A 1,153,433-nucleotide genomic window follows, 5' to 3' on the forward strand; every position below is an offset into this window, starting at 1 on the left:
CCAGAGAAATCTGTATGCAGGTCAAGAAGCAGCAGTTAGAACCAGACATGAAACAATGAACTGTTTCAAAGTTGAGAAAGGAATAAATCAAGACTGTTAATTGTCACTCTGCTTATTTAACTTCTGTGCATATTACATTACATTTCTGTGCAAAATGCCAGACTGGATGAATCACAAGCTGGAATCAAGACTGTCAGGAGAAACACCAACAACCTAATATATGCAGATGATACCACTCTAATAAAAGAAAACAAAGAGGAAATAAAAAGTTTCTTGATGAAGGTGAAAGAGGACAGTGAAAAAGCTGGCTTAAAACTCAACATTCAAAAAAGAAAATCATGGGATCCAGTCTCATCACTTCATGGCAAATAGAAGGGGAAAAAGTGGAAACAGTGACATGTGTTATCTTCTTGGGCTTCAAAATCACTGCAGACAGTGACTGCAGCAATGAAGTTAAAGATGCTTGCTACTTGGAAGAAAAGCTATGACAAACCTAGAAAACATTAAAAAGTGGAGACATCATTTAGCTAACAAAGATCCCTATTATAGTCAAAGCTATGGTTTTCCCAGTAGTCATGTATGGATGTGAGAGTTGGACCATAAAGAAAACTGAGCACTGAAGAACTGATGGTTTTGAATTATGGTGCTGGAAAAGATTCTTGTGATTACCTTGGACTGCAAGGATATCAAACCAATCAGTCCTAAAGAAAATCAACCCTGAATACTCATTGGAAGGACTGATGCTGAAGCTGAAGCTCCAACACTCTGGCCACCTGATGTGAAGAGCCAACTCACTGGAAAAGACCCTGATGCTGGGAAAGATTGAAGGCAGGAGAAGGAAGCAACAGAGGATGAGATGGTTGGGTAGCATCACCGACTCACTGGACATGAGTTTGAGCAAAGTCACAAGAGGGACAGGGAAGTGAGAGACAAAGAAGCCTGGCTTACTGCAATCCATGGGGTCACAAAGAGTCAGAACCAACTTAGCTACTGAACAACAACAACAATGCAGAGTTTAACATGATCAGCCGTGAAGTTCATTGAGGGAAGTGGTAATCCATATACATTAATGTCATTTGTTGAGACTTTTAGGAAGTTGACAGTATTCAAAGTTCCAGGACCTCTGAATGCAGCCCTTGAATCCTGATGTGGAGGATCCCAAAGCAAAAACTAGAACCATCACACCAGTAGAGGATGTTTTGTATATTATCACATTTTATTCAACGACCTTAAAAAAACAACTAATATCCTTTGTATCAACCCCTGTCGGTGCCCTGTTCATATCTCTTCAGCTATTACTATTTTCTGTGCAAACCTGCTTAATTTTCCTCCAACAGCACCTTTATCTCTTTGTCTGAGGGTTTTTCTCACCTGTGTAACTTAACAGGGCAAAAGTACTGGGAATTAATTCTCCCTCACTCACCTCCCACTCCCCACCCCACCCCCTCACCCTCCACCTCCCCCCAGTCCTCACCCAATGGCTGGTTTGAGTTAATACCCTAGTTCTGAGACATAAGTTCTACAGTGGTTCCCCAGGGTTCCCCAGAGGTTTTAAGCGTCCATTGCCTAAGGGGTTACTTGCTTAAGTACCTTTTACTGGCTTCCTTGCAAGCTTCCCAGCTCCCTTCTGATATTTCCTGGGATTAATTTCCAAATAAACTACTTTCACTCAATTTTTTGCCTAAGGGTCTTCTTCTCAACAACTCCAATGTAAGTTTTGATTTTTAATATTTGAGAACTGAGGATCAGAGAGAATAAATGCTTAAAGTGACACTTGCTTAAAGTGACACCTTTAATAAATGGCAGAACCAGAACAAAAACTTTGTCTGCCTGTCACTGTCTGTCTACCTCTCTCATCTCATGTCTCTAGAACTCTGAACTCTAATAAGAAGTCTGGCTACCATGAAGCTGCCATGCCAGAGAGACCACACAGACAGAGCACCAGCTGTTCCAGCTGCCAGCATCAACTGCCAGACATAGGAGTGACAGAGCCTTCAGATGATTCCAGTCCCCAGCCAGCCTCTGACAAGTCTTTGGAGCCACTCTAGCTGACACCATATGGAGCACAGATGAGCCGTCCTCAGTGAGGCATGCCCAAATTGTGTATTTCTGAGATAAATAAACGATTGTTACTATTTTAAGCTATGGCTCTGGGGGTAGTTTGTTACACAGTAATTAATAACCAAAACTACATGTCCCTGAATCCCCTTCTGTGCATAATTCTCAGTTGTGTGTATGTGTGCTAAGTTGCATCTGACTCTGCGACCCCATGGACTGTAGCCTACCAGGCTTCTCTGTCCACGGAATTCTCCGGGCAAGAATACTGGAGTGGGTTCCCAACCAAAGTGCAAGGAACATCTTACATGAGATTTAAAAGGCAAAAGTGAAGTCACAGCCACACTTTTTATGTTTCAAAGGTCACTACAAGGTGCCAGGCTCCCTTGCAGCTCACATACTTACTTTGTTGGCATGTAGCAGCAGCCAGGCTCACCGGTCCTCTAGTGTTGGGGTCCTTTAATGGACCGGAACCTGGTGGTCCATAGTCGATGATAAGAAAGTGAAAGAAAGAAAGAGGCTAATATTCCCTGGGTTATGCTGAAAACCAATAAAGCCCTTGGACAGAGCTTGTACCACTCATGTAGGCACAGGGCACCCTCTCAAGAAGTCTTGAGAGGTCTTGGAAGCCCAGGCAGGAAAATGAACTCGGAAGGCCTCCATGCTCCAGGGAATCAGCCAGAAAGAGAGATAGAGAGAGAGAGAAAGAAGGACATGGGGACCCAAGTCTCTGGTGGAACAAGGGTGCTTTATTGAATTCTGTGTGGATATATATACCATATTACAAGGTAGCTTCTTCAGATAAAGATCAAAAGACCAGACTTTACAAATTACCAAGGAAACAAGGAGTACTAGAGGCCATAAAGCCAAAAGACAATCCATATCAAAAGAGGGTTGTAGATAATCCCTTTCACCATATGGAAAAGCTAATGAAGGAAATCTTAAGCAAGAATCCCATCTCTTTGATCTGAGTCCTGGGAGTGGCTTGCCACTCTGCTCTCTCCTATCAGGAACTGATAAGGAACAGAGGGCTCAAGAGAGATAGGAAACAGCACACAGGAATCCTACTGTTAAACAGTCCCTGACGTTCTAGCTCCTACCTGATCCTAGCAGCCCCAACTGTCATGGGCTCCATGATAAAGGACAGCATCTTCTGCTGGTCAATAAAGTTAGAGACTTGGAGTCAGTGAGCCACTGACGCCGCTTCCAGCTCATCCCTGTTGATTTTGAGCTCTATCACCAAGTACAAAGACAAGAGCCTCATATGGACTATGAAACTAGCCCCCACACTTGTTAAGGTCAGATCCCGACAATTAACCTCTTTTGATTTTCTGCTTAAAACGTGACCAGTACCAAGCCAATATTGAAAGCCTCCACCTAGTCAGTGTAGTTCAGTTCAGTCGCTCAGTCGTGTCCAACTCTTTGCAACCCCATGGACTGCAGCATGCCAGGCCTCCCTATCCATCACCAGCTCCCGGAGTTCACTCAAACTCATGTCCAATGAGTCAGTGATGCCATCCAACCATCTCATCCTCTGTCATCCCCTTCTCCTTCTGCCCTCAGCATCAGGGTCTTCTCAAATGAATCAGCTCTTTGCATGACGTGGCCAAAGTACTGGAGTTGCAGCTTCAACATCAGTCCTACCAATGAACACCCAGGACTGATCTCCTTTAGAATGGACTGGTTGGATCTCCTTGCAGTGCAAGGGACTCTCAAGAATCTTCTCCAACACCACAGTTCAAAAGCATAAATTCTTCAGCACTCAGCTTTCTTTATAGTCCAACTCTCACATCCATACATGACCACTGGAAAAACCATAGCCTTGACTAGACGGACCTTTGTTGACAAAGTAATGTCTTTGCTTTTTAAAATGCTGTCTAGGTTGGTCATAACTTTCCTTCCAAGGAGTAAGTGTCTTTTAATTTCATGGCTGCAATCACCATCTGCTGTGATTTTGGAGCCCAGAAAAATAAAGTCAGCCACTGTTTCCACTATTTCCCCATCTATTTGCCATGAAGTGATGGGACGGGATGCCATGATCTTAGTTTTCTGAATGTTGAGCTTTAAGCCAACTTTTTCACTCTCCTCTTTCACTTTCATCAAGAAGCTCTTTAGTCCTTCTTCACTTTCTGCCATAAGGGTGGTGCCACCTGCATATCTGAGGTTATTGATATTTCTCCCGGCAATCTTGATTCCAGCTTGTGCTTCCTCCAGCCCAGTGTTTCTCATGATGTACTCTGCATATAAGTTAAATAAGCAGGGTGACAACATATAGCCTTGACGTACTCCTTTTCCTATTTGGAACCAGTCTGTTGTTCCATATCCAGTTCTAACTGTTGCTTCCTGACCTGCATACAGATTTCTCAAGAGGCAGGTCAGGTGGTCTGGTATCCCCATCTCTTTCAAAATCTTCCACAGTTAGTTGTGATCCATATAGTCAAAGGCTTTGGCATAGTCAATAAAGCAGAAGTAGATGTTTTTCTGGAACTCTCTTGCTTTTGTGATGCTCCAGCGGATGTTGGCAATTTGATCTCTGGATCCTCTGCCTTTTCTAAAACCAACTTGAACATCTGGAAGTTCACGGTTCACATATTGCTGAAGCCTGGCTTGGAGAATTTTGAGCATCACTTTACTAGCATGTGAGATGAGTGCAATTGTGTGGTAGTTTGAGCATTCTTTGGCATTGCCTTTCTTTGGGATTGGAATGAAAACTGACCTTTTCCAGTCCTGTGGCCACTGCTCAGTTTTCCAAATTTGCTGACATATCGAGTGCAGCACTTTCATAGCATCATCTTTTAGGATGTGAAATAGCTCAACTGGAATTCCATCACCTCCACTAGCTTTGTTTGTAGTGGTGCTTCCTAAGGCCCACTTGACTTCACATTCCAAGATGTCTGGCTCTAGGAGAGTGATTATTATCACCCATCGTGATTATCTGGGTTGTGAAGATAGATACACAGATAGTTCTTCTGTGTATTCTTGCCACCTCTTCTTAATATCTTCTGCTTCTGTTAGGTCTCTACCATTCCTGTCCTTTATTGAGCCCATCTTTGCATGAAATGTTCCCTTGGTATCTCTAATTTTCTTGAAGAGATCTCTAGTCTTTCCCATTCTATTGTTTTCCTCTATTTCTTTGCATTGATCACTGAGGAAGGCTTTCTTATCTCTCCTTGCTATTCTTTGGACCTCTGCATTCAAATGGGTATATCTTTCCTTTTCTCCTTTGCTTTTCACTTCTCTTTTCACAGCTATTTGTAAGGCCTCCTCAGACAGCCATTTTGCTTTTTTGCATTTCTTTTTCTTGGGGATGGTCTTAATTCCTGTAAAGTCTAGTCAAGGCTATGGTTTTTCCAGTAGTCATGTATGGATGTGAGAGTTGGACTATAAAGAAAGCTGAGCACCAAAGAATTGATGCTTTTGAACTGTGGCGTTGGAGAAGACTCTTGAGAGTCCCTTGGACTGCAAGGAGATCCAACCAGTCCATCCTAAAGGAGATCAGTCCTGGGTGTTCACTGGAAGGACTGATGTTGAAGCTGAAACTCCAATACTTTGGCCACCTCATGCGAAGAGCTGACTCAATTGAGAAGACCCTGATGCTAGGAAAGATTGAGGGCAGGAGGAGAGAGGGATGAGAAGACCCTGATGCTAGGAAAGATTGAGGGCAGGAGGAGAGAGGGATGATAGAGGATGAGATGGCTGGATGGCATCACCGACTCATTGCACGTGAGTTTGGGTAAACTCCAGGAGTTGGTGATGGACAGGGAAGCCTGGCGTGCTGTGGTTCATGGGATTGCAAAGAGTTGGACACAACTGAGCAACTGAAGTGAACTGATATTAAGGCCCTGTATAAAGGCTTTATACACATGATCTCATTTGGTCACAACAACTACCTCAAAAGTTGGATTATATGTACATAGGGGTTTTATGATACAATTCTCTCTACTTTTATTTTCAGAATTGTCCATTTCAATTTTTAAAATCTGTTCATATATTCTTCTTTCACACTAATATATATCACAATGATAAATGATATATATCTTCTCTTATAATTACTTCCATGATTACTCCCATTTCAATAGTGATAACAGTGTACTTGGCTCAGCAATGGATTTAGAGGTCAGAGTAGAAACACATTCTTCCCAGTTTATAGAGAAAATTACTCAACACCACACTTCCACCAACTCTGCTATCTTATCATCTCCTTTATTCAAACCATAATGGCTCAATGGGCTTTTTCTCAACTCAGCCTGGAACTAATGCTTACACTGCTTCAATTTTAGGATGCTTTTATTTCCAGTGCTCCTTCTCTTGTTGTTTTTCAGTCACTAAGTTGTGTCCAACTCTTTGCAACACCATGGACTGCAGCATTCCAGGCTTCCCTGCCCTTTACTGTCTCCCAGAGTTTGCTCAAACTCATGTCCACTGAGTCAGTGATGCCATCCAACCATCTGATGCTTTGTCACCCTCTTCTCCTCCTGTCCTCAATATTTCCCAGCATCAGGTTTTTTTTCCACTGAGTTGGTTCTTCACATCAGGTGGCATCAGACCTTCCAAAGAATATTCAGGGTTGATTTACTTCAGGATTGACTGGTTTGATCTCCTTTCTGTCCAAGGAACTCTCAAGAGTCTTCTCCATCACCACAGTTCAAAAGCATCCATTCTTTGGCACTCAGTCTTCCTTATGATCTGACTCTCACATTCGTACATGACTACTGGAAAAATAATAGCTTTGACTATGTGAGCCTTTGTCAGCAAATTGATGTCTCTGGTTTTAAAAATGCTGTCTGAGTTTGTCATAGTTTTTCTTCCAAGGAACAAGCATCTTTTAATTTCATGGCTGCAGTCCCCAACCACAGTGATTTTGGATCCCAAGAAAATAAAATCTGTCACCGTTTACACTTTTTCCCCATCTATTTGTCATGAAGTGATGGCACTTAATGATGGGATGCCATGATCTTTGCTTTTTGAATGTTGAGTTGCAAGCCAGCTTTTTCACTCTCCTCTCTGCACTCCCACAATGACTAGTCACAAGTACATCTCCACATATATACCTTCTTATTACCTCTTTAAACCTGTTTATGTGGCAGCCTTCCTAACAACACTCTGTGATCCAGTGGGCCTGAGGACTGGGTCCTATCATTTAGAGCAGAAGTCATCTCATTGTATGTCCAGTGCTTGGCATCTCAGTTCAGTTCAGTTGCTCAGTAGTGTCTGACTCTTTGCGACCCCATGAATTGCAGCACACCAGGCCTCCCTGTCCATCACCAACTCCCGGAGTTCACTCAAACTCACGTCCATCGAGTCGGTGATGCCATCCAGCCATCTCATCCTCTGTTGTCCCCTTCTCCTCCTGCCCCCAGTCCCTCCCAGCATCAGGGTCTTTTCCAATGAGTCAACTCTTTGCATGAGGTGGCCAAAGTATTGGAATTTGAGCTTCAGCATCAGTCCTTCCAATGAACACCCAGGACTGATCTTCTTTAGAATGGACTGGTTGGATTTCCTTGCAGTCCAAGGGACTCTTGAGAGTCTTCTCCAACACCACAGTTCAAAAGCATCAATTCTTCAGCATCTAATAGGTGTTTAATCACTGTGACTACAGTTGATTAATCAATTCATTGAAACACACATGGCTAGGCTATATTAATAAATTATAACTGGCTAAAACATTGGTTCTCAAACTTTATCATGCATTAAAATTGCCTGGAGGGCTCATATTCCTGGGCCTCATTCCCAGAGTTTCTTCAGTACCTCTGGGTTATGGCCTGAGAATTTACATTTCTAACAGTTTCCCAAGTGATATTGATGCTTCTGGCCTAAGGATCACACTTTGAGAAGCTTAACAAAAAAAAAGAGGGTAATTCCCTGGTGGTCCAATGATTAGGACTCTGCACTTCCACTGCAGGGGGCATGGGTTCAATTCCCTGGTCAGGAACTAAGATCCCATAAGCAGCACAGTGTGGCCAAAAAAAAAAAAAAGGCATATGTTTACATACACATAATGGGAGTCTCACAGAAGAGGAGAGAGAGACAAGGATAGAAAGAATATGTGAGCCAAAACTTTGCAAATTTGATGAAATACATAAAGCTACACATCCAAGTAAAGGCACTAGTTTTGAAGTTGAAGGTTTAGAAGTAGAACCTCCGAATAAGCACCTAGTCCAGGTTGAGAGTCTCTGAAGCAAAGAACCCAATGAAGCCATGCCTGAACTTCTGACCCACAGCAACTGTGAGATAATTAGTGCATGTTCAAGCAACTAAGTTTGTGGTAATTTGTTACATAGCAATAGAAAATTACTACACTGGTTTTCAAATCCCACATCTGATTAAATGTCTTATGAAGGGTGTTAAAGGTGTTGATGGAGATGACAGACTTTCTGAGTTTCAAGAAATACAAGTCAAATGGTCTGCCCTTCTATGACAAAGGCCTCTCTCCTAAGGGAACATCTAAAAAGGTTGGAACTATTGAGCTATATAAGCCCAAATCCCATTTATATTTGGATGATAACTAGTTGTTGTTGTTGTTCAGTCGCTAAGTCATGTCTGAAAGTTTAACCCCATGGACTGCAGCTCACCAAGCTCCTCTGTCCTTCACTATCTCCTGGAGTTTGCTCAAACTCATGTCCAGTGAATTGGTAATACAATCTAATCATGTCATCCTCTGCCATCCCCTTATCGTTTTGCCTTCAATCTTTCCCAGCATCAGAGTCTTTTCCAGTGAGTTGGCTCTTCATGTCAGGTGGCCACAGTACTGGAGATTCAGCTTCAGCATCAGTCCTTCCAACCTTCCAGTATTCAGGTTTATTTCTTTTAGCATTGACTGATTTGATCTCCTTGCTGTCCAAGGGACTCTCAAGAATCTTCTCTAGCACCGTAGTTCAAAAGCATCCATTCTTCAGTGCTCAGCCTTCTTTATGGTCCAACTCTCATATCTATACATAACTACTAGAAAAACCATAGCTTTGACTCTACGGACCTTTGTCAGCAAAGTGATGCCTCTGCTTTTTAATATACTGTCTAGGTTTATCATAGCTTTTCTTCCAAGGAGCAAGGGTCTTTTAATTTCATGGCTGCAGTCACTGTCCACAGTGATCTGGGATCCCAAGAATACAAAATCTGTCACTGTTTACACTTTTTCCCCATCTATTTGCCATGAGGTATTGGGACTGGATGCCATGATCTTGCTTTTATGAATGTTGAGTTTTAAGACAGCTTTTTTACTCTCTTCTTTCACTCTCCTTAAGAGGCTCTTTAGTTCTTCTTTGCTTTCAGCCATTAGAGTGGTATCATCTGCATATCTGAGGTTGGTGATATTTCTCTTGGCAATCTTGATTCCAGCTTGTGATTCATCCAGCCTAGCATTTCACATGATGTACTCTGCATATAATTTAAATAAGCAGGGTGACAATATACAGCCTTAACATATTCCTTTCTTAATTTTGAACCAGTTAGTTGTTCTGTATAAGGTTCTAACTGTTGCTTCTTGACCTGCATAAAGGTTTCTCAGGAGGCAGGTAAGGTTGTCTGGGATTTCCATTTCTTTAGAAATTTTCCTGTTTGTTGTGATCCACACAGTCAAAGGTTTTAGCATAGTTGATGAAACAGGAATAGATGTTTTTCTAGAATTCCCTGGCTTTCTCTTTAATCCAACAGATGTTGCCAATTTGATTTCTGGTTCCTCTGCTTTTTCTATATCCAGCTTGTACATATGGAAGTTCTTGGTTCACATAAAGTTGAAGCCTAGTCTAAGGATTTTGAGCATTATTAGATTAGATTTGGTAGACAGAGTGCCTGAGGAACTATGGACGGAGGTCCATAACATTGTACAGGAGGTGGTGACCAAAACCATCCCAAAGAAAAAGAAATGCAAGAAGGCAAAGTGGTTTTCTGAGGAGGCTTTATAAACAGCTGAGAAAAAAGAGAAGCAAAAGGCAAAGGAAAACGGGAAATATATACCCAACTGAATGCAGAGTTCCAGAGAATAGTAAGGAGAGATAAGAAAGCCTTATTAAGTGAACAATGCAAAGAAATAGAGGGAAACAATAGAATGAAAGAGACTAGAGAGAGATATCTTCAAGAATACTGGAGATACCTAGGGAACACTCCATGCAAAGATGGGCACAATAAAGGACAGAACGACAAGGATCTAACAGAAGCAGAAGAGATTAAGAAGAGGTGGTAAAAATACACAGAAGAACTACACAAAAAAGGTTTTAATGACCCAGATAACTACAATGGTGTGGTCACTCACTTAGAACCAGACATCCTGGAGTGTGAAGACAAGTGGGCCTTAGGAAGAATTACTATGAACAAAGTTAGTGGAAGTGATGGAATTCCAGCTGATATATTTCAAATCCTAAAAGATGATGCTATTAAAATGATGCACTCAATATGTCAACAAATTTGGAAAACTCAGCAGTGGCCACAGGACTGGGAAAGGTCAGTTTCCTTTGCAATTCCAAAGAAAAGCAATGCCAAAGAAATGCTCAAACTACCATGCAATTGCACTCATTTCACATGCTAGCAAAGTAATGCTCAAAATCCTTCAAGTGAGGCTTCAACAGTATGTGAATGCAGAACTTCCAGATGTATAAGCTAGATTTAGAAAAGGCAGAGGAAATAGAGATCAAGTTGCCAATATCCACTGGATCATGGAAAAAGCAAGAGAGTTCCAGAAATCCTGGTTTTTAACTGCAAGATACTAGGAGCACTACCTCTCCCAACTAACACAACCAAAAACAATCTCCAGATATTGACAAATGTATTCTAGGAACAAAAACATTGAGAGTAACTGATATTAGAGGACTCATAAGGTTCAGGATCAAATCTAGGGTAATGGGGCACTGGGGAGCAGAAGGCATACTCTATAGGTAGGATGTGCATCTCTGTCATGAGGCATAGAATGTCTAGACGGCTCTTCTTTTTCATGTTGGCAGCCAGGGATAAGCATTGCCTACCTCCATTAATTCATCAGGAGGGGTTGCACAATGGTAATTTTCAAACTCAATTATTTCTTTTTCATTTATTAAGTCAAATATCTGCATGAAGAGAAAGTTCTTCTAATCTAGTATCTGCTTACCTGAGGTGCAGTTCACAGAGGAAATGTAAGATCTGCATTTGTTCCTTTTCATTTATCTACCAATTTTCAAAATAATGAGTTCTGCAAAGGTGTCCTTTGGGGATTTGGGAGTATGTGAACCTTTATGAGCTCATTAATTTAAACATATTTGATATGACTCAAATCACTGCAGTTAATATTCTTAATAATAATCAAATTATCCCCTCTCTCTAAGAAGTGACTCTCTTTTCTTCTTTTAAATATTTATTTATTTTATTTAACTGCACTGGGTCTTAGTTGCAGCATGCAGGATCTTTAGCTGTGGCATGTGAATTCTTAGCTGTGGCATGTGGGATCTACTTCCCTGACCAGGGATTGAACCTGGGCCCCCTGCATTGGGAGCATAGAGTCTTAGCCACTGGACCACCAGGCAAGTCCCAAGAAGTGAATCTTTACTTGGTTGCTGAACCTTTTTGCTTTATTCAAGTGTATCCTAATAACATCCTTGCTTTCTTGGATGAGATGGTGTTCCAGAATCAACCTGTATCTTTTCTGTCTCTCATCTAGAATCAGACATTTTCCTAAGAAGTTCTGACTTCTTTTAGTGGGGGCTGGAGGCCACTAAGTAGATCTGGGTAATCTACTGTATTGTCTTTGTTTCTAGTCTTTTTCAGGAGACAAAGCAGAGAAATACTTTATATTTTTAAAATAAAAATATACTGTGAATTTGTAGTGGTACTTCCATTCAGGGTTCAAGGTATTTAAGTTAATTCCATTATTCTTACATTTGTATCTCTGCTTCCATTGCCCCCCTCCAAAAAAAAGCCTTATTCCCAAGGACCCCAACATAATTACTCATTTGCTTTATCCCACAAAACACAAAGCTAGTGTCAGAACAATAATTATAACATCAACAATACAATTATAAAAAAGCACTTACAGCATTTGTTTTTGTCCCCAGAGTATACACCAGAAGGGATGTATAGGGAATTTCCGATGTTTTAAAAGTCTTAAAATAGTTCCACTCTCTGTAGTTATGCCATCTACTCATTATAGACTTAGGCTTATTTGTTTCATTTGCTTCCAATTTTAGGGACTTAAAAAATGTTTAACTTTGTCTCACAGTTAGGCAAAATTTACAAAACACAAGTATATGTAGAAAAATGTAGCTATTGTTTCCATACTTTCTATCTTGTCCCTTCCCTCCCCCATATAAATGACAGATTTTTTAAAGTTTTTAGTTTATCCTTATTTTATAAAATATAGTTTTATTCTCTCTCCTTTCAGCTTTCTTAGATAAGCAGTATCATATTATATAGAATTTTCTTCATGTCAGTTTTCAACTGATAAATGTGTGTTAGAAATTACTCCACAGAAGAACACACAGTTCTTTCTCATTTCCCTTTACAGCTTCCTTTGTATGGATGGGCCATTTTATTCAACTATCCACAACAATTTCCAGTGTTTTGCTATGACAACACTGTAGCATTTTTACGGGGCCCACTGCGTAAAAGAATACAAACAACTTCAGTATTCTTGCCTTGAGAACCCCATGAACAGTATGACAAGGCAAAAATATATGACACTGAAAGATGAACTCCGCAGGTCAGTAGGTGCCCAATATGCTACTGGAGAAGAGTGGAGAAATAACTCCAGAAAGAATGAAGAGACAGAGTCAAGGCAAAAACAACACCCAGTTGTGGATGTGACTGGTGATGGAAGTAAAGTCCGATGCTGTCAAGAACAACTTTGCATAGGAACCTGGAATGTTAGGTCCCTGAATCAAGGTAAATTGGAAATGGTCAAACAGGAGACGGCAAGAGTGAACATTGACATTTTAGGATTCAGTGAACTAAAATGGATTGCAATGGGTGAATTTAATTCAGATGACCATTATATCTACTACTGTGGGCAAGAATCCCTTAGAAGAAATGGAGTAGCCCTCAGAGTCAACAAAAGAGTCTGAAATGCAGTACTTGGGTGCAATCTCAAAAATGACAGAATGATGTCTGTTTATTTCCAAGGCAAAGCATTCAATATCACAGTAATCAAAGTCTATGCCCCAACCACTAATGCCAAAGAAGCTGAAGTTGAATGGCTTTATAAGGACCTACAAGACCTTCTGAATTAACACCAAAAAAAGATGTCCTTTTCATCATAGAGGACTGGAATGCAAAGGTAGGAAGTCAAGAGATATCTGAAGTAACAGGCAAGTTTGGTCTTGGAGTACAAAATGAAGCAGGGCAAAGGCTAACAGAGTTAGAACTAGAGAACACACTAGCTATAGCAAACACCCTCTTCCAAAAACCCAAGAGATGACTCTACACATGGACATCTTCAGATGGTCAATATCGAAATCAGAATGATTATATTCTTTGCGGCCAAAGATGGAGAAGCTCTATACAGTCAGCAAAAACAAGATCAAGAGCTGACTGTGGCTCAGATCATGAACTCCTTATTGCAAAATTCAGACTTAAATTGAAGAAAATAGGGAAAACCACTAGACCATTCAGGTATGACCTAAATCAAATCCCTCACAATACAGAGGAAGTGAGACATAGATTCAAGGGATTAGATCTGATAGACAAAGTGTCTGAAGAACTATGGACAGAAGTTCATAACATTGTACAGGAGGCAGTGATCAAGACCATCCCCAAGAAAAAGAAATGCAAAAAGGCAAAATGGTTGTCTGAGGAGGACTTACAAATAGCTGAGAAAAGAGAAGCAAAAGGGAAACAAGAAAAGGAAAGCTATATCCACCTGGATGCAGAGTTCCAAAGAATATCAAGGAGAGATAAGAAAGGTTTTCTCAGTGATCAATGCAAAGAAACAGAGGAAAACAACAGAATGGAAAAGACCTGAGATCTCTTCAAGAAAATTAGAGATACCAAAGGGACATTTCATGCAAAGAAGGGCACAATAAAGGACAGAAAGAGTATGGACCTAACAGAAGCAGCAAATATTAAGAAATGGTGGCAAGAATACATAGAAGAAGTATACAAAAAAGATCTTAATGACCCAGATAATTATGATGGTGTGATCACTCACCTAGAGCCAGACATCGGAGTGTGAAGTCAAGTGGCTCTTAGGAAGCATCATTAAAAATAAAGTTAGTAGAGGTGATGGAATTCCAGCCGAGCTATTTCATATCCTAAAAGATGATGCTGTGAAAATGTTGTACTCAATATGCCAGCAAATTTGTAATACTCAGCCATGGTCACAGAACTGGGTAAGGTCAGTTTTCATTCCAATCACAAAGAAGGGTAATGGCAAAGAATGTTCAAACTACCACACAATTGCACTCATTTCATGCGCTAAGTAATGCTCAAAATTCTCCAAGTGAGTCTTAAACAGTACATGAACTGAGAACTTCCAGATGTACATGCTGGATTTAGAAAAGGCAGAGGAACCAGAGATCAAATTGCCAACATCCTTTGCATCATAGAAAAAGCAAGAGAGTTCCAGAAAAACATCTACTTCTGCTTTATTGACTATGTCAAAGCCTTTGACTGCGTGGATCACAGTAAACTGTGGAAAATTCTGAAAGACATGGGAATACCAGACCACCTGACCTGCCCCCCTGAGAAATCTGTATGCAGGTCAGAAGCAACAGTTAGAACTGGACATGAACAACAGACGGGTTCCAAACTGGGAAAGGAGTATGTCAAGGCTGTATAGTGTCACCCTGTTTATTTAAGTTATATGCAGAGTACTTCATGCGAAATGCCAGGCTGGATTAAGCACAAGCTGGAATCAAGACTGCCAGGAGAAATATCAATAACCTCAGATGTGCAGATGACACCACCCTTATGGCAGAAAGTGAAGAAGAACTAAGAAGTCTATTGATGAAAGTGAAAGAGGAGAGTGAAAAAATTGGCTTAAAACTCAACATTCAAAAAACGAAGATCATGGCATCCAGTCCCATCACTTCATGGCAAATAGATGGGAAAACAATGGAAATAGTGACAGACTTTATTTGGGAGGGCTCCAAAATCACTGCAGATAGTGACTGCAGCCATGAAATTAAAAGACGCCTGCTCCTTGGAAGAAAAGCTGTGACAAACTTGGGCAGCAATTAAAAATCAGAGACATTACTTTTCTGACAAAGGTCCATCTAGTCAGAGCCATGGTTTTTCCAGTAGTCATGTATGGATGTGAGAGTTGGACTATAAAGAAAGCTGAGCACCAAAGAATTGATGCTTTTGAACTGTGGTGTTGGAGAAGACTCTTGAGAGTCCCTTGCACTGCAAGGAGATCCAACCAGTCCATCCTAAAGGAAATCAGTCCCTAATATTCATTGGAAGGATTGATGCTGAAGCTGAAACTCCAATACTTTGGCCACCTGATGTGAAGAACTGACTCATTGGAAAAGACCCTGATGCTGAGAAAGATTGAAGGCAGGAGGAGAAGTAGACAACAGAGGACAAGATGGTTGGATTGCATCACCGACTCGACGCACATGAGTTTGAGCAAGCTCTGGGAGTTGGTGATGGTTAGGGGAGCCTGGCGTGCTCCAGTCCCTGGGGTCGCAGAAAGTTGGACACAACTGAGTGACTGACTGACTGAATTTGGTCTATTTCTCAATGTCATTATTTCCAGACCATTCTCTTTCCCTGTCCTTCATCTCTGGACCATTGTTCAGTCTAATAAGCTGGACGACTCTGAATTTGACATGCACTGGTCTCTACTCCCTTCCCTGCCCTCTCCTCCCCACCACCACCTTCCCAAGTTAAAACCATAAAAGACACTTTTGCTGGGACAATCCTCTAAGAGATCAAAACCACAAAGAGAATAGCTCATAGTCAGGCCTGGGACTATAATTTATTATTATTATTTTTACAAAAAGGACAAAATCCTGAATTTTGCCTTCAGGGAGAGGTACTGGAACAATGGACTTATTGTATAATTCTAGCCCAGTGTGACCAAGGCTGTCTAAAACCAGAAAAGGGAAACCAGAGAGGGGAAACCAGCTGCAGGGAATTCCAAGAAACATCAACATGTGTATACTTCTTGGAGGGAAATTTCTAGTGATTTCTGGGAACATTTAGTAACTTCTGTGCTTACATATGTTTGGTGTATAAAGGCAAGTGCTCATCCCAAAGATAGTCAGCAAGAGACATAATGAGTCTTTATTTTTTAGTTAAAAAAAGTTTTCCTCTTTCCCTCTTATTTATAAAACATTATATATTCTCATAAGTAGAAATTAAATCATATATGACTGGTACTCATACAATAAAATCTTTCTATATTCAGTAGACAATGGCATACCTATTAATGGTGTTTTATTGTAAAAAAAAATCATGGCACAAAATTATTTGTCTCCTTAAACACAGATTCAGAATGTTAAAGTTTTAACTCTCTCCTTTCTGCTAGAATTGAAGAATTTATTGTAATTCCTTAACTTTAATAAACTCAATGACTACTTCATGGCTGACTAAATTGTCAAGGAAGTTTCCCAGTGAGGCTGTTTCAGTGGCCCATAAGAAACATTTATAATCGTCTCAAACTCAACATGTCTAAAAGCTGAACTCATCTTCTGCTCAAATCTGAGGTTTTTTCCAGTCATGTCATCCCTTTTCTTTTTAAGAGAGGAAGTAATGATAGTTTTCTGGTTCACCAGACTTACAACATCGATGCCTCTCTCTTTTGTTCTCCACATATTTACAAAGACAGAAATTCTCCTTTTACCTCATAAAGGGGAGAAAATTTTTTTCCTTTATTCTTTTCTTCTTTTTTAAATTGCATCTTTATGAAAAGATGGGTATGAGCCAATCCTATTGTAGCTATCACTTTACAACATACATAAATGAAACCATCTTGCTGTGCACCTTAATTATACAGTAACGTGAATCAATTACTTCTCAATAAAACTGGGGAAAAAAGATTTCTCCTTTAAACTGTCTCCAGAATTCCATCTTGAATTTCACAACACCAACCACTTTAGGCCTCATCAACTGGAAAGATGTTAGTAAGGAGGATTCAAATTCATGTCCATCCAGTTGCTTCTTCATTATTCCCCCTCACACGTCCTTATGTTTTATTAGTCCTTTTTCTGAAATGTGTCATAGGTCTTAATTGTTTACTAATTAAAATCTAAACTCTTAGACCTAATGTCATTCATTTAAAAACTATCTAGTCTGTGCCAGGCACTGTGCTAGGCAGAAAGGATACAAGAATGCAACAAAGTTAACAGGTGAGATCCCCCGCCCCATGGTGCCATGAGCTAGTGAAGGAGATGTACAATAAAGTGCAAGACAAAAATAAACATACAACTTGTGACAAGTGCTCTGAAGGAAATAAATAACCAGGGTGCCCAAGAATCACAGAGAGGGTCTACTGGTTGGTGGGTGGTATGCAAACTTGGGGAGGGGGTTGCTGAAAGAGGAAGTGGGGAGACCAATAAAGTGGGTCCTCCCATTGTCTGGGCAGCAGATGACAGATGGTTTTGATTATTGTGGAGAGAGAAGGAAGTGGGCATATTAGAGATATATTTAAGAAGTAGAAATGATAGGACTTGCTAATGGATTTGATATGAAGGGGAAGAGCCAAACCAAGTATCATGTCTAGCTCTCTGGTTTAAACAATCTGGTAGATAGTGGTACCAGTCGAGATGAGGAATGTGAGAGAAGAATGAGTTTGAGGACTGAAATCAGGAATTCCATGTTGCACCTAATCAACCATCTAAGAAGATGGAGGAACCAGCCCTGTAATCACAATAGTTAACACCCACCAGGGAACGGACTCCCATGACCCCATCCCTTAAACCCAGCTCTTATAGAGAGAACCCAATCCTCTGGGCAGCCAGTGGCTGATCCCTATCCCAGCTGGAGACCCAGCCCAGAGCAACTTTGACCTTGGTCCGGTTTTTATCAGGCCAAGTTTATCTTCTACGGTCTCCAGGGCAGGAAGAGTCTGGTCAGAGTTCTTCCCCAGGAGCACCTGCTCCTAACCCTCCCCTGACTTAAGGGAGGGGGATTCCTCCCAAAGACTCCTGCATCCAGCAGGGCCACCCTCTTCTTGCCCATCCTGCCACAGGCAGGATCCCTTCCAGGAGGAAGCACTGCCCTCCACAATCCCCTGTGGGTCAGGAGGAAGTTTATCTCCCTGTCTCTGGTCTAGACGATTTGCTCTCCCTGCCACCAGCAGAGAGAGACAGTGTCAGCCCCACACTGGTCCACGGCCACCCCGAGGCTGAGTTCTGGCCCCCTGCTCAGTTCACTCCTGTTGTCCAGGGCGTTCCCCACAGTGATAGGGCCTCTGGCTGGCTGGCCTCCCGGTCTCCTCCAGGCTGCCCTTCCCAGACCACATGAGCCAGATCTGCTTCCCTCGCTGTAACATGTGTTGCATTGTGTGGCCCCTGGAACCTACCCCCAGCTAGTTACTCTCACCTCAGCCACTGGAAAGATTACTGGTAGTGCTTCTGCTTTTACCCCTCAAGCTGCTCATATTCTGTAAAACACATTTGTTCTCTGAAGCCCAATGCTCAGTTTGGTCAGAGACACTGGGTGCTACCTGCAGCTGCAGCGGACTTGGACCTCCTGCTTCCAGGGGACAGCTCCCTTGGGCCCAGACATGGCCCTGCTCCTGGGTTGGGGGAGGGGACACTGGACAAAGACAGGAACATCTGCCACTGAGCACTCTCCTGCTTGGTGCTCTCCAACCTCCCCGCCACTGTCCTCATGTACCCCTCATCATGAGGACAACTAGACCCATGTGGGGGACCTGGGAGGGTGCTCTTGCCTGCTGCTGTGACCAGGAGCCATCCAGGAAGTCCCAACTTCCTAGCCCCCCACCAAATGACGTTTAGTGACTTTTGAACTTGACAGTTCAAGGAGTAAAAAGAAAGCAAAAGGGAAACTGTATTGTCTCTCATTTCTTTTAAGCACTTCCATCTAGTTTATACTGAATCATTCAGAACTTGAAAGTTATTTTCTACTAGGTGGAAATTTGTATGATGCCTCTCAATTGCGCCTTCCCAGTAAGGCTGGGAGGCTGTGCAGAGAGCAGGGGTTTTGCTTCTCCTTTCTGTCTATCTTTGTGTCTACTGCTCCCCTCCGCGTGCTGGGAAGCCCCTCCCCCACCCCTTCCCCGCCCCGAGAGGGCCTCTGGCAGAAAGCTCTGTGCTGGGAGGAAAACAGCTCAGCTTCTCGTTCTGGCCCTGCTGATAGTCTTCCCAGTGCCCTATGCCAGCCCTATCAGTTATTTGCACACGGATGCCCCTGGGGGTCGAGAGGGCAGGCTGGAAGTGGGAGGAAGAGTGGTCTATGGGGCCCTGGCTCCTAGACTGTGAAGCTCGCTTCCAACACCTCAGGAGAATAAAGTATTCAGCCCAGGAGGAATACTCAGGCTTTCAGACTTTGTACTACTAGGGAAAGGATTTTAAAAGATTAGTCATGTAGTCATTTGACAGTCTGTAAAGGAAACGTGGATGACTAACAGAATTACAGGATGACTCCACCCTCTTGCAGAAATGGCTTATTCTTTTGAACTTTCTGGGTAATTTCACAACACTTAGTACGGGCTGGGAGCAGCTTTCCATCAACAGGATGGAAATAGGGGTAATTAGCATAACCTTCTTTTCTCTTTCATTACCTGCTCAGCTCTTTCTGCGACCAGACTTTTTCCACTTGTTTTTCTTGTCTAAGTTTTCATGTCTTCAGAAATCAATTTAATAATTCAAGTGGGACAATGGTAGACAAACTGGGTAGGAAAAAATAAATTCAATTACGCAGCAGTCTAGTCTTGAATTCCTGTAAAACAAAATTTCCCGTCTTCCTCCTCCCCATCGGGTTAAAACACAGATGTTGACACAGCGCCATCTGTTGGAATCTGGTATTACAGTCGCTGAATACACGCTTTATATTTGTGTTGCCTTGACTAGTGCAGCTCACTTAACTCATTCATTAGGAACACATTCATTGTGTGCCTACTTTGTGTCAAGCACTATGCTAGATGTTAGAAGTACGAGAAAGCATGGCCGCAGTTTTGTTTTGTCTAGGACGGTCAGAATCTTGGTATAAGTCGGAATCATCTCAGGAAATTTCTAAAATGCACACTCCTGGGCTCCATCCTGCAAAGATTTTGAGTTGATGGGACTGAGACAAGTCCCAGGAACTTGATTTTCAACAAAATTCCCAGGTGATTCTGAAGCAGGGGGGCCCACAAATCATATTTTAAGGAAAACTAATGACAGAGAAGTAGACAGTGGAATAATATTGAAATATAGACCGGTAAATGCCACATCCTATGGCAGAGTCTACTGAAGACACAGAGAAAAGATGTCTAATCAGAATAGGGAATAGATTAGAGAAGGCTTCCCCAAAGGTAAGACTCTAGATGAGGTGAAGAAGTGGAACAGAGGATCCAGGCAGAGGGTGCACTATATGAAAAGGCAAGGTCACGAAATTTCATGTGACCTGCAGGTAGTGTTCAGTTGAGTTCAGTTCAGTCACTCAGTCGTGTCCGACTCTTTGTGACCCCATGGACTGCAGCACGCCAGGCCTCCCTGTCCATCACCAACTCCCGGGGTCTACTCAAACTCATGCCCTTTGAGTCAGTGATGCCATCCAACCATCTCATCCTCTGTTTTCCACTTCTCCTCCCGCCTTCAATCTTTCCCAGCATCAGGGTCTTTTCCAATGAGTCAGTTATTCGCATCAGGTGGCCAAAGTGTTGGAGTTTCAGCTTCAGCATCAGTCCTTCCAGTGGATACTCCGAACTGATTTCCTTTAGGATGGACTGGTTGGATCTCCTTGCAGGCCAAGGGACTCTTGAGAGTCTTCTCCAACACCACAGTTCAAAAGCATCAATGTTTAGGTGCTCAGCTTTCTTTATAGTCCAACTCTCACATCCATACATGACTACTGGAAAAACCATAGCTTTGACTAGACAGACCTTTGTTGGCAAAGAAATGTCTCTGCTTTTTAATATGCTGTTTAGGTTGGTCATAACTTTTCTTCCAAGGAGCAAGCATTTTTAAATTTTGGAAGCTAGTTTGAAGTGTGACAGAGTGTCAGAAAACAAAATGTGTGGAATACTAGGCTAACTTTATCCTAAAAGCTCCAGGGAATGCGGAAACTTTTTAAATAGGAGATTGACTTGGCCAGATCTGTATTTTAGAAAAATCTCTCTGGCAGCAAACTAAGTGTGCAGGATGAAAAGCAGAGCATCCTTTGGTAAAGAAGTGGTGGGGCTCTGAGTGGAGGCAATGGGCAGAGGATGAAGAGGAGGGAGCAGACTGGGAGGAATTAAGAAGGTACAGACAGTAGACACTAATGGCTGACACACATGGAGCAGGGAGCAAGTGTGAGGGGTCCAAGGATGACCTTAAGGGTTCTGGTTTGGGTTATCAGGAATCAGACAACCAGTTTTGGGTTGTCTTTCACAAGACAAGGCACACAAAGGGAGGGACAGAGTTGGGGAGGGGCAAAGAAGAGTAGGAGAGACACAAAAGGGAGAGAGGTAATGGGCAGTGTTCTTTTCTAATATAAATGTTCTTGCCTGGAGAATCCCAGGGACGGGGGAACCTGGTGGGCTGCCATCTCGGGTCGCACAGAGTCGGACACGACTGAAGCGACTTAGCAGCAGCAGCAGCAGCAACCTACTCTGACATTTACTATATGATCTTAATTCTTCCTTCATCCTACTGTGCCTTGGCTGTTCATCTGTAAAATATACACCGTATTAGTATCTACCTCATAGGGTTGTTGTGAGGATTAAATGAGTTAATACATGCAAGATACTTAACAAAAGTGCCTAACACTTAATAAGACTTAGTGTTGTGTTAGTCGCTCAGTCGTGTCTGACCCTTTGTGATCCTATAGACTATAGCCCGCCAGCCTCCTCTGTCCGCTCTGGCCAAGAATATTGGAGTGGGTAGCCATTCTCTTCTCCAGAGGATCTTCTCAACCCAGGGATTGAACCTGGGTCTCCAGCATTGCAGCAGATTCTTTACTGTCTGAGCCACCAGGGAAGCCCAGTAGATGATAAATATTATTTTATTATCTTTATATATTATTCGTAATAATGTTCATTGCCAGATTACTAACTGTGGTAACATTGGATCATTGCCCCCAATGTTTCATTCCCTCCATGTTTTAGAATTTTACATCCATGTCCTTTGCTAAAGGACTTTGCACTAGGATAAAGTACATCCCCATTTGGCATCCATGACTTGCTCTGGCCAGTGCAGGAGTAGTGGCACTGAGACACAAGGAGAGGCTTTAAATGTGCTCGTGAGGTTTGGCTTGTTCTTTTGAGCTTATGCTATTCATCAGCCATGACCTTGTTAGCCACTGGGCCTGGAGTGATGAAGACCAAGGAGCAGCCTCAGTCCCAAGGGACCAAGCCGAACCGTAGACTTATGAGCAAGAAAATAAATGTTTGCGGTTGTGTGTCACTAAGATACAAGTGTTGTTGTTACAGAGCATTACTGTAACAATTGTGAACTAATACGCTGATATGGGAAAACATTCTCTGACCAAATTTTTACACTGTTTCAGTGATTCTTGTATCTCTACATTAGGTTCCTCAAAAGTAAAGGCTGCCTAGGCATCCTAGATCTCTGACAATATACCAGGCTTTCTCAGCCTTTGTCAGGAGTAATCTTTTCTTTTTTTTAGGTTGAAATTTATTTTTTGGCCACACAACGTATTTGATCTTAGTTCCCTGACCAGGAACTGAACCTGGGCACTTAGTAGTGAAAGCATAGAGTCTTAACCACAGGGAATTCCCAAAAGTAATCATTTTAGAGGCTTCCCAAGTTGTAGCTACCAAAGAGTTATGCTGAGTGTCTTCATGTCTATGAGAAGAGAGGCACTGAGTCAGAAAAGCATCAGGTGCCCAACCCACTTCAGTTTATACCCTTCCTTCCCTTTGACCAAGCTCAACTCATGGCTCTGACCACAGAATGACCCAACAAAGCTAAATTTAATTGTTTATTTGAAACCTGGGAGTGAGCACAACTTGACCTCCGACCCTCCTCTAACAGCAGTGCTGTTTCTAAAGTTAATTCTCTGCATAGAATGGCTACTGGAATGGGTCTTCTTTCTCTCTGTCAGGAGCTTTTGGGTCTTTGTTCATTTCTCAGCTGTACTTGACAATCCTGTTTTATTCTAGACAGGAGAATGGGAAGGGCACTGTGTCAGAAGTTGGAAGACCAGCTCTGCCTCCTCATTGTCTGACACTGAATATTCAGTTAAACTGGCCACTCTCAGCTTTCTATCTGTAAAATGAGGATAATAGGAGCAGCCCCTAATCATCGCCTAGTTGTAAGAACCAAATGAGAAAGTGCTTCAAAACTGTAAAGTGAAATACAAGTGACAAGTCCTATTGCTGGGAGTTTCAATACTGGGGGGGGGGGGGGGGGGGGGGGGGCGGGTGGAGCAGGAGGAATAATACACGAATGTTGCCTCCTTCTGTGCATCTCTGGAACTTCAACACATCACTGAGGTGGCAGTCTTCATCCAGAGTGGGGATTGTCTTCATCCAGAGTGGGGATTGTCTTCATCCAGAGTGGGGATTCCTAGCCTCAGGCATTACAGGTTTCCCTATCTCAGGTTCCCATCATCAGTTGCTTTACAACTTTCCTCCTGGTTTCCTTGGTACCACTCTCCCATTCCTCAATTTGGCTTCAGTCTGGGCATCAACTTTTCCGAACAGTTTAGAATTCTCTGGAGAAGGCAATGGCACCCCATTCCAGTACTCTTGCCTGGAAAATCCCATGGACAGAGGAGCCTGGTAGGCTGCAGTCCATGGGGTCGATAAGAGTTGGACATGACTGAGGGACTTCACTTTCACTTTCCTGCATTGGAGAAGGAAATGGCAACCCACTCCAGTGTTCTTGCCTGGAGAATCCCAGGGACGGGGGAGCCTGGTGGGCTGCCGTCTATGGGGTCGCACAGAGTCGGACACGACTGAAGTGACTTAGCAGTTAGAATTCTCTAACTGCCCTGTGATAATTTCATACTCAACTGAAGGGTTCTGTGTATCACTGGGGACCTTTCCTGGAAGAAACTTGTGAGATGTACAGCACAGCTTCAGTTCTAACAGTTAATCTTATATCTTTTTAGCTTGTCAATTAGTGCTTGCTGAGAAATAGTCTTCATCTGCTTATCCACCTATTCTGTGTTGTTCTCCAGACAAGCAAATCGCAAGCCCAAGGCAAAACTGCAAAGATGGGCAAGGTTTGAGGGTCCTTCCATTCACTTTTCTGTCTAGTGGTCTTCTTTAAAAGCACCAAGAGCCAGGAACCAGGTTGTTCTTGAAGACGTCCCACCATATCTGAACCCCAATTTCACTGTGCCCCAAGGCATCACAGTTCTGCTACTTAGACTGACTTGAATAACTTTGGAAAGGTATTTTTAAATAAATATGTTTTAGGTGATAGTATCTTAATGTGCTATCTTAACAGATGTTTGTCTTTTAATAGCAATCTTTAAAACCTTGAGTTAAAAAAAGAGGGAATGATGAAAAAGAGAATTTCCATTTCAAATCACAACCTTTGATTAATAAGATTATTTGAAAACAGAGCCTTCATTTACATAGTAATAAAGCGTGCCACATCCTTTAGAGTCTCACCACCCTCTGGGACGGGCGTGATTTCCATTTTACTGTTGAGAGAGCAAAGTGGCTCAGTGGTAAAGAATCTGCTTGCCAATTCTAGAGACCCAATTTGGGTTCAATCCCTGAGTTGGGAAAATCCCCTGGAGGAGGAAATGGAAACCCACTTCAGTATTCTTGCTGGGAAAATCCCATGGACAGAGGAGCCTGGTGGGCTACAGTCATAGGGTTGCAAATAGTTACACATGACTGAGCAACTGAGCACAGATGCACAGAGCAAGGCTCAGAATGGTGAACTACTTGACCAAGTTTCCAGAGCTAATTAATAAATGAGGCAGGGCTAGGACCCAGCTCTTCTAATTTGAAGACCCAGCTCTTCTAATTTGAAGACCCAGCTCTTCAGACTTTGTCACTTTATTCTGTTGTAGAGAGTATTTGATGAGGCAGATACTGCAAATATTCACTGAAAAGACAGTTATTTTTATAAGAATTGCCTGCAGATTTAAATTCTCCTTCGCTTTCTTCCGGAGAAGGCAATGGCACCCCACTCCAGTACTCTTGTCTGGAAAATCCCATGGACGGAGGAGCCTGGTAGGCTGCAGTCCATGGGGTCTCAAAGAGTCAGACACGACTGAGCAACTTCACTTTCACTTTTCACTTGCATGCATTGGAGAAGGAAATGGCAACCCACTCCAGTGTTCTTGCCTGGAGAATCCCAGGGATGGGGGAGCCTGGTGAACATGACTGATGCGACTTAGCAGCAGCAGCAGTTGCTTTCTTCTTCTTTTTTCTCCCACAGTAATCATTACTAGCCTCTCTCCCTTCCACATAATGGAAGGGAAACTCTGTGAGAATAGGGGCTTTATTGCGCTCACTGCTATATTCCTAGAATATTAGTAAATGTTAATTGAATCAAAATAAATCAATCAACATGAATAATAAAAAGGTGATGTTATTAACTATACTTCAATAAAGCTAAAAAAAAGCTGAAGAAAATTCACTTTTTTTTTTGATAGGTGATGCTGTATTAAATGAGATTTGGTTCTTTTTAAGGTGATTTTGGGGGTAAAAATTATATGAGCCCATTAAGCATTTTTTCAAATGAAACAGAAAAGTAAAAGAAAAAAAAAATCAACATGTTACACCCATTATGAGGACAGGCACACACAGAAAAGAGGACATGTGAGGACACAGTGAGAAAGTAGCCATCTGCAAGCCAGGGAGAGGGCTATCACCAGATACCAATCCTGATGACACCTTAATCTTGGACTTTCAGCCTTCAGAGCTGTAAGAAAGTAAATGTTTAAGCCACTCAGTCTATGGTATCTGTTACAATACCCAGGCAGGTTAATATCGGAAATATGTTTACATGTCTGTAAAAACCTAGGAGAGAGACTGCTTGTTTTTTTGGTAGGTGGGCATTTAACTTTACAAGAAACTGCCAACCTTTTCCAAAGTGACTGTATCATTTTGTATTCACATCAGCAATGTATAAGAGTTGTAGTCATCCTATATCCTCTTCAATATTTGGTATGATCTGGTTTTAAATTTTAGCTGTTCTGGTAGTATACACTGGTATCTCATTATTTGTTGTTCAGTCACTCAGTTGTGTTCAACTCTTTGCTACCCCATGATCTGCAGCATACTAGGCTTCCCTGTCCTTAACTATTTCCTGGAGTTTGCTCAAACTCATGTCCCTTGAGTCCGTGATGCTGTTCAACCATCTTGTCCTCTGTTGTCCCCTTCTCCTTCTGCCTTCAATCTTTCCCAGCAACAGGGTCGTTTCCACTGAGTCAGCTCTTCACATCAGGTGGCCAAAGTACTGGAGCTTCAGCTTTAGCATCAATCCTTCCAATGAATATTCAGGGTTGATTTCCTTTAGGATTGAATGCTTTGATCTTGCTGCCAAAGGGACTCTCAAGAGTCTTCTTCAGAACCAGTTCAAAAGTATAAATCCTTCGGTGCTCAGCCTTTTTCATTGTTCAGCTCTCACATCTGTACATGACTTCTAGAAAAACCATACCCTTGACTGTATGGACCTTTCTCAGCAAATAATATCTCTGCTTTTTAATATGCTGTCTAGGTTTGTCATAGCTTTGTCATAGCTTTTATTCCAAGGAGCAAACGTCTTTTAACTTCATGGCTGCAGTCACTATCCGCAGTGATTTTGGAGCCCAAGAAAAAAAAGTCTGTCACTGTTTCCATTGTTTCCCCATCTATTTGCCATGAAGTGATGGACCGGATGACATGATCCTCCGTTTTTGAATGTTGAGTATTAAGCCAGCTTTTTCACTCTCCTCTTTCACTTTCATCAAGAGGCTCTTTATTCCTCTTTGCTTTCTGTCATTACAGTGGTGTCATCTGCATATCTGAGGGTATTGATATTTCTCCCAGCAAACTTGATTCAGGCTTGTGCTTCATCCAGTCTGGCATTTTGCACAATGTACTCTGCATAAAAGTTAAATAAGCAGGGTGACAATATATAGCCTTGACATACTTCTTTCCCAGTGTGGAACCAGTTCCATGTCCAGTTCTAATTGTTCTTTCTTGACTTGCATACAGGTTTCACAAGAGGCAGGTAAGGTGGTCTGGTATCCCCATCTCTTTAAGAATTTTCCACAGTTTGTTGTGATCCACACAGTCAAAGGCTTTGACATAGTCAATGAAGCAGCAGTAGATGTTTTTCTGGAATCCTCTTGCTTTTTCTATGATTAATGGATGTTGGCAATTTGATCTCTGGTTCCTCTGCTTTTTCTAAATCCAGCGTGTACATCTGGAAGTTCTTGGTTCACATACTGTTGAAGCCTAACTTGAAAGATTTTGAGCATGACCTTGCTAGTATGTGAAATGAGTGCAACTGTATGGTAGTTTGAACATTCTTTGGCATTGCCCTTCTTTGTGATTGGAATGAAAACTGACCTTTTCAAGTTCAGTGGCCACTGCTGAGTTTTTCATATTTGCTGGCATATTGAGTACAGCACTTAAACACATTATCTTTTAGGATTTGAAATAGCTCAGCTGGAATTCCATCACTTCCACTAGCTTTGTTCATAGTGATGCTTCCTAAGACCCACTTGACTTCGCACTCCAGGATGTCTGGCTCTAGGTGAGTGATCACACCATCATTGTTATCCAGGTCATTAAGATCTGTTTTGTATAGTTCCTCTGTGTATTCTTGCCACCATTTCTTAATATCTTCTGCTTCTGTTAGGTCCATACCATTTCTACCCTTTACTGTGCTCATCTTTGCATGACATGTTCCCTTGGTATCTCTTATTTTGTTTCTCATTCTACTGTTTTCCTCTATTTCTTTGCATTGTCCACTTAAAAAGGCTTTCTTACCTCCCCTTACTATTCTCTGTAACTCTGCATTCAGATGGGTATAATCTTTCCTTTTCTCCTTTACCTTTCACTTCTCTTCTTTTCTCAGCTTTTGTAAGACCTCCCCAGACAATCATTTTGCCTTTTGGCATTTCTTTTTTTGGGGGATGGTTTTGATCACCACCTCCTGTACAATGTTTTGAACCTCCATTCATAGTTCTTCAGGCACTCTGTCTATCAGATCTAATCTCTTGAATCTATTTGTCACTTCCACTGTATAATCATAAGGGATTTGATTTAGGTCATACCTGAATGGTCTAGTGGTTTTCCCTATGTTCTTCAATTTAAGTCTGAATTTTGCAATAAGGAGTTCATGATCTGAGCCACAGTCAGCTTCTGGTCTTATTTTTGCTGACTGTATAGAGCTTCTCCCTCTTTGGCCACAAAGAATATACTCAATCTTATTTTGGTATTAACCATCTGATGATGTCCATGTGTACAGTCATCTCTTGGGCTGTTTGAAGAGGGTGTTTGCTATGCCCAGTGCATTCTCTTGGCAAAAATCTGTTAGCCTTTGCCCTGCTTCATTTTGTATTCCAAAGCCAAACCTGCCTGTTACTCCAGGTATCTCTTGACTTCCTACTTTTGAATTCCAATCCCCTATGATGAAAAGGACATCTTTTTTTGGTGTTAGTTCTATAAGGTCTTATAGGTCTTCATAGAACCGTTCAACTTCACCTTCTTTGGCATTAGCGGTTGGGGCATAGATTTGGATTACTGTGATACTGAATGGTTTGCCTTGGAAACGAACTGAGATCATTCTGTCGTTTTTGAGATTATACCCAAATGCTGCATTTTGTACTCTCTCGTTGACTATGAGGGTTATTCCATTTATTCTAAGAGATTGTTGCCCACAGTAGTAGATATAATGCTCATCTAGATTAAATTCGCCCATTCCTGTCCACTTTAGTTTACTGATTCCTTAAATGTCAATATTCACTCTTGCCATCTCCTGTTTGACCACTTTCAATTTCTCATTATAGTTATTTAATTAATTAATTTTAATCAGAGGATAACTTCTTCACAATATTGTGATGGTTTTTGCCATACATCAATATGAGTCAGCCATAGGCATACATGTGTCCCCTCCATCCTGAACCCCCTTCCCACCTCCCTCCCCACCTTATCCCTCCAGGCTGTCACAGAGCACCAGCTTTATGTGTCCTGTGTCATACAGCAAACTCTTGTTACCTATTTTACATATGGTAGTATATATGTTTCAATGCTATTCTCTCAAATCATCCCACCCATTCTTTTTCCCATTAAGTTCAAAAGCCTTCTCTTTACATGTCTCCTTTGCTCCCCTGCATGTAGGATCATCAATATCATCTTTCTAGATTCCATATATATGTGTTAATGCATGATATTTGTTTTTCTCTTTCTGAATTACTTCACCCTGTGTAACAGGCTCTAGGTTCATCCACCTCATTACATCTGACTCAGATGTGTTCCTTTTTATAGCTCAGTAATATTCCATTGCGTATATGTACCACAACTTCCTTATCCATTCATCTGCCTATGGACATCTAGGTTGCTTCCATGTCCTACCTATTTTAAATAGTGCTGCAGTGAACACTGGGGTACATGTATCTTTTTCAATTCCGGTTTCCTCAGAATGTATGTCCAGTTGTGGGATTGCTGGGTCATATGATAGTTTTATTCCTAGTTTTTTATATTTATTTTACATTTTCCTGGTGAGCAGTGATATTAAGGATCTTTTCATGTTCCTGTTTTTTAATTATATATCTTCTTTGATGAAATATTTATCCAATGTTTTTTGCCTGTTTCGTTACCAGGTTGTGTGTTCTGTTATTATTGAATACAAACCTTTTATTAGATATATATTTTTCAAAGATTTTCTCCCAGTGTATGCTTTGTCTTTACATTCTCTAAACATTGGTTTTTCAAAGAGTATATGTTTTTAATTTTGGTAAATTTCAATTTATAATGTTTTTCTTTTATGATTCATGCTTTTTGTGGCCTAAGAAATCTTTGCCTGAACAAAAGTCACAAAGATTTTCTGTGAGGTTTCTTATAGAACTTTTATCATTTTAAACTTTCATGTGGAGGTCTGTGGATCCATTGTGAGTTAATTATAGCATATGGCAAGAGGTAAGAATTGAGGTTATGTTTTTCCACATGGATATCCTATTATTCCAGCAACATTGTTAAAAAGGCTATCTTTTTATCTTTTGTCAAAAATGAATTGACCTTATGTATGATTCTATTTCTGGACTCTATTCTGTTCCACTGATCCATATACCCGTTTTTACATCAATACCATACTGTCTTAAATACTGCAGTCTTGTAGTAAGTCTTGAAATCAAGTAAAGTTCTCCATTTTTGTTCTTTCTCAAAATTGTTTTGGCTAATCTAGGTTCCTTTTACTTCTAAAAATTTTTAAATCAATGTCAATTTTTATTAAAAAAATACTGCTGATATTTGTGATTGAGACTATGTTGTATTTATAGATGATTTGGGAGAGAACTGAGATTGTAAGAAAACTGACGGTTTTGCTGTATAAACATAGTATTTCTTTCCATTTATTTAGATCTTCTATTATTTCTCTCTGAAATGAGTAGCTTTCAATATTGAGTTCTTAAAAATATATCAAGTTCTGGTATTCAATTTGTTAGATACCCCCAAATATTTTTTACATTATTACAAATGGCATCTTTAAAACTTTGTTTTGCAATTGTCTGTTTCCAGTGCAAAGAGATACCCATGTTACTTTCTATCTGACTTTGAATCTAGAACTCATTAATTCTAGTTGCTTTTGAATAGATTCTTTAGGACTTTCTACATACATGCTCACTTATGAATAAGACAGTTTTCTTTCCAATCTTCCTTCCTTTACTGCACAGTCTAGGCCCTCCAGCACACTGTTAAAGAAATATCATGAGAATTGATATCTTTGTCTTGTCCCCCACATTTGGGGCAATATATTCACCATTAACTATGATGTTAACTTAGGTTTTTTACAGACGGTTTTTTCCATCTATTCTTAGTTTTCTGAGCTTTTAATCATAAATGGGTGTTGAATTTTATAAAATGATTTTTAACACCTATTAAGATAATCATAAGCTTTTTTCTTAGAGAAGGCAATGGCACCCCACTCCAGTACTCTTGCCTGGAAAATCCCATGGACGGAGGAGCCTGGAAGGCTGCAGTCCATGGGATCGCTGAGGGTCAGGCATGACTGAGCGACTTCACTTTCACTTTTCACTTTCATGCCTTGGAGAAGGAAATGGCAACCCACTCCAGTGTTCTTGCCTGGAGAATTCCAGGGACGGGGCATCCTGGTGGGCTGCCATCTATGGGGTTGCACAGAGTCGGACACGACTGAAGTGACTTAGCAGCAAGCTTTTTTCTTACTAATCTGTTAATATGGTGAATTGTATTGATTGATCTTTAAAATGGCTTTATTGAGATATATTTCACACATCATATAATTCCCTCATTTAAAGTGTACAATTCAGCGGTTTTTAGGAGAGTCCCAAATGTGTGCAATCATCACTACAGTCCACTCTATAATATTTTCATACCTCAAAAAGAAACTCTGTACCTTTTAGTGATTACCACCCTATCCTCCTTGTTCTCCACATTCCCCAGCCCCAACCAACAATTAATCTACTGTTTGTTTCTATAGATTTCCCTATTCTGGACTTACATATGAATAGAATTACATAATATGTGACTTCTTTCACGTAGCATAATGTTTTCAAGTTTCATCTATGTTATAGCATGTATTGGTACTTTACTCCTTTTTGTGGCCAAATAAAGTTTCCTTATATGAATATATTAATTTCATTTATCCATTCATCTATCGACAGACATATGAGTTGTTTCCACCTTTTGGCTATTATGCACAATGCTGCTATGAACATTCATGTACAAGTTTTTGCGTGGACATATGTTTTCCACTTTCTTGAGTGTATACCTAGGAGTGAAATTGGATTATATGATAACTCTACCTTTAATTGTTTGAGAAACTGTCAGTCATAATTCCAAAGTGACTGTATCATTTTCCATTTCTACTAACAGTGAATGAAAACTCTAATTTTTCCATATTTTCACCCACACTTGTTATCTAACTTTAAAATTTTAATCTCCTCCTTTCTTTCCAATTTTTCTCTTTCCTTCTGTCCTTCTCTCATTTCCCTACTTCTCCTCCCTTGGACAAATTGGCAGAATATTATTAAAACTAACCAAGAAACCCATTCCTCTGGGCTTTTAACCCCTAAACGCCTCTTCACTTAAAATCATCATTGACCTCTACACCCACATTTCTACTGTATTTATCTTTGAATTTCAAATTCTAGTGGCCAAGTCTCCATTTGAATGCACTGCACTTTATCAATATTTCTAAGGACCTCAGGGTTTGAGAAGACCCTTAAAAGTTCCCTGGTCTAACTCATTTTGTTCAATGAAGAAAGGGGGTAGAGGGAAGATTTAATGAAAAGAAGGTTGGAAAGAAAAGATGGGGGAAGCAGAGCAAGGGGAAGAGAAGCAGCACCCAGCATATGCCTGGCATTTTACATACAGGATCCTATTTAAATTTCACAGCCACCCCATGCTACCACCCTCCCCCTATTTCATAAATGAGGCGACTGAAGCAGAGATGTTAATTATTTTGCTCAAGGTCAGTTTGTGAGAGTCAAATTTAGCTAAGGTGCAATACCAAATCCTGTGACCCAGCAAACTCTTGAATTTCAGGGAGGAGGATTACCCTCATGGATATATGACTGTCTTACCCTGGGTCCTGGGACAGAAATGTCCTGGATGGACACAACTCATGAGGCATTATTAGGGGAATAACAGTGTCTCTTCTCTGGACAGAAGTCAGTGCTCTGATAGGAGAAGTTTTGTCTCAAATTACAAACAATGCCTTAGGCTAGAACAAAATTGGTGAGGAAGTATGTTCCACAGCCATGGTTACGGTATTTGTCACCTGGCAGGAATGCCAAAGCGAGATACGTGAGATGGTATGGAAAATTCCAAAGCAAAACTTCAGAACATGCGTTACCTCAGTAGCAAAGGAAACAACTCAGATTTATACAACTATTCAAAGAGCAGCAGCAATTTATAAAAATAGACAGAACCAGGTCATTACACAACCAAGTTCATTTGTTTCATTTTGCTTTTGACTTTTAAGACTTGCTTTTGGAAACATTAAAAAAAATTAGACCTTGTTACATACTTAGCAAAGTCATTTGTATAAACCAAAGTGCAAGGAGAGATTTGACATGCTTCCCTGTTCTTCTGTTCCTTCCTTTCCCTGGAGGTAATCAGTCTTCATTTGTTTAAATAAAACAAAAATTTTAATTTGTGGTTTTTTTTATTTTATTTTTATTTTATCCTATTTTTCTAAAACATAAAGATATATTCATATCCCTCCCACTCCCGCCCCCATCCTGTTAAATGGTTCTGCTTTGCCTCCTTGTCCATTTTTCACTAGCAATCATGCCATAGCTTTGTGGAATATTTCTCATGTTTTTACAGCTGTGTAGTATTCCAGTATGTGAGCAGATCCTTGTCTATTTGACCATTCTGATGGACACTGGGATTGTTTTCACTCTTTTGCTAATACAAATAGTGTTCAGTGAACAACTCTATGTATACATCTTTTTGTATTAAAGTCAGGGTATCTTAAAAATATATGTATTTATGAGACTCTAAATAGGCTCCGAGAACCCAGAGCTTTTCTTTTATTTATTTGGTTTGTCAGGCCTTAGCTGCAGGATGTAATCTTCATCGTGTCACTCGGGATCTTTTGACGCAGTGTATGGACTCTCTAGTTTTGGCATACAGGCCGTGCCTGTTGTGGTGCTCAGGCTTAGCTGCTCCACGGCATGTGGGATCTTAGTTCCCTGACCAGAATCAAACCCAAGTCCCCTGCACTGCAAGGCAGATTCTTTATCACTGGGTTACCAGGTAAGTCCCCTGCCAGTGTATCTTTAGGTTAGATTCCTAGATGTGGAATTTTTGGATTGACAAGTGCACATACATGAAATTTTGCTAGAGACTGCCAAATTTCTCTTTCTATGGATTGTACCATTTTTTCATTCCCACTAGCAAAATATGAATGCCCATTTCCTCACTACCTTGTCAACACATTACATTGCCAAACTTAGGTTTTTGCTGATCTGATAGTTGAGAAATAGTATCCCACTATAGTTTTAATTTGCATTTCCTTTATCATAGGTATGATTAAACATCTTTTCATATGGCTCATTTAAGGGCTGTTAAATAGAACTTTTATTTTCATTTCTTTGTGTTTGTGTGTGTGTGTACTGTGTGTTTATATCACTTGCCTATTTCCCACAGAATGGTTTTTCTTTTCTCTATTTGTTGAAATCCTTTCTATAGTAGGGATATTTACAATGGCATGCAGGAGCTGATGGGTGTTGCCCTATAAGTGCAGATGGCTTAATTTTCAGGAATTTAGTTAGTCAGGTGACATCATGTTGGTACAGCTGATGTCATCTTGGCAACTTAAAAATCTGCTATGGTGGAAGTATTTACGCCATGGGCAAATGCCACGAGTCAGGGCTCCTTCTAGCCCTCCCCTCCAGAACACACCACTGGACATTATTCCTTTGTCTATAAGTTGGAAATATTTTTCCTGGTTTGCAATTTTTCATCTTGCTTATGATGTATTTTGCTACACTGTTGTTGTTTTGTACATTCCAAATTTCAGTCTTTTTCTTTATTGCCTCCACATTTTGCCAGTTAGAGTAACATGGAAACATACATTACCATATGTAAAGATAGATAGCCAATGGGAATTTGCTGTATAAATCAGGGAACTCAAACCAGGGCTCAGTAACAACCTAGAGAGGTGGGATTGGGAGGGAGGTGGGAAGGCTGTTCAAGTGGGAGGGGACATATGGCTGATTCATGTTGACTCTGGTAGAAACCAACACAATACTATAAAGCAATTATCCTTCAATTAAAAATAAATGAAAAAAATGTCCCCAACTTCTTGATTATACAGAAATTCACCCATACTTTTTACTAGTATTAATATAGTTTTATTTCTTTAAAAAATTGTAAATTTTTGATCTGTTTGGAATTCATCTTGATGAAGAAAGAGATAGGTTTGTGTTTTTCCCACTGGCTATCTCTTCACCTTCACACTATTTATGAAGAAGATCTTTTTCTTTTTTTTTAAAGATTTTTTTGGTATGTACCATAGTCTTTATTTGGAGAAGGCAATGGCACCCCACTCCAGTACTCTTGCCTGGAAAATCCCATGGACGGAGGAGCCTGGTAGGCTGCAGTCCATGGGGTTACTAAGAGTCGGACCCGACTGAGCAACTTCACTTTCACTTTTCACTTTCTGCTTTGGAGAAGGAAATGGCAACCCACTCCAGTGTTATTGCCTGGAGAATCCCAGGGACGGGGGAGCCTGGTGGGCTGGCGTCTATGGGGTCACACAGAGTCAGACACGACTGAAGTGACTTAGCATAGCATAGTCTTTATTGAATTTGTTACAATGTTGTTTTCATGTTTTGGGGTTTTTTCTGGCCATGAAAAAACTTGGATCTTAGTTCCCTGCTGCTGCTGCTCCTAAGTTACTTCAGTCGTGTCCGACTCTGTGCGACCCCATAGACGGAAGCCCACTAGGCTCCTCTGTCCCTGGGATTCTTCAGGCAAGAATACCGGAGTGGGTTGCCATTTCCTCCTCCAGTGCATGAAAGTGAAAAGTGAAAGTGAAGTTGCTCAGTTGTGTCAGACTCCTAGCGACCTTATGGACTGCAGCCTACCAGGCTCCTCTGTCCATGGGATTTTTCCAGGCAAGAGTACTGTAGTTCCCTGTCAGTTCAGTTCAGTTCAGTCACTCAGTCGTGTCCGACTCTTTTCGACCCATCACTTTTGACCCATTTGATCCCTTGTAGTTCCCTGACCAGGGATCAAATCCGTACTCCCTGCATTGGAAGGCAAATTCTTAACCACTGGACCACCAGGGAAGTCCTGAAGATCTTTTTCTCCAAGATTTGAGATACCTCCTTTATTATATATTAAGCTTCCAGATGAATTTAGGTTTATTTTTGGATTTTTAATTGTTTTATTGATCTATGTATTCATGTTTCAATACCACCTTATTATACAGGTTTCATAATGTTTTAATAACTGGCAAGGTTCAACTCTCATTTTCTTCCTTTTCAGGGTTTTCTCATATATTCTTGCTTATTTATACTTTTGAATGAATGTTATAATAAAACTGTCTTAGCGCTGAGGCTCCCTCTTCTGTTGCTTTTGCAGTGTTAAAAAATATTTCCTTGTATTTTCTGACTTCTGTTTCCTCTGTTCTCTTCTACTTTTGTCTAGATTTTCTCTTCCTTTTTCCTCTAACATCCTTGTTAGTTTGAATTCTATTCTCAGAAGTTCCCTCTCAGAGAAAGCATTTTTTCTATTTCATCCAGCATTTTTCCCCCAAAATTTATTATTTTATTCCATTAAGAAAATACTGAGGCAGTGAGAGGGTAACAGGCAGGAAGGCCAGGGGTCTCCAAATGGAGGAAATAGGCTGCAAGTGTCAGACATTTTTATCTCTCTTAAGTGGCAGGAGGAATCTCTGGTTCCTCTGCCCTTTCTAAATTCAGCTTGAATGTCTGGAAGTTCTTGGTTCATGTACTGTTTAAGCCTAGCTTGGAGAATTTTGAGCATTACTTTGCTAGCATCAACACTATGAAAAGGCAAAAAGATATGACACTGAAAGATGAACTCCCCAGGTTGGTAGATGCCCAGTGTGTTACTGGAGGAAAGCAGAGAAATAGCTCCCAAAGGTGTGAAGAGGCTAAGCCAAAGAAAAATCAACGCCCAGTTATGGATGTCTCTGGTGGTGGAAGTAAAGTCCGAAGCTGTAAGTAACAGTATTGTGTAGGAACCTGGAATGTTAGGTCCATGAATCAAGGTAAATTGGAAGTGGTCAAACAGGAGATGGCAAAGAGTGAACATCAACTTTCTAGGAATCAGTGACCTAAAACGGACCAGAATGGGTGAATTTAATTCAGATGACCATTATATTTACTACTGTGGGCAAGAATCCCTTTAAAGAAATGGAGTAGCTATCATAGTCAACAAAAGAGTCCAAAATGCAGTGGTGCTGCTGCTGCTAAGTCACTTCAGTCGTGTCCGACTCTGTGAGACCCCATAGATGGCAGCCCACCAGGCTCCCCTGTCCCTGGGATTCTACAGGCAGGAACACTGGAGTGGGTTGCCATTTCCTTCTCCAATCCAGCATTTTTTGAAATTACTAATTCAGTCGTTGATTAGCTATGGGATTTTGGGCAACACTACCCTTTGCTATTTTTACCGATGCATTGCAAATGAAAAATAATCTTTTTTTTTTTTACAGTTAGAAATAATTTCAGTTGGTTCTTAGTTCTATCAACAGAGTCTGGCTCATTTAATCTCTCCCTCCTTTTTTAAAAAAATACTTTTTATAGTTGCTTTACAATATTGTGTTATTTTCTACTGTACAGCAAAGTGAATCAGCTCTGTGTATAACTTTCACTTTTCACTTTCATGCATTGGAGAAGGAAATGGCAACCCACTCCAGTGTTCTTGCCTGGAAAATCCCAGGGACGGCGGAGCCTGGTGGGCTGCCGTCTATGGGGTTGCACAGAGTCGGACACAACTGAAGCGACTTAGCAGCAGCAGCAGCAGCAGCATACATATATATATCCCCTCTTTTTTGGATTTCCTTCCCATTTAGGTCACTACAGACCATTAAGTAGATCCCTGTGCTATACAGTAGGTTCTCATTAGTTATCTATTTTATACATAATTTACATGTCAATTCCAATCTCCCATTTCATCTCATTCCTCTCTTTCCCTCTTGGTATCCATACTGTTATTCTCTGTATCTGTGTCTCTATTTCTGCTTTGTAAATAAGATTGTCTATACCAAATTTTTCAGATACCACATATATACCTTAATATATGCCTTAAAGGAGTATTTGTTTTTCTCTTTCTGATTTACTTCACTCTGTATGGCAGTCTCTAGGTCCACCCATGCTTCTACAAATGATTCAATTTTGTTCTTTTTTATGGCTGTCACTCCTTCTTGAAACACATTCCATCAACTTCCAAGATACCACACACACCTGTTTTCTTCCTAATTAACTCGCCGTTCCCCTCGGGCTCCTTCAGTGTTTCCTCTTCATCCCCTAAATGCTGGAGAACCCTAAAACTCAGATTTCAAACCTCTTCTCCTCTCATCTAAACCCATCCCCTAAGTGACTTTGTATTGGCTCATGGATTTAAATGTATCAACAACTCCCCGGTTTTATACCTCCAGCCTGGACCTCTATTATGCACCCAAAATTTGTACATCTAACTGCTACCTTATCAATTTCTGTAGATGTCCCAAAGGCATCTCCAAATTCACTTACCCAAAACAGCATTAAGATTTTCCTCAAACCTGTTTCTCCTATAGTCTTTCCAATCTCAGTTAATGACAGTTCTATTTTTCTAGTACTCAGGGAGAAATTCTTCTTCCACTCTCTAATCCACCTATCCACAGGTTCAATCCTGTGGCTACAACTAGGAGCTCAGCTGGAATGGCTGAACCCACTCAGATTGCTGGGCTTATGTGGATAACCTTCACTCAAACTTCTTCAGATCTGGCCTTTTCAAGAATCCTAGAGAGCAAGCCCTGACATACAAGCACTTCTTAAATCTCTTTTTGACTTTCTTGGTGTCTTAATGTATTATTTGAGCTCAGTGTTTTTACTACTGGGGCAAGTTCAAGGGAGAAGAACCAACCCATACAAATGTGCGTGCCCATGGACAAATGACTGTGCTAAGCCCAGATGCCAGGAGATTTCTCAGTTTGACAGTTACTTATCATTCCTCATTCATAATCAACAAACTTTTGCAAAGCTGCAGTTAGTTGGTGTTTTGTGGGTCCTGATGATGTGAACACAACATTCAGCTTTCCCTCCCCACTGATAGGATAGTTTCTCAGCTATTTTGTTTGTTTTCTTTCTAAGCCAAATAACCCCAGGATTTTCTTTGAGGTCTCTTTTGCATTCTAAACCCTCAAATGTTCCCAGCTTTGGAGATCAGAAGGAGTCTCTATGCACCTAGTTCTCCAGTGTTCTGTAACTTGTACTTGTCCAAACTTTTTAATTTGTTAGTTCTGTTCTTAAGTTTTCTGATCCTTTTACTTGCATTCTTTATATAATCCTTTCAATGGATTATTTTGATGTTTTTTTCTAACTACATGAGCTGAATATTTAATTATTTTTATTCTTGCTTTCTTAGTAAGAAATATGAATGAGCTACTAAATTTCTTTCCACGTACAGAGCTGTCTACATATTGAATTCCCCCACCCATTCTCCCAGCTCAGATTCACTGGGGAGCAAGCTTTCTCTTACCATCTCTCTCTGATATAATTTCTATCTTTTAAATTGAAAGCAGTTTGGGGCCACTCATTTGGCAACTTCTGTGAAGGATGGCACTGTTTATTTTCACAAAACCTTCTCTCTGCCTTAGCACAGTGACCTTCTACAAAAATTGTTAATAATAATCGATGACTCTAATGTAATACTGAACACTTACCCTGTGGCTGGCATTTTACTTTATACCCATAATTTGAACAACTCCAAACTAATCTTCCATGCCCATTTTACAGAGGAAATAGGTCTTTTTGTCTTGTGTTTCTATTCCTGGAACATGAAAAACATGCCATTTTAGGGCCTTTTCTCCTTGACTTTGTCCCTCTCCCTCCACCTTCCCATTCAGTACTCAAGAGCAAACAAATGCCATTTCTTTAAAGCTTAACTGACCACTAGATATAAAACAGCCTTCCTCCGCGCATTCTATTTTATTTTGTTCAGGTTTGTGTTTTAGTTGCTCAGTCCTGTCCGACTCTGTGCGACCCTATGGACTGTAGCCCGCCAGGCTCCTGTGTCCATGGGATTTCCCAGGCAAGAATACTGGAGTGGGTTGCCATTTCCTTCTCCAGGGGAATCTTCCCCACCTGGGGATAGAACCCAGGTCTCCCGCATTGCAGGAAGATTCTTTACCATCTGAGCCACCTGGGAAGCCCCCTATTTTGTTCATAGTACTTATCTTAAATTACCTTGCACATTCATCTGCCTCCACTAGACTTTCAACTGCAGGAGTGGGAATTTAACTGAGTAAGTATTTACAGAATCAGTAAGTGAGACAATATGCTTGGGCGGGCCGAAGGCAAACAATAGAATCTGAGGAGGAGTCAGTATTTTCAGGCTCTGCCGAGTAAAAGCAACAGTTACTTTTGAATCTGAAAGTGTGATCCTGGGAATTAAGAGACAGCCCTCCACAGACTTGTGACTTAGAACCCTGTGCTCAATTTCGACTGGGATTCCTCTTCTGTGAAATGAGCAGAGCCCTTTGGGTTCACTGCCACCCACAGTGACTCTACTCAGATAAACGTACCTCAAAAACCGCCTTTAGAAAGCTAATGAGGAGGAAGAGTCTCAGCAGCAGAGAAGGGAGTGGAAGGGACTGCGGGTTTAGGAGGAGGGAGGGGGAACCTCTGTTAACCCTGGGGACCGAGGGGCAAGAGTGAGGGGGCAGCAAGTGGGGGACGCGCAGAGGAGCGCGCCGGGGTCTTGAGGAAGCGAGAGCTAGCGCGGTCAATCCTCCGGGACTGAGCAAGATAGGTCCTGGAGTGCGTGAGCGGTGAAGGGTGAAGGAGGGTTGGGGGGAAGGGTGATATCCTGTAGTCCAGAGGCGCAAGCGGCGGTCAGAGGTCAGTAGGGGGCGCGGCAGGAGTGGCCAAGTGTCAAGGAACCGGGCGAGGTCTCTCCTGCTGGGACTGGGCAGGACAGGGCGGGGCCCTGACAGGTGTGAGGTGCGGGCCTGAGGGAAGTGGCGGACATTCGGGGGTCACCGAGGAGGGCCCCCGGAGGCGGAGAAAAACAAAGGCTGTACCGAGGGGAGCGAGCGGATGGGGACGAGGCGCGAAGGGCCGCAGATCGCAAGGGGAAGTCGTCGCGCTCGCAGGGGTCGCCGAGGGTGCGCAGCTTGCGCGGAGGGGGCGGGGCGGGGTGGGGCCAGGAGCCGGGGTGCGCGGGTCGCGGGGGGCGGGCGCTGCAGCGGCGGGGCGCGGGCGCGGTTGCCCAGTGGCTGTCTCCTCACTTCCGGGAACGCCTGGGCGACTAGGCCGCCCCCTGCTCACCGCCCAGCCAGCCGGCCGGCACGGGCGGCGAAGTGAGTGAGCGCGCAGTTAAGAGCCGAGTCAGGCCGAAGGAAGCTCCACTGTCCGCGCGGGCCCAGCCTCTTTCTGCAGCTATGGGGGCGTCTGCGCGGCTACTGCGCGCAGCGATCATGGGGGCGCCGGGCTCTGGCAAAGGCACCGTGTCCTCGCGCATCACCAAACACTTCGAGCTGAAGCACCTCTCCAGCGGGGACCTGCTCAGAGATAATATGCTTCGGGGCACAGGTTGGGAGCCCGGACGTGAGGGGTGGCCGCGTGCTGTCACCGGGTGGGGCTCTGCGGGCGGAGGGGCCGGGGCGCGGGAAGTCGGTCCGGCGAATGCAGGTTCAGGGGTGCGGGCGCAACCTCTCTCAATTGCCGCCCAGTGAGGAGTCCTTCGGGCTGCTGAGCGACTGCTCCCCGAAACCTCTGACGTCAATGCACAGCTTCAGGAGGGTTACTGAGAGAAGGCACTATAAAGTTAGGACACGTTCTAAGTTCAAAGATGAGAGGAAACCACATGGCTTTGAGAAGTTTGTCCAGCCCCAGTCGCAGCTGCTCCTAAGGAGCCACCGAGCTGTGTATGGCTTATTCCCCTCGTGCCTTTGCGCTTGGAGAACTGTTAGCTCTTTCTCTTTTTACTTTTTGTTTGTTAAACGCTATGGAACTTTCTGGTTCTGACCTTTCCCCCATACTCTGATGACCGAGTATTACTTATCCTCATTGCTGTCGCAAAATTGGCTTAACTCTTTAGACACGAAAGCTATTCTTGTGCCTTGTTATCTGAAAGATTGTTTTGTTTCTCCTTCCAAATAAATTCTTATAACTCAGCACAAAATCTAGTCAACAAACTGTACACTGTACAATGGGTGGACTTTATCTTATGTAAATTCTATCTTAAAGCTGTTTTCAAAAAGTCAACAGCAAGGTGAGTTTTTTTTTTTTTTTCTCTCAAAAGCGTTGACCTTTATTTTCCAAAACAAAGTCATTTTGACGCTCCTTTTAGAAAGTACAACTAATCCCTTTACACAAGTTAAAAAAGAATTGGAAACAATTTTGGATGGAAGTACATAATATTAAAAGGAAAGTCCTTTCATTCCCTACCTCGGTCTCATTCTTCAGAGGGGAGCCGTGTCATGTGTTTTAGGAATCTGTATTTATGTTCAAGCATGTATCTCTGTATCCTTTGTTTTATGCAATATATAATCCTACTAAAATGTGTTCTGCACCAGTGTGTTTTCACCTTATATCTGGGATATCTTTCCATCTGAAAACCCAGAAATCCATTTCATTATTTATTATTTGTGTAGGTGCCTATTTGCTGGATCTGCTATGATTTGTTTAACTAATTCCCTACTGATGGGTCATGTAGGTTATTTTCAGATGAGTTTCCCTTTGTTTGAAAACACTTGACATTTAAATGAAAAGAAGAATCACCCCACTGTTTTTTGTTTCTTGGAGTTCTGTGGTTCATCACCTAATCTGGTGAATTACTAGCTTTATTTGTCTCTTCTAACATTGATCTTCAAAAAAAAAAAAAAACCATAAAGTATTTTGTAGTTAATTAAGCTTCAGAAGATTAAACTGTTTGGCTCACTTGCTAAGTGTTCTTGATGCTGTGCATTGATGTCGTTAGGTAACCCGTTGGGGTAAGATTATCCAAACTGGAGAGGAGTAAGGGATCCGAAAGCGAATCTCTGAAAAATAACTCAGTAGTGAGGCGTAACTGCATGGTTAGAGACCACCTTCAGTGGAGTTAAAGATATGTTAACTTGTGAAAACAGAAAACTTAAAAAAATTAAACTTAAAGAAAATTAACTGAACTTTTAAAATTAAGAAACAAACCTCTTTGTTTATCTATAACATCCTTTGACAAGCCTCATCATCCTCTTTCTGACTCCACAACGTGAAAAGAGAGACTAGAGGGAGGCAGGAGAGGATCTCTGGGAAAGATGTTCAGTCTGCCTCAGACACCTGCTCTTTCTGGAGTCTCTACAGGCAGTTCTTTTAACAAAAAAAGCAGAAGATGGAGTTGAGGGAGGTGTCATGAGATTGTTATTACAGATGATCTGTATCTCAGGTCTAAGAATACATCCTCAATAAATATTTGTGAACAGATTGGATATTTCACACAGGGTCAGCAACAAAGGAGAGGTATAACCTTTTATATAAAAAATACTGTTTAATGTTTTTTTGATGCTAAGAAAAACATATTTATTATAAAGCAAGAAAAACATGAGAGTATAAAGAAAATTAAAGTCCTTTATTATTCTACCATCCAGACACAACTATAATTAACTCCTTGGTGCTTTTTCTTCTATTCTGTTTTTTCTCTTTTTTTCTCTATTGTATTTACATGTGTTTGAAAAATTATTATAGTCAAAATGATTGCTTGGATACCTTCTTTTACACTTATTGTGATTATGTTCACACATCACTAAGTAGTATTTAAAATGATATTTAATTTCATCAAGATTGCACAATTATTAATTGAAACGTTTTCCTATTATTATACCCTTATGTGGTTAACCATTCTTTGCTGTAATTAATATTGTTATGGTTATGCTGGTACATGAATATTTGGCAGCATCTCCACTTACTTCCTTCAAATAAATTCCATACTGTGGAATTTCTATAAATACTGTATCATCAAATACTGCTAAGGGAGGATGGTGCCAATTTACCTTCCAACCACCATTTCACAATGATTAATCCATGTCTGTATTTTATAGCTAAAGTTTAAAGTCATCCCAGCAGATGTGATAAAGACCCTGGAAATAAAAGGCAGCCTGTTGACAGAAGCAAACCTTGAGTAACTGTAGACACCACTGAACCCTGGAGTCAGAAAACTTCAGTGTCTGCCCCTTTGTCTTCAGTCTCGCCTTCTCGTTTAGAGATGAGGAAGCAGAGTTCATGAGAGGTTAAAGACCTTGCTCAATAATAAAAAGCAGTCACTGGTAAACAAGTGTGAACACCCAGGTCTCTTGTATGCCAGTTAAATTACTCTTTCCATTATGCAGTATTTCCCAAATTGAGATTCATGAGATAATTTTAGGTAGACAAAAAATTTTCTCTAAAATAAAAATAAAATTCAAGTTAATAAAATCAATAAAAAATTTTATTTCAACTTTTATTTGAAAAAATGATAACTAGCACACAACCCTTTAATTTCTTGAACAACATAGCTTATTAAATTAAAAGAATCTTCTAAAAAAATCTCTTTTCCCATTGTTTTTTTAAAGTTATTTTTAATTGGAGGATAATTGTTTTACAGTGTTGTGTTGGCTTCTTCTAAAAAACAATCTGAATCAGCCATAACGATACATATGTCCCCTCCCTCTTGAAACTCCCTCCCACCCCCCACTCCATCTCATCCCTCCAGACTGTCACACAGTACTATGTTGAGCACCCTGTGGTGGTGGTTTAGTTGCTAAGTTGTGTTCGACTCTTGTGACCTCATGGACTGTAGCCCACCAGGCTCCTCTCTGTCCATGGGATTCTCCAGGCAAGAATACTGGAGTGGGTTGCCATTTCCTTCTTGGGAAGTGGATCTTCCCGACCCAGGAATCAAACACGGGTCTCCTGCATTGCAGGCGGATTCTTTACCAGCTGAGCTACAAGAGCCTGTATAATATAGCAAATTTCCACTGGCTATCTGTTTTACATATGGTAATGTATATATTTCAACACTACTATCTCAATTTGTCCTACCATCTTCTTCCCACTGTGTCCAAATTCTCTATGGTTGTGTCTCTATTCCTGCCCTTTGAGTAGGTTCAAAAGTACTATTTTTCTAGATTCCATATATATGTGTGTGTTAATGTATGGTATTTGTTTTTCTCTTTCTGACTTACATCATTCTGTGTAACAGGCTCTAGGTTCATTCACCTCACTAGAACTGACTCAAATGTATTCTTTTTTATGGCTAAGTAATATTCCATTGTTTATATGCCCCACATCTTCTTTATCCATTCATCTGTCAGTGGACATGTAGGTTGCTTTCATGTCCCAGCCATTGTAAATAGTGCTGTAGTGAACATTTGGGTACATATGTCTTTTTGAATTATGGTGTTCTTAGGGTATTAGCTCAGTCGTGTCCAACTCTTTGCAACTCTGTGGACGGTAGCCTACCAGGCTTCTCCCTCCATGGGATTCTCCAGGCAAGAATATTGGCGTGGGTTGCCATTTTCTTCTCCAGGGGATCTTCCCAACCCAGAGATCAAAGCCGAGTCTCCCGCATTGCAGGCAGATGCTTTAACCTCTGAGCCACCAGGGAAGCCCAGGGTATATTCTCAGTAGTGGGATTCCTGGGTCATATGACAGTTTTATTCCTAAAAAAACAGTCATTTTAAAGAAATTACATGGTAAATGATAGATCTGCTATGGCAGAAATTGTACTGTTGCCCTGTGATTGTCCAAAGTTTGAGAAACTGCACTGCAGCTTGGTGCTTCTCAAAAACAATCCTGGACTAAATGAACCCCTTTTGAATCTCATTTGTTCTCATTTGTAAATTGGGAAAACTGAACTCAGTAGGTAATCCTCAAAGCATTTGTCAGCTCCCAAGTTTCTGTATATCTAACAAAACTTCTAGTTTGTACACCCAGACAGCAAAGATGTGCCTCATCAGAATGGTATTGATGGTAGAGCAAATTATTTTTGTAATGGCAAAATTTTTTATTTGTAATAGGCAATACATTTACTTGGTTTTGAACTCTAAAAAATATAAAAGGACATTTAGTGAAAAGATTCTTCCAGAGCTATTTCATGCACATGCAATCCATTGTTTATCTCTTCCTTTTTTTTTTCTTTTTTACACAAATCACAATAAACTGTACATGCAGTTTTCTACCTTTAACAATATTGCTTTCCATGAGGATTGCTCCATTTCTTTTTTTCTAACAAAGTAAGGTAGGCCTTTTTAAAATTCCATGGCTGGAATCCAGGATAATCCAGGCAGCTCCTCTCTTCATCTATCCAGTCATTCGTCTATGGGTTTGTCAAGCTGGGTACTGACAACAACAGAGACAAATATATTTCACTGGAGGTGCTCAAGTCAGAACATGGGCAGGCAGGTGGCCATTAGTCTGCTTGGGCTGCCATATAGAATAGCACAGACCAGGTAGCTTAAACAATAGAAGTTTATTTTCTCATAGTTCTGGAAGCCAGAAGTTCAAGATCAAAGTGCCAGCAGGGTTGGTTTTCTGGTGTGGCCTCTCTTGCTGGCATACACATGGCCTCCTCACTGGATCCTCATGTGGGCTTTCCTCTGTTGTGTACATTCTTGATGTCTCTTCCTCTTCGTGTAAGGACACCAGTCATACTGGATTAAAGTCCCCCTTTATGACCTCATTTAGCCTTGATTACCTACTTAAAGGCTCCATTTCTAAATACAGCCACATTGAGGGGCAGGGCTTCAACATACAGATTTTAAGGGGCACACTTCTGTTCATACCAACATGTGAACAGGTAATTTCAACAGTGTGATAAGTGCTCCAACAGAGATAAGTCTGTGACATTAGGGAAGTCCAGAGCAGGAACTTCTGATTGCCTCAGAGGTTAAGGGACCTCTTAACCTTTTAAGATGTGTCTTGAAAGATGAGCAAGAGCTTATCAGGTAACAGAGACTCGGAGAAAGAGGCTTATGCAAAGGCTCGGGGGACATAAAGTATGTGCAACTCCTTGTTGGGGCCATGGTTTGAGGGTTGTGTGGGGATGGTGGGGAGGTCAGTAGAGGAGAGAGATGAGGCCAGACCTACTTGGGCCTTGAGTTGAGATTCTGTCCTGAAGCAGGGAGAAATACAGACCTGGAATGGGAGTTTCTTCTAAGTGCTTCACTGAAAAGGTTTCAGCCTGAGTGATGGTTGGAGGGAGAACAACTGTCAAGGGATGTTTCGATTTTCAGTATTATTCTTGTGAGGTATCCCATGCATGAAAGTATTATGATTTCTATGATGGTTAGAAGAATAAAATGAACACCGAAATGTGGAATATCCATGCAAAATTCTATTATTTAGCCATAAAAAGAAGTACTGATACTTGCATGGATATTACCCATGGATATTGCCCACCATCAGGCAGAGAACCAGTACCTTTAGGGTCACCACATGTGCCAACCCATCACATCTTCCCACCCTGCCAGAGGTAACCACTAGGTTGACTCAGAGTCTTTATTATTTGAGAAAGTCATTTTTTCTAAACCCTTGATTGGGTGTAAAGCCATCATTTGATGCATTCCCTCTTGTAGTTTTGTTTTGTTCCAACATGTTTTTAAAGTAAAGATGTATATACATCATAAAAAAGCTAAAAGCAGTTTTTTTCAGAAACTAGATTAATTCTCTAGCTCCTCTTGGCATATGTAAAAGAGAACTGTATTTACAGTTGGTCAGGCCCTCTTTTGTACCTCATAAATGCTCAAACATAAGTTGTTTCTAGATCATTCAGATATGAGGTGTGATTGGCTTGAGGAGTGTTGTAAGAATGACCAGATGTTAAAAGGAGACATAGAATTAACAATTTTTTTTGTATAATACAAATATCATCTCTCAGATTAATGTTTCTGTGTTTTAGAATTTCTCATTATTATCCTTAAAAATCAAAAGCTGGTTTTAACCCTTCCTATTTTCATATAACCTTCCTTTTCTATTTTTGTATACAACTTTATAGAAAATTAGCTTGTTTTAAATGATTTACTTTTAAACTACCTTTTGGGTTTTGTAGGTGTGGAAGCTCACATATTTGTTAATTTTTGGAATAAAAAAAAGAAATAGTCTTTTTAATGAGTCTATTTAGATACAGCATTAAATTATAGGCAATCAAGGGAATAAAAATTTACTGACTGTCCAAAGAATATGCTGGACAAGAGTCCTTGCATACTTTTAACAGGGGATGAAAACCTGAAATGTAATAAACAAACTGCTTATATCTTGATATAGAGAGTTGAATCATTTTTATTCTTTTAAATGAAAGCATTATAGACTTCAGATTTTAAAAACTATTTTAAGTGTTTCATGTTATAGAAAGTTGTTAGTAATAGTGAAAAAGATTGTTAGACTATGCATGGAACTATCTGTTCACAAAACAAAGTGTCTGTAGGTTTTAATGTTAACAGTTTTGATGATAATTATCTAAGTAGTGCTGAGTTATATAGGTTATATGAGTGGCTTTTTTTCCCTCTTGTTTTGCTTACCAGGTATTTTTTGTCTTTACTTTCTTTTTTTAAAAAAATCTTTTTAAAGATATAATTCACATACCATAAAATTAACTCTTAAGTTATGAATCAGTAATTTTTTTTATTGTTTTTTTTGTTGAAGGATAATTGCTTTACAGAATTTTGTTGTTTTCTGTCAAACCTCAACATGAATTGGCCATAGGTATACATATGTCCTCTCCCTTTTGAACCTCCCTCCCATCTTCCTCCCCATTCCACCTCTCTAGGTTGATACAGAGCCCCTGTTTGAGTTTCCTGAGCCATACAGCAAATTCCCATTAGCTATCTATTTTACATATGGTAATGTAAGTTTCCACGTTACTCTTTCCATACATCTCACCCTCTCCTCCCCTCTCCCCATGTCTATAAGTCTATTCTCTCTGTCTGTTTCTCCATTGCTGCCCTATAAATAAGTTCTTCAGTACCATTCTTCAAGATTCTATATATATGTGTTAGAATACAATATTTATCTTTCTCTTCCTGACTCACCTCACTCTGTATAATAGGTTCTAGGTTCATCCACCTCATCAGAACTGACTCAATGCATTCCTTTTTATGGCTGAGTAATATTCCACTGTGTACATGTACCACAGCTTCTTTATCCAATCATCTGTCTATGGACATCTAAATTGCTTCCATGTTCTAGCTATTGTAAATAGTGCTGCAATGAACAATGGGATACATGTGTCTTTTTCAATTTTGGTTTCCTCAGGGTATATGCCTAGGAGTGGGATTACTGGGTCATACGGTGGTTTTATTCCTAGTTTTTTAAGGAATCTCCATACTGTCTTCCATAGTGGTTGTATCAATTTACATTCCCACCAACAGTGCAAGAGCATTCCCTTTTCTCCACACCCTCTCCAGCATTTATTGTTTGTAGACTTTTTGATGACGGCCATTCTGACCGGTGTGAGGTAATATCTCATTGTAGTTTTGATTTGCATTTCTCTGATAATGAGCAATGTTGAGCATCTTTTCATGTGTTTGTTAGCCATCTGTATTCTATGGAGAAATGTCTGTTTAAGTCTTTTTTCCACTTTTTGATTGGGTTGTTTATTTTTCTGGCATTGAGTTGTATGAGCTGCTTGTATATTTTGGAAATTAATCCTTAGTTGTAGTAATTTGCTATTATTTTCTCCCATTCTGAGGGTTGTCTTTTCACATTACTTACAGTTTCCTTTGCTGTGCAAAAGCTTTTAAGTTTAATCAGGTCCCACTTGTTTACTTTTGTTTTTATTTCTGTTTTTCTAGGAGGTGAGTCATACAGGATCTTGCTTGATTTATGTGATTGAATGTTCTGCCTGTGTTTTTCTCTAAGAGTTTTATAGTTTCTGGTCTTACATTTAGGTCTTTAATCCATTTTCAGTTTATCTTTGTGTATGGTGCTAGGAAGTGTTCTAATTTCATTCTTTTACATGTGGCTGTCCAGTTTTCCCAGCACCATTTATTGAAGAGGCTGTCTTTGCCCCATTCTTGCCTCATTTGTCAAAAATAAAGTACGCATAGGTGCATGGGTTTATTTCTGGGCTTTCTATCTTGTTCCATTGGTCTATATTTCTGAATCAGTGTTTTTTTTTTTTTAATTACATTCAGAATTGTGCAACCATCACCACAATTTTAAAACATTTTTTATCACCCCCTAAAAGCCACCTTGTTCCCATTAGCAGTCACTTTCCATTTTCCCCCAATATTGCCAGCCCTGGACAACCACTGATTTTTCTTCTCTCTCTCTAGACTTGCCTACTCTGAACATTTCATATAAATGGACTGATGTAAGATGTGCTCTTTTGTGTGTGGCTTCTTCCACTTAACATGTTTTAACATTTCATATACTGTGTAACATGTATCAGTACTTCGTTTTATGGCTAAATAATAGAATTTTGTATGGATATTCCACATTTTATTTACCCACTTGTCACTTGATGAACATTTGGGTTGTTTCCAATTTTTGGCTATTGTGAATAATGTTGCTATGGACATTCATATATAAGTTTTTCTGTGAGCTAATGTTTTTATTTCTTTTGAGAAAATATACCTAAGAGTTGAATTGCTGCGTCATATGGTATCTCTGTTTAAACTCTTGAAAAACTGCCAGACTGTTTTCTAAATTGCCTACATCAGTGTTAGGGACTCAGCCCTGGAGAACTGTGGTTTTCCTCAGTACTCTTGGTGAGTTTGAGCTTTATGTCCCCCAGCGCGGTGGTCAAAAGCCTGACAACAGAGATGTTGCACACCAGCAATGTATGAGGGTTTCAATTTCTCAACATTCTTGGCAACACTCGTTAGATCTTTTTGATTACAGCCATCCTGGCGAATGTGAAGTGATGTCTCATTGTGGTGCACACATATTAAGTTTGTGGACCTTTCCAGTAGGGTGTTTTAGTGAGTCCAGGGTGCTCTCAGGCCCAGTTCCAGATGTTGTTTGTAAATCCAAGCAGTGCACCTGTCAAATGGCAGCCAATTTCCGTGTAGTTAATGTGCTTAGTTAGAAATCTGAAGTTTCATGAATTTGACAATTTAGGATCTTTTCTGAAGTCAGTATGTCAGTTCATAACAAGAATTACGAAAACAGTCATAAGCATTGACTCTTTAATTTCTGATTCCTGAGAATTTATACATCAGAAATAACTCATAAACCCACCCCCCCCCCCAAAAAAAAAAAGAAAAAGGAAAAGGAATGTTAAGATCTTTAAAAGCAGAAGTGGTAGGGAAAAATCAAGACTAATTTAAAATTTTAAATGTCCAACAGTATATACTGCCATGATAGAGTGTATTTTTATCAAATATAGATATATTTTCCAAAGATGACTGAATGACTGTATAAAATCACTGAGAAGTATCTACAAAATGATGTTTAAGTGAACAAACACAAAATTGTAAGTGCACAGATTATTACAGTGGCATTACAAATTCTATATGGGCGTAAATAATTTGCTAACAGATGATGAGAAAATTAAAATACCGTTGCACAAGAATAACATATAATTGTAGGTAATATTTTAAAGTGTTCATAAATGCTTTTCAGTGTATTTTATTTATAAAAATGTAACAATCACAGTGTTGATCTGGTCAAAAACTGAATTGTGACAACAGCATCTACTTTAGAGGATTAGAAAAATGTCTACAGTAACAAGATCTCAGGTACTTAAGCTGAGCCACTTAAAAATAATGACTATTTCAATTTCTTATTAAAAAGAAAATAATTTTAGTGTATATATTTTTCTGATAGAAAATTTAGAAAAATTACAAAAAAGTACAAATATGTTAAATCACATAATTCTATCACAGAGATGACTACTACTAACATATTGCTTTATATCTTTTCATTATTTTTACATTTATCTATTTTTATATGATGGAAATTTTGAAATAGGCATTGATTATTTCACAGTCTCTTTTTATCACAAAAGTTGATGATGCACATTTTCAAATGAGTATGTTATCTAGGGGGTTTCTTTAGGCAGCCAGTTTCCTAGAGGCTTAGAATGGGATAGAATAAAAGCACTTGCTGACTTGCCTTTTTTTCCTGCCTCTAATGTAGAAATTGGTGTTTTAGCCAAGACTTTCATTGACCAAGGGAAGCTCATCCCAGACGATGTCATGACTCGGTTGGTCCTTCATGAGCTGAAAAATCTCACCCAATATAACTGGCTGTTGGATGGTAGGTGGAGCATTGAGAATATTTCAGCTGCCCTAAAGGATGCATGCAGACTGGAGAGTGAGCATTGCATATGCTACAGAAACAGATGGTGGGCGGGAGAACCGTGTGCTGCCACTCCTGACCCTGGGGATTCGGGGGCCAGTCTTCTTCTCTGTCCTGCTTCTTTTTTTAAATGCAAAGAGGGAAGTGCACTGCATTATTTCTAAGCTTCTTCAGATACGACTTTTGTTCCTGCTCCCCTTTTTGAGAATATTTAGGATGAGGGAGGATCCCAGGAGGAGGAAGGAAGGACAGAGGGTAACTTACAGTAAGATGTAAACTCTCCCCAGCCAGGGGTGCCGTGGGGTCCTTGAGGATAGGTTGATTTTTAGTTTTTAGAGGGAGGTCTTTATTACAAGGAATTTGCTCATGCAGTTATGAGGCGGACAAGTCTCAAGATATTCAATGTGGGTTAGGAAGCTGGGGACCCAGGAGAGCTGGTAGTGTGATGGTGTAGTTCGAGTCTGAAGGCTGGTGAAACCTAGGAAGACCCGATGTTTGAGTTTGAGTCCAAAGGCAGGAAAAAGCCATATCCCACTCCAAGGCAGTCAGGTAGGAGGAATTCCCCCTTATCTTCTGGAGAGGGCCAGCCCTTTGTTCTGTCCAAGCCCTCAGTGGATTAGATAGGGCCCACCCACATTAGGGATAATAGTCTGCTTTACTCGGTCAACTGATTTAAATGTAAATCTCCCCCACCCCCACAAAGACACCCTCAAAGACATATCCAAAATATTGTTTGACCAAATATTTGAGCAACCTGTGGTCTGGACAAGGTAACATATAAAATATTAACAATCAGGGTTGCCCTACAAGTGTCATCAGCCTTCCTGGTGTTACAGCTTTTGTTCAAGTTGCTCAACATTAATTTTCTTCCTTCTTCCCTCTCCCCTCGGTCCTTCCTTTCTTTGTTCATTTTTAACTTAATTTGTAAAGGCTTTCCAAGGACACTTCCGCAGGCAGAAGCCCTGGATAGAGCCTATCAGATAGACACAGTGATTAACCTGAACGTGCCCTTTGAGGTCATCAAGCAACGCCTTACTGCTCGCTGGATCCATCCAGGCAGCGGCCGTGTCTACAACATCGAGTTCAACCCTCCCAAAACCATGGTGAGTAGTTGGGGTAGAACTGACTCTGCCTTCTGCGTAGCCAGCTTTCTCCAGATGACAGATGACTTCTGTCATCTGGAGACAGTTGCCCTCAGTTGCCCTCAAAGATTACGTTGATACTCCTGGATGACCAGAACTCCAGAGGGCATGCTCTCAGATTACTTTTGTACTCTGCTGGTTTAGTCCAGTCAACTTGGTGGTAAAGACATCCCTAGAGGCAACAGGGGTTTGTTGTTCCTCCAAAAGCATGTGTTGATTTTCTACTCTGCCAGGTGGTGTGTTAAGAATTGGGGCAGTAGGGATTAATGACACCTTGGGTTATTTAGGGTTTACAGTTCAGATTCTCAATCTGTAGCTGAATCCTTTTCGTATATGTGTAATATCACAGGCTTCCCTGGTGGTTCAGATGGTAAAGAATCTGCCTGCAATGCAGGAGACCTGGGTTTGATCCTTGCGTCAGGAAGATCCCCTGGAGAAGGGAATGGCTATCCACTCCAGCATTCTTGCCTGGAGAATTCCATGGACAGAGGAGCCTGGAAGTCTACAGTTGCAAAGAGCTGGACACAACTGAGCAACTAACACTTTCACTTTTTTTCATAATATAATACATATAATATACATGTAATATATAATACCAAATTATTTAGAGGCTGCTTAAAGACCCTTTTTCTGTAAAGAGAAGGTGATTGCCACCGTGGAAACATTCCTGGGGTCTCATGGCTCTGTGTTGCAATGACCTGGATTTGAATTTGATTCCATTTATTTAAAAAGCACATTTTTGTGTTTGGTGCTTACATAGATGTTTGTTTACAAATCAGTTAATTACCTATAAAAATATCCTTCAAAACTATGATACTTGATGCCAGCCCTTCTAACTCCCATTTAGGGAATTGATGATCTGACTGGGGAGCCTCTTGTTCAGCGTGAGGATGATAGACCAGAGACAGTTGTCAAGAGACTGAAAGCTTATGAAGCCCAAACAGAGCCTGTCCTGGAGTACTACAGGTGAGTTGGTCGCTTTTCAGAATTTCTCTTATATGATGAATTACTAAATCATTTTCTGATCTTTCATGCTTTCCAGCCAAAATGCTAAAATACCAGATAATCCAACCTGAATTAGTTTAAATAATAAAAGGAAATTTATTTGTGAAACAAATCCAGAAGGTAGTTTGGACTTCAGCTGCCCCCAGGTTTGATCAGAATTTTGCTCATCTCCGGTTTGTATTGGCTCTGTCCTTATACTTCTTGCATAGTTGCTGACGGTTGCTAGGGGCAGGCACAGCATCCTATTTATGAAAGGGTGAGGGGCCACCTTTTCCCCAGTGAACAGAAGTGCTAGCCAGTGCTGGCACTGGCTAGTCCCAGCCAGTCACTGGGATGGGAGAGATTATACTGATTGGTCCACACCCAGAGCAGGCAGTGGGTCAGTCTCACCCAAACTCTGCTGTCTGGTGGAGGGAGGGCTGGCATGAATGCCAGGAAGGCAAACCTAACGGTGCCCACTCCCTGTGACAGTAGAGGACACTATAGCACAAAAGCTTCTTAAAGGGCAACTAATCCTCAGATCATTTATTTGGCAAATAGTGTTTAAAAGTTTTCATTTTTACATAGGTTTGTTGACTCCTCAGGGAATTCATATCCCACCATGAATACAGGAACTCTAGTGAATTAATGTTTGGCTCGGGCCAAGAAACAATTCTGTTTCTTTATTCAGCTTTCCCCTCTCCTAACAGAGGGTTGATTACATTCACTTTCCTGTATTCACTCACTTACTGAATAATGACTCAGCATTAAGACAGGACAGTGCTGTGGTAGAGCACTGACTCTGGAGCCAGAGTGCCTAAGCTCAAATCCCAGCTCACCATTTATTAACTTGGCCTTAACTTCTTGCTTAACCTCTGTTTTTTTCCATGCAAAATGGGATTGAGACTGGAGGGTTGAAAGGTGGAGTTAACATGTGTAATTCTTAGAATTGTGTCTGACACACATTAAGCACTATACTTATTATAGTGCTATATTATATTAGCTATTATTAGCTATTACTATTATTATTTGCTATTAGATTATTAGCTATTACTATTGTTGTAATTGTGTAATTACGCAGTGAATTCTGAAGTAGCAGTCTCCAAATTATTTTAAGAGTTATTTCTGGAGGATGAAATTACAAGGAATTTGGCAATTCACTTTCTTCACTGTTAGTATAATTTTGTGATTATATAATGAGCCTGGCTCCTGCAGATTACCAGCTGTGTGGCCCTGGGCAATGTGTTTGAATATCTGTGCCATGAATTCTTCATTTGTAAAATCAGAGCAATTATTATGTAGTACCTTCTTTATAGGGTTGTTAAGGGAATTAAATGAGAGAATCCATACAAAGACTTAAAAACAGTCCTGGCACTGTTGAATCACTCAGTATTGATGAATATTGTTTACCCTGTGGATACTGCTAGGCCAGTGATCCACACAGATAACTAGACCCAGTCTTTGCCAAGCCCCAAAGAAACTCAGCTTTCTTTGTGAGGCAAAGTGCTGGGTAAACAGTATTTATCATACAGTGTGATAGGTGCTTATATCAATCAGGAACCCAATTCACACAAGCTTTAGCAAAAGGGAAATTTATTGGTCATGTAACTGAAGAGTCCAAAGGTAGATGGTTTGGGTCCAGGTGTTCAGAGTCATCAGGCCTCTGTCACTCTTAGCTTTGTTTTCCTGTGTTGGCATCAATCTCAGGTGGGCTCTACCTGTGTGAGCCCCTCAGCATTCCAGCTCACTTCCTTCCAGTTCATCTACCCCAGAAAAAGAGAGTCTCTTTGGTCTCAAAAGTCACTAGCTAGCTCTGATCATGTCCATCCTTGAAGCTGGGAGGTGGGGACTATCCCGTCTGAGTCTCATGGACTGAATTTAGTGAAAAGGTTGTTTCCCAAAAGGGGGTTGTTATTCATTCAAAAGTAACCAGAAGAAGGGAGAGCACATTGTTGCTGAGCTGGTAACAACACTGTGAGGCTATTAACAGAAGTCATGACTGAATGCAGTGGAAGTACAGTGGCTGTAAGCATTAGTTCTGTAAAATGTGGGAGGGGAAGTTGGGGAAGGCTGTAGAGATGAAGTGTATGTCCTGGGTCCCTATCGCAGGAGATACCCTAGTCTTTCTGAGCTTCTGGCTTTTGCTACTTCTTGCCCTTAATTGAAACTTTAACCTCTAAGCTCCTGTATATAGATCTAGGACTGAACTTAACCAATAGTTTAAAATGGTATTTGCAGTAACCTTAGTGAGAATCAGCATTGTTATTTTAAAATACTGACAATTACATTGTTGCTTTTAAAACTCTTCTCAGCTGTGGGACATTTGATAGTATAACTAGGTCTCTGTTTACAAGCAACATAATGCTCTTTTTAGAGGACCAATAGCTTAAGCCGGTTCCATTTTATTACATAGAAATGAAGGTGACAAATGTTCGTCCAAGGTTCAGCCTTAGGACTGAATAGGTATGTATAGTTGTTCCCTTGGAAGCAACCTGTTAACCCACTTGTGACATAGGTTTGATTTTAAGGTGGCTCTTCAAGAGGCTTACAACAGTTAAGAAGCTTGTTCTATTGAAAACTTTATAAGATGCTTGTGAACTTAGAAGCAGGAGGGCCTTAGCAGATGTTTCTTAACCCAGGAAACAGTGGGAATTATTTAAGTTCGTCTTTAACTGTGGCAAATCTTATGAGGAATGCATAAAGGAATGTTTTTGTTCCCAGTGAAACATCTCAAAAACTTGCAGAGGTATGACTGATCCTGTTTTTAGAAAGTGATAAACCAGAGTTCTTGCTCTTCTGCAGCCTTTAAAGCCAGTGTGTATATGAGTAGTTGGAGGAGGAGGATAAATAATAGGAATGCCACAATCTCTGGCAGGAATTTTTCCGTTTTGAAAAACAACCCCTGGATTTTGATCCTTCTCACCATCGAACCTCAAGAACTAGTGAGTACAGACTTTGATTGCTGGCCTGGTAAAAAGCCAGACAAATCTGCCTGGGAAGAATGGACAAACCCAGTAGGAAACATGATAAAAACAACATTCTAGAATTCCCCTTTCCTTTAAAATTCAGAAGGAGGGCACAGAGGAAAAAAAACCTAGGTGAAAGAAGGAAGGCTCATCATGTATTAGGAAGCTGTCTTGCAAAGAGGTAAGCAGACAAAAGAAAGCCAAGGGTGTTCTAGTGTCTGACAAGACCCATTTTGAAGCCTACTACCATTTTGGTGATTCAGGTTATTACTTTACATCCCTAACACAGTTTCATCAGTAAAATAATGAAACTTGAGTTTTAAATAGGATTAAATTATTATATGTAAAGCACTTAGCATATCAGAAAATGATAGATGCATCTTAAGTGACCATTTCTGTTAGCCAGAGGGCACAACTGAAACCAAAATCTAGGTTTTCCAGCACCCAGCCAAGCGCCTTTCATTCTTGATCACACAGATCTGTACTTACTGAGACCATTAAATCCACACTATTATCTTTAAAAAAAAAAAGAAAGAAATTATTTATTTATTTATTGTTGGCTATGCCAAGTGGCATGTGGAATCTTAGTTCTCTATTCAGGGATTGAACCCAAATTGGGAAGTACTCAACCTATCCATTTTTAAAAAATTTTTATGATAAAAGCCATTTTGATAGGTGTGAGTTGATCTGACTTTGGTTTTGATTTGTATTTCCTTGATGACTAGTGATGGTGAACATCTTTTCATGTGTCTGTTTGCCATCTGTATGTCTTTGGAAAAAGACGTTAAGGTCCTCTGCCCATTTTTAAATCAGGTTGTTTATTCATTTTTTTTGATGTTGGGTTTTGTATATTTTGGATATTAACCTCTCATCAGATATATCATTTGCAAATATCTTCTCCCATTCAGTAGGCTGCCTTTTCATTTTGTTGATCTTCCTTGGCTATACAAAGTCTTTTAAGTTTGATGTAGTCCCATTTGTTCATTTTTGCTTTTGTTTCCCTTGCCTGAGGAGACAGATCATATATATATATAATATACACATACACACACAATATATATCATATATATATATACAATGTATATACATGTTATATATATATTAAGGCTGATTTCAAAGAGTGTACTGCCTGTGTTTTCTTCTAGAAGTTTTATGACTTAAGATCTTACATTTAGGTCTTTGATCCTTCTTGACTTTATATTGTGTGAGAAAGTAATCTAGTTTTATTCTTTTGTGTGTAGCTGTCCAGTTTTTCAGACAACCATTTATTGAAGAGGCTGCATTTTCTCCCTTGTATATTCTTGCCTTCTTTGTCACAGATTACCCTGACCATACTGCAGGTTATTTCTGGGCTGCCTATTCGGTTCCACTGGTCTGTGTATCTGGTTTTGTGCTAGTGCCATTACTATTTTGGTTACTGTAGCTATGTAGTATAGTCTGAAGTCAGGGAGCATGATGTCTCCAGCTCTGTTGTTTCTCAAAATTGTTTTGGCCATCCGGGGTCTTTTGTGTATCCAGATGTTAGAATTTTTGTTCTAGTGCCATGAAAAATGCCACTGGGCACTTCCCTGGTGGTCCAGTGGTTAGGAATCCAGTTTGCAATGCAAGGGATGCTGGTTGGATCCCTGGTCCAGGAAGATCCCACATGACACGGGGCAGCTGAGCTCACCTGCCACAACTAATGAGCCTGTGAGCTGCAGCTACTGAGTCCATATGCCTTAGAGCCTGTGCTCTGCAACAGGAGAACCACTGCAATGAGGAGCCCTCGCACCACGAGTAGCCCTCACTTGCTGCACCTAGAGAAAGCCAGCATAGCAAAGAAAACCCAACACAGCCAAAAATAAACATTAAAAAAGAAAATGCTGTTGGTATTTTGTTAGGAATTGCATTGAATCTGTAGATTGTCTTGCATAGTATGGTCATTTTAACAACACTAATTGTTCCAATCCATGAACAGGATATATCTTTCCATTTTTTAATGTCTTTTTCAGTTTCTTTCATCAGTGCCTTATAGTTTTCCAAGTATAGGTTCTTTACCTGCTTGATTAGATTTTTTTTTAAATGCAGTTGTAAGTGGGATTGTTTTCTCTGATAGTGTGTTATTAGTGCATAAAAATGCAACAGATTTCTATAATTTTGTATCCTGCAGCTTTACTAAATTCATTTATTAGTTCTAATAGTTTTTTGGTGGCATCTTTAGGCTTTTCTATATACAGTATCATGTCATCTGCTGAAGTGACAGTTTTAGTTCTTCCTTTCCTATTTGGGTCCTTCCCCACCCCCTTCTGATTGCTATGGCTAGGAATTCCAAAACAAAAGTGCTGAGAGTGGAATCTTTGTTTCTGATTTTAGAGGAAATGCCTTCAGCTTTTCACTATTATATTGGCTTTAGGTTTGTCATATATGACTTTTATTACACTGAGGTATGTTACCTCTATACCCACTTTGTTGAAAGTTTTATAAAAAATGGATGTCAAATTTTGTCAAAAGCTATTCTCTATCTTTTGAGATGATCATATGATCTTTATTCAATTTGTTAATGTGGTGTATCACATTGATTTGAATGTATTGAACCATCCTTAAGACCCTGATGCTGGGAGGGATTGGGGGCAGGAGAAGGGGACGACAGAGGATGAGATGGCTGGATAGCATCACTGACTCGATGGACGTGAGTCTGAGTGAACTCCGGGAGTTGGTGATGGATAGGGAGGCCTGGCATGCTGTGATTCATGGCATTGCAAAGAGTCGGACACGACTGAGTGACTGAACTGACTCACTGACTGGGACAAATGCCACTTGATCGTGGTGTATGATCCTTAACTGTTGAATTTGGTTTGTTAGTATTTTGCTGAGGATTTTTACATCTATGTTCATTCGTGATACTGGCCTGTGATCTTCTTTTTTTATTGTCAGACCTGTCTTGTTTTTTATCCTTAGGAAAAAAGGGGTGTTGGAAACATTCTCTGGAACAGAAACCAACAAGATCTGGCCACACGTATATGCTTTCCTACAAACAAAACTTCCACAAAGAAGCCAGGAAACATCAGTTACTCCATGAGGAAATGTGCATGTAACTAGGAAGATGAGCAGAAGCTCCTTGTCTTGTGCATTTACAGGTTCCTTGTCCTAAGACTCTGGCCTGTATAAATTGTTTGAAAATTATGTTAGTTTCATTTCTGCTGCTTTTAACCTGGAAATTAAGGATGTGCCAAAAGAGTCAATTATGAAGATTCATCTTCTTAAATGTTCAGTGTGTTTTATCTAGTTACCTTCTAACTAGATAAAATTAGAATTTAATTAGCACAATTATAAAACATTATAAATGTCTAACTAGACCTTTGAAAATTGTTGAGTGTAACTGAAAGGGCAATTGGTAGTCTAAGTTTTGTTCAGAAAAGAAGTGGTGGATAAAGTTTCCTTATTTTTCTGGAGAAGTAGAACAAGAAAAAACTTCCATATCACTTGTGGAAAGTATCTTATCAGAGGCTTGTGGATAGTGATGCAAAAAAAAGAGACCTCTAGCACTGTGATACACACAGACTATGGGCCACTGTCTATGGAATTCCTGGGGGTGGGAAGCAACTAAATTTATAGATTAGTTGCAGGATGCAGATTCACTGCTGCCTTTTATTGACCTCAAACAGATTGCCAGATATTTCTCCAGCAAAATGGGTTTATTCGGAATCAGCAGATAATTGCAATTTGGAGTCTCAACCATGGTGAGCCAGGTGCAAGTCCTCCCCACAGCATGGGAATGACAGTACTTTTATAGAGGAGAAAACGAAGTTGGGAGGGCTGTAGTTAACAAGTCCGTGGCTTTTCGTTGGCCGAGTCCTTGCCAGAAGTCTTGCCTTCTTCCTTTTGGGCTATGCTATCTTCACAAGGCATGAGAGCTCCCCCTCGTGGTCTCCTGACTATTGAGGTTTCTGGGTTTTTTTACACTTTATACTAGCAGCCTTTTGATAGCCATATATCCTGTATTTTGTTGTTTTAAAACACAACTTTCACTCTACTCCAGATTTTCAGTTTGCAATAAAAATGTATCGATTAGCACATAGCAAAATGTATTTTCCTATCACTTTTCTTTTGAAAATCCTGTGTACTGAGGGATATGACTTGTTAGAAATTGACATTGTAAATTCTTGTAAAAGCACCAAAGTTGAATTTCCAACAGAATATGTAATTAAACTCTCATGTTTTCAGAAGTTACTCAGGTTGAAAAATGTGCACTTTAGGACCTGCTTGCCAGTTTGTTTTTTGATCCCAATGTATGATGTGCCTTGATGAGTAGCAAATTGAAGGAAGGAAGGAAGACAGGGAAGGAGGGAAGAAGGAAAGGAGACTCATGGCATTAGGTTAAGTAAGAATACTTTGTCATTAGGAAATAGATCAGGTTTGCCTGGGGGAAACTCCCTTGACATGAATAACAATCATAATTAGTAAACAGGTGTAGAAATTAAAAGGATTTACACAACATATTAAAAAGAAATAAGGAACTCATTGATTTGGCTTAGAAGAGTTCTTTATTCCTAATCAAAGAAGTTCACACCTGCTCATGTTCACTGCTATCCTTCCTTAATGAGGAAGAACTCTGCCAGTGAATGTAATCTGTGCAGCCATTTTAAAATGAAAATGATTTGATTCCTTAGAGGGGCAACAGGATGCATGCTTATGTACAGTGGTAGGAAGAGTGGGGCAATATGAGAGGTGAAGGAGAAATCTGACAATATCTTCAATTCTCTTACTTGGTGCTAGATTAAATGAAACGAGTCATTGTATAAGCTGTTATTAACTGCGTTTGAAAATTTGGCCCATTTTATTCCAGGCACTGAAAATACAAATGCTAGCAAGTGATTCTTATGTATCTTGTGGGGGAAAAAAGCTGACTTTTCTTTGATTTTTAAAAGTTCAGTATTGATCTTTCAAAAATGTACTGAGGCTTTTAAAAAGGATTATGGTAAACATTCATATAACTGCCTTATTTCAATGTTAGTATGTACATTCTAAAAATGTTGGGTACTAATTATCCAGTTTATCAATGAATTAGCATTAAATGAAAATTCAGAACTGTGACTATTACTTGGTCTTTGGTAACACACAGGGCCCACTCTAACTCACCTTCCCTTTATTGCCCTCATGTCTCATTGGCTTCTGAGTTAGTCTCTGCTTTCTAATAATTGTCTTAGAACACTTTTACATATATAGGTTGGTTTCATTTTACCCTTTATTTCCTGCTGCAGTATTGCAGCCATACTGGCCTTCTTGACACTGTCAGATTTGGGAATCAAGAAGAGGGATAGAAGAACATGGCTATGAAAATCAAGACCTGTCCTTCCTGTGATCATTTCCTCTCCACTCCCAAAACTGAAGTTTTGCATACAACCATGACCTTGGGACACACCTGTGCTATTACAAAAAGAACTTGTTTTCTGCTGTAATACCTATCATGATCTGTGTGCCACATGGAAATGTGTCCAGAGCTGACTGCCATGGCCAGAAGCTACTGTGCCTTAGTGAAAAGCTAGTAAGGCTTCAAACCATTACCCTGTTTTCTACAGCACCACAGTTATTTCGGTACACCTTTCATAAGCAGAGTGTGTTGTGGGAAATGCAAATTGGCAGTTAGTACCATCCAGAAATTGTATTTATTAATTCCATTTATTTCTTTTTCTATTTATTTCTATTTCTTATTGAAATAGTTTAGATTTCTAAACCCTGCCCGACAGCTACGTCCCTCCAGCTATTTTGAGCAAAATATTTTGGACATTCATAGTTTGTGACAAAACTTACCTAACAAATCACAGTAATTGAAGACCTCATTATATTAAACTGCTATAATATTCAACAGCAATAAATTTTAAAAGATGTTTATAAGTTGTCTTTTCATTGACAAAAGAAAAAAAAGACACTGGTCAACTGCAAAAGCACCCTTCCTATCTTTGCAATTCAAGATTCTGATTTTAGAAGTTAATAGTTTAAAGTTTTTAAACACAAAATAATCTGTGTTGGTAAAAGCCAATATACTTAAGAGTCCACATCCAGCTATAGCTTTTTCTTTTTCTTTCCTTTCAGCTCACTAATAACTACATTTAGCACTGAGTAAAAAGTTAAAATTGCTATGCATGTAAAATTGCATGGTAGAAGAATGTCACCAAAGTGTGAATCAGTTTGGTGATGTGTCATATTTTACGAAAGGACTCTATAAAAGTGTTTGAAGAGTAAGTAGCATGACAAATGTCATTCAACAAAGTGAAATATGTGGGAATTTTTAAAAAATCAATTTCATACTTAGAAAAGACAAAAACTTTAAGTCTTATTCTCTGAGGTTTATGACAATGGTTTCAACTTCATTATTAGATTTTAAGCAATTCATAATCAACTTTTATTCATCATTGTACCTCTTCCCGCCATCGGCTTACATAGTAAGCAAGCACATACTTATTAGATGAGTCAGCTTCTCAGAAGACCTGTGAAATAGCACATACATGTCCATTACAGATGGGAAATGAATGTGCAGACTTTTAAAATGCATAGGATATAGAAGCAAAACTGAAATGAAAAGCCTGACCCTCAATTGAGATAAGTACATTTCTGTCCTGTATCAGTTTAAGAACTGAAATACATGACCAACTTTGAGAACAGTAAACTGACATCTTTTTATTTGTCTCTGAAAATATCCCAAGATTAACTTCAAAATCACTTTGCCTAAACTCACAATCAATATTTTAATCTTGTAAAGCCACTACTAAACTATATTTATGTTCTTGGGCACCATTTTAGTTTACTTTTAAAAGGGTAATAGGAATGCCAGTCTGACAGAAGTCCCAATTTTCCTAGAGAGAAATTACAGGAGAATGTGAGCTCACTAGGCAAAATTTGAAAGAACCCACGGTATAACTGGGTGAGAATATTACTCATCTCTCCTAGAGAAGAATCTTTGATTTAAACCAGTGTTATATCTACCACCATTGATAAAACTGAACTAACAAGGAATGTAGTGATAGCTATTTTAAAAACATCTTTCATTAGAAGACTAATTTATCAAATGAAGTAAGAATCTCTGATAGACACTCTGATATCAAAGATGCTTCATTTGTTTAGATTTTCCATGGTTTGTGTAATTTGTTTGGAGAAAATTGTGCAACCTGAAAAATAAATTATTCCTTTGCTGAGTATACCCTTATTACTTAAGAAACAGAAGACATTTCTCCTAATAGGAATTCATTCTTAGCAAAATAAAGAAAAATAAAAAGGATGTCAATTTATTGTTCTGAGTATTGAGTACTGCTAAACTGTAAGTTATAGTCTTTAGGTGCAAATTATGGCATCAGTCAGTAGTTACCAAAATAAATCCAATCACTTTCACACTGCAAACATACAACACTTTCCTAAGTAAAAGCACATGCATAACCAAATTTTAAATAGTTCTTAAATAATTCATATTTTATAAAATAGAAACCAAAAATATCCTCCAGGAACAGTATACTCAGTTTGTTGATAATTTCTCTCCTTCCAATCTTCAGTTTTTAGTTATCTCTAAGGCAAAATGAAATTAAAAACAATTTAGAGCTTACAGGCAAATCCTGGGGAAAAGTGAGGTTGAGAAATAGAAAGTAATGGTTCAAGTTACTTTTCTATGAAGCTGGGAATTTTATTCCTATACTCATTCTCCATTTGATAGGACAGAAAAAACAAGAGCTTGCTCCAAAATAGGAAAAAAAAAAAAAAAGCAGAAGCAGAAAACTTCTATAACTAGGTCACTGGTTAAAAAAAAAAAAAAAAAACTACAGGCTGATGAATGCTACCACATAAATTAGTCGAACATTTTATTATAGAGTATATATTAAAAGCACAAAAACAAGTTTTATTCTGAAAACCAAGAAGATTGTGATGTTACATATGTATGATTCAATAACTCCAATCTGTTTCTATGAGTACTAACTGCCTTATCACCTCAGGTTAGTTTAAAACAAGGTGCAAATGAAGCCACCATCACAGATCTGATCACCATGGGGGTGGCTTCTCAAATTGAGACATGTAGTCCAAATCCCATTTAATCATCTTCTACATGTTTACTACTAGTCCCAATGGGACTGAGCCACCAAAGACTACATCTGATACAAATCAAAGCTCATGTTCCTATAAGTCAGAAGGTTAATCCTCAAATAATAAGGACAGCATAATTAACATTGTCATCTCATTCCTAGTAAAATGAACCATCAAATATCCTGGCTTATTTAAAGTGAATTATATATGTAAGTATTAAAGCTCAGAAGCATTCTATGGTAACTGAGCTAAAGAGAGGAATGACAAATGTAGTAAAAGCCATCATTACCAGTAAGGATCACCAAATTCTTAGAAATAAGTAGTTCGTGTCAAAAGATTTCTCTTGCCTTTTAAAAAAGTCTTTGGGCCACATTAGAGTAAAACAATAACTGTAACTTAAAAAATCAGATTATTTTTCCTATTTGTTCTTATAGGCCTTTAGTTCTTTTAAAACTTGCTCCCTGAGAGATCCCAGACTATGTCAAGAAATTAAGAGTGAACTTTAAGTTGGATCTTACTAAGAAAAAAAAAATGTTATGAGCTTTATCACCTTTTATATCACTATATAACCCTAATACTAAAATGTCAATAGGGTAAAATCAACTTCTAAGGGAAATACGTCTGAGAATACTTGGGGGTTAATTTAGTATCCATATAACATTGATACTGTAGTTAAGGATTTAACCGATGGTGCTGAAGAAACAAATGTAATATTATTTTAAAGGGAAAGACTGTTTTAATTTGTACTACCCAGCTTATTTAGTAAAGCAGATTACCAACTACTGATTTATTGCTTTTAATATGATGAAACACCAGATTTGACAGCTAAATTAGCAATAGGATACATTTTAATCTTTAATCATTTTTGTAGAGTAGGACATGTACATATCCATATAAAAAGACTGTAGCAGATGCCTCCTAGAATCAACCAGTTCTTGTAAACATTGCATTTGTGCAGATTTTCATACTTTGATTCCAAAATTGAGAACAGTAAGATTAAAGGCAAATTTAGTAGCCAAAAAACCCAAAAAAAGTCCAGTTTGACTTCTTGCAACATATGGTACCACTCCTCTCTTCAGAAAAAAATAAAACAAAAAAAAAAACCTAGCAGCACATAAAAAAAATTTTACAAAACGTTTCAGTACTCTGTTTTCCCTCCCATCAAAAACCAAACAAAAATAAAGTGCAGCACCCATAAAAGTGTCAAGAAAATAGCCAAGTTCTTCCTTTCTTGTAACAAAATAGTACTTGGCTTCAGCAGTCTTAACCAAATTATACAGTGTCCATCATTTTCGGTTCATCATCTTCTTTATGTACCACTGAGTTTAAACTGCAGAGAGCTGTGTTGATAGAATATTGAAGATAATCTGGATTCTGAAAAGTATAGAGAGGAAAGAATGGATGATCATCAGTTAGGTGTCAGTACATGAAACTGCATATTCAGTTTCACATTCTCTCTCTCTGCAGTATAGCAGAATAGAAAAAAAGTTGAAGTCAGACTTTGGTTGAAACCCAAGACGATAAAGAAAAAATAATAGATTACTACCACTTAATCCAAAGAGATGTGGCAAAGACAGAATGATATATATAAAAAAGAAATGTAATAAACACTACCTCTTCCCTCCATTTAAGAAAACTATAATTTTAATCATAAGGCTATATCTATGTGATATGTATATAGCTATTGACAATTTAAAAAATAAATGGCTTTAAGCCAGCAAGGTATTATGATGATTACTATCTAATTATAATAGTAAATATTAAAATTAAAAAAACACTAGAATAAGGTAAAAAACTATTTACTAAGTGAAAGTTATACCTTCAGAATCTATTTCGGTTTCTCAAAGGTTAAACTCAAGTGAGAAATCTTTTGAAAGAGACTTGTATTTAAAAAGTTGAAAACAAAAGAACAGTGTAATTTAGGTTTCATTTTTTTACACAGAAAAACTCAAAAATGTTCTAATTTTGAACATCTCTAAAACTAGGAACAGAAAACCTTATTCAATAAATTGAAAAATAAAACCACTATTAATAAAGCACCATGAATAGAGACATAAGTCCTTAAGACCCAGGACTTTAAGGAAATTCTTCCAATAATTCAATTTTGTCTACTCAGTTCTGAATATCTCCCAGCTATTTAGTTTTATCATGAATCACCTACTTTCATCTGTTTATTTAATATACATCAATGAGGAAAACAGTCCATACAGGGCATTAGATATCAGAACTCTCCATCCCAAAGGGAGGAAGTGTTCTCAATAATCTTTTTAATCTTTCTTCTTTTTTAAAGAATCTTTTTGATTCTTTTATTGTAGTAGTAAAAAAATGAACAAGAAGTTAGTTGGATTATTGTCAATAAGGTTTATGAAGGGATTGGCACAAATAACTGACTCAAGTCTGGTACATTAAAGTAACCTTGGACCTAAGTTCTAACCCTGACTCTCTCACTTAGTATAATGCCATCCTCAGAGAAAATAATTCATCAAAATTTAGTAACAGTAAAAGCTAGTATATAGGATAAGCCTTAGGTAACTCTTACTTACTTATCTGTTCAGGGGGCCTTGGTTCACTTCTCTCAAAATTAAGGATACTGGTATTTGGTCTATCTCATAAGATTGTTGTCAATTTAAAAAAAGAGATTAAAAGCTAAACTGTTATCCAAATTTAAGTTTTACAAAAATTATTAATAGATTGTTATCCCATTCTCCAAAGAGAGAGGCTGCTAAGACCTTTTCTGACCATCCAGGTCCAACAGAGCTTACAGTTACTCTCTATTAAGACTAGGTTCCAGTTTTTTTATGAGAGAATTTTGACTATTAGAAGTAGCTAAAGAGATTCTTTAAAATTCATCTACCCATCTCCTTAAGAACTGAAGGTGGCAGTGATGGTGGTTTCATGTCTGACTCTTGTGACCCCATGGGCCGTAGTCTGCCAGGCTCCTCTGTCCATGGGATTTCCTAGGCAAGAATACTGGAGCGGGTTGCCATTCCCTTCTCCAGGGGATCTTCCCAACCCAGGGATCAAACCTGCATCTTCTGAATTCCAGGTGGGTTCTTGACCGCTGAGCCACTAGTGAAGCCCTAAGAACTGAAGAGACTTAAAAAAACAAAAAGCACTCAATATACCTAACCTAATGTACACTTAAATCCCACTGCTGCTAAGTCACTTCAGTCGTGTCCGACTCTGTGCGACCCCATAGACGGCAGCCCACCAGGCTCCCCCGTCCATGGGATTCTCCAGGCAAGAACACTGGAGTGGGTTGCCATTTCCTTCTTCAGTACATGAAAGTGAAAGTGAAGTCGCTCAGTCATATCCGACTCTTGGCGACCCCATGGACTGGAGCCTACCAGGCTCCTCCGTCCATGGGATTTTCCAGGCAAGAGTACTGGAGTGGGGTGCCACTGCCTTCTCTGTAAATCCCACTGATTACCCCATATTCTCATCCAGTAACATTCTCCACACATTTATTGTCTCAGAGACCAGTTCTTCCCAAGAGCACACAACTAAGCATCTTGTCATATTTCTAGTATATGATTCAACAACAGTTTATGATGTAGGTGAATGAGCAGTGGAGTAGGACAGAAATCCAGGATTAGAATAATAGCTCCATCACTTACTGTACTGACTTCAAGCAAGCTACTTAACCTACAAGAGCTTCACTTTATTCATCCATAAAATGAAATCAGTTTTTTTGAGATTAAATGAGATACCACATACAAGTGTTTTGTAATCTATAAATTGATATATAATAAAAATAAGTTGTTATTTTAAGCTCTTCTTCCAAATCTCCTCTCAGTTGACAACTTGATCCCTCAGGTTGTTTTCCATCTTACCCTTCCCTCAAGCAGGTGACTGTGTTTCTGTGTCTCTAGCTGAAATCTTCTCTTTCCCCTCTTATGTTTAGAATCAGCAGCATCCTCAAAAGTCTTTTTTTCCTCTGCATTCATTATGTGACACCTTAGTTTTAGGAGATTTATATGTTGGACTTGACAGTGACTTAGTCATAAAATTTCTTAAAGACTGTGTTCCTGTTGGGCTATTTCTCACAGAACTGCAGAGAAAATCATCACTTTATTAAAACAGCATTAAGAGGTAATCTGGGGACAAACTGAGGGAGAATATCACTTACATGTCTAAGGGGTAACATGACTAATTATTTAAAAATCAGATTTTCTTTCTTATTCTTGAGAATTATATTTTTGGCTGAGTTAAATATGATCAATTGCTTTCCTTAAATTGTCTCTTTGGCCTACAAATAACTGGACTAGTGAAATTATAGCTATAAAGTCAAGGCATTGAAAATCTCAATTCCTACAACTCTTTGAGAATTAAAAATAAATACAGGTCTCTCTTCATACTGTCTTCTGAGTGAGACTTCCCTTTCACTATGTAGGCAACAGGCTAGAATGCTAAAGCTGGTCTGAAAATGAGATATGACTGGTTCAATTTAAATGCTACTAAAACCAAAATGGGCAGTAACTTCCTAGTGATAACTTAAAATTGTAATTCTAAGTAGAATCAGGCAGACCCAGTGGTCCAACTTCCTCTTTTTAACATAAATTCTTTCATGCTAGTGAGATAATTTTATGTTAATCTAATCGCAGACTTCTAAGATGCTTAAACAGTTGGCCAATATTACCAGAAACAACAGTTCAGTGTAAGTTACATTAATTTGTACTAAAATTTGTCTGGTAGGCAACACCAACATTTAAAAAGATAATACTAATAAACTCATGCAATAAATCACCTCAGTTGCTACTTGGGTATATGCTTGGAGCTAATCCATCTTCAATTCTTAATAGTTCTACTCAAGATGGGATATTGGAGTCATCTTAAGAAGTTTATGACTTAGATGATCAATAGGTAACATGTGCCCTTAAGAATGCTTAGATAGTCCTCATCTCTTCTATATTTAAAGGAGTAGAATTTGGTGTCTCTCTAAAATACCTAAGTGATGGATAAAACTTAATGCCAAAACATGGCATGAGATGAAACTCGGAGTTCTCTTTTGAGGCAAGAATATTTAAAATGACCACACATACAAGAAGAAACAGAAGTCCAAAAGAACAAATATTATGTGAATACATTTATAAAATATTTACTTTTTCAACTTACCTGTGGTAAGGACTCTAATAAACCTATAGATCCAACACCAGAATGGGGAACATGATTCTGAACTGTCACAGGCTGAAAATTTGGTGATTGAGAATAAAGTCTGACTCTTGACTTGAAAGCTTCAAGTTCATTTTTGAATGCTTCAAAATAACCTTCCTCCTCTGCCTTGAAAAAACAAACAAACAAAAAGACTGATTTTCAAGATTTCCAGACCACACAGTAAACTCTAACAAAGCATATACCAAGCCTGAAGTGGAAGAAGTAAAGATGAGGTGAACAGTTTAAATGTAGAAACCACCAAGATCTGTCAAATTTCTGAAAACTGCCTGTTTTATATGAATATTATAGATTGGTCTGTTTCATTTCCCTCTGCTTCAGCAAAATAAAACAAACTAATAAGAAAAAACCCTTCTTCACACATACACACAAATGTAATGAAAGAAAGTAGGCTTCCTCTGTATTTCTCTTGATTTATCTGTATTCTTGATAGGATCCCAAACAGTCCTCATTTAATCGCTCACAGTCTTCTCTTCTCGTCCCACTGCCAAGCAACAGCCAAGGGATATTCTTTAAACCTTCTAATTCTCTGTCAGTTAATGCAGAAACACTTACTACCTGTTGTTAGTAATTCTCTGACCCTAAAATCTCTCTTTGTTAAAAGCTGAAAACCAATTAAAGTCAACATTTAACTTTGGTATGAAAATATCTTACTGTTTTAGTTACGCAAGTACCTTCTTTTCAAGATTATGGGAAAAAAAAGTACAGTGAGTTATGTTGAGGGAGGGGAAATCTCTCCATAATGTATATAATATAAAGAAAATTCTTAATGCAAAATATCCTTTTGGCAGTAGCCTCCATTTATAAATATTTCCTTTGCAGGTTAAAAAAATGACACAGAGCACATCCTACACAATAGACCATAGGTTTTAAGTTCAAGTGGTGGACAAGATTTTGTCAAAGTCTCATTCCTGAATTATCACGGTCCATTTGTCTGCAGTGTGATTTTTCTCTTTAATGTAGTTTAGGTTGTGTAACTCCATTAAAACCTACGGATTAGCTATTAGCATCAATATCTATACAAATAATACACACAATGTTCCGTGCTGCTATTCTGTATTTTTTAAAATGAATTTAGAAGTCATTTCTTTATAACACTTCACTTTATAGTCAATGGTACTTAGGGAGACACATGCAATGTTAGCCTTCATATCCAAAAGTAATCCTTCTGAAATGGTTATGAAACAAACCATTAAAGGAATCAAGTGACACAACTGCTGACCTTACTGCATGCCTAAACCCTAGGTATTTAGATCTAGAGAGACCTGATTGATTTTCGTTTTATTAAGCAACCTATGGGTCACTTGCTCAATTTCTCTATGCTAACTTCCTCATTTGTAAAAAAAAAAAAAAAAAAGTAATTATCCTTATAAAATGTTATGAATGTTTAATGAGTTAATCCATGTGAAGTGCTTAGAATACCTTTCACAAAGCAAATAGTTCATGAAAGTTATTCCTTAATTAAAAAAAAATATTAAGAACAAAATGTTAACATCTGTGGCTTCAGAGTTGTTCAGTTCTATTTTGTAGATGGTAACGATAACCCTGTATATGAGACAGCAAAAGAGACAATGATGTATAGAACAGTCTTATGGACTCTGTGGGAGAGGGAGAGGGTGGGAAGATTTGGGAGAATGGCATTGAAACATGTGAAATGTCATGTATGAAACGAGATGCCAGTCCAGGTTCGATGCACGATGCTGGATGCTTGGGGCTGGTGCACTGGGACAACCCAGGGGGATGGTGTGGGGAGGGAGGAGGGAGGAGGGTTCAGGATGGGGAACACATGTATACTAATTAAATAATTTTCTATTAAAGAAAAAAAAATAAATAAAACTCTGAAGTGTCAGATTTAAGAATAAAATATTCTCTATTATCAAAGTATTATAAATGTCAAAAAATACATATTTTATGACTATGTTCCATTATGCTATTAAACACTAGTTCAAACATATCCTTTAAGATGAAAAAGAAACTTTTTTTTTTTTACTGCCTGTGTGTCAAAATTTAAAACAGTCATCAGAAGCCTAAAATACCAACTCAATCATTTACTCATTAAAACTACTGTTTTGGGAAATTTTCCTATTTTAACAGTAGAAGTGGAAGGTACAACTTCTGCCACATTAAAAAATTTTTATAATTTAAAAATACAATGTTTTTCTCTATTTATAAAAGGAAATGTGTTCATTGTAGTATATGAAAAAGAAAATGGAAACCATTTGTAATTCTACCACTCAAGTCTAATCAAAATTAAACTTCTGGTACATTTTCTTCTAACTTCTAATTGTGTATGCTAAAATGTATCAAATATGCAAAAAATCACGTAAAATACGTATGTACAACTTACAGGGCAAAAATCCTACTACATACCCACAAAAATTAGGAAACAGATCAATACTAGTATTTTAGAGATCAGTTTCAATAATGAGCATTTCATCTCTCTGAGGTTACAACTGTGACTTGTCATCACTCCTTTGTCTCTTCAAGTTTACAGCTTATTTATATATCCCTCAACAATATATTTACTTAGTTCTGCTTGTTCAAATATAAAATACTTTAAAAATAATAGCAGATATTTCATTCTGAGACTTGTTTTTTTCAGTTTCTTGTTTTTTTATCCATGCCAATGCTGATTAGTATATTACTAAATGAATATACCACAATTTATTCATTCTACTGTTAACAGATACTTGGGTTGTTCCCAGACTTCTTGCTATTATGAACACTTCTATGAAGCACATACATAGGAGTTTTTCTAGGCCATCAATTCTCAAACTTTATGGTCTCAGGACTGCTTCATGCTCTTGAAAATTGTTGAGGAACCTAAAGAGCTCCTGTTTATGTGGGCTGTATCTATTAATAATTACATTAGAAATTAAATTGAGGAATTTAGATATTAACTGAAATATACTAACAAACTCATTACATGTTAACATTTTAAACATATAACATATATATATATCTTTAAACTATATTTCCAAAACAAACAATTTAGTGAAAAGTCTGGGCTTAAAAGAAGATAGCTGTACTCATACATCTGCTTCTGTATCAGTCCAAGCTGCACACTCATGCAAGAAAGAGAGTGAAAATGACAAATAACATCTTAGTATTATTATAAAAATAATTTTGACTCAGGGCCTCTGGAAAGGGTCTTGAAGACCCTTGACTATCCTTGGACATGTTGAGAAATTTTTTTTGAGGGTATGTATCTAGGAGAATTTCTGGCTGTTGGTACTTGCCTTGTTCAATTTTACAAGAAAATCTTCCAAAGTGGTTACACCAATTTAGACTCCTATAGCGGAGCAGGCAATGGCACCCCACTCCAGTACTCTTGCCTGGAAAATCCCATGGACGGAGGAGCCTGGTAGGCTGCAGTCCATGGGGTCACTAAGAGTCGGGCACAACTGAGCGACTTCCCTTTCACTTTTCACTTTCATGCATTGGAGAAGGAAATGGCAACCCACTCCAGTGTTCTTGCCTGGAGAATCCCATGGACAGGGGAGCCTGGTGGGCTGCTGTCTATGGGGTTGCACAGAGTTGGACACAACTAAGGCGACTTAGCAGCAGCAGCAGCAGGCAGTTAATATGAATTACTATTGCTCTACTTCTTGTACAACTTTTAAATCATTACTAATTGAGTATGAAATGTTGATCTTTCTAAACATATCTATTTTTCTTTAATATAGCTGACATCCTATATATATAAATGTGTTGTGTCTTTTCACTTTATAGCAAAGCATTTTCTCAGATTAAAAATACTTCATGTAATTTTCATATAATCTTGAAAGCTGCATAATATTCTTTGAACTACAGGTTTTTTATTTTCTCAAACCATTCCTCTAATTTTCCTGTATACATTCATGTAAACGGGTCTCAAGTTCACATAATGCTATATAGTACAGCCTCTTATAATCTAAATTAGCATAAAAACAGCAATATAATTTTTCTTTTCATTATAAAATCTACAGAATCTAGCCTGTGGCATCCTGGTTGGATGGCCTCCTTTGATGTGTACGGACAAAAAGACATTTCAGCTAAACCCTAACTTTCCCATTTAATAATACCAAACAGCAATTATCCTTCAATAAAAAAAATAAAATAATAATACCAAATAGCTACTTACTTTGGCTTTCTGGAAAAATAAGCGAAAACATCCTCTTGGATCCACATTACAGTTTTTGGCCATTTCCATAATAAACTGCATTACAACTGCTTGATGTGCTATTTGTTCCATTAGAGCCCCTTTCTGAAAATAAACATATTAAAATTATAAGGAATATACTTAATATTGTGATCACTATTTGGATTTTTAAAACATGAGTTTTTAATAGGTTAAAAAGGAAAAAGGTTTATAGTATATGGGAACAAGAGAGATGAGGGGACAGGAAGGTAGGGAAAGCACATTGGAAAAAAGTTTCCCTATGCTAACTGAAATAACTAAAAAAAAGATGCCAACAGTAAGCTCAAGCAGATCTTGAAAACAAAACAAAACTGGAATTCCATTTAATGACATTCCTGCTTACGTTTAAAGTAATGGGAAAAACAAAAACAAAAAGCAAATCAGCATTCCACTAAGGTTCTCAGAAATTCAAGTTTCACATGATACCTGTTCAGCTTCTAGATGAAAACACCATAAAATAAGATATTTAGCAGTTTCTTCACATACAAGGTATGGATGGTCAGACAAAAATCTCTGACTATCATCCCATCGACTTAACATACCTGTAAAACAAGAATTAAGCCATGAATGTCAAATACTTTCCTCCTGTAAGCAAAGAAATGGTATTTTAAAATGATTCTCTTTACCATTTTCTCTAATACCATTTCTCGTATTACCATAGAAATGTTATGGTAAAAGAGCAAATGAAGATAGATAATAAGGCAACACCAGCATATTGGAAATAGCTTTTAGAATTCACAGTAAATTTTATTTCAAATAATTTGTCAGGATAAAGTAGAGTGATTGGTTTAAAGCTATAAAAGCCCTGTATCTAGGGAAAGCCCAAAGTCCCAGGCAAATAGACATGTCTGGTCGGTCATTCTAGGCTCAAGTTAAGTACAGATAATTTCAGGAGATTCAGTATTATTTATTCATAGACTATAAATTTTTCTTTTGGAAAGATGGAAAAGCAAAACCTTTCTTTTCAAACCTTTACTTTTCAAAAGTAAACTACACTGAGCCAACAAAGACTTAGATTTAGAAAAATTACATTTTCTCTAATTTACTAAAATATGTCTGATATAGTAAAATACTGCATGCAAAACCAATCCAGTCAGTGTTATAAAAGTAAATATAGTTTAACCATTTTAGTTATGTTAACCATCTAATCATGATCACTGTTTAGACACAGAAAATAAACTCTTTTTAAAGTTGGTTAAGTATATTTGGAAATGCTGCCATTTTGCTTCAAAATACCAAACTAATCCAAATGCTACTAAAGGTGTACTGTCATCTTTACCCAAATTAGTAAGAAATTTGGTCAAAAAGTTGATACCACTCAAGTAATCACAGAACCAGCAAAGTGCTGAGCTTTATTTAGACTCATCCAACCAAGAATGTTATCCGAGAATCATCATAGAAATTTTACAAGGCTACCTCAATAGTTCAGCAATAAATCCTTTCTCTAGACACAAAATGAACTTCTGTATGTTAAAGTTCCACATCAGAACATAAGTAAAAACAAAACTGAGGACAAATGTCTTACTGAGAAATACACAGTAACACAAGGAAATCAATTAAAAATAAATGATTTTTTCCTCATTAAAAAAATTGGAAAATAGCATTTTAGCATTTTCTCATAGAGTTTTACAAGCTTTATAGATATTTCCCCAACACTTTGGATACAGTGACTAGGTCATTTTAAATTCTGAGAAACATAATGATTATTTAAGTGACTTTAAACTTCTTCTCAAACTAAAGTTAAAGAATTTAATAACTTCTAGGGGTCAGATGTAAAGAAAGTACAATCCTTATTTCTTATACCTGATGTCATAAAATAAATCCTACACAGCAATTTTGCCTTAGCTTTGTTACACTTCTGAAGAGGGAATATTTTCAACTCTATCAACTATTCAGAGAGATCACTGCTTCTCCTGTTTACTTCTCCATGGCAGCACTGTGACTTACTCAGGCAAAAAATTCCTATCCATTTTGGTCTCTTTTAAAGGAAAGAGAATATATGAAAGGGTTAGTGACACTTGTAAGGGCTGTGAAAAAGGGTGTCACTAAATGTTAAAGATTTTAAACTACCTATTTAATAATGGAGACAAAATCAACTCTTGAGGATGACCATAGTTTTTCTATTTGTTTCTATAATAAATAATGCTGGAATGATAATATGTGCAAAAATAAACTTTACTTCTTCAGAAACTATTCTTGAATTAAACAGAGTAACAAGCTTATTTCATTTTTTAAAATAGTATGAGAAAAATTAATGTATGAGTAAACTACAAAAAAGAAAAACAAAGACTATAGTAGTATCCATTATACTGACATAAGGATGAATGATATTCTAAATACTTTGGGAGAAAAACACCAATAGAAAAAAGTCTCAAAATGTCACTTAAAAAGCTTAACATATATTTACTAAATTGACACATTATACTCCCCAGTAGCATTTTCACTCCAGCAGTATTGTCACTGCTTATAATTCTTAGGACATATCACACTACTTCCCGACTCTGGCTTCGTACATGCTGTGGCTGCTGCCTTGCCTCCCTTTATCTACAGGAAAGCTCCTATATGGTCCTCAAAATCTAACTCAGATGTTCCCTCCTCTGAGAAGTCTTTACTTTCATCAATCCCAATCCTATCGTTTTTCTCCAATAGAGAAAACTATTTTTCAGTTCTTTGTATATGTATTTCTCTTACTTATTATAGACTGTATTCTTTTAACTTGTTATTTATCTGAATAACAGTTGAAGGATCTGCATGAATTGTACAGCATCATATCCAAAATCTGAAAAATGTAATCTTACAACCGTAAGATAATAAGATACCAAGAAAGCAAAGATAAAAAAAGACAAAAGCAGGGACTAGTTGGGACATGCAGAATCTAGGCAGTAAAAACAAAAAACAAAAACGACAACCAGGTCTTAGAGGGTAGCATTATATAAACAGGTTGAATTTTGCTTTTTTTCACAATTCAGTTTACTCTGTCACTCTATTTTTTTATGTATAGCTCTAAAACAAGCCATAGAACTGTGCCAGAAGTAGCTATACAACTGGAGTTTGTCTCTATTTTATAAATTCACTTTCTGTACATATATTTAGAATATCAAACATTACAAAAGAAGGAAACTCAAGTAGTAGACTTACCAAAATGTCTAATTTTCTGTTCATGTTTCTGCATAAATGATTTTGATTTATCTTCATCTTCTGTTTCTTTTCTTTTATCTTGATTAATAAAACTCTAAGAAAAAATTTTGAAGTTAAAATTGAATATATTTTAAAATCTAATATATTCTAATTGGATCTTCTTTCTCAGGTATTGAATGCCCAGCAATCCTTCTTATAGACATTATAAAAAGGTGATACAATAAAATGATATTGTTTCATTAAATTCATCTGTAGAACTATTTTAGAAATCACAGAGAAAAACAAATGAATTAACTTTTTTGTAAAACCAAATATGCCTATCAAAGGCAGGTATAGAAAGATCCTTTACATGCATAATTTATTTTTGCATTATTCATTTCCATTAAATATTTGCAACTCTAGTCTAATCTTTGGAGTTCTTGCTGGAAACAAACTCAGAAATTCAAAGATTAGAGATTATATTTACTACAAAATTTTTGATTAACACATAAACCTAAAATAGACCTTTGTTGTAAACTTTTCTTAGGAGAGGTAAACAGTTTGATTCTGAAATCACGTATAAATTTCTATTAAGGAAGTGCTTATTTTCAGTTAAAGTCATAAAACAGAACAAGATGAAGTTTTTATTTGGCCACAAAAACTGGCAAAAAGTTTCTCAGAACATTATGTGATCACATTTAAACCTTGAGATCATCACTGCCAAAAATGGAAATCAAAAACTAGCTCTCTGCCAGTTTATAGTCAGGAAACACATTAAGTTTATATATTTCAAAATAAAAGCATTTTTTTTCCTCTTTGTATATCCTGCCATCTAGACCAGCAACTGTCCAACAGAAATACAATCCAAGTCACAACTGTAAAGTTTTCTATCAGCCATATTAAAAAAAGATGAAATAAGGTATCTATTTAACCCAACATATTATTTCAACATATAAACAATATAAAAATTATTAATGAAATATTTTACTTTTTTGGTACTAAGTCATCGGAATCTGGTGTGTATTTTACACTTACAGCACATCTCAGTTTGGACTAGCTACATTTCAAGTGTTCAACAACACATATGGCTAGCAGCTATCAAGCTGTCAGACAGCGCGGATCTAGACCTGTCCTCTCAAATCTCAAGCTCCCCAACAAAATGAATGCATGATTTTCAGCAAATGATTGGAACATAATGATAGTCCTAATTAATTCTGGTATAAATGTAGGCTACATGAGAATCTAACTTAAGAAAAAAAATAATTAAAAGCAGAAACAAAAATATTTTCTTTGTGACCACTGTGTTGAGACAATAACTGTATAAACAAAAGAACACTGTTTTGACCATTCCCTCTATTATAAAAAATCATTTTAAATAGTTTTGGAGTATAAATGCAAAACATAAAGTAACACTTAAGAAGGCAAAACCATAGAACAATATACACAGAGATAGTGAATCATTCTGTTAAAGAATGATTCTATTGAGGGGAAAGAAAAATATATAATTTGGTACAAGCACAGAAGGTCTAGAAAGATATGACTCATTGTTAACAGCGGTTATCTCTGGAAAATGGGAAATGAAGGAAGCCTTTCAACTCTTATTTTACAGGCCTATGTTGTTTTTTTTTTTACAAGAAGCATGTTATACTCTTATAATTTACCTTCACTACAGAGTAAAGTACTGATAAGGCTAGTAGTACAGGACATTTACCTATGTGTATTACTTATTGCTGCAGCAGGACTAGAGCTAGTCCAGAGGAAAGAAATTAAAGAAGCCTGGGGAAGAAGGGGCTTTTAGAGTGGATGCCAGAGCAGAAACAAGTGTTACACACTACGTCTAGAGAATAATGAAGGTTAAAGATAAAATGAATGTGGACTTAGACAAGAACGAGCAGTCTACACCTGAGGCTTGAGAGTTTAGTACAAACAGAAAGAAGTACTACTTTACACATTTAGATGAAAATGACTATTTCATTGCCCACTTCTTTTTCAGATACAAAAGTCAAAGAATAAGGTCTGTGTAATCAGTGAGAAACATAAGACTGCTCTTAATAAACTACTGCTCCTGCTAAGTCACTTCAGTAGTGTCCAACTCTGTGCGACCCCATAGACGGCAGCCCACCAGGCTCCCCCGTCCCTGGGATTCTCCAGGCAAGAACACTGGAGTGGGTTGCCATTTCCTTCTCCAATGCATGAAAGTGAAAAGTGAAAGTGAAGTCGCTCAGTCGTGTCCGACTCTTAGCGACCCCGTGGACTGCAGCCCACCAGGCTCCTCCGTCCGTGGGATTTTCCAGGCAAGAGTACTGGAGTGGGGTGCCATTGCCTTCTCCTAATAAACTACTAACTTGGCATAAATATTTTACTACTCCTTTCAGCAGTAATGCCTGTAACACTAAGTCCAGATTACTATCTGAGGGTTACTAAATACGTACTGGTAAGTAACAGTGAGAAACTTTGTTTTACTTGATAAAACCAATAACTACATTAGAGTTGGGCTTCCCAGGTGGCTCAGTGGTAAAGAATCTGCCTGCCAAGAAAGAGACATGGGTTTTATCCTTTGGTCAGGAAGAACACGTGGAGAAGGAAATGGTAACCCACTCCAGTATTCTTGCCTGGAAAAACCCATGGACAGAGGAGCCTGGCGAGTTACAGTCCATAGGACCACAAAAGAGCTGGACACGACTTAGCGACTACACAACAAAAAAATTGAAAGCAAGCTGATAAGCACAGCAACATCAGAAATCTCTGGTAACATATGAGCTTTACCACATGCCAGGCCCCGTGCTACCTGCTTCTATGATGTTACCTTGCTTAATCTTTATACCTGCTCTTTATATTTGAGGAAACTGAGGCTTAGGGAAGTGATCTGCCCAAGGTTACAATGCCAGGCTGTGACAAAGTTGACATTTGAGACAGTCTGACTCTAGAACCCACATTTATATTCAGTGTGCTATGCTGCAGCCACATAATTGGATTAAGGACTACCAACATTAGACACTACTTGGGATACATGTTTCTATAACGATCACTTTTCCTCAACTGTCAAAATTGAATACTGTTTACAGGATTCTGTTGCTTGTTATCATATATGCACAACTGGTTTGCAAAAACATTTCAGGCTTTCCTTATTTCAGTAGGCCCAATAAAAGATAATACCTTATTAAAAACATCCTTGCTAATGGCATCCATGTTCCACAGACACATTCTCTCTCTTTGTACTAGAGCCTCTTCTTTCTGCCGCCATTCTTCTTCCCGTTGCCTCAGTTCTGATATTGCTGTTTGTGCTTTGGCATGTTCCTGATCCAAGGACTCAGAGTTATGCAGTGCTAAGCTACCAAGTTTCTGCTGAGCTTCAGCAAGATTCCATTTACACGCCACAGAGCTCTTCACAAACTCTTTCTGCTTCTGGCAAGCCATTTCGATTCCATGGCTATACATCTGGATAAAAAACAGTATTTTTAAGAAATGAAGAAGGCAACAGAACAGGTATGCTTATGTAGAACAGTTCAATTTTCTATCAGTCAAGGATTTCTGTACAATGTTTTTGGCATATAGGTATCCAGCCTTCTGTGTCTGCAGTTACAATTTTATATTACAAGTCTTGTTTCATCACCTAGACTCTAAGCTTCTTCGTTAATCTGTGTCTCTCCCTGGACAACTAACAGCAACAAAAAGCCTGGCAACTAGCACAGTGTCCTGCATACAGCAGGGCCTCAACAAACATTTGATTCATAGCCTTTATAATCCTGGAACAAAATAATGAGAACAAAAGTTTAAATATAGTTCATCATCTTATCATTCAACATACTGAAAACCAGACCTTTAGAGTTTTGCTCTGCAAGTTCTTCACTGCAAAGAATTGCTTATTTAGAAGTAATCACTTCTTGGTTTTTATTTTCTTTCTGTATTACCCCAATCCTTGGTAATCTGAGAAGTTCTTATTGGAAATTTCTATTTATAACTGACTATATCAAATACATAACCTTTAACTTAATCCTAATAAAAATAGGCTATTTTTTTAATTAAAAAGAAAAAAAGTCACTAGGTCCACCCTGGTGATTCTGTTCTGCTCAGATGCAAAGTACTTAGTTTTAACAATTATTCAACCTCCACATGTAAAGCACCAAGACGGATATTTAATTCCTTCTAATCCTCGGCTCCATAGAACAAAAGCTAAAGGCACATTCTTCATGATTTCTTAGCCAAAATGTAGACCAATTTCAAGGTAGGTATTCAGAATAATACTCCAATCTATTCCCTTACCTGCATCACTATTCAAGCCCTTATAATTTCTCACTTTCATTATATAAGTATAGCCTTTCTAATCTCAAGCCATTCTCTACTAGACTTGGCGTGATCTCTCCAATAAAAATGATAATTTTACTTATTCACAGAGTCTTGAGAACTTTTAAAGTGCAAACTTTGTAGCATGGCATGGTGCCTCATGATCTCACTTCCTATTATCTCTCTCAACTCAGCTGTAGTTACTCTTCTACTCCTTTGCTTATTCTTTCCTTCTCACCCCCACCACTTCAATGTGGCACTCCACCATCCCTAAACTCCCATCTCTATCCTAGATTCTAGCATCATTTCCCTTCCCTCTTATCCTGTCCCTCTCCACCAAAGTTATGCATACTTCTTTATGCATTTGAGTGCTTTCACACAATATTGTGCTTATTTACTCAACTATAAGCTTCTTGAGGGGTTAGAATTCAATAAATCTTAGATGAATAAATGACTCCTGAGTTCTTGGAACAGACTAGTGGTGGTAAGGAATTCTAAGGCAAGTAGCATGCAAGGTTCCTCCTTCCTGGCTGAGTCTTCAGGCAAACTTAGACTTATTGGGCAAATGTGGACACTTGGTATTCAAATGTTTTAGTTACTCATTTACACATGGTCCTAGTCAACCAAGTATTTATTTTCACTTTTTGTTATTCTAAAATAGGATTAAGAATAATTGTCGATGCTTAAGAAGGAACTAGGAAGAGACAAATGAACCTGTTAAATTTATTTTGTAAAAAAAGACAAATACTAACAAAGATGAGGACAAATGGAAATATCTTGCATGGTCAAATTATCCAAGAGCAAATTCTCAAATCATTTCTCAAGTCAAACATAGAAATCTTATTTCCAAATTCTAAAACTGATTAATGTTTAAATTCTTCTCCAAAGACTATGTTTGGGCATTTGAGTTAACTATCCCACATGTATTGAGATGATTGATTATATTTAATAAACACAGATTTGAAAAAGGAACTGTTAGCATTAAGGCCTACTAATATAACTTGACATAAAAAAATTTCCAAACAGGATCTCTAAGTTCCAAATTGCATTTAACTGGATCTCAGAACTATACATATGACATAAAGATGTCTAGGTTCCCTATATTAGGTAAAATTACACCAAGGCTGTTTTTATAGAGATTATAAAATGTTTATAAATGAAATTAAACATTTTATTCTAAATATTCCAAAAAGAAAAACTTAAGTCGTAATACTTAAAGCCAGCAAGACAAATAAGTAGGTTTGTTGTAAACACATGAACTAATTTAGGATTAGAAATCATTCTGTAAATTTTAGCACCAAAGTTAGTTTCAGCCAAATAAAGTTTTACATCATAGGATGGGCAGTGCAGTAGGTGGGAAAAAAAACTGTACCAGGTTCCAGAAGTGGGTTCTAAACCAGGATGTGGCAGGATCTAATTCTGCCACTGACTAGCTACATGGTCTCAGATCAGATCAGATCAGTCGCTCAGTCGTGTCGACTCTTTGCGACTCCATGAATCACAGCACGCCAGGCCTCCCTGTCCATCACCCACTCCTGGAGTTCACTGAGACTCATGTCCATCGAGTCAGTGATGCCATCCAGTCTCAAGGAAATCACTTTTAATGAAGGAGATAAGCCTAATCATTTCTAAAATTCTTGTCAGCTATATAAGGTGATAAATTAATACACAGCTATTTTTAGAATTTGGTTTCTTTTAGGTTACTCTTTAGATTCAACCACTATGCAATGAAATTGAGACCTTTCTATTCTCTCTTTAAGCCTTCAAAATTGACAATGGCAGCTGCTGTTCATTCTTTGTCTCTAGCTTTGTACCACATTCATCACATGCTTATATAACATATTTTGTATATAAAGATGACTACCAGCGATCCATTATTAGTGAGTGACTATCGACTTATCAACTGTCATTCTGTCCTCCTAAAAAATGTCTTGTACTTTCCCAGTGACTGGCTGGATGAAGAACAGTCTGTGGTTATGAAACAGCATTTTTCTCTTTGCAGCCAACTAACCCTGTGAGCTGGGCTTAAGAGCAACAACCCTACACTTACTGGAAAACAATTTAAATCACTCATTCTCATTAACAGCAAGATAAGTCTAGAGAAAAACTATTAACTCAGTTAAGCCTTCAGGGATCCCATTTTGTAAGAAGGCTAGAAGGCAGATACCTAAACTCCATTTTATTTCACTTGTTAGTGTTTAGTCAGTGATCCTGAAATATACTCCGAAAACAGGTTACGAGAAACACCAGGACTAAGTGATATGAGCACTATATAAGCACTCCCTAAGGTGGGACCCAGAAAATCCTAAGTGGTAGTATATCATTTCTGGATAAGTTTCAGAGGAAAAAAGGCTTGGCTGAAAACCACAGGAAGCGGCAGGAATCTGAGGAAAAAGTCTGAAGGAAAAGGCAAACGCGTGCCTATGTTTTTAACTGAAAAATGGTATGAAGCAAAACTAAAATCATAAACCTAAGGGGGAAATGGTCACGCGGAATGGCCGAGATTTACGCCAGCATCAAAAGCAAGGTTTACAGAATTTGCTAAGACGTCAAAAGTCAGTAAAATAAATTGGACCTAATGTCTTTAGTCAGGGGCTCAGAGAATTATTGAAATACAACCATTCACTGTTCCCATCAACTGTGCACAAATATTAGAACCTTCAAGAGAATAAAGTGCTCGGATAAGAGCAGGCACAAGAGGACAAAGGGTCAACATTATAGACTGAGGGGTCTTAAATCTGGGTGCCATCAGAAGAGGGGTGGGGAAGAGGAACTTCTTCAAGGGTGAGAAATTAGCCAAGGTGAAAAAGGTGTGTATGGAGGTGGAGGTTGGGAATATATGGCCAGCTCCTCTTCGAAGAGCTCAGTAGATGTTACAAAGCGATGGGATGACATCAGGCCCCCGACGCCCGGGGTCGGGGGTGGGTAAAAGGGGGAGGTGGGGGCTCAAAACAGGGTCGCAGAGACAGCGATCTCTGGGGGCCTGGTGACGACACCTCCCATTCCCCCCACCCCCCACCCCGCAGAATACGGGCTCCCTTCTCACCTGGGTGCCGCCTCCCGGCAGCTGCGGGCAGCGGGGAGAACCAGGGGACAAGTCCAAGTCACTCTCTTCCTCAGCCTCGCCCTCTGCCCGAGGGAGGCTCCAAGGTCCTGGCGGCGGCCACGGCTGCTCCATGTCCGGCTGCCCGCGGCTTTATAACCCCCACAGCCAACGGACCTGGCGCGAGTAGAACCCGCTGCGCCGAGCCAGCAGCCCCAGCCGGCTGGGGCCGTTACCCAGAATCCCTCTGCTAGCCCCGACGCCGACGTACGTGCCGCGTTAGTCCCGGCCGCGCAGCTGGCGGACGGCGGAAAAAGACTGGACTCCGCTTTGTACATCACTTCCGGATTGAAAGGCGGGGCCGCGGGAGGTGGGTCCCGGGGCTTAGAAGTAGGGGTTGGGTTTGGACTGCTCACTAGTTTAAAACTTCTTTTTATGAATCCTTTCCGCGGTACTGATTTACCCTCCCTGGCTCTGAGGGTCATGTCGTATTAAATACTGGTTATCTGGAGTTTCTTACGCAGTAAACAGTGGGTCCTAGAAGTCCATAGAGAGTATTGTTTAAAACCTGCAACTCATTCCCATACTCATTAAGGATATGTAAACCAGTGTCTGAAGCCGGGTTGGCCGTAAGGGGCGGTTGAAGGGAAGAAAATTTTGAAAACCAGCCAATTTTCCTCTCATTTCGAGTTACAAGCAACGAGGATTCTGCGAAGCTTTGCAGGGAGGAGGAGTATGCCAAAGATAAAATACTGAGGGGCTTAAAAAATACCGCTAATAATGAGTACCACTAATAACGAATGTGTAGAGAGGGATTCGTTTTATTTCTAGATTCCGTTTAATCGTAAAGCTTTGTGCTCCCATTATCCCCTTTTTTGAGGCATGGGTCCCCTTAGACCCTGCATGCCTAAGGTCACAATTAAATTTTAAGGGGAAGAGGTGGGGTCACCTCAGCATATATTACTTGAAAAACTTTTGCGGGTTTAACAATCAAGCATTGTTGTTCTACTTAATAATAATTAGAGACCCCCAAAATAATTGAAGACCCAAATAAAAATAACCAGACGCCATGTTTTCAATCTTTTGAAGTTTGTTAACACTGGATGTAGACAAGATGTGAGGAAATGTTAGAATATCACGTGTGTAACCTTTCTGAGGGGTAATTTGACAGTATCAGAGGTTTAAATGCTTTGATTTGGCAGTTTAATTACCGGGAAACTATCCAACAATTATTTTTGTACCAGTAACCAGTGATATATCCACAAAGGTGTTTATTATAGCTTTTTTCTTTTTTTGGTGGCAAGGAACAAAAGGAAGTATATATAAATGTGCTGGTATAGAAATAGCTCCAAAATGTGAGTACAAAAGGCAACTTTCTTAGATGTATATAGCTATACGTATCTGTCAAGACACAATAATTCAGTTTGTGTAAAAACAATTTGTGTGTACACATGTGATAGAAAGTTCCTAGAGGATAAACAAGAGTTATTAATGATTACTCCTGGTGGGTAGGGGTGGGGAGGAAAGTTTCTGAGAATCTTTACTTTTTAAAAAAAAGTTAAAAAATTTTGGCAGGGCCAAAATATTGCTTCAGCAATATGTGGGATCTTAGTTCTCAGACCAAGGATCTCACCTGGGGAAACTTGCCTTAGGAGTTTTATCCAGTGGACTGCCAAGGAAGTCACTGAGCATCTTTACTTTCTACTTTTAGCTTTCCTGTACTATGCTGCTCCAGTATTTTCCAATGAATATATGTTATACCTTAATAATTACGAATGAAAGTTGAGGAGCACTGTGACTAAACCTTTCGAGTTTAGGAGTGAACGCCTAGGAAAAAACATTATAGCACCTAAAGTATAAAGGGAGAGAAGAAAACAGCTTCACTCACTTGTGACTTTTTATTACTGGAAAAACTTTCAGTGACTTACCCTTATATATCATTGGCCAGAACTGGCTTAAATAAATTGTGATTCATTCCCTGGAGCTAGATGCATCACCACCCATGAAAAACTGGGGTTCCATTGGCAAATAAAAAGAGCTTATGGCTCTTAGGGAGGCATTCACATTGTCTTCCACAACACTAACCCTGTTTAGTGCTAGCCTAACTCTTGAGTGTCATTTCTTAACTTCCTCTATCCCCTGCCTAGCTGAAACTCCAATAGTTTGGCCACCTCATGCGAAGAGTTGACTCATTGGAAAAGACTCTGATGCTGGGAGGGATTGGGGGCAGGAGGAGAAGGGGACGACAGAGGATGAGATGGCTGGATGGCATCACTGACTTGATGGACATGAGTTTGGGTGAACTCTGGGAGTTGGTGATGGACAGGGAGGCCTGGCTTGCGATTCATGGGGTCGCAAAGAGTCCGACACGATTGAGCAACTGAACTGAACCCCTTGTCCAAGTTTCTCTTAGTATGCTCACTGGCCTTTCAGTTCCTCAAATGTATCAATTTCTTTCCTGACTCCTGGCCTTCCACATGTGGTGTTCCCTTTGCTGGAGTATCTTTGCTCTTTAAAAGTCTTGTTAGTGTGCTTTTCTTTTTAGATCTTAGATCAATTGTCATACCCTTAGGCTGACCTGTCCACTGAGTTGCAATTAGGTTCTTATTCCCTCTAACCTGTAACTTTTTATCTTACCCCTAACTTGGCATTTCCTCCCTAGTATTTATCACACTGTTATTATCTTACCTGTATTCACGTATCTATTTTATTTCTTACCCGACTAGTAGCTCAGCTGGTAAAGAATCTGCCTGCAATGCAGGAGACCCTGGTTCGATTCCTGGGTTGGAAAGATCTGCTGGAGAAGGGATAGGCTACCTACTCCAGTATTCTTGGGCTTCCCTGGTGGCTCAGCTGGTAAAGAATCTGCCTGCAATATGGGAGACCTGGGTTCAATCTCTTGGTTGGGAAGATCCGCTGGAGATGGGAAAGGCTACCCACTCCAGTATTCTGGCCTGTAGAATTCCATGGACTGTATAGTCCATGGGGCCAAAAAGAGTTGAATATGACTAAATGACTTTCACTTTCACTTTGTACCTGACTAGAAAGTTAGGTCCTCAAGGGCATAGACTGTTTCTTGTTCACTCTTGTACCTCCATTGTCCAGAATGGTACCTAGCACATAATAGGTACTCAATAATGTGTGCGGGATGGATGAATAGGGAACAAATGAAACAAGTATGAAAAGAAAGGTGTAGGATTACACACAGGTAAAAGAGGGTAGAATGGGAAGAATTATGTTTTGATAGGAGAAGATAGGGTGGATATAAGTAGCCTCATCTTAGCCATGGCTGAATTTGGGGCCTAAATCTTGTGCTGAAGTACAGCGGATACTTTTTACAATTCTTGGAACTAAACCAGACTCTTTTCTGCTTTCTTATATTGGATAATATAATTCCTTGGAAATTGCTTTTGGTCATAATTAGCCTGTTACTTCCATGAACATAGAACTATCCAGATGAAACTCAAAGGAGCAAATTAATTTTTCCTGAATAGAAATTACTTTACAATGGAAAAATATAGATTATATATGTAGTCCAGAATGCCCAAGGGCAGTCCTTGTGGAAGGTTTTGTATGGTATCATTAAGTAAGTATTGAGCCTACAAATTCCAGTCAGTCAAAGCAGAAGCCGAGAGTGATATGACTTTGACTCATGAACTCTGATAAAAGTTTGTGAAGTAGAGCTCATGTAAGTCCAGATCCCAAATGACTTCAAGATTGTTAAAAGCTGTTCAACTGCAATTTAGTTCCTTCTCTAGAAGCATTCCTGATTCTTGGGAGAAATTCTTAAGAAGTATGTATGCTTAAAGATTGCTGGGAGAAATATCAATAACCTCAGATATGTAGATGACACCACCCTTATGGCAGATAGTGAAGAGGAACTAAAAAGCCTCTTGATGAAAGTGAAAGTGGAGAGTGAAAAAGTTGGCTTAAAGCTCAACATTCAGAAAACTAAGATCATCCGGTCCCATCACTTCATGAGAAATAAATGGGGAAACAGTGGAAACAGTGTCAGACTTTATTTTTGGGGGCTCCAAAATCACTGCAGATGGTGACTGCAGCCATGAAATTAAAAGACTCTTACTCCTTGGAAGGAAAGTTATGACCAACCTAGATAGCATATTGAAAAGCAGAGACATTACTTTGCCAACAAAGGTCCGTCTAGTCAAGGCTATGGTTTTTCCTGTGGTCATGTATGGATGTGAGAGTTGGACTGTGAAGAAGGCTGAGCGCTGAAGAATTGATACGTTTGAACTGTGGTGTTGGAGAAGACTCTTGAGAGTCCCTTGGACTGCAAGGAGATCCAACCAGTCCATTCTGAAGGAGATCAGCCCTGGGATTTCTTTGGAAGGAATGGTGCTAAAGCTGAAACTGCAGTACTTTGGCCACCTCATGTGAAGAGTTGACTCATTGGAAAAGACTCTGATGCTGGGAGGGATTGGGGGCAGGAGGAGAGGGGACGACAGAGGATGAGATGGCTGGATGGCATCACTGACTTGATGGACGTGGGTCTGGGTGAACTCTGGGAGTTGGTGATGGACAGGGAGGCCTGGTGTTCTGTGATTCATGGGGTTGCAAAGAGTCGGACACGACTGAGCGACTGAACTGAAGTGAACTGAACTGATGCTTAAAGAACTGCTCAAATTGCCACCCTCTCTTTTGGCAATTCATGCAGAGACTATGGTTCTTTTTAATGCATTACTTCTGTTTTAAATCACTTATAAAGTACTACACACCACAATAATTTTCTTATGTTATCTGAAATTAAGGCAAATAGATCCACCATGTTTTCTCTTTGAGTTTATGTAAGACTTCTGTTGGGCTTCCCTGGTGGCTTATTGGTAAATAATCTGCCTGGCAGTGCAGGAGACACAGGTTTGATCCCTGAATTGGGAAGATCTCCCTGGAGAAGGAAATGGCAACCCACTCCCCAGTATTCTAGCCTGAGAAATGCCATGGACAGAGAAGCCTGGTGGGCTGCAGTCCATGGGGTTGCAAAAGAGTCAGACAGATTTAGTGACCAACAGCAAGACTTCTGTTGAAGGGAATTCATAGTGATGCCACCAAGAATCCTCTTTTGATGGGCTATATTAAGACAGTGAAAGTTACATGGGCTATATTAAGACAATGAAAGTTACATAAAGATATGATTACTTTTCCTATTTAAGTATGTGTTAAAGATTTTTAAATTGTTACTAAGAATATTTTTAAGTACACAAAAGTATAGAATTATAGTATATTCCTTATATCCTTCACTGGGTTAACAATTATCAATATTTTGCTACATTTCCTTTGTTCATTTTATTCATTTGTGGGAGTATTTGGAAACAAAGGAGAAGGCAATGGCACCCCACTCCAGTACTCTTGCCTGGAAAATCCCATGGACAGAGGAGCCTGGTAGGCTGCAGTCCATGGGGTCGCTAAGAGTCGGACACGACTGAAGCAACTTAGCAGCAGTAGCAGTTGGAAACAAAGCCTTAGACATGAGATCTTTTCTGTTACATACTTTAATATTCATCTCTAAACAGTGTTGATATTTGGCTTCCATAAACAAAGGGACATTATCATACCTATCAAAATTAATTTTGATTAATTAATTTCTTGGTATTATAGCCATAGTTAAATTTCCCCCAAAGTGTTAAATATTCGATTTAAGTTGATTTGTCTAAACAGTGTTCCAACAGAGTCCACATATTGCATTTGGTTGTCAGAGCTTGTATCTTTTAATCTAGAGCATTTCTCCTCCCAACTTCTTCTTCTTTTTTTTTTTTTTAATATTGTTGACTTGTTGCAGGTTAACTGGGTTAGTTGTCTTATGGGATGTTTCACATACTGGATACATGTTTTGCTTTCTTGTGATGTCATTAACATGATTCTCTATCCTCTGTGAAGTGAAGTTAGCTCTAGAGCAACACTGCTCAATAGAAGTTTCTGTGATTATAGGAATATTCTACTTGCACTATCCAATATAGTAGCCACTCGCCATTGTGGCTATTGAGCACTTTAGAGGGGACTAGTGTGAGTAAGGAAATGAATTTTAATTTTTATTTAGTTTTAGTTAATTTAAATAGCCATATGTGGCTACCTTACTATGTCCTGCAGCTCTGGAGTCTTAATTGTATTCAACTTCACCTTTCTTGTCAAAAGTGCTTCCTATGAATCACATAGGAAGAAGACATGTGATGTCACCTTTAGTGAGGTTAAGATTGATCATTGGGTTCATATGGTGACAGCCTGATCCCTCTTAATATGAAGTTCCCCCAAAGGATGTGATTTTAAGATTTTTATAATATATGTATGTATAAGCTTCATCTTTATGCAGTTTATGAGAACCAAGGAAAGAGCCCAACATAGCTCATTGAGCTCTTTTATATATTTATAGTAAAAGCCAGAAAGGTAAACTTTTCTCATGTATATATCAGACTGTAAGAAACTGTTAAAAATATTTCAGAGAAATTCCTTGAAGAAGGAGCAACATTAAAACAAAAATTATTTCCTGAATCTTGAAGCTGGGCCTGCACTTAAAAAAAAAAAAAAAATCAGTAATCTGGCATTGTGTTATTGCTGAAATAATCCAGATTGTTTTAGGTTCTTGAGGTTCCTCCCCTCTCCCACCCCCTGCCTTGAAGGCATTTCTCACAAATCCTAATGAACAACTCACTTTGGAAACTCAATTTGCTGGTATTATTCACATTGGCTAATGAAGAATTCACTGGCATAAAAGATTCTGATGCTACTGCTGCTAAGTCGCTTCAGTTGTGTCGACTCTGTGCGACCCCAGAGATGGCAGCCCACCAGGCTTGCCATCCCTGGGATTCTCTAGACAAGAACACTGGAATGGGTTGCCATTGCTTTCTCCAATAAAAGATTCTAGAGTCTAACAAATGTTGTCTGAGTCCAGACATAAACTAATGGCCTAGGACAGGACACTGAAGGTCTTTCTCACTTTTTGTTAAATACACTGCCCTTGTAGAGACAACTGGCTCTAATAAGTGGGCATGAATGTGATGGAGAGAAGAGCTCCACTTTCCTTATCTGCTGTTTATCAGATAACATGGGTGGCCCAGTGACAATTACAGGGTCATTTCCCAGAAAATGCAACTATGCATGTACATAAAAAGTTGCTTATCATTTCAGGGGCTTTAGAATCCCTGAGACAGCCAGGGATCACAGGGTAAAGTACCCTGGAAGCAAAAGCAGACACACTTGCGTGTGTATTCTCACAGCATGCAGTATACAAGATGGAGCCCCAGTGCTGAAGAAGCCAGCTCCTGGTCCTTCCTATTATCCCATATTTATCCTTTCTGTTGCTTTATATTTTCTACTTGTTTATTTATTTATTATGGCTATGCTGGGTCTTTGTTGCTGCGTGGACTTTTCTCTAGTTGTGGTAAGTAGGGGCTATTCTGTTTCAGGGTGTGGGCTTCTCACTGCAGTAGCTTCTCGTTGCAGAGCACAAGCTCTGGAGTACGCAGGCTTCAGTAGTTGCAGCTCCTGGGCTCTAGAGCACAGGCTCAGTAATTGTGGCACATGGGCGTATTAGTTTCTGCATGGCATGCGGGATCTTCCCCGACCTGGGGTTCAACCCCTGTCTCCTGCTTTGGCAGGCGGATTCTTTACCACTGATCCACCAGAGAGGGCCCTCTACTTGTTTTACTTTGTTTCCTTTTCAGACTAGATAATGCAAATATTTTGCAAAATTATTTGAAAAGTACCTTAGGCTATTCAATGAAAAGTGAATTTTCTATCTCTATATTCTAGGTTCTTTCCCAGAGACAACCACCATTAGTAGTTGCTAGATTTTCCTTTCAGAAATATTCTTAACACATATGTACACATCATATTCTCTATGTCTTCCAAATGGCAGCACACTTTACACATTTTTGTTCCATGCTTTTTTTTTTCCCCTCTTAGTCTTATATGTTAGAGTTTTTACTGCTGGGACTTGCAGGTTTGCTTTATTATTTTCACATACATACTGTTCCATCTTGACGCTTAACCATCAGTCAGTTCAGTCACACAGTCGTGTCTGACTCTTTGCGACCCCATGAACCACATCATGCCAGGCCTCCCTGTCCATCACCAACTCCCAGAGTTTACCCAAACTCATGTCCATTGAGTCGGTGATGCCATCCAACCATCTCATCCTCTGTTGTCCCCTTCTTCTCCTGCCCTCAATCTTTCCCAGCATTAGGGTCTTTTCTAATGAGTCAGCTCTTTGCATCAAGTGGTCAAAGTATTGGATTCAGCTTCAACATCAGTCCTTCCAATGAACACCCAGGACTGATCTCCTTTAGGATGGACTGGTTGGATCTCCTTGCAGTCCAAGTGACTCTCAAGAGTCTTCTCCAACACCACAGTTCGAAAGCATCAGTTTTTCTGCGCTCAGCCCTCTTTATAGTCCAACTCTCACATCCATACATGACCACTGGAAAAACCATAGGCCTTGACTAGACAGACCTTTGTTGACAAAGTAATGTCTCTGCTTTTTAATATGCTGTCTAAATTGGTCATAACTTTCCTTCCAAGGAGTAAGTGTCTTTTAATTTCAAGGCTTCAATCATCATCTGCAGTGATTTTGGAGCCTAGAAAAATAAAGTCAGCCACTGTTTCCCCATCTATTTCCCATGAAGTGATGGGACCAGATGCCATGATCTTCTTTTTCTGAATGTTGAGCTTTAAGACAACTTTTTCACTCTCCTCTTTCACTCTCAACAAGAGCTCTTTAGTCCTTCTTCACTTTCTGCCATAAGGGTGGTGTCATCTGCATATCTGAGGTTATTGATATTTCTCCCAGCAGACTTGATTCCAGTTTGTGCTTCTTCCAGCCCAGTGTTTCTCATGATGTACTCTGCATATAAGTTAAACAAGCGGGGTGACAATATACAGCCTGGGTGTACTCCTTTTCCTATTTGGAACCAGTCTGTTGTTCTATGTCCATTTCTAACTGTTGCTTCCTGACCTGCATACAGGTTTTTCAAGAGACAGGTCAGGTGGTCTGGTATTCCCATCTCTTTCAGAATTTTCCACAGTTTACTGTGATCCACACAGTCAAAGGCTTTGGGATAGTCAATAAAGCAGAAATAATATGTTTTTCTGGAACTCTCTTGCTTTTTCCATGATCCAGCGGATGTTGGCAATTTGATATCTGGTTCCTCTGCCTTTTCTAAAACCAACTTGAACATCTGGAAGTTCACGGTTCATGTATTGCTGAAGCCTGGCTTGGAGAATTTTGAGCATTACTTCACTAGCATGTGAGATGAGTGCAACTATGCAGTAGTTTGAGCATTCTTTGGCATTGCCTTTCTTTGGGATTGGAATGAAAACTGACCTTTTCCAGTCCTGTGGCCCCTGCTGAATTTTCCAAATTTGCTGGTATATTGAGTGCAGCACTTTCACAGCATCATCTTTTAAGATTTGAAATAGCTCAACTGGAATTCCATCACCTCCACTAGCTTTGTTTGTAGTGGTGCTTCCTAAGGCCCACTTGGCTTCCCATTCCAGGATGTCTGGCTCTAGGTGAGTGATCATACCACCGTGATTATCTGGGTCATGAAGATCTTTTTGTACAGTTCTTCTATGTATCCTTGCCACCTCTTCTTAATATCTTCTGCTTCTGTTAGGTCCATACCATTTGTGTCCTTTATTGTGCCCATATTTGCATGAAATATTCCCTTGGTATCTCTAATTTTCTGATGAGATCTCTAGTCTTTCCCATTCTATTGTTTTCCTCTGTTTCTTTGCATTGATCGCTGAGGAAGGCTTTCTTATCTCTCCTTGCTATTCTTTGGAACTCTGCATTCAGATGTTTATATCTTTCCTTTTCTCCTTTGCTTTTCGCTTCTCGTGTTTTCACAGCTATTTGTAAGGCCTCCTCAGACAGCCATTTTGCTTTTCTGCATTTCTTTTTCTTGGGGATGGTCTTGATCCTTGTCTCCTGTACTGTCATGAACCTCATTCCATAGTTCATCAGGCACTCTATCAGATCTAGTCCCTTAAATCTATTTCTCACTTCCACTGTATAATCATAAGGGATTTGATTTAGGTCATACCTGAATGGTCTAGTGGTTTTCCCTACCTTCTTCAATTTAAGTCTGAATTTGGCAATAAGGAGTTCATGGTCTGAGCCACAGTCAGCTCCTGGTCTTGTTTTTGCTGACTGTATAGAGCTTCTCCATCTTTGGCTGCAAAGAATATAATCAATGTGATTTCGGTGTTGACCATCTGGTGATGTCCATGTATAGAGTCTTCTCTTCTGTTGTTGGAAGAGGGTGTTTGCTATGACCAGAGCGTTCTCTTTGCAAAACTCTATTAGCCTTTGCCCTGCTTCATTCCATACTCCAAGGCCCAATTTGCCTGTTACTCCAGGTGTTTCTTGACTTCCTACTTTTGCATTCCAATCCCCTATAATGACGGAGAAGGCAATGGTAACCCACTCCAGTACTCTTGCCTGGAAAATTCCATGGATGGAGGAGCCTGGTAGGCTGTAGTCCATGGGGTCACGAAGAGTCAGACACTTCGTGACTGACTGTGACTGACACACTGAGCGACTTCGCTTTCACTTTTCACGTTCATGCATTGGAGAAGAAAATTGGCAACCCACTCCAGTGTTCTTGCCTGGAGAATCCCAGGGATGGCAGAGCCTGGTGGGCTTCCGACTGTGGGGTCGCACAGAGTCGGACATGACTGAAGTGATTTAACAGCAGCAGCAGCCCCTATAATGAAAGGGACATCTTTTTTGGGTGTTAGTTCTAAAAGGTCTTGTAGGTCTTCATAGAACTGTTCAACTTCAGCTTCTTCAGCGTTACTGGTCAGGACATAGACTTGGATTACTGTGATATTGAATGGTTTTCCTTGAAAATGAACAGAGATCATTCTGTCGTTTTTGAGACTGTATCCAAGTACTGCATTTTGGACTCTTGTTGACTATGATGGCTACTCCATTTCTTCTAAGGGATTCTTGCCCACAGTAGTAGATATAACGGTCATCTGAGTTAAATTCACCCATTCCAGTCCATCTTAGTTCTCTGATTCCTAGAATGTTGATGTTCACTCTTGCCATCTCCTGTTTGACCACTTCCAATTTGCCTTGATTCATGGACCTAACATTCCAGGTTCCTATGCAATATTGCTCTTTACAGCATCGGACCTTGCTTCTATCACCAGTCACATCCACAACTGGGTGCTGTTTTTGCTTTGGCTCTTTCTTTTCATTCTTTCTGGAGTTATTTCTCCTCTGATCTCCAGTAGCATATTGGGCACCTACCGACCTAGGGAGTTCATCTTTCAGTGTTGTATCTTTTTGCCTTTTCATACTGTTCATGGGGTTGTCAAGGCAAGAATACTGAAGTGACTTGCCATTCCCTTCTCCAGTGGACCACATTCTGTCAGACCTCTCTACCATGACCCGTCGGTCTTGGGTGGCCCCACACAGCATGGCTTAGTTTCACTGAATTAGACAAGGCTGTGGTCCGTGTGATCAGATGGCTAGTTGGCTGTGATTGTGGTTTCAGTCTGTCTGCCCTCTGATGCCCTCTCTCAGCGCCTACTGTCTTACTTGGGTTTCTCTTACCTTGGACATGGGGTTTCTCTTCATGGCTGCTCCAGCAAGCCGCTGCTCCTGACCTTGGACTTGGGGTATTGCCGGGAGCCGGCATATTGCATATTGAGTGCATATTGCATATTGCATATTGAGTGCAGCACTTTCCACAGCATCATCTTTCAGGATCTGGAATAACTCAACTGGAATTCTATCACTGCCGGGAGCCAGTGTGAGGAACTCCGCCCATGACAAAGGTCATGAGGAAGGAGGCTCGGCATACGCAAAGGTGGGATCGAGCTTCAGGAGTCCCCCTGGAAATTCTCGAGCATCTAGCCCCAAAACCAGAGTCTGCCTACTTTCTGCTTTGTGCTTTCATCTACACCTCTGACTTTACGGGGGGCTGTCCCCCACTACCTCTCTCTGAAAAAAGAGTTAGCTTAAAGTTCCAGTTAATAATTCCTGGGTGTGACAGTGTTTCAACCTACAAACTCCTTTGGAAATCCTCTAGCCTGCCTGAATAGGTTTTTCTGGCCACATGTGATTGTTCAGAGCCTCCCAACTGTGAGAGGCAGGAGATGTTCTAAACTGTCTAAACACAGATTCTTTTGAGTAGTTAAAAGATTGATTAGAAATTGTATTGGTGAAGGGATTTTCACTTGTTGGGCCAATGTTTGCTGCCAAGTTTCCATATCCCTTACCTGCTGTGTCCCTGGCAGTGTATTGATTAATATAATTGGTGTAAGTAGTAGCTTTAATGTTTGTAACCTGGGACCCTTGAGTTAATTCTTTTTCTTGTTATAGCCCACCACACTTTTGCTCTGTAGGAATGCAACTTTATCTAATGCTTTTGGAGGGTGGCTCCTGACCAATCACCTTTAGAGAAAAATAAGTTTTCTGAAGAAAGGGTCTTAAAATGTTAACAGGCCCCCGGGCCAGAAGATGATGCAAATCACCTAAGCTTTTGCATATGATAAGTTTGCAGGAAGAAAGCCTGGCTTGCTGCATGACTCTACCCCTTCCCCCATTATCCTCTATGCATAACTTAAGGTATAAAAACTACTTTGGAAAATAAAGCGTGGGCCTTGTTCACCGAAACTTGGTCTCACCATGTCGTTCTTTCTCTTACCTTCTGGCTGAATTATTCAGCCTCTTTTCTCCACTGAATTTCCTCACTGAGCTATCCTCATTCTATTACTCTTTATATCCTTAATTAACATTTAATTAAGCAATTGTTTCCTGATCCTCGCCTATGCCGTCTCTCCTTCGAATACCCTGGATCAGCCGGGGCTGGACCCCGGCAGGGTATCTCCTGATGGCCTCTGCTCCTGAATTTGGATGTGGGGTATCTCCTCTCGGCTGCCGCTCATGACCTTGCACATGGGGTATCTCCTCTCAGCTGCTCCTGTGCCGTGCTGCCACCACTGAGGCTTAACCACAGTTGATTTAATTGACCATACTTAATGAACCTCTATATGGTTTCCAGTATTTTTTAACTACAAATAGTGTTGCAGCATATGTTTTGTATACTTGTGAATGTATACCCATATATATGTATTCCTATTAATAGCAGTAGGATTCCTGAGTCAAGTAAAATATTTTGATAGATATTAACAAATTGCTTTCCAGAGAAGTTATATGTGATAGAATAATGGCCCCAAAGATATCCATGTCCTAATCCCTGAAACCTGGGAATATTGTTACCTTCCATGACAGATCAACTTGCAGATGGAATTAAGATTTCCAATATGCTGACCTCAAAATTTGGAAATTGACCTTGATTATATAGTGGGTCCTGTATTGTTGCAAAGGTCCTTAAAAGTGGAACCAGAAAGATGGTAGGATAAAAAGGACTTGGTTCAATGTTGCTCACTTTGAAGATGAAGGAAGGGAGCTATGAGTCAAGGAATGAAGGCAGCCGCCTTGAAAAAGCAAGGAATGAAGCCCTCACATTTTGCTTTTAAAGCTCTGTGTTGGATTTCTGACACATGAAATGAAAAAGTATACATTTTTCTTGTTGTAAGTCATGAAGTTGTGGTGGTTTCTTTTAGTAGTCATAGGAAATTAATACACTTTATGTATTTACACTCCTACAGCAGCAGCAGAACAATATATGAATGTATTTTCAGACATTCCTGCCATTAGTATTTACCTTTTTAAAAACCGGTTTCCTTCCCTCATATTAATTCTCCTTCCTACACTATTTGAAAAGAAATATTTACAATTTAGTGTCCTATAGTTAAATTATTTTAGATAAAAGGAAAATCTCAGCTATAATTCTCTCTCATACTTTTCTTCCTTGATCATTGAAATGAACTCTTTGGAAAATTCCCCTCTGGGGCATGCACCATTTTCTTGGCAGTGGCCATGATATGAGTAGGATGTATTACTGATGTGTCATTTCTGCAATGCTGTTTTCACTGCTGACCAGAATGCACTGCAGAAACACTCTGGGAATAAGAGTTGTTCAGTTCTGCCACCTACACAGGTGCCTACGCAGCTAGTAAAAGCCAGTCTCTGTAAGTGGTGACAATCCAATGGTTTTGCCTGGTCTCCAAGTGGAGGTGGCCATATGTGCCAGAGGCATTGTGTATGTAGCAACTTACGCATCTCTCTGGCAGCTGAGTGCCTCAAGTAACTGTGGTGGGGAAAATGAACAGAGTATAAATATTTCCTGTCAGTTCATTAAATACCCCTGAGGCAGATTAGCACAAGAAGCTGTGCTCAGTCCTTTCCCATTTTGCATATTTAGTTTGCACTGTAGTGGTGGGCTCTCCTGTTATACATGTACTTTCAACCCTATAGACTGGGCTTGACCGTCTCTGTACTTAACATCTGATCAGGATCATTATTGAGCATCTACTATGTTAGGTATTTAGGATATAAACTCTTAGCCATGCAGAGCTGACAGTTCACAGAGACAAATAGTAATCAACAATCACAGGAACAAATGAAAATTGCTGTTGGTGCAGTTGCCAAAAAGGTGGTTTAGTTGATAAATTGTGTCCAACTCTTGAGATCCTCTGGACTGTAGCCTGCTAGGCTCCTCTGTCCATGGGATTCTCCAGGCAAGAATACTGGAGTGGGTTGCCATTTCCTTATATATACACACATACACACACAAAAAGGAAGAGCAAACTCTAAAACATTGTGAAGGACAGGGTAGCTTAGTGTGCTGCAGTCCATGGGATTGCAAAGAGTCGGAGACGACTTAGCGACTGAGAAACAAAAACATACATATATACACACATACATACACATACATATACACACATACATATATATGTAATACGTGTTACATGTAGTATGTGTAATATGTATTACACACATATATATATGTAATAGATTCCACCTTGTCTGGAAGAACATAAGAGAAGCTTGGGTGGGATGTATAAATCTGTGTACATTTGGTAATCCATACCTACATCGGATGATACCCTTGGTAAAGAATACAGAGTGAGGAAAAGAAAGAACCAGAAACACTGCTTAGCTTGGGAGAGAAGGATGAATAGAGACACAGGAAAAATGGCCACAGAGTTGGAGGGAAACCAGAAAAGGGCTGTGCAAGGAGGAGCCAAGCAAGGAGGTTTCAGTTTTATCAAGGAGAGTTCAGTTAAGCGAGAAGAGTCCAGTTAAGGGCTAGGAAGAGCATAGAATGGAACATTGTGTCTTGGGATCAATAGATTGTTTCAAGGGCAGTGACATGGTAGGGCACGCCTGGGTTCAAGGGTGCCTCCCTCCCTTCAACTGTGTGATGTTGGACAAATGGCTGTCTGGCCTCAGATTCTGCATCTGTAAATAAGGATAATACTTCCTTCAAAAAGTTATTGTGGGGGTGAATTTAATTACCATACACAACCCTAGCATTTTTCTCAAGAAAGAAAGATTGATTCCTCCCTTCTAATATGTCTAGCCGTGTATGTATTTAATATTCAGGTTTTGTTTGTCAGTCTCCTTGATATCTTAGCATTGGTGTTGATGATGTACTTGTGAGGGTCAAGGCAGGTCCTGTCCCCTGTATATAACTGCATTAGTAAGGGTGCTAGCAAGCTGTTGTGAGCTGACAAATCAGTGCTCTAGATATTGTAAGTACCCCCTGGTGTGCCTCTCCATATGCAGACAGACAGATCATTGAGGACTGGATACGGACACAATACATTTTCGTGAGTTTTTCCCTAGGGAAAGGCATTCTGGTTACCAAAATGAATACTGAATTCTTGTCTGAGGTTATCTTTATACACTCAAATTTCTACTATTTGTGTAAATCTCTAATGTAAGATATTAGTAATAAATGACTAATTCCAATACATTTTGTTGTTTGCTTTTTAGAGAGAGTATTGACCCTCCCAGACTTTTTTTTGACTGGCTAGAAGCAGCCACTCCCTCCTCTTTTCCTTCTTTTTTTGTCTTAAATACAGTGAATAGGAAAAAAATGCTTTTTCCTCTTCTGGTTAAGAACTTTGCCTTGCCTTCTACCTCTGATGGTTTTTACAGTGTAACCCTGGCTTTGGCAACTATGGTAACTACTGATTGGGAGATAATGTAATTCAGTGCTTGCTTTAAGTTAACTAAACCACAGCGGAGAGACTGAAAAAATATTTCTCTTGTGACTAAAACAGGATACCTAACTTTTAAACTTCTCTAAGAATTGTCCTTGCATTTTCAGTTAACATGGGTTTCATTTCTTATTGACAGTGGGTGGCCATGTTTTCTGAACCAAACATGAGGAGGTAACATTTCATAAGCAAGAGAGTACCTCTGGTGTGCTGTATGCTGTGCTTGGTTGTGTCAGACTCTCTGTGACCCCATGAACTGTAGCCCACCGAGCTCCTCTGTCTGTGGGATTCTCTAGGGAAGAATATTGGAGTGGGTTGCTACTTCCTTTGCCAGGGGGTAGTTCTAACCTAGGGATCGAACCCACGTCTCTTGCCTCTCTTGCACTGCAGGTAGATTCTTCACCACTGAGCCACCAGGGAAGCCCAATCTATATTAATTGGAATTGTTACAGAATTTCCAGGGCTTGGGGGTCATGCTGCTGCTGCTGCTTCTAAGTTGCTTCAGTCGTGTCCGACTCTGTGCGACCCCATAGACGGCAGCCCACCAGGCTCCCTCGTCCCTGGGATTCTCCAGGCAAGAATACTGGAGTGGGTTGCCATTTCCTTCTCCAATGCATGAAAGTGAAAAGTGAAAGTGAAGTCGCTCAGTCGTGTAGCTACTAAAAACAGGCAGCGCTTTAAATCATAAGGGAACTATGATCACATTCAACTTTTAGAACGGACACTGTAAATATTTTAACCTAGTGATTGGGGCCCTAAAGAGTTGATGAAAGAGTGGCGGAAAGGAAACTACGACTCTTGGCATCTCTTGATCAGGCGACCGGGGCAGTACACAGGGACGTGCCCTCCCGCCAGCGCGCAGTCTGGGAAGCTGATGTTGGGACACGGACTTCCAAGTAGAGCTCTGGAGGCTCGCGCGCCTGCGCGGGGACCTCTGGAGCATTCCAGGGCGGAAGGGTGCGCGTTTGAGTGTCCATGGCAACGCGACACTTCAGCCTTCTGGAAGCCTGGGCTACAGCTCCTGCTGTGTAAGATCCGTCCTGGTGGGAGGGACCTGGGCTGGGGGCGGGGGGCTGATGGGGTTACAAGGGGGTGGGGGTCTTTGGAAACTGCTGGGAACATTTGCTCCAGGGATTGAGTTAAACTAAGAAAATCGCTCCAAGGCTCAGCACAAAAGGATCTTTTCATTCCTGCCCTTTCACCCACGTAGGGAACTATGCCTTTGGAGGTGGTGGTGGAACTTCAGATCCGGGCGGTAAGAGAGATCGACGAACGTCCCCTCTTTGCCCCAAATCATACTCTTTCCTCGGGGTTCCTTCTCCCGGTCTTTTTCACCACTCCTCGCCACACACACACCATTAATTGAATCTCTGTCCCTAAGATTTTTTACATTGGTCTTTCTGGCTTTCTAACCTTTAATTCGGATCAGCCTCTTTCCACTGCCCTCCCTTCCCCACTCCAAGCTAACTTCTGTGTTAGCTTTATGTGAAATTTTTCTGTTCATTTAAAACAACCTTGCATTAAGTCCCAAGAAGGGTTTTATTTTCTGGGATACAGATTTCTGAGAAGATTAAAAAGCCCCTCCTTTAAATAACCAGGGAAGATTTTACTCTCACAAAGCCCCATCATGTCCTGATAATTTGCCACCTCTATAAACCAGTCAAAATTTTTCTAAGCTACTTCCCCTACAGATAGTTCTGGCTTGCTAATTCCAAAAAGGAAATAAATCAATAACTGTTTAATAATTATCCACTGAATCCTGCTTAAGTGAGGTGCTCTGGCAGAGTGACTTCATTTTTCCTCTTTGGGGCCAGTCATTCCTTATTGCGTTATTACCATTCCTTACTATCAAATAAGTCATTCTTTATTATCAAATTGCCAACATCCATTGGATCATAGAAAAAGCAAGCGAGTTCCAGAAAAACATCTACTGCTTTATTGATTACGCCAAAGCCTTTGACTGTGTAGATGACAACAAACAGTGGAAAATTCTTCAAGAGGTGGAAATACCGGACCACTTTACCTGCCTCCTGAGAAATCTGTATGCAGGTCAAGAAGCAACAATTAGAACCGGACATGGAACAACAGACTGGTTCCAAATTGGGAAAGGAGTACGTCAAGACTGTATATTGTCACCCTGCTTATTTAACTTCTGTGCAGAGTACATCATGAGAAATGCTGGGCTGGATGAAACACAAGCTGGAATCAAGATTGCCGGGAGAAATATCAATAACCTCAGATATGCAGATAACACCACCCTTATGGCAGAAAGTGAAGAGGAACTAAAAAGTCTCTTGATGAAAGTGATAGAGGAAAGTGAAAAACTTGGCTTAAAACTCAACATTCAGAAAACTAAGATCATGGCATCCGGTCCCATCATTCCATGGCAAATAGATGGAGAAACAATGGAAACAGTGAGAGACTTTCTTTTCTTGGGCTCCAAAATCACTGCAGATGGTGTCTGCAGCTATGAAATTAAAAGACACTTGCTCCTTGGAAGAAAAGCTATGGTCAACCTAGACAGCATATTAAAAAGCAGAGACATTACTTTCCTGATAAAGGTCCATATACTCAAAGCTATGGTTTTTTTAGTAGTCATGTGTGGATGTGAGAGTTGGACTATAAAGAAAGCTGAGCACCGAAGAATTGATGCTTTTGAACTGTGTTGGAGAAGACTCCTTTTTTTTTTTTTTGAATTACAAAGCTACTTTTAATACTTTGGGGTGAGCCCCACAGGAATAAAAAACACTGCGAAGGGGTAACCCTCTCACCCCCCAGGAGTGGCCCAGGGGGAGAGAGGCTACCTGAGGGGTAGGAAGCACAAAAGGGACCCGCTGCAGACTCAGGGCAAAGGGAATGCCATCGGTGCTGGGACCTGTGAGCACTACAGGAGAAAACGCGAGCGTGATGGGACTGGCTCCAGGCACACAGGCGAAGGGCAAGAGGGTTGGACACGAAGCCACAAAGCTACTTGGGTTCCTCCTTCTTCTCGTTTGCCTTTTTCTGCTTCTGCTGCATGATCTCCGAGTCCCTCTGCTTGCGGGCGGCAGCAGAAAGCCCATCATCTCGGCGCTTTCCCTTAACCGAGTCGCTCTGCTTTTTCATATTCTTCTGGCGGGCGAGCTTGCGCTGGTTACCGCGGGTCATGGCGACGGCAACGGCTCCGGCCTGCCTCCGTCGCGTCCCCTCGTTCAGTACGACGTTACAGGCCCCTGGAGAAGACTCTTGAGAGTCCCTTGGACTGCAAGGAGATCCAATCAGTCCGTCCTAAAGGAAATAAGTCCTGAATATTCATTAGAAGGACTGATGCTGAAGCTGAAACTCCAATACTTTGGCCACCTGATATGAAGAACTGACTCACTGGAAAAGACCCTGATGCTGGGAAAGATTGAAGCCAGGAGGAGAAGGGGATGACAGAGGATGAGATGGTTAGATGGCATCACCAAGTCGATGGACATGAGTTTGAGCAGGCTCCGGGAGTTCGTGATGGATAGGGAAGCCTGGCATGCTGCTGTCCATGGGGTTGAAAAGAGTCAGACACGACGCTTCCATTTTCCAATCCTGTAGTTGGTGACAGACTGTCATGTGGTTTTCTCTGAAAGCTATAAGGGACTATTCTACTGGATATGATTATAAGCCCAAGATCAACAGTTTACAACCATGGAAAATCTGGTTCAGTTCAGTTCAGTCGCTCAGTTGTGTCCGACTCTTTGCGACCCCATGAACCACAGCAGGCCAGGCCTCCCTGTCCATCACCAACTCCCGGAGTTTCACCCAAACCCATGTCCATTGAGCCGGTAATGCCGTCCAACCATCTCATCCTCTGTCGTCCCCTTCTCCTCCTGCCCTCAATCTTTCCCAGCATCAGGGTCTTTTCAAATGAGTCAGCTTTTCGCATCAGGTGGCCAAAGTATTGGAGTTTCAGCTTCAAAATCAGTCCTACCAATGAACACCCAGGACTGATCTCCATGTAAGTGACAAGTGCTGTGATTTCCTCTTATGTGCCGCTCTGAAACAAAGATGGAAATTTCCTGGATTTGACCCACTCTGCTGACAGCAAATAGGACTGACTATATCAAGTGTGCTATATCAGTTGTGAATTCTCACAATTGTTCAGTAAGATGAAGGAATTCATGAGAAGTTGAGTGGTAAATCAGTCTTGCTCCTCATCAAGGCAAAAAAATTAAGTTTTCATCTCACTTCATTCAACATTACTGGTTAATTTTATTTTGACTTTTAAAAGGAATTCATCAATGTACAGTTAATTAACAGTAGAATCAGGTTTTTTTTTTTTTTTTCCCTCTGCAGTACTTAGTATACTCGCCACCTCCCCACCCCCCCAAAAAAATCAAATGAATTGATCTGTGCTTTAAAAACCAGCAAACTCAGGCCCTGGCAATCAAGATAGGGAATTACAAAAAAATAATCAGGAATAAGGTGAGCCTAACTTTGACCTCCCATTATTCAGACCTGTGGATCCTGCAAGAGGAAATATTTTTTTCCAAATATCTGGGCTGAAGATTGCTGCAGTTAAAGTATCTCTGTTAAGGCTAAAAATAGAAGAAACCACCTAGAGTGTCAGAGTTTGGCTGATTCAAGAAGTGAAGAGGTAGTCTGTGTTCAGGATGTTGTGAGAATGCACATAATTTCTATATTGAAGAGTAGCTATTCCTTTTTCAGTGTTCCTCAAACACTGGAAAATTCACACTTCCACCCAGTCAGAACCTACCTGTCACAGCCATTCTCCAGATTCCTATATGTATGTCTGTATGATAGATCAAATGCCATCATCCTATTTTTAAATATGAAATAATTGGTTATTAAGATTATCTAAAGACATCAATTCCATAGGTAATTTAAAGATTCACATTTTCAGGCATAGCAGCATTTAAAGCATACACCCTCATCAGTCTTTCCCAATCAAGGAATAATAAGCAGAGTCCACCCTGTGTTTGGTGGTCTTTGGTTTTGTGAATTGGGGAGGCACCATGGATAAACTACTTTAATTGTGAGAGTCAATATAAACAGAAAATCTTGGAGTTATACTTTATGCCTGGTATAGCAGTATGCTCTGCTTGATGAATTTCAAGTTAAATACTATTACCTAAAGTGTGCTTATATAGAGAAATGGAATTCCACATGAAAAGCTTTAATATACAAGGTCATCCGTGTGGTATATATTTGAAAGCTTATGCTCTTACATTGCAAAGAAGTTATTTCTCCATTTTTTTACCTCAATAAAGAAGCATTATTCTTTATTCAGTAGAGATGGTAGGCAGCAGGGCCCATCTCCTTCCATGTTGGTCCACTGATAAAGTATGTGGTGATCCTGCCTCCAAGACTCAGTTCCTCTGACCTCCTCAGTGACTTCGCTTTTCTGTCCTGTCCTGTCATGCTATTTGCTGTCAACAGAATTAAGCCTGAGGCAGTAAGCCCATCTTTACTTTCTATGAGCACTGTTGATATGCCCACTTTTAAGTATTTCTTCTTCAGGTAAGTTCTTGGCTTGTTCTCTGAATGCAGAAGGATAATATTAGGGTAGTGGGAAATACCTATTTAAAGATCTTCGAGGAGGTAGAGGAAAAGGAGAGAAATATATGTACTGTAATCTCTCATTTCCACTACTCAATCTGTGAAGATGGAAGACACAAAACTAAAAAAGCTTGCCAAGAAAATCAGGATTAAGAAGAATTCTCCCCAACTATAGTAACATATTGTCAGAGAGTAAATTAGAAAAACCTATGTCATAGGCTCTTAAAATCTACCTCTGCTTCCCATGAGGCGCAGTGGTAAAGAATCCGCCTATCCATGCAGGGGACGCAGGTTTGATCCCTGTGTCAGGAAGATACCCTGGAGTAGGAAAAGGCAACCCACTCCAGTATTCTTGCCTGAAGAATCTCATGGACCGAGGAGCCTGGTGAGCTACAGCCCATGGGGTCACAAAGAGTCAGACTCAGCTGAGTGATTAATGCTATGTCATAGACTCTTAAAATACTGTTTAAAATCTGCCTCAGGAAAAGGATAAGGATGTGGCTCATTTGCATGTATATATTTACAGAATGAAGTTGCTTTCCTTTTTTCAAAGTTCAATTTACAGGTGATATCTTGACTTGCAGGATTACAAAATTTTCTGATGTCAAGTTTTAAGAAGCAGCAACATTATAATCACTCCAACTTGGTTTCTTTAAAGTTTTCCTGGAGCGATAAAGAGTTATTTAATAAGTATATAATAGAGGGATTTTTTTTTTTTTTGCTTTCTGTAATATGGCTGTGATCAGTAATGGTCACCACTGTGCTCTAGCCTAGCAACCCATTGCCATTGCCTTCTCCAATTAAGAAGATAGGTCACTTGAAATCCCAAAAGGAAACCTGAAATGTCCTTAGAGGGGCAAACATGATGACTGCTGGTTTATGTCAGTATCATCACGGGTGGAAACCTTCAGATGTCCTGGTGCCACAGTGAAAGAGATGGTGTCACGGTTGGTTCCACAGTACAAAGAGGACCGGAGCAGTGCGCGGTGAAAGCCAGCAATAGTCCACGATACTGTACTGCATGTAGCCAAGAAAAAAGCCAAAAGCCACGTCGGTGACATTGTGCCGCCCCAGCATGACCCTGGAGAGACCCAAGATGAAGGCCCAGAGTACCACCAGCACCCTCAGTGGGATGGCCAGCACCAGGTGGTTCAGGATGAAGCGCGACACAAGGGCGGCTCTGGTGGTATGGCCTGAAGGGAAGGAGTACTTGTCCACCGAAATAGTGAAAAACATGTCCATCTGGTTGTGGGCTGGGCGGCGCCTGCGGACCAGCCCCTTGATGAGGGACACCAGTAGCAGGTCCAACAGCAGGGCGAAGAGCAGGTTCATCAGCACCTCGCGCCCGGCCCAGCTGTCGCTCCTGGACAGGCAGTAGAGGGTGCCGAGCAGCCAGGGGATGCCGTGTCCCGAGATCTCCAGCAATTTCATAAGGGGCCTCATGCTGCCCCAGGACGAGCTCTCCCCCGCGCACACCCCCAGCTTCTTGGACAGCCACAGGTCGATGGCCAGTAGGGAGCGCAGGGCGATGCCCAGGAAGGACGGGTTCAGATCTATGCGGTCCTCCTCGGGCAGCTGGGGCGGGAGCGCCTGAGAGGAGCCCGCCCCAGCCAAGGGGAACGAACCGCGGCGGTGCACTGGGCTCTCAGACGCGCGGAGACGGGCGCTGGTGGGGTCGGCGCCCGGCATGCGGCTGCTGAGCAGAGACTGGAACTCGAACCTGCTGCCGCCGCCATGGGCCGGACTGCCGCTGCTGCTGGGGTCGCAGGTGCCCAGCGGGCGTCCCTCGGCGTTCCTTCGTGGGCTCTGCATCGCGGCGAGCGGCCCGGACCACAGTACCTGGCCGGCCTAAGAAGAAGATTCCCAGCCTTGCAGCCTCTTCCGCTTCCGCACTGCCATCCTGGAGGGGCGGGGAGAGGAGCCAGGGAGAGAACGATTGTGACACCTGGCGGAGATGTGGGAGGAAAGTGGATTTTCCAGTTTGCGCAAGGGGAGGGGAGGGGAGGGTGGTGTTATGAGAGAAGGTGAGAGTTGGTGGTGGTGGGGAGGTGGGAAGGATTTGACGTGGGAGGTTAGGGAAAAATAGAGCCTTTACAGAACAAAACAAAACAAATCCATTTTCTCTATTTTTTTTTTTTTAAAGATTTCTTGCCCAGGGGTGTTCCTTCCTGACAAGCATGATGTGTTCCTTGGAGTTTACCTCCTGAATCAGTACCTGGAGACAGACTGCTTTCCTTCTGTGTTCCCTATTATGGTTCAGCGAAGCATGAGGTTTGAAAAGGTGATCTTGACTTTCTCCTTGCTAAATAGAGAAATTCAAATTCTGTTGTTTGAAGATCATTTACTGGTTTTTATAAAGAACACAGCTTTTATAAAGTTATTTGTAAATTTTGTTTTAAAAAATTACATGAAGGCACCTCAGCACAGTGCAGAACCATAGTTGGAGGACTTGTTTTGAATCCCAGATCTGAGCCAAGTTCTGTCAAACTAGTGCTAAGTACCCTGGTGGTTGTTTTCTATTCTTGGAACTCCCATGGCATTTTCTAACTGGAGCAGAGAGCATTTTCTGAATGTTTTTGGAGATGTTAGAGGCAACTGAGACAAATTTCTTATAGAGATTATCAGTAAACTAACAGACCTCAAAAACAAACTTTTTAGGCCCAGAAAAATACCCTAAACTAACCAAATTAGTTAAACCCTGTATCTGAAATCCTGTAAGAAAACAAGAAGGTTCTTTACATTTTCTGAGTCTCCTTAGGTCATATCTGGTTTATTTAGCTACAGTGATAAAGACTAGATTCCATTCCAATGAATGTCAAATATATAAATAGCCAAATGTTACTAACCCTCTTCCCACTTTCATGAAATATTAATTTTGTTACCATCCAATCACTGACAATCTCTTAAGGTTTTTCTTTGGAATTTAGAGATTGAATCAGTTTTAACCTTGATAAGTCTATGATTTTGTCCCAAACAGTATCACTGAGGTGCTTCTTTGGGGAAGGGTATGAATGTGGGAAGGTTCCAGGATAGGGCCTATCACTTTAAAAGGTCTGGTTGGTGGTGCCCAGAAAATGACATGTATGTTTCAAACTGAGAGTAGGAAAGGAGGGAGTTCCTTGACAGTCCAGTGGTTAGGTTTCTATTGCTGGAGGCCCAAGTTCAATCCCTAATCGGGGAACTAAGATCCTCCAAGTTGTGTGGCACAGCCAGAAAAACAACAACAACAACAGAGATGACTATTGATGTTTTTGAAAGGTCTAGGGCTGTGTGTAATATTTTTATAAATCACAGTCTGTTAATTTAAATAGAGTCTTCCTAACTGGCTGGGTAAGAAAGGAATAAATGGATATTATCTTAGAATATGCAGTCAGTATACAAAGGAATCTACTGCCATTTTGATATTGGTCATGGTAAAAAGTGGGTGGAGAAAATTCAGTGTATTTTTTCCTCCAAGAATTTCCTTATTAGTTTTATCAACTTTAAATGTGCTTATTTAGAAGACTTTAAAAATATTTTTATAAGAAACTCGAGAATGTAAAATTGTAAAAGCTGTAAATCAATCTATAAATGACCTTGGAGGTCATCCAGTCCCACCTCCCTGACTTGCAAAAGAGGAGAATGAGTCTCAGAGTCACTGTAGATGCCATTACTGATGTCACAAAACTGTGTATTTGAGATTACTAGTAAAAAACATTATGGACCATTTTTCATTTTATAAAGTGCAATTACATAAGATGCTTAATTTTTTAAAAAACTTTTTATTTTATATTGGGATATATCCAATTAACAATACTGTGATAGTTTTAGGTGAACAGTGAAGGGACTCAGGCCATGTACATGTATCCATATTCCCCCAAACTGTCCTCCCATCCAGGCTGCCTCAACATTGAGAAAAGTTCCATGTGCTATACAGTAGGTTATCCTTGTTGGTTATCCGTAAATGCTTTATTTTAAATTTTGAAAAATTGCCCTCTTGTGTGAGCTCTTTGGGTTCATATTCAGATTTTCTACTAGTTTTCCAGCTTTCTTGTATCTGTTCTGTTCTTTAGCTGCAAATACTTGGCAGTGAGTAATGAAAACATTGGACCTTCTGAGTAATTCAGAATTCAGTGTTCTAAAGCAGCCAGGTAAATAAGAAATTATTCATAAAGAATGTAAGAGCCATTGTGTTTAAGCAGCTCATGTTGATAATTTATTTCCCATAATCATCCTTGAATAATTCTTAGACATGAAGAGAAAGGATGAAATATTACTGAAACAGTTTTGGAAAAAATCACAGCTCACCCACATTTACTTGTTATATCCAAGTCAGTGAGACAAAAATGGATTACAGGGGACAGCTTCTACTTTTGTCATTAAAGCAGACCTGGTTTTGGGTCAAGAGTAGATTTTAATCATGCTTAAGGCTAAGCACCATTTAAATCAGAAATTTGATACCTGAAATCAAAGTCTACTGAAAACTTTTTTTTAAAACAAGATTCTAAAGTTCAGAAAGAGGGGCATGGTATGCTTTTATTTCAGTCCTAGGCCCTTTTATATGAAGGACAGAATGAACACATTTGGCTATGTCTAGACAGGTATCTGGTCCCCTCACTTCATGGGAAATAGATGGGGAAATAGTGGAAACAGTGTCAGATTTTATTTTTTGGGGGCTCAAAAATCACTGCAGATGGTGATTGCAGCCATGAAATTAAAAGATGCTTACTCCTTGGAAGGAAAGTTATGACCAACCTAGATAACATATTCAAAGCAGAGACTACTTTGCCAACAAAGGTCCATCTAGTCAAGGCTATGGTTTTTCCAGTAGTCACGTATGGATGTGAGAGTTGGACTGTGAAGAAGGCTGAGCGCTGAAGAATTGATGCTTTTGAACGGTGGTGTTGGAGAAGACTCTTGAGAGTCCCTTGGACTGCAAGGAGATCCAACCAGTCCATTCTAAAGGAGATCAGTCCTGGGATTTCTTTGGAAGGAATGATGCTAAAGCTGAAACTCCAGTACTTTGGCCACCTGATGCAAAGAGCTAACTCATTGGAAAAAACTCTGATGCTGGGAGGGATTGGGGGCAGGAGGAAAAGGGGACGACAGAGGATGAGATGGCTGGATAGAATCACTGACTCAATGGCCTGAGTTTGAGTGTACTCCAGGAGTTGGTGATGGACAGGGAGGCCTGGCGTGCTGCAATTCATGGGGCCGCAAAGAGTCAGACACGACTGAGCGACTGAACTGAACTGAACTGAGACAGGTATCACAGTGTTTTTCTTGTGGTTCATGATATACCTAAAACTCATGAGGCTCTCTCTCTTTTGTTATTTTTGGATTCTGTGGGAGTCTAGCTATGAGTATTTAGCTTTTGTTTTGTGTTACACATAGAATTTTTATGTATGTTCCTTTTTAGCACAACCAGTTGTTTGGGAAGAGAAGTCATTCATTCAGTTAACATATAGTGAATATCTGTTGTATTCAGGATGTTTTTCTAGATACTCAAACAAGACTGTTTGAGGTTGATATCAGATGTGCTTTTAGGAACAGACTGTGGGGCCAGGTCGAGTGGATGACATTTTGAACATGTGGTAGTTTCAGCCAACTCAAATTTTCCTTGTTGTTTGTATTGTGTTAATTCTTATTCATTTCCTCTGTAGTCACTTGTTGAACTTTTAACCACATAGCTGTTAAAGGCACTCCTTTTGAATCCTAAAGTGTCATATGGCTGGATTTGATATGTGTTAATAATTTTGAAGAAAATGATCTAAATTTTATATAAGTATATATTAATAAAACTTGGAAGATTTATTTCCCCCATTTTTTTCCCCTATAGGTATTTGAAAATGCAATAGATCCTGGAGCTGTAGCAGACATTTTAGAAAGTAGGTACTCCCCTCTACACCCCCTGCCCCAAAAGAGAGTGAGAGACTATTGTGTATATGTAATTCATAGATATAAAATTCTGTTGTATTCTAAGTTGTGATACTTCCATATTTAACCCATATTTATGTTCATGATAGTCTGTAAAATTTGAATCATGTTAATTGAATTGCAAACCATTTTCTAGATATAGATGGGATTTACTAGATGGTATGATTCTGTTTTTTATTTTATTGCAATTAAATGATTTTTATATCTTAACATAGTTATGTAACCATCACCATAATCAATTTTACATTTTCATCACCACAAAAAGAAGCTATATTACCCATTCTTCCTCATCCCTTCCAGCCCTAGACAACTACTAACTAAACTATATGCCTCTATAGATTTGCTTATTCTGGATATATTTCATATAAATGGAATTATATAATATATGGTCATTTGTAACTGGCTTCTTTAACTTAGTATAACATTTCTAAGATTCTTCCTGCTACAACATGTGTCAATATTTGACTTCTTTTTATATCTTCATGGATCAGGGATCAAACATGTGTCTCCTGCATTGGCAGGTGGATTCTTTACCACTGTGCCACCAGGGAAGCACTAACTCAAAGATCTTTGGTTTTTTCTTAGAGTTTTATCATTTTAGCTGTTACATTTAGGTCTATAGTACATATTGAGTTGATTTTTATAAATGGCAAGTTCTTTGGAAGGAATGATGCTAAGGCTGAAACTCCAGTACTTTGGCCACCTCATGCAAAGAGTTGACTCATTGGAAAAGACTCTGATGCTGGGAGGGATTGGAGGCAGGAGGAGAGGGGGACAACAGAGGATGAGATGGCTGGATGGCATCACTGACTCGATGGATGTGGGTCTGGGTGAACTCCGGGAGTTGGTGATGGACAGGGAGGCCTGGTGTGCTGCAATTCATGGGGTCCCAAAGAGTAGGACACAACTGAGCGACTGAACTGAACTGAAGGGTCCAACTTCAGTCTCTCCCATCTGGATAGCCAGTTGTCTTCACACCATTATTACCAAGAGTATTTTTTCCCCATTGAATAGTCTTAACACTCTTGTTGAAAATCAACTGACTATAAGTGTGAGGGTTTTTTTGGAGGGTCTCAATTCTATTTCATTGATTGATGTATCTGTCATTATGCTGGTGCCACACTATTTTGTTTATTATAGCTTTATGGTTAGTTTTAAAACCAGGAAGTTCTTTTTCAAGATTGTTTTTCCTATTTGGGTTCCCTTAGTTTGCCATATGAACTTTAGGATCAGCTTGTCAGTTTGCAAAGAAGCCAACTGGAAAGTTGATAGGCATTGATAGACTGCATTGAACCTGTAGATCATCTTGGAGAATATTGGCATCTTAACAATATTAAGTCTTCCAATTCATGGCATGGCTTGTGGTGATAATTAATTGAATATAAGGAATTTAGAAACTGAGATAGATGAAGTGCAACACATTACCTTTGGGGTGATGGTTGAAAAGAATATAATCCTCCCTCCTGTTTGGAAAACTTAAAATTATGGGCTGTCTTGGCTTTTAATTTTCTTGGCATTTAAAATTTTGTTCTTACATATTCATGTTTTTCTTAAGTCTACAAAGGAAGAATTTTACTTTTATGGTATGTATTTTTTAGCTTTTTTTTTTTTTGTTTTTTTAGCTTTTTTGAGATATAACTGATATACAACATTGTGTAAGTTTAAGGTGTACAACATGTGGATTTGATACTCAGGTATTTTGCAAAATGATTACTACAGTAGTGTTAGGTTATACCTCTGTCACATCACATAATTACCTTTTTTTTTTGTGGTGAGAACATTTAAGATCTACTCTTAGTAACTTTTAGGTATATAATACAGTATTATTAACTGTAATCACCATTATTGTCTATATTAAAATGTTTTCACTTCTAATATTTTGTGGGAATTATTTTTACTGATTTTTATTGTTATATCATTTGTATTTTAAATTACTTTTAATATTTGAATTTTATTCTTATCCTTATAGACCTTATCCTTATAAAACATATCCTTGTTGTTCAGTTGCCAAGTCGTGTCTGACTCTTTGCAACTCAATGGACCAGAGCAAGCCAGGCCTCCCTGTCCGTCACTGGAGTTTGTCCAAGTTCATGTTCATTGAATTGGTGATGCCATCCAACCATCTCATCCTCTGTTGCCCTCTTCTCCTTCTGCCTTAAATCTTTCCAGCATCAGGGTCTTTTCCAATGAGTCAGCTGTTGGCATCAGGTGGCCAAAGTATTAGAGCTTCAGCATCAGTCCTTCCAAAGAGCATTTAGGGTTGATTTCCTTTAGGATTGACTGGTTTGATCTCCTTGCAGTCCAAGGGACTCTCAAGAGTCTTCTCCAGCACCACAATTTGAAAGCATCAATTCTTTGGCACTCTGCCTTCTTTATGGTCTGCCTCTCACATCTGTACATGACTGCTGGAAAGACCATAACTTTGACTGTATGGACCTTTGTTGGAAAAATGATGTCTTTGTTTTTTAATATACTATCTAGGTTTGTCATAGTTTTCCTTTCAAGAACCAAGCGTCTTCCAATTTCATGGCTATAGTCACCATCTGCAGTGATTTTGGGCCCAAGAAAAGGAAATCTCTCACTGCTTCCACCTTTTCCCGTTCTATTTGCCATGAAGCAATAGGACTGGATGCCATGGTCTTAGTTTTTTTAATATTGGATTTTAAGGCAGCCTTTTCATACTCCTCTTTCACCCTCATCAAGAGGCTCTTTAGTTCCTCTTCAGTTTCTGCCATTAGAAGTGGTATCATCTGCATATCTGAGGTTGTTGATATTTCTCTCGGCAGTCTTGATTCCAGCTTGTAACTCATCCAGCCTGGCATTTTGAGTGATGTGCTCTGCATATAAGTTAAATAAACAGGGTGACAATAATAAACAGCCTTTTCATACTCCTTTCTCAATTTTGAACCAGTCAGTTGTTTCGTATAAGGTTCTAACTGTTGCTTCTTGACCTGCATACAGGTTTCTGAGGAGACAGTAAGATGGTCTGGTATTCCCATCTCTTCAAGAGTTTTCCACAGTTTGTTATGGTTCACACAGTCACAGGCTTTAGCGTAGTCAATGAAACAGCAGTAGTTGTTTTTCTGGAATTCCCTTGCTTTCTCTATGATCCAGTGAATGTTGGCAATTTAAACTTTTGTTCCTCTGCCTTTTCTAAACCCAACTTGTACATCTGGAAGTTCTCATTCAAGTACTGCTGAACCTAGCTTGATGGATTTTGACTATAACCTTACTAGCATGGGAAGTGAGCACAATTGTCCAGTAGTTTAAATATTCTTTAGTACTCCCCTTCTTGGGAATTGGGGTGAAGGTTGACCTTTTCCAGTCCTGTGGCCACTCCTGGGTTTTCCAAACTTGCTAACATATTGAGTATAGACACTATTTCTAAATATATTTTGAACTCAGGAAAGATAAAAAATTGTTGTTTTATTTATATAGTCAAATAGCATACTCTTTTAAGCAAGGTAAGTTTTTATGGGTTAATGGATAACAGTATTTTGAATTTTAAAATGAAAAATATATTGTTATTTTGGTGATTTATGAATACATTTTTGAGAGAGAAAATATCACATTTTGTCGATACTTTTCAGGGGACAAAATCTATTTTTATAACTCAGTTATTCTTACCACATGTCCCAATATGTTGGGTCTAGAAATACCTGATTCATTGGTGGTATGCCACTTATTATTATTTTAGTAATATAAATAGGGTGTTATGGCAGTTTTACACTTAGTAATTAATGAAAAACTCTGACAATATTCTGAAGTATTAAAATCTAATTTTTTCTTTTTAGGCTTTCTAACCAGATTTGAGTTAATACAGCTAGTGTCTCCAGGTAATGTGCCAATAAATGAATTTCTAAATTAGTTTTGTTGTTGTTTTTGTCATTGAGTCGCTAAGTCATGTCCTTCTTTTTGCGACCCTATGGATTGTAGCACACCAGGCTCCTCTCTCCTCCACTGTCTCCCAGAGTTTGCTCAAATTCATACCCACTGAATTGGTGATGCTATCTAACAATTTTAAAAGGATTTTGGCGTGACACAATTGTGACTTGCATTTAAAAGTTGTGCTTTCTGTAACACATGCTCCCTCTCCCCAACTGGTCTATTGAATTTTTCCCACTTTCAGAAGAGTAACTTTATGGCTTTGATATATTAGTAAGCATAACTTGAACTGGTTCTTTGACTTTCCACTTTTTCACAGTTTTATGTAATAATTATCAAATAATTTTTTTAGTCCCAACTCAGCTTCTTTCAAATATTTGCTTTTGACGGTGTTGTAATTTGTGGAGTGAGTGAGTGAGTGTGTGTGTGTGTGTGTGTGTGTGTGTCTGAGTTTAGTCCAAAGCCATCTTCTCTGTTGATGCTAAAACAGGGTTGACAAACTACAGCCCCCAGGCCAAATCTAGCTGTGGTTTTTTTTTGTATGACCCATGAGCTGGGATTGGCTTCCACATTTTAAAGAACTGAGATTTACTCATATACTATAAAATTCACCATTTTCAAGTATATTCAGTTATTTTTAGTATGTTCACAAGATTGTGTAGCCATTACCACTTATCTAGTTTTAGAATTTTTATTCCCTCCAAAGAAACCTTGTACTCATTAGCACTCACTCTTCATTCTTTCTTCCTCCCAACCCCTGGCCACCACTAATCTAATTTCTGTCTCTAGTTGATTTTCTCATACTGGACTTTTCATGTAAATGGAATTAGGCAATTTGTGCCCTTTATGTCTGACTTCTTTCAGTTAGCAAAATGTTTTCAAAGTTCATCCTTGTAGCATATATCAGTACTTCATTCCTTTTTATGACTAATGATCTTTTATATGAATATGCCATATTTTGTTTATCCACTCATCAATTAATGGACATTAGAGTTGTTTCCAATGTTTGGATATTATGAGTAGCACTTCTGTGAACATTCCTGTACAAGTTGTGTAGGTATGTGTGTTTTTAGTTCTCTTATATTTGGTTATATACCTAGGAGTGGAATTGATAGATCATATGGTAATTCCATGTTTAGCTTTTTAAGGAACTGCCAGCCAAACTGTCTGTGGTTTTTACATTTTTAAATGGCTGGAAAAAATTTTTTTTAAAGAAAGAGTTTTTCCAGCAATCCCACTGCTGGGCATACACACTGAGGAAACCAGAAGGGAAAGAGACACGTGTACCCCAATGTTCATCGCAGCACTGTTTATAATAGCCAGGACATGGAAGCAACCTAGATGTCCATCAGCAGATGAATGGATAAGAAAGCTGTGGTACATATACACAATGGAGTATTACTCAGCCATTAAAAAGAATACATTTGAATCAGTTCTAATGAGGTGGATGAAACTGGAGCCTATTATACAGAGTGAAGTAAGCCAGAAGGAAAAACACCAATACAGTATACTAACGCATATATATGGAATTTAGAAAGATGGTAACGATAACCCTGTATACGAGACAGCAAAAAAAAAAAAAAAAGAAAGAGTTTTATTGATCAATGGAAATTATATGAAATTCAAATTTCATCATCTGTGATGTTTTTATCCACACTCCTTCATAGAAGTGTTTATGGCTGCTTTTGTGTTAGTTACAGTGAGAGTTGACTAGTTGTGACTATATGGCTTTCAAAGCTTAAAATACTTTACTCTCTGGCCCTTTGCAGAAAAAGTTTGTGACCTCTGTGCAAGAATCATGGGACTTGAGGAGGAAAGCATTCTGTAATGCCTTTGTTTTGTGTTATGCAAGAGACCTGAGCTAATGAGAGCAAGTAGTAACTGCCACCTGGTGACACCAATTCTCAGAGTTTCTCAGTGTGGCTGATTATCTGGTGATTTTAAAGTCTGTGTGTGTATGTGAGAAAGAGAGAGGATACCTAAAACTCAGAAACATTTCACATATGCTTCTGGTCTTTGCTACCATACATTTTACCTTTTCCCTTACCAACTTCCCAGTTTTGACTTGTAAAAAGCACTCCCAAATTATGAAGGAACCTTTATTTATGTTTTGGTGATACTTGGTGGTCATGTTTCTTGATACTTTTCTGTGGTTAGAACATATGGATATGGATTTTTTAAGTAAATAAGGTCATATATATTGTCTTTTACTAGCTTCCCCAACTGTATGTCACTGTTATATTGTACTTTTTTAAAACTAACTTTTATGTATGTATTTATTTTGTTTTTGGCGGTGCTGGGTCTTTGAAGCTGTGTGGCCTTTCTCTAACTGTGGCGAGCAGTGGCTACTCTTCATTGCAGTGTGTGGGCTTCTCATTGCACTGACTTCTCTTGTTGCTGAGCACAGGATCTAGGGTGCACAGGCTTCAGTAGTTGCAACACATGGGCTTCGTAGTTGTGGTTCCCAGGCTCTAGAGCACAGGCTCAATAGCTGTGGTGCATAGGCTTAGTTGCTCCCATGGCATGTGGAATCTTCCCAGATCAGGGATCAAACCTGTGTCTCCTGCATTGGCAGGCAGATTCTTTACCATTGAATCTTACCAGGGAAGTCCTTATATTGTAATTTTTAAAAACAGGCCAAAAAGCATTATTTTTTATATCATAAAATAATTTCATGAATTTATTTGTGCTTTTATAGGTCTATAAGAAGTATGTAAATAATATTTTTTGTTTTACTTTTTCACTCTAAATTGTTACATATAGGTAACTTATTTGTCATTTTCAATAGCTATGTATTTTCCATAGCATTACTATGAACCTTAAAGTCATATTGTTGAACATTAGGATTTCTTTGTCTTTGTTTGTCTTTATATTTATAACAATTTTTTCTCTTGATATATTTGTAAAGAATAGAATTGCTAGATAGAACCATATCTTATAAAAACCTGGGAGTAAACTGATCCCCGGCAAGTTTCCATTATTTTTACTGCATTTAACATTATATAGTGTGCTTGCTCCCCATACCCTGGCTAATGCTGGATACTATCATTTGGATTTTTTTGTGTTTAAAAAGTATGTAATAATTTCTTTAAAATATATTTTACCATATTTTTGGTCTCTTCTTTTTAGATATGATTTGTGACAACCTTAACATTTTAAATTTATTTCTTAAAAGTTTCCGCTTTCCTATATTATAGTTTGTTTTGTTTCCTTCTGTATAACGTGATAGTCAGTGTCCTTTGATTACCTCTGGAGCAATGTCTGGATATAAACATTGCATTTTGGTGTAAATTCCTGAAAGTTTTAAATCCGTTATACTTAAAAGTCAGACATGACTGAGCGACTTCACTTTCACTTTTCACTTTCATGCACTGGAGAAGGCAATGGCACACCACTCCAGTGTTCTTGCCTGGAGGATCCCAGGGACGGGGGAGCCTGGTGGGCTGCCGTCTATGTGGTCGCACAGAGTTGGATATGACTGAAGTGACTTAGCAGCAGCAGCAGCAGCAGCAGCAGATACTTAATACATATGTTTGCATTATTTTAATATTTCATTGTGTGAAATTTTCTTTTTCTTAAGAAAGCATGGGAGAAGGAGGTGAGCCTGGCAGATACCTCAGCTAAAGCAGAGGTGGCTGTGGAGGCTTTTCTGAAGACTGTGGCGCTGCTCACTGTGGTGGTTTTGAAGCAGATCAAGGGCCCCCATGGAGTGGACCCAGAGTCTGACGTTCTTTCTTCTTCTTCTTGGTTTATTGGCCAAGGCAGGTCCTAAAAACAGACAAGAACCCTAAGATCTCAGTGGGTCTGGGGATGGACACTCTTATATATGTCTGTGGTTTCTTAGGTAGGTAGAACAGAGCAAAAAAAGTGACAGGCTAAAATCAGGGCATTGAGTTTTTAATTTGACCCAGTTTTGTGTTCAACCATATATCATAAGTGGCAAGTTATATTGTAGTTTGCTAATGAAATAGAAGCAGGACCAGGTCTTATTTAATTTTTTGTGAGTTAAAAAAGTTACCCAATAGCTAAATATTGTTATGGTAAAAATTTTAACTAACTAAATTATATAAAATAGTAAAAGGCCATATTCATCAACAATATTCATTGAAATAATTGCTATTAACAATTTGTTGTTTTTTTATGCCTTTTATAATGCATTTAATATATATAATGTATTTAGTATATTCAACCAATCCTAAAATATATAGATATATAGACAAACACACACTCACATATGAGTACATAAATATTAAATATATCTAATATTTAGTATATGTATATATACACATATCTATGCATATATATTTTATATATATATATATATATATAATATATATAGGTTGAATATGTATTTCCTGAAACTTCAGATATATTTTTGACTGCCATTTGTTTTTTACTTGACTAGAAATCCATCTGTGAGAATGTTGCAAGAATAGTTCAAAACTGTAATGACTGGAGAGTATTAAAACTGAATGCATGGTTATGGGTTATAACTTAGAATTAATCAGATATAAAAGATACAAAGTGAAGGCTTTATTACACTTGTCTTCTTTTTCTTTATTATCCTTCAATTTCAGATTGTAATTTTAGTCAGATTAAACTTGAATCGTTCAATAGAATTAATTTTGTTGGGCTTCAAATAAATATAGGTTGATCCATTAATTTGTGCAACATCTGTTTATTGGATGTATACTCAGAAAATGCTCTACCCTGTGCCACTTCTTGGTATTATGCTGGTGGCACCAGGCATAGAGTGGTGACATGTGAGCCCTCTAGATCTGCTGGTTCTTGATACTAGGTAATTAAGTAAAAATGACTTGCTTAAAGTCTCAAGTGGACTGTGCTGTGGGGTCACATGGGCCACATTTAGGTTCTCAGGGATCAATTCTTCATTGGCTGAATTGTTACTTTTTAATTTTGTTGTCAGTATTACTGTGTCTGATACTTTTTCATAGCACTAAGACATATTCTGACCATTAAGTTTCTGAGATAAGTACTTCAGATTTGCATAGGACTGTACATTCTTTGCTAAAGAATGAAGAAATCTAGTAATTTGGCTTAGAAGCAATAAAAACTCCTGGGTCTTCAGTTTACAAAGATGGGAAAAAGCAAATAGACACCGGTGGGGCAGCATAATCCTGTTTGACAGTGAGCTTGGTGCTTTCTTTTATTGACCTCTTAAATAAAAACTTCTACTTTGGGATAAGTCATGTATATTCAGTCCAGCTTTTAACATACTCTTTTAATTGGCACCCATTCCCTGAATCAGAGCTTGATTTTAAATGGCAACCCACTCCAGTGTTCTTGCCTGGAGAATCCCAGGAACGGGGGAGCCTGGTGGGCTGCCATCTATGGCGTCGCACAGAGTCAGACACGACTGAAGCGACTTAGCAGCAGCAGCAGCAGCAGCAGTGATGTTTACTAGGCATTAGCAAGGAAAGAACTCCTGCCTCAGATGATCTGTTTGTTTGGTTTTTTAAGAATTTATATATATATATATATATATATATAGGTCTTTGTTGTGTTGCACGGGCTTCTCATTGCAGTGGTTTCTCTTGCTGCAGAGCATTGGCTCTAGGCACGTGGGTTTCAGGAGCTGCAGCACACAGGTGGGCTCAGTAGTTGTGGTGCACAGGCTTAGTTGCTCCACAGCATGTGGAATCTTCCTGGACCAGGGATTGAACCTATGTCTCCTGTTTTGGCAGGTGGATTCTCATCCACTGTGCCACCAGGGAAGTCCAGTGATCTGGTTTTGAATTCTTACTTTGCCATGTGGCATTAGGACAAGTGTCTTCAACTCTCAGAGCCTCAGTTACCTGTAAAGAGGTAATCAAATGAGACTCCATACTGGGAAACAAGCTGTCAGTTCTGATGTGCTCTATAAATGTTAGCTATTTCTAGAACCAGTATTATTATTAAAGTTATTATTTCTCTTAAAGTCTCATTTGTTTCATTTTCTGGGGATATCTTTCTCACTGATGGCATTGATGACCTCCCTATCTGTGCCATTAGATTATTAAGAACACTGAGCTCTTTCAGACATTTCACTTGGCCTATTAGACTTGCTCAGCCTGTACATATGTTTATTTATTACTTTTAACCTTGGCTCTTGCTGTAACATCCCCTTGGTGTTCTGTCATTTTCACACTGGGTGGCAGTTTGGATCTTTAGAAGATGAGCAAACCAGAGAGACAGAATTGAAAAGCTTTACTGCCTTCTGTTTTTATAACCCTATTTCAGTCTCACTTATTTTTTTTCAGTTTCTTTTTATTTCTGTGATTCCAAAGATAGCAGAACTCACTTTCAATTCTTGGACCTCCCATTTTTATCTTAATTCCTGCTAAATGTAGGAATAATAAGCAGTAACTATCACTTTGAATACAGTGATAAGAACTAGCCAAAACATATGAAAGAAAAAAGCAAAAGCCCGTGATAGAGCATCACACCATGCATCCACATATTCTTGGTAGGAACATATGGCTGAAAACACACGATGTTCATGGAGGCCAGTAGTGCTGGGAACACTGCTGGGCTGCTGTCACAGAGCATTTGTGATCATGGGAGGTAAAGCCACTCTCTGTGCTCTGCTTCACATGTTTGTCATTTGTCCTCACAGTAGACCTAAGGGACAAGTGCTGTTATGAATTCTGCATTTCCCTGAAGAGGAAAAGGAAGTTAAGAAATATACATGATTTACTCACATAGCTGGTAATTGCTGAAACAACGATTTGAACCAGCTCTGTCTGAACCTAGAAATAGTTTTTTACCACTGTGGTCTGAGCTTCATTAAAAAGTTGTGTTTTGTTGCTAATAATGGGTGAGGAAATTGTTATTTCACTTCCCGTTTTCAGGTGGCACTTTTGAGCCCTGATATGAGGAAGTCTATTTCTGGCCAACAAAGGTAGGAGGTCATACCCATCACAGAAAGTGTTTTAAAAGGCTCATTGACAAAACAAGGCCTGGATGAAACTAGTGAAGTAGAAGATTGATTTTAGAATTCCACCCACTTTCCCACCTCTCTCCCTATCTTCCTTTGAATCATCATTTTATTTTATTTATTTTGGCCAAGTTGCGTGGCATATAGAATGCGGGATCTTAGTTCTCTGACCAAGGATTGAACCCGTGCCCTCCTGCAGTGGAAATGCTGAGTCCTAACCACTGGACTGCCACAGAATTCCCTTTATCATCATTTTAAATTGTATGCTTATTTGAATAATTGTTTAATAATTACAGACTGTAAGTGTCAGGAGGACAGGTCTTGTATCCATCTTGTTCAGTATCATCCATCCAGTGTCTAGAACTCCTGGCACATAGTATGTTCTCAATGCATATTTCTTGAATGTATGAATGAAAAGAAATTATTAAAAAATGAATGTATGATAAGATTGGCAGAGATTTTAGAGAACATTTAGTCTGTGTCTCCCTCTTTTTTTTCTTTTTTTTACAGTTGTGGAAACTCAGTCTTACAGAGCGGAACTAGTACCTACTGAGTGGTTAATGTATTAATCATTACGTTCATTCATTCAAGAAGCAGTTATAAAATAGTACTCACTATGCCCAGGCACATTTCACAGGCTTGGGACAGGGTTGCTGCACTTTACCACTCCTTTCTTTCTTATTGTAAATTTTATTTTTAATTGGAGGATAATTGCTTTACAGTGTTGTATTGTTTTCTGCTGTACAAGAACATGAATTAGCTAAGAGTATATATATCCCCTCCCTCTTGAACCTCCCTCTCACCCTTCCCCCCATCCCACTCATCTAGGTTTCCACTCATTTCTGGACATTGTGATTCAGTTTTAATATGTCTGTCTTGAATGATATCTCAAGGGACCTATGGAAGATGCTGACAGTAGGATTCCTTTTCAGGCAAGATTGTTTTGGCTGAGCCCTGTACTAGTAACTGACACCTAAGCTCACACCTTTCTAGGGACAATCTTGGCAGGAATTTAATGATGAATGGAAGGGTTACTGCTTTCATGGAGCGTTCATGGTAGCAGATGATGAATGAATGCCTGAACAAAAATAGCAGTTCGTGATAACTATTAGGTTGAAAATAATATAGGGGGATATGGTAGGGAGTGACAGGCTCCTGTAGGTTGGGTTGTTCCCTTTCTAATGAGGTGACATTTAAACCAAGATCTGTCATTCACTGATAAACTTAGACAGTGTGTTGAAAAGTAGAGACATTACTCTGCCAACAAAAGTCTGTATAGTCAAGACTATGGTCTTCCCAGTGGTCAAATATGATTATGAGAGCTGGACCTTAAGGGATTCTTGCCCACAGTAGTAGATATAACGGTCATCTGAGTTAAATTCACCCATTCCAGTCCATCTTAGTTCTCTGATTCCTAGAATGTTGATGTTCACTCTTGCCATCTCCTGTTTGACCACTTCCAATTTGCCTTGATTCATGGACCTAACATTCCAGGTTCCTATGCAATATTGCTCTTTACAGCATCGGACCTTGCTTCTATCACCAGTCACATCCACAACTGGGTGCTGTTTTTGCTTTGGCTCTTTCTTTTCATTCTTTATGGAGTTATTTCTCCACTGATCTCCAGTAGCATATTGGGCACCTACCGACCTAGGGAGTTCATCTTTCAGTGTTGTATCTTTTTGCCTTTTCATACTGTTCATGGGGTTCTTAAGGCAAGAATACTGAAGTGGTTTGCCATTCCCTTCTCCAGTAGACCACATTTTGTCAGAACTCTCCACCATGACCCATCCATCTTGGGTGGCCTTACATGGCATGGCTCATAGTTTCATTGAGTTAGACAAGGCTGTGGTCCATGTGATCAGATTGGTTAGTTTCCTGTGATTGTGGTTTTCAGCCCTCTGATGGAGAAGGATAAGAGGCTTATGGAAGCTTCCTGATGGGAGAGACTGACTGAGAGGGAAACTGGGTCTTATTCTGATCACTGGGTCCATGCTCAGTAAATCTTTAATCCAATTTTCTGTTGAAAGGCAGGGCTATATTCCCTCCCTTTTTGACCTGAGACCAAACTATGGTGGAGGAAAAATAGAGGAAAACAGTAGAATGGAAAAGACTAGAGATCTCTTCAAGAAAATTAGAGATACTGGGAACATTTCATGCAAAAATGGGCTCAATAAAGGACAGAAATGGTATGGACCTAGCAGAAGATATTAAGAAGAGGTGGCAAGGATACACAGAAGAACTATACAAAAAAGATATTCATGACCCAGATAATCACGATGGCATGATCACTCACCTAGAGCCAGACATCCTGGAATGGGAAGTCAAGTGGGCCTTCAGTAGCATCACTATGAACAAAACTAATGGAGGTGATGGAATTCCAGTTGAGCTATTTCAAATCCTAAAGGATGATGCTGTGAAAGTGCTGCACTCAATATGCCAGCAATTTTGGAAAACTCAGCAGTGGCCACAGGACTGGAAAAGGTCTGTTTTCATTCCAATCCCAAAGAAAGGTAATGCCAAAGAGTGCTCAAACTACTGCACAATTGCACTCATCTCACATGCTAGCAAAGTAATGCTCAGAATTCTCCAAGCCAGGCTTCAACAGTACGTGAACTGTGGACTTCGAGATGTTCAAGTTGGATTTATAAAAGGCAGAGGAACTAGAGATCAAATTGCCAACATCCGTTGTATCATCAAAAGAGCAAGAGAGTTCCAGAAAGACTTCTGCTTTATTGACTATGCCAAAGCCTTTGACTGTGTGGATTACCACAAACTGTGGAAAATTCTTAAAGAAATGGAAATACAGACCACCTGACCTGCCTCTTGAGAAATCTGTATGTAGGTTAGGAAGCAACAGAACTGGATATGGAACAACAGACTTTTGAAATCGGGAGAGGAGTACGTCAAGGCTGTATGTTGTCACCCTGCTTATTTAACTTATATGCAGAGTACATCTTGAGAAATGCTGGGCTGGATGAAGCACAAGCTAGAATCAAAATCGCCAGGAGAAATATCACCAACCTCAGATGATATCACCCTTATGGCAGAAAGTGTAGAAGAACTAAAGAACTTTTTGATGAAAGTGAAAGAGGAGAGTGAAAAAGTTGGCTTAAAGCTCAGCATTCAGAAAACTAAGATCATAGTGTCTTGTCCCATCACTTCATGGGAAATAGATGGGGAAACAGTGGAAACAGTCTCAGACTTTATTTTTTGGGGCTCCAAAATCACTGCAAATGGTGCCTTCAGCCATGAAATTAAAAGAGGCTTGCTCCTTGTAAGAAAAGTTATGACCAACCTAAACAGCATATTAAAAAGCGAGACATTACTTTGCCAACCTAGGTCCATATAGTCAAGGGTGTAGTCAACAGATGTAGTCAACAGGACTTACTAATGGATATCTATAAGGAGTGAAAGAGTGGAACAAAGGATAGAGCCTGGAGTATTGGGTTGATTAACTAGATCTGGTTCCTCTAATAGGAAGGTAGAGGAGAGCTTATTTGTGGAAAAAATCAAGTTCTCTTTTGGACCTGTTTTGTTGGAGATGGGCTTCCCCGGGTGGCGCTAGTGGCGCTAGTGGTAAAGAACCTGCCAATGCAGAAGACAGACGCAAGTTCGTTCCCTGAATCAGGAATATCCCCTGGAAGAGACAACGGCAACCCACTCCAGTGTTCTTGCCTGGAGAATCCCATGGACAAAGAAGCCTGGTGGGCTATATAGTCTGTAGTATGTTAGAGATACTGTAAGACATTAACTTGAAAGATAAATAATATCTCAACAGGATGGGAAGGAAGAAAGAATGTTTTATAAGAAATAGCATAAGCTGAGGAAGTACATAGCAGAGGAGGGAAAGACATATCAGTTCATTGTGGCTGGAGCATGTTTTTGAAGGGAGGAGTAGAAAAATATGAAAAATGTAGAATACATTCTTTTTGCACTTTGATCCTTGTTAGAATCTAACATTCATATTAAATGGAATAAGTAGGAAGACATTAAGCCATCAGATTATTTGATGTAAGGTTGATTATTTTGTACATTCGAGATAACAAAAAGTACCCTCATTCAAGTTCATCTCACAAGTAAAGTAAGAGTCACTAAACAGTAAAGCTTCCTCACTGACTACAATTACTTTTTTGATGGTGTTCTTGGTCCAAACCACTGCGTAGCACCTTCTTTGTAGGCAAGGGGGTCTAAGATGGTAGCTTTTCTGTCCTTTAGCTCAGTGATTCTTAATCATATTGCACCTGAAATGATCTTTTGGTGATGAGTATTTTGTATTATCCTTTTGACCATATTGAAGTAATATTCATAGGTAATATGTGCTATGCTAAGTCTCTTCAGTTGTGTTTGACTGCAGTCCCATAGACTGTAGCCCAACAGGGTCCTCTGTCCTTGGGATTTTCTAGGCAAGAATACTGGAGTATATTGCTTCCTCCAGGGGATCTTCCCCACCTAGAGATCAAATCTATATTTCTTATGTCTCCTGCATTGGCAGGCAGGTTCTTCACCACCTGGGAAGCCCCACAGATAATATAACCAACCAACTTTATATAGCTCACTGCAAATAATTTGTGTAATATTCAGCCATAATATAAAGGAGAAGTACAAAGAAAAGTGATTTAAAATAAAATGAGATGTATGCTAACATGTAAATGTTGAGAAAGGTATGGTATTTGGTATATAGTATTTATAGTATTCAATTTTGTAGTATTTGTAGTATTCACAGTGCCGAAAGGATCTTGGTAAAGATTTAGACAAAGCAAAATACAGTTGTTCCTTAGTTTTCATGGTACCTGCATTCCTGAAAATTCAGTGTATTTTTAAATTGTGCAAAAAAAAAAAAAAAAAAAAAAAAGCTTTGTGTTTATATGTAGCAGTTAGGTTCCAGGCTCAGATAATCGTAAAAAGGTTTCTTGCCTGAAAGAATGTCTGTACGATGTTAGAAAGTTATGCAGGAGTGTCTTGGGCATTGCAAGACACTCTGACCTCTGGTTCCTGCCCTTGAAATTTCCCCACAGATTTACAAAACATTCCTGGGGTTGGTATCAGTACTGCCGAGAGCGGCAGCTCTGGCTCTTCTCTAGGCCACTGGGACACTGACATTCCTGCACCACAGAATCTATTGAACCCTAGTCTACACTGTAACCTTTGGGTGAACAGAGCATTGTCTACCTTGTTCCTGTTCTATCCCTAGGACCTGGCCCATGATATGTCCTTAGAAAACATTTGTCAAAGTGAAGAATGGAAGGATGGATGGATGGAAAGAGATGTTCTTTTTTATTTTATTTTGGGGAGCAACCCTTTAGATCAATGATTGGGAAGGCTTTTGAAAATCATGCATGAGATAAAAAGTAGTAGAAGACATCGCCTCTTGAATACCAGGTGCTGTGATCAAAATATCTGTTTTTATCTGAGTGTCATCTCTGCCATCAACGGTCCAACTTTTATTTAATTTAAATGATGTAGATACATAATTTTCAGAATATATCTACTCATGCATTTTCTCCTTTATTTGTAGTGTGGCAAGAGTTGGCCTACTATGAAGAAAACACACGGGACTTTCTCTTCCCTGAGCCACGGCTGACACCTTCGCACCCTGGGATGTGTAGGGAGGTGCTCATGAAGACAGTTGAAGGCTTTCCAGTAAGTTACCAGTGCCTAGCTGGGCTTCTGTTGGGAAAGGGATTCTTGGAACCTGAATGTTTTATTGATAATAAATAAATAAGGTGATCCGCTCACCTGTTTGTGGGCGGATCACTTCATCTTGGTTGGTGCCCCTTTATTCTCTTTAGCAGCCCTGATGAGATGCCCACTCAAAGTGCTAAATAATGCTGATTCCCACTATTGGTCTGAGACGTGGGAGTCTTGTCTAACCAGGCTAAGTCACTGCCATATTCACATTATCACATAGTTATAAAAGGCTTACTTCTTCCACCTCCTTTTTTTTTTAAGTTAAATATTTTTAAAGTATAGTTGCTTTATAATGTGTTAGTTTCTTGTGTACAACAAAGTGATTCAGTTATGTATATATGATATATATTATTATTCAGTTATATATATGTAATAATATACACTATTATAATATATATTCTTTTTCACCTTCTTTTCCATTATGGCTTATTACAGAATATTGAATATAGTTCCCTGTGCTATACTAGGACCTTGTTGTTTATTTTATGTATAGTAGTTTGTATCTGCTAATCCCAAACTGTTAATTTATCTCCTCCCTCACCTCTGTTTCTCTGTGGTAACCATAAGTTTGGTAACCATATATCTGTTTTGTCACCTGCTCTTAATGCAGACTAACTGAAAGACATAGCATCATTTTATTTAATCATAGCTATTGTTTTAGTAACAATAACAGTAAAATAGATTAGTGCTGCCTGTGTGTGTGCTCCATTGCTCAGTTGTGTCCAGCTCTCTGTGATGCTGTGGACTGTAGGGCTCCTCTGTCCATGAGATTATTCAGGCAGGAATACTAGAGTGAGTTGCCATTTCCTTCTCTGGGGGATCTTCTCAACTCAGGGATCAAACCTGCATCTCCTGCATTGGCAGGTGAACTTGCTTTGGTTTTTTTTCATGTGATATCATATTTTCTTCATAACAGTTCTTAAGTCAGCCAAGGCAGGTATTATGATCTCCACTTAATGGAGGGGAAACTGACAAGAGGTTCACAGGCTGATATTTTTTAAATTTATTTATTTTTAATTGAAGGATAATTGCTTTACAGTATTGTGTTGGTTTCTGCCATACATCAACATGAATCAGCCATAGGTATACATTTGTCCCCTCCCTCTTGAACCTCTGTCCCACCTCCCACTCCATTCCGCCCTTCTAGACTGTCACGGAACACTAGGTTGAGCTCCTATGTCATACAGCAAATTCCCACTGGCTATCTATTTTCTATATGGTAAAGTATATGTTCCAATGCTACTTTCTCAGTTCGTCCCACCCTTTCTTTCCCCTGCTGTGTCCACAAATCTCTTCTCTATGTCTGTGTCTCTGTTTCTGCCCTGCAAATAGGTTCATCAGTACCATTTTTCCAGATTCTGTATATATTCGTTGATATATGATATTTGTTTTTTTCTTTCTGATTTACTTCATTCTGTATAACAGGCTCTAGGTTCATCCACCTCAAGAACTGTCTCAAATTCATTTCTTTCTATGGCTGAGTAATATTCCATTGTATGAATGTACCACAGCTGCTTTATCCATTCATCTGTTGATGGACATCTAGGGTGCTTCCATGTCCTGGCTACTGTAAACAATGCTGCAGTGAACATTGTGGTACATGTGACAGACTGATATTATTGAGGGATCTTAAAAGATATGGCAGTTACTAGTACAGCAGTTACTGTTTCGGGGGCATTATCTGAACCCAAGTTCAAAATATTAATTTTGTTATTATCTGGGATGATTTTTAACATTGCAGAAACTCTGAAAGTTTTCTCTACTTTTATGTCACTTGAATGACCTCTGTTTTAAGGGCTACATCTTTGTAAATTATAAAAAGCATAAACTTTTCTGTTACTGCTCCATGAGTGGCTATTATTTTAATTTAGTGAGGTGTTATTGTCTCCATTTGAGAGTTCTGTGCAGAATAGATGGCATGCAGAACCCCTGTTTCTATGATGTTTATGATGACAGGACTTCTAGTTCTGATACTTCAAACACCAAGCATTCATCAACAGTTCTCCCTGGGAACTAAGATCCTGCAAGCTGTGCTGCATGGTCAAAAAAAAAAAAGTTCTCCTAATCGGAATTCCCGATGGCCATAACTTTAAGCCCTCCATAATCTTTGAAGATCTGGTGAATATCACTGATATCATTTTTTTTTTCTCAGAAATGTTTTTTGTGTATCACTTATATCCATGGTACTTATGAGATGCTTGCCTTTATTATTGTGAATTACTGAGATTTTGCTCTTCAGAAGCAGAAAGGGGATTAAAAACTGGTGAGAATTAGGTGGGAGATACTCTTTACATTAACTTTGATTTGCCCAAGTTTTCTATTAAATAAATTCCATTTGCAAACATTGGGCTGGTATCCAGCTAAGTATCAAGACAAGAAGAAAGACACTTTCTCATATTTTCCCAGATGTTATCTCTGTTTAACTTTATAGGCATAATTAGGAAGAAGAATCTACAGGAAGTTTTATTTGTAGTTATTCATAAATGCAGGTCATCATAAGAGAAAGAGCTTTAACACTGTCAGGAAGATCTTCATGCATTAGAGGTAAAGTATCAGTTCTTTCAATGAAGTTAAAGTATATTTTAAATAATTTGTGAAGAGATAGAGAGCTCAATTTCTCTCAAGTATTCTATAAGGAAAAATAAACAAATTGCTGAAGTTTTACTAATGGCTGATATTCATTGCATTCTCACTAGATGCCAGGCCCTGTGTTGAGTTCCTTACGTGTATTGTTTTATTCAATCCTTTTTAACCCTGCAAGCTGGCTACTATTAGTTTCCTCATTTTAGGCATGGGGAAGCTGGTATGGCGAATTTATAAAGGGTACCCAGAGTCACAGAACTGGTGACCAGTGGATCTAGGATTCTCACACTGGTCTGTTGTGCTTTGAAGTTTGCACTCAATCACTGCATTATGCTAATTCTCTCATTTTTATTTCAGCCCAGGGTCCAATTTCTTTTCATTAATGTTATAGGACATGAGAATAAATGACACGCGAAGGTCAGACAAATTATTCAGTTCATTTATTTTCTGTTATTAGTTCATCAAGAATTAGATTTATTTTCTCCAGTACAATGTGACATTTTCTTCGTACTTTCATATTTTTTTTCATTTCACTTGTTACCCTAACAGCCTTTTTTCCTCCTTTTCCTGCTGAGGTCAAGAATATTGAGGGGAGATTATAATCTGTGTTTTTTGGTTGTTGTTGTTAGGTAAAGACTGAATTTGTAAATTAGGCAGAAAGAATATTGTTTTTAATTATTAATTTTTAATTAATAATTTTAGTTTTTCCTTAGTGTTTAGGTACTCTGAGTACCCTTTATAAATTTTTCCTTCAGTTCAGTTCAGTCTCTCAGTCGTGTCCAACTCTTTGCAACCCCATGAATCACAGCACGCCAGGCCTCCCTGTCCATCACCAACTCCCGGAGTTCACTCAGACTCACGTCCATCGAGTCAGTGATGCCATCCAGCCATCTCATCCTCTGTTGTCCCCTTCTTCTCCTGCCCCCAATCCCTCCCAGCATCAGAGTCTTTTCCAATGAGTCAACTCTTCACATGAGGTGGCCAAAGTATTGGAGTTTCAGCTTTAGCATCATTCCTTCCAAAGAAATCCCAGGGCTGATCTCCTTCAGAATGGACTGGTTGGATCTCCTTGCAGTCCAAAGGACTCTCAAGAGTCTTCTCCAACACCACAGTTCAAAAGCATCAATTCTTCAGCGCTCAGCTTTCTTCACAGTCCAACTCTCACATCCATACATGACCACAGGAAAAACCATAGCCTTGACTAGATGGACCTTTGTTGGCAAAGTAATGTCTCTGCTTTTGAATATGCTATCTAGGTTGGTCATAACTTTCCTTCCAAGGAGTAAGCATCTTTTAATTTCATGGCTGCAGTCACCATCTGCAGTGATTTTGGAGCCCCCAAAAATAAAGTCTGACACTGTTTCCACTGTTTCCCCATCTATTTCCCATGAAGTGGTGGGACCAGATGCCGTGATCTTCGTTTTCTGAATGTTGAGCTTTAAGCCAACTTTTTCACTCTCCTCTTTCACTTTCATCAAGAGGCTTTTTAGTTCCTCTTCACTTTCTGCCATGAGAGTGGTGTCATCTGCATATCTGAGGTTATTGATATTTCTCCCAGCAGTCTTGATTCCAGCTTGTGCTTCTTCCAGCCCAGCGTTTCTCATGATGTACTATGCATATAAGTTAAACAAGCGGGGTGACAATATACAGCCTTGATGTACTCCTTTTCCTATTTGGAACCAGTCTGTTGTTCCATGTCCAGTTCTAACTGTTGCTTCCTGACCTGCATATAGGTTTCTCAAGAGGCAGGTCAGGTGGTCTGGTATTCCCATCTCTTTCAGAATTTTCCACAGTTTATTGTGATCCACACAGTCAAAGGCCTTGGCGTAGTCAATAAAGCAGAAATAGATGTTTATTCTAAAAATTCCTACTGTTAAATCCAATTATTGACCTAACCATCGTTACCACCATCTCATTGCTAAGGGGATTGCATAGGATATAGCCTGTAAATTTCAGCTCTAAACTGTTATGCTAAAATGAGTACTTATATGAAAAAGAAAATACATTCCTCCTTATTGTCTGTAAGTCACCGCCGTGAGTTGAGGTTAAATAGGTGAACAAGATTGCATTACAGACTGTGGATTCCTTACTGGTAGGGCCCCTCCTCCTCCTCTGTGGGCTAAGTGGAGCTTCATGTAGAGTGGCTAAGTATAGACTCAGGTTATCTGGGTTCAAGCCCAGTTTTGTCACTCAATGGCTGTGTGATTTTGGGTAAATTGCTTATCTCCATGTACCTTAGTTTCCTCCTCTGTAAAATGGGATTGATAATAGTTCTTCCTTTATAGGGTTATTATGAAGGTTGAATGAGGTTATATATGTATGTGTGTGTATGTTAGTCACTCAGTGGTCTCTGACTCTTTGCAACCCCATGGACTGTAGCCCTCTAGGCTCCTCTGTCCATAGGATTCTCTAGGCAAGAATACTGGAGTAGGTTGCAAATTCCTTCTCTAGGGGATCTTCCCTACCCAGAGACTGAACCCGGTATCCTGCATCTTTGGCATCGCAGATGGATTCTTTACCACTGAGCAACCAGGGAAGCCCAAAGCAACTATACCCCAATACAAGTGTTTTTAAAATGGTATTGTTAACTATGTCACATTGTTGTACATAACATTTCTAGAACATATTCATTTTGCCTAACTAAAATTTTATATCCTTTGACTTAGCTTTTCCCTTTTCCTCTCATCCTCCAGCTCTTGGCAACCAGCATTCTATTAGCTGGTTTTTTAGCTAATTAGCTATTCTTTGAGTTTGACTATTTCAGATTCTGCATATTAGTGAAATATGCAGTGTTTATCTTTTTGTGTCTGGCTTATTTCATTTAGTATAGTGTCCTCAAGTTTATTCTCTGTTGTCATGAATGGCAGGATTTCCTTCTCTTTAAAGGCTGAATAATGTTCCATTATATATATATATACATATATATATATATTTGTTATGTATATATTTTAGACAATGTGTGTAGATTATGCTGGCTACACAAAAGAGCATTTAGGTTCTTGGATAATTTCATGTTAGGATAGGATAAGTAAAGACCTTCTTTCCAATAATTTTATTTGTTTCTTTTATTTTCAGGGCATTGCTCCTAAAATAGAGTTTTCTACAAGGACAGCCATCAGAGAACGTGTGTTTCTGCATAGAAACAGATTTTTTGTAAGTATAATAAAGAATCCAGAGATAGAAATGTCAGGGATTTCTCTACAAATTTAAAGAATTTCAACCTCAGCTTGGTTTACCAAGTTCAGATGCAACTGGACAGACAGAAACCTGGAGACTTATTGCTAGGTTTGAATTTACATAGTCAAATTTCTTGTTCAGCCTGTCACATTAGAGTGATGATGTGTGGCATGTATTCATCATGGCATAGTTGGTGGAACAGCGTGATCCAGAAGCTACAATCACAGGCTTGACGTGTAGTCTAGTTAGTTTTTGTTGTTGTTGTTTCATGACATCTACTCTTGAGTTTATCAACAGTAGTGTTTCCTTCTTTCTTGTGCTGAGGCTGAAGGTCAGAGTTGTATTTGGGGCCACCCCTTTAGTAACAGTGAGGGTTCTTTTTTTTTTGGTAATAGTGAGGGTCTTGGGGCATTCTTGAGCACTACCTTCATTTTGCTTTTTCAGCCATGATTTCCCCTTCACACTCTTTTCTTTCTATTTTTATTTTACCCCATTGCCCATAATTTTGCAAGCATCCAAAATCCTTTCTAAAATGATACAGAGAATTAATGAATATAGTTTGTAGATCTCACACGGGTCCTAGAATAAACCTTGAAAATGTGGGCTTTGGATTTAGGGGTACTGAAGAAGCAGGGTCATTAATCTGTGCAAATCCATCAATCCCCTGGGCACTGTAATTCATCAATGGAAAACCAGTGATTAATTTTCAGGAAGGCAATAGCTGCTTTTTAGTCTCTCCTTATTTACTCACTGTTTTCTCCAGTCTGTTTAAATGTGCACAGTGACTTTTCAGTTTATTGCTCTTTTTCTTCCATTCCATTTTGTTAATCTTGTTTTAATCTCGTAATGTAGAGATCTTCCTGTGCGAACTTCCCGGTCCCTTCCTCCTACTCTAGTCTTGCAGTCTTTCTCTAGCACCGTCTAGTGGTTAAGCCTAGCAGAACAGCTAGGAAAGCAGAAGGGGATTTGCAGTGGCTGGTTCAGTATCATAAAATTGAAAGGTGGGTTTGGAGCTGAGAGAAAAGTGCTTACTCACCAGTATAGTTGGCTTCTAATTTTTTAATTGCTCTAAAAATTTCCATAGCTATACATACAACCATACTTTTTCCTTAAAATAAATTACTTGAGGTGAAATCGCTGAACCCAAGTATATGCCAAATTCTCTCTCTGTCTCCCTCCCTCACTGTATTTGTGTATCTGTCAATCATCTGATGGGACATGGAGGTGTCTGATACTTTCCAGCTTTCTCATAATACAAATAAAACTCACTGTTTAAATTTCATTAATTTTGTAAAAAAAATTTTATTACATTTTGGCTGTACTGAGTCTTGGTTGGTACATGTCGGATTCTCATTGTGGTGGCTTCTCTTGCTGTAGAGCATGGGCTCTGGGGCATCTGGGCTCAGTAGTTGCACATGGGCTTAGTTGTTTCATAGCATGTGGGATCTTCCTGGACCAGGGGTCAAACCCATGTCCCCTGCATTGGCAGCTGGATTCTCAACCACTGGGCAACCAGGGAAATCACAAATCTCACTGTTAGTAGCTTAAATCTACTAGTGATACTAAGCTGACCTGAAGAAAAATTTTTAAATGCCCTTCCCTGAGTTCACGTTTTATAAACCTGAGATGTTAAATCTTCTACCTTAGTTCAGTTAAATACAGTTATATTCTGGTTGAGCTTTCTTTAAAAATATTGTCTCTTCTTTGGGTTTCAGGAAGAAAGACGTAAGTCACAAAGGCCTTTATCTACACCAAATGGACCAAAATTCCCCTTGAGTTGTGTAAAGATGAAACCAAAGGAGAGTAATCTCGACAGAGTGCCCCCAGGCATGCAGTCCCGGCCACTCTCTCCATATTGCACCAGGCGTTTCTTCCAGGACCAACCAGCTCAGCTGAACCTTGGATATACTTTCAAAATACCTGGAGAAAGCAAACCTCCGTTTGTAGTAAGACACGTGAGCCTAAAATTATTTTTCAGAGTCCTTTGGAATGGTAGGGTGTGAATGAGGGTGGAATAAAGGAAGGTTGGACCATGATAACAGATGTGTAAGTAAATAAATAGAGGAAATTCAAATTTAATAATAATTATGATTAAATTATGCTCATTTCCTACAGTTATTGTCAGGAAACTCCTATAAGGATGTCTTGTACAGAGGACTTGCTGAGTAAATGTCTACTGTCCCTATTTTTAATTTTAGAATTAAAAATAAATTTAATTATTAATAGTGTTATCTGCATAGGACAACCTGCCACTATCCAGGAAGATCAATGAATTGACAGTAGTAGAAGATTCATATCAAAGACTGGCACATTCTCTGTACAAATCTGAAACTAAAGCCTCGTCAGTTTTAAGAAAACTACTTGAGTTTTCATAGTAAGATCATTGTTCAGTGGCCAGCTTTTTAAAATATATATTTATTTATTTGGCTGCCTCCAGTCTTGGTTGTGGCATGCGAGCTCTTTGTTGAGTCATGAGGGATCTTTTCACTGTCGTGCATGGACTCTCTAGCTGCAGTGCACGGGCTTAGTTGCTCCATGGCATGTGGGATCTTAGTTCCCTGACCAGGAATCAAACCTGTGTCCCCTGCACTGCAGGGCAGATTCTTTACCACTGGACCATTAGAGAATTCACCAGGCCGCACTTTAAAAGTAGGAAACATATGGCTGCAGGAAGAAGCAATGATATGCCATAGTCAAAAGTCCTTAATTAAAGTTATATTAGATTTAGCCATCAGGAAGTAGTGGGCAAATTTAACCACACTTGTTTTCATAGTCTTTTTTTTGACTACTATAAAAGTAAAGGAAAATACAGAAAAGTTCAAGAAAAAAAAATTACCCATAGGTTCACTAGAATAATAAAATCATTGTTTAATTTGATACATTTTCTTTTGATTTTTTTTGATATTCATAAGGCCTTATTTTTTCCCACAAAGTTGTACTTATACTGTATATACAGATTCATTTCTTTACAGTTACATATGTTTTTATCATGTTAAAAACACTTCGTGTTAGTTCCTGTTTTTCTCTTTTTAATTTATTTATTTTAATTGGAGGCTAATTACTTCATAATATTGTAGTGGTTTTTGCCATACATTGACATGAGTCAGCTGTAGGTGTACATGTGTTCCCCATCCTGAACCCCCGTCCTGCCTCCCTCCCCATCCTACCCCTCAGGGTCATCCTAGTGCACCAGCCCTGAGCACCCTATATCATGCATAGAACCTAGACTGGCTATCTATTTCACATATGATAATATACATGTTTCAGTGCTCTTCTCTCAAATCATCCCTCCCTTGCCTTCTCCCACAGAGTCCAAAAGTCTTTTCTTTACATCTGTCTCGTTTGCTATCTTGCATATAGGGTCATTGTTACCATCTTTCTAAATTCCATATATATGTGTTAATATACTGTACTGGTGTTTTTCTTTTTCTTTTTTTAAATTAATTAATTTATTTTACTTTACAATATTGTATTGGTTTTGCCATACATTGACTTGAATCCGCCATGAGTGTACATGTGTTCCCCATCCTGAACCCCGCTCTCTCCTCCCTCCCCATCCCATCCCTCTGGGTCATCTCAGTGCATCAGCCCCGAGCACCCTGTATCATGCATCAAACCTGGACTGGCGATTCGTTTCACATATGATGTTTTACATGTTTCAATGCCATTCCCCCATATCATCCCTCCCTTGCCCTCTCCCACAGAGTCCAAAACACTGTTCAATACATCTGTGTTTCTTTTGCTGTCTCGCATACAGGGTTATTGTTACCTTCTTTCTAAATTCCATATATATATGTTAGTATACTGTATTGGTGTTTTTCTTTCTGGCTTACTTCACTCTGTATAATAGACTCCAGTTTCATCCACCTCATTAGGACTGATTCAAATGCATTCTTTTTAATAGCTGAGTAATATTCCATTGTGTATATGTACCACAGCTTTCTTATCCATTCGTCTGCCAGTGGACATCTAGGTTGCTTCCATGCCCTGGCTATTGTAAACAGTGCTGCAATGAACATTGAGGTACATGTGTCTCTTTCAATTCTGGTTTCCTCAGTGTGTATGCCCCAGCAGTGGGATTGCTGGGTCATATGGCAGTTCTATTTCCAGTTTTTTAAGGAATCTCCACACTTCTCCATAGTGGCTGTACTAGTTTGCATTCCCACCAACAGTGTAAGAGGATTTTCTTTTTTCCTTGCTCTCTGCAGCATTGTTTGCAGACTTTTTGATAGTAGCCATTCTGACTGGCATGAGATGGTACCTCATAGTGGTTTTGATTTGCATTTCTCTGATAATGAGTGATGTTGAGCATCTTTTCATGTGTTTGTTAACCATCTGTATGTCTTCTCTGGAGAAATTTCTGTTTAGTTCTTTGGAACATATTTTGATAGGGTCATTTATTTTTGTGGAATTGAGCTGCAGGAGCTGCTTGTATATATTTGAGATTAATTCTTTGTCAGTTGCTTCATTTGCTATTATTTTCTCTTGTTCTGAAGGCTGTCTTTTCACCTTGCTTATAGTTTCCTTTGTTGTGCAAAAGCCTTTAAGTTTAATTAGGTCCCATATGTTTATTTTTGCTTTTATTTCCATTGCTCTGGGAGATGGGTCATAGAGGATCCTGCTGTGATTTATGTCAGAGTGTTTTGCCTATGTTTTCCTCTAGGAGTTTTATAGTTTCTGATCTTACATTTAGATCTTTAATCCATTTTGAGTTTATTTTTGTGTATGGTGTTAGAAAGTGAACTAGTTTCATTCTTTTATGGGTGGTTGACCAGTTTTCCCAGCACCACTTGTTAAAGAGATTGTCTTTTCTCCATTGTATATTCTTGCCTCCTTTGTCAAAGATAAGGTATCCATAGGTGCATGGATTTATCTCTGGGCTTTCTATTTTGTTCCATTGATCTATTTTTCTTTCTTTGTGCCAGTACCATACTGTCTTGATGACTGTAGCTTTGTAGTATAGTCTACAGGCAGGCAGTATAGTCTGAAGTCAGGCAGGTTGATTGCTCCAGTTCCATTCTTCTTTCTCAAGATTACTTTGTCTATACGAGGTTTTTTGCATTTCCATACAAATTGTGAAATTATTTGTTCTAGTTCTCTGAAAAATACTGTTGGTAGCTTGATAGGGATTGCATTGAATCTATAGGTTGCTTTGGATAGTATACTCATTTTCACTATATTGATTCTTGCGATCCATGAACATGGTATATTTCTCCATCTATTTGTGTCATCTTTGATTTCTTTCATCAGTGTTTTATAGTTTTCTATATATAGGTCTTTTATTTCTTTAGGTAGATCTATTCCTACGTATTTTATTCTTTTCATTGCAATGGTGAATGGAATTGTTTCCTTAATTTCTCTTTCTGTTCTTTCATTGTTAGTGTATAGGAATGCAAGGGATTTCTGTGTGTTAATTTTATATCCTGCAACTTTTCAATGAATATAGTTCCTGTTTTTCATGAACTCTGTTCCACATTGTAGTTCATGACTTATTCTCCAGAATGTTAACTATTGATATTATTGTCAAGTTGATAATTTGATTCAGGATTACCTGTGTGATGTTTGTATATTAGACACAGAAATGAAGCATGGTAAATCCCAAAGTCCGGTGCTTTTTAGATGACTGGTTATAGCATTGGTTTGTAGGTAGAACAGAGATGTTGTTTGGCTAGAAAATACAGGATAGCTGTTTTCTTCAGGTAACCTATAAAAGTGTCTGGCAAAATCTAGCACTGTAAACATAGTTTCATACAAATATAGTTAAATTGAGTATATTGGGTCTGATTTATTCCATTTGATATATATTTTAATAAAATACACAACTTTAGTGTACACCATTATGAACTAAATAACCTTAAAATGTTGGAAGTTTTCTTAGGGAATTAAAATTTACATGATACTTTTATTTAACAAATTCATATACAGTCTTTACTATGTGCCAAGCTCTTTCCTAAGGGCTTATAGATATTAACTCTTTTATTTAGCCAGATTTCCTGATGATATCTGAGGTTTAAGTAGAAAAATTAAAATGTAGAGGACCTGATGTTGTCAAGATTGTAAATTCTAGTAAAATTATTTCTTGAAGTAGAATAAAGAATAATAGTATAACATGACTTCTTGACATTAAAAAAATAAAAAACAAGGTTTTTTACAAAGAAGATTAAGCAACTGTATGTCATAGACATTCTGGAAGAGTCTCTATTTCAAGTATTTTGACCTGTTAGCAGATCACGTTGTTGAATGTAGGAAAATGTGGTCACCTTAACTAAAATAATACAGTCTCCGCTGTTCTTTTTTACAAGGATATAGACACTCAGACTGAAGGGGGATGTGGAAGGCTGAAAGATCACATTATGGAAATTCCTTGTCTTCAGGGAGGACCCCACCTAGGCCAGTACTGCTCAGAGTGTTTAGGAATGTGAAGATATCCTGTTTTAAAAGAAGATTAAACAAACTCTACTTGCTCTTTACTGGCCTTACCAGTGGTTAGAATATGATCTGTGTCATATTAGCCCATATCCCATATCTTTGTGTTCTAACCTCAGAGAAAGTAGGGACAAACAGGTTTCCCTGTTGGTTATAACATTTTATATACTTGGAGGCTGTGATTTAATCTGTTCCCAACCTTCTCTTTTCTCACCTGCATGACTGTGATTGAAGGGGAGAAAGGTATTACAGGGAATGAGGAGAGAGTAATACAAGCTACAGTGGGTTCAGGTCTCATTCCTTTCCTTTCAGGTGGACAGTGCAAAGCCCTTTGGTGAGAACAGTTCACAGCATCATTCCCAGAAGTCTAGAAGAAAACCTAACTTTTCAAACTTTCCATTTCCAGTGAGAAGAGGTATTCGATTTTCTTGTTCCTCCTGTGTAGTTTACCCATGGGAACGAATGCATCCTACCTCTAAGTCTTCTTTCATTCTGAGGAATCACACGTTTGTCTGGAAACTCAGGGCCTAATTCTCGGGTGCCCTGTCACTGGGAGTTTCCAGAGAGGGGGTTCCCACGAGCAGAGTCATTAGCAGAGATGCCTTCTGTTTCAGAGTTTCCCTAGGAGGAACTGGGGAGACTTCCCCCAAGGAGTGTCACCATTGAGTGTGTTCTGGCTGTGGCTGTTGGAAAAGCAGAGAACATCTTGTCTTGGTGGGATCTCCTTGAAAAGGCACCACAGATAGCTAACAAATAAGACTCGCCATTTTTCAGAATAGGATGCAGCAGAAAATTGATGGAGATCAGGAGAGGCAGCACTTCTTTACAAGATTGCATGTCAGCAAGGAGGAGAGCCAGTTCTCTCTGAAACAGTGAGGTTAAGGCAGGGGATCTCAGACATTTAGATTTCAGGACCCTTTTGTGCTAAGTATTATTGAGAGCCACACTGAGCTTTTCTGTATGTGAATGATATCTATCAACAATTAGCATTAGACATTAAGCTTGAGGAATTTAAAAACACAAGAATATACAGCACACATTAGCCATCAGAGTGGTGTCATCATGACATATCATATAGCTTTTGGAGAACTCTGTTATATAGTCATAAGAGAATGAGAATGAAAAAGACAGAGTATGTTTTACTATTAGGAGAATAGTTTTGACCTTGCAGAGTTCCTAAGAGGTCTTGGGGACCCATGGGGAGGCCCTGGATCATATATCAAGAATTGCTGGGTTAAGACATCCCCTTGGTGGTCTGTTCATTTCCAAGGCAAACCATTCAGTATCACAGTAATCCATGCCTATGCCCCAACCACTAATGCCAAAGAAGCTGGAGTTGAACGGTTCTATGAAGACCTACAAGACCTTCTAGACTAACACCAAAAACAGATATCCTTTTCATCATAGGGGACTGGAATGCAAAAGCAGGAAGAGATACCTGTAACAGGCAAGTAGCAAGCAAGTTTGGTTTTGGAGTAGAAAATGAAGCAAGGCAAAGGCTAACAGAGTTACAACAAGAGAATGCACTGGTCATAGCAAACACTCTCTTCCAACAACACAAGAGACGACTCTACACATGGTCATCACCAAATGGTCAATACAGAAATCAGATTGATTCTTTGCAGCTGAAGATGGAGAAGCTCTATACAGTCAGCAAAAACAAGACCAGGAGCTGACTAAGGCTCGGATCATGAACTCCTTATTGCCAAATTCAGACTTATATTGAAGAAAGTAGTGAAAACCACTAGACCACTCAGTATGACCTAAATCAAATCCCTTAGGATTATACAGTGGAAGTGACAAATAGATTCAAAAGATTAGATCTGATAGAGTGCTGAAGCACTATGGATGGAGGTTTGTAACATTGTACAGGAAGCAGCGATCAAAACCATCCCCAAGAAGAATTACAAAAAGACAAAATGAGGAGTCCTTACAGATATCTATGAAAAGAAGAGAAGCTAAAGGCAAAGGAGAAAAGGAAAGATATACCCATCTGAATGCAGAGTTCCAAAGAATAGCAAGGAGAGATAAGAAAGCCTTCCTCAGTGATCAATGCAAAGAAATAGAGGAAAACAATAGAATGGGAAAGACTAAAGATCTCTTCAAGAAAATCAGAGATACCAAGGGAGCATTTCATGCAAAGATGGACACAATAAAGAACAGAAATGGTATGGATTTAACAGAAGCAGAAGATATTAAGAAGAGGTGGCAAATACACAGAAGAACTAAGCAAAAAGATCTTAATGACTCAGATAACCACAATGATGCGATCATTCACCTAGAGCCAGACATCCTAGAGTGCAAAGTCAAGTGGGCCTTCAGTAGCATCACTATGAACAAAGCTAGTGGAGGTGATGGAATTCCAGCTGAGCTATTTCAAATCCTAAAAGATGATGCTTTGAAAGTGCTGCACTCAATAGCTAGCAAATTTGGAAAACTCAGCAGTGGCCACAGGACTGGAAAATGTCGGTTTTCATTCCAATCCCAAGAAAGGCAGTGCCAAAGAATGTTTAAACTACCACACAATTGCACTCATCTCACACGCTAGCAAAGTAATGCTCAAAAATCTCCAAGCCAGGCTTCAACAGTACATGAATCGAGAACTTCCAGATATTCAAGCAGGATTTATAAAAGGCAGAGGAACCAGAGATTAAATTGCCAGCATCTGTTGGATCATAGAAAAAGCAAGAGAATTCCAGAAAAACATCTACCTCTGCTTCATTGACTACTGCAAAGCCTTTGTGTGGATTATAACAAACTGTGGAAAATTCTTCAAGAGATGAGAATACCAGACCACCTGACCTGCCTCCTGAGAAATCTGTTATGTCCGTCAAGAAGCAACTGTTAGAACCGTACATGAAACAATGGACTGGTTCCAAATTGGGAAGGGAGTACGTCAAAGCTGTATATTGTCACCCTACTTGTTAATTTATATTCAGAGTACATCATGTGAAATACTGGGCTGGAAGAAGCACAAGCTGGAATCAAGATTGTTGGGAGAAATATCAATAACCTCAGATATGCAGATGACACCACCCTTATGGCAGAAAGTTAAGAGGAACTAAAGAGCCTCTTGATGAAAGTGAAAGAGGAGAGTGAAAAAGTTGGCTTAAAGCTCAACATTCAGAAAACTAAGATCAGGGCATCCAATCCCATCACTTGATGGCAAATAGATGGGGAAACAATGGAAACAGTGACATATTTTCTTTTCTGGGCTCCAAAATCACTGCAGATGGTAATTACAGCCATGAAGTTAAAAGACACTTGTTCCTTGGAAGAAAAGCTATGACAAACCTAGACAGCATATTAAAAAGTAGAGACATATTTTGCTGACAAAGATTGTCTAGTTAAAGCTATGGTTTTTCCAGTAGTCATGTATGGATGTGAGAGTTGGACCATAAGGAAAGCTGAGCACCAAAGAATTGATGCTTTTGAACTGTGGTGTTGGAGAAGACTTGTGAGAGTCCCTTGGACAGCAGGGAGATCAAACCAATCAATTCTAAAGGAAATCAGCCCTGGATATTCATTGGAAGGACTGATGCTGAAGCTCCAATCCTTTTGCCACCTGATGTGAAGAACTGACTCATTGGAAAAGACCCTGATGATGAGAAGGGTTGAAGGCAGGAGGAGAAGAGGACGACAGAGGGTAAGATGGTTGGATGGCATCACCGACTCATTGGACATGAGTTTGAGCAAGCTCCTGGTGTTGGTAATGGACAGGGAAGCCTGGCATGCTGTAGTCCTTGTGGTTGCAAAGTGTCGGACTAAGTGACTGAACTGAACTTTATGAGTGAAATACATGAACCTGTGTCAGTACTGAATGTCATGGCAGTGAATTTCAACCATTCCTGAATTAATTCTTAGGCTAGAAAGGGAAGGTCATGGCCCATTCTCCTGACCTGGACTTATACCATCCCTGACAACAAGTTTCCTATCTTAGCCTGAAAGGTTTCTACTTTTAAGGGGAAGTCTCTTAAAAGTCTCTTGTGATAACTCAAGCCAGTATTCTCTTGGATGACGGTGACTGTTCTATAGCAACAAGTCAAAGACAGGTGACAGAATTTGAGGCAGAAAATGCTTCATCTTCTCTGATATTTAGATTGAAAATCACCCATGTAGCCCATAAATACAGCACTGTCTTCCCCATTACCGTGAAATCAAGCAACAGAAAATGTCCTTTCCTGGGGAGGACAGCTGGGCTTAATGCTAGCTAAATAACAACAGGGTCATGTATCACATTGGTCTCGGCCTTTGTCTCTTCTTAATCCTGGCAGGTGGAGAACTAAGGTTCCAGAGAGGTTACAGAGTGTGTACAGGTCACACATCAAATTTTTGGCACACCTACATTTAGAGAAGACGTTCAGACCTCTGGGCTCAGATCCTTGGAATCCCTGTAGCTTCCAAGCCAGACCTTTCCTTAGGTCACCTGTCAGCTCATTCATCCGGCCCTAAGGTAGAATAAAGCAGTGCTTCTCAAACTTCAATATGCATTAGAATCACCTGGGTGTCTCGTTAAACTGCAGATTCTGATTCCATAGGGCTGAGGTGGGACCTGGAATCCTTCTTATCTAACAAGCTTCCAGGTGATACCGATGCTGCTGGTCCATGGACAACACTTTGAGAAGCAAGGGAACAAGGGCAAGCCCCCTGGGATCAGTAGCAAGGGGGTTCCTAGGCAAAAGGGCAAGTTTGTGGCTATAGCTAAAAAGGGCCTTTTTAGCACTACTGATTCCCTGCTCAGCTGGGAGTGTGGTAGAAGAGAGCTTTTGGGACAAGATGGCCACACACATACATCCATGCCCAGAGAATATGACAATTCACATGTTTAAAAAAAATCCCTTTTTATATCTTCCTTCTTATTGCCAGTGGCATAGGGGAATCAGCAGTCCCTTGTCGCTGCCTCAGTCCCAGCCAGCTGAGGGAAGCCATGGTGGTCTTAGCATAGCCTTGCAAATACTCATTTCAAAAGCATTTTATTTTCAATCTGGAACAATCTCATTTAGTCTTGGTTTTGTCTGTGTATTTATTACTTCTAGTAATTCTTATCATTCTCTGGTATTAGATCTACTTAATGTAATCATAATGATTTTCACTTTCGCTGTGTTGTTTTTTTCAAGTTCTCATGTATTCGTTTTTGTCTGTCTCGGACAAGTATACTCAGAGTTTCTGTGTAAATAGGATTTTATGTAAACCTAATATAAAGGGAATGCCAAAGAGGCAGAGGCTTTGAATTTTATATTAAGCCACATGGTTTTCTTTTAGGCTGTGGACATCTGGGCAAATGTGTTTTCCGAGCTGCCCAAGGGCTACTGAACTTGTTGCTTCACGTTAGACTCACTTTTACCCTTCCTATATCCATATGTGCTGCCATTAATATAACATTATTGTTTACCTCAAGAGGACAGAAAAAAACTCATAGAATTTCTGTGACTTCAGGGAGAATTAAAAGTGATGGTATGATTTACAAGGGATCATTTAAGTTCTCTAATAATTCATTCATTGTGTAATGTTTTTGTACTGCTGTGCAATAAATGTAATAGCAGCTTTAGGAGTAACTGGTAATAATGAGTCATTGAAACACCTGTTCCTCTTTCTTCTAGTGTCTTCTCTTGACAGCCTTGGAGCTAACGTGAAGGTAATTTTAGAAGTAGCATTTGTAAAATGATTTATTACCAGCTATATAATGTCAATTATTGTACTTTCTCCCATGAGCAGTTGAAAATACATTTCTAGCTCATGTTGCTTGTGGAATTGCTATAGTTTAACTTGAGTTTCTTTGCTTTAGTTGGTTTTTTCCCCTCGTATAAACTCCTTTCATTTGTAGGATGAGTCACTAGTGAAAGTGTATGTAGGTTCAATACCTACTTTATCAGTAGTAATTTTCATTACTTTTTCTCGAATTGAATATAGAGAGGTGGTCAATCACTTGTTCTTAAAGTCTGATTGGCTTGTTCAGGTGAAGGTGCAAGCTTCCCTGTTACAGCATGACAATGGACATACACAAAGAAAATGAAGTACTCTCAGTTTCCTTTGACATAGCCTTTAAATATTTTGTCTAAAATTTTTTTCTTTCCCAACGCAATAATCCCTAGTCCTCACAAATCAAAATTCAGAGCAGGAGTTTATTTTGGCTCGTTAATATATACCAAACGAATTTGGTTATCTTTCCTTGCCCTTGACTCCTGAGCATTTTGTCTCTAGTCTTCTCTGCTCCCACTCCTCTTGTATTTGCAGGAGATCCTGGAGGCAGGTATTCTGTCTTCTTGCCCCCGGTTCTCTTCCTTGTCCCACCCAACCCCCAGCTCTAAATTAAGCAAACAAAAGCAAAAGCTATAACTAAAGGTGAATGCACATTGTCACTCAGGTTATCAAAGAGCCAGATGAACGGATTGTTTTAAGGAATGAATCACCATCATCTTTAGATTCAAGTAAGTTTGGAAAGCCCTCGCCCAGTTACAGTAACCAAGGGGATGCTGATTTTCACCAGGAAACTTCATTTGACACCTCCCAGAACTCCAGATCTCCCAGCCCTCTTCTGGATCAGCCCCTTCTCCGAGAAAGGTCAGCAGCCAGCACCCATCTCTTTGCTAGAAGAGTGACCTGTGGTCTGACAGGAATAAAAGTCAGGTCATTTTATCAGTTTGCTTCCTTAGGAGCAGCTTGACATGAAAGATTATTATTCCTTGAAAAATAATCCCAGAAGTAAGAATTGAGATTTTTCTCTTACCTCTGGAAAGCATATCTCAGAATGTTTGTTGAAAATGGGATAGGCAGCTCAGTTGGCATAGATACTATTTATTTCTTCATTATTATCTGTCATTAAAAGTTGGCTTAAAGCTCAGCATTCAGAAAACTAAGATCAAGGCATCCAGTCCTATCACTTTATGGCAAATGGATGGGGAAGCAGTGGAAACAGTGGCTGACTTTATTTTTTGGGGCCCCCAAATCACTGTGGATGGTGATTGCAGCCATGAAATTAAAAGACGCTTACAGCTTGGAAGGAAAGTTATGACCAACATGCTGTTAAGTCACTTCAGTCGTGTTCGACTCTGTGCGACCCCATAGATGGCAGCCCACAAGGCTCCCCCGTCCCTGGGATTCTCCATGCAAGAACACTGGAGTGGGTTGCCATTTCCTTCTCCAATGCAGGAAAGTGAAAAGTGAGAGTGAAGTCGCTCAGTCGTGTCCAACTCTTAGCGACCCCTTGGACTGCAGCCTACCAGGCTCCTCCATGCATGGGATTTTCCAGGCAAGAGTACTGGAGTGGGTTGCCATTGCCTTCTCCAATGACCAACCTAGACAGCATATTAAAAAGCAGAGACATTACTTTGCCAACAAAGGTCTGTCTAGTCAAGGCTATGGTTTTTCCAGTGGTCATGTATGGATGTGAGAGTTGGACTATAAGGAAAGCTGAGCACAGAAGAATTGACGCTTTTGAGCTGTGGTGTTGGAGAAGACTCTTGAGAGTCCCTTGGACTGCAAGGAGATCCAACAAGTCCATCCTAAAGGAGATCAGTCCTGGGTGTTCATTGGAAGGAGTGATGTTGAAGCTGAAACTCCAATACTTTGGCCACCTGATGCAAAGAGCTGACTCATTTGAAAAGACCCTGATGTTGGGAAAGATTGAAGGCAGGAGGTGAAGGGGACGACATAGGATGAGATGGTTGGATGGCATCACTGACTCAATGGACATGAGTTTGGGTAAACTCTGGGAGTTGGTGATGGACAGGGAGGCCTGGCATGCTGCGGTTCATGGGATTGCAAAGAGTCGAACACGACTGAGCGACTGAACTGAACTGAATGTTAGAACCCCAGCTTTTGATTTCACTAGTATAAAAGAACTCACTATAGAAAGTTTGGAAATTATAGAAAAATGAAAAGAAGTGAAAAAAAATAACCTATCAGTCCTACCACCCAAAGACAAGCATGACTAATACGTGGGTATGCTGCCGCTAAGTCACTTCAGTCGTGTCCGACTCTGCAACCCTATAGACGGCAGCCCACCAGGCTCCCCTGTCCCTGGGATTCTCCAGGCAAGAATACTGGAGTGGGTTGCCATTTCCTTCTCCAATGCATGAAAGTAAAAAGTGAAAGTGAAGTTGCTCAGTCGTGTCTGACTCTTAGCTACCCCATGGACTGCAGCCTACCAGGCTCCTCCGTCCATGGGATTTTCCAGGCAAGAGTACTGGAGTGGGGTGCCATTGCTTTCTCCAATATGTGGGTATAGTTTCTTTCTATTTTTCTAGACATGGTTTATTGGCTTATTTATATCATCATCACACACACACCAAACCTTGATTGCATGTGTCTGGAGGGCAGACCAGAGATTGAGAACAGGAACCTTTATTTTCCAATCTGCATTCCCTACTAATGTGATTAACTATCTAGTTTTGCCCCAGACTGTCCTGATTTTAACCATGACAGTCACGCATTCTGGGAAACTTCTTGGTCCCAGGCAAACCAGGACAGTTGGTCATAGCTCCAAGGAAGTAGCAGCAAAGATAATATTTTCAAGATAGTTGGTTTGAATGAAGGATAGGCCAGTCTGCTTTACTCTGCATTAAGTTTTGAGAATAATTTCCATCTAAATAATACAGTTGGAGACATTCCTGGTGGTCCAGGGCTTAAGACTTTGAGTTTCCACTGCTGGGGGCATGGGTTCAATCACAGTCCCTGGTTGAGAAATTTAAGATCCTGCATGTTGTGTGATGTGGCAAAAAAAAAAAAAAAAAAAGACACATGAAGAATCAGTTACTAATTCATGGTACTTAGTAGACATTTAATAAATATTTGCTGACACGGGAAAAATATAATGCCTCAGAAGGAAAACAGATAGTCGACCTGTTAGGCCTCAGATGGAAATGTTAACATTTAAGACATTTCTTCTCATCTCTGAGAACTTCCAACCTAGCAGAGAATTTTTTTTTTTTTTTTTTTTTTAATGTACACAGAGAATTTTCTACAGGGCAGAATTTTGAGAAAAGTACAGACAAAATGCTATCAGAGTATAAAGGAGAAGGATGGTATTCTGGAATATTTCATGGAGGAGGTGGCATTTTCATGAGGGCCTGGAGGGGAGGGGATTGGATTATGATAGTTAATGGAGGAGAGGAATGGAAGGTGAGAAGGCAAGGAGTGCTATCAGCTTCTAGAAGTTAGAGCAGCCTGGGGGATGAGTGGGTGCCAAGGCTGATAGTCAGAGGGGGGCTGTGGAAACCGAGCTAAGGAACTGGGGCTCCGTTGGAAGGCAGTGGGGCTTCCCAGGTAGTGCTAGTGGTGAAGAACCCACCTGCAAATGCAGGAGACGTAAGAGACACGAGTTCGATCCCTGGGTTGGGAAGTTGCCCTGGAGGAGGAAATGGCAAGTGGCAGCTTTTGCAAGTCAGTAACAGGAATTAGCACAGTTGAACTGTAGGATGATGACAATCACTTATCTCTTATCAATCACTTATCTCTGATGAGTCAGCAAATTCTGTGTGTCCAAAGTCACTCTAAACTGATAAATTTGGATCTAATCAGACTGTGAATTTGTAAATAAGGCCTTGATCAGGGAAAACATAGCATAGTCACACAAAGGTCATCTGGTTTGCCTAAGACCATCCTGGCTTTAGCCCTGAAAGTCCTGCATTCTGGGAAACCTCTCGGTTCTGGGCCAACCAGGATAGTTTGTCACCTTAACCTCCAGGGAAGTGGCACTGAAAATAATATTTTTAAGACAGCTGTTCTGAGTAAAGGATATCCCTTTGTATTCTTGGTGAAGAATCCATTCCCCATTGACCTTAATGTGATCACAGAGGTAGCCCTGAACACTGGGTTTTTTTCCAGATTCGTTTGCTCTGTGTACAGCAAGCCCAACGCGGGGGTGCTGAGGTTTGTAGCAGAAAAGTATTTATTCACAAGGCAGTCAAGTAAGGAGATGGGAGAACAAGTCTCAGATCCACTTCCCTGAAGGCATGGGGCGGAGATATTTATAGGATAAAGAAGCAATGAGGTCTTAGGCATGAGGAAAGGTGGTTGGAGGTCAAGGAAATGCCATTGGAGGTTGAGAAAAGGTGAAGTAATCAGTGCTTTACCCAGGCATATCTAGGTTACATGCTTCTTCATAGGGTGTGTGTTCAAAAGTGGAGGTGCCTGGCATGATGTGAGGGTGGAGTTTTTGGCCCTCTGATGTAAAAGAATTATTCATCAGATGTCTGTGCGGACACAGTTTTAGGATCAGTGATCCCAACCAGTCTTAGCCAGCTTGAGTCAAACAGGATCCAACTCCATGTTCTTGGAGAATAACTTAAGCCCACCATTACTATCAGTTCAGTTCAGTCGCTCAGTCATGTCCGACTCTTTGCAACCCCATGAATCGCAGCATGCCAGGCCTCCCTGTCCATCACCAACTCCCGGAGTTCACTCAGACTCACGTCCATCGAGTCGGTGACGTCATCCAGCCATCTCATCCTCTGTTGTCCCCTTCTCCTCCTGCCCCCAATCCCTCCCAACATCAGAGTCTTTTCCAATGAGTCAACTCTTCGCATGAGGTGGCCAAAGTACTGGAGTTTCAGCTTTAGCATCATTCCTTCCAAAGAAATCCCAGGGCTGATCTCCTTTAGAATGGACTGGTTGGATCTCCTTGCAGTGCAAGGGACTCTCAAGAGTCTTCTCCAACACCACAGTTCAAAAGCATCAATTCTTCAGCACTCAGCTTTCTTCACAGTCCAACTCTTGCATCCGTACATGATCACTGGAAAAACCATAGCCTTGACTAGATTGACCTTTGTTGGCAGAGTAATGTCTCTGCTTTTGAATATGCTATCTAGGTTGGTCATAACTTTTTTCCCAAGGAGTAAGCGTCTTTTAATTTCATGGCGGCAGTCACCATCTGCAGTGATTACTATAGTGACCCATAATGTCAGAGGCTTTATCTGTAGGGATGTTAAGGAGTCTTGTGATATATTTCGTAGGCTATGTGAAGCTTAGAGGGTATGCAATTAAGGAAGGGAAAAAGAACAACAACAACAAAAAACTAAAGCAAGCTTAATCAATAAAGGCAGGTTGGAAACAGGGATTTTTAACAAGCAATTTCCTTATCTTCTGTTTTGTAAGACATGCTCAGGGATTCCTGGGAGTCAACCGTATGGGTCTTGGTTTCGCTCCCAGTGCTTAGCCTCTGCCTCCTTCACTATTCTTTTCGTGTGAGCCACTGGGGCCAGTCTCCTCCTGCTCAGACCATAGAAGCACACGAGAAGTACCTTTTGAGTTTCTGCTGACAATACTGAAATCAGCAAGGGCCAAGTTTGCAGGGATGAGTTGGAAGGTGAGTTTTGGAGTGAGAATCAGTCCAGGGTTTTAAGGGAGGAAATGGAAAACCCTTTTAACTAGCTGTGGGTGAAATGGTAGTCCTAAACGTGGGAGGAACACTCTTGAGCCTGTTTCCTAGCTCCAGTGACTGGATAGTGGCACATCCCTTCAACCCCCATCCTCATTCTTCCCACTGCACTAGGAGAAGGCTATAATCAAGGCATAGCACTACCCTTGCCTATTGACTCATCATTCTCAGAGATCTTCAAATTTAATGCTGAATGCATATAGTAACAAGTATAGGGATCATTCTGGTACTGGTTACTCAAGACCAATGAAAAAGCATTTACAGTGTCCAGCTGGTGCTTATTTTTAAATGCTAGCTTCATTTATAGCTTCAAAATATTTCTATTCCTTCATCTTAAAAACTCTTAGAGGACTATAGGAATGATGTGCCTTGCCTTTAAGTATGGTCAGTGCTATAGGTGGTGCTTTCATTTGCTGTGAGTCACTTTCCTGGGTTGGTAATGGATTTGTGTACATCAGTCATTCTCTTAGTCTTGTCTGCCTGGAAACCAGAGGGTTTGTGCTCATTACATGGAGCCAGGATGGGTGGCCTGGGTATGGATCCCAGACAGAGCGGAGGGGCAACTGCAGAGGGAATCATTAGTGTGGTGGTGTAACAACTGGATTGATTCCCACATGTCTCTGTCATTTCCAGTGTTCATTATATATTAATTAAAGAGAATGATTTTATCCAAATTGCAAAATTTTTGGCACTTAAACACAATATCTTTTCAGTGTGCTTTTCATAATCACATTGCAAATTCTGCCTCAGTTTAAGAATTGGCACTCATTCGCCTCCCAAAAATGAATGAATGAATTCATCATTCAAGTAATCTGTAGTAAATTCCCATATGGTGTTCATACGGGACCCACAGAGCCCTGAGATGAGCTATTAGCCTAGGAGTCTCACTCCCAATTTCATCCTAGGAGGAAAGACAGACATTAACCAAATAATGACAAAATATCTACTGGGGAAAGTGCTATGAATGAGGGATGAATTGGCTCTTAAGTGCATGAAACGGGGAAGCTGACCTCCTCTACAGGAAGGGACTTTTCCTGAGAAATCAATAACTGAACTGAGCTCTGATGGGTGGTAAGGACTCACACAAGTGGGGTGGGGGTTGTGAGTTCCCTTACATTCTATCCAAGGGAAAAGTCCTGGAAAGTGCCTGTGAAAGGGAGAAAATGCTTCATGTTTGAGTAACCAGAAGACACTGTTAAGACCTGTGGTTAAATTTATGTCTGGAGGGCCTAAAGGAAATAACATAAAATAAGATCCTTATGGTGGAAACAGTAGGGATTAAATTTTGTATTAAAAATTTTTGGATTACATTTTAAAAATATAAAAGCAGGGTTTGTTCTTTGGAGAAATATCTAAAATAGTAAAGTACAGAGAAGAAAAGGAATACACACCCAGACACAGACCATTTTTAACATCTTGGCTGTTTTTATTCCTGGTGCTTTTCTTAGGTGTAGGTTTAATAAAGACATTGAAACTACACTGTGCACACTTTTGTATATTGCTGCTTTTTTCTCACTTCTAAGTTATAAGTATCCTTTTATCAGCTACATGATACTCCACCCTGTTTACTCTGTTGAGCAGGCCCCACCCCGGGTTCCAGTCCACATGGAAGAAGATCCATGAAAGGGTCTGCAGTCTTCTGACATCCCACAGAGCTCAGCAACACCTAAACAAGGTCAGGACTTCTGATGAAATGACATCTTTGCTGACAAAATAGTATGGGAACTGGGTCTCACAGTCTAGCAGGGGAGATAGACATTAATCAGGTAACTGCAGAAACAAGTATAAAATTGTGATGCTCACCAAGGAGGTACATGGTATCCTGAGAGCGTATGAAAGGGAGTGCTTGACTTGGTTGGCACTCAGGGCAGGCTTTCCTGAGGAAGAGACAGTGGAGCTGCAGTCTGAGCGATGAGTAGCAGCTATTAATACTTCAGAGCACAGGGTGCATCAGGCAGAGGTCCTGAAGTGAGGGGGAGCATGGTCATGTGAGAGGACTTAGAGAAGACAGTGTTTGCCTGGAGCACATTCACTTCCACTCTGGGCAGGAATCCCAGTGCAGGGAAGAATCTGGGAACATGTGTGGTCTATGTGAGCCCACAACAAGGAAGAAAGTTTTCCTCAAAGTTAATCAGGTGTTTTTGACTATTGGACTTTTCTGGGGTTGAGGGGAGTGTTTCCGATCCATAGACAGATATACTCAGTACTCCTCTACGGCAGGTGTACAGCCATTAGCTGTGGCCTGTCACCAGTTTAAACCAATTCAGATGGAAGGTTGACAGTGCACCCCTTAGTTGGGTTTAATTATAACATGTAGTTGAATTGGTCATCTTGACTTATTTAAATGCTGACATATCCTAGATTTATAGGATCATACTTATAAATGAATATTTGTTACCCTAATTACCTGGGTGGTGAATTATTTTATTGCCTGTCTGCAGAGTCATTTGTTTTGCTTTGTTAATTCCAAATCTTTTCAAGTAGGGGAATCCCTTTAAAATGTAAAAGAGGAAGAAAGAAAGGGAGGAGGGAGAGAAAGTGGGAGGGAAGAGGGAAGAAAAAGAAAGGGAGAGAGGGAAAAAAATAGTATCTACATATATACATATATCATGAACACAATATATATGGCATACACGGGATTCATAGATCTCCTAAATGCAAAACTACGCATGCAATATCATTGACCTATATTACACTATGAGTAATGTAGTTGCTGGATTTGTTTGTGTTATAGGAAGAATCCATCTCTGAAATAAAGAATATCCTCGACAGACCAGGCTACCCTCTGAAGAAATACCGTGCACATGAACAGAAATATTTTTAAGCTGCTGTCCTATGTAAGTAAGCAGCTTAAGTGCTTCTTCTTGATTTGCTAAAACAATTTCAGTTTCCTGCTTTCAGTACAAAGCACCTGGAAAATGTGGTGAACAGGAGTCCAGGAGGAGAGCAGAACTACGTTCTCCCCTCACAGTGTCGTGAGACAGCATGTGTGCGGGGCCACCAGCAGTCTTATCTCCTCTTTATTCTCCCTCCCCACTCCTTACCTAATGGTCCCTCTTCCAGCTCCTCAGACACGAGTTCTTTTCTGCTATGCGCCCTTTGCACACGCTCTCTGTCTAGACTACTTCTTCCTGACTTTGTTTGGCTCACTTCTATTTGCCTTTCAGGTCTCATGGCTTTCCATGGCATACCCTCCTCCTCTGAGGTACACCTTTGTAGCCTCCTGCAGTTTTCTTTCATTGTTGTTCTATTTCTTTGTGGGCCGATTGCTTAAAAGTCTGCCCCTTCTACTTGAATGACACCTTCCTTGGGCCAGGGACTCTTGTTTTCTGACCCACTACTTTATAGCCAGAGTTACAGTGGGGTCCCATTTAACTTGGGTGAACTCAACTGCACCTGCCAGGTGTGTGCCCTGAGCAGGAGCCCGCCTTCCTCTACCACTCTGTCACCACCCTTGCGTTAGATGACCTTCCGCTGTGGTTGGTGCTCAGTAAATATTTTCTGTGAGTGACTGTTGAAATTCAAGTGATGAGGCAATCCTCAAAGTCAGTTGTGTGGTAAGAAGTTGGTCATTTTTGTGGGCTGTCATCATTTTTCACATTTTTTCTTCTTTCCCTTCCTACCCAGGCCCAGCATAAGAATAGTTTTTCCTTATTAAGTGCTTCCTAAGTGCCAGGAACTGACCTAAATACTTCAGTTGTATTAAGTGAGTTGCTATTCCATGATCACAACAGCTCTTAAGAAGTAGGTACTATCACCAGTACCATTTTACAGGTAGGGAAACTGGGGCAAGGAGATGTTAAATGCCTTGCTCAGGGTAACATGGCTAGTGAATGACCTTAGCTGTGATCTGAACCCAAGGGATATGGCTTCAGTGACCATGCTTTTACCCATTAAATTCCACTGTCCTCCAGACCTGGAGCTTGTAATAGGAGAACCCTGGAGGAAAAGATAGTGGAACCCAAGCAGAGTTGGTGGACATTGCCTTTGAGCATCCCCCAGAGGGTCCTATGGTGTTGTATCATGTAGTCCTTCAGTCTAGCAACATCAAGATAATTACAGATCTTTTTAAAAAATAAAGATGTGTGGGATGACATGCTAGGGTTTCACTGTCATCAGGCTCCTAAAATTCTGATTTATGGGTATTCATGCTTGAAGGCACATGTTGCCTTGCCTAGAGCTGGCCAGGACTCCCTGCCTTTGGCACAGAGGAATGTGAGCACAGCTTGGTAATTTCCCATTTTTGTAGGCTTTGCCTTAGAATGTTCTGCTTGGTAGATTAAAGATGGCTTCTGGTCCACTTAATCTCCCATTTCTAAAATAGTCATCTAGGCATTTATACAGAAGACAACCCACATAATTACCACTTAGGAAACATGGCCCATGTAATTACCAAATGTCAAATTGTGTTGAATTTCATCATGCTAACATCAAGTTACCTAAAGCCCTGAACTAGCTAGTATGTGGACCCTGATGTGAGGGGATAGAGAGAAGGTAAGAAAAAAATTAGTAAATTCTGTCTTAGGAAATAGGTTTCCTTCAGCCTTGTATTGTGATTTATTGGTTTGTTTTCCTTATGAAAACTCTCCCAAGAAGGAGACAGAGGGCTGGAGGGGAGACCGAGCAATGGTACCAACTCTGCCTGCCGAGTGTCCCATCCCTGTGAGTGGCTCCCATGATCCCAGCTGCCACCACTATGGCCGGCCTGAAGCAGGAGCCAGTCCACTTACAATGATCCCAACTCAAGGGAGGGCAAGGAACTCAGGCCCTGGAGTCCTCAGACACAGATAAGAATTGCAGCACAAAGAGCTCTCTAAAATTACAGAGCAAAAAGAAAATAAACCAAGAAAGGTGGGTGAGGAAGGGACAACAGTAAATTAAAATGCTGCTTTCTGATTCTGTCATAGTTCGTTAGGCCTCCAGCTCTAAATGGTATGGCTGGAATGGCTTCTAACCTCACCCTCTCTGCTGGCAGGCAGGACCCACTTTACTTCCTCCCACAAGGGTCCTTTCACCTCTGTTACAATCAAAGCAACAAAACAAACCAGCCTACAGATGCCAGGCTCCAACCTTGGGGGCCCGCCCTCTCTGATTTGGTCACCAACTTCAAAGGGATTTTTCATTTGATGGCTTGTGGGGATTCACACAACAGAAAACAACACACTTCCCTTCATTCCAGGGGCTCCTGGTCCTGTCAGAGTCTAACAGACCACACAGGCAGTGGCCTTGCACACAAATCCCATGGCAGATTTCTGGGTTGGCAGTCCTTAGTGAGCAATAGAGTCATCTGGGGGCTTTGAAAAATGCTAATGCCCAGGCCTGACTCCAGACCAACTTAGCTGGAATCTCTGTGGGTGGTGCCTGGCATCAGTTTTCTTTATAAGGTTCTTCAGGGGTAATACACATTTTAGGACTAAGAATCTCCACAGTAGGCTGCAAGAGCTTTGAGGATGGGGGGATTTGGAACACCCTCAGATTTTATACTGGCCCCCTCCACGCTCAAAAATAATTGTTCCATGGAATAGAATTAATTTGGGCATATTTAACAGTTCTGCTCATTAACATCTAGCAGTTTCTACACATCCACTATATGCCAAGGACTATACTTGGAGAAGGAAATGGCAGCCCACTCCAGTGCTCTTGCTTGGAAAATCCCATGGATGGAGGAGCCTGGTAGGCTACAGTCCATGGGGTCGCAAAGAGTCGGACACAACTAAGCAACTTCACTACACTACTAAGGACTATATTATTCAGAATAACACTAAGAAGTAGATACTCCGCTTGTCATCATCCTGATATTCTAGAAAGAGCCCAGGTAACTTGCCCAAGGTCACACAGGTATTTGTCTTGCTAACCTAATATCACCTCATTCTGGGAGTGTGGGAGAAGAGGCTGCACAGCAAGGTTGGGATTGAGTGAAGTCATTTTCTTCTCCTTGCTTGTGTTGGTTGATTGCCTTCTTCTTAGTGCCACATAGAGTGTGTCAAGTGTCTTCACATTTCACAGGGGAGACTGAATGAAAGCTGCAGGAGTATCATGAAGAGCTCACTGAATGAGCCAACTGAACAACCGTTTTTGTTCTGTGTATCAAACCACCAGTGTCTGACCCCCTTTAAATCAAACCTGTACCCAGTCTCTTGTAACCAGGTAAGAGTCACTGATTAAAGTGTTTGGGGCTCATGTTTTCTTGTCAAGCTGGACTATTTGTGTTTCAGTTTGTATGTTTGTTTTGAGCTTGAAATAGAAAGTAGCAATAGTTGGGTGGCAGGTTCTTTTCCATTTGGAAAGCACTTCTTAAAATTCTGATGAAAATGTCAAGATGCCTTTTCAGATGTTCCTTATTTTTGGCAGTGGATATGTTCTTGAAATGTTCTTTTTTTCCCCCCTCCTTCCTCCTTTTTCCCTCCTCCCCTCTTGCCCTCAGCTCTCCCCCACCTCTGTTTACCTTCTCTTGACTTCCCGTCCTGTCCTTTCCCCATTCCTTCCCTTTCCTCTTACATTTTCCATGAGCTCGAGGAAGCTGCTATTTAGAGGAATAATCTGATATATCCTCCAGAAAAAAGACTATCATTCTGATTTTCCATGTTTGGTAAATCCATTTTCTGTGTATGTGTGTGTGGTTGTTTGCTTTTTAGCATTAGGCTTCATTTATTTATTAACATAAGATCCTGAAAACCTTGGAAGAGGGAGCATTGTTTTTGGAGAATTCAAGTCTTGCTTTAAAGGTTTAGTTTCTAGGATACATTTATAAGATGAGGCTACTTTCTTTAGATTGTATTTTAAACTACTCCTTCTGTTACCTGGCTTCCCTGGTAGCTCAGATGGTAAAGGGTCTGCCTGCAATGCAGGAGACCCCGGTTCAATCCTTGGGTTGGGAAGGTCCCTGGAGAAGGAAATGGCAACCCACTCCAGGATTCTTGGAAAATTCCATGGACAGAGGAGCCTGGTAGGCTACAGTCCATGGAGTCACAAACAGTTGGACATGACTGAGTGACTTCACTTTCACTTTTCTGTCACCTACCCCTCCTTTTTTTCTAGCAATTCTTAATAAATTTATAAGAGGAAAATAACCTCCTTCAAATATTTCTTTGAAAGAGCTACACTAAATTACATTTCTGCTTTGGCAGAAATGACTGCAAAAACCTTTATGAAATGCTTACCCAATTTGAGGAGCAAGAAGAGGATGGAGATGAACTGAAGTAGAGGTTTATCTTTGTGGGTCTGCAGACCCAGAGAAGAGAGGGCCTGAAAGCAGAAAGCTTTGTCTTCCCATCATACTGTAATCTGAGTGTTTTCCTCTCCCATGTCCCAAAACCCTTTCAACTTTTACAAGATTCAATGAAAATCAAGTTTTCTTCTCTCATTAGGACCACAGGAATTTGTTCAGTATGAAAATTAGGAAAATGAAATTAAAAATTAAAGGAGAAAAAAGTCCAAAAGCAGAAATAAAACTAAATTCATTTATCCCCTTCTCAGAATTTCAGCCTAGTAAAAGTATGCATGCATGCATGCTCAGTCGCTTAAGTCGTGTCTGACTCTTTGCCCCCCTATGGACTATAGCCTGCCAGGCTCCTCTGTCCATGGGATTCTCTAGGTAAGAATACTGAAGTGGGTTGCTATGCCTTCCTCTATGGGATCTTTCTGACCCAGGGATTGAACCCACGCCTCCTGCATCTCCTGTATTGCAGATGTATTCTTTACCCACTGAGCCACTGGGAAGCAACAACAAACACTTCACCCTTGGAAAAGAGAGATATGCGTAAATCACACCTGCTTGTGTGTTCTCAGTGTGTCTGAAACTATAGTTGTCAATTTATTATTTTGAGGTCTAGTTAGTCATCAGTAATAAAAAAAATACTATATTACATTAAGACTATGGTACAGTTCTCAGAAAAGGGCCGCTTGGGAAGGCCATAAGCAGCTGAAGGAAATCAGTTCCAATGAGTCGGTATTCCGTAGCAGTTATTGTTTAGGTATACACTGTAACACTTGTTCAGTTTTTTTTTTTAATGGTTTGAGCATAGCTCCTTAACTCAATTTAGGAGTAAGATCTTAAATGCCCATTCTTATTTAGAGTCTTTTTGTTACCTTTAACAAATCAATCTGCCTTTTGCTTACCTTCTGATCTGCTAACTCCATCATTTAAGTCATTCCTATTTTATCTTTTTGTTTCTCAAGGAGTTATTTCAGTTTTGAGGAGTCATGTTAGGGCCAGGATTGCAGCAGGATTTTGCTTTTGGAATATATAATAATATGAATAATCTTGTGATACATTAGGGTTCAGATTACTTTGGGAAGATTTGTGTCATTAAATGTAATAAAAATCTCCAGCTGTCTTGCTTCAGTTTATTATTCCTTTCTTGACTTTCACAGTTGCAGATCTGTCAGAGCCTGGGCCATATTTTGCAAGCTTGTTTCACGGGGTCTGGGTTTAAAGAGGTTCTTGGGAAAATCTCCTTGGCAGAGCCTGGGCCCTCCAAGCAGAAGCTGCTGTACAATGAGGCCATCTCCCCATGGTCGCCTGACTGACCCAAAGTTAGCTGAAGCCTATAGGCCCTGAACTATAAGTAAGATTTTTAAAATGGAGAGTGTACATGGTAGTCTAACATAAAAGAAGTCAGTCAATTTTAAATGTATAACTGGGGAGGACTGATGAATTATGTATGCAAGTTCACCTAACCCCTGAATGCCTGGCCATACTTACTAATATTCAACGCTGTTCTCAGTTAGTTCCCTTAAGGAAGCCCTCTGATCTCTCAGAGCAGCAGGAAGAAAGGACATGGCCACCAGTCCATGTTTGACCAGTGAACCTCTAATACCACCTGACGGTACTGCTGTCCTTTCCTGAATGGGGGGCCCATTCCAGCACTCCTGGGGGACATGCAGGTCTTGGAGAGAACTCCCTCCCCCTTCCCAAGGACTGGGAACTCTGCAGACAGTGAGCAGAGCTGCAGCCCTCAGGCTCCTCAGGTCTGCTCCCCTCGCTCTTCCACACAGGGTCTCGGGGTAGCAGTAGTTTGGTCATCAAAGGAGAGAGTCTGTGCTTTACTTCACCCTCAAAACCAGGAAATCTGGCAAAAGCAGGGTCAAGTCTAGGACAGGAGCTTTTCTCTGGTGCACATGGATGGCTGGATTGTTGGAGTTTCTTCAGCAGTCTGAAATCTCACCCTTGGGATTCTTTATCTTTAGAGTGATCCTGCAGCATCCCTGTAAGTCCATTTTTATATTGATAGATATACATTTATATATTTCTCTTTCTTTTGTCCTAATTTTATTTTAAAAGTACCCTGTAGCACATTGTGTAGTTTCAGCCCTTCTTGTCATTTGCCGTGAGGATCACCTACTGGGATTAATTCATTTGCTCTCTGTGGTGACCACAGCTTTGCCTCTCCAAGATCCTTTGGGCAGAAGGAATACAACATATTCTCTGGTAGGGTTTGCTTTGTGTGTGTGGAAGGCTCCTCTCAATTCTAGGAGCTCTGAGGTGGCAGCCCTGAGGGCCACCGTGCCTGCCTAGAGGTGGTATGTACATGGAACCTACCAGGCTGCTCCAGAGGAGAAGGGAGTGGCAACCCACTTCAGTATTCTTGCCTGGAAAATCCAATGGAAGGAGGAGCCTGGTAGGCTGCAGTCCATGGGGTCGTGAAGAGTCAGACACGACTGGGCGACTTCACTTTCACTTTTCACTTTCACTCATTGGAGAAGGAAATGGCAACCCACTCCAGTGTTCTTGCCTGGAGAATCCCAGGGACGGGGGAGCCTGGTGGGCTGCCGTCTATGGGGTCACACAGAGTCGGAGACGACTGAAGTGACGTAGCAGCAGCAGCAGCACCAGGATTAGGGTTGTCAAATGAAGAGAAAGGCAGGAGACCCCTGGTAAGGCAGAGTTCCCTCTAAGGTAAGAGGGCTGAAACATATGATGGGTCTTGGGCCTTTAGTTTGTGATTGGTTGGAGATGCTTTTGAACCAGTCAAGGTATGTCGCTGCGTGTCTTGCTTAGCCTGAGTGAGGTGGAGTGATTTATTCTAAGTTCTTCCACAGAGGCCAGTGCAATGGCAACTTGAGGAGCTTGGGGGAGCTATAGTCTTTTAAAGACCTTATCAGCTAACTTAGGGAGACCTGGAATCCCAGGAGAGAAATGGAGTAGATTTTTTCCTTCTTCCTGCTCTCTCTCTCTCTCTTTTATTCCTGTATTTAGTGCCTCAGTTTACCAGGTGCTATGTCAAGTGCCTCCCAAGGGCATTTAGTAGGTGTTAAGATTCAAGGTCCTGGAATGAGAGCACTTGGATATGAATCCCGGATTTGCCCATTTACTGGCTGAGTGACTTGGGCAAATAACCTAAACTTTTGTGTGCCTCAGTGTCCAACTGTGGGAAATGCAAGCAATATTAACATCTGTTTCATAATGTCATAAGTAGACGAGTAAACACATTTAAAACACTTCAAATCAGTACCTGGCACAAAATAAGCACACAGTAAGTGTTAGCTGTTGCTATTCTCATCTCATGTAATTACTGTGGATGGCATCCCCTCCTCCCCACCCACCAACCCCACTTTCTTTTTTTTATTGCTGAGGACACTGATTCTTAGAAAAGCAGAGTGTCAAAGCCAGTTTCCAAACCCTGGTCTGTCTTGTCTCCAAATCTCATGCTCTTTCTGCTACGTTCTGCCATCTCTTGATTGTCGCCTGTTTGTCTCCAAGGCTGGTGGATGCTGAATAATTCAGCCTAAAGGGTTTGTCAAATATGAGTCCTTCATTAGAGTGAGAGGGCAACTAAGGTCTCTCAACAGAAGTTGGAATGAGGTTAACCACTTCTTGTTTAGGCCAGCAAGAGATGCTTTCTGCTCTCATTTCCTGTCATTGGAATATTATGTTTGTAAATAGCACTTTTACCCCCCTCATCCCACCCCAAAATAAACAAATATCCCTGTTTCTTTTCCCCCAGGAACTGACACTTACTGAGATTGGTGTCTTGGACTGAAGTAAATATCGCACCTATTTTAGTGGGATGACTTCCAGGAACAGACTGTGTATAATAGGTGTCGTTGTTGGATTCATGGCGAGAAGTCGTCATGAAAGCTCATTTGTCCTTGCAGGAGGGGAGTTCAACATGGCCAATGATGACATCCTTTGTTCATTGACTCATGGTCCCACCTAGCGCTGACAATTAACTGATTTTGCAGCCTTGCATGCAATCACTGTATTTAGTAATATTCTGTGCCGTGTAGGGTATGGGATGAGTTATGCTAAGGAGTGTAAGATGCAACCCTGCCCTCCTCGAGTCTCTGGACTTAAGAGGGCAATGAGATGTTTCACATGTGACTATCAAAAGGTTTTGCAAACTCAAACATCTTCATAACCAGGCAGGATTTGTGACTGTCAAGGCAGTGGGGTTTGAAATAATGATGAGTGGTAGGGTCTGGGGAGAAATGAAGAGTGTAACTCCATCCTCCCTGACCTCCCACAAAATATCCAAATTCTTCAGATTCAAATCTAAAACAACAAAAGGCTCTATGGTCATGTGAAGCTAGTCTGAAGCTGAATATTGCCCATGGCCACCAGTTTCGTCTCTTATTTAACAACATGAGATAATGACATTTATTTACAGTGAAGTTTGTAGAACTCAATTTCATTATGTAATAATAAGTCTCATGTTGATTAACTTAATAATATAAGGCAATATCTGATTATGTACTAAGAAGTTGCTATTTCTTTAGGTTCCATGTAAGAAATGATGAAATCTTGGGACTGAGGGCCAAGAATTTATTTTTGACATTAAGGAATAGGAAGACCAGGTGAAGAAGAGGTTTGAGAGAAGCAAGGAAATTGGAATCTAATGAAGGATGTGTGTATGGAGCACATATCCTCCAGGGATGTCTTCTGAAGTGTCTTAAATATTAGGCCTGATATTTTAGGCTTTGTGCTGAAGACAATAAGAAGCCACTAGAGTCTGGGGATGAGAAAGCAGACCATTAACTTGATGAACTTTTTCAGGGTGGTTTGGGAGTGCACAGAAACTGGTGGCAGGGAGACTATAATAAAGCCATTGAAGAAATCTGGAAAATAGGAATATGAGCCTGGATGGAGTGGGAGGGTCATAGAGATGAAAGTGTTAGTCACTCAGTCATGTCCGACTCTTTTCAACCCCATGGACTGTAGCCTGCCAGGCTCCTCTGTCTATGGGATTCTCCAGACAGGAATACTGGAGTGGGTTGCCATTCCCTTCTCCAATAGAAATGAAAGAAATTCATTATACATTGAGGACAGAAAGAAATGACCAGGCACCTTATTTTAATGGTGCCTTAATAATGTGTGTGGAAGGAGGGGGAGTCTGGCTCCTTTAAGGAAGAAACAGTTAAATGAGCTGGACCAGGGCTGAGTTGCAAAGTGAAAGAGAACTATTTAATCATCAGGAGTGAAGTATTGATTGAAAGAGTAATTAATCTACAGGTATGAGGACACAATGTCCTTCATTTTGTAGATTCACATTCTTCCTAATGTGAGGCAATATGAACCCAGGACTAAGAGAATAAAATTGGTGGGCAGGTAAAACCTTCTGGGGAGGGACTTTTTTCATGGTGCCTTTTTGGCAGTAGGGACAGAATGGGGAAGACTTAGAATTCCTTGGGGGTGGGGTGCATATGCTCAGAGGCAATGGGGGACCTCTCTTGGATGTAGTTGGTTTTTCCCTCGGAATCTTATCCCTATTATGAATTTTTCATTGTTGTAAATAGAATTTAGAGGATCATCAAGATACACATTGTTCATTCAAGAATTAATGGGAAGAGAAAATGCAGAAATGTACCACATCCAATTATTCATCGAATAGAGGCCAAGTCTTGCGCCACCCACTTCACAAAGAGGCAGCATTATCACTCACAGACAGGCTCCCATGTGAAGCTCCCACCAAAGCGGAGGGATTAGAATAAGTGAATGAACCTGTTTAGATCTTGCTTGTGCCCTCGAACCTCCAGGGGTCAAAGAAGGAGGAAGTTGCTGTGATCCTAGGTTACAATGAAAATAATGGTGATTTTTAAGACACAATTCCTAATTTAGGAAACAGAGATTATAGAAGACGTTTACAAAGTTGTTTTGGGGTAAGTTCAGTTTAAAGGATGCTGGAAAGGCCAAAGGGGAATATGTTCAATAAAAGCTGGAAATGTGGATCTGAAGTTTGGCTGTTGTAATAGTGCTGCAATGAAGAAGGAAATACAGACATCTCTTTGAGATAGTGATTTTGCTCCTTCAGATAAAAACCCAGGAGTGGAATTTCTGGATCATATGGTAGTTCTATTTATTTAATTTCCTGAGGAATCTTCATACTTGCTGTACCAGTTTACATTCCTACCAACGGTATACAAGGGTTCCATTTTCATTGTTTTGATTTACATTTCTCTAATGATTAGTGATGTTGAGTGCCCTTTCACGTACCTGTTGGCCAATTGAGTGTCTTCTTTGGAAGAATGTTAATTCAGGCTCTCTGCCCATTTTTAGCTGGGTTATTTAGGGGTTTTCGTTTGTTTGCTATTGAGTTGTTTGAATTCCTTGTATATTTTGAATGTTAACCCCTTGCAGATAGATGGTTTACAGATATCTTCTCCTATTCCATAGGTTGCTTTATATTTTGTTGATGGTTTCTTTTGTTGTGTGGAAGCTTTGTAGTTTGATGTAGCCCTGCTTGTTTATTCTTGTTGTGTTTGCTTTTGGTGTCAGATCCAAAAAAATCATTGCGACGATTGATCTCAAAGAGCTTTCCCCCCATGTTTTCTTCTAGGAGTTTTATGTTTCGGGTCTTATGTTCAAGTCTCTAATCCATTTTGAGTTGATTTTTGTTGCTATAAAGTAAAGGTCCAGTTTCTCTCTTTTGTATGTGGCCATCCCAGCACCATTTATCGAGGAGACAATCCTTTCCCATTATAAGTTCTTGGCTCCTTTGTTGAAAATTATTTGTTTTTGTTTTTTTTTCATAGTTGCTTTGACTATTGGAGGTCTTTTGTTGTTCCATACAAATTTTAGACTTATTTTTAAGACTTATTTTAGACTTATTTTATTTTAATGGAAAAATACCATTAGAATTTTGATAGGAAGTGCATTGAATCTGAGAATAGCTTTGGATTGCAAGACATTTTACAGTATTAATGATTCCAATTCATGAACATTGAATATCTTTTCCTTTGTCTCTTCTTTATCAATGTTTATGGTTTTCACTGTATAGATCTTTTACCTCTTTGGTTAAATTTATTCCTAGGAATTTTTTTCTTTTTGTACTGTTGTAAATGGATTATTCTATTAATTTCTTTTTCAGTAGTTTGCTGTTAGGGTATAGAAACACAGCTGATTTTTGTATATTGATTTTGTATCCTGCAACTTTACTGAATTTGTTTATTAGTTCTAATAGTTTTTTGATGGACTCTTCAGAATTTCCTATATATAATATCATTTCATCTGTAAACAGAGATAATTCTTAGAGGGAAAGTTTTAGCTTTTCATTGTTGAGGATATCAGTTGTAGACTTGTCATATATGGCCTTTATTATGTTGAAGTATGTTCCTTCTATCCCAATTTGTTGAGAGTTTTTATCATGAAAGGAATTTTATCAAATGCTTTTATGCATGTATTAAAATCATATGATATTTATCCTTCATTTTATTAATATGGTGTATCACGTTGATTGCCTATGTTGAACCATTCCTCACATCCTAGGGATAAATTCTTCTTGGTTATGGTATATGTTACTCCTAATGTGCTTTTGAATTTGGTTTGCTAATCTTTTATTGCCTCTGTTTTCAGTTTTTGCCTTTGTTTTCATCAGGGATATTTACCCATAATTTTCTTTTAATGTTCTTGTCTGGCTTTGGTTTCAGGGTAATGCTGACTTTGTAAAATTAGTCTGAAAGTCCTTCCCTCCTCTTCTATATTTTGGGAGAATTCGAGAAGGATTGGTATTAATTCTTCTTTAAATGGTTTGAGGAATTCACCAGTGAAGCTATTTGGACTTGGACTTTTCTCTGTTGGAAGGTTTTGGTTATCCCTGCTTTCTTTTGGTTTCCATTCGCATGGAATTTTTAGGCATTTTGAAGCAACATTTCTCAGTGGTTAGCTACACAGTCTTTGGAAGCAGATTTGTGTCCCAACTATGAGATCTTGGGAAGGTTACTTAACCTCTCTAAGCCACAGTTTTCTCATTTGGAAAATGGAGGATAAAAATATTCCTGCCTTAGAGAAGTATTGAGAAGAATAAATGAGATGAAACATTTAAAAATATTTACTGCATGCCATACATGTAGTTAACACTTGATAAGTATTAACAATGGTTGTTATTTTTCTTAATAATCTTAGACCACTCCAGATTTGAGTTAGAATTAATATCTAGCACTCCTGGCCTTCTTCGACTTTTAATACCTGGTAAAGAACGTTGAATATTGGGGCCAAATTGCTGTGCTGTCCAACAGTTGTTTGATTCTGGGCAAGTTACTCAACTTTTCTGTACAGTTTCCTCATCTGTAGAAAGAAGATAATTATAGTAGCTACTTCATGAGGCTGTTGAGATTAAATGAGTTAATATTTGTTCAGTGCCAAGAGCAGTGCTTGCCACACAGTAACTGTTAGGCAAGCATTTGTCAGATAAATAAAAATGAGGTTCCTCTGTGTTGTGAGTGGCTTTTTTGTTTCTGGAGTCATGGGATCCAATCCTTTGCTGCATTCATCCTGGCACAGAGAAAACTCCTAACTCAGTGCCTGCAGCAGTTAGATATTAGGTCAGCATCTTAAAAGAAACTGGACCTTTATTTGCCTTAGAGTGTCCTCTCTGTGCAAGGTCACGGTACCTGAGAATAGGGTAGGTGTCTTCCTGGAGTGATACAGGAGTAAACTTCCCTGAGGCCAGAAATGCAGGCTCAGTGTCCTGTCAGCCGGAGTCCGTCTTACTGTTTGTACTTCATTGCAGGTGGCATGTTTTACGAACTTAACTGGCCTCTCCTGCCTTCAGTTCACGTGTGCTTATTGTGAAGTTGACACATTCTTGTCTGTCTTAACCTTTCTGACAAAATGAGGAAATTGAGGAATTAAAGCCAGTTTGGCCTGCTGGGAAGACAAAAGGAAGTTTTGGTAAGGATCAGCCAGTGTGCTCTGTTGCTAATCAACACTGCTTTCACTCATAATGATGAGTTCCATTAGCACTTCTCTGACACTTGGCAAGACCACCCACCCCCCCGCCCCACTGGCTTCCTAGAGACCCAGATATTTCATTATCTTTGGATTCATTTGGGGTAGCCCTTCTCCCTGCAAAAGATCTCAGCTCAGACAGACCTTTCTGCTGGCCTCTGATTATTCTTGTCAAGCTAAAGTGATGACCTTGGAAACACAACACAGGGACTCTTTAAATGAAAGTTACATTGGAATTCTTGGAGGAAGGTCAAAGTCATCCTTGATGTGCATTCTTTCTATAATCTAAATCTACACCTATATCTAAAATCTAAAATGCTTTTAGCATTTTGTGAAGGCATGTCCATGAAATGAACCTATGTGATGATGAAGTTGTACCTTTTCTCCCAGGGCTGCCCTCTCAGGACCATTCAATTCATTTCAATCAGTCTTGTCTTTACCTTGGAAAACAAACCTTTCTAGAGGGCCTGGACAAGATAAAGCAGACCCTGGTTGGTGCCAAAACTCCAAGCTTTTCATTGCTTCCCCAGGAAGGCAGACCTTTGTTTCTGAAATACCCAGATGATGCAGCCCTGCTTTGCATTCCCTCAGATGCCCTAAAATGAGGAAAGAGACTGTGATATCCTTGAATCCCTACTGATAGCTTTCCTGTCGGCATGAGTCTTGGAGGAATGGCAGCAGGAAAATTGAGGTGGTGGGTGGAGTGGGGTTGGGATTCACGCACTCGTGCTCAGGACTTTGGTTAAATCCACATTTTAGTTTCAGGTTTTCTTTGCCCCCATCTGTTGATAAATGGTACTTTTGTGGGGCAAGCTCCTCTCCAGGTAGTATCCTAGTTCTGTTCTCCTGAGACAACAGCTTATTATCTTCAGGCTGGTGAAGCCTTCTAGGAATCAGTAGAAAGCCTCTAGATGAGGCCATTGCTTTCCTTTCTCCTTTTCTCCAATCAGAATAACGGATGTGATATTGATTTCATCTTGGCTGTGGAAGTTCACTAATAACTGTTCTGAACTTTGTAATATCTTAAAATTGGCAGATGAAATGGAGATTTGTAGATGAAACCACAAGTATCTCTGTAATCCTGGAGAGAGAGCCTCTGCATCAGATGACACTGGTTTTTCCTAGTGAGAAACAAATGGGACATTGATTGTGTGCTTAGAGCTTATTACTTGCTTAGGAGCTTGGTGGCATTATTTAGCCTAGGCCATTGAGAAATGTCCCTAGTCATCTCCATCCATGGTTAATAATTTCATACATTTAGAGGCAGTCACTGAATTCAATACATTGTTCCCAAGGTTAATTTTACAAGAGCTGCTTCTGGTTGTTTATATTATACGGCTTTCACTTAAAAATCTAAGATTGCAGGCGAGGGAGGCACATTTACTAGCATTGTTGTCATTGTTTAGTCACTAAGTTGTGTTTGACCCCATGGACTGTATCCCACCAGGCTCCTCTGTCCATGGGATTATCCAGGCAAGAATGTTGGAGTGTGTTGCCATTTCCTTCTCCAGGGGATCTTCCTGACCCAGGGAGTGAACCTGCATCTCCAGCATTGGCAGGTGGATTCTCTACTGCTGAGCCACCAGGGAAGCCCTTTACTAGCATATGTATATTAAAAAGCCCCCTGTGGGACCCAGAACAAAGTGAATGTCCAGCAGATGGGGACAGTCACATATTTACGAGCTGAGATGGCAAAAGAGAACTGCATGTCATACTCCGGTTTCAGGACACATGAAGGGGTGCTACATGAATGTACATTTCTGCCTCACACACGCATCCTGAGTATCTCAAACCCCTCAGTGTTTCAGGCCATAGAAAAAAGATTGTGAACACTTATTTTTACTTAGCCCCTATATGATACCTTACAGGAGAAGATATTCTAAGTCTTTTACTATTTAAAGGAAAATGCCGCATTTTCAAAATGGGGTTTGGGAGTTATTTACTAAGTCTCACTAGGTTGGATGTTCTGTTTGCTTTAATAACCCAGCTAACATCAGGTGGTGAGAAGAACAATCTCACTAAGGAGTTGTATAGTTGGGTATTTTATCTCACGTTGCCAAAAGAGAAAACTTCTGAATTCGTTTGGCCAGGTAGTGCTAAGCACTTTTATGAGATTTTCCTCTCGGCGGGACCAAGGGAGCTGTCCATTCCTTTGTTTTCTGTCACAGACCAGTGAGTCCAACAGCAGAACGCTGCCACGACTCAGGTTCTAGGCAGGACTACGACGTACCTTTAAAGAGCTCTTTGAATACAGCCTTGTGTTCTTTGTAGCCACATTTCACAGGGCAGGATTGGTCCTTAACTATCATATTGAGATAAGACTGTCTCCCATTATAGTAATTTTGAACCAAATTCTACCTTCCCTTTCATCTCAGTCATAAATTTGGGCAATCTGTTCCTAATGGTACTGTTATGTCAGCCTTATAATCCCCACTGATTAACATGAAAAATCAGCTTACTCTTCCTCCATTTGTGCTTTTTCATTCTTGGGTACAAACACAGTTTTGAAAACAATAATCTGGGTACAGTCTGAATCAACTGACCAGGTCTTTCCCTTCCCACACTCATCAGAGGGAATGAGATAAAAAGAACAGATAAAGGAAGAAAAGGCAGGGAAGAAAGAGTGACGGCAATGTTTATTGAGACAGGAATGGAACACTGTTCTCTTTTATGAGTTAACTGCACAGTGTGTTAAGAGGCTGGTTACAAACTCACTCCAAAATAAGGATGACCTGCAGTTCACGAACAGCTCTGTCAGCTCTAGTACCTCAAGTTGGAGCAGCCTGCCAAGGGGGTTGAACCATTCAGCCCAAGATAAGTTGCTGATTCAGCTGAATTTACATTTACTTCCTATAAATAACACCAACATTAGCAGTTTAAAATTCACATTTAATCACAGGTCCATTTTATGTTTACATGATCATTTGGTATCATTCTCTTAAAGATTTCAGGTGCAGGTGGTCAATACAGAACTTTTTTAAAAAAAAAAAAAAAAAAAACTATTCCATGATCTTTGGCACAGTTTCTGGTTTCTTAGCTAGGCTTAACTTGGCTATGCAGTACTGCAGAAACAGGACTATTTTGGATCTTGATGTAACTATAAGTTTATGTTAAGCATTATTTACAAGATGAGAGCCAAGCACAGACTTTAATACAATGTCCTCACAAATGAACAGAAGAATGACAGGCATCGGATTTTAATGAGCAGGGGCTGAGACTACTAGACTACTAGTTAGAACCATCTTCCCTGGAAGAGGAGACAAGTTTCGTTCAATGCAAGAATTCCCTGAACCACTGATACCAATGTCTCATGTCACGGGATTTACTTTGCAAGAATCCAGGGTAGGGACAGTGCTTTTCTGGCCAGTGTGGCTTACACGATCCATCAAACCTATATTAAAATACAACTTAGCTGGTAGCTTTGCCAATGTTATTTGGGTCTGATGGGTAGAAAAAGGCAAAGTACTGTCATTTTATGTGGGTATAATTGACCTTGGAGGAATTATAGTTGGATAATATAACTATTAAACACATCCAGCTGGATAAAAACCCACCCAGCCTTATATGAGTGACACCTTTGTGTATCAGTTCAGTTCAGTCCAGTTTAGTCGCTCAGTCATGTCCGACTCTTTGCGACCCCATGAATATAGTCTTATGTAGAGCTGATACAGATTGCCTCCCAGCAGTAGTATCTTGGAAGCTCTAAATTAGTGGCTGTGCTACCAGAATGTGTCTCTGCTTTGGGGCTGATACACAGACATGAGACAAACAACTAGCATGATTTCTCATTCTAGTAGTGCTTATGAGAGAGGAGTTCTGATTAAGCCCCAAAACCGATCTGGATTGCAATCATAGTTATTATTCAAGTACAAGGAGAGCGCTTTATTTCACATTGAGAGTTCAATTCTGACCTTTGTCTGGCAAATTATATGAAAATAATAAATATATACATATATATATCTCTAGCTCTCTACTGAACAGTGGGTCAGTAGTTACCAGCATCCCCATACAGTACATCGAGAAAAAGAAATCTCTTCTCCCCAAATCTCACACCCATCTTAAAACTGTTATTGCAGAACTGTGCTGGTCTGTTTTCTTTCAAAGTAGTTCCTTTGAAATTGGCTGGAGATGGGTTCAAAATGGACAATTTGGCACATTAACTTTGTTGGGGGGGGGGGCGCTGTTGTTTAGCTTCATTATAGTCTATACAAATGTGAGAGGTCAAAGGAAATCCATGGCAATAGAAAGCCCGAGTAAAAATGTGTAGTCGATGACAATATATATATATGTATATTTTTAAAAAACCCAAAACACTGGTCCGTGCATGAGAAAGCAATTTCTCTTTCACATCTATTACCTAATTAAAACAGTTATGTCTATTCTATGTACTTCCCAATTCTGTCTCTCATAGACTTTAAAAATTCCAGATAATACAGCTTTCCTTTTAATCAGTTTCCTCTCATCTTACTCACCTCCAAATCCCAGTACCTGGTGAGCAAAAGCTGTGAATCCAAATATAGAAAATAATCTGGAGGTCTGTATCAAATCAGATGTACAGTTGGCTGTTAGTGTTTTCCTTATTTAATGTCTGAATTTGCTAAGAGATGACTCTCCTGGAGAGGTCCTTCACCACCCCCAGTCTTATGAAGCCAGAGGCCCTAGAACTGTGAGGTCTGGGTGAACGAGATGGTATCGGACTTGTCGACGGCAAAGCCTCCGTTGACGTAGGACTTCTTGGTGTCTGAGTCCTCATTGTCAAGTGCTGTGGATTCCAAGGTGAAGGGGTTCACGATGTTGACCTCTGATGAGACATCCATTTGCTCCAACTCCTTCTTGGAGAGCTTCTCCACAATGCCAGTCCCAAAGGCATCTCCAAGGACATTCACCATGGTCCTGAACCGGTCCCTGGGGAGGACAGAAGGTGAGTCAGACACGAAGCCCGGGTTTCACTTTCCTTCGAGTTGGAGACAGGAAAGGACCTGAGGAATTCAGTTATAAATTCAGCAAACCACAGAGGGTGCTTCTCAGGGCTGGCTAACCAGAGGCCCCCCACTTCACAGGCCTGGATCAGGGGCTGTCTCTAAAGGCACAAAATGAGCGCACAGGCTGCCCCAGGTCCTCGTCAGTCACGATGCCCCCGAATCCAGCATCATCTCCTAAATTCCCTCCTTTCCTCCCAAAGAAATGTGAACACAATCTCCACAGATATTTGTGGGGAGGGTCAGGATTCATTAGTCTTTAACCCTAGCCTCTGTCTTGTGTGCATTTCTCAGCTTTCTCTTGGCTAAGGTGAGAGAACCTGGATGTTTTGTGGGGTGGTGTGTGTGTGTGTGTGCCAAGCAGGAGTGTGTATGTGTGTGTCCCCAGTGTGCTCCTTTCTTTCCCACACAAGGTCACTCCATGAGGAAGCCAGCAAGGATGCTGCTGAGCACAGGGTCAGAAAACCCAGGCCAGCCTGTGAGCAGCTTTCCCCTTGGGGCACCTCAGCTAGTGTTAACTCCCAGAAGGCCTGGCGGAGAGGCCAGCAGCAGGACGACGAGGAGGTGGAGAGGTATCTGGGGTGCTGGAGCACCGTTGCTAGGAACTGTCTGCATGAATGTTCCTGTGAAAGCTACACCGGCAGGACAGAAAAGGCCAGCAGTGCTCCCACATGTCCATTCTGGGTGCCCTCCTGCTATTTAGAACGTGGACTGAACTAGACCCTGCTGTGGACCAGCTAGTGTCTTTTTGTTCCGTAGATCAAGCTGCACCTTTGACTTCTCTGGGTGTCTTAGAAGTGAAGGTCACCAGTGTTCCAGGAAGAACCAGGGAGAGGAAAGAGTGCAAATCCACCATCACCACTAGACAAAAGGCACTTGTCTCAATAGTAGGGTATGTTGGCAAGAAAGGGGCTACTTCAGTTGGGCCTCAAAGAACCAGCAAGCTGTTGAGGGGGCCCCAAAGTAGCCTCCCAAGAGCAGAAGCTTCTGCCTTTGGGGACGTGACTGTACCTTCAAAGCCACATGGAATGTTTCTGTTTCTCTTTCTACAATTTTTAGCTGCTATTTGCAAACTACATGGCACTGTACTGCCCAGTAAGCTCGGTTGGGTCTGAGTGAAGGCTCCATATGGAGCAGACTCTTCCCCTGATGGCCAGGGGACAGAGCCAGACCCAGCTACTGAAAGACCACTGTACAGAGTGGGTATCAAGGTTAAAGCCAGGAACCAGGCTCACTCTAACTTTAACCTTGGGGGTCACAAAAGATATGTTTTTACCCAGATCTTCTGCTGTGTTCCTTAGGGAGGTGTGTGTGTGAAAGAGAGGGAACGAACTGTTGGGAATGAACCTAGGCTTGAATGGTTCAACTCATTCTAAGCATAACAATTAAACTTGCTGTTAACTGAGCACATACTGCCAGCCAGACACTGTTCTGGACACACTTCTCACACACATAGCTATGTGTGTTCTGGACACACATAGCTCACTTAATCCTTACACCAACCCCATGAACTTGACAGAATCATCCCCATCTCACAGATAATGCAGCTGGCCCCCAGAGAGGTCAAGGAACTTTCTCAAGGTCAAACAGCCACTGGACCAGGATTCAGATCCCAATTAACCTTATCCCGAAGCCCTTGCTTGTGTCCTGGTGGTGCTGACGATCTTGGGAAGGTGGGCTGACACTGAACTAGGTGGTTCTGAACCTATGGTGCTGACCCAGGGCTGGGATAGGCTAGGGTGGCCTGTGAGGTTTGGAATGGCTGAGGCCTTGCCCAGTGTCTTCACATTATTTTATGTTGTTTATCTCATCCCACACCCAGATCCTAACCTTGAGCGTTATCAGGCATAATACACTAAAGAACATCACTGCCTTTATAAAATCACTGCTTGAAGTTATGAGGAGTTAATTTTTAAGCACATTATCAGATGGCCTGGTCAGAGGGAAATTAAAGCAGCAACAGATGGCTCATTAGGCAATCTGAGGAGAGGATAATGACAGACTGCAGATTCTGCATGGCTGGGAAGCGTGCCTTCCCATCCGGCAGAGGCAGCACATTTATTCCAACTCACAGGAGCCAGTCAACAGCGATGATGAGGGTGACATCCTCCGCGGGAAGGCCCACAGCACTCAGCACAATCACCATGGTCACCAGGCCGGCCTGGGGCACACCGGCAGCTCCGATGCTGGCGGCGGTGGCAGTGACACTGTAGACAAAACACACCAGCACAAAAGGAGTTAGACACCCATTTCTCCCCTCCAGGCCCCTGGCCCACAGTGGTTAGTCCCGTAGTCAGTTACTGCTGTCTCCCAAATTGGCCAGTCAGAATCTCTTCTCTGCTGAGCACCAGCTCTGCCTCATTAGAGAGTTGTGGGAGACAGAGGGGAGTGTGAGCTTTTTCCAGGGGGAGGTGTGGCTCATCATTCTAATTCGAGGAAGTGGAGAGGAACTGCATGAGCGGCACCCAATGAATGAGCTAGAGAGAGATTAAAGAGGAAGGCAAGAGTTTACCAAACGAAGGTGTTAATGGAGAGCTTTATCCACCCATCTATGCATCCGTCCATCCTAAACAAGGGCCAGGTACATCTCCACCTGTTTGCTTCCCCCCTTCGTCTGTCTACTCAGCCAAGCAATAATTTATTGAGGATCTGATACGTGGCAGGAATTTGTACTGCTTTGAAGGATGGTAGAGGGATTGGGTTAGGGGTGCGTGGGCAAGGATATTCAGGGTGAAGGCAAAGGAATGAGGCACTAGCCAAGCAGGTTTCATGTACTTCCTTTACATCACAAGACTCTTGGCCTCTCTGGGAACTGCCCTTTAGAGCACTGAGTTGAGAAATAGCTATGACTCCTGTCCAAGGTACAACTGCTTATTCCTGACCACTCCTTTCTGCCAGTGGGTGCCCTTTGTGCAAAAGGAGGAGAGATCTGGAATCCAGAAGGGGATTTTAAATACCTTGTATTTAAAAAGGTCCCTCTCAGGTGGATAAAATGTGGCACTAGGGATATTTCTCTTTGGAATAAGCCGTTTTTCATCAGCAACATCTTCCAGATGATTTAAATCTGGTCATTTCGAAGAAAACCAGAGTTTGCCCTGCCCTGAAAAATCCCTGGATTTGAATGAGCTTTGAAGGGACCCACTATATTTTCTAGACACACGCTGTCATCCTTGGGCCAAGGATGCCACTGGGTTGAAAGCCGAAGATGGGGACACTGTCAATTTAAACTAGAAGACTCCCTGATTCTATCCACAAATCCATATTCTGTGGGCTCAAAAAGCCTCAAGAGTTCTCACCAACCTGATTTACTGCTCATTCATCTGCCTGGTGATGTGTCACAGATGGTATCTGAGGGCCTGGTCAAACACAGACCAGAGTTCTTTGACAAGTGTGGTTTCCTTCAGTGGCTGTGACCACCAATTTGCAATTAGAGATTTCTGGAGCAGTCCAAATCCCTCTCAAAGTTTTGGGCTTTTGCATAATCCTTCAGATCTGTTTTGACTTAAATAGTCTTTGGAAACACTAAGTTCATGTCAGTGCTGGTTGAAAACATTTAAACTGAATGCACTGGTGGGTTTTCTTTGTCAGAAGTGATTTGTGCCCCTACCCATTGATCCTTCTTGGAAGCCTCAACACATAATGGTTAACCATATCCCTAGGGCTTGAGGTGGGGCTTGAAACTCAAAATCTGTTTAGTCAAAGAAAACCTTGCCCGTTAGCCTTGACCTTGCTGATTAAACTTCAGCCATTTGGCTGGCTTAAGTCTGAAACTTGGAACTGTATATCCTCAGATGGGGGTAAAAATATAAAAACCTACTTGTTCTGCTTGAATATATACTATTTTGACTTTCGAGGGTTTTCAAAGAAGACACAATAATCATTGGTAGAAAGTTTTTTCCTAAGCACTGAGATCTAGATTGATGTCAGGCCATCTAACTCAGCTCTCCATAGAGGTCAGGGAATAGGTAGTGAACTAGAGTGAGCACAGGTTTTACAGGCAGACAGACCCAGCTCTGCTGTTTACTAACAGCATGTCCTTAGGCAGGTTAGTTCTCTGAATCTCAGTTTCTTGCCTGTAATATGGGGAGAGTATGTCTACTTTGCAGGGCTGCCGGTAAGATTAGATGAGATAAAACATGTAAGATATCAAGTATAGCACCTGGATATAGTAGGTGCTTAAAACTGAGGCCATTTTGCCCCTTCTGCAGCTGTTACAACTACTTCTGCTAGTATTACTACTATTACAAAATTAACTACTGTTACTACTACTGCTACTTTTTTCCTCTAAGCTCTTTCTAGGTTCCAAATACCCTAATTATCTTTTGTTGTAAGAAAATTTATCTCATTTCTAATCAGTTGTAACCTTTGGTAAGTGAGTATTACGACAAACCACAAAAGGCCATGTTTTGGGTGGATGGTGCCTGTGTTTCCTTGATGTCTAGTCCAAAAGAACCATAGAAAGAGATAAACTACGGGTCCAAAAATCTTATAGCTATAAACCACATAAGCCACAACTGTGACTTGTAAAATAAAAAGAAAAAAAACAGCACTGGAGACTTCCCTGGTGGTCCAGTGGCTAAGAATCCGCCTGCCAATGCAGGGGACATGGGTTCCATCCCTGGTCGGGGAACTAAGATCCCACATACTGTAGGGCAGCTACTGAGCCCAAGTTCTAGAGCCCTTATGCCATGTGGAAAGATCCTGCATGCTGCAACTATGACCCGAGGCAGCCAAAAATAAATATTTAAAAACAAAAACAAAATGACTTCTTATTTCATTCTCCTCCAGGTAGAGCCAGAGAGGATTTTTAAAGTCAGTAATTACCCTGGGCCTCACAGTTGTTGTTATTTGCTCTGGGCCAGTAGTTATCAGCAAGTTTGATTTAAAAATACAGCAAAGCAGAGAGAGAGGGTTTTCATGTGATTTAGTCTCTAGGCCCAAAGTTTATCCCTCTAGTAGTGAAGTTAAAAAAAAGGGGGGGTTAGAAAGATCTAGGGAACTTAAGAGTGAAGCAGAGGGAGGAAATTCACCCCCCAAATAGCAAATAACTGCAAAGAACTGGCACCTCACACAGTTGCTCCCTGGAAATGAGTTTAGTACAGACTCGGTGCCACAGGCCGAGGTGAGGGAGGTGGGAGAAGGCACTTGGAGAAGTGAAAGAACAACTGCTAGAATTACAGTGGCTGTGGAACTTTCTCAGGCATGATTCAGGGTTTTACTTTTAACATACTCTCCACTATTCAAACTAGAGAACTTCACCAATGCTCCTGGGCTCCAGCCTCCTTAGCCACTAATACTCTTTACAGATCACGAGGCACTGGTGTAGTTTCCTACCTTATGTGCCAAATGGTCTAGTTTGGAGTTGTCTTTAGTTAATTTCAGTTATTCCAAACTGCAATAAATATGGTTTAGGGTTGGGAAGATCTAAAAATTTACTGCACTAGAAGACTGTAAGAACTTATTTTATGCCTAGGATTTATGCCTATGTCAAATGCCTGAAAGGTTCAGATTCAACAGTGTTTAGGCCTGCTGCTGCTGCTAAGTCGCTTCAGTCGTGTCCGACCCTGGGCGACCCCATAGACGGCAGCCCACCAGGCTCCCCCGTCCCTGGGACTCTCCAGGCAAGAACACCAGAGTGGGTTGCCATTTCCTTCTCCAATGCATGAAAGTTAAAAGTGAAAGTGAAGTCACTCAGTCGTGTCTGACTCTCCACGACCCCATGGACTGCAGCCCACCAGGCTCCCCCGTCCATGGGATTTTCCAGGCAAGAGTACTGGAGTGGGGTGCCATTGCCTTCTCTGTGTTTAGGCTTAGGGACCCAGTTAGTCTTAAACTTCCACTCTAAACTAAGGGCTTCCCTGGTGGCTCAAATGGTAAAGAATCTGCCTGCAATGCAGGGGACTGGGTCCAATCCCTGGGTCAGGAAGATCCCTTGGAGAAGGGAATGGCAACCCACTCCAGTATTCTTGCCTGAAGAATTCCCTGGACAGAGGAGTCTGGTGGGCTATATAGTAGTCCAAGGGTTGCAAAGAGTTGGACATGACTTTCAAACTCAACTAAAGTCTTAGGATTAACTCTATTTCCAATTCACCACTTCAAAGCAGCACTGTCCAATAGAATTTTCCACTATGATGGCATCTATTTATACAGCGATAGAACATTCATGTCTACTCTGTCCAATTTGTGCGTGTGGCTAATGGCTACCATATTGAACAGTGCTGTTCCAGAGAAACATGTCTGGCAAAATCACTAGTGACATTTTCACCATCTACTTGAGCAGGCAATTTCAGGCTTCATTTGACTAGAATTCTCTGCAAGATTTGACTCCATTGACCATTTCATCCTTGAAAATCTCTCTTCTCTGGGTTTCTATGACACCATGGTTTCATGACTCTTCCCACCTTTATATTCTCATTCTCCTCTTGGGGTCCCCCCTTTCTGCCTGCCTCTAATATTAGGATTTTCTAGGGCTCACGCCTTAGTTTCTGTTTCTTCTCTACAAACTCTCCCATTCCCAACAATTGCTGAGCGCTCAGTATGTGGGTACCATTCTAAGTACTTTATATGCATCATCTGACTTAATAATCACTATTTGCATAAAACATAGGTACTATTATTATCCTCATTTTACAGGTGAGAAAACAGAAGCTTAGAGAATTCAAGGTCACAGCTAATTTTGGTGAAGCAGAGTCAAACACAGATAACTGACTCACAACCCACATGCTTGATGAGCATCATCAAACTGATGACTCTGACTTCTTTATCTGCAGTCGAGACCACATTTCTCACTGTATATTTCCACCTGGATGTCTTAAAGGATTTTCACATTTATTGTATCCAAAAGTATAAGCTCTTAATCTTCCCACCTGTACTTCATTCTGGAGAAGGCGATGGCACCCTACTCCAGTACTCTTGCCTGGAAAATCCCATAGACGGAGGAGCCTGGTAGGCTGCAGTCCATCGGGTCACGAAGAGTCTGACATGACTGAGCAAAAGGAAATGGCAACCCACTCCAGTGTTCTTGCCTGGAGAATCCCAGGGACGGGGGAGCCTGGTGGTCTGCCATCTATGGGGTCGCACAGAGTCGGACACGACTGAAGCGACTTAGCAGCAGCAGCAGCATACTTCATTCTCTTACACTAGTCCCTGTTCTGATAAGCACCATCCACCAATACTGGGGGTCATCTTAGCCTTCCTCTGTCCCTCACTCTGAATCCAGTAGATGCCTCTTGAATTAATTAGCTCTTCACCTGTGGGTCAGTAGCTTAATGTAGGCCTTTTCATACTTTACCTGCATTAGTCTCCTAACTGGTCTTCAGCTTATAGTTTCTGCCCCCATTCACGTTCATCCACTAAATTACCAGTTATCTTTCTAAAATGCAAATCTTAAAAAAAAAATAAATAAATAAAATGCAAATCTTTCTATAGTATGAAAGACCGTCTAAGACCCTTCCATGAGCTCCTCACACAAGCCCTTCCATGATATGATCCCTGCTTTCCTATCTCCCTGTGTTCTCCACATTGTACTCTTTATGCCAGCCACACCAAATAATCTGTACTGTGTAACTAGGACACGGTTACATCAAGACCCCTGTTCAGCCTATTCCTTTTATCCAAAATTCTCTCCACTTCCTCTATCAAATACTCCTAAGATTCAGCTAAACTTTCCTCTCTTCCAGGAAGCTTTTCCTCACCTTCCCAGGTGGACCAACCCTTCCTTCTTTGGTGCCCCCTGTGTTCCACATTCAAACCTCTATTATAGCCTTTACCATATTACTCAGCACTTATTTGAAGTGAAGTGAAGTGAAAGTCTGTCAGTCATGTCTGACTGTTTGTGACCCCATGGACTATACAGTCCATGGAATTCTCCAGGCCAGAATACTGGAGTGGGTAGCCGTTCCCTTCTCCAGGGGATCTTCCCAACCCAGGGATAGAACCCAGGTCTCCCACATTGCAGGCAGATTCTTTACCAGCTGAGCGACCAGGGAAGCCCACTTATTCAGATATCTGTATACCCAACTTATCTACCCCTTAAAAGCAGGAACTACCCCTTATTCAACCTTGATTCCTTGATGCCTACTCTGTGCCTAGCACCTTCTGGGTGCGCTGGGCTGAGAACACAAGAGACTCCCTGGCTCTCCAGACCTGATGCAGTGTTATGTACTGCAGTCCTGCTACTTGTAATACATATGCACTTAATCTTGAGAAGAGATTTTGTAGACCACAAAAATAAGTCTACAGCTGGACCATCCATGATCTCCCTCCACAGATGAGTTTTACTTGAGAGCAATTCCAGTTACAGAGATGAAAATGAGTGTGACTTCATGCCCCACCTGATAGTGATGATCTGCCCAACGCTCAAGTCCAAATCATTCAACTGTGCAATAAACACGGCCGCCACTGCTTCATAGAGTGCAGTCCCATCCATGTTGATTGTAGCACCAACGGGTAATACAAATCTAGTGATCCTCTTGTCCACCCGGTTCTTCTCTTCAGCGCAGCGGAAAGTGACAGGCAGTGTTGCTGAACTGTGTGATAAAAAGAGAAAAGATATGATGACCTAGGAATGCTGGCCCTCAATCCCTGCCTGAAGTGATACCTCAGTTCCAGAAACTAAATCGAGAGCTCAAGCATGATGGCACTTTTGGTAGGACCAGGAATCAGAAGTCGCTGTGCTTGTCACTGTCCCCAGCTATGACACAACCCCCTCCTGGGTTGCAGGCCCTGCCAAGAGGGCAAGAAATATCCAGTAGGGTGAAGAAATGCGTGTAAGGTCAGAAACTAGGGAGATCATTTCTCAAAGGCAGCTACAAAACCCCCCAATCAGGTGAGGTGAGAGTTGATAAGGCTTGGCTCACAGACTTCTTCCAGACACCCCTCTTCTTTAAAAAATATTTTTAAAAAATATTTGTTTATTCATTTGGCTGTGTGGGCTCTTTTTGACAGGCAGGATCTTCAACCTTCATTGCAGCATGCTAGGTCTCTTAGTTGCAGCATGTGGGATCCAGTTCTCTGACCAGGAATTGAACCTGGGCCCCTGCGTTGGGAGCATGAAGTCTTAGACACTGGACCACCAGGGAAGTGGTGGTCCACCAGACACCCTCTTCTGTTTACCTGGAGGAGATCATGAGAGCTGTCAGAAGAGCCTGGGCCATTCCCATGGCGAACTGGAAAGGGTTCTTTCGTACAATTATGAAATATATCAGTGGGAGAATTACAATGGAGTGGATTGCAAGCCTGTAAATGGGAGAGAGAAACAGGTTCACAGATGACATTATCTCTTCATTTTTTTTTTTTTTTTCAAATAGCATTTTTACTCATGATATCATTCAACTTTCATTATGGTCCAATGAGAGAGAGGACAGGAATATATGTCTCCAGTGAAGAGACACATGGGGAAGAGGAGACTCAGCAAATCAAATATCTTGTCAAAGTTGGTGGCTAAGCCAGTAGCTGAGTCCACATCTCAGAGCTCAGAGAATAGTTATGTCATGCTGCCAAGCCCCGTACCTGCTTCTCCTGCTATGCATGCTAACATGCTTTCACTTCCTTCTGCTCTTGAATTCTTACTCCTCCTCTAAGACTCAGTGAAATCTCCCCCTCCTCCTGGAAGCCTTCCCTCACCTTCCCAGGTCCAGCTGACCTTCCCCTCCTTGGTGACTCTGTGGTCAATAGTATCATAGCCCTTATCACAGTACTCAACGTGGACCACGCCACTATCCAGCTGGACAGCACCACCATCTAAGAGGGGAGTCAGGGTTTGTAAGGGGGAAGTTATCCCTGCTCTCCTACAGTTATATTTCATGACTGACCCTCTTCTTTGTCATTCCCACATTCCAAACGATTCCTTGTTTCACAAACCAAAGGGCTTAAAAAATGAAACTGACTCAGCAGATGCCATTAAATGCCAACTTAGAGTTTACAGATCAATTATGTGAAGCTGAAATAAGAAGAAATGGTCATTGAAAAAAATAGATTCTGGAGGTCAAGAAAGGGATCTTACAGACAGCCTATGGCTTAGAACTATGAGAAACTGACTTTTAGTTTTCTATTAGGAACCTAGATAGGTTGGTTGATGGGGCAGAAACCAGCAGAACCCTCTCATTAAATAGCTCAGCATAATAAATCTTAGCCATACCATGGCCTGGGCACAGCCCCTGGCCTCCAGTAAGGTGGATGGTCCCACCTTCATTACTACCGGGGCCCTGGGATTTGACTCTGGCCTTCTTCTCCATTGACCAGCACGACTCTGCTTTTAGTAAACACAGATTAAGAACCAAATCCTATGCAGTGGATATTCCCCAGTGCAGCTGAGTTCCAGCAAGTGAGCTGATTCCTCCAGTTGAGTGTTTGGGGGAATTGATCTGTGTGAGTCAAACTGATGATGGTTAGTCATTCCCCTGGTCCATATTTCTTAGCATATGTGACATATCCTGCCCCTGGACCGACATCTGGGGGCACCATTCATAATCTATCCCACCGCATCTCCCCTCAAGGAACCAGTAAGTGTGCTACAGGAAGTATGCACACAGCTGTCTCCTGCTTTGCACAGTTCCTACCAACGTGAAGATTCTCCAGCACCCTCTCTTATGATGTAGGGTGTGACAGTACTTTCCCAACAGGGTTGGAACCAACCACCCATCCCACTCCTGGCTTGCTCCAGTCCAACTTAATTTAGGCCCTGCCTAATTTCTTTCAGGCTCAGGGTACATGGGGACTGTTCTTACTTGTTTGGTTGGTTTACATCCTTGAAGAAGGGAAGGCCAGGAGAGGGCCAAGAGAGGCTACCAGTGGGTTTTTCTCTTAAGAAATTATTTTAACACAACTAATAAAGGCAGTGACAAAGCATGGTCCAGGCTTTTCTGCCAAGATCTGGAAATTAGCACAGTGTGATCCACCTCCAGTTCAGCTGTTAAAGGGCAGCCCTTCTCTCCCCTGCTCTCTTATCTCTGAACCTCATCTTTCCCTGCCCGAGGGAGAGAAGCCAGTTTCACCAACTAAACTCAGCCTCTCAACAGCAACTCATTGGCTCAAATGAGGTTTCAGTGTCTTCCCTTGAGTCTGACATACCCACTCAGGACGGTGGCCATGTAAAGGCCCAGTTTGCGGAATATTTCCCAGTCTTCAACTTCTATGATTTTCCCGGCAATCAGGAACAAAATACCAATCGGCATGTAGCTAGAAAGTAAGCACAAGAAAGGACATACTTCTGTCATCAAATATTTTCTCAGGGTGGAAATGCTAGGAAAGAAACAAGCCAGGGCATATACCTTGGCTTGGGGTGTGCCCTTAGCTGGGAGGGGCACACTAATGAGGCTAAGGTCTCAGTTTCAGCCCAGCTGGACTACACTGGCTACAGGTTTCAGCACCCCGTGCACCTTAAATTCTACCCACCTATGCCACCATAAGGGGCACTCTGGTCCCTACCCCTTGCTCCTGTGTACATACACCCTGCTGACTCATGTCTGCAGGTCTCTCTCTCGCTTGACTCTCCAATCATGGCCTCTAGGCTCTTTCTAGACACAGTCATCTTGTTTCCCTGGTAGTGGTATCAGCAACAGAACTAGTTATGTAATAGCTCTGTTGTGATAGCTCTGTTTGTGGAGCTATCATTACATGCTTTGCATTGGGTTAGGTATTTCACACGCGTCATTCACTTATTGTACTTCTCCCAACTCGAGGGGTAGACTTTATTTATCCTTTTTAACAGATGATGAAGCTGAGCTTCAGCAGCATTGACTGAAATAACTAAACCCTTTACTGTCACTGTCAAGGTCTATACTTTGGACCAACTTGCTGTGAGATAAGTGGGGCAGAGGTCTCCCAGGCAAGGTGGACTTTTCAGCATCTCCAGGGACAGGGCAGATGCTCAGTGGTACAGCTGCTATGCTCACCTATGGCAGCTTTCATTTGGATGTATCAGGGCCTGTGTTTACCTACTGTATCCCTTCTGCATGCAGCCTGATAAGGAAAGCCACCTGTGTTCTGGAAAACTCCTTCAAATAACTCCTTTAAGAGTTCTTTCTTACATAAATGCTGCTTGGTTGCAACGTGATCAAGGACCTTGGTAGAAAAGTCAATGGCTGATCTCTAGACTTTCATTAGTGAACTGAGTCCTAAGTAATACATGGAATTATTTAATACTCTAGTGTCTTGCCCTCTCTAGGGTGAGGTGAGTTAGAAACATAAACCTTTTCCTTCTAGTTTTGAAGGGTCAGCCATCGGGGGAAGCAAGACGACGTTAACCAGTGTCTGCTCACCACATAATGATCTGAACAATTTTCATGGTTGCATCACTCAGAGCATTGAAGAAATCCACCAGAATCTGTCCCCTTTCTCCCATTTTTCCAATGACAATTCCAAAGACGAGGCAAAAGACGATCAAGCCCAGGACATTTATGCCATCTGAATACATGCCTACGACTTTGTATTCCTTTGTTTTGTTCTGCGGATCAAAACCAAGAAAATAATATTGATGCATGATTATAATCTTGTTAGAATGCATAGGCCCTGAAACAGGAAGATATGATAGCCAAACAAACTAGTGACCTAGCAACAACTTAGGATCAATGAGTTTAGGAGCAAAAAAAAAAAACCCACCTATGCATGTATCAAATTTTACTGCCCCCACCTCTGGCACTGAGGTTTGTTTTCCCCTCTCTTTCAATGAATCCATACTTGAATATTTCTTTTGAAGATTTCTTATTCTGGGGTGTTTTAAATTTTTAATAACTTTAGGCACTTTTCAGAGTTATTTTAACTAGTAGTTACATTAGGAGTCTGCATAAAAAGATACGAATTGATAATGCAGGAAGCTCAAAATATTTACCAGTGCAGACATTTTTAGGACACTTTACTATCTATTTTATCCTTATAATTAACACAGGAACATTTTTTACCATCTCTAACCTTAGATAACCAATAGGATCTTATTTTAGATAAAAATTAACCAGATATCTACTACTATGAACCATTTCTTCATTTTATCCTGGGTAAGAATAGCATGGGGACTTCCCAGGTGGCTCAGTGGTAAAGAACCCACCTGCCAGTACAGGAGATGAGGGTACAATTCCTGGGTCGGAAAGATCCCCTGGAGGAGGAAATGGCAACCTACTCCAGTATTCTTGCCTGGAGAAATCTCATGGACAGAGGAGCCTCTGCAGGCTGCAGTCCATGGGGTCGCAAAGAGTTGGACACAACTGAGCACGCACGCACACACACACACACACACACATGATTAGCATGAGATATACCAAGAGATAGTTCAATCCTAGTTGTGCAGCATGAGCTTAACAGAGATTTCACAGGAAGATAACACATTCTGAGTGGTGCAAACCAGGTTTATAAGGAATTATGTGGATGAGCCACTGGGGTACCAATTATTTCTTACTTATGATCTGACATGATCAGACATGTATTTAAGCTGTGGCCAGTGCAGTGTGTTAACTGCACTGGCTACAGCGTAAGGTCTTAAAATGCAGCTGGATAGACAAGACTAACTGTGAGAAACAGGAGCCAATGATAGCAAGATGGTGTGTAACTAACTGCACAGCCAAGCTATGAGTTACAGGCATCATGTGGAGACTGGAGACATGAATGTGGGCTGTGAAGATAGTGAAGGACAGGCCCGAGGAGCAGGCAGCCAGGAGATAAGCAGAGATCTAGAAAGCAGACTCCAGAAAAATGGCAAGGAAAGGCAGACATCATCACACACCAGGTCTCTGAACTCTACTCATCCTTTACAGCCGCCACACTACTTCAGACCTCCCTATTCTATTAGGGAGTATTCTTTTCTTTCCAACTGTAATATTCATCACTCTTCACACGAGAGCGTATGTCACATGTGTCTTTTCTCTGTCATAATCTCAGTGCCCATCAGAGCTTGGCCCATGGAGAGTGCTCAGAAAAATCTCTGTGGAACCGTATCAAGAAGCAAGAGTAGGAGTTCATTGAGGAGTTGGATCTAGATAGAATAGATTGGGCTCACTGAAAAGTAAGCTGGGAAACCAGGGAGGAGCCAGGTCATGGAGTGCTTTCTGTAGGAAAAAAGAGGGAGCTAACTGTGGCCTATTTAATGTGAACTCTTAAATCTACTGCATTTTTTTCCCCCTTAAATTATTCCTTCCTGAGTGAAGACAGAGTACATTCAGGAGAAATCTACTACATGACTACAAATGTACTACTTCAGGCCAACCTGATCTAATCTCCAATTGGAGGAAGAAATGGCAACCCACTACAGTATTCTTGCCTGGAGAATCCCACGGACAGAGGAGCCTGGTGGGCTAGAGTCCATGGGGTCACAAGAGTTGGACACAGCCTAGTGACTAAACCACCAGAATCTTAAACAATGAAATCCTTAAAGTTCTCAGAGCCAACTGATTTCATTGATAAGTTTATGGCAAATTCCTGGTGGCAAAACCTATCCTGAACTGAGATGAGGCTGCTGCTGCTGCTGCTGCTAATTTGCTTCAGTCGTGTCTGACTCTGTGCAACCCCATAGATGGCAGCCTACCAGGCCCCCCACCCCTGGGATTCTCCAGGCAAGAACACTGGAGGGGGTTGCCATTTCATCCTCCAATGCATGAAGTGAAGTTGCTCAGTCGTGTCTGACTCGTAGTGATCCCATGGACTGCAGCCTACCAGGCTCCTCCATTGATGGGATTTTCCAGGCAAGAGTACTGGAGTGGGGTGCCACTGCCTTCTCTGGAGATGAGGCTACAGATAGCCTATTTTTCTTAATTTGTAACCAATTTGTAAGTTAGTTGCAGAAATGTTGATGTGCTTGATTCTAGAATATTATTGCCAATTCCACTTAAAAGATGTTGTATAACATATAGTACACACACCACCTGGCCCTTCTAAAGTGAAGAACTCTGGACTCAGAATCACATTTGGGCAGAGTTTTAAATAAGGAACTGCAGGCCTGCATTCCACGTTTATGTGGTCTTGCAAATCTAACGATGTTCCCAGAGATGCCCAACTCAACTCTGGGTGGCAGAGACAGAAGTGACAGGACTCATTCTTTTCTCTGTGTGGTTCAGTTGCTCTTCAGTATTCTCAGAAGTTATACTCTATACAGTGGCCGCCAACACTGACTTAGGGAATACTGAGTCAAGGTTCCTAAGGGGAAACAGAGGATTAGGTTCCTAGGAATCAACAGTCACATCATTTTGGTCAAATAATCAATTCGAAACCTTGTTTTCTCTGTGCTTAAGTTCAAAGACACCTTATTTAATGTCTATTGTTTAATCATCAACGTTGAGCTCACTTGAACTCATGCCTCAATGAGACTTCTCTAACACGTGTATTTTCTCATATGGAACATCAGCCTTCTTGCGTTTGGGAACACTAACCAGCCAGCAGTGCAGCATGACGCTTGGGAGACATTTCAAACAGTGAAATTACCAAGCTGATGCACAAAACTGAGAAAAATGTGGCAAAGACACACCGCACAAAGGACACATATTTACCACATAAGAGCTGAACCAGGGAGGGGATGTGCGTATACACACAGCTGATGCACTTTGTTGTACAGCAGAAACCAACACAACGTTGTAAAGCAATTATACTCCAATTAAAAAAAGGGAAAAAACAAACTGCTGAACCAAGAGCGCAGAACACAGCCTGTTCAACCTCAGCTGGGACATGTGCACGGGCAAGTTACATTTTTCACCACTCCTAGTGTGTCTGTGAATGACCAGCACCATACTGATTTTCGGGTTACAAATGCATTTTAGTACATAGGCAAATTCACAAATGTGGCATCTGAGGACAATGAGGATCTACTTATTTCCATCTCCTGCTCACTTATGACTTGGCCCCTGCCTACTGGGGAAGGGAGCAAACAAAAGGAAGTAAGTGGTACCTTGGAAATAGCAGTTGTCATGATGGCTGTGACAGTCGCTTCAGTGCTGTTTGTCCCTGGCTCCTCAGAAAGCTCCACTTCTTCACGTGTGGTTTTGTACTGCATGTTGGAGGGGGGAAAGGTCAAAGAAATAAACAGAAAAAGAATTTTTAAGCTCCTAAGGTTAAACCATAGGAATGTTACTTTGGCCAGATAAGTGTCACTGAAAGGTTCTACCTCTGAGGTCTCTATCGGCGTTGGTTTTGGATGGTACTACCCCTGAGGCTTTGGAAGCAAAGCTGGGATTGAGAAATCCAAGCCCCGGGCCACCACAGCCACCATTCAATGGTGTCAAAATGTTCTTTCACTTCTGTAGTGAGGGACCAATTAATGGAGCAACAATGTAGAAGAAAGCATAGGTTTTATCTGTAGGTGCTTTAATAGATTCTACAGGAATCCTGTCAATCATTTTTGTTTCTATTTATTTATTCATTTATTATTTTTAACCTGGGGAAGAAACACCTCATCACTTTAAATGCAGTCACCATGACTTTAATAAACATCAAGAACTATATGGTTGTTCCAAAGTCAATAGTCCCTTTAGGGCTCTTACATGAGTGAGATTTCTGTTATTCCCTTCCTTCACCTGTTTGATTCTGCTGAGCTTCAGCAGAGATGTTTAAGAAAGAGCTAGTATATCATCACACTGGGCATAAATGTTACTCCTACAAGGCTCTGCCAACACCAAGAACCTTACAAGTGACCACTGTGGCTGAACCGCAAATGCGCCCCCTAAACAGAGGTGGTTCTGTGCCTCTATTGACGGGGAGCAATTTAATTGCCATTTTTGTTGGTCCACATAGAGGTCTCTGTTTGTGTAATTTATGTAAACGAATTCAGTAGCTTGTGATAGACTCAGCTGTCTTAAAGTACATAGATAAACAAGAGAAGAAGGCTTAAGATTGTGAAACTTCCCTAAAGCAAAAAAAAGTGGCTTTGTTACACTGCTCTGTAGAGTGCCAGCAGTGGGCACGGAGTGATGAAAGAAAAGACCAGATACCAGGAACACTAACCACCCACACGGGTCACATACTGATTTCCCAACATGCGGGGGGAGGTTACCTTTCCCAACTGCATTATATCTGCAGATAGTCTGAGCTTCTGCACAAATATAAAGTGGCTCTCTGAAACTAGGTACTAGAAGCCAGATTTGAAAACACTCATTTGACAGGTTCCTGACTTGCTCCAGTTGAAACCTTTTGGGGGAAAAATGAAGCCTAAGGGAAAAGGGAGCTGTGTAAGCTACAACATGCATGCTGCTATGGCTGGAAAGACTGGGGTTGACAGGTCACCTGAAATTCCTCCATTCACAGCTATTAATACATTGCCCATTTTTGATGGGCTAATTCCATCTCTTAGGTCATAGAAGAAAAACAAATCTTAATGAGTAAGGAGGAAGAGTAGAACAGCTTGAGGGCAAAAATCCTTATTCTTACCTGCTGAAAACAGGCTTGGACAAGGTTCTCAGGGAACATATTCCTGTTGGAGACATGAAAATTAATTTTGTCACATTAAGACAAAAGTGGTTTTTGTTTGTTTGTTTTTGTTGCACCTAATACATTGATGGAAATGAGTATGCTATAGAATTAGTACTCTAGTTTTGGTCTCATCTTTGCATAATGCTTCCTTGTATTAAGATTTATTTTTCCCTGCTTCTGCTAAGTCACTTCAGTCATGTCCAACTCTGTGCGACCCCAGAGACGGCAGCCCACCAGGCCCACCCCTGGGATTCTCCAGGCAAGAACACTGGAGTGGGTTGCCATTTCCTTCTCCAATGCGTGAAAGTGAAAAGTGAAATTGAAGTTGCTCAGTCATGTCCGACTTGTAGCAACCACATGGACTGCAGCCTACCAGGCTCCTCCGTCCATGGGCTTTTCCAGGCAAGAGCACTGGATTCTTTTTCCCTACTGAGCTTCAATTAGGGGATAGAAAGCTCTCCTAACTAACCATCACACTTAACTGATTCTTGAGTAGCCAGCATGGTTGCTGTCCTCGGTGAAATAGGTACTAGCAGGTGGACAGGCTCCATTAAGAGACTTCTTTAATATTTTGCACATTTCTGTTTTCAGCAATGAGAGTCGACTGCACTTGTTCCCAAATTCTTTATGCCAGTTGCAAATATCATTGTCATTATTGAATGAAATATTATGTAAATCATTGCAATATAAGTGTGAAAAGGAAGGAGCAGTTTCTATAAAAACTAAGCTGGAATGCCTGGAAATTCATTCAAGGCAAGTGAGTAAAATTTCTGTTGTTGCGTTAGGTAAGGGAAGACAACTGAAATAAAAAGAACAGCCGGAAGAACTCAGCTTTCAGCTTTCCTTGCAATTGCTAAGGGTTTTGTTGCTCTACTTCATGAAAACTGAGCCTGGAAATTGTAGATGATGCATTTATAAAGGCAGCCTAGGCAACAGAAATATGAAATTACAATCAACTGACACAAAGAAATGACCTTGGCCCAACATCAAAAAAATGGCAAATAAATGCATTTAAGTTTTAAGCATAAACAAAATACGTAGTGTATATTTATGACTCTCTACTTTAAATGCTGTTTTTAAAAATTAATTGACCAATCTGTAGCCCTGATTGTTTCAGATAAGAGGGTTTCTCCTGTACAGTTAAAAAATATATTTCTTCAAGTTGCTTCAGAACCAGCCACCCAATACAGCCCAGCATCTTAATGCAACAAGTATCTTTGGACATCTCTGTCCATCCTAAACCCTGACAGAGACCCTGTTCCTTCCATTCCTTTGTGGAACTATGACCTGGCAAGCAGGACTGGATATGTACCTTGCAGGGTCCAGGGCAAAATGAACACATACAATAATTTAAAAATTATAAAAACTTTCAAGATGGCATTAGCAGAGCATTAGACCAAGCATGGGGCCCTGTGCAACCACACAAGCTGTATGCCTGTGAAGCCACACTGCTGGCCAGACACCCACCTGATCAGGTCTAACATGGCATCCACTGTGCTAACTTCAGGGGTGTTCCCTGTCCTGTCAATCTCATTCACTTTCTGGGTGACACCAGGCTTGATGCTCACCACCAGCACGATACCTGTAACCAAAGATAGCACCCACAGAGCATTAAGAATCTCCCAGGGCACCTGATATCCTTGTGCATCCATCTTAGAGTACCAGGCAATACTGGGATGGGGACCCTGAGAAGTCGACCCAGAACACCGAGCCTCAGCAGGAACCTCAGCAGAGTTACTGCCTTAATTACTTCCCATCTAAATGAAGCAGAAGGAACTCTTCCTGTGTGTTTTTAAAAAATGAGGGGCTGCATTCCAGAACTGCTTCTGGAAACACTTGCTGATGAGAATGCTCTTTTCTTCTTTAGCTTATGAGATCAGCCTCAGCAGGGGTTGGGGTGAGAAGGACTTATTTTCCAACTTAGGGTACTCAGCATCTTTCTGTAACTTTTACCCACAGATGCTGGTATTTTTCTGAGGGTCACAGAGAATAAGCCTTATCTTCCTGTCATACCACAGCCATCAAATATCTGAAAAGCTGTGTGTAACCCACTAAAGGATTTGGATTACGGAGTGTTGCTGTGTGACTCTTTGGGGGTGCAATGAGAATAGGAGTTCTAAGGAGAGAGAGTTGATCTTGCTATAAAGAAAAACTGTCTTAACAGAGGGCATCTGGGACTTCCCTGGAGGTCCAGTGATTAAGATTCCATGATTCCACTGCAGGGGATGCAGGTTCAATCCCTGGCCAAGGAACTGAGGTCCTGGAATCTGAAAGCACCATTTTGGAGCAAATGGGTTCCTCTTGAGGTGTCCAAGTAGAGGTGGGAGGTTTTAGGAAAGACCAGGTTGATGGACTGGAGAGGAGTGAAGGAAAGGCTCCATGCCCTTATCACTCTTCTCAAAGAGAAACGCCCCTCCAAGCGGGTAGGACTTAAGGATGTGAATGCATTAGTTTTGCTGACGGGAGGAGTCACTGGGCAATACAGGGGCCATGAATGGGTGTGGTCTACTCTCCCCTCTCAGAGCTGCAGAAAAGATATCAGCCCAGCTTTGTTCTTTGTGTTGGTCTCCCTCAGGAGCCTAATGAAATATGGTTTTGGTTTAAGGCAGGGTTCAGGGCCTCCTAGGTTGCCTGGCCTAATACCATTAAAATCTTACCACATCCTCAGTTCATCAAAGCAGAGCTGTAAGGGTCAAGCTGGCTGCAACATTTGAGTACACTGCCCCCTCTCTTACCACTCAGGGCATCCTCTTAAAATGTCATACTAGGTCACAAAGGATGGACCATACTTTTTTCACAAAAGTGTCAAAGGTGTATGAGCAACCATAGTCCCTTATTAGAACAGTCTCCCTCTTTCAAGTGAAATTTGTACTTGGCAAGACTTCTGTTAGCTCTGGGTACTATGTGAAATTTGAAATGTACCGAAATGCTGTCTTTCTGGAAATACTTTATAATTATACTCAAACCCACTATTATAGACTAATTATCAAGTTTAAAGATTAGCTCTTTGCTTCACTTTCTTCGACCCAATGATCCGGTAAGGTGCAGAACTGTCCCTCTCTTTCGTTCTGTTTATTTACTAGAGACATTAATAAGCAGTACCATGGCTGAAACTCAGCCAATATTATATTTGTTTATATAAAAGTTTCTGTGCTGACTTCAAGCCTAACAGCTTCATAGCAGTTAGGCTTGTACATAACAATTGTACTTTCTGATCTTTAAAAAGTGTGCGTTTAAAAAAACCAACTACTTTTAAATGGAAAGTCACAATTATACAGAAAAAAAAAAGGATTCAGAAATAAATCTTACCTAAAATTACAGCAATGAGAGTGGTACAGAAATAATATACGACAGCACGCAGACCAATTTTTCCAGATACGTTGGAATCCAGTGTAGCAACACCTGAAAGGGTGAGAAGTCAAATTATATTACTCGAAGAAAAATTTCCAGGACCGGTGGCAATTCAATCCTCAAGGTTTGGAAAGAGCTGAGTGGTATGTATTTATCTGCTAGGCCTATCTCACACATTTTGTTTGAATAAATGCATTGGGCGAAAGAACCATTTCCATATTCCAAACGCAGAATTAAGAGACTGAAGGCTGCTGCTGCTGCTGCTGCTGCTGCTGCTGCTAAGTCGCCTCAGTCGTGTCCGACTCTGTGCGACCCGAGATGGCAGCCCACCAGGCTCCCCTGTCCCTGGGACTCTCCAGGCAAGAACACTGGAGTGGGTTGCCATTTCCTCCTCCAAAGCATCAAAGTGAAAAGTGAAAGTGAAGTTGCTCAGTCAGGTCCGACTCGTAGCAACCTCATGGACTGCAGCCCACCAGGCTCCTCCATCCATGGGATTTTCCAGGCAAGAGTACTGGAGTGGGGTGAAGGCTAGTAGGGGGCAAGATCCCCTCTGGCTCAATCCCCACCACCTCGGCTCTTAGTGAGTGCTGTGTCTCTGGCTCGTGAGAGGGGTGGCCATGAGACAAGTAAAAGGAATCCCCCTTTGGCATCTGCGCTAAGAACTTCACCATTGTATCACTTGACATTCTTTTGGGATTCGGTATTAGGGAAAAGTTTACCTTAAAGAACTGAGAAGGTTCTTTCATCACATAATAAAAATCGAATAACTCATGATCATTTCCCTTTCTGCCTTTCCTGTCAGGAATCTCAGAGTCAACTAAAAAGATAACTTTTATGTGTGATTATCAAGCAATATATATGTTCATTACAATTATCTAAAGAAAGGAAAAAATATAAAGATGAAAACAAAAATCACTTAGTGTCATCAGCTATTGTTAATATTCTGGTGAATATTATTCCCATAATACACTACAACTCAGAAACCAATGAACTAGCTCATATTTAGTTTCAGTCTCTTAAAAAAAGAGCAAACGATGCAAATATATAAGCTTGCTAAGTATATTATTTGATTATAAAATGTTCCTATTCTATTTTTGAGCTCTATACATTATTTTGATAAACAATTATAATGATTATTCATGATAATAATGGTAGTTAAAAAAAAAAAAGAAAACTACCAATCTAGGTATTTAAGTAACCTGTACAAGCACCTGCTCCATGACCTAATGGAAGATGTATTTTCAGATATATTGTCCTTTGCTCGACATCCAATTTAAGCATCCCCCAGTCCCTAAGGTGCTGACAAGTGACAGATCTGCAGGGTGGCTGCCGAACTGTCCTCGGGTGTGTGTCTCCTGCCCTCTCAGGATTTTCTTCCAGCAGTGAAACAAATTAAATCTATGTGAGGAATTGTTTCCAGCATATGTTAATGTGTCTTAATTTGTCTTAATGATTTGGCCACGGGCTGGTGCCTCTGCTTTTATTCCAGTTCCCAGATGGCAATAAAAGGCTTCATAATAATGAGATTCTTGGTGGAAATACTTTAAATACAGCCCCCAAAGTAGTCAGCTCCTGGCTGTTGCCAGTACAGTAACTCTCTTGCAGTTACTTTCAAGAAGAACTTTGTTCACCATTTCTCAAATCTACTGAGGTCCTACAGATCTCCTGGATATATCAGAAATGCATTCAAATTAACAGTCATACTTCTCCACATCTCTAGAGCTACCCCTCTACCTTTCTAGCCACCACTGATTGAGGGCAAAGGCGGCACCGAAATCCAGACTCTCAACATCTCGAGGATGTTGAGGATGGGGTGGGGTGTGGCTGCCATAAAGGGAGGGAACATATGCAGGGAGACATTCCAATATTTGAAAACCTCTATAACAGGAACATTACTGAACTGAACATGAATATAAAATGTCTGGATGGATAGTCTAGCCACCCAGTTGCCAGTAATAACAATGATAATGATGATTATTATAATGAAAATGACAATACTGTGTATTGAGCAATTACTGAGGGTTGTATCATCTCCTTTGATGTTCACTATAACCCCACCAGGTCGGCATGATTACTCCCATTTTACAGAGAAAACTGTGGCTCAGAAAGGCTAAGTAACACACCGGGGTCTTACAGCTGCCGAGCAGTGGAGCTGGTTTGACCCCCAAAGGCCAGATCTTAACCACTATGTATGTCACACTGGGTCTATCCATGTGCTACTAAATTCTAGACCAGTGCTGCCCAGTAGACCTTCCTGTGGTATTAGAAATGTTCTCTGTGCTGTCCACTGCAGTGGTCACCAGCTACCGAGGGCTAGGGAGCAGTTGACATGTGGCTACTGTGACTACTGCTTTCAAATTTTGTTTAATCTCAATTTAAACAGCCACATGTGGCTAATGGCTACCATACTGGACATCGACACAATCTCCAAGCCTCACCAGAGTGTCCAGCATTTCATGCATGCTCAACAATGTTGAATGAACAGATTCAAGCTTAACTCCATTACAATAAACTAGGTAAACAATGAAGATAAACCAGATAAGCCATCATCTCCTGGTGTGCTTTTCCTTCCCCATGCTGACCATAGCGCTCTGAAGACTGAGGCTTATTCTTTTCTGGATCCTCAGTGCATTAAGGTGCTTTGTGAATTTTGTACTAAATGTTTCCATGTGACAGAAAAAGCTACACTTCTTATGTGTGTATGTGTGCTCAGTCATGTCTGACTCTGTGATCTCATGGACTGCAGGCTGCCAGGCTTCTCTGTCCATGGAATTTTCCAGGCAAGAATACTGGAGTGGGTTGTCATTTCTCCCTCCAGGTGATCTTCCCGACCCAGGGATCGAACCCGCATCTCTTGCACCTCCTGCACTGGCAGGTGGGTTCTTTACCACTATGCCACCTGGAAGCCCACTGCACTTCTTATGGCTCCTTACAAAGTGAGCCCATCTCAAAGATCTCCTGTGTGAGAGATTTAGGAACTTGGCAGGTTAATCTCCCTAAAAACCACTCACACAGGGCAGTTTGGTATGGTTCCCAGAGTGGCAAACAAGAACGCTTTTCACTCATAACAGACCTCCATGTGAGAACACATTTAGCATTTTAGTGTTTCTTTTTTTTTTTTTCTCATTATTATGTGCTCCAACCGACTTGCCCTTCCCAGAGTGTTTTAGATATTTTTTGCTCATTGCCACCCCATGAAATTTTAATACGACAAACTGTACATCTGTTTATAAACTAAATGTGTGTGTGTGTGTGTATATATATACAGCTCTTTACAGCTCTTTACATTGGAGAAGGAAATGGCAACCCACTGCTGTATTCTTGCCTGGAGAATCCCATGGACAGAGGAGCCTGGTGGGCTCCAGTACATGGGGTCGCAAAGAGTCGGACACGACTGAAGTGACTTAGCGCATAGCATATGCTCTTTACATGAGAAGAGTAAGCTTGCCGCCCACCCCCCAAAACTTGCTTCTGCTGCCTTAAGGCCACATTGCTCCAGTTGAGAGTGTGTGGTCTAGCTCAGTGGATGTTGTTCTCTGAATAGTAACTTAATCCAGACCTTGGACTCTGAAGACAGCTCCTCTCCATCAGTTCCTGTCACACCAGCCACATGTCAAGTGCTCACCTGTGACACACAGCTGGTGGCTACTGCAATGGACAACGTACAGAGAGAACACTTCCATCATCACAGCTCCTGGCTAGTGCTGGACTAGAATTCTGTAGCACATGCATGGAGTTAGTATAACACGGTGGTTACGAATATGACCCCCTTGACAAAGGAGAAGGGGGAGCTATTTAATGGACACAGAGTTTCAGCTGGCAAGATGAAAAGATTTCTGGAGATGCCTGGTGGTGGTGGTGATGGTTATGCAACAATGTGAATGTGCTTAATGATAAATTTTATGTTATACATATCTGACCACAATTAAAAATAATTTTAGACGTTAAAACACCTTTTAAAATGAGAGAAAAGAATAAGCCTTAGTCTTCAGAGCGCTATGGTCAGCATGGGGAAGGAAAAGCACACCAGGAGATGACGGCTTATCTGGTTTATCTTCATTGTTTACCTGGTTTATTGTAATGGAGTTAAGCTTGAGTCTGTTCATTCAACATTGTTGAGCACACATGAAATGCTGGACACTCTGGTAAGGCCTAGCAATTGTGTCGATGTCCAGTATGGTAGCCATTAGCCACATGTGGCTATTTAAATTGAAATTAAACAAAATTTAAAAGCAATTCCTTAGTCACACCTAGCCACATGTCCCCCTCATTCACTATAGGGAGGTCAGATGGTGGGCCTACCTTAACCCCAACCAAGTGAAACATCATTGTGCTTTATCCTGGGGTTTCACTCTAAAGACCCTCCTGGATTCCTTGCTTTCTGGCCACACCTTATGCCTGATGAGGTCTAGAGGACCACCTTTCCTCACAGCCCACTCTTACAACTCAATTCTTCTGGGCACTGACACCTGCCCTTAAGGAATTTACAAATGAGAAAGGACTGTCCACTACTACACCACAAAGCTGGTGTGGCAGGATCTGCATAGAGATCAAAGGGCGTTTAAAGACGTGTGTAACAACTAAACAGTAATTTTATCTGTTGAGTGTAATAACAAAAAACAGGGCTAGCGCTTTGTCTGTTTTTTTTAAAAATATCTTTTTCTAGTAATTCATTTATATTATAGTTTACAAAAATTATTAATCCATGTGGATTGGAAATTAAAAAAACCGGATCTTTCCCACCCACTTTAAAACCTGGATGCTCTGTGAAGCACTGGTGCAGAGAACAGGTACCATGGGCTTTCAGAGGAGCCAGAGGTGTCACCAGGCTGAGGTGACCAGGAGCAACTTGCTACAGTGAGCATCTGAACTGAGCAGAAAAAGATGAGCAGGATTCTGACAAAGATTCTTTCCTTGGCCACATTTTAGTCAGGCTTCCAAGTCTTCTCTTAGGCCCATCTGTGTACTTCTTTGCAAAATAATTTTAGCAAGAACCTCTTACCCTTGATATAAGATCAAGGTTCCTTATCCTCCACCATCTCCCAGATGATTTCTGATTTACTGTGGCCTGTCTTCAACATGAATCTTGTTGGGTCGGTTTAGCCAGAATCCCTTGTCTATCCACCGACTCCCACCTAATTCGCGACTATAAATTCCCACTTGTTCATGGTCTATTCCGAGTTGAGCCCAATCTCTCCCCTTCACTGCAGAATCCCATTGCAGTGGTCCCTACAACTGTCTATATGGTCCTAGGCAAAGTCTGCCTTCCCAAACTGACAAGTATCATTGAATTTCTTTTCTTTAACAAGTCCAGTTACCACTGGGTCCAGGATTGTCCTTTAAATCCAGGGATAGTTTTGAGGCTGGGCTGTGGCCTAGAGACAGATACACTCCAAAGCAGTCCCAGGAACTCAGGGGCACCTGCTAGCTCTTTAAGGAACCACACTTGTTTTTTCACTTCTGGAGGAGGCTTGGATGAGCTGGGGTGCTGGCTCCTGACCAAAGCAGTAACAATCTATTAGAATTTTTTTTAATAAAAACACTGCAAAGGAAGAAGTTGCCTTGGGCTAAACAATAGCATGTTTTAAAAATAAACACCCGAGGGTAAAAGTCTCCTCTGAGAACTCTCTGATTAAGCTACCACCCACTAGAGAACAAAATTTCGTGACAATCTCTCTCCACCTTGCCATTAAGTTGTCAGAATTAACTGTTATTGGAAGGTTTTTTTTTTTGGTCTGGCATTTGATGATGTTTCACAATTGTGAATGGACACATCATCCAAGCAACTCATTGTTGCACTGAGGCATCCTCTTATCCAGATGAGTCCTGTCTCTGTCACCAGCAGAGGCCACTGGCATAGAGAGAGACAAGCACAGACTTTGGTGGGACACCCTAGGCTCAAATCCCAGCTTTCTCCTCCCAGACTGTTTCCCCATCTATAAAATGGAGATCTAAAATGTCTCTGCCTCCTAAAGGGTAACTATGAGGAGCAAAGAGAACCATGGCATCTTGCACAACAGCTGTTCTGAGGGTTAGAAACAATATCTAGAGCGCGCCTAGGACAGTAAGCAGAATTTAAAATTTTACTCAGTCAATAGCCTCCGTTACTGCTGAATGAAATGATCAATAATGAAGTGTGTCACTGAGCACACGGAAGGCACTTTGCAAGTGTTAACTCTTTTGCCCTGCATGCCTTCCATAATTACATGGCCACTAAGGAGATCTTTTTAAAACATCAGTCGGGCCATTTCACACAGGAAATCCTTACCCAGGCTAACAAGGCCCCGAGGGAAGGGCACTGTCTGCCCTGCAGCCAGGTCCACCAGCCCTCTTCTAGAGCCGACCGAGCTCCCTCCAACAACAAGGCCATTGCCTAGGCTCTTCCCTCTGCTGGACTGTCTCACTCTCCCCTTCTTTTGACTGCTTTTAAGTCTTTTCCTCAGAGGCCTTCCCTGAGTCTCCAGGCTGAATCAGGCTCCTCACTTGGCATCCTATTCACACGACGTTTCAGAGTTATTACTAATGCGCTCCTTATTTAATGTCTGTCTTTCTCATTAGACTGTAAGCACCCCGAGGGCAGGAGACCCAGATATCTGTCAAGCCACCAGTGTTCACCCAGTGCCTGCACATGGGGGGAACTCCATAAACATGTGTTGATTGAAAGAGTAACCAAATCATCTACATATGGCTACCGGGCTCCAGGCAACTCTTCCCAGGCTCTGGTCCTCAGGCAGCAGAAGGTTCCAGAATGGAGCTCGGGACTCTGTGTCAGTCCCAGGTGCTGCCCTTATGATCTGTGTGATCTTGGAAAACTGGCTTAATCTCCCTTCAACTTCCTGTTCCCTCATCTCTAAAGAGGTAAGTTCCTACGTATTTTCACTGGATTGCTACGAGGATTAAAAAAAAAATAATAATAAGGTCATTACTTCCCCAGAAAAAACAAGGCTGAGAGCAGGCTATGCTCTCACTCTGTTGATCCAGGGCAGCCTGGATTAGCGCTCCTGGGATGTTAAAAGGGAAAAAGAAAAGGCAGAGGACAGCCTGCAAAATCTGTTTCTGTGCATGCTTCCCCTATGACATCAGTTTTTCTTAAGAGACATTAATTACAAAGAAGTCCCTTTCAATAGGTTCTGTCACCTCCCAGACTATTCTGTGAAGTTAATAAAATTAAACTGGTTCCCAGCAAAATGAACTAAAGGCTCTCGCAGCCTTTGTCAGCAGGTCCACATTTGATGTTCAAAACCTCTGTCAAGGAGCAGCGGGCGAGTCTCCTGTTTCTTCAGCAACCCATGAGCTGTTTTAACATTTTTTTTTTTTTAAATATCATAAAGGACAGTGCTATTTGTATTTGGAACCAATTTTTCATAAGACCCAATGAGCTTTTATAGGAGGCTTCTTGTTCAATGAACATTAAACCTCAGAGGATCTGAGGCGCTCAGCTACTCTCTTCAAAGCCTGTGCTTTGACATTGGGATAGCGAACAGCTCAGGGAGACTTTTCTAGCTTTCTACCACAACATAGTTATTATTGCGCTCTCTCTTTGCTTCTTCTTATCTCAAAAAATTGGTAGCTCGGGTCTCTGGGTTGAAGCTGCTTGTGTGCTGGGGAACTTAACACGTGAGGCAGAACAAGCCTTTTCCTATTGTTTCTGTTTCCAGAATGAACGCACTGTGCGAACTTACCTGGTTTGGCTTGATTCTAATATTGGCCCTGCAGGTTCTGATGCCAATGTAGGGACTGTCTAGAAACTTCTGATAGTATCAGACAAAAGAGTAAATTAAAATTTTTTCTCCTAGGCCTAACTAGTAAAATCTAGTTTTAGCAAGAACGCTGCTAAGTCAGTTTGATCAGAGCTCCCAACCCCCAATATCTGATCACTCTCCATATCTAATCAGGCTCCTCATTATCCATCACCCCTGGGTGCTGGAGGGCAGTCCTAGGTGCTGCCCTTATGATCTGTGTGATCTTGGTAAACTGGCTTAATCTCTCTCCAACTTTCTGTTTCCTCATTTCTAAAGATAGAAGTAAGCTCCTACTTATTTTCACTGGATTGCTATGAGGATTAAAAATAAGTTCATTACTTTCCCAGAGAAAACAGAAAATAGCACTTTCCATGCACCATGACATATTACAGATAATGATAATACTATGTCATGGTGCAGAGGTGGTATCTGATTACCCTGGGCTGTCTTTACCAAAAATCCTGTTAGGTCAATTTAGCCAGAATCCCCCTTACCTTTGACGTTTCTTCACAGTAATTTTCCATCCACTGATCCTGCTACCCAGGTCATTGGCCATCATTTCCCATTGGCTCATGTTGCATTCATTTGGACCTGAACCCACTCTCTTTCCACCACTGCAAAGTCCCATTGCAGTGGTCCCTCTACCTACTGTGACAATCTGGAATAAGTTCTGCCTTACCATCTTTGAGTGTTACTGAACTTTCTTTTAAACAATACTTCCCCACTGAAAGCTTGTTCAGGGCATTCCTTGGAGAGAATGGCACAGGTGGGAGTCACTGCTCTAACCTGTTTCCCCGTGCCTACAAGCTTATGTCCAGAAGCCCCAGGAAGGCGCACAAACCCCATGAAGCCATGCCCTCACCTTCCATTCCCTTGCTTCCTCCCCAGGTTTGCAGCCTTCCAGTCAAAGTCTCACTGTCTTCCCAAGATTCTGTGCCTTCTCCTATTTTCTTCTGCCTAGAATTCCTGCCACTTCATCTGATTCCTCTCTCTCCTTCAAAACTCCACCCAATGTCCCTTCCTGCGTCCTCATTCCCAGAAAGACTTATCACAGAGCATTGCAAATGTAGTCTCCTTTTCTTGAAGAACTGGACATCTCTTTGTGTCTTGTGTGCCAGGCATACAGCCTGGGACATTGAAGATATGAATGAATGAATGAGTGTCTTCCAGATCCATGTATTCAACTTACGAGATTCCTTAGAATCCCTGCGTGATTTCTCATTTTTTCTTAACAGGAGAAAAATATACACATTTATTTAATACAAGTCTTATGTGACATGGAAGCCATCATAAAGAATTAAGTTCCAAAGAAATGGCGAAAGTACTTGCTTTTATATTAGGTTGACAAAGAGAGGCAATTGTGGAAAAGTGACTAAACTATATGAGGCTCACTCTTTTCTTTTTTTTAAAAGAAACAAAACCATGTTAACTCAGTTGAACAGAGCTGTGAACCAGTCTAGTACTGGTTTAGGAAGAAGGAAAGCTCATTCATGGTGAATTCTCTGGGCTTCACTATGTCAGAGGCTGAAGCAGGGAATATTTATCTCTGTCATTTTTCTCTCTGTTACTGTGGCAACAAGTGGCACATTCATTATGGGAATTCCATTCCTTATGTACACAATGTATCCCTTCCTTCTTTGGAGAAAAGGCACTGTAGAAAACCTGAGGTGGATGAAACTGGAGCCTATTATACAGAGTGAAGTAAGCCAGAAGGAAAAACACCAATACAGTATACTAACGCATATATATGGAATTTAGAAAGATGATAACAATAACCCTGTGTACGAGACAGCAAAAGAGACACTGATGTATAGAACAGTCTTATGGACTCTGTGGGAGAGGGAGAGGGTGGGAAGATTTGGGAGAATGGCATTGAAACATATAAAATATCATGTATGAAATGAGATGCCAGTCCAGGTTCGATGCACGATACTGGATGCTTGGGGCTAGTGCACTGGGACGACCCAGAGGGATGGTATGGGGAGGGAGGAGGGAGGAGGGTTCAGGATGCGAAACACATGTATACCTGTGATGGATTCATTTTGATATTTGGCAAAACTAATACAATTATGTAAAGTTTAAAAATAAAATAAAAAAATATATAAGTCTTCTGGCTTCAATAGCTGTGTTCTAATGCAACAAAAATTTCTGGTCTTAGGGAAATGTTTAATTCGTGTGTGCAAAGTTGTTTAGGCCATCTTATCTTCTTGGTTCCCAAACAAGGTTGGGAAAGAATGAAGGAGGTGTTTCTTGGAATGCAGGCAGAATACAGTGGTTCTAGATGGTACAAATGAGGTAAGATGTTCATTCTCAACCTGTATGATTTTAAGCTCCAGCAGGAAGTTTTAAATTTGTAATCATCTTGAATTGGCAGTTTTCGTAGAGACTGAACTATATTAAAAAACAAACAAACAAACAAAAACCAATGTTTCAAGAAAAGCAAGCATACTTTTCCCCCATAGCTGAAGTAGATAGTGGATGCTCTTAGCTACCTAATAACAAGCTGTACAGCCAAATGATATGTGCATCTTCACCTCTTATACCTTCTTGCCAACAAGGGACTCATGGACCAGCAGAAGACCTGAGGTCCATGACCAGGTGGCTGGAGGAAACATCAGTCCCTCACAGGATTAGCTTGTTTTCACACGGTTAACCAGTGTTTGTTGAATCAAACTGAACCTGTTTCAGGAAGGCACATGGAATGATTCTTTCTACTGGAGCTGTGGATGGCTTCCCAGGACACAGCCACTTATGAGTAAATGAATACGTATTTTAAAAAAATGCCCTCCCCACCCTAAATAGCACAAGGATGTCACCTGCGAAATCTGAATTTAAAAATAGGGGGGCCTCCAAATACCTTGAGATGTCACTTTCTCTGCTCCATCCTCCATTCTTCAGTGTCTCTTCTGGACATTTACACTCACCGCTTGGTATGAGTAGCATTTTCTCTGGATATTGGTTCGTCACTCATATTCCAGCTCAATTACTGTATCTTGAGAGTTAGAATCTAGTTTTATCTTTAATTTTGCCAGAGTTCGGCTGCCAGCTTGCCTCCTATTCTTTATTTTTTTGTAAATAAATGTCTTATCGGCAGTGCACCCAGGCCCAATCACTGACATATTGTCTATTGCTGCCTTTCTGTGATACCCAGTTGGAGAGTTGGACAGGGACCATATGGCTCAAAAAGTCTTGAATATTCACTTATCTGGCCCTTTACAAAAAGCCTTCCAGATTCTTGCTTGTAGGGAAACCTATTCACACATATATTCTGATAAATACCATTTGTATTTAAGCCTTAATAAATGCTGTTTATCTCTAAGCCTTAGTTAAACCCCAAACAGAAAAACCTCTGCCCCTGAAGGTGAGATCAGATTGTTGTCGTTCCAGCTCCTGCATCAGGGGAGTAAGACAGCTTCCTGTGGGGATGTTTGGGGAATCTCTTGGAACAGGAGGCAAGAAGTCATTTCATTCCTATGCTAGGTATTAAAGAAAATGTGACCTAAATTTAAACTCACTGGCTGAATAAGACCTGGGCCAGGATTTCCAGAGCCACACTTCTCAGGCATGTTCACAAGCCATTTCCCCTGCCATTTCACTGGCGGTGGGATACAAATACAGCTTACAGACCTTAATGCTTATGGGGTCTAAGTGCAGATATTCTGCGTGTGGCATGGGTGTATCCTTCAGGATATAAATTAAGGGTAGGATTCTGCTAGTGCCTAAACGATCTGCCTCTAAAGATGCCTTGAGATGATGTCCATTGTGCCTTCTCTGTGTGTTAAAGCAAATTCCAGACATTATGTCATTTCCATCCCTACATAATCCTATACACTTTAAAAAAAAGATCAGTTTCTTATATCCTTAAATGCCACTATCAGCACTATCAACAATTTCTTTTTTTAAAAAAATTTATTTGTATTATGAATAACAAGCTCTCTGTTAAATTAAAAGCTTTCATTTATTTATTTATTTTTGGCCATACCACACAGCACGTGAGATTAGTTCCCAGACCAGGGATCGTACTGGAGCCTCCTCTATTGGCAGCACAGAGACTTAACCATTGGACTGCCAGGGAAGTCCCTCAGAAATTTCTTGATACCACCTAATAACCAGTCTTATATTCAAATTTCCTTGATTAACGTGATGGCTTATCACATGAAGAGAGATTCTCCCTGTTTAAAAAAAAAAGCTATAAAGTAGTTTTATGTCAGCAGAGGCTTTGATAGCAGAGGTTTTGTTACTTTGTTAATTTGGCAAGATTATGCGTAAGTACAGATTATTTGTCTCAGGTTTTACTGTCTCTCTGCCACTGATTTATGTATCCTTAGGGCACTCACTCAGCTCTCCCCTGCTTCCAACATGTATTCTCCTTTGTCCTAATAAATGTATGAAATAAGCTCTTGATCTGCTGGATTTATAAAGGCTTTTGAAACTTGAAAGCTTCTCTTCCTGTATATTTTCCACAGCCATCTTCTGCTTCACCCTCCTGGCTCTGTGGTGGGTTGGGAGGCTGAGGATCACTGCAGGCTTTGGGGAAAGGACCACACACCAGGTAAAGGTGGTGCTGGGCTCAGGGGCAGGGGGCAGAGCTGGGGAGCAGAAGGGCAGGGAGACTACCAGAGGCAATGCTGGAGGGGTACAGAGCAGAATCCATCCCACCTACTTCTTCTGGAAGGAATGAAGGGAAGAAGGAAGGAAGGAAAGAAAGGGAGGGCAAGGAAGGAAGGAAAAAAGAAGAAAGAAAATACAAAACAAAAAAAACACAAAAATAATGTGTGTTTGCCTTGAAAACATAAAAGAAAACTCAGTGATCATTTTTTCTTACTAACTGAATCCAGTCATTGTTAGCCATTTGATTTTGGTCCTAACTTTTAAAAATATATATAAATTTTAATAAAATTTGTATTGTATACAATATCTAATTTATTTTATTCTCCTACTTTATATTAAACAGGAATATTTTCCACCTTCACTAAATATGTTTCCAAAACAAAGTTTTTAATAGGTGCATAGAATCCTAACTTATGGGTATAACATACATTCAGATTGCTTATACTTTATCACCATTATACAAACAAATATTACCATGAATACCCTTGCACCTAAATCTTTGAACCTATCTCTGATGATTTATGTTAAATTCATCAGAATAGAAAGGTGAGGTGGAAAGATCAGAACATGTTCCAAACCTCCCCCCAGAAAATTTGTTCCAATTATACAGTAACTGAAGGAGTGATTGAGCCTGTTTTCCCATAACCTTGCCTTAGTACTGTTATTATTTTTTCCTTTTAATCTGAAAACTTTAAACACAAATTATCATCATTGTACCCATTCCTGCTTTGTTCATGTCCTTTGAATCTTTTACCATTTTATCACTTTATGTCAAAAGAATGGATAGTGTTTAACTGTGGGATTTGGTGAGGGAAAAGTGTAAAAATTTCCAGATCTGTGCTACACCTTCAAAAAGCAGCTGGGCTATGCACGTGGAATGCAAATTATTTTCCTAGATTATTTGCAAGGCTGAGCTAGCACTCAAAACGGACTGCAAACATCTTACTTGTTATCAATGCCAAGTATATATTTTCAACATCTACTATTATCCAACTAGTATATTCACACAATATTGTTACCTTTTCTTATGAAATCTGGCTTACTGCGTGGGTTTTGGATTTGCTGCCTAATCTGGATCAACTTTCCATACCTTCCTCCATAGATGTAAGTATCAATCACAAAGTAGTTTATGAGCCTTTGTGCAACTGCATGCAAAATACAGTACATATGTACAACTTTGAACATTTTTCTTGGGAGAGAGTCCAAAGCTTTCATCATGTTCTCAAAAGACCCTAAGAAAAGATTACAACTCTTTGATATGGAGAAAATTCTGAGGGTTTCTAGAACAGCCATCTCCACAGGAGAAGGCAGGTAATGTGAGTGAGTAAAGTGGATGAGGTATCGGGCACTAGGGAGTGACAAGAACTGTGGCGTCTCACATGTATTTGCACCAACTAAACACAGTAGCTATTTCTCAGCTCTGGTGTGTGGGGAACTGGCCCCAGTGTTTCCTGATCTTATTTTTTTTTTTCAGAAGAAGCCAGAAATATGGATGTTTACATGAAGTCTTCCAAATTTTAAATGCCTCCAATAATTTGAAGTTAAACAAATAATCATTATATGGTACAAAGGACTGGTCTGCTGATTTGGCCCTCTGGCTGCAGGCCCTAAAAGAAACCAGGCATTTCAAAACATAATTATATTCTCTTTAGGTCTATAATAAGCCAAGAACACCAAGCCCACTTAAGAACTAGGCTTCCAATGGACTCTGGTCTGATTGGAGTTTGGTACTTCAAAAGTTCAGTGGCTAAATCTACAGCTGAAGCAATGCAGTTGCTGAAAGCAGCAGACCCTGACACCCATCCATCCTTCCCCAGCCAATGTCCAGTACTCTACAGAGATCAGTCCTACATCTCTAAGTGGCAGTAGAGAAAAATGTTCTAGAAGAGGATATGTCAAGAACCCTAATTGCATGGTTATATAAAACTGTGATTTTCAAGTTGGCAATGCTAGCAATTGCTGCATTTCACCTACTGCCAGAATGAGAAAAAGCCAGGAAAGTATGGAAGCCACAGAGGAGCTAACCATACCCAGACAAATGACATTTTTATAAAGCCAATTAATCTCTACCTACATAAGGGAGTGTGCTCTATAAAGATACCCTGCAACATAACAATTCATAAGGGAAAAATCACTTCCAAATTCAAGTGTGTCACAAGTTCAGTTTTAAAAACACCCAGCTTTTGAAATATGGTACCAGCCCATCATTAAAACTTTCCCACAACATGTGACTACTGGTCCCTGGGCAGATTTCCAGGGCACATATATAGTAGGTTCTGAGGTCTGTGGAGGAGTGGGAGTGAGTGGGCAGAGGGAACAGAGGACCCTTCAGGCTGAAAGGGTTGAGGCATGATGGCTGCAGCTGAGAAACAAATGAGTAAACCACAGAAAACATGATCCAAACTGATAACCACATTTTGCCTGAGGATGCTGGCTGACAGGAAAGAAAGAAAAGTGAAAGTGAAGTCGCTCAGTCATGTCCGACTCTTTGCGACCCTGTGGACTGTAGCCCACCAGGCTCCTCTGTCCATGGGATTCTCCAGGCAAGAATACTGGAGTGGGGTGCCATTTCCTTCTCCAGGGGATCTTCCCGACCCAGGGATAGAACCCAGGTCTCCTGCATTGCAGGCAGACGCTTTACCCTGTGAGCCACCAGGGAAGCCCGCTGGCTGACATGGCAGTGACCAAATACCCCTTTTTCTTTTCCTTCCTCACGAGACATTCTACAGCTGGTCCAATGAAGATCTGAGCTGTGGTTGACAGTGCCACAGGCAAAGCAATGCCACTTTGTGAATAATGAAGTATTTCACTCAAGCAAATATGTACTTTCCAAGGGAGGTATACGTGTGTGTATGGTACATTAGATGCATTTTGATTTTTTCCTTAAGAACAACTCAGGTGATTAGATGACTCCTTAATCACAGAGAACATCAGTTTTCTAAAGGTACCTGTAATCATGCTGGATACAATTAATGGTAAAATGACGAGTTTCAGCATTCTCATCAGAATTTCTCCAGGAAAGGAAAAGTAGAATTTCTCCAGGTTAGATAGCTTGCTGTATTCTCGAACCAAGACTCCTATAACAATCCCTAAGAAAAACAATGATTGAGAAGAAGAAAGGAACAACATTAGATTTTTTTTTGTATACATTTCTATGAAAAAAATCCCCCAAATACAATTTTTAGTGGCAAGAAAAATAATTTTGATGATCTTCCTTGAGTCGGCAAATATTAGACTTAAAAAACAAATTGCATTTTAAAAGGTAATGAGTAAATCTGTAAAAAGTAAAATTCATGTGAAAGCTTTTTTCATCTCCTTTCTTCCCCTGCAATTATATTATCATGACAAAACATCAAAGAATACCATGAGAAGGAAAAAGAAAAGTTCAGTCTTAGCCAGCCCAATATAACAATTGTTTTACACACCACTTTTATTGTCTATCTATAGATATTTTATATATTTTATACTTTACATATCAGTTTGTATTTTCTCATATTCTTTTAATAAAATTTTAGTAATACTCTTCTCTTTTTATTGAAGTAGAGTTGATTTACAATGTGTTAGTTTCACAGCAAAATGATTCAGTTATACATGTTTTTCAGATTACTTTCCCTTATAGGTTATTACAAAACATTGAGTATAATTTCCTGTGCTATATGGTGGGTTGGTTATCTATTTTAAATATAGTAGGGAAATGTTCAATATTAAGAAACAGTATGCATTGTCTGAAAGCTTGCCTTAATACGATGTCAGTATGAACTCTTTCACTTGTGAGATGATTCTGACAACTAAAAATCACAAATTTTAAGTATTTCTTCTTTATCTTCTTCCAAAGAACATCCAGTTGCCCTACTCCACCCTATTTCCATCAACTGCCACTCCCTACTACCTTCTATTAATCAAGAAAGAAAATGGGTTGGGATGACTTACACATCTTTTTTCTCTTCATCAACCTCTGATGGATGACATGCTAATTGGGAGTAAAATGACTAGAGGGCAGGAACCTTCAGGAAGGATATAACTAGATATGTTAATTTGCAAGTGCAAATAATTAGTATGTGAAAATTTAGAGTTATTTGCGTATAGTTAAGAACGCTAGAGCAAATGAAGAGATGTGAATTATAATCAGTAAGTAGTAGAGTTTTCATTTAAATTCTGGTATACTTCTCATGCCCACTGTGCTGTGCTGTGCTTAGTCGCTTAGTCGTGTCTGACTCTTTGTGACCCCATGGACTAGCCTGCCAGGCTCCTCTGTCCATGGGGATTCTCCAGGCAATAATACTAGAGTGGGTTGCCATGCCCTTCTCCAGGGGTCTTCCCAACCCAGAGATTGAACCCAGGTCTCCCACATTGCAGGCAGATTCTTTATCATCTGAGCCACCAGGGAAGTCCATAAGTAACCTTATATGAAACATTTACAAGTTACATTAGATAAGTAACCTTATCTTTAGCTTTTATTTTCCTACATATTCCACCTTTGCCTTAATCTCTATTTTGTACATACATTATTGAATGTATTTCTGATCAGCCATTTTAAATTATTTTTGGAGCAAACCTATACATGTAAACATTTTTGAAATTGCAGTTAAAGCAAACAAACAAAAAAGCCTCTGTATTTTTTATCCTTTTTGATACGGATTTCAAAACTTAAGTGTTAGAGACTCCAGAATGGTTAAGAACACCAAGGATTCAAAATGTTTTAAGCAAATATTAAAAGCATGTTGTGCTTACTACTTAATTAGCTATGTTCAGCTGTTCTATACGGAACGTAAATACATTGTTCTGTAAGGATGCTCTGTGATGTTCAGTGCTTTAAACAAACAAACAGAAAAACCAGATACTCTCTCTCTTAGTATTCAGGTTGCTTCAAGTAAAATTTTGGCTTGTATGTCAAAGAAAGCCCTGTATGTAAAAATAAAGGAGATGTGTCTGTGCTTAAAAACCAGCCACAAAAGCACTCTGTCGGGTAGCAAAAGAACCCATGTGCTCCCATCTTAGGGTTTATATTACCATCAATTAACTGTGCCTCTAATCATCTCCACCCCAAATGAATGCAAGGCAGTTAGAAAGAAATATACTTCCTATTTTTCAGCCTTTAACCAGATATGGGTTTTTAATGGTAGAGATAAAAGAGTCTCCATAAGGAGTCGTTTAAAAGCAATCAAAGGTGACAAGCACAATGAATAAGTTACTGTATTTAGTAATGAAAGCTTTCTATCAAGCTTGTTCTTGAAGTTGAGTATCACAAATTATATTCCAATATTTGTTGACTGAAAGGAGAATACAAACACCAACCAAGACTTGGAAAAGCAGTTGGGAGATTCTCTCTGGGCCAGAGATGTCATCCCAGGACCCTCAAGAATAAAATATACTGGTGAATGACCTCAGCCAGGAGTTAACATTTGTGAATGGATGTGCTACACCTTGGTCTCAAACACATTTGGAAAAATGAGATGCAGGATAAGAGAAAAATCACTGAAAGATTTGCCAGGTTCCAAGATGAAGCCAGAATTTCACAGTGTACATCCTTCCCTACCCTTTTCCAGAGTCAGAATCTTGGAATGGATGAAGGAACATGGAGAGGTTTATCCATAGCCAAGGGCTGCTGGGATTAAGTGCCCACCCAGGGGTACACAGGTCAGATGGACATGGTAGGGCCACTCCCAGAACCAGAGAAGATGAAGCTCCAGAACCTTCCTGAATGGCATATCTATACAGAGGCCTTCAGCAGGTCCAGGAAGTAAGCCCAAAGGTACAATTGTTACCTAGATGGTCGCAGCCCTTTAATTACCAGGAACTCATTCTTGGGCTGCTTTTCCCCACACAGGCAGGAAGATCCCAAGCAGGTACTAAGATGATTGGGAAGTATATGGTGTTAGGAGAGCAGGATCCAGTTCTGGTTCCACCACCTACAAAGTACATAACTTGGGTCATAAGTTTAACTTCTCCTGTTGTCGACTGGTGGGATTGGAGGTAGGGCAAAAGGGCTGCTCTCAAAGGTGCCTTCAGAGGGCCAAGATGCTGTGATCATCTCTGAGTCTTAGTGTCCTCAATTTTCAAACAGGATCATAAAACCAGCTCATTGGCTCCTGGAGAGCTGGCCATGTTTTTTACATGAAATGGAAATACATTGGTAAAACAAGGAAGGGAGAAGCTAGGGAGGAAAACAAGACCATAGCTAGAAATTTCTTCTTCCAGTTTAAAACCTTAAGCTTAAAAGAGATGATATGGACTTCTCTGGTGGTCTAGTGGTTAAGAATCTGCCTGCCAATGCAGGGGTGATAGGTTCCACTCCTTGTCCAAGAGGATCCCACGTGCTGCGGAGCAAGCCCATGTACTACAACTACTGAACCTATACACCCTAGAACCCATGCTCTTCAACAAGAGAAGCCACCGCAGTGAGCAGCCCATGCACCGTAATGAGAGAAAGCCCACGTGCAGCAACAAAGACCCAGCACAGACAAAAATGATGGTTTTTTTTTTTTTTAAATAGAAAAGATACACAGGACGTCATTGCTTCACGCCCATGTTGTCTCAAACAATTGCCAGTCCAGTAGCCCTATTTTGGAGGTAATGGGATGCTTTGTCTTCCTGAAAAGTTTATTTAAAAAACATTGTTTATGAAATAATTCTGGAGATCAAAATAAAAGGTCATAAATAATTAATTGCACCAACCTATCCACTCCTTTCCCCTCACCATTTCCCAGGTCCTACCCAAACTTTGTTCTTATGCACGTTTTTTTTTTTTTTTTTCCAGTACTGCAATCTAGCAGATAACTCAACATCCTGCCCTATTAAATACTGTCCAGCAGAAGCAAATAACTAATTTTAATTTTAAACAAACAAAACAAAAAGAAGCAAAATCTCACCACGACCCTTTCAACAAAGAATGGGAGCACTTTGCTAGAGCTGCCAGGCATCAGTGTACGGTGAGGACGGAGAGGCAGGGGGCAGCTGGGGGCTGAGGGCACGAGGCACAGGGCCCGTGCTGTTCTTCCGGCAACATACACTGCCTGGATAGCTAGCAGGGGCGGAGGGAGGGCCTTTCCTCCTCAGTCCAGGATCTGGCAGCTGAATCAGTGGCTGTGAAGCCTGATTTGTCCACAACCAAAGGCACCTGTGGAAATCCACTCCCAGCCAAGAGTGAAGTGGAAGCCAGTGTGGTCTCTGAAACGTCAGCTGCAAGATACCACCCAGAGTGGACAGGGACTTCATGCTCTCCCTTCTCATTTCACAGGGCACTACCCAATCTTTGTTCTTATGCACATGTGTTCTTTACAGTTATAAAAATTAATCTGGGGATAGTAACTGAATTGCATTTGATTCAGATGGATAAAAACAGCACTGTTCCTGTTTTAGGGTATTTGCAGAAAAGAAATTAAAATCTTCTGTGGTTTTTAATCAAAGCCCCAGAATAGTTCTCTGGTTCACAGATTGAATCTGTCTTGATTAAATAAGAACTATTGGCAAAGGAAAATACATTTTTAATTACCACTGAAATAGTTATCTAGCCATGCTGTCATGTTATATACTATTTTAAGCACTAGATTAAGCCCCTCAGGAGGTAACTGAGTGTTGATAACCAGAAAATAAAAAGCATGGGATGAATAAAGTTATTAACAAATGGCTTGGCATACACTGAGCCTCCCTGGTGGCTCAGTGGTAAGGAACATGCCTGTCAAGGCAGGAGATGCAGGTTCTATCCCTGGTTTGGAAAGATCTCCTGGAGAAGAAAATGGCAACCCATTCCAGTATTCTTGCCTGGGAAATCCCATGGACAGAGGAGACTGGCAGGCTATAGTCCATAGGGTCGCAAGAGTTGGACTTAGTGACTAAACAACAGCAACACGCATACACTGAGTAGATAGGAGGACGTTTCTCTATCCTATCCTTCCACTGAAATACACCTTCCCCCTTTTCTCATCTTCTCCTTTGGAGCTGAGTAGCTTCAACAATATAAGGTCTTTACATGAACTCTGACACAAAACACAGATACCCCTGCGTCTATAAAACTTTGACTTTTAAGCCTTAAAAAATCTCATCAACTCGAATATATGTAAAGTGAAATTGTTTTCATTTTTCATATGCCCCTGAGTTGGCCAAGCAGTTCGTTTGGGGGTCCTGTATCTCAGGTTGCCAGCCATGGACTGAACTCAGGACACAGCAGTGAAAGCCCGGAATCCTAAACACTAGGCCACCAGCGCTGCACCCAGTGCGGCAGGTGGCGATTGAAGCAGTCGACGCACAGTTTGGGAAAAAGAAACTAGAGACAGAATTAAAGTTTTAAAGACGGGATCAGGGGACTCAAGACCTCTTGGATCAAGAGCCCTGTTCCTCGGAGCCGCATCACTCTAACTTAGTGTCTTGGCAAGCAGAAAGTATTGTGTGACATTGAAGTCCGCCTCCTGTGTCCCTAGTCATGTCTCCCATTTTACTGATTACTTTAAACTATCTTTGTCATTTTCTTGTACAAGGGCTGTCACCTAGCTGGAGGTCATAGACCTGCACATGCCTTGGGAAAACATCCTAGTGTGTGCTCAAGCAGCGTTCTGAGCTTGTGCTGACCCAGCAGCATTCCAAGGTGCACACTAGGTTTTTCCTTAGCTTAGCAGGGCATGACAACCCCAACGAATCAACCCAGTGTATTTTTACTTGGGTTATGCTGTATTGCTATCTTTTGCTTTTATTCTTTTCCCATGGTGATTTTCTCATGGCTTAGCCAGAGCAACAGGCGGCTGACTATTAACCCCTGCACACCAGGGAACTCCCCCACTGAGTTTTCAATTCCATTGTCTCTAAGTTTCATTTCTGAAAGTTACTGTATCCTTTTCACAGCATCATTTTTCTGTTTCCTATTTTCTCTTCCACCTTTCTTTTTTAATCATGTTAAACATATTTACTACACCCCACTCCAGTACTCTTGCCTGGCAAATCCCATGGACAGAAGAGCTTGGAAGGCTGCAGTCCATGGGGTCGCTGAGGGTCGGACACGACTGAGCGACTTCACTTTTCACTTTCATGCATTGGAGAAGAAAATGGCAACCCACTCCAGTGTTCTTGCCTGGAGAATCCCAGGGACGGGGGAGCCTGGTGGGCTGCCGTCTATGGGGTCGCACAGAGTCGGACACGACTGAAGCGACTTAGCAGCAGCAGCAGCAACATACTCTTTCAGACTGTTACATCATGTCCAGTTTTTGTGTTCTCTTGCTGGTGTCATTTCCTTGTGTGATTTGTAATTTTTGATTGTAGATTTGTCTTTTGGGAAGGGGGTTGGCTTTCCATGGTTGTGAAATTGTCCCTATGCATAATAGGACACCTGTTTCTCCTGGAAGTTTAGGAGTTTTAAGGTCATGAGGAAAGTCCTCCTATATTCTGTGCTGGTGTAATTTAAATCACCCAACCAGGTAAGTATATGTCTGAGTTTTAATTTTCTCATGGGTGCCTCTCTTCCTCTTTACTCTTAGACATGGGCAGAGGCAGCTTTCTTGAGGTTTCCCTGGGTCACAGGGTAAAATTTTTCTGGTCTTCTTTCCAAGCAAAGTGAAGTGAAAGTCGCTCAGTTGTGTCCAACTCTTTGCGACCACATGGACTATACACTCTGTGGAATTCTCCATGCCAGAACACTGGAGTGGGTAGCCTTTCCCTTCTCCAGGGGATCTTCCCAACCCAGGGATCATATCCAAGTCTCCCACATTGCAGGCAGATTCTTTACCAGCTGAGCCACAAGGGAAGCCCCTTCTTTCCAAGGAGCAAATTTTGAGGTTTTGGGCTCTATGAAGAGGAATGATACTAGCTCCTCACCTGTATGGGCCAAGATCTTATCTCTTCTCTATGTGGCTATTAGAACCCCTATCCCCCATCACTAAGGGCCATAATTGGCTTTAGACCTTACTATCAGGTTTTGTTTACACTTCAGGCTTTGTGTTCCCTTTTATTTCTGGTACATGGGAATTTTTCTTTCTTTCTTTCGAGTTTGGGTTACACATTAATTTGGAGAAGGGTATTATATTTCTATGTGTTTGGGATGGTAGGATTCATCCACATTAGCTCAACTACCATATTACTAGATGCTATAGCACCACCAATTATTTATTCCTTACCCTTTCCAACATGTCTATTTTAAGATGGATAAAAGAGTGAGTGGAGATTAAAGTTGAAAGTCCCGCCACATACAGTAAAGTTCTTGCTATACTAAAGACCTGATATAGTGGTACTAAAACAATTATTGCTCTTCCAAGAACTCCTATGTAATCTTGTGGGATCAATTAATCAAAAATCGTTTACAGACCACCTATTCCTGCAACACACTGGCCAGTGGGGAAATAGAGAGAAGAGTAATGCACAATCAGGGTACCTTTACATGATGAAATGCACGTTAGTCTCTCAGTCATGTCCAACTCTTTGGGACACCATGGGCTGTAGCCCACCAGGCTCCTTTGTTCATGGAATTCTCTAAGCAAGAATAGTGGAGTGGGTAGCCATTCCCTTCTCTAGGGGATCTTCTCAACCGAGGGATCGAACCCAGGACTCCAACATTGAAGACAGATTCTTTACTGTCTACGCCACTGGGGAAATTAGGCATATTAAATCACATGAGACATTTTGAGGGAAGAAACTAACCCAGAACCAACTGTTTAGGAGGCAGGCTTTGTACTCAGACTATCTCTGTTCAAATCCTGGAGTCACCATTTTATTAGCTGTGGAATTTCAGGCAAAATACCAATCATGCTGCCTGTGCCTCTGTTTCCCCACCTGTAACCGTGGGCATAGTAAAATATTAATCTCAGAGTCATTGGGAGATTTAAAAATGAGACTATACAAAAAGTGCTCAGAGTAAACAGTGCCTAGCTCATATAATAAGTATTTGAAAAATGTTAACTATTATTCTAGGTTATATACTCCTAGGTTTTCTCATGAAATCCTCAAAATGGTTGTGGCTCTCATAGGTGAGTCATGGTCACAGAGCTCAACGTGGTAAGGTCAGGAGTTGAGGGGAGAGAATCACATAACATATTTTTAGTGTGACTAAATTTACAAAGCTATTCCCTTAGTCTACAGTGCTTATTTTGGTAGTGAAATATTTCCTTTTATCTTATAAATGAAAAAAAAATCTTTAGGGTTAAAATAATGACACCTAAAGAACCCATGAAATGCGCTGAATGTAATGTCTGTTCATTTGGATAGCACTGGACATCACTGAAATAAAAGTCTCAGGATCTGGGTCGCACCAGCAGAAGAGGCATTTGAAATTCTTGATTCTTCCAAAATAATTTTTACTGTGATTTCAATCACCTAATTAAATCTGCAAATATTTACTGTCCAAAGGATGTTAGGTCCAGTGGTGGCAGTAAAGATATACAAATGGACAGTATAAGACCCCTTCTGCGACCTGCACATTTAGTGCGGGCGGTTCAGCAATACGTAAACTGTGAACTTCCAGATGTTCAACCTGGTTTTAGAAAGGGCAGAGGAACCAGAGACCAAATTGCCAACATCCGCTGGATCATAGAAAAAGCAAGGGAGTTCCAGAAAAACATCTATTTCTGCTTTATTGACTATGCCAAAGCCTTTGACTGTGTGGATCACAAGAAACTGTGGAAAATTCTGAAAGAGATGGGAATACCAGACCACCTGACCTGCCTCTTGAGAAACCTATATGCAGGTCAGGAAGCAACAGTTAGAACTGGACATGGAACAACAGACTGGTTTCAAATAGGAAAAGGAGTACATCAAGGCTGTATTTTGTCACTCTGCTTATTTAACTTATATGCAGAGTACATCATGAGAAACGCTGGGCTGGAAGAAGCACAAGCTGGAATCAAGATTGTCAGGAGATATATCAATAACCTCAGATATGCAGATGACACCACCCTTATGGCAGAAAGTGAAGAGGAACTAAAAAGCCTCTTGATGAAGGTGAAAGAGGAGAGTGAAAAAGTTGGCTTAAAGCTCAACATTCAGAAAACGAAGATCATGGCATCCGGTCCCATCACTTCATGGGAAATAGATGGGGAAACAGTGGAAACCGTGTCAGACTTTATTTTTTTGGGCTCCAAAATCACTGCAGATGGTGACTGCAGCCATGGAATTAAAAGACGCTTACTCCTTGGAAGGAAAGTTATCACCAACCTAGATAGCATATTGAAAAGCAGAGATATTACTATGCCAACAAAGGTCCGCCTAGTCAAGGCTATGGTTTTTCCAGTGGTCATGTATAGATGTGAGAGTTTGTGAAGAAAACTGAGCGCCGAAGAATTGATGCTTTTGAACTGTGGTGTTAGAGAAGACTCTTGAGAGTCCCTTGGACTGCAAGGAGATCCAACCAGTCCATTATGAAGGAGATCAGCCCTGGGTGCTCTTTGGAAGGAATGATGCTAAAGCTGAAACTCCAGTACTTTGGCCACCTCATGCGAAGAGTTGACTCATTGGAAAAGACTCTGATGTTGGGAGGGATTGGGGGCAGGAGAAGAAGGGGATAACAGAGGATAAGATGGCTGGATGGCATCAATGACTTGATGGATGTGAGTCTGAGTGAACTGTGGGAGTTGGTGATGGACAGGGAGGCCTGGTGTGCTGTGATTCATGGGGTCGCAAAGAGTCGGACATGACTGAGCGACTGAACTGAACTGAACTGAAGACCCTTTCCCTCAAGAAGCTTGCAGTCTAAATAGAGCCAATCACAGATGCAACTCAGCAGAGGGGGAGTCCAGGTGGCCTAAGGACTAATGATGCCAGGTGGGAGCTGGAGCTGCGGGAACACACAGGAAGGCAGGGCAGAAGGAGGAGAAGAGTGAAGAAGGCTCAAGAGTAAACAGATAGAGAACTATTTCAGGATTTCTGTGGAAATGTTTACAAGTCTGAGAGCACTTCAGGGAAATGCTAAATGTTACTTATCTTTCTTCATCCAGCAAGGAAAGGAAGCCGCAGCCAGTACAGCTGGCATCAACATCCCACAGGCCAACCCATGGAGCCATGGAATGGAGGAGGAGGCTGTTCAGCCACAGAGACTGAGTAACCCTGTGAGGTGGGCAGCCAACAGGGAGACTGGGAACTGAAGACCTGCTTTTCTTCAACTTCAGTGTGCGTACACTCACCCAGGGATTTTGTTAGAAGGCAGATTGCACGCCTTGAGTAACAAAAAGGTAAGTGAGCCGGGCAAGAGCCTCCACGGGACCTTCAGTAACGGGTAAAATCTGCAGGTAGTAACCTGCAGAATCCAACTTGACAGAGTGGAAGGACCCTGCTGCTGGCCTCAAGCCCAACACCGTGAGGACTGGCTCTGACAACACACATGCAAGTGGAGCTGCTCCTGTGTAAAGGCCCTGAACACACAAAACTGTTCCTGCCAACTCCCGGTCTACTTAGCCACCTTCTTCAACTCTGGAGGAAAAGCTTCCTGTGAAGCCAGCTCACACTGGCAAACTCATCATGACTACAAGAAATAAGCCCTAATGATGGCTGATGGGGGCTCATCTGCCCTTGAATTTTTGAGAGCAAAAGACAATCTGAGTCTAAAGCAGAAACAATATGTCCATTTTTAAGGATAAAAATGCCATTAAACCCTCAAGCTTCTGCCCCTACATGAATCCTCAGCTCCAGGGAACCTTCCATTATGGCAACCACGGCTTTCCTCAAGGCAGGAGGGGGATTAATCCACGACCCCAATAGCAAAACCCACAGAGAACAAAATGCTTACTTCCCATCCCAATCCTCATTTTTCAGGAAAGTTCTGGTGGTCTTCCAAATACTAACAGGTAAAAATGAGGTATGGCCTGGTAGAGACCACCAAACTTCACAATATGAAAACAAAACACAAATGTTCTTGAAAACTTTTGCTTTATAATCAAGTCAAGAAAGGGTGATACATGGGACCTCCCTGGTGGTCCAGTGGTTAAGAATCTGCTTGCCAGGGGATTGAACCAGGGCACATGGGTTCGATCCCTGGTCCAGGAAGCTTCCACACGCTGCGGGCCAACTAAGCCCACGTGCCAGCACTACTGGGGCCTACACCCTGGAGCCCGCGAACCACAGCTAGAGAAAGCCTGTGTGCAGCAACAAAGACCCAGCACAGCTACAAAAAGGACAATAAAAATTTAAAAAGAGAAAGGCAGATATGCAAATTATGTATCTGGTAGGGATCTACCACCTGGGATAAATAAAGAACTGTTACAACTCAAGAATAAACAGGCAACCTCAATTTTTAAAAATGGGCAAAAGATTTAAATAGATATTTCTCCACAGAAAAATATACAGCTGAACAATAAGCACATGAAAAGATATTCAACAGTATTACTCATTAGGGAACTATAAATCAAAACCACAATGAAAAACATTTGTTAGAATGGTTATAAAAAGCAAGCAGAAAATAACGTATGTTGGTAAAGATGAGAAGAAACTAGAACTCTCTCACATTGTATGAATGTAAAATGGTACGGCCCCCATGGAAAACTATTTGACAGTTCCTCAAAAAGTTAAACGTACTGTTACCGTATGACCCAGCAGTGTTACAGCTGACCTAGGCAATTCTTCTCCTAGGTAGAAGGGAATTGGAAACGTATCTTTGCAAAAGAACTTGTACATGAAACATTCTTAGCAACATTAATCATAATAGCCAAGAATTTAAAAAACAATATCTATTAATACTGGATAAACAAAATGTAGTGTGTTCATACCCTGGAACATTATTCAGCTACAAAAAAGTGTGAAGTACTAATACATGCCATAGCATGGATGAACCTTGAAAACTTTAAGCTCAGTGAAAGAATCCAGACACAAAAGGCCACATACTATATGACTCCATTCACATGAAAGGTCCAGAATAAGCAAGAGACAGAAAGCAGATTAGTGGCTGCCAAAGGATGGGGTGAGTGATAGGGACTGACTGATAATAGGCCTGAGATTTCTGGGGGGTGTGACTGAAAGTGTTCTGAAATTAGACAGTGGTGATGGCTGTACGACACACTGAATATACTAAAAACCCCTAAATGGTACACCTTAAATGTAACTTTTATGTTATATGAATTTTACCTCAATTAGAAAAAGCATATATACTCTCAAAGTGAATTGATTTAAAAAACAAAAAAAAAGAGAAAGGCAGGTGATACTGTGATTCATTTCCATTTTGATTGGGTGACAATTGGATGACTTTTTCCTGGGGTGGGAGAGAAGACAAAAACACATGGAGACTCTTTTTTCCTTTTAGTTCTCATACTATCAGGACAAAGATTGCCAAAGATGTGGCATTTTGTTCAAGCTTTCACTTAGTATGATATGGATGAGATTATCAGATCTGAAGGCCTTACCATCTGGAAAGACCAATTAAAAAACCCATGTGATGCCAGACATGTTTATTAACAGCTCAGAAAGAAGATGATCAATTCAAAGAAAAGTTGTGATTACAGATTGTAGTTCATAGCCCACAAAGGAGATGTGTGAGAGCTTACTTTTTAATTACAGGGCATAAAAATCAATCAAAACAACCAAGAGAAAACCAGGATTAATCTGAGAACAATATGACCTGACAATCTCTGTAGGAAAAGAAAAATCAAAGTTAGCAGTCACATTCATTTGACTAGAGGCCCTGCTGCACAAGGTCAGTTTGCTAAACTCTAGGGAGGATACACTTGTGGTTCTGGTCCTCATGTGGTTTATAGTCGAGGAGAAGATACAAGTCCCTTTGGAAACTCCCACGTGTCATCCAGGTCTGCAGTTGAGTCTGCTCCAACACGTACTAGTTGGAGGACCTTAGGGAATCTATTTAACCTCACTAATATGTAGTGTCTTCACCAAACAGACATAACAACAGTAGCTACATCATGTGGTTCCCAGTGTTAAGCGGAATAATAAATTCAGATGATTTAGCTCCACCCCCTGCAGGAAGGCTCGGTGTTAGCTGTGACTGAGTAACAACAGAGATAATAGCAGCAACAAAACTAGAGAGAACAGAGCTTTTAAAATGGGCGTTAAGCTCTCTCCAGTATAAGCAGGAGTATAATGGAAAGAGGAGTCACGAATCCAGATTTTAATTCCATTTCTACCACATACTTAGCTGTCACTTAATGTCTTTGATTTTGGCTGGTTCATTGAAGTGCTTGAAGTATATACATCAACAAAGGTACATCAGAAATTTGTGAGAACCAAAGGAGAAAATATATGTAGGAAGCACTTTGATTTCAACCAAAGAAATGCATCCTATTTCACAGTGTAGTTACCTTATTATTCTTCATTGTTCCAATTTCCTTGAAGACCACTCAAATTATAGAGCTATTAATGGTGGAAAGTTAGGAGGCTTACAGACACTCCCAGTGGAGGGCTGAGCAGAAACTTATTTCAAGCAGGCAGAAGCTCAAGTTTTGTTTATTTCACTCAGCTCTCGACTGTCCTCCAACTAACAAATTATACAAATACCAGTCTGAGAAACACGGTGAGAAAGGTGAAGATCCTAAGGCAGACAGAACAGAAAGAATGCGACATACGTTTGACACAACTGGGCCCAAACCCTGCTCATCATTTATGCCCTGGCTCTGGGACCGAGGGTAAACAACTGCCTCTTTGTGCCTTAGTTTTCTCATCAGACAAGGAACGATAGTTGACTCAGAAACATAGGGTAAGGGTTAAATGGGATAAAGTGTAAAGTGAGAGTTCTCTTCTTCTTCCTCCATCTCCCTTCAGGGACGGTGGACCTTCCCTGTTGCTTCTGCCTTTCTCTTTGGGGAGCAGAGGGATCAGTGTTACAAGGTGACTGTGAAAGCAGAGGAATCGGATATTTCCCACTTTTTCCTGTTGCAAAGAATGAAGGTGATGACTCTTTCATCCGAAAGAAGCCACACACTGCATTGACAGGTGGTTGGTGTTGTAATGGGCCTTGGGGCCTCTATCACCACAGATTCTAAATAATGGAAGACGTCTGCAGATGGAAAGCACAAAGACACTTACAAAACCTATTTAATAAAAGAATAACCTTTTCACCACTCTGGGAGACAACAGAAACTTTGCCACCTGCTATAAAAATCAAAAGGAGGAACTACTCTGTTCTTCAGAGTGTAAATATATTTTAATGATTTTTCACAGTTTAAATCAAAGATTATAAATATCCAAGCACGAGAGTCAGGGAAGAAGTGCAAGTAGGCCTGCGGGGCTCCTGACAGGTCCAGTCAAGCACTGTCACATAAAAGTGAGGTCCAGGGTGGCCTCATCTTCATTTTTCTTAGAGATATGGTTCATTGTGTGAAACCACTCAAGTTTTAAATGTTAACAAAAGCTTAAAGACAATCATGAAACTCTGTGAGGTTGCACCAAATACCTCTTCAAGCCAACTTCCTTTGAAGTTGTCATTTTTCATTCTGTTTTTTCCACTGAAGACAGTACAGGAACAGGATAAAACACAAGAGGGAAAGCCACTGTGATCAGAGGAAGGCAAACACCACAGGGACCAGGAAATGATTATGAGGATCTCATACAGCCTCCGGTGATCTTGAGTGGATCTGGCAAGTGTTATCTGACTAGCTTCTCTCTGCACCACAGGCAGAGAGGGCAAAGTGAGGAGGTTGCCCCCTGCCATGGAGAACCTACATTCTAGTAGGCGGGACAGGACATGCACAGTGATGACAGCCTAGGAGAGTCTGATGGTCTACAGAGTTTGTAGAAATTCAAAGCTTTCTTGAAATGCTCATCAGGCTGGAGTAAGAAAGGGAGAGGTTCAGATGCACCTTCCAAATGAGAATAGGAATTCAAAAGGCAGGTACTAGTGAGGAAGAAGGAGAGTGGGAGAAACACCCAAGGACAGAAGAATCAGGGGGAAAAGAAACTAATACTCGTCAAGTCCTCTGTCCTAATCACCTTTACAGTCATCTACTCTAACAAGCCTTCAAAATACAGACAATCTACAGTTGTCCTGCAGTTAAACTAAAGTTGTCCTTTAGTTTAACTAAAGGGGAGTGACTCCAGAAGCCCCTGCAGATACCAAAATCTAAGTCCCCTGTATAAAATGGTGTAGCACAGTGAATTCATACAAGGAAGGTCAGAAAACCTGCCCACAGTCACACGGCCAGCCCCAAGACCACGTCTGTCTGACCCCAACGCACAGCTCCCTCCATGAAGATGTTATAAGAATGTGTTTGGCCAGTGGTCTGGCTGGTGCTCAACAGGTAGTTTATAGAGAGCTGAGATGAGAAACCTAAGTTGGGGCATACCACAAAAGGCCTAGAATACTAAGGAGGAGAATTTATACTTCTCTGACCCTTAGGTCCCTTCATATAAACCAGGTCACTGTGAGGGTTAAATGAGATAAACCATGTGTTACACTGTAAAGTAGTATACCAAGATTAGCTATTAGTAGAGACAATGAATCGCCACTGAATATGTTTGCATAAGCTGGGCCTGGATTGATGATAAAACTGGCTGAGGTATGCAGGGGCTGAGATGTGTAGGATGGATTAGAACAGGGAGATAAGTAGTTAGGAGGCTGTTCTTGGAAAGGAAAGTGAAGCCATGCCAGACTTGGGGGATGGAAAAGGAGCTCCACGATGAGTGGGAAAGAGAGCAGGCTGAAGAACAATGAGAATCCCAGATCCATGACATGGGCCAGGGAAAGGTTTGGCTGGATGATGATGGTGGTTCCTCGCAGAGCTTGGGTGACAGTATGAATGAATTTATTAATTAATCTGTTTCCCAGAGGAAGGAGGAGGTCAAGGGAAGCCATCCTGACTGCTACGTCCCCATCACAAGCCCTGCCTTACTTCACTTGCTTGCTCAAACTAAACCAACCAGACAGGAGCGCAATCTGGCAGGAACCAGTTGACCTGTTGTATTCAACTGTCCAGATGTTCAGGCTGTTCAGGGCTGGTGTATACTGGTGTCTTTTGGAGGAAGGGCTCAGCTCTGAAGTCAGATATATCTGATCTGGAACCTTGCTCTTTACTCCCTTTTTCCTTGTGGCAACTCAAAAGGGCAAGTGGGTGAGCCCTAGTACCAGTGTGGTTCTCTAAAAGGATCTGGAACTGAAGGCCACACAGTGACGTGGCTTGAATTCAGAAACATTTTTAGAGGGTTGAAGAGAAGTGACTCTCCTAACAACCTGGTTAAGTACTCTTTTAGTTCAGAGAAAACACCGGACTGGAAGGAGGGAGGAGGATCTAATTCCTTGCCCCATACTAAAAATGTACAGCACAGAAACAATCAGAACGCTGGGTGCCCTGCACACACTGCCTGGCCTTGCAGCGGCGGAAGACAAGAGATTCTGACAGTGGCTGCCTGGTAGGATGGGGGAGATGATGTTCTATGTGGTCCAAGGGTACATTCTGGCTGGAAAGATACCTCTATTGCCAGGAGAGAATTATCAGACTGCAACCACTCACCTATTTGTCCTTTTGAGTTGCCACAAGGAAAAAGGGAGTGACTTGAGATTCTACAAAAGAGCAAGGTTCCAGATCAGATATATCTGACTTCAGAGCTGAGCCCTTCCTCCAAAAGACACCAGTATACACTCAGAGAGAGAATTATCAGACTGCAACATCCTAGGGATAAAACCAGATGGATGTTTGGAGGAGCTTAGGCTCAGTAAGCTCTCCACCCCCCCTACCTCTGGATGTTCCCCTCCACACTGTTAGCAGTGTTTCCCAAGAAGTCTGTATTCTGACCTCTTCGTGGGCTGCCCGCTCTCCCAGGTGATCCTATCTGCTCTTACAGATCCAATTTCCACCTCTGTGTCCTGGCTCACTCTGTCTCCCAAGTTCCAGGCCTTCAGGGAACCGCTACCTAGTGATATACCTCAACGTGGGACCCAGCATGGTAAAAAGAAACCTATCTTTCCTTCTCCCAGAAGACCTCACTTTTCTTCCTAGTTACCTCGTGGTTTTAAAGTAGGTCCACTGGTTATTTGACACTCTTCCCATCAGGAGGTGGGGTCTTTGTTCCCTTCCCTTAAGCCTGGGTAGGCCCCTGTAATGGCCTTAATAAAGAAAATAGAGCAGAAGTGAGCCGGCATGGAGCCTGGGGCCAGGTTAGAAAAGGGATGGCTTCTGATGATACCTCTTCTTGGGATACTCCATTAAAGCCCTGAGATCCCATGTAAAAAGTCCAGGTACCCTGAAGCTGCCCTGTTGGAGAGAGATCCCATGTAAAAAGTCCAGCTACCCTGAAGCTGCCCTGTTGGAGAGACCACACGGGGCAGTGTGTCGGGGGGGAGGGTGGGAGAGAGAGTGAGCAAGGAGAGCGAGAGCAAGAGAAAGAAGACAGCTGTTTGAGTCTTTCAGGCAGCAGACACATGAGTGATGGCCCTTTAGTTGATTCCAGCCCAGCTATCATCTCCCTGTTATCACAAAAGAGACCCTAGGTGAGACCTGCTTATTTGAGTCCAATTAATTCCCAGAACCATGCGGGGTAATAATATGATTGTTATTTTAATCCACTAAGTTTGGGAGTAACTGGTTACATAGAAATAGACACCCGGAAGAGTTCCCTATCTCCCTAAACTGTGTTGTCATCACAGACGTTTTTTGGAGGGCTGTGTAGGCTATGATCAGGTGCCGGTCTAAGCATAATTAACTCTGACTGATTTTCACAACTCTGTGACGTAACTCACCGAGAGGGTGCGAGACTGAGGCACAAGGAAGTGAAGCTGCTTGCCCAGGGTCCACGAGAAGTAAGTGACCCAGCTGAGATACCAAAGCAGCCTGGGTCCAACGTGCTGCACTTTGGGGACATTCTAGATGACTTAGCATCCCATCCCAGGCCCACACTGAACGGTCACAAAGTTCTGTTGATTCTACTGACTAAACAACTCTCAAATCTGTCTGTCTCCTTTCCATCTGCATTTACACGGACTTGGTTCAGGTCAGCCTCATTTCTCACCAAGACTAGTTCATCAACTTTCTAACACCTCTCTGCTTCTGGTCTTATCTCTTCCAAATTCACCTTCTAAACCAAAGCCAGAATGATCTAAGATGCAATCTGGCTGAGTCACTTTCCTGCTTAACGCCCTTTCATGGTTTTCCATCACAGGCTGGCACCCAAGCTCCTTGGTCCCACCCTGCCTCAAGCCCCACCCACTGTTGCAGTTCTACCCGTGCCCAGGTCTCCGAGTCTGTGCACACTGCTCCCTCCGTTTTCCTACTTGACTTGTTGACCATCACAGCCACTTCAAAACTCAGCTCAAAGCTGTCTGGAAAGCCCTCCCAAACTCCTTTTGTGACATGTGTGTTCACATAACCAAGAAGGAACTGGCTGGCCCTGTAGATGAGAAGTAAAAAAGATCTCTTATCTTCCACACCCCAAAGTACCAAAAACAAATAAATCAGATATCCTCCACGGAAAGTAGGACAGCAACAGTCCAACGGAGGCTTTGCTTTTCATAGGAATGAAGACACCAGAAAGAAGGAATTCTGTGCACCGTTAAACATAGAACACCTCTTGAAACACTGGATCTGTCTGTGTTTCAGCCAGACAGCTGAACCAGCCAGACTCTTAAGGGTGTGTGTGTGTGCGCGTGTATTTATTATACAGCAAAGTTGACTTTTACTGTACAGTCCCAGGACTTTTAACATGTGTTAAAATTCTTACAACCACCATCAAAATTAGGATGTGGGTATAGAACAGTTCCTGCACTCCAAAGAACTCCCTCATGGTATACCTTTATAGTGATACATAAATACAGACACACGCACAACACACACACACCCTGAGCCTAACCTCTGGCAATCTCTAATTTGTTCTCCATAACTATGCTTTTTTTCTTTTTGAGAATGTCTTATATATAAAGTTATACTCTACACAGCCTTTTAATACTGGTTACTCTCACTGATTTTGCCTTTGCGATTCATCCATGTTTTGTGCCTATCAATAATATGCTCCTTTTTCTTGCTGAATGGATCACACTTTATAGGTGGACAGTATTTTTTCATTCATTGAAGGATATCTGGGTTGCTTCCTGTTTTGGGGTGATTATGAATAAGAGCTGCTATAAACATTGTGAACAAGTTTTCACCTGAACATAGTTTTTTCTCTTTCTAGGATATATATACCCAGGAGTGAGATTGCTGGGTCATATGGTAAGCATATATTTAACTTCTAGTGTTAGTTTCTCAGTCATGTCCAACTCTTTGTAACCCCATGGACTGTAGCCCACCAAGCTCCTCTGTCCCTGGAATTCTCCAGGCAAGAATACTGGAGTAGGTTGCTATTTCCTTCTCCAGGGAACCCAGGGATCAAACCTGGGTCTCCTGCATTGGCAGGCAGATTCTTTACCATTTGAGCCACAGGAAACTGCCAAACTGTTTTTTTATATTAGCTATACCATTTTATTTTCCCATCAGCAATGTTTAAGAGGACAAGTTTCTCTGTGTCTTCATCAACATCAAGTATTGATGGCATCAGCATAGAGGCATGTAGTGGCCTCTCACTGTATTTAAATTTCCAATTTGACTTATACACATTATGAGATGATTACAATAAGCTTAGTGAACATCCGTCATTTCATATAGATACAAAATTTAATCAACAGAAAATTCTTTTCACTGTTTCATTGTGATTTTCATTTATATTTCCCTAGTGGAAACAGTGTCAGACTTTATTTTTCTGGGCTCTAAAATCACTGCAGATGGTGACTGCAGCCATGAAATTAAAAGACACTTACTCCTTGGAAGGAAAGTTATCACCAACCTAGATAGCATATTCAAAAGCAGAGACATTACTTTGTCAAGAAAGGTCTGTCTAGTCAAGGCTATGGTTTTTCCTGTGGTCATGTATGGATGTGAGAGTTGGACTTTGAAGAAAGCTGAGCGCCGAAGAATTGATGCTTTTGAACTGTGGTGTTAGAGAAGACTCTTGAGAGTCCCTTGGACTGCAAGGAGATCCAACCAGTCCATTATGAAGGAGATCAGCCCTGGGATTTCTTTGGAAGGAATGACGCTAAAGCTGAAACTCCAGTACTTTGGCCATCTCATGCGAAGAGTTGACTCATTGGAAAAGACTCTGATGCTGGGAGGGGTTGGGGGCAGGAGGAGAAGGGGACGACAGAGGATGAGATAGCTGGATGGCATCACCGACTCAATGGACATGAGTCTGGGTGAACTCCGGGAGTTGGTGTTGGACAGGGAGGCCTGGCGTGCTGCGATTCATGGGGTCACAAAGAGTCGGACACGACTGAGCGACTAATTTGATGATCTGAATGGCCAATAATGCAGAACATCTTTTGTGTGTTACAGCCTCTTTGGTAAAGTGTCTGTTTTTTAAAGTTGGATTATTTTCTCACTATTGAGTTTTGAAAGTTCTTCTTTTAGATCTCTGTTCCATGGTTGAGTTAATTTTGTATAACACTGTATAACATAGGAAGAAGTTCTTTTTTTTTGGCATATGAATGTCTAGTTGTTCCGATACCATTTGCTGAAGACTCTTTTGTCTTTGTCAAGAATCAATTGGACATATTTGTATGGGTCTACTTCTGGAATTTATATTCTATTTTATTGATCTTTGTGTCTATCCCTTCACCAAACTACAATGTCTTGATGCTTGTCTTAAAATAGGATAGTGTAATTCTTCCAACTTTCTTTTTTTTCGAAATTGCTTTTGTTATTCCCTTGATTTTCCCTGTAAGTGTAGATGTCTGATATATCTAAAAAAAAGTACTTCTGAGATTTTTAACTCAAATTACATTAAAGCTATAAGCCAATTTGAGAAGAACTGACATAAGCATTATGATGTATCTTCCAATCTATGAACAGGTATGTCTGTTTATTTAAGTCTATAATTTCTTTCATCAGTGTCCTGTAATGTTCAACTGTAGATCCCATCCATACATTTCATTAGATATATAAGCTATTTCAAATAATATTAATATTTTAAAAGTACCATCTCCAATTGTACATTATTGGTATATAGAAATAACAAATTTGTGGGGGTATTAATTTTGTATCTTGCAACCTTGCTAAATCACTTACTAGTTTTAGGAGTTATTCTATAGATTCCTTGGGATTTCCTTTGTAGAAAATCATGCCATTGTAAATAGGGTAAGTTATATTTCTCTCCAATCTAGTTCATTATTTCTTTTTCTTACTGTATCATTGTACTGGATCAGGCTTCCAGTGAGATACTGAAGTGTTTAAGAGTGAACATCCTTCATTATTCCTGATATTTTTAAGGGGAAAGCATTCAGACTTTCATTGCTAAATATGACACTAGCAGTAGGTTAGATTTGGGGGTTTGAGGTTTTTTTTTTTTTTTTTTTTTTTTACAATTCTTAAGAGTTTAAAGCAAAAATTCAATTGTGGTCCTTGTATAATTTTCTTTCTCCTCTCTCAGGCTTTAACGTAGTTTGTACTGTGTGTGTGTGCTCAGTTCTGTCCGACTCTTCGTGATCCCATGGACTGTAGCCTGACAGGCTTCTCTGTCCCTGGGATTTTCCAGGTAAGAATACTGGAGTGGGTTTCCATTTCTTCCTCCAGGGGATCTTCCCAACCCAGTGATTGAACCCGTGTCCCCTGCATGGCAGGCAGATTCTTTACCAATGAGCCACCTGGGAAGCCCTTAAAGTAGTTTATGACTTAATTATTTTCAAAGTATGTGGTTATTATCTAAACAGCTTCAAATGTTTCTGTAATGCTATGAATTCAATAAAACTTAGCTATGAGTACACACTGAGGGCATTTATGAAATAGTTCAGGAGCATAATAGATAAAAGGTAAAACATTTGTTGTAATTACCACTCAATGTCCATTGTCCCTGCTATTACAACATACCTGCCCACTCTCAGTCTGTTTTAGGTCCAGTTCAAGCTATAATAATTCAGAAGTTGAGGGAAGAGGGTGGGATAAAGGAGTGGCTTTGGCCTGGTCCATCAGATAATCATGTTCCCTTAGTCCCAAGACTGATTATGGAATGGTCCTATAACCCAACTAAAGCCCCACAGTCTGGTCTCAACAGATAGAAACTTTTCTGCTGAGTGTGAAGCAGGGAAATAGAAACCCTGAACTGTGCTTGTAGCTGTCTCATCACCAATGGGAGCATCTCACCGGAGAGTGAAAATAACAGAAGAGTGCAGAGACGGTACATAAAAAGAGAACAGGACAGAATGATACTTTTTGAACTTCTGAATCTAGCTATACCTGAAACCAGTTACCATCTCTGAGCTCTTAAATTTTTTGAGCCATAAATTCTATGCCTCACTTTCCACTTTTCTGGCTTAAGCCTGTTCAACCTGGATTTTCTGTCACTTCCAATTAGAAGAGTGGGGAGACAAAATGTGTCACTGATATTCTGGGTGCGACCTCTCTCAATCACATTTGCCCTCTTTGCATGAAAGAAAGGCTGGCTCACATGAGGGCAAGGTCTTCTAGCTGTGGAGGCCACGGGGATGGGCTGGTGGGATAGGAAGAGGCGGGAAAATGGTCATGCTGGTACACGGATGCTGGCTGGTATGCAGATGTAGGATGCTGGTACATGGAGGCAGGCTGGTACACAGATGTAGGACGCTGGTACACGGATGCAGGATGCTGGTACACAGTGACAGAGGACGCGGGAGTCCTTATACTACTTACTCCTCCAAATGCCCACAGCAGGGCCTCCAGGATCACCAGACATCATCAGACTAACTTCTCTCCCATCATTTATAGACCTTGATAACAGTGTCCCAAGAAAACCTCTTGGCATGGCATTCAATGCTGTGTGGCTTTGTGCTGGTTATTCTCCCTCTGTCCTTTAGATTGACCTCTTGTCCTTTTTTCACCCTGCTTTGTGTCCCAGGAGGCTGAGTACAACTATGAGTGCATGATAATTGCTATTTAGTGCATATGACCAGGAAGCCACTGCATTACGTGGTTTTTACTCATTAAACCTGATTACGAAAGGCAGGAAAAAATAGTTGAGACACCGTACCATTAGCAGAGTATGAAAACTGGGTCACAGGAATGTGGGTACAAATTCTGCCACATTGTCCCAGCACCACCGACCCCAGAGAGGCATCATAAATACGGCCTCTCCGGTAACTGACAATGGCTATGGTAATGTACACATGAGAAGTTAGGTGCCTGCTTCCTACACCTCAGGACTTCTCCCAGGCTTCTGGGAGCCCTGGAGTCCAAAGAGTCCCTTGAGTTCAAGTGAGGATAAGGTTGGTTGTCGGGCCAGTCCACAGAAGTCCAGTCTCTACAGCAAGCATTCAGCTGGCTTAGAGACCCAGCTTGCTCTCATCTAGGAACAACCAAAACAAACAACAACCAGACTGTCCCTCTCCCCACAAGGTGGGACTATCCCACATGTGTTTTGGTGTCATTTCCTGAGATATATACCTCTGACTTGACATGTGGGTTCTGGTCTACTTTATTCTTCCATTTTCTACCTGTGGTCAACTTTATTTTTCTTCTTCTTCACCCCTGCCCCCACCAACTGCCCTCTTCAAATGGTTCTTATCTGCTAAACTCATGGGTGATTCTACTACCAGCTTATTTTATACATTTCTGTGAAAGAGCGTGATCTACCTTGTGGTCGTACTCGACTCTTTCCCCTCCTTGGCACCTGGGCAAATACCTGAAGGAGTGAGAAGCCTCCTCACCCTGACATACACAGTTTGGAGAGGCCCTGGGATCCTCTGCTTGAAGGACACACCTTTTTCCTCAGGTTTTATGTCAGATTTTCTGGGAACCCTACCTCTTCACAATAACCAGTTTTACAACTCCCAGAAACACCTCCTTGGTTCATTACACAATCTTAGAAGGCTTCTTTCCAAGTGTAAAAGAAATCTGACCATCTACCCCACAGCAGGGTTTAGGTAGGGGCAACTTGAGAGCAGGAAGAGATGGGCCTCTGCCTGAGAAAGAAGGGAGCCAGTCATCCTGGATTTTCTAGACTTGTCAGAATCCTGGAATTACCAGCTTGATGAATCCTGCACCCAGAATGCTAAATCTAAGCAACCGGTGCTCTCCACCTTTTTCAGCCCATTCCTCACCTCTGCTTCAGAAATCTGTGTTACCTGCCTATTTTCACCATGCGCCTACCTGCTAACGGTTTACCCTTCTCTCCCAACTCCTGTGAAGCCGCAACTCTGATCTCTCCTTCTCTACTCCCAGAAGGACTGCAGAAATAATTACTTTTATCTTCATATGAGTTGAAGTGTATTTGAAGAATTTTACTACATTTCTTAAATTAAAATGAAAGGGGTACCCAGTATTGAAAGTTTGGTCAGGAATCTCTGTTTCTAAATACTTCAGATACTTCTCTTAATCCTCACTGGTAGAAAAAAGGCAAACACAGACCAGCTTGTTTATTATTTTACATTACTCATGTATAGAATATTAAACATGTTATATAGCCACAAAAAGGGGCCCAGATGTCCTTTCCCAGAAGATGAGAGTAGGGCCCAGAACACACATACAGATAACACTGTCTTCCAGTGTTTTCAAGGAATAATACCGTAACCAGGACCCACGTTTTACCGCTTGCATGCCTCCCTTTTTTATTTCTGGGAAACAATAACAAACATTTATAAGATACTTTTATAAAGTACTTCACATGTATTAGCTCATTTGATAACAAAATATTAGATTTAAGGCCTAAAGATGGGTGTAAATGCATTTAAGATGATGTCAAGAGACAAAAGAAAAAAGAAAAGAAAACCATGGTTGAGTATGATCTTTCATAGTAATCCTAGAGGGCTTTGTTTACTTCTGGAATCTTGGAATGTTTTATGTTTGTGAAGATCTTGAGTCTCCTTTCTCAGTATTGCCCTCATGAACACATGTTCCAGGGCATGAGGAGAGTCTGTAAAAGGGAAGAAAGACTATCTGAGCAAAAAGTCATAGCTGCAAACCTCACTTACTGCCATCTACCAACCCTCTTCCCTAGAACAGAGACCCCTGAGCAGGATTCACAAAGCGATGAGCAATGCTTCCGGAAACTTCAGGATCTTGATCTTGGACTCAATAAATCCAGTGTCCTATGGTTACTCACTTGCAGTTAAAAAAGCAGCCAAACCTTACCCAATTATTTCCACATAAAAACAACAATAAATGTAAACTTTTGTTTTTTCCCACAAAATAAACAAGCTAGTTAGAAGTTACTGGCAAACACTTCTATTCAATAGTGCAAGTGGCAAATGCAGTCACAGAGGAGAGCTGGACATTTTTGTCAAGGTCTGTGGGCTCTGCACGGGCAATGGGATCTCCACCTCTGTTACGTGGAACTCAGAAGCTCCCCCATGTGATGAAACCTCAGGAAATTCTTTGGGTGTAAGAAAGAAATCAATGAAGCAGCAGCAGAAATGGGGCAAATCATTTTTGTCTCCTGATTGACAATTAACTTTTGCTAACAAAAAAGTAAAAACTCATCTTCAAAATCTTTAACAACCAAGTCTAGCATTTGTCCAAGCTGTTCAAGCTCAAGGTCTACTGGGACAGGAAGCACAGTCAGGCTAATTAATCTCTTATCACAGAAATAATTTCCAGACAGGGACAGGAATGGGCAGAATTTGGACAATGATGTGAAAGGGTGCATGAAAGGGGAAACCTAGAGAAAAGCACCTCCTATGTCATTAAAAGACATAGGAGGTGCTAAATACAACATTCAAAAAGGCTCTACCATCCAAGGGTGATTCAGCTCCACACCATGGCCCAACTTTAGGAAGCTGGATGGATCTTCCAATCTAATTCTGTCCAATTTCAGGATTGTATGGAACTATTATTTGGTCTAGTTAGCCCAAAGAATTCTCTGGAGATGAGGCAGGCTCTGGTTTCTCAAGGTCAGAACTTCCTCAGGGTAGAAAGGCACTGCCCATTCCAAGAGTTCCAGGGTCATGCTGAGTTCACACTAAAGTGGTCTCAGAACCATTGGTGACCATGTGTGCTCTTCTGAGGCCCCCAAACTAGGAGGAAAGTATATTTCAGATGACTACAGCTTGGATGAGTTCCCCAGAGTCTCCACTCAAGAACTCATACACAACTGACTGGGAAACTAGGGGATCAATGGTTCATCAAGGCTTGAGCTCTCTCAATTCCACCTCTTCTTTGAATGCTCAAGGCACATTGAGGCTTTCTTGCAGCATTTATCCCACTTAGGCTCATGTCAATGATTTCTGTGCACGTACTGGCTCTGACAGACTAAAACGAAACAGACTTCAACTCTGCATCTCTTGCCACTTAACATCAATACCTCTTCAATTTAAATTAATTGCTAAGTGAAGACATTTTCCCAGCAACGAACAACACTTTTCGTCTGACCTGCCAGTTCCCTTTGATTAACAGCAGTTGCCTAGAGAATAGTTTTGAGGATTCCAAGGCCATCACAAAGCTCCAGGGTAAAGAGTGTTGTAATCAGCTAGTGCTGCCTGCCATGGGACAGGACTGGAAGCAGTGGCTCAAATACAGTACAATTTGGGAATATAAATTAAGCAATATAAGAGCACAGAGAAGGGAAATCATCTCTGATGGGCAGTCAGAGAAGTCTATATGATAAAAGTGAAAAATGAGATCCACCATCAAGGATGGGTATAATAACGGTGAAACACAATGAGCAGAAGCAGAAGGACAGGAGAGCACTATACATCCTGGGAAAGTAACTTTTAGACAAGCTCAACTAGAGTAACTTCAAATAGAAAATTTATGTGGAAGAGGAATAAGGGAAAGTTCTAAATACTGTAGGATGCCTCAGGTTCAAAGACATAATAAAGAAAAGCCAAGAGACAGACAAGAGACGGAGTAAGAAGGAGGCTACTAGGCTTTATTTAGCTATTATACAACAGTGAAGTCTGTAAGAACGCTCTGAACTATAATTTGGGTGTATCCAGGTTTTCTAGGAAGCAGTCTTACTTAATGGTTAATAACCACAGTTTTGGAGTCAGTTATGGGTGCAAATCCCAGTTCTGAGTGTGACCTCAGTCATGTATCTTAAGCCTTGTACATTTCAGTCTCCTTATCTGTAAAATAAATATAGGGTCAATTGGGAAATAATGTGCATAAAAGTCATAATAAACCCTCCAAAAGTATTACCAATTAGACTTGGTTACCCACAAGAAAAATAAATTGTCAAAGGAGAAACTCCCTCATTGCTTCATAATTTGGGAAATCTCATATGAAACTTGTAAAGTGGTTAAGTGGCTCAGAAAATAAGTATATGAAATAGCCACAGAATCAGTTTATTTTCCAGTAATGCTTGGAGGCTTGGAGATTAGGCTTTCTGTGGTTAGGCATTTTTGATGATGGTCCATTTTTTTTATTGTTGACTTAATTCTTTACTGAATTATAAGTAACCAGATAATTATTAAGCAATACAACAGTGGTAGAATAATAATTTAATTTTACAATCTCATTCAAGATTCTCACCTAAGGGTTTCCTCCTTAGTCAAGTAAGTGCAGTTTTAACCCCTGAGAAAAGCAAGTTCAAACTGTTATCTCAATGCAGCTGTAAAAATGAACGCACAGTGCAGACCCTCACTGAGGTCACACCTGAACAGAAGTTCCACTCCCAAAAGCCACCACTTTGCTTCAATAGGTTGACCTAGCAGCGTCACACGATGCTGCTACCAGGACCTTTCCTGGACACAGGAAAATCTGCTGTAACAACTGTCCTGCCTGTGGACCCAGTTATGGACTCTGTGACCAAGAAGGGCCCTGGGAACAAAGACCTCAGCCTAAGCATGGAGGGACTGGTGGGAGGGTTTTGCTGCCTCAGTGCTGGTTCTAGGTCTTGTGGTGGAGAACGAGGCATAACTTCCTCTCTGTCCTGACGGAGTGGAGACCATGGCCCAGAGCTCACACAGCTGGGGCTGGGCCTGGGAGGGGAATCTCCCAGGACACACAGCAGGAAGTGTCTACAAGCTGGGACGAGGTCTGCCCATCCCGGAAAACGCAGGAGTATTTGTTGGAAAGGAAATATTCTACCTCTGGTAATGGAACAGGCAGTCAGCAGATATTTTTCAAACACAGGGTAGTAACATTTCTGGCAATGAAATGAGTCACTGAAACACTTCCTTTCCATTAACAGAGGTGTTACTGTGGAGCTTACTAATTACAACAGAGCCCTCTTTGTCACCGTTTGGGTCTGTTTCCTCAGCAAGTATAATGAATTAGCTCCTTCCAAATCTATCTGCTAGGCTAAACTATAGCTCCAAAGTGAATTATTGGCTTAGTAGTAACTGTCTCCAATATTGTCTTCTATTAGATGTATGTGGAACATTCAAAATAGGAAAGGCTTGCTACTTTAACACACACTGCTGCAGAGGAGTCTAACTGGGCCAACTCAGTGTTGTCTAAGATGAGTTCATTTTCTTCAAGAGTGCTCCAGTCCCCACAGTATCTGTGACCCCAGATCTCCAGAGACATTAACACGGGGGAGACCTGCAGCTCCTCAGGCGGACAGAGCTGCCTGGCATCAGGCCAACATGTCACTGACTCCCTACAGGCCAGCTACTTCCAGTCTCAGCTCTATTAAAGGTAATCACAGCTCCTCCCAAGTAATTAACGTGGAAAGTGTTCTCTCTTTATAAGCAAGTGCTCATCTGAGTGTGTATATGCTCTCCGATTGCTAATTCCTAATCCCATTTATTTGTACCTTGTCTGTGCAACCCAGGGTTTTCTTCCGCTGGAGCAACTATATGAGTGCCACCAAATCCAGATTTGGCATGTGTTAGCTTTCTACATTGGAGAAGGCAATGGCACCCCACCCCAGTACTCTTGCCTGGAAAATCCCACGGACGGAGGAGCCTGGTGGGCTGCAGTCCATGGGGTTGCCAGGAATTGGACACGACTGAGCGACTTCATTTTCACGTTTCACTTTCATGCATTGGAGAAGGAAATGGCAACCCACTCCAGTATTCTTGCCTGGAGAATCCCAGGGACGGGGGAACCTGGTGGGCTGCCGTCTATGGGGTCACACAGAGTCGGACACGACTGAAGCGACTTAGCAGCAGTAGCAGCAGCAGCAGCAGCAGCTTTCTACATCTTGTGTGATCATTTTAAGCTTCCTTTATTTCTTATGCCCACTGCTCAAATTTTTGACAGATGGTAAGTTTGATCAACTAAAAATCATAATCTTTTCAGTGATTCTACAACTCTGGTTCTGATTCTACATCTCTGGATTCTGATTTGGTTCCAAAACTAAAACCAAACCAGGCATGGGTATTCAAAGCCCAAAACTGTTTCCCTAATTCTTCCATATGTGAAACTGGGATCTAGTCAGCTAAACGATTGCTTCCCCAATATATTTAATTAAGCAAATACATGCAAGATACACATTCCTGTATAAAAACAATATAAGTTTTTAGACCTCATATTACTGTTGTAATGAATAATTTAAAGCTGACATAGAACATTACCTTCATAACTGTTCCACACACAATTTACATTATTATATCCCAAGTCACAGATGTAGAACAACTGATTCAACATCAAGGTCTTTTTATCCTCTAGTAATGACTTTGTGTGTATGTGGGTTAAATCGCTTTGGTTGTGTCCAGCTCTTTGTGACGCTATGGACCATAGCCTGCCAGGCTCCTCTGTTCCTGGGATTCTCCTGGCAGGAATACTGGAGTGGGCTGCTATTTCCTCATCCAGGGGATTTTCCCCACCCAGGGATCGAACCTGAACCTGTGTCTCCTGCAACTCCTGCATTGCAGGTGGATTCTTTACCGCTGAGCCATCAGGGAAGCCAGTAATGACCTTAACTCTTCCTAAGTTCCCTAAGAAGAGTTCCTCTGAGTCTGAGCAATGAACTTAGGAATGACTACACAAGCATAGAGCTAAAGGATCTTAAATCTAGAAGGAACTTCAGTGATCTGACCCAGGGTCAACAAGCGTGCAGCACACGTGCCACTACTCCCTGATCTTAAGCCCTTGGCAGACATTGGTAATCAATTTCAGAACTTTTGTTTCCAATTCTTTCTCAACAAAATATCACTTCAGACAGTCGGCTACCTATAAATGGGAGCTGGCATTTCAACGAAATCTTTTTTCTCTTCCAGCTAATCCAAACCTCTCTTCCTTCTGATAAGAAGGTTAATAGGAATGCTTCTGCCCTCTAGGGGTCTATAACCTAGTTGTGAGGAAGAAACGTTTAACATACTTGATAAGTATGTATAATACTGTTAATCTGTCTTATGCAAATCAGAGGGTGAAGCAGGCAGAGAAGAATGTATGATGGAATTCAAGCTTAGGTTTGGGCTAATTTACTCATTCAATAAACAAAGATAACCTCTTACTATCTCCCTGGGTCATGAATGACTCAACAAATGTATTGAGCACACCAGGCATTGTGACAGGTGCTGTGGATATAGTGAGGGGCAGCCAGAACTCCCTCCCTCAAGGGCTCTTCAAGGGTCAGTGGGGAGGGCAAACATTAGCAAATACTCTAACTACTTGGACTTCCCTGTGGCTCAGACAGTAAAGCGTCTGCCTACAATGCGGGAGACCTGGGTTCGGTCCCTGGGTTGGGAAGATCCCCTGGCGAAGGCAATGGCAATCCCCTTCAGTACTCTTGCCTGGAAAATCCCATGGACAGAGGAGCCTGGTAGGCTACAGTCCATGGGGTCACCTGAGTGACTTCACTTTCACTTTTTTCCCAACTACAGGGCAACAAAGAGCAAGTTGATATTGGTTCTGTGCAGTGGGAAGGCATGATAGTTCTCCAAGCTGCCGCCCCCGCCAGGACTCCCTCTCCTGCTAGAGATCACCATCTCCTCGTTCCAAGGACCAAACCTAGTCAAGGAGTATCAGGTCAACCTGCCGAACACCTCACAGAGCCATCTTTTCCTTTCTACTCCCACTGCTGCTGCCCTGCTGAGGCCCCCATCTCCCTCTCTACCTGCACCTTGACAGTAATCCCCTGGGTGTTCTGCCCACCTGCAACATTACCCTCCACTTGGATCCATTCGCCACATCCATCTGCCTCAAGGACCTTTTCTAAGCACAGTCCTGACCATGTCATTGCCCAGCTTCATCCCCAGGAGCATGTCTGAACTTACCAGTGTGGCATTCCAATCCCTCTATGATCCGGCCCCTGACCTCTGTGGCAGCTTTGCTTTTTTCCCTTATGTACCTCAGTCACACCCTTTACACCAGTCACACCAAGCCACTGAGTTCGAAGGTAAGAAGGGCAGACTTTGAAGGTGGAAAGAATAGCAGGGCAGCCTCATGGACCAAGGTGTAAGGGTGACACTGAGCCTAGAGTGGAGACCAACCTGGCTAATGAGTCCGGCAAACCCCACAGGAACAGTGTTCCTCCAGGGTATACACTGCAATTCCGACAGTCCCTAGAGACATGTTTCTGCCCCTTCTCAGTCTCAGGGGAGAAAGGGGCAACTGAAAACCAAATCGAACACTACAGAGTCTTCATTCCCTATTTCAACATGGCACACAGCCAGACCACTGTGATCCTCAAGAGGTTCTGTGAGGACTAGGGAGATGGGGACAAAGAGGAGGACAGCATCCAAAGGAGGGGGAGGGAAAGTACAGTAAAGCTGGGAATTGCCAGTTGTTATCTGAGTGATCCTGAGTTCATGTCTGTTTCCTCATCCATATAACGGCAAAGCAATAACGCCTACCTCACAGTTGAAATATTTTTCTCATTGATTTTTCTTAAGCATTTCCTAAGATTTTACTAACCATGACAGAAATGAGATTAGAAAAGTGGCTAATTGCACTAGCTTCCTAAGCTGGTCTCTCGGCTTCCACCCTTGTGTCTGCCATCTGTGGTCTAAGAGCAGCCAGGAGAGCAGATTAAGACAATCGGAACATGTCACTACTCTGCTCAAAACCTTTAATGGTTTCCCAACTCCAGTAAAAATCAACGTCCTTATAAGAGCTCACACCATCCTATCGCCTCTCCCCTTCCCACTCCATTCCCATGCTCTTCCTCAAGCATGCTGGGATCACCCCAGATATCTGTGCACGTGTTCCCTCACTTCTTCCCAGTCTCAACTCAACTGTCACCTTCTTAGCAGGGCCTGGTGGCTCAATGGTAAAGAATTCAGTTGCCAATGCAGGAGATGCAGGTTCCATCCCTGGGTTGAGAGGGTCCCCTGGAGAAGGAAATGGTAACTCCAGTGTTCTTGCCTGGAAAATCCCAGGGAGAGAGGAGCCTGGCAGCTTATAGTCCATGGGAGTCGCAAAGGAGTTGGACACAACTTAGCAACTTAACAGCAGCAGCAGCAGGGCCTTCCCATTCACCCTATTCCAACTATAACTGCCTGGAAGTTCCCCTCCCTGCTTTATGTTACTCTAGAACACTCTCACCATCCAATGTACTCTATACTGTAGTTCACCTCTTTATCCAGTTTACTGTCTACTTGTCTCCACTTAAACATATGCTCCATGAGGACAGGGGTTTTATTTTGTTCACTGTTGTGTGCCCTGCCTCTAGAAAAGTCCCTGGCACACAGGAGATGCCTGATATAGATTTGTTGAATGAGCAAATGATTTAAGTGCCAGTTACAGTACTGGTATATTCTAAGGCTGAGCTGATTAGAGGCCCCGCAGCACAGGCTGAAGCACATGAGTTTCATGATAACAAAATACATTCTGAACACTGAGCTGAAGCTGTTCCCCCGCCCCCATCCCATACTCAGGGTCTTCAGAGACATGTAGAAACACAGCAGGAGAGCTTATGCCACAGCTCAAATTAGCACTGCCAGATATATACTACAAGAGCCCCAGCGGAGGAGACATGAGGCTGGCTTGGGCAAGGATATTACTAAGAACATGAAGAAACTGTTCTCAGTTTTAGACAATAGAATCTGAATCTATAAATGATTGCTTCCTTTAGTGTGCTGAAGAAAATTATTCAGGAAGAATAAGCTTGTCGGTTCTGTCCTGTAAATAACAATAGCTATATCCTTTCCTGAAAATGCATGAGCTGGAAATCAGATTTTTCAAACGACTGAAATAAAGCACAACCTGTCTGGACAGAATGATCAGGCTTTATGTTGTGAGCGGGGTGAGGGTTCCATGAGTGCCTTGCCAACATTATACATGCCATGATCATTACCGGTTGACTTGAATTACAATGCACAGAATTCTCACACACTGATTCTGCTTGAACAGAATTCCCACTGAAAGCACAAAAATTCTTCCCTCAGAATTTCTGCCTGTTAAATGAAATGAGAATCATGCTATATGGGGCACAAAACAAAATTATTAATCCTTTCCATAGCCTTTTAAAACAATGAATAGTGAGTGCTCTGGAGGCTGGTGTTCACCTGGACAGAACATGTCATCAAAATACTTGAATCACCCTGGACTCAGAATTCTAGGCTGGACACCAACCAGGACAGAGAAAGACCATGAGAGACCTTATTTCATAAGAAAATATTAATTTCCTCAGAATCAAGGTATTCAAATCACCTTAAAATGACATTTACTGAGTGTCTGTTATATGCTAGTCATACAACCAGGTATTTTCACATTATCTTAATCAACTCTAATAGCATAGGAGGGAATGATCTATATCCCTATTTTCCAGATGAGGAAATTGAGGATTCCAGAGAACGAGATTTTGTCTAAATCACAGAGCATGACTAGATCAGAATTCAAATCTAAGACTCTTGACTCCAGTCTCTGTTCTTGTACTACTACCCTACAGAAGCAAGGGAAAGGCCTGCAAGAATCGTAATGAATACAGTGAAAATTGTTCCTAATCCGTGGTGGCTCAGACCGTAAAGAGTCTTTTTGCAATACAGAAGACCCAGGTTTGATTTGTTGGTTGGGAAGATCCTGGAGAAGGGAATGGCAGTCCATTCCAGGGACAGAGGAATCCATGGGGTCTCAGAGTCAGACACGACTGAGTGACAGACACACACACACATACAATCAGATTTTACTAAAGGCCTCTCATCTGAAAATCTAAGATGTTATCTCCAGGACCTTGTAGGGTTTTACAGATAGTGAAAGATAGTCACTTTAACAAAGAAAGTCACATAACTATTCAGCCTCTTTATTTCTTGAGTAACAATATAAGGAAATAGTTAGCTTTTAGTATCTCTTTGTCCACAAAAGAAACTAACATTTACACCTAATAAAGATGACCTTTAATTACATCTCCTCTCACATACTGTCTTGAAAAATCAGAGGCTTTCAGCTGGTTGCTAAAAAGTTTTGCCCTTCACTTCAAAAATCAAAATATTTTAAAGTGTCAGGGCTGATGAATTATATATAGCAGGGACAAAATACTTCAGTTTTAATCAGAAGATGATATTCTGTCAGGGTAATAAAAACTTTTTCCTTTTTTAAGGTCCACATGTTGAAAGGTTCGGAAAGGAGGCTACATGAGACTGTTTGCGATCTCTGCATCAATTAAGACTGTTACAAAACTAAACTTACTATCATGGTCAAAAGCGCTTATGGATGGACTTAGCATCTCTGTTATAAGTTGGTTGCAATTTCACTTCTGGGTTTAACCCAGAATGAGTTAGCACAGATGACAGAGACAGAGGTGTGACTTTTGTACTCAAGCCCAGTGCTCCAAAGAATGAAGAAAAGAGAAGAATCCTGGGAAGAGCCTTGTGATGGGTGCACTGAGGGTGGTGTAGGCCCGACACTTCTCAGACCAAGAGTTGAAATGCTCAGGACAGCCTAATGTTACTCCTTGAGGAGCAAATGTGCTGAAAGACTTCAGCTGAGTACTTACAGATTTAATATTGTGTTTTCCTTTCTGGACCAAAGAATCTGAAATCACGCTCCCAGGGCTTACCCACATTAAAACTGGAAAAAATTGCCCATCTGGCACCAAAGGCCCCATCTGCAAAACAGACATTTTATCCCCCGTGACCCGGAAGATGTATATACGTGACAGGTTCTGAAGGCCAGGGAACAATTTTCAAAATCTTTGCCAAACCAGCCTTCAGTGAATCAGTAAACTCAACACCAGCATGCCACACGTGGTCAACAGGTGAGTATTTCTGGAAAACTCCACAGCTGAAAAGGCAGGATCATTTCACTTCCACAAGGAATCAGGAGGGAAATGCCAGCCTACCCAAAACCATCCCGAAGAAGGGATTTCACAATTAATTCTGGACTCCTGTCACTAGGAAAACAAGACCATCTCATCTATTTGCCTGCAAGAAAATCACATCACTCTTTTTGAGGAATCTGTTATTTAAAATGTGATGGGGCAGGATAGCCCTTTCCTTAGAGCCACGTGACTCTTCTTGGGGAAAACAGAGCTAAGTAGTCAAGACTTGCTCCTCTGCTTCTCTCTTTTCCTCCCACAGATAGCCTCTGCTAAAGTAATTCCAGGATGTTGTTTATTTACTAGAAACCTGACTTTGCGCAAGGATCTAGAGGAGCAAACCCGACCCTGAGGATCGCGTTAACTTCCACAGACGTTTTTGGGGGCGGGGCACCAAGATAGAAAGCAGGTGACACCAAATATTCTGAGATTGAGCAGCAGCAGCTGGAGAGAAATGTGCTTGGGGTTGGGAGAGGCACAGGCTACCCCTCCTCCCAGCTCCAGTTTCCAAATGGAAGGTGAGGACTTCAAAGGAGCCTCACCTGCTGGGTGTCCCCACCTGGGCCAGGTCTTGGAGGAAAGGAGACAGTTGGTTCCAACACCAAAGAGGAGCATCCCAGGGCCCAAGTTGTAAAACAGACAACCTGGCAGAAATTCAGAGTCGAAACTGGAATAACTCATACCTCTGAGCAATGGCTCAGACATTCACCTGATCCAGTGATGTGTCAGGAATAAATCACTTAAATACACCTTGTTTAAAAACAAGCAAATATGACTTAAATATTACTTTCAATAGAAAAGAAATGTGGCGAGCAGGGGAGCTCAAGGATGCGACCTCGGTAGATTTGCAGAGTGGAAAGGGAGAAATCTGATAGGTCTCCCTTCCCCTAGACTTCCTGCGGACCATCACTGCACATCCCTGAATTCAAGCACAAATCTGGCAGGTTTTCCGTGCCTGGGTACTGGCAGCGGCTCGTCGCCGCGTGGGCAGGTACCTTTACAAGCACTGACTAGGAAGAGTGACCGACTGTAACATCCAGTCTCCCTCCCGCCGGGGACCGGACCATTTCTGAGGTTAAGATGCCTCTTTCAGTTCAACCGCAAACCATCATCCACACTCGCTCTGTCCGGACAACGCATGGTTCAGGGAGGAAAAAAAGGAGGGGAGCAGATAGGATTTAAACAATTAAACCACATTTGCTTCCAAACGGTAAGAATCAAGACCTTGTTTCCCTTTCCCCCTTCCAAGCCCCTATGATCATTTTGGGTAAAGCAGGAACCCGAAGCTCACGGAGCACGCAAATGGGTGTCCCGGAGGAGCTTTGTTCTTAGTACGAAGAAATCAGCACCCTCGAGGGTAAGCCCCCGCGCGGTGTCGGAAGCCGAGGGGGCGCCGAGGAACCGAGCACCGGGTGCGCCAGCGCCATGCCGATCCTCACACGCGCCCGCCCCGCACGCGGCCTGGGTGCTGGGAGCGTGTGAGTGCGCGCGTCGCCCACCCGCCACGCATCTCACCTAGCACCACCGCGACCACGGTGGAAAGTAGCAGCCAATTATTCCTCAGGAAGCGCTTCCAGTCGCATCCCTTCCTCGCCGGCTTCCCCATAGCTGGCGCCCGGGCTCGGAACCACAATAGAGGCGGCCGCTATTGTGCGTGGGGCTCGCCCGTGCGCGCGGGGGCCGGGGAAACCCTGGGACGGCCGCTAGCTCCGCGGCGCAGTGGAGGGTTGCGGGCGCGACGCGGAGAGGGCGTGCGCTAGCTGCTGCAGCCGCTGCTGTCACCACCGCCGCAGCCGCCACCTGAGCTCGTGCGCCGCGCCTGCCGCCCGTGCTGTGCGTGGCGGGCGCGCCCGGCTCCTCCTGCCGCCGCCGCGCTTGCGGCACCCGGGCCAACCAGCAAGGAAGGAGGGAGGAGCGGCCGGCCCAGGGAGGCGGGTGCGTGCGTGGTGCGCCCGGGGTACCGTGGAGCAAGCCTGGGAGGGCGTTCGCGCTGTAGCTGGAGCCGGGTCGGCCCTCAGGAGAGCAGTGTGCTCCGCCCCAGTTTCAGGCTGGAGCCTTTCGCTTTTTTTTTTTTAAATTGGTCAGGCTAGGTTTTCGGATTTACGGTTTCCTCTGCACCCTAATCCTTGCGGGGCGGAGGGGCGGAGTCAGTGGCCCCTTTGGCTTGAACTTCAGCCTGCACACCCCCACGCCTCCTCTTTCTCCACGCAGTGCAGCACCCGAGTGGGGAGAGTTGGGGGGAACTGAGTTCTGTTTTGGGTGCCCTTTGCTTCTCGGACTTGCCAACAGCCTAGAAAGCCTGAAGCCTCTAGGAGGAGTGAAAGAAAGAGTGCTAGGGGCAGAACGGGACTTTGTGAACTTTCACACGAGGTTTCTAACCCGCCGCCCCCAGAGGTATTATTAACTCTCCTGTTTGGGTCCAGGGAGGTGAACCTCCTACAGGACTGTCTGTGGGCCCAGGGCTTGGAATGGACCCTCTTAGAACTTCGCTTCCGCTCCTTGAGGCTGCCTCTGTGGCCGCCCGAGGCCCCAGAGCTGTGAGACTTGGCAAAGTAATTAAGACTGAGAACCCAACCGAGCGGAGCTGAGTAAAAGGTGGGCGGGCCCATCCCACAGGCCAAATGTTTTGGAAAGGCAAAAGCAGGAGAGTTGGAGAAACTAGGTAAGTGCCGCGGAGTGGATTTTCTAATTCTCTTCCGTTTTTACTCAGTTTTTTTTTTTTTTTTTTTAAATTTTCACCCTAGCTTATACAAAACGTTTTTCTTCCCTCAACCACACTACCACCTCGCAGCTCTAGTCTTGCCTTCTCGTCAGCTTTCCTTAGGTTACCGCAGCCCCGCACCTTTTTGCTGTTGTAGAGTCTCCTCCAATTGGGGAATCTCCCCAACTAAATTTTTCTGATAACTAACTCCTCACAATTAGAGCGTCATTCCTTTGGCGCTTTGACAGAAGTGTCCTGGAAGAGAAAGTAAGTTTTATGAACCATGTACACTTTAGTATGAATGAGCTTATCAGCTCATTTTCAGAAAATAAATTTTGAGAAAGGAAAGATAGAGGAATACCAAAGTCGTTGTGTGCCTGGGGAAGATCTGAAGAGATGTCAGAAGAAGGGAAACTATTAAGAAAGAGGGGACAAAGATTTCCATCCTGCAGTAAAAAGGCTGGAAATACTCAGATGTCCAGCATGAAAGGAATGGTAAATATTTTATGGAACTGCCATGCAGCTGTACATTATTCAGCCTCTATAAAGGAAGTTTATGACATTTCTAAGAGCATAGGATGGCACATGTCATAATAGGGAAAGCAAGAAGATTAAAACTGTTTATATAGTGTGATCACAACTGTGTAAAACAAACATAAAACAAAGCCATGTACTTAGAAAAAAGTCTAGAAGGAACACAAAATTTTAACAGTGCTCATCTTTGGGTGATAATATGATGTCTGAATCTTTTTGCTTTCTATCCTTCTGTATTTTCCAAGGTGTTTATCATAAGCACATCCATGCCCATTACACTTGTAGATAGGGCTGTATTTAAGGAATAAACAGGTCCTAAAGAGAGAAAATGGAGAAGGCAATGGCACCCCACTCCAGTACTCTTGCCTGGAAAATCCCATGGGCGGAGGAGCCTGGTGGGCTGCAATCCGTGGGGTTTCGAAGAGTCAGACACGACTGAGTGACTTCACTTTCACTTTTCACTTTCATGCATTGGAGAAGGAAATGGCAACCCACTCCAGAGTTCTTGCCTGGAGAATCCCAGGGACAGGGGAGCCTGGTGGGCTGCTGTCTATGGGGTCGCACAGAGTCGGACACGACTGAAGTGACTTAGCAAAGAGAGAAAAAAGTTGAAGAATCTAAGACAAACTTTGTACATTGCAGTTTTTGGAGGTGTAGTAAGACAGTTACACCTGGGTTTTGGGGGTAGGATATATTTAGGTTTAAATCCCAGCACCACCATTTACCAGTTGGGTGTTCTTGGGCAAGTTATTAATACTTAAATTTTTTGTCTCGCTTTCTGCGTGTGTAAATGGAGGCATTCACAGTATTTATTTCATGAGGGTACTGTAAGAATTGAATACAAGCATGTATGTAAAAGACTTAGAACAGTGCCTGGCACACAGCAAGTGCCATCATGAGTTTTACTTGGAGTCAACCTAGGCAGGCGTTTTCTTACTTCCTCCTCTGTTCCCTGCCTGTCCTGAAGATACGTTGAGCCATTTCACACACATACGAACCTTTGTATATTGATTAATAGTAATTTCCTTTAAATTACTGTCAGGGACCCTAAATCTATTGTACTTTCACACCTAAAGCTCACATAGTACATACTCATTTTATGCTTCTTTGAACTATGCAGTCTAAAAGTAGGGTAATATAAAAAGGAGAATAGAGTCTAAACATATACGTTCATTTTGCAATAATTAACATCTCCTGCATTAAAAGTTAAGAATCTCAGAAGTTCAAAGCATGTAGGCCAGATGAATTTTAAACTGTGTTTATGCTTTACTAAAATGGTAGTTCCACTTTAGCTGGTAACAAAAGATAATTAATAAGCAAACAATTAATAGTGCACTTAACATTTGCCAGACGCCTTCCTAACCACTTTATACATACTGACTACTTTGGTCCTCATGACAGTTCAGTGAAGTAGGGACTATTATATCCCATGGGGCTGCTGGAAAAATCAAATGAGATCTTGTGTATTATCATTATTTTCATTTTAGAGCTGAGGAATTTGAGGTAAAAGAAGGATAAGTAACTTGCTTAAGTTCCCTCCACTAGTCAGAGAAGGATCAAGGGTTGAACTCAGTGGTCTTGCTCAGCTAAGTGCACAAACTCTGCATTAAACCACCACCTCTACTATGAGAAACAAATATAGAATTGTTATGGGAAAATTAGTCTTGAGTTATGTGAATTTTACTGTCCACAAGATCATCAAGAATCCCTCCATCCACATCCAGGAAATGCTTTGGTGTCCTACAGTGCTCTGCTCAAGTGGAAGCTGCATGCGCTTTATGGGGCAGTGGTTGAACTCTTGAATCATCTCTCCATTGCTGCTATAAGCACTCAATAATTCTACCTGATTTCTCTGCCTAAGACAAGAAATGGAATAGGAAGCATCACTTTGGAGAGGGAGGAGGTTGGAGACCCCCGTGGTGCTCAAGTTCTGTTCTTTTCTACTTTCTTAGCCTGGGCTAGTCATGGGCACAAATAATTGCAAATTGGACAGGAGTGGAGAAGCATTTCTCTTGTAAACTACCTGAGGGGATCTTAACTACTCAGCTCCTGAAATAAAATCTCCACTCTTCTGGGATAAGATCTTAAAGCCAAGTGGAAAGAAGTGTTAGGATTTTACCCCTCCAGTAGATCTCCCTTTTCCCTTTCCCCTGGTCCCTCAAATTCTTTCACCCTGCTGAAATATACCTTTGGCCAGTTCTTACTAATTACATTTTGCCGGTGTGTCTGTTTGCCCCTTCCTTCCATCCTCCCTCCGTCCCCCTCCCCCTTCTTCGTCCTCTCTCTCTTTTTACCATTTAAGTAACTCTGACATTTCCCTTATTGTTATTGTTTCTCTCTCTCTCTTAAATTGTTAACTTACGGACTCTCTTGTTAGTTATTAAAGAAAGGAGACTTTGACATTGCCACACAAGGTTAAGTCAGTGGGTGACAGCCTGGCCTTATATATTACTTGGCATAGAAATGAAAAGGGGCATTCAGAGACAAAAAGTAAGTCATCAGCTTCTGAACATCTCTTAAAATAGTATGCTGGTTGCATTCTACCACCATAAAACATACACAGCTGGATGCTTTGTCCTCATGCTGTGATAATGGGGAGAAGGAGGTCATGAGTACTGGAGTCTCCTTTAGCATCCACAGCAGGGATTCATGACTGGTAGTAAGAAGGATGCTGTCAGCATATTCCAATACCTTTTTTTTAGCAATCTCTTTTTTGTCTTCCAATTTTGATTTGGATTTCTCTTGGGATTAAAAATTAAGGGGTAAAAGAAACTATAATTCATTAAATCTCCACAGTAATACTCCAAGCTATATTTTATAAAGATTATTTGGCCTGAATAGACTTGTCTTTTAGTTAGATACCCTTGAAGTCTTGAATCCAACAGAACTTTGCCCCATAACTTTATTACTCACTTAACAAACTGAAGAGCAATTCTATTTCATTTTAGAATATGAAAAAAAAATTATCTGTTTCGTAGAAGCTGTGTGTCCTTGAACAAGTCATTTAATCTCTCTGAACCTTGGTTTCCTCATCGGAAGATATCATTTACAGTAATAAATATAAATGGTTAATACATATGAAAATCTTCAGTCTCACTAATACTGAAAGAAATGAACATTTGAACCAATATTTACTAGCTGAACAAATATATTTTAACATAAAATTTTAAAATTCACAATTTTGAATTTATAATTTGAACATTTTAAATTATAAACTTAGAGAGGAAAATGGAAAATGGGAAGTGTCACACAGTGCCAGTGGACCTAGAAAATGCTATGATTTTCTAAGGATAATTAGGCAATGTGTAACCTTTCTATCAAAAGCATTTGTATTTTTTAACTCAACCATTCTACCTCTAGAAACTTATACCAACAAAATACTAAAGGGCTGTTCATCCCAACCCAGTTGGAAAAAAATTAACTGTCTAGTAAAGTGAATTGGCTAAAAGTTTGAGAAAGGGTGTAAAAATACACTGGACAACCATGTAGAGACTGAAAAGCATATTTTAGCAGAATATTAAATTACATGAGAAAATGGTAAATACCTACATATAACTATGTTTTGAGATGGCAAAAGTCAATTATTGTCAATAGGTGGGTTTTTTTGTAATGAGAATGCAGTAATTTATTATTTTTTATCTAAAAATATAAAACTTAAAATATGTATAATTCCAAGTAAGTCTGTATGTGTGTGCATGTGTGTGTATAAGAGTAGTGATATGGATGTTATTAATGTGCTCTTTTTCTTTTGCATTTCTGAGCACATGTTCTTTGCCCTGCTAAGCCAAGGTGTTCATATGCTTGGGAGATTAGGATTTGTTACAAAGGAATTTAAAGAAAAAAATGTACTAATATTAGACTTCTGTGTGATATGTGGGATTAGGTAGCAAGAAAGAGTGTTATTGTGAGAAAGAATGTCCCCGTATTCCTTCATCTCTTCACTAGAATATCAAAAATCCCAGCTCACAGAATTGCCCTGTAGTGTAGGAACGGAATCTTCTATCTATAGTGGCTGTCACTCCAGTGGAGCAGGCAGTTGAGACACAGGGGGATTAGAAAAAACACTTTCTTGTCAAGGGAATAATGGCAGGAAGGGAAGGGAAGAGAGATGTTGGTCCTGTTTTCTCTCTCCAGGCAGACTGCATCCAGTAAGGGGGTACATGTTAGCAAAAAGGGGGTGCAGCTCTGTCCCCTACTCCCTATTAGAAGGCTGCTTCCCAAGCTGTCCCTTGCCAATCTGGAGTACAACTATATCAACGCCAGTGTGGCAGGACAGTGTGGTCAGGCAGCAAGAGACTCAGATTTCACTTCTCAGCCACTCTGTTCCTGGTAGCAGGGATGCTGGGCTGATGGGATGGTCATGGCAGGATGAGAAGACCCTCCTTAAAGTCTAGGAGAGCACCCGTGTGAACTGGCCTGATGTAGAGAGACTCACTTATTTGTCACTTTGCAGTAGCTGCTGTGAGACAGAGGCTGTAGGTAGAGATGTCCCTCAGCTCTAAGAAAGCCAAGGGAAAGACAGAACACATCTTCACAGCTGCAGACTTCAACCAAGAAGGTGCACGGGGTAAGTTCCAACAGAGGGGACAGTGGTCTGGAAACCTTTGTCTGAATGAGTCCACACGTTACCCTGGGTTGTTAACTTTGCAAAGTCTCTTTTATTCTACAGTTGCCCCTCATCTCATTTGCTGAGCAGTCATTTGTCCTACAAAATTCTTTGCATTCTGGATTTGGCTTGTTCTTTCTTTTTTTCCTTTTTTAAAAAATATGGAACACTTCACGAATTTGTGTGTTACCCTTGCATAGCGGCCATGCTAATCTTCTCTGTATTGTTCCAATTTTAGTATATGTGTTTATTCATGGTGGCAATTATTTCGTTTCTCTACCCCCACTGTTTCCTTTAAGCTGGTAGTTAGATCTGGAGATTTGATATTTAGCAATGCTAAGGTTGAAAAGTGGATTCTGATATTGCCAGCCTGATTCATCTGTGATAAATTCACCAACAACCTTTCGAATATGATTTTGGCATCTGATGGTAATTCATTCTGTCATTCCTTCTGAACACATTTGCTGAGATTCTTCCATAGAAAGGATTTCTACCTCATCAACTGTTTGTTACCCTGAAATACCATGTATGGAAAAGGCAGGATTCATGCTTTATTTCTCCTCTTTATTGGTTTTCTAGGTAATAAATTGGTATACTAGCAACATCCAACGGTGATTGATGAGGTTCTGTTTTCTTATTCTTTGTTAGTATTATTATGAACACGTGGATTTACATGTTGTGGATGGTTTTATGTGTTGCAGTCAGTTACAGTCATGATTCTTTCCCTTGTTCAAATTTTCCCATCTTTGGTCAGTGGGAGCCCCTTCATTTTGAATCCTGTGTCCTTTTGACAGAACTGTTTATCTTCAAAAGTGTCCTTATTTTCTGGCTTAGCAAATGTCTCAAGACCATCATCCCATACATTTCTTGCCCTGGAACTCTCTCTAAGTTGCTCAGTCGTGTCCAACTCTTTGCAATTCCATGGACTGTAGCCAAGCTCCTTGGTCCATGGAATTTTCCAGGCAAGAATGTTGCAGTGGGTTGCCATTTCCTTCTCCAGGGGATCATCCTGACCCAGGGATTGAAAGCGAGTCTCCTGAATTACAGGCAGATTCTTTACCATCTGAGCCACCAGGGAAGTCCCGGAACTAGGCACAGCCATTTCTCCAGACAGTCTGGGATCCTCTTAGTGGAGAGTAGTACTTAGAAACAATGATCTTGATGATGGGAGGGCTTGTTGCTACTAGGTTGTCGATGTTTCTAGCCCTTTTTAGTGGATAGCACTCAGAAATACATATTTCATAGTAAGAGACAAATAGATAATGAGTTCATACTGATGTTTCCTGTATAATTTTTTATTATTGCAAAATATTCATAATAAATTTTACCATATAAACCATTTTTAAATGTATAGCTTTGTGACATTAAGTACATCCACATTGTTCTGCAAACATCACCACCATCCTTTTTCAGAGCTTTCTCATCTTCCTAAATTGAAACTCTGAACCCATTAAACACTGACTCCCCACTCCTTTTTCCTCCAGCTTCTACCATTCTGCTTTCTGTATCTATGAAATTCTCTTCCTTTTGTGACTGGTTTATTTCACTTATCATAATGTCCTCAAGGGTCGTCCATGTTGTGGTATGTAATTCCTTACTTTTTAAGGGAGAATTATATATACCCTGTATTTATATACCACATATTATTTATCCATTCATTCATTCATTGATGAACACTTGGGTTGTTTCCATCTTCTGGCAATTGTGAATAATACTACTATGAAAATGGGTGTATAAATACCTGTTTGAGTCCCTGTTTTCAATTCTTCTGTGTTATGTACCCAGAAGTAGAATTGCTGGATCATATGGTAATTCTATATTTAATACTTTAAGAAACTGCCATACTGTTTTTACATTGACTGCACCATTTTACATTCTAACAAGCAAAGGACAAGGGTTCCAGTTTCTCCACATTCTCATCAATAATTGTTGTCTTAATAGTAGGTATCCTAATGGATGTGAATCAATTTAAATTTAAGATTACATAGTTTGGATTAAACTTCCTTGATTTTACTTTGAAAAGCATAGTTCCTAAAGACATGAATTGAAGTGTTTATTTCCTAATCATACTATATATAAAATAGTTTTTTTAAGTGTCAATATTACTTCTAATAATAAGACCACTGAATGCAGCTTAAGATTTCTTTGTGGTTCTTTTGACACCAAAATCTTCCCTGGTGGCTCAGATAGTAAAGAATCGCCTGCAGTGCAGGATACCCAGGTTTGATCCCTGGGTTGGGAAGATCCCCTGGATTGGGATCCCTTGGGATTGGGATCCCACTCCAGTATTGTTGCCTGGAGGATTCCATGGACAGAGTAGCCTGGTAGGTTAAAGTTCATGGGGTTGCAAAGAGTCAGACATGACTGAGTGACTAACACTTTGACTTTCACATTTTTCACATATACCTCAAGGGATGTATGGTCAAATTTTCGTGTTTGAAAGTCTCTCAACAAACATAACTAAACAGAAAACAGAGTCATAGACACAGAGAATAAACAGGTGGTTCTTTGGGGGTGGAGGATTGAGAGAAATAGATGAAAGAGATTAAGAGGTACAAACTAAGATACAAAATAAATGAGTCACAGGTATGAAATGTACAGTATGTGGAATATAGTTAATAATTATGTAGTATCTTTGGTGACTGATGACAGCTATTCTTATCATGGGGATCATTTTGAAATGTATAGAAATATCAAATTACTATGTTGGGTACTAGGAATTAACATAGTGTCATGGGTCAGTCATATGACGAAAACAAACAAACTCATGCAAAAAGAGATCAGATTTGTGATTACTGGGGGTAGAGGAAAAGGGATTGGATGAAGGTAGTCAAAAGGTACAAACTTCCAGTTATAAAATAAGTAAGTACAACATGATCAGTATAATTAACACTGTTGTATGTTGTATATGAAAGTAGTTAAGAGAGTAAATCCTAAGAGTTCTCATCATAAGGAAAATTTTTTTCTATTTCTTTAATGTATCTGTATGGATGTTCACTGAAGTTATTATAGACATCATTTCATGATGTGTGTAAATTAAATCAGGATGCTATACATCTGAAATTTATACCTCAATAAAGCTAGAATGAAAAAAATAATCTATGGGTAGAATTCCAAAGAAAATGGCCTCAGAGTCAAAAATAATAAAACAGCACAACATTGTGAACACACTAAATACCACTGAACTATATATTTTTAAATGGTTAATTGTATATTATATGAATTTTACCTAAATAAAAAAAAATTGAATTAAAAAAAGTCACTTGAAATAATTATGCCATCAATTTGATATACAGTTAGAACCATAGGTTTCCATTTGTTTTCATTGAAAATTTTTTTTGGCTGCAAGGCATAGCATGCAGGATCTTAGCTCCCCAACCAGGGATGAAACCTGCAATCCCAACCACTAGACCACCAGGAAAGTCCATTTTCAAATTTTAGAAATTGGATTTTAAAAATTCAGTAATTTTTTAAAGTATGTAAAACTTTTACACAGTTCAGTCAAACTGTAAAACAGCACAGTCAGAGAATTCTCATGTTCATCTCCCCTCTCCTTTACTCTGCTGCCTCCCAACATATATAACCGTTAGCAGGTAGCTCCTACAGTTTACTTTATGCTATAGTTGCTTCTTTGTAGGAAATAGAAAGAAATGTTTATAGTCACATTCTCCTTCCCTTTATTACACAAAGGTGACATTTTACAAGGCCTGTTCTGGGCTTCTCTTGTTTTTCATTTATCCTGGTGCTTACCCAGTGTTACAAGAGATTTTCCTTGTTCCTTTTTCTGTTCAATACTCCTTTGTGTAGTTCTTATTATAAAGAAATCTTCCTCATTCCTTTGAACTGCTATGCTACTGTATGAATAAACCTATAGTTTATTTAACAAACTTCTACAACTACTATGGTGAACCATATGAAGGCTCCTCAAAAAACTAGAAACAGAGCTATCATATGATCCTGCAGTCCCACTCCTGGGCATATATCTGGAGAAAACCATAATTCAAAAAGATACATGCACCCCAGTGTTCACTGCAGCACTGTTTACAATAACCAAGACATGGAAGCAACCTAAATGTCCATTGACAGATGACTGGATAAAGATGTGATAATATACGTGGATTAAAGTGAAGTTGCTCGGTTGTGTCCGACTTTTTGTGACCCCATGGACTGTAGCCTGCCAGGCTCCTTCGTCCATGGAATTTTCCAGGCAAGGATACTGGAGTGGGTTGCCATTTCCTTCTCTAGGGGATCTTCCCAACCCAGGGATGGAACCTGGGTCTCCCAATATATGTGGATATATATTATCTAATTTAGCAGATACGTATTGTTAGATTAAACTTGCTAATAATTTGTTAAGTTTTACATCTGTGTTATGAGGGATAATGTTTTGTAATTCTATTTTAATGTCTTTGTTTTTTAAATCAGGGTAATACTGACCTTATATTATAAAATGATTTAGTTTTTCCTCCTTTTCTATGTTCTCAAAAAGTATATTGTTATTATTTTCCCTTAAAAGTTGGAATTCACCTGTGAAGTCATCTGGACCTAGAATTTCTTTGTATAAATTGTTAACTACAAATTCAGTTTCTTTAATGGATGTTGGGCTGTTGAAGTTTTATATTTCTTTTTGGATCAGTTTTTGATATGTGTCTTTTAATGAATGTGTCCATTTCATCTGTGTTGTCACATTAATAGTTGTCTGTAGCATATCCTTAATGTCTTATAGGTCTGTTTGATGTCCTCTGTTGTACTCCTCACATTGATAATTGGTGTTTTCATATTTTTCTTGATTAGTCTGGGTAGGAACTTACAAATTTTATCAGTACCACTCTGACAGACCTAGCTTTTGGGTTCCCTGATTTTCTACACTCTTTTTCTGGTTGGTAGGCCACATTTTTGGGGTTCCCTCATCTCTGATCTTGGACTCTAAAGTTCTGGCTGGTAAGGCAATTTTCTAATGATGTCAGTAGACTTACTGCCTTTAAATAGATTTTATTTTGTATTTTTTCTGGCTTTTCAAGTTGTTCTCACCAGGAGTACATGTTAATACTTCATTATAGCCAGAAGCAGAATTGTGAGGGAAATAATTGCAGGTAGCTGGTATTATAGGAATGGAGAAGGCAATGGCACCCCACTCCAGTACTCTTATCTGGAAAATCCCATGGACGGAGGAGCCTGGTGGGCTGCAGTCCATGGGGTTGCAAAGAGTCAGACACGACTGAGCGACTTCATTTTCACTTTTCACTTTCCTGCATTGGAGAAGGAAATGGCAACCCACTCCAGTATTCTTGCCTGGAGAATCCCAGGGATGGGGGAGCCTGGTGGGCTGCCGTCTATGGGGTCGCGCAGCGTTGGACACAACTGACGCGACTTAGCAGTAGTATTATGGGAAAAGTGCTGATTTGGAAGCAGGATTCTTGGGTTCAAGACTTCTCTATTGCTTACTGATACTGCTATTAATAACCTTGGGCAAATCAAATGGACGGTTTTAGTTTCCTTGTCTGTAATGTGGGGATAACAATAATATCTTACATCACAGTGCTTCTGTAAGTATTAAGTAAAGTAATATGAAATAAAACTTTTGTGAACTATGAAAAATTTCGTGAATATAGCATGGCTCATATTTAATTTGTACAACTATGGATGCCTTGGAGGTGGAGACTGAGTCTTTTTGATCATGATTCTTCAACACTTGGCACAGTTCCTGGAACATATTTTGGCTTTTAATGAATCTTTGTTGAGCTCAGCCGATGCTGTTTACATGAATAGTTACAATTCTCACATACTGTGTTCCCATAGTTATTGGCAACACCTGAATTAATCTGGATCTGGCTGAATTATTGTTTATTATTGTTATTTAGACTAAAAATATGTACAGTATCATGTATAAATTTCTTGCATTATTCTTACAGGATTATCCTTTTTCTGGCCACAAACAGAAATATGTGCTGAAAGATCAGTAAGTAGTGGGAAATCCCTAAGGGTTGTCTCATAGGAGGAAGAGGTGACAAGATGCCCAGTTTCTAGTAATGCTGTAGGTTGAGTGTGCAGATATAAAGGAGGTTGCTAAGTGATGTGTCACTAAAGCTTATAAGCTCTTACCTTGCTACCACATTCCTTTATAGTTTCTGCCTGTGGGGCTGTGTTGTTTGGAGGAATTTAACTATACCACGTACAGAAGACAGGTTTGTGTGTTATCTTAAAACCATTTCTAGGTTTTAAGAATGCAAACCTAGAATGCAAACATGCATTCATATCTCACCAGTTTTAAATTCAAATGTAAAGTTCATTCAGGCTAGATCACTGTTTCCCCAGCTCCAAGATTCTGCATGTGTGTGTGTGTGTGTGTTAGTTGCTTAGTTGTGTCTGGCTCTTTGCAGCCCCATAGACTGCAGCCTACCAGGCCCCTCTGTCCATGGGATTCTCCAGACCAAAGCACTGAAGTGGGTTGCCATTTCCTTCTCCAAAAGAAACTATGGAAAGAAAGAAAGTGAAGTCCCTCAGTCGTGTCCGATTCTTTGCGACCCCATGGACTGTAGCCTACCAGGCTCCTCCAACCATGGAATTTTCCAGGCAAGAGTACTGGAGTGGGTTGCCATTTCCTTCTCCATACCACCTCATAATTCTTATCCACATCTCTGTACCACTTACATTATTTACCTAAGATTTTCTTTGAACTAATTTTCTTTTTCCAAATGAATGCATTTTAAAAGAAAATTATCACTGTTGCATATTGAAAATCAATACCGCCCCAAAAAGAAAATCAATACCACTTTCCAAGATTATGGTATAAATTAAAAAATGATGAAAACAAAACAATTTTATTAAGTGCTACAAAGAGATCATTGCCTATTGAAGACTCTGAGTTCTGGGCTTGCTGTCTTTTAGGGATATACTAGCTTAAATTGTCTCTAAGATCTCTGATTTCAGCTTTCAACACCTATGGTGTTCCAAATTCTTCTCTTCCTACTATTTGTGGATTTCCTCCCTCAGTTCTCACTCATGCAAACTGTTTCTGCTTACCTCATGTACAAATGATTCCTTTTTACCAATGACTGCCTCCATTTTTAGTGTTGAGAGTCACTATGGAAGAAAAAAAACTCAGGAATTCTATGTAAGAAATATAAAAAGGGGGGAAATTGTGAAAAGCAGAAAGTGATTAGGAGAAGGTGACTCAGACAAAAGTCATCCTGCTTCCTTGACCTAGAATAGTTTCCTCTATTTTCCCAAACATTGTCTTTTCATGTCCCTGTACTTTCACTTTGAGGTTAGAATTAAAATAAGCATATTCTAAAAAGACAGATGCTTCTAGCAGGATGAAGAAACCATTGAAGGAAAAGAAATGAAATAATTTTGATGAGTGCTGTAATTGGAAAACCAGGGGAGTGTAAGAGGAGAGAGGGTTGGTTGAGAAGGCAAGAAGAAGTGAAGTCACTCAGTTGTGTCTGACTCTGCAACCCCACGGACTGTAGCCTGCCAGGCTCCTCTGTCCGTGGGATTTTCCAGGCAAGAATACTGGAGGGGGTTGCCGTTTCCTTCTCCAGGGGATCTTCCCAACCCAGGGATCAAACCCAGGTCTCCTGCATTGCAGGCAGATTCTTTACCATCTGAGACACCAGGGAATCCCAATAGGGAAGGCCTGGAGAGATAGCAGGTAAATAGAAGAAGGTGAGAAAATCTCAAAGAAAAATTTAGCATAGTTTAAAAATTTCGTTCCCCTCCTTCTTATCCTATCATCTTAATTTCTGTTCTAGAGACTCACACATTGTATTAGTATGGAAAATTATACAGTTCAGCTGCTTCTTAGGTGAAGTCAACTTCATAGGCTAGGATTCTCCCCACCATTAGTAAAACTGTTTCTAAGAGAAAATGTATTCCGCGTTTTGTGACAGTATTTCAGAACCCAAGAACTGTACAGTGTTCCACACACAGTGGGTAATTAAGGAATGTTATTTCTACTGTCTGCCTTTGTAAATCTCAAGTGGGACAGAAAATGTCAGGAAGATTGTTAATATGACATGGATTTTTCCAAGAGAACAGTTCAATTTTACTTACAGCATCTGTGTATTTTAGGTCCTCTGTTAGGTTTCTTATCACTGTAAGTATAATGGTTCTTCTGATGACTTCCAGGCAGGTTCTCAGTCAGACCTTTTCAGACTATCTGTGGTGAAGGATGAGGATGTGTGTGTGTGTGTGTGTGTGGGTGTGTGTGTATGATCTGTGGAAGATGAATCTTAGTAGGCAGCTTGTGCTACATATGACTCACCACACTAGTCTGACAATTTACCTCACTTAACAAGACAGCTTGACCAACCTTGAGCTTGGATGTTCTGATAATGTCAAATTGCTCTAAGAGCTTCTAAATACACTCTTAATTTCTGGGCTTATCTCATTGAAGACTGATGAAAGAAAGTTCACAGATTGCAGTTTGAGCGGTCTGGTCTGGTATATATTTTCTGAGGGTTTCTCTTATAAAATGACAAGAGACTTCTGCAGCTGTGGGGCTTCCCATATAGCTCAGTGGTAAAGAATCCGCCTGGTAATGCAGAAGACATGGGAGACTCAGGTGTGATCCCAGGTCAGGAAGATCCCCTGGAGTAGAAAATGGCAACCCAGTCCAGTATTCTTGCCTGGAAAATTCCATGGACAGAGGAGCCTGGCAGGCTAGTGGTCCATGGTGTCTCAAAGAGTCAGACATGACTGAGCACACATCACCACCACCTCTTCCACGCTGGGGAGTCCTTCTATTGACCTAAAATATATGTAGTATTAACAGTGTGGTCCATGGACAAAAATAAGAATTACTGGTTTGTAACATGAATTTTCCAACTCACTTGGCATGTTCTTGTTGCTATTCTCAGTTTTTAAAAACTCTTCCAGAAAATTAGAAGCTTAGAGAGTTTGGAGATCTTATTATACTTTTTTGCCAATTATTGTAGTATTTATATTTTACAACCATAATACATAAAATAATTTATAAATCATTTTCTGTCAGGTTAAGTTAATGCTGCAGTAACAAATTATCCCTGAAATCTCAGACCTTTATAACAACAAGCATTTATTCCTTTTTCATGCTGTATATCCATCAGGGGTCCTTTTCAACTCAGCTCCAATTTGTCTTCATTTTAGGACTCACAGTAAGAGAGCAGTCTAGTGCTGGTCTTGTGGTCAGGGAGAAGAGAAGATGGCAGCTATGTGATGGCTCTTAAAGCTTTACCCAAATGGTGCACATTACTGTCTCTCGTATTTCAGTGGCCAAAGCAAGTCACACAACCAGGCGTGAAGCCAATGAATGGGTCAGGCATGTACAGCCTTCCAGAGGGAAGGGCCTGGAAGGAGGGGCAGCAAAGAATTCAAACTCGTAACACTTATGATCCACACTGTAAAAATCTGAATGAGAGTTGGGGAAAGATCAGAGAGGCGTTTCAAAATATGGGGACTCTACTCCGTAACTAAAGGAGATAAAATTACTTTTACTAATTTTACTAACAGTTTGAGAACAATTTGCTCTTTTTTCCTAGCTTTATTGAGATATAACTGACACATAATGTTGTGTGTTAAGTTACACAGTGTAATGATTTGATATATGTATATATTGTGAAATGATTACCACAAGTTTGTTTAGGTATCTATTGCAATACATAGTTATAATATTTTCTGTATGTGGTGGGAACTTTGAAGACTTACTCTCTGAGTAGCTTTCAAATATACAATAAAGTTTTGTTAGCTCTAGTTAACCATACTGTACATTACATCCCCTGAACTTACTCATCTTAAACCTGAAAGTTTGGGGAGTTCCCTGGTGGTCCAGTGGCTAAGACCTCACTCCCAATCCAGGGAGCCTGCGTTCGATCCCTCATCAGAGAACTAGATCCCACATGTAACAATTGTTTATATGAGTTCAGTTTTTTTTAAGATTCCGTATATAAGTGAGATCACACATTCTTTGTACTTCTCTGTCTGACTTATTTCACTTAGCGTAATGCCCTCAAGATTCATCCATGTTCTCACAAGTGGCAGGATTTTCTTTCTTGTGGCTGAATAATATTCCATTGTATATAGACATATATACACCACATTTTCTTTAGTCAGCCATTGGTGGACATTTAGGCTGTTTTCATATTTTGGCTATTGTAAATAATGCTGCAGTGAATCTGGGGTACACATATCCTTTCTAGAGAGTGATTTCATTTCTACTGGATACATCCCAAAAGTGGGATTGCTGGATCATATGGTAGTTATATTTTTAATTTCTTGAGGAACCTCCACACTGTTTTCCATAGTGGCTGCATCAGTTTGCATTCCTACCAATGATGTCTGAGGGTGCCTTTTTCTCTATATCCTCCTCAGCATTTGTTATCTCTTGTCTTTTTGATAATAGCTATCCTAACAGGTCTGTGGTGATATCTCCTTGTGGTTTTGACTTGTATTTCCCTGATGACTAGTGACATTGAGTACCTTTTCATGTAGGTGCTGAATGGTCATCTGAATATCTTCTTTGGAAAAATGTTTATTCAGAGTATTTGCCCATTTAAAATTGGATTATTTGTTCTTTTTGTTATTGAATTCTATGAGTTCCTTATATATTTGGATATTAACCCCTTATCAGATATGTGGTTTGTGAATATTTTCTCCCATTCTATAAGTTGCTTTTTCATTAAATTAAAAAAAAATTATTGTTTTATTTATCTGTTTTCGGCTGCACTGGGTCTTCTTTGCTGCATGGGTTTTTCTATGGTTGGACCAAAGCGGGCTACTCTTCAGTTGTGGTGGCTTCTCTTGTGGAGCATGGGCTCTAGGGCATGTGGGGTTCGGTAGTCGCAGCACGTGGCTTCAGTAGTGGCAGCTCCCGTGCCCCAAAGCACAGGCTCAGTAGTTGTGTGCACGGGCTTAGTTGCCTCACAGCACTGGGGAATCTTCCCAGATCAGGGACTGAACCCTTGTTTCCTAAATTGACAGGTGGACTCTTTATCACTGAGCCACTAGGGAAGCCCTGCTTTTTCATTTTGTTGATTGTTTCTCTTTTTCTGTGCAGGAGCTTTTTAGTTTGATGTGTGAAAGTGAAAGTGTTAGTCACTCAGCTGTGTCCAACTATTTGTGACCCCATGGACTATAGCCCGCCAGGGTTCTCTGTCCAAGGGATTCTCCAGGCAAGAATACTGGAGTGGGTAGCCATTTCCATCTCTAGGGGATCATCCTGATCCAAGAATCAAACCTGGGTCTCCTGCATTACGAGCAGATTCTTTACCATCTGAGCCAAACTAAGGAATCCCTTAGTTTGAGGTAGTTCCACTGGTTTATTTTTGTTTTCATTACTTGTGCTTTGGTGTCATATTCATAAAAACACCATAAAATCATTGCCAAGACCAATGTTAAGGAGCTTTTTCCGTTTTCTTCTAGGAGTTTTATGGTTTCAGGTCTTACACATCTTTTATCGATTTAAAGTTAATTTTTGTGAATGGTATGAGATAGGAGTTCACTTTCATTCTTCACATGTGACTGTTCAGTTTTCCCAACACTGTCTGTTGAAGAAACTGTCTTCTCCTCATTGTGTATTCTTGGGCCTCTGTCAGATATTAGATGGTTGTACATGTGTGGGTTCAGTCTTGGGCTCTCAGTTCTGTTTTATGTGTCTGTTTTATGCCAATACTATAACGTTTTGAGTACTATATTTTTATAATATAGTTTGAAATCAGGATGTGTGATGCCTCTAGCTTTGTTCTTTTTTCTCAGAATTGTTTTGACTATTTAGAGTGTTTTGTGATTTCATATACATTTTAAGATTTTTTTTTTCTATTTCTGTAAAAATTGCCATTGAAATCTGGACAGGCCCTGATTGACTCTATGGATGGCTTTGGGTAGTATGGACATTTTAACAATTTAATTATTTATTTTACTCTGTCTTAAAGGCTCTTGTGTGATTATTTAAGTGTCATAAGTAGAAAATACATCCCCTATGGAAGAAATATAGATGACTTATTTTAAAAAGAAAAACATCATGGGAACTTATCTCTCTGGGGTATACATGGATGACATATTAATAAGCATGATTATAAAGGAAACACAAAATAGAATAAAGTCTAACTGGATACTAACTCAATTTATATCTGAGGTTTCAAAATGTCAATGTCTTTTATCTTGATTTGTGTGGTTCATTTTAGAAGATGGAAATATCACAGAAAAAGAGTAACATATTCATGTTCTGAAACTTGTCAGAGAATTCCTGATTTGGTAAAATAAGAGGATATCTGCACTTCCCGAGAAGAAGTCAGACAGGTCTTAGGAGTTATTAAAAATTATTAACTCTCTGAGGACAGGAAAAAAATTGCTTTAAACCTTTCTTAAAATAGGGCTCATTTCATATCAAAGAATTAATATGTCCCCTTAAGTACGTAACAAACAGCCAGGGAGTAATTGGGCTCACATGGGGCTAGTGCTCTTCGAGATCCTTGTGTTTTTTTTTTCTGTTTAAATTTATTTATTTATTTTTATTTTATTCTATTTTTAAACTTTACAATATTGTATTGGTTTTGCCAAACATCAAAATGAATCCGCCACAGGTATACCTGTGTTCCCCATCCTGAACCCTCCTCCCTCCTCCCTCCGCATACCATCCCTCTGGGTCATCCCAGTGCACCAGCCCCAAGCATCCAGTATCGTGCATCGAACCTGGACTGGCGACTCGTTTCATACATGATAGTATACATGTTTCAATGTCATTCTCCCAGCTCTTCCCACCCTCTCCCTCTCCCACAGAGTCCATAAGACTGTTCTATACATCAGTGTCTCTCTTGCTGTCTTGTATACAGGGTTATTGTTACCATCTTTCTAAACTCCATATATATGTGTTAGTATACTATGTTGGTGTTTTTCTTTCTGGCTTACTTCACTCTGTATAATAGGCTCCAGTTTCATCCACCTCATTAGAACTGATTCAAATGTATTCTTTTTAATGGCTGAATAATACTCCATTGTGTATATGTACCACAGCTTTCTTATCCATTCATCTGCTGATGGACATCTAGGTTGTTTCCATGTCCTGGCTATTATAAACAGTGCTGCGATGAACATTGGGGTTCATGTGTCTCTTTCCCTTCTGGTTTCCTCAGTGTGTATGCCCAGCAGTGGGATTGCTGGATCATAAGGCAGTTCTATTTCCAGTTTTTTTAAGGAATCTCCACACTGTTCTCCATAGTGGCTGTACTAGTTTGCATTCCCACTAACAGTGTAAGAGGGTTCCCTTTTCTCCACACCCTCTCCAGCATTTATTGCTTGTAGACTTTTGGATTGCAGCCATTCTGACTGGCGTGAAATGGTACCTCATAGTGGTTTTGATTTGCATTTCTCTGATAATGAGTGATGTTGAGCATCTTTTCATGTGTTTGTTAGCCATCTGTATGTCTTTATTTTTGAAAGACTGCATTTTGGAAATGCCTTGTCAGAAGTAGAAAGAAAGAACAAGGACAAATCCCCGGTGCATGTAGAGGATTCTTCTTTTTTTTTTTTTTTAGCTTTCATTGTCTTTTGCTCTTATTGATTTATATTACTAATAAATGCAGTATTTTGCAGTTTACTATTCAGTTGTATGATATGGGATGGGAATGTAAAATTTAACCTTTCTCCTTATAGTCCAACGTGGAATATATTACATACCTCTCTATCTGGCTCCCCTATCTAGGCATACGTTTATGAATATATATTGTACATATATCTGTTCATATACACATGTACATGTATATACATGTGTTTATATATAAGAATAACATATACATAAATAATATATTGTACATAAATGAAATAAACTCCTTTATTTGCCTCTTTCCTTTCCCTCCTTGCCAATAATGTCTCTTTTTTCTTTTCCTTTTCTTTAGCCTTCTTTTCCTTTTTTACTGTTTTCCTTCCTTCTTTCTTTCTTTCTTTCTTTATGCTACCCTTGGGATAGCTTTTTCAACTTTTTGTTTTGACAGCTATTAGGAGTACCTTTTTCTAAGACCTCCCAGTGTTTAAACTTGGGAAAAAGAGTTGTGCTTCTAGCCAGAACATCCAGCTATATTAGTCTACAAGATATATGCCTAGCTTCTTCATGGGGCACAGTGTGGCCAGGGATTGATGCCTGAAGATGTGCCACCGGGGTGTGCCCTTCTGTTTTGACATCATGATGGTAAACCATTATGCTTGTTGTGGTAAACTATCATGTCTGTATAGAAGTTACAGGATGTGCAGAGTTCATTCATCACAGTCTGTTTTTTTGATCTGGTTCTGACACCAGTTCTATAAAGTGGGAATGTCAATGCCATTTTATAATTAAAGGTTAAGTTTCAAACCCAACATTGGGGAGATCCTTAGTGACCTCTTCTTCCTCCTTCCTGATTTCTTTCTCAATCTACACATAAATCTTAGGTGTCCATGTTCCTACATGACAGCCTGAGAACCCCCAACATTGATCAACCTACCACTAACCTATAATGTTATCCTTTCTCTTGGTCATAGTTTATTGGCCTAAAGGTGAATGCTGGATCTGAACCGTATTAATTGGGGTTCATCTTTAGGATTTTAAAAACTAGAACTGAAAATTCAGCACCTCTTCAGTGGCACAAGTTTTCAGAGGATTTGTCTCCATCATTTCACTGAAAATAGCTCTTATCAAAGTCACCTCTGAGCCCCTGTGATCCTGTTGCTGCTGCAGCTGCTAAGTCACTTCAGTCGTGTCCGACTCTGTGTGACCCCATAGATGGCAGCCCACCAGGCTCCCCCTCTGTGGGATTCTCCAGGCAAGAACACTGGAATGGGTTGCCATTTCCTTCTCCAATGCATGAAAGTGAAAAGTGAAAGTGAAGTCGCTCAGTCGTGTCCGACTCTTTGTGACTCCACCTAATGCAGCCCACCAGCCTCCTCCGTCCATGGGATTTTCCAGGCAAGAGAACTGGAGTGGGGTGCCATTGCCTTCTCCGTGTGGTCTTGCTAGGTGGTCAGTTCTCAAGCCTCATTTCTCTACACCATTCAGCAGCTTTTAGCATGGTCGATCACTTTTTCCTCCTTTGTTTTCTGAGATGGCTTATAGGATACCATTGTCTCTTGCTTCTCCTCTTATCTTGCTAGCTATTCCTTCTGAGCCTTCTTTGCAGGCCTCCTCATCTCTAACAGTTGAGGAGGTCTGGGGCTTTGTCTTCAGGCTTCTTCTACTCTCTGTCTTAGGCTACCTTTGGTTCTCTCCACCTTTACACCACATCCAGTACTTTAGCATATAATGTTGACTAACTGCCTTCAAAATATATTCAGCATATGACCATTTCTCACCAACTCTACCACATTATTTCTTATCTAGATTATTGAAATAGCCTCCTAAATAGGCCCCCTGCCTTCGCTTTCCTCCCCTCCAAGTTAATCTCCATGCAGCAGCCAGAGTGGTTCCACTCAAACATAAGTCAGATCCTTTCACTTCTCAGCTCAATATTTTCCAGTGATGTTCCATCTCAGAGCAAACACCCAGAGTAAACATAGTGATCTTGGATCTATTAATATATGACCTGGCTACTGTTACCTTCCGATCTTGTCTCTTGGCACTCTTCTTTTCTCCCAGTTCTACTCCAGTACACTGGCCCCTTGTTTGTCCTTGAACATGTCACGTGTATGTTCCCACTTAGGGGTCTTTGTATTCGATGTTACACCAGATTTTCTTTTTACTTTCTCCCTAACTTCATGGTTTGTTCAAATATAACCAAACAGTAGAAGACTTTCCCTGACCACTTTTACAAAATAACACACCACCACTACCGCTGCAGCCACTCAGTAGTCCCTAACCTCTTATGCTTATTATTGTTCTCTACAACAGTTAATACTGCCTTACATATTACTTGTACATATGTCTGTTCTGCGACTTTCTCCACTCCACAAGTACACGAGTCCCTGAGGGCAGACATTTTCCTTGTCACTACTATTTTGCTAGTGCCTAGAACAGTGCCTGCTCAGTCAGGCTCAAAGGCAACAGCTATTGAGTGAATATATAAATTTAATAGCCTAGATCAGAGAAAGGCAGGGAAAACCAGTCTGAAAAAAAAAAAAAAAGAGAGAGAATGAAGCTAGCTTGCTGGGAGGAGCAGAGACCAGATGAAAGGTGAGTCCTGGCTGGGCCTGAGTCACTGATTGTTCCAGGTGCTCAGGTGCATTTCTGATCTCCTGCAGCTTGGTGGTTCAGCTCTCCCATGTAATTTATGGTCTTTAGTGTTTAAGTGGCCTTTAGTTTCTGTATCTACCAGAGTCCTAACAAGTCTGCCACAGTCATATGTACAGAAGGAGCTATAGGGCCAGAATCCAGATCTTGGATTTTTAGTCCAGCATGATACAGGCATTTCTGCAGTTCAAAGCCCTTACATGATTACAGGGCCAAAGATGTAAGTGCCAAAATCCGCTTGAAACAAGGACACAGAGGGTGTCAAATGTGAATGACTTTCTGCTAAACTTGCTAAATATCTGCTTTTCTCCTACAGAAAGTGCAATCGATTTTATTATAAATGTACATTTTCAGGATCTGAAAAGGTACAAGCAAACACATCATCTTTGAGCGCTCCATAATTGATTGATACATGATGTTAAAGAATAGACTTAAACATTAATTGCATGAATGACTGGATGAATCCTCCAATGTTAGGTTGGAAGGAATGTAAGAGGCAGTTTCATCCATTCAGAGAAATATGATCGACCCAGGATAACTTGCTCAGTGACAGAACTAGAACTGGAACCCTACTATCCCAAGTCTGACCCTCTACCAGCCTCTTTCTTACTACACAGGATGCCTCATTCTTCTCCTCTCCCTTGTCCTTTCACTCCCATTCTGTTAATAATCTCTCCATCAACAAATTGTGGCTAATGCTATTTAGTTGTCTATAAAGACCGTGGTGACAGATTTTTAAATGAACTCAGGGTAACTGAAGACTGTAAGATGGAAGGAAATCTCACACAAGTTGTGAATGAAATATAAATCAATCAAAACTCAGCAATTTATGAGCTCACCCATGTGGAAGAACAGTAACTTTAGAATATGTCACAAAGGCAAATTTAAGGAGTAGACTTTTTAATATTTCTATTTTAGACTGAGAAATCAATTATTATCTCAGAGCTAAATTCTACTTTGCACTATCTACCCAGGACTCTGGGAAAAGGTATAAATTACCAAATGAAGTGTAAAAACACTAAATGTTGCTTAATTCTTGATAGTTTTGGTGAGATGAATGGTATAAAAATAGGAAGAGCTATAGTATATTAAAAAGAATAAAAAATATTTATTGTCACACATGCAGAGTTTTAGGTTATATGAAATCAGAGTTTCTTCAAATTTGGAAGATCCACTTTAGGATATCAGCATGGGAATATGTCACCTCCTACTGTATGTCCTTTAAAAAATGTTATTTATTTATTTGACTATGTTGGGTCTTCGTTGCTGTGTGGGGGCTTCCTTTAGTTGCAGCAAGCAGGGGCTACTCTTCATTGTGGTGCTCAGGGTTCTCATTGTGGTGGCTTTTCTTGTTGCAGAGCACAGGCTCCAGAGCATGGGCTCAGTGGTTGTGGCACATGAGTTTAGTTGTCCTGCAGCATGTGAAATCTTCCTGGATCAGGGATTGAACTGGTGTCTCCTGCCTTGGCAGGCAGATTCTTAATCACCAGACCACCAAGGAAGTCCCTATATGTTTTTTCTTGAGTAACCCTGCTTATATTGAAAGCATGGGAGAGAGAACCTAATATGCCCAGTCTGGGCCATATTACACCCACTGACCAGAGGAGAGTAGGCTATATACCCTGCCAAAGGGGAAGGGTAGTTCTCCAAGACAGAAATGGAGATGTATTTATCAAAATAAGAGGAGATGTATGCTAGAAAGGGAGAAATAACAGGTGTCCACTACTGTCCCCTAGATCTGTCCCTTTGCTCTTTCCCTCATGTTACCATGTTATCATAATGTGTTGAGAAAGCAGGATATGGGGCAAAGGGGCCTGGATTTTAAGACTTAGACTTGAGCTTCAGCTCTCTACAATCTTGGGCTAGTCATAATAACCTTTGTTTTTTCCATCTATAAAATTAGAGGTTTTTAACATGTTGAAAAGATTTCTTCCTATTTCAAATGATAAGACTACTGTGCAAACTTGGGTGCTGTCCATGGTTCTGCCAATTTAAAGTGAAATCTTTATAACTTTACTTCAAAGGCTTTGTTTTGATAAATAAGCCAAACTTGAGTTTATTCTGCTTAAACACCAGGAATCTGAAGGCAGACACACAAGTAGCCACTCCGATTGGGATAATAGAGAGCTGTGGAGGAAATCTTAGACTGGGCATTAAGAGGATCTGGTGCAGTACTTATCTGTGTTTGTCTGGTATTCATTCACCTTTCTTCAGTTAAAAACACCGCAGTTTTCCTTTGATCAGTCAGTCATCCCCTATCACGCCATACGATTCAGGTAGAGTTGACCTCTCCCTTTCTTCCCCGCTGCATTGACCCACCATTGTTGCAGTGAGGGATCGCAAGATCTTGAACTGGGCTGAATTAGAAGAGAGCTCCAAAAGAGCTTTAGTGGCCAGTATCAGTTAGGGAAAGCTTCACTACTTTGGAGGACAAATAGGACAGGAACAAAAGCGAAAACAAAATAAAAGAACAGGACTTGAGCATAGAATACATTGGTCTCAGGTGCTGAAGAGAGGACTATGCCAAGGGGTGCATTGCTTTATACATCCTCCCATCAAGAGGAGAGAGAAGGTCACCTGAGTCCTTGAGGAGGCTGTCCTCCATGAAGCCATCCATTGGAGAGAAGATATAAGGATCTGTTCAAGCAGATCAGCAGTACTTTGAATCAAAGACCAGTCAAGAAGCAGAGTGAAGTTCAGGAAGGGTGATCAGTGGTCGCATTGGAGTAAGAATGAAGAGTTTAATTTCTCAGCATTAGCTGAGATTTTGATTGCAACAGCAGACATAAAACAAGTACTTTCCATACAGTGAGGTAAATGCAAGGATATGTCCGAGACATTGTAGAAATATAATGGGTGGACATATTATGTGGTATTGTGATGAGGAGACTGTTCAGAAATTAGTCCTCATTAGAAAGATAAGATGCACAGTAATATGGGAGAAAGATTCATTGCAGGCATAAAGTACAGCACAAGCAAGGAGCAAGAGTAATTGAGGGACGGTCAGTGGGCATGTTCATGAGAATCAGTAGGTGTATTTGTGGAATTATGACCTGTTCAGTGCTAAGCTGGTGTCTAAGCACAGGCAAGGACAGATAGGAAGTGAGCTGAAGAAGGAAGCAAGGCCTTAGATACCATGAGAAAGAATTTGGACATTTCTCTGTAGATGAGATTGGTAAACCATGGGCTAATTCTGACCCTCAGATATTGTTTGACCTATAGAACATTATTTTAAAAACTGAAATATCATTTAAAATTTAGTAGGAGGCTTCACATATCAAAAAATTTAGATTTCTGGTTTTCTAGAAAAGATTAGATCTGGCAATCCTGGACCTACCTGGTGATATGGTAAAAAATGATATGCAGAAACCAGTAATGGGGCAAATGTACTTCCAGTTCCCAACAACCCCCACAACCACTGATTCCTCAACTGGCAGCCAGCCAACCTCTGTCTTTTTATCTGTATGATCCTTGTAGTAATGAGAGTACCTGAGATATTCAAAGTCTGAGTTGCCCTCAACATGCTAGATGTATACTGTCTGATCCTCAGTTTCCTCATCTCTTAAATCCTAACTAGTTTATTTCCAGGGTCCCTTCCTGCTTCATCATTGTATGATTTTGTTAATATTATAATTAAAATAGTGATAAAAATGTTCTAGCATTTTGCAGTTTTCAAAGATAAGTACAACTCCTGTGAGATAAGTACTATATTCCTGATTGAATGGACTGAGATCCAGAGAGACTAAGAAATAAATCCTGTGCCCTTTCTCTCACACAACACTATACTATACTGCTGTCCTTGGATTTCCTTCTTTCTAATATTCCCTATGGTTGATGCATAATGATTAAAATGGCAAAATGCAACCAATTAGCATATATGAGATCAAATGTATGAGGTGCAACTCCAGGCAACGGGACAGATTTCATATGACAAAGAAAAATTATATATTTAACCCTCATGTTTCTTGTAAGATGTTTTGGCATCTTGGGGAAGAAGGAACTAAAACTGAGCCCATTAAGAAGGTTTTCACTCAGTTCTTTTCAGACTATTTATTCAAGCATAACATCTTTGAAGCAATTTTGTAATCAAATCTGAAAACAAGTTTTCAATCCTCGGATGCAAAAAAGCCTGGGCTAGTGAGGCTGAGAGGGTGTGTCTACAGGGAATGCAAATGTCACTGGTGCCATATACACCAGAAGCTTTGGCTTTTCTCATGTGTTCATCTAAATAGAGAGGTAGGAGAGGCAAGGGAAAAAATACATAAAAGTAGAGGAAGCCAGACTTCTAATGATGGAATAGCTCGCTTTGTTCATGATAACTGACAAGGTAATCAGAATACCAGACTTATGAGGTCATGTCCAGCAACCAGATGTTTTGCTTCATACAGGTGAATTTGAAGTTGCTGGAAAAAAGAGACTGATACACAGCTGAATTACAGGAGGCTTAATGATTCACATATGAAAGAGAGGCCAGAGACAAAAGCTCATTTCTCCAGTTCATTCAAGAAAATGTGTAGGGCCTTCCCTGGTGGCTCAGTGGTAAAGAATCTGCCTGGCTGGTGCAGGAAATGTGGGTTTGATCCCTAATGCAGGAAGATCCCACATGCTGTGGAGCAACTAAGCCTGTGCACCAGAACTACTGAGCTCGTGCTCTGGAGGCCATGTGCCGCAAATGCTGAAGCCCGCACACCCTAGAGCTGGTGCTGTGCAACAGAAGTTACTGCAATGGGAAGCCTGCACACCACCACTGGAGAGGAGCCCTTGCTTGCCACAACTGGAGAAAAGCCCACGCAGTAACAAAGACCCAGCACAGCCAAAAATAAATAAATAAATACTTGTTTTTTAAAAAAGAAATAAAATGTGTGAACTGGAAGATAATTAAGATAATGATGCTAACTCAGACAGAAAGGTGAGTGGAAACTTAGCATGTGGTTATGTGTCACTTCTGTTGGGGAAACAGGCATTGCTTAGGTGTCTTTATTTTTGTGTGTGTGAAGCAGAGTAGTTATTATGATCCTCTTGTGAATTAACATTTAAGTGGTATACATTATTTTGCAAAAGAGCTTTTTTTTTTGCATGTTACATCTCAAACAGTCAGCTCCTGTCACTTTCTCCTGGTTCTCTCTACAGAAATTAAACACCAGATCAAGAGATTTCTCTTCCTTCCACCATGGTCTTAACCCTGAATTCTTTCCAGGGCTGATGCTCTGTGGTGAATCACCAGTACCTTACCTAGCGGTAGGGAGTCAAGTCACTTTGATTTTACTGTGGATAGAACCTCTCTACAGCCAAACAAGAGACAGGGATATACAAAGCAAAATTGAGCATGTCAACCTGAGATGGATCTACGTAATTTGAGTTTCTTTGAACCTACCTCTTTGAACCTAGGCCAGCTAAACTATTTCTTTTTGCAGGGAATAAAGGATCTTTCTGACTGAATTCCTAGGGCAACCCAGAGTTTAGGTCAAATCTGCTTTCTTTGCAGTCACTTAACATTTAAGCCTATTATTCCTTTTCCTGGAGAAGGCAATGGCACCCCACTCCAGTACTCTTGCCTGGAAAGTCCCATGGATGGAGGAACCTGGTGGGCTGCAGTCCACGGGGTCGCTAAGAATCAGACATGACTGAGTGACTTCACTTTCAATTTCACTTTCATGCATTGGAGAAGGAAATGGCAACCCACTCCAGTGTTCTTGCCTGTCTGAGAATCCCAGGGACGGGGGAGCCTGGTGGGCCACCGTCTGTTGGGTCACACGGAGTCGGACACAACTGAAGTGACTTAGCAGCAGCAGCAGCATTCCTTTTCCTGGACCTCACACTCACTTTTCTTGAACTGGCCTCTAGAAACATGTTTCACAAGTGTATTCTCTAACAGCGTCCTCTTGATTCTTTAATCCCATCTTGCCCCCCTTTTAAATATTTAAATATTTCCTCTTCCACCATTATTCCCTTCCATTTTAGTCTCCTTAATTGGGTTACACTTCATTCCTTTGATCTTTCTTTTTGACCTTAAGAATGCTGCATCTTCATTAATTTTTCTGATAGTCAACTTCTAACTCATCATGAATGAGAATTTCATTTTAAGAGACGAGACTTCTGGTCAAATTGGAAAAATAAATTATATTTGGACACATACCCTCTGCTCCAAAATGCAGACACAATGGATAAAATATGAAAAAAATAAAATCCACAAAAAAATATTAAGTTGACTTTCTGTGATTGCAGTTCTCATAGGTAAAAGCTGTTGAATTTTAGAAATTTCGTATCGTTCACCTTAAAATATAAGTGGACTACAAGCATAAGATTAAATGTCTCAGTATATCAGAAATGAACAAACTGTAAGTGGGGGGTGGGGCTGGAGTTACAGGACTGCTGGCCTTTGGGTCTGGAAGCAGGCAGTAACAGTTAGGAATACGGCTCTTTTGGGTAACAGAGCCTTGAAAATGTGTCAGGAGAGTTGGAGGACTGGACATAGGATTGTTACCTGAATCCAGGTACTGGAGTAGGACTCATGTCTCCTAAAAGAAATTTAAGGGAGAAAAAAACTGCTACCAGCTAATTCTTGGAGCCTGTACATCCCATCACATGCATGATTCGGAAGGAAGGAGACTTCAGGCTCCGCAGTTTGAGCAGCAACCAAACCAAGTGGCCTGCTGACTCAGTGACTTTATTGGTAGTAACCCAATTATCAGCCCAGGGTATTTCTGAACTGTCCTTAAGAGTTTGTATTCTGGATTGGGGTCTGGAGCACTAGGTAAGAGGCAGCTTCAGAACTCCTAGAATGGGAAATCCTAGCACTGAGTATGGGGGTGTGTTCAGTGCTTAAAATGTGCATTAGGATGAAGATCTTTCATTGTCAAGATTTAAAATTTTTAACAGAATGAGGAAAGCTGTCTTCTGAGAGCTAGAGGTAGAGTTGAAATTAAACCTCAAGGCACTGACATCACTGGGTAGAAGATAATACAGGGTTTCCAAAGAATTTCTTCACATCCATGTATTCATCCATTCATGCCCCTTAGCAAATATTCACTGAATATGCACAGTGCTCTGTAATCAAATGCTTTTGTTATTTGCTGATTTCTTTACATGAGATGCTGTCCTCCAATTCTCTCTAAAGCTTCTATTTTACATCCCAGCTCAGATACTATCTTTTCAGAAAAGCTTTTTCCCAATCCTATAGACAATTTTAGATGCCTCTTTTCCTACGTACGCCCATAAGATAAATTGTAATGCTGTAGTGAAACACTCATTTGCAGTGTGATTCTCATGGGCTGTCTCTACTACCTCTGGTATCAGTGCAGTATGTGGCACACAGCAGATACTCATAAATATTTGTGGCGTGTGAGTGAATAAATGACTATTAACATGAAATGTCAGAATGAGGCACTGGTGTTGGGTGCTCCCAAATTTGAGGCTTCCTTTCAGTTGCTATTTAGGTAGAACTTACCTGAATGCCAGAACAGATTTGTCCAGCAGCAGGTGGAAGCAGGGATTCCTGCACAGACGGCAGCTGAAATCAGTGCTTTCAACACAGATGGGTTCTGAAAAACAAGCCCAACAGGTTTGTGTCAATTAGGGGTAAGTAGTTCTTTTTAGGGATCTGGAAATGAAGGCCCAGCTAAATAAGCTTCTGACTTCATGGTTCCACCTCCATGCAAATTACTTCTCAGCATCCAAATGAGTTGGCAAAAAAATTGAATCTATATTTTATCATGGCATACCCTTCCAGGAATTTTAGTAGTTGGCCATAAATCTCTGTACATGTTAACTGAGGAACTTTTCCTGGGAAAGCTTATTTTAGGTTAAGACAATGAGAATCAAAGCAACATTTATATAGCTCTATAGCTGAATAATTTTCTGGGTATGTTGATTGAGTAAAATAATTATTCCTTGCAAATACAGGTTATAAACACCTGAGAAACAAGCTTTTGTGGACCAACCTGGAACTCTTAACTCCAATTGCTTGCACTGTGTTAGAAAACAGTCTGGGTTTCAAACAACAAATTTACAGATTTTTGGCACACAAAATTTGTGTTTACTTCTCAACAACTTAACAATGGCTCTCTGTTGCTGCTATATGTCTAAACTTTAAACCTGGTGTTCAAAGCCTTCTTACTTTTCCAGACTTATGTCCCTTGATTCCTCCAAATAACCCTGTGTTACAGCCAAACCAAACTGTGTGCTAACTAACTTAACAGTGCTTCCAACCGTTATGCATTTGCTCAAGCGTTCCCGACTCTTTCATGTTAAAAGCCTACAAAACGGACCCATGAATAATCAAGTCAAAGTGATGTTGCACAAAATGCAGAGAAACCAAGAAGGGGGAGGGTTAATGTATTAAATGTGCTATTAAGAACTTAATTTTATTAAAAGTATTATTACTTAAAATAAATAAATAAATAAATAAAAGCCTACCCCACCTTTGAGAATCAGCTCTAACCTTTTCTGATCTCTCTCAATTAAGTATGACCATTTCCTCTTGTAAATACCAAAGGTACTTTATTCCTATACTTAAAAAAAAAAAAATGACAGGGCCAATTATGGAGCAAATCCTACATACTGACCTTTACACTAAGCACTTTACAAACTGTTTAATATAATCCTCAGAACAGTTACATGGGGATGGGCATTAATTTCACATGTGCCTCTTCCATGGTGCTCACTCTGTCTATTGTCTCAATGCAGAGAGGGACAAGGTTCTAGAGCAGGGGTCAATGGATTACAGCCCCTGGAGAAGGCAATACTCTTGCCTGGAAAATCCCATGGGCAGAGGAGCCTGGTATGCTGCAGTCCATGGGGTCACTAAGAGTCAGACATGACTGAGCGACTTCACTTTCACTTTCATCCATTGGAGAAGGAAATGGCACCCCACTCCAGTGTTCTTGCCTGGAGAATCCCAGGGGCGGGGGAGCCTGGTGGGCTGACGTCTATGGGGTCTCACAGAGTCAGACATGACTGAAGTGACTTAGCAGCAGCAGCAGCAGCAGCCTGGTTTTGTAAATCAAGTTCTACTGGAACACAACCATACTTATTTATGTACATATTGCCTCTGGCTGCTTTTGTGCTGCAGTGACAGAGACCATATGGCCCACGAAGCCTAAAATGTTTTCTATATGGCTCTTTACAGAAAAAGTTTGCCAACTACGGACTAAGAGATGGTAAAAGCACATGATGGAAGGATCCTAAGCCCCTGGTTAACATGTGGAACAGAACTCTTCATTCCCCTGCCTCACCAACCTGCATTGAACTGTGATGGAAGTAAGAAACATTTTTATTCCAATTGTGTGTCAAAACTTCTGGGTTATTTGACCTAGTAGTTAGCCTAGCCTCACTAACACAAAGTGATATAAGTAAAGCTATCTATCTCAGTTTCTTCTTTCCGTGATCCAGGAATATGTGAAGGCTGTGGTTGATTTCTCCTTTTGACTTCTGATGCCTTTTAAAAATTACAAATGAATATAAGAAAATTTCTAGGACCTCAAATTAGGAATATTCTTTACAAAATAACGTTCAAGAAAGCCATGGCAACTGAGTTGCTAGTGATTTAATTGAGTAAATAAGCACCATAGGGGAATATGGCCAGTGGTTCCAGTGAGGCTGCCTGCAGACCATGTGGAGAGGCAAGCTGGCTCTCCACACCCATCCTGAGTGTGTCTTTCAGAGGCAAACTACAAACCTGGAAAATGGCTGCACAGGAAGAAGCCTGATTGCAAAGACAATGCAGGGAATTTTTAAAACCTTCTTGCTACCATGAGCTCATCTAATTCTTATAATGTCCAGTAACAGGTGGGATGATATGTGTTTCCTCCATTCAGTTCAGTCGTTCAGTCATGTCTGACTCTTTGCAACCCCATAGACTGTAGCACGCCAGGCTGCCCTGTCCATCACCAACTCCCAGAGCTTACTCAAACTCATGTCCATTGAGTCGGTAATGCCATCCAACCATCTCATCCTCTGTCGTCCCCTTCTCCTCCTGCCTTCAATCTTTCCCAGTATCAAGGTCTTTTCAAATGAGTCAGTTTTTTGAATTAGGTGACCAAAGTATTGGAATTTCTGCTTTGGCATCAGTCCTTCCAATGAATATTCAGGACTGATTTCCCCCATTATTGTACTCAAATGGTTCACAGGCCAGTTCAATTGGAATAAGATAAAGATATCTTATCATTTATTTTACATTGCTATATTAACAATATTATAAAATCCACTTAAATGGAAAATTTAAGTATATTCATAGTCTGTTAAGACCAATTTCTACTTAATAGGAGATGAGTGCTGTTTATTATAAATCAATCCTGTAAGAAAAAGCACAGTTTGTTCTCAAATAGATTGGAAATTAAATGTCACATTATATCTGTGTTGGGAAATCATAAAATACAGATTGACATTTGAAAAAAACACCATAGGAAAAAGGATCCAAACAATTTCTGCGGCTTGTACTTAGCTGGTGTTTGGGGTAGGGTGAAGTCAAACAGAAAACCTGTAAAGGTCTTCCACATGCCAGAGTGAGAGGAACTGAAACTAAAAAGCAAATATTTATTTGATCATAGTATCTCTTGGAAGAGCAGTTTGTGACATCTTATTATTCCTTCAATGAAAAATGCTAAGGAAAGGAACCCAAAATGAGATAAAGATGAACTTTCCCATGATCTCTGGCATATTAAAAGTGACTACAATTCCTACTGGGAGTTTGAATTAAGAGCCACTATCAGTTTATCGCTGGTCTGTATTTTCTTTGTAACAAGAGTAGCCTTGTCAGTAATCCACACATTCTCCAACAGTGGCCATTTGGGTTTCTTGCCCATTGCCTGCCTCAGGATCAAAGAATGAAGATGTTTATCCTCCTGTGGTTGTTGTTTCTTTGCTTTAACAGAACATAGTGATCTTGGAACAATAAAGCTAGTTACAGATTAACTGATCCTAACTTCTCAGTTCTGTGGAACCATCAAAGTTCAAGTTGGATAACTATTGCTAAGATTATTCGTAAGGGCCCTCCCCAAATATTTTCCATATAAGATACAAGCAGAGGTGTATACTGAAAATAGTACATCTTTCCTGCTACTCTCCCATTCGTTTAGACTGGGGATTGCAAATTGGTATCCACAGCCCACATTCATCCTGCACACATGTTCTCTTTGCTCTGCATAAGGTTTTATAACCAGAATGATTGCACACAAAAGTCAAGGTTTGAACTTCTCTTAAAATTAGGACAGCTTAAAATACTGGGTCTGCATTTCAATATATCAACAGTAATTTAGAGCTAGAATTATATGCACCTTTCAGCCAGATGTGGTCCCCAACACTGCCTCTTGTCTTGGTCATGACCTGCCTCAGCCTTTACATTACCTGGCCAGTTCCTGTCACCACTGGACTTCCTGGCTCCCACTCCAGGGTTTCTTGCTGTCTCCCCTGCTTATCTCAGTTGTTTTAAATAGAAAGACGGCTGGATTTGGAGTCAGATAACCTTGCTAAGCATTTTAGATCTACCATTATGTGAACAAGTCACTTAATATCTCCAGTCTCCTTGCTTATAAAAATGCCTGAAGAAAAAGATGGAATGTTCTGAAGATTAGCTAAGGTAATGCATGAAAAACCAGTCTTAGTTTCAGGCACTCACCTTTTCCTGCAGAACCATTGTATCAGTCTTTACCTTGGTAACCCTGCATCCACACTCTTCATTCCTCCATTCCATGTTTTTGTTTTCCTTTTTTTGGCCACACTTATTCATGTGGGATCTTAGTTCCCTGGCTAGGGATTGAACCCATGTCTCCTCCAGTGGAAGCAAAGGTTCTTAACCACTAGATCACCAGAGAAGTCCTAGGAGCTTAACCTTAAGAGCAGTGGGAAAGCCTTGGACAGTTTAAGCAGGGGGCAGGTGCAACATGATCCGATTGATTTATGATAAGGTAACTCTTTTTGTAGGGTAGAAATCAAATGGGAAGAATATCAGGTTGAATCTATGGAATTGCCACTTCCATACTTTTGGTCCTATAAGACGACAAGTTCATATTATTCCAGCTGATAAAGTGGGTGCACAGTAAACCAGTTAGGAGGCTAGCAACAGGTGATAGTGCTTTGGAATAGGATGGGTTATTGGAAATGAAGATAAATGGACAGATCTGATAGATATAGAAGGAAAAATCAGTAAGCCTTAGTGATGGTCACTGTAGGGTATCAAGGACAACTCATAGACCTATGTGCCTTAGTGGGAAGTGGTGCCATTCATGAGTAGGCTGCGCTGGCAAAAGCAGGGAGGATTCCACTCTGAGTTCAAAGTGCCTTTGCAACAACCACGAGGAGCTGGACTTTGAAAGTGTCTCTACAGAAATATCTTGCCTTGGCTTTAGCTGGATTCCTAGGGGGATGAATGACCCTATGCTATGCTAAGTCACTTCAGTCGTGTCCGACTCTGTGTGACCCCAGAGATGGCAGCACACCAGGCTCCCTCGTCCCTGGGATTCTCCAGGCAAGAACACTGGAGTGGGTTGCCATTTCCTTCTCCAATGCATGAAAGTGAAAAGAGAAAGTGAAGTCGCTCAGTCGTGTCCGACTCCTAGCAACCCCATGGACTGCAGCCCACCAGGCTCCTCCATCCACGGGATTTTCCAGGCAAGAGTACTGGAGTGGGGTGCCATTGCCTTCTTCGAATGACCCTAGGCTATGTTAAATTACCAGCCAGAGCTTCCACATCATGAATGTTTTATAAATTAAGACCCTAAATCTGTGTGGTGTAGGCTCAGAGTTTTAATTTTCACAGGTAATTATTTTTGTCCCTCTCAAAACCCCAGGCAGATGATATACTTTTGCAGGGAGTTCAGCTCCATTCTTAGCCTCCTTTGGGCCTGAACTCATTTTTTTTTTTTTCTCTGTAGGTGTTGGAAATCTAGCTCCCTTGCCCCCGGGGTCCATAACTCCATCTGAGATTCGTGTGGCCTCCTCCTGGTATCAGCTCATATTTGTTCCTCTAACTTGATTTCATGCCATTTTTGGCACCTGAAAATTCCTTTTTTTTTTTTTTTATCAAACTTGGTTATGTGGAGAATGTTTTTGTTACTTTACCTTAGTATTTCTATTTGGCAGGGGCCTATTTGGGTCAGTTCAGTAGGTGGAGTGGTCAGACGTGATCTAGGTAATTTTCTATACATATTATTAAAATTATTTTATATTGAAGCATGACATGCTATTCTACCATTTGCCATAAGTATACATCTCTTGTCACCAGAGAGGAAAATCCTGCAGACTGGTTGCTGTCCAGCACTGGGCTTCAAGTTCATAGAATATGAAAATGAATGCATGACCTGGGTCCTGAGCTCGAAATCCAGTGCTGAAAGGCAGCTAGTTTGCAGGAGCCTGAGAAGGCTATATCTGATCCCTTACATAGTGTATGCCATCAGGAATTGCTGAATAAATGTCTGTATAATTGAATGAGAAGGGAAACAACTTTAATTGAGAAGATGGGAATTCTTGGCATAGCCTTCGTGGTGGAATATAAATCCTGGAATTAGGACAGAGATATATAATCAGGATTTTTTTCAAGGCCAAGAATGGTTTCTAGTCTCAATATAGCATGTATCTTATGGTTCCATGTACTCTCATCTATTCATAAAAATGCAGATAACAACAGTGCTATCTTGAATTCTTAGATTACATTTTTATGGATGATTCACTTAAATTCAAATATCATATACTAGGTATTTACTATGTGCAAAGGTTTGCTTATTTGTCTTTCTTTCTAGGTTCTATGAGGTATAAAGTGATGACTAAGACCCAGGCTCTTCCCTCAGCTACTTTATAGCTTAATGATAGGGGGTGGAGACAAAGGCATGCTATTAATAAAATAAAAATAACTACACCTTACCAAATGCTTTCAGTGTGCCAAGCATTGCAGTAAGGATTTTTCATGGATTAGCTCATTTAACACCATGAAACAGGCTGTTACTATCTTTATTTTGTCAGTGAGGGAACTGAAGCACAGATAGGTTAAGAAATGTATACAAGGTGACATAGCAAGAGAGAGACTGAGCCAGGATTGAAACCCAGTTATTCTGATTTCAAACGTCAAGAGTTCAAATATTCTGCTGTATGGCAGCCCAACTAATCTGATAGATGTTCATACTTTAACAGATGTTGAAACTTAGGCTAAGAACACAAAGGAAGGGTTCAAGAAAAGCTTTATAAAGAAGTCTGTTTTTCCATGGTATTGAAGAATGAGTGGTATTTTGACAGATAGTGATGGACCAAGAGGTGTATAGGGTTAGGAAATTGTCTGAGCAAAGACAGAGGATAGAAGGCAGCACCTTGGCATGTGTGGGAAACAGCAAACAAACATTTCAGATGTCCAAGTATGGGCTGTCTGTGGGAGATACAGCAGGAAAGGAGCATTAGATGGGACCTGAATCTCAGACAAAGGACTTCAGAGCAGGAAGTAGGGAAGGGTGTGCAGCACTCCTCTCATTGTTGGTCATGAATATCAGTAAAGTCCATGAGCAGCCGAAGCTTCTAAAACTGACTTTGGTCTACTTTCATTCAAGAGCAGAAGTGGAGAAAAGAAAAAATTGGATAACTCCAGAGGTTTTTAAATCTGCTCTGAGGTTCAAAGGCATGACATATACACACTACTATATATAAAATAAATAACTAGTAAGGATTGACTGTATACCATAGGGAGCTCTACTCAAATAAGCTGTAATGACTTATGTGGGAATAGAATCTAAAAAAGAGTGGATATATCTATATGTATAACTGATTCATTTTTGTTGTATAGCAGAAACTAACCCAACATTGTAAATCAACTATATTCCAATAAAATTTTTTTTTTAAAGATTTTTTAACCTGGGGGCTCTGGACTCATGAATAGGCTTCAGGGGGCCTGGCACCTCAGGAAATCGGGGACAAAGTTTTATGTTGCATGAATATATATACTGTATTTCTAGGAAGGTGGACCATATGATGCATCACTTCCTCTAAGCATTCATGGTCAAATGAATATTGCAAACCACTGGTCTAAGGAGAAAAAGTCAACAGTGATCTCAGTGGAGCCTTTCTTGGAGTTAGGAACTAGAACCAATGTCCTATGGTGTATCCTGAAACTTTGAGATTCTGCATAAGTCAAAATTGAGAATTTGAATTCCCCACTGATGAGCAGAACTTTCCACAGAAATATCATTGCCATGCAGCAGTAGAAGCCTGCCTTGTGTCAGCCTCTGCATCAGGATTGAAGGTTACTTTGGCTAGCAGTCCTAACCAGGGAGGTATTAGGTAAGGCAAACTTCTCTGTAAAAGTATCAATAGGAACTGGGTCATTTTTGAGCTTCTGTCCCTGAAGGTTTACAAGGGTAATAGGAAGCTGTAACTTCCAGGCAGATTACAGTTGTCTGCAAGGATTTCTACCATTAAACATTTAACCCAACCCACCAGAGTCACTCAATGGTAAGACAGGCTTGACAGTGAGGCAACTTGTGGGCCAGGCCTAAGAGAAAACCCTTAATTTCCTCCTATTTGTCAAGTTGTTGGTAACCTTGCCTAGCAAGCCCTGACATCAACTGATGCCAGCTGAGGTGACTGAGGGTGGGAAGTCAGAAATGCCAGTGATAAAAAAATATCCAGACAAATCCTTCGGTTTGCAGAAATAGTTGTGGTGGAGGCTGGTTTGGTCATTAACGGTGTGTTTTGCATGATGATACTCCTTGATAAAGAGAAACAAGAGTCCTGTGTGTATTAGTCATAATTAGGGCAGTCTGCGGGTGATAGAAAACTGAAGACAACAGTGACTTAAACATGATAGAAACTGATATGTCTCATGTAAATCAAATCTAGAGTTGGACAATCTGGGACTGGTTTGGCAGCCCCCACGATCAGCAGACAACTGGGTTCCCTCTAGCTTGTTCCTCAAACCTAGGAAGCTCCTGGCTCCTCAACTTCCAGCCTGGAGGAAGGAGAAAGAAGGGAAGAAAGAAGCCCCCTTCTTTTAAGGATACTTGATATTTGGCACGTGTGCTCAGTCCGACTCTTTGTGACCCATGGACTGTAGTCCACCAGGCTCCTCTGTCCATGGGATTTTCCAGGCAAGAATACAGGAGTGGGTTACCATTTCCTCTTCCAGGGGAACTTCCCCACCCAGGGATCTAACCCACATCTCCCGTGTATCCTGTATTGGCAGGTGATTCTTTACCACTTCTATCTACATCCTGTTGTTCAGAACAAAAGGGCCAAAATGAATGTTGAAGATGGTTGGAATGTAGCCTTCAATATGGGCATCCAACTGACCAGTGAAACATTGGGTGGCCTAGTTCATATATACATACATGGACAATTAAATATCTCTGCACAGTGTCCTCAGAAAAGAGGGAATGTTTTGATGCTATTTTGATAACTCTAGAGACCTTAGTGAGCCTGGAGACTCCTCTATTTAGGTAATTTAGTTAGTTTTCCTCCTACCAGGAACGGCACCTTTAAATAGACCAACATCTTTTATTTTTGTCAGCAGAAGTGTGAGAAGCAAGATCTCTTCATTCACTCACTCGTTCACTCACTCACTCATTCATCTATGTATTGGTACTGTCATGGCAGAGATGATCAGCTCCTCACCACAAAGTATAGAGCTATTCCTGGGAAGAAGTTTCCCAGCCTGGGGCTAGAGTTCTAAGCCTCTAGCCTGGAGGTGGGCCCATAAGAGCCGCTTTTTCTAATAGAATGTGAACAGAGGAGACACATTCCTTCTGAGACACATTCCTTCTGGGAAAGAAGAAAAGAAAGAAAGTGAAGTCACTCAGTCGTGTCCAACTCTTTGCAACCCCATGGACTGTAGCCTATCACGCTCCTCCGTCCATGGGACTTTACAGGTGAGAGTACTAGAGTGGGTTGCTATTTCCTTCTCCAGGGGATCTTCCCGACCCAGGGATCAAACCCAGGTCTCCTGCATTGTAGGCAGATGCTTTACCACCTGAGCCACCAGGGAAGTCCTTCTGGGAGGAGGTGATTAAAAAACAAGCATGCTTTCTCCATCTCCTATTTTCCTATCTGCGTCTGGAAGCAAGGAACCCTGAGGTGTAGCAGATGGCAGAGCCACAGGCGGAAGGAGCCTGGGCTCCAGAATCGCCCCAGGAAAACTGTTCACCTTATATCCACATTGGACTGTTACTTGAACAAGAAATAAGCTTCTGTCATCTTAAGCTTCTGGTATGAGGGTGTTTAGTAAGTAACCTGCTCTGATACCATACTAGGTTGAGGGCTCAACTCTCACATCAGATAAGACTAGATCCAGATGTCACAGGCAGTACTTAGTAGCTGTGAGATTTCAATTAATCTCCAGTAATCTCTCATATTTATAAAAATGTGGCTTAATAAAAGTATATACTACATATAATCAGAGGTATTGTGTCAAATAACTCAACTAATGGGTGATGTCAAAGGCAGGTATAGCCTGTTATACAAAGTAAAGTAAGTCAGAAAGAGAAAAATAAGTATCATATATTAATGCATATATATATATATATTTAGCATGTAGAAAAATGGTATTGATTAACCTATTTGCAGGGAAGGAATGGAGACTCAGATACAGAGAATGGACTTGTAGGCCCTGTAGAGGAAGGAGAGAGTAGGGCAAATGGAGAAAGTAGCATTGACATATATACTCTGCTGCTGCTGCTAAGTCACTTCAGTTGTGTCCAACTCTGTGCGACCCCATAGTCGGCAGCCCACCAGGCTCCCCCGCCCCTGGGATATATACTCTACCGTGTGTAAAATAGATAGCTGATGAGAAGTTTCTGCATAATACAGGGAGCCCAGCCAGGCACTCTGTGATGACCTAGGGACATGGGATCGGGGAAGGGAGGGAGGCTCAAGAAGGAGCCTCCTGCATATATGCACATATGTAAATATACATATATGTATAATTATGGCTTATTTGTGTTGTACGGCAAAAACCAACACAACATTGTAAAGCAATTTTCCTCCAATTAAAAAATAAATTAAAAAAAAGGAAGTGCTTCCCTGGTGGCTCAGTGGTGCAGAATCCACCTGCCAATGCAGGAGACATGAGTTTGATCCCTGGTCTGGGAAGATCCCATGTGCCTTGGGGCAACTGAGCCCATGCATCACAACTGTTGAGCCTGTGCTCTAGAGCTCCGGAACCACAGCTGCTGAGCCCACATGCCACAACTGCTGAAGCCTGTGAACCCTCCAGCTTGTGCTCCACAACGAGAGAAGCCACAGCAATGGGGAGCCTGTGTACCACAACTAGAGAGTACCCCCTCTCGCCTCAACTAGAGAAAAGCTCACAAACAATGAGAACCCAGCACAAAAATAAATAAATACAATTATTTTAAAAAATTTAAAAAAGGAAGATAAAGGCTGTGTCCATGGGGTCGTGAAGAGTCAGACACGACTGAGCGACTTCCCTTTCACTTTTCACTTTCATGCATTGGAGAAGGAAATGGCAACCCATTCCAGTGTTCTTGCCTGGAGAATCACATGGACAGAGAAGCCTGGTAGGCTACAGTCCATGGGGTCGCTAGGAGTCAGACACAACTAAGCGACTTCACTTTCACTTTTGACTTTCATGCATTGGAGAAGGAAATGGCAACCCACTCCAGTGTTCTTGCCTGGAGAATCCCAGGGACGGGGGAGCCTGGTGGGCTGCCGTCTATGGGGTCGCACAGAGTCAGACACGACTGAAAGCGACTTAGCAGTAGCAGCAGCAGTATTTTCTTAGGACTGCGGTAGCAAATTACGACCAACTGGGTGAGTTAAAACAAGAAAACTTTATCCTCTAGCCATCCTGGGGGCCAGAATCCTGAAATTAAGGTGTCAACAGGGCCATGCCCACTCTCAGGACTTTAGGAGCTGATCCCTGCTTGCCTCTTCCAGCTCACGGTGGCTCCAGGCTGCCTTGGCTGTGGCAGCACAGCTCCAATTTTTACCTCTGTCTTCACATGGCTTTTGCCTCTGTCTCTTTGTGTGTCCTTTCTGTCTCTTACAGGAATGTTCATTATTGGATTTACGGCTCACACTAAGCCAGGGTGATTTAATCTCAGGATCCTAAACTTAATTTACCTGCAAAAGTCCTTATTCCAAAGAAGGTCACATTTTGAAGTTCACATTTGGACCCATGCTTTGGAGGGTACCACTGAACTCATTGCAGGTGGGTATCCCAGTGGGAATGTCTCCTGATTGAGGTCTTTCTCAGTGGGCCCCTGATCTGCACTCCAACCTTCCCAAAGTGTTTCCATGTAACACTGGTTCCTTGAGATAGTAGGTAATGTGAAAAAGAGGGCTGCAGACAAATGAGTTTGGGAAACTCTGAGTTAAAGCTAGGCAGGAATTTTTACGGCAGGATTTCTGACTCTTTAATGTGCTGGTAGTCATTGTAAATCTTCATAAACATATGGAGTGCTCCTCAAATTCCTTTAATTTGGAAATCCTTTGAAAAAATGTAGTGGAGAACAGTGGAGCTCTTCACAGGGTGAGGCTGCCTGGAATATGCTGGGAAGTGACGCTCTTCTCTTTCTCTTCCTTTTCTCTTGGGAAGGGGAGAACTCCATTCGCAGGAGAGGCCCCATCAGAAATGGTACAAATCACCCCAGAGAGGCATGGAAAAGATCAAATATAATGCCAGATATATTCATCAGTGGATTTCCAGTTAAAAAAAGAGAAAAATCCACCAGCTGCCTAAATATCCCATATGATTGTCACAGTGCTTATGCATCCCTTAGTGGACCATATTGGAAGTCTAAAGATACTTGATAGGATCGTGTTCCTGTTAGAAATCTATTGCCTAGTGATACATGTACCTATTTTAATTAGAGAGGCCGAGTTTTGGAACTGCAGAAGGTCTCAGAAATAATCTCTTCTAGCCCAGTAATTTTACATATTAGGAAACAGAGGTCCAGAGAGATGATATAGTACAGAGTAAAACCTACTCAAGTTCACACAGAGAACCAGGTGCAGAGCTAGTTCTGGAAGTTACATCAACTGATTTCAAGTTCAAGGCTCTTTCTGCTACCCCAGGTTTCTTTTAAAATATTGCTTTAGAAGGAAAAACTTTTACACTGATGATTCACTGGAAATTTAAGGATTGGGTGATATTCTTCTAATTGAACTTTCTGCTAAAAGCCCTTTTACCTCAACTCTTGATTTTGGGAAATATTTCTAACATTTATTGTCTTTATTTAAGATGCAATTTATTTTTAAATTATGCATGATTTTTTGCATTTAATAAAAATTTAACTGAAGTATAGTTGATTTACTTTTTTGTATTTAATAAAAATTTTAGTCAAGGTATAGTTGGTTTACAATGTTGTGTTAGTTTCTGGTGTACAGCACAGTGATTCAGGTATACATATATATACATATTCTTTTCATCATGTTTTTTTACAGGTGCATTTTTTTAAATCTTCCTTTTTTTTTTTTTTTTTTTTTTACTCCTAAGCTGTTTTCTTTTTTACTCCTAATCTGTGTACTCCTAAGATGCTGACAACCCTTCATTGCACAAGGCTGGATTTTAATCAGTGTTATTAATCAAGATACCAGCTCTGTTCTAGGGAGAGTGTATTGCTGGTACAAAGCTCATTTTCTGTGGGTACTTCTCCTAGTTAGAGGTGATTATAAGCCCAGGAAATAAACTTGTCTTGGAGTTGTCATGATAAATAAGCCCAATGGACATGATTTTCTGGCATTTATTTATTTATTTATTTTTTTAAATTGAACGCCTACTGGTTGTATGCATCTCTTTCCTGCAGTCCTTTACTGCTGTGGTTTAACAGTCATTCATTTTCCCTCCTAGTCTCCAAATGGAGTCACATGCCTCTAGTCCTACCCATTTTATTTTATTTTTTTGTTGGAGTATAATTATGCATGATTTTGCAGTGGGTTAAGTCTATCATCTGACCATTGGTCTCAGTCTCACATCTGACCACAGACTTAAGTGTAGAAACTTAATAGGACTGTATACGAAGGAGGTTCGCAACCTTTTATGAGATGTCAAATCTTCACTTATTTTCTTGTGACATTGTAAGTATGTGAGAGTAGAGGGGATGCTATGCAGTTGAAGGTTTAGCAATATCTGGAATGGTAGTCTGACAGGAGCAATTGGTCCGCTTTTCAATAAAAATGATTACATGTGCCCTTGATGACATTTGTGCAATAATTCAGCTCACATTTATTATAGGATATTGGGCTGAACATGCAATGACTTTATGATATCGCTGAAATTATTGTGTTATTTTAAAATAAGTCCTTTATATGAGCTTGTTTCATAGCCACTGGGTAGGATTTTTGTAGATTTTAATAATCTACAAATGATGTCATAGAGGCTGCTGACAGACAGGAGCTTTGATGTCTTTTTTTTTTTTTTTAATTAGGAAAGAGTGATTATTCTAAAGGTCAAAGCATAGAGGCAAATGAGGAGCTTTCCCTGGACCCAGCTGGGAAAAGATGTGAACCCAGGAGGCCTTGAAAAGTGGAACTGGGATGCATTTTAGAGGCCAATAGTCACTGTTCCCCAATCCCTATAGTGGAGAGGTTTGTTTTCCACTCTTGCAGGCCTCTCCAAATCAGGGGTATGGGCTCTGTGATATCAGGTGAAACATAGTTCTCAGGAATGAGGTGGGACCTCTGAATACAGCAACTTGTGATTTGTTTCTTCCTCCAAAAGCAGAGTGTGGCAGGGAAACAACTACCATTACTTCAAGGGAACTGAGAGCTTACTTGCTCCTGTCTCAGGTCCTTTGTCCTGTCTGTAAAATTCCTCCCCTAGATCTCCTCCTCGAGGTCTCAGCACAGATGCTACCTTCTCAGAGACCCGCCCTGTTTTCCTGGATGACCCAGAGCACCTCTTTTGTTCTTTACCTCATCACCCTGGTTCATTTTCTTCAGGCCTCTGCTCTCTAACAGAAATTGTCTTGGTTCCGTATTTCCTTATGTGTGGTTGGCTCTGACTTATACTAGACTGGCAGGTACAGATGTTGTATCTCAAGGACTCACGTGGGACCTGGTGTAGGAGAGATGGAAGTAAAATCCAGGTAGGTCCTACTAGATTAGAAACTGGGGAGGCCATGCCTTCTACTGTAAGGCATCTCTCACACCTAAACTTTTTAACGAGCTCTTAGCACTATTTTCAATTACGTATTGGTGTGTTTATTTCTTTAAGGCATATCTCTCTTACTAGGGCAAGGACATAACCATTTTGAGCCAAGATTCATTTTGCTACCTGGTGAAGCCTATGGACCCTACTCAGAATCCTGTTTTAAAATGCATAAAGTAAAATACGTAGGATTACAAAGGAAACCAAATATTGAATTAAGATCATCAAAATATTAAAATATAAATTTGAGATATAGTTAAATATGGTTCTTCATTAACACATTAAATAACAAAACCTACCATAATTTTTAAGTAGTGATGAGAATAATCACTAATTTTTTTGAGATGTCTGAAAAAACTGTAAGGTGAGATAAAAATGCCTATGATTGCTATTGGTGATCTGGGCATAGGTATTTTTAATACTGCTGTGTTTTGTTGCCTATGCACATGATTAAATGATAAATTGCAGTTAGAGATTAGTGAAAATAAATATGCAATTTCTATCATTCAAGCTCACCAACTCCCTGAAGTCTGTCCACAGATTCTAGGGGAATCCATGGAGCCCAGATTAAGAATTTCTGCACTAAAAAAATATCAATTAAATTTGGTTCACCATTTTAACCCTAGTCCATAAGGCACAGTAATAGGTACTCCTTACATATTTGTGGAAGGAAGAAAAGAAGAAGGAATGAAAGAAAGATGCAAAAAAAGAAAGAAGGAGGGAAGAACATTCTTCTTTGTGTCTTGACACTGTTCTAAGTGCTTGCTCGATGAATTAGTAAATGAAATCGCTGCTGCAGGCAGAACACTACCCTTACAAAGCTAGTCCTTAATAAATGAGGGGACCCCTTTCCTCACCTGTTCCAGTAACAGTCATATTCAATGGACCTGGGTAAGGTCCATTGTATATTACTGAAACCCACTGAGTGCTTCACCCATAGCTGACACAAAATTCACACTTGAGTGATAAAATGCTTCTTAGACTGAGATAACCATTACACTGTGAATTATCAGGTATGATGGATCAGTGCTTTGAGACTTCTGTTAGACCAATCACCTCCCCCTTTGGGCTGCCTTGGGGTCCCTTTAAGAAAAGTTCAGAGCTTTTGAGGCTACAGCCCTATTATTATGACAGCATCTCTGAGTTGGCACTAGCCCCATTACCACCACCTGCCCTTGGAAAGTCATCTTGGAAGGACCCTTCTTCCTGCTTCACGAGAAGAGAAGGCCCGTGAGGCCATCAGGCTTACTAGGAATCTGGCTCTATCGACGGACAGAGATTACATCAGCTGGAAAGATGAGCGGTTTGAATTACTGGTCTCACTGATAGGACTTAATGAAAACTCAGGGCTAGTGGAGATGAAATCTAATTCTTTATTCAGTGCTTCAAAACCAAATCCTAATATATCAGCATCACATACATGCCAACATACATCTCTTGGTAGCAGACACTTCTCAAAAATTTTGGAATGCTTTCTAAGACAGTTAAGGACAAATGAATATTCATGAAAGTGTTATAAAAATGAAGGATCTATTTCTTAATAGGGGAAAAAGAAATAGCTTGGGAAATAAACAGCAGTGAAAGGTGGCTATAAAAACTAGATGCTGTGCATCAGTTCAGTTCAGTCGCTCAGATGTTGTGCATGGATCCACTTTATTGAAACTGCACAGTGGGGTCTATCTTTCTATGTTATCACACAGATCAAGTAGTAAATGTTCTCCATGCTCCCCACCCATTGTACCCTAAGCTTCAGATCAGTTGACTTGCTCAACATGATACCAGGCAGTGACAAATTATACCCTCCTTGAATCACAATGCCCTATGAGTAATGGTTTGGGGCTAGAGATGCTTGTCCAGCATATAATCATCAAATTATCTTTCCTCTGAGTTTGTGAGGTATATACTTTCTCAGATAAGATAGTCAAGATAGTGGAATATGGATTAGGCAATGGGAGAAAATGAACTTCCTGAACCCCATAAAATTCCTGGTCTGTCTGCAGCTGTGGCAGTGGACTTGCGGATCTGTGACTCCCAAATTGCTTCTTCCTCTCCATGTGGGATCAGTGGCCTTCTATTTGATGATTTCTCAAGTCTCTTATATTTTCCATACTGGAAAAACCATTGCTCATTAGAATCACGTAGGAGTGATTAAAAAAAAAAATAACCACAGGTTCCTGGGCCTTATTTCAGACATTTAAAAAATTCCCCATGTGACTGCACTGAGGGTTCAGAACCACTGCTCTAAAATTTCCACCAACTACTCTTGATGACTTCTGGTCATATAGATGGCTCTCACCCCACTTTTCCTGTTCAAAAGACCTTAGCAGCTGTTCAGCTGAGCATCAGATAAAATCTTTTTCTCTGATGTAATCAGGAAAATTGAACTTTTGGGAGAGAAAGTGACCAAAAGACTCCCATATGTGAAGTCAGAAAGTAATACTCCTGGACTTCATCAATTGGGTCTCCATATCCCTTTCTAGCTTTGTCTGGAGTTGACTGTGCTCCATACTCTACCTTTCTGTCACACAGGGTAGCAGCCTGTCCCCTGAAGAAGTCCAGAATGTTTCTATCTCTTGTCCTGACTCATATTTCTCCTACATGCAATGCCTTCTTCTCATCTCCACCATTTGAAATCCTACTCATATCGTATCCATGAAAGCCATTCTTTCTTCAAGGCCTAAGTCAGCATCTTTTGCCAGTGTGATTTTATACCATTTTGTATTTGTATTTTAGCCTTTTCAAAATTCATATATAGTCCTTTCTAATAATTACTTCAGAAAGTTTTACAGATAGAGCAAATCCTATTAACATCCTCATTTTAACCTTCTCATTTGGGCAGTGTGACTTCCCTGGGGGCTCAGACGGTAAAGCGTCTGCCTACAGTGCGGGAAACCTGGGTTCGATCCCGGGTTAGGAAGATCCTCTGGAGAAGGCAGTGGCAACCCACTCCAGTATTCTTGCCTGGGAAATCCCATGTACGAAGGAGCGTAGTAGGCTATAGTCCATGGGGTCGCAAAGAGTTGGACACGGCTGAGCGACTTCACTTTCACTATAGTCCACATGTCTGTTTCTCCCACCTGAGTACAGTGACTTCAATAGTTTAAGTTTCTTTCTTACAATAAATATTTGTGGAACTTATTGCTTGAGTATTTAGCATAGCTTAAGGTTTAGGGTGCCTTATTTGAAGGACACCTGGCTATATCCAATCCAGTTTTTCAGGATGGTTCATAAGTCATTGTAAAGTCTTGGCAAGAAGATTGAGACATCCACCCAGCGGTTCTCAGCTAGGTGGTTGAATCCTAAGAGGCCTTTGGAAATATGTGGTTTTCACAAGGCCTGGAGGTGAAACCACTGGGTGATGTTTCAGGGGCTCCAAAGAGCTCCAGTACCACAGTGTTTTATGTCAGTGCAGAAAAGAATTTAGCTACAGGCAAAGTAATATATAAGTGATTTAATAGAACAGGGTGTTTGCAAGGCTTGTAAGAGGGCAGGCAAGAAATTCTGAGCCCTGAGAACTGGGCTACAGTTTTATAATCAAGGAACAGTGGGGAGCAGGGGAAGAACTTTTTTCTTTCTTGAGTAGACATAATGCTTCCATCATCAGCTCTTCCTCCATAGGCAGGGGTGTTTTCTTGTCTATACATGGTCAAATTAGGTCCATAAAAATAAAAATTATTGTTTTTTATGTGTGCAGAGAGCATATCCTAGGGATCATTAACTTACTGAGCTCACTGGGCAGGATGTGGTCTCATGCCATCATTGTCTTATTGTTTGGGGGCATGCTTCATGCTTCTTTTGAATGATTTTGTTGTGAAGCAAGCCTGCTTAGTTTTGTGGTTAAGCAAACGTACTTTCTTGAGTAATCATTAATTTACACAGGGGTCTCCCAGATTTTTTCTACTTATAATCCCCTGATGGGATTAACTGTTTAATCACATCTACTTGTCCATTCACTCTGTCCCTATCATCCTCCATCCAGGTGTTTATCCTTTTATGCTTAAAAGGGGGTAAAAGGGGCAACAGCTGATCATTAGCTACTTCTGGCTGAGATGGGGCCCAGACTTGCCTAGGGAATGAGTAAAACACCTGGCTGACTGTCCCTTCTCTGTTGGGAGAATTTTAAGTCAACGTCACTCTGGTCAGCAGCATCCTTTTACTCTCTTAGATGTTAAACATCGGAGCATGAGTCTACAAAAGGTGAAAATTAAAAGAAATATACCAAAAAGCATTAGCAAAATCATTAAAAGATATTATAGCCGTGATTTTGAAGATCTAAACCATTTTTCCCCAAACAGTTTTTAAATCTGGATGAGGGTTACTTAAGGCTTTAATTTGTTTGCTTTTGGTTAGGCCCAGAATCTTAATGATTTATATTTTAGGGTCTAATTGAATCTTTTATTCTCAGTTATAGATTTAATCTGTGCTGTTTTGTTTTCTTTTAATATTCTTTGGTGATGAGGGTGGCTTTCTTGTCCCTCAAGAAACAGAGTGGTTCCTAATTTAATTAATATTTATTAATTAATTAAGTAATAAGTATCTTAAAGAAAGAGGACAATTAGGCACAAACAGAAAGCAGATAGAAACAAGCAGTCATTGATGTTGTAAATGATAGACACAGAGTAAAGGGACGATGTAGGTGATTAAATAGTTAATTACACAGCTGCTGCTGCTGCTATTGCTGCTAAGTCACTTCAGTCGTGTCCAACTCTGTGCGACCCCATAGACAGCAGCCCACCAGGCTCCCCCATCCCTGGGATTCTCCAGGCAAGAACACTGGAGTGGGTTGCCATTTCCTTCTCCAATGCATGAAAGGGAAAAGTGAAAATGAAGTCGCTCGGTCGTGTCTGACTCCTAGCGACCCCACTGGGAGAACCCCTGTTTGTTAATGATCACTCAAGAAAAAAGGTTTGCTTAATCACAAAATCAAGCAGGCTTGCTTCACAATAAAACCATGCAACAGAAGCATGAGACATGCCCCCAAACAATAAAACAATGGTGGCATGAGACCCACATCCTGCCCAGTGTGCTCAGGAAGTTAACGATCCTTCAGTTCAGTTCAGTCCCTCAGTTGTGTCCAACTCTTTGCGACCTCATGGACCTCAGGGAGCACGCAATGCCTCCCTGTCCATCACCAACTCCCGGAGTTTACTCAAACTCATGTCCATCGAGTCGGTGTTGCCATCCAACCATCTCATCCTCTGTCGTCTCCTTCTCCTCCTGCCTTCAATCTTTCCCAGCATCAGGGTCTTTTCTAATGAGTCAGTTCTTCACATCAGGAGGCCAAAGGATTGGAGTTTCAGCTTCAGCATCAGTCTTTCCAATAAATATTCAGGACTGATTTCCTTTAGGATGGACTGGTTGGATCTCCTTGCAGTCCAAGGGACTCTCAAGAGTCTTCTCTAACACCACAGTTCAAAAGCATCAATTCTTTGGTGCTTAGCTTTCTTTATGGTCCAACTCTCTCATCCATACATGACTACTAGAAAAACCACAGCTTTGACTATATGGACCTTTGTTGGCAAAGTCATGTCTCTGCTTTTTAATATGCTGTCTAGGTTGGTCATAACTTTTCTTCCAAGGAGCAAGAAACTTTTAATTTCATGGCTGCAGTCACCATCTGCAGTGATTTTGGAGCCCACGAAAATAAAGTCTGTCACTGTTTCCATTGTTTCCCCATCTATTTGCCATGAAGTGATGGAACTGGATGCCATAATCTTACTTTTCTGAATGTTGAGTTTTAAGTAAGCTTTTTCACTCTTCTCTTTCACTTTCAGCACAAGAGGCTCTTTACTTCCTCTTCACTTTTTGCCATAAGGGTGGTGTCATCGACATATCTGAGGTAATTGATATTTCTCCTGGCAATCTTGATTCCAGCTTATGCTTCATCCAGCCTGGCATTTCGCATGATGTACTCTGCACATAACTTAAATAAGCAAGGTGACAATATACACCTTGATGTACTCCTTTCCCAATTTGGAACCAGTCTGTTGTTCCATGTCCAGTTCTAACTGTTGCTTCTTGACCTGCATACAGATTTCTCAGGAGGCAAGTAAGGTGGTCTGGTATTTCCATCTCTTGAAGAATTTTCCACAGTTGGTTGTGATCCACACAGTCAAAGGCTTTGACATAGTCAATAAAGAAGATGTAGATATTTTTCTTGTATTCTCTTGCTTTTTTGATGATCCAGCGGATGTTGGCAATTTGATCTCTGGTTCCTCTGCCTTTTCTAAATCCAGCTTGAACATCTGGAAGTTCCCAGTTCACGTACTGTGGAAGCCTGGCTTGGAGAATTTTGAGCATTACTTTGCTAGCTTGAGAGATGAGTGCAATTGTGTGGTAGTTTGAACATTCTTTGGCATTGGAATGAAAACTGACCTTTTCCAGTCCTGTGGCCACTGCTGAGTTTTCCAAATTTGCTGGCATATTGAGTGGAGCACTTTCACAGCATCATCTTTTAGGATTTGAAATAGCTCAAATGGAATTCCATCACCGCCACTAGCTTTGTTCATAGTGATGCTTCCGAAGGCCCACTCGACTTCGCACTCCAGTATGTCTGGCTCTTAAGTGAATGATCACACCATTGTGGTTATCTGGGTCATGAAGATCTTTTTTGTATAATTCTTCTGTGTATTCTTGCCACCTCTACTTAATATCTTCTGCTTCTGTTAGGTCCATATTATCTCTGTCCTTTATTGTGCCCATCTTTGCATGAAATGTTCCCTTGATATCTCTAATTTTCTTGACGAGATCTCTAGTCTTTCCCATTCTATTGTTTCCCTCTATTTCTTTTCATTGATCACTGAGGAAGGCTTTCTTATCTCTCCTTGCTGTTCTTTGGAACTCTGCATTCAGATGAGTATATTTTTCCTTTTCTCCTTTGTCTTTAGCTTCTCGTCTTTTCTCAGCTATTTTTAAGGCGTCCTCCAACAACCACTTTGCCTTTTTGCATTTCTTTTTCTTTGAGATGGGACTGCCTCCCGTATAATGTCATAAACCTCTGTCCATAGTCCTTCAGGCACTCTGTCTATCAGATCTAATCCCTTGAATCTATTTCTCACTTCCACTGTATAATCCTAAGGGATTTGATTTAGATCATACCTGTACAGTCTAGTGGTTTTCCCTTTCTTCAATTTCAGTCTGAATTTGGCAATAAGGAGTTCATGATCTGAGCCACAGTCAGCTCCCAGTCTTATGTTTGCTGACCTTATAGAGCTTCTCCATCTTTGGCTGCAAAGACTATAATCAATCTGATTTCAGTATTGACCATCTAGTGATATCCATGTGTAGAGTCATCTCTTGTGTTGTTGGAAGAGGGTGTTTGCTGCCAGATTATCTAATCTAAAATCGCCTAGCACTGCTATACTGTGCAGAGCTGTACTGATCTTTAAAAAAAAAAAAAAAAATGTGCTGACCTGGTGCTTGCCATTATGGGCTCTCAAGCCTTTTGGTCTTGGATTCTGCCCTTTGGTGTTTCTCTCATATGGCATCTGTGGCTGGGGATCACCTTGCTTTTGCCAGTTTCACATTCCAATCAGTTCAGAGGAAATGTACAGAAACCTTAGTATTTTCCCTTAAAGGACAATGTGGTTCTCTGGCTTTCACTGTCTTGGCAAAGGCTTCCTTCTTTATAAACAAGAAACATCTGACTACAGATATATAAATGAAAATGATAACGAATTGGGCAGGGTGGAATTCCATAATCTGGAAAATTTAAGCCATATTTGGATAGGCAAAACATCATTTAGCAAAATCCAAGTTTTCATTTGGATTAAATCTTACTGGGCTCAGTCAGCTCTTTGGAAAACAAAATCATGTTCTTTTGGGGGCAGTGGTTATAAGTAATGGTTAAAATGGGTAGTAGAAAATATTCCCTGCCTGGTGTAAGACTCAAGGACATGGTGTCCCTTCCCTCATTTATAATCATGCTAGGTCTGAGTGGCAGCATTCATAATGCCATTAGAGTGCCTTCCTAGAGTCAAATCAGGGTTCTTCATAGAACTTTGTTAGCATATTGAAGAGTCTGACAATCTAACAATTGTCCACAAGAGGGACATATGGAAAAGTATGTTTCTTAAGAGGTGGACTCTGAAACTTGAATAGCCTTTGAGATAATACATCATAGCTGAAAAAATTATCAGAGTTCAAAATGTGCCATATCAGAAGGCAAGCCCAGGTCTGATGGCAACTTCTTATTTTTTTAATTAGAAAAGAGATTAAGTGTGAGATCATGAGACTGGAAGAGATCAGGAAGAAGTCAATCAAACAGAGAGGACTGCACTTCTCACAGCCATGTAGTCACACTACATGTGTGATTCAAAGTGCTAGGCACTACACTAGGGTATAGCCATGAGAGATTTCATGTAATCTTCTCAACAATCCTGATTTGAGATCAGAGTGCTAAATGTATACCCAACATCTCTGAGTTGGAAAGTGTCAAATCTAGAACTCAAGCCCAGGGCTGACTAAATATTAGCACACTTAGCATTATACTTCTCCTTCAATAATGTCAGTAAAGCATTATCTATTTAATGTGTTTTATTGAGTTAGGTTAGTACCAGCTGCTGAAACAAATAGACCCTAAATATCAGTAGCTTAACAGAACAAAACTTTCTTACTCATGTTGAGTCTAATTGGCAGCAAGGGTCTGCCAAAAGAGGCTCATTCAGGGATCCAAGCTGACGTAGGCTCTGCCATCTTTGACACTAGCTCCCAAGGTTGCTATGGGTACTAACATCCAGAGGCAGGCCAGAGAAGAAGGATGAGGCGGGGACCACATGGCAAGTTTTCGTGGACTGGGTCAGCAAGTGACATCCATTTTTGCCCAATTTACTGGTCAAGTTCAGTTGGAAATGTAAACTAGTTTTGGGCCCAGGAAGAAAGGAAAAGGAGTTTGGTGAATAGCCAGCCAGCCAGCCAGCCAGAAAAACTTGTGTTTTTCTATAGCTATGAGAATGTAAATATTGTAAATAAGCATTGTCACCTACTAAATACCAAATTCTGATAAGTTAAAAGTGAATAAAACCTGAATTCATGCCCTCGAGTCTAGTGGGGGAACAGAAATACAAACACAGAGAGTGATATGGATTATATCCATTCCATAGATATCCAGGCCATTTGGCTCTTAGGTTGCATTTATGTGTGAGGATCTTCCCTAGTTCAGAATTGCTGCTTTGCCTCTTTTTGAGGCCTTAGAATTGTTCACAGCAGGGTTTGAACTTAGGTGCCAGTCTAGTGTAGGTTTTTCCCCCTTAAACAAACTTTGAAGACTTCTGTGGTAGTCCAGTGGTTAAGAGTCTGCCTTGCAATTCACGGGATACTAGTTTGACCTCTGGCCTGGGAAGATCCCATATGCCACGGATCAACTAAACGCATGTGCAACAACTACTGACCCTGCCCTCTAGAGCCTGCAGCCCATGAGCTGCAGCTACTCAAGCCCGCACATCCTAGAGCCTGTGCTCTAAAACAAGAGAAGCCTCTGCAATGAAAAGCTCGAGTATCCCCCACTGGCCACACCTGGAGAAAGCCCGCCTGTAGCAAGAAGACCCAGCACAGCCCAAAATAACTAACTAAACAAATAAAATTATTAAAAAACAAACAAACAAAAGAACTTTGATTATAAAGGGATCCATCTGTAGGCTCCCTAAGGCAACCCAAAGGCATGATGTTTACTGCCCACAAACCATTTTCACATTATCAAGCTGAATATGCATTCCACTTTGCTAGGCCTAAATAGGCATGCTTCTTAGAAGAGTACCACCTAAACTTGAGGCTAGCTACTGAGCTGTGTAGGTGATAGGATTCTCAGAAAGTCACTGAGGACAAGTGTGCTATTGAAGACTTAGACAGTTTTGTCAGAGGACTTGACAACCTTCTCTCTTAATACCCATCTTAAGATTTTGTACTGTCTCTTCATTTAAGTGTTTTCTAAGTTTAAAGCTAATTTGGTATTAGGCTAATTTATCTATAATAGTTAGGACATAAATGAGCAAATATGCTAAATGGTATTTTTAACACAAAAATTTTTTTAAAAATTATTTCATTAGCTTTCTAGGGCTTTGAGAATGAACATCAAAAGCTCACAGGAGAGGAGGACTGCAGAAAAAAAGAAATTCAGCACAAATCTGTGGCTGATGGTGTTTGAAGCCAATTGCCTGTAGGTTATTTCATTGGGAACATTATTCTGCTTCAGAAGAGGAGTTTAGTAAGTTACCTTAGAGCATATAGCACAAGAAATTAAAAAAATACAGATTTTCTAAAACTGAAGACGAGTAGAAAATAAAAATAGAATGGAAAGATGAGACCAAAGGGAAAACTGATGTATCACTAATCCTTAAATTAGTGGTTCTCAACTGGAAGATACCCAATACATTCTTAAGGAATGATAGATTTCTGTGAGCATTTAGTATTTTTGCATATTGATTTTTATGGTAATTTAGAAAATATATAAGAACGCTCTGCTGCTGCTGCTGCTAAGTCGCTTCAGTCGTGTCCAACTCTGTGCGACCCCATAGATGGCAGCCCACCAGGCTCCCCCATCCCTGGGATTCTCCAGGTAAGAACACTGGAGTGGGTTGCCATTTCCTTCTCCAATGCATGAAACTGAAAAGTGAAAGTGAAGTCGCTCAGTCGTGTCCGACTCTTAGCAACCCCATGGACTATAGCCCACCAGGCTCCTCCATCCAGGGGATTTTCCAGGCAAGAGTACTGGAGTGGTCTGTATGAGCACTTAGTACTGTCAACTGCAAATGGTACTTACCAAGAGCATTGCCAAGGACTGAACACAAAGGCATTTGCCATTGGCCTCTAGGGAGATTGAACCCCGTGCTGCTATAGCTATTGACCTTCAGCAACCCCTGAGGGAGTTCAGGGTGGAGTGAGGCACTCTGTGCTCCAGGGAATCTGGTGGGACAGGTCTTTAGATAGTTGAATGTTTTTAGGAACAGATTTTATGATCTTGCATCTCCTCATATCTAGAGAAACACTAAATCCCTTCATGGTGACATCAGATCCTCATGACTAACAAAAAACCTTTTGTAAATTGAGTGATTCATGGTATTGAACTCCCCCTTCAGCTACTGCTGCTGCTACTGCTGCTGCTGTGTCACTTCAGTTGTGTCCGACTCTGTGTGACCCCATAGATGGCAGCCCACCAGTTTCCCCCGTCCCTGGGATTCTCCAGGCAAGAACACTGGAGTGGGTTGCCATTTCCTTCTCCAATGCATGAAAGTGAAAAGTGAAAGTGAAGTTGCTCAGTCATGTCCCATTCTTTGTGACTCCACCTACTGCAGCCCACCAGGTTCCCCCGTCCCTGGGATCCTTCAGGCAAGAACACTGGAGTGGGTTGCCATTTCCTTCTCCAGTGTATGAAAGTGAAAAGTGGAAGTGAAGTCGATCAGGTGTGTCCAACTCCTAGCGACCCCATGGACTGCAGCCTACCAGGCTCCTCCATCCATGGGATTTGCCAGGCAAGAGTACTGGAGTGGGGTGCCATTGCCTTCTCCGCCCCCTTCAGCAAAACGTCTTATATTGATTTTCCCCCACTGTCTCTTTGGAGCAGCTATCTGAGATGTAGCCTCCAGGGCTGAAGTCCTCATTTTGCCTCAAATAAAACTTAACTCACAACTCTCAAGTTGTATATCTTTTTTTAGTCGACAATACTGCATGGTATTTTCATCTTTGGGATTGTGTTTGTCTTTACAGTCAATGAGAAAAACAAGAGATGGGGCCTAAAATCTAAAGGATATGTTTGCACCCAACAAAGCCTAAATGTCACTGCAACACACTATATGGATGAAAGTTTCACAGTAAGTTAAATGAAAAGAAAGAATGAAAGAATCGAGTTATCACACCATACACCAAACACCAAAAAAGATCTTCATGTCCCAGATAATCACAATGGTGTGATCACTGACCTAGAGCCAGACATCCTGGAATGTGAAGTCAAGTGGGCCTTAGAAAGCATCACTACGGACAAAGCTAGTGGAGGTGATGGAATTCCAGTTGACCTATTTCAAATCCTGAAAGATGATGCTGTGAAAGTGCTGCACTCAATATGCTAGCAAATTTGGAAAACTCAGCAGTGGCCACAGGACTGGAAAAGGCCAGTTTTCATTCCGATCCCAAAGAAAGGCAATGCCAAAGAATGGTCAAATTACCACACAATTGCACTCATCTCACACGCTAGTAAAGTAATGCTCAAAATTCTCCAAGCCAGGCTTCAGCAATATGTGAACTATGAACTTCCTGATGTTCAAGCTGGTTTAAAAAAAGGCAGAGGAACCAGAGATCAAATTGCCAACATCCGATGGATCATGGAAAAAGCAAGAGAGTTCCAGAAAAACATCTCTTTCTGCTTTATTGACTATGCCAAAGCCTTTGACTGTGTGGATCACAACCAACTGTGGAAAATTCTTCAAGAGATGGAAATACCAGACCACCTGACCTGCCTCTTGAGAAATCTGTATGCAGGTCAGGAAGCAACAGTTAGAACTGGACATGGAACAACAGACTGGTTCCAAATAGGAAAAGGAGTACGTCAAGGCTGTATATTGTCACCCTGCTTATTTAACTTATATGCAGAGTACATCATGAGAAACGCTGGACTGGAAGAAATTCAAGCTGGAATCAAGATTGCTGGGAGAAATATCAATAACCTCAGATATGCAGATGACACCACCTTTATGGCAGAAAGTGAAGAGGAACTAAAAAGCCTCTTGATGAAAGTGAAAGAGGAGAGTGAAAAAGTTGGCTTAAAGCTCAACATTCAGAAAATGAAGATCATGGCATCCGGTCCCATCACTTCATGGGAAATAGATGGGGAAACAGTGGAAACAGTGTCAGACTTTATTTTTCTGGGCTCCAAAATCACTACAGATGGTGACTGTAGACATGAAATTAAAAGACACTTACTCCTTGGAAGGAAAGTTATGTCCAACCTAGATAGCATGTTCAAAAGCAGAGACATTACTTTGCCAACAAAGGTCCGGCTAGTCAAGGCTATGGTTTTTCCAGTGGTCATGTATGGATGTGAGAGTTGGACTGTGAAGAAGGCTGAGCGATGAAGAATTGATGCTTTTGAACTGTGGTGTTGGAGAAGACTCTTGAGAGTCCCTTGGACTGCAAGGAGATCCAACCAGTCCATTGTGAAGGAGATCAGCCCTGGGATTTCTTTGGAAGGAATGATGCTAAAGCTGAAATTCCAGTACTTTGGGAAAGACTCTGATGCTGGGAGGGATTGGGGGCAGAAGAAGAAGGGGACAACAGAGGATGAGATGGCTGGATGGCATCACTGGCTCGATGGACATGAGTCTGAGTGAACTCCGGGAGTTGGTGATGGACAGGGAGGCCTGGCGTGCTGCGGTTCATGGGGTCGCAAAGAGTCGGACACGACTGAGCGACTGAACTGAACACCATAAAAACAGGCATAGGGTTCAAGAGAATCCTGTACGTAGTGATCAATTTTGTCATTACAACTTTGTCCATCATGCTTACTAATGCCATTAGAATGAACTGTATTAGTTTTGTCATTTTGTTTGCATTAAATTTTGTCTATTTGGTTGGGTTCTTAAAATTGTCTGAGGGCTATAAATATAAGGAATTTATAACTTTGTTTAGGTTCCTACATAATTTGAGGAAAAAAACACAAGAGTTTGTGAGAATTTTGTTCCATATAATAGCTAAAGTTCAGTATAGTTGCTCATTCGTGTATGACTCTTTACGACCCCATAGACTGCAACACGCCAGGCTTCCCTGTCCATCACCAACTCCCAGAGCCTACTCAAACTCATGTCCATCGAGTCGGTGATGCTATCCAATTATCTCATCCTCTGTCATCCTGTTCTCTTGACTTCAATCTTTCCCAGCATCAGGGTCTTTTCCAATGAGTCAGTTCTTCGCATCAGGTGGCCAAAGGATTGGAGTTTCAGCTTCAGCATCAGTCCTTCCAATGTATATTCAGGACTGATTTCCTTTAGGACCCACTGGTTTGATCTCCTTGCAGGCCAAGGGACTCTTAAGAGTCTTCTCCAACACCACAGTTCAAAAGCATCAATTCTTCAGCACTCAGCCTTCTTCCCAGTCCACCTCTCATGTCCATACATGACTACTGGAAAAACCGTAGCTTTGACTAGACAGACCTTTGTTGACAAAGTAATGTCTTTGCTTTTTAATATGCTGTCTAGGTTGGTCATAGTTTTTCTTCCAAGGAGCAAGCGTCTTTGAATTTCATGGCTACGGTCACCATCTGCAGTGATATTGGAGACCAAGAAAATAAAGTCTTTCACTATTTCCACTGTTTCTCCATCAATTTGCCATGCAGTGATGGGACCAGATGCCATGATCTTAGTTTTCTGAATGTTGAATTTTAAGCCAACTTTTTCATTCTCCTCTTTCACTTTCATCAAGAAGCTTTGCTGCTAAGTCGCCTCAGTCGTGTCCGACTCTGTGCGACCCCATAGACGGCAGCTCACCAGGCTCCCCCGTCCCTGGGATTCTCCAGGCAAGAACACTGGAGTGGGTTGCCATGTCCTTCTCCAATGCGTGAAAGTGCAAAGTGAAAGTGGAGTCACTCAGTTGTGTCCGACTCTAGCGACCCCATGGACTGCAGCCTACCAGGCTCCTCCATCCATGGGATTTTCCAGGCAAAAGTACTGGAGTGGGGTGCCATTGCCTTCTCTTTGCTTTCTGCCATAAGGGCGGTGTCATCTGCATATCTGAAAGTGAAAAGTGAAAGTGAAGTTACTCAAGTCAAAGTGAAGTTACTCAGTCGTGTCCAACTCTTTTTGACCCCATGGACTGTAGCCTACCAGGCTCCTGTTTCCATGGGATTCTCCAGGCAAGAATACTGGAGTGGGTTGCCATTTCCTTCTCCAGGGGATCTTCCCAACTCAGGGATCAAACCCGAGTCTCCCACATTGCAGGCAGACGCTTTAACCTCTGAGCCACCAGGGATGCCCTCTGCATATCTGAGGTTATTGATATTTCTCCCGGCAGTCTTGATTCCAGCTTGTGCTTCATCCAGCCTGGCATTTTGCATGATGTACTCTGCATATAAGTTAAATAAGCAGGGTGACAATATACAGCCTTGACGTACTCCTTTCCCAATTTGGAACCATTCTGTTGTTCCATGTCCAGTTCTAACTGTTGCTTTTTGACCTGCATAGATATTTCTCAGGAGGCAGGTCAGATGGTCTGGTATTCCTATCTCTTGAAGAATTTTCCACAGTTTGTTGTGATCCACACAGTCAAAGGCTTTGGCATAGTCAATAAAGAAGAAGTAGGTGTTTTTCTGGAACTCTCTTGCTTTTTCCGTGATCCAACGGATGTTGGCAGTTTGAGCTCTGGTTCCTCTGCCTTTTATAAACCCAGCTTAAACATCTTGAAGTTCATGGTTCACATATGGTTGAAGCCTTACTTGGAAAATTTTGAGCTTTACTTTACTAGCGTGTGAGATGAGTGCAGTTGTACAGTAGTTTGAGCATTCTTTGGCATTGCTTTTCTTTGGGATTGGAATGAAAACTGACTTTTTCCAGTCCTGTGGCCACTGCTGAGTTTTCCAAATTTGCTGGCGTATTGAGTGCAGCACTTTAGAAGCATCATCTTTTAGGATTTGAAATAGCTCAACTGGAATTCCATCACCTCCACTAGGTTTATTATTAGTGATGCTTTATAAGCATAATAACTAAAGCTGGGTCCCAAAGTTTGCAGTTACCTTCCTTGTGGTCAAAACTAAAAGAAAAATAAACTTGATTAGCTAAAGATTTATCTTATCTGTAAGATAGAAATACTGCATTTTCTCAGCAGGAGTTTTGCTGGCATTTAAACATGAGCAAAAATCCCTAGGGAGTACCTATAAAAGTGATATGCAGCAGAGGACAGTTAGTCCTTGACAACATCCCCTCTCAGGAAAACAGTGAGTTTAATGCCAATATTTCTATAGCATCTTTTGATGCAGGTGAAGGAGGATACACAAGAATTAGAATGACTGTCGTGGACCAAAGCAAACATACAACTAATTCAAACAAAATGATACCTGATTCATGTGAATCATGTGGAAAACCCTTATGAATGTTTTTCAACCATAGTTTCAATATATGCATAAATTTCTTATACAAATTTGAAATCCTAGTATCATTTTCACAATTAACTTTTACATTTTGGCCTACAGCTGTAAATAAAAAAATTAAGATTGCCTTTTCTCCCTGTCTCTCTACTAGGGAGAAAAAGCAACTGGTTCTCTGTTATTCTAGCTTCCTCTTGGTACATGAAAAAATAAACATTTAATTTACTTATAACCTAATCCTTAAGATTTAAAATACATGGGATTTTCAATAAATTACCCCCTTTTCACATGTACTGTCAAAGAAGATACTGAGAATTATTCATAGGCATTTGGGGATGGAGGAGATTTTAGTAGTCATATCTGAAGTCAGAACTAGCCAATACATTGCTCTTATATAAGATTCCAGGTTTGCTTTTCCTATAGCCAATATTATTTTTCTTTGACAATCTTTATATTTTATGACCAGTTCCTTTTTTCACATCTATAGTTTGTGGCTTATTATTTGTTCCTCTCTTGTTTTAATTTGTTTAATAATTCAGTAACCAAGGGACTGTTTGCATTGAGAAGCATAATTTTGTTGAAATGACTAGAATTTTCAATGTTTCCCGTAATGGTTTTTATTTATGACATCATGCTGTGACAGTAATTCTCAATGTGTATACTCTGAAATGATCCAGTTGCACAAGTAAGCATGTTCACCTTTAATAAATGACTGATGAGACCTCCTGTAACTATAACAAGGGCAAATCTGGCCATAAATATACAAGCAAATAAAGTGGCATTCACATGTTAATCAGGAGATAATTTGTAGGAATATTTTTTATAACATACTCAAATATATGGTACTAATATCTATATCTCTGCCTAAGGCAAAAATGGAGGACAATATGCTGATGTTCTTTTTCTGTTTTCAGTTCAGGTCAGTCGCTCAGTCATGTCTGACTCTTTGCAACCCCATGGACTGCAGAACACTAGGCCTCGCTGTCCGTCACCGACTCCCGGAATTTACCGAAACTCATGTCCATTTGTTGTAGCCACGCATTCCGGGAAACAAGCCCTCTCAGAAGGACAATGCAGATAGTGGAGTGCAGTTTATTATACTGGCGGCCCAAGGCAGAGTCTCCTCTTAGCCAAGGACTCCGACCAGTTTTTGTGAAAACCTTATATGCCCTAAGTATACTTGCTCAAACCCCCCTCCCTAAATTCCTTGAAACTAGTCTGGACAAGGTGAAAGAGAGATACGATCAAAGTTAACCCATGATTCATGTGTCACAAGACTAGATAAACAGTGGGTATTTATCAATAGGCCTGTGGTCATATCCCGATAAACATAATGGTATTTACCACTTTGTTATGTTACAGAGATAATTAGCATATTCTTTTAGGCAATGGAGAGTCCAAGTATAAGTCCTGAGGCTCTTTTATCCAAGGGTCTGGTTTTCCATTGGTATGCCACTACTATAGACACTGGGCACAAAATTCAGAGTCGCTTGGGAGTGTGACCATGCATGTAGCCTAATGTTCACAACCTGGCCTAAGATGGAGTCCAGCTCTGTCTGTTTCCTCCTTCACATTGAGTTGGTGATGCCATCCAACCATCTCATCCTCTTTCGTCCATTTTTCCCCCTGCCCTCAATCTTTCCCAGCATCAGGGTCTTTTCAAATGAGTCAGCTCTTCGCATCAGGTGGCCAAAGAATTGGAGTTTCATCTTCAGCATCAGTTCTTCCAATGAATATTCAGGACTGATTTCCTTTAGGATGGACTGGTTGGATCTCCTTGCAGTCCAAGGGACTCTCAACAATCTTCTCTAACACCACAGTTCAAAAGCATCAATTCTTGGGTGCTCAGCTTTCTTTATAGTCCAACTCTTACATCTATACATGACTACTGGAAAAACCATAGCTTTGACTAGACAGACCTTTGTTGGCAGAGTCATGTCTCTGCTTTTTAATATGCTATATAGGTTGGTCATAGCTTTTCTTCCAAGGAGCAAGCATCGTTTAATTTCATGGCTACAGTCACCATCTGCAGTGATTTTGGAGACCAAGAAAATAAAATCTGTCACTGTTTCCACTGTTTCCTCATCTTTTTGCCATGAAGTGATGGGACCGGATGCCATGATCTTAGTTTTCTGAATGTTGAGTTTTAAGCCAGCTTTTCATTCTCCTCTTTCACTTTCATCAAGAGGCTCTTTAGTTCTTCTTTGCTTTCTGCCATAAGGGTGGTGTCATCTGCATATCTGAGGTTATTGATATTTCTCCCAGCAATCTTGATTCCAGCTTGTGCTTCATCCAGCCCAGCATTTCTTATAATGTACTTTGCATATAAGTTAAAAAAGCAGGGTGACAATATACAGCCTTGACATACTCCTTTTCCTATTTGGAACCAGTCTGTTGTTCCATGTCCAGTTCTAACTGTGGCTTCTTGACCTGCAAACAGATTTCTCAAGAAGCAGGTCAGGTGGTCTGACCACCTCTTGAAGAATTTTCCACAGTTTGTTGTGATCCACACAGTCAAAGGCTTTGGCATAGTCAATAAAGCAGAAATAGATGCTTTTCTGGAACTCTCTTGCTTTTTCCATGATCCAGCAGATGTTGGCAATTTGATCTCTGGTTCCTCTGCCTTTTCTAAAACCAGCTTGAACATCAGGAAGTTCACGGTTCACATATTGCTGAAGCCTGGCTTGGAGAATTTTGAGCATTACTTTACTAGCGTGTGAGATGAGTGCAATTGTGTGGTAGTTTGAGCATTCTTTGGCATTGCCTTTCTTTGGGATTGGAATCAAAACTGACCTTTTCCAGTCCTGTGGCCACTGCTGAGTTTTCCAAATTTGCTAGCATATTGAGTGCAGCACTTTCACAGCATCATCTTTCAGGATTTGGAATAGCTCAACTGGAGTTCCATCACCTCCACTAGCTTTGTCCGTAGTGATGCTTTCTAAGGCCCATTTGACTTCACATTCCAGGATGTCTGTCTCAAGGTGAGTGATCACACCATCGTGATTATCTTGGTCGTGAAGATCTTTTTTGTACAGTTCTTCTGTGTAGTCTTGCCACCTCTTCTTAATATCTTCTGCTTCTGTTAGGTCCATACCATTTCTGTCCTTTATTGTGCCCATCTTTGCATGAAATGTTCCCTTGGTATCTCTAATTTTCTTGAAGAGATCTCTAGTCTTTCCCATTCTGTTGTTTTCCTCTATTTCTTTGCATTGATCGCTGAGGAAGGCTTTCTTCTCTCTCCTTGCTATTCTTTGGAACTCTGCATTCAGATGTTTATATCTTTCCTTTTCTCCTTTGCTTTTCACTTCTCTTCTTTTCACAGCTATTTGTAAGGCCTCCCCAGACAGCCATTTTGCTTTTTTGCATTTCTTTTCCATGGGGATGGTCTTGATCCCTGTCTCCTGTAGAATGTCACGAACCTCATTCCATAGTTCATCAGGCACTCTATCTATCAGATCTAGTCCCTTAAATCTATTTCTCACCTCCACTGTATAATCATAAGGGATTTGTTTTAGGTCATACCTGAATGGTCTAGTGGTTTTCCCTACTTTCTTCAATTTAAGTCTGAATTTGGCAATAAGGAGTTCATGATCTGAGCCACAGTCAGCTCCTGGTCTTGTTTTTGTTGACTGATACAGCTTCTCCATCTTTGGCTACAAATAATATAATCAATCTGATTTCAGTGTTGACCATCTGGTGATGTCCATGTGTAGAGTCTTCTCTTGTGTTGTTGGAAGAAGGTGTTTGCTATGACCAGTGCATTTTCTTGGCAAAACTCTTAGTCTTTGCCCTGCTTCATTCTGTATTCCAAGGCCAAATTTGCCTGTCAAATGCTCTTGACAAGTGCCAATTTGTAGTTGACAATGTACACACAGTGAATGTCCACTAACTAATTACACCTGGCATTGCAGTTATAAAAGAATGTCAGCATGAAACAGATGAAAGGACGGACTGGAGCTTGATCCTGCTTGGTCTCCTGATCATCTACGAGAACTTGGACAGGTTACTTGATCTTCCTGAGCCTTTGTTTCCTCATCTGTAAATGGGGATTATTATAAAATTTTCAGATTCTGCACCCTCCCCCCTCCCCAAAGCATAAGATTTGTGATGGAGAGAACAGAATGTAATCAAAGATAATCTCATGTACTGGGTATAGGGTTGAGTTGGGAGATGGGTGGCTGAGGAGCCACTTTTAACTAAAGGAAATCTACTGGCTTATCCCTTACATGGAACCAACTCTTCAGTCTGGGTGCAGAACGGAGGACAAAGGAGGCAGTTTACTCTAGGACCCCAGAGGAACTCCAGCTTAGGTGGTAAGGACATGAAGATGGTGGTGGGGGAGGGGAGGACCTTAGTATGCACATGGATCACTTGAGACTATTGTTTAAATGCAGATAATGATTCAGTAAAACAGGGTGGAGCCTGAGATTTTGAATTTCTAACAAATTCCCTGGTAATACTAATGCTGCTGATCCCAGGAGCATACTTGCAGTAGCAAGGATATAGAAAATAACCTGTTATGCGATCTCTAACTGGAGTAATGATATGGCAAAACTATTAACCTCGGTAAGTAATATGAGAATTCCTTTGGAGAAGAATACTGTATGTGCTTATAAAAAAAAATACTCTGATAAATTACTGAGTTTGGGGTGAGGGAAAGTGACTCACCAGGACATGTTGAAATAATTATTGATGATCCTAAACTGCCTTCTTAGAAAGTTGTGGGGGGTGGTCCCATGAACTTCAACCCTTTTTTATCTGTACACCAGGATGAGTGTGGCATCTGGGTTTGAGGGCAAAGAGTAATTACTCTGCATAGGAGGACAGGAGTGCTAGAGGGGATAGAGATTGAATGGGAGAACCAGAGAGAGACCCACATTAGAGAAGTGTCTGTATAGTTATAGAAGTTCTTTGCTTGACAGTATACTAATTTTTGTTCTTCCCTTCCAAAGAATCCTTTGGACTTCTCATCAATGCTAATGTGCATATGGTTTCTTTCTTTCTTTGCAGGGGGAGTACATTTGAAGGGGTGGATTAGCTCATAGCAGGGTCACACTAGCTTCAAAGAGCTCTGTTTGGTTCTGCAGCAGCTACTGGATGGTGGGTAGGCAGGGGAAAGGGTGGCACACATCCCATTTTCTATTGTTGAGTAATATGGCTCTGCTGCTGTCAAAATCAGTCATTAAAGCAAAGAGCAATAATGGGTTAGCAACAACACAGAGGCCCGCAATAACAATGGAGATGAAAATAGGATGCTTGGGAAAAGGTTAACAGTGTCTGCAGTGTTTACCTGGAAAGAGCAAAGCCATCATGCTATCAAACTTTATTATCCATAATTATCCATATTCAGTTCAGTTCAGTTGCTCAGTCGTGTCCGACTCTTACGAATTTATTATTATGAATATCCATATTCAGGCCTCCTTTATTTCATAACCTCACAAAATCATAACTCAAGGAAGCAGCACTAGTTTTAAAACATAGAATCTTAACCTGGGATGCAGGAAAGGCCTTAGAGAGGTGTTAGCTTTGAATTTCCTAAAACTATGTGCAAAAATTGTATGTATATACATATCTTTCTAGGGAGAGGCTACCTAGCTTTCAGCAAATTGCATATTGAATGGACATATAAAAATAGTTAAGAATCACTGACTTCAAAAGAAAGCCAGCTAGCAGTCTATGACACTCTTGCCTATGAACATAATGAAAAAATGGGGGGAAAAGGAAACTAGGAATCTTGTCAATAAAAATTAAAAGAATCATGCCAATGTTACACTGTTATACTCTTTAACAATATAAGATCTAGTCAGAGGACGAGACTTTTGCATCTGCTTCAGTTCAGTTCAGTCGCTCAGTCGTGTCCAACTCTTTGCGACCCCATGAAGCTCAGCACACCAGGCCTCCCTGTCTATCACCAACTCCCAGAGCCCACTCAAACCCATGTCCATTGAGTTGTTGATGCCATCCAACCATCTCATCCTCTGTCGTCCCCTTCTTCTCTTGCCCTCAATCTTTCCTAGCATCAGGGTCTTTTCCAATGAGTCAGGTCTTCACATCAGGTGGCCAAAGTGTTGGAGTTTCAGCTTCAACATCAGTCCTTCCAATGAACTCCTTTAGGATGTTCAGGACTGATCTCCTTTAGGATGGACTGGTTGGATCTACTTGCAGTCCAAGGGACTCTCAACAGTCTTCTCCAACACTACAGTTCAAAAGCAACAATTCTTCTGCGCTCAGCTTTCTTTATAGTCCAACTCTCACATCCATACATGACCACTGGAAAAACTGTAGCCTTGACTAGATAGACCTTTGTTGGCAAAGTAATATCTCTGCTTTTTAATATGCTGTCTGGGTTGGTCATAACTTTCCTTCCAAGGAGTTAGTGCCTTTTAATTTCATGGCTGCAATCACCATCTGCAGTGATTTTGGAGCCCAGAATAATAAAGTCTGACACTGTTTCCACTGTTTCCCCATCTATTTCCCATGAAGTGATGGGACCAGATGCCATGATCTTCGTTTTCTGAATGTTGAGCTTTAAGCCAACTATTTCACTCTCCTCTTTCACTTTCATGAAGAGGCTTTTTAGTTCCTCTTCACTTTCTGCCATAAGGATGGTGTCATCTGCATATCTGAAGTTATTGATATTTCTCCTAGCAATCTTGATTCCAGCTTGTGCTTCTTCCAGCCCAGCATTTCTCATGATGTACTCTGCACATAAGTTAAATAAGCAGGGTGACAATATACAGCCTTGTTGTACTTCTTTTCCTATTTGGAACCAGTCTGTTGTTTGATGTTCAGTTTCAACTGTTGCTTCCTGACCTGCATACAGATTTCTCAGGAGGCAGGTCAGGTGGTCTGGTATTCCCATCTCTTTCAGAATTTTCCACAGTTTATTGTGATCCACACAGTCAAAGGCTTTGGTGTAGTCAATAAAGCAGAAATAGATGTTTTTCTGGAACTCTCTTGCTTTTTTGATGATCTAGCAGATGTTGGCAATTTGATCTTTGGTTCCTCTGCCTGACTTCCCTTGGTATTATTCAATAGAAAATAATGGCAAATTAATCTCTATCTCTACAGTAAATAAAAACAATAACAAAAACTTGATGTCAGATTGTAAAAGAACAAATTCAAGTTAGATCAGCAGCTCTGTCCCCCAGGGAATATCTGGCAATGTCTGAGACACTTCTGATTGTCTAAACTAGGGGTGTGCTGCTGGCATCTAGTGAGTAGAGGCCTTGGGGACTACTCATATCCTACAATGCATAGGACAGCCCCGACAACAAGGAATTATCTAGTCCTAAATGTCAATAGTGCAGATGTTGAGAAATCCTGAGTTAGAATAAATAAAAATTCCCTAGCTATGAGGAGTATGAATAACTGAAATAGGTACCTTAGGAACTGTAAAATTTCCTTCCATAAGGTTTTAAGTGATCAAAAACCTCACCCCTAACTCACAAAGCACCTTCATTTTCTGCAGAGGTGAAGGTACAATCTGTGGGGATGAAGCTCACATGAGCAAGACTTGATATTTTTAAATTTCATGTCCTCACAGTTCCCGTGTTTGCAGAATGAATAAATATATTTATTTATTGCAGATGACCTGCTACTAATTTAACTGCCTCTAGAGTCAAATGCTTTTCTCAATAGAAAGGATAATCCTATTTCACCAACTTGAAATTGTAAGGAAATTTAGATAGGAAGACCATCACCTGATCCAGAACTTAGCCAGAGTGGCGGCAAGAGCCTGCTTGGAAGTTGTAGCAACCCCTGGTAAAGTATCCATATAAACTTCTCAAAGGACCAGTTTGGGGTGGAATATGCCTGCAATGTAGGAAACCTGGCTTCGATCCCTGGGTCAGGAAGATTGCCTGGAGAAGGGAATGGCAACACACTCCAGTGTACTTGTCTGAGAAATCCCACGGACAGAGGAACCTGGTGGGCAGTCCATGGGGTCGCAAACAGTCGGACACGACTGAGTGACCAACACTTTCTTTTACTTTCAGCCACTTTCAGAAGGAGACGTGTCACCAGTACCCAGGTGACCCATGGGCTGTGTGGGGATCCTTTCCCTCTGGATAGAGCATCAAAGCTGGGTGAGTAGCATACTTTCCTCAAGCTGCCTTTTGAGCCTGAGGCGTAAGAAGAAAAGCAGATTGAAATCTCTGTAACAGGCGTATGTTCACACCAAAATAGTGAGTGAGTTTGAGGAAATAGGGAGTCATCTCAGCACCTCAACAAAATAATCAAGCTACATCTGCAAGTCACCTTATTTTGGAAGTCATATAAGTAATTATTAGTCAATGAGCATATTTATAGTCTACTTGTAAAACACTGCCTTTTAAGGGAGAAGATGTGATTGGAGTTTAATAAGCTGAGTTATTAGGATTTAAATTCATGGACACATTTTGTAAATTTATGAACATGGTCTGCATAAAACCTTCAACATTAACATTTAGTAGGTTGGAGACATGCAATAGATGCCTATCTTATTCTTAACGAATAATTGTAAAGCATTTTACACTGTTATAGACATTCTACAGAGTCATGATTCTGAATTTTTAAGTTGGCAATTAGTCATCTACTGGATATTCAGTGCAATAATAGTATTTAGTGTGTTTTCCCAAGCCAGTCTGATTAAACAGCTAATTATAGTGCTCGTTATTGTGGTGATGGCCCCCAAGCTTAAAGGTATTCATAATCGACATGGCTATATTTGGCAGTGTTTTGCTATTGCTGTAATACACAGAGAGCTATATGAGTTATAATCTTTGCTTATTAGTGGCGTAAGGAATGAATAGTGTGCTTGCATTAGTCTGTGCTCTGTAAAAACAAATGTAGAGTCAGATATACAAACTCAGGAAAATCAAATGAATGCAGTGGGCTACCTTTTCTGAAAAACTTTGGCATGAGATGCAGAGCTGACCTTTCTAATGGATATGGATCTTTTCTCACATATATTTCATCTGAATTAAAGGTAAGTCTTCTTCCTTCCACCCATTCAGTGGTACATAGTACCATTAAACTAAAGCTTGAAGGATAGAGATTTCCTTTGCTTGTTGTTCAAGAGCAATGACCATAAAGAATTCTTCAGTATTTGAAGAACAAATCCAAAGCCTAACTCCATGTGCCTTGGGAGACTAAAGTCTCTGAGCAACCCCAGATCACTCCGTTAGTCCTTGACATAGGGGCTCCGAAACAACAACAGCAACGATTGAACTGAGCTCTCCTAAAAGAAAGATATGAATGTTCCAAACCTCTCTCAAACCGTTCTGTGCTTTATGTAATCCCTAAGAAGAATCCTGAATTATTAGGGGGAGCAGACCAAAGCAATCACAATAAACTTAGAAATAAATTCAGTCAAAAATAAGTGCAGAGTATGGAAGGGATTTCTTTTTTAATGCAGAGTACTTATCCTGGAATTGGGCCTTAAATGGAACCAGGTTCAGCAAGTCCAAGTTCTAATTCCTTCTGGTTCACCCAAAAGGACCATTTTCTGTTCCAGTTTTGGTTACTCTGTGAGTCGGATGAAAAGTCCAAATTCAGGTGTACTGACCCATGAAGGTCACAGGAAAGATAATGCTTTATTTGGCAGTAAAAAGAGAATCATATTGAAACAGAGCCCCTCATATTTTTAACAGCAACAGGAATGATAAAAAGACTGTTTCCCATTAATTAAGTGATCGGGTTGATCTCTAAAAACAAATTAACATCATGTGCCTCAAGATAATGATGTATCAAGAAGAACACAAGATTACTTCTTTGGTTTTCCTGACAAAAATGAATAACCTGAATCTAATCATGAGGGAACATCAGGTAAATTCAACCCATGAGACATTCTACAAAATAGCTTGTGCTTTTCATAAATATCAAGGCCAAATAACATAAATGAGAGCTAATATTAAAGAAGAATAAAGAAACATGAAAACTAATGCAATGTGTGATACAGAATTAGATCCTAGACTGGGAAAAATCAAAGAGTTATGAAACTGTTTTCAGAAAATTGATGAAAAATTAATATGGAAGGTACTCCATATTCCATATCGTCAGGGAAATGTAAATTAAGACAACAATGAGATGGTGTGTGGATGCTAAGTTGCTTCAGTCGTGTGAGGACTGTACTCTGCCAGGCTCCTTTGTCAATGGAATTCTCCAGGCAAGAGTACTGGAGTGCCCTTCTCCAAGGAACGAAATATTACCACACACCTATTAGAATGGCCAAAATCCAGAACACTGACAACATCAGTGCTGGGGAGTGTGTGGAACAACAGGAACTCTCCTACACTGTTGAGAATACAAGATGGTGTAGCCACTGTGTAAAGCAGATTGGTGGTTTCTTATAAAACTAAACATGCTCTTACCATACAATCCAGTGTTATGCTCCTTTATCTTTACCTAAAAGGGCTAAAAATGTATGTCTACACAAAAACCTGCAAAGTGATGTTTCAGTTCAGTTCAGTTCAGTTCAGTCTTCTCCAACACCAAAACCATCAATTCTTGGGTGCTCAGCCTTCTTCACAGTCCAACTCTCACATCCATACATGACCACAGGAAAAACCATAGCCTTGACTAGACGGACCTTTGTTGGCAAAGTAATGTCTCTGCTTTTAAATATGCTATCTAGGTTGGTTATAACTTTCCTTCCAAGGAGTAAGTGTCTTTTAATTTCATGTTTATAGCTGCTTTATTCATAATTGCCAAAACTTGGAAGCAACCAAGATGTCCTTCAGTAGCTGGAATGGAATATTTTTCAGCGCTAAAAATTAATGAGCTATCAAGTCATGAAAGAACATGGAGGAACTTTAAGTGCATATTACCAAGTGAGAGAAGATAATCTAGAAAGGCTATATACCATATGATTCCAACTATGTGACATTTTGGAAAAGGTAAAACCATGGAGAGAATAAAAAGATTAGTGGTTTCCAGGAGTGGAGGGAAGGAAAGATGAATAGGCAGAACACAGAGGATTTTTCAAGCAGTGAAAATATTCTGTGTGATATTATAATGATGGATATATGTCATTGTATATTTCCCAAACCCACAGAATGTACAGTATGAACCCTAAAGTAATATGGGCTTTGGGTTATTACGATGTGTCAATATAGATTTATTCTTAGTAAAAATGATGTACTGTTCTGGAAGTGATGTTGATAATGGGGAAGTTCATGCATGTGTAGGGGCAGGGGATATATAGGAAATCTTTGTACCTTCCTCTCAATTTTGTTGTAAACCTAAAACTACACTAAAGAAATAAAAGTCTTAAAAAGAATATACATTGTTGATAATAGTATTGTATCAGGTTAAATTTCCTGGTTTTGATAATCACAGTGTGGTTATAAGAGGACACTCTTGTACTTATGAAATACACACTGGATTATTTACTAAAGGGGCGCAGTGTCTCCAAATTTACTCTCAAAAGATTTAGGGAAGGAAAATTACAGATAGAGATATAAGTAGAAATAGAAAAAGATATAAGTAGAAATGTGTCTATACAGAGGGTCATGCATGTATAACAGGGAAAAATTGGAAAATGTAAGCAGAATTTGGTGAATTTATTTAAAAGGTATACAAGAATTCCTTGTACAATTACTACAAAATAAAAAGTTATCTTATAATAAGTGGCTGCCATTTATTGAACATTTACTTCATGGGAAACCATGCTCTAGATGCCATACAAACATTAGCACAGGTAATTCCCACGATGGATTTAGGAGATAGGATGGCCCCATTTTACAGAGGTGGAAACTGAGGCCCAGAGAAGTAAAGTGATTGTTAAGTGACAGAGGTCTGGTCTCATCCTGGGTTGTCCAATGCCAAACCTGGGGTTTTGGCGGCTATACTCTCCTCTCCATTAGAGGTATATTTTTATAATTATGCATGCTAGTTATCACCCAGACCTTTCTAAAGCAAGTTCCTCTGGGATCTCTAAGCTGGCTTTAATACACTCTTCCTCCTTCAGTGCAAAAGCCTATCTCCACACAGCCATGTGCACACATGAGCTCTGGAGTTACTTCTGGGGCCACAGGACAGCCAATCCCTAGGCATATCTCTGGCCTCCTCAGTCATTACCCCATCAGTAAAGCCCCTGACCAGTCATCTTTTGTTGTCCTTATTCTCTTCCTTCTTGGTGCTCGCCTGGGCCCCACACTTCTCTGCAATGCTCAGTGGAACCCCCTCTGATTTCCTTCTTTCTCATTTTTTTAAGTGAAAGTTGGCTCCAACCTGAGATGCTACTGCCTGCTAAACACCACCCCCACAACAGACACACAAAGATGTGCATTGTTCTGTTTATCTTCTGATCATGTTCTTCTTGTGATAGGAATGGCCTTTTCCAATTGTCCAAGTGTTGAATTGTGTCACTCTAAAAGATATGTTCAAGTCCCAACCCCCAGTACCTCAGAATGCCACCTTAGTTGGCAGCTGGGCTGTTGCATTAGTTTAAGAGTAGATGGGGTCATACTGAGGTGGGAAGGGCCCTGAATCCAATCGGTCTGATGTCCTTAGAAGATGATGTGAAGACACAAGAGGAGAGAATACCACAGATGATGGAGGCAGAGACTGGAGTGATGCATCTGTCAGCCAAGAAGTACCAAGGATTGCCAGTGGCAACCAGAAACTGCTGCTGCTGCTGCTAAGTTGCTTCAGTCGTGTCCGACTCTGTGCGACCCCATAGACGGCAGCGCACCAGGCTCCCCCGTCCCTGGGATTCTCCAGGCAATAACACTGGAGTGGGTTGCCATTTCCTTCTCCAATGCATGAAAGTGAAAAGTTAAAGTAAAATCGCTCAGTCGTGTCCGACTCTTAGTGACCCTATGGACTGCAGCCTACCAGGGTCCTCCATCCATGGGATTTTCCAGGCAAGAGTACTGGAGTGGGGTGCCATTGCCTTCTCCGAACCAGAAACTAGGAGAGCAGTATAAAAGACATTCTCTTTCAGAGCCTCTAGAAGGAACCAACCCCACTGACACCTGACTTGTGGACTTCTAGCCTCTAGAACTGTATAAGAATAAATTTCTGTTGTTTTAAGCTACCTAGTCTGTGGTACTTTGTTATGGCAGCCCTAGAAGCCTGCTTCAAACTCCTCCTACATCAATCAGTAAAAATCTCTTCTCTTTTAAGGGTCCTGCCACTAGATTGTACCTCTTCTATGCCTTCTGATCACTGAAAAATACCAGCCTCCCAGCCCCTTTTAACTGGTTCACTGACCCTTTGGCTCCTTTTGTCTCCTTCCTGTTACCTGCTGATATTCCATGTGTTCAAATGACCCTGTAGATGAACTATCCAACACCTGAGCCTCAGTTTTTTAGCCCCAACTCCAGTAAACCCCACTTTACTGGAGTTACCTCCATCTTTGGCTTGGAACCATTCCACATCAGAAATCCTTTGTAACCACTCAGACCAAATCCCAAATCCTTCCCAATATCATGCATTTCCTTTCTTAAAACTCTTGTTCTTCAGACTCCTAGTGTCTCCAGCTTCTTAAATCTCAGCCTCTTATTCCAATCATCCCCTCTCTAGCCTCACTTGTTTCCTTCCTTGACTTGGCCCACATGGTTGATGACCTAACCTACAATTCCATTCAGTCTCTTAATTCTTCTGCAGCCTGGCTGTTTTGCCATAGCTACCAGGCAAAACTCAATCTTGAAATCTGCAATGTAACTTTCCTTCTGTATCCAGATTATCAAGTGATAGGTTGGAGAAAAATCACATCTTCAGGTGGGTTGACTCTACTACAAAGTCAGGGTTAGCCCAGCAGCTCTATTCTTTTTCTTGTCCCCTGTCATCTTCTTTCCCTTTCCCCTCAGGAATGACTGCTGACTTATACTCTTCTCAGGTCCCTCCTTCTCAGCGGAAAAGCTGACTCCTTCATAAACTACAATAGTGAGTCCTATTCAACAATCTAGGGCCCCTTCTATAAACATACCCAAATCCATATGCACTTTCACCTCTCTCTGCCAATCTAAAAGGATAGAGTGGTGGTGGTGGTTTAGTTGCTAAGTTGTGTCTGACTCTTGTGACCCCATGGACAGTAGCCCACCAGGCTCCTCTGTCCATGGAATTTTCCAGGCAAGAATAATGGCACAGGTTGCCATTTCATTGTCCAGGGGATCTTCCCAAACCTGGGATTGAACCCATGTCTCTTGGCATTGCAGGTGGTCTCCTACAATGCAGATTCATTACTGGCTCTACCACCAGGGAAGCCAAAAGGATAGAGTGCTTTCCTCCAAATTGAAGCTTCCTTCTGCTTGTTCTTTTGATCCCAGCCTTTTCATTTACTCTCAGATCCTGATTCTTCTTTCTTATGATGTCAACCCACTGTTATAGTTTCTCTGATCTTATAATCAACCACTTATTTGATTTAGGCTCCACTCTAACTATTGTGCTCTCCTCCCCTTAACAGTTTTTTACTTCTCATTCACTCCTCAACTCACTAAAAGCTGGCTTCTAAATTCTACAATGATTTGCTTGTCAGTATCATTAAGACCTCCATACTTGTAATCAAGGGGTCATTTTAGCCCTATGTTGCTTGTCTTCTGTGCTAAATTTAACATTGTTGGAACATTCTCTCCTTAAATTTTCTCCTTCCTTGTCTTCCATGACAATAGTTGTTTCTATTTTTTTCACCTATATTTCTGCCTTTTTCTCCTTTTCAGTTCTCCCTTCCCAATCTCTACATTTTGGTGTTACCTGGGTTTCCTTGGTCTATTACTTTTCCCTTGGGTCATGGCTTTACCCCATATGTTATTTCCTTAGCACTTCCATGACCCCGTTGAAAATCAAGTCCCTCTCTTATACTACTTTGTAGTGGCTTCACTTTTTTGATGTCTGTTTCCACCACGAAACAGTTAACTCTATGAGGACAAGAACCAAGAATTATTTTGTGCATCTACTGTATACCCAGTGTTAAGCGCAGTGCCTGGCCCATAAGGAATATGACTCCTAGATCCAGCCAGACAAGTACATTCCATGATTTCCAAGTTGATAGCTCCTGTCCTGACTTCTCTCTTGAGTCCCAGATTTATATAGTCAACTGCTTACGAGGCACTTCTGTTTATATATGTTATAGTCATTTTAGACGTTTCTAAAACTAAACTTATTTTCCTTCTTCTAATGTACTTGTTGTCTTCTATTATTTATCTTCAGCCACTCAGACGTAGGAGTCATCTTATGTTCTCATTCATTCTCCTATCTAATCAATCACTTAATCTAATCTATTTTAGTCTAAATCTCTCTCAAAGTTATCCTTCCTTTCCATGTCAGTATCACTGCCCACATGGAGGGCCCACCATCTCTCAGAGAGACTATTCCTCTGTCACCTACCTGGACTCTCTGCCTTTGCATATATGTCTATCTGAGACTGAAGTCATCTAACTTAAATGCAAATCTGAATGTATCACTCTCCTTTAGAAAGCCTTTTCATGGCTTCTCATTGCCTTGTTGTTGTTCAGTTGCTCAGTGGTGTCCAACTCTTTGTGACCCCATGGACTGCAGCACACCAGGCTTCCCTGTCCTTCACCATCTCCCTGAACTTGCTCAGACTCATGTCTACTGAGTCAGTGATGCCATCCAACCATCTCATCCTCTGTTGTCCCCTTCTCCTTCTGCCTTCAATCTTTCCCAGAATCAGGGTCTTTTCTAATGAGTCGGCTCTTTGCATCAGGTGGCCAAAGTATTGGAACTGCGGGGGTGGGGGAAAGCCATTCAAGTTCCATGAAACCATATAAGGTCTTCTGTGATCAGCAGAACCAGTTTTCCCAGTTGCATCTCTCCTTATCTTGGACTTCCTACCCTGATAATACCGAATGTTCACACGCTCATCCGTTTATTCCCACACCTTTATTTCTGCAGGTCTAGTGACCAATGGTGCTCTTCTCTTCATAAAAGTGCATCACACCAAAACTCATCATCACCAACATTATCCTCCTCATTTATGTTTCTCCCTATCTCCACTAAGCAGACTGAGTACCTTGAGAGTTGAGCCATGTCTTGTTTATTTTCATTGCCCCATATTTTACTAGCACCCGGCCTGACACATAATAGTTGCTCAATAAATCTCTGCCCGCCTGACTTGCATGTGCTCGGAACATGAATGTGCTGGGAGCTGGCAGTATGACAGGGTGGTTTTGAAACCATTTTACTGAGGTTCTGAATTATTAACCAAAGAAATTTCTTCCTGGTCCAAAGGAAACAAAGACTTACATAATATCCGATATTTCCTGATGCCAGTTCTTGTGCGTATTAGCCTGTTATGAATGGCCAACTTAGACAAGGAACCATAACTAATCCACTGGGTCAGTAATGTCATCATGAGATGCTTTATTACTTCCCTGATCACCCCATGCTATCCTCACAATTAAAACAAAAATCATATTCTACATTAACTTTCCTTTCTAATCTAAGAGGATAAATATGTGCCCATAGTCACCAGCTAAATAATGAGAAAGAAAGAAAAATGTATTTTTAAAATTTGATCCTATGGATAGTGTACACACACCATTATTTTATTTCTGTCAAATCCCCCAAAGTGGGATTGTTGGATTAAGGAAAACTCCTTCGCTTAACAAACAAACAAAAACAAATTAAGCTCCACTGTTTAGGGACTAAAACAGAAGCAGTGAGCCAGGAAGAACAGTTGATCTTGGAGAGGAAGCAGTGAGCAGTGGCAGGAAGCGAGATGTTAATTCCCTGCCCAAGAATTGAACCTGGGTAGTCTAGATGAAAGCCAGGAATCCTAGCCACCAGACCAGCAAGGGATGGAGACTAGAAGCTATTTTTCCCTGGATCTTTGTCCCCATTAAAAAATGCATTTCTCCTGGAGGCAGAAACTGTAAATGCAGGTACAGAGTTTATTATTAGAGACAGCGGAGAACAAGTGATAGAGCTCACAGAGAAACAGTTTGTTTGGTTAGGATAGAAGCAAGGTAGAGATGCATACTGGGAGAAAAGCTTGTGAGCTTCCCTCCTACTGAGTAGGAGTAAAGAGGCAGTTAAATCATTTATATAGAGCAGATTTCTTCCAGGTCTTTGTTTACCTCTAGCCAAATATCTGGTTTCTTTTCCCAGACCTAACCCACCCTAGGACCCTCCCCAACATGCATGTGCATCTTTTTCCCGAGATGGATTCAGCCCAGGGGCCTATGGGATCACATAGGGGCATCACTTCTTATGGGGTGGTGCCCCCTCCTTTTGACCCCCAAGCAGCCTTTCTGTACATGTGAAATGTCTCCCTTGTCCCAAGGATGGGAAATATATGACCTTCTGATCTCAAGGTTCAGCCCCTCTCTGTTCCTGCCATGACTGTTATCTTAAGGTATCCGCAGGAGACAAAGCTTGGCTATTTAGGCTATTTCAGTTGTTACTTGCATTTCAAAGAGCAAATAGGGTACTGGTTCTAAATATCTAACCTAGAACCCACCTACCCTCTGTTTCAGGAAATGCAAACAGGAGGCTAGTTTTAAGTGTCTGGTCTGAAACCCATCTTTTTCTTGCCCTCAAAAATATAAACCTGGAGGCCAGTTGTAAATATCTAACCTGAGGCCCATCTGTTTCCTGCCTCTCAGTGACCTGAAGAAGTTATTTCACTCTAGCCAGAGACTTATCTGTATTCTTATTTCTACTTGTCCCTATGAGCCCCAGGAGAATTGACTCAGAGAGTGGGGCTGCTTTGAGGTGATTCCCCTGATGAAGACAACAGAAATAAATGATTAATTCATCTAGAAGCAAAAGCGTATAAACAGTGTGTCCTTCCTGCTTTTAGCTTCAATCCTTTGAAAGGATGTTGCATCTGGGATGGGGTGATCTAGGTAGTAAAAGAAAACATTAAAGTCCAGGACCAGATAAAACAAACAAAACAAAACAGAAACTGTGTCCTCCCATTAGAATCTTAGGTTCTGGGCTGCACTGAGAGATAACTGGCTTCAATGCCCCTTTCCTAAGAGGGACCACAAACCCCAGCTAAGACATGTAGGAGGCAAGTTACCTAGAGGGCCTAAGGCGATTCACCTTTTGTAAGAATAATGATAGCCTCCAGGTATTGGAATGTGTGTTTCCTGAGGCTAAGTGCTTTACTGAATCTCTTGACAAGGCAATCCTCTTTCTGATTTTTCTGTCCTAATGGAGAAGAAGAAAATGCAATAATTTTTCAAATTTCAAATAAACATTTACATAACTGCTGGAAAACGTGAATACCCCATCGTACTCTGCCCTACTCAACACACACACACCTCCTAGACTTTTATCAGGAACAAACCTAACAATAAGGAACAAACTCTTTGAGTACAGTCCCATTGTCTCAGGTGACCCAGGTAGAGTGATTTTTCAGTTAATGTGGAAAGTCTTTAATGAAGTGACTTTTGAAAAGCAAACTGAAGGAAGAAAGTTCTTCCTTCCGGAGATAACCTTGTCTAGTCTATATAATCAGTGTGTTCTCTTGTTGATGTAGCTTTAACCCTGCTTCTTTTGAATTAGTAACACTAGACCTCTGTCCAGGCCTGATTTTCATTAAAGGCTTTCCACATTAACTGGAAGGAAGAACTTTCTTCCTTCGGTTTGCTTTTAGGGAACATCAAAAGGCAATCTGGAGGCAGATCTGTGAGAGGTGAGGCACCCTCAGCGAATGTCCCTTCACAGGAGAATGCACCCTATAGAAGGATTTTACAGAAGGGTATCAGAGAAATCCTTCATTGGCATCTAGCTGAAACCAGAGGTTTGCAGAATATTCCAGGCTCAACAGCTGGCTGGCACTCAACAGCTGGACTCTACATCCTGGCAGGAATTGTAGGGAGTGATAGAAAGGGGAAGAGGAGATACGGAAGAGTGGGGCCTAAATAGAAGAGGAGATGACTAGAAGATAAGGAAACAGAGGAAGGTTAGGAAGGTAAGAAGCCTTCGTGGGGATTCTAACAGTTCTCAAACATGGATGACTTACTCCTCTTCTGAGAATTAAATAGAATCTTAGCTTTTTTTTTTTTTTAATGCCACAATTTCTGTATCTGCCCTTAACTCTCTACTTCTTTGGGTTGTACATGAATCTTTCAGGAAAAGAATGGTTGAAATCTTTTCCCAGCAGAGTTCAGGGAAAGTAAGAAAGTAGGAGAGGTAGGCGTGCTACATCTGGTGGCACCTATTCTGTCCCAGGACAGATGGATTGCTGGGTAGGGAAGGGCCACAACCAGCCTGAGGGAGAGTAAGGTGATTTCCCTGTCTCATTTGACTGCTGCCCCACCCTCTCAAAAGGGTCACAGGCTCCTAGCAGTTTCAGACTTTTACTTAATATACACAAACTCTGTCAGGGATTTGAACCTTCACAAAATTTACTTATGCTGTTTACTGTATATAATATGAATTACTGCATCCTACACAAATTATGGGGGCTTTCCTGGTGGCTCAGTTGTAAAGAATCTGCCTGCAATGCAGGAGACGTGGAGACATAGTTTCAATCCCTGGGTTGGGAAGGTTCCCTGGAGGAGGAAATGGCAACATGCTCCAGTATTCTTGTATTCTTGCCTGGAGAAACCGCATGGACAGAGGATCCTGGTGGGCTGTAGTCCATGGGGTCGCAAAGAGTAGGACACCACTGAGCATGCACGCATGTGTATTATGAAGTGTTGCACTCAATACATAGTATGAATTATTGCATACTTCGGCCTCATCTGCTGCTTCTCTCCTGCAAAATTTTATTCTCCACAATTTGGAATGTCTTACAGTTCTTCAAACCCACCATGATCTTTCAGGCATCTATACTTGTATAGGGTCTCCTCCGCCTGCTGCTGCTGCTGCTGCTAAGTCGCTTCAGTCATGTCCAACTCCATGCGACCCCATAGATGGCAGCCCACCAGGCTCCGCCGTCCCTGGGATTCTCCAGGCAAGAACACTGGAGTGGGTTGCCATTTCCTTCTCCAATGCATGAAAGTGAAAAGTGAAAGTGAAGTCGCTTAGTCGTGTCCGACTCTTTGCGACCCCATGGACTGCAGCCTACCAGGCTCCTCTGTCCATGGGATTTTCCAGGCAAAAGTACTGGAGTGGGGTGCCATTGCCTTCTCCGCTCCTCTGCCTGAAATGTTTCTTTTCCCCTCTTCTGGAAAATGTATTTATCCAGGTTTGTGCTCATTGCAGCATGTAATATGTATTCAGGAAATGTTTATGAAATGAAGGAATGAATGACTCCTTCATCCCCATAGAGTTAACCACTCCCTTCTCTGTACTATCTCAGAACTTTCTGTACCTGTCAGTAGTTTCACTTACGCCACATTGCATATTTATGTATTTTTCAACCACAAATTTGTTTTTGTCACCACCATATTGAATTTATTATTCCATTGACGCTATTACAGCTGAAGATGCTTGTGGTGACATGGTACAAAATTTTTTGCCTTCTAGTTTCAAGGAGAATGTGTAACCACTTGTTCCTTCCTCCCGTCTAGGAGAAAATCGACAACAGGCCACTTACTCAAATAAACCTCAATGTGTTTATTTAAAATTTCTTGGGGTGGGAGAATTTGAGTTTCCCTCTGAAGAAATGAGAAACAAAAAGTGTTGAGTGTCTGCAGGGGTTAATAGTCAGCCGCCTGTTGCTCTGGCTAAGCCATGAGAAAATCACCATGGGAAAAGAATAAAAGCAAAATAATAGCAATACAGCATAACCCACATAAAAGTACCTCGGGTTGATCAGTTGGGGTTTTCATCCCCTGCTAAGCTAAGGGGAAACATAGTGTGGACCTTGGAACGCCAGGTTAGCGCAAGTTCAGAACGCTGCTTATGCACACACTAAGATGTTTTCTCAAGGCATATGCAGGTTTATGCGGAGAAGGCAGTGGCAACCCACTCCAGTACTCTTGCCTGGAAAATCCCATGGACGGAGGAGCCTGGTAGTCTGCAGTGCATGGGGTCGCTAAGAGTTGGATATGACTGAGCGACTTCACTTTCCATGCACTGAAGGAAATGGCAACCCACTCCAGTGTTCTTGCGTGGAGAATCCCAGGGATGGGGGAGCCTGGTGGGCTGCCGTCTATGGGGTCACACAGAGTTGGACACGACTGAAGCAACTTAGCAACAGCAGCAGCAGCATGCAGGTTTATGACCTCCAGCTAGGTGATAGCCCTTGTACAAGAAAATAATAAAGATAGTTTAAAGTAATCAATAAAATGGGAGATGTGATCAGGGACACTAACACAACAGATACTTTCTGCTTGCCAAGACACTAAATAAAATTGATGCGGCTCCAAGAAACAGCGCTCTTGACCCAAGAGGTCTTGAGTCCCCTGATCTATCTTTAAAACTTTAATTCTGTCTCTAGTTTCTTTTTCCCAAACTGTGCGGCGACCACTTTCGATCCCTACCTACTGTGCTGGCTGCAGTAGGTGTCACCTCCTTTCTTCCACCTCCACCGGCTAAATAAGTACTTTCTGCAAAGGCATTTCTGTTGCTCTGAAATCTTGAACCAGATACAGAAAGAAATGGCATCAAATGTTCATGATGAGCGGGCTTCCCAGGTGGCTCAGTGGTAAAGAATCCTCCTCGCCAATGGAGGATTCCTGGGTCAGGAAGATTCCCTGGAGTAGGATGTTGGCAACCCATTCCAATATTCTTGCCTGGAGAATTCCATGGACAGAGGAGCCTGGTGGGCTACAGTCCATGTGGTGGCAAAGAGTCAGACATGACTAAGTTTCTAAGCACACTAGCTTGTGCATTTATGATGAGGATGGTACCAAGTGGGCCCCAGAAACCCTGCAGGCAGGGGATCTCAGGTCTGGACAGTCTTGTAAGGGGTCGTGAGGAGATCCCAGGGCTTGAGGCTGTGCCCTGGGATCATCTGTCCTGGAAGTTGTCTGGGGCTGGAATGCCTTCCTTCAGGCCTTTGTGCCTGCACGTCTCCCCCACGACCTGCTGGGGCAGCTGGTGTGGTCAGAGGGGTCTGCGGGCAGGATCTGGAGGTACCAGGAAGGGGAAGGCTTAGCTGCCTGCGTGGGTCCTGAGGTTGGCGGTGAAGCCAAAGGACTTGTCGATGTGACTTCTCATCAAACGGGGGTACCGGCCACCTGGGACTCCTCGAAGACGTGGCCCCGCTTCCTGTGCAGGACAGTTGGATGCCACTAGGCCCTGTAGCGGACACCACATCTCAACAGGTGAATGGGCTCCACGGCCCGGGGCAGGCAGTCAGCACGCAGCGTTGAGGCAGCACCGGGTATGGGAAGCCCTGTATGGATCTGTGCACAGCGTCAGACTGGGGAAGTGGAAGCAAACGCCCCGCGAGTGCTCCTCACAGCTCCACCTCTTGATAGCCGGCTGCCATGCTGTCCTGATGGATGTCACTGAGGTAGTGCTGGGTGACTTGTGCTCGAGAGCCCAAAGTACCAGGGGTCTCAGCACTGTCTCGCTCACACTTTTCGACAGATTGAGACCTGCTACTTGGGCTCCTGAAGGACAGACACCTCTTGTCAGTGTCCTTGGCTATGGAGTTGGGGAAGAGCTGCCTTTTTCATACAGCCGGCTCTGCTTGTTGGGAGCTTTGGACGGGCACAGCACGGAGGGACTCCTCGCTGACGGTCTCGCAGTGCTACACGACCGGCTAGGATGTCCTGGTGGAAATGCCAGTGTGGTTCTTCTCTCCGTCCTTCAGGCAGATCAATGGGTGCAGCTCATCACCCCATTGATGAAACGATCCCCTGATTCCTCAGTGGTGAGTTGCACCATACGGACTGGCTTAGCCGCCCTCTTCAGCCCCTCCACTGGCTTGGGCAGGTCAGCTAGTTCTTGGCTTCTGTGGGAACTCTTAACAATGGGGTTCACGCTGAACTTTATCACCTGCATGTTATAAGCATGCTCAAAGATGCTGATGGTTCCTGTCTTCACCAGGAACTGGCCCATACCCATCAGGCCTACAGTGTTCCCCCAGGGCACGTCCCTGATGGACTTTACATAATGCTAGACAGATTCCTGATGGCCGGTGGCTTGATGGCTCTCTTAGTGTCTCAGCTGATGCCCGGCCTTGAAAAATACACAGCCTGGATCATAGTCAGCAGAAGTCTTCCCAGTGGGGAGAACACTCCGTGGTCTAAGGTAGGAAGAAAAGTTAAACTGTGGGCTTGAAAAAGACCTGAGTACAGCACGGGGATTGAATGGCACTTGCAAAGGGCTGTCACATCACAGGGCAGAGGGATAATGTCATTGTGGTTTTGCGGTTTAGATCTAGACTAATGATTGGTGACTAAAAGGAAATAATTTTCAGTTCAGAATTCAAATGAATTTTCTAATTCTTAGAGTAGTCTAAAGGTGAAATACCTAGAAAGATACTTTATTGTCTTTAAAGGTAAATAAATAAAGATTAAGTGTTCTTTGTGGGATGACTCACATATTTGATGAGGATTTAATTTAAGGACTTTTTGGCGTTTCCCAACATGACATCCTTTGGTTCACTTGTGTTGTTTTCGTAAAAACACTGGTCATTTACTCATTGTAGCACAGTGAGGGATTCCTCATTTATGTGTGCAATGGAAAGAGCATGGTTTGTGGACATAGACCTGGGTTTGAAACCCTCATTTGTCATTATTTTAGTATACTGTTTGAGAGAACTCAAGTAAATTTCCAACCCTCAATTTCTTTATTTTAAAAGTGGGGGTGCTACAATATTTACCTCCTAAGATTGTTGTGAATATGAAGCATGTGACAGAGTACCTCACAGTATGCTCTAGAAGCATTTGTTATTAATATTAATGGTATTGTTGTGATTATTATTGTTAGACTTCTTAAAATTTTGATTGACTAATTCTAAGATTCTATCTTAAAAACTATTCATGGGCACACACAAAGATTTAGCCAGAAAAATGTTTATTATAGCCCTATAATATATATTTATATAAGTAATTTATTATTATAATGGGATAACGCTAATACTTTTTAGTGACCAATTTTTTTTTTTCTGAGAATGGTGATTATGAGGAGAGTTTATTTTTATTATCTTTCTCTTTTTTTCCTCCCTTAATCTTCTGTGTATATATGTTTTTATAGTAAAGAAATTAATCATAATAAAGCATTAAAGAAGAAGTCAGTTCCTCTTCCTTAATGATTGGTCTCTGAGTGGGGAGGCAGGGAAGATGCCAGTATCAGATGAGAATACAGGTGGATAATCTTAAAGTTTCTCTGTACCCTGAAGCATTTTATGCAGTCAATGAATAATACAGATTAAAAGTTTGTTGGGTTGTCTGGACTGGCTTGGACTTTTGGAAATCTCTGAAATTTTTATTTGCAGAGGGAAGCTGAGGAAAAGTAAGAACAGGAAATGTGAGGTTGCAGAAACAGTCCTGCTATCAAATTCACTATTAATTCACCAGGAACAATAAACCGTCCCTGTTGTGTGTCAGGAGATTTTTATTTATTTAGAAATTTGAAACACACTTTAAAATTTCTCATTCTGTGATCATTTTGCAATCATTTTTCTAAGAGGTTGAGGCATCTGCTCTTGGTTTCTGGCCCTCTGCAGGGCAACATTGTGAAACTGAAGCAGCTGAATGTTGCCAGGTGACTTGAAATTGTGTCAGTGACATTTATAACCTAACATTGTGCAACAGCATTTCAATTGAGGCTTTGGTTCCCAATTTGGATATCAAGGAATAGAAAGTCTTTTATTTAATATGCATTAGACACCAGAGTTGTGTCATGGAGCATGGTGGGGTGGGTAGGATGCACAAGTCTACAGCTATTAACCAACTGATGTTAGAAATTTCTCAAAAACAAAAGCAGTCATTACCTATACTTTGGATGTACAGGGAGATGGTAGGTGGCAATTTAGGTCCTAAAGTAAGGCAATGAGTGTCATCTTGCTGTCAAGGAAGAAAGATAGAGTGGCTGGTTTTTAAAATCTGTTTATTTATTTGTCCAAGAAAACAGGAAAGAACAAAATAGAGAGAGCAGAATGAATTTCAGTGCTATTGGCCGTGGGTAATAGTCCTTATTTAAGGACAAAAAGCTGAGATCGACAACTTAGAAAATTAACTTTGACCTTCATGTAGAGTCTCCAGAAAGTTCTTTTCCACTGATGGTGGTGTTGTTGTTCAGTCGCTAAGTTGTGTCTGACTCCCTCTGACTCCATGGACTGCAGTGCACCAGGCTTCCCTGTCCTCCAGTATCTCCATGGAGTCGGTGATGCTATCTAACCATCTCATTCACTGCCACCCTCTTCTCCTTTTGCCTTCAATCTTTCCTAGCATCAGAGGCTTTTCCAATGAGTCAGCTCTTTGCATTAGATGATCAGAGTATTTGAGCTTCAGCTTTAGTATCAGTCCTTCCAAGGAATATTCAGGGTTTGTTTCCTTTAGGATTGACTGGTTTGATCTCCTGGCTGTCCAAGGGATTCCCAAGAGTCTTCTCCAGCACCACAGTTTGAAGGCATCAGTTCTTTGGCACTCAGCCTTCTTTATGGTCCAACTCTCACATTCATACATGACTACTGGAAAAACCATGGCTTTGACTATACAGACCAGTGAGGGTGAGTCCTGGCTGCATGAAGAATACTCCCCCCAAAGCTTCCCCATCTTTTTTTTTTTTCCTGACAGCATCACTGTTTTCTAAAAATAGGCCCCCAAGACTGAAACACAAAGATCATCGAAGTCCAGCAACCAAGGTTCATTGCAAGTGTGGTCCCCACAATGTAGGTGAGATCAAAACTTGTAAACACGACTGACACAATCTCTGAACAGAATGCTGGGAAGTAAGTACTTAGTGGGGAACAGATGGGACTAGCTTGATGCCCTGTAAGTGAAATGACTGATAGGCAGCCAAGAATGCAAACACTCCTCCAGGGGATCATTGTAAAATGTGAATAGAGTCTAACTGTTCACCGGGGAAATGGAAGTAGTTCAGTAGATATTTAGGGGAATAAGTCTTAAAGGAGAGGAATCTAGGGGTATTTAGGGAGTCTCTAGGACCACTTAGGCTCCAAAATCACTGTGGACAGTGACTGCAACCTTGAAATTAAAAGACACTTGCTCCTTGGAAGGAAAGTTATGACAAACTTAGTGTATTAAAGAGCAGAGCCGTCACTTTGCTGTCAAAAGTCGATATAGTCAAAGCTATGGTTTTTCCAGTAGTCATGTATGGATGTGAGATTTGAACCATAAAGAAGGCTGAGTGCCAAAGAATTGATGTTTTTGAATTGTGGTGCTGGAGAAGACTCTTGAGAGTCTGTTGGACTGCAAAGAGATCAAACTGTTGCTGAAAGAGGGACCGCTTCAGAGCTTGAAAGTGGGCTCATGTCTAACACTCAGAAATGAATTGTCTGAGGAGACACATGTGCAGACAAAGCAATATATTTTATTGGGAAGGGGCACCTGGGCGGAGAGCAGGAGGGTAAGGGAACCCAGGAGAACTGCTCTTCCACATGACTCGCAGTCTCAGGTTTTATGGTGATGGGATTAGTTTCTGGATTGTCTTTGGCCAGTCCTCTGACTCAGAGTCCTTCCTGGTGGAGCACGCATTGCTCATGAGAAGAATTCTGGGAGTGGTTGGACACCTGGTGTCACCTTTTGACCTTTCCTGAACTCTACCGGTTGGTGGTGGCTTATTAGTTCCATGTTCCTTACCAGGACCTCCTATCATAAAACAACTCATGCAAATGGTTACTGTGGTGCTTGGTCAGGGCAGGTGGCTTCAGTCAGTGTGTTTTCCCTGACAAAACCAGTCAATCCTAGAGTAAATCAACTTTGAATATTCACTGGAAGGACTGATACTAAAGCCAAAGCTCCAATGCTTTGGCCAAATGATGTGAAGAGTCAACTCGTTGAAAAAGACCCTGATCTGGGGAAGATTGAGAGTCAGAGAAGGGGGCAACAGAGGATGAGATGGTTGGATGGCATCATGAACTCAACGTTTGAGCAAACTCTGGAGATAGTGAAGGACAGGGAAGCCTGGCATGCTGCAGTCCATGGAGCTGCATTGGACATGACTTAGTGACTGAACGACAGCAGCTAGGAGCACTCGGCTAAAACAGGATAAACAGGGGCCCACTTCTATAACTGGAGAGCCATTTACCATTCAGTACTTCCCTCTTCATCGAAACTTAAGACTCTGAACACAGTAATTTTGTGGTCAGTCAATATGAAGAAAGGACAGATTATCCAGGATATCTACTTTTTTGGAGAAAAATGCTCAAATGGAGAAAATCAAGGCCTGATGTTACCTGAGATGGGTTATAATGGATCTTTGAAGGCCCCTTTTAGATACATAAATCCAGAATTATTTTCAGCCATTTTAATGGGTTATTAATGCAACTAGACAATTGGAATTCAGAAATGTTAAAATATAGCCAGATCTGAGCTTGTATGGAAACTGCTTTTGGAAAACATGCAGTACTCAACCTGTTAGTAATTAAGGTTAATTTCTAAACAGCTTCTGCTAAAGTAAGCATTCTATATCACCTTAAAAATAACATAATAAATAGCTCATGATAAACCTAGATTGGTTTGTTCATCCAGGAATCAGGAATAATTTAAGTCAACAATGTGAGAATAGACCTAAAAAGAAAATTAAACTTGCAAATAACAACTTCAGATGTTATAAAACAAAAGGTGAGTAAAAACACAGTCTGTTTGGAGTTTAGTTTTTCTCACAAGCTCATTAAGCATATATTTCCTAAGCTTGCTCTTTGGAATGCTAATGCCAAGAAACTAACACAAGGAAATCTCAGGCCTCTGGCCGAGGAGAGGCTTGGTAGTGGTTTAGTCGCTAAGTTGTGTCCAACTCTCGCCCCCCAAGGACTGTAGCCCGCCAGGCTCCCCTGTCCATGGGATTTTCCAGGCAAGAATATTGGAGTAGTTTGCTATTTCCTTCTCCAGGGTATTTTCCCGACCCAGGGACTGAACCTAGGTCTCCTGCACTGCAGGCAGATTCTTTACCGACTTTAAGGAGAGGCTTACTTCTGCTCTTTTTGGTTCTCACTTACTATTCACGTGAAGCCTAGCAGCTTCAGGATATGCCATCGTTTCTTTTCAGAGAACTCAGTTTATTTGCCCTGTTGAGATTTTGTTTCTGTTTTCTTGGCTAGGTTTCTACATTTCTCTCTTAGGAAAGAAAACTGATGGAAAGACGGATGCAAGTATGGAATCACTGAGTCTAGGGAAGGTCAGAGTTTGCTACTTGAGATTCTTTTCATTGGGCCAGAAATATTAATTGGGAACTAGTGACACCACCTGGTCTTCTTGGGAATCTTCACTTAGTTCACTGAAAAAAATGGGCAAATTTTTATTGCCTCTGCTTAAATTGTGTTGGAAGAAGGCAATGACAACCCACTCCAGTACTCTTGCCTGGAAAATCCCATGGATGGAGGAGCCTGGTAGGCTGCAGTCCATGGGGTCGCGAAGAGTCGGACACGACTGAGCGACTTCACTTTCACTTTTCACTTTCATGCATTGGAGAAGGAAATGGCAACCCACCCCAGTGTTCTTGCCTGGAGAATCCCAGGGACGGGGGAGCCTGGTGGGCTGCTGTCTATGGGGTCGCGCAGAGTCGGACATGACTAAAGTGACTTAGCAACAGCAAATTGTGTTGGGCTTCCCTGGTGGCTCAGATGGTAAAGAATCTTCAGAATGCTGAAGACCTTGGTTCTATCCCTGGGTTGGGAAGATCCCCTGGGGAAGGGAATGGCTATCCACTCCAGGATTCTTGCCTGAAGAATTCCATGGACAGAGGAGCCTGGTGAGCTACAGTCCATGTGATCATGAAGAGTCAGAAATGACTGAGTGACTAATAAGCACACACACACACACACACACATGCGCATGCACACACACACAGTGTTAGGCACAGTAAAAGCTATGGAATATTTTATATGCCTTTTCTACCCCATCTTTCCCACTCCTTACTCCAGGTATTCTTATTTAGGAGGTTAGGAGTGAGAGTGGGATACTGGTATCTGGATATATTTTTCTGAGAATTCTGTTAATAGAATGATTCAGGGGAAGACTCTTGATAGTTTACCTGGAGAAATACTCTAGAAATGAGAGAACAAAAGAACTAAAAGAATTCAGAGTAAGTTCAAAGCTAGCTAGGGTAATCAGAAAGGTTTCAATAAGGAGGAGATTCTTGTAGAACTGTGTAAAAAATCAGAGGATAAAAAATAATAATAATAAAGTAATATGATCCCGGAGATATTCCAGGGCAGGGGAAGGTATTTTATATCTCTTATATATGTTATTAAATAATAACCTAATTCTCCAACTTAATAACAGTTTCTATTCTGGATTCTTTATTTCAAAATATTTATTTATTTATTTGACTATGTTGAGTCTTAGTTGCGGCACATGGGATCTTCATTGCATCATGTGGGATCTTTCATTGAGGTACACAGACTCTCTAGTTCTGGCACATGGACTTGGCTGTCCTGAAGCATGTGGGATCTTAGTTTGCTGATCAAAGATCAAACCTGAGTCCCCTGCATTGCATGGTGGATTCTTAATCACTGGGCCACCAGGGAAGTCACTCTATTCTGGATTCTTATGGAACACATGCAATGTTCTCTAACCTCTGCTTTTAATATCTAATGTGATCATGTTTCCCCTGATTTTGTCAAGTGTATCAGTCAGAATATTGTCAAAAAACCAGAAACCACTTCTTTTGCAAATAGAAGTTCCAAACACAAGTTTCAAGCAGAGGGAATTTAATACAAATTTTGGTGTTATGGGTGTTGGAAGGGATGGAAGGAAAAAAGAAAAAGCAAGGGAACTTGAGAAGCAAAAAGGAGAGAGTGATACCAAGAGATTAGTATTTGTAGGAAGCAACTGTAAGCTCTAGGACTGGGGGAATAAAAGGGAAAAAGAGTTGTTATCAAGCCCAAGGTCAGACTTCTAGGGGTTCCACCTCCCCAGTGTTAGGGCTGTGGAGGATGGTTTTCCTGGCCAGAGCTAGGACCACAAAAGAAGAGCAGTTACTGCAGAAGTTTGGATCATTGATGGGACTCAACTACTTCCAGAAACACTGGCAGAAGCAAAACAGTATGAAAAAGAAATAGTGGTTCTTTCTTTCCAGAATTTAGTAGAAAGCAAGCTAATGAGTGAGTTTGGGAAATGTAGTTTGTAGATCAAGCCCCAGCAACGCAGAATAGTTGGAGGAAAGTGGATTTGGAGCTGAGGGTCAACAGGTAGATAACTGGTACATCAAGTAAAATGAATCAACATGTACTTCCTTTAGGAAGACAAATGAACACATCCCAATCAGAAGTTCATGCATGACTCCCAGCAGGTATTAGTACTAAAATATGCCTAAGTCTCGTGACAGCCATTTAGCAGCTCAATCCAAGAAAAATAGAGAATGAATGTTGTGAAGGTTTGTGAATACTGTGTGAATGTGCAACTCTTCCCTTGGCTTTTCTCATTTTAACCCATCCATCTACCTGTCCATCCATCCATTGAGTTGTAACAACAACTGCATGTCACTAAGTCATGTTTAACTCCCTTCGATCCCATGGAGTGCAGCACACCAGGCTTCCCTGTTCTTCACTCTCTCCTGGAGTTTGCTCAAACTTATTACATTGAATTGGTGATGCCATTGAACCATCTCATCCTCTGTTGCCCCCTTCTTTTCCTGCCCTCAATCTTTCTCAGCGTGAGGGACTTTTCCTTGAGTCAGTTCTTCGCATCAGGTGGCCAAAGTGTTGGAGCTTCAGCTTCAGCATCAGTCCTTCCAGTGAATATTCAGGGTTGATTTCCTTTACGATTGAATGGAGTTAGTGCCTATCATATGCCAGACATTGTGGTACACTCTGAGGATACCAAGATAATGTCATACAGCCCTCCTTAACTAGCTTGCAAGCCAGGCAGGCAGTAGATGAATTTGATAGTCACATAAAATGCTTCAATAACCATATTATTTATTCTTTATACTTTTCACGATAGTTTCTCATCTATTCTAAAATTCTTGTAAGATATTTTAAAAAGGTATTTTTACATTGAACATATTTTAATTTATTTCTTGCTAACATGCTTTCCATGAACATCATGTATCATTTTCTTATAAATATAAGGACACTTACATTTTTACTATTTTGTCACTCAACTGGCTCTTAGTCTCCTTTTTGATGAATAGACTTTTTCCTCTGACCAGTGACTTTCCTGAATCTCCTCCTTCTTTGTAGGCCTCAGCAGTGCTATCATACTAAAGATTGCTACTGTTTATTCTGTGGCCATGTTTTTCTTCCCATGTTTTTCTTCCAACTTTATACAGCATTTTAAACTCTTAGATTTGTCCTCCTTCCCACCTCCGCCTTATCTTTACCCACTGGCTCTTATAGATCAACTTTAAAGATGTTTTGAAAGATCAGACATTGCTATGACTCCTCCTTTCCTTGCCGTGTATTCTGGAAGGTCTTGTCTGTCCGTCCCAGAATTTATATTAAATCAAGTGCACTTTCTGCTTTTTACCATAAAAAACTCATTGTCTTTAAAAAATCTTAAGTATATATTTGTAGTGACCAATGTTTCTCAGTGTTCAAAATGGACCACCTGCCTCTGAATCACCCAAGGAGCTTATTTAATATCCAGATTCCTCTGCCAACTCCAGTCCTACTGATATATAATCAGTGTTGTGTGGTCCAGAAATTTGCATATTTAAGTTCCCTAGATGATTTTAATCACATTAAAGTGTGAGATGCATTGATAAAGATCTTTGTCTTCAAGCTCTGAAGCTTTGAAATTCTCACTTCCTTTGGTGCTTTTGAAAATACTGTTGTCCTTAACAGAATACTATCTTATCGGACTTCCCAGATGGGCAATAATGATTTAAGTTTGCCCTGTTTATTCTGAAATCATTTCAGTTTGAATCAGTTATAATTTCTTCTTGTAGTAGCATACAGCCAAGATACCTCTAGATTTGAAACCTTGCCCCCAAATACTCCTGTGGAGTAGAGCATGTATTGATGTCAGGCTACAGTTGGTGAAAATGAGGCTCAGAAAGAGTACGGGACTAGTGAAAGTCACATAGCCAGATCATTGTAGACTTAGATTGAAGTCTAGACTGACTGGGATCCTTTCCCTGTGTTTTCTTTGAGTTTAGACCTCTTTTTCTTAGAGTGATGCATGCTTGCTGAGTTGCTCAGTTGTGTCCAATCTCTTTGTGACCTCACTGTAGCCTGCCAGGCTCCTCTATTCATGGGATTTTCTAGGCAAGAATACTGGAATGGATTGCCATTTCCTCCTCTAGGGGATCTTTCCAATCCAGGGATCGAACCTGTGTCTTCTGCATCTCCTGCTTTGGCAGGTGGATTCTTTATCACTGAGCCATGTGGGAATGTCTATGCTAAAAGATGAACACACACATACACATTTCCATCCTTTGCAATATACTATGGCAGGTTTTGAATACTGATCATTTTTTGTACCTACCTTTTACAACAATAAAGTGAAATCTTTTCTCCAAGAGCAAAAAGATGCTTGAAAATGCCCCTGTGAATTAAGTTTATTCCCTGAGAGGGATGGTACATGCTGAATTGAAGCAAATAGTCATGCTAATTTCAAGGTCCATTGAAATAGCATAAAACAAATCAGCTGCTACCATCTAATAGAAATGAAGCAGCTTGAGGTTTAGCTCCCAGATCTTGAAATTTTATCAACTCAAAACAGCTTATAAGCATTTACATGTATTTACATGTTTACTCTCCCATCTCTAGATAATTTGCACTGAAAGAAGAGGCTGATGTTGTCAGTCTTCCAAAATGGCTACTAATAAAAAAAAAAATTCCAAAAAAAGCTAATAATTCCAAGCAAAGATTTGGCTTTGCAACATTCTTTTATGTTTAATATTTGAATTTGGGCTTAATGAATTTGAGGCTTCCCTGGTGACACAGACACTAAAGAATCTGCCTGCAATGTGGGCAACCAGGGTTCGATCACTAGGTAGGGAAGATCCCCTGGAGAAGAGGATGGCTACCCACTCCATTATTCTTGCCTAGAGAATTCTATGAACAGAAGAGCCTGGCAGGCTACAGTCCATGGGGTTGCAAAGAGTGGGACACAACTGAGAGACTAATACTTTACTTAAAAAAATGTATTTAGAAAAATTATAACATTTAAAATAACAATACCATAATAGTGAGAACCAGATAATAACATCTGCCTTTCTCATTTTGTCTGTTGATTTAATACTTCTCCTGTCTATGATCCATAATAGGAATGATGGGTGATCTCCCACTGCACCAATTAAAATCAAATCTCTGTCTCTGAATCTGTTTTTTTTTTTTCCTGTCTCTTTCTCACATGTATAATTACTGTATCTACTTCATAGGACTGATTAGGGTTGCTAGGTAAAATACAAGGTGCCAAGTTAAATTTTGATTTCAGGTAAACAATATAAACTTTTGGTATAAGAACATTCCAATGTGTCAGATAAACAATGAATAATTTTTAGTATGACTATGCCCAAATATTTCAGATATTTTGGACATGCTAAAAATGTTTTATCTGAAATTAGAATTTGTCATTGTGTATTTTTATCTCCAAACTTTGCAGCTTGAGATGGAAATTAGGTGAGGTAGTATGTGTACAGTATCTGACACATAGTAAATGTTCATTAAGATTGTTTTCATAATTGAGCTTCTACAGACCCTAACAAATAATAATAATTAGCATTTATTATTTTGTTATTTCTAAAACCTTTTAATATTTATGACTGTTCTGATCCTCTTGATGACTCTGTGGTATCCCCATCTGCCAGATGAGGAAATTAAGCCTCAGAAGCATATTTTACTGACTGTAGAGTAATCCACAATATGCCGTACAATCTTTTATTTATTATTACTTATTGCATGTATTTTTGAATATTGGCCTCATTTCTAATCACAGCTACTACTACAAATATTATTGAAATGCCCATCTAAGAACATAATTTTTTATACCTGCTTTATGAGATCCTTAGGTCAGAGACCATGACTATTTTGTTTTCCATTGCCCAACCAAAGATACTGCTAATACATATTTCCGAAATGAATGCAATATCCAGGTTTTTTGCTAGATTCTTTTAATAATGAAAGTAACAACAATAATATTAACTATTATTAACTATCTATGATATACTAGGCATATTCTAGAAGACTTGCATTTATTAATGATAATCTTCACACTGCTTTGTGAAATAGTTAGCATTATTATCCCACTCTATGGATGAGGACTCTGAGGCATGAAGACATTAGGCAATTTCCTGCCCAGTGGTTTGACTAATAAGCAGTGGAGCTGGGAGACAATTTCAGGTGACCTGAGTCAGAGTCTACATTCCTACTGATTTCACTCTTCAGCTTCCAGCAATGGAATTAATGTCTCAGAGAACACGCATATTTGTAAACAGCTTGATGTATATTGCTTAATTGCTTTTCAGAAAGATTGCACCTATACCTACACCTAAACATCTTCTACCAGGAATTCATGAGTGTTTCAGCACAGCTTTTCTTTTTTAACTCTTTTTTTTGTTTTTTAACTTTTACAATGTTGTATTGGTTTCTGCCATACAACAATGCAAACCAACCATAATTATACATGTATCACCTCCCTCTTGAGCGTCCCTCCCTTCCCCCCATCCCACCCCTCTAGGTCATCACAGAGCACCAGACTGGGCTCCCTGTGTTATGCAGCAACTTCTCACCAGCTATCCATTTTACACATAATAGTGTGTATATATTGATGCTACTTTCTCCATTCATCCCACCCACTCTCTCCCACACTGTGTCCATAAGTCCAGTCTTTACATCCACATTTCCATTCCTTCCCTGCAAATAGGGTCATCAATGCCATTTTTCTAGATTCCATATATATATCTGTTAATAAATTATATTTGTTTTTCTCTTTCTGACTTACTTCACTCTGTATAACAGGCTATAGGTTCATCCACCTCACTAGAATGGACTCCAATCTGTTCTTTTTTGTGGCTGAATAGTATTCCATTGTATATATGTACCATACCTGCTTTATCCCTTCACCTGTCAGTGGACATGTAGGTTGCTTCCATGTCCTGGCTATTGTAAATAGTGCTTCAGTGAACACTGGGGTACATATGTCTTTTAGAATTATGTTTTTTTTTCAGGGTATATGCCTAGTGCCCAGTACTGGGGTTGCTGGGTCATAGATTTTCTAGCATTGATTCTTATGAAAACTTGTTTCACATCTGTTAGGTGAGAAATAGTACCTTAATAGTTCCTACATTGTATTTATTTGATTATATAAGTTTGAACTTTCTTTTTCATATAGTTTAAAAAATACATTTCTTCTTTCATAAGGTGTATATTTATATCCTTACCCTTTGGCATGTTAAGACCAAACAAACCAATCCTATGAGTCTTACTGTCATTTATTGCAAAGGACTTGTAAAAATCATGTTTGATTGTCTTTCAATTTTGTGTTTGGACCTTTGAATTATGAAGTGTAATTATAAAGAGAGAGAAATTTGTCAGTCATTTCTTTTGTGATTTTTTCATTGCTCTTTTGCTTCGAAAGCATATAGGCCCAACATTTTAAACTGGACATTGTAATCCATTGTCTTTTCACAGTCTTTATCACAGAAAAACTTTCTTGAGCCTTTGCAATCTCTCCTTATATCCTCCTAACTTTTTAGGTACTTGACACCTAAAAAGATGGATTAATTTTTTTCTCTGAACCTTCCCCTACTGACCCTTTTTCTGCCTAACAACTTATTCTGAGAGAAACCTTTATCCTTCCTTCAGGGAATTCTTTCCTCCACTAGGATCATGTCTGAAAATATTTAAGGAGCAAGGCTAAACTATATCTTTAAAAAATCCAGACTGCTAATCCAGCTGTTTTGAACAATAATAAACCTTTATATTCTGTCCGGTGTTTTAGCATGTTTCACCCCTTCCCATATGTTACGTGACCCCAGCATCCCTGTGAAGCCTGCAGTTCAGGTACTCTCTCCTTTTTCCAAGTGAAGAATCAGAGACTGAGAAGTTAAGTGGCCTGGGTCAGAGAAGCTCGTGTAGCTAGGACTGGAGGCTGGTTTTGAACTTCTACTCTTGTGATCTTTTCACTGCTCCAAAGTTTGGTATAAATTACTTACTATCACAAGTGAGCTAAATACTCACGTGGTTATTTTTCCTTTCTCAGCTGTTTTAGAAGGTCCTGATACTTTTCCACTCATGCCAGAAAGTTATCAGTTGGGGACAGGATACTCTGTAACATTTGCTTTATGTGCACACATGTTTTAAACATCAACAAACACTGATGTATATATTCTATTACTGTAGAAGTAAATATTCCCTTAAAGAGGAGCTTGCAAGTCATACTTAGCTGGTATTTCTCATAACTTTACACACTAGAAAGCCATGTGTCTTCTGACTATCTTCTGTGTCAGCCACAAGATGGTACCCTTGCACATGGGAAAATGCTCAAAATGTTGTATAAAGTGAAAAAAATGGATTTGAAAACAGTATATTCAGTTGTGTGCACATGTGTGTACATGTGTGTACATGTGTATATGTGTGTTTGAAATTGGGTGCACAATAAATGGGTAACAGATTTTCTCTGAGAAGTGTGGCTAGTTTAAGTTTTGACCTTTGAGTATAAACGGCAGTTTCTATAATGAGCCTGCTTTGTGTATGTGATCCCTTATCCAGGAGATGGGAAGGCTCTGCTGCCCAGAGAGGTTTCACTCCTATGCTTGTCATGGAGGGATGTGACACCTGAATTGACAGCCTCATCAGAATCACAGTGTTGGGAGGGGCATAGTTTCCCAAGAAAGGGATGCCAGGGAGACGTATGCCATTTGTGAGCTTGGCCTGAGTAGACGTAGCTGTCTTGAGGGCCTTGGGCTGGGCCTGTGTGAAGTGTTCTTTTAGAGATTGGTCAATGATTGGTTGAAAGTCCTGTGTGTGTTAACCCCAATGTTGGTTCTTTTTTAAATGTGCTATGAGGTGGAAGGGCTTCCTAGGTGGCGCTAGTGGTAAAGAATCTGCCTACCAGTGCCAGAGATGTAAGAGTCCTTGATTTGATCCCTGGGTCAGGAAGATCCTCTGGAGGAGGGCATGGCAACTCACCCCAGTATTCTTGCTTTTCATGTTTTTCCCCGAGATAAAGAGAATTCCAATGACAGAGGAGCCTGGCGGGCTACAGTCCATAGGGTCGCAGAGTTGGACACAACGGACAGGTCTTAGCTCACGTGTATGCACGAGGTGAAAATTTCAGGACAGCTACTGTTGACTAACAGAACCTTCTGTCATTTTGTTTTGGAGGAGTGAAGAGAGTAGGAAGTAGCTCATAGACGGTTTTGCCTATGACAGCCATTGCTTCAGAGGAGACCAGTTGTTTTAACTCATTTTGTAACTGTTCTTGGAGCAGAAATACTTGGCAGTGATGGCATGTAATCAGAAAGCAATATCACTGAGGCAGTTTCAATAGGGAAATCTTTCTGTATACTTAAGTAGCAAAATTGTATAGCAGAGGTATGCATTTGGACAGGCATTTTTTATATTACCTGAAAGCATCATACTACCTGTTCTGTTCATTGTAAGATGTGAAATATGACTGCCAAAAATTTGCACACATTTGGTGTAAATTGTTCAATTGTCACAGTCTGAAAATTTCATGTTTTTCCCCTAGATAAGGAAAAAATAGGAAAAGGAGTATGTCAAGGCTGTATATTGTCACCCTGCTTATTTAACTTATATGCAGAGTACATCATGAGAAATACTAGGCTGGAAGAAGCACAAGTTGGAATCAAGATTGCCGGGATATCAATAACCTCAGATATGCAGATGACACCACCCTTATGGCAGAAAGTGAAGAGGAACTAATAAGCCTCTTGATGAAAGTGAAAGAGGAGAGTAAAAATGTTGGCTTAAAGCTCAACATTCAGAAAGCTAAGATCATGGCATCTGGTCTCATGACTTCATGGCAAATAGATGGGGAAACAGTGTCAGACTTTATTTTTTTGGGCTCCAAAATCACTGCAGATGGTGATGGCAGCCAGGAAATTAAAAGACACTTACTCCTTGGAAGGAAAGTTATGACCAACCTAGATAGCATATTGAAAAGCAGAGACATTACTTTGCCAACAAAGGTCCATCTAGTCAAGGCTATGGTTTTTCCAGTGGTCATGTATGGATGTGAGAGTTGGACTGTGAAGAAAGCTGAGTGCAAAAGAATTGATGCTTTTGAAGTGTGGTATTGAAGAAGACTCTTGAGAGTCCCTTGGACTGCAAGAAGATCCAACCAGTCCATTCTGAAGGAGATCAGTCCTGGGTGTTCATTGGAAAGACTGATGCTGAAGCTGAAACTCCAGTACTTTGGCCACCTCATGCGAAGAGTTGACTCATTGGAAAAGACCCTGATGCTGGGAGGGACTGGGGGCAGGAGGAGAAGGGGACGACAGAGGATGAGATGTCTGGATGGCATCACCGACTCGATGGACATGAGTTTGGGTAAACTCCGAGAGTTGGTAATGGACAGGAAGGCCTGGTGTGCTGCGATTCATTGGGTCGCAATGAGTCAGACATGACTGAGCAACTGAACTGAACTGAACTGAAGGAAAAATAATTAATTTCACACTGAGGGTTGAGGAGTCTTTTTTAGACCCCAGAAAGAGAATTTGGCCAAGGGCTTTGCCTAACCTTTATGTAATTCAAATTGATTCTTGGTGTAAATTGAGTTGGATCTCAGAAACATATCAAGCTTCAACAGTTTGTCATCCTAGGGTGGTGGGTCCCAAAGGCTGGTGTGTGGAGGAGCTTTAAAAATCACCCACACCACTCCCAAATTCTGATTCAGTAGTTCTTCACTGAATCCTGAGAACTACCGAACTTCCCCAGGTAACTCTGACATGCAGTTGGAGTAGAAACCACTGATCCAGACCACAGCACATGGAAGCTGTTAACTGCTCATCTTCCACATTTAATTGCAGTGGGTGATCAGTGTGTCTGCATTCCTCAGGTCCCCTCATGGTGCCAGTAAAAGTCCAATTTTATGTAAGGAAGTGGCATTTCAAATCTCAGAAATCACAGAACCCAGTGTTTCCATGTGCTTGGAACCTAGGGAACACAGAAATCACTTTCCTGTGGGCAGTGTCTAGTTTTGAAATGTGACATTTGAGCATCCAACTTGTGTTTTTCTTTCTGGTATGGTTTTGCCTTCTGCAAACATTTATGCAGTGCTATTCGTACTAGTCACTGAATGAGGCATTGATGTGGATAGAAGTATCAGCCATCATTCCTGGCTCTGAGAATGCATTGTCCATCAGAGGCTGGGGGAGGATGGTGGAGTCCTACCATCACTGCATGGAGTGACATCTCCCACTGTGGCAGCAGGTGGGAAGAACATGAGTGAAATAAGGATAATAGTACAAGTCTCCTTCAAAGGTTCAGTTCAGTCACTCAGTCATGTCCGACTATTTGCGACCCCATGGACTGCAGCATTCCAGGCTTCCTTGTCCATCACCAACTCCCAGGGTTTGCTCAAGCTCATGTCCATTGAGTCAGTGATGCCATCCAACCATTTCATCCTCTGGGTCTCATCCTCATCAGGGTCTTTTCCAATGAGTCAATTCTTCACATCAGGTGGTGAAAGTATTAGAGCTTCAGCTTCAGCGTCAGTCCTTTCAATGAATATTCAGGACTGATTTAGGATGGACTGGTTGGATCTCCTTGCAGTCCAAGGGACTCTCAAGAGTCTTCTCCAACACCACAGTTCAAAAGCAACAATTCTTCAGAGCTCAGCTTTCTTTCTAGTCCGACTCTCATATCCATACATGACTACTGGAAAAACCATAGCTTTGACTAGATGGACCTTTGTTGGCAAAGTAATGTCTCTGCTTTTCGATATGCTGTCTAGGTTGGTCATAGTTTTTCTTCCAAAGAGCAAGCGTCTTTTAATTTCATGGCTGCAGTCACCATCTGCAGTGATTTTGGAGCCCAAGAAAATAAAGTCTGTCACTGTTTTCATTGTTTCCCCATCTATTTGCCATGAAGTGATGGGACCAGATACCATGATCTTAGTTTTTTGAATGTTGAATTTTAAGCCAGCTTTCAAATGTTAGATAAGCCATTATTACTTTAGCATTTTTCCTAATTCTTCACTCTATTTTTAGGGTTTTTAGCATAACTACCTATTTTAGACAAGATTGGGTTCAGGGTGATATGGTCATAGGTGGAAATTACTTATTTTAGCAGGTCTGGGCTTTTTGGGCTCTAGAATCACTGCAGATGGTGACCGCAGGCATGAAATTAAAAGACGCTTACTCCTTGGAAGAAAAGTTATGACCAACCTAGATAGCATATTCAAAAGCAGAGACATTACTTTGCCAACGAAGGTCCGTCTAGTCAAGGCTATGGGTTTTCCAGTGGTCATGTATGGATGTGAGAGTTGGACTGTGAAGAAGGCTGAGCACCGAAGAATTGATGCTTTTGAACTGTGGTGTTGAAGAAGACTCTTGAGAGTCCCTTGAACTGCAAGGAGATCCAACCAGTCCATTCTGAAGGAGATCAGCCCTAGGGTTTCTTTGGAAGGAATGATGCTAAAGCTGAAACTCCAGTACTTTGGCCACCTCATGTGAAGAGTTGACTCATTGGAAAAGACTGTGATGCTGGGAGGGATTGGGGGCAGGAGGAAAAGGGGATGACAGAGGATGAGATGGCTGGATGGCATCACTGACTCGATGGACGTTGAGTCTGAGTGAACTCCGGGAGTTGGTGATGGACAGGGAGGCCTGGCGTGCTGTGATTCATGGGGTCGCAAAGAGTCGGACACGACTGAGTGACTGAACTGACTAACTGACTGACTGGGCCCCTTCAAGCAAATGCTACTTACAATAGGATTTTCATCTTTCCATCATCAGAGAGTGTCCTAAATTAGTTATAGCTAGGAGGCGTCTTGAAGCAACTTCCTAAAGTCTAGTAGTAAGTGCAGATGCTATTTAAATTTTTTTATTGGAGGATAACTGTCCTTGGGTGGCCCAACCCATGAATGCCTGGCTACTCTCCTGACTACACTCTTTGGCCCTCTGTCTCGGGCAGCTTGCAACAGCAGGATGTGTCCAGTGGTTCTTGTAGTTGCTGATATGCCTGCTAGAAGCCACTGTGGATTTCTCACTTCTTTCCTAACTAGAGATGGTGGACCCATCCCCCAAAAGGTATTCACCCTCCCTTCTTCCATCAGCATTCACTGCCTGGAGTGATGAGATCTGTAGTCTTTATTTCTCTTGGGCTGGGACATCTCCATTTTCCCCTACAAGATCTGAATGGCATTAGTTCACTTCTGTCAAGGACTTGTTCCTTGTATAAGAGACTGTGGCTTAGAGGGAAGATTCTGTTCTTAATTCACATTGTAAGGGACAGTTTAGTCTTTAATCAGACCAAACTACAACACATAGTAGGGCTTCTCTGGTAGCTCAGCTGATAAAGAATCCACCTGCAATGAAGGAGATCCTGGTTTGACTCCTAGGTCAGGAAGATCCACTGGGGAAAGGATAATATACTCACTCCAGCATTCTTGGGCCTCCCTGATGGCTCAGATGATAAAGAATCAACCTGCAGTATGGGAGACCTGAGTTCGATGCCTGGGTTGGGAGGACCCCTGGAGAAGGGAAAGGCTACGCACTCCAGTATTCTGACCTGGAAAATCCCATGGACAGAGGAGCCTGGCAGGCTATAGTCCATGGGGTTGCAAAGAGTCAGACATGAATGAGCGACTTTCACTTTCATAACACATGCTGCTGCTGCTAAGTCGCTTCAGTCGTGTCTGACTCTGTGCGACCCCATAGATGGCAGTCCATTAGGCTCCCCCGTCCCTTGGATTCTCCAGGCAAGAATACTGGAGTGGGTTGCCATTTCCTTCTCCAATGCATGAAAGTGAAAAGTGAAAGTGAAGTTGCTCAGTCGTGCCCAACTCTTAGCGACCCCATGGACTGCAGCCCACCAGGGTCCTCCGTCCATGGGATTTTCTAGGCAAGAGTACTGGAGTGGGGTGCCGTTGCCTTCTCCGTCACAACACAAAGTAGGTAGTAATTAGCCTTCTTTCCATCTTTATAAATGTAATTTGGATTTTGCTGGTAGTTGGATAGAAAGTGGCTCCTTTTTTGCTTGTGGAGGGCCAGCTGTATAATTTTCAGGACCCAGTGCAAAATGAAGGAGCAGGGTTCCTTGTTTAAAAAACATGAAAAAAAGCGTCTTGAAAGGTACTAAAAAATGCTTTCACCTTTCTTCTGCAGACTCTCTCCTGATTTGTCTTGGTGTTTAGAATTTGCTATTTAATGTCATTCTAAGTAATCAAAAATTTGAATTATTAGCATGAATTTTACCACTTATAATTACATTCTACAAAAGGCAGTCTAAATGCAAGTTACTTGTATGCAGAATCAATGTCGTTGCACAATTTGTATTTCATAGATCATACATGTGTATATATTTCATTCTTACCAGCACAGTAGAAATGCTACGCAAAACTAACTCAGCTTTTAAATTTCGCTTCTTGATATATGCACATTCTGTCAACATTCTGTACCTGATAAGTAATGAATAACTTAAAGGAAAAAGTAGGAAAGGGCTATCTTTCCCTTTCCTTCTGTGTCACCTTTTTCACCATAAGTAGTTGGCCAGTTCAGGAAAGTAATGTGAATAAGAAAGCATATGATAGGGTTCTTGGTCATTCATATTTCTGTCTTCCTTCATTGAAAGCAAATTCTGATTCAAATGGAAAAAGTGGCCTCCCTAAGGTGTCAGTTGACTCAATTGTAGATGTAATAGGCTCACTTTGTACTGACTTTTGAGTCTTTCTGAACTCCTGTATGTGTAGACTTACCAGGATTCTATACTCCTGGGGTATCACAAACACTATATGTGATCCTAGTGACAAGAAACAGAGGCAGACATGCCTGTTGGATGTATCTCTTGTGCTCGTACTTTTGCTCCACTGTTCCGTTGCATTTCACTTACATAACAAGTTCAAAAATAAACTTATTAAAAATTTCAAATGGTATTGAACCATTGGTATTGGGTATTGAAACCATTGGTATTGAACTAAGTACAGGACTCTTCTGAGCAAAGATCCTGTGCAGATACACAGGTGTTATGCCCAAAGAGTTTGTGCTACATGAATTCTTTCTAAACTAATTCCTCTTGCCTCAGTACACTCCGGCCACCTTTCATGGCAATAGCAGAGCAGGTTGAATAGAGATTATGCAGCCATATCTTCAGAATATCAGGGATCCCAGAGGAGGGGATGAAATAGCACCCAGTACCACAAACTACCCATGGAGGCTGGACTGAAAGGGGATGGAACCAGACCCGGGTGCGGTGCAGTTATGGCTCGAAAAGGTGTGGACAGGCAAAGTCAAGGATCCAAGGAACCACAGTTCACTTCTGTCCATATTTATTGTGAAAGACACAGAAGGAATAAGAGGCAGCCTGTATCCTTGAAGCAAAGAGTCAGATCTTCCAGGAGACTTGAGCCAGGCCATAGATTTGAATTTTACTTTGTAGGGAATGGGGAACCACTGAAAAACATTAAGAGACTTATGGGCTGACTTCTGTGTTTTATAGAGATGACTTTGGCCACAGTGCAGTAGTGGCAGAGACAAGGCAGGGGGCAGGGGTCAGTTGGGAGGCTGTCGCAATTGTCCAATATCTTACAGATCACAACGAAAGGTCAGTAAGGAAGGCAACACTGGGGGTGTCAAGTGTCCCAGTGGTAATCCAGGTAGGGAAAAGCACCAGAACTGCTCTCACTGGGCTGGGATTTGTGGGCAGGGCTCAGCCTTTGGGTGAATTAAGTGCTCAGAGCAACACAGGTCACATATAGAAGCTTACAGGAGAGAATTATCTAAGGAAGAGGAATCTGGGGATTAGGACTGAGGTGGTATCCAGTAGGAAGAGTGAGGTGAAGCTGAGGGGACAGCTTATAAGAGAGACTGACTCAGCAGTTCTAGACAGTGTACTAGGGCTATTTACATGCCTTCTGTCCCTCATCAGTCCTGGAGTTTGCCACATTCACGTCCATTGAGTCAGTGATGCTTTCCAACCATCTCATCCTGCTGCCCTCTTCTTTTGCGTTCAATATTTCCCAGCATGAGGATATGTAGTACCTGGGCTTCCCAGGCGGTGCAGTGGTGAAGAACCCGCCTACCACTGCAGAAGATGTGAGTTCAGTCCCTGGGTTGGGAAGAACCCATGGAGTAGGAAAGGGCAACCCACTCCAGTATTCTTGCCTGGAGTCTATGGACAGAAGAGTCTGGTGGGCTACAGTCCACGGGTTTGCAAAGAATTGGACACGACTGAGCGACAGAGCTCATGCACTGAATCAGCAATTGGAAATACTGTTCTTCCTTTTGTGAGGAAGATAGGAGATGCCAAGCCTGCCTGGGAACCAGGCCTGACCACACAGTTTATATATGGATTTTTTTTAAGGAACCAAAGATATATATATATATATATTTTTTTTTTTTCCTACTACAAAAATCAGAATATGAGACACTTGTTATTGTTCAGTCACTAAGTCGTGTCCGACTCTTTGCAATACCATGGACTGCAGCATGCCAATCCTCTCTGTCCCTCACTATCTCCTGGAGTTTGCCAAGTTCATGTCCATTGAGTCAGTGATGCTATCCAACCGTCTCATCCCTTGCTGCCCTCTTGTCCTTTTGTAGTCTTTCCCAATGTCAGAGTCTTTTCCATTGAGTCAGCTCTTTGCATCAAGTAGTCAAAGTATTGGAACTTCAGTTTCAGCATCAGTCTTTCCAGTAAATATTCAGGGTTGATTTCCTTTAGGATTGACTGCTTTGATCTTGCTGTCTAAGGGACTCTCAGGAATCTTCTCCAGCACCACAGTTTGAAAGCATCAATTCTTCAGCACTCAGCCTTCTTTGTGATCTAACTCTTACATCCGTACATGACTACTGGGAAAACCATGGCTTTGACTTTATGGATCTTTGTCAGCAAAGTGACGTCTTTGTTTTTTAATATGCTAAGTTTGTCATAGCTTTCCTTCCAAGAAGCAAATGTCTTCTAATTTCATGGCTGCAGTTGCCACCCGCAGTGATTTTGGAAACCAAGAAGAGAAAATCTGTCACTGCTTCCACTTTCCCCCTTTCTATTTGCCATGAAGTGATAGGACTAGATGCCATGATCTTAGTTTTTTGAATGTTGAGTTTTAAGCCAGCTTTTTCACTCTCTGCTTTCACCCTCATCAAGAGTCTGTTTAGTTCTTCACTTTCTGCCACTAGAGTGGTATCATCTGCATATCTGAGGTTGTTCATATTTCTCCCAGAAATCTTGTTTTCAGCTTGTAACTCGTCCAGCTCAGCATTTTGAACGATGTACTCTGTGTGTAAATTAAATAAACAGGGTGACAATATAATAAAAATAAACAGGTGTCGTACTCTTCTCCCAATTTTGAACCAGTTGTAGATCGGTTGTTCCATATAAGGTTCTAACTGTTGCTTCTTGACTCAAGTACAGGTTTCTCAGGAGACGGTAAGATGGTTTATTATTCCCATCTCTTTAAGAATTTTCCACAGTTTGTTGTGATCCATACAGTCAAAGGCTTTCACGTAGTCAATGAGGCAGAAGTATATGTTTTTCTGGAATTCTCTTGTTTTTTCTGTGATTCAGTGAATGTTGGCGATTTGATCTCTGGTTCCTTTGCTTTTTCTAAACCCGCTTGTACATCTGGAAGTTCTCAATTCAAGTGCTGCTTAAGTCTAGCTTGAAGGATTTTGAGCATAACCTGACTAGCATGGGAAATGAGTGCCATTATCTGGTAGTCTGAACATTTTTAGCACTGCCCTTCTTTGGGATTGGAATAAAAACTGACCTTTTTCTAGTCCTGTGGCCACTGCTGAATTTTCCAGATTTGCTGGCATATTGAGTGCAGTACTTTAACAGCATTATCTTTTAGATTTTGAAATAGCTCACTAGAATTCCATCACCTCCCCTAGCTTTGTCTGTGGTAATGCTTCCTAAGGCCCACTTGATTTAACACTCCAGAATGTCTGGCTGTAGGTGAGTGACCACACCATTGTGGTTATCCAAGCCATTAAGACTTTTTTAGTATAGTTCTTCTGTGTATTCTTGCCACCTCTTCTTAATCTCTTCTGCCCCTGTTAGGTCCTTACCATTAGGTCCTTTATTGTGTGCATCCTTCATGAAATGTTCCTCTGATATATCCAATTTTCTTGAGGAGATCTCTAATTTTTTTTTTTCTAATCTTTTTTTATTCTATTGTTTTTTTCTATTTCTTTGCATTGTTCTTTGAAGAAGGCCTTTTTAAAAATCTCTCCTTGTGTTAGACAATACAGATGGGTAAAATGAAAAATCAAAGCAAATTATAATTCCAGTCATCCTGGGTCACTATTAATATTGGGGGCATACATATTCCTGATTTTATTTTTACAGTTTCTCCCCTTCATCTTCAAAAAATATTGGTCTTTTAAACTGAATATAGGTTGGAGAAGTGAAATCTTTTACCTTTTGAAGTTTCACTGATATGTGGCTCCTATATAATTCATGTGTGTTGATCTCTAGGCCCTTTCTCTAGAAATAGCACCAGGTCTACTCTTTTCTTTTGAATTCCCCAGAGGATTCTAGTTCTTTTTCCAACATCTTCATGAAATAATGTCTTATTAACTAGAGGACTAGTTACCTCAGGAAGTGTACATTGAGTATGGTGGATCTCTTATTCCTTAGTTGAAAGAAAGAGAAAATATAATAATATATTCAATTGAAGTGAAAGTGAAAGTTGCTCTGTTGTATCTGACTCTTTGTGACCCCTATACCGTTCATGGAATTCTCTAAGCCAGAATATGGGAATGGGTAGCCTTTCCCTTCTCCAGGGGATCTTCCCGACCCAAGGATCAAACTTAGGTCTCCTGGCATTGCAGGAGGATTCTTTACCAGCTGAGCCACAAGGGAAGCCCAATATATTCAATTAATTAAATATAAAATCTAAAATATTTTATTTATAGTTATGTTATATAAATACTTGAATATATTTGTATATATAAAATATGTTCATGTTAAATATAGTATATTTAATAGCCTATTTAATATCTAGAAAACCTGACATTGTACAGCTCTCATTCTTTCAGTTCTTCCACATGAACCATAGTTTGAGATTCCATTTTCATCCAGAGGAAAAAAAAAAAAAAACTGTTAGCAGATCAAAATCCCCAAAGATTTTGACAAACTGAAATAATGAACCAAAAGAACCAAATTTAGAGAGCTTTATCTAAGAGAGGTAAAGACCTATATTTGCAACCAAAAATCTAACAAGACTCATAGAAGAAACACACAACTCTGAGGTGGTGATGAGGCAGCAAACTGTGGCTCAAGGGGAAAGGTTGGAAGAATAGTACTGTTCATGATGGAGAAGACTGAGAAAGTGATGGTGCTCACTTGTCTGGATACTGTCATACAGAAGAGAAAGCTCCTCACTAATATAGATACCCATGCAAATATTACCTTTGGGTAACCACAATGTGCTACTGATATGTATTTCACTTCCTGTCTCTTATTCTTTTTACTATATCTTCATTCATGTACTTGTGAAATTTCACGTTTCCTTTTTAGTTGCTTGCTTTTTAGCCATAAACATAGGACTTTATTAGATAAACTGTCTTCAGATCTAGTTCATGGTTCTAACTTGTCAAAATCCTTTGGAATTCTGATTTGTTCAATGAGCATCTAAACCAACTCTTCCACTTGTATGCACATTTGGTCAGCATACCATTATTATGTTGTAATCCTCCATAATATAGATTGATGAGAAATAGATTCTTAAGATTATTATGAAGTGTAACTACTTGCCCAAGGCCTTACAGCTAGGGTGTGTCAGAGCCCAGACTATACCTGGGTCTTCTGGTTCTCAGACCAGTGTTACTTCCATGGAACTAGACTCTCTCAAGATAATTTTGAACTGTCAGTAGAACTAAAAATATAGGCTGTAGACACCATGTAACAGAGATTTGCCCTTTGAGTAAGTGCTTTCACAAACATTTTGCAATAAATTATTTTAATAACTTTAGAGTTGGTATTGTCGCCCTCTTTTACAAATAATAGACTCAGAAAGGTTAAGTGTTTTTAATTATTCGAAGTCAGAAAGCAAACTACATATCAGTTTTTGCAAAGAACAGTTTGATTGGGAAGATGTCTTTCCTTTCTGGGATTCTTAAAACATCTTTGAGAATACCTCTTTAGAAGATCTAGGATAGTAGATGAACAAGTCATCAGGAATTATTAAAATGGGAGGACTTCAAGTTCTGATCAGTCAAGATACTAGGGAATCTTTTTACAGTGTACAGAAATTCCAAGATGAAGCAAATTTCCAAAGAGATGCATAACAAGAAAGCATGCAAGCACCATTTGGGATCTGATTAGAATTCTGAGACTAGTTCTTTACTTTTAGAAATATAGAAGTTGGGGAACTTTTTCAGGAAATAAGAAAGCAGCATCCTTTTGGGCATTATTTGCTCTGTTTAATTAAGAGTTAATGTAAACAAGATTTTGATTTTTTCTGACTGATGAGTTTGAAGAAATCTTTTAACACCAAGCAAAATCACTACCTTATTTCAGTCATAAATTAGCAAGATTTTAGAGACTTGCTCCACTTTGAATTAGAACAGTAGAATTTAAGAACTAAAAGTTTCCTTGAAAATCCATCCTCTTCTTTGCAAAAATGAGGAACCAAGTTTCAGAGACATGAAATAGCTTAGTCAGAGTCATCCTCCAGGCTTGGGCCAGTACTTGCCGTAAAATTGAGGTTTTGTGGACGCCCAACTCTGTCTGTTTCCTGCTGCATATGCTTTGTTGCCTTCTAGTTGGGGAAGCTCACCAGGGTACTATTATTTTCTTTGGAGATATTCAGAAATTGAATATCTCATTTAAAAATATCTCATTTAGAATATAAGAACAAAAACCACCTAAAATAATCACCTCCTTCATCCTTTGTTCATGGAATTCAGCGATGTCCTCCTAGTGGGAAAGTGGCAAGATTTAGGCATGTGCTCTGCCACAAGAGGGAGTTAGGGGTCTTCTGTGGTCAAGTAATTTTCTGTTGGTTCATTGTCTAAAGACAACATGGTAGCCTTGGCAGTTGGCTCAACGGTTGGCAGTGTTCCAGGGACCGTTACGGCAGTTGTTAAGGCTGTTATGGCAGTTGGTGGTTGGTAAATTCAGCCCCTACCCTGTGCCCAACCATATGTCCAGACCTTCCTAGTCCTGAAGCCTCCAGTCAGCTCAGAACAAAGCCAGTCTGAAAAGTCTTCTCCCTGTCACCACTGCAATCACTTGAGCATTTATGCTCAAAACAGCTCCCTGACAGGAAAACGTTTGTGTTCCTCCGGAATGTGAAGGAAGGTTCATGGTTTTTAAAATTCATGAATTGCGTGGAATGGAACGTTCCTTCTCCAAGTACAGGAAAGAAACAGAGAGGCTGTGTCTTTATGACATCCAAGCTATGGGTCATCTCAGGCGGGAAGAATCTAGTTAAGCCAATTATTTGGCATGGTATAGACCTCTTTCCCTTCCATTCCAAGAAAAGGTTATAAATTTTTTTCACTTTTCAATTCATTGCATTGGATTTACTCGAGAATATTCAGACTTAGGCAGCCAGCTGGAGAAATTCAGTATTTCTTTTTTCTATTTAAAAGTATTTAAAGTCAGTGATTTGGGCTGGATATATGATCAAGGCAAAAAATTAAAAGATTCAAGTGGTCTGATTTTGTTTGTTTTTTTTTTTTTGTTTGGTTAAATACAGCTGTGAGGATAGGTTCGAGCCTTGGGAAATTGTGGAGTTTATCTTTTACCATTCTTATCACCCTTTCTATCTTCTCTCCCGCCTTCTTGGGCCTGTTCCTTCCTGTCTTCTGGATGTCAAATCTCCTCATACCCAAGATCAGACTTCAGTTCCCCACCAAAGCATAGTGAAGGATCTCTCTTGCGCTGCGTGTTCTCTCACTTACACTTTTGAATGAAACCTTAGCACGTCTGAGTTTGAAACAAAGACATTTGATTAAGTTGATTTACAATCAGATTTTAGTAAACTCTCATGTCTGAGTGTAGGAGCACGCAGCACACTCTCTAGCTTCTTGACCCTTGGGAGATTTTGATAGCCCAAATGAATACTTGGTGGTGGCATTTTAGGAGCACAATATTTTGGCAGCTGGTGGAATGGGGTGAGTTGGAGCAGGGCTTCTCAGCATTGTGAGTGGGTACTAATCTACGTTTGTTACTGTTTTTGAAGTCTTAAATTTTGTTCCTCCACGTGAGCAAGTCAGGGTGATAAGACGCACCTCATTTTCATTATGTTTGAGTCTTTTTCATTTACTTAAGCCATCTCTATTTCAACTGCCTTCCCTTCCTCATACATAATACTTAACAGCATGTCTGTAGAAACTAGAATTACTGTTTGATGATAGTGTATGAAAAATACCTACAACAGACACAGAATTTTCTGAAGAGGAAAATTCCTCTTTTATAAAGAAATCATATTAAAAAACCTGAATTCTTTTTATCAGTTAAAAATATCCCATTTATTCCAAAATAGAAATCACTTTTAGTTGTGTTTATTAGCTGCATCAGGTTTTAGTTGCAGCGTGTGGTATTTTTTGTTGTGGCCCCGGATTCTCTGGTTGTGGTTCACGGGCTCAGTAGTTGTGGCACACATTTAGTTGTTTGCTCTGCGGCATGTGGGAATCGTGGTTCCCCAACCAGGGATTGAACCCACGTCTTCTGCATTTCAGGGTGGATTCTTAACCACTTAAGATCTCCTACTAATGCAACTGTTCACTCTTAAAAATGGCCAAATATTGCATTCTGAGATGTACCCTTGCTGGAGATACAGCACATACTGTTTTTGAAGAGGGAATTTTCTAATGTTCACTAAAAATACTGTGGTCCTAGGTTCCATCTAGTTTTTCAAAATTAACTTCAGGGAGAGACTAAAAGCCTATAGAGATTTAGAGAAGGATTGGCTCTCCTTTTGGGTAATAGTTTTTCAGTAAACTCAAGGATATCTTAAGATCAAATGAGAATAATCAAGGGTTTCCACACAGACAATGAGAGCCTTGAGTATTCCATTCAGTTTTCTACTGAGGTTTAACCTACAAGGGCAGATTTTTAACTTGACTATGCATTTTGTGTCAACTGTATGTGTTTCAACATTTAATATGCAAGTATCCTTGGGAATTCTATCCAGACTACTGTTGAATCAGAGTTACTGAAGGGCAATTTAAGCAAAAGATCAAGGACACCTCTTTTATAGTAATGGACTGGGAGTCCTGTTATGCCTCCTCATTCCTGGGAACACTGTTGGGAGACTGGCATGGAGAATTCCCACAAGAGGTTGTAACCCTTTTTATTAACCTTAACAGCCATCTAGCCCTTGTGAGATTACCTTAGCTGGTACAAAAGGTTAATCGATGACAGTTGTATGTTTATATGAATGTGTTTTCAGAACAGAAGATTTTAATTAATTTACTGTGGATAGAGCAAAAATACAAATGAAAAACCAGTATACTTAGAAATGTTGCTGAGTCTCTATTTGTTGAGGATGTGATAGAGGTGGAAAGAATCCAGTCTGGATAAAATAGTGCTGGAGAAGCTGACCATTAAGGGTCCTTTCAATATGAACAGCTCAGACACTAGGAAACATCTCTTGGACAGGACTGTTGCTACTGCAGTATATAGAATTTCAGCTCCAAAATTTGTGTTTGACTTCTAAATGTCTTAAATATTCTTGAAGAAGTTTAAACACATTATTTTTAAAAAAATTTTATCATTTATGCCCTAAAATTCTCTGGTTACTGGGTGTTAATGCAATCAAGTGTTTTAGTATTATCTTCAGCTTATTGATTACTTCTGTTCTTGGTGGTTTTCCCTATCAAGGCTGTCTCTTGGGATTGGTGAAACTGATTTCCAATTTACAGAGAAATTAATGGACCAGTGTCCACCTTTCTTCTTTTTTTTCTCCTCTCTCTCTTTTTTCCTTTTTATTCTGCCATCATCTTCTCTTTTATTACCAGTATTTCTTCTTTACTACCCTCTTCACCACTCTTATTCCTTCCTTTAACTCTTCAAATTCTACTTCTTTCTGAGGTAATTTTCTCAAAATTGGGCATCTGTTATGTTTCCCCACCATTCTCCATCATGATTGCTGGATTTTCTGGCAAGCTCTGTAGGCTCTGCAGAGTTTATTCTTTTGTTTAGGGAAACGGTGGCCTAGAGTGGGATCCTCAGTTTTTCTGTGCTTTGATGCCCATCTACTTCTTTGCTTGAGTATTACCTAAGGGTCCAACAAATGCTTTTGATCACAAGAATGATGTTCAGACTTTCCCCCTATGAAGTAAGATCCCTTTCTCATCGGAGTAACTGAAGGTGGCAAACATCTGACCATGAGCAACTTTAAGGCCAGTTCATCATAAAGTGCCTTTTTGGTGTTGTTTGAAAAATAAGCTGTTGCTATAGGATTTTAATAAAACTGGCCACATGCCGAGATGGAAAGCATGTGGTCATCAACTACAAAGGGAGCTTCAGCTGAGAGGGCTCATTTTGGGATGAAAATTGTCTTCCTGTTTTTTTTACTACATCAATGATACAGCAGTTTCTTTTATAATTTCCAGTTGTGCACAAGCCAGTCAGCAGAAAAATGAGTTTCCTTTCCTCACTAGCTGAGAGAATATTCTTTTAAAAGGGGGAAAGAAAGATAAAAAAGAAGGAATGAAAGAAAGAAGGAAAAAAACCTATGGCAAAAAGTACATTAAAAAATCCTCCCCCTCCACTGGTTTCAGGGAAGAGAGATTAGTTTGATATACAGTTTGTTTTTCATCAGGCACGTGAGGTTACTGGGGGAAACTGATGAGCACTTTTTAGTGAGTCAATATTGCATAAGTAAATATAGCCTCATTCACTGACCATTTATCTCTTGTTTATTTCTGCTTACAAGCTAGAAAAAATATCAGTTGATCATTGGAATTTCACTTAGATTTTCTCATTAAACTGTTCACACATTTTATTTCTTTTGGATAGGGAGAAGAGAGATTACATTCCAAACCTGCAAAAGCAAAAGAAAAAGTTCAAAGATTGCAAGGTCTTTCTCTTCATCATTGGGGAAGAAGCTTCAAATTAGGCTGTAGATTTTCTACTGATGTGCAGCTAAATTCAGGGTTTTAAAATGTAATAAAATCATTGTGTTATAACAAGGTCAGGAAATACGGTTAGGAACTTTCAGTAACATTTGATGCCAAGCCTTCCCAGTTATATTTGCAAAGTTGGAGCAAGGTCAAATCAGGACTGCTTATAGAATAACTGAGGTAGGAATGTGAGGATCTGGAAGCTTGGGCTTTTACCCAGGATTTATCTTGGCCACATGGGTGAATTACCCAGGATGGAACAGTTAGTTCATATACCACAGCTTTGTAAATCGAAATCTCTGTGCATGTAGAATCTTGCAGACACTCGGGATAGAAGGGGAAGAGACCAACCATCAAGTAATTTTTTTTTTTAAACAAGAACTGTTGTCTTAGATTGTGTTCCCTAGGAAAGGGGACCTTACCTTTAAGGGAGTGAAGAAAACAGGATTGGGCAGAAATAGAAATTGAACTGCCCCAGAGTTGTAAGAAAGATTTCAGCCAGTCCTTGGACTCATCAGAGGAATCCCTTCTTTAGGCTAGAGGGCCAGACCTTGGTACTCCCCTACATTCACCAGTCATTACATAAAAACTGCCCACAGGGAGGGCTGTAACCTTGAGTGAGCACACTCCCTTCTGCAGACAGCAGTTCCCCAAGAGGGGCAGCTAGGAGCCCTTAGCGGGCAACCATCGCCAGCAACAACACTCTCAGGAATGCGGTTTCTTTTTTCTTTTCATTTATAAAACAGAGCCAATACTATCAACTTGATGGGATTAATATAAAGAGTAAATGAGCTAACCCTTCTAAAAGACCAAAGCTGGCATGGTAAATGCCAAGAGCTTAATGCATATTAGCAGTTATTATTTAAATAGCAGCAATTTAATATTGCTAATACTATTTGTAAAAGCATTATTAGCCATCAACCTCATCTGTCTGAGCTAGTGAGTATGTATTTTCTGGGTGCAAGATGCCAGTTGACTTTGGGAGAGTGACCATGTCTCTGAGATGAATCATGTTTTTCTTATAACAACCACATGTAATCAGTCATGTGCTGTTCTGTTGTACGCCTTCACTCTTGGAAGACATGTTCTGACACAGACAGAGCCTTTTTATGTAAAACAGCGTAAAAGCCATAGGTGAGTTGGATGCTTAGATGATGCCTCCAGTGTTTCTAAGCCTGCTGCCTCCTTGGGAGAAAATAGCACCATCTCCACGATGCAAGTGCCCTTGTTGAATAAGGATAGCAGAAGGAAATGATGACTTTTTTTGGGAGAGGAAGAATATCATGCTGTTGTTCAGTCGCTCAGTCATATCTGACTCTTTTCAACCCCATGGATTGCAGCATGCCAGGCTTCCCTGTCCTTCACTATCTCCCGGAGTTTGCTCAAACTCATGTCCACTGAGTCTATGGTTCCATCCAACCATCTCATCCTCTGTCGCCCCCTTATCTTCCTGCCCTTAATCTTGTTGTTTAAGTTTTTGCAAATTCTTGTATTCTATTAAAATTCTATCTATCTGACATTTGTCTCAGCATGAAAAAAAGTAAGAATATAAATACTGGTGCTCGCTTTTATGTAACATGAGGATTAATTATTTTTTCAAGGTAATTACTGATTGAAGTGGAGACCAGGGAAGCCTATATTTCTCAGTTCAATAATTATATTTTTAATTATAAATATTTTTATTTATTTATTTGAAATTGTTTTTTTTCCTCAGTTCAGTAATACCTGATGTTAACTTCAGTATAAATCAATGTCTGCTTATTATAATCCCAAGAGCCATTGCAGGCAGCTCTACCTTTTAAAATAAATTTTAGTTCTAAAATTAAATTAAAATCTGGGTCTTGGCATCTCATAAGTACTGTGTACTCCCAAGTTATTTCTATGAAATGTTAAATAAAACATTTATTGGATATGTTACCTTGTCACCAGGCAGGAGCTATTATTCCTCTGTAGACGGAAGGGAATCATTATAAGATAATGAAAGGTGAGAAGTAGTTACTCAAAGGAGCCAGCCAGAAAGATTGTATGGCTCAGTCTCATTATAGTAGAAATAACAATCAGAAATTTGTCCTGATCTTTGCCATGAAGGAATATAAGCAGCTGTTTCTGACTGCCTGAGGCTAGTGATTCCAATAGCAGTTCAGGTGAATCTACAAGGTTAAAACAGAAGAGGGAACAAAAAAGATCTGATGAGCCGCAAGCCAGTTCCAGCCACACTAGTAATGGAGTAAGAGGTTGTGAAGAAGTAGGTACATGAGGAGGTTCACCTGTATGTGTCCATGGGTGTGCACAGCTGTGGGCTTTCTTGGACATTTGGGGTTTGATATGTCCTGGAACGACTGTAACAACTGACTTGGTTGGAAGGGGCCACTTTCAATCCCCAGAGAGTGGTAACTTAAGATGATAACTCAGATGAGGCATTTGACATCTCTGGTGAGTACAGCCTCTGTCTCTATAAGCTGGCATAGTCTTACCAGATGAAAATGTCGAGAATGGTACTAGTGACAAGTTTTAAGGATTTAGGGACCCAGCCATTTTCTAAACTACAGCCAGCCTGGGATTTGGGGATCTGGTTGTCTCCTGAACTGCAGCCAGCCTAGAAAGTTTTAGAGTGGAGGAGTGCAGGCAGCAGCAGCAGAGGGAACCCCCAGTGAATTCTCTAAGATGACTGGTTGTTAGTAGGATTTTTATGTTACAGGAACATTTTTTACACTCATCTAATCTGCTCTGAATAGAGACTTCACTGTATAGTGTTGTCTATGTGAATGTCAGACAGACCGTAACCCAAACACATATGTTAAAACACATGTGCACATATACATACTTGTGTGCCTGTCCCTCTGGGAGCATTTGTAGCAATTCTAACTGTATGAAGTATGTCAGGGCCACATGAATGTGGTGCACAGACTGCCAAATTTCTGATCTATGGGCTTCCCAGGTGGTGCTAATGGTAAAGAACCTGCCTGCCAATGCAGGAGACATGAGACCCCAGTGTGATCCCTGGGTCAGGAAGATCCCCTGGAGAAGGACATGGCAACCCACCCCGGTATTCTTGCCTGAGAATCCCCATGGACGGAGGAGCCTGGCAGCTACAGTCCATAGGGTCACAAAGACTGGGACCTGACTAAAGTGACTAAACATGCAAGGACAATGAAGGCAAAGGCTTTTGTCTCTTTTGGTCAGTGATATATCCCCAGTACCCAGGAGAGTGCCAGCATAGATGTAGTATCTCACCATCTGTAACAGCAGCACCAACAATACTACCAGAACAATTACATTAGCAAACTTAGAGAGTTTCCCTGGATGAGGAGCACTTCAACTTAGGAAGAAGAGTACTTAGCATGTTGCTTGGTCTGTGTTCCTGAATTATTTAATGAGTGGGTGAACTTTTGTATTAGTCTAGTTTTATTTTTTTAATTATGAAAGTAATATCTAGCCATGGTAAAACACACACACACATACATATGCACATTAAAAGAAGAGTATATAATGCAAAGTAGAATTCCTCATCACTCTGGCCACCAGTCTCACTTCCCAGCAACAACTAGCGTTTTAAGTTTGTATGTGTTAGGGAGAACATACTCTACATTGCCCTGTCCTGCCCTTGCCTTTCTTGTGTTGAATGTCTTTCCTTATCAGATCATATAGATTTACCTCATTTTTTTTTTTTCAACACAGACATAAAATATCCATAGTATTGTATCATGTAGATGTAATTAACATAACATTTAATTGGCCTCCAGTAGTTGAAATCTGCTTCATTCTGAGTCATTTGACATTTCAAACAACCTAACAGTGAATATCTTTGTCATGCCACAGTGGCACCAGCAACAAAACCTCAGTGGGAATGGTGCCTTCTGACCCACCACTGTGCAGTGCAGTTGCCCTGATTCTTGCACTTTAGTTTTTGCACACATGTCCAAGTATTTCTGTAGGATAGATTTCTAGAAGGACAATTGCTGGCTCAAAGGCTGTGCTCAATGTGAATTTTCATAGCTAATCTCCAAAATGTTGAATGATGTTAATATGAATCAACTGATTAGTCATTTGTTGGAGTCTATATTAGCCAGAGAAATAGAATATCTATATCCTACTGGTTCTCTCTTTATACACACACACACACAACATGCATATATATACATACATACATATATATATATATATACACATGCACACACAAACATATATACATAGATCTGTATGATCTGATATATATATATATATATATATATATACATATATATGTTTGTGTGTGTGTATATACAAAGGGATTTAAAAAAATTCTTTATTGAATTTTTACACTATCATTTCTGTTTTACTTTCTGGTTTTTTGGTTGCAAGGCATGTGGGATCTTAGTTCCCTGACCAGGGATTAAACTCACACCCCCTGCATTGGAAGGTGAAGTCTTAACCATTGGTTCACCAGGGAAGTCCCTATAGAGAGATTTTTTATAAGGATTTGGCCCATATGATTATGGAGGGTGAAAAACCCCAAGATTTGCAGTTGGCAAAGTAGAGACCCATGAACTAATGCCTTAATAAGCTCCAGTCCAAGTCTGAATCTGAAGGCAGGAGATGGATGTCCCAACTAGAAGAGAGACAGGCAGAGAAAGCAGATTCCTTCCTTCCTTACCTTTTGCTCTGTTGAGGCCTTCAGCAGACTGGGTGAGGCCCACCCACACTGAGGAGAGCACTCTGCTTTACCCAGTCTGCCAATTCAGATGTTAACCTCTTCCAGAAAAGCCCTCACAGACACACCCAAAATAATGTTTAATCAAACATCCGAGCACCTTGTGGCCCAGTCAAGTGACAGATAAAATTAACCATTGCAGTGTCATTCACCAAAGATTTAAAATATGAAACAAATGCTACTCACTTTTAAAAATGCAACTTGAGACTAATAAATGTAACTTTTATTTCTATCTTGTTTGCATGAGTAAACACACTAATGGATTGTATGTGTTAAATTTTGCTTTCAGATTCTTAGTCTTTGGACGCTGTTAATATTTAGAGCTAGTGAATAAATTCCACCTTTTAAAACACTTATTAATGTATTATGATAATGCCAACCCTAGCTCCTGGCATAATGCCCTCCCATGAAAGTCTAATTTAACCTTCCTTTTGCATATGTAATCTTGCAAACATCAGTGGGCATTTTACATCCAAAGGGCTTTGGGTTCAAACCTTTAGAAATTTCCTCACTGATGTTTCTCAGCTTTTAGTTCATCAGCAAAATTCCAAATTCACTCTTGGTGATTTTTATAGCTATAATAGTCATTCAATTTCATTTATAAATGAAACAAGTGGCCTTTGATCACATACTCTTTGCAAAGCCTGATGCTCTCTGTTGAATGTTTTTGTTCCCTTTATATTTTTAAAAGCAGTAGCTGCACTAGAGACAGCTTGACCTTACCGTGAGAAATAGCATTTTATCATGAAACTTGGCAGAGCCTTCAATTTCCTCCCGTTTAATATCTGTCAGTCATTCCCTTTGTCCAGGAAACATTCTCTCTGCTCTCCATGTGAAAGTTGTTATCTCTGGTGGCAGATACAACTTCTCTGGGGCCAGATCATCCTCATCCTACAGCTCAATCATGTAGCATTGCTGGATCCCTGTGGAAAACCAATCATGTTCTTTAAAGTGTGGCTGGAAAGTTAATGATGCAAAAGACAGACTCTGGGTCCCCTACACATTCCATTAAGTTCCTTCCCACTTCCCATAAATTGTGTGCCAATCTTTTTGACCCTGCTGATGAACCCAGCTGGCATAAAATAGAGGCTGAAATGAAAGGAAGAGGTCTTATTTTACTATATCAAAGTATTGAACTGGAAGGGACTTTTAGACTTTGTCTAATCACATACCTTCCTTTTAAAGACAAGTAAGCTTTGTCCCAAAATGGGAAACTGATTTGACCAAGACCACCCAGCTCATTGGTGTCAGGGCTGATGGGGCTGGAAAGCATCTATTTTTATTAACTTATTTAATTGGTACATAATTTGCATACCATAAAATGCACAGAACTTGTCCAGTTGATGCATTTTGATAAATGGATATATCTATGTAATCATAGCTAACACACCCATATCCAATCAAGATATAGAACATTTCATTACCCTGAGAAATTTTCCATATATTCTTTTCTAGTTGGAAAGTAGATTTTTCACTTCTGATCTAATGTTTTTGCCTGTAGTGACCTTTTCACCATTACATAGGTACATTCATCCTTTGGTGGAAAGACCCCAGGGCTGGAAACAGGGATATGGGCTCTCCTTCCAGTTCTTGTTCAATTAACTGTATAATATTAGGCAAGTAGTTTCACCGAGTCAATTTCTCTAGCTATTATAGTATGGGGTATGCATAGGGAGCCAGATTTGAAAGTGAGAAAGCTTGCCTTTGGTTCTTCTACCCTTCTTCTCTGAAATCATTCTTATCACCCTTGGACTGTGAAATGTTGCTAGTTTTAACTCCAGCTTCATTCTGTGCATTGTTTTGATCTAGCTAAGTACCATTAAAAAGTGAGCTGAGTTGTCCATCTTATGTCAAGATATGTTCCTGGAAATGCTTGTGTTTAATAATCACGGTGACATCTACAGTTTATTGGAACCTACGCTGTATATCAGACATGTGTTTAGTGCTCTATATATGTTGCCTACATAGATGCCGCCTTACAGGAGCTGTGTAAGGTTGTTGGGTTTTACATAAGGCCAGTCTGAGGCTCAAGTAGGTTAAGTTACTGGCCCACAGTTGCACAGCTAGCAAGTAGCAGAGTTTGCACTGAGACCCAAATCTGCCCAACTCCACAGTCAGGACACTTTCCATTCCCTTTCCCTGCCTTAGGGAAATCTTGAAGATGACAGTGACTTCACCCAAAGGAATAACTCTTTGAAGGTAAAATTTGAGGTAGCGTATCTTTCTGGAGGGAGAAAGACATCTGACCAGGGAGCTCATGGACAACTTATGTATCACCCCAGTGCTGTCGCTGTGATGGTCCCAGGACCATAGTGAGAAAGACCTGAGAAAGCCCTGTGAACTGCACACTGCTTTGCATGAGTTCTACTATGTTTCACTGGGTTTGGGCAATTTTATGCTCTGGGGTTTGGACTCTGTAAGATGGAGCAAATGGATTTTGGAGGTAAGGTGTTATTACAGCCAATATTGCCTTTAAAAATTGAGATTCAGGCCAGAGTATATAACTCTGTTAATTACAGGAAAAGGGAAGGGAATCATCATGCAGTCACCGAAGGAAGTAACTGGCTGAGGACCTTATGCCTGCTAAAGAGGTTCTCTGTCCTCTTTCCCACAACAGAAAGAGAGGTGTCCTGATTTAAGGGTGTGAACTGAATTTTAATCATGCATGCACACAAAAATGCTTAGGAAGTTTTGCCTGAGAGAATACTGAGAGTTTCAGTTGGGGTATCTAATTTCATTCATATACCTTTGCTTCTAGTTGTCTGGGTTGCAAATTTAGCATAGTATTCTTTTTAAAAAGCCCTCTTGGCTATTGCGTTTTTCTGAAGTAGTACAGAGGAGACTTTGAAAAATAAAAGCAACTCAACAGATACAGGGACCAAATGAAGTATAGCACACATAATTCAGAACATACTATCCCATTGCAAAGGACATGCAGGCCCCAGGAGAAACAACTGAGAACAATTCTGCCATGTGGTTTATGGGAGGAATCTAGGTCTGTCTTAAGAGCATTCCGGGCTCTATCCTACTACTGATTAAAACCTCCTTTTGGGTAACTTCTTGACCTTGGACTTGCTGAAAGACGCTCTTAGGCAATGAATCAGAGTGCAGTCCTTAGTTTTGTTGGTAATGCACAGATATACATGCCACCCTTTGGCTAGTACCCAGAGGCAGCTCTAGAAATGCCTTAGTCATTTTTGAGCTGAGCTGAGTCTGGAGACAAACTTTGGCCTTTGAACTTTGGAAATGCTGAGGCTCAGTAAACTTGATTAGTTTTTGTGTTAATGAACTTCCACAGCTCCTTCTTATCTTTTAAAGAAAGCTACCTGAGGTTAGAGCCCTGAGACTTCACAAGAGCAGATGATAAAGCATGCAGTTGCATTCACAACAGAACAGTGGAGGCTTTGAGGGGTTGTTTGACTGTAGAAGTTCATACCCAGCTTCGGGGTACAGAAATTTGATCATCTTTGCCTCAACAGTTTTAGCCTTTAATGGCACAAGGATATCAAGATAGGACAGATCTCAGAGTATGAAAGAAAAAGAGGATCAAGTTTGTTTGTTTACTGAGGGATAAATGATGGAACCAAATCTTGAGAGGTAGCCACCAAACACCAGGCTGACATAACTTTCCAAAGAGATAACTTGCCTCCTGACCAAATAAATAAGCCAACAAGCCACTAAGGACTAGAGCTCTGAAGAAAGACCCCAGTGCTCCTGGGTCTAAAGAGTAGTCATTTACATCTGCTAAATGTGTAAGCAATAGGACTTGTTTTGTGCAAAGGGATATGTTTTTCTTTTCCAGTTCACAAAATCTGTCAGTGCTTCACCAAAGAACATTCATGTTTGACTAATGTCTGAGAATATTCATTTATGACCAATTCATTCTTTTGACCACTCCATCAAAGTGTTTCCTGGAGTCTATAGCACAGAGGTACAAGGACAAGCGGAACTGCCCAATACCACACCTAGCCTTTCAGGCTTGTCTTGGTCCTGATTATCTCTATGCCCTTGAAAGCCTGTGGGTGGCCAAGTGGAAGAAATCTCTCTACAAAGAGATAGCCTAACCCAAGACAGGGTTCATTTAATGACCATCTATAAAGGCATGGCTATTTGGTTACCATTCTGTGCTCTCTGATACTGGAGATCAGGAAAGTCTCTTGCTTTTACCCAGAAGATGCCCTACTGTGCCTCAGCCATCTGTGTTATCATGCCCTCACTGGCCAAAAAGATACAAGCTGAACTGTGAGCTACTTTAAGATTGGAGATCAATGATTGAAGCCTTGAATAAAAAGTCTAACGTAATTTTAGTAGTTATGGGCCAACCTCAGGTTTTCCCCTGTTCCTGAGCCATATGCCTTCATGACCTTGAGGAAATCAGCCATCCAAAAGAGGGCATTACTGGGTGTTGCCTGAACCTTACTGATATTAGCAAGGCTCAAGACAATGGCTGCATTTTTGTTTAAAGGAGGAATACAGTGAACCCAAACAAGCTTCTTCTATAATATCAAAAATCCCCCTTCCCACACCAGTTGTGAATCTAACTTTACGAACAATGGTAGTTCAAGTTTATACTGAACATTTTGTGAAAAGGCGGGTATAAACCCTCTAGGGATTAAACTAAATCTCCTTAGATCGAAGACACAAGTAGAGGCACAAGTTTCATTTTTCTCTCCAGATTCAGAATCCAGAAATTTTTTTAAAAAACAAAAAAACTGTGCATTCGTTTTCTCTGAAAATGACTTCTTTGTGCTCTAGATTTCTAGCTCAGAGATAAAATTGGATTCTTTAAAGAGGCTCAGAAACTAATTTTAAAAACCTAAGGCTCATCAATAAAGGACAGAGAGTATTTTGGATACTATTTTATGATCCTAGTTCTAGAGACCATCGTATCATGTTCAAAATAAAATCTTTCATCGTTGCTTAATATCCATTATTGCTGCTGCTGCTATGTCGCTTCAGTCATGTCCGACTCTGTGCGACCCCATAGACGGCAGCCCACTAGGCTCCCCCGTCCCTGGGATTCTCCAGGCAAGAACACTGGAGTGGGTTGCCATTTCCTTCTCCAGTGTATGAAAGTGAAAAGTGGAAGTGAAGTCGCTCAGTCATGTCCACCTCCTAGCGACCCCATGGACTGCAGCCTACCAGGTTCCTCCATCCATGGGATTTTCCAGGCAAGAGTACTGTAGTGGGTTGCCATTGCCTTCTCCATCCATTATTAGGCAATACAAATTAAAACTTTTTGTTCTTCTTGCCCATGAAAACTGTACTAATTCTGGTAAGTTAAATGGAAAGTTTCTTTTCAGTATAAAATCTGAATAAAAAATTCTTAGAGAAAGGTATTTTTGTGTTTTAAAGTATATTTTTGAATATTTTGCAATAAGCTTAAGCACTCAACAGTATTATCTGAGATAAGATTTTTCCTCACCCCTCCCATCTTGATTTATATTTTACTTAATCGTTTTTAGTTTTGGAAATATAGAGCAGTATGAAAAATAATAAACTATTACCCAGTACTCACTAACATTTTATTATATTTGCTTTTAGTATTTTTTAATTAAAAAATAAGACATTTTAGGTCAAATCGAAGTCCTCTGTATTCACCATTTTCTGTCTTACCCCATTCCCAGGGTAACTTGCTAATATGAATTTAAGAGAATTCATAATTTAAGAATACACACATCTTGTATTCTTAAAATATTTCTAATATTTTTTATGTGCATACTTATCAGAGGACAGTATGTCCTGAGGAACATGTATGTTTTAAATGTATAAGAGGGACAGTTTATCCTACTTTTTTTTTTGGTATATATCATCTTACAAGTTGCTTTTCTCGTTCAATATTGATTTCACTATGAATGTCTTGATTAGTGGGCTTTCCAGGTGGTGATAGTGGTAAAGAACCCGCCTGCCAATGCAGGAGATATAAGAGACAAGTTCGATCCCTGGGTCAGGAAGATTCCCTGGAGGAGAGCACGGCAACCCATCCCAGTATTTTTGCCTGGAGAATCCCATGCACAGAGGAGCCTGGTGGGCTACAGTCATAGGGCCGAAAGAGTCGGACATGCCTGAAGTGACTTAGCACACACACATCTTGATTAGTGGATGAGCCTTATTTGTTTATATTATTTATGGCATATGACATATTTGGAATTACTTATACCATTTTAGTTTTTTTGTTCTTGCTTTTCCCATTTTGCTTGCTTTTCCCCTCTTCTATTAGATGGTTACATTTTTTTATTTTCCAATTTTTTTTACTAGTTTGAAAGTTACACATTCTATTCCTTGTCCTCTAGTTAGGTAGCTTTAAAATTTTGTTATACGTAGCTCACATTATTTTTAAAAAAATACTAAAATTAATTTATACTCTTCTTCTAAACAAGGAATTTAGCACAGTTTTTACTAAAAACAATCCTCTTGGGTCTCCCATAGTAATTATTGTTTAGAGTTATAGTTCTACCTTGTTTTTAAATACAAAAGAGTGTTTATTATTGTTAGCATATTTTTACATATAAAGTTGATTTGTTTTCTTTCCTCACCATTGCTCTTCAATTCCATCTTTCATTTGGGCTTCCTATTCTTTCTTGCTGAAGTCTCTCAGTAGTTCTTTTGGTGAGGATCAAGTAACTCTTTTGGACTTTGGGTATATAAAAACTGTTTTTATATTACTTTCATTCTTGAGTTATCATTTATCTGTGAATTTTATTGTGTCAGTTTTTCTTCTTAAAGATATAATTCATCCTCTCTTCTGGCATCTGTTGCTTCCTAAGAGAAGTTTGCAGTCTAATTGAATGATTTTTAATTTTGAGATAATCTGCCTTTTCTGTTTGATTTTCAAATTTTCTTTTAATATTCTATAGTTACATACAGAGTGTCAATATTTGGAATTGTTTTTATCCTGCTCATGACTCTGTGTGGTTTTTATTTATTTTTAATCTTAAGTATTTTTCTGGTTCTAAAATCTCCTCTATTTTCTCTTTAAATATTGCTTCTTTCCTGTTTCTCTATTCCATTTGTCAACGTTAAAAAAATTCACAATGTGAGAGTTGCGAGTTAAGTTTTATTTGGGGCAAAAGGCAGACTGCAGCCCTGGAGACAGCACCCCAGGTAGCTCTGAGAAACTTCTCTAAAAGTCATGGGGGAAAGGTCAGTAGATGTATGATTTTGGTAAAGAGGGAATACATGCAATCAAGCACCTATTTTTGCAGAAGCTTTCTGCCAGTCACGAGAAACAGTTGTCACCATGAAGGATTTTAGTGCTTTTCTAGATATGAGGAGATACAGGAATTGAGCTCACAAAATCAGCTTCTGAAAATATCTAACTATCTGAAGACCTGTCTTGCCAGTTTTTCACTGAGCACAGAGTACCTCATTTCTGCTCTCCACCCTGAACTCCTTTCAGGGAGTGTTGAAAATCAGCAGGTGCAGCAGCACATGATTTGATTCTTGAAGAGGTAGATGGCAAGTGCCAATTTGTAGCCAACACATTCTTTTAGAATTTCTACTAGAATTACACTTTTCCCCTTTTTTCCCTCCATGTCTCTTAGTGTCTTGTTCAAATCTTTATTTCTGTAAATTTCTCTGTTCTATATTTGCTGTTATTTTTTCAGCTCTCAGTTCACTAATTCTTTTCTCAGTTGTTTCTTTTTTTATTTAAATGAGCATTTTTTTTTATTTCTACTAAGTTCTTTTCTAAATCCAGTAGTTCTTGTTTCATAATCTTATTTTTAGATTAGAGATTTGTATTTTTCCTTTTTGTAACAAGGATACTATTTTAAAAACATTTTCAGATATTTTATTTTCCTGTCCTGAAAATCTTATCATCCACATTGCAATGACTGACAGGAAAGGGGAAATGCCCACTATATTTTCTGTTGTTGTTCTTTTTTTTTTTTTAATTATTTATTTAAAAAAGACATTAATCAGTTTTCATCACCAAGTTAGATTTTGTTTGAATCCACAACAGGGTAATAAGCTTGAAATCCAGACTCCTTTAAACGTAGAGAAGTTATTCTAACCAGCCTTGAGGTCTAAGCAAGAAGCCAGAATCAGTAGGGAAAGTGAAAGTCTAAAACCCACCACTTTAAGGCGTGTGCATGGGCAGGACCAGCTATGTGGATGTGCAGCCTGGCCAGTCGCATGGGGACCCATGCTTAGAAGGGCCCCGTACTTGGTTTAATGCTCTGCTGTTACTATCTAGAAATTCTTAATCATTTGTGAACAAGCAGCCCTTATTCATTTTGTACTGGGCTCTGACAATTATGTAGCTTGTTCTGGTACTAGGGGAGGTCCTGAAAGACAGGAAGAGGAGGTGAAAGGAAAAATTAACTTTTACTGGCCTCAGGGCATTGGGGGTAGAAGAAGCAGGAGAAAAGTGAGCCAGACACATAGATTCACTTCCTCCCTGGCCCAGGAAAGAGGATATTATATCACTGGGGAGGAACACCAGAAAGGGTCTTTTTGTCCCATTTAACATTTTTAACCCTGGAAGGAGAATTCAACCACCTACCTCTAGAATGCAGATAATAAAGCATTCTGAAAGAGACTTTATTTATTTATTTTTTTTTAGGAATATATACATATATGTATTTAAAGGATCTGATAGTTCCTTGTTAAGCAAAATCAAAGTCTGACTACAGAATGACATGAAATGAAAGAGACTTTAAATTAGGTTTTAAAAAGTTCCCAAGAGATATAAAGCAGTAGGATTGTAAATTTACACATGCTATACTCAGGTGAACAGATAATATGTGGTTTAAAGAAATTTTCTATTAATTACCCAGATTTCTTTAATAGTTCCCATCCTTATAGAAGTGGAAAAAACCAAAAATCTCAATTTTAAGTCGACTCCAATAAGCCAGGTCGACTGCAGTAATTGAAAGAATCCTCCTAAGCTTGATTTTTGTTCTTGATTAAACTTGCCCAACTGCTCAGAAATTCACCTGTTCTCCCTTTGTTCTCCCAGGTGCTGACTCATGTCTAGATGATACAGCAAGGTCATGGACCTTGAAGAATGGAAACTTCTTCCTGAAGATGGTGAACTGGCAAGATAGGAACCTTGATTCCTGATGACACTGTGAAGATTCCATATCAGTTCTACCTCCTCTGAACTTCTTTTAGGTGAGAGAGAAATATATTTCTATTTTGTTTAAGTGATATTTATTTTAAATGTTCTCAGATGTTCAGACAAATTTAATTCTGATACAGATACTTAGGCTGATTCTAATTTTTTGCTGCTGTAAACTATGCTGCAGTTAGCATACTTGTCCAAACATCTTTGCTCATTTGTCTGACAATATTTTGGATCTACTCCTAGAAGTTGAATTATCAATTAAAATATTTATGGACAGTTTTTATTGTTTTGTGAAATATCTTGCCTAACTTGGGGAGGCATTCTTTATGGGGATGCTCTTGGGCAGTGAACAAATTGGGTAGAAATATGTAGGACACTGATATTGGGAAAAGGTTGACATACAGGGTAATGTAGATGAGAGCCAGATGTCCCCAGGTCAAGCTAAAATGCTTCTATTTCCTTTATTAAAATGACTGAATCAAAATCAAAATTATAAAAAAATAACCCAATAAAATATTTGTGTTTCAACATTCAGGTGTTCTATCAATCGTACTTAAGATATTCATTTGATGTAATTGTAAAGCAATAGACACGTGCACAGGCTAGTCTGCTGGGCCCATTTCCTTCTGTGATTTTTAGTAGACTCTGGATTGTTAGATTATTATTCTTAGGTTATTATTGGATTATGTGAAAATCAGTCTAAAAGCCTCTTGGAAAAGTACATTTCCGAGCTTCACATATTCTAATTCAAGTGACAGGGGTGGGACCCGGGAATATGATTTTTAACTGTCATACTACTTTGAGAAGCACTTATCTGGATACTGTAAAAATTTTTTTGGCAGCTATTGGTTGAAATCCCATCCATCAGTAAATCTTACTGATTCATTGTTAATTACTTTTTTGGTCAGCAAAGCTGACCGAAGATGGGCAAAGAGGTACAACTGGTCTTTTCCATCAGTTGATTGACATTTTTTGACTCTGGATTTAAAGTAGTGGCCACATATATGAATAATGAATATGATATTTTAGGAATTATTTAATGTATTTTTCATTCCTTGTAAATCAAGACACCATATGGCTTCCCATCCTTTTAATCAATGAGTTTCAATGCTTCAGGGGCAGGGTAGTTACTGGCTAGAACACCAAAGTCATTGCTCAACTTTGACTATCAAATGAAGCTTTTTAATGTATTGTGTCCCCAGGGAGAAAGTGCTGTTGAAAGCAAGGCTATATCAAGAGAGAAAAGGAATTTCTAAATTTCGAAGCTCCCTTTATATATCATTTATTTCTAGTGATATTGGATTCTTATTAGAGAATGAAGTCTGTAAAATCTGTACTTTCCTACTTTATTGATTTTTTTGTGTGTAGCCATGTTCATGATCAGTTTTTATAATAGGTCTTTCCTTTAATGGATGTCAAGTTCTTTAGCAATTAAAACAAGTGACTTAAACAAAACAAAACAAGTGAGTTGATTGTAATAGTTCCTCTGAAAACCTATATTTGTTTTTTTGTCTCCTAAATCAATAAAGTATATTAAAATCTCTTCTATAACTGTGTTTTATCTGTTTCTTTTTAACTTTTGTAGTCAAACTGTACTCTAATGTTTAAAAAACAAAAGTTAAAAACAAACTGAGCAAAATAATCCCTGCCTTATTCCTTCCTATTTCCAAATTTTCACTCCTCAGAAGCAAATAAGCAGTTGGAAGTACCAACTTTGCTTATCTTCTGGTTGTTACTACCACATTTCAAAATTACATGTAACTTTGTGGCTTTTTGGTTTGTTTTTAATTTTTATTGCAGTATAGTTGATTCACAATGTTGTGTTAGTTTCACGTGTACAGCAGAGTGAATCAGTTATACGCATACATGTATCCACTCTTTTCTAAGATTACTTTTCATATAGGCCATTGGCAGAGAATTGAGCAGACTTCCCTGTGCTATGCTGTAGATTCTTATTAATTATCAATTTTATGCATAGTAGTGTGAATGTGTTGATCCTAATCTCCCAATTTATCATCCCCTGCTTTCCCCCTGGTAACCATAAGTTTGCTTTCTACATCTGTGACTCTATTTCTGTTTTGTAAGTAAGTTCATTTGTACCATTTTTTAAGGTTCAGTACATAAGCAATATCATGTATTTGTCTTTCTCTCTATGACTTACTTCACTCAGCTGACGATTTCTAGGTCTATTCATATTGCTGCAAATGGCGTTATTTTGTTCTTTTTCATGGGTGAGTAATATTTCATTGAACATATGTACCACATCATCTTCATCCATTCCTCTGTTGATGGGTATTTAGGTTGCTTCTGTGTCCTGGATATTGCAATAGTGCTGAAGTGAACGTTGGGTTCATTTATCTTTTTGAACTGTGGATTTCTCTGGGTTTATGTCTAGGAATGGGATTGCTGGGTCATATGTAGCTCTGTTTTTCGTGTTTTGCAGGGGTCCCCAACCTATTTGGCATCAGGGACTGGTTTTGTGGAAGACAATTTTTCCAGACTGGGGTGGGTGGGATGGTTTTGGGATGATTCAGGTGCATTACATTTATTGTGCTTTTTATTTTTATTATTATTACATCAGCTTCACCTCAGATCCTCAGGCATTAGGTCCTGGACGTTGAGGACCCCTGTTTTAGGGAATCTCCGTACTGCTCTCCAAGTGGTTGTACCAATTTATAGTAACCAGTGTTTTAACTGGTTAAAGGTGACTCTATTGCACACTAAGGTTTCAGAGCCAGGGACTAGACCTTGCTAATTAGCATGAATCAGTAAGGACTCTTGGATGAGATTAGTTGGCTGATACTTTGATTCAAGGGGTTTGACCTAGTCAGTTTCTATTGAGACAGTGGGAAAGGCTGGTAGGGGATAGCCCTGGTTGAGGGGTGTCTGGTAACAAGGCTGCCCATAAAGGTCAGCAGCCAGGCATGTGATCAGCCCTGAACACATGGTTTCTTCCTCATTTGAAAAGCCATGTTCTACCAAAAGAGAGCCCAAGCCACCCAAGGGCCACCCAACAGCTGCTCCTGGATTTGGTGAGAACTAAACCCTGGACACCATGTTAAAATTTAGCTTTTGGAGCCCCACACCAGCAAATTCCAGTTCTCTGGGTATGTGATGGGCACCAGGAAATAACATTTTAAACAGGCATCCACAGTGATGCTGATGTAAGTGGTGTGTAAACCAAGCTCTGAAAAACATTGGTTTTATGGGCTGCTATATTGAGGCTTTGTGAGACCAACTTATGAGACTTTCAGATTTTAACCCTGGTTCAGCTTCAGAAGGTCTAGGCTCCTCCATGGGTGTGTAGATAGCAAACCCAGGTCACCATGTGCAAAGTCACTGGCTGAGCTCTTCATCCCAGTGCCTGGCTCCAAAGTGAGGATTTTGATGTCAGCAAGAAGCTTCTTTGTTTCAGGTCTCCCCAGCCCTGTCATTGCACTTCAGTCTGAAATGTCATTCTGGTGTCCCCGCCCTTGCTTAGGAAACTTGGTTCTATGCAAAATCCAATTTGCTTCACATGAGCCTAACTGCTTGTGATTGAAGTCAGAAGCAACACTTCGAAGAGGCTCCTTCTGAACAGAAATACAAAGCGCTGCACATATTTGGCCTGCAGGCGGCGCCAGTCTTTTGGAAAAGGAGGCTGTTTATGTAACAGATTGGCAGTTTCAGCGGCTGTGTAAATGTCATTCTTTAAAAATAAAGACGAAACTCTCAGTTAACTCAAACAGGAGCAAATTAAAAAGTAGAGTGAAACATCTATTTCATGAACACAATTCATTTGCTGTCTCTGGTACTTCAAAATGATACCTTTTCTCCAAATGATAACTGGCACCCTCCCACTGGCTTTAGCTAGGCAGTGACAAAACAACAGATCAATTCACTCACTTCGGTGAAGGAGAAAAATTCAGTCAGTTAGGATGGGCTTCATGTAACTCACACACCTGGAGACTGAATCCTTTATATGCAACCAAACTTACAGGCAGAGCCACTGAAACGAAACAGGTGTTAAGCTTGACCCCAAAAACGTAACAAAGAGGTTTTGTATTGAGTCTCAGTTGTTTTTAAACCAAGGTATGATTATTTTTCTTTCTGAACTCACCAAGAGGGTCCTTGAAATATCAGTCTTCAGTCATTTTAAGGGTATGTCTATAACATATAAAGTCATCTCATTTTGAGGGCTTTGTGTCCCGTGTACAAAATCTCAACCTTAGCTTCAAAATGGAATTACTTGGGAAGCTTTTAAAAATTCCAAGGTTCAGCCACATATCCCAAACCCATTATGTAAGGATCTGGAGTTGGGACCCAGGCAACCGTACTTTTTTAAGTTCCTGAGATGACATAATGTGAAGCCACCCCTTTCTGTTTGCAGCTCTTTTCTCTGGAGTTCAGACCCTAGTCCTCTGGGCTGCCTGCAGGGACCAATCTCTAATTCTCATACTGCTTCTCCCAATTTCTCTTTTCCTTGGGTCTGAACCTCACGCAGACCAATCCCTGGTGGTTCACCATCTCCAGTGTCTTATGCACATCATCCAGACATGTCTGAAGTCCAATGGTGGCTACCCCTTGACTACAGGCTTGAGAACTCACCACATAGTAATTGACTGGTAGATAGGAAAGATAGCTCATAGGTTGTCTAGTATGATGATTCCCGATTCCAGTCGAATTCTTCTCCTGAATAAGAATAGCTCAGGGAGCTTGTTAAAATATGTATTTCTGTGCTTAAACTCAGAAAGCCCTATTCAGTTTGTCAGGAGAAAGACCTGGAAAGCTGTATTTTAACAAGCTAAGCTTCTGGGAGAAACTGATCTAAGTCCAACACTTCCAATGTGTAGAGGTAACAGAATCTCAGAGGATGTAACTTATTCACGGCCACTTGGCTAGTTAGGAGAAGGTCAGAATCAGGTGTCCTGACTACTATGAAAAGAAGTCATGCTGGGAGAAATACAAGTTTTGCTTTTTAAGAATATTTTAAAAATCAATGAATTTTCTTTCCAACCGTACCGGTTAGATATTCCAGAAAGAGCAAAGCCTTCCAAAGTCAGATCTGTGTTCTAGCTCCTGCTTAGCAACACATTAGCTGTGTGGTTTGAGGTAAGTATTTTCATCTCTCTGAGTCCTAATTTCTTTATCTTTCAAGTGGGGTGTTACTTGTCTTACAGGGTTTTGCAACATAATGTTGCAGTGGAGAGGACTTATTTTGAATGTGTATGAGAAACTGTTTAGAAACTCCTAAAATGAGGCCAGGGAGAGGATTTTACAATGAGTTAGAGCCAGAGAAATATTGTTTCTGCTGCTTTTGTGATCTGATTTTAACAGCATGCATAGCCTACAGATAATGAATAGATGTGGAAATGGAGGCCCAGCAAGGTGAAGTGACTTGCTCAAGATCACATAATCCACTGCTTTCAGACACAGGTCTTCTGACTTTTAAATAAATCACTGCTCTTTCTTCTACATCTCCTTGTCACCAAGGGAATTTCTTCCAGTTAGTAAGTTTTTACATTAGATGATCATAGTACTGTGTTACCTACCTGAATTTCTTGGAAGTAGATACAGACACCAAAGATAGGATGAGGGAAGGATTGCTCAGCCCGCTAACCTTATCCTCCTAAGTCTGGTTCAGTGGTGGAAGGGAACTTAGGGCACTTTAGCAAAGGACAAGGGATCCAGGGAAGGACCCCTTGGATCCTTCTAGGATAGATAGGTCTAAACAGATCCTCATGCGGGTTCAGACCTTACCCTAAGCAATGTTGAAAATGCTCACCATTTAGCCGTGGGCTATCTGGGGCCCTACAGGAGAGATGCTAGATGGAAACCAGGTCAGTGCCTTTCTCAGGGTTAGTGAGGTGGGGATAGACCTTGGAATTATCACACTCTGCCTGTTTTCCACACCTGAAAGCTTTGTCAACACAGGAAGAACATGGAATTGAGATGACACTACAATTTGGGCAAAAATCCTTTGCTGAGTAGTATTGCTAAATATTTGGTAAATCTGGCAACCTTATGAGTTGATTGAGAATTTGCTGGAACTGAATTGTTTCATTTATCTATATATAGCTAATTGATCAAATTCACAGGTTAATTGGCTTAGAGCTTCATTTCACTTTGTGGTATAGACTTTGATCATCACTGAAGGTATTTCTTATGTTTGTAATTTGTTTTAATTTTGGCACTGGGGCATTCAGTAAAAATAGGTGGAAAGGGGTGTTTCTTTTGAGAGCCCTAGTCATTTTAGTTGTAGGTTGATGGGAATGGACAGGACTGCCCAGGTCACATGTCAAATGTGCCCATAGCCACACTTTGAAACTTTGAAAGTCAGAAGTAGAAAAGGGCCATGAATACTGCCCTACCCCACCTCTCATGCAGATAAACTTCTATAGTGTTTGTTTGCACAAGAATGAATGCTGCTGCTGCTACTGCTGCTGCTAAGTCACTTCAGTTGTGTCTGGCTCTGTGTGACCCCACAGACGGCAGCCCACCAGGCTCCACCGTCCCTGGGATTCTCCAGGCAAGAACACTGGAGTGGGTTGCCATTTCCTTCTCCAGTGCATAAAAGTGAAAAGTGAAAATGAATTTGCTCAGTCGTGTCCGACTCCCAGCGACCCCATGGACTGCAACCTACCAGGTTCCTCCGTCCAAGGGATTTTCCAGGCAAGAGTACTGGAGTGGGGTGCCATTACGTCTCTTAAAGGCAGTGGTGTGGCTGAGGGAGTGAGAAAGTGAAAGGAGAGGGCAGGCAAAGCAGCCTGGGGATGGCGCACAGCATGGGCCCCACTTCTTACTGGGCCAGGTGAGGCTGTGTGGTATTCACCTAGGTAACCTGTTGCCAGGAGGATGACAATAACTTCCCCATGACAACACTGGAGCAAGGTCCCTGGCATTGCAGACAGGGCCAAAAAAGTCTGCCCTTCATTAGGCCTGCTGCTTAATGAGCATGCATTTGTGCTGCAATCATTTTCATTTCCGGAAGGGTGGAGAGGGCAGAGGGCACTCACCAGCTTTCCATCCTCTCCAACCATCAGCTCCTTGACAACGCCACTTTTTCTGCCCATCTGCATACCCTGAAACTTGTTTTTACAGTTGCTTGTTTTGAGCTGGTTCTATGCTTTCTTTTTAAAATTTGTATATGGACTGAATACTATATCCAGAAAGCTCCTTTAGAAACAGAAGATTTACAACCTGCTTGGGAGTTTCCCTAATACAGATGACCTATCATTGTCCCCTGACTCAATTTCTTTACCCGTAAAAGAACCAATTCCCATTTCCCCAATTTGACTGAGCTATATCACACTGCTGAGTCACACTTGCTGTAATGGTCTTGAAATTCAAATTCAAACCCCCTGAATTATGACACTAGCATATTGCCTGCCTCATAAAGAAGTCATTGTTGTTTCTAAGTGCTTAAGCCCCTAACAGCAAACCTTGTCCTTCTCTTTCCTTAGAAGAAGGACAGCATATCAGCAGAACAGATATGGTGGCAGTATTCCAGGTAGAATTTGAGGAATCCAAGAAATTCTCAAAGAAAAATGATTTTCTCTTTGGTGTTGCCTGAAATCCCACCTTTTTGTAAAGCATTACTTGAACTTTAAAAGAATATAATTTTTCTTGGAAGGATATCATCAATCAGGTGTAACACTCAGCAGTGATGGGGAATCAAAACACATGAAACAAGAAACTTCCTATCTCACTGCATTGCAGTTATGTCTAGAGCACCTCTTCCTCAAAGTTCTGAGGGAAGTTAATAGCATGACTTGAAAACAGCCAGGTTCATTTTGGAAACATTGTGTTAAATCAACTCAAACAGGTCTCTTTTCTACAGGTCTTTGTCAGGGACTATAATGTTTAAATGCACAGTATGAATCTCCTTACTGTGCAATATTTCTCAAGCTTATTTGACTAGGAAACCATGTTTTTTCTTACAGAGCAGAGGGCTGTTGTTAAATAGATTGAATTTGAGAAGATAGATCAGAGCGGTGTCAAAATGTCTTCGATAAAGATACTGTTCTGTCACTCTTTACTGCTTAGAAAATGCTAGAAATCTCTCCCAGTCTCTTAAGATATTATTTGCTCATTCTTTAGGAAATTAAAGCCAATATTTAAGAAAAAGCTTAGTTTTTAAACTTGTAAAATGAGAATAACAATTATCTTTCTCATAAAGTTGTTATGAGAATTGAAGGGGATATCCCAGATAAGGCATCTGTCACAGAGTAGACAATGTTATAAAGGTTGACAAAGAGTTGAAAAAACTAACATAGACTGGAGAGTCCCCTGGTGTTTTAACAATAGAGATTGTAAACAAAGAGCAATGCATTGCCCATCCCAGGAAAATTGATACCACCATGTATAAGGTTCAGAATGCTGCTGCTGCTGCTAAGTCGCTTCAGTTGTATCTGACTCTGTGTGACCCCATAGACGGCAGCCCACCAGGCTCCCCCGTCCCTGGGATTCTCCAGGCAAGAACACTGGAGTGGGTTGCCATTTCCTTCTCCAATGCATGAAGGTGAAAAGTGAAAGTGAAGTTGCTCAGTCGTATCTGATTCTTAGTGACCCCATGGACTGCAGGCTACCAGGCTCCTCTGTCCATGGGATTTTCCAGGCAAGAGTACTGGAGTGGGCTGCCATTCCCTCTCTGAAGGTTCAGAATACATAGCGTCCAATACCTAGTAGACATTCAGTGCCTTTACTGAATGGATGGATGGGTAGATGAATGTCTAAATCTGCATCTATACTGAATGCAATCTGCATCAATAGGGACCACATGAGGATGACTCTTGCATTAGTTACAGTGACTCAAAAGATTATAGAAGTTTCTTTCTACTTTATCTAATAGCCCAGAGGTGGATGGGCTGTCTAGGGTGGGTAGACTGCTTTCTACCTCAGGAAATAATCCAGAGACCCAGGTGGGCTGGTCTGCCCTGCTATCTTCAGTATGGTGCTTTTATCTCTGGGCACAAAGCTGCTATAGTTATCCCTGTTCTCAGCGACTAGGGCAGAGGAAGAAGGAAGACAAGAGTGAATGGTTTGTTAAAAATTAGATTATGAACTAGAACATACTCATGTGACTGTACTCAGCTACAAGGAAGGGAGGGATGTAAGTCTTCAGCTAGACAGCCATGTACTCAGCTAAAACTGGGGTGTGGGTGGTTTTATTATCACTAAGAAGAATAATAGTGGATACTGAGGCTCACTTAGCAGTCTCTAACTGAGCTCCAAAATCACTGCAGATGGTGACTGCAGCCATGAAATTAAAAGACACTTGCTCCTTGGAGAAAAGCTGTGACCAACCTAAACAGCATATTACAAAGCAGAGAGATTACTTTGCCAACAAAGGTCTGTCTAGTCAAAGCTATTGTTTTTCCAGTAGTCATGTATGGATGTGAGAGTTGGACTTAGAAAGAAAGCTGAGTGCCAAAGAATTGATGGTTTTGAACTGTGGTGTTGGAGAAGACTCTTGAGAGTCTCTTGGACTGCAAGGATATTCAACCAGTCAATCCTAAGGGAAATCAGTCCTGAATATTCATTGGAAGGAGTGATGCTGAAGCTGAATCTCCAATACTTTGGTCACTTGATGTAAAGAACTGACTTGTTTGAAAAGACCCTGATGCTGGGAGGGATTGGGAGCAGGAGGAAAAGGGGACAACAGAGGATGAGATGGTTGGATGACTCGATGGACTTCAGTTTGATTAAATTCTGGGAGTTGGTGATGGACAGGGAAGCCTGGCGTGCTGTGGTACATGGGGTCACAAAGAGTAGGATACAACTGAGCAACTGAACTGAGCTGAATAGCTCCCTGTATGCATGTAATTATTTAGTCTCTTCTTCATTAGACTGTAAGCTCCATGAAGGCTGCAGTCCATAGGGTTGCAGAGTCGGACATGACTGAGTCGGACATGAACTAAACTAAATAGCAGCCTCTGTCTCAAAAACCTGCTCCAACTTGATGCCTAGGTCTAGGAAAGAAAGGTATAGTCAGTAAACATTGATCATTAAGGTCAAAGTGTTGATCCTATGGTATTTTCTCCCATTTCAGGGTTTTATGTAAAGAATATCTCACATGCTAGTAAAGTAATACTCAAAATTCTCCAAGCCAGGCTTCAGCAATACATGAATCATGAACTTCCTGATGTTCAAGCTGGTTTTAGAAGAGGAAGAGGAACCAGAGATCAAATTGCCAACATCTGCTGGATCATGGAAAAAGCAAGAGAGTTCCAGAAAAGCATCTATTTCTGCTTTATTGACTATGCCAAAGCCTTTGACTGTGTGGATCACAGTAAACTGTGGAAAATTCTGAAAGAGATGGGAATACCAGACCACCTGACCTGCCTCTTGAGAAATTTGTATGCAGGTCAAGAAGCAACAGTTAGAACTGGACATGGAACAACAGACTGGTTCCAAATAGGAAAAGGAGTTCGTCAAGGCTGTATATTGTCACCCTGCTTACTTAACTTATATGCAGAGTACATCATGAGAAACGCTGGACTGGAAGAAACACAAGCTGGAATCAAGATTGCCCGGAGAAATATCAATAACCTCAGATATGCAGATGATACCACCCTTATGGCAGAAAGTGAAGAGGAACTCAAAAGCCTCTTGATGAAAGTGAAAGTGGAGAGTGAAAAAGTTGGCTTAAAGCTCAACATTCAGAAAACGAAGATCATGGCATCCTGTCCCATCACTTCATGGGAAATAGATGGGGAAACAGTGGAAACAGTGTCAGACTTTATTTTTCTGGGCTCCAAAATCACTGCAGATGGTGACTGCAGCCATGAAATTAAAAGACATTTACTCCTTGGAAGGAAAGTTATGACCAACCTAGATAGCATATTCAAAAGCAGAGACATTACTTTGCCAACAAAGGTTCGTCTAGTCAAGGCTATGGTTTTTCCTGTGGTCATGTATGGATGTGAGAGTTGGACTGTGAAGAAGGCTGAGCACCGAAGAATTGATGGTTTTGAACTGTGGTGTTGGAGAAGACTCTTGAGAGTCCCTTGGACTGCAAGGAGATCCAACCAGTCCATTCTGAAGGAGATCAGCCCTGGGATATCTTTGGAAGGAATGATGCTAAAGCTGAAACTACAGTACTTTGGCCACCTCATGCGAAGTGTTGACTCATTGGAAAGGACTCTGATGCTGGGAGGGATTGGGGGCAAGAGGAGAAGGGGACGACAGAGGATGAGATGGCTGGATGGCATCACTGACTCGATGGACGTGAGTCTGGGTGAACTCTGGGAGTTGGTGATGGACAGGGAGGCCTGGCGTGCTGCTATTCATGGGGTCGCAAAGGGTCGGACACGACTGAGCGACTGATCTGATCTGATCTGATACAGGCAAGCTGTTGTGGGTTTGGAGGACTTCAGCCAGGATAGATAGTGATGAGATGAGACTCCAAAGTATATGAAAAATATTTGGAGGAATTAAGTATATTTAATGGAAGAAGCACAAGCTGGAATCAAGATTGCCGGGAGAAGTATCAATAACCTCAGATATGCAGATGACACCACCCTTATGGCAGAAAGTGAAGAGGAACTCAAAAGCCTCTTGATGAAAGTGAAAATGGAGAGTGAAAAAGTTGGCTTAAAGCTCAACATTCAGAAAATGAAGATCATGGCATCTGATCCCCATTACTTCATGGGAAATAGATGGGGAAACAGTGGAAACAGTATCAGACTTTATTTTTCTGGGCTCCAAAATCACTGCAGATGGTGACTGCAGCATGAAATTAAAAGACGTTACTCCTTGGAAGAAAAGTTATGACCAACCTAGATAGCATATTCAAAAGCAGAGACATTACTTGCTAACAAAGGTTTGTCTAGTCAAGGCTATGGTTTTTCCTGTGGTCATGTATGGATGTGAGAGTTGGACTGTGAAGAAGGCTGAGTACCGAAGAATTGATGGTTTTGAACTGTGGTGTTGGAGAAGACTCTTGAGAGTCCCTTGGACTGCAAGGAGATCCAACCAGTCCATTCTGAAGGAGATCAACCCTGGGATTTCTTTGGAAGGAATGATGCTAAAGCTGAAACTCCAGTACTTTGGCCACCTCATGCGAAGTGTTGACTCATTGGAAAAGACTGTGATGCTGGGAGGGATCGGGGGCAGGAGGAAAAGGGGACGACAGAGGATGAGATGGCTGGATGGCTTCACTGACTCGATGGACGTGAGTCTGGGTGAACTCTGGGAGTTGGTGATGTACAGGGAGGCCTGGCGTGCTGCGATTCATGGGGTCGCAAAGAGTCGGACACGACTGAGCGACTGAACTGAACTGAACTGAATTGAACCAGCAACATGTGTTTTCATGGGCCCTCCAGGTGATTCTGATACGCATCAAAGTTTGAGAACCACTGATGTCCACCTTGCTGTCTTGGGAAATAGCTCTTAATTTTCAAGAGCCTTTTCTTCTCTTGGCAGAGTCTAGACTGTATGAATCAAGATTATTTGGCTGTCAAACTATTGTTTCTTCTGTGAACCTACATTGAATACCCCCAAATGAAGTTTTGACCAGATCTATTAGCATTTCTGCTGTCATACTCCTCATTTTCATCAAGGATGTGTAAAAATCTTTGACTGACTTGGGCAATGGTGTTATTCAAGGAAATAATACCATTGGAAAAGGAAACCACAGAGATTAATTAAGTTCAGTATAATATCTCACTGTATTCATTTATTCATCTGTATTTCCATCTAGACTATAAGCTCTTTGAGGACAGGGATTCTTCCTGTGTTACCAGCACCTAGCTGTGGGGCTGGTCCTTGTTGGAGAGATGAAAAAAACTAATACTAAAGATTGAGTTTCTCATCACTGAAGGTTTTTAAACACAGAGTAGATGCTGCTGGCAGGGATACTGTATCAGATAGATGGTCATACTAGATGGATTTTAAAGTTCTCTGCCACCCTGGAATACTATAATTCTTTGTTGTAGGACCCTGCGTAGCTAGAGATCAGTCCTTGGTACAATGTCTACATATTTTTATTTATGAAATATGCTTTATAACCTCTTGATTTCTCAATGAGGTGGGAGGGGTTACAGTGACTGTTACCTAGTTATAAGACAAATTGTGATGTGTTAGAAATACCCATTGGGAAGTATTTTACCATTAAGAGGTATTTTAATTTTTCTTTTGATATCACATTTGTAAATTTCAAGGATTATTCTGACTTTATTATTGAAACACTGTTTATCAGAAATGAGCTAAAAGCCTCAGTGGGAAAAAAAGGAACTTCACACACAAGTGTAAAGGTACTCTGGCCAGTTCTATGCAGGCCTGGGGTCATAGGCTCAGAATGTTATTGCTGGAAGGGACCTCAGAGGATTTTTGGTTTATATTCAAGTAAGCTGAGGCCCACAGAGGTGGAAAACTTCTTGACCCCACACAGCTGTCCAAGTAGACAGTATATTAGAGGAATGAAAAATGTTCAGGCCATTTAAATGTTAAAACTATAGCCTGCCAATAAGGCAGGATTTGAGAGTCTTATTCCTCACCATAAGCCTTTTGTGACAAATGCTGTTAGTATCTTACTTCACAAACTGTGGAGCTTAAGAGAAGCAGGCAGGGACTGCAACCTGTCAGCTTGCTCTTGATGGCTTGAGAGCAGTAAGTGTCAGACTCCTGTTCTAACAGAGTAATAATACTAAACATTATTAGGTACTTATCATGCCAGGCACTGACCTAAGTTAAGTGCTCCATATGTTTCCTGCTTTCCATACATTGCCCTCTATGATAAAAACAATTATTATCATCCTCATCTTACAGATGAGAACACTGAGGCACAGAAAGCTTGAGAATCTCATCCAAGCTAGAGATAGGCATAGCAGAATTCCAATGCAGGCCTTTCCAACCAGACATCAGGATGACTTTCCTATAAACTACTCCTTAACCTACATGATCATTCAGGAAGACTTTGTCTTTATCAACCCAGGATTTGGCTCTTTTAGGTTTCCCTGCTTCACAGAGGTTGATCTGCCAGTGGGTCATGCTTTGGGATGGGGCTACAGTTTGCCTGTCCACAGAATGGCCAGTGAGGGTCCCTAGATTCCACCCAGTGTTGCCTGATTTACTGTGACATTCTGAGGTGTGAACACCTCTACCTGCTGCCACTTAGTGGGTGGAATGGGTCCCTGTCTGCTTTAGACAACTGGAACCCCAGGAGGAGCTGTGTCCAGATCATTCTTTAAGGGATACAGCGTCATATGCACTGCTTTGATGTCACCAGAGGAGGCATGGAGAGGTCTTTGTCTCTTGCTCCAGCCTTCTTAAGCTGCAAAGGGTGAGTCAGTCTTGGACCTCTGATCAGACTCTATGGAACATGACTTACTGCTACAGAAGCCCTGAAGAAGCAGCATGCAAGGCTCTTCCCATCAGCAGACCATGTGACCGGAAGGCCATATGTGCTGGGCTATACTAGTATTGTGGAGAAGGCAATGGCACCCCACTCCAGTACTCTTGCCTGGAAAGTCCCATGGATGGAGGAGCCTGGTGGGCTGCAGTCCATGGGGTTGCACAGAGTCGGACACGACTGACTGATTTCACTTTCACTTTTCACTTTCATGCATTGGAGAAGGAAATGGCAACCCACTCCAGTGTTCTTGCCTGGAGAATCCCAGGGATGGTGGAGCCTGGTGGGCTGCCATCTCTGGGGTCGCACAGAGTCAGACACGACTGAAGTGACTTAGCATAGCATAGCACACTAGTATTGCACTGATAACAGTGATGAGTGGGGAGAGAGTGAATGACCCTGAAACACATCCTAACATGAGTCAGGTGCACACGGATCCTTTCTTCTTACTTTCTTTTTGCCCAAAGTTTTTCTGAAGGCTCAGGTTTATGATGTGATTTTGGTGGAATCTGACTTGAAGAGCTAAACATGAAACATTTGATTGCATTGGGCTTTGGCATGTGGTCACTGATTACAACCTCAAGTATACCAGGGGAAAATGGTAGATAGGAAGAAGTTAGGCCCAGGTTAGGGAAACTAATTGTCTCCCTAGGGATCATATGTCATATGGGGCTGTTGGTTGTACACAACATCAAGGGCATCATTGCCATTGACTAAAAAGTGGATGGTGCCTCCTCAAGTTGTGCAGTGTGGTGACTGTGATCGAGCCTTTGTTCAGTAAGTTTGAAAGCCCTATCCATCCAACTTCACAAAGCAGAAATTCAGATTTATTTGTGACCTCTCCTTGTCTTTCACCCTTCATGTTGCCTGATTCTGCATCTAGTTCCAATGTTTTTTTTTTCTCCATGAACACGTAATTCTTAGACACCAGCTATGTGACCTGTGTGGTTTAATCACTAAGTCGTGTCCCACTCTTGTGACCCCATGGACTGTAGCCCACCAGGCTCCTCTGTCCATGGGATTTCCCAGGCAAGAATACTGGAGTGGGTTGCTCTTTTCTTCTCCAGGGGATCTTCCTGACCCAGGGATTGAACCCAGGTCTCCTGCATTGCAGGCAGATTCTTTACCAACTGAGCCACCAGGGAAGCCCTATAATTCAGCTCAATTCTGACACTATGTGGAAATAGAGTTAAGAGCCCACAGGTTGTCCTCCCACACACATGTCAGATGCCAGTCACAAGTCCAGGTTGTTGCCGTAGTATCTGAATGACTAACTATAGATTAGAGGTTCCAGTGACCTTTAAAAAGGTTTCTTTTTAAAAATAATTATATTTATTTATTTTTAATTGATTGATGATTGTTCTACAAAATTGATTCTTTGGGTTCAATTATGAATAATTTGCTAAAAAAGCTCACAGAACTCAGAGAAAGTTGCTTTCTAGATTCTTGTTTTAGTATAAAGGCGTGTAACTTGGGAACAGCCATCGGGAAGAGATGCATAGGGCAAGGTTTGGAGGAAGGGCAAGGCGTTTCCACGCACTCACATGTTCAGTAACCCACAAGCTCTCTGAACTCTGTCCTTTTGGGTGTTTGTAAAAGCTTCATTATGCAGGCATGATGGCTTCTATCATGGGCCATTGGCAATTGACTCAACTTTCAGCTCTTCTTTCCCCCTCAGAGGCCTGGAGTGAGGCTGAAAGTTCTAATCCTCTAATCGTATTGTTGGTTTTCTGGGCACCTAGTCCCCATTCTTAGGTGCAGTACAAAAGTCACTTCATTAACATAACAAAAACCCCATTATTACTTTTTTTTGGAAAATAATAACTATTCTTTTATTATATTTTATTTACTTTTATGACTTAAGAAATTCCAAGGAGTTTAGGAGTTATGTGCCAGGAGAGGGGTCAAAGACCAAGTATATATATTTTTAAAAGATAAACTGAGCATATTAAATATTTTAAGAGTTTATGTGAACAAAGCTTGATTTGGGCAGTACCAAACCAAAAGTGTTTAGGAATACTCTACCAGCAGGAGCTTGGGGAGAGGTTTCTTTTTAAAAATAATTATATTTATTTATTTTTAATTGATTGATGATTGTTCTACAAAATTGATTTGGTTTTTGTTATACATCAAGATGAATTAACCATAGGTGTACATATGCCCCTCTCTCTTGACTCTCCCTCCCACTTCTCACCTTTCCCACCCCTCTAGGTTATTACACAGCTCCAGTTTGAATTCCCTGAGTCATACAGCGAATTTCCATTGGCTATCTATTTTACAGATGTTAGTATATATGTCATGCTACTCTCTCCATTCATCTCATCCTCCTGGGGAGAGATTTTTATAGTCAACATAGCATTAGTGCCAAATCCGTCCAGTGGCCTCCCTGTGAAATTAGTTTAACCATTTCCCCCTTTTTTGTCATCTCACACATGGGAGATTCATCACAAAATTGATATTAACTCTACTGTCAGTCACTATCAGAGTTAAGTTGTTCTTGTCTCATTGTGAAGCTAAGGTTATTATGTCAGATCCATGGAGAATGGTTTTTGTTATTCATCTCATTGCCCATCTTGTTTCTGTTTTTCCAAGTGCAGTGAGACCATCTGACAGTAGTACTATTGCTGCCTTGTTGTTGTTCAGATGCTCAGATGTGTCCAAATCCCTGTGACCCCATGGACTGTAGCACTCCAGGCTCCCCTGTCCTTCACTAGCTTCCAGAGTTTGCTCAAATTCATGTCCATTGAGTCAGTCATATTATCCAACCATCTCATCCTCTGCTGCCCTTCTCCTCCTGCCTTCAGTCTTTCCCAGCATCAGGGTCTTTTCCGATGAGTTGGCTCTTGGCATCAGGTGGCCAAAGTATTGGAGTTTCAACTTCAGCATCAGTCCTTCCAATGAATATTCGAGACTGATTTCCTTTAGGATTGACTGGTTTGATCTCCTTGCAGTCCAAAGGACTCTCAAGAGTCTTCTCCAGCACCACAGTTCGAAAGCATCAGTTCTTGGTGTTCAGCCTTCTTTATGGTCCAACTCTCACATCCATACAAGACTACTGGAAACCCATAGCTTTGACTATATGGACCTTTGTCGGCACAGTGATATCTTTGCTTTTTAATATGCTGTCTAGGTGTGTCATAGCTTTTCTTCCAAAGAGCAAGCGTCTTTTAATTTTATGGCTGCAATCACCATCCACAGTGATTTTGGAGCCCAAGAAAATAAAGTCTGTCACTGATTCCATTGCTTCCCATCTATTTGCCATGAAGTGATGGGACCGGAAGTCATAATCTTAGTTTTTTGAATGTTGAGTTACTTTCATCAAGAGGTTCTTTAGTTCCTTTTCACTTTCTGCCATAGGGGTGGTGTCATCTTCATATCTGAGGTTGTTGATATTTCTCCTGGCAATCTTGATTCCAGCATGTGCTTTATCCAGCTCAGCATTTCACATGATATACTTTGCATAGAAGTTAAATAGGCAGGGTAACAATATACAGCCTTGAGAGAACATAGTATACCAGGGAGACTACAATAACTATTGGGAGAGTGCCAATAGCCAGATATTTGAGAAAACTAGAAGAATTCAGGATCCAGTTCGATTTATAGATATCTAACAACACCTCAAAAACAATAAGGAGAGCTAGAATATGATATCCACAAGATTGTGTTTTAATTTTTGGCTGAAATACAGCTTTTCCCTCTGTAATCACCTTCATTTCTTTTTTTAAATGTATTACCTATCGTCTTTTGTGTTTTGTTTAAACTAAATTTAAATTTATTTATTTTTAATTTTTGGAGGATAATTGTGTTACAATATTGTGTTGGTTTCAGCCATAGGTGTAAAAATGTCTCCTCCCTCTTAAAGCTCCCTCCCACCTCCCATCCCACCCCACCCCTCTAGGTTGTCACAGAGCACCTGATCTGAACTCCCTGCATCATACAGAAAATTTCCACATGCTATCTAATTTTACCTATGGTAATATATACGTTTCAGTGCTACTGTCTCAATCTGTCCTGCTGTCTCCTTCCCCCACTGTTTCCATCAGTCTGTTCTCTGTCTGCATCTTCAATGCTGCCCTGCAAATAGGTTCATCAGTACCATCTTTCTAGATTCCAAGCTTGCTCAATAGTTAGGTTGTATCAGACTCTTTGCAACCCCATGTATTGTAGCCCAGCAGGCTCCTCTGTCCATGGGATTTCCCAGGCAAGAATACTGGAGTGGGTTGCCGTTTCCTTCTCCAGGGACCATCTTCATTTCTATCAAAGATAATCATAATAGTAAGACTAATTTGTTTGCAGAATAATCTTAGTCTCATTAAACTTGACCTGGTTATTTACATAAGAGAAGTAGGAATGGTCATTGACCATATACACTCTGCTGGAACTTTTCACAAGGGATCTTAGATTGGACTTTTAAAACCATCTCCAGGCTAAGAAGACAAGCCAAGGATTTACCATCAATCATTGCCTATAAGCAACAGTTAGAACTGGATATGGTACAACAGACTGGTTCCAAATCGGGAAAGGAGTACGTCAAGGCTGTATATCGTCACCCTGCTTATTTAACTTATATGCTGAGTACATCATGAGAAATGCTGGGCTGGATGAAGCACAAGCTGAAATCAAGATTGCTGGGAGAAATATCAATAACCTCAGATATACAGATGACACCTACTTATGGCAGAAAGTGAAGAAGAACTAAAGAGCCTCTTGATGAAAGTGAAGGAGGAGAATGAAAAAGTTGGCTTAAAACTCAACATTCAGAAAACTAAGATCATAGCATCTGGCCCCATCACTTCATGGCAAATAGATGGGGAAATAATGGAAACAGTGACAGACTTTATTTTTGGGGCTCCAAAATCACTGCAGATGATGACTGCAACCATGAAATTAAAAGACGCTTGCTCCTTGGAAGAAAATATTTGACCAACCTAGACAGCATATTAAAAAGCAGAAACATTACTTTGCCAACTAAAGTCCATTCTACTCAAAGCTATGGTTTTTCCAGTAGTCATGTATGGATGTGAGAGTTGGACTATAAAGAAACCTGAGCACCGAAGAGTTAATGCTTTTAAACTGTGGTGTTGGAGAAGATTCTTGAGAGTCCTTTGGACTGCAAGGAGATCCAACCAGTCAACCTAAAGGAAATCAGTCCTGAATATTCATTGGAAGGACTGATGCTGAAGCTGAAATTCCAATCCTTTGACTACCTGATATGAAGAACTGACTCATTTGAAAAGACCCTGATGCTGGGAAAGATTGAAGGTAGGAGGAGAAGGGGATGACAGAAGATGAGATGGTTGAATGGCATCACTGGCTCGATGGACATGAGTTTGAGTAAGCTCTGGGAATTGGTGATGGACAGGGAAGCCTGGTGTGCTGCAGTCCATGGGGCAGCAAAGAGTCGGACATGACTGAATGACTGAACTGAACTGATTGCCTATATTACCTATAGATTTGAGTGAATTCTCCCTTCTGGAAGTATGCACAATATCTTGAGGTTCCTGGGCATGCCATGAAAGTGACCTTCCTTACTCATCTGGTAAAGCTGCTGGTAATCTGTAAGCAAAGTACCAGGGCAGTTTTCCCAAGAGGCTTTTATTGACTCCATAAAGTCAACTTTAGTTCTTTAAAACTGTATGGCCATATATGATTTAGCCACATTCTCAAATATTATATTCTAGTGTAAGCCTTTGTAATATAACCAGTGTTTCCAATTGTGTCCTGTTACAAGGAGAACAGGTTCTTATTGAACTTATGCATATAACTGTATTGCCATGAAAATAAGAATAGAGTTTCTGAATTATAGAGGGATCAGACAGGGAGAAAAAGATAAATATTTCATCTTTTTGACAAAAATGTGTTTTTACCAATTTGCTGAATAGCATAAAAGAGAAAAAGTTTTCCTAAAATTTTGGAAAACAAAACAAAGAACCACAATGTTTCAAACAAAGATCTTAAAAAGTATAATCATCCTCATCAGTTCATTCAGTCCCATGTAATTAATTCTTGTTGGCCTTGATCTTTTGTTACCAGTTTTATGAAGCTATGAGTTTCTCCATTAGAATTCTGTAAAGTCTTACTCAGTTCAGTGGTATGATTTGAAAGTTAACAGAAACCTCTATCTGTTAGAGTCCCTTCCATGATTCTCCTTAAAGATGAAGTACTTTTGCAGGAGCATTTCTGCAAAAGCTTCAGAGTAAAACAATGTAAATGATAAAAGACTTAAAAATGGCCATGGTTAAATATCTCATGAGAGTTCATTATAATGCTATTGACAAGAAAACTTGGTTATTTCTTTGACATACAACATTTTAAGATAATCGCTAGGACTACAAGTGATAACATTATCCTGGGACTTCTCAGGTGGTGCTAGTGGGATCCACCTGTCAGTGCAAGAGATGAGAGTCATGGGGTTCAACCCCTGGTTGGAAAGATCCCCTGGCAGAGGGCATGGCGATCCATTCCAGTATTCTTGCCTGGAGAATTCCATGGACAGAGGAGCCTGGCAGGCTACAGTCCATAGGGTCACATACTAGGCCATACCAAATTTCTAGGGCAATTATATTGATATCATATATTCATACAAATCTAATGTAATTATTATTTCTTATTTGACAATGCTTCCCATGTATTATAATATGTAAAATAAGCCTAACTAGTTCAATATCTCTTTTTAAAAGGAGAGAGAACAAGTCTTTGGAGATTTTCCAGGGGAAATTACTCCCAGGTCAAAAAGACTTCATTTAGAATTTGAAGTTTGCAAAAATATCAAAAGGTTTTGGCTAAATAGGACCACAGATCGTTATGAAACAATATATTTAATTATCTATTTCTCCAAAGTGACAAATATTTAAAAGGCAAATACAGAAGTTTACATAGTTGTGAACAAACTTAGCTATTTTAATATTGAGAAGACTCAGTTTTAAGTATTTAAAGACCTGATAAAGACAATATAAATCACAGGAAATTCTTTTAATAAAACACAAAATCTTTGCTCTAGGTAGATTACTTAAAAGGTAAAGAAAAATCAGAATCTCTTATTATCAAGAGCAGAAAACTTTGTCATTTTAGCAGATAAAAGGAGAATTAAGTTTTAGTTTTACATAAGCATATTACTATAATAAAGTTTATTTTAAATATCCTTATAATAACAATTAAATTTTTAAAGAATTTATTTATTTTTTTAATTGAAAGATAATTGCTTTACAGAATTTTTGTTTTCTGTATCAACCTAAGGGGTGGGATGGCAGGGAGATGGGAGGGAGATTCAAGAGGGACGGGACATATGTATACCTATGGCTGATTCACATTGAGGTTTGACAGGTAACAATTCAATTTTAGCTAGCTTCACTACCCAAGGTAAACTTTTATCTCTTTTTCTCTCTTCCCAACTTTCTATATCCATTTGGTTTAGTTCTTTGTCCTTTGTTCTCTTTTTTCCCATTCTGAAGTAACCAGCTTTACTTTAGAACAAAATTACTTTCATTTCTCTTAACAAAAGTGCATCTCCATACCTCATAACCTTTTCTTAGCCAAAAACATACATCTTACTTTCCTTGCATAGAGTTGTTTTCCTTATTATTTTAGTGGTTTTAATTACACATTAATTAGAATTCTTAATCCTTAGGAATATAATTTACAGTGAAAAATAAGAAGGAAGCAATTATGAACTGTCTTTTACCCCAGCAACAAACAGATTCTTTATATGGCAAATTTATATACATTTCATAATTTATAGAAGCATATGCTCCCTCATAGCATCATTTTCCACTGAACACAAGCATGTTTTCTAATAGATCCAATTATCTTGAATTCCTCTGTAGTAACCCCAAAGCAGGTAGACCTATGCTCAGTAGTTAATATTTCAGTACTTTACCTTATTTTGGAGTGATCTGCATATTCAATGAATATCCATCATTTAACCCTCCATTTCAGTATAACTTTAAGATTTCAAGTTACCAAAAAGATTTTGGAAACTATTTTACAGTAAGTATACCATAAAGCATAATTATTCTTTAAAAGTTCATGTATAAACTTTTATCTTACCTTAATCTATTAAATTTGCTTGTTCTTAACAATTATGCTTAGATTACTCATGAAAATTTTATACAATATTAAACAGCTCACCATTATCTTAAGATATATTTCTTATTGATAAATTCTATAACAGAACCTGTTTTTTTTAATTTTAGTAACCTAAAGTAAGAGTATTATATTTAATGCTGATAACACTAAAGATATGCCTATTTTAATTAAACTAACAAACCTAAGGGCTTCCCTTGGTGGCTCAGATGGGTAAGAATCTGCTTGCAATGCAGGAAACCTGGGTTTGAACCTAAACGACCTTTTACTTACTGAAGATTATCCTAGATCATGTGAAGTTGAAAAATGTTTGAGTTAGTGTTTATATTTCTGAGAGTATACTTAATTTCTCAATTTATATGTGCATGTTTGTCTTTGTTTTTTGTATGCTGCACTACAGCCTACAGCTTGTGGGATCTTAGTTCCTCTATCAGGGATTGACCAGGGCCCTCAGCAATGAAAGCTCCAAGTCCTAACCACTGGAGCACCAGGGAATTCCCCATGCTTATCATTAAGCCAGTTAAATAGAGCTCTCTATAAACTGATTTTGCAATACTATCCAGAGGTAGAAAAATATTATACATCTGTTTTATATAAGAAAGGTAAAAGTCTCTCAGTCGTTTCTGACTCTTTGCAACCCCATGGATAGTCCATGGAATAGTTGACTCCAAATTGTGTTTCCAGATGATATAAGTGTACTTTCTCAGTTGGCTTAAACTTTTACTAATATTGTGGAGAAGATTTTTAAGATTTTTCATTTGTTTAGTTTCCAAATAGCCTTTCCCCCACTTTTATTTTTCTCTTCTGATTTAGATTTACCTCCCTGAAGTTTGCTTTTCAAAGAGATGGTCCTCAATCCCAAGAGAAGACTGGGCAGAACATTTATATTTCAAAGACATAGGGAAATAATTCAGCTTCCTTCAAGAAGGACTTTTGCTCCAAATCTAGAATTGTACAATACCTACAAGCCTTTTGAGATGAATAGAGGAAACGGGTTTGGTAAAATGGATAGGTGGGCTTTGAATTGTCTCTAGAGCAGCAGTTTGGTTCTTATAAAGACTTGATTTTTAAGACAAGTACAGTTATTTTTAATTCCTTAAAGAATTGGGTTGCTGCTTGAATAATATCAAGGCTGACCCATCCAACTGCCTTATCTCTCTTCTTTATGTCAAGGAGAAGTTCTTTTTAACTAATATGGAAGCCAAAGATCCCTATATTCTTGATTTAGAGCTGTTTGCCTTTGAATGTTTTTCTTCCCTTCTGTGTACATAATTTTTTTTAGCTTAGGGGAAAAGTCCTTAAAAACAAAAGAACAAAAGCAAAACAAAACAAAACCAAAAAACTCTTCCTATCAGGCTCTGAATATTAGCTTCCAGTTTATCCAACTTTTGACCTTAGAATTACTTTAAAGAATCCTTTCAAATGTCTTGTAGGTTTTTCTGGCAGTACCCAGTAACACCATGGGCTTAAGACGCATCCCTAAAGAGGTACAAAAGATACTATTTTCCTAAATCCAGAGCCACTCCCCAAGATTGCTAAAGGAAAGAAAGACAGATGATTTCCCTGAGAGCTGGCAGCAGTGAGTAAGACCTTAGCCACAAATAGGGTGAGACCCACATTTCTGCCCGCAGCCTGATGGTTGCCAAGACAAGTTCTCGTGACACAAAATGAGGCAAACAAGAAGGGAGTAGCTGTCCCTGGGAGAGAAAGGATTGGCAACCAATGGCTACCTGAAAGCAGATTTACAAGTCACAATTCAAAGACCTTATTCTCAAAAAATTTTTTTCTGCCTGCCAATCTGATTGGAATGGAGAGGACAAAGTGAAATTTTACCTTCTTCTCTTGACCAGACAGCATAGATAGAGATCTAGAAGGGCTGAGTTTGGTATGAATTCTCACCCTTTGCTAGCTTCTGCCAGTTTTTCCAGAATCCCATTTACAGGCTCTGAAGCAAATGAGGGTGTTCCAGTGGGTCTCATCATGGCCATCAGAAACCATAGAGGAGGAAAAGAAATTTCCCTCTACCTTCAGTTGGCTGAGACCCCATTTTCTCTATGCACCTCTGAAATAGATGTTTATCTAGGTTGGAAGTTCTCCTCTGTGGCCACTGTAATTCAAAATTATCTTTGGTAAAGTTAACCTGCTTGTTCAGCCTTAACACAAAATTTTATTCACCTGAGGCTTTATACTGGTCTGCATCCAGTTGAAGTAGATTGGTTTCTAAGTTGAACCCAGTCTGACTCTGGCCAGTTTCTGGCCCAGTCTGGAAAAAGAAATGTTAAAATAAAGTCTGAAAGTTCAAAATGCAAAAACCGCAGAGGTAGGAGAGAAATACTTACCCAGCACCTCCAAAGGTGCAGCAAATTCAGGGGGCTCAGCAAGTAGCTTTCCCTGGTTGTTCATTTCTCCTGGGGACTGTGGGGACTTTCCTTCAGTCCCCTCTTCTGATGTCAAAACTGTCAAAAGATAAATGGAAACATTAACATTTTTATGCATTTATTTGAGCAAAAATAGATTGAATCAGGCAGCACCAAACCAGAAGTGGTAAAGAGCACCAACATGGTGGAAGCTTAAAGAGAGGATTTTTAAGAGAAAAAGCAGAAGAAAAGTAAGGAAGTTACTGATTGGTGATAGCTTAAAGCCTAGTAGTTGTTCATGATTGACTGTCCTTAGTGGTTTTAATTTTGTAACCTTGGAACATTTATCAGCTTAGATTTTGATTTGCTTATGTAGCTATGTCACCATAGCCTTAGAGTCACATCAGTCTAATGGCCTTCTTGTTTAATTAATTTAACAATTTCTTATTATAAATCACAATATCATAATGTCTGATTCATCTCAAGATATATCTACCTAAATCTCACTTGAATATCCCTGGTCTCCTCATCTTTTGCAGCACTTCCCTATCCTCTCACTTCCATTGTCCCTTGCATGCATTACTGAAGTAGCCTCCTAACTGGTCTCCCCACATCTCTTTTGACCCTTTCCAAAAAAAATTGCAAATCTGGTAATGACAGCTCAACCTCCTTTTCTCCCCTACTGCCATCCTCAACACAACTCCGGTGATTCTTCTTTGCTCTTAGGACAAAGACCACAGGTGTGAACATGGCCCCAGGCCCTGCCCTCTGCCACCTTCCCAGAATCATCTTGCTTCTTTGCTCTCTCAGCTTCACTGCTCTGCTCAGGTCCTAGAAACCTGCTGTTCTCTCTGCCTAGGACCTTCTAGGTCCTTTTCACTTCCTTCTCACTTCCACCCCCTGCATCATTAAAGGGAAAGTCACTCAGTAGTGTCCAACTCTTTGCGACTCCCTGGACTATACAATCCATGGAATTCTCCAGGCCAGAATACTGGAGTGGGTAGCCTTTCCCTTCTCCAGGGGATCTTCCCAACCCAGGAATTGAACTGGGGTCTTCTGCATTGCAGGCAGATTCTTTGCCAACTGAGCTATGAGGGAATCTCATTTATTTCTCACTCTTGGTTCATACCTCACTTCCTCATCAGATCTTGACATGGATCAGATTGTAACCTCTGTATGTGATCATTTGTTTTATGTCTTTCTCTCCCATTTGACACTAAGCTATATATCTTTTTTAGTACCATACCCCCAGTGTCAGCACAAAGTATTCAATATATATTTGTTGTTGTTGAAGGAATCATTTTTCCCTTTGGAAGGAGGAGGGAAAACTGTTTCACTGTGAGAGGACAGGCATGCCCACAGCCATGGATCCCTCACACCAGTACCAGCCCCTCTGTCCTCCCAAACCAAGCACCGTATCTCCCTCTTCTGCAGGTGCTCTCAGCCTGAGTACATTTCCAAATCACTTTTGTTCTTTGTCCCCACTGTAGTTACAGACTTCATTATAAAAAAAAAATTGTTGTAAAATACATATAAAATTTATATGCCATTTTTAAGTATACCATTTTTACCATTTTTAAGTGTTAAGTTCAGTACACTTATATACTTGTATTAAGTACGTTCAGGACTTTCCAGGTCGCTCAGTGGTAAAGAATCTGCCTGCCAATGCAGGAGACACAGGTTTCATCTCTGGGTGGGGAAGATCTCCTGGAGAAGGAAATGGCAACCTATTCCAGTATTCTTGCTTGGGAAATCCCGTGGACAGAGAAGCCTGGTGGTCTACAATCCATGGGGTGACAAAAGAGTCAGACGTGACTTAGTGACTAAACACACACACACACAACGCATAGTTGATTTATAGTGTTTCAGATGTCCAGCAAAATGATTCAGTTATACATAAATATATTCATTGTTTTTCAGATTCTTCTCCTTTATAGCTTATTACAATATATTGAATATAGTTCCCTGTGCTATATAGTAGGTCCTTGTTGTTAATCTATTTTGTATATACTAATTTGTATCTGTTAATCCCAAATTCCAAATTTATCCCTCCCCCTTTCCCCTTTGGTAACCATAAGTTTGTTCTGTTTTATAAATAAGTTCATTTGTATGTTTTTTTTAATATTCTACACATAAATGATATCATATGATATTTATCTTTGTCTGACTTCTTTCGCTTAGTATGATAATCTCTAGGTCCATCCATGTTGCTTGCAAATGAGATTGTTTCATTGTTTTTTATGACTGAGTAATACCAGTCCATTCTAAAGGAGATCAGTCCTGGGTGTTCTTTGGAAGGAATGATGCTAAGGCTGAAACTCCAGTGCTTTGGCCACCTCATGCGAAGAGTTGACTCATTGGAAAAGACTCTGGTGCTGGGAGGGATTGGGGGCAGGAGGAGAAGGGGACAACAGAGGATGAGATGGCTGGATGGCATCACTGACTCGATGGACGTGAGTTTGAGTGAACTCTGGGAGTTGGTGATGGACAGGGAGGCCTGGCGTGCTGCAGTTCATGGGATCGCAAAGAGTTAGGCACAACTGAGCAACTGAACTGAATATTCCATTATATATATGTATATATGTGTATGTATATATATGAGTGTATATATATATTTGTATATATATATACATCTTTAAAAATTTTTTTAACTTTATTTTTGACTGCACTACATGGCACATGGGATCTTAGTTCCCCCACCAGGAATCGAACTCACACCCTCTTCAGTGGAAGTACAGAGTCTTAACCCCTGGACCACCAGGGAGTTCTCCATACCACATCTTCTTTTTTTTTTTTTTTTTAATCGTTTTATTTTATTTATTCGACACACAGCATGTGGGATCTTAGTTCCCCAACCAGGGATCAAACCCATGCTCCCTCCATTGGGAGCTCAGAGTCTTAACCACTGGACCACCAGGGAAGTCCCAGACCACATCTTATTTATCTATTAATCTGAACAGACTCAATGTTTTAAATGACATACTTTAATTGTAAGATCGAAGGATGATATCTCCCTCATATTGATATAATGGCGTATTTACTTCTTCCCCCAAAAGTATCTGCTAAGTCTTTCACTAAGCTGGCTCCAAGTTAGACATTCCCCTCTCTGAGAAATTAACATGTACAGCAAAAGTCTGTGCCCCAAATGACAGTTATACCTGGATGAGGAAACAGGTTCTATGAAGTTCTGAATGCTATGTTATGTATTCAAACTTTATCAGAACTCAGAAGGGAGAGATCAAAGTGTCCCTGAGGGCTAGAGAGATATATTAGTTTCCTATTGCTGCTGGAACATACTACCAAAACGTAGTGACTTAACACAGATATAATCTCTTTTAGTTCTGGAGGCCAGAGGTCTAAAATCAGTTTCACAGGGCTAAAGTCAAGGTGTCAGTAGGGCTGAACTGAAAGTGTTAGTTGCTTAGTCATGTCTGACTCTTTGTGACCCCATGGACTGTAGCCCACCAGGTTCCTCTGTCCAGGGGATTCTCTAGGCAAGAATAGTGAAGTGGGTTGCCATTTCCTCCTCCAGGGGATCTTCCTGACCCAGGGATTGAACCTTGGTCTCCCAAATTGCAGGCAGATTCTTTACCGTCTGAACTACCAGGGAAGTGTCAGTAGGGCTGGTTCCTTCTATAAGCTCTGAGGGGGATTTGTTTCCTTGCCTTTTTCAGTTTCTAGTGACCTTCTGTATTCCTTGGCTTGTGGCCCTTTTTACCATCTTCAAAGCACATCATTCCAGTGTCTGCTCCTATATTGTATTACCTGCGCTTCTCTGAATCTGACTCCTCCTGCCTTCCTCTTAAAAGAACTGTTTTGATTACATCAGGCATACATGGATAATCTCCCCACCTTAATATCCTTAACTTAATCATATCTGCAAATTCCCTTTTGCCATTAAGGTAACACATTCACAGGTTCCAGGTTATTAGGATGTAGGGATAATATGTGTGGACGGGTATTATTCAGCCTCCTACAGAAGGCTGAATATGCTTTCTGAAGAAGCATGTGGGCTGGCCTTAACAATTGGCAGGGCCTGTAGAAGTGGGTGGAGACAGCATCTAGTGAGGAGGTAGATGCGTGCTATGTAGTCTGCTCCTAACTGGGCAGGATCTTCTTTTTTCTGTGTGTGATTCAATAGACATGTGCCCAAGGCCCACTGTGAGGCTAGACCCTCTTCACTGTACCTGCTGGAGGATTCTGTATTTTGCAAGTACCCACTATGTGTTACTGACCAGGGATCAATGCCCTGGACGTATAGCAGCAATGGAGACCATTGGCATTGAGTACTCGTGGATCTTTTAAAAATTCACTCCTTGTCAACATTTTTTGGGCACCTCCAAGTGCCAGATATTATGTTAAGCTTTTGGACACAGATAACTGACATGTAGTTCGCTCATCCAGGGTATCTTTTTATTTTTTCTTTCTCAAGTTTCATATCATGAACAGGACTCCGTTTATAACTGACAAAAAAACCCAAAACATAGTATCTGTATGAAAATATAAAGGAGTTGCTTTCAACGCCTTAGGTGAAAGTGAATCTAAAGTACACTTTTTCTTGTTTTAGTGCAGATGAGAGTTAGAGAAGGTAAGAAAGACATCCTTTGTTTTGGAGGTGATTGCAGAAACATAGGTGTTTTCCAGGAAAGGGACAGATATCAGAGAATGGAGAGTAACCAGAATGCTAAGTGAGGACAGACTTTGGGACCTGGGCTTAGTAAAAATTCCTAGTAGGCTCTGAAAGTTCAGTGCAAATGCTGATTTAAAGATGAACTGGTCTGTGGCCATACCACCCTGAATGAGCCTGATCTCCTCTAAAGATGAACTGTGTGTTCTTCCCTGAACTTTTCTCTCTTTCATGCTTGCCCAGTGTTATGCCCCAGCACATTTCTGAGAGTTCTCATCACCACATTAGGGGGTCCTCTACTCCTTAAAGTGGTTTCAAGGGGAACTTGTCACTCGTCAGGGATACACAAACAGCCTCAGAATAGGTCCTATGCTAGCCTCAAAAGTAAAACATAAAGGAGAAAAAATGTGATTGGGTTTGCAGTTTGGAAAACCCAGTTTATGCATTTAAAGGTCAAGAGTGTGCTACAGAATATGGGCTTTGCAGTCACACCGTTTGTGTTCACATCCCAGCTTAAGGCTTTTACCCACTGGGTGGCATTTCTCAGTGATTCCTTGGACTTGTCTGTAAAATGGGGACAAAAATAGTACCTAGGGTATCAGGGTGTTGTTAAGGATTAAAGTATTTTACATATTACTCAGCATTTAGTAAGTTCTCAGTAAATGTTAATTGCCATTCAGTGGGTAAAGATGTTATTTAAACTTATATGGGTACATCTTTTTAGTCTTTAAATCAAGGTAAGAGAAAATGATGACTAAAGTTGCTCCTTTTTCTCAGAAACTTGAGAGAAATCACCCAAAGCCAAAACAAATCAAGTGACTTACAGAAAATGGTGCAAAACAAGTCAAATGATTTATAGAAATTGGTGCTTACTGAGTCATTGGAAGGTCCCTCCTTCCTTGCATTTTCCTTAGCAATTTACTTGAATCCTGGAATATGTGTTCAGATTGATCTCAGTCTCTTTATGAAGAGATATTTCAGAATCCAGATCTGCTGCCAAACTATGTCAAAGCAGAGGAAAAAGTTTGAAACAATCAAGGAAGAATATTAATCATAATGTTAGCTTCCATAACGCAACTAACATTTGTATGTCAGACTTTATTTTTCTGGGCTCCAAAATCACTACAGATGGTGACTGCAGCCATGAAATTAAAAGACGCTTCCTCCTTGGAAGGAAAGTTATGACCAACCTAGATAGCATATTCAAAAGCAGAGACATTACTTTGTCAACAAAGGTTCGTCTAGTCAAGGCTATGGTTTTTCCAGTGGTCATGTATGGATGTGAGAGTTGGCCTGTGAAGAAGGCTGAGAGCCAAAGAATTGATGCTTTTGAACTGTGGTGTTGGAGAAGACTCTTGAGAGTCCCTTGGACTGCAAGGAGATCCAACCAGTCCATTCTGAAGGAGATCAGCCCTGGGATTTCTTTGGGAGGAATGATGCTAAAGCTGAAACTCCAGTACTTTGGCCACCTCATGTGAAGAGTTGGCTTATTGGAAAAGACTCTGATGCTGTGAGGGATTGGGGGCAGGAGGAGAAGGGGACGACAGAGGATGAGATGGCTGGATGGCATCACTGACTCGATAGACGTGAGTCTGAGTGAACTCTGGGAGTTGGTGATGGACAGGGAGGCCTGGCGTGCTGCTATTCATGGGGTCGCAAAGAGTCGGACACGACTGAGCGACTGATCTGATCTGATGGTTGCCAAAGAGCTTTTTCACCTGTTTTAGTTCATATGGTTCTCAAAACAATCCTATGAAGTACCTATGATGGGTGTTATTATTAATTTGGTTTTACTGATGAAAATACTAACATTGAAAGAAATTAGCTAATGTGTCTAAGATGACACAGAAAATAAGTGGCAAGGTAAATGACTCCATATTTGTGCCTTTAGAAAAAGTCATTATTCTATGCTCTCAGCATCGCTGTGAAACAATTTATATAATAATAAACACACCTTGTTCTACATAACCAGAGAGTGTTGTTTTTCGCAGTGGCCACTTTTTTGTTTTTTATAGTGGTCACTTTTGTACAGGCATTTTTAGGATACTTTTCCAATTATGATATGCATACATACACATGCACATTTCATTATTTTTTGATTCCTTCCCATTGTTGATCCAAAATGCCGAGTAATTCATTAACCTTAGTTTCAAATGACTTTTTGCTATCTTAAAAACTCAAATCTGCCCTTTTCAGATGTGACTTGAGACCATTAAAGATATTCAGATAAGATGCACAGGCCCTCATGATACATCCAAAAGATTTTAAACCAGAGTAGCCTTGATGTATTGTGATAATGTGTCACTTCCTCAGGGGACTATTTTGAAGGGCATCATCCCTCATTTGAGTTTGAAAGTTCTGGTATGTTTGTTCAAACACAAGTGTCATATTACTTTATAGTTGTGGTTTTAGGAAGTCAGTAAAATAAATCTCTTTCTTCCCTGCCCAAATTAACTACCAATTGAGAAATGAGACCTGGAAAGCAGATAGATAGAGATCAAAGTGTGAACTATTACTGAGAAACTGATGAGAGAACTGATTTCTTAGCTGTGGCCAAAAGGTTAGCAAACTAACCCAGGTTGCCAGCAACCTAACCCAAAATTAGAGGGGTTTTCTCACCAAACACCCCCACCCCCGTGGTGAAGCCTGTCTCACTAAGGTCTCATGCCAAAGAGGGGCAGAGCAGTGTGTCTGAATTCTACAGCCAAACTGATGACAGCTGTTGAAGGGTTGAGAGGGCAGAGGAGGGCTGGGTGCAGGAGCAGGAGAGAGATGTGAACACAAGCCCGTGTTTGTTCCAGTACACCGGAAGAATTTTGGATCATGCACAAACAAGCAGTGGATAAGGTAGTGAGTGATAACAGCTTGGAGACTGGAGAGATTGTTCCATCTGGGAAATCAGGGAAGTATTTTGGAGGATATGGCATTTGAAGTAGGCACTGTGTAGGATTTAAACACTCACAAATGAAGAAAGGACTCTCTGGGAAGAGGGAACAGTATAACCATAAATAAGGTGATGAGAAATGATCAGGGATTGAAAATAGTACATATGGAAGTCACATTGGGTTGGGATGGGGTAAGCACCATTTTCTTTTCTTTCTGAAAAATGTTTGTTTGGGTACATTGGCACTTCGTTGCAGCACCTCGGATCTTCTGTTGTGGCACATGGGCTCTCTAGTTGTGGCGCAGGCTCTGGAGCGCAAAGGCTCAGTAGTTGGCACACATGCTTAGTTGCTCCGAGGGATGTGGGATCTTAGTTCCCTGACCAGGGAGTGGACCCATGCTCCCTGCATTGCAAGGTGGATTCTTAACTACTGGACCACCAAGGAAGTCCAAGCACTATTTTCAAAGGAGAAAGAACAAGAGTGTGCAAATAACTGTGAGGGGTCAGAGAAGTCCACAATCAGACCTAATGTCAACAGTTTTAAGCCTAGGTAGCTGTTAAAGAATGAAGATGGCATTGATGATATATGAAAGTCAGCCAGTGAGGCTGGTTTTTATAGTTATTATTGAACATGTTTATTTGGATGTACTATTTATTAGAGGTAAATACTTATTTTCATGATTTATCCATTCACTGAAGTAACAGCTTTTATTGAGTCTTTAGGATGTGCCAGGAGGTAGGGATTTAATAGCAATCGAACATAGCATGGAGCCTGATCTTGAGGAAGCTCATTGCCAAGTGGATGGGGGAACAGGTCACAATAGATCACATGGTATGAAATCGCTCCTGTGGTAATGACGACAGTGGGGATGTTCACGGCGCTTTGAAGGTCTATAATAGATAAGGGGGTCTTACCTGGTTATGAAGATAAGGAAACATTTAATGAAGTGACACCTGAGCTGAGATCTGAGAGATAAGACTTAACTGGACCAAGAAGAAAATTTGCACTGCAGGCATGGGACATTCACATAATGGGGTATTTACTGCTTTTTGTATAATCGATAAGTTGTGTCAGTTTCTTTTGTGACTTCATGGACAGTATCCCGCCAGGCTCCTCTGTCTGTGGGATTTCCCAGCAAGAATTACTGGAGTGGGTTGCCATTTCCTTCTCCAGGGAGTCTTTCTGACCCGGGAATTGAACCCACGTATCCTGCATGCAGGTGGATTCTTTACCACTGAGCCATCAGGGAAGTTCCTAATGGAACATTGCACAGCAATAGTATCCCAGGTGGTGCTAGCGGCTCAGAGCAGAGAGGGTGCCCCTCAGGCCTCTGGACAGGAGGAAGGAAGGGGCAGATGGAAGGCCAAGGCTCCTGCACTGTGAGAGGCGGGGAGGTGGTGGGAGCAGAGGTGGGAGCAGAAAGTATACAGTACCTTGGGCTGGCCCCTCTCCTTGGCTCTCAGTTTTCTTCCTTTGCCACGCCCAAACTCTGTGGCCGCTGTCCCGCTCGCCCACCCCTGGTGTGACTATTTCATCTGTTAGATGTGGCTGTTTTGCGTAGCACTGTGCGCTGCCCCTGCCCTTCTCCAGTCCCGCATGTGTGCGCCCCCACTGAGGTGTATGCCCCTTGCCCCTCCCCACATTAATAATTTATATACTAAATTATGATTTAATATATCAGTTAAATAATATTCGCAAATTATTTGTATAAATAATATGTTTTATATATTATTTAATATTAATAACATTAATATTATCCATGTATATTAATATTTGTTAATTAATCCCAAATGAAACTAACCAAACAAAAACATCCTCATGACTCCCCAGGGGGAAAAAAAAAAAAAGAATCTTCCTGCCAGTGCAAGAGGCACAAGAGATGTAGGTTCAATCCCTGGGTCAGGAAGATCCCCTGGAGGAGGAAATGCCAACCCACTCCAGTATTACTCCCTGGAAAATCCAATGGACAGAAGAGCCTGGTGGGCTATAGTCCACGGGGTAGCAAAAAGTCTGAAATGACTGCGCACACCATCCTAATCCTCCTGCATTGCAGGCTGGTTCTTTACCACCGAGCCACCAGGGAATCCCCTAATGGAATATTACCCAGCAATAAAAATAAGTAACTCTATGCTACTCACTGGAGAAGGCAATGGCACTCCACTCCAGTACTCTTGCCTGGAAAATCCCATGGGCAGAGGAGCCTGGTAGGCTGCAGTCCATGGGGTCGCTAAGAGTAGGACACGACTAAGCGACTTCACTTTCACTTTTCGCTTTCATGCATTGGAGAAGGAAATGGCAACCCACTCCAGTGTTCTTGCCTGGAGAATCCCAGGGATGGGGGAGCCTGGTGGGCTGCCGTCTATGGGGTCGCACAGAGTCCGACACGACTGAAGTGACTTAGCAGCAGCAGCAGCATGCTACTCACAACTCCTTGGGACTCATGACTGTAGATGAATATTGGTAACATAATGTTAGGTGGGAAAAAAAGCTATACTTCATGATACCTTTTAATAAAGTTTAAAAACAAAAAAAATTAACACATTGCTTGGGTATACAAATATGTGTGTTTTTTTTAAAGGCAATGAAAAATAAGCAGAAAATTTACAGAGTGAAAATTCAGAGGAGGAGTCATGGGGGAAGGGATGGGAGGTTCATAAAGGGACCTGCAAAGTGTAAATTTTTGTAAAACATGGTGTTCTAGATACTGGGCTGGATGGGAAGTTCTAAAGAGTTCATTAGATTATTTAAATAAAGAGGGCCATATACCAGCCAATTTTAATGGTGTGAAAACTAAGGATTATGAGTAATCCAGTTTTGGGCACCTGAGATTTTTTAAAAAATGGATTATGCTAAGTATTGGAAACTTAAAGAATATTGGGATAGCTGGAATAGAAAAGCAGACAGGGAAAGATAGGAAATGAGGCTACAGAGATGGCTGAGCTCTGGACCATCTTGTAGGCTTTTCATTCAGTTTTCCCATTAGACCAAGAGCTGTGGGACCCATTGAAGAGTTTTAAGCAGGAGACAGGCTTCAAAATTTGCATCTTGGAAAAATTCACTTTGCCTTCAGTGTAGTGACCAGACTGAAGAGAGACCAGAATGAATATGGATGAATCACTTAGAATTGTCTAGACATAGGATAGTGGGAGCTTAGGATGAGGTAGCTGCTGCAGTGGTCAGATGGTGATACTGGTGTTGGTGATGCTAATGGTGGTAGTGGTTGTGGCAGTCTTAGGGGTGATGGTGGTTTCAGTGTTGAAAATAGAGCTAAATGGACAGGTCTGAGAATATTTAGGAAGTAAATCTATAGAATTTAGGGGTAGAAGTGATATATGTTTTGATGGAAAGGAAGACAAGACAACAGGGATAATCCCTCAACTTTTGGCTTGTCAATTAAGTGGGCATGGTGCAGGAAGGAGAAATTGGTGATTCAGTTTAGGGCATGCTGGGTTTAAGATGGCTTTTTCAAGTTCTACTTCTTTTGCAACTCTTTTCCACAGATAGTGATTCGCTTTCCTCTTTGTTCCCTAAATGAGAGCTCACAAACTCAAATTCTTTTGGGGGCCAGGTGAGTAACTGGAGTGAATGAACTGGAGAAAGTGAAGCAGGCTGTGTCAGAGAGAGATTCAGAATGGTGACGACTTCAGTGACCTGTAGAAAATATGACCCATCAAAGAGCGGGTGGTGGTGGCTGCAATTCAGCCTGTGTTGTTGATTCAATTTTTCAAGAGGAGCAAAAAAAATCATGATTTTAATGTTTATTGTTGTTATTTAGTTGCTAAGACATGTCTGACTCTTTTTCAACCTCATGGACTGTTTTCCCACCAGTCTCCTCTTTCTATGGGATTGCCCAGGCAAGAATACTGGAGTGGGTTGCCATTTTCTTTCCAGGGGATCTTCGCAACACCAGGGATGAACCTGTGTTTCCTACATTAGCAGGTGGATTCTTTACCACTGAGCCACCTAGGAAGTCTCTAATGTTTATTAGTTAGTGACTAATTTAACACACCAAAAAACCTACTATAAGGGCTAATCCTGTGGGTGCACCAAACAGAATTAGTCTGTGATTCATAGGTAACTAGAGAGAATTTTGGTTCTAAATCACTTATTAATATTAATTTATTCATTATATTATTGATCAAGTACATTTCAATAAGGCTATGGTTTTTCCTGTGGTCATGAACTGTGGTGTTGGAGAAGACTCTTGAGAGTCCCTTGGACTGCAAGGAGATCCAACCAGTCCATTCTGAAGGAGATCAGCCCTGGGATTTCTTTGGAAGGAATGATGCTAAAGCTGAAACTCCAGTACTTTGGCCACCTCATGCGAAGTGTTGACTCATTGGAAAAGACTCTGATGCTGGGAGGGATTGGGGGCAGGAGGAGAAGGGGATGACAGAGGATGAGATGGCTGGATGGCATCACTGACTTGATGGACGTGAGTCTGGTGAACTCTGGAAGTTGGTGATGTACAGGGAGGCCTGGCGTGCTGCGATTCATGGGGTCGCAAAGAGTCGGACACGACTGAGCAACTGATCTGATCTGGTCTAATTTGATTGGGATAGAAATTTTCTGATAACATAGCACTATTAAGAGCTACTTGCATTTGAATTTTACCAAAATGTACTATACATGCTCTTTTTCTATTCTTTTTCAAATTCTTTTCCCATTTAGGTTATTATAGAATATTGAACACAGTTCCCTGTGCTATACATTAGGTCCTTGTTGGTTATCTATTGTATTTTTAAAAAAATTATTTTTCAAAAAAAAAAATTCTTTTTCGCTGCACTGGGTCTTCATTGCTTTGAGCAGGCTTTTTCTAGTTGTGGTGAGCAGGGGCTACTCTCTAATTGTGGTATGCAGGCTTCTCACTGGGATAGCTTCTCTTGTTACATAAGAAGCATGGGCTCTAGGGCGCACAGGCTAAAGTAGTTGTGGTTCTTGGACTCTAGAGTAGGGGCTGAGTCGTTGTGGAGCACGGGCTTAGTTGCCCTAAGGCATGTGGAACTTCCCAGGGTATGGACTGAACCTGTGTTGCTTGCATTGGCAGGCAGATACTTAACCACTGGACTATCAGGGAAGTCCTGGTTATCTCCTTTACTTTACCTATTTTTTAAACCTTTTTATTTTGTATTATGATATAGCTGAATGACAGTGTTGTGATAATTTCAGATGAAGAGTAAAAGGATTCAGCCATACATATACGTGTATCCATTCTCTCCAAATCCATCCATTCTCTTCTTGCTTTGATCAATGCAGAGAAATAGAGGAAAACAATAGAATGGTAAAGACCAGAGCTCTTTTCAAGAAAATTAGAGATACCAAGCGAACATTTCATGCAAAGATGGGCACAATAAAGGACAGAAATGGTATGGGCGTAATAGAAGCAGAGGGTATTAAGAAGAGGTGGCAAGAATACACAGAAGAACTATACAAAAAAGATCTTCAAGACCCAGATAACTATGATGGTGTGATCACTCATCTAGAGCCAGACATCCTGGACTGTGAAGTCAAGTGGGTCTTAGAAAGCATCACTACAAACAAAGCTAGTGGAAGTGATGGAATTCCAGCTGAGCTATTTCAAATCCTAAAACACGCTGCTGCTAAAGTGCTGCATTCAATATACCAGCAAATTTGGAAAACTCAGCAGTGGCCACAGGACTGGAAATGGTTAGTCCTCATTCCAATCCCAAAGAAAGGCAATGTCAAAGAATGTTCAAACTACGTCACAGTTGCACTCATCTCTGGTGCTGCTGCTAAATCACTTCAGTCGTGTCTGACTCTGTGCGACCCCATAGACGGCAGCCCACCAGGCTCCCCCATCCCTGGGATTCTCCAAGCAAAAACACTGGAGTGGGTTGCCATTTCCTCTGCAATGCATGAAAGTGAAAAGTGAAAGTGAAGTCGCTCAGTCATGTCCAACTCTTAGCAACCCCATGTACTGCAGCCTACCAGGCTCCTCTGCCCATTGGATTTTCCAGGCAAGAGTACTGGAGTGGGGTGCCATTGCCTTCTCTGTGCACTCATCTCACATGCTAGCAAACTAATCTCAAAATTTGCCAACTGAGGCTTCAACAGTATATGAACCAAGAACTTTAAGATGTTCAAGCTGGATTTAGAAAAGGCAGAGGAACCAGAGATCAAATTTCCAACATCCATTGGATCATTGAAAAAGCAAGAGAATACCAGAAAAACATCTACCTCTGCTTTATTGACTATGTCAAAGCCTTTGACTGTGTGGATCACAACAAACTGTGGAAAATTCTTAAAGAGATAGGAATGCTGGGTCACCTTACCTGCCTCCTGAGAAATCTGTATGCAGGTTAAAAAGCAACAGTTAGAACTGGACATGGAACAACGGACTGGTTCCAAATTGGGAAAGGAGAACGTCAAGACTGTATATTGTCACCCTGCTTATTTAACTTATATGCAGAGTACATCATGAGAAATGCTGGGCTGGATGAAGCACAAGCTGGAATCAAGATTGCAGGAAGAAATATCAGTAATCTCAGATATGCAGATGACACCAAACTTATGGCAGAAAGCGAAGAAGAATTAACGAGCCTCTTGAAAGTAAAAGAGGAGAGTGAAAAAGTTGACTTAAAACTCAACATTCAGAAAACGAAGATCATGGCATCTGGTCCCATCACTTCATGGCAAATAGATGGGGAAACAGTGGAAACAGTGACAGACTTTATTTTTTGGGGGGCTCCAATATCACTGCAGATGGTGACTGCAGCCATGAAATTAAAAGACACTTGCTCCTTAGAAGAAAAGTTATGACCAACCTAGACAGCATATTAAAAAGCAAAAACATTACTTTGCCAACAAAGGTCCATCTAGTTAAAGCTATGGTTTTTCTGATAGTTATGTATGGATGTGAGAGTTGGACCGTAAAGAAAGCTGAGCACTGAAGAATTGATGCTTTTGAAGTGTGGTGTTGGAGAAGACTCTTGAGAGTCCTTTGGACTGCAAGGAGATCAAACCAGTCAATTCTAAAGGAAATCAGTCCTGAATATTCATTGGAAGGACTGATACTGAAGCTGTAATTCCAATACTTTGGCTACCTGATGCGAAGAACTGACTCATTTGAAAAGACCCTGATGCTGGGAAAGATTGAAGGCAGGAGGAGAAGGAGATGACAGAGGATGAGATGGTTGGATGACATCAGCAACTTGATGGACATGAGTTTGAGCAAGCTCTGGGAGCTGGTGATGGACAGGGAATCCTGGCATGCTGCAGTCCATAGAGTCGTAAAGAGTTGAAAATGGCTGAGCAACTGAATTGAACTGGACTGCACTGAATTCTCTTCCAAAGTCCCCTCCCATCCAGCTGCCACATAACCTTGAGCACAGTTCCATGTATTATACTATAGGTCCTTGTTGGTTATTCATTCCAAATATAACAGTGTGTACATGTCCATCTCAAAGTCCCTGACTATACCTTCTCCCCATCCTTCCCCCCAGCAATGGTTATCTACTTTAAATATAGCAGTGTATACATTTCAATCCCAAACTCTCTATCTATCCTTTTCCCCTCCCCTCCCCGTCCCCACTGTAAACATAAGTTTATTCTCTATATACTCAGTTTTAGAGCTTTATTTTTTAATATTTAAAATATTCATTTTGTAAAATATTAAATCCTCAGAAGGGTTGCAAGAATAAAATGATTCCTTCACCCAGATTCACCGTTTGTAAGCATTTCTTCACATTTGAGTTCTCTTTCCCCAACCTCCTCAGCCACTGCCCCCTCCCCACACCCCCACATCTAAGCCATTCTAGAGTTAGTTGCAGACATTATCCCTGGTGGCTCAGAGGGTAAAGCATCTGCCCGCAATGCGGGAGACCCAGGTTTGATCCCTGGGTCGGGAAGATCCCCTGGAGAAGGACATGGCAATCCCACTCCAGTATTCCTGCCTGGAGAATCCCATGGATGGAGGGGCCTGGTGGGCTATATGTATAGTCCATGGGGTCACAGAGAGTTGGATATCACTGAGTGACTTCACTTTTTCATGACCTCTAATACTTTGGCGTATATTCCCTGTACAGTGACATTCTCTTACATACTACAATGTAATGGTTGAAGCTCAGGATTGATACAATACTATTATCTAATATACAGTTAATATTAAATTTTATAATCTTTTTCTGATTCAGAAACCAGGGTGAATCATCCATGGTATTTGGTTTTCATGTATACTTATTATCCCTTAATCTGGAACAGTTCCTCATGTCTTTTATGACAGTGACTCTTTTGAAAAGTACAAGCAAGCTGTTTTTTAGAATGCCCCTAAATTTGAGTTTGCTTGATTGTTTCCTCATGATTAGATTCAGGTTATGCATTTTTGTCAGGAATACTATGTAAGCATTGTTGTGTCCTCAGCACATCACATCAGGAGGTACATGATGTCACTTTGATCATTTAGGGTGGGTTGTACCTGCCAGATTTCCCCACTTGCAGGAACTTGCTGTCTTTGTAATCAGCAAGTAATCTCTGGGGAATGGAAACAGTTTGAGACACTACAAATATCTTATTCACCAACAACTTAACACCCCATAGATTTAGCGTCCACTGAACATTCGCATCTGAATCTAGTCCTACTATGCTGCTGCTGCTGCTAAGTCGCTTCAGTCGTGTCCGACTCTGTGCGACCCCATAGACGGCAGCCCACCAGGCTCCCCCGTCCCTGGGGTTCTCCAGGCAAGAACACTGGAGTGGGTTGCCATTTCCTTCTCCAGTGCATGAAAGTGAAAAGTGAAAGTGAAGTTGCTCAGTCGTGTCCGACTCTTAGCGACCCCATGGACTTCGCCATCCATGGGATTTTCCAGGCAAAAGAACTAGAGTGGGGTGCCATTGCCTTCTCCGATTCCTACTATGGAGGTTGCAAATTTGTGATTTTTAAAAAATCTTCTGCATGGATTAGCATTCCACTGTAAAGAGGAGATTTGTCCTCCCATTTATTTGTTTGTTTCCTCTTTTTGTATCTGCATGGGCACTTGTTTTGTACCCAGTGTTTTCTAACCTGTTGCTGTTTTTATGCTAAAATTGCCCACAGTTTTATGCTAAATTGCCAGCACCTTCAGGCTGGTCCCTATGTTCTTTGACATCTCCGCATCAGGTTTTGAGGATTTATTTTCTGCCACAAGATGCTATGGCTTGCTTTGTATTTACTTTCCCAGCCCTGGTCCTGGAATCTGCCATTTACCTAAAGGGCGCTGCTTGCATTTAGTGGGGAATGTGTTTAGAAATACAGATCAGAGACTAGGTGTGCCAATCACCACTGAATGTCATTGATCCTAGGTGCTTTCAGTGGGCAGAGCTAGGAGGCATGTGTTTTCTGGAAAATTAATGGGTTCATTCTGATACTTCTAATTCCAATCAACAGTAGAGGGCTCTTACTTGCTTCCACCTCAGTCCATAGGTGTATTTTTCTTCCCCCACAGTGAGTACCTGGGTCCTAATAACATCAATGTATTTGCTTTTTTAAAAAATGTATTTTAAAGCAAGGGAGTTTTCCTCTTATCCTGCCTCCTTTCCCAGCTACTGGGATAATTTATTTTGACATTCCTCAGTTCCTATAATTTTTCCTAGTTAACTTTTCCCCCCACATTTTAAGCATGTTCAGATTTCTGTAAGTGTATCTTTGCAAAGATTTCACCATGTAGAAATACTGTGTTAACCTTATTTATCATTAGTCATGTGGAGAGCAATTCTCTTGTTTTGAGTGAGGCTGAAATGAGGGTTGTTGACAATAACTTCCATCTGCTTGGCAGTTTACACTTTGCAAAGTACTTCTTTACATGTACTACGTCATTTACTTTTAATGGTTTGAATTCTTTAAGTCCCAGACAAAATGAAGAATACAGAAACTGAGAGCTTCATGAGTGTTTCACAAGGTAGGACTCAAATAATACCTGCTGATTTTTAAGAAGATTCATTTAGAATCTGGCAAATGAAAACTGGCATTATGTAAAATCATACATAATCCTCACTAATAGATGATCTAAAATTTTTTTTAAACATCCAAACTTTATTTTTAATATTTTTGGCCATGCTATGCAATTTATGGGATCTTAGTTCCCTGACCAGGGATTGAACCTGGCCCCTAAGCAGTGAGAGCCTGAGTCCTAACCACTGGAATGCCAGGGAATTCCCTAGATGATCTAAAAATTTTTATACTCACCTCAGCACTTTTTGCCATTGCCATTTTGTAGGAATTTGTGTCTTTCTTAGATTGATATTTTAAAAATATGCCTGCTTTCTAAACATACACCAAACTAAAAATGCCTCTAAAGCATTCTCAAATGTGGTTCTCAAATGTGGCTGTACCACTGAGCCACCAGGGAAGTCTGGGTCACAGCTACACAGAAGGTAGCTTGATCTGGATCTGTATTCTGATTTAAATATTGACACTTGTCAGACACAACTGAGTGACTGAGCATGTACTTAAAGTATGGGCTTCCCTGGTGACTTGGCGGTAAAGAATCCGCTTGCCAATGCTGGAGATGCAGGTTTGATCCCTGGGTCAGGAAGATTTCCTGGAGAAGGAAATGGCAACCCAATCCAGTATTCTTGCCTGGGAAATACCATGGACAGAGGAGCCTGACGGGCTACAGTCCATGGGGTCGCAAAGAATCAGACATGACTTAGCAACTAAACAAGAACAGCAACTTAAAGTATGCAAGAATGTGTTTTGAACTTGACCTAACAGTTGAAAAGTACTGAGCATATTATTTTATCTTTTTCATTAGCCAGCCATATTCTCTTCATTCTAAAATTTACCTGATTTTCATGTTTCAGTGTTTCTAAAATCATGTCATGACCTAAAATTAAATGTGTGTGTACATGAGTGTACACACATTCATTATAACAGCCATATCTAGAACAGGGTTCTTAAAACTGAGTGTGCATCAGAAATATTTGATTACTTGTTATAAATATGAAATCTTAGGCCGGTTTTGGGCTTTTTGAAAAGGCTAAGGTTAACCAGCACCCTGGATGATTCTGATTCATCAGGTCCTTGGACTTTGCTTTGAGCAGTGGTTTACAAAGAATAGACTTAGCTCCTCCCCCTGCCCCAAACTATGTCCGTATCACCTACGAACTTGTTAGATATGTACAATCTCAGACCCTACGCTGGGCCTACTGAATCAGAAACTCTGAAAGTGGGGACTAGCAGTCTGTATTTTTATAGGCCTCTAGGAATTCTGTGACTTCCCTGGTGGCTCAGATGGTAAAGAATTCACCTGTAATGCAAGAGACCTGGGTTTGATCCCAAGGTTGGGAAGATTCGCTGGAAGAGGGCATGGCACCTACTCCAGTAATTTTGCCTGGAGAGTCCTCATGGACAGAAGAGCCTGGCGGGCTACAGTCCATAGTGTCACAAAGAGTTGGACTGAGCAATTAAGCACTGCAAAGAAATTATGGTGTAAGATAAAATTTCAGAACCACTATTTTGAGGAACACTGCCAGTGTTTCCCATACTTCTTTGATGATAAGAATCACCTTGCATGCTTTAAAAATCCCAAATCTGGGCTCCATCCTGGATCTACTGAATTAAAATTCCAAGGCAGGTGGGAAAGTTCCAAGGGAACAGGTTGGAATCTGTAGATCAACAAACTTCTCAGGTGATTCTTATCTTCAGACAAATTTGGGAAATACTGAGGTGGAAAAGCCACGGATTTGCCAATCCACAGCCTTATATTCCCTATTTAGGTTTATCTTGGGTTTTGTGTATATCATTGTATTTAAATTTTATAACACCTTTAGGAACTAGATACTATTATCAAACCCATTTTATAGATGACAAAACTGAGGTTTGAAGAACTTAAAAAACACACTGGGTCATTTAAATAGTAAACCAGAGAGTTGGAACTCAAACTAGGAACTTTCTGACTCCACAGCCTTTGTTCTTAAACTGTTGTAACTGCAAATCACTGATGTTGTTGTTACAATGCAGTATAGCCTTGTGGACAGAAACTTGCCCAGAGACATTCCTTGGGTCAATACTTCAGTGTTGCCACCTGTAATCCCAACCCATCCTTGACCTCCCGTTGTTCACTCCTTCCTTTACTGTTATATTCACTGCACTCTTATTGATGAAACGTATCCATCCTCTTATCTTCTTTTGTTGTTCAGTTGCTCAGTCGTGCCTGACTCTTTGCAACCCCATGGACTGCAGCACGCCAGGCTTCCCTGTCCTTCACCATCTCCCACAGTTTGCTCATACTCATGTCCATTGAGTTGGTGGTGCCATCAACCATCTCATCCTCTGCCGCCCCCTTCTCTTCCCTCCCTCAATCTTTCCAAGCATCAGCATCTTGTCTTTTATGCCTCTTCATTACTCACCTGTTGCTTCTTCTCACAAAAGGATTGTCTTTTGTGAGTCAAAAGACATGCCTCAAGACGCTATTTCAGTCTCGTTTCTTCTGTGAAGAATCCCTGACTACACTGAGCATCAGTGACCTCTCTCTTCTAGGACTTACAGTGACATTCTTGGCCTGCACTGTCTATTTAGTCCCCATCATGGAGTGTCCTGCTTATACATCTAAATCTTTCATCGAGATCTGAAGGTGCTGCTCTGACCCTGGCCAAGTAGTAGGAGTGCTAAAATATCTGTTGACCTTCAATAATGTCAGTGTGGTTTAAGACTCACAAAAAATGAAGATGGATTTTTAAAAGCAATTAAGACAAGTTGTTGGACCTTCTGGGAGAATCTGTGAAGGGGGTTACACTGACTCAGTGGGTTGTTTGCAAGGGTAGTTAGATGAATTTAATGATTATTCCTTCAAATTTAGTTTGCAGGAATCCTACCCTCTCTTCCAGACTTAGAAAAAAATGGGTGGGGGGCGAGAATCTTGTTTTGGTGAGGATGGAATGACAGTTTGGGAGAGGAGGGTGGAGATGTGATGTATGCTTTGTAAAGGGGAATGGCTTTAATTAAAAAAAAATTCCATTGTCATCTCATTCCAGACTAGAATGTATTTTCTTTTAAAAATACTATGGCTAATGCCTATTCTGGTTGCCTTCCAGATGTTAAGGTAGCATCATGTTTTGGAACAACAGCATCCTATGAGGTAACTAACACGAGACTTACTAGTTCTGGAAGAACATGTCTAGGTGTCTCTGAGCTAGGGTCAGGGCCAATGCCGGGGAAAGGGCTCCACCTACTGACCATCTATAGTCACATTGTTTCCTGACAGAAACCTTTAGCTGGGTTTGACTCCGAGCTCTTGCCTCAAAGAGGGTGGCCCCAGAGGCCCAGGGGAGGTTCTCTGCCAACACTCATTGTGTTTCATGCGGAAATTCATGAGGATGTAGCCACACAAAGTGAGGTATTCCAAGAGTATGTTTTCTATGAGAATCTCTTTCAGGAAATGAGTTTTCCTTTGAGGAAAAATATCAGCAGCCTCAGTGTGGAAAATGATAGAACTACTATTTGGTTGAATATTGTTATGTAAAGTTATGGTTCCATCACATGGATTTCAGAGACATCTGTGTTATTAAGGGATGGACAAAACAGAGGGTGATCTTTAGGACTTAACTCTGTTTTAGAAGAGTTTGAATCCATTAGTGGTTTAAATAATTAGTGGTCCATTTCATTTAAAAGTAAAATTATATTTTCTAACATAAAGAAAATTTTATTCTATTTTTTAGGGTATGTTGATGGAAGTGACGAGACACCGACAGAAAGGGTGCCAGTATCTCGACCATTCAGTGTCAAGTTCCTTGTTCAGTTGATAGTTATAATTGTTTATCTTCTCAAGACCCTACTGGGTCACTGAAAAGTGTGTTAGAGGTTGACTAGATGGATAGGTGGGGTTTGTTTCTTCCACCATGAAGATGCATCCAGGACCCTTGATTACAGGCTTGAGAAAGGCTACTTCCTAAATCAACTGTGACCCAAAATTAGACTCTTTTGCTGTTTGGGTGGGAGTGGCATCTTAAAGAAAAGATGTTTTCATTGAATCAGTACACAGGGGAATGTGAGAGAGTGGGAGGACTAAGAGAGAGGAGAAGGAAATGTTCCTGTGGCAACTGGAAAAGGACTTCACAAGCTACATCTTGGCAAGTTGACTTCAGGGGCATCCCACTATGACCCTCAGCAACACTTAATCCCTGGGGAGTTCCAGCCCTTTGGATCCTGATAAGCAAAATCACACTTACCCTTCCATTGAGATGCACTATCAGGAGGGTTTCACCTAAACTAGAATGAGAGGAAAGGAGTGCTGCTTAGCCTAAAATAGGAGTACTGACAGGCAACACTCACTAGTACCAGGCACTGTGCTAAATGCTTTCCACAGGTCACTTCATGGATGCTCCCTACAGTTCAATGAAGCAGGCTAGCATAGGCTCAGGGTTGGGGATTAAGGAACCTGCCTAATGTCCCAGAGCTAATGAGTGAGAAGGCTAAGATCTGAACCCAGCTCTGCGGGGCTCTAGAATCAGTGCTCTTCCCCATGTGACATTCTGAACCTCCAATCAGAAACTGCTAGTGGAATTATCTTAGAGTTAGGGAATCTATGAAAGACACCATGGCCCCTCTCTTTTTAGGTATAGGGAGCTTTTCTGTGCTAGAGTGGACAGAGAGGCCCCTGTTTTCTTTTGACTGACGACCATGTAGCTTCCTCAAGCTTGTGTGTGTGTATGTGTGTGTATACATGTGTACGCATCTTTTTTTGTCTGGAGCAAGTTTGTTGAGCCAAGAATAGTGAAACTGAAGAAATGGAAAGAAGTCAGCTGCACAGTGCCAGGTGATGGAGCCTGAAGTAAAGAGCAATGGACTGGGGTCAGGGATTCTAACTCTGGTTCTGCCATATACAACAACAGCAACAATAATAGTAGCAGCTAACATTTGAGTACTTACAATGTGTCAAGTACTGTTCCAAACCCTTTGTACGTCTTAATTCACTTAATCCTCATGATCATCCTATGGATAAGTACTGTTCTTATTTTACTGATGAGAAAATTGAGTCATACAGAGGTTGTTACTTGCCCCAGGTCATACCAGCTAATAAATGGTAGGAAGTTGGCTTAAAGTCAGGCAGTCTTGGCTTACTACACTAACTATTATGTAATACTGTTTCTCAGCTAACTGATTGTGTCAGTTAACTTTTCTAGGTTTTAGTTTTTCCCATTTATAAATTCACTTTTTTTTTTTAAAGTAAATGTTGAGTTCCAAACTTATCAGGTAGAGATGGAAAAGGCCATGCACACAGAGTACAAAATGCAAAGAAGAAGGCATCCACATGCAACTGGCAGCACCAGGAAAAGCTGGGGTTGGCACTGGAACTTATCTTATGGCTGGACCTCTTACACTGGTCTTAAAATGGCATCCCAGGCAGAGGTACAGTTCAAGGTGACTTTGGGAACTTTTTGATTGAAGACAGGATTTTGGGCACAGGGACACTGCCAGAAGGAAAGAGGTTAAGGAGTCACATTCAGGACCATTCTATCTTAAGTCAAATTCATGTGGGGAGAGGCTGGTCGCAGGGAGACCAATGAGGAGGCCAGAGAACTGAGGACCCCAAATTGGATGGAGAAGGTAGGGATTTCACAGTGGGGCCAGATGCCAGAAATATCAGGAAAGAGGGTGGTGAGGGTGGGACAGGGTAGAGCAGATAGTAAGCCAAATGGTCAAGTGAGAGGGTGACAATGGCTTGCAGAGAAGGACGGTTCAATTGCTCGCTTCTTCAAGCTAAGATTCCTGTGGACTCTGTACTCAGATATGCTTGGCCAGAGCTATGGGATTTATATGACTGAAGCTCAGAGCAATGATCTTTGGAGGAATGTGATAATGACAGGTATGGGCCAGGCATTCCCTCCTACTCACAGTATCTTTTGTCAACAGAAGAATATTGCTCTGTGACAGGTTCATGGCTTTCATTTTGGAGGGATTTTCCTTCCCCAAGGAGGCAGATGGCTTAGTGCTAGCAGGGCAGACTCTGAAGTCAGAAGACTAGACTAAGTAGAGGAGCTACTGACTAGTTAGTTGTGTATCTTGGGCAAGAACTTTCATCTTTCTGTGCCTCAGTGCGTACATGTATAAAATGGGAATAATATCACCCACTTTATAGAGTTGTTGTGAGGATTAAACAAGTTAATATATATAAAGTGACTGGCCTGAGTTAGCCCATAGGAAATATTAATTATTGCTGTTGAGTAAATGAAGGAGCAGAGAGATGAAATGATTGTTTGAGGACTCACAGCTCAGCATTCTAACCCAGGCCCACCTAGCTCCAAGCCTTCCTTAATTTTCACTGTGCCACATTAGGCTGAGAGCAGAGTCTGAACAGAGATGAGAAACAAGTGAACAGGACTGTGGAAATAGTACATCAGATGGCAGAAGGATGAAGAGGAATACAAGAGGTAGCAAGGAAAAATTATGAGGAAGAACAGAATAAAGAACCAAACCTTTCCTGTTTTTCTGATTATTAAATTGAAACAGCCTCACTGTAAAAATTAAAGCATCATAGAACTAAATGACGTAGTCTAACTTCCTCCCCTGCTTCTCTGTCAAATTTTTAAAAAACAAACAAACAGGACTTTATGGTATCATAGAAAGCAGGGGAGACTCAAAAGAGCAGAGGCGGCTGACAAGGCTGGATGCAGGACAGCCAGAGCCACAAGGTTTGGTGTTAGGGAGGGCAGAGAGGGGACATCATGGTAGAGGTTCAAGTGGCAGATGAGGCAGATCTGGTAGTTAGATTTGGAGTGAATCTGGGGTGGGATGGAGCGGGCAGTGGGCATAGACAGCTCCAAGATAAGGAGGCTGGAGTGGAGAGTTGTGGGAATAGGAAACGTTTTGTGCTATAAATCTCTTTGGGAGCCTCATGAAGCTTAGGGACCTCTTCCCCCAAAAAGTTTTAATACCTAAAATAAAAGGCCTAAGATGACAAAAGGTTGCCACTTCTACCCACCACCAACCTCTTGGAATTCAGAACTCCTATAAAGACACTTTCAGTTTTAAGATTTGGCACTTTAGTAAAGTTTCTATCCTTAGAAAGAAACGACTTGCTGCCCTCAGAATCCTCTAAACCCTCTCTGTATAGAAACCCAGATATACCTCCAGAATGCACAATGAGTCCATGTCTCTGGCTCCAGACTAATTTTAGATGAGGACCTATCTTCAAGTAATTTGGATGCCCTAAATGCAGAGCAGTTGTATAAAACATCAGCATCACCACCCCATTTACTTACTTTAGAAGGAGCTGCCAGAGTAGAAAGTGTTTTGGAAACCGTGTTTTGATCAAATCTTCATAATGTTCTCTCCCCAAAATTTCAGTGGAAACCAGAGGCGGGTAATCCTGGGTTATTGACTCATCACAAGAGGTTCTTGGTATGCTCCACATGCTTGGAAGACAGCTAATGTGCTTTTCTATGGTGTTGGATCCATTCCCTCAGCCCCATATGGGCATATTTGGGGTTTAAGTTTGCAAATAAAACTCAGAAAATCACCAGTGACCAAGTGGAGGGCAAGGAGAGGGTTGACAGCAGGTATGACCAGGGTGAACTCGGGGCATATACACTAGGAAAATGAGTTTCTGAGACTTTTTGTGTCATCATTCAATCAGAAACTGGCTGAGCCTGCCTATGAAGTCATTATTCATACAGTAGAGGAGGGGTCTACATAAATAATCCCATTTACTGTGCAATTATATTTTCGTATTTTTGCCTAGCCACAGGAGTATGTCTATAGGAAAGGGTTATTCTACTTTTTGCTCATAGCTTGAAGTTAAAATCATCACCCCAACCAACTACATCCATTGTTGGAAGGACTATTTTGGGTTGGCCCTGTGTAATGTGAAATGAAGAAAAAAAGTGTGCAGCTGAATCTTGATATGGAAATCCAGACTTAAAAACATTCTCTGATGGTTTGGCATCCGTGGGATAAATTGGTCATAGTTTTCAACAACTCAGATCAAAGCCAAATGCTGTTTGCATTCAGACAGTGATTCAGGGACCATGTCTTATTTGGTTTCTTTGAAAATAGAGCACAGACATTTTTTCATACCTTTGAGAGAAATCTTTTGGCCGCCAAATTTGTGCCTTGTAAATATTATTGTACCCTAATACACAATTTTACATCTTGTCTCAGATGTCTTTTTCAGTTATTCCACCATCCCCAAGTGAGTGGCTTGCTGCAGGGAGGGTCTCCTGATGTTAAAGAGAAAAAATAGGCCAACTGGTAAAGATAAAAAAAACAAAATGGGAGTAAATAAAACACATATGGAATGTCTGCTTTCAGAGTTAAAATGTATATGAGTGTGTATGCAAATCAGCCATCCAAATAGAAATCTAGACTGAGCCAACCTTAGGCACAGCTATGAAGGAGAAAAGGCCTTTTATTCCCTTTACCTAGAGAGTCCCTCCTCGATCACCTCTACCTCTCTTCTTTCTCAGGCTATTTTTGATCCTTCTCAGTAAGAGAATCAATATTCACTTTGGAACTCTTCCGTCTGCCATGCATACACTTCCTTTCACTTCTCAGTTCAGTTCAGTCACACAGTCGTGTCCGACTCTTTGAGACCCCGTGAACCGCACGCAGCACACCAGGCCTCCCTGTCCATCACCAACTCCCGGAGTCCACGCAAACCCATGTCCATCGAGTCGATGATGCCATCCAACCATCTCATCCTCTGTCATCCCCTTCTCCTCCTGCCCTCAATTTTTCCCAGCATCAGGGTCTTTTCAAATGAGTCAGCTCTTTGCATCAGGTGGCCAAAGGATTGCAGTTTCAGCTTCAACATCAGTCCTTCCAATGAACACCCAGGACTGATCTCCTTTAGGATGGACTGGTTGGATCTCCTTGTAGTCCAAGGGACTCTCAAGAGTCTTTTCCAACACCACAGTTCAAAAGCAACAATTCTTCTGCTCTCAGCTTTCTTTATAGTCCAACTGTCACATCCATACATGACTACTGGAAAAACGATAGCCTTGACTAGACAGACCTTTGTTGGCAAAGTAATGTCTCTGCTTTTGAATATGCTATCTAGGTTGGTCCTAACTTTCTTTCCAAGGAGTAAGGGTCTTTTAATTTCATGGCTGCAGTCACCATCTGCAGTGATTTTGGAGCCCAGAAAAATAAAGTCTGCCACTGTTTCCCCGTCTATCTGTCATGAAGTGATGGGAGTGGATGCCATGATCTTCGTTTTCTGAATGTTGAGCTTTAAGCCAACTTTTTCACTCTTCTCTTTCACTTTCATCAAGAGGCTCTTTAGTTCTTCACTTTCTGCCATGAGGGTGGTGTCATCTGCATATCTGAGGTTATTGATATTTCTCCTGGCAATCTTGATTCCAGCTTGTGCTTCATCCAGCCCAGCGTTTCTTATGATGTACTCTGCATATAAGTTAAATAAGCAGGATGACAATATACAGCCTTGATGTACTCCTTTTCCTATTTGGAACCAGTCTGTTGTTCCATGTCCAGTTCTAACTGTTGCTTCCTGACCTGCATACAGGTTTCTCAAGAGGCAGGTGAGGTGGTCTGGTTTTCCCATCTCTTTCAGAATTTTCCACAGTTTATTGTGATCCACACAGTCAAAGGCTTTGGCATAGTCAATAAAGCAGAAATAGATGTTTTTCTGGAACTCTCATGCTTTTTCCATGATCCATCGGACGTTGGCAATTTGATGAACTATGGATGGAGCTTTCACTTCTACTATCCTTCAAATGCATGTATCCTGTGCCCCTTTTCTGTGGGCTTTGCTTGTCAGGGAGGAGTTCCAGGGGTAAGTGAGAATTATTTAAATGACAATTCTTAAAAAAAAAAAATCAGCTCATAGCCAGTTTTTATTTTTATTTTAATAAACAGATTTTATTTTTTGAATTGTTTTCTAATTTTGTTTTGTTCATTTAATGGACTTTATTGAGTGTGTATTATACAGAGTACAATGGCTGTGGTGTAGTGGGAATTATAGAAGGAAATGGCATCCCACTCAAGTACTCTTGCCTGGAAAATCCCATGGATGGAGGAGCCTGATAGGCTACAGTCCATGGGGTTTCAAAGAATCGGACACGACTGAGCAAATTCTCTAGTTGTTAATTGGGGGTAAGAGTCATATACACAAAATGTTAAACAGCATGACAACATAGAGTAACAACTTGCAAATGATTTTATCATCTGATTTTATCTTATGAATGCTTATATTGTACATTCAGTGTGGCAGACACTTTTCTAAGTGCTTCTCAATAATAACTAATTGAGTCTTTAAAACAAATATTTAACTCATGTAGTCTTCAAAACAATGTTCCATTATTATTGCTATAGTCATTCCTATTCTGAAGATGGAGAGCTAGGCAGGGAGTGGTCAAGTGACTTCCATAGGGTTACACAGCTATTAAGTTTGGAACCAGGACTAAATTCCAGCTGTTTGGCTCCAGGTTCTGGGTCCTTAAATCATCTTGATGCAGCATCTCCAGCTTTAGGTAATGAGTGCCAAGTGCGAGAGAGACATGGGCTCTGAGTTGGACAGCAGGACCCATTCTAGGTGAGCTGAAGCAGTCAGAGTGCTTTATGACAATGGCTCTTACCCTGGCTGCCCATTACAGTGATCTGGGAAGTTTTTAAAAAAATCCCCGTGCTTTGACCAGGTATTAAATCAGAATCTCTAGAGGTAAGGCCTGGCCAGTTATATGAAGTATTCTAAAGGGGCAGACAGCATGGAAACCACTGCAGGGAAAGGGCACTAAAACTGGATCCTGGAAAGTGGGTTGGAGCTCATGAAGTTCACAGGAGAGAGGGTGGTCAGATGGGAAATGGAGAGGCAGAGAGAACGGTCTTTTCTTTTTTCCCTTTTCCTCTTCTCTTCCACCACCATGCTTCTGGATCTTCTTCCAGCCACCCTTCCTTTTTTTCCTCCTGTTTTCTGACTTCGTTGTCCCCTTCTTTCCTTTGCTTTTCTCCTGCCTCCTTTCAACCCTCTCTCCCTTTCCTTCTTACATCCTCCTGCTGCCCAGTCTCTTCCTTTCAGTTCATGACCTTTTGGTCATCTCACTTAACATTTTTCCTCCTCCCAGCAAAAAGAGAGCAGAGGTTGGGGCTTTTGGGTCAATGCAAGACCCATTCATTGTGCTCCTGAAGGGAATTAAAGGAAAGCCTGGGAGTACAGATCCGACTTCCAAGTGGTATAATTAGGATTAAATACTGGTAAGAACTGTGCTGTATTCTTTGGGACCAAGATCACATGGTATGCCTGGCTCTGTGGTGAGGGGAGAGAGGAGAGCTTGAAAGGTGTCTTACCCTCAATATTTAGCTAAAATAATGCATGTTCATATCTTACAGTTTTCTAAGATGGAAGTCTGACCTGAGTCTCACTGGCAGGGTTGTATTTCTTTCTAGATGTTCTAGGAAAGACTCTGTTTCATTGCCTTTTCCAGCCTCTAGAGGCTGTCCACATTCCCTGGTTCATGGTTCCTTCCTCCATCTTCAGAGCCAGCAACACAGAACCTCTCTTGCCATGCTTTCATTACATTACAGTACTTTCTCCACCTCTTTTCTTCTGCCTTTTCTACTTGTAAGAACTCTTATAATCACATCAGACCCATCTGGAAAATCCAGGATAATATCCCTATATTTAAGGTTATTTTATTAGCAACCTTAGTTCCATTTCCACCTAATTCCCTTTGCCATGTAACCTAACATATTCACAAGTTCCAGGGATTAGGATATAGACATTTTAGTAGGGACATTAATCTTTCTATAACAGAAAGCCTCACAGAATAGGAGGAGCAATGGACAGTAAAGTTCATTTCATGTAGATAACAGCAGATACAAAGGCATAGGGGCTTTGGAGAGTGTTCAAGGTAGGTTTTGAAGAACTATAGTTTAGTATCACTTTGTAATATCATGAAACAGGCCATTACATTGTCACTTATACAGTATATATTGTTCTTAAAGTTTACATATTATTATGTTTACCACATATTTCAGCAAAAAAATCTTACAGTAAATAGTACTCTTTGAGGGCAATACAGTATTACAGCTAACAGCATGTGCCATGGAGGGTAGGTTCTAGTCCTATCTCTACCACTTATTAGACTGATACCTATAAAGATTCAGTAAGATCAAGAATCTCAAGTACCTTGCTCTGCCCCTCAGTTCAGTTCAGTTGCTCAGTCATGTCTGATTCTTTGTGACCCTATGGATTGCAGCATGCCAGGCTTCCCTGTCTATCACCAACTCCTGGAACTTGCTCAAAGACTCATGTCCATTGAGTCAGTGATGCTATCCAACCATCTCATCCTCTGTTGTCCCCTTCTCCTCCTGCCTCCAGTCTTTCCCAGCATCAGGGTCTTTTCCAATGAGTCAATTCTTCCCATCTGGTGGCCAAAGTATTGGAGCTTCATTCAGCTTCAGCTTCAGTCCTTCCAATGAATATTCAGGACTGATTTCCTTTAGGATTGACTGATTTGATTTCCTGGCAGTCCAAGGGACTCTCAAGAGTCTTCTGAGCACCACAGTACAAAGCATCAGTTCTTTGGTGTTCAGCTTTGTTTATGGTCCAACTCTCACAACCATATATGACTACCAGAAAAACCAAAGCTTTGATTATACAGACCTTTATAGGTAAAGTAATGTCTCTGCTTTATAATATGCTGTCTAGGTTTGTCATAGCTTTTCTTCCAAGGAGCAAGCCTCTTTTAATTTCATGGATGCAGTCATCATCTGCAGTGATTCTGGAGCCCAAGAAAATAAAGTGTGCACTTTTTCCATTGTTTCCCCATCTACTTGCCATGAAGTGATGGGATCAGATGCCATGATCTTTAGTTTTCTTAAGCTAGTTTTATGCCAACTTTTTCACTCTCCTCTTTCACTTTCATCAAGAGGCTCTTTAGTTCCTCTTTGCTTTCTGTCATAAGGGTGGTGTCATCTCCGTATCTGAGATTATAGATATTTCTTCCTGCAATCTTGATTCCAGCTTGTGCTTCATCCAGGTCTTGTAGGTCTCCATAGAACCATTCAACTTCAGCTTCTTTGGCATTAGTGGTTAGGGCATAGACTTGGATTACTGTGATATTGAATGGTTTGCCTTGGAAGCGAACCAGGATCATTCTGTTGTTTGAGATTGCACCCAAGTAATGCATTTTGGACCCTTTTGTTGACTATGAGGGATACTCCATTAAGGGATTCTTGCCCACAGTAGTAGATATAATGGTCATCTCAATTAAATTTGCCCATTTAATCTGGTCCATTTAAACCGGTCCAGTTTCCTGATTCCTAAAATGTTGATGTTCATTCATGCCATCTCCTGTTTGACCACTTCCAATTTGCCTTGATTCATGGATCTAACATTCTAGGTTCCTATGCAACATTGTTCTTTACAGCATTGGACTTTACTTTCATCACCAGTCACATCCACAACTGGGCATTGTTTTTGCTTTGGCTCAGCCTCTTCATTCTTTCTGGAGCTATTTCTCCATTCTCCTCCAGTAGCATATTGGGCTCTGCCCCTGGCACATAATAAATGTGAGCTGCTATTATTTCCATTGGCTTCCCAGCTGGCACTAGTGGTAAAGAACCCGCCTGCCAATGCAGGAGACACAAGAGACGCAGGTTCCATCCTTGAGCTGGGAAGATCCCCTGGAGGAGGGCAAGGTGACTCACTCCAGTATTCTTGCCTGGAGAATCCCATGGACAGAGGAGTCTGAGAGGCTACGGTCCAAAGGGTTGCAAAGAGTTGGACACAACTGAAGTGATTTAGCACACATGCATGTGCTATTGCCATAATTAAACTATGTCTTATGCTAATGGCTTATAACTTGCCACTCTTACTTTCTCTCTCTCTCTTTTTTAACCTCACTGTGAGGCTTGTGGGATCTTAGTTCCACAACCAGGGATTGAACCTGGGCCCTCAGCAGTGAAAGTTCAGAGTCCTAACCACCGGACTGCCAGAAAATTCCCTCACTTTCTCCCTAATGTCCATTTTTTGATGGGAAAAAAGAAAGCAGTGATAGGAAGAACATTTCTGACCTATGTAGCCTGTTGAAATAACATTGTTATTATCAAGTTCAAACTAACTACTGAGCCCTTAATTCAATCTAGAACTTAAGGACTCTCTGCTCCTGCTGCTTTTGCCAACAAATCCAAATGGTATCTATAGCTGAGTTTTAAATGACATTTGGTTATGAATGTAGAAGACAGAAAAGCAAGGGGGTTCCAGGCTAAAAGGTGTGTTCCAGGCTAAACGGAAACTTCCTAAGGTAGGATTAATATTAATAACAACAGTGACAGAAATGAGTGGGACTCAGAGATGCCTGGATACAAATGTTTTTATTTCTAAATGTAATTCCAGGAAAATCTTGGCTATGTTTTATTTGGGAATGAGATAAAGTCAAGTTTCTATAGGAATTTGGGAATACATATCTTTCCTATTAGGTGCTGAGTTGTGAGACTACATTTGTTAATCAGTAACTGAGAACATGTAAAAATGGCCTGGTTTTTCCTATCAGTTGTCTGACAACGAAATTGATATGCTTACTCTATCTGGTCCCTAGAAGTTGACCAGTTGTTCTGAAAGGGGGCCTTGTGCAATTATTAGGGAAGTGGGATGTTTCTTGCTTAATATTATACTGAAAAAATAGCATAGGATCTTGAAAACAGCATAAGTTATAACTTTAAAAAAAATTATATCACAAAACTATTTAATTATTAGGTGAAAGTGAAAGTCACTCAGTCATATCCAACTCTTTGCAACTCCATGGACTATACAGTCCATGAAATTCTCCAGGCCAGAATACTGGAGTGGGTAGCCTTTCCCTTCTCCAGGGGATCTTCCAAACCCAGGGATTGAACCCAGGTCTCCCACACTGCAGGTGGATTCTTTACCAGCTGAGCCAAAAGGGAAGCCGAAGAATACTGGAGTGGGTAGCCTATCCCTTCTCCAGTGAATCTTCCGGACCCAGGAATGGAACTGGGGTCTCATGCATTGCAGGTGGATTCTTTACCAACTGAGCTATCAGGGAAGCAATTACTAAATAGTAAGTGCCTTTAAGTTTGTCTTGCTTATCTTTGTATTCTCCATGGTGCCTTATAGAAGACTGTAGATATTTCTATGAATTGGTGTCAGCTATTTGTTTAACAAATAAAAGGGATCTACTGGCTCCTACAAATGAAATAGTCCAGTGGTCAGATGGAGATCAGGTCTGGCCCCTGTTTTCTGCAGCCTTTTCCACTCTGCCATTCACAGAGTATCAGCTCTTTCTGTAGGCTGAGAGGAAGACAGCTTCACCTCTGTCTCTTCTCAACACATAGAAGAGGAAAAGTCACCTTTCCAAGTGGCTCCCTAGAAGCTACCATACCAAAGAAACTTCCTCCCATGAGAACATCTCAAGAACCTAAACTGAGTCACATGCTCATCAATGAACCTATCCTTTTGTCAGATGAATGTCATGTCATGCATTGATTGGCTTGTGTATGAATTTATGAGCAATTCACTTTAACCAGGGGAGGGAGATTTCTCTCAGAGTCATCCAGCCCATTCCTGGAGCTGGGACTGGGGTTCATTTCCCCTGAAGGTCTGAAACTCTGTCCCTTACCAATAGAGGAAGCCCCTGGTTGCACATGTGTGCTGGTCAGTGTTGCAGTTCCCATTTGGTCTTTGCAATAACTCATGTAGTTGAACTGAGGTCCCCAGTTGCTCAGGAACTAGCTCAAGTTCTCCCAGTAAGTAGTGAAGTTAGAATTTCTAGGTTTTCTGATTCCAAAGTCCATCCTCCTTCTAACACACCACCCTTCCCCAGTGAATGAACAAATAAATGTATGTTGGAAGCAGGACTCTCAGCTCTGAAAGGGTAACAGAGTAATGGTTAATGTGAGAGAATCTTTCTCTTTGAAGTCTGGCCATCCCTCTAGGAGCTGGGTGACACTAGGAAGACGTCATGCCTCTCTGCTTGTTTCCTCATTTATAAAATGGCAGTTGTGCTAGATCTTATCTCTTTGGGATGTTGTGAGAATTAAGTGAGCTAATCCTGATAATGACCTTGAAATAGTGTTTCCAGCCTGAAGTAGGTCAACATCCTTGCCTAAGTTAGGTCTACTTTGGGGAGAAATTGGTTATTTGTCCAGTGGATAATAAAATTACACTTCTTCCTTCTCTACAGGATTAAAAGGGGATAGAAGTATTTATACATGTGAAAACCTTCTGAATGCTTCAGCATCATACGGGTTTAGAATTTTTAGAAAATTTCCAAACGTGTTCAAGCTACTCTGCAAGGGTATTTGGAACTTGAAGTGGATAAAGGAGAAGTCTGAAAATCTACAGAATCACTTTCTTTTCAGAGCTTAATTCTACCCAAAGCTCATTCATTGTTCTTCGTTATCCTGATGGTATCCTAATGCTGTCCTCCCCTTTTCATTTCCTCGCATCTTCCTCTCTGCACCCTCATTACATCTTTCCCTCTTTTTTTACTCCCCATAATTTAGTCAAATAATTTTTGGAAGAAGATTTCAGTGTGTGATGCAAATGACATGATTTGGAATCACGTTAAGGAGGTAGTGGGGTGTCAGATAGGGAAGGATCATCTTGTCATTGGAGGGCGAGACTCACCCTGCTGATTCTAAGCATTGCACAGAGACTGAATTATTTTCCCCAAGAAACAGGAAATAATATTTTAATCTTCAATTCTCAGTGAAGAGCCTGGGGGCAGAGAAAGAGAATGACAGGTGTTTGGACGCTTTTGGAGTATTGAAATGATTGTGCATATACACAAAGGCAATGGTTAGTGCTCTTCACCATCTCTGAAAGTAGGGGAGCCATTCTTTTACCTCCTCATTAATTCATACTTTCAATTAGCATTAATTACTAATGCCCAGCACTATTGTTAGACCATGAAGGGCTTATAAAGTAATGTAAATTCTGTCTATTTATAAGGTACTTACAGAAGGCAGTTATGGATAAGATAGCATCATGATGAGGTAATTAATTTTATAATACTATATATAAGTGGCCAGTTTGAATATTAAGTGAAACTGGAAACTGCCACAGGAAACTGGCTGCCTGTGAAATATTGTGTATATCTATGAATTTATTTTTATTTCGGTAAACTGTAGATATACCTTAGTAATATGTCAAGAAATATCCTGTAAGCCTTTGTAGAGTATTAGATGCATCTCAATTGGGCTTGTACAAAAATAGAAGAAAAATTTCACCAGTAAAAAAAGATGGAGAGACATTGTATAGAGTAAAATATTGCGCATTTTGGTCAGTTGTGTGTGGAATGATACATTTTAGACTCTGACTTATAGTTTTGGCCTTAGAAAGGAGAAAAGGCATGATGCTATGAACTTAATGAATATAAATAATAATTTTTAAAAATTATATCACTGATGTATAAGCAGGAGAGTCTGGGCTAACTATATTTGTGGCAAAATTAATAGAAAGATCAACTTAAAAGCTTTATTAGGATATCAAGCACTGATAACATTCCATTATTTGTACTACTCAGAAAGTGGAAATTTTTCATCTTACACATTTAGTTCCCCTCTTTAAGTTGGCAAACACTGACTTTTTCCACTGTATTTCTATATAACTGGACTCTTACCAGCTCGTGTGTGTGTGTGTGTGTGTGTTTTAATAGTTATGCATACTATCACTGGTGTTGTTAGCTTAATTTATCTGCATTTTGGAGTTAAAACTCTCTATAGACACTTTACAGGAGTAGGAATCTGATCATAGTTCTTTGCAAGTTTATAAATGCTTTGCTGTCAGATCACTCAGACTGACGCAAATAGTAGCTCTCCTGAAGCTCTGCAGTCAGGATGTTCCCTCCGGAGTCTACTCTGCTCCACTACCACATCACTGAGACTGTAAATGCTCCTATTTTGTACTCTAGCTTTGTGTGAGCAGATACACTGGACTCTGCTTTTTTATGTCCTTTCTGATGCTGATTCCTTCTCTTGAAATGTTCTTGTTTATCAATTCTCTACCCATTCTTTGAAGTCCAGCTGAAACAGCCAAGCTACTTATTCAGTGTTCTGTAGTAGGAAATTATTCCTTCCTCCTCCACACTCAGTTGTGCTTGTGTGACACTGATTACAAGATGTCTTTTACTTATACACCTGCAGTGTATTTTATACACATTCAAATAGCATGCATAGTTATTGTGTAAGGTAGCAGTGTTGAAAGGTCTTGGGGCTTTTAGACTGGCAACCCAGATCTGTGTCCTACTTTCATTAACTGCTTCCCTGGTGGCTCAGATGGTGAAGAATCCGCCTGCAGTGCCGGAGACCTGGGTTCGATCCCTGGGTTGGAAAGATCCCATGGAGGAGGGCATGGAAACCCACTGAGTATTCTTGCCTGGAGAATCCCCATGGCCAGAGGAGCCTGGCGGGCTACAGTCCATGTGGTCTCAAAGAGTCGGACACAACTGAGCGACTAAGCACAGCAGCATGATGCATTAAACATGCAGCAAATTCAGAATAGCTTAACTGCCATGAAATAAAAAGCTCAACAACAACAACAAGCTTCCAGCTTTCTTACTCCTAAATAGGAGACTGCCAGTGGCCATCTCATATGATTACTTCGATGAGATAATATCTGTAAAGAGCCTCTGTTTGTTTGCTATTTCTCAGGCCCTGGGCAAAATGCTTTATGTAACATCCTCCATGTACAATGTCTACATGTGTAATTCCTTTGCCCCAGTCCTGGGACAGAGTAGGTGCTCATTAAGTATTTCTCAAATGAAAGAGAACTGGACTTGAGCTGGCAGCAGGTCCCCGTCTGCCGAGTCAGCTGCGCCGAGTCAGCTGGGGAGATGCAGGCAACTGAGGACTCCAGAGAGGACAGATACAGCTGGGATGTTGTTCACACTTATCTGGCTGAAAGGCTACCATGGTATGATTTCTAAACACAATGGAGAGCTCATAGAGAAAGAAGAGTGTCATTTTTGAATTGCAACTATTTCCTTTTCCACCATCTCATTATTCTTCCCTCCCCAGTTCCTGCTGATCAGTTCAGTCCAGAAGAGGCACTTATCTCATTCTGAGTCACTCCATGGTTGTATTTGGAACACTGTATTTTTACTATATCCCAGGGAATATATCCCTTAGAAGAAATGGAGTAGCTCTCATAGTCAAAAAAGAGTCAGAAATGCAGTACTTGGGTGCAATCTCAAAAACAACAGAATGATCTCTGTTCGATTCCAAGGCAAACCATTCAACATCCCAGTAATCCAAGTCTATGCACCAACCAGTAATACTGAAGAAGCTGAAGTTCAACAGTTCTATGAAGACACTCGAAACCTTCTATACCTAACACCCAAAATAGATGTCCTTTTCATCATTGGGAACTGGAATGCAAAAGTAGGAGGTCAAGAGATACCTAGAGTAACAGGCAAATTTGGCCTTGGAGTACTAAATGAAGCAGGGCAAATGCTAACAGTTTTCAAAAGAGAGTGCACTGGTCATGGCAAACACCCTCTTCCAACAACAAAAGAGATGACTCTACACATGGACATCACCAGATGGTCAATACCGAAATCAGATTTATTATATTCTTTGCAGCCAAAGATGGAGAAGCTCTATACAGTCAGCAAAAACAAGACCAGGAGCTGACTAAGGCTCAGATCATAAAATCCTTATTGGCAAATTCAGACTTAAATTGAAAAAAGTAGGGAAAACCACTAGACCATTTGGGTATGACCTAAATCAAATTCCTTATGATTAGACAGTGGAAGTGACAAATAGATTCAAAAGATTAGATCTGATAGAGTGCCTGAAGAACTATGGATAGAGGTTCATGACATTGTACAAGAGGCAGTGATCAAGACCATCCCCAAGAAAAAAGAAATGCAAAAAGGCAAAATGGTTGTCTGAGGAGGCCTTAAAAATAGCTGAGAAAAGAAGGGAGACTAAAGGCAAAGAGAAAAGAAAAGATATACTCATGTGAAAACAGAGGTCCAAAGAATAGCAAGGAGAGATAAGAAAGCCTTCTTAAGTGAACAATGCAACGAAATAGAGGAAAACAATAAAATGGGAAAGATTAGAGATCTCTTCAGGAAAATTAGATACCAAGGGAACATTTTATGCAAAGATGGGCACAATAAAGGACAGAAATGGTATGGACCTAATAGAAGCAGAAGATATTAAGAAGAGGTGGCAACAATACACAGAAGAACTGTACAAAAAAGATCTTCATGACCCAGAAAACCATGACGGTGTGATCTCGCACCTAGAGACAGAGATCCTGGAATGCGAAGTCAAGTGGGGCTTAGAAAGCATCACTATGAACAAAGTTAGTGGAAGTGATGAAATTCCAGCTGAGCTATTTCAAATCCTAAAAGATGATGCTTTTGAAAGTGCTACACTCAATATGCCAGCAAATTTGGAAAACTCAGCAGTGACCAAGGACTGGAAAAGGTCAGTTTTCATTCCAATCCCAAAGAAAGGCAATGCTAAGTAATGTCCAAACTACCACACGTTTGCACTCATCTCACAAGCTAGCAAAGTAATGCTCAAAATTCTCCAAGCCAGGCTTCAACAGTATGTGGAGTCATGAACTTCCAGATGTTCAAGCTGGATTTAGAAAAGGCCGAGGGACCAGAGATCAAATTGCCAACATCCATTGAATCATTGAAAAAGCAAGAGAGTTCCAGAAAAACATCTACCTCTGCTTTATCCACTATGTCAAAGCCTTTGACTGTGTGGATCACAACAAACTGTGGAAAATTCTTCAAGAGATGGGAATACCAGACTACCTTACCTGCCTCTTGAGAAATCTGTATGCAGGTCAAAAAGCAACAGTTAGAACCAGGCATGGAACAACAGACTGGTTCCAAATTGGGAAAGGAGTTCATCAGTGCTGTATATTGTCACTTTGCTCATTTAACTTATATAAAGAGTACATCATATGAAATGCCAGGCTGGAAGAAGCCCAAGCTGGAAGCAAGATTGCAGGAAGAAATATCAGTAACCTCAGATGTGCAGATGACACCACCCTTATGGTAGAAAGCAAAGAGGAACTAAAGAGCCTCTTGAAAGTAAAAGAGGAGAGTGAAAAAGCTGGTTAAAAACTCAACATTCAAAAAACTAAGATCATGGCATCTGGTCCCATCACTTCATGGCAAATAGATGGCAAAACAAAGGAAACAGTGAGAGACTTTATTCTCTTGGGCTCCAAAATCACTGCAGTGGTGACTGTAGCCATGAAATTAAAAGAGGCTTGCTCCTTGTAAGGAAAGCTATGACCAACCTAGCATATTATAAAGCAGAGACATTACTTTGCTAACAAAGGTCTATCTAATCAAAGCTATGGTTTTTCCAGTAGTCATATAGGGATGTGAGAGTTGGATTCTAAAGAAAGCTGAGGGCCAAAGAATTGATGCTTTTGAACTGTGGTGTTGGAGAATACTCTCGAGAGTCTCTTGGACTGCAAGGAGATCAAACCAGTCGATCTAAAGGAAATCAGTTCTGAATCTTCATTGCAAGGACTGATGCCGAAGCTGAAACTCCAATCCTTTGGCCACCTGATGGGAAGAACTGACTCACTGGAAAATACCCTGATGCTGGGAAAGATTTAAGGCAGGAGGAGAAGGGGATGACAGAGCATGAAATGGTTGGATGGCATCACCGACTCAATGGACATGAGTTTGAGCAAGCTCCGGGAGTTGGTAATGGACAGGGAAGCCTGGCATGCTGCAGTCCACGGGGTCTCAAAGAGTCAGACAGGACCGAGGGACTGAACTGATCTGAACTGATGGAATGTAAGGACATTGTAGATCTCCCTTACTGGCAATAAAAAAGAAAATCAACCAAAGCATTGTACCTATTTAGTGGTAAATGTCTTAGGAATTGTAGAAGCTTTTGAAAATCCCACCTAAATAAAAAATGACATTTGTACCCTCAGGTTCTTATAAGTGAAGAGAATTTCGGGAATCTCCAGGTTGATGACTCATAACTTTCCCAGTGTTTTATTCTCATGAGCCATCGATTAAAATAGGGTGTAGCATTATATTTTTCTCTCCCAGCAAAGCTGTTCCCATCAATTTGGAAGTTTTGGAAGCTTCTTCAAGCCCCTAGGATATAATTACATGCATAAAACCATTGTATTTTAAATGATATTTGAGGTACGTTGGAAAAGTTTTTTTTTTTTTTGCAGCCTCCACTGAGGCTTGTCTTGTTCCTGGGGAGCAGTAAGTACAGTACACAAATCTGGATGAAGAGTATTTCCCATGATGCATTGAAAGGTCAGTGTTCCCATCTTGCTCTGCTCCTGAAGGCTGGAGTTAATGAGGAAGAGTTTGTATGTGAATGTCAGGCATGTTGCAATAACTAGCCACAATGGAATAGTCATGGCAACTTCCATCACTTGGTTTCTTTGTTTTTGTGATGTTGCTGCATGCTTCATTTTATGAGTATTTTCTTTTCTTGTGTGTGGTTGAACCCATCTATTGCCATCTTGGGCTTGGATACTTGTATTTAAAAGGAGAGGAAGAACAGGGGGAGAAACTGGAAAACTGACAAAATGATATATCCTAAGAACTTATTGCTTTATTTTACTGCCTCCACTTCTGCTGACAGATATTCTGGTGATTAATATTCTGATGAGTCTGTGACTTTGTCAAAGGGGGGAGAAAAAAAAAAGCCTTCCCTGAAGAGAATCTTGAAAAGCAGATCGTAGTGAGACATAGGAAATATTGTGAAAACTGGACTTTTTGGTGACTTCATATCTTGGATACAGACCAACTCTAGTAATATTATTTCTGAAGTAAGATAAATGAAAATTATCAACAATCTTTGGTAAATCATTTGCATACTTGAGGGCTTTTATCTTGATCATAGCATCTACCACGTGAATGGTAATTTATATTTCAGTGAGAGCCCTGGAATAGAATATAAGGAGTGGTGGCAATCTAAGTGTCTTTAGATACCCTCATTCATTTTATTCACGAGGGTGAATAATATTCTCACTGTAGACGGGTCTAACTGGAGAATATCCTGTGCTTTACATACATTGACTCCCAAGATGGAAATCTGTGCATCTGTGGCAGTACATGTAGGGGACCATTAATAGTTGGCTTTCTGGGGACAGCCTCTTGAGGATTCTGACCAAATCACGCAGAAGTGCTGGGGTCACTTCATAGGTAGGGTATGAAGCTGAGGATGTTCAATTCTTAAGAATGGTCCACTCTGTAGATGCAACATACACAGGGAATGTGCCTCTATTCCTAGCAGTCTGTATTTACAATTTTACATCCTTGTAACACTTTCATCACCTTCCTCTCTTGTCTGCCTATTCTTTACTTTAAAAAGTTGCCAAAGGCATCTTCATTCATCCATTTTCAAAGTTATATGCATCCAGTCGTATATTTGAAAGGCTCTTTAGCCATTTTTTCACTTTTTAGTTTTTCTCTCCATTTTACTATTGAATTTTTTTTTTAACTTGTTTATGCTTTGACATCAACTCTTGTCGAAATGCTGACACTTTTACACGTTAAAAAAAGAACGAGCCAGTTCAACAAATAAGGCCCAATAAGAAGGTGAAGTGTCTCCCGGCTGTTAGCCAGTTCTGGAGTTCTTTGACTCCCAGGGGCACGGAAAGGACTGTGTGCTTGGTCGTGTCGAGAGGGAGACACAGACTCGGCCTTCGAATTGGCCAGCCTGGTGACCAGCGAGCCCGCCCCTCCTTCCCCCTCCCGCGCTCACACTCAGGAAGCAGCTGGCTACAGGCCGGCCTTCGCGGCCGCACACACATCCACTCTCCTCCCAGGCCGCCTCCTCCCTCCCTCCCCCTCTCCCTCTCTCTTCCCCCTTCCCCTCTCCTGCAGCCGCGTCCACACTGCGCCGCCAGGGCAGCCCAGAGCGCTGCGCGCACGGGCACCAGAGCTGGGGCCGCCACCACTGCCCCTCCCCGCAGCTAGGTTCGCTGCCCGCGGCCGTCTAGGCTCGCACCAGCGTTCCCCTGACGGAACCCGCCGAAAGCAATTTAGCCAGCATCCCGAACCGGCCCCCAGACGCACCCCAGGCCCAAGGCAAGGATGAGCAAGACGCGTGAGGCACAAAGCCGAAACTCAACTTTTTAAAGATATTATTTGCTTTGTGTGCGTGTGTGTGCGCGCGCGGGGGGGTAGAGGGAGGGGGAAGCGGCAGAATGAGCTGATGCCGAGGGTACAGCCACCCCACTTCTGCCTGCCTCCTCCTCCCCCTAACGCTACTGCCCTAGCACACGCGCGCGCACACACTGCACTTGGGCCGGGTTTCGGCGCTCTGTCCCCCGGCTTGGATGGGAGTTTTCATTTCCGAAGGAGGCAGAGCCAGGCGAGCGCGCTGAAGGGCTGGAGCCCCAAGTTTCTACTCGCCAGCTTTGGCTGCCCGCTGTCACTCGCTCAGGCTGGCCGGGGGAAGGGACCCGCACGCCAGGCTTTGTTGTGGAAATCCCGGGTTACCTGGTAAGTGGATGCCATAGGAACTTTGCTAGTAGGCGAGTCGAGAGAAGCCGGGCGCTTGAGAGTGGGGGAGTTACAACGCTCAGAGATACAAACTAGGGATTAGAAATATTTACACTCTGAGCTGCTGGCGTGGTTTAAGAATGCGGGCACCCCAACACCCATATTCTCTAAATGATCTGTTTACTGAGATAGCGATTCTCAATTAGGAATCAAGCTGTGTTCTTGTCAGTTGCCTAAAAGCATTGAAAGTAGAAGAGGGAAAGGAAATCAACAAGGTTTTAAAGTTTTTCTATTTAGGAAGACTTTTTGTTTTGGGCTTTTCTTCTAAACTAGAGGGTCCAGAAGGCTACAAACTTAGGGCAAGTTACGGTACGCAAGGGCATGGTCGCGCACGCCACCCATGAGTCCCTCCTGAAGGGAAACTTGGGAGAAGTGGGAATTGATGGGTTGACATGAGGTCTCTCTCCCTCTTTCCAGTTCCACGTGCTTGTGGAGCTCTAACGAAGGCTGTTTTCCATGCTGTGTCTCACCCAATTCGCTGTCTCTCCCTATTGCCCAGAGGTCCTCCGGTAAGGGGATACATTAACTCCTTGTGGGGACGGGTCCAGCGACTCGCAGCTGCCAGGTCTTGTAACTAGAACTATAACCCACACCGCAAACTGCGCAGATTCAGACTCTCACACTCCCCACCAGGTTCGTCACCTCACGTTTACATTTTTATAGGGCTCGACAAAATGTCAGCACTGTTTGGAAAATGTCTCAGTCTCAGGGACTTTGTCCTGCGCAAGACTCCAGTCCCTATAAATGACCCTGTGTGTATTTTGAAGTCGCCCGAGGCCGCTTTCTGGAAAGCGTGAGTGAGCAGCCGGCTTTCTCCTAAACACACACCTTGCCTGGAGCGACACTTCCAACTTACTCACTGGAGCCGACAAGTCACTTCGGTGATGAGGAAGTCACCCAAGTGTCTGGAAAACTTGGCCCTGACGGATTTGTCATCCTATGGATGATTCAATTAGGTACCTGTAGGGAGAAACTTTCTGAAAGGTCGTCTCTGGTTTCCCGGGTCGCACGCTCGACTTCTTGGGGGTGTCTAAGAGGCAAGAAGTGAAAGAACAAGGATTATTAGGACGCTAGCTCGGTGTGGGCTCTGGGCCACGCAGGGCGTGCGGCGCGGGGACGTGCACTCCCGGGAGCGGCGAGCAGGGCTGCGGCTCCCTCCGAATTTCGACTTGGGCTGGGCAGCGCGCTGGTTTCTGCCTCTTCGGCTTTGCAGTCGCCGACGTCGGCGGCGCGCATTCGGCCCCGACTTACTCGGGACTGCGTTGCACAACAGGAAGCCTGAACGAGTTTGTTTTGTTTTGCTGCGCTCGCTTGCGGACAAGGCCGAGGGTTAGGGGCAGAGGCGGCCAAGGAGTAACGGGGTCGCAGCAGCGCATCCCAAGCAGGGCTCAGTCGCCTCAGCCCCAGACCCGCCCCTCGCTCCTTGCCAGAGAGCCCAGGGGCGCGGGCCTTGAATCCCCGCAGGCCAAGATGGGGCGGGGTGGGGGGGGGGTGTGCGGCGTGGGTCATGAACTGATAAAGGCTGCCGTCTCCTGCCCTGCCTCATGCTCTTCTTCACCCCTCACCACCCGCTTGGTATTCCTCACCCCCTTACTACGCTTTCCCGGGGGCATCATCTGGGCGGTCGTCCCAGCAGTATCTAAACCCAGGGCAGAAGTGGAGGGTACTTCCGGAAATTCGAGACTTGCGGACCCCTCTTACGTAGAAGAGGGATTTGCACTCTCTCCCCACCTATTTCCAGGACTTAGCATCTCTCCTGAGTTTGGGCCTGGGGCTCTGGAGTTTGAGGAGAGGAATGTTCTGCAGCTCCCCCCAGTGGACCAGTTCCCTTTAGGTTGTGGGAAGAGGGAATTCAAGTAAAGACCATAAGGCTAGATGGGGATCTTGGTGATCACCTACAGATGAGGAAACTGAGGCCCAGAGACTTTCAGGAGTTTTGCCCCAGGCTTCAGAGCCAGTTGTCACAGTCTCAGCACTCAAGTTTCCCAGTTCAGAGAGCATTTCTTGGCCTGAAGGTGAACTCAAGACAAATGCAGTCTCATTCTGCCCGTTCTGAAAGCTTTGATGAGTCATGATTTCTGCCTTGGGAGTTAGCCAGATGTCTGTTTCCCTCTGTGTAGCATATCCCCACTGGACCTCCTTTTTTACATAAATGGGGAAACTTTTTTTTTTTTTTTGGTAAAAGATTGATTTGTGTTGGTTTAAATTTTCTCATTCCTTCTTTTCTTCCTCTTCCAAGTTTTCTTAAGGTGAAGTGTGAAACAGGTGCAACCTGCAAAAGTTTGTAGAAAAAAGATCTGCCACAATGAGTGTTTGAAGCCATTTAGAAACAGGAGTGTGTCATATTAGATGTTATATTTGCAGTTGGGAGCTGTTGTAGTTTAAGGATCACCTTTGAACGCATTACAATTTTCATATGTTTTCACTAGTCGTCTGTGTAGCCAGACTAGCACTAACATTACCTTGAAAAGGAAGAATGGGGGATTTCTTTTCCAGTCACTTTCAAATTCCTTTCCTTATTGGTAGTTGAAGTCCTTTCCTTTGTTGCTCAGAGGACTCAGTAATCTTTCAGTGTGAATAGCTAAATCTAATTGCTGCTCTAACTCCCTCTCCCCTTGGTTCACATTAAGCCAGTTTTAGAGAGCATCTTGTGGCTGGTCCCTGATCTCATCCAAGTTCCTTAATAGTAGTGGGTATGTTGGATATTGAGTACTTGGGGTCAGATGATGTTCTTGGGAGGAAGTGATCATGATTCTGAATAGAAAAAACAACTTTTTTGGGGAGAGGGATGGACTCCAGGGTCCACCTAACGGGTGACATTCCTATTAGGCCAAAATAGGCAGTGTGGGGAGGTTAAATAGCAGCAAATTATGTTTTGTACTAGCCTTGCCTTCATTTACGGAGAAGGCAATGGCACCCCACTCCAGTACTCTTGCCTGGAAAATGCCATGGACAGAGGAGCCTGGTAGGCTGCAGTCCATGGGGTCGCTAGGAGTCAGACATGACTAAGCGACTTCACTTTCACTTTTCACTTTCATGCATTGGAGAAGGAAATGGCAACCCACTCCAGTGTTCTTGCCTGGAGAATCCCAGGGATGGGGGAGCCTGGTGGGCTGCTGTCTCTGGGGTCACACAGAGTCGGACACGACTGATTTATATGGCAGAAAGTGGTCTTTCCGTCATTTCAGAAGATAGCTTAGTGTTCTCCGTCTTTTTTTTCTCAGTATTCTTTTCTGCTAGTAAATTAATTTGATGACATTCTTTCTGGTGTTGTCTCTCTCATATTGTAGTTATTGATCTCGAGTTGGAATGTTAATTTGTAGTTCTTCCAGAATATATGAGGATTCTTGAGGGAGAGAATTCAGTAAGTGGCATCCTATGCACATTCTCTTCCTTGAAGAAATCATTTTCTGTGTTTCTATAATTATTTTCTGTAGAGATTATTATGAAGAATGCTGAAATGCAAGACTTGACATTTAACTTTCCTCAAAGTTTAGTTGGGTCATAGGCTCAGGACTGAAAATAAAAATACAAACAAATGGCATATAGAAAATCTGTGCAATAAAACTGTGCTGCCTTATGCTTTCCAGGAGGGTTAAATTTACAGTAAAGTCTTTAAAATGACATTAATACATAGTTTGATTAAACTGAACACAACTGAACAAATAGAACATTACCAATACCCTGGAAACTTGACTCTTACTTTCTTCTCATTACTGTCTTCCCCCATCTCTTGCGGCCACTGTGTTCTCCTCAAGAGTAATGACTGCCTTAGCTTCTAACAGATGTAATAATTTTGCCCATTTTTTATGCCTTATGTAAGTGGGGTAATTCAACATGCACTCCTGAGTTTGACTTCTTTTGCTGATATAATAGCCTTTTAGTAGGTCAAATAATTTGGACTCCCCTTTAAAGTTTAGGGAAACAATTTGGCTTGCAGAAATTTGTTGTTCAGGCATTACTTAATATGATAGAGTTAAGGAAAAACACTAATGAAACAGAAGCCCTGTTCTCTATCCTAATGACCGTCTGATTAGGGAGACTAAACAGATATGAGTGAAACCATAAAGTGAAGCCAGCTTAGGGTGAGCCAGGAGAATGCTGAGGAGCAGCTTCCACCATGACAACCCAAAATGCATTTGGCAGTCTCTCTGTTAGGACCAACAACCCCCATGACAAAAAAATGCCTGGTCTCAGTACTGAAGTGACTGTATTTATTTTGTGGCTTTCAGCTAGGATTTTTCATTGTTCACGGGTATGCCAAGATAAAGACAAGAATAATATGCCTGTTCAGAAGAGTGGGATAGACTTTTTATGCTGCTTTGTTCTAATAGAGAAAGGAATAGACTAGGAGGAATAGACCAGGAAGCACACAACTGTAATTAAACTGGTTCCACAAGACACAGAGCTTAGGGTTTATGGTCACACCTTACTTAGACTATATTTATTCAGGCAATACATTATAAATATAGGATATGAATATATAAGTGTATAATTATATATTGATTTATATGATAATTTTCAGTATAAATAGCCAGTACAATGTGATAAATACAAGTGTAATAAATATATGTGCATAAATGTATATGAAAAGTCAATATATATCACATATGTAGTGTGAAAAATATAAATACATAGGTATATCAGGTAATTTATGTACCTATAAGGACTGGAGAGAGCTTGATAAATTATACAGAGTACCAAAACTTAATGAAATTAGAATTTAGACAGGAAGGTGAAACACAGGCAAATAACTATAAGGCAATGTGGAAAGTTATGAATGTTAAAGGAGATGTGTATAGAGTGAAATAGTCAACATTTATCACATCCTTCTAGGTACCAGGCACTGGGCTAAACAAGTAACATGCATCATCTCATTTAATGTTCTGTAATGCTATGAACTAGGTGCAATAGTACAATCCTCACCATTTTACAGATCAGTGATAGAGGTAGATTAAGAGAGGATCAGAGAAAGCCCAAGGTGGGGTGGGCCTGGAAGGTGACTAGAATCTGGATTTGGGGAAGGAGAGGGCAGAAGAAGGGAGGAAGGGAAGGACCACTCAGGTGGATTCAAAGACAGTGTATAGAATGAACAGAAACAAGGATCCAACCATGTTCTACTTTGGGAACAAAATCAGGAGACTGAGTTGTAAAACTGAGATAATGAAGGCTCTAAGTAGTTGAGCACAGACTTGAAGTAAAGAAAGCTGGTGTGGGGCTAATCGTGTCTGACATGATTTCTTTAGGCCAAGAATGGGAACAACTGCACATTCCTTTGGGTGCACCAAGTCTTGCTGAACTCCAGATGAGCAGATAGGATTACAGTGCAAGATCAGCCCCTGTTCCAGGCTCCTTGATAAAAAGATCAGACTTTCTCAGAGTCGGTTATTTCTGAAGCTCTAAGCCAGATCTATGAAGTTTTGTTTCTAGGCCTGCTGGATACTGTACACAGAAAATTAATCAGATGCTAGGGTTATGTATGATTTCTTGTTATTCCTGTGTGTGAAGAAATGGATTAATGTTTTCCCAACCTTTGCAGTATGACCAATAGATTCCACTTCTGTCTGTAACTGACTGAGTCATTCATGTAGGGCTTCTTTTTTTTTTTTTTTTTAAATAAATATGTTGTCATATTGGTTAAGGGCCTAGTCATTGTTGCGGACGTTCATACTTCTGCAGTGATGTCAGTGAACATAATTTAACTTGTATTAAACTTCTGTCTACCAACAGCTAAAAATAGTTACACTGGTTACTTTTCAGCAATAACTAACTACACTGAAGGAAAGAAATCACTCAATTATACATGTGATAGGGATAATTTAATATACTTGAATATTTTGTTTAATGAGTGCTAAATTAAGTTTATTTCTAGAATCTCCATAGATAGATGTTTATTACCCCTTTGAAAGAATTGTGAGTTTTAGCTTTGCAAATAGCTATTCACATGGCTGAGTGATTATTTATGTACACTAGGTGACCAAGAATGCACTTTAATTTGCCATATTTTCAACCTATGTATCTCCTTGTGTGAAAATGGATTTTTTTTTTTTAAATAAAAATCTCCAGCCAGTTACTTTTCTTTTATATTTCTGAAGAAGCCTTTGTGTCTCAAACCATGGCCATGTGGTGTTCACTTTTTGCAATTCAGGTAATTAATTCAGTGGTGACATCATTGGGAATGTGTTCATTTTTCCATTTCAAATTCCTCCTCATATGATCTTATGTTAACTCATAAGAACACGTTTCAAAAAAACTCAGTTCTTGAGGACAGGTAATTTAAACTCCCCCCGCCCCCTTTCACATTGTAAAATTGAAGTTTTATTTTAGGGAAGGTTACCTACCCCTTGCAACAAGGAAGATATAAAATTGTCAATCATCGTGATCTCTGATTCTGTCAGTCAGTCGGTTAACTGGTATTTGTAGAGCACAACTGATCAATTGATACTAAATAAAAGGCAAAGTGAAAGATAACAGCGGTAGGAGTGTGCGTGTTCGTCGCTCAGTCATGTCTGACTCTTTGTGACCCCATGGACTGTAGCCTCCTAGGCTCCTCTGTTTATGGAATTCTCCAGGCAAGAATACTAGAGTGGGTAGCCGTTCCCTTCTCCAGGGGCTCTTCCTGACCCAGGGGTTGAAGTGGCGTCTCTTGTATTGCAGGCAAATTCTTTACCATCTGAGTTTCCAGAGAAGCCCCGGTAGGAGTATAGCTTTGTGCTATTTAATTCTTATTTTCCATAAAGCTAAAAATGTCAAACATTTAGATTTTCTCTTCATTACAGCTATATTATGGGGTCTGTTTTATTTTGGCTGTTTAATTCTGTCTGTTTCTACAGATTTTCTTGGTAGGTACCTGGGCTGGCAGATAGTCTCAATGCTTTTATAACAGTAGCTTTTATGTGTTTTTTGTCTGTAACCCACCAGAAAATATATTTTTTTTTATCTTACCCAGAGCACTGTGCATGTAGATATGCAGACATATACACCTGCAAATCTCTGAAATGAAATGATTCTTAACTGTTAATATATTTGATGCACATTGATAACTTCTGTTTTATTCTGCTGCTGTTTTACTCTAGTCAGTTCTATTTCATTAAAAAATGTTTCTCCATTAAATAATTGATTTCAGGGCTCACCAGTGGATTTTGACCAATTTGAAAAACAGTACTTTAGAAACAATACTTTGTTAAACATAGATCTGAACTTACAGCCCATATTCAACTTGGACCAATGCTTTGGCCAGGGCATGGTGCCTTTCTGAACTTACCTATGTTTGTGTTAAAAATCCTTTTCATTTCAAGTTTGTTCTCATTTTGTGTGTTTTTTTTTTTTTTGCAAATGACTAATGGAATCCCTAACTATCCCCCTCTCTTTTGCTTCTTTTGGTAGGGTCATGCTTTTCTAGAATTTGCTGTACTCATTGGTGAATTCATGACTGAGGCAAAGTCAATGAAACACTTGTAGGTAACTACTACTAAAAGTAGTGACATTTAATAAGTTAGGGGGATATGAGAGTTGCATAGATGCACTGAAGTGTAAAAAGTAGATTCTAAGAAAGGTTATTGAACTTCTAATATTGTCCTCCAGCAATATTTTCCTGAAGGTCTAAACTTCTAGAAATTTATAATCACTAGCATTGTTTTGACGGAGAAGGCAATGGCACCCCACTCCAGTACTCCTGCCTGGAAAATCCCATGGACGGAGGAGCCTGGTAGGCTGCAGTCCGTGGGGTCGCTAAGAGTCAGACACAACTGAGCGACTTCACTTTCACTTTTCACTTTCATGCATTGGAGAAGGAAATGGCAACCCACTCCAGTGTTCTTGCCTGGAGAATCCCAGGGATGGGGGAGCCTGGTGGGCTGCCATCTCTGGGGTCTCACAGAGTCGGACACGACTGAAGCGACTTAGCAGCAGCAGCAGCAGCATTGTTTCGAAGGTTTTCAATGCTGCTTACGATTTTTAAGTTAGGGTTAACTAACTACAGAATAAATTCCTGCATTAGATTTGGTCATGTTTTCCCCCATGCTTTCCCCTTCCCTCTCCCTCCTCCTTTCTGTTCCTCTTCTCCCTCTCCCTTCCTTTTTTTCCTCAGTGTCCTGTCCATATTTACTATCCACATTTTTAGTATCATAGCCACTCATATGATTAAAAAGGCACTGCCAGATATTTTACTCCATAAACTTAGGGGAAGATTATTTTTATTTTTGAGAAAATTTTATATAAAAAGTTAAAATGTTTATCTCTAATTCAGTAGCAAAGAGTTGGAATCACAGATAAAACAATGTCAAGAATTCTATTAAATGGGATCCATAAGTTCATTATATTGTCTTTTTTGAGTGGTCTTTGGTAGAATGGTTTGAATTTCTGAAGGGAACACTGATTTGTCTTTGTACTTTTAATTGAAGTATGGTGTAACTCAAAGCTAAACCTCTTTAATTTTATTTTAATGGTGATTATATTGTTTGAGTAATAGCTAAACATCTTAGTATTCAAAATAAATATGTTAATATTCTTACATTACCTATATTAGACCTTGGGAGTGCCCAAGTGGCCATGTGGTCTCTATGTACTAACTACCAGGTGTAACCTCCTTGACTTTTCACTCCACATCCTAATGACGTGGAATCATTCCAGCTCTGTTTCTGTGTAACTTCTGTTGTAAATTCTGTGAGTCTGTCAGTCTCACTGTATAAAGTTATGAAACCACAGAAATGATCAGCTATACTTTGTGCTGGTTACTTAATATACTTTCAATTTAGAGAAATGATATTGTACACATCCAGTGCATTTCCTCTATAATATCCTCCAGCTTCACAGGCACATGTTTGCACTTTTCTGTTGTTAAAATTGCAGACAAGAGTAATTTTGATTTATTGGTGACATCTAATATAGCTGTGTTTATATTGTTGCCAATAAAATGACTTACACGATTGGTTTTTGTTTATACAATCTTTTCTGAGGAGTCAGTCACCTGTGTTAGGACAAGGTACATTCTGCTTATTAAAATGAACTCCTAGGATCTAAGAACATTCAGCTCTATCTGTCCTTGATTGAATTGCAAAATGTGCTTTACACTGCAGCCGTGCATGAGAATAACTTATATTACCTATCAATAGGCTTTTCATTTCTATATTCTTCTGGCTACAAAGCTGTAACTAGAGAAACCCATGGGAATAGCACGGACCTATTAGTGATCAAGGCAGCAATGTTGAAAAGGCAACGTTAATGAAATTATACAATCATTAACCCGAAGGGGAAAAATAAAAGGAATCAATAAAAACTCTATTTTAGATGGTTTATATGTATATATAAGAAGTCAGCTCAGGGGCGATTTGTTTGCTGACCAGTGTTTTGTGTCTCATTATCAGGTTTTCTGTGCAGGGTAAGAAATGCTTGTGGCATAAAAGGAATGGAAAATGTAACAAAGGCTAAATGTAGCCTAAGGAAATGAAATGATGTATGAAAATTAATAATTAACTGGCTCATCAGATGAATTATGACTCTAGATGAGTCTATTAATAATATTAAGTAAGAAAGGGCTTTTGGATGTAAATGGACATTATGGAACTAATATTTTTGGAATTCTCTTGAAGATATGAGTTAACATTGCTTTTTAAAATCTTTTAACCTACAAGGCACAGTGCCTCGAGCGTTGGGTAGAAGGTAGAAGTATGATCTTGTATTTTGATTAAAGTCATAGCTTTTCTAGAAATCTATTGAAATTATCATTAAATGATTTTGTGCCTTGGTTTCCTGAGGAGTTAAGTAATTTCCTCTCTGACCTGACTTACAACAGTGTGTTTTAAGAGTTTTAATGTGGTCGAAAGGAAAGATTTATTAACTTATATTGACTCATAGCAGAATGAGTAAACATTTTCATTGTTTTAACCAATGGAGTATTAAAAATCTACATGTGTTAATATGTCATATCCAAAGTACACCAAATTTATCCTTCTGGATATTCCTTGCTTTTTCTTTCTACTTTTTTTTTTTTTTCTGATGATGCCTGGATTAGTCATTGAATGGAGGACAGAAGAGAAAGTAATACTGGAGAACGTAAGTTTTTAAAGAGAAAAATGCTCTTCCAGTGGAATCCTACCAGTCAGGTTTTGATAGTGATTAGTTGTGATTTTACTTTCTGGCCAAGTATAGGACATTTTAACTTGGATGTTCATTTTTCAGGGTGAATGTTTTCTTTCAGCACATTGCTGATGTGGAAGCCTCCTATCAGTTCTTGTTTTGATGGAGTTGGTAGAGATTGCTGTTCTTTGTTGCTTTCATATCCACCCAATCCCTTTGATTTAAGTGCCGCAGACACAAAATCTACATATTTGGGCTTCCCTGGTAACTCAGGGTAAAGAATCTGCCTGCCAATGCAGTGGACATGGGTTTGATCCCTGGTCCGGGTAGATCCCACATGCCTCAGGGTAACTAAGCCTGTGGGCAACAACTACTGTGCCCGTGGTCTAGAGCCTGAGAACTGCAACTGCTGAAGCCCATGCGACCTGGAGCCCCTGCTCTGCAAACAGAGAAGCCACCACAATGAGAAGCCCCCACTCACCACAACTAGAGAAAGCTCGAGCAATAACCAACACCCAGCACCGCCAGAAACAGACATGTTTTAGAAAACTACACATTTATCCTTCATCATAGTTAATGAGTACTTTCTATAATCTTCCTTTTCTTAATTATTGGAAAGAACAAAATTTCAAGTGATTATCACCAAATTCTTCATCTTTTGTGGATGAAAAACTGTCCAGAGAAGTTATAAATGGTTTGCCACAAGTAAAACTCAGGTCTCCTAAATTCTCGTTGGGAATGCTGTTTACTCTGACTCAGTGAGGATGGGTTTTTCTTACAAGTTAGTTGTTTATTCCTTTTTTGTTACCAAGTAGGCTCAAAATTACACATGATCATATGACCTAGCCAAAAAGCACATAGAATACTATATAATGTGAATAAACAAATTGATTTTTAAATTCTGGTATCTAATGTTTGAAAAATCTGCTTGTATAATTAATGTGAGAACTGGATTATTTGGCATATTTTTCATACAGTTTATTTTATTTTTGTCTTGAGGCTGGTTTTTCTCAGCTCACACAACATTGACCTATTGGTTTTTCTTTATGGTATTAATCACTTTACTTTCTGGCTGTTGCTTTTTTAGTAATAAAATTTAAGTACATTTTTTGTTGTTGTTTTTACTTTCACCCTAAAGCTATTTAAAACAGGAGTGTGATTTATAAAAAATAAAAATAAGATAAATATTCAAGCAAGTTTGAGTTCTTATAACAAGTTCTTAGTGCTTTAATTATTTTTCCTCTTACAAACTCACCTTCTTAATGGTCTAGTACTTACATGTTTTTATCCACATTTTTGATGAGAATTCCTGCTTGTATATAATCTTACTGCCAGAACTAACTCCTTTATTTTTAAAAACCTGGAAATGGGCACAGTCTGCAAATCTGCAGACACTTGTCACCTGGACCATGGTCTTAGTGACTCATATTTCCAGTCATGTTGTATAATTCTTTATTTTCAACAAATTGCCAATACAATATATTTATTTGCCTTTTTTTTGATTGGTGCTGAATAAGTGCTTTCTTGTGTAGGGTTCAAAGTGCTTCAGAAAACACCATTTTATCAATGAGTGGAGAAGAGATGGACAATATCATCTGGCAAAGCACAGAGACATTAAATGACTCTTGCCCACAATCAACCAATGAATCAGCAGACCAGCTGGTAATACACTTGAGTTCTTCTAAATGGGTGCAGCAGAAAAGGCATTGGGATTTTTCCAGCATTTAAAAAAAAAAAAATCTTACAACCAGTCTGATACAGGGTTATTTCTTATTGTTTCATAAATAAGCTTAAATGATGCAGGTTTGAATAATCTGCATTGCATTTATTTGTCCCTTCTTGGCTACTGTAGTGGAGGGAAAGATAGGAATGAGACCTAGGATTGTTTCTGAGGACTAGATGGCATTTAAGTATTAAATGTGGTAGACTGATAGAATTATTAGTAGAATGGAGACTTGATAAAGTTAAAGAAAGCATTCTAGACTTATATTGTTGGTGATCTTAGAAGTTCCTCAATACATGGACATATACAGTCAACTTTGCAGAAGGCACAGTGAATGCTTGGCTTGAAAATTAAATACTACAGATTTCCTCCGCTATCTGAAAGTAAAGTGGTCATAGGTCAACTGAAATGGCATAAAGTTAAGAAGCAATTACTTAGGATACATGTTGCTAAGGGATGTACAAAATAAACTGAGATAAAGTACAGATGCTCACAGACACAGTTTGATGCTATGGAGGCTTGAAGTTGAGATGCTGAGTATTGTTCCTAGGGAAAGGAGCTTGATGCTACCAATCTCACTGCTCGGGATGAGGACTGCCTCTGTAATAGCCCCCTGCAGAACAAATGCTGAATGATGTTTTTGTTTTTCACTTTTTTTTCTTTCTTTTTTTTTTTTTTTAGGTTTCTTTTCTTTTTTTTTTTTTAAATTTTATTTTATTTTTAAACTTTAAAATATTGTATTAGTTTTGCCAAATATCGAAATGAATCCACCACAGGTATACCCGCGTTCCCCATCCTGAACCCTCTACCCTCCTCCCTCCCCTCCCCTCCCTCTGGGTCGTCCCAGTGCACCAGCCCCAAGCATCCAGTACCGTGCATCGAACCTGGACTGGCGACTCGTTTCATACATGATATTATACATGTTTCAATGCTATTTTCCCAAATCTCCCCACCCTCTCCCTCTCCCACAGAGTCCATAAGACTGATCTATACATCGGTGTCTCTTTTGCTGTCTCGTACACAGGGTTATTGTTACCATCTTTCTAAATTCCATATATATGCGTTAGTATACTGTATTGGTGTTTTTCTTTCTGGCTTACTTCACTCTGTATAATAGGTTCCAGTTTCATCCATCTCATTAGAACTGATTCAAATGTATTCTTTTTAATGGCTGAGTAATACTCCATTGTGTATATGTACCACAGCTTTCTTATCCATTCATCTGCTGATGGGCATCTAGGTTGCTTCCATGTCCTGGCTATTATAAACAGTGCTGCGATGAACATTGGGGTACACGTGTCTCTTTCCCTTCTGGTTTCCTCAGTGTGTATGCCCAGCAGTGGGATTGCTGGATCATAAGGCAGTTCTATTACCAGTTTTTTAAGGAATCTCCACACTGTTCTCCATAGTGGCTGTACTAGTTTGCATTCCCACCAACGGGCAAGAGAGTTCCCTTCTCTCCACACCCTCTCCAGCATTTATTGCTTGTAGACTTATGGACTGCAGCCATTCTGACTGGCGTGAAATGGTACCTCATAGTGGTTTTGATTTGCATTTCTCTGATAATGAGTGATGTTGAGCATCTTTTCATGTGTTTGTTAGCCATCTGTAAGTCTTCTTTGGAGAAATGTCTATTTAGTTCTTTGGCCCATTTTTTGATTGGGTCATTTATTTTTCTGGAGTTGAGCTGTAGGAGTTGCTTGTATATTTTTGAGATTAGTTGTTTGTCAGTTGCTTCATTTGCTATTATTTTCTCCCATTCTGAAGGCTGCCTTTTCACCTTGCTAATAGTTTCCTTTGTTGTGCAGAAGCTTTTAAGGTTAATTAGGTCCCATTTGTTTATTTTTGCTTTTATTTCCAATATTCTGGGAGGTGGGTCATAGAGGATCCTGCTGTGATGTATGTCAGAGAGTGTTTTGCCTATGTTCTCCTCTAGGAGTTTTGTAGTTTCTGGTCTTACATTGAGATCTTTAATCCATTTTGAGTTTATTTTTGTGTAAGGTGTTAGAAAGTGGTCTAGTTTCATTCTTTTACAAGTGATTGACCAGTTTTCCCAGCACCACTTGTTAAAGAGATTGTCTTTAATCCATTGTATATTCTTGCCTCCTTTGTCAAAGATAAGGTGTCCATATGTGCGTGGATTTATCTCTGGGCTTTCTATTTTGTTCCATTGATCAATATTTCTGTCTTTGTGTCAGTACCATACTGTCTTGATAACTGTGGCTTTGTAATAGAGCCTGAAGTCAGGCAGGTTGATTCCTCCAGTTCCATTCTTCTTTCTCAAGATAGCTTTGGCTATTCGAGGTTTTTTGTACACTTTTTTTTCTTAAGAGTGAAAATCCCTCCTCAAATTTCTTTTGGTTAGTGAAAACAGTTACTAAGATAAATCTTCTGAAAGTGATGTGGCATAAAGTGAACTTTTGAAAAGCAAGGGATACCTGTATTTCTGATTTTCTAAAATGATAAAGAAAAAAGAAAACCCCCTCACAAAAAGTTTACCATGGTTGATATCCTGTGCTCAGTGATTTATGGAACATTCTTTTGGGAGTTGAGTTGGAAATATTCATCTAAGACATTGGATCATAGAAAAAAGGAGGACTCGTCCAGTTGAGGATATCTGGCCGTTACTACTTTGCACCCAGTCTGTATTGTCCAACGTTGGCTTCTTTCCATGACTGTCATGTTTACTTAAAAGAATTCAAATTGTGACTGAGTCTGTCATTTATTGGGAGTAGTGGCACTTAGTCCTTAGTCATGGCATGACATACATTTTGGGGAACTGTAGATCAAGAGAGGAAAAAGCCTTTCTGAATGATTTGTAACCAGGGAGTACTGACACACAGATGGATGATGCTGTCCTGTGGCCATGTCACTGCTTTTGGTTCTCCCTCTGCCACTTGAGAAAGAGGGTGGTAGGATGGCAGATGGCAGCTTTGTGGAACTCCTATCAGTTTACCGTGCGTGGTACATGGCGAACATACTCACCTTGAGAAGGGTTGTTTTGTCCTTATGTTCTCTGTAGAGCATTTCACACAGCCTTATCCTTTTCTAGGATCTTACTGAAAGGTGAGAGTATTGTGATGTTGATTATATTTTCATCCCCATCAACTCAGGATCAATATAGAACTAAGACTCTAATGCTGCTGTAAATATTTAGATATATGAAGCCTTTATGAAATCCCCATGCCTATTTCAAAAAATCTTTTGTTAATCTAGGAACCATGAGGAAATTGCTTTGTTAATGTCCTCACAATCGCATTTAGAGTTTGTATCATCTTTCTGTTTGTTTACTGGAACCTTTGGGCAGCAGTCTTACAGCTCATGAAGGTGATGCATTTGGGTTTCCCAGGATGCACCGTAGCAGTGGAGCGAAGTAAGTTCCATTTTGCGAGCTGGCACCAGTAGATTGGTTGTAGTTGCCAAGAGCACTGTATTGAGAACGGTTCAGTGGCAAACAAAACAAAACAATGCAGTGATCCATAATCCATGTCTACCATGAATGCAGGAGGGGAGAGTGCCTGCCAGTGAACCATGTATTCGATAACCATGTTCTACATGAAAGACTGTTTTGCTGAGTGCTTCCTGATATGAATGCTACACAGGTTGAAAACTCATTGTAACTTATTTTCCTTTTTACTTTTAAAAATGCCTGCATTTATTTTTTTAAACAGGCTAATAAACCACACCATGGATAACTTATTGGACTTTGCCTGAAAGGAATCATTAGTGTCATTGGATATTTGACCAACCTGGCTACAGGTTTTTTCAGAATGAATGGAAGGTCATGCAGCATGAATCTCCAGCGGACATCAGGAACCCCACAGGGGCCTGGGATGGTCAGTGGCCAACACATCCCTCCCATTCAAGCCCATTCGGGGACTCCTGGCCCCTCATCCTGTGGCAGCACAACAAGCTCTGCCATTGGAAGCCTTGCTAACAGCCTCCATCTCAAGATGCCCTCAGGAGGAGGGATGGCTCCTCAGAGCAACGTGAATGAGAGCCCCATCCATCTGCCTGCCTTGAGCCCCCGGAGGCAAGTGCTCACCAGTGGGAAGCCACGTTTCCAGGTCACCCAGGCTGGAGGCGTGTCAGGGCCACACACATTAAAGCCAAAGCAGCAGCAGTTTGGAAGCCCCTTTCCTCCAAATTCTGGGAAAGGTAGGATTGTCTTTCTGGGATCTTTTAAAAGTGGACACTGTTGTTTTTCTCTTCCTTGTCTCTTCTCTGCAAGCAAATCCTATGGAAAAATACATGATTCAGTGTCAGGGTCAAAGTCTCATAATGATATGTAGCTTCCTAGGAAAGGATGTGGATGTGTACATTTGTGTGAGGACGAGGGCACCACAGTGGTAAGTGTATTGTTTCATGGACTGTGAAACAGTTGAAGATGAGATGGAAAGATTGAAAACAGGGAGGTAGCATAAGTGTCATAGAGGAAAACAAGAGCGTGTTTAGCAAGACCCTGCCCTCTGGATGCACAGAGCTCCATCTTGTCTTACCAGGAGCTAGATTCTGCAGGCCATGGAGGAGATGGGTGACTGCAGCTGTCATTATGTTAGTTGGATGCTAGAAGAAAGGTGATGTTTGGAAGGAAAAGGATTTAAAGTGGAGAAGTTTTAATACCCAATAAAATGAGGAACAGGTACATAAAATGATAAAATATTCTAAGAGCAAAACCTATAATCTTTATAACATAGCTAGTGACAATAGAGAAAGCAGGTAGAAGAGTATATTGAAAAGATGTATGTCTGTACTTGTGGAGAACTTGAAAAACTTGCCAATTTGAGAGAGATGAGTGCAGAGAGAATGCTTCCAATTCAGTAGATTTTGAATTACCATAGCTTTTATTTTTTTATTTTTTTTTAAATTTTATTTTATTTTTAAACTTTACAATATTGTATTAGTTTTGCCAAATATCGAAATGAATCCACCACAGGAATACCCGCATTCCCCATCCTGAACCCTCCTCCCTCCTCCCTCCCCTACCCTCCCTCTGGGTCGTCCCAGTGCACCAGCCGCAAGCATCCAGTACCATGCATTGAACCTGGACTGGCGACTCGTTTCATACATGATATTATACATGTTTCAATGCTATTCTCCCAATTCTCCCCACCCTCTTCCTCTCCCACAGAGTCCATAAGACTGATCTATACATCGGTGTCTCTTTTGCTGTCTCGTACACAGGGTTATTGTTACCATCTTTCTAAATTCCATATATATGCGTTAGTATACTGTATTGGTGTTTTTCTTTCTGGCTTACTTCACTCTGTATAATAGGTTCCAGTTTCATCCACCTCATTAGAACTGATTCAAATGTATTCTTTTTAATGGCTGAGTAATACTCCAATAGCTTTTATTTTTTAACCATAGATTTTGAATTAAGAATGATTGTCAGAGAATAACAAATTATTTGAATGACTTGCTCTGTCTAGAAACTGATGTTGAGTTAACGAGGTTATATTGCTAATGATATGTGTATCGGGGCTAGAAAAAGGAGCATGTATATTATGCAAAGCATAGCTTTGTTATATAGCAGAGCATGATTATATTTTCCTCTAGATATTTTTACCATGTATTTTTAAATGCCTATACTCAGTGTTTATGCATGTGCATTCTCAGTCATGTCTTCCTCTTCCCAACCCTATGGACTGTAGCCTGCCAGGCTCCTCTGTCCATGGGATTTTCCAAGTAAGAATACTGGAGTGGATTTCCATTTCCCCCTCCAAGTGTTTATACCACCAAATAAAATTACTAGCAGCCTTGTAAGTGGCTATTCACCTAGTTAGCTCATAACTTAGCCAATTATGATGAATAATGGTTTATATCAGGCAGGTAACCCCAAAGTTGTTTGTTTTAGTGTCTGTGTATTTCTGAGTATGGAAAAGTTGATATAAATGGATAGATTAAAAAAACCTGAACATATGTGTAACTTTTTTTCTTTTCTTTTTTACTTATTTATTTTGGTCTAGGTTTGTTTTGAGTTGTTTTATTTCTCAGAGCTAACCGATATCTAGTGTAAGTACAGGAAAACTTTCCCTGGGGGCTGCATCCAGAATAGCCCTGCCATTGTTGGGTTGCTATGTTCATGGCATGGCAAGCTGAGCTTCTTAATGTCAAGCTCATGTGTTTGTATTTACAGGGGCTGAGGCCCAGTACAGTCTTTCAGCTCGTGCTTGACTAGTGAACTGTAGCTTGCTTTTATATATATTTGTGTTTGAAATCCTGACTTGCAGGAAATAGTGGTGATAATATTAAAAACTTGTGCTTATTATATAATAACTTAGCATGTGTTAGGCATTGTGTTAAGTGCGTTCCAATACATAGTCTCAGTTATTCCTCACAACACTCCTGAGATGTATGCTATTGTTGAATAACTGACAAAGGAATTAAAGTCTAGAAAAAAATAAGTAACTTAAGCCTTGTCAGGCAATAAGGAGTTTGAGAATATTACTTTGATAGTGACTAGATGTGTTTATAATTGTAGTCATAGTTGATTAAAAAAAATGTTTCAGGTACTTAAGGAATAACAAACTCTCACGGCCAGTTCATCGTGGAACTCATGTAGAAATTAGCACTGCTTCCTGATTCTCCTCTTTTTGATTTTCTGGCTCCTTGCTTAACTTCCAAGCTTGCAGTGTCTTTTCTAGATCTGCATGATTGGGGCATGCAGGGACATGGGTAAGGAGTTGAGGACAACTGAATTTTTATTCTCCCTCACCTTACAGGTTGGATACCACTAGTGGTCTGGATGTTACCAGGAGTGGCTTGTTGTGTCCCTTTCAAATCTTGGTTGATAGTTTCTAAACTAAGCCAATAACTGAGAATGGTGATCTGGAACTGTTTGAACGTCATCCAGTCATTTGTTCTACAAATATTTATTAAGCATATGTTATGGGTGAGCTACTGTTTGGGGGATTTGTTGCTGTTCAGTTGCTAAGTTGTGTCCAGCTCTTTGAGAGCCCACGGACTGCAGCATGCCAGGCTCCTCTGTCCTCCACTCTCTCCCAGGGTTTGCTCAAATTCATGTCCATTGAGTCGGTGGTGCTATGTAACCATCTCATCCTCTGCCGCCCTCTTCTTCTTTTGCCTTCAATGTTTTCCAGCATCAGGGTCTTTTCTAATCAGTTGGCTTTTTGCACCTGGTGGTCAAAGTATTGTAGCTTCAGCTTCAGCATAAGTCCTTCCAATGAATATTTAGGGTTGATTTCCTTTAGAGATGACTGTGGCTTAGATCATGAACTCATTATTGCAAAATCCAGACTTAAAGTGAAGAAAGTAGGGAAAACCGCTATGGACGGAGGTTCATAACATTGTACAGGAGGCAGTGACCAAAACCATCCCAGAGAAAAAGAAATACAAGAAAGCAAAGTGGTTGTCTGAGGAGGCTTTAAAAATAAATGAGAAAAGAAGACAAGTAAAAGGCAAGGGAGAAAGGGGAAGATACACAACTGAAAGCAGAATTCCAGAGAATAGCAGGGAGAGATAAGAAGAGCTTCTTAAATGAATTTTAGGGATGTGATAGGCAATAAAACATAGTTCTGGCCCTTAGGGAGTTGAGAATTCAGAAAAATAAATGAACATTTAAAATAAAGCGTGGTTGAGGGAGATAGGGCAACATTTGAAGGGGTTCCCAGACTGAGCTTGAAAGGTGGATCTGGGAGAAGAGTAGGGTATCTGGACAGATGCCTAAAGAATGAGGGGCTAACTTTACAATCACAGGAGAGTATGTCCTCTGTGTGTGTTTGTGTGTGTGTGTGTGTGTGCGCGCGCACATCCACATGCCTGTGAAGGGACAGGGACTATCTGGAATTTGCTCTGGGTAGAGAGAAAAGCATGCTCAAAACCTGGAGGGGAGAGACCATAGTCCATTTCGTGGACTTCTATCTGGTTTCACATTGAGGGGAGGTGTGGAGACCTGGGTAAGAGATGAGGCTGGAAAAGAATAAGCAGCAACCAGGTGAAGGGTCATGAGTGACATACTAAGGAGTTTGGATCTATCTCGAGGGTACTGGCAATCTGTGGAAGGATTTAACCTCGGGGTTGATGTGATAAGCTTGAGACTGACATCTCCCCCTGACTTTGCCACTGCTTTCCCGTGCACTGTTGACAATGTCATGATCCAGAAGGATAAGTGCCAAAGAACTTGTGACTCTGTGGGTGTATTAGAGTTTTTCAGAGACACAGAACCAATAGGAGGTATATCTATTTATCTTTCTATATATTGCCAATAGAATAAGTTACTTAGGGATTGTCATACAGACAAACATCTGACTTGAAGACTCAAAAATTTCCAGTTGGAGCCTCAGGAGAAATATAAATTTGATTTTAATGTTTATGTTACTTAAGGATTGAGTTCTGTTCCTATGAAAACTCAAATAGCCATGGATTTAACATTGTAGAGTGTGGTTCCCGAATGGTGTGCCAGGTGCTCTGGGGTACCACAGGAGACTCAGAGGGAGCTATGAGACATTTTAAATTTTGAAGGAGACATGGGATATGTGACGTCCCTGCAGGCAAACCACTAGTTTGAGGAGGTTCAGTTTCAGCATTAGATTACGGTATGTTCTTTTTGGTGATATCGTAAATTGAGAAACTACATAATTGGTAGTTGTGACTAAGAAAAGCAAGTAGTTTGTACATCTATGTTCAGAGCAACATTTTTCACAATAGCCAAAGGTAGAAGTAACTCAGGTGTCCATCAGTGTAAATGAATGGGTAAACAAAATGCGTCATATCTATCAGTTCAGTTTAGTCGCTCAGTCATGTCCGACTCTTTGGGACCCTATGGACTGTAGCAGATATAGTCATACTTATACAATGGAATATTATTCAGTCTTCAAATGGAAGGAAATATGACATATGCTATAATATGGATAAACCTTTAAGACATTATGCTAATGAAATATGCCCGACAGAGAAGGACAAATATTGTATGATTCTTCTCATATGAGGTTCCTACAATAATTAAATTCATAGAGACAGAAAGTAGAATGGTGGTTACTGTGGACCAGGGAAGGAGAGAATGAGGAGTTATTAACTAATGGGTACAGGGTTTCAGTTTGGGAAGTTGATCATGGTTTCAGTTTGGGAAGTTCTGGAGATAGGTCTTGGTGATGGTTGTACAACAATGTGAATATAGTTAGAGCCACTAAACTGTACACTTAAAAATGGTTAAAATGGGAAATTTTATGTTACATATATTTTACCACAATAACAAAAGCAAGTGCTCAATGAAAATCAGTGTGAAATAGGAGGTGAAGGTGGTGATGTTCAATCTGATTCCAAGATTTGAGGACGCGACTTCACTTTTACTTTCACTTTTCACTTTCATGCATTGGAGAAGGAAATGGCAACCCACTCCAGTGTTCTTGCCTGGAGAATCCCAGGGACCGGGGAGCCTGGTGGGCTGCCATCTATGGGGTCGCATAGAGTCGGACACGACTGAATCGACTTAGCAGCAGCAGCAGCAGCAGCAGAAGGCATGATTGAAATGCACATCCCATTAATAATTGTGGTTATTTAAAAACGAAATAAAAATGATTTTAAAAATTTGTTATTTTTTCAAACAGATAATAAGTTATTAGTACATAAATACTATTAAGTTATTGACACCTAACTACTTGTAAACAGAACTATTAGATGTTCCTTTTGGCCTAGGGGCACCATGAAAAATTTGCTGAGACACTAAGAATTCCATGAACTGAGAGCATCTGGGAACCTGTGTCATAGGAGTTCATTTTTCCCACAGAAAGAGCAGTTAAGGGTGGGTGACTGCTGTTAATGGTTACAAGCTCGAGGAAGACAGGCCCATGATCATAACTGTCTTTGTTAGAAAAGACAAAAGGTTCTACTCCTTTGGAATCTACCTCTTTTCATTGTCTTTTCCAGAAACTGCATTCAACTACTTCCGTTCATAGGTAACTAATCTCTTAAATAAAACGTATTATTCATTCCTAAATATCTTTCTTTAAAAGTTGGATTTTTTTTTATTTCATTTTGTATTACCTTCTATTGTATTTTACTTTTTGGCATTTTCCATCTTTATCTCTAAAGTAAGCTGAAATACTTGGAAGTAAGTTGCAGACCTTGTGACCCTTTACTCCTAAATTCCTAAGCAGGTATCTTTCATGCTATATACCTAAAATACATTCATCATAACCAAGAAATTTAGCTTTGATACAACAGTATTACTTATAAACAGTTATATCTTAAAATATAGTTCATATTCATATTCATTATGTATTTTATTTTACTTAATCATGATTTATAATATAAGGTATTACTCCCTCCCCCTTATAATCCAGTGTTATTTGTAGCCATTAAAAAAAAAATCTAGGATCTAATAAAAGATCATCCACTGCGTTTGGGTTAAATTTGGTTGTCATATTTCTTTGGTGTCCTTTAATTTGGAATGACCTAATCTCCCTGACTTTTTGTGTGGTTTTCATGACAAAAATGTGTTAATATTTTTAAAAGTTCAGGGCAGCTGTCTTGTCTCACAACCTGCTCAGTCTGGTCATTTTGTCATAACTGGGTTCAGGTTAAACATTTTTGGCAAGAATGCTACATCGGTGATTTGTGCACCACCTGTTGTGTTATGCCAGAAGGCACTAAATGGTCATTTGTCCTAGTATCTGTAATGCTGCTTTTGGTTGTCTAAGGTGGTGTCACTAGATCTCTACATTGTAAAGGACACTTTTCAAAATTAACAAATAATCATATGTGAATATCTTTAATAACCTTTCACAGGATTTATTGATGATCTTTGTCTCAATCAGTTATTACGTTGCTGATTGCATAAAGGTTACTTTCTAATTTTATCATTCCTTCTATGTTTATTAGCTGGTCTTCTTCTGGAAAGGAGAGCTTCTCTCCCATCTCTTTTAGTGTCATTGCAGATTCATTTATTCTTTTAAAAAATTCACTGTGCTATAACTCATTTCCATCACTATTTTTTCTGATGGTCAAACTGTCTCAGATTTGACCGATGGAAGCCCCTTCGGGTCAGTTCTTATGTCCTTTTGACATGTTCCCATTAAGTTCTTCCTTACTTTGAGACACAAAATATTCTAGCCTCATTTGTACTTCCCTGCCCCAGACCTGGAATCAACCATTTGGGAAACTGGATGAAAGGGTATTCTTACTGGCTCTGGGATATCATTGCTTCTAGGTCCTTTCTATGGACAGAGTGAGGAAATAACACCAGAACAAGGTAATGAGTTCCAGTTAAAATATAACATCACAGAGTTCTTCCTCACACTTCCTCACTGCAAAGCTGTCAGTAAGAACGCTGGTTCATGGGTATATTTTTAGGAACATGGGTATATTTCTATTTTATCTGTACTACAACTAAGAAAAATTTACCTTTAGCTTTGTATTTCTAAGATATGAAATTTGTTTTTAAAATGATTGCTTACTGTAATTAAACATGTACATTTTAATGTGTTGAAATAAGAATTTTTATACTGATCTTTGTCACTGAATGTGGAGGACATTCTGCAGCTGGCAGCTTTCTGACCCTCCTATAATTGGTGAGGAGAGAACCCCAGTAACGGTGTGCCAATAGTGGTGCTTCTCGCTGCTTTCTTCTCACAGTTACAGACTGTAATTAGACTGGAGAAATGCATTTTTCAAAGCATCTGGGAAATTGGTTTTATGATCCTCACTGTAAGTGTGTTTGACACAGCTATTTAAATACTTAATGACAGTTTGCAGTAGCCCTAGGACTATATAATTGGAAAGATTTTCATTGTAAAGGTTTTTTATTTTACTTCAGGGCCTCTGACATTTCTTGTTGGGCTCTGCTGTCCTTGGAGACAAAGGGAGTTAGTTATTCATTAGTGCTTGTGGGTTATTCATTATTGTTGGTCAGAAAAAGCAAAATAATATCAACAAAGGACACCAAACTAATTGGAACTTAAAACTTCTTTTATGTCACTTAAGGTTGGTGACTCTTATAAAGACCTCGTCTAAGAAAATATGTTGTGTGAGCCTGGGAGGTCTAAAAACTAGTGTATTTTAAATACTACATCAAGTTTTATTTTTATTGTCCATGGTTTACTAATTCAATTGGTTATGATCTGGAGCTTAGGTTAGGGCTTAATTTCTTAGTAGATCAACAAGCTTCATATTTTTCTCTCACTGCTGTATCAGAAATTTTAAAGTCTGCCACTGATTTAAAAAGCTACTTCCCTATATCATTGCTTCACTTATGTTGATCCCTGGTAAAATAACAGACAATAAAAAAATCTGCTAACATCAATGGGTGAAGCATGTTAAATGTAGTCATGTTAGAATTGGGGCAAGAATAGCAACTGGGGATCCCGCATTTTTGAAGAGTTATAGTTGATATATTAGCTTAAGAAAGTTGGGGCAAAATATGTGGTTACATTTTTCCCCCTCACGTCTGCTTTTTAATCAGTTATATTTCCTTGCACTTCCAGTGTGGCTTCCTGCAGAATTAGAGCAATTAAAGTTAATATTCCATAAAAGATTCCAAAAATAACCAAACCAGTCAGAGACCAAAGGCTTTATTTCAGTTGAAGTAACCAGAATTTTCATTTTGTCTTGCCAAAAAGGCAGGTGAAACACAGTGTTTAGTTTTGTTTACTCTTTGGGCTGCACAGGGTTCACTTTGTGTGATTTATTGATGCTGGATATAAGTCAAATTGATGATGGATTTCCAAGTATTACTGAATGGCAGACACGATTTATTCCAGTTATAAAAGTGGTTTGTCAGTCTCATAACATTCTACCTTTAAAAGAATATTCCATTTAGCACCCCTGCCCTCTACGTATACCTCAAATGCTATGGGACATGAAGTTGAAATGTTACATGTGTTAGTTACCCACAGCATTTTCTAAAGCTGTTAAATAGCAACCACTTTTTTTTTCTTTTGTAATTTATCTGACTACACTGGGTTTTAGTGGCAGTGTGCAGGATTTTTGTTGCTACATGAGAGATCTTTCATTGTGGCATGTGAGATCTAGTTCCCTGACCAGGGATCAAACCTGAGCCCCTTGCATTGGGAGCATGGAGTCTTAACCACTGGACTGCCAAGGAAGTCCCTAAACTGCAACAACTTTGGATTTGTACAGTACTTTGTAGTTCATAACCTTTGATAGTGACCATTTTGTATGATTTGATCAAAGGCATCATCCCATAGGGTAAGGTAAGTGTAACTGGTCCCATTTTAGGGATGAAGAGACTGAGGCTCATTTTTCTAGAGATCTCATTTTTCATGTGCTGCATGGATTGACATTGAATAGGACTCCGCAGTCTGAGAGCTCCTGTTACAAGAGTGCTGAGAAATCTTGCCTATTTTATCCATTAGAATCTAAGATTACTGCTATTCCTGAAATAGTAGGTATACCTTTATAAACTCAAAACTGTTCAGTGGTCATTTCTATCCATGAGCTGAGGCTCTGGGCCCTTGCTCCTGTTTTAGAAAATTGTACTTGACAATTTTCAACAACCGGTCCTTCTGAGCAGTGGGGGCATTGTCTACCCAAGAGACATCAGGCAGCCTTTACATGATGGATACCTGAGTGACATCAGTATATGTACAAGCATGAAGTCTTTAAACCCAGGCCAGAGGATATCATAAATACATTAATAGATTTGCTCCTTCTGATGTGTCATGTTTTAAGGATACAATGGATGGTGACTTATATTTAATACCTATTTTCATGGCTGCATTATTTGGATAATGAAAGAAATAGAATTTCTGTAATTGGACCTGATATAATAAACAAGTTAAAAAATGAGACTTGTGGAAGAGGATCTTGTTAGTCAAGGATACTATGAGGCCAACAGCATTAGCATCTTCTGGGAGGTGGTTAGAAATGCCCAGTCTCAAGACTCCCCCAGATCTACTGAGTTGGATCTTGCGTTTTAATAAGATCCTCAGATCATCAATAAGATTCCCAGATCCCCTTGGCTAAAAGGTGACTGCACAAAGCCCTGTCTCAAAAGGGGTGCCCCATGCTTGGGGTATAATGCTCTGTGGTGACTGACTTGACATTCTTGCTAATTTTATCTTTGAAATTATATTTTGTGAGTGAAATCTGGTGGGACACTGAAACTTGTGAGGGAAGCGGACTTGAAGTCTTAGTTCAAACATCTGTAGTTCCACAGCTTTCCAGGATGGCCACTGGCTCCCCTGCCCCACTCAGCATCCACTACTGCCCTGTGCCCTCGGCAGGGACCTTGAACATTGGTATGGTGACGTCAAGGTCAGATACGAATGCCCCATGTGCTCAATCATGAGTGATGCTTTGGGCACCTTTGAAGGCCTGTTTCTCTGTCGGCATCCCTGTATGAAAGCAGCACAGTGTTAAATGGCAAATAAAAAATATCATGGTAAGTCAAAAGATGGGAGAAGAAAGGAAAATGCTATTTTCCTGCTCTTTGGACAAGGAATCCAGCATTTTCGTTTTGGTCCTTGTAAGTTATGCTCATTGAAATTTGACAAGCTTTAGTATAAGAGATGGAGAAGGAAATAGCAACCCACTCCAATATTCTTGCCTGGAAATCCCATGGACAGAGGAGCCTGGAGGACTGCAATTGGTTGCAAAAGATTCAGGCAGGACTTATCGATTGAGCGTGAGTATAAATATAAGAGAAAGAGCATGGGCATGATCAGAAGACCCACATCTCTCTCTCGTTCATGTTTTGCTGGTGTGTGACGTTGGGCAAGTCACTAGACCTCCTTGCCTCAGTTTCCTCATCTGTAAAATGAGGGTGATGTCTTATGCCCCTTTCCAAATGGGCTGGGTCTAGGTTAAGGGCAGACCTGGCAACATGTCTTTGAGTAGGAATGTGTCCAGAACACCTCTCATCTTTGGCTTTGGTTTCATGCAGATGATAAGCAAACCTGGGCATCATGGCCCAAGAGTGGGATGGAGGTGAAGGGCAGGGTTCAGAATGGGAGAAGAAGGTCAAAAACCTCATTATCAAGTCCTTGGGAGTGGATGGAAAGCACAAGTCAAGAATTGAGGAAGGCAGGAACTGAGGATTATGGGTAGGGAGAAGTGAGCATCAGACAACTTGTGAGCTGCACGTATGGGTTTCCCAAGTGGTTACCCACTTGTGTGGAAATCTCAGGCACACATGAAATTGTGGAAGAGAAAAGATGTTTGCTCCTGAGACTTAAATTTGATGTTAAATATGAGAATATATTTCACACTGTCAACTTCCAGAGACATGTAAAGTAGTGTTCTTCCCTTATTATAAGGGCAGTATGGATCTCCATGGGGCTTCCCTGGTAGCTCAGCTGGTAAAGAATCTGCCTGCAATGCAGGAGACTCCAGTTCGATTCCTGGGTCAGGAAGATCCCCTGGAGAAGGGATAGACTACCTACTCCAGTATTATTGGGCTTCCCTGGTGGCTCAGGCAGTGAAGAATCCGCCTGCAGTGCGGGAGACCTGCGTTTGATCCCTGAGTTGGGAAGATCCCCTGGAGGTGGGCATGGCAGCCCACTCCAGTATTCTTGCCTGGAGAATACCCATGGACAGTGGAGCCTGGTGGGACCTGACTAAGCACAGCACAGCACACGAATCTCCATAATCCACAGCACTTGTTGCTGAATGGGATGGCCTCACCCCGATACCAATTCATTCATGGATTTGTCCTTTGAAGTAATGGGCATTAGCTTAGTCATAAATTCCAAGTCTAGGCAGTTTGAAAAGCTACTTGTTGTGTGGCTGAGAACCCTAAATTCTGTTTTCACAGTTTGCCTCAAAGCTAGAGAGAAAAAAATTAAAACGCAATAACCAAACCTTGAGATGGTGATTGCAGCCATGAAATTAAAAGATGCTTACTCCTTGGAAGGAAAGTTATGACCAACCTAGATAGCATATTCAAAAGCAGAGATATTACTTTGCCAACAAAGGTCCATCTAGTCAAGGCTATGGTTTTTCCAGTGGTCATGTATGGATGTGAGAGTTGGACTGTAAAGAAATCTGAGTGCCAAAGAATTGATGCTTTTGAACTGTGGTGCTGGAGAAGACCCTTGAGAGTCCCTTGGATTGCAAGGAGATCCAACCAGTCCATCCTAAAGAAGACCAGTCCTGGGTGTTCATTGGAAGGACTGATGCTGAGGCTGAAACTCCAATACTTTGTCCACCTCATATGAAGAGTTGACTCATTGGTAAAGACACTGATGCTGGGAAGGATTGGGGGCAGGAGGAGAAGGGGACAACAGAGGAAGAGATGGCTGGATGGCATCACCGACTCAATGGACATGAGTTTGGGTGAACTCTGACAGTTGGTGATGGACAGGGAGGCCTGGTGTGCTGCAATTCATGGAGTCGCAAAGAGTCGGACACGACTGAGCGACTGAACTGAACTGAACTGAGATGAGATAATAGCTTTTAAACTTGTCTTCCATCTAAAGATTTTACTCTAGATAGAGTGATCATATAATTTATTATCCAAACCAGAACACTTTCAAAAGTGAAACGGAGCCCTATTGATAATTATGCCTGACTATCCTGGATAAACTGGAATGAAGGCAGTGTCACTATACATTTAGGGGGAAGTCTTATTGTGTTTAGACTCAGCATCTTACTCAACTGCTTTAAGGTAAAGTAGTTCAACCTACTTGATAGGATTAGCCCCATTTTAAGTTATTTTTTCAAAGTTCTTTCTTGGGGCTATTGAGTGATTATTAGTATATTATTATGTAGAATATATTAGTTTCTAGTTGTTACAGGATTGAAAATAAGTGAGCTATCAATTATTTAGCATTTTGTATAACTATGCTTAGCTTTACGTATTTGACTTTAATCCTTCCCAGCTCTATGGAGTATCCCCATTGAAAACATGAGAAAAGAGAGGCTTAGAACGATTAAGAAAGTTGACCAAGAACGTATGGGTATTGTAGCCCCTGCCTCACTGACTTCACAGCCCTAAGTACTTGTATAGGATGTTCTGCTTTTTTTGGTACAGAGTTTGCCCTAACAGACTAGATCCTTGGCAATTGAGTACAGTTTCCTGAAAGACATATCTATCATAATTTCTACTATGAGTAGTGTAATATCTGGTATATATTTATTTTGAAAAGAACAGTGAGATGAAACAGAAAACCACTATCAAGCAAATTTTGCAAGTGCTTATGTTAATTTGTGTTAAAAGTGCCCCTCCTTACTTGATTAAGATAGTAGTTTTGGTGGCAATCAGGTAGGCAAGGTGATATAAAAAAGAAAGATACAATAATGGCTAATTTTCCTGAACCCTTCTGGGATAGCTGCTGCGCTGAGCAGAGCTGCTGGGCCAATACAACTGGAGAACAATCCAGAAGCCCTAACATGATGGCCCTGGAGTTCAGTTTCTTTTTAATCCTTGTAACAACGCTATGTGTCATTAAGATTTAAGAAAACTAAGGTTTGAAGAGGTAATCTAGCAGCCATCACATGGCTAGTATGTGGCCCATGTGGGAATTGAATTTAGGTACTGTTTGAACCCCGTGCCTTGGGTCTTAACCATCCTACTATGTTCTATTGGGATGAGTCAGGTTATAGGGGCCAAGCTGGAGACCAGGGATTTCTGGCAAGTGCAGTTATTCACCAAGTATCTTACTGAAGACTCTTATTGGTTTCAGGTAGCTGAAATCCACTGTGCTAGCTCATGTAAAAAGGGATTTATTGTAAAGAACCAAGGTTGTTTCATGGCACCCCAGAAGAAGATGAAATGGCAACCCACTCCAGTGTTCTTGTGTGGAGAATCCCATGGACAGACAGGCCTGGCGGGTACAGTCCATGGGGTTGCAGGGAGTTGGACACGACTGAGCAACTGTCACTTACCTTCACTTCAGAAGAAGATGAACTATCAGATCTTCTGAAGGCTATAAGAACAAGCTACTTCTCCATACTCCTTCTCCCTGGGCAATGTGATCTTTTATCGCTGTGACTTCTTTTTGAACATTACTTCATTCTTCTCCTGAAGATTGCTGTCCTGTATTATTTTTTTGGTGTCTGTATTAGTCAGGGTTCTCCAGAAAAATAGAACCAAAAGTAGAACTACAGTCTTCCTTGGTAGCTCAGCTGGTAAAAAGAATATGCTTACAATGCAGGACAACATGGTTCAATACCTGGGTCAGGAAGATCTCCTGGAGAAGGGATAGGATACCCACTCCAGTATTCATGGGCTTTCCTGGTGCCTCAGATGGTAAAGAATCCACCTGCAATATGGGGGACCTGGGTTTGATCCCTAGGTTGGGATGGTCTCCTGGAGGAGGGGATGGCAACCCACTCCAGTATTCTTGCCTGGAGAATCCCCATGGATGAAGGAGCCTGGCAGGCTACAATCCATGGGGTCACAAACAGTTGGACACGACTGAGCAACTAAGCACACACACACACACACACACACACACACACACACACACACACACACAATTTATTATAAGGAATTTTGCTATTAGGTAGGCAGAGATGTACCAAAATCTTCAGTTGGCAAGCTGAGTACCCAGAAGGGCTGACGGTTTAGTTCTAGTCCAAGTATGAAGGCCTGAGAACCAGGAAAGCCTGTGGTATAAGTGCTAGTTCAAAAACAGGCAGCCTGGAGATTCAATTAGAGTAAATGTTTCAGTTTGAGTCCAAAGATGGGAAGATACCAAGGTCCCAGCTAAAGCTGTCAGGCAAGAAAAGTTCTTCCTTGATTGCAGGAAGATTCATTTTTTGTTCTATGTATACCTTCAACTGATTGGAATAGGCCCACCTACACTGGGGAGGGCAGTCTCCTTAACTCAGTCTGCTATTTCAAATTTTAATCTCATCTAGAAATACTTCACAGACATACTCAGAATAATGTTTGACCAAATATCTGTTCACCCCATGGCCCAATTAGGCTGACCCATAAAATTAACCATCCTGATGTGTATGGTCTCAACATGACTTTCTTCCCTAGCCCTAACTAAGCATGTACTCAGAACTTCTGTGCTGTGAGTCTGCTGGGTAGTGTTTCTCTATCCCGTTTTTAGGTTCCTTGGAAAGAAGGAGAGTCTGGTTGGTCCAGCTTGTGTCAGGTCTGGTTGGGTTAGGGAGAGACTCATGGAATGAACATGGGTCCCATCTACTCAGAAAAGGAACATGTAGATTGAGTGATACCTAAGACTTAGTCTCCTAAATAAAGGTGGTTTGGGGATAAGCTTCAAATAACAGTGATGTTTCTAAAGGTATCACGTAAATGGTGTCCTTTAGCTGGCATGATTCCAAAGTAAGGGAGAAGATTTTGGAAGTATGGCCACCGGCAAAAGTTAATTCTAAGGAAAGTTATTTTTAAAAATTATTTTTCTACTTAAAAGATAAACTACTAAACTGTGATTATCATTGTGATACTTTGTATTACTTTTCAGTAGAGGCCACTAAAGTTTATAAGGTAACTCATTTTTTTAATGTTACCTAGATTTTCAATCCTGGATGTGGGAATTAAGAAAGAGCATGTAATAGTTGATCTGTTAAGCATTTATATTTATGTTCCATTGAGAGTTTATTGAAGGTGAAGATTGCCAGGGTTCAGATGCTCAGACCTGTGATTTCTATTTGAAATCACCTTGAACAGTGCAGCAAATTTTCAGCATAGCTATTTCTTGTTGCCTTGGGTTATATATTAAGAGAGTATTTATTCATGATTTGAATACTCTTGGCGTATATGCAAGTTTTATGCCAGTTTTATTAGGAATCTGTCAGGCACAAAACATATGAGATTAATCAATGAATTAAATATTTTAAAAGTTGGAGTACATGGATAGGGTGTTGAAAGTGTATTTTCTTACATATTTGGCCCAGGTAATTTCCCCACATACATAGAAGCAATTTCTGTACAATTATCTATACATTATTGTGACAGGCAGAATCTAAGATGGGCCTTGATCATTCCCATCTCCTGGAATTCATGTCCTTGGGTAATAGCCACGTAGGCTGCAGTCCATGGGGTCGCGAAGAGTTGGACACAACTGAGGAACTTCACTTTCAGTTTTCACTTTCATGCATTGGAGAAGGAAATGGCAACCCACTCCAGTGTTCTTGCCTAGAGAATCCCAGGGATGGAGGAGCCTGGTGGGCTGCCATCTATGGGGTCGCACAGAGTTGGATATGACTGAAATGACTTAGCAGCAGCAGCAGCAGCAGCAGCCACAGAGTACTGACTGGATGTAGGGACTTGCTTCTAACCATGATAAAGGTGATAAAATGTCACATCTATCATTAAGTTACAAAAGGTTTCACTGTTGTCCTGCTTGCAGACTCTCTTAATTGTTTTCTTGGTTTGTATCTTTGATGAAGAATGCTGCGATTTTGGATAGGCCCATGTTGCAAGTAACAGAGAAGGGGCTCTGGCCAAAAAAACAGTGAAGAACTGAGTCCTCAGTCTGTCAACTGTCTGGAAACTGAATTCTACCAACAGCTATATAAGATTTGAAGTAGATCCTTCCACAGCTGAACATTCAGATGAGACTCTATCTCTCACTGACACTTTGATTGCAAGCTTGTGAGAGACCTTGAAACAAAGGACCCACTCCAACCATATTCAGATTCCTGAAGCACAGAAACTGAGATAATATATGTATGTTATTTAAGCTTTTAAGTTGCTGGTAATTTGTTATGTGTGTGTGCGCTCAGTCTCTCAGTGGTGTCTGACTCTGTGACCCCATGGGCTGTAGCCCACCAGGCTCCTCTTTCCATGGAATTTCTAGGCAAGGATACTGAAACAAGTTGCTATTTCCTGCTCCAGTGGCTCTTCCTGACCCAGGGATTGAACCAGTGTCTCTCTTTTTTTTTTACTTTACAATATTGTATTGGTTTTGCCATACATCAACATGCATCTGCCATGGGTGTACATGTGTTCCCCATCCTGAACCACCCTCCCACCTCCCTCCCCATACTATCCCTCTGGGTCGTCCCAGTGCAGCAGCCCCAAGCTTCCTATATCCTGCATCAAACCTGGACTGACGATTCATTCCTTATATGATATTATACATGTTTTAATGTCATTCTCCCAAATCATCCCCCCCCCTCCGCCACAGAGTCCAAAAGACTGTTCTAAGAAATTAAGGAAACAATTCCATTCACCATTGCAATGAAAACAATAAAATACTTAGGAATATATCTACCTAAAGAAACTAAAGACCTATATATAGAAAACTATAAAACACTGATGAAAGAAATCAAAGAGGACACAAATAGATGGAGAAATATACCTTGTTCATGGATTGGAAGAATCAATATAGTGAAAAGGAGTATACTACCCAAAGTAATCTATAGATTCAATGCAATCCCTATCAAGCTACCAATGGTATTTTTCACAGAGCTAGAACAAATAATTTCACAATTTGAATGGAAATACAAAAAACCTCGAATAGCCAAAGCTATCTTGAGAAAGAAGAATGGAACTGGAGGAATCAACCTGCCTGACTTCAGGCTCTACTACAAAGCCACAGTCATCAAGACAGTATGGTACTGACACAAAGACAGAAATATAGATTAATGAAACAAAATAGAAAGCCCAGAGATAAACCCACACTTATGGACACCTTATCTTTGACAAAGGAGGCAAGAATATACAATGGAGAAAAGACAATCTCTTTAACAAGTGGTGCTGGGAAAACTGGTTAACCACTTGTAAAAGAATGAAACTAGAACACTTTCTAACACCAAAGAATGAAACTAGAACACTTTCTAACACCATACACAAAAATAAACTCAAAATGGATTAAAGATATAAACACAAGACCAGAAACTATAAAACTCTTAGAGGAGAACATAGGCAGAACCAGTGTCTCTTAAATCTCCTACATTGGCAGGTGGATTCTTTACCACTGTTCCACCTGGAAAGCTGTAGATAACTAAGCATATTATTGTCTGGACTTTTCTCTCTTTCAAGAAGCACTAGAAATTATGTAACATCTAGAAGCAGTTGGGTAGGAATTAACCTTTGGGTTTTTTTTTTAATTATTTAATTTATTTTTTATTGAAGTATAGTTGAATTACTGTGTTGTATTAATTACTGCTCTACAACAAAGTGACTCAGTTATATATATTTGTACATTGTTTTTCATATATTTTCTATTATGGTTATCACAGGATACTGAATATAGTTCACTGTGCTATGCAGTAGGACATTTTTGTTTATCCATTCTGTATATACCGGTTTGCATCTGCTAATCCCGAATTCCCAATCCACCTCTCTCCCACCTTCCTCCCACTTGGCAACCACAAGTCTATTATATATGTCCCTGATTCTGTTTCTGTTTCATAGATAGGTTCATATGTGTCATAGTTTAGATTCCACATGTAATACATATGGTATTTGTCTTTCTCTTTCTCACTTACTTCACTTGGTATGATAATCTCTAGTTGCATGCATGTTGTTGCAAATGGCATTATTTCATTCTTTTTTATGGCTGAGTTGTGGAATTAACATCTGCTGAAGGCTCATGGTATCGAAGAGATGGTAACAGGCTCTAAGATTCAGCAGAGCCAAACTGTAAGGCCTTTTTCTATTACCCCCATTTTACAAATGTGGAAATAGACATTCAGAGAAGTGAAATTATTTGCTCAAGTTTACATGAATTATAAGAGACAGAATCAGGGTTTGAATGTAGATGTCTCTTACTCCAGTTTCTCTTTTCCTTCCATGCATCTGGCCAACTCCTTCAAGCTATGGCAAACACTGGTGTGACATTTTTACCTAAAAAAAAAAGGATTAAACAAAGACGTTTCATCTTTAAGCATTCACCAAGGAACCACGTACTCTCAGTGGCTTGTTGAAAGGACCAGTCCCCACATCCTGGTCTTTCTTCTCAGTGTCATGTTCCCACCAGATATTCTTTTGCTTCTCTCGTCCTGCCCTCCATCTCCATCTGAACCTGCATTTCATAGCCCTACTTTTTATTAACTTCTTTATTATTCTCAAACAAAATTCATTAACAGTATTGTCTACCTATGCATATAATTTTAAAAATTTGATACAATTTTATAACTAAAGTACAAGGAAAATGAAAACAATTTATAATAAAATAAATTGCATTTAAATATGAAACTATTCAAGCACACCTACACTAAAAGACATCATGAAGTAGATAAGCTTGGACCTAAAAGTGAAATTAGTTAGAATTCTGATGATTTAGAATTGTATTTGTTGTACTGGTGACTCAGATACCTAGTTGTTTGCTTTCAGTGATAGGATGTCATGAAATGGTGGACAATACTTCATAGAATTTCTATCAAAATGATAATTCACTTGATTTTCACTATTATTTTATTTTAGATAATTAAGTATAAATAAGAATTATGAAAATAAAATTGACTTAGGTTCTAAACTCAGATGATTATTAACAGGTTTTTACCTACATGAACCTTTGTTGAGACACTTGAAAATCATCTTGGATAATTTTTTATTGTGTGGCATCCCTTCAGCACTGAATGCCAATAATGGTAACAACCCAGAATGTCCCCACAACTTCCAGATGGCTGCTACCAGGCAGTGTCCCCCAAACCCACTGACATAAATCTAAGTTTGCTTTTAGCAAAAGAGATGATCAACTGATTAAAAGTATCATAATTGTCAGAGCTGTGTATTTTTTAATTGGGTCAATTCCTTAAGACAAAGAAAGACATCATTTATGGTAGAACTTGTTTGTGGGTGGGTAGAGAAGTGCAGTGTGAAGAAGGAAGAGGATCTCCTTTTTGCAGCCCCTAAACTACTTGGCATATGTGTACTCTTTATATTTTTGATTCTAGCCTTTCCTCTTAAATCCCTTTTCTGTAAGCTCCATATACACTTTACATGACAAAATAGATGTCTTTCTAAATAAAATTCTTTTTACATTTTCTGATTGTATTTTTAAGAGCTTCTTTATGTTTCTAGTGCTGTCAAAAAAAATCAACTGATGTTTTCTGTTTCCAACATGATATTGTACTAGCTACTAGGGAGTCAAAGGTGAACAAGATACAGCCTTAAATCTCAGTATATTTGTGATTGCAATTCAATCACAGCATTTACAGCTGTGTAGCACAGCATTTACAGGGCAAGGTACAATGCTAGGCATTCTATGATACATGCACACATATATGTACATACATTTATGTTTATGCTTTTAGGGAGCTGACACATATATATAATCATGAAGAGAATCCATATAAACACAATCAAATGTGAAGAAAAGAGAAACTTTAAAAAGTGAGAGGATCTTCTCAACCCAGGGGTCGAACCCAGGTCTCCCACACTGCAGGCAGCTGAGCTATCAGGGAAGCCCCTAAAAAGCAAGAGATTTTATAAATGATATTTCATTAATAAGGATAAATGAATTTTATAGGATTTGTGTACTTGTCTGTAACTCATAACATGTAAGTATATAAAGCCTTTCAAATGATATATATTATGGGAACTATATATATGTATATAATATAACTGTATATACTGTAAATAGCCCCAGCAGGAATGAAGAAATGGAGCCAAAGCAGAAACAGCACCCAGTTGTGAATGTGTCTGGTGGTAAAAGTAAAGTCCATGCTGTAAAGAACAATACTGCATAGGAACCTGGAATGTTAGGTCCATGAATCAAGGTAAATTGGAAGTAGTCAAACAGGAGATGGCAAAAATGAACATTGGCATTTTAGGAATCAGTGAACTAAAATGGACGGGAATGGGTGATTTTAATTCAGATGATCATTATACTACTGTAGGTAAGAATTCCTTAGAAGAAATGGAGTACCCCTCATAGTCAACAAAAGAGTCCAAAACTTAGTACTTGGGTGCAATCTCAAGAATGACAGAATAATCTTGGTTAATTTCCAAGGCAAACAATTCAGTATCACAGTAATCCAAGTCTATGCCCTAACCGCTAATGCTGAAGAAGCTGAAGTTGAACAGTTCTAGGAAGACCTACAAGACCTTCTAGATCTAACACCAAAAAAAAAAAAAAAAAGATGTCCTTTTCATCATAGGGGACTGGAATGTGAAAGTAGGAAGCCAAAAGATACCTGGAGTAACAGGCAACTTTGTCATTGGAGTACAAAATGAAGCAGGGGAAAGGCTAACAGTTTTCACAAGAGAACACACTGGTCATAGCAAACACCCTCTTCCGACAACACAAGAGATGACTGTACATGTGGACATCACCAGATGGTCAATAATGAAATCAGGTTGATTATATTCTTTGCAGCCAAAGATGGAAAGCTCTATACAGTCAGCAAAAACAAGACTGGGAGCTGACTGTGGCTCAGATCATGAACTCCTTATTGCCAAATTCAGACTTAAATTGAAGAAAGTAGGGAAAACTACTAGACCATTCAGGTATGACCTAAATCAAATCCCTTACGATTATACAGTAGAAGTAAGAAATAGATTCAAGGGATTAGATCTGATAGACAGAGTGTCTGAAGAACTATGGACAGAGGTTTGTAACACTGTATAGGAGGTGGTGATCAAAACCATCCCCAAGAAGAAGAAATGGCAAAATGGTTGCCTGAGGTGGCCTTACAAATAGCTGAGAAAAGAAGGGAAGCTAAAGGCATAGGAGAAAAGGAAAGATATACCCATCTGAAGGCAGAGTTCCAAAGAATAGCAAGGAGAGATAACAAAGCCTTCCTAAGTGAACAATGGAAAGAAATAGAGGAAAACAATAGAATGGGAAAGACTAGAGATCTCTTCAAGAAAATTAGAGATACCAAGGGAACATTTCATGCAAAGATGGGCACAATAAAGGACAGAAATGGTATGGACCTAATAGAAGCAGAGATATTAAGAAGAAGTGGCAACAATACACAGAAGAACTATATAAAAAAGGTCTTCATGACCCAGATAACCATGATGGTGTGATCACTCACCTAGAGTGAGACATCCTGGAATGTGAAGTCAAGTGGGTGTTAGGAAGCATCACTATGAACAAAGCTAGTGGAGGTGATGTATTCCAGCTGAGCTATTTCAAATCCTAAAAGATGATGCTTTGAAAGTGATACACTCAATATGCCAGCAGATTTGGAAAACTCAGCAGTGGCCACAGGACTGGAAAAGGTCAGTTTTCATTCCAGTTCCAAAGAAGCGTAATGCCAAGTAATGTTCAAACTACCATACAATTGCATTCATCTCACATGCTAGCAAAGTAATGCTCAAGATTCTCCAAGCCAGGCTTCAACAGTATGTGAACCATGAACTTCATAATATCAAGCTGGATTTAAAAAAGGCTGAGGAACCAGAGGTCAAATTGCCCACATCTGTTGGATCATAGAAAAAGCAAGATAGTTCCAGAAAAACATCTTCTGCTTCATTGACTACACTGAAGCCTTTGACCTTGTGGATCACAGCAAGCTGTGGAAAATTCTTAAAAGAGTTGGGAATACGGACCACCTTACCTGCCTCCTGAAAAACCTGTATGTGAGTCAAGAAGCTACAGTTAGAACTGGACATGGAACAATGGTCTCATTCCAAATTGGGAAAGGAGTATATCAAGGCTATATATTGTCACCCTTCTTATTTAACTTATATGCAGAGTACATCATGTGAAATGCCAGGCTGGATGAAGCACAAGCTGAAATCAAGATTGCAGGAAGAAATATCAATAATCTCAGATATGCAGATGACACCACCCTTAGGGCAGAAAGCAAAGAGGAACTAAAGAGCCTCTTGATGAAGGGGAAAGAGGAGAGTGAAAAAGTTGGCTTAAAGCTCAACATTCAAAATGAAGATCATGGCATCTGGTCTCATCATTTCATGGCCAAATACATGGGGAAACAATGGAAACAGTGATAGACTTTATTTTTTTGGGCTCCAAAATCACTGCAGTTTGTGATTGTGGCCATGAAATTAAAAGAGGCTTGCTCCTAGGAAGAAAAGTGATGAGAAACCTAGTAGCATATTAAAAAGCAGAGCCATTACTTTGCCTACAAAAGCCCATATAGTCAAAGCTATGGTTTTTCCAGTAATCATGTATGGATGTGAGAGTTGGACCATAAAGAAGGTTGTGCACTGAAAAATTGATTGCTTTTGACCTGTGGTGTTGGAGAAGACTCTTGAGAGTCTCTTGGGCTGCAAGGAGATCAAACCAGTGAATCCTAAAGGAAATCCACCCTGAGTATTCATTGGAGGGACTGATGCTGAAACTGAAGCTCCAATAGTTTGGCCACTTGATGTGAAGAGCTGACTCATTGGAAAAGACCCAGATGCTGGGAAAGACTGAAGGCAGGATAAGGGGACAACAGAGGATGAGATGGGTGAGTGGCATCACCAACTCAATGGACATGAGTTTGAGCAAGGTCCAGGAGATGTTGAAGGACAGGGAAGCCTGGTACACGGTTGAGTGAGTGAACTGTATAATATACAGTTATATACAGCTATATATTTTTTAACATATTACAATACTTATATAAAATCTTTTATTAAATTAATAGGTTAAAGTTCCCATGGACAGCTTTTTCCTCCATTGTTTTATACATTAGAAATATATCTTCATACATAGATACTTTAGGTCACATGGAATATATTTAGTTTACATTGACAAGAGAAGAAGATGAGCTATCTCAAGTGGATAAGTTGAAATAAGACATTAAGAGGAGCTTCCTTTGAGGGACACAAGGGTATTTTATTAATAACATGTTTCAGGAAAGAATTGGTGTTGCATTCTCTGTTGTTTTAATGATAAGGGGTGATTTTGTGTAGTGTAAGGAAGCTGGGATAAATGGCCATCCAGTGATGTATCAGCCATGGTCCAGTTGGGAAAAGAACAACTACATCCATTGTTTTAACAGAAAATCTAATATCAGAAATTAATGGATTAAGCATATATTGAAGGACTGAAAGGGGAAACGAACAGAACTCTGAGGTAACACATAGGAAACAGGTACCACCTTAGGGCTAGATGACTGAAAGGAAGGAATTCTAAGTTACCCGAGCCTAGAAGCTGAGAGGAGGAGACTGCAGGCCTAGAACCCATATCTCTGATAAGGTGCAGTGAAATAAATGCATCATTATCATAATGGATGATATCCATCCCATATATAATCAAGAACCACAAGGCTGATAAGAAAGATATGTGTGTGTGTGTGTAAAATGTATGCCTCCAGTTGTGGATATGCTAGATAGCATGGGCAATGAGAACCAGTGGCATCTTGATAGGGTACACATATGGGCTATTCCTAATTTATATTGCAGTAGAAGAAGTGATGTCAGTTTACTGCATCTCTGAACTTGTAGTACCTGTTCTTAGGTCTTGTGCTATTCCAGAATTGAGCTGGAGGATCCCAGAGAATTTTCTTAGAGCTGTCAAACTTTAAGAGGGGTCCATCTGAGGCACTCCATCCTGTACAGTTAGGAGTTAATGGAAACTTGAGGCAAGAAGTTTGTTTTGGTTCTTTCTGTATAAGTCAGGCAGCTGATTTTCCTGGTGAAAGATGAAGAGCCAGGATGAATGCATTTTACTGAAATATCTGGCTTTTTCAGGTTGTGAACCTGTCACCTCTAGTTCTTATTTAAATTTATAATCTTTAGAGGGAAAGTGTTCATAATGTGACTAATACGGGTGATGAAGTAGTATGATAAATGTCTTCTTTGATGCCTCATCAAATAACATGGCGTGTGGTCTCTGTATGTGCGTGTTTCTGCATTGGCCTGTGGTCAGTTGTCTTCAGCGAATTGTATTTGGTTAAATGAGTTCTTGTGATTTAATACAGAAATGAAATTTCAAGCAGTACAAGTGACAGCGTTTTTTTTTTTTTTTTCCTGTGATAGGAGGTAGAATCGAAGCATTAGAGGTCATTCTAGTCAATTCCTCCATTTTCAGGTAATGACATGTAGAGGCAGTACATGGCATGGCTTATTGGTTAAAGGTGTAGACCAGAAGTATGATCGACCTGAGATTTAATCTAAACTCTCCCTAGGATCACCTTTAGGATCTTGAGCAAGTGACTAAGATACAACATTTATATGTAGCTCATAGAAACTTAAAAAAATTAAGAAAATATTTTCAGAGTTTCATATAATTTTTGGTACATAAATTGAAAATGTTAGTTGCTTAGTCATGTTCGACTCTTTGCGACCCCATGGACTGTAGCCTGTCAGGCTCTTCTCTCCGTGGAATTCTCCAGACAGGAGTACTGGAGTGGGTTGCCGTTCCCTTCTCCAAGGAACCTTGCCAACCCAGGGATCGAAGCTGGGTCTCCTGCATTATAGGCAGATTCTTTACCATTTCAGCCACTGAGGAAGCCCCCATTGGGACATAAGACATGCTAATATGTTAAGTAGTATAGTGTGAAATTAGCACAGTAAACAACAGACTTTAGACCAGATAACCAGATCTTTTGAGCTCAAGGTCTTTGCCTTGTCATCTTTCACCAGATGTAAACTTTGTGAGGACAGAAGATTGTTACTTCACTAAGAATTTGAGAGCCCACTGCATGCCCGTGTGAATAAGACAAAATCTCACCTAATGTTCTAGTGGTAATAGCAATCAAGTAAATACCTAAGATATATTTTCAGAGTGTTAAGTGCAATAGAGAGAAACAAAGCAGATTAATGGGGTTTGGAGGGATGGGGATAACATTTTAGAAGAGTGTCCAGAGAGGGCTTCTCTGATTTAAGTGAAGAGTAAGGTATCTGAAGATCTAAGAAAGAGTGTTCCTGGAAGAGATAAAAGCAAGTGCATAGAACTTGATGTGATTCCAATGTAGCTAGATCATTTATGTCCTTAGAGACTATAAAGTAGGGAGTTCAGAGATTTTAAGTGTGATGGAGACTCCCTTGAAGGACTTTAAGTAGATAACTGATATGATCTAACTTATAAAAAGGAGATTCTAGTCATAATGTTGAGAATAGAGTGGGTGGGAGGGCAAGAGTACAAACAGGAAAACCGGTTAGGTTATTGCACTGCCCCAGTGAGATAGAGGGATCAGACTTGAGATGAGTTTTGATGATAGGACTTGCTGAAGTAAAAAATGATCATCATATCATTTTTTGATATGATGATATAAAAAATTGAGTTTGAGGGTAGGAAGGAAATCAGGACTTTATTCTGAACCCATTGTATCTGTGATACCTGTTTACTCCTTCAAAATGAGGATGTCAAGTACATAGTTGGATACACAAGTCTGGAGCTCTGGAGTGAAGTGGGAGCTAGAGATAGAAATGTGAGAGTTAACAGCATAGAGATGACATTTGATATCACACCCAGGGAGAGAGTGAGGATGGAGAAACAGCCAAGGACTGAGTCCTGGGAAAACAACGTTGGAGGATGAGAAGAGGAGAAGCTGATAACTACAGCCAGTTAAGTAAGAGGGATACAAAGATAGAAAATGTCCTGGAAGCCAAATGAATAAAATATCTGAAGAAAAAAGGAGTGATCAACTTGGTCAAAAGTTCCTAAAAGGCTGGGAAAGATGAAGCCTGAAAGTTCCCTATTGAATCGGGGAAGATGGAGGTCACTGTTGGCCTTAACAAGAGGACAAAGTCCATGTTGTTGTGCCTGGCTTTTTCACTGCTCTGTGTCCTGTGAAATACGGGGTGTCTGGAATATGATAGAAACTTAAACGCATCTGTAGAATGCTGGATGAGTGAATGAATTGACAAGCCAGACTTTCCTCTAATTTTTAGTTTCACTGCTGTCTTTGCTTATTTTAGACTTTAGTTTTCTGTCTTATCAGGGACACAATCATATGATTATAGTAAAACATGTACACGGTTTTCTCTCAGCTAACAGTGTAATATTGACTGAACATTTATCTCATGTATTAATTAATTGAAAGTATACAAACCACCATAGTTCAAAACACTGTCCTATCAATACATTATACATTAGAATGAAGTAAAGAAGTGATTGATCCATTAACACCATACCTACTGTCCTCCCTGTTCCTGAGTCTGCAGGGTCTCTCTGAGTCACCCTGGGGTTTATCAGTTACCCAAAAGCTGCTGTATCTTGAATGTAGACCACTTTTAGTAGAACAGATCAGATGTTACTTCAGGCCATTTCAGTCTGGGACATACAGATGTTTTGCCCTTACTTTGAGATGTAAACCAGTGAGGACACTCTAAATTGGTTGCAGTAGGAAAATCCAAGCCTTGCAGTTTCTCAAACAGTTTTCTGAAGTACCCTGGGGTGACACTGTGAATTCACAGGGGGGCTGTGGGATTAAATTTTTTTTTTTTTAAAGAAGACAAAAATAGTTAATATCTGTCAGTTACTCTGTGAACCACTGGCTCAAGGTAGTTCATAGTTTCAATATTAGATCACTACATTCTTTTTTAATGAGATCATATCTTTGCAAAGCTGGGCTCTTGGGGTTTAGTGTCCTTAAAAAACAGTATTGTATACAAAGTAATGTGGAGCAGAAAATGAGGTGGGGGAGTTCAAGCTCATTTCAAAATTTGAGAAGCTGCTAAGTGCCAGTAGTATACACATCTTATTAAAAATTGTGGTTATTTAAGAATGAAATAAAAATATTACTTTCGTATCAGTTTGGTTCTAGTTTATGAATGACTACCAAGTTGTTAGAACATAAATAGTCATTAAGTTGTTTGGATCTACCTATTTAACAATGGAACTATTATTATTTCTCTTGGCCCAGGGGTGCCATTAAAAAGTTACTAAGACACCAGGGACTAAGAGAGTTTGAGAACCTCTAGTTCAGCCTTTTAGGCTTCTAGCAGGAAGAAAAGGAGAGAGGGAACCATTCAGCTGCTATCTCCAGCCTGGTCTAATTGCTGCCTGGCATCTCAGCTAAGTCCATGCCACTTCGCATTCTGTGAGTCATTTCTGTGAATGATTGGGTGAATTTGCAAAATTAACAGGTATTGGTGAACATTTTTTATATTATAGCTGTGTCAGCAGTCCTACTTACGAGTGGCCAATGTTACCTCTCACCCAGGAAAGAGTCACAGCATTTTCTGTCCCCTTTCCCCCTTTCTCCCCCTTGAGCACTGTGTTTATGGTTAAAGAGACTTTTTGAACTAACCTGGTCTCTCTTGTAACCATTCGTTTCTATTTTATTTGTCCCTCCATGGCAGTATGTTTTGAGCACCAGACAACTACCTTACACGTGAGCTATCAGAGCATAGCTCTGGATCTCTTGAGAACACTTTCTGGAGATATTAGAGGATATACTTAGTTATGATGTATAATGTTTGGCCCTTAAAACCTTAAGAAATTCATATCTGTTCATTGGAGGAGTATGGTGCTTTTTGTGTGTGTGAGAGATTCAAGAGAAGAAAGTGAAAAAGATCCATTTTACAGGTTCATGAGCAGTACCATGTGATTTATGACTTTCTGAAATGGGAATTGTGCTTAGTGAAATTGTAGGTTTATGGTCATTGACAAAGATGAAAGGCAGAGAAAAGAGGGAATTACATGACGTGGCTTTGTCCATTTTGCTCAGGGCTATAATAAGGGCTCGGGATGCCAGAGGTATATCCTTTTATCTTCACTTTTGTGCTGTTTTTGCTGAGTGGGATGACTCTCTTGGATTGTCTCCCTGGTCACTTGTCACTTTATTCTTGATACTGACCTTCTTACTCTTAGCCTTCAGAATTATTCTGAGTAGTGGGAAGGGTGTTTGATTTTTACCCACCATAGAGAGATTCTTTCCTACGTGTCTGTTTCTTCTGATCTCCATCTTCCCATTCATACTTTCACCATCCTCTCTATTCTCTTTCCATCTCAATCTACCCTTCTTCCTCTCTCTCCCATGCTCCTCTCTCATTCTTCCCTCTCCTCCATCTCCATATCTCCTCTTCATGGCTTCCATCACAGCAGAGTCTTCAAGCCCCATATCTCACTCTGACGTATCACCAAAGGAAAGAGTTGCTCATGTTGAATTGTGGGCTCTTACCCCAGACCTGAATTGACCATCAGAGCTTTTTGATATTAATATTTTCTGTGGATGGGACACAGGTGATCTCTATAAATGGATTTTACCCTGGGATGAGTTAACCAGATTTCAGTTCCCTCTTCAGTTTACTTGAAGTCCATAAAATTTGGAAATATCAGCCTGTGTTTGCTGCTTGGGTTTAAATGTCTTTAATACTAGAACCACATTATCTCTAGAGCAGCACTGCTGTGTAGAAACATTATGGTAACCACAAACATGAGCCACAGAAGTAATTTAAAAATGTTTTAGTAAGCACATGAAAAAGTAAAAAAAAATCAAATAGTGAAGTTAATTTTAATAATGTATTTTATTTAACCAAATATATTGAAAACATTATCATCCCAATGTGTAATCAGAATAAAAAGAAATTGATAAGATAGTTTACATTCTTTTATTCTTACTAGGTCTTTGAAATCCGGTATATATTTTATACTTGAAGGACACCTCAGTTTAGATGAGCTCCATTTCATTGCTCAGGAACCACATGTACTAGTGAACCAAGAACCACATGGACATTGACGCTCCACGTAGTAGGACGTGGAGAAAAAAGATAGACTTTAGGCAGTTAAGAACTGAAAGTATTGCTTGAGTTTCATGCTTCCAGAATTCTGTGGGAATGGAGCAAGTGCTCGACTAATAGGGTGAGCTTGGAAAGTACCTTCAAGTTTAATGTCAGCTTTTAATTACCTGAATAAAATAGCTGGTTGGCTGGGGGTGGGTCTGGGGATTTGACCTGAAAGGATAGAAGGCTGGGTGGCGGGGGGAGGAGGGGGTGGTGGTCACTGCCTGTCTTTCTGTACGATCACTCAATTCCCCTTCTTCTCTATTTCCACACCCCTGCCCTGCCATGCTTGAATTTTCCCAGTTCTTGCAAGTCTTGGACTTAAAAAATAAAGATTAGTCCTTCTGGTGAAAATACTCAGAAGCTAAGAGCTCAAGTAGATCCTTTAAGTCCTGATACGCATTCTCTTCCTTTATATACCTTCTTTCACGTGGCGAAGGAGGAGATTTCCCTTTTTCTTTGAAGTTACAAAATGATATCTTATCCCAGAAAGGCTCAAAAGTCAGCAAATTTAAGTAATGTATTTTCATAGTTTGCATGTTACAGTGACAAGAAGGTGCCCCTTTTGAATAGAGACAAGTTAGAACAGGCCCCGCTCCTTTCACTTTGGTTAAGCATTATCTTGTGTTCTTTGGGTTACTCTTGCATAACACTATCACAGCATAAACTGAAAGCACCCCCCCCCCTATTTAACTTTGGTCTGAGTCTGCCCTGAAGATGAAGGGATAGGGGTGTGGGGATGGGGAGTTGGTGAGTTGTCAATAACTAGGTAAATGGGAATACCAAACTTCCATTTATTTTCTTCCAAATGAAATGAGTTTGATTAGATGAGAAACCTCCAGTGTTTCTCCTGAAGGTCTATTTTCCATTCCCTATGTGTGAAGAGGAAGGTAGACGGTGCTGCCTGAACTAGTAGAAATGGGGAACATCTAGTTCTATAACCATTTATCTGGCTTTTCTTAGAATGGAGCAACTGGAGACCCTTGGATCTCATGTAACCTTTGTTAGTCTCAGTTTCCAGGTTTCTGAGTTTTGTAGAATCCTTAAAGTGTTGCTCATCTATGCTTTTGCAACAGAGAGGTAGGATCTGAGTGATGGGGTCTCCATTAGTGATAGACAAAGAAATATCTAGAACGCTTGGTCAGGGAGTGTGTTACGCAGGCAAACTGGGGACAGGTTAGGAGATGAAAAATCCGTAAGGGGCCATTGGTGTTTACCAGAGTAAATTTATTTGCTGAATGATATCTGGGGCTTTGTGATAATAAGCCAAAGAACTGTGTTTAGAAATAGAATTGGAAAAACCCAGAGATTGAATGATTTCCACGTGTTAGGAGTGTGGAGGGTTGCTTGGATAAAAGAGAAAAGGAAGGAAAGAATCCAAGTAATGTCCTATTAGGTTAGTTCAGTGTTTTGTTTCCAAGGGACTTCAGAATTTTAAATATATTACTACTGTAGCAATAAAAAAAGAAGTTAACATGTGAAAACATAAAATCACCCTCAATTCTGCCATAGAAAACCAACTAGTTTAGTTTTCTGTTGATTCTGAGAGTTTCAAGGGCTAATTTATAAGTGAACATGGTTCCCCATAAAAAAAGCTGTGTGCTGAAGAATTGATGCTTTTGAACTGTGGTGTTGGAGAAGACTCTTGAGAATCCTTTGGACAGCAAGGAGATCAAACCAGTCAATCCTAGAGGAAATCAGTCCTGAATATTCATTGGAAGGACTGGTGCTGAAGCTGAAGCTCCAATACTTTGGCTACCTGATGCGAAGAACTGACTCATTGGAAAAGACCCTGATGCTGGGAAAGATTGAAGGCAGGAGAAGAAGGGGATGACAGAGGATGAGATGGTTGGATGGCATCACTGACTGGATTAACATGAGTTTGAGGAAGCTCTGGGAGCTGGTGATGGACAGGGAAGCTTGGCGAGCTGCAGTCCATGGGGTCACAAATAGTCGGACACAACTGAGCAATTGAACTGAACTGATGGTTCCCCTTGATGATGATATCCTCAGAAGCAAAAGGCTCCTTCTTTACTCATTGTGAGTCTACCTTTTTTTTTTTCTTTTTAAATAAACTATTTGGATCAATTTTAGATTTACAGAAATATTGCAAAGATAATGCAGAGATAAAGCCCAAAGACAAGCCCCTGATACTTCCCTGAGGGCTGTCTGACTAAGCTTACTTGAGGACTGACAATGAATTTTAAGGTATTTCCCAACCACATTTTACTGACCTATATTACCTAAATTCGGAGAAGGCAATGGCACCCCACTCCAGTACTCTTGCCTGGAAAATACCATGCAAGGAGGAGCCTGGTAGGCTGCAGTCCATGGGGTCCCTAAGAGTCGGACATGACTGAGCGACTTCACTTTCACTTTTCACTTTCGTGCATTGGAGAAGGAAATGGCAACCCACTCCAGTGTTCTTGCCTGGAGAATCCCAGGGATGGGGGAGCCTGGTGGGCTGCCGTCTATGGGGTCGCACAGAGTCAGACACGACTGAAGTGACTTAGCAGCATACCTAAATTGCTTTATATTACATTTGTCAAAACTAAGAAACCAACCTTGGTATATAGTTATTAACTAATCCCAAGGCTATATATTCAGATTTCATGAGTCTATTGTGGATCTTTAGCTATTAGTTATTTTTTAAAGTTTAATATTGTTTGTGATATTACTTTATTTAAATAATACCTTTTTTTTCTCTGAAAACTACATACTTTAGGGGAAATTTATTTAAAAATTTTTCAAATGTATAATTCTTAAAAAATTATATTCCATTGTGTGATTAATCATTTATTGACAAACAACCCTTGGTGGTTTAGTCACTAAGTTGTTACTCTTACGACCCCATGGACTGTAGCCCGCCAGGCTCCTCTGTCCATGGGATTCTCCAGGCAAGAATACTGGAGTGGGTTGCCATTTCCTTCTCCAGAGGATCTTCCCAACCCAGGGATTGAACCCAGGTCTCCTGCATTGCAGGCAGATTCTTTACCGACTTAGCTACAAGGGAAACCAGTGATTGATATGGGCTTAAACAACCCCTAGGCTGATTTTAATTTTAGCTACTATAATTTTTTTTTTCACCACTTCTCTGACAGGGTTCTCAGTGAAAGTTTCTACAAGTGTAATTATTGGATCAGTGGACCTGCCTTGGTGTATGTTGCCAAGTTACTATCCAGAAACATGGTACCAATTTATATTCCCAAAGTATCCTTTGAGATACCTTCCTTCACCTTTACCAGCATTGAACATCATAATTTTTAATTCTTCTCAATACGATAGGTGAAAAGTTGTATATCTTTATTATTTTACTCTGCATTTCTGTGTCCCTAAAGTTGTCCTATATTTTCTTAGCTTATATAAATGAACATTTATGATTAATTTTAAATCATCACTGGTTAAATTTATACTCACTTAATGGTATGATGTAAAGGTTTAAAAGGTCTTTTTCTACACAGTTAATGTACCCCCAAATTACAGATGAATATTGCTTATCCTGTTCTCAGTGAATTATGTTCTTTTAAAATAAAATAGGGGTGTTTCTATCTGGAATCACTCCTCTGTTCCAGTGATTTCTCTGTATCTTTGGCCAGTACCAATATTATTTTACCATTAAGACCCTTTTTATTCAGGGCTTGGGCAGATTCCTTATCTTTTTATTACAATGTGTTCTAGCTCTTCCAACCCTTCCCGATTAACTTTGGAACATTTTGCCAGTTTTCAAAAAGGAATATATACTGTCCAATTTCATTGGAATTGCTTTATAATTGCTAGTTTTCTGAGTCAGTAATATGGCATGGTTCTCTATTCAGTCTTTTAAAAAATTCCATGTTTCTCAAAGTGATTTGTAATTTTCCTCAAATAGATCCAACGCCTTTCTTGTTAATGCTGTTATGTTTTGTTATTGTTGATGTTGTTTTTATGGTGAATGGAATCTTCATTTCCATGTATCTTCTATTTATTTTTTGCTGGTAGAGGTAATTACACAGGACTCGATTGGACCTTATTTATTTTTTACGCCTTGTGCCTAGTGCATTATCTGACATGCTGTAAGTGTCAGTTTTCAGTTCTTAATTTTGGGTTTTCTTACTGTACTATCATATTCTATAAGTAATGATATCTCTGTTTTAATATTTATATGTTTTATTTCATATCTTACTGAGTTGTTTATATCTTCCCAAGTAACGCTAAAGTACAATGGTGGTAGTATTATTTTCCATAATTTTAATAGGGGTGCTTCTGGTACAGAAATTCTTAATATCCTTAGAGATCTATGGATAGGCTTTAGTGAGAGTCTGTTAACCCCTAGAATTTATGTGCAAATTTGATTCAATGAGAGAGATTGTGTGTGTGAGAGTCTTTATATTTATATAGCTATCTTTATATAATTATATATATTATATTGTATTAATTTTATAATTTTAAATCATATAAAATATATCTCTTTATTTCTTTACTTCTTTTTACCATGAGATTATTATCCTTTGTTAGAGTTCATCTTTTGTTTTTTTTTTAAAAACAACTGTCTGTTGAGCTTTAAGGATATGTCCCTGTAAAATAGCTGGTTTTGGCTGATGCTACTGTTAGCAGAGGGGAAAATAGCTATTGAGGAAATCCAGGCAATTGTGAGATTTAAACTTTGTAGGAGGCTGGAGATACAAATGGTACAGGGAGAGATTATCTTAATAGCATTTTGGTACACACTGAGCTCATGAAGACCAAGAGAAAGATGACTGACAAGGTGTTTTTAAAATCCACAGTGTTTGAAGCATTCAGATGTTTGAGTGACAAAACATGGAATAGAGACTATAACCATCTCACAAATGTTTTATCTTTTGCTTAAACCAAACTAAGTGTCAGCTAGTTTATTTAGGATAAAGCTTTTTAGTTCCTTTGGTGTCAGAGTTTGGTTAAAGACTGTGAAAGAGCCTCAGGAAAATGATAGAGATTATTTCATTGGACAATAGTCATTAAAACAAATTAAATATAGTTTACAGTTTTTTTTTCAGGAGTTGAAACAAAACTTGAAAAGCCCATTTAAGAGCTCTAAATAACTTCTACAATGGGAAAAAATGCAGTTATGTTTTAGGAAATGACAGGAGGAAAAGGATGAGGCCAGTTCTTTCCTTTAACCTTAGCAAATTTCATATCAGGTAGATGCCTTTAGTCAGCAGCAGTTATTGGGGATTCTGAAATCCAGTTTCAGTTTGGAAAATACTACAGTGATGGCTATAGTTTACTCAGGGATTACTTACTACTCAGATTTTAGTGAGAGTCATTAGAAATCCTAAAACAATCAAAAGAGGCACTTAGAGAAAATATATGTAAATAGTAGTCATACAGAATCCCTTATGGAGTTGCAGAAACATTTTACCTTAAATAAGATCTTGAGAAGCCTACTTCCCATCTGCATACTTAGGCACACAATGTGGTCTATTTCGTCCTATGGACAGGTACTGACTTCATCATATACATTGTTTTGTGTGTGCAAAAGCCCTCCAAATGCTGATCAGCAAAAGCATTGTTAAGCATTAAAAATTAAAGAAGTATTTTAAGAAAAGTTATTGCTTCTTAGACTCATAAATTATATGTGCCCTCCTTGAAATAGGGTGTTTCCTTTTCTAGCAGATAGGGGAGGTGGAAACACAGCCAAGAATTACTTTTCCCTGATTATTCTTTATGTAGTTTGCTAAGTCAAACTGGAAAAGGAAAAATAAATTCCAGAATAATGAACAGAAGATATGAGAGTGAACAAAACCCAGGAGTTTAACTACTTTGATAGTCAGTTGGAATTCTGCATTTAGACCTACCCTGCTCAGCACAGGGCACTTTGACATACTCTGTGCTCACTTAGAGCTGAAAAGAGAGGTTTCCATCCTGGAGGCATTTAACAAGGGAAAACTTAACTGTAATGTAAGGCAGAGATAGGGTAATAATAAAAATATGTAGTTTTGTGGGAACCTAGAGGACCTGGAGGAATGGAAAAGGTGGAGAGTTTTCAAGCTTTTCAACTTAGAGGTGAATTTAAGAAGTTCATTCCAGGCCAGAGTAAGAGGAGGGCAAAGACTGGGGATATGGAAATGTTAAGGAAGAATCTGTAGTCTCTTGTGACTTAAGGTGAGAGAAACAAGCCTGTGGAGCTACATACTATGAAGTCCTTCAAAACAGAGTCCTTCACTGTGTTGGCAGAGGTAAGTTCCTGAAGGATGTTGAGGAAAGGAATGACATGAATTGAATGTTGTTTTAAGAAGGCAGCTTTGGTAGAAAATAACCATATAATTGGGGGAAAGAATAGCCATGTGTTTGTGTTGTTTATTTATTTCCATCCTTCTTCCTCTGTGTATTTATCTCTTTATTCATTCATTCAGGAAAAAAGGCTGAGCATATACCGCTACATCCTTGCACTTTTCAAAGTGCCTTTATAATACTGTCTTGTTTCCTGTGAATACCCTATGAATTAAATAGGGATGATGTTATGGTTCTTATTTTATATTTAGATTAGAAAACCTGAAAGAGCTAGGAAGTAGGAAATTTGTATCAGAATTTAGATTTTCTGATTCCTTAAACAAATATGACTTCTTCCTTTTGTACAAGACTTAATTCTGTGTGGAATGCTGAGGACTGTGGGCCACAATAATCTTTTCTCTGAGAGAGGGACAATTTTTGTGAGGTCTAAGGTCACATACCTACCAAGCAGTAGAATCCCTTTTAGCCAGCATGATCTGGATTAGTTATTGTTCAGATGATTTTAAAAGAATTGTTCATGTGGGAAACCAGAAAGCTGCTCTACCTTAATACCCTAAACATGTTATAGCAACTTTTAAAGCATCTAAATGTATATTTATTTACCAGTCTTTTGATTTGGGACCAAGATCTTTTTTATCATCGTGGGTCTTCTTCTCGGAGTCTACTTCAATCATCTGTCTTGTATAAGTCTTCTATAATTCCAAAGTATTGATTTATTTAACATGGAGTGAGAACTTAAAACATTTGTGATGCAATCTTGAGTACAGAATCATTTTAGATTTTAATACCTTCCCCAAGATCTTTTACAAATACCTACCCCACACCTAATTTAGCAATAGGTTTTTTAGAAAAAGTGGCTGAGAATTTTTTACTCTTTCCAATGTGGTTTTTATATAAAACCAATCTGCCTTCTTTTTCTACTCACTTTATATAATATTTAATTAAAGTATGTAAATATAACAGCATACAACTGTCATAAACATGCCTATCATAAATGGGTTTGGGAACAAACACAGTGACTCTGGCAAATATCCTACTCAGTTGGCGAAAGTGAAGTACACTGGCATATTTGAAAGTAACTTCCTAGTCAAGAAAATTCACTGTATCGTAGGCAATAGTCAGTATATTTCATAGAGGGAATGGGCAGTATAAGCTGTTTCAGTTGGTTGTGAAATTCAGGTAACATTGTAACCTACAGCAACATATACCACTAAAGAAATTCAGAGTGTGGGTGGGTTGAAGTGGTCTAGAAAGATTCATGGATGGCTTGGAACATTAGTTGGGGCTGGAAAGACAGGTAGGGATTTAGGAAGGGAAGTTCTGGTTGTGTGGGTATGTGGGTTTGTGTGTGCTCAAGCGAGAGGTAGGGAATAAATAGGGAGGGGTCTGGTGTTCTCAGCAAAGGAAGGAAGTCCATTTCCTTGAAATACAAAAATGTGGACAGTCAGACCAACTTCATCTATTCAAATCCTCTTATAAATTCTACCTCATGAAGGAAATCTTCTCGTAATAGGTAGGTTTGAGGAGGATTTTGATTATTTCCTAATGTAAACAAAATCATTGTGATTCCCATACAAATTAAAACATTTTGTTCTAGTTCTGTGAAAATGCCACTGGTAATTTGTTAGGGATTGCATTGTATCTGTAGATTTCATTGGGTGGTATGTAGAATCAGATGCGATGGAGCAGCAGCATAGTCATTTTAACCATATTAATCTTCCAGTTTGCAAACGTGGTATATATACTTTTCCATCTGTTTTTCTTGCCTTCAATTTCTTTCATCAGCATCTTATAGTTTTTGGAGTACAGATCTTTTGCCTCCTTAGGTAGGTTTATTCCTAGGTATTTTATTCTTTTTGATGCAGTGGTATATGGGGTTGTTTCCTTGATTTCTATTTCTGATATCTAGTTGTTAGTGTACAAAAATGCAACAGATTTCTATATATTAGTTCTGTTTCCTGCAACTTTGCTGAATTTATTGATGAGCTCTCATAATTTTCTGGTAATATTTTTAGGATTTTCTGTGTGTAGTATTATGTCACCTGCAAACAGTGACAGTTTTACTTCTTTCTTTCCAGCTGGGATTCTTTTTATTTGTTTTTCTTCCTCAATTGCTACCACCAGGACTTCCCTTGTGGCTCAGATGGTAAAGAATTCACCTGTAATGTGGGAGACCTGGGTTTGATCCCTAAGGAGAGCATGGCAACCCACTCCAGTATTCTTGCCTGGAAAATCCCCATGGGCAGAGGAGCCTGGAGGGCTACAGTCCGTGGGGTCACAAAGAGTCAGACACGACTGAGTGACTAAGCACAGCACAGCACACAGGACTTCCAAAACTATATTGAATAAAAGTGGTGTGAGTGGATATCCTTGTCTTGTTCCTGATCTTAGAGGAAATGCTTTCAGCCTTTCACCATTGAGTATGATGCTAGTTGTGAGTTTGTGAAAAAATGGACTTCATTATGTTGAGGTATGTTCCCTCTGTGCCCACTTTCTGGAGAGGTTTTTTTAAAATCATAAATGGATGTTGAATCTTAAAGAAAGCTTTTTCTGCATGATTATCTTATGGTTTTTATTGCATGAAATGTGTTAATGTGGTGTATCACATTGATTTTCAGATATTGAAAAATGCTTGTGTCTTTGGGATAAATAACCAGTTGCAAATGGTGTATTGATCCTTTAAATGTATTGCTGAATTTGGTTTGCTGGTATTTTGTTGAGGATTTTTGCTTCTATGTTCATCAGTAATATTGGCCTGTAATTTCCTTTTTTTTTGTTATGGTTTTGGTATCAGGGTGATGTTGGCCTCATAGAATGAAGTTGGAAGTGTTCCTTCCTCTGCAATGTTTTGAAATAGTTTCAGAAGGATAGGTGTTAATTATTTTCTAAATGTTTGGTAGAATTCACCTGTGAAACCATCTGGTCCTGGACTTTTGTTTGTTGATAGTTTTAAAATTATTGATTCAATTTCATTACTGGTAATTGGTCTATACATATTTTCTATTTCTTCCTGGTTCAGTACTGGGAGATTGTACTTTTCTAAAAGTAGACATGCCATTTGTAGCAAAATGGATGAACCTAGAGATTATCATAGTAAGGGAAGTGAGACAGAGGAAGACAAATATCATATATCTCTTGTATGTGGAGTCTAAAAAAGTTATTCAAAAGATACTATTTACAAAACAGAAATAAACTCTTAGACATAGAAAATAAATTTATGGTTACCAAAGGGGAATGGGGGGGAGGAATAAATTAGGAGTTTGTGATTAACAGATACACATTATTATATATGAAATAGATTAACAACCAGGATCTACTATATAATACAGGGAATTATATTAAATATCTCATAATAATCTATAATGGAAAAGAATCTGAAGAAAGTATATATATGAACAACTCAATCACTTTGCTGTATACCTAAAACTAATACAATATTGTAAATCAACTATTCTTCAGTTAAAAATCATTGTGGTAGCTATTTTGTCTCCCACCTCCAAAATGGACTACATCTAACCCATCTCAGAAGATTAAGGGCTACCCTATTTCAAGAAAGCTGTCAGAGAAGCATTTATGATTTCTCTTAGTAATCCATTCTGATGTTCTGGCCCTCTGTAATAATCCTTTACATGTTTAAAAGTCATTATTAAATCTTTCTTCCAATTCCTGGAAAGAAAGTGAAAGTCACTCAGTCATGTCCAATTCTTTGTGACCCCATGGACTATAGAGTCCATAGAATTCTCCAGGCCAGAATACTGGAGTGGGTAGCCTTTCTCTTCTCCAGGGGATCTTCCCAACCCGGAAATCGAACCCAGGTGTCCCACATTGCAAGCAGATTCTTTACCAGCTGATCCACCAGGGAAGCCTACTTCCAATGCCTAAGCTAGATTATTCCAAAGTGATAGAACCATCATTTCATATATTCTTTATTCTAAATTTACTCAGTAGAAAGAGAGAGACATTACAAAGCATAGATTTCCCATTCACAATTTTAAATCAGCCATGAAGGATGTTGGTACTGTAGGTATATATCTGTGTTAGTACTCTGTGTGTATGAGTCCATCTGTTTTGCATATGTATGCATGTATGAACATAAATGTGTGTCTAAAACAGTGTATAAATATTAAATATATATATATATATATATACACAAAAGCACATACATACATACACACACATCATAGCTATTAGAAATCAAAAGATAAAGGTGCCAAAGGCAGTCTTACTGGTGTTACTTAAAAATCAGAATGTCGAGGTTCTGGGGTCACCTGACAGGGTAAGCTGATCGTTTGGTGCCCTTTTACCTTGATCATTTCTGGCTGTTCCTTTCTGGCCACTTCCTCCTCCTTTCTGTGCTCTATACTCTGTCACAGGTTAAATAAGAATTGACCCTTGTATCAGTTTGCTAAACTCCTTCTGATTATTAAGTGGATTTGCTACTAAAATGGATTAAGATATCAGTCTCCGTAGGGTTATTTGTTTCTTAAGGGAGGATTTTTGGACAGAAGTCCTTGAATACCTAGGTCCTGAAGACCCAAGGCCTAGAATCTCTAATGTGGGATCAAGTAGTTGAAGGGTTAATCTCACTAGTTTGCCAGGGATACATTGAAATTTCATCCACTTATGTTCAAAGCTGGGCTTTTCTTTCAAAGCTTATGTAGAGCAGTGCTATCCAATAGAAATACAATGTAAGGATCACATGTGAGCCATGTATGTAATTTAAATTTTTGTGTAGCCAAACAAAAATGTAAAAAGAAACAAGTGAAATTTACTTGTATTAATTTGTTTATCTTTTTGTGACTTAATCAGTCTCTTCTTTTTTAAAAAATTATTCTCCATCATGGTTTATTACAGAATATTGGATACAATTCCCTGTGCCATACAATAGGACCTTGTTGTTTATCCATTATATGTTGTTTATCCATATAATAGTTTGCTTCTGCTAATCCCAAACTCCCAATCCACCCCTCCCCACCGCCTTCCCCCTTGGCAACCACAAGTCTGTTCTCTGTGTCTCTGAGTCCGTTTCTCTTTTGTAGATAAGTCTATTTGTGTCATATTTTAGAGTCCACATACAAGTGATATCATATGGTATTTGTCTTTCTTTTTCTGACTTACTTCACTTAGTATAATAATTTTGAGGCATATCCATATAGTTGCAGACAGCATTATTTCATTCGTTTTTATGGCTGAGTAGTCAATGGCACCCCACTCCAGTACTCTTGCCTAGAAAATCCCGTGGATGGAGGGGCCTGGTAGGCTGCAGTCCATGGGGTCGCTAGGAGTTGGACACGACTGAGTGACTTCACTTTCACTTTTCACTTTCATGCATTGGAGAAGGAAATGGCAACCCACTGCAGTGTTCTTGCCTGGAGAATCCCAGGGACGGAGAGCCTGGTGGGCTGCCATCTATGGGGTCGCACAGAGTCGGATACGACTGAAGTGACTTAGCAGCAGCAGCAGCAGCAGTATTCCATTTTTTTTGTGTGTGTGTGTGTATACAAATGTATACCATATCTTCTTTGTATCTTGTTTGTATTTGTTGATGGACATTTAGATTGTTGACATGTTTTGACTATTGTAAATAGTGCTGCTTTGAACATTGAGGTGCATGTATCTTTTCTAATTATAGAGCTTCCCGGGTAGTGCTAGTGGTAAAGAACCTGTCTGCCAGTGCAGGAGACGTAAGAGACCTGGATTCAATCCCTGGGTTGAGAAGATCCCCTGGAGAAGGGCATGGCAGCCCACTCAGTATTCTTGCCTGGAGAATTCCGTAGACAGAGGATCCTGGCAGGCTACAGTCCATTGGGTCACAAAGAGGCACGACTGAAGTGACTTAGCACACAGACATCTTTTCTAATTATAATTTTCTCTGGATATATGCTTAAGTGGGATTGCTGGATCATATGGTAACTATTTTTAGTTTTTTGAGAAAACTCCATAGTGGCTATACCAATTTACATTCCCACCAACAGTGTAAAAGGGTTCCCTTTTCTCCACGCCTTCTTTAGCATTTGTTATTTGTAGACTTTTTAATGATGGTCATTCTGACTGATGTGAGGTGGTACCTCATTTTAGTTTTGATTTGCATTTTTCTAATAATTAGCAATGCTGAGCACCTTTTTGTGTGCCTGTTGGCCATCTGTATCTCTTCTTTGGAAAAATGTCTATTTAGGTTTTTGAAATTAATTTTAGTAATATATTTCATTTAACCCAATATAGCTAAAATACTGTAATACTTAACATATATAATCAATGAAAAATTTCACCAATGACGTATTTTACTGTTTTTATGTTAAGGCTCCTGAATTTGGTTTGTGCTTTGTGTAATACATCTCTATTTGGATTAGCCACATTTTAAGCACTCAGTAGCCACATCAAGCTGGTGGCTACTCATTTGCATAGTGTAGGTCTGGAGACCTGAGAGTGCCTCATAGTGAGGACAGGGAGCCTCACATTTCCAAGTGTTAGATCTCATTTGGTACAGGGAGCCTGTTGTCAGACAGCCTCCGTCAACCAGGGCATTTCCATGGTGTGCATGGTCATGCCCAATAAGTAGCTGGACTCAGGGATTTCTGTTGAGCTTGGGACTTTAGAATACCACTGTGTGTCTGATTTTACCTCAGGAGGAACAGATTGATTCCTATAGAACTCTGAATAAAGGGAATTGTTCCTCAGAAAGTTGTTGAGCAACAAGTATAGGATTTCCTGGAGAATAGCCAAGCCTGAGTAGGTTTTCTATAGATTGGCTGGCACACTTTATTTTTCCCCCACTTCCTGGAGATGCAGGAGAATTAAAGATGTAAACCAGCCAAGTATTACAATGAGGGACTGTAAAAGACACAATGTACCTGAAACTGACCAGTTTGGAAGTTATTTCCAGAGGTCTCGGTTGGATCAGGAAGGGTCCATAGCAGCAAACTGTCTTTTCTCTGATACTCAGACTCCTGAGGCACCCCTGTGAGTTGCTTTACGTTGCTGAGGGCCTCAACACCGCAAGATAAATATGGTATAATTTTACTCCAAGACTTAGAGAACAGCAGTGTTATTTTTGTATTAAAACAAATATGGCTGTTTCATGAGCACAATGCAAAATTCCCTTGCATTTTAAAACATAAAACACAAGTCCTGTAAAAACAGTTGAGAGTGAATTACTTTGGGACACACCATCTTTTTCCTCGGGCTTGGAGCTCCTTTTCCTTTGCTTGTTGGGAATACTTGTAGAAGTGCTGCCTCTCCTATGTACCCCACCACACGTCTTCCAGTCTTGACTTTACTGCACCTTCAGGTTCCAGAGCATACACAAAAAGGCAAGGAAACTCTGGTAGGGCCATAATTATAAAGAGGAATTGTCCAGTGATAGGAGCAGTTATTGTGAAATCAATATTCTGAAAGAAAAGGACAACAGATGCCTTTAAAGGTTAATTTCAATGGAAATTAGTGTAAAAATTATTTACCCCACACATACACATGTATGTGTTTCGTCCGCAGAGTAGCCATAGTTCTCTTTCCTCAACCTATATCATTTCTTTTCACTTGAATATTTCTTTTAGTGAACTTCAGTGAACAGGGATATGCTTTTTAGATAGTTGTCTTATTCCTTTTAGCATTCCAATTCATATTTTATTTAACTAGTTAATTAATTTTATTGAAATATAGTTGACACATATGAGTTTCAGATATGTAACATGATGATTCAGTATTTGTATGTATCCAACTTATATTTTAAATCTTTTCTGACATTTTTGCTTTACTCAAATTATGAGACTAACACATTCTAACTATATGAATAGATAAAGTTATCTGTTAGTTTTATGATCTGGTGCTATTTTATAATCTTGTTTATGATTATTACTGTTTAAAAAAAAGTTTTCTGAAGGGAAACCTTAAGAACAGAGGGTCAAAGTTAGGCTTTAGGTGATGAAATAATCATGAGAAAGATAAGATATATGTCCATCATTGACATATTATGATTTTATCAATTGCAATTGCACTTGTAAAAAGATCAAGTTAAATGGTTGCAGAAATAATTCTGCATGAAAAAACTAAAGTCAAAACAGTAACTTAGTTTATAATGTAATTCAGATGAGTGAGATAGGATCTATCACCCTTGATTCTGATAAAGGTCTAATGATTCAGGTGAGGAAATAGACACCATTTGCTAATACTCCTGAAACCTGGTGATTGTAGTGGATAATGCTCATTGTCCGTGGTCTTTTTTTCTACTGCACTTAGTTATAACCTCACAAGACTTTTTAAGCAGCTGTTGCTACAATCAAAAGTTTAATTTTTATATTTATTTAACATTCAAGATGTAGTCTAATCAGAGAAGGGAATTAGGTGATGGAAAACCATAAAAAAATTTAGATCACTTTTTTAGTGAAAAACATAAAAAAACAAACAAAAAACCAGGACCTAATGATGATCAGATCCCCTACAGTTCCCAAAGTCCAAGCCTTCTGTTCTATTTGTCGCATTTAAGAAAAGATAGAGAACACTAGTGTAGTAATTCTCAACCTTGTTTTCTCGTTAATGACAAAAGTTCTAGAGTTGGCACCCAGGTCTCTAGAAATGGTACAGGGTCTGCAACCCACAGCTTAGGTCTGCTCATGGGGATACAAAAGTATGAGAACTTCATCATCCCTAGTCACAGAGGAAAAGGAGCTGTCGACTGCTGTGGCTTGAGAGAACAACTCTTGAATAATTTGTTTTAAACTCATTTCCTCATGATGAAGAATTTACAGCAGCAGCAGCCACACTTCAGTAGCTACAGTGGTTTTAGCACATCTCTCTACTAGCCATTTCAGAAGTCTGAACTCCAGGGAAAGCCTGACTCACAGAAGAATGCTTCGGGACATGAGTGCTTCAGGGTTTAATTAAAGAAAGCTAACGCTGAAAGAAAGATGTCAAATAGGCACAAAATACAGTGATGGAAGGTATCTGACTCATGGGGAATGACACACAGGGAGAACACTTGTTCAGAAAATTGTTCATTTTCCTGTTATCAGTAACACTTGTACTGGTAACACTTGTATTATGCTGTCCACAAATGGTTAAGTTTCCTTTGGTTGCTACATAGAGGCCTTCTGAGTTCAAGTAGCCACAGTGGTTTTAGCAGTGCAGGGTGGGGGGATATTTGGCACTTGATTTTTTTTTTTAATTGTAAACTGATAGGTTTAGGTGTATTTCAGGAAGGAAGTTAGAATGTTGGAGGATGATTAATATCTTATACGGCTAAGTGCTCTCATTCTCGAACAAAGGAGAGTATATTCATATTTTATTCTTCCTCATAGTGAAGTTAAAAATTCTTTCTCCTGTGTCAATTCTATTCTGGGCAGAGGTTAGAGATGGAAAGGGGTAAATACCCGGTGTCTACTAAGAGATCACCTCCCTCACTTTTGGTCTTCCTTTTAGCTACATTGTTTTATACTATCTGAAGCTCTGTTTGGGAATCAACTTTGCCTGAAACAGACTGGGAACTCCTTTCTTAAGGAGTGGACCTGGGTTTATCCATAGAATTCTCCAGGCAAGAATACTGAAGTGGGTTGATATTCCCTTCTCCAGGGGATCTTCCTGACTCAGAGATTGAACCCGGGTCTCTTGCATTGTGGACAGACTCATTACCATCTGAGTTACCAAGGGAGCCTGATAAAGATCGTACTTTGAGATTTTTCAGTCACGCCTCAAGGCTCACTATTGATCTTTCTTGCTTTCACCAGGAACTACTATTTTTGCTTTTTTGCATATTTTAAAATATTTGTGTCACAGTATAGACTTAATTCTATAATTCTATAGTCTAATTTTTTTCTCAGTTAATGTAAAGTTGCTGTGAATGGTTAGTCCACGTTGTCATAATTTTTATGAAAGTGAAAGTGTTAGTCACTCAGTTGTGTCCCAGTCTCTGCAACCCAATGGACTCCTCTGTCCAGGGAATTCTCCAAGCAAGAATACTGGAGTGGGTTGCCATTCCCTTCTCCAGGGGATCTTTCCAATCCAGGGATCGAACTCAGGTCTCCTGCATTGCAGACAGCATTCTTTATCGCCTAAGCCATAAGAAGCTTAGGCAAAAGTTGTGAGAGCTTAGGAAGCTTTTGTAAGTTTATGGCTACATAATATTCTGCTTACAGACTCTGCATAACCATGTCTTATGTTAGATGTTTAGGTTACTTCAAAGGGTGTTTTTGTTATAACAAGTAACCCACTATTAACATATTTGCACAATACACATTTCCCCCTTATTTTTTGGACTGTTTCCTTAAAATTATTTTCAAGTAGAATGGGTGAAGGGAAGAGCATCTTGATAACTATACTTATTGTCAAGTTCTTTTCTAAAACATTTCTCTGATTTTCACGTGGTGAAGTTAAGATTGGATGTGGCCACTGGTGCCTAATGAGATTATACTGTGTGAAAGATTCCCTAGATTCAATGCAACTGAAAATGATTCTCACCGGAGGTGATGTTGAGTCATCTCCCAAGGGAATCCTGGTCTCAAAAAATACTTTTAATCAATTGCTATGGACAAAAGAAAGGAAAGCATCTGCCAATCAGAAGTTTTACATAGCCTTTAGTGGAGGGAATTTTTATTTTTATTATTTTTTTTTAGGTTACATTGTCTCATGTAAGTGTTTTGTGGCCTAAAACCTGGGAGTAAATACAACTTTAATAAATTGAATTTTGTCTTTTATAAGATAGCACCTGAAAAGGCCTCATACAGAGTGGAACTCAGTAATATTTGTGAATAAATGAAATGCTGTGGGAAACTTGTCATTGAAAGTAACCCTGAAGTGAATATTTTTTTTGTTTTTTGATCAACATAACAGAAATTAGACTATTATGCTTGAAACTTAAGATATTTTTCCAACTAGGTTTTCTTAAAATGAGGTGGGCTTCTCCAGTTCATTGCTACAGCCAGTATTTCCAAATACTGTAACAAAAGACTGTTTAAACATAAAAACAAATATTCAGTCTGTCACATCCCAACCCATGTGGAAAAGGGAAATACTTTTTTACAGTGGGAATTCTTAATGTCATAAATTGTTTGGTTGGAACAACAATGATTTAAAAATTCACAATATTAATAAGTGAAGGAGACATACTGATATAAACTACAGACATATTTAGTGCATGAGATCGTTCGGACTCCTCACCTTCAAAACAAAAACTTTTCCTTCTTCTCTGTTTTTTTCTTTTTCCTTTCTTTCTCTTCTTTCTTTTCTTTTTCTGACAACCACGTCAAGTTTTCCTGGCTGTGGCCAGGGAGCAGCGCTCCAACTATTAAGCTGTGTGAGAACAGTGAACTTGGTCAGCAAGGATCATTTGTCTCCAGTTGTCAACAAAGGCTTGTTTTACTAGGAACAATGACTACGCAGGTTTGTGCAGAGTGTTGTGTGCAAAAGCGTTAATCAGTAAGCAGCTTGAGCCATACTCAAAATCTCTTTTACATAGATATTTTACTTTTTGGGGGTGATTGTTGTCTCTGTCAATTGGCACTATCTGAAAAAGAAGTTCATCAGTATGCTGAGATGCTCTCTACAGAGAAAGCTTGACTCAGTCCTCTGTTTCTTTCTTTTGATTCTCTTTGATCAGTTTTCACCAGTGCATCGCCCTGTTACTATTGATGTTTAAGTACAACGAAGTGATTAAATGATAATGATCTTGGTTTCTATCCAAGATGACAGATTTCTGTAGCTTTGGAAATTCTTCAGTGCCCTGACGGAGTGCATTTTTTATACACTCACACACCCAGTCATGCCTTCACAAGCACACATACATACACACTTCACACTCACAGAGGACCTTGATTCCAAGAAGTACAGAAAGGATGACTGTTGGCTATTAGAAAGGGTGCTAGTCTAAAGCCAGTAGGAGTAAGTGGGGGTGAATGAATTCTTCTGCTCTGTTTGGCACTTACCAAAAGGACTGAATCACTACAAGAAACATTCTGAGCTTAATTCCAGCATGACTGAATCACTGAGATCAAGTTGTTAGAAATTTGAAGCTGCTAGAAGCTTCGTTTTGAATCTGAAGGAGTCATACATATGTGAGCCTTCTCTCTATGTGCTTATTTCAGGAAACTCTTCCCAGCATTTCCCACTCAGTGACCAACCCCTCTCCTCCCCATCACATTTCTGTTAAGTTCAGTGGGGTACAGCTTTCTTTGCCTGACTGAGGCAAGTGGTACTGGTGCCAGGGAGTATATGGAGTGGCATGTTTTAAACTTCCAACTTCCTTCCAACTTCAGAGAGTGTTCGTGACAGGACAAAGACTATAGTGTCTAAGAGCTAGGACTGTGGGCTCTAATGCAGATAGACCTGTGTTCTAATCTTGACAATGTCTAGTCTTGTCAATGTCTCCTAACTGCTGTGTGACCTTCAGCAAGTCATTGAACCTCTCAGTATTATGAATCAACATACAAATAATGTATTAACATAACAACAGTTTAACACTAATTGAGTTTTCACTATACACTGGGCACTATGCTTAAGGACATTACATATGCTGTCTCATTCAATGCTATGACAATGCATCCAGGTACATCCTGTTATGTGTGTGAAGAAATCCAGACCCAGAAAGGTTAAAAATGAGCAATCAGCTGCATCTTTTGAACCATATTCTTTCCATTACACCACTCTGCCTCTCCCTAGATGCCCTGCTGTGATTTTTTTATATACAAGGTTTCCTGTTTCTGAAAGATTGAATAGATGAGATAGGGAGAAATGGTTGACCAAGGATCTTCCCACATTCTAAACAGTGTTTACTTTTAACCTCTAATGGTTGGGAAACAGGGAATGGGGGATAGACCTATAAGAAGTGATACTCTAACTAATTGCTGGTCAAAGTGTTTTCCAGCAAGCAGCTTAGGGGTAGTGAGAAATGGAAAGGAATATAAAAGGCTGAGGCATCCCATAGTCACATGGTCCCGGGAGAGCCCATGAAGTAGTAACATCATTGACAATGCAAGAAGACTCATATGAGGGTCTAGTGAGTCACTTTAGTCAAAGGTCTTTCAGCCCTAAGGCTGAATGTATGAGGATATGTGTAACTAAACTACAGTCATTATACCAACTCTTGGAATGTGAGTCTTTGGAAATGCTCGTTGGAGCATCCTGTAAGCCCTGTAGACTTCATTGTCCTTGAACAGAGCTTCTTTTAGCTAAGGTGAGGGAATTGAAGCAAGTTCTGGAAGTTCTGCTTCATAAGAGAAGCAGTAGTTAACCAAGAGCATCAGAAAATCACCTCATCTGCCAGTCCTAAGAACTGAAGATAATCTGGGAATACTCTCTCTTTGAAAAAGGGGGCTCCAATATATTTGTATCATTGATACCAAAATTATGTGATTGGTCTTTGGAACTCATCCTCTTATAATATAAGTATTACTATCATCTGGTAGTCTTGGAAGCAGAGACTTATTGATGACATTCTAAAGTAGAAAAGAAACAGGCCCAAACACAAAACATTTTGCCTTTGTACACTAATTCCACTGGAGTTATTAGGATTAACATTCTACTCTTTGGTATAGTCAGTGTTTGCTGGGTAATTTTAACCTATCACCTACTTGTATCATAGTGCCAAATATTTACACTTGATTTATTAAATGGAAATTTTAGGAGAAAAAAGAAAGAATAGGAATAATATAGGTAGTATTCTTATATGGGATGCTTTTTTTCTAGATCTTGTAACTTTATCATCTTTATTATGAGCACTTTCAGAAACCCCTACTGTTGGTGATGATAATGATGATGATAGCTATTGTTTTATAATAGTTTACCTGATGTTAGTCCTTGTATAGTGTTTGGAAGATTTTTTATATATTAACCCCAAAACAAACCAGTAAGTTTGAGAGTATTATCATCTATATTTTAGTTAAAACATTGAGATTCAGAAAAGGTATCTAATTGCTCAAAGTCACACAGATAGTAGCAGAGTGAGACAGGAACCTAAAAAAGTATAGTGCTCAAGTTAGACTCCTTTGTTTCCTTTTTTAAACAAATTTTTTGACTTGTAAACAGTGAGTTAAAAAAACTAATACAAATCTTACTTTAAAAAAAGCTACAGGTTTAAAGCAATTATTTCTTTTGATTCTGGTAACTCAAAAAAAGTATAGTTTGGGCAAATTATTGTAGATGAGAGGGAAGGGCTTTAACAAGAACATGATGCCAACCATAGACCTTTATCAGCTTCATAGATGCCACTGTTTTAAATCCCATTCCTTACATTCGGTTTGTTTGTGGTATATACTTTAATAATATTTCTCATGAAGGTCTATGAATTGAAATACAATTTAACAGTACTGCCTATAAGTAGTAAAGCCTTGATCTTTGAATGTCTGAAAACATCTTTATTTTGCCTGACTGATTGAATGATAGTTTAGTTGGACACAAAATTGTAGATTAACAGGAAATTTCCTTGGAACCTTTAAGATGTTCGTATGTGTTCTTCAATTTTGTTTTTCTAAAGTTTGCTACTCATCTAACTATAGTTGCTTTAAGAGTTTTGCTTTCTTCTGATTTTTTTTCTGTTTTTATCTCAGGTATTAGGTGTAGACCTATCTTTACTTATCCTATTTATGCTTTCAATCTGAGGATTGATTTCTTTCTCCAACTGTAGGAGACCTTTATAATTCTCTCCATTGTTTCCCCCGGAATTGTGATTAGACATGTAATGGAGTCCTTCAGTCGTCTTCTGAATCTTTTTTTTTTTTTTTCTTCTGAATCTTTTAATTGAACTTTAATATTTAAAGAAAAAAAAAAAACACATTTTTTCCCCCTGTGCTTCCTTTTGGATGGAAAAATAATACCCCTGTAGTAATTATCTTCTAATTCACCATTTCTTTGGGCATGTAAAATATTGTTTTTATCTCATTTATTGAATTTCTCTGGTTCAGTTAGTATACTTTGCAAAGTTTTAAAAATGTTTCTTTTTTATGTCTCTGTGTGTGTGTGTGCTAAGTCACCTCAGTTGTGTCTGACTCTTTGTGACCCCCATGGACTGTAGCCTGCCAGGCTCATCTTCCAGGAACAAATACTAGAGTGGGTTGCCATGCCTTCCTCCAGGGGATCTTCCCTACCCAGGGATCGGACCTGCTTCTCATGTCTCTTGCATTAGCAGGCAGGTTCTTTACCTGGGAAGCCTTTTTTATGTCTGTTTTTATTTTTCTTTTTTGTTTTCATGAATCTGTTCTTATTTTTAAAGAATATTGCTTCTTTATTTATTAACTACCCTAAACCTATGTACTATAAACTCCTTGTCTGTCTGTTCTGTGAAATTAATTTCTTTGGGGCTAAATTCATAATTTGATGGTTGATTTGACTTTCTTAGAATTAGATCCAGTTATATGTTTGGAATTTTAGTTTGTGCATTCATTTTGAATGAGGTATTTTTGCTTTCTTCTATTGTTTTCTCTCATTCGTCCTTCTTGATCAGTGCTTTTGTGGTTTCACATTTACCTTTACCTGGTGCCTCAGGCCCAGTCCATAACAGAATACTATAACAGTGTGTATTTTATCCTTGCTCTGTGATGATTTGCGGAATATCACAGCTTCATGGAATAAGCAGACAGCCTGACCCAATTCCCTTAAGACTTTCTTCTTTCCCTAGCCCATAGCTGCTGGTAAGGCTTAGGAGTCTTAAGCAGTAGATCCTCTGTTACTTCATCCAGGTTCCTTTCACAAATCTGTGGTACTCAGACATTTGCGGAGGAGGGAGGGAGCCTCACTTCAGTCTCTGGCTTCAAGCAGTAAGCCAGGCTCATCTCTATCTAGCACATGACCATTTAGACATTCATATACCTCAGAAATCCAATTCTCTTTTATTGCTGCCTGCTTCTGATTTGGGAGTCCTGCATTTCTTTAATCTCAACTGTACTTTATTTCTGTTTCTTTTCTAGTTGATGGAGATTTATCTTGCCTTTGAGACTGATGATATCTTATTGATTTTCTCTTTTTTAAATTAAATCTTAAAATGTGAAATGTGTGTTTGGCTCAGAGAAACTGTTTTGGAGCTTGGGTTTACAGGGCCGACTTGACCTGAATTGTACTATTTTCACTTTGCCAGTCTGCCTGCTTTAAAAAGTTATTTCCCCAGAAATGCCAGGGTACCACTGTATTGCTGTCTGCCTGTCCTATTGCCCTCTATTGTAGAACTGCTTCAGAAATTAAGGGACTTACTTTCTTCCTAGTGTTACCCTTGATTGGGTAATATTAAGAATCTATTTCAAGACTTCATGTTTAGTGTAAATGTCAGTATTTTCTCAAGTTAAAGATGATAATATTAAGGACTAAGTAAGTTTACAGAAATTATTCTCCAAAACCAATTTCAGGAGATGTGACATTTGATATGATGTGTACTCAGGTATTAACTTCCACTTGCCTTTCATGTGTGTTGTTATGAAATAGCTGAAAAAGCTTCATGAGTTGTTAGGGTTTTCTTTCTTTTTATAAAAAATAAATAATATGGTAGTAAAGACTTTATATCAAAGCTTTTAAGAAGGCAAATGTTAATAAAACTGCAAATATTTTATTTTTTTTCACATCTTATTAAATTCAAAGAGCCAAAAAATATCCATGGTTCAAGGCACTTTTAAATGTACCTGAGCACTTCAAATTTAAAGGTGACATTGCGCTATCGGCAACGTCACCAGTCCTCCTTTAAAGTCTGCTGAAGGCCTACCGTAACTTTCCCTTCATTCCGGTAGCTCGTGCTTTTCTGCTTAGATCCTGAGCTCTGAGAACTGATCATGGTAACCAACCTAAATTAGATCACTTGAAATCCTTTCTGTGTGTACAGTAATTTAATGTCAGCTATTGTTTTCAAAATTATTATGTATTTAAAATGATTCTTTAAACTATTTCAAAAAGATAATTGTAAAATTTTCACACAAAGCATATTCAGTAAAAGCAAGTCTGATTCTATCAGAGATGAATAGAATCTCTCTCTCCCCCTCCTCAGACATAGCAAGTGTGGCTGCTCTGCTTTCTTCCTGAGACCTTCTATGCACGTATGTGCATATTCCATTTTTTAAAATAAAAGCGTATCATACACCCCATTCTGAGCCTTGTTTTTTTACACCTAACTACTTATTTTAGAGCTCATCCTCTATTAGAATATATAAGCCTGCCTCATGATTTTTTACATTAAAAGTGATAATTATTGCTAGAATCTTCTGTATTCCATAAACATTATCTGAGAGCTGTTAATATCCATCAAAGATTTATTTTATTTTAGAGTAGAATGGACTCTATCTGGCTCTCCTGGCCAGTAGATTTTGAACTTTGTATGCGAGTAGATAATAGATCAGAGTTTCACTATATGGAAGTCAGCTCCTAAATTAGCCTTTCAGTTCTGTATTTTCAACAATAGGTGGCACCAGCAATTTCTGTATTTTGGCTGTATGTAGATGGGAAGCATCATCATTTTGATCTTTTTTCATTTTATATCGTTGTGTTCACAGATTATTAAGAGCAAAGATGTATTTACCTGAAAGCCTAGAGGCTTGCAAAAGCATGCATGCATACATGGGGGATTAAGAAGCACTTTGTAGAAAGGTGCCTGGAATACTATGCTGCTTTCCTTCCCTTGCTCTGAATTTGTAGCAGTCATCTAGTGAGGTCAGACATTTGGTTAACACGTTTAATTATGAATAAAATTTTATTTATATAAAATAGATCTTTGCAGGTGAATCTTTTGAGATTGATTTTGGTGGAAATTTGTTCCTTGGCCACACATGAGAGTTTATCATTGCAGTGAGGAGTCATGCATTCTCATGCTTAATCTGTGACATCTGTGTTGACAGTTCTCATCTCTGTCTCACCTCATCCTGGTATCCCATGCTCCCTGTCAGCTATAACTAGAATGTCCCTCTTAGCCTTTAAAAAACTAAATTCATCATTATTCCCTTTTCTTTCTATTGGCACCTTAGACTTCTCTCCACCGATTTCTAATTCATCCTTTTGCATTTCAAAAAATTGCCTTTATTTCTGTTTTGTGGTAGTCTAAGGCTTTGGTCACATTATAACTGTAATTCTCCTGCCCCTTCCCATTTTTTTCTTTTCAAATATAGGAATAATAATCCTCTTGAGGATGGAAATCAATTGAGGGTTCCTCAACAAGATGTTCTAAGTTAAACATTCACTGATTCCAATGGACTACGTGATTCAGTACAGGTGTGAACACGTACATTCTAATGTCATCATCTCTTTCCCCACATCCCTTTGGTTCTTGGGCAACCTCTGGAAATGAGGAAATGAAGGGAGGTTCTACAACCCTCCACAGTATTGGCTTTCATTTGAAAAAGGTAGAAAAGCAGAAGCATTGCTTCTCTTTTCTTTTCCTTTCTGAAGGGAGTTCAGAACTCCTTGGCCTTCACCTGAAATCATGCTTTGCTTTCATTCCGTGATTATATTTGTGGGTTTCTGTCCTCATAGAACCTTTTGATCTTATAGAAGTCCTGTTAGGTCTGCTGTCGAGACCTAACAGTATAAGTCGAGACCTTATACTTTTTCAGATCTTTCTTAGATCTTCCTTTATGTTCTGTAAATCAGTGCTTTACTCTTAGGCTTTTATTAAAAAAGTAATTTTATTTACTTATTTATTTTTGGCAGTGCTCGGTCTTCATTGTTGTGTAGCCTTTTCCCTAGTTGCATCCAGCAGGGGCTACTCTATAGTTATGATGCATGGATTTCTCATTTTGATGACCTCTTGTTGCAGAGCACAGGCCCTAGAGCACATGGGCTTCACAGCACGTGGGCTCAGTGGTTGCAGCTCCTGGGCTCTAGAGCCCAGGCTCAATAGTTGTGGCATACCGGCTTAGTTGCTCTGTGGCATGTGGGATCATCCCAGATGAGGGATTGAACCCATGTCTCCTGCTTTGGCAGGCGGATTCTTTACCAATGAGCTACCAGGGAAGCTCCAGGCTTTTTTAGGTTTTATTCAGGTACTTTTCAAAATATTTCAATGGCTTATTCAATTCACTGTTTCAGTAAATGATAAGTTATGCAGAAGTACCAGAGCACACATTCAGAATTAAGACTATTTGTGCTGAAAGCTGGTTTCTCAGACTCATATTTTGCCATTGTGTTGGGACAAGAGTTTGTACCAAAGAGGCCAATATAATCCTGGAGTCACTGCCTTTTCTGCAGTTTTTGCTTTAAGACCATCAATAGCTCTTCCCAACTGTCCATTCAAAACAGACCATCATTATGTGGAGCTAACCTTTTGTGTGTGTGTGTGTGTGTGTGTGTGTAACATAACATGACCCGGAGACATCTTTGGGAGTCTGGCAGCTCAGACCTGTCTTTCTTGTCCCATGAAAGATTACCTACCTTAGAGAAGAAAACCCAAGAGAGAGAGAAAGAGAAAAGTAGGGATGCTTTGTGAGGTTCCAACTGAAACCTGTCTCATTCTGCATACTCCCCATCAGCAAAGTGAAGGGACAGAACACAGTATCATCTTCCTGCAGACCTCTCCCTTGGTTCTTACTTATGTGCTAGGACTTCTGTTTCTTTTTTCCCCCAAGGTTGCTCTCAATGTTTACTCTCACTGGATTTTGTATGTATGTATGTATGTATATATATGTATAAATATAATATGAATATATAGAATATATATATATATGATCAACTGTGCCCCTCTCAGAGATGAATAATTCAGATTCTTTTAAAAATACCTGGTGGAATGATAGTCTAGAAACTTACTTCAAACTAATTAATTAATAATACTAGCCGCCGATTAAGGTCATGCATACTCTTGCCTGGAAAATCCCATGGACAGGGGAGCCTGGTGGGCTGCCATCTATGGGGTTGCACAGAGTCGGACACGACTGAAGCGCCTTAGCAACAGCATAAGCTAGACATTTTACACCCATTATCTTTTTAGTCATCATCGACAACTTTATGAGGTGAATACTATTACTCCTTTCTCATTTTGTGGTAGAGGAAGTCAAGGTTCAGAAAAGTTAACTAACTTGCCTCAGGTCACACAGATAAGGGGTAACCAGAAGGAGACTTGGCTCTTCATTTCATGCCTTGTTATCTCCATACTTTGAAGCAGTGGTATAAAGTTCTACTTCAGTAAGAAGCAGGAAGCCATATAGTTCTCTTACCTTGCTTAGCTTTTTCTTAGCATTCACTCTCCCTTAGGCTTTCACTCTCCTTAGGTAGCGATACAGAGTTTGAGTCTAGGCATAGCACTGTTTTGGAGGAGGAAATGGCAGCCCACTCCAGTATTCTCACCTGGAGAGTCCCATGGACAGAGGAGCCTGGTGGGCTGCAGTCTGTAGGTTCGCAGAGAGTCGGATACGATTGAGCTACTGAACAACAACAATAGCACTGTTTAAACTTCTGTACAGAAGAGCCCATATTTCCCTGTTTGAGTTTTGTAATTTGTTTTTATTGGTAATTTTTTTCATTTTTCGACATATATTTATTCTAATGACTGTGCACTAAATACTGAGCATACATTGTTCAAAAGAAATATATGGTTGTATCTTCATAGAGTTTTATGGATAAGCTGGGGAGAATACAGGCTATATGTATATATAAAAAGATATATATAAAAAAGAGATAAACTTACTCCTGTTCATCCTTATTTTTCAAGATATTGAAAAACAGAATTAACTTGAGCATCCAGTGCACAGTCTGCTGAAAAAGACACATATGAATACATTGTCTCGTGGGCAGGAATTTGTAATTCAAACCAGTAATGTTTGAAGTTGATTAAAGGAAAATAGTCAAATTCCTGAATAATGATTTAAATGTGCTGGAACATTACCCATTACCCACACATTATATAAATATATTTTAAAATTCTGGCCAGTTGTTGAAATAATAATATTTCAAGTAGGTGGTGCTAATAGGTATTCATGCAATCATAGAATGTTGAGTTAGAAAGTGTTGTTTGACCTTCCTGTTCTTCATTTTCCCTGAAGAAATTAAAACTCAGATAAATTGCATGTGCAGTGTTCCCGTACTTCCCAAATTCATGAGTTGTAGAATGAATAGACTCTGGTTTATTCAGGGTCTCAGGAGTTCAAGTTGTCAACATTTCATCCTCTCACACATTAGCAATGTCAATGACTTGGAAATTAATATGATTTGAACTTTATGATTCTTTCTCTTAGATGTGGTTGAAGTAGTGTGAGCTCATTATCAAGAAGCAGTTAGTTAGATCTTCTCTTCAGCCTGCCTTGTCTAAATTTCATCTTCTACTACTAAATGGCTTTTACTAGCTCTAGTGACTCAAGAGGCAATTTTACTCTGTATGACTAGTTTAGCAGACCACATTAAAGCATTTATGTTCCTTGTTAGGCTGCAGGAATGAGTTTTCTTAATGCCATCACTGAATTCCAATGGAGGAAATAAATTACTCATGCATTTTCTAATGGTTAAAACATTTTCCAGAGTCTTGGCTGTCTAGTTCTCATCATGCTGAGGTTCCATTACCAAAGAGTAATTGACATGATTTTGACTAGCAGGCTGATACTACTTAGAAAACCAACTAAATAAAACATCTGAGTCATGGGATCCTAGGACAAAATTTCAAAGAGTAAACTATATGAGACAACATTTTATAGTTATGGGGAAAAATACTAGACTTGGGAAAAAAGCCTGTGGTTTTGCCTTATTAACTTATTAACTTTGTCAGTGTGGACAAGCTACTTAACCCCTCCAAGCCTGTTTTCTCATCTGTAAGCCTGAAGATAGTCATATTAATAACCCCTGCAACTGTTTCATGATTGTTTCATATGATTGTTGAGAAAATCAAATGAGTTAACAAATGTGAAGGCTCTCTAGAGAAATACTATGAAGATCTTTGTAAACATAAGGGCTTAAAAGTTTTGTAGTAATGATAATAATACTCAAAGTGATGGCTGTGATCTAAATCTTGGCATAGAATCATAAATGAGAGAACATTACATGGGTGTTTGGATGCTCTTATGTGTTGGTGTAGTGACAGTGTTTGAAAAATGCCAGTGATTCTGCTGTGTAGCGTTGATGTCAGTGAATGAAAATAGCTTGAAATATCTCCTTTGTGTCAAAAAAGATTAAAAGTAGCTTTCAAAGATATAAACAATAGAAAAAGATGAAAAAAAGGTTAAGCGAGGAAATGAAGTTAAGGGAAAGTGGGATGAAACAAAGAGTTAAGTTAGGCTCCCCAACACATCTCATAGGGTCCTGCACCATTTGTGAGAGGTGAGTCAAAGATCGTGTTCTCAGTTGTCCTGCAGACAGTGCAAGAAGGGAAACATAATCAACAGTGTGACTCATACTGCCCTTAAGATTCAATAGTGAAGCAGGGCTATTCCTAATGAGACACAGGACAAAAGATTTTCCCAGGGAGTCATAAAAGAGGACAGTGTGTGGTGAGCAACATCCCACAAGATGTCTTGATGATAAGTATTCGTGTATTTGTTGACGTTGTTATCGGTATAACTGCCAGATGAAAAATTGACAAATTCACTGTTTGTTAGCAAGTTTTTAGTTGCTTGTATTTAATCAAGATTGAAGTATGTTAGGACTAGAAAGAATCTCTGAGATCACCTTGGTTCCCTCCTCAAGTCTTGTGGATTAGGGAACTGTGGCCTGCAGGGGTTGAGTGAAGGCTCAGGGTTAGGTTGGTGGGTTTATATCAGAGCACAAAGGTCTTCAGTGAAGACAGTTTCCTCTGAGCCCATTCTGTTTGACTGTGGGAGCGTTACCTGTCTTGGTATAAATACCTACTATTTGGCACTTTGAACATGTTTCTAATTTTGAGTTTAGCAGTTTACTGTGGTGGGTTTTTTTCTGGCTGTTCGTTGTATAGAAGCCATTGAATTTGATAGCATCTCTGTATATTGTCTGTTTTGTTTTCACAGAAGTTACTGTTAAGCCTACAAAATTGGATCTGAAATTTACAGAGAACAGGTCTCAAAATGCATAATTTCTAAAATTTGTAATTATACTGCCTGGAATGCCCCTCCTTATACACTTAACACTATTGTCAAAGACATAACTAGAAAATGTAGAAAAGCATCAGTGTCTTATGAAAATTTAAAAATAACCCAAACCATAATTTTTAAACATAGATGCAGTTTTAAAATATTGGCTAAAAGCCTGAGGGATTTTAGATTGGCTTCTATAGTGAACTTATTTGCTCACATTCATGGAAGGTGGCTTCTAATACAAACAGCAGTTGTTTAAGAGGTTCCTGTAGCATTTTACAGGCAGAGTAAAATAAACTTCTTTTATCAAGGAATCATGAAATCAGCTGTGAGAATAAACAAGGAGGCTTAGGTTCTAGAGAAAATGAGAGTGGGTCTCCAAAAGAATCAGTCCGTGGGTTTGAGGGATTTTAGAGAAATTTGACTTTTTCTGGTCAATTTGTGAGGCAATTTGTGTCTTTGAGAGGCACACATATGAACTTTTAACATAGGGTAGTGAATCATAGAATGTAAACACTGGAAGCATCGGTTATGAGAAGACATCGTATCTAACTCACCCAAGAGTTTAAATGGCTTGACCAAGAGACACACAGGACTGGGACTTGAAAATTCTCTCTCCAGCTCTAAGATGTATGGGGATTGCTGGAGTGGAGGGGAAGAAGAGACAGTGCAGATGTTACATCCTTTCTCCATCTGTCTTTTCTTTCCTAATTTGAGAAATTAACAATTTGGGCCAGATTATCTCAAAGCAATCTCATAAATCTAAAAAGAATCCCTCTTGCGGAGCATAGGTGTGGGAGATGTAAGTACTTTAAAAGTAATCTTTCTCTTTCCTCAAAAAACTCAAGCCTACCTAAAAATATTTTTTTCTCTCTCTCATTGTGTAAGGAATAGCAGTTAAAGGAGTTAACCTGAAAGCTACTGAGATGAACAGAATGGAGTCATAATCTATTATTTCCCTTCTGCTTGGTATATAACCCTGTGAATGAACCTGTTGGCTCAAGAAATGGAATGCCACATCTTTTTCATCTTACTGATAGCAAAATGAGTTTGATGTCTTTTATCTCAAACATTTGCACTTGTTAAGCCAATGTGTTAAGATGCAAAACATATACTACTTTTTTTTTTTTTTAACTTAAATTGCTTAGCATGTCAAGTATAACATTCCTATGACCTTGGTACTGCTTAGACTTGGTTCAGGTGACACCTTTATTCTTTCTGTTAAAGTACCACTGTTCTTTGACCCTTACATCCCCAGACTTGCATACTGAATTAGTGATCTGTGCAAGCACTTGACACTAGGTAGTCACATCATGACCTGAAATATTTGGTGAGCTCTGATGCTGTGGGGTTAAGTAAAGTCTTGGCTGGATCTGTTTATGATGGTCGTTGGTGGTGACTGTTAAGTGATTCATGAATGAAAAGGTTTAACACAAGGGTGGGCCCATTCTAAGCATCTCATTTCTGTGTGTCCATTTTGTAGGAGGTAAGGTGAGTCAGTGTAAGGCTTTTGGGAAGGATTGAGTCATGAAGAATCTGATGCAGAGAGGTTGTCTTTTAGATAAGTGTATAGTGGGAAAAGCAGGGTTGATAGAATAATATTTTGCTTGGGAGTTGCAACAGAAGAAGAGAAAGAGAAAGGTACACGTTGCTACTGTGTCTAGAGAAGTTGTGGTCCATAATGGTTTATGTTTATACCAAACTTAGAGCTTGCAAAGCATTGTCACACACATGGTCTCACTACTCTGGGTGGAGAAAAGGGAAGGAGGGAGAGGATTCTGGAGGTAGTACCAGTGGCATGAAAGGTCAAATACAAAGACACCTCGAGGGTCCTCTGGGCCTGTGGCAAAACTCCAACTCCATCATCCCTGGAGCCTATGTAGCTTCTCCCTCCTCTTTCTAGTTCTGTCCAAGGCAGCTGATTTGGACATCTTCCAGACCTGTATGTAGGATGGAGACTCCTGACTAGTTTCGTGGCATAAACTATTCTTAGGCTTGCCAAAAAGGTGGATCACCTTTGCCCCACCCCACCCTCGCCCAACTGTTTTTCATAGAAGATGGAGCTGTGGTAGCCCAAGAGGCAGGAGCTCTAGGTTCTGTCTAGTTTCGTTGGACTAGAGACAAGCCATGACCTAGGTCAGGTTATCAATTTCCTCCCCTTTACATTGGGAAATTTGCCTGGGTGGCTTCTGGGCTCCCTTTTAAGAGCTCTTAGAGATTATTCCTAGTGCTGGAATTTCTTCTTGCTTAAAGACAGATGATACTGCCTTTTCAGATCATCTGATTCCTATCATCTCATTTGCCTTGGCCTCTTCTTTCTTTCACTGTCACTACACACAGTTCTTTTCTCAATTGTTTCTGGCTCTTGGTATTTCCATATGTTGTCTTTGCCCCTTTCACTCATGCTGTAATCTCATGTTAGCCAAAGTTAAGGGTTAGACTTTCCATTCTGTGTGTTGGTAGTTCTTTCTTTAGGCATTCTTTGATATCACAAGAGGGAAAAATTAGGTCAGGTGCCTAAATTAAATCTAGATAATTTTCAAAATCTCCTGTAAGAAAATGTGACGAAAAATTTTTTCCAGCTAGTTTTATGGCCCCTGTATTTTTAAAAATATATTTAAAAAATTTATTTATTTTTAATTGAAGGATAATTGCTTTACAATATTGCATTGGTTTCTGCCATACATCAATAGGTATTAGCCATAAGTATACATATGGCCCCTCCCTCTTGAAACTCCCTCATACCTCCCACCCCTTCCCACCCCTCCAGGTTGTTACAGAGCCCCGGTTTGAGTTCCTGGAGTCATACAGAACGTTTCCATTGGCTCTATTTCACATATGGTAGTGTATGCAGTTCCGTGCTACTCTCTCCATTCATCCCACCGTCTCCTTCTTCCCCACCTCCCGTGTCCATCAGCCTGTTCTCTGTGTCTGCGTCTCCATCGCTGCCCTGCAAATAGGTTCATCAGTACCATCCTTCTCGTTCCATATATATGTGTTAATAGAAGATATTTGTTTTTCTCTTTCTGACTTACTTCACTCTGTATAATAGGCTCTAGGTTCATCTACCTCATTAGAACTGGCTCTAATACATTCCTTTTTATGACTGAGTAATATTCCGTCATATGTACGTACCACAACTTCTTTCTCCACTCATCTGTCGATGGATGTCCGGGTTGCTTCCATGTCCTAGCTGTTGTAAATAGTGCAACAGTGAACACTGGGGTACATGAGTCTTTTTCAGTTTTGATTTTCTCAGGGTATATACATAGTAGTGGGATTTCTGGATTGTATATTAGTTTTATTCCTAGTTTTTAAAGGAACCTTCATACTGCCTTCCATAGTGGCTGTATCAATTTATATTCCCACTAACAGTGCAAGGGGATTCCCTTTTCTCCACATCCATGCCAGCACTTGTCGTTTGTGGATTTTTTGACCATGGCCATTCTGACTGTTGTGAGGTGATATCTCATTGCAGTTTTTATTTGCATTTCTCTAATAATGAGCAATGTTGAGCATCTTTTCATGTGTTTATTAGTCATCTGTATGTCTTCTTTGGTAAAATGTCTGTTTAGATTTTTTATGGCCCTTGTATTATATGTGTATTTTATACATACTTGAGGGTTACAAATACAAAATAATTTGTTTTATTTTTTACCTGTATATTTTTCGTTAACAAAACATTTTTAAACAATTTCAAACCTAAAAAATAGTTGTAAGGCTAATGCAACTTTTTGGATTCCCACATGCTCCTTACCCAGATTCCCCAAATTTTAGCATTTTACCTCCTTCTTGTCTTATTATTCTCTTCCTCTGCTCTTCAAAAAGGTCAAGTTTTGACATATATCTATACATCTCTATGTATGTATTGTGTCTGAATCATTTAAGAGTAAGTTGTAGACATGATCCAATACCTTGAAATATTTCAGTGTATATTTCCTAGAAGAGAAAAGAAAAAGAAATCTTTCTCTTATCTTTCTTTTTCCTTTTTGCTCTGGGATGCAACCTCGAATGTCACACATTGTTTCGTCATGTTTCTTGGTTTCCTTTAATCAGGAATAATTCCTTAGTCTTTTGTATTTTTTAGTCCTTTTTCTTTTTTTTTAAACGCTTTGATGCGTTGATGTTTTTGAAGAGCACTTGCTTCTCATGTTGTCCATATTGCTCATGGCTGTGTGCTTTGGGTCTAAAGACCTCCGAAGGGATGCTGTGTTCTTCTCGAGGAATCAAACTGGGGCATCAATATGTCCAGTGCTGGTAATGTTAATTTCTGTATCTTGGTCAAGATAGTGTGTGCCAGATTTCTCCTCTCTAAAGTTAATTAATATTTTGTATTCAGGAATTTATAAGTGGAACAAGCTTTTGGTATGGAAATACTTTGAGATTATTTTAAATATCTTATTCCTCATCAAACTTTTACTCTCTGCTTTTAGTTACACTGATTATTTTCTACTCTTACCATTCCTTCTAAATTTATTAATTTAATTCCACAGTAACAATTATTTATTTATATAGTATGTGATGGATTTTAATTTTCTCAACACATTATAAACCATTGCTATCAATATTTATTTTGATGTCCAGTATGTCCCAGATTTGTCCAGTGGGATCCCTTTCAAACTGTCTCAAGTCCTTTTGAAATGTCTCTATCATTCTTTGAGCAGATTTTACTTTCTGCTATAATTAGATGTTCTTGGTTTACTTAGCTCTTTCTTGCTTCAGCCCTGCAATCAGTCACTCCTCTAAAGAGCCCTGATTCCTTTTTGTGGAGAGTGGTATTTAGAAACCCAAGGTCTGCGTGGTAGATGTGTTTATTGCTACTGAGATATTATAGCTCCTAGGCCCTCTCAGCAGGAAGAACTAGGAAATATATATACGTATATATTATATACTGTGTACACAAGAACATCTATCAGTTCAGTTCAGTTCAGTTGCTCAGTCGTGTCCGACTCTTTTCGACCCCATGAATCGCAGCACGCCAGGCCTCCCTGTCCATCACCAACTCCCAGAGTTCACTCAAACTCACGTCCATCGAGTCAGTGATGTCATCCAGCCATCTCATCCTCTGTCGTCCCCTTCTCCTCCTGCCCACAGTCCCTCCCAGTATCACAGTCTTTTCCAGTGAGTCAACTCTTCGCATGAGGTGGCCAAAGTACTGGAGTTTCAGCTTTAGCATCATTCCGAACATCTATATGTCTTTCTATATCTAACTATGCTGCTGCTGCTGCTGCTAAGTCACTTCAGTCGTGTTCGACTCTGTGCAGCCCATCAGGCTCCACCGTCCCTGGGATTCTCCAGGCAGGAACACTGGAGTGGGTTGCCGTTTCCTTCTCCAATGCATGAAAGTGAAAAGTGAAAGTGAAGTCGCTCAGTCGTGTCCGACTCCCAGCGACCCCATGGACTGCAGCCCACCAGGCTCCTCCGTCCGTGGGATTTTCCAGGCAAGAGTACTGGAGTGGGGTGCCAGTGCCTTCTCCATATCTAACTATAGGTACTAAAAAAAAAACTTGAGTTCATACCAATGCCTCTAATTCCCAATTTAATACCACAAGGCTTATCCTAGTCGTATCTTTTTCCACACATGTGTCTCCTTCTCAAACAGTGAGAACCCTACTCCTATATTCTTGGTATATTTACTTATTTTCTCAACTTTCTGGCCATATGGGCTATCTCCTGAGTCCTCTTGAACCTACGGAGTCCTCTCCAACAGATGGCTAATAAACACATCATCTGGGACAAACCCCTTTCCCTGTTTAGTCCATTATGGTCTGCTGCCCATGCTAACTGTACCAGCCATGGCCTCTCCCTTCCCTTAGCTCAGCTGCATTATTTGTGACTTTTGAAAAAATACTAATATTTTTCATTGAAAGATGCTTAGAATAGTAATCATGTTAGCTAAAGTCACATTTGTAACTGGTATTTTTTCATCTTTCTCCCTGTTTACTATGCATATGAGAGAAGTGACTGATTTATAAATATTTGAGTAATATTTTGAGGGTTTGGGGTTTGAGCACATTTATTAAAGAGTCGGTTCAGTGGGTGAGCAGTACTTTTCAACAGTTTTTATATCTTGAGGCACATAGAAAATGGTGTATTTGTTCAGCACACCAAGTTAAATGGCTAAGACTTGTGGAGGATGCAGTCAAACAGGCCTGGGGACTGTGAGTATTCAGATTCCCTTATCTTGTTACACTTGTCTCCTAGTAAGGGCATACTGTTTTAGATGCTCAGGTTTAGAGCGTGGCATTCCTGAACTGCTCAGATAGTTCCAGGACGTAAATCTAGCGTCTGTAGCCTGTGTGCCTGATGTTGGTCAGTTCTCTGTTGGATTTGTGTCAGTGGTCAAAGGGGACTGTGTAAGAGGGCATAAATATCTCAAGACAGCCTCCTGGCCTGGTAGGTGCAGAGGCTCAAAGCACTTGTTATATTAATGGATGGACTCACTAATCACTTCCATTAGTGGAGGATTGCTATGTAAAGTGTAACATAGAAGATAAAATTAAACTTTAAAAACTATCTATTCCAAATTCATCTATTTATTCCTGTAGCAATTACTTACTAAGTTCTACTTCGGTGCCAGATACTGCTCGAGTTAGGAAGTATACCATGCTGACCAATTTTGGCTCTCATAGGCCTTATATTTTAGAGGAAGAAACAGGTAATAAAGAAACAATTAAGGATTATTTTAGTTGGCTATGAGTGCTATGAAAAAAATGAATCCAGGGGAGTGTTTTAGGCTGATGGTAGGGTGTAGCCTGATTTGGTGTATTGTGATTTGTAATTTTAAATGATCAGTTTGACTGATATGTACGGAATACATTTTAGGAAGCAAAGAGTGAGTATGGGAGACTAGGAGAAAAATGATGATTATTTAGACTTGACTGTCCAATTTGGTAGCCACTTCACTTTCACTTTCCACTTTCATGCATTGGAGAGGGAAACAGCAACCCACTCCAGTGCCTGGAGAATCCCAGGGACAGGGGAGCCTGGTGGTCTGCTGTCTGTGAGGTCACACAGAGTCGGACACGACTGAAGCAACCTAGCAGCAGCAGCAGCAGCAGCCATATGTAATAGTTTTTCTGACACATTCTATATAGTATGGATGAGCCTGGAGACATTATGTTAACTGAGACATAAAGAGTCACAAAAAGATAAATACTGTATGATTCCATTTATATGAGTTATGTAGATTAGTCAAATTCATAGAGTAGAATTGTGGTTGCTGGGCCTGGCAGAGGAGAGTAGTGTTTTAATAGGTGTAGTTTCAGTTTTGCAAGATGAAGAATTCTGGAGAATGCTTGCACAACAATGTCAACGTACTTGCCTCTTCTGAAATGTACTCTTAAAATGATTAAAATGGTAGATTTTATGTGTATGTTTTGCTACCATTTTTAAAATATCAATTAAAAAGAACTAGGGACTGTATTTTACTACAATTTTTTAAAGAACAGTTAAAAACAAGTTGAGGGCTTCCCCAGTGGCTCAGTAGTAAAGATTCTGCATTCTACAATGCAGGAGATGCAAGAGACATGGGTTCTGTTCCTGGGTTGGAAGATCGCCTGGAGGAGGGCATGGCAACCCACTCCAGTATTCTTGCCGAGAGAATTCCATGGACAGAGGAGCCTGGCAGGCTATATAGTTCATGGGATTGCAAAGAGTCAGACACAACTGAAGTGACTAAGCACAGCTCACACAAAAAACTAGCTAAACTTTTCTACATGAGAACTTGGGAGATAAGCAGAAATTTGTGGAGTAGGAGAAAGATGAGAAGAGAAAAAAGGTAGAAAAGAGTAGTGGAGATACTTCTCTGAAGATAGCATGAAGTTGGGGTCAAAAGAAGGGGAGAGAACCAATCCAACATATCTCAAGAAATAGGATATGGAAAGACAGTTTAAAAACATTAATGTATCCTCTCCTCTACCCCAAATTTATTAACCTAAAATCATTATTTTTTCAGTTACATTAGCCACATTTTAAGTGCTCTGTAGAAACATGTGGCTGTCCAATATGCTGTCTGCCATATTGGACAGTGCGCATATGCACATTTCCATCATTGTGGAAAGTTTTATCATATAGCGCTGGAGCTCTGGTTTAGACCACAGTGGTTGTAATGGAGGTGGAAAGTAGACTGAGAATGAATTTGGGAAATATCATCAACAGGGCTTGCTGATTGATAGGATATTATGGTAAAAGGGAAGCAACACATAAGGGATGATGTATGGTCTTTCTGCTTAATCAACTGGGGTAGATGATAAGATTGAGTTAGGGATAGGATCAAGTGTACAAATCAGGAGAGTTCTACTTTAAGGCATATTATTCCATCTCTTCTAGAGTAGAATCTAAATAAATCTTAATGGAAATAGAAGGAGAAGGAAAAGTCCATTTTGATGAGTTTTTCAATCTCATAACAGATGCTAAATAAGTCCCATATGTTTGTAAGTCCTCATCTTGCTTTAATTTTAGAGAGGCCATTATTGTCTGTTGGTTGTTTTATTAAATACTATTTCATGCTGCTGCAAAATTTAATTCCACAGAAATCCCTGTGTTTATTTTAATTTTGTTTGAATTGTGATTTGGGATGCCAAATGAAAGTGACCAGAAAATGGGGAGTTTGCTCTTGATTCTTTGTTGTAGAGTTACTTATTAAGACCACAGATAGAGTACCCTGGCTCAGGCTATATGACAAGTAAATTAAATTATATTAGCTTTACCTTTTTGAGTGTAACACTTTAAGATATATAAGGAAGTCATGTCTTCTAAAGAAAAAAAAAATATAGGGGTTGAGAATAACTGCAAGTGGCCTCCCTTAGAACCAAGAAATGTCAACTAATGCCAAGAAATGACATTTCTTAGTCTCTTTAGAGAAGGAGCTGCTTTCATATACAAGGACAGTCCAGACTGAGCACTGTTATGTGGGTGCATACACTTACAGTTTTTCCGTCTTAGAAATTTTTGCCCGTGTTGCCCCCTTTTTGGAAGGAGTCACTTGCCCGTCCATGTTTAGGGTAAGAGGCCCTATATTGATAGTTGTCATGGGGGAGAAGGCTAAATAATTTTCTTACTGCCACAATGATTTTATGTCTAATGGCTTACAAACAGGTATCAAGGTCTGAGCCAAGTGAATGAGTCACGTCTATGCTCTGTGTGTTTCCCTGCACGGTTTTTCTGAAGCATGAAAGTTCTCTTTGGCTTCTTGGGGTAACCACTTTTGTGCTCATGAACCAGTCACTCTGGTGCCCGGCTTCGCATTTCCAGACCCTCTTTATTGTTCCTTGGGAGTGGGAGAGATCACAGAACAGGCTGACAAAAGCAAACTGGGGTAAACTTGGGAAACATTACCCTCTCCTTTGTTTGCTTCACCAGCACATTTTCCAGTGCCTCGGCTCTTGGCAGCAGCAGTCCCTTTAGTGTGGCTCTGTTCCCCTTTGAATGTTCACCCTTTAATGTATTGAGATCTCCATTCTCTTCTGCTGTTGTGCAAATCAGATTGATTCCAATTTGCTATTCAAGAGAGGAGGAGTTTTGATTTTTAATACAATGCATGTGACATTCTTTGTCTGCTTCATCTTTTTGTTGTGACAACCCCCTCCCCCATATCCTGCTCATCAGATAGAGAATGAATATTTACAGATCCATAGCTATAGTAAGAATAAACTTACCAGGAACATATGAGGAGTTTTGAAACCTAAGTCCTAGACTGCCTTGGACTGGATGTGTACTAGAAACCACAGAAATAACTGGGATAGGACTAAGAACAAAGAACAACCAGGTATGTATCACAGTGAATTTATATGTGGCAGTTGAACTTGGCTCTCTCTAGCCTTCCTTCAGAACCCTGATGGGGTTCTCTAAGTCTAATGTTTTTGCCAGTTCAACTCACATTTTCTCCTTGCATGGAATTAATTTAGAACTAGGGGAGAAAAACTGCCCTGGCATCTGTCTATTTAAATAGAAGGAAAAGTCAAAGACTTTTACAAAAAACAATCTTCTCTGAGCATATGTAAGGAATTTATGTGGCATGATTTTCTCAAACATTAGGAAGGCTGCAATGGGACCATCATCATACCAAACAACATAGAGTCCAGCATCAAAACGAGAGTTATATTTGATTTTAGAATTGCATTAGAATCTTATTTTTGATTTTAAATTCTCCTGTGTATATCCTTATATTGCAGAACTGTTTTAAGAAAGGGGGATTTTGAAAACAACTGAGTTCATCTTTCTTTTAAAGGCAGGCAAATGCCAACTAAATATCGTTGTACTATTGAAGAAAACAAACATTGAGAGCTGGAACATGACTTTGTAGTAACACAATATCATGAGGAAACTTTGAAGTAATACAATTACGCAGACATGTTTTCAGAGTCTAGAGCTTTCAGTAGGTGTTGAAAATGGATGCTGATGATGGGAACATTCAGTGCATCAAAATTGAATCATAGAAAGATGATTCCATGGGATCGACTCAGGCAATGGTATTATGGTGAAGCTTCAGGGTTTCGGATGTTTGGAAGAAGAAAGTAGAACATTGGAAAATCCAGGAATCTTTTCTTAATTGAGTGGTAATAAAACCAAACATACTTTTTTTTCATCATAAATGATAAATGATATGTCCACCTCCACAAAAGCTTGTCATATACTTAACAAAAGGAGTGTACTCCCTTCCTACCTGAAAGTGAGTGTATATATAATATATGCATGCCCATTTATTTGTATGTGCACATATATACAGCATGCACACACATGCATGTCTTCCCTGCCCCTTCACTGGCAAGCATATGACCAATGACTGTGCATGCAAAAGTTTAGATCAGTTCTAATTGGAGAATTTCAGAGGTGAGGTGGGAGGGTTTGCATATAGGTATATTTGCTTGTATATTAATCCTCCCTTCCAACAAGGAGTCTGGAGGTTATCTCAGTGAAGTTTTGCCTCTATTTGCATGAGGTCATGTTTTTAATCTCTTTTCTCTACATTTTAATATTGGTTTACCTGTGCACCAGGTAAGCCAACATTGTGACTGTGCTAGGAGAGCAAAAGTCATCATTTTTTTTCCTAATGACCATTTATACAGGGCTTTTAAACTACAGAGTGCTGTCCTGCCCTGTTTCACAACCTGGAGAAGAGGGAAGTTTTTTTTTTGGAAATTTTCTTTTTTAAAAAATATTTATTTTTGGTTGTGCTGGGTCCTCGTTGCAGCCTGAGGGCTTTCTCTAGTTGCAGTGAGCGGGAGCTACTCTTTAGCTGTGGTGTGTGGGCTTCTCATTACCGTGGCTTCTCTTGCTGCGGAGCATAGCTCTAGGGTGTGAGGGCTTCAGTAGTTGTGGTGCATGGCCTTAGTTGCCGTGAGGAACGTGGGATCTTCCCGGACCAGGGATTGAACCCATGTCCCCTGCATTGGCAGACAGATTCTTAACCACTGGACCACCAGGGAAGACTGGGAAAATACTTTTAAAGTCCAGATGATCTTGTTGGGGAGTTTCCTCTTGGGTGAGTGATTAACAAGTCACATGCTGTTGACCAGCCTTATCATTTTTTTCCAGCATATGAAGTACACTTTATATTCTAACATGTTTCCCAGCTACATGATTTGTAATCCCATGGTTTAGATGCTGAAGTAGCTGAGGAAAGTTTCATTTTATGCAAGATACTGAATTATGAAATAATGTTGGTTTTAGGAAAGGATACAACTTAAGACTAAATATTTAAAAAAAAACTAAAATCATGGCATCTGGCCCCAAATACTGCATGGCAAATAGAAGGGGAAAAGGTAGAAATAGTGACAGATGTACATCCTCTTCTTGAGCTCCAAAATCATGGCGGATGGTGACTGCAGCCATGAAATTAGAAGATGGTTGTTTCTTGGCAGGAAGTGATGACAAACTTAGATGATGTGTTGAAAAGCAGAGACATTCCTCTGTCAACAAAGGTCTGTACAGTCAAGGCTATGGTCTTCCCAGTGGTCACATACAGTTGTGAGAGCTGGACTGTAAAGAAGGCAGGACGCCAAAGAATTGATTTCTTCAAACTGTGGTGCTGGACACAAGAGATCAAACCAGTCAATTTTAAGCAGGATCAACCCTGAATATTCACTGGAAGGACTGATGCTGAAGCTGAAGCTCCAGTATTTTGGTCATCTGATGTGAACTCATTGGAAATGGCAAAGATTGAGGGCAGAAGGAGAAGAGAGCGTCAGAGGATGAGATGGCTGGATGGCATCACCGAAACAATGAACATGAACTTGGGCAAACTCCAGGAGATGGTGAGGGACAGGGAGGCCTGGTGTGCTGCAGTCCATGGGGTCACAAAGAATTGGACATGGCGGGGCAACTGAACAACAACAGCATTCTTGGAGATTTTATGACCAGGGATAAAGAACATTCAGAAGTTAAATGAAAACCAAAAGAAAGAAGATGGTGTGACATGCTCTGCTCAAGTTGTCTCCCTTTCTCTCTCTTTTAATGTGGGTTTCTGTCCCTCATGCTTAGGGAGATGCTCAATAAAATTACAAAGCAGAAGATACATGCTGCAGGTGGAGATTTTGATTGGCTGCTGGTTCTGACACATGTTGTGACACTGAGTAATTCGGAAGATGTTTCCCCCAAAGTTTGCAGAAATTCTCTGCCTGCTGAGGCTAACCGTTTGACACGTTAATAGCTCTGTAACAGAATATGGGTCAATTTTGCCACTGCCTTCATCCACACAAATGCTTACTTGAAAGCTTTTATGACAAGATGATCAGAGAGCAGAATTTATTTCTGAGCAATTATCTTACTTTCTGTTAAAGTTTGTTCCATTAACTTTCATCATGAGTTTTGTTTGATATGTGCTAGAATGCTGGGGTGGCAGAGGCTCTGGCAAATACTATTAGTGAAATAAGTATCTTTAAAACCAGCATATGCTGTCTCCATTATTCTCTATCTCTTTATTTTGCTTTATTTTTTTTCATAGCATCTCTCTCTGAAATTGTTTAATTTCGTTTTGCTTAATGTTTATTTTCTGTCTTCCCATTAAAGTGCAAGGGCCATAAAAGCAGTGTACTTGATCTATGACCCTGGTATCTAGAACAGTACTGGGAACGTTGTAGGTGCTTGATAAGTGTTTGTTGAATGAATGAATGAATGAAATTATGGAACTCTAAGCCTGTCTGTATTACTTATTCATTATATAACTATTTGTATATTTATCAAGTTCCTATTATGTACCCCATGCTTTTTTTAAAAAAAATATTTATTTATTTATTTGGGTGCATTGGGATCTTTGCTGCAGGATCTTCGTTGCTTATTTGGGATGTTAACGTTGAGGCACACAGACTCACTAGTTGTGGCTCTCGAGCTCAGTAGTTGTGGTACGTGAGCTCCAGAACACGTGGGCTTCAGTAGTTGTGGCACTTGGGCCCTCTAGTTGTGTCAGGCGGGCTCTAGAGTGCTTGGGCTCAGTAGGTACAGTGTGCAGGCTTAGTTGCTCTGTGGCATGAGGGATTTTATTTCTCTGACCAGGGATCGAACCTGTGTCTCCTGCATTGGAAGGTGGATTCTTAACCACTGGACCACCAGGAAAATCCCTACCCCATGCTTTTTTATGCTCGGAGTTTCAGCAGTGAAAAGATACAGTGCCTGTGTTTACGGATTATAATGTGTAGTGCTGTGCTGTCCAATAGGATAACCACATGTGGCCTGTAAATCTAAATGTAAATTAATATCATTAAATAAAATTAAAGGTTCTGTTCCTTTGTCACGCTAGCCACATTTCAAATGCTTACATGTAATTAATGGCTACTATCCTGGACAGCACAGATATAAAATATCGCTATTATCATGGAAAGTTCTACTGGATAACACACATTTAGTGATAAAACAGATCTTTGGGCATTTGCACTTGCAGAAGAATATAATGCTGTGGCTTCCCTAGTGGCTCCGATGGTAAAGAATCTGCCTGCAATGCAGGAGACCTGGGTTTGATCCCTGGGTTGGGAAAATCTCCTGGAGGAGACCATGGCAGCCCACTCCAGTATTCTTGCCTGGAGAATCCTCATGGCAGAGGAACCTGTTAGGCTACAGTCCTTGGGGTCATAAAGAGTCGGACACAACTGAGCGACTAAGCACAGCACAGCACAGAGAAATTGGCACATGTTTCAAAGGAGCATATAGGAGTGGCTTCTAGCCTAGAATGTGGCTGTCAGGGGTTGTCAGAGATGGCTTCTTGGAGGAAGGGCTTCTAAACTGAGAAATCAAGAATGCATAGGAATTACAGAGGCTAAGGAGAGTGTTTGAGTCGAAGGAAACAGTTGGAGGAGAAGGGCCTAGGATAAGAGTCTTAGTGTGGTTAGCTGCAGGAGGACCTTGTACTTTATTCCAAGGCCTACCCATGAATGGACAGAATGCATGGCCATTCATAAGCCACCTCCCATGCAGGCAGATACTTTTGTCATGGCAGCTTCTGCCTCTTCTCAGGCCCAGCCCACCATCAATCTATAACAGACTCTTAATGGAACTTCCGACTTCTAGTTTTGATTCCTCCCCAATTTATCTCCAACGAACTCCAAATTTGATCACGTTATTCACTTGCTGAAAACACTTTGTTGCCTTCCTCTCCCACTTAGGATAGAGCCCCAAATCCTTGATGTACCTGTGAGGCTCTTTATGATCTGACCCCTGTTTACTTCCCTCAGATTTCTTTTCGTACTCTTCACCTCTCACGCTATGATTGAGCAGCATCACTCCTCCAAATGTTTCATTTCCCTTGCCTCTAGGCCTTTGCATCTGCTGTCTGTTCTCTCTGCATGGAAAACTCTTCCTATTCCCTGGTTCCTCTTTGTTTCCATTCTTGCTTTTCAGACCTCACTTCAGAGTTTCTTCAGGATCCCCCTGATATGGAAATTAAGATGAGGTGCCTGTATGCTCTGTCACACCTGTGTTCCCCTCTTGTGGAACATATCACACTGTTTCATTTTGCCCACTTTTGTGTCTGTAACTCTCAGCCCTGGGGCTGCAAGTAATCACATCTTCTTTGTTTCCTTTTTTGCCCTAAGTACCCAGGACAGTGCCTCAGTAAATATTTGCTTATGGAATAAATGAACAGATTTGATGATCCATCTTCCTTTCTAAGGTGTGATGAGTAGCAAGTATGATTCTGAAATGAAGGCGCCCATTAGAAGACACTCTTAAAATTCAAGCACTGGGGTAGAAAAGAGATGGAAGCATGCTCATGAATAAAGCAAATCAATGACCCTTGTTATTTGTTTTTATGCTTAATTTTTTAAATTGAGGTGTAATTTCATGTACAACTCAACACCATGCTTGGGAAGATGGAATCCAGTGACTTAATAGAATTGTGCAACTGTGACCATAAACCGGCTTTTAGAACATATTTGGCATTTCAAAAAAATTACTCCTGTGATTTTACAGTTACTCCTTATTCTTACTCCCAGTCTCAGGCAACCATTGATTTACTTTTCATCTCTGTGGATTTGTCTCTTCTGGGCATTTCATGCAAATGAAATCATATAATATGTGGTCTTTTGTGTCTGACTTCTTCTTCTTAGCAAAATGTTTTTAATATTCATCCTTGTAGTGAATATCAGTATTTAATTCTTTCTATATTTAATGATATTCCCTTGTATGGATGTACCATATTTTATTTATCCATTTATCTGTTGGTGGATATTTGGGTTATTTTCACTTTTTGACTATTATGAATAATGTTGCTAAGGACATTCACATATGGATCTTTCTGTGGATGTATGCTTTCATTTCTCATGGGGAGATATCTAGGGGTGAGATTGTTGGGTAAATTTATTTTTAAGTGTAAATTCACAGAACATTAACTTTACCATATTAACCATTAAGTATACAGTTCAGGAGTGTTAGATACATTCACACTGTTATGCAACCAATACCCAGAACGCTTTTCATTTGCAAAACTAAACCCTATACTCATTGATTAACAACTCCCCATTCTCCCTCCCACTTAACAACCAACAACCATCATTCTACTTTCTGTCTCAATGAATTTGACTACTCTAGGTACCCATGTAAGTGAAAACATACAGTATCTGTGTGTGTTGTGTGTGTGACTGACTTATTAATTACACTTGCATAATGTTCTCAGGGTTCATCCAGGTTGTACTATGTGTTAGAACTTCCTTTACTTTTAAGGCTGAGTGATATTCCATTGTATATATCTACCTCATTTTGTTTATCCATTCATCCGTGGATGGATACTTGGGTTGTTTCCACCTTTTGACTGTTGTGGATAGTGCTGCTATGAACATGTGTGTACAGATGTCTCTTTGAGATCCTGACTTTAACTATTTTGTATAAATACCCAGAAATGGAGTTACTGGATCATATAGTATTTCTGTATTTAATTTTTTGAGGCATTTCAATACTATTTTCCATAGTGTGGTACCAGGGTTTTCATTTTTCCACATCCTCCCCAACAATTGTTATTTTCTATTAAAAAATCTTTTTTAAAAAATAGAATCATTTTAATGGGTGTGATGTTTAACTTTTTAACAAATTTCCAAAGTGTTTTCCAAAGTTACCACACCATTTTACATTCCTACCAGCAATGTATCTTGTGTGACCTTTGTTCTTAAGGGCTAAGTTTAACCAAGGCTGCATACTCTTTCTCCCACCACCCTGTGTTATGAGCTGACGGTTAAATGACACAATGTCTCTTTCCTTGCAGAATAAGGGATTGGCAGGATTGTGGCAAAGCTTGATAGGTCTCTTTCTGCACCGATGTGAATGAAACCTCCTCAGGGAATCTGTCTTAGAAGTCTGCTGGAAAGCTCACTGCCTAAAGTCATCCCGGTGAGAATTCATTTTGTGGTTTTGTTAGAGTAGAGCCCAGTGGACCGTGAATTTACACAATCGCATGGAATCCAGAAAAAATGTACATAAAGAACAGGGTGCAGATTCGAACATTCGAACAATCTGGAATAGCGGTGTAAACAAGTTTTTATTGAGCTCATACCATGTGGCCACAACTGAGCTAGATGCTGGTGGGTGTGGGTTTCATAGACACCTAGGAAATTTAGTCTTGTTGGGGAGACCAATTTAATCCAAAGGAAGCTACAGCTGAAACCTCTATGAACCTTTACTTAAGTGGGTAAATGTATGGTACAGATAAGTACGGTAGCAGCTCTGAGTAGAGGACTATCTTTGAAAGCTGGAGGTGTTGGGCTTGGCTTCCTGGATAAGGGAAGGTAAGAGTATTTGGGGTTTACTTGGGAGAGAGAAATGGGGACATTCCAGGTAGAGACCAGCAGGTAGAGAAAAGGCCCATAACTGAGATGACCCACGGCTTATTGGTGAGACCATGAAGAGACTGCTTGACCAGAGCTGTGGGAATTAGGGCAGGTGAAGCTACACCCTGAACCTGGTGTAGGCCTCTAGGAGCCCCTTCTTCCCTGGATTAGCAGGATAAGTGTATTTCGTTCTATATTTTGAGGCTTTACCATTTTCTAGGGAGCCCTGCTTATTTTTAAACTGAAGGCTAAGGTTTTCTGGATTGTAGATTCCCAAGATAAGAAAAAAAAATTCCCCAGGGCAGCTTACTAAAGTTTGCTCTTAAAAAAATATCCTGCTTAGAGGTCATAAATAGCGTGTTAGATATGAATTTAAGTAGGCCAAATTTGAAATTCTATTCTAATTCAAAGCATGTTGCAAAGCCTTGTTTTCAGATTGGCAATTCAAATGCTTTCCCAGATAATACAGAGGGATGTTAAGATAAACTAAGGCCATGACAAAATAGGAAAGGCAACTGGATGCCATACTTCACTGATAACAACTGGCATGATAATCTGATGGTTACTTTCTGGTTGGATTGTTCAAAGATGGAATGATTAACCACACCACAGATCCTTTATTCATTTCAAAGCTATCATAATAGGTGTTTTCTTGAGAAGGTCTTTGGGATTTCTGTTACTGGAATTAGGCTCATTTATTAAAGCTTGAGTTAATAACTAAAGTATGTATTGTTCTGAAGAAGGCTTCTTTCATTCAGTAAATACTTATGGTGTGCTTGCCATGTGCCAGGCATTGTACTAGCACTGGAGATACCAAGCTGAACAAAACATCATCCTTACATCTGTGAACTGTGTACCCTAAATTCACACCAAGCCATAGACTGATGTCAACAGAAAAAATTAGGGATGAGGTGATGGGATGTCTCATCTCCTTATGCCTGCATAGTTTTCTCATTTGCAGCTTTGGTCTAGAGCAGTGGTTCTCAACTGTGTGTGGTTTTGGGAATGCTTGCATGAATTTTGAAGCTTCTCTGATGGCTCAAAGATAAAGAATATGCCTACAATGCAGGAGCTGCAGGAGATGTGAGTTCAGTCCCTTGGTTGGGAAGATGCCCTGGAGGAGGAGGATCTCCTCCAGTATTCTTGCCTGGAGAATCCCATGGACAGAGGTGCCTGGCGGGCTATGGTCCATGGGGTCGCAAAGAGTTGGACATGACTGAAGTGACGTAGCATGTATGCAGGGTATTTTAATTGGCATAACTGGGGGGAGGGTGTTACTGGATTCTGGTGAATAGGGGTCAGGGATGCTGCTTAACATCTGCAATGCACAGGACAATTCCCCACACAAAGAATCATCCAGCCCCAAAAGTCAATAGTACCAAGGTTAAGAAATCCTAGTAGAGGGGATCATAAAATGATAGGAATTCTACAAGGGCTCTAATGATGAGTTTCTTTGACAAATACGATTAAGGTTATAGAGAAAAGTGAAATGGAATGAATGTGACATATAAGAATCCAGGAGCATGGTTTGTGCATTGAGAATAACATAGACTTGTCACGAATTTTCAAAAAACTTGGGAAAAAGAAGCCCATCTTGAGAGAGTTGCTCCCAGCATGGCCCTCTTGTCATTTGGACTAGAGTATTCTTTGTGTGGAAGACTGGTCCCTGGATTGTAGAATGTTTAGCATCCCTGACCTGCACTCGTGAGTGCCACCACGTCCAGGCATTATGACAAATTCAGAGACCTTGTGTTCTCCAAATGTCCCTAGGAGAGGTAGCACAGACTGATGTTGAGAAACTTCAAGAAGCACTGAGCTAGGGTCCAGATGTGTAGGTTCTAGGTGAACGTGATGACTCCCAGTGAAAGTCATTTTACCTCTTTGAGCGGAGTGTCTTCATCTATAAAATGAGGAGATTGGGCTAGATCAGGGGACTCCAAAGTGGAGGATAGGTATCCATTTTTGTGCAGGAAGAAAATCTATAATTTTATCTATTTTTCATGTGTTCTTTTAAAATGGTACTTTTATGTATATGTTTTGTGATGTACCTGGCATGGACGTTAGCATGGGTATATAATTTACATAAAAACAAATGTACATTTATGATGGGCATGCTCAGTAGTGTTCTACTGAGGGAGTGTAGCATCAGAGAAACTGGGGACCCTTTTACTATTCCAATAGCCTAAGTTTCGGGAAGGAATGTCACGACAGCTGGAGACTTTCTAGCCATGGGTTCACCTCTACTGAGGGGCATACAAGGTGATGGATATCAGTTTTACCAAGAAGCGACCACCCACAGAGCTTCATCTCCTGGCATGCGGAGATTGGTTTAGACTATAGGCAAAAAATTACATGTTCCCTGGTCATATAGAGCCAGAATTCGTGAAAACTGGCAAGCCACTGGGGTTTTCAAATTATTCTCTACACGGGTGTGGAAAATACTATTCCCTGACAGAAAATTTGATTCACACTTTACAAAGAGCATGGGGACATGGTTAAATTGCATAATCTCCACTCACAAAAGGGCCCTGAGTAGAAACAGCCTTTTCTAACCCAGCCCACTTCAGCTGGAGCAGAATAGCACACTTGTTTTCAAACACTCATGCTACACCATGTTGAGCAACTTAGTAGATTTTATATTCTTAAGACCACTCTTTGGAAGCTGCTCAGAGGCACAGTTCTCACTCAGTCCCTTTTCCATTGACGTCAGGCTGAACTGCAGAGAGATCAGAAGTTGTCCAAGGCCGTTGCAGTCTCAAGATCTAAAATAGAAATCTTTTCCGTCCCCCATTTCCAAGCATGTTAATTATCAGCTCTCCTTTTGTCATTTAACTTGGGGGAATGTGTATTTGGTAGTCATGTAAAGAAGCCATGTTTTAGAAATCAGCTAGTTTCTTAGATTAAGGAACTGCTTTGGCAAGTAAAAGTTCCTCCCCAGAGAGTGAAGTAAAATGAAAACTACAGGCCTGTTTAGGCCTGCACTTGACAGAAAAGGAGGTTAATGTGACGTTAGTAGAATAGAAGTAACTTTGCTATTGATGTAGAGAATGGCTATTAAATCACACACACTAATTGTGCTATTTTAAGCACCCTCGCATTGCCCCCAACTTTGCTCAAAGGAGGTATAATATTTCTGTGACGGTTAAGGTAGAAGGACTTTACTTTAGCCAGATAAAGCGAAGTTAGAATTGTAGAATCTCTGACCTAAGAGTGATCTTAACAAACCATTCCATTTGCTTCCCTGTCTCCTACCCTGCTCAGAGACAGTGTAATACAGTGGTTAAGGGCATGGACCCTGGGCAAGTCTGCCAGCTCTGAATGCCCCCTCTTCCACTCATGAGCTGTGTGGCTTTGGGCAACTTATTTATGCCCTCTGTATTGCTGCTTCCTCATTGTACAGGCACAATTAGAAAAAGAATGCTTATGTCATAGCATTGCTGTGAAGGTGAAATGAAACATTATCTATAAAGATCTTTCTATGTGTAAGGTACATAGCAGTATGTTAGCTATTATTATCAGCTATTATTAACTTTAAAGAGGAATAACCATTAATCCCAGATTTGTAACCTGTCTCTAAATTACTTTGTAAACATCATTTTGAGGAAAAGGCATAATGGGAAAAATGCATACTCTAATTCTGCAAATGTCTCTTTTGCATTTTGAGTTTAGGTAAGGCTGGAGAGGCAACTTCCCCTGCCCACAGTGGGAGAACTTAGGAGGCAGCTACAGGAGAGGCTGCTTTGTGTGAGGAGAGGATTTGGGGTTAGATCAGAAAAGGGAACTGGTTTACAGAAAGAGAATTTTGATTATTTTTCACAAATCATTAGAAATTGGAAGTGTGACCTGGAGGTAGGGAATGAATGTGATGATTTTCTAGGTGCCCTCTAGTCTAAGATTCTGTAGTTTTCAAAGGGCAGGTTGTCTTCATCAGCTTATAGCCCCTCCTGTCCCCCACACACAAAAAATACATTTGGTTTCTACAGACATGAATGTCCAAATAAGAATGTTAAAATTGTTGTTTTTCAGTATCAAGGATTTGGTCCCTCCCAGCTTCCTCCCAGTGCAATATGCCAAGTATCTACATTAAAATGTGAGAGGTATGTTAATCTCTCAATTGTACCCAGATTTGACAGGTCAAATTTCAATAGACTGTTAAACAGCTCAGCTTCGGCGTAAATTGACCCAGAGTTCATATCTATCAAAGATGTTCATTCAGGCAGTTACCACAATTCTGCATTTTTCACAGATATATCATTTCATTTATGGATGGTTCAAACTCCTCATTAGACCTGAGAATTTGAGGTGTGAGACCCATGGTTCTTCCAGCCCAGTGACTTACTGTGGGAGAGATTATAAAGCATTTTGTTATTTCAATGAACTCAAAGGTTAGGTAATATGGAGGTTTCTTTAAATGTCTAAAGTGTCTATTTGGGAGTTTCCTAAGCAGTTCATAAAGCTATGCCTGTATTTTTGACTGGTAGGCATTCTGAATTTTACATTACATAGTTTTCTGTTGGAAATAGTAATTTTCATATGTAAGAAATAAACTTCTTTGAAGATTAGGGCATAACTAGTGATAGTCTTTGTGTATTGAAATTTGGTGAGATTTTTTTTTAATTTGTTTGTTTAATAATGTTCAATTTGTAAGTATCCAAATATTCAAATGCACTCCTCTAAAATGGACATCTTATTTCTACTTTCATATGCATAATTTTTTCTCTTTAAAGATCCTGCTTAAAAATACCTGAGATTTTAAGTCAATCTTTTTGTAAATTTTTGAAAGACTCTCATTATGGCCTCCCTGAAATTTCTTCTTTCCAGAATAAAAACTGATTTTTTTTAATATAATGTCTCCAGTGAAAGTATAGGAAATAAAACTAATCTGCAAATCTCCTTGAACACTTTAAGATCTTTCTTCCAGACAGTTCTGTTACAGATTTCTTAGTTTTATTGACCAAAAAGCAGGTAGACTTTGCCTTCATAATTTTATAGTGGAAGCGTCTTGTACCAGTTATTCACTTTCTCTTCTAGACCTTCATCTCTCCTTTGTTCTAAATCCTTACTATCAGTTTTCAAATTAGATTCAGGTATCTTGCATGTTAAAACAAACAAGCAAGCAAGCACACAATGAGCATTAAAACAAACCAAGACAAAACAAAACCAGCCAAACACTAAAAATCTTTTTGACCACAACTGATCTTTCTTTGAGTGCTACCTAAATTTTGTTCTTTTCATTCAAATTTCTTTAAGGAGAAATCAACCACATTTAATGTATCTACCAATCAGTTGAAACTGCTTTGCTTCAGGTCACTGCTGTTGCTAAGTCACTTCAGTTGTGTCCAACTCTGTGCGACCCCATAGACGGCAGCCCACCAGGCTCCCCTGTCCCTGGGATTCTCCAGGCAAGAACACTGGAGTGGGTTGCCATTTCCTTCTCCAATGCATGAAAGTGAAAAGTGAAAGTGAAGTCGCTCAGTCATGTCCAACTCTTAGTGAACCCATGGACTGCAGCCTTCCAGGCTCCTCCGTCCATGGGATTTTCAGGTCACTAGTGACCCCTTATATCAGCCAGGATTCTTTGTCTTGTCTTGTTGAACCAACTCCAACTGGCTTAAACATAATGGAGAATTCTTGGTGCACATAAGTTAAAATCCTGAAGTGAGTACTGGCCTTAGGTGAGGCATAATCCAGTGCCTGAAATGATTCACCAAGAACCTGGATTGTCTCCATGTCTTTGCTTTGCCTTCCATGTTTTGGTTTCCTTCTTTGGCTCTTTAGTGCCATACCTCACCTCTAGCCTTTCCCCTCTTACAGTGATATATTTGCAAGCAATTCCAGATATACATTCTCACATTAAATGTTACAAGAAAAAGACATCCAAAATGTCTTTTTTTCCCCTCAGAAGCCCCAGCAAATATCTCCTTGCATCCCATTGTCTCTGCTTGAATTCCTGCCCATCTTTGAACCAATCAGTCACTCTGGCCAGGGGTTTTGATATGGGGATTGACTTAAGCCAGTCATGGCTCATTTTTGGAGCTATGCATGGGATCAGTAAGCCCAGATCACATGACTAGGAGTGGGGAAAGGGTGGTTCCCAAGGCAAAATTTGGATGCTATTAACAAAAAGAGAGAAGATGGTTTGGAGAAGTGTAATAACATTCCTTCTTGGAACTTGACTCCCTTGGTATCAGCTCTCTTCTATCATGATATCTCTACTTTCTTGGTTCTCTTCACATCTTAGACTTTCTTACTTTAATTCCCTTTGATCACTCCTCTTACTCTGCTTATCAATAAACATTGGTTTCTTCAGGATTCAGTCCTTTCTTCTTGCTCCTTTTGCTTTCTTTGTTTACTTTTGTATTATGTATCTTCTCAACTTCTGCTCCCGTATTAATGCAGGGAGTCTCCTACTCTCAGATATAATGCATTACTGAAAATGTGTCAGATGGTTATATGTACAAAAATGAAATATGTTGTAGAGGGCATTGGGATGTGTGTTGACAAAAATGGTTATAAAACTAATCATTCTTCTTCTTTTAGACATTATCATCAATTAGAAGATATTCCCAAAAATATATACCTATATTCTTTAATATAGTGCTTTTTCTTCATAATAGGTCATGCTTTCATCAACTTTGATCCAGTGATCAATAATTTTTGGCTTTTTTAGCACTAGTGTCATACTTTTCTTTTTCATACTACCTCTTTTATTTGGGTTAATAAAAACACTAAACCCCCAATACAATAAACCCCAGTAGCCAAAAAATTATACAAACATTGTTGAGTGGAGACATTGTTACCCAAACTGAATATCTGGCTGGTAAGTATTGTCACCATATGATTACTCAAAATACTCTTCATGTGAGGAAACAAAATCCATATTTGGTATATGAAAAGTGATTTGTGGATTTTAGTGTATGGTATTCAGAGGTGAAATGGATGAGAGTTTATTGCAGCTTACATTTCTAACTCATGTATATCCGATTGCCTCCAAGACATCTCCATAGAAATGTCTTCAAGGGCACCCCATCCTTTCAGCATCCCTCATGCATTCTCTAACTCAGGTGGGGACACCACCACCTCCCCTAGTCGTTCAAAACAGAAACCTGAGGTTGTTCCTGACATGACCTTTAATTTCATTCACATGCTTTGCTTATTTGTACCACTTACCCTAATTCAACCCCATGTCATTTTCAACTGGTCTTCCTTTCTTTATCTATGTTCTATACCAAGGGTCAGCAGACTTCTCTGTAAAGGGCCAGAGAGTAACATATAGGCTTTATAGGTTATATGGTCTTTTCCAACTGCTTTAAGTCAGCTTTGTAATAGAAGTCATTGATACTATGTAAATAGATGATTGTGGCTGTGTTCCAATAAAACTTTACTTATAGACAGGGAAATCTGAATTTATATAATTTTCATGTGTTACAAGATACTTTTCTTTGGCTTTTTTAAAACCTTAAAAATATAAATATTCTTCTTAGTACACAGATCATACAAATATCTTGCAGGCTGCAGTTTGCTGACCCAAGTTGTACAGGGTTACTGGAATGAGCTAACCAAAGTATAAATCTGAACATTTTGTTTGCAGGCTTAAGTCCATCATCAAAGTTCTGCCAACATGAGACAACAGAATAAGGTCTGCTGCTGCTGCTAAGTCACTTCAGTCGTGTCTGACTCTGTGCGACCCCATAGACGGCAGCCCACCAGGCTCCCCCGTCCAATACTCTGTTAGTTCCTTCATGACCAGAGATCCAGCCTTATATCTTGCCTATTCTAGTTGTCAACTGCACAATTCACAATGTTGACTTCCTTGCAGTTCCTTGCCCACACTGAACTTTCTTTTTGTCCCTGAGGCCTTGACAACTCTTATTAGAATGTCTTCCCCTTTTCCTTTCCCTCCTTCCTCCCTTCCTTTCCTTCCTCTCTTCCTTTTTTCTTCATACTGTATCAGAATTGTTGCTTTGTTTGCTCCACTAACAGGTTTCCCGCTGGCAGGACCATGTATTATTCAATTCTGTGTCCCCGTTATCTCACTCCTAGCCCAGTGCCCTGCTAAAGTAGGTACTCAATAAATATTTGCTGAATGCATGCATGCATGAAAGGATGGACAAATGAATAAGTGAAATGGAATAGTTAAATGAGCCAATTTTGTTATTTTGCTAACAACCCTAACCAATGTGTTGACGAGTTCATAAGTACAGACAGTTCTTAACATAGGAATAGATTGGGTTCCAAAAGTTTGTTTGTAAATTGGTCATTCAGTACTTGGAATATGTTTTCCCATATATATGATGTTGTAAATTTTGCCTAATTGTTAATCCTACTCTATAAAGGATTATTGGATGCATCATGTCACTGAATTGTAGAGTTGAAATTTTAAAAAATTAGAAAATAATAACTGAGATGTCATATTTTAAATTCTATTAACATATTATAAGCCCATATTTCATCTCAAGAAATGTTAGAAGATGTTTCCTGACACTTTGTAATATTATAAATAAAACTGAATGTTGGTAAAGGTTTAGTGTAGAAAAAAAGGTAGAGGGAGAGATTCTTAAAAATTCTATGGGAAACAATGTTTTCAAGAACAGGATTTTACTCTTTTCATTATCACTTCAACATTTACAGTTCTCTTTGCTGTGGTAGACAGCATATTAAAAAGCAGAGACATGACTTTGCCAACAAAGGTACATCTAGTCAAAGCTATGGTATTTCCAGTAGTCATGTATGGATGTGAGAGTTGGACTATAAAGAAAGCTGAGCACTGAAGAATTGATGCTTTTGAACTGTGGTGTTAGAGAAGACTCTTGAGAGTCCCTTGGATTGCAAGGAGATCCAACCAGTCCATCCTAAAGGAGATCCATCCTGGGTGTTCATTGGAAGGACTGATATTGAAGCTGAAACTCCAATACTTTTGCCACCTGATGCGAAGAGCTGACTCATTTGAAAAGACCCTGATGCTGGGAAGGATTGAGGGTGGGAGAAGGGGATGACAGAGGATGAGATGGTTGGATGGCATCACTGACTCGATGGACATGAGTTTGGGTAAACTCCAGGAGTTGGTGATGGACAGGGAGGCCTGGAGTGCTGCGGTTCATGGGATCGCCAAGAGTCGGACACGACTGAGCAACTGAACTGAACTGAACTTGCTATGGTAAATGTTTATCATTAGAACTTCTTTTGCCTCATGGGAAAAAATTTTGTTCTTTTTTTTTTTTAACTGTGCTGGGTCTTTGTTGCTGTGTGCAGGGTTTCCCTAGTTGCAGTGCCCAGACTTCTCATGCAGTGCTTCTCTTGTTGCTGAGTATGGGCTCAAGGGCATATAGGCTTTGGTAGTCGTGGTACTCAGACCCAGTAGTTGTGGTGCACAGGTTTAGTTGCCCTGTAGAATCTTCCCTGAGCAGGGATTGAATCCATGTCCCTTGCATTGGAAGGTGGATTTTTAACCACTGGACCATCAGGGAAGTCCATCATCTTTTGACTCAAATGTAAATGGATACATAGACACATTTTAGAGGCAAAAAATTCCCAAACTGTTTACTTCTAACCTCCTTCAGCAAAATTTAATTTTATTTTATCCTAGCCTTTTTTCCTGCTTTAGAATTATTGTCTCACACTTCCTCTGCCCTCCACCCCCATTTCTTATCATTTTGTCTCCAGTTCATCAGTGTTTTTCTTATGGTATTTGATTTCCTTGTATCTTGACTAAGAGGTCAGGTAGGGACATGTGAGATCAATGATAAGATCATTAAACTCAACTCACTTTCATTTATTAATTGAGTTGTTTATTAAATCTTTCCTGTATTAGATACATATTTATCAAAATGCCTTCTAAATCTAAGGCAGAAGGCCAGCTCTGCAACGGTTAGGGAAAGATATTTGGAAGGACAAAGTGAAGTTAGTGGGAATGAAATGAAGTTTAAAGAGCAATAGCAAGGATTGGTATTCAGAAACCATAATGACATAAGTCTTTATAACAGAATATATTCATTGTTAAAAAATCCTAACATTATAGAAATTCTTAATTTTCTCTTAAACTCCTCCATCACAGATGAAGTATATATACCCAGATTTTATTTCATGTGTATATGACCATATATTAGTAATAGTGATTTTTACAAATTGGGACCATACCTTTTTCATCAAATCTAAAATTCATTAAATATGTATGATTATTTTGCATATCACTAAAAAAAGAAAGCTTTGCCAATTATATATGTTGATTGCTCTTCCATATCCATTTTTCACCCTTCCCCATACTGCTCTCTGTTTTGGAAGACTGACTGATTTGTTTGGATCATATCAATGGCTTTTCTTGCCCTCTGGCTTCCAGTTGGATCTGGCCAACTAGGAACCCCTATAGGAATTAAGAGGGAAGGAGAAGAGTGAGGAAGAAGGATTTATTCCTATCACTGTTTCAGGAGACCTTGTGCTGAGTGTGCTCCTTGGTAGAAGGGCACTTTCTTATGAAGGTGGAACATTCTTAAGTATGTGAATGACTCCCTATCCCCACAAAAAAGTCTATGTTGGTGTGTTAACACACAGACTTGCCTGTGAATACTCACAGAAGCATTATTCATAATAGCTGAAAAACAGAAGCAACCCAAATACTTGAGACTAGATAAACAAAATGTGATATATCTATATAATGGGATATTATTCAGCAGTAAAAATGAGTGAATTCTGAAACATGCTATGACATAGATAAATCTCATAAGCATCATTCTAAGTGTAAGAAGTCAGACACAAAAGACCATATGTTGTGAATTCCAGTTGTATTAAATGCTCAAAAAGTCAAGTCAGTGGAGACAGAAAGTTGATTAAGGGTTGACTAGGGTTGGGGGTCAAAGTAGGAGTTAATTGTATATAGACACCATGGATATTATTGGGATGATGGCAGTGCTCTAGAATATGTTGATCATTACACAACTTGTAAATTTACTAAAATTCATTGATTTGTACACTTAAAATTAGAAGTTGTTTTGGAAAAAGTACACCTTGGATATCTTTTTATGTCAATAAACAGATTAAACATATGTAACCCATATGTTTAATAATTTTGTATATAATTCTATTTTTCTGCTATGCAGTATTGATATACAACTTCCTCCCACATTCTCTGCCACACCTCCAAATAATCCATTTTCTTAAAAGCACTGTAAGTACTATAGACTCCATCAAAGATTTTACAGGGGAGTTAATATCCACATCCATCCATCCATCCATCCATCCATGTATGAATATGAGAGTTGGACTACAAAGAAAGCTGAGAGCTGAAGAATTGATACTTTTGAACTGCGGTGTTGGAGAAGACTCTTGAGAGTCCCTTGGACAGCAAGGAGATCAAACCAGTCCATCCTAAAGGAAATCAGTCTTGAATATTCATTGGAAGGATTGATGCTGAGGCTGAAGCTCTAATACTTTGGCCACCTGATGCAAAGAACTGACTCATTGGAAAAGACCCTGATGCTGGGAAAGATTGAAGGCAGGAGGAGAAGGGGACGACAGAGGATGAGATGGTTGGATGGCATCACTGACTCAATGGACGTGAGTTTGAGCAACTCCAGGAGTTGGTGATATACAGGGAAGCATGGACTGTGCTGCAGTCCGTGGGGTCACAAAGAGTTGGACATGACTGAGTGACTGAACTGAACTTATATCCACAACAGACAGGTCTGCTGTCCCAGGTCTCTCCAGGTTTCTCCTCCAACCAGGGACTTCCCCATCCCTGGAAATTTTTCCCTCCATGCAGTGCCAACCTAGGTTTTTCTTTTCCCCTCTTCTTTCCTCCCTTCCCTCTCCTCCTTTGTCCTCCCCTCTTCTATCTAGCAAGCAAATTATTTATCGTACTTATTGGAGAACAGTTCTATGTGCATTTCTCAGTCTTAGATGCTAGTGGTGCCTCACTTTCAAATGCCCACCAAGGAGGATATCCACCCGACAGAAAAAAAAGTCTCTCTCTTTGGAGTGGATGTCTTCTAATACAGCTGCTGAGAAAAAGAAGATTATCTTTGCATTATTGCATTTGTTATTCCCTTCAGTTGCTGTGTGGTATTTCATTTTATGAATGAAATAAATTTTTGTCAGTTTTCTCCTGAAACAGTATCCTTGTGCTATCTCATATTTTCAGATAAGAATGTGAGGACTCCCTATTGTTGAATTTAGATTAGATTTAGATTAGACAGTGTTTATCCACAAATTTGCTTTTAATCCATGCCCTCTCACACTGCCAAAGATAATCAAGAGTTGGCTGTAATAACTCATACTTTGATTTGGAATATGTAATTAATTATATGTAAATATTACATCCTGTTAATAGGTGTTTTCAGTATAAATGACCTGAGTTAAAATTTTTTTTCTAGGTCTTTTTTTAAAAAAAATAATCAGAAAATAAATTTTTGGTGTTCCCCATTGATTTCCTATGCCAATAAAAAGTATTGACTTTTGTAATATAAATTTAATTTGCAATTTAACAGAATTTAACTAAGTAATTTAATTAAAGTACCTACTATGCTAGACAGAAGCAGTATGTTAGAATTATCTATAGTTCTCTGCCCTCAAGGATCTGAAAGGCTAATGGAAAGTAAGACATATAAATAACTAACCTGTAAAAGATCCAAAGTAATTGCCAGGATCCTGTTAAGGCAGGAAGAGAAGGCATTCCTTCATCAGTTCAGTTCAGTGGCTCAGTTGTGTCCGACTCTTTGCGACCCCATGGACTGCGGCACGCCAGGCTTCCCTGTCCATTACCAACTCCCGGAGCTTGCTCAAACTCATGTCCCTCGAGTCAGTGATGCCATCCAACCATCTCATCCTCTGTCGTCCCCTTCTCCTCCTGCCTTCAATCTTTCCCAGCTTTTCCAATAAGTCAGTTCTTTGCATCAGGTGGCCAACGTATTAGAGCTTCAGCCTCAGCATCAGTCCTTCCAATGAATATTCAGGACTGATTTCCTATAGGATTGATTGGTTTGATCACCTTGCTGTCCATGGGACACTTAAGAGTCTTCTCCAACACCATAGTTCAAAAGCATTAATTCTTCAGTGCTCAGCTTTCTTTATAGTCCAACTCTCACATCCATACATGACTACTGGAAAAACCATAGCTTTGACTATATGCACCTTTGTTGGTAAAGTAATGTCTCTGCTTTTTAATATGCTGTCTAAGTTTGTCTTGGAGAAGGCAATGGCACCCCACTCCAGTACTCTTGCTTGGAAAATTCCATGGACAGAGGAGCCTGGTAGGCTGCAATCCATGGGGTCGCTAAGAGTTGGACACGACTGAGCGACTTCACTTTCACTTTTCACTTTCATGCATTGGAGAAGGAAATGGCAACCCACTCCAGTGTTCTTGCCTGGAGAATCCCAGGGACGGGGGAGCCTGGTGGGCTGCTGTCTACGGGGTCACACAGAGTCGGACATGACTGAAGTGACTTAGCATAGCATAGCATAGCAAGTTTGTCTTAGCTTTTCTTCCAAGGAGCAAGTGTCTATTAGTTTCATGGCTTCAGTCACCATCTACAGTGATTTTGGAGCCCAAGAAGATAAAGTCTGTCACTATTTCCATTGTTTCCCCATTTATTTGCCATGAGGTGATGGGATGGGATGCCATGATCTTTGTTTTTTGAATGTTGAGTTTTAAGACAGCTTTTTCACTCTCTCTTTGATTTTCATGAAGAGGCTCTTTAGTTCCTCTTAGCTTTGACATGTAAAGCTAGTCTAACTGAAAGTGATTTAGGAAGTGTTACTATTTAATTTTTTTTAAATATAAATTAACTTAATAAGAAATAATTGGATCTGACAGAGACCTTTGAAATACATCTAATTAGTGCTCTTATTGTACAAATGAAGGAACTGCCTTCTAACCTGGCAAAGGGGCTTTATAAGGTCACACACCTTGGAGTAAAGGAGTCAGGACAAATGAAGATTCATATACTTTTCTCTGGTACAGCGTGCTGGACCATATGGTGAAGCTACAGTAAGTTAATGAAAATGAGGCTAATTAAGTTAATAAAAAACACATGAAATCTTTTCTGAGGAAATTTATTAAGTCACCAGTGAACGGCATGGTAACCTTGATGTAGAAATGTGGATTCTTTGCAAAACTCCTGATAGATATGAGTGGTGTTATTTTCACAGAACCCTGGGCTCTGCTGGTTGAACTGATCCCCAAAACTCTTTGAATTTTTCCTTAAAGTTCTATGTTGAATTTAAATTTTTGTGCCAGACATCTAATAATACCACCTGGTTTCAATTTTGTATCTCAGAAATAAATGGAAGTTGTATACTAGTCTTTCATTTGGCAGTTCCTTAATAATCCAAAGATAGTCAGATGTTCCTCCAAGCCTCTCCAAGGCAAATTGTACCATGGGAAATGCTTTCCAGACAGCACACTAGCCTGACTATTATCTTTGTCAGTCACACATAACTGTTCTTCACTGGGATTGAGAAAGGACTTTAGAGTGAGAGAGACCAAATGCCATTAACTAGCTCTTGTGAAGGAAAAGGCAACCCACTCCAGTGTTCTTGCCTGGAGAATCCCAGGGATGGGGGAGCCTGGTGGGCTTCCATCTATGGGGTCGCACAGAGTCGGACACGACTGAAGCGACTTAGCAGCAGCAGCAGCAGCAGCAGCAGCAGCTCTTGTGTGGCCTTTGATGAGTTACTTTCATCTCTGCTACTAATTTCCCCTATTTGTAAACTAGGAGTTGTTGGAAGAATCATATGAGATGATAGATATAAAGCATTTTAGATTGATGCTTTTATATATTGTTCTTCTATCCCTGTCATGTCCCACTCTTTGTGTTCCCATGAACTGTAGTACACCAGGCTTCCCTGTCCTTCACTATCTTCCAGAGTTTGTTAAATTTGTGTTCATTGAGTCGGTGATGCCATCCAACCATTTCATCCTGTGTTGTCCCCTTCTCCTCCTGCCCTCAGTCTTTCCCAGCATCAAGATCTTCTCCATGAGTTGGCTCTTTGTGTCAGTTGGCCAAAGTATTGGAGCTTCAGCTTCAGCATCAGTCCCTCCAATGAATATTCAGGACTGATTTCCTTTAGGATTGACTGGCTTGGTCTCCTTTCTGTCCAAGGGACTCTCAAGAGTTTTCTCCAGCACCAGGATTCGAAAGCATCATTTCTTTGGCACCTAGCCTTCTTTATGGTCCAACTCTCATATCTATACGTGACTACTGGAAAAACCATAGCTTTGACTATATGAGCCTTTGTCAACAAAGTGATACTATGCTGTCTAGGTTCGTCATGGCTTTTCTTCCAAGGAGTAAGCATCTTTTAATGTCATGCCTGCAGTCACCATCCACAGTGATTTTGGAGCCCAAGAAAGTAAAATCTGTCACTGTTGCCACTTTTCCCCCTTCTATTTGCCATGAAGTGATGGGACTGGATGCTGTGATCTTTGTTTTTTGAATGCTGAGTTTTAAGCCAACTTTCTCACTGCCCTCTTTCAGTTCATCAAGAGGCTCTTTAGTTCCTCTTCACGTTCTGTCAGTAGAGTGGTATCATAAAATATGTGTTCAAAAGATGGTGGCAACTTATTGAACACCCCAGTTGATCCCATTCATCAAGACTGTTGCTTTTTGAAGACACTAGTGGTGACTAGTCTTCAAGGTAGCATCCAGTGATCCATCTTTCTGGTGGTTATACCCTTTCCATATTGAATCAGTGCTGGCCTACGTGACAAATAAAATATTGCAGAAGATATGTGACTTTCGAAGCTAGGGCATAAAAAAGTACCAAGAAGCTCCTGTCTTGGTCTTTTGAATCACTCACTCTGAGGGAAGCCATCAGGTGGTAAGGGCACTGAAGCAGCCCTGTGGAGAAGCTCATGTGGAGAACTGTCACCTCTTGCTAACAGCCAGTGCCAGCTTGCCAGCCATGGAGTGAGTCACCGTAGAGACAGGTACAGCTCAGGTAAGTCTTTCAATAATTGCAGCCCCAGTGACATATGACTGCAGTCTCATGAGAGACCTCAAAGCAGAACTGCCTAGCTGAGATGCTCCCAAATTTTTGACCCACACAAACTGTGAAAAATGATAAATGTTTATTGTTGCTTTAAGTTACTAAGTTTCAGAGTAATTTGTTATGTGGGAATAAGATTACTGATTCAACACATTGTCTTGTTTTTTATTTCTTTTCTGGGGAAACCATGACTCATGGAAAACTTGGCCACATAAAAGAGGAAGATGAAGAGTGAGCTCTTCTAGATTTCCAACAGTCTCTGAGATGTTGGTTCTACTCCTAAGTCTTTATGCCTTCTCATTACTTCCCCCAGTTTTAATCCACTTTTCAGTTCATATCTCTGTTTTGTCCTATCATTGATAATCAAATATTCCTAAATGTAGAGGAAGTTCAAGTTTTTTATGCCTGGTGCCCCATAACTTATTACTGCAAATGGTCAAAATTGGGTTGGGGGGGGGGAAGTAAAATGTCTGTACAGCCAGGCAGGTGACTTAAATGGCTGTAGGAGGTATGGACTTTATAAAGTGGTAAAAATGTGGCTGAAGTGAAGAGTACATGTCCCATCTAAAGGGACTCACATTTCAAAAAAATCTTCAATACTCCATGCTCAGTTAAACTCTCTGTCTACAGAATTCAGCTCCTGCTGCTGCTAAGTCGCTTCAGTCATGTCGGACTCTGTGCAACCCCATAGACGGCAGCCCACCAGGCTCCCCCATCCCTAGGGTTTTCCAGGCAAGAACACTGGAGTAGGTTGCCATTTCCTTCTCCAATGCATGAAAGTGAAAAGTGAAAGTGAAGTCGCTCAGTCATGTCCAACTCTTTGCAACACCATGGACTGCAGTCTACCAGGCTCCTCCATCCATGGGATTTTCCAGGCAAGAGTACTGGAGTGGGGTGCCATTGCCTTCTCCAATAGAATTCAGCTAGTTGGTACCAATTTGATAAATCTGACCAAAATGAACAACCATATTAATAAGCCTAAAGGGACAAAAGCTCACTATATATATATATATACTTAAAGAATGAATACATTTGTATCTTTGAAGAGCTATACTTTATTACTTACCATAGGAGAAGGCAATGGCACCCCACTCCAGTACTTTTGCCTGGAAAATCCCATGGATGGAGGAGCCTGGTGGGCTGCAGTCCATGGGGTTGTGACTGAGTGACTTCACTTTCACTTTTCACTTTCATGCATTGGAGAAGGAAATGGCAACCCACTCCAGTGTTCTTGCCTAGAGAATCCCAGGGACGGCGGAGCCTGGTGGGCTGCCGTCTATGGGGTCGTACAGAGTCGGACATGACTGAAGCGACTTAGCAGCAGCATTGCAATATAACAAACCACTCTAAAACTTTGTTGCTTAAAACAGTATGTGTTTTTTATGTCTTACAAGTCAGTGAATTAGTGGAGTGGTTCTCCTAGTCTGGACTAGCTCACAGGAGTTTGATGACCTAGGATTCTTCACTCACTTATATGGGCCCTTAGCTGAAAAATTGGGACAGACTATTTCTCCATGTGGCCTCTTGATCTCAAGGGTGGTAGCTCAGACTTCTTTGCACAATGATCACAGGGTTCCCAGCAGCAATAAGTTCCAGTGCTCAAGTGCTTTTCAAGCCTCTGCTTGTGTCATATTTGTGAATGCACCATTGGGCAGAGCAAGTCACATAGCCAGCCACAGATACAAGGAGTACATAGACTTCACCTGTTGGTAGGGGGAATGGCAAAGTTACCTGCATGTGCCTGGGAAACCGTATGGTACCTTTTGTTTCCATAGGTGAAGAAGGCTATACTTGGTGGGAAAACTTCCAGATATAAGAATGAGAGTTGGATGGTGGATAGGCAAAAAAAGACAAATATCCACTGCAGTTCTTCGGGCACTGACAATAGCAGCCTAGATATCATGAGCATAGTTATGCTGGAGTACCTAGCTGTCATCCACCAGAACTCAGAGAGATAGGGAAGTGCAGGCAAACTAAAGTGGTCCTCAGGATGGTGCCTGCAAGCCTCATGGATCATGGAGGATAAAGGAAAAAAGGGTGTCTGCATGGAGTAAGTACTGTCTGTGGTCAGTTGTAGTGTCCAGAAAATAGGTAGGGCCTGATCATACACACAGATTCTTAAGAGAGCAATTCTGAATGATTTCTGTGGAGAGGAGCTATGCCTAAAGCCCTTCACATTTCTTTCAGGTGAAAGCATCCCCAGAGAGGGTAATTGCCAGGCATCTGCTCACCTTTCAGGACTGACACCCACCTGTGCCTGGAGACTTCACTCAGCTCATCTTACCTACATGGGGTAGACACCTGCTTCAACATCCAAGGGAACTTGAAATTCCCTTTACCCCCTACCTCCAAAATACAGTGTGTCACTCTGGATAGCCAGTCAGATGGTAGCAGACACACAGTAGAAGAGATACCGCCCCAGTACCTGTACTTGGGTAAATCTGAACAAAACTAGTTTGAGAGTTTGTTCACTAACTATTTGCCTCCTGCTACCCCTAAGTTTTGTGTATGAGACAGGAGGAATTTATGGTCCTTTTTATTTTTTAATTTTTTTTAATAACAGTCCAGTAACTTGCCTTAGGGAAGGGAGAGTAGGAAAAAGTTATGTAAGGAAGGGAGGCATGTTCTCTGATGAAACTGAAAAGAAAAGACCTCTAATTAAAATTGGAAAGAGAAAATTTTCAGAAAAAGATTTCTAATGATAGTCCTGACATTTGATGAGCACCAGCTATGTACAATACTGGGCAGTAGGTCACAAAGAGTATTTTCTTTTGATCCCAAAATGACCCTAAAAATTTATATGAAGGTTTCCTCATTGTTGATGAGGAAACTGAGGCCAAGAGCAGCTGAACATCCTGAGTGTGCCCACTGAGCTAGGAAGAGGCTGAACCTTGTAATCTTTCCTTGTGTCTTACTACTTCCTGTGATTATATGGGGGATCAGGGTAGAGATATCTGGGTAGGGTGTGGTTATCACTGAAGGACTGAAATAGTTTTGGAAATCATGCTGATAAGAGTGTGATGTGTGCTTGCGTGCTCAGTCACACAGTTGTGTCCAACTCTTTGTGACCCCATTAACTAACTGTAGCCTGCCAGGCTTCCCTATCTGGGATTTCCCAGGCAAGAATACTGGAGTGGGTTGCGGTTTCCTTCTCCAAGGGATCTTCCCCACCCAGATATTGACCTTGCGTCTCCTGCATTGCAGATGGATTCTTTACCACTGAGACACCAGGGAAGCCACTGTTGATAGGAAACTCTGCTCCAGAACTCTTTGCCCTCAATTGTCCCCAGACTTCACCCTCTCCTAGGCATCCCCCATCCTGTTCACTGCCCCAGGATCTCTATCTCTGCCCCTCACTGACCCTCTCCAGCTCAGCCTTGATATAGGTAATCATTGGTAACTTGGAGCTGGAGAAATCTCTAAATCGGGCATCTGTCAAGTGGCAAAAAGAATGTAGTTGGAGGTCTAAATAGATGACACAGGCTCATGGAGAAATTCAAGTTTGAATTTCAAATCTACTTTCTTATAGAAATCCTATTACACAGGTAGTTAATTTCTTTTGCTAGAAATTAATTTTAAACAGAGGTTTTTAAAAACAGCTTATATTTCTTCTCTTTCTGTGAGAGGCTGCATCCTGGGTTAAAAACTAGAGAGACTGAATAAGTAGGATTTCCAAATAATTTGTCATCCAAACTGAGCACTTTTGAGAGTGGAAGGAGGCACTAATAATAATACCCCGGGACTATCCCGGATGAACAGGGCCGTACAGCTAAGGGAGTTTTAGGGTAGAATACCTTTGAAAATTTGGGACTGCTTGCACATATTTTATAATTTGATGACAAGTTGTTTTACATAGTACCTTCATAATTTTAAAGAAAATATATGCATGTCTCCAGGGCTGACTTCTAAACAGTGAAAGGAAGAGTAACTTTCTGGCTTGCTCATTATTAATAGTCCAGTGCTTTCAAATTGCCATTAAATTTCTCTTGTCTGGTTCACACATTTAGATTCTGTCCTTCATACTGAACATTTGCAAACTGTCCAAATATAAACATCTTTAATGAAGCAGTAAGATACTGAGGTGAAACAATGTCCAAGGTGTGAATTATTGCACCATCCATAACTCAGATTTAAGTGTGACTTTTTGTGATTGCAGAATGGCTGTTTGCCAAGTTGTATAACAAGAAAGCATGGTAATTACAGCCCTAAATAATTCATATTATCTTTAAACATCTATTTTTAAGTTGGTAGAAACTGTAAAATAAAAACTCAGATAGTAAAACCTCATCCTCAATCTTGTTTGTTTAAATAACTGGTGTTTGTTTATGTTATATACCCTCAAAGATGTTTGTTCCTTTTCTTAGTGACTTTTGATATTATTAATGGATAACTGATAAGGGTTAGATAATGGTAAAGTGTCTTTGGTGAATGATTTCCTATAAATCAAGATATATCGAGAATAATTCTATACACTAGAAAATGGTATATCAGGCCATGTGAATTTCTTTAGGAAATTTAGATTATTATTTTCCTAATTTTATCATAGTTAAACTGTGATTTGTTTAACATGAACTATATGCACTTACAAATTTTGAATACCTAAGAAATATGTAGGACAGGCCTTAGGCAAAACTATGTAACAAGTAAAATTCAACAACACTCAATAACTTTTCTTTGTTTTAAGCAGTCTTGACACTGGATGTTCCTAGCTTCAGATTTTCTGTATCTCCACTCTGATCCCCATTTGTTCCTTATCCTGTCTCTTTGCCTTAAGATTCTGGTCTCTACTCAACCTAAAGACTTTTTATTAGTGTTAATGACTCCTGTTATCTCCTATGGCACCATTTTTTTTTTTTTTTTCCTTTTGTAGGATATCTCTTAGAAAAGTGACTTAGAAGAGTGAATAGATAGTCTGGCACTGTGGCAAAGTCAGTCATGAGGACTAGAATTTTATGGGTAGGAGTATCTTTCTCAGCACCCCTGAGTGTCCAGTCCGCCTACCCTTCTTTATGCAAGTGACCACAGTCATTCTAGTTCACTTGGAAATAAGAATGTATCTTTAAGAATAAGAAAATCCCATGAAAAGATGTACTGAAATGTGAAGCTTTGAGAAAGGATGCAGTAATTGCCAGCTTTGCACCATAAATCACTATATTTCCCTGAAGGTAGAGATAATCAACGTTCTTTGACTCTCAGTTTCAGCTGGAAGAATCGAGGAAGAAATATTTCACATTGATTTGTCTCATCCAGGACTCAAGCTGTGATGGGAATTAGTGAATTCTGAAGAATGGCTGATACATCTGCTGGAAACATTCAGCATTTGGAATACTCCTGTTTTCCTGTTATATAGTTTATTCAGTATTGCTTTTTTTTCTCTGCACCAACTGCATTTTCAGGGAGAAAGAAGAAAATAACCTCTCAGATTCACCAGGAATACTTACCACATGAAGGTTTCTTACTAGGCCTCTGGGATGCTGGCTTCCTGAACTCACCAAATCTTAGTGTGTTTTTTAAAGCTTTCTTTTGTACCCTGGGAATGATTGGTTTCATAGAAGCTCAAAGAGATCTTAGAAATCAATCTTCTCAATAGTATTTTGTTTTATTCCTCAGAGCCCTAGGGTTCTACTGGGTGTCTCAGAAGCTATGAGGGGCCCATGTATAAGAAGTAAGGTCCCTTGCTTCAACCCCAGAATCTTCATTTTTTTTTTTTTGTTCTATTACAATAGGCTCTGTGTAAAATTCTCTTGGCCATGTTAATCAGAATTTGAAAGCTTTTGATCTGTGTGAACTGATTAGTCTTAAGTGTTCCACCTGCTGCTGCTGCTGCTGCTGCTAAGTTGCTTCAGTCGTGTCTGACTCTGTACGACCCCATAGACGGCAGCCCACCAGGCTCCCCTGTCCCTGGGATTCTCAAGGCAAGAACACTGGAGTGGGTTGCCATTTCTTTCTCCAATGCATGAAAGTGAAAAGTGAAAGTGAAGTGGCTCAGTCGTGTCTGACTCTTAGTGACCCCATGGACTGCAGCCCACCAGGCTCCTCCGTCCATGGGATTTTCCAGGCAAGAGTACTGGAGTGGGGTGCCATTGCCTTCTCCACCTAGATAATGGCAATGTCTAGGTCTAGAATATGTCTCCTGGTCTATGGACCTCTTGTTTTGTTATATTGCTATACCTTATGAAAAGGAAGCCAAGGCCATAAACTGCCAACTAGTAGATGGAGGCCTGAAAAGGCCACTCATAAAGAGCATTGTTTAGAAAATGCTCAACCTCACTGAATTTGGGAATATAGATTAAAGCAATGTTTCTCTTTTTTTTTCCCTTGTCAATCAAATTGTCAAAGATGATAATAGTGGATAACCAGAATATGTTGAAATTGCAGTTCTCAGTTCATGGTTTGGGGGTATAAAGTCGGGGGGAGGCATATTTACATAGAGAGATTGAAAAATATTTAAGATGCATTCACATTTTCACCTGGTAAGCACTGTTGCAGCCCAGCAGATGTTCATAAACCACATCCCTTTTGACTGATCCATGTGTACATTCTGACTGGGGAATAACCAGGCTATATGGGGATTAAAGGTACTGACTCTTGTCCCCCATATAGCCCAACAACTCACTTTTAGAAATTGATGCTAACAAGATAATTTGAACTATAGTAGAAGAAATGTGGGTAGAAATGTTTTTTGAAACATTTTCCACTGTTTTTTAATTGTGAAATGCACAACAGTAAAGAAACAGTTAAGCTAACTGTTAATGTCTGTATGGTGAAATATTAAAACTAAGTTTACAAGTTGTTTCTTGAGAAGTGTTAAAATAATTTTAGAATACATACAGTTAAGTGAATAGAACTTCATATAAATATAGACTGTAATGATTTCAAAATATGAATAGATACAGAGAAAAGATTAGGGAGAAATAGCCTACAATGCTATGATTATCTCTGGGCAGTGAGATTATGAATGATTATTCATTTATTTTTTGGCTTTTGAAATATTTTTCCAGTTTTCCACAATGTGCATGTGTTGCTTTTGTAAGAAGAGAAGAAATTAGTTTTTTTCTCTTCCTGCAAATTCCACTGAAAGTGCCACAAAAATCTTGGTTTGGGTTATTTTCTGATAGAGACCAGGAGTGAGGAAAAGGCTAGAGCCTGCCTTCCACTGTGTTGTTTTGGTTTTGTGAACAGAAGAGATTTTCACGTGTCATTTGTCATTTGGCACACTCATAGTTCTCTGCTGGCAACAATTACTCCCTGAGTCTTTTTAGCATCAAGGAATTCTGGGTTTATGTTTGGGAAAATATAATGGCAGTGTGGGGGTTCAATTAGGATTTAGCAACTTAAACACAACTTCTTCTAGCTCACGAAAATGAGCAGCCCTGGATGTCAGTTCTGGCTATATCACTTCCCATCTATGTGACTTTGACTGAATTTGGAAACTCTCTGAACCTCAGGTTTTTCATTTGTCAGATGAGAATGATACCTTTTTTATGGTGTTATTAAAACACGAAAAGACAGGTAATATGCCTAGCATAGTACGTAGCACTGAAGTGGAAGAAACCTTCAGTCTGTGTTTAGTCCACTGCTTTATTTATTCCAGGCCTCTGTCCTTTATTATGGGAGTTATGGGAAGGGAAAAGTACTTGTGCTTTGAAAGCTTATTCCTTATCCAATACTTTGAGCACTTGGATAGATATAATCCTGGGAATCAGGATAGTCCTAGATGGGTATATCATTCTGACAACTCCAAGAGAAGAACAAATGGCAGTTTCTGTTCTTCAGGACCCGTGGACTGACATGACTAAGAACTTTGTTAGCACGTGTGTCTTAGAGGATATATAAAAATCGCCGTCCTTTGTCTTCAGTAGCTGGAGGTCCAGCTTTTTGTTCTGTATTTGTGACTAGGAGAAGGCACCTAGCACAGAATGAGTTCCAAAACTGTGGAGGAGACATTTCTTTTCAGTTTCCTTAGTCTGCCTCCATCCACCTAGAACCCATTACCCTAAATCTCTCTATCTGCCTCTTAACTCTTTCAGAAAACTGCTGTCCAATCCTTCATTCTGGGAAAAAATATCAGTATTAACAGCTTTTGTTCCTACTTTTCTTAGGTGCATTTGCTTTTAATGAGAAGGCATGGAGCTAAAAGCACGGGGCTCTAATGGAAGAAATCTAAGGTTCAGTTAGCAAGAGAATTTTGGATATGAACAGACCATCCAGACAGGCCTTAAAGTAATTCCTGAGGAAACCTCCTGTTTGGATTATTTGATCTTTCAAAGAAAGTAGAGCTGAGTACAGAAGACCAAGTGCTTAGGGAGGGTCACCACCGTTGGTGCATTGTTCATTTGTCCCTTTCCTCTGTGTCCTCGGCCTGTTTCTGAGCCATCTCACTACTGTGAATGCCATCAGCCATATTTGCTGTGAAGAGGGTCAGATCTGGATTCTTGCAGGTATGAGGGCTCATGCTGGAAGAGCCTAAAATTAACCAAGTCAGATGCCAATATATGTCAAATGCAAATGAATCATTAAGTAATCAAAAATTCAATTTATGTTTACTGCCACATGGAACATAGCCTGGGAACCTAGATGCAAGATCGGCATACATCTCTTAAAGCAACTGCAGCATGGGATTTAAAAGCCAGTAATTCCAAAGGAACAATTAATTAAAAAGGGAGGTTAATTCACAGTTTATAGACTTAGCATCTGCTTGTTTAGCATATGCAATAAAAAGCAAACTAGTGGTAGATTTATAAAAATGTCAGTTAAATAATTTATGATATATACATACTAATTGTTTTTGCTTAATCCGGTTCTTTTTTCCCTCTCATAACCCTCACTGAGATACTGTTCTAGAACAGGATGTAGTTCTTATACTCTGATTTAAATACTCTAAGTTGAAAGCATTTATATGTTTTTTGGTGTGCTCTTTGTATTTGGAATTTTGGAACTTGTTTTTTTTTTTTTTTTTCCCTTTAAATCAGTGAATTGAAAATTACCTATTTGTGTATATATTTTCCCTGACATGTCCAAGTAATCTTTTTGAGCTGAAATTCACAGGTTATCTAAATATATGTAATACAGGAGTCCTATTTAATTTGCTGATAATAAGAACTTAAATGCATCTTATTGTAATATGAAGAAAGTCATGTGTTATTGCTTTATCCTGGCTTATTTGTATCTACATTTATTCTGTAAAAATTATTTTAATTGCTCTTTCTTCTATAGAGAGGTCCCTACTGCAAAAGGGACCTCTTTTCATGGTTTCATCTACTTATGTAGAATTTCCTACAGAGGCCAAAATGTACTGAAACATGGGGTTACAACTGAGATAGAGATGTGGAAATCTGAGGGTTTTTTTAAAATTTTTATTTTTTTCTGTATGGATATGCTTGAATATGTGTGTGTGTATTTTAACTGTGTACTCAGACTGGAATTCATATCTTATTTTGCTAAAGGCTCAAGGACATAAATTGTTTCAAATAAGAATCTTCCAGTTTTTTTCAGTGAAAATTCTGGATATAGAGTTTTTCAGTAACAATTTTTACTTCAGAAAAATCTCACCCCTCAGGGATCACTTTGTGTGTTAAAAATATATTGCTCCTAAATATAGTAATATATTTGCCTAAAATTAGAATATTACGAACATCTGAAAGACGGCTTTTTAAAAACTTAACTTATGCCCTACATCTTTTCAGAGAATTTGAAGCTGTTTACAAAAAGAAAAGAAGATGCATATGACATGATAAATAGGAGCAGTTAGGGGCAAAGTTAGATGGGAAAGCAGGTGATAAAATAGAAGTTTTGCCATCTGAAGTTTGAGCATAGTTACTGAGTTTGGGCTTCAATGGTGGCTCAGACAGTAAACAATCCACTGTAATATGGGAGACCTGGGTTTGATCCCTGGATTGGGAAGATCCCCTGGAAGAAGGCATGACAACCCACTGCAGTGTTCTTGCCTGGAGAATTGCTATGGACAGAGGAGCCTGGCAGGCTACAGTCCATGGAGTCTCAGAGTCAGACACGACTGAGTGACTAAGCACTGCATAAAACACAGCCCAGCACTGAGATTAAAGGTATTAAGGACTTAATATTGTATGAGCCTTTACTGGAATTTTGCAACTTAAAACAAAACTTGGTTTTCCCAGTTGTACTTCTTTTTTGGTTTATTTTTTCAGTGATATTGGTATGCTCCTCCACCTCCCATCCTTTGCCAGACTAGAAGGAAAAAATAAGCAGTGAGTTCTTACTGACATGTAGAAAAATTTAGATGGGATATTACTGAAGGATACTTCAGGCAGAATGTGTTTTGTTAAGTCCACATAATGTTAAAAAATACAGAGATAACAGTTAGAAATGAGAGGATTTCCCATAAAATTCAGATTTCTGACTTCTTTTAGAAAGTTTAAAGAGCAACCAAGCATTCTGCCTACTTTTCTACATGATAACAAGCAGACCTTGCCCTCTTCGCATGGAGGATCTGTCTAATCTCAGAGGGCATTTTTGAGCATTTCCTCTGATGAAGACAGCCCTGCTTGCTAAGAGCTTGCAATCATTCTAACAGAGAGAGGGGATAAGTATTGCCTAGCCTGAGCTTTTTTCCTAGTGATTTTCTTGTGATTTTTGTCTTATTACCCTTACCTGTGGAGAGCACATTCAAAGCTCTTTGTACCATCTCAGATGATATACCTTCATTCAATATTCATTCATTCTTTTCAAACACTTTTATATCAGGTTTGCTACCAAAATTCAAATCTAGGTAACACTATCTATAGTTGATATTTTGTTGTTGTTCAGTCACTCAATTGTGTCCGACTCTTTGTGATCCCATGGACTGAAGCACACCAGGCTTCCCAGTCCTTCACTATCTCCCGGAGCTTACTCAAACTCTTATCTATTGAGTCAGCAATGCATTCCAACTATCTTGTCCTCTGTCATCTTCCCTTCTCCGCCTGCCTTCTATCTTTCCCAGCATCAGGGTCTTTTCCAGTGAGTTGACTCTTCGCATCAGGTGACCTGATACAAAGTATTCAGTTTCAGCATCAGTCCCTCCAATAAATATTCAGGGTTGATTTCCTTTAGGATTGACTGGTTTGATCTCCTTGCTGTCCAGGGGACTCTCAAGAGTCTTCTCCAACACCACAGTTCAAAAGCATCAATTCTTCGGTGCTCAGCCTTCTTTACTGTCCAACTTTCACACGCTACATGATTACTGGAAAAACCATAGCTTTGACTACATAGACCTTTGTCGGTAAAGTAATGTCTCTGCTTTTTAATATGCTGTCTAGGTTTCTCATCACTTTTCTTCCAAGGAGCAAGTGTATTTTAATTTCATGGCTGCAGTCACAATCTGCAGTGATTTTGGAGCCCCCCAAAATAAAGTCTCTCACTGTTTCTATTGTTTCCTCATCTATTTGCCATAAAGTGATGGGACTAGATGCTATGATCTTAGTTTTTTGAATGTTGAGTTTTAAGCCAACTTTTTCACTCTCCTCTTTCACCTTTGGCAAGAGGCTTTTTAGTTCCTCTTTGCTTTCTGCCATAAGGGTAATATCGTCTGCATATCTGAGATTATTGTTATTTCTTCCAGCAATCTTGATTCCAACTTGTGCTTCATCCAGCCCAGCATTTTGCATGATGTACTCTGCATATAAGTTAAATAAGCCAGGTGACAATATACAGCCTTGATGTACTCCTTTCCCAATTTGGAACCAGAATGTTGTTCCATGTCCAGTTCTAACTGTTGCTCCTTAACCTGCATACAGATTTCTCAGGAGGTGGGTCAGGTATTCCCATCTCTTGAAGAATTTTCCACAGTTTGTTGTGATTCACACAGTCAAAGGCTTTAGTGTAGTCAATGAAGCAGAAGTAGATGTTTTTCTGGAATTCTCTTGTTTTTTTCTATGAGCCAACGGATGTTGGCAATTTGATCTCTGGTTCCTCTGCCTTTTCTAAATGCAGCTTGTACATCTGGAAGTTCTCGGTTCACGTACTGTTGAAGCCTAGCTTGGAGGATTCTGAGAAATTTTAGAAAGTGCTAAATAGCCCTGTGAAAGAGCACTTTGAAAATACTGTCACGTTGAGATTTGGGATAGCCTTAGATGTTTACAATCAAGTCTATATTTTCACTGGGATAAACTGATTGTGGTCTATCCGTTATTCAGTTTGGGCACTGAATGACCTTGGTGGGCCAGATGATCCTACAGCCTTGTTAGTGCCCGATTTAGTTTTAGGAATGAGATAGCTAGGAATCTGTATATATTAAGGGTTGGAGCTGAGCCATTACTCCAGAAAAGAAAGCTTATTGATAGTAAGAAAGACAGATGCAAATACAAGATTTTCCAAGTAAGTAAGAAAATATATATTTATGCAGATTGCTTCCAAGCCTGAATGTGATTCATTTTGGGTTCACAAATTTTTTTTCCCTCAGATCCTAACATTTGGAGTTAGAGCTAATCTTCAGTTTTTACATACCCTTACATACAAGGTACCTGATATAAAAGAAACATCTTATGAAAAAGAAATATTTAGCTAATTTCTTCATTTTGGGGACAAAAATATCTCTTTGATCATTATTTCCTTAAATACAAACAAAACAGAGATTTCTCAGTCTTTGATTGTTGATTTCTCTTAATTTTTTTTTTTCCTTAGAAGCCAGCCCTCTCCAGTCATTTAATCTTTCAGTCAATTGACATTTGGGCATTTGTTTTCTGTGTGGTACTGTAGTTCCGAATTAGACTCATTGAAAACCCACAACATCTAAACATTGTTGACCCAGTTTTAAACTTAATCTGTATTAAAAGAAAGAGTTCAAACTATCTTAGATTCCTTCCGTGTGACTGCTTTTGTCATGAATTTTTGTGTTATATGATACCTTATCAATGCATCAAAGGCCACGTTGGATGATGTAAGCAGTTTTTGTCTCAGGTAGTTAAAGTCTTAAACAATGAAACAGCAAGAGTCTCTCCTTACTCTAAATTTTGAAGTCTGCATCTGATTTTCAAATTAAGCAGATGAGGTTTATTCCATCTGTTTCTTTCGTTTTTTAACACTAAAAATGGAAGCCTGAAGACAGCTTATAATTTCTTTTAAGGTAAGGAACAGAATGCAATAGGTTAAATTTTAATCTAATCTCTTTCTAAGCAGCTTCTGTAGAGTCTTTCTTACTAGATGTTGGACAGAACGTGGGTATTTTTCTGAAAACTTTGCAGAGTGTGGAAAAGAGTTCCACTGTATGTTTTAGTCCCAAAGGAGACTTTCCTACGTGGGGGTTGCCTACGTGTGTTTGCCTGCATCTAGTGCTTGATCTTGGGGATGTTGTTTTGGGTATGTGCTTGGAGAACAAGATGTGCATGCCCCTAGGTGATTATCTCAAAGACTTTAACACACTGTACATGGCATACGGCGTTAGATGTTTTTTATCAGGCTGGGAGGTTCTCTAACCCCAGGCCTCATGCCTTGGTGGCATCCTCACATGTGTTGCAAAACTGATCTGTTGACGAGCCGTTTCCCTCATCCTAGCCAGACAAACTTACTTGGTCTTCCCGGCAGTCCTGCTGCCCCGGTCTGTTCAAAAGAGTGGCCCTCATACCGTTTCGTTGCTGATTTATACCTTTACTACTTGTTAAGATTCCATTTGAAACTCATCATTCTGTCTCTCCCTGTATATGAAGATACTGTTAGATTAGCATTCTGTGAATATTCACCAATTGCTGATTATACACCTATGGTTTATTTTGTATTTTATTTTGATATAATTTCAGACTTAGAAAAGTTGCAAAAAATAAATAAATAAATAAATAAAAAAAAGAAAAGTTGCAAGAACAGTGCAAAGAATTTCCTTATACTCTTTACTCAGATTTCTCAAATGTTTTTACTACATTTGTTCCACTATTCCATTTTTTTTTTTTTTCTGAACCATTTAGAGTAAGTTGCAGACATGGTGTCCCTTTGCTCCTAAATTCTTTAATGTGTGCTTCCTAAAAACAAGAAAATTCTTTTACATAACTGCATTACAATTATCAAAATCAGGAAATTAATATTGACCCATACTGTTATTTAGTATATAGACCTCAGTGATTTTGCCAATTCTCCCAGTGTCCTTATAGCAAAAGAAAATCCTGGATCACACATAAATGACAGCTGTGAGATTAGCACCCTGATCTTTCAACTCATTCTCCCATGTTCTTTTTGTCTCTCTACACCAAAACAACATTTCTGAGACCACCATGGAGTTATCTGAAAGCCTTGGTAAACTTTTTAGGGCTTTCAAAGCTGTTTATTAACTTTCAGAATCTGGGGCTACTAATGATGTTAATTTTTTTTAAGTCAGTGAATGCAAAGTAGAAATCTTGATGTCATTCTTTATGCATTTCTTGTGTATGCCAAGCTGTAGAGGTCTCATTTATGAGACTGAAACAAAGAGAGCTACTGGTAGACAATGTTTGACAGCAGCAGAACCTTGGCCAACAATTAACTGGGGTTGGAGATGCCAAGAATCAGAACAATTAGCTCCTTCCTCCTTCCTCATTGAAAATGGTGGTGATGATCTTTGATCCCATAGGGAAAAAATGTCAGAATACTGTAAGCTTGTTTAAATAACTCATCATTTATAAATTAAATAACATATATCTTCCTACAATGCTACCATGATTTTCATCTTCTAAATTCTAAATAAATACAAATAAATAAATCTAGTAAATCTGGATCATATAATCCAGTTAGAGAATTTGTGTTAAACAGAATGATGTTTCAGTGATTAGGCTGGCTCAGCTGGTAAAGAATCTGCCTGCAATGCAGGAGACCTGGGTTTGATCCCTGGGTTGGGTAGATCCCCTGGAGAAGGGAAAGGCTACCCGCTTCAGTATTCTGGCCTAGAAAATTCCATGGACTGTGTAGTCCATGGGGTTGCAAACAGTTGGACATGACTGAGTGACTTTTACTTCACTAAGACCTAACTAGGGACCAAGGCTTATATCTTATTTCCATAGAATTTCTTGCTTAATATATCATAGGGTGTCCCAACACAGTAAAGAAGAATATGCACTAGAAGAAAATTTGACACTGGTCAAAGGCTTGGAGGACAGTTATGATGCTTATAAAATCAGAAAATGATACATAAATATTTCCTAAAGTACAAATGTTGGTTTATTTCTCAAAATGTTTCTATTACTTAATACTCTGAGTATCAGGATCCTTTGTTCAGTACATAATGTAACAGGATAATTGGGTAGACATGAGCTAAAGATCCTTTAAACAACTCGCTTTTATTGCAATTCACTTTTATTCCTCTATTCAGACATGATGACAGTCATTTAGTGACTTTGTTGTGGGAACATTTCTTTGCATATAATGTATAGAACTGTTCAAATGTAGTCTGTTTTGAATCATTATCCATTTCTTTGGGTTTTCTTGGATGAATAAAGTAGAGTCCAGTTAACAGCTTCAAATAAAAAATATCTGAAAGGAATGACTTATATATATATATAATTAGAAAAAAAACAAACCTTCAGTTTTGGATATGCTTTAGCAAGTCATTTATAACAGTGATCTGGTCTGACGCTTTGGCAAGGAAGAGAGGAGAGAGAGAGAGAGACAAAGTAGAAAGACAATTAGTCTGACTTGCTTGCTGAGTTTTAATTTGAATCCTTTGCTAACAAGCAGGGAGGGAAAGATTGCCTTTAACCAGACCAGTTATGTTATCTCTACGCATTAGGAACAGACTGTACACTGGAGCCCAGGACCAGCATGCTCTTCCCATGGCTCTGTGCTTCCTTGCTCTTGGCCCTTGGGAGTGTGTTCTCATCAGTATCCTTAGGGATACTAACAGTGCTTGGCCATTGGAGAGGAGTAACCATACCAAAAATCGCATCTGGAAAAAACACTTTGAAAACAGCCTAGGACTAAAGAAGAGGATGGAAAAGCCATATACATGATAAAAATCAGCCACTGCATCTGTTAGAAAATAAGTGCTTTTCTTGGGATTAGAGAAAAGTTTATGAAAGGTGGTTCATGTAGGGGAAGGAACCAAATATACTATGGGCTCAGATAATCCCAACTTTAACTTCAGATTCTAATGCTGCTACTTTTACTAGCAAACATAACCATCTTGAATACATAATATCTCTGATCTTCACTTTGTGTACCAGGAATATCTTATTCATTCAGCAAGCAGATATTGGGCACCTACTGTGTGCAAGTACTTTGTCAAGCACTGAAGTTCGTGGGTGAATAACATACTGTTACTCTCCTCGGGGAGCTCAGAACCTATGAGACTCACAGAGTCATGAGATATATGAGAATGTACAAGAAATTACTTAGCAAATTGTCTAGCATGTAGCTAGGGCTTAATGTATTTTATTTTCCTTTCCTGTTTGTCCTCTCAGCTTCCCATGAAAATGGAGAAATCCAATGATTTCCCAAGAATTTAGCAATTATAGCAATTATTCTTATTACCTCCCACATAAAACCTCTTATTAGGAAATGCTATAATTTGGAATTTGATGCATACCAGTTAAATGCATACCTCCATGGAATGCAGACTTCTGTGGTACTGAACTGAGTAAGCAAACATGAGCTCCTGTGCCAGCTTTGCATCACTAACATTTGCTCTTGGGTAATTCACTTCACGTTGGGAGTTATTTGATTGAATAGTACAATGAGGATTGTGAATTAGTTAGGCGTGGTCTTTGTCCTTTAGGATCCAGAGTTAATGGGTTTACTTCTAATTTTCTACCTAAATCAACATTACCTGCATTTTTGTCTTTCTTATATCCACCTTCTGGCTCTCCTCCAAAAGCTTTGTTGGAGTTGCTGATGAACAGGAACGATGCTTGGTTTCAGCCTTGATTCAGTTGATCCTATGCTTTCTTTCCTCTTATCTCTGGTTTTGGGGCAGATGGACGAGGAAAAAGAAGGGAAGATATGGCTGTCTCTACTTCTTAAACTTCAGGTAACTTTTGGGTTTTCTGCTTCCTTTGATACCTAATGTCTTCACCAGTGTTACTGCTTTCGCTTGTAGCCACTGAATCCCTTAGGCTAACTTATAGAATACCCCAAGTCATAAATGGTTCAAACTGGGAGAGGAATTCCTTGGCTATTTTTGTATGAAACTGAAGTTCAGGAAGGAGAAGGAACTTTTTCTAAAATATGCCATTGGTTGTGCCATAGCAATCAGTCAGATCTTGACCTCACATCTCTAGTGCAGCTCTCTTTCACTTGCCATTGTTGTAAGAATGGTTATTTTTATGGTTTATTCTCCACATCACCTCTTAGGCAACCGAACATCATAATCCTCTTTTTTTTTTGGTAAAGATTTTCTCAAGCCCTATCTTCCTTATACTTTGTTCTCTGTTTGCCTTATGGGGTTCTGCCGTCTATCTTCTGGGCCAAAGCTTTCTTTTCTACTCTTCGGTGTATGCAGAGTAGTTCTAGAAAAGGATCTGAGGTGCTCCTAGTCACCCATAACCTTCTGTATCTATTCCTATAAACATATTAATCATGGGTAATCAACTTTTTGAATGCTTAATATGAGCAAGACACTATATCAAGTACTTTGCATTAGAACTATATGATATGTTACTGTTTTCCCCATTTTCCAGAGGGAGAAATGGAAATATGTAGAGATTCCATATTTTATTTGGGGTTCCAAGTCCTGTAAGCAGTTGTTCCTGGATTTGAAGCCAAGTGGTTTCACTCCAGAGTCTATGTCTTTAAATATTGTGGCTTCCTACCCTGGTCCCTCCTGCTCACACCATCCCTGACCCCAGAGACACTTTCTCTTCTCATTGCAGATTCCTTTTTGCCTGTAGCCCTAAACATTGGAGATTCTCAGAATTCTACCCTTTTCCCGATTTTCCGTTCCCTATATACGTGATTCAGAGAAGGCAATGGCACCCCACTCCAGTACTCTTGCCTGGAAAATCCCATGGATGGAGGAGCCTGGTGGGCTGCAGTCCATGGGGTCGCTAAGAGTCAGACACGACTGAGCGACTTCACTTTCACTTTTCACTTTCATGCATTGGAGAAGGAAATGGCAACCCACTCCAGTGTTCTTGCCTGGAGAATCCCAGGGAGGGGGGAGCCTGGTGGGCTGCCATCTATGGGGTCGCACAGAGTCGGACACGACTGAAGCACCTTAGCAGCAGCAGCATATACGTGATTCTTGAACAATCTTACCTGCATTGAAGACTCTATACTTATTGATATCCCCAGAACTTTATTCTCGCTCTGTTTCCAGGCTCTCCCTTCCAGTTGCCTTTGTAGTTCTATCTGGATTTCTACACAGACACCTCGTTCTCAGCTTGTTCAAAACTGTGCGGCATCTCAGGTGACTGGAGTGACTGCCTGTCAGGCATCAGTCTGGAGGGGGGAGATTTTGAAAGTCTCCCAGGCTCTGCAGCAGTGAAAGTGTAGTTTCATGTTATGATGTGTAGGTCTGGATATTAGAAAATATTTTTTGTGTTTACCTATAAACAAATAAATTAGAAAACTTTTTTTCTCTGTGGAAAAGAATGCAGTTTTAAAAACGTATGATGATTTTTTTTTTTGCTTTGGACATTCAAGTAGACGTTTATATGAAAAGGAATTCTGCAGGGATGATGTTGGAAATGGCTTCCTCCCCATGTTGGAGGACCCCTTCAGCCTTTCTTATCCTGTGTCCATGGAGCATCAAAGGCAGAATTGCTCTAGAGCCTCTCACAGTGTGGATAAGACAGAGCCCAGGAAGATTTCCACAAGTTTCAGTAGCCCAGTGTATCAAAGCATAGCATGATACCATACCATGATATCTGGAAAGGGAAGCCAAGAGCAAAATTAAGAATTAATCTCTCATCACTTCCCTTCCCTACTTCTAGTCTCCAGCTGCTCTGCTATCTTTGGTTTAAATGGCACCATTTATTGCCAAGATTAAGCATCTCTTTGTTTCTTTTAAGTCTGATTTTTGCCTTGCTTGGGAATGTTCATCTAGGTTTTACTCCCTTCTTCCCTGATCCATGAATTTTTGTCCTTAAATAGCCCTCTCACCTAGTACAGTATTTTTTGCCTCCCGATATTGTTTATTCTATGCTTCTAGGATGTTCTTTGCCATCTAATTTTAGATCCTACATAATGCCGTCTAAGCAGCCTCTTCTTTGGATAAAAACCATGGTTAAGATATTAATTTCCACAAAACAGTTTTGGTGAAGATGAAGGCAGCTGTGGAGATGGAGGGGGGCCCAGGAACTAATGAAGTCTGATCCTTTCAAAGTTGACTTAATCCTCTCTCTTATCCCAGCCATCTTTGTGCTACTCTTTGGAGGGTGGATGGACCTCTTTAACAAGAAGGAATGAGATTTTGCATTGTTCAACTTTGTTACAACAACAAAAGCCCTGGAAAATTCCAATTAATTAGTAAGCTGTGGGCTAATGAAAGAATAAAACTCAAGAGAAATGCTAGAAGCATGTGCCTGTGAGGACAATGCTGGTTTCAGATATTTGGGGCTTTTTGTATAATTTTCCCAGGGTTTGCCATCCTGAGACCCAAAGAGATAAGATGAGAGACAAAGAGCAAGCATTTGTCAGAGTCAAGTTGTAGTAACACTGTTGGCTTTTCAGGACACCAAATGACCCACCATCGTCTGAAGAAGAAAGTTAAATGTGCACTCACACAGTCAGGGAAATTAAAACCAGAATACAGACCCTTTGCCCATTTCATGTTTAGAGAAAAACATGGCAACTGGCCTGGCATAAAGTAAATTACAAAATAAGGTTGAAGTTAATTATTGTGAAGGATCAGATCACTGTATTGTATCCTTGAATGAGGGAGCGCTTGCAACCTGTGTAGCCTCTGAGGTTCTATTCCCAGTTTGGTCACTAGTTTTTCCCAGTGAACAAGTCATTCAACTACCATTTCTGTTCTTCAGTGTGTTCGTCTATAAAATGAAATTGTTGTTAGATGATAGCGGAGGTGTTTTCCGGTTGTAATATTTTGAAGATTAAGAAAATGATGTGTTCTAGGAACAGAGTAAATGAAATGATCATTTTTAAAGTATGTGTGTGTGTGTGTGTGTGTGTGCGTGCTCACATTCAGACATAAGGAATGAGGTATCAACTTTGGATTCAGGTAAATTTATGTGACTCTCCTATATGACTTGGGGATGATTGCTTAATCTCTATGAACTTCAGTTTCTTTTCTTCTGTTGGAGGTGATGATAGAGTGATGCCCAGGCATTGCTGGTATTTCTCCTATTTGTCCTCACGTATTACTAGATCTGATTTCAGTGTTGACCATCTGGTGATGTCCATGTGTAGAGTCTTCTCTTGTGTTGTTGGAAGAGGGTGTTTGCTATGACCAGTGTGTTCTCTTGGCAAAACTCCATTAGCCTTTGCCCTGCTTCATTCCGTACTCCAAGGCCAAATTTGCCTGTTACCCCAGGTGTTTCTTGACTTCCTACTTTTGCATTCCAGTCCCCTATAATGAAAAGGACATCTTTTTTGGGTGTTAGTTCTAAAAGGTCTTGGAGGTCTTCATGGAACCGTTCAACTTCAGCTTCTTCAGCATTACTGGTTGGGGCATAGGCTTGGATTACTGTGATATTGAATGGTTTGCCTTGGAAACGAACAGAGATCATTCTGTCTTTTTTGAGATTGCATTTCGGACTCTTTTGTTGACCATGGTGGCTACTCCATTTCTTCTAAGGGATTCCTGCCCACAGTAGTAGATATAATGGTCATCTGAGTTAAATTCACCCATTCCAGCCCATTTAAATTCACTGATTCCTAGAATGTTGACATTCACTCTTGCCATCTCCTGTATGACCACTTCCAATTTGCCTTGATTCATGGACCTAACATTCCAGGTTCCTATGCAATATTGCTCTTTACAGCATCAGACCTTGCTTCTATCACCAGTCACATCCACAACTGGGTATTGTTTTTGCTTTGGCTCCATCCCTTCATTCTTTCTGGAGTTATTTCTCCACTGATCTCCAGTAGCATATTGGGCACCTACCAACCTGGGGAGTTCCTCTTTCAGTATCCTATCGTTTTGCCTTTCATACTGTTCATGGGGTTCTCAAGCAAGAATACTGAAGTGGTTTGCCATTACCTTCCCTTGTGGTGCCCAGTGGACCACATTTTGTCAGACCTCTCCACCATGACCCACCCGTCTTGGATGGCCCCACACGGCCTGGCTTAGTTTCATTGAGTTAGACAAGGCTGTGGTCCGTGTGATCAGATTGACTGGTTTTCTGTGATCATGGTTTTAGTGTGTCTGCCCTCTGATAGTCTGAGAGTTGAGTGGAAGTTGCTCCACTTAGGCATCTGGTTCCAGAGAAGTTCATTTGGTCAAAAGAGTCATTTTTCCTGAGTTGGTGGCTAGGTAGGTGTTTTTGCATGATGAATCTGTTGGTGATTGACCTCATGCATGAGAATAATTTAGACCTAGAATCACCAGGCTGTTGGCAGCTTTCCTGTTAGGCTCTTTTGTGTGTGAATTTTTTCACTTTCCTTTCCCTCTTCTTCCATGGGTAGTTATTTCATCTGCAAATATTCTTCAGATAGCAGCGTGTTCTCAGGCTCCTTGAAAGGATGTCACTTGGCAGTCATACTGAGTTGTATAGTGCCCCCTCAAATTCATGCCTGCCCGGAATCTCAGAATGCGCTGACTTCATTTGGAAATAGGGTTTTGTAGTTGTAATCAAGTTAAAAGATGATTTCATGCTGGAGCAGGGTGGGGCCTAATCCAATAACTGGATCTTAATTTTAAAAAGGGAGATTTGGACATGGATACCGAGATGAGATGGAGAAGGCAATGGCACCCCACTCCAGTACTCTTGCCTGGAGAATCCCATGGATGGAGGAGCCTGGAAAGGTGAGGTCCATGGGATCTCTGAGGGTCGGACACGACTGAGCGGCTTCACTTTCACTTTCATACATTGGAGAAGGAAATGGCAACCCATTCCAGTGTTCTTGCCTGGAGAATCCCAGGGATAGGGGAGCCTGGTGGGCTACCGTCTATGGGGTCACACAGAGTCGGACACGACTGAAGTGACTTAGCACATAGCACGGAGATGAGAATGCCACATGAAAACAGAAGGCACGCAGGAAGAACACCATGTGATGACCAAAGTAGAGAGTGGAGTGGTGTCCCTCCAAAGCAAGGAACTGTCCAGGCTTGATTATTGACAACTGCCAGAAGCTAAGAAGAAGAAGGGTCTTCCACTACAGCCTTCAGAGACAGCATGACCCCACAACAACTGGATTTAGGACTTAGTTTCCAGAGCTTTGAGAGAATAAATTTCTGTTATTTAAAGCCACTCAGTTTGTGGTACATTTGTTATGGCAGCCCTCAAAAACTATTGCAGCAAGTAAGGTACCTGTTACTACTAATAATCAAGGCTGGATGAGAGGAAGAGAGACAAATAGATGCTGACTAAGAGGGGAGAGACGGAGAAGGCAATGGCACCCCACTCCAGTACTCCTGCCTGGAAAATCCCATGGACAGAGGAGCCTGGTAGGCTGCAGTCCATGGGGTCACTGAGGGTTGGACACCCACTGAGTGACTTCACTTTCACTTTTCACTTTCATGCATTGGAGAAGGAAATGGCAACCCACTCCAGTGTTCTTGTCTGGAGAATCCCAGGGACGGGGGAGCCTGGTGGGCTGCCGTCTATGGGGTCACACAGAGTCGGACACCACTGAAGTGACTTAGCAGCTGCAACAGGAGGGGAGAGAAAATGCAATGCATCCACAAAGGGGTGATTTGGATGCTGTTTGTTGTCATCATGGCTCCTTTGTCCAGGGTAAATAAAAGCTCTTTTTACTCTTATTGTCCGGGCTCAGAACAGGTGTTGTGGAAATGATGAATCACTTGACAAAAATTGGATTTTTAATAGGCTAACATTTTTTAAAATTTGACTTTTGTAAAATCAGTGTACTATAAACTGCAATGATTACCAATGAAATTCTGAATGTTGGTCACTCAATGAATATGAAGAGAAGTGCTATTACATGGTTTGTCAGTTGATTTGAATATTGTTTTGAAGTCACCTACATGCTTCCAGAGGTTCAAAATGGTTAGCATTTCTGAAACACTAACTTGGCTATAGAATAGATTGGAAAGTACAGAATTCCTTAGGATCAAATTATCAGTTATAACTTGGGAATATTAAAGTTGTAATGAGAAAAATAAATCTTATTTACCTAAAAGGCAAGGACTTTTCAGAGAACAGCATGATAATAAGACAAAACTCAAATAGGCTGGGGCTGTGTGGACTCAGTTTGTTTCTGAAAAGCTCGGAGTGAAGACAGCTCGCGAATTCTGTCATCAGGCAGCAAGGCTGGTATCACATGCCACTTTACTTTGTTTTTAACGTTGCTTCGAGTTATGCCAGACCTGCTTCTGTGTGAAAGATGTACTTTCTGACAAAATATGGCATTTTCCTGGCATCAGGCCCCTTTGGAATTTTTACCGGTGTGCATAAGTTCTGCAAGTTTGCATTTCCCACACATATCCAATGTGGTAACACTTGGCTTTCTGCATTTGTGGTGGTCTCAAAGCTTGTCAATGTCAACTGATTATTTCCTTATCACTACTGGGGCTTATTCTGAAGAAGTGAAACCAGGTGTTCATTCACCCATTATTCAAAAATGATCTCCCATCTACCATGCCTGATATGAGAAAGAAACCAAGGGGGCAAAATAAACCTATTTTGAAAGGACTAAAAATGTTTCATAGAGAAGAAATGAAAGCATTTCTAGTAAGCTGTCTCCTTTTCCTCTATTTCTTCCTCCATCCTGATAATAGAGTCCACTGGAAAGGTTCATTTATATTATTTCATGTTCAGAGTGATGATAATGATGATGATAACAGTGATGACATTAATATTAATGTTAATTTTTGGTTGTTCATTATTGGCTGAATTTAAGTACTGCTGCTGCTAAGTCACTTCAGTCATGTCTGACTCTGTGCGACCCCATAGACGTCAGCCCACTAGGCTCCTCTGTCCCTGGGATTCTCCAGGCAAGAGTACTGGAGTGGGTTGCCATTTCCTTCTCCAATGCATCAAAGTGAAAAGTAAAAGTGAAGTCGCTCAGTCGTTTCTGAATCTTCACAACCCCATGGACTGCAGGCTACCAGGCTCCTCCGTCCATGGGATTTTCCAGGCAAGAGTACTGGAGTGGGTTGCCATTGCCTTCTCTGAATTTAAGTACTAAATATCAATAAATAAACAAATCTCAGGGCATGAGTCTGAGCTTTTCAAGCTACTTACTGAAACCTTATTGGTTTGCCTTTTAACTCCTGGTTCTCCTCTCCTGAACATATGTCATTCTTGGTCACAAGAACCATCAGCGATTTCCAAGCACAAATTCATTGTTACTGATGGAAAAGCGACTAAAAGAATCTTCTCCAGCATTAAGAGTCCATGATATGTTATCTTTGCATAGATGATCATGATCATCCGTGTTGAAAGTTGGGGCTGTGAGAAGGCAAATTATACAAAGCAAGAGAAAAAATTCCTCAGTATTTCACGTATGACCTTGAGAAATGGTTCATTTACTTTATTAATTCAACACAGATTTGTTGATCATATGTCATCTATGAGACTAAGGACTAGAGCTACCAACTCATGTGAGACACAGGCCTTCTTTTGTAGGAGCTATAGTCTTAAGTCAAAAGATTAAGTCATCTCCATCTTTGTCTGGTACCATGCTCCCCTTTGGCTGAGTACATTTCAGTCAGCCTGATTTTCTTTTCCTTTCTCCAACATGCTAAGCTGGATCAGCCTTTAGGTCTTTGCACTTGGCAGCTTCCTCTGCTTAGGACTCTGCCCATGTTGTTGCATGGCTAGTTTCACCATTTGTGTCTCAGCTTATGAGCCATCTCTTTCACGAGCCTTCCTGCTACTCAGTCCAAAGTAACACCCTCCCACCACTGCTCATGCTTCTTAAGCCCATCTATTTGTTTTCTGTTTTCATGGCACTTACCCTTGTTTGAAATTATCTTGTTCATTTATCCGTTTGTTTCATTGTGTATCTCCTCACCATGAGAATGCACACTTTATGAAAAAGCAGATCTTACTTGTCTCATTTACCATTTTGTTGAATGAGTGGATGAATGAATGAATGAATAACTATAATAGATTATAATATGATCCATAATGGAAGCATTAACAAAGAGCTATAGAAATTCATTGGAAGGACTGATGCTGAAGCTGAAACTCCAATACTTTGCCGCCTGATGCAAAGAACCAACTCATTGGAAAAGACCCTGATGGTGGAAAAGATTGAAGGTGGGAGGAGAAGGGGACAACAGAGGATGAGATGGTTGGGTGGTATCACTGACATGATGGACATGAGTTTAAGTAGGCTCTGGGAGTTGGTGATGGACAGGGAAGCCTGGCGTGCTGCAGTCCATGGGGTCACAAAGAGTCGGACATGACTGAGGTGACTGAACTGAACTGATAGAAAAGTAAGGAAAAGAGTGATAACTTTCATGTCTGAGGAGGTTGAGAATGTCTTCACAGAGAAGATGTGTGAACTGGACCACCTGCTTAGGTAGATGAAGCTCCTCTTTCCTCATCCAGATCCTCCTCAATTGACCCACCTGCTCCTGGCATTCAGTGAACAGCCCAGATCATTCACTGGTGCTGCTGCTGCTGCTGCTAAGTCACTTCAGTCGTGTCCGACTCTGTGCGACCCCACAGATGGCAGCCCACCAGGCTCCCCTGTCCCTGGGATTCTCCAGGCAAGAACACTGGAATGGGTTGCCATTTCCTTCTCCAATGCATGAAAGTGAAAAAATAAAGTGAAGTCGCTCAGTCGTGTCCGACTCCTAGTGACCACATGGACTGCAGCCTGCCAGGCTCCTCCGTCCATAGGATTTTCCAGGCAAGAGTACTGGAGTGGGGTGCCATTGCCTTCTCCACATTCACTGATAGAGTTGACTTAATACCTAACAGGATAAGCCCAGTAATCATGACCCTTGGCCTCTCTGGATGTGTGTATCAGGGAAGTGAAGAACACATGTTTCCTGAAAACTTCTCTTTCATGCTATGAGAAGCTGCTGAAAGCTTGTCTTTCCAATAAAGAAAGCTTGGAATTGATGTAATGGATAAAATGAGCTTATGAAACCTAAGTAGGCACTCTTGATGAAATAAAAATAGAAACTTAAAAGAAGCATCATTTTTGGAAAGTTAAAAAAGATTTTTTTCTCCTACTGTAAGAAAATATGTGTGGATGAAGCATGTATTTTAAACCATAGAATAAAATTTGCATGTTTCTTCAGGGTTCTGCAGCCATGGCAATTCAGAGTTTTTTGTCATTCCTGATAGACATGCTTGCAATATATACATCCATTAACAAGATTATCACTTGAAGACACAATCGTATTTTTACTGAAAAGGTTTTTTGAGGATACAATTTATTGATATTTAATGAAGCATGAAGCTTCTAAATGAACCATGAAAGCAATAGCTAAACTAATTAACTGCACATAAAGGCTCCCAGCATACATATGTGATGTGGGCTGTGTGCTTATCAATCGTGCCTGGTTACACTGACATCCTGGATAACATGCTCCTCATATGTGCTTTGTGGAGCAACAGTAAATCCTTCTGTAATGCATGCAATAAAAGAGGAAATAACCATTTAGATTTCCTGCAAATGTGGATGGGATATTTAAGTCAAGCATTGCAGGGTTTATAGGTTATAATTTAGAAGAGTTAAGACTAGTAATAACAACATATTATTTCCACACACTTGATTTAAGCCTCTGTGCTGTTTCATTGAATGATAAATTGTTCCTTCGTTCTAAAAATATGCATCTTCCTCCCTCCCCTTTCCCTTCCAAAGAAAGACCAAGGATGCTAAACTAAATAACATGAGATGAACATTTCATTGTACAACAGGAAATCTTTTGGACTTTTTTCAACTGTATGTGAAGACATGCTCTGTTGAGAGCTCCAATTTTAAAAAGAAAGCAAAACCACTCTGACTTTGGTGGTTGTTGCAAGTTGCAGCAATTTGGGAGGCAAACTATTGACCCTAACAGAGCATTCACATTGACCTTTATCAGTGGCCATCTTCCTTTTTATCCAGTGGCTACCTACTCAGCCATGGACACCTATTCTCTGCCTTATTATCACAGAGTTTAGCTCTCAATGAGTAGCTTATAATTTCCTCATACACCTTTCTGAAAATGATATTCTTATACTAATAAAGGAGTTTGACAAATCATTAAAACCCATGGTCATAATGCATATGAATGATAGAGAGGCAGGGACTCTAATGGACATTAGAGCAATACTTCTTGAACTTGAATGTGCACTAGCATTTCAGAAAGGGCCTGTGAAAATGCCAGTGGGTTGGCCCTACTGATTCAGTTGTTATAGGGTGGGTCCTAGAATCCGCATTTCTAACAAGTCCCCAGGTGATGTTGATGCTATTGGTTCAGGCACTGCACTTTGAGAACCACTGCCGTACTACATGCAGATTAAGGTAGGGAAGGACATTTCAGGAACACCCTTCAGGGAAGTCACAGTTAGGGGAGAATATAATTTGTCTCAGATACCCTCTAGACTCCTATCTGATATCCTTTTCTTTCTTAAAAAATATTCATTCTTTCTCTAAGACATCCTGGGTCCTCCTCACTAGATAAGAGTTTGAAATTTATTCATACTTCGGTGTAAGTGACTCTTGGCAGCTTAAAGGGTTGTCCTTAACAAGGATATGTACATTTTAATGGGGGTGAAATGAGAAGAATAAAGCTCTGAAGAAGATATTTCAGATATCCACTGTGCAAAGAAAACAAATGGGCTGAATATTGAAAGGGTAAAATGAAAAGTTTATAGAGCAGTCACGTTGAACAACTACATGAGAATCTGTGTCATGGCCAGGTCATAAGCTTGGGAAAATGACTTGATTGCAGACCAAATGGGCCATATAATGGGTCACTGGTTCCAGGTGTAATTGTCCCTGATATCACTGGCTGCACAGTCGTGTTTATTCTCCTACTTTTTACTGGCTTTTTAGTCTTTCAGCAATAACTTAGTAACGTGTGACCTTTTCATCCATCAATAGTAGTATTTTTTCTTTAAATTGCTTTTTTTCCCCCCGAGTATAAAAATACATGTTTACCATAGAAAAAATTTTAAATACTAAAAAATGATAAAGAACAATGTAAAATCATCTACTTGTATCAGTATTCCCCAGATACAGAGATATCCTTTGTTAATATTTAGGAAATAAATATGTATGAATATCTTGTGATAGATAATAGTGGTAATAAATATTTAAACAAATTTTGTTTTCTTGTATTCTCTTTGTCTGCCTTATGCTATGAACTTTCCTCATGTATTCTTTGAAAGTACAGTGGATATTTTTTATGTGTGTGAGAAGTATACTATATTTAAGTTTGGTTTCTTTTTTGTTAAATATTATCACAAATATCTTTTTAAATGATGGCAGATTATTGGGTCTAGTGACCATTTTAAATACCCTTGACTGTATTACCAAGTTGGTTCCCAGACAGGTTAGATCATGTTTTATACTTTCTACTCAATCTGCTAGCAGAACATTGAGAGTGTCTATTTTATGTCTTATCTGATGGATTCTTTTTTGGTGAATTGTTTATGTCTTTTGACATTTTCTTCCATAGGAATGTTTGTCTTTGTTATTGATTTGTAAGGCCTCTTTGCATATTAAGTCCATACTGCTTTGTTATATAAAATGCTGGTAATTGCCTAGTCTTTTGTTTGCTTTTCAATTTTGTTTATGGTACTTTCTGAGCTAAAATAATTTTGTAGTTATATCTATTTATCTCTGCCTTCTGCATCCTAAAATTAAAAAAAAGTCTTAGATATAGTTTATTTCAGTTATTTTATATTTTATTTTTAATAAATATTTATTAATAATACTTAACTCTTAATTTCCCTGGAATTTATTTCAGTATATTATGGCTGATCATATTTTCAAATGATGACTGAAGCCATCTTTCCCATTCCATGTGCTTTTCTTTAGTGTGACTTTACCACTTCCTTTATTACCATTTCCTTTACCAGTTCACTTTATTTTTTTTCACCCCTTTGAATTTGGGTGAGTCCTGAGACTTCTTTGGCCAATAATATATGGCGTAAGTAATGCTGTGCCTGTGGTAGGCATGGCTCTTAAATGTGCTAAAAGTCAGCCTCTGTGCTGTGAGGAGCCCAAGCCATATGCAGAGGCCATGTTCAGATGTTCCCATTGACAACTAGGATATGAGGGAACCACTTTAGAAGCCTATGCAGCTCTAGTTGACATCTGACTGCAGTGCATGAGAGACCCCAAGTGACTGGTGCCTCCTGACCTAGTCAACTCCCAGAACCACAAGAGATAATAATAAATTGTTGCTTTAAAGACCTTAGGTTTGGGGGGTACTTTGTTATATAGCAATAGATAATTGGAACATATATAATGTGAATATGGAGTTAGCTTGGATTTTTTTCCCCAAACAATAAACAGTTGTTCCACAACTATTTAATGAAGGATCTCCTTTTTCCTACTTGTTTGTAATGGCGTCATATGCTAGTTGCTATATATCTGAGTTAACTGAGGTCATGGTCTTTTTCTTCTGTCTGATTCTTTGTTCAGTTTAACTACTCTTCCTTCTATATTTCAGTTTTTTACTTTCAGAGCTGCATAATGTATTTATCTTCTTTTTAAAAGACTTCTTGACAGTTCAGTTCAGTTCAGTTGCTCAGTCGTGTCCGACTCTTTGCGACCCCATGAACCGCAGCACGCCAGGCCTCCCTGTCCATCACCAACTCCCAGAGTCCACCCAAACCCAATCTGACTGTTAGTATAGTTTATTATTTCATATGGACTTTAGAGTCCTTTGTCAGGTAGTGAATAGAGAAGGTCCACTTAGGACTTTGCATTAAGTCAACAGTTCCCGACTCGAGCGTTGTTGTCCCTTGGGGATATTTGGCAATGTCTGGGTAGCATTTAGCTTTGATTATCAACAACTTGGGGGAGTGCTGCTGGCATCAAATGGGTAGATGTTAGAGATGCTGGTCTACATCCTACAATGCACATGGTTTCCCTCCCTCCCTTAAAAAAAGTCCAAAGAATTATTTGGCACAATAATAAGGCACACACTGTCATTAAGCAGAGGCTGGGAAACCCTGCACTAAGTCTGTGAAATAGTTTAGAAGAATCAACATACTTACTGTGTTTAGTTTTCTCACCTAAGAATGGGTATATAGATTTTTTTCATGTCTTCAGAACAAGAAGTCATTCTTTTCCTATTACATGCTAATCTTGGGTATTTTTAAATTAAACTTCTTTCATTATGTTTTGAAATTCATAATTGATAGTATACAAGAAATCTATTGCTTTTGCCATATTTATATTATGTGTTGTCACCTTCATGTACTGTTCTTTGCCTATATGATGATTTTTAGGGGATTTTATGGTATATAGAATTCCTAAATTTAATTTGGTAAAAAGGAGAGAGGGTAAAGTCAATGTTCACCAGAAAATGTTTGAGCTGGACGGGATTTGTGAGATTACGTAATCTCTTGCCTTTCATTTAAGTGATGATAAATGTGAGGCCTGGAGAAGTTAACTTACCTGCCTTGTGTCACATAGTAGAAGCCCAGAGTAGAAAGAGGCACACTCACAGAAAAGCCGTTGGATGAAGGTGTTGAAATTTCCTATAATTTACATAAAATATGAAAGTTGACACTGTGTTTTAAGTCTTTCGGGGTGTTAGATACAGTGGGGAATGACCTTAGAAATGTTCTCTTCCAGTTCCTTTCCCTTCTACATTCTCAGGAATATCCCGGCAACCCTTCCTTGTATTCTTTCAGGGACAAGAACTCTGCCTTACCAAGTGTTCCCAAGTCACTTCTGCTTTTTAGAAAGCTCTTCCTTTGATTAAACTGTTTTCTGCCTTCTTGAGGGTCACACAACTGTAAGTTGAATGATGTTGGAGGAAGCAGAGCTTTTACTGGCTACAGAAGTAGCAACTAACAAAGGTGTGAAGGGCAATGGGGAAAAATTGTCTTAGTATTTGGTTGAGTAAGTGAGATATGGGATTTGGAGGGTTTAAAGTTCTGGTTTCCAGTTGTACAAGCCCATGTCAGCTGGGCATCCCATAAATATTTGTTGAATAGAACTTAATTTTTATATGACTATTTCTTTTTCTACTTCTTCTTCTTTTTTTTTTTTTTTTAGGAAAGGCCTATAGATTAGAGTTTGGCCCAAGGAGGACTAAGGATCTGAACCCAAATTGCCTCTGGTTCTGTTATTTTCCAAAGGGTCTCCTTTGGTCACGGCCTCAGCCAGGGTTCCCCCTTGCTGTGGAAGGTATGAACAAGTTAAACTAGGAACAGACAGTTCTTACGCTTCGTCACCCGGCAAGGTCCCTGTGCCGTGGGGACTCCCTCCATACTCTCACTGACATAATGAAGAACTCTTTCATTAGTTTAGACTCCTGAAGGCAGAATTTTTCTTCAGAACAAAGACAGTAAGGCCACAATGCAAAGGAATTCCCTCAGTGCTTAACTGCTAATTGGATAGTCTTCTGCAATTATTTTTATATCTGGAAATAATCTCATAGCCTCACTCATTGCTTGTACACTTTCTTTGAGATGGGAATATTTTAAAAAATTATGCTGTCAAGTTTGATATGCTAAAATTAGATTTTTTTTCCTTTTCCTTAACAAGGTGCTTGCTGTCCCAAGCAACCTGAACATTGGTTCCATGGCAAATTTATATTTGGCAGGTAAATAAGCAGACACTGGTTCCACTAAAACCTGTGGTTCAGCAGTGGTTCTACTGACACCCAAGGTTTAAAGATGATTTGAGCAAACTCAAACTGAACCTCTTTTTAAACTATTGAAGGTAAACATCTCATTACTCTTTTATCCTGAAAATTCATACATTTTGTCTAATCTGGGAGAGTGGCGGCTGTTTTATCCTCTATCTAGACTTGTAGATAAAAGGGAGGGGAATCTGGCTGGGGCACTTCTACATTAAATTTGTGGACTCAAATGGAATTGAGTTGGGGGCACTGTTGTGAAATAGAGGGTCTCTGTGTCCTTTTTCATTCTTTATTCTCTCCTTTATACTTACTCCTTTTCTCCTCTGGCTTTTCATCTCTTCATGAACACTCCTGTCCCAAACTCAGCACTTATGGTGGAAGAGGAATCTTCCATCTGCCATTTTCATTCCGTTTTGAAAACAAAAGACATTATTGACTGACTCAGAGGTATTTGCACGATTAAGCAAGTCCAGTGAATGTAGTAGGATGAAGTAGAAAGTGGGATTGGTTGGGTACTAATCACTTGGATTTTCATCCTGACTGCAATTAAATAGCTGTGTGACCTGGGACAAGTCACTTTACCTCTCTGAACTTGAGTTTTACCACCTGTAAAATAAGGAGATTGGAAACATGATCTCTATTAGTTCTTCTTGACATATAAATCTATGAATTCAAAGCACAGTGGGAGCATGCCTGCATCATTTTCTCATGAGGGAAACTCTTGAAATGATTTCATTATCTATTCTGGTTTGAAGATAGTCTTTTAGATTATGAGAGATGAAAGGTTTTCAGTGTGATCTGTGGGTAGGAAGGGAAATGAATACTTATTGAGTATTTGGTTTGTGCCAGGCCAGGAGCAAGATAGTTCATTATATGTTCTCACTAAGCCACACCTGGCGGGAAATTTAATCTAAGTGATTTGGTCAAGTTCACACAGCTACAAAGCCACAAACCAAACTTAGCCTCCCAGTGTTATGACTTGGCTTCAGAAGGCATAGACCCTTCTCATCTCCATACTGCTGTCCCTGCCCACCCATACATGCGCATTCTTTTTACCTTATTTTTATTTCACAGTGAAAGCAGAGAGCAGCCACATGTCTGGGGACAGTTGGTGGCTGGTTAGACTCTGCTTTTAGGTCAGTGCAGTTTTGAAAGATGGAATTTTAAGGCAGAATTTTAGAAAAGATTCCCTGTAAAGGCTTCATTTATATTGTTTTTAAGGTTGAGATTTCTAATAGAAAGGAGCCCTGTTGAACTTCATAAGAGGTTGTCCCCTCAAGGCACGTCTCATATTTACTTTTTGTTGAACTTGACACACTGTGTCCCTGTCTTTGTGCTCCTTCGTGTGAGTGTGTGTGTAGGTGTGTACACATGTGCATGCAAGTATCTATCATATTCTTACATCTCGAATATTTGTCCTGATGAACTGTGCACACAAGACTATAAATCAATAGAAAAATCAGTACTTTCTGTAGTAAGATTTGTGGAGTTGCTTACTTTTGTGTTGTGTTCCTAAATATTGTCATTGTCATCGTCATCATTGTTGTCTTTTCAATGTCCCAACAGCTTTTGGATCTTACCTTATTTTAGCAGACGTCATTTTGTGTTGTAATTCTGTTAATCTGTTTTACCTTCTCTTTCTATGCAATTTAACCCCTGACTGAGTGATTGATTTTATGTACCAAAAATTCCTGAAAGTGAGTGGGGTTATATAATGGACATTTAGCTACTGCTGTAAAGGTTAGAATAGTGTCATCTTATACTTGGCATGTGTGACACCATTTATGGCACCTACAGGGGACAAATTAAAGTATGGTTCCTTACTGTTGCTTATATATGGAAACCAAGATGTGGGAAGCTGTGAGTGAGTGTTTGTTCCAGCTTTGGGAGAGAAGAATCAGTTTCCATTTGTTCTATCTTCTCCCCATTTATTAATAATACTATCTGTCTCATCATGTGGAGGGTGATGGTCAAGGATATATGAGCTCATGGACATCTTTGTATATTTTTGGAGCAGGGCTACCTGAGTTTGAATCCTCACTCATCAAATTACTGTTTTTGGAGCCTCGGGTTGTCTCCTCTGTGAAATGGGATGGTAATAATTAGGGTTGTTGTGTGAGTTGACTGGTTAATTCAAGCACAGAGCCAGGCATCCTGGTACCAAGTGAATCTTCCACTAATGTTAGCTTTCATTTTGTTTTTAATGTACAGATGTATTATTTTTATTACTGTAGTAGTAGTAGAAACAGTACTAAAAGTATAAGTTCTTGGTGAGGAAGTATGATCACCAAGTCAATATCTAGGTAACCTGTGTATCTTCTTTGTGATATTTATGAATAACTAAGTATGGATATGAGAGTTGGACTGTTAAGAAAGCTGAGTGCCGAAGAATTGATGCTTTTGAACTGTGGTGTTGGAGAAGACTCTTGAGAGTCCCTTGGACTGCAAGGAGATCCAACCAGTCCATCCTAAAGGAGACCAGTCCTGGGTGTTCATTGGAAGGACTGATGCTGAGGCTGAAACTCCAGTACTTTGGCTACCTCATGCAAAGAGTTGACTCATTGGAAAAGACCCTGATGCTGGGAGGGATTGGGAGCAGAAGGAGAAGGGGACGACAGAGGATGAGATGGTTGGATGGCATCACTGACTCGATGCACATGAGTTTGGGTGACCTCCGGGAGTTGGTGATAGGGAGGTCTGGCATGCTGAGATTCATGGGGTCACAAAGAGTTGGACACGACTGAGCAACTGAAGTGAACTGAATAAGAGGGAGAGAAGAGAGAGGTTTGTTATACTTTTGTTTTCATGGAGGGCTTCACAGAAAAGGTGACAAGTCCAAAAGTTTGGAAAGGGCTGTGTCCTCGGAGAGAAACTGTGTCTGTAATAAGCTGTAGAGTCAGCCTGTGAGGTGCGAAAGAGGGGGACAGGTTAAGAAGGCAGGGGCAACAGAAAAGAGGTCTTCTCCACCCTCACTAGGGGCCTCCCAGCGATCTCCCTGTTTTAAATAAGAAAATATTTTTCTCCTTTTAGCCTTTCTCCCCATCTACCTGTGGAAAGTGGCTCAGTGTTTACAATAAAAGGTAAAATACATTACCTGTGCATTTACATTTAGTTAGTGTCTGCCCTGAGCAAGATGTGATCTGGGGGTGAGGGGTTGGGGCTGAAGGTAGATAAGGTAAGTTTTCTATCCTAATGTTCCTGCCAGTTTCCCTGTAAAAGCAGGAAAGATAAGATAAAGGTACAGGTAATATATAAAGTAGAACGGATCAGTAACATAAAAGATGCAAAAATAACATTACCTGGGTTTTTAGAGGAGGGATAAAGCACCTGAAACTTGGAATAGGAAGCAGGACTCTGGAATGTTTGTTTCAAGGAGGGAATAGCATGTTAGCTGATCTTTAATGATGGGAGTTGGGGATTGTAGGGTTATTAGAGGTGGTGGGGAGGGATTCCTGACTCCTGGAATGGCGTATGTATGAAGGGGTCTCCTGTGAGCACAGCAAGGAAACTAACAGAGCTAGATCTCATCTAGGATCTGCGGTAATTAGTCAGAGTTTTCCTGAACCTATTTTCACTATAATAAAAGGGGGAAGGGGTTGAGAGCTAAAGCGTTCTCAGTATTCAAAGTTAAATGTTAACTCCTTTGTGTAGTTAACAACTAACTTATTTTTTCCTCCGCAAAAGAAAGAGAGGGAGAAAACACAATGCATTAACCACATTTTTTTTTTAATTGCCGTTACTTATGTGGTTGCTTATTTTCAGGGTAATACATATGTAGCGATTATAAAGATGTGTGCAAACTTGAACAACAGCAGACACACCTTCGTGAGTTCCCTGTGTGGCTTCTGCAGGGTTCTCAGAGAGCTATTTTCAAATACATTCCTAGTTTAGCCATTAGAAAATTATGGGTTTTATTTGTATAAACTCAGCAGCTAAAACAGCACTTCCAGAAAGGTGGGTGAGCTCATCGCCGTCTGAAGCAGGCAAGTTAATGACCTGCCCAGTATTGTTCATGCTGGCCAGTGCTGGCTGACTTCACCAGCAGTTCCGCTTGAAGAGAGACATTGTTTCTTAGGCTGCATATGTTAGATGCTTTCCTCTCTGCACACCACCCCTTGCTGAATGTCCTAGCAGTGCCTGAATGTACAAGCCCTCTACTCTACTTTATGAAACCAAAGAGCAGGTAGCCCTGGAAGTGTAAGCAAAGTACTCTGAGCACAGCTGTCTGAGGCGCCCAGCCAAGAAAAAGATATAAGCACCTTTTATCTCCACACTTTTACACAAACTGCCTATGGAAGCTCCCCAGTGGAAGAGCTTTTTACTTTTAAACACTTTTAAATGTCAGTGACCAAACATCCTGAGAACATGAATAACCTAAGCAGATACTTTTGTTGGTGATTCTGATCACTTTTCAAAAAGAATAATGGTAAAGCATGGAATGGAGATGTGTGGAGGAAGAGCATTAGGGATTATAGAATTTGTATTTTCTGTGAGAAATGAAAATATACCATAATGTTGAACTTTTAGGGACTTAGGATATTACCTTCATAACATTGTGGTGAAGGAATGAATGGCTGGAAGAGATGAATTTCAATGGACTTTAACATTGTAAATGTTGAGTGTGTGCTAGGACAGAGTGGCTAGAAAAGTAAGAAGCAGGTGGTGGGTGAAATGCCTTTGATTATACCAATAAGAGTGAATGTATTTGACTCTGAAGGTGTTATTCTGCAGACGGTCAAAATGGAGAAAGAAGAGCAACGTAGTTTTAACTGAATGCTCTTCAGAATGAGTGCCAAATAGAATCCTGGTACATTGGTCCTATCCTCTTTTAAATGAGTAATTTTTGCTTATCCCCTCCTTCCACTATGCTTATCTGCAGGACTGTTTAATTTTTATTACTAAACTAATCCCTATATTAAAGACATAAGACATTCTGTCATAGGTAGGAGAATAGGTGCCTGATGTGAACTTTATTCAGGGTTCTGTCCTTACTGGAGAAAAACCCAATTCACTGTTGAGTAGATTGAAACTACAGATGCTAATTTAGAAATCCGTTTGCCAGATTCGGGTGACTCTGATAAGACTTTTGTTCTTTTCAATCTTACGTGTTCATGCGCACATTCTTGGGAAGATTGCTGCTGGGTAGTGTTGCATGTCAGAGATGAGAGAAGTTTAGTTATTAACCCCATGTAGAGGGTAAAGGCGGGCAATAGGCAGACTGTGGAATGAGGAAAGGGCCAGGCTGAAACATTTCCAAATGGTATTTTTGTTGTTTATCCTTGTTAATTATTAATATTAATTATTGATGAAAGGCAGTTTTGAGTTACATGCCACACATTGTTCAGGAATAAATTATCACATTTCTTATCTGAAACTATAGTAGATATTAAACTGTTTGAAATAATCAATATTTATTAATTTAGCAAGATTTTCCCCCTTTAACATTAAGGACAAAAATTCATTAATTTCTGGCTCATAAAGAGTTTTCATGTACGTGTACTCTTCCCTCAGCTTTGGGTGGCTTTTAACACTCAATGAGTGTGTTAAGAACTTTATTTGGGGCTTCCTAGATGGTGCCAGTGGTAAAGAATCTGCATGCCAATGCAAGAGATGTGGGTTTGATTCCCGGGTTGGGAAGATGTCCTAGAGCTGGAAATGGCAATCCACTCCAGTATTCTTCCCTGGAAAATCCCATGAAGAGAGAAGCCTGGCTGGCTGCAGTCCATGGGGTCACAAAGAGTTGGACACGCCTGAGCACATACACACAAGAACTTTATTTAACCAAATTAGGTCAATAATTTAAAAATATCTTTAGAACAAAGTACATGTTTTATAAAAGACACATAGACAATGCATAAAGCTTTGTAGGTTAAAATTGCCAATTTAGTTGTGAGTATTGTGCTTTGTCTCAAATATCTGAGCCTTTTCAGATATCCACTCTATGATCATCTGAGCTTCTTGGACATGGGATTTTTAGGCATCTCCATATTTTGTAGTTTATCATATAGGTTTAAACGAAGTCTATTCTGTTCAGAATCCAGTGGGCAGATACATAAAGGATTGAAGATAGCTCCTGGAGTCAAAACTGGCTGATGATCTGTGTGTGTGTGTGTGTGTGAGGGGTTGGGGATAGAAGAAGAGGTGTGGAGAGAAAGAGAGGTTGAGATGGAAGGTCTGTCTGACAGAAAAGGAACTGATGTGACTTGGAGATGTTGCTCTCACAGTCAGGCTATAAAATTCAATGTTTAATTCTTAGGCATTACAGTCTTTTTGAATGTTATTAAGATTCATTTTAGCCTCAGTCTTAAAGACTGTGTATTGGGCTTCCTGTGGCCTTTACTCATTCTGCTCATTTAACTCTGTAATATCACAGCAGTCACAGCATTAGCAACCCAAAGAGTTATTTGATTGAGAAAATAGCACACACAGTTGATCCATCTCTGGAGTTTGCCTGGAGGTGACCTGTACTGGTGTACTTTCCCAATATGGAGAGATGGTAGTAGTGGCTTGAAAACCTTACCTAAGGTGGAGTAAGTAGTCTGATCCTGGATCAGTTCATTCTCTCTGTCATCTGAAAGACTTTCCCACTGACCTCACCTATAGCTTGGTGTTGATCTCTGTAAGAAATTGATTCACCACTTTTTACAAGCCCCAATCTAAGACCAGAGACTCTCTGGGGGACCTGGGAAGGTCAGCCTTATCTTTATGAAGGTTATGGCTATTTCAACCTTGCTTTTGGTGCAGTCACTTCATTTTGGGAAGAAAAATTCTGCAGTTGTGAAAAATGAGAGACGTTTGCCTTTTTCAAGGGTGCTCGACAGCTATTGGTTTCTCCAGAGAGGATTACTGCTGGAGACAGTTATGAAGAGAACAAGTAACTCTTTTAAATGAACAACATGTTCTTGCTTAAATATTTCCCAGAACAATTCTAAAGAAATATAATACAGGTAAGTTTTGTTATGTTCTCATTGTGAATTATGTTTACAGGAAACAAAAATAGGATTCGAATCCTAGAGGAGGAAAATCAGGCTTTTTTGTACCTGTGGCTTATGTTTTATGTGTCATGAATTGTAACCATTTATAAAATTATCTGGTTTCTTGCCCCTACTCATGGTTGATTTTTTCCCTCTTTTTCCACCTAGAGAGCTTTGAATTATTTTTATTCATAAGTGAAAAATGTGTTACAGCTTTATTTCCTTTTATTAATAGTTCCTTCTTGCCCTTAACCACATCTCTGACTTTTTGGCATGTAAAGTCCAATGAGCTCATGCTTAATCATGTATAAACAGCCATCTAATTATATGGTTTTGAATTTTCATTTGACCGGCTAAACAAAAATGACACAGAAAAGAGAAACCTGACAACCTTCCTGTCTTTGGGTACCTGGCCTTTCTCTCCCTCACTTTCTCTTCATGCATTTAGTAAAATGCACGTTAAAACTTATCAAAAAATCAGTTTGTACTTGCCAAGTTTCTGAGGTAAATTTGTTCTTTTCAAGGCTACGTGTCAAAAAACAAGTCAGTTAAGCTGAATTATTGTCTTTACAAATTTCTTTCGGACTCCAGTCTTTCCTCCTCTAGAGGGAGGTGTTACTAGAATTCCTTGTGCTACTGGTGTCAGATGACAGAGAAGCCAGTATTCACAGGACAAGATTTCTCAATCCTCATCTCCTTACCTTCACTGAAGTACAATAACAAGGATCCCTGTTGCCATATCTTCCCACCCTCCCCAAGATTACTCTGATTGACACATTTTTGAAAGAAGATGATGGGAAAATCTCTCCAAACAAAGGTGCTTACTGTGTTTAAAGAGGAAGGAAGATGTTCTCTATTCCCGCCTCCCCCCTTTTTTTCTCATTGGCTTGGTTCTAGAATTTGAACATGGAGCAAAGTGTCTTCTGAAATTTGTGATGGTTTCACCATAAATAGCTTGCTATGCTTGAAAGCAGAAGACCAAAGACAAGATCCATTCCTTTATTTTTTTTTTTTCTGGATATTTAACAAGATAAGTACCTAAAAGAGTAGGGTTTGTTATCTAGTATTTAATAAGTATGAGAGAGAAGAAAGGGATACCTGTGAAATTTGGTGAAAGTGATTTATTTTCTCACTAATTCTTCAACTTTAAGCTATAACTTGGTTTCTCAAAGTACTGTGACTCTGAAGCATGTATATCTTTAAGTGCTAAAATTTATCTAATAATTTCATTAACCTGCTAAGTAGGTTCGTGTGTATGTGCTCAGTCGCTTTAGTCATGTCCACCTCTTTGTGACCTTATGGACTGTATTCTGCCAGGCTTCCATGGAATTCTCCAGACAAGAATACTAGAGTGGTTTGCTATGCCCTCCTCCAGGGGATCTTCCCAACCCAGGGATCAAACCCATGTCTCTTGAATTGCAGGTGGATTCTTTACCCACTGAGCCACCTGGGAAGCCCACTAAGAAGATTTATTTAGAAGCAAATTATATTGACTCTATTTTGAGAATTTAGAGTTAGAATGACCTAAGATGATTGCCTAAATATTTTTCTTTATTGAAGATATTTTAGCAGTATCTTTATAATTTTTCTGCTCATTGTAAGTAGCTAATATTACCCAGTGATTCTTATTTATTGTAATATTTTATTTCAAAGTGTAGATTTATATTGAAGTTCATGTTCCTCTAATTGTGCAAGAAGATCATAGTGAGACAGCTGTCTTTCTTTGTTATTATTATTATTATTTTTTGGTTATGGCTGTTTAGAATAAAGAGAAGAACAAATTCTGGCGGTTTATACTTTGGTTCATGTGGAGCAATCAAAAGAGGAGGTACTTTGACCACCAAATCAAGACCTTTACTTAATTGACATTTGGAGAATTGGAGAGAGATTTTATTTCTTTCCTTCCTATTTATATTTAAAGCCATAAGATTTTTTATGTTCCTTATGATTTGTTATTATCATCTAAGAATTTGTAAATTATTTAGGAAATAAGTTTAAATTCAATTAGCATTCAACTTTTTATTCATATTTATTTTCAGCTTTCATATTCAAACTCAGATAATTAATAATACTACAATAAAGTATTACTTTAGGGAGAATATAAGCACTACTTATTTTTTAATTGAATGAAAAATTCTTTAAAGTCTGTAGTGCTTTGCAATTTTCAAATTTGTTGCATGATTTCATATAATACCATAATTACCTTTTTCCCCTCTATAACTCCTCCCGGCTTCCTGATTCCCGTTGGTAACCACTAGTTTTTCCTATGTGAGTCTGCTTCTTTTTTGTTTTGTTCACTGCTGCTGCTGCTAAGTCACTTCAGTTGTGTCCGGCTCTGTGCGATCCCATAGACAGCAGCCCACCAGGCTCCCCCATCCCTGGGATTCTCCAGGCAAGAACACTGGAGTTGGCTGCCGTTTCCTTCTCCAATGCAGGAAAGTGAAAAGTGAAAGTGAAGTCACTCAGTCCTGTCCGACTCTTAGCGACCCCATGGACTGCAGCCCACCAGGCTTCTCTGTCCATGGGATTTTCCAGGCAAGAGGACTGGAGTGGGGTGCCATTGCCTTCTCCAGTTTTGTTCACTAGTTTGTTGTATTTTTAGATTTCACATATATGTGATATTATACAGTATTTGTCTTTCTCTTTTTGACTTACTTCATTTAGCATAATGCAGTCCAAGGTGATCCATGTTGCTGCAAATGGTAAAAAAAAATTTTATGACTGAGTAGTATTCCCTTGTCTGTGTATGTGTGTATGTGTGTGTATTTGCCATATCTTCTTTATCCATTCACCTGATGATAAACACTTAGGTTGCTTCCGTACTTTGGTAGCTGTAAACAGGGCTGTTATGAATGTTGGGGTGCATGTATCTTTTCGAGTTAGTGTTTTGTTGTCGTTGTGTTGCTGTTTGGATATATACCCAGGAGTGGAATTTCTGGGTCATGGTAGTTCTATTTATGATAGTTCTATTTCTAACTTTTTGCGGAAACTCCAGGCTGTTTTCCACAGTGACTGCTCTGATTTACAGTCCCACCAACAGTGAAAGAAGGTTCCCTTTTCTCCACATCCTTGTCAACTTTTTTTTTTTTTGACTTTTTATTTTGTACTGGAGCATAGCCACTTAACAATGTTGTGATTTTTTCAGGTGAGCCGCAAAGGGACTCATCCATGCATATACCTGTATGCATTCTCTCCAAACTTTCCTCCTATCCAGGCTGCCACATTGAGCAGGGTTCCATGTTCCTCACCAATATTTGAATTTGTGTTCTTTTTGATGATAGTCATTCTGATTGGTGTGAGGTGATGTCTCATTGTGGTTTTAATTTGCATTTCCCTGATGACTTGAGAAGTTGAGCATCTTTTCATGTTGACCATCTGCATTTCCTCTTTGGAAAAATGTCTATTAAATTCTTCTGCCCATTTTTTTATCTGGTTGTTTGTTTTTTTGATGTTGGTTTGTATGAGCTGTTTATATATTGAATATTAATCCCTTATTAGTCATGTCATTTGCAAATATTTTTCTCCTATTCCATAGGTTGTCTTTTCATTTTGTCAGTGGTTTCCTTTGCTGTGCAAAAGCTTCTAAGTTTAATTTGGTCCCATTTGTTTATTTTTGCTTTTTTTGTCTTTGCTTTAGGAGATGGATCTCCAAAAAATTACAAGCAGCACTTTAAAAAAATTGAATTTGTTTATTTTTAATTGAAGGATAATTGCTTTGCAGTATTGCATTGGTTTCTACCAAACATCAACATGAATCAGCCATAAGTTTACCCATGGCCCCTCCCACTTGAACATCCCTCCTACCTCCCTCCCCACCCCACCCTTCTAGGTTGTTACTGATCCCCAGTTTGAGTTCCCTGAGTCATACAGCAAATTCCCATTGGCTATCTATTTTACATATGGTAATATTTGTTTCCATGTTACTCTCCATACCTCCCACCCTCTCCTTCTCCCCTGCCCCACACCAGCCATGTCCATAAGTCTGTTTTCAGTGTCTGTCTCCATTGCTCCCCTGCAAAAAGCTTCATCAGTACCATCTTTCCGGATTCCATATATATGCATTAGTATATGATAAATGTTCTTCTTTTTCTGACTTACTTCACTCTATATAGTAGACTCTAGGTTCATCTACCTTATTAGGACTGACTAAAATGTGTTCTTTTTTATGGCTGAGTAATATTCCATTGTACATTTGTACCACAGCTTATTCATCCATTCATCTGTCCATGGGCATCTAGGTTGCTTCCATGTCCTAGCTATTGTAAACAGAACTGCTGCAATGAACTTTGGGTTACATGTGTCTTTTTCAGTTTGGTTTGTTCAGAGCATATGGCTAGTAGTGGGATTACAGTGTCATATGATGGTTTAATTCCTAGTTTTTTTAGGAATCTCCATACTAGAGATTCTCCATACTCCATACTAGAGATTCTCCATACTCCATACTCCATACTAGAGAACTCCATATGGAGTTCTCCATAGTGGCTCTATCAATTTGCATTCCCACCAACAGTGCAAGAGGGTTCCCTTTTTCTTCACATCCTCTCCAGCATTTATTGTTCGTAGATTTTTTGATGATTCTGACCATTCTGACCTGTGTGAGGTGATATCTTATTGTAGTTTTGATTTGCATTTCTCTAACAATGAGTGATGTTAAGCATCTTTTCATGTGTTTATTAGCCATCTGTATGTTTTCTTTGATCTGTTTAGGTCTTTGCCCATTTTTTGATTGGGTTGTGTGTTTTTCTGGTATTGACTTGTATGAGCTCGAACATCACTTTTAATCTAGATTTTTTTTCATACTGGTGTTAATCTGTGTTATGATTGCTTTTTTGTATTGATGAGAAAGAATTTGGATTGAATATAATGTTCTTTTCATTTGACCTAACTTCATTATTATTGTTCAGTTATTGCTGATATAGTGTCTGAATTTAACACCTGTAAGGTATAGAGATAAAACAGTCACAGTTACATTAATATTAACTCATATTCCAGTTATATTTACAAAGATGCTTGGATTACTCTAGTTCTAAGCTCAAAAATGCCATTAAATAAAGGACACACTGGGAACTTACACTATGTAGGCCTTAGATTATCTGTGTTGAGACTTGTGATGTTAGAATTTTTAAAAATATTTTGGTAGTTAATGTTACATAATTTTACACAATGACAGGTTTCAAGTTGCTTGAGCCAAAGGGTAGATATTTCAGCCTTCCAATCTCTCTAATTTTAATCGAATCCGTAGTGGATGTGACTTACTCTACCAACTCTCACATAATTGAAAGAGTTCTTTAAATTGTTTCCTTTAAAAGAAAACAAATCAGACTCCAAAACCCTGAAATTTAATATCAGTCATTGTTGGTTGGAGTACCCAGTGTCTTGCCAGAGAGACAAGATCACAGGGTCTTTATTCAGAGCAGACTATAGCAAAAGCTTTTCTGATTTTTGGTCCAGGTTACTACTGAGGTAGGTGCCTACTTAGCCAAGCCCACATGGTCTCTGGAAGTCTGCTGCTTGCCAAGCGATGTGCTTGGCACAGAAACCTTTGCCAGAGCTGGGAGCCCCTAGACCTAGAGCCTAGGCTTGGTACATTTGCCATTGCAACTATTCTCTCCACCCCCATTGCCTTTGCTGAGAGCTGCCTCACTACTCAAGGTACTGTAAAACTGATGTTCTTCCCAACTTTGGGCAGTCTCTCCTCTGGCTTTCTCTTCAGAGGTACTCAGAGCACCTGGCTAATCTCAGTGGATTTAGGTTTCCCCACAGTTTATTGACTATGCCAAAGCCTTTGACTGTGTGGATCACAATAAACTGTGGAGAATTCTGAAAGAGATGGGAATACCAGACCACCCGATCTGCCTCTTGAGAAACCTATATGCAGGTCAGGAAGCAACAGTTAGAACTGGACATGGAACAACAGACTGGTTCCAAATAGGAAAAGGAGTTCGTCAAGGCTGTATATTATCACCCTGCTTATTTAACTTATATGCAGAGTACATCATGAGAAATGCTGGGCTGGAAGAAGCACAAGCTGGAATCAAGATTGCTGGGAGAAATATCAATAACCTCAGATATGCAGATGACACCACCCTTATGGCAGAAAGTGAAGAGAAACTTAAAAGCCTCTTGATGAAAGTGAAAGAGGAGAGTGAAATAGTTGGCTTAAAGCTCAACATTCAGAAAACGAAGATCATGGCATCTGGTCCCATAACTTCATGGGAAATAGATGGGGAAACAGTGTCAGATTTTATTTTGGGGGGCTCCAGAATCACTGCAGATGGTGACTGCAGCCATGAAATTACAAGACGCTTACTCCTTGGAAGGAAAGTTATGACCAACCTAGATAGCATATTGAAAAGCAGAGACATTACTTTGCCAACAAAGGTCCGTCTAGTCAAGGCTATGGTTTTTCCAGTGGTCATGTATGGATGTGAAAGTTGGACTGTGAAGAAAGCTGAGCACTGAAGAATTGATGCTTTTGAACTGTGGTGTTGGAGAAGACTCTTGAGAGTCCCTTGGACTGCAAGGAGATCCAACCAGTCCATTGTGAAGGAGATCAGCCCTGGGTGTTCTTTGGAAGGAATGATGCTAAAGCTGAAACTCCAGTGCTTTGGCCACCTCATGCGAAGAGTTGACTCATTGGAAAAGACTCTGATGCTGGGAGGGATTGGGGGCAGGAGGAGAAGGGGACGACAGAGGATGAGATGGCTGGATGGCATCACTGACTCGATGGATGTGAGTTTGAGTGAACCCTGGGAGTTGGTGATGGACAGGGAGGCCTGGCATGCTGTGATTCACGGGGTCGCAAAGAGTCGGACATGACTGAGTGACTGAACTGAACTGAACAGGACTAGAAGAAATAATAAAACCAAGCAGTGTCTACTTTTGACCCTTTTATAATTTTTCTTGAGACAAAGGAGCACAAAATACAAGTAGCAGCTGAACAAATTTTCTTACATGTACCTAGGCTGTTGAATGGACATTGGAGCACAAGTTGAGAATCTACAGCCTAGAAGCAAAAGATATCTTGTTCATAAGACAGTTGAACAATGATGTGTGACTTCTGGATGCAGGAAGCCAAGTATTTTCCAGTTCTTGGAAATATGGGTGACAATTTTTAGTATAAGAGAATGTGATCTCCATAACTGCCTCCCATTTGATTCTGGGCATCCCATTTGAACTTGTAAGCCTATGTAGAATGTGTGACAAAAAATTATAATACAGTATATGTTTCTTTGGACAGTTCTGAGGAGTTACTATGATGTTAGCCCAGTAGCTTTTAATGATGACTATAAGTTATGACTTTTAGATACTAAGAAGATATCCTGGTTATGAAGAACTGAATGAGATTTCCCCTTAGAACCAGCTCTTAGATCCTAAAGAACAAGTTCTGGTGATTTACATTGACTGTCTTAGACTACTCTCCCTTCATGTCAAGATGTGTATGTGTGTATGTATAGGGAATAAGGAGAGATGCAGCAAACCAATATTTCCAGCTCCTCAGGGACTAAGGATATATCAACAATTGTATTCACCAGGGATCTCTTTCTTTCTTCTACATCACAGCTCACTTTTAAGAGGGAACTTCTCACTTTGTGACCTTGAACTATATTTTTGTTAAAAGTGGTATTATTTATTCATTCATCCATTTGTTGAGCACCTACTATCTGACAGGGGATCCCAGTCATTGTTCCATACAGTGAGAGGTTTTGATAGTGGGCAGCTTTGCCAGTTCTCTTCCAAGCACATTTTTCTCACTTCACTTTGTTAAACCTCCTCTTCGAACTTCCCTCTCCCCTCAGGCCATTAAAAGGCTCAGGTCAAGTTTCACCTCCTCCACCAATCTTCCTCCAGTTAACAGCTCTTTTTCTTGTCTAATCTATTTCTTTGCTTGGCACATGGCAGCTCAGTTTAAGATTGGATGTTTCCTTCTGTCAGAATGGTGGTGGTGGTTTAGTCGCTAAGTCGTGTCCGACTCTTGCGACCTCGTGGACTGTAGCCCGCCAGGCTCCTCTGTCCATGGGATTTTCCAGGCAAGAATACTGGAGTGGATTGCCGTTTCCTTCTCCAGGGGATCTTCCCAACCCAGGAATCGAACCCAGGTCTCCTGCATCTGCAGTCAGATTCTTTACCAACTGAGCTATGAGGGAAGCCCCATAGCTACCATCAAGAAGACCACATATAAGGCTTCCCTGGTGGCTCAGATGGTTTAAAAAAAAAAAAAAAAAGAACACATATAACAAATGTTGTGAGGATATGGAGAAAAGAGCACACTCCTACATTGTTGTGGGGGAATGTAAACTGGTGTAGCCATGGTGGAAAAAAAACAGCATGGAGGTTCCTTAAGTTCAGTGCAGTTTAGTTCAGCCGCTCAGTCATGTCCAACTCTTTGCGACCCCATGAATTGCACACCAGGCCTCCCTGTCCATCACCAACTCCCGGAGTCCGCCCAAACTCATGTGCATCGAGTCAGTGATGCCATCCAGCCAGCTCATCCTCTGTCATCCCCTTCTCCTCCTGCCCTCAATCCCTCCCAGCATCAGGGTCTTTTCCAATGAGTCAACTCTTCGTATGAGGTGGCCAAAGTACTGGAGTTTCAGCTTTAGCATCAGTCCTTCCAATGAACACCCAGGACTGGTCTCCTTTAGGATGGACTGGTTGGATCTCCTTGCAGTCCAAGGGACTCTCAAGAGTCTTCTCCAACACCACAGTTCAAAAGCATCAATTCTTCGGTGCTCAGCTTTCTTCACAGTCCAACTCTCACATCCAAACATGACTACTGGAAAAACAAAAAACTAAAAATAGAACTACTATGTACGTGCTAAGTCGCTTCAGTCATGTCTGACTGCTTGTGACCCTATAAACTATAGCCTTCTAGGCTCCTTTGTCCTTGGGATTCTCCAGGCAAGAATACTGGAGTGGACACAGACATAAAGAACAAACTTTTGGATTCAGTGGGAGAAGGAGATGGTGGAAAGATTTGAGAGAATAGCATTGAAACATATACATTACCATATGTAAAATCAAGTTTGATGCATGAAGCAGCGCACCCAAAGCTGGTGCTCTGGGACAACCTAGAGGGATAGGGTGGGGAGGGAGGTGGGAGCGGGGCTCAGGATGGAGGGTACACAAGTATACCTGTGGCTGATTCATGGTGATATATGACAGAAACCATCACAATTTTGTAATTATCCTCCAATTAAAATAAATAAATTTTTAAAATTTTATTTAAAATTTTAAATCAATTAGATTTAAATTGATTTAAAAATTAAATCGATTTAAAATTTTAAATCGACTTAAAATTTTAAGTCGATTGCCATGCCCTCCTCCAGGTGACCTTCCCCACTCAGGATATGACCCAGAAATTCCGTTCTTGGGTATATATCCAAAAAACACTAATTTGAAAAGATACCTTCACCCCAATGTTCATAGCAGCGGTATTTACAACTGTCAAGGTATGGAAGCAACCTAAGTGTCTATTATCAGGTGAATGGATAAAGAAGATATGAGATACACACACATACAATGGAATACTACTCTCAGCAATCAAAAAGGATAATATTTTGCATTTGCAGCAATGTGTGAATGGACTTGGAGGGCATTATGCTAACTGAAATAAGTCAGAAAGAGAAAGACAAATATTGTATGATATCACTTATATGTGGAATCTAGAAACAAAACAAACTAGTGAATAAAACAAAAAAGAAGCAGACTCATAGATGAAGAAAACAAACCAGTGATTACCAGTGGGAAGAGAGAAGAGGGGAGGGGCAATATAGGGGTAGGGGGAAAAAGGTTATTATGGGATTAGATGAAATCCCATGTGTGAAACTTGTTGAAAATTGTAAAGCACTGTAGATTTTAAAGGATCTTTCATTCAATTAAAAAAAATCAGGTGTTTCTTAATCATTTCATGTGTTGATTAAAACTCTTTGCTACTGGTCAGAGGCTCTTTGGGGGAAAACCTAATGGCCTGGGCCTCCGTTACTATAGCACAGCACAAAGCCCACAGGTAGTGCTTAATAAATGTGATCTGTTCATGGTTTTGGGGAAACCGAAGCAGTTTTCCCATTAAAGTATGCTTCCGTCCTCTTTTTTTCCTCATCTTTTCTTATATTCATGGAAGTCCTCTTTTTACAGAGCAAGTATAATTTCACCTTGAATTCATATATCTTTATAGATTAGTCACATGTGTAAGCCTTGATGTAAGTCTACTAGATTTTATAGTAAGCAACAATTGTTTAGCTTATCTATGTGTTTGGACTCCCTAGAGTATATACTATACCACAGAGCAGGAGCACAAATAAATGAATACCTAGTCCACGAGCGACAAATTTATGCCAGTACTGGTATTTCAGCTTTTCAGAGTAATGGTTTGCTTATTTAACAAATGTATCTGCTCTTGTCCCATGGGATTGTTAGAAAATTGGTCCAGGGAAAAGCAGTAAAATGTGCTTACATTTCCTCTTTGGTTTTCTAGGCTAATTGTTGGTGAACTTTATTTAACACTCTTGCTTCACTAAGAGTCTCTATGGAGCAAAGCAGGTTTCAGTTAACTTGGCAAATCATTACAAGAGAGAACAGAAAGGTCAGCATAAGCACTCTGTACTAATTAGTTGATAATTGATGTACAATAGCTGACTGATGGGACTTTAGAATATAAAGTTTGGGAATGCTGTTTAATGTATCTTTACATCTTTATGAGGTGGTTTGGAGCTGTGTGTTCTTAATAACGTCTTATCAGGAGTGCCCAGTGGTGGGGAGAAAGAAGACTGAGACTTCTTGTCCAGGAATCCAGGGCACTGAGTGGCACAGAAAGCAATATGATATTTTTTAATCTCTCAGAGTATAAATACAATTCCATTTAATGCAGGGATAAAATGAAATGAGTAATGCTGGTGATTCCATACTTGGTGGCCAACATTCCTGAATACTGACTAAGGTTAGAAGAGTGTTAGTGTGAAAGTTATATTCTTTGTGGGATAAACTTGATAGATTCAAGCTGAACTCCAGGGGGCAAAGTGGTGGGACATTGCCACAATTCATGGGAATCTTAATTAATCTGGATTAGGACTTAATCTATTTATTATCTGGTAATGAGTAATTAATTTCAAACTGGAGTTACAAAAATGACCTTTATATGACCTCCTCCTTTTAATTTTTAAAATTTATTTATTTTTCCTCCTCTTTATTTTATTTTTTAATTTAAATTTATTTATTTTAATTGGAGGCTAATTACTTTACACTATTGTATTGGTTTTGCCATACATCAACATGAATCCGCCACAGGCATACACATGTTCCCCATCCTGAATCCCCCTCCCACCTCCCTCCCCATACCATCCTTCCGGGTCATCCCTGTGCACCAGCCCCAAGCATCCTGTATCGAACCTGGACTGGCAATTCGTTTCTTATATGATATTATACATGTTTCCATGACATTCCCCCAAATCATCCCACCCTCTCCCTCTCCCACAGAGTCCAAAAGACTGTTCTATACATCTGTGTCTCTTTTACTGTCTTGCATACAGGGTTGTCGTTACCATCTTTCTAAATTCCATATATATGCGTTAGTATACTGTATTGATGTTTTTCTTTCTGGCTTACTTCACTCTGTGTAATAGGCTCCAGTTTCATCCACCTCATTAGAACTGATTCAAATGTATTCTTTTTAATGGCTGAGTAATACTCCATTGTGTATATGTACCACAGCTTTCTTATCCATTCATCTGCTGATGGACATCTAGGTTGCTTCCATGTCTTGGCTATTATAAACAGTGCTGCGATGAACATTGGGGTACACATGTCTCTTTCAATTCTGGTTTCCTCGGTGTGTATGCCCAGCAGTGGGATTGCTGGATCATAAGGCAGTTCTATTTCCAGTTTTTTAAGGAATCTCCACACTGTTCTCCATAGTGGCTGTACTAGTTTGCATTCCCACCAACAGTGTAAGAGGGTTCCCTTTTCTCCACACCTTCTCCAGCATTTATTGCTTGTAGACTTTTGGATCGCAGCCATTCTGACTGGTGTGCAGTGGTAACCTCATTGTGGTTTTGATTTGCACTTCTCTGATAATGAGCAATGTTGAGCATCTTTTCATGTGTTTGTTAGCCATCTGTATGTCTTCTTTGGAGAAATGTCTATTTAGTTCTTTGGCCCATTTTTTGATTGGGTCGTTTATTTTTCTGGAATTGAGCTGCAGGAGTTGCTTGTATATTTTTGAGATTAGTTGTTTGTCAGTTGCTTCATTTGCTATTATTTTCTCCCATTCTGAAAGCTGTCTTTTCACCTTGCTAATAGTTTCCTTTGTTGTGCAGAAGCTTTTAATTTTAATTAGGTCCCATTTGTTTATTTTTGCTTTTATTTCCAATATTCTGGGAGGTGGGTCATAAAGGATCCTGCTGTGATTTATGTCGGAGAGTGTTTTGCCTATGTTCTCCTCTAGGAGTTTTTTAGTTTCTGGTCTTACATTTAGATCTTTAATCCATTTTGAGTTTATTTTTGTGTATGTGACTTCCCTGGTGGCTCAGATGGTTAAGCGTCTGTCTACAATGCGGGAGACCTGAGTTCGATCCCTGGGTTGGGAAGATCCCCTGGAGAAGGAAATGGCAATCCACTCCAGTACTATTGCCTGGAAAATCCCATGGACAGAAGAGCCTGTTAGGCTACAGTCCATGGGGTTGCAAAGAGTCGGACACGACTGAGCAACTTCATTTTCATGGTGTTAGAAAGTGTTCTGCTGCTGCTGCTAAGTCGCTTCAGGCGTGTCCGACTCTGTGCAACCCCATAGACGGCAGCCCACTAGGCTCCCCCGTCCCTGGGATTCTCCAGGCAAGAACACTGGAGTGGGTTGCCATAGTGTTCTAGTTTCATTCTTTTACAAGTGGTTGACCAGTTTTCCCAGCATCACTTGTTAAAGAGATTGTCTTTTCTCTGTTGTATATTCTTGCCTCCTTTGTCAAAGATAAGGTGTCCATAGGTGTGTGGATTTATCTCTGGGCTTTCTATTTTGTTTCATTGATCTATATTTCTGTCTTTGTGCCAGTACCATGCTGTCTTGATGACTGTGACTTTATAGTAGAGCCTGAAGTTAGGCAGGTTGATTCCTCCAGTTTATTTATTTTTTAATTGATGAATAATTGTTTTACCATGTTATGTTGTTTTCTGCCATACAACAATGGGAATCAGCCATAATTATGTGTATTGCCTCCCTCCTGGCTCCCATCCCACCCCTCTAGGTCATCACAGAGCACCAGGCTGGGCTCCCTGTGTTATACAGCAGCTTCCCACTAACTGGCTGCTTTACAGATGATAGTTTAAACTTTATCTCCTAAATCTTTTATCAACCAATTATAGTATATAATATATTATATAATATGATATATTATATATAATATATAAATACAATATATAATTATATTATATATTATATATATATAATATATAATCTCTTAACTTGCTTCCCTAACCATTGCTTTCTTATGCTGTCATTTATCACCATGTGGGTTTCTCCTCATTGTTTGTCCAGCTTGTCTTTAATGTACTCTTCCATCCTTTATCCTCATCTCCACCAGATTAATCGTGGCTGAGCTTGGCTTCTACTGAGATGCACCACTATCTGTAGCACAGGGCTCCAGGTGCATGTCAGCAGGCCAAATACAGCACAGCATCTGGCTTAGCTGGTTTGAAGTGAAGCCTATGAATTTGCATTTTTGAAAAACTTCCCTGGTGACACTAATGTGCAGCCAGGTTTGGTGCCATTCAGTTCAGTTCAGTTCAGTCTCTCAGTCATGTACGACTCTTTGCAACCCCACGAATCTCAGCACACCAGTCCTCCCTGTCCATTACCAACTCCCGGAGTTCACTCAGACTCATGTCTATTGAGTCGGTGATGCCATCCAGCCATCTCATCCTCTGTCGTCCCCTTCTCCGCCTACCCCCAATCCCTCCCAGCATCAGAGTCTTTTCCAATGAGTCAACCCTTTGCATGAGGTGGCCAAAGTACTGGAGTTTCAGCTTTAGCATCATTCCTTCCAAAGAAAGCCAGGGCTGATCTCCTTCAGAATGGACTGGTTGGATCTCCTTGGAGTCCAAGGGACTCTCAAGAGTCTTCTGCAACACCACAGTTCAAAAGCATCAATTCTTCGGCACTCAGCTTTTTTCATAGTCGAACTCTCACAACCATACATGACCACTGGAAAAACTATAGCCTTGACTAGATGGACCTTTGTTGGCAAAGTGATATCTCTGCTTTTGAATATGCTATCTAGGTTGGTCAAAACTTTCCTTCCAAGGATTAAGCATCTTTTAATTTCATGGCTGCAGTCACCATCTGCAGTGATTTTGGAGCCCCCCAAAATAAAGCCTGACACTGTTATCACTGTTTCCCCATCTATTTCCCATGAAGTAATGCCATTGGTGAATACATAATGTCCAGTTGTTAATTCAGGCCCACCAACCTGACTCCACAAGTCCTCTATTTTCTCCCTTTTTTCTGGTGAGATCCCCTTCTTGCAGGCAACTCTGATTTCTCATTTCCTTAATACATGCCATGCCTCCTCCCTGCTGTTTCCATGTGTGCACCTTACTATCTCCTCATTCATGTGCTCATTTGTCTTTCAGTTTTAGCTTATTGTTTTCTAAAGAGTGTGCTTTTAGTATGCTACTCTTGGGTGAGTCATAGGGGAAAAAAAGCACCCTAAACAAATATATTTTGTATATTATTTGCTCCCCTCAGAGATTTATTATATGCATTTACATTTTATAATGGCTCTGAGAAGACCTGTAATAAAGGGATATGGTTAATTAGAGTTTCCCAAAGTTATTTGACTGTGGATTTGTCCATGACCTCACATAATTTGTTATCGTTGAAAACCTTTGGACTTCCTAAAAGACGTGCTTTTTTGGTTAAGATTGTTCTTCAGTGAATTATCCGGTACGTAGAGATTTCCCCCTTTTCTGAACTGCTGTCTCTGTACTTCAGTTTCATGCTTTATTCTTGTAGTCAAGTATCATTATCTGGTTGTTCCTAGGTGAGTACGTCTTATCTCTACGGAGTTATTAGCACCATGGAGGCAGGATGTTCTACTCAGTAGTCCTTTCGTCTCATAAGTTTTGTGCAGTTTTGACTGTAACATACACTAAATTTAAATGTGTTGTTCCTGAATAAGGAAGCTAGCAATTTCATTCTGATTCTCTTCTTTTGGTGTTCTTAGCCATTTGCCCATGCTTTACTAATATTTCAGAGTAACACATTACTACCACTTCATGAACACATGTGAGTATGTACATGTGTTCATGAAAGTTGTCACTGCTATATCTCTGCAGTAAAACATTACAAATTTGATAAAACACTGTATAATAAGCCTAGTATGTTTAGTATGCAAGAATTTATCTCTAGTTCCAGGGAGGAGTATGAATGAAAGCTGGGGAGAGTCTAAGAGTAAGATAAGATGGGAGTGAGGAAAGGCCTGAAGAGTGCAGTCCATTGGAGGGGGATGTGTCAAGTGGAAGGTCTTGGGTTGGGAAGTATCAGCATGCAGTCCTTAGTCATTCAAGAAAAGAGGTGCTAGAAATAACAGAAAGGTACCATAAATGAGTTCTTTAATAAAATATAACTAACATTTATAATGCATAAGTCCCAGACCCTATATATATATTACCTATATTAGATCACTTAATCCTCAAAACAACTCCTTGGGGTAAGTAATAGTAGTATTAACTCCATTTAGAGCTCAGAACACTGAGGCACAGAAAGCTTGCGTAAGTTGCCCAAGGTCACATGGCCATTCAGTGGTGGAGCTAGCGTACAGATCCATGCTTTTAATTATTGTGCTGTTTGCTGTTACCTCTCTCCTCTTTTATTTCTCCGATTTTCTACTTTTCCAACAACCTACAGCTCCCTAGTGTCTACTGATTTACCATTCCTTTCTTGAAGATCCACTTCTGCAAAATATTTCTTTGAAATTCATGATCCTGGATTGGAAAACAATTTCTCTAAAGGTTATTATTGGATAATTAGTAATATTTGAATATAAATGGTGCATTAAATACTAGTACTATATCATTGCTAAATGTCTTAGTTTGATGATTGTGTTATGGTTACATATTTTGGGGTGAAGGGCATAATAAAACAATAATAGGCTTATATATAGCGAGAGATGGACGATGGTTAGATAGATCAACAGATGGAATTTATCAACTGATAAATTAGATAGAAGATTCACGCACTGTTCTTAGAGCTATTCTGTAGATTTGAAATGTTTTATAATGAAAGACTGGGAAGAAAACCCTGATCCTTAAAGATGGTAAAGTTATGATAATATATACTAACCCTTTCAATCCTCATAGAGCCCTATGTATTAGGGCTATTACTATTACTACTATTACTTTCCTCAGGACCTTACAGGATACCGAAGCACAGAGACTTTTAAGTACCTTGCTCAGTGTCACACAGCCAGTGGATGGGTGAGACAGACTGAAATCTTGGTATGCTTTATTTCTGTTTCCAAAACACTCTGCATATGTGTTGGGTTGAACCATATAGAAATTGCTCTTATTTGATCATGTTTAACCTGTAAAGAAAGACATTTCATATGACCCAACCTGGGAGCAGGGCTGTCTTTTATAGAATGGCTGTTTTGGTGTTCCTCTTCACTGGCCACTCATGGAATCTTGATGGGACTCTTGTCTGTCTTGCTCACCATTGTCTCCAGGGACTGCCGAGCTCATGGTTGGCATTTGATTAGTCAGTTGAATGAACAATAAAAACCACAAAAAGAACTGATTACTTTTCCTTACTACCTCTCATATATATGTGTCATTTATGTTCCCCCAATATCTGTGTCATTTTTAGAGGAACCAGTGAATAAACATAGATCATTCTGAAAGATGCAGCCTCAGCAGGGGTAATTGCAACATAGTCAGCTATTTGACTTCAAGAGAACTCTTTTAACTAATGAAGATGTTAATTAAAAACACGGCCTTGCTAAGATGACCTCTCAGTTCAGGAAATGCAAATCATTTGTACTTCCCACCAACATGCAGCGATTTTGGCTAGGATGTATGTGGTACTTAGAATGCCATCCACTCTAATCCTTATTTGAGCAGTAAACGCATTTTTAAAAAACGTTGTACAGTCTCTAAAAATAAGCAGTATTTAAAAATGAAAACCAGCACACAAGTAGTTGGCACATCTGGTAGTCAGAAAAGTTCTATGGTTTGTTTTCAGGGAATGACAAGCCAAGGAACGTTCAGACTTGGCCAGTTGAAAACTTTTCTTCTATCTGTGATGACACCTGGTTTTAAAAAAAATTGGCTCCAGGCTCAAAGCAGAAAGAACATTGGAAATGGGTAAAGAATTAAATAGTATCATTTACTTGTATCTTGTTTTATGCAGGGAATTACAAAGAACTGTTTTCTTCTTACTTCAAGAAAGAATGCAGGGAAAAAAGTGATGACAGGCATGAACAATAATAACAACAGCTGCAACAAAAATCACAACCAACATCAATTCAGTACCTACTATGTGCTAGGCAATGTGTGGAGTCCTTTGTGTGTATAATTAATACTAGATGCACAACAACCTTATGAAGTAGTGTTCCATTTCCATTTTACAAATGAGAAGACATAGACATAGAGATAAACACACATATTTAAGTAATTTGTCCGAGTCACACAACCATCCTGGGTTTTGGGTTCCCAAGCAGGCTGTCTCCAGAGCCCAAACTACAATACACTAGACAATTGTGAACAACTTGGAGGTATTCATTCTGTCCAGAATTATGAAAAAAATTGAAGTTAGATGCTTGCATTGAGCACAGTGGTTCTTGGTCAAAGTATTACTTGTCTCCACGTGTGAGAGTGATGATGCCATTTTCCAGAACATTCTTAAAGCTGCTCCACAAATATAATATGTTTCTAAGAAATTTAGCTTCATGGACACTGAATGTAATACCTGTCAGAAGTTGTCACTCCTCTATGGTTAGATACAGCTCAAGTTGACTAGTGAATTCAGGAGTAGGAGGTGTTATTGTGAAAATGATGGAGACACTGGGGAGGGGAGGACTAATGTTTCTTTATTACAGTCAGAGAAAAAGTACTATGAATGTGAGAATCCAGGGTATAGGGTTACCAAGGCAGCCTTGACCACTGTCAAATTCTAGCCTAGGAAGATGGATTTATAATTACTACTTCCACAGTTTCATTTTCCATCCATACCTCTCATTAGGCACACTGTGGAGAAATATCAAAGGACTGACTTAGTTGGAGTCTGTTTTTGAAAAATGGCACGGTTTTAAACAAGAAGACCAGGAAGACTTTAGTGGAAATAATGTCTCAGTATTTAATATCATATATTAAAATCTTTTATTTTCATTCTTTCTTAGCTTCATTGACAGACTTTATTGTGTACTGTACAGGCCTTAGGCTAGGTGCTAAAGAAGCAGTGATATCTCAAGCAAGAGCTTTGTCTCTAAAAAGCAATCAAGTATAAATGGATGACAGTCATGTAAACATTTCAGTTCCCTGAAGGTGCTGAGGCAAATTTGTTCTAAAAGACTGTGGGGGAACGAAAAGAAGAATTGATTAGATTTGCCCAGCTGGTAGTGTGTGAAGGGAGTCATAGGGAAGATGATCCTTGAAGAGAGAGGCTGATCACTAGGTAGACAAATTAGGGTAAGGCTGTACCTAGCAGAGAGAAAAGTGTGAGCAAGAGAAGCGTAAAAATAATTTTTTCAGCAATCTTATTGGTATTTATTCTAAGCTGTGCATTATTTTCACATCAGAGTATCTGTGAAATAGAAACACCATGTACCAGTTTGATGTTTTTACTGATATATGAAATAATGGTATGACTTATATGGCATCTAAGATTTGATGAAATGATGTATTAATATGCTTTGGCACCAAATAGCATTTCTTGGGTATGCTGTCCCAGCTGCTAATATGTCTTTGTTTTAGAGGTAGATATTAATACCTTTTTATTGTGAAGGAAACAGGCATGAAATGAGTGAGTTCCTTAAATATATGACACTGAATTGGACAGAATACCTGACATCTAATATTGCTTTTAGTAGCAGTGGCTGGTAGGGATGGAACCTGGGGATGGAATTCAAGTGTCTTATATACTGGACATTGCCTTTTTCCAAGGTAAAAAGGGAGTTTGAAAATCAAATTGCATGTAGCTTGTTGGAATTTAAAAAGATATTAAGCTTATGATCATTGCACAAAAATGTACCCACTCTCTTGGTATCAAGATGAAACCCTGATGGTACAGTGTTATATGAACTATGAAAATAGAGAGACTATCTATGACTGATGTTTCAAGGCAGAAGAAGATGCGTCAGATATAAGCAGCAGGGAGAGGGGTAGGTTCCGGTTTGTGTATCTGGAAAAAATTAGGAGATGTTTCTGTAGGATCTTGAAAAGTATCCAAGGAAGGAACAAAGCATCCAGCACCTAAACTTAAACACACAGGTGCCTTGAAAATGCACTCTCATAGAATTTGTTTCTGCTCTGTCAGTAAATCCCTGTGTGACCTTGGGCAAGTCAGTTACCACTTGGATTTTAGCTTCCCAGAGGCCTGGACTGGAGAAGGCTTCCTGCTTGCTAAAGATGCTGAGACTCTCCTAGCACTTTGGAGATGTGAGTTCATTGATGAGAGTGTTAGTGATTATGCTAAGGTCTTGTTTATCCTTAGTTTTGTGGGCTCTTGGAAGAGAATGTTACAAAAGATGGAAAAGTCTTTTTTTTTTTTGCTATTAATTTTTAAAAAGACAAAATAAAATATTATATTCTCTAAAGCTAAGTAAGGAAGGTTACTGTGATGCTTTTCTACTACTTTGATCCCAAATATATCAATGGGAAAGATGAGGAATTTGGTGAGAAAACTTTAGAGCCTAATTTGCCAGAAAACCTAGGATCATATTTCTTTTCATTTACCAGAAATGGGAACTGAGACTTGACCAAGTAGTTTGCAAAAAATGTTTGAAAAAGTATATCCATGTAAAAAGAATGTCTAGAATGATTCAATGACTATTATTATTTTTTTTAAATGAGTCATGGCAGTGTTTACCTTTCTCCTCTTTGCTTTTCACTTTTCCGTAACGGCACAGATTCTTGAGGGTTTCTTTCTTTTTTTTTTTCTTTCCCTTCTGGTTATGTACCAAATTTTTACTACATTCAAAGATTGTTGCTAATGAAATGAAAAATCTATGTCAAATTTGGTTAACATACTACTTTTAAAATAATGTTTTAAGGCTGTCTCATCCTGATTTTTTAAAAAATTGGGTATATGTCCAATGGCAATATATCAGGGTGAAGAGGAAAAATAAAGATTGGAGAGACACAGCCAGACTATATCCTTTTAAAGAGGCTTTTTGGAAGGCCAGACTTGAATGAAGTGAACCAGTTAAACAAGTTTTTGTCAGTAGTGTCAACTTTCCTTGCTGGGCAATTTAAGATGTTAACTATTTTGGAAAATACATGGTTTGATATAAGTAATCCCACCTACTTACCACCTTAACCCTTTAGGTAAAGAGATGATAAAATATGATTCTTAATATAACTGGACACTTGAATGTAGAAGGAGCAAAATGTAAGCATATTTTGTATGAGTGGTGATTATAGAAGGGTTTCTATTGTAGCATTATGGATTTTTCATTGGAATTACAGAAAGCTTTTTGGTATCACTAATACTGAAAAAAAAAAAGATGATCTAAGGACTGTCTTTAAAGATGAGTCCTGATGTAAGTTTGCACATATGTGTATTTACTGATTTCTGATGTAAGGGACATGGAAGCTAACCTGATTCATTTGTTTTTAGGGGCTCTTGGCTTTGGGCCTCAGTGCAAGTCCATTGGAAAAGGCAGCTGCAACAATCTAGTGGTCACCAGCAGTCCCATGATGGTTCAGCGACTGGGACCCATTTCACCTCCAGCAAGCCAGGTCTCTACAGCATGCAACCAGATCAGTCCTAGCTTACAGAGGGCAATGAATGCAGCCAACCTGAATATACCTCCTTCAGATACCAGGTCTCAAATTACTTTTTTTTCCCCCTTCTTATGTTATAATCACACCCATGAGTGTTTTCCCTTTTCTTCCTGAACACGTGCCCACACAACACACATACAGACACACTCATTCTCTCTCTCACTCACTCAAGCAGCTCTTTTACTTTGAGCTTTGTAGGGGAAGGTGTATAAAAACTGTGTGTGCCATAATACCATCTTAACTGGGAAGAATGATTTAGTACTTTCTGTCATAACGTGTGAGTGAAATTAATGCCAACCTTGAGATTTTGGGGCCTCAGTGACTAAATGTGTGCATGTTAAGTCGCTTCAGTCATGTCCTACTCTTTGCGACCCTATGGACTGTAGCCCGCCAGGCTCCTCTGCCCATGGATTCTCCAGGCAAGAATACTGGAGTGGGTTGCCATGCCCTCCCTCCAGGGGATCTTCCCCACCCAGGGACTGAACCTGCATTCTCTTACGTTTCCTACATTAGCAGGTGGGTTCCTTACCACAGCACTACCTGAGAAGCCCCAGTGACTAAATAAATACCAGTATATTAATATTTTGATTCCTGGTAAAGGTCACATCATGGCCTGGAACGATAAGATGTTCCATGTACATCTGTCTTAGCTGCTCGTTTTTCAGTGTTCATGTTGCAGTGTCCTAAGGTTGCTTTACAGTCTGTTTTGTCTGTCCATCCACCCATTCACTTGTCTAAGCAAGTATTTTAAATATCTATGTTCTGCATAATACAATAGTCGAAGTTTAGGGAGATAGTTGAAAAGTTAAAGATAGAAATTGTGACTTTTCAGACTTTATGATGTATCTGGGAAGACGTACTCTCATGTGTGAGTTACATAACATTTCAACACAATGCCTGATTAGGTGCTGAAATAAGTAGGTTCAATAAATGCCATATATCTATCTCATGGGAGATAATTAAATAGGGAAATTATCTCAGACAGATTTTTATAGCTCTCAAGGTTGATATTACAGGCTACATAAAACGAAAATACTCTGCAATGTGTAAGGTCTATTTCTATGTTTGAAATGAATTATTTCATCTTTTATAAGTAGTCTTCTTGGAGAAATACAATCCAAAGGTTTTGCCTGCGTCCTGGATCTGCTGTAACTGTGATTTTGCAAAGGAAATGGACCTCTGTTCTGTGGACCTCTGTACCCTTCTTTGGGGACTGGAATCTGCTGAGATGCCTTGCAGTTCTGGGTTCTATTTCTTCCTCTTCTTCCTCCCCTTCCATCTTCTTTTCTTCTTCTTTCTCCCTCTTGTGTCTCTGCACTGTCCTAGCTGCTATTCAAGACTCTGAAATCACAGTTCCTGGATGATTTTTTATGCCAATTTTTTTAATGAGATGGGAATGTGTTTTTTCACCTGAGATTTTTGTGTGTGTGATGGAAAGCTGCTTCTGTCATTTTCCTGTTGATGATTATGCCTTGAGGGACTCTTCAGACTTGCTGAGTATTGCATGTGAAATTAACTGTACTCATGGGGTAGGTGTCATTGGGAAGTCTTCAGCTTCCTGTCTGTGGCAAGTCCAGTCCATGCCTTGAAGGCAGAAAGTCATAATTAATGGAGAAACTAAAGGTAGGCAGGGCACAGGCTGCTCCAACCATGCATGTATCTAGTGCAGTCCCTTTCATGGGTCGAGCAGGGAAGGGTCATTATCTCAGTGTTCTCTAGCATCTTTGATTCCTTAGCATAAATTTTTATACTTAAAAGACAACATCTTAGAGATGCATTAACATATGTTTTAACTATGTATTCTGTGAGTCCTTCTATGGAAATAATTTTTTTGCAGGATGAGCAAAGAAACAGGAGTTGGGAAAGAGCTTGGTAAAATATCAAATTCACTTTTAGCAGTTTGGAAAGGTTGCATTTGTTTGTGATACTTAAACTGGTTTGTGTATTCCATAAGAGGAGAGAGAGGATAGGAGGCAACAGTTAAACCTGAAGGCACTTTGCTATCTAGAGATAAAGATAGGATGGAGAGAGCATCAGCTTTGTGTTTTATCTATTGGGAGCATGCCCAAGGGTGGGGGGGGGGGGGGCGGCGAGGAGGAGGAGTTGGGATGGTGAGGCTGGGTGGAAGTTTAAACTGTTCAATCTGAGTGATGATTGTCCTATAAAAAACTGTCAAGTTTATTACTGTTTTTCCTGATTATCTATGTAATTCTTACTAATTGTAGAAGATGTGGAAAACTGTGGACAAGCACCAGACAGTATATGATAGTCATCCTGAATCCCATCACTCACAGGCAACCATGGGTGAAATTTTGACATATATCCTTCTTCTTGTTGTTTAGTCACTAAGTCGTGTCCAACTCTTTTTCGACCCCATGGACTGTAGCCCACCAGGCTCCTCTGTCCATGGGATTTTCCAGACAAGAATACTGGAGCGGGTTGCCATTTCTTTCTCCAGGGGATCTTCCTGACCCAGAGATGGAACCTGCAGCTCCTGCATTGCAGGCAGATTCTGTTGAGCCACCAGTAGGCAAACATATACATCATAGTGACCTACACAGTATTATATTTATTTTTTTCAGTTAATATAACCAATTTCCTTTGTCATAATCTTTTGTGGTTAAAAAAAATCTTTATCATCATATAATGACTTCTTCCTGCCCAAGATTCCATTTTATTAAAAAGTATATAAATAAAGCTCTAATTTTTATCAGTCTTTTTTAACTGGGCTTTTGTTTCCGTTTATTTCAGTATTATAAGTAATACTTTATTGGATCAATTTTGTCACTCTTTCGTTGCACATCTCTTTTTCATGACATAAATATGTATATATATGTATACATATAGATATATAGTCATTTTCTTGTGCCGCTTTTTGAGGAATTCCTTGTTGTATTTCTTTTGAGCCGTTTGGCTTGGTCATCACACCTCTTATGGCCCCAGTAGAGTTACTGAGCTCTTGCTTCACCAGCCACCCTAACCTATTTCACTGATGATTTCTTAAGTTTTTCATATTGCTTTCATTTTGTTTGAGTTATATTTCTTTCACATATAGCTTCAAATTAACTGGTCCCAGGAAATAATATGCTTAGGATTAGATGAACATCCAGAAATGGAGATTTCTCTCAGTATGGTGATAGAACCACAGCTCTTTGTCACTCTCTTCCCCATAGGCCTGGTGTGGGTAGCAGCAGGGATTATAGAAAAGAAGTTTTTGGAATCTTTCTCAATCATTCAACATATTGTTTCAGAAAGAAAACAGAAAATGTGGGTTCCATTTATAGCTTGTGTGACTTTAAGTCTCTTATACCAGATCTTTTAATCAAGATGAGCATTACGGACCATGTGTTGGGTATGATACGGGGAAAACAATAGAGGATATATCTGATCCAACTAAGTGACTGTTTATCAAATCTGCTGCTTTGTTTGTACTTATTTAAGGATTCTTGGCCCCCCTCCCTTTTTTTTTTTTTTTGCATCATTGGGAGGAATTTCACAGAATCTTGGTTTTATTCTTTGAAAAACAGAGGTTATTTTAAAATTCCAATTTGCTTACTTCACAGGCTGTATTAAGTGGAATAATATATAGGGAAAATACTTTGTAAGTTAAAAATGGTTATCATTATATTAATTTACTCACCTTAATCAACACTTTTTCGGGGGGGCAAACTTCATCTAACACTCTGGTGGGTACTGGCAGAGATAAAAATAATACCTTTTATTGGAGGTCTTTGAATTTTATTGAGGAAGACAACACTCACAGATGCCTGAAGTTAGCTATGTTAAAGGTTCAATATAGACAGAATATAATTTTTCTGGAAAGAGAGCTTTTACTGAGAGCTACTATGTTTGGGGCAGGTTTCATGGATTAGAATTTTGAAATATTAAAAGATCTGGGTAATTGCTCAGAAGAGAGGTGGGCTGCTAGGCAAAGGCCATTTGTTGGAAGTTTTGTTCCTATTAAGTGTTCAAGAAGAGAGCTCTCCATTCATATTATTGCCTTAGGGAATAGGACATAGAATTGCTTTCTGAAAAAATTTTGATAACTGTCTTAGAACACTGAGATATCTAAGGACTTAAGGAATGTGCCTGAATGGAATTATGCTCAAATTTAAATCAAGTCATATTTAGGTGTATTTTAAGAAAAATAAGGAACAGCTCTTAACAATGGAACAAATGAACATGTCTTACTATAGGCAGCCCTCAAACCAAATAGTACAATTTCAAATGCAAAACATATACAGGTGTGTAAAATACTTCCTACCTGCTATTCACTGCTTGACTGGTTTGATCTCCTTTCTTGATCTCTCAAACCAGTCAATCCTAAAGGAAATCAACCCTGAATATTCATTGGAAGGACTGATGCTGAAGCTGAAGCTCCAGTACTTTGGCCACCTAATGCAAAAATCTGATTCACTGGAAAAGACCCTGATGCTAGGAAAGATTGAAGGCAATAGGAAAAGGGGGTGACAGAGGATGAGATGGTTAGATAGCATCACCCACTCAATGGACATGAATTTGAGCCAACTCCGGGAGATAGTAAGGGACAGGGAAGCCCTGCATGCTGCAGCCCGTGGGGTTACAAAGAGTTGGACACTGAGTGACTGAACAAATTCACTGCTTACAAATCTGAAATGCTCTGGTATGACAGTGACCAGGCAAATGCACCATTTAAGAATGTTATATAAACCACCTCAACCTCAGGGTGTAAAGCAAAGTCAGTTGTCTTTGCCTTATATATGACATGACTACTGATTTGACTTGGGTCTGAAAGCAATTCCTGAATCTCCCCGGGGAAAGGACTAAAAGGCCCTTGACATCCTATCACCAGGAGTTATCTGCAGGGAGAGCTACATGCTGTGGGTGTGCTGAGAAAATAATTGAAAGCATTCATGGGGAATTAAAAAGCAGATGGTTCAGAAACTACTTTGGGACTTGCAAAGGACTTCAGCCCAAATATAAGGATCTGGACAGAGAAAAGAAAATCTGTGTTAGGGGCAACTGGACTTAAATTCTTGCTGTGTTTGTCAATGGTAAACATTACTTCACTGGATGAAAACACCAGATTGACAATGGTGTAATCTCTCACCTAATACTGTGCATTTCAGAGTCGAGATGTTTTCTTGCTAATCTCATGCTTGTAGGAAACAGTGTTCCTGGCTTCCATTTTGTGAAAAGAAGTAAGAGGAACAGATGGGATGAGAATACTTCTATTTTCCCTCAGTTCTTTTGCAACAGGTTGCTTTATAACAGCTGGAAGTAGTAAGTGGGCTCATCCTGGGAAAGACAGACATTCTATACAATATTTAAATTTTTTTTGTCAGAAAAAAGACTGTAAAAAGCCAATAAAAGCACATATTAAAAAGTTGGAAATGGCAACCCACTCCAGTATTCTTGCCTGGAGAATCCCATGGACGGAGAAGCCTGGTAGGCTGCAGTCCATGGGGTCGCACAGAGTCGGACACGACTGAAGCGACTTAGCAGTAGCAGCATTCTGAGTTGGGAGTATGGTGAATTGTGTCTAGCCTCTTTGGGACAATGTTTCCATCCAAAAGGCATAGCTTTTCTCTTCAGTGAGTTTTAAAGTGATGATATCATGATTAAAGCAAAATGAATTTTAAAGTGGCTAGACTACAACACAAAGCATTTTGATATTCAGGTAAATGTTGTGACATGTGAGGCATGTTTTGTAAAGGGTAAGAAGGACAGGAGGAGAATTGTTGCTACAGTAATTAAAGCAGATGCTTTGTTCTCAGTGCAAATCTGCTCTGATTTGAGGACAGCAGCTCATGGAAGATCCAAAACTGCAGGTGTAATTAAAACCTTGCATGACCCACATGCAGAATTCCAAATATGACTTGACTTCAGGTTGTCACTACTTTATATATTACAGCTGTATTTTATATATAATTTTTATTTCTGAGTTAATTTGATGTTGTGACTGACTGCTGACTACTTATAGTGTGAATTGCTGTCTTTTATAGAAATATGTATAATTCCTTGATATCAGTAGAACAAATTTGTGAAAGTATTATTAAATCCTCTGGATGACCCTTTGACTTTGATTTACTTTTTTTTCCCCCCAAATTAAGCATTGGTTTATATTTTACCTTACCAAACAGATTTCATTCAAAGGCTGGGACTCTGTTTAGACTTGTATTCCTAACAATGCCTATTTGTAGTGTGTTGCACATAGTAGGTACTTAATAAATACTTGTTTATTTGGTTTTCAATAATTATTCCTAGGTCTCTAATTTTTCTCTGTAGTAAAAAAGATATATAAAAATATAGCAAGGACTATTTATTATCATTGAAGTGTTAGATTATTTATAACAATAGATCTTTGTTTTATTATTCCAATAAGCATTAGCCTTTGTTTTTCATCTTGGTAAAATGTTATGTACCTGGAACTAAAAGTCTTGGGCTTTATCTTAGCCAAAGAATGTGTGTTTAGCTGAGAATGCAATTAGGGGAAGTACTTAACAGATTGTCAGTGCAATATTCTTTTAGTATTAAGCAATCCATATCCTGCTAAAATGTTTGTCTTTTTTTTCCCCCCTCTTCCGGCTGCTGTTCCAGGTCCCTTATTTCACGAGAGTCTTTGGCCTCCTCAAATTTGAGTCTGACAGAAAGTCAGTCGACCTTGAACGTGAAACAAGAGTGGTCGCACGGCTATAGGGCTCTCCCTTCGCTCTCCTCGAACCACAACTCTCAGAATGGCACTGATCTAGGGGACCTAATTAGCCTTCCTCCTGGGACATCCATGTCCAGCAACAGTGTCTCTAACTCATTGCCACCCTACCTTTTCGGTATGGAAAATAGCCACTCTCCTTACCCCAGTCCCCGACACTCTTCAGCCAGGTCCCACTCGGCCCGCTCCAAGAAGAGAGCACTGTCCTTGTCCCCGTTGTCCGATGGCATCGGGATAGACTTCAATACCATCATCCGCACCTCGCCCACATCCTTGGTCGCCTACATCAACGGTTCGAGGGCTTCCCCCGCCAACATGTCTCCACAGCCTGAGGTCTACGGGCATTTCCTGGGAGTGCGAGGCAGCTGTATTCCCCAGCCATGCTCAATGCCAAGCAGCCAAAAGGGTGTGCGGGTGGCCAGCGGCGGCCTGGCTCTCCCGGCCTACGATGAGGACGGTGCACTGGAGTATGAGCGCATGCAGCAGCTGGAGCACGGCGGCCTCCAACCCGGCCTGGTCAACAACATGGTGGTGCAGCACGGCCTGCCGGACCCTGCCGGCCACGCGGCCGGCCTGCTGAAGACGGAGCGCCTGGATGACTTCCCTGGTAGCGTCCTGGACCTGCCCCCCGCACCCTCTCTGCCTCCTCTGCCACCGCCGCCCCAGCCCCAAGGCCCCCCGCCACCCTATCATGCCCACCCGCATCTGCATCACCCAGAGCTGGTCCACCAGGCCCAGCCGCTGGCCCTGCCTCAGGCCGCCCTGGAGGAGGATGGGGAGATGGATGACGTTGGGGGCAAGCACTGCTGTCGCTGGATCGACTGCAGTGCCTTGTATGACCAGCAGGAGGAACTTGTGCGGCACATCGAGAAGGTTCATATAGACCAGCGCAAAGGCGAAGACTTCACTTGTTTCTGGGCCGGTTGTCCTCGAAGGTACAAGCCATTTAATGCCCGCTATAAACTGTTGATCCACATGAGAGTTCACTCGGGGGAAAAGCCCAACAAGTGTTCGGTGAGTCTGCTAAAGCCCCCTGGAGCCATTGGAGGTGTATGTGGTTTTCCAAACTCTGCCACAAGTTGGGGAGTGTTTTCTTTTATGGAGGTTGGGTGCTGGAGGTCTAGGTATCCATGAGATTTGACTCCTCTTCAGCCTGAGGAAGGGGAAAGTTTCTTTAATTATTAATGGCTGGGGTATCTCTCCACTTTAGATTCTCTTCTGCAAATGTATATGATCAGGGGAGGTTCATCTGCCACTGTCCAAAATCTTAGAAAATTGATTCCCATCAGGCACCAACTTAAAGTTGCTGAAATGTGCAGGGCAGAGAAACACACACCACACCACCAGCAAGCTTTAGCTCTTTTCCAAAGTAAATATTCAGTGACTTCCCCTTCCCTGCAATAACTGGGTGAGTATTAGGGTTAGAGTGATGGTTCTGATATTTGGAAAGGAACTCACACTTAGCAACTTGGCTAGTAAAAATGTTGCTGCATACACCCACGGGCCTGCACACTGCACACTCCAAGGTTGTGAGACTAGTTAATGATTTATAGCCAGCATTAAAACACTCAGGGATACCACAGGAGCAGAATCTGACTCGATCTCCCTGAACTTTAAGGAGAGGAAATTGGGTGAAAATGTATAAAGAGAAAGAACCCAGAGGGGACCGTGCCTTTGGTGTTGAAAGAAGTTGGCATGGTGTCTTTCTCCCCATCTCCCCCTTTCACAGCATCAATCCTGGAACTATCTCTCTTTGCAAAATTTGCTATTTTTGAATAATATAACTTTTAAATGGTTACACAATCATTTCACACCTAACAGAAACCCTCTGGGTTTACAAGCCGGACATCACACTTGGGATCACAGGGTGGCTTTGCACGATCTCAGACAGCTCGCTTAACTCTTGGAAAAAGAAGAGCATGTGTTTTATGTTAGTCCAGATGGACAAGAATATTTCTTTTAGAGTTAACAATCTGAGAATTGTAGGTATTTCCTGGATATTGAATATGTTGTAGGTCACTTAATGTGTGAAATATATATATATATATATATATATATATATATATGATTTTGAAAAGGAACTTATTTAGATGGTGGCCCCACAGCCAGAGTCCCTTCTTTTTGTAGTATGTCTTGAGAATAAAGAATCCGGCCCATGTTTGCCATGTTAATGTTTGATTATAGATTGGCCAAGTTGTCGGATTCATGTAAAAACAAACCAAACAGGTGGTAGTTGTAAGGCAAGTATTAGAAGCAATTTCTTCACCATCCAGTAGGTACTTTTGAAAAGGTTTTAAGAATTTCTGGAGGAATGAAATTGCATTTCTTGTCGTTACATTATGCCCCATGTTATGATTTTTCTTAAGGAAAACTTGAAGCTGATATATTGTAAGAATGCCAGGTTATATGACTGAAAAGAATAATTGCATTCCAGCCAACAAAACCTTACTCTGTCAGTAAGGTTCTGCATTAAAAATGCCAGAAAGAGACAAGCAATTGAAGGCAATTCCATTTACTCTGTTTGGAACACACTGGCCTGTTGCAGGCAAGAGAGACATTCAGTCTCTGAAGGAAAACAGTCCAACCTTTTAGTTCTGACTAATCCTGGCTGAAAATAGTTGGCTGGATTTGGCTTTACTGAAATAAACATAAAGGCTTGAATTATCCCCCCAAAATTTTTTTTTGCATTGCAAAATTAATTTTTGTGCAATAGGATTTCCCTATTTTCCCACTGTTCCCAGATTTTGAAAAAACATATAACTATGTAAAGTTGACTTTTGCTGAAGTGCATGATGACTATTAAAAATAGAAATGCTTCAATGAAAGAATAAGCTGAGAGGTGAATGTTTGTAGCATCTGCCTAGTTTTTCATGATATTATTCAAGATGGGTATGGGAAATGATTACTCTCTCTCCCCTGGTCTGCCCACCCCCACTGCTAGATGAAATCTTTGCAAAATTTAGATTGCTAGATTTAATAGCATATCAGATCAAGGCCCACAAAGCATTAACTTACATGTTATAGTGCAAATGTATTAGTATAGGGTTTCTTAGGGGCTGACTAATGTTGTAGCTCTCATCTTGGGACTATATATTTTTAGCAGGGAGACATCCATTTTCCCATAAAACATACATATCATGAGCATTCTGTCTTCTGAAAACTGTTATGTTGCTACATGTCATCTGCTTGATTTGTAAGGTTGTAGTTAACTGGTAGCAAATAATTTTGCTCTGAAAGTTTAGTAATCCTCTCAAGTTGTAGCCCATGGAGAGAAGACATATTGTGTGTAATGTGGATGCACATCTGAAAAAGATGCATGTTTCTGCCTTTTGCAAAACCAGTCTTTGCACTCTCAGAATCCAAACAGAAAGAACTATTAAAACTCATCTGTTTCATCTCTCACATTTTAGAAACTGATGGTAGTTGATTCAAAGCTCAAGATCTTTGCCAAGTGAAATGACCACGTTCTTCTTTTGGAGACATGAAGTGATCTTTGGGTTTTTATGGCTGTGTCACATGCTGCAAAGACTAGGAGTAATTTAAATTAAAAGGCCTAGTCCACTTTTGTTTTACTTACGTTTAACTGCTATTAATTTTCTGTGGACCACAGTTAGAGTTAGTCATCATTTTCACTCACTTAGCTTATTGACCCAGGAAAGATGTGATGACCCAGTTGTGTTTGGTGACCATGACTACAGGCAGCCCAATGAGCTTCTGGAAGTCATGGTAAAAGAAGGGTGTGTGAAAGGGCTATTCAGTGACAGCCTGCTTACAGTAAGAGGCTACCACTGGTGTCCTCCCTTGATGCCAAATTCCATTTCATGCATGGGAGAACACATTCTCAGAGTCTCTGACTGTAACTCCTCAGCCTTACCCAGAACTCTGGGATTTAGATCACTCAGGACTTTAGGTGGCAGAACTGGGGGAGGATTGCTAATTTATTACTTGGTTAACTTACTGGAAGAAGAGAATGGTTTCTTTTCTCTTTCCCACCCAAACAACTCCACCCTTCTGTAGATCTCATTCTTACTGCTTCTCTGGAAAGTCAACCAGCTGCTCTCTTTTCAATCTTAGCCTTGATTACAAAGATATTCCCAGCCAATGGCAAAGTGCTGGAGGGGTAAAGGCCTTAGCAGGCAGACAGACCTCAGTTAAATCAGAAACTGGAATGTATCAGTACTATATTAAAAAATACCTGAGTCCATTCACTTTTGTCTACTAATACAGCAACTTGTAGGCGTGATATTATTCTATTTAGACCTTCCTGAGCTTAGACCACCCTTAACATTGATGAATCTCAGAAGTATCAAAACTTTTGAGCATTTCCAGGTATAACTTTGCTGAATTCAATTTTTTTTTTCTGAGATGATAAGGTTTCAAATTGTCAACTCAGAGCAAGTAATGAAGCTTTATAATTAGTTTCTTTCCCAAATCCCTGTTTCATGTTCATTAAAGGACAACATAAAGTATAACCCTAAACTATAGATGTACACTGTGTGCTGTGATTAGTCGCTTAGTCGTGTCTGACTGTTTGCAACCCCTTGGATGGTAGCCTGCCAGGCTTCTCTGTCCATGGGGATTCTCAAGGACAACATAAAGTATAACCCAATACTATAGATGTACACTGTGTGCTGTGATTAGTCACTCAGTCGTGTCTGACTCTTTGCAAACCCTTGGATGGTAGCCCACCAGGCTTCTCTGTCCATGGGGATTCTCCAGGCAAGAATATTGGTGTAGGTTACCATGCCCTCCTCCAGGGGATCTTCCCAACCCAGTAATGGAACCCAGGTCTCCTGCATTGCAAGTGGCTTCTTTACCATCTGAGCCTCCAAGGAAGCCCAGGAATCCTGGGGTGGGTAGCTTGTCCTTTCTCCAGGGGATCTTCCCAATTCAGGAATCCTACTGGGGTTTCCTACATTGCAGGAGGATTCTTTACCAGCTGAGCTACTAGGGAAGCCCATAGATGTACACTAACCATCCCTAATGATAGCTACATTAAGTGTTCCAACAGAGTGCTCACTGAGAATGTTTTTAACATAGTAGGTCTTTTTGCCATTAAATCGAAGAGTGTGCAACACCTAGAAAGCACTCCCAGGAAGATGTGCTCTGAATGAGGCCAGGTACACTCTGTCTGCTAGTACTTATCATGAGAAAGCCTATCTGATCAGAGCAAAGTGAGCAGAGGGGCAGGGTTCCACTGCCAGGATCAGAAACACTGATCCTGGCCTTTGTACACAATAGAAAGCAGTTGTGCTGGGAGGTTAGGGAGTGTTAATAAGGGAATTAGGGGGAATGTGGGTCACCACTTAAATTTTGCTTATTTTTCCTGGATGAATTTTATCCAATAGCAAAAAGGAATTTTGCAAAACTTTTACCCACCCACAGATTTTCACGAAAATGTCACTGACCAAAGACAGCTTTGAATCTTGTATGAATTGACTCATTTCTCCACAGGCATTTTGCCTGGCAAAATTCACAGTATTTGCTTTGGCTTGACTATTGGGTCATTTGCTTTTTAAGTAACATTGGATTATGGAATACAAGAAAATAAATACAGAGCTGGGGCCATGTCCCCATTCCTCTTTTATGGCCTGATTTATGGGTTCATGAGCCAGCTTTAGCCATGTAAGACATTTCTTGAGGAAAAGTAAATTCATTGTAAAATGTGGAAGAAGGCTTCTTCCCCCCACATCCTTTATTATTTTGATAAGATTTAGCATTGATGTGGTGACCACAAATTAACTGAACAGAAGGAACCTCAGAAAAATATCATCTAAGCATAACTATTAGTTATCACTCCATAATCTTCATATTGGCAATAGTTAATAAATTCTCATAGTGTCACATGCTGGAGAATATGGAGAAACTAGTGAGAGTAAATTAGTCTAACTATTTTGGGAAAAAATTGTGACTATCTAGCAAACATGAAGTTGAGAATGTATAGCAAAACTCTAAGTGTCTTCCCTGGAGCAACTTTTGGTGTCAGGAAGACATACAAAGAGGTTTTTATTATACCTTTGTTTTTTAAAAAATTATAAATGACTTATCTGTCCATAGATAAGATACATCAGTAAACTGTGGCTTATTCCTAATGAAATAATATGAAGAAATTGAAAATTAATGTACTGTATATAAACTGATGTATCTATATATTGATAAATAACATGGATAAATAGATAACAATATTAAATGAAACAATTATATGCAAGAGGGTATATACAGTGTAATACAATTTATGTATATTTAAACATATGCTAAGCAGTGTTATGTAGTTGTTGTAGATACATAGATACATAATTACTTAATACGTAATACAAAATACAATAAAATCATGTAGGCAGGATAACTTTAGGATAGTAGATACTTCTAGAGACAAAAGAAATAGGAATATATGGGATGTAGGGATTTTGCTTAATCTTTTATCCAAAGAATAACAGAAATGAAACAAAGATGGAAAAGTATTACAATTATTTTAGCTTGGTGGTGGTAATACAGATGTCATAGGTATCTTATAATATTCTCTATGTGTTGCTGCTCATTTGAAATATTTTACAACTATAAATATAAATTTTTATCTAAAAAGAAAAGAAAATCAATGAGTATAACAGTCTAACTCTGTTCCATACATAACAGTTTTTAAGATGAGAAAAAAACCTAGGAAATTTAAGTGATTATTCTAAGACTAATAAGTTGTTTGGCTATTGTCTACTTATTCCAAGGAGGTGGTTTTCCATCTTGACTGACATTGGAATTGGCTGAAAAGATTTATGAAATACCCATCACTTGACCATACTCCCAGAGTCTGTGATGTAATTGGTCGGGGATGTAGCTTTCCAGGTGATTCTAAAGTACAGAAGGGTGAGAATCAGTGCTCTAAAAGCTTCCACATTCTGACATTGAACTCAAGAGAGATGAAAGCCTACCCTGTCATCTCAGGTAAGGTGTAGGGAGGCACTGTTTAATAGAAAGTACATTTTCGTTATCATTAATGCCCTGACAATGATTAGGGTACTCTCGTGTTCCCTTGGAATAAAATTCAAGATGAGATAAAATTACAGAGTAGCTCTGGTAGTGGCAGAAGGCTTTCAACCGAGTGTCTGTTTCATATTCAGAGTATTCTCTCTCTACAATTAATAGTTAGTTAAAGATTGGGATGAGACTGTGCTGAGTAATGAATGTCATTGCCACCTCTTTGCCTCTTGAGTTAAAAGTGGAACTGACAGATTTGTCACATTATTCCCATTTCTAAAGGTAATATAGTGTTTTTCCTTCCAACTACCATGCATGCAGCCTTTCTGCTTTTAATATAAAATTATCTTCAAAACATTTTTGCTACTATGGATGTTTCTGAAGAGTTGGTAAATTACCAAAATATTGAATTTTTCCTTTTAGCAAATCTGCCTGATATGATTAAATAAATAAAATTAACATTAATATCCTCTTTGTCTCTTGAGGCCGAAATATCACCAGTGAAACATCTGGTAAAGATCAGAGAGAGGATAGTTTCCAAATCATATCCCACAAGGCACCAGTCTGTCAAATATTTAATGCAAACTCAATGATTTAAAAAGATACAACTAAATCACAAAATTATTTCCCAGCAAGTTTACATAAGAAGGAGATACCACCATATTTATCTGTGCATGTACATATCCAACAGAGTGCAGACATGTATATGTCACCATAAATTACAAACCCATTAGTATGGGAAAAAACAAAACCACAGAAATTCTCATCAGATGGGGCATTGACCACAGTTTATAAGGCTTCTGTCAAATTGCATTTCATGTCCCCAAATACAATTTAGAAAGCTTCCATTTGGTAGTGGTTTGATTTTATTTTCCTTTGGAAGGTATTTAATCCACTTTACCTGGGGAACTGGCCTTTCATGAACTTTGTCCTGAAAATAAATTCATAGCAGATTTGGGCAAACATTTCGTAGCGAGTCATGGTTTATGTTTCTTTGCCCTGCACGTCTAGTATTAATGAAAATCAATAGATAATGAGAGAAACTTTAAGAGGCTAAATATTTGAGGCTTTATCCTCATTAAGCAAAATCATTAACTACATGGGGGTTAATGTTCCTTTTAGTTCATATTTGTTTTGTGGTTTTCCTCTAATTTCATGCTCTGAAATAATGTTTTTAAAATTAGAAAAAATTATGGTAATCTTTTCTTAAGTGATCTAATTAAGGGGATATATTTCAGATCTTTTGAGGTTTATTCATATGTAGATTTTAAAACGTGTTTTTCTTAGTTTCAGTGCGAAAAATTAGTTTGGCAATTTTTTAGACATGTCTTTTGTGACCTTTGGAATATTTCTTGATTACCTTTGCTTTGAGAGGTTGTGTTGATATCTTTGAGTCCAAATATAATTCAAGAATGTAGAGTGAAAGACCACAGTTATGTTTCCATGAAAGAAGTGTCCTGATTTTCTTTGGTGTTTCAAAAGTGTTTTGTTCAAACTTTGGGTAGAATGATGTGGAAAAGAGATTTTTTTTTTTCTGGGCAGATTTATTAGTTTCTGTTGTAATTACTGAATCAGGGCTTCTGTGCTATCAATAAGACAATGAATGTTGTAATCTTGGGCAGTGGATATGTGGCTGGCAAACAAAAAACCTGGGTGAGCAGGCTCAATTTTCCATTTACTCCAACTATGGGCAGCCTCAACCAGAGAGGAGATAGGTTGGTTTGGTTAGGTGTCATCACTTGTGTCAGAGGTTGGTTTAGATAGAAATTTGATGAGAAAATGGAATGAAACCAGTGTGTTCTTATTTTGCAGCACACTATTTTTATTTTCTGGGGCATGGATCCTAGATGCGAGTACAGAGAACAACTAATACTTTTGAATTTTTAAGAATTAAAAATGATTAATTTGAAAAGTTATTGAGAAACTGGAAAATGAGATGACCCAGTTCTGGGCAGACAGGGCAATGGGCATGAGTAATTGAACTTAGTGTGAGCGTATAGTTTATTATTCAAACTGGGACATTTTTGAGTGTGAAAGGGATTCTCTTGCCCTGAAATATTGGTGTAAACCAGACTTGTCTTGGGAAAACCAGGATGTATAGTTGTCCTACCAAATAGTATATGCATTGATGTGTCGTCCACCCAATCAGTGCATGCTCGTTCATTCACTGGATCACTCAGTACAAGCCATGTACCATGCCCTGTTCTGGAAGCTGGGAGTGGGTAGGACATTCTTTGAAGGAGAGGTGACAGCTATGAAAATAGTTATTTACACAGTGAAACAAGGGCTCTGATATAGGTCTATGCAAGTTGTTTTAACCGGAAAACAGGGAAAGAAGCTTCCAACTATGTAGAGTCTTAAAGAAGGTGACTGCATCTTGAAAGAAGACAGTGATTTTTGCAGAGAAAAGGAAGGAAGCCGTTCGAGTGGGGCATCACAATATGTGATAACTCGGGGGTCAAAGAGTCCAGGAGAGAAACAATTCACAGGTAGTTCCATGGTCCAAGACTAGGTAGGAATGTGAAGGGAGGCTTGAAACTTACTTTGAATTAATAACAAAGAACTTTTACTATCAAACACAGGTAATATTTTGAAAACTAGAAGAAATTACACACCTAGTTAATATGAATGCAAAGTTAGTTAAAACAAAAATCTTTAAAAGCAGCATCCCTAAGGTATGAAGCACTCTGCTTTAGTGCATGTGAAATGAAACTTTGACTTCCCCCAAACCATCTCATTTTCTCTAAAGTTTATAGTTTCATTCTTCATTGAAACATATCTCTTGTTAGTTTTAATATGAAACACGAGTTTTTCTTTTGCCAAGTGATCAGCCAGAGAAACTGATACATGGAGACAAACATAAAGGTTTATTCTGTGGTGGACTTTAAAGGGAAAAAAAACCTGAGGAAGACTAGGGACCAAAGGCTATTTGACAAGTTATGTAGAATGACAGATATGGACAGAGACTGTATACATTATCTTGTGTATGAGTAGCCTTCCATTTGTTAAATAATTTCCTTTTATAATCTGTAAAGAGAGTAAAGTACTGTTAAGCACTTCGGTTGGACTGGTACTCATCATGTTGAGCTTGTCAGCCCTTTCCCAACTTCCCTCCACCTTCTGACTACTAAGATTTGCTTCGGAATTTTTTTCTGCTCAGACTGCATGAATACAGAGCAGAGCTAAATGTTTGAGATGGTTAGAGGAATGCACATTAAGTCAGTTCTCATCAAAATAGCACCCATTCCTGGCGATTCAGTCTGGAATACCTTAGGTCTTCATGCCTCTCTGAACTGGGGAAGGCAGAGTGAAAGGAGAGCTTGGCCTTTTGTCACTTGAGTGTCCTCTACACGAGAAGCACTCACCTCTTGTGGGGCTTGAGCCTCCCAAGGTCAGGCCATTTGCCTGTGTGACCAGAGAGCCAGCCTGAAGCCAGCATCAGTAGACTTAGATGTTCAGAGTATTGCAGATAGAGCATCTCACTGATCTTGTTATTAAAATTACCAAGCTTGTGCAGAACTTGTGCAGAACAGGCTTGTGCAGAACAATTTCTTTTCTCTATCTCTCTTTTTAAAACAAGCTTTAAAAAAATGCTTTAATTTTTAAGCTGGGGCATGGATGTTGGTCCTGGTAACTTCATCCTTTGATGAGAAATATTGCTACAACTAAACTGTTTTCTGCCACTTATGCCTTCCATCCCCAGTCACAGTTTCTAGTATGAAACCACCAAATGGTGCTTTGTTAGCCAAGAGAATGGATTTGGGGGTGGAAGAACAGTTGTAATGAAGGGAAAATGGGGACCCCCACCTTAAACAAAATTCTGAAATGGAAATTTGTCTTCCATTACATCTGTGGTGGCTCTTACTGTCTCTTTTCCTCCGAATTTCCATGCTGCCTTAGGGCCCCATGCTTTTGCTCCTTATTTTTTCCTTCCATCTAGTCAAGTCTTGCTTTTGGGAAAGAACTTCATCAAAAATAAAAAGGGTGGGGAGATTTGGGAGAATGGCATTGAAACATGTGTAATATCATGTATGAGATGAGTCGCCAGTCCAGGTTCGATGCATGATGCTGGATGCTTGGGGCTGGTGCACTGGGATGGCCCAGAGGGAGGGTATGGGGAGGGAGGAGGGTTCAGGATGGGGAGCACAGGTATACCTGTGGCGGATTCATTTCGATGTTGGGCAAAACTAATACAATATTGTAAAGCTTAAAAATAAAATAAAATTAAAAAAAAATAAAAATAAAATATAAAATCCACTTAAAAAAAAATAAAATTCGTATGTATAAATGGTGAATGAGAAAAGATTCAGTGCACTGGCTTCCCAAGGGGTAGCTACTATTTTCACTGGGAAGAAAGTGTTAAACCTCTCCCTTAGAAACTCCTTCAGAGAAATGAAAAGGGAAAGAAAATTTGTGTTACAATTCTGAGTTACTGGATTACTTTAATCTTCACTGTAGCCCTCAGAGTGAAGTAATTTGTGAGTCTGAGGCTCATATATTCTCTTCTTTTTAACTATGTATTCAAAGATAGTTATTCAAGTCCTACCCATAGCACCTGGCTCAATGATTAGAATAATGTATAGTAGTTCTCAAATGTATATACATACATATCTATCTACTTTCCAAACAATCAACTTATCTATTTATTTATATCTGAGTATATATGTAGATATATATGTATATACATATATGTGTGTGTGTGTATATTTTTGGAGTCAGGTGATGGATACATGAAGGCTATTATTATTCTATTGTTTCTGCTTGTGAGAAGATTTGAAAATTTCTCTAATAAGTTAAAAATAAGCAAATAAAGTCTTTAAGTTAACTTCTAGGAAAGAAAAGGACAGTTTGTTCCTTCAAGCACCTCAGAAAATGTTGCCAGCCATTTTTTTCCTTAGGTATCCTATGTTCTGATCTGAAAGCAAATTAATTTTTTCCATTTCTCTTAAAGGCCTCTGAAATAATTTTGTTTAAAAATGAGATGAGTGATTCTCTTTAGCAGGAGTATGATATTTGAAAAGCAAATGATAGCAAGGAAATGTTACTGGAATATATTAAGATACTCTAACTTCTGCAATAGACAGCCCCAAAGCTCAGTGGCTTGGTAGAATAAAGGTTTATTTCTGGTGCATGTTATATATAATACAGCTTGCTCCTCGTGATTGTATAGTGACTCAGCATCCTTCTATCTAATAGTTCTGAAATCTGAGTCTACAGTGAAAGAACATGCTGAGAATTGTGCAGAAGTTTTGGAAGCCAGATCGACAAAGGACATGTTTCACTTCTTCGTGTATCCCATTGCCCAAACTCAATCACATGACCCCAGCTAACTGCAAGGGAGGTTGGGAAGTGTGGTCCTTATGTGTGCACAGGAGGACATTAAACACAGAACACTGTATCTGCAGCAGGGAACTAGACATCCCTCTCCGGCCTCACCCCTAACTTATCCATGCTCTCTGTATCCCTTTGAAAAAAAGCAACATTCAAGTCTTGATCTTTGAGTTTTTCTTAACAGCCAACCTATCTCATCAAAGCAGTTTTGTAAAAGATCATTTCTTTTTTCTTATCAGTGCTGGCTTCTATAACTTGCTTTTCAACTTACTAAATCTTTCCCAGCCCAACCATTTTTTTGTTATTTACTCTCCAAGGATTCCATTGCCATACAGTCACCACTGCTGGGAAAACTTTTGTTATCTCAAGTGAATTACTCAGTTTTTCCCACCTTGTCCAAATTACATGTTCTTGGTGCATAATTCCCCACTGCTCATCATCTTACTAAGTCATGAGGATGTGTGATGTCTTTATGTCCCACAGGCACTCACCCTTGAGGGAGATCTGCTCATTATCAAGGGCAAGGTCATAAATGAATCACAGAGAGATACACCATTTTGAACAGAAATGTGGTGTGAAGGGCTATTTTACTAAGACCCTGAAATGCAATATTCCCCGTCTGTTCATAAAATAACTTATTTGATACACACAGTGTGGTCATAAATGCTCTTCTCTTCTCTGAATGCTTGCTTTTGGTCATGAACTGGCACACACAAAAGGAAAAAATGACAATGTGCCTCTATGGATACTTTTGGTTCATTTCCATAAATATAGTCAAACAAAATGAAATTGCCTGGCTCTTTATAATAGGTCCTTTAGTGTGTTTAAGCTCGCAAAATTACCCCCAAGGATGACAAATTGTAAACATCATGCAATACCACAGCCCTGGTTCAAGGCCTGTCTCAGTGTTCTGCCGACATTCACTCTTCCTAGAGACGTTTAAAGTGTTTTAGGAAAACAAAGCTAGGCAAACAAGCTTATCAAGAACAACAATAAAAAAAAAATCATTGATTCTAATTAGGCAGCGTCACATATACAGAAACAAAGCTGCTTTTGTGTAGTGAAGTGTCTACCTGTTCTCTGAAACACATGGAGTGCTTTCCAGTGGCTTTAGATAGTCAAGCTGACAAAGTTTCAGGGCCCTGACCTTTTGGCCCATCTCAAGAAATGCAGCTGCATTTGTTGAAACTTGCGGAAGGTGTTGGTGGGAGCTGTGCTGGGATACAAATATGAGACAGGTGCTATTTTTTTCTGAAAGTTCCAAATTACATGATAAATTGAGGTGGGAAGTATTTAGGTTCTTGAGGCAAGGATTGAGTTTGCAGCAATTATCTCTAGTTGTTCCTGTAGCAAGTATTTCCCTCAACAACTCAGTGCGTTGACCCACTGCTGGTGAGGATTCCAGCAGCTCAGGCTGTCTGGGTCTTCCTGATCTTTATCAATCGTGTGTCCTGGGAAGATCATCTTTAGATATTAATCCTGGTTTTGTGCTATGCTCATGGAATGGGGTCTTTATGATGGAACTAAGCAAGAAGGAGCCATATCTTCTGAGCAGATAATGGAGAAGTCACTCTAACTTCTTTCTCCATTGAGGTAGTAAATCAGAATCAATAGCTGTGTTAACTACTGTCACTTCTCTTGAATTCAGAACTTCAGAAAAATGAATTTCACTAGACCACAGGGTCAGGAACATAGATCTTGGTAGATCAATGGGCAATTTTCAAAATTAAGAGTACATATTGACCATTTGCAGAGTCAATGATTTATTTTCAAGGAGGAGTTTCATAAAAACATTTTTAGTTGTCTGATTGTACATTTCCTTGGAGGACTGTCTTGCTAATTACCATCAGGGAGTAATAATGGTTCCGGCTGCCCTCCAGCCAAAAAGCCCATTGTGTTCTGAAGGAATCATGCTGCCAAATGTCTTGACAGGTTCCTGCTGCACTTGTCAAACAGGTGTGCCTGGGAGTGAAATTTTGAAGTTGGATTCTCACTTAGCCAAGATTAGACTAGGTTTAATTGAAAATGTCTGGAAGGGGGGAAATTTAGAATTCTTAAATACAGAATGCATACATTTCTAAAAAACATTGTACTGACCATTTCTAAATTATTTGGTTTCATCTTTTATTTTTACTAACATAGACATTGTATACAATTCAAACAATCATAATAGAAAATTATTTTAATATGGAAAATGTCATAAAGTTGTTTGTGTAATTTTTTCACTTAAAAACCTTTGCATATTTGATTTATGTTTATATTTTAATACTGAGTCATTCATCTAATTGTAGGAGTGCATGCTCTCTGTGTGGTCTCCAAAAGTGACCCTCAGGTACAAGACAAAAAGGCTTCTGATGATTGTTTCTATTTCACTCACTCAACTGTTGAGCAACTGAGCAACTATTTCATAACAAACAATCTTCTAGGACCTAGAGATATAGCAGTGAACAGGTCAGACTCCAAACTCCCTGTCCTCTTGGAGGTCTAGAGGGAAAGATAGTAAATAATGCAGATACCTGGGGGAAGAAGGTTTCACACTGAGAGAACAGCAAGTGTAAAGGCTTTGAGGCAGTAGTGTTGACCTGGTGTTTTCTAGAAACATCAAGGAGTCCAGGATGGCTGGAATGGAATGAACAAGGATGAAAGAGAAAAGGAATTCAGGGGGAAAATGGGATTTAGATTGTTTAGGGCCTGTGGGCCATGAAAGGATAGCTTTTTTTTTCCTTGAATATTTATTTATTTATTTTTATAAATTTATTCATTTTAATTGGAGGAAGGATAGTTTTGAGGAGAGGGATGATATGATTTATTTTTTGTTTTGATGTAGTTGTTGAATGCTGTATGCAGTGTGTATTGAGGAAGAACAAGGAATAGAAGCAGGAAGACCAAACCTCCATAACTGGGATCATTGCAGTAGCTTTCTGTCTGGTCTTCCAGCTCATGTCCCGTGGTAGAAGTTAGGACAATAAATTGAATTTATCAACAGATTGGATATAAGGTGTAGGAGACAGAAGTGTCAGCAGTGACTCCAAGATTTGGAGTCTGGGAGGATGGGAGTTACCTTAACTGATGGTCGGAGGTTTGGGAGAAAACAGAGTTTGGTTTTAGACTTGTTAAGTTTGAGGAGCCTGTGGTATGAGTCCCAGGGTGAGTCTAAGATCAGGGAAGTCAAGGCAGATACAGTTTTGGGGATACCTGTGTATAGATAGTATTCAAGGTTATGAGATTGACTGGCTTGAGTAAAAGTCGAAATAAGTCATGAAAAAATTGGTGTCTGCACTCCTGAATCCCATATGGATTGAGTGAAAGGAGAAGTGAGTAGTATGAATCAAGTCCTCTTTACCAAACACCTTGTATCTCCTTTGCCCTGCTGTGTTGTGTTGCCCTGACTATTTCCTGTGTATCTAGGAGAATTTCAAGGTGCTGCTGAAGACAAAAAGATAGGGTTTAAGAGGCTGTTTTAAGTTGGCTACCATTGATGTATCTGTATTTATGTCTCCAGCTCATAAAATAGGCAGACAGAAAACAAGGAGGACATGCTTCAAGAGAAGAGAGGTTTCTACCATCAGAGTCTTATGCTCTTGAAATTGGGGGCTTGTTAATAATAGGATCCATATATCTTTCTTTATACCGGACTTAATGTGTGAGCTTCAAGAAATAGTCTTAAGTCAATTCTGTCATTGGGATGACAAGGAATCCAGGATGACCAAGGATGACTTCTTGGTCAATGTTTGTTGAGGGGATTCAAAAAACAGTTGGTAATTTTTTTTCTCCCTTTCCAATAGTGAGATTCTGTCTTTTAATAAATTAATCTCTCAGTGAATTTGATGGTAGCTTGTGCTCCAGAGTTCATGTTCTCAATAATCTGGCTGATTTCTGCATAGACAGCCAGCTCCACCAGCATCTCCATAATGTTCACAGGGAGCAATATGAAATGGCTCTGGGTTTGGGGCTCTCAGGCATTGTACTTGGGTTCATGTTCTGAATGTGTAGATCGTGTGAAAAGGCTCAGGGATTCTGTTCTTGGCCATTAAAGCACTGTGAGTCTATGGAAATAATTTTAAGGTCATACAACTACATTTCTTCTTACTCTAGAAACAGCTTAATGAAAAACCTTTTGTGTACCATGTATTGAGTTTGTTTACTGTGGATTATGAAAGCTAGGGAACAAAACCTTACATTTTAGCTTTTGGAAAATTTTATGATGTTCATGTCTATGGCAATAAAACTTTGTTGGCTCCAACAGGATGCCTCTTTTGTTTGCCTGAAGTGTTATGTCATGTCTATATCCACAGAAAGGATAGGAATTTTTTTATATTTATTTTTCCCTGCTGTTTCCTTCCATCTGCCCCCATTTTCTAGCATCTACTCATTCACTTTCATTTTTCTTTCTGCACAGAAAGTGAGAGCAAAGAGAAAATGGAGGTTGTAACAGTGCTTAAAATCTGTGTTTGTATTCCCATCTAGTGACCATGAAACCATATTCATTGCTTAAAAATAGTGATATTTAATAAAATTAAGTCTATATTTTATAGAATTTATGTCTCTTCTAGGGACTTTCTTATACGAGGTTAGGGCAGGGCTTCATCATCATACGCTGTGGACTCTGTGGACCAGATGACTCTTTGTTGAAGAGCAGCTATCTTGAACATTGTACGATGTTTAGCTGTATCCCTGGCCTTACACATCAAATGCCAGTAGCAACCCTTTTAGCCCTGGTTGTGACAGAAACATCTCTAGGCATTGCATATGTCTCCTGAGGGGCAACGTTGCTGCAGATTGAGATCCACTGAGCTAGGGAAGCCTGAATTTACCTGCCTTATTCATGTGAAGATAGGGCAGCTATTTTGAGGCTATAGCCACTGCTTGAAACACAAATACTTGGCTTAAAGAATCTTCACTTGGCATTTCCAAGTGAGAGCTAGCAGAACCTCTTCTTCTCTGGCTTCACCAAAGACCTCAGCCATGGCCTCTGCAACTTCTGATGACTAGATGAAGAAATGCTTTCAGGATTGTAGTAGGAAGGGATGTAAATTGTTTCAAGTACCTAGTTAACCTGGAATTGCCTTTCCTTATAGAAATATTGATAGAAATGGAAGGTTGGTTCCCTGTTCTAGAAGAATGGCTGTATCTAGAATGTATCCTCCTCTGATGGGGAAGTATTTAGAGCAGAACTAGTATGATATTTTAAGTCAGAATTCTAGTCTTAGGTGAGAATAATCCCTTTCAATGTTAAACTTCTCAATTTTAGTATCCATAGTGAAACCATAGTACTGAAAATATACAGAAATTTAGAGGTCCAAATTTGCGACTTCACTTTGTTCTTGTGATGTTCTTGTAATCCTCTTGATTCTAGAAGTGAAGCCCATTTCACTCTTCCATTTAGAATAAACTGTTGAAAGGGTGACACTAGATAATAATGTGCTAAGTCGCTTCAGTCATGTCCAACTCTTTGTGACCCAGTGGACTGTAGCCTACCAGGCTCCTGTGTCCATGGGATTCTCCAGGCAAGAATACTGGAGTGGGTTGCCATTTCCTACTCCAGGGGCTCTTCCCAACCCAGGGATCGAACCTGTGTCCTTATGTCTCCTGCATTGGCAGGCAGGTTCTTTACCACTAGTGCCACCATAGAGACGACACTAGATGTAAATGACTCATTAACAGGAAAGGGCTCTTTCCATGACTACTTCACTTCAATAAGAAAAGCCAAAGAACCTTGAGAACTACAACTATGTCAAACCAGCAGTGCTTATAAGATTAAGCTTTTCGAAATCAGCTAATTGGAAGCAATTTTAAAACAAACAACTTTCTAGCTCATCGGGAAAATCATAGGTATAATTATCAGTAGTTACATGTATTATCCTAGAAGAATAATTTTCAAAATATAACACACTGATTGTTTATCTAACCTGTTCTACCCATGAGACTTTTTAAGTCAGGACTGGATTTGGAGATATCTTATAGAATGACTAGTGGCAGTAATAATAGGCACTGACAAATGAAAATGGCCATGTATGGTTTATATGGAATAATAAAAATCCCACCATGCTCATGACAGAAGAAAGTTAAGTAGAACAGCTATATTTGGACAATACTTTGGAGCCCCAAGGAAAAAATGTTTTCATGGTTTGAGACAGACTATTGGGAAGCTGAACTCAACCCAAGATAATAACCTCTTCCATTTGTTAAGTCAGGTTTACAGAGCAGTGTCCTGTGCATAATCTCGTTGGATTCTCACAATAATCCTTACAAGTAGAAAAGGTAGTTGCAATTTTCATTTCCATTTTAGAATAAGGGAGCAGAGCAGCCCCTGTGAGTTTACTGAAGTTTTACCACTGGTAAGTACTAGATTGTAAACCAGGACACAGACTCCTTGACCAGAACTTTTTCCAATCCACCACAGCCTTCCACAAGCTACTGTGAGTTATGTTTATTCTATTTCATATTCTGCTCTTTTGTGGGGATCCCAATCCTAGTTCCTGCTCCTACCCCCACTAGGATAGCTACAGTGCCTAACTTAGGGCATCATTTATTTTGCATACTCCCTGGTGTATTGCAAGTAGAGGATCCTGGCGTAATACCACGTCTGTAGACCATATGAAATTCCATCCATCAGGGAAGTTTTTACCTGTGTTAATTACAACTGTACAGTAGTACAGTGGGTGAGTGGAATGGCTCTCCAGGCCTGGACACTTTAAAAGAATCATTCTTTCCCCTCCTTTTCCCCTTCAATATTATTCCACTTAAAATACCATACAATTCTATGATACTAGTTGTGGAAATAGCCACTCAGGTTCTACAGAATTAAAAAGAGACACTACTTTTTCTGTTCATTTGGTTATAGAAAGACCCTGCTACCTGACGTACAATCATTTCATCTTTTACAAGATGATGTATTTTTGTTCTTTTGAATTTGGTTATTCTGGGAAAGATAGATTTTTATCATTACAAAAGTATTATTGTTATCTATCTCTGAACCATCTCCCAAAAAAAGAAACGCAAAAAGGCAAAATGGTTCTCTCAGGAGGCCTTACAAATAGCTGAGAAAAGAAGAGAAGTGAAAGGCAAAGGAGAAAAGGAAAGATATACCCATTTGAATGCAGAGTTCCAAAGAAGAGCAAGGAGAGATAAAAAGCCTTCCTCAGTGATCAGTGCAAAGAAATAGAGGAAAACAATAGAATGGGAAAGACTAGAGATCTCAAGAAAATTAGAAATACCAAGGGAACATTTCATGCAAAGATGGGCTCGATAAAGGACAGAAATGGGATGGACCTAACAGAAGCATAAGATTAAGAAGAGGTGGCAAGAATACACAGAAGAACTCTACAAAAAAGATCTTCATGACCCAGATAACCATGATGGTGTGATCACTCATCTAGAGCCAGACATCCTGGAATGTGAAGTCAAGTAGGCCTTAGGAAGCATCACTATGAACAAAGCTAGTGGAGGTGATGAAATTCCAGTTGAGCTAGTTCTAATCCTAAAAGATGATGCTGTGGAAGTGCTGCACTCAATATGCCAGCAAATTTGGAAAACTCAGCAGTGGCCACAGGACTGGAAAAGGTCAGTTTTCATTCCAATCCCAAAGAAAGGCAATGCCAAAGAAGGCTCAAACTACTGCACAATTGCACTCATCTCACACACTAGTAAAGTAATGCTCAAAATTCTCCAAGCCAGGCTTCAACAGTATGTGAACCGTGAACTTCCAGATGTTCGAGCTGGATTTAGAAAAGGCAGAGGAACCAGAGATCAAATTTCCAACATCCATTGGATCATAGAAAAAGCTAGAGAGTTCCAGAAAAACATCTATTTCTGCTTTATTGACTATGCCAAAGTCTTTGACTGTGTGGATCAAAACAAACTGTGGAAAATTCTGAAAGAGATGGGAATAACAGACCACCTGACCTGCCTCCTGAGAAATCTGTATGCAGGTCAGGAAGCAACAGTTAGAACTGGACATGGAACAGTAGACTGATTCCAAATTGGGAAAGGAGTCTGTCAAGGCTGTATATTGTCACCCTGCTTATTTAACTTTTATGCAGAGTACATCATGAGAAATGCTGGGCTGGATGAACCACAAGCTGGAATCAAGATTGCCAGGAACAGTATTAATAACCTCAGATACGCAGATGATATGACCCTTATGGTAAAAAGTGAAGAACTAAAGAGCCTCTTGATGAAAGTGAAAGAGGAGAGTTTAAAAGCTGGCTTAAAACTCAACATTCAGAAAGCTAAGATCATGGCTTTGGGTCTCATCACTTCATGCCAAATATTTGGGCCAACAATGGAAACAGTGACAGACTTTATTTTGGGGGGCTCCAAAATCACTGCAGATGGTGACTGCAACCATGAAATTAAAAGACGCTTGCTCCTTGGAAGAAAAGCTATGCCCAACCTAAACAGCATATTAAAAAGCAGAGACATTACTTTGCCAACAAAGGTCCATCTAGTCAAAGCTATGGTTTTCCCAGTATTCATGTATGGATGTGAGAGTTGGACCATAAAGAAAGCTGAGCGCTGAAGAATTGATGGTTTTGAACTATGGTGTTGGAGAAGACTCTTAAGAGTCCCTTGGATAGCAAGGAGATCCAACCAGTCAATCCTAAAGGAAAATCAGTCCTGAGTGTTCATTGGAATGACTGATGCTGAAGCTGAAACTCCAATACTTTGGCCACCTGATGTGAAGAACTGACTCATTGGAAAAGAACCTGATGGTGGGAAAGATTGAAGACAGGGGAAGAAGGGGATGAGAGGATGAGATGGTTGGATGGCCTGCCCAACTCGATGGACATGGGTTTGAGCATGCTCCAGGAGTTGGTGATGGACAGGTAAGTCTGGCATGCTGCAGTCCATGGAGTCGGAAAGAGTCAGGCACAACTGAACAACTAAACTGAGCTGATCTCTGAATCATATATTTTCAAGGAGTTCTAGAAATGAACTTTTAAAAATCATATTTTTCCTAATTACTCAGGTGTCTTTTATACTATTTTGTTGTACACCACCCCAATTAAAAATATACTAATATGCTCTCGTGTTTCCCCAACGTTATTTGTCCTGTTTTCATAAGTGATCAGGTTTGTGGGAATAAAAAATGCATGTAAGAAATTTAGTGACTAGGGTAGTGTGTAGCTTAACCAATCAGCCCTGGTGGGCACTAACTAAGGCTGAATAAGATGGGAGGAAAAAGATCTGCCAGTGTAAGCTTCATTTTCCGCACCTGGTCTGGTTTCTGTTGTAAGAATTTGATTTCTATTACAAATATAAAAACAGACAACTAAGTAAGAATAAGAATACCACAACTTTTCATTTTTATACCATTTTATACCTTTTCAAAACATCCTCTTGTATAGTATGTGTCATTTTATTGTTGCATAATCTAGTATGGAAGGCAGAATGGGCAGTCTTATTATTTCCATTTTCAGTTCACTTCAGTTCAGTCGCTCAGTCATGTCTGACTTTTTGCGACCCCATGGACTGCAGCATGCCAGGCTTCCCTGTCCATCACCAACTCCTGGAGCTTACTCAAACTCATGTCCATTGAGTTGGCAGACTAGGAACCTGAGGCTCAGAGAAATTATGTGAGAGAATTGTCCAAGTTAGTAAGTTATACGACAGAATCTTCTTTATTTTTGTTGTTCAGTCACTAAGTAATGTCCAGAACAGACTTCCTTATCCTTCACTATATCCCAGAGTTGACTCAAATTTATGTCCATTGAGTTGGTGATGCTATCTAACCATCTCATCCTCTGTCTTTGCTGCTCAGTCTTCTTTATGGTTCAACTCTCACATCCATACATGACTGCTAGAAAAATCACAGCTTTGACTATATGGACCTTTGTCAGCAAAGTGATGTCTTTGCTTTTAATATACTATCTAGCTTTGTCATAACTTTCCTTCCAAAGAGCAAGCGTCTTTTAATTTCATGGCTGCGATCACCATCGGTAGCAATTTTGAATCCCAAGAAAATAAAATCTGTCACTGCTTCCACCTTTTCCCCTTCTATTTCCCATGAAGTGTTGGGACCTGATGCCTTGATCTTAGTTTTTTTTATGTAGAGTTTCAAGCCAGTTTTATCACACCCTACCGTGGACATAGGTATCCTTACTTTGAGCTCTGCGTGCAGGTTTGTTTAATGTCTTTCAGAAGTGTGTGAGAGGTAGCTTGGAGAGACAAATGAATAAGCTTCTAGGAGAAATTAAACCACGAGTCTATCTATATTTGAATCAAGATCCCTGGAATTTTTATGTCTCAGCTTTGATCATGGTTTTTTCCCTATGAAGAGAAAGCAAAAAGTTGAAGAAGAATAACACTATAGCAAGGTATTAGAAGAATTTTTCAACAACTTTGAAATTAAATTAAGTTTAGAGCCATCCTGATAGTTGTAAGGTACTATTGTACAGTATATATTTGGAAGAAGGAAATGTTATGAGGCCTTAGTTCACATCCAATTAATCTCTCAGAATAATTTGTTTACTGGATTGTCTTGCTAAATCCACGAGTTACTTTCTGCAGGGTGAGAGTTCATCAGTGAAGCAATTTATTATGTTTCTATTACACTGCATATCAATCCTGCTCATGGAAAATGTTAATGGTGTCCCTTATATATCATTCATCTTCCACTCCCCCATTCATTATTCCCATCCCCCATCAGTAGTTCTTGTATCACAGAGGGACATCTTGTTAGGAATATACCAAGGTCAGTGAATGACATAGCTCTGTTTGTTGCTGCAGAATTTTTAAAAGGCAGTCATTACTCAGAATTGTAGGAAGGAATTAGCATTTAAGTAAGAAAGTATTACAAAGTCTTGGAAGTGGATCTTTTCATAGCTACAGTGAGAAAATTCTGAGAAATAGAAATTTGTTTTTATTTTCATATCTCCTAACTGTACCAGCTCTTCCTTCTTTAATCATACAATGCCCTGCTGTGTAGAAGAATCTGTGGGCCTCTCACTGTGATACTGAGGCCCTGACTTTAAAAAGTTATGAACTATTTCTGGCATACATAAAGCTGCAAGAATGCTATAATGAACACTCAGATAGACTGATGAAATAGAATAGGTCCCAGAAATGACCCACAAATAAATGGAAGCTTAATATTTTGGATTTCTGGGTTGTTGTTTTGTTACTTTAACTGAATAATGGATCTTCCTGCTACTTTTGGGCATGATGCAGACCCAGAACCATTGGGTTCTTTTTTTTCTTTTTTCTTTTTTTTTTTTTAATTAATTTTATTCTATTCTCAAACTTTACATAATTGTATTAGTTCTGCCAAACATCAAAATGAATCCACCACGGGTATACATGTGTTCCCCATCCTGAACCCCCCTCCCTCCTCCCTCCCCACACCATCCCTCTGGGTCGTCCCAGTGCACCAGCCCCAAGCATCCAGTATCGTGCATTGAACCTGGACTGGCATCTCGTTTCATACATGATATTTGAGACATCATCTCCCAGTAAACTCCCCACGTTGATCATATGTGCTAAGTCACTTCAGTCGTGTCTGACTCTTTGTGATCCCATGGACTATAGCCCACCAGGCTCCTCTGTCCATGGAATCCTCCAGGCAAGAATACTGGAGTGAGCTGCCATTTCCTACTCCAGGGGATATAGTCAGGGTATAATAAAGATATGTTACTGACAGTGAACAAAGTGCTTCACATTCTACAACAACGGCATGGCACACACCCTTGATTATATTTTTAGAAAGTATTTTATCTTGACAAAATATTCTGGTCACTGTTCGATATTGTAAGACTGACATCTTGCATTGAAATACTCACTATGATGTCATCAGTTAAAAGCCCCAGAACAGGGAGGAAACTAGTGGAATCGGAAGTGGTCATAGGAGATGCCGCCTCCCTCTATCTGCCTTCACAGAGGTGCACGGATGGATCTCTAGGAGGAAGTGACGTGAGCGTCAGGCGAGCCACTCTTCTGCCTGAAGATGAGCCTTGAAGCCAGGATTTCATGTAGGATCATGTTTCTCTCTGTTCCTTCTTACAAGGTAGCCATCCTGTTTGTGCTGTAGGTGTTCACTCAGCAGAGACTCAAACTTTTTTATTCTCAAACCCAGAAGAAACTTTTCCTTTTGTCTCAATTTACAGTAGAAACAATCTTGGTTCTTTGTGGCTCTGAATGGCAGGAAATCCTAAGAAAGGATGCTCTTACCCTAACATATTGGAGGCTAGCTGCTCACCAAACTGGTAGGTGCTTCTTGGGAGAAAGATTTCTACAAACAGAACTGTCCCCATGGAGTGAAGAGTGACTTTTTTTTCTAGTTTATTCCACCTTTTGTTTCCTTTATTCCATTATTGTTTATAAGGTGTCTTTCCCTTATGCCACCTCTGCCTCTTCTCTTCCCCTCTCTATAGCCTTGTTTTGAAAAAATAGATTACATCCCACAAAACTCCTAAATTCAGGAAAGGAATGGTCTCCACTGCACATAACCTCAGATTAAAGGTACTCCACTATAAATTTTTGTTTAATCCCTTAGCCACTAGATTTAAGTAACTCAAGTAACAACTATACTCCCTCATCCTCCAACATCACTTTTTAAAAATTATAAATGGTCACCAAATTAAAGAATGGGCCATTGAGAGCTTAGAGTTCTAGAGTTATTCATAGGATGAATGCCTTACTTTTGTTTTGAGTATGAGTTAACAATACAGATGGCCTTTCAGTTGAAACTTTTCCTGGATGAAGTGTAAGAGTGATTCAGTTTATGTCTTTATAACATGACTGCTGGCGAAAAAAGAGACAAACACTCATATTTGCATTATTCTAAATAGAGTCAATTAACAACAAAGCATCTGGTTATTTTAGTATTATGTAAAAACAGATTTTAAGTTACTTTCAGTGACTCAGAAGTTGTTTTTTTTTTAATTATCTATTTACTTTGGTGCACAAACTTATCTTTGTCCTTTTTTATAATTTCCCCTTAAAATATTTTCTCTTGGACTTCTCTGGTGGACCAGTGGTTAAGAGAATGTGCCTGCTAGTGCAGGGAATACAGGTCCAATCTCTGGTCTGGGAAGATTCCATATGCTGCGGTGCGTCTAAGTCCATGTGCCACAGCCACTGAAGCCTGTGCACCCTTGAGCCCATGCTCTGCAATGAGAAGCCCGTGCGCCACAACTAGAGTAGCCCCTGCTCACTGAAACCAGAGAATACCTGTGCTTCCTGATGTGTTCATCTGACCTGATGTGTCTTTTTTGATTTTCTGTCTGGATAATCTCTTCACTAATGTAAGTGGGGTGGTGAAGTCCCCTACTATTATTGTAATACTGTCAGTTTCTCCCTTTAGGTTGTTAATATATCCTTTATGCATTTGGTGCTCTTATATTGGGTACATATTTATTTACAAATGTTATTTCTTCTTGTTGGATTGACCCCTTTGCTATCATGTAAAGCCCTTCTTCGTCTTTTGTTACAGTCTGTTTTGAAGTCTGTTTTGCCTTATATGAGTATAACTACAACAACTTTCTTTTCATTTCCATTTGCATGGACTATGTTTCTCCTTCCCTTTACTTTTAGTATGTAAATGTCTTTATTTCTGAAATAAGCCCCTTATAAGCAGTGTATAGAATAACTTTTTTTAATCCATTCACCCTCTCTGCCTTTTGAGAATTTCATTCATTTTCTTCCTTCTCTGGTGGCTCAGATGGTAAAGAATCTGCCTGCAGTGTGGGAGATCCAAGTTTGATCCCGGGATCAGGAAGATCCCCTGGAGAAGGGAATGGGAACTCACTCCAGTATTCTTCCTTGAGAATCCCTTGGACAGAGGAGTCTGGCAGGTTATAGTCCATGGGGTTACAAAGAGTCAGACATGACTGAGCAACTAACATTCACTCATTGCCATTTGTTCATTGTTTTCCAGCTGTTTTTGTAGTTCCTCTCTGTTTCTTTCTTCTCTTGCTCTCTTCCCTTGTGGTTTGATGACTTTCTTTAGTGTCATGCTTCAGTTCAGTTCAGTTGCTCAGTCGTGTGCGACTCTTTGCGACCCCATGAATTGCAGCACACCAGGCCTCCCTGTCCATCACCAACTCCCGGAGTTCACTCAGACTCATATCCATCGAGTCAGTGATGCCATCCAGCCATCTCATCCTCTGTCGTCCCCTTCTCCTCCTGCCCCCAATCCCTCCCAGCCTCAGAGTCTTTTCCAATGAGTCAACTCTTCACATGAGGTGGCCAAAGTACTGGAGTTTCAGCTTTAGCATCATTCCTTCCAAAGAGCACCCAGGGCTGAGCTCCTTCAGAATGGACTGATTGGATCTCCTTGCAGTCCAAGGGACTCTCAAGAGTCTTCTCCAACACCACAGTTCAAAAGCATCAATTCTTCGGCACTCAGCTTTCTTCACAGTCCAACTCTCACATCCATACATGACCACAGGAAAAACCATAGCCTTGACTAGACGGACCTTCGTTGGCAAAGTAACGTCTCTGCTTTTGAATATGCTATCTAGGTTGGTCATAACTTTCCTTCCAAGGAGTAAGCGTCTTTTAATTTCATGGCAGTCAGATGCAGTCACCATCTGCAGTGATTTTGGAGCCCCCCAAAATAAAGTCTGACACTGTTTCCACTGTTTCCCCATCTATTTCCCATGAAGTGATGGGAGCGGATGCCATGATCTTCGTTTTCTGAATGTTGAGCTTTAAGCCAACTTTTTCACTCTCCACTTTCACTTTCATCAAGAGGCTTTTTAGTTCCTCTTCACTTTCTGCCATAAGTGTTGTGCTTAGACTCTCTCAATTTTGGGGGCCATCTAGTCTAGGTTTTCGCTTTGTGGTTGCTGTAAGGTTCTCATGTAGCATCTTATGTATTTAACAGTTTAAGTTGAAAGCAACCTAAATTTGAACTTACTCCAAAACCTTACATTTTTATTTTACCCTCCACCACGTTTTATGTTTTCAATATTGTATTTTACATCTTTTAAAGTTTATGTATCCCTTAGTTAATACTATAATTTTAATTAATTTTATTGTTTTGTCTTTTAATCTTCATACTAGCTTTAAAAGTGATTAATTTGCTACCTTTACCTTATAATTACCTTTGCCAGTAAGATTTTTACTTTCACATGCTTTCTTGTTATTAATTAGTGCCATTTCTCTTTAGCTTAAAGAAGCAATTTTAACATTTCTTGTAAGGACATTTTACTAGTTATGAACTTCTTTAGCTTTTGGTTGTTTGGAAAACTCGGTATCTCTCTTTCCATTCTGAATGATATCCTTGCCAGAGTATTATTGGTTGGAAGTTTTTTCCTTTGCACAGTTTGAATATATTATGCCACTCCCTTGTGGCTTGCAAAATTTCTGCTAAAAAATTTGTTGATAGTTTATGTATATAATAAGTTGTTTTTCTCTTGCTACTTTCAGGATTTTTCTGTAACTTTTGCAATTTTAATTATAATGTGTCTTTGTGTGAATCTCTTTGAGTTCATCTTATTTGGAGATTTCTGGCTTCCTGCACCTGACTGTGTCCTACCCCAGGTTAGGGAAATTTTCAGCCATTATTTATTCAAATAAGTTATCTGCCCATTTCTCTGTCTCTCTTCTCCTTCTGGAACCTCTATGGTGCAATTGTTACTGTGCTTAATATTGTTTCAAGTGTCCCTTAAGCTATTTTCTCTTTTTTATTCTTTTTTCTTTTTACTGCTCTTTTTGGTTGAGTTCCATTGCCCTGTCTTCCAATTACTGATCCATTCTTCTGTTTCATCTAGTCTGCTGTTGAATCCTCTAGTATATTTTTCATGTTAGTTATCATGTTCTTCATATCTGTAACTTCTATTTGATACTTTCTTATATTTTCTTTATCTTTGTTGAAGTTCTCACTATGTTCATTTATTCTTCTCCCTAAGTTCAGTGAGCATATTTATGATCATTATTTTAATTTATCAGGTGATTATTTATCTCTGTTTCATTAAGATCTTTCTCTAGGTTTTACTTTTTTCTTTTGTTTGGAACATACTACTCTGTTTTTTTTTTTTTTTTAATTTTGCTTGACTCTGTTTGTTTCTCTGTATTAGGCAAGACGGCTTCCTCTCTCAATTTTGAAGGAGTGGCCTTGTGTAAGTGGTGAACTTTATCATTCAACCTGCCCTAGTTCTTGATTGTCCCTTGTATCTTTATGATTGTCTAAGCAACCTGATTTATTATTTATATGTTCCTGTTATTGACAGTATGCCAAGACCTGTCAGTGTTCCAAGGGGAGGGATCTCATTTAGCACCAGTTTCAGGCTGATTAGAAGCCAGACCCTCAAGCAACAGCTTTTAAAATATATAAATATGTATAGTCCCGTGGGGTGAAATCATAAACTCTGCTGATTTCCATATCAGGAGATCTGGCGATGGTGTCCCCTGGGTGACAGTTGCAAAAATAGAACTCCAGATGAGTATTTACACTCTTTACTGGAAGGTATCAGTGAGCTGGAGTGAGGCCAGGGAGTGCTCAAGGACAGTATCTCCCTGCTTATGTTACCTGGCGTGCCTCTGTAGCCTCTAGATGTATGTATGGCAAGTCTGAAGTCTATCTCTTACGTGGAAGCTCTGAGACAAATAAATAGGCCTTTTTGGCATGAAGACTCGGGATGTGTTTTACTTTGCTTTCTGTGTGGTACCCTGAGAGTGGTAGCCTGCCAAGAACTGTCCTTCTGATTATTACAATCACATAGAGCCCAGACACACAAGCCTCCTCAACCACCAGGGCAGATGATCTAGAAGTGTCCCCTGTGTTGACTTGCATGCCCACTGGCTTTAACAAGGTAACTGGAAAGCGAAGAGGGCAGAGCATGGTCTCTGAGTTCAGCAGTGCAGCAGGAGAGTACTTTGTCTGTCTGTGCCCTTGGCTTTAGCAAAGGAGCTACAGAGTGTCATGACTGCCCATGCTTGTCTGCTGCAGTCTGGGAGCAAGAGAGTGCTGCAACTGCCTGTACATGCTGGCTTTAGCGAGACAGCAGGATAGTGTTGCACCTTCTTGCCCCCAAAGGCCTTAGCAAGACAGCAGGAGGGTGTCATGTCCACACACACCCACTTGTGCTAGCAGGGTAGAGTGAGAGTGCAGAAACGGTGTTTGCCAGTGCCTCCACCTCTGGAGAGAGTCCCAGCTATCCCCTGCCCCTCCAGCAGATCCTGAATTAGCAAATGGATCTGCTTCACATACAGCCCAGGCACTTTGCAAATTGCTTCTTTGGCACTGGGTCCTGGGGCAAACGAGACTGCCTGTGAGCCCTTTAAAGGGAAAAACTCAGTTCCCTATAGCCCCTAGGTTCTGTTGAACATAACCCTTGTTGGTTTTCTAAGCCAGATGTTTTGGGATAAGTCCCAAGGGTTACTCCTCTGAGATGCTCCAGGTTTGTGAGATCCCTTCCTGTTGTGAGTCACCATGCCAGGGATTAGATCCTGTATGTCCCCCTTTCCTCAAACCCAGACCATTTTCTCCTTATAGTAAAGCTTGCCCCTTTATCCAATAAACCTTACCCTTGAACTCTATAACCCATAGCAGCTACCTAAACAGATCTCCCAATTTAGACACCAAAGGAATACAAGCGAAATATGATCTCAGTTTGCTTGGACATCAGATTTGTTTTAACATAATTTGTTAATCAAGACAAAGTTATAATATGAATAATTTTATGTCTGTGGTTATCATGAAACCTGTTCATTAATGTCTGTCCTGAAATTTAGAAATACTCAGAATTTGGATATCTTTTTGATATAGCATGAGGTGGCACCCAAGTACGTAAGGTTTATGTTCAGGAAATGGCTTATTCAAAGGGTGTGTACGTTTAAAACTGGATAAATATTGGCAGATTTCATTTCCATCGGCAGTTGTACTGATTCGCACCCATTAGCCATGTATGAGAGTGCCAGTTTCTCCCACACCTAACCAGTATAGTATGTCAGCAAACTTTAATATTTGCAAATTGGTAGATGAAAAATGTTCATTTTTTTTAAGAATTTAGTGATCCATTCTGTCTTTATTGTTCCTCAGTCGCTCTGTTCTCCCTGCCACATTCCTTTCTTGTCTCTTTTTGTCCATCATCTGGTGGTTTCATTTGAGATTTTAGATTGCTTAAAGTCTTTTATTGGGAAGCATGCATAGAAAAGATGATCTAGAAGAATCCAAAGCTAAGACATTTGTGGGAAGCTGAATCCAAAGATCATGAAAAAAGCAACAAATTATCCCCAAGAGTTAGTCGTTGGCAAAATATTGATTCAATACACGGTTGACCTAAGATTCCTAGGTTTTTGGAGTGAGATTTTATGAGATGAGGCCTCAAGAATATTGAAGAATTGATAGAGCCTTCTGGTTAGCTTGTCCTGTTGTTACCAATAAATATGCCTTTGGCCTCAAATGGCCTAAAATTCAAATGGGTGTGAATAACAAGCCCAGTATACCCACTACAATCTAGGGAAGCTGTAAATGGATAAGTGAACCTCACTTCTGGGTTTGGATGGAAGCTGAGGATGCCTTGCATTCCTGTAAGCTTCCTCAAGGCCAATATCCAGTCTTCTGGTTATATATAATCCCTCGTGGCACCAGAGAAGGCCAAGCCCAACATGAGCGTTTGCTCCTTGTCAGTTTAAAACATGCTATAAACTAAGTGACTGTGGATTCAAGGCTAAAGCTCTGAGTTCCTTTTGTGTCTTTAAGTCACCCTCATGTTCTGACTTTGGCTGGAAAGCCCTTGCCAGGCCTGCATAGGGAACACTGAGTTGACCTTTTCTGCCCTTGTCCTCCATTTGTGTGCACTTTGCAAGGACTGTCCACTCTTATTGAAAACAGTAGAGTCAAGATGATTGACTCTTCAGTATTTGTCTAGCAGGAAAATTCATTCATTGTTTGAACTTTTTTTTCAGGCAGCATAGCATAGTGATTAATAGTATGGGCTCTGAAACCAGATGGCTTAGGTTTAAATCATGACCCTCGGGAGTCTGCCACTCAACATGTTATTTATACTGTGTCTTGGTTTCCTCATCTGTAAATGAGGATAATTAAATATACATACATACATATGTACATATGTGTGTGTGTAGCTTAACAAAGTACCTGCTGCTGCTGCTGCTAAGTCGCTTCAGTCGTGTCCAACTCTGTGTGACCCCATAGATGGCAGCCCACTAGGCTTCCCCGTCCCTGGGATTCTCCAGGCAAGAACACTGGAGTGGGTTGCCATTTCCTTCTCCAATGCGTGAAAGTGAAAAGTGAAAGTGAAATCGCTCAGTCGTGTCCCACTCTTTGAGACCCCATGGACTGCAGCCTACCAGGCTCCTCCGTCCATGGGATTTTCCAGGCAAGAGTACTGGAGTGGGTTGCCATTGCCTTCTCCAACAAAGTACCTACCTTATAGTAAATGGTTTTGTATGCTTATTGTTATTATTATTACTATTTTTACTTCACACACTGTAAGGATAAGTAAAAAAGATGCTTACTACCTACAACTCTTGCAAACATTTTATATATATAACTTCATTCACAATGGGCTTCCCTGGTGGCTTAGACAGTAAAAAATCGCCTGCAATGCAGGAGACGTGGGTTTGATCCCTGGGTTAGGAAGATCCCCTGGAGAAAGGAATGGCAGTGCACTCCAGTATTCTTGCCTGGAGAATTCCATGGATAGAGGAGCCTGGTGGGCTACAGTCCATGGAGTCGTAAAGTTGGGTATGACTGAGCAACTAACATACTTCACTCACAGTAACTTCATGGATGTTATCATCCTCTTTTTATATAAGGAAGCTGAGGCACAGAGAGGTTAAATGAATCGTTCAAGGAACTTATCTAAGTCAGAAAATGGTCCAGCTGGGATTTGAAATTCGATTCTAGAGCCTGCAGTTGTAACCACTGTGCTTGCATATGAAGCTTTTCTCCATAGAGCACACGATCTAGTGACTCTAGCATGCTAGCAGTAGTAATAGCAGCGGTACCAGCAATAGCAGTAAAAGTACTGATACCAGCCTAGCGGTGTAGAGTGCATCACCCTCTACTTCACATATGTTATGAGGGAACTACTATTAGAATCTCTGTGGATGAGGAAATAGCGCAACAGCTGCCATGGTGGCTACATAGAGCTGAACCATAATTTGAACCTAAACCCACCTGACTTTGGTGTCTTGGGCCTTAATACCACCCTGAATGTCTCCAGCTTGGTTTCCATGTCCTGGATCAGGTGGCCTGAGTATGTCAGGCATACATCAGTGTGGGTTCAGTGGTCTTGGAAGCTTTCTTTTTTCCTTCTACCTTTAGCTCTGGCTTCCCTGATCCTTTCTGGGAAGGCTTTTTTTTTTTTTTTTTTAAAGTCCCAAAGAAGGTTAAAATACGAATTCTCTTATGACACATCATAGTAGATATTGTCAAGTCTTTCGTTTGCTTGTTTTGTTTTCGTTGAGTGTCAGCTTAAGATCCTCAATATGAATGAATTTAAGGGATTTTCTTAAACTTGAATCAAATATTTATTAAGCTAACACCACAATTTTGGATCTGTTGGGGGTTATAGGTAAGAAGCTAATACTAAGAAGTCTAGAGTTCTCTGAAGATGATGAGGACACTGGGCCTCTGAAGAAGTGAAAAGGCAGTGCAGATCATCTTATCAAGGCTCTTTCTAATACTATTTCTGGGACAAGTAAATTGATCTAGATGGGATGAAAATGGGAAATACACACTTTGAAGTCCCCAGGAGCCCAGACAGGATGCTCTCACTGACACAGGGCAGAAGGGACCCAGCAAGGAGCAGAGTTCTTGGACATAACATCCCTTATGCCAAGAACATGGTACTTAGGGGGAAATTCCACTTCTCCTGAATGAAAAGAAAAGAAGTATTCCTCTATGTGATCCCTTGGAAATGTGGATTTTCCTCTCGTCACTACTTAATTAGTGAAGACACCTGAACATTTAGTTTTTTATGTTTTTAGTATTTTTATATTTTGGCAATACTATTCCTCAGTAATTCCCCAATAATTTTGAAATAGTAATATATTTTCATTTCCCCTTTCTTCATATATTTGAATTTTAAAGCCATGTATGGAAATATACAATTTTATATTATCCTTAATATTATATATTTATATATAAATATATATTCATACAAGCATACATATATACTTACATTTGTTTTATCTTAAAACCTTTGTGAAGGAGAAAAAGATTTATTCATTATGTCTGCTATTTAAGATTATACTTTTCAGGAATTTTTGTTTTTCATTTTTGAGGTAAATTCATTAAACTGAGCTATTTTATAGGTGATATTTGTCTCCTTTATATAATGGAGTAATGTATCCCCATAGAACCTGAGCTTAAATTGACACATTGCAGTTGTGACAAGCATTAATATTTGGATTATTAAGAAGCATAAAAAACTAGCTCAGATATGAATATTTGTGATTAGTCCAAAGAAATAAAGATAAAGCCAACCTTGAAATTTTGTTTGAAGAAAGTTGTGAGGGAGAGCCTTCCTACAACTTTGTTTTAACATAGACATGTGGATATAGATGTTTCTGTCAAAATTAAGTCATTGGTAACTCCATTTGAAGACCTGTCTATTTCATTTTGTTTCTGAGGAGGGAATACAGGTCTCTTCTGGGGTGAGGCCCTTTGGACTGGCAGGCTGCCATGTAGGATTTGGCTGTGAAGTACTCAGGCTTTTTGAAAAGGAGAGTTAGTATATCTCTTTTGGACATGATTTTAAAACATAGGACTTCATAAATATTGTGAAATGTCATCACGTTTTTTGCATCATAGTAAAAAGTTCTGCAGGTTACAAGGAACAGAACACTAAATTGTAAGGTCCTTGAGGGAAGGACAATCTTATTTGTGTCTTTCCTCCCTAATATCAGAAACACACCTCATATATGTTTGGTGTTCAATAAATATTTCTTGAATTGCTGCTGCTGCTGCTGCTAAGTCGCTTCAGTCGTGTCCGACTCTGTGCGACCCCTTAGACGGCAGCCCACCAGGCTCCCCCGTCCCTGGGATTCTCCAGGCAAGAACACTGGAGTGGGTTGCCATTTCCTTCTCCAATGCATGAAAGTGAAAAGTGAAAGTGAAGTTGCTCAGTCGTGTCGGACTCTTTGCGACCCCATGGACCGCAGCCTACCACGCTCCTCCACCCATGGGATTTTCCAGGCAAGAGTACTGGCATGGGGTGCCATTGCCTTCTCGAATTGAATATAGTTTAAATTAGCGAATAGCCAGTTTTAAGAAGATAATTGTTCCATGAATTTTTACTTATAATATCTTTTCAAATTTGGCTTAAGGGATAGATATCTTACTGTATCACTTTGGGACATGTTGGGATGGGGAGACTAAGGGAGGATTGCCCTTTTCTTCTGTTGACCTTCATTCATTCTCATTTCAGTAGATACTAATTGAGAACATTTATTTTTCTCACCCTTCTCTCTCTTTAATTAACTATTTAATTTTCCAAATATTCATTAGACATATGTTTTGTATCAAGGATTGGATTAGGCTATGGGACCACAAAGGTGTAATACTTTCTTCCGAAAGGAAGCATGTCAATAAATTAATTGTCGCAAGTTGCCTTGATAAGAAGGATTTATCTACATGGTAATAACTGTTCTTCTGTCATTTTTCCCCCCTTTCCTATCTTTATTCTTCCTCCCTCTGAGAAGTAGAATTCTTACAAGGTTTGTGAGAGTAGAGGAGAAGTCCAAATCTAACATGCTGTGATCAGACATTGTCTAGCCAATCAGCTGTGGCTAGAGAGTTATGCTAAATGCATTGAGAGTTTCACTGTGGCAAATGCATTGAGAGTTTATTAGTGAATGAAATGTGAAGTTTATCTGCAAGTGATCTAAAAGTCATTGGTCAATTACCTGGCTGTAAGTAAGTGAAATACAAAATGGGGATAATGGTATATGCTATAAACAGGGATAGATAAATCTCTGGATGTATTTAAGGGCCAGAGAGAACACTTCTGTGTGTATGGTGAAGGTGGAGGGAGGAAGAAAGGGTTGGAGGAAGAAGAGTGAAGACTTCATGGAAAAAATGGTCAGGTGTGTGCTGTGTAATAGAACGGGGTATGTGTGGACTGTCACCTCACAAAGGAATGTGACTGTATTTCCATATTAGGAATATGGGTACTCAGTGAATATTTATCTCACATATGTGAGTCTTAGTTGTTGCACTTTTTTTTCTTACGTCTTCTATTGTTTTCTAACTTTTAATGTGGCTGTTAATATAACTGTATTTTCAGCTCTATGAGGATAGAGTCCACATTGTGTGCTTTATGTTATTCATAGCAGGGGACTTTCAAACTGTTTCCTAGGCACTAAAGGATTTAGTTGGAAGTATTTTCACCAATTAGGTTTTATATCTATTTGGAAATTGCTGATTTTTTTTCTGTTTTGTCTGTAAGGATATTATTTCAGAATCCATTTGCCTTTTCCTCTTTTATCTCAAAACTTTTTATCATCTTCACTTAATGGTGGTTCTATACAGTATTGGCCATGCATATTTTCAAGACTCTCACTTAAAAGTAAAATATATGTTTTATCCCCAACCTAAATAATGGGTAACAAAACAGGAAATTGATAACGTTTTTGTAGCTATTCTACCTCTGCTCTCAATATGAGCATAGTAAACTCATATTTATTGCTGTTACCTAGTAGCAGTGTTTTAGATTTTTCTCTTCCTTGCTTCCACTTAACATGAATTATTCGCTGCAAACTAGTACAGTTATTGCTCTTTCAAAATTGAAACTTAGTCATATTTTCTTGGTCAGACCAATCCTATTAAACAATTGCAAGTTGACTGCCAAGTGTATGCAGTGTATACTAGAAACTTGTAGATGCTGTGGAGGTGAGAAGTAGAGAGTCCCTGTCTTCTAGGAGTTCATTACCCAGCATGGAGGACACATCTATAAATCATAACATTATTAGTTAGACTGTGCCAGATGCTACAAATAAAGAGCAGCGTGGATCTGTGGGAATTGAAGGGAAAGAAAGAATAATCTACATAGAGAGTATGTAAGTTCATAGGTTTATTTGATTAATGAAGTTGTTCCATGATGCCTAAAATCCTGTCTATGCATAGTGTCAGGCATATGTTATAGTGCCTTCTTGGACCATGTTGAATAGTAGTACATGTGAATATTAAAAAAAAATCTAAAATTCTATGAAAGAATATACAGTAGAAAGTAAGCCTGTCTATTAACACATTCTGTCATCTTTCCTCTCTAGAGATACCTGCTTTTCACAGTTTCCTGTGTCTGATTAATTGTAAAAGATTTATTTCTGGAAGATCCTTTTAAAATGTCATTCAATTCAATCCTACATAATAAACATTCTACAAATGTGCCAGGTGCTGTATTAGGCACTGGCAATACAAGGCTGGGATTCTGATTCCTGAGAGTTCACAGTATGATACACATAAATATATAACTTGAAATATAACATATTCAGTGATTTGGAAAAGGTATGGGTAAGTGTTCCGATAACTCAGAGGAAGAAATGGATGACAAGTTGGGGCTGGTACAGTTGTATAGAGGTCATGATCCTTCAGCTGGGACTTGGGGATGGGGTTTTACTAGAATGAGGTAGAAAGAACCATATGTTCAGAGAAATAGAAGACAGAATACATGTTGAGTATATCAGTAAGGCTGGAGTGTAGGACACATGTAGCAGTAAACCTCTGGAGGTTGAGGCCAAATTGTTGAGGACATTACGTTTCTCATCTCGTGAAGTTTAGATGTCATCCTGTATAAGAATCAAGGGGAATGGCTGAAGGCGTGTGAGAAAGGTAGGAATATAAGACATATCTGTCTTTTGGAAGAATGCTTTTGGTGGTCCTCTGAAGGAGGGAATGGGCAGAGGAGACAGCATAAGTCTGGGGATAGGGTTAGGATTATAACTTTGGCTACTACCTGGACAGGATGACAGGAAGGTGGCAGTGGAAATGAAGATAAGAAAGATCTGAGAGATACAACAGAAGGAGAAACATTACAGGCTCTGATGATAACAGGAACACATTGGGCATGCTCCTATCTCAGGATTTGTACCTTTGCTAAGTGATGCTCATGGATGAATTAGACATGGTTTTGTCTAATGGTCTAGTGAGAAACAACATTTTCAGAATTCAGAGCAAGCAATGAGAAAAAAGGGAATCCCTAGAAACCATCATTTAAATGGCAGGTGAATAAAGTCATCAGTGATAGAAGCAAAGTGATTGCTTCCAACGCAGAATGAGACACAGTCCAGAATTGCACAGTGATGAAAGTTTGAACAAGGAGAAAGTGTTCTGTAGTGTCTGACCACTGTTAACACTACTATGAGAACTCAGGTAGAATGAAGACTCTGAGAACACTTTGGCAATTAGAAAGTCAGTGTTGGCTTCTGAGGGAGAATATGACTTACTGGGCAAGGAAAGAAAGGTCATAGTGACGGGCCTTGAGGGGAAAGAAAATGAACTATGAACGACTGGCTATGAGATGGACATCGTGAGAAACAGCACGACTGAGCATTCCCTCTCTCCTCGTGCCATCTACTCAGTGACTTTTGCAGGGTGGTTGGTAATGTGAAACCAAATATGAGAGCTGGAGGAAAGAGAGTTGATTGCCTGTAGTGTGAAGGATGGTAGTTGTAAAGGATGACGATCAAGGCAGGGAGAGAGTGAGGGTTCTGCAGAGCCGCCTTGGGCAGTCCATTTCTGGCAGTGAGCAGTGTCTGTCCATTGCCTTCACTGGCAGGCTGTTGTGTTGTTTCTGTTGAGTATCTGATTTTACATATAAACTCAAATGAGATCATTTTATCTGCATCTTTTTTTTCCCCCAAGAAAAGTTTCGCATCCTTTCTCTTGTAAAACTTGATAGTTGTTTTTCATCACAGATGGGTCTAACCTTTTCTGACCTGCATCAGTGTGAATGCAGGAGGGTTCTTGGAAAGAAGCAGCACAGTGCCAGATATTACAGAAGGCCCCTGTGTGCAACTTGAGATATACAGATTAATGGCCACAGTCCTGACATGGTGTTCTGGAAACAGCGTCGATCTACGCAAGAGGGAAGCTGAAGAGTTTGTTAGGTCACCGGAGCCTGGAACTTGAAGCGCAGCTTAGTGTACGGCATGCTTCTGTTGTTTATAACTTTCTGTAATGTGTGATAACAAAGAGCAGTGTGTGGTAACAAAGAACACTCTGTTACCACGAGTTATTTTAACCACCAGCCTTCGGCTGCTCAGCCTTTTTTCCCCTTCTTCCTCACAGCTCTGTTTCTGGCTTCATGTCTCTGTCACCCACTTCCACCTCCTCCCCAGCTGCTCCTCCTGTCTCCTTGTGTGAAGTCCTTTCTCATGGCTGTTTCTCCTCCACCACAGGGAACCTGCTGGAGGCTTTTGGCTTCATAGCATTAGCAGTTTGCCATTATTTTCCCTCCCCTTGCACGAACATTTCTCTCAGAGGTTCTTCAAATTTAGAGAATCCCAAGATGAAGGCTATTCTGTGGGCCCTGTCAGTTTAAGTGAAGTCTGGGAAAAGTGTGCATGTTTGTGTGTGTGTGTGAGAGAGAGAGAGATGAGTGGTTTTGAGGGCTTCATAGTTGTTTTCTCTCTTCCCAGAGGACTCCATGTCTTTTTAATGCTACTAAGCTAGAAACATAGAATAAGCTTCATTAAATGGACCTGGAGAAGTCGGTGTGCTTTGGTTTGTGAAACCTGGCCTCAGACTCTGAATGGTATCCAAGCACTGATGATCTCCATGTGACCCTGTAGAGAGAGATGGGCAATCAGATATGACCATGGTGTAAATGATGATGAGCTCAGAATGGTCCGGCAGAGGCATTTTTTCCTCTGGAGATATTTTCTACGTGTATTGCCTCTGTTTTTCTGGCATGAAATAGCAAGTGAAATCAGAAATTATTGATGTTAACACAGGGTACCTGAAGCTTTACTAAGGTAAGCTGCACTATGGTAAGCTTTACTAAGGATCTTGCATGAATATAAAGGTAGAGAGTGATTTTTTTTCTATAGCTCTCCTTGTACTTTTTGTGGTAGATTTTTTGTTTGTTTAGTTTATAGAACACACCTGAAATGATTTTCTTGAACCCCTTTATTCTTAAATCTTGCTGTGCATGCTTTCATACCTGAAAATAATATAAAATCAGTTCAAAGATTTTAATTTAAAAATCCCTGCGTATTGACTATTTGACCTTTGAAAAATCAATTAACACCTCCATTTCCCAGTTTCTTTACCTGTGGAATGGAGGAATTGAACAGCATAAACTCTTCTAAAGTCGTGTCCACTTCAAACATTCATTAATAACAGGACAAATTTGGGGCTGGATATACTGATTTTCACCTAGTATTTCAATTCTGTGTGTCTGGTAGCAGCTACCTAGAGGGCTGTGGTGAGGATTATAGACTGCCAGGCTCAGCTGAAAAGAGTGGGGTATTGATTAGTGATGTCTCGCCTTGAATGCAGTATGTAGGAGTGGTAGTATGTATTTTGAGTTTTTGCCATTTGTCCTCTAACCCTACCAAGAGGGACCACAGGGCAATTATGTTTTCATTTTATACACACACACACACACACACACACAAATACACATCTCACTTGAACTGAATTACTGATGAATCTACAAGCATGGATCTATTCCTTTTTATGATGATTTAGCTTCAATTAAATCAAATTTCTTCTCCTGATTCACATCTTAAAACCAAGAGGAATAGAGAAAAGGGTGTGTAAGTGACTTATTTTAAACAAATCACCACTTCAAACCCAGATGTTCAAAAAACTTGTTCACTTGTAGAGGAAAGGTACTAAATTATAGCTAGTTATCTATCTAATATAGTATATCATTGAGTCCTAAAATGTGACTTTTTAAAATGGCTATGGGCTAGGAACAAAATGGCATAGAGGAATATGTGTGGGAAATTTAATATAAACTAAATCCTAAATCTACTTCAATAGTGTATACTAATATTTTTATAATTGCTGTATGGTATTTGACAAAACTGTGTTTTCAAAATAATCAAGTGAAATGTGGAAGAGCTACAAAGCAGTATTTTTAGAATGCTGGATGAAGATGGGTGATGTTAATCAGATTTCAAGGTTCATCTTGACCTGCTGCCTCTTGGGACAGTGATCAAAGTTCCATGAATCCTTCTGATGCGGAGTTATTCATTAGAGTTCTCAGCACATAATTATGGACTGTCAGAAGATTTTGGTTTTGTGTAATAAGTGAGTAGCATGCCTGCAGCTTGCTGAGGTGTTAGCTTAATAACCTCATAAGGTAGGTTGTTTTTCTTCTCCCTCAAGACCTGAGCAAACTGGCTTTTATCTTGCCCACCTCATCTCAGATGAAGATAAAACATTGAAGACTTAGATTTCCTTAAAAGTTTATTTATAAGAGGAAAAAACACAGCTTCTTATTTTATCCCCTTTCTCTTTGTTCCATCTTCTTTTGAATTTGAAGCATAACAAATTTTGTTTTTATATGGAATCTTGATTAGGACGTATACATTTTTTTTCCTATCACACATAGTTATATACAGTAGGATATTAGTAAATCAGTGCTGATAAACAACACCACATTTAAATTGCTGCCTGCGTGATGCTCTTACTCGGAGATGCAATTATTTCCCTTGGTTTTGACAAGATGTCAACTGTGATATTCACAGAGCACAAACAACTCCTAAGACACTGTAGTGCATTAGAAATCTTTCCAGAAGAAAACTCAAGTATGTGTCTGGGGTTCCCATTCTGACTCTGTCTTCTGTCTTTGGATGTTTGTTTACATTTAGATACTAACTGCTTGTGCACATGAAGTGGCATTTAAGAAGAATGAGTCATTTTATCTGGTGATCATAATTAATAGGGGTTTCTAGGAATATTTTTGCCTTCATTTTCAAGTTTGAGACTATAAAGAAATTGAGGGTAATTCATCATTAGTCATTTTATTGGTAATGGTGGTGGAGGCACTTGTTTATAATAGCTTCAAGAGGGAAATTGAGGCAGTTAATTGACTGTAGAATTCTTTTTTGCAAACCTACTGTGTACAGCTCACTGTTGAGAACATCGAGATGCATCAGATGCAGAGCCTATCAGTGAGGAGTTTATAGTCTAGTTGAGGAAGTAGATCAGTCAGGATAGGCTGGTTGCTATATCAGATCCCTAAATATCAGTGGCTTATACAATGAGCTTATTTTATTTATTTCCAGTCAAAGTGTATTTTGAATTTGGGGGCTTTCCTTGTTTCACCCAGAGACCCTTGCTCTACCTACCTTTGACTTCATTGTCTGGGAGGACGACAGTATTCTCTCCATTTAGCTGTATAAGGAGCAAAGGAAAGGTGGATTACACATGGGATATCTGATGTCCATGGGCACATCCCTTGTTCATGCCCTGTTGGGTAGAACTGAGACACAAGGTCAAATATTGGTGCAAGAGAAACTGAGAAATGTAGCCCAATTTACTTAACAGCTGACAGCCTCTGCTGTCACAGATAATAATGTGCAACAGAGAGAGTTGGATGTGGTAAGGACAGAGTAAGCCTGGAAAGTCTAGGAGAGAGAACCTGGATGCTTAAGAATATTTTGAAAAGAAATCAAGTGGGTCATTTTTGTACCATTTGTGTCTGGCAGTCACATTCCCACATAGCGTAGTAATCCTCAGTGCCATGCTAGAATTTGGGTGCCTGGCCTGCATTGAAAATATGAAGCTTATTGTGCAACCCAAGAATAGCTAAGGGATCCATGGTAGCCAATCAGGTCTGGAGCAGACTCTACTCTCGTGACTAACAGCCAGCCAGGCAAGTCTGGAAAAATGCCTTGTGGAGCAGAAACCTTGCCAATGGAAATCCAGTTGCTCTATGGAGCTGCATGTGTAAACAGACTGTGAATGACAAGCGGAGCCACCTCAAAGGCTGTTTCTTCATAAGTGAGAGGAGTATGAAAGTTGATGTAGCAAAGGGCGATCCAGCAGGAGGACTGGTTTCAGGTGTTGCTGCTGACCAGCCTTGTGCCATTTGCCCCATGCTTTTTCTCAGTCTCAATATTTGCAGTATATCCTTAATGTCCCTAGATTCCCCCCATTGGCAACTATGGAATTCCAGGTCTCAGCCAACTATGAGACATGTCTTATTCAGGGCCAGAATTAGAGTCAGAAATCTCAGGGGGTGCCATAAGCTCATCATATTAAGATTAATAGCGTTTTACTGTAAGATTTGATGTAATCAGTATTAATACATAAAAATCCATGGTGGACAAAATATCAAAATTTTAAACAGAACAGGATCATTATTACTAATTTTTCTTTCTGCCTCAGCTGCTGTATGACTCAGCATAGCACTGTATACTATCTTGTCTTTATTTAAAATCTTGATATTTTATTCATGGTGGATTTTTTGTATTGATACTGAATACTGAAAATATTACATCAAAATATTATTTATCTTGATTATTGAGTTTTTGGAGCCCCTTTGAATTGTGTATCTGAGGCAGATGCCTCCCAGCTAACTTGAGTCTGAGTCCTGGCTTGCTTACTTCTGCATCCCAGTGTCTATCACAATGCCTGAGGTATAGTAGATACTCAAGAAATGCTTACAAATGCAAGAATGCTGGAAAAGATAATGGATAAACTACCAAATGAAGTGTCTTGAAATTGGAATAAAGGATTGTTTTGGAATCATAGTACACAGTCTCTAGGTGAATTTTAAGGCCAGGTTTCATAGAAACCCAATACGCTCCGAGTCCTTATGTCTTACAAGCAGCCAGATTCCTGTAAGGACATTTTTACAACAGCATTTTCCAGTGCATCCTTAGTTCTAATCTTCTTAAATGATGGTGCATATTTTTCATCTTTTAGGATAAGTGTATTAAGGCATGTGTGTGTGCTCAGTCATAGTATCTTCTATTTTATCAACAAATATCTGTGGAATACCTCCTTTTTCTTTTTTTATTCTCTTTATTAGATTTTTTGGAAGAAAATGTTTATGTATGAGCAACTATGATTCATTGAATTTTTCTTGCGTATTGATTGCTTTTAATGATCACAGCAATCTTTCAAGGCAGTGTCTTTTGTTTGCTTTTATTTTTTAAAATTCTCTTTCAAAGGTGGAAATAAAGGCTGTTCCCAGTTTTGAGTGGTAAAGCTAGTATTTCAGCCTACATTTCTAAGGCTCTATAGCCCACACTGTTCTTAGCACATGCTTGGGGACAAAGGCATTTCCTTGGTTGTGACTTGAACTATATCCCAAAGGCAGAGTGAGGACTTTGAAACAGCCCTAACCTCTGCTGATTGGAGGTACTTTTCCTGGAGAGGCAGATAAGAAAATCCCATCAATGGAACAAGTTGCTCCAGGCTTGCAGAAGTTTCAGGATCTGATGTGCTGTGTGCTTAGTCACTCAGTTGTATCCGACTCTGCGACCCCATGGACTGCAGCCTGCCAGGCTTCTCTGTCCATGGGGATTCTCCAGGCAAGAATACTGGAGTGGGTTGCCATGCCCTCCTCTAGGGGATCTTCCCAACCCAGGGATCGAACCCAGGTCTCCTGCATTGCAGGCAGATTCTTTACTATCTGAGTCACCAGGGAACATCAGGATTGGATATTCTCCCTTTTTAAGCTTTCTTCACTTTGGTTTGCAGATACTGCAGTTCAGGAAAGCAGCATACCTTTCAGAGCAAGAACAGAGCAGGCATACTGGAAGTCTTTTTCCTAGTCAGGATTTGACCAGGATTTTAAGCAAGTCAAACTCTCTGAGCTTCAATCTTTTCTTCCATGAAGATAGAATAGTTCTAATACCTGCCACATACAACCTTTGTTGACAATTGATCAAAATATATGAAGAAAAAAGTATTCGCAGGTTACAAATGTTACCTATACAAAATTTAAATGTTTGGAATTTGTTCCAAAAGCATTATGACCCTATTTGGAAGATCAAAGAAGGTAAAGACATAAATTTAAAGCAAACCTCAGTGGAACATGAGTGACGGAAAACCACCTTTAATATGAAATATCTTGTTTGCATTAAACTGTTTTACATTTGAAGAGTTTGAGTATCACAAAGACTTGGTTCAATTTTAACAATTTCCTAAAAAAGCAAGACTACATTTTCAGCAAATAGCCTGAATTTTTTTTTTTTTTTTGAGAAAAGAAAGCCTAATAGTTTTCCAGGGGGTGGGCATGGCGGATGGAGAGCATTTGAAAGGACAGATTTTTCTTATTCAGGACTTTCAGTGCCCTCTCTGGGCTCTAAAGTAGCTAAATACATTTTTAGTAGCTTCACTGAAAGAAAGTACAGCCTGGAGCCAAGAGTTTTCATGCCAAACTTTAAGCTAGAGCAGATTTTTTAAGTCACATTAGAAAGCTCCAAAAAAGGAGGAATTATAATGAAAAATGCTGACCTGTCCTTAACTTAACAGCTGGAATGGCAGTGCTACAATAATAATGATTTCTCTACTGTATTACTGTCTGGTTTCAGCCGGACTAAAAAGGATTCCTTGGTTTCCTTTGTGGTCAAAAGATGGGGCTATAAATGGGATGCCTATCAGTCATCAGGAATCTATCAGTCACCCTGGGGCTGGAGACTTCTGTACTGCTGGAGTTGTTATTGGGCTCCGTAGATCTCCAGAGAGTCCTGGGACCATGCAAGATGAATTACACAGTCACAGAATCATAAGATTTAGAAGGGAGCTCAAGTTGTCTGGGTCAGTGGTTGCTGGACTGTGTTCTACTAAACCCAAGAGTTGCACAGAAGGTTGGGGCAGAGCAAGTGGAGCAAGACTCTATAGAAGCTTTGGTGGAGCGGGACCATGCAAGTAGGGCCAGAATGCTCCGTACCCCTATTTTAGCCAAAGAAGCTCCCTCTTATATGCTTTATCGTATTGAGTTTGGCATAAAATTGTATTTGCAAAAAGGGTTGCCTTGATAAAAATCATTTTAAGACTATTGATCTGGTGTAACTTTCCCTTAGTCTAGGAATTTCCTTTACAGTATCCTAGAATAGAAATAATTCCTTCTCAATTTACCTAGCTCTAGTGATGGGGAACAGTATCAGTCAGTCAGGGCCCACTGAGAAGACCAGAACCACATTTGTCATTTCAACAGAGAGAATTCAACATAAAGAATTGTGGTGCTTAATAATTCATAACAGTTTTAAACAATTCCAAAGTACATATGGGAAAAATGAAAGGTTAAGAAAAGTGGAGGGAGTAACTGTGGAAAGTAGCTATCATCCTTTGAAACAGGAACAAAGAGAAGAGGTCAGAATTGTTAAAATCTGAGGGCTTAGAGAAGGATCCTCTGGGAGGTGGCAACCAGAACTCTGAGGAGGAAACTCTGAGATGAGTCTGGTTCTGGCTTTGCTGGAAAAACTACAAATTGGAACTAATTACTGAGGTCAAGGGCTTCCCTGGTGGATCAGATGGTAAAGAATCTGCCTGCCATGCAGGAGATCCAGATTCGATCCCTGGGTTGGGAAGATCCCCTGGGGATCCTCTGGGAACCTACTCTAGTATTCTTGCCTGGAGAATCCCATGGACAGAGGAGCCTGGCAGGCTACAGTCCACGAGGTTGCAAAGAGTAGAACATGACTGAGTGACTAATACACACTGAGGTCAAGATAGAGGAAGGCCTTCTCCAAGGGGAATACTGACAAGAACAGAAAAACATGGAAGGAGCTAGCCCTTTTTCCCTCTCCAGTTTTCCTCTGCTGCTGCTAAGTCGCTTCAGTCGTGTCTGACTCTGTGCACTCCCTATTGGTAGAGGCTAACCGGGCAAAGGAGAAATGAATTGCAACTTGCCAGCTTTAGCATCACAAAGCACAGCACAAATGGGCGGTTTTGGAACCTAGTGTATTGCTGAATCAACTTTAAGTGAGAAACAAAGAAGCAGACAAGAAAACAAAAACCCTTTCCCTTTTGGAGGAATTTATCTTTCCTTCTAAGTTTTCTTTTCTCCCGGCCAAATAGACCCTTCCAGCCTGCCTCAAAGACACGTGTGGACATTTCGGTTGTCATCCTCTGGATGCCTTCCAGTTTGTCAGCCTCTCAAATATGGTTCTCAATTTGCTGGTACTGAAAGCCTTAACAATGTGCATACTTTTTTCCTTAGTGGTTCCACTACTAGGAATTTATCCTTACGAAGCCTTCCATAGTCTGAATAAAAATTTAGCTATAATTGCAAAGTTGCTGATCATTTTTTTTTTTTTTAATTTTGAATGATCATAATGTTCAAGAATGGGGGATTGGTAGTACTTTGCAGGACTCAGCAGGTATTACAAATGACGAAGAAGAAAATTTAACAACATGAAAACAGTCGCATTATATTTTTAGGCAAAAAAGTCACATATGATGGCTTATATAGCAACATTATATCTTTTTAATACATGCATGTACATTAAAAAAAGATTGGGAATATATATGCTAAATGTCCAACATATGATTTGTGATTATTTTGAGGTGGAGATACATTGGATAGTTTTAATTTTCTTCTTTCCAGTTATTTGCATTTTAAACTTATTTTATAATTAAAATATATTTCCCTTTGTAATAAGCCAAAAAGTAATTTGGTGGACAAATTGAAGCTTAAGACAATATAGATATGTTTTGACTAATGCATAGTATAATGGAATTACAATTCTCCTTCATCTGAAAAATATAGTCAATTAAGGCAACCTAAGATTGCACTCTTTTTCTTTCTTTCTGCAATTATGTCACTTTGTTGCTCCATTGAAAGGTTATAATCATTTAAAATTTAATATTTTTTAATATGAGAATCATGGTTCTCATGGGATAGCAGGTGGAACCTATTAATCAAGCTTTCCCCACCCTCCATAGATCTAAAATATATTTTTAATAAGTTTTATTGGGTTTTAGTTTATATTCAGTAGAATGTACTCATTTTTAAGTATAAAGTTCTATGAAATTTGACTACTGCATATACCTATGAAACGACCACTCCAGTCAATACAGAGAATATTTCCATCACTCTGCCAAGTATCCTTGTGTCAGTTTGAAGCCAAAAGCTCTGCCAACTCTGGACTGAGGTGACCACTTCTTTGCTTTCTGTTACTTTAAATTAGTTTTGCAGTTTTAATAATTTTACAGAAATGGAATCATCCACCATGCATAATTTGCTCCTAGCTTCTTTTATGCAGTATAACATGCTTGAGATTCACTTGTTATTGTATACCAAAGTAGTCCCTTCCTTTTTATTGCGTAGTAGTATTCCATTTATATGAATATATCACAGTTTGTCTATTCACACACTTGAAGCACATTTCAGTTCAGGCAATTGTGAATAAAACTTCTAAAATCCTAAAATCTTTTAAAAACCCATGTCTAAGACTATATGTTAGCTCCTATTTAATATGTTTGATTTGATTCGTTTCTATTGTGTCAGCCTTTTAAAAGCTAGTTCTGTCATCTAATGTATTTGTCATTCTTCTCATCGTGTGCCAGCTACTTATTTGATGAATATGGCTTTTATAGTTTCATTGTGAAACTGAATCAGTAGAAAGATTGCTGGAGTAGTCAGGAAACTATAAACCACCTCCTATGTATCTTTGAGAAAGTCTCTTTAAACAAAAACTTGTGTCTGTATCTGGAAAAGTGAAAGTGAAAGTCGCTCAGTTGTGTCCAACTCTTTGCAGCCCCACACAGTCCATGGAATTCTCCAGGCCAGAATACTGGAGCAGGCAGCCTTTCCCTTCTCCAGGGGATCTTCACAACCCAGGGATTGAACCTAGGTCTCCTGCATTGCAGGCAGATTCTTTACCAGCTAAGCCACAAGGGAAGCCTGTTTGTATCTGGAGAATCAAGTAAATTATAGTACATGATCCTCTTAGATGGCTTTAGCGCTAGAATTCTGGGTTTGGTGCCAATACCTGATGACCAAATAGAGGCAAAATCACATTTACTGAGATCACATTTGCTTTGTAGGTGACACAGATGGCTAAGACCAGGTAACTGAAGTGTAACTCAAACCTATGTTGATGATTTTAACTAATGCTATCCAAGAAAAAGTCTTGGTACAAGGATAGAGCCCTAAACATGGCTCTTCAAGGTGATAGCATTTCCAAATCATTGGAATATGGAAAATAAATCTCTTATGATGTAATAAGGATCAAGTTATAAAATAGAGGAAAACAATAGAATGGGAAAGACTAGAGATCTCTTCAAGAAAGTTAGAGATACCAAGGGAACATTTCATGCAAAGATGGGCTCAATAAAGGACAGAAATGGTATAGACCTAACAAGCAGAAGATATTAAGAAGAGGTGGCAAGAATACACAGAAGAACTCTACAAAAAAGATCTTCTCAAACCAGATAATCACAATGGTGTGATCACTCACCTAGAGTCGGGCACCCTGGTATGTGAAGTCAAGTGAGCCTTAGGAAGCATCACTATGAACAAAGCTAGTGGAGGTGATGGAATTCCAGTTGAGCTATTTCAAATCCTAAAAGATGATGCTGTGAAAGCACTGCACTCAGTATGCCAGCAAATTTGGAAAACTCATCAGTGGCCACAGGACTGGAAAAGGTCAGTTTTCATTCCAATCTCAAAGAAAGGCAATGTCAAAGAGTGCTCAAACTACCACACAATTGCACTCATCTCACACGCTAGTAAAGTAATGCTCAAAATTCTCCAAGCCAGGCTTCAGCAATACGTGAACCGTGAACTTCCAGATGTTCGAGCTGGATTTAGAAAAGGCAGAGGAACCAGAGATCAAATTGCCAACATCCTCTGGATCATCGAAAAAGCAAGAGAGCTCCAGAAAAACATCTACTTCTGCTTTATTGACTATGCCAAAGCCTTTGACTGTGTGGATCACAATAAACTGTGGAAAATTCTGAAAGAGATGGGAATACCAGACCACCTGACCTGCCTCTTGATAAATCTGTATGCAGATCAGGAAGCAACAGTTAGAATTGGACATGGAACAACAAATGGGTTCCAAATAGGAAAAGGAGTATGTCAAGGTTGTATATTGTCACCCTGCTTGTTTAACTTATATGCAGAGTACATCAAGAGAAACACTGGGCTGGATGAAGCACAAGCTGGAATCAAGATTGCCGGGAGAAATATCAATAACCTGAGATATGATGACACCACCCTTATGACATAAAGCGAAGAAGAAATAAAGAGCTTCTTGATGAAAGTGAAAGAGAAGAGTGAAAAAGTTGGCTTAAAGTTCAACATTCAGAAAACTTAGATCATGGCATCTGGTCCCTTCACTTCATGGCAAATAGATGGGGAAACAGTGGAAACAATGGCTGACTTTATTTTTGGGGGCTCCAAAATCACCACAGATGGTGACTGCAGCCATGAAATTAAAAGATGCTTACTTCTTGGAAGGAAAGTTATGACCAACCTAGACAGCATATTGAAAAGCAGAGACATTACTTTGCCAATAAGGTCCATCTAGTCAAGGCTATGTTTTCTCCAGCAGTCGTGTATGGATGTGGAAGTTGGACTATAAAGAAAGCTGAGCACCGAAGAATTGATGCTTTTGAACTGTGGTGTTGGAGAAGACTCTTGAGAGTCCCTTGGACTGCAAGGAGATCAAACCAGTCCATCCTAAAGGAGATCAGTCCTGAGTGTTCATTGGAAGGACTGATGTTGAAGCTGAAACTCCAATCCTTTGGCCACCTGATGTGAAGAACTGACTCATTTGAAAAGACTCTGATGCTGGGAGGGATTGGGGGCAGGAGGAGAAGGGGACGACAGAGATGAGATGGTTGGATGGCATCACCTAGTCAATGGACATGAGTTTGGGTAAACTCCGGGAATTGTTGATGGACAGGGAGTCCTGGCGTGCTGCAGTCCATGGGGTCGCAAAGAATAAGACATGACTGAGTGACTGAACTGAACTGAACTGATGTTGTAATAAGGATCAAGTTATAAAATATAGACCATAAGAGAATATAATCCAATTGGGTAGAACCTCTATATCTGACAAATGAGGAAAGGAGTTTAGAGATTGACAGCTGATGGAAAATGGAGACCAAGGACCAAAATGTGGGTGAATCTCCCAAGGTTATGAAGTTAAGCAACACTGCTGCTGCTGCTGTCGTGTCAGTCATGTCAGCAACACTAATCATCTAGAAAGAATTATCAGGAGGAGTAGTTGAGTGTATTTAAAGGTATATAAGAAGACTCCTGAGAGTCCCTTGGACTGCAAGGGGATCCAACCAGTCCATTCTGAAGGAGATCAGCCCTGGGATTTCTTTGGAAGGAATGATGCTAAAGCTGAAACTCCAGTACTTTGGCCACCTCATGCGAAGAGTTGACTCATTGGAAAAGACTCTGATGCTGGGAGGGATTGGGAACAGGAGGAGAAGGGGACGACAGAGGATGAGATGGCTGGATGGCATCACTGACTTGATGGACGTGAGTCTGAGTGAACTCCAGGAGTTGGTGATGGACAGGGAGGCCTGGCGTGCTGCGACTCATGGGGTTGCAAAGAGTGGGACACGACTGAGCGACTGAACTAAACTGAACTGAAGGCACAAAAAGCTTAGAAAATAAGTTTTTAGAAAAGGGAACTAAATTCCTTCAATTTCTGTGACAAATCCTTGGTGATGAGGATTCTCAGTCATGGTTTAGGTGCAGCTGTTTCAACCTGAAACCAAAGCATTTGGAGGGACCCATACTGATATGGCCCTGCTCCTCTGGAGACATCTGGTTCATGACATTGATCACCCCCAGCCTGGGGCTAGACCCTAATCCCTTGGATTGGGGAGGAAGGAGGAACCAGCCACCTGGAAGGGAGATGAAGGGACAGAAATGGCAAATGCCAGATAGAGGGGCCAAATGACTGTAGCATGTTCCTTATGCAAATGTGAGTGAATAAAACTGGAAACTTGCCCTTTGGCCCTCAGTTTGAATAAAGGGATTCTACAAGTTTCTTCTTCAGTGACTCTTCTATGTTCTGCATTTTAAGCAGGGGTTTGGACACACACATCTCAGTTGCTGGGCATGTCATATATGTCACATGCTGTTTTATGTCCCTTGCATGTTTTGGTTTACTTAAACTTCCTATTAATTTGGTACACTTTCACTTCCCATGAATTTTGTAAAGTAGATGCTCACTACTATTCCCATATCATAACTTAAGAAACTGAGGCAGAGAGAAGTTAATTCCTTTGAGTAAGGATTTGAATCTTGGCAGTCTGGCTCCAGGATTTATTCTCTCAACCACCATATTACATTGCTCTGTACCTGATGCGCCCTGATCAGGGTTGGGGAAGAGTGCTGTATTTCCCAGCTCAAGCAATCCTGAGTTTCTGCTTTGTGACTGTGAGTTGTGAGTATTTTCAGCAAGCTTTGCTCATGTTGTCACACTCTGAGAACGCTGTCAGCTTTTTCATCTGGGAGTAGAGTTGCAGACTCCTCTTATGAATGAGTTCCAAAATGTGGTAGTCCATGATTTTTCAGAGTGACCTGAAATTGCATGACCAGGGTATGCAATTCAGAATTGCAGGCCCCATCTAAGATCTTCTGAATCTGAAACTTTCAACGTGAGACCTGACAATTAGGTGTAACCAATTCCTGGGTGATTTGGGTATACATGGAGGTTTGAGAGCAGTCCCAGATGAATGTGTCTCTGTCTCTACGGCACTGTAGAAATCAGGTGGTGGGTATTAGGGGAGCAGGTGTGCAACACAAATGTAGTGGCTGCCAGGTTATAAAGCTGGTTTCCAATTTGAGGCTGGTAGTCATTTTAAAAAAAGAGAGACTTATTTAAGGGGCCAAAATTTAAAAAACAAAGCAGTAAACCCAGATGGAAAAGGATCATGAGTATATGGCATCCTGCTTTATGGCTAAAGCATATGATTTTGTTTAAGAGTTATTTTAACTACTAATTTGGCCTTTCAGTTCTGTTTGGGGCTCTATGTGAACTTTAAACGGATGAGCGTGGCTTTGTTAGGCTGCTCATGCGTATCACAAAGTTCTCTTTTTTAATTCACTCTACTTTTATAGAAGAAAGAAACTAAACAATCACAACAGCAGCACAATAATATAACAACAGAAAAGCACAGTCCTATCTAGAAAGCCAGTTCTCTGTTATGTGCAGAAATCTCTATAATAAGCAGGATGTCATAAAAAAAAGTTCATGCTTGGCTAGACTTTTTAGTAAATTGTAAAGAGGAAGAAATGTCATGTTTTATTTATAGTGAATGCATTCCATACATAGGAACTTAATTTTGATAGCTCAATAATGGCTGTTTAAAATGTCCCTGGAAGTTTATAGAAAAGTCTTCCCCTCCCCTTCTGAAAATTAACTCATTATTGTCCAAATATTATGGGTGGGTTGAAGATACCCTGACTCCATTGTCATGAAAGAGTGGACTCACCATGAAACTACCCACTGACCATGTTGGGAACATTGTCTGCTGTTTCTTGTGCACTTGTCAACTAAGAGCTTTATAGCCTGGCCATTTTCACATTAGTCCAAACTTCGCAATGGTCGTGAATAGCACCGAAGACCCAACTTTGAAGAATTTGAGTTGTGTGAGAGCCCGTGTTCAGAAATGGTCAAGCCTAAATATTATTATCAAGACGAACTTTAGAAGAGAAGACTATTAGCTTGAAAGCAGTCTATGGAGGAAAGAACTGCTGAGAGAGTCTCAGAACTGGAAATAAAGGATGAGGCGAGGACTATTTCCATGATTAGAGAAAGTACCCCTACACAACTTTGCGTGGCCTTCTCTAGCATCTAAGACAATAGGATGGCCTAGCACATGGGTATATGTACAGAACTCCACCCTTTTTGTTGTACAGAGCTATGGGGTTCATCCTCTGTCCAAAGAGATGCTATCAAAGCAAGTAAATGCAGCCTATTGCTTTTCCTCTTCAGTGGTGTTTCTTCGTGTTCTGTTATCTTTTGTAATGGAAGTTTTTGTGGCTTTTGTGAAATTCTCAGGGTGACTTTTTAAAATAAAGTACTTTAAAAAAAAAAAAAAAAACTGTTAAAGGCACCTTAGTAGTTCTTCTTCTAAAGAATAAAAATGCCAAATTAGGAATTGAGGACTCCAGAGAGTAAGACAAAGGGAAACTGAATTCTATCCTTTTCCTTCTGTTTGGCTCTAACCGTCCTGGGAGCAGATACATAGTAATAAGATCTCCTAAAAGGTAGCAATATTGGCAGCTGTCACTTAGGCTTTTTCTTAGTTCTTTGTTCCTTAACACTTTGCAGATATCCATGTACTCTTTTTAAAAGTTGAAATCTGATATCCAGGATAGAAAAGGAAATGTTGGTAGAGACTTCAAGGTCATGGGTGATTTAAAAATAGCTCGTTTTGAACCCGAATTCTAATCCAACCCCAGAATACTCTATTGGCAAAGCTAGTTATCAAATTTATTTTAGGGATACTACTTTCTGATACTACTTTCAATTTCCAGAGAATCATTTCTGGATTATTTAAGGAGTTCCTCTGTACTTTGACGGAGAAGGCAATGGCACCCCACTCCAGTACTCTTGCCTGGAAACTCCCATGGACGGAGGAGCCTGGTAGGCTGCAGTCCATAGGGTTGCTGAGGGTCAGACACGACTGAGCGACTTCACTTGGACTTTTCGTTTTCATGCATTGGAGAAGGAAATGGCAACCCACTCGAGTGTTCTTGCCTGGAGAATCCCAGGGACGGGGGAGCCTGGTGGGCTGCTGTCAATGGGGTCGCACAGAGGGACACGACTGAAGCGACTTAGCAGTAGCAGCAGGTGTATTTTGAAAAAAGAAAGAAAAACAGTAAGGTTTAGATTAAGGACATCTACTTGTGATTTTATTTTCCTTATTCATATTGGCCAAGTGGGTACATAACAGATATCTACTGCGAATATTTCCTATCATGTTATATCTTTGAAATGTACCTATAGGCATTTGAAGCCCATGCCTCCCAATAATGCATTGTCTCTTTATTTAAATTCAAGGAATGTTTTGTGACCATTGCTAATTCCTGAGTGGAAGCTTTTGGTATATTAGCATGCTTTGAAATTGAAAAGCCTCATAGAACTTTTTGCATAATATTGGTCAAAGCGTCATAAACCAATTTTAAAGGAAGAAAAAAAGATCTCAGTGGTGAAAGGAAAAATTGATGACAAAGAAGCTGCTACCTGTTAGTGTACACGTGCGTATCCCTGAGGGCTAAAGTACAGATGTGTAAAGCAGAGGGGTTAACCTTGCCATTATGTTGTGAAGCTCTTTTCTTTCTTAGCAAGGCTTCTTTAGTTGACCCATAAAAGTTTCCTCATAAATAATTGAAGGATCACTGATGCCAGATTAATTAATTAGTTAATTAATTCCTTAGTTACTTAAATATTGTTGCTTTGGGGTATAGGACTTTGAATATGTGGGGCAGAGAAATAATTTTGCCCACTGTCTTTCATCTGGGTGTGTGAGAGAGAATTACATAGAGCTTACACATAAGCACACATACACAAACACAGAGCTACCACCATCTACTACCTTCTTTTTTGTCTTTTTGATACCAGAGAGTTTAGAAAGACAGCAGTCATGTCTGGGGACATAGCCTTAGGTATCTGAGAGATCTTATTTATCAAATTTTCCCAGGAAATAGTGCTCATTTGTCAGCTTTTTCATTATTCTTACTCTGTGCAAATCTAAATTTATCCTAAGTCATTATCCATTACTATGCCCAAGAGAGAAGAATTCAGTACAGAATGGATCTGTATGGAACCTTTATATAAGGAATGTGTGCTCATTCACTCATTCGTGTCCAATTCTTTGCAATCTCCTGAACAGCAGCCCAATAGACTCCTCTGTCCATGGAATTTTCCAGGCAAGAATATTGAAGTGGATTGCCATTTTCTAATCCAGGGGATCTTCCCGACCCAGGGATCAAAACCACATCTGTTGTGTCTACTGCATTGGCAGGCGGATTCTTTACCCTTATTCACCTGGGAAGCCCAAAGGGATTTGCTAATTGAAGAATCTGAAGCACATTTCTATAAAGCCATCTCAACTATGAAATCTCAATTTCAGCAGAAATAGTGAAGGCAGAATTAAGATCAAATATGTAAATTATACATATATACACACACACACACACAATATGTATTACATATATATGCATATAATTAGTTCCAAATTGGGAAAGGAGAACATCAAGGCTGTATAGTGTCATCCTGCTTATTTAACTTATATGCAGAGTGAAAGTGAAAGTTAGAAAGTTAAGTTGCTCAGTTGTGTTCGACTCTTATATGCAGAGTACATCATGTGAAATGCTAGGCTGGATGACGCACAAGCTGGAATCAAGATTGCTGGGAACAATATCAATAACCTCAGATATGCAGATGACACCACCTTTATAGCAGAAAGCAAAGAGGAACTAAAGAGCCTCTTGATGAAGGTGAAAGAGGAGAGTGAAAAAGTTGCTTAAAACTCAACATTCAAAAAACAAAGATCATGGCATACAGTCCCATCACTTCATGGTAAATCTATGGGGAAACAATGAGAGACTTTATTTTCTTGGGCTCCAAAATCACTGCAAATGGTGACTACAGTCATGAAATTAAAAGACACTTGCTCCTTGGAAGAAAAGCTATGACCAACCAAGACAGCATATTAAAAAGCAAAGACATTGCTTTTCTGACAAAGATCCATCTAGTCAAAGCTACAGTTTTTCCAGTAGTCATGTATGGATATGAGAGTTGGATTATAAAAAAAGGTGAGCACCAAAGAACTGATGCTTTTGAACTGTGGTGTTGGAGAAGATTCTTGAGAGTCCTTTGGACTGCAAGGAGATCAAACCTGTCCATCCTAAAGGAAATCAGTCCTGACTATTCATTGGAAGGACTGATGCTGAAGCTGAAGCTCCAATACTTTGGCCACCTGATGCAAAGAAGTGACTCATTGAAAAAGACCCTGATGCTGGGAAATATTGAAGTCAGGAGGAGGAGATGACAGAGGATAAGATGGTTGGATGGTATCACCAACTCGATAGACATGAGTTTGAGCAAGCTCTGGGAGTTGGTGATGGACAGGGAAGCCTGGTGTGCTGCAGTCCATGAGATCGCAAAGAGGCGGACATGAGTGAGCGACTGAACTGAACTGATATATATGTATATACATATGTAACATTTTGAGTCAGATGGAAGAATCACTTATGTCTTAGTTACCGTTACATGCAAATATAAGCTAGACCAAGTAGAATGTGGATGGAATGACTACCTATGCACCTTGGTACTGTGTTCTGTGGGTCTCTACCTGGATTTGACAGTGATGACACGGATGGCTGGAGCATGCCCAAAACTTCTCTTTCTATCACCCACAGGTTCCTCTCCCAAATGGAAATTTTCAGTTACACTTCCAGGTACTCTGGAGAGGGCAGAGTATCTTTGGGGTTGGTTTTCTTTAAAAATCCACTGTGGTATTTTAGAATGATTCCCAAATCTTCCATAAAAGAGCTTTGGCAAAATACCAAAACAGCTGTAAAAGCTCTTGACTAAATTTAATGGCTTAATTTCCCTGTAAGTACGCACCGTAGACCCAAAAGTACCCCTACTCACACACTTTCAAGGCACTTTCTGTCTCAATCTGGAGGTAGGCATGCAGTTGGCAAAAAATCTTTTGATGTTCTGGGGGAAAAGAATAGCCTAGTATTTGACAGATAGTCTAAAAAGAAATTTTAGGTTTTTCAGATCTTAAGTATCTGTAAAAGCTACTATGGGCTGTTACAGAATCAGGGACTGGGTCTTCAGTAGGTTTGCGGGTCCTGCTGCTGCTGCTAAGTTGCTTCAGTCGTGTCCGACCCTGTGCGACACCATAGATGGCAGCCCACCAGGCTCCCCCGTCCCTGGGATTCTCCAGGCAAGAACACTTGAGTGGGTTGCCATTTCCTTCTCCAATGCATGGAAGTGAAAAGTGAAAGTGAAGTCGCTCAGTCATGTCCGACCCTCAGTGACCCCATGGACTGCAGCCTTCCAGGCTCCTCCGTCCATGGGAGTTTCCAGGCAAGAGTACTGGAGTGGGGTGCCAGTGCCTTCTCCGGTTTGCAAGTCCGTTTACATTTAAATCTATTAACTATTTTTATTTGTAAATATCCTATCTTTAATGGTGCTTTCTCCTGGGGATAGCAACTGGAAGATGTATGAGCCTAGGTTTTGGAATGGCTGAGGGGCTAATCCAAGTTTGGCTACTAGCTGGGCAGCGTCTCCAACAGTTTTAGGCCCAGAGGCTGAAGGAGACCCAAAGGAGCAACCTGCAAGTTTTGAAATCTGGAAGACAAGGTAGCCAATTAATAAAGTTTTAGAGCTGGCTTATATCTTAGATATCTACTCTGTTCAGTAAGTTCCTACATATTCAACAGGGCATTTTTATTGAACCTTGTCTGAGGCCCTAAAGGCTTCATAAAACTGTGAGTTTTATAGTATTCGGCTAATCCCATACATTTATTGGAACTAACATTACTGGCTGAATGTGTACAAGTTACTTACTTTTCTCGGCCTTATTCTCCATGAGTGAGACAAGGCATTGGATTATAGATGATTTCTCAAAAGTCTCTTATTTTTCTGATATTCTTTAATCAGTGATCAGACCTGGACTTTTTTATTGGTCATAGCTCCACTGAGAACTCAGATAGACATGGTAAACACACAAATACATACACAGAGCAAAAAATGCCCAAAACCAACAGTAAATAAAGAAGGAAAAGACTTCCTTTACAGCACTCTCTTTCACTGTTTCCATCTTATGACTAGTCTTTCTCCTTCTGCTGGGCTTATGGAGGCAGTTGTAGGTCTATGTAGATTGACATACTTTGCAGTTAACAGTAGGAGGAATGTCATCTCTGAAATTTTAGCTTTGAGTTCCAGGATCTTCTCTAATATCTGTTATTTTGTTCCTGATTATATGGATTATACTTGGTCATTGTAAACAAATTGGCAAGTACAGAAAAATATAAAGGAAGAAAAATAGTAAATTTATTTCTCAACCACTTAACATGGTTTTGGGTGTAATGTTGGCCTTTTTCCTTTGCATGTATATAATGTTTCTTTGTCCTTTTCACCTTTTGTGATTTGGAAATCATTGCTTTTAAGTTAAAATTAGTTTTATAATTAGTGTACAACTTTATCTCTAGTTGTCAAATCATAAATGAAATACTCTGTTGATTTTCCACTTGTGTAACATAAGAAATATAACATCTTTTGACAACTTCCCTGAACTTTAGAATTAAATTATTATGATTTTTAAATTATTTTATTACATTTTCCTATTAATATTTAAATTTAAAAAATTTTAAGAATTTTCCTTGTCTTATGATCTTATAAATTACATTTAATTTTACTTAGAAAATTTAGTTTCTGAACTCATGCTTACTACCAGTCTTTTCATGATAGTACTTCTCCATTTTTCAGCTCTTAATTTTGAGTCCTTTCTCTACCAGTTGGGTGTTTTTTGAGAACTGTTTTTAGGAAGGATATTTAATGCAATGTTTTATAACTTTGTCCATGTTGAGAATTTTTTCTGTTGTCTTTACTTAAGAATGATAACTCCTGGATATTGAAAAATTGTATTGTAATTTTTTTCTTTCAAAGCTCAGTGGTTGTTGCTTCACTTTATTTCTAATTATTAATGTTGTGGAGGAGAAGTCTGGAATCAGTCTGTTCTTTGCTATTAACCTTTTTTTTTTTTTCTTGCTTTGATGTTTAATTTTTTTCTTGAAATGAGACATTGTTAATTATTTTCTCTCCTAGAATCCAGTTGCTATACCCTATCTTGATTATGGTTTTAAACTTGGCAAATCTGTTTATACTGTCTTAGAAGTTTCCTCTTCACGAGAGTTTGCTCTTGTTTTGTGTATAAAGTACCAACTTGAATCTAGTTCAAAAGACAGATTTGAAATTCTCATAAATATTCTGTTGATTCTTTAAGCAAAACAATGTCCCAGGAATGCTTTTACTTTGACACTTCGTGGCTGTTTGCTTCTTTTGGCAACATCTTTTTCTAGTGCTTTTTAAACAGCATCTTTTCCGGTGTTCTTCATTCTTACTCTCTCCTTTGTTCACTCGTTAAAAAATTACTTGTTGACATAAAATATTGAGACAGTGCAACAGGCAGGGTTCAGTCAGGAGGCAAACCTTGCCAATGTATTGAAGAGGTACAATTTAATGTAAAGTATTATTAACCTATCAAAGGTGTTAAGTGGCAAAAAGGATAAGAGGATTCTGAGGAACACGTGAATGGCAAATGCAGGGAATAGTTGATTCCTCTATGGCTGAGGGGGACAAAGCAAGGAAGAAACTAAGAATTTAGAAGCAAGATCCTCTCTTGTCCAAACAAGGTTGAAAATTAGACCTCATTGGAAAGGGTATGTTTGCAGCTCAGTGTAGTAGACAATTCACTGAGTCTTAGCTGACCAGAGCCGTTCCACATGAAGCCATTGCTGAAATACCAGCTGGTCACAGCTGTTGAACAGGAAGTCACCCACCATGGTGTCACTGGGCTTGGGGAGGTCCACAGGAATGTGTGCACTAAGGTACCGGAAAAACTCACTAGAAAGTAAATACTACTGGGCCTCAAACACACTGCTGCAGGAATGCAACAGAAGCAAGAAGAAAAGCACACCAGAACTAGGAAGAGAAACCCTCTCTGCTACTGTGCCTTGCAGGGGCCCTCCAGCTTCTTTTGTTGACAAAGCCTAATATTTTACCAGCTGGCAAAGAAGAAATGTTTACAGGGTTCAGCTTTAGTTTTACAAAGCAGAGCGAAGAAGAGTGAACTGGAGTTGACAGTCAATAAGTTGCTAACTGGCACAGATGGTCTCTCTGAGGTACAGATAAAGGAAAGAAGGGATAGTCTTAGTATTGCTTTATTTCAGAAATCTAGCAGCCTGGAGTAGCCGGGAGAGAGCTAAAGCCATAGCATTGGTGACAAGGAACATCAGCTTTGTGCCAGTGAGTTTCTTTTTCATTCTTGCTTGACCACCAAGAGGAGGCCTGGACAGTGTTCTTATTCTGCAGATGGTACAGAGATCAGCATCAAGGGCAAACTGGGAAAGCAGAGAATTTCCCACCCAGGAGGCTTCCCTGCCTGGATGCTTCTGCAAACCCTGCTGGGGTTCAGGTAAGTTCCCAGTTGCCCCACAATAATGAGTGTTAATGAGTTTCTGCTGGAGCCTCTCCCACTTCTGTGCCAGAGAGTTACATATATGGTCATGCCTTCTCTACAGACAAATACCATCTGCTCTTTTATTAAATAGAAATACCTTGAAATTTCTGTTGTGTGAATGTAACCCTCTTTAAATTCCTTAAAGAATGTAAGTTTTCCCTGTTGTTTTGTATTTTGGGGGTCATTTTAATGATATTATGAAAGGAGGCAGAGTTATATGTATACTTATATACCTGGAAGTACCATATTTTTAATATGCCACAAATCTGTTTTCCTATACTTGTTTTAACCGTATATTAAAAAGTTCAGTCTTCTTAGTTTGTATTTCTTATGCCCTTTCTAACCGAATTTAGAACTATGTAGCATCATCTCAGGGCTAAAAATATACTGCATGCTTTAGCGGTTTAATTTTTCTATACATATAGTGTAGCCAAACTCTAGCATCTTAAACAGACCTCTTCATCTGGAATGTTCTATGCTTGTCAGCTTAATTAATTAACATCATGGTAATTTGTGGGTTTAGAAACATTTGAGTTTTGCTACTTCATTCTTTTCTGGCCTGTAGGAAATTTATAAGGTTAATACAGAGAGTTCTATTTTAGTAAGCCTGTTTACTATTGGTAGAACATGACATTTGTGTTACTTAATACGTTAAGGCAGAGAGTTGGGAATTGGTATAAAACAAACAATTTTGCTATTAAAGTTTGAAAATGACAGAAAATTTCTCATTTGGGCTATTGTGCAGTATTGGTAAAATTAAAAGTGAAGAGCTTTATTTAGATGTGGAAAAAACTCCAAATATTACAGTTCTTAAAAAAATAAGACATTCCACTTGCTCTTGACTCATTCTTTGTTCAGTATCCCCCCAATGCTTCTTTCTCTACCTGGGTTGTGTTGCTAATCCCTCTTTGGAAGGATGGCTTTGAGTCAGGGAAAACCAGAGAAGGGACCCAGAAGAGCTTTTGTCTCTAGGAAGGGTCTAGTTTGCAAACTGCACAGCCTGAGGGAGTTCTGGGAAAAAAACAGAAATTCAGACTTACAGAAGTAAAACCAGCCAGTTCTATATTCTTGATGGGTCATAGGCTTAAAATTATTATTTTTAAATTATTTCAGTTAAAAGTATTCAATTAATAAAAAATAAATTATTTTGTAATTTCCAGAATCAATCTTTTTTCCTGTTCTAAAGAATTAAGAACAGTGCCAGTTTTCATCTTCAGGCCTGTCTGCTGTACTCTCAGACAGATTTATAGTGGAGCACTAGTCACATCTGTCAGTACAAATACTAACAGCACCCTGGGGGATTAGGACCCTTCAGCACCAGGACACTGGGACCCAGTTAACATGACTACATGCTCTCTTGATTTTTTTCATCTAATTAGTCTTCAATTTCAGTTTGAAGCCCATTTCCCTATATGAGAAAATGGAAATGAAATGGGAATTAAATAGTTTCCTCTCTGACATTGGTTAATTTTACACATTTTCCCTAAGCAGAGTCTGGAATTGAGTGTGGTAGGAAGGGGACGAGCTAAATGGGGATGTAGACCTTGCATAAACAATGTTATAAATTCAATATTTATATTTTATGAAGTAAAAATTAGAAATGCAGAAAACAAGACGGTCAAGGAAAACCTTGAACTAATGTATACGTTTTGTGTAAGTAGTATCTTTGTGCTTTGGTGTATAAAGCCTTTATATTTTTGTTAGTTGCATCCTTCAATAACTTCTATTATTTGTGGATTTTTATCTTATTTAAGAAGGCTTTTTTATCCTAATATTTAAAAAATTCTCTGGTGTTTACTTATAATTCTGAAGACTTTTCTACTCACTTTTGTCTCTTTGTTCCTTGTAGAATTCACTTTTAAACCAATACAATATTGTAAAGTAAAAAAAAATAATAATAAAATAAATTAAAAAATAAATAAAAATAAAAATATCAAAAAAAACAGAACACACACACACACACACAAAAAGAATTCAGTTTTATGTATGGTACTAGGTACAAATTTAGAGGGTTTTTTCCTTCAGTAAATGTATGCTTTCCCAGAATCATTAAGGTCTGTCCTTTTCTACTGAGATAATATGCTGATTTTAGCATAAACGATCCTAATTTCTGCCATGTTCTGTTACTTGCTTCTCTCGTCTGTTTTAGTCTTGTGTGTATTTGTGCTTAGTTGCTTCAGTCGTGTGTGACTCCTTTTGACACCACTGACCACAGCCCGCCAGGCTCCTCTGTCCATAGAATTCTCCTGGCAAGACTACTGGAGTGGGTTGCATGCCCTCCTCCAGGGCACCTTCCCGACCCAGGGATCTAACCCGCGTCTCCTGCGATGCAGGCACGTTCTTTACTGCTAAGCCGCTGGTGAAGTCCGTTTCAGCGATCTAGTTGTCAGTTATTGTAGAGTCATTTCAGATTTAGAGTTGACAAAAAAATGTCTTAGAGCTTTTATTTATTTTTTTTTAATTTTATTTTATTTTTAAACTTTACATAATTGTATTAGTTTTGCCAAATATCAAAATGAATCCATCACAGGTATACATGTGCTCCCCATCCTGAACCCTCCTCCCTCCTCCCTCCCCATACCATCCCTCTGGGTCGTCCCAGTGCACTAGCCCCAAGCATCCAGTATCATGCATTGAACCTGGACTGGCGTCTCGTTTCATACATGATATTTTACATGTTTCAATGCCATTCTCATGTTCTGACATCCAAATAAGACATTTCCTCTCATTATTAGTCATTGTCGAAATTTTGTTGACCTTGAAGATTTTCCTTTTAATTTTAATGGACCTCAGAATCAGGAATTTGGTAAGTTCCATAAAAAATTTTGAGATTTTGATTGAAATTGCATTCAATTCACAGGTAAAAATTGAATCTTTCTGTTCAGATTTTGATATTTTCTCTATTTCTTCATGTCTTCCTTTATGCCCTGTAGTAAAGGCTTATGGTTTTCTTCACATACGTATTTCACTTCTATCAGTAGGTTTACTATTGAATATTGGACACACCCACACCCACACACACACATACATGTTCTTGATACTTTGACCTTTCAATTGGTTGCTTGTGTGCAGAAGAGTTATTTTTTCTATTGTGACCTTGTGTCTGAACAACCTATTAAACTCTTTTAAATATTTGCCTTTTATTTCTTTTCATTTGATTTTCCTAGATCTTCTAGATATTCTTTTCTAATATTTATATCTCATTTGTTTTCTTAATTACCTTATTTAGGACCTTTGATACATAGTTGAGTTCTTAGTGGTGAAATGATAGCAAACTTGCTTGTATTTCTTCTCATTTTAATGAATGTGCTTTTAATACATTTTTATCATTTTGGGATTGAATCTTGTCAAGAGCTTTATTAACCTCTACTGAGACAGTAATCTGGTTGGATTTCTGATTCTGTTAGTGTACTGAATTACATGAATAGATTTCCAGATATTTAATCATTGTTCATACTTAGTATATACCATTTGTCGTGGTAGAGTTTGGTTTTCAATCATATTATTTTTTTCTGAAGCAACATGCCAAATACATCACCCCACCTTCCAGGGTAATTTGTTACATACCTCTAGAAGTCTCTTTCACACTGTCCGAGTTATCCACTGTATTATATGTTTTATAAGAGTTGGAATTTTACTTTGTGGGAGATAAAAAAGAAATAGAAGTAAGAAGAAATGCTAAGTTTCATATATGTGCTCCTGGGGGTATTGCAACGTGTATAAATCATATCCCTAGATGGGCCTAAGATTGTGTTGGCTCAGAAATACTTTTTTCTTTTGTGTTTTGCAGAAATGGAACTTAATTTACTAATCATCAGTATATTAATCTGATGAGGGTGAAGATTCAAGTGATTTAATTGAGTTTATTCCAAAGTTCTTAGTCAATGTGACAGCAGTAAGAATTTGTGTCGCTTATACACTGTACTTAATGTGTAGCATCCTTAACATACACTATCTAAATTAATCTTCACAGCAGTGGTGGGGGCAGGAAGATTTATTATCACCCCATTTAACAGGTATGAAACTGAGGTTTGGAGAAGATTAGCGACTCAACTGAGGTCACATAGAGAATAAGTGATTCGACTAAGACTAGATCTCCAAGTCTTCTTAATCCTAAGTCCAAATTCACTCCATCTCTGTCTTAGACTTTTTGTTTGATGAAAACTCTGTGTGGTAGAAAGTGGCACAGAAGCAAAGAAAGTGTAAAATCCATTCTTTCCCTTCCATCTCTTTCCCACTCTCTCCAGTAATTTCAATATGAGGCAATTAGCAAAGGATCCACAAGGAACATTTCAACATATCATAAACATTTTAATTTTGAACTACCTTTTCCTTCTCTCCTAAATTAAGGAAGTCACTAAACCACAGGGGCGATGTATCACTATGATATGACTCTGCATTTGTTGAGCTCCTTTGGGTCAAAGAACATACAGTGCTGTATAGACATTAACTTTCACAACCTGTGGATACTTAGTGTGAGTAGGCAAGGAAGTAATTCAATCTCCATATTGTGGGTAATGAAGTCATGTCAGGAAAAGGTGCCAGGATGGTCCCAAACCTCAGGGCAAATGCAGTGAGAACTGGGAGGACCAAGACACCTGTAGCCCTCTCTCCCTCCCGTGTCCCTTTTTTACCACCTGAAGCTCAGCCCTCCCAAAGAGAAGAAGCTGTCTCAGGACACCCTAATCACTGATGAAGCAAAGGAGCAGAGTAAAACATGTAGATAGTCCTTATTACATACACCTGGCATTCTAGCATAGTTCTTCATGGAATATGCAAATAGAAGAAAGACTATCTTGTTTTTTCCTGTAGAAACATTTCATTATATCATGATGCTGGCTTTCATGATGCTTTTGATAATTCAGATATTTTACTGGATTCTCATGCAAACATTAGACTGAAAAGAATTGTTGGCATCTCATTTCTACACTAAACTATATCGGAGAAGGCAATGGCACCCCACTCCAGTACTTTTGCTTGGAAAATCCCATGGATGGAGGAGCCTGTTAGGCTGCAATCCATGGGGTCTCTAAGAGTCAGACAAGACTGAGCGACTTCACTTTCACTTTTCACTTTCATGCATTGGAGAAGGAAATGGCAGCCCACTCCAATGTTCTTGCCTGGAGAATCCCAGGGACGGGGGAGCCTGGTGGGCTGCCGTCTATGGGGTCGCACAGAGTCGGAAACGACCTAAGTGACTTAGCATAGCATGATAATATATACTCTGCATAGTTCAGTCTTTATAAGAGTGCAATTAAACCATTCTGTGCTTAGTTACATGAGGTTACAAGTCTACATGAGGTTCCTCCCCCCAACCCCATGTAGTACTGTAACGTTAACAATTGAGCAGCAACCATCACAAAGCAGGTAAATGGAGAGTGATGTGCAAGTCTATCTAAAGACCAGAAGATAGGGGTAGAACTGTATGTATGTGGAGCATAAAAGAGATAGACCGGAAAGTAAGAACTGGAGGGTGGGCTCTGAATCTAGAAAATCTATAGGTGAGGTGGAAGGTGAGGTGGAGGGTCATAGGGTATCAGAATGGTACCAGTGAGCAGAGTTAGACTTGCTTCTGGGGTAGAGCCTGGTTGACTTAGAAGAAAAGGGAAAAGTGAAAAGTGAAGTCGCTCAGTCATGTCCGACTCTTTGCGACCCCATGGACTGTAGCCTACCAGGCTCCTCTGTCCATGGGATTTTCCAGGCAATAGTACTGGAGTGGATTGCCATTTCCTTCTCCAGGGGATCTTCCCAACCCAGGGACTGAACCCAGGTCTCCCACATTGTAGACAGACACTTTATCGTCTGAGCCACCAGGGAAGTCCTGATAAGAAGAAAAGGGAACACCACTCCAAATGCCACTCATTGGTGAGCTGGCAGAGAGCACTCCAGGTGAAAGGGACCAAGGATTATATTCAACTGAGAAGAACCATTACCCAAGGTAATAAGAAACAGATCAACTGAGAGGAGAATCAGGAACCACACTGGTGTTTAAAAAGACAATACTTGTTAAATTGAAAAGCTGAAGAGAAAAAATAATGGGAGACTGACTAAAGGCAGTTAGTCCTGGAGAACTGAAAACAGAACCAAGCGAGGGGTGAAAATTCCGTGAAGTGAGAAGTTCAGGATTTCCAAACTAGGAGTTTGATTGAAATATCTTCCAGTAAAGTGTCTGGCATATGCTACAGGGACTGGCAGATGGGCTCAAAGAAGCTGGCTGGACTGGCCAGGAGCCTTAGGTTCCAGGAGGAAGGCTGCATGTAGGATTCAACTCAACTCCTTAAAAGTAGGAGTTGAGTTCTAGTTCAGGTTTTGAAAATTGCAGGAGACTTTCACCTCTACTCTACCAATGAGAATAAGCAACAGAATTCCAAGTGTTTTTAAACCAGTGGCAGAGCCAAGGACACAAAGAAATATACATAAATTCTTTCTCTTCCTGGGAGACAAAAAAACCCAGGACTCCTTTCATACCTGGAAGAGTGGTAGGAAGGGGCTGAATATGTTATAGGCAGAGGAAGGAGAAACTACCCAATTTTAACTAACTTTGAGTAGATGCACGTTGTCTGACATGACTATTTAGAAAGCCAAGGATCCCTATCCAGAGAGCAAGCCTGCATGACCCTCTAACTTATCCATGGACTTTTACCAAGTGCATAGGGGTGGCAGGCAAAGGATAGAGAAGCTAATAGTGCCCTCCTAAGGCACATGTGGACTTTCCCAAGAGCAGGACAGTAGCTTGGTGAAGTCTGACTGGGGGCAGGAGAGGAGAGCTGAGAGAAGTCCTGCCACAGCCCTCTGGAGTGCTATGTAGTCACCATCCAAAGGTTTAGTTCAGTGACTCAATCATGTCTGATTCTTTGTGACCCCATGGACTGCAGCACGCCAGGCTTCCCTGTCCATCAACTCCCAGAGCTTGCTCAAACTCATCTGCATTGAGTCGGTGATGCCATCCAACCATCTCATCCTCTGTCGTCCCCTTCTCCACCTGCCTTCAATCTTTCCCAGCATCAGGGTCTTCTCCAGTGAGTCAGTTCTTCACATCAGGTGACCAAAGTATTGGAGTTTCAGCTTCAGCATCAGTCCTTCCAATGAATATTCAGGACTGATCTCCTTTAGGATGGACTGGTTTGATCTCCTTGCAGTCCAAGAGACTCTCAAGAGTCTTCTCCAACACCACAGTGCAAAAGCATCAATTCTTTGGGGATCAGCTTTCTTTATGGTCCAATTCTCACATCTGTACGTGACTACTGGAAAAACCATATCTTTGACTAGACGAACATTGGTTGGCAAAGTAATGTCTCTGCTTTTTAATATACTGTCTAGGTTGATCATAGCTTTTCTTCCAAGGAGTATACATCTTTTAATTTCATGGCTGCTGTCAGCATCTACAGTTATTTTGGAGCCCAAAACAATAAAGTCTGTTACTGTTTCCATTGTTTCCCCATCTATTTGCCATGAAGTGATGGGACCGGATGCCATGATCTTAGTTTTCTGAATGTTGAGCTTTAAGCCAACTTTTTCACTCTTTTTTTTTACTTTCATCAAGAGGCTCTTTATTTCTTCTTCACTTTCTGCCATAAGGGTGGTGTCATCTGCATATCTGAGGTTATTGATATTTCTCCCGGCAATCTTGATTCCAGCTCGTGCTTCATCCAGCCCAGCGTTTCTCATGATGTACTCTGCATATAAGTTAAATAAGCAGGATGACAATATACAGCCTTGACGTACTCCTTTTCGTATTTGGGACCCATCTGTTGTTCCATGTCCAGTTCTAACTGTTGCTTCCTGACCTGCATAGAGGTTTCTCAAGAGCCAGGTAACTTACACCTTGGAAGGAAAGTTATGACCAACCTAGACAGCATATTAAAAAGCAGAGACATTACTTTGTCAACAAAGGTCCGTCTAGTCAAGGCTATGGTTTTTCCAGTGGTTGTGTATGAATGTGAGAGTTGGACTATAAAGAAAGCTGAGTGAAGAATCGATGCTTTTGAACTGTGGTGTTGGAGAAGACTCTAGAGAATCCCTTGGACGGCAAGGAGATCCAACCAGCCCATCCTAAAGGAAATCAGTCCTGGGTATTCATTGGAAGGACTGATATTGAAGCTGAAACTCCAATACTTTGGCCACCTGATGCAAAGAGCTGACTCATTTGAAAAGACCCTGATGCTGGGAAGGATTGAGTGCAGAGGAAAAGGGGATGATAGAGGATGAGATGGTAGGATGGCATCACGAACTCAGTGGACATGGGTTTGGGTGGACTCCGGGAGTTGGTGATGGACAGGGAGGCCTGGCGTGCTGCAGTTCATGGGGTCACAAAGAGTCAGATACAACTGAGCGACTGAACTGAACTGAACTGAAAACAGTCAAAGCCTTTGGCATACTTCATAAAGCAGAAATCTATGTTTTTCTGGAACTCTCTTGCTTTTTTGATGATCCAACAGATGTTGGCAATTTGATCTCTGGTTCCTCTGCCTTTTCTAAAACCAGCTTGAACATTTGGAATTTCACGTATTGCTGAAGCCTGACTTGGAGAATTTTGAGCATTACTTTGCTGGCATGTGAGATTGGGATTGGAATGAAAACTGACCTTTTATAGTCCTGTGGCCACAGCTGAATTTTCCAAATTTGCTGGCATACTGAGTGCAGTGCTTTCACAGCATCATCTTTTAGGATTTGAAATAGCTCAACTGGAATTCCATCACCTCCACTAGCTTTGTTCATAGTGATGCTTCCTAAGGCCCACTTGACTTCACATTCTAGGATGTCTGGCTTTAGGTGAGTGATCACACCATCATGATTATCTGGGTTGTGAAGATATTTTTTGTACAGTTCTTCTGTGTATTCTTGCCACCTCTTCTTAATATCTTCTGCTTCTGTTAGGTCCATACCATTTCTGTCCTTTATTGAGACCATTTTGGCATGAAATGTTCCCTTCATATCTCTATTTTTCTTGAAGAGATCTCTAGTATTTCCCATTCTATTGTTTTCTTCTATTTCTTTGTACTGATCACTGAGGAAGGCTTTCTTATCTCTCCTTGCTATTCTTTGGAACTCTGAATTCGAATGGGTGTATTTTTCCTTTTCTCCTTTTTGCTTCTCTTCTTTTCACAGCTATTTGTAAGGCCTCCTCAGAAAGCCATTTTGCTTTTTTGCATTTCTTTTACTTGTGGATGGTCTTGATCCCCGTCTCCTGTACAATGTCATGAACCTCCGTCCATAGTTCTTCAGGCACTCTGTTTATCAGATCTAGTCCCTTAAATCTATTTCTCACTTCCATTGTATAATCATAAGGGATTTGATTTAGGTCATACCTGAATGGTCTAGTGATTTTCCCTACTTTCTGCAATTTAAGTCTGAATTTGGCAATAAGGAGTTCATGATCTGAGCCACAGTCAGCTGCTAGTCTTGGTTTTGCTGACTGTATAGAGCTTCTCCATCTTTGGCTGCAAAGAATATAATCAATCTGATTTCGATGTTGACCATCTGGTGATGTCCACGTGTAGAGTCTTCTCTTGTGTTGTTGGAAGAGGGTGTTTGCTATCACCAGTGCAAACTGGTAAAACTCTATTAGCCTTTGCCCTGCTTCATTCTGTACTCCAATGCCAAATTTACCTGTTACTCCAGGTGTTTCTCGATTTCTTACTTTTGCATTCCAGTCCCCTGTAATGAAAAGGACATCTTTTTTGGGTTTTAGTTCTAGAAGGTCTTGGAGGTCTTCATGGAACCGTTCAACTTCAGCTTCTTCAGTGTTACTAGTCAGTGCATAGACTTGGATTACTGTGGTATTGAATGGTTTGCCTTGGAAATGAACAGAGATCATTCTGTCATTTTTGAGATTGCATCCAAGTACTGCGTTGCAGACTCTCTTGTTGACTATGATGGCTACTCCATTTATTCTAAGGGATTCTTGCCCACAGTAGTAGATATAATGGTCATCTGAGTTAAATTCACCCATCCCAGTCCATTTTAGTTCGCTGATTTCTAAAATGTCGACATTCACTCTTGCCATCTCCTGTTTGACCACTTCCAGTTTGTTTGATTCGTGGACCTAATGTTCCAGGTTCCTATGCAATATTGCTCTTTACAGCATCAGACCTTGCTTCTATCATGAGTCACATCCACAACTGGGTATTGTTTTTGCTTTGGCTCTGTTTCTTCATTCTTTCTGGAGTTATTTCTCCATTGATCTCCAGTAGCGTTTTGGGCACCTACCGACCTGAGGAGTTCATCTTTCAGTATCCTATCTTTTTGCCTTTTCTTACTGTTCATGGGGTTCTCAAGGCAAGAATACTGAAGTGGGTTTGCCATTCCCTTCTCCAGTGGACCACGTTTTGTCAGAACTCTCCACCATGACCCGTCTGTCTTGGATGGCCCCACACGGCATGGCTTAGTTTCATTGAGTTAAACAAGGCTGTGGTCCGTGTGATTAGATTGGCTAGTTTTCTGTGATTGTGGTTTAAGTCTGTCTGCCCTCTGGTGCCCTCGCTCGGTGCCTACCATCTTATTAGGGTTTCTCTTACCTTGGACATGGGGTACTTCTTCACGGCCACTCCAGCAAAGTGCAGCCGCTGCTCCTTACCTTGGATGTGGGGTATCTTTTCACGGCCACCACTACTGTCCTTGGACGTAGGGTGTTTCCTCTCGGTGGCTCGCCACTCCAGCACCGTGCAGCCAAAAGATCCACAGGTCGACTATAGATTAAATGACACGGTGCCCCTTTTCCCCAACAGTATCTCACCAAGAAAGATGAGGCCTTTTCTTTGGATAAATATTATTTAGTCTCTGTTTTTCTTCTATTAAAAAATGTCTGCAAAAAATAAGGTATAAGACCAATGAAGAAACAAGTGAATGTGACTCTTGAACCCAAAAGGTGAAAGAAGCAATAGACATAGATATGGTCCAGTTTTTTAGTTATTAGGCAGGATTTTAAATGACTTTGCTAAGTATTTTCAAGGACCTACTGGGAAAAAATGGTAACATGCAAGAACAGATGTGGAATTTCAGTGGAGAGATAGCAATTTCTTTTTTAAAGTTGGGGCATGAGAGTCTAGAAAGTGAAAGAAATCAGTAGGCAGAGAAATAGAGATGTGATTTCTGACCCCAGGGCAGTGACTGCTTATCCTGTGCCATGCTTTTGTGCTCCTTGTTGCACATGTGTGTTCACAGTTGCTAATTATGGAAAAACAAAAATAAATAAAAACCAAAACCAAAGCAAGCCAAAGAAAGCACACAGAGGCTGCAGAAATTTGTGGCCTAGGAAGCGAGGCTTGTAACTAAATCCTGGATTCACTTATTTTCCCCAAAGAATAGGTATGTTTGAAATTCTGTACGATCCACACAGTGAGTGATATTCTTTGTCATTTTCCTTAGCTTTATTTGGAGAAATCACTCAGATACATCAGAAGAAAATGTCTGAGTTCCAAACTCCAGAATAGTGATAAATGTCTATAGATAATTTTAGAACATTCTATTTTCTTTACAGTTATTTATTTATTTATTTTTTAACCTGTAAAGGAGATCAAAGTTCATAGCAAGGAGACTGGGCTTTTTGCATAAACCCATCGTCAAGGCCTCTTTTCTGAGGTTTTTCTCAGTGAAGATCACTTTTTCTTACAGCATAAAAAGTGCTGTCATGTTTTTGCTGAGAATGGTCAAAGGCTTGTTTTGGTATCATGGACAAAGTTGGGTAAACTTTTTTTTTTTTTTTCAGGCTGCATTTTTCTGTTCCCTAGGAAGTCAGTTGACCTTTCTCTCTTTCTTTTTCTTTTTTTAAAATTTTCTTTCATTGAAAAGGAGTGGACTGGCTCACACAAAATGTGGCTTTATGTTGTGCTTTTTAGTTGAGAACAAATAATGGGTCTGAAACAGACCCCAAATGCCTGCCTTTTCCAGGAAATGAAAAGTTTTTCTCTCGATTTGTGATTATCCATTTTGAAATTGTTTGTCACCTACCTCTGTACTTTCCTGTTCAGGTCTTTAGAATAAAAGTTCAAATCTTTGTTACATATTTTTCTTGGGGATGGACCCAACCAGAGAAAATTCAGTTTGAAATTAGTCAGGATCAGCTTCATAATTTTCAGGGCCCAGTGGAAATGAAAATATGGAGCCCTTTGTTCAAAAATTGTTAAGAATATTAGAATGGTGACAGCAGAGTATTAAACCAAGTGTGGAGCCTTTCTATTTGTGAGGCCCTGTCCAACTGCATAGCTTCACAGCCCATAAAGCCAGCTTCGGAATTTGGATTATCTCAGCTTCTGGTTCTTTAGGACGTTGTTGATCATTCATGAAGCTGCTCATCCAGATCTTCTAGAGGCATAGTTGTGAAGATGTGCACTGCATGGTTCTAGGAAGCACCATCACATTCTTTGTCATCATCAGTTCAGTTCAGTCACTCAGTTGTGTCTGACTCTGTGCGACCCCATGAATTGCAGCATGCCAGGCCTCCCTATCCATCACCAACACCCAGAGTTCACTCAAACTCACATCCATCAAGTCGGTGATGCCATCCAGCCATCTCATCCTCCATCATCCCCTTTTCCTCCTGCCCCCAATCCCTCCCAGCATCAGAGTCTTTTCCAATGAGTCAACTCTTCGCATGAGGTGGCCAAAATACTGGAGTTTCAGCTTTAGCATCAGTCCTTCCAATGAACACCCAGGACTGATCTCCTTTAGAATGGACTGGTTGGATCTCCTTGCAGTCCAAGGGACTCTCAAGAGTCTTCTCCAACACCACAGTTCAAAAGCATCAATTCTTCAGCGCTCAGCTTTCTTTACAGTCCAACTCTCACATCCATATATGACCACTGGAAAAACCACAGCCTTGACTAGACAGACCTTTGTTGGCAAAGTAGTATCTCAGCTTTTCAATATACTATCTAGGTTGGTCATAACTTTCCTTCCAAGGAGTAAGCATCTTTTAATTTCATGGCTGCATCACCATCTGCAGTGATTTTGGAGCCCCAAAAAATAAAGTCTGACACTGTTTCCACTGTTTCCCCATCTATTTCCCATGAAGTGATGGGACCAGATACCATCATCTTAGTTTTCTGAATGTTGAGCTTTAAGCCAACTTTTTCACTCACTCTCCTCTTTCATTTTCATCAAGAGGCTTTCTAACCCGTTTGTCATCATAGATAGAGATAATTATTGTGGCATTTTTCCTGGCATATGGCAAAAAAAAAAAATGGCTTAAGGAAGAAGAGTGGTTTTTCAATACACAAAGATGTTATTTGGACAAGTAGTAGCTGCCTTTGCCAACTCCCTTTTTCCTCCCCATCAACATTTTCTCTTTCCCTGCCTAGTTGACCTCCTGATTTATGTGTGTCTATTTCTCTTTTCCTCTTTCTCCTCTCTTCTCTTCTCTAGTTTCTTCACTGTCTTTTTTTCTATGTTTTGTGTTTTTCCTTTCTCTAGCCTTTACTTTGCTCCCAAAGCCTGGGTCTATAGAAGTCTCCTGAGAAACTGGCATTCAATCTTCGGTTGGATTTCATTCAGTTTGTCCCATCTTTAAGGTAGTATTCCATTTTAAATCCTCAGTTCTAAATCCTCATTTTCAATCACATATTCTCTATCTCTTATTTACAAATTCTAATCTTTCATGTGTCTCAAGATTATAAGCTCTGAGAGGGAGCTACTCTCTCAGTCATCTTGGGGCCCCCATTTTCTTTGCATGTGGAAAGTGCTTAAATATAAGAGCTTTTTGGTGATGCTGGGAGACATTGAAAAACAGGATCAGAAACAGGGATATACAGAGACACCCTTGATTTCATCTTACTTGGAATTTAGAGTAACCTGAGGATAGTCAAACTCTACATCTGCAGTCACATGTCTCAGAATAGCCCAAGAAAGAGAAAACAGAGGCTTTTGCCAACTCTATTGATGTCAAGGATGACAACTCCACATGCCAAAAAGCAGGAAGCCCCAGTTGCCCTGTTCATTCTTGGTTCAGGATAAAAAAGTAATCGAAAGGAGAAAGATGAAGCGTATCTGGCATCATTTTTTCTTTTTTGCCCCTTACCCACAAGACTAGGAAGAGAGGAAAATAAAATTTAAAAAATCAAGGTAGCATCATAATGATTTTTTAGAAACCTTAGATATCAATGCTAGGGCAAACTTTGTTAAATCCCAGAAAGGTTAATTAGTAGCTCTTGTGGGGAAAGCTTTGAGAGCCCTTTAATTGGACCAATATCTTCATTTTTAAAAATAGAATCTTTTGAACATTGAAAGCCCATAGTGGTCAGGTGTGCCAAGGAGCAGGATATTGAAAACTGCTGTTTTCTCAGGTGATTTGGTCAAGAACCACCCCTACCATCACTAAGACTTCCTCTTGCCCTGCTTAGAAATACCAAAATTTTAAAAGATTTACTCTGATTTCAAAATTTTGTAGTTTGGCTATCCATGATATGCCACCATTATTATTATTTTAGTTGAGGAACCGCACAGATCTCTAAAGGAAATAAGTAAATAAGCCAAGGCCTAGGAATCTGATAATCATGTTTTCAAACCCTGAGTTCCCATGAGAGAGCTTTGTCACCAATGTCCCCTGATTCCACCTAAGCCCCTGAACAGGACTGCATTGGCCTCCTTCTCCCATAGAAGGCCATTTCTATACCTGCAGAACCCACAGGCCCTGACTGTTGAATTCACTCCGCAGCACATCCTCATGTGACTCTAAGTGAGTGAAAGTCGCTCAGTCGTGTCCAACTGTTTGCGGCCTCATGGACTATACAGTCCATGGAATTCTCCAGGCCAGAATAGTGGAGTGGGTAGCCTTTCCCTTCTCCAGGGGATCTTCCCAACCCAGGGATCAAACCCAGGTCTCCTGCTTTGTGGGTGGATTCTTTACCAGCTGAGCCACAAGGGCAGCCCATGTGACTCTAACCAAGGTGTTTATTATCAGTCTTTAAATTCAGGTAGTTCGGCAGAGCCTAGGAAAACATGTGTATTTGTTCTGTGCCTCTGAAAGCTTGGAAACATGGAGGCACTGTGGAGCTGAGGGAACATTTATTGAGTAGACTGCAGGCATTGTTCTATTCTGAAATCAAGCAGTGACCATGAAAGGCGAGGTCTCTGCCCTCATGGAACTGATGTTCTACTGGTGAGTGTAGATGGGCAGTCTGCCCTGCCACCAGGGAGCTCTGTGTCTTTGAATAAGCAGTTTACTGCATGAAGCCATGGTGTCTTCATCTCCTAAGAAAGAGTGAGACCTTTGAAAGGCTTTGTGCTCAACTCAAACATTTCTCTCTGTTCTTCTTTCTCTCTTATTCAAACAGCAAGAATCTGATCCTTGTGAAAAAGACCCAAGCTGGATAAAAGCAGATGTGTACACGTTGAAGGATCCTACAAAGTAACTTGACTTTTTTGCTTTGATGTTAAAGTGAGTTCTTTGAGGCTTCCGTTTGATAAACAGGACAGAACAAAACAAAGCGAAAGCCTGAAGCAAACTTACATTAAGGGCCAAGCACTTCTGTCTTAACCTAAGGAACAAAACCAACCAGTTGCAGTTGTGACGGGTCTATGAAATACAGGCTGAGCGTTAATGCACAATTGAAACTAAGCAGTCTATGGTTGGTCAATGGTGTCACTAACTGGCCTTTGTGGCCACATTTCTTTTCTTTCTTTGGCCTTTAAAGCTGGTTGCCATGCAGAATTGTTTTATTTTCGAGAAGTAATAAAATTAATATGTACTGAGTCTGGATCTTCCTCTGTCTTATAATAATTCCTTTTAGCCTTGAGTACTATTTATTCACTAAAGAAATGCCTGCTTGTGCCTGGTACTGTTTTAGGCACTGGAGATATAGTGAAAAACAAGGCAAAACAGTGCCACTCTCATGGAGCTTACATTCTAGAAGAGAAAGACAGGCAATAAACAAGCAAATGAATGAATAAACAATTCCAGACAATCTGAAAGTGCTGTGAGAAGAGTGCAATAGTAGCCTGTAAGTACCTGGGTATGGGGAGGAAGAGGTGCTTTAGTTTGAGTGACCAAAAGGTTCTGTCTACAGAGGCGTCTAATGAACTGAATCTGGGCGATACAAAGAAGCCAGCATAATTGCTTACTCCTGCACTGACTGTTCATATTATTTAATAATAGTTATAAAATTAAACATAAATGTAAAATGATGTAGCCCATGAGAAACACAGTTTGATGGTCCCTAAATAAGTTAAATGTAAAATTACCATAAGTGAGTGAGTGAAGTCGCTCAGTCATGTCCGACTCTTTGCGACCCCGTTGACTGTAGCCCACCAGGCTCCTCTGTCCATGGGATTCTCCAGGCAAGAATACTGGAGTGGGTTGCCATTTCCTTCTACAGAGGATCTTCCCAATCCAGGGATCGAACCCAGGTCTCCCACATTGCAGGCAGAGGCTTTAACCTCTGAGCCACCAGGGAAATTACCATATGATCCAGCAATTCCACTTTTAGGTATACACCTAAAATAATTGAAAACAGTTGTTCAAACAAGAACTTAATCCATGAATAGTCATAGCAGCACTTCTTACAGTAGCCAAAATGTATAAGAAAACCAAATGTCCTTATCAGTGGTGGATGGATAAACAAAATGTGCTGTATCCATACAGTGGAATATTATTCAACCATAAAAAGGAATGAAGTACTGATAGATGCTAGAACGTGGATAGACCTTGAAAACATTATTTGCAGTGAAAGAAGCCAGACAAAAAGGCCACGTATTATATGATTCAACTTACAGGACATGTCAAGGCTAGGTAAATCCACAGAGATAGATAGCAGGTTAGTGGTTGATTAGGTTACTAAAAGTAGGGGATGGGAAGTGACTACTAATGGCTACAAGGTTTCCTTTCAGAGTAATGAAAGGTATTGGAACTAGACAGTGGTAATGGTTCCAGTGGTCATGTATGGATGTGAGAGTTGGACTGTGAAGAAAGCTGAGCGCTGAAGAATTGATGCTTTTGAACTGTGGTGTTGGAGAAGACTCTTGAGAGTCCCTTGGACTTCAAGGAGGTCCAACCAGTCCATCCTAAAGGAGATCAGTCCTGGGTGTTCATTGGAAGGACTGATGTAAAGCTGAAACTCCAATACTTTGGCTACCTCATGCGAAGAGTTGACTCATTGGAAAAGACCCTAATGCTCGGAAGGATTGGGGGCAGGAGGAGAAGGGGACGATGGAGGAAGAGATGGCTGGATGGCATCACTGACTCAATGGACATGAGTTTGAGTGAACTCCAGAAGTTGGTGATGGACAGGGAGGCCTGGTGTGTTGCGACTCATGGGGTCGCAAAGAGTAAGACACGACTGAGCGACTGAACTGAACTGAATGGTACTGTGAATGCACTTAATACCAATGAACTGCATACTTTAAAGTGGTTAAAATGGTATGTGTATTTTGCTACAATTTAAAAAAGTTAAACTCAAGTGTGATGTTTGACTCCAGTCCATACTGAGGGACATTTATATATACAGTTAGAAAAAAATCCTGAAAAGTAATTGTAGATTGTCTGGCTTAGCCCTTTGTTTCAGGGAGGAAGTTTAACTTGGTATTTATTTAGCCCCATGGTCTCTGGATTGATCCCTTGATCATTATATAGTATCGTTTTTTTGTCTCTTTTAACAGTCCTGAATTTAAAGTTTATTTTGTCTGATGTGAGTATTGCTTTTAGAGATTTATCAAGATAGATTTGAACACAAATATGATTGTACGAAGGAGGTCGTACATTGGAGAGATGCACATCTCTCCAATGAATCTGATTTTAATGTCTCAAACCATGTATAAATGAATAGGATGTGCTCTATATGGGCCTTCCCTGATGCACTCTAATGTCTGTTTTTTTAACTTTTTATTTTGTATTGGAGTATAGCCAATTAGTAATGTGATCATTTCAGGTGGATAGCAAAGGGACTCAGCCATACATATACATATACCCATGCTCCCTCAAACTCCCATCCCATCCTGGCTGCCATGTAACATGGAGCAGAGTTCCTTGTGCTATACAATAGGTCCATGTTGGTTATCCATCTTAAATATGTGTACTTGTCTATCCCAAACTCCCTAACTATCCCTTCCTCCCATCCTTCCCCCTGGCAACCATAAATTTGTTCTCCAAGTCTGTGAGACTATTTCTGTTATGTAAATAATTTCATTTGTATCATGTCTTTTTAGATTCTGCATGTAAGGGATATCATATGATATTTCTCCTTCTCTATCTGACTTACTTCATTCAGTGTGACAATTTCTGTGTGAACTCAGTCGTTTCAGTCATATCCAGCTCTTTGTGACCCCATGGACTGTAGCCTTCGAGGTTCCTCTGTCCACGCGATTCTCCAGGCAAGAATATTGGAGTGGGTTGCCATTTCCTTCTCCAGGGGGTCTTCCCAACCGAGAGATTGAACCCGTGTCTCCTGCATTTCCTGCATTGCAGGTGGATTCTTTCTTCACTCACTGATCCACCTGGGAAGCCCTGAAGACAAGCTCTAGTTCTATCCATGTTGCTGCAAATGGCATTATTTCATTTTTTGATGGCTGAGTAATATTCCATTGTACATATGTACATCTTCTTTATGTTTAACTTTTTATTTGTGAAGAACATTCTCACTTGCAAGCTTGTTGACTAATCCTGAAGTCTTAGTGAAAAGAGAAGGCTCTTAAGGAGTGGGTGTCAGGAGGTGATATTCATTATTAAGAGCACCAGACTTGTAATTAAAACAAGGGGAGAAGGTTTGTACATGTCTCCCAAGACCAAGTTGAAGACATGGCCATAGATAGAGGTAGCCCAGGGGAAGGGCAAGAACACTGGCCTGGCATTCCAGAGGCAGGATACTAGCCCTGGCCTCACTTTCCCTAACTTGCCTTGTGCGTCTAGAATGTCATTTCAATACATATATATATGTATTATCTACAAAGATTCCTATCTTTCACAAGCCTAGCACCTAAAGTGAACATAAATGGGAAAAAATAAGCACCTTTGATCAAACTTTAGAATATTAGTCACAGCAATAGACTGATGTTTCTTCATTGAGTTTGGTATCTCATCCATCTGACATTTCTTAGGATGATAAATGTGAAAATTATGTACCCCTCCAAGTTATTGATGACATCTAAAGAGTTTTCAAACCTCTGGTAAGAATGAATGTTGTGTTCTTTTTTTTTAAATCTCTCAAGTGAAGTGAAAGTATTACTTGCTCAGTTATGTCTTGACTCTTTGCAACCCCATTGACTGTAGTCCACCGGGCTCCTCTGTCAATGGGATTCTCCAGGTAAGAATACTAGAGGGGGTAGCCATTCCCTTCTCCAGGGGATCTTCCCAACCCAGGGATTAAACCTGGGTCTCCTATGTTGCAGGTAGATTCTTTATTATCTGAGCCATCAGGGAAGTCCCAAATTGTATTCTGTCACAAGTAGTATATCTCAAGTAGTATTCATTTAATCAAGTCGTTATGACCTTGTTCTTTCTTTGAATGTAATAAATAAAATGCTAGCTCTTGGCTTTCTCCCTGCCAGTTCCACTGATCTATATAGTTATTGGGAAAGTGAAATTCGATCAGTTGTGTCCTACTCTTTGTGACCCCATGGACTCTACAGTCCATGAAATTCTAGAGGCCAGAATACTGGAGTTGGGTAGCCCTTTCCTTCTCCAGGGGATCTTCCCAACCCAGGGATCAAACCCAGGTCTCTCACATTGCAGGCAGATAGTTACTGGGAGGTAGAGGTATATTTTGGAGAAGGCAATGGCACCCCACTCCAGTACTCTTGCCTGGAAAATCCCATGGGCAGAAGAGCCTGGTAGGTTGCAGTCCATCGGGTCACTCAAGTCGGACACAACTGAGCGACTTCACTTTCACTTTTCACTTTCATGCATTGGAGAAGGAACTGGCAACCCACTCCAGTGTTCTTGCCTGGAGAATCCCAGGGACAGCGGAGCATGGTAGGCTGCCGTCTATGGGATCACACAGAGTCGGACACGACTGAAGTGACTTAGCAGCAGCAGCGGCAGCAGAGGTATATTTAGATATATTTTTGAAGAAGTTTTGATACTTTTAGGCACAGGTATAAAGCAGTCCATGAGCTTATCTAAGAAAATGTTAGGATTGTCACAATTTCCAACAATCCAGAATTCAGAACGTTCTGTCTGCTTGTCAGTGGCAGCCTCTCAACCCCACCTCTGCCCCTACACCTTTTCTTTTCTTCATTTACTCTTCCTACCACACTCAGCATTGAGAATAAGCAATGCTATGTCTTGCTTAGGCAGTATTTGAATTCCCTCATCAACACATGAGAGAAGAGAGGCGCATTCTGTTCTGTTTATTTGAGGCCCATTGTCTGCTTTCATTTTGACCCAGTTTCTTTTGGGGACTGGGAGTACAGGGAAAATTTAGGCCTCACAGGAGATTATCAATGGATGCTTTCAGGCAGTTCTTTGAGACGTGTGCCTGAGTAGTAATTACTTGCCTAGGATCCTGCATTCACCAGAAGTTTATTGTTCTCAAACAGGAGGAAAAACAAATCTTTGTAGTTTATTGTGAAACTTTCTACTTTTTCCAACTACAAGGACCCTGAAGGCAGGTTTAGGGTTTCACTTGCAGGTGTAAAGGCTTACTCTCTTTATCCCCTTTTACATGAAGGAAGGCCTAGCTCTGATGGGGGTGGTTAAAGCCTAGCCAGTCTAATAAAAGTGATGCCAGTGACTTTCAATGGAAACTTGGTATTTGAATATTGAAAAAAGTCACAACTAAAAGGTTTGAATCACCCTAAAAATGTATGAAAACAATAAAGACTCCTAATCCAGCATTAGTGGGCATGGCAACCCACTCCACTATTCTTGCCTGGAGAATCCCATGGACAGAGGAGCCTGGGGGCTATATAGTCCATGGGGCCACAAAGAGTCGGACATGACTGAGCAACTAAGCACAGCACAATCCAGCACAGTGTCTTCTTTATAGTGATATATACTCTGTGATTTTAAGACAGAGAGCTTAATCCTATGTGTCCATATATGTGTTGGAAGGAGGGAGTTGTATATAAAGATGAGAAAGAGAATCATAATATTAATATGCTCACAGGACACTCCTGCTAGCACCCCTGTGCTGGTGGGCTTTGGTAGTCACCATCTTTAATAACCGGCCTGGCATGGTCACTGATCCATGCCAGAAATGTTTATGTGCTTAGTCACTCAGTCGTGTCCGACTCTTTCGACCCCATAGACTGTAGCCTGCAGGCTCCTCTGTCCATGCCCATGCCAGGAGTGGACATCAGCTATATTGCTGATGCAGAGTCCTGGACAGCCCATTTTGTGCCAAGTTTTCATCCTTTATCTATCATGTTGTGGGGGAGGGGTCCTCTAGGAGGAATCCAAGTGGCCATCCTAGTGGCAGGGGGATCTTCGGTATCAGGGCAGTGGGTATTTACCAACCAGTATGAATACATTTGAATATTTCAACAACCAGTACGCAAGCTGCAGGTCTCTGCATCCTAGGCCTGTAAAGCGGTTCCTATCAAGACCTGGCCTACTTGGTGTCTAGAAGAGCTGGTTGTTGTTGTTAGGTGTTTGTTTCTTGGCTAGTATGCTTAATGTGATAATTTGCTCCTACGTCCTTGGTGTTCATCTGAATTGCTACCTAATTAAAACCCAGTCATTTGTCCTCAGCATTTCTATACCTATGATATTCGGTACAATAGAGGTCTGCTGACTACATCAGGAACACAAAACTATTTTGAGTCCTTGCTTGCTCTGAACTCATCTTACTGCTTGTTGGTGACTATTTCAAAGTGAAAGGATGCAGTAAAGTCACTGACTCTCCAGAGAAGCTTTTTTTTTTTTTAGGAGAACTACATTGCGTATCTCCAGGAAAGGGTTGAAATATTGGAAGTCACAAAGTCATTGGTAGGGTGTTTGTGTTGGGGTCCTAATGGGTGTACAGGCTAGGCCTGGTTGCATAGTGGGTGGCGGGAAGGGGAAAGTATTGGAGAGGGATGAATTTATTAAGGAAGTTTGCAGTTGGGACATCTGATTGCCACAAAGAGATCTTCAGTGTTGGGAGAGATGCTGCCATCTTTTAATCCTGATCCTAAATGATGCTTTCATGTACTCCATGAAGAGATGCTTCTTTCTTGATTAGGTCATTGCCTTCTGAGCGGTTTAAGGCAATTTAAAAATAAGCACACAGTTGAATACTATAATGTAGTTAAGCAAGCTGTTTCTCACTGTGCAAGTTAACTTTTTTTCTATTTATGAGAATGGTTTTTATTATATTATGCACATGCTGAGCCATGGTGTGACTATACGATAGCCCTGTATAATATCAGCATTTAAGGTAGACTGTTTAAATAGATCCACAGGGGAATAAGTTTTCAGCAGGATCCCTTGTAGTGCATGAACCATCTCACAGCTTGATTTGTACCTTTACATCTTCTGCTCAATATGTTTTCTTTTCTTGATCCTTATGAACATCATTCAGAGTTAAAAAATACCATTTGCTTTCCATGGTTTAACTTAACTATTGTATTATGTTTAACTCTAACATGCCTTCTATGATAGAATCTGCTAGAGAGTCAGAGTAGGGTTTGATGCTCAAATGTTACCACTCACCCCTCTTCTTCAGGGTTTGGCTAAATTCAGCATGAACAACAGAACTTCACTAAATAGGACAAAGTATCTGTTTTATTTAGGATTTTCTGCTCATGGGTTAGATTGCAGAACACTGTGGTGCCCCTTACCATACTGCCTGAATTTTGAGTGTTACCCAGACTTCTCATCTGGAAACTGCTGGAAAAATTGGAACTAGCAAACAAAGACTTTCCTGGGTCTACTGAATAGCAGCTGGTTGCAGAGCATATAGCTAACTCCCTGATTAACTGGATCCAGTGGATGTCAGAGTTTCTTTAGTGTTAATCACAATCTCCTTCCTTAGGGAATGGCTAGATGGACCAGAAACCTTAAACAGAAAATCTATCTCCTAAGGAGGACCTTAGAAATCCCTTCTTGGATATATGGATTTGGGAAAGTAGGGTTTTGTCCACACCCCTTCTATCCCAACAGAGTTCATCTCATTATAGTTCATTGACCTTGTCTAAACTACTTGAAGTTACTTTTCTAATATGTAACAGAAAGAGTATACAGAAAGGTCCAGGATGTGGCTCTAGAGTTATATTGCCAGCTTAAGTCTTTCATCAGGTCTTCTTGGCTTGGCTAGTGGACTCCTCTTCTGTGCTCCATTGATGTAGCACACTGAGCCCACTCTGTCTCTTCACTCTGACAGCATTATGTTAAAATTCTTTCTCCCCTCCCCTTATAGTGTGAGCTCCTTGAGGCCAAAGATCATTGGCTATTTTATATCCTGAGCTCCTAGAATAGTGTCCACATTATAGTAGGTAATCAGTAAATATTTGTGAAACTAAAATCAAAGGCAAATGAAGCCATCTGGGAGAGGTCTTTTAATGGTAGGTCTAAGGGTGTGGATTTAAGCCCATTTGTAATTGGGAGCAATAGTGTATTTTGTGAAATGACATGATTGAAAAGGAATATGACTTAAAAAGTAATATTTTTTTTAAAGAAGCATAGACTCAAGATTAAAAAGACCTTACTGGATTACCTCATCCAGCCACCCATTTAAGGTTGACCCTCCTGTATAACTTAGTGGTTTTGGGGCCTTCCAGCATCTGCCATGGAAGCCTATTCCATTTTCAAATGAGCTAAAATATATTCTATAGCTTTATCACTAAGTTCTCCCTTGGAGATACCTGGACAACGTATTGCCTCTCTTATATATGCACACACCCAGTTCGTCATTCCTCATATGATAGAATTTAGGGCTCGTTTATTATCCTAGTAACTATCCTCTAACTATTTTCCAGTGAATGTACATTACTTTAAAAATGTATCACTGTAACTGAAAGATATATTTCAGCTATGGTCCAGAGTAGAAAGGGTTTCTTGCCTCTGTAATCCCAGAAGCCATGTGCACATTAAACACAATTTATCTTACTAGCTTTATTGATGATCTTGTCCCATCACTGAATCTTGTTTAACTTTCAATTTTTGAAAATGTATTATTTTTCCAGAAATGTAGTCTTTACTGTTTTTTAATCTGGGTATCCCTCAGCCTCTATTTATGTAATTGCTTATAGACCCAAGTAGAAAATGTTACATCCTATCCACCTCTCAACACCTGTCAAACCTCTCTAGTTTTGATGTATCTGATACCTTTCTCAGCTCTGTGACATCTAAGGATTGTGTGTGTGTGTGTGTGTGTGTGAGAGAGAGAGTTGCTCATTTGTGTCCGACTCTTAGCAACCCCATGGACTGTAGCCCACAAGACTCTGTCCATGGAATTCTCCAGGTAAGAATAATGGAATGGGTAGCCATTTCCTTCTCCAGGGATCAAACCAAGGCCTCCTGTATTGCAGGCAAATGCTTTACCATCTGAGCTACTAGGGAAGCCCCAGGACTTTATGGATATCCCTTTATTATTATTAGTCTTTACTCAACTTCATATGAAAATGTTCAGCTAGATGGGGCAAGGATAGAGTTCTATGGCAAGCGGCTGGAAACCTCTCTTGTGATGGGTGTCAACTTTGGGAATGGTTTGTGTTTATGACAAGTTTTACATCCTCCCCTCCCCCTAGAATGTATAATATCATAAGAGACTTTGTAAAATGCATTTGTTGAAGTCCAAATTTTGGTGTAATCAAAGGGAAAAATGCTTAGGCAGATATGGCCGATTCTGGGTAAAATTTTGCTGCCTTCTGGTGATTGCAGCTTCTCTTTCTGGCTTCTGATGAACAATTACTTTTAATAAACCATTTCAGATTTTTCCCAAACTCTCTCCCAAGGTGACCTCTATATTGCCTGCCCCCCAGTTGTTGGCACATCTTGTATTTTCCATAGTTATTCAAAGATTCTGACAGGGCTGGAGCTTTAGAGATCTCTTTTGTGAGGATTCATAATATCTAGGCTGTGATGATGCTGTGTTTAATTTCATCTTAAGTCTGTTGTCTGATTTTTTCCAGGCCTTGACTGTTGAGACCAGAATTTCTTCTTTTGTTGAATTATTACACTGTATATACAAAAGGAAAAAAACATCATTTTTATAGCAGAAAATGTCCAGAACACTTCTTTATGCCACTTTCTACTTATGTTAAATGCACGAGGCCCAGTGTGCGTATAGATTTCTTTCATAAGTGGGCTTCTTCAAGTAATAGAGCTGCAGGTGGCAATAATGGCAAAAATGGATCTTTGGAATTAGGAAGTTGAAACAAAAATGGCCAGAACCTAGAACTGGAAAATCAGCATCAACTCTAGGGACTCTGCTATCTGGAGTCTGCTATGGCAGCAGTAGTTCACTGAGTCTCCACCCAGCTCTATGCCGAGGACAGGCTCAACTCCCTTCTGCCCACTTCCTTCCTGCCTCCCTCCCTTCCTGCCTGCCTCCCTCTCTCCTCTCCCTCCCTCCTTCCTTCATTTCCAAGAGCTAAACTCAGGCTTAGTTTATCTATTTCCTCAGCTCCTTTCTTTGCTTTATCTTTTAATTCTGTGCTACAGTTTATTAACTCTTCGGAATTTACATTTACCCATGGTTTTTTTTTTGTTTTTTCTTTGTCATGTTTTTGACTTAGTCAAAATTTTGCCTCACTCTTGGCATTTTGGGGGCTGTTTCTTACCCATTCTCTTGTCTAGGAGGACTTTTATTTTCAGGAGGACTTTTAAGGTGTTGTCTGGAATAATTTAGGAACAGATCTCACCATAGACTTCAAGAAATTAAATAATCTATATTTGTCCTAGTAGAACTGAATACTCCTCAGGTGTTTGCTTTTCTTTTCAATCAGATATAAGAAAACTTGCTAATTCTCTAACTCTGTAACAGTTATCATGAGCAATAACTTGTCACTCATGCCCACAGTCTCTTTCTGAGGATAACTGCTTTTTACTCCACTTGATCCGGGCTTAAACGTGGCTGACTGGGTGACAGGTGCACGAGTGATCCAAAGACAGCAATCAGTGGGCTGGCCAGCAAAAACCTCTTCCCACTCAAGGGTGAAATGGGCCAATCAGATTTCTCTGGAAGGAAATTTCTTTCCTAACTAAAAATGGGAATAGGAGCAGGCAAAAAGGAGCTCAGAAGATGGAAACCCACAGAGAGACCACTGAGACACAAGAGAAAGACTAGGTGCTGTTCCTAAGGGAGAGGGGCGAAGATTGTTTAATGTCTCCCCCAGTCTTTGAGCAGATCCATATACTCACTTGCTTAAATAAATACTTTGTTTTATAGAACTTGGCACTAGGGAGGATGTGTGTAGTTTGGAGCCATGCACTGTTTCAAAGACTTCATTCTTCATTCTGCTGGAGGAGCTTCATTCTGCTCTGCATTGTCCTCTTGAGTAGATCAAAATGTTTTCTCATGTCCTTTCTGTCAGGCATGCCTAGGAGGTCTCCCAGCTTCTCTGGGTACCAGATCCTAACATTAGTTAAAGTGGTGAAGAATGACTTTACTCAATAACTATTGTAATAGAGGAAAAGAGACTCCAATATAGAACTGGCACAATTTTAGATACAAAGACACATGGGAATTCATATCCAAGGAGCAGGATGAGCAGGTCAGTGGATGGAAATTACTAAAAGGAGACCTCAAGGGTAGGGGACTTCTTGCTTAAATGACTTAGCAGGATTCTTGCTACAACTGGACTAGACAAGCCAAAGACAGGACCCGAGGATGAAGCCTAGTTGAAAGAGGACTCGAAGGAACCTGTGTAACATTTGGTTAAGGAGAGAGTCTTTGCCAGCTCTCAACCTACCAAATTTTTATTGGATTTCTGGAACCACAGATGAATTGAAGCAGCATCTTGTTCTTGTCTTGAATGTTGTTCTCTTCTCCCTTTTGTGTTTCTTGATTATGTTCTTCTTAAGAGGTGTGTCAGTTCCCAATAGCTCAGACACGGTGGGCAAACAGGTCTTTGCATTTGTTTCTTTGGGCTTTATTTACAAGCCCATGGCTGCCAGGACTTGTGGGGCGAGAAGGTTTTCCTGGGAGTAGTCTGAGTAATACACAAAATACTGTATTCAAACAGTGTCTTCCCAGCCCTCTAACAGCTGAGGCATTGTTTGAGATTGAACTTGTCTCTACCCTTGGGGTCTTACGTGAGAGCCCTTCCGGCACACGCACTCTAGTGGAGCTGTCAGCCTTCCAGTCACTTCAGACCAGTCACACCCAAATGCCACCTGGGAGTCCAAGCCAGGCTCAGCCAGAACTGCTCCCCTCTCACCTCCCAGCTTCCTTAGTACTTAGAAAAGAAGAACATACATCAAATACCCATTGAACCTCACTCTGACCCCTGCCTCAAAACTAAGAGAACTGCATTTATTCTTAACACTCTACAGTCTATATTAATACTTTAAAAAAATTAATTTTGACAGAACCTCCTCAGGCCTCTTTCCAAAAGAAGTGAGTTTTTCTGAAAATGATTGGGCAGAAAGGCACGAGTGAATGTTTAAAAGAATTAAAACACAGGCATTAAACTGGGACCTTGAGTGGGGCTGTGGGAAGTGGAGGGGGCTAAAGAGAACCATAGCTGAGAGCATTGTGGCTCTGAAATGAGGGCAGAAAAGCCATTTGGGGTTTTCAATAGAAGAATGGCTATTTCTTTGGATATTTCCAAGATTGCCACTCTTGGGGTTTGCCCTGCTTTTTCACTGCACCTTTTTTCTTTTCAAGAAAGTGGTAATGGTTTGGCATCCCGCACATAGCTGCATTCTCCTTATAAATATGTGTACTTTGAAGTCTTCACTCAAATTCAATATAATTTACTTTGGAAAATTGTTGTTTAGGAACATGGTATTAATTCAAGAAAGCTCTTACTGCTTTTATTGTTGCTAAAATCATATATTGTTTTTCACAGAATACCGCCATTTGTTTGCATTTCCCCACAGTTTTTGTTTTTGGGAGTTGTGTTCTGTTCTAGTGGCAGCTGAAGTGATTTTGAGTGTTTGCAGCATGATGTTAATTAACCAAATGTTTCAACCTGGAACTTTAAACACCTGGGCTGACATAAATTGCTCCGAATCAGTGTGGAAATCTTTGGAACTGTGGATATTGAAGATTTGGGGTGAAACACAGTAAATGGTAAAAGATTTTATGCTCTACTGGTTTGTTTTTTTTTTTTTGCTATATTCTTTTTTTTTTTTTAACTTTACAATATTGTATTAGTTTTGCCAAATATCGAAATGGATCCGCCACAGGTATACATGTATTCCCCATCCTGAACCCTCCTCCCTCCTCCCTTCCCATACCATCCCTTTAGGTCATCCCAGTGCACCAGTCCCAAGCATCCAGTATCGTGCATCGAACCTGGACTGGCAACTCGTTTCATACATGATATTATACATGTTTCAATGCCATTCTCCCAAATCTTCCCACCCTCTCCCTATGCAACAGAGTCCATAAGACTGTTCTATACATCAGTGTCTCTTTTGCTGTCTCGTACACAGGGTTATTGTTACCATCTTTCTAAATTCCATATATATGCATTAGTATACTGTATTGGTGTTTTTCTTTCTGGCTTACTTCACTCTGTATAATAGGCTCCAGTTTCATCCACCTCATTAGAACTGATTCAAATGTATTCTTTTTAATGGCTGAGTAATACTCCATTGTGTATATGTACCACTGCTTTCTTATCCATTCATCTGCTGATGGACATCTAGGTTGCTTCCATGTCCTGGCTATTATAAACAGTGCTGTGATGAACATTGGGGTACACGTGTCTCTTTCCCTTCTGGTTTCCTCAGTGTGTATGCCCAGCAGTGGGATTGCTGGATCATAAGGCAGTTCTATTTCCAGTTTTTTAAGGAATCTCCACACTGTTCTCCATAGTGGCTGTACTAGTTTGCATTCCCACCAATAGTTTAAGAGAGTTCCCTTTTCTCCACACCCTCTCCAGCATTTATTGCTTGTAGACTTTTGTTTTTTTTTTAAGCCAGAATAAAAACAGATGAATAAGTGTAGGGTGCTATAGCAGAGTCTGTTCTCAGCAGCAGGCATGTCTTATGTACTCAAGGGTTAACCATCAGCAGCTCCCAGCATCTGTCTGAATGCAGAGAGCATAGGTCGAGTTTATGTTTGGCTGAATATGACCCTGTTCCCATTTCACTTCTCTATTCTGCCTACTCTTCAGCTTGATAAGTTAAAAAACATGGACAGTTGCAAATGAAAAGTCAAGGCTAGTCATGGGAATTGCTAGAGCAAAGGATTTGGTACCTAAATCCTTCCACTTATCCTTTCTTGCCTCTGGGGATTCTGGCCAACAGAATGTATGCAATAAGAACCAAATCTGAATGGAAAATGAAGCGCTGTTTTTATTAGTAACTGAGCAGGCACCTGATAACTTCACACAGACATCTACACAAGAAAGGGACTCTGGTAGGGCTGAAATGAGCCAAAACGGCTGTGCCTGTGAAGCAAGCCCATCCTTTCTTCCACCCAGTCTAAGGTACAGGAGTTAAAATAGAGAATAGTTGATTTGTCTGTAGCACAGTTTCTCAGAAGTAGCGCTAACGACATCTGAAGCCAGATCGTTGTTTGCTGTGAGGGCTTGCCTTCTCTCTCCACTAGATTTCAGTAGTGAACTTTCTCCACTCTTATTTTGACAACGAATGTCTCTAGACATTGCCAGACATTCCTTGGGTGGACAAAATTGCCCCTTGTTTACAACTACTGGCCTATGGGAAGTAGATCCCAACTGATCATGGTTTCCCAGTGATACATACGTTATAAAGCACAAGTTTAACCATGTACCCAAGAGGAAAGGGTCTAGAATAAGATGTGTTTATTAATAAATTGAGTACATAATATGATTGAACTGCTTTCCACCACTGTTTTCCAAATGTTACATATTAGAATCACCTGGGGATCTTGTCAAAATCCTGATGCCCTGGCCACACCTTTGTGTCAGTGAAGTCAGAATCTCTGGGGTGGAACCAGACCATCAGGGTTTTTTTTAAAGCTTCCCAGGGACTTTAGCGTGCAGCCAAATTTGAGAACCAGTCCTTTACAGTACAGGCACTAGTGAGATATGGCCAAATTGCTTGATTTGCCAATATCCTGCCTAACGAACATCTTCCTGCCGTTATTCATTCCACATTACTGGTGAGTAGTTCTCAAACTTTAGCTTGCATAAGAATCACTTGGAGGGCTAGATGTTGAAAAAGAAACCTTTCTGATTCATTAGGTCTGGGGTGGAGCCCGATGTTTCACATTTCTGAAAAATTCCCAAGTGGTCTTGATGCTGCTGTCAGGAACCACCTTTGAGAACCACTTCTGATGACTGTCATTACAACCCTTTTACCCTTGGGTTAAAGGTACCCACAGTGGCCCACCTGTCCCAAGTCAGTAGTACCACCCAATGACAGACGGGGAACTACCTACCAAACTTCACTAGACTTTATCTCTTTTCATCTTCTCATGTTTTTTTCCTTTTTCCATCTTTCGTAAGTCACAGCCCACATAGTTCTATTGAAAGTACTCTATTATTGTAATCAACCTTAATAGTCCTCAGAAATACTCAGAATTTCTATTCAGAAATTTCACATGCCTTCCACACCCTTGGGGCTTCCCTGATAGCTCAGTTGGTAAAGAATCCGCCTGTAATGCAGGAGACCCTGATTCAATTCCTGGGTCAGGAAGATCCGCTGGAGAAGGGATAGGCTACCCACTTTAGTATTCTTGGGCTTCCCTTGTGGTTCAGCTGGTAAACAATCCATCTGCAATTTGAGAGACCTGGGTTCCATCCCTGGGTTTGGAAGATCCCCTGGAGAAGGAAAAGGCTACCTACTCCAGTATCTGGCCTAGAGAGTTCCATGAATTGTATAGTCAATGGGGTCACAGAGAGTCAGACACAACTGAGCGACTTTCACTCTCACTTTTCATATCCTTATTCACTGAATCTGTTTTTCATTTGCTAGCATTTTAAGAGTTTAGGAAAAGACTTCTTGTCTTCAGATTGTCCTTATCTGGTGATAGACCATCAGTGGGGATTTCTTCCATTTTTATTGTAGCATGTTGTGATACTTTGTTTTTGAAATAGACTTTGGGGATTAATTTAGAAATCTAACCATGATTTTATTCTATTTTTAAAAAACTTTTTATTTCATATTGGGGTATAGCCAATTAATAATGTCGTGATAGTTTCAGGTGAACAATGAAGGAATTCAGCCATATGTATACATGTATCCATTCTCCCCCAAATTCTCATCCCATCCAGGCTGCCACATAACATTGAGCAAAGTTCCATATGCTATATATTAGGTCTTTGTTGGTTATCCATTTTGTTAATAGTGGTGTGTACATGTCCATCCCAAATTCCCTAACTATCTCTTGGCCCTCAGCAACCATGAGTCTGTTTTCTAAGTCTGTGAGTCTCTTTCTGTTATGTAATTAGGCTGATTTGTATCATTTCTTTTTAGATTCCACATACAAGGGGTGTCATAACGATATTTCTCCTCTGACTGACTTCACTCAGCATGACAATCTCTAGGTCCATCCATGTTGCTGCAAATGTCATTATTTCATTCTTTTTTATGGCTGAGTAATATTCCACTGAATATAGGTACCACATCTTCTTTATCCATTCCTCTGTTGTTTCCATGTCTTGGCTATTGTAAATAGTGCTTCAGTGAACACTGGGGTACATGTTTTTCAGATCATGTTTTTCTCTGGGTATATGCCCAGGAGTGAGATTGCAGGATCATATGGTAACTCTATTTTTAGTTTTCCATAGAGGCTGCTCTCCATGGTGGCTGTAACAATTTACATGCCCACCAACAGTGTAGGAGGGTTTCCTTCTCTCCATACCCTCTCTAGCATTTATTGTTTGTGAATTTTTTGATTATAGCAATTCTGACAGGTATGAGGTGATATATCATTATAGTTTTGATTTGCATTTCTCTAATAATTAGTGATGTCGAACAACTATTTCATGTGCCTGTTGGCCATCTGTATGTCTTCTTTAGGTTTTCTGCCCATTTTTCTATTATAACCATGATTTTAAAACAATGAATTCATTTTGACAAAATGTCTTTGGAATTAGAAGACTATATATTCAATATGTTATTGTTGTTCAATTGCTAAGTAATGTCTGACTCTTTGTGACCCATGGACTGCAGCATGCCAGGCTTCCTTGTCCTTTACTATCTCCAGGAATTTGCTCAGACTCATGTCCATTGAGTCGGTAATGCCATCCAACCACCTCATCGTCTGTCACCCACTTCCCCTCCTGCCTTCAATTTTTCCCAGCATCAGAATCTTTTCCAATGGGTTGGCTCTTTGCATCAAGTGGCCAAAGTAGCAGGTGTTTTTTTAACCTGTTAGATACAGTTCAGTTCAGTTCAGTCACTCAGTCAATGTCCGACTCTTTGAGACCCCATGAATTGCAGCATGCCAGGCCTCCCTGTCCATCACCAACTCCCAGAGTTCACCCAAACTCATGTGCGTGGAGTCGGTGATGCCATCCAGCCATCTCATCCTCTGTCATCCCCTTCTCCTCCTGCCCCCAATCCCTCCCAGCATCAGAGTCTGGGATGAGCATCAGAGTCTCATTTTCCAATGAGTCAGCTCTTCGCATGAGGTGGCCAAAGTATTGGAGTTTCAGCTTTAGCATCAGTCCTTCCAAAGAACACCCAGGACTGATCTCCTTTAGAATGGACTGGTTGGATCTCCTTGCAGTCCAAGGGACTCTCAAGAGTCTTCTCCAACACCACAAGGCTCCATAATTTAAACATGTTATTTAAAACATGATTGTCTTGCTTTAGAAGTATCAAACTCTGGAGAAAAAGCTGTGACTAACATGTCCCTATTTATGTCTCCCATTAAAATGACTACCCATTCAGAAATAAAGAAGGTGTTGATGAGTAGATATTCGGTTAGTTAAGTACCAGGGCTATCCAGGGGGTTTCCTGCAGATGACCAGAGGATGTCATTTTATTAAAAAGGAGGTCTCAGTTACCAGCTGCCTAGAATCCTTTAAAGCAGGGCTGCCTGCCATGATCTTGCCTTTTGACCCACAGATCTTCCCAAGCAGTTCAAGATGGATTGGCTCTGTATTTGGTATTTGCCCTTTGGCTTTGCAGAGTCAGTTTCTCATAGGCATTTCTACAACTCTAGCAAATGCTATTTGGATGGATTTTGGAAGAAAACAAGTATGCCTTAGGAAATATAGTGAGAATTAGCATTGGACTGGGAAGCCAGAACTAGGCTGTCTCTAGTCCAGGCTCTGGCACTAACTAGTGGTGTGACCTTGGAAAAATCACTTCACTTGTCCTGACTTCAAGCAGGAAGTCTGTAGCCTCTTCTCCAGTGCTGCTATCCTGTGATTATTATGTGAATTTATACATTCTGTAGGCTAGAAACATGGGAGCATAACTGCTTCAGTGAAGCAGGGCTTCTTTCCACAGTCAGGGTAATACATTGTGCGGAAGAGGGAGAGACATGAACAGAGAGTGTTTGGCAGCTTCTCTGTGTTTCCCTTCAGTACTGAAATAATCCTACATTGAACAGCTAGGAAAAAGGAATATTTTTTTCAATCAAGGCCTTGAATTTTAGTACTCACAACCAATTTTAATATGTGCAGAAATACTCTACTGAATGAATGTGCTGTACCCTCTTGAAAGGATAACTAAATGGCCTATTAAATTCCATGTTAAGCAGGTAGAGTGTGGAAGCACCCTAGGTATGAAAAGGGTCCTTTAGAATGTTAACTCCCCAGAAGTTAAGAAGGAATGAGAGTAAGGTCTGGTGCCCAAGCTTGTTACATTGGTTTCCTTCGTTCTCTGAGTTTGTAAGAAAGGGATGGTTCCTAATATTGTAGCAGGCTCCTCAGCTTTACTCAGTGGCTCATGGTGAAAGAAGACGAGGTTATCAGGCAGTCCCTCAATTGTGTGAATTCGACTGCCTTGGAGATCAGTGGAGGAGAAAAGCAGGTGATCATAGTTGTAAGGAAGTCCAGTGTATCCTTTTCCTGATTTTTTCCACAAATAACAATAGTTGTATGCATAGCATTTAATATATAAAAAGGCTTAATCCATGCCTTAAGAAATTAGGGTTAAGGAAGCTGTACAAATGTAAACTTTGAAGGAAAAGAAGGAACAAAAGAGTAGTGGAAAATTGCGTATGACAAGCCAAAGGGCCAGTCATCTTTATAACATGCTAGCATAATGACTTACAGAATGGATTCTCATACATACTCATAGGACCAAAACGCTGAAGGGACATGCCCAGGAAATTCCTTTTCCTTTTAGTCAGTATAAAGCAGCCTTTTGAGACCTGGGAAATCATATTAGATTTCACCTTTAATCTCCCAGACATCAGTCTCTTTACAAGTGGTCATTCTCTGAAAAGTATAAGTCAGGAGTGCTTTGGCATTGAGTTCCAAATGACCGTTATCATCTTGATGATAATTTTTCCAACTTAGTTAACAGTTTATTCAGTTGTAAAACTATAGTGACTCATGTAATTAGAGGTTTCCCTCTGTGTCAACAGAGGATTTTTGGAGCTTGGTAATGAGTTGAACAACTTTTCTGCTGCACTTCAAAAGAGTAGTCAATCATGGGATAATATTTTTAGAATGTCAAAATTGGAATATGGCCGGACACTAATCATCCTCAAATAAAACCCTTGATTAATTATAGAATGAATTATCCAAGAGTGACAAAATTTACTTGGCCTCATTGAAGTTTTATCGGGTTACCTCCTCCATGCCAGGTAAACAGGAAGAGGGAAAAGATGTTCTTCTCCTGCTTTAATGTTCAACTTAAAATAAACATATAAACAAAAACAAAACTACAAAACTCACAAAGATGGGTGAAAGACCTTGTAAAAGTTTCATCCAATAAAATGATTTTTTTGTACTTCCTGCATTTCATGTCTTTCCTGAACGTGGGCAAGCTGAAAGGTGTGTATAAAACATTTCTCAACACCAAAGTGAAATTTCTCCACAGCTGTCATAATAATAGTTCATTTTAAAAAATGTTATTAAAAAAACTGCTTGAACATTTCACAAGCATAAATAAATCAGAGCAAGCTATAGAGAGGGACTACAAATTAATTAAGTGACAAGAAGGACAGGATGAAAATCTGAAATTTGAAATTCAGGAGAATTCCAGCTATAAACCCCTTGTCGAGGTTATCACCTGATTTTTTGCCCCTGAGAAGTTTATCATTTATCTCCAAGTGCTTGGGTCATAGGTTAAGTTGTGTCTGGGCGTGTGAAAGGTCTGATGGGATCCCTTGTTACTGTGTGTGGTGTGTGGCAGGGTTGGGGGTGGGCAAGAGGGAGCCCGGGGTGCACCGCAGCACACAGCGTAGTACCTGGCTTACGGGATATTCACAGTCAGTGTATTTATGAAGCATGTATTTATGATATGCCAGATACTTCTTTAGATAAAAAATTAGCTCGCTTACTCCTCATGGTCTATCAGATTGTCACTCTTATCCCATTTACAAAGAAGAAAACTGAGCCTTGGAGAGATCAGTAACATGTCCATGGGCATAAAACTAGGAAGTGACAGAACTGGAATTTAAATCCTAGGCCTTGTGGTTTTTGGAGTCTATAATCTATGCTCCTGTGCTGTTACTTTTCTCAATAAAAATTTGTTGAAATGAAAATAACATTCTTGTTAATCAAGAGTTTATGAAGCAAATTCACATCATTTCATTTGGTCCTCAAAGTACGCTGTAAGGAAGGCATAGCTATTCCCATTTTAGATAGAGAAAACTGAGGCTTGGACAGGTGGATGATTTTTCCATACTCACCTGGCTAGTAAGTTATGGGGACAAAGTGTTGGAACCTGGATGCCCCCTGGCTTCAGCCCTGGTTTTCCCTCTGCCTTAGCCGAATGGATTAGTAACTCCTATGAACCAGGGGCCACGGCAGTCTGCCCCATTTATTTCTCACCCCCTCCACTGGTTTTCATTTCTCCTTGAGGTCAGTATTTACATTCAAATGAAATGAGAAACGAGTGGGGAGGGATTTTTGCATCAAAGAGGGTTCCTCTAAATAACCAGCTTTCCTGCAATTTCTCCTGGTATATCACCAATCTCTAGTATAGTTTTCTCCAACTCTTGAGCCATGCACAACAAGCAGTCACTTATGGTTGGGACTGGATTTGGGAAGTCAAAGGTCAGTAAAAAAGTCTTAGATAATTCTCCGTTTGTTGGATACTTGTTTACTATCTGGACTTCAGTGCTTAAGGCTGTAGCTTCAGAGTACTACAGGCCCCACACACCCCTGTTTTTCACTGTAGCGCCCTTTGAGTCTCAGAGAGCACATTGCTTTCTTGCTTTAGTCCGGTATCCTTCCATTTTGACTATGGACAGAAACTGTAACGAACTTAGGCTGAGTTCTTCACTTTTTCCCCCAATAGGATCTTACTTTCAATTCAAGTTGTCACTCATTACTAAAAAATCTAGTCTTTATTTATACAACTATTTATTTATATGCCATCTTGTTCCATAGAAAATGAGGTAAATTAAAGGAAACATAAAATAGTAAAATACAGGTAGAAAGTAGAGAATAAAGTTAGAGAAGATAGAAATTAGAATAGGGCAAGAGCTGATGATAGAGATTTGACTTCTAGCTTTTTAGCCGGGGGGGAAAAAACAAGTGAGAACAAAAACAAAATCTGCAATGCAATGAATTTCAGAATTCTTAATCTTTAAAAGAAAATTCTCACTTGGGGTTCATATCAGATGGTAATTCCCTGTGAAAAGCATTATAGGTACTGTGTTTATAAAGATGACCTTGAATCTTTCAATGTAGCACATGAGACAGGCAAGCTGAAACCTATGACATAAAATAAAAGCAGCTCAAAGGCAAGACCATGTGGGAATGCTTAGGAATGGAAGACCTGTCTTGATAGGAGATTCCTGACTGAGCTTTGAAGGAAGGACTTGATTTTGATTGAAGAGAATGAAAAGATGGGCATCCCAGCCCTGGGGAATGAAATGATCCTTGATTGAGGTTATGGTCTTGTGTTTGGGGGAGGCAATCATTTGGGTCGAGTATAAGAAGAGTGGTGTGGAAGGTAAAACAGCAAGGGAGGTTAGTATGAGACTGTGCCTTTTAAGAAGTTGGATGATTTCCATGGAAGGGCTGTGTCCTGATTTTGCTTGGGGACATTGATTGTGACTTCAGGTTCCTCACTGTCACAGAAGTGAGGGATTGAATGGAGGGAAATCAGTTAGAGCACTGTTGCAGTAACAAGAGAAGTGGCCAGGCCCCAACTAGGCCAGTGGCAATGGAAATGAAAAGTAGAAAGTGGAGAATCTGTGGGAGCTAAAATTTAAAAGATTTGACCAAATGTGGAGGCTAACTAGGAGACAGATAGGAAGTGCAACAGGAGAAAGCTAGGAGGTAGCTTTGGGTTATACTGAAGTAATCCAACATGCAGAGATCTGACTGAATCTTCTGGAGTCTTTGGTTTCTTTACAGTATGACACACTGGTCCAGAACTTTGAGTTTGGTTGGCTAAACCTGGTTTTGAATCATGGCTCACTAACTATGTGATTTTCCATAAACAATCAAGCCTTCATCTTGCCATTTGTAAAATGGGGATAACATATACCATAAATAGGGTGGTGAAAACTGAGGGAGAATGTGCACATTTGGAAAATAGCATACTGCGCAGCCGTCATAAGCAATCTTCCTGAGATTATTTCTACTCCTAGTACTTTCAGACTGGTCTTGCTCCTTCTCTTTGTATTTCTGCTCTGTTGTCTCATCTTTAGTTCTACTGGAAACATATATTTCTCAAAACATAATCAGAGCCCCAGTGTCCCGGCTCACCTAGCAATAATAGTACACAGAGCAGCATGGTGAAGTGTCAAGTATGGTCTCACTGCTACTAGATGAGAATCCTCCACATTTGTGTTTTGGTCCCATTCACCACTCGGTGAAGAGGAGAGACACTCTAGGATACCAAGGGACATTCAGGTTCTGAAGGCAAGATCCTGCACTCCAGGATGTGAGGGTTTGCACTGCTAAAATCTTCAACCGAGAAGTGCTCTGGGTGAAGTTAAAGTGGCCCTAAAGGCAGACAATAGAAAAAGGGAGTGCCAGGATTTCAGTGTCACTTGGCTCACCAAACTGCTTCTTGAAGACTTGTAAATATGACAGTCTGCAAAAGCAGCAGCAAAAGTGACAAGTGATAGAAATCGTGATGTGGCCTTCTATGAATCCCCAGGGCAGCTAACACTAGGAAAGAGTCTCTAAACGGTCAGCGAATTGTTTTAACATTCCTAATTATCAGATGTGGACTGAGCTTCTTATTGGAAATTCTCTAATTAACATATTCCTGCTCTGAACACGCTCACAGATCTCTGAAAATTCAAGAAACATTGGAAAAATGTACCAGGAGCTCTAGCTTTAATTGAAAATATAATAATTAGATTGTGGGATCCTACTTTAAATTGTAGAGCCAGATTTTCTTTGGTGTCTAACTTATATTCTGATGATATTATGCCCTGAGAATTAATAAAGTTTCTGGAAATCTGTTACAATTTTTAAAAACTCCATGACTCAGTCTCGACCCAGAAGTATAGATAGGACCCATATCATTCCACTTTTCTTGGATCCTTTGCCTGAGTTGTTGGAGAATTAAGTCCTTGTGTTGTCATGCACATGAATGGAATGTTATTTCATCTGGAATAGCTGAGCTTAACTTTTGAAGTTGGTTAAGTGGTATATTAAAGCGCTGACAAGTGCCAGGCAAAACGTCACTCTTTGATTTGGACAAAAGAGGCCCTATCCTAGTCCCATACTTGAACTTCAATGTGCATAGGGACTCGCTTAGAGATTTTGATTGAGTGGATCCAAGCAGGGCCTAGAATTCTGTATTTTTAATAGGTTCCCAGATGGTATCCACTCTTATGTTGATGGAGCACACTTTTGAGGAGCATAGCTCTGAAGAACCCCAGAGCTATGGCCCTTCTTTATCTTCTCCCTTCCCTGTAAGATAAGGAATCTACAGATCCAAGGAGATGTGCCTGCTCACAGCCTGTGCCCCCTCCTTCTAGACCTTGCTGTGGATATTTAGAGTCCTAGAATTCTCTGCCCAAATGGCCTTACACCTTACTCTAGGGTCTTCTCTGACCTCCTCCTCAGGTTCTTTCACCTGAAGTGGATGAACCCCAGGTCTGAGGGTGGCTGAGGGCCAGTATTGTGGATGTGTGTTCGATACCCCTTGTGGTGTAAGATAGAACTGAGGTGGGGAAAAGGGGGAAAGTCAGGGTATGGGGGGCTCTCCTGGCACAGCTCTGTTCTAGTGCAAGACTCTGAGAAGTTGAAGAATTCTACACTCAACCTGGATCCAGCCTCAGGTTCTTTGAGGAACTTAAAAGGAGAATGCCAGGAGGAGCTAGGGGTCTTGTGAACAGGAGTTGCCTATCTTGAATCGGATAGGGGGAGCAGACACTTCACAGCATATGATCTATGGGCCTCCATTTGTACTCTTGCCCCTATTCTACAAATGTTAGGGTCGGTCTAACCGGACAATGCCTTATGACCCTAAAGAAGTGAGATCTTCATCCCGTCATCATTTGGTATTTTGGATACATTTATTTTTCTTGATACACATTAGAAATATGTATATTAGTTATGCTGCTATACAGTGTACAGCTCTATACTTTTGTTTTATGTGCTGTTCTGCCATCCTTGAATATATTTAGTAGCAGACACATTCTTTTAAAAGTAAGATTTTTTAAAAAACTTATAAAAGGTAATGCAAAATTTTTATTATTTACTATAAATGTTTTTATTCTGTGAGGAAAATAAAATGATATGCATTTGCATTTTATAATTTTGGTAGATTTCAGTAAAAGTTGGTTCTTGGTTGATTAGACTACTGAAGACCAAAGTTCACAGCTATAGTTAAAGAGTACAGGACCAGTGCTAAGTGAAAGGAGTGCAGGGTCTTCTACTGAAACTGGCCTCTCTTGTTCTAAGTTTTCATCTGCAACATTTGAAACCTCCTTCTGAGTGCAGAGAGCATCTGTGTTTCAGAACCCTCAGGCCCAGCACAGTAGGCACTCTTAGCAGGACTCACGGCCCGTAGGATCTGCCACTTAGGATGGTGATCTCCCCAGGTATCCCATGTTGCTCAGTGCTTCCCTGCTGCCTCTGTCTGATCTTCTGAACACCCCACCCTTCCCGCCAAGATTGAGAGGGTCTGGTGAGTTCTTTGGATTTTGCTGAACTTAACCTTCTGTCTTTCTAGACTCAGTAACTGCCAGGACTTTTAGGCTAGTTAGAATATAGGCTCCTGTATATTGGCATGGAAAATGAAGGTTTAAAAAGAATGATTTCAAACCTCAATTATGTCACTGAAGAGAAAGAGACTGGAACCATTGGAGCAATTTCTAATTGATTTCTCAATTGAACTGCTTGCTTTCTTAGCATCTTTATATCTCTATGGGTATTTCTTCAGCACCTATGAGCAGTTTATTTTTCCTTCTTTGTCCCATTTTTTCCTCTTCCCTTTCTTTAATCTCCTTTTTTGACATTTAAAACTATTGAAGTGAAATTCACATAACATCTAATTAACCATTCAGTGTGCAGTACATTAACATATTCTGGACATTTAATATGAATGGGATCAAGTGATCTTTGGTGTCTGGCCTCTTTCACTTAACATGATTTTGTGGTTAACCCACACTTAGCATGTATCAGTACTTCAGTTCTTTTCATGGCTGAATAAGGGGAGAAGACAGGAAGGAAATTGATATTTTGGAGTCATACATTACATTACATTACATAATACATTATCTCATTTGATCTTCAGAGGAACCCTATTATCTCCATCTTACAGATGGAGAAACTGAGGCCTTGAAAATTTAAGAAACTTGCTGCTGCTAAGTTGCTTCAGTCATGTCCGACTCTGTGTGACCCCATAGACAGCAGCCCACCAGGCTCCCCCATCCCTGGGATTCTCCAGGCAAGAACACTGGAGTGGGTTGCCATTTCCTTCTCCAATGCATGAAAGTGAAAAGTGAAAGTGAAGTCGATCAGTCGTGTCCGACTCTTCTCGACCCCTCCGTTAAGAAACTTAGGGAGGCTTATATTGCTATGTATAATGGAGCCAAGAATTGGCCCTAGAGGTGTCCGGTTGCAAAGTTCTCTATAGCAGTACATGGTGTCTTTGTAATCTAGTAAGTATTCAATTACTATTTACTTAATGGATGAATGAGTTAATTAGGAGAAAGAAAGTGCATGTTGCTCCTCTAGTGGATCTGGTTTGTGCTTCTTTGGTCTGACACAAGTTTGCAGATGGATCCTGGGAAATGAAATTGACAGGACCCCCACCCACTGGGTTCCCCTTTCTCTCAGCTCTGAACCAGACATCCAGCTGGACAGAGCTAAGGAATCTTAAGAGATACTGACAGATTGACGGCCTGTTAGCTGGAGTATACCTCTCCTGTGAGGGTTCCACCAGAACTCTTATTTAGAGGTGGGTGTCTGAATGCCTCCTCCTCCTGGAAACTGGCAAGAGTAATGGACTGGTTGGGAGGCTGGATTGAACAGGATCCTAGTGAGCTGTCAAATGTGATTGCTGAAATCGTTTCAATATGAGCTTATCAGACTGTTTAGGAACAGAGAACAGCACAGTACATGTTATTTATGGCATTCACACTCTTACAGCTAGAAACAAAATATAGAATGTCCCAGACTCGGATTTAAATTAGAATATTCCAGCGTGCACAAATTAACTGAACAATAGATTTGAAGGACAAGAAAGAGCCTCAAATTTAGAGGAGAGAGCGGGGCGGGGGGGAAAGAAAGCAAGAGCCAGAGTGAGAAAGATTGAAGAAATATGTCTAATTTTATAGAGCGACTTGAAAATGTTTTAGTCCTCAAGTGCTGCCTGTCCTTTACCAACTGTGGGAATGGGAAAGGCATTCTAGTGTATCCCGTTGTGAGTTATTTTAGCAAAACTCCTGCTGTGAACAACTGCTGAATTGCATTGTTTTCTTTGTGGCTTTCAAACCTGTTTGGATAAATCTTTCAGAATTTTCTGCAGTCGTTTGAGTGACTTTGAGAGGACTAATGTTTGTTCAGTTAAATACATGTGGCCTGTTAGCCAGGTTACTAAAACTGTATCCTGGTGGACTGTTAATGACTGAGAGTTTGTGCCCTAAAGATTGGTGGGCTTGTAATTATTGTTGAGAGAAAGATGGGATGGTTTGAGATTTGAAGGGGGCTCACTACTGAAGGCCCCCCACCTACCCTGCAGGCGTCTGTCTGGTGTGACCCACCAATGTATGTCCTCAAAACCTGGGAACCCATTTGGGGTCAGGTAGACCCGGCTTTGAATCCAGCCCCAGCTTTTATCAGCTGTGTGAATTTTATCCTTCTCTGAATCTATCTTCTCATATGTGAGTGTTCTTCAGTCCGTTGTGTCTGACTCTTTGCGATCCCATGGACTGCAGCACATCAGGTGTCCCTGTCTTTCACTATCTCCCAGAGTTTGCTCAAACTCATGTCCATTGAGTCGATGATGCCTTCCAACTATCTAATACTTGGTCACCCACTTCTTCTCCTGTTCTTGATCTTTTCCAGCATCAGGTGTTTTCCAATGAGTTGGCTCTTCCCATCAGGCGGCCAAAGTATTGGAACTTAAGCTTCAGCATCAGTTCTACCAATGAATATTCAGGGTTGATTTCCTTTAGGATCCACTGGTTTGATCTCCTTGCAGTCCAAAGGATTCTCAGAAGTCTTCTCCAGCTCCACAGTTCGAAAGAATCAATTCTTTGGCCCTCAGCCTTCTTTATGGTCCAACTCTCACATCCATACATGACTGCTGGAAAAACCATAGCTTTGACCATATGGGCTGTTGTTGACAAAGTGATGTCTCTGCTTTTTAATTAGCTGTCTAGGATTGTCATGATACTAATTATAAATGGAAATATAGCATTTTTGATAAGCTTTCTCTTTGAGAAGTTTTATTTGAGTTCTCTATATAATCTCAGCCTGAACACCTACAGACAGGCTGGATACTACATGGATTTAATTGATGAAAGAGAATGACCTCTTTCTGGCTCTTGCCTGGATCACTTAGGGAAGAATTAACCTTCACTGAGTAAGATATGCTATAAAACTGTACTTCTTAAACGATGTGTAGAAGAGGGTCAGTTTTTTCTCTTTGCATTTTAAGCTACTATAAATGAAACATGGTCCTCCTGTTCATGGCTGGATTCACCAGACCTGTTTGACAACACTGGATCTGGTCTATACCCTGTTCAGGGAAAATTGAGTCTACATATCACAACAATATCAAGTTTCTATTTGGAGTTTATATAGCAAAGTTTCTGTAAGTATAGAAACTCCCAGTTTCTGTACTTATTGAGTGTCAATAACAAATAGATTGTGACCAGCACTGGTAATCCTAATGCTTCTGTATCAGTGAGAGAGCAGTGAGGTGGGAGCACATCCAGAGCTGACAGAACTTTCTAGTCTCTGACCTCTTGTGGGCTAAACTCTATTTCATATTCTTTCCCCTTATCCCTTGCCTTGTAGAAAACCTAAAATTCAAGCTCAGGATTGCCATGGCTTTCAAAGCTGATACTACCTGTATGGCCCACATGGTGCAACGTGTTTCTCAACAGAAAGCGGGTTTTGGAGGAGTGCTGAGACTTATTTGCCAGTGTACTTCACCCAGAGTCCTCAGTTTTTATCAGTCCTTACAGGCATATCTCATTTATTGTGCTTTACTTGATTATTCTTTGTATTGATACTACAGTTTTCACAAGTTAAAAGCTTGTGGCAACCCTCAATTATTAGATGATAGTTAGCATTTTTTTTTTTTAGCAAAATGTACTTTTTAAAGTAAGGCATGTCTTTGTGTTCTTAGACATAATGATTTTGTACAGTTAATAGCTCGTTTCACATGCTAGCAAAGTTATGCTCAAAATCCTTCCAGCTAGGCTTCGGCAGTACAAGAACTGAGAACTTGTGGATGAACAAGCTGAGTATAGAAAAGGCAGATGCTTCAGAGGTCAAGTTGCCAACTTTCATTGGCTCATGGAGAAAGCAAGAGAGTTCCAGAAAAACATTTACTTCTGTTTCATTGACTATGCTATAAAGCCTTTGACTGTGTGGATTACAACAAATTGTGGAAAATTCTTAAAAGAGATACAAATACCAGACTACCTTACCTGTCCCCTGAGAGACCAGTATGCAAGACAAGAAGCAACAGTTAGAACCAGACATGGAACAACAGACTAGTTCAAAATTGGGAAAAAGAGTATGTCAAGGATGTATACTGTCACCCCACTTATTTAACTTCTATGCAGAGTACATCATGAGAAATGCTGGGCTGGATGAAGCTCAAGCTGGAATAGATTTCCAGGAGAAATATCAACAACCTCAGATAGAAGATGATACCACTCTAATGGCAGAAAGTGAAGAGGAGTTAGAATCTCTTGATAAAGGTGAAAGAGGAGAGAGAAAAGACTGGCTTGAAATTCCACATTAAAAAAGCTAAGATCGTGGCATCCAGTCCCATCACTTTCTGTCAAATAGAAGGGGGAAAAGTAGAAGCAGTGACAGATTCTATTTTCTTGGGTTCCAAAATCACTGCAGACGGTGACTACCGCCTTAAAATTGAAAGACGCTTGCTCCTGGAAGGAAAGCCATGACAAACCTAGACAGCTTATTAAAAAGCAAAGACAGCACTTTGCTGACAAAGCCCTGTATAGTCAAAGCTATATTTTGCCCAATAGCCGTATACGGATGCGAAAGTTGGACCATAAAGAAGGTTGAGTGCTGAAGAAATGATGCTTTCAAACTGCGGTGCTGGAGAAGACTTTTGAGAGTCCCTTGGACTGCAGGAAGATCAAACTAGTCAATCCTAAAGGAAATCAACCCTGGGTGTTCATTGGAGGAACTGATAATGAAGCTGAAGTTCCAATACTTTGGCCACCTGATGTGAAGAGTTGACTCATCAGAAAAGACCCTGATGCTGGGAAAGATTGAAGGCAAAGGGAGAAGAGAGGCAGAGGATGAGATGGTTAGGTAGCATCACTGACTTGATGGGCATGAATTTGAGAAAATTCCTGGTGATAGTGAAGGACAGAGGAGCCTGGCGTGCTGCAGAGTTGGGTATGAGTTAGCAACTGACAGTAACAACAGTTAATAGATTATAGTATAGTGCAAATGTAAGTTTTATATGCATGGGAAACCAAAACATTCTTGTGATTTGCTTTATTGTGATATTTCCTTTATTGCAGTTGGTCTGGAATTGACCCCACAATATTTCTAAGGTATACTTGTCTATGTTTAGGAACAAACACAAACATTTCCTTGGTGACACTTTTTTAAGGCTTATGGACAAGCTAGCAGGCTTACTGTAGATTTTGCTTCCAGAATGTCTTTGAAAAGCAATGGAAAAAAATAGCATAATGGAGTTACATTTAGACACAATTCTCTGAAGAGTTGCAATGCCTAGTGCTGTTTTCTGAGCTGCACAGAATTTAAGCTAAAAATTCAAATTTATTCTTGGCTACCAGGAGTTTCGGAGAAGGCAATGGCACCACACTCCAGTACTCTTGCCTGGAAAATCCATGGACAGAGGAGCCTGGTAGGCTGCAGTCCATGGGATTGCTGAGAGTTGGACACGACTGAGCGACTTCACTTTCACTTTTCACTTTCATGCATTGGAGAAGGAAATGGCAACCCAATCCAGTGTTCTTGCCTGGAGAATCCCAGGGACGGCAGAGCCTGGTGGGCTGCCGTCTATGGGGTCACACAGAGTCGGACACGACTGAAGCGACTTAGCACCAGGAGTTTAGAATCTAAACAGTGTGGAAAGCTCAAACTATATGTTATGTCAGATAAGGACTGGGCAGTTTCATAAAATTTTGAGTATGTTTTAAAAAAATTTTGACAACTGGAATTCAGTATATACATGGTTTTCTTTAGAAACCAGATTAATTTATTTCAAATTTATTGAGCTACAATCTATGTACAATAAATTATATCCTGTTAGAGAATGCACATTGTTTCACACCTGTATAAGCCCATGAAATCATTGCTCCAAACAGAAGACATAGATCATTTTCATCACCTTCGGAAGTTTCTTCATTTTGCTTTGCAATCTGATCTTCTCTCAGCCTGCAATTCTCGGCAACCATTGCTCTGGGTTTTGTCTTATAGATTAATTTACATTTTCTGGAATTTTAGACGAAGGGTGTCTTACAGTGTGTACTCTTCTGTGTCTGGCTTCTTTCACCCCTGTACCTGTCTTGAGATTCAACCATGTTGTGTCTCAGTAGTTCATTCCTTTACAATGCTGAGTAGTATTTCACTTTATGGTTATAACATATTTTGTTTATCTATTTTCCTACTGAATTGGTACCAGTTATTGGCTATTGTGAATAAAATAGCCATGAATATTTATGTACAAGTCTTACCGTGGACATATATTTGCATTTCTCTTGGGCAAGTACCTAGGAGTAAAATGTCTGGGTCATATGGTAGGTATACATTTAACTTTTTAAGAAATCAGGATAGAGCATTTTTTTTTGCTAAGTTCATCCACCAAGCAATGCATAGACATTAAACATAGAAAGTTTAATTTTTATACATGAATGGATAGAACCGAGTTGTGGGAAAGTAAGGATTTTCTGTAAAAATGCATGCCAAAATATACTCTTAAAAAAGGACTTTCATTGTATTGGTTTTAATACAATTGGTTTTAATTTAAATATCAAAATGAATCTGCCACAGGTATACATGTGATATTGTAAAGTTTAAAATATATATATATATATGTATATAAATAATGTTACATATTTTAAGCTAGTAAAAAGATATATGCCATCCTCAAAAAAAAAAAAGAAAGAAAAGCATGGTGGGCTTTTCAAAAAAAAAAAAAAAGGACTTTCAGAACAGGGAAAACTGAGCTATCAATAGAGTGAATTCTAATCACGTAGTTATCAAACCAAGCGTAGAACCTGGAGCTTGAACCTCCATCAACAAGATTATCTTTCAGGATTTGAAATAGCTCGGCTGGAATTCCATCACCTCCACTAGCTTTGTTCGTAGTGTTGCTTCCTAAGGCCCACTTGACTTTGCACTCTAGGAAGTCTGGCTCTAGGTGAGTGATCACACCATAGTGGCTATGTGGATCACTAAGATCTTTTTTGGATAGTTCTTCTGTGTATTTTTCCCACCTCTTCTTAATATCTTCTGTTTTTGTTAGATCCTTACCGTTTTTGGCCTTTATTGAGCCCATCTTTGCCTGAAATGTTCCCTTGGTATCTCTGATTTTTTTGAAGTGATTTCTAGTCTTTCCCATTCTATTGTTTTCCTCTATTTATTTGCATTGCTCGCTTAGGCAGGCAGATTGGCAAGTGCTTCTTCAGCTTGCTTCTGACAGAAAACTGTAACCTGCCTAGAGCTCAGGGAAAACCTCTAGGCCCTCAGGTGTATTTTTGTTAGAAATATGAAAAGAACCTCTTTAGGTTAAATGCAATGTTACATTATATCAATTAAAAATGAGATTCTAACTGTATTAAATTGTGAAACAGGAGAGTTGACTGGGACACAACAGAAGTTGTGTTTTAAAGCAGAAATGAATAATAGAAAGTTATCCAAGGCTGAAGTTATCTCCTGTGAGGCAGATCAGAATCCACCATAGATGTTGTCTTCTGTGACATTTGCTGTGTAGAGGATAAAATCGTGTCTCTGTCTGCTGGTGACATTAACTCATTAAACTAAGCATCAGTCAGATAAGTTTGGTCATGAGGGGTTTTGCAAAGATCAGAGATAAATTTCTTATTCAGTTGCATCAAAACCACAAGAAAAATAATAGAAATTATTTTAAAGTGAATATGAATTAGTAATTCAGGTTTAATCTTTGATAGTCTACATTATCCAGTTTGAACCATCCTCCAAACTTGATTTTTTTTCTTAACATAGTATACTATAGGATATATACTCTAGTATAGAAATTATGGTATAGTACCTACGACACATGATAGGTAGCAGCCTCAGAGACCTTCAAGTCCTTTCAGGGACTTGTCCAAGAATTGCAAATGCTCAGTTCCTGTTACTCTTGAAAAAGCTTTGCATCAGATCTGTGTCTTTTTTAATCTCTCAGACCCACTACTTTCTCTAGTGCACAGAAATCTCTGAGCTGCTCTATTTTTGGCTCTGCGAGCAGGTGGAAGTTGATTTGTGTTGAGTGTTACTGCGGTTGTGATCAGGAGATGTGTGACCAGTATCATTTGCTTGTATCAGGGTGATAGCAATAAAGAATTTGAAACGAGTCCGCCATGTGTGCTTCTGCTAATTGTTTACTTTTTTTTGATGCAGCTCGGCACTAATTCTCACAGTATCAGACATTTATAATCTGATGCTGTGTAAATGAGTGGGGAGATATCTAAAAACTGTCTCATAGCTGGAAGCTCAGGCTTATTGGAAAAGCTATTAAATCTCATGATTAAAACCAAGGTGAAAAGCCTGGTGGCAGAATCCATGTTACTAAATAAGTGTTTTTGTGTGTGACTCTTCCTAAAGATCTTAGTCTGCACATGGATCTGATTGGTTGAAAGGCTGAGAAATACAGCCCCAAAGACTTAAAAAAAAAATCAGGTTTCTCTAATACTCAGAAAAGGATTGGTGAAATTTACCTTAACTTGACCAGATGTTTGGGCGTGATATATATGTAAATAGACAATGCTTGGTTTGAGAAGGGTCTTGACAACTCAAGTCCTTGCCAGGAAGATCTGTAGTATACTCACAAACAAAGCTTCTTTTGTGCCAGTTCTAAAAACAAACAAATGGACCTTCTCATCTGCTGCCCACCCTTCTCACCCCACGCTGGCCACAAGGGCCCCTGTTTCTCTTGCACACAAGACTCGCTCCTGACTCAGTGTCCTTGCACTGGCTGTTCCCTCTCTCAGGAACTGCCCTCTGTCCTCATCTACTAACTCTCACCCCTTTCAAGGCTTTGCTTAAATGCCACCTTCCTCATGAGATCTATTAATACCTTAGCATCTGATCTAAAATGGAAGCCCACACTTTCCCTGCTCTAAGTTTTCTTTTTTACTATAGCATTTACCAACTTTCAGCATGCTGTAGAATTTACTTACTTTGTTTCCAGCTTATTGTTGGCCTTTTCTTCCTATCCCTCTCCCTGAAGGCAGAGTTCTTTGCTGTATTGTTCATTGTTCATGGGTGAGTCCAAATACCACATAATAGACACTCAGTAAATATTTGCTAAATGAATGAATTTATGGTATGAGCTTACCATACTGGAAAAAAAAATATCTTGGGTGGTAAGGTTGCCAGGTCCTGAGGCTGTCTGATGTAGTCCCAGAGATGTGCAGATAGGGTCTGTTCCTACTATTGAATTTTTTGCCAGATGCATGATATCAGGCAAATGGCTTAACTTTCTGGGCAACCATTACTTCCTAATCATCCCTGAAAATGCTTGTGAGGGACAAAGAAGTCACAAATATGAAAGCACTGTTTAAACATCCTGTATAAACTTTGATTGTATATTATTGAGTCTTAATGTTCCAAAGAGCCAAGATTTTTTCTATTTTCACCAAATTCTTAACCATCATCCTTCGTGTTGCTTTGAATGGAATGAAACTAGCATTTATTGACTGCCTGTTAGGTGACACTGTGCTGGGTGCCTTCCTCAAGTCACCTCATTGCTCCTCTCTACCACTGCATGAAGTGACTGCTGTTCCCTCATCTGTCATACGGATTAAGGGCCCAGAAGGGTGTAAGTAGGATGGCTGGAATTTGAACTTCAGCCTGTGTCATTCACAGATTCTTCATGCTCTTTCCTCTAAGCAAGAATATATGGTTTTTCTTTTCTAGTCAGGGAAAATTGTTCTCATTAGCTTGTTGTGGTGGGGTGGTTTCAGTCACTAAGTCATGTCTGACTCTTTGCGAGCCTGCCAGGCTCCTCTGTCCATTGGATTTCCCAGGCAAGAATACTAGTGTGGGTTGCTATTTTCTTCTCCAGAGGATCTTCCTGACCTAGGGATCGAACCTGTGTCTCCTGCCTTGGCCAGCAGATTCTTTACCACTGAGCCACCAGGGAAGCCCCTTGTTAGCTTAGAGTCATTTATATTCTGTCCCCTGTCATAGTGATTCCTGAAGGGCATGTACCAGTGTCACTGGGAACACGTGTTTTCCGAAGTGCGTACACCTGCCTCCCTGGGGATTGGGCCTCGTCGACAACAGCTATTGACTAGGAGACTATGGGTGTAGGTTAAAGATAGTTTGAGAGCTATTGCACTTTTGGTTCGAAAGTTACTCACTAAGTCATCCTTCTCACTTCTCCCTTCTTTGAGCCCGCTAACTCCAGTCAATTATATCTAAGAATCTGTGAAGTCCCTTATATTTTAGTCTAATGTTTTGCAGGCTTAATTTAATTCAAAGATAATAAACTATGACTTAGGAAGAACATCCCAAGTGTTCATTTATGAAAAAGCAACCAGGAAAGAGAAGCGATTCATCTTATTTCCTTCCTTAGTGACTTCTTTTTCAACTGTGGGTTCTGGGCATAGGTCAGTGCATCATCCCCAGGGCTTCCCGAGCCAGCTCTTGTGTAACTGGGGAGGGAAGATGAGGAAGCACAGCCAAGAACTTACCTCTAAACCTCAACGTAATTGTCCTGTCTCATACTCAACATTCCTCCTATCAAGAGAGGACAAAGGCCACTAACAAGTAGCCAAGTTTATTTCAGTTTGATCCCTTCCTCCTTCCCTCTCTTCCTTCCTTCCTGTCAAGATATAGTTATAATTTTTGATTACTTTATAGGAAGAGTTTTGCTTCTTTATCAGTCCAAGCATTCAAAAATCATGCTTTTATGAAGATACCCACAGCCTTGATATGTAGCCATATTTTTGTTTTAGAAGTAGGTTTTCTGGGAGTGGGGCTGGGCTCAGGGGACAAGGCTTGCCCCATTGTTGTTAAAAAATAATGTTGCTTTCAGCCAGTTTGGTCAATACATCATGGTCTTACTGCTAATGTTCCAACGGCATATTGAACTGACTGACCTTTGCAATCCCAATTTCTGCTGAATTTTTTTCATCAGTTGTAGCACCCATCCTTAAATATTGTTGCTGCCATATAGTTTGAGAAGTATATGTATATTCCTTTTGTAATTTTCAGACTTCTCCCCTGGCTCATTTCGTCACCAGGCTATTCATTCTCAGAGTTCTGTCTTTGCTTGTTATACTTCCCCTATTGGGAATCCCTACAAACTTCAAATCTTTGCTTCTGAACCCTAGCCACCTTTCACAGCCTCCTTCAGATCATCTTTACTCTGGAAAGACTTCTGGGACTGTCTGAAGGCAGAGATTTATGCCTTCTCCAGACTGTTGTCCTCACTCTTTCTGTCCCTCATGTGATATTTGTATACTCCTGGTGTTACTAGTTTGTGTGTGTATATGTGTGCATGTGTGCATGTCTCCACAGATAGATTGCTGACTTCTTGAAAGTAGAGATAGCATATCTTATTTTTTTTTATGGCATCCAGCACCCAAATTCCATCATCTGTTGGGTGCAGAAGTATATCTCACCTGATACTCCCTGCTGCAGAATGAAGATTAGTCAAGGAGTAAACAAGTTCTTGAACTGGATATAGTTACTAACCTAGAACTAAACCAGCATCTCTTTTTATTTTTCCAAGCAAATGACTGCCACTATTCAGTGACAAGCATAAGGCTAGCCTGTAATAAGAACTGGTTTTGGCAAACGTTGAAGTGATGGTGTGTTGGGAAGAAGACTGGAACAAGTTAGTGGTTTCTGAAAGATAAAAGATTTTCAGAGGGTAATAAAGGCCAAGCTGTCTTTTGCAGAAACACTCAGGACCAGACGACAGGCACATGATGGCCAATTGAATGGTTGTTCCTTGACATTGAAAGCATTGAGCAATGTGATTGTTCAGCCTTCAGATCGGTGTCAGAAAATCTCTTGGGCTGCATTGCCCAAGAGTGAGATCTCAGCAGCTCCTTGTGCAGTTTAAGTGTTTGTTTCACTTTAGTTATCATCTGATCATATGCCAGCTTGTAATGGGATTGCAGTGGCTTTACACAACAATGGAGTCCTCAAAAGGCTGAGAAAACATGACAGATATGGTGAGTGGCAGGAACCTTAGATGTCTCATTTAATGCTGGGTGATTGAGTGCATCCATATGGAGGAGTTTTTTCAAGTCAACATCAGAGCAGAGCAATTTCAGAAAAACATCAGAGCCTTCCCCTAATGAGATGGTAGGGATGGGCAAAGGCACTATTTGCAAATAAGTTCAGAAATCTCAAGGCAGAGGAGTTGCATTGTTTTTTCCGCATTAGGGACTCTCACTGTCACTTCACATGAAGTCTTCTAAAATGCCTCTTTGGAGTTTCTGGCCTGATGTATTTTGGTGAGCTCATTCAGTCCCTTTGTTCTGTTTAGGAATATATGATTCTTCATATTTATTTAGTGTAAAGTGGAAATAAGAGAATAAAGGAATCACAGAACTTAAGTTCCCACTGTAGAAAGAAAACGAGTTTGACCAGGAGCTCTTTTTCAATAACATTGGTAATTTCAATAGTTTCTGATACATCCTGACTTCATGGTTGACTCCATGTAAATAGCTTCAGATATGTGAAGCTTTTTAATTGGATGACAGTGCTGCATGGCCATTGACTTTTTAGGTGAGTAGTGATTGGGGTCAGCCAGTCATTCACTGCATTCAGTTACTTCGAATGCAGTGAACTTCTAGTAGAAAATATGGCCCATTTTTGAATTAGCTTTTGGTGCCTTAACCACCGAAGAAATGTCATGTGTGGGAAGATTGTAACTGAACCATGCATTTAATAGCCTACCAGAACATAACTGAATTTGATAAGCATGTGTAATTGATACAGAATTTGTCAGCTGTATAGTATTTACCAAATTCTTATTTATCAGGGCCAGATTGAATATGCCAGTTATTACAGAGAAGAGTCTTTGTTTCTGCTGTTGAACTTCTTTGTAGACAGGAAAAATGTAATAATATATTAGATGATAGAGATTGAAGAGGGGCTATTCTTGACTTCACAAAAAGTGAAAAAATTTAGATAGAATATTAAAATACTTATAGGGTAGGTATGTATAGTTTAGTGCACACTGCAAATGAGAATTCCCTTTGTCTTTTTTAGGCTGTAAGTTTTTGTGGTTAACATAGGTTGATAGGACAATGACATTATCTTGCTTTTGTATGAGTTTCCAGGAAAGGAAGTATGGTGGAAAGAAGATTGATGAAAAGGCCAGAATTTTTATCTGGAATATTCTCCTCCAACTCTACCTCCTTATTCCCTCAAAAACCCCTTATATCATGCGACTCCCCACATCACCCTTCCATGACACGGTAAACTAGCTTTAATTTATTCTTTATATTTCCTGTCAGATACCACTTTTAGGAAGCCTTTGCCTAATTTCCAATGTAGCTCAGACTCCCCCATCATGTTGTTTCATCATCAGATACTGTTTTTCTCTCTGTAGAGGAACTTTCATCCCGCTTGTAACTTAACAGTTGATTGTGTAAATAGTTGTTTATTATCTATCAAATATACTAGGATGGAAGTTCCATGAAGGAGAGGTCTATCAATGTGTTCTCTAATGTACAATGACCTCTTCTAAGTATAAAAGCAGTCCATGAATATTTACTGAAGGAGTGAATGAACAGTGAGTGAATGATTGGATTGTCCCAGCTCTGCTAGTATTCAGCCTTGTCATACTGGGTCAGTGACCCAAGTGTCTCTCGGTCTCAGTGTGTACATCTGTCCTTCAAAGGCGCTGGACTGCATGATTTTATTAGTTTCCTGTGGCTGCAATAATGAAGGAACATAAACTGGGTAGCTTAAAATGACAGAAATTTATTCTCTCACAGTTCTGGAGGCTGAAAGTCTGAAATCAAGGCGTTAGCAGAACCATGCCCCCTTGATGGCCCTAGAGAAAAGTTCTTCCTTGCCTCTTTCTAACTTCAAGGGATTGCTGGCAGTCTTTGGTGTCCCTTGGCTTGTAGCTACATCACTCTGATGTCTGCCCTTGTTTTCATATGGCCTTCTTCCCTCTGTGTGGCTGTGTCTCTCACCTTTTTATTAGGATACGGATCATCTTGGAGTTAAAGCCTACCCTACTCCAGTGTTACCTCATCTTAATTATTTACATATGCAAAGACCCCATTTCCAAATAAGGTCACATTCTGAGGCCCTGGGTGGACATGAACTTTGTGGAGACACTGTGTAACCCAGTATATCTTCTAAAGCCACTGCTCAGTTTTTTGATTCTGTGACTTAGCCTTCTGTGAGTCCATTCTCTCATATTCACAGCTTTACTCTCCTCATGCTAGTCTTAGAAATGTTTTAGGCTGATTTGAGACAAAATCCAGGAGCTGGTATTGCCACCAGCAGGGCAATCAGAGCTTACTGGCTGATAGGAAATATTCAGTCCAAATAAAGTCAATATTTCTTGATTCTTAGGCCACATGTTGCTTCTCTCTTTAAATTTGTCTACCTTTCATTGCCCTTGGCTCTCTCAGAATTATATTATACCCATATGGTACTTTTGCAAGAAAGAGTAAAAGGTGTCCCCTATGTTTGGGATTTCAGCTGCCATCACCCTTTCGCCAGGCATATTTGTGCTGAATACAACTGGCCAACCATGTGTTGAGGCCTTGGCCTCTCCAAATGTTTGACAAATGCCTACCTGGACTTTTGTTCCTCTGCCTTGCCTTACCCCTTCACACTCGAGTCATCCAGGTTTGCATCTCTCTGTCTGTCCTGCTTGTCATTATTTTAATCCTCAGAGTCTCTTTTATCCTAACACAAAACATTTGCCACCAAGAGCTCAAGCACTGACTAAAAACTGAAGGTAAAGGTGGCCTAATACTTCATTCCCACAAAATAATAAGCTATTAAAGTAGATCTCAAGCCTTCCTGTGTTCTCTATTTAATAGAGAAGCCAAATGAACATTTATTGAGGACTTGCTATATGCCAAGCTCTATATACCTGTTATAAATGTCCAAATGTGTATACAGAGTATGCATCTTATTCCTATTAGCATATTTAAATGAAGAAATCATAAAAATAAACAATCTCTAAGGACAGAAAATTTATTATAGCATGAGAAATTCTACTTTGAATCTTTACAGAATTGTTACTACTTCCTTTGATATTGGGAATAAATATCACAGCAACCATCAAAACAGAAAATATACAAAGAAGAAATGCAATCTGCTAGGGAAGTGATTTTTAAACTCACAGGCTATCTTAAAGTTTGTACTGGCTCATCCTCTGAGAAGTGTGTGCTCTGGTGTTTGGAGAATTGGGACATGGAGCATCATGGGCTACCAGAGGATGTAACTCAGTTCACAGGCATCACCATACTGTGATCCCAATTGCCACAGAGAGCTAAAGATTCCCAAAGGATAGTCACAATTTTGCTCTATTCCTGTCCAAGAAATGGGACAGATGAAGATCCAACATGTGAAAAAGATTAGAAGAAAGCAAAGTTTAAGAGAAATGGTGGATGGGGTTCACCAGGTGCCCCCATTTCCTGACAGATCATAAAGGTACATAGTAGGTTCCACAGAAATATAAGGAAGAATGTGTCTCACATGGTATTTAGAGAAACGGAAATCTTGATGTCCTCAAGAAATTGTATAAATATCTTCTAAATAATAGCATCAAGAAGGGTTTAAACGTTCAGTTCTTTTGGAGCATTATTTGAGGAGAATTGGGAATGATCATGAACCTTTTCTTCTTTTTGTTCGTGACACAGGTGAAAGAATAAATAAAATAATTATCAAAGGATCTATTTTACCTAGACTTCTAGCCCCACCCCCTGCTTTTGACTGCTTTAATCTACACTCTTCTGACAGTTATTAGTAACTCACTGCTTCGTTTATTTATGGGTATTTATCAATGCTGCTACATGCCAGGCATTGCAGTGACTGCTGCAGAGGATCAGAGTAGCAGAAAACATTGCTCATGCTTAAGGGGTTTACTGCCTCAGGTATGAACAGGTAAGGGGGAAGTGGTTTGGCCCCTATACTTATGAAATTGCTATGAGATAACATAAATAAACATTAGAAGGGGTTCTGTTATATTTTCAAGCTTTTTGAATTCTCCGCATGATGTTTGTTTTATAGGCAGCCTTTCTGCAAGGAAAAGAAAAAAATGTGCAGTGCCTCTAGTACTCCTCTCTCTCCTGTCACCTCTCCGACTTTTGCTGCCAAAAATAATCATTTTTAATGCTAATTCTCAACCATAAAAATATGGCTTTTGAAATCAGTGCTAGAAAGAGAGACCAATATATTGGTGGGTACATCAAAACAATTTTTAAAAAACATTAAAAGCAGATCTGCCCAGTTTCCTAATAGCTAGAGTTTTGTGAAAGTCATAGCAAATTAAAAGCTGAAGTATGGGGACAAAGTACCTGTCCCACCTAAACCAAACTCACCAGATGAAAGCAATCTACCCAAAATCCATTGGACAAATAATGATTGTACAGCGACTCCCTCCTAAATGGTGAGGGCAGCTGGACCAGAGATGCAGAAAGGGAGCCGTTCAGTGTGTTTTCACCAGATAGATAGAATGCCAGGTCTTTGGCCCCCTCCCCTGCTTGGGCAGCTTTATGTTCTAGACCCTTTGTGAATGATTACTTCTCAGACCTGTGTTCTGGGAGAGCACTTTGTGCTGCACAGCCCAGTATCTGCTCACTGAGGCCTTGCTCATATCACCAAAGTCACTTCAGTTCAGTTCAATTCAGTCACTCGGTCATGTCCGACTCTTTGCGACCCCATGAATTGCAGCACGCCAGGCTGCCCTTTCCATCACCAACTCCCAAAGTTCACCCAAATTCTTGTCCATCGAGTTGGTGATGCCATCCAACCATCTTATCCTCTGTCATTTCCTTCTCCTCCTGCCCTCAATCCTTCCCAGCATCAGGGTCTTTTCCAATGAGTCAGCTCTTTGCATCAGGTGGCCAAAGTTTTGGAGTTTCAGCTTCAACATCAGTCCTTCCAGTGAACACCCAAAGACACTTACAGGCCACCAAATGCCATGTGCCTCTCACTAAGATGTGTCACCTTATTTTCTGCATCTTCTGGGCCTTGCTTCTGTTTTCAACTGCCATTTAACTATGAAAATCTTGAGAACTGAGACTCTACTTCTTTCTGAGTGCTTTCTCTCTCCAGGGCCAGGCATAGTGGCACCTTACAAATCACATTCTCTAGAACAATCAAACAACAGTTGGTGTGCATTTTAGGATTCTTCTCTGACTACAGGTATTTGCAAGTAGAGTGTTTCAGAGCCTTAGAATTCTGCAGGTGTGGGAAAGAAGTATGAGCAAGTGGTAAGTCAACTGGGTACCACATTCCCTCAACACATATCTGTCTTGAGAAGCTCCACTTTTGCCTGTTTTTTTTACTTTGGGATTTCTCTGCAAATAAAGATTCTAGTATAGATACATCGATAAATGTATAATACATCCATACGTCCATACCAAGTCATTACTCCCAAGAACACTTTCCTGATAGTAGGTTTTTAGTATCTTGATCAAGTTAATGGGTCCATAAGTTAGAGTTTGGCCTGCAAAACATAACCCTCTCACCCTAGATATTTTAAGAAGGAAAGGATTTAATATAGGAAATTATGTCTTATAGAACCATTGAACAGGCGAGTGGAGAAAGGCTTGGGGAACTGCATCTGGCTTCCCAAAGATCAAGAGGATGCAGAAATCAAAAGAAAGAGTCACAGATGACCTCAGTCATTTACAGTAGCAAAGCAGGGACTTTGCAGGTGAAGGTCTGGAATCTGAGGCAAATTTCAAGTCTATTCTTGCACATGGCTCTGTTTGCCATTCCTAGGGGGGAACATGGCTCCTCCTTCTCTTCTGTCTCCAAAATTGCACAAAGTGCCTCTCACTGGTAGGCTCTAAAGCTGGAACCCTGCTGGTTGGGATCCTAGAAGAACAGACTATTTCCTGGGCTCCTCTGGGGGAGAAGTGCTTACTATGGGCCAGACACCATTCTGAGTGTTTTCCATATATGAACTAAGTTAATATTGGAGCCATCTTATAAGGTGGATTCTATTATTATTTTTCCCATTTTATAGCTGAGGACACTGAAGCACAAAGATCAAATCACATAGCCAAAGTTACCCATTTTGTCAGTGGCAGAAATGGGCTAAGAGCCCAGGCAGTCTGGGTCTTGAGTCTGTCCTCTTGACCTTGATCCTAGTGGTTCTCAATTTGGAGCTGTTCTAGGGGACAGGGGACATGTCTAGAAATCTTTTTGATTGCCACAACTGGGGAGAGGGTGTTGAGGTAGAAGAAACCAGGGATGCTACTGAACATCCTACGATGAATAGGGTGGCTTCCTACAGTGAAGGGTTAGCTGTCCCAAAATGTCAGCAGTGTGAGGTTGAGAACCCCTTTTCTACAGCATGTTGAGAGGGAGCGAAGGGCTTTTCCTCTTCTTTGACATCTACCACTTGAGAGGCTCTTTGGCATCTAATGCCCTGGGTTGGGGTGGCCAGACTCTCCCCCTTCCCCAGCTCTGCAAGGGACTACTTCTCTCTTGGCACGTGGACCTGGCTGAGATCAGAGGATAGGAGATCCTGAGATCCTCCTGTTCTAGAAACTGTCAGATTGCCTAGTGTTTGGTCCACATCTTTGGTGGTGCCTAGAGCTTTATTTCTCATATAGAACACTTTGCCTCTTCCTTTTCCTCCTTGCTCCTCTTGTTCCAGGATTGTCATTCTGCTGCCAAATATAGCACAGACCCATGGGGAGCCTTAGCATAAACTTAGGCTCCAGTCATGGTCCCAGCCACCCGGCCTGCATGAGTGTGCCACTGCCCTGCCCCACAAATGGCCAGCACAAAACCAGTCCGACTTCTGCTCTCTGCCCAGAAGTCTGCGGAGGGCTGCAGGACCCAGGGCTTGGGCCATGGGTGGCACTTGCTGGCCCTCAAGGACACTGCCCATCTTCTTGAGCAGCAGCTGGCACCTGTCATACATGTCCTGGTGGCATGTATCTGTTGAAAGTGAGGAGTGATCCATGCCAGCTGGCTTGTCAGCTGTCACAGTAAACAATGTGCATGAGCCACCTTGTGTCTGCAGCACAGCTGAGGGGCTGTCTTTGCACACGGGCTGTGCGAGGGAGGTGGGCAGCCTCCTCATGCTCCATATGAGCAATTTCCATTCTGTTGTTTTCTCTCACACATGGTGTTCTGGAACAGCTCTGGAAGGAGAGAGAGGGAGAGAGACTGACTCAGTGTTTTAACTTAGATTTTATGAGCTTCATCTATAGCTGTGTCCATTTTCTTGTGAGTAATAGGAACACCTCTTCTGTGTGGCAGAATACAAACCCATGAAGAACTCTGATGCTGTGGTGGAAAGGGCACTGGGCTGTGAATTATGACTCAACTGGGTCAAGTTCATGACCATGGTTTTATATCACCTCATTTCTCCTCCTCATAATTTCCTTCCCTATAAAATGTAGATATTGGAACATTATCACTTTTTTTAAAGTTTCTTCCAGCTTTAGAGTTCAAACCTGTGGAGGCAGTCCTCTGTGAGTTGCTCTAGATGGAGACATGAATGTGGAGTTCTCTTGGAGTCACCCCTGGCCACATCAGTCCTTACACCTGTGTGGAAAGACATTAGGTTAAGGATAAAAGAAGATAGTGTAAGCCACATAGAATTTTGCAGGCCCTGGTTCTTTCATCCAGGGAGGTATTATGGGGGCTAGGTTTTGAAATACACTGGGAGCATCTAGACAGCATCTCTCTGCCTCTTCACCCGGGAATGGAATGAGAGCAGGGAAAGGCACTGGCCACTGCAGGTGGGATCGGTGCTCATGCTGAAAGCCGATGGCAACTTCTGAGCCCACATGAAAGGCTGGACTTGTCCTGGCCAAGCTGTTCAGAGCCAGTGGACAAATGTAATTGTAGGACCCAAGGTGAGCCAAGCACCGTGCCCTGGGTTGGGCTTCTGGCAATGATCCTGAGGAATCTCAGAGCATACACTTCTGAGCCATGTAAAAACGAGGCCAAGCCTTCTCTCAGCCACTCCCAGGCCCGTTATAGTCAACAGACGTTCCAAAGACTGGGAGGGTTTTTAGATAGAATTTGGAAACTGTGCTCTTTTCGGGCAAGTGAGAGATTAGGTATAGAGGGAGCTGGCACACGCAGCCCTGGTATACACAAGAGACACACACTGATGACAGACTGGCCTTTGGTCCCAGAGCCTAAGCTGCCTTACAGGGGCAAGGGACATTTCTGCTAGGTCTCTTCAGTCATGTCTGACTCTGTGCAGCCCCATAGATGGCAGCCCACCAGGCTCCCCCGTCCCTGGGATTCTCCAGGCAAGAACACTGGAGTGGGTTGCCATTTCCTTCTCCAATGTGTGAAAGTGAAAAGGGAAAGTGAAGTTGCTCAGTTGCGTCCGACTCTTAGCGACCCCATGGACTGCAGCCCACCAGGCTCCTCCATCCATGGGATTTTCCAGGCAAGAGTACTGGACATTGGGTACATTGGGTACATAAAAACATTTGAAGCTAGGCAATACTTGCCTGAAAAATCCCATGGACAGAGGAGCCTGGTGGGCTATACAGTCCAAAGGGTCACTAATAGTCAAACACAACTGAGCTACTGAGCACACAATAGCCTTAGGAATGTTTCTGATTGCCACCCAAGTCTTTATCTCTCCAAATCAAGAGTACACATAGGTACTTCTTGATTTATAGCTTATGGATATACTTTTTAAATTTATGTATGTGTGTGATCTTTCTTTTATATATTTATTATATTTGTTATGTGTGTACATGTGCCCATGTATGCATGTAAGAATTTTTGAATATCAGTTTTTCATAGTTTCTGAAATTCTGTCACTAGATTCTCATTTCCTTTAGTTTCTTTAGAATTTTTCCTTAAATTGTTAATAAATCCCTACTGAAATTCCAATTATCCCTGGGACTATTAGCATCATATTTCTTTTATAAATTGGCATTTAGTAGGGTTTGCAATACAGGTGAGGAGTGCAGACGGCAGTGGAATGAGGAAGGAGCTCATGAGGCAGGAAGAGGGAGAGGGTCATAGAGAGTGTTGGACTTTATGGCTCAGATTAGCTTAAGTGGTGGAAGGTAGGGTCACACCGTCTAAAGCTTTGAGCTTGACTCTTTTGCTGTCCAGTCATACAGAAGACAGCCAGGGATTTTTGTTACTGCTCACCTTAAATGTTGGATATCCCCTCTCTTTTAGGGGCCCCGGAGGCAGGACAATACCTACCAGGCTCAAGCAGGGCTGAACCAAGCATTGTGAGATCCTGCTGAGTATATGGATTTGCAGCTGGTTTCTTGTGCTTTTCTCCCAATAGTCTGTTCCTCTAGGAAGATGAGTCAGATTCTTGGTCTCAAGGCTTCTACCCCATAAACGAGAACCTCCAAGTGACTCCCAGAACTGCTGTGGATTACCAGTGTAGTATCATTTCATTTTGGCTCACGAAGAAGTACATTAATAAGATTGAGCCTTGGTTGCTAGCATTTGCCTCTTTCCTGGGCAGCTTGGATCCAGGACTTTTTGAAACATCTGTCACCACCCAGGGCTTGTCTGAGTCAAAGAGCACCATTAGGAGTTTCTGATAGACCTTCTGTCTATTCCTACATTTTCCCTTTAGCCTCTATATACGAAATATATTGTCCTATCCCAAAATGTTGGGCCTTAGAAGAATAAGTACAGTTTTAGAACCAGTCAACCTGGTTTTTAAATCTAAGTTCTATCACTTTCCTGCTAAATAACCTTGGGCTAGTCTTTTAAGCTCTCTAAGCCTCAGTGTTTTCAGTTACAGTGTGGAGATGATGACTCGTAATTCACAGGATTGTTCTGACTACTTAAGGCATTTAAAGTACCAGGGACTTGTTAGTCAGGAAACTGCCTGGTTTCTCTTCCTTTCCCCGAGTCTCACCCACAGTCCCATCCTAGGTCTTCAAATGTTCCTTGTCTCTAAATGCTGAAGGCATGACTTGAATTCAGTGATGACACATTTTTTATAACCAGGCCTGCAGCTAAGTTACATTCTCATCTGCTGGTTTTCCCCCTCACTCTATTTTCAAAATTTCCATATGGATGTTTAAATGTGATTTAGAAATACTCCAGTGTTTTTGAATCATATGAGTAACTTTAGTTAAAACCAGTGCTCAGAATAATCTGTTAAGGGAGCTTTCATGCTATTTACCTGTCAGGCAAGGAGTGTGAAAGAGAATTTACGGCAAAGAGCCTAATACTGTAGATACAGGCAGGAGAACGTGTATTCTCCCCAATTATTTTGGCAGCTCTTGTGGAAAGTCTGTTGAAAGCAGAGACAACAGGAAAGTAGCTCATGTGTTTTCTTCCTGTGAGAGCTGCAACTTGAAGAAGTGAATCAACAGGTAGGAAGGACCGTAAAGATTTAATCTTTGTATTGTCTCATGTTTCCCCTCATCCTGAAGCACTTCAGGCCATAGTGAAAGAAAAGAAAAGAGAGTGAAGTCGCTCAGTTTTGTCCAACTCTCTGCGACCCCGTGGGCTGTAGCCTACAAGCTCCTCCGTCTATGGGATTCTCCAGGCAAGAGTACTGGAATGGGTTGCCCTTTCCTTCTCCAGGGGATCTTCCCAACCCAGGGATCGAACCCGGCTCTCCCACATTGCAGGCAGATGCTTTACCCTCTGAGCCACCAGTCCTCTACTAATTCAGCATATGGCTAGGAGACAACTGAGAGGGGAAAATCCCACAGAGCTCTGGATAGAATTATTTGCCTGACATGTGTTTTTTTTTTCTCTTCTGGACAAGCTGCTGATACAGATATATTTCAATATCTTCAGTGCTAGTATCATTTTCTTTGAATTCAACCATCCTATTCTTGGCAGATGTTTAGGTTATTTTTGGATTCTTTTGCTATCATAGTATTTGAGTAAAAATCATAATAAAGCAGCTAACATTTGTACAGTACCTTATACTCGTTAGCCTAAGCCCATGTATTTGATTTAATCATTTCAACAAAATAGATACTATTTTTATCCCACCTTCATAGATGAACAAACTGAGATATAGAGATCCAAGAGGCCTAAGGTCACAATTAGAAAATAGTAGGAGCAGAAAGAAGCAGGATTTGAATTCATGAGGTTTAGCTCCTGAGGCCATATGCTTATTCATTACATTACTCTGTCTCCTATTAGCCTTTTGTGTGTGTATGTGTGTATTTATGGATGTATGTTATATACATCCATGCTTAAATGACAGGAAATACTTTTATTGTAGAGCAGCAAGTTAAATTCTTTGCAGTAGGATTGTTATGTAAAGGGTATGTGCATTTGAAATTTGGATAAGAATTGCCAAAATGCCTGCTCCACTCCCACCCCCCAAAATAGAATACACCAATTTACTCTCTTACAACAGTTATTTCAAGACATATTTTCCACTGCTAGGTGCCACAGAAAATACTGAATAGAGAATGACACCAAAAAAAATATGAAGGTAGGAACTGAAGTTTGAATGTTTCTGATGACAGTTCAGAATAGACTAGAGAGTTCACCACTGAGGGCATTGTAATCCAAGGGGTTAGGTCACTGCTTGTAAACTGAGGAGCTGCAAATTTTAATCCTACTTTGATTTTGCTTTGGGAAGGTTCAGTTCAGTTCAGTCGCTCAGTCATGTCAGACTCTTTGCAACCCCATGGACTGAAGCACACTAGGCTTCCCTGTCCATCACCAACTCCCAGAGTTTACTCAAACTCATGTCCATTGAGTTGGTGATGCCATCCAACCATCTCATCCTCTGTCATCCCCTTCTCCTGCCTTCAATCTTTCCCAGCATCAGGGTCTTTTCTAGTGAGTCAGTTAAAGTATTGGAGTTTCAGCTTCATCATCAGTCCTTCCAATGAACACTCTGGACTGATCTCCTTTAGGATGGACTGTTTGGATCTCCTTTCTGTCCAAGGGACTCTCAAAGAGTCTTCCCCAACACCACAGTTGAAAAGCATCAATTCTTCAGTGCTTTCACATCCATACATGACTATTGGAAAAACTGTAGCTTTGACCAGTGGACCTTTGTTGGCAAAGTAATATCTCTACTTTTAACTATGCTGTCTAGGTTGGTCATAACTCTTCTTCCAAGGAGCAAGTGTCTTTTAATTTCATGGCTGCAGTCACCATCTGCAGTGATTTTGGAGCCCCCCAAAAATAAAGTCTCTCACTGTTTCCCCATCTATTTGCCATGAAGTGATAGGACCAGATGTCATGATCTTAGTTTTCTGAATGTTGAGCTTTAAGTAAGCTTTTTCACTCTCCTCTTTTACTTTCATCAAGAGGCTCTTTAGTCCTTCTTTGCTTTCTGCCATAAGGGTGGTATCATCTGCGTATCTGAGGTTATTGATTTATCTCCTGGCAATCTTGATTACCTTGGGAAAGTTACTTTACTTCGTTTCTTCAATCACATTTTAAATTTATGTCATCACAGATATTAATAAATGATACATATTAGAGCCAGGAGTAAAATGTAAGTGTGTGTAAAATCCATATTCTAAGTCTTGTAGAATGGAATTACTAACTGGTATCTCATGGGGTTGTTGCAAGGATTAAGTTAATGTGTAAGAACAACATAGTATTTTTTCAGCAGATGTTTTGGTCTCCATCCCTTTTGGTGTTCTGTGAAACCAAATAACTAATTCCATGTTCCCCTTTCCAGTATTCCCACAAACAAGCAGACCCCATGCAATGAATAGCAGCCCCTGGAGGTTCCAAAGACATGCTCAGTGATATTGAACTTGCCCAAACTGTTCTTGACCTGACCAACCTTCTGCTGCTGCTGCTGCTGCTAAGTCGCTTCAGTCATGTCCGACTCTGTGCGACCCCATAGACGGCAGCCCACCAGGCTCCCCTGTCCCTGGGATTCTCCAGGCAAGAACACTGGAGTGGGTTGCCATTTCCTTCTCCAATGCATGAAAGTGAAAAGTGAAAGTGAAGTCGCTCAGTTGTGTCCGACTCCTAGCAACCCCATGGACTCCAGCCTACCAGGCTCCTCCGTCCATGGGATTTTCCAGGCAAGAGTACTGGAGTGGGGTGCCATTGCCTTCTCCAGACCAACCTTCTAAGGTCTTCCAAATATTCCAGGTAGCATTCACACAACCATGTCTGTCTGGATTCTCTTTCAGTCCTTCATCATTTGAATGACTTTGTTACTAGCTGTTAACTCCTTCTCCAATCATGTTTGCAAAGACATTTTTTGGTATTTGTGAAGGGATTTGTGTAATTTGGGTCTTAAAGTCCTCCCATTGCTTCGTAATTTCCATCTAGTCTTTTTTTTTAACTTGAAACAGCCCTGTTCTGTTGACCTATCAAATATCAAGGAGTCTTTTTTCTTATTTACCCCCCTTGCTCTGTTCTCCAATCAATAAAACAGAGGGTTTTTAATCTATTCCCTCATTCCTCTTAAAGAATTTATAATTCTGATTTTGCAACTCATATATTTGGGCTTCCCTGGTAGCTCAGTTGGTAAAGAATCTGCCTGCCAAACATATGAGATGCAAGAGACTCTGATTCGATCCCTGGGTTGGAAAGATCCCCTGGAGAAGAAAATGATGACCCTCTCCAATATTCTTACCTGGGAAATCCCATGGACGAGGAGCATGGCAGGCTACAGTCCATGGGCTCACAGGACTCAGACAAGACTTAGTGACTAAACCACCACCAACATATATTTACTTGTTAATGTCTATTACTTATCCAGAATCTAAGCTTCACAAGGGTAAGACTTGTAATATCTCTTTGTCTCTATTTCTAGCTTTGGGCCTGCCATTGAGTAGGTTGTCCACATAGGTTGTTGACTTCAGCCTCTGAATGTTTTTGTACCCTGGGACTCCACAGTATTAGCCATTAAAAATGGAATGTTCTAATGAAAAAGCCTGTTTTAGATCTCTGCCTTTGCCATAAAGATTTACCAAAGAATTTTAACAAACCTCAAATTTTATAAGGCCATTAATGATATGAGCACCAATGTGAAAATTTTATGAAATTGGTATAGTTTCATTCCCAGAATAAGCTTCTATCTTCTTCAGCATTGATTTCCTCTAGACAGCTCACTACAATTTTTATTAGTGCTCTGGGAGTTTTATGTATTGTCTCCAGCACACTGGAGTACTTTATTTGGAAATGGCATATATTTTTGGCATAGTAATATTTTGAGTTAATTTGGTTTTGAGTTTGCAGAATGGTAATGTTAGGAACTAACATTAAGTACATTGATGTTAGAAAGAGTGATTGGGGGCTTGGAAGTCTCAACTTGACTGTCATCCCAAGTTCTTCAATGTGTATTTATAGCATGTATTCTGCAAGGTTGAGCCAATGAAGGTGGATGCATCTGTTCTTGAGCATTTCTTTTTTCAATTTGTAGTTTCATAGTAATGACTAAAGTTTGCTTTTGAATTCCTTTCTTCCTTCCCTTCCTCCCTCTTCTTTCTCTGTTCCCTATCTCCATTTTTTTTTCCTTCCTCCCTTTCTCCCTTTCCTTTTCCTCCCCCCCTCCCTCTTCTTTTTCCTTCTTTTTCCCCTATACATACCAATGTATAAAACTGTGTGCTAAGGAGGATTCTGTATGCTTTCCAAACTCTCAATGATCTGGCTGCTTATGGTACAATGGGGGCTCCCAGGGAAAGGTAATGTATTAGGCATGCTTTCAAGCTGTGTATAATACCAACCATACTACAGTGGCTTAAACAAAAGGGAGCTATTGTTCTCATAAAACCAGAATTTTCCAGAGGTAGGCAACTATTAGCTCCATGACTCAGCAATATCAGAGCCCATGTCTTTGTGGTTCTCTTTGCTTTTTGCTCATGGTAGCAAGACAGCCATCATTGCTCTAAACATCACATGTATATTCCAGGTAGGAAGAAAGGAAAATGATCACACTGGTCACACTTTCCCTTTTCATCAAGAAAGCAAAAGTTTTCCTTAAATTTCCTCTTTCTCCAAGCAGACATCAATATATGCTTCATTTCTCAGAACTGAGTTATCTTGCATTCTTCTTTGCAAGAAAGACTGAGAAAGAGTATTTGACTTTCTAGCCACTGCAGTATAAGTCAGCAAGGGGGAGTTGGAAGTGGTTTCAGGGTAATTAATCAACAATGTCTGCTAGAGGCAACAAACAAGTATCAGGTTAATACAAATCATACTAGATCACAAAGGGAAAAGCAGTAAAACATGATGACAGTTTCAGAAATGAGACAATTGAGTATTACATGGGGCCCAGAATAATGTTAGGGGAAGGGAATGGGTCTTAGTGGGCTTACTGGGTAAAAGTCAGAAGGGCTGGTTCCTCCTAGAGAATCTGAAGAGAGAATCTGTTTCCATATCTTTTTCATTGCTCATGACATCTTATCTTGCTTTTGTCACATCTACTACTATTAACTCAGCTGCTCCTGCCTTTCTCTTATAAGGACTCTGTGATTACATTATGATAATCTCTTGGATTAAGACCGTTAGTTTAATCAATCTGCCAGATCCCTTTACCACATGATATAACTTATCATGGCTTCTCTGGTGGCTCAGATGGAAAGGAATCTGCCTGCAATGCAGGAGACCCAAGTTCAATCCTTGGATCAGGAAGATCCCCTGGAGAAAGAAATGGCAGTCCACTGGAGTTCTTACCTGGAGAATTCCATGGACAGAGGACCCTGGTGGGCTACAGTCCATGGAGTCACGAAGAGTTGGACAAACTAAGCGAGTAACACTTTCATTTGCATAACATATCACAGGTTCTGAAGATTGGATATGGACTTTTCCAGGTCTGCGAGGAACCATTATTCTGCCTTCCACAGTGAAACTAGTGAGAACTACTCAGGAGGGCCGATGTCTTTTGAGACTAATACATCTGTCTACCAAAGAACAGAAACCAAGGAAGGGAGAAGGAAGCATTCAGATGGCATAGCCATATCATACAGATTATCTTTGCTTACTTCTTTGTATTTGGTTTTTTGAAAGCTAGGATCTGTGAAATGCATCATTTTCAATATTCCTTGGCATGTAATATTCATAAGTGACAGATCTGAAGACTGACTGCTTACTTAGATGCCTAAAGCTATACTTAGAAATTTTAAAACAGTGAAAGAATGCTTGATTTGGACTCTTTCTTGGGAATTTTTTTCCTTTTAAAGAAAGTAAACAGCAAGTTAACATGTGTACAAACAGAACTTCCCTTGGGAGAGCCCAAAAGGAATACTTTCATTAATATTTTCCAGTTCCACACACAACTTGTGTTGTTGCCTGGTATTGTATTGTATAGAGAATCCAAGTTTTAATTGGTTGGTTCTGGAAATTCCAATCAGAATAATTAATAATTAATAATCTCCTTTAGGATACACTTCTGATATTTTTCTCCTTTTAGATAAACTTTAAATATCATGGCCTTTAAATATCAGCCTTTAAAAGTCATGGATTTGTAAACCCATTGAAAGCATGACTCATTGCCAGAAGATTGTTTGTTTATTTAAATAGGAAAAGTTCTGTCCCTTAGTTTGTGTATTCACTGAGTGATTCATTCATTGATTCATCAGAGATAATTGAATAATCTGCAATATGCCAGGCACTGCAATCAACATAAAGAATATTGACATGAGTGTAACTAAATTTCAAATTCTTTGCAGTGGGAAATAAGGCCTGTTGCTGATAAATTTAGTGTCTAGTGTAGCCACAACATAAAATTAACACACAGGAAATGTTGGTTGAACTGAATTGAAAATATAGTCCCTGCATAAGAGATCTCACAGGCAAGCAATGAGGGACATATAAACAGATAAATTGAACTATACCTTTATGAAAGCACAGAAGAAAATATCCATCAAAATTTTTAGGGAAGACTCTACTAAGTATCTGGCATTTACCTAGTTTGAAAACAGAAATTGGCTAGAGTGAGACAGCAGGGGTGAATGTCAGGAAAGGGAACTGCAGGTGCATAGCTGAGGTGTGTGCTTTGTGCTTTGTGGATCTGATAATTCAGGTGTCACTAGAATACAGGTGAGTCATGGGGGTGGTGAGGGGGAAGATGGTAGGAGGTGGAGCTGCAAAATTAGTTGGAGGACTGATGAGGAAGAGCCTATAGTCTTTCTTGCTAGGAAGTTGGATGTTATACTGTAGCCAACAGGAAACCACTAGAAGCTTTTAGGTAAAGAACTAAGGAAATTATCTTTTCTTCCTTTCTATTAAACTTTTTGAAATTGTGAAATGAATCTTATCTACCAGAGAGTGAATATAAATATGTGTATATTTTAAATGAAAACAGTAACAAATAAAATAACATTGATGATTCTAATAAGAGATGGATAATTTTCCTCTTAGAATCTTTCTGTATTCCCTTTACCAATCACATCCTGTCTCTCCCCATCAGGGGAAATTACCATTTTAATATTGTATTAATAAGTTTCTTGCTTTTACTTAAAGTTTTACCACAAATATAAATATCCCTAAAAATATGTTGTTTGGTTTTGCTTGCTTTTATATAATGTGTATAATAGAATCATATTGAGTGAATTTCTTCTAGGATTTTCTTTCCACATTGCTTTTGATATACATGTTGATTTGTAGACCTATGGATCATTGATTTGCACAGATATCTAATAGTTATTAAATGATTATACAAAATTTAATTATCCATTTTACCATCATGGATATTTAAGTCATTAAATTTTTTTATTATTATAAATAATAGTATTTAAATTATTCTTATACTGGAGGCATGTATAAGAGATTTTCTCTGGGAGAGAAATCATGGGAACATCATATATGTACATGTTCAGTTATGACCTTTTCCCCAATGAATCTATCAATTTATACTCCCACCAGTATGATTTCTTTCCTCAGATCCTTACTTGGTAATGTCAGACTTTTTAATCTTTGCCCATTTGCTGTATATAAATATTCTCTCACTAGAATTTGAATTTGCATTTTCCTATATACTAGTGAGATTGAACCTCTTTTCATATGTTCATTAGTTGTATTTCTTCTGTGAAATACAAATTTTTCTGCCTATGTTAAATAAGATTGTTTCTTTTCAACTTAATGATGTGTAGGAGTCTTCCATTTATTCTTTCATTTATTGCCCTGGAGAAGGAAATGGCAATCCACTCCAGTATTCTTGCCTGGAGAATCCCATGGACAGAGGAGCTTTGTGGGCTACAGTCAACGGGTTGCAAAGAGTAGGACACGACTGAGCAACTTCACTTTCACTTTCACTTTCCATTTATTCTAGGTAACATCCTTTGGTGATTATCATCTTCCAGTTTGTGACTTGGCTCTTTATTCCCTTTAAGATCTTTTGATTAGCATTCTTGATTTTAAGTCCAATATTATTTTTTTCATTATGGTTTGTGTTTTATGTTTCATCTAAGATACATCAAGGCTGTATATTGTCACCCTGCTTATTTAACTTCTATGTAGAGTACATCATGAGAAACGCTGGGCTGGAAGATGCACAAGCTGGAATCAAGATTCCCAGGAGAAATATCAATAACCTCAGATATGCAGATGACACCACCCTTATGGCACAAAGTAAAGAGGAACTAAAAAGCCTCCTGAAGAAAGTGAAAGAGGAGAGTGAAAAAGTTGACTTAAAGCTCAACATTCAGAAAACAAAGATCATGGCATCTGATCCCATCACTTCATGGGAAATAGATGGGGAAACAGTGGAAACAGTGTCAGACTTTATGTTTTGGGCTCCAAAATTGCTGCAGTTGGTGATTGCTGCCATGAAATTAAAAGACGCTTACTCCTTGGGAAGGAAAGTTATGACCAACCTAGATAGCATATTCAAAAGCTGAGACATTACTTTGCCAACAAATGTCCATCTAGTCAAGGCTATGGTTTTTCCAGTGGTCATGTGTGGATGTGAGAGCTGGACTGTGAAGAAAACTGAGCACTGAAGTATTGATGCTTTTGAACTGTGGTGTTGGAGAAGACTCTTGAGAGTCCCTTGGACTGCAAGGAGATCCAACCAGTCCATCCTAAAGATCAGTCCTGGGTGTTCATTGGAAGGACTGATGCTGAGGCTGAAACTCCAATACTTTGGCCACCTCATGCAAAGAGTTGACTCATTGGAAAAGAATCTGATGCTGGGAGGGATTGGGGGCAGGAGGAAAAGGGGATGACAGAGGATGAGATGGCTGGATGGCATCACCGACTCCACGCACATGAGTTTGGGTGAACTCTGGGAGTTGGTGATGGACAGGGAGGCCTGGCGTGCTGCGATTCATGGGGTCGCAAAGAGTCGGACATGACTGAGCAACTGAACTGAACTGACTGAAGATACCTTTCTTACCTTATGATCTTCAAAGTATTATCCTATTACTTTTTGACTAAATATGTTAACTTAATGTCTTTCACTTTTAAGTTCTTGATTTATTTGAGAGCTTTTTAAATGGTGGAGTCTACTTTCATTATTTTCCTCTTTATGATCATTTGTTATGGCAACCTTTTCAACTAATCCATACTTTTCTTATAGATCTGCAATGCCAGCTCTGTCATGTATCAGGTTTCCAAATATGTATAGGTCTCTATTTATGAGATCTCTATTCTTTCAGTTGGTATATTTTTCTATCTCCGTGTTTAAACATTGAATTACCTAATGACTGAGTGGTGTTTTGATAGAGCAAGTACTCAAACCTGCTTCTTCTTTAAGCCTGTCTTGTCCTCTCCTTCTTGACTGCTTGCTCTTCTGTATACATTTTAGAGTAAGCTCATCAAGGTTCTTGAAAACTCCTGTTGAGATTTTTTAAAAAGTCATACTGAATCTGTAGTTAAGTTATAAGGTCACTGGTATATTTATAATAGTGGGTCTTTCATCCATGAATATGTCTTGTCTCTCTATTTATTTATATCTTCTTTAAGGTCTTCCAGTTAAGTTTTATACTTCATTTACCTAAAAATCTCATACAATTCTTATTTTTTCTTCTATCATATATTGTATATTTTTGTTGTTGATTTTGCAAATGATAACTTTAAAAATTTACATTTTAATTATTGATTGCTGGTGTTTAGAAATGCAACCTTTCTTTTAAAAATGCACTTTGTTAGGGAGTCTAGGAAAAAACCCTCTTATTCATTGCTAATGAGAATGCAAAATGATTACAACCTCCATGATGGGAAATTTCATGATATTTGTTGTTCAGTCATTCAGCTGTGTCTGACTCTGCGACCCCGTGGACTACAGCATGCCAGCCTTCCCTGTCCTTCACTATCTCCCAGAGTTTGCTCAAACTCATGTCTATTGAGTCAAAGATGCCATCCAACCATCTCTTTATTCTCATTGGGTTTTTTCCAGTGAGTTGGCTCTTCCTATCAGGTGGCCAAAGTATTGGTGCTTCAGCTTCAACATCAGTCCTTCCAATGAATATTCACAAGTGATTTCCTTTAGGATTGACTAATTTGATCTCCTTACTGTCCAAAGGAATTTCAAAAGTCTTCTCCAGCACCACAGTTTGAAAGTATCAGTTCTTCAGCAGTCAGTGTTCTTTATGGTCCAACTCTCACATCCCTACATGACTACTGGATAAACCATAACTTTGACTATACAGACCTTTGTCAGCAAGGTGATGTCTACTTTTTAGTATGCTGTCTAGGTTTATCATAGTCTTTCTTCCCAGGAGCAAGTGTCTTTTAATTTCATGGTTGCGGTTGCCATCTGCAGTGATTTTGGAGCCCAAGAAAATAAAGTCTGTCACTGTTTCCATTTTTTACTCCCTTTTATTTGCCATAAAGTGATGGGACCGGACACCATGATCTTCATTTTTTGAATGTTGAGTTTTAAGCCACATTTTTCATTCTCTTCTTTCACCTTTATCAAGAGGCTCTTAAGTTCCTCATCACTTTCTGCCATTAGGGTAGTGTCATCTTCATATCTGAGGCTATTTGTATTTCTCCCGGCAATCACACTCTTGATTCCTTCTTGTGCTTCATTCAGCCTGGCATTTCACATGATGTACTCTGCATATGAGTTAAATAAGCAGGGTGACAATATACAGTCTTGATGTACTCCTTTCCCAATTTTGAACCAGTCAGTTGTTCCATGTGAGGTTCTAACTGTTGCTTCTTGATCTGCATACAGGTTTCTCAAGAGGGAGGTAAGATTGTCTCATATTCCCATCTCTTTAAGAATTGTCCACAGTTTGATATGGTCGACACAGTCAAAGACTTTTGAGTAGCCAATGAAACAAAAATAGAGGGTTTTTTGGAATTCTCTTGCATTCTCTATGATCCAGGGAATGTTGGATATTTGATGTCTGGTTCCTCTGCCTTTTCTAAACCCAGCTCATACATCTGGAAATTCTCAATTCAAGTACTGCTGAAGTCTAGCTTGAAGGTTTTTGAGCATAACCTTACTAGCATGGGAAGTGAACACAATTGTCTGGTAGTTTGAACATTTCTTAGCACTACCTTTCTTTGGAGTTGGGATGGAAAACTGACCTCCAGTTTTTATTCCAACTATACTCCAATATAAAATAAATTATTTTCTAAGTTGTTCTTTAAAAAATTTTCACCAGTGTTTTTAGATGTGCTGCCTCAGAAATGATTTCTTTGAACATCTCATTTGCCATATTGCTAGGGCCAGAAGTAAACAGGGAGTCAGTTTTGATTTTTAGAAAGATATGTAGGTGGTAGGGTTGAGCACAGGCTGACAGCAGGGAGAGGTGATACACAGGGAGAAAGTTTCTGGTTCTGATTTATTCACACAATAATGCACAAATTCTGTGTAAATACTTAGATCTCATTATACAAGCAAAGCATGTTAAACAACTCAAAATGAAGATATTTAATACTCAGTTGTGGATATAGTTATTTACCACTTGTGGTATTTTAAACTAGGTTTGTGAGTCAGAGTGTATTTTCACAGCCTAACCTTAAGGAAGACATATACTTGCCAAATTTTGAGTGAGAAAAATGAATCCCAAATCGAGGAACAGGTGTCAAATTTGCAGCTCTCTCCTGCCAATATTGCTTATTTGCCAAACATTTTCCACATAAAGAGGATACCTGAGCACATGTCAGGCCATGGACTATGTTGTGAGATAGTGCAACTGAAACACCTTTTTATTTCTCAGTGGGAGGGTGAAAAGAGAGGACACCCCAATGATAAGACTCTTGCTCTGTCACTTTCATAAATCCAGCAGTGCATCTCTGCACAATATTTCTCGAAGTGTGGCCCAGAGCATGGAACTTGTCAGAAATGCAAATTCTCAGGTCCCCCCGAGACCTTCTTGATCAGAGACTCTGAAAGTGGGGCCCAGAAATTTGTGTTTTAACAAGCCTTCCAGATGACTCTGATGCATACTAGAGTTTGAAAACTACTGTTCCTAGGAAGGCTGGGGTTGAAACAGAAAGGAAGTGATTCAGAAAGCTATCCATTTACATTGGATTTTTCCAATTTCAAAATGCTTTCAAAATGTGACTAAACAAATTATTTATAACAGACAAAAAATTTGCAAGTAAACTCATTATCTTGCAATATAGTACTAGTAGAATAAATTAGGTGTAAACACTTGATAAAATTATGCAGTTATTAAAGTTATTTAAGAATATTTAATAATGAGGAAAATCCTGATTATAGAATGCTTAAATACATGTTTGCTTGTGCACACAGACATACTTGCTTATAATGGCATAGGTAGATATTCATCAGGACCCCAGGGAATTCCTTACTTGGAAATACATGAAAATGATGTTGGTATTCATAGATAATGAGAATATATGATATTTTTACATATACCCATATTTTTACATATACTGTATGCTTGCAATTCAGGCTTCAGAAGACTAAAGATTATGCTTGCCTCACTGCCCTTCTGTGAAACAGTTAGGGGAAGAACCAGTATAGAGAGCTTGATCTGACAGATGGTATGTATGAGGCCATGGCAGAGTGAGGTGCATTGTCAGTGGATTTTACTGTGGAGATATTTTCAGGTCCATTCATGACATTGTTGACTGCCCATAAATCCTGAAAGTTGATAACTGGAGTAAGAACACAGGAAATACAAAAACTTTCTTCCCCATGATCCTGTTGCTCAGAAAATCCCCAACATCTGGCTCACGTGTGAAGCCAAGAAAGATACGATTTACACTGGCAGCCAGCCTTATTTTGAGCCTTAGCTAGTTGGCTTCATGTCACACAGGGAAATCTTTGCTAAGGATTTTATTCCCAAAGAAAATCTTCATACACGTCAAACTAAATGAGGACAATTTTGTCTACCACCTCCTAGGGGATAAAAGTGACCTTATCAGAATTGGTCAGAGGAAAGATTATTGGATATCACACTGTTTGGGTTTTTGTTTTACACTGACCAAATTAAATCTGAAATGATGTTCAGAGATTAGGAATACCTTTACAAACACAGCAAATTCGTTGTTGTCCTCTTTTTTAACTTTTATTATGGAAATTCACAAAAATCGTTAAAAGTACAAAGAATAGTTATAATGAAAATGCCTATCACCTTGCTTTAAAATCATATTTACTCCCCAATAATGCCATCACTGACTCGATGGATGTGAGTCTGAGTGAACTCCGGGAGTTGGTGATGGACAGGGAGGCCTGGCGTGCTGTGATTCATGGGGTCGCAAAGAATCAGACATGACTGAGCAACTGAACTGAACTGAACTGAATGGAAAAATATATATTGAGCTTCTGAGTTATTAGTCTTATCAACTCTATCCCACAAATGAGCATTTTTTCTTTTACTTTGAGAGGGGTTTGGATTGGAATCTTTATACATTCATCATTTACCTGTGGGGAAAGGGTGCAATGCAGTTTCTTTGAACACTTCTCAGCAGAAACTTTAACAGAGAAAAAGATTTCTTTGTTGCCCGCTTTCTCAAAGAAGCAAGTAACATTAAGAAACAGTTTTGAACTTTAACATTTTCAGTAGCTGAAAACAAAAATCACATTTTCTCCCTAAAATAACTGCTGGAAAACATGTTTTGCTTTGTTTTTAATGCTAAGCATTAGTGTAGGCAGCATATAAGATTAACGCGAATGCTCTGTATTTGTCTTCAGAATGTCCACATTCTGACATCATTTGTTGTGGTTGTGACATGAACAGACAAAGCTGCCCGAAAGCAACATTTTCAAGGGGGTGTTCTATTTTCTCGTAGACTTTATACTGTAAAATCAGACTTCAGTTCCTCTCGAAGTAATTGGCCTTTAAGTTACAATAAAGCTTCAATTAAAAATTCAACCCACATGAAGTCATGACAGACTATATAATAATAAAATATTGCTAACTCCCAAGGTAAGCTACAGTTAAAATGCAAAAATGTAATTAAATTAGCACAAAAATGAAAGTATTAATAATTCCATTTATTACTCTGTGAAGTATGGCAAATGAGGATATCGTGAATAGAGTGAACAGACTCCAGGACTTGTGTAATTTTGTGTTTCCAGCATATTAAAGCTTCAGGCAAAGCCAAATTTCAATTATATCCAGAGTTTTCAAACTATATGGTTCATTAGTTTTACTTCTGCTAACCCTTGCATATAATAATCTTCCTCCAGATTTGAGCCCAGTGCCATACATTGAAACTCTTTGGCATTTTCATTAAGGACGCTTTCATTGGGGGAGGTAAAAGTAACAATCAAAATGGACCCTTGATGTAATGAAAGCTGCTGATGTACCAGTTTGTATACTGGTCTTCAAGGCATCTCAATAAAATACTTTGCATTTTTAAAAACTGACACAATTTGCTGTTGCAAGATGTGTGATATGCTATTTCTTTGCACTAGCCTCTTGATCCAAATTGTTGTAGGAACTGGGTGCTTCTGCTGTTACGGTAGGAGCTACTTCTGTTTAAGAACAAGTTAGAATAAAGATAATAGGAGACTCTTGTCAGGTTCCGTAGCCCTCATTTTCTACATCAGAAACATCGTTCTGATTCTCTACTAAACAAACCTCTTTCATTTTGACATTTCACACTTCAAAGAACTCCATTGTTCTTTGGACTTATTTTTTTAACTTTGGGGGTTCAGTGTTAAGGATGAACCTTTTTTACTTGGAAGGGATGAGGGTAAGCTTACTCTGTCATTTAACTTGTATCAAATTTAATGTATTTTTAAATATTAAAATAAATATGGAGCCCAACATTTTAAATCAACTATACTTCAATAACAAATTAAAATAAACATGGATAAGGATGGATATGTGAAAACTAATTTTGACTTTCAGGCTGGACAGCTTCAGGGTATATCCTTCAGTCTTCTGAAGGCACAGGCTTAGGCAATTGTTAGGAGTGCCAGGAAATTCCTACTGGACCTACAGAGCCAGAATATTGTGAACTCCTGATGCTGCTGCTGCTAAGTCGCTTCAGTCGTGTCCGACTGTGCAACCCCAGAGACGGAAGCCCACTAGGCTCCCCCGTCCCTGGGATTCTCCAGGCAAGAACGCTGGAGTGGGTTGCCATTTCCTTCTCCAATGCATGAAAGTGAAAAGTGAAAGTGAAGTTGCTCAGTCGTGTCCGACTCTTAGCGACTCCATGGACTGCAGCCTACCAGGCTCTTCCATCCATGGGATTTTCCAGGCAAGAGTACTGGAGTGGGGTGCCATTGCCTTCTCCATTGTGAACTCCTAGTTAGCAGGAATTTCTATTTTAGTCTTACTGTGTTGGGTGTGTATTTGTTTTTCATTCAGCAGTCAACCCTACTGAGTGCCTACCAGGAGTCAGAGGCTCTGCCCGGTGCTGATCAATCTTTGGCAAATAAAACAGATGTGTCATTACCCTCTGGAATCTAAGATTTAACTGCTATCAGTAATTGGCAATTGACTGATAGGATGTTTACTAGCATCTATCTTCCTCCTGACTGATTCTAATATTGTGTGAATGTAACGTTCCCTCCCTCTTTCTCTTACAAAGCAGTGGCTTTTCAGTGATGATTAACTGACTGATGGAAAACTATGCGTGAAGGCAGTTTGCCCAAGGCCCTTTCCATGCTATACACCTGGCCTTGGTTGCCACATGCCTAGTTTGAAAATTAACTACATGGTAGAAATATTTCCTGCTTTCATCATTCAAATTGTGACAATATTCAGGCTGTTTCCTCTTTGTAGTTATATACTCTTGCCTCCCATCCCTCTATCCTTAACCTTTTTGGCATTAATCTGTCTTCTTTTTTTTTTTTTCCATTTCTTTTTTTCTTGCTTTGTTTCATTCTTTCTTTGAATATGCTGGGTGTTTGCTGCTGTGTGTGGACTTTCTCTCATTCTCTACTTGAGGTGTGCGGGCTTCTCATTTGTGGGGCTTCTTCTGTTGCAGACCACGGGCTTTAGAGCGTGCAGACGTCAGTAGCTGTGCATGGGCTTAGTTGCCCTGAGGCATGTGGAATCTTCACAGACTAGGGACTGAACTCTTATCACCTGCATTGACAAGGAGGATTCTTAACCACTTGGATCACCAGGGAAGTCTAATGTGTATTACTAGAAATTTTTTCAGTTAAAAATGTTACATAAATGCAATTATGCAGCATATCACCTCATTGGGTTGGCTTTTTTAACTCAGTGTAATTCACTGAAAATTCATTTAATTTTTTGTGTGCGTGAAAGGGCCTCCTAGGTGGCTCAGGAGTAAAGAATCCGCTTGCCAATGCAGGAGATGCAGGTTTGATCCCTGGGTCAGGAAGATCCCCTGGAGGAGGAAATGGCAACCCACTTCAGTATTCTTGCCTGGAGAAACCCATGGACAGAGGACTATATAGCCTGGCGGGTTATAGTCCATAGTGAAAGTGAAGTGAAGTTGCTCAGTTGTGTCCGACTCTTTGCGACCCCATGGACTGTAGCCTACCAGGCTCCTCAATCCATGGAAGTTTCCAGGCAATGGGTTGCCGTTTCCTTCTTCAGGGGATCTTCCTAACCCAGGGATCAAACCATGGTCTCCCGCATTGCAGGCAGACGCTTTACCATCTGAGCCACCAGGAAAGCCCTAAAGAACACTGGAGTGGATTGCTGCTCCCTTCTCCAGAGGCTCTTCCCGACCCAGGGATTGAACCTGGGTTTCCCACATTGCAGGCAGATTCTTTACCATCTGAGCCACCAGGGACACCCATAGGCGCCATAGTCCATAGGGTCTCAAAGAATTGGGCATGACTGAGCATGTATACATGCACGTGCATCGATAACTTATTCTTTTTTATTTCTAAATAATACTGTATAATAGTCTACACTTTCTATAACCATTTACCTGGTGAAGGACAATTAGACTGATTCCAGTTGGGGGCTTTACAAAACTGCCATGAACATGTGTATACAGGTTTATGTATGGATATAAGTTTTCATTTCTCTGGATAAACAACTGTACAATTTCTGGATCATATAATGACTCTATGTTTGGTTTCATATGAAACTACTAAAGTGTTTTTTACCATTGCTATAACATTTTACATGTTATATATATATTCTCCCAGTAATATATGAGTGATCCAATTTCCCCATAGTTGTGCCAGCACTTGTTGTTACCGCTGTTTTAATTTTAACATTTCTGATAGGCAAGTAGTGATATCTAGTAGTTTTGATTTGCATTTTCCTGGTCCTAATGGTGTTGAAATCTTTTCACGTGCTTTTTTGCCATCTTCTGTGAAATATCTGTACATCTCATCCCATTTTCTAATTGGATTATTTATTATGTTAATTTTGAGTTTTAAAAATATTTATATAAGCTTTTATTAACTTTTCATTGAATATACATTTGCAGATATTTTCTTTCAACATAGCTTGTCTTTCCATTCTTTTTCCATGGATTTTTTCTAAAAGTTATGTAGTTTTTTGTTTTACACTTAGGCTTATGATCCATTTTGAGTTAATTTTGTAAAAGGTATGAGGTTTAGGTCAAAATTCATTTTTTCATGTGGATACCCATTTGTCTATGGTGTTCCAGCACCATTTGTTGAAAAGGCTACCCTTCCTCCTTGAATTGCTTTTTTACCTTTGTCAAATATCAGTTGAACACATTTTGTATGGTCCAGTTTATGGGTTTTCCATTGTATACCATTGATCAATGTATCTATCTTTTCATCAATATCACATCCTCTTGATTATTGCAGCTATGGAGTAAGGCCTAATATAGAGTGATTCTTCTCCTTTTATTTTTCTTTGTTAAGACTGTTTTAACTTTTCTAGGGCCTGTGCCTTTCCTGTAAAATTTGAGTGAGATATGGAAATTTCACTTCCGTTTAAGTCTTGTTACTTTCCCCACTTTCAAATATCATTGCCTTAGGATCAGAATTATAATTTTTGTTTTAATCATCAAGTGTAAATTGTAAAAACCCATCAATAAATTATAATCTACTGTATATGGCAGTATTGCTCCTTTTCCACTGTATCTTCTTCCTTCTTAATGCCCTAGAATTCCTTCTTTTATTTTTTTTTTTTTATGCTGATGACTTTTTATTTATTTATTTTTTAAATTTTATTTTATTTTAAAACTTTACATAATTGTATTAGTTTTGCCAAATATCAAAATGAATCCACCACAGGTATACATGTGTTCCCCATCCTGAACCCTCCTCCCTCCTCCCTCCCCATACCATCCCTCTGGGTCATCCGAGTGCACCGGCCCCAAGCATCCAGTATCGTGCATTGAACCTGGACTGGCAACTCATTTCTTACATGATATTTTACATGTTTCAACGTCATTCTCCCAAATCTTCCTTCTTTTATTATTTCCTTTCTGTTTGAAGAAATGTCTTCAATCGGTCATTAAAGGGTAAAGTCTGCTAGCATCAAATTTTTCATTATTCTTTATCTGAAAATGGTTTTTATTTTCTCTTTATTGCTAAAGGATAGTTTCTCTGGATATAGAATTCTTAGTCAACAGTTCTTTCATTTCACACTAGAAACCACTTTGTTCTGTTCTCCATGGTTACAGATGAAAAATCGACTGTCAGTTAAACTGATATTCATGTGTAAGTAGTGTATCCTTTCTCTCTGGCTGCTTTCAATATGTTTTTCTTTATCTCTAGTTTCCAAATTTTTAATTATGATGTATTTTAGTGTGGGATGTTTGTCGGTCCGTTCTCTTTACTGTCACTCTGCTTCTTGGATCTGTGGGTTTGTGTATTTTTCTACATTTGGGAAGTTTTCAGCCATTATTTCATCATATCCTTTCAGCCACATTCTCCTTCTGAAACTTTGATGCTACAAATGCTGGATCTTTCGTTACTGTTCCACACATCCCTGTGACTCTGTTGGTTATTTTTTTCAGTATGTTTTCTCTTTTTGTTGAGATTGGGTAACTTCTCTTATTCTGTCTTCAAGTTCACTGATTCTGTCCTCTATTGTCTCTATTATTGAGTCTACCCAGTTTTTAAATTCCAGTTACTTTGTTTTTTATATAGCATTTTCTATAATTTCCACTTAATTCTTTTTTATAGCTTCTATTTATTTCCTGATATTTTCTAATTTTTCACTTGTGATAAAATTTATAGTTGATTAAAGCATATTAATGACAACTGCTTTAAAATCCTTTTTAGATGATTCCAGCATCTGATCCATCTGATTTATTTTGGTATTGGCAACAGTTGCTTATCTTTTTTTACTCAAGTTGTGATTTTCTTGTTTCTGGATTGATAGGTGATTTTTTTTATTAAATCAGGGACATTTTGTCTATGGTGTTTGGGAACTCTGGATTCTATTTCAGTCTTTTATTTTAGCAGTCACCCTCTTTAGGTTTAGCATGTGGTGTTTGCTACTTTAATAGGCAAAGTTTAATATTTTGAGCCTTTGTGGAGCTGTTTTGTTTGGCTCAGATTACCTGGTGCCACAGAGGCTCCCACTGGTCCCTGTCAGTTCTGTCTAAGGGGCAGAAAAACTTTCATCACCAGATGTCTCTCACTGGGGGAAGTGTGTGGTAGGTTTCCCCTATGAGTGTTTCCAAGTAGAAGAGGAGAGTATCAGCCTCGTGGGGACAAAGAGGATTTCCAGATTGGATCACTTGCTGTATCTGGGTCCCTCTTACTGGTTCCACTTGCCTACTTGAGTATCCAATTTAAAAGCATATAAATAGTTTCTTTCTTAAAGATTTTCCCTTTTTTGTCTCTTTATTATAAGTGCTGATATCACAGTTCTTAATGCATTTCTGGGCCTCATTTCACCTTTCCTTATTGGGACAAAAGTTCCATTGAAATTAGTTGTGTGTTGGGTTAAGTAAGTAGCATTAGGCCTACAGGACTTTACCCAGGTTGATGTGTAATAATCTGCTAACTCAGCCTACTCTGCCTTTGGTTGTGTGTGTGCTATTGAATCTGGTCCTGTTTGCTCACCGGCACCTCTCCCCCAGGCCATAGTGCAGCCTGAGTGAGGTGAATTAGTTGTCCCTTCCTGGTCTATGCAAGAGGCATTACCTTGTTGATGAGTTATCACATTTTATTGAACACTGAGCCTGATCTCAAGATTTACTTTATATTTCATTGGGAGACCCATCTTCTGCCTCAAAATATGGCTAGCTGTGAGAAATAGCTTATGTTAATTGGGAACTCAATGGTACATACAGTATTGGAGGTGAAAGGTCACATTGTGAATTAATGGTGAGATCACTCACCTAGAGCCATATATCCTGAAATGCAAAGTCAGGTGGGCCTTAGGAAATATCACTACGAACAAAGCTAGGGGAGGTGATGGAATTCCATTTGAGCTATTTCAAATCCTAAAAGATGATACTTTGAAAGTGCTGCACTCAGTATGTCAGCAAATTTGGAAAACTCAACAGTGGCCACAGGACTGGAAAAGGTCAGTTTTCATTCCAGTCCCAAAGAAAGGCAATGCCAAAGAATGTTCAAACTACTGCACGATTGCACTCATTTCACATGCTAGCAAAGTAATGCTCAAAATTCTCCAAGTCAGGCTTCAACAGTACATGAACCGTGAACTTCCAGATGTTCAAGCTGTATTTAGAAAAGGCAAAGGAACAAAAGATCAAATTGCCAACATCCATTGGATCATAGAAAAAGCAAGAGAGTTCCAGAAAAGCATCTGCTTCTGCTGCTAAGTCACTTCAGTCATGTCTGACCTTATGCGCCCCCATGGACAGCAGCGCACCAGGCTCCTCTGTCCACAGGATCCTCCAGGCAAGAATACTGGAGTGGGTTGCCATTTCCTTCTCCCTAGAAAAGCATCTAGTTTTGCTTTATTAATATACACTTCCCTGGTGGCTCAAACGGTAAAGCATCTGCCTACAATGCAGGAGACCTGGGTTCAATCCCTAGGTCAGGAAGATCTCCTGGAGAAGGAAATGGCAACCCACTCCAGTATTCTTGCCTGGAAAATCCCATGGACAGAGGAACCTGGTAGGCTACAGTCCATGGGGTCACAAAGAGTCGGACACAACAGAACAACTTCAATTTGACTTTCTTTTGCTTCATTGACTATGCCGAAGCCTTTGACTGTGTGGATCACAACGAACTGTGGAAAACTCTTCAAGAGATGGGAATACCAGACCACCTGACCTGCCACCTGAGAAATCTGTATACAAGTTAAGAAGCAACAGTTAGAACTGGACATGGAACAACAGACTGGTTCCGAATTGGGAAAGGAGTACATCAAGGCTGCATATTCTCACCCTGCTTATTTAACTTATATGCAGAGCACATCATGCATGAGAAATGCCAGGCTGAATGAAGCACAAACTGGAATCAAGATTGCTGGGAGAAATATCAATAACCTCAGATATGCAGATGACACCACCCTTATGGCAGAAAGCGAAGAAGAAATAAAGAACCTCAAGATGAAAGTGAAAGAGGAGAGTGAAAAAGTTGGCTTAAAACTCAACATTTAGAAAACTAAGATATGGCATCTAGTCCAATCAGTTCAGTTTGGTTTAGTTCAGTCACTCGGTCGTATCTGACTCTTTGCGATCCCATGGACTGTAGCACACCAGGCCTCCCTGTCCATCACCAACTCCCGGAGTATACCCAAACTCATGTCCATTGAGTTCGTGATGTCATCCAACCATCTCATCTTCTGTCGTCCCCTTCTTCTACCACCTTCAATCTTTCCCAGCATCAGCGTCTTTTCAAATGAGTCAGCTCTTCACATCAGGTGGCCAAAATATTGGACTTTCAGCTTCAACATCAGTCCTTCCAATGAACACTCAAGACTGATTTTCTTTAGGATTGACTGGTTTTATCTCCTTGTATTCCAAGGGAATCTCAGTCTTCTCCAACACCACAGATCAAATACATCAGTTCTTTGGCACTCAGCTTTCTTTATGGTCCAACTCTCACAACCATACCTGACTACTTGGAAAACCATAGCTTTGACTATAGAGACCTTTGTTGGCAAAGTAATGTCTCTGCTTTTTAATATGCTATCTAGGTTGGTTGTAGCTTTCTTCCAAGAAGCAAGCATCTTTTAATTTCATGGCTACAGTCACCATCTGCAGTGATTTTGGAGCCCAAGAAAAGGAAGTCTGTCACTGTTTCCATTGTTTCCCCATCTATTGGCCATGAAGTGATGGGACCAGATACCATGATCTTTGTTTTTTTGAATGTTGAGTTTTAGCCAGCTTTTTCACTCCTCTATTTCACTTTCATCAAGATGCTCTTTAAAAAAAAAAAAAAAAGATGCTCTTTAGTTCCTCTTTGTTTTCTGCCTGAGTGGTGTAATCTGCATTATTGATATGTGTTATTGATATTTCTCCCAGCAATCTTGATTCCAGCTTGTGCTTCATCCAACCAGGCATTTCACATGATGTATTCTGCATATAAGTTAAATAAGCATGGACAATATACAACCTGATGTACTCCTTTCCCAATTTGGAACCAGTCCATTGTTCTATGTCCAGGTTCTAACATCCGTTAGACCTGAAAATAGGTTTCACGGGAGGAAAGTAAAGTGGTCTGGTATTCCCATCTCTTTAAGAATTTCCCCACAGTTTGGTGTGATCCACACAAACTCCACACAAACTTTGTTGGGATTTCTTACAGGAAAGCAAATCTTTCTTTCTTTGCTAAAATGTTTATTAGTTGAAAAATCTCTTGCTATTACTAGTTGACATAATTTATTAAAAAGAATAGTGAACCTGCTGGTAGCTGATGTGTATCCATAAAATCTGTGGTAGAAGATGATATTCTAGAGAAGAACATACATTTGCCTTCTGGCCTCAAACATCCATGTACCAGAAATTAGTCCCTTGCAATTAATGATCCCTAAAATTGTGAAATTCTTTTTCTGACACAAGAATTATATTTAATTTTGATTAAAATGTTGAGAAAGAATTTTCTGAGTGAATTAAGCTGTATGTATAGGGAGTGTACCAAGTACAAGAGAATGTTTTTTATTGCCTAAGAGAGCCTTAATCATGGCTCTTCACCTTAATTTTGACTCTGATTTTTTCTAGTTTAGGAAAGTTTGGCTCTTGTTTCATTCCTGATGATATTTAAGAGCCAGTGACCCTATAGTGACCCAGGCCTTGATTGTCATACCTTCTTTCTGGCTGGCTACCTGAAGGCTTCTATAGATGACAGGAAAAATAAGGGAAGTTAGGATGAAAGCCAATTTCTTTTCTGTTTCTAAGAGAAGTCTTGATAAAGAAAAGAGTTTGAAACTATCCATTGGTTAAATATGTCAGTGGATATAGATTATTTTTGACAGGTTTAGCCTTTCTGTCTAACCAAAACATGAAAGAATCTTATATATTTATTAGTTTGTGCCTATTTAGACATTAAATTTATAAAGCATCTTTTCCTGCGTTCGTAAAGGACCCCACTTTATCAGCAAGAAAAAAAAAAAAAAACACAAGAAACTTCTCCTTTGTTTTCCGTCATGGGCCACTTGTTAAAGAGGAATGCAGTCAGACATATAAACATTGTAATATGTAGCAGAACATTTGATCTTTACAAGTCAGAATGACTAGAGCAGTAACAAGCTGTGTGGAGCCTGGCAGAGTAACCGTGACTTTACTAGGGTAGGGGACCTGGGGGAGAGATGAAGTCTGCATGCCAAGAGCACCCTGGATAGGAGCCATATTTAATATGAAGGAGGCAGAAAAGAGACAAAAAGAGGCAGTGTAGTCAGCTGATTCCTGTCTTAATTTATGCAGCTGTGTAGGGGAAAAAAGTGAAGTAAAGGTACCCCATGCTGACAGAGGAAGGGCATATCATGGGAAAGAGTATATTTTGGAATGTCATGTTCTTTTCTGTTCTCTGCTTTAGCAAGTAAATACAATAGCACTACATGGAAACAGCAAAGGAATTAAAACGTGCCACTCTGAAAGCCTTAATAAAATCAGACAGACCAATCCAGGATTTTTTTTTTTTTTTTTAAGTACAAGCAATTACTTTGTATGTAGAATAAGATTAAAGTTGTTCCATGATTTCCTCCCTCCCTCTGTGACAAAAATGCAGAGCTCAGAGCCTACTGGAAACCTCTAGAAACTTTTGACATATCTCTCAGAGTTTTGAATGTCCTTCTGTGAAAAAATTTGCCAGCAAGTGGCTGGGCCTCCACCTGAGAAGGATATGTCTTCTGGCCCTGCCTGGTTAGGGGATATGATAGAAGACATCTCATGACAAGGATTAGCCTATGTGATGCCTCCCACAGGCCCAGAAAACCACACAGCCACGTCACAGTCCCTAGCCAGGGTTCCTGGGGTGGACCTAGGTTTGTTGTAAACTATGGATCCAGGTTCTCTTACAGAGTATCTTGTTAGAAAACCTCCAAGAAATATGAATATGCTAGCCAAAGGCCTGAATATATTAGCTTCTATCCATCTGCCTATCTACCCAATCTTCCATCCAATGAATTTTTAATTCCTTATTCATTCAGAGTGTTGGGAAGATCTTTGTACTAATTGTATTAAAGTCAATCAGAAGCCACAGACAGCTTGAGATTTTACTCTTAGGTCACCTCTGTTGCAGTGCTCTGTTAGTGACCAAAGAAAGAGTTCTAGCTCTCCCCCACCAAAAGTACTACACCCATTAACTGTCAGTGAGACACATTTTCAAAAGAGCATGTAAGGTTAGTCTCTACATACTTTTTTGATTTCCAGAATGATAAATATCCTGATAAACTGACGAAGTGATAAGTATATGACTCCAAACCATCCCTAAAATGGAAAAACAGCTCTTCACACATCCAGGGAAGCAGAATTGTACCCAGGCAAACAGGACAGAAATCTCCTTGGCTTCACTGCTTTGTCTTGGCCACTTGTAGATGAGCCTGGGCAAAACAGCAGGTCTTTGGAGTTTGACTTTTAATTGTTTGTCCCTCCTCTTCTTTGCGTTTTATCTCTGCATTTTGATCCATTGCCTGCTGCCCTTTCTGGTCTCTAGTTATCCAGTGCCATTTGTTTTATTTGCCTCTTTCCAAAACGACTCTGACACCAGCCCATTTGCCTTCTCCACTGACAAGCATTTATTCTGCATAGTTTCCATGTGTTGCCTCCTACTACTTGCATTTTAATCTTTTTCTTTCAAGTGGAAATGAAAGTCAAGGCCCCAGGGACACTAGGAGGTGTTTCTTCCCAGAAATGATTCCGCAGTGGGCCAACTCTCGCTGTTGAGGATCCTAAGGTTTCCTATGACTTCCTACTCTGTAAGGTCAACTTGTGTCCCCTGTTCCTCCACTGCAACGAGGCCACTTCTCAGCCTCCCCTCACCCTGTGCACACTATAAGTACCTGCTCAGCCCTGCCTTTGCCCAGGCTGGTGAACTTTCTCCTTTATTCCCTGCCCTAACAAATTGTTCAAGGCCTCCTTAGTCCTAACTGCTCCATGATCCTTCTGTTGTTGTTTAGTTGCTCAATTGTGTCCAACTCTTTGAAACCCCATGAACTGCAGCACACCAGGCTTCTCTGTCCCTCACCATCTTCTGGAGTTTGCTCAAACTCATGTCCATTGAGTTGGTGATGCCGTCCAACCATCTCATCCTCTGTCGTGCCCCTCTCCTCCTGCCTTCAATCTTTCCCAGCATCAGAGTCTTTTCCAATGAGTCGGCTCTTCACTCATAGTATTGGCCAAAGTATTGGAGCTTCAGCTTTTCAGCATCACTCCTTCCAATGAATATTCAGGGTTGATTTCCTTTAGGATTGACTGGTTTGATCCTTATGATCTGCTGTCTACTCCCAATTCATGCCTCCAAAGAGCCTCTGTATTGATGAAGAAAAGGAACCAATGTGTAAATTTGACCCCATGTCCCTAATCTCTCTGGAGGCCCTGGAAAGAAATGAAGTAATAGTAATGAGAGATAAATTCTTGGACCTGCCTGGAAATTCAAGAGATCTAAGGTTAGAATTGAATTGTACCTCACTCATCAGAATTAATTTTGATCACTTTGAAGTGTGAAGATTCCTCATGTAAAATAACCTTACACAAGGCAACTTTTAATAAGCTACACCTGGACCAATAATTTTTACATCTCATATCTTCATATTCTTGAGATATTCCTTCTTTATGCATTATTTAAGTACTTTTTATATGTGGCCATATTTACTGAGTATACTATTTTGAGATTAACCTTTTTCTACTAAATTGTAAATTCTGTGAGAGTAATGACCCTGACTTTTTATTGTACATTGTCCCTGACAGTACTCACTGCTCTTGTGAATGCAGAAATGTTTAGAGTATGCTGTCTCTTACTGTCACTAACTCTGCTGATTTTATGTTCAATATGCCATCAAGATGAGTTTCAAGTCGCGTTTTTCAATTTTGGAACCAGCAATAGATGCCTGGAGCTCATCAGGATGGAAGTGGCAACCCATTCCAGTATTCCTGCCTGGAGAACCCCATGGAGAGAGGAGCCTGGCAGGCTACTATCCATGGAGTCGCAAAGACTCAGACATGACTGAGCAACTAACACTTTCACTTTAAGGAACAGGACAGAGAGGAGATAGGACAGAGGAAGTGGAAGGAGTTTGGGGTAAGAAAAGCAAGGGTATTTTGCAGGACTTTTCATCCCATAGATAGATAGTGAATGTCTCCTATGTGTCAGGACCTCTGCTAGTAACTAGGAGTAGAACAACTATAATCAACATACACAAGATCTCTGCTTTCATGGAGCTTGCAGCCCTCTGAGAGAGACTAATATCATACAGATTTATTTACTTAAAATGAGTTAAGAGTCACAAAAGAAAAGTAAAACGGTGCTTTGAGAGTATTTTAAGAGTGGGGGGATTCTACTGAAGAGCTGCACTGAGAGATTCATCAAGATTCGACCGGCCTTAAACTAATCTGAAGTGCTTTTTTCTCAGCATCAGTGAGAAACACCATATTCATGTCAGGAAGAATTTTCCAGCCCCAGGAACCAATGGCATATTTATAGCCTCTTTGACGTCAACTTGTCAAGCAGCATCTTTAACACAGCCTGCTCCTCAGAAACATCTCACACTCATTGCAGGCTGTGGCGGCACTGAAGCCAAACACTCTGTGGTCTCTGTTTCAGTACAGCAGGGGATGCTGGGAGTCAGTCCACCCAGAGCATGCTGTTAGCACAAGTGTCTCGAGTGAGCCGAAAGACAACAGCAGCTCTGATTCCCTGGATTTTGGAGGTACTTCTCTGGCCAACTGGCCTCATGTGTAAACCTCTAACCTTGGAACTGGTTGTTGGTAACTGATTGAGAGGCTTAATTCTATGGTCTCCTTGTATTTTTTAAATAGTGATGACGACATGCAATTTTTTTTAGACTCTTAATACACTTCCAAGGGTAAATTGTTAGAATTTTTGTCAAATAATAGCATATCAGGTCTAATCAGCAGGAGTGTGATGGTGCTTGTTATTGAGATGCTGCATGTTACAGACATGTGTGCAAAAAAAAAAGAGAGAGAGAGAGATAGGATATATTATGCTGCAGAAGAATGATGTTATTCACAAATGAAAGCTCAAACAGAATATTAAAATGAAGGCTATGAAGAAGTGATAAAGAGAAGGTGAGCCTTGGTTATATAGCTAACTGGACTTAGGAATTCAGCCAAACAAGTTTCCAACTTGTTTGGAACAAGCCTTACTTGAATTAGCTCCCAGTAACAATCAAGGTGATTTGATTTAGTGTACAATTGCACATAGGAAAGCTCAGGATAAGAAATTATATCATGTTCATTATGAAAAATCATAATAGCCCATAGCACATCTGTAAGCTCAATGTCAGTCTTCTCTGTGCAGAGAGGGAACTGTGTTCATGTGGCAGTGTTTTAGTCACCTCAGATTTTTTGTTCTGAGGAATAGGGCCTTTTTTTTTGGCTTTCCTTGATGAGTTTCTGAAACCTCTATCAAGCATGCTGCTGCTAAGTCGCTTGAGTCGTGTCTGACTCTGTGCGACCCCATAGACGGCAGCACACCAGGCTCCCCCGTCCCTGGGATTCTCCAGGCAAGAACACTGGAGTGGGTTGCCATTTCCTTCTCCAATGCATGAAAGTAAGAAGTGAAAGTGAAGTCGCTCAGTCGTGTCTGACTCTAGCGACCCCATGGACTGCAGCCTACCAGGCTCCTCCGTCCATGGGAGTTTCCAGGCAAGAGTACTGGAGTCGGGTGCCATTGCCTTCCTTCTAAATGGACTAGCACTCCAAGTCATAACCCATGTGAGATTTGGAGTTGGGGGGAGTGGCTGGTTCAATGTGTCAGGAAGGGATTTGGTGAGGAAGTGACATTTGTGCTTCATCTTTGAGGACATGCAAGTTACGCTCAGAGCACAGAGGTGGACAAGAAGAATTTTCTCTGCAAGAGGGAGCAGTATGTGGTAAAGCACAGAGATGCAATATCTCTGTTAGGGGCACCTAAAAGAGAAGATCATGGCAGCAAGGGGGTGGGTGAGGGGGATGTGCCAGCTTCGTGTGCTTGCCTCAAGACTTTCTCCTGAAAGAAATGAAGATAAACGGAGCCTTTTAAAGTAGTCAAATGATGGAATCACATTTATTTTTCAGGGAATTGTGATGGCGAGCAAGAAACCAAAGACAGTAAGAGATACCATGCAGCCAGTGTAGGAGATGCTGAAAAACCAAAGTGTTATGTGGCAGTGGGGAATGCAGGTGGGAACAAGGTGAAGAGGAACTTAGGAAAAGCTGGGTCAGAACCTTTATCTGGGAAGATACACTGGGTTCACTGTAGGAGGTCAGGTACTTAGAATGGTTGCAGGAGCTGTAGTCAGCTATGACTTGCAGCCCCTTTTAGTCCTTGGGACTTGGAATCTGAATTTTCCCCTTCAGCTGAAGACTGACAATTTATTTGAGGTTTTTTGTGCAGTTGGCACTATGCTAAGAATCCCACTGGTGCTATGTAAATATGTCTTTATTGCAGAGCTACTATGTAAATATTAATGTTATCTCCATTGTATAGATGAAGAAATTGAGGCCCCCAAAGCTACATAGTTTTCCCAGGGCTTCAACCCTGGGTTCAGACCCTAGAGTCCATTGTCTCAGTTCAGTTCAGTTCAGTTGCTCAGCAGTGTCCGACTCTCTGCAACCCCAAGGACTGCAGCACACCAGGCTTCCCTGTCCATCACTAACTCCCGGAGCTTGCTCAAACTCATGTCCATTGAGTCAGTGATGCCATCCAACCATCTCATCCTCTGTTGTCCCCTTCTCCTCCCGCCTTCAGTCTTTCTTGAAAGCAAGAGTCCATTTTCTACCCCGCCCCCACCATACTCCCTGCCTAATAGATTTCTTGGTTTCCCAAACTTCCAAATAGAACCTCCTGTCTCCTGATTGCATCTCTCCATTCTCCTCTATGTTTTTTTTTTACCTTATTAATGACAACACTCTTTTCTTTTACTGATTTTTCTAGTTTTACTGAAACTCTGCCTTTTCTGTCTCCCTCTTGTCCATACCAGTTGGTCATCACCCCCAAACAGTTTCTCCTTCTATATGGGAGAAAAACCAGCCTTGCCTCTCAAACCATCTATTCCTTATAAGTGCTTTGCAGTCTGTGAATTCCTGTCACTCTTACCTTCTCCATTGGATTGTAAACTCCTTACAGGTAGGGACTACGTTGTATGCAGTTTTTCATGCCTTTTTGTCTTCTAACATTCACTGTATCTTAGCAGTAGTAGAAGTGTATAATCCATTTACTAATTGATTTAGTCAAGAGAGCCTGTAACTATATAATGAAGCTTTAATTGTGCTTAACTATTTGTTTATTTTTGTGTTAACCTAAATTGCGAGTATAGTTGGCAGTGTGTGCGCTGCAGAATAGCCACCTCTAACTAGAGAACAGTGGATTAGACCGAGGAGGACTGGTTTACAAAAGGGCAGATTTCTGTAGGAAAAACATTTGGACTTCGTCTGTGACTCAAGTGGTAGGCAGTTTCAAGATCCAGTATGGTGTATGAAGTGCTACAGAGTTCCAAAGCCAAGCAGCTCTCTCCTCCGTGTCTTTACTCAATGTCAGTTACACTTGCCAACTTAAGGGGACATAAGTTGTATTATCAGACTGTCCCCAGAAGAGGATCTGTTCTCTTTTTTCTCTCATATTCTTCATTCACCTTACATTTTAAAATTACATGTGTCATAGTCTGGGTTTTTAATTAAGAAGGGAAGTGAATTTCATATTGTTACTTTAAAATTTGCAGATGTTATTTTCATAATGAAATAACCCCATTTTATTTACAAGTGAAATTTTAGTCTTCTCAACTTTTCTCTCCTGTATCTAATGATTGTTTTAAATCTGTCATCACATGATCCCCATTTCTGCCTTGCCTGTCATGTTTGAAAATGTCTATGTTAGTGTCGACTGGCATGGTTCAGTGTTCTGCTCAACCATTAGAATCGTGGTCAAAATATGGGTCTATGCTGTATTTCATTCTGTAAAACTTCATTAATTTGGATTCTGTTGCCTTAGATTTGTGGTAATTTAGGCCTGGAAAATGTAACTGACATTGAGTAAAATGTCTGGCCTTTTATGTATAAAATTGTCCTTTTTCCACTAATTTTCAAAATGTTAGAGCTGAAGGAACCATGAGAGCTTGTCATAGATACCTTACTTGACAGATGAGGAAACCAAGTCACAGAGGGTGAAAGAACATTTGAAAGTAACAAAGCCTTGATCTTCTATCTTCAGATTCTCAAGAGAACATGTAAAAAAAAAAACCTTAAAAAAAATTCCAAAGTAGTTCTCTCTTTGAACCCTATACTGAAGCAAGCAAGGCTTTCTTATCCACTGTCTTCTGACCCCACCTCATCTCATATTACTCTAACAGTGAAATTATCTCTATATCCTTATATGCCAACAGGACTTCAGTCAGTCTAGAAATAACATTGGAGCCATCATTATACTAGAAATGCATCTCCTCACAACTGCTTTTCTTCAAAGACAACCCCGAAGTGGCCACTTCTGGCAGAATGAAAAAAGAAAAGAAAGCTATGTGGTCCCCTTCCTTCACAGCTGATGGCACGTCCTGGAGCCAGAGCTGGCTACCTTCTTCTGCCAGCAAGCCCTTAGCTGAGCCACCAACCCCTTAAAATTGGCTCCCAAGTTGACCTTGGATTTTGCAAGTTTTTGAATTTCCTGGGCAAGCTCAAGGAATTGGCTGTGAACAACTGCCACCCTGGAGGCTCTTTCCATTGAAAACCTTGTCTCAAAAATTTGGAAAAGCACTAGTTAAGGTCAAAAGGGACCTTACATCTTTTACCAGAAGCTCTAAAACAGTGATGTTGCCTCCTTTGGGGATACAGATGGCTTTGGGACTAATGAAATCTATGGATACTCCTCCTACCCTATCCCCAAATACAGAGATCCAAATGAACACACACATAAAATCACACAGCTTTGCATGCTATTTCAAGAGATCTATGGATTCTCTGAATTCCGTCCATGGAGTATAAAAATCAGTTTCCCTAACCTAGAGAGTTCAAATTTCTGATGAGTCTTATGTAAATTCATTTAGCACTGTATGGTTAATGATACCTTTGACATCTATTATAGCATTTGATCTGAAATATACTCATGTGGTAGGTTTATTTGTCCCATTTAATAGACGTAAAATAATAGCAATGATAACACTATTATTGTTGTTTATTGCTAACATTTATTATTTGCTGTGTGCCAGCTACTCCTCTAAGCTATTTACATGCACTGACTCCCCTTTCTAATGTCCTTTGGAGGTAGGAACTACTCTTAACCGTATTGGAAAGGTCTTCAAACTAAAGCAGGATAGTAGGGTGCTCACAGGATAAATAGAGCTTCAGGACCATGGATGGGACTGAGTGGAATCTAAAACATCTTCCAGGGACTTCCCTGGTGGTCCAGTGGTTAAGGCTCTGCACTTCCACTGCATGGGGCACAGGTTCAATCCCTGGTCAGGGAACTAAGATCCCACGTGCCATGTGGCATGGCCAAAAAAAAAAAAAAAAGGATAAATCTTTCAGAGTTTGTGAATCAGTCTTAATTTTGGTCAGTACACTTTCTCTATGACGGACAATCTCCAACAAATTCTTTAACAACTGAATCGCTTACTCAAGTGCATTGCCTGGGGGGAGACTACCCAATATTGTCCCAAATGTTAATAGATAACATGCCCAACCCCTGGCTGAACTGGTCCCTGTAGTTTCTCTAGAGAGTGGCTAGCTCCTGGATTTCTCCTTGGACTCATACTACTTCATGATGAAGAACTAATTCTCCTAAAATAAGTTGGGGTGAATTACAAAGGGAAAACGAATATTGGGCAGCTAAAAATGATAAATAGAGTGATGATCTGTTATTATCCCTTCCAACCATGGGATTTTGTTACATGATGATTCTGTGCCATCCCTTGGTTGAGTGATGGAATGAGTTAATGTGATTGAGTCCATGCCAAATGTCCAGTGCCAGCAGCTGGAACTGGGGCTGAGTCCACACCCTGGGTCCAGAGAGCCCACCACATGAAAGGATACAGGAAGCCAAGCCTGTTTTCCTTAAAAAATAAAAAAGGTAGTTGAGCTAACCACCATATTAATATAAACTATTTTCATGGGAAAAGAATTTTATGTGCGGGGCAATGGGCCATAGTAAAAACTTTATTTTATTTTTAATTAAATGCTGGTTTTTCAGATGCCCTTGGGCCATACTAATATGTGAAGAGTAAATTCGGAACTTGTTGGGTTTTTACAAGGATTTATTGTGTAAAAGCAGCTCTTTGCTCCACTGTAGTTTTTCTGAGTACCCAGTCACTTTAGCCATAAGCAACACATGTGGGGCTGAGCTTTTTTTTTTTTTAATTTTATTTTATTTTTAAACTTTACAAATTGTATTAGTTTTGCCAAATATCAAAATGAATCTACCACAGGTATACATGTGTTCCCCATCCTGAATCCTCCTCCCTCCTCCCTCCCCATACCATCCCTCTGGGTCGTCCCAGTGCACTAGCCCCAAGCATCCAGTATCGTGCATCGAACCTGGACTGGCAACTCGTTTCTTACATGATATTTTACATGTTTCAATGCCATTCTCCCAAAGCTTCCCACCCTCTCTCTCTCCCACAGAGTCCATAAGACTGTTCTATACATCAGTGTCTCTTTTGCTGTCTCGTACACAGGGTTATTCCGCACACTTCACAACATCTATTCATGTATTTGCATCCAGATTTGATATTTTTACAGGGAAGGTCATGAATATAGACTGCTCCCCACACATGCACACTCCCGCACACTTTCACCCCCACTTTTGGCACTTCACACCCGGAATAGGCCCCTCAATAAGCAGTCAAATTGCTGCAGTTAGGGCATCGTTGATCCTGTGCAGCTAGAAGTTGCATGATGGGGTGGGAAGAACACAGGCTCTGAGGCCAGGCATATCTGACACCCAATCAAAAACTCTGTTCATTTTTAAGAAATTCTCTTTTTCCTCTATGTTTCATTTTGGATATTCTCTATTGCTGTGTCTTCAGCCTCGCTAGTCTTTGCTTCTTCAATGTCAAGTCTGCTGTTAATCCCTTACAGTGTAATTTTCTTATGAGACATTGCAATTTTCATCTCTAGAAGTTTACCTTTTTACATATCTTCCATGTCTCTTCTTAACTTTTTTAATATAAAGAATATAGTTGTAATGACTATTTTAATGGTTTTGCCTGATGACTCTAACATCTGTGCTATCTATCAATACATCAAAGCCAGATTGATTTTTTTCCACATTATGAGTCACGTTTTCCTAATTCTTTGCATTCCTTATAGTTTTTGATCAGATGCCAGACAATGTGAATTTATCTCGTTGGGTGCTTGATATTTTTTCATTCCTGTAAATATTCCTGAGCTCTGCTCCGGGGAATAGTTAAATCGCTTGCAAATAGTTTGATCCTTTCCAGTCTTGTTTTGTTAGGTAGCCCTGCAGCAGTGCTCAGTCTCGGGCTAACTCTTCCTCACTGCTGAGGATGACTGTCCCGAGTCCACCACCCAGCATCCTGTGAACTCTAAGCTTTCCGTCTGAGTGGCAGGCATACTAGGGTCCCTCTAAGAGTTCCCAGCACTGCTTCCTCTAATCCTTCAGTGTTACCCTCGCACTCAGTGTGTTCACATGCGTGCGTTTACTTATCAGTTCTCGGCTGAACACTTGAGGGGACCCTGTACAAATCTCTTTCTGGACCGTCCTCTTCTCTGTACATTTCTCTCTTCTGTCCTATAAACTCTAGCTGCCTCGTATCTACTTGCTCTGTTTCCTCAACTTAGAGAGTCTACTGCCTTCTGCCTGGGACCTTCTTCCCGGTGCTGCAACCCAGAAATTTTCTTGAAGCAGTCAGCTGGGGCAGTAGGAGGCCTCACTTCATTTCTTCTTTATCTTAGGAATCCCTACTTTTCCTTGCCTGGTGTCCAGTGTCTGGAAAAGTGTCTGTTGTTGTATATGTTTTGTCTGGGGTACGTGTGTGTGTGTGTGTGTGTGTGTGTGTCTGTATTTCAGGTCAGATAGTAAACCTGTCCCTTTTAGTCCATCTTGACTGTAAATTAATGAAAAGTGTGGCATATATGAAGAGGGTACCACTCAAGGATTTTATAGTCTCCTTGCATATTAGTTACTGATTTCACTCAAAAATAAAATTCCCATAGTAAATTATTTTCACATGGATTGGTACACCTTCCTTCCTTCCCTTTATTTTTCCATCTTTACTTCATCCCTTCCTTCCTCCCCTTTTTAAATGCAGTAGTGGCTAGCATGTTTAGGGTTCCTCAGTTATTCACTTTTCACAAACACTAATTCAGCATCTACTGGATACCATATGTACTGCAAGACACCCGTGATATAAAGAGTGATATGATGGTTCTAGCCTCAGACTAACCATAATGTGGTCATTGGTTGAAAATTTGCCCCTAAAACACTCATGAGCCAATTTTTTTGCATATAGCCTGTGAGTTGCCATTTTGAATGAGAAAAACAAAGGCTTTTAAAAAGAAAGGAAGATGACATTTGACTAGCAAGTCTTATGAACAACGTTTGGACAATGTTGGCCAAAATAAGTTTGTTCAAGTTTTTCCATAACAGATTATGGAAAAACCAAAATGAACTTTTTGGCAATCCAACAGAAGGTACTCAGTAAATATGTATTATTTGAATGAATAAAAGTTATCTGTGAATGTAATAATCATATTGATGATTTTAAGACCATATTTAGCTCAGTATGGCTTGAAGGGATTTGAAGATAATTTTCCATCTCACTTGCAAAGCAGTTTAATTGAAATTATGTATTGCACCATTGATTTACTTCTGTCCGTGTGGTTGACACTGGGGCCATGGCAGTGAGTAGACTTGGTTCTTGTCCTCTGAGCTTATGGTCTGGAATTGTATGAAGCACTGGCTGTGTCACAGTACCTAGGTGTATATTTATCCCAGACTCACTGAGTCAGGGGAGGCGTCCAGGCTAAGCTGCAGTCTAAACAAATGATACCTTTGGTGAAGAGGAAACTTTTTAATGAATTCAGTTATTCCAAGACATAAACTACAGCTTTAGAAGCTAGAGTCAGACTTTTATATCCACTGTCTACTTCTGTCCTCACTAATAGGTTTCAAATAAAATTAGGTGAGCCATCAAGGTGAAATCACTTTGCAATCATGTACAGTACAATATCTTGCCAATACCTGGTTGAAATGAAAAGACCTAAAGTTCTGTCCTGTTTAATACAAAATTCATTAAAAAGTATCCCAGCAGAGGACTGAACCCAGAGGGCTAAGGTCTTAACAAATGCTTGTTTAATTGAATTGAGGACATAAACTCTGAGAGGTGGCAAGGAGAGAAATTGGGGAATCTTCTGCCTCCCTCCTCTCAGTTCTGGGCTGCTGCCCGAGTTCATCTTTCTTCAGTTCATCCAGCTCTGCAACAAAGGAGTGCTTCAGTTCAGCAGAGCAGCATCGAGCTTGCAGGCATGCTGAGCAGGAGGGCTGTTGAGAGAGACTGTGTAGTAAATAGAGAGTGCTCATTGAAATGCCAAGTGTCACTACTTTGGCATTTAATTATCTGAGTTGCTGGCAGCTGGAAGTAGGAAGCAAGCAGGAAAAAAGAAGAAAGGCAGTGAGGAGCAGAAGGCAAAACTGGACAGTGATCTGATGTAGATAGTTGGCCAGGAGCAATACTTTCTAAGCACATCCTTAAACAACACTCACTGTGTGTCAACTGTTAGAATTATCTACATTTTGAGAAGAAATCTCAGTTAAGATCCCTTACGATTTTTAGGAAATCACCACTTGGAACTTACAGAGGCACAATCAATGAACTCTTAAAGTGAAGATCATTTTAGGTTATGTTCAGTGTGGGCTGTCAAAGGTGTCTAAACACAGCAAGGTCATGTGGGAAAGGCATTCAAACAAAGCAATGCCAGTGCTGTGGGAGTCCTGTCAAATTTGAACTAAAATGACTTGGCAGCCTGCTGGTCTTACTCATCTCTGGTGGAATAGAGAGATGTGGGCTCTGGAGGTAGCAGAGAAGGATTTTAATCCCAGCCTTGCCACTTACAGCATGAATTTGGGTTTGTGTGTATGTTGTCAGTTCCCTCAACACTTAAATCCAAAAACACTTAAAGCTTCCGTCAGAAGCTTTCGTTGTTTCAGTGCTAGCCTAAAAGTTACTTTCTGTAATACCTAGCACAGGGCTGATTATACTGGGGGATATATTTAGAAAAACCAATTCTTTTTAAAGCAGCAGATACTTTTTGTTAAGCAAAATATTATGCAGGGCATTTGTGTCTGAAACCAACAGAAGGAGCTGGCTGCTCAAACCAGGGAGAATGACCTCTCCCAGCTCTGGACACCTTTGTTCACATGTCGCCTTTCAGGGGGCCTCCGCAGACCCCATTCTGCCTAACTGCCAAGCCTTCCCCAGTCCACCCCTAACCTCTGGCATTCCTTTCCCCTTATGTAAGTCCTATTTTTCTCCATAGCAGTTACCAAATCTGCCATAGAGCATATTGATCTGTTGAGCTATTGGCTTGCTCTTCCCCCGCTGGAATATGTGTGTTGTGTTCTCTGCTATATCTCTAGCAAAGAGGTATCCCTGGTACCTGGAACAAGGTAAGCACTCAACAATTACATTCTTCAGTGAATGGTGCAAAAGTCGTGGTCAATATTGACACATATGGTTCCTGCTCTGATAGTCTAGTGTTGGGGGAAAACAGGTCATCAGGCAACCATTGACTGTGTGGTTAAATATTATGCTGGGTGAAGTGTGAAGTATTGTGGGGACACAAAGAAAGGCCTCTGACCCAGACATGGGAGGTCTAGGAAGGCTTCCTGGAGGAGGAAACCTGACCACATAAGAAACTGAGACTCATAGATAATAAGTCACTGTCCCAAGGTCAGATAAGCTGAAAAGTGGCAGAGCTGATTCGGAGTAGTGAGATAGCACTGGTAAAAAAAAAAGTGTCGGTATCCATTCTGAACATGTCAGATTTAGAAGCTGCAGAAAGTCAGGTTCAGGACTTTAGTCATGCCAGGGGGAGTCAATACAGCCATGCGTACATCATTGAAGATTGATCAGAGCAAGATTCCTTATAGGGATTGGGGCCAGGGAAAGTTCATATTATTCTGGAGAGTGATAAACAGCATTGTTGGGGAGGCAGAGATGAAATTGTGGATTTGTATGACTCTGAAAAAAATGATAGTAGGAAGTCTGGGGCTTTGTCAGAATCTGATTCAGGAGAAGTTGCTTCTAAAACAAATATTCCATGTCTAGGCATTAAAACAATGGCTAGCATGTATTCAAAACAAAATAAAGATACTTTGACCTAGGAGTTCCAGTTCTCAGGATTTATCCTAAGATAATTTATTCTAACATCATAATCCAGTTGTATATGTATACACATAGTACATGTTCATGTATGGAGAGAACATGTTTATGTACTCTGTATCATTATTCATACTATATATGTATATACACAGTTGCAAAATAATTGGGGACTATCTAAATGCCCAAGAGGGCACTGATTAAATAATATGGGTAATTCATAACAGAATATTACATGGTTGTTAAAATGATAATTTTGAGATATATTTATATGGAAAAATAATTGTTATTAAGCAAAAAAACTTACAGTATATGTATAGCATGACTTCCTTTTTTAAGGGAAGTGTGTGTGTGTGTGTGTGTATGTATAAAATATTTATTTCCATGGGGTAAAGTACAGAAGGATATACATCACTGTATTAATAGTGTTTATGTATATATTAACAGTGTTTGTTTATGCAATCAGTACATTTTTATTCTTGTAATAAGAATTAGTATAAAGAAATACAATGATAATTATATATGCCTCATCTGGCACCCCACTCCAGTACTCTTGCCTGGAAAATCCCATGGTTGGAGGAGCCTGGTAGGCTGCAGTCTATGAGGTTGCTAAGCTGAGCGACTTCACTTTGATTTTCACTTTCATGCATTGGAGAAGGAAATGGCAACCCACTCCAGTGTTCTTGCCAGGAGAATCCCAGGGACAGGGGAGCATGGTGGGCTGCAGTCTATGGGGTCGCACAGAGTCGGACATGACTGAAGTGACTTAGCAGCATCTGCCTGCCAGTGCAGGAGACAATAGATGTGGGTTTGATCCCTGGGTCAGGAAGATCCCCTGGAGGAGAGCATGGCTACCCATTCCAGTATTCTTGCCTAGAAAATTCATGGACAGAGGAGCTTGGCAGGCTACAGTCCATAGGGTCACACAGAGTCGGACACGACTGAAGCGACTTAGCACACACACTCGCAAGAACCCCTTTAAGAAATGGCTGGACCTTTGGCAACAGTTTTTCTCTCTGAGGTCATCACCCCCACCTTCTCTTGGGATGAGAAGTATTCCCAGCTGCGTGTGAACTTCTCTGGAGGGCTTCTGCCCCCCGCTCCCAGGTCCTCCCCTCCTGGGAACTTTTCACAAGGAAGGTCCAGTTTTTAGTACTCAACCAAGACAGCTATTTGTCTTTAAGGTTCAGACCAGCGGAGGGTGTACCCAGCGGTGTCAACTGGCATTTTGTGGTCATGAAATATTGCTATTTTATACTCACAAATAAAAGTTAGCAGCATTTCATTGCTGCATGGTGTGAAATTAGACCTCCTAACCAGCTGGATGCAACAGCCTGGCGTAGAAATGGTGATGACTACTAGTGTTCGTGGTTCAATTCAATTAGGAATATTTTTTTGTCTTCTCTTTGGTGAAAGGGGTAGTCAAGATGAATGCCTCGCAAACTTCTGAAATATGTACTTGTATAAAAGAACTATTAAAGTAGAGTAACATCTCTATGATCTTTGAACTAAGCCGTCATTCTGCCATTATTGATGTAGCTGCTTTAAGCCGTCTAATTAAAATCGGAGTGACAGATTTGTTATTGAAAATCTGAAACCCAGCTCACATCCTGTACAGCACATCTGAGCAGGGTATATATCTGCTGTTTTGATGGGCTCTCAAAATTGCTAAGCTGTGCCGGGTGCCAAAAGGAATTCAATAAATCTTTTCTTTTCTTACTGAGCAGCTCTCATTAGTCTTTTTAATAATAGCACTAGTGGGTATCAACTTCAGTTCTCTAAAATAAATTAAGTGTGTCCATTAGGCTTGTAATTATAGCATCAGACATGAGTTTATTCTGCTACAAAGAGATGGCCTAGCTGATAGAGCCAAGAGCTGGTCTCTTGGCCCTTTACACTTCCAACATTGCTTTGTGCGTAAAATGTGGATCTAATATCTGAGCTGAGGAGGGGTGGCCTATGAAGATCTTTTGTCATCTGAACTGACAATATTTCTACCCCTTGGAGTCCTGAGCATACGGTATCAAGTGGTGTGAATTCTGCAGATACTAAGTGAAAGCTGATCACCCATGAGCAGCCTGCAGTTCAGAGTCTGCTAAACAAACTGCATAAACCTCAGAGTAGAACATGACAGAAGGCTGCGTTATCTGAAAATTTAGCTAACTTTTTTTTAAAGCCATCTGTCATGATTATTCAGATTTGGGGGCTAAATGGAACAGAAGACATTGCTGGGCGATTAAACAAGTTCTCTGAAAATATTTTCATACCCTTCCCTCTTGTCAGAAGCTTTTTTTTTTCACCAAAGATGTCGTTTGAATGTTTGGGGGTTTTTTGTTGTTTTTTTTTTTTTTTTTCAAGTTTCTGTCTTCCATGCCATGGGAAAACCTTGTTATTCTGTTAATACTAAAGAACGGAGGGATGCAAGTAGATGAGTTTGTAGTGTATAAGGTTTATTCTGGACTTCTGGATCTCACAGCCTTATAATGTCATTCTCAGTTCTGATAGAGATGTCTGGATATTCTAAATTAATCTATAAGAGATTTCTGCAGAAGCTGGCAGAGGGTAACATTTAAGCAGAGCCTTTTCCATCCCCATGCCCAGAAAAGTGCAAAGAATTATGAGCATAAAAAAATGAGCAAGGGGGCAGGAGACTGCATTTCATAGCAAGAATCTACCAACACTCTCTTGTCATTCATTATTTTTCTACCTCTGCCTCCAACTTGGAAGAAAAGTTTCTGTTATTTCTTAATTCATGAACAGTGACACACATTTTGGAAGCTCTGTCCTGTTGGGCAAGTGTGGAAATTTTAAAAGATATTTATATCTTTTAAATATGTATAGAAGGTAACCTCCCTCTTTTCCCATCTTCTGACTTCATTATTAAAAGAAAGAAATTCACGTGTTGATGTGAAGGCAACTGAGTGTCATTTCCCTTTAAATAGTACAAAACATATGGGGGCAGGATTGCATTTGTCACAGATTGTCAAAATATTTTTTTTTTTAAAGAAACCAAAATCTAGGGATGGTTCCAAATGTGCCTGATTTCCCTGAGCAGTGAGCAGCTCGACCTTTACGTTAGCAGATATATTTATAAATACACATATGGCCTGCCAGGACCTGATTGGCTACTGATCTGATGAGCCAGCAACAGAATTATGGTGTATCACCTACATGGAGTTTAGTTTTAGTGGGTTTTTTTGTTTTCCTAAGTTACTGATTTACCTTAGAGGTTTTCACTTGCAGTCACCTAATTTATCTGTATTTATTGACAGGTACAATTTGTTAATACAGGCTGTGGAAGCAGAGAGCGTTTGAATGTTTTGAAGTGTTTTGTGGGATCTTACACGATGATAGTGTTTTTTCCTCATGAATCCATGGCATTTGTCAAGATAGACAGGAGCAAGGGGCATAAAAGAGAGCCAATGTGTTGATTTGGAAGAGTGCAGGGAAAACCTTAAATAATACTGTTTCTAGTCTGTTTCAGGCAGTTGGAGAGTTTAAAAAAAAATAAACACCTAAAATGCGCTTTGAGCTTCTCTGAAAGAGATGGCCTATGAACACAAAAACAAAATAGAATGCCCCACGCAGAGGTAAGCTAGGTTCCAGAAAGTACCAGAGGTCACCAGCATTCCAGGGTGTCAAGAGCCCCTAAGTTTACCTTGACATTGCAGTAAGGGCCCTTACTGAATACGGTTCTGAAAGTATTATTTTTCAGACAACTCAGGTCAGTATTTTTCAATCTTTTGAAACGGAATGTCCTCTTTAGTTAGCAGACACAATCTCAACTCTCCCCTGCCCTCTGTGCCCCTAAGGGGATGGGGGTTGGTATGTGTTTTGCACTTCCCTCCTCTGACTTCCCACTCCCTCTTCTGATGAGAATCTTCTTGGCTTCTTGGTTAGAACTGACTTATCTCCACCAGCCAAGATTTTATAGAGCTGGACTCGCCAGGATCCATGTTACAAAAATAAAAGAAAGTTTTCTGTATTCAAAATATAAGATTATAGTACTTAGTATCCTTTTAAACTACACCACAACCCCTGGAGATTCTGATCTTTTCCCACCTCAGCTTGGGAATCACTGATTGAGGAGACTTTTCCCAGCTACCACTTCTTCCTCATCCTCCATATGCATTAGCATGCTTTCTGCTGCTGCTGCTAAGTGGCTTCCGTCGTGTTTGACTCTGTGCAAACCCATAGACAGCAGCCCACCAGGCTCCCCCGTCCCTGGGATTCTGCAGGCAAGAACACTGGAGTGGGTTGCCATTTCGTTCTCCAATGCATGAAAGTGAAAAGTGAAAGTGAAGTCGCTCAGTCGTGTCTTAGCGACCCCATGGACTGCAGCCTACCAGGCTCCTCCGCCCATGGGATTCTCCAGGCAAGAGTACTGGAGTGGGGTGCCATTGCCTTCTCTGAGCACGCTTTCTAAGCCAATGCTTTTTCTTTTTTGCATTAACATTTCTGGCTGCTTTTTATTCCTGAATATTCACCTTTCTTTAGCTGATGACATTAAAGGACATTTTCCCTACACTAAAACAATGAAATTGCCTGTGTGAACTACATACTTTTGCAACTAAGTTCATTTCTTTTTCAGCTTCACAGGCACAGTGAAATGTGTAAATAGGGACCTTAATTTTCCCTCAGCTGCAATCTATAGTCTTTAACACTTCTGAGGTGGAAAAAACATACGAATGCTGTTCTTTTAAACTTGTAATAGTTTCATTGTAAATTCCCCATGTACTCTGTCCTCTGTAGTGGTGAGTGATTGCTTTTTCTGAAGACACAAATGGGACTGACTGACTTTTGGAGAATAGCAGAGGCCACATGTGTCTTTAGGGAAGTTCTCTGCCCTCACTAGGTACCTTAACAGCATTAAAATCACTAAGAAACAAAAATTTCAAATGGACCAGAGGTCCTTTATGGAAGTAACTGCTTCCTTATATGTGTGGATAAGGCAATCCCGAAGCTCTGCTGAATAGAAACATAACTCCACTATCTTATCTGCATCAGAGAGGGGTTCTGGATCCAGAAATTAATTAGTAAAGAGGGAAAAGGGTAAAATCATGGTTCCTTCATATTCATCAATTTTTTTGAGTACAGTAGAATCCATTCATTAATTTATTCAAACCCATTTCTTGACCTACCACTGTATGTAATTCATAAAATTTCATGTTGGGAAAGAAAAAAAAAAGGCGTAAATCCATAACTCTTTACTCTGTTTTCATGTATGGTAGAGAAGGTCTTGAAGAGCTTTACACATCTCACTTACAAAATAAAGTAGAAATGAGTGAGAATTTATACCATATGTCCACCTATTTTTTGCAGTTACAGGAATCACAAATGATCTGAGCTCATAAAGTGCTAATTTTTCTTAGAATTTCTCTTTTTGTTAAGATATCTCACCTAGGTCTGTGAGGCTTCAGATAGATTACAATGAAAAACTTGGTTAGCTTTCAAATAAACATGTTAAAAGTTTACAAAAATAAAATATTGAAAACATTTATATTTTCCTCTTCTTAATTACATTGTTTAAAGTGATGTGTATTTTTCAAGCTCTCATTTTATTTTTAACTCTTATTTGGAGGTTACCTTCTTGTTTTGATCATCTTAATTTTCTATTATCAGAGATATTTATTCCCAGATCTAATGTACTTCTTATTAAAAAATTTCACAGCAGTTTTGTGTGAAAATTATTCCCATAGTGAAGCGTCATAGTAAAAGGAATAGGCTAGGTTTAGCATGGATAATAAAAACAGGTAAGTTATTTTTGTAAAAAAGAATTTGGCCTTGTCCAATGAGAGGTCTCCTTTGCCTTCAGCTTCTGGGAGATAAGAAGCTTCAGCTTCTGGAGAAGGAAATGGCAACCCACTCCAGTACTCTTGCCTGGAGAATCCCATGGAGAGCAGCCTGGTAGGCTACAGTCCATGGGGTCCCAAAGAGTTGGACACGACTGAGCGACTTCAGTTTCACTTTTCTTGGAGATAAACGGCAACCCACTCCAGTAATCTTGCCTGGAAAATCCCATCGACGGAGGAACCTGGTAAGCTACAGTCCATGGGGTCGCAAAGAGTTGGACATGACTGAGTGACTTCACTTTCTTTCTTTCTTTCTGGGAGATAACCTATGTCATACTTGATAGGAGTGTCTTTTTTAGAGTGGGAGCTGCCCACAATAGATTTTAGGGTGAGCTTACCACACCAGGAAGACCAACCATGAAGTTAGGATGAAGGCTTTGTGTTTTTTGATATCAGTCAGCCTGGAGGATGAGATTAACCATGAGAACATTGAATTAATTAGCATGCCTATGTACCAGAGACCTAATAAAAACCCTGGAAACTAAAACTCTGGGGACTTTTCTGGATTGTCCATATCCGTGCAAGGAGTGTAATGCATTATCAGGACAAGTTTTTACATTTGGAGCATTCTCAGACTCTATATGTCTTCTCTTGGATGATTTTCATCTGTATCCTTTCTCTGAATGATTCGTTATTGTTGTTTAGTCTCTAGGGTGTGTCTGACTCTTGCAACCCCATGGACTGTAGGACCATAGCCCACCAAACTCCTCTATCCATGGGATTTCCCAGGCAAGAATACTGGAGTAAGTCGCAATTTCCTTCTCCAGAGAATCTTCTCGACCCAGGGATCCATAACCATGAGTATAATAGCTTTCAGACAGTTGTATGCATCTGTCTAGCAAGTTATCAAACCTGAGGTAGCTAGAGGAACCTCTCAAATTTGCAGGTGGTACCAGAAGTAGAGGAAGTCTTGTAGAGGACTGTGCCCTCAAACTTTAAAGTTTGGTTAACCCCTGCAGTTTAGTATCAGAAGCAGAATTCCCTTGAATGACCTTGACTCACTGAAGCATTTAGTTTGGGAAGTGAAGCAGCTCAGTCGTGTCTGACTCTTTGCGACCCCGTGGACTGTAGCCTACCAGGCTCTTCCCTCCATGGGATTCTCAAGTCAAGAGTACTGGAGTGGGTTAATACAAAGATCAAAATCTATTTTTCTATGAGTGAAGTCCCTCTTAAATAATTTTTGAAATAAGTTGAGGAATATATATATGTATATATATATATTTACTAATACTAGTAAAGTAACAGTATAAGCTATACCCACATGTAGGAAGTATTTTATAATGGTAATATAACCTCAAATCCTAAGGGCTCCTTCCCTACCACATTTCATGTTTTTGAACAAGGAAGAGTACTTAAAGATAACACATCTAAGAAGTGACCCTCTGATAATCCATCAGAAATCAGACAAAATAAACCAGTCAAAAAACCAGAAATAGAGACTTAAAAGATATAACAACAAAATACAAGGTTCAGGCCTTATTTACATATGAATTCAAACAACTCCTACTAAAAATATAATTTTGACACAATTGATAAAATTTAATTTTAAAAATTTAGACTGTTTTAGAAAATCCTAGGACAATTTTGCCAAATCTGATAGTCATGTTATGGTTACAAATATTTGTGGTTATGTTACAAATATTCTTTTTAAATGTACATTGAAGGATTTAAATGGCATGATATATGAGATTTACTTTAAAATATATAAGAAATGAAAGGGAAGAATTAGGTAAATGTTGAAAATCTTAATAATGGTTGAATGGTAATGAAGGAAATTGGAGGTTCACCACCCTATTCTTTCTACTGTTGCATATGTTTTCAGTGTTTTATAATAAATCGTTTTCAAGTATTTTTTAAGTTATTTATTTTGGTTTCCTTGGGTTTCTGGTGCTGTGTGTGGGCCTTCTCTAGTTGTAGTGAGTGGAGGCTACTCTCTGTTGCAGTGTGCAGGCTTCTCATTGAGGTGGCTTCTTTTGTTGTGGAGCACAGGCTGTAGGTCCATGGGCTTCAGCAGTTGCAACTCACAGGTTCTAAGCACAGGCTCAGTAGCTGTGGCACATGGGCTTTAGTTGCTCCATGGCATTTGGAATCTTCCTGGACTAGGGATTGAACCTGTGTCCCCTGCATTGACAGGCAAGATTCTTATCTACTGCACCAGCAGAGAAGTCCCTTTTTGTTTTTTAATGAAAGAAAGGTGGAAGTTTTCTGACTCTAAATCCTGAAGAAGCTCATGCTAACTTGTGGAGCCCCCTGGCTAGGACATCATTATCTGAAACTCTGGGCCCTTGCAGCCTGAAGAATCTAACATGCCCTACAAAATTGAATAACTATGCTTCCCAACCCCTGTCCCATTCATAGGATCCAGAGGTAACCGCTAATTAGAGTGTAGAATGAGGCAAGTTTAAAGTTAAACTAGAAAGAGAAAAGAATTGGGTCAGTTTGTGACATGTGCAAATTTTATCCTGAAACAGAGAAGAACAATCTTAAGCCCTTAAAGTCATACTGGGGGTGAAGAGAAAGGAATTATATCCAGTTTTATCCTTCCCAAATCAGACACTTCTGTTTAAAACAGAATTTTTGGGGGGTAAATATTGTACAAGGTCAGTGTTCCATAGAACAGCATACCTCTCTGTGGCATACTAATCTAGATAGGAAAACTAGTACAGATATGAAATGCTAACCCACTACATAGTGTTCGTAAAAGTTAAGTGTCCTAACACACCTTCTGAACAAAGCCTCTATTTATATCACAGATGGCAGGAACATGCCTGCTTCTCAAGTAGCTTCTTGTTGGCAAACTGGTGCCACTCAAAGCAGCAGCATCCTCAGTACTGCCTCAGGGCCATTGCTGACCTGAAGGAGAAGGGTGAGATGTGAGGCAGCTGGTCTCTTTCCAACTCTGGAAATAGCTTAGCATTCTAAAGTGTAGTAGGATTTAATTGTTGGAGCCAGATCATCAGTTAAATATACAGCAGTCCTTTTCAAGGAACTGTTATTATAGGCTTAAGTGTAAATACACTAAATAGAGCAGTTACAGTGTGCCCATCAGATAATCATATGCCTATCAGCTAATAGGTGTTCTACAGATTATTTTATTGTGTTTAGACTCGGCTTTGCATCCTGGCAGTCATGATGCCAGCAGAATCCAAGCTTGTCAGTTGTGTCTGCATCTTAATTTTGCAGTAGATCTCTTTTCATTTCCCTTTCTCTCTTCTCACAAACCTGTTATTTATTTTCTCCAAATAGTGCATTCAGGATTTTCTCATTTCTGAAGAATGCCATTTTTAGGTGCAAATGGTGACTGCATGGGCTTCCCAGGTGGTCAGTAGTAAAGAATCCGCTGCCAGTTTGCAAGACACAGGAGATTCGGGTTCAACCCCTGAGTCTGAAAGGTCCCCTGGAGGAGGAAATGGCAACCCACTCCAGTATTTTTGCCTGGAGAATTCCATGGACAGAGGAACCTGGCAGGCTACAGGCCATGGGGTTGCAAAAAGTCGAACACGACTGAGCACACACACACGCACGGTGATTACATAGAAATCGAGTAATGACTCCTTTTGTTATGCTGGGTCAATTTTGTTATGATATAGTCTTACTTTGTTGTAGTGACACCGTTAAAATACAAAATAGAATTCAGCTTCAAGCCCCTTCTGATGTAGGTGATATCAGACAGAAAGGGTTTGTCTTTGTGTGGACAGGAAGGGTCTGAAATGAGCCCTGCAAATGTTCTCACTTTACGAAGAGTAATGTGTCTACCTTGCTATGGCTGTATTCATCACTGAAGGTGAAAACCAAAAGGCTTGTTCTTCCCTTCCCGCCTCTTTCCCACCTCCTTCCTTCCCTCCTTTCTTTCTTTCCATCTTTTTTTTTTTTTAATCCCAGGAGACCAAAGTGATTATAGCAGGACAAATATAGCCCAATTTGAACCTCTGAATCTGCTTCGAATTTAGGGAATACTCATCTTCTCATCCTTTTCTCTTTAATTGCCAGCTTCACATTAGAGTTGTTACTTAACAAATATTCTCAGAAGTTTAGAAGAGGTTGAACTGTATTGACCAGAGAGTTCAGTCTGTATTTCAGTGATCAGAGCAATCTCAGCTTCTACTGCTACAAATAAACTTGTATCACCATATTCTAGCAGAGGGCTTCTCAACCTCAGTGCTACTGACATTTTGGGCCAGACAGTTCTTGGTTGGGGGACTGTTCTATGCATTGAAGAAGGTTTAGCAACATCTCATCCTCTACCCATTAGACTAGTAATATCTCCCTCTGCCCTCACCCCTCCTTTCCCCCACCTCCTCACACACACTCAGTTGTGACAGCTCAAAAGTATCTCCAGATATTGACAAATGTTCCCTAGGAAGCAGAATCTCCCATGGTTGAGAATCGCTGCCCTAGAATATAGCACTGCTGGTCTCTTTCAAATACTTTGAGAAGATGGCTATGGCAAACTTTCAGGTTGATAAAATGATAATTTCTCCTTCTCCAAATAGTGCATTTGTTTTTTCAAGTTGACAAGGGAAGAAAAAAAAAATTGCATTTTGAACATCATGTCCCGTAAATTACCAGAATTCTCAGTTAAAGGAAAATCAAAACTGTTTATCTTCTCTTAATATAAGAACTGTAAATGTTTGTGTTTTTTCACCGTTAAAGCATCTCTTTATGACCATTTTAGTCACGAGTCTTTACCAGCATTAATGAAACAGCAAGGTCTTGTTTACTCTCCACTTTAGGAAACCTCGGAGCTTAAGTAGAAGGATTTGTGCCAGATATTGGGTGATTATATATGTGTACTAGCTTTGAAAACCACCCTTAATAATTGTTTTCAAATTACCTTATGTGCCAGCTTTTTGCACTTAAGCAGAGACGAAAGCTAAAACTAAATTACTGGCTTCCTCGCTAAGCGTGAGGGTGTATGAATGCAATGCAAGTTATTCATTAGAATACAAAATGACTGTACAGTTCTAAATGAAATATTTTATCATAGGTAGCATTTATCCACCAAGTTGCAAGGCATATCCTGAAACAGGAAATAGCAGAATCAACTTAAAGCCCCTCATCCAGCTTTCTTCCCTAAAAGTATACTCTGAAAATGCTTCTTTTTGAATTTTACTCAATTTCTGGACAGAGGTGCTGGATTGCTTAACTTCCCAGCCATCGGGAGTGGTTGCTCTGAAAGCAAACATTTGAACTTCTAACAGGGCAAGCATGGAATTTAGAAACTAAGGATCCAAGTTACTTTGGTTAATTCATACACAGCAAACTGAGTCCTTCACGGTTGTTCTGGTTGGTTGTGAAAGAGAAATCTCCAGGAGAATAAAAAAACTCTCCTGGGCTTTCATAAGCTTTAATACTGCTGAAAATGATGTTTGCTATAAGCAACAACTATGGAATGGTCCATAGCCTCTTAAGATCTCTGCTTTCATGGGACAGATCCTGATCACCTTATATCAATTCTGATCAAGTCAGCAAATAGCTGTGTATCTGGTTTGTGCAAAAAGCAAAAGGTCTACTTTGAGTGGAAACACTGGGCATCAATAATTCCTTTCCTACGTCCTGCTCTTCTTTGGAGATATTTCTTGTCGTGTACAGGGAATCTGCAGGATCTGCTCACTTTTGAGCATCTGCATTTCTGACCTGAATGTGGATTCTAGGCAACCTTTTATTCCAAGAAAGAAAGATAGATTAAAAAAGAGATTGATATTCCAGCCTTCTGAGTCTTCACTTTGTGCTGACATATTAATCGTCTGTTTTACCTCCTTTGAACAGTGAGGCTCTGTTCAGTTTGTCGGGTCACATGCATTTCATTACACCACACCTTTGTGACAAAGGCAGCTTAGGGGTAAAAATGAACCCAGAGATGAGTCAAGCGTTTGGCTTGAGCTCTGTGGCTCAAACATGGACAAGTCATTGGTCCTGACAGTCTGTCCTCTGACACATGGAAAAGACCTGTGGCAAGTCGTGTTGATGGAGCCTCACACATTTTCCAAGGAATGTTTTGTCTCTAGACTGTGGAGTCATATTTAAATTTGCTCACTCACTCATATTTAAATTTTACCCAGACAGCCCAGTCTAAACCCCAATGGATGGGATAACTGCCTAAATATACCAAATGTATTTAGTAATTCAGACTTTCTTCCCTGGAATTAAAGATTGAATTTCTTTTAAGAATAATGATGAAATGTTCTATTTTTTGATCTGCGTGGCAGTTACATGAGTGTGTTCAATTTGAAATAATTAATTGAGCTGTATGCATATCATTTGTGTGGTTTCCTAGATATAGTACTTAGAAGATTTATTTTAAAAAGAGTAATGCTGAAACTGGCAAGAATAATGAAAGTTTATAAAAGGGGAGAAGCTTACGCATGGAAAAAATAGAATCACAGCACCTTAGTGAACTTCAAGCTATCATTTATATAGTTTAATCAAACATCTTTGCAAATATACCTCTATTAAGCATTTTTATAGGAGGCTTATCACACAAATATGTATTTTTCATATGTGTGTACAGTCACGATTTCATTTTGTAATGCTGAAACTGCTGTCTCCTTTTAAAAAGTATTTCTTTGTTGCTTTACTGATAAGATTTCTATATTATTTAATTAGACTACAATGGGTATTGAGTCCAGTAGCATTGGACTGTAGATCATTTCATCAACACCCTAATGAGTCTAAGCCATTTACCATATCTCCACTACTGATTCAGTTGGAATAATTTTGAGAGTCAATAAAGGTGAGGTTTCACCCTGAATATCAGGCCACTTCTGCTGCATGATAAAATCATATTGCCGAGGTCTTCATCCCCTTAAACTAGCACTGTGAATTTGAAATCCAATTTTGAAACCTCTTAAGTTATAACCCAGAGGTCTCCATGATCCATATAATATTTTAGCCCACACATTTGATATAACTATATGAATTTAGATTTATAGTAAGGAGGGAGAAGGGAGAAGGAAGCTAATCTGAGTTAATGGAAAGTGTAATTATAGTTTTTAAAGATATTATTTATGGGATTATAATTTCTTTTCAAACAGCAAAGTGAAATTTGCACACAACAATGTATGAAGTATTTTCCTCACTTCCTGCTCCTAGTCACCCTCCCCCTTAAAATAATATGTTAACAATTTGATGTCTGTCTGTATATTCTTGATGACTATAGAAATATACAAACATTTGCATACATACGATTTTTTTGTTTTTCATTACAGAATGAGATCATACTATATACATTTTTCAGCACATTGTATATCATAAACTTTTCTCCAAGTCAGTCTGTGTAGCCCTTCATCCTTCTTAATAGCCACATCACAGCCTATAGTATATTGATTGTAACTGAGGATTCAGGCTATGTTCTGTTTCTCTGCCTGTATAACACATGAAGCAATAAATATACTGGCACATTTATTCTTATATATTAATATTGGATAGAGAACTTTTAAAGAGAAGTGAATTTAAAAAACTGCTGCATATAGTAACTGAAAATGAGTTAGCCAGGTACAGGCAGAGAGAGGTTCTTACTGGGTGTTTTTACTAAATGCCTGAGAAGAATCACATGTACTGTGTCAATCGTGTACACCATCAAGGAGTCCTCAAAAATGTCAATTTTGGGCAGAAATAGATTGCCCAGGGCTGGGGTGGGAACAAAGATTAACTGTAAATGGGCTGAGCTGATTGATACTCTCATCATTGGGATGATTGAGAATGCTCTACAATTGGATTATGATGAGAGATGCATAACTCAGTAAATTTACTAAACTCATTAAACTGTACTTTAAAATTGAGTGAAGTTTTTGGTATGTAAATTATACCTCAGTAAAGTTGTTTAAAGAGGTAAATTGTTAAAGCAGTTCATGGGACATGTTTTTTTATATCATCAACTAGCATTATCTGAGAAAAAACTTTCCTTCAGTAAAGTCAATTTCGCCCACCAACACCTGTTTGATTTATTACAGTCTCAGAATTCTTGGACTTTGCTCAATAAATATTTTCTGAGTTTAACTGAATAAATTCTTTATTGCTCCTGCTGACTGCAGTAGTCATTTTTCAGGGTGGCATTTTAAAAAGTGATGGTCTTATTATTTAGACATGGATGAGTTTTATTAGTCCTGTTCAGGCATTTACTCAACAGTCACACATGAGTACAAGTGCATGCCAGGCACTGTTCTCGTCATTTGGAATGCATCTGTGCCTAAGAAAGTTGAAGGTCCCGGCCCTCTTGGAGCCTGTGTGCTGCACTGTGCTGTGTTCAGTCGTTGAGTCGTGTCTGACTCTGTGCGACTCCATGAACTGTAGCCTGTCAGGTTCCTCCGTCCATGGGTATTCTACAGGCAAGAATACTGGAGTGGGTTGCCATGCCCTCCTGCACGTGGAACATATACTCTAGTTTGAAGTCTGAGAAAGGAGATCATAAGTTCATATTTTAAAGCAGGGCTTCACAAATGAATTACAGGGTTTCTATTAAAATGCAGATTTTGGTTCAATAGGGATGCTGCCTGGACTTTCGGATTTCTACCAAGCTGTCAGGTGATGGTAATGCTGCACACTTTGAGGAGCAAGGTTTTAACCTACAATTTCATGTGTATACATAACAGTCATCCTTTTTTTTTATGAGGTTGTACTGTATTTCTTGCCCTGTGTTTTCCTCAATTCCTTCTGTTTCCTGAGATCCAAATCAGCGGCACAGGTGAGAAGGGGAGGTTTGGTGATTTTGATAATCAGCTGGTACGTTTTCAGCATCCTTTGCTGGCTGAGAAGTGTGCTGACCGCTCCAAAGCATAGGAACATAGCAGGTCTTGGAAGTAGCTAGCGTCTTTTGGCTACCCCCTACACGGCACTGGCCTTCCTCTCCACGTTTGGTCTGGAGGTTAGGGAGCTTGAATTTTTCTTCCCATTTTTTATAATTCTTCTCTAGATTCTTGATGATTAAAACATAGGCAGCTACTGAAAGTTACAAACCAGTGAATTCTGGTGGTTGAATTAGGAACGACATGGTGAAAGGAAACAATATTTTTGAGTGACTGCTCTGTACATTTAAGTATTCTGTGATGCTTAAACCTTAGGAAGTCCTTACTCTTATTTTCCTTTTCAAACATGAGAACTGTGGTCCTCAGAGTATTTTTCTGATTTTTCTTCTTTTTTTTTCCCCCCTTTGGTTTGTTCAGGATCATACAATGGGTAGTTAGCAGAACTAAGATTAGAATAGAATCTGTATCTGACTTGGAAGAAGCAGCAATCACCTTAACCTCATACCCCGCTGGAAAGTTCTTCATTAAAGAAAATTTTTTGCCTCTTAAGATCTCCCTCAATTTTAAAACTTTTGAAGTAGAAGTACCATAACCATAATTTCCTTAAAAACTATCACTTCGCTCTCATTCCTCACTACTGCTCAGAAACTATGAAAATACGAGGCCTTGATACTATTATAAATCATTGTACGTGATAACCTTTTGTGAAGACGAAATATGAAAAGATTCTGTTTCTGTCTCTTATTCTTTTCAAATATTCCAGCAGGACAGGAAAGATATGTTTTAGACACAGGCAACTTTAGAAATATAGAAACATCATCTGTTGGAGAATAATTGATCCTTGTTATATGCCTGGTAATATTTTTGGCTACTTTTCTTCAGAACATCAGATTTAATTAAACATAGTCACTAATTAAAGCACAGAATATGTGATTGAATTCCTGGGAAATTAGAAAAAGAGAATCCCAGATAATAAGTAGAATTCCCTTCATATGTCCCTCCCTCCACCCCCACTTTTTGGTAGTTGCTTGATCTTTTGTCAAGGGCAATGCAAAGAGAATGTAATTAATGCAAGTATGTTTGGTATACCCAGTAATAGATTTTTTTCATTGAAACATAACCTTTCTATGATGCTTCTGTTATTACTGGCTGTCAGGTAAAAATTAAATGAGCTTGCTCTGAGCTTCAGATTTATCTTTCTGTCTACAAAAGGCTATGTGAGACTTTGAGGAAATACATAGCTTTTATTGATGATTCGGTAAATTAGTACCATCAATCTGCGGTAAACATAATACAGCCTCTCCTTTAAGCTAATGGTGGTGGGCGGTGGCGGGGGGATGGGCAGCAGTAATACTTTGTGGCCCAGCACTCTGTCTGTGCCTTCTGTTTGGAAAAATACCTCCAGCTACCAGGGACTTCTACCAGTTAGTGTGCTAATGCTGTTATTTACATATGTGGCAGCCAGCAGTTCACGCATCCTTACAGATTGGAAAAAACACCCAATTTACCAGTTTTGGTTCATTGCAGCTTTATGGCAACCAGATTCAAAAATGAAACTGAAAACTGACCTAAGGGATACAGAAGGCCCTTCCATGCATTATCTCCAAGGGCTTGTCCTTTTGTACTTTTCTCACAGCAAACATCGTCCTTGATTGTCTTCCCAAGGGATAGTCCCCAACAACCCAAGCCCCTCGACAATATTATGAGTCTGGGGTGACAAAGATACCGCTCTTGTCTTTACCTGCATTTCTCAAACTGAACCACAAAGCAGAGATTGGCTCCTAAATGGCCCTTCTGCTTTGTGTCTGGGATAAGGATCAAACAGGGAGCCCCATTTATGCATCAATCAGTGTTCCTCATATGTGATGTCTGTATCAAAGGATAGTCCCAATGAGCTCAGTGCTGACTTGAACTCAAGCTGAGTCACCAAGGACTTGGAGATGGGATCCCACTTGGCCAAGTACCAAAAAAATCTCTGGTTTCCTGTGACAACTCAGACTTTACAGGGGTGCAGAGCCTGACTTCACAGCTTATGAGACCAAGCAGCACATCTCCAGCAGGGCCAGAAATACTGCGGGAGCGGTCCTTGCCTTACTTTTCCAGCACTCTCACTGCCAGTTTTGTTCAGAGCTCCAGAAGTGCAGGGGATGTGTGAACATGTCAAATTAATGAAAAACAAAGTTAAACATTTCAGAACCTGCAAAAGGGTTCAGTTCCAGAAATGAGCAAAGGTTTAGGAAGAGCTTTATTTTTTTAAGCGAGGTTTATTCATCCTCCATAGACATAAAAATAAGTCTTTCAAAGAACATGAATATTTGAGGCATTTGGCAACATACAGACTCTGGCAGCCTCTCCTTATTTATACCATGTAATTATACTTGCCTTTATATGTGTGTCCTTTTCATTACTGAGCCTAACATGGTCTTTTGTGAAATTCCAGTTATTGATTAGCACTGGCAACTCAAATGTGGCTTTTTATACATCAATAAATCTCTTTTTTCCTCCTTCGTAAAGCACAGCAGATCTTGTTGGACATTTGGGGAGAAAACGACTTAAAATTCACATCCAGATCTTGGCTGCCAATTCAGGACTTTGTTACTATGAGATTTGCCAAGTTTTTAGCTTATTCCTCTTTGAAAGTGCAGAGTTTGGGGGTGGAGGATCCCTGTCGCTAGAGTAAAAATGGAGTGACATCATTAGAACTCGGCTAAATCTGCGGCTCCAGGGAAATTCTGGCCTCCACATCTCCCCCAACCCCCTTTTTGTTTCTTCCCTCTTCCCTGCTCTTCAACCCATCCTACACTCCCTTCTCATACTAAAAGCCAACAAAAAACAGCTCAAAGGCGTGACATCAGAGACCAGCTATGAGCCTATCAGATTTGTTTGAATAAACATAAATAACCAACCAAAGACTTGGCCTTTTTTCAAGATATTTAATATCCTTTTGCCAGTTGTATACTTAGTGTTAGTTTTCATTGAGAAACTGGAACTCCTTTTAAAAGGTGAAAATTATTATTTCTGGGGAAGAAACTAAGGAAACATGAGCAGGAGCATCAATCAGGTATTTCCAGCTTCCCATTAGTAATTTACCCAAATTATCATTGTGTCCAATCCACAGGGCAACGAAGAAAATATAGTAGCAGCCAATTGTTTTAAACTCAGTTATCTTTAGAACTGTATCTCTTTAGAAGAACTAAAGTTCTTTGATAGTGTTATTTGTGTTTTACAGATTTATATCAAGATACATTGAAATCATAATTTATTGAAGAGGGTTACTTTAGCCCATGTATTAAATGGTTCCTTTGTGCTTGAAAGAGTTAATGCAATTTTTTATGCTGCCTGCTTTGCAGTCACTACAGATCCCCTCATTCTTTTGAAATTAATAGACTTGTTCTTACCTTTGTCTGATTGTGCAGAGATTTGCATGTAGACCTGCTAAACTTGCCAACTATAGCAAATGGTTAGTAACTATTCTCAATATGGGTGAGCCCACAGAGTACAGTTTCAGAACTGAATGCTATTTCCTCACAGCAAGTTTCCTTCTTCCTATTGAATGTTGGCAACCTTGATTTTGGAATATTTTTGCATTTACAATCAAGAAACTCTCAAAGAATTTTATTCTGACTGGCTTATTAGGAACCCATGATTTATGGCATGTTTAATTCCACCTGACTCCATTGGGTGGTTGCATGGAGAGAACGTGGAATGTGTTTGGATTTTGTCAAAGCCCAAGAATTGCGTATTTTTTGTCACAGATCAGATTCAAGCCTGTATTCAAAGCATTTATTTTCATTTTACTTGTTTATTTATACACACACACACACACATACGTAACATGAAAGTGATTAGTATGTGGGTTCGGAGACTAGTGTCACTCCTAGGATACTGTTTCCACATCTTCTAGGGTCAGAAGGCCAGTACAAGCCATACAGCAGGAGCACAGTGGGTTCTGATGAACCATTTACTTTCTTGTAATGCAAGAGCCTATTTAGGGTGATCCTTGTGCTGCTGTCAGAGCAATGAGGGTCAGCAGTTGTGGTGACAAATTAGTTTTGACAAGCTTAATGACCCCAAAGAAGAAAAGTCTGTGGCTCTGATAGCAACTGGGGAATAATTGGTGAGCTCAGCCAAATGGGGAATGTGTTAAAATTCCCCAATTCTCTGTGGCAGGCCAATTACACCATTCAGCAAAGGGGTGGAAGGTTGCCATCCACTTCTTTAGCCTTACAAAAGCATCAGCAGGCTGTATTTCAATCAATTGAATTTGGTTTGGCAGGACATCAGGACATTGAAAGAAACAACTGGATCTTTCAAACTTTGTTCGTACGAAAAACTTGGGCAAAGAGCAAAATGAGAATTTTTGTAAGGCACCAGTGGATAATGCTAATCTCATTATTGGCAGACTCTGTTGTCCACTACAGGCTAGCTGTCTCTCATCTGCCTTGGGGTGGGGAGGCCCTTAAACATAGATTTCTTAGAGTGTACAATAAGTAAATGATCATCAACGATCAGTCCACCCAAACACAATCTTTTCATTAACACATCCAACAAAAATTTTATTGTGAACCTAATATGTGTCAGGGCTCTTCTAGGATCAGGGAATGAGATTTTGTCCATCTCATTCCAAGAAGAGACACCTACCTGCATGGAACCTATTTTCTAATGGATAGATGCAGGTATAAGCAAATAAATAAATCAGAGGATTGCCACCGTGGTGGCAAGTGCTAGGAGGAAATACATAGTGAGTGTGGCAGATATATTAGTTAGCTAGGGGTGCCCTAACAAGGTGCCACAAACTGGGTTGGCTTAAGTAACAGAAATTTGTTGTCTCACAGTTCTGAAGACTCTAGGCCTAAAATTGAGGCACGGCAGGGTTGATTCATTCTGAGGGCCATGAGGGAAAGATCTCTTCCAGGTCTCTCACCTTGACTTGTAAGACTGTTGTGTTTTCCCTATATTTTTGTATCACCTCTGTGCAAGTCTCTCTGTTCAAATTTCCCCTTTCTATGGGGACACATCAGTCATATTGGATTAGGGCCACCCCTTTCCATGACCTCATATTAATTTCCTCCCTCTATAAAGACCCTGTCCCCAAGTAAGGTCACATTCTGAAGTATTCAGGATCAGAACTCCAACATATGAATTTTGAAGGGAACATGATTCAACCCATAACAGCAGTTAAGCCAGCTAGAAGAAGGTGGTCAGAGAGCACATCCTGAGGGAGTGTTAATGGAGTTGAGACCTAAGAGGAAGAAACCAGTCTTGGAAACAGGTGAAGGCAGTGTTGGGGCAGAAGAAACAGCATATAAAAGACCCAGAGATGGTATGTGTCTTAGAGAGAGTCGCTGGAGTGCTTGTAAAGGTGAGGGAGGGCTTTAGGTCAGAGGTGTGGCAGGGACCCAATCACATGGGCCATGTTGGCCAAGTATAAAGAGGAATTTGAATCTGACTGAGAGCATAGTAGGAGGCCAGTAGAGCATTTTAGTCAGTGGAGTTAGGTGTTGTGCTTTTCCTTTTAAAACCTAGACTACAGCATGCCTACTGAGAATAAAGCAGTGTGTCCAGTGCAGAGTGGGCTCAAGGCTTTTCTAGTCTTCCATAGCCTACCTTGAACTCTCACCTTATATCTAATCACCAGGACTCGCTGCTGCTTTCTGTCAGCCTGTTGCCATATTACGTTGCCTGTTTTCCCACCTCTAGGCCTTTGTCAGTGATATTTCTTCTACCTGGTTTTCCCTAAGTGCTGTCAGCACATTGAACTCCTATTCATACTTTGATACCCATCTCAAAAGTCACTGCCTGTATGGCATCAGCTCAGATTCAGAGAATTCATCTCTGTCTTTGCTCATTTTATTACGTCAGATTGTATTGCATGTATCTGTTGTTTACATGCCCACTTAACCAGTTACTGGGTGAGCTCTGTGAGGGCAGGTACCCCAGGCCCATTCATCGTCATGTGCTGAGAGCCTACCTCAGCACCCAGGCCAGCATCAGAGTCCAACACCCATTTATTAAATGAATGACTAGATGATGTATAAGTCAGGGCCCTGTGCTTAAAAAGAGAAACCATTAAGAACTCTTTGACTAGTGGAGTAAAGCGGAAAGAATGAGGGGATTCATAGGCACACCAGCATCAGTCTGAGTTCAACCCCAATTGAGTTACTTCTGGGCATTGGTGCTTAACTTCATAGAGCCTCCGTTCCCTTACCAATAAAATAAGCCTAATGATTCATGATCTTTTTTGAAAAAGAATAGAATTAATTTAGGAAACTTCTGTGACTGTACCTGGCCCATGGCCTGACACAAACGAGATGCTTAGTAAAATGATGCTTGCCTCTCCTCATCTTTGGAAAGCCTTATTGTTATTACACGTGAGGAAAAGCACACAAAGATTCATTGAAACTCTGAATTGGGCAGTTGTTCACTTATGGGCTTGGTGGTTGTATGTATGGCAGATGTTTACCTCTAAAATGTGTTTTCAGGGAACTGAGACAGTGGAAGGCAGTGTTGCAACATTCTGGTGGAAAATCAGAGATTTGGAGGAATGGAAGAGTCACAGCTTTTCATTACCAATCAGCTTTTTATAAAGAACTTTAAGGATGTACCATTGCTATCACAGAATACCAGCACTGAAGATCTGATTCATTAACCGTGAATCCCTTTGTGTTAGGGCTTTATATATTTCCAGAAGGCTGCTTGATTTGCAACTTGGGCATTTCAGGCAGACCATTTTGCAAAGTCTTGCAGCATCTACGGTGTGAGTGTTTGTGTGGACCTAAGCAGATGATGCAAATGCTTAATTTTTGAGACAAAAGGAAAAACATTAAGAAGCTCTTTCCTTTGTGCACCAGAGCCACGCTGGGAATGAGAATTAAAGACACCTCACCATGAAGTCTGTCAGCACTAAGATTTCTCTGTTTTCCAGAGTCATAGTATATGTATGTGCTTAATAGCAAGGTTTTAAATATGGCTTCTATTTAAAATCACTATTCTCTTGTGCTGCTTCTGGGGTGAGGTTTTAATTTTCTGTGTCAGTACTACCCTGGTGGTATACCCTTAGGGCGGCTCGATAAGTGTCTTGGTTGACATGTCTGCTGTGTGCAAATTCCATCTGGAGGTTCATCTCGAACTCCCCATAGCTTGGGCCTTTGTTCCTCGTACACTCACAGTCTAGTGCCTTCTCCTTACTGCCACCTCAATAGCAACGTTCACAATCTTCTTTTCAACGTGCTAATTATAAAGGTGAAAGCAAAGACATTAATTGGCTAGGCAGCTAAACTGGAGAAGTGTTATTCAGTCCAAATGCATCGATTACCGCATAAACAAGAACAGGTTTGATGTGTAGGCAGTGTAAAAGACTCTCAAGCAAGGACTGCAAACCCACTGCTTGATGATGATTTTACTCTGCTTTTCCATTTGAGACCCCTAGGCCACACCTTCAAAGGAAGAACAGATATACAGATATGGAGCCACTCTGAGATTTTCTTCCCATTCCACAGCACTGCAGGAGGCAGGTGGCTTGGAGGCCTGGTAAAGATTTTTCAGGCTTTAACTCCAACTGCTTATACCATGTTGTGAGTTCCAGGGCAAGTTCTCAAGGATGGAATTCTTAGACGCTATGCCAGGGAAGATGCGGGGGCTTAATCAGTTTGTGACTGCAGGTGTAGATTATTCTTCTTTGATGTGCCTGTGAGTTAAGGCAGAAATCTCTCCTTTTGGGGGAGCTCTCATCGTTTCAGCGAAGCTGCAGAAGAGAAAGCCAGATAAAGGCTAAACATCGAAAGTTGTTAAAGCATAGTCAGCCCTCTCATGTACAAGGCTGTTTCTGTAATAGAATTACTATGTGGGGATATTCAAAGTTGGCTCAAGGAAGAAACCACCTTGGTAATGAAAGGAGAAAAAAAAATAACTGATTTATGGGATCAAAAGAAAAAACCTCCATTGTAATGTCTTTTAGTGTACCCTAAAGTTAAAGGTGAAATCCAGTGTGCCAGGTTACTTAAGAATGGACTAAGAATCAGACTTCATGTCTTTAAGCTCTTTGACTTTCTGGGAAAAGCCTTATTTGACAGGCCAGAAATATTCTGCTTGAGGTTTGGGTCTTCACAGAATTAAACAAAGGGCATCAAAGCCTGTTCCATGGTGATCTGAAGGCTTCTGTCCAGGATGTTTCTGTTCATTTGGATACCAACCATAGTCTCAAACCCAGGGCATTTTGTTGTAACATTTTAATAGCCTGGATTTTTGGCAGACTTTTGTTTAGTTTATTTTTCTCTAAGCTTAAGACATAAGGAATTGAAATTTGAGAGCACTGCTGTGTCTTAGAACTTAAAATTTAAAAAGCTTTTGAAAGTGATTTTCTTTCTTTCAACTGCTGTATTGAAGAATAGAATTTAACTTTTGTAAATGACCATTGGGTACATTACCACTGGGTAATGTAACCACAACAGTTTTTGTTTTGTTTTCATGGACAGTGTAAACAGGTGGCTTGACTAGACTTGAAGAAGTCTTTTCTTTTTTCTTCTTTTTTTGCCAGATTCAGAAGATGTAGGTTGTAGCAGAAAATATTTATGAAGGGAACAGGCTATGGTATGGTTGTAGCCAATGTCTGGTGCATTTATACTATTAATACCTCATTCTGCTTCTTCCTCTTTCCCATAGCCGCCATTAAAGGGAAACCTTTTTTTATTGATTATATTGACACATTTTGCTTTTTATGCTGTATCTCTTAGGCAGCCAAATGCAATGTGAGGATTTTTGAAGAACTCAGTGTATTATTCAACCACCAGGTAAACAGTCTATCCTTAAATACAGTTTGTCAGTTATTTTTCCCTATGGTTTTTGAGTCCCTAAATGCTGAGAGAGAAAATTAACCTGACATTTGGGTACTTTTTATGCTTAGCTGTTTACAACTTTATTTGGTAATGATCTGTTCTGAAACCCTGTAAGCATCTTGGATATTTCCTGTTCTTTAATACAATGCCAACTATAACCACTGCTCATAATCCCTTTTTCATTGGTATGATGCATTTAAAATTTTCAAACTAGTGTGTATGTGTGTGTGTGTGTGTGCGCGTGTGTGTGTGTGTGTGTGTGTGTGCACGCACGCATGCGTGTGTATGTGTGTGTATACATATATAAAATACATATAGAAAATCTCTTTCAGCTTCGTAACAGCCTCTGGAAGCAGGCTGTTCTCTGTGACAGAAATTCCTTCTTGGGTACCATGGCATCTCTGTCCTAATGCCTTACATGGAACTCAAGTGCAGAGGGTTTTTGTTGAAAACCCTTGGTTCAACTTCCTAGTCTCCCTCCCTCTCTTCCTTTCTTTCACCCAGAATGACCATCCACTTTCAGTTAAAATCCTGAAAGACACAGGCAGAGCACCACATGTCTTCGTGGGTGTAGTAACTGGAGATGAAAGAGCTGAATTTCACACACTCTCTTCCCTCACTGCTATTCTGAGAGGCCATGTTTTTCAGACATCTCTCTGATTTACAGCTCCGTTTCCTGGGTCATCTTCATTTGAGATAACTGCTAGCTTGAGCCATTCATGCTCTCTCGTTCCAGTCTGTCCTCTTGTCCCCTCCACATGGTGAATTGTCTTGCTTTTGCAGAACTTCTGCTCACCAGGTGGGTCCTTTTGAGCTTTCACATGTCTCTTTTATTTATTTATTTTTACCCACAGTCTTATTCCATATACACCATTGTCTGCATTGTCATGAATTTTGGATTTAATTCCAGATAGTCAAAAGCATATTTTCAGCTGAACAAACCAAATGAAGTAAAAAGCCTCAGCCCCCTTCCCCTTTTACTTTATTCTCATTACCCATCCCAGCAGGGAGGATGAGTAAAGAATGCATCCTCTAGATCCTGAAAGAATTTCTAATATTCATTCTATCTCTATAAGATACAGAGCTTAATCCTTTCTTTAGACATTTTCTTTTTTTCTAAATAAACAGGGCCTAATTGGAAAAATCTGAGAGAGCTAAGCAGAAAAGAATAGAAAACATTTACTGAACTTGGAAGTGCATATTGAATACTGCAGGAAATTTGCATATGGATTACTTGGTGAAAAAATAGAAACATTCTCGGCCCATTAGTTACTGTGATGGACTCCCACTGACTAAAATCCAAGTACTTTTGCCTTGTTTTCTGCAACTGTTCTCTTCTGTAATCATTTCTCTTTAACCACAGGGCAGCTATTCCATTACTGCACTTTGTATTAGGGAGAGGACGAAATAAGGAATATAGCTGTGCCTTGCATATGAGCAGGCAATCTCTGATTTAATCTTCACACATTGTACCATTATTTCTACACTTTGGCGGGAGTGTTGCCTCTTAATCAGAGGAGGGGCTTCTAAGTTGCATTTTCATCTCTATAGTTGTAAGTGACTATCCTTGGTTTCAATCCTTAGATTCCTCCTTGGTGCCTCAGTTTCTCCAAATGAGAGATGGAGGGTAATATTTAGCAGCACGAATGGAAACAGGAGGAAAAGAATCAATGAATATTTATAAAAGTAAATTGAGTCTCTGGGATATAAGATCCCACAGAAATTCAAAGCATAATTAAAGTAGGGAGAACAGATTAGTGTTAAATGTATGTGTGAAACACATTTTACATTTCCTTCCAACAAAGACTGAATTTAATTTATTCAGTAAAGAGGAGAAAAAAAGGAAAAAATGGTATTGTGAATTGGGATTCTAAATTTGGATTTCGATATGTTGATTGGTGTACTACAGACATAAAGCCACATGTTGACTTTTTCAGCAAATGCAAGCTATGTGTATGTGTGTGTGTGGTAGGGAGAGGAGGGATATACATAATAAGCAAATTTAATTATCATTGGCGGTACTCCTCTAAGAGCCACATCAAGTACTAGCAAAAGAGTTGTTATCAAAGAGATAGTTAAAACTCTTTACCTTTAATCCATAGAAAAATCATTAAATATAGATCAGCTCTTTGTACTATGGTATGAAGCAAGACCATTTGAACAGACAGACTTTCAGATATTACCTACAGAAAACATCTACATTACTGTGTCATTGTTTGAGGAAACAACCCAAACTCTTGTCACTTTAAAAAAAGAGTCATTGAATATTAATAGCTGTGGAAGTTGATGTAGAAGATCAAAATATTAATTTCTATCAGCCTGTTCCAGACTCTTCCATAATGGCTTGGAAACTGCTGGAAAAAGTTTTGTGCAACATTGATTATAGAAATGGAAAGAAATCATAGTAGATAAAGAGGACCCTCTGTGTTTTATGAATACTGGAGTGCTGCAGTATGCACTCATTTGTTAAAAGAACTAATAAAATACAAATATTCTCAAGAGATTTTGTCATAAAAATGTGTCATATAGAAAATCCAAGCTCGCTTTCTTTCCTGGCCAGATTCTCTTGACAACGTAAACCTCTTGTTGGGATAATAAAGACTTGGCTAAATTTCCTTGCAAGATAGAGTTCACCAGAGAATATGTAATACAGACACCAGGTCACAAAGGAAATCAAGAAATGGTGACCCTTCATCCTCCCAAGCGGAGAAGGCAATGGCACCCCACTCCAGTATTCTTGCCTGGAGAATCCCATGGACAGAGGAGCCTGGTGGGCTGCAGTCCATGGGGTCGCTGAGGGTCGGACATGACTGAGCGACTTCACTTTCACTTTTCACTTTCATGCATTGGAGAAGGAAATGGCAACCCACTCCAGTGTTCTTGCCTGGAGAATCCCAGGGACGGGGGAGCCTGGTGGGCTGCCGTCTATGGGGTAGCACAGAGTCGGACATGACTGAAGTGACTTAGCAGCAGCAGCAGCAGCAGCAGCAGCATCCTCCCAAGAAGACATCTGTGAATATCTAAACCAAGAACCACCTGGATAACAATCACAATGTGATTTTTCAAAATGCAAAATAAATAAGATTCAAGTGAGGGAAAAACCTGTGTTTGAGTTGCCAATTTGACCCATAGGAACTTACTACACAAAATGTGGCCTGAGGACCATCAGCATCTCTTGGGAGTCTTTTTTTTTGTTTTTTTTTTAGAAGTGTAGACTCTCAGATCCCATTCCAGACCTGCTGAATTGGTCAGCCTTATAGTGAACTCTTCAGGAGATTTATGAGCACATTAAAGTCTGAGAAGTGCTGTCCTACAATACCACTTGGTAGGTAATTGCTTTGGGTATTATACACTGTCTCCATACAGTAATTAATTAGGTAACTAATCTTTGGTCATTGAATAAATGATGATCTTTGACATTTGACATTTGGATGATCTGACCTAATATTATCCATAAGTCCCAGATTGTTCCATTTTCATTCATTGAACACCTGGCAAATTCCAGGCACTATACTAGAGGCTCTGGAAACAGGGGTATGGACAAGATAGAGCTCAGGAAATAACTGTGTAGATGATTACTGAAATTTTTATTTAATGGCAGATGAGTAAATAATTATGAAGGAGAAATACAGTGTGCAAAGAAAATACAAATTGGGTGAACCTGGTCATGTCCAGAAGATCAGAGAGTGCTATGGGATCTCCCCAAATGGTGCCACCCTTTGGAGGCTTCTGGTTCAAGTGGGCCTCTAGTGGATGAATCCCAGATAGGCAGAAGAGCAAAAGGGTAGGTTACCATTCCCCAATAGTTAGGTGGCTAAGAAAGTCGGAAGCTGCTGCTTTTGAGCTAACTTTTTTCCTCTTGAATAAACATTTTTATTGGCCATATGATTTTATTTTTTGAGGTGCCAAAAGCTTGCATGGTTTGCTCAAATTAGAAAAATAATAAACACCACAAGTCCAGAGAGCATGAAAACAAGAATGCTCTACTGGGGCAGAAGTTCCAGCTCTGCCGTGTTGATTGTTGTTCAGATTCCTCTGGTCTGGGTAGACCTGTGGCTCAGCAGCTTCCTCCTTTCCCTCTCACTTTCGTGGAGCTTGTCTTAAAGAGATCAGCAGTACCCCATCTCTCTTTACTGTGGCTTCAGCTGTCTTCATATCATCCAAAAAGGCCAGAGTTGTTTTTGTCGTGCTTCTCTCTCCTCTCTTTCCTTCATCTTTTCTTGTTGAGGTTGCTTTTCCATCTCAGTCATTTCAAGTTTGAATTTGATTTGCATATCTAAGCTGTTAATTATACCAATTACTTGCAGTGTTTCTGCATTCCAAAAAAGAAGTCTGAAACTGACCCCTTTCATTAAAGTCAGTGTCAGTTTGCCCTGAAATTTGGAGCTATGGAGACAAGTCCTTTTTTTCCCTTAAAATATATTTTTAAAAGGCCAGCTGCCAACAACTGTATTTTTCAGGTCCCAAATGCTCATGTTCCTGGTGGTGTTTTTCTGTAGTCCAGCATACATTCTTTAACTAAATACTACTCTTGAAAGATCAAAAGGAGTACTCCCTGCTTTCATTTTGTTCTTGGCTGTAGCTCATGGATGTCTGTTTTTTTCCCCTTAATTTACAAAAAGCTTTCTTCCCTTCAGAAGAAAAAGAAAGTGGCTCTGTGGATCATAAAGCAATCATTAGCATTTACTAATACAGTCTGTTCTAAGTTGCTTTACCACCACGTCTTTTCAGTATTATTTACTGAGCAGCTGAAATAATTGGGCTTTGAATTTTTAGATTACTATAAAGTAAGACCTATTGTCACTTATTGCCGAGTATAATTGCACCATATGTATTTAGTGAAGCTATTTATTCATCTCCCTGGTGGATAGCTTTGTCAAAATGAGTTGAGATATTTCTGTGTGTGCAGTTGGAATCTAGAAAACATTTGCATTTCATGTAGCACTTAGAAATTATAGAGAATTTCACAAATATTTTTTTTTTCTCCAGACCTGAGGATCTGTTCTTTGAGTTCTACTCATCTTTTATTATTCTCCATTGTTAGAACAAGCCCTGTTCCTATGAGTATATAGCTATTCTGAGTGGATTTTAAGCTCTAACCACACAGTCTTAGAAAGGAAGGAAGAGAGGGAGGAAAAGAAAGTATTTTAATATAAACAGGTTGTATTTTAATATATAATAACTCATTTGTCCATTATTCTACATTTCTGCATTAGAAGTTTTCTGTGCACGCTAGTCTATCATGAAAAGGACCACTCTGGTCCCTGTGCTAAAGGAGCTCATGGTCCATGAGGATGTTTTAAGGGCATATATGTGGGAGATAAGCCTAAGCTTGGGGACCAGAGACTGCTTTCCTGAAAAAAGGTATATTTAAACCAATCTTGAAAAGATACTTAACTAGGAAAGGAGGAAGAAAAATTTTTCCAGGCCAAGGATATAGCATATGCAAATACAATCTCCAAGGAACTGAAAGACCAGTGTGGCTGAAACTGAGGGAACGAAGGGGAGGAGGGTGAGGTGAGGATGAGGCTGGAGGGTAGGCAGGAGCCAGCTGAAGCAAAACTTTGTAAGCCATGGCTAAGCTTTGGTCTTTGTCCAAAAACAATGAGAAACGTTTGAAGAATTTGACACAGGGGAGTGACGTTATCAGATTTCTAGTTTCAACCAATTACTCTGGCAGCACCATGGAGACTAGATGGTGGATGGGGGCAAGAGTAAAGGGGGAGACCCACTGATTACTGAAGATCAAGTGGGAGAAGATGGCTACTCAGACAAGGGGAGGTCCAACATTGATAGAGAGAAGTAAACGTGTTTGAGAGACACTTCTGAGGACCTAGATATTAGAGATAGGTGTGTGAGAAAGGGATGTCAAGGATTATTTCCAGATACTGGGCTGTACTGTTAGGTAAATAGAGTACAGAGTGAAGTTCTGTTTGGGGGGAAAGGTCATTTTTAAGTGTTGGAATATTTACATTTAGGTATCTGTGGACCAGCTACAGAAACATTGAATAGGCAGTAGAGCCTGGAACTCAGAGGAGAGGTCTAGGCCAAGTTTAACAGTTGATAACCCTGTATTTCTGATGTGATACAGTTTGGGTCCTTATATCCAATACAGGAAAATAGCAAAGTAAACTGTTTTTCTGAAGGAATTTTGCTTCAAATTAGAAACACTACAATGAATATTTAGGCAAATATTCAATTACTAACCATTTTTCAAAAAAATTATTGAGCACCTAATACATACTAGGCACCTATTAGATTATGGAAACTTCTAGAACATCTTTCTTTTCTTCATAAGTTAAGTTACTTAGAAGAAAGGCTTAACCACATAGGCATTTAAGAGGGACCAAGTTTGTCACCATTGGTAAATTGGTAGTAAATTCAGGAGCCCTTTCATTTGATTAAATGAATAAAGGTTCATGCTATAAAGTATTTTATTGTTTGGCTGAATATGCAGTCTTGAAGTCTTCCAGAATGCTCACATTGACTATTTCACATTAACTCTGACTTTGCATTTGTTTCTCAGCAGCATAAGCATCTGAGTGATTTACAGATGCATACCACTTTTTTTTTAACTTGAGAATTACAGTTATTAAAAAAAAAAGATTATGCCAAGAACATAAGGCTCACAGTACTTTTTCATTTTTATCAATGACTTCCCTCTACATTCAGACTTTGGTGAGAATGGTTGGTACAGTTTTGGATAGTCGATGGTATTCTATGAATTTAAGTTACTAATATTTTTCATTTTATAAAGAAACAAAAGAAAAAGTGTGCTTGGATTCCTTCCAGAACATATTTTTTCCTTTCTCTCCTTAACCTATTGAAAAATAGCATTCCTTGGGGTTGCATAGAGGAAATGGTTAAATAATTGAGCCAGAAGGCCATGATTCTGGTTATCCATCTACTACTTACTAGCTCTGTGTCTGTGGCAAAGCACCGAACTTCTCTAGGTCTTGATGTTCTTCACTTGGAAAATGGGGATAATACTACTTGATAATTTGAATACATGAAAGATGATGGTAATGACAGTTAACTTTTATTGGGAATTTACTCCACCCTAAATATTTTCACATCAGGATTGTTGGCTTGGTAAGATGACTAAGGAGATAAAATAAAGCAAGAGACCTATCTTAGAAACAACATGTTTCACTGATTTTTTATTTATTTGAAAAATAAACAATTGTAAATTAAATTCAGTGAAAAGGCCAACTACTTTATATAATAGACCAATACCCTCATCAAATTAAAACATCTGAGGTGATCCACTTACACCACAAACTTTGCACTTTTGGGTAAGATTTTATGTGGACCTGTTGTTGTTGTGATAAATGGAGTCACGTTCAGAGGGGAAAGGAGGGTTGAAATTATCTTAAGTAGAATAGTCAAGGGGATTGAGATTACAATTCTTGGCTAAGGTATTTGCTTTAGAATTATAGGGATCAAACAGTGCATCCATACAATGATTGAATACTCTGTGGGTTTTAATACCTAAACGGTCAGGCTTGATTAATGAATTTGTCAATACTTTCTTGCCCATGAGTGAACCATGGGCATATATATAGGAAGAGTGATTCCTTCAACAAACAAAGAGAAAGGCTCAGAGATGGGATAGGTAGTTTAAAATCAGAGCAAAGAAGAAGAGCAAGTACTGATGGAAAGATTGGGAGATTTTCTGAGCACCTGCCACCTGGCAGTCAGGCATGTGATGGGAGAGCCATGCTGAAAAGCTTAGCTGTGAAAGAAAGAATACTGGAGGTGATGCGTTTTGGAAGCAAGTGAGTGGTCTTGCTGAATCTTGTGGGTTGTCACAAAGGATTGTCAGTTCTCTGACTGTGAAGCTGCCCCAAGCATCACTCTGAGCTCACACCTTCGTAATGGCTGCCAGGGCTAATGCAAGGTTTGAGTTCCATTATTTTCATATCTGCTTCTTTTTTAAGCAGCCAGATGCATATGACTTTTAGCAAGTACAGAATTTATATTTAAGCAATGCATAATGAAAATCGATGACTTTTTGTTGAGAAAAGCATGGTGTCAGGAAAATATCCCTGCCACACTCTTTCCTCCTGTCACTGTGGTGGAAATTTTACATTTGAAAGTGAAAAGGCTTAAGATATAATTTTTTAATCCCATCTTTCCTGCCCACTTGCATCTCTTCCAAAGTTTGTCAGGGCCAGATTTGGAATAGTAAGAGCCATTAAAAATTTGGCGTCTTGCACTCTGTTTTTTGGAGTAAATTCAGTATGGGCCAATTTATGGTAAATTATTCTCTTCGTGTGTGAATTTCCTCTTCTCTCTTGGCAAATCCATGCTTGTCTCTAGCCCCCTGCGCATAGATCTTAAATATACACATCTATTACAGAATCTGTGTGGGATATGTGTGCAAGTGTTAGTGTGTGCCCATGGCTATACCCGCAAATGCATCTGCACATATTTGCACCTATGTGCCTATATGATAGCAAATTGACTTAAACAGTTTGTCTTGGAAGTTTGTGTTGCTGTATGTATGTTAGCATACATTCTGTTGCAACCCGCAAACAGTTTCTCAGTCAAGAGATGACAGAATTTAGCAATCATTTTGGGAAACACCATAGTAAATAAATATATTGCTTAGCTCTGTTAAACCAAGCATGCCAATTCTTAATAAAACTGAAGGCAAGCAGTGGCATTTCTCCTCTTTACAGGGGAGCCAATCCACTGCCAACAGGAAAGGCAGAGCCAAGGGCTTGCTACAGCCCCCTATACTCTGAATACTCAGAAAGCTCTGGAGTTTGGCGTGGTTATATCCTGGGGTTATATGGGGTCGTAATGGCTGCGTCCTGTTCAGAGAGGTTGGCTATCAGATGGTGAGCAGATAGCAAAGGAAACTGTTTGACCTGCTCTTTGGGGATATTTGACTCAGGCAATTCAGGGCAAGGTCCCAAAGATCTTTTTTCTTTGCATGAGACACTCTGTTGAGAGACTCTTTCCTGGCATATTTGAGTATGTTAGCTTAACTTAGGGCAATTTAAAACAGTTTTTTTTCATTTATGTATGAAGAAGGCATACATTGATGTTCCTTGAATTATTCCTAATAACGTGTTCCCAGTGGGTCTGTATATGTGTAGCTTAAGTTTGGAAAAGGGTGTGGTAGGAAAACAGCCCACTCCCTTCACCAGTATTGCTACAGATCTCTCAGAACATCAATAAATAAGTTAAGACATCACAACCACAAAAAAATACAACCATATATTGTTATTAGTATTGTTTCCCCACATGATTAGATATTAAAATAATTATATGTTTTGCAGTAATTCTATAGAACATTAAAATCCAAAAAAAATCCTTAAATTCATTTTATAGCTTTTGCAGTGTTGACCGTTTGATGTCATCATGAATGGTGACTGGCTCTACCTAATTAAAAGGCCTTAATGAGCTTTCTACAGAAGAAAGTCTAGGAAATATATATATATATATATATATATATATTTTTTTTTTTTTTTACAAAGAATTCATTCTCTCCATTTCCTTTAGCATTTATTTAGCAAATAATCTGTGGTCACTTGAGTATATGCCAAGTATATGCCAATAAAAAGATTAATAAGACTCAGGACCTTGTCTTCATAAAGCTCACAGCCTAGTAGGGGAGACAAACAACCCAATTAGTGCACCCCCACGCATTAGCCGGGCCGTGGATAAGTCTTGATGTGTGTGTGTGGTGGGAGGTAGGGGGAGAGGGAGGTAGTGATCCATTGCGCCTTGGTGACACCAGGCATAAAGGAAGGTATCACAGAGGAGGTGACACCAAGCTAAAGGGCCAGTAGGATGTCACTAGGCACGGGAAGTAGCACAAACAGAGGCAAAGTGGAACAATGATGCTTAATTAGGGAACTGCAGCTGGACTGGCCTGGAGTCCGGTGGAAAGGTGGGAGGACAGACCGGAGGAGACAGGCCTGACCATGTCTGTGCTAAGCCCTCCTTTGACCCGTAGCCTCTTTTTCTCTCCTCTCTTTTTTTGTTTTTCTGCTTCTCGTTTCCTTATTTCTCTTTTACTTCATCTATCCCTGTCTGAAATTTGAGAGACCCTTTAGAGAAACTAGAGTTTTAGAGAACATTTCTGACACTTTTTAAAAATCCAAAAAATAATCCCTAAAATCCAAAAGATGATTTCTCCAACATTTGTTTCCTCACCTTTAGTCTATAGAAAATAGTTTGGGGGTGTTGGAGCAGGCTGGGTCAGATTCAAAATTTGTTCTGAGTGTATGTCTATCTCTTGGAATGTAATATGAATGCAGGAAAGGCAGGATGGAGCCTGGTGATGCTTTTGTATCATCTGCACAGCCTATAAAGTGCTGAGTGAACAAGAAACTCAATATTCCCGGGTCTATTGGTATATAGACTGATGCTCAAAATTTTTTGCAAAACTGTTTTCTTTAATATAGAGCATCAAAATATATGAAAGTTGCTTTTATATGTAGACTTTATATATACTTCATAGAAGTATTATGCTTTTGCAGATTCATGTGTATGGAATTAAGTATGCCTAGATGGTGGTCAGAAACAGAGATACACGGAAAATGAAATAATTTGATTTCTTTTAGGTATATTTGCACAGGGCCAGTTACATAGCCTTAAATATATTTGCTCTTCTGGCATATAAGCAAAGTGCATTTATTGAGGTCTGACTGTGAACCTCTGAAGGACACATGCTCTAGTGGATATGTATTTGCAGATTGCATGAAATCAACGCTAATAAACAAGAATGAAATTTAGGCAACTTACTTATTCTTATGTTTAAACAACCCCCAAATAGCCAGTTTTTTATTATTTACCCACTCATGAAATAATTATTTGCTTGAAATTGTAGTTTTCTGGCATTGTATTGACACAGCATGAATAATATATGATATTCCTTACATTTGTTGAATAACTGGAGGCAGCAATATGATATATTTAAATATCAGTGTTGCACTATGGAGTCTTCTTTTGCCAGTGGTGAATGTAATGCCCATGATAAGGTTCCATTTGTCCCTAACTCCTTTCAATTTTTATAAACCAGACACGTGATAATTTCCATAAAAATTTAATATGGTTCAAATGTTGGCACAGAAGTAACATATTTCTCTCTACATTGTCATGTGGCTTCTCAAAAACATTTTTTCCATTTTCAATTTTTATGTTACACCCTCATTTATTTTGCCACCTCATTTAGAGTGCCCTTTTAAAAGTCAGCTGCTGCCCATGACCCAAAATGTTAAAAAAAAAAAGAGAGAGAGAGTTTTCTTAAACCAATAAGAAGCACATTCATACTGCCCATTTCGGTAACCTTTGTTTTATACAGATTTCTTAATCAAAACCAAAAAGCACAACAAGCCAGGAAGTTGTATTTATGAGCTAGTTAATAGATTCATTTTGTACACTAGAATAACAAGGAAAAACATAGTAACTGGGATCTCTTTTTTACAGTTTAGGAAAACATTACAGAAAGGGTTTTATATTAATTCTACAAAATTTTAGTAGTTCCAGAAAATCTCGATAAATGAGTACAGTAGGCCACTTCAGAATTCCAGATAAGTGACATGCACTGAAGTAGTTGACTCATTGAGGCCGAAGTGTCAGAGTGTCTTCCCCATTCTGGCTGCCTCTCCCAAAAGACCAGGAAACTTTGAAGCAAGGCTGTCCTAGGAAATGCAAGTGCAATCTGTTTAGATATTTGGAATCTTTGTAAAATGACTTTGGGGTACACTGAGTTCCCTGAGGTTAAGAGGAATCTCAAATTAACCAGGGTAACCCTACCTCAATTTTAAATAATTTCCCAATGAGGCCACTGTTCCTCTTGGTAGACCCTTCAAAATATTATAAAATCAGATATTACTTTTTTTTTTTTTTTTTTTTTTACCTTTGTTGGCAAAGTAATGTCTCTGCTTTTCTTTTTTTTTTGAACACCTGACAACCACTGATCATTTTATTGTCCATAGTTTTGTATTTTCCAGAATGGCCTATATTTGGACTAAGCAATATAGCTTTTCCACACTGGCTTCTTTAGGCCAGTAATAAATAGTCACGTAAGAGTCCTTCATCCATGTCTTTTTTTTTTTTTTTGATAATGTTTGCTGTGGGTTTGTCATATATAGCTTTTATTGTGTTGAGGTATGTTCCTTCTATTCCTGCTTTCTGGAGAGTTTTTATCATAAATGAGTGTTGAATTTTGTCAAAGGCTTTCTCTGTATCTATTGAGATAATCATATGGTTTTTGTTTTTCAATTTGTTAATGTGGTGTATTACATTGATTGATTTGCGGATATTGAAGAATCCTTGCATCCCTGGGATAAAGCCCACTTGGTCATGGTGTATGATCTTTTTAATATGTTGTTGGATTCTGATTGCTAGAATTTTGTTTAGGATTTTTGCATCTATGTTCATCAGTGATATTGGCCTGTAGTTTTCTTTTTTTGTGGGATCTTTGTCAGGTTTTGGTATTAGGGTGATGGTGGCCTCATAGAATGAGTTTGGAAGTTTACTTTCCTCTGCTATTTTCTGGAAGAGTTTGAGCAGGATAGGTGTTAGCTCTTCTCTAAATTTTTGGTAGAATTCAGCTGTGAAGCCGTCTGGACCTGGGCTTTTGTTTGCTGGAAGATTTTTGATTACAGTTTCAATTTCCGTGCTTGTGATGGGTCTGTTAAGGTTTTCTATTTCTTCCTGGTCCAGTTTTGGAAAGTTGTACTTTTCTAAGAATTTGTCCATTTCTTCCTCGTTGTCCATTTTATTGGCATATAATTGTTGATAATAGTCTCTTATGATCCTTTGTATTTCTGTGTTGTCTGTTGTGATCTCTCCATTTTCGTTTCTAATTTTATTGATTTGATTTTTCTCCCTTTGTTTCTTGATGAGTCTGGCTAATGGTTTATCAATTTTATTTATCCTTTCAAAGAACCAGCTTTTGGCTTTGTTGATTTTTGCTATGGTCTCTTTTGTTTCTTTTGCATTTATTTCTGCTCTAATTTTTAAGATTTCTTTCCTTCTACTCACCCTGGGGTTCTTCATTTCTTCCTTTTCTAGTTGCTTTAGGTGTAGAGTTAGGTTATTTATTTGACTTTTTTCTTGTTTCTTGAGGTGTGCCTGTATTGCTATGAACTTTCCCCTTAGGACTGCTTTTACTGTGTCCCACAGGTTTTGGGTTGTTGTGTTTTCATTTTCATTCGTTTCTATGCAAATTTTGATTTCTTTTTTGATTTCTTCTGTGATTTGTTGGTTATTCAGCAGGGTGTTGTTCATCCTCCATATGTTGGAATTTTTAATAGTTTTTCTCCTGTAATTGAGATCTAATCTTACTGCATTGTGGTCAGAAAAGATGCTTGGAATGATTTCTATTTTTTTGAATTTACCAAGGCTAGCTTTATGGCCCAGGATGTGATCTATCCTGGAGAAGGTTCCATGTGCTCTTGAGAAAAAGGTGAAATTCATTGTTTTGGGATGAAATGTCCTATAGATATCAATTAGGTCTAACTGGTCTATTGTATCATTTAAAGTTTGTGTTTCCTTGTTAATTTTCTGTTTAGTTGATCTATCCATAGGTGTGAGTGGGGTATTAAAGTCTCCCACTATTATTGTGTTATTGTTAATTTCTCCTTTCATACTTGTTAGCATTTGTCTTACATACTGCGGTGCTCCCATGTTGGGTGCATATATATTTATAATTGTTATATCTTCTTCTTGGATTGATCCTTTGATCATTATGTAGTGACCTTCTTTGTCTCTTTTCACATCCTTTGTTTTAAAGTCTATTTTATCTGATATGAGTATTGCTACTCCTGCTTTCTTTTGGTCCCTATTTGCATGGAAAATCTTTCCAGCCCTTCACTTTCAGTCTGTATGTGTCCCCTGTTCTGAGGTGGGTCTCCTGTAGACAACATATGTAGGGGTCTTGTTTTTGTATCCATTCAGCCAGTCTTTGTTTTTTGGTTGGGGCATTCAACCCATTTACGTTTAAGGTAATTACTGATAAGTATGATCCCGTTGCCATTTACATTATTGTTTGGGGTTCGAATTTATACACCATTTTTGTGTTTCCTGTCTAGAGAATATCCTTTAGTATTTGTTGGAGAGCTGGTTTGGTGGTGCAGAATTCTCTCAGCTTTTGCTTGTCTGAGAAGCTTTTGATTTCTCCTTCATACTTGAATGAAATCCTTGCTGGGTACAATAATCTGGGCTGTAGGTTATTTTCTTTCATCATTTTAAGTATGTCTTGCCATTCCCTCCTGGCTTGAAGAGTTTCTATTGAAAGATCAGCTGTTATCCTTATGGGAATTCCCTTGTGTGTTATTTGTTGTTTTTCCCTTGCTGCTTTTAATATTTGTTCTTTGTGTTTGATCTTTGTTAATTTGATTAATATGTGTCTTGGGGTGTTTCGCCTTGGGTTTATCCTGTTTGGGATTCTCTGGGTTTCTTGGACTTGGGTGATTATTTCCTTCCCCAGTTTAGGGAAGTTTTCAACTATTATCTCCTCAAGTATTTTCTCATGGTCTTTCTTTTTGTCTTCTTCTTCTGGAACCCCTATGATTCGAATGTTGTAGCGTTTAATATTGTCCTGGAGGTCTCTGAGATTGTCCTCATTTCTTTTAATTCGTTTTTCTTTTATTCTCTCTGATTCATTTATTTCTACCATTATATCTTCTAATTCACTAATCCTATCTTCTGCCTCTGTTATTCTACTATTTGTTGCCTCCAGAGTGTTTTTAATTTCATTTATTGCATTATTCATTATATATTGACTCTTTTTTATTTCTTCTAGGTCCTTGTTAAACCTTTCTTGCATCTTCTCAATCCTTGTCTCCAAGCTATTTATCTGTGATTCCATTTTAATTTCAAGATTTTGGATCAATTTCACTATCATTATTCGGAATTCTTTATCAGGTAGATTCCCTATCTCTTCCTCTTTTGTTTGGTTTGGTGGGCATTTATCCTGTTCCTTTATCTGCTGGGTATTCCTCTGTCTCTTCATCTTGTTTAAATTGCTGAGTTTGGGGTGTCCTTTCTGTATTCTGGCAGTTTGTGGAGTTCTCTTTATTGTGGCTTTTCCTTGCTGTGTGTGGGTTGGTACAGGTGGCTTGTCAAGGTTTCCTGGTTAGGGAAGCTTGTGTCGGTGTTCTGATGGGTGGAGCTGTATTTCTTCTCTTTGTTCAGTCGCGCTGTGGGGAGGGAGGGAGGGATGCTGCAAACAAATAACACTGGCGTGCGCTCGCAGTGCCTCAGCCACACTGGGTCTGCCCCCGCTCACGGCGCGTGTAGCCTCCCAGCCCACACTGCTCGGGCTCTAGGTTGTTCCACCAGGAACAATCCGAGGCCGGCCCTGGGCTGCATGTACCTCCCAGGTCCAAGCCGCTCAGGTTCAGGCACTCGGGTAGTCCTCAGAGGCGCAGACTCAGTTGGGCCTGAGTTTTGTGCTCTTCCCAGGTCCGAGCAGCTCAGGTGATGAGGTGTTTGGCGAACGCCAATGCTGCGACTTATCGCCTCCCCGCCTCTCGGTTATCTGGGTGTAAAACCGGCGCACCTTCTCAGGCAGATGTTAACCGTCCAGACCCCCAAAAAGTTTTAGTTAGCAAAGAAGCCTGCTTACAGTTTTATAGATAATGTCTCTCTGGGGCTGCGATTGCCCCCTTCCGGCTCTGGCTGCCTGTCACCGGAGGGGGAAGGTCTGCAGCCGGCTATCTCTGATCAATTCTTTGTTCCGTGCGCGGGCCTGGCGGTGTCTTAGGTTGGGGCTGGCTTTTCGCGTGGTAGATATCCCACAGTCTGGTTTGCTAGCCCAAATTATTTCGCTCAGATAGTGCTCAGGGTATTCAGGCCAGATTCTTACTCTAAGCGATGCAGCCCGCGCTGCGCCTCCCTGCCCAGCCCCCGCTTGCTAATGGCGTGTGCAGGCGTCTGCGCTGCTTCTCCGCTGGGGGAGTTACTGTAGGACTCGCAATCTTCGAGTTTTAATTGTTTGTTTATTTTTTCTTCCTGTTATGTTGCCCTCTGTGCTTCCAAAGCTCGGCACAGATTCGGCAGTGAGAAGGTTTCCTGGTGTTTGGAAACTTCTCTCTTTTTAAGACTCCCTTCCCGGGACGGAACTCCGTCCCTCCCTCTTTTGTCTCTTTTTTTGTCTTTTATATTTTTTTCCTACCTCCTTTCGAAGAGTTGGATTGCTTTTCTGGGTGCCTGATGTCCTCTGCCGGCATTCAGAAGTTGTTTTGTGGAATTTACTCGACTTTTAAATGCTCTTTTAATGAATTTGTTGGGGAGAAAGTGTTCTCCCCGTCCTACTCCTCCGCCATCTTGGCGCCTCCTTCCAGATATTACTTTTAACAACCAAAAGGAAACATACAAACTCCTTTTCTGTGAGTATATTGCTTCCATTGTAGACAATAAGGTGATTAGATTAAAAACATGAGCAAAATCACTCATATTTTCAAGTGAGAACCTGCAGAGACATCTCCTTCCTCTTTACAGAATTAGTAGTCTGAATGAAGCTTGGAGAGGGAAGAACTCCATATTACTCAATATAGTAAATTCATGAACTACATACTTTTTTAAAGCCTTAAAACATGTGAATTATTTTCTTCTCCCTTTGTGTAGCACTTTATACAAACTGATGTGGTAAATATTAAGATTTGCTGGAGCATCCAGTTCTAATAAGATGCACTGGGAGCAGAAACCACGGGATGGCATGAGGCAAGCCATATGCCCAGTGCAAATAACACTGAAGGAGAAACAATGTCAGATTGCTCCAGTGTGCTTCTGCAGTCTTTCTGTTTTGATTTCATATGCTTTTTTTCCCCCCCTGACTTTTCTTCTGCTTTTCTGCCCCTAGACAACACTTTCTGTTCTCTTGTCAACCTAAGTTTAACAAATAGATTTCACTCTTCCACACTTCTGTGGACGAAGCGACAATAGTTTGGTTCATCAAAAGCAAGTTTTTATTCTTACTCTAGTTCTTTGTCCCTTTTTTCTTTGAATCCCATTAAACCGTACATTTTCAACCTGAAAGTAGTTTAATAACCCCTAGAACCTTACTTTTCAAATTGGCATCTTTGAACATTCAATATTTAAAAATATGATGTAGGAGGTGGTTAGAAATGCAGACTCTCAGGCCCTACTCTGTATCTACTGAATCAAATCTGTATTTTAATATTGACAACATGCCCAGTGACTCATGAGCACGTAAAGATGGCCAGCACTGTCCTGGAAGAAAGCTGGTGAATCTCAGTTAAACACTAGAGTCAGATTTCTCACCTCTTCTCATGAGTATGAGGTGGCTCTGGGCCCTCAGCTGTGCCTTTGTCCGCCTCTTTCAGAGTCACAGAAGAAGCCATCTTTTACTTACACCTTTTGCAGATATGTCCATGATTCAAGTAGACTTGAACTCTTGGGCTTATTGTGGAAGTCACTTTGACTATATCCACAGCATGATAAATATTTGCTGACCTTTCCACCAATGGCTTTCATCTCTGTTGTCTATGGGCTGTACATGGAAGATGTAAATAGCATATAATTCATCAGTAAGTCCCCAACTCTGCACAGCATATCACAGCTCAGCCATCACTAATAGGAATAATTGGTCTTGACTGATGAAATTGTAAAAGCTTATACCTACAAGGGTCGTAAACACTGAGCCTTAATTGAAATCAAATGTATATTTTTAAAAAGCATGTCCAGCATAATAGACTCCTTTCTGTTTTGGTTTTGTTGACACTAGGGATGGTAGAGAAACCTGATCAGGAAAGGTTTGCTATTATTACTGCTTTGAATATGAACTTGTGCTTCTCAACACTATAAATTGCTGATTAGGGGAAGGAGTAATATTCTACTTGATTACTGGTTACACATATGGAATAAATCCTATTTTAATGGTGTCTAATGAGTCTTTCATTTTCAAAACCTTACACAAAAGCCTCTAATAGAAAGGGAAAGTAATATTTCAAAGGTCATCTTAATGCCACTTAATGTCAACAATCTGTAATCAAGCCAATCTATATAGATGGTGATTACAGTCCAGTTGTGATCCTTTAAATATGAAATAATCTCCTAAATTAACAAAGTGGTGCAAGCTAAGTTTCTCTGGATTTGAGGCAACTTATACTTCTTAATTAAGGCTTGTTCCTTGAAAACAGCCTCAGAGTTAAAGAGATTTTTCTCAGCGTAAGGCTTCACGCAGTGCCGTATTTTCAAACCCGTGAGATTTAAAGTTCTGCCACTTCATGCATTGTTCTTGTATGTGTCTGTAGTCACTGAAATGTGCAATTGGAAAATAATGGCTCCCCTTCACTGCTTTTTCTCAACAGCAGAATGCAATAGGCACTAGAAACATGGGATGTTTTGTTGGTCAAGAGGTCACTGAGGGAATTTTTAGGCATGCCTATTTCAGAACTAGAATCTGCTTGGCAACAGATTAAATAGTTAAGAGCTTAAAGAATCTCTAGTATGAGACTGGCATTCTGGAATATTGTCTCATTTGCAGTGCATATGGAGATAACCCTGCTTTATCCTGGGATGGAGTTGTTTCTTTTTAGTCCAGTGCTGCTACAAGCCCATATGACTCTTACCCCAATTAGAAATGAGTGAATTCTGTAAGACATTTTGCTTCTGTCAGGAGATTGTCTTGAGATCAGCAATAGTGATTACAATGTGAATTTCATTCCAAACTCACAGACACACCGTAGCATCAGAATCTCCTAGAGGGCTCCTTAACACTCAGATGGCTGGGCCTGCACCCCTCAGGTTTCTATTCTGTAAGTCTGGAGTTGGGCTAGAGAATTTGTGTTTCTGACAGGTTCCCAAGGGTGTGACAATGCTTCTGATCTCAAATGTATCTTTGAGAATCATTGCTCATGCCTCATCAGTATATGACCTGCCCAGCCACATGTAATGATCTTGATTCCAGATTCCCTTGAATAAAATGTGAGTCTTAATCCTTTTGTTTCTCTCACTGTCTGTCACATAGTGCCATGCTCCTAGGGCTTACTCGGTGTTTGTCGGGGAGGAAAATAAGAATGCTATTTAGATAAAATTACCCATGTGTCCCAGACCCTTTTCCACCACGACTCCCTCAAACATTACCATTCTGCATTTGTCTTTCTCTTCGTTCTTTTCCTCCTTCCGCTACTCCCTTGGATTCTGAGAGTTTGTTTGTTGTTTTTCTCTAATCTGGATGTGGCCTGCGTTTGAAGCACAGGCAATCTCAGGCCTGATGATCCATCTATGTGTCACTGGGCCTTAGATTCCTGGCTCCACAGCCAGTCCAGGAAGGAGATATCCAGTGACTAAGATATTGGTCAGTTTTTGTGAAGGAGTTGGTCCATGGCAATGACACAAGCAATCAGGTGACAATTTGGACCTTAGATCTCAGGATAGACTTTGCACTTCAGGAATCTTGATGAGAAAGGATGTAGCCAAATTCAAGGAAATTCTCCTGGGGTTCCTGCTTTCCTTTACATTTAGATGTTTCTTTACAAGGTGAGACTCATTAAAGATTTTGAAAACCTGAAAAAATGTAAGTAGAAAACAGGCAACTGTTTACTCAGATACCCAAAACATCCAGTGTAGGTGTATTTTGTAACAATCTTGTATAGTTCTACCAAAATATTATATTTTTAATGTATTTGCATTTAATTGAACTTACAATCTTAGGGTAGAATTGCCTGAGGGAGAAGAAATACTTGTTTGAATTACAGGTTTATTTCCATCATGAATGATAATGAATCCACAAAATTGTTTGCTTTCAAGCTTCATCCAGATACTCTTAGAGAAATGAATGGGTCCTATTTTTTCTTCTTGTAGAATTGTTAGTGTAGCAAGTTCAATCAGATGTTATTCTTTGCATACTCTTGTGATGGGTTGGGTGTTAGGTTCCTCATGGAGCCATTTATCAGTTCTTCAGCACTTCATTTGATTGGTTTGGGTGGGTTTCATGGTTTCTTCCGGAGAAGGCAATGGCAACCCACTCCAGTACTCTTGCCTGGAAAATCCCATGGACGGAGGGGCCTGGTAGGCTGCAGTCCATGGGGTCGCTAGCAGTCGGACACAACTGAGCGACTTCACTTTCACTTTTCACTTTCATGCATTGGAGAACGAAATGGCAACCCACTCCAGTGTTCTTGCCTGGAGAATCCCAGGGACAGGAAGCCTGGTGGGTTGCCGTCTATGGGGTCGCACAGAGTCGGACACGACTGAAGCGACTTAGCAGCAGCAGCAGCAGCATGGTTTCTTCTCAGTGAATTTCTTCAATAAGAGCGAGTGGGTAATGGTTTTATGAGCCCCCAGTACATGGGGTTGCCTTGCTCTAGCCTTTATTCATTCAACTCAGTAGGATCAAATCCCTTCAGTCCTTAATCTTTTCTCCTGAAAGTTGTATAATGCCCGTACACATACTACAAAGACTTTTGTCTTCTGGACTTCACTGTTACAGAGGAAATATTTGAGATCAGCTCGATTTGCATGCTTTTACTGATAATCTTTTTGATGTTATTTTCAATCTGGGTGCTCATATTTTCCTCCACCTTTGCTATTTTAAAAAAATGGTCATGATTTTATGAGATATAGTTCATTTTTCACTGATTTGCTTGGAATGCAGCAAGCTCTTTGGTTTGATCATTGCTTCTGTTAACAATAATACTAACAATTTTCTGACTTTGAACATTTACGTGGACATTTAACTAAAGAGACCTTGGGAATGCTAGTCTACATTTAGTTTACATCTGATGAAGTAGGCAGTTGGAATTAGTTCTGGGGCATCTTTGGGATCCCGTCTAATCACTCTGTGGTAGATCCAGGGGTCTTATTTTTCTGGTGCTCACAGAAATCTCATTAAGCTATTCTAAAATGATTCTCCACTCCAATCTTGGTGCTGAGACAATGCAGGCTTTTCTCTGATCAAGAACTTGGGTGACTAGATCACTAGATCTAGTGACTTCTATCACTAGAAGATAGTGGATGTTGGGGCCTACTCGGATCTGGGTATGCACCCCTATAAAATGATACCCACCCTGCAAAACAGCCTTGCTAGGAACTGGGCTACAGGCTTGATGTGTCCAAAACCATAAGCTCATTTTAGACCCAAGTGTGGTCTGTCAGGTGATTCCAAGACAAACTGAGTTACAGCAGAAGTGTACACTGAATTGTCATTCAGAGTGAACCTTAAAAACAGAGGTTTGGTTGGCAGGGGCCTCTTAGCCATGAATTGGGGGTTACTTTTGAGCCCCCTGATTCTCAAACATGAGAACCACTTGAAAACCTGCAGAAATAAACACTTAACTCCTCTCTCCCTCTAGCGATATAACATGATACGCCTTTCATTCTTTTGAAAAGTAGTTGGCTTTGTCAGCAATCATCTTCTGTTCAGGCTAAATTTACTTTTATGTGAAATAGAAATCAGGAAAACACTAGAATTATTTTAAGCAAAATATCAAAATTGAAATAAACCAACATATGTCTGTGAAACATGTATAACTCTCAATCAAAAATAAGTGCAACTTTCATAAATTTCTTAAAATATTCTAGCATGCAAAATCTAGACAACTTATTTAAATAGATGGTGTTGTGACATGTTTAGTTATTCTTCCTCCTTTGTTCATCCTCTACGTAAAGGTAAAAATGGAAATAACCAAAACCTGACCCAACTCTGGGTCACCCCTTCATGAGCAATATACTAATCTGTTGTATTGATAAAAAGTAAGAGAACTGAGGAATTTTATAACATTTCTTGCAGTAAGTTTAAGTTATACCTGCTAATTTTTAATGTAAACTGTTTTCAATTTAACATTCTTTACTTCTGTTCCCCTTACCACCCCTACATTCCTCTCTAAGATGTAATGCTTCTTAATTGCATTAAACATATTATGTTTTGTTCTTGTAGTTTTTAAATTACAGTTTTCCCTTGCACTGGGAACTCTAATGGCATCAAAATTGCTGAAGGGACATATATATTCCAGGGCTGAGCACCAAAGAGAGAATTAAAGGATAAACACCCATCTCACATTTATGCTTCGTATGTAGGCATTCTATAACATGTTTTCTGTTAGACTGTCACTTCAAGGATTGAAATCACTTTGACTCTCTTATAGTAGCTGATATTTTGCACACAGAAGACAGTAAGTAAATGTTACCATCAATAAATGTTACTGACAAACCAATGAAACATTTCTTAAGATCTTCAACTTTTCATTTACAATTCTTCAAGAACCAGATAACAAAGTTTCTTTAAAAATAGAGATAAATAAAACTATAACTTTAGTTGGAATATGATTTTGTACTAGATGGATTGTCTTCTTGTTCCTTTTTAAAAGCATGTTAAAAACTTTATCTCATTAGGCTTGGTGTCACCCTATATATTAAAAAGGTCACTCTTGGAAGTTGAAAACCACTTAAGATAGAATTAAGAAAGCTTATTATCATAATGATTCAGCAGACACATGTCCTTTTCATCTCTAACTCTTGGGTCTTCAATTTACTTCTTTTTCTCAAACATCACTCTGATTCTTTTGTTGTTATTAGTTTATTAGTTGTAAAAAGTTTCTTCCTTCCTGATTCCTTCAATTTAGACCAATTTGGAAATGAAAGTGTGTTAATTTTTAAACAAATCTTTAAGACATGCTTTACTGTATTTTTATTAACCAAGCCAGATGGCTCACAGCAAATTTTCTCTGACATAAGTAATCACAAAAATCAGTTTGGGACACAAATCTGGTATGGAAAGTGGCAAGTATATTCAGTAGAAAAATGCAGTTCACACAAACATATGGATATTTTTACAAGTAATACTGTTACTATTTGGATTTCTTTCTTTCTTTTTTTTTTTTTGTTATAGGCTAAGAACAAACTAAGGACATTTATTTTTCCTGTCCCCCACAATCCCAAACATTCAAGGTCCTTCTCAGCAACCAAAAATTATTTTCTTTTTGCAGTTTGAAGGTTGCAAGAAGGCCTTTTCGAGGCTCGAAAATCTCAAGATTCATTTGCGGAGCCACACAGGCGAGAAGCCGTATTTGTGCCAGCATCCGGGCTGTCAGAAGGCCTTCAGTAACTCCAGTGACCGCGCCAAGCACCAGAGGACACATCTGGACACTGTAAGAATGGCAGGAGCCTTCCAACTTCCAGCCTCGAGTCCCGGTGTGAGGAAGTGCCCGTGTGATAGTGGGGTGGTGGAGGTGTTTGCTTTATGACCTGCAGGTTATAGGGACAAGGCCAAGGGCAGCGGTGAAACCTGCTAGAGAGCCAGAAGGGGCCCTGTTTGGTTCTCTCTTTTCCTTTTTCTATAGTAACAGGTTATCCTAAATATTACAGCTGCTGGGACAAAAGAGTTCGTATATAAAGCAGAGGCACTTTAAGGGCTGTTATATATAGCAGATTTTAGTACAGAGAATGACTGCTAGAGATTGGACCTTAAAATAAATATTCAGATATCAAGATATACTAAGATAGATAAGATACTCTATTGCTAGAAACAGGAAGCACTTTTTTTTTTTTCCTATTTTAGTTCTTTTTTTCTTGACATAAGAACGTTGAGACTGGCCTGCTTTTTGAAAGTGAATCTGGCCTTTTGCTTTAGAAACCACCTGGTATTTTCACCTTCAAGTGATCTAAAAAGAATCAGCAAATCTTTCCCAAGGGTCCTGTTTCATCACTCTTCCTCTGTGTTAACAGCCACATATCTACTGGCATACAACCTATGAGAACAATTTATTTTCATTATTATGCTTTAATTCTCTTAGTGCTGAAACATTGTGTTCACTTGCTAATGCCCTTTCCATGACTCTGTCTTTTGTTTTCTCAATTATGTTGATCGTCCTCCTTTGCATTTCTCAGGTTTTGATGCCATTTTTTTTTTTTACATGAGGCTAGGTGGACTGTATGTAATTTTAGTTCACTTAACAAAGCCATCAGGGTAAATGTATTATACACATCACAGATCTCTTATCCCACATTCTTGCAAGTAATGTATTCATGACAGTACTTTTTCAGTGTTAACATTCTGATGTCTATTATTAAACTACTTCAGAATTTGAATTTTGAAAAGATACTGTTATTTCTACACACCTTCTCATACATATTTAAGATTCTTCTGATGTTATAGCTGACATATTTATTAAATTTTATATTAGTCGCTATTAGTCATATTGATAGCAGTCATTTTATCTATATGTCATATAACCTTTCTAAACAGAATTATATCCTAATATACATAATGTGATGGTTTGCCTAGTAAACATCTGAAATATAATTAGAGTAAAGTGGCTATAAGATGGACCCTTTCTGTTCTAGCTGAATTGAATTCAATGAATTTAGGACCAACAGAATGGAATATTAAATGAATAAATTTGGTGAATAGCAGTATTTTTTAAAAGTAGAAATAGGAAAGAGAATGAATTATGTTTAAATACCCTATTTTGTATGTCTAAAATGGTCTTGGTAGAATCTTATAAATTTTACAATTTGTCATTAAACTTTATCATGGAAGAATGAACATTCATGAGACAAGATTGTCTTGAGAAATTGCTTCTACTCTAGCTAGTTATCTGGAGTTTGAAAGAACTATTGTGAGGCTAAGTGTTATGGTTCTACAATACCCTTCTTTGCTTGAAGCTAATTTTAGCTAATCAAACCAAGAGCATTTTCTAAAGTCATTTTGAATTTAAAAAATCCCTTTGGAAAACTTTTGAGAAAAACTACCTAAGATAATAATTTCATGATTCAGTTCAATGCAGTAGCTTTTAAAACTTAACTGTTTTTTTTTTTTTTTTAAGTATTTCTCCATTAAATCTTTTAAAACCATAATTTTTTTCTTTGAAATCCAAACTACCTTCTTGTTGCTTGAAGAATTTATTATTAAAATTTAGGTCCACATTCCCTTTTATTAAGTACTCCTTATGCTAATAACTCCTTATGTTAATACTATCAGAATTTTAGATAAAGTATCTTTCTTCAATTAAATGGATTCTTTACTTCTAGGGAAATGATTTGCCCATAAAGATGACGGAGTCCATAATTCTAACCCTGGAAAGTGTTATTAAATCATTTCTCTATTAGCATCTTAATGTCTAAACAGGGGGAATAATTTTATAGTATAAATGGAAAATAATGAAGAATATAGTTTGATGAAGTGTAACATGCCATTTAAAGCTTAGATAATCTGAGTTAAAATGACCAGTATATTTGTACCACTTAGACCAATCCCTGGCATTGCTGTTTTGGCATACTGATCCCAGGTGGCTGATAACAGGGGAGAGAGTAAAAGCTAGCTGGGAGGAATGATCAGTATTCAAGCCTTTTTCAAGAGTATCTCAAAATCAAATCCAAAATGACATTAACTATTTCTTATCTCTCCAACCCAAGTAATGGTGACTATTGTAATAATAATGGCATCAATTTATATAATGCATTAATATTCCCCCCAGTTTTTATATACAGCATCTCTAATGCAAAACATGAACTTATGTGGTCATAACATGACTGCCAGTAAAGATGTTGGCTTATTTCCCCCCCAGGCAGGAAAGGGAAGACTAGGGGGAAAAAACCGTGTGAACCCAGGAAAGATTCCCAGGTTAAAGAAAACCTTTGTTTACCCAATGGAAACGTCTTGGCAGATGACTTCAGCCCATAATTGGCTCATCATTTGGCAGAAACTGTGACTTATTGAGAGGCTGGTTCATCCATTGTTCATTGTTAGATCCCTGATATGTGATACAATGTCTAGCACATTATGGAAGCGAAAGAGCTGCTGAGTGATTCATTCATTCAATCAGCCAGCTAGTCAATAAACAAACGCATCAGATACTCAATCTTAGAATTCAAATTAGGACTGTCAAACTAAATTATATATTCATGACTTTGTCTTGTTCTTGGAATAAAAATTAGCAACAATAGCAATAAGAAAGTGAAACACATATATGGTTTTTAGAAAGCAGACAATATAATTCACACAAATGTTGGCCTACAAAATGACAAGCAAGTGCATGAAAACAGGAACAAAATATAAATAGTAAGGAAAACAACCTGAGTTTTGGGGGAAGTGGGGTTGGTCGATAGAATAGCATGTTTCTAAAGTGAGAACTCTATTGTAGAGACAGTTTCAGTTCTCTTCCTCACATTTCACCTCATGTAGGCACAAATTTAATATCTCACCAGATGAGATACTAAGTAGATGAGTGACAGTTAATACATCTTACTAATGCAGTTAATCTTCTAGGTTTTTTTTTTTCACTTCTTAAGAAAGTTTTTATTTATTCTACAGTGTAAAAGTCACATTCCCAAACGTTTGGTTTGAATTTAGCTGTTACAGTAAGAATAGTTGCTAAAATTTGAATCAATGTGCAATGCTCTCATTCAGTCATTCCTAATTATCATGTACCAATCACCAGGGTCATAAAAATAAAAAAGATTCTAGACTCTGTCTTGGGCTCCGCACCTTACATCTCTTAGGCTCATGGGAGAATTGGAGTAGCCAGAACTTGTTTGCTTTCTCATCGTGCTCAGCCAAGAACTTATTCACCTAATCTAGGCTTAACAGCAGGACTCCTCTGCAACTAATAATATTAATGTTTCTTTGGCTGATTTTTCATGTGTCTGTTGTTTGAAACCTGCTGTCTTCTACTTACTTTCCACTAATTTTCCCTTTTAATTCTCTCCCTCTCTCTTTCTGAATCAGGTTTCTTCTGAAACATTACCAGTCTTTTCTGGACTTTTCTACAGCTTCTTTATACCTGAACTCTTAAAGAATATGTGTTTCCTAATTTCTGACAGTACCAGAGATTGTTTTCAGGGGAACATAATTGTAAGTATGACTGGAGATACTAATAATTTTCATATTGAAAAATGCCACAGGAGGTTTCGTGGCAAGAGGGCATTCTGTAGCAGTCTCTTAAAAATCTTCAAAGATAAGCCATCTCTTTGTTTCTTGAAAGTTTATTCTCTTTGCCTTGATGCAAACTTACTGGGCTTTCTAATTAAAATGCATGAGTATCACATAGCAATTCACATCAATCAGTTGGCAACAGTTCATGCTCTGAAGTCAATAGTCTTTGAGTAAATCTTCCTCAGTTACCTTTATGATTTAACCACAGCTCTTTCTTTCTTTCTTATTTAGAAACCTTATGCTTGTCAAATTCCGGGATGCACCAAACGCTACACAGACCCAAGTTCCTTAAGAAAGCATGTGAAGGCACATTCTTCCAAAGATCAGCAAGCAAGGAAAAAGGTAATTTTAAATGAAAATTTACCCAGCCAGGAAAAGCACATTTAAATTCCTCTTGCAGTACTGGGAGCTTCTGTGGGACATTGGTAATCCTAATGCTTCTCAAAGTGTAACATATTTTTGACTCTGAGTAGAGAAGTCTTTCATGAAGTAGTAGCAAGGCTGTGATTTTCATAGCTGATGTAATCAGATATGAATTTCTGGGGAGGATTTATATAATAGAAGTTGATGAAATTGGTGAAAGTCACCAAAACTGGAAAGTAACAAAATCAAGTTCAAATAGTAAAGAAAATTGAATTGGGAAAGCAACACAACAAATACTCTTTCTGGTGATAAGTGCTTAATAAATATCAATACAAAACATAAAATATCAATTGGCTAAAATTATTAGCTCTGACTAAGATGGTAGGATGAGTATGTATAGAGCATTGTTCCCTTTAAGCTTAGAAAAAACACGTTTCTTAATGGGTACTATATATGAATGTCTGAGAAAGAAATTGAACCTAACATCACTTTTGACATCATTGAGGGCTTAGTGCACCTCTCAGAGTTCTTAAAAGCCGTAGTATCTCTCAGATTTGGAAGAAATGTTAAAGATCAGCCTGCCAACCCACCTGACTTATCCTCCTGACTTCATAAGATCTCGAGCAAGTGGTTGACAATACTGTTCTTTAACATCTTGAGGAACGAAGAGCTTACTACCTTTCAGGCATTTTCTAATACCAGAGCTCTGTAAATCTTGGGACTAAAAAGTATGTTCTGATTATGGCAGAAAATATGTTGACCTGACCTTGGTTTTTCACTTGTGTTTAGATGGGTACCTAATTCATTTAAGAGTCCTTCATAACAAATTTAAGGGAAGTTTAAGACTAAACTTATTTCAAGTGACTGAACACTGTTGTTCAGTTGCTAAGTTGTGTCCTACTCTTTGTGATCCCATTAAGCACACCGGGCTTCCCTGTCCTTCACTGTCTCCTGGAGTTTGCTCAGACTCATGTCCATTGAGTCAGTGATGCCTATGATCTCCTATGGTTTTATTAAACTCTATGGCATGGTTTTCAGGTCACCATGGCTTCAAGCTAACCAGAATCTTTCCTTCTTTTATGATTTATAGGGATTTAGTTCTTTTATTTTGGGATATGCTCTGTAATCTTTTTGTTACTTAAGCTTTTTCTTCCTTGGAAGGTGGTGGCACAATGCCAGTTGAGGGCTCATATATGGAAATAATTTGACCTCTCCACTGTGAGTTAGAAAAATGTCCAGTTAGAAAAATTTGATAAAAGTTCTTTTTAAAAAATAGATATTCTTAATAGCATACAAGCCCACTCTTATAAGTCAGTTGTTAAAATTATTTAGTTTTCCTCTATAAATATAGTTGAAAGTGAAAGTGAAAGTGTTAGTCACTCAGTCATGTCTGACTCTTTGTGACCCCATGGACTGTAGCCCGCCAGGCTCTCTGTCCATGGAATTCTCCAGGCAAGGTATTGGAGTACATAGCAATTCCCTTCTCCAGGGCATCTTCCAGACCCAGGGATCTAACCATTGTCTTCTGCATTGCAGGCAGATTCTTTACTGTCTGAACCACTAGAAAAGCCCACATAAGTATAGTTAAATCTCTTTAATTGGAATCCCAGTCAACTGATAATAGATGATCATTATGAACATATCATAATAGATGATCATTCAACATGGATTGGAATATGTTCCTGTATTTTAAAACAGCAAAGGAACTAAGTGAATTAATAATAAGAATAAAGTTGTAAGAAGGATGTTTAATATTCTTAAAATAACACACCATTGTTATAATGACATACTGTTAATTGTTTAGGAGGACCGCTGTCTAATGGTTTTTGTCATTATCCATGTGTATCTTGTAAACTTGAAATAGTAAGTGTGTTTCTTAAACAAAAAACCCTCTTGCATGAGGTTTTACTGTATTAGCAAATTTGTTATAAGATTCAAGAGCACCTTCATAGAGAATAATAATTGTTGTGGACATGACAGAATGTAAGTCTCACATGTAGACAAATAAGCAGTAATATGATATTCAACCCAAGAGAGTAACCCAGGTTGACAGTAGGTATGAAAACATAATGTGATATTTTTAGGAGTTATTAATAGCTTATATTGCTCAAACACAGATTATTTCAGCTTCTTTATAAGGGAAAAGTAGTTTTGATTCTGTGAAAGATGTTTGAAGCACTAATTTAAAGAAGATAATAGATCTTAAGACTATAAATTAGTAAACAGTTTTTAAGAACCTTTAATAGACAATTTGGATCAAAGTATATACTTTCAAGGGGCAGAATTACAATCTAATGTCAAATATTACAATATTCGAAATGAGGTATTATCACTCCAGTGATTCAGCTTTTGTTGTTCACTCTTTCCTGCAAGTGACTAAACTGGATTTGGCTGACATTATTTGCTTAATCCTTAGTGACGAGTTTACTGTGTTTACTTTCCAAATTTTAACCTGGCCTTTTAATCTGAAGATTTTAAAAATCCTGTGTGGATCTTTGATGGACTAATTCATGGAAATTAAAATGATGAAAGTGGCTCTATCCAATAAAAAGAGGCAATGTCACTCCCAGGAAAAGCAGTGCTAATAAACCTGAAATCAGTCAATCACATTTTCAAACCCTGCGCTGGTGTATTGGTGTGTAGTATTTACATGGTAGAATGTTACTAGACCTCAGAGAGATTCTAATTACTAACTCCCATCAGGGCTTGGTATTTGGAATATTTCCTGGCAGCAATGATTTAAAAAAGTAAGAAACAATAACCCTTTTAAAGCAGAATTAAGATTATTTATGACTTTAATTAAAAATTGAAAATTGGCATTATTTCAAAAAGCCTTTACAAAAATGTGAATTCATCAAAAATAACCATAAAAATTCCAGGGTGATAAAGGCACAGTGGAGTAATGGTCCCAGCCCTAGGGAATTGTTTTGTTGAAAAGAATAAAACTCTTTTCTGTCACACCCTGTTAGTCATGGACTCCTTTAATATACCCTGCCTGCCTGCCTGCCTCTAATCCTCTTTTCAACCTCCCCCTGGACACTAAATGACATTATTTTGGTCTTAACATGGCTGGCTTTATGAAGCCTTTCTCTGAAATCATGGCCAGTGACAAGCCACCCTCACCCGTAAGACAAATGTTTATTAGGAGGGGTAGAGATCTGGTAAGTGATGCCCTGGTCATGGGCATGGGGCCCTTTCCCACACCTGTTGGATCCTACTGAAAACCAAGAACCTGAAAACTCAGCAAAATATTCAAGCTGTGAAAACAAAGGAAAAAGAAAAAGAAAAAACCTCTTCTGCAAAAGAATTGAGATGATGTGGCTCATTGCATGCAGAGTAACTTTTCTCTTTGTCTGATGTGTGCACACCCACACATCCCATCAGCTAATGTACAGACTTCTTCCGTAGAATGTGCTTTGCAGATCTTGAGTCCATTAAATAGAGGGCTACACAGATAAATGAGTAGCAAAATACTCAAGTCACTAGCTATGGTCTCCAGTGAGAATAGAATTCAGTCTACAGAGCAAAAGGCAGAATCTGTCCTTCAATTTTGTCTGATCATGAGTGGGGAAATAAGAAAAAACTAAGACCATAAGCCACTTGAAATTTTCCTCAAGGCTGTGAGCTTTGTTAGAAATTTTCAGTTTCACCTTGCAAGTGCCATAAGCAAGGAGGTTTCCTTCAACTCTGGCCTGCTATCCAAATGGACTTGTAAAAAGTGAATGGAAAGAATACTGGGCCAAAAGTTAGAGATGACGTGAATCCTTTGTCCATTTCACACTTGCACAAAGATTCCAGACTTTGGGTGTGATTTATTAAATGTTTGTTAAAACATTCACCTTTGACTCACTGTAGTTAACTTTCGCTTTTGTGACCTCAACACGGGCTGTTTTGAAGCAAGCAAGTGTAGCATTTGAAGTGTAGTGAACGCAACATGTATATGTATTTTCTACTTAGAGAACAGCCCTATGTAGCTTTCTGGCTGAAATAGAATTGCTTATTTAATGCTGTAGAACTGGTGATACTCTGGAATCTGCTCAGAGCCACTAGCACCCCATATATAGTCAAAAGTATGAACAATTTCATTAAATACAACATAGGCTCATCTTGTTTTGTGCAGTGGTTGAAATCTTCAAAAAGCTATGTGGAAAAAATACATTTTCCCCTAAATGAAAGCATGTGTAAAAGAGTTAGTGGGACTTACTTTTTCTATCAGTTATTTTGTGTCATCATCTACATGGCGTATGGAATATACAGATGAAGGACACAGTCAGAGGTCCTCCCAGATTTTGATAGTCTTTTTCCCTTCATCCTTCCCCCTCCTTCCTTCCATTTTTTTCCTGCTCAGGAATACATTAAGAATCTCTCTAACTCTCAATGGAATATCAGTCACAGACACGTATTATAGACATAACATTTCAAGATGAACTGGTAGCTTCTCTTCTTCCACTCACATTTAGGAAATCATATTGGAATTTGAGTAAAACTGATGTTATTACAGCAATGACATTAAAATGGCACTAGTGTCTTGCCTGGAGAATCCCATGGGCGGAGGAGCCTGGTAGGCTGCAGTCCATGGGGTCGCTAAGAGTCGGACACCACTGAGCGACTTCACTTTCACTTTTCACTTTCATGCATTGGAGAAGGAAATGGCAACCCACTCCAGTGTTCTTGCCTGGAGAATCCCAGGGACAGAGGAGCCTGGAGGGCTGCCGTCTATGGGGTCGCACAGAGTCGGACACGACTGAAGTGACTTAGCAGCAGCAGTAGCAGCAGCAGCAGCAGTGTGTGTGTATGTGTGTGTGTGTGTGTTTGAGTCACTTATTAACTTTTCTACTTAACAGTTGTTGCTGACAGATTACTTACATTACACCTCACAATGATGGTGAGACATATTACCTGCCTGAATGTCCTGATGTCTCAGTTGAGGGTAACAGATTTCAAGAAAGGCACTAGGTATGCTTTTGTAAAATAAACAATTTCGGTTCAAAATAGTGATGCTAACTAATAATTAAATGTAAATTTAAAAAAAGTCAAGTTAACCCCCAGTTGATAATACTGATTTCGAGTTGAAACCAGTTGCCTGGAGGCTTCTTTTTAAAGCAGATCCAATATGAAACCAGCTGTGCTTTTCAGAACATTTTAATGCTACATGGTGATTGGAGCCAATGAAAAGGAATTGAGAATTCACATTTGGTGATGGAAAGTGAAAGGGTAGAGATGGTTGTCCATGAGAGTAAATAGATAATTAGAAAAATGTTCTGTTCCTTTCTGGAGAGATCAGAGAAACTGTCTTCGGCTTTGTGAATACAGAAAAATAGATACTCGCATCTCTTAGCCTGGTCCAATGTCTTTTTTTAGCCCTTAAAGCAGTGTTTCCCAAAGTGTTTTCTCTAGAACACAATCTACAGAATCTTATCAGGTAATTCTTTTAGGAAGTTTTTTTGTTATCATATAAACTTGGGAAATGCTGAGTTGAATAATATTCAATGGTTTCCCTCTTGTAAGAGTTCTCAGAGCTTTAGATACACCAGTATTCCAGAGGGAAAATAACATTAATTTGATTGATTTAATTCAGTATTACTTGGTCAACAAAACAATCTTCTTTTTCCTCTAGAACATCTTATCCAATTACTCTTCTGTAAATTATTTGAGAAATATGTTCTCAAGTAATTTATTCCATTCAACAAATATTTATTAAGCACCTACTGTGTGTGAGGCATTGGATTAGACCCATGAATGCAAGTGTGCATAAAACAGACATATTCTTTGTCCTCATAGAGCCAAACTATCTTGATGAAATCCAGCAATAATAAAAAAGATGAACAAAAAATAGCATAAATGTAGGCAAGGAAGCAGTGAGGAAGTTGACATGGAGGTAAAAGAGCGGGAGCTGTTGAGGTGAGATGGTCAGAAACACATTCAAATGACCACTTTAGAAATGAGAACACTGTATTGCCTGCAAAAAAAATTTAAAGCTCTGCTTAAGTTGAAATATTGTACCTTTCTGTGTGAGCTTCTTTTAAGAGATTCTACTGCTGAGAGCATAGCAGTAGATGTCAGAATCATCTTACTTTGTTGTAGTTAAACTTTTTGGCAGCCTTTCCTCAGTTGGCATTAGAGGAACTGGATCCTAGACAGTGAAAAGCATTACTTGTATCTCCCACCTGAAGAAATGACTCAGATAGGCAGCATTTCGGTCCATAGGGTTGCAAAGAGTTGGACATGACTGAAGCAACTGGGCCTGCACACACATGCACGAGCAGTCAGCATAAGTAGCAAGTGAGACCCTGCATCAGCTCTGGGATTTAAAAACAAGTGAGAACTAAACTTGCCCTCTTGAAGATTACATTCCAGTGAGAGATACATGGAGACATGTGCTCTGTGCAATAGGAGAAATGCTGTGATTAAAGTCACACAGAGCATGTTTCTGGAACAGTGTATCTGGGAGTTCCTTTGTGACTGATAGACACTCTTAAGGAGTGAAGTTTTAGTCTCTCTTATTTGAAAGAAATGGGGAGATCTATAGAGTTCTACATTGTTCTTGATTTTATCACAATTCTTTGTCATGTGTGGCACGGTAGTTTTAGTTCTATTCCCCTTGAAAATTCTTAATTAGAACAAAAAAATTAGGAGTGTGTGGCAGAGCTCTGGCCAACTGTGTAAAGAATGAAGGCCTTATGACAGGTGCTTTAGTGAGCAGTTCAGGCTATACAGTGCCTAGCACAGCCACCTTATAGAGATGGTTCCTAGATAGTTGCTTTTTTTGATTGATTGACAGAAACCTTCCAAGCTTCTCCTTTTCTTTCTCTTATTAGATTCTGATCAAAATGATTTTGTAAGAAAAGCATTTATTTCAGACTTTCTGCTGCCTAAACATAATGTCTTACAATATCATGACACAGCTCATCAGGCCCTCCTTGGTTTTGTCTTTGTCTCTACTTCTGAAGAACTGGCCCCTCATGCATTACAGCTTCCTCTGCTAGTTCTCTCTTCTCTTTCCTTTTCAGATTCAGTTGAATTTTGTCTTTGCTAACCATGAGTAATATTCTTCTATTTGTTTGTATCTTGAGCTCTAAAGATTTATTTTCAGGTGACTTTACACAGGGGCTTGGATAAGCCTAATGTGAAAACTTTTCATGTGGATACTGGGAAGGTGGCTGGGTCTCAAGAGTAGTTTCTGGATTGGATGTCAGAAGGTATGGGCTTCTTTTATGCAGTACAATGAATTGCTCCTTGACTTTGCTTAAATTACAGTCCCCCAGTTTTTCCATTTCCCCATCTTCATAGCTATCTTGAACAGCAAACATAGGGCTTCAAAGGTGAAAGGGTAACCATCTTGGTAGAAAGTGTTGTTACACATACCTGCAATCCAGGGTGGTCTATTGTGAACAACAACAGAACAATAATGTCCTTGGAAATCTTTTTCTTTGTAAGAACTGAATACTCTTGTAGATGAAGACCTCTTTCAGTGAGGACTAATAGCTAGTTTCTGTAGGTCATATGGATGCTTGGATGGTGGTGCAAAAATGATCCAGAAGAAAGAAAGGAAGTTGAGACCAAAACCAGAAGGAATTAAAATCAAACTTGAATCTGCAATACTTGGTTCTATTCAGAGATTAACTTGGGGTCCATGGACCATAGGGGAATATGTAGATGAGTGGGTTCTAGAAAGTCCATGAAATCTCAGAAATTATGTAAAATGTATTTTTATAAGGAGAAACCCCATAGATTTCACTGACTCTCCAAAATTAGGACTTCTTGATGATAAAAGAGAGAGAACCCCACCATACACACACACGAAGGAACACAAGCAAACACTCTGGGAGGTGTGTTATAAGTCTATTACCTTAGTTGCAGTTATGATATCATGGGTGTTTGCATATATCCAACTCATCAAGTTGTACATATTATGTATGTGCAGTTCCTTGTATATCAATTATACCTCAATAAAGCTGTTATTAAAAAAAAAAAAGACTCTCTGAGCCAAAAGAAATGTAAGATACCTAGAGACTGTTTCCCCTGGCTTTAATGATAATAAACCCCCACAACTTTGCCCACCTAAGAAGAATCTATGCTTCTTATGTTCTGGAGGATTGACTCCTACTTACCCAACATTTACTGTGTGTCTGATATTTTGATAAGTGCTTGTGAATACAAAAATGGTAAGATAGGCTCCTTTCCCTTTAGGCAATCAGAGATGTTAAAGCTGGATTTTGACAGCTGGTGGGCTGATTGTATAGCTGGTGAATTCAAGTATGGGGAGTAGGGTGCAATAAATTAATGGAGAAGTCTAAAGCAATTGCACCAGGTAGGATGGTATGCAGTTTTATAAGATTATAGAGACCTGGACAAGGATACTGGCAGTTGAGAGAAAAATGAGTGGACAGGAAGTGGTGATGGATTGGATGCCAGAGATGAAGGGTAGAGTCAAGATGGTACCAGAGCTTCTACTTCTAGGACCGGAAGAACAGGCCACAGCTGCAATGTCTTCTTTCCCAGGGAAACCTCAGTTCTGCTTTTAAGGCCTTTTCACCTGCTTGGAATAAAAATTGATTAGAAATGTTAATCACATCTAAAAAAATACCTAGATTAGTGTTTTATTGAATAACTGGGGAGGGAAAGGCTAGCCAAGATCAGATCAGATCAGTCGCTCAGTCATGTCCGACTCTTTGCAACCCCATGAATCGCAGCACGCCAGGCCTCCCTGTCCATCACCAACTCCCGGAGTTCACTCAGACTCACGTCCATCGAGTCAATGATGCCATCCAGCCATCTCATCCTCTGGTGTCCCCTTCTCCTCCTGCCCCCAATTCCTCCCAGCATCAGAGTCTTTTCCAATGAGTCAACTCTTCGCATGAGGTGGCCAAAGTACTGGAGTTTCAGCTTTAGCATCATTCCTTCCAGAGAAATCCCAGGGCTGATCTCCTTCAGAATGGACTGGTTGGATCTCCTTGTAGTCCAAGGGACTCTCAAGAGCCTTCTCCAACACCACAGTTCAAAAGCATCAATTCTTCAGCACTCAGCCTTCTTCACAGTCCAACTCTCACATCCATACATGACCACAGGAAAAACCATAGCCTTGACTAGACGAACCTTTGTTGGCAAAGTAATGTCTCTGCTTTTGAATATGCTATCTAGGTTGGTCATAACTTTCCTTCCAAGGAGTAAGTGTCTTTTAATTTCATGGCTGCAGTCACCATCTGCAGTGATTTTGGAGCCCAGAAAAATAAAGTCTGACACTGTTTCCACTGTTTCCCCATCTATTTCCCATGAAGTGATGGCACCGGATGCCATGATCTTAGTTTTCTGAATGTTGAGCTTTAAGCCAACTTTTTCACTCTCTTCTTTCACTTTCATCAAGAGGCTTTTGAGTTCCTCTTCACTTTCTGCCATAAGGGTGGTGTCATCTGCATATCTTTGGTTATTGATACTTCTCCCGGCAATCTTGATTCCAGCTTGTGTTTCTTCCAGTCCAGCATTTCTCATGATGTACTCTGCATAGAAGTTAAAAAAAAAAAGGGTGACAATATACAGCCTTGACGTACTCCTTTTCCTATTTGGAACCAGTCTGTTGTTCCATGTCCAGTTCTAACCGTTGCTTCCTGACCTGCATACAAATTTCTCAAGAGGCAGGTCAGGTGGTCTGGTATTCCCATCTCTTTCAGATTTTTCCACAGTTTCTTGTGATCCACACAGTCAAAGGCTTTGGCATAGTCAATAAAGCAGAAATAGATGTTTTTTCTGCAACTCTCTTTCTTTTTCCATGATCCAGCAGATGTTGGCAATTTGATCTCTGGTTCCTCTGCCTTTTTGAAAACCAGCTTGAACATCAGGAAGTTCACGGTTCACATATTGCTGAAGCCTGGCTTGGAGAATTTTGAGCATTACTTTACTAGCATGTGAGATGAGTGCAATTGTGCGGTAGTGTGAGCATTCTTTGGCATTGCCTTTCTTTGGGATTGGAATGAAAACTGACCTTTTCCAGTCCTGTGGCCACTGCTGAGTTTTCCAAATTTGTTGGCATATTGAGTGCAGCACTTTCACAGCATCATCTTTCAGGATTTGTAATAGCTCAACTGGAATTCCATCACCTCCACTAGCTTTGTTCGTAGTGATGCTTTCTAAGGCCCACTTGACTTCACATTCCAGGATGTCTGGCTCTAGGTCAGTGATCACACCATCGTGCTTATCTGGGTCGTGAAGATCTTTTTTGTACAGTTCTTCTGTGTATTCTTGCCATCTCTTCTTAATATCTTCTGCTTCTGTTAGGTCCATACCATTTCTGTCCTTTATCGAGCTCATCTTTGCATGAAATGTTCCTTTGGTATCTCTGATTTTCTTGAAGAGATCCCTAGTCTTTCTCATTCTGTTGTTTTCCTCTATTTCTTTGCATTGATCGCTGAAGAAGGCTTTCTTATCTCTTCTTGCTATTCTTTGGAACTCTGCATTCAGATGTTTGTATCTTTCCTTTTCTCCTTTGCTTTTCGCTTCTCTTCTTTTCACAGCTATTTTTAAGGCCTCCCCAGACAGCCATTTTGCTTTTTTGCATTTCTTTTCTATGGGAATGATCTTGATCCCTGTCTCCTGTACAATGCCAAACAGACATGTAAAACTGACCATCACACCCACAAAATAAAATACATTATATTAAAATTTAACTGAGGCTACTTTATTTGAAGGTGATACTAGTGACAAAAATGGGGTTGGTGAAACTCAAAATATAATTTATTTTAGTCCAAATTAATTATTATTCACTAGGAAAACATAAGGAAATTAATTATCAGATATACTAATCTTACTCCCTTTTACTGTACCAGTGATGATTCAAAGCAAATTAGTTCATGCCAATTAATTTATAGATACCATGCTAAAAGAGTAGAGGAGGATTATACTTTAAGCAAATAACCAGATGCTTTTTTAAACATGCATTCTGTGTTATGGGCTTCCCTAGGAGACCAGGGTTCAATCCCTGGGTTGGGAAGATCCCCTAGAGAAAGAAGTGGCAACCCACTCCAGTGTTCTTGCCTGGGAAATCCCATGGACAGAGGAGCCTGGCAGGCTACAGTCCATGGGTTTTAAGAGTCAGACATGACTTAGCAGCTTAAACAGCAACAATTCTGTGTTATATATCAGAGAACTTACAGAATCATACAAGTTTATCATATGTTAACTTTTAATTCAGTCATTTTTGTCATAAGTTTATATCATATAATGTTTGTTAATATAGTGTGTTTTTATCATATTAAATGAAATAATGACAGTAAAATGCTTACCACGGTGTCTGGTATGTTATACACGGCCAATAAGGGTTAACTATTACTACTATAATTACATGATGTTGTCTATTAAGTGTTGCTAAAAGAGAAGACAAGTGATTGTTGAAATTTTAGTAAGTTGTTTTTCTCTGCTCGAGACTTCTCCATTAATTTATTTTACCCTCAAAGGGATTTTAGCTGTTTAAAAACAATGAAAGGAAACTGAGATCATAACATAATTGTGAATTGTTTATATATCTATTTTGTTTTTTTCTTCATACTAGAAACACATTTGTGGTCTTATTTGTGTGTTTTAAAATCTTTACTAGACAAACTTACTGGAGAGAATCCATGTGTTTTGGTTGAAAATCCCCACCACTTGTCAGTTTTCCTGTGGATAGCGTTATGTGAATGGGAAATGGGTAAATATAGATTTCATACAGAAGAGTTTTACTGTTATATCCACTTTAGACCTTGTTTTTGTTGTTTTGAATTTGCCTCTGTTAAACTGTTCTCATTGGTGAAATCTGGATAGGAACAGCCATCCCGTGAGTATGTGGTTGCTACTAGTGAGGAAACACATGCCCAGCGCTTGCTGAGGTCCTGTATGAGACGGAGCTCCATCCTTGGAGGAGACAGCTGTGGCCACAGGGGTGGGAGTTAGAAATGCTATTACAATAGAGAAAAATACCTTGTCATTATCCTTTCCTGCTGGGGAAACTGGCTTTTATTAGTGGTGTGTGGGTGTGTGTCCGAAATGCAGTACTTGGATGCAATCTCAAAAACGACAGAATGATCTCTATTCGTTTCCAAGGCAAACCATTCAGTATCACAGTAATCCAAGTCTATGCCCCAGCCAGTAATGCTGAAGAAGCTGAAGTTGAATGGTTCTATGAAGACTTATAAGACCTTTTAGAACTAACACCCAAAAAAGATGTCCTTTTCATTATAGGGGACTGGAACGCAAAAGTAGGAAGTCAAGAAACACCTGGAGTAACAGGCAAATTTGGCCTTGGAATACGGAATGAGAAAGATGGTAACAATAACCCGGTGTACGAGACAGCAAAAGAGACACTGATGTATAGAACAGTCTTATGAACTCTGTGGGAGAGGGAGAGGGTGGGAAGATTTGGGAGAATGACTTTGAAACATGTAAAATATCATGTAAGAAATGAGTTGCCAGTCCAGGTTCGATACACGATACTGGATGCTTGGGGCTAGTGCACTGGGATGACCCAGAGGGATGGTATGGGGAGGGAGGAGGGAGGAGAGTTCAGGATGGGGAACACATGTATACCTGTGGCGGATTCATTTTGATATTTGGCAAAACTAATACAATTATGTAAAGTTTAAAAATAAAATAAAAAAAAAAGACTAATAGAGTTTTGCCAAGAAAATGCACTGGTCATAACAAACACCCTCTTCCAACAACACAAGAGAAGACTCTACACATGGACATCACCAGATGGTCAATACCGAAATCAGATTGATTATATTCTTTGCAGCCAAAAATGGAGAAGCTCTATACAGTCACCAAAAACAAGACCAAGAGCTGACTGTGGCTCAGACCATGAACTCCTTATTGCCAAATTCAGACTGAAATTGAAGAAAGTAGGGAAAACCACTAGACCATTCAGGTATGACCTAAATCAAATCCCTTATGATTATACAGTGGAAGTAAGAAATAGATTTAAGGGCCTATATCTGATAGATAGAGTGCCTGATGAGCCATGGAATGAGGTTCGTGACATTGTACAGGAGACAGGGATCAAGAACATTCCCATGGAAAAGAAATGCAAAAAAGCAAAATGGCGGTCTGGGGAAGCCTTACAAATAGCTGTGAAAAGAAGAGAAATGAAAAGCAAAGGAGAAAAGGAAAGATACAAACATCTGAATGCAGAGTTTCAAAGAATAGCAAGAAGACATAAGAAAACCTTCTTCAACGATCAGTGCAAAGAAATAGAGGAAAACAACAGAATGGAAAAGACTAGAGATCTCTTCAAGAAAATCAGAGATACCAAAGGAACATTTCATGCAAAGATGAGCTCGATAAAGGACAGAAATGGTATGGACCTAACAGAAGCAGAAGATATTAAGAAGAGATGGCAAGAATACACAGAAGAACTATACAAAAAAGATCTTCACGACCCAGATAAGCACGATGGTGTGATCACTGACCTAGAGCCAAACATCCTGGAATGTGAAGTCAAGTGGGCCTTAGAAAGCATCACTACGAACAAAGCTAGTGGAGGTGATGGAATTCCAGTTGAGCTATTACAAATCCTGAAAGATGATGCTGTGTAAGTGCTGTACTCAATATACCAACAAATTTGGAAAACTCAGCAGTGGCCACAGGACTGGAAAAGGTCAGTTTTCATTCCAATCCCAAAGAAAGGAAATGCCAAAGAATGCTCACACTACCGCACAATTGCACTCATTTCACACGCTAGTAAAGTAATGCTCAAAATTCTCCAAGCCAGGCTTCAGCAATATGTGAACCGTGAACTTCCTGATGTTCAAGCTGGTTTTCGAAAAGGCAGAGGAACCAGAGATCAAATTGCCAACATCCGCTGGATCATGGAAAAAGCAAGAGAGTTCCAGAAAAACATCTATTTCTGCTTTATTGACTATGCCAAAGCCTTTGACTGTGTGGATCACAAGAAACTGTGGAAAAATCTGAAAGAGATGGGAATACCAGACCACCTGACCTGCCTCTTGAGAAATTTGTATGCAGGTCAGGAAGCAACGGTTAGAACTGGACATGGAACAACAGACTGGTTCCAAATAGGAAAAGGAGTACGTCAAGGCTGTATATTGTCACCCTTTTTTTTTTAACTTATATGCAGAGTACATCATGAGAAATGCTGGACTGGAAGAAACACAAGCTGGAATCAAGATTGCCGGGAGAAATATCAATAACCTCAGATATGCAGGATGACACCACCCTTATGGCAGAAAGTGAAGAGGAACTCAAAAGCCTCTCGATGAAGGTCAAAGTGGAGGGTGAAAAAGTTGGCTTAAAGCTCAACATTCAGAAAACTAAGATCATGGCATCCGGTGCCATCACTTCATGGGAAATAGATGGGGAAACAGTGGAAACAGTGTCAGACTTTATTTTTGGGGGGCTCCAAAATCACTGCAGATGGTGACTGCAGCCATGAAATTAAAAGACGCTTACTCCTTGGAAGGAAAGTTATGACCAACCTAGATAGCATATTCAAAAGCAGAGACATTACTTTGCCAACAAAGGTTCATCTAGTCAAGGCTATGGTTTTTCCTGTGGTCATGTATGGATGTGAGAGTTGGACTGTGAAGAAGGCTGAGTGCCGAAGAATTGATGCTTTTGAACTGTGGTGTTGGAGAAGACTCTTGAGAGTCCCTTGGACTACAAGGAGATCCAACCAGTCCATTCTGAAGGAGATCAGCCCTGGGATTTCTTTGGAAGGAATGATGCTAAAGCTGAAACTCCAGTACTTTGGCCACCTCATGTGAAGAGTTGACTCATTGGAAAAGACTCTCATGCTGGGAGGGATTGAGGGCAGAAGGAGAAGGGGACGACAGAGGATGAGATGGCTGGATGGCATCACTGACTCGATGGACGTGAGTCTGAGTGAACTCCGGGAGTTGGTAATGGACAGGGAGGCCTGGTGTGCTGCGATTCATGGGGTCGCAAAGAGTCGGACACGACTGAGCGACTGATCTGATCTGATCTGGGTGTGTGCTAAGTCACTTTGGTCATGTCTGACTCTGCGACCATAAGAACTATAGACTGCAAGTTTCCTCTGTCCATGGGATTCTCCAAGCAACAATTCTGGAGTGGATTGCCATGCCCTCCTCCAGGGGATCTTCCCCACCCAGGGATCGAACCCACATCTCTTACATCTCCTGCATTGGCAGGCAGGTTCTTTACCACTAGCACCACCTGGGAAGCCCCTTTATTAGTGGTGCACAGAGGCAAAAGTCAGACAATAGCAAGAATTTTCTAAGAGAAGAGGTTTTTCCTGCTCAGCTGGTTTATTTGAATTCATACTTGAAAAGTTAAGGGAACTTGATGCATAGATCTTTGAGCCTTCTGCAGGGCACCACTTGAGTTGCTCATCAAGCAGAATCCAATCTCTGTGATTCAGTTGTTTTAATAGTGATATGAGAACAGTGATAATCTTATTTGGCCTACATTTAATACTTTAACATTTCAGAGCTATATTGTATACATTATCTTATTTTCTTCTTCTGGCTTTTAGTGTCCGGATGACTTCAAGATGGCTTTTTTAAAAAACCTCTACTCTCTTTAGTTTGTTTCTGAGAAATGAGAAAGTTTAGAAGTGGAAAGGGAGCTCAGTATGATGCCAAAGGTGTTATGCTGTTTTCCTGCAAGACCTACAGAATGTACTCCAGAATTAGCTAATACTGCCGGATGCAAAGCCTTCCATTAAGTCTTGACATACTGTTTGCAACCTTGGCGTTCCACAGAATATTTTGGAAAAAGATGATTCTGCTACTCGGCAATCCAGACCCCTCTTTATAGACTCTAGCAGAGTGTCAGGTGACTTCTTAAACGCTCACTGTTTCTGTTGTTTGTTGAGTCCTAACTCTTCAGTAACTGTTAGGGCTGTTCTTTTCACTGGAACAGAAAGATATTTTCCCTCTTTCTGGGAATGGGTGCTTGCTGTGCTGCCACTGCACAGGGTCAGCTGTGGGCACAGCTGTAGTCCATTGGAATTGTGAGTCCTTGGATGGAACCTCATCCTCCCTGGAGTCCAGTATGGGGAATCACATTCAAAAAGTCCCAAAAGATATTCATAAAGTCCCTTCATGACATCTTAAGCTTTCTGATTTTTAAGACAATCCTTTTTTTGTTGTTGTTATTTAGTAAGTTTAGTCCAAACATTCTTTATATAATTAAGTAAAAAATCTGCCTTCGTGGAACACCCACACAGAAGCTCTAGTTCTCTCTTCCAAGGATGCATCTTTGTTTCCATTAATGACCTTACTGATGTATGTAGAAATTCTGCATTAAAATTCCTGTTATCCTTCAACTTTTACTTATTACCCATCTTCTGGATTTTTAGTGTATGGGTTGCATGACTTTCTATTCTCTTCGTTTCATTAATGCCACAAAAAACAGTTTCAGGGAGAGTCACAGGAGACGGCAGTGTCATTTCCTGGTTATTGAGGCAGCATTGAACTGAAAAGGTTGACAGGGAGCAGATGTTTAAAGATAAACCGTGGTCAGATTTCTGATGTAGAAAGATAATTATGGTGGTAATAGGGGGCATGAAGTTGGGACCTAGGATGAAAGGAGATAAGACAATTAGGTTGGATTATTGTTGTTAATCAATATTGTTTAAACACAGTGACTCAGGGTCATCATCAGTTCCAGGCTTCTCAATCTTCTCCAAAATGCTGTCATTATCTCAGGTTCCAAAAGGCTATCATGAGAGGCTTTATTAAATAAGTTGTTGAATTGTAGGCTCATTATATGTGTGGATTTCACCTAATGGTATCTAAAAAGGAAATAGGAATTCTCTAGTTGTTCTCAATAACCCCATCCTAGATCCCATTGACTTTCTTTCTTTTGAAAGAAAACTAACCTATATTATTTCTAGAATCTTTCCAAGCATAAAGTTTAAGCATTCTGGTTATCAGTTGCATTTCTCGACTTTATCTTTTTTTTTTTTTTTGCCTCACTGAAATTTGAGGTATAGATTTCTGTTTCTACATTTTTCTGGGTCTTGTCTGTTTGTACTTTCTCAGAACATACTTTTATAATCAGGCTTACAAGTATTCTTGGTAGCAGAGTTAGTGTGACATTAGAATTCTGAATCCTCTGACTAGCTAGTGGCCTCTCTTGCGGTCTTCTCTCCTATACTAGACCTTGCTCTCCTCTCTCACTCTACTTCTGGCAATCATTTTTCTCATAATTTTCATGTGGTTCTCCCAGATATAGGAAATATAGAACCCAGGTAGTAGCAGAGTTGTGATATAGTTGATCACAGTGGCTTAACACTGCTATATATCTTTCTGTATATTATTTTTCTATCTCATATAAACATGGGGCCCCTTTTACTCCATAGTAAAAATCACATGAGGAGCTTTTATCACTCAACATGAGGCAAGAACATCATTGGTCTCTGAAAAAGGAGGCTCAAAAGGGAAAACATAAGTAAAGAGGTAACAGAACGTGTCAGGCAATAAGCTGTGATTCACAGCAGTACTTTGGACTAGGCTAGCACACAAGCGCCAGCTGTAGGTAATATTTACTCAATATGTATTTTGAATATAATTGGTAGTTTAAGGGACATCATCAATGTTTTCTCGTTTGCACATAAGCAGATGCAGAAGTCAGGTTTCATTTCTTTGTACTCAAATTAGCAATCAAGGATGATCCATTCCCCTGCTCTTTTAAAAAAATCTTGTATCTTCATATGGAAAAATGTCAAAGAGTTCCCCAATTTTCAAGTCATACTCAGACACATTAGGGTACCCTCAACCTTGGCATAAATGAACAGAGGAACCTAATGTTCATAGTGATTTCCCCACCTCCCATCTCTATCCCAGTTATGAGCCCCCTCCCTCCCCAGAATATTAAGCTTGAAATTAATCAGAGATTTCAACAGAGCAAAACACTCACGAACTCAGCACCGCTTATAACTCAACCATCAGTGATGGCAAAAAGAAGTGAATTGGCATTTAAAACATCCAGTAATAATACAATGGATGCAGTAACCCATTTTTATTATTTTCCCTTGTAAAATAAAAGCTTAAAGGAAGTGGGAAGAAGAACAATAAGAACCATTTGATACTCATGTAGCATAGTTTACTGGCCATTTTCACACCCTTTTACCTCTTTAATCTTCACAGTTATACAAGGTCAGTGTTACAATTATTGTAATCCCGTTTTAGAGATGAAAGACATAAGCTTCAGAGAAGCTAAATATCTTTACAAAGCACTCTTAGTAAGTAGAACTGTACTCCAGCTAAGTTGTTCAGACTCCACACCTGGTGCTCCTTTGACTCTGCCGTTCTTACTGTGGGCCGTCTTGAGTTTCCAACATGGGAAATTTTGTAACTTGTCAACAAGTTCTTAGCATGAGGATCATTCTGAGAAGCTCTGTAGTAGCCTTCTCTTAGAAGACGATAGCTGGGCCCCTAATTGAAGCCCTGGGGCCCCCATGCTTTGGAGTGCCTTCCTTAAAATTTCCAAACCCTTTTTTGGTGACTGGGCCAGCAGTACCATCCAGGTGGGGAACCCTGAGCCCAGACTAGCACCCATAGCAGTGCCAGCCCTCACTTCTCTCCTTCAAGGCATTCTCTCACCCTCTACCATATATATGGGGTCAACTAGGCACCCTAATGAGCTTTTGGACAGATGCCTTTAGGCTTTTCCTGAGGCCTCGTAGGCTGGACCAGATTCCAAGAGGGCAGATCATTCATGCTGGCTAATGTGACATTTCTTTTGCTGAATTACCTGAGATTGGCTCTCAGTGTGATGCTACATACTGATTTGGGGTGATTCGAATGGATTATATTGACAGGAACCCTGCAAAAATATTTTCCCCAGTATTCTATACATCCTGGGGATGGTCTAATAAGTGGCAGGAACTGTAAAGCATCTGAGATTTTACCCTGGGTACAGGGTAATAAATTAGCCTGCTACAGTTTCATAGAGGCTGGCAGAAGACACACGCCTCCTGGTTAGAGACAAAGGTGAGGTTATTACTCACAGCAGTAGCAGTAGCCAGAACGTCATCTTTTTCTTATGCAAGTTTCTTAAGTCCGAGTTCCCACAAGGTGACATGAAGAAAACTCAGTGGATTGTGTTACACAAGGGAAGTTCTGAGCTTAGAGAACCCAAATCTTTTCTGCCATACAAAAGTAGAGTGTTCCTGTGAAACCTTTCATAAGCAGAAATGGTATAAAGCAGAGAAGCAATTACACATCTTGCTGACAGATGCACAAAATGAATGGAGATAAAGAATAGATGTTCACGGATGGAGATCAATGCTATGGAGGCTTGATGGTGAGATTCTGAGTGTAGTGTAGTTCCCGGGGAAGGAGGTTGGTGGTGCCTCTCTCACTGCTTCAAAGGTGCACTGCCTCCATAAAACCTCACCACAAAACAAACACTGAACTCTATTTTTGCTTTTCACTTTTGTGAAAGTGAAAAAACCTTTTTTTTTTTCCCATAAAAGTGAAAATCCTCCTTAAATTCCTTTTGGTTAGTGAAAAACAGGTACTATGTAGCTCTTTTATAAAAGCTAAGTGGCGTAAAGTGAACTTTTTTGAAAAGTGAGGGATCTTTGTAACGCATGCAAGTATGCCTGCTGTTTGCTAAGAAGGAAGATACTATCCCACTCAGTTTTCCAAACCTGTTTGGTATAGAAACATCCTTAAGAAAGATAGTCTAAAAAGGCAATCAGTGCCTATGTTGCCACAACGTGGAGAAACTTGAGAAGCCTGCAGAGAATTGCCGCTCAACAGTAGGTTCCTATTGCTCCCTCTTGATTCAAATGTGCAAGAACAGCCAAATAGTAACCCCAGCCTATCCTGGGATGACCCTAAATCTTCAGGATTGTCCCAGAAGAAATGATTTCCAAAAGAAAAGACTGAAGCCAAGAAAGAAGGAACATGATTATATACCTTGTAGATCTGTATATAATTTGCCATTTCATGTTGTTTCAGATACTATGGTGCTGCCATGGGTAGCACCAATTATCTCATGTTTTGATGTGAGAGTTCCTCACCTATACCTGGAATTATCTATATCACTAGTCTTTTACAATGCTTAGAATCTCAACTATTACAGTCATTCTTTCCAGGTACTGTCTCCAGAAGATCCCTGTATAATTTTGTTCTATTATATGGCAAAGGCAATTCTATAGTCCCTTCACTACCACTAATATATCAGTATGGCTTCAATTACAAGTTTTCAAGTAGCTTGTCTATCTTCCATGAGTATTATGAGAGGAAGGTGGTTTGAATGGGATTATAGAATCAGAAGAAGTGGGGAATGATGGATATACTTGGGTCTGGGGGAGGTACTTTGAGTGGGCTCTCAGGGGGATAAAGGAATAGTTTGAGACCACTGGAGGCAGAGAAAAACTGCGCATTGGGGAGCATTGGGAAAAAATGGCTGGGTGATGTTTTAGGAGGCAACTCCATAATTTACGGGAGAAGGCAATGGCAACCCACTCTAGTACTTTTCCTGGAAAATCCCTTGGGCAGAAGAGCCTGGTAGGCTACAGTCCATGGGGTTGCGAAGAGTCGGACACAACTGAGCAACTTCACTTCCACTTTTCACTTTCATGCCTTGGAGAAGGAAATGGCAACCCACTCCAGTGTTCTTGCCTGGAGAATCCCAGGAACAGGGAAGCCTGGTGGGCTGCCATCTCTGGGGTTGCACAGAGTCGGATATGACTGAAGCGACTTAGCAGCAGCAGCCAAAATTTATCCTGGAGCCTATCCTGCTATTGGACTTTAAGAATAGATCTTAAAATGTATTTTTTGCTATTCCATCTCCTTAGTTTTCCTTGGCTTTTAAAAAGAATGTAGGCAGTACATTCTGAAATGAATGTCAGGGGAGCGTTTTTAAAGGAGCAACGCAAATGCAGTTGTGTTTGCTCACTTGTCTGTCAACGTCACCCTTCTGTTTCGACACCCAGCTCGGCATCAGCTGTGTGCACTCTACGTGCAGACATCTTCAGCCCTGCCAGCACTTGCTCTTTGTGGCTATCACCTCTTTGGCCATCCTGCTGTGCAGATGCTGCCGTCAATGACTTGGATGCAAAGCAGTGATATTTACATTGATATGGTTAAGTTAACTTTGTGGTGGTGAAAGCCTCAGTTTTTCATTTCCTGGCTGGCATTTGCAATGTGGAATTGCAACACTGCATTTACGTGCATTTTTGCTTTAAAATGTTCTGTGGTGTTGCAACATTTGAGAAATTCCCACAGACCCTTAATCTTCCTACAAACACTGGTTTGTAAGATGAGGGCCAAGTTACTATCTCAAAGTAATATCCTGTGCCCTGCTGCATAATTCTGGTTTTCGTTTGTATATCTTTAGACTGTCCCTGTGCTGTCTCTTAGTTCATTTCACTCTGGAGGATGCCAATAAAAGAATGAAGAAAAAAGATTTTTTTAAATATTCTAGTTTCTTTTTTAAGAGCAATTGAAGTTAAAGCTACTTTCCCTATTGTTTTCCATGAAATTGCATTTAAAATATTTTATTAATGCAAAGACATGCATTCAAGACTAAGGACCAGTGAAGAGTAGCCATGGCAACCAGGAAGCCATTCAGGAGGTAAAAAAAAATGCAGTTAAGAGTAAGTGTTTTAATCCTTAACTTTAATCCCTTTACTTCCTGTTCTCAAAATGAAATATAAATCAGGCACCATGGAGTGCCGCAATTTTTCTCTGAAAAGGATGTTGGCAAAAGAGGATTAGTAATGGACAGACGTATTTAAAGAATTTAATCACACAATTTGTTGTAAAACTTTTGAGACCACAAGTGACCAGTTCCTTTGAGTGGTGTCAGTGAGAATCTACAAAACATACTTTGAAACTGATTAGAGAGTTGGCACAGGGGGACACCCCTGTTTGCTATTATTGTTACATCATTTCAGCCTGTGGTAATGACATGAGAAACCAAGGAATTTGCTTGGTTTCCCCAGTGGGGTGGTAGAAGACTGGTGGGGGGAGTGTCTTATTGGTAGAATAGAGATATTCTTTTGATCTTCAAAATACTAGGGAAAAATTAAGTTGCCTGTATTTCGCATACTACCTTTCCTTGAAGTTTGATTACTATGGGAGCTTCACAAAGATGTGTGCTTTCCATTGTCAACAGACTCTTGGGTTTCTGCTAAAAAGCACAGACTTTGCTTTCTGTGGACAATAAAACAGAATTCTCAGAAGGATAAATTATTATTTCTTAGTGTCTATTTTTTGTTTGTAAGATTTGCTTTTACATGGAGCCCTGCTGATTTCTTAATTTCTATTTAAAAATAAAATATCTATATTTTCCCCCTTAAAGTCAGACCTAAAATATGCCCCCTACACTGGCTTTAAATGTTGATTGACTCTGCAGCACATCTGTTTTCCCTTGTTCTACTTTGAAGGATTATGGGGATAAAAGGGCATATGTCTTTTGATGGCACTTTTCCTTTCCTCAGTATATGTGCTGTGTGTGTGTGTGTGTGTGTGTGTGTGTGTGTGTATACACATGTATATATATGTATATACATATTTCTAGAGGGCTAAAAGTTACCAGCGCACAGGGCTCTTTACAGAGATCTAAAGTAGCTACAACTTGTACTAGCTCCTTGCATTGTCAGAATGTGAAGTTACTTCCAATAATATCTTCCCAAGGGGGTGCTAATAATAATGACAGACAAGCAACATGAGGACTAGAGCATTTGAGAGTGGAGTTAGACACAGCAGACCACTGAGCTTGGAGTTCCTTGTAGACCTTGAGAATGAAAGCATACATTCTAAGTCTTGTAGATGGCAGAACATCTGGGGAAGAAAAATAGCATCATGTTCTCCAGCTAAGGGGACAACGTGCAATACTGACAACACCTGTTTCTGCTTCCTCAGTTTGACCTAGTCTCATCTCTCCCCATACTGTTAGAACCAGCAAGGTTAGCGTAGTCTTGGACAGAGTTTCTGAGATGTAATGTCACACCCGCTGTGCCGGCAGCCATCATTATCCTTCCTTGCTGTCTTTGGATGTTTTACATTCTAGTCTGGATTTCTAGGGTGTGGTAAGTTTTTTGGAGAGAGAGTTGGAGTTCACTGCAGGGGGTGGATAAGAAGAAAGACCAAGTAATGTCAGTGTCCAAAGGAGGAGAAGGCAATGGGACCCCACTCCAGCACTCTTGCCTGGAAAATCCCATGAATGGAGGAACCTGTGGGCTGCAGTCCATGGGGTCGCTAAGAGTCAGACACAACTGAGCGACTTCACTTTCACTTTCCACTTTCATGCATTGAAGAAGGAAATGGCAACCCACTCCAGTGTTCTTGCCTGGAGAATCCCAGGGACAGGAGAGCCTGGTGGGCTGCCGTCTATGGGGTTGCACAGAGTCGGACACAACTGAAGTGACTTAGCAGCAGCAGCAGCAGCAAACATGAAAATAACTTTGGCAGAAGCTGCAAAGACCATAGGAAGTCTCTAGAGGAGTCCAGTCTCAGGCTTTACTCTAAAGAACTTCTCTGAACCAGGCCTCCTTTTCCGTGACCAAAGAGAAGAGCTTCATTTCACTGAAGTGTTAGAAGTTCATGAGATTCATGCATCATTCTAAGATATACAGTCCTCAGGTGAGAGTGGGAGAATTACCTTCAGTAAAATTCTTCTATGCCTTGACAAAAATAATACCATGGGCATGCTCTTACTTTGGTTGGCATTACCTCAGGGGTGAAGAGATCCTGGAACCGCTAAAAGCTGAATGTGGAGCGGTGACCAAGGGAGACCAGGGCTACAACTGGTCACTTACTCAACCAGGGTCCAGAAGATGGAGGGTCTTGTCTGCATGTTGTCAAAAAGGAGGCTAGAGCATGTCATTTCAGGTCCAATCAGCTTGAAATTTCCATCTTCTGCTTCTCAACTTTATGCTGGACCTTGAATCTTTAACAGAGGGTAGAAAGTTGGATTTGTTCCCAGCCCTTCCAGGTGAATCAGAGATGGGAAATACAAAAGTAATGAATGAACATTTCCTATTAGAAAGATTGCTCATTTACACTTTCCAATAAGCAATATATAAATGTGAATAAATGTGAAATCTGGTGTGAACAGGGACTGAGTAGTATAAGAAATTAAACTTTGCAAGTATCTTAAAAAAAAAAAAAACTTCTGTTAAGATTTCACTTGTTTAGTTCCTGTTTTATTCTTAGTTGATAATTTTGGTATGCTACCTCACTCTTTTTTTTTCCCCCTTTGCATTGCAATTAAGACATGATTTTATCTGTCTTTTGGGGCTGCCCTAAAGAATTAATAAATCCTTAGCAGCTATTGATTTGTTTGTCATTCATTCCTTTATTTGCTCACACATTTCTCCAAACACTTACAGAGTACCTTTCATGTGAAAAGAAACACTGTTTTAGCTTACATGATTAGACAGACATGGTTTCTATTTACAAGGAGACTTTGTATCCTCTGTGACACAAACACACATATATAATGTATAAATAAGTATTACAGAATGTAGAAAACCACAGTACTATCAGAATGATACAGAGCAATTGCTGTTGCAACGTCTAAAAAGGAAGAAATTATTATGGAATGAAAATATGCGAGACGACTTCGAAGAAGCAGTGACATTGAATTGGACCTTGAAGAATATGCAAGATATAGTGTAGATATGCAGAGTCTGAAGAAAAGGGGCCTCCAGATGAGGGAAGCGTGTGGCCAGAAGGACAGCATGAGACATGAATGCGAATGGACACCAGGTAGAGAGGAGGATGTGTTGGCTGTGTGTGACACAGGCAAGGGCCGAGAAAGCACACTGCTGGGGGAGAGCCCCCTGTTGAACCTGTGAGTTTGGGCCATGAACAGTGCTTGGTGGAGAGTCTCTAGAGGGATCTGAAGCAGGGGTGCTGTTGTCAGCAGTGTCCTTGGGGGAAATTAAACTGACTGCTGAGTAGAGGATGGATGGGAGAAGAGAAAGCAAGTGCTCTCCTTTGAAATGACAGCCTTCAACTTTCAGAAGCAGGTATTTAAAAATTGTCCAAACACTGATCTACGTGAAAATCAGCCTTAAATCTTTTTCAGACAATCTGTTTCAATTAAATGAAAGGAAGGAAAAATAACTTCTGCAGTTAGTCTCTCCCCACACTAAACTGTAGCATATGAAGGGCTGTAGTCAGAAATCAATTCAAAGGAAGACAATAAGAAGCTGGGAAGATGGACGGGGGACGTAATTACTAGATAGCTGGCTGCTTTAATTAAACCTTGAGAATACTTGAATAGAAAGAAAATGCCACACTTGACTGCATGGGATGGAATGTGTGTGGTCACATTAGGGCAATGAGCTGGTGTCAGGAGGAATTTATGAAGCCGTGATAGAAGCAAACCTTTCGTCCTCCTTTGAGTCTTTACAGCCTTATAACCCGGCCTCAAAGGGTAAAGGAGGATGTCTTTCCTGGTTGCATGAAATTCCATGTTAATATTTCTGTATTTGTCTAAAAAAGAATCTACCCTTCAATTTAAGGTTTTTAGATGTTTCTCCAAATGCATTTGAATCTACCTTGACTATGTTCAGTTGTGTATCATTTTTCCAATGAGAAAAAAAAGCAGGATTCTTGGTGTCAATTTTAGAATAATATTGACTTAGGAGGAAAGTGATGTTTTCACAAATGTAAACAATGCAGAAAATCCAACCTGCATGCCTTTCTGATTTCAACATACTTTTGACTTTAATTCCCCAAAAAAGTTGGCTTAAAGCTCAACATTCAGAAAACGAAGATCATGGCATCCTGTCCCATCACTTCATGGGAAATAGATGGGGAAACAGTGGAAACAGTGTCAGACTTTATTTTTCTGGGCTCCAAAATCACTGCAGATGGTGACTGCAGCCATGAAATTAAAAGATGCTTACTCCTTGGAAGGAAAGTTATGACCAACCTAGATAGCATATTCAAAAGCAGAGACATTACTTTGCCAACAAAGGTTCATCTAGTCAAGGCTATGGTTTTTCCTGTGGTCCTGCATGGATGGGAGAGTTGGACTGTGAAGAAGGCTGAGTGCCAAAGAATTGATGCTTTTGAACTGTGGTGTTGAAGAAGACTCTTGAGAGTCCCTTGGACTGCAAGGAGATCCAACCAGGGCATTCTGAAGGAGATCAGCCCTGGGATTTCTCTGGAAGGAATGATGCTAAAGCTGAAACTCCAGTACTTTGGCCACCTCATGGAAGAGTTGACTCATTGGAAAAGACTCTGATGCTGGGAGGCATTGGGGGCAAGAGGAGAAGGGGACGACAGAGGATGAGATGGCTGGATGGCATCACTGACTCGATGGACGTTGAGTCTGAGTTAACTCCGGGAGTTGGTGATGGACAGGGAGGCCTGGCGTGCTGCGATTCATGGGGTTGCAAAGAGTCGGACATGACTGAGCGACTGATCTGATCTGATTTAGGATAGCTAGATAGTTGTACACATTTTGGTAAATAGGACATCTATATAAGTATTAAAATCCTCCAGAGTATTCTGAAAATGTTTTGTTGTTGGTTTTGATTTCTAATATAATTGGATTTGAAAAAGTCCAACTAGAAAATTGAGTAAAAGCTAACTACAGTCTTCTATGATAGAATAATTTGAATAATATTCATTCTGCAAAAACTGTGCTAATATCTTCATTAAGGCACTGTTTGGCCCCAGACTGAGTTGATGTGGCTAAGCAATAACAAGTATCAGTCCTAACAATTATAATAGTTTTTCTTCTTGAGCAAAAAAAAATAATAATAACATTGTACTATGCTAGTCACTTCCTGTTGATCACCTTTTGTAATCCTATAATAACCCCATATTGTTGGTGTTATCACCACCATTCTACAGAGGATAGTTTGGAAGCCTTTCAAGGTTAAATATCTTGTCAAAGGCGATGTGTTAGTGGGTAGCAGAGATGAAGTTTGAACTTTTATCTACGTGACCCCAAAGTCTCCATTGTTTTTCCTTTGTCATATTGCTGTGTTATTGTATGATAATAATAAAGAGAAAAATATCTAAAGTTGGATGGGAGAAAAAAGAAAATAAAGGTACATGTAATAGAGTGCTATAAATGTTTCCACACTGGATATTAATGGGAAAAAAATAAGAATAGAAATAGTAGTTAGCATGTGTTAAACGTTGACTTATACCATTATTGGTGAAATAGCTTATTATCTCATGCTACCTGTTATCCCCAACAACAACCTTATAAATTACCCACATTGTACAGAGAAAACTGAGCTAAAGATATTTGTTTAACTACGTAATAGTTGTCTAACACTTCATAAGTAAGGGTACAGAAGCTCAAATCCAGGTAATTTTGGGTCCAGAGCCCATACTCTTATTTTTCACGACCCATATCATAAACTATTATTTAAGTGACTGTTAATGGCTTAGAGAGCTGTTAATGTCTGTTAATGTCAATACAGTATGGGCTATTTTCCAGAGATAACTCACTCTTGGATGGAAATTTAGAATCATCATTTAACATCATCTTTGATGGCAGAGAATATTTTCATTAAGTTTGTAAATGGCCCTGAAATGGGGATTGTGGTAACCAGCTGAGTGAATCAAATGAAATGCAGCCAAGAGCTTCTGTGCCACCAAATGGCAATGGATCTTTAAAAAGCTAGCTTCTGAACATAAAGAGCCGTCAGAAATAAAGAGCATTACATATGAAAAAAGATCTAAGAGTTTTACCCAATGGCAAGTTTTATTTGAGCTGCACTATAAGCTCTGCAAGGGCAGGGAACTAGGTTATTTTGGGCATGACTTTATCTTCTAGGCCTAGTATAGTTTGGGGAGCACAGTAAGGAATTCAGTAAATGGAATGAGTGAATGAGTGAACAGTATAACATGGATTTTAAGAAACGATTCTTTAGGTTGAATTGATAGAAGTGGAACATTTGGAACAAGGGATGTGTTTGTTCTATTATACTCTCTCCTGGTCAAACAGCTAGTTCACTGTATTAGTACTGGGATAGCATTTGCACACTTAGCTACCAGTGAATTCAGTGTTAAGAGAAACTGGTGTGGTGAACGTAAGAACATGCTACACGAGAAAGCAGGGACTGACATTTTAGATGACTTCTGCATACCAAGCAGAGTTTCAAGAACTTTCTAAATATTATCTAATTTATTTCTTAAAGCAACCAAGATGGCTCAGTGATATCATCTTCATTTTACAGAAGGGAAACTACTCTCCGACAAGTGAATGTATCTGCCTTGGATCACTTGGTAGCTGAACCACAATTTGTCAGACTAAGAGACCAAAGCTCCTCCTACTTAACATTACTCTTATCTATATTAAAAACTAAAGATATTCAACCTGGAGGGAAAAAAAACAACTGCTAAGGAAGGACTGACAAAGAAACTAAATTACAGCCACTTTTAGGGCTGAAATTCTGTGATACTGCAGCATTTCGAGGCTTCTCATATATTAAAAGAAATATAAAGTAGACCATGAACAGAGTTATTCTATGTGGTCTGAGGGAAGAGGGGAAAAATAAATTCCAGTGAGTGGAAATTATGGGAGGCAGATTGCAGATCAACTTGAGGTAGACCTTCCTAATGACCAGACCTATTTAACAGTGGAGCGCAGTGAGTTGTAAGAAAGTGAGTTCCCTGTCATTGAAGGGCTTTAAGCAAAGGCTGAACTGCCACCATGATATGCAGTAAGTTGGCAGTTTGCTATCCTACATTTAAATTTAAATTAATTAAAATTAGGTTAAAATAAAATAAAGTTTGCTTCCTCAGTTGCACTAGCTACATTTCAAGTGTTTTTTAATCACTTGTGACTAATGCCTACAAACTAGTACTCTACAGAACTTTTCTATCATCCAAGAAAGTTCCTTTGGACAGCATTATTATAGCCCTGGTGCATAACATTTGTTCTTCTTACTCTGAAATTGTTTCATCAATCACCATTTTTTACTAGATAGCCAGTAATTATGTTGTATCTATACAGGAATTTATTTTTCATGTCTCTTATTGAGGCATATACCCTGGTATGTATATCTATTGAGATATTTTGGCATGTTCATGAAGACAAAATGTTTGGCCTCTTGAGTCAGTGTTCACCAAATAGGTACTTCCTATTATAGAAATGCAAGGTGTCCAGCTGGACTGTACCTCTTGTTCACGAAGAAGTTTCTTCTAATACTCTTTTTCTAAGTCTGCACTCTCATTTCTTTTCTTCTTTGCAAATTGGTCATTCCCAGAGGAAATGAGTTTGATAACAGATTGTTGGAGATTAATTACCTATGATATGCCAAAGCCACTTCATAAATGTCAGGGCTGAGGAAGCCCTTAGAGAGAGAATTTTTCGATTCAACTGGAAATTAATTGTAATTAATATAATAGGTTAATTCATTGTGATTATTTTTAAGCCTTTTGGTAATGAGTTAATTCCCCAGGATCCACATTGTTCAAAGTGTTATAGAGAATGCTTGATGAGAATGTTCTGGTACTAAACCTTAACCCTCTGAAAAAGAATCCTATTTGATTTTTCTTCTGGCTGAGTTTCTTCAGAAACATATTTTGGTGGCATTTGATTTCTGGAGAACAAAGGAGTCCCTGCAAGATGATGCATAAACATGCACAGCCCAGATAGAGGATGCTCATTGGAGAAAGGGAAAACAAAAGGCCTTTGATTGTACCTCTTTCTCTTTGGAAGTATGTCTTGCTTCAGAATAACAGAATGCCTTTGCTCTTGGAATAAAATGTAATGGAACCAAAAATTGAAGAATCTGGGCCTTTTTCCCTTTCCTAATTATTTCCACTTGACTCACTTAATCTTGGACGATTATTCAATCATATCTGAAATGAGAAAATGATGGGAGTAGAATTTCTGTCTCTTGTTTCAAGAGCTTATAAACATTAACAGAATAGTCTTGAATAAAAAAACAAATACAAATCACAATTGACGGTACCTTGTTTTTAGCTATTAGGAAAAATCCCTGCATTGTTAGGGAAGCAGCTCAAGTTACCAAATGCGGGAACCTTGTCAAGACTTGATGCGTGATTTCATTATTAACGTTGAAAAACTATCATTTAGAACAAATATTTCATAATGGGAGATTGTATGCAAGCTAAGGAGCCAGTTTGTTTACTTGTACCTGGATAGGCCAAGAAATTAAGCCCTAAAATGGGTCATTAATGATCAGGATTATTAACACTCAAAGATTCACAGGTTGGTTTCTGAGACTCAGAGATGTCTCTTTTCTTCCTAGTATGTCCGTGAACCTTACTGCAGGTTTACAAAGAGAAAGTGTGAAAGAGTGAAAGTATTAGTCACTCAGTCGTCTCCTACTCTTTGAGACTGTAGCTCACCAGGCTCCTCTCTCCATGGGGTTGAACCTGGGTCTCCTGCACTGCAGGCAGATTCTTTACCATCTGAGCTACCAGGGAGCCCCCTATGAAGAGAAGGACACATGCAATCCTAATAGGTTGCTGAGGGCTAGATCAGGACTGAGTATGAAATAAAACTCCTGATAGTTGGTACTATCTGAAATGAAAGCTAACTGCCAAGGTAAGGAAGTTGCCTGTTACCATAGGGAATCAAACAGAGTCTGAGAGCCATCTACTGGGGTTGCTATAGGGCAGTAGTACGTAAGACAGAGGTTTGGCCCTAGTGATGTCTGAGGTTCTTTTGAATGCTAATTATTCTTGTAAATTAGGGTTTTGTTTTTAATTTAGACTCCACAATTATGCTTTTAGTAACATCCATAATGCCCCAGGGGCTTCCCAGGTGGCACAGTGGTAAAGAATCCACCTGCCGATGCAGGAGATGCTAGAGACATGGGTTCAATCCCTGGGTCGGGAAGATCCCCTGAAGAAGGAAATGGCAACCCACTCCAGTATTCTTACCTGGAAATTTTCATGGACAGAAGAGCCTGGTGGGCTACAGTCCATGGAGTTGCAAAGAGTTGGACATGACTGAGCACACAGGAGAGATAATAACCCAGAACACCCTACTTTCATTAAACATATAGTTACTATACTATACCTGTGTGTGAGCAGAGCAGGAGCTGAAGAAAAGGAAACAGTATGTGTGTGTGAGCATATATGAGTGCTGCTGATTGGCTCTCTGAATTCCTGAGACAAATAAAAAGGATTTGTGGGTATTTACTAAGTTGGGTGCTCCCAGAAGCAGACTGTGAGCCAAAGATCCAGGTGCCTGTGATTTGTTAAAGAACTGCTCCCAGGAGAATACAGGAGAGGCATGAAGGAAGGGGCTAAAGCTATAAACATGTACGACCCTACTGGGAGCTCTGGAGTATAATTTACACTTCAGAGTTTGTCCCACTTTGGCGCTAAGAAGCACTGGTTGATCATGCATTTGTGTATTGGTTGGGGGGGGCAGTGTCTGTTAGCTGTAAAGTATGCAGAAGCTGGGGGGTGGGCACAGTAAAGTTAGGAGACAGGGCAGTTCAGAGCTAATCCAAGGGATCAGAAGGGATCTGGGCAGAGCAGCAGCAGCATTTCCCATATAGTAACTATGATCTGTATCTTCTGGGGCTTCCCCGGTGGTGCTAGTGGTAAAGAACCCACCTGCCAATGCAGGAGAAAAAAGAGACATGGGTTCAATCCCTGGGTCGGGATGATCCCCTGGAGGAGGACATGGCAACCCATTCCAGTATTCTTGCCTGGAAAATCTCATAGACAGAGGAACCTGGCAGGCTACAGTTCATAGGGTCACACAGAGTCAGATACAACTGAAGTGACTTAACATGCACACATTTGCTGTATCTTTTAAAATTCTCCTTCAGGAGAGGTAATTAAGACATGACCAAGTGTGTTTTTTAAACACATCCACACACCACTAGAGATTGTAGCATCCTTTAGATAAAATATTGTGTCTCATTCTTACAAATCCAGTTGGCACTGAATGATGTACCCAGATGCTGGTCCCACCCTGCCAGGTGCCATGGGCTTTTGAAAGTTAGAAAGGCAGTCAGCTAACCAGGTCCTTGTGGACTTCATAATAGCACAGACTAAACTCATAACAAGAAACAAAGCCTTAAACATATATCCAGTTGCAGGTTGTTGAGACGAGACTCTGCAGCTCTCCATATACCATGGGAGGCCCTGTGTGGGCTGACCTGGTCAGAGGGGGATTCATTCAGGAGGGAGCCGTAAATTGGGTCTTAGAGAAATTCTACTGGGAGGAGGGAAAGCCATTCCAGGCAAAAGGAATGAACAGCATAATAAATGGGACGTTTCCAAGACAGCGAAACAGTGCTCTTGAGAGGAGCAAAGGGTTTTGTTGAGGCCTTGTAGAAATACCTATCTTTGGTATGTGGTGGAATCACATCACAGAAACTCTTCTTGCCTTCTTGTCTTTGCCTTTCAGGACTGGTGTCCCAAATGAAAGGAGAGGATATTTGTTTCTTGTATGTAAAGAACAGTAAAGGCTCCGTAAAGGGCATGTCCTTGCTGTCCTGTAAGGGCAAGTATTAAACTGGGGTGCACATTTTTAACCCTTTTTATCCCCGCAACAGTATAAAAATCCAAATTGTTCTCATGATATGAACTTCATGTAACCATTTATTATTAGGAGATCTGAAGGGAAACATAATGAGAAATGGTTACATGAGGCTCATGTTGTTGTTTTTCAGTTGCTAAGTCACGTCTGAGTCTTTGTGACCCTATAGACAGCAGCATGCCAGGCTTCCCTGTCCTTCACTATCTCCCGGAGCTTGCTCAAACTCATATCCATCAAGTTGGTGATACCATCCAACCAACTCATCCTCTGTCGCCCACTTCTCCTCCTGTCCTCAATCTTTCCCAGCATCAGGGTTTTTTTTTTTTTTTTTCCAACGAGTTTGCTCTTTCCATCATGTGGCCGAAGTATTGGAGCTTCAGCTTCAGCATCAGTCAGTCTTTCCAATGAATATTCAGTGTTGATTTCCTTTAGGATTGACTGGTTTGATCTCATTGCAGTCCAAGGGACTCTCAAGAGTCTTCTCTAGCACCACAATTCAAAAGCATCAATTCTTCAGGTCCAACTCTCACATACATACATGTCTACTGGAAAAACCATAGCTTTAAGTATATGGACCTTGGTTGGCAAAGTGATGTCTCTGCTTTTTAATATGCTGTCCAGGTCTGTCATGGTTTTTCTTCCAAGGAGCAAGCATCTTTTAATTTCATGGCTGCAGTCACCATTCACAGTGATTTTGGAGCCCAAGAAAATAAAATGAGGTTCATGTCATAAAGTCAGCTTGGTTTTTATAATCCCTTATTTCTGCAATTCATTTTCTCTTCTCATGACCAGAAAAGTCTCATCTCTTCTAATCGGCATTTTCTTAGAGCATCTTCTTATCAGGATTCCTGGTGGTTCCAAAAGTGTGGTTCCCAGACAACAACATCATCATGACCTGGGAACTTCACAGAAATGAACTGCAAACCCACTGAGTCATCAGTTCTGCAGTGGAGCGTAAAGGTGATTCTGATGCATGTCCAGGTTTGAGATTCACAGTTAGAGGCCATCCCCCATTGAAAAAGTTTCATGTCCAGGTTTGAGATTCACAGTTAGAGACCATCCCCCATTGAAAAAGTTTCCTCTATCTTTTTTATATTCTTGAGAGCTAATAAGATACTGCTTTATATAAATAATTGGATTTCTCATTCCAAATATAAAACCATAATATAGATATATGGAAAGATAGCCTCTGTGTGCCATATAGATATATGGAAAGATAGCTCTGTGTGCCTCCTACCTTACCCATTTGATAATTCCTGGGTGGAGAATGTTTAAGAACCTTAAATGATCTGGAAGTCCTTTTCTTTGTCTAATAATCTGGAAGAGAGAGAAGGATACTAAACTTAAATACCATTACTGCATTTCTAAGCATATGGCCCTGCTTTGGAAATTTTGCATAAGGTCTTCAAGGACCTTAAGCAAAAAAAAAAGAAAAAGTCCTTGAGGCTTGTTCAATTTAAGAAGCACTTTGTAGAACCATGTCTAATCCCAGAGAAAACCAAATTAACTCTCACCACAAAGTTGTATGGAATCACACTCTTGGAAAACATGAATACTTGTTGTAGCTAGTGAAGAATTGCCTGCCTTTAACTCCAGAAGTAACCGTGGCCGTGAAATTCCTTGGAAAGACCTCATCAATACTCATGTCTGTAAAACCCTAGAGTAGTTGGTAATAGAAAGCAGAGAGATGTTCATGTCTACTCTTAGTAGAACATGTGGGCCCCAGATCACATTTTAACAATGAAAGATAAATTAGAAGTGATCACCAGAACTCATTCTAAGGCTTGATTTTTTTCCAGTTTTTCTTACGTGGCATGTGTTAGGTTAGTACCAAAATATCAAACATACCTTCCAAAGGCCCTGAGAGAGTTAGGCATTAACTCAGATAATCTTGGGCAGACATTCCAATGTGGCAAAGCTAAGGAGATTATAATTGTCTTGTTCACTACATGTGTTAAACTCTGCTTCCCTAAACTTAGGGTCGCTGTGCCATTTTCATATTCTTGGACTAAGAGCTGGACATGTGTTTGTCTCTTCATAAAGCTTTTTCAGTTCCAAGAAATACTGTTTTCTAAATAGTAACTTACTGATGTTTTGTATCTGTGTGTATGTTTTTCTTTCTGATCAGAGTCATTGTGCTGGCAACAACCAGCTCTCCACATGGGAAAGCCCGTTTGTAGTATTTGTCAGTTTCATAGTGTAAATGCTATCAATATGACGTCATTGCAAGTTTGGGAAAAGTAGACACAATCGGCATTCTTAGATTGGTGCAAGCCAGCTCCAGCATATCACTGGAATGTTTGGAAAACTGAGGAAAGAATAAAAAGAAAACAGAGGAAATAAATTCATGATACTGCCTTGAGGACAAAAACGATTTTTAATATTGAATTATATTTCCTTACAGTATTTTAGCTGTGTTTTAACATAATTGTTATCACTTTGTATACATAAGTTTGATTTGCCTTTGTATTCATGAATATCATCCTAATGGTTGCATAATATTCCATCAAATTGATGTAGCGTCATTTATCAGCTGTAATTAGGGCTTCCCTGGTGGCTTTGAAGGTAAAGAATTAGGGCTTCCCTGGTGGCTTAGAAGATTCGATCCCTGAGTTGGGAAGATCCCCTGGAGAAGGGAATGGCTACCCACCCCAGTATTCTTGCCCAAAGAATTCCATGGACAGAGGAGCTTGTCAGGCTACAGTCCATGGACTTGCAAAGAGTTGGACATGACTGAGTGACTGACACTTTCACTTTCTTAGACATTTAAGTAATTTTTCCTAATTTTTAATATTGCTATAAATAGTGCTGTGTCTCGGAGAAGGCAATGGCACCCCACTCCAGTACTCTTGCCTGGAAAATCCCAGGGACGGAGGAGCCTGGGAGGCGGCAGTCCATGGGGTCGCTGAGGGTCGGACATGACTGAGCAACTTCACTTTCACTCACTTTCACTTTTCACTTTCATGCATTGGAGAAGGAAATGGCAACCCACTCCAGTGTTCTTGCATGGAGAATCCCAGGGACGGGGGAGCCTGGTGGGCTGCCGTCTATGGGGTCACACAGAGTCGGACACAACTGAAGCGACTTAGCAGCAGCAGCAGCAGCAGCAGCAGCAGTGCTGTGTCTCACTAAAATGGTGAATATAAAGAATATAAATCTTTGTTCACTTTTCTGGCTATTTCCTTAAGAAATTCTAAGAACAAATAATTTCAATTATGAGTCTTAAGAAAGTAATCATCCAAATCACGTGGAAAGTTTGTAACAATGTACACTCCAGCCAACAGTGTTTTAGGATGCTTCTCTCACTCTACCTTCACTACAACTACCTCTTTTGTAAAGTTTTGATAATTTGATAAATTTTTTAAAAGTTATAGCATTGCATTTATTTCTTTGCAATTGTGCTGAATATTTTTTAGGTTTATTTTCATTTTTGTTTCTCTTTTTTTAAAATTTTTGTTCATGTGAAGTGCTGCACAGTGAATTGGTCCCTTCCCAGGAGATCCTGCTGTCTACTTCCTCCCTCACTCATTTGATAATTTCTAGACTGGGCGTGTTTCGAAGCTTTAAATGATGTGGGAGGCCCTTTTCTAATCTACTCATCTGAGAGGAAGAAAGAGAGGGACACTAAGCCTGTTCCCTCTTTCCCCCACTTATACCTCGGCTTTTTCCTGTTTCTCTACTCCGGGCCCAAGACTCCCTCCACTCCTGCCTTACTGTTCGTCACATAATCCAGACACACCACAGGGCAAGCAAGTTCTTCCTCCATACGTCTGCAGGGCTCACTCCCTCACTTCTCTCAAGGCTTTTTGCCAGTGCCATCTCCAATAGACTTTCTCTGACCCCCCTATCTCAGGTTGCCATCACTTGTCTCTAACTCATTGTATTTCTTCTATCACTCTTCTCTATAGCATTTCTCACTATCTGCTGTGTTATATATTTTATTTGTTCATCATCTGCTTCCCCTCTAGAGTGTAAGTTCCATAAGACAGTATCTCTAGAGCCTAGAGAGTGTCTGCTGCTGCTGCTGCTAAGTCGCTTCAGTCGTGTCCGACTCTGTGCAACCCCATAGACGGCAGCCCTCCAGGCTCCCCCGTCCCTGGGATTCTCCAGGCAAGAACACTGGAGTGGGTTGCCATTTCCTTCTCCAGTGCATGAAAGTGAAAAGTCAAAGTGAAGTCGCTCAGTTGTGTCTGACTCTTAGCGACCCCATGGACTGCAGCCTACCAGGCTCCTCCGTCCGTTGGATTTTCCAGGCAAGAGTACTGGAGTGGGGTGCCATTGCCTTCTCCGAGAGAGTGTCTAATGCTCATTAAATAATTGTTGAATGAGTAAGTATACTCAAGTCCTATATCTAAAGGGTTAGTTTTATCTTGATGAAGGCAAAATCAACTTATATATTCCCTTTAAACAGAGAATATATATGTTTAAAGAGGACAGAAGATGATAACTATTTGTAATATCTGTGACAAATATATGTCTAGATTTTTAAAGATATTATGTTTTTAGACAAACAGAGGTTGGTATTTTTATATAACTAAATCTTCCATTGTGATTTTTTTTCCATTCAGATTACACTTACAAAATTCTTTTTCATAAATAAATCACATAACTTTGTATCTATACTTTATTCTGATATTTTATGACTCTTTAATATATAAAGAATTTATTGTGTTATTGTGATAAAATGAAGTCTAATTTTCTTATGTACCTTACTGTTGGGATAGTTTATTGCTTGTAATGACGTTGGTTTTTCTTGTTATCATGTTCCAAAAAATCTATAGGTGTCAAATCTCAGTGGGCATTCTTAATTATCTCTAAGATATTTTCATCTTATTTTATCTCTGTATTTTAAAAACACTTTACAATATGGACTAAATATACTTGAGTTTGTTTTTGATATCACTACAAGTTCTGATTAGATACAGAGCAAATCAAAGAAAACATAATAGGAAGTTGGTTCCCAGAAGTGGAAATATCAAGGCCTGAAGTACAATCTGCCTCTAGCCACATTTTTCCTGAAACACCTGCCAGGTGTTATTAGAATTGGAAAGCTGACCCTTGTATTGACTCTCTAAGTCCAGTGCCTAACCTGTAGTTGTTACTTGATAAATATTTGTGCATGAACCTTAGGGCATGATATCCTTTCCAGAAAAAAGTATTCTGAGGAATAGCCTTCCTTTTCCATCTGTCTTCTGTTTTCTCCTTCTCTTAGCTGCGGTCCAGTGCAGAGCTCCATTCCGACCTGCTCACAGACTGCCTCACGGTGCAGCCCCTGCAGCCCTCCACCTCCCCAAGAGACGCTGTCGATAGGGCGGTGGGATGCTCCCCAGAGCCCGGGCCTGACCTCTATCCAGGTAATATCAGCAAATTCAGCAAAGGCAGACCCAACCACATCAACTGTCCTTGTCTAGGCCCTTGACTCTGGTTAAAGGGAATGCATATATGAAAATGCTTCTAAGATCGTCTGTATTTATCAGTAAACTGCAATTTATCCCCCTCCTGTCCTTCCCATCTGATTTGTCAGCAGACTGTTTCTTCTCATAAAGAAACAAAGTAAAATAATACATTAGCTCTTCTAGTCCTGGCTTTCTGCCAAAAGTTCAATGTACCCAACCCTCCCAGGTATCTTAAATTTATTAACATTATTGAGACTCAAAGGAAGTCTTTCCCCCTTAAGCAGGTAACAGGCTGCCTTTGGATTTCTTAATGGAGCAGTCATTGTTGTCTTTGCATTGCAAAAGGAAGCCAGTCCCATATCTCTCAGAAAAAAAATCACATCAGTAAATCAATTTGTAAGAATGTCCATTAGTGTTTGTCAACCATTGGGGGCGGAGGGATAGGATGGCACTCCCAGAATAGCTTCCTTCTGCCTAGGTTTGAATAATAGATGACTCTATATTTAGAAAAATGTTATGTATGCAGTGAAAAATGAGAAAGGATTATTATTCAATAAGGATATTTTTGTTTTTCATTTACTTTGTTAGCCTGGGCTTTTGTGCATTTTCCACTCTGTATAATAGTGATGTACTGGTACAAACGTGGTTGGTTATAGTCTTCATATATGGAAAGCTCTTACTGTGCTTCATATGCTATGAATATGAAAGCAAAAATCCCACAACTCCACACTCCAGACAATGGGAATTCTCTGTTTTCTGTGAATTATAAATTCTACTCCCACCCCATCTGGTTCCAGCGCCAGGTTTTGGCAGCAGATTGCTTTTTCTTTTTAAACATACTAATAAGCCATAAAGAATGAAGGATTTACTGATGCATAACAGTGGAACAGGAGAAAGCCATGCTTGTATAACTTTTTAAATTTGACAGTTCTCAACTGATCCAAAGGCACAGGAAAGAGTATTACGCAAATGTTTTAAGAGGGCCAGTCATCAAGACATCCCATATATGCAACGTTGTCCCAATGTTGGTGGCCCTTTATCAATTGCTTTGGGTACTTACTCTTGGAGAAAACAAAGCCTTAGCTTTTGAGACCATAAGAGATTAGATGAAAGGTTATTTGAAAGGCTGACCAAGTCTGACAAAGGTTTTGAGTGCAGGTACACACATGAAATATGCCAGTGTACAATGTTATCAACACTCAAATATTTTGTATTAGATATATACATGAAAAAAGCATGACTAGCTTTTGTTTGCACATATGTCTGTTTGATTTGCCAAACATTTGATATATGAACATTTATTCTCACACATTAAATTACAATCAGTTTGAAACAGCCTTTAGGCTATATCCCTACTTATTCAGTCCATAAATCCATAATCTTATTAAATACCTGGAACCCAACAATTAAAGAGACAAAATTAAACAGAAATCAATTGAAAAGTGGCCCAACATCCAATATAAATAGTTTATGGTGAGGGGCTAGCCTTGTTGAGTTTAAACCTCCTGGAAATGGGTTTGGGAAGCCATGCTATCTTTGTCTATGAAAAACATTCGTACCTTTGCTGTATGTGGCATGCAGTATATGACTCACTTTCAAAACTCAGGAGTCACATTTGTCTTGTGTGGTTTTGGATGTCTGGTAGTATTGTTAAAGCTTTTTAAAATGGCTCTGTCATTCCAAACAGAATTCCTCTTTTTGTTTGTGATGCTTTTCTGCATTTGATCTTCAAAAAGAGCTCTTAGTTTTGAGCCTCTAACTGTGGCAGGCGAGCTGCCAGAGTGGACAAGGAGCCTAGGTTACCACAGCGTCAACAGAGCATCTTCACAATGACTCAGATTTTCTATGACTCTGGGAATATTGGGAACAGGCAGAGGGCCATCTTGCTTAACTTTGGTCCTAGAATTTTACTTCTCCAGTTAGCTTATAGCTATGAAAGTTTATCTGCCCTGCTTCTTTCTTTATTCCTGCTTCCCTCAGATTCTATTTTACTTTCTTTGTTCTTGACTTAAAAAAAAAAAAAAAAACTGATTATATTCTGTGTTTTGCTGAGAAGGCAACAAACCCAGAGCAGAACAAGGCAAGTGGAAAAACTAAATCACAAAAATCTGAAGCCTTCCTTTTATAGTTCTAGAAATTTACTTGCCAGGAGTGTATGTTCACACCAGTTTCAAACCTATGCTAAAGATCTATGGAAAGAAGACAAATAGCAAAAAAATACCAAAGGAAAAGGAAACTGTTCATCAATTAGTTCAATGTAAAATCTGAAATGTTAAGATATTTTGATGAAGATTAAGACTTGGTTAAATGGCAAAGGGATTTGGAGTTATTCCCTTAACATTCTATTACACAAAATCAAGAAAACATTTTTTAAAGATTATCAAGAACGTATACCTATAAGTGCTAATAAATTGATTTATCATAAAATATTTTGATGGAAACCTGTTGAGTGTATATGGGCAAGGGATCAAAATAGTTTAGCATGAACATCATGATTTTTTAGAAGCCACAATGTCTGGGGACTTGTGGTTTGAAGAAATCATGGTTTTGAAATGGAAATTTTTAGTGGCTAGTAGAGAATGATTTATAAGATTCCAAGACAGGAGTAGTTTGCAGAGCATTAAGGTGAACAGGGAAGATGGCAGTTATGATACATACAAGTCTTGCAAGTTTCCTAACATATTGGCTTCCCTTATTGAAACAAACTTTTCAGTTGATAAGACTAAGTTTGATTGGAAAGGATTGCACAGTAAGACTTTTATTTCTTTGGAAGACAATATTGCCCCAGGTTAAAGCAGCCAAAAAATCACTTGAGGCCACACTGAGAAAGATTTTAAATTGAATTGTTTACTTGTCTTCTATTCTGAAAATCCCAGGGCTCCCCAGGCCTGCTCCTGGGTTAACGTGAGATTAATTTTGTGATCTAACAGGGAGGCCAGGGCAGTGATGAGTAATTCTCAAGGATGGCTCCTTATATTTCTGTGCTTTTGTTCAGAAGTTCTGTAACCCAGATAGAAAAAGCCCCAGGCCAGCCTGTAAATTTAGGTGGTTTATGTGGTAATCTGAGGGAGAAGTATTTTATAGCCAGTAGATCAAGGTGTGAATGCCACATTCAAGGCTAAATGCCTGTGTAGATCTTCTCATCAGCTCCCTCAGTGAACTAATAAAGTGGATAAGCCTACAATTAGTGAGTCCTCAATATCATGGACAGCCTGGACCACTGCCTCGTCTTGGCGAGAGTCCATTTACGAATAAAACATGCTCTGTGGAAGAAGATCTGTCCTATGAGTGATCGTAACAATTACAGCTCCCTCCAAACTAAAATTGTACTATAGACTCAATAAAACATGGTCTTTGCAAATGCCATTAACCTGAAAACATCATAGAGGCCAGTGTGCTTGTGATATTTGAGTCCCACAGTCCACCCATTAGGTGAAGAGCTAATACAACTGAACCAGGAAATCTACAAGAATGAGGGGATTTTATTGATACTACTTCTATTGGATTATTAAATATTTATGTTTTAGAGCTTATAAGTCCTATTGAATTATCCCAATTTTGAATGTAACTTTATAGATTTTTCAGGAGAAAAAGCAAATGTTCAGATATCATAGGGGACTATAGGAGGAAAATACAAGAGTTTCTTAGTGCAGAAATTTTTGAAGTCATAGCAGTTGATCCTCCATATTTGCAGATGCAGAATTTGAGGATACTGAAGGACTTCAGCATCCAGGGATTTTGGTATTTGTGGGGGTCCTGGAAACAATCCCCAAAGATGCTGAGGATACAGTCCCTTCCCTTCTTGGAGTACTGAAAAAATGAAGGCTTCTCTCTTGCAATACCATCACTTTTTGTAATAACTAGTACCATATTAAATCCATAGAGTATTTAGCATACTTCATGAAATAGTTAAGGTTTCATTTTAATGTAATGTTATGGCATATGTCTTAATGCATTTTCTACATTCTTGAGTTGAGGATATTTGCTATCTTGGGACAGCTTGCAGAGTTGTAGGGGCTAGAAATAGTTTTATATAAATGTGCCTCATATCGTCTAGTCTCAAAAAGTGGTTGTTAGGTCAAGGACTTTATTAGAAGTGTTCCCAATAGGTTAAACTTTATAGGAGAATTGTGAAGATCAAATAACATGATCTATATACAATTCCTTAAGAAGCATATTGCTTTATAAAAAATGCAATAGTTATTACTTGCATTATCTCAAAAGCACTCCTTTGCTTAGAAGTCACAAGAGTTGAAGAAAGGACAGAACTATTGGGAATTGGTGTTGGAGCAACACTAATGGCCCAGTACCAAGAAGGAGGTAGATGCTGGGGTTAGAAAGGATTTAAAGGGAAACATTCAGCAGTAAAGTCACTGGCAAGTCTCTGTGATGTTACTCTGAACTGCTGTCAAAATCTTGCATTGTTTTTTATAACACCTCTTGGGTCTGTGGTTCGTCCACAGATTGCATTGACTCCGTTGAGGGTAGGCTCAAGCCTCATCCTTCTGTGTTGTAGGCCCTGATAGCTTCAATTTCCAGCTTTGGTCCCCTGCTCCTGAGCTTGTCCTTTAGTACATGTCACATCACCTGAAAGACCTATGAAAATAGACTGCTGGGTTCCACCCCCAGAATTTCTGATTTAGTAGGTCTAAGTGAGTCACAAGAACTAGATTTTTTCTTTTTCCTAGCAAGTTCTCAGGCGACACTAGGTGCTACTTGTCCAGGGACCATACTTTGAAAGCCATTGTTCTGTATCATAAAGTGTGGGAATTTGACTTCTAGCAAAGCATGATCTGAATTTTGACTGGTGGGAGTTACAATAAGAATTGCCCCTAATTAACTGGATGAGAGGAATCTTTTCACAATGTATACATGTAGCTAATTACCATGATGTACACTTTAAATAGCTTACAATTTTACATATCAATTATACCTCAGTGAAGCTGAAATTTAAAAAGTACTAAAAAAATGAAGCGAATTTATCGTGTGAAAACTGTGATAGAAACCTGTCCACAAAAGGTGATTTTATGATATCGCTGACATGCTGTGTATTTATAATGATAAGTGGGATAATGCTACTCTGGTACTTACAGTTAAATAATTACAAAGATAATAAAACTGAGTCAAATAGTGGGGGGAAATTACCCTGTAGTATCTATTTCTGTTGCTTATTACAGAGACCCTATAGGTAGATATTGTGTTTCCTCCCACACCAGAACTATAATTGTACTGCTCATATTTTGGTTAAGAATGAGATCTTATAACCACCCAACTGAAGAAAATTAAATTCTGATTCCCAGCCAGCACAGGGCACATTTGTATGTATGCAGCTAAAATTAATGACTGTATGTTTGCAGGCCACCTAATTTGGTGCTTTAGTTTTCCATATCTGCTTATTCCCTTGTCTTCATGTTGCTTTTCCATGCAAGATTAAGCTGAATTATTTGGTTTTATAATATGCACAGGTTTTTGCTGTAAAAATATTTTTGTGAGTGGACAAAAACAATTCCATACCCTTTAGGGAGGTGGAGAAGGTAGTGAAGCTGGATGATTGTATCAACAGTTGTGTTCTCACTGGGTAAAGCCTAGGATTGTCTTTATACTATTATTTCTCCTATCTCGCATGTTATTTTATTTTGTTGGCATTCACATGGGGTGTGGGAAGGAAAGGTTGGCCCTACTTTGTAGTATACCCCAACCAAGTCTTAGGAGGTAGATGGATGGCAAGATGGAGAATTCAGGATAGAATTTTGGAATGAGGAGCTAGTAGCTTCTGTGATTAGGATGCTTTGGGCCAAACTTCAGGGTCCGCAGTTTTGCCTTTCTGCTCCAACTGAATTTACCTTCCAAGGAAAGAGAGACGAGGAAGAGGTAGTTATATCTCTTTCACGTGAAGAATAAAGAAAAAAGAAAGTGGACATTTTCAAGGTGTTTGTAGTCACGGTGAAATTTCTTTCTTTTTTTTTTTTAACATTTGTTAGAGCACTGAAAATAAATGTTAAGAAGAGCATAAAACCCCGAAGTGAAGGCCATCACTGCATTAGCTCAATATTACTTGTCATGTTTTGCTATTAACAGTAATAAGGGAGTATATTGCAGGCATTGTATAAAAAGGATATGTGGAATTGACCCATTCTGAGCCACCAACAGCACTGACTCCAAAGACTGGCTTATATGAAGTGTCTTCCTCCATAATGTCAGAGGATTATCTGCCCGTTCAGGTGCCCTGGCCACATCTTGAACCATTAATGCCTCTCTAACAGTAACCGTTGATTCATTGGAAGTTACAGCTGCCTTCTTGGGGCCTTAATTTTCCTACCTGAGTTTCAAGGCTGCTCTAGATTCACTTTCATGACATTGTTTCTAGTTGCTGTCTGAGTTTTGCTTCTTGGACTCCAATCATGTTCTTTCCTAGTGAACTTAGCTGCTCGTATCTGGCTTCTACTCTGACTCTCATCATCTCTGATTTCAGAGTTGAATTCCTACCTCACTTCAGTTCAGTTCAGTTGCTCAGTCGTGTCTGACTCTTTGCGACCCCATGAATCGCTGCACGCCAGGCCTCCCTGTCCATCACCAACTCCCGGAGTTCACCCAGACTCACGTCCATCGAGTCAGTGATGCCATCCAGCCATCTCATCCTCTGTCATCCCCTTCTCCTCCTGCCCCCAATCCCTCCCAGCATTAGAGTCTTTTCCAATGAGTCAACTCTTCGCATGAGGTGGCCAAAGTACTGGAGTTTCAGCTTTAGCATCATTCCTTCCAAAGAACACCCAGGGCTGATCTCCTTCAGAATGGACTGGTTGGATCTCCTTGCAGTCCAAGGGACTCTCAAGAGTCTTCTCCAACACCACAGTTCAAAAGCATCAATTCTTCAGTGCTCAGCCTTCTTCACAGTCCAACTCTCACATCCATACATGACCACAGGAAAAACCATAGCCTTGACTAGACGAACCTTTGTTGGCAAAGTAATGTCTCTGCTTTTGAATATGCTATCTAGGTTGGTCATAACTTTTCTTCCAAAGAGTAAGCGTCTTTTAATTTCGTGGCTGCGATCACCATCTGCAGTGATTTTGGAGCCCCCAAAAATAAAGTCTGCCACTGTTTCCACTGTTTCCCCATCTATTTCCCATGAAGTGGTGGGACCGGATGCCATGATCTTAGTTTTCTGAATGTTGAGCTTTAAGCCAACTTTTTCACTCTCCACTTTCACTTTCATCAAGAGGCTTTTGAGTTCCTCTTCACTTTCTGCCATAAGGGTGGTGTCATCTGCATATCTGAGGTTATTGATATTTCTCCCGGCAATCTTGATTCCAGCTTGTTAAAAAGTCATGGATTTATAATCTTTATTGGAACCTTTCCCTGGGGATTTAATAAACAGCCCATTTCCATCTTATAGGAGAGACTACAAAAAGTAAAGTACCCAGTTGACCCTTGAACAATACAGGTTTGAAGTGTGTGGCTCCATTCCCACATGGGTATGTTTGAATAGTAAATACTTCCATACTACACAGCCTGTGGTTGGTTGAATCCTCGAATGTGGATAAACTGCAGAGGCGACTGTAAGTTATACAATACCTGCAATGCTCAGGGGTCACTTATATTCACTATTGAAAAGGGAATAAACTCTCATTATTGCACATAAAGGTTGTTCCTCGTACACATTCACAGGGATGCTTATCAAGTTTTCTGAGAAATGGACTCACTTCAGGAAAATGCATTGCATCCAGCTGCGCCAGAAGATTTTGCAACTGGTCAAACAATGATCTAGGTTCCATATTTCTGAAGTACTAAGGCAATTGGGAGTTCTATCTACACAAAAGGAAGAATGGACAGTATTTAGTGTCTCTTTTCTTAAGTTACATTATTGGTCACATTTGTACAAGCCCCCTGATCACCGTGTAGCCAATCTATGCTCAAATAGGACATTTATAAGTGGAAATGTTACTTCTTCCTCTAACTCAAAATAATTTCCCTTTTACTGAGATCAGTTACTGATCTGACGTACATTAAATGGCATACAGAATGCTTAAAACATGCCTAATACACAGTCAATGTTCAGCATCTGTAGTTATTATTGTTACTTTTATCCAAATACTAGAAAAATATATCTCTGTAAAGCAGATAGAAAACAGGTGCCAAAAATTACCCACCACTCACATTATTTAAGAAATGGGGAAAATATGGAAGCCTGAACAAATTGGAAATTTAATAAGCATCATTCAGTAGAATAAAAGAAAAACAAAATATAATCCTTTGTATTTTATATTTCAATAGTTTGCCCAGTAGTTCATATAGTGTTTTTAGTTAGGAAAATCTACTGTAGTTCCGTAGAGAAAAAACAAACTGGAATCAGAAACCCACAGATTCACTTAGGTGGCAATGCCCCCAGAATCACAAAGTCAAAATTGTGTTTTGATGAGTACCAGTATTTGTGTATTCAAAAATAGCATGTTTTTTTATTTGTTTGTTTTGTTGTTTATAGACAGTATGCTATTGACAGAAAGAATGTGGGGCTCCTGAGCCCCCATTCTACTTCTCTGCTCACTGAGTGTTTGCTTTGTAAATGCTACATTTCCTCTTTGTAAAATGGTGATAAGGTTACTGATTTCATAGGACTGTTGTGAGAATTAAGTGAGTTCACATATAAGAATTCAGTACACTGCCTGCAGCTGGTAGACAGATAGTCAATTGGTGCTTTCTTCTTTTCCTTTCCCTTTGCTTAAAAGCTTAGGGAATTACTCACAAACCAAGCCTACGTCTGTGACAGGGACTAGGAGCTCTTCTATCCATTCCTCTTAGTAGTGGGTGCTATTACTTGGAGTTTAGAAATTGTTGTCCTAAGATAAAGTATTTCTTCCAAGGAGAATTCAAGTCAAGTTGAGGACTCATAAAATTCCGTATTCTAAGACCCCGCTTCAGATCTATACATTAGACATTTTTTTCAGTTGCCATGAAGTTTAGAAGTATACTTAGGCTGGTCATACAGAGTGTTGATAAATGTGCCTGCTTGATAAATGAACTTAATCAGCATTGAATCTGTGAGGGTGAAGTAGGTGGAGGAAACAAGAAATAGGATTGATGGCTTTGACCAGCCAATTGTATACAATCATCGTGTTGGCCTTGCTGAGGTATAACCTTGGTCCCTTTTGATATCATTTTGTAAATAGACTCTCCCAAATGTGTCATTTTTCTCAAAATACACTGCAGGGTGTCTAGAAAACTATTTTTGACTATTAGCTTATCTCAAATTTCATTTCCATACTTCAAAAACAGTCCCCTAGACTTTTCATGAGGGTTCTTGGTAGTTAAAATGCGACGGCTAATGTATTATTACACTGGGCCAACTCTGGCCTGCCTGCCTTCTGTTTTTGCATGGTCCAAGAGCTCAGGAGGGTTTTAAGATTTTACATGTAAAATATAGAAAAGACTTTTAGCCTTTAGGTGAGAACAGTTGCTCAAAGAATTGAGGACATTGCCTCTTGCCCGCAAAGCCTAAAATGTTTACTCTATGATCCTTTATGGAAAAGATTTGCCAACTCCTGCTTTATATTTACTTCTGGGACATTCATCAGTCACTTAGAGAGATCAAGGAAGCCTGTGACTTCCATGTATTTCATCATATTTTGTTTTAAACGCCTTCCAGTACATGTAGATTTATTGAGCCCTTCAATATTTTATATTTAGCAAATATTTTAGTAGTTTTCTAGATAATAAGTTTGAAGAGATTTTTATACAGCCCAGTGCTTAAAACAGGTCACAGCAGAGCTGTTTCAGTTGAAGGGATCCAGACTACTTGTACTGCCCTTTGCCTAGCACCCCGAGTCCTCCCTTGGGCATTCTGCGGAATCCCAGATACAGTGGTTTTCAAATGAAGTTATTACCAGTTAAGTCTTCATGTTGCAAGCAAATACCTGCAGATTCAGCTTGGGCTGTGTTGGGAAGGTGGCCCAATATGTTGGTAAGCCCTCTCTAATGTGGCTCCCCCTTAGGAAGAAACTGCCAGAAGATGGGCAAGATTTGGTTCTTGTTCTCATGAGTCCAGGAATGACAGAGCCATGTGATGGAGAAGTCACAGTTTAATTCTACCCAAGTCTGTTTTTCCTAAAAAGATAAAAGCCTCAGCCCCTTGAATACTCGGGATTAAGTTTCCTAAAATCCGGATCTCTTGTTGATATATAAGTTAATGTCCAGAAGAAAGGCAAAAAGTGTAAATACTAAACTTTAGAAACCCATACAGTCACCTTCCAAAAGGAAAGATACTTTCTTCCTCAAAAATACACCTTCTAGCAGCAACAGAGATGCTTGAAATTAATATAATTGAAGATTGAACCCTCCATTCCACAAGTAGATAAAAGCCTTTAAATTCCTTGAGAGAGATTGTATGTGGGCATAAATTTAGGATAACGTATAAATGACTTATCAGAGCCTTTTCTTGCAAGTAAAGTAGAGAAATCTGAAGGAAAAATGGGAACAGTGTCCACTTCATGGACAGAGTGTGAAAAAAGAGAGAAGGGGATTTTCTGGAGTCATAACAAAATCAGTTCCTCATCTATGCAGATTTTCCCAGGCTTAGAGACAGTTACGCTTTGGTTCCCCCACTACAGCACAGTTCCCCCAAAGGGCTATTGTAAGAAGGAGAGGTTTCCTGGGAGAGTTCAGAGTTGGTGAATCAGCTCTTGAGTTGGCTAGAATATTGCATTAAAAATTAGATTGGCTATCTGTGCTAAAAATCTGTTTCCAGAAAGCATTCTCTGTGAAATGTTTTCAGAGGAAACTCGAGTGAGTGGAGTTGTCTTGGCAGTATCTGAAAGGGAGAAACATCCTTTATGGTCAGCATGTACAGGTAGGAGATAGCTAAGGAATGAATAATGAAGAGTTGGAGAACCCAGTATTTTTTTTTTTTAACTAAAACTTCAGCTTTTGTGACAAGTCAGACTTTATTTCCAAAAAGAAAAAGAGATGAGGAACATTCCTGTAAGAATGTCCAGGAATGGTCATCCATTCCTGCTCCATCTTTCTTCTTTCTGCTTGCTGACTATGTTCAGAATGGGATAACAATACACAGAGGCAGTACTGGATTTTTCACGGATTAGTCTGAGTCGTTTGCTTGTTCAAGTTATTTTACTGACTTTCTGTGTAACTAACTCTCTGCAAGTGAATAAGTATGTAGGTTGGGAGGTGAAGGAAAGAAGGCTAAGGTATGAGATTTGAGGTTTTAGCTATGTCATAAATTGTCTCGAAAGACCGAAGAGGGCTGCATGAAATGTTGGTCCCAGAGCATTTGAGAGAGCTGCCAGATGCTGCCGTTCGACTTGTAACTAACAGTCTTTGTTCTGAAATGCAGTTGTTTCAGATGCTTTCCCTAACATGAAGTTAATTACACCTGGTATTTCAGAAGGCTTGATGGTAACCTTTGGCATTTACATGGATGACATCAGCTGTTATCTTCTAGTTGTATCCTGTGTATTCCAGAAAGGCATGTAAGCATGTATCCTCTTCCAAACAAATAACGTCTTTCCTGGCTATAAATCCAGCTGCATGATGTGGAAATGTAATTGGGCAGCCTTCATAGATGTTTGGAGCTCATGTGGGAACATCTATTTGTAAGAGAACCTGAATATTCATGTAACTGTCCAGACATCAATAAATTCTCATTTTACCTTATTTATTTCTGTTCCCCAGTGAACAGCAGTGCTCTTCAGCTCAAAGTTAATAGGCATGTTCTTCAGAGATGTACCCTCTCTTACCTTAATAGAACAGCTCCCTAACACATTTGTTTATCGGTTGCCAGGTAGCTTTCCCATCAGGTGACATGAGTGTGCTTTCTTTGTCTTAGTGCACCAGTGACAGTTACCACTGTTTGCCATCAATTAGCTTGGGGTAGCATGTCAAGGATGTACGGGTGGTGTCATTTTAGTCTGACAGCCACCCGATCTGGTTGAAAAGGGATTGTTTCATTATCCGCTTATCAGGGCTGCTGGATGATGATACTCTACACTGCAAAGCGGGAGGGGAAAAAAGACAGGCAGAAAGAATAGATTTTTAGAGATTGGCAATATTAAAATTATTTATGCCTCAAGGAGAAGGGAAAGATTAGAGAGCTGACTGGGCAAACCCTTAAGAAGCTTCTTTTTCCTAATACAGATGGAATATGGAATGATGCCCTTCCTGATGGAGAGAGAGAAGAAGCGGGGTGGAGGGGGGGCGGTGGTGGGTGGTGCTGTGCCCAGACATTAGGAGGAAAGAAAAAGAAGAACTAGCCCCTTCTACTCATAGGCAAGCAGGCAGGGATTAGCTGCCGCCCCTCTCCCATTTTCTAGTTAACCTCAGTCAGCAAATGCAGCCTTCCAAGTGACCCTGCCAGGGCCTGTGCCTTGCTAGAAAACTGTGGCCTGTGGATTTAGGTCATGAAAGCATTTTCCACTGAACAACAGTGCAACTAATTTTTTTCATGGAGAAATGTAAAGAACTACAGAAGATATTGGGCCCCAGATTTTCATTATTGAGGACCAAAACTCCAGTCACCCACCCCCGCCTGTTTTCCTCATTTTATTCAGAATGACTGAGGGTAAGTTTTTTGTTTTTTGTTTTTTGTTTTTTTTAATTCTGAAAATTAACCATGGCTGGATCTTAATGCTCTTGGAAAACAAACACAAAGAAGTGCTGAAAATGTAAAAATACTTCAAGATAAACTAAGCTTCAAGGGGGACAATTGTGTTGACATTTTAGTAACAGCCCATTTTCACTCCTTAAGGAAGTGCAGTCATGCATGAAAATAACTTGTTATCTTTTAAACTGAAACACATTATGGGTTGTAACTCAAAGGTGTGTGTTACTCATGAAAAATAAAGTGCAGCGTTTTAACCCTATGAGGATTCTTTCACAGGCCCTGAACCTTTGTAGTAACTTGCATTAGAAAAATGGATTTGGCAAAACTAATACAATTGTGTAAAGTTTAAAAATAAAATAAAATTTAAAAAATTTAAAAAAAAAGAAAAATGGAACAAAAATACTTATTATTAGAGAGTATGATGTATATACTCTCCTGCACTTTAAAATGACTCTGGTTCACAGTTTGTATTTGTATGCACCTTTAGGTAAGAGGCCATTCTTCATTGGAGATTTACCATTTTAGAGCAACATACACCTTTGTCTTGGAGAAGGCAATGGCACCCCACTCCAGTACTCTTGCCTGGAAAATCCCACGGACGGAGGAGCCTGGGAGGCTGCAGTCCATGGGGTCGCTGAGAGTTGGACACGACTAAACGGCTTCACTTTGACTTTTCACTTTCATGCATTGGAGAAGGAAATGGCAACCCACTCCAGTGTTCTTGCCTGGAGAATCCCAGGGACGGGGGAGCCTGGTGGGCTGCCGTCTATGGGGTTGCACAGAGTCAGACACGACTGAAGCGACTTAGCAGCAGCAGCAGCATGCCTTTGTCTTCCCCATCCTATTAATTATAAGATTAATTACAACAATATAAATAGCCAAGGAATAGAATCAATGACTTGTTGAGCACTTAACCATGGTCTACACACTGTGCTAAGTGTTTTCTATATATTATATAATTCTCCTCACCATCCTGCGAGGTATTATCCTTACTCAAGATGAAGAAACAGAGCTTAGGTTAAGTGACTTGCCCAAGACACCTTGCTGCTGCTGCTGCTAAGTCGCATCAGTCATGTCCGACTCTGTTCGACCCTGTAGACAGGAGCCCACCAGGCTTCCCCATCCCTGGGATTCTCCAGGCAAGAACACTGGAGTGGGTTGCCATTTCCTTCTCCAATGCATGAAAGTGAAAAGTGAAAGTGAAGTCGCTCAATTGTGTCCGACTCTAGCGACCCCATGGACTGCAGCCTACCAGGCTCCTCCGTCCATGGGATTTTCTAGGCAAAAGTACTGGAGTGGGGTGCCATTGCCTTCTCTGAGACACCTTGCTAGTAATTGGTAAAACTCAGATTGAAACCCAGGCCCACCTGACCCACAGTGCATACTCTTTATTCCTTTCATAACCACCCTGACACTCTCTCTCCCAAGTGCCCAATTTCTGGTGAGCCTGAAGGAGCTAAAATTTTCACTGCAGTTCAGCTGTTTCCCAAATCCTTCCCAGGTTCAAATTTCTCCTGCAGGGAACCTTGGAGAGGAAAGAGAGAGACAAGACTGAGCTTACCATTTGAATGGGGCCTCTAATTCTTTTTAATATCTCTGTGAAAGCAGCTTATCCCCTGTACCCAGACCCTGGAAATAATGCCCTGGAGATGAGAGGTAAGTCCATAGCTCTTCCCATGTACCAGTCATCAAGCATTAAATGTCATTGCTCAGTGTCCCAGCATTCCTTTGACACTGATTATAAGAGAATTCACAGTTTGTGGATAGGTTCCCCCTTTCCTCTGAAAGTAGGCCCTCTATGAAGTGCAGCACCATGGCTTTTCAAGTAATCACAAATGACTCCAAAAGCAGATTTACTATAACTTCCCAGTGGCAACAGATCTGCCCAGGAAATCTCTTCATGTATCATTGACGGAGACAGTGGCCTTACAGCCCACAACAGAAAACATCACGCTTGCTTGTGGTAACAGGTGCATACATCTGATAGTTCATGAACAACCCCTCCCTGCCTTATTTCTTTCCCCATCAGTGGATTGACATGCTCCTGACAAGCATTGGAAATCTTTATTTCAGAAAAAAGCACATCTCCTACCAGCTGTTTGTTTTCCAAACCAAATAATTCAGTTAATTTCTTGCCTGAGTTAATTTTCAGAGCTAGAAATTTTCTCTCAGCTACGTTGAGGTCTCTTTAAGTGCTTTTAGGGTAGGTAGAAACAAAAATGGGAATATACTTTTTGACCCATAATCAGCATTTTGGTGGTTAAAACTATGCATGTGCATTGTGTGTGGTGGGGAAAGAGTGCCTAGGGATTTCACACAGCCTTTACAAATGGAGTGTGCAGGAATTCTGATACAGTATCAACACTCTTATGCCTTTCTTTAGGGATTTTTTTTTTTGCATTCATCCTGCATTTGAGAGGCAATATAGTATGATGGTTACAGGCATGTGTTCTGAAATCAGGTTTCCTAGGTTTGAATTCCAGGTCCACTACTTATGAGCCACATGACCTGTGCCAGGTAATCTAATCAGGAGAAACTGGAGAAAAGTTTGCAAGTACTGAATAGATGTTAACTATTGAAACCGGGCTGTGAGGCAGACAAGAAGATGAAATACAGCAGAGCTATGGTCCCACACCAACTGCTCAAAGTGCAGTCTGCTTACCAGCAGCCTCAGCATTGCCTGGGACTTTGGGAACTTAATAGAAATTCAGAATCTCAGCACTCATTGCCTCCAAGATCTAGTGAATCCAAATCAATATTTTCCCCTGGTCATTGGTTTGCAAATTAAAGCTTGAAAAGCAGGATTCTAGTTGCTCATACAGTTTTGAACAGGAATATGCCCTCCAATTGACTATTTTTAACACCTAAGCCTGACAAGGGAGATCTTCTTCCCTGCCTTCTAAAATGATGAAAACCTAGCCACCAAACAATGCCTATGGAAGTTTCCCTGGCTCTGCCGATGGTCCCGAGACAAGTGGATTTCATTTCATTTCATTTCAATGCCTCCCTCCAGTCACACAGTGAATACATGACAACTGAAGAATTCCCAGGGGTGTCCTGTCCATGCCCATTAGACATAAAGATTAATTGTTTTCATTTGGGTATAGAGAGAGAGCTGCCCATTAACCCAAACTAAACTGAGCCTGTTAAAGACTCAAGCCTAGAATGCCATGGTCCTAGTAGCTGGTGAGATGACATCTGGGGACCACATAGATCAACACATGCTGCTTTGTCAAAATTAAAAAGCCCAACTGAGTCACCTCCACCTACCTCTATAAGGAAACGGGATGAGGGACTTTGGTGAGCTAAGCCCCAGAGAGAAAGAAAGCCTAAAGCAGCAGGGAGGCCAGCTGCTGGTCCTTTGCTGGAAGAAGGGCTCACAGATTCATCTCAAGACCAAGCTTTTATTTCCTTGGGGAGTCCACCATCTCTTAATCACAAAAGCAATAAGAATTTCCAATATGTTGCTCTGCCATGCCTAATCAGTTGTTCCAGCTGCCAGTCATCAGCACGGTCTAGGGGCTCACCTAAAAGCCCTCTTCCAGCCCTGAAATCAACACTGACCCCTGAGGTGATGCCCCTGTAGGTAGCCTGTGTGTGCTGGTTTATTTGATCACAACAGTTTTGTTAATATTGCCCTGGACGCTGGAGGGTTCAGTTCTCTTCCTTAGGCTTTGATTGATAGGCCTCATTGTATGCCCCATTAGTAGAGTTTGGAAAATCATTCTGAGTGTCTATGGAAGGAAATTTTTCCTTTTGCAAATGACCTTACCCTTGCACTCTAACATAGAGATTATCTTCCCTAGGTTAAAAAAAAAATCACTTGGCAAAGCTCAAGCATTTGTCTGTATTTGTTGTAGTGGGCTGGTCTATGTGAAGTTCTCAGGTATTTGAGACATTAAGAGATCAGCACTTGCCTGGTCCATAGTGAAGTGAAAGTTGCTCAGTCATGTCCGACTCTCTGCAACCCCATGGACTGTCCATGGAATTCTCCAGGCCAGAATACTGGAGTGGGTAGCCTTTCCCTTCTCCAGGGGATCTTCCCAACCCACGACCCAGGTCTCCCGCATTGCAGGCAGATTATTTACCAGCAGAGCCACAAGAGAAGCTCAAGAGCACTGGAGTGGGTAGCCATTCCCTTCTTCAGGGAATCTTCCCGACCCAGGAATCGAACCGGGGTCTCCTGTATTGCAGGCAGATTCTTTACCAACTGAGTTATCAGGGAAGTCCATAGTAGGGGCTAGAAAGTTGTGTTTGAATGAATAAAATAAAATTCTTACACCACAGTGAGATAGAATCCTGGGTGAATGACTTTGATAGCTGGAAATTCCTAGAAGTCTCTGTAGGATGCATTTCCTATGCTATAGTGGAAGTATCTGAGAAATGTGGATCTTTGAAAGAGTTCAAGAGCAATCCTACTGAAGCCATCACTACCTGATCCCAAAGTTGTGTCCATTTTATATTAAGGTATGTGAGTTGGGATTTAGATGAACATTGCAAAGCCATGCTCTATAGTTCAGTTCAGTCGCTCAGTTACATCCTACTCTTTTCTACCCCATAGACTGCAGCTTGCCAGGCTTCCCTGTCCATCACCAACTCCCAGAGCTTGCTCAAATTCATGTCCATCAAGTCAGTGATGCCATCCAACCATCTCATCCTGTCGTCCCCTTCTCCTCCTGCATGCCATCTTTCCCAGCATCAGGGTCTTTTCAAATGAGTCAGTTCATTGCATCAGGTGGCCAAATCATTGGAGTTCCAGCTTCAGCATCAGTCCTTCCAATGAATATTCAGGACTGATTTCCTTTAGGACTGAGGTTTGATCTCCTTGCAGTCCAACACCACAGTTCAAAAACATCAATTCTTTGGCACCCAGCCTTCTTTATGGTCCACCTCTCACATCCATACACGACTACTGGAAAAACCCTAGCTTTGACTAGATGGACGATTGTTGGCAAAGTAATGTCTTTGCTTTTTAATATGCTGCCTAAGTTTGTCATAGCTTTTCTTCCAAGGAGCAAGCATCTTTTAATTTCATGGCTGCAGTCACCATCTGCAGTGATTTTGGAGCCCAAGAAAAGGACATCTGTCACTGTTTCCATTGTTTCCCCATCTGTTTGCCATGAAATGATGGGACTGGATGCTATGATCTTAGTTTTCTGAATGTTGAGTTTTAAGCCAGCTTTTTCACTCTCCTCTTTCACTTTCATCAATAAGCACACTAGTTCCTCTTCGCTTTCTGCCATAAGGGTGGTGTCATCTGCATATCTGAGGTTATTGATATTTCTCCTGGAAATCTTGATTCCAGTTGTGCTTCATCCAGCCTGGCATTTTGCATGATGTACTCTGCATATAAGTTAGATAAGCAAGATGACAATATACAGCCTTGACGTAATCCTTTCCCAATTTGGAACCAGTCTGTTGTTCCATGTCTGGTTCTAACTATTTCTTCTTGACCTGCAGAAAGGTTTCTCAAGAGGCAGGTAAGGTGTTCTGGTATTCCCATCTCCTTACGAATTTTCCACAGTTTGTAGTGATCCACACAGTCTAAGGCTTTAGCGTAGCCAATGAAGCAGAAGTAAATGTTTTTCTGGAATTCTCTTGCTTTTTCTATGATCCAACAGATGTTGGCAATTTGATCTCTGGTTCCTCTGCCTTTTCTAAATCCAGCTTGAACATCTGGAAGTTTTAGGTTCATGTACTATTGAAGCCTGGCTTGGAGAATTTTGAACATTACTTTGCTAGCGTGTGAGATGAGTGCAATTGTGCAGTAGTAGTTTAGACACTCTTTGGCATTGTCTTTCTTTGAGATTGGAATGAGAACTGATCTTTTCCAGTCCTGTGGCCACTGCTGAGTTTTCCAATTTTGCTGGCATATTGAATGCAGCACTTTCACAGTGTTGTCTTTTAGGACTTGAAATAGCTCAAATGGAATTCCATCACCTCCACTAGCTTTGTTTGTAGTGATGCTTCCTAAGGCCCACTTGACTTTGCACTCCAGGATGTCTGACTCTAGGTGAGTGATCATACTATCATGGTTATTTGGGCCGTTAAGATCTTTTTTGTATTCCTTGAGTTCTTTTGTATATTCTTGCCACCTCTTCTTAGTATCTTCTGCTTCTGTTAGGTCCATACTGTTTCTGTCCTTTATTGTGCCTGTCTTTGCATGAAATATTCCCTTGGTAGCTCTAATTTTCTTAAATCTCTAGTCTTTCACATTCTATTGTTTTCCTCTATTTCTTTTCATTGTTCACTTAGGAAGGCTACTTTATCTCTCCTTGCTATTCTTTAGAACTCTGCATTCAAATGGGTTTATCTTTCCTTTTCTCCTTTGCCTTTCACTTTTCTTCTTTCCTTGGGTATTTGTAAGGCCACCTCAGAGAACCATTTTGCCTTTTTGCATTTCTTCTCGAGGGTGGTTTTGATCACTGCCTCCTATATAATGTTACAAACCTGCATCCATAGTTCTTTAGGAACTCCATCAGATCTAATCCCTTGAATCCATTTGTCACTTCCACTGTATAATCCTAAGGGATTTGATTTAGGTCATACATGAATGGTCTACTGGTTTTCCCTACTTTCTGAATTTTGCAATAAGGAGTTCATGATCTGAACCATGAACTGCTACGATTGAGTAGCCATCATAGTCAACAAGAGTCCAAAATGCAGTACTTGGATGCAATCTCAAAAATGACAGAATGGTCTCTGTTCATTTCCAAGGCAAACCATTCAATATCACAGTAATCCAAGTCTATGCCCTGACCAGTAACATTGAGGAGCTGAAGTTGAATGGTTCTATGAAGACCTACAAGACCTTCTAGAACTAACACCCAAAAAAGATGTCCTTTTCATTATAAGGGACTGGAATGCAAAAGTAGGAAGTCAAGAAACACCTGGAGTAACAGGCAAATTGGGCCTTGGAGTACAGAATGAAGCAGGGCAAAGGCTAATAGAGTGCATACTCTTGGCAGAACTGAGAGTATGCCAAGAGTATGCACTGGTCATAGCAAACACCCTCTTCCAACAACACAAGAGAAGACTCTACACATGGACATCACCAGATGGTCAACACCGAAATCAGACTGATTATATTCTTTGCAGCCAAAGATGGAGAAGCTCTATACAGTCAGCAAAAACAAGACCGGGAGCTAACTGTGGCTTAGATCATGAACTCCATATTGCCAAATTCAGACTTAAATTGAAGAAAGTGAGGAAAACCACTAAACCATTCAGGTATGACCTAGATCAAACCCATTATGACTATAGAGTAGAAGTGAGAAATAGATTTAAGGGACTAGATCAGATAGACAGAGTGCCTGATGAACTATGGATGGAGGTTCGTGACATTGTACAAGAGACAGGAATCAAGACCATCCCCAAGAAAAAGAAATGCAAAAAAGCAAAATGGCTGTCTGAGGAGGCCTTAAAAATAGCTGTGAAAAGAATGGAAGCAAAAAGCAAAAGAAAAAAGGAAAGATATACCCATTTGAATGCAGAGTTCCAAAGAATAGCAAGGAGAGATAAGAAAGCCTTCCTTAGTGATCAATGCAAAGAAATAGAGGAAAATAATAGAATGGGAAAGACTAGAGATCTCTTCAAGAAAAGTAGAGATACCAAGGGAACATTTCATGCAAAGACAAGCTCAATAAAGGACAGAAATGGTATGGACCTAAGAGAAGCAGAAAATATTAAGAAGAGGTGGCAAGAATACACAGAAGAACTATACAAAAAAGATCTTCACAACCCAGATAATCATGATGGTGTGAATCACTCACACTCACCTAGAGCCAGACATCCTGGAATGTGAAGTCAAGTGGGCCTTTGGAAGCATCACTATGAACAAAGCTAGTGGAATTGATGGAATTCCAGTTGAGCTATTTCAAATCCTGAAAGATGAAGCTGTAAAAGTGCTGCATTCAGTATGCCAGCAAATTTGGAAAACTCAGCAGTGGCCACAGGACTGGAAAAGGTCAGTTTTCATTCCAATCCCAAAGAAAGGCAATGCCAAAGAATGCTCAAACTACCATACAATTGTACTCATCTCACATGCTAGTAAAATAATGCTCAAAATTCTCCAAACCAGGCTTCAGCAGTACGTGAACCGTGAACTTCCAGATGTTCAAGCTGGTTTTAGAAAAGGCAGAGGAATCAGAGATCAAATTGCCAACATCCGTTGGATCATTGAAAAAGCAAGAGAGTTCTAGAAAAACACCTATTTCTGCTTTATTGACTATGCCAAATTCTTTTACTGTGTGGATCACAATAAACTGTGGAAAATTCTGAAAGAGATGGGAATAGCAGACCACCTGACCTGCCTCTTGAAGAACCTATATACAGCTCAGGAAGCAAGAGTTAGAATTGGACATGGAACAACAGACTGGTTCCAAATAGGAAAAGGAGTACGTCAAGGCTGTATATGGTCACCCTGCTTATTTAACTTATATGCAGAGTACATCATGAGAAACACTGGGCTGGAGGAAGCACAAGCTGGAATCAAGATTGCCGGGAGAAATATCAATAACCTCAGATATGCAGATGATACCACCCCTCTGGCAGAAAGTGAAGAAAAACTAAAGAGCCTCTTGATGAAAGTGAAAGAAGAGAGTGAAAAAGTTGGCTTAAAACTCAACATTCAGAAAACTAACATCATGGCATCCGGTCCCATCATTTCATGGCAAATAGATGGGGAAACAGTGGAAAACAGTGGCTGACTTTATCTTTTTGGGCTTCAAAATCATTGCAGCTAGTGACTGCAGCCAAGAAATTAAAAGACATTTACTCCTTGGAAGGAAAGTTATGAGCAACCTAGACAGCATATTAAAAAGCAGAGAGAGACATTACCTTGTCAACAAAGGTCTGTCTAGTCAAGGCTCTGGTTTTTCCAGTGGTCATGTATGGATGTGAGAGTTGGACTATAAAGAAAGCTGAGTGCCACAGAATTGATGCTTTTGAACTGTGGTGTTGGAGAAGACTCTTGAGAGTCCCCTGGACTGCAAGGAGATCCAACCATTCCATCCTAAAGGAGATCAGCCCTTGGTGTTCATTGGAAGGAATGATGTTGAAGCTGCAACTCTAGTACTTTGGCCACCTGATGCAAAGAGCTGACTCATTTGAAAAGACCCTGATGCTGGGAAAGATTGAGGGCAGGAGGAGAAGGGGACAACGTGGTTGTGGATGAGATGGTTGGGTGGCATCACCGACTCAATGGACATGGGTTTGGGTGGACTCCAGGAGTTGGTGATGGACAGGGAGGCCTGGCATGCTGCAGTTCATGTGGTCGCAGAGAGTTGGACACGACTGAGTGACTGAACTGAACTGAACTGAACTGATCTGAGCCACAATTCTATAGTTAATTCCTCCAAGTCTCTGGTCATTATTTTTGTCTCAGGCAGTATCCCCAAACGTTGCCTTGGACTCTGCTTGCAAAGCACTCTGTGTCAACACTGAATTATAAGCTTCTACAAAATTATCTAAGCAGAATAGAATTTGTTTTATACTTCTCATTCTATCTGTTAGAATATAAAGGCAAATCACAGGTTTCCTTTTGCTGACAGGTAATTTCTTATACCCTACCTAAGAAACTGCTCCATACACTTTCTTTACCAGCTGAGCCACCAGGGAAACCCATACACTTTCTTTAATATGCTTCAAATTGAACCCTAAAGCCTCCCTTCCTTATTCTTATGGGGTCCCCAGTCAAAGGGTCTCTGCCTGTTTCAGTGCCAGTCACTGGCTATAGCAGTGAATGGAAGAGCTGTAGATGTATGTTTTAACTGTTGATCAGTCAACACGTGACCTCAGCACAGCTGGAGGGCAAGTTTCTGAGCCTTCAAACCTAAACCATACACCTCTTATGTTCCATCTCACATCCCCTTCACTACCTGTCCCTACCTATGGCCATTGCTATGGCAACCAAGCATAACTTGGCAGCACCTCCCCTCAAATGCACTAGTTTTCTGTCCTCAGGCTTCCCTGATGCCCAGATGTTGGGCATCTGTGAGAACTTTTAACCACTGTGGTACATGTACCTACTTGGAAGTGTGAGAGAAGTAATACCCTTTACCAATGGGGGACAGGAGTTGGTGGATGAATGTTCCTTTCTGTCCTTGTCCTGTTCATGGAACCCAGGATGGTCTCCAATGGCATTTAGATTGTGTTCATTTTCATTTACTAAATAAACATGAATGATGCATTGGAGACAGTAGGCACCAAGAGTATCTGGTTCCCTAGTCTATCCCAAAACCTGGCTCAGTGTTTGTCACATGGTAGGTACCCCATAAATACTTGTGGAATAATTGGCTGCTGAGAGATAAATGAGAAGAACACAAGTAACTGTATGCACACAGCAAAAATACTGAAATAAGTACAGAAAGGTAGAGGATATGACAGGCAAAAAGCACAGTAGCATACATTGCTATGACATATTTGAGGTGTGGTCAGTTGTCTGATTTGGCCAGAGATTAGGGCACATTTGGAGGCCACAAATGAGATAGTATGTTATAGACTTGGACACTATTTGATGCTGTATCCTAGTAAGTCTCAGTATTTTGGTATAATGATTTATAGAGATCTGTACCCCTTATTCAACTGCAACCTCCTCAAGGATAGGAACCCACATATAGTAGAGTGGCTAGCATGTAGTAGATACCAAATAAATATTGAATTAAAAAAAGTAATGGTTGGAGAATGGGTGGATGGATGCATGATTGATGGATGATTGGGCCTGGTTATTAAGTGGGCTGAAGGAGAGGACCTTAATCAGGCCTGACTTTCAGTGTGTGGCAGGCTACACACAATACCAAATTTCACAGCCTCTTTCATTGCAGCTAATGCAAAAACAAAGTTAATATCACTAATGTAGACCTTTGGGGAGTAGCACATTTTCTATCGAAACACAGAGCAGAGCATGGAGTGTGCATACCAGATTTCTCTGTTACTCATGGGTTGTAAACAGCAAGGCAGCACTTGCCTGTGATAAACACACACACACACAAAAACACCTCCAGGGGATAATACGTGATAGATGCATTCAGCAGGTACAACAAAATAAATAAGAGAATTCACGTTTCCACATTAAGGCACAAAAAAATTAGCTGTGTTTTTGCAGTGTCTCTGTGACCTCTTATTATTCCATTAGTTTTTGGAATAGTATATAAAACACCAAGCTTCATGCTGACAAACCCCGTATTGAAACTATTGCCACAGTCAATCCAAACAGCCTTCTCCCGTGGGTAAAATTATTATTTGGAATACAAGCAGAATGTGGTTGCCTGAGCGAGCTGAGCATAAATGAGGTAGTGATTCATAAGGTGACTAGCGAGTTTGCAAATGTGCGGCTCTTCTGGAGGCTGACGTGCAGAAGCTCTGCATTGCCCTTTAGAGCCGGTAAACATTTTCTAGTCTCACCACCTCTTCAAGACCTGGAAGACAGTGGAGGATGCAGGCGTCTGAGGGCAGAAGTCAGCCTGACACAATGCTGACTTACCAAAAATAAAACCTTCAAATCAGATCACACTCCTGTCAGTAGCTTTTTGAGCGGGAAGATGATAATTCTGCTTCTTCACATGTTCCTTTAAGTACTTGAACTTTTATTCCATTGGATTACGCTTTGGGGGGCTGGGTCATCTGGGGTATTAATTCTATCCTGGAGAGGTAGGAGAAAAGTGTACTGGTCTAAAAATACAGCTCCTGAACTTCTAAACCTTCAAATCTCTTTGATTATGTGGCTTCTTTTTCTGAATCCTGAACCTGATTTTTCAAATTTTTTGAAATCCATTTATTCTTTGATATCAGTAGAGTAAGTTCAAAAAGAGCAGAGATGGGTATAAAGCTCTGCAGAGCTTTGTATAGAGAAGGCAGTTAAAGAGTCAGCATAATGATGCTGCTATTATTGCAGCATAATGAGATATCTGCTGAGTAGGTCCGAACATGGAGAGAGCCCCTCTGATAGTGATAGACTCTGAAAGTGACAGGCCCCAGTTTCTTCTGTGATACCGTACCAATTAGCTGATCTAAATAGGTACATATTTAAGTTTGAGGTCATTTACAGTTCTCAAAGGGTAGACTGCCCTCGAGAATGAGGCTGTAACTGACTCTCTGTGTCATAACAGACGACAGCGGGAGAAGATCCCAGAGGCCCCTTTTCCATACTTTGTGGTTTTGGGAGAGGACTCATTTTTGATAAAGACTGGGTACATTTATTCATCACACCATTGGGAAATGCCCAGGGTCGGAGAGACTCTCAAGTTAAAAGAATGTAGGGTCCTGCAGTGGTACTAGGATCAGGGGAAGCTCTGTTCTCAATTACATTGATTTAGCAGTGACAGGGATGCTGGGAGTGACCCACAGCGCCTCACTGCAGCGCCAAGAAAAGGGGGGAAGCCTATGTTGTGTCCTTCCGGGTCAGCAGACCGAATACTGTGTTACCTGATTCTCATCCCCTGTGACTGAAAAGTGCAAATACAGAGACCTTCGCCCAGGTACAACCATTACAAGATGGACTAATTACACAGTGTCCAGACAGGGCCCTTGCCGGGCAGGGCAGCTCTTACGAGAAACCATGAACGTCAGCCTGGAGCGAGCGGACATGAACTGCTCAAGCAGCAGTAAAGGCGCGTTAGCCAGGAACCTGTTCCACCATGAAAACAGAAGCTGTGTATATCCAGTAAGGGGAGAACTGTTCCCTTAAAACCACCGAGAGGAAAACAAACAAGCCCCTAAAATATGCTTGCTGTCAGCCTTCAGTATTTAAAAAACATGCACTTCATTTGGGGTGCAGCCTGATGCTTGTTCTCCCTTGATTTCAGCTTCCATTTTCTCCAGCAATCACTCAAGCCGAAGTGGAACAGCTGCTGGGGCCGTGCCACCCCCACATCCTGTCAGTCACCCTTCTCCGGGACATACTGTACAGGGGAGCCCCCACAACCCCTCCTCCCAGTTACCTCCACTCGCAGCTGTGGACGCCGGAGCTGAGAGGTAAGGCCATCTGTCTCTCTCTTCTAATAGGTGGCGCCGCTAAACCTCTCTCCACCGAGAAGAGCTTTGACAGTTGCATTTTATTAATAATCCATTGGTGGGTTGAATTACACAAAGGTGACATTTTAAAAGTACATACACAGAGCACGTGAATCAAATACCTCATTATCTGTTTAATTTTCCATGGGGGAAAAAAATGAAGATACTGGTAATAATCAACTGAAGTGTCTGATACTGACCAAACAGATCAGAATTTTCTCATCTTTCCTTAGTTTGTTTCAGGGACTCAGTTTTAAGGTAATGTCCCTATAGGTTGAAATGCTTTCCAGATGTAAGATGGTGCCTTCAGAACTATAGTTCAGTAGTGTTATTTTAACAGCACAGCATAAAAGGGCACAGGATTTTAAATGCACTGCCAGAAAGGGGCTGCTCACTGAATACTTTGTGTTGCTACCACCCTCGTAAAGAGTTTCTGAAAGAAAATTTTTAAATCTTGACATTTGTACTGCCTTGTGGTATGACAGTATGCCACTCCTTCCATTCTCTCCACTTCTCATCTGGCTTGAATTGACCTATGGAGGGGTTACTCCTAAATATCCACAGGGGAGAAAGTTCTTGTGGGCACCTCTATGCAATCCTGGAGTAGTAGACATTAGGTGGACAAAATAATGGGTCGAATAGGCAATAAGGATAAAGTTTTGAATATTTGATGTCACCAGCAATCTGTGGTTTTGTTGGCGTTGGCCTGGTCTAGGAGTTTTTTAATGTGTTAAGTCCACTGAGCCACATTTTAAAAATGTATGCCTACTGTTTATTAATACATCTGTTCATTTAAGAAGCATCCTTTGAGTCCTTGGTAGAGAAGGAATTCAAGTGACAAGATAGTAAAGTAATTAAGACGAATCAGAGGGGAGAGGCAGGGAAAATAAGAAGGAGGTTATTGTAGAAGTCTTTGTGAACAATATGAAGACCTGAACTAAAGTAAAGCAATAAGATGGAGAGTTTATTCGAGGGCTATTAGGATACAGAATCACTAATTATTAATGTATGTGTGGGGTAAAGAAGAAGGACCAGAATTCATTCTGGAGTTTTATCCCAAGACATCAAGGTGGATGATGGTGCTATTAACAGAAGAAAAGAGGATGTTGAGTAGAGGGAAGGGTGGGAAAGAAGGAATGATAATTAATGGACTTTGGGGTTTTGAGTTTCAGGTGGCTGTGAAACATCCATGTGGATGTATCTGATAGGCAATTAAAACATGGATCAGATATGTTAGACTTCTCTTAACACTTCTGTGTTCATGGCTAAGTGTAAACAAATGATTAGCCTTCGCCCACAAAACCTGTCAGCAAACCAGTACAAATGATAATCATCTATTAAATTCACAGACTCGCCAGTTATCGGACATATTTCCGTAAATTCAGTTGAGCTTATTCATTTTAGGATTTTATTTACCTTCCAGTTGGGTTTTAAGTGATATTATTCATTGGCTTTTCATCATCCCGTTTCATTCTGCCTGGCCGAGAATCATCCCCTACCAGGTAGTGAAGCTAAGAAACCATCCATAGGGGCCTCTTCCTCTTTGCCTCATCTTCTTATTGGTGCTTGTAAAGACTTTTTACAAGAATAGAAGAAGGACGTAATCTGTGTGTTTTCTTTTTTGTACGTAGCCTTTAAAAGAATAAATGTAGAAAAAGATTGTAGCCATTAATGGAGTTAAAAACAACAGCCACCTAAACACCAGATTAAGTTCCAGCTCCCACAGCTGCTGATTGTTTGAATGTGTTCCTTAGATGCTCCTGCTACTTAGCTTGTTTCAGTCTTGTCTTTTACATTTCATTTTTATTTTATAATTTTTTTAATTTCATCTTTTTTATGTTGGTAACATATTTAAAAACTGTAAGAATGGCACAGTGAACACCCATATATACTCTGCACCCATGTTCGCCAGTTGTTAACATTTTCCCACCTTCTCTCTCTTTCTCTTTCTGACTTGAGAGAGCCTTTGCTTGCTTGCTTGCCTGTTGTTTCAGAACCAATCTGAGAGATTGTTGGGAATATCAATGAACATTAACCCTAATTACCTTAGGAAAGATCTCCTCAGAAGTACATTTCTCCTACATAATCACAATGTAATTATCACACTCAGGAAATTTAACATTGATAAAGTGTTATTATCTACTATGCAATCAATATTCAAATTTCCTCATATGTGTGAATAAAGTTCTTTATAGATAGAGTTGTTTTTTTTTATGATCCAGGATCTAATAAAGATCATATTTTTCATTTCTTTTCTGTCTTCTTTACTCTAATGAATTCTCCTAGCTTTTAAAAAAATTATCATCTTCTTCATCATTATTATTATTGTTTTTTTTTTTTCATGACATCAACAGTTTTTGAAGAACCCAGGATATTTATTTTGCAGAATGTTCCACAATTTGAACTAATTTGATTTTTTCCTCCTAAACAGATTTGTTCATATTTGGCAAGAGTAACGCATAGGTGGTGGGGTGTTCCTTAGCTCTGTTGAGCCTTAGTGTGCAACTCACAGGGAATTAGGATTAGATGAACCAAAGCAGGTAAAGCACCTAGACTCTTACATGGCATGAGGATAGGCAACCTTGACATAGCTGAAAGGTTCAGGTTTGGAAGCCAGAGGATGTTGTCAAATGATTGCAGTGACTGATAATATGAATAGCCATGGAAGAGTGAATGGAGAGGCAGAGGAGGGTGGTGTACTTTGTATGGCTGGGTGAGTAAAGTGGATATTTTCACTTTTGTGGCTCTGCCTTGCTGCTCTGCTCTCCCCACAGAATGTGTGCCCCATTCCTCTGCCAGCCCAACTAGAAGGAGCAAGGGCATGGAAGGTTATCTCTTCCAATCAGGTTTGAAGATGAGGATGACTTGAAACAGCCCTGAATTATTCACTGTGTTTGCATTAGTATTCAGCATAAAAACACTAAGAGGAAATGTGCTTACCTTCCGCTTTGGGTTTATATATCTTTGCCTCTGTTTGCCTGGGAAATCCCCCAGTAAAAACTTCAGCAGTTTTCCTAACGGAAATAAGTTTATCACACTTTGCGAATTTTAGTGGGAAACTGGCATTTTCCCCCTGCTTTGCGGGCATTGATTCATCATTTATTTAACTTTAACTTGTTAATAAAATGGGCTGAGTCACTGTCATAAGTCAGGAAATGTCCACTGCATCTATCCAGTTAGCATGAGGTCCTTTGATCCTTCCCACCATAAAATAAAGGAAATGCAAGTTTTCTCAACTTGACAAGGTTCCGTTTTTATTTTGAAATATTATCTGAATGATACATCGTTTCAGTGAGTTAAGCCAAATCACACCACATCACCTAATGTTGACTTAAAATTATTATGGGAAGTGGTGTTTTACCATGTCATGTTGGTTGAGCCAGTGGTGCTTTATGGCAGTGGCTTCCCATAAGAGGAGCCCAGTGTCTTGGGAAATGTTAATTTACTGAGTTTCAAAGTATGTCTGTTAGACTAGAGAAAATAAACATTGATGGAAACCTTTTTTTTTTTTTTTTGAGATGGAGAAATCTCCCAGTCCCAAGAATAAGTCAGCTAGACTTGTGTCACTGACCTTGTCTAAGAGCATGTTGGCTGCCTCTCTTCATTCCAAAGAAGGCCACAAACATGGTGTGCTTTGTAGTACAAGTGCCAGACTTAGGGGACTTGTGGATTTACCAGAGTGGAGTGACATGTAAAGGGCTTCCTATGAGCCCCGCCTCTGAGCCAGAGAAGACTAAAAGCAAGGAGAGGACGTGCTCTTCCCTGAAGAGAATACATTCTAGTACAGGAATCAACATCAAAGAATGTTAGGGACAGTTGTTTTTGAGAACATAACCTAAATACCTTAACCAAATAATAAATGTCAGTTTCTTGAGCCTATATGAAGTATTGGGAAGACTTACTATTTTCTATTCATATCAGCTGTAATATTGCTACAGTTCTAGGTACTTTGATGTATGTGCAGTCTTTCTGTGCCTTTGAGTAACCAGGGCTGGTCTTCATAGACAGCATTTTCTAATTCACCATTGGGAACCTTTTGTGTCTTTCCTGGATGTCATTGGGTTAAAAATAGCAATTGTTTTCTGTGTAATATCTTTGCAGTTATGTAAAGTTCTTTAACTCTTGTCAAATCAACCTGCTCATTGACTTAGTTTGGTTACTTCTTCATCTTAATTCAGGATCTTTCTCTGTCTAAAGAGACAGAAGGATATTCCCTCAATATCTTATCATCCTTGACTAAATGTTATCAGCCTTGAGCTTGGCTTAATACTCAACTTGCCTCTTGCAGCTCCCCAGTTAAATCACTGGGTCCTTATTATCCATCTTGTTTGTTTTCCATTTCCCAGATGTCTATTTGTTAACTAGATTATTAGTTCTCTGAGGGCAGGAACCTAAAGTTTCCTTGTAACCTCCAGGTTTCTTATGCTTCTCTTCACAGTGGTAGATCCTAAGGAGGATTTAACAAGCAAAAAGGACCAGTGAGGGGAAGGCCTCAGAAACAGGATTCATTACCAACTCCTGTTTCTAGCCTGGAGGAGTTTCTAGAAAGGATTACTCCCCTTGATTCATTGGTCTGAAGGGTGGTCACCTCAGTTCTCGAAGGTCCTACATCTTGTCTAACCTGCATGCTTCTATACAGTACATAGTTGTTCTAATACAAATGTTCGTGCATACACATGTTGCTGGGAGTCTCTTGCCATTGCTAGGGTTCCATTTGCTTTCCTGTGGTCTTTAATACTAGATGCTCAATACTAACTATTCTCACATATTTACATCTGTAGCATCTAAACAGCTCAAACTAGGCCTGCTTTGCTGTATTGCCCTTCCCAGAACTTCCTGAGTAAGCAGGAACGTGGATATCTTCACCTACTCACCTTTTCCATAGACATATACACATTCTCTCTTTACACTTAATCTTTTCTCTCTCATTTTAATCTTCTATTATGTGTACTGCTGCTGCTGCTAAGTCACTTCAGTTGTGTCTGACTCTGTGTGACCCCATAGACGGAAGCCCACCAGGCTCCCCCATCCCTGGGATTCTCCAGGCAAGAACACTGGAGTGGGTTGCCATTTCCTTCTCCAATGCATAAAAGTGAAAAGTGAAAGTGAAGTCGCTCAGTTGTGTCCAACTCTTAGCGACCCCATGGACTACAGCCCACCAGGCTTCTCTGTCCATGGGATTTTCCAGGCAAGAGTACTGGAATGGGGTGCATGCAATAATGACTAAATCATAAGCATCATATAAAATATTAAAGTTTATCAAAATCAATCCTAGCATTGAGGTTTGTTCATTTATTGAGTCAGTCAGCTGATGTTTGGGCACCAATGCAATATGCTAGACACTGAGGATATGTGATGAAGGAGACTGATGGGAGTCCTGCAGTCTTTAAGCACTCAGTCCTGTGAGAGCTAACCAGGTCAATTGGTGATCATAATTTAGGATATTAGGAAATGTTGCTACAGGAGATGGTAGAGGCACCTAACCAAAATTGGGGAGGCAGAAATAGAAGAAGAAATGTCTCCTTGAAATCTGAAGGTCTGTAGGACCATATGTGTATATATATGATGTATGATATTGCCTGACATATATATGTATATATTTTATAAACTAAGAGGAGCGAGAGCAGGCAAGAGTGGAGCTTTATAAATAAATGTTGGAAGAGCCTCATGAACTGCTATAAGGAGTTTGGGCTTTATCTAGAGAACAGGCTTTGTGTATTTGGCTAAGACAGGTACCCTGGTGACTCTGGTATACATTTCAAAGGCCTCCATATCCTATTATCCATTGAGCAAGAGTTCAAAACATATTCTAGGCCCAGCAAAAGAAGAAATTTTTAAGAGTGATTGAATGATTTGATAGGATGCTCACCTAATGCCAGGTCATGAGCATCATTCTTTGGGTTTCAGCCCTTTCTATTCAGAAGACAGTTATCCACATTTAGCTTTCCATTAAGGGGTCAATTTCTTTCTAGAAAAGAGACTTACACAGATATTCAAGATTAAGAGAGGTGAGGTCCAAAGTCCACCCCTCCACACGTCTACTTGAGAATTGAATGTAATGAAAGTTGTTCTGATGTTGATGCGTAGACACAAAGAGGAAGAAAATTCCAATATCCTGGACTTGATAATGGAGATTACAGCATTGGATCTTAGACTGGAAAGGCTTGAGGTCCTTTTTTCTGTTTTGTTTTCCTTAAATCTGTGGGAAACTTCTGGTACTTCTTGATGGAATATTCCAGGGCGGAACAGCCCACTGGTCTTAAAACTTCTTAAATATTGATCATGACCACAGTCATGCTTCATCCTCTGTGGAAAATATCAGTTGGGTTATAGGCCTTTGGAATGAGCTTTCTTCTCACAGTGATATTCACTTTACTATTAATAATAGCTTCTTATAAATATGCTACCCAGAGTCATTCCCAGTAAGTCACCCATACGAGGAAATTGGTGTTACTTTCCTCTTACCTACCCAGTGATTCTGAATGGATCCTTTGGAAGAAAAGTAGAACAACAAAGGCATTGCTGAGCTAGCTTCCCTAGTCCTCTCTAATCTATCTCTAATTTAAACATCTGTGTTGTCTGCCAAACTTTTATGAGCCTAATTTAGCTCTACCTTCAGATACATTTTAAGCCTAATCAACTCTACTCCTCCAAACCTACTTCACCGCTATCCCCTTCTATCTCAAGTACAACAGTCCCCTAACTGTTTTTCCAACATCCAGTCTTACCTACCCACAACCTTCCACCTTCACCCAACACACACATGGTCTTGGCTCCACACCACAACAAGAGCTGCCCTTAAAGGGTAGATTGAATCACTGAGGGTTTCCTGCTGGCGTCTGTGTTCCCACCATTCTTGGAATAAAGTCCAAGCTCCTTTTTCCAGTGTGAAGGGCAGCAGTAATCCTGAACAGATGACTGATGCTTTCCCATCTCCACATTCTTCTCCGTGTGACTTCATGGCAAAGCAGGAGATGCTGATGTGAGCTTTTGTGTGTTACTCCACCAAACACATAGCTTGATTTGCGGTTCAAATATTCATTCACATCAAACTGTTTTCCATGGATTTTAAATTTTGAAATGCACTATTTCCCTGTTTTCAAATTAATTATAAACACACACCACAAACTATCTATTAGAAAGTCTATAAAGGGAATTATAATTTTTAAGTGCCAGTGGAGTTTTTTCACCTCTGAATGCCAAATCAGCCATCTTTGTTTTGTTCCCGCATTCCAAACAGATCCACTTCACGTGAAGCCCGAGATGGTGTTTTTTTAGTCCCCTTGGATTTTCAGTCAGGAAAGTGAGTCATGACAGTAACAAAGAAGGCTTGAGGTAAAATAGAATTCTTTTTCTTGAAATCTCTACTTGAGTGCATTAGCATGAAGCAACATGGAGTTCGCTAAGCTATTAGAGTATTCAGATGTATGCAGTGTGTTCTTTTCATATGCTTTCTCTGAAAGAGCGAGTTATATAGAACCAAAATTCCTAAAGTGGAATCCCACAAGCCATTCTAGCCCAAGTCAAGATATCCACATTACAAAGTACGTCTTCTCTGATAGAGAAAAGGCTGGAAAGGAAAGCCTCTGCTTAGTGTTTTAACAGTGTGATCTGGAAATCAGTGTCATCTTTTCCCCTCTCAGGTGGAAACAGTTGGAGAAATTGGCTGCTGAGAAACTGTGTATGTTTTTGTAGGTGAAGGACTCTTTGTTCATTAGTGGTGAGGGGTCTTATTGAGGAGAAGAAAAACCAAGAGACAAAGTTCTTTGGGTTAGTCTTTTTTGGTTAGTCTTTGGGTTAGCTTCCTTTTCTGAGAAATAGTCTTTAGTTGCTTTTCTGTTTAGTTGCAAGGAGAAAAACTTTTCTCTGTTTTAATCGTCTTTCTCAGAGTAAATGGCTGAACTTGTTCTCTTGAATAAGATATTCTCCCCTCAGAAACAGAAACTGGCTTCTGAACAAATACTCAGCTGGCCATTCGCACCAGTTCGACAAAGATATCTACCTGGACACAAGAATTGACACTAAGTTGGGAACCATGTCCATGGAACCAGTAGTCTCAACAGAGTATTTCTTCAACAGCAACAGCCAACATTTATTATCATTGCATAGTACTGGATGAGGTGCTGGAAATGCAAAATGATAGCATTTTGGGGATTTAATGTTCTTTCCATCTATAAGAACCAACCTGTCTCTGCACATGCTAAGTTGCTTCAGTAGTGTCTAAATTTTGCGACCCTGTGGACCATAGCCTGCCAGTCTCCTCTGTCCATGGGATTCTTTAGGCAAGAATATTGGAGTGGATTGCCATGACCTCCTCCAAGGAATCTTCCTGACCCAGGGATTGAACTTGCGTCTCTTACATCTCCATTGGCAGGTGGGTTCTTTACCACTAGTGCCGCTTGGAAAGCCCTAACCTTTCTCTAGAGATCAAATAGCCAACATCTGCTGGATCATTGAAAAAGCTAGAGAGTTCCAGAAAAACATCTATTTCTGCTTTATTGACTATGCCAAAGCCTTTGACTGTGTGGATCACAAGAAACTGTGGAAAATTCTGAAAGAGATGGGAATACCAGACCACCTGACCTGCCTCTTGAGAAACCTGTATGTAGGTCAGGAAGCAACAGTTAGAACTGGGCATGGAACAACAGACTGGTTCCAAATAGGAAAAGGAGTTCGTCAAGGCTGTATATTGTCACCCTGCTTATTTAACTTCTATGCAGAGTACATCATGAGAAACGCTGGGCTGGAAGAAGTACAAGCTGGAATCAAGATTGCCGGGAGAAATATCAATAACCTCAGATATGCAGATGACACCACCCTTATGGCAGAAAGTGAAGAGGAAGTAAAAAGCCTCTTGATGAAAGTGAAAGAGGAGAGTGAAAAAATTGGCTTAAAGCTCAACATTCAGAAAATGAAGATCATGGCATCCGGTCCCATCACTACATGGCAAATGGATGGGGAAACAGTGGAAACAATGCCTGACTTTATTTTTGGGGGCTCCAAAATCATTGCAGATGGTGACTGCAGCCATGAAATTAAAAGATGCTTACTCATTGGAAGGAAAGTTATGACCAACCTAGACAGCATATTAAAAAGCAGAGACATTACTTTGCCAACAAAGGTCCATCTAGTCAAGGCTATGGTTTTTCCAGTGGTCATGTATGGATGTTAGAGTTGGACTATAAAGAAGACTGAGTGCTGAAGAACTGATGCTTTTGAACTGTGGTGTTGGAGAAGACTCTTGAGAGTCCCTTGGACTGCAAGGAGATCCAACCATTCCATCCTAAAGGAGATCAGTCCTGGGTGTTCATTGGAAGGACTGATGCTGAAGCTGAAACTCCAATACTTTGGCCACTCATGCGAAGAGCTGACTCATTTGAAAAGACCCTGATGCTGGGAAAGATTGAGGGCAGGAGGAGAAGGGGATGACAGAGGATGAGATGGCTGGATGGCATCACCAACTTGATGGACATGAGTTTGGGTCGACTCCAGGAGTTGGTGATTGACAGGGAAGCCTGGCATGCTGCGGTTCATGGGGTCGCAGAAAGTCAGACACAACTGAGTGACTGAACTGAACTGAACTGAACCTTTCTCTAACTGTGAATTTTTGTATATATTATGTTTCTTTTAATTCATTGCTATAGCCTATTATTGAGTCTCACTTCAAGAGAAGGTGTTAAAAATTCATTTGTGGTTACTATAGTAGTAACCTGACATCTTCAGATGAAGGAAAAAAAGCGCATATAAACAGCACATGTTATTACTGACCACAAACAACCACCCAGCTAGTTTCTTTTCAAATTTATGGATTATATTGACTTCGGAGATCTCATTTAGCAGTGGCTTTCAAAGGCACCCAGCTGTACTTGGCAAGAGTACTACATTGGATGTCAGTTCTGAAAGTCCTGATGTCGTCAAGAGACTTGTGTTTGTAGTTTGAGACCATGAGGAAGGCCCGGAAAAAGCCATTTTTTAATCTACCTATACCTTGCTGTCTCCTGTTTGGACAAAAATAACACTTTTCCTCTCATTTCTCATCTGGCATTCTCACTACTCTCTCTTCTGAATGTTTTTCTCTCATCCAGTGCATTCTGTTGCAAGGCAGACTGAACTGTGTGCCTGACACTCTGCTGAACAAGAGAAAGCCTTCCCTTAGCCACAGGACCATGAGTTAATCCCCTTGTTTTGACCTCCTCAGAGCTGCCCAAGGGATGACATCATTACAGAACTTTTTTCCACAGCAGTATTTTTGACATGAAATGTCTAAGACCACTCTGGATAAATGTTCTTCTGGTTGGCACCTTTTTGTAAAGAGGATTTGGCAGAATCAGACTTTTCTTTCCTTTTTCCCCTTCACATCAGATTCTGAAATAAGACAAACAACCGAGTCACAGCCAATTCTGCAGTCAAGATATTCCAAAAAGCCTGGCTCTTGGTTAAATGAATCCTGCATAATTCATTTCTGTAACATAGCCTGGATGTCCATTCCCCCTCGCTTTGCATTTCCACAGGGGAGTAGTAGTGTAATGCCATAGACCCTGTTGCACTGTGCAAAGAAAAAATACTCTTCTCTGCCTTGGGCATTGGATACTTTGTTTTCTTGACTTATAACTTACTCCATAAACCCAAGTGGAGAAGCATTCCTCCAGAACACTCCATCCTTTATATTTCCCACAAATAGTCGTTATAATATATATGTGGCCTCTTTAAAAAGCTTTGATGATCATTTCACCTATAGCCAACTTCACAGCCCTCATGCTTTGTGGAGACTCAGGCAGTTATTTTTTAGCCTTAAACTCATCCAACTTGATAAATTATTTGCAGTTAATATTGACCCAGACTCTTGTAAGGAGAAAAACACTAAGCCCTTCCAGGGGATGGATTCAGCTCTTTGAGTAGTTTGGAACCGAGTCCTCAGATGAACATACAGCTCTTGGCCTGCTTTGGTCCTGCCCAGATGGACAATGTTGCAATTACCCACACTTCCCCAAGGCCGTTTCTTCATTTCTGAAAACTAGTCTTGATTGTCTCAGAAGCAGAATTCAATTTGCAGTTCCCCCAGTAACGTGCTGTGATTCATTCGAGGACAAATCTGGATTGAACTGAGTCCAAGTGTCTCTTTTGTGAGACAGAAGGGAAGTATAAGTAGATACTATAGTCACCCAGATGAGTCAGCCAGGAATTCATGAAGTGATTCATAAATTGTTATAAAGACCACTAAAGTCTACTAAAATGGAGCGCTGTCTGGCTATACAAAGTGGGGTATTATCATTGGGGGGGAGCGGTTTAGATGTTAAATCAGATGTGAAATCCTTAAAACTGTGCTTTTCTTTTTAGGTTTTGAAAAGGATTCCTTTTTTCCCCTTCTGCAGTCAGCCAAATGCTAAAGCCATTTTTCATTGATTAGTTTTCACAGATGAATTTTAAAACCACTACAGATGATACCCCACAATTCTTTGGGGGAATAAAGAATACCTCCCCAAATCTACCATAGACCAGTTTCTATTCATTATTTCTACTCCCTGGCAGCAAATCAATAATATTTTTCATGTGAATACAATGAAACTAGCTGTTCTGATGCATTCTTCCTTCTTTGGGAGGTCTATAACCCTCATGGAAGAAAGAAGGTGGGGAGGGGGCGAACTATCCAAGCACATATTAATCTAGTTGATCATGTAAACACCTCTTTTCAAAGTGTTAACCCCCAAAGCAGTGCTAAAACACACAGCCCCACGTTGCTTGCCAGCACTGATTGCATATACAATACAAATGAGGAAAAGTGAGGCATGCTTATGACATGTGCTTGGTTTGCAACACAGCCTATTAATAAAATTTGTTTGAAGAAACACAATTGTTAATTGACACATAGAAATATTTTGGATTTATACATAAGGGAGGGTGTAACTGAAAGGAGCTATCCAGTTGGAAAGATTAAAGGTATAAGCCTGGCTTGGGCACAAAGATCCCCATTTTAGAACCGAGCAAACTGGGAAACACATAGTCAGATTTCTTAAAGGCAGTAGCTTACTGATGCCCGCCCCCCGCCCATCCTCATCACCTGGCGGTGAGGAACAAAACCTCAGAGGCCCGCAGGAGTCCTCTTCCATGCTCCCTTTTCTCTCTGCTTTGCTTTGCATCTCTGTTAAAAAACATCTTACCTTATTGGGATAAAGTGGTATCTGGAGAACTAACTGCGTGACTTTGGCAAACCATTTCATGTCTCTGGGCCAGATATGATGGTGCACCAATGTCCTTCACCTCAAATATTCTATAGGTGTATGGATTTGTGGGCTCAGAATAACTTGTTGGAAAAGCTGGAAAACCACAACTAAGTGCTCATAGAACTAGAAAATTAACCAGATGAGTAAATGCCTCACTTTCTTTGAGCCTCTTTCCATATTGAAATAGTCAAGGGAGAAAAGAGTCCTAAGTTTTTTTTTTTTTTTTTTTTTGAGCTTAATAGATATTCTAACACAATGCTATTGTGTTAGACAATGCTTAAGCATTGGGTATATTTTAAATCAGATAGCTTAAATGTACCCTCTGTTCAGAGAAGTCATTCCATAAACATGTATTGATCATCAAAAATGTATCAAACATTCATTGTTTAAAGGACTTTGATACCTAATGTAAAATTGTTCGTAGTTACCCTCCCATCCCTCACCTTCCTTTTTTGTTTTTCTCTGTACTACTCCTTTCTTCTAGCTCAATACACAGTTTGTGGATTTAAACGCGTTCATTGCCTGTCTCCTCTCACCACAGTAGAGCTTCCATAAACTCAGTGTCGTTTGTTACTGTATCTCTAGTGCACCTTCCCTGATAGCTCAGTTGGTACGGAATCCACCTGCAATGCAGGAGACCCCAGTTCAATTCCTGGGTTGGGAAGATCCGCTGGAGAAGGGATAGGCTACCCACTCCAGTATTCTTGCACTTCCCTTGTGGCTCAGCTGGTGGAGAATCCACCTGCACTGTGGGAGACCTGGGTTCGATCCCTGGGTTGGGAACATCCCTGGAGAAGAGAAAGGCTACCCACTCTAGTATTCTGGCCTAGGGAATTCTATGGACTATATAGTTCATGGGGTTGCAAAGAGTCGGACCCAACGGTATGAATTTCACTCACTCAGTGCACCCGAAGAACTTAGTTGGTGCTCAATAAATACCTCATGAATGAATGAATAAATATGTTATCTCAGATTTTATGACCCCCCAGCAAGAGTTGAGAGTATTTTGCACTTGAAATTGAGGCTGAGAGAAGTCAGGGAATTTATTCAAGACTAGCTAGCTATTACAGTAAGGGGTAGAGCCACACTCCAAGCTCAGAGGATCTGACTTCTCGTGCATCTGTCTTCTATGACATCCATCTGCTTTTCCTGCCATTTGCAATTTCTTTGCACATGAATTTCACCAGTTCTACATGTTTCAGTTGGGGCCTATTGTTCTATGAAACAATCTAAGATTAAGTACTGCATGTACAGGAGAGCTCTTTACTTCTGGCTCACCTTACTGCAAAGTGGGGAAGCTCAGTGTGAACAGAGAGGGGGAGCAGGCTGCAGAAGGGAAGGAGCATAACCAAGTACATATCCCCAAATAATCAGACAATTTCCAAGGTGTATAGATAAATATTTGCAGAAACCTTTCTAAGGTTTTTTTTTTTCCTCCCCCAAACCATTGAAACATGGCTCATGCTAAGGTTATATAAACTCCTCCACTAAATGAGTGGAAATAGTTGACTCAATTCTCTGGATTGCTATTGTGTGATCTGCTTCTGATAAGCAGTGATTTTTTTTTAATTCTAGTCTGTTGTGTGCATTTTTATGTAACAATTTTCTATTGTTTAAAAGAAGTATAAAAGTCAAAGAAGAGATTGGTAAGCTATGTCAAATGAAATCTGTGAAATGTCACCTGCAGATCAGCAACTGGGGGACAGAGCTGGACCTAGAAAGACATCAGACATTCTGTCTTCTGGCTCTGGGAAACTGCTGTCACTCAGAATGAATGAGAGTGATGATATCTTGTCTTGACATGATGGGGGAATGAAATGTTCCATGGGAGGAAAATTATAAACCTCTGCAATTTATACTCAGCATTAAAATTCTATATTTTATCATCAAAAAAATTAATTCACCTCCTTTGGAGTTAAAAAGAAATCTTTCTCCTTTGGGAAGAATATTCAGATCATATTCATTTGACATGTGTGTGCATGTGTTAAAAAGACTAGGTTGGAAAATAGGTGAAGACACTAAGAAAATGGGATTTCGAGGCCCGCTCCACCCTACCTTCAGTAACAATAACAACATTGTATATTTTGCTTAGTGAGTTTCTGTTTAAGTATGCATGTTTTTTATTTGTTTGCTTGCTTTTGAAGTAAATGGCTTCAAACTACTCAAGTTTCTTGAGGTTTTTTGTTTTTGTTTTTGTTTTTTTGCCTTTTAAATAACATTCCTGGCATCTTTCTTGCTGTAAGTTAGTGATTGCTTTTGGTTGCGCCCAGGGCCTTGCTTTGCACCATAGAGCTTTCTCTTCTGCTTCTTTCCTGACCTCTCATATCTGATTTTTATTTGCCATTTTTATTTCTGTGAGCTAGTTAACAAGTAAGCAAGTTTATAAAAACTAAGTTTAAGTTAATAGATTGTAAGATTTTCCAATAAAATACTATGTAGTGTTTTTTAGGCAATAACAAAATTGATTCTGTGTACTAGAAAGTCTGTCATATTTATGCAATCATTTCTTACAGTGGACTTTTTAGTGCTAAATTCTTTTTTATTTCTGTGTTCCTAACAGTTGTCTGGATTATCACGATCACATCTCGTTGCTTTTCATTTCTCCTCTATATATGTAAAATTTAGAATTTCTGTACCAATTCTTTTCTTTTAAAAGCAAAGACTACTTTAGGTGTGCATTTATTTCATTTAGAATAGTATATATTTAAATTTTTATTAATGCTTTATACAGAGTATCATACTAGATTTTGAACTTATATTAATTCTATGCCATATAATCTTATTTATTTTAATAACATGGAGTATAACCCAGGCTGAAGTAGCAAAAAGCAAAGTGTTAAGGTCAGCTGAGGGCTCAGTATTATTTTATTCCCCCCAGGTTTCTGAGATAGACTATGCTAAAATCTTGTTGTGTATGTACTTTCACATTTTTTTTTCTTTGTTCAACATTACTTTTATAGTAAGTAATATGTGGTAGCCAAGAGAGCATGGCTGAGTGTGAAACTTGTATGACTGAGTAGATAAGAATGACTTTTTATTAGCGTGTAAGTATATACTTTCTGGATAGATGTATAGATATATAATTTATATATAGATATATAATCTAAATATATATACAGAAACATTCTAGATGACTCCTAATGCTCAAAGGAACTCTGTTCTTTTAGTTTGTTGTCTATGCTACTTTTTTATAACTAGTAATCATAATTCATGCTAGTCACATCATCGCAAATTACAAAAATATAGTTTTATATTGCTGACAGTCTTTGTCTCCTTCCCCTTACACATTGTCTACTCTTTATTAATCAAACTTTTATTTATGAGTTAGATTTATTGTGCTGTGGAGGAGGGAGTTGTGAAATCAAATTATTCTCCTCCATTAAGCTACACTTCTAAATATTGTAACCTGCCCCATCTACAAATCTCTGCCTTGTCAGTCCTTAACAGGCAGAAGTACCAGGAGAGGAGACTGAAAAGCCACCAAGAGCGTGTTGCATCTTTTATTCCCAAGCAAAGAAATACAATTAAGAAGCCAAAGAATCTTGCTTCTTTCCCCCCGCCCCCCCCACCCCCCACCAAAAACAAATTTGAGATGCCAAAGATGGCTACTTAGCAATGATGTAGGTTTCCTTCTAATTCAAATCCACCCCTTTCTCTCCCTCCCTAGCGATCTTCTGCTCACAGGATTCTGGTGTTAGTTGGTGGTGTGAACTCCTTCTAGCCCCAAAGTCTGTGGTCTCACAATTCCTCTTTTCTCTCCACAGCTTGAGGGCAGCCTGTGAGAAACACTAAGGACATGTTCCCCAAGAAAATAGCCTCTATACGGGGAATCTTGGCATGCAAGTTTTTAATAGAAGTTATGGGGACAGTGTCAGGGTTAGCTTGCTCTTTTTTTTTTTCAGAACAATGGGCCACTCAGCACTCTTTTCAGACTAATTTGAGTCAAGATGATGTGCTTGGAGAATATATATTTATCTGTAACAGAACACTGAGTTTGGATAAGGAAATGGTAATCCACTCTAGTATTCTTGCCTGGAGAATCCCATGGACGGAGAAGCCTGGTAGGCTACAGTCCACGGAGTCACAAAGAGTCGGACACGACTAAGCAACTTCAACTTCACCTTCACACTGAGTTACTATTCTCTTCCAGCAGAGGGAAGATGCATGTTCTTGATTAAGTAGGCATCTGAACCCAGCAAGTTTCTTTAGGCAGCCTCTGACTTCTCTTCTCCATAACTATTCCAAATCCTGCCTTCTTGGTTCCTATGTCATCTTCCTGCGTTGTCTCATCAGACCTCAAGAAGGGGAATGCAGAGAGAAATGGGATTTCATCCCATGGTTTCTTACTGCAGCAATACAAATGTAGAAGCTCTACCTTGTTAACTACTGTGGTTCGAAACGTCCTCCCTTTGATTCCTCAACGGCCCTACACAAAAAGCCCAGGAAAATTAAGTGACCTGTTTCTATGAAATAAGTGGTGGATACATATGGCAACATCTACCCGTTGTCGTAAAACAAAGCCTGCCTTTCTACGGCCCTACACAAAAAGCCCAGGAAAATTAAGTGACCTGTTTCTATGAAATAAGTGGTGGATACATATGGCAACATCTACACGTTGTGGTAAAACAAAGCCTGCCTTTCTACACAGAAACTAGCCTGTTGAAGTTTTTCAACCTCCTGAGTTTTTGGAGGACAACCAAATACTTCACAGCTAACACAGTTTCCCTGCTCATTATCGTGATGCTTCCTTTCACTGCACTGACAGAGTCCCTGCTCCTTTCTCCATCACACTTGTGCCAGCCACCTACTGAACTGGCAAATCATGTGTTGGTTTTTTTTTTTTGCAGGGGGAGGGGGTGTTGGAAAAGGAAAGTTAACTTTATTTTGAATGCCAGCAACTATGAGAGAGAACAGACACTTGTCCAAAGGCTGACTCCCCTCTCTCCCTGACAATTTTAATAGTCTGTGGTCATTGCTCAACTTTAACATTGTTTGCACAAGTACACTTCAAGGAAACTTCAATGTTAGAAAGTATAAGGTGTCATTTTAAACCTAGTGAGTCAGATCCTGCCATTTCCCTTACAATTAGAAGATCAATGGATAGTTATCATTTTATATCTCAGGTTAGTTGATAATATCACTTTATTTAAACACCTGTACGTTCTGCCTCAGAAACTACCAGTAATCTTACTGAGATGGGCATGTCTGACTGCAAAAATGTCCCAAATCATGTTCCTGTTGGCAATGTTCTTTGCCAAACACAGAACCTACACAGATATCTGAGTTCTGGATTTCAAACCACACTTGACCTTTGAGGTGTAAGTTAATTTATACTTGACAAAAGAAAATATATTATCTAAAGAGAATAGGACTGAAGAGGCTTTAATAAAGTCATAAACAAAATGTTTATGAGCTAAGTGTAAATGAATCAGAAGTATATGAATCAGATTTCCCCTAAAATGCAAACAGGTCTAAAAATTAGTGGAAAGGGGGTCTGACAAAAGATGTGCTTTGAATTTCACCAAGCCCAGAGTATTTGAAATGCATTTTAAGAAGCTTGACAAACTCAGACTGTGACTGGATTTTCCCTTTGTTGATCTCTTTTATTCCCTCAATATCTCAATTGAGAATTCAGTGGTTGAAAAATGGGAGAGAAAAGTCTTAAGATTTTTTTTAAAAGGCTTTTTGTCACGCTCTTATACAGTCAGAATAGGGAATTAGAATTTGGCTTTGAAGACTTTGTCTTTGCTCCTGCTATTTTGCATCTCTCATGTTTCCTTTTATAATTGTTTTCTCAGGTTTGCACCTTCTGCTCCATCTCCTCACCACATTAGCCCCCGGAGAGTTCCAGCTCCTTCTTCAATAATGCAGAGAACACAGCCTCCCCATACCCAGCAGCCCTCAGGATCACACCTGAAGTCTTATCAGCCAGAAACAAGCTCTTTTCAACCAAATGGAATCCATGTCCATGGTAAGCAAGTAACTGTCAGTCTCTTGAGTTTTGAAAAGTGATTCTGTGCTGTTGCTTTTAATTGTCTTAGTTACCTGTTGTAGATTTCAGCTGTCCTGTTATATACCACCAGGCTTTGGCTTTCATGACTTTCCTCTAAAATTTCACACTTTATCAGCATGAAATCTTGTAGCATCTTCCTGGCTTTGGCCCTAAGGTGGTATGACTTAGGATACCCACAAGTGGTCAGCCCAAGGTAATGATCCATTCATTGACCCAGGGCTTTTACCACCTTGTGGACAGGTCCTAACAACAGCATCTTGTTTCTTAGACAATAAACGGTGTAAAAGGCAACAACAAGGGTTCTTTTGCCTGTGCCTGCCTCTCCTCTCACAGGTCTTTGCCCCAGTTCCCATATGCCCAGATCCTCTCCATCCTTCAGGACCCAGATGAAATGGCACTTCTCTCTGAAGCCTTTCCTGATCTCCTTGCTGGACATGATCTCTCTTGGCTCTAAACTGGCTGCATATCAGCTGTACTTCCGATACGACATACACTTTCTCTCACTTGTAGTTTACTTCTCTGTGAGTAAAACTTGTCTTCATTGGTAATGTGTAAACTTCTTTCTAAAGTCAGAATGTTCTGACCCATTGTTCTTCCTTTTTGAGAATTTAGCACAGTTCTTCACATGTTGTAAAGATACGTAAGTACTGGATGGAGTCATGGAAGAAGAGGGAAGGAGGCAAGAGAAGTCGTGATTGTTTTCAAAATGTGTTTAACCTAGAACATGCGTGGAGAACTAGGTTTAGCTTAATTTCTTTTCTTTACTTGAGCCAATTTTGCTGACTCAGGCAGATATCTTAGTGAACATCCATAGCAAGTTGAGTTGTTGAATCATATAGACTCAAAATATACATAGCCTTTTCCCTGGTGGCTCAGATAGTAAAGCATCTGCCTGCAATGCAGGAGACCTAGGTTCGATTCCTGGGTCAGGAAGATCCCCTGGAGAAGGAAATGGCAATCCACTCCAGCACTCTTGCCTGGAAAATCTCATGGACAGAGGAACCTGATAGGCTACAGTCCATGGGGTCGCAAGGAGTCGGACACGACTGAGCGACTTCACTTTACTTCTTAGGGACAGATACACATTCTGTTTAAGCAGAAGCGATACTATATATTTACACTGAGAGTTTCAGCACCTGAGAAACATGATTCAGTTCTCCTCTATCTGTCTCATGCTGATTCCTGAGTTTGCTTTCTATGAGTTACTACTTGTAATTAATGGGTGATATCCCCCCAAAATCTAAATCAGTATTCAAGCTGTGTATGGAAAAGTGTGAATAACCTCCCAGGAGGGCAGAACAAAGCAGCATTATGGAGCTCAGGGTGGATAAGAAATCCATTGCCTCTCCCCTCTACCTGATAGCAGTAATCACATGAACCCCCTATCCTCAACAAAACTTGGGCCTGTGGTATTATTTTTTACCTTCTTCTGTCAGTACATTTCTTCTCAAGCTTTAGTTATGTGTTTACGCAACCAAGAAATATTCCTTGAGTGCCTACTATGTGTAAAGAAATGAATGTGTGAAAAAGACCAACAGAACACTCTCTTTCCGAGGGGGGTTCCCAACTCTGACAAGGAGCTCTTCTAATGTGGGGGAGACCCAGGTCCTCTGAAGCCACCCTCATCTGTGGGCGGAAGGCAAACAACAGAAGTTCTGGCTTTGTAGAATACAGAATAGATCATTGATTCTAAGACACGCAGTTTTTACCTTCATATTTTAACACTGCTAAAATCTGAATATATCTCAGTCAGTGGCATCGTGTAATTGGCAGTGATTTTTCTTTCTGGTGTTGTATAGAATAATGGAGCATTTCACAGTCAGTGGTGTCATAGTTCCAATGAAATGCAATATCACACACTTTGATTACAACTGTGAAGCATATTTTAAAATTTCAAAAATTAACCTGCTTGTAGAAAAAAAAAATGGAAGGAAATTCTCCAAAACATTAACAGTTTTGTTTTTTTTTTTTAAATCGTGGTGGTAGGATAATAGGTAGTTTCCTGTCTTTTTTTTTTTTTTTTTTTTTCTGCTTTCTAAAGAAATTCTAAAAAAGATTTTGGAATTAGACCAATTGGAATGCAAATACCAATCTACTCAGCTGTGTGACTCTGGACAAATTATTGAGCTTGAGTTCTCTTTCATTAAATGAGGGCAGTCTTAACCTATCTTCTCTCATCTGCTGTTATAAGGATTCAACAAGGAAAGCACTTGGTGCAGTGTAGGAGCTTAATTAATTAATGTTCTTCCTTCTACTCCCTTTTCTTTATCAGACTATTTGAGAATAGCAATAATATTTGTAGCCTTAGGGTAAGCATAATACTTGATCCAGAGTAGACATTTAGTAAGTATTTACTGAAAAAGGGATTGACACTCTCTCATTCACCAAACAAATAATGAAACAAGATACAAATAATGGATTTACCCTCTCATTTTGTCCTGCCTCTTAGCAAAAGACTCTTCTGCCATATTTCTCATTTTTAGTTGAATAATGAATTTTCACAAGTTTAGTTGAAATTGTGGGTTTTTTTTTTTCTTTTCACCTTGTTAAAAATTCCCATGACTAATAGAAACTGCTAATAGTGTTACAAATCTTCCCTAGATGGTCCCCAACAAAGGTCCTTCTGCCCAGTGTTGTTCAAGTCACTAGAACAAGACTGAGTTCATTTCAGAAGCAAAGGAAAGCTTCATTCTTGGATAAAAGAATGGAGAGGCCCCAACTCCTGCTCTATAGCATGGGCTCTCCCAGAAAGGCCATAAACTGGGCTTCTTTATAGGATTCTTTCCTACAGAAGGGTGGGACGAGTTCTTGCAGGTCCGGTGCAGCATTTTTGCAAATGGCGTGCCGTCCTCATCTTGAATTGCAGTGTCGTGCTCAATGCTTCTGCACAGTGCACGCCAAGCTGAAGTGTCTGGCACAGCAGTTCTGCACTGGGAGCTCTAATCCAACATGTTAAGTGCAAGGCAAGTGAAACTAAACACAAAAGAAGAGATTATACCTCATCTTCTTACCTAGGTTGTGTCCTATTTTTCCTGGGAACCCCACTGGACTTTGCCAATGACAATAGCAGCTCTAAAATAAATACATAAACAAGCCTTTCTGGAAGAGATCAAGATATAGTTATGCAAACTGGGAGATCATGACTCTTGCAGGAAGGTGGTCAAGTGGCTGCAGTGAAGAACTAGCAAAGGAAGTAGTCATGGATTAGCTTCTGGACCTCTGCTAGGATTCAAGAGTAGGGACCCACATGTGTACCTACTTCCTCTGCCAAGCTTTTTTTTTTCTTCTGAAAATATTTTTCTAACACTTTCTTGGCATGACCATTTCTTATCAACTACTCCTTAGGATAAGGGCCAAATTGATCTAATATTTTTCAAGTGGGTGATTCAGTGCTGGGGGTGAGGGGAGCAGAGATCCTCTAAATTAGTTGCTGTTACTGGCTATGCCTTTCAGCTTTGGTTGCACTAGTTTGCTTGATGGTATTATATAGGATCTTGGTAAGAAGGAACTTCATCCCTGATAAAACTAGATTTTTAAAGCCCCGAGCAGTGTCAGGGTTGCTAACATGATAGCTGCAGTGAATATTTGTTCTTTCTTTCAAGAAGTTCATGGCTTTAATGAACATTGTCACCCCCATCCTCTCTGTGCTCCCTGTGGTAGGTAGAGGTCAGAGAAAAATGTCATCACTGTATTTTTAGATATGGGAACTGAGACATGGAAGAGTATTAAATGTCTAGGCATTGCTGCCTTGGCAAAGTACATGGGCATCATTAATGAGAAATCCACATTTCCAACCCACTTTCTTAGTCTAAGTCAAAAGCAAATCAAAATAAATATGATTTGTGTATATATCCATGAAATATACACTTGTATGTAAATGTTGTTGCATTACATAGAGCCACGAAAGGTTATTATTCAGAGGGGCTTTGGTCTAATAGATGAAGAAAATGTGGTCCATTGAGTTTTATTCATGCCATACTAATTGATAAGAGCTTAGATGTTGTGTGCTCTATGTATATATTTATTAAGAGGTATTTTGTAAAAGGCATACTGTGAAAGGTTAATAGCACTGCATTTTCAAGTTCCCTTAACTAGTGGATGACCCAGGACCAGAACTCAGTTTTGTTGATTCTGCATCTACTTCATCCATTCGTATTGTTTTCATTAGCAAGGTGGATAAGGTGTCATTTCTTTTAATATTTGAATGCTGATAGCATTTACAGGTCTCTGTTTGGATGGCATCTCCAAGGTAACTTCCTAATACATTTTAGTCTTTTATTTAAGATGTAAACATAAGGACAACTCTTTCCAATCATGTAAGCTTGTTCCTCGGTCTTTTCTTTCTCTTTAGGACTATTCTCTTGCCCGGGCAAGCTTCAGCATTTTGCCTGGATTAGTTGCCTGAGAGTTGATATTTGTACGTTGTGTTATGGTACTAATGGATAATTTCTTTTTAAATGTCCTATTCACTCCAGGCTGTTAGAATGCCATGGGAATTCCTAGAACAGTATTTTAACAACCTTCCTCCTTCTGGCCCCATCAAGGAGAGGCCAAGTTCAATTCAACAAGTGTTTATTGATCATCCACTTTTGCCAGGCAAACATGAATGTTGTTTAATCAGTGCAATGTGATACATGCAATATCAGAAGGTATCAGAGGCTCCCAGTTTATTCAGAGGAAAACATCAGAGAAAGGATTCTGGTGGTGACCTTGAATAGGGATTTGAAGATGAATAGATCTTTGGGTAAGCCAAGTGGGAAGCAATATTCCAGGCAAGGGGAAGCAGGATACACAGGCAGGAACACAAATGGCAGCATGGTGAACTCCTAGAGAGACGAGGCTGAGGCAGTGTGTGTGTGACTGGAACATACAGCTCAGCTGTGGAATGTAGGGAGAGGACCTGAGGAGCCAGCAAGGCCAGCGTATAAAGGGATATGGGGCCACATTAAGTGTTATGCTGCCGAGTAAAGAAGCCAGTGTGTTATTTAGGAAACTCAACTAGGGCATTGTGTAGAGAATGGAATGGGTGGGGTAGGAACATGGCAAGCTAACCCTAGGGATTAGATTGGACTGCCCGTGGAGAACACCAGAACAACACTGACTTACGTAAGCAGTCTAGTTCACCCTCTGGGTGAACTGCTAAATAGGGAAATGATGTCAGAATAATGTGGAACTCTGTGTTCACATACAATCTTTCCTAGGCAAGAGTAGCTGAGATGCAAGGAGGAAATGAAGAAGCCCTCAGCCTATCTGATGCACAGGCAGGATCCCTTTCTTTTCTCTTTTAATAAAATTTGAAAGGTGCACCATCCCAAAGCTGTCTCCCCAGAAAGGTACACACCAGGCCTGCCCAGCCTTCAGCTGATGACAGATCACAATTCTCCCAAAGTACTGGTTCTGTCACCTGCTATCTCAGTTCCTGCAAGCCGTCACTTCAAGTCAACATTTTTGTGCATTTTTAATAACCACCATAGAGCCTCTAGCCATATTGAACTGGCTGCCCAGATCTTCTCTTATCATTTTCTTATTCCTGCAATTAGTAGGTTTCACAGATTTCAAGTGGTCTGTCCAATCCTAGTTTTCCCAGAGAGCCTGTTATTTGTAATACATGTTTGTACAAAGACCTTCTCATGACTTGTTTATCATGTTAGCAGCCTGCCTAGTGTACTCTTTCTCATGTGACAAGACATCTGAAAGTAACAGTACAGAGGAGAAGCAACCCAACGGAGCCAACCGTGTGCCAGCCTCCTCCAGCTTTCTGTTTTGCTGTCTTTAACAGTGACTGCCATCCTCCACTGTGACCTCCATATTGGTCACAACATGGATGCTGTTGTTCTCCATTAGCTTCTTGTCTCAGTGTCAGGCAAAAATAAGGGGAAAGAGTGAAGGACAGGTGCGCCCCAAACTTAACCCCGTGGCCATCCTCACATGCAAGGGAGTCTGGAAAGACAGATATTTTACTGCATTGCCACGCTTGACAAAATTGAGGTTCTGTTGATAATGTTTATTGGATAGACAGACTGCAAGATGTGCCAAAAATTCTCTGGAACCATCTTCTTTTTTTAGTTGACAAATAACTGCTTAACAATGCTGTGTTGACTTTTTCCGTACAATGATGCGAGTCAGTCACAGTTATACATATGTGTGTGCTAAGTCATTTCAGTTGTGTCTGATTCTTCTGCAACCCCATGGACTGTAGCCTGCCAGGCTCCTTTGTCCATGGGATTCTCCAGACAAGAATACTGGAGTGGGTTGCCAGACCCTCCTCCAGGGGATCTTCCCAAGCCAGGGACTGAACCCTTGTCTCCTGCAACTATATATACAGCTCAGGCTTCCCCAGTAGCTCAGCTGGTAGAGAATCCACCTGCAATGCAGGAGACCCCAATTTGTTTCCTGGCTTGGGAAGATCCCCTGGAAAAGGGATAGGCCACCCACTATGGTATTCTTGGGCTTCTTTGGTGGCTCAAATGGTAAAGAATTTGCCTGCAATGTGGGAGACCTGGGTTCAATCCCTGGCTTGGGAAGATCCCCTGGAAAAGGGATAAGCCACCCACTATAGTAATCTTGGGCTTCTTTGGTGGCTCAAATGGTAAAGAATTTTCCTGCAGTGCGGGAGACCTGGGTTTGATCCCTGGGTTGGGAAGATCCCCTGGAGGAGGGCATGGCAACCCATTCTAGTATTCTTGCTTGGAGAATCCTTACGGACAGAGAAGGCTGGCAGGCTGCAGTCCAGGAGGTCCCAAAGAGCCGGACATGACTAAATGACTAAACACAGCACAGCACAGCATGTACATCTCCCCTCCCCAGTAAGCCTCCCTCCCTGCTCTGGAACAAATCTAATCTGTAAAATGGAACAATCTCACAGATTAATTCACATTGATTGCATCTTGGAAATCAGTGGTAGAGACTAGAGGCCGCTTCTGAGGGCTCTGCCTTGTTTTCCACCCCTCTTCCTTATTCCCTTAGGTTTCTATACTTTCCGCTACTTGCTGTCATTTCACCCCTTTGGAGTTGCCAGTTTCGAACACAAAGATTTCCATCTTCCATGATCTAGTCATTAGATTTCATTAGGGAATAACCATGAAGCTATCTCCCCAGCCTGAGCTGTTTGATATCAGGGTGGCAGCAGGGAGAAGTAGGAGCTGCCTCTGGTGGCCCCATAGCTGTCTTCCCATGATGTAAAGTGTGCCCTGCCTGCAGACCCCAAAGAAGCAAGCCAGTCAGCTGCCAGACACTAGTGGCATTTCTGCACCTCACAGTGGAAAACAAAACATTTCCAGACACCAGCAGGCCTCCAAGAACAAAATGTGTTGTCAATGGCTTATCCTAGCAAACAGCCCAACCATCTTTCAAACTGAGGAAACCTCAGAGCATTGATACTTGAATGAAATGGAGTGGCAGGTACAAGCTGAACTTCTTGCTCTGTGCTGGCTGTTTACTTAACAATGATTGTGCAATGGTACTTTCCGGAAGAGTCCTATGGGTTACGGCTATGACTGATCTCATTTCTGGAGGTTTATAGTGTTAAATGTTTAAAGCTTATTTTTTTAAGGCAAATTGTAGAGACAATAAACATACTTTCCTCCCACAGGAAATTTAGTCACATCTGCATATATGAGATTGTGAAATAACAAAGCAGTAAGTCTAGAAATTGTATTGCTTAGAACTCAAGCATCTGTCACAATTTCCCCTTGAAATCTCAGGAAGACAAATAAGACTGATAAATCAGCGTGTAAAAGTCTTCATTGAGAAAGCTGTGACATATTCACAAGGAGAATGAGCCAGTGAGTATACTACATGTTATTCTGATCAACAGCAGTCATAATCAGGAATAATTTTTGGCATCAGCCATGATGTTATTAATGCTTATATAGTACTAGGGATTGATGATTAAATCCAGGGAAATTCTTAATTGCTCTTATATGCTTAATTACTACAAAATTATCCCAAGAGCAATTTTACATAGCTACTACTTGATAAATTCTGACAGTGTGCTAATTCTATAAAACAAAAGTTAAAATTAAGTGTTTATGAGTACACTCAGAATTTCAGCATATTGGGTTTTATGACAGGTGTGTAAAACGGTCGTCTTAATCAGAGGAGCCATTTGATTGATTATGGAAAACTAAACTATGAATAATCTACATATTTAATTAAGCATGTGCACATACAAGCACACTCACTCATAGATTAAACTCCTATATAAATAAGGATAATAGAGGACTGAATCAAGTAATCATCACTAAATTCTAAGTTTCCTGAAGACAGGAATTATATCTCCTCACAATGCTTGGCACGTGGTAATACTTAATAAGTTTATTGAATAAATACGAATTAGTAAAAAGGGGAGGAGTAAGAGAGAAATTTTGCCCAGGATTTCTTAAACTGGTTGTTGGAGCAAGCCATTGGCAAAATTGTGACTTGGAATCAAATTTTCAAGGCCCTTCTTTTCTCTGGGCACTTCCTCTGTGCTTCACAGTGCTTACCAACTGCCTGAGACTTCTCCCTAGAGAAAATAGAATGATCTAATGATTCACTTATGCATTAAGGGAAGTTTAATGCAGTGCTCTTTCTCATGAGTATTTTGCACATTTGGTACTGAGTGTCAAGCAGTGAAATTCTGAGCAGTGGCAGCCCTGTGGAAAAGAGATTTTGAAGCATCCGCAGGGCCCTTATGGGCAAGTCCCTTGTTTTAAAAAGCACTTTTCAGTTTTCAAAGCATTCCTATCCTCTAGCTTACATACCCCAAATTTGGTCATATTATCTCAGAAGAGGAGATTTACAGAAGGGGAAATTGTGACTTGCCCAAGGTAATATAGGAAGAGAAACAGTGAGCTTTAGAACAAAGCTGTAAGAGTCTGTAGAAAAAGTCTCTGGAGTCAGGCAGATCTGAATTGGAATCTTATGAGCAAGTCATATAATGTCCTGAATCTAATTTTCCTATTTTATTTTTATTGAGATAGATTTGGTATACAATATTGTGTTTTTCTCCTGCAGAGAAGCTCTATACAGTCAGCAAAAACAAGACCAAGAGCTGACTGTATCTCAGATCATGAACTCCTTATTGCCAAATTCAGACTTAAATAGAAGAAAGTAGGGAAAACCACCAGGCCATTCAGGTATGACCTAAATCAAATCCCGTATGATTATACAGTGGAAGTGAGAAATAGATTCAAGGGATTAGATATGATAGAGTGCCTGAAGAACTATGGACAGAGGTTTGTAACGTTGTACAGGAGGCAGTGATCAAAACCATCCCCAAGAAAAAGAAATGCAAAAAGGCAAAATGGTTGTCTGAGGAGGCCATACAAATAGCTGAGAAAAGAAGAGAAACGAAAGGCAAAGAGGAAAAGGAAAGACATATCCATATGAATGCAAAGTTCCAAACAATAGCAAGGAGAGATAAGAAAGCTATCCTAAGTGAACAATGCAAAGAAATAGAGGAAAACAATAGAATGGGAAAGACTAGAGATCTCTTCAGAAAATTAGAGATAGCAAGGAAACATTTCATGCAAAGATGGGCACAATAAAGGACAGAAACAGTATGGACCTAACAGAAGCAGAAAAGAAAAAGAGGTGGCAAGAATAACAGAAGAACTATACAAAAAATATCTTTATAACCCAGACAACCTAGATGGTTCAGTCACTCATCTAAAGCCAGACTTCCTGAAGCATGAAGTCAAGTGGGCCTTAGAAAGCATCACTACAAACAAAGCTAGTGGAGGTGATGGAATTCCAGTTGAGCTATTTCAAATCCTAAAAGATGATGCTGTGAAAGTGCTGCGCTCAATATGCCAGCAAATTTGGAAAACTCAGCAGTGGCTACAGGACTGGAAAAGATCAGTTTTCATTCCAATCCCAACAAAGGCAATGCCAAAGAATGTTCAAACTGCCACACAATTGCACTCATCTCACATGCTAGCAAAGTAATTCTCAAAATTCTCCAAGCCAGGCTTCAGCAGTACGTGAACAGAGAACTTCCAGATGTTCAAGCTGGATTTAGAAAAGGCAGAAGAACCAGAAATCAAATTGCCAACATCCATTGGATCATCGAAAAAGCAAGAGAATTCCAGAAAAACATCTACTTTTGCTTTATTGACTACGCCAAAGGTTTGGACTCTGGATCACAGCAAACTGTGGAAAATTCTTAAAGAGATGAGAATACCAGACCACCTTACCTGCCTCCTGAGAAACCTGTTGGCAGGTCAAGAAGCAATGGTTAGAACCAGACATGGAAGAATGGACTGGTTTGACATTGGGAAAGGAATATGTCATTGGGAAAGGAGTATGACATTGGGAAAGGCTGTATATTGTCACCCTGCTTATTTAACTTACATGCAGAATATATCATGCAAAATGATGGACTGGATACAGCACAAGTGGGAATCAGGATTGCAAGAGAAATATAAGTAACCTCAGATACAAATGGCATCACGCTTATGGCAGAAAGTGAAGAGGAACTAAAGAGCCTCTTGAAGAAGGTGAAAGAGGAGAGTGAAAAAGCTGGCTTAAAACTCACCATTCAGAAAACTAACCTCATGCATCTGGTCCTATTACTTCACGGCTATAGATGGGGAAACAACGGAAACAGTGACAGACTTTATTTTCTGGGCTCCAAAATCACTGCAGATGGTGACTGCAGCCATGAAATTACAATATTCTTGCTTCTTGGAAGAAAAGCTATGACCAACCTAGACAGTATATTAAAAAGTTAAGACATTACTGACAAAGTAAAAGTAAAAGGTCCATCTAATCAAAGCTATGATTTTTCCAGTAGTCATATATGATGTGAGAGTTGGACCATGAAGAAGGCTGAGCACTGAAGAATTAATGCTTTTGAACTGTGGTGTTAGAGAAGATACTTGAGAGTCCTTTGGACTACAAGGCGATTGCACCAATCAATCCTAAAGGAAATCAATCCTGAATATACCCTGGAAGGACTGGTGCTGAAGCTGAAGCTCCAATACTTTGGCCACCTGATGCAAAGAACTAACTCATTTTAAAGACCCTGATGCTGGGAATGATTGGAGGCAGGAGGTAAAGGGGATGACAGAGGATGAGATGATTGGATGGCATCACCAACTGAATGGACATGAGTGTAAGCAAAGTCTGGAAGTTGGTGAAGGACAGGGAACCCTGGTGAGCTGCAGTCCATGGGGTTGCAAAGAGTCGGACACAACTGAGCATCTGAAAAACAACAACAATATTATGTCAGTTTCAGGTGTGATGAAATCTGACATTTACATACATTATGAAATGATCATCACAAGTCTAGTAACCATCTGTCCCCCTACAGTATTATTGACCTTATTCCTTATGCTCTGCTGCTGCTACGTCGCTTCAGTCGTGTCCAACTCTGTGCGACCCCATAGACGGCAGCCCACCAGGCTCCTCCATCCATGGGATTTTCCAAGCAAGAGTACTGGAGTGGGCTGCCATTGCCTTCTCCTCTCCTTATGCTCTAGCTTTTTGTATAACTGGAAATTTGTACCTCTGAGTCTCTTTTACCTGTTTCACCTACCACCCTCCCCTCTACAGACTATCCATTTGTTCTCTCTCTCTGAGTCTGTGTTCATTTTGTTTTGATTCTTTTTTTTTTTAATTCTGAATATAATATGAGGATAGTGGTATTTCTCTTTTAGAGTTGGTATAAGATTGACAGAAAATGCCTGGTCTGTAGTGTATGTTCAGTTAATTAAAGCTTTTATTACTGTTGTCATTTTTCTACCATGCACCAGATTCTGGGTATGCTGGTTACTTCCACTTATATTGTTTAATCCTCACAATAACATTAATAAAAATATAAATATAATCTAGCCTCCCAGGTGAGACTTTGCCCCCAGTCACATACCTAGTGAGTATCAGAGCTGGTATTATAAACACAATCTGACTCCAGAGCCCACACTTATTCTCCTTCATGATAATGCTTGTAGATACAGTACTGTGGGAGTTTTTAGTTACTTGGGAATCATTTTTTGGGTGAAATTTAAACGTGAACCATTAAAGATGAGGTTACTTAGAGAACTAAAGTTAATGCTAGCAATACAGGTACAATGATTCGTGAGACAACGTGATTTCCCGCCAACCACTTGTGTTGTGTCTTTGCATGCTGATTGCTGAGAATGTCTGCCTTTTCCTTCCCGCTGTGCCAGGTGGTATGGCGCATGCTTACATTGCCCTTTCCCATTAGTCCTCATAACATTCCTATAAGGAAGGCGTTGTTTATTCCCATTTTACAGCTGAGGAATCTGAATCACTAAAATGTTAAGTAACTTGCCCATGGTTTCTTAATCTTGAAATGATGGAGTTGGAAACTACACCAGGACCGTCTGGCAGCAGAGTCTGTGCTTTTACCCCTGGGTTAAGAGCTGTCACAGTCCCTAAAGGCAAGGGAGTGCCGGCTCTCTGACTGCCCCAGTGGTGTTACCCCACAGGTGTGTATATGTGTGTGTGTGTGTCTCTGTGTGTGTGCATGTGCACATATGTGTGCATTCTCTCATGTGCCATGTTTGCTCAAGTACACGTGTGCTGGGGGAAACTGCTTGGAAGCCTGATTACTGAATCAACAAACCAGGTTTACTGGACTCGTAGCACATTCCTTAGATACAGTTTTTAAATTAGAAAAAAATTGCCTTTTCGTTTTTTAAAGGTGCTTAGGGTCCTTAAGTTTATGAAGAGCTTAATTTGCTTCCCAGGCTATGTTCATCTTAACCACTGCTTAAAGGTAATGACTGTTACGATTGGTGAGTACTCTTTTTAGACCTTTAAGAATACTTCTGAAAATGAAATATATGCATGTATATGTACATGACATCTGCCCTGTTATAAAATGGCCTCATAATAAGCATTTTATTTTATGACTTTTTTTTAACTTAACAAAATATATGCTTTTGCTTTCTGGATCAATGTATGTAGATCAAATCCTTTGTAATTATACAGTACTTAACAAAAACTTATCATCATTTTTTCATCATCCCACTGTTGCAAGACGTTTATTTTTTCACTTGTCCTTTTATTAACAGTGCTATGCTAAATCTCCTGGTGTATACCATGTGTTTACACAAGCACTCTCACACACATGCACATCTTTCTGCATACTTTCTTTAGGGAGTATTTCTAAAAGAAAAATTGCTGGATTAATTGCTATATACATTTTAAAGCTGGATAGGCACTGCCATATATTCCTTCACCAAGTCTATACCAATTTTAAACTCAACAGCAGTGCATTAGAGCATTCATTTCCCCACCCTAGATATTGCCAGTCAGTTTAATCCTTGCCAATTTGTACAGCAAAATTGTTTTGATTTTTCCTGTGGTTAGTAATATGATTGAGCATGTTTTAATATTTTTATTGAGCTCTAAAGGTGATTTACTTATAATAGGAATTAAGTAACAGATGCTACTACTTAAGTAGTTATATTATTTATTAAGTAGTTCACTTGCTCTTTCACTTGCCAGTCAGCTTGTGTCATTGGCAGTAGGACAGTTTGTTTTCTCAACTGGAACTCAAAAATTTAATGAAGAGAAGGAAAATATCCAGAAAATTTGTTTCATTGGCTATTGTGACTTCTCTGCCAGTTAACTTAAAAACTATAGAAAAGTATTTAATGAACATTATTACAGATTTAGTGCTTTTTTTCATTCTTTGGGAGAAGCAGTGACATTTTTTGAAGCAAATGTTTTGTCTTGTATCTGAAACTCATAAAGTTTAGCCTCTAATGAATTGAACTCTTAAAATCACATTAAATGTTTTTTTATAACTCTATTTTAGGGGCTGCTCAGTTGAAGTCTTCAGGTCTGAACATATTCATGGCAATCCATGTCCTGTAATTCCTGTGTTTTAATTGGAATTTTCTTTATAAATATGATAAGCAACTCATGGTTTAGAAGGAAGAATGTGAATAACTTTGGATGGAGTTTCCTTAAAGGGAAAAACTCCACACACATCAGAAACATCTGTGTTACTGGTAACACAGCCGCTGTGTTAATAAAACAGAGCAACAAGACAACACTGGAATTGGTTTGATCTATGCCCATTCAGATAATCTGGGCTCAGACCATGTTAAATGATCCTAGTTCCCTTAGAATTTCTAGATGATTTACTTACAACTGTGAGTTCTTTTTCATTGCAGAATTTTTTTGCTTTCTAACCAGATTGTTCTGACTGAACTCTCTATTTAGTTCTATTGCAAAGTCTTTGAGAACTAGACCTTAAAGATGCAAGTTTACCAAAGTAAGTAAGTTCAGCCCTTTTTCTAGGTCATTTAAAGTGTAATGACCAGCTACTCCTCTCTTATTAATACATTCCTCCACAAACCCAATCTCATATCACACATCCTAAAGCAAAGCTTCAGAGTCTTTAATTCTGTCCTCAGTATGGCATAATGATTCCAAGGATTGAAATTATCCAAATATTTACCCCCAAGGTTGTTTGTGTCTGTGGTTCTGGGCTGGTGTAGTGCTTTTATCAATACCATTGAGGTCAGTGATAGTACCTACATTTATCTTGCAATGTATGTTTTATAAATTACTCTTAGGTACAAAATCATTTTCAGTGCCTGGAAACTCAAAGGAACAGCTCAGTAAAATGCTTTTTGGATAAACACCTGAATCCTCATTATAACTTTATGAAGAGAGTAAAAGATATGTTTCTGTTCCTATTTAGAAATGAAATTCAGATTAGTTGACTGAGTTCCTTGACCTTGGGATGGTTTTCTAAAAGAGTGCAACGTGTTCTGTGGATGAGTTGAGCCAGTTGATTCTCCTGCCCACTCTTGTTTCTCTTCAGATTTGGTGGCCTCCTGATGTACAGCAGAAAATGGTGGCTTAGAGCAGCAAAATTCTCCAGGTCACCTTGATAGAGCCAGTTGTATTTCTATTGTTTTTGTTTCTCCCTCAATTAAAAGAAAAATTTCAGTGTTAGAAAGGGAAGTGAATTCTGTCAGCCTATTATTTTATTTTAATTAAATTTAAATATGCCCATAAGTAAGAATCAGCTAGTTGTACAAAGTTTGCAAAGACAAATGTCAGTCTCTAATGGCTTTTCTTCATAAGTGAATGAAGAATAGTATGAAAAGAAATGGTTTACGGTTAGAACTAGAGACCTAGATCTGAGTAGACCCTATAGGCACTTTTGACGCTGTGGCTCCCAAAAAAAAAAAAAAAAAAAAAAGAAAGGGAAGTGAAGTGAAATGAAGTCGCTCAGTCATGTCCGACTCTTTGCAACCCCATGGATGGCAGCCTACCAGGATCTTTAGTCCATGGAATTTTCCAGGCAAGAGTACTGGAGTGGGTTTCCATTTCCTTCTCCGTTAGAAAGGAAAGTCTCTCTATTTTTTTCTGAAACTCCTGATAGGCTATTGTGTACAGGCTCACAGATCAAAATCTTTGAGCTCAGCCATAGTTCCTCTTACCATAACTATCTTCAGCAAAGGCTCTTCTTGTAGGATCGTTCACTCATACACTTATTCTCAAACATTAAGCTTCTGTTATGTGCCGGGTCCTGTTTGGTGTGTTAAAGCTACATCAATAGAGAAAGTGGACAAAAATCCCTGCCTGCCCAGACCTCATACCTAAGGGATGATTCTTAGCAAGCAAAGCCTTTGAACTCAACCATGAGAGAGTATTCCTCATGACCCATATGTAGGCAAGAAATCATGTCATCTATTTAATCCCTCTAGCACTTGGCACAACTGAGATGCCTGTTATATACTTAAAAATTAAGAGTTTGGTATTCAGTGGGATGAGAGTAAGCAGGAAAGGAAAGACCCTGCAGACTAGACATACTCATAGGAGTGTGACCCCCCAGGTGCCAGTGAGAAGAAGATTATCCAGCTGGAGGGGTGGAGCAGAGGATGGCAGATCATAAATTTGGTTATTCACATTAGTAGTCAGTGTCCACAAGGACAAGATGAAAAGGCAAATTTCCTGGTGGCCAGATGGAAGGAAGTGACAGGAAGTTGGGGATACAGTGACAAACATCAAGTTTTACAAATGTAAAGCCTTCTCTGCTTTGTCAAACCCACCTATATAGATTTCTTTTACTTCAAGTCCAGACTTCATCTCAACGTAATATTCTAGACAGTAGCTTTGGGGGCAGCTTAACGGTGTGTAACAGGGACTTAGCTGTGAGGCAGAAGTTCAGTAGGAGAAACAAGCAAGCTATCGATGCAAGTGTGAGATGGTGCCCACCTGTAGAGATTAGGATGCTGGAAAACTGTATAGTCATAAACTTGGATTGGGGGAAAAAGAAATCACCTAGTTAGTGGAACGGATATAATGTGGGAGCTTGGTTACAGCTAGACATCAGAAGTCTAGGCCACAAGATCAGTGTGGGGCCATCAGCAAGACCACGACTTCTGAGTCACTCAAATGAGTTCCCATGATTTCACCTTGCCCAAGAACTTACATGTGAGAGAATGGCACCAGGGTGGGGACAGAGGTCATCTTGATCCATCTGTAGTTCAGAGTCACTTTGGGACAGCCATTATCACTTCATCCCCAAGACCCCCTGGAATCCAGCAGAAGGGGCTGGGGGTCAGCCTAGGGGGAAAAGATACCCACTGGAAGAGCTATCCTTCTGCATTCCAAATGAAATCAGAGCTGTTCTGTTTTGTTTTGTTTTGTTTTGTTTTGTTTTCTATTGGTATTTCATTTGGAAAACTTTCCAAAGATTGAAAATCATCTAAAGATGTTCTTAGGGCTTAGCTTACTATAGAGCCCAGATGGAGCTGATGCTGTGGCTTCCAGTTTAAGAATCACAGGCCTAGACCCTAAGTGCAGAACTCAGTGCCCCCTCACCGTGGTTCCCAATCAGAGATAATCCAAAGGAAGCAATTGGCCAGTGCCTGAGGAAATACTTTCCATCTTCTTTCTCCCTCTACCTTCTGGGGAAAGTCCTGTAAATGCAGGACAACCTAAAAGCTGTAGAGAGCCAGGATGGCTCTCAGGGGAGGCTGCAGCATTTCATGTTAATGTCCCTTTTAATCTCCATCTGGAATCCTCTTCTCTGCCAGACCTTTCTTCCAGCAAAGCTTGCTTGGAAGGACAAGGGAAGATAGAGTTAAATCTTCATCCTTTGCCATACTTTCCTTGTTCTGTTTTAGACTCACTACTCCCGAGTCAAAGGGTTGTTTGTGAACTTTATGCAACATAGCTTGACTCAATTGAGGGCAAATTTACCTTTGTACTCAGAGAATGGAGGATGATAAGTAACACCAAGCTTATAATGAGACAAAACGAGCTGGAATTTTCAGTGTGTTTTACTGTTTGCAAAATATTCCTACACTTATTATTTCATTTGATCCTTGTGGTCGCCTAGGAGGGATATCGGAGAAGGCAATGGCAACCCATTCCAGTACTCTTGCCTGGAAAATCCCATGGACAGAGGAGCCTGGTAGGCTGCTGTCTATGGGATCGCATAGAGTCAGACACGACTGAGCGACTTCACTTTCACTTTTCACTTTTCATGCATTGGAGAAGGAAATGGCAACCCACTCCAGTGCTCTTGCCTGGAGAATCCCAGGGAGGGCGGAGCCTGGTGGGCTGCCGTCTATGGGGTCGCACAGAGTCGGACACGACAGAAGCGCCTTAGCAGCAGCAGCAGAAGGAGGGAGATATACACTGGCAACAGAGTGACCCTCTCTCATAGAGAAATTCCCAACTCATTCTTCTCAAACTTGACCAGTGGCCAAAGTGTTTACTTCACACACTCACCAGAACAGGATGTCCTGGTCCTCCATTCTTCATTCTGAGCTTCATATGTATCCTGAATTTTTGAGTCATTAGACAGGTGATGGAGTACAACTGGGCACTGAGTCTCTTTCCGTTTATTCCCTGTGCTTCTTCCCCTCTCTACTGTGAGGACTCTGCTGCTGCAATAGTATTATTTTCTCCCTTCAATCAGTAGGGACTCAAAGACTCAGAGAGGCTATGTTTTCCTCAAGGCCACATAGCCAATAAATGGCAAAGCTGGCTTTCATATTCATCTTAAGATGAATCTGGTTTAGAGAGTTTCTGTTTTTTTGCCATATGTGCATTGTCACCATCAGGACTCACTGAACCATTTTACTGTAACTGTATATATAAACACATGGCAATTACTGAGACACATGGCAATTAGTTTATTTTGGCAGCTTATCATTTTGAGAATTTGGAAGCCATAGGCCACCACACATTAGGGTTTTGGTTGGTTTGAAGATATTTAAATGAAAATAGGTTACATCTTTTAACCAAGAAGTTTTTACTTGATAAAACAATAAGGTTTTATCCATGCCTTTCTTCTCACTCTGCTTTCTCCCATTTCCTTTTTGTTCCTTTCAGCAACATGTTCTGCCCACTGTCATCCTCTTATTTGAACCTTTGCAGAATCAGTAGCAGACCATCTTCCTCTTCCCCTACCCCAAGTATACAACTCAGAGGGCAAGAGTGTGGTTGGCTCACTGTAATACATTCTGTTAGCAGCTTGCTGCAAACCAGGTGAGGTGCTGTGAGGCTCAGGAGCAGAGGAGAGCACTGGAGTGTGCAGAAGCATCTCCCTGTGGCCTGCGGGCTAGTGGATGAAAATGGCCCCACTTCTTGGAACCAGGTGGATTTGTCTAACTTGATGCCCTCTTGCTGCCACCAATCTGACAGGGGCCTAGGGGACCAGGGGATTGCTCCACTGGTTAGCTTTCCAACCACTGTAACCTGGTTCCTTCAATAGGAATGTGCCCAAATGGAATGTTAAGGTTATTATTTCCATTATTTTCCTTCTCCTAAGTACAGTAGTTGCTTAAATGTCAGTCTTAAATAGCTCAAGTTCTTTTGCAAGCTGGTTTAGTTCTCAGCCTGAAGAAAAATCTGTCTTCCTAACACAGTCTGTGAGCTGTTCCTGTAGCTTCCCCATTTATAGACTCTGTATTAAAATGAAGAGTCAGTTTCTCCATCACTCCCAGGGGGAAGCTTCAGAGAGTTCTGACTACATGAAGACCTGGCTGAGGCTGTTGGCCAAGAGCAGGGACCAAGGTGAAAAATGGCAACTGGACTACGGAGGCTTCATTTTTAAGAGCAGCATCATTTTATACCTAAGCGTGGCGGGCTATGTGAGAAAAATTATTTAAGAATTACATGTGCATTATACAGAATCTATAAATACTTCTAAGCTTATTTCATGGTGAGATAATTGCTACTATTTATTGAGGGCCTACTACATGCTGGGGAATGCACTGGATGCTTTTATAAATGCTCTCATGTATAATGTTTTCTGCAACCCTATAAAATAGATATTATTTTAAATGAAAATAAGGCTCAAGAAGGAAAATAATTTATGCAAAGTCACATAGTTGGTTAATGGGTTATCCAGGCTTTGAACCCACATCCAAGTTGTTCATGTAATGGATAGAAATAAAATAGTGACTAAATCAGGAAGCTAGCCAAAAGAAATTTCTGAAATTCTGTTTCTACTCTTCAGGGTTTTTTGAATTTTTCAATGTTTAGATAATTTCATCAATTTTGTTAATGAATTCAATTCTTTCTCCCTAATGAAAATGTTTGTACTCTATGAAATGTTGATCCAAGTAACTCTGCCTGTGATCTAGTAGTGAGGGACCTCAACAAAAATGGCCAGATTTTGTTTAAACTGATTTGTCTGTAAGCTTAAACCGTGTTACCTATATGAACTATGTTACCAAACGGATTAGAGTTTGAGTTCTGGTTCTGAAACTTGGTAGCTATGAGGATTTGGATAAGTTATTTGAACTTTTATGTTTCCTTGTCTATAAACTGGGGACAGTACTACGTAATTCAAAAGTTATTATAAGTAAAAAAAGATTGAAGTGTTGCCATTTGCAGCAACATGGATGAATCTAGAGAATATTATACTTAGTGAAGTAAATCAGGCAGAGAAATATGTATTATATGATATCACTTAATTGTAGAATCTAAAAAATAATACAAATTAATCTGTATAAAAAATAAAAACAGACTCGCAGACATAGAAAACATATTTATGGTCACTAAAGGGAATGGTGGGGGGAGATGGATAAATTAGGAGTATGGGATTAACACATACAAACAGATAAACATAAGATAGATGAACAACAAAGATTTACTGTATAGCTCAAGGAACTATACTCAATATCTTATAATAATTGAAAATGGAAAATAACCTGTATGTGTGTGTGTGTGTGTATGTGTATATATATATATATATATATATGTGTGTGTGTGTGTGTGTGTGTGTGTGTGTATATTTAAGTCACTTTTCTGCACACTTGATATTGAAAGAATATTATAATCAACTATATTTCATTTTTTTACAAAGTTGTAAGAATGAAGATTTTCAATGTAAAACACCTAAAACAATACCTGTCTCAGAACAAATAAATATTAGTTCCTTTCCTTCCTTTTGAAAGAATTCTCTGGGGTGGGGGGAGCGGGTTGGTGTAACACTAACCAAAATGTCTATGAAAATGCCAAAAGCAAAGAGACTACAGATGAGAAAGCTCTGAACTTAGTAGAAAAGTATATGATGACTTTTAGCTCTACTCCCCATTTGTTTTAAGACAAAGACTGCTGCTGCTGCTAAGTTGCTTCAGTTGTGTCTGACTCTGTGCGACCCCATAGACGGCAGCCCACCAGGATCCCCTGTCCCTGGGATTCTCCAGGCAAGAACACTGGAGTGGGTTGCCATTTCGTTCTCCAATGCATGAAGGTGAAAAGTGAAAGTGAAGTTGCTTAGTTGTGTCCGACTCTTAGTGACCCCATGGACTGCAGCCCACCAGGCTCCTCCATTCATGGGATTTTCCAGGCAAGAGTGCTGGAGTGGGGTGCCATTGCCTTCTCTACTAGATCCATGAATAATTCCAAATAATTGGATGTTCATAAATATTAAAATGATTGTATGAATTTTCTACTTTTCTCTTATTTGCATGGTATTATATAAACAAAAGTATTGGTTATAAAGACAAGTGATTCAAATTCCATCTCTTTGTCTATAAAATGAGAACATTTGTTTGAATTACCTACTTACAAGACAGGTATATCAGAGGCTGCCTAAGAAGGAATTTTTAAAAGTTTTGTAAATCATACCGTGTGAGTAGTAAGTGTGTAATTCCCTGGGCCTTTCTCTGAGTAAAGTAGGAGAGCATGAAATCATGCTGAGAAGCTGTGATACCAGAGATCATATTCTTATGGCCTTTAAGAGCTTTACCAGAGACTTATCTAATTTTCCTCTTTTCTTCTCATTGATTTATATCATGGGTTACAGAAGGTATTCAAAGTAGGGTGTGCAAGGGTCACCAGAGAAGAGGAGGGAATGCACAAAGAGCTATAATAATGTTGGAGAAAAAGAAATTAGCGTAGCCAAAGGGAGTGGGTCATGCATCTTCTGTGTCCCTGACCCTGGGACTTTAAGAATATGTAGAAGAACTGTACAAAAAAGATCTTAATGACCCAGATAACCAGATGGTGTGGTCACTCATCTAGAGCCAGACATCCTGGAGCATGACGTCATGTGGACCTTAAGAAGATTCACTACAAACAAAGCTAGTGGAAGTGATGAAATTCCAGCTGAGCTATTTCAAATCCTAAAAGATGGTGCTGTTAAAGTGCTGCACTCAATATGCCAGAAAATTTGGAAAACTCAGCAGTGGCCACATGACTGGAAAAGGTCAGCTTTCATTATAATCCCAAAGAAGGGCAATGCCAAAGAATATTCAAATTATTGTACAGTTGCACTTATTTCACATGCTAGCAAGATTATGCTCAAAATCCTTCAAGCTAGGCTTCAGCAGTATGTGAACCAAGAACTTCCGAATGTACAAGCTGGATTTAGAAAAGGCAGAACTAGAGATCAAATTGCCAATAGCTGCTGGATCATAGAAAAAGCAAGGGAATTATTTTAAAAAACATATATTTCTGCTTCATTAACTATGCTAAGCCTTTGACTGCGTGGATCATGATAAACTGTGGAAAATTCAAGACATGGGAATACCAAACCACCTGACCTGCCTCTGGAGAAACTTATATGCAGGACAGGAAGCAACAGTTAGAACTGGATATGGAACGATGGACTGGTTCAAAATAGAGAAAGGAATACCTCAAGGCTGTATATTGTCACCCTGCTTATTTAGCTTCTGTGCAGAGTACATCATACAAAATAATGGGCTGGATAACTCACAAGCTGGCACAAGATTGCCAGGAGAAATATCAGTAACCTCACATATGCGGATGGTACTACTTTAACGGCAGAAAGTGAAGAGGAACTAAAGAGCCTCTTGATGAAGGTGAAAAAGGAGAGTGAAAAATCTGCCTTAACACTCAACATTCAAAAAGCAAAGATTATGGCATCTGGTCTCATCACTTCATGGCAAATAGATGAGGAAAGTGGAAACAGTGTCAGATTTCATTTTCTCGGGTTCCAAAATCACTGTGGATGGTGACTGCAGCCATGAAATTAAAAGACACTTGCTCTTTGGAAGTAAAGCTCTGACAAAGCTAGACAGTGTATTGAAAAGCAGAGATCTCACTTTGCCAACAAAGGTCCATTTAGTCAAACCTATGGTTTTTCCAGTAATCATGTATGGATGTGAGAGTTGGACCATCAAGAAGACTGAGAGCTGAAGAATTGACGCCTTTGAACTGTGGTGCTGGAAAAGATGCTTGAGAGCCCCTTGGACTGCAAGGAGGTCAAACCAGTCCATCCAAAAGGAGATCAGTCCTGGGTGTTCATTGGAAGGATTGATGCTGAAGCTGAAACTCCAGTACTTCAGCCACCTGATGCGAAGAACTAACTCATTGGAAAAGACTCTGATGCTGGGAATGATTGAAGGCAAGAGGGGAAGGGGGCGACAGAGAATGAGATGGTTGGATACCATCACTGACTCAATGGAAATGAGTTTGAGTAAGCTCCAGGAGTTGGTGATGGACAGGGAAGCCTGGCGTGCTATAGTTCATGGGGTCACAAAGAGTCAGACATTACTGAGCGACTGAACTGAATAACAAGTTATGTTGAGCTTCTTTCCATGTGTTTATTAGCCTCTGTATGTTTTCTTTGGAGAAATGTCTGTTTAGGTCTTCTCCCCATTTTTGATTGGGTTGTTTGTCTTTCTGGTATTGAGCTACATAATCTGCTTGTATATTATGGAGTTTAACCCTTTGTCATTTGTTTCATCCCAATTATTTTCTTCCATTCTAAGGGTTGCCTTCTCATCTTGCCAAACTTCTTTCTTATTTGAGCTTTTTCCCTCTTCCTATCTTGAATGCAGTCTAGAGAAAAGAGTTGCATCTTTGTATATTCCTTAAGGAAAATCCTTTTTATTGTTCATATATAATCTTAAATTATATTACTTGATTTCTCATTTATATGTTTATCTTTCTCACTAAAACATAAACTCCAAAAAGGCATGAGGTATGTTTTATTCACCACGGTGTCTCCAGACTTGAGTAAGTGCTTAGAATGTAGTTGTCAAGTAAACAAAAGCATAGACGTTGAAATGTTTGTGTTAAAAGAATAGGGAAGAAAAATGAAAAGTAATATTTGTAGAGTGCTCTATGCCAGACACATGCTCAGCTCTTTACATGGATCATCCCTTAATCCTCTTTAACCTTTGCAGTTGCCTTATGAAGTAGATACTGTGAATGCCCCATTTTACAAATATACAATAGCAAAAATACAGACTCTTAGTCAGTGTTTCTTCTGAAAGGTCAAGTGAACAGATGACTCTTGAGATTTGGGCAACATCTGAAAATAACAATGTTTGGCTTGGATGCTTGAAATGATGCACTCTGATCACACAGGAGTTGAAGGGCTTTCCCATCTGAAGATATTGAGGGGTGTCAGGAAGCAACTGCTCTGAGCATTCTTTCCAAGTAGCTTCACAAAGGGTTCTTCCCAGCCTGATCAGGCCACACTCTGGTTGAGAAATTAGTTCTGAGACCCCTTTCCTGATGCCTGTGATGGACTCCACACGTGGGCTGTCTGCAAGTTGGCATCAAGGTCGGGCAGAACCTACAGCAGAGAAGATTCAGTCTTCTGAATGTTGTCCATCTTTTCCTGGCACCTGGAGTTTGGTGGTGGTTCTCAGCCTCACCATAAAGGAGAAGAAGAGTTTGTTTTACAAAACTATTTGCTATATAAACAAACCCACTGGAGGCACAGCTGCGGACATAGCACCTTGACAAAGTTTGGGCTGGTGGTATTCATCTCCATCTGTGAGTGTAAGATAGAGCCTCGGTACTGAAAGCCTCGGTACTTTATTCCATCCTCAACTGGTAGTGAGATTGGAGACCCACCTATGGTGTTGCCTCCCACACACACAGTGAGCTAGGCCCGTAGTCTGCAGAAAGTGGGTGAAATGTTTCCTTTTCCTTCTCTTACTTCCAGAAAGGAAAGTGATTTTTGCAGGAGAGCTGAAATGCCCTAGAAGTTTAACTTAGAACAATGCTCATCAGCCCTCAGGAGGGTTGGGAGCTGGGTGACCATTATTTATTCATTGAAGTATTTATATTCTGGTTCCTTCCACAATGACTAAAGTGTAAATTTGTAAGGAAAAGATAAATGTAATAAAGCTCTAATATACTTTCTATCCTGAAGACCAGGAGTCTAAGAATCATTATCTGGCTTTTATTTAAGCTCTTGGTGGGTCATGGGTTTTTTTCTCTAAGAATTTAATCAGAAACATTCCTAAAACAAAGTCTGTTAAACCTGAGAGTGCAGATTGCCCTGGAGTTGTGCTGTCCAGTACAGTAGCTACAAGGCATGTTATGCAGCTACTGTATTGGACAGTGAGATATATAGGTCATTTCCATCAACACACAACGTTCTCTTAGTGTTACCCTAGGGAATACCCTTTCATTGTCATATTTAGTCATGTGATTCCTTTTTTTCACTGACTTCCTCCACTTCCCTTCCATGCTGGGAAGAGAATCCACACCCAGCTTCACGGACTGCTTTATCATCATTAGGCAGCAAGGGTGACCATGATCTCCCAATCTAATGTGTCATCATAGAGCTGTCATGACCCCACGTGACAAAGAGGAGGGGTTTTTAAGGATGAATTTTAATACTATGTGAGCTCATAGATAATATTAAGGGAGAAAACAGGATGCAAAACAATATATATAACATTCCAGTTTTGTATGTATGTATCTGATTATGTCAGAATCTTGGAAATAAAGATAATTTTTATTTTCTTTACATATACGCCTCTACATTTTCTAGTTGATACAGTTAATTCAGAATATTTTTATAATTAGAAAACAAGCTTGTTTCTAGAAGGGGAAAAAAAAAAAAGAGACTTCCCAGAATTAACAAGAGGAGGAATGACCTTGATCCTCAGGAGCTACAACTTCAGTAAAGTCAGTTTATCTGCAAATTCCCCCCTCCCCCTCCATCCTTGGGTTAAAATAACTTCTAAAATGGAGGAGGGGTGATTTCCTAACTAAACGTGAGGACTAACATTTGCGGCCAATGTAAACATACGTGTGCCTTCTTATGCTATTCTAAGTGTATGTGTTCTTGTTGGAGCTGCATTATCCATCCTCAAGGACACAGTATTACCTTTTATTTCTTTGGTCTCTCTAAAAGCACCTTGACCAGTACTTAATAACATCATTCGCTGACTGACTGGTTGACCTTGCCATCATTCATGTTTTATTCCCACGAAATGTACTAACATCTTGCCTCATTTTGCTTTGGGTCCTCGAGGTAGTATTCCTTCCAAACTTACTACATGAAATTCAGCAGCTGAAATACAGGAGCCATTCACCAGAAAATGAGTTAGGCTTTCTCTGAGTTTGTGTGTGTGGCAAGATCCTAATGGAATTTTTAAAAATTTTGTTAGTTTTATGGAAATAGCAGTGGGAAGAGGCTATGTTAAAGCTCTTTGATTTGAGTGACCGCACTCAACCACACCAGTGTGTTTGGCAACTTTAGTAACTGGCTTCTTGAAGGGAGGGATTTCATAAAGAGGGTTTTCTTTCTGTGAGTTGGCTGTGAGAGTGATAAAACATGCTTGTGGGGCCATTCTGGTTTTGACTGTTTCTCGTGTCAGCCAAGACACCCACAGACAGGAATTGTAGTTCACTCTGCCCTCTCACTCAGATCCAGACTGACTGGGGAAACAGGGAGGTGGAGCCCAGAATGTTGGATTTGAAAAAGTGAAAGTGAAAGTGTTAGTTACTCAGTCACGTCCAACTCTCTGCAACTCCAGTCCTGGAAGCCCAATGTTGGGTTTACTATTAATATTTAACTTTACTGGGCGTATTTCACTGTATCACAAATTTTCGTACTCTAGCACATTGCAACATAGATTGAAGTCATGCTCTCTTTGAAGCAGGGAGAAGACAGGGAAGAAAGAATGAATTGGTTTTCACAAAAGGGCAGTGAAAGTCTCTGTCACTGTCCCTGACATACCTGAATGATTGATGTCCCTATTTGGGGAGTTGTGGGAGTTTAGTGAAAAATGTCTTCTCTTCCTAGAAGGTTAATATTACACTGAGGAATGCTATCAAGGTGTTTATGGGTTACAGATTTGAACAGAGCTAGCATAGGGATATAAATAGCAAATATTGCCTATTTTGTTCAGTGAGGAGACATTACATTCTAATAAACCGACTGTGATGGTTCATGGTAATGTTTTCCTCATAATGGGGAAGCCGTGATTATATGTGCCTGGCCATGGGGTACCCACAGTGAGGATCAGTTCAAAGAACCTCCCAAACTATGAAACAGTACATCCCAGGTCTTTCAGCCCACTCAAGCTTGTTGCTCTTTTGAGCTTGCACTGGGGTGAGTGAAGAAATCAGAATGTGTTATCGATTAGTGCAGGATCTAGGAACCAACACGGGAAAGAGGTATGTAGCACAGGTCCCAAGCGCCAAAAATGTTCCAGAGGATTCCACCTGAGAACTGGAAGTGAGAGACTTGCCCACTGTCTTATCTGTTCTTACATTTGGTTATTGTTGAAGGATTACTTGTTGCCTTTTGGAAATTTTTATTTCTCTTAATAAAAATTTTGAGAGCTACACTATTGTGACGTAATTTTACTTTTTTCTTATTTAGCAAATGTATATAAATTGTTAAATATATTAATATTAATTGTGTAATTAGTTCTCAGATTATATTGTATAACAGGCAAATATTAATTTAATCTTCATTATAATAACTCAATGAGATATAAGTACTAGTTTTAATCCCATTTTACAGTTTAGAAAGCTGAAACACTGAGAGGCTCAGTAATTTACCAAGACTACACAGTTGTTAAGGAGTCAACTAGGATTTGAACCCAGGAAATCTGACTAGCTTCAGAGTACTTATTCATCACCACTATTAAAATTCAGAAAAATATAAAGCCAAAGCAAGTCCCCCAAAGACAACTAGAGAAATGTTGCCTTGCAACCTGCCTGTATGAATTGATTGTTGTTGTTCAGTCCCTCAGTCATATCCAACTCTTTGTGACCCCATGCACTACAGCAGGCCAGCTTCCCCTGTCCTTCACTGTCTCCCAGAGTTTGCTCAAACTCATGTCCATTGAGTTGACGATGCCATCCAAACATCTCTGTCGCCCCCTTCTCCTCCTGCCACCAATCTTGCCCAGCATCAGGGTCTTTTCCAATGAGTCTGCCCTTCACATCAGGTGGCCAGAGTATTGGAGCTTCAGTTTCATTATCAGTCCTTCCAATGAATATTCACGGTTGATTTCCTGTAGGATTGACTGGCTTGATTTCCTTGCAGTCCAAGGGACTCTCAAGAGTCTTCTCCAACACCACAGTTCAAAAGCATCAGTTCTTCAGCACTCAGCCTTCTTCATAGTCCAACTCTCACATCCATACATGACTACTGGAAAAAACCATAGCTTTGATTATATGGACCTTTGTTGGCCGAGTAATGTCTCTGCTTTTTAATATGCTGTCCAGCGTTGTCATAACTTTTCTTCCAAGGAGCAAGCATCTTTTAATTTCACCATTTGCAGTGAATTTGGAGCCCAAGAAAAATAAAATCTGTCACTGTTTCTACTTTTCCTCCACCTATTTGCCATGAAGTGATGGGACCAGATCTTAGTTTTCTGAATGTGTTTTAAGCCAGCTTTTTCATTCTCCCCTTTCACTTTCATCCAGGAGCTCTTTAGTTCCTCTTTGCTTTCTGCCATTAGGGTAGTATTATCACCTGCATGTCTGAGGTTATTGATATTTCTCCTGGTAATCTAGATTCCAACTTGTGCTTCATCCATCCTGGCATTTTGCATCCTGGCATTACTCTGCATATAAGTTAGATAAGCAGGGAGACAATATACAACCTTGAGGTAGTACTTTCCTAATTTTGAACCAGTCCATTGTTCCTTGTCTGATTCTAACTGTTGCTTCTTGATCTACATACAGGTTTCTCAGGAGACAGGTAAGATGGTCTAATATTCCCATTTCTTTAAGAATTTTCCACACTTTTTTTGTGATCCACACAGTCAAATTCTTTAACATAGTCAATGAAGGAGAAGTAGATTTTTTGGGGAATTCCCTGCTTCTTCTATGATCCAACGGATGTTGGCAATTTGATCTCTGGTTCCTATGCCTTTTCTAAATCCACTTGTATATCTGAAATTTCTCATGAACAGTACGAAAAAAAAAAAACTCCTTGTAAATATTGTTTCCATGGCTATTTAATGTTCCCATTAGGTAAATATACCAGTCTTTTCTCCACCACTCTCTCATGATTGGCTAGTTTGACTCCTCCATTTTCTGTTATGACAACGAGCACTGTGATAACTGTGTCTGTGCAAAACTTCTGTTTTTCAAAATATGCTTTTAGGATACATCCTTGAAAGTGAAATTCCCCTGTCCAAGAGGACACTTTCAGGTTCCAGAGCCAAGTTGTCAAGTGATTTTCCGAAGCCTGTACTCCTTTGCAGGGTCTGCACACTACACACAGGTGCCTTGGTCACCAGTCTCAGTCCGGCACCAAGAATGAGTCTCAGAAATCTTGGCTAATGTGATAGGTAGAATATGGTATTATATCACTGTCTTGATTTTTATTTCTTTACTGACTAAAGAATTGTCAGTTTGACCATGTGTCTGTGTTAGTCGCTCAGCCATGTCTGACTCTTTGTGACTCCATGGACTGTAACCTACCAGGCTCTTCTGTCCATAGAATTCTCCAGGCAAGAATACTGGAGTGGGTAACCATTCCCTTCTCCAGGGGATCTTCCCAAGCCAGGGATTGAACCTGGGTCTCCTGCATTGCAGGCAGAGTCTGTACCATCTGATCAGATTAGTTGATAAATTATGTGAGTATTTGACTGGTCTGTTTAGGTCCTTTGCCCATCTGTCTGCTGAGTCCATGCAGAGGCCTTAGGGCATCAAAAAGAGAAAAGCCAGTAGTTTTTCTTTCTTTTTTCTCCTGCCTTGACATGGAATTTTCTTGTTTTTTCCTAGTCTTTACTGCTAACATGGATCTTCTCTGGTGGCTGAGCGGTAAAGAACCGACCTGCCAGTGCAGGAGACACAGGAGACGTGGGTTTGATCCCTGGGTCAGGAAGATCCCCTGGAGGAGGGCATGCCAACCCAGTCCAGTATTCATGCCAGGAAAATTCCCATGGACAGAGGATCCTAGTGGGCTACAGTCCATGGGGTTACAAAGAGTCAGACAGGACTGAAGCAACTGAGCACGTGTGTGTGCACACATACACATACACATACACACACACACACACACACACACACACTGCTAACATGAATTTAATCTTCCTCCCAAACCTTACAGGGAATTTTCTCTTGGTTCTATAAAAAGTATACTACTTATTAGTTATAAAGAATATTATTTTGTTTTCTACAGTGGATATGGCCTGTTCATAAATCTATCCCTACTTCTGTCTTGAATTTCAGGATTTTATGGGCAACTACAGACATTCTGCCCCCCGAATTACCCTGATTCTCAAAGAACCATGCCACCTAGCAGTTCCTGCAGTGTGATGCCTTCCTTCGAGGACTGTGTGGTCCCCACATCCATGGGCCAATCTGGCTTTGATGTTTTCCACAGAGCCTTCTCAACTCACTCGGGCATTACAGGTATGTTGGTATCTGTGACTTAGACACTCGGACAGACTAGCAGGTGAGATCAGGTGGGTTTCTCATAACCAGCCTGGACTAGACTTGACCTATCACACAACTGCATCAAATCCTATTTAGTCCACCTGAGAAATGTCTTTCCTATTCATCCTCCCCTCCAGCCTCCTCCAGCCCCACTTCCACTACTCTCACTCAGGTGCCATCATGTTTCTCCCAGACTTAAGCAACAGCCTTCCAACAAGTTTCCTTGAGTCAGCTCCTTAACTTTCCCATTCTGCTCTCTGTGCTACCTGTAACCATTGCCTTCCAAAAATAAAGGAAAAAATAAGGTGCTTTCCTTTTCAGATACATTGAGTAGTTTCTAGTTGCCCTAGAGAATAAAGTTGACTGTCTGCAGCAAGGCATTCGTAGTCTCCAGGAGCTGAGCCTGATCAAACTCCCTGGACCTACCCTCCTACCTCATGTATCTTCCTTATCTGTCTCCCTACCTGCTCTGCACCTGAGCTTTGCCAACACACTTGGCCCCACATACCCCACTCTCTGTCTTTGCTCCCTGTTTCCTCCTCCTAGAATGTTCTTTCTTTACCTCCCCATCTATGATAATCCCATGCATTCTTAAATGACTCAACTTTTATATCATCTCCTTTTTGAGGCCATCCTCACTCTTACCTACAAAATTTTACTTTCATTGCTACTCAGCCCATCTTTTGTGCAAGTCCTGTTTTAGCCATCTGCCCGCACATTCAGCCACCTGTCCACCTATGGAGCCTGAGGATGGGACCCGCTGAAAGCCTTGCCCAGCACTGTTGCCTCTGCAGTCCACATTTGCTCCCTGCATGCCTGGCAAGTATAATGAAGCATCCGTTGATTTGTGCACCCTTTCTTTTCCAGTGTATGATTTGCCTTCGGGTTCCTCAAGCCTCTTTGGGGAGACTCTTCGCAGTGGACCTGAAGATGCCACATTCTTACAGATCAGTGCTGTGGACCGCTGTCCTAGCCAGCTCTCCTCTGTCTATACTGAAGGCTAAAATCCACCCCCAGCCTCCACTGGTGCTGGCGTCCAGAATCTTTTTGTTCCTTGTCACTTTTTGTTCTTATAGTTTCGCAGACCCTAAGAAAAAGAATGTCAAGCAAATCAACTCAATATGCCACATCACAGATGTGTCTTTGGAGAGCAGGGCTGGATGGTCAGAGCTGGGCTTTGTAGGTGTGTTTGCAGCTGCTCCTTTTTCCCTCTGGATTTGCCAGTGACCAGCAGGACTGTCTTTTCAAAGGGAATTCGGAGTCTCACTGCTAGATATCTGTTACTTCCCAACTGTCAACCTTCAAGGGACACCAGTGAGACGATGTGCATGTGAAAATGTAATTTGGAGATCACCCTTGCTGAAAACTCCAAATAAGGATGGACAACCCAGATTGCCAGCACAGTGAATCGCCTCACCCAAGAGCCAGGTGCAACAAGGGAAATCCACATCCAAGCCCAGCATGGGCTCGGCTCTTGGAGGAGCCTCGGTTTCCCAGCACCAGCCTGGCACCCAGGGAGCTGGCTGCTTCTCTCCTCCTGGGTACTCCCATGATAACCAATTGCTTTTCAGTGTTTTTCCAAAAGCAAAATGAGAAGGTTCTGTCAAGCACAGCCCCCTGAAAAGCTTGACAACTTGTTTTGTATTCCTGCAACCTACCCTAGTCCTTTGATTTTAAAGGCTTGTTATTTACATGTACTTTTAAAGGAAAAAAATATTTAGAGGTCTGTTCTTTGGATGGAAATAATTATTTTAATCACCCCAGCTACATACGTCTGGCCTCTGCTGTGGCTTGGCTTGGCCCCGCCTAGTAGCTCCTGTGTGCACCAGGAATGTTCTGCAAAGGCTGCCTGAGGGACATGGCGTTGGCCACCCCCTTCCCAGTGCTACCACAGAGACCCTCGTGTGTTGACTGTTCAGTGACTCCACCTTGAGGACTTTATTCAAAGGAAAATTTCTCTTGACTGGTTCACCCATGGCCTCCGCTCTGGTGCTCTGCCCAGAGCCTGCTAGAAGCTGTGAGAGCAGGGACACGTGGAGGTGTGCTCCTGGGTTCTCTCAGAAAACCAAACTGGAAGAGCCCCATGTCCAGCTCCTTTGCACAGCCTCTGCTGCCTCTGTTAGGGTCTCCCCTCACCAGTCTCTCTGTTGCTCCCTTGCCCTTCTCCTCCCTCTTCATTGCTCTCATCTTTTTATTTTGACTGTAGTTCAGACATACCCACCACCTGCCATTGCCTGCCCACCAGCTCTGAGCAGGGTCTGGCCTAGGGCAGGTAGAGGAGATAGTTCTGGAAAGGTGGCCAAAAAGAAGCAACTGCTTTGTCTGAAACTCTGTTTTGAGAGCCTAGAATTTTCACAGAGCTCTTGGCCATTTGATCTCAAACCTGAGTAGGAAGTCATTTTCTGTGACACCTTTTTGTTGCTGTTGTTTTGTCGCTAAGTCATGCCCGACTCCTTGTGGCCCCATGGACTATAGCCCTGAAGGCTCCTCTGTCTTCTGTGACACCTTTACCAAGCAATTAAAAAGGTCCCAAGTCCAATGACATAGGCTATAAAAATTGCCAAATCCCCCAAAACCTGGTAAATTCTGACACCCCAGTACTATCACATCTCATGATTTCTTTTCTCTCTCTTCAAAAATGTTCTCTGAAGAAAAATGAAACAATGCTATTTGTCAAACTGGGATAATTACAATCTCCAACAACACAATTAAACAGCTTGATGTCAGACTTAGGATCTGGTGACAGTTTGTATCCTGACAGACGTGTCCTTCCAGTCTGCTGCACAGTCGGTAGTGTTCTGCCTGATTCAGGACTTCATTCTCACATGCAGTATAATCAGGCTAATAAAGAACCAAGTGCAGGGTCCATTTCTACAGTGCTCTCAGGCAATCTCATTTCTCTGGCTAGTGGGCTCTGATCTGAGAAGAGCCATCATGCAGACATCTGTGTCTGACAAAGAGACAAGTTATTCACTTTACAAAAATCTGCTCTGCTTTACGAAAGGACGCACGTCAGACTTCTCTTTCCAAGTGAGCTTTCAAACACACACAGAGTCCCACCCTTCTGGCAGACTTAGTGGATTGTGTCACCTGGCCTAAACAGGGACCATGTCCTTTGCCTCACACTGCAGAGAAGGGGAAGCTCTGGTATCATAGACAATCTATTCATTCTAAATCCCAGAGCCTCTACAGGGAACTCAAAACACATTTCATCCATGTGATGAGGAAAAAGATGGAAAGGTAAGGCTACTGCAGCTGGTGTTGTCAGCCTACTTGTGGCTTCTGGCTGTAATCTGCCGTGGAAACAGGGAAGGAGGACAAAGCCAGAAGAACCCAGATACTCTGGCTGGAGGAGATGCTCCTGAGCATCTGTAGTCTCCCCGTTGGCCTCACTGAGGCCCAAGGGAGCCCGGGGGTGCCAGGCAGCAGCCGCACCTGCAGGGCCTCCTTCCCTGGCAGGAATTAGCAGAAGCAGGCCCAGGACCACCTGCAAGGCCAAGCGCCCCTCCTACTCCCTCCCCCATCTCGTGTTTCCCCTTGGCTACAGGTTTGAGCTCAGGACCCCAGGACATGCCACTTCCAGTTTCCTTCTGGGTGACACGTGCTGGCCTTAGATTCCAGGATCTCACCTGACCTTAAAATTCGTTCCTTGCTTGCTTTCACATTACATAGATTTATATATGTTTTCATCATTATGTTTGTAACAGTAAAAGTGGAAACTTCAAAAGATAATTCCCTTCCATTTTCTGGTCTTTTTACTCTTGATATATAACCATTTTCATAAACATCTGAACAGAGATTGTCATTCCCCTTTAAAAAAAAAAAAAGAAGCTGATGTTCGTGAAAATACACACAGCCCAAAGCCAATTATCCTATTACATTAAAAAAAAAAAAAAATCAGCATGCCTAGAGATATTTTACTTGCTGCATTGTCTTAATTCCCTAAAGGGACTGCATCAAAATGTAAGTTGTAATTTAGCCTCTGATATTAGTGTTAAATATTCTATTCCTGTAAGATGTCTCGCATTACCCGTGTCACCCCCCAAATTATTTAGGTGATTCTAAAATGGACAAAAGGTCATCAGTCAATCACAGCAAAGTTTCCACTGATGAGCCAGAGCTTTGGTGTTACTCTTGTTTTTAAATTAGCAGCTGTCAAGCATATTAGCATACTAGAACAGAGGTAAGTGTCCAACCCCATCTTCAAGAATCTTGCTTCCCAGTTGCCTTGAATTTTGGGAATAGTGATTATAAATGTCCAATTTAATTATTTGGTATTTTATTTGACTGTTTTGACCACTTCATTTTAAAGCAGCATTTTTAACAGCACTTTTTGTTGGTGGTGTGGAATTTCTGCGGTTACTTTTTTTTCTTTGCAATGAGTAAAGCAAAAAAAAAAAACACTCATTGGAGAGATGGCAAGTGTAAAAAGGAGGAGATTTATTTTGTACAGACAGCAGAGCATCCTGTGTAATGTTGCTGACATAAAGCACTTTGGGGGAAAAAGTGGAAATCTGTTTTCCATAAATCACACAGACTCTTGTACATAGTTATATACACTCACGTAGAGAAATGAACTGCATATATCATACTGGATATGGGGCTGATTTTACTCTAGGGGCACATCTGGTGCTTATTGTCATAAATCTTTTAAAGAATTAGGTACACTTTTTTCTATTAATATGTATAGTTTTGTGATTTGTCACAGTTATGTTTCATATAATCATAAGTTATTTTGTCTCGTTTCATGAAGTCCTTTTTTTATGTCAAAAGTAAAATGAAGGGATTGTGCACTTGGTACATAATAAAACTGGAAATAGAGGATGCGCCCACCTGCCTGAAATCCTCCTTCGGCATGTTGTTTTAAAACACAATGGCAGCAACCATTTTTTGTTTGTTTGTTTGTTTTATTTTGTTTAGTTTTTACCATCCGCTTCCCTCGTATTGGGTCGGTAATTATAATTAAAAGCAGATGGGGATGGGGGAGGGAGTGTCCAAGGCCAGCTTTAGAATGCCGCATCGCTTTGGGCCAGAGCTGCAGCCTGGATTTAATTATAGATATGAGGACGAAATGGCAGTAAAAATGAATGTGTCTCTGAATCCTTTACATGTTGGGAGTGTCCATAAATAAAACATGAAGTTTTATTTCATCAGATTTAATTAAAGCTTTTATACATGTTTTATTGGTTATTCTATTAATCTGCTTCAAAAACTGGGTAAATGTGTGCTGGTGTTTCGGGTTTATTTGCGTCTTTTCAATGTAGTGCTACATCATGACTGAGAAATGCCTCTAGTGCGTGGTCCTCCAGGTGATGGCCATTGGAGTGGGCCCTTTCTTCCCAGTTTCCTAAAACCCTGCCAAGAAAGACACAAGTATCAGCTTCCTAATCTGTGAGTCCTCTTGATTTCCTGAATGAGAAAGGGGAAGTTGTCATTTCCCCTGATTCCTTGTCCTGTCTGATCTGCAGCCTTGGGGGGCACTGCCTGTCCCTGTGGCTGTGATGAGCTCTCTCCCTGCCTCCCATCCACAGGGGACGGGAAAGGGGGGAAGAGCGGTCAGGAAGCTCGCACATCTGACTGACCGGTGAGCCAAGCACAGGACTCTGAAAGACATCACATTATCTCAAGGATCATTCTTAGAAAATTGATAGTTTTCTCACAGAAATTTTAAGACTTGAAAATTCTGTTAATGGGAGATACAAAGCCAAAGGGATGATGGCTCCCAGGCACCTCGCCTGGCTCTTCAAGGTGCTGGGGGAACAGGCAGCAAACTCATGTGGTTCAGGGTTTGGAGGTGGAAATATGACAAGACACAGAGAGTGTCTGCTCCCTGAAGGGAGGCAGCTGGCGAGAAGGTGATTCGGTCCAATCTTTTAGGAGGACAGTGTGGCATTAACTGGTAGAGTTAAAGATACACATACCCTGCACTCCAGCTATTCCATTCCTCTCTCGGGAGTCAACAGTGGTTCAGATACAAGATGTTGAATGCCATCCTCAATAGCCAAAAGCCGGAAATGACACAACTGTCCACCAACAGTGGAAAGAAGAGAATTGTGCTCAAGTAACGAAGAGACGTGTGATGCGCGCAGCGGAGGCAGTGACAGAGTGCGGCCACCTGAGTCATCCAGAGCTGAGTCTCAGGGACGATACTGAAAGAAAACACAAGACAGAGAAGGAAATACACAGTGTTATTCCATCTATACACAGTTCAAAAACAAGCAGAATTCAAATGTAGCATTTAGAGGGCAGAAGTGTAAACAACAGAGAGGAAAATGCTACCACAAAGATCCAGATACCTCCTGACAGGAGGTCAGGAAGAAAGGGCGCCCAGAGGACTCAACACTGGGGTGCTGAGCACCCATGCTTAGTTTCCTGACTCACCTATTAAACAGATGTTTGCTCTGTACATACACATTTTTTAGTTTTTAGTTCAAATACCAGTGAAGGTCAACTCTTACATCCTCTGCTCCAGGGGTCTGAAAACTGTCTGTAAAGGGCCAGGTAGAATGTATTTTTTGGCTTTGAGGGCCACACGGTCTCAGTCTCAACTACTCAGCTTTGTTGTTGCAGCTCAAAAGCAGCCACAGACAATCTCCAAATGAATGCGTATGGCTGTGTTACAATAAAACTTTATTTATGGACACAAATTTGAATTTCCTGTGGTTTTCAGATGTCATGAGATATTTTTTGTCTTTTGATTTTTCTCAACTATTTAAAAATGTAAAAAAAAAAATTCTTATTCTAGAAGCCATACAAAATGAAGCAAAAAAGGCAGTAGGCAAGATTTGTGCATGGGCCACAGCATGCCATCCCTAGTCAACTGAGGGAACATTCTCCTGCCCTTCTCGTAAATATCCACCCAAAGAAAACTGCAGTAAGGAGCCCCTCTGCTTATTCTTTGGCTACGCCAAGTCCTGTTCCTGGAGGAAATTCATGAGCTCTATTGATTAAGCTTTTCTTTGTTTAGATTCTGGGTTCTGCTCCCCGGGATACAGATGAATGCTTAAGAGCCTGGAGTGCCATTCGACTTTATCTCTGGATTTGAAGTTTTTAATAAAAAAGAACTGGGCAGAGAGAAATCTGTGAGAATTGGAAAACGAGCACCCATTCTTTCCAAGCTAACCAAATATTTGCTGGATCTTGGCAGCCATAGCCAACCTTTTCCTCTGAAATGCTAAGAGGTTACAAGTAACAGGAGACTTCATTTTTCTCAGGCCATAGCTCTCATGAGAAGCTGGAGTTGCCTCTCAAAACCTGCAGGGTTCTCAGGCAGAGGAGAGTCAAGGTTTTATGCTCAAAGTCTCCTCCAAGAAGTGGTTGGAGCGGAGTCAGGGAGCCCTGATGGTGCTGATCACTGGTGCCCTCTCCTCATAGCAGGAGAAAGTGCTCAGCACCCCAGCGCCTTCTCTAGCCCCTGGTTTCTCATTATGCCTGGCTCCCTAATTCTCAAACTTAAGTGTTTCTCAGCCCTGACAGTGCTGCCTGTCAGCTACTCATGCTCTTGAGAGAGAGTGAGCGTGAATTCACTTGGTCATGAGTGTATGCTTTCTTTGTTTCTCCAGCTTGTGATGAAATGGATAATCGTTTCAAAAGCAAGGTTGTTCATGACTACTGGGGCATTTGTTAAATATTAGCGTGGACTGAATCCTCCCCGGAGGGTCTCCCTGGTGGTTTTGTGTGCTTGGCTTCATATGTTGTGTATGGTCTGGATATTAAAGCTGCAAGGAACACAGCGTCTTGGATAAAATAATCTGAACTTTATAAAAAGAAGTTTAACCAAAGGAAAGCTTAGAGAACATTCAGTCCAACCTCATCTTATACAGTGAAGGAAACAGGTTGTTTCATTCATTTGTTCATTCACTTAACATTTATGTAAAAAACACAGAGGTAGAAGTGAATCTTATCCTCACATAGCTGACCACAGAGGATTCCAAGAATCATCTGCCTGAGAACATTGCCAGGTGCTTATTCAAAATTCATACTCTAAAGCTGCTGAACACAAATCTCAGCGTTACTGAGCTGGAATTCTTAGGGTTCAGACTGTTGCAAATACATTCTTAACTAAGCTCTCCAGGTGGTTGTTTATGGAAACTAACTTTGACCCTTTCCCCTCCCCTCCCCACCTCCACCCCCACCCCCGGCCACCTGCCTCGATTTAGTAGAGGAAGCTGACCATTTCACAGGGCAACACAGTGTAATAAGAGCCAGCAAAGAGGGCCTTCCAATCCTTGCCTGGGGAGACAGGAGAGCAGGGTCTGAGTTTCCTGAGGGAAGGGATGGCTCCCTGAGCTAGTCCTGAAGGTCAAGTCAATCTTGAAGAAGCAAAGAAGCAGCAGAAGGGTATTGCTTTTGCTTAGTTGCTAAGTCGAGTCTGAATCTTGTGACCCCATGGACCACCAGGTTCCTCTGTCCATGGGCTTCTCCAGGCAAGAATACTGGAGTGGGTTGCCATTTCCTTCTCCAGTGGATCTTCCCAACCGAGGCATAAAACTTGTGTCTTCTGCAAGGCAGGCAGATTCTTCACCACTGAGCCACAAGGTAAGCCCAGCAAAAGGATGTACCAGGCAAAAACATCTTGTGTGCAGAGCTGCCAGGAAAAGGAAAGTGACTTGCCAAGTGTCACCCAATAAGCTAGTTGGAGAGTTGTAGGTTGTCCCTTCTCTGGGCTCCAAGTGATTCTTCTCTGGTCCAGAGCCCCAGCCCTTCTTTGTCCACCCCATGGAGCTCAGGGCATTGTTTCCCAAACCAGCAGTATGTTACCAGTTACTCTGCAAAACAGAGTTCCACTTTCAAGTTAGTTTGGGGAGTGATGGGTCAAAGTTACAAAGACTCTTTTCTTTTTTCTTATTGCAGGACCTCTCAGAGACTTTACAATGCTAAAGTGCAATGTGATTCTCCAAGAAAGAGTTAGAGGATGAAGTCTATTGACTGTGAAATGCTTTTTTCCAAAAAGTACCAGCTTAGCAATGTAGAAAACAGTTTGGTGGGTCCTCAAAAAGTTAACTATACAATTACCATATGATCCAGCCATTTCACTCTTATATACATACTCAAAAAGAACTGATAACTGGGACCAAAAACAGGTATGTGTATACCAATGCTCCTAGAAGCATTGACAACAGCCAAATTGACAAAAAGCCAAATGCTCCAAAAGCATTCACAATAGCCAAAATGTAGTCCACCAGCTGATGAATGTATAAACCAAGTGTGGTCTCTCCACACTGAATGTATACCCAGGCTTCTGTAGCCACAGATTTGGAGCCAGCCAACTGTATTCTGTCATTTTACATAATGGACTTGAGCATCCACAGATTTTGGTATCCATGGAACCAATGCCCCATGGATACTGAGATACAATTATATTTGATGTAACTAAACTTGTACACTCAAAAATGGTTAAAATGGTAGACTTTATGTTAGGTATGTTTTACCATAATAAAAAGTGTAATATAAACAGAGCACCGAATAGGGTGCCTGCCATGCAGAAGATAATTTTTAAAGTAAGCACCCTGATAGGTAAGTGTTCCTTAGGACACAGTTTGGGAATGGGAACTCCAGACACAGGTAAAGCCCATGGTGGGGTGACGGTGTTGGCCCTGGGTAGGTGGAAGTAGAGGCTACAAATGGCACCAGGTGGCAGAGAAAGCAGAAGAGGAGAGGGCCAGGTGGTTTGGAGCAACTGCAGAAGACAGTTCTGAGCACCAGAGCACTGTGCCCATGTAAATTCTCGGGTAATTGAGGAAGGGAGAGAAAGGCAGATGGAGGGAAGGGGATAGGTGTTAGTGTAGCAGAAGGAAGAGACAGTGGGCTGCAGAGGAAGACAGGAGGCACCGGCATAGTCCCCACCAATCCCAGTGTGTGCAGATGCAGAGATCTGGGCTTTGTTCATTCATCAGACCAACATTTACTGCGTTCCACTCCCATCGCTGTGTGCCTCTTACTATTCTAGGTGCTGCAATAATCAGAAAAGAAAACAGTATTTTGCCTGTCCTCATGGCATTGCATTCCAGTGGATTGGCATTTCAAATTGTTTGCTCTGCTTATCTGTGACGTATGAGGCTCTGGAAGGTCAGTGACGGTTAGGTTCTCCAAGAAGAACATGCTGAGACACAGTTGGGAATGGAAACAGTTTTGAGGAAGTTTTGAAGAGTGAAAGCAAAGGGGCAAAAGCTGGATTGGGCAGGAGGCACCATCAGACCATGATGCTAACTGGACAGAGGTTCTTTCAGTGCTCTGGAACAGAGGTTGCTCTGAACCACGTCAAGAGCACCATGCTGGGTGGAAATAGCTAAGCCATCATACCACCCCCATGCTGAAGTCCATCCTGAGAAGGGTGTGTCTTGGCTATCACTCTCTTGGTCACTCAATGGCTGAGGTCCTTCCAAAGAGCCAGAAAGCTGAGGAGACACTGAAAAAATTAATAGTGTCCTCTAACCACACACGTTGTGCCTGGGGAGGGTGGGGGGGTGTCTGAACAGCACAGCTCTGTTCCTGCTGCATAGGGCATTAGGGAAAAGCAGAGGACCTCCATCATTGTGTTCCCTAGTTTGTAGTAAAGAGTGTATTGGGGGTATACACTTCTACACACTATCTAAAATGGATTTATGACTCAGCTCTTCTGCTAGCTCTAACACACACACACACACACACACACACACACACACACACACACACACACACAGGGTCACTGGGATTTCAGCATCTCAAGAGTATTTCCTCTCAAGGCTCAGTACCCTCCTTGCTGGGAACAGTGGTGAGGAATTTTGAGGGACGTAGGGTGGTGGATGACCTGTTGCTTTTGCTCTAATCCAGGAGTCATCGAGGACTGTCACAGGCTTTGGTGTCAGGCAGACCTTGTTCTCTGTCACTTACACCCTTTGCAGCAGCAGCAGAAGTAATCACTAGCCTACACTGCCCTGAGCCTATTTCTTCTTCCAGCAGGAATAATTATGCTCCTCTCCCAGGCCATGAGATCATGCATATTATCTGGCATAATCTCAGGTACATGCACAGGACTTGCTAAAGAGTGACCTTCGTATTTTAAACATTACTGATCCCGCACCCAGAGTAGAATAATTTGTGAGGAGAGCACAGAAAGGACCATCATTCTCAGACCAGTGCATGGAAGCAGGAAGGAAAAGAGCTAGCCTGAGAGCAAGCAAGTCATAAAACTACCCAGGTGACACTGCCCACAAAGATCTGTCTTTGCCATGAGCTCAGAGCAACATGTAGTACACACGGATGCCTCTTGGACATCTTCCTGGGACCACCAAGATAGGTGGTACTGCCTTTAGAAGCAAAGAAGAGGATCTTCTGTCCTGGGCCCTGTGCTTCCAAGACTCCCCTCTGACTATCCTCCAGCCATGCCCTGCCTCACAAAGTGAGGACCTCATTGACCAAAGGTATGTCTCCAGCCCAAACCCACTTTCCTTCCACTTCTAGACCCAGTCCAGGTATCTGTGACCTCAGAATTCCCTTTGCAAACAATCCCACACTGCTTCCTGGGACAGCCCAGTCTTCTTTCTCAAGTACATCCTCCCAAGAGTGGATCAGGGCTTCAGTGTGTACATCCCTGAGCCTGCAGGGTACCCAGGGAGTGTCTTAGTGGGATTGTGGATGGAGCTATATGTGAGGGCTGGGCTGTCTATATCTCAGCATAAAGTCTCCTGGTGGTTGAAGATGGAACCAGCATTTTGGAGAGAAGAGGGATGGGTCACTGGCCTGAGGCCAGGGACTGGCTCCCTTAGTGCCACCATTTTTCTGGCGAAGAAATCCACAGTCTCTGATCATTCTAAATCAAACCTGACCTTCCAGGTTATCATGAAAGTACATTAGTTAACAATTATTTTAGATTTCTTTGGAATTAATTTAAAAATATTTTGATCTCTGAGTTTGTGGGCTTCAGTTTGCAATCCAGCCCTGGGGACCTATAAATATTCCAGGTAAGCCTGAGGGGAGTCTTAGAGCCTGGAGTCTGTAGGCTCCTAAAGTACAAGGAGAAAGGCATGCAGTAGATACCCGTGTGTGTGTTAGTTGCTCAGTCGTGTCCGACTCTGTGCAACCCCATAGACTATAGCCCACCAGGCCCCTCTGTCCATGGGATTCTCCAGGCAAGAACACTGGAGTTGGTTTCCATTTCCTTCTCCAAAAGGAACTATAGAAAGAAAGAAAGTGAAGTCGCTCAGTCATGTCTGACTCTTTGCAACTCCAAGGACTATAGCCTACCAGGTTCCTCCATCCATGGAGTTTTCCAGGCAGGAGTACTAGAGTGGGTTGCCATTTCCTTCTCCAATAGATACTGGAAAGCCTGTTAAAACTCTTTAAGGAATGTCAGAGCATCAGAACTCAGCAAATACCTTGACAGTTGCCAGACAGCAAATGGTGCATGATGCGAACATTTGTTGCAGTCTGATGTTTTTGAAAACAAAATACTGTATAGTTATTTCTAATCCAAGAGTGACTTGGCTGTGCTCTTCAGTCCGCAGGGAACATGTGTACCGTGTCTCCACGTATGGGCCGTAGAACATGTGTACAGCTGAGACCTTTGTGTTGTCCATGTAGTGCATATGTAGTACGACCCATTAAACTGAAGAGTTGCTTTATGGGACACCCCTCACCCCTGCCTCCACATCTGCAAGGCACATTAAGCTAGCAGTCTCTTTGGGGGTATGGGGGGGCGCATCTGTGTAGCCCAACCACACAGCTGGGTCTTCCATCATCAACTCTAGACCACCCTCTGTCTTCTCCCTGGCTTAGACTCAGTGCTCACTTCTGCTGAGTCTTTCAAAAGGCCAGATTCATGTCCTCAGGAAGGGTTTATGTCTGAGGCATAGGGCTCATGATGTAACAGGCCCATTTATGCTCCAGGCCCCCATGGATGCCCGAGGAATCCAGAGCTTGGTCACCGGACACGATCCAGTCCAGGTGCCTTGCTCATGCACAGGAATCCAGATGCAGCATCAGCAGCTTGTCCGAGGCCAGTAAGTGAGACAACAGACCAAGAAGCCTGGGCTCTTCTGTTTAGACTGTGGTCACTTTTCCTCTGCTCCCAGGCTTTCTAGAATCTTTGCCCTTATCAAAACCTGACCGGGCTGTGCTGAGCTATTACTAGTCAGGCTTGCTCACCACCCATAGAAGAGGAAAGCTGCTCTGGGAATCTCAGGCCATTGTTCCAGTCTCCTCTTTGCAGTGGACCTCAGGCTTCCTGGCTGGGCTCTAATGACCTGAGCTCGGTGCTGCTCCAGCCACGCCAACTGCAGTGTGATGGAGGCAGCATGGTGAGAGGGAAAAAGCACTGGTCTGGAGTCCAGAGACCAGGATCCCACTGGGTGATGACGGCCAAGTCGCTTCTGACCAGCTCTTGAGCTCCAGAATGAGATGGCCCCAGGATCCACTCCTTCTTCAGCCCTGAAGCAAATTGTTTGACTTCTCTAAACCTCAGATTCTTCATCTATTCAATGAGGATAATACCTGAGCAACAGGGTTCCTAGGGACTCATGTATCCATCAAGTGCTTGGGCCCTTAATAAGCCTTGGTTTCCCTGCCCCAGCTGTAAAATTCAAGGAGTTGAAGTAGATGATCTGTACAGCTCTGGCATGCTGTCACTTGGCTTCCTATTTCAGTATTTTTCCCAAGATCCATTTCCTCTGGGGTCCTTTCCCTCCTCAGCCCTACCGTGTTCATTGGAAAGTTTGCTACGAAATTGTGTCATCCCTCACCTTCCCAGAACACCTGGCGGGTAGCTCTGTTAGTGGTCCACCCAGAAGATGGATCCAGGAAGTGACCTACTGTAACAAGATTGCCTTCTGTGCCACCTGGTTCCAGGGGAACTCTGGTTAGTAGAACATGCCATCCTGAGGCATGGGAACCACAGGACTCATGCAGGCAGGGGAGGCTCCTCTCAGAGGCTGCAGCCCACAGAACAATACCAAGACCTCCCCTGCCGGCTGTCCTCCCCCTGGGCTACAATCTCAGGACTGGTGCAGACAGCGGAGGACTGGGGGTGAGAGCCAAGCTTTCAGAGGGTAAAAGCTCAGCTCTGCACGGCCACATGGAAAGCAGCAGCTCTCTCGTTTATAATTAACAAAAGCTACCCTGAGCTGCTTAAGTGGTGAGGGAAAAGTTATTGAAAAGACAAAGGGTACAAGATAAAGAGACACCAGTGATGGAACTGAAATGCTAACCCAGCATACTCGCTCTCTTATCTTTCATCGCTACTCAGTTTGGCCTGGCTGTTCTATTCTTCTGTCTCTGCAGACCTGCCTCCTCTGCTTCTCCAATCCACACAACAGGCAAATGTTGCCCACCCTACATTCCAAGGTTTATGCTTTACCAGCATAAAGAAAGAATACATCAGCCAGCCTCTCTCCACCCACAGATAAATATAGATGTACGTATAGACATAGACATAGATATGGGTAGAAATCCTATCAATCTGGATTTCGGATTCACAAAGAAGGCCTTCTGAGGTGCCCAGCTGTTTAAATATTTATTTATTTGGCTGTGCTGGGTCTTGGTTGTGGCATACAGTAACATGGGTCTTTTTCAGTTGTGGCATGTGTGATCTAGTTCCCTGACCAGAGATTGAACCTGGGCCCCCTGCATTAGAGTGCAGAGTCTTAGCCACTGGACCACCAGGGAAGTCCCTGAGCTGTCCATCTTGACTCAGGTAGCCACCCCTGGCCTGATCATTTACTCCTTGTGCCTGGTAGTTTAGTTAACTCCCCACTCCCCACAATGAGTGAGGGGACAAAAAGGGGGATCTCTGTGATGCTGGCATAGGCTCTAAAATATATGCATGGCAGCCTTGCATATATTTTGCTGAGCCACTCAAAGTCATGACTAAAGTCAGAGGAGCTCCATCGTTCCAAGATTACCACAAATCAGAAATAAGTGAATAGTGACCCTTAGACAGCAGGATGTTTCTCAAAACCTGCCTCAGTTGACTACTGCCTGGCAGACCTGCTTCTTTCAATAGTTCCTCAGTATTTAGTTCTCCCTTTCAGAAATAATTAACACTTAAGAGGAAAGGTTCGTCTAGTCAAGGCTATGGTTTTTCCTGTGGTCATGTATGGATGTGAGAGTTGGACTGTGAAGAAGGCTGAGCGCTGAAGAATTGATGCTTTTGAACTGTGGTGTTGGAGAAGACTCTTGAGAGTCCCTTGACCTGCAAGGAGATCCAACCAGTCCATTCTGAAGGAGATCAACCCTGGGATTTCTTTGGAAGGAATGATGCTAAAGCTGAAACTCCAGTACTTTGGCCACCTCATGCGAAGAGTTGACTCATGGGAAAAGACTCTGATGCTGGGAGGGATTGGGGGCAGGAGGAGAAGGGGACGACAGAGGATGAGATGGCTGGATGGCATCACCGACTCGATGGACGTGAGTCTGAGTGAACTCCAGGAGTTGGTGATGGACAGGGAGGCCTGGCGTGCTGCGATTCATGGGGTCGCAAAGAGTCAGACACAACTGAGCAACTGAACTAAACTGAACTGAAGAGGAAAGAGCGGGGAGAGAGATCTTGAGAAAGAGCAGAAATTAAGTTTGTTGCCAGTTTACTGGGCTGTTCACAGTCTGTATACATCACCTCTTCTACCTAAATACAGCTGAGAACTGAGGCATCTTCGGCTAAAGGAAGAAGCGCAGGCTGCTGGTGTGCCCGTCCTGCTCACCCTTGGTCCTCCTCAGTGGGGTTAGGTGTGGTTTAGCAATTCTCTTCTACTGATGAGGTAGCATTTAAAAGAAAGGAACAACAACAGAAACAAAGAGTGAGGGCTAACTAGGCTTCCCTTCTAGCTTCCCTTCTCACTACAATTTGTGTGCAGTAATTTCAGTTTTCTTTATTCCTCCAAGACAAAAAAGGTACCCCCTTGACAAGTGTCCCTCCTTGCTCACTGGCTTTATAAATGCTACTTAGAAGTTGATAACAACAACAAAAAAGAAGTTGATAACAGTTGTGTGTGTGTGTTGGGAGAGAGTCAAGGGGAGACGTTTTAATGGGAATACACTTTTTATTGATTTACTTCTCAAAATGTGTGTGGTGCACTGATGTGATGAGGAAGGAAATGCAAGTAAATACAGTCTGGGGCACCTCTCTTCCCTAAGACTCTTTACACGCACAAGTGCACATACTGGAGGGATCGCATCAGGCATCTACTGTGGACTTGAGGCCTGAGGCCCAGAGCTGAGAACCCCATCCTGATGTTGTGAAGTTTGAATGAGGTAACATAACAATTGTCAAACTTCAGTGTGCATCTGAATGAGGTGAGGATCTTGATAAAACACACATTCTGATTCAGTAGACTTGAGGAAGGGCCTGACAAGCTGCATTTCTCAGAAGCTCGCACATAATGTTGGTGCTGCTGACCAGCTACAGAGACAGACACCTACATCAGAAGTGGACTTCACCACACAGGCTAACCTGCACAGACGTGACAGCCCAGCCACATCCATGCAGGCTAGTCCTTTGCATACCCTGGCCAAGGTTATCACTTGCTAATTAGTAAGGGAAAAAGTGAAGACTTAAAGGCACCTGCTTTGCATTTCTTGCCTCCTGCCTCTTATATATTTTTTTTTCACACATTTACCTAGGTGTTCAAAATTTTCTGAAATTTTAAACTCTTTCAGCAATAAGTTACAAATGTCTACATTTTTGCTTGAATACAACACACTCTGGCAATTTGTTACAGATATGAAAGTGCACGTGTACAAAGAGATAGACATTTTTCCCTTTAAAAGGAAGAAAAGTTCTACTTAAAAGGAAGTTAGCTAGTATCTGACACATTTGGGGGATTATTTCTTCACATTTTCCAGCATCCATGACACTTAATATCCTCAGCACTCTATGTCCATTTCGTGCGATTTGGTTGATCCATCTCTGTGTTGTTTTCTTCCTGTTTTGCACAAAGAGCTGCCCTGTACCCACGAGGAAGCATGAGACCTAAGCAAAGAGATAAGAAAAATACAGTGGACCCATTCGAATGTTGTTCATCCCCTCTCTAAAGTTTCCCCAGTCGTCCTCCCCAACACTAGCTACCATTTCTGAAGAATAAAGCCTTCTGTGCTGCCACGGGTCTTGGGGCGTGCCCTCTAGGAAGACCCATCAAAGCTTATTATACTTATTTACTGATGTCTCCTCCACTCCGCTGTTTTGGAAGCTCCCCAGAGAGAGGACTTATGACTTATGCATCATTATGTTCTCTGAGTATAGCAGAGAGTTTGACACAGAAAAGGTCCGTAATAAACTTTGTTGAATTGAATTGAATTGAAGGTGAATGAAAAAATTACTTCCATGCTCTTTGGAGAAAGTGAAAATTGTGGCTTCTGGAGTAAGAATGGGACAGGGACAGAGCTAGAGTGCAGAGCTGTGAGAGATCATCCTGTGAAGGACTACAGCTGGTTCAGTCTGGCTGGTGTGCACAATGTGAGTGGGAATCAGGAGAGAAAGGTAAGAAGGAAACAGGTCCTCAGAGGCTAAGGACCCCCATACATAGTTTAGAATATATCCTGTGAGATCTGGAGAAGCATGAAACTGAGTTAAGCCTGTGACATGATCCTTTTGGCTTGTAAACAGAACACTGTCAGCAAAATAAAGGATAGATTGGGACAGATTGAGACTAGTGGCAAGGATTTGATGATCCAGACCCTGGTCCTTAGAGGTTGGAAGAATAATGTTCAGTGGACTCAGAGCGTGGAATGTGTGTGCAAATGTGCTTGCATCTCTGGTGCCATCTAAGGGCTTCCCAAAGATGTTCAATAGTTTTCCCGGAATTTTGAGAACCCCTTGGGTTACATTTGAAAAACAATAACAAAAAAAAAAGGTCTCTCCTCCAAAGATATAAGAAGTGTATTTTGCATTAAAAGCCCTATAAATTTAAGATTCTGGGGGTGGCCATTTTGGCAAAATGAATTTCCTAGCAGCCTTCTTAATTTCACTTCCTGCCTTTCATGAAATACATGTATAGAGAAAGCATGAGACTCCCCACCAGGTTCTGCATTCATGTGCATCTGCCGTCCAATTTACAGTTTGTGAAGGAGGTGTTAATTAGTTGGCAGAAGCACCTGAACAGGGAGTACTGGGTTGGCTGAGGGGGTAGGAAGGTCTCTGGCATTTCCTTATTCACAGAGGCAGGGGGAAAAAAAGAAAGGAAACTCACATTGCTGTCCAAAATGGCATCCTCCAAGCCAAAGCAAGTGGTGGAATTATAGCAGGTACTTCTTTCTCTAAAAAGTGTCCATTTCTGGACTTGTGTGAGTAATAGCAGATTAATACCAAATGTTAATCAGAATTTAAGTTTGACCTTCATATACGACTCTCTGGATTTTAAAAATCTTTCAGGGAAACATGGGTGAATTTGTAACTAGTAAGATACAATTAACACTGAAGACGGGATAGGATGAATTCCCACAGGGGAAAAAGCAGAGACCCTGTCTTTCAAGAGTTGAGGAGATGGAGGGTAGAGAAGGAAAGTCACAAATCCAAGTGGAGCAGAAAGGACTTTTCATTCAGGGTCAGTAAAAAATAGTCAGCTAGGTTGAAGAAGGTGGTTCAAGACAATAATTTACTGGGAGGAGAATAAGACTAAATAATGATCAACTCAAGATTTCTTCAATTTGTATGTCAACAACCTCATCAAATCTCTTAAAACAAAAAAGCAGTTGATGAAACAAAATGAAGACAGAGACAGGATGTCATCTGATAAAACATTTTTGCTGTAGAGATGGCACAGCTGAGATGCAGAGATGGATAGGTAGCTTTCCCAAGGATATTGATAATGAATCATAACTTGAACCTTGAGTTCCTGACTTTCTGCCCACTTCGTTTTCCAATACACTCCACTATTTTTTTAAACATCTCCAGAACACACTTGGGGGAGTACTCCTAGTCTGATCTGGTACAGCAACCTTCAACAGCACTAAGATATTTCTACAGTATTATTGCAAAATAGCAGCAGGGCCAAAGGAAAAAGACCCTGGACCCAGAAGGTGTGAAACACCTAGTTATTTTGCCTTTAATGACCATCAAAAATAAATAATTTTTTTTAAAGTTGGTTAAATATAAACTTGAGTGAGTTAATGAATATTTCATGTACCAATGTGCCTGAAGACATTGTGTAAGAAATTCAGAGGAGCTCACATTTACACATATAAAGAATACATGGAGACCGTTTTCTGCTTTGAAATTTGCCACTGAAACTTTATAAAGTACAGCTTGCTCTAAAGCAAAGCAAAAAGGAGAAAGCGGCATAAATTGAGCTTTCAGCACACTCAGCGAGAACTCTTTAGGCTAAGAGGGTACAGGGTACCTGCACAAAGAGAGGAGAGACTGTTTACATCTGATTGTAGGATGGCTGCACCTGGCTCCCAGAGAAGCTGAGGCGTCCAGAGGAAGACAGAGTCAAGGAAATTCAGTGCAGAAGACAAATGAGGGCAGGGCCTCTCCGGAAGATCAGAGGGCTCCAAGCCCTGTTGCTTCCTTCAGCAAATCCTAATTAGCCTAAGAAAAGACAAAACACAGTGTGTTTTCCGGACACACACACGGAGAGAGAGGAATTCTTGAGGTATGTAATTAGGAGCAATTAGCAAGGGCTAGAGGGGAGCGGATAGAATGTGGAACAGGCTTGATTGGGTAATAATTTCCCTGGAGAACTGTGGGAGGTGGCCCATTGGGGCTTTTCTTAACTGACTTGTCACAGACTGTGCTCTAAAGCTCAAAGATGGAGATTGGAAAATCAAAGGGGATTTTCCTACTCAAATGTACCAATTATTTTCTCTGTGAATTTTTAGGCCAGTGTGATACATAGTATATTTTCAATAATGTACACTAATGAGGAAATAAAGTAAAATGAAATGGTGAAGGAAATTCATGCATATCCTTTCTGTCCTCAGCCTGGATGTAAGTTTTGAGGATGTTTTTTGCAGAGGGGGAGCAGGCTATTTTCAGTTACAATTCAGTTGTCTTGTACTAGCCCCTCACGGAGAAGGCAATGGCACCCACTCCAGTACTCTTGCCTGGAAAATCCCATGGATGGAGGAGCCTGGTGGGCTGCAGTCCATGGGGTCACTAAGAGTCGGGCACGACTGAGTGACTTCACTTTCACTTTTCACTTTCATGCATTGGAGAAGGAAATGGCAACCCACTCCAGTGTTCTTGCCTGAAGAATCCCAGGGATGGGGGAGCCTGGTGGGCTGCTGTCTATGGGGTCACACAGAGTCGGACACGACTGAAGCGACTTAGTAGCAGCAGCAGCCCCTCAAAGCCTCTAAAACCCAGCAAAGGGATACAGGGTAAAATTTCCACTGCATAAATATTCATTGAATGTAATAAAAGATAACAGGCTTTCTCCAGCCTGTGTGGACACGGTACATGTTAGAGCAAATAGGTATGTGTGTGCTCAGTTGTATTTGATTCTTTGCGACCTCAGGGACTGCAGCCCACCAGGTTCCCCTGTCCATGGGATTTCCCAGGCAAGAATACTGGAGTGGGTTGCCATTTCCTCCTCCACGGGATCTTCTGACCTGACTCATGTATTGAACTCTAGCCTCTTGAATATTAGAAGGAGGTCTGGTTCAAATCTAAGATCCACTGCTTCTGAGTTAGGTGACCTTATGAAAGCTACTTGATCTTTCTGAGTTGTGGTTTGCTCATCTGCAAAATGGACCTGACTCGTACAGTGTTGTTATAGGGATTGATAAGATCATGGCCCCTACTGGCTCTAGTGAACAACCCCAAGGCAGCAAGCCAATAAATCCATTTACACAAATGTGTGTTTTGGAATCAGTTTATCTTGGAGAGCTCACCAGGAAACTTCATTGCTCAAAATTAGACATTCTAAACCTAGGAGATTTATTAGGATTTTTTATAGCCAAGGTAGATGTTTGGCAGTGCCTGCTTTTAAAGGTTTTCAAGTTAAATTTATATCGTGAGGCTCTAAGGTGTCAAATTTTGAGACCATTCATCCATTTTTTTTTTTTGGAGTTTTCCTAGTTTACTTTTTTCCATGCTTTATTTCTAATTAGGGTGAAATTTACACAACAAAATTTACCATTTTAACCATTTTTGAGTATGCAGTCCTGTGGCACTCCCTACATTCACAAAATTGTGCAACCAACAACCACCATCCATCTCCAGAACCTTTTCACTTTCCCAGACCGATACTCTACACCCATTAAACTACTCTCCGTGCTCCTCTTCCTTATCCCCTGGCAATCATCATTCTACTTTGTGTCTATGAATTTAACTACTCAAAGCATCTCATAGAAGAGGAATTGTATAAATACTTGTCCTTTAGTGACTGGCTTATTTCATTTAATATAAAGTCTTCAGTGTTCATCCATGCTGTGCTGTATGTCAAATTGCCTTCATTCTTAAAGGCTGACTATTATTCCAGTGTATGTGTATCCCACATTTTGTTTATCCATTCATCTATGGATGGATGCCTGTGGCTTCTGTCTTTTGGCTATAGTGAGTAGTGCTGATGTGAACACGTATATGAGAAGATTTGACCTTCTTCCTAGGAACTGCCTTGATCTACCTCTGATAAAAGCTGGGTTGGGTCTGGTTGTCCCTTCAAGTACATCACCTCCTCAGATTTTTAACATCTCACAAAATATGTTAGCCCTAACCCCAGTTCAGTCAGCTGTTAAAACATAATGAGTTTATTATTAACCCCCAAACACTGAAGAGCTGCATTCCAAATACTTGTCAGAAAGTATAATCTGAAATCTAATGTGGCTCAGTATCCTTCCAAAGATCAGTTGAAAAACATACCTTATTAAATGAGAATTGCCTGAAGCTTTACTCTTTCAAATCTGTCCCTAAGTTAAATCAGACCCATCCCAATAACTGGGATATATTGCTTTATTGTTTACAGAGGTGATCTGACTGAATTATGCGTCGGTGAAAGGGTGAGATTAGATCCAGATTTTCTGCTCTGCAGTTTTATGAACCTCTGTTGTATTTGGTGCGGAGATATCGTGCAGGGTGACGTTCTCTTCCTCATTCTGTGTTGTAGGCGGATCCATGGGAGAAATTGTTCTTTGGTGTCAGGTCAGGCATGGCTTCCTGGAGCTACTAGTTTATGTTTTGTTTTTCTTTTCCTATGGACACAGAATTGTATACAAATTTTGTTCCTGTCTTCACTTTGGCTCCTAGGAAGCTTAGATTCTAACGTGCTCTCACCTAAACAAAAGGCATGGAAATGTGTAACATGAACTTTGTGTATTATGTCACTTCTTGCTGGATTCTATTCTTAAATGATTTTCTCTTTGCCTTGATTTTCTTCCTTATTGCCATTGTGTGTTTGTGTAAATCAATAGGGAGAAAAAGAAACAGATAGAGAGAGAGAGAGAGGAAAGAACAGTGAAGGAGAGGATATATTTTAAAATAAGAATGTATCATTCAAAATTTTTGGCTGCAAACAACAGAAAGCAATTCTAAGAGGCTTAAAAGCGAATTCACAGAAAGACTAATAGCTGAGCTCACAAAATCATTGGGAAGATGGAGAGTGGGGCTCAAAAAGTAGGCTGCATTCCAGAACTCTTGGGTGCTGGGCGCTGCCAGGTGCTCTGCACCGGGAGAAGTAGGTAAGACAGGAAGTAAGAGAAGATCCGTTTTATAGCCCCAACCCCTGTGCGGCAACAGCCTCAAACATGTGCATCTGACAAGTCCATCTCTTCCTGGCTGCCCCTCTAATACATGGTACTACTTCTCTTTCTGACCCTAGCACAGCACTCACTTGTTTATGGCTTCCAGCTCTGTTAAATGAAAGCCCTGAAGTGACTAGAACCCTGCTCCTCAGACTGCAGTCCACTGGCAATCTGTTTTGTCTAAGCATATCCACCGCCCACCCCCGACACACACGCATTGATGTCAAGTGGCTCATAAAACAGTCTTCGACTCTGCAAAAGGCTGTCTTTTAGAAGAATTCAGGTAAATATAAATTCCTTCATCCTATTATACATCAACATCTTCACTTATTCTGCAATGGAAGTTCCACTCTGCCCTAGGTCAGTTTGAAAGAAACTCACTTGAAGCTGAAACATCTAAAAAGTTTCAGATGTACCCAGGGTCCGGTGTTAGCCTATCTAAAGCTTTTGACCTTCCTTTTGGTCCACAGTCTCAAAGAAAGCGTGTCATCACAGTGAGACATTCTGTATAGAACCAGAACCAGAGCTGTGTCAGTCCTGTTCACAGGAGGGAGTTTCCTGACCAGACAACTGGAAGACACATCCCCTTTTGTACACAAGGACCCAGTTTTCTCCTCGTATGGTGGGGATGATGGCATTAAGTCAGCACAGTTCTGCTGCGTTCCCAAGTAACCTTCAAGTTAAAACTCGGTCTCCCATGTAACTTTTCTTAGGAGGGAGTGCTACATGAAAGCCTGTAACATTGACACCTTTGCCTTGCTGCAGGTAAACACTTTGGCAGACAGGCAATACACCCTTTTGTGAGTTTGTGAATCTAGTCCACATGGGATAATCCCCTAGGTCCCCTTAACTGTGACCTCGCTGAGGTGATCACTTTTCTAGATCCGTAAAGCTGAGCTTTGAACCATGATGCCCAAGGCCCATTCATCCACTTACTTCACCCTTGTGAGGTCCTGTAGGAATGGCCAACAGGATTCTTCAATAATATCAGTGCTTACACTTACTATGCTGCAAACACTACTAACTACATGCTCTTTAGTAAAAAAGAAAGTTAACTAATTTAATCCTCCCATTGTCCCTATGAAGTAGGTACTATAATTCTTATCATTTTACAGGTGAAAAGCTGAGGCACAAAGAAGTTAGAAACTTGCCCTAGTGGTAGAGTCGGAATTCTATCCCAGGCAGTCCGGCTCCTGTGTGGTATGTTAGGCTATACTGTCCCCAGGGAGTGGACATTTACATCTTTACAAGTGTTATATTTTGGACAGACTATACATCTGCAGCACATCTGGAGGTTGTTCATCTGAAGTCATGAGATAGAAGCTATGTCTAGTGGCTTAGAATTACTTTGATATTGGAAAGCTAAGCAAAACAAAATGGAGAAGGGAAAAACCCCAAATGTTATATATGCCAAGTTGTTCTGTAAACTGCCCACAAAGTCATGTCTTTAGCATGAGATCTGGCCAAGGAGACTTGGCCAGAAATTCACAAATGGATGATGAAGGATCATTCCGGGGAAGCCTTCTTCCTTCTTTGCGTCACACAATTGTTCTAGATTTCTGCCTCTGTAAGCGCAGGGCTTCACCAGTGATTTGTGACACCTGTGTTGACAGACATCGCACGTGTGGTGGGGAGTGGGGAGAGTGAGCTGCTAAAGATAACAATGTGGTGGACCCTTCAGCCAGGCTGTCCTTCCCTGTTGAGTGGGTGTCTGATCAGGCCACCCAAGAAGGTTGTTCCCTTGTTCTCTGTACCTCCACTGCTCAACCAGTCCCTGCCTTAGCTCTACCCTCCTCTCCTAACTGGTCTTCCCTCCTCATCATGCAGCTGAATCAACACACCTAGGTACTTGCCTCCAGTCCCAGCTAGTTATCGTTCTAATTAGATCACCTGGTAGATATCATAGGGGCGGTGAGGGGTGTGCCACCCTGCTAGTTTCCCTGGTAACCAACAAGAAGACCAGAAGTCAGTTCCCCCAGGAACTGGCAACCTACCCCTCCCGCATCACGAAGGCTGTTGCCATATGCTGCTGCCCCTGCCACCTGCCTTCTGCACTGCAGGTGGAGGGATGTCGCTCCAGGACCTTGCTTCAGATACGTAAGTGACCCCATCCATTAGACCCTCAGGCCACGGACCAGTACTGGTCCAGGACTAGTTAGGAACTGGGGCACTGCACAGGAGGTGAGTGGCAAAACCAAAACTGTATCCCACCTGTGCCCCCTTGTCTGTGGAAAAATTGTCTTCCGTGAAACCAGTACCCAGTGCCAAAAAAGGCTGGGGACCTCTGCATTAGACCACTGATGTCTCTGTCAGGACTCAGGGCTTTTATTTCCTTTTGGAGGCTGGGCCAGCCCGGGGCTGGCAGGTCTGTGAGGAGCACCCAGCAGCAGGCGTCAGGCATTCTGACCTGTGAGGAGCAACGCTGCCTGCCTTGACTTTCTCCAGACACACCAACAGGACTCACAGCACAAACTGGAGTTGGTTCATTTTTTAACGTTATTGTCACAGTAGTGCTTTTATAGTTTTATTAATTTATGGCTGTGCAGGGTCCTCTTTGCTGTGCCGGCTTTTCTCTAATCCTGGAGAGGGGGTGGGGCTACTCTCTAGTTTCCCAGCACGAGATTCTTGTTGCAGTGGCTTTTGTCTTTGGGGAGCATGGGTTCAGTACGTGGGCTTCAGTAGTTGTAGCTCCCAGACTCTAGAGCACAGGCTCAGTAGTTGTGGTGCACAGGCTTAGTTGCTCTGTGGCATATGGGATCTTCCTGGATCAGGAATCGAACCCATGTCTCCTGTATTGGCAGGCAGATTCTTCACCACTGGGCCAACAGGAAAGCCCAAGCTGGTACGTAGTAGCCATTCTTTCTTTGTTCTTTTATAGCAAAAGCCTAAGCATTTCAGGATTAGAACATGAGGGTTCCCACCACCACAAGCTCCCACAACTAAAGCCCAGGTCATATACATACACCCATCAGGGGGAAGCCTGGGTTGGGATGTTCCCATTAGTACTGAAGCCATTTTCCTCAGGAGGACTTGCCCAAAGCCAACCATTCGATCAGAGATTCTCCTCTGGAGCCACCCAGGGTCAACTCTTTGTCTACATTGCCTAAGAAACCAAGTCCAATCTACACTCTTCTCCCCCAAGCTTTAATGCCTCTCTCTCAGGGCTTGGTACATTTATTTGTACCATCTGTGGTATTGGAATATAAGATTCCTATAGCTAGAAACAATTTTCATCAATAATAAATTGTGATAGAAATATTTCCAATTAAAAAGAAAAAAATATTCCACAGGATAACTTGCAACTTCCTGCCTGAGCAGCTGTGCTTGAGAATAAAGCCTAGTCCCAACCTGAGCCCAGTTCCTCTTACCCAGTCTGCAAGGAGGGTCCAGCCTCTTTGACACATGGCATTGATCTTAATCACTCTTCCTGATCCTCTCCAGATCTGCGACCAAGCACTGACTCTTCTGCTGCATGGAACCCTCTCAATATTCCATGATTTCGGCTGCAGGTGACCCCTCTGGCCCCAGTGGCTGAGGACCCAGCTTCTCATGGAATGCCAAGCTACCTGCATTTTCCCTCTCTCACAGACTGTACTCTTTGAGTAATATCTCAGCACCTAGAGGCGAAAGAGCCTTTAAGTAACATGGACAGTCTCCCCATCTCCACCCTCCCATCCTCTAAACAGCTGAGACCCTTGCCTTTATGGTTTAGCAAATAATCTGTTGGCTCGATTAAAAATTCATTTGTCACATGTTCTGTTGCTTAAAAGTGAAGGTTCTTATTCACATACTCTGAGACAACCACTGTTAATCTTTTGGTACACACACAAAATATAGTTTAATATCTTAGAACTGTATTGGAGTTATACTATGCATATTGTTTTAAAACTTCTTTTTCTGCTTAATAATACATCCTGAAGATCTCTTCTTATCACCACATAAAAACTACCTCATTTTTTAAAATGTTACATGGAGTTCCATTGTATAAATGTAGAACAGTTTATTAACAAATACCTAATCATAGACATCTGGTTTGTTTTCTAGTAATTTGCCCCAACAGAGCCCAGTGCGTGTCTTGGACACTAGTCTTTGCTTGCTTGTGTATTACTGTGGAACTTAGATTTTGGAACATGGAAAGGCACCTTTGAGCTCTTTCAATAAAATGAAGATGACTGCAAAAGGCTGTGAGAATCAGATGGGATCATTAACACTGAGGTGGACATGTGTAATTCACTCTAGCTCCCTTGTATCTAAAGCTCTATCTACGTCAGAAACTCTCCACTTAGTAAGTCTTGGTTGAGGATAAAGACTTTCTTCCATTAGAAATACCCAAAATGCCACATACTCATCTTCCCAGACTCCTTAGCAGCCACCAGTCAGATGATTCACAGTACACTCTGTCTTGGGAGTCAGTGACACAACAGCCAAGGCTGGGTAGCACACTTACTCTCTCTCTCTTTCATGGCCACGGCAATAACAATGAAACAAGATAAAATTTTCAGCAGAGAAACAGCAATGGTGCAAACTGTAGGTGTTGTGTGTGGAGAGGGACAGCAGCAGGGGCTTCTTCATTAGAATAATGCTCATGATTTTGGACATTGTTTCTGGCAGCTTAACCTCAAGCCTCATTCTTCAGCTATCCTGACAACTCTGAATTACTCAAAATCCAATGAATAAAGTCATTTTCTGGTTAAATTAGCCAGGAACATTTTCTATTGCTTGTAATTAGGAACATTGTCTGCCACATATGCATAACTGTAAAACACCATATGAACACAAGGGACACCGCAGATGCTTTTGTTCCTCTCCAGCAGCCAGTCTTCCCTCTCCCTTGCTCACAGGTGGACCTTTGACCCAGTTTCAGCAGAGATGTTACAAAGGATGGGCTTCTTGAGACTTCTGAGAAAGAGTTCTCCTTCCTTTCTAATAAGAGAAAGGTATATAAAGAGAAACTTCTGCCACTCCCCTCAGCCTTTCTGCCCCAGCTTTCTCCTTGGGATACTCTCATGTAAGAATGAGTAGCTTGGAGATCTGGCAACCCTTTTCTGACCACGCGGAGAGATGCTGCCTGCATAGGGGATTAATAGAGTTCAAGAATGTAAAGAGCCTTGGTCCTTAATGACACAACTGAATTTCCAAAACAAGCTTAGTTTGCCTACTTCCAGACTCTCTGTTAATGAAAAGTAATCATGATTTAAGATGCTGAAAATAAGAGTCTATTACTTGCAGCCAAACATACCCTGAATAGGTACAAAATATTTGATTATCATTATAGCAGCTGTGAGAGGCTAGGTTGATGGGTTTGAGTTTTCAGGATCTCAACTATCTGACTCTATTTCCAGTTAAAATATTACCCCAAATTGATAAGGTGTAATACTGACCACCAGTATTATCCCTGATGACATCTGATAGTTTAAGTCCAAAGCAAACATTTGGATAGTTCAGTTTAAGTATCTGGCTTTAAAAAATACCAATGCCTGGGTCCCAGCCCCAAAGATTCTGGTGTAATGGGTCTGGAGAGAATCTTGGACAGTGGAATTTTTAAAACAGCTTTATTGACATCTATTGTAGATAGCATAAAATTTATCCATTATATTTATAAATTCAGTTATTTAAAATTCATGTTTATAGACTTGTGCAGCCACTGTCATTATGTAGTTTTACAATGTTTCCACCATCCCCCAAATTTCCTACTACCAGTTTGCAGTCAATTCTTGCTTCTTGTCTGGCCTTAGATGGCCACTAATCTACTTTCTGTCTCTATCCATTTATCTTTTGTGGACATCCGTGTAAACAGAATCAGACTATGTGTAGTCCTGTTCATCTGGCTTCCTTCACTTTTCATAATATTGTTGAGGTTCATCTGTGTTGTAGCGTGGTCTTTTTCATTGATGAACAGTACTCCCCCCCCTTAAATATGCCACATTTCATTTATTCAGCAGTTGATGGGCGTTTACATTGTTTCCAGCTTGTGGTTATTATGAATAATGTTACTGTGAACATTTACGGGCATACCTTTGTGTAGAAATACGTTTATATTTCTCTTAGGCATTTTATATTTCTCTTAGGTATTTTATATTTATCTTAGGTATTATATTTCTCTTAGATATTGTATTTCTCTTAGGTATATTTCTAGGAGCAGAGTTGCTGAGTCATATGGTAAGTTCATGTTTAACTTTTTAAGAAACTGCCAAACTATATTCCAATGTGTACCATTTTACAGTCCTACCAGCAATGATTAGGGGTTTCATTTTGCTAACACATAGTACTGTCAGTATTTTAAATTGTTAATTTGTATTTCTGTAATGACTAATGGTATTGAATATCTTTTCAAGTACTTATTAGCCATTTGTATATTTTCTTTAGTGAGACGTCTATTCAAATTTTTTGCCCATTTTTCCCATCAAATTGTCTTCTTATTAGGAGCTTGTGAGAGTTCTTTATATATTCTATAAACAAGACTTTTATCAGACATGTGATTTGCAAACATTTTCTCCCAGTCTTTGACTTGTCTTTCCATTTTCTCATTGGTGCTTTTTGAAATGCAAATGAAATGCAAATTCCTCATGATGTACAAGATATCAGTTCTTCATTTTATAGATTGTGCGCTTGTGTCATATTTGAAAACTCTTTGCCCAACCTAAAGTTATGAAGGCTTTCTCCTGTGTTAACTCTAGAAGTCTTATAGTTTTAGCTCTTGCATTTAGATCTATGATCATTTTGAGTTGGTTTTTATTTATGTTGTGAGGTTTTGCATATTTTGATGTTAATTGTTTGAGTTCCATTTGTTTAACAGACTATCCATTCTTCATTGAATTGTCTTGGCGTATTTGTTGAATGGGCGCTGGGATTTTGAAAGTGCCCCTGGTGCAGACAAAGTTGAGCTCCAGCTGCCTGAAGGTGCTAGCATCTCACATCTCTGCCTTTACACAGCAGACAAAGATCTTGATGTGTTCTAGAATCTAGAATACTCTCCTAGCCTGGTAAGAGGTTTCGTGACTTTTCCTTTGAATTTTTGCAAATGCTGTCACCATCTACCTGGAACAGATTATGCAAAAGTTATCTTAAATAACCACAACCTACACTTATAAAACCATTCTATTATATCCTACATGAGTCATAACTAGGTTTGCTTTTCTCATTAGACTGTGAGCTGTTCAAAGGCAAGGTCTGAGTTTTAATAATGAAAATGACATTAACAGCTACCATTTTGAGCACCTACTGTGTTCCAGTGCTGAGCTCAGTATTTTATAAATATTCTCTTATATAATCATCATTTTTCAAGATTCTTGAGGTGTGTTTTACAGAGGTTAAATAACTTACCCTAGTCCATGCAGCAAAGCCAGGATCCATACCTTGAAGAATCTGCCTATAAAACCACACAAAGAATAGTCAAGCAAATGTTGCTAGGTAGCCCAGTCCTTTGCAGGAAGTGGCTCCAAGCTCTCCAACCTGTTGCAGACTAATAGCATTATTGTAACATATGTATACTCCAGTACTCTTGCCTGGAAAATCCCATGGATGGAGGATCCTGGTAGGCTGCAGTCCATGGGGTCGCGAAGAGTTGGACACGACTGAGCGACTTCACTTTCACTTTTCACTTTCATGCATTGGGGAAGGAAATGGCAACCCACTCCAGTGTTCTTGCCTGGAGAATCCCAGGGAGGGGGGAGCCTGGTGGGCTGCCGTCTATGGGGTCGCACAGAGTCGGACACGACTGAAGTGACTTAGCAGCAGTGGCAGCAGCAACAAATGTATACATAGTCAAAAGGGGTGAGAAGGAGAGGCTGGCAGAGACCTTGGGCTTTGGTGGCTTAGGACTTTCCATGTTGTGGCACTGACAGTCTTTGTTTTTCTTTTTTATTCTGATGACAATTTGGAACTTTTACCCCATTGCAAGAGAGATGGTTCGTTTCACGTTGTCCATGGCTGGTTTACTGTGCTCTTGACAGTTTCCCTCCAACTCTTGACAATTGTGAGCTTCGATCTTTTCTCTGGAGTGAGGGAATATTACACTGAGACTTTTGTGGGGAGGGCTGGTGTTGCCTCTCACCAGCCCGCCACAAACACAGGATGCTTGGTTTGTATTCCTCTATCACTTCTCTCAGAGCCTCTTCACAGGGAAAGATGATGCTTGTGTACTTCCTGACACTCCTGCTCAGAGCACGTGCACACAGGTGAGGGCCCACCTGCTGCCTTCCATGGCTTTCTGGTTAGGGATTGTATTTGAGGAACCAGGGATGCCTGTACACAGGAGTGTAGAAGAGGGCATCCACCTACGATCCTAGCCCACAAACCTCCAGCCCATCTGGCCCAGCAGCCGCATCAAGCTAGCCCAGTCCCGTGCTGTCATTGCATAGGACTTCAGAGCCTCTACTCAGGAAGTCCGCAGGGTCTCCATTCAGCCTTGGCAGGAAGATGCTAAAGCCTTAGTGGCTGACTCAGCCCAGCAACTTCCAGGCTGTCATCTCCTCAGAGCTCTGCTCCTCGTCAGCTCTGCTGTCTGCCCTGCCAGCTCACATGAGGAAGACGCACATTTGGCCTAGCATTTTGTTTCCTGATGGAAACCACAGGACCTGCCTTCACCTGGAGTCACAGCTTTGCTAAGGAAATAGCCTTTCTAGAACTCAGCCCTCAGTTTAATTAAAAAGCAACCCAAGGTCCATGAGTTTTGGATGTAACCTGGGTAAGCACTCAGTGCTCTGTGGCGGCCAGCTGTGTTTTTCAGGAACAGATTTGTTCCAACTTGTTTGTGAATGTACAAGTCACAATGAGCACTTGCTGCTTAGAATTCTTCAAGGCTAATGAGCTGGTGATGCCTGGGGCACACTATATCTGTGCTTGGATCTGGCCCTCTAGACTGTGCCTCCTGAAAACCAGGGAAGGGCTCAGACTGCCTCTTGACTTGGCTATTTAGGTTTCATGTGGAGGAACGGAAGAATCTCAACTGGCATCGCCAAGAAGTCTGAGTCTCACCCTAAGGCTGTCTCTCTCTAGCTGGCTTATAATACATTGGTCAAATCTCTTAATTTCTATAAGATTTAATTTCTGTGTGAAATTTTAACTAGCTCTGTATTTTCCAACTGTTGTCCTATGTACTGCAAACCATAATATTCTCCAGTACAATTGGGCATAGTGGTCAATTAAGATGAGGAGATTTCTTTGGGAACCCATCTTGTCCTCCTGGAAATTTCCAGTGCTTCCTTCAAAGCCCTCCTGTAAGCTTGGATTCATCACAAAGCTCACCCTAATCACACTCCCAATGGAATTCATCCCTTTTTTCTCTCCTGCTGCACACCTTTTCAGGCTTCCCTTGTAGCTCAGTTGGTAAAGAATCTGCCTGCAATGCAGGAAACCGGGGTTCGATTCCTGGGTCTGGAAGGTCCCCTGGAGAAGGAAATGGCAACCCATTCCACTATTCTTGCCTGGAGAATCCCATGGACAGAGGAGCCTGGCAGGCTACAGTCCATGGGGTGACAAGAGTCAGACATGACTTAGCAACTAAACCACCCCCACTACACTACTTTTTAAATTTTTCTACCATAGTCTGCATTACATAGTGCTCAATTTATATTCACACATGTCTATTCATCAACTTGGCATTCCAAGGTAGCTTAGTGGTAGAGAATCTGCCTGCCAGTGTAGGAGATGCAGGTTTGATCCCTGTGTCTGGAAGGTCCCCTGGAGAAGGAAGTGGCAACCCATTCCAGTATTCTTGCCTGGGAAAGCCCATGAACAGAGGAGCCTGGCGGGCTACAGTCCATGGGGTCATGTAAGAGTCAGATATGACCTAGCAACTAAACAACAGCAATGCACCAACTACCTGAACTCTGAAGGTGAGGATCTCACTGCACTCGTCTTTGTGATACTCCAGACCTACACAGGTAAGACGCAAGTAGGTGCAGCAGAAGCGTTGATATGAATAACTAAGAGCTGTTATTGGTGATCTTGGGATGTGTTTACCCTTAGCTGTGTGCCTGTAACCATTTGTGTTGGTTATCCACACACCTTTTGTCCTTCTCTTCCTTGGGAACCAGCTTCTTCCCAGCTCCAATTCTGTAATCCTGGTTGGGTTGTTGACCATAGTACCCAGTCCTCACCCACAGGAATAGACATGATGTGTCTATTGGCCCCAGGCTGGCCAACTCTTTCACTTTGGCAGGTGTGTGACTTATGCTTGGCCCACTGTGATTCTTCTCTGAGATTTATTTCATTGCTGTTTGTGGGTCCTTTATCCAATTTTTTAATGTTAATTAATACTTTTGAGCCACCTCTACATGGGGCCACAAATCTATGGGCAGTTAGCCAAATTTGTGTGACAGCACAGGAGCACCAAAATTCAAGAAAAGGGCTGTGATGTTTATACACCTGCAATATTAAGTGCACAGATAAACGTGACTTTAACTGTTGTGTTAATAATGCTGGAAGGAACTTTTCCATCCCATTCTACTTGGTCCCTTTGTGCTGTCTGATGTCTTTGACCATCGCCACCTCCTTGTAACTCCATTTGGCTCTGGTTTCCATGACATAGCTCTCTGCTGGGTCCTCTCTTACTCTTCAGGTCACCTGTCTCTCATCTCCTTTGTGAACTCCTTTTTTTCTGGGCTGTGTCAAGTGGAGAGAATATGTCTTGCATTTGGGTCATAGAAGCTGGAGGACATGAATTAGAATCTGTTGGTGGCTGTCTTCCATTATCTGTGGAAATCTGTTTCCAGCAGGAGAGAATAAAGCCAGGCATATCTGCACCAAGACAGAGAGAGATGATGGGGAAGAGTATATGCGTGAGTGGGCTTGACAGTAGTGAATCCCTTAAGTCCAGCAAGTCCTCTCCCTCTGATTCTGTTCATCTCTAGTGTCTTTCTAACACATCCCCTTAATACGTAAGTGAATTTAGTCCCTATTACTTAAAACCCAACTTTACTAAAACATAACCCCAGCTCATACTTTAGATTATATCACTCTAAGAACATGATTATTGTACTGGCTTATCTTAATGAGATAAAGACAATGTCTAGATCCCCTGGAGAAGGGAATGGCTGCCCACTCCAGTATCCTGGCCTGGAGAATCTCATGCACAGAGGAGCCTGGTGGGCTCCAGTCCAGGGGGTCGCAAAGAGTCGGATGTGACTGAGTGACTGACACTTTCACTTCACTGGGTGCCAAACAGGAAAGCCAAACAGAAATGTTTTTTTCCTAACCACAACTCAGGAAATTTGCACATTTTGCAATAATTCTCTTTTCCTGGATAGACTTTTAAAAATCAGTCTATTCCCTGCCTCCAGCATAGCCTTCTGAGAAACCTGCAGTCCTTCAGAAGGATTCCTATATTTAGATGCTGACTCAGCCAAAAAAAAATCCCCACCCCCCTGCAACTAATTTAATTCTGTAGGGCCCCATTGGTGACTGACAGTGTTCCCAATTGGGAGCACAGTAACTGAAGGCAGCAAGTTGCCTGCTGTTATTTTTTGCTTTTTCTCTAGTTTAATTGCTTTTGTACATGTGCCTATTACATGAAGAACTAAATGAAAACTCTACAGGACTGAAAATAGCCCTCAAAATAACATGTCCCCTTAGAATCACCTATTAGGCTCTGTAGCTAGGCAGGTGTTTTTCAGCAGAGGAAAAGATTTTTTTTTAAGTTATTGTGAATCTGGGGGAAATGATGGCTACAAGGCTACAATTTCACCTAGTCTATGCCACCCGCTCTGGCAAATTCTCGCATTAAAATGACAGGTTTCCAACACTAAGCCCACCAGTAAACACTTTGTATCTGATGATGGCAAAAGAGATGAAAGTTATGTGAAAGTTTCCAAAGTAAAAGTTGCTATTTTCTTAGCTGGATGGGGTTGGGTATGTATAACAGGAAGCTTTGATAATAAACATAGTCCTGTGCTATTTTTACATTGTCCCAACTTCCCTCAATGTTCCAGCAGTAACAGCCATTGTGGATAATATACTGTGGATTGGCCCACTTCTTGAACTTCTCTGTGCTGGAACCCAGGAAGGGGATGACCCCTACAGTTGTCTCATGAACAGCTATAGCACAGTTCAGTTCAGTTCAGTCACTCAGTCGTGTCCGATTCTTTGTGATCCCATGAACCCCAGTATACCAGGCCTCCCTGTCCATCACCAACTCCCAGAGTTGACCCAAACTCATGCGCATCGAGTCGGTGATGCCGTCCAGCCATCTCATCCTCTGTCGTCCCCTTCTCCTCCTGCCCCCAATCCCTCCCAGCATCAGGGTCTTTTCCAATGAGTCAGGTCTTCACATGAGGTGGCCAAAATATTGGAGTTTCAGCCTCGGCATCAGTCCTTCCAATGAACACCCAGGACTGGTCTCCTTTAGGATGGACTGGTGGATCTCCTTGCAATCCAAGGGACTCGCAAGAGTCTTCTCTGGCTTCCTAAAAAGTTGGCCAGTGGGAAGAACTGCTTCCTATTCATCTTGTCACCAGAATCTGAGAGACCATCTGAGAATGGAGCAGAAAGAGAAGAGGCAGAGAACAGAGTTAGAGAAAAACTCACTTGGGCTTCTGGATCAAGACATACCTGAAGTCAGTGCATTTTTAAGTATTCCATTTATTATATAAGCCAAAAATACCCTTTCTCTTTCTTATCATTTGCAACTTGAAGAATTCAAACCAATACTGACCATTTCACTGTTTGAGTTCTTCCTCTATGAAAAGGATCCTCCAGGGAACTGTGAGATGAGTGAACACCCACCTTCACCTCCATACAGCACTCAGTTCCCATCTTGTCCTCCTGCTACTGTTTGGCCTCATACCTGTGCTCACTTTGTTAACACCTCCTGGGTTCAATTATGAAACAACTGTTTGTCTTTCCTACAAGGAGCAAGCCAAGTACAAAGCACGACAGAAGTTCTCAAAGTGCATGATACCAGAGGCGGCAGTAAGTGCAGCCCCTGGTAACTTGTCAGAAATGCACTTTTTCAAGCCCCACCCCAGATCTCTTGAAGCAGAACTGCCAGCAATGAGGCCCAGGGTTGTATTTTAACCAGCCCTGTAGAGGACTTGAATGCAAGCTGAAGCTTGAGAACTCTTGGCATAGAGGGTGTCCATACTCATTATAGATTGTAGTGTGTGCATGTGTGTGTGCTCAGTAGCTCAGTCGTGTTCGACTCTTTTGCAACCCCATGTACTATATAGCCTGCCAGGCTCCTCTGTCCATGGGATTCTCCAGGCAAGAACACTGGAGTGGGTTTCCATCTCCTCCTCCAGAGGATCTTCCCAACCCAGTGATCAAAACCCACATCTCCTACATTGGTAGGCGGATTCTTTATCACTGAGCTACCTGGGAGGCATGTAGACTCTGGAGCACACATGATTAGCGTTTATAATGAGAATATTTGAAAAAGCCATAGTAAAACCAGGATGACGTTGTATCAGACATGTTTCATGACACAGAGGCTGCAAATTTCAAGTAGTACAATAAGCAAATGTGACAAGTGGGCAGACTGAAACAGGGCTGGGACTTAATGGATCCATTCACTTTTCTACACACCAATACAAGCAAGCTGGGATCCAGAGGGAGGAGGTGGAGATTTGGATGTTCCTTTTGTGGGAGAAATCACTTGTAAAGTAAGCTGTTTCATAATAACTTTTCTCAGGTGCTCACATTTTGATACCGTCTTGGGTGGCTTCTGACTAGTAATATGGAATGTTTGGGGGAGGTCATCATTTGATGCCTGTGTAAAACAAATTTCATTTCTGTCATAACAGCAGCTTATCCAGCAGCACCTTCTAGGGCTGCCTGTGACCTGGAAGAAGCCAGGAGGCACCTCTGTTTCTCTTTTGATCACTCAAAGTGCTTGCTGGCTTTACTCACTTAAGGCATCACTGCAACTGGAAGTCTTGGTTCATTTCTGAACAAAGCCTTACAGAGAGCACAAGTGTTGTATCAAAACACTGCTTCCAAAAAAAAAAAAAAAAACACTGCTTCCATCCCCACACCCCCCAGCACACTTCTGAGCCTGAACACTTAGAGTGAACATACAGTTGAGGAAAGAAAGTAACCCCCTCGGCTAGGTGAGGACTAGCCTCATTTCTCTGAGTTTGCGACCTGCCTGCTTCCTCCCAATCCAGCCTACTTTCTAGAGAAGGCCACTGTGGTAAGTGACATTCCTCTCTATCCTTGGGGACAGTCCTTGGTATTAACCAGTGAAAGCAGTATAACCTGGGGCCTAGAGAAATAGATAACTTGGTCCCAGCTCCAGAACCAATGGAAGGTGGTACAGCAGGATGGGTCCTGGGCAGCAACTCCAGAAGCAGCTCGGAAGTGCCTCCTCTGAGGCTCTGTCCTGAAAATTCAGCCTTGCCTCTCAGGTTCAGAAAACCTATGGGAAGTAAAGGGTTTGTATGTGACACTCCTAAAGCAGTGCTTGTCAGCGATGCCTCTTTCTGGAGGGTATCTGTGAATGACTCATATTTCATCCATCAGGTGCGCTCTGGCCCATCCATCTCTCAGTCTCTCCCTCTGTTGCCAGATAATTAGTTGGTATTCAATAATGCTGCCTTTGTTAAATGCCTGCTGAATGAGGTAAGGTTCTAGGATGAAAGCCAATGCCTCTACACACACACATGCACACACACAGCATGTCTTCTCAGCCATGAGGGTCATTATTTCTTTATTTTTTAAAAAACTACAGCAACAAGATTGTGTAAGAAAAGGTTGCTTTCCTCTTTGCAGCATCTGCCGTGCTGCCCCATGTCAGCACAACCAGTGTCGTCCCTGCTGCCTGCCCATGCTCCCATCAGGGCTCCCCTGGGCTTTCCTTCTCCTCACGTGTGACAGCAAGAGCCAGGATTTGCCACTGGGCAGTGCTAGCTCTGCCACTGATTAGATAATTGATATGAGACAAGAATGTAGATCCAGTCAAGGAGGGTAGATTCCCCCATGTAATGGGAGATGAGATTACAGAATTCACTAGGGTTCTCAGCACCACCTTCAGGAGCAAAAATCTGAAGGTGAGACTTAGAGGAGGGACCTGAGGGAAGAGTGTTTTGGGTACAGGGCTCAGCTAGAGCGAAGGTCCTGAGACAGGAGTGTGCCAGGTGAGTCTGAGGAATAAGAAGGAAGCTGGAGTGGTCAGAGGAGAGTGAGCAATGTGGGGAGAAGTGAGAGAGGTGATCGAGAGGTGATGGCAGGGTGGCATTATCAGGACATTGCTTTACTTTAGTGACAGGGGAGCCACTGCAGGATTTTAAGCAGAGAAAAGGTTAGGTGATCTGACCTGGGTTCTAGGTGAATGACCCAGGATGCTGTACAGAGAGCCGTCTGTAGGGGGCAGAATTAGGGAGCGAGGCGGTAGGCTGGGCCAGGCTGGCAGCGGTGAAGGGGGAAAGGTGGTTGAATACTGTATGTTTTGAAGGTAGAGGACTGACGTGATATCTTGATAGATTGGCTATGGGGTGTGAGAGAGAGGGGGGATGTCTTCAAAGCTTTTGGCCTGAGCAGCTAGGAGAATGTGACTGCCATCTGCAGAGCTGCAGCTGTTTTGTAACAGTTAAATTGGATGCCCATCCCATGGAGGGTGGCATGTAGCAGTCACCCACGAAGTGTCCCTTCCTCTCCAACAGCCTCTAGGTCGCTCTACTCCTTCCTCCTCACATTGCCTCCCAGTGGGCTAATGGCAGCATCTTTAAGCTTCAGTCTCCTCATCTGTAACTTGTAATCAGCAGAGCCGGGAATGTACGGAGGATGATGTAAGAGGAAGCATTTTGCAAGGGCTCAATGCAGAGTAAGCACTCAGCAAATGTTGGCTTTTACTAAACAGAAAGAAAAACCTAGCCAGCTGTTGGGCACTTGAGCAGAAGTGATTCTGTCTGGCCTTCCCACCTCCCAGACCTGCAGTTTCACTGGGGCCCTGATGAAGCTTCTCAAACACAGGCCTGATCACAGCACCCAGCCTGTCACATGCAGTGGCTCACTGTTGCACCCATGAGCAAGGCCAGGCTTTTAAGCAGTGTCTGTAGGCCTGTTGCACTCCACTCTCACCTCCTCAACAGCTGTTCTCCAACAACTTATGCTCAGTTCACCAGCCTACTTGTTCAGCTTCCCAACCTCTGTGCACATATTCAGGCCACAGAACGTGGTGGCTCCTGCTGTGCCCTGGCAGTCTCCATCCCTTCTCCTCTCACCCTCTCTACGATGTCCTACGCTAACTGTAGGGCACAGACCAAACGCCTCCACACTGGAAAGCTTACTTCAACTCCTCCAGAGTCATTTTTCCTACTCTGTGCTACCATGGTAGAGTGTATACATGTGTTTTCTTGTACTATTCCCCCATCACAAAGTGTGGATGGTAATAAACTAATAAGACACAGATCTATCAGATTAGAGACACCAGCTACAAGCAGCTTGTGCGGAACAGCTGGGTATCAGCTTCCCATACAGTGTCCTGCACTGGTTTGCCTGTCTCCTCTCTTGATTCTAAGAGAGGAGACTAGAGACTACTGCTTATCCATATCTGTTCCCCAAAGGGCTGGCTGACGTCTCCTAGCCACTCTATGATTGTTTTCTAAACAGTCACAAGAAAAAGGAACACAAAGGCTCTGACTTCCTTTGAAATCACCGCAGCACGAATTTCTCACTCCTGGTGCCGCTGGACCAAAGATGCCCTCCTCCCCCCTTGCCTGCTGGCTGCAGGAAGGCCACGTCCCTGGCCATTCCCTTCCTCTTGCCCAATGCTCTATTTCAATCAAACACACTCAGATTAGAGGTGAAGGTGTCTCCCCAAAGTAAGTTTTCACAAGTGGTGAAGCCAAAATCTACATCATCCTCCTCTGCCATCTGTTCCAGACTGTGCACTTGGCCTTGAGTGCCCAGCAGGGCACACGTGTGGGGGAGATGGGAGTGGTTTGAATTTACTGCTTCCAGCTCAGCTTGGCAGCTTCCACTGCCTATTTTTCCTCACTTGTACACTCACCTTTTCTAGGCTGATCTTAAAAGTGGGCTTTGGAAATGTATTCCCTCCCCATCAGGAAAAACAAGCTCCAAATAGGCCAAAGTAAATTGGCTGGATATTTGAATAAATGATTATTTTTCCTAAGTGGTCTCTCACACATAGCCAACATGCATGATTTTAGCCCAAAAATAAATAGAGGGAAAGTGAGAAAAACTAGATTAAAGAGGGTTTCACAGTCTACGTAGACTTCCCCAAATTCCAGGCTAGAAGAGGCGTAGGAGATCAGATACCTCAAGGTTTCTCAGACTGTGTTCTGAGCAGCTGCAGGAGTTTCACGCAGCCCCATCAGGAGGACAGAAGGTGGAGCAGAGCAGGTGGGGCTCCAGGCATGCCCCTGCCCCCCAGCACCTCTCCAGCTGGCTTCGCTAAGGTCCTGTGTGTTCTGTACAACAGTTTGTTCAAATTGAGAATCTTGAAGTTAAAGATGCTTACAAATGACTGTTCCAAGCCTAGTCCACACATTTCACAAACAAGGAAAACTAAAATGAGAGAAGTCAAATACTCTGCCAGGATTCTCACAGCGAATCAGTGATGGAGTCAGAGATCAGTTTCAAGTCTTCTAATTCACTTGCCCCTCAGTACCCAGCTGCCTCATGATATTCCATACTTGGCACCTGCCCAGTATCTTTTATCCTATTTTTCTTCACTCCAGGGATTCTGCTTCCCCTGCCACAAATGGCTTAGGAATAGGGTATTCCCAGAACCTTTGGTACCCAGGGACAGAATAACTGGCCAAGAGTGGGTACAAAATCCAAGCAGGACCAGTCAGAATCCTTTCTTAAGAAATGGTAGTGACGCAGTAGTGACACACAGAGAAAGAATAACGTCTGTCTGAGATTGAGAGCACTAAAATGCCATGTAACTCGGAGCTGTTGGAAGCCCTCTTGCAATCATGGGAAAGAGTCTGATGAGGCTAAAATGAAGATAGAGCAAGTCAGAGCGATGGAGAGAGACGCAGCAGACTCCTGAAGGCATTGTTTGAACCATTGGACCCAGTCAAAACTAAAGCTTGTGCAACCTCTGGACTTTTCAGCCATATGAGCTAATTTTTTTTTTTTTGCTGAAATTACTTTGATTTGGTTTCTATTTCTTATTGCAGCAAAGTATCCTGACACATGTCATAAAGTAACTTTTATTTATAGAACGTTTTATAGAATACCGAGCTCTTTTCATTACTCCAGATCAGAGGTAAACAGATCCATATAACCCCTTCATCCCAGAAAGTCCCTCTAGCCACAAGGACACATGAAACCCAGGATGTTGCAACATGCCAGGGAGACTTATTTGCTCAATAGATAATCTTTGAGAGCCCCTAAGTCCTATTCCAGCTTCCCTCAGTCTTGATGTGAATCCACAGTCTAGCTGACAGAAAAGTAGGCGGGGAAGTATACCGGCTTTGAAGGTAAATGACTTGAGGCCTGTGTTTGACGTCTTGCCTTCACAATGAAGGAAGGAACACACACACACATGTGTCAGTCAAGACCTAATCAGGAAAACTGGAACTACTGCAAGAGTTGCTGACAGAGTGCATGACTCAGGGAGTTGCTTATGCAGGAGGATATGAGTGGCCAGAAGAAATGGCCTTCTTTCCACAGGGTTGAAGTGGAGATGGTATTTCAGCAGGCCAGAGAAGTACAGGGTCCCATCGCATGATTTGGAGGCCTCTTCAAGCTCTGCTAGTTTTGTTTGGGAAAATTATGTTCTTTCTATCATTTTCACACTGAGTAGATGCTTGCTACCGAGTTCCACGAGCCATGCCTCAGAAACAAACAGTGGGTGTGAGGAGCAAGCCATATGTCCAGAAACAGCTGGCTGAGGATTCTGTTCCTCTCCTGTTGTACTCATTGTCCTGGTTGTTTCCATTCAGCTGGTTGAAGGGAAAAACATTTGTCTGTAGGCCTACCCGTTCCAGGGAGCATCATGGTTCTGAGCCTGATAATGTGTCATTCCATGGGAACCAATCCCATTCACAAATTCCTGACACTCTTTGCTTATATTCTCTGCCCTCTTTTATTTCCCTTCAGAAGGTATTAAGCCAAGAAAGGCAGAAAGTCATTGAGAAAGTTATTCATTTATTGGTCTTTTATTTGGTCCAGCCCCAGTTTGTTACAGTTTGCTCCACAATGGGCTTCCCTGATAGCTCACTTGATAAAGAATCCATCTGTAATGCAGGAGATACTGGTTCGATTCCTGGGTCAGGAAGATCTGTATCCACTCCAGTATTCTTGGGTTTCCCTTGTGGCTCAGCTGGTAAAGAAGCCACCTGCAATGCAAGAGATCCCTGAGTTTGATCCCTGGGTTGGGAAGATCCCCCGGAGAAGGGAAAAGCTACCCACTCCAGTATTCTGGCCTGGAGAATTCTATGGACTGTATAGTCCATGGAGTCGCAAAGAGTCGGACACGACTGAGCCATTTTCACTTTCTTTTCTTTCACTTTGCTCCACGATAGCATCAGCCTGGCAAGGAAATACTGCCTAATTTTTGTTGATACTAGGAGGGTCTGCAGTACATCAAGTGGAAAAGAATTTAATGAGAAATGAGTCTTAGGGAGGAGTTGAGACATCTTCTTGTGCTTTACGTATTAGAAAGTGTTGCATGACTTCTCACTGCTTGATCATGGTGCCATTCATTCACCAAACATTTGTTGACTAATCTGTTAGTGTCTTCTTAGTTTTTCCTCAGAAAACAAAACTGATGAGGGCAGAACCATAAGTCTTCTGTAAGTGTGAGAGATGCACTTTACTCTTCCCTCTTTTCAATAGATCACTAAAGTCTAAGCAGTTTTTTAGTGGCCAAATTTTAGGTATAGGAGAAAATATTTGACTAATTCAAACCTATAGGAAGTTGATGTTACAGAATGGAAAGAGTGCAGATTCTGAAGACATAACTGAATTTGATTCCTGGCTTTACCATGTGTCATCTTCTTGGATATTGGTGAATCACATCCTTTCTGAACTAAATTTTCTCATGAAAAACTAAAAGGGCTTTGCAATACTCACCAAGTAAGAGAGAAATTAAAGATAAAGGAATCTTGAATTTATCAACACTCTGTTGGGACACAAGTTCTCACATAATTGTGAGAATTGTGATTTATGTAGGACCATTAGACATATTTCTTTGCCAAACTAAAGTGAGCTCACATGACTCATCTCTTCCCCAGCCTCACTGCTTTCTCCCTCCCGCCCCTAATTAGGCCAACAAGGTACTCACATAATATCCTCTCTGATGAGGCATCCAGCTCTGGACATTTTGTGACCTCTTTCCACTCTTCCCCCGCCTGGAATAACTATGCCATTTTGCTGGTCAGGCTTTGTGTAAAAGCACACTGTTGGCTCTCAGCAAACACTTGGTTGAAGGAATGAACAAGTCTTCTAGGTGATCTGATAAATGAAATTATAGGACTACATGTAAACGTCACCATTCCTAAGTACCTTGTGAATATTTTAGGATGGAACTTCCCAAGTAATTGTAGATAACCAACAGCAGGATCGCTAGTGTGAGAACTGGATGTTCTCACTTTGGTTTGCAGGATCAGTGTACAGGGTAAATCTTTGGAGGAGCAGCTCCTTGGAGTGTTCTTTGGATGATACCCTGGAATCACAAACTGACACTTGCTATAAGGCATTGCTTTTTGCATTTATTATGTGAAGTATAGAACAGGGTGATTGGATGATATTTGGATAATTACCAGGACTGGCTTTTAGAAACACCACATAAAGTCCATTTCTAATGCCTGATTATCTCACCTCTAATATATAACTACAGTAGGACAAACACTTCTGCAAATTATTTGAAAAGCAATGGTTACTGATGTGCTCAGGATGAAATAATGGCTGGATGCCAAGCTGAAGCCGAGACTGTAGTCTGTGTCCCGTATACTGCTGCTCATGTGACCAAATCTCTGAATTTGGCCTCATCATCACCATGCTCTAACCAAGAGAGCTATCTAACTACAGAACCACAGAATTCTGATTATTCTGGTACCTATCCCAGACGTTCCTTCTAGAAGAAAATAAACTTGATTATTTGATATGTCTGATGGTGTTGAATTTAGGAAACACTCCCTTTTTGCGTAAAATTTATAACTGATATGTTATTTTCATATGTATTTTACTCCCTACAAATGTAAATTAGGTGAGTTGCTGGTGATTCTTTGCTTGCAGTCCCTCCGTGTGATGTCTGCCCTTCTCCACCCTGCTGTATGCTAGAGGAGGACAGGGCTGGCTCTCCAGACCATGTCACCCAGACATCCTCACCAGTGACTCCTGGTCAAGTAGAGGAGCCAAGGGGAAGCACTAGCAAGAGTTTGGAGGGCAGACTGAGAAAGGAGTCAGGGTATTTCTCCCCGTGCTGTTCTGTGGCGCTGTGGTTCATCCTCGCAGTAAGTGCATCTCTAAGTATACACCTCCTCTCAGGAAGCCTCTCTTTATAGCTCTACTTCATATCAGGCTCCAGGAACACTGTTTCTTCACTTGTCCCTTTAGGAACTACGTGGTAATGACTTCTCACTGTTGCTAGTTTCTAAATGCCCCAATACCCACCTGTTGGTTTCTTTAATCCTTCCATACCTGTACAAAGACTCCAGGAATTAATTTTCTTCAAAACCCAAGTGGAGTGTACTCTCTGTTTGCAGCTGGCATCCTGAGTTCTATGGGTAATTGTGACATTAAAGTATCATCCTCAGAATGGCTTACAGAAGAACACCCAACTTATAATGTAGAGGAGCCAGGAATTGGCCTCAGGACTGGAAACTCTGCACCCTCATCAGGTCACTTCACGGAAAGTAGAAAATTCCTTGGAATAACAATGCCTTGTTGTGTCCTTACCAATTCTTAGACATCTGAAAGTGCCCTAACCTCATAGCATTGTACCAGAACTATCTACATTTATAAAAATTCATCTATTCATTCAACATTAGCACATATGTATCTAGTACCTACTTTGGGGGAGAATTTGGAAATTTAAGACAAGTAAGACATGATTCTTTTCTTTGAGGAAATTTTCCACTCTAGGAGATGAAGATAGACCTAAATAAATGAATCCTGGAACTGTCTTGAGGAATGAGTAGTTGTGTTCACCAAATAGACAAGAATCAGAAACAGAATTCCATGCAAAAAGAGCAATTTAACAATGGTTGAAAGAGGAAAGAAATACTCAAACTGGAACTTCAAATTGTCTCTGCTACTGCTAAGTCGCTTCAGTTATGTCCGACTCTGTGTGACCCCATAGATGGCAGCCCACCAGGCTCCCCCGTCCTTGGGATTCTCCAGGCAAGAACACTGGAGTGGGTTGCCATTTCCTTCTCCAATGCATGAAAGTGAAAAGTGAAAGTGAAGTCATTCAGTCGTGTCCGACTCTGTGCGACCCCATGGACTGCAGCCCACCAGGCTCCTCCGTCCATGGGATTTTCCAGGCAAGAATACTGGAGTGGGGTGCCATCAAATTGTCTATTATAGTCAAATTGTCTATTGTCTATTGTCTTTGGCCTAAAGTGCCAAAGGAAGGAGACAGAAAGGAGCAACTCAAGAGATTCAGTTAACAAGAGTTAAGAAGGAGCCAGAGCATAGAGGGCCTTGTGTTCCATGCTGAGGAGTCTAGACTTCACATTTAGGGTAGTGCCCCCATCGAGGGCTTTTAAGTTGGGGATTTGGCATGAATAGATTAGTAGCATTTTCTAGTTGTCTGATGTTATCATGAAAGATAGGTTAGAGGAGTCTGAACTAGAGACGTGGAGATCAACAAGATATTATAAGAATATTGTGTTTATCTAGACTCAAAAAGGCTGGAGGAAACTGGCCACTGAATGGGTGGAAAAAAAGAGAACAAATCCAAGAGACGGCAAATGTCCTAGTCAGGATCTAGTCAAGACACAGAACCACACGATAATTTGAATGGGAAAGGTTTAATATAAAGAATTATTATCTATAAAAAGTGATTGAGGTAATTAGGAATTGGTTAGTAACAAGTAAGGAAAACTCTACAAATATAGGAAAAAAGGATATAAGGAATAGTGACATACCCCAGGGCTGAGGTAGAATGCCCAAGGATGAGGAAAACTGCAGATCTAATTAACAAAATTGTAGGTTAAAAAAAGTAACAGACAAACCACAAGCTAGCCTGATCAAGAAAAGAAAGAGTAATCACAAATACACAAATTAAAATGATGAGGGGGTTATAATCACTGAAGCAGGAGAAATTAAAAACACATAAGAAACTACTTTTGAGATCACTATGCAAGTCCATTTGAAAACCTAGATAAAATGGATAATTTCTTAGGGAAATTCAAATGACCAAATTTGATGCCATCAGAGTTAAAAAGTTTAAGCATACCAATTTCTACAAAGAAGTAGTGTTAATAAGAAACTAACCCACACTAAAAAATGTTACCATACCCAACTGGATTCATAAGTGATTTCTACCAAATGTTCAAAGACCAGATTTTCCCAATGTTTTAAAAATTATTCTAGAGTATTAAGGAAAAAAGCAATTCCTAATTTCTTTTATGAAGCAAGTATAAAATTATGCACAAACTAAAGATTATACAAAGAAAGAAAACTATAAATGAATATCACTCATAAATATGAATGAGTGCAAAAATTCTGAACAAAAATTCCTAATCCAGCTGGGATTGAAGTCAGTTTATTAAATGGAGTCTTTATAGAGGTACGTAAACTTTAATAGCAACAATAATATTAGCAAACATATTCCAATACCACATTAAATATAATAATACAATATGACCAGGTAGGATATACTCAAGGAATGTACTATTTCTTCAGATGCTGAGAAAATTTTTGACTAAATTAATTACCTATTCATAAAAAAAAAAACAACACTCAAGGAAATAGGAATTGAGGGATATCTTCTCAAAATGATAAAAAATGTTTATCTTTGTCCTAAAGCTAATATTCTATTTAATGGAAAAACACTATAGGTATTTTCATTAAGATCAGGAACAAGGCAAGAATTAAACATTGTATGGAATGTGTTAGCCAATGCAGTTAGACAAGAGAGACTAATTAGAGGTATATAAATGGAAAAGGACAGGTAAAACGACCCCTGTTTGAAGATGATATGACAGTACTCTGAAAAATCCAGAGAATCAATGGTAAAACCAGAGTAGTAATTCAGTGAAGTATCAGGATATAAAATTAACAAACAAAATAAATAGCCTTCACATACGAAAAAAACCCAGAGGACCTAATGGCAATGAACGTCCCATTTACAATAGCAGCCAAGAAGATTAAATGCTTTGGCAAAGCAGAAATACAGACATAGGGAACAAACGTATAGATACCAAGGGGGAAGGAATGTAGGGGTGGCGAGTAGGAAATATTGGGACACTGGGTTTTTTTTTACCTGCTTGTTATTTGTTGACTTTATTTTTTATATACATATGTACTTTTTAATTTTTAATTGGAGAATAATTGCTTTACGATGTTGTGTTGTTTTCTGCCATGCAACAGTGTGAATCAGCCATAAGTATACATATGTCCCCTCCCTCTTAACCTGCTTCCAACCCCCAGTCCCTCTAGATTGTCACAGAGTACTAGGTTAAGCTTCCTGTTAAACAGTGACTTTCCACTAGCCATCTCGTTTACATACGGTAATGTATGTTTCAATGCTATTGTCTCAATTGGTCTCACTCTCTCCTTCCCCCGCTGTGCCCACAAGTCTGTTCTCTATGCCGGCATCTCTATTTGCATCTACCCTGCAAATAGGTTCATGAGTACCATTTTTTTCTAGATTCCATATATATGGATTAATATACAGTATTTGTTTTCCTCTTTCTGACTTACTTCACTCTGTATAACAGGTTCTAGGTCCATCCACCTCATTAGAACTGACTCAAATTTGTTCCTTTTATGGCTAATATTCCATTGTATATATGTATCACAACTTCTTTATCCATCCGTTAATGGACATTGAGGCTGCTTCCGTGTCCTGGGTTTTGTAAATGCAATGAACATTTGGGTACATGTGTCTTTTCAAATTATGGTTTTCTCAGGGTATATGCCCAGTAGTGGAATTGCTGGGTCATAAGGTAGTTCTAGGACTTCCCCGCTGGCTCAGATGGTAAAGAATCTGCCTGCAACGCAGGAGACCCAGGTTTAATCCCTGGGTTGAGAAGATCCCCTGGAGATGGGACTGGCTACCCACTCCAGTATTCTTGCCTGGAGAATTCTGTGGACAGAGGAGCCCGGCAGGCTACAGTCATGGGGTCACAAAGAGCTGGACTCAATGGAGTGACTAACACTTTTCACTTTTCATGATAGTTATATTCCTAGTTTTTAAGTAATCTCCATACTGTTCTCCACAGTGGTTGTATCAATTTACATTCCCACCAACAGTGCAAGGGGGTTCCCTTTTGGCAATCTGGGATTGACATATATACACTACTATGTATAAAATAGGTAACTAAAGAGAACCTGCTATATAGCACAGGGAACTCTACTTGGTGCTTTGTAGTAACTTAGGTGGGAAGGAAATCCAAAAAAGAGGGATATGTGTATATGTCTGACTGATTCACTTTGTTGTACAGTAGAAACTAACACAACAGTGTAAAGTACCTATGCACCAATAAAAAATAAAATAAAAATTTTAAAAGATTAAATACTTAACCAGAAATGAGCAAAACCTGTCTGTATGAGGACAATTTTGAAACACTCCTGAAAGACCAAAAGCAGAGCTGAACAATTAGAAATCCATTTCCTGTTCTTGCATAGGATGAAACTTTAAGAAGTTTGTCAGTTCCCCTGAAATTAATTTATAAAATCTATGCAACTCCAATAAAAGTGCCAAGATGTTATTTTATAGACAAGTCAATACTAAAGTTCACATGGAAAAACAAACATGCAATGATCACCAGGAAATAGTGAAGAATACCTAGAAGAGAGAATTAGCACTCAGTTCAGTTCAGTCCAGTCGCTCAGTTGTGTCCGACTCTTTGCGACCCCATGAATCGCAGCACACCAGGCCTCCCTGTCCATCACCAACTCCCGGAGTTCACCCAGACTCATGTCCATCGAGTCAGTGATGCCATCCAGCCATTTCATCCTCTGTTGTCCCCTTCTCCTCCTGCCCCCAATCCCTCCCAGCATCAGAGTCTTTTCCAATGAGTCAACTCTTCGCATGAGGTGGCCAAAGTAAGCACTACTAGACATTAAAACATATGTAAATTTCCCACAATCAAAATAGGATGCTATGACACATGAGGAGACAAATACAAGAATGGAATAGAATATAAAGTTCAGAATTTGACCCCAATAGTATTTTTGAACATTTTCTGTAAGCCTAAAGATGGTTCAAAATACAAAACCAAAACCATACAAACATGATTAGTTACCAGGGAAATACAAATCAAAACCACAATGAGATATCACTTCACACCCATGAGGATGGCTACAATAAAAAACACAGAGAATACCAGGTGTGTGTTAGGATGTGAAGCAATTGGAACTCTCATAAATTACTAGTGGGAATAGAAATAGTGTAACTACTGTGGAAAACAGTCTGGCAGGTCCTCAAAAAGCTCAACATAGAGTTGCTATATGACCCAGAAAGTTTACTCCTCAGCATATATTTAAGAGAATTGAAAACACATATTCACACAGAAACTTGAATATGAATATTCATAGCAGCAAAATGCATAATAGCTAAGACATGGACACAACCCAAATATCAACTGAGTAAATGAAAATGTAGATAAAATATCCACAAAACGAAATGTTATTCAGTCAGAAAAAGGATGGGGGAATGAAATACTGACCCATGCTATAGCATGGATGAAACTTGAAAACACCACATTAAATGAAAGAAACCAGACACAGCAAAGGCAAATCTATAGAGACAGACAAAAGACTAGTGGTTGTCAAGCAATGGAGGAATGAGAGGTAACTAAAATTGTAGCATTTACAGGGATTCTTCTTGGGGTGATGGAAATGGTATGGAGTTCAGTTCAGTTCAATTCAGTCACTCAGTCATGTCCCACTCTTTGTGACCCCATTGACTGCAGCACTCCAGGCTTCCCTGTCCACCACCAACTCCCGGAGACTACTCAAACTCATGTCCGTTGCGTCGGTGATGCCATCCAACCTTCTCATCCTCTGTCATTCCCTTCTTTTCCCACCTTCAATCTTTCCCAGCATCAGGCTCTTTTCCAATGAGATGGTTCTTCCCATCAGGTGGCCAAAGTATTGGAGTTTCAGCGTCAACATCAGTCCTTCCAATGAATATTCAGGACTGATTTCCTTTAGGGTTGACGGGTTGGATCTCCTTGCAGCCCAAAGGACTCTCAAGAGTCTTCTCCAGCACCACAGTTCAAAAACATCAATTCTTCGGCACTCAGCATTCCTTATAGTCCAACCCTCACATTCATACATGACTACTGAAAACACCATAGCTTTGACTAGATGGACCTTTGTTGGTAAAGTAATGTCTCTGCTTTTTAATATGCTGTCTAGGTTGGGCATAGCTTCTACAGTCACCATCTGCAGTGATTTTGTTTATATAGTGTTAATGTCTCAATCCTAAAGGAGATCAATCCTGAATAGTCATTAGAAGGACTGATGCTGAAACTGAAGCTCCGATACTTTGGCCTCCTGATGAAAAGAGCTGACTCATTGGAAAAGACCGTGATGCTGGGAAAAATTGAGGGCAAGAGGAGAAAGGGACAATAGAGGATAAGTTGGTTGGATGGCATCACTGACTCAATGGACGTGAGTTTGAGCATACTCAGGGAGATAGCGTTGGACAGAGAAGCCTGGTATGCTGCAGTTTATGGAGTAGCAGTGTTGGGCATGACTTAGTGACTAAACAACAATGTCTCATGAAAGTGAAAGTGAAGTTGCTCAGTCGTGTCTGACTCTTTGCGACCCCATGGACTGTATTCTACCAGGCTTCTCTGTCCATGGGATTTCCAGGCAAGAGTACTGGAGTGGGTTACTATTTCCTTCTCCAGGGGATCTTCCTGACCCAGGGATCAAACCCAGGTCTCCTGCATTACAGGCATACACTTTACCCTCTGAGCCACCAGGGAAGCCAGTATATTTTCAGAATATACTGAAAATCCAAATAATTGTATACCTTTAAAATGGTGGATTTTATGTTACATCAATTTTATCTCGGTCTTCAAAAATGGAAAAAAAAAAAAAAAAAAACCTCCATACAAACCAGAAACATTGTGCGAGCTAGCACAGGAAAAATACTTAAAAGAACAAGCTCCATTCACACAGAGCAGGCAATGAAGCTGATCTGGAGACAAAAAGTGATAACGAATTGATCAGTGACACAGCCCACCCCTTTGGCTTCTCACTCTTCAAACATCTGCACCCCCAAGCACTTTGAAAACAGAAAGTTACATATAAATATGAATGATTTCACAAGGTCTGCTTACATTCTTTTACCTTTTTTCCTGCCTTTTCTCTCTGAAAACAACTCCATTTGAATTCCAAACATTTTTGGATCCCAAGGGTGATTTTACATCACTGCCACCACAATAGAGAAGGGGAATGAAGTTTATATGTGCCTCTCCTATCTTTAGTGAAGCTGGAGTCATACAGAAGAATGAAACCACATGGGACAAGTTGTACCTCTCCTGGACTCTAAGTAGAAAGGCAAAGTAGGAATAAGAGAGTACCTTATTTATCTCCCTTTTTCTCCCTTATTTCTTACCTCTACAGACTAAGCTTTCTTCAGCAAGACCAGACTGTGGAGGAGTGACAGGGAATGCAGAGTGGTGGCTTTAGATGGAAGTTTCTAGAATGGAATGTAACATATATTTTTTCCTACACATTGACTGGCTTGAAGATAACTACTTCAGAAACACAAGTCCTTGAAATCTTCCTCTGCGTGCTTGAGGTTGCTATTTCCCAGAAGAAGCCCTTTTGTATACAGGTCTGAGTGAACTGGCTTTGGAAGTGAGTAATACCTGATTGTCCAAGAACTCATTGAAGTCCACAGGCTAGCTCCATGTGGAGCTCCTCAAAAGGTATTTGAAACTTCCCTGGCAGTCTAGTGGTTAAGACTCCACACTTTCAGTTCTGGGGGCACAGGTTTGATCCCTGGTTGGGGAACTAAGATCCCAGACGCCTCATGGCATGGCAAACAAACAAAAAGAAAAAGTATTCATCTTTACGTGCTCAGTCACATCAGACTCTTTGCAACTCCGTGGACTGTAGTCCACCAGGCTCCTCTCTCCATGGAATTTTCCAGGCAAGAATACTGGAGTGGGTTTCCATTTCCACCTGCAGGGGGTCTTCCTGACTCAAGGATCAAACCCATGTCTCTTGCGTCTCCTGCATTGACAGGTGGATTCTTTACCACTGAGCACCTGGAAAGATGTATCTAGTAGCACATGTTCTCCGAGGAGAGTGTCCCTTTTTTCTTGTGGTTAGGTAGCAAAACAGATGGCTCAACATGCCTTGTTCTCACCTAAACTGTCAGCGAACCAGCCGCCCTTTCTCGTTTCCACAAACAAACATCCCAGTCCTTGCAAAATGTGAATCAGCAGAGGATCTTCATTCAGCATTCACTTCAATGGTGAAAAATGAAAGCGTTTCACCAATTCTCATAGTTAACAATTACCTAAAAGATAAATTTAAGAGATTTCATTTCTAATGAACCCTTTCATGACTCAAGGGATATAGTCTACTTGAATATCCTGAAGTAAAACTTTCAACTATAGTTTTGTGTGGGCAAGAATCGGATGAGTGGAAGAGTGTGAAATTGTAAGCATTCAACTAGTACCTCCAATTAACTGGAATTTTCCTCTTTCTATTTTTGGAAGTGGGGGAGGAAAGTGATGCTTTAAAAACTCATATCAAGGATCTTAAAATAATTTCCAGGACTTTCCTTAGAATCAATCTGCCTTCCAAATCTCTAATTCTGTAGAAATAGAACTGATGGTCAAAAAATAACCATGAGTAACTATAAAATCCCCAATTATCAAAAGAGTCAACTGTGGTCATTTTACGACTGTACTGAATAAGACAGGAAAGAGGAGTGATGCATTTATAAACACTCTCCAGTGAGGTTTTAAAAAAATTTAGATGAGAAAAACTGGTCATCGTTTAATTAATTGCACAATTTACTTGATTTGGGTCCTAAACTTTCTGGGTAATTGAGACATTATGTGGGTTCATATATAAAGTTGTGTATATACATGCCCTCTTTAAAAATTCTTAGAAATGTTTATTTGACTGTAAATCTTTATCTTAAAAATTTGGCATGCAACTGAGTTTTTTTTTTTTTTTTTAATGACAATATTCATGCAAAGACAGTGTTCTGTTTCTATCTGGATGTTTTATTTTTAGTCCTTGCTTTGTTTAGGAGAATCTTACCTGGGAATCCCTCAATAAGGCACGATTTGACTTCCACTGGCCACTTCCATTGATTAGGAGGTCCATCTGGGATTTAATGGGTAAGTGTAGGGGCATAGGGGAAATGAAAGATGCAACAGCCAATTCCCACCACCAATCCACGGGTCCAGGCTGGTCTCGCCAGGTTAGCAATTAATCATTCTCTTTCACCTACTCTTCGTTTACATTTGATGGAACCCCACTGAACAGAAAATAGCTAAGGTAGTGAGGAGAAGCAAATTTGACAGATCCCTTAAATTAGAAGCTAATGATTAAGTTTGTTTTGTATTTTTTGTACCATAATGACATTATTTATCAGGAATTCTTTTGGTGGGAATGTGGCTGCCTTTTACACTTCCAGCAACGTTTCTCATTCTATTATCACTAAATAATCTTGAGTTCTTGTAAATCCCTTAGCAAAGGCTTCTTATAAAAGAACTTAAAAAGGAATAAATCCTCTGAGATATTACAGGATTCTTGCTGTGTGCCTCCCACAGACTTCATGAGAATCGCTCAGCTTAAACCCTGTACATTGCTTTGAAGATCCAATCCAGAGTGCCTGTAATTCAGGCAGGAAAAAAAAAAAACCCATAAATATTCGTAACAGAGCTCAGGGCTGCATTGGTTCATGATATTTTTGGTATGGTGGAGGGGAGAGTAAAACTCTGATGTTTTTCTGCAGTGCCCATTTTTGGGGAATTCTGTCTAAAAGAGGTGCAAGGAATTAGAATTTCACTTGGGAGAGCATGGATAGGGTGACATTAGAGGACAGGTGGAGGTGGAAATGAGAAATCAAATAATTCTTGGGTGCCTACATTTTATTATTAAGAAGTCATTTGTATATATTAGTTAAAACAAGTGTCTGAAATCTCACCTCCCTCTGCCCCACCACGACAGTGTGTATGAACACCTGCCACACTTGCCCTGTTCTTAGGCAGCTGCCAGTGATTTCAGCTTCCCAAGGTATATGGCCCTGCAGCTGCCAGATGAGTTGCATTCATGATTGCAGAGTTGCTATTTTTAATCAGACTTGCAGGAAATTGTGGGCATCTCTGTTTTATTTACTTGGTTTTAAGATGTTTCCTGCATGAGTTTCTTTTCTCAGTAGAGAAAATAAATTGTGGAAGATGGTATCTGTGAACTTCAAAAACTTTCTGTTGAGTGGAGGACTCCTCGTTTTTGTTGTCTGTATCCAGGCCTTGAATAACCAAGGTCCTGAGTCTTTTGCCCACTATTTTCTACATATTAAACATTTCCCTTCATTTCAGATGTCCCACAAATAGCCTAGTAGGTAGAATTTGACAGCAAGTAAGTTGCATAGCAGCAAAGAGCTTTCTGATACAACTCCAGTGTGGTCAGGAAAGAGCAAGATCGCTTCCTCTTCATTCCACCATGCTGAGTAATTCAGATAATACCAGGTCACCAAAGGAAGGGGCAAGGCCAAGATTTTTAATTATTGTATTTCATCAAATGTATGAGGCTTCTAAGAAGGAAAAGAAGCCTGGCAGTTAACCCTGACAAACCATCAATTGTGTGACTAGGGTCGGAGATGTTCAGTGTGATGGAAAAGTGTGAATCTCTGAATTGATGAAAAGTAGTCATTTGTATACAATTTTTTCTGAGCACTTTGTGCGCCCACCCCTTCAGAAAGTAATGACCCAGGACATGGCCCTGATTTCAGAGAACTTGTGGTTCCTTTGGTAGAGATAAGATTATGACAACCTAAATATCATGGATGGGGCTTTCCTGGTGGCTCAGTGGTAAAGAATCTGTCTGCCAATCCAGGAGATGCTAGTTTGATCCCTGAGTCAGGAAGACCTCCTGGAGAAGGAAATGGCAACCCACTTGAGTATTCTGATCTGGGAAATCCCATGAAGAGAGGAGACTAGTGAGCTTCAGTCCATGGGGTTGCACCAGTTGTACATAACTAAACCACAACAACAACAAATGTCACAGACAGGGTTCAATGTTGTGAAGCAGGGAGCTGGGAGAAAATCTTGTGGGAGTGATTGAGAGGAATAAGAAAAGTTGAGTCTTAAGGGTAGTTCTGTGGGTGAAGGACAGCATTCTAGAGAAAGACAAAGATTTGATATCTGTGGAAATGGTAGGCAGTAAATAGATGGGGAAACAGTGGAAACAGTGTCAGACTTTATTTTTTTGGGCTCCAAAATCACTGCAGATTGTGACTGCAGCCATGAAATTAAAAGATGCTTGCTCCTTGGAAGAAAAGTTATGACCAACCTAGACAGCATATTCAAAAGAAGAGACATTACTTTGCCAACTAAGGTCCGTCTAGTCAAGGCTATGGTTTTTCCAGTGGTCATGTATGGATGTGAGAGTTGGACTGTGAAGAAGGCTGAGCACTGAAGAATTGATGCTTTTGAACTGTGGTGTTGGAGAAGACTCTTGAGAGGCCCTTGGACTGCAAGGAAATCCAACCAGTCCATTCTGAAGGAGATCAGCCCTGGGATTTCTTTGGAAGGAATGATGCTAAAGCTGAAACTCCAGTACTTTGGACACCTCATGCGAAGAGTTGACTCATTGGAAAAGACTCTGATGCTGGGAGGGATCGGGGACAGGAGGAGAAGGGGACGACAGAGGATGAGATGGCTGGATGGCATCACCGACTCGATAGACATGAGTTTGAGTGAACTCCGGGAGTTGGTGATAGACAGGGAGGCCTGGCATGCTGCGATTCATGGGGTCGCAAAGAGTCGGACACGACTGAGTAATTGAACTGAACCTAATTTTCATGCCCTAGCAGCTAAACCTAAAGAGTAGAGAATAAAAATTTTTCCCTCTCCTAAAGAAAAAATAATACCATAAATGAATTCCACTTCAAAGGATATATAGTCTACATTTAAACAATAACAACAACAAAAAAAAAGAAAAACGAAAGCAACAGTAAAATTGTGGAGCCCCTTGAAGTCAGGGACTATGTCAATTTTTTGTAACCTCCATACCTGCTTATATCCTTTCTGTCAGTGAATCAAGAAGCATCTCCAGGATAGAACTTATTCACTGGGAGAATGATACATTCTCCTGGCCATTAACTGGCACCCACGACTCAGAGGGCTTGGGGGTGCTCACTGTGGAAGGCTGAATGATCATCCCACAAGATGTCCAGGTCCTAATCCCTGGAACCTGTGAAGGTTACATTGTGTGACCAAAGGGGCTTGGTTCTTGCTGTTGTTCAGTCGCTAAATCATGTCCAACTCTTTGCAACCCTATGAACTGCAGCACGCCAAGCTTCAGGCTTTCCTGTCCTTCACTATCTCCCTGAGTTTGCTCAGACTCATGTCCATTGAGTCAGTGATGCTGTCTAACCATCTCATCCTCTGCTGCCTTATCTTCCTTCTGCCCTCATTCTTTCATGGCATCAAGGTCTCTTCCAATGAGTTAGCTCTTCACTTCAGGTGGGTAAAGCATTGGAGCTTCAGCTTCAGCATCAGTCCTTCCAATGGGTATTCAGGGTTGATTTCCTTTAGGACTGACTGGTTTCACCTCCTTGCAGTCCAAGATGTAGATGTGACTAAATTAATGATAAAATAAGGAGATTATTCTGGATTATCTGGAGCAGGCCCTAAATATAATCACAAGTGTCTTTATAACAGGGAGGCAGAGGGAGATTTAACTACAGAAGAAGCAGCCAATACGATGGTGGAAGCAAGATGCTCTAATGTTGGCTTTGAAGATTGAGGAAGAGGCCAGATACTAATAAATGCAAAAAATGTAGCTCTAAAGAAAGAAAAGAAGCAAAAACGTGCATTTTCCTCTAGAGCCTCAGGGGGCCTTGTGGCTCTTAGTTTCAGCCCAGGGAAAAGGATTTCAGATTTCTGATGTCCAGAACCATAGAGAATAAATGCTTGTCGCTTTAAGCCACCAAGTTGGTGGTAATTTGTTACAGCAGCCGTAGGAGACCCCTACACTCACCACCCTTGTCTCTGTGATGCTTCCCCTAGACACGATACTTACAGAGACATTTGGTCAGGGCAGTTGCAGTGCAAGATAACAAATCTAGCAGAATCTTAGGATGTTTCTAATTTTGCTTAGGTTTAGGACAGACTTTTTTTTTATACTTCACTTCATCAAAATGTTAAGTCACTGACTATAAATCATGGTTCTCATTCTCTTTCAGTTTGTCCTTCTTGAATAGACAGGAGGCAATATGGACCAATAGATAAGAACTCTCTGAGCACCTATTATGTGCCTGTATTTGAGGCAAAAAGCTTTAGGCCATTTTGGACTAACCTTGATCATACTAGTAAGGGAACTGGAATGTGTAAGAACTCATATGAAAAGTGTAAAGGAAGCTTTGAAAATCAAAATAGCTTACATATAAGACAGATTTTTATTGCCTAACACGGTGTTGGGCCCATGTACAGGATCAATAGTATTTAAGTGACATAGTCCTTGTTAGTAAGCTTACAATCCAAAGGAAAATATTTATATAGGAAAAACAAACAAATTTCCTTGATTAATAAAATGTATTATAAAACCCTGATAATTAAATCATTGTGATCTATTATAGAAGTAGACATGCAGGTACATGGCATGTAAAACTCTAAGAATAGAATAAGAATTTATAAAGTAAGGAGCATTTCTAACAATGAAGAAAAATAGATTATTAAGTAAATAATGATGATAGAATTGGCCAACATTTTGAGGGAAAGGCTTCATTCTCTACCACATGTCATTCAGTTGTGTTCAACTTTTTGCAAACCAACGAACTGTAGCCTGCCAGGCTCCTCTGTCTATGAGATTTCTCAGGCAAGAATACTGGAGTGGGTTACCATATCCCCCTCTAGGGGATCTCCCCAACCCAGGGATCAAACCCACATCTCTTATGTCTCCTCCACTGGCAGGAGTTTCTTTACCACTAGTGCCACCTGGCAAGCCCTCTCTACCACAGTCTGATACCAGAAGAAAGTTGGATTATAAATGGAAAAACACATAATATAACAAATAGAATGAAGTATAGATTAATATTAATTTTGTTTTAAAATGTGAAGACATTTTAAAAACATTGCACAAAGAGAAATGGCATGAATTTTAAATTTTATAATTTGATGACAAAAAAATTAAAATTTTTATGTCCAAAAAAAAAAGAATATGCAAATTCCAAAGTTAAGGAATCTGAGAAATATTTAGGGAGTATGAAAATATTTAGCTGCAAGAGGTATATTGCAATGTATGCAATGTGTATGTATTAAAATCTAGAAGAAAAACACTAATATATTAACAGAAATATTTTGTTAGTAGGGTTACAATGTAGTCTGTCTAGCTATCTTATCTCTCTATGGAGATACATATATAGATGTTAAATAGATGATTGTTGTTGTTGTTTAGTCACTTAAGTCATGTCTGACTCTTTGCAACCACACGGACTGTAGCTGGCCAGGCTTCTCCATCCATGGAATTTCCTAGGCAAGAAAACTGGGAAATGGGTTGCCATTTCTTTCTCCAGGGTGTCTTCCCTACCCAGGGCTCAAACCTGTCTCCTGCACTGGCAGGCAGATTCTTTACCACTGAGCCACCAGGGAAGCCCAGATAGATATAAAATTTACTTGTTTATTTGGTAATTTAACTTCTGGTAAACTGCCACCCCACTGTCTCATTTACTTTCCAGAGTAAGAAACACATCTATTAACATGGATTTAATTATAGGATTTAGTATCAAAATGGAGAGGGACAAATTCTGAAGGAAAGCAGAAACACTATAAAATTCTCTACTCATTCCTCTATTTATGGCTAGGGATTTCACTGTGATAGGAAACAATTCTATTCACCATTGCAATGAAAAGAATAAAATACTTATGAATATATCTACCTAAAGAAACTAAAGACCTATATATAGAAAACTATAAAACACTGGTGAAAGAAATCAAAGAGGACACTAATAGATGGAGAAATATACCATGTTCATGGATTGGAAGAATCAATATCATGAAAATGAGTATACTACCCAAAGCAATTTATAGATTTAATGCAATCCCTATCAAGCTACCAATGGTATTCTTCACAGAGCTAGAACAAATAATTTCACAATTTGTATGGAAATACAAAAAACCTCGAATAGCCAAAGCAATCTTGAGAAAGAAGAATGGAACTGGAGGCATCAACCTGCCTGACTTCAGGCTCTACTACAAAGCCACAGTCATCAAGACAGTATGGTACTGGCACAAAGACAGAAATATAGATCAACGGAACAATTAGAAAGCCCAGAGATAAATCCACGCACCTATGGACACCTTATCTTTGACAAAGGAGGCAAGAATATACAATGGATTAAAGACAATCTCTTTAACAAGTGGTGCTGGGAAAACTGATCAACCACTTGTAAAAGAATGAAACTAGAACACTTTCTAACACCATACACAAAAATAAACTCAAATGGATTAAAGATCTAAACGTAAAACCAGAAACTATTTAACTCCTAGAGGAGAACATAGGCAAAACACTCTCTGACATACATCACAGCAGGATCCTCTATGACCCAACTCCCATAATATTGGAAATAAAAGCAAAAATAAACAAATGGGACCTAATTAAACTTAAAAGCTTCTACACAACAAAGGAAACTATAAGCAAGGTGAAAAGACATCCTTCAGAATGGGAGAAAATAATAGCAAATAGAGCAACTGACAAACAACTAATCTAAAAAAATATCCAAGCAACTCCTACAGCTCAATTCCAGAAAAATAAATGACCCAATCAAAAAATGGGCCAAAGAACTAAATAGACATTTCTCCAAAGAAGACATACAGATGGCTAACAAACACATGAAAAGATGCTCAACATCACTCATTATCAGAGAAATGCAAATCAAAACCACAGTGAGGTACCATTTCACGCCAGTCAGAATGGCTGTGATCCAAAAGTCTACAAGAATAAATGCTGGAGAGGGTGTGGAGAAAAGGGAACCCTCTTACACTGTTGGTGGGAATGCAAACTAGTACAGCCACTATGGAGAACAGTGTGGAGATTCCTTAAAAAACTGGAAATGGAACTGCCTTATGACCCAGCAATCCCACTGCTGGGCATACACACCGAGGAAACCAGAAGGGAAAGAGACACGTGTACCCCAGTGTTCATCGCAGCACTGTTTATAATAGCCAGGACATGGAAGCAACCTAGATGTCCATCAGCAGATGAATGGGTAAGAAAGCTGTGGTACATATACACAATGGAGTATTACTCAGCCATTAAAAAGAATACATTTGAATCAGTTCTAATGAGGTGGATGAAACTGGAGCCTATTATACAGAGTGAAGTAAGCCAGAAAGAAAAACACCAATACAGTACACTAATGCATATATATGGAATTTAGAAAGATGGTAACAATAACCCTGTATACGAGACAGCAAAAGAGACACTGATGTATAGAACAGTCTTTTAGACTCTGTGGGAGAGGGAGAGGGTGGGAAGATTTGGGAGAATGGCATTGAAACATGTATAATATCATATATGAAATGAGTCACCAGTCCAGGTTCGATGCACGATACTGGATGCTTGGGGCTGGTGCACTGGGACGACCTAAAGGGATGGTACGGGGAGGGAGGAGGGTTCAGGATGGGGAATATGTGTATACCTGTGGTGGATTCGTGTTGATATGTGAAAAAACCAATACAATATTGTAAAGTTAAAAAATAAAAAAAAAATAAAGATAGAATACTTTGAATGACCATACATCTGCATATAGATTATCCATTACTTTACAAAATAAATATCAAACTTTAGTATATTTATTTTGAGTAAACTCTACTTGGAGTGATTTAAAGTATTTTTATTTATTTTTTGTTGAAGGATAATTGCTTTACAGAATTTGCTGTTTTCTGTCAAACCTCAACATGAATCAGCCATAGGTATACTATATCCCCTCCCTTTTGAATGTTGAACTTTATTTAAAGGATTTTTAATGTTGGATTTAAAGTTTGGGAACAAACCCTGTATAAACGCAGCTATAATGAGGGAAGCAAGGCCATGTTGTTTTTCTTCCTTTTTTCCCCTTGTTTACATTAGAAGATTCTAATCCATTTTAAGTTAGGGGAGCAGACAGTATTCCCCATAGGATGATTTGCAGATATTTCTCAGAGGGGTAAAGATTAAGCTCTAAAGGACAGAAGAATTGGCTTTTCTGTTGCCAGTGATTCTGTTTTAAGATTTAGTGATAGTGAAATAATGTTTCGTTGCTCTGACTGTGAGGTGAAAACTGGGTGATGGTGGACTGCAGTAAGAAAGAGAAAATAAGAAAGTCATGAGAGATAACCATAATCTAGGAGTTCATCCTGGGGGAGGTATCCAAAAAAATTAAAATTAAAAGGAGGCTGTTGGCCTTGGAGAAGGGCCACTTAGAAGGACTATATTCAAAGGGCTTGTGTTTGCTAGCCAACTGCTCAGGACCAAAAAGTGACGGTATCCTATCACCTGAATGTGGGCCCAGGACAGTAAATTCACCAGCAGGTCCAGGTGGGAAGTTGGTCCCCACTGGGCTTTACCAGTTGCCTGATGATCAGAGGTTGTACCCATCTGTGTCTTGAGACTAGACTTGGTCTTTGTCGTGCTACTTGGTATGAATATCCCCCTCCATTCAACATCAAAGCTATTTCCAGCCCAGAAATTGTGTCTGGGGTTGGGGTGGGAGAGAATTGGGTCCCTATATTGATGGTGATGAGAGCACTGAATGGCATAGTTGGAAACATCTGGGCTGGAATATGACTAGAAACACCTCTGAGGTAAGTGTTTTCTAACTTGCCTAAAAATTAAATTTGAAATACCTTAAGCAATGGAATAAGAGCAACATGTCTATAGCTAAAAAATCTCCAACCAAAGTATGCTTCCAAAAACAATATAAGCCAGATTACAAGGCAAGCAGTATATTGGGGGAGATATTCGGAACAACTGATCTCCCTTCCCCCTAGGTGGCGATCGTGCCTGCTGTGGTCCAGACTGACCACACGTGGGAGGTCATTTTATTTAGGTTAATTGCTGGAGTGATTGAGAATTAACCTGTATTTTCTGAACATGTGAATCCAGGGGCTTCGGAAATTGGGTGTTGCTGGCAGAACTTTGCCCTTTACAGTGGAAAACGGACAAGGATACAGTCTGGTATATTTTGGGGCCCTAAATGAGAACTCACTACCTGAAACAAGGCAAATGAGAAATTGATGAGGGGAAATACTATAGTTTGATTGACTTGTTATTAATACAAGTAAACTAGATTGGAGACTTCACTTTTGGAACTCTAGATTTTGTAATGGGATGAATTAATGTGTTCACATTTGAGACTCCAAATTTTACTTAGGCATATTTTGAAAATTCTGGTGAGACATGTTGGATAGGGTAAATGAACATAATTTGAAACAGAAAAGAGTAAATACCATGGAAGAGATGTATATCACAATATTACATGGTTATCTGGGTAGTAGGGTTATAAGCAATTTTTCATTCTCATATGCGCTTTTAAATGCTACCTAACCCACCATGCTGAAATGCATGTCTATTTTTCTCATGATAAAACTAGTCATCATTGAAAGGTTGTTACCTTATTCTGTGCTGAAACTGTACCTATTTGTTCAGTGAGGGATGTTATTTATTGGAAAATTTTTGTATCTCTGCTGTGATACAATCTGGAAAACAAGCTTCATAAACTCCCAGTCTTTTACATTCTCCCTCAGTGCATTCCTTCTAAATAGGGTAATGACCTTGTTTTGGTGTTAATTCTTTCACTCAGCCAGATTGGCAGATTTACCCAAGACAGGTGAATAAACTGAGTAAAGAGAAAATGAAAGAAAAGTGAAACAATCAAAAAATACTTAAAAAAAAACACAAGGAAATCTTGGTCTCATTTGAGAGGTATTGAATCGATGTTATCATTTTTCCTTTAATAGAAAGGTGTGGGAGGAGAAGCTTCCAGCCTCCTGCCACCTAGATGACCACAGATTGTGCCTGCACCAAAGTTGTGACTCTAGGGATTCAATTTCTTTCTGTTTTGTTTCCAGGAAGTGCATTTGTACCAGATAACTCTAGCATAACAAAGGTTACCCTAAAAGCTGGTCAATAATTTATATGAAAGAATTTGTGGAATTTTGTTGTTCCCTGATTTTCTTGTTGAAAGGGAGAACAAAACAAGCAAAAGCCCTAAAAGCTTTTTTTGAAATGAATGTTAGAGCAGGTTCCAACTTACAAAGCAAGCTCGACCATAATCGTGTGCGTTGGAGGGCTACATGCTTCTGTGGTTTGGTTTGTGGCAGAGTTGCCAAAACTCACCGGCCTGTGGCTTCGTTGTTCTCTGCTCGAGAAGAACAGAAAGAATGAAAGGGTTTTTTTTGTTTTTGTTTTTTAATTTCCTTGCTGGTTTTCACAGTTCTTTTCCAGTCAGTGTGTTTGACCAGTTTGGCCACAACCCAGCCTTGTTTCTAGAAATGGGGTTAGTCCTCTGAAGGGTTTACCATAAAATATAATGCGGTACATTTTTGGCTTAGCCTCCTTGGTTTGCTCTTGTGAATCAAGTCTTATGTGTTTTATGCAGAACTTTCAGATTTTCAGAGTAATTTTAGGTCTTCTCTCTAAGTAAGATGAGATAATGAGGACATGAACTATTATCCCCCATTTAACAGGTGAGAAAAAAAACTCTGAGAGTTTCTAGAACTTACATAGGATATTTATTAGTTTGGGTACCTTCTGGCATTCAAATCCCTCTTCCTGTTAATTCCCTAGTATGCATTCTGGAGGGCCCCACATGGTACCCCAGAGGCTTCCTATCTCTCCCTGGGCAGTTTCAGGCGTGTGGCATGGACTAAATAGGATGCTCTCTCTGGGACTTTTCATCTTGAATGTGACCCCAAGAAAAGGGGACAGAGATAGCTAATGTCCCCAATTCCTTTCTTCCCATTCTCACTCTTTCTTTGGGCTTTTTTTTTTTTCATTTATCCTTTAAAAAATCATTATTTATAGTGAAATCTAATTAACATGCAGAGAAGTATTATGTTTAATTTTAATTATTTTAAAATGCTCACATGTATAACGACCGTCTGAGTCAAGAAGTAGTCCGTTGCCAACACCCAGAAGTTCCTGTTAAATACCTCTTCCTGACAGCAATTGTCACCTTCCCCAAGGTAACCATTAGCCTGACTTCTGTAGATAATTACTCTCTTGCTGATTTTTAATTTTATTACCCAAAGATGAATCAACAGGCCATGTAGTTTAGTTTTGCTAGTTTTTGAATTTTATGTGAGTAAAATCAGACACATTCATTTGTAACTGTCTTCTTTCACTCAATTTTATCTGTGTGTTTGGGTGAAACTAGTTAATTTATTTTCATTGCTATGCAGCTTTCCATTGTACAAATATAACATAATATATTCATCCATTCTACAGCTGAAGACAACCTGGGACACTTGGGCTGTTATAAACAACAATAGTATAAATAGTTTTGTACATTTCATCCTGGTGCACGTGGACACAGATTTATATAGCATGTCTGTGGCTGAGAGTAGTATAGATGGATCATAAGTTTTATTTATCTTCAACCTTAATTCATTATGCCAAACAGCTTTCCAAAATGGTTGTTCCAATTTATACCATCGCCAGTAGCAAATGCATGTTCCCGTCACTGTACATCCTCAACAACACCTACAAGACTCATCAGATTGTTAAAAATGGGATTATCAAATGATTTGCACAGTTGTAATTGTATGTTTTGCACTGAATAAGAGTAAGCTAGAACATTTCCCTCAAAGTCTTGTGAGTGGTGAGGTGGTATAGTGGTTGCAGAGCTGACGTGAGATTTAGTGTGTTTGAGTTCAAGGGTCAGCTCTATAATTTAGCTGTACGACCTTGGGAAAGTTACTTAATCTGTCTGGGCTTTATTTTTCAAATTGCATAGTAGTAATAGTAGTGGTAATGCTTAACCTCATCACCTTATTGTGATGATTAAATGGCTTAATAACCACACAGCATTTAGACCAGTATGTGGTACATAATGAGTACTGTATAAGTGTTTGTTATTGTTATTATTCTGGTAAAAACAAAAGCATGTCTGGGATTCCAAGTTGTTAAAGATTAGAATACTTTTGTGTTGGAAGAAAATACGGATTATTTATTTATTTATTCCTTGATTTATTGATTCAACAAACATTTGAAGGACTCTGGGATCTGAAAGGATGAGAGACATAGATCCTCCCTTTAAGAGACTCACAATTTAAGGGCAAATGCAGGGACACAAATAAGCAACACCAAGCACAACATAGTAAGTGCCATGATGGTTGATTCACACCAAGGAGGAAACTATTAATTAAGCCTGAGAATGGGGAGTTGGAGCAAAGGTTTCACTTTGATAGTAGCGGTTGAGTTGGGCTTCACAGTTTGAATAGTTCAACAAACAGAAATGTGGAGAAAGGACATTCCTAATAGAGGAAAATCTGGGGAGAAAAATGACAGAAGCATGAGAGTTAAATGCCTGTTTGGAGGACTTACATTGGCAGGAGATACTTAAAATATTTTGAAAGAAAATTTAAAAGTGATAGAAAATTAGATGAAGGTCAGATTGTAGCTTGCACCAAGCTCTTCCATCCATGGGATTTTCTAGGCAAGAGTACTGGAGTAGGTTGCCATTTCCTTCTCCAGGGAATCTTCCCGACCCAGGGATCGAACCCAGGTCTTGTACATTGTAGACAGACGCTTTACCGTCTGAACCACCAGGGAAGCCCATAAGGATTTTAGGTAATGCTAAGAAGTTTAGACTTTATTCTTTGCCTGATTGGGATTCACGATAAGTTTTAACCAGAGGAATGTCTAGAACTTTATGACAGACTGATAATAAGCTGTGATACATGGATCACCTTGGAGGGTGATGGGGGAAAAGTACATGTACAACTATATTTATGTCCTTACTAGAGGAGTAGGATGAAACGTGCTTTCTCTGTGGTAGCTCCGCTTTCTGACAAGGCTCTCCCATGGTGGTCGTAAGACCACTATATTACTCGTAGATCTCCCAGCCTCTCTTCTTCAAATCCATGAAAACAGAAAGAGTTTCTCTCTCCCCAACAACTACTGGTTGACTGGAAAAGCAAATAGATAGCAGGTGGTAAAAATGAAGAGCTGCCCATTTACAATGGAGAGATCATTTAGAAGATGGTTGAACAGATCAGACAAGAAGTTGCTTGAAAAATTAAATGAAAAGAAGGGCTGAGGAGGAAATGTGATCATATCAATAGGATGGGATATGTGGGAACAGTGAGAGGAGAAGGCTACTATGCTTCCAAAGGTAGGGGCCTGAGCATTTGGAGGAGGGTGGTATCATTTACTGAGATAAGAAACACAGGTGGAGGAACAGGTTTGGGGGCCAGATAAGTTTTGTTTTGGACCTGCTGAGCTTGGTTCCTGGCAATCTATCTCTGTGGAAAGGTTGACCAGGCAGATGGAAGAGCAGGTCTGTAGGAGGCACGATACCCTGCACACAGCTTCCCCATAAATGTTTATTAAATATGAAATAAACAAAGATGAAACCAGTTTCCATGTTAGCATTCCCACAGTGATATTTACTGGTTGGGTCCTTGCCAAAGTGAGGCTTGACTATATCCAACTTAAAAATAATTGCTTACCACTTCTGTGCCCTCCCATATGTTTCTCCTTCCAGTTACTAGTACATTTTTTTTTAATAATTAAGACTGTGGGGAAAAAAAAGCACCTTCCAAATACACTGTAGTCATTGCCCTAATATTATTAATTACTGGAGCAGTAGGACTTAGAGAAAGCATTTTTAACTATATGCAATAACACAGAGATTGGCAAGGGCCCTGAACTTGGCCTTGAAGTGAACACATTTTTTCTTCCTCATTGTTCTATGGATACTACAATCTTTGATTTCATGCTGTCTTAGCTCAGGCTGCTATAACAAAGTACCATAGACCAGATGGCCTATAAACAAGCATCTATTTCTCACAGTTCTGGAGCCTGGAAATTCAAGATCTGGGTGCCAGCCTGGTTGGGTTCTGATGAGAGCCTTCTTCTGAGTTGCAAAATGCTATCTTCTCATTGTATCCTTAAACAGCAGAGAGGAGAGAGAGAGAGAGAGAGAGAGAGAGAGAGAGAGAGAGAGAGCTGTCCAGCTGTCCAGCTTCTTCTCCCAGCGGCACTAATTCCATTCAGGAGGGCTCCACCCTCATGACTTAACTAATTCCCCAAAGTCCCACCTCCTTTTACCATCACATTGGGATTAGGGTTTCAACATAAGAATTTTGGGGAGACATTCAGTCCATAACATTCCCTTCCTAAAACCTACTTCAAAAATTTTGTCTTGTCAGAATATGTTAGATATAGGCCCCCATCTTTGTTCCAGAAATATGCTTAATATAGATATAATTGTCCAAATATAAGAAGGTAACCATATTCCTTTCTCCTGTCCTCAAGTTCCACTCTCAGTGTTTGTGTGTGTGTTTGTGTGTGTTTCGCTCAGTCGTGTCCAACTCTTTGTGACACCATGTACTGTAGCCCACCAGGCTCCTCTGTTCATGGGATTCTCCAGGAAAGAATACTGGAGTGGTTGGTCATTCCCTTCTCTGGAGGATCTTCCCAACCTAGGGATCGAACCTGCATATCCTGCATTGCAAGCAGATTCTTTATCATTTGAGCCACCAAAGAAGCCATCTCTACTCTCAGGGTAGGGTTTAAATCCATCTCAAAAAAAAAAAACCAAAACTTTCATTTCAAATTGGAAGTAGTAGAAGCAGACGAATTCCATTTCAAACTCTTCCCACAGATTCACGCGCATTTGCCCCCATCATTCCCACACCTGTAAAGTCCTGGTTGTTTATCTCTTTCACTGAAGTGGTGCCTGCTAAGGCTTGCTATGCTTACTTATCTTGGACTCCCTCACCCCAGCTTAGTGCTCAGCACATAGTAATGTCTCAAACAAAGCACATGTAGAATACACTGGATCAAACACTTGTTTATCTGGTCAGGTCTGCTATGAAATCATCACCATGAATGCGTATCTTGCTCCTGTTTAATCTTTTGTAGGGGGTCAGTGGATTTGTTGAGACCAATTAGAAGCTGGGATGATTTATGGGATGGGAGAGAACAATGTCATATTTTTCCATAGTTGTAGAATCAAAGTCTGACTATGGTTTGCTTTTGCTTAATTGGAGACTGTTTAAACACTTCTCTGCTAGGATTTCCTTTTAAGTCTTTCAAGAAAGAGCTTCTCTTCACCCCTAACCCTACTCATCCCAACCAGGTGCCCAGAACACCACAACAAGGGAATCTCTGACTCACTCTCGCAAAAGTGAAGCTGTATAATAGCATATGTTCTCTGACTAATTTCTTCTTCTCAACACATGTTGACTCATTAGAAATGGTGAGAAGAAATTTAGCAAAAGTCACTGACTTTTATTGCTTCCTTGGCAAATTTTTTTTTTCTTTATGACAAATTAATTGCATATTCAGTACTATGTAATTCAACACCCATTTCAAGAGTACCTACTAGGAAAAAGGCACTGGAAACTGCTTCCCTTGGAAGTCATAAAAATGAAGAAACTAAATAAGGGAAAAATCTTCTTAGCATGTTTTTATGGCTGCAAATAAAGCAACTTGGTGAGGTTGAGGGGGAATCTTTGAAGAGAAATAGGGGACAGACCTCAGTTTGGAGGAAAGCTTGAAAAGGAACCCTGAACTGGAGAGCCTCTTTGAACTCATGTCTGGAATAATGTTGTTTACTCCTCAGTGGTCTCTTTCAGATGGCAGCAGAAGGGAGGCATTCTTTCTTGTTTCAAAGGCAAAACTTCTGGTTCTTTGAGCTTTTGTCTTATATTTTGATAAGTGCTGTTTTGTTGTGTTTTGCTTCTAAGGTAGGACACATGCGAGGCTAAAAAAAATGTTCCTGAGGATCCACTCACGCCTGTGAGGTCCCGCTCAAATTTTGCTTCTTCAATGAATCCTCCTCAGTGTCCCCCACTGGGCTCTCTCTCACTTCCAGGTGTTCCATACTATTTCTGTCTCTGATGTCTCAGTTCAGTTCAGTCACTCAGTTGTGTCTGACTCTGTGACCCCATGAATTGCAGCATGCCAGGCCTCCCTGTCCATCACCAACTCCTGGAGTTCAATCAAACTCATGTCCATGGAGTCAGTGATACCATCCAGCCATCTCATCCTCTGTTGTCCCCTTCTCCTCCTGCCCCCAATCCCTCCCAGCATCAGGGTCTTTTCCAGTGAGTCAACTCTCCACAAGAGGTGGCCAAAGTATTGGAGTTTCAGCTTTAGCATCAGTCCTTCCAATAGGATGGACTGCTTGGATCTCCTTGCAGTCCACGGGACTCTTAAGAGTCTTCTCCAATACCACAGTTCAAAAGCATCAATTCTTCGGCACTTAGCTTTCTTCACAGTCCAACTCTCACATCCATACATGACCACTGGAAAAACCATACCCTTGACTAGATGGACCTTTGTTGGCAAAGTAATATCTCTGCTTTTCAATATGCTATCTAGTTTGGTCATAATTTTCCTTCCAAGGAGTAAGCATCTTTTAATTTCATGGCTGCAGTCACCATCTGCAGTGATTTTGGAGCCCCCAAAAATAAAGTCTGACACTATTTCCACTGTTTCCCCATCTATTTCCCATGAAGTGATGGGACCAGATGACATGATCCTCGTTTTCTGAATGTTGAGCTTTAAGCCAACTTTTTCACTCTCCTCTTTCACTTTCATCAAGAGGCTTTTTAGTTCTTCACTTTCTGCCATAAGGGTGGTGTCATCTGCATATCTGAGGTTATAGATATTTCTCCCGGCAATCTTGATTCCAGCTTGTGCTTCTTCCAGCCCAGCGTTTCTCATGATGTACTCTGCATAGAAGTTAAATAAGCAGAGTGACAAAATACAGCCTTGACATAGTCCTTTTCCTATTTGGAACCAGTCTGTTGTTCCATGTCCAGTTCTAACTGTTGTTTCCTGACCTGCATATAGGTTTCTTAAGAGGCAGGTCAGGTGGTCTGGTATTCCCATCTCTTTCAGAATTTTCCACAGTCTGATGTCTACTTCCCTGTAATAGAGCATCCCAAGGTAGATAATTTAAAGCAAAAATGATTTCATTGCTTGGTACTCTGTGGGTGAAGAATTTAAGCAAGGCTCAGCAGTCATGGGTCATCTCAGCTCTGTGTGTTATTAGCAGTACCTAATGGGGGCTCCAGGATCCCAGAAGCTTTCTTTCCATGTGTGATGCCTCAACGGGAGCAGCTGGGATACATGGAAGACAATGAAGCCTCACATTCCAGATGGATAGTTAGACTCTTCAGGGTATCTCAGGGGTCCAGCAGGATGAACATGGAATCTTTCAGGACTCTTAAAGCTTAGGTACAGACTTGGCGTAGTAGCACGGCTGTTGCAGTCTATTGTTGCTGTTGTTGTTCAGTCACCCAGTTGTGTCTGACTCTTTATGACCCCATGGATTGCTGCATGCCACGCCTCCCTGTCCCTCTCCATCTCCAGGAGTTTGCCCAGGTTTATGTTTATGCATCAGTGATGCCTTCCAGCCATCTCATCCTCTGACACCCTTTTCTCCTTCTGCCCTCAGGGGCTTTTCCAATAAGTCATATGTTCACATCAGATGACCAAAATACTGGAGCTTCAGCTTCAGCATCAGTCCTTCCAGTGAAAATACAGGGTTAGGATCTCCCTTATGATTGACTGGTTTGATCTCCTTGCTTTCCAAGGGACTTTCAGGAATCTTCTCCAGCACCCATTCAAAGGCACCAATTTTTTGGCATTCTGCCTTCTTTATGGTCCAGTTCTCACAACCATACATGACCACTGGGAAGATCATAGCCTTGACTATACAGACCTTTGTGGGCAGAGTAATGTCTCTGCTTTTCAACACATTGTCTAGGTTTGTTATCGCTTTCCTGCCAAGAAGCAATCATCTTCTGATTTCATGCCTGCAGTCACCGTCTGCAGTGATTTTGGAGCCCAAGAAGAGGAAATCTGTCACTTCTTCTTGCTTTCCTCTTCTACTTGCCATGCAGTAATGGGGCCAGATGCCATGATCTTAGATTTTTTTTTTAATATTTAGTCTTAAACCAGCTCTTTCACTCTCCTCCTTTACCCTAATCAAAAGGCTCCTTAGTTTTTCTTCACTTTCTGCCATTAGAATGGTATCATTGGGTATAGAGTTGCATTCTATAGGCCAAAACAAATCACAAGAACAGTATAGATTCAAGGAGAGGGAAGATGGGTTCACCTCTCAATGGAAGGAGCATCACGCCCAGGTAGAGAGGAAGCTGATGGTGGTCATCTTTACAGACAGTCCTTTGTAGTTGTGTTGACCCCTTGGCCCCAGTAGTCTCTTATTTATTTGTCTAGCTAGCCGATAATTCTGTGAGCTTCTCAAAGGGCAAAGCCAAGCTCATATCCACTGCTGTTCCTTCCCACAGCTGGGACTCAAGGACTATTTGGGTAGATGAATCCATTTGGACATGCTTGGGACAGAGAGAAGAGACATACCTTGGAAAGACTGTCACCTCTGGAATCAGATAATGTGATGTGTTCCCAAATGTTGTATGTGTCTATGAAGCTCTAGATATATGCCTTTCGTTTTAATTTCTATTTCCTCAAATATAAATTAAGGAAATAGAGTATGAATTCACAGTTCACAGAGTGATTGAGTGAACAGGTTATTGTCTATTGAGTTGTCCAGCACATGGGCTAAGGGTAGGAAATGAGTCTCATTCTTGACTTTTGGCTTATGTCTTCTTTTCTCTCCTCAAATGTTCAGATGCATTTGGACATGCTTAAATTCTGGAAAAAGTTTTCTCAGCTAGTGGTTAGAAGTAGAACAATACGTTAAACACAGCCCAGGATATAACCACATTAGAATGCCGTAATTGGCACTTAGCAGAGTTGCTGACAAAAGACACTCCTTCATTCTCATGAACTCCCAGGCATCCACACACATATAGACATCAAATTAAGGGTGCAGTTATGCCAGCAGTCATTGTTCCTTAGGATTACCTCTCACACCCAGAGTTGACTTTTCTTTCAGAAAACTGTCTATGATCTGTCCATGGAAAACCTTAGCAAACCGTAAGTAACACACACACACCAAAGGACAAAAGAAGCCAGTAGGGAGATGTTTACTGTAGCAGCCTTGACATCATAAAGAGCAGAGACCCATCTCTCCCTGGCTAATTTGAATCTAGTCAGTCTCTTGTGCAAAACCAAGGACAAACAGCAATCATTTACATTTCTTTCATGTAGTCCTCAACCTTCTCAGTTCCAGCTCTTACTTTATAAAGCACATATTCTCTGCTGCCCTTTACTATTTTGAAATTAAATTCATAGATAAAATAGCTTATCTACAAGCATAATTTCAAAAACTTCAATAAAATGTCCTCACTGTAGTATAAAAGGCAATGATGCAAAAGTAATGTATAATCAATTAATATGTGTCTCAATATGTAAATACTGAGGAACACCTCACCTAAGAGAATCAAGGAGTAGTCAAATGCTTGCACATACATAAAATTCACAGATTCGAAATTAAGATAATATTCAACTAATGTCTTCCTGTTTAAACTTTTTTCACATTTGAAAAATAAATGTTTTGTAAGTACATATATGTGTATGTCTATAAATGCATATAGGCTCCCATGGTGGCCTAGTGGTAAGGGACCCACCTGCCAATGCAGGAGATTTGGGTTTGATCCCTGGGTTAGGAAGCTCCCCTGGAGTACAAAATGGCAACCCACTCCATTATTCTTGCCTGGGAAATCCCATGGACGGAAGGAGCCTAGCGGGCTGTACAATCCATGGGGTCGCAAAAGAGTAAGACACGACTTAGTGACTAAACAACAACATAAATGTGTATGTGTGTGTATACATGTATATATGTGTGTGTGTTTATATATATGTATGTATGTGTGAATTGCCATAAACACTACAGTTACAAATGAAAACTAAAACACATGTGTTATATTTGTGACTCAATGCTGCTTTTGCTAGATAGGTTCTAAACAAAACTGAATTCTGTATTTCTTCAATTTAAATGGCAATTTTCATCTGGAAAATTTGGTGCATATTCCAACCATGCAAAACTCCTTGGTGTTTATGTATTAATTTAAGTAAGGATCTACACTCGGATTATTATAAACAACTTTTTCACTTACACAAATGTCTGACTTCTCAAATTGAAGTCTGTGACATTAGAAAATTGATTAAAGGCAGAACAGTTTTTGCTTGTACAAGACTGTTTGCACATTGCAGGATATGTGGCATCTCTGATCCCCACCAGTCAAATGCTCCCCATATCACAGGCACCCAAGATCATTGTGGTGAAACAAAGCCCCTGCAACTGTTGAATTCTACCAATTTTGTACAGTAAATTTCTAAAATGGCTGTTTCCAGTGATATTGGATCATCACAGAGAGAGATACTATTATTTTCATTTTTCTCTAGTAAGAAAATAGTCTCATGGAGGTTAACTAACTCACATGTATCGTAATTGTGGTGTTAACCCATATCTTCTCATATTTGGTTTAGGATTTCCTTCATGCTCAGATTTTATAAAAAAACAAAAACAAACAAAGGCTTGTGTTTCTCATGTGGTAGTCTTTTCAGACTTACTAGGGATTCCTGAGTCAACCTTGGCAGAAGTTAGGATTTGCTGACTCACAAAAGAGATGGGACTTCCTTATCCAGCTATGACTTCTGGCTTTTTCTCATTTGTATTTCATCTAGTGCTTTCATTTTTGCTTACTTGATAAACAGGGTTGTGGCAACTCTGAATTTATAGGGCTAGTTTATGGGAGTAAAGAGACTTGATGACTGCAAGATACCCTGAGCCCATTCAAGTAAAACTCAGAAAAGAAAAATGCCCTCAGCTGTCAACTACTCTATCTCCTTCTCCTCCTCCTCTCACAGAGTGAAGGAGATAGACCCCTTCATGAGTTTTCCTTGAAGACACAGCATTTCAAGGTATACTCTGATGCAATCATACTTTTCTGGTTGTTTTTGCCCTACTTTATTGACATATAACTTGTATTAACCTAAGGTGTCAATTTTTTGAAAGTAAAGTATTAATGAATGAGAGGGTGGCAAGAATATGGAGATATTGGCTCCACCTGCTTTTTGGTGTGTATTTGGGTTTTTTGCTGAAAGAATTTTAGTAGTGAGGGATAGAAAAAAATAAGGTGGATTCTTCCTCTTCATTTAAATTATAATAGTAACAACTATAGGCATCAACAATGCCAGTCTCTTCTAATATTTTTCTCAAAGTCTCACAACATCCTGAGAAGTAGGTTGATATTATCTCTCTTCTATCTATGAGAAAACACTCTCAGAGATTTTAAATCATTTGCCCAAGGTCACACAGTTAATAAGTAGCTGAGCTGAGATTTCAACTTCAGGGTTTTTTTTACACTGTGGCAAGCTGCCTCTCCTTTGATCTTTCTTCAGTCCAGGCAGTTCTAACGGTTGTAGAACTGAGAGATAGCCAATGCCAATCTTCTAATTTTACCGCTGAAATCTGAGGCCTGAGGTGTGAATTAAATCACTCCAAATCATCATATATGTGGATGGTAGAGCTGGGATGAGAAGCCAGAAAAAGCCAGTCCAGGGCTCTTTCCAACATGCCACTTTGAGGTTCCTTCTCAAACTGCTGGGACACTTGTTACATAATGTTTCAATTTATTTAGGAATGTGACTAATCCACATTTTTTGGTGTTTGATCAGATGTAGAATATAAATAAGGAAAGCACTTAATTGAAAAACTCAAGAAATGGGAGAGTTGGGGAGGGCTGTAGTACAGAGCAACAATGAAATGCAGGCTGTGTGAATTTTTTCAGGCGTTATGGATATGAACTATTTTACTACATCTGCTGAGATCAATTCCATATTACAGCTAAACAAGCGCAGGGCTGTGTGGCATTCATGTCTGATTGAATTGAGGATTTGGTAATTACTAACCTTCCCAACTGATAGTTTCATGTGTGAATCAAGCAAAAATTAAATGTTTGTTGTATTGCAACCTGTCTCCAAACAACTGTCTGTTTTGTTCAACAAAGCAGTGATCAAAGCAATCTGCTCATCATTTCAGATTTTCTCTCTTCTGAAAAGTCATTATTTAAAATTCATTTTTTGCTATAGGAAAGATAACAAAGATAGCAATGAGTAGAATTTCCTTTCTGAAGAAACACCTGTCATTTGAAGAAGCACAAATACTGTAGAGGGAAAATACATACTTTAATCATAATTTTTTGTCCTTTTAATTATAGTTATCTCGAGCTTGATATAAAAATATAGAATATTTAGCTAAAATAGATAAAACAGATCTCAAAATGATGCCACATTCTAAATGTCAGACTTTAATCACCAAAATATAAAAGTGATCTGTCGGTTGCTGCTTTAGACCTGAAATTCTAAAAGGCTAACAAATTAGTCAGATTATTGAAGCAAATGTACAGATTACGAGTTGAAGTTCTTCTGTAGAAAGAATTAGCGGCAGTGTGAATCAACCACGTTTTTGACCGTAGTTGACACTATACGGTATCTATTCCCATAGATCACCTCCTTGCTTCATTTTTATTCAGGTATGCTTCCTCCTTGGTATGGCCATATGGCAGGGGGTGGGGTCTTGATTGGTTTCAGCCAATTACATTGGTGCCATTCAAGTTGCCAGTAATTGGCTAAAGGTGTTGCTAGGTGACAGAATTCTGGCCTTTGAAACATGAGGGCAAACCTCTTGTGGAGACTTCTCAAAGGGTGTATCCACTCTTTTCTTTCTTCAAAAATGAAGTAATGGCTCATTTTCTGCCTCTAGGTATTGAGGCCATGAAGGGGAGTCAGCTTGAGGAAAATGAAAGAGAAAGAGAGAAATAGAACCTGGCCCTGATCCTGTTGTACCCAGAGATGCTCTGTCTTTGTACCTTCTGCTTAGTGAAGAACGTAATTTCTTTATTGTCTAAAACAGTTCTCAAAGTTCTCAAACTTTAACCTTAGTCAGAATACCCCCTGAGCCTTAACAGCATGGATTTCTCAGCCCACCCCCAGACTTTCTGACAGTATACCCGGGGTAGAAGTGGAGAATTTGCATTTCTAACAAGTTCCCAGGAGATGCTGATGTTATTGGTCCAGGGATAACACTTTGATAATCACCGGTCTGAAAGTCAATTGCCATGGGTTTCAATTTCTTGCAGCTGAATGCCTCTTAATTTATGTGTGTGCATGCATGCATGCTCAGTCGCTCAGTTGTGTCTGACTCTTTGCGACCCTATGGACTGTAGCCTGCCAGACTCCTCTGTCCATGGGACTCTCTAGGCAAAAATACTGGAGTGGGTTGCCATTTCCTCCTCCAGGGATCTTCGGCACCCAGAGATTGAACCCATACCTCTTGTTTCTCCTGCACTGGCAGGCAGATTCTTTACCACTGAGCCACCTGAGAACCCTGTTTATGTGCATAGGCACTGAGAAATAAAGATAATAAGGCCTCCAGCCTTGAAGGAAGTTTCAAGCCTGATTTGTTTTAAATTAACTAGAAAGAAACATTCTATCCTTCTTGTTCTTTCCATTTACAATGACAGTCCTTAAAAACAAGCTGATCAAAAACTTGAAGCATAACATATTTCTGGAGTAAAGAGCATAGGCCTTGGAGGCAGACCTTCAATGAGAGCACTACTATGCTGTTTACACTTGTAAATTATTGAGATTCTATAAATTTTCTGATTTATAAATGGAAATTAAGACTTTATTTTATAGGCTTATTGGGAGGATTATATGAAATAGCATGCAAAATACTTTCTAGAATAGCACCTGATATATGGTAGATTAATTCTCTCCCTTCGTGTACGCACACAATTTCTAGTTCTTTTCCTAACTTCATAACTGAAGTACAACATACAGGGCAAAAAATAGGAAGTCCTCACTATCCAAAACTTTGTTATCTAAAAAACTGCATTTATAAGATTGTCAATGGAAACAAGAGTCTTCATGATGCAAAAACACTTGCCAATGACTTATCATGTTAATACACATTCAAAAATCCTCCTTGCTGAAGAGTAGTGTCTATTTCTACCAATCCATCCTAATATTTGTAGATGAGTCTCTACTAGATTGTAAATTGTGAACATCTGGTAATAAAAACCAGTTGCAAATAGAGTTTGCATATCTTGCAAGTGGTACAACATTTCATGACACTAATTAAAGTACTGCTGAAAAATTCATTCTATCACTCTCAAAGTTCCTGACATATGAGAGTCCAGCAGAAGTAGACCAGTGAAAAATCTTTAGTAAAACATCTGGAATTTTGATACTAGGATAGATTCTCTAAGCATGATTTGAATATCAAAGGCCTAAGAGAGGTTCTTGGTAAAACTGATGCATATTTTCACACAGAAATTCTTTCTGCAATCAAACAGCGAAAGACAAATGGAAAAAAAGAAATATTAGATAATTATTTCTCATCAGATTGACATCAGATTAAATAATCACCATTTCATTCTTGGAAAAAACTGAAAAATAATTGACAAAACCTGAATCTTATTAAATATAAGATAAAATAATTTTCAGAATTTTACTATCATTTTTGGAGGTAAAATTGCACCTGAAATTTTTCCTTCACTCAGTCAGTCAGTTCAGTCACTCAGTCGTGTCCAACTCTTTGTGACCCCATAGACTGCAGCACGCCAGGCTTCTCTGTCCTTCACCAACTCCAGGAGCTTAATCAAACTCAGGTCCATCGAGTTGGTGATGCCATTCAACCATCTCATCCTCCGTCGTCCCCTTCTCCTCCCGCCTTCAATCTTTCCCAGCATAGGGTCTTTTCCAATGAGTCAGTTCTTCGCATCAGGTGGCCAAAGTATTGGAGTTTCAGCTTCAGCATCAGTCCTTCCAATGAATATTCAGGACTGATTTCCTTTAGGATGGACTAGTTGTATCTCTGTGCAGTCCAAGGGACTCTCAAGAGTCTTCTCCAACACCACAGTTCAAAAGCATCAATTCTTCAGCACTCAGCCTTCTTCATAGTCCAACTCTTACATTCATACATGACTACTGGAAAAACCATAGCTTTGACTAGATGGACCTTTGTTGGTAAAGTAATGTCTCTGCTTTTTAATATGCTGCCTAGTTTGGTCATAACTTTCCTTCCAAGGATTAAGTGTCTTTTTTAATTTCATGGCTGCAGTCATCATCTGCAGTGATTTTGGAGGCCAAGAAAATAAAGTCTGTCACTGTTTCCATTATTTCCCCATCTATTTGCCATGAAGTGATGGGACCAGATGCCATGATCTTAGTTTTCTGAATGTTGAGTTTTAAGCCAACTTTTTCACTCTCTTCTTTCACTTTCAAGAGGCTCTTTAATTCTTCTTCACTTTCTGCCACAAGGGTGGTGTCATCTGCGTATCTGAGGTTATTGATATTTCTCCTGGCAATCTTGATTCCAGCTTGTGCTTCATCCAGCCTGGCATTTTGTGTTATGTACTGTGCATATAAGTTAAATAAGCAGGGTAACAATATACAGCCTTGATGTAGTCCTTTCCTGGAGCTTACTCAAACTCAGGTCCATTGAGTTGGTGATGCCATTCAACCATCTCATCCTCCGTCGTCCCCTTCTCCTCCCACCTTCAATCTTTCCCAGCATAGGGTCTTTTCTAATGAGTCAGTTCAGTCATTTGGAACCAGTTGGTTTCCTTCACTACTTACTGTAAGAATGTAGCATCTGCTTTAAGTGGATTTACTTTAAAATATTGAGGAAACAGAAATCCAGACAGTAATATTATGTTGTTTTTTATAATACCTAAATTTTTTTTAACAAGAAATTGTCAGCCACTTCCTGACATTCTTTTCTTTTCTCATAGTAACAGAAGCCTTAGTGTTAGCTGGCCTGGTGCTGTCCAGATAAATAATTTTGTCTGGTTCCTTCTTTGAGTCTGTATCTGGCTGATGAGATGTGGTGAAAATATTTTATGAGAGTTCAAGTAAAGTTGCTCAAAAGAAAGGAGGTGTGCCTCTCTCTACTTCCCTCTTCATGCTGTCTGGGATGTGGGCAGAGCCTCCAGCAGCTATCTTGGACCATGAGGTGAAAACCACACACTCAGATAATGGGATAGAAAGCTAGACCTCTGAGTCCTTGTCACAACCATGGAGCGCCTATATCAGTTCAAAATGCCCACACTTGAGTTTCTTTACATGATAGGCAAATAATTATCCAAATAAATCTACTGTTATTTGCAGTTTGCTGGAATATATAGTATAATTGTATCAATACGGGCTTCCCTGATAGCCCATTTAGTAAAGAATCCACCTGCAATGCAGGATACCCTGGTTCGATTCCTGAGTCAGGAAGATCTGCTGGAGAAGGGATAGGCTGCCCACTCCAATATTCTTGGGCTTCCCTTGTGGCTCAGCCGGTAAATAATCTGCCTGCAATGCAGGAGACCTGGGTTGGGAAGATCCCCTGGAGAAGGGAAAGGCTACCCAATCCAGTATTCTGGGCTGGAGAATTCCATGGACCGTATAGTCCATGGAGTCACAAAGAGATTAAATCTACTGTTACTTGCAGTTTGCTGGAATATATAGCATAACTGTATCAATATATCCTCTAGATTGGCTGAAAATCTATTATTATTCTTCAAGTGTATTTTTGCTCAGTGCTCTGGATGAAAAGGATATGGGAAGCGGGTCAGCACTGTGTGTGGGCAGGAAGGATAAAAGGCTCAAGTGTGATGAGCAGAATTACAGAAAGAAAAGCAGCCAGCTTTAGTTGTTTCACATCTGGTTTATTCTGCCTGTAAAAGCACTCGGGCTTCTCAGGTGGTGCAGTGGTAAATAATCCACCTGTCAGTGCAGGGGCTGCAAGAGACACAGCTTCAATCCCTGGGTTGGGGAGATCCCCTAGAGTGGAAATTGGCAATCCACTCCAGTATTCTTGCCTGAAAAATTTCATGGACAGAGGAGCCCGTCAGGCTGCAGTCCTTGGGGTCACAAAGAGGAGACATGACTGAGCAACTGAGTATGTGAGCATAAAGATGCCCTCAGATTGCTCTTGTAGATTGCTGCTGCTGCTGCTAAGTTGCTTCACTCATGTCCGACTCTGTGCAACCCCATAGATGGCAGCCCACCATACTCCCCCATCCCTGGGATTCTCCAGGCAAGAACACTGGAGTGGGTTGCCATTTCCTTCTCCAATGCGTGAAAGTGAAAAGTGAAAGTGAAGTTGCTCAGTCGTGTCTGACTCTTCGCGACCCCATGGACTGCAGCCCACCAGGCTCCTCCATCCATGGGATTTTCCAGGCAAGAGTACTGGAGTGGGGTGCCATCGCCTTCTCCGATTGTAGATTATACACATCTAATTCTATATCACGTCTACAGTGTTTGAGCAAGAAGGGCCTTTGCAATCACCTAATGCTACATTTGTCCCTTTCAAGAGCCCTCTCCACAATAGCCCTCTAAGATGGCCATCTAGCCTCTAGCAAAAGACTTCGGTAAGAAACTACTAAAGGAATAAGACAACCCCTTCAGTTGATGGGAGGAGTTCAGTTGTGTTGATTTTCAACCTGGCTATTAACAAGTTCTATCTACAAGGTTATGGTTCTACAGAGCTGAACTTTCTCTTAATATTTTGATTATTATAGAAAGCTAACATGCCGCCTTAACATCTCAATTTTAGGCTAAACACCCACAGTTCTTTCAATTATTCTTCTTTTGAGGCTGTTCCCAGCCCCCTTGTCCTCCTGATTACTCATTGATACATTCTAAGTTGTCAGCAGTCTTCTTCACAAAAACGTATTTCATCATGCTGTGCCTTACAGGAAAGAGAGGGTCATCATCGGCTATAATTATACTTTTTATAGTTGATGGTTACCATGAGTGCCCTCCAAAGTCTTCTCCTCACAAAACAGAAGCTAACTGTCTTTATCATCTTTCTTCAAAGTCCCTTAAACACATTTAATCTCTATCAAATAAGAGGCATGGAAACAACCTCCAAAACAAAAAGAAGCCAGCAAGTAAATAATAAGTTGGGTTGTGAGAAGGCAGAGTTTTGAAATATATTCCAGTGTTTAAATCGTCCAAAGTGAAATGATAAGACATGAGTTTTTTAAATCATATTCCCCATAGTGTGAGTATAACCTGTTGGACTTAGTAAAATACATGTTGACTAACAATTTTCTGGGTGTGGGGAGACTTGGGCAAAAACTGATGCAATTGAGGATAAGAAAATCAATCATCAGCAGAGGAAATAATGGAGGAAAGAAATAGTGGACTAAACCAATATTTTCTTATTTTCTTGATAACACACACACACACACACACACACACACATAAAGCCTTTGCAACTTACAGTATTCCCAGTTGTCTAAAAATAAGAAGCTCCGGGCAGCTACAGGCTCTCTTATCTTTTTCATAGGTGTCTGCCTCCTCCTGGTCCTGGGATTAAATCTTCTCTTGATCACTATCTTACCTTTCAGCCATTCATTCCCCATTGACAGTAAAAATGTCACTTTGAAATACTGTCCCTGATATTTAGTTTGAGGATGTTTGAAAACGTAGTACTTTTGCAGGAGTGGGTTATATAATTTCACATAAAACAGCGTGGGGTTAGCGGACAAGTGCTGCTTCTTCAGGGTTTTCTAGCTTATCTTTTAAGAAAGAGTTTGTGTGAAGAGAAAATAAAAAGCAACTCATCTTGCCTTTGGCTCCTCCATTCCTCCAGCCTCGCTGCTTTTTTAAAAAAAATCGCAAATCCTTGTTCTGTCAAGAGGTTAATAGGTCATAAGTAGTGGTTTAGTCACTTAAAAGCCAGGTACTATGCTGTTGAACATTCTTCAAGAAATGATTGCTCCAGACTAGTGTGAAGTGGCAATTTCCAAACATTTCTGGATTTTCAGTTAGAATGCTAGTAAAGTAATGCTCAGAATTCTCCAAGCCAGGCTTCAGCAGTACATGAACCGTGAACTTCCAAATGTTCAAGCTGGTTTTAGAATAAGCAGAGGAACCAGAGATCATATTGCCAACATCCGCTGGGTCATCGGAAAAGCAAGAGAGTTCGAGAAAAACATCTATTTCTGCTTTATTCACTACGCCAAAGCCTTTGACTGTGTGGATCACAATAAACTGTGGACAATTCTGAAAGAGATGCGAATACCAGACCACCTGACCTGCCTCTTGAGAAATCTGTATGCAGGTTAGGAAGCAACGGTTAGAACTGGACATGGAACAACAGACTGGTTCCAAATAGGAAAAGGACTACGTCAAGGCTGTATTTTGTCACCCTGCTTATTTAACTTATATGCAGAGTACATCATGAGAAACGCTGGGCTGGAAGAAGCACAAGCTGGAATCAAGATTGCGGGGAGAAATATCAATAACCTCAGATATGCAGATGACACCACCCTTGTGGCAGAAAGTGAAGAGGAACTAAAAAGCCTCTTTTTTTTTTAATTTTATTTTATTTTTAAACTTTACAATATTGTATTTGTTTTGCCAAATATCAAAATGAATCCGCCACAGGTATACATGTGTTCCCCATCCTGAACCCTCCTCCCTCCTCCCTCCCCATACCATCCCTCTGGGTCGTACCAGTGCACCAGCCCAAGCACACAGTAAAAGCCTCTTGATGAAAGTGAAAGAGGAGAGTAAAAAAGTTGGCTTAAAGCTCAACATTCAGAAAACGAAGATCATAGCATCTGCTCCCATCACTTCATGGGAAATAGATGGGGAAACAGTGGAAACAGTGTCAGACTTTATTTTGGGGGGCTCCAAAATCACTGCAGATTGTGACTGCAGCCATGAAATTAAAAGATGCTTACTCCTTGGAAGGAAAGTTATGACCAACCTAGATAGCATATTGAAAAGCAGAGATACTACTTTGCCAACAAAGGTCCGTCTAGTCAAGGGTATGGTTTTTCCAGTGGTCATGTATGGATGTGAGAGTTGGACTGTGAAGAAAGCTGAGCACAGAAGAATTGATGCTTTTGAACTGTGGTGTTGCAGAGGACTCTTGAGAGTGCCTTGGATTACAAGGAGATCCAAGCAGTCCATCCTAAAGGAGATCAGTCCCGGGTGTTCATTGGAAGGAATGATGCTAAAGCTGAAACTCCAGTACTTTGGCCACCTCATGCAAAGAGTTGACTCATTGGAAAAAACCCTGATGCTGGGAGGAATTGGGGGCAGGAGGAGAAGGGGACAACAGAGGATGAGATGGCTGGGTGGCATCACTGACTCGATGGACATGAGTCTGAGTGAACTCCGGGAGTTGGTGATGGACAGGGAGGCCTGGTGTGCTGAGAATCATGGGGTCATAAAGAGTTGGACATGACTGAGTGACTGAACTGAACTGAAGTGAACTGAACTGAACTGAAGCCTAACCAGGATTCTTGTATCAACTCTCACAGTCTCTCTTCATAACAAGTCTTAGCAAGCCATCTTATTCTGTTGACACAACTGTGGTCCTCGTGTGTCTCATAGTGTTCTTATTTAATCACTGACAAGCGCAAAGGAAGGTAACGAGCAGTTTGGGGTTGGGATGCCTGTGTGCCGCTTTGTGGCCCAGCTGCTCAGATTTATCAATTGTGCTCTGGGTCAGAATTGACTTCCTCTTTATTTCCATGGTCTTGACTGCCTTTTCAACAGTGTTACCTTATATATTTTGTATTATAAGTCTTCCCCTCATTTTATTTGGAAAGAGTGCCATGGAATAGAGTGAATAGGTCCATTTTGGTCACCAAATGACTCAAAGCAGTACTTCCCTTCTCTGAGGCTCAGTTTGCAAACATGTAAAGAGGATTGAATTGGAATTTGTAGCCTCATCCAGCTCTTACATTCTACCACTAGATGATTTTTGCATTTTAAAGGAGAGCATGAAAGTAATATAGATCAAATGCCTTGAATAGCAAGGCATTTCATTTTTTTTCCTGTTTTTATGACTATCTGGGGGCAGGAGGAAGGGTATACGGAGCCACTGTCAATTTTTAAATAGGAGCTATGCAACCCTGGAAGAATTCTGCAAACTGAATCTACTTCTCATTATGGCTGAATTATGGTTTATTTTTGAACTTTCAAAGGATGCAGTTTGGTTTATTCAGAGGGTACAAGTAAGAAAGAATTCATCTGGCTCCAAAGCTTCATGCTAAAGACATTTAAGGATATCACAGAAAAATTGAGATAAATACCTTGAGCTGCTCAAAAAGAGGTCTTCAGTCCAGTCCATTAGGGTTTCCAAGATCCGTGGGACCCTTGTCCTTCATGCCAGGGCCAAATCTTCATCAAAAACTTCCCCTATTTACTTGTTCAATGGGGCTGAAAAAGTCTCACAGAGTAATGTTAACTTGTCCTTCTGTTGGCCACCTCTGGCCCTTGAGCAACCCAGATACAGATGAAAGGGAGTCATAATGCACTTGCTTTCCAAGCATGCAATTCAGTTCATGGATCCAGAAAACAGTAGTTTTCTAAGCCTTGCATTTTCCAACTTTAAAAAACGGAATCAAAGGTTATTAAGACAAAATAATTAATTAGATATCATGTTTCATCTTCCTCCTTTTTAATAGATGCTTTTAGTAGAAAAGGCATTTTCATTATGCGTCTAACTTTCTTGTTGCAGTGCGTTGGTAGAGGTCTATAAAGAGAAACAGCTCTGTGCTAAGTAGTAGGGGTGGGCCTGGCGTGGTGGGGGGAAGGAATTGCAAGCCACATTTCCTGATGCACAAGTGGAAAGAAGTCAGTAGTTCTTAAGTGTACAGTGTACATTTAAGAGTCAACAAGTAGACAAAGAAAATCCAGACCTTTGATGACCCCTGGTGAATAAAGTAAGCACTGCATTGAAATGCAGTTAGAGCCGCAGACTTCCCTTGCAGGCCAGTCCCCTGGATTGCTCCTCTCTCTCAAGTAAGGCAAAGGATTTTTTCCCCCTAAGTGCCTGTTTTGTTTGCATTACAGACATGCATTACTGACTTGAAGTATCCGTATCTCTCTAAACAAACCTGATTTTGTTGGTCTCTGTTGGTAGATTAAGAAATATGTGTGCATACACTATCTGTGCTGTGATCCTGTTAGACACAAACAGTGTTATTTGGGAATTTAAGCAAGGTCTTAACTTTCTTTCAGATTAGGTATATACTTAGTATTGTTTTATGGAAGAGTTATGAAGAACAAATAAGCCTTCTTATATAACCCAAATTTAAAATCAGAATTTATCTTGTCTATAAACTCTGAGTAGCAGCTAAAATACTCTCCTATGCAGCAAAAGTCTGCCTTTTCATAAAGTGCTTTTTGTGACCAGCATGTGGTACATGTGAGCCAGAAGGTAGGCTTTGTTTTGTCAGCTTGCAGGAAAGGAGAGAGACTTGCTACTGTCAAAGATGGGGGGTGGGGTGGGCAGGCAGGGGAATGTAGGTGTTTTGGGTGTGTACCCAGGCATCTGACGATAAATGTGGTAATGCCAAGTGACATTTGTAGTCGCCCAGAAGGGAACCTACCTGATAGAGTTACAATAGGGTTGAATTCTAAACAGTTTATAGTATTAACACCCGTTAGCCGATTAGTCGTGTGTGTACCAGAATCACTGGCTTTTAAGTCTTTGTTTTCTGAACTGGAGATATTTTTTACATCTCTATGATGTACATGGGGTATTGAATTGTTGAATTTATTCCCTCTCCCCTCACCCTTTATTATCACCACAATACTAAGAATTATGCCTTTATTTCTAAAAACATTCACTAAAAATTTTTAATGAGAAACATTATATATTCCAAAGCCTTGCTTCAGCTTCGTGGGAAGCCATCTTGATCTCTTCACTGGAACGACAGGGCCTCATGGAGACACGTACAGCCACACAGGCAAAGCATCGGATCTTCCGCGCAACCGTACAAAGTAGCCCTCACCTGCTGGATCAGGATAGCATTCTGAGAATTTAACCGACTTGTCAAACTTGTCAAACAAAAATCTCAAAGTGGGAAGAATCTTGAGTGTTGTCTAATTCACTTCCTCCACCACCTACTCCATTCTCAAATGAGCAAATTGAAAGCTAGAATTGGGTGATGATTCCAACACTGCAAAGCCAAGCATGGAGTCTATTCCCTCCTGGTCCAGCCCTCTATCCTTCGTCTCCCTTTGCCCTCCTCGGGTTGTGTTGAATGTACCATATCTTTGTAGAGGGAACCACACAACCCTTTGGAATTTCAGATGAGCTGTTGACTAAAAAGTGAGATGGGGGACTCACTGAAACACTAATAATTTGAGAAAGAACTCAATTTGAAGACACATTTATTTTTGTCAGTTTTAAAGTTTCTTTTTCAAATTAGAGACAATGTCTTTTGATCTTAATCCTCAAAACCATCCATGTCTGTTATTTTATTATATGTTTTAAAAAAGAGTTACATTATATACAGAACACTATAATTTGAAAGGTTTATCATAATATCCTCATTTATGTGGTTGGACATGTATGTTTCACCATATGGCTGAAGGACAAACAAATTGCTAATGATTTATATACTATACATCTCAGCTGTTAAAAGTAATTTCTGATAATTTTCATCCAAATATGAGGCATTCTGAAATCTTGATGTTTGCTCATCCCTTGTGAAGTGCCTATTTTGATCTAACAAATATAGCATTAAAAAGGTTCTCCCTGCATGATGCCAGTAGGTCAGTGAGGCAGAAAAGTAGCTTTGCATGATGTGTTGGAAGACATGTCCCAAATTCTTGCAAGCTCAAGGTCACGGATTATAAGCTACCAAATACAGATGAGACTATCCACTCCAGACTCAAGGAATCCTTCCTTTCAAAAGAAGATCAGCAGGACCTCTTATGATAAGAGGTTCTTAGTAACTTGTTCTGGGACTTAATAATCCTGAAGGCTCAGCTATCTCACAAAATCCCTTGTAGATATCCAGGCTTATTACCTAGCTGTCAAGGTCTTCCCAGGTGGCAAAGTGGTAGAGAATCTGCCTGCAATGCAGGAGACTTGGATTCGATCCCTGAGTGGTGAAGATCCCCTGGAGGAGGAAAAGGCAATCCACTCCAGTGTCCTTGCCTGGGAAATCCCATGGACAGAGGAGCCTGGTGGGGTCACAAAGAGTTGGATGCAACTGAGCACACACAGAAGCTAAATACATTTCTTACTGGAGGCAGCAGAGCTTAATGAGAAAAGCAGTAGAAATCGGAATACTTGATTTTGCATCCAAACATTCTTCTCTCTAGCTGTGTAACCTTGGGCAGCTCATTCAGCCCAATGAGCCCAACATGGGGGGTAGGGGGGTTGGTTTTGTTCTAATATGTGGCTGCAGTCTAAAGTTCTTCTTGGCCTATTTATGGGTTAGTGGTTAGGGGAGCCACAGCTCAGGAGAGTGAGCTGGATCTCATTGTGTAGCCTACTATCATGCTGAAGCAAGAGCATTTGCACAGGAGTGATGAAGCATCCCCTGGACAGGGCAGGACCAGGTTTCAGTGGCCACGCTGGCTGAAGCCTGGCACCTATAGACGACAGGACTTCCAAGTCTCTCCTTTGTCTAGATAAGTCTTCCAGGTGCTAGGGAATGTTCTGTCTGGGTATGGTGGCATGGTGTGTGTTTATCAAATAATTGATCCTCGAATTTCTTAAAAGGGCAGGTTTGGAGGAAAAACAATTGATTTGGAAAAATAATGCTAACCTAAGCAGTTGAGCTTGAGGCTTAGATTCCTTGCATGTTATACTGTTAAGGAAAACTAATAATTTTACTAATAATTCAACCAATGTAAAAAAAACACCAAACTCTTCCCACATTAAGACAAGCAAACACCCCCAAACAACAAAACATTACACATTGAAAGGTGACATGAGTTACTGCTCTCAATACTGCAGTCTTCCTTAGAGGATTGCCTCAGAATCTCCTGGGTTAGGAGGAGACTACTTTTTCCTGTTCCAAGCATGTCTTGGAACAGACGTGCTTATCCAGTGTTACCTTAAATTTCCTACAGTGATGTTCACTTGGCATGGTTTCTAAGGCCTTGCACAATCTGATTGACATCTACCTATCTGCAGTATCTCCATCCACTTGAGTTCAGATAATTAAGAATTGTTAACCTTTCCTTGAACACATCATGTTATTTCATGCCTGTCCTCCTTGACATACTATTTGTTTTTCCTGGATTGTGTTTGTCCTGTAGTGAACTCCTACTCATTCTTAAAGACCTGGCTCAAATGCCCTTTGTCATGTGCCTTTGCCCTGGGAAGGCATGATTAATCGCCATTTTTTCCTGCATATGCTACACTGCTGTCTAATTTTTCATAAACAAGTTTTTATATCCTCTCAGACTATAAACTCCAACAGGCAATCACTGTGTTATTTGTTGTTCACTGCCAGTTCCTGTAACATAATAAGTTTTTAAGTAATGTTTTTGAATGAATGAACACAAGCATGCATGAATTCTAAGGGGTGGTAGATTGAGCTGCAAAAATGAAGAGATGACTTTTCTCCTCAAAAGGATTATAATCACAGGGAGGAAGTAGATGTGTTAAGTTTGGTGGAAGAGATACTGTTTAAACTGGAGTTTAAAAGGTGGTGGTAAAGATTGGAAAGGCTGAGCAGTCGCATTGGTAAAAGCAGAGCCATGAACACATGATGTGTGAGGGAGATGACCAGCAATCCAAGGTGGTTGGAACACAGTGAATATGGAAAGGAATGGTGGGAGGTTTATCTGGAGATCTATGTTGGGAGCCCTGGGAAAGCCTTGGATTTTACTGGGGAAGAAATGGGGAGCTGTTGAAGGTTTTGGATCAGGGGAGTGAAATGATACATTAATACATTAATGTATATGTATTACATTAATACATACATATGTAAATATGTATGTATAGTTGCATATACATGTATTAATGTATATGTATATGATATATACATATACATATATTAATGTATATGTAACTACATTACTTAATTAATGTACATTAATATATGTACATATATATATACACACACACATTAATATATGCCTTGTAGGATTAAATGAGATATTTGGAGAGTGTTGAAACAGTAATTTATAAATTGTACATAGTCAATGAATGTCAACCATAAATATTTTCTGAAAGGAGAAATAAGGTAAGAAATTGAAGTCAAGGAAAAAACAAAGTATAGCAATTGTCTGGATAAGAGATAATAAAGTTCTAAATTTAGAAAGAAACTGTGGGCATGAAAAGGGATTATAGCCAAATGACATTTTAAAAGCAGATTGGAAACAACTTCATCACCAGTTGGTGCGCCAAGAGGAATCAGAAGTTTCTAGCCTTACTGTCTAGGAGAAGAGTGATATTATGCAAATTATGAGACCAGAGGATAGGGGCTTCTGGGAGGCAGGTGATGGGTACATGTTGGATATGTTGAGTTTGATGGACCCCTGGGACTCAAAGATGTCTGCAAACCTATCATATATATGGCTCTGAGGTCTAATAAAGAAGTGTGGACAAGAGATGTGAATTTGTGGATCATCAGCATGTTGGTTGACAACATGCAAATGATTTAAATGACCCTCCTCACTGCCAACATAGAGAAAGAAAAGTAATAAGGACAGAAATTGTGTGACAGTAAATTTCTATTGGGGGTGGACTTTATGCCTAATACTTGAGAATTTTGTATTAGGAGGAGTATCTTTCTTCCTTACAAATCATGCTATTTTGAGTGCCAAGGGCTACTGAGTATGGGAAAAGCAGAACACAGAACAAGACAACATAAATATGCACAAGCTGAGACAACATAATCAATTATAGCCATCTTATCACAAAAAATATAGGTGTTTTAAAGGGGAGAAATAAGTATGCTAAGGTCCCACCCTAATAGTGCTCCTTCATGGACTACTAACCTGATCACTGACATACTTTAAAATTGGGAATCACTTCATCATTAGGAGCAAGTTTGATCATGACATTGAAAGGAAAACTCTGTGTAGCTGGATTTTAAAAACTGAAATATGACCAAGTGCTTTGGAATGATCACATTCCTTAGCTTGTGGCACACCATCATTGTTGATGTATGTTTCTCTTTTATTTCATTTTTCTGTTCTTCATTCCATATCCTCCATTTCTAATCCTTTTATTATCACAAAAGGTACCTACGCTCATATAGATCGAACATAGTGTTGAGTGAAAAAAGTTAACGTTGGATGAGATGTATGGAATAGTATCATGTATGTTCATTTCAAATATATTCATAGAAAAATTATATGTATTATCGGTGGATAAGTTTATATGCATGTATGCTGGGGGACCAATAGTACAAAAACTTTTTTTTTACTGGGGAAGCTTCTGGAAATTTTACTTCCCAGAGTAAGATCTTAAGTAAATCTTAAGATATAGAGCACTGGTTAACAAAATTCAGCATGAATCAGAAGTTCCTGAGGGCTGTGCAAACACAGGTCAGTAGGCATCACACCAGAGTTTCTGATTAAGTCTATGATAGGGCCTAAAAATTAGCATTTCTAACCAGTTCACAGGTGGTGGTAATGCTGTTGATCTGGACCTAGATATACTTTGTAACCATAGTTACAGAGAAAGGGGAAAGCCTGGGGGACAGTGGTATAACCAAAATCTCTTGGAAGACAATAAACTACTGAAATAATTTACTCTTTTTCAACTTAAATATAGTTGAATTACAATATTATACTATGTTCGGGTGTACAACATAGTGATTCAAAATTTTTATAACTTATACTCTATTTATAGTTGTATAAAATATTGACTATATTCCCTGTGATGTACAATATTCCTTGCATTTTGTTTATTTTATACATAGTGGCTTTTAATCTCTTAATCTCTTACCCCGATCTTGCCCCACTCTCCAGTGGTAACTGCTAGTTAGTTCTCTATATTTTTACATCTATTTCTGTTTTTATTGTACTCACTAGTTTGTTTTAGTTTTTAGATTCCACAGATAAGTGATACAATGCAATATTTTTCTTTATATGTCAGACTTATTTCACCCTCCAAGTCTATCCACATTGTTGCAAAGGGCAAATTCTTTTTCCTGGCTGAGTAATCCATTGTATGTATATACTACATCTGTCCATTCATCTCTTGATGGACACTTATGTTGCTGAATACTATTTTCTACTCAAAGGAGTCAACTTTACAAAGGAAAAGGTGATTTCTGGTCTGTGGCAGTGATTGTATAAGGTGAGCCTGAAAGCTGAGAAGTTTCTAAGGGTTAATGTAGTATCAAAAGAGGCCAGGTTTTTTAATATCAAAAAGAATGTAGGGAATGTCTTTAATTTTTAGAAATGAATTCTGAAATACTTATAGGTTAAGTGTTATAATGTCTATAATTTTTTTTAGTAGCTCAGCAAAAAGTTATCTAGACAGAGAAAACAAAATGGCCTGTTGTTAAAAACTGTGACTGTAGATAGTAAGTATGTATATTCACTTTTCTAATTTCCTGTGTATTTGAGATTTTTCATAATGCAAAAAATATTGAACTTAAAATATTTTCAATTTACATTATATATGTAACATGTATTTTTATAGAATCTCTGTGAAATAGTTTGTAATAATTTTATTTATTTGGCTGTGTTGGGTCTTCATTGCTGCTTGGACTTTTCTCTAGCTGCGGTGAATGGAAGCTACTCCTCCGTGTGGTATGTGGCTTCTCATTATGGTGGCTTTTCTTGTTGTGGAGCACAGACTCTAGCTTGAAGGGGCTTCAGTCATTGTATTCAGTCATTGGCATGGGGGCTCTACAGCTGTAGTTCCTGGGGTCTAGAGCATAGGCTCAATAGTCGCGGTGCACAGGCTTAGTTGCTTCACAGCATGGCCACTAGGGAAGTGCCTCTAACATATTTTTAATTTGTGTGTGTGTGTGTGCATGTACAGAGTATCTTTCACAATTTGCAGATGTTTAAAAATTGTTAGTTCCCTGCTTTAGACTCAAAAAAGAAGAAGAAGAAGAAGAAAAAAAAGACCCTATCCTTGGCTCAACTTTAATTCTTTTTTTAGAATGGAACAAAGTTTAAACACACACACACATAAATAAATAAACAAGCAAACAAACTTCTCACCCCACCCTCCCTTCTACCTCATTTCACTAATTAATTTACTTGGCTTTTCTTTGTTGTATCAACAGAGAGAGCCTTCAGCTTTTAATTCATACTGGATGGTGCCAAAGACATTTTGCTCTTATTCAAATCATAAGGTCAAAGAAAGAGAGAAAGCGGGAGAGAGAGCATGCAATGAGAAGACAGATGGAGTAGGGAAGAGAGATGAGACAGATGGGCCTCTCAGAACAAGCTATGTAGCCATGATAATAAAACTGGAAAAACAATTCAAGGAGAATGGTTAAAATGCTAAGAGCTTAACTGCCTGGTTTGCTAAAAATTGCACCACAGGTGACCTATACTCACCCTAACCTGTTTAAAATCAGAATTCTTTCCTCCTAATGCAAGTTCACCTTGACCTATTTACATATAAGCTGGCCAAGGTCATTCAAGAATTCATGTCTAGATCAAGGAATATGTAATCGTAATTCATTCAACAGGTATTTATCAAGCGTCTACTATATGCCAGGCTCTTTTCTAGCAGCTTGGGATATATCAGAGAACAAAACACATCAAAATCCCTGCCCTTATGAACAGACAATAAACAAAAAAAAAACGATAAAATAAATGGGCATAGGTTGCAATTTAAAATAGAATGGTCAAGATGGACCTCATAAGGCTGTGCCATTTGAGCAAAGACTTGCAGAAGGAAAAGGAGTTCACTGTGCTAACGATCATGGGAAGAACTTCACAGGCAAAGGGAATGGCAGGTGCAAAGGCCCTATGGCAGCAACATACCTGGCAAGTCCCAGGAATGGAGCAGAGGCCAGGGGGGTTAAGAAAAATGAGCCTGAGGAACTTGACAGGGCAAGAGGTCAGAGGTAACAATGGTCAGGGCACAAAGGGCTTTGCATACACTGAAGAACCTGCATTGCACTCACAGTGAAATGAGAGCTGAGGAAAGGCTTCAAGCAGAAGATTGACACAATCTGGCTTATGTTTTTAAAGGATGGCTCTGGAAGCCGTGTTGCAAATAGACTGAAGAAGGGCAAAGGCGGACCCAGGGAGACTAGTTAAGGAGCTGCTGCAGCATTCAGGTGAATGGGAATGTTGCTCAGATCAAGGTAAAAGCAGTGAGGTGGAACAGCAAGGGTAATTGGGTCATGTGCTCACAGTGTGGAGAAGCAAAAGGAAAAAAACGTAGTTTCTCACCTCTCCATACCAAATAACAAGATGTTTGCTTTTTCGTTTAGAGATAAGCTTTATCCAACATTTAAAATCTAGGAGTGAGTTATCCAGTATATCTTTCTGTAGAGTTCCTGGAACAAGATAATGGGAAGTATCTTTAGGCTGATAGGGGCAGGGGTGGAGGGAGTACATTTAACAAGGACCCAGGAGTCCAAAAGAAACTCCAGGGTGCCAGTATACTGGATATCAATCCAAATTTTAAGATCTTTTAGGCAGACTGCCCTTGCTGAGTGGGGTGCCAGAAAAATTGTTGCTTTTGTGTTTATACGAACCAGGCTCACTCTCCGGAGGTATTTTCTGGGGCTCCTTAGTGATAGTTACTTTTAGGATGCTAAACATCCTTCCAATTATTAAAGGCTAATATATGAAGTGAAATTGTAATCCTGAAGTTGTTTTTAAGGGATAGCATGAGAGATGTGACACAATTCAAGAGCAGGGTTCAGAGAATCAAAAGAACAGAGTGAACTGTGTCTGAGCTGTGTGGCCATCCTCCCTTGAATGACTTTTGCCATGTCCTGGACCTGTAAGGCAAGCAGTTAGAATCAGGGTTGGGTGTGTGCACACTCAGTCGTGTCCGACTCTTTGGAACCCTGTGGACAGTAGCCTGCCAGGCTCCTCTGTCCATGGGATTTCCCAGGCAAGAATACTGGAATAGGTTCCCATTCCCTCCTCCAGGGGATATTCCCAACCCAGGGGTCAAACCCGCATCTTCAGTGTCTTCTGCATTAGCAGGCAGATTCTTTACCTCTGCGCCACCTAAGTTTTGTGTTTGATCATTTATTAAAGGATAATTGACCAATGATAAACTGCATATAAAGTTTCCATATGAAAAGTTTTGACATAAGTGTACACCAGAATCAAGACAGTGAACATAGCCATCATCCACCAACGATTCCTACTGCTCGTTTGTAATCCCTTCTTTTCTGTTATTCCTTGATCTCATTTATGTCAACATAGATTAAATTGTATTTTTTAGATGTCCAGAGATCTTTTTTCTGTGCAGCTCTCTCCTCTCTGGTACTCTATTCTGAAAACTCTAGCCACCAAGTTCCCCCTGGATTTCAGCCATATCACCTCAACTGAAAGAGCTCCTAGGCTCCATTTGGGTTCTCAGTCCCTGTGCTATGGGCTAGACTTTCTCTCAAGGCAATAAGTAAGTTAGAGCAAGCATAGATCTTACCTCATATGCTTCTCCTCTCAAGAATCAGTGTTTCATTGTCTAATTCTGCTGTCTTGAAAGCTCTTATATATTTTGTCTTTTTGTTTGGATGTTTCAGGTGGGAAATAACTATCCATGTTATTCCATTTTGTCCAGAAGTCACTGGTAATGTTTGGAAGTCTAAGAATTCTGTACTGCTGCCTGAAAAGAGATTCAAGAGTTATAGATTCTGTGCTATTTATTGGGAACAGAACCGAAATTTTGTTTAGGAAGTAAAGCTTTTCTTGTACATGTTTGCCCTTGACCTGGAAGTTGGTTGCAGTAATATACCAGTGGCCAGGGTCACCTTACAGTTTTTTTATTTGACATTGCAAGTAGGAATTAAAGCACTTAAACTCAGCTGATATGTCACCTCTTTAAAATGCCAACTCCCTTAGGAATTAATGTCTAATAACTCTGCTCCTAACAACTTAATCGGTACCAATCATTGGAAGTATACTGCTGCCAGCCAGGTACTTTGCTGAACGTTTTATTATAACCATTAATTCATTTAGTCCTCACATTGATCCAGTGAGGTAGCTTTGAGCTTAAGCAAACAGGCAGAAGTTGAAAAACTTGCCCTGGGTCCTCCAGCTTTTAATAGGATTAGAATCTAGATTTAAATGACACCAACCTCTTGCTCTTCAAAGTGCGATCCACAGACCAGCAGAATAAGCAGAATCTCTGGCTCTGTTGTTTGTTGTCCGGTTGCTCAGTTGACCTCATGAACTGTAGCATGCCAGACTTCCCTGTCCTTCACCAATTCCTGGAGCTTGCTCAAATTCATGTCTGTTGAGTCAGTGATGCCATCCAACCATCTCATCCTCTGTTGCCCCCTTCTTCATCTGTCCTCAATCTTTCCCAGCTTCTTCAGACCTACTACATCTAAACCTGCCTGATATCAAGGTTCCCCAAGTGATTTGTGTGGACAGGGTTGAATCTTCTCTGATACACGCTTAGCCTGCTGTCTAGTCAAGAGGTGGAGAGAAGAACTTAAAGGAAGTTGAAGCTTAACGCAGACAGGATGATCTGAGGGCTTGCACCACTGTCGAAGCTCAGGGAAGGGTGAGTGTCAAGCTGATACAGGAGAAGGGGGAACGAGAGGCTGGTCATGTCCCTGGTCTCCAGCGAGTCCCTGGGATGGCTGCCACGTGAGGATCCTTGGCTTCATGCAGCAAATAATTCAAGACCAAGATGAACTAGAGTGAAAGTGGTTTTATTCTGAGAGATGCACACTCCATAGACAGAAAGTAGTCCATCTCAGAAGGCAAGATTGGCCCTGGAAGTATAGGGCTGTTACTTTTTATGGGCTGGGTGATTTCATACACTGATGAGTAGAAGGAATGTTCTAACTATTAAGGGGAAGGGGCTGGGAATTTTTAGGAATTGACCACTGCTTACTTTTCGGCCTTTTATGGTCGTCCTCAGAACTGTCATGGCACAAGGGGGAGTGATTTTTAGTATTATAACCAGTATTATAATGAAGGTATAATCAGCTAACAACCAGGCCACCATTGACACCATCTAGGTTTTAGCTGGTTTTGTTGTATCCTGTTTTTCTCAGGCTGTGTCCCCCTCCTCATTCTTTTCCCTTCCTGCCTGTTTCACTGGTGTAGGCACCAGGCAGTCAGAGATGGAATAGCATCTAACATACCAAGTATTTACTGTGTGTCAGGACCTGTTCTGAAGGGCTTTACAAGTTTAGTCACTTAATTTTCACAACTTCAGTAGATGCGTTCTCATTTTGTAGATGAGGAAACAAGTTCAAAGAATCCAAGTAACTCGCCCAACCAATTTATTAATGGCAGGGTTGTAACATGACCTCAGGCAGTGTGACTACAGAATCTCAGCTCTGGATCACTCCATCACACTGAGAGAGCCTCATGAACCTGGGCAGAATGGAGAAGGAAGACACTACAGACAAGGTCCTGCTGCTCTGTCGGGTTGCTAAACTGTGCCTAGTCATGGAAACCCACAACATGCTGGCATTTTTATAATAGATAGAAATGTCTATTTCTTTTGCATGCCTGAAACTCCACATATTATATTTGCAGGGAAGCATAGCTAAATAGTACTGAAGCTTTCTTGTCTGTCAAAAGAAATGATGAAGGAATAGAGCGTAATCGTTATGGTACATAATCTGCTGATTCTGTGGCGAGCACAGAGAAAACAACACACTTGGCGGCTAACTCTGTGCAGTATGGAGCAAAGACAGAAAAATATGAGAGCTGTTGGAACTTTAAAGTGAAAAGGACATTGCCGCTTGCTGACACCGGTGAGGCTTTTTGCTTTATGTGGAGTGTTTTAATTGTGTTCATGCTTATTTGTTAGGTTTACTGAGATATATTTAGATATAATCTATATTCCTGAAAGAAAAAAAAATGCAAAAACACAAATCAGCTTGGCTTCAGGGGCACAATTCAAGGCCTATGTCTTTTATTGTGCATTGCTTCAGTTAATTAGCTTTCTAATTATGATTTATTCCAAACTGTTATTTTTAAATCCTTGCCCAGAGAGTGTGTTGAGGTGACTATTACTTTAGAAGGAATAGGGATTTTGTTCTGTGCCTCTAGCTCTAAGAGCTACACTGTTCACAAAACCCTTGTTTCTGTGCTTCTCTTTTCCACACCTGCCCTTATTCTGGTGGAGATTTCAGGTTACCCACAGGACTTGCCCAGCAACCAGAAAATGTGACCGTCCAGTTCCATTCTCAGAAATCACCCATCTCCCTTTGTTTTCCACCTCCTTTTATTCAGCTCTATTGCTACCTGGCCTTTGACTTGGTTTTTGCTCCCTCCTTTTTTTTCTTTTTTGTTAAGATGAACTTACTCCTTTGAAACTTGCAGCTTATTACACTTTTGTCCAAGGACCCTTGGAGTCCCATGACACTTTAGCCCTGACTCAGCCTTCTGGCTCCTCCTGATCTTGCCACGAATTGGATACTTTGCGCATCCAACTTTAGTCCCTTGTAAGCCAAACGTTGAAATTAACCTGCTGGACAAGTGCCTTGGCTGGGTGTATTTGGAACTCATAGAGAGGGGACAGACATACTTACCCCCTGACCCTGTCAAGTCTGGGCAGAATTGCAGTCAGAACAGGCATGACTTCAGATACTATCATCCTCCTTTGGGTTATTCTCTTGGCTCTCTCTTCTTCTCCCTCATATCTAGACGTTTGGATGCTGGTGTGCACCTTTCTTTCCTTGAGAACACTTCTAAGTCCCATTCTCACAGTAACTTACCATTTTACTGGATGACAGGTATCTGGTCTATTACATCCAAGCATGGATTTCTTTGAAACAGATAATTATGCTTTCCCTGTTCAAAATCACTTGTGTGTCTTAATAGGCCATCTGAATGAGGCTTTCTAACTCACATACTGAAGGTGCTGTAGTGCCTTCCTGGAACACAGTGGGATGTAAGTAAAACAATACAAAACAAAACAATAACAGCAGTAAGACTTCAATGTTAGTATGGCATCGTGGCACATACTGTGACGGTCTGCTGGTTGTCCTACAGATCCTTTCTTCCTGGGAACAAAGCCGCTAAGCTGGAGACCACGTTCCTCAGTGCCCTTTGCAGTTCCAAGTGGTCATATGACTCAGTTTGGAACAACTGAACATTTGCAGATGTGATGTTTTCAAATACTGTCACATGCAAATTAAGATGAGCTTCTGACTCTGGACTTTGTCTCTTTCACATCTTGTGGCTAGAATTTGGATAAGACAGCAGTCTAATTTGACTATCCCATTGGAGACACCACCCAGGGAAATAGTGCCCCCAAGAAGCAAAGAACCTAGTCCGTAAATGATTTCATAGAGCAGAACTGCCCCACCAGCCTATACTGCTAGACTGTTACATGGAAATACTTTTCTTTCTTTTTATTAATGTGTTGCACTGGGTCTTTGCTGCTACACATGGGCTTTCTCTAGCTGCAGTGAGTAGGGGTCTACTCTACATCGCAGCACATGGGCTTCTCATTGTGGTGGCTTCTCTTGTCATGGATCACAGGCTCCAGGCACATGTGCTTTAGTGGTTGTGGCACTTGGGCTCAGTAATTGTGGCTCACTGGCTCTAAGGTGTGGGCTCAGTAGTGGTGACACATGGGCTTAGTTACTCCATGGCAGGTGGAATCTTCTCAGACCAGGTACTGAACCCATGTCCCCTGCACTGGCAGGCAGGTTCCTATCCACTATGCCACCAGAGAAGTCATGGAAATGGTTTTCTATGTCATTTAGCCATTGCCTTTCAGGTTCTTTTTGTTGCAGCAGCTTAGTGTTTACAGTAACTAATACACAAATCTATGGGGGAGAAATGTTTGAATCATTCCTGTGAGGAACTAGGTTTGGAGACCTGGGTTCTAGATATTTAGCATTGGAAAAGTTCTAAGTCTCCATCTTCCCTTGGAGAAGAAATCAATTTATGGATGGATCCCTTTCCATCTTTTAAAACTGTGGTTTGCAGAGTATTAATGCTCATCAGGATCACCTAGAGGGTTTTTAAAACACAGATAACAGATCAGTGGACAACATTCCCTGAGTTTCCCATTCGAGAGATCTGGGGAGGTGTCCAACATTTGCATTTCCAAGCTCCCAAGTGATGCTGATGCTGCTGGTCTGGTGACCACTCTGAGATGCCCTGAGTATTTGTCAGCCTTTCCTCTAACAATATCTTAAAAAACACTAACCCAGAATTAGTTTGATGGGTATGCTATCAGGGCACTGTTGAGGCCCCACCCCAAAACTTACAGCTTACCTCTGAGTTCTCCTGTAACTCTAGTGTGCAGTTGCTGTTATAAACACACAGCTTCCTACCCAGTCCTTGCACCTCTCTGTTTCTCTGCCCAAAGGCTGACTCCAGCACCAGGGCATCCTGCTCAGTCTGCCTGTAGATCTGCCCAGAAGTGCTGGACATCTGTGGCTCTCAGTGGAACTCTTCAACCAACAAGGAATGCTATTGGTGGATGAATACCCGAGCTTCCCCAGCCCTGAGCCGGACAGTTCTGCAGCAGGTTCTTTGTGATACTTCAAAAGATCACAGAGAATCAGCCCTTAAAAGCACAGGGTCAGGAGCCACACTGCCTGATTCAAACCTCAGATCTGCCACCCACTAGCTGAGAAGTGGAAGTGAAAGTCGCTCAGTCCTGTCTGACTCTTTGTGACCCCATGGACTATAGTCCATGGAATTCTCCAGGCCAGAATACTGGACTGGGTAGCTGTTCCCTTCTCTAAGGGATCTTCCCAACCCAGGAATCAAACCCAGGTCTCCCATATTGCAGGCAGATTCTTTACCAACTGAGCCACCAGGGAAGCTCAAGGAAAGTACACCCTCGAAGTGTGAGGGTGGGCTGACCCCAAAGGAGAGGTTGGGCAAATTAGTGTGTCTTTATGCCCTTGTTTCCTTCCTTAGTAAATCAAGGTAATAATAGTTCCTACCGTATAGGGTTTAGGGGATGATTAAATGAGTTAACATATAAGAAGTTCTTAGAACTGTGTATACACATAGTAAACTCAACAAATGTTAGCTTTCTATCACATTTCTGAGGCTAGGACTCCAGAGTAATGGGAAAGAAGGCTTCTAACCCTTTCCAGCCCTGATGTAACTCCTCTCCATGTCAGGAGCAGAACAGCCATCTCTCTGCCACTCTTGCTACAGCAGACAGCTGGCAAAGAGCTACGTGTTCTCTAATTGTTTAGTGCTTTCTGCAAAGTGAAATGACTCTCTCTTCTCCTTCTGTTAGCCTGTTTTCCATGTTGATTTTGGTAAATTACCAGTTGAATTTTTTCTTTTAGAGGGAGTCATACAATAAAGGACAGGCTTTATCATTCTCAAAATCATTAGCAATGGAAGCTTTTAATATAGTGTCTGCTGGTCACAGTCCACAGCATGTGATAAAGAAGAGTAAAATTACTACTTTCTTTTAAAAATATTTTAATACAGATACTGCATTGTCTCTGGAAAAAATTGGGGGAAAAAGATGTAAATATCGGCCGTAACAATTCCACTTCCGCCTAAGAATTTGAATATTGCCTCGTGTGGCTGTCTCAGTATACATGTGTGTGAAAGAGGATACATAGATAAGAATGAGATTGCATAATACATGTTGCTTTATGACATTTTTCATTGAATATAGCATAAACAGCATTCTTTGTCTTGAAATATTTTTCTGTAACATTTGATTTTCTCTCATTTTATTCTCAGAAGATGACTTATCTTGAAATCATAAGGGTACCTTGCTTTCTATCTAATGTCTCTGAAAAGAGACACATTAGAGATAAAGAAAAAAAATGTATAGATAAGTATTCATACAAAGCTGAAAGGGATTAGCTAAAAATAGCCAATGGGGACATTTTTTCCTATTATTTTTTGAGTGGGACTGGGCTCACCTTCCTTTAAAACTGCTAAAAAATAGCTTTCAAAGGTTGTTTTTCTTTGTTTTTGTTTTTTTTTAATTCCTTCTCTTGATCCCTGTTCTCCTGTGGGAAGACTTACCAATATGGGCTAAGATAGGTATTTTAACAGCATTAGCAAGGAGCGTTATTGGTTGATTAGATAGAATATGAACTGAATTGTAAGCTATGAAATAATTTTAATTTCAGCTGTGGGGAACAGTGTGAGGCAAAAAGTGGAGAATGAGCCAATAGTTTGTTCTCTAATTTAAAGGCTATGAATGTGAGCTAATTACACAGAGTACATTCCTTTGTGGAGCTCGAGAGAAGAGGGATTATTTTTGCCTCTTGCAGGTACATGATGTAGCAGGCAAAAGAAATTTACAGACTCTTGCTTCCCTCTCAGATGGTGGGACACACTGTCCCATCTTCCACCCAAGAGAGGGAAGCTGCCTGAGCTCTGCTTTCATGTACTGCAGAAAATCAAAAGGCAACATACCACCAGCCCCAAGCAGCACAACCCAAAATTGATTTCTAACATTTATAATTAGATTCTAAGTTAAAAAAAAAAAAAAAGTACCTAGTGTACTAACATATTATACAAAGGTTTTAGAGGAAAAGAATTAGGGATAAAAATAGATTAAAAGATTTTAAGTCTATCTTTGAGTAATGGCTACCACTAAACTAATTCAAAAATGATTTAACCAGAAGTAGTTCTTTGAAGAACTTGGAACGAATGAGAGACCCCATTCATGTAAAATCCGTTTAATATCATTCCAGTTGGCAAGTAAGCAAGAATGCATACCAGGAGAGGTCGAGGTGATTTGGGGAGGACGATGGCCCCCTCCTAGTCCAAGGAAACAGCCTGGTTGTGGATTTTAAAGGGAAATGATTGCACACAGAGGGACCTGGGACCATGTAGTGGGGAAAGGGTAATATTGAGATCTTTGAAGCAGAGAATTTAACTTGCATGTGGAAACTATTAGAGATGTCGCTAGTATCTTTTAAAAATATGGCACAATCCAAGTGGTAGGAAATTTCTTCAGATGGGAAACCGTGTTTCAGCATATTCAATGCCTTGATTGTGCAGCATTTAAAAGTAGAATGTAAGGGGAGAGACTGAAGGAACTTGACATGTTTGTTGATAAGTGGAAAACGGGTCTGTGGGCAGTGGAGAAAGGAAAGTACCTTAGTTAGATATGAAACAAGATATAACACATGCTAAGGATCCAAAAAAAGTAGAACAGAGTCAACTAGCCTCCTTAATTTGTTCATGGTAGGGCAATGCTGAAGCTCAGATATTGCTGCTGCTGCTGCTAAGTCGCTTCAGTTGTGTCCGACTCTGTGTGACCCCATAGACGGCAGCCCACCAGGCTCCCCCGTCCCTGGGATTCTCAAGGCAAGAACACTGGAGTAGGTTGCCATTTCCTTCTCCAAAGCATGAAAGTGAAGAGTGAAAGTGAAGTCGCTCAGTCGTGTCCGACTCTTAGTGACCCCATGGACTGCAGCCTACCAGGCTCCTTCATCCATGGGATTTTCCAGGCAAGAGTACTGGAGTGGGGTGCCATTGCCTTCTCCGGATATCTATCCAGGGAGTAAAGAAAATCAGGTTGTGAATTGAGTCAGTTCACAGATCTTTTTCCAAATCAGTGTGTGAAGTGTTAGTTGCTCAGTCATGTCTGACTCTTTGCGACCTCATGGACTGTAGCCCACCAGGCTCCTCCATTCATGGGATTCTTCAGGCAAGAATACTGGAGTGGGTAGCCATTTCCTTCTCCAACAACTGTTGGATAAAAAGAAGGCAACTTGGGAAGGGATGTTATTAAAAGCAAGTATCTTTGCATTTTACAAGTGTTTGAATTTTTCACTTCTGAAGTTTTGCCTCAGAGCTAAGTTTGCCAAACCGTGTCGTGTACTAATATCTCAAAGCAAAGTTAGCCCTAACAAGACAAACAAAACTTTGCTTAGGCATAATAACATGAGCAGTCTTGAAAACAGACATATAAATAGAACCTGAAGAATTAACTTGAGGTGTTTTTTTTTCTTTTCTGTTATTTGATTTGCATATAAACAATAATGTACCATCAATCCAATTGTGTCTTCTGCCCATAAAGGCAGTTTTCTTTTTCTATTTCTGTTTACTTTTTTCTGGAGCAAGTGAACTATCATTGGTTCCCATTAAGATGTGAATGGAGGCTATAGTCTGTACATGATCTTCTGATTGACTCACAACTGTATTGGAGGATTTTGAAGCTGGTGATCAACAAGACCAGGCTTTTGGAAGTAGGAGCTACACTAGGGAACTGGACACAGCCACCTTTGAAAAATTATAATCTACTTCACTCTTATGTGGAGGGATATGACCAAAAAGTCATCTCACCATGTTACCTTCACTAAGATAACAGCTAATTTTCATGGAAGGACTTTTAGGTTGATGGCATTGGCTATTTACTTTGATCAACTACTAAAAAGCTCAAGTTGGATTCCCTTAACAGTTTGACAACTCATTAGATATGTAACAAATTCAAAATGTAGACAATTGATAAATCATCAAAAAAGGAATTTTAAAAATTGAATTGACACCTGGTTTGGCTGAATTATCCATAATGGGTCATATGGGGTAATATCTCATAGCCTCAGAGAAGAGCCTGTGATGACTTCAGAGTGTGTCCAACTTGGCTGAGCTGAGGCTGGGATTTCCCTCTGCTTCATCAAGGGCATCTTCCAGGTAGGAAGAAATGTATAGAGGGGAAGACTGAGCTGGGATTTGAACATAAGAAGAAAATGACTGAGTGGATATGGAAGAAGTGAAATGAAAGTCTCTTAGTAGCATCTGACTCTTTGTGACCCCGTGACTGTACAGTCCATAGAATTCTCCAGGTGAGAATACTGGAGTGGGTGGCCGTTCCCTTCTCCAGGGGATCTTCCCAACCCAGGGATCAAACCCAGGTCTCCTGCATTGCAGGCAGATTCTTTCCCACATTGCAGGCAGATTCCATCCTGCATTATAGGAAGATTCCTTACTGTCTGAGTCACCAGGGAAGCCTGAGTGGATATGGAAAAGAATATCCAAAACAGTGAGAAATACATGGGTCTGGGAACCACATCAAGAAATGAAGCAGTTAGTATTTACAATAGCCAAGACATGGAAACAACCTAAAGATCCATGACCAGATAAATGGATAAGATTTGTGATATATATATGCAATGGAATATTACTCAGCTATAAAAAAGAATGAAATAATGCCTTTTGCAGCTAAGTGGGTGGACCTAGAGAATATCATACTAAATAAAGTAAGTCAGAAAAAGACAAATACCATATGATATCACTCAGATGTAGAATCCAAAATATGACACAAATAAGCTTATATATGAAACAGAAATAGACTCACAGACATATATTTATATATCTTCATATATGGGCTTCCCTGATAGCTCAGTTGGTAAAGAATCTGCCTGCAAAGCAGGAGACCCTGGTTCAATTCCTGGGTCAGGAAGATCCACTGGAGACAGGATAGGCTACCCACTCCAGTATTCTTGGGCTTCCCTGGTGGCTTAGCTGGTAAAGAATCTGCCTGCAATGTGGGAGACCTGGGTTCGATCCCTGGGTTGGGAAGATCCCCTGGAGAAGGGAAAGCCTACTCACTCCAGTATTCTAGCCTGGAGAATTCCATGGATTATAGGGGTTGTAAAGAGTCAGACACGACTAAGCAACTTGCACTTTCACTTTTCACATATATGTATATAATTATGTTGAACACCTTAAACTAACACAATGTTACATGTAAATTCAGTTCAGTTCAGTGGCTCAGTCGTGTCGAACTCTTTGTGATACCTTGGACTACAGCAAGCCAAGCTTCCCTGTCCTTCACCAACTCCCAGAGCTTGCTCAAACTCATGTCCATTGAGTTGGTGATGCTATCCAACCATCTCATCCTCTGTTGTCCCCTTCTGCTCCTGTCTTCAATCTTTCCCAACATCAGGGTCTTTTCCAGTTCTTCACATCAGGTGGCCAAAGTATTGGAGCTTCAGCCTCAGCATCAGTCCTTCCAGTGAATATTCAGGACTGATTTCCTTTAGGATTGATTGATTTGATCTCCTTGCAGTCCAAAGGACTCTCAAGAGTCTTCTCCAACACCACAGTTCAAAAGCATCAATTCTTTGGTGCTCAGCTTTCTTTATTGTCCAAGTTTCACATCCATACATGACTACAGAAAAAACCATAACTTTGACTAGATGGACCTTTGTTGGTAAAGTAATGCCTCTGCTTTTTAGTATGCTCTCTAGGTTTGTCATAGCTTTTCTTCCAAGGAACAAGCATCTTTTAATTTCATGGCTGCAGTCACCATCTGTAGTTATTTTGGACCCTGAGAAAATAAAGCCTGTCACTGTTTCCATTGTTTCCCCTTCTACTTACTGTGAAGTGATGAAACCAGCTGCCTTGGTCTTAGTTTTTTAATGCTGAATTTTAAGCCAGCTTTTTCCTTCTCCTCTGCACTTTCATTGAGAGGCTCTTTAGTTCCTCTTTGCCTTCTGCCAGAAGGGTGATGTCACTTGCATATCTATTTCTCCCTGCAATCTTGATTCCAGCTTGTGCTTCATCCAGTCCAGCATTTCTCATGATACACTGCGTGTAAGTTAAGTAAACAAGGTGACAGTATACAGCCTTGACATACTCCTTTCCCAGGAGTACATCTTGAAGACTCAAAATCAAAGAGGTGAAGTAAATTTACTGAGTTCACCTTTTTGTTCGAATCATCCTCATCAATTTGCTCATATATTTCCCAGAAGAAGGCTTACATAATTTGGTCCAGTTTTACTGATATATAATTTACACATATACAGTAAGGCTTTCGGGATAATATGGTAGCTCAGAACATAAAGAACCCGCCTGCAATGCAGGAGACCTGTGTTCAATCCCTGGGTTGGAAAGATCCCCTGGAGGAGGCCATGGCAACCCACTTCACTATACTTGCCTGGAGAATCCCCATGGACAGAGGAGTTTGGCAGGCTACAGTCCATGGTGTCGCAAAGAGTCAGACACGACTGAGTGAGTAAGCACACAGCACAGACTTCTCTTGAAAAATGTTTGTGAAGACTAAATTAAATAACTTAATGTCTATAAAGAACCTACAGTGATGCCTATAACAGCAAATGCTTAACAAATGCAGCATGTATTATTCTCATTATTAATAATACTGTGGTTATCAGGTTCAAGTTTGGTTTCCAGATAAAGGAGTTTATTTTACTCTGGCTTGCCCCGAGGTCAGCTGCTTCACAATGCTTATTAATGAGCATAATGACAGAGGAACAGAGAAAAAGAATAGGCCAAACACGGTAAGTAGGTGGTTCACGTGGCTCATACTCGTTTTCCTACACCCATGGCAGACATAATCAATTGTGTACTCTTTCCTACCGAGCTTGAATGAAGCCTCACTATCTTTCTCAACACACCTTTTTTAGGCAGTGATTCGAAGTGAACACCTGTGATGAAACCCACTTGGGAAAATAAAGTTAGTTCAAATATAATAGCACTCGGGGGGAAATGAGCTGAAATATATTACTTAAAAAAAAAAAAAACAATGGTTTTGAGGAAATAATGAGCTGATTAATGCAATGGGCAGTTTGGTCGGACAGTAGATACAAAGGCTATCAAAATGTCCTCAAGGTATTATTCTATCATAGTTAAGGAAAATGTTGAGGGTAATTTAGGGGAAAAGACAATTTAGCAAACCATATGTTGAACAGTGTTTTCAGTAACACCCACTGAATAATCCAGAGACATCGTGTCCTACCTCTGTGTCCACCTTGCTCTTCTAAGTGGAAACACAAATGCGTGAGGATATCTGAAGCATGACAAACATTGGAGTGAGTACCGATGTCAAGCCCTGTAAAGAATTTCCTGATCACATAACAGATGGCTCCCTACAAGAATCATTTTAATATTAAACAGACAATTCGGGCCTATAAAAAATTCTGCCATAAATCTGTAATTGAAAATATTAAAACAACAACAACAACAGCACCCTTTCACAAAGACTGTAAATTTTTACAAGGAACTTCTTAGGCATTTCAGAGCTTATGTCAAAAGTCAGGATATCTTTTACATTGTTTTTTTCAGAAGGAATTTAAGATCAAATGGAAGGCCTGCTGACTGTCAAAACCTGAAAAGGAGCAAAGTGGGTGGGGAGGTGGGTGGGTGTGTTTTACTTTAAGTGATCCTCTCCTTTGCTTGTTCTCACCGAACACCTTTCTGGCTCCACACTGATGCAGAGGCCCCCCTGCTTCTCCTTGTCCATCAGAACCTTGTAGATCCCCAGGTCTTCTTGCCCAGGGTGGAGCCCAAGCTCAGTCACTTTTTGATGCCACCCTTTCTAGAACTCTGGACCTCTCTGACCCTCAGGTTCTCCTACCAACCCTATTACTGCAGTGAGTGCCCTGAGGGTGAAGCTTTGTGAAGGTGCAGCAGCTTCCTAAGGTCCTCAAGGTGTTGCTGCTGAGACTTTAGTTCAGTGGTTAGACATGATTTAATCCAGCCCTCTTCATTGTTGTTGTTGGTAACTCATTTCTTGAAAGTGAAAGTGAAGTTGCTCAGTTGTGTCTGACTCTTTGCGACTCATTTCTTAGTACTGGCCAATACACCTCCCACCAATTCTTAGCCTGGAGTGAACTCTCGCCCCACTCTTTGTCCATCTGCTTTCTTCATGGAGAAGAGGGAGAAAAGGCCTGCCCAACGTCCCACTCCTGGAGAGTGACCATCATATGGCACCTAGTCCAACAGCCCATTCAAGCCTTGATGATGCTTCTTGTTTGGGGCTCCAGGTAGCTACAGTCACCTTTATAGATTCTACTCTCATTTAGATCAGAACCCCTGTAGGTTAGGAGATAATTTTAGGAGGCCTATGGAAAACATTTTGATAAAGTTTAAATATTTATATATCTATTTTAATATAATTTTAGAGAAAAAACAGAGCTCATCAGAACCAGAATTTCATGGATTCTTTATTGTGGAGAAGAAGGCTGAGAACAATCCAAGTGAGGCCATTTAAAGCTGATTTTGAGGACCCAAGATATGTTGATGGGAGGAGACAGGAAAGGATGACACTGGATGCCAACCTGGGACTGACTGTTCGGAATCAGAGGATGCTTGATGGTCCAAATGAAGGGAGAGTAAGGCAATTGTCTGGACTCTGCATTTGTATGTAATCAGCAAATAAAAGATTTTCTCTCAATCTGGCTGTTTTTCTCAGGCCATAGTATCTGTCTTCTTCCCTATCCAGACATTATAAGACATAACTTTGCTGAATTCCAGGCTGTTGAGCCAGGCACTATAATCCCTTAGCCCTTTGCCTGCACCACAGGGTCCATAAACTCACTTAAGGCTTTATGAGTCTACCGGCTTTGTCTTCCCTACATTATTCCAGTCTTTTCAGAGCCATGGCAACTGAAAGAATGTGTCGGTGTTTTGTTGATGTTGGCTTTCTTTTGTTTATTTTGATTTATTTATTTTACATCTAATGAAAGCAGGAAACATCAATGCAATTTGGGGGTAGTCAGCCCCAGGTGTCTTTGCTCCCCAAATAGGAAGTCTTTTGTCCCCATCCCTTAGACTCTTAGGAGACACTCCAGTCAACATGCCCTTCTTGACCCAGATAGCCTCTGGACTATAATAGTTTTGAACCATAAATTGGTCCCTTCTGTAGAAAGTGAATAGTTCCGTAGTTAAAGAGGGGAGGTGAGTTAGGTTTAAATGTAACTTAATAAGACCTCCAAAATTTTTCTTACATAGTTCTTACTATATGGCAAGACCTCCTCCTCCTCTAAGCACTTCCTAAATATCAACTTAAGTACTTTAAACTCCTTAATACCTCCATGGCTAGTTATATTTTTCTATCCGTATTTTGTCAGTTGGAAAACTGAGGCACAGAGAAAATAATTAATGTACCCACAAACCTGCAACTAGTTAATAAGAAGTTTAAAATGCTATTAGACTAAAATCTGTTATTTTCTTGTAGAAACCCCTCATGTGCAGATCTTCCTGAACTCTAAAACACGACGAGATATATTCGGAAATATAAATCAGGATATTTACCCCATGGAGTTCCTTAATTTTGCTACAGTTACCTGTACTCCTCCTGAAAATGAGTATAAATTAACTGGTTAGTAGGCATATAAATCAACTGATCTAGATTAAGCTTGAGTGGAAGTGAAAGTGGAAGTGTTAGTCGCTCAGTCATGTCCAACTCTTTGTAACCCACATTCACTGTAGCCCGCCAGGCTCCTCTGTCCATGGGATTCTCCAGGCAAGAGTACTGGAGTGGGTTGCCATTCCCTTCTCCAAGGGATCTTCCCAAGCCAGAGACTGAACCCTGGTCTCCCTCACTGCAGGGAGATTCTCTACCATCTGAGTCACCATTGGGGCGGCCATTAAGTTTAGTACAACCCAGTTTTTCACATGGTTCCCTGAAGTAAAATTTAGTCTCTCTAGAACAACAACAACAAAATGCCCATGTCCTCAAAAACCTGCTCTTCTCCTGCTCCTTCCTCTGAAATGGCATCCATGTGTTGAGGGGTAAGGAAGCCAGTGTGTCTTTGTCGGGTGTGATGTTGGTAGGGAAGAGACATGCTGCTCCTCAGGTGTGCACTGGTTAGAATCTGCTGGGTCTCTGGGATGGTGTTCTTTTCTCACCTGTGTATTCCTTGCCCTGCCGTCTTCAAATGCTATGACTGATTTGACTCAGGGTCCATTCTTTTGACTCAAGTGATGCTCCTGTAGTGTTCCATGCCTCCTCCTCCTCATTCCATTCCTGCAGTTCTAGTTCCCACTGAGCCCCTAGCTATGTCATCTGTCTCATCCTCTGACTTGGCAGTTCACCCCCAACATCTCACCAAGTCGTGGCAGACTCCATGGAATGCCCACTGGCTTCAACTCAATCTCTGTGCCATGTGAGAATTAAGAGCAGCTTGGAAGTGCTAAACCACCAGCACTCCTCCCAAACCCTGTTTGCTGGGTTTCTGGGGCCATCCCATGACTTTACCTCAGGATTTGTCGTCAGTGATTCAATGTACTTCGTTCTGCCTTGCAGCTTGAACCCAGAGAGGAGGAAAGCAAGACATTGATGGTGGTCACAGCACTCCTGTTTCCTGTCTCCTTTCCTTCCCTCCCTTCCTATTTTCCAGGGACCAGATGCGTGGCTTTTTCTGTTAATTTCACATCATGTCTTTTCCCTTTTCTGACTGCAGATAAGACCTAAGGACAGGTCTGTCTTTGATATGCTACATGCAATAGGCAGGAATTTAGACAAATCCTGTCTCAAGAAAATCACCTAGCTCACAGGGCATTCTCTTGTTGCACAATCCAATTTTAATGTCAAGAGCTGGATATTCCCTCCTCTTTCTTCTTGCATACCTTCTGCTGTAATTTCTAATCTCTTCTCAGGCAAAGATGGATACCTGGTTCAGATTAGGTAAAGGTACTCAGAAAGGCAAAAGAGAAAACCAGATTATTATGTAAAATGATTTCTCATGTGAAAAATGCATTCTTCATGACTCTGCTTTAGGAGTAGACAAAAACTGCAATATCTTGTTGGAGTGTCTGTCTTCTTCCCTGACAAAAGGAGGTGTGTGTTGGTTCCATACATAAACCTCTACTTTCTTTCTCTTGCTGGTCTTGTATAAACTTCTGGAAAGATTAGAATATAGCACACTCTATATGCCATTGGCTTCTCAGGTGCCACTGGTGGTAAAGAACCCACCTGCCAGTGCCAGAGACACAAGAGATGTGGGTTTGATCCCTGAGTCAGGAAGATCCTCTGGAGAAAGAAATGGCAACACACTCCAATATTTTTGCCTGGGAAATCCCACGGACAGAGGAGCCTGGTGGACTACAGTCCATAGGATGCATAGAGTTGGACATGACTGAAGCAACTCTGCACACAGAAAACATAAAAAGTGGTATCAATTGTATCACTTAGGAATTGTGTTTGACTGTAAGCGAAACCCAGATCCAGAAATAACGGTCGGAAACAAATTCGAGGTTTTCTTTTTCCTGCTTGAGGAATATATACCCCTAGCCTGCCCGCAGTTAGACAGAGCCATAAGAATAATTCTGGCCAATAGGCTGTATGGGGCAATGAAGAGTTTCATTTCTGGGCATAGACAACAATCAGGTCACCTGAAGAACCTGTGTATTTCAGATGATACAGCCACAAATTGGTGGAGCCACTGCACCTGGGTCCCTGAATGGATCAGACCTGCCTCCACCACTGGCAATGGACATGAAATGAGAAATTAACTTTTATGTTAAAACCTCTGATATTTGGGAATTAAATTGTTATTGCAGCATAATCAAGCCCAACCTGATTGATACAATGGGAAGAGCAGAATACAAAAAGCACGTGTCACCTTCCTCCTGTCCACTTTTAAGGAGATTTTTCATCTCAATTCAACATAATTTACTTACATCTTACTAGCCAGAACTGTGTTACAGGACCATACGTATCTATAAAAGTGAAAGTGTTAGTCGCTCAGTCGTGTCTGACTCTGTGCAACCCCATGGACTAAAGCCTTCCAGGCTCCTCAGTCCATGGAATTCTACAAACAAGAATACTGGAGTGGGTTGCTTTTATTCCCTTCTCCAGCCTATCTACAAGGAAAGCAATTAAATATCATTTCTAAATTTGATATATGCTTCATCTAATAAAAGTGATATTTTCTCAGTAGAAAAATAGAAGATTATCTACTGGGTAGATAACTAGCATTGTTTGCCATCCCTCTGGTTACACATCATTCAGATACACTCATTTCCAGTGGCATGGAAATAAGCCTTATACCAGCTCACAAAACCAGTTGTTAAAATTTCAAGAATTTTGTGAATTCATGATTAGACAGTTATTTTTAAGAATGAAATTATATAAACTTGTAATTTTTATGATTATATAGATTATACTAAAAAACAAAGGTAATATTCAAAATTCATCACTTTCTAATTGTTTTACTACTTTTTTCTCTTTGGTCTTGAAGTTTGCAGCTATCATATCTTAATGGTGGGAATATTTTAAAGTGGTATGATTTAAAATGGTCACATCTGTTCCCAACTCTGCCCTCAGTGACATCAAGTTAGTATCTTAAAATCAGCCACAGGAGTGCTTATGCCATGGAAATCAGCAAATACTATGAATCAGGGCTTGACTTACAGTTTTTTTTTGTTGTCTAGACTTAAGGATGATGAAAAAAAATGCTACTAGTGAAACTTAAACTTAGAAGTATGTTGTGATAATAGCTCTTGCATTGTGAATAACGCAAAAAAGTGAGGAAATATTCTTCTAGTCTTTGGAGTTTCCAATATTTGAAAGTTGCTCACAATACTGATGAATGACTGGAATTCATCACATCTTCACTGTGATGACACATCTTCATTGTTTCACTTTCATTTTACCTGTCAACATGAACAAATTGTCAACCAACATTCATGCCAGAACTATATTTATATGTCAACTGCTTTGTTTGCCAAAGAAAATTCTGGGAGAACCAATTGGCTCTAAGGAATTTATAATAAAAAATATGACCTTATAATTTATAAATTACATACTTTATATCAATAAAGTTTTAATAAAATTTATAATAAACATATATAGGTATATAAATATGTGCAACCCTACTCCAGCCAGTGGTTAATCATTTATCAAAAACACCAGTTTCTTCCCAGAAAAAGAACATCCTGAGAGAAAGAACCTCAGTCTATTGCATTTCTTGCATCCAGTTCAAAATGCAGGCTCTTTGGGTGATATGCAGACTTTCCATCAGATACAGATGGAAAGTTGTTGGTGTGTTTGGTTTGTTATAGATCTGTTGTTGTTTAGTCACTGTTGTGTCCGACTCTTTGAGACTCCATGGACCACAGCCCACCAGGCTCCTCTGTTCTTGGGATTGCCCAGGGAAGAATACTGGAGTGAGTTGCCATTTCCTTCTCCAGGGGATCTTCCCAACCCAGGGATCAAAGCTGCCTCTCCTGCATTAGCAGGCGGATTCTTTACCACTGAACCACCAGGGAGGACCTTGTTGTAGGTCTGCTGCTGCTGCTGCTGCTGCTGCTGCCAAGTTGCTTCAGTCGTGTCCAACTCTGTTCGACCCCATAGACGGCAGCCCACCAGGCTCCCCTGTCCCTGGGATTCTCCAGGCAAGAACACTGGAGTGGGGTGCCATTTCCTTCTCAAATGCATGAAAGTGAAAAGTGAAAGGGAAGTCGCTCAGTGGTGTCTGACTCTTAGTGACCCCATGGACTGTAACCCACCAGGCTCCTCCATCCATGAGATTTTCCAGGCAAGAGTACTGCAGTGGGGTGCCATTGCCTTCTCTGATTGTAGGTCTACTGGTCTATAAATCAAATGACGTAGTATACCCTTAATATACAATAGTGGAGAAGGAATAGGATAACTACCATAAGGTCCCATTCAAAAAGGAGAGGATGGGAAATATAGAACCATCAGTTATCCATAGCAACTAAGCAATTCTACTTGCCCTGAGTAGCATGGATCCTCTGTCTTAGCATGGGATGAGTTTCTTGTGTGGCTGATCTAGATGAACCTGGTTATTCTCTCTGGAAGGAACTTCTAGGATCCCTGTTCCTCTCATCCTCTAGTTCTTCCCTCTGATGTGACTTGATAAAGATGCCCTTTCTACTATTACAAAGCCCCCGAAGCCAACTTCCTATCGTTGTAGTCTAAAAGACCAGGGACTACGTTAGCGATTTATTAGCCAGAAGCTATTTCAGGCCAGTCTTGAAGGCAGGGAAGTACTTTGGAAATATAGTTTCCTGTAAACTCAGTCTAGTTTTGCTCTGTTTGCTTCTGGTAAAGTCCAAGTTCAGGAAATAATAGCCAAGGGTCTTATTCAGACGTAGATTTTAAGCCTGAGGACCTCCTGCTATAATTACAGGTCCTTCTGCTCTGCCCATCTGCCTTGTCGTAGGTCCTGTAGCTGCCTTCTTGATAACATTAGGGATTCACAGGTGGCACAGTGGTAAGGAGTCCACCTGCCCATGCAGGAGCCACAGGAGATACTTGTTTGATCCCTGGGTTGGGAAGATCCCCTGAAGGAGGAAATGGCAACCCACTCTAATATTCTTGCCTGGGAGATCCCATGGACAGAAAAGCCTGTCAGACTACAGTCCATGGGGTTGTAGAGTCAGACACGACGAGAATGCATGCACTGATAAATCAGCATCAACAGGCTTGGAAGGAAGGCTACATCCTCGAGTCCATCAGCACCAGCACCATCTGGTGCTTCTCTTCAATGAAGCACCAGAATTTAGACTCCTGCGTGTCCATCACTATTTATTCTTGCTTCAGTTTTGAAGAACAGAAGCCATTGGCTTTAAGACTCCCTTCACCATGACGTGTAGACCACAGGCAGGGAAAAAGATGAGGCAGGTCTCAGCTCTCAAACACTTGGGAAAATAGTGTTTCCTTCCCTTTCTGTTTGCAGTCTGAGTAGCTCTAGTATGATGTCATCTCTTCAGTAAGATTTTTCAGAAAGTGCTAGAGGTAGCACAGGCCAATATATAAAATATTTGCTACCAATTCTCCTAATTGCACAGCCTTAGTTAGCCCAGGCCTACATTCCAACTTAAGTAGGCAAGATTTCATCAAATTTTCTGCCATCTCATAACAAAGAACACCATCTTTCCAGCTTAAAGTATCTAAGTTCGTATTGCCCAAAGTCCCATTTTCTCCCACTAATTCAATTTTACATTTTAGGTTTGCTTAAAGCACCTCATTTTTAGATACCAAATTCTGTTATCAGTTGAAAATTATATTCAACTCTGTCAGAAAATTGAAAAACAGGCAGTATAAACATATTAATTAATTTGCTTTCCCTGTGAAATGAGATGCCTTGGACTAGAAAAGGTCAGTTTTCATTCCAATCCCAAACAAAGGCAGTACCAAAGAATGCACAAGCTACCACACAATTGCACTCATCTCACACGCTAACAAAGTAATGCTCACAATTCTCCAAACCAGACTTCAACAGTACATGAACCATGAACTTCCAGATGTTAAAGCTGGATTTAGAAAAGGCAGATGAACCAGAGATCAAATTGCCAACAACTATTGGATCATCGAAAAACTAAGAGAGCTCCAGAAAAATATCTACTTTGGTTTTATTGACCATGCCAAAGCCTTTGACTGTGTGGATCACAATAAACTGTGGAAAATTCTTAAAGAAATAGGAATATCAGACCACCTGACCTGCCTCTTGAGAAATCTGTATAGAGGCCAGGAAGCAACAGTTAGAACTGGACATGGAACAACAGGCTGGTTCCAAATAGGGAAAGGAGTACGTCAAGGCTGTATATTGTTACCCTGCTTATTTAACTTATATGCAGAGTACGTCATGAGAAACGCTGGGCTGGATGAAGCATAAGCTGGAATCAAGATTGCCAAAAGAAATATCAATAACCTCAGATATGCAGATGACACCACCCTTATGGCAGAAAGTGAAGAAGAACTAAAGAGCCTCTTGATGAAAGTGAAAGAGGAGAGTGAAAAAGTTGGCTTAAAATTCACCATTCAGAAAACTAAGATCATGGCATCTGGTCCCACCACTTCATGGCAAGTAGATGGGGAAACAATGGAAACAGTGACAGGCTTTATTTTGGGGGGCTCCAAAATCATTATAGATGGTGACTGCAGCCATGAAATTAAAAGACGCTTGCTCCTTGGAAGAAAAGTTATGAGCGACCTAGACAGCATATTAAAAAGCAGAGACATTACTTTGCCAACAAAGGTCCATCTAGTCAAAGCTATCGTTTTTCCAGTAGTCATGTATGGATGTGAGAGTTGGACTATAAAGAAAGCTGAGTGCCAAAGAATTGATGCTTTTGAACTGTGGTTGGAGAAGACTCTTGAGAGTCACTTGGAAAGCAAGGATATCCAATCAGTCCATCCTAAAGGAAATCAGTCCTGAATATTTATTGGAAGGACTGATGCTGATGCTGAAGCTGCAATACTTTGGCCACCTGATACAAAGAACTGACTCATTTGAATAGACCCCTGATGTTGGGAAAGATTGAGGGTAGGAGGAGAAGGGGATGACAGAGGATGAGATGGTTGGAGGGCATCACAGACGCAATGGACATGAGTTTGAGTAAACTCCGGGAGTTGGTGATGGAACGGGAGGCCTTGCATGCTGCAGTCCATGGGGTCACAAAGAGTCGGATATGACTGAGCTACTGAACTGAACTGAACTAAGATGCAGTTAATACAGGGCTGGTGTGACAGCTGCCCCGCTGTGGCAGGTGGCTGCTTCAGCATTTTACCCTTCATTCAGAAGGGGAGAGGCAGAGGACAAAGAGTCCATGCAGGATTGATCTAGTTACTTTTTAAAAAGCTTTACTAAAAGCCCCTTGTCCCAAATAATAGTAACAGTGATAATAATAATAACAATAGTAATTTCTGATAAAATGAATCAAGTATCACTAGAAATGGAAATCTGACAAAGCCACACTCAGATATATTAAGTTCAAATTTTTCTACAACTATAATTATCTTTTACTGTAACTGGAATAATTTACAGAGAAACTCTTTGGTTCAGTTGTCAAGGGAAATACATTAATGTCAAACTTTGGACATGGGTAACCACAGTAGAACTTTTGTGAGGAAGATTATAAGAAACCAAAATGATCTATTGATGATTGGATATGAGACTTGCCTCAACTTTACAGTCCTGTTGAAATCTCTGCATTTTATAAATTCAAAAGAACTTCCCAGCTGGGATGCAGTAATTTCATTTTCTCTAAAATACCAGCGTAATCACATAAAAGGGAAAAAGGCCCCAGGAGAAGTTCTCTTGCTATTAGAGTAACATATATAAAACCCTTCTCAAAAAGGGATGTTAATCATGTAATTGGAAAGGGCCCTATGAAGTCATTTGTGCCATCTTGGACAGATAAATGAGCATCTTAACCTTAAAATATATCCAAGGAAGAAGATTTAAACTCTTCTTTTGTTGGCTTAATAACTATTGGCACCACCTTGCAGCAGTATTAAAAATCACTGATGATTCTAGTTCTTTCAAAAGGTATTTATTGAGCATCTACTGTGCTTAAAACACTGTGGGAGAAAAAAAATATGGTCTTCGGCAGCTAAGAGATTATAATCTAAGAATTGGCCATGGTGTGAAATGGCTTAAAAAGGATTCCTGAAGAAGGGAGACTCCATTGGGCTTTGACAGTCATAATTTGGAGAGCAAATTCCAGAAGAGAGATTTCTCATAAATCCAATTTTTGTCAAATTCTCCCCATTCATTCCTAATACTTCTTTCCGCCCTGCCTCCACTCTATCCTCTTTGTTGCTTTGCTTCAAGGTTCCATTATTTTCTGCCTAAGCTATTACAGTAGACTTTTGACTTGGCCCCTATTTCTCTAGTCTTACCTACCAAAATCTTCAGCAGTCCATTCTCAGCACTGTGAGAGAATGATCTTTATATGTAGATCTGATGGCTTTAACGAGATTAGGGTGAGGTGAGTGAAGCACTTGTGTGCAAAATTTAAGGGGCTGCCAGAAAACTCAGTAATCAAAATAATAATGTTTTAATAACATTTTAAAGTAAAAATTAATGCAAGAAATCCATGATGAACAAAATGTCAAAATTTTAAATAAAAACAGAATCTGGCAGTGCCACGCTAAGCCATTTTAGAGTCTGAGACAAAAGTAAAAATGTGTACCTCTAAAAATGAATTTTTATGTATTTTTAAATGACTGTTTTTTTAGAACATTAAGATAGGTTAAAAATGGAGAAGTTGAAGAGTAGGCATTTAAAAGTTATTTTAATTTAAATAGTTTATTTATACCAATAATATAATTTATTATACTTTTATTATCTTGCTTTCATGAATACTAATTTGTCAATTCAATATTTTCAAAATGCATCCAATCTTGCCCAGATGCCTTTGCTCATATTATTTCTTATGGCTGCAATGCCCTTGTCCAAGTGCATACCAGGTAAACATTTTCTGAAAATGGTTAAACATTTTCTGAAAATAAGGTTTTGCTGAACCAGCCTCCCCTACCCCATCCTCAAGCAGATTTGACCACTCTGCTTTTATGCTTTTCACTGTAGCCTATCCTTATTCTATCAAAGCACCTGTAGCATTCCAGGTACATGTATTTTATTATTTATCTTCCACTAGAATTGGAGTAACCTGAGGGCAAGTCTTGCTCTTACTCGTTGTTGAACTCTCAATGACTATTACAATGTCTGGAACTCTGTTAGTGCTAATGATATTTCTTGAATGACAGAAATAACAGACAAGGGTGAAAATGTGATATTAGCATATTCAAAGAAATCCAAGTAGAAAATCTTTATTGGAAAATTAAAGGATAACACCCAACATTTATGTTTAAACAACAAGAATACATAGAACATTAATACAAAAGATCCAAGTCATCCAGGTTAATTAATTACTTAATTGTTAAACTGAATTATACTTGTTGGTTGACCAGCATTTTAGCAAGCCTAATCTGTTGACTTTTGTTGAAGGAGATTGAAGAAGAGAAAATTTTCAGGCAGGGAGACAAAATAAAAGTCTTTTGTCATATTGTGTTGGCCAAAAAGTTCATTCAGGTTTTTCCATACCATCTGCTGAAAATATTCAAATGAACTTTTTGGCCAACCCAGTAGTTTGTGTCTGATGTGACAGAGACCTAAAAAAGGTGGCAGAAGAACTAAAAGGAAACAGTCTGGATGGAGAAATTATAAAGAAATATTTCATTGCCTTTGATAACTAGGAAGTGAACACCATATGAAGAATTTACATCCCAGTGCAGTTTTTCTGAAATTTGACACAGCTAAAGTTCAAACATCCTTCAGGCCCAAAGTTTCTGTCTACATCCGTTTTATCTAGTAAGCACTAAGGTGCCACGCCCAGAGCCCATGAGTTTGACCAGGGCCTGTAAATGTTTGAGATACTAACCCCCCAAATCATTGACTTCACAATAAGAAAAGAAAATTTCAATATTAAAATTAGCAAACGTTTAGTTCAGTTCAGTTCAGTAGCTCAGTCGTGTCTGACTCTTTGCGACCCCATGAATCGCAGCTTGCCAGGCCTCCCTGTCCATCACCAACTCCCAGAGTTCACTCAGACTCACATCCATCAAGTCAGTGATGCCATCCGCCATCTCATCCTTTGTCATCCCCCTCTCCTCCTGCCCTCAATCTTTCCCAGCATCAGGGTCTTTTCCAATGAATCAGCTCTTTGCATGAGGTGGCCAAAGTATTGGAGTTTCAGCTTCAACATCAGTTCGTCCAATGAACACCCAGGACTGATCTCCTTTAGGATAGACTGGTTGGATGTCCTTGCAGTCCAAGGGACTCTCAAGAACCTTCTCCAACACCACAGTTCAAAAGCATCAATTCTTTGGCGCTCAGCTTTCTTTATAGTCCAACTCTCACATCCATACATGACCACTGGAAAAGCCATAGCCTTGACTAGATGGACCTTTGTTGACGAAGTAATGTCTCTGCTTTTTAATATGCTGTTTAGGTTGGTCATACTTTCCTTCCAAGGAGTAAGCATCTTTTTTTTTAATTATTTTTTTAATTTAAATTTATTTATTTTAGTTGGAGGCTAATTACTTTACAATATTGTACTGGTTTTGCCATACATCAACATGCGTTCACCACAGGTGTACACGTGTTCCCCATCCTGAACCCCTCTACCTCCTCCCTCCCCGTACCATCCCTCTGCGTCATCCCACTGCACCAGCCCCAAGCATCCTGTATCCTGAATCTAACCTGGACTGGTGATTCATTTCTTATGATATTATACATGTTTCAATGTCATTCTCCCAAATCATCCCACCCTCTCCCTCTCCCACAGAGTCCAAAAGACTGTTCTATACATCTGTGTCTCTTTTGCTCTCTCACATATAGGGTTATCATTACCATCTTTCTAAATTCCATATATATGTGTTAGTATACTGTATTGGTGTTTTTCTTTCTGGCTTACTTCACTCTGTGTAATAGGTTCCAGTTTCATCCACCTCATTAGAACTGATTCAAATGTATTCTTTTTAATGGCTGAGTAATACTCCATTGTGTATATGTACCACCGCTTTCTTATCCATTCATCTGCTGATGGACATCTAGGTTGCTTCCATGTCCTGGCTATTATAAACAGTACTGCTATGAACATTGGGGTACACGTGTCTCTTTCAGTTCTGGCTTCCTCGGTATGTATGCCCAGCAGTGGGATTGCTGGATCATAAGGCAGTTCTATTTCCAGTTTTTTAAGGAATCTCTACACTGTTCTCCATAGTGGCTGTACTGGTTTGCACTCCCACCAACAGTGTAAGAGGGTTCCCTTTTCTCCACACCCTCGCCAGCATTTATTGCTTGTAGACTTTTGGATCACAGCCATTCTGACTGGCGTGAAATGGTACCTCATAGTGGTTTTGATTTGCATTTCTCTGATAATGAGTGATGTTGAGCATCTTTTCATGTGTTTGTTGGCCATCTGTATGTCTTCTTTGGAGAAATGTCTATTTAGTTCTTTGGCCCATTTTTTGATTGGGTCGTTTATTTTTCTGGAATTGAGCTGTAGGAGTTGCTTGTATATTTTTGAGATTACTTGTTTGTCAGTTGCTTCATTTGCTATTATTTTCTCCATTCTGAAAGGTGTCTTTTCACCTTGCTTATAGTTTCCTTTGTTGTGCAGAAGCTTTTAAGTTTAATTAGGTCCCATTTGTTTATTTTTGTTTTATTTCCAGTATTCCAGGATGTGGGTCATAGAGGATCCTCCTGTGGTTTATGTTGGAGAGTGTTTTGCCTATGTTCTCCTCTAGGAGTTTTATAGTTTCTGGTCTTATGTTTAGATCTTTAATCCATTTGAGTTTATTTTTGTGTATGGTGTTAGAAAGTGTTCTAGTTTCATTCTTTTACAAGTGGTTGACCAGATTTCCCAGCACCACTTGTTAAAGAGATTGTCTTTTCTCCATTATATATTCTTGCCTCCTTTGTCAAAGATAAGGTATCCATAGGTGTGTGGATTTATCTCTGGGTTTTCTATTTTGTTCCATTGATCTATATTTCTGTCTTTGTGCCAGTACCATACTGTCTTGATGACTGTGGCTTTGTAGTAGAGCCTGAAGTCAGGCAGGTTGATTCCTCCAGTTCCATTCTTCTTTCTCAAGATTGCTTTGGCTATTTGAGGTTTTTTGTATTTCCATATAAATTGTGAAATTTTTTGTTCTAACTGTGAAAAATAATGTTGGTAGCTTGATAGGAATTGCATTGAATCTATAGATTGCTTTGGGTAGTATACTCATTTTCACTATATTAATTCTTCAGATCCATGAACATGGTATATTTCTCCATCTATTAGTGTCCTCTTTGATTTCTTTCACCAGTGTTTTATAGTTTTCTATATATAGGTCTTTAGTTTCTTTAGGTAGATATATTCCTAAGTATTTTATTCTTTTTGTTGCAATGGTGAATGGAGTTGTTTCCTTAATTTCTCTTTCTATTTTCTCATTATTAGTGTGTAGGGATGCAAGGGATTTCTGTGTGTTGATTTTATATCCTGCCACTTTACTATATTCATAGATTAGCTCTAGTAATTTTCTGGTGGAGTCTATAGGGTTTTCTATGTAGAGGATCACGTCATCTGCAAACTGAGAGTTTTCTTCTTCTTTTCCAATTTGGATTCCTTTTATTTCTTTTTCTGCTCTGATTGCTGTGGCCAACACTTCCAAAACTATGTTGAATAGTAGTGGTAAAAGTGGGCACCCTTGACTTGTTCCTGACTTTAGGAGAAATGCTTTCAATTTTTCACCATTGAGGATAATGTTTGCTGTGGGTTTGTCATATATAGCTTTTATTATGTTGAGGTATGTTCCTTCTATTCCTGCTTTCTGGAGAGTTTTTTTTATCATAAATGGATATTGAATTTTGTCAAAGGCTTTCTCTGCATCTATTGAGATAATCACATGACTTTTATTTTTCAATTTGTTAATGTGGTGTATTACACTGATTGATTTATGGATATTGAAGAATCCTTGCATCCCTAGGATAAAGCCCACTTGGTCATGGTGTATGATCTTTTTAATGTGCTGTTGGATTCTGATTGCTAGAATTTTGTTAAGGATTTTTGCATCTATGTTCATCAGTGATATTGGCCTGGTCATTTTGTTTTTTTTTTTTTGTGGCATCTTCGTCAGGTTTTGGTATTAGGGTGATGGTGGCCTCATAGAATGAGTTTGGAATTTTACCTTCCTCTGCAATTTTCTAGAAGAGTTTGAGTAGGATAGGCATCAGCTCTTCTTTAAATTTTTGGTAGGATTCAGCTGTGAAGCTGTCTGGACCTGGACTTTTGTTTGCTGGAAGATTTCTGATTACAGTTTCAATTTCCGTGCTTGTAATGGACCTGTTAAGATTTTCTATTTCTTGCTGGTTCAGTCTTGGAAAGGTGTACTTTTCTAAGAATTTGTCCATTTCTTCCAAGTTGTCCATTTTATTGTCATATATTTGCTGATAGTAGTCTTTTATGATCCTTTGTATTTCTGTGTTGTCTGTTGTGATCTCTCCATTTTCACTTTTAATTTTATTGATTTGATTTTTCTCCCTTTGTTTCTTGATGAGTCTGGCTAATGGTTTGTCAATTTTATTTATCCTTTCAAAGAACCAGCTTTTAATTTCATGGCTGCAATCACCATCTTCAGTGATTTTGGAGCCCAGAAAAATAAAGTCAGCCACCATTTCCACTGTTTTCCCATCTACTTGCTATGAAGTGATGGGACCAGATGCCATGATCTTAGTTTTATGAATGTTGAGCTTTAAGGCAACTTTTTCACTCTCCTCTTTCACTTTCAAGAGGCTCTTTAGTTCCTCTTCACTTTTTGCCATAAGGGTGGTGTCATCTGCATATCTGTTGTTATTGATATTTTTCCTGGCAATCTTGATTCCAGCTTGTACTTCCTCCAGCCCAGCGTTTCTCATGATGTACTCTGCATATAAGTTAAATAAGCAGGGTGACAATATACAGCCTTGATGTACTCCTTTTCCTATTTGGAACTTGTCTGTCCATGTCCAGTTCTAACTGTTGCTTCCTGACCTGCATACAGGTTTCTCAAGAGGCAGGTCAGGTGGTCTGTTAAACCTCTACAAAAAATGTTTGAAGCATACAAAAACATTTTATTGGCTCCCCAATATGCAATGGAGTTATCAGCGCTGAAATTCACAAGTGTTAAATTAAATGTCGCTAAATTGTGGCAATAAGTCAACTAGTTAAGGACAACTACACTCAGCTCTTTATATATATATATATATATATATATATATATATATATATATATATAAAATATTTAATGTGGAATGTAAGTGTATTTCAACATCTGTAATAAAAGGAAGGTAGCCTCCAATAGTAAGAGTTCATCAGATCAGATCAGTCACTCAGTCGTGTCCGACTCTTTGCGACCCCATGAATCGCAGCACGCCAGGCCTCCCTGTCCATCACCAACTCCCGGAGTTCACTGACTCACATCCATCGAGTCAGTGATGCCATCCAGCCATCTCATCCTCTGTCATCCCCTTCTCCTCTTGCCCCCAATCCCTCCCAGCATCAGAGTATTTTCCAACGAGTCAACTCTTCGCATGAGGTGGCCAAAGTACTGGAGTTTCAGCTTTAGCATCATTACTTCCAAAGAAATCCCAGGGCTGATCTCCTTCAGAATGGACTGGTTGGATCTCCTTGCAGTCCAAGGGACTCTCAAGAGTCTTCTCCAACACCACAGTTCAAAAGCATCAAGTCTTTGGCGCTCAGCCTTCTTCACAGTCCAACTCTCACATCCGTACATGACCACAGGAAAAACCATAGCCTTGACTAGACGAACCTTTGTTGGCAAAGTAATGTCTCTGTTTTTGAATATGCTATCTAGGTTGGTCATAACTTTTCTTCCAAGGAGTAAGCGTCTTTTAATTTCATGGCTGCAGTCACCATCTGCAGTGATTTTGGAGCCCAGAAAAATAAAGTCTGACACTGTTTCCACTGTTTCCCCATCTATTTCCCATGAAGTGATGGGACTGGATGCCATGATCTTTGTTTTCTGAATGTTGAGCTTTAAGCCAACTTTTTCACTCTCCACTTTCACTTTCATCAAGAGGCTTTTGAGTTCCTCTTCACTTTCTGCCATAAGGGTGGTGTCATCTGCATATCTGAGGTTATTGACATTTCTCCCGGCAATCTTGATTCCAGCTTGTGTTTCTTCCAGTCCAGCGTTTCTCATGATGTACTCTGCAGATAAGTTAAATAAACAGGGTGACAATATACAGCCTTGACGAACTCCTTTTCCAATTTGGAACCAGTCTGTTGTTCCATGTCCAGTTCTAACTGTTGCTTCCTGATCTGCATACAAATTTCTCAAGAGGCAGATCAGGTGGTCTAGTATTCCCATCTCTTTCAGAATTTTCCACAGTTTATTGTGATCCACACTGTCAAAGGCTTTGGCATAGTCAATAAAGCAGAAATAGATGTTTTTCTGGAACTCTCTTGCTTTTTCCATGATCCAGTGGATGTTGGCAATTTGATCTCTGTTTCCTCTGCCTTTTCTAAAACCAGCTTGAACATCTGGAAGTTCACGGTTCACATATTGCTGAAGCCTGGCTTGGAGAATTTTGAGCATTACTTTACTAGCGTGTGAGATGAGTGCAATTGTGCGGTAGTTTGAGCATTCTTTGGCATTGCCTTTCTTTGGGATTGGAATGAAAACTGACCTTTTCCAGTCCTGTGACCACTGCTGAGTTTTCCAAATTTGCTGGCATATTGAGTGCAGCACTTTCACAGCATCATCTTTCAGGATTTGGAGTAGCTCAACTGGAATTCCATCACCTCCACTAGCTTTGTTCATAGTGATGCTTTCTAAGGCCCACTTGACTTCACATTCCAGGATGTCTGGCTCTAAATGAGTGATCACACCATCGTGATTATCTGGGTCGTGAAGATCTTTTTTGTACAGTTCTTCTGTGTATTCTTGCCATCTCTTCTTAATATCTTCTGCTTCTGTTAGGTCCATACCATTTCTGTCCTTTATCGAGCCCATCTTTGCATGAAATGTTCCTTTGGTATCTCTGATTTTCTTGAAGAGATCCCTAGTCTTTCCCATTCTGTTGTTTTCCTCTATTTCTTTGCACTGATCGCTGAAGAAGGCTTTTTATCTCTTCTTGCTATTCTTTGGAACGCTGCCTTCAGATGTTTATATCTTTCCTTTTCTCCTTTGCTTTTTGCTTCTCTTCTTTTCACAGCTATTTGTAAGGCCTCCCCAGACAGCCATTTTGCTTTTTTGCATTTCTTGTCCATGGGGATGGTCTTTATCTCTGTCTCCTGACAATGTCATGAACCTCATTCCATAGTTCATCAGGCACTCTATCTATCAGATCTAGGGTGTATTTCAACATCTGTAATAAAAGGAAGGTAGCCTCCAATAGTAAGAGTTCATAGAGCCTCTGAATAACACAACCACATCTGCGTGCTCTGTTATGGCTCACATCTTGCTAACCATTATCTCTGCAACTCACAGATGTATTCTGAATGATGGGTCAGTATCCCTAGGAAATGACTATAATTGCAGTAGTTCATAAACATCTGAGCCTGAAACCCTAAATTAGAGCTTGACATGAGATGCTATATTCCTTAATCTTTTTTCAGGTAATATAGTGTTCATTAAAAAGGAAAGTTAAAGTTGTTTCAGTTAAAAGAAATGCTATTGATGTTATACAGTCACATAGTAAATGTTTCTCAGTAGTTGGTATTATCAGATAACGAGCTGACTTTATCTATAAGTGCTTGAAAAATCTACGCTTTAGTTTTACCTTGCTAAGAGTGAGGATGCAATGGATAACAAGTACTCATAGGTTGAACTTTGTCATTGAAAAACAGACTGGTCTATAAGATCAATAACTAAGAACAATAGACAGTTCTTTAAACTGTCTTGTAGTGCAGCATCCATGAATTGCTACACTTGTGCCATTTTAAAAACCTGTTCTTACGGACTCCATCTTTTATAATTTATTTATATGACTATTGTTTTTAATTTTTGGTTGCATTATGTCTTCATTGCTGTGTGTGAGCTTTCTCTAGTTGCAGAGAGTGGGGGCTACTCTCTAGTCGTGGTGCGAAGGCTTCTCGTTGCAGTGCCTTCTCTTGTTGTGGAGCATGGGTTCTAGGTGCACAGGCTTCCGGAGTTGCAGCTCACAGTCTCAGGAGTTGTGGCTCACAGACCCTAGAACGTGCAGCTTCAGCAGTTGTGGGGCGCAGGCTCAGTTGCTCCAAGGCATGTAGAATCCTCCTGGACCAGGGATCAAACCCATGTTCCCTGCATTGGCCAACAGGCTCCTATCCACTGTACCGCCAGGGAAGTCCCAGGACTCTATTCAATCCCTTGTAATGATCAAATTGACAGAGCACTGATCTAGTGGTTTCTCACTATGGCAGTGGCATGTGTAGGTGGTACATTAGCAGCACGGTTAGTGACATCTCATGGGTGAAGGCCTGGTTCCTGCCTACAGTACCTTAGCAAGTATGATTGTTACACTGGAGAGTGCCTAAAGTGACCTGCATTATAGTTCTATTGCCTTGGGCCAATGTCTGCAGTGACTCAAGGCACATCTGGAAATGATTTCTCAGATCCATTTTCCAGATGAGCAAATTATCTTTCAGCCACTGTACCTGGTTGCCTACGGAAATGTAAGTTTAATTCATAAGAGAAGGAGAATGGTCTTTATTATTATCCCTGCCTTTGAGCAGATTCAAGGGAGTTCACCTTTGGAAGGAATATAATTTTGAATCTAAGTCACTTACTTCTGGTTTTCTCTGCTGAATCAATTGAATGAAGTTATTCCTAGTCATTAAATCACTGGTAATAGTCATTAGCTTGGTTATTTTGTGCTGCTCCACAAAAAGCTTACAGTTCCCTAAAAGTCCTACCAATGGTTATTTGACAGAAACTACGCATATCTACAACCCCTTGATTTCTGCTTGACATTTGCTTTTTTCTCTCTCTTACATCTCGAACAATCAGAGCACAGTGATTTTCCAAGGGTCACACAGTTCTTGGGTGCTGGAGTTTTCACTAGATGTTACATTTTGTGTTTCTGGTCAAAGGATTTTATTCCACCTGGGTCTCAATGTACTCTTGGCTATTCCTTCTATTTCTTAATTTAAATTCTGAAAAGGCCGAATCGAACTGTTAATGTTCACATTCAACAAAAACATCTGTTATAGGCAGTTGCCGACTGACTAGTAATATTCATCTTCTCTGCCAGATCTAAATTGGACCTGGGAGAATTTTCACATTTGCTGGTAAACTATTAAAGGCTCCATACTGGAGCATTTTTCCTGAAAGGAGAAATAGCTCACATATCTCTTCTTAATGCCTAAGAAGAAAATTGCCCCCACAGGGTAAACTGTGACTTCTTGTGGGAGGAAAGAGAATTTCAGAAAAAGCGAAATTTCTTTTGCTTTGGCTAAGAAGCTAACTCCGTTTTTCACAGCCCAATTTAGCAACTATGTACACCTGTATCCACATAAACCTCCTTTCCTCTTTTCAATGGGTGAATGGAATCAACATCCAAGCCAGCCACTACACTTGTGCACTTACGCACAGAACCCTACTCTTGTACTCTGTCTCCACTGCTGTTCCTTTCCCCTTACCTCATCAAATTTTCCCTCTCTCCTAGATGCTTCCTATTAGCATACAAAGATGCTATGTGCTGTGCTAAGTCGCTTCAGTCGTGTCCGACTCTTCGCAATCCTATGGACCATAGCCCTCCAGGCTCCTTGGTCCATGGGATTCTCCAGGCAAAAATGCTGGAGTGGGTTGCCATGCCCTCCTCCAGGAGATCTTCCAACCCAGGAATCGAATCCATGTCTCTTACATATCCTGCATCGGCAGGCGGGTTCTTTACTACTAGTGCCACTTGGGAAGCCCCCAAAGATGCAGTAATAGCTCCATAAAAAATAAATTCTTTCCTTGGTTTCATATCCCCTCAGTTCAGTTCAGTCGCTCAGTCGTGTCCGACTCTTTGCGACCCCATGAATCGCAGCACGCCAGGCCTCCCTATCCATCACCAACTCCTGGAGTTCACTCAGACTCACGTCCATTGAGTCTGTGATGCCATCCAGCCATCTCATCCTCTGTCGTCCCCTTCTCCTCCTGCCCCCAATCCCTCCCAGCATCAGAGTCTTTTCCAATGAGTCAACTCTTCGCATGAGGTGGCCAAAGTACTGGAGTTTCAGCTTTAGCATCATTACTTCCAAAGAAATCCCAGGGCTGATCTCCTTCAGAATGGACTGGTTGGATCTCCTTGCAGTCCAAGGGACTCTCAAGAGTCTTCTCCAACACCACAGTTCAAAAGCATCAATTCTTTGGCACTCAGCCTTCTTCACAGGCCAACTCTCACATCCATACATGACCACTGGAAAAACCATAGCCTTGACTAGATGGACCTTTGTTGGCAAAGTAATGTCTCTGCTTTTGAATATGCTATCTAGGTTGGTCATAACTTTTCTTCCAAGGAGTAAGCGTCTTTTAATTTCATGGCTGCAGTCACCATCTGCAGTGATTTTGGAGCCCAGAAAAATAAAGTCTGACACTGTTTCCACTGTTTCCCCATCTATTTCCCATGAAGTGATGGGACTGGATGCCATGATCTTTGTTTTCTGAATGTTGAGCTTTAAGCCAACTTTTTCACTCTCCACTTTCACTTTCATCAAGAGGCTTTTGAGTTCCTCTTCACTTTCTTCCATAAGGGTGGTGTCATCTGCATATCTGAGGTTATTGACATTTCTCCTGGCAATCTTGATTCCACCTGTGCTTCTTCCAGCCCAGTGTTTATCATGATTTACTCTGCATAGAAGTTAAATAAACAGGGTGACAATATACAGCCTTGACGTCTTCCTATTTAGAACCAGCCTGTTGTTCCATGTCCAGTTCTAACTGTTGCTTCCTGACCTGCATATAGGTTTCTTAAGAGACGGGTCAGGTGGTCTGGTATTCCCATCTCTTGAAGAACTTTCCACAGTTTATTGTGATCCACACTGTCAAAGGCTTTGGCATAGTCAATAAAGCAGAAATAGATGTTTTTCTGGAACTCTCTTGCTTTTTCCATGATCCAGTGGATGTTGGCAATTTGATCTCTGGTTCCTCTGCCTTTTCTAAAACCAGCTTGAACATCTGGAAGTTCACGCTTCATGTATTGCTGAAGCCTGGCTTGGAGAATTTTGAGCATTACTTTACCAGTGTGTGAGATGAGTGCAATTGTGCAGTAGTTTGAGCATTCTTTGGCATTGCCTTTCTTTGGGATTGGAATGAAAACTGACCTTTTCCAGCCCTGTGGCCACTGCTGAGTTTTCCAAATTTGCTGGCATATTGAGTGCAGCACTTTCACAGCATCATCTTTCAGGATTTGGAGTAGCTCAACTGGAATTCCATCACCTCCACTAGCTTTGTTCATAGTGATGCTTTCTAAGGCCCACTTGACTTCACATTCCAGGATGTCTGGCTCTAGGTGAGTGATCACACCATCACGTTTATCTTGGTCATGAAGATCTTTTTTGTACAGTTCTTCTGTGTATTCTTGCCACCTCTTCTTAATATCCTCTGCTTCTGTTAGGTCCATACCACTTCTGTCCTTTATCGAGCCCATCTTTGCATGAAATGTTCCCTTGGTATCTCTAATTTTCTTGAAGAGATCTCTAGTCTTTCCCATTCTGTTGTTTTCCTCTATTTCTTTGAATTGGTCACTGAGGAAGGCTTTCTTATCTCTCCTTGTTATTCTTTGGAACTCTGCCTTCAGATGTTTATATCTTTCCTTTTCTCCTTTGCTTTTCACTTCTCTTCTTTTCACAGCTATTTGTAAGGCCTCCTCAGACAGCCATTTTGCTTTTTTGCATTTCTTTTCCATGGGGATGGTCTTGATCCCTGTCTCCTGTACAATGTCATGAACCTCCGTCCATAGTTCATCAGGCACTCTATCTATCAGATCTAGTCCCTTAAATCTATTTCTCACTTCCACTGTATAATCATAAGGGATTTGATTTAGGTCATGCCTGAATGGTCTAATGGTTTTCCCTACTTTCTTCAATTTAAGTCTGAATTTGGCAATAAGGAGTTCATGATCTGAGCCATAGTCAGCTCCTGGTCTTGTTTTTGCTGACTGTATAGAGCTTCTCCATCTTTGGCTGCAAAGAATATAATCAATCTGATTTCAGTGTTGACCATCTGGTGATGTCCATGTGTAGAGTCTTCTCTTGTGTTGTTGGAAGAGGGTGTTTGCTATGACCAGTGCATTTTCTTGGCAAAACTCTATTAGTCTTTGCCCTGCTTCATTCTGTATTCCAAGGCCAAATTTGCCTGTTACTCCAGGTGTTTCTTGACTTCCTACTTTCGCATTCCAGTCCCCTATAATGAAAAGGACATCTTTTTTGGGTGTTTGTTCTAAAAGGTCTTGTAGGTCTTCATAGAACCATTCAACTTCAGCTTCTTCAGTGTTACTGGTTGGGGCATAGAGTTGGATAACTGTGATATTGAATGGTTTGCCTTGGAAACGAACAGAGATCATTCTGTCATTTTTGAGATTGCATCCAAGTACTGCATTTCAGACTCTTTTGTTGACCATGATGGCTACTCCATTTCTTCTAAGGGATTCCTACCTGCAGTAGTAGATATAACGGTCGTCTGAGTTAAATTCACCTATTCCAATCCATTTGAGTTCGCTGATTCCTAGAATGTCAACGTTCACTCTTGCCATCTCCTGTTTGACCACTTCCAATTTGCCTTGATTCATGGACCTGATATTCCAGGTTCCTATGCAATATTGCTCTTTACAGCATCAGACCTTGCTTCTATCACCAGTCATATCCACAACTGGGTATTGTTTTTGCTTTGGCTCCATCCCTTCATTCTTTCTGGAGTTATTTCTCCACTGATCTCCAGTAGCAAATTGGGCACCTACTGACCTGGGGAGTTCCTCTTTCAGTATCCTATCATTTTGCCTTTTCATACTGTTTATGGGGTTCTCAAGGCAAGAATACTAAAGTGGTGTGCCACTCCCTTCTCCAGTGGTCTACATTGTATCAGACCTCTCCACCATGCCTGACTGTCTTGGGTGGCCCCACAGGGCATGACTTAGTTTCATTGAGTTAGACAAGGCTGTGGTCCTAGTGTGATTAGATTGACTAGTTTTCTGTGAGTATAGTTTCAGTGTGTCTGCCCTCTGATGCCCTCTTGCAACACTTACCGTCTTACTTGGGTTTCTCTTACCTTGGGACGTCGGGTATCTCTTCACAGCTGCTCCAGCAAAGCGCAGCCGGTGCTCCTTACCTTGGACGGGGGATCTCCTCACCACCATCCCTCCCGACCTTGAACATGGAATAGCTCCTCTTGGCCCTCTGGTGCCCAAGCAGCCACCGCTCCTGGACATGGGGTTGCTCCTCCCGGCCGCTGCCCCTGACCTAAGGCGTGGGGTTGCTCCTCCCGGCTGCCGCCGCTGACCTCGGCGTGGGATAGCTCCTCTCGGCCGCGCTCTGTGCGCTGACGCAGCTGCCTGCGCTCTATCCCCTCTGCTGCTGCTGCTAAGTCACTTCAGTCGTGTCCGACTCTCTGTGACCCCATAGATGGCCGCCCACCAGGCTCCCCCGTCCCCGGGATTCTCCAGGCAAGAACACTGGAGTGGGTTGCCATTTCCTTCTCCATCTATCCCCTCTAGCCATGTCCTATTTTTCTACTAGCTTCTTTACAACAATTTTTTTCAAAAGGGTTGCTTCTGCTTCCTGTTTTCATTCCTTCACCTTTTATCTCTCCTCAGCCGGTAGCAGCCAGGGTGCCATCACTACAACTCCAATGAAACCAGTCTTATGGAGGTTACTGATGTGTAGAAGGACCCTGTATATGTTCTTGTTTGCCCAGGACAGTCCCAGATTATACCTATTGTCTTGGCAGAATTATTAACAACTTCAATTTCACTTTTTAAAAAACCATGGCTTGAACTATAAATTACACTGACTATAAATCATCCTACCAGTGCTGGTCACTTCTCTGCACTATTTGCCTCAACGTCCCAGCAGTGCTTCTCCTTGACTCTAAGTGTTGGCATATGCCAGTCTTTCAAATCACCTCTGTTTTCTCTTCTCTTTTCTCATACACTCTCCATAAGTCATCTCATCCAGTCCCATAGCCTTGAATATTATCTATTATTCTGGCTCACAAATTTATACCTTTATCCCTGGCATCATCCCTGAATTCTAGACTCACCTTTACTGCTTATTTTTGTAGTTCCAAAAAAAACTTTTAATTCTCTTCCATTCTTTACCTATCTTTCCCTTAGGGCTCCCACTGTGAGGAAATCACATCAGCATTATCTCAGCTGCTGGAATAAAACAGTATGCTTCATCCTGTTACTCTCTTTTCTTCAGAACCCATATTCATTCTTCAAGTTTTATTGGCTGTTTCAGAGCCTGTCATCAACCTGACTACTCTCCATGTCTGCTGGCATCCCTGTGGTCCAAGTTACCCTGTGTCATCACCAGGACCACCAGCGGTCTTCCTGCTTCTCTTCTGACTCCTCCACAGAACAGTCGAGTTACACTTCCCAACAGCATATCAGCTTATGTTCCTCTTCAGATCAAATCCTCCAAAGGCTAATGAAAATTAAACCTACACTGTTCATTACCTTCTTGAACAGAAGAAGGTAATGTCTGGTTTCCAAGGTAATGCTTGGTTTCCTCCATTTCTCTGAGATCATTTTTCAGCATTCTCTCCCTTACTTTCTCTACTCTGTCCACCACAATGGTCTTTCTGCCATAGCTCAGACGTGCCAAGCTTCTTCCTACCTCAGAAATTTTGACCTTGCAGTTCCCTCCACCTGGGAGACTCTGTGCCTCCTAATGGCTTTCCTCTTCCTTCAGGTCTGACCTCCCCTAACAAAGGTAGCACGACCATCACTCTCTATCCCCTTAGATGGATTCACTTTTCTTTCTAGAACTATCACTACTTAAAATTGTACTGCCTCTGTGTATGTTTATTTTCTATCCCCTCCATCATCAGTTTAGAAAATAGAATGTGGGTCTTGTCTGTCCTGCTTACTTCTAAATCCATAGTGTCTAGTTTAGTATCACCCTATAGTGAAAAGTGAAAAAAGTATTAGTTGCTCAGTCAGACTCTTTGCAACTCCATGGACTATAGCCCACCAGGCTCCTCTGTCCATGGAATTTTCCAGGTAAGAATACTGGAGTGGGTTGCCATTTTCTTCTCCAGGGGATCTTCCTAACCCAGGGACTGAACCTGGGTCTCCTGCACTGCAGGCAGATTCTTTACCACAGAGCCACAAAGGTTATATTGGTTCTGTTATCTGCATATTTTTAAATGTCTAGTTGAAGGGTACTCCCAAAGCCTGTAAACTCCCCAAAGGCAATAGTCGAAGGAGTTAATCAATCTAATTTAGCTTCAAACACTTGCATGTCAGAGGGCCTGACCTTCTTGTGCCCCTTGAAGGCACGCAGACGTGTCCATTTTGAACTATGAAGACAACAGTGGACTTGCCAGGGGTCAACAGTCCTAGACTCTTTTCCTTGCTAGTTTTTTACTCACTCTTCACGTATTTTTAAATTTGGTTTTCCAACCCTCCTTTGGCTGAAGTTAGGGGCGAGATAGTAGAAAATACATCCATAACTCCCCCAACTCACAAGAAAAATGAAAACATATTGAAATGGTCAGAAGAATCATGATAGTCAAAAGGGTAGAGTAAATTGTTTTTTTATGTAAAATACGAAACAAATTGTATCTTTTACCAGTAGAAGTATCTACCATAAATACATCTGAGCAATTAGTATCTGCTTCTCTTCTTTGATTTTTGTCATGTGAATCTGTCTCCCTCAGGCCTAAATGCTCCGTTCTCCTCAGTTGACCTTAATCCTCCAGTGTGCCTTGGTCTCACTGTGGTCGTTTACAGCAGCACGCTCTCATCTGAAAGTCCAAGGCCCAGCAGTGGCCCTTCAGCTGGTGTTTCAATTGGGACAAATAAAGCCCTTTGTTGATTGTGTGGAGTAATTTGGGCACATGCAGAGTTTTAAAGTGCTTTATAACATGGTAAATATTACAAGCCAGGGGCCATCTAAATTGCAGCATAATTAAGGTTTGTAATGACAAAATGTTTTCATGTAAAGACATCAGTTCAGCTGAGGAAGTCATAGATATCAGGCTCGCTGTGACCTGAATCAAATATCCTTCAAGATGGCCACCTTTTGCCCTGATTCTACAGTGCCTGAGGGAATGTCTATTGGTTTGGTTTCCTAGCTGTTCTGAAACAAGAAAGGAAGGGTCTCCATGGGTTCTCCCCCAAAGTAAGTTAATAACTCTTAATTCAGTAATTTTGTTTTATTTCCTATGAAAAGAACCAGTAATATAGTTAAAAAAAACTTTGTATTGTATAGTAATATTTATGACAGCATTATTTACAGTGATGAAAACTTTGGAATAACAAATATTATATATTTAAAAGTGGTCTGGCAAGATACTTGATGATAAATTCTCATATATTCCATCATGTAAAAAACATATTTTAGTGTCTACAAAATGATATAGGAAAATGCTAACACATGGGAAAAGACTGGATATAAAACTCTGCTTAGTATGATCCATTTTGTGTGTGTGTGTGTGTGTGTGTGTTTGTGTGTATATGTATGTGTATGATGTAAAATACTATAAAGAAAGATACCAAAATGTTAATGGTTGCATCAAATGATAATTAGAAGGATAGGTTTTATTCTATTTTATATTCTTTTTCTTCTTTTATTTTTTTTTGTAATTTCTAAATTTTGTTTGAGTATGTAATACTTTTTAAATCAGAAAACTATACATAAATTTACATCCATTTATGTGGTATTTCAGTCAAACATGACTTTTTCGGAAATATATTGCATTCTTTCTACATATGTTTCCCCTGTCAGAAGGGTAAGTTTATTTTGTAGAGGTCATTAAGCACTAAGTTAGTTACATAGATCATTGAGGACAGAGTTCTAAGAATATGCAATTTTAAAATGTGGCTTAAATAAAGATATAAATGCCATGGTGCAGGAAACTGTAAGAATTTTCATCATTAAGAACAATCACAGCAATGAAATGATACAATTAAAATTCTTCCTCAAATTCCAAATGCCCAGGTGCCTGTTACTCATCAGATGCTTGAGGAGTTAATTTTCCAAAAAAGTGAGTAAGTAACACAAATTGTGACATATCTATTCTCCTACCCCCCCGTCTCTGAAAATATCCAGAATTTGCTTTAAAAGCTGTGCAAAAATGGCAAACCCCCATACAGAAAAAAGATCAGGGGAGGGAATGAAAGATGAAGCAGCAGAAGAGATAATAGACAAGATAATTACAGAGCTTTAAAAGCCTTGGATTTATTTTTAAGTTGTAAGAGCTCTATTTAGAAAAGCCCATAGCTAACTTTATGTGAATCTTGAATGAATTGTTCTGAAACATGTGAATAGTAACGAAATGAAGGAGAGGAAAGTTTGCATTGTGTCCTGTGCAACGTCAATTCTGGCTGACCTATAGCTAAGGTGGCCCAGTGGTGATCTGTTCTTCACACACAGAGTTAATGCCACTGACCTCCCCATCAGTAGATCAAAGATTAGGGTTTTATAACTGTTTCTCTTTCTCTCTCTGATTTTCCACCATGGCCCACACAGTGAAACTGCTGTCTTTTCAGAAGAATTAGGAAGCTTCTTTCTGTCTCCTTCTCAATGTTCCCCAAGAGAGGACAACGTAGAGAAGAGGCAAATGCTTTTATTTTTGAGCTCACCTTTTCTGGGATAAGTCTTGCTCTTCTCTTTGGAATCTCCCATTGGCCCCAGGTAGCATTCTATCCATTGCTGTGCTCTAGTTTAAAGGATAGAAGGCTGATAGGATAGCATTAGACCTAGCATCCATTAGGCCTCCAACTGGGAGTCCTACAGTTTCCATTTACACTACCTAGATTGGATGGCAACCCATGGTGTAGATGCAAGATGCTCCAAATATTAAACTGCAGTCTTTTGTTCCCTATGTCTGATTCTACTGTCTAACTTTTTAGGTGGTTCCAAATTCAGAGAGGGAATAGGGTTTGACCTTGCTTCAAAGAACCCTAAAAAGCTGCATTTACTTGAGTGGTCTTAAACTGATACTGACCTGTCCATATGATTTCAAGGTGAATCATTCATATAAGCAATGATATAAAGCTGAATAGTGCCATTATTGTCAATCATGTGAAAGGTTGAGATTTAGACTAGAATATGCATTTTAATTGGCACATTCTAATTGACAAAATTAACAGGTATGAATAGAGTTGCCATATGATCGCGCAGTTCCATATACCCAGATCCTGGGTATATATCTGGAGAAAACTCTGGTTCAAAGAGATACATGCACACCAGTGTTCATAGTAACACTATTTACAATAGCCAATATATGGAAGCAAACTAAGTTGTCCACTGACAGATGAATGGAAAAAGAAGATGTGGTAAAAACACACAATGAAATATTGCTCAGCCATAAAAAAGAATGAAATAATGCCATTTATAGGAACATGGATATTGACCTACATGTAGACCTTGAGATTATTGTACTAAGTGAAGCAAGCCAGAAAAAGAAAGACAAATACCACATGATGTCACTTCTGTGTGGCGTCTAAAACATGACAGACACGCACTTATTTACAAAACAGAAACAGACTCCCAAACATAGAAAACAAACTTATGCTCATGAAAGAGGGAAGGAGGGTGGGAAGGGATAAAGTAGGCATTTGGAATTAGCAGGTACAAAATACTACATATAAAATAGGTAAACCACAAGGTCTTACTGTATAGCACAGGGAACTCTATTCAATATCCTGTAATAAACCATAATGGAAAAGAAAAAAAAATTACCAAGTATGATTTAAGTGGAGTTCTAAAAAACAAAATTTCAGCATTCTTGAGAAGAATAGATAAATTATTGATGACTTTAGGATTAGAGGAAACACTGTAACTTCTTGGACAAGGGAATGAATTGGGGATTTACTTTGGAACATCATTCGCAAGGAATTTTAATCTGGTTCAAATCAGGATCCAAATCTATGCATGGAAATATTATGTTCCAAGTGTAATACATCTTTTTGCAGCAGAAGACTAATTTAGAGCTGCAGTTCTTGACTCTGTGACGATGTATTAATATTTCCTTAAGGTAACATAACCTACCTTTAAAATTAAACAGTATGTTTTTAGTCCTGGTCCTCCAAGAAGCAGATGCCAAGACAGGATTAAACAGGCAGAGGTTTTCTTAGGGTAACCGCCTTTGTGAGAGAAAATGGGGAGCGAGCTAGAAAAAGTTTTCAGACCTGATTGAAATCTGATGCTAAGTGGAAGAGAGAAAAAGAAAAGATTGAATAGAAGCATCGCAGGACTCAAGACAGTCAAGGAGTCCTGAAGTTGTCAGAGGGTCCCTGGTTCTCCCAGGAATAGCCTGCCTTAGCATCCCTGCCCACTCAGCCGTTGGCTGAGAGCAGTGTGGCAAGCGTATCCCCAATCATAAATGTGCTGTTGGGCTTCACAGTGTCCCAGCTGGGGCCTTAGTCAATTTTCTCTCCCTGGTTGGAGGTCTGCAAGGCCTATCACCACTGCCACCAGACCCAGGATTTGGCAACCTAGAGGGACAAAACCAGATTGTTTTCAGAGCTGTATTCCCACTGCAATTTGCTGAGATGATCCCACCAGCAGAACATTGTTTTCACTTACCTAGGGGAGAACTGATTTAAAAATATATTGTTTCTGAAAAGTCATGGACATAACTGAGAAGCATTCAGAGGAAAACAATTTTCTAAAGAACGAGACAAGCTCAAGGGGTAGTCAGATTTTGGCAAGAGTCATTCATTTCTGTCTTCCAAAGTAAGGCAGTGTGTGTAGCATCCCATATTGTTCTCCCATCAGGGCATGTGTTTACTCTGAATACTAGGTCCGGATTACCTGCTAAATATCAGAATTCCCAATGTGTGGTGTGCGTGTGTGTGCATGCCTGTATGCACGTGTGCGTGAGATGTGTAGTGTTGAGGAGCTGTGGGGAGAGAAGCAGAGAGAGATCTGAGCTCCCTAGAGCTCAAACACATGTCAGTAATCAGTCAATAACTAGCTGGCACATGTGGAGCTAAATTTAAACATATGTTTTTGGTTTAAAAAACCTTGTTCTGGCTGCCAAAGGAAGAGAGGATCTTAAATTTTTCTTTTAACCATCCTGAATTTATAATCAGATGGTCTTATGAAGCAAAACACAATAAAATGCATTTATCGGAAACACATTTATGCTTGTACCAGAAGAACAGGGTCATAATAATTTATCTAAAAGTTTTATGGTGGATTATGCTAGGCATTTATTTTCCAAAGCTTTTGCATGTTTCACATAGGCCTGTGTAATGTAATTTTTACAATGGGTTTCTTAGATGAATCACGTTTGCTATTCCCAAGATCTTTTCGCATGAGTACAGCAGGATGGAGTGAGGTTTAGTTTTCATAAGGTGAGAATCTGAAAGGGCTGCTAGGGTGCAATCTCATCAAGTCTCTTGAATTTACCATACAATGGGATGGGGCATAAATTTTTTCCAAAACATATGCTAGCTATGTAGTCCTCTCCAGAGTGACTTCTTGGGTCAGCTGGATCATTCCAGAGTAGGATATTTGACTTTCAGAACTCTTCACCCTGATTAACAAGTTTTCTTTGAGCTGTGCTCAGGCATTGTGCTCAACACATAGACCTTGATTTCAGTTGATAGAAGTTTTTTTAAAAAGTGGCTATGTGAAACTCACTGTTTCATATTGCAGAAATATTGATAAGGCGATTGCACATTACATTAAAATATCCCTTCCTTTGGGGGAGTTTCTTACTGGTCTCAATTCTTGGAAAGACAGTTTCTCTGTTGCACCTGATAAATGTTTCTTTCATAAGAACTTAGAGTTTTGATTCTGATCATGTTTTCCTCTTTACTTTGACCACCAAGAATATCAGAGGCAAATTCACAACTGGCTTTTAACCATCATACGTACAACTTCATAATGCGCCTGACAGTGTCCTGAATTTACTCTGTTACCTTTCTTTTTTTTATTGGGGTATAATTGACAGGAGGACAAGGAAGCCTGGCATGCTGCAGTCCATGGGGTTGCAAAGAGTTGGACATGACTTAGCAACTGAAGAACAACAAATGATAGGCAAAGCATTATATGAGTTTCAGGTGTACAACATGATTTGAAATTGCCATCACTTTGTATTATTTGATTGTACAGTATTGATTTTTTTTTTTTTTTTTTTTTGCACTTCACAACAATTGGGTTTTGGAAAAAGATGTGGTATAAGTAAAAAAAAGAAAAAGTAAACTTTCTGGAATTTTACAGTAAACCTAAAACCAAATCCAATTCATTCCAGATCCCCAAGAATCTTTCTGCTCATTTTCTCACGACCTCTAGGGCTGCAAACGGTATGGTAGCTCATTCTCTAGAAGAAGGCAGTTAATCACAGCACATAGCATCTGGCGGAGAACACAGCTCTGGTTTACTGCAATGAGAATGCTAGCTGGTCCTGACAATGGATGTACTGATGCATTCCATGAGTGCATGCTGGTGGGTGTGTGTAACAGAAGCAGAGAAGGTTTGATATTTACTGGGGGATAAACAAATAACATGGCAACATTGTCACCTGTTTGGTCCTCCTACCTCTCCTTCCATCATTTATTGGTCTTCCAGAGCTGAATCACATTGACAAGGTCAATTCTCTCTAAAAAGCACATCTCTGGCTCTTACATTACCACTCAGTCCGGTGCCTGAACTCTTGCTTTTGTGTGGCACACACTTTTCCTCTCCTTCTTTGCCCTTCCCAACTTGGCTTTTCGTCCTCAGTTTTCTTCTGTTCTTCACAGCCTTCCCACTGAGCAAAGTAGCATCTGAGGCTCTTGTTACACAGCTTTTTTTTTTTTTTTTTTTTTTGAGAGGCCATTACAAATTTACAGAGATAAAAATAACAATATGAATGATGTATTGTGCAAATCTCTTTAAAAGCCTACAAAAACAGCAGAAAGAAATCAATTAGAATTACCATGGCAACTACCAACAATTTTATATGCAAGAATGAAATAACATAAGAAAAGTAACAAAATAGAAAAAGCATAAACTGATCGAAATACCATGAAATGTTTGTGAAGTAAACACTATACAGTGACTCCTCATGAAAATAGATTTCATTAAGGTAAATGAAATATAGTTTAACTCTTCATTACAAAGGAGCCAGGTATACACAGTGAAATAAACTATTATTGATGAACTCTTAATGATGTAATTTTTCAGTTAACAGTATTTTTGGAAAACAAGTTTAGACAGATTGGGAAAGTAAATTAAAATGTATAAAATGCAATTTTAAATAATAGCATTTCTAGGGGAAGATTTCTTTACATCTAAGAATATTTAAAACCCGTATAGTAAGTTAGATAGAGGTAGATTAAAGTGGAACTTGATATGTAACAGAAGTAACTGATAGAAGTCAGAAAAGAACACATAACTCTAGGACGTGTGTGATCTGAGCTTCTATCCTTGCCCCCTGGAGCCAGGTTAGCAACTCCCATTCCTAGATCAGTGGCCTGGAACCTGTCTGGACATAAAAATCACCTGGGTCATTCAGATCTATATATCCCTACATCACTATTTCTGGAATCCACCCCAAACCTATTAGAACATGTGAGGGTGTGACCTGAGCATTAGTATTTCTTTAGGACTTCCTACCACACGATTATACATGTAAGCCAGCATTGAGACCAAGGTTGAGTTCATTCTCAGCTTGCTTGTCCTCCTTACACACCTACCATATTTACAGGACATTTAGTATCTCCCTGTTGGAGTTCCAACGGGAGGCAAAATAATGCCCCCTCCCAAAAGATGTCTGCCTCCCAATTCCTGGAAACTGTGAATATGTTAGGTCACATGGCAAAGGGAAACTAAAGTGCAAATGGACTTAAGGTTGCTAATCTGCTGACCTGAAAATAAGGAAATTACCCAAGTAATCCCAATAAAATTACAAAGGTCCTTACAAGTTAAAGAGGGAGCCAGAAGACCTGGAGAGAAGCACTCAGTCTGACGTGCTTGAGCCAGGGGTTTACCAGCCAAGAAATGTCAGAAAGATCAACCTCTAGATCACCGGGCCCCTTCTAAGGACTGCCTCTAGACCCACAGTCCTCAACCTTTTTGGCACCAGGGACTGGTTTCCTGGTTTCCTGTCCATTATTTTCCTATGGACAGGGAGGGAGTGGGAGATGCTTTCAGGATGATTAAGTGTGTTACATTTATTGTGTACTTTATTTCTATTATTATTATAGCGTCTCCACCTCAGATCATCAGGCATTAGATCCCAGAAGTTGGGAACCCCTGCTGTAGATGCTAGAAAATGTGAGGAAATGGATTCTCCCCTGGAGCATGCAGAAGAAATGCAGCTCTGACACCTTGATGCTACCCCAAGGAGCCACCCTTCAGATGTCAAACCTACAGAACTGTAAGATAATCGATCTTTGTTGTTTTAAGCCACCAAAGTTTGCACTAACTGGTTATAGCAGCAATAGAAAACCAGTATATCCTGTCTCCATAAATGATTCCCCCCTCCAAATTCTGAACTTTATGTAGTCCAGAACAGTCAGTACAATTTCCACACCTAAGATGTTTCTTGCTCTCCCATTATGTTGCTATGGTGAATTTGCTGTTTGCGGTCCCACAGAAGATTCTGGTTCACTTGGAAATGCCCATTCACTGTTAGATTCCCATTCAGGCTTCTGTGGTCCTTTAAGGGATACATCTCCTTCCATTTTTTGCTTCAGCCAAAAGTTGCCTACACTTTTATTTCTTCAATTGCTTCATCAATGCTTAGCTTTGCTGTCCTCATTTCCTTTCAGGAATCGACACTTTCAGGGTTTAGATAACTTACCCTTTTCTAACCTGAAAATATAAACTGCCTGATTAAACTTCCTTTGGGGGGACAAAAGAGTACTCAGCTTCTATTTCTCCATCACAGCTGGGTACAGAGGTTCTCATTTTCCCCTTGAAACAGGGTGATCAGCCCTGCCCCAACCTCTTGAAGTAAATCTGGCTTCCAGGTGATTTCAGGATATGCTCACCTTCCCTTTCTAGATGTGAGCTCCAGAGTCGGTTTTCTGGATGCTCCTGTTTCATAGAAGAGCGAAAAGCACAAATTAATTCATCTCCAGCAGGGCATCCTATTATACGATGTCTCCCACCGTCACCTGAGAATGATGTAAAACTCAAAATGTGACACAGCTAAGGCTCAACTTTTTTTTTTTCAGAAGGTGGGGCTGGTGGTTCATAGGATGTTTTGGATACTAAAACAATGTTTACATATAATTTGTTAATGAATTAGAAAGCTGGCACAGGAGTATTAAAATTTAAGAGAGACATCACTGTCGATGACATTATTCAGAAAATCACACTGGTGTTCTCACTTTGACATAATGGCATCACGTGTATGATGGTACCCTAACCTTTTGTTTAATCACTGAACTAGAATCCACCTCTATCACTGTGACCATCCAAATCCTGAGGGAAAAACTTGATGTTGTTAATGATGATATGAAATGTTAGAGCTCGAATTCTACTCCTCCTGCCAATTCATTTCTCTCTGAAGACAAAGCATCAGTTATAATTGCAGTTCTGCCCTAACACAGGGATGACTGCATTTTCAAGGTTAATGATACTGTTTTATGGTTGTTCTTACCTTGGAATGAAACTTAATTGGTATGGAATCCTTGAAAGACCACGTGTAAGAATACCTGGGTGGATGTGTCAATATACTGTGTGTGGAGCAACAAGTAATGGGGCAGCGGGAAAGAAAAATGGGGAAGAAGGAGTGAGGGAAGTCATAAAGGAGATTACCTGAGTGTGAACTGGGAAGAGCATGAAATTGGTGTTTATTATTTCCTTTCAAGTTTCAGAGTTAGACATGTTGTTATGGGTAGAAATAGTCCCAGATTATACTATATAAATTATATCTCAGTAAAGCTGTTAATTTAAAGAAGGTACGGGGTACCTGCTTCTGCTTTAGATCCAGTGTCTCCTGTAGGTTAAGAGATGCCCTGGAATCTCAGTCCAATTTCAGAATAAAAAGGCAGCTTAATGGGAGTAGAGGAGTGGGTACAATCTCTTCTTTATTCTTGTCACTTCAGGCAAGTGACATGCACCACTGGTTAATTTAATCCACTCTCTCTCCTAGAACAGGCAAAGCTTATTTAACTTCATACAAAGTGTTTACCAATTCAAAAATGAGCTTTAAATGTGATTATTTTAAAGTCCCTAATGGCCTCTGCTGAGAACTAAAGGTTACAAAAGAAAGCATTTTATTTTAATTTTCTCTTCAGTATTGAGGAGGTTACTATGAAAGCAAATGTTGTAATGCAAAGATAAAGTAGAATCCTGAGTCTGGAAGGCAATAGAAAACATGGAATCCTTGTGGGGGGAAATTACGTAAGTAGGTTATAAGCTCCAGAGTACTCTAAATGAATAAATGGTGCGCTGGGAGAATGAATGCATGAAGACAAGTTGGAAAGTTCAACATATGTTCTGTGTAATACTTGGTAAAGAAGAGAGTCTAACAACAACAAAAACAATTTGAAAAGAAGTGATACAAACATGCTTTACTAGAGTTAGTAGATTAAAAACAGAAGGCCTAATTTGTGTGTGTGTGGTTTTAGCTTTACATTGACATAAAGGAAATACTCTGCAGTGATTCTGGTGTTAGCCAGACCTGGGTTTTTGGTCGGTTCTACTATGAACCTAGCTTTTTGAGTTTTCTGACCTTGGGCAAGTTTCTTCACGTCTCTAAATCCTGGTTTCCTTATGAGTAAAAAGAGATGCATTAAAAAAAAATCCCTTGAGTGTTATTGAGAAGAAATAATGTGTAGCCAGTTGCTCATTAAATGTTAGTCCCCTCCCTCCTCTTCAAAAATCCTGTTGTGCCTAATAACAACTGAAAATTAGTCTTTGGGGGAAATAATAAAGAAAAAGAGAATAAGAAAGGAAGTTGAATGGACAGGAAATATAAAAGATGGTGAGAGGTCCCTTATTGCATTTACTTGTGTGGCAGGTAACTCAACCAAGGCAATCATAAGCTGATTTTTCTTAATATTCTTCCATCTTAGCTAATATTTGTATTTGAAGACACACATCAAAAAAAGGGAGGGGGGATAGAACCAAATTAAATGCATTTAAAACTAACAGGAGGAGGTTTTTCACTCAGAAAAGCAAAATAAAACCCTGAAGCAGTGGTTTTAGAAATGGGAAACATAAAATCAATATAATGGTCTCAAACAGCATTTAAAAAGATTAGAATAGAAAGGAACATTTCCAATTGTGTGAAATACAGTAAGTTTTACTCCATGATACTCATTTCAAACAGATAGACATGTACGTACAATGCATATGTGTGTATCAGGTCACAGTGTAAAATGTTTTTCTTGCTGTAGGTTGAGGTTAAAAAAAAAGTATAAAAACTACTACACTAAAGAAAAGGAAATAGCTATGTTCCTTTTCAATAAATTAGATTCTCTTTTGGCCTTGTTCATTCAAAGACAGTGCCATTGCTTCTGGAAAGGCAGACTTATTCTCAATCACCATGTCCTTGAGTCACATCCAGACTATTCACATATTATTTCAGATAGTGATGTACTTTATCAATACTCCCATACATTGCATCGGGAGAGATGTAAGAAACATTGTCAAGCTGAAGTAAAGGGGAAAATGTGAAGGAAAATGGATATTTTCTTCTAATTCCAGATAGTTCCTCTGAAAGGGAGTACCAAAAATATTATTATTAAGATATGGGGAATACAAAATAGGCTCATCCTGCTTTTTTCTAAAAAAATGTTTTCCTAAGTCATATAAAAGCCATAGAGTGATGAAAATACTTATGTGTATGCCTAAGATGGAAGATATCACAAAGGAATTGGCACCATGAAAGATTAGTGTTGGTAGAAAAAAACAAAACTCTGGCAACATGGGAGCTTACACGTAATGGACTCCTACGCGGGGACCAACATTCCATCAGATGCGTCAATGGTATTATTTCATTTAATTCTTAGATAAAGGCCCAGGGTACATGCTGTCATTTTACAGCTAAGAAAAGTGAGGCTGTAACTGGTTAAGTCACTAGAGCAATATAGTCACAATTCTACTCCAGATCCTCCTGCTTAACTCCAAGTTTGAGCTACATCTGCCCCTTCTTTTTCTTGGGACATCCTGTGCTTCCACTCTCTGCTTCTTGCTTTTCCTTCACTCCTGTCAGTGCTTCATGCTTTCTCCTCATCAAAACCTATTTTCTGGAGTAAGTTATTTACACCAAAATGCTGGTGATCATGCTGGTTTTCCTCCCTTTGTAACACAGATTAAACCTTAAGCTAAAGAATTTCCTGCAAGGTGAAATTTCAAAAATCATGGAAATGTCAGAGAAATTTTAGAGATGGGAGAAGAGGATAGGGAGAAGAAGTGGTTTAGGATGTTCCTGTATCTTTCCAATAAAATACTCTTTAATGTTGCCCATTTTAATAGATGGGCTTCCCTCGTAGCTCAGTCAGTAAAGAATCTGCCTGCAATGCAGGAGACCTGGGTTTGATCCCTAGATTGGGAAGATCCCCTGGAGAAGAAATGGCAACCCACACCAGTATTCTTGTCTGGGAAATCTCATGGACAGAGGAGCCTGGCAAGCAACAGGCCTTAGGGTTGCAAAAGTTGAACATGACTTAGTGACTAAAACACAACCAATATAAATAAATAGTTCTTTCAAGAGGATGGAAAGGTGCCCAACCTACAATCCGCCTCAAGATCAACCTGACTCCTCCATGTGCTTTGCATTCCAGATCCATTTAAATGTCATTTGCTTTGCTTACATGCTGATGCTTTTTGTATTTAAAACAAACTACAGTTAAGAAGGCCACTAAAAAGTTTCTTATTTTAAACTGTCACCTCGACAGAAACCTCATTTTTTCCTGCTTTTGACTCCACACCCACAATTAACCCACGTAAAACAAACGACTGACATAAAATTCAGAATCAACAGAAAGAAGTAACCACTGTCTTTTCTTCTAGCAGTGCAGGCTTTCCTTGTTGTACAGCTGGTGTCTAGTGCTCATATTCTCTCACGGGCTTCCCTGGTGGCTCAGATGGTAAAGAATCCACCTGCAGTGCAGGAGACCTGGGTTCGATTCCTGGGTTGGGAAGATCCCTGAAGAAGGGCATGGCAAGCCACTCTGGTATTCTTGCCTGGAGAATCCCATGGACAGAGGAGCCTGGTGGGCTACAGTCCATGGGGTTGCAAAGAGTTGGACATGACCGAGCAACTAAACACACACACACTCATATTCTCAGGCCCAGATACAGTTAAGGAGCACTGTTCTATCCACAAATAAAAATGCTGGGGCCCTTCTCTATCTCACCAGGTGCTGTGGGTACTCTTTGGCCTAGGAGTCCTCTTTGGTCTTGATGTTCAATTGTTCAGTTGCTCAGCCGTGTCTGACTCTTTGTGACCCCACAGACTGCAGCACACCAGGCTACCCTATCCTTCACTGTCTCCCAGAGTTTGCTCAAACTCATGCCCATAGAGTCGGTGAGTCTTTGGTCTAGTGGTCCTGATTTGGCACAGCAGGGAAGCATGCTCATAGACCAGTCAAGTGGTAGTGACATAAAGACTTACCATGTGGAATGTCTTGTTGCTCCTACAGTGCTGGCAAGGGTTCCCGTGCAAGCTGAACACATTCGCCCTCAAAGGCTGCGTCACTCTTGGCACGGGCTCTGGGTACAGGGACAAAACCTTTGCGCTAATGCAAAATCATGAAGATGTTCCTCTGGATTATAACCTGTAAGTGCCATTGTCTTGCCTTTCATATTTAGGTCTGTAATGCCTCTAGTATTGATTTCATTATGTTGATCTGTAGGGCTATAATTTCATTCTTTTTTTCTGTTTGGAGATCTAATTGTCCCAGCTTCATTTTTCAGAAAGACTGTCCTTCTTCCTTACAATGTTTCCTTTGTCATAATTGGAGTGTCCAAATATGTGTGTCTGTTTCTTTGTCTCTTCATCTGCTCTAGGTCTATATGTCTATTCTTACACTGATACCACGCTCATTTAGTATCAGAGTAAGTCTTCCTGTCTTGCTCTTCATCTTCAGGAAAATCTTGGCTATTTTTAGCCTTTTGTATTTCAAACTAAAATTAGAATCAGCTTATCCAATTCCTTTTACAATCTCTTGGGGTTTTGATTGAGATTACATTGAATCTATATAACAACATTGGTAGAATTATACTTTTTACAGGATTCAGTTTCAAGTCTATATTGATAGGGTATCTATTAGGTCTTCCTAAATGGCTCTTCTTTGGAAGGAATGATGCTAAAGCTGAAACTCCAGTACTCTGGCCACCTCATGTGAAGAGTTGACTCATTGGAAAAGACTCTGATGCTGGGAGGGATTGGGAGCAGGAGGAGAAGGGGATGACAGAGGATGAGATGGCTGGATGGCATCACCGACTCGATGGACGTGAGTTTAAGTGAACTCTGGGAGTTGGTGACGGACAGGGAGGCCTGCTGCTGCTGCTGCTGCTAAGTCGCTTCAGTCATGTCCAACTCTGTGCGACCCCATAGACGGCAGCCCACCAGGCTCCCCCATCCCTGGGATTCTCCAGGCAAGAACACTGGAGTGGGTTGCCATTTCCTTCTCCAATGCATGAAAGTTAAAAGCGAAAGTGAAGTCGCTCAGTCGAGTCCGACTCTTAGCGACCCCATGGACTGCAGCCAACCAGGCTCCTCCGTCCATGGGATTTTCCAGGCAAGAGTACTGGAGTGGGTTACAGGGAGGCCTGGCCTGCTGCAATTCATGGGGTCGCAAAGAGTTGGACACGACTGAACGACTGAACTGAACTGAACTGAAATGGCTCTTAATAAGTTTTTACAGATCTATCTGGAAAGTCATTAGACATTTTATTTGGATGTACTCCTGTATACATAGTATTTTGATGTAATTTCAAATTGAAACTTTAAGATATTTCATTCTCTGTTATCAATGACATAAAGAAAATACTGATTTTTGTGTATCGAACTTTAGCCTACAAAGTTACACATTCAATTATGAATTTGAATACTTTATGTTACATTCTTTTTTGTTTCTCCATATGCAATCACATATTCTGTAAATAATATTTTTCTCCTACTTTTCCAACCCTTTATTTCATTTTCTTGCCTTGCTATTCCAGTAGATAATGTTAAAAGGCATGTTAAAAAGACAGAATAAAATTAAATATAATTTTGTTCTGATGTTAGAGGGAAAGCTTACAACATTTTATTTTAGAGGAAAGACTCAACTTTTTACTTTGAGAATTTTGTAATAAGGATTTCTTTTGTTTCCCTGAAGATATCTTTTATCAGGATAGGAAAGTTCCCTTTTTCCTTCTTTTATATGTTTCAGTTATGGGTGGACATTGAATTTGATGGCATTGTATCTCTTATTCCTGGGAAAATATAACTTGATCATATGTTTGCTTGTATTTTATTTAGGATTTTTGCATCTATATTCGTGAGTAAGAATGGCTGATAATATTCTCTTTTCTTATTGCACTTGTCAGATTTTGGTATCAAGGGTTATACTAGTCTTGTAAAGTGATTTCAGGGTTTCATTCTATTTTTTTATTCTTTGGAAGAGATTTTTTAAGCATGTAATTATTTCTTCCTTAAATGTTTGGTAGAAGTCACTGTTGAAACTATGTGGGTGGACCTAAAGTTTGGTTTTTTTTTTTAATAATTTTACATATATATTTTCAGTTGCACTGGATCTTTGCCATGTGGGGCTTTTCTCTGGTTGCAGTGAGCGGGGGCTACCTGCTAACTGGAGTGCAGGTGAGCTTCTCACTGCTTCTTGTTGCAGAGCTCAGGCTGTCAGCATGTGGACCTCAGCAGTTGTGATGCCTGGCTCAGTGGTTGCGACTCCCAGGCCCTGGAACGCAGGCTCAGTACTTAGTTGCCCCATGGCACTCAGGCTTAGTTGCCCCATGGCATGTGGTTCTTCCCGAACCAGGAATCAAATCCTTGTCTTCTGCATTGGCAGGCTGGTTCTTTACCACTGAGAGAGCTTAGAGTTTTATTTCTGGGAAAGGTTCTCATTCCTCTGTCAGTTTTATTTGACTATTCAGTCTCTAGGTCTTAAACGGTTAAGTGGTTCATAGCATCCTTTTTTCATTTTTATAGTGTGTATAGAGTCTGTCGTGGTAAACCTTTTTCTTTCCTGATATTGCTACATGTGCTTTCGCTCTTATTTGCTAAATTAGTCCTACCAGGACTTTGTCTATGTTATCATCTTGTTCAAAGAACCAACTTTTGACTTTGTTGAAGCTCTCTATCCTATGTTTGTCTTCTTTTTTTGTTAACCTCTGGTCCAATCATTATTTCCCTTCTTTTAATTTCTCTGAGTTTAGTTCATTTTAATAATTTCTTTGCAGGACATAATGCTTAGATCACTTACTTTTAGCCATTTTTATTTTCTAACATTCATTTAAGTCTATAAATTTCTTTCCAAGTACTATATTAGCTGCTTTACATAAGTTTTGATCTATTGAATTTTCACCAGAGTTTAGTCTCTGTGATTTCTTCTTTTAATCTCCATTGTGATTTCTTCTTTTATCCGTTAATTATGAAAAAATGTATTTCTAAATGTCCATACTTAGGGGAATTTTCTACTTATTAATATCTACCATATTTCATTGTGTTGGAAAATACATTCTACTGAGAATTTTATGGCTGTGCAAACTTGAATAGAATGTGTATTTTGCAGCTTTGTCATTTAGGTCACTTTGTTAATCATGTTGTTTAAGTCTTACATATTCCTTTTTGTTTTATTTTTTCAGCTACTGAGAGAGATGCACTAAAAATTTCTCACTATGATTGTGCATTTGTCTATTTTTCATTTTAGTTATGTCAATGCTTTCTTCATATTTTTAGTCCATGTTATTAGGCACATTCAGAATTTAAATTATTTCCTCGTGGACAATAGGACATTTTATCCTTTTGCTGTAGAATCCATGCTAATGCTTTTCACTTTAAAGTCTACTCTGTTATAGGATACTAAAGCTGATTTCCTTGAGTTAGTATTTACTTGACTTCTCTTTCTTTTTTTTTCCATTTATTCTCAAACTTCTTATATCCTTATATTTTAAATATGTCTCTTTAAAGTATATAGTTGAGTTTTATTTTTAAATCCATTCTGCACATCTCTCATTCGAACTGAATATTTAGTCATTTTATATGCAGTGTAATTACTGATATTTAAGTTAAATCTGTAGTTGTGCTACTTATTCTAAGTATTCTATTTGGATTACCTTTAACATTCCAGTTTTTGTCTCTACTAGCTTCCAAGTTGTAATCTTTTCCAGTTTTTTTTAAGGGATTTAATTGCAAATAGCTTTTTTAACCATATTGAACTTCAATGTAATTGAAAATATTCTGTTGCTTTCTGACTTCCTTTGTTACTGTAGAGAAGTCAATTTTCAGTCTAACTGTTCTTCTTTTGAAAGTAATTTTTTTCTCTTGTTCTTTAAGATTTTCTCCTCATCTATGGTTGTCTATAGTTTCACGAGAATGTCTAGGTGTGGATTTATTTTGATTATTCTGTTTAGGGTTCAGTGAGTGTTTGAAATTGTTTCTTTTTGTCTTTCTTCTTTTGTAATTATTTATTTTTGGCTGCACTGGGTCTTCATTGCTCGTAGGCTTTTCTCTAATTGTGGCAAGCGGGGGCTTCTCTTTGATGTGGCGCAGTGCTTCTCATTGCTGTGGCTTCTCTTACTATGGAGAAAGGCCGTAGGTGCATGGGCTTCAACAGTTGTGGCACTTGGGCTCTGGGCTCAGTAGTTGTGGCTCCCGGACTCTAGAGCAAATGTTCAGTAGTTGTGGCACATGGGCTTAATTGCTCCACTGTACGTGGGGTCTTCTCGGATCAGGGATTGCACCCATGTCTCCTGCATTGGCAGGCAGATTCTTTACCACTGAGCCACCAGGGAAGCCCTTCTTTTTTGCTTTTCAAAAATTCAGAGCTATTACTTCTTCAAATTTAACCTCGGTCCCATTCCTTTCATTCCACCCTTGTTTGGTTAGAATGTCTCATGATTATCCCATATACCTCTTACCTTTTCTTTTATGACTTCCTTCCTTTTGGCTCTTTGTGCTGCGTTCTGGATATTTTCATTTTCCTATCTTCCAATTTATATATTTTTAATATGGCAAAACTTAATTTGCCCTTAAACCCATCTTAATTTTGAATATTACATCTTTCAAAGTTTGGGGTTTTAATGGGCTATGTTAAATTTTAAGGTCTCCAGTGCACTTCTGATATTTTTAAGCTTATACTTTATATCATAATTGTAACAAACATGATTATTTTATGAACCATGTCTGATAGTTCTAAGAACTCAAGTTGTGCATCTTCTTTCTGTTGTCTCTCTTTCTTCTGTTACTCATCCGTTGCATCCTGTTGTCTTATAAACTTAGTTATTTTCCATTACATGTTAGATGGTATATTTTGCAAATTATTTGGGGAAAATCTTGAGGCCTGATGTGGTGAGGTCTTCCTCCGGAGAAGACATTCATTTGCTTCCGCAAATAACAGTAGGTGTTATTATTCCAGGAATATCTTAACATACTATAAGAGTTTGAGTTTACTTGACCATTAAGTGATGCAAAGCTGACTGCAAACCCATGAAAAGGCTGGTCTACTTAGGGTTAGTCTTCATATGGTGAGTCTGGTCCTTCAGATTTTCAACTCAAAGGAAGCTTGATTTATCAAATCTCTATTCCTGGCAGGCTTCAGTCTTCAACTTCTGTGTGTTTATCCCTGCGACCAACAGTAAAAGGGTGGCCCAGCTTTGCAGCTACTTCCCCAGACTTGACAAGAGCCCTTAGGGAAAAACATTTTTAGGTTTAGGTTTATCCCTCTAGCTTCCTGTTGTCTTCTACGTCTTGACCCCAGATTTCCTTACTATCTTGCAATTCTATGATGCTTCAAAAAGATGCTTTTTGTAGTTCATCCAACTTCTTTAGTTGTCCTCTGTAAGAAAAAAATAAAAGAAACCTCATTAGATGTTTGATGAAATCAACAAGGTATTATGTAGAGATGTATACTATTTTGATGGATTATTTAAAGTCTATACCTGTTTATCTCTAAATAATATCTTTAATCATCAAAGTAGCTAGGAAGTGAGTTGGATTCTTCTAATGGTTTCTTTAGAGGACTGATGTTGATGATGAGAAAGGGTAGGGAAGATGACTGCTATCTTCATAATTCACTCCTCTGTGCTAGTTGAGCTTTTAATCGTGTGTACACACAGCAGAGGGCTTCCAGGTGGGTCAGTGGTAAAGAATCCTCCTGCCAATGTGGGAGACACAAGAGACACAGGTTTGGTCCCTGGTTTGGGAAGATCCCTTGAAGGAGGAAATGGCAACCCATTCCAATATTCTTGCCTGAAAAATTACATGGACAGAGGAGCCTGGCAGGCTAAAGTCCATGGGTCTCAAAGAGTTCTACATGACAGCACACACGCACACACACACACACACACACACGGCAGAAGCCCCTCAATGTCCACAGTATCTATTCTTCCTCTTCTTTTTAGTAATTGAGGGACTACGTCATGCAGCCTCTTGGAAAGGTGGGTCTCGCTAGGTAGTGGTTTAGTTTTGGTCAATGCATGTATTACGGATGTGTGAAACTTCATTAAGTTCACTTCCTTAAATATGAAACCACTTATCCTAAACTTTTTGTTTTTCATTCTTCTGGAATTTAGACATCAAGGTGAAATTGCTTCAGCAATGCAGATGGGGGAAACACCTTACGAGGCAGTAGAACAACAAGGCAGAAAGAACCCAGGGTCGTGGAAAACCTGTGGGTCCATGTTTGTCTGTTACATCGCAGAAAATACATTTCTATTTTTAGCTCACTGTACTTGGGATCTTTTTGTCACAGCAGTTTAGCTATACAATGACTAAAATGATATGTAATATTTGGGTTAAATTTTTAAGATATTTTATGAAAATAATAATGGTTCCAAGAAATGTGAGTTTGCTCTCTGAGGGATGGTGATTTTTAGGGAATAGAGCGTATATGACAGAATTATTCATGGAAATCTGGTATTGTATAAACTTAGATGCATTAACCATAAAACTAAGAAATAGCCTGTGAAGGCACAGAGAAGAGAATGAACAAGTTAAAGGTTACCAAGCTGGGTTGAGTAGCAGCAAATGTGCAACTTTGATGTGAAACTTATGGTTAATGACAAAACTTCTCTCAGTTAATTGACATCGATCATATGAGTGATGAGAGTCTGGATATCTGTGATTTTCTTAACTTGTAAGTAGTTTACACAGATCATAATCTTTAGACTGATCATTGATAGAGTACAGTCTAATAATAACAACAGACGATGCTACTGAGCAGTTACTATGTGCCAAATACTGTGCCGTGTACTTCATGTGTGTTATCCCACTTAAGAACCTCCTAGGGCATTGCCCTCATCTGTGTGGTTGAAACTGTTTCATCTTGGTGTCTGAATTCTAGAAAAAGAGAAACGGAAAAGTCCTGGGTAAGTCCTCCCAACATTAGGATGTAGGTACCATTATTGTCCCCATTTACAAAGCCTCAAAAAGGTCAGTGATTTGCCCAAGGTCACACATCCAGTATGTGACACAACTGGCATTCAAACTTAAGATGGTTGATCCCCAAATTCCTAGACTCAGCAGCTATGCAAGATGGTAGCAAGCAAACAGTTTGAGGTAAGTCTTAAAAAGCTAGAAATACTCTAAGTGGAAGAATACACTGTGAGGAAGGGTATTAAAGAGAACAGAAAGGGCAGAGTGCTTGATCCTGGGAGCAGAAGCCCAGGGGCTGGTGGTTGCAAATATCCCTGAGACAGAGCATTAGCGTTCCACCCATACATGCTCTGAACACATTGTAGCAGAGATCCACTGAACATAATTGAGGATGGAGGACCAGTGTTCAGGATTTTACATTTAGGACAGCCAGAATTTCCCCTGGAAATGGTGGTGCTTAAAGTCAAAAAGCCCAGCTGAGAGTAGCAGCAGCAGTAGCTACAGTGGCAGGAAGTGAGTGATGTGATAGTTAAGACCTGAGGGAAAATGAGGAATCATGTAAAAGCGAGAGAAAGAAATGGGCTGACGGAAGGTTCTTTAGAAAACAGTGAGATGAGAGAATTTGAGGAGGACAGAAGCAGGCTGGCAGCATTCTGCTCTTCTCAGAGAAACAGAAATAATGATAGCAATGAGAACAGCAGCTGGCAGAGGGACTGGAGAGGCAACCCAGGGAGAGGGAAGAAGGCTTGGCAGGAACTTGGCATTTTCCCTACCTGGGGAAAGCTTTGTGTGACATTCTTTTTTTTTTTTTTTCCTTGTGGTGCTTAAGGAAATCATGAGCCTCTCTGGAGACCCTTCTACTTGAGCATCTGTCTCTTGGACTGTCACTTTACTTAGGATGCAGTATGTGGAAAAAAGGCAGAAGTGAGGTACTCATAGGATGAGGCTTCAATATAAATATGATTTGGGCAGATATTTAATTTTTTACTTTATGCAATTACCCTATCTAGGGTTGTGATTTACATTAAGCTATTTGGAAAGGGTCTGAAAGAATGGGGTCCATGGCCAGACTCCAGCCCTGAGTTGTTCTGTAATTGGAAGCAGCTTCCTTAATTTCTGAGACAAAGGAGTTGGGCTAGAAGATGATTTCTAAGACTGTTTGGTTCTCTGATTTTGTTTTATGCCCCACTGAGGGAGTTTCTGCAAAAGACCGCTTGGAACACTTAGCTTAAATGATGGATCAGATTTTCCTCCACCACCTCTCTGTAGAGACACATGGACACAAATACCTACCCATATGCTGTGATATGTGCCAATGGTTTATTTGCTAACAATTTTAGTGTTTTCCAACCTTTCATATATCATAGCAGACACAGAAACTGATACTTGTACAGACACGACAAAAGCTGAGGGGCATATTATCTCAGTGTACCTGTAACCCATTCCTGCCCTAACACTGAAAACTTACCTCAGCCATTAGACAGGTTTGTACTTTTGATTGTGGGTTAAAAAAGAAGTTGTAAACAAAAGGTAATACCCAGACCTCACCCCAGACGAAGAAAATCCAAATAGCTGGAGGTGAGACCCAGACATCAGACCTTTAACCAAGTTCTCAGAAGATTCTAATTGTGATAGTTTGAGAACCATTGCATGAGCACCATAAATGCAGGGACTCTTACAAAGGCTTCCCTGGTGGCTCAGATGGTAAAGAATCTGCCTGCAGTGCAGGAGACCCGTGTTCGATCCCTGGGTCAGGAAGATCCCCTGGAGAAGGAAATGGCAATCCACTCCAGTATTCTTGCCTGGAGGATTCCTTGGACAGAGGAGCCTGGCAGCCTAAGGTCCATGGTGTTGCAAAGAGTCAGACACCACTGAGCAACATCGCTCCCTGACTCATGTCTTTTAAACCCAAGAGTACTGCTTAATATATAACAAGCACTCGATGAAGATGTGCTGAGTTGGTTAAGTATTGATTAAGTAATATCTGCTCTAGATAGCATAGCCAGAGACAGTCCTAGACCAGGTTAAAAAGATGGTTTAATTTGATTGGTTCCTTCCTCCATAGTCATAGGGCTATCTCCATAGTCATTCCATAGTCATTCCTAAGTTTTGCCTTTGCTTTCTCTCCTTCCTTTATCCTAGATTTACATCATCTCCCAGCTCTCAAATAGCTGTTGCTAAGTACATCACAAGATGTTAACCACTAAGAAATATCTTCACTTTCCAGATCCCATTAAAATTCCCCAAAGGTACAGAGGCACTAACTTACACCAGGAACATCAGGGCTCTGGCATCTGAAAGAGCTGGTTTTGTATTATCTCCATGTCACTCATTTATAAATTGTGTATAAGCCCCTACCCTTAAATTTTCTCATCTATCAGATTAAAATAATACCTCCTTCTGAACACTGTAACAATGCTTAGAAGTTACTAAGAGTCTGCACAAAGATATTTTATTTATATATAAATAAATCATCTGGTGATATCATACAAGAGTACGTGGCTATGTCTGATTGTGTACACACACACACACACACACACACTTAATATTATTATTACGCTTGCAAGAATAGAAACCTATTTGGATTACATTTAAACCCAGTCAGACAACATTGCTGAAGAAGACTTTAGGTTGAACTCAAGGCATTTCTAAACTCTGTCACCAGTACCCAAATTTCTCATGCTCCTTCCCTCATGGTCTCAGTATCCCATATTTCTTTTTCTATTTTCCTTCCAAACAATGGTCCAGTGTTTGGAAATCTACTGCCATATAGGACTAGGAGACACAAAGATAGGTCATTGAGTCAGGGGTTTTTTCCTCCACTTCTGTATAAGGTTTGGTCTTGACCTCAGTCAGTGAGGGGGTGAAGCACCTGTGGAATAGTGCCCTGTCCTCTGACCTTCCATTGTTCCTGCGCATCCTTGAGTTCAATAATCAGAAGTTCCAGGCTAATATGAACACATCCCAGGGTAGCAATTGCTAGATTATGGATATAACACTCCATTGACTTTTTGCAGGACAAATGTTTTCAAGGGTACCTACCTCCACCACTGCCTTTCTCAACCATTTTCTAAGGTAAAAAAATTTGAGAGGTCATTAGTTTAAAGTTGGTGGTCACTACTGTACACAGTGTGCTGGCATCTCTCCCCTCAGACTCTTCCTCTGCCATCAGTACTGACCAGAAGTTATAATTTTTGGTATTTGTCATAAACTAAACTTCATAAAATGTTTTAAAGAAAAACACATTTATAGACATCTATGTATACATATTCTCTTATACTAAAAAGATATCATTTTGAGTCCTTTGTAGGAATATTACTTTAAGAGAGTAGGAGCTAGTTAGTGTTTATTGAGAGTTCCACATTCTGGTATATTTTTATTGTATAGAAAAAAATCTCAGAACTCATTTCTCAGTGTTCCATTCTTTGGCATATGTGGAGGTGATGATTTAGAGGAGTTATGCAATTCAAGACTGGACAGGGCAGTTTTCACAGGACAGTGCTGGCTTGCCTACGTGATAAATCCAGTAGCTCTACTCAGCGCCATGCCAAAGTTACAGTTTTCAGAAACTTCTGCAAAAGGATCTAAACAGTTTTTGCCTTGCCACCAAAATGTGTGTTCATTTTTCTACACCTCCACACCTGGCAGTGTTTCAGCCCAACATTTGCTACAGTATTTTGAGTTCATCTTGTTTATTTTCTGCTTTATTTTTTCTCCTGATGTACATTTCATGTGCAAAGCCTACCATTTCCCATATATACTGCTACTGTTCAGCCCGGCTCCTAAACCACACTCTATTCTTAAATAAGATACACTTCAAAGTAACATGGACTTCAGACTTTAGAATTTTTATTTCTACTCAGCTTTTGTCCCTCATATCCAGAGTGGCATTTGTTATATAGAACAAAAATTGCAAAGGTATACCAGAAGTGGCTTCCCACGTGGCTCAGATGGTAAAGAAGTGGCCTGCAATGCGGGATACCTGAGTTCAATCCCTGGGTTAGGAAGATCCCCTGGAAAAGGGCATGGCAACCCACTCCAGTATTCTTTTCTGGAGATTTCCATGGACAGAGGAGCCTGGAGAGCTACAGTCCATGGGATCACAGAGAGTCAGACACGACTGAGTGACTAACACATACACACATACTTAAAGCTTATATGTGACATGAAATGTTATTTCTTGGAAAATCATACTTCAGAATATTGATGAGATGTCAGTAATATGTGATGACAGGGAATGAAGGCTTTTTGGCATGTTGTTAAAGGGATGCAATATAGGGGGATGTAAGAGGTCCAGAAAGAGAGGATCTAGATCTTTCTCTCAAAGTTGATGCTCCTAGATCAGGAGCATCAGCACCACCTGGAAACGTGTTAAAATGCAGTCTTGGGGAATTCCCTGGTAGTCCAGTGGTTTGGACTCCACACTTCCACCTCAGAGGGGCCTAGGCCTGATCCCTGGTTGGGGACTAAGATCTGACAAGCTGTGCAGCATGGCTGGAAAAAAAAATATACAGTCTTGGCCCCTTCCCCAAACTCCTTGAATCAGAGATTCTAGGATCAAGCAGTCTGTTACAAGTCTCTCCCCGTGTCGCATGAATCCTCTGTGCTGCTGCTGTACAATGAAGTGTGAGCATCGGTTGTTTACATTCAAACCTCATTTCAGCTACAACCTTGGTTTACGGCCTTGGAAAGTAACCTTACTGAGCACTGCTTCCCCACTTCATTTCCTCTATCTTCATTTTCTGTGCTCTATCTAGAGACAGAAAGGCAGGACTTTTGATGTCCAACTGGGCAACGGTATGCCAGCCTCCACTTCTTACAAATGCCTCATGTTCACTACTGGTGCTCTTGGCTCTCCCTCGATTTGAGGTTCTTGGTTTTGATTCTCTGAACTGGCCTTCCCGGTAAACTTGTGAAGAGAGAGGCTGCCCCTCACAAAAGTCCTCAGGACTCAGAATGTAAAACACTTCAGCGTCTTTTGTGCTCAGCAATGGGCCTTCACTATATTCCAGAACTACCAGAAAGACATCCGCTTGCCATTCTGTTATGTTTGTTAATGTGTATAATTATACACTATATTTCCTCTGCTTTACAGAATTATTGTGAGGGCCAAATGAGAAAATGATCATGAAAGTCCTTTGAAAACTGTAGAGCCCTACACAAATGCTGGTTTTTATTGTTACCTAATACTCTTGAGAATTTTTTATGTTTCTCTTTCTCCATCCTTTGTAATTCTAGTCTCCATAGAGAAAATGAGGTCTCTTCACTTCCCCATAAGTATTTAATTGTCTGCCTCATCACGCTGCTATCTCTGGGGTCGCACAGAGTCAGACATGACTGAAGCGACTTAGCAGCAGCCGCAGCAGCATCACTCTCACTTCTCTTGTATGGAGTTATGGTAGTCAGGCCTCTTTTGGTTACAAATAACAAAAACCAATCTCAAATGATGTAACCCAGAAATGGGATTCAGAGGGAGATGGTGAGTGTAGCTCCCAGAAATAGAGGAAGGGCAGTGGGGACCCGAGCCTCGTGGATCCTGCTGGAGCTTTCGTTCTCCTGTTGCAGCTCTCGTCTCCCTCAGTCTTGGCTTTGCTTTGGGGACTGGATTGCATTTTCCAGGTTAGCTGGATTGTGACCACATGGCAGAGAACACAGCCACAAGCAGCCACAGCCCAGCCACTCCTGAGAGAGCAGGTAGCATCTTCCTCCTACTCTCCATGTGTTAATCCCAGGGAAGACCTCTGATTGGGCCAGGAGTATGGGGCCTGGCCTGGGTCATGTGACCACCCATGAAGAAGGGGTAGATGACAGCTCTTGGACTGCAGAGTGTATTTTCAGAGTAAGGGTCATGGAAGAAATAGTTAGGAAGACAAAAACCAACTGACTCAGACTGCCTCAGGAACCATCTGGCTCTCTGATATAGTGCCTGAGAGGACACTTGAGTATGGGTACCACTGCCACTTCCTGTGGCTCATATGCGTACAGAAAATAATTTACAATACTCACATGTAAGAACATACAAGATGGCTTTCTAAGCACAAAACCCAAGCTATAAATACAGCATTCATTTTGTTTTGGTTGAATCCAGCAAGTAATTAGTTTATCCTTGGTTAATGAACAAAAATCTAGATAAGAAATGAAACCCACAACCCTGAGATTGTAAGGAGCAAGCAGATGTGCCTGCCTTCAAGGATCTCATCATTGAGGGAGCTAAGCAACCCAGCATATTTGTAGCACATGCCACGTTTTCTCATGGCAGTGTTCACTGAGGAAAGGACAAGTGAACAGCTTGTGGTTCTACATGGGCATTACATAGCTGCAAATCTCTCTGAAATGCAGGCAACAAATAGTCACATCATGTCTGTGTTCTTGCAAATGCAATGTTTTTTCTTTCACTAGGATTTGTTCTTTATTCCTTAGATCAAAAATGCCTACCATTTTCCCCAAACTATCTGTAATATGAGACTACAGCCTCTTAAACCAATACACCCATGGACCAATAGTGTAGTGTAAATTTATGGCTGAGAGATGCAGAGTTTGAAAAGTCAAGCACTCCCTAAGAGCCAGGGTGACAACAACTTATGAATTTATATGTTGTGATGGATTAAAGTAATTATTTAGACCAGCTCAGAGAAACCCAACATAATCCCCACCCTTAAAACAAGCTATGGATTGCAATTTCATCTTGAAAGCTCTGGTTAGATGGGTACATCTTATCAATAATTTTGAAAACTATATTTCCACTGAGAAATTATAAAAGAAATAACTGCCATTCAATTTCTTGATGTTTTGCATTCTTTCAGAGTCGGTAAACATAAAAAAGTCAGCAGGTGGAGCTCCTATTCCCTTGGCAGGCCTGATAGAAGTCTTTCTCTTGTAAGAACTTTCAATTACAGACTGTCTCTCCGGCAGCCAGTTCTAGGCTCCCTACAGACAGCATCAGAATAATACATGAAAATGTGAGACTGTGAAACATTCCAGAGTGTGTCATAGGTCAGGAAAGAGAAGAGAGAAAGAAGAGCCAGAAATCTTTAATTTTATTATTTTTTTGGCTATTTCCCCCAAATTATATTTCTTTTAAATTAGTAAAGAATGTGCCATCCTTCATGGGTGGACCTGGCAGGATATACTAATTCACTGGTTTTCTGGGACACTGCAGTTCTCTTCTCCTGTTTGCATTCTGTCACCCTTTCACAGCGTGGCATTTCCCTACCACTGGATTCAGCGTGTGATCAGACAAGAGAAATTGTATTCCAGCAGGAGAATGAAAAAAACAGGGAAGCATAAATTGCCTTGGACTCCCCTTCTAAATCTTTTGTTGTTGTTATTCTGTTGGCAAGTAAATTCACAAAATTTGCTTGTGAATTTTTTTTGCTGCCAGCCACAAAGTCTGATAACTTCTCTAAATTTTTCATAAGGGTGTGTGATTGCCATTTTTCAGCAGGCAATTACAATAAAAATTCCCTTTTAACTCACTACATTTGATATGCACATAATTCCTTTAGTGTGAAACCTACTTAGTGTCTTGTTCAATTTGCTGTTTTTAAAGGAGGAGGGAGAAACTGGGTGATCAGATCCGTCTCGTGTAAGGACCTGGCACGTGGTATCATGTGACAGCAGATGGCATGTGAAAGCCTTTGTGGGAAATATGGCCCCTGATAAATAGGCTGTGAACGTGCAAGGTTGTGTGTGTTTCCACAGAGTGTCATCCAGTCACCCTGGCATCTGCAGGAGAGGAAACAGCATCCCGTTCACTTTCAGAATGAAAGCTAATGCAATGACCTCAGAAAAGTCACGGAGCTGCAGGTACACGCGGCCATTGTCCATGTGGTCAAATGCAGAGACCAGAGCTGATAGCATCCACTCCACAGGGGCACTGGCTCAGGCCGGCTGCGGATTTTGAAATTTATCAGACTGTGCGGTGGGAAACCACAAACAACTAAAATCTCAGGGACTCCAAGTAAAGAAGCAGAGAGAACACAAGGTTCCCAGTTTGATATTAAACTTTCCTTTTTTTTTTTTTTGTCTGTCCCACCTGTATTGGATAGAGAAAGGTACTATGGCCATCCAATGGTGTCCCCTCTTCTGAGATCTATCAACCTTTGCACACTCTGAGAATTTCATGACTCTTCTCTTGATTTGCACCGAGGAGGAGCTAAATTTTGCTCTGTGATACACATCCAAGACAGCATGCTAATGAGAATTATTATTAAGCGATGTAGAGTTGGCACCAGTCTCTTGCAATCTGCTCCACAGCAGAAGCAGGAAGGGCAGAGACAGAGAGTCAGAAAAGCAGCTTTACTGAATACTCTTCTGGACCCAATTAGTTTTGGTCACTTTCAACACCAGGCAAAGCCAAGCAGAATTGTAAGCTTTCACAGGCAAGCCATTCTGCTTCCCCACTGTAATGTATCTAGCCTGTCAAAAAGTCTTCTAGATTTTACTGTTGCTTTAAAAACATTCTTCACTTTAAGAACTGCAAAATCAAGAGTTTCTGTAAATTCAATAACCAGGATACCAGAAAGACTGATTTGCTCTGCATTGCGGGATTTCTTTCATTTTGGTACGCTATTCAAACTGACTCATCTAACTCTCAGAATAGGAATTATGTTTCAGGACTTTTTCTGGCATAATTTTCAGAGTAAGCTGTGACATCTTGGTCAGATGGAGAATTTGGACCACCAATCAATGTGAAACAGAGGGGCCCAAAATTAGAGCTATTATGAGTGCTTTTCAAGCAGTTAGACCAGAGCCCCTTTGTGAAGATGAAGTGTGATGCAAGCAACTTGGAGATAAGCCACACAACCAAAATAAAAGGTCCTTTTCACGTTTATATTTATTTACTATTAAAGACACTTTATCAGACAGGCTTTTACTGAAATGTAATAATGTGAGGTGATCTTTTTAAAAATAAAATTAATTTTTAATTGGAGCATAATTGTTTTACAATGCTGTGTTGCTTTCTGCCATACATCAACATGAATCAGCCATAGGTGTACACATTCCTCTCCCTCCCACCGCCCACCCCGTCCCATCCCTCTATGTTGTCACAGAGCACCGGGCTGAGCTCCCTGAGCTATACAGCAACTTCCCATTAGCTATTTTACACGTGGTAATGTATATGTTTCAGTGCTACTCTCTCAATTCATTCCACCTCTCCTTCCCCTGCTATGTCCGTAAGTCTGTCCTCTATGTCTGAGTCTCTATGCTGGCCCTGCAAATAATTTCATCAATACCATTTTTCTAGATTCCATATATATGTGTGTGTGTGTGTGTGTGTGTGTTAATATATAATATTTGTTTTTCTGACTTACTTTGTCTACCTGCAATGCGGGAGACCCGGGTTCGATTCCTGGGTTGGAAAGATCCCTGGAGAAGGAAATGGCAATCCACTCCAGCACTCTTCCCTGGAAAATCCCATGGATGGAGGAGCCTGATAGGCTACAGTCCATGGGGTTGCAAAGAGTCAGACACGACTGAGCGACTTCACTTCACTTACTCTGTATAACAGGTTCTAGGTTCATTCACCTCACTAAAACTGACTCAAATGCTTTCCTTTTATGGCTGAGTAATATTCCATTGTATATATGTAACCACAACTTCTTTATCCATTCATCTGTCGATGGACATCTAGGTTGCTGCCACGTCCTAGCTATTATAAACAGTACTACAGTGAACACTTGGGTACATTAGGGCCTTTTTCAGTTATGGTTTTCTCAGGGTATATGCCCAGTAGTAGAACTGCTGGGTCATATAGTAGTTTTGGGCTTCCCAGGTGGCACTAGTGGTAATAACCTATCTGCCAATGCAGGAGATGCAAGAGATATAGGTTCAATCCCTGGATTAAGAAGATCCACTGGAGGAGGGCATGTCAATCCACTCCAGTATCCATGCCTGGGGAATCCCATGCATGGGGGAGTCTAGGGGGCTACTCCATAGAGTCACAAAGAGGAGCCTGGTGGGCTATGGTCCGTGTGTACATACTCAGGTGCTTTACTCGTGGCTGACTCTGTACAACTCTATGAACTGTGACCCACTAGGCTCCTCTTTCCATGGGATTCTCCAGGCAAGAATACTGGAGTGAGTTGCCTTGACCTCCTCCAGGGTATCTTCCCAACCCGGGAATTGGACCTGCATCTCTTACATCCTCTGCACTGGCAGGCAGGTTCCCTACCACTAGAGCCAAGGTCCATAGGGTCACAAATAATCAGACATTACTGAAGCAACTTAGCACACACACATGGTAATTTTACCCCTAGTTTTTTAAGAAATCTCCATATTGTTCATGTGAGGTGGTCCTAAGAGTGGGAGGCAGCAGGCTCATACCTCTGTCTCCCCTAAGTATTAGAACCTTAGGCCCACATAGTTCATGGCCATTTGGACGTACCTTAAGCTCTCAAATACGCTAAGTTCCAAATTGTATTCATCATCTCTACAACTACCACTTAGATGGTTTCTTTTTTCTTTTTTTGTATTTTATATTGTACATAGTTAAGAAACAGTGTTGTATTAGTTTCTGGTATACAGCAAAGTGACTCATTTATATATATATACATGAATCTATTCTTTTTCAAATTCTTTTCCCATTTAGGTTATCATAGGATATTGAGCAGCATTCCATGTGCTATACGGTAAATCCTTGTTGGTTATCCATTTTAAATATATATGTCAATCCTAAACTCCCAATCTATCCCTCCCCTCAACTATTTCCCCCTGGCAACCATAGTTCTTTCCCTAAGTCTGTAAATCTGTTCTGTTTTGTACATAATGATACATGTTTTCATTTCATGTTTTTTAGATTCTGCATATAAGCGCTAACGTGATATTTGTCTTTCTCTGTTTGACTTAGTTTGATGATCTTCAGGTCCATCCATGTTGTTGCAAATGGCATTATTTTATTCTTTATAATGGCCGAGTGATATTCCATCGTGTGCGTGTATACACACACATATACCTCATCTTCTTTATCCATTCATCTGTCAATGGATATTAAGGTTGCCTGCATGTCTCGGCTATTGTCAACAGCTCTGTAATGAACACTGGGATTCATGTATCGTTTCAAACCATGTTTTTCTCTGGTTATACGCCCAGGACTGGTATTGCTGGATCATATGGTAGCTCCATTTTTAGTTTCTTAAGGAACCTGCATAGTGTTCTCCACAGCAGCTAAACCTATTTACATTCCAATCAATAGTGTAGGCGGGTTCCCTTTTCTCTACACCCTTTCCAGCGTTTATTGTTTATTGACATTTTTGATTCTGACCAGTATGAGGTGATATCTCACTGTGGTTTTGATTTGCATTTCTCCAATAGTTAGCAACGTTGATTAGCATCTTTTCATATGCCTCTTGGCCGTCTTTTGAAGTCAGCCGTGGCATCTCAGTTTCCCTCTACTTCCAGTAATTGCAAAATGCTTCTCCATGCCTCCTCCTTTCCATCCTGCTGCAATTGCCTTTCCTTAGGGTTTTTCCTCATTTCTACTCTAGACCATAGTAATAACCTCTTGTTTCACACAACTAACCATCCTCCACACTGTCGTCAAAGCGATCTTTCAAGACTACAATCCTGATCCTGTGACTGCCTTTCTTGACGTTGGGTAGAGGCACCCCATTACCCCATCTCTTAGTGTGACATTAAGCTTCTCTGTGACCTGGCACCAACCTGTCTAGACTCAAAATGCTGTGTCATCATCTAGTGTGTCCTTCATGCTTGAGCCATACTGAAGGTCTATGGTTCTACAAAGAGGCCATACTCACCAAATCAGGTTTTTCTGTGTCTGTCTGTGTATAGTTCCTTCTTCTGTCCTGGCTACTTATTCCTCCTTTTGTCAGTCTGCCACCCTTACCTTTCAAAAATGTACTCAACCTTCATTTCCTCTATAAGCCTTTTTAAGTCCTTAGAGTGCCCCCCTTCACCTAGACTCCAGCTCTTCCTTTATTTGCTTCTTTCTCTATATTTTTTTTCAGATTTTTCATTTAGGTTATTATAAGATCTTGAATATAGTTCTGTATGCTATACAGTAGGTACTTGTTTATTTATTTTATGTATAGTAGTATGTATTTGTTGGATATGGAGATATATTGTTTTCATGTTGTTATACATAATATATTAGATAAATCATTATACACACTGTATACATCTTTTGTACATTGATGATTTATTAAAACATTTTTCTTCTATACCTTGCTCCCCCTCTCTCTTCTACTTAATGTATGTAAGAATTGGATCCACATAAGAATACTTGAACCTATCTTGTTTCTTATTTATGACCTCCTCAGAGGCTTCCTCTAAATCCCCCAAGATAGGGGTAGGGGGCTCCTCTGTGTAACCAGTGCTGCTCACCATGATATATTGTAATCGCCTATTGTATAGGTTTTGAGTATCTTCAGCTTGGAAAAAATGGAAATCCAAAGTCAGCTACAGCTCAAAAAGAGAAGCTTTTTCACTTTTTTTCACTTTAAAGTCTGGAGGATGGCAGGCGGGGCTTACATGGTGCCTCTTGTCCATAATGTCCTCAGGAATGTGATGGTTTAGCTCTTTCACATGAAACACTTTTGCCCAAGGGCACCTATGTGCAAGATGATCATTTCTGGATGCGTAAAAATTTACTTAACAAATACCCTATTAATGGACATTTAATAACCCACCTTTTAAGAAGCCAGTTTTTCTATGCAATCCCTGGTAATCCTCTTTCAATGTCTAGACAGATTTCACATTAAATATCAAGATAATCAATACTGAAGACATTATACACATGAAATATTTCATTTAAAACAACAATCCTCTGGTCTGGTTTTTATTATTTCCATTTTACTACATGAAGAAACAGGATTAGAGATATTAACTGATAAACTCATTCAACTCTTAGGCTTAGAATTTGATCTTAATTTTGGTTAAACACTCTCAGTAGTCTTCATTAAATACCTCATTTCTACTTAAAAATTATTGTGAAAGAAAGCTTTATGTTACTAATAGAAATGCATAGCAGTTTGTCATAAATGCAAATGTCATAAAAATAAACATGAAGCTATTCAAATTTAAAATTGTCAAAGGTACAACTTAAAATTACCTCCTGTATATAAGATATGAATGTTCAAATTACCATACAATTGCACTCATTTCACTTGCCAGCAAGATTATGCTCAAAATCCTTCAAGCTAGGCTTCAGCAATACATGTACTAAGAACTTCCAGATAAAAGGCTGGATTTAGAAAAGGCAGAGGAACCAGAGACCAAATTGCCAGCACATGCTGGATCATAGAAAGAGCAAGGGAATTCCCAAAAAACATCTACTTCTGCTTCATTGACAACAATAAAGCCTTTGACTGTGTAGATCACAATAAACTGTGGAAAATTCTTCATGAAATGGGAATACAAGACCACCTGACCTGCCTCCTGAGAAACATGTATGCAGGACAAGAAGCAATAGTGAGAACTAGGCATGGAACAATGGACTGGTTCCAAATTGGAAAAGGAGTACATCAAGGCTGTATATTGTCACCTTGCTTAATTAACTTCTATGCCGAGTACATCATCCAAAATGCTGGGCTGGATGAATCACAAGCTGGAATCAAGATTTCCAGGAGAAATGTCAGCAACCTCAGATATGCAGATGATACCACTTTAATGGCTGAAAGTGAAGAGGGACTAAAGAGCCTTTTGATGAAGGTGAAAGAGGAGAGTGAAAAAGCAGGCTTAAAACTCAACTTCATAAAACAAAGATCATGGCATCTGGTCTTACCAGTTGATGGCAAATAGATGGGGAAAATGTGGAAACAGTGTCAGATTTCACTTTCTTGGGCTCCAAAATCACTGCAGACAGTGACTGCCACCATGAAAGTAAAGGATGCTTGCTTCTTGGAAGAAAAGCTATGACAAACCTAGATGTGTATTAAAAAGCAGAGACATCACCTTGCTGACAAAAGTCCACATAGTCAAAGCTATGGTTTTTTCAGTAGTCATGTATGGATGTGAGAGTTGCACTACAAAGAAGACTGAGCACCAAAGAACTGATGCTTTTGAACTGTGGTATTGGAGAAGACTCTTGAGAGTCCCTGGGACTGCAAGGAGATCAAACCAGTCAATCCTAAAAGAAATCAACCCTGAATATTCATTGGAAGGGCTGGTGCTAAAGCTGAAGCTCCAGTACTCTGGCCACCTGATGTGAAGAGCTGACTCATTGGAAAAGACCCTGATGCTGGGAACGATTGAGGTCAAGAGAAGGGGGCAACAGACTTTGAGATGTTTGGATGGCATCACTGACTGAATGGACATGAGTTTGAACAAACTCTGGGAGCTAGTGAAGGACAGGGAAGTCTGGCATGCTGCAGTTCATGGGGTCTCAAAAAGTCAGATACAACTTAGTGACTGAGCAACAACAATATAAGTTATGTGTAGCACACTTTAGGAAACATTGAACCATAAGACAAAATCCACATTCAAACTCTGTAATTATTTCTTAGTATATTCTATTGAAAGTGAAATATTGCACAAGTACTACATTATGATAAATATTCATTAGCTGTCCTAGTAACACACTGAGTAAAGAAATTTGTTTCACCAACTAGTGGTCAAATGAATGAATGAATTGGCAAATAGCATCATTTCCCTCTCACTTTTGGTTTGCTAACCCAGAAGTTCGCCAGGTGGCTCATTAAGGCTTCTCATGCTTCTTTACTTGTGCCGTGGTGATCTTCAGAGTGTTATTTGGGAAAGAATCAGGAAACAAGCAAAAATATGAAGTAGTAGCTAACAGGATAAGTGTTAATCACTCAGTCTTGTCTGACTCTTTGTGACTCCATGGAATGTAGCCTACCAGGCTCTTCTGTCTGTGGAATTCACCAGGCAAGAATACTGGAGTGGGTTGCCATTTCCTTCTCCAGGGGATCTTCCTGACCCAGGGATTGAACCTGGCTCTCCCACATTGTGGGCAGACTCTGTACCGACTGAGCCACCAGGGAAGACCTAGCTAACGAGAGGAAAACTCCAAAAACAAGGGCCTGGAGTTAGCAGTAATTTGTGAAAGGTATAGCAAAAGAGACACTGATGTATACAACAGTCTTTTGGACTCTGTGGGAGAGGGAGAGGGTGGGATGATTTGGGAGAACGGCATTGAAACATGTATAATATCATATATGAAACGAGTCGCCAGTCCAGGTTCGATGCAGAATACGGGATGCTTGGGGCTGGTGCACTGGGACGACCCAGAGGGAGGGTATGGGGAGGGAGGAGGGAGGAGGGTTCAGGATGGGGAACACATGTACACCTGTGGCAGATTCATTTTGATATATGGCAAAACCAATACAATATTGTAAAGTTAAAAGATAAAATTAAATTAAATTAAAAAAAAAAGGTATAGGAAGAAAGATGATATTCTGGACTTCATAACTTTTAAAGATCGTGTCCTGTGCTGGGCTTCCTGGGAGTAAGCTACAGATAAACTTATTCCAATCCACTATGTTTTGTGGTTGTGTTTCTCATGGTAATTACCCCGGCACATGCTGAAAATTCTCATTTTGGAGCCCAGAGCAGATTTTCTGAATTTGTGTCCAGTAGTCATTCTTCTGGAAAGCTCCCTTAAAAGAAGCTATCTGTGCACATGATTTGTCTAACATTTTCAGATACAATTCACTTTAAAGATATGTGATATTAGAAACTATATCTGGTTTCTAAAACATACAACATAGTGTGATTATTTTTTTAATTTATTGCAGTTGAATTATATTCTTTTTTCCTCTGCTTCTGAGTTACTAACCAAAATGAATAGGCATTAGAGAAATTAGGCAGCTTTATACATTTAACTATTCACTATTATGAACCAAGTGAATAGCATCCATTAATTACCATTAATGTTATGTATTAGGCACTGAGAACTCTTTTCAGAAAGGTTATGAGTGGCTTGAAAATATGGCACGCTGATGGTTTCCCATAACTTCCATTCTCCTAACTTTTCTTAGAAACAAAACCCTGTATTTTTAGCTAAGAAGGTAGTACTACATTTTCCAGCCTCTTTTGCACCTTATGTAGCTGTGTGTCTAAATTCAGTTTAGCAGGATGTAAGTGGAAGTGTTGTGTTCAATTTTTAGAAGTTTCTTAAAGAAAGGGGGCATTCCCTTTTTCCTTTTGCATATTCCTGCTGTTCTGCAGATAAGCTAGATAGATGCCTACTGACATCTTGAATCTCATGGTACCCTTGGGATGGAGGTTGTAGCTTGCAGAGTAACAAAATGGAAGGAACCAGGGAGGCTCTCATTTTCTCTCCAATTTATAAGTCTTACTTTCAGACTTACAAATTAAAGAGGAAAGAACTTGCTATTGTCACTATTTGGGGGAGCTTTCTGTCACTTGCAGTTGAATAAAATCTTAACTAATAGAAATAATATTTCTTGAACATCTTGGAGGCAAGATGCTAGAAGCATGAACTTTGTTAGGTAAGCCTTGATTGTTTTTAGTGAAATTCTCCTGGTGGCTCAATTGGTAAAGAATCTGCCTGCAATGCAGGAGACTTGGGTTTGATCCCTGCATTGGGAAGATCCCCTGGAGAAGGAAATGGCAACCCACTCCAGTATTCTTGCCTGGGAAATCCCATGGACAGAGGAGCCTGGTGGGCTACAGTCCATGAAGTCACAAGAGTTGGACACAACTTCACAACTAAACCACCAGAGCTAAATGTGTAGGCCCCTATATGCTGATGAGGGGAAATTAATCACAAGTGTTAAGGATGGTGGACTGGAAGAAAGGATATTTGTGTTACAGAGGTACTAAATATTGCTACAACAGCAAACATAATACAACATATAAATAAAATAACACCTTGTATACCTTAAACTTATACAATATTATTTGCCAAATATATTCAATTTAAAAGCAGTGGTGGACCTTTCTTTTTGTCTCTTTCTAAGGTTAAGTTTTGTTTACTTGCAGAAACCATTAAGAAATTCAGTCTATTGCTGCTCAAGTCAAGGGGATCTCCCTATGGTTCAATTAACAAGAGACAGCTTAATTTGTAATGCCTAAGAATAGGGGTTGGGGTAGATCTCAAGAAAGAGAGCCATGGGGTTGGCTACATAATTTGTAGAGTTCAGTGTAAAACAAAAATGTGGGACCCTTTGTTCAAAAATCAGGAAAAATGTTATTAATGCTGCTGCTGCTAAGTCACTTCAGTCATGTCCAACTCTGTGCGACCCCATAGATGGCAGCCCACCAGGCTCCCCCGTTCCTGGGATTCTCCAGGCAAGAACACTGGAGTGGGTTGCCATTTCCTTCTCCAATGCATGAAAGTGAAAAGTGAAAGTGGAGCTGCTCAGTCCTGCCAACTCTTAGCAACCGCATGGACTGCAGCCAGCCAGGCTCCTCCATCCATGGGATTTTCCAAGCAAGAGTACTGGAGTGGGGTGCCATTGCCTTCTCCATTATTAATGCTATTACAACTTAAAACTTTATTTCTTCTGAAAGTCTCTTCCATATTGTCATAGTGGATTTTGTTGTTGTTGTTATTTAATGTTTTCTAACTAAAGATCAATTTAAAATTGTAATAATTAGCATGGCTTTTACTATTCTTTATATTGTACAATACCAGTTTTAAATGCAAATGTAGGATCACTGAACCTGTATGCAGAATCATTGAAACCACATAATTCATATTTCATAGCTCATTGTTGCATATGTATTTTATTCTTACTACATTGTGCAAAACTACCATTTTTTGATTTTCACTTCTGTGTACCTTCTTCCAACACTTTCTACTTTTAGTTATTGATGAGTAAAAAGGACTGATTGACATCATTTTTAGCATAAGTGGTTAGCTAGTGCAGTAAAGGCTATGGTAATTGTCTTCTTTTATGTATTTGAAGCAAATTCTAGCTCAGACAGAAAGCCTGACCTTTTGTGGTTGTCAGAGCCATTGCTTACTCACACATAAATATAACAAGCTTTCCTTGAGCTTGTTTTCAATATCAGTAAATTCCCACTCCTTGTGGTCTGGAGGGATTGTTTCATGGGGCATCTTGAACACTAGATGCAAGTGGGGAGGCAAAAAATAAAGAAATGGCAACATGCTTGCATATTGCGACATTGCGCATGTCTCCTCTGCTCTTGCTCCGTTGTCACTTATCAAACATTAGGTCAAAGAAAAACAATAAGACTGCATAGGTCGTGCATCCATGAAGCTAGCCTTGTGGGGCAGTGAAGACTAGAGGTCTTCTAAGTCATAGGAATTCCCTCTGACTTAATCATTGTTTGATATAGCCTCATGATGAAAATGCTCCCCTTGTACACACTCTCCTTCCCTGTCTTATAAACAGCCCCCACCTTTTGCTCTTTCTTCAAACCTCCATGTAGCACCCTCTTCAAGTTCTTTTGTGAACCCACCTCTCCTCCTGGGGAATTCTGAGAGAAATGTATTCCACATTTTGCCAAAGTTTGGGGGATCTATCTGCTCATTTAAGCTAAAGTGTGGGAGTGTTGGGAGGCAGAAAACACTCATCCTATAAATGAGGAGGATTACAGATGCTCCAATTTCAGATCAGTTTCCCCAATATAGAGACCTGCAAATACTTTTGTTACCAGGTCACTTAGAAAGGTTAGCACATCAACAAGACAAGCATTCCATTATTGTCCAAGACTGTATAGCTGGTATTCATAACAAGAAAATACACTTTTATTTAGTGGCTTTGGACTCACGTGCTTCTGAATAATGTATGTGTGTGTGTTAATCGCTCACTGTGTCCGACTCTTTGTGACCCTATGGACTGTACCTCGCCAGGCTTCTCTGTCCGTGCCATTCTCCAGGCAAGAATACTGGAGTGGGTTGCCATTCCCTTCTCCAGGAGATCTTCCCAGCCCAAGAATTGAACCTTGGTCTCCTGCACAGCAGGCACAGTCTTTACCACATGAGACACCAGGGGAGCCTTCTGAATAATAGATCCTTCCATTATTTTGTTTAAAACTGTTAGGCATTTCTTGGACTTTCCTGGAAGTCCAGTAGTAATACTCCATGCTTCCAGTGCAGAGGGGTGTGGATTTATCTCTGGCTGGGTATAAATGCTGCTCAGCATGGCCAAAATTTTTAGAAAAGCATTAAGCACTTTTTGACTCTCGCTTGCTTTACTAGAAAAAACCATATTGGCTGAACTGGTGCTTTGCAGTGAAAAGGCAGAGCAAGTGTTTGGTCCTTCCTTTTCATACTTCAGGCCTTTTTCCACCTCTGGCCACTTGATTGTGGATGGTAAGCACATTTCCCTTCTGGGCAAACAAATTAGTCAACTCTTTATATTGGGCAACTAATAAGTCAACTAATTCATGCTGCCATTATCTGATAATAGCTTAATGAATTCTACTTCAAGAATTTGCATCTTAATAGGAGACTTTTTTTAAGTAAAAGAAGAAGGAGGAGGACCTGAAGGAGGAAGGGGAGGAAAATTGGTTTTAATACCCAGAATTTTGTATGTATCCAAGAGTATAAAAGTAACAGATTACTCAGCTGGTTCTTAAGTTTGTGTTATTTAGGAAATAGTTAACCTTTTGAAAATGGAAGGAAAATTAAACTGAGGGTGGAACAATCCCAGGGTAAGACTTTGCTGAACTCCTTTGACAAACCCTTTGCTAATTCACAATTGTGTTCGCTTGAAACAAAAAAGCTTCTCAACTATTTTGGTTCAGTTGAATAAGAGAAAGAAGCTTGGCTTCAATAAATACCCTAGAACCATACTAATAAATGATGTAGTGGCAGTGAGGTTGAGAAGGCAGAAAATTATAGAACAAACTAGAGACCACTTCCTTCAGGTTATTTTAAACGATAAAGATAAAATCCTTAAGTAGAATTGAAGAGAGTTAGATTGAGAGGTTAGAAAACTTTGAGATGGTTTCAATCTAACCCTTAAATAATGTCCTTTAATGAATCTTTGCTATCTACAGGGGAAAGTATCTCTCACTGCCTTCTGGTTCCTGTACACCTTTCCAGCCTTCCCTTTTCCCACTCCCTGCTTTGCATTTTTTTCTCCAATAACATGAATTGTTTATAATGTTCCCTATATAAGGCTGTGTGTTCACTTTATGCCTTTCATCACACATCTTCTTTTTCTGAAAATTTTCACCTTCTCTCCAACCTGCCTTTGTCTAGCTGATGCCTATTTATCCTTCAATATTCAGCCCAAGTATCATCATCTCAAAAAAAAACGTTCCCTTCATCTATCTTCAGACTTAAGGTGACCTAAGGATTCTTCTAGGTAAAGTTCCTAAATACCCATTCACATTTCCATCATCATACTTAACCCCTTCTAAAAATTCCTTTTTGCTAGATGTCGGACTGTGTTACTTTACTATGAACTACTTGAAAGCCAGGATCAAGCCTGTTTTTCTTTTAATTCTCAGCGCCATAATAGACAGTCAATAAATGTTCATTGATTTAATGAATGAATGAGTCATGGAGTTTAATGACCTGAGAGGAAAATGGCTTTTCTCACAGCTACCTTGACACTTGTATCCAGGTCTCCTGACTTTAGATCATGAAATTCTTCTCCACAAACATCTAGAAGTTCCCAGTAACAGGAAAATGGTTGGTTGTTAATTTGTTGTTTTTAAAAAAAAATATATATATATATAAGTAAAAGAAGAAGCACTGGGACGGAAATCATTAAAGCATATAGGTATGTTTTCACTTTAAGAAAAATAAGAAGTAGCTTGCTGAATTTAGATGTCACTCCACCTCTTCAAGGATAAAATGCTGAATTTATCATACTTGGTGCTCAGATTTATACTTGGTAAATTTATTTCTAAGATTAAAGATATAAACAAGCTCATTAAAGAGTGTCAAAAGCTTGTCAAACATCAAATAGCTGTTACATAACAACATTTTGAAGTCTAGGTTATTATATACAGATTGCATCTCCATTTTTAAAAATCTCATGTTCTGAAAATTAAGGGCAAATTACCACTTAGGTTTTTCCAAACTCCAAACATTTTGAAAATGTTCAAAGCCATTTGGGAATTCTAAAACCTGGCTAGAAATAGGATACATAATAATATTGTTATTCCCACTCAAAATTATTATTGTCACTTCAGCAAAGGGGAAAACCAGATGGGAAAAGGTTTGGATTCTGTTCCTTCATAAATTGTTTAAAAGCCAAGTTTTGTATGAAAAGCTAATTATCTTAAAATAAAATAATTCCCTGCTTCATCCAACCTCCAAATATTTTGTTACTCCTTGTTGATACTCACTCAACATTGATTCCCCTCCTACCAAGAATACCCCAGTTTTCATTCATTCATCCACAGCTCCCTTACCTGAAGCTATGTAATTCAGGAATAATTCCACTTCCTTGTTAATGATTCTCCCAGAAATGAGGGCTAGGACACAATGCTGGCCAGTGAGGTCAAGGGGAATTTGTTGGGAGTTTCTGGAAAATGTTTTCTTATCTTTTAAGTGAGAGACATAGGAAAAGGTTATGTACAGGTAAAGCTGGCACTGCCATTTCACGAAGGAAATAAACAGAGGAGGACAGAATCAAAAGAACCACCCCTGGGACAGAGGGCTAGCACTGTCAGATCAGGGTAACTTTGAAGTCTGCCTTACTTCTGGACTTCCAGCTATGCAAGTCAGTACATTTCATTACCTTTTTTCCTTTAATTTAATTTTATTTTTTAACTTTACAATATTGTACTGGTTTTGCCATATATCAGTATGAATCCACCCCAGGCGTACACGTGTTCCCCATCCCGAACCCTCCTCCCTTTTCATTACCTTTTAAATCACTTGAATTTTTGTAACTTGCAAGAGAAAGAACGATAATTAATATACAACAAAACTACAAATTTCATTTACATTTCTAAAATATCTAATGTAAAACTCTAAGAAAATGTTTTACTTTGAAGTAATTCAGCTTCTCTGTATTTTTCTGTTCTTGGGCTAATTATCCGGCATTTGGAGGAGCATCAATTTTTAAAACTTAAAATTCTCCATCATTTTACCTCTCACACAGAAGACCCTCTATTTCTGCATTTTGATGGATACTCTTAAGAATTCTGAGGTTTTTCCTTTGTACTTTGTGAATATCATTATTCCACTAGTTAATTGTGAGTATATTAACCCCACACAGAGCAAATTGTGTGAACCTGATGAGTTCCTCAGAGCATTCAACCATCCAAGCGACTCATTACCTTTTGTATATTCTCATATAATGTCAGTACACATGAAGACACCTAAACTTTACCCTGAACTCTTGAGGTTATTGTATTCAAGTAGGTGCTTCCTTGGTTCCATTTTCCCTAAATAGTCAAAGGATTCAATATTGGTGAGTTAATGAAAGAATTCACAGTATAATAAAAATGGAAATACAGTGGTATAATTATTATCAGTGGTATAATTATTATTATAGACAGATGGTAAAATTTCATTCTTTTTTATGGCTGAAGTAGTATTCTATTGTATGAATACATACACACACACACATACGTACATATACATGCCCCTTTGGTATATATACACACACATACCGCCTTTCCTTCATTCATCTGTTGGTGGACACTTAGGTTGCTTCCATATTTTGCTATTGTAAATTTCTCAATATTGGGGTGCACATATCTTTTCAAATCAGTGTTTTCATTTTCTTCAGATATATACATGGAGCATAATTCATGAATCATATGGTAGTTCTATTTTTAAGTTTCTGAGGACCCTCCATACTGTTTTCCATAGTAGCTGTACCAACTCCTATTTCCACCAATAGTGTTGGAGGATTCCCTTTTCTCCATGTCCTTGTAACCACTTGTCATTTGTTGGGTTTTTTGGATAATAGCCATTCTGGCGGCTGTGAGGCAACAGCTCATTGTGGTTTAGATTTGCATTTCCCTGATCATTACTGATATTGAGCATCTTATCATGTACCTGTTGGCCATCTGTATGTCTTCTTTGGAAAAATGTTTATTTAGGTCTTCTGCCCATTTTTAATAGTTTTTTCTATATTGAGTTATATGAGTTCTTTATATACTTAGGATATTAACCCCTTGTCAGACATATCATTTGCAAATATCTTCTCCCATTCAATAGGTTGCCGTTTCATCTTGTCGGTGGTTTCGTTTGCTGGACAAAAGTGTTTAGGTTTGATTAGGTCCCAGTTGTTTATTTTTGTTTTCCTTGCCTGAGGAGACACATCCAATAAGATATTTCTAGGAACTATGTAAAAGTGTGTACTGCCTATGTTTTCTGCTAATTTTTAAGGTTTCAGATCTTACATTCAAGTTTTCAATCCGTTTTGAGTTTATTTTCGTGTAAGTTGTGAGGAAATGATTGACATTTGTTCTTTTAAATGTTACTGTCCAGTTTTCTCAACATCAGTTATTGAAGAGGCTGGCTATTCCTCACTGCCTCCTGTGTCAGGGGTTAGTTGACCGCATGCTCATGGATTTATTTCTGGCTCTCTGTTCTGTTCCATTGGTCTGTGTGTCTGTTTTTGTTTCACTACCATTCTGTTTTGATTTCTGTAGTATAGTCTGAGGTCAGCGAGTGTCAGAGAGCCTGTGATTCCTCCCTCCCCTTCTGTGTTGCCCACTGGGGCTATGGGTCCTGAGTAGATCTCTGCTCCTTCCCTCCTAAAAGATTCCATTTGGGTCTTTCTTTACAGTATTGGTTGTAGAAGAGCCATCCCGCTAGTCTTCAGGTCATTCTCAGGGAGAGTTGCTCTAAATAATAGTTGAAGTTTTGATGTGTTCATCAAGGGAGGTGAGCTCAGCATCCTCCTACTTCATCATTTGATCCTGCCCCAACTCTTCTTTTGATTAAAAGATACTTTCACTAGGAAGCACGTAAAAATGTACTACTTTTGATTAAAGTTATTTTGAAGCATTGTAAGGATTCTAAATGATTCAGCCTTCATGCTGAGGCTTAATATACTACAGTAATAATTATAATAACAACTCAAATTTATCTATTATATTGCTGTAAACCAAGTACTATACTCAACTCTTCTGCTATTTTATCTCATTTAGTCCTTATAACATCCCTGTGAGATTATAGTATTTCCTTCTCTTTAAGCTTCAGTTTTCTCATCTATAGTGAGATTAAGTAATTATCCTCAAGATCTCCAAAGCCCATGTTTTTAATCTCTATTTTAAATAGTTTATTCTAAATAGTTAACCTGTATTCTAAATAGCCTTGGACTGTTCTAAACAGTCAGCAATGTGATTGAGTTTCCAAAAAGGTAATATAGTTTTCAATATCCTTAATCAGTCAGTTCAGTTCAGTCACTCAGTCATGTCCGACTCTTTGCGACCCCATGAACCGCAGCATGCCAGGCCTCCCTGTCCATCACCAACTCCCGGAGTTCACCCAGACTCACGTCCATTGAGTCAGTGATGCCATCCAGCCATCTCATCCTCTGTCGTCCCCTTCTCCTCCTGCCCCCAATCCCTCCCAGCATCAGAGTCTTTTCCAATGAGTCAACTCTTCGCATGAGGTGGCCAAAGTACTGGAGTTTCAGCTTTAGCATCATTACTTCCAAAGAAATCCCAGGGCTGATCTCCTTCAGAATGGACTGGTTGGATCTCCTTGCAGTCCAAGGGACTCTCAAGAGTCTTCTCCGACACCACAGTTCAAAAGCATCAATTCTTTGGCGCTCAGCTTTCTTCACAGTCCAACTCTCACATCCATACATGACCACTGGAAAAACCATAGCCTTGACTAGACGGACCTTTGTTGGCAAAGTAATGCCTCTGCTTTTCAATAGCTATCTAGGTTGGTCAAATCAGAAGTCCTACCTTGTACAAGTAAGATGATATCTGAGGCATATTGCCAAATAATGGGTATCATATTTCTGAAAGGATACAAGCTAAAGAGTTCAGTCAGGGGAGGATAGGTATGATGGGAGGATAAGTATGATAAGTACAAATCATCTCACATAGACCAAACAAGCCATTTAACTAGGTTGATGATCCATTTTTTAAATGATGTTTTATTATTATAGAGAGAATACATAATTGGTTCATTGTAGAAGAATAGAGAATACAAAGAAAAGAATCTCACATCCCACCATCCAGTAACTGACACTATTAACATCTTAGTAAGGGCTTCCCAGGTGGTGCAGTAGTAAAGAATCTGCCTGCCAATGCAGGAGACCCCAGGAGACCCAGGTTTGATCCCTGGGTCAGGGAGGTCCTCTGGAATAGCAAATGCCAACCCACTCTAGTATTCTTGCCTGAAAATTCCATGGACAGAGGAGCCTGGCGAGCTACAGTTGATGGAGTTGCAAAGAGATGGACAGGACTGAGCACACATGCACATGTATATCTTTAAAATACACATGTATCTCTTAAGTCTTTTAAAATATAGAATAGTCCCTTTTTTATGACTGAAGACTGAAGCTCAATTGGCGTCCAGAATATCCCACCTTTTGGGTTTTGTCTGGTTATATTCTTTTTCACTGTATCCCCTGTGCAAGTGATTTTAAAGGCGTGATGGATTCAAGCAGAACACTATGGATAGAATATCATAAGTGATTTGTATACTTCATGCTTATTGTGTCACATCAGAAGACCTGAAACTTCTAGTTCATCTACCATTAATTTGCTATAATTGGCCTGCACTGGAATGAGGGCAGTCTGAACTCTCTATTGTATACTTTTATTTAACTTCTTTTGACTAGAACATACTCTGTGTGATATTAGTTTGGCACCAAATTAATGTCCAGGCTCCTATCAACTATTTATCTAAGGATTTTAACCTTGATACACCTTGTCTGAATTGATAAATTAGCTAAAGTTTATAAAATGAAGTTTTACTAATTCTATAATCCCTTCTACATTTGTTAACTGGCATTTAAAGTAGAGTGTTCCCTTATCAACTGGTAGGGGCTTCAATTACCAGTTGATGAAATTGCCTGGATGATGTTTATGAACTGTTAAATTCCAAGGAACATATAATGTTATTGGAAATATCTATAATGCCTGGGGGAAAAAAGAGTATATAGCTGTCTTTATATTTAAATCTGACCCTCTGTAAAAAGAAATATATCTATTATTCATTGTTTCAGAGGGAAATTTTGAAAAGGAAAATATTAACATAGAGAATAATTTTTTGTAGGTTTTCCTCACAAAGTAAGGAAATACGTGTCTCTGAAAATACTCAGAGTCTGAACCTATCATGGCAACCCACTCCACTGTTCTTGCCTGGAGATTCCCAGGGATGGGGGAGCCTGGTGGGCTTCCGTCTATGGGGTCGCACAGAGTCGGACACGACTGAAGCGACTTAGCAGCAACAGCAGCAGCAAGGAAATACGTGTCTCTGAAAATACTCAGAGTCTGAACCTATCATAGTTGTTAGTCCTCAAGTGTATCTTCCTCAAGTGAAATGTTAGAATCATAAGATTCTCATAAAATAGAAAATCAATAGAAATAGTGCCTAATTTTGTATCAGCATCCTAGAACCATACTAGTAAACCAACAGAACTTTAGTAAAACTCAGTAATACAACCAGATCTCAGAGTTACAAACTGAGTGGGTGTCCTCATCTTTGCATTCTTCATCCTGGCAGTGGTAGATAACTGCTACAGGGGCAAAATAGATGAGTTGGGGAAATAGACGTGGGTCTGGCTCTCTGTGAGGGAAGTGAAGATTTCAGGCCCACTCGCTGAATTGTGGGCCTTAGCTTCTTCCCTCCACCTAGGAACACTTTACATCTACCAGTTAGGAGACTGAATCCTGGAACAACACATAACAAAATGTTAGACAAGTTATAATAAAGACCGTATATTGTTGCCTTATCCCTTTCTGTTCTTCCTCCCTTCCCATTTCCTTCTTGCCTAATCCTTTACCTTTCCCAGTTCCTTTCAGTTCAGTTCAGTTCAGTCACTCAGTCGTGTCTGACTCTTTGTGACCCCATGAATCGCAGCACACCAGACCTCCCTGTCCATCACCAACTCCCGGAGTTCACTCAAACTCATGTCCATCGAGTTGGTGATGCCATCTAGCCATCTCATCCTCTGTCGTCCCCTTCTCCTCCTGCCCCCAATCCCTCCCAGCATCAGAGTCTTTTCCAATGAGTCAACTCTTCGCATGAGGTAGCCAAAGTACTAGAGTTTCAGCTTTAGCATCATTCCTTCCAATGAACACCCAGGACTGATCTCCTTTAGAATGGACTGGTTGGATCTCCTTGCAGTCCAAGGGACTCTCAAGAGTCTCCTCCAACACCACAGTTCAAAAGCATCAATTCTTCGGCGCTCAGCTTTCTTCACAGTCCAACTCTCACATCCATACATGACCACTGGAAAAACCATAGCCTTGACTAGATGGACCTTTATTGGCAAAGTAATATCTCTACTTTTTAATAGGCTGTCTAGGTTGGTCAAAACTTTCCTTCCAAAGAGTAAGCATCTTTTAATTTCATGGCTGCAATCACCATCTGCAGTCATTTTGGAGCCCAGGAAAATAAAGTCTGACATTGTTTCCACTGTTTCCCCATCTATTTCCCATGAAGTGATGGGATCATATGCCATGATCTTCGTTTTCTGAATGTTGACCTTTAAGCCAACTTTTTCACTCTCCTCTTTCTCTTTCATCAAGAGACTTTTTAGTTCCTATTCACTTTCTGCCATAAGGGTGGTGTCATCTGCATATCTGAGGTTATTTATATTTCTCTGCGCAATCTTGATTCCAGCATGTGCTTCTTCCAGCCCAGCATTTCTCATGATGTACTCTGTATATAAGTTAAATAAGCAGGGTGACAATATACAGCCTTGATGTACTCATTTTCCTATTTGGAACCAGTCTGTTGTTCCCTGTCCAGTTCTAACTGTTGCTTCCTGACCTGCATATAGGTTTCTCAAGAGGCAGGTCAAGTGGTCTGGTATTCTCATCTCTTTCAGAATTTTCCACAGTTTATTGTGACCCACACCTCAAAGGCTTTGGCATAGTCAATAAAGCAGAAATAGATGTTTTTCTGGAACTCTCTTGCTTTTTCCATGATCCAGTGGATGTTGGCAATTTGATCTCTGCTTCCTCTGCCTTTTCTAAAACCAGCTTGAACATCTGAAAGTTCACAGTTCGCGTATTGCTGAAGCCTGGCTTGGAGAATTTTGAGCATTACTTTACTAGCATGTGAATGAGTGCAATTGTGCGGTAGTTTGAGCATTCTTTAGCATTGCCTTTCTTTGGGATTGGAATGAAAATGGACCTTTTCCAGTCTTGTGGCCACTGCTGAGTTTTCCAAATTTGCTGGCATATTGAGTGTAGCACTTTCACAGCATCATCTTTCAGGATTTGAAATAGCTCAACTGGAATTCCATCACCTCCACTAGCTTTGTTTGTAGTGATGCTTTCTAAGGCCCACTTGACTTCACATTCCAGGATGTCTGGCTCTAGGTGAGTGATCACACCATCGTGATTATCTGGGTCGTGAAGATCTTTTTTTGTACGGTTCTTCTGTTTATTCTTGCCACCTCTTCTTAATATCTTCTACTTCTATTAGGGCCATACCTTTTCTGTCCTTTATCGAGCCCATCTTTGCATGAAATGTTCCCTTGGTATCTCTAATTTTCTTGAAGCGATCTCTAGTCTTTCCATTCTGTTGTTTTCGTCTATTTCTTTGCGTTGATGGCTGAGGAAGGCTTTCCTCTCTTTTTGCTCTTCTTTGGAACTCTGCATTCAAATGGGTGTGCCTTTCCTTTTCTCCTTTGCTTTTCACTTCTCTTCTTTTCACAGCTATTTGTAAGGCCTCCCCAGACAGCCATTTTGCTTTTTTTTTTGCATCTCTTTTCCATGGGGATGGTCTTGATCCCTGTCTCTTATACAACATCATGAACCTCCGTCCATAGTTCATCAGGCACTCTATCTATCAGATCTAGTCCCTTAATCTATTTCTCACTTCCACTGTATAATAATAAGGGATTTGATTTAGGTCATACCTGAATGGTCTAGTGGTTTTACCTACTTTCTTCAATTTAAGTCTGAATTTGGCAATAAGGAGTTCGTGATCTGAGCCACAGTCAGCTCCCGGTCTTGTAATTCCTTTCAGTTCTGTTCAGTTCAGTCACTCAGTCGTGTCCGACCCTTTGCGACCCCATGAATCGCAGCATGCCAGGCCTCCCTGTCCATCACCAACTCCTGGAGTTTACTCAGACTCACGTCCATCGAGTCAGTGATGCCATCCAGCCATCTCATCCTCTGTCGTCCCCCTCTCTTCCTGCCCCCAATCCCTCCCAGCATCAGAGTCTTTTCCAATGAGTCAACTCTTTGCATGAGGTGGCCAAAGTACTGGAGTTTCAGCTTTAGCATCGTTCCTTCCAAAGAAATCCCAGGGCTGATCTCCTTCAGAATGGACTGGTTGGATCTCCTTGCAGTCCAAGGGACTCTCAAGAGTCTCCTCCAACACCACAGTTCAAAAGCATCAATTCTTCGGCGCTCAGCTTTCTTCACAGTCCACCTCTCACATCCATACATGACCACTGGAAAAACCATAGCCTTGACTAGACGGACATTTGTTGGCAAAGTAATGTCTCTGCTTTTCAATATGCTATCTAGGTTGGTCATAACTTTTCTTCCAAGGAGTAAGCGTCTTTTAATTTCATGGCTGCAGTCACCATCTGCAGTGATTTTGGAGCCCAGAAAAATAAAGTCTGACACTCTTTCCACTGTTTTCCCATTTATTTTCCATGAAATGATGGGACCAGATGCCATGATCTTCATTTTCTGAATGTTGAGTTTTAAGCCAACTTTTTCACTCTCCTCTTTCACCTTCATCAAGAGGCTTTTTAGTTCCTTCTTAGTTTTTAGGCTGCAGAAAATAATCAGCCCTAAATTGAAACTAAAACAGTCTCAGACGTGGTGGGAAGATAAGCCACATGTTATGTGTAGTGTGTGTGTGCTCAGTTGTATTCGACTCTTTGTGACCCCAGAGACTCCAGCCTGCCAGGTTCCTCTGTCCATGGAATTTTCCAGGCAGGAATACCCAAGTAGGTTGCCATTCCCTTCTCCAGGGGATCTTCCTGACCCAGGGATGCAGCCCATGTCTCCTACATTGCTGGTGTATTCTTTACCACTGTGCCACCTGGGAAGCCCCATTATATGCAGTATATTATAGCAAATAGAATGTCTGTCCTAAGGATCATGCAATCATATGATGCACCCACAGCCACTAACTTTATTGGTAAAAACACAAACAGCTCTGGATCATAACATGTGTTCTAAGTTCAGATATTGATAATAGTGGTGATAATGCCAAAGGGACCTCATCCAGGGTGACTTTCACTTTGTAAAATGCCAAACCAGCAGAATTACATGAAATCAAGTGCAAATTGTTTGCAATGAAGAATGCAAATGGGTAGCCATACCTTTCTAGGTTGTTGTTCAGTCACTTAGTCGGGTCCCACTCTTTGTGACCCCATGGACTGCAGTGTGCCAGGCTTCCCTGTTTTTCACTTTCCCCTGGAGTTTGCTCAAATTCACGTCCTTTGAGTCAGTGATGCCATCCAACTATCTCATCCTCTTTTGCCCCCTTCTCCCTCTGCCCTCAATCTTTTCCTATCATCAAGGTCTTTTCCAATGAGTTGACTCTTCACATCAGATGTCCAAAGTATTAGAGCATCAGCTTCAGCATCAGTGGTTCCAATTGATATTCAGGGTTGATTTTCTTTAGGATTGACTGGTTTGATTCTTTCTAGTACTTCCTGATATTTTTCATGAAGGTGTACCTGAAGTTTGGTGATTAGTATGGCCCAAAATCAAATACATAAACTCTGTCAGGCTGGTGGACACAGAGCTATTGGATGCAGTCTTTTGCACTACTCAGGCTGAGTAGAAAGCATGCTCTTTTCCTTTTTTAAAGAAAACCCTATGTTTATATTGGAGTATAGGCAATTAATAATATTGTGATAGTTTTAGGTGGACAGCAAAGGGACTCAGCCATACAGATACATGTATCCATTTTCCCCCAGCCTCCCCTTCCATCCAGGATGCCACATAAGTTGAGCAGAGTTCCCCGTGCTACACAGTAGCTTATTGTTGGTTGTCTATTTTAAATACAGCAATGTGTGGACATGTCAGTCCCAAACTGCCAACTATCCCCTCCTCCCGGCAACCATAAGTTGGCTTCCTAAGTCTGAAAAGCACAGCATTTTCACACAAGAAATCTGCTGCTTCAGAACATGCTGTGGCTCTTACTGTATCATTGATCCCACTTGACTGTTGAGTACAAGAGGTCTGGCATGGCCTACCCCATTTGCCAAGGAGAGAAAAGAGAACTCTATTTATAAGAAGACATAGCTCAGTGGACCAAGGAAAAGACTAGCCATCTTTTGTAATTTCGTCTGTCTTTTCTCCATATGCTAAAGAGAGAAAAGAGAGCTAGACAAGACTTACCTCTCTGGTTCCTTTCATCTTTTTTCACTGTGTGGTTAGTGAACCAGTGACATTCTCATTTCCTTAGACCTTCATTAGGGTAGCTGCTGGTTGTCATTTGATTCCCTTTTTCCTATCTTTATTGTTAAAGATATGTCATGAATGATTTGGGGATGACTAGCAAGAAATAATTTAAGCATTCTAGAATCATGGCAATAATGCTGAAATCCATGTGTGTTTTGATTCTCTCTCATTGTCTAGCATTTCTATTTCCAATAATAGTATACCCTTTTGGCATAGGCTTTCTTCCTTAGTCTGTGTTACTCCAAAATGAGTCTGTTTATTTGTGCACTATATTGATACCCAAACTTTTTTTTATCAAAACCATAATACTTTCTACCTGAAAGTTTAAACAGACTTCATGGATAAAGGGCACAGTCCTCTACAAGAGTACCCTTACATTAGACACCAGCCACAAGTCTGGGAGTCCTCAAACCAACCTCACTTACGGCCATCAGGCAACAAGCTCAGAGGTTCCCGCTATCCCCTTAGTTTACTCACAGAACTCAGGAAAGCACTGTGTTTATGATCACAATTATATTAAAGCAAAGGAATAAAGCCACCCAACGAGACAGATGCATAGGGCAAGATCTGGAAAGGTTCCAGATATGAAGCTTCCATCATCCTCAGGGACACATCACCCTCCATTTGTAATAATACACATAGTACTGCCAACCAGGAAAGCTCATCTGAGCCTGTGGTGACCAAAGACTTTGTTGGGGTTTGATCACTTACTGCCCATGGGACTGACCTTTAGGTTCCAGCCACCTATGGAGGTTCTGAATAATACCTTTAGTCTTCAGTTCCTCCAGAAGTTTGAACTGACAATAGCCAGTTTTAAAACCCCTATCACAAATCACATTGCTAGACTGTTCAGTGGCAAAATCCCTCAGGCAAACAAAGACACTTTTTTTTAAAATTTTTTTTTATTTTTAAACTTTACATAATTGTATTAGTTTTGCCAAATATCAAAATGAATCCACCACGGGTATACATGTGTTGACACTTTTATCAAGTAAGATCTTCCAGGGGCCTAGAGATCTCCCAGGAGCTGAGGGCAAAGGCCAGAACTCTCTTTGAGTAAAGTTGATTTTTACTACACACACACTCCAATCCTGTTGTAGAATTGTGTGTTTACAATTTTTGGTCAACATTTAACTACTAATTATGTTCCTTAATCCTGACAGTATTTTGTTCACTAGTCAGAGCTGTATTAGTGATTCTAAAGTTTAAGTAGCACGTGAATTGAAGTATAACTTCCATTTCTGCATGACAAAAATATGCATTTATATGAATAAGAAATAAAGGAGAATTCTAGGCTGATTATGTTAGCAGTGAAGTGAACTGAAAGTCGCTCAGTTGTGCCCAACTCTTTGTAACCCCATGGGCTATACAGTCCATGGAACTCTCCAGGCCAGAATACTGGAGTGGGTAGCCGTTACCTTCTCCAGGGGATCTTCCCAACTCAGGGGTCAAACCCAGGTCTCCTGCATTGCAGGCAGATTCTTTACCAGCTGAGCCACCAGAGAAGCCCAAGAATACTGGAGTGGATAGCCTTTTCTTCTCCAGCAGGTCGTCCCAACCCAGGAATCACACTGGGGTCTCCTGCACTGCAGGTGGATTCTTTACCAGCTGAGCTACCAGGGAAGCCCTATGTTGGTACTAAACTTCCCTAAATCATAATAAAACATAAAAGCAAATAAGATAACAAAAACCAAAACCCGAAAACAGTATCAATGACAAAACTAGATGACAAAATATTCCATAAACCTAAAATCTGAACAGGTGGTGGCAAATAGCTCACAGCTATGTGACCCATTGGCATCTGTGAAAGAGAAAACTGAGGCAAGGCATCAGGGTGCCCCTGGAAATAGAAGACCCTCAGAATCACCAGCAGACACTCACTAGAAGTGGACAATTTAAAAACAGAATCCAAAACCAAAAAAAAAAAGTAATAGTAAAGGATCACAGTTGAGTTGAATACAATTTTAAGAAATTGAGAAGAATATAACTTTTTAGATGTATGAAATATGAAGTGCTGAGAAGAGAGAGCCTCAAAGAAAAGGATCTTCACAAACCTAAATTTGGTCCCATTGAATCTTTGGCCAAGGATCACGCTGTGCCAGCGTAGGTTCTTGTTGTTCAGTCACTCAGTCATGTCTGACTCTTTGCTACCCAATGAACTGTAGCCTGCCAGGCTCCTCTAGTCCATGAGATTTCCCAGGCAAGAATACTGGAGTGTGTTGCCGTGCCTTTTGCTAGGGGATCTTCCTGACCCAGGAATTGAACCTGACTCTCCTGCCTTGCAGGCAGATTCTTTACTGTCCAAGCCACCAGGGAAGCCTGGTGGGCCATTATCTCCAAATTAATCTGTATACTCAACTCAATCCAATGAAGATGCTGACAGGTTATTATTACTTTTTTTTCAAACAATTAAAAAGCTAATTAAAAATCAATATGAAAATGCTTAAAAAAAAAAGATCTTGGCATCTAATCTGATCACTTAATGGCAAATAGATGGGGAAACAATCGAAGCAATGACAGACTTTATTTTCTTGGGCTCCAAAATCACTGCACATGGTGACTGCAGCCACGAAATTAAAAGACACTTGCTCCTTGGAAAAAAAAGCTATGACCAACCTAGACAACATTATGAGGTTGCAGAGACATTACTTTGCTGACTAAGGTCCGTATTGTCAAAGTTCTGGTTTTTCCAGTAGTCATATTTGGATGTGAGAGTTGGGCCATAAAGAAAGTTGAGCGCTGAAGGATTGATGCTTTTGAACTGTGGTATTGGAGAAGACTCTTGAGAGTCCCTTGGACTGTAAGGAGATCAAACCAGTCAGTCATAAGGGAAATCAGTCCTGAATAATCATTGGAAGGACTGATAATGAAACTGAAGCTCCAATACTTTGGCCACTTGATGCAAAGAACTGACTCATTAGAGAAGACCCTGATGCTGGGAAAAAATGAAGGCAGGAGGAGAAAGGGATGACAGAGGATGTGATGGTTAGATGGCATCACTGACTTGATGGCCATGAGTTTGAGCAAGTTCTGAGTGTTGGTGGTGGACAGGGAAGCCTGGCATGCTGCAGTCCATGGGGTTTCAAAGAGTTGGACATGACTGAGCAACTGAACTGAACGGAACAAGGAGAAAGTCTGAACTACAGATACCAATACTTATTACAAAGCTTTAGTGACTGAAACTTGGTTTTTGAATAAGAACAAATCTATAGAAAAGAAGTGATTTCAGAAAGATCCATATAGTCAGCTGATTTATGAGAAATATGATACTTCAGTACCATGGAGAAAAGAAGTTTTTCCAATAAGTATTTCTGGATTAGTTTATTATTTCCGGTTAGATTGCAGTTCTAAATGTAAAAGGTTAAACAACAAAGAGTTCAGAATTAAATATAAAAGAGAATTTTTATGACAGTGAGATAGGCAAAGATTTCTTAAACAACACATAGAAAGCACTAGCCAAATTTTTTTTTTAATGCTACTGTTTTCTTTTTTTTTCTTTTTTTTTAATTAATTTTATTTTATTTTTAAACCTTACATAATTGTATTAGTTTTGCCAAATATCAAAATGAATCCACCACAGGTATACATGTGTTCCCCATCCTGAACCTTCCTCCCTCCTCCCTCCCCATACCATCCCTCTGGGTCGTCCCAGTGCACCAGCCCCAAGCATCCAGCATCGTGCATTGAACCTGGACTGGCATCTCATTTCATACATGACATTTCACATGTTTCAATGCCATTCTCCCAAATCTTCCCACCCTCTCCCTCTCCCACAGAGTCCATAAGACTGTTCTATACATCAGTGTCTCTTTTGCTGTCTCGTATACAGGGTTATCGTTACCATCTTTCTAAATTCCATGTATATGCGTTAGTATACTGTATTGGTGTTTTTCCTTCTGGCTTACTTCACTCTGTATAATAGGCTCCAGTTTCATCCACCTCATTAGAACTGATTCAAATGTATTCTTTTTAATGGCTGAGTAATACTCCATTGTGTATATGTACCACAGCTTTCTTATCCATTCATCTGCTGATGGACATCTAGGTTGCTTCCATGTCCTGGCTATTATAAACAGTGCTGCAATGAACATTGGGGTACACGTGTCTACTGTTTTAAAATTTAAAACTTCTGTTCACTAAAAGATATCATAATGGAGTTGAAAAGGCAACCCAAGTAGTAGGAGAAGATTGGCTGAAAAGGGACTTACATTCAAAACATTTAAAGGATTTCCACAAGTCAATAAGGAAAAATGACAAAAGACTTGAGTAGGCACTTCACTAAAGAAGATATCCAAATGGCCAATACAAATATGAAAAGGTGTTCAATTTCATTAGTCTACAGAGAAATTCAAATTTAAAAAGCATTGAGATATCTCTATAGTCCCACCAGAATAGTTAAAATGAAAGAGAAAAAAGTGAACTGCTGTCAAAGATGTGAAATAACTGGTATTCCCATACATTGCTGGTGAAAGTGAAAGTTGCTCAGTCGTGTCCGACTCTTCGTGACTCCATGGACTGTACAGTCCATGGAATTCTCCAGGCCAGGATACTGGAGTGGGTAGCCTTTCCCTTCTCCAGGGGATCTTCTCAGCCCAGGGATCGAACCCAGGTCTCCCACATTACAGTCAGATTCTTTACCAGCTAAGCCACAAGGGTAGGGATATATATTGAGGCAGTCAACTTTGGAAAACTTTTGACAGTATATACTATAGCTGAACATACACATACTCTATGACCCAGAAATTCTACTCCTGGGTGTATCCCCAACAAAAATGCAAGCATATGACCGCCATATCCATGTTTTAGTATATTTGTAGCCATGCCATTTGAAATAGCTAAAATATGGATCTGACTGAAGTATTCATCAACAAATAGTATAGTGACTAAACTGTGGGATATTTACATAATCCAATGCTAAACAGTAATGAGAAAGAACAACTTAAACCAGACAACCATAGGAATGAATATAAGAGATGTAATACTGAGCAAAAGAAGTTAGAACAGAAAAGTACATAGTGTATGAATCCATTTGTACAATGTACCAAAACAATGGAAATGAATCTGTGCTATTAAAATTGTGGTCAGTGTAATTATCTTTTGTCTTTTATTTTTTGTCTGGCTATTGATCGTGAAACTGATATCTTTTACTATTGTGATTATGTAACTATTACTCCCTTGATACCATTTTATCATGATTGGTTAACAGAAAAATAATAGAATTCCATATAACCAAAACTACCTTTAATGGAAAAACCTATAATCACTTTTTAAAATCCAGATGCGTATCAGAATTATCTTGAAAAAACAAATCCCCAAGTACTGCTTTTTTTCTCCAGGGTTCCAGGTATGTTTCTAATGAGCAGCCAATCTTTAAAAACAACTGGACTATATGATGATTTTTTACTTTTATCTAGTTTGTTTCACTTTTTTCTATTTCATATTCAGTGCTCACATTTAATTTTTTTTCCAATTTCTCCATCTCTTCTATTTTTTTTATGTTCTTTCTCAAGCCTTTATCAAGCATAGTAGTAATGCATTTGTATACATATATGTAAATAATATGTACAATAATATATTTCAGGAAACTTATGAATTTTTGCCTAACTAAAAATTTTATGACAGTTTGAGTTCATTTGTTTGACTTAGTGTGAATTGAATGCTAGGTTTCTAATTGAAAAATAGATATGCAATAAGAAACAAAGGTTTACTGCATAGCACAGGGAACTATAGTCAATATCTTATAATAACCTATAATGGAAAATAATCAGAAAAATAATATATGTGTATGACTGAATCACCTTGCTGTGTGCCTGAAACATTGTAAGTCAATTATACTTCAATTATATATATATATACATATACACATGTATATAAAAAGGAAAAAAAGAAGAGTGGTTAGGAAGGGATTGGCCAGAAAGAGGCAGGAGTGAGGCGCTCTAGTGAGAGGCTCTGGAGGCCACCAATGTTCCGTTCCTCATTGTGTACAGTGGTTCCCTGGGTGTGTTCCCTTTGTGGAAATTCAGTGAGCAATACATTTTGATCCTTGCACATTTCTATATGTGTTTTACATCAAAGAAAAATATTTAAATGGAAAGATAAATAATTCTAGAGAAGAGAAAGTAGGTATGGATTTACTGAAACAAAATTAGCCATAAATTCTTGTGTTTAGTATGGACGATGGGTCCATGAGGTCCATTAAATTATTCCTGTTATTATTGAACATATTTGAAGTTTTATAAAATAGAAGATAAAAATTAGTTGAAGAAAAGAGAAAATATAAAGATATATATGTATTATTTATAAATATAAAGATGTATAAATATGAAGATGAGTGACTCAGGGGAGGAGGAGAGAGATGTGGACTAGAGCCATTGATTTTGTTATAAATATTCTAGGACTTTTTGATTTCATAAACTAAGTGCATGTGTTACTGTGATAAGTTAAAAACAAAATTTAAATGTTAAAAAATAATAATAGTTGGAAGGAAAGGAGATGAAGACCTATTATTTTAATCACAAATTATAATAAAACCATAGATTTATATTACTTGAGGAAATTAGAATGAAAGAACAGAATTATAATTGAGGCCTGAGATGCTTTAATTTCATATACAATTTAACCTTTACACAGGTGGGAAAAAATGAAAGAAATAATCAACAATGAGCAGTAACTTCCTGCCAAAGAATACACTGGAAATGGGAATTTTGATACAGAGAGAGAGAGAAATTACATATACCTTAATATAATAAAATATATTTTAGCAGTATAGTACATAAATTATAATTTTTTAAGCTTATTTAACTACATAATACTATGGTCAAATAAGCTTGAAAAACATTCCACTGAATCCTATTCCAAGGAGAACCCTTTGGGGAAATCTGAGCTAAAGATAGTGTTAATAAGCAAAGTAGAACTTTTCATCTTATGAAACTTATGTAAGGTAGCAATCTCCTAGAACGCAATTGATAATTCTAATCTCTCCTCCTAGCTAAATAGGATTCTTAGGCCCTGTGGCGAACTCAGTAGTTTGGCTAGTCTACATAGATGCACTTGCCAGCTTCTGCTTTAAGGATGAAAAGGCAAATATTTTCTGTCCTAGGATTGCTGTAGTTTGTAATGGTCATGTGACTCAGTTTTCACCGATATCACAAAAGCAAAAGTCAACAGGGAAAGTTTTTGCATTCCTGATAAAAGGGACAGATATTTTATATTTCTTTTTATTCCAACAAGATAGAAAAAAATTCCCCCTCCACATACTCCCACCTTCAACTGGGCAAAGCACAACTTGGTCTCATTATGTGATTATGTCTTTGTAGCATTTTTAGTTAGACTTCGGGAAGGGCTGAAAATAAATGTGTGTGTTCAACCTACCATGTTTAACTGCAGTCCTATATATTGTCTCTATATATAAACATTTTAAGTAAGCAATTAAATCATGTTTGAGAATGATTGGGCTTCCTCGGTAGCTCAGATAGTAAAGAATCTGCCTGCAATGCAGGAGACCCAGGTTTGATCCCTGGCTCGGGAAGATCCCTGGAGAAGGAATGGCAACCCACTCCAGTATTCTTGTCTGGAAAATTCCATGGACAGACCATGGGGTCACAAAGAGTCAGCACAACTGAGCAGCTAATGCGGAGAATGACTGACACCATATTCATGGGTCTTGGTTATCATGTGGGGAGAGAGAAAAGGAAATGGGATTAGTAAGGGGTTTAAGGGAGCTTCAAAATCAACTATCAGATCAAATCAGATCAGATCAGTCACTCAGTCATGTCCGACTCTTTGCGACCCCATGAATCGCCGCACGCCAGGCCTCCCTGTCCATCACCAACTCCCGGAGTTCACTCAGACTCACGTCCATCGAGTCAGTGATGCCATCCAGCCATCTCATCCTCTGTCGTCCCCTTCTCCTCTTGCCTGCAATCCCTCCCAGCATCAGAGTCTTTTCCAATAAGTCAACTCTTTGCATGAGGTGGCCAAAGTACTGGAGTTTCAGCTTTAGCATCATTACTTCCAAAGAAATCCCAGGGCTGATCTCCTTTAGAATGGACTGGTTGGATCTCCTTGCAGTCCAAGGGACTCTCAAGAGTCTTCTCCAACACCACAGTTCAAAAGCATCAATTCTTCGGCGCTCAGCTTTCTTCACAGTCCAACTCTCACATCCGTACATGACCACAGGAAAAACCATAGCCTTGACTAGACGAACCTTTGTTGGCAAAGTAATGTCTCTGCTTTTGAATATGCTATCTAGGTTGGTCATAACTTTCCTTCCAAGGAATAAGGGTCTTTTAATTTCATGGCTGCAGTCACCATCTGCAGTGATTTTGGAGCCCAGAAAAATAAAGTCTGACACTCTTTCCACTGTTTCCCCATCTATTTCCCATGAAGTGATGGGACCGGATGCCATGATCTTCATTTTCTGAATGTTGAGCTTAAAGCCAACTTTTTCACTCTCCATCTTCATTTTCATCAAGAGGCTTTTTAGTTCCTTTTCACTTTCTATCATAAGGGTGGTGTCATCTGCATATCTGAGGTTATTTATATTTCTCCCGGCAATCTTGATTCCAGCTTGTGTTTCTTCCAGTCCAGCGTTTCTCATGATGTACTCTGCATATAAGTTAAATAAACAGGGTGACAATATACAGCCTTGATGAACCCCTTTTCCTATTTGGAACCAGTCTGTTGTTCCATGTCCAGTTCTAACTGTTGCTTCCTGACCTGCATATAGGTTTCTCAAGAGGCAGATCAGGTGGTCTGGTATTCCCATCTCTTGAAGAATTTTCCACAGTTTATTGTGATCCACACAAAGGTTTTGGCATAGTCAATAAAGCAGAAATAGATGCTTTTCTGGAACTCTCTTGCTTTTTCCATGATCCAGTGGATGTTGGCAATTTGATCTCTGGTTCCTCTGCCTTTTCTAAAACCAGCTTGAACATCAGGAAATTCATGGTTTCACATATGGCAAGAATACACAGAAGAACTGTACAAAAAAGACCTTCATGACCCAGATAATCACAATGGTGTGATCACTGACCTAGAGCCAGACATCCTGGAATGCGAAGTCAAGTGGGCCTTAGAAAGCATCACTACGAACAAAGCTAGTGGAGGTGATGGAATTCCAGTTGAGCTATTCCAAATCCTGAAAGATGATGCTATGAAAGTGCTGCACTCAATATGCCAGCAAATTTGGAAAACTCAGCAGTGGCCACAGGACTGGAAAAGGTCCGTTTTCATTCCAATCCCAAAGAAAGGCAATGCCAAAGAATGCTCAAACTACCACACAATTGCATTCATCTCACATGCTAGTAAAGTTATGCTCAAAATTCTCCAAATCAACTATAACTATTTTTTGTAATTTAAAAATGAAAGAAAATAAAGCAAAATAGTATATTTGATGGATCCTGGAATTGGGTAAATGTGTTTCTTATGTATATTAAAATATTTAAAAATTAAAAGACTATACTCAGAGATACTCTTTATAGTTTTATAAACAGATAAATAAGTAATGAAAATAAGAGCCCTAAAATCCCATCCATTTGGGACCAAAAGGTGAGATGTTAGGAAAAGGATGAGGCAGAATATGGAAGAAGACTCCAAATCAGACCAATATGTAGATGTGGCCTAGCGAAGGGCTGGCAGGTGATATCGGTATCCACCGTGTAATATGTGCATACACATATGCATGCCACATGCATATATACATATATATGCATAATATATGTGTGACTAGACTAAGTGTAGAGTATATATTACTCTCATTAGACACTGTGGTTTCAATCCTTTTAAAACAAATTATTTTCTTGTTTTAATAAAAGTCTAATATTGTATACTTTACCCAGGTTTTGTTACGTATAGATACTTAGGTAAATCTTAACATCAACATTGCTGAACTCAGAGAGACCCAGAACAGGTAAGCAGGTTTCTTTAAAAAAATGTAATCTTATTTGAGGTTGATTTCTTTTTGTGTGACACACACTAAGTAGTGTGTGTCAGTGATCTATATTTAAAATCAATACTTAAATCCACGTTAAACATTTGATTAAATATAGTGTAGAACTACACATTAACAGCAATGAAAGTGCAAACCACTTTTTCATTTGGACGCTTTCTCAAGAACCTATTATGCTCAGTTACAGCTGAAACTAAGATCCTACAGTGTATGTCTAGTACTGTATCTAGAATAGCTGCTCTTGGGTGACCTGTAAGATCTGATGGCACAACTGTTCAATAATTATCCATTCAGCCACAGAAATTCTTGTCTAAGAAATCGAATCCACTCAATTACCCAGTTTGGGGATTCATAACGATACACTGAGTAGGTTTTTAATCTAAATATGTTGACTATTTTTTCTTGTAAATATGTCTCCAAATTGTATTGTTTGTCTAGATAGTGAACATGATTTAGTAGAAGCAGGATAATATTTGGAATCAGAACCAATTTCAAGCCCTATCTATGTCATTCACTAGATATTTGACTTGGGTAAGTTATTTAACCTCTTTGCGCCTCCATGTCTTCATATATAAAATGGGAATATGTGATTACACCTTATATAATTAGTTTAAGTAATCCATGTATCAATAGAATTAATCAGTACATGTTAGTTCCTTTCTGCTTTCATAAAATCCATCTCAAAGGTCACTGTCATTGATTAAGATGCTAAGATCCATGAACCATTAGCATCCAAAGCTGTAAGGGAAAGCACATCTTTTATTTTACTTGTTTTAAGCAATTGATTTATTTTTTCAAAATGCTCAAACAAAACCAATGTATTAATTATAGCAGGGCTCTAAATCTACTTGCAAGACCTCCAGGCAAAATCAACTGATGGGCCATTTTGTTTATGCCTTGCCACAGATAATGAGCCTGATAAAATCAGAAGGGAAACAGTTATTAAAGAATGAAAGGTTTATTTTAGGGATGAATGGAAAGAAGGGGATTATTCAATGTAATCACAAACATTTTTACACTTGCCCCAAATCAAAACGACCCAGTATATATTTTTTTGTTTTAATTGTTTTTACATTTTCTTAGGTAATTTGTGTGGTTCCAAAATTTGAAACATTGACCAAAAATCAAACTCATCACTGCTGCATTATATGGTTAGGGCCTTTAGGGAAAATATTGTTAAATGATGTGCTATCCTGTGCCACTAGCTACCAGAAGGGGACAAAAACGTGTTATATACTGGTAAGGGGTGGGGGAGGGAAGAGCGAGGATACAGCCAGGTTTGTCATTTGCCTTTGATTCTTCTGTTTGATAAAAAATAAATCATTTTCTCTTGACTGAATGAATATAGTGATGACCTAGGAGATTTTCATGGCCTTCTTGGAGAATCAAAATCAGGTTTTCTCCACTGATTGGGAGTGTGTACTTCCCTTGGGAATTTGATCAGAGTCTCCACTGTGATCTTCCCATTTTACAAAAACTATGGCTCTCATTATTTCTGTGCTCCAGCTCCCCTCTGAGTATCGCCCATGTCAGGGAAAACATAACTGCTGCAGGGAGTTATGTAAAGCAGAAGAGAAGCTGAGTTCACTGAGAATCATTTCAACTGAGTGTGATACGGAGCAAATCAATAGGTGACTTAACTATCCCGGCAGCAATCCATAAGACTAAATTTTTTACTTAAAATGTTTCGAACAATAAATCGAACAATAAAAACATGTATCACCAATTAGTCAGGCTCTTCCCAGAAAGTATGAGCTCTGCTTTCTAGCCTCAAGAAAAAGATCAACTGGAAAGAGTGACATTCAGAGTAGATCATCCAGAATAGTGAGTCCCCAGAACCCATCTGCTGGGCTGACAGGGTAACAGCCTTCTGAGGAGCTTGTTAAAAATACATATTCCAGATTCTAGCCTGTACTTTTGGATTCTGTAGGTCTATGAGAGGGCCCAGGAACAAATATTTTTAAAAACTTTCCAGGTATACTAAGCAACCTATGGTTCATCCATACAGTAGTATACAATGTACATACAAAAGAGAATGAGGAGCTTCTTTGTATGAGGATATGGGCTTATCTTCAAGATGTCTTATCAAGTAAATCATGCAGAGTGTGTATCACTTGTTACCAGTGCTGTAAAAAAAGGATAAACATACATATGTGCTTATGTATGTGTGAAATGACTAACGTTTTCATCTCTGAGCACTTTGGCTTCCCTGGTGGCTCAGACTATAAAGAATCTGCTGCAGTGCAGGAGACCTGGGTTCAATCCTTGGGTTGGGAAGACCCCCTGGAGAAGGAAATAGCAACTCACTCCAGTATTCTTGCCTGGAGAATTCTATGGACAAAGGATCTTGATTGGCTACAGTCCATGGGGTCGCAAAGAGTCAGACACGACTGAGCAAATAACACTTTCACCTCATGTGTGAAATATCTCTGGAAGGTTACACAAAAAGCTGATAATACTGGTTTTGCCTCTGCAAAGAACGTGGTGGTTGGTAGATGGGAGTAGGGGAGAGATTTTCCATAGAAAAACCTTTTATGTCTTTTGAAATTTGAGCCAAGTAAAAATATTGTGTAATCAGAAATAACTGAAAATATTACTTCTATAATACTCATAGCAAAATATGGCTTATAAATAATTCTCTGGTTAACTCTGATTGTTGGCCAGGATTTTAACTTCTGGTTGAGAATTATATAATATGCAACACGTTAATTTAATAATGTGTAAATGTGCAGTATATAACATATCATTCTCTAAGAGATTAAGAATTTCACCTGTGAAGATAGAGCACCAGAAAGCCAGATACAGGGCAGCTGATTAATGTGAATGATACATTTCTGGAAACCTCACTTATTTCTAATAATTCAAGACTAAGTTTCAACAGACCTGACAAAAGAGGGTGGGTTTTTTGCCAATTAATTTGCTACTTCATAATGAAAATAATAAAAACATAGTTTATAATGTATTCAGTCATTTGGAAGGGATACAAACTATTTCAAAATATATACATACAGCTTTTATTAATGTATTATATCACATCAAATTAGTGAACTTCAAAATCACATTAAATGCAGCCACATTGCTCTTGAAATACATTTCATTAACCTCCTCAAAAACATCCTCACAGAAAATATATTTTGATGTGATTCATTGGGTTTTTATTTAGAGTTGATCAAGGAACACGCACTTGAAGAACACGTCTGTTTTTTCTGTGGAACTGTTAAAAGACATTGTGACCGTTGGGCTCCTTGATGCCACTTGTATAATTCATAACTTCCCCGTTTAAATTTTTGTACCAGAAAATGTTTTTAAGCACTGTATGCTTCCTTTTATCAGAAAAGAATTGCTGCCAAGAACATGGGGCTTGAATCTGATGTTCAACCACAGTATATGGCAAATTTCCTAACAACTTTTGGAATGATCTAGCCTTGGGAGAGGAGAAGGGAAAAGCAAGGGTCACCTGTTTTTAAAATTTATGCAGCAAATTTTTTTAAAAGCAAGCAAAACAATCTTATACTGAAGAACAATTTTTATAATTCCTGATTTCAATTAAAATTTGGCTCCCTGTGCAAGGTAAAGCAACTTAGTGGATAGTATCAAGGCTCTGTTCTTTGAGGGGATTGTAGAGACAGATAGAGCTTCCCAGGTGGTGCTAGTGGTAAAGAACCCACCTGCCAATGGAGGAGACATAATGAGACGTGGGTTCGATCCCTGGGTTGAGAAGATCCCCTGGAGAAGGGCATGGCAACGCACTCCAGTATTCTTGCCTAGAGAATCCCCATGGACTGAGGAGCCTGATGGGCTACAGTCTGTAGGATCACAAAGAGCTGGACAGGACAATGAAATTGTTCCCATCTTTATTGTAGCAATTCTTGAGGGGGTTGGCGAATGAATGCGCACCTTAAAAGGCTAAACAGGAATAGTGAAGGGCTGCACCAGGAGCTGAGTGTCAGTCTTGAAGAAAACTAATACGATTGACTCATTTTTCTATATGTATGATGCCTTGAGAACCAACCAAATTCTTTGTACTTGCCATACATGGTCTTTCTCTTGGTAGGGACCCTGCACAGAGCCATTTAAGAGAAATGACTAATCTGTGTCTGACAGAATATTTCAGACCACAAGAAAAACCTGCTTGGGCTAGGGTGGGAAAATAATGTGGTTTATAATAACTGCTGACTGTACAATGGTGCAACCACTTTGGAAAACAGTCTGGTAGTCCCTCAAAAGGTTCAACATAGAGTGGCCATATCACCCAGCAATCCCACTCCTAGATGTTAGTTTCCTATATGTCCACCTCACCAGGTAACTTCAATTAAGCCAGTGGATGAATTAGGGAAGAGAGGTGAATTGTTTTTCATTCTTAAATCATGGGTCATCTAGAATAAAGAGTAATTATGTTGGAGTCTGTGCTTATTGTCTCTACTTCCTTCTGTTTTATACATACATCTCTCTAGTATACACTCAACTTTTTTACTATGTATTTTATCTCATTAAAAATAACTGCCTACTGCTGATTATTAAAAATTGAGAAAATCACTATAATCCTTATACCCAAAGATAGCCACTGTTAATATTTTGCTACCTTAAGCTTTTTCTCAGGATATATTGAATATTTACATATAATTACATTTATGAAAGTTGGATCAAACATTTCACAATTGCCCTGACCTGATTTTCTCAATCTCATGAAATAATCTACAATACCATCCTCATAACTAGCAAATATTATCTCACATAAGCATGTTGTTGTTCAGTTACCAGGTATTGTCTGGCACTTTCTGAACCCATGAACTGCAGTACACCAGGCTTCCCTGTCCTTCACTATCTCACAGAGTTTGCTCAGATTCATAACCATTGAGTCAGTGGTGCCATCCAACCATCTCATCCTCTGTCGCCCCCTTCTCCTCCTGTCCTCAGTGTTTCCCAGCGTTAGGATCTTTTCCAATGAGTTGGGCTTAGGGCATGGCATATGCTTAGGGCATGCTATATGCTTTTTGAATTAGCTGTCCATAAGGAACAGATACTCAGAGATTTGTATGCAATGATTTTATTAGTGAAAGGCCTTAGACTCAACCCTTATATGAGAAAGCAGAGAAAGTAAGATTGGGTGAGGGAAGAGTAGGACCACAGTGAAGCTGCAGTAAAGACCTTGGAGGGGCTCTAGGGCTGGAAGGGCCCTTCAGGGTTGTTGGTCCTTGAGACAGAGGGGCTGAGTGTTTGAACACTCTTGTTATCCAGTGACTGAGCAGGACCTGTGCCCCAGGAGTAGTTGTGATCTTGGGCGAGGTAGCTCTTTCAAGCTGAAGACAATTCACAGACACATTCAGCTGACTGCCGTGTTGTCCATGCTACCAGCAGCTGAGGTGATAAGTTCCTCAGGCCTGAAGGGAGGGATCTGGGTGACTATCTCCTGTGAGACTCCTGCTTGAATTCACTTTTATCTCTTACTAAGTTATTATTGCATCATTCTTCTACTATATGATCTAAATTCCACTCACTCTTGGCTAACATCTCAGCTGATCCAGGTGGCTTACATGATGAGGTGACCCAGACCCTAATCTCTCACAAGTCTGATCCCTGTCATTGTGACTTTCTCAGGCCATGGCTATTGTACCTGTCCAGTCATTGAAAATGCTGGCTTAAAACTTAACATTCAGAAAATGAAGATCATGGCATCCAATCTCATCATGGCAAATTAGATGGGGAAACAATAGAAACAGTCACAGATTTTATTTTCTTAGGTGCCAAAATAACTGCACATGGTGACAGCAGCATGAAATTAAAAGACACTTGCTCCTTGGAAGAAAAACTATGACCAACCTAGACAGCATATTAAAAAGCAGAGACATTACTTTGCCAACAAAGGTCCATATTGTCAAAGCTATGGTTTCTCCAGTAGTCATGTATGGATGTGAAAGTTGGACCATATAGAAGGCTGAGCGCTGAAGGATTGATTTTTTTTTTTTTTTAAATGTGGTGTTGGAGAAGACTCTTGAGAGTCCCTTGGACTGCAAGGAGATCCAACCAGTTCATCCTAAAGGAGATCAGTCCTGAATATTCATTGGAAGGACTGATGCTGAAGCTGAAGCTCCAATACTTTGGCCACCTGATGCAAAGAGCTGACTCATTAGAAAAGGCCCTGATTCTGGGAAAGATTGAAGGCAGGAGGAAAAGGAGATGAAAGAGGACAAGATAGTTGGATGGCATCACCGACTCAATGGACGTGAATTTGCGTAAGCTCCAGGAGTTGGTGAAGGACAGAGAAGCTTGGTGTGCTGCAGTCCATGGGGTCACAAAGAGTCGGACATGACTGAGAGACTGAACAAGTCACTGCCATGATTGGGCAATGTGGTTCAGAGGGTAGAAATTTCCAAATTTTACCAATATTTACTAAATTTTACCAATATTACCAAAGGTAGGTACTTTGATAGGTACCAAACCAGAGTCCTCCCTGCTGTCACTGAAGCATCTCTTCTACCTCCACCTCATGCCCCGATGGTGACACCTTTCCTTGTGTACTTTCTTCTTATCATAGGGACCCCAAAGTGACAGTGGTTGTTTTAACTTAAAATTTAATGGAAGTCTTATTATGTATTTTGATGGATCATTTCCTCCCTCTGTGAGGCGGAACATTTAGATTCATGGTGTCTCAGTGGTAAAGAAACTGTCTACCAATGCAGGAGATGCAGGTTCAATCCATGGATTGGGAAGATCCCCTGGAGAAGGAAATGGCAACCCATTCCAGTGTCTTGCCTGGGAAATCCCATAGACAGAGGAGCCTGGTGGACTGCAGTCCATGGAGTTGCCAAAGAGTTGGACATGACTTAACAACTAAACATAAACAATACCTAGAGTTGTAGAGATGGGAAGCATAAATTCCACAGATTGGTCACTTGGAGGGATGGTCAGCAGGGACCATACTAAGAGACTTCCTTCTCTTAGTCCCAGACTCATACATTCTACCTGTTGGGAACATAGCATCATAGAATAGTCCCTGATTTAGGGTGTAACTTGATACTAGAGCATAAGCCTCCCATTATTGTAGAGTCTCAAATCCAAGCTGGTGCCTCAAAACTTCAAAATGCTACTCTGTTACTCTTTCTACCACTGGCAACTTCTGAATGGTGCAGTATGTGATCTGGATGGAGCAGTGGATCTCCAGGTCCTATGTTCATAGCCCTATCTCCTTTGTTGTCAAGTGGTCTGTTAGTCAGATGCAATGTTGTAAAGATCCCATGTCAATGGATCACACTGTAAGCCTTTGAATGGTAATGGTGTCTGAGGTCTTGTGAAATTGGCCATACCTGGAAAAGGTATTGATTATAACCAAGATGAATTGCTTCCCCTTGAAGAGTGGCAGGAATTCAGAGTGGTCAATTTGTCATACCATTGGCAATTTTCCATACCATTCTGTATTTTTGGTTGTTTAATGCCTCTTCTACAAAGGATAATAGAGGTAGGGAAACTCTCTAGAGGACATTGACATGTGATACAAAAATCATACAAGGGCTCATTCCCACAGGCCCACCCACACAGAGCTTCCCAGATACCTTGTCACTAATCTTATGATTTTTCTTTTTCTGGGTTTCTGAACAGCCAGCTCAGTCATTTTCCTCTGCTCGTGAACAGGCATGCTTTACTGGTCTACCATTCTTCCAGGCAACTTGAATGACCAGATGCAATACTGGAAGGTCTGCACATTGAGAGGATTTCCCTTCACAGCTCTCTGTCAGAGACACCCTTGAGTGAGGCTGTAGAGCAGAGGCAGACCATTCTCACCTTGCACTTCATACATCTCTTAGGCTTTTTCCTCTTCCCCGAGCTCATCATCAGGGGCCCCTCCTGTGGCCATTGGTTCATGCTGAGGGAGAGGTGCAATGCAGCTTGTTTGTGCCTTCCGTCCTGCTCATGCTTGATCCTGGATTTGCCACTTCCATCTTATGATGGATTGCTGCTGTGGCCACCCGCAGGGAAGACGACAATCTTGAGGAAAGCATTTGGCGGACAGCCCTCAGCTGCCACTTTGCCAGCAGCTGGAGAAATGAATGCTCCAGCTCCTTCCCTAAAAGGAGCTTCTGTGCTCTGATGCTGAGACTTTCAGGTGTTCCTTGTTTTTTGGTTGCTTTTTATTTTGCTATTTCAAACAGTGCAACTTCGAAAGCTCTTAACATAAGCAGACAGTTTATAAAAATTAGAAAGCTATAAACCAAAAATGGAGAAATAATAAGATGATGAGAAATGAAAGGAGGAGACTTGGGTTCTAGTCCTAGCTTTGCTGTTATCTTTGAATTTTATATTTGACTAATCATTCCACTTCTCAGAGCCTTAATTGTCCTGTCTACATTATGAGACAGTTGAATGAGACCAATTTATTCCAATCTAGAGCCTACTGAGAAAGTAATAAAAATTCAAGAGCTATTTCCAGTATTTTATAAAGGGTAATGAAAATAATTTATCTATCCTTGATAAGGTTGCAGAGGGATCAGGTTGGGGACACTGCACTGACATTTTAGGCAAGCAATAGAAAAATCAGATAAATACTGTAGAATAAAAAGAATCCTAGAACATTATTGTATGATGGATATTTTCAAAGTCATCTGGTCCAACTTACAAATGCACAAATCCCTCATTTCAGTTGTATTAATAAACACATCTTTGAGCTTTTTCAATATCTCAAGTGGGCCTGTTCAGTTTCAGGAGGCTCTAATGATTATATCATCTAGAAGTACTTTTCTCTTGTCAGTAGTTGCCCTTTCTTTCCTCACTTACATTCATGCATCAGTTTATTCTAATTGAGCTTTGGGACCCACCATTCCACCGGGAGTGCCAAATCCAGTGGTCTCTGGGTGTGGTCTTAATCCATTTCTCAGCAGCATTCAACATATTTGACCACTCCCTCCTTATTGAAATGATTTCTTCTCTTGGTCTCCCATTAGCACCTCTCTTGTCTTTCCTCCTAGCTCACTGGCTGATCCTTCTCAGTCTTGTATTCTGGCTTCTCCTCTTCTTCTGCCCTGCCTCTAAATGTTGGAGTACTCAATGGCTCAGTAACTTGGCCCTATTTTTTTTAAGTTGTATCACTAATTTTCATGGCTTCAGGTAGACTAGGCTTTCAAATCATTATCTTGTAATTTCCTCCCCAAAACTTAGATTCAGATATCCATCTTCATATGTGACCACTCTTCTTGAATGGCTAATAGGCATCTAAAGCTTATTTTTCTACCCCAATCCATTCCTTCCCCAAGATTACAAATCTCAGGAAAATGGCACAACTTCTATTAATTTTCTTAGGCCAAAACATCTGTAATATAGCCCACAGTTCCTTCCTTCTCCCTCTGTTTCCCTCCTCTCTCTCTCTCTTTTCCCTTACCTCTCTCCCTCCAGTCTTCCACAAGTTGTATCACCTCTAATTCCAAAAGTTACCCCAAACATGACTATTTATCATTATCTTCATTACTACTACCCCCATCTAAATCATCTCCATGTCTTGCCTGGACTATTCTCATAACCTTCCAATTGGTCTCCTCTCTTGTACTCCTGCTTTCTATAAGCTAAACATCATGGAACAGCAGGAGCAATTTATTTAAATACAATTAGATCATGTCACTCCTCTGTTTAAAATCAACCAAATGTCTGGCTTCTGATCTTAGCTAAAATCTCAATTGTCTTATCTTGTCCTATCACATCATAAATAACCTGGACTCAACATCTTTGAACTTCCCATAAATATCCTGACCAAGTTCAGCCAAATTAGCCTTCCCTCTCACCTTGAGATCTTGGTACTTGGTACTTTCCTTGGGATGATTTCCTTCTTGTCCCTCACAGTTCTGGATGCTTATTATCATTCATATCTCAGTTGGGATGCCAGCTCCTTAGAGAAGCCTCTCTGGACACTCATTCCAAAGTAGCCATCTAGTTTTTTTTTCCCATCTTTATGTTCTATTCAATTCTAAAGTTAAGACTGTCTGGAATTTTTCTTGTTTATCTGTTGTGTCTCCTCACTAGAATGTAAGTTCTATGAATGCTTCACTGGTGATTCAGATGGTAAAGACTCTGCCTGCAATACAGGACACCTGGGTTCGATCCCTGAGTTGGAAAGATCCCCTGGAGAAAGAAACAGCAAACCACTCCAGTATTCTTGCCTGGAGAATTCCATGAATGGAGGAGAGAAACCTGGCGGACTATAGTCCATGGGGTCACAAAGAGTTGGACATGACTGAGTGACTAATCCTTTGACTTTCACTTCTATGAGAGCACTGTCTTGTTCCTGCTCTCTTTTGAGGGCTTAGGAAAGAGTTTGGCACATAGTAAATGTTCAATAAAAATTTGTGAAAGGATTAAAAGAATCAGGAGCCTCTGGGACCCAGAGTTTCTTAGCCTAATAAAATAGACAAAATATCCAGGATAGAATTGCAGTCCAGTGTGATTCAAATTGGTGTCCTTGTTTTAACATAAAATCTTATTAAAAGTCCAAGTATCAACAAATGTTAACTGTTGTCCAACTCTTTCCTTTCTCAGATAAAAGGCTTCTATTTCTAAAATTTGTCATTTGGGAGAAGATTTAAGGCAAAGCATACACGGGACATAAAATGTCATTTGCTAGGAGATATAATAAAGTTTCCTTTATGATAGAAGTGTTTTCATTTGTATCTACGTGTTTTCTTTATTTCCTATAATCTACACGTACTATAATTTATTCTAATGAGCCACCTCTGCTCATAGTAAAGTGAGAGGTACCTTTCATAGTAATCTTAATAGAATTTTCTCAATAGGTTTTATTGTCCTGCCTCTTTATAAAAAACTCAAGAAGCTTGTCCAGGTGTGCTAGATTGCTTATCTTCTTGACAATCGGACTTAAAAAAAATTAAATATTAATCAGTTTGTGTTTTATTTTGCTGAGTAATGAGACCTCACTAGAGAGTTGAAGATATACTAACTTTAGTGATCCTAATCACTAAAGGATCCATTAGGATCCAATTAGGATCCATTTTGCTTCAGCCAGATATATTCCATGATAAACACAAGCAAACTCAAAGTCTCAAACCTGACTGTGACCATTCTTTCCTTCACCATCACTCTTTTTCCTGACTGAACCATCATCAAAGGTCTAATCATTAGTTTAGGTTATCTAACAAGAAGCAAATTTCTATTATGCTTTACTAGTAACTACAATGTATCAAGTACTTGATATATACCAGCAAATATTGTCTATGTTTTATTAATACATAGCTTCATTCATTTAACCCTAATGACATGTACTATTACAGTTCACCCTGAACAATGCAGGAGTTACACAGTGGCCCTCCATGTCCACACCTCCTCTGCATCCACAGCTTCACAGTCTACACACTACCATAGCAGTATGTACTTACATAGCAGTAGTACATACTTAGGAAAAAGGCTGAGTAAAAGTGGACCTGTGTGGTGCAAACCTAAGTTGTTCAAGACCATTATATGGATGAGAAAACTACTAGGAGGAGCCTGGTGGGCTGCCATCTATAGGGTCACACAGAGTTGGATATGACTGAAGCGACTTAGCAGCAGCAGCAGCAGCAGCAGTGTGTATATGTCAATCCCAATCTCCCACTTTATCCCTCCCCTCCCCCCTTTCCTCCCTGGTAGCCATAAGTTTGTTTTCTATATCTGTGACTCTGTTTCTATTTTGTAAGTAAGTTCATTTGTACCCTTTCTTTAGATCCACATATAAGCAATATTATATGATATTTAGCTTTCTCTGACTTACTTCACTCAGTATAACAATCTCTAAGACCATCCATGTGGGGCAAATGGCATTATTTCATTCATTTTTATGACTGCATAATATTCCATTGTATATATGTACCACATCTCCTTTCCCACTCTTATGTCAATGGACATTTAAGTTACTGTCTTAACAACTAGTAAGTCAAGGATTTAGGCTATATATCCAAGAAGGATAGCTCTAGAGTCTGTGCTTTCAGCTACTACACTACCCTATAAAGTGATAAAGCTCTGATTTTTTTCATTTGCTTTTACAACTTATTATTTTGTTGATTTACAGTTCAATAAATAGTGACTGTATATTCCCCAGGTGGCTTAGTGGTAAAGAATCCACCTGCCAAAGCAGGAGATGCAAGAGACCCTTGCTTGGAAAGATGTCCTAGAGTAGGAAATGGCAAACCACTCCAGTATTCTTGCCTGGAAAATTCCAAGGACAGAGGAGCCTAGCAGGCTCCATGGGGTTACAAAGAGTCAGACATGACTGAGCACGCACACATGCATGCATGCACATTACATTATTATTCTCCAGGAAGAACATCACCATTTCTTTAAGAAGCAAATCTCTTCATCACCTAGGTCACTCTCTGGAAATACAAGGGTATTTTTATTCATACTCTTAAAATGTTAGAGTTAGATATTCTTCCACATGTGGATCTATATATATATATATATAACACACACACACATACATACACATACATACGTAAAGAGAAAGAGATGATTAGTTCCTTCTTACTATATAGTATAATTTTATCAGTGTAGCATCACATCATCTTAGCTTTTTTTACTAGTCACGTCATACTCATATTTCTATCCAATGTATTTTTCAGAAGAGTCAAAGCTCTTTATAGCTGCTATACATACTTCTTCAAATACTTCCCAGAAACTAAATAAAAAGAGGCTTCAATGCAGCTGTGTAGTCTGAAAATCAGCTTCCCTTAACATCAAGGGACACATGCATATTCAAGCCTAAAATCTTTTAAAATAGTTCACATGTAAAAAGATTTTTTTTAATGAAAACAAATATTTTTTAAACAAAGTAATAAATAAAGAAACATTATTTACTGCAAAAGCCACTTGAAGGCCTGCTTATAGTACAGATAAGAAAATAAGTGAAGCCCTCAGTAATTAGAGACCTTCCACTATTACACTACACACTTAAGAGAGGAAAGGAAAATAAAGAGTGTGTATCAGAGTGAAGTAAGTCAGAAAGAGAAAAACAAGTATTGTATATTAACATGTATATATGGAAGCTAGAAAGATGGTACTGATGACCCTATTTGCAGGAGAGCACTGGAGACGCAGACATGGAGAACGGACTTGTGGGCCTGGTGCGGGAAGGAGAGATTGGGAGAAATTGAGAGAATAGCACAGAAACATACATTGTCACATGTAAGGTGGATAGCAAGTAGGAATTTACTCTGTGACAAAGGGAGCTCAACCCAGTGCTCTGTGATAACCACGAGTGATGAGATGGGGTGGGAGATGGGAGTGGGATTGAGGGAGGGGACATGTGTATACCTGTGACAGATTCATGCTGATGTATGGCAGAGGCCAACACAATATTGTAAGTCAATTATCCTCCGATTAAAAAAGAAAGATAAATGTGTGAAAGAGAACTTTAAAAGAATTATTGAAGTATAATTGATTTACAGTGCAGTGTTACTTGCAGATATATGGCAAAGTGGTTCAGTTATACATATACATATATTCATTCTTTTTTAGATTCCTTTCCCATATAGATTGTTATGGAATATTGAGTGGAGTTCCCTGTGCTATATAGTAAGTCCTTTTTGATTATCTATTTTATATATATAGTAGTGAGTAGTGTGTATATGTTAATCCCAAACTCCTAAATTATCCCCCCCCCCACCATATTTCCACTTGGTAATCATAGTTTTGTTTTACACTTAAGCACAAATTTATTGTCATTTATATTTTTCCAATGTGATTTAGGCTTTGTTCTGCACATTTATTTCTTTGATCCACTTTGAATTGAAATTTTGTGTTTTGGGGTAATGTAGAGAATTCTCTACAGAGAGTTTTTTATGTAATAAATTTTTCCTGACTTCTAAAAAAAAGAGTGTATATATAAGGGAAAAAAAAGGGTTATAAAATAGGTAGATTTTTCTGATATCTTTCTCCCTCTCCCGCTTCAAATTCTCTCAACTGCTAAACTTGCCCTTTGCTTGCTCTCTAATATTTCCCCGTGTTACTCACTGGACTTCACTCTTGGCACTGTTTTGCTACTTGTGTTTTTGGAGCCTTTCCGTAAAGAGTTCAGTGATGGAATCTAAAGCTTCCTTATTTGGACTTTTTGCCTTGGTAAGATGCCTTACCCTGGGGCTGTGATACCACTGCCCTGGCCATGTGAGGAGAAGCTATTCATCAATTATTGTTGATTCTTCTGTTTTTCTCCATGTATCGTTGGGTAGATTTTTAAAAACCCAAGTGATAGATTTTATATTTTGTCCTAATATGCTATCTCTTGTTTTATTTAACCTGTGCTAAGATGTTTAGAGAAACCAATTTTGTCATTAGATACTAGCCAACTAAATTTCAGGTTATCCACATATATGATAAGATCCAATTTATTTATTTAGCCAAGTTGTTCATAAAAAAGTAACCAACCACAGGTCAAGGATGAAATTCTGGGATTAGATCACTGGAGATTTCTTTATTCATAGACAATGGCACATTCATCAGTGCTCTTTGAAAATGATCATTCTATCATTAATGGATCACCCCAAGTGTACCATCAGCTAATTCATCCTTTTATACTTGGTCCCCATTCAGGTGTACCATTTCTTTCTTTTTTAAAAAATTATGTAGGTATTTATTAATTTATTTTTGGTTGTGCTGGATCTTGGTGCTGCGTGGGCTTTTCTCTAGTTGCCGCCAGTGGGCTACTCTCTAGTTTCTGTGTGCGGCTTCTCACTGCAGTGGCTTCTCTTGTTGCATGGACTCCGGGACGCATGGGCTCATTGGCTGTGGCTCCTGGGCTCTAGAGCACCGGCTCAATAGTTGTGCTGCATGACCTTTGTTGCTCCATGGCATGTGGGAGCTTCCCAGATCAGCTATTAAACACAGGTCTCCTGCATCTCTTGCATTTGCAGGCAGATTATTTACCACTGAGCCACCAGGGAAGCCCCCCTTTTTAAAACTTTTTATTTTATATTGGAGTATAGCCGATTAACAATATTATGATAGTTTTAAGTGGACAGCAAAGGTATTCAGCCATAAATATACATGTACCCATTCTCCCCAAGGGTGTACCATTTCAATAGCATTCTTGGTATATACTCATCCTATACTCTTTAGTGGCAATATAGCACTGCCTATAATGTGGCTACCTATGCTAAAATTCCTGTTGCCTAGTTTTAGCATTGTGATCTTGGGCTATTTACTGCTCTAAACTTCTGTTACTTTATAAGATGGGGGAAAATAATACTTAAGGTCAACTAAGAAAATGCAAATAAAGCATTAACCAAGAGCCAAATATCGAGTAAGTACTGAAGAAATAGTAACTCCTCTTAACAGTAGTAGTTAACCTACCCAAAAAGAAAATTAAGTTAGTCTGAGTACAGTTTAGTCTTAATGAGCCCATGCTGAGTCTTAGTGAATACTACTTCTCTTTATATTAATAGGAATTTACATGCTCTCACTTTATGCTGTTTGAAAACCCATTCATTTTGATAATCCATTTTTAATTTTGCATAGGGATTAATGTCTGGCTCACTGATCTGTAATTGCAGAATTTACTATTTTCCCATATGGAGAATTCACACTGCATTTGCTTTTCCAGTCCTATGACACCTCTCCCTTCTCCACTATTCCTCAGAGGTCACAGTTGCTGGTTCAGAAGTTTCACCTCCTAGTTCTCTCCAACCCTGCAGTGAAGGTCATCCTAGCCAGGGCATTTGATGTTCTGAATACTCCCACCTGCCTTTGATACCAGGTCCCTCTTAAATAGTTTGTTCTTCCGTCTTCAATCTGAAGATCATTGTCTCTTGCACAGAAGACTGGCAGAACAGGAACGCAATGGTCCTGCTTCCTCTTTGTCGTCTGTTATCACCATCTGTCTCAAGCAGAGGGCCTACCTCTTCCTGTTTGTTCCTCTTGCTCATTAGTATAACTTTTAAAATTCTCCTCTTTTCCCCTTATTATATTATACAAACTTTAGCACCCTGAGAGTTTATGCTTTAATTTATTCTTAAAGACATGTCTAGGTAGTTTATGGCAGAAAGTAAAGAAGAACTAAAGAGCCTCTTGATGAAAGTGAAAGAGGAAAGTGAAAAAGTTGGCTTAAAGCTCAACATTCAGAAAACTAAGATCATGGCATCCTGTCCCATCACTTCATGGCAAATAGATGAGAAAACAGTGGAAACAGTGGCTGACTTTGTTTTTCTGGGCTCCAAAATCACTGCAGATGGTGATTGCAGCCATGAAATTAAAAGATGCTTACTCCTTGGAAGGAAAGTTATGACCAACCTAGACAACATATTAAAAAGCAGAGACATTACTTTGCCAACAAAGGTCCGTCTAGTCAAGGCTATGGTTTTTTCAGTGGTCATGTATGGATGTGAGAGTTGGACTATAATGAAAGCTGAGCACAGAAGAATTGATGCTTTTGAACTGTGGTGTTAGAGAAGACTCTTGTGAGTCCCTTGGACTGCAAGGAGATCCAACCAGTCCATCCTAAAGGAGATCAGTCCTGGGTGTTCATTGGAAGGACTGATGTTGAAGCTGAAACTCCAATACTTTGGCTGTCTGATGCGAAGAACTGACTCATTTGGAAAGACCGTGATGCTAGGAAAGATTGAGGTCAGGAGGAGAAGGGGTGACAGAGGATGAGATGGTTGGATGGCATCATCGACTCAATGGACATGGGTTTGGGTGGACTCTGGGAGTTGGTGATGGACAGGGAGGCCTGGCGTGCTGCAGTTCATGGGGTCGCAAAGAGTCAGACACAACTGAGCAACTGAACTGAAGTAGTTTAAATTCACCACTGGTGACCCCAAAAGCTCTTTATGCTTTTTGTTTGTCTTTTCAAAATATAAGCTCCAATATTGCCAATGTAAAATGACATTTGAAGTAGTTTCTCCAAAAAATATCTTTTAAGGTTCAAATTAAAAGCAAACACTCACACAATGTGTGACCCTGGAAAAGTTTAAGGTCCTACCATTTTTAAATGACCTGACACTCATATCTGAGTTTTAAATGAATTCAGAAAGTCAATTGTTAAGAAAATATGAGATGAGTAGGTGATGTAGAAGAAGTTATAGTTATGCCAACGGTAGTAACTGGACAGTATCAGGACATATTGAAACTAATACCAACAGTACTACTGATGGATTGTATATAGGCTATAAGAGAAAGAAGAATCAAGAATTACAAAACCTATAATTTTTTTTGTTTGAGCAATTAGGTAGATGATAAATCTGCTTAGTGAAAGGTGGAAGATTTTGCAGCAGCAAATTTGGAAGGGGTATTAATAATTCTATTTGGTCACGTTTAAGTTTTCTATTAGATCCAAATTGAAATGTTAAGTAGAATATAGGAATTTGGAGTTCTAAAAAGAGGACTAAGCTGGAGGTGTAAATTTGAGTTGTCTGCTGAAGATGAAATTTAAAGCCCTGAGACTGCTTGAAATTACTCAGATGAGATCACTGAGGTGAGAAGAGAGTAGAAGAGAAAGCCTTTGGTCACCAAAACATTTAGAGGTCTAGGGGAAGACGGAAAGGAGTTTGAGATGAGGCAAAGAGACAAAAGAAAAGCCAAGGAAGCATGATATTCTGGAAATCAAGTGAGGGATGTGTATCAGGAAGTGGGAATAGTGCATGGTTTCAAATGTTAAGAGCTCAAGCAAGATGATCTTAGAGAAGTGAATATTAGCTTTATAGCAAGATGAGGTCATTGATGATATAAGGTCCATTTTTTTTTAGAGAAGTCAGAGAAATATCCAATTAGAATGATTTGAAGAGAAAATCAGAAGTGAAAAGGTAGAGAAAAGCATAGACAATGCTCTATTTTTCTGAAGGAGAACAGAGATATGGAGAGTAGCAGGAATAGGGTGTGGAATCAAAGGGAAGCTTTTGTTTGTTTGCTTTTTTGGTTTGTTTCAATCATCTTAAAGGATGCATCAGTTTGGATGGGAAGGATCCAGTGGAGACTATATTAATACAGTTGAGAAAGAAAAAATGGCAGTAAAAAAAAAAGTTTCCTTTTAAAAATAAAGGTAAGTTTTCCACCATCTTTCCATGCTGCCATAATGGTGCACATCAATGTCCTGGCTAATGCTCTCAAGAGTATCAACAATGCCAATAAGAGAGGCAAAGCCAGGTGCTTATCAGGCCGTGCTCCAAAGTCATCCTCAGGTCTCTAACTGTGATAATGAAGCATGGTTACATTGGTGAATGTGAAATCATTGATGGTCACAGGGCTGGGGAAATTGTGAACCTCTCAGGCAGGCTAAGTAAGTGTGGAGCGATCAGCCCCAGATTTGATGTGCAACTCAAAGATCTAGAAGAATGGCGGAATAACCTGCACCGTCCCATCAGTTTGGTTTCATCATACTGACAACCTCAGCCGGCATCACGGACCATGAAGAAGCAAGACGGAAACACATAGGAGGGAAAAATTCTTGGATTCTTTTTCTAGGGATGTAATACATACAAATAAAATGCCTCAGAGGAAAAAATAAATAAAGGTAAGTGAGTTAAGATAGGAGGAGTGCCTTTTCTATTATAACTAGAGGGGAGGCTAATATGTGTATACAGATACAAGTAGATTGACCATCTGGTGGAAAGATGAGGCAGTTCTTACTGGAGTGGAGTATTTTTGTATAAAATATACAGACTTATTAGCTTAGATCATGCAGGGAAGAGAATATAAGAGAATTGAAACCATCCACTGCAATAATGGAAAAGTCAAACTCGAGTAGGTTTGTCAGTGTCAAATGACCATTGGTGGGGTATGGTCATGGATTTGAAATGACTGTGGTCCGTACTGCTGTGATTCTCTCCATTAATACTGAGATACTGTAAACAAATGTAGAGAGAGATATTTGTATAAGGAAAGTTAGGATTTTTTTTTCTGGTTATATACAAAAGAGATAAGCAACTAATTAATGGTACTTATAAGGAGATAGTTATAAAACTGGACAATAGAATCCAGACCTGATAACAAGAGAAGTAAAAGAATTGAATGTGGTCAGTATATTCATTCTTTTACTTGATTTGGACTTATTTTGTTCTTTTGGGGGAATTTATGAGATAGAAGCTTATATTGCTGGTTTAAGACCTTCCTTCTTTTCTATAAGTTTCCCTCTCAACACTGCTTTAGCTGCATTCCACATTTTATATGATGTGTTTTCATTTTTATTTCCTTTTATGAATTTTTAAATTTCCTTTGAGACTTTATGATCCACTGTTTAGAAGTGTATCCCTTAATTCCCAAGTGTTTGGAGATTTTCCTCATCTTTCTGTTACTGATTTCTAGTTTCATTTTTGTCAGAGAACATACTTTCTATGATTTCAATTACTTTTAAATTGATTAAGGTTTGTTTTATGCTCAAGATATTATATACTTGGTAACTGTTCCATGGTGCTTAAAAAATGTATATTCTGTTCTTGTTGGGTGAAATGTTCTATATACATCAATTTTCTGTTGGTTAGCTGTGTTGTTCAGATCAGTTCTAGGCACTTTCACTATAACATCTTTGCCACAAGCATTTTTGTTATTTTCAGATATTTCCATTGCATAACTAATTGGCCATAAGACAGTTTTATGATAAAAGATAAAATAATGAAAAATAAAAGAGAAATTTAAAACGACATGATGACTCATGAGAAACGAATAACAAAATTAAAAAGGCTTCATTACAAAATATGAAATATTTGAACACATTTAAGATGTATGTAGGTTCATGGCAATACTGCACGAAGAATTGATTTTGTATTCTGAGTTGCACCTAAGCCATTGTTTCCCAAGTCTTTCATCCATAGTATTTTATACATTTTTTTGGTTTGCTGATACCTCTCCTCATTCGGCATCACACTTTTCTTTTTCCTGAAAATGTCTTCCTTCATTAAGAGGGATGTTGGTTTCCAAATGCTAAGATGCATATTTGTATCTGACCTTTGTGTTACATTGTGAAAACTTGTACAGTGTTGTTTGTTCTTGGCATATTGTCACATGTCTGTTGACAGACATTCCTAAGTTCCATAGGGAATGTGGGTTCAACTCCATGCCTTTGAGGCCCTCCGCCTCTTTCTCCTCCAATGCAGTGACTTTGAAAATAAGAAACCAACTCTTGTGGCAAATCATCATCTGTCAGCTCAATAAAACCATCAATAACATAGCTCACTGAAACCAAAATGTCAAACCAAAAACTGTCAGCCAGTTATATTTCATAGCAAAATGCCTTACGGCCAATTAGTTATGTGGCCAGAATGTCTGCAGCAAAAATGCTCACAACAAAAATGTTTGCTGCAAAGATGCTTGCCGCAGAAATACAAGACAGGTTCAGATCGTCTATGTCCTTGATGATTTCTTATTAGTTCTGTTGCTTGCTAAGGGGAGGCATTAAAGACCAACCAATAATGGTAAATTTGTCTATTTCTCTTTTCAACTGTATTCATTTCTGCTTTGTGTATTTCTGAGGTTCTCCTGTGGGGTGCACACACATCAGGATTGTTATGTCTACCTGGTGGATTGATTCTCTTATCACTATGTAATATGCCTCTTTGCCTCTAGTAACACTGATTGCTCTTAAGTCCACTTAATCTCATATTAATATAGCCACTCCTGCTTTTTTAAAATTTAGCCTGTGCGTGGTGTACTTTTCTATCCTTTTACTTTCAGCCTATCTTGTGGAATTTTAAGTGAATTTCTTATAAATAGCATATAGTTGGGTTGTGTTTTTAATGTACTTTTAATTGTTGTAGTTAGACTCTTGCACTTAAAGTAACTGTTGATATATTAAAACTTAGATCTGCCTTTTATTGTGTGTTTTCTCTGGTTCTTATTTCTCTGTTTCTCTTTTCTTGCCTTCCTGCAGGTTATTGAAACATTTTTAGAATTCTGTATTGATATATTTATAGTTTTTTTAGTGTGTCTCTTTGTATAGTTTTCATAGTAGTTGCTCTGGGCATTATAAAATACATATAGGACTTATAGCAGTTTACTGATATTAACATTTTATTACTTCAGTGAAATATTGAATCCCTTTTTTCCATTTATTTTTATTTACCTTCCCCACTTCTAGGATTGTC

At 40.2% G+C, this 1,153,433-nt stretch overlaps 7 protein-coding genes, 1 long non-coding RNA gene and 1 pseudogene across 24 annotated transcripts; 3 read left to right on the plus strand and 6 right to left on the minus strand.

Moving 5' to 3' along the window:
* The first annotated feature begins 40,804 nt into the window (after window positions 1-40,804).
* AK3 (adenylate kinase 3) lies at window positions 40,805-62,326 on the plus strand. Of its 3 annotated transcripts, none has more exons than XM_019966000.2 (5): window positions 40,805-40,905; window positions 52,000-52,119; window positions 53,092-53,264; window positions 54,151-54,269; window positions 60,191-62,326. In XM_019966000.2, exons 2-5 carry the CDS (start codon window positions 52,059-52,061, stop codon window positions 60,309-60,311), a joined length of 474 nt encoding a protein of 157 aa, XP_019821559.1. In that variant the 5' UTR covers window positions 40,805-40,905; window positions 52,000-52,058; the 3' UTR covers window positions 60,312-62,326. The 3 variants fall into 3 exon arrangements, with proteins under 3 accessions (XP_019821559.1, XP_019821560.1, XP_019821558.1); XM_019966001.2 differs by lacking the exon at window positions 40,805-40,905 and adding an exon at window positions 40,932-41,069; XM_019965999.2 differs by lacking the exon at window positions 40,805-40,905 and adding an exon at window positions 41,164-41,496.
* Window positions 62,327-66,129: 3,803 nt separating this feature from the next.
* CDC37L1 (cell division cycle 37 like 1, HSP90 cochaperone) lies at window positions 66,130-85,377 on the minus strand. The gene is made up of 7 exons (XM_019965998.2): window positions 85,099-85,377; window positions 80,925-81,206; window positions 77,790-77,883; window positions 75,078-75,193; window positions 74,595-74,717; window positions 70,415-70,579; window positions 66,130-66,673 (listed from the first exon to the last, which is right to left on the minus strand). The coding sequence occupies exons 1-7, from the start codon at window positions 85,228-85,230 to the stop codon at window positions 66,572-66,574; spliced, it is 1,014 nt and encodes a 337-aa protein (XP_019821557.1). The 5' UTR covers window positions 85,231-85,377; the 3' UTR covers window positions 66,130-66,571.
* A 16,636-nt stretch (window positions 85,378-102,013) lies between these two features.
* On the plus strand, window positions 102,014-204,172 carry SPATA6L (spermatogenesis associated 6 like). Of its 8 annotated transcripts, none has more exons than XR_011567932.1 (15): window positions 102,022-102,218; window positions 102,401-102,445; window positions 108,866-109,003; window positions 112,541-112,589; window positions 116,433-116,474; window positions 128,979-129,103; window positions 134,810-134,887; window positions 136,627-136,866; window positions 141,650-141,752; window positions 146,938-146,972; window positions 147,702-147,898; window positions 154,296-154,389; window positions 155,449-155,551; window positions 158,721-158,861; window positions 201,150-204,172. XR_011567932.1 is itself a non-coding variant. In XM_019966004.2 (14 exons), the coding sequence occupies exons 2-13, from the start codon at window positions 102,407-102,409 to the stop codon at window positions 155,536-155,538; spliced, it is 1,221 nt and encodes a 406-aa protein (XP_019821563.2). In that variant the 5' UTR covers window positions 102,017-102,218; window positions 102,401-102,406; the 3' UTR covers window positions 155,539-155,551; window positions 158,721-158,894. The 8 variants fall into 8 exon arrangements, 5 of the variants coding, with proteins under 5 accessions (XP_019821564.2, XP_019821563.2, XP_019821562.2 ...); XR_011567933.1 differs by lacking the exon at window positions 201,150-204,172 and adding an exon at window positions 168,662-171,855; XR_002181243.2 differs by lacking the exon at window positions 201,150-204,172 and adding an exon at window positions 163,661-168,655.
* Window positions 103,870-104,400, minus strand: LOC109562914 (small EDRK-rich factor 2-like). The gene has a single exon (XM_070794233.1). It carries the CDS (start codon window positions 104,335-104,337, stop codon window positions 104,158-104,160), a length of 180 nt encoding a protein of 59 aa, XP_070650334.1. The 5' UTR covers window positions 104,338-104,400; the 3' UTR covers window positions 103,870-104,157.
* Window positions 105,395-108,687, minus strand: PLPP6 (phospholipid phosphatase 6). Its single transcript, XM_019966011.2, has one exon. The coding sequence runs from the start codon at window positions 108,532-108,534 to the stop codon at window positions 107,665-107,667; it is 870 nt and encodes a 289-aa protein (XP_019821570.2). The 5' UTR covers window positions 108,535-108,687; the 3' UTR covers window positions 105,395-107,664.
* Window positions 171,497-246,821, minus strand: SLC1A1 (solute carrier family 1 member 1). Its single transcript, XM_019966002.2, has 12 exons — window positions 246,377-246,821; window positions 209,893-210,033; window positions 194,550-194,642; window positions 192,708-192,822; window positions 191,199-191,241; window positions 189,724-189,822; window positions 186,119-186,303; window positions 184,929-185,036; window positions 182,973-183,095; window positions 182,192-182,386; window positions 175,931-176,065; window positions 171,497-173,784 (listed from the first exon to the last, which is right to left on the minus strand). Exons 1-12 carry the CDS (start codon window positions 246,465-246,467, stop codon window positions 173,538-173,540), a joined length of 1,575 nt encoding a protein of 524 aa, XP_019821561.1. The 5' UTR covers window positions 246,468-246,821; the 3' UTR covers window positions 171,497-173,537.
* An 83-nt stretch (window positions 246,822-246,904) lies between these two features.
* Window positions 246,905-942,718, plus strand: GLIS3 (GLIS family zinc finger 3). 7 transcript variants are annotated; one of them, XM_070794225.1, is made up of 17 exons: window positions 246,905-247,523; window positions 252,550-252,663; window positions 258,615-258,661; window positions 278,001-278,131; window positions 287,850-288,011; window positions 315,009-315,098; window positions 373,743-373,897; window positions 456,045-456,531; window positions 607,750-607,957; window positions 614,496-615,621; window positions 821,472-821,633; window positions 825,650-825,760; window positions 863,436-863,577; window positions 889,033-889,201; window positions 907,260-907,432; window positions 937,331-937,513; window positions 938,405-942,718. In XM_070794225.1, the coding sequence occupies exons 8-17, from the start codon at window positions 456,144-456,146 to the stop codon at window positions 938,539-938,541; spliced, it is 2,799 nt and encodes a 932-aa protein (XP_070650326.1). In that variant the 5' UTR covers window positions 246,905-247,523; window positions 252,550-252,663; window positions 258,615-258,661; window positions 278,001-278,131; window positions 287,850-288,011; window positions 315,009-315,098; window positions 373,743-373,897; window positions 456,045-456,143; the 3' UTR covers window positions 938,542-942,718. The 7 variants fall into 7 exon arrangements, with proteins under 7 accessions (XP_070650326.1, XP_070650327.1, XP_070650329.1 ...); XM_070794226.1 differs by lacking the exon at window positions 287,850-288,011; XM_070794227.1 differs by lacking the exons at window positions 246,905-247,523; window positions 252,550-252,663; window positions 258,615-258,661; ... (2 more) ...; window positions 315,009-315,098; window positions 373,743-373,897 and adding exons at window positions 440,426-440,513; window positions 452,183-452,312.
* On the minus strand, window positions 252,858-252,957 carry LOC139184751 (U6 spliceosomal RNA; annotated as a pseudogene).
* Window positions 942,719-963,594: 20,876 nt separating the features above from the next.
* Window positions 963,595-1,022,112, minus strand: LOC139184540 (uncharacterized). 2 transcript variants are annotated; one of them, XR_011568040.1, is made up of 4 exons: window positions 1,021,678-1,022,112; window positions 980,379-980,548; window positions 967,508-972,654; window positions 963,595-967,222 (listed from the first exon to the last, which is right to left on the minus strand). It is a non-coding gene; the product is annotated as an uncharacterized lncRNA (long non-coding RNA). The 2 variants fall into 2 exon arrangements; XR_011568039.1 differs by having other exon boundaries at window positions 963,595-972,654.
* Between the last annotated feature and the right edge of the window lie 131,321 nt (window positions 1,022,113-1,153,433).

Source organism: Bos indicus, chromosome 8, assembly GCF_029378745.1.
Source record: "Bos indicus isolate NIAB-ARS_2022 breed Sahiwal x Tharparkar chromosome 8, NIAB-ARS_B.indTharparkar_mat_pri_1.0, whole genome shotgun sequence".
Lineage (NCBI taxonomy): Eukaryota > Metazoa > Chordata > Mammalia > Artiodactyla > Bovidae > Bos > Bos indicus.

Bases quoted from the DNA above. Each gene is read 5' to 3' on its own strand.
- GLIS3 (XM_070794225.1), top strand. From the start codon at position 456,144: ATGAATGGAAGGTCATGCAGCATGAATCTCCAGCGGACATCAGGAACC. The intron at 863,578-889,032 runs GTAATATCAGCA...CCTTGATTTCAG, and splicing joins CGGGCCTGACCTCTATCCAG to CTTCCATTTTCTCCAGCAAT. The intron at 907,433-937,330 runs GTAAGCAAGTAA...CTTGAATTTCAG, and splicing joins AAATGGAATCCATGTCCATG to GATTTTATGGGCAACTACAG.
- CDC37L1 (XM_019965998.2), bottom strand. From the start codon at position 85,230: ATGGAGCAGCCGTGGCCGCCGCCAGGACCTTGGAGCCTCCCTCGGGCA. The intron at 77,884-80,924 runs GTATTATCTTTT...ATTTTTTCTTAG, and splicing joins GCAAGGATGTTTTTAATAAG to AGTTTTATTAATCAAGATAA. The intron at 70,580-74,594 runs GTAAGTAGCTAT...TGTTTTTTCAAG, and splicing joins TATTTTTCCAGAAAGCCAAA to GCAGAGGAGGAAGGTTATTT.
- AK3 (XM_019965999.2), top strand. From the start codon at position 41,346: ATGGGGGCGTCTGCGCGGCTACTGCGCGCAGCGATCATGGGGGCGCCG. The intron at 53,265-54,150 runs GTGAGTAGTTGG...ACTCCCATTTAG, and splicing joins TCAACCCTCCCAAAACCATG to GGAATTGATGATCTGACTGG. The intron at 54,270-60,190 runs GTGAGTTGGTCG...TTTTATCCTTAG, and splicing joins CCTGTCCTGGAGTACTACAG to GAAAAAAGGGGTGTTGGAAA.
- LOC109562914 (XM_070794233.1), bottom strand. From the start codon at position 104,337: ATGACCCGCGGTAACCAGCGCAAGCTCGCCCGCCAGAAGAATATGAAA.
- PLPP6 (XM_019966011.2), bottom strand. From the start codon at position 108,534: ATGCAGAGCCCACGAAGGAACGCCGAGGGACGCCCGCTGGGCACCTGC.
- SPATA6L (XM_019966003.2), top strand. From the start codon at position 102,407: ATGCCTTTGGAGGTGGTGGTGGAACTTCAGATCCGGGCG. The intron at 112,590-116,432 runs GTAGGTACTCCC...TTTTCTTTTTAG, and splicing joins TGTAGCAGACATTTTAGAAA to GCTTTCTAACCAGATTTGAG. The intron at 129,104-134,809 runs GTAAGTTACCAG...TTTTATTTTCAG, and splicing joins AGACAGTTGAAGGCTTTCCA to GGCATTGCTCCTAAAATAGA.
- SLC1A1 (XM_019966002.2), bottom strand. From the start codon at position 246,467: ATGGGGAAGCCGGCGAGGAAGGGATGCGACTGGAAGCGCTTCCTGAGG. The intron at 182,387-182,972 runs GTAAACAGAAGA...TTTATCACACAG, and splicing joins GCTCTCATGATCTCCTCCAG to TTCAGCAACACTGCCTGTCA. The intron at 173,785-175,930 runs GTGAGTTGGAAT...TGTCCTCCCCAG, and splicing joins ATCGCTGTTGACTGGCTCCT to GGACCGGTTCAGGACCATGG.